The following is a 1,135,514-nucleotide window of genomic DNA, read 5'->3' as shown; positions in this document are numbered from 1 at the left end:
TAATTTACATTTCAGCTTCCTGATAAGTTCTGATTCTAATCCTGTCAATACATGGTATTTTTTTGTGTGTTTATATGTTTAGCTTAATATGAAAAAACATTGTATCTTCTCTTTTGAGAGAACGGGGAGCAGGAGTCCCAAAGATACCTGGTGTTCAGCTCACAGCTCCTGCAGACTCCATTGGGAGCCTCCTAGGGTTCTTCCCTAATCTCTATGGTGCTATACTCTTTCTCATCCCTCTTCACAACAGCGAAGAAAAATTAGGTTTTCTATCACAGGGATCACAACCACCTGCAAAGGCTTAAGAGCCTGTGCCAGTGCTGTCTAATACATACTCTTATATCTGCCACTGGATGAGGAGGTGAGAAAACCACTGGTCAGCGAAATACCTATCTTTGTTTTCTTACAAGGCAGGATACTTAAGGATGAGCCTGGCTTTAGATATATATTTAATCCCATTTTAATCAACGTGGTTAACGACAGATACGTGCTGAAGTGCCTAATTGATTATCAGTGTGGAGAGAGATAGACAGATTTAGAAATAGATATAGAATGGATCTGTTTGTGGGGTTTTTATTATTTTCTTTCTCTGTTGCCTTAAAGCTTTCTCAGTGATGGTAATAAAAAGGCAAAATAGGAAGATACCGCAACAAACAGAAGCTCAGGAACATGTTAAACACCCTCATGTCTGTCAAGAGTTTCGAGACTTTTTGGTGCCGTTCGGATTCGCTCAGTAAAATGTTTTGCAATGATTATTTTGTAGAAAAATACTGGGAATAATGATGGACTAAAAATAGCCACACAACAAGCAATGAAATGTACTATACCTCTCCAAATCCTGGGACAGTGCTAATGGGTCAGGTAATGCTGAGTACTCTTGAATTAAGTGGATGAGTCAGTAGGGGAAATGCTGGCAAGCTGTCGACATTAAAAACCAAAATAGAACAAAGGCGTGGGGCAGGGGCCGCAGTCTAACAGTTTTTATGTGACTTTCAGTTACTTAACAGTTAGCGGCTCTAATCTCAGTGCAGACCAGACTCATTCCAGAAAAGCCACTACTGCAAATTTAGGATTCTTCCATATCCGGGCTGTGGTGATTTTCACATCTATGTTTTGTTTCACCCTATGAAAGAGAATCGGAAAAAAAACCAAACCTCTAAACATCTATATAGTTTGTTCTTTTTTTCTTAAATGAATCAGTCTTGCCAAGGCTGAGTTTTGTGTTTGTTTACTCATATTTTCAAGGCTTAAATAAAAGAGCACTTATTCAGTCTACCATCAACACATTGCTGTGGTGTAAGGGGGAGGGAAGGGAACCCTCAGCATATATGGAGAATATATAAAGATCTGAATCACATGGGTGTTCTTTTATTTGCAACCATCATTTATTTTCTATTTAAAAACAAATTAAATAGGAAATGAAAGAAAACATAATACAGATCTGGTTTTCTCTGGTTGAGAAAATGGTAATTAAAATAGTGAACATCTGCATGACAGGATATTTCTAAAAAAGGAACTATTTCTTGATTGTTACATATTTTGATTTTTACAGAAATGCAGGGAATTTAGGACCTCAGCAACCACTGAATCTGTGTAAGATCTGGATGCCTAATTGTCTTTTGTGCCTCTCTGGAAATTACCCACGTGGTCTCCACGTTTCTGGTGGTGGTGTTACTGCCATTCAGGGAACCCAAACTCACCAGTATGAAAGCTGCTGATATTCCCCATTGCAGCAAAAATCTTCCAGTGTGTTCTGACCTTAACAAAACATTTTACTGCATAACACACTACTGGGTGGGATGTGCATTTTTTGTTCTTGCGCAGAATCAGTTACAATGAGCACTGTTTGCAACTCTGTGATTAATGACTTCTGTCTCCAGTGCACTGTACAGCAGCACAACTATGTGTGAGAGTCCCATAATTCCCTGGAGACACGTTGTCGCAATGAGACACTTTTTCAGTTATTGTGTGGCTTTTTGCACTTCTGTTTTGGTATGAACAGACAAATGTTTATTCCTTTTATACTGATTTTCTGCATACGCCTCATTATTCTAACTTACAACTGTGGGTATAGTTTTGCCCACAGTAAAACCAAACGGTAATACATACTGATAAAATAAGGTAAAACAAAGGCACCCCAAACTCTCTGGATGAGAAATGTTAAAATAGAAGCTGAATTGCACCAAATTCACATATTTTTTTAATTATTTTAAAATTTACAAGTGGTGTGTGTGTGTAGGGGAGGATAGTTTTGCAAAAGGCAACTGTTATCAAGGTGCTGAAATTAATTGGTTGCTTTAATTGAGGTAGATTACTAGCTAATGCTTTCTTGAATACAGTAATTCTCCTATTAAATTATCTTCGAATAATTACCTGAAATTTCTCAGCTGCAGGGACTGATGGCTATTTAATTGCACAGTGATGTTGCTATATAATTACTTAACAAGGTGTCCTTTAATAGTTTAATTCCCCTTTTCGAAGGGGAAAAAAAACCTACAGATACAACTTATATTTTTTAAGTGTTGTTTGTGATTTTACTCTGGTTTGTTTTTGAGGGTTTGGTTTATTGTTGTTTTCTTTTTTTGAGATAACTAAAGCTGAATCAGTAAAAGAAAGCTATTTGTTGACTAGCTTTTAAAAATAAGCCTTTTGCTTAAGCATGGATTTGGAATCAGAAGTGTTTTGAAACTCAGGAGTGTTGAGGCACCCCTTTGCTTTTATTAGATTTTTGAATTTTTATAGCACGTTTTACATTATGCTTGGAAAGAGACATTGGAATCTCAGGTCTTATATGTGAAGACTTAACTATGTTTTTGCAGAGTTTTATGCTTAAGGAGTTGTCCAACTAATAGTCTTTGCTGAAGCAAAGCAGATTGACCAGGATTTTTTAGCCTATATTTATTTATCCTTGTTGCAAAGTGCAAGTCTTGCTGCTGGGTCCTACCAGATGGAGAAAGTGACTGGAGAAAACAGTTATTTGTCGATTTTCTTTTTAATCTGTGTATGTATAGATCTGGTGGACCTGCAGATTATTCCAAAAGATCAAGTTCTGAACAATAACAGTGGTCTGTTTAGAATATGAGGGCTTTTAAATTTCTCTTTTTAAGCAGTAGATGCACTGACCAGTGACCCCTAGATGCATCTTCCACTCAGCTTCCATGCTGAGCCATGGAGGGGCCCATCCACGAACATCCCCACCTGGCAGCCTGGCAGTGCTGCTCAGAGGCTTGGGGCTTTCAATGTGGATCTGCCAAGTTCCATTCTGAACATCTTTCAGTGTAGAGGTGGAAGTCTTTACAAACAGGTTGATGAGACTATGCAGAGTACGTACAGAATGGTCAGTAACATGCATTGTGAACCACTTGAAAGAATTCCAAAATGCCTATTTGTATATGCCACTTTAAGGCCATCAGGGAACAATCAAGCTGGTATTGTAGAACTATGATCTGTCCACAGTGATTGGTTTTTGGACACATCTCCAAAGGATAAAAGCAACATACCAGGATTACAGTGCACGTAGCCCAGGCTGTCAGGAATGAAGGAAGCTGTGCTACAGGTGTTATCCCATGAATGTACAGTTCTTGATTCAGTCATTTAGGGTTATCTCCACCTTATCAGAAAGGATTAGCAAAATCTTTTTTTTTTAATATGCCCATCAGTCTTGAAAGCCTGATATGGAATATTCATCACCTGATTTTTCAGCAGTGTTTAACTTCACAAGATGGCCAGCGGAGTGTTCAAATCACACACTAAAAAGACTGGATTTTTTAATTACCATAAACTGATGCGGAGTTGTTGACTGGATGCAATTTTTGTCAATTTGCATAAATAAGGCTGAAAATTGCAAGACACTCTTGAGATATTTTCCCTAATGCTTCAGTAAGGGTGTAAGAAAACCATGAAAAGGAAAGAAATGTTTCAGCACAAATCAGTCCTTTTTCTTCTAACTTCTTAGCAGTTAATGTCAAACAGACAATCTTTTTTCCTTGGCCGTGAGCAGTTTGGGGCCTTTATCTTCTATGACCTAAAAAAATATGTGATCTTTGTGAAGTGCCACTTGTGCAGATGATGGTGGCCCAGGCCACAGGTGGGCCTACAGGAATTCATGCAGGAGATGAGCACAAGGTGAGCACTTGGCTGCTGCTTGCAGGCAAACAGCTCTGGTTCTCTGTTACCAGGAAGCCCTGCAAGGCCCTGGATGCTCATCTCATCATCAGGTGTTTGCAGTAATACAGGGGAACAAAATGTATTTACAAAGGCCTGACGTTAGGACTGGAGCCCAGTTCTGGTAGATTCTGTACCGTGGTTTGTTGTCCTGTCTAGACATAAGTAAAAGTTCCTGGGGCAAAACACTGCTATCCTGAAGCACCTTCAGCCTACTGGAGGTAGAAGGTGTCATATATAAATGGAAAGACTAATGGATGTATTACTAGTTGCTTCTCCAGAACATTTCCAAGTCTCCCAGAAGTCTCTTCTCTTGCTTTTTCATTTTTTTTTTTCTCCTGCTTTTTTCGTTTGCTTTGACCTCCACTTGTTCTTCATCTTTCTTCCCTCATCCAAACCCTCCCTTTTCATTCCCCACCCTTTCGACTTCACTCCTCCCCTCACTCATTCTCTTCAGTGTTGCAGCAGTGGTAGTCAAAAGAAGAAAGGCATGGAATTATGTGTTACTAAATGGGTGGTGCCAATGGAAAATCAGGAGGGAGGAAAAGAAGAAATAATTATCCTTAACACAAGGATTAAGAAATTTTTGCAACTAATATCTGAAGATATCCTAAATTTATGAGAAATGTGAACTTTCCTTCTTCCTTCATCAGAAAACTGTAGGTAAAGTGTCAGAAAAGAGGGTCAAACCTTATGTCTTTATGGCTGCTTTCTGTAAGTAAGCTGGAAAGAGAGATTATTCTTTTTTCCAAGGTTGCTGAGCATCTGCTCTTCTGATTCACTGCTTCTTAGGAAAGATGAAGTGTAACTGTAATCTGTTACTTTGAGATCCTTCTGGGAAAGGCATGAAACAAGTATGATTTGTTGTTGCAGTAAGGCAGTTTGTCTAATCATTCTCTGGCCAGAAGACCAGCTATTAATTTTTGGTTTTTCTGTTTGTTGCAGCTGATAAGGAGAATATGCCAAGCCAACCAGATGAGTCAGCACAGGCAACATAAAGTGAGTTTGTGGGTTTTTTTTAAGTAAAAATATTCACACTCCATTAAAACTTATTGCAGTGTTCCCTACAATTATAAATGCAGAAGCGTGGTACTAAGATTTTCTTAGAATTCTATTTTAAATGTGGCTGTGTATCCACTTATTGAGGAAGTGGATGGTTAAGCTACTGTGTTTGTTCTTCAAAAAAACAAACATAGTAGTTCTACTTCATTTTTTATTTTTATTTTTTATCAAAGGCTGATAACCTACATTAACAATGGAGAACGCTGATAAAATCTTATCAGCAGTGATATCCAAAATCATTTCCTCTCAGACTTTCTGCTAGTTTGTCTGTGTTGGGGTGAAGACTCCCCGACCACTCATCAATGCAAGCAAGATTTTAAAAGTCAGTTCTTTTCTGCCCTGGAGTAGAAACACATCAAACCTTGTCTCAGTGTTACGATCAGGTAGTGTTTCTGTGAACTTGCCAGCTTATTTTAAATCAAGAAGAATACTGATAATATCCCAGCAACCTATTAGAGAATTAAAAATGTCAAATTCGATTGCAAATTCATTTTACTTGGAGGGATATGCAGACACCTAGACCTCCTGTAACCTATGCAATGCTTGGCATCTGGATAATGATATTCTGAAATTTGAGGGGGGGAATTAGAAAAGTGCATGAAGAGTTCGAAGTAGTGGTATTATGTTCCCTCATTCTGCATTATTTAATACAGAAAAATAACTGGAGAAAAAGACTGTGGTATTTCTTCCCATGTTTTGTCATTACAGCTATGAGATTTGATATAATGTTTACTGAAATAGTTATGTTTGAGTTGCAAGAGGTGGATTTTGTTCTAGGACCATAGATGAAGAGTAATCACATGGCTGCTCTGAACCATGCGATAATGAGGAAGGAAGAAGTGGTAGATCTCTACTGCTTTAATGCTCCAGTCTTTCGGTGTGACAAGTATAACATCACAGAAGTTATATTTGACAAATAGATACGTTATTTAACAATATTTATGGTGATAGGACTGCCTTCATAAGGAGTTTTTATTCATACTTTGTTTATAAGTCTGCAGATTTTAATATTTTATGTCTCTTGGAGTATCTAGAAGTCAGTTTCTTTTGGTGTGGTGTTACTCTTGGTGGAGTGGTAGTTCCTCTGGTGGTACTTGGATGAGGGGAAAATAAACTTGGGTCATTGGAAAGGTCAAGGATTAAATATTTTCTAGCAAGACCCCTGCACACAAGGGGTTTAAACATTGTGGCAGTTATATCTGATATCAAATTCATGGTATATATGTATCTCTTATTGCTAAAACAGTTAGAAGTGTTGCTTGTTAGGTCTAGACTTCAGCACTAGAAAAAAGCTTGGAGCAAAATTACAGTTGCAAATAAAATAATTCCAATTAATTACATTGGATTTAATCCCTTGGGTTACACAGATTGAACTGGGTTTTCTTTTATGAAGGTCAAGAAAAAGAGAAAATCTTACTCTTCCATTCCATATCAAGTTGTGCACAAGTCTCCTTCCCTTTCTCAGCCTTTTGTGATTCTACTTCACATCCTCTTCTTTTCCTCAATTCTGCTGCTTTCTTCTGTCTCTCATTCTGGATGCTGGGTATTCACTTCCTGGTAGCAAAGGAATAGTAACCTTGTTTCTGACATTCTGGTGAACTTTCAAATTCTCTTTATCTAAATGAGAAGAGATGAGACATTTTTGCTTGAAATAGTCATAAAATATTCTGGCTTTCATTTAGATTTGCCTCATGTATTTAAAGAATAAAGTTGAAAACACAAGCTGTGCATGTTAAGTTTACATATTCGTGTGCAACTATCGTATCTCAAGTATCAAGTCTGCAGTCATTACCAAAAAGAGCAATGTAATTATTGTCCTTGAGCCATTACTCCCAAAGCCACATATGGCGTTAGACTTATACTTCCATCTAGTGACTCTCAAATGTCTATATTAGCTTGTGCTTCTAAATGATGTTTTTTATTAATAATAATGGGAACTTTTTTCTTCTTTAGTTATGAGATAGAATTGGTACAGATTTAACAGTGTGTCTTGCATTCAATCTAACTGGTAACGTCATGCAAGCGAAAACAGTCCTTTTAAATTCATCAAACTTTAGTAGGTCTTTCAATGAGAAGTTCCGCTTACCTTAATTTAATGCATTCCTTTTGAATCCATGAACACTGACAAATTTGGCCTGAACATAATTTTGTTTTATGTTATTGTGAATGCATTGAAAATGGTGATGGCCATCCTTGCCTTTGGTTGGAGGCTGCAGAGCGGCCGCAGCCAGGAGGGGGCACATGGAGCAGCTCTTCCTGTAACCTTGCAGAAACAAATGGCGTCATCAGGGAAAAATTATGCAGGGCTTCAAATGGTACCTTTTTATAGCACTTCTAATACATCAGTGAAATAGTGGCAAGGAGAGAGAGCTGCAATGTTATATAATCAAATAAATACATTTTAATATCTTTTTTTTTCCTCGCATCTTTTTGCATTTTGTGTATCATAAGTCTACAAATGGTACTTAAGACAAAAAAAGCCAGACTGGTTTTCCTTTGTGTATAATAGAAATCATTTTTGCTAGACTTTTAATACAAAGAAAACACCCTTGTTTCTTCGGTATTGTGCATCTGCATTAATGCAAAAGGTTGTTCTGAATGCTGCTGGTATGCTCGCCTTGCTAGTAGGTGGAAACTCATCTATAGGTCCTGAGGATCTAGATCACAGCAACTGCTAGGTATGACATGTTTAGTCTTGGGTAAGACTTACAGCACTCTGAGCAATTAAGTGTCTGTGTGCACCAAGTGTGTACTCAACTGCTTGTATAATTTGCATGAATAGCTGGTTGCGCGCATAAGTACATAATTAATTAGCTGCCTGTGCTATTAACTGCTGTGGACGTACAGCTATATCTGTTTTCTTTTTTAGGAGCATTTATGAGAGATTTTCAGTGCTTGTAGAATACACAAATAGATAAGGAATCACAAATACAGCATGTTGTATGTGCTAGAAGGATTCATACAGAGTTGTTTTCCTAAACTGCTATTTAAAAATAGTAATTGCAAAATATGCGAGAGTGATTATCATTAAATTTATCTTCATTCTGACTTGTCCACCCAGCCGTGCACCTTCAGCCCGGGTGTTTATGCTGTTTAACCCTCAATACCAGTTTTTAAGTGCAATCCTATATCGTGTGTTCCAGCCTGGTCACACAGCCTGTGCTTCGATACATGAAGTGTTTGGGGGGAGGGGGATAAACAAGAGTTGGTGCAAGTTTGGCCCATGTCCTTGCTGGTTTTTGGATCGGGTTCATCAAGCCCAGCAGGGCAGGTCACTTGCACAACGCTCATAGAGGCTCTTCCCCGCGAATGAATAAACCATTTATAATTGTATTTTCTAAAGTGAACAGACGCCATAGATGGCATGAGATTTTTTTTTTTCTCTGAATTGGGTTCTTTGTGCTGAAATGTGTAGTTAGCACAAATATTCATCCTGTTCTGCTGTATAAGCTGAAAGGGTCCAGAGGAAGCAATGAATGCGCAAGTCACACTGACATTTCACTCCTCAGTCCTTTGCCCTGATATTGTAACTTCCCTGTTTCTCAGCAAAAGCATAAGGGGAATGTATCCAGCTAATATGAAAAAATTTCAACTTTTCCTAAGTGTTAAAATTTAGGGCTTAAAATGGTGATGTTTTGTCAGTTGAATTCCCTGTTTCTTGTTGATATTGGTGAGTTTTAGGAGCATGAGCCTCATGCAGCTATGAAGCAGTAAAGATGGGTATAAACTGCTTATTTGTTGAAAACCAACAGCGAGTGCTACAGCACTTAGAAGGGAACCGTAATTGCTCTAAGCTTTTCTCTTCTGGGGTGTGTAGAACTCTGATCTTCATAATCCTGGGCATTGAGAAACTGAATAACAGTTGTCTTGTTTAAAGTAAAGTGAAAAACCTCAATTGTATCCCTCCTCCCTGACTCTTACCCTGGCAGCTTTGCCCTGAAAAGCAATTTTCTTGCAGAACCGATGACATATTAGTGTCCTTAAAAAATTAAGATGCTGATTCATCAGCCCTTGAAATTCTGAAACAGAATTGCTGCAAATTCTCTTTATTTGAATATCTTTTATGAATATATGGATTGTGGCAGAAGGCTTCTTGTATCAAAATTAAGCTTCGGATTAATATCTCTAAAAAATCAACATCTCTGTGTAAATCTGCATACTGCTCGTAAGAGATACTTCTTTCTCTAGCCAGGATCTCCCTGTATGTTTACTGCAATGTCTTTCCAATGGTATTTCACTGCAGAGTTGCAACAGAAATAACTAATGGACAGAATCCTCGTGCGTGTGCTTTAAAGTAACAGAAACAAACAAACAACCCTCCAGTAATTGTCAGCCCATGTCAACAATTCAGTTATTAGGATCACATAAACCCATGTCTCATGTATTCCACCCAGAATTGTTTTAAGGTCCTTGTATGCATAGAATTTTGAAATATATTATTTGAATATAAAAGTAGATTATGTATTTCCCCTGTGGCTGGCCAAATGTCTTTCCAACAAAGGGTAAAATAAGAAGGCTATTTTTTTGTGTAAAAGAGTGATCTTTTTAGTCATGCTTGATTGCTTTTTCAGGACTGTCTCCATTTATAATGAGATATTCTTGGACTCATTTGAACCAGAAAGTTTAGCAAAACTGTTACATTTTCACATAAAATACCTTGAATTATTTGAAATGTTTCCAATTCAGTATTTTTCAAATACATGTGATATATATTGGAATTTTACATCACAGACTGAACGTGATATGAGATGGAAACATATTGAGCTTATTTACAGAAATATTTGTTTTAATCTTTCATAATTGTCAGCACTTCACACTAATTTAGTCTTATCTGCTTCTAAGGACTTACACAGTAAAGGAGGCACTTGTATTCAAATCCCTGTTCATGTTCCTTATCATAGTTTGGCAAGAAAGCTCTTACTGTACTGGGCTATGGTACAGGAAAGTTTTAATTATTCGTACTTTTCTAAGAACTTGGCCTGGGATATCTGTGCTGAGAACAATGAGGAGAATTTACTTTATCAGCTTTTTAAAATGGCATCACCAAATCTGATCTGCGATACTGATTTTAAAAGGCGATGTGTAATTAGATGTGCAAAGCCTTAGCAGAAATGCAGAGCGCTCAGATGGAATGGCAAGTACACTGTGATTTATGGACATGTATTTTTAGTTAGATGTATGTTTCACAGCACCAAACTTTACTTTCCATTTCAAAAGTACGCAACTTTATTCCATGTTTAGCCTGACCCGAGTTCTTGCATTCCTCTGTATTTAATGATTTCAACATATTCTGTGAAGAATTTAATTTTAATATTAATGGAGCCTTTTTAAGCATTTCTGTACTTAACGGGCAAAATATTGGTTGTAAACCAAGTAGCACTATCCAAAGCCAATTCTTTTTGAAATGAATAAATCATTTGATATTCACAATTTTATTTACAGTGCATTCTTCAGGCAGCACGAGAAGCAGCTCTTTAATTCTGAACCCACAGCAAAAGCTGTGTCTCATATCTCCTGTAATTGCCCATTCTTTTTATAAGATTTATTTTTGCCTGCAGTGCTGATCTGAAAAAGTCACCCAGCTAAAATGTAGTTACTTCATTTCCAAGTAAAAACAATAGTGTTTTCTTGTCCATGCTTATTATTATTCTGAGAATGTACTAATTTGTTACATCCAAGATGACGGTTAGTTTGGTCCATGAAAGGGGCACTATGCCAACTACTGCAGTCAAGTAAAAGGACTTCTTTCATGGAAAGTAGTGGGACAGAAAGTAGCCTGCAGTGCATGTGGGTACGGGGAGGCAGACTGCCAGCGGAGTCATCCTGGTATCAGGCTTTGCTGTGTTGGGCTCTGAATGAAGCTAAAACTATGATTTCACTAAATGTCGGCATGGGCAGCCAAATTTTCAAGCCACTGGTGCTCTAAGGAGCAACTGATAAATGTTTTATCCCTGCGGGCTGTAGTTGATGTTGCACAAGGATTTTGCATGTGCTCAATGCATTATCATTCTTGGCATTAAGCTTAGATAATTGTCTACTTATATTGAGCCTGTAATAGCAAAATACAAGTGAAGAGGCATGTTTTACAAAGTAAAACTATGAAATAGGTTTAGCTATATTACTATGGATTTTTTTTCTTTTTCTTTTTTTTTTTTTTTTTTTTTTTGTTCTGTCCTGCTGAATTTGAATGAGAATGAAGTATGATTCTATACCTTAATTCTGCTCAAACCAGGGTGGTCTCATAATTTTGTTTTACATGCATGACATTGCTTAAGGTCATTAGTTGTAAATCTTAGTATAAAAAGACTGAAAATATATTCAGTACTTTGTAGTTACCGAATACATATTTAAAAGCCTCTATGAAAAGTCGGGACCTACATGGCAGATTTTCAGTTACTGAATGGTCAATTTAATGATGTAGATTAGCTGTATCTAAACAGTAAATGGAGATAGGCTGTTGCAAGGCTTTGATGAATATCTCTGATGCATATCCCAGTTGATCAGTCTTCTAATTTTAGAGATTAGTATTCTGCTTTTCAGTGCTAATATACTCTCTGGTTGCATTTTATTTGACATTCAACTTAGATGAGGTGTAACTTTATATACATTTTTCTTTTGTTTTCCTGTAGCTAATCTAACAAACACAAACTGAATTTCATTCTCCCTTCAGTGAGTAATATAACGGTCTCACTTTTTTACTCATTTTTTTCTTTGTGTTACCTGCCTTCTAATTAATTATTTAAATCATTACTGTATATTTTAAAGTAGCCTTCCCTATTGCCTTAAATGCTTTAAAGAAAAGCAGATCGCATAGACAAATTTTCTTAGCACAGTTAAATCCAACCATGAAGAGTTTTGCAGTTAAAGCTCAGAGAAAAAAAGATACTTCTTTAACATACAGATAATTTACTGTAACAGTAACACTGTATAATGTGACCAACTTTATTATGAATATGAATTTTCTCTATGCTGTATCTGTTGAAAATACATGGGGAAATGTGTGCATTTTAAGGAATATTTACTTAATTTTGGGGAAAAAAATCCTTTTTATCATTTCTTGTTGTTCCTCTTGTTGGAGATGAGGTAGTTTGCCAAAAGTATGATTATTTTTTTTTTTGTAACGTTTTCAACATGAAGCTATTGACGCTATTGGCGTCAATCTGTTTATTAAAATGCCCTCTGATGCATGTGCAGATCCAAACTGATTTTCAAGCAGACCATTTATTTTGTCTCATGAAGGTAGGATCTTTAACATACAGAATAATTAAATATTTGTAATAAAGCAGTTAACTTGAGCACTGTATTACTGTGATTTGCAAAACTGCATTGAGCTGCTTTCTTTTCATTTCAGTGATGGAGGAACAAACATTTCTTTAATAAGGCTACAACACATTCTAATTTTGTTGCAAAAGCTTAGATAAGGATCAGGCCCTCTCTGAATCACTGCCTTGACCTATGACATTGAAAGTGCTGAAGCGCTTCGGCAAAAGAAGAGTTAGTCATTCATTATTATGCACAGGACTTTCCAGTTCTAAAGGAGCTCTGTGCTTTCTCTCAGATAGACTTTGTTTGTTGGAAATGAGAACTGTATTTTGGCAGTAAAGGACAAGAACTGAAACAACTCTGCAGGCAGACTCATTATGACATAATCCTTCATTAATCCTTATTCTCTATTAATAGATCATGACAGAAGTTTTGCTTTGGTTGACCATCTTCACCAGCAAGCGGTGAGAAAGCATTAGTAGACAAAGGTTCAAACTCAGCTTTTAGGGCTCTCATTTTATTTATGATTTTAAGGAAGCATGTATGATTACTTTTGACAAGGTACTATGATATGTGAGTTGTTCAAGTGCAATCTTAAAATCTTTTATCTATTTGAAAATGGATTACTTATATTGCTTAGTTGGCAGATACGTAAAGTGTAAATTTTAGATATTGACTGCAGTCCTGCTGCAAGAAAAGTGTGACAATGCAGGATTCCATCAGTAGTGGGGATGGCAGTGAAAAAGCAAACAGACTGAAGGAAGGGAGTATAACTGGCAGAGTATAACTGGCATGTGCAAATGTGACCAGGAGAAGGAAAATGTGTTTTTTTCTAATGCAGACAAAGATCAGGAGATAAACCTGGAATGCAAGTGTGTATTGTTTTAGAATACCTTTTTTTTTAGTGCGTATATATATACATATATATATGTGTGTATGTGTGTATATATATATATAATTATTATTATTATTATTATTATGAGGTTCATATTCTCTAGATGTAGCAGCATATTGCCTTCAGCCGTTCTCAAGTCATCAGAGAGAGTGATGAAGAACAAGTATATGGAAAAATAAAAGCAAGCATTTGTGTATATTACTGATCACTGACAAGATTGTAAATAGTTTTTGTTAGAGCTGGTTTTATTTTTATTAAATGGAGTGTGCCAGCATGTACAGAACTTCAAGAACAGTTTGCTTATCTGCTGAGGTATTCCTGTAAGGCTGCTCTACTCACAGAGTAGAGGCTACTGGGTGTTGTTAAACAGGTTAGGCTTCGTAATAGGTATTAGTATTTTCAAATATAGTTTGAATATAAGTCAGAACATTTCTGACATAGCTGTCTGTGTTCTGTGAAAAGTTGTATGGCAGCATTTGTTCATTTCAACTGTGCTTTTGAATTGTAATAACTTGTGAGATATTAATTGTTCAGTGGGGTAAATCACACTACTTCCATTGCCTAATATGGAACTGTGTTGATTTACATGCATTATGAATTTGACCACTCATTTAATTGTACCGTCATGCTTTTGTCTTTCTGCTATGGATTGATATATTCACTGTAATATCTGGAGAAAATAACTGGAGATGATGAGGTCCAGTGATTCAGCTTATATTTAAGGATGCATAATTTGTTCATCCACAAACGCAGGTTCAAGATGGCGATGCTGGTCACCAAAACTGCCACCTGGTCTTCAAAATACCATTTTCATTCATACCATCTCAGAAGTTGCTTTGAGATACTCATTCATAGTACGTGCATTTAGTAGATCACTGATCTGTGAAAGAGGTTTCTTATTCCGCAATAGCTGGAGTATTTCAAGGTGTTCTCACATGAAATTCCATACCCTGACCTCTTGTCTGTCTTGTTTTGGTTTTTGTTTGTTTTTCATTTAGCATATCTACAGCTTCTTGACTGAAGGGAAATAGAGGCATGGCAAATGTATTTTGTCATTTATATGCTATCATAGTAAGTATGAGTTCCATCAGAGAGTGCCACTTCTTCTGGTTATGTTTCTCTGCATTCCTCTTTGGTTGGCCATAGATGGCAGCTCCTTGTTGCATGTACTCAAGCAGTCTTTGTTGCAATGTCAGCTAGGGTCTTTCCACTGTAATTAATCTCTCTGCCCCACTAGTCACGGAACTGGGCTGAACCAGCCCATAAACCATTGACATTATTCCTAGTTCTTTCTTTTATATATGTAGAATTAAGGCCATAAGAATGCAGTAGAGAACCAAAGTAAACACATCACATGTAAGCTGCATATATGTGACTGGGCCACTGATCAGTGAGCCAGTAGTTAATGGTCTGATGGCAGAAAGTAGAGATTTTTGTGTGCAGCAAGATTTTTTTGGCACTAGAAGGAGAGATTCTCAATCACTTTAGGCTCCAGGGCTGCGTGAGTGATCCAGTATGTAGAATATGATAAATCTAGACATTCAAAGGAAAGTAAATGGAAATTGCCATTTTTCATGGCAGGAGAATGAGTTTGTCATAGTTCCAAGCGAAAAACAAATACGCACAGATTTGTTCTAAAGATCTGCCAAATAGCACTGAAACTTACGGTGTCCAAGGATGAATTTCAGATTCTGAAAGAAAACAAACAGCCAGAAAAACAGAATAGAATAAATATAACTGAAAACATGTGATCTCTAGTCTTATGCACAGATTTAATTAAGATCTCTACCTTCAAATGGTTTTGCCAAGCAGTTTTTGTAAATCTTAGGCAAAACAGGTTGGCTAGGCCACATTTGGAGGCACAGGCATTAATTTTCATGGTACAGAGAGAATCCCTTTGTTCAGAACTATGTTACTTCAAGCAACCATTTCATTAGGGTGAATATTTATGTAAATTTTGGATACGCTCTGTGTACTGGAAAAACTCTTCCTGAAAATATGTAGCACATCAGTAATGAGTTGTTGGGTTGTGTTTTTTTTTTCATGCTGCCTTGTACTGCTCTTAGGGTTGTAAAGCAACACATCTTAGGTTTCCTCCCCTTTTTTGCACATGGAATAGAAATTACAGCTACAGCTTAGCTTGTTTGCCTATGGATCAATGCCAGAAAGCAGTTTTGAAGGTGTTTTAAAATGAAGACATCTGGCAGCTGGCGTACTTACAATTCATTTGCCAAAGACAAGTTGCATGCTGTTGGAATTCTCAATTGAAGGTCACGCACCAGGTAAAAATCAGTCAGGTGGAGCTCATGTGTGGTGAACCCACACACTTGAAGAATTGTTGGCTCGGGGATGTGTGGGTGGGCTAAACTGTGAAGTATGCTTGTCTAATTCTCCCTCCTTAAAATGTGAAACTCAAAGCTTAAAAAGAGGTCAGTAAAGCTGACAAGAAATCACAAGGCTATGACATTTCAGCGGAAGCACCATCAATTAGTTTGAGCAAAGGGTGCCAAAAAAAAAAGATGAATAACAGAATCTGACATCATGTTGGACAAATGCTCTGCTGTCGACTGAGTGGTCACACAGTTTATACTCTCTTTTTTTTTTTTTTAATAAGAAATAGCCAAGAGGATTATTTGTATACAGCTTTACTACTGACAGTGAATTAGTAACAGCATGTCATTGTGCATTCACTTACTGGGTGACAGCTCTGAGGCTAAGCTGTTTATATTAATTGATATTTAATGGTATTAGTGCAGTATGGTTTACTGTTTAAAAACTTCCTATCCATATGGTTAGTTAGTAAGGTACCAATAATTTATAAATCAAGGCACACAGAATAGCGTTATGTATGTTTATGTAAAAATGCTTGTATTCCTTTCCACAGGGAAATGGTGTTCAGTTATACTGCAACCTGTAAAAGTAGGAGTGCAGCAGGTTTTTCTCTGTTTCTCTATGTGGAAATTCTAATGTGACATTTTGGAACGTTTTGCAGTCAGAAGTTTGTTAGACTCCAAATGAGAACAGTTTGAACAGTATTGGGTTTGCTGAAATGTGAGAAAGGAAAAAAATCTTCGCCTTACTCCTTTGATGAGGGAAGTTCAGAAATTCATTGAGCAGCATTATTTGCTTGGTAATGTCTGTACTATGTGGTTTACTCTTCTTCCTGAGTCAATAGAAAGGTATTTTTGTTACATTTTACTCAAGGCCTTAAGCAGAGGGACCATGGATCCCAACTGTTCTCTATAGGACTTTCTCTTGAAGCCTAGCACTAACTCTTAGGTTGACTGAAAAGATAATGATGTAGTTCAGACCGTGACCTTTCTGTGCATCCCAAGTCAGGAGCAGAAGAAATAGAGGAATGTATGACAGGAGTATGCAGTGCAGGCATGAGAACTTTTCTTCTTTTAAGGAAGTTATTTTCTGCTGTTAGATTGCACTGCATTGTGGACTTGTGGCTAAAACGTTGGAGTCATTGGAGCTAGTAATCCCCTAATCCCAGCAGAATGTTATTTGAGGCAGTGTGGATTATAGAGGCAAAGCATCTCTTTCAGTGATTTATTTTTTTTTTAATGTTTAAAAAAAAAAAAAACAGTTTTAACTAAAATAACACAGAAAAGAAAATTAACATTTAATACCCCCAAACTTGGTGTCTTACTAGGTAAAACTGAAGCTCCACCCTCTCCCTTCTATCAGATTGTAAGCTGCCCTTAAGGAGCTCGTGTTCTGTACATTTTGACTTTACAACAGTCCCTGTGGATCCTCCTATTATGTCCTTTTGCAGTTTCCAGGTCAACAGCAGTGCAATGTGGCTGAAGTTTTGCAAAGTACTGTTAATTAAAATAATATTAATAATAAAAAAATCACTGTTATTACGAACTGCTTTGAACCAAAGACTATGACTGGTGTCAAAATGAGGTGTACTAAAAAAGGTGAAGCTGTTTCACTTATTCTTGAGGTGCTGCATGAGCAGTGTAAAGGTAACGTAAAGTACGCAAAGTACTGGATAATTTTTTGCTTCATGTAAGAGGGAATGCAGAGTCTAAAGATGAAATATGAAACTGCTTTGAGAAGAGGATTTAGAGAAAATGCTGATGATTTGTCACAACTGTTCATCATTGTGCTAAACCTGTTTTGTTTTCCTGCTCAAATTCCTGACAGATAATGGCAATCTGACATTCTTACTGTTTTCGTTTTACTGCAGAAAAGATCTACAGATAAGGGGCTGAAACCAAGTAGTGTTATTACATTACAAGGCTCTTAGTCTCTAAAGATTGATTTCTTGAGTAATATAAGCAGTTTCTACTGAAGTCATGTGATTATTCTGAAGTTATTATTTCTTAATGTGAATTTCCATTGGGGGCTGAAAGGAGCCTAAACTTTTGTTTACCCTGCAAAGCTGTCTACGGCACCTGAAATAGTATACTTTGCCCCCACTGGTCTGCAAATAGAAGTATTATGTGGAACATCTTCAAAGTAATGCATCTAAGGAAGTATTCTAATTTGATTCTAGGTAAGAGATTTTGTTAGTTTACTTTTGGCTTCTAGGTGCCTGTAGGGATGAGAAGTGGCTTTTCCCAGTTTTGACGGCAGGTATGATGCGAGCCTGGCTAATGCTCAACTATAGCATGACCTTTTTGACTTAGATTGGCTATTAATTGACTTCAAATGTTTTCTTGGAACTCTATGCTGTTGCAGAAAGATACAGCTGAGGTGTCAGAATATTTTACCAAAGGGCTCCAGTATTAACTGTCTGAGCTGAGCATTTGCTTTTTTCTGAATATGATTTAGAGACCTGGGACTCTGACATGTCCCAGGCCTGTTAAAGTAGTGGCTTTCCTCATTGATTTTCATGGGAATCAATCCCTAAGCCTCTTTGCTGATAGACTTCATTTTTGCTGACAAATTGTTAACAGCATGAAGACTCTTGATATTCTGAGGATCACTTCTCCTTGGGTGCCAGCAGAGCCTGTTTTACCTCCTGGAGCATCTTCAAAAGCTCTTTGTAGCAGAGATTTTACTTCAAGTGGTGTGTCCATAAGGAATGTTTTCAGTAATGATTTCTGAGGCATTAGGGATGATGATGTTAGCCTCATCTCTGTGTTTAGGTTATGGTGAAAGGCTAGCTGTAATTTCAGCATCCTTATTGCAGCCTTTCCATCCGATAATGAGGTATTTGGCTTAGTTATTGTTTCTGTTAATTCTAATGCCCCCTGCTGCTGAGTTAACGACATGTGCTTTATAAAAGGAATTACAAATGTTAAAGCATAACTTCCAGTCTTTTGTGATTGCAAGTGGATATTATTGTATTGGTATGCATCTTCAGGAGGAACTAGACACAAACACACACTGAAAAGACAGTGAGACATAGCTACAACTGCACAACTACTGTGGAAAGATTCTCTGTGTATTTGAAGCACTTTACACGTCTCTGACAACATTGAACGGGGTAGAAGGACTAGTGTGAAACTATTTGAGAAAAAGACAAAGAATCATCTGTGGAAATGAGGCTACAGGGGAAAACTTTCAGAGAATTTCCCCACTTTATAAATTTATTTGCTTTGCCTGGAATCTGGTGTTTTGTTTGTTTTCTTGCCTTCTTTGAGATACAGATTGCTCATCTTTGGTAGAAGTGTGCTACATTAAAGGGAATGTAAAGTTGAAGTTACATAATTGATGCTTGACAGATTTTATGCAGAAAACTTTTAACCACAGGATATAATTTTTTCTGAATTTAGTAATCTGGATACTCTTATAAGGATTGAAAAATACTTGACAAAATAGAATATCAGAAACATTATCATAAGGAAATAAGGAGTTAGAGACTAATGACTTTGAATGAGATTGGATTTACTTAAAGACTTGAAGAAGTACTTTACTGTTATTTGAAGATAGGCAAAATTGAATTATATTGTAAGAGAAAAAAAAACAAAAAAAACCAAACTGTAGATATAATGAACCAGTAAAAATCTGGTCTGTAGATATGCTGTAGATCTAAATAAAACCCAAGAATAATGAAACGTGCTGGAAAAAAAAAATTAGAGTGAGAAAGATGGTTCATTAATGAATATTCATTGCAAGAGAGAACCTTGGAAATGATACCAAGGAAAATTAGGCATGGTTAGCAAAGAAATTTAATGGTCAACAATAATGATTGGATGGAGTAGTGCTATAGTCATATATAGCAGTCATCTGAAGAAACCTCTTGACACAGAAAATGTAAGAGTAAGATTCTGTTCTGTATGAAAGTCTCCAAATTATAAAGAGAGAAGTCACAGTATTTCACAGAAAAAAAGATCTAATGTCCTCATGAGAATTTCCCATTATTAGGCCTTCCTTACTTTTGTTGCAGGTGCACAGCTCCATATGTGTGTATCTGAACACATGTATATATATCTGTTCTGCTTATCTGATGTGGTCAACAGTTTGTTTACTGTTTATATAAAGCCTTATGTAGGTGCATTTCATTTAAGCATGGCTGCATCCAGCGTAAATTAGTGCAGAGTTTGGCCCTTTACATCTAAACGGTGTCCAGAAAACTTTGTTTTACTAAATTCTCTTTTATTTTCAGATTGTCTTGTTAATCTATTTTACCATAAGTTCTTTTATTCTTGTCTCTCATTTGTTTTTCTGTATGAACTTCCTTATTTTGTTGGAGGTTGTCTTATTCTAGTCTCCATCATAAAAATCTGATACAATTTGTTTCTCTTCCTTGTAAGACAATATCAGTATTGACACGAAAACTCTAATAGGGCTGACACTGTTTCCATCCTTTTCATGTGCATAAAAAGTTTGCTAATTTTGTGACTGTCATTTAGTGTTTGCATCTCAAGCACACTATTTCAGTAAAATTACTCAGTTTTTCAGTCTTTCTTGCAGTCTTGTTCAGGAAGAAACTAGTATGTATGTTATATGAACAGTGGTGGCTTTAAACAGGATTCATACTCACTGATGGCAGGGATCAAGTAGAGTTATTAAAAGTTATTTTAAACTGTTGACATGCAAAAAGCAAATAAAGTAATAAAGCAAGTGGGATTAAAGTCTGGAGGCAATAAAGTGTGACCAGGAGAAATAATATCACTTCTCTGATATCGGTGTCCTTTGTAAGAGGTAAGAGGAGCATCCTTTCTAACAACCAAATGGTGACTACATGCACACAGTAAACAACAGCCATGAGATATGGGCTGCCCACTTGCTGGAAAACAAGCACGTTTTACATCAGTCACGTGGAACTGGGGAGGAATTCAGGCCTTCAGCTGTAGAGGTGACCAAGGAAGAGCTGAGGAAGCTCTGAAAAACAAAGTTGTCTAGTTGGTTGAGTTTGTGTTATGTTTCTGCTTTGGAAAACACACAGTATGCTTCCTAAATCGGATTAATTAATATGAAGTGATGTTTTTTTTTTCCTGACCTCAAGTCAGTTGTGTTCCAGTGAAATATCAGTTCAGTTCCTTCAGTTGCCTCGTGTTAGTAAGGAGGCTTAGCTGAGCTTGGTAATGTCTGTGTACGTGTATCTTTACTCAACTGGGAATGGTAGTTTTTTTCTTTTGAGTGGCTCCAATGGGTCATTTAGTCGCCTGCCAGCACCTTCAGTTTAACGGTGCTCCTGAGCAGCCTGGCAGAAGCCTGGCGTTCATGTTGAACACCTTAATCATATACAGAAAAACTTCCAGTACGCACCTGAGAGCATAAGCTGGTTCTGTGTGATTAATGCACATTGCTTATTCATAGAACCTATTAGAAAATTTTCATAATCGGTATCAGAAAGTTTGGATAACTGTATACTCTTTAGTATCTCGACTACAGAAATTTTCTGTCACAAGCTACCATGTTCAAGTATGCATTTCTTTTATGAATGAAGGTCTTTTGTGCATGAAGATTAAAATCCTCTGCCTCTCTGCTAGGAAGGGAAAAAAAATCTCTTTGAGAGTGCAGTTGGTGTAAACCATTTCTTTAAAAACAGAACCCTTAAATAGCTCCAAGTACGTTTCTGTGTATGACACATAAATGTCCACTAATTGCATGGAGGGAGAACTGAGATTCCAATAGCAAATTCTGTTTAAAAAAAAAAAAAAAGAAAAAAAAAAAAAAAAGTAGATATACAAAGAAAAGTGGAAGCATCTGTTTAATATATACGACATTAGAATTTAATTTTACCTCTGTGATGCTTTTGTGTAGCTGCAGTGTTACAGAGGAGCACATAAGCATAGTAGTGCAGTGTCAGCAGGTGCATGCCACCAAATTACTGCTTTTAATTTGCATATTCATCTGCTAAGAAGCATGTCATTATCATATCAAAGGGATACTAAGCAACATCTAGCTTCGAGAGATGTGGCATAGTTTCAATACGAGCAATTAATGCAAGATGAGGACTCTCTTTTTGTCATGTCTCCTAGGGCTAGCTGTAATCGGGCTTATTATTGGATACCAATAAGACTGAGGTACCAGTTGGCAGAGAATGAGAGAAGTACAGAAAAACAGAGCTGTATGAAGCATCTTAACTATACACTTGATAGCAAACCAATTCTCTGGTCACTTTTTAAAAACAAAAGCTGTGACTATCTGCTGAATAAGTCTGATCAAAGATAAACATTATATGTAGCATATCTTTAAAGGGGGGGGGGTAAAGAGGAAAAAGTTAAACAAAATTAGGCTGTATTTTCCATGGAACAAATGAGTAAAGCTGACTAATGAAATGTAGAATTAGGACTCATAGAGAAAAAGATTTATAAGTAAGTTATTTTTTATTTAAAGGATGCTATTGCAGTAAGTCGCTATGTGAGACAAATGAGGTGGATGCAGAGTCATTGTCCAAGGAGGATGGCAGGTCTCATGCTGCTGTTTTCTGCAAGGCATTGTCAGCTTTGTCAGGTCTCTGAAATCTAGTAGGAAAGCAGAACTACCAATTCAGTAGTATTAACAGTTCAGCAAATTAAGTACTCAAGGTAGTTGCTAAAGGGTGGAGATCACTTTCTCCCATGAACAATTTAGGAAATATGCTAGAAGTAGACTAGTGTTAAGTAAATACAGAGATGTACCTAAGGATGTCATGGACCATTTTGAGGCCTGCAGTGCTCAGTATGCTCTGCTCAGCATGTGTGGAGAAACAGAAGAGCAAGGCAAGCAGACATGGATATTTCTGCCAGCTGTTCCTCTGAGATTTCACTGTTTTGCAGGTTCCTCTTAAGACTGAATTGACATATTTGTTTAGCAGCTGTAGGTGAATTTTAGGGAACAAAAAGATATGAGTCCTAACATGTGTTTGAGGATTCCTCACAGCATTCTCAGACTGATGCTCCAGAAAGAGATCTTTAGCCATGAACTGGGTGATAACATTTCTGATTTTGTTAGAGAACATTTCTGACATACACTTATCTTTTGCATTTAAACTCTTTTGAGGGACTCAAACACTATAATTGGCATAAAATGCAGTCAGATATAGTTTCTACCATCTGAAAATCTCATCCATAAATGCAGAGAGTTCATTTTAATTTTACCTGTCTGCAAAGAAACCCAAACTGCACCGATCAACTTCACTTTTGTGAGGAAAGAAAAACTTCTTTCTGTCTTTCTGCAGTCATCCTCTGCAATACACACCAGCTGTATTGGAAATTCTGCTGTATTGTTTAAACTCTATACTTGCTACTGAGATGAATTTGCATTGATTTTTTTCCAATAAATTCAGTAAAGCTGGATTTTTGCTCTTCCTAAGCACTACCAAATTGGATTCATAGCAGTAGCTGCCCCAGTCTCATGATAATAATCAGCTGTTAGTGGCAGTCAGTCATTATATTGTGGGAATGAGAAAGCAGCTGTAATGTTTAAATATCATGATTATAAGGTTAGTAGTGTTCTTTCATGATTTATGCAATTATGTATAGGTATAATGACGTGTGCTTCATGTCAGCAATATGAATCCAGATAAACAAAAAGATACATACAGGGTATAGTGGGTTTTCTTACTTTTTCCTAACAACCTTCGTAGTCTCAATGGAATTAATAGATAATTAATCTTAACGCTGATATTTCCCTACATTTTGCACACTCAGGAATTGACTATTACATGGGCTTTCTGTGTACATTACTGACCATCATCCTGTAATGATGGCTGACTGTAGGAAGTTAGAGGAACTTAAAATTTCTGTTAAAAACTTCTGTGAAATCTCATGTAGTTCTTGGGTGTGTTTCAGTGTTTTGAAAAAAATGCCCTTAAAATCTCATAGGCTGAGCTAGAATCAGATTTCTTGAAAATATTTCCAGTATTTTGATGTTAAGGGATGTTTTGTTTAGTCATGGTGAGGAAAAATGTAGAAACTAAAGCTTTAGATATTTTGAAATAGTCAAAACCATTCTACCTGAAATGAAGGAAGGAGCAAGCAAATCCAGAGGCCATTGGGTGCTCTCTGGTCCACTAGAGTTCTCCAGGGGTGTATCTCACTGAAAGGAATCTCCATTGTGATGTAAGGCCAAGCCAAAGAAAAATTCAAGAATCTGTTAATCTTTTCAGATACCATATCCAAGTGGTGTGTGCCAGTGCATCAGGTGATTCTGCTTATAATTTGGCATACTTGTGTCTTTATAGCACAGGTAACTAACGACTATGTGCACAAACTCTCCAAGTATTCCATAAAACTGATATAAAAATATATTAGTTTATACTCCAAAGATGTTTGCTGGACAACTTTATATGGTCTCCTACCCTAAGCTGTGCTTGCATGTTTACTTTTTAATCTAACCTGCCAGATCACTGTTTTACTGGATATGAAAAAGCAGATTCAGATTACTTTCGATAAAGATTATTAATTAGATGATGTATTAACAACATTTTCAAGTTAATCAATTAGATGTTTGTTATTTCTAATACCACTGTTGTAAACAATATGATACATATAATAATCCTAAAACTAAATGGAGCATTTTATATGGGTCATACCTGCACCAGTATTTCTCTCCAAGACTGAAGGAGTGGTGATAATATGTTTAGTTTCAGCATGGTATGTTTTACTTAAACCAAGGTATAATATCAAAGTACAGTGCATGTAACTCTCTGGTGTCAGTAACAAGATCTTATTGCTGAGAGGATGGTGGTTGGCTAGAGCTAGCACATGCTTACACATGGCTTTCTGCTCGCTCGGGGTCCAGTCCTGACTGGCAGTGAGTACCCTTAGCTCCCTTTGATGATTTCTGTGGGAGCTGGAGGGTCTCGCAGGAGGGTGCTTCATGCCTTGCAAGATCAGACACCGATAATTGAAACAGGCAAGACAGCGGTACATGAAAATTGTTTTCTTTCCAATTTTACTCTGCTGAAGTCAGAGAGGCTTTCCACAGCGTGTTCACAAGTGCTTCAGGGCCAGATCCTACAAGACGATAGCTGAATATTTTCAGTTCCTGTTTGCTTCATTAGGAAGAGAGAGCCCTCAGCCTGTTACTGGATTGGATCTTTTTATTGTGCTTTGTTATTTCTTATTATTGTTTTTTATTTTTACCATGAGGAAAACTGATGTTTCTGTCCCAGTCTATTGAAGCAGGCATTATTTCTTGCAGAGATAACACATCATCTGCAGATGATAGGATCTGAACCGAAATGATGCTACAAACTACATAGAATAACTATGTAGAATAAGGTGTTACTATTCATAAACAAAATTTAACATACATTTAAAAGAAGCAGAATTCAAGCAAATTATAGCCCCAATTTTTTTGCAGATTTATTTAAAATGGATGGTAAACGCTTTGAAATAATACTTTTCTGGTTAAAATGAAAAGGTTGATGTAAGAGTGAGTTAAATCATATAATTTCAAACATCTTTTTAATACAAATAGAATTACTATAAATAGACTGTGGTTTTATTGTTGAATAATGCGTTCGGTTATGGTAGACTAATAACTCTTCAGCTATGTATTAGTCTACATTGTTTTAATGTCAGTAAATGTTTTAATCGGCTCAGCTGTAGCTTCTGGACATAACATAATAGCTGACTATGGAAAGTACATTTTAACTTACCAGTTTTCATTTAACATTTGAATTTTTATCCTCTATGGAAGACATCAATGAGCCTAATCACTTTTTTTTTTTTTGCTGTAATGTGTTATCTTTGCTAATTCTGCATAGTGGAAATATCAGATTTTTTTCAGTGTCAAATGTTATTGCACAGTCTTTGATGTCTGAACTTCTCAGTTAACAACTGAGAACTTGGTGATGATGAATTAAGTTTCATATTTTCAGTCTTCTCCCTTATTGTCTTTTCTCTCGAACTGAGACTCAGCAGGTGAGGCTGCATATTTTACTTCACTCCATCGATACAGGTCTCTCTTCCCCAGGAATTAACATCTTCCTTCCAGCTGTGTCCTGCTTTCAAAAGAGATGTGAAACCATTCTAGAATTGGAGATGTGAGTGATTCCAATGAGAAGAAGAAACTAGAAACTGCCTCTGCTGTGATCATTACAAATGACTTATGAATGAATGCTCTGGGATTCTTAACCCCTAGATGACTTCAGCTGTTGTTCAGGCATTAATTCTACCAGTGCACTGATTACTTTATTCACAGTTTGCAGAGAGCTTATTGAAACCCAAAGTTTAAGTGATTTAGTCAAAGCAGTACATTCAACCATGCCAGAGCTTGCATTACATCCCAGGAGTTTCTTACTCTTAGACTCTTACAATACTAGGGAAAAGAACAATTGACTGAACAGGCATGTAGTATATTTGCAATACTCTGTGAGAATGAGCTGAATATAATAATGGTCAATAATGGTCAATACTGACCACTTTGACTCAGTGCTGAATAGAATAGTGATATGACAAGATCCTTTATCCCTGTTGGCAGCATGGATGCCAGCAAAGATGTTAGTGCTGGTGTTAATTTCGTTGCTGTTATCAGGTATAGCAAATCTTGTAAAGAAAAGGCAGTCACTTGAAGACACATTGCTATGCTCTTCTAAGTGAGCAAGCAGAGCAGATTAATGAGGCAGCCCTTGTCTTTTAGTAATTTCATCTGACAGAGGTGACTTAGCATTAAGATATCCCTAGGTATCTCAGAGTTGTATTATCTGCTCTAACAATCCTAAGTTCTGTGACTACCTGTGAACTCTCAATATCTGTAATCCTTACTTAATATCAATTGTGGGGTGAAAATGCAGTCACTGGTGGTCCTACAAGCACCAGTAAGTGCTTTTTACTGATGAAACTACCTTTGTCCCATTGTTGGCTTTGAGTCCAAGGAGGATCCTACAGGCATCGTTTGTTTCCTGGCTGTTTGACTTGGAGGTACTGTTCAGATTACTGAAACATGAGTTTGTGCTACTGCAATATGTCATGGAGTTGAAGTTATTGTCATGAGTGTAGCTTATCATAGCCTCATGTGTTGCTACTGATAAGATTAAGTTGGTACTTTGGAATTAGTTGCTAGCTCTTGGAAATACTCTTCTCAGCATTACCTGGTGAAACAGCAATTTCCTTTCTGAACATTTCCTTTCATAGCGTAGTCATTGAGAAGTAAAGAACATGAGCTCCTTGATCTTCAGCAAACTGTTCCCATCAATGTAAAGGGCTTTGTTTTTGATGTGCTTAGTTATTTTCTCTAATCACTTGGAATAGGAACCTATGCAGTTTCTTATAGTATTGATCTGGCAAAGATCTACAGCACTTGTGGATAGTTTCTGTATAACTTAAGTTTTTGGAAAAGTCAATTGATGTATGTGTTTGGATCAGTAGACTCTTGAAACCTCCAGCACTCATGAACTGGAGGCCATTTGTGTTCCTAGTGGATCAGAAGTAAAGATCTAAAGTTGGTCTGCCAGCAAACAAATGTGTTTCTTATTTTGTACTGACATACTGTTCTATGATAATAAGCCTGTTAATAGCATGCATTTGTAAATCAAAACTAGAGTAAATATATCAACTGTACACTACTTTCCATGTCTAAATAAACAGGGATTTTCACTTTCACTTTTATCTTCAGGATGTCAAGCAAGAGATTAGAAGGCAATTTTCAAACTGAAGGGGGGGAGGGGAGCCGTGATGTTATTCTGTAGAAGTTATTTGATTGCTCTTCATAGTCTTTTCATTACAATTGGCATTTAGAAACTCAACCACACATGCCGCTCCACACCTTTCTACATGATACTGTTTCTTCCTGTTCTCCTTATCTGTAACTGTGATGATGCACAGCTTTCTCCTATTTCTTTCTTGTGGGTTTGTGCAGTTTCTTGATGTTTGTGACAGGCCACGATAGGGGAAGCTTTTATCACTGTGGGGTTTGGAGGCCTCAGTAAATTGAAAATTGCAAATGAAATCCACTGGGCTTGAATTCATCAGCTATTATGTCAGATGACCTTTGGCAGCTGCTGATAAAAATGAGAGAATGTTAGCTCTGATCCAATTTTCAGCACTAACCATTCCTTTTCAAATCCATTCACAGTCAGGCAGCAGACACATGGGAAGTGAAAATGATAGGGTTTCAAGAGAGCTGCATTGTGTTGCAGATTAAGATTTTCTCCCCCTATTTCTAGAGGTCGGCCCCCAGGCCCCTGTCTGGTATCTACCTATTGTCCAATCAGTTTCAATATCTGCTTCAGAGGACATGTTAGCCATCCTTACAGATAAGTGCTTACAGGAGAAAATGTTGGACTTAATAGTTTTGCTTAGGAGGCATCAAGGGTCACAGTGTACCAATATTGACTGGCACATGTTAGTTTAATCTGACATTCTTTGGAATGTGACACTAGATTCTTTTGGAGTTGTTGATCTCTCTGAGATTTCTGTTCCCAGACCTGGGTTGTAGAAGTTTTATTTTTCTGTAATGATTACATTCACGAGTTACTGATATTCATAAAAAAATTCTGCCATAGCTGGGCCCAGGTGGTTTTTACCTTAGATCTGTCTCAGTGGTTGCATTAATTATGATACTGGAGAGCTGCATGTTGGTACAACACTTTTTCTTGTAATAGCAAACTGGCGCTTTGTAGCTGTTTTGTCTGCACTTTCAAACTACACACAGTGGGAAATTAAGCAGCCAATTATGCTTTCCAACCAAAATAAATGTAATATATTTTTTTAACCAAGGCTGATGTGGATTTTGCCTTCAAAGATCTTGGAGTGTGTGCAGTCCTCCCATCTGCCATTGGCTCCCAGAAAAATGACTGTACTCAGATCTCAAAGGGCTGAACCCTAGTTCAGAATTACCTGCTAAACCAATGTAATGCCAATGGAGGAGCACAGAGTGAAGCTCTGGACTATGTTAACTTGAAAAAAAATAATGTTTGTCTTCATGACTTCAAAGTTTTATAATAGTACCTTATAGCGTATACTTCTTCAGTTTTTACAGAGGCATAACTGCCATTCAATGCTGTTTATAGAAGGTAATAATGATATATAGATTGGACTTGTTTGGACAAGAATTCAAAAAATCAGTTTCTTTGATCACGCTGTCATGCTTCAAAGCATCGCTTTCAGGCCTTCATTCAAAAAAGATATTCCTATTAGTCTACCAGAACGTTTCAAAGCTGAATGCCGCCTTAAAACTATGTAACTTTTACATTTAATGTTTTTATTGGTACCTTCAGCTAAAATGTGAATAAACGTACAGTGGCTTGGCTTAGTGCATAAACAAATTAACTTTACATGATAGGGAAAAAACATTTGTACAAAAGTTTATATTAGTATCGTTAAAAATCAATGTGCTAATTTTTGAAATAACTCTGAAGTATTTTTTCATCTGTTTGCTTTTATGTCTCTTATGAACTTCCTGTGACCACCTTTTCTGTGGAGAAAACAGAATTTGGGTACAGAATAACACCCAAGATTGGTCAGTTTTGGCTGACTGATAAAAAAAAAAGTAACTTCAAGTCATGCTTATAAAATGTATATCAACAAAACTTGGTTTAAATATTAATATTTCTGCTATTCAAGGCAAATCTTAAATAGTGAGAAGTATGGAAGAGTGTTCAATGAAATTTAGCATGGTTTTTTGGAAGTTACAGTAGAAAATTGGGAATGGGCTAATGAAAGCAGTTAATTTCTAATGAGAGCTTTTGAATCTGCAGTTATCTTTTTATATAGAATTGTTATCTTTTTATACGTGAATTTGAATCCCTGCATTCTGCTACTTAAAACATAATAGTATCATGTGGTCTGACAATAGGATACGGGGGAATGATTTCAAGCTAGAAGACGAGAGATTTGGGTTAGATGTTAGGAAGCAGGTGGATGCCCAGAGCTCAGAGTACCCTCCATCTGTGCAGGCAATCAAGGCTGGGTTGGATGGAGCTCTGGGCCCTAATCTGGTGGGTGGCAACACAGCAAGCTGGAAGTAGACGATCTTTAAGGTCCCTTCCATCCTAAGCTTTCCTCTGATAACCTTCTGCTGGAAGGGTGCACAGAAGGCTTGATGTGCCCAGAGTGATGAGGCAAATGGATTTCTCTTTGAATAATCAATGAGTTGTGAGCCAAAGCATGGCTGTTTCAGGGCTAACTCTTCCATAGCTAATGTACTTCAGTTCAGAGGAAAGAGGGTTCACACGGGGACTGCCCTCTCATTGTTGGGTCCAGTTTCTCTGCATCTTCCCTCATGCTCCACGTGCATCTGTACAAATACTGGACACAACTTGGCTCTTAATATTTGTGACATCTTTTAAGCCTCAGTGCTAAACAATTGTAACTATCAAGGCATGTTTTAGAATTTGCTTAACTTCCTGTACTTTAAGTATATTGGTGATTTTAAGTAAATAGCAATTAACCAAGTCTAATTACAATCTAAGCAACAGTAATTTGCTGACTTCTTTACTATCTCCCAAAGTGTGATTGTAAATAAGGTTAAAACCTGATTCTGAACAAACACTAGAGAAATGATTTAAAATCTGCAGTAGAATCTTCATTTTATACAACAAAAATTTGAGGAATCCTTGGTTGAAATGAAGACCAAATTCCCTGGAGAGAATCCCCCATCCTCAAGAAATGCATGTTGAGAAGGAATAGAATATTTGACCCGCTTAGCTTATAGAAAAAAAAAACCACAAAAAACAGAAAACAGAGTGGTGTTGGGAGAGAGGAGAAATGGGTGTATAAAATGTATAACAACACTTATAAACTTTTCTTTAAATCTGCATGTGCACAAATGTCATTCTAACAAAGTGCTGTGAAGAACTCATAAAATAGGAAAGGACCATATTTTTGTCTGTTCCAACTTACTGATGTTTAAAGAACCCTTTTTATTTGCAGTTTGTCTTGCGTTTCTCACTAAGACACTTAGTGTCATAGTATATGTCAGAGATGTACTATTGCATTTTGTTTTGCCTAGCTTCCATTGGTCCAAGTATTGCTTGTGATAAAAATAATTCCCATAAAAGGGTGGCATTATCAGTATTTGTTAGTGTTAAGATAGTTTTTCTAAGGGTTAGTCATTCTCCCATGTGACTTCGTGTGGTGTCCAGCATAACTCACTAAGATGGAAAATCCATCTTATGAACAGTTCCTTTCTCACACTGCTCTAAGGAATAATGTATCATTTAGGAGGATTTATCATATGGTGGCTGATATTTGTTTTCAGAGGCTAAGTGCTTATGGGAGCTCCAAATACATGGATGGAAATCTAGAATATCTTCACAGAAGTCAGCAGTATTATTCCAGTGCATGTTAGTGCAACTAGGAACAGATTTTGATCATTCACTGATTTCTGTATTTTCTACAAAGCCAGGATATGCCATTGTAATTTTAGTAGTGGTGCATACATTCACCAGGACGTTCACTAGTGCCATTCAGGCACTGTCTGCAGTATTATCTCCTCTCTAGAGTGTTTATCTGCTGACTACATCGATGAGCATTTCATGTGTTTGTTCATGTCTCTTTTTGAATGATGCATCAACGATGACTCTTAAACTGAAGCTTGTGGGGCAATTAATGTGCTGCTGTTAAAGAAAATGTATTTGCATCTGTTTGATGAAGACATCTGTGGGGAACTGCTGATCCTTCTGCTTAAAAATCTTTGAATGTTTAACTTTGAAGTGTTGCAGGCAACATTTCTGTAGGTGCAGATGGAAAATACACAGAAAAACACGCAAACATGCTAACATCTTATTTTGTCTTGGGAGTGACCAGTCATTCAAAATTACTATATATATTTTACCTCTCTCCTTAAATTGGTTAGGAGATATTCAGAAGTTCAAATTAGGCATCAGCATCCACTGAACTGTCATTTCTAATGGGAAAACCTCAAGGGGAAAAAAATGCTGTTAGCTTCCATATTATGCATATATATGCTTCTCTTTTGGAGATCTTCCTCTAGCAGCAGTACATACTCCTGAGTGTCTCCTTCCTGTGGTTTTGGGATGTATCTGGCTGCTCAGGCTTCCTGGGATGCAGAAGGTATAAATTCCATGAGCATCTGCCTGAAAAATCACTTTTGGTAAGGAGAAGGACAACGTGGCCCCATCACCCCAGGTTTCAGCCTATGAGGAACATCAGTAAGGTCCTGTACCAATATGGTACCACGATGTACCAACACTGCTGCTTCATCTTCCTAATTCCTACCTGCACAGCTCTGCAATACGAGCACGTGTGATATAGTGAAGCTCTACATGATTTTGTAAACTAAAAGACATCGTTTTCAGCAGGCTGTCATGCTGAAATTATCAAAATTGTTGGATGATCCATAATTACAATTTTCTATCTTCATCAGGTGAATTGCAATTTTTTTTTTTTCTTTTAGAGGATGCAGATGCTTTACAAATGTCTTCTGAAAAGGAATCATACAAAAGAATCAAGATAATATCTTAGAAATCTTGTATATGTGTGATGCTGATATGCTGGTAAATTTATATGGTTAAGAGTGTAGGAAGAAGCACGATGAAAACCAAGGTGTCCCAGAAAAAAGCTCAGTAATCAGAAGGTTTTGATTATTTCTTTTTCAAAGAGGCCCAGACAGTGATCTGAGCAAAAGAGTTTGAGAGCCATGCTTGTTCCTCCTGCTCTGATTTTATGTTGGTTGACCTTGCTCTGCTGTGCTTGAAATACCTATGGCAATCAAGTAAGATTTCTGACTGAGATTTGTGATGCTAAACTCCTTATCTGACAAAAGTTTCTAGAGCGGTTTCTAAACTCTAGATTTGTTGGCTGTGGTTTATTTTAAGTTTTTGTTGCTCTTGTTTTATTTACAAGATTAAAGGGATTTGACTTGGGATTCAGTATTTTTTCTTCACATACATAGCCACTTAAAGCTGAAATTTGTTATTTTGTGTTCTTGAGGTTACTAAATAATCTACTGTTCTCTTGTACAATTTGCTGCTGTAAACATTATTGTGAACTAAGGAATATCTATCTCAAAGCCTGGCTATAACTGATCCACGGGCTGAACAGGATGAACTAGAGTGATGTTGAATCATAATCCCAAATTCATTTTAGTTAAGTGGAGTTATGAATCTCTTCAGTGGCTGTTGTCCTGGTGACGTGTGCGTGTTTTTTATTGTGCACTACTTTAAAGAACAGATGAGCATTACTTGCTGAAGTCTATTTGCCATATATTGTTTAAATGGAAAGTAATAACAGGTTTATAATTTATGAAGGAATAAGTAATTCCTCCTCTCCTGGTCCCAGAACTGATTAATCTGCTCTACATTTGTCTTTTGATAGTTTCTATTTTTCTTTAACGTTCTTCAAATTATGAGTTGTTCTTAAGCACAGTAAATTAAAGTCAATAGATGCCTTTACTTGCTTTTTACGCCTGACCTTCATTTCAAAGATTAATCAGGTTTCTGTATATATAACTGGGAATTTATTTCCACTTAATAAAATTACATGAAATCATAGTATTGAAGGTGGGCAAAATCACCTTAAAAAGTTGTTAGCAAAGTCAGCACGCTGAGAATATCATCAGCTCTCCCTTTAGTTCAATACAGAGAAGATAATGCAGTCTCCCAATAGTTAGCAATTGCTTGTAGGAAAATGTTTAAGTCATTTTATGAGATTTTTGTGCTCAGTGGAAATGTATCTGCATGTTGTTATTATTTGTCAGCAGAGAGCTCTACAAGGTCTCTCCTACTACAGTCAACTGTTGTAAAAATGGCTGGTGAGCCTGGCAGCTGGGAGCGTCAGTGCTACACAGTGTCTCTCTGTCAGTGGCATCTGGATGTAAGATTGGCCTCCTTCCTAGGCTTTTGGCTGGCTGCACTGCTGCCTATTCAGATGTATCTGTACTAAAGTATGACAAATTTACATACGTTTTGCATAAAGCTTTCAAGCTATTACTTCTGTTTCAGATTTTATATTGCTACACTGGAGATTAATCGGAAAAAAATAAAAATAAAAAAAGGGATTATACCTATTAAGTTTTTGTTCACAAACTATATTGTAATCTCTGTGCATTTTATTATAGAGAAACCACTCAGGACATTTAAATCTTCTGGTACAGTAATAGGTGAAAATGTGGAATAGAATGATAGATGGATAGAAATGTTTAGAAAGATTGTTGCCAAAATTGTTTGTCTATTTTATAGACTGGTTTTTGTGTCCATCTTCTTTCCATTATTATAGGGCAGACAGTAGAGGCACCTCAACCATTATTGGAGTGGTTGGACTTGTGGATTGTGTTCATATTAAAATCCTCCACTATCTTTATCTCATCTGCAAATGAGTGACTGTCAAGTCCATGGAAAACTGTTTCCTGTTGGCAGGTTTTCTGGTGAACTCAGCACCATCTGTATAGGAAGCCTTTTCCCACAGTTCTCTATATCTAAATCAGGCTCCATGAAACAGGTATTGCTTAAAGGCATGTTTGTCATTGGTTAGTGTTTATTAATAAAGTTTTCCTTTACTACTATTGTTAGAAAACACCAACATTGAAAAAAGCACACAGTTGTTGGATATAGATAGATGTGTGCATCTGGTAGGAGAAGCAACAGGTCAGTTCCGTGTGTTTGGGTTTTCCATTAAATCTTCAGAAGATGAATTTCTTATGCTGTAGGCAAGGATACTTTTTGTTGTTTCTCGCAGGTAACGGATACAAGCAGTAACTTCTCTTTGCCTTTTTTCCTCCCTGCGTCTTCTGATATGCTATATGGTATAGATAAATATCTGTACAACATATGTAATGGTATTTATTATGATAAGTTGTTCCAAGGAAAATAAGTCTTTATTTTTCTAACAGAACTTAAAGGATAACTTGTCTGGCATTCTTTGAGGTAAAATGTTTGTAGCTGAGAATACTGAAACATCTTCAGTAGATTCAGAGTTTCCCAGCTTGCAGGTTGCCTTGAAAGTCTTGGTTCTAATTGGCAGGCTGGGAAGGAGTGATTGCGTGGACACAGTGAGGTATCAGATGTATCTGACCACACTTTCAATCCATCACATGCACATGTGAAAGACTGAAGCCACGATGTGCTTCATTTTTATTTGTCCCACTATGGGTCTTGTTAGAAGAAACCAGTGGTGTTACTTCGTATTTAGGCTTTGAAAATGCCTTTGCATTGATGGGAGAATCTGCATTTACTGGCTTCTGATGAGCCAACATGTTTTTAGTATTGTATTCTAGCTCTGTGTGCATGTCTTTTCATTTGCTGTGTGTAAGCTTTCTAATATATGGCTTTTTGTGTAAGAATATGTATTTTACCTAATCAGCATATCCATAACCATGAGTGAGGATGAAATACATATTTGACACTAGCCAAAGAGGATCCTAATGTAGCTCTAGTGTGTCTGGGAATTGCTTAGATCCCACTGTGCTGAGTATAGATCAGTGGCATAAATGGATACCTTTCGTGCCCTGTTATGATGTATGATAAGAATTTTCTAAGTCTAATGTAATGAAATCCAGAGTGTCCTTCAGAAGAAATGCATGGACCTTCTGTGATGGAAAGAGGGAAATATTGATTTCCTGTGGTAGTCAGGTCTGTGTCATGACCCCCGACACAAGAAATAAGCTGAATTGACTCTTAGAATTACAGGCCTTGAAAATACACCATGTTTTACAAATATATATAATGTTTTCATATGTGTGGGCTTGTATATGTTTATATTTAAGCTTCTTGAAACAAGTATTTGGGAGCATTGCTACGAGCTGGACACAGAATAAACTGGAAGTGACTATACTAAATTTGTCTGCGGTTTTGAACTCTGCTCGGTCATCTTGTCAAAACACATTTTTGTGCTCTGAAATAAATGAACAGAAGAGAAACAAACATACCGGATTAAAACACTCTCCCAGTGTTGTCAGATAATTACCAATAAAAAAAAAGTGCCTACACTGGAAATATCAATAACTGTAATGTGTGAGATTTGTTAAAACACGCAAACTCGCTCTCCACTGACTGTCACTAATATTTATTCGTCCAGTGACTGTTAATCACACCAAGTTTACAGTCCCGTATAGCACCTGTCACAGGTGTTGATCATTAATCAGCTATTACAGCAGTTTATTCTGCTGCTGACAACTTGCAATTTTCTACTGATTCAGCTAGTTTGTCAGGTGGGAATTATGGCATAGCACATGTGACAAAACACATCACACATTTCTCTCTCCCTCTCTCTCTCTCTCCTCTCTCTCCCCCTCTTCCCTCTCTCTATCTCCCCCCACCCTCCCCTTTTTTTTCCTTTTTCCTTTTTCCTTTTTTTTTTTTTTTTTTTGCATTTTCAGGCTTCTCTCTCTTCCTCTCTCTCCCCCTTTTTAGACAAACAATATCTGGGAACTCAGAAGTAATAAGGCGGAATGTATAATTAATTACCCAGCTTGCTCTAATTAGGGATGAATAAGTTGTGTCCCTCTCATCATCACAAATGTGGTGATGGGTAATACCAGTTTATGCTGTATTAACTGCAAATATGCAATCCTTCTGAGAGCACTTTTGTTGATGAATTTGATGAATGTGACAATAATTAGCAGAGACAGATGAGAGCTAAATTACTACTGACAATGTAATGCTATCCCGCTCGAGGGTCTGAGAACGTGGCAGGCTAACATGGCAGGGACCGGGGCCTCGTTTCTAATTAATAGTCATCTTTTTTTTTTTCTTTTCTTTTCTTTTTTTTTTTTTTTTTTCGCCAGTGGGGAAAAAAAAAGGAGGAACGGTAATTGTTTTCGTCAAAGGCTGCAGGGAGTTATCAGGGTAATAAAGTTAATTAGCAGAACAAACATCCTTTCACTGCCTTACTAGATTGAGGAAAAGAGGGTAATTCAAACTGCGGAAAGATATGACTAGATGAGATGATAAGGAGAAAAATTTTACACAGGAGGCTAACAGAGAAGAATCAATTTTTTCTTCATTTCTTTTGGCTTAGTCCATGGAAAGGAATTATATATTCTCTTCTTTCAGCTCATAGAGTTGCTTGTGTATAAAACTTTATTGTTATGATTTCTGCAATTCATGGGAAATGAAGGAAGATCAAATTACATTATTTAATTTTTTTTCAGGGCCCTCCAAATAGCAATTGTTTTGTTACATTATGTGCAATTTCCTTTTTATTAAAGTGACTTTTCCTAACATCCACAGCACCATATTGATCTCATAATGTTCTTCAAAAAGAAACCTGTTTTTACTTCCTCTCCAGGTCTTCAATGGACTCATTGAGTGTGGCCATTGTCCTAGGTTCTGAAGTAGCTAGCTCAGAGTTTGAATTAGTTGATGGATTTCTTTGAGCAGCATTTCTTTTACTATCCTCTAGCGTAAGTATGAAAAGAAAGTCCTTGTTCCTGCCAACGTTAATGCATGTGACTAGCTTTATGCATGAGTAGTCCTATTGCATTTGCCTCCATTCAGTTACTTGTACACACAGGCAGGGCCAAGGTCCAGAAGGAGAGACTGTTGCAAAAGTAGTAACATTAAGGTTTTTAGGTTACTCTGGATTGACAGTTCTTATATACTGATACTCCTGTTCCTCTTGCAAGAAGAGAGGCCTACCATCATGGTATGGTTAGCGTCTTACTGCACTATGTAAGCATTTGATAGTAATAAGTATGGGCTTCAAGCAGGTTTTGTAAACCTGGAGTTGTCTATTCAAGCTAAAATGTATTCACACAAAAAAGTTTTGGAAAAATTAATGAAGAATGACAAGTTGGAGTACACTTGCTGCTCAAAGATGCACAATGAGATTGTGAGGCTCTCAGTTGTGAAAACATGCTGTGAAACTATTTACAGTGGATGAGATTACCTTAAGAAAGTTTCTCATGAACATTTCTCATAACTAAAGAAAACTCAACTTCTATGCTAACTTTTTTCTTCATGTCAGTTTCTGTCTCTCAGGTTGACCTGTGCCAACCCTCCCTCAGCTTCAGTTAGTGATTTCTTTGCCCTTCCTCCTCACTGTGCTCATCTCTGTCCTATTTTAACTTCCTTCTTCCTGGGAACTGTTAAGTGACAACCTGTACTATATCACAACTGCAATTATTGTCATTAGAACAGCAAATCAGTTTCATTCATAATCATGTTGGTGACACTTTTTCTGTACTTGTTAACAGAACTTGTAAAGGAGAGATAAAATATAGAACAGAGATTAGATAATGTTTTTGTCATGGTTCGTTAAGCATCTGTTGGCTACTGCAAAGGGCTGCAGATTTTAATAGGCATGAAAGTAGAGTGCTGGATCTCCAGCAGAGTGAATGAGGCAGGTTAATGTGGAACTGAATGGGATCAGGTGCTTTTCCACTGCCCTGCTCTTCATTGGTCTGCAGTCTGCTCCAAAGTCAAAGTCCACAAAATTGTCTCTCATTCGTGTTCCTAAACCAGAATTTGTTTGTTTTCTGCTTTTTATTCCTGCTTACTCCAGGTAGTTAGAAATCTGTCACTTCTTTCCTTTTTTTTCTTTTCCTTCTTTGTCATGCAGGCCCTTCCTCCTCAGTGGAGATTCCTGGACCCATTAGCACTTGACCAGAAGTCTTCCTGTATGTGCAAAACCCACTTTTAAGATCATCCAGTTGTTCTGTCCATCTTTGAATACCTCCATGGAATAGCCTTTCACCACTCTCAAGTCTTCTGTCTGTGCCAGGTTCCCCATCACTGTGCCTTGCCCAGTTAATTTGGTGTTGCCATCCAGTTACTTCCCCAGTTCATTCTCTTTGCCTGTTTTTCAGCTTCTCACGTGCAGAGAACAGCATCTCCTTTCCTACCCTGTACGTGAAGTATATTTTTTCCTTGATCTTGTGTAAAAAGTCTCATCATCCTCTGCAGTCCTGTTCCTCATCAAGATCCCTTCTTCCTTCTACAGTTAGAGAAAACAGAAGAAATACAGTTTTAGTATAACCTGATTGTCAAATGTAGTCAGCCACCATAACAACATTTTACAACCCTTTGTCTCTGTTGTCTCTCTTCTCAATATTTCCACATCTTTCTGTTGTAATGACCTGGATAGGAGCTGTATGCTTTTCTTTTTGAAAAGTGCCGGGAGAGTGCCACTGTGTGTGCCAGCAGCTTAGCAAGGACAGAGGCATCGCGCTTGCTCAGTTAGTTCTCTTGTAGAAGTTTTCATTTAGCAATGGAAAACTGCCCCTCTTAATTCATTCTTCTTTTTTCTCTCTGATCACCACCCTCGGTACCAACTCTGATTTTATCACCTGCCTCGCATGTGGGCTGTCATACTGATCCAGGGGCACTTTCTGTCCATGGGCGGACTAGTTTATGCTCTTAAAATCAAAGTGTATTTTTAAAAATGAGGAAATTGAAGCACTTGGCAGAAGCCAAACAGTTCCTCTACACATAACAACTTTTGGTCTCCCAAAAAATAAGGGATTTCAGTAGGAAAAAAACTGTAGAAACTGGCTAAACAGACTTTAATTACGAATCTTAGCTTTATTAATACAATTCTATGTATATTTATCACTGCTGAAATTCTGTTCAGTTGATTTTTGACTGTTTATTTCAACAAACAGGGTTTTCTAACAGAATGTGGAAGTTTGCTTTTAGTCGTAACACAGATGACTGTATGAATGTTGTTAAATAGTATTTTAAAGGCTTTTGATTATAAGATGATTTAAATGTTATTTTGCACAACTGAGGCTCTGTAGTGCTGTCTATTAAGTTACAGCACCAGATGAAGCCATTAAAAACTGCATGCAAATAAATATTTGTACACAAGGTGGTGATGTTAGCAACAAGCTTCTTTTTGTTAACAATCCACGTTAAATAACAACTTATTATTTTCTCTAAGAGTTTTTCAGCTAACTTTGGGTACTCAAGTAAGGACAGATGTAAAATACCAGCAAGAAAACTGTGAAATCTTCTCAAGATATCAATGAAAAATGACTGTGGAGCTTAAAAAATCTTCATCTCTTTCAGGGCTTCTCATTTTCTCATGGTGTAATTACACCATGAGAATCACATAAAACTTCAAATACAATGATGGTAAAAGCAACATGTATCAGAAAAGATAGGTAACACAACCTTTTATTAAAGACACCTTTCATATTTTAAATATTTCTCAGTCTACAGCTGACTGGTTTAAAAATAGCAGCAGTTAAGACTGGCTGGGAAGAAAGGGAAGTCTTTCTTTTTAAACTGACACAGGACAAGCATAGAGCTAAAACCAAGGAAAGGGGTAATAAATAATGACAACAGATGTTTGTAAACCTTTTGCTCCTGCGTTCACTGTTTCCATGTGTTTTCTTGTCTTGATGTGCTGTCAGCCTCCTCTCACCTGGGACTGGTGATATCTTATCAAAGCCTAAGCAGTTCCTCTTCACAACAGGCAGATAATAGTGCCTTTCAATTTATCATACTAGAAGTCTAAAAGAACCATGGGAACGATTGGTCAGGTGACAGCTTGATGGACAGCTTGACAGCCCTTAGAGCATCATGGGAAATGGTTGTCACCTGATTTTTCAGAGCAACTGGGGAGATAACCTTCAGCATGACAGGAAAAACAAAAATCTGAATATTTGTGTAGGGTTTACTAACAGCCGTAATGCTCACTTACGTGATAATGGGGATGAATTTAGATTACTTGAAATGGAGTTATCTGAGATGGGATCTGTTTAGCCTGTAAATGTTTTTGACATCTTTAGCTGCCTTTCAACACTTTTGCTGAATGTGTAATTCTGCAAACAGAGGTAATGTAAGGAGTTTGGAGAAATCATCTGTATTTTGTTCAGCTATCCATGCAAATAACAGATATGTTGTTTGCTGAATTAAATAATGAAAAAGCTGGTTTTTTTATTATTATTATGATTGCTTTACACATTATTGTTCTGACCACCCAAAACATCAGTCCTTAGCCACTGTGAAATGAATCTCTCTTCCTGACACTATTTTAGTGTAAACCAGACAGATGTTTGCATCTGAAGTAACCTTTACAATGGCCACTGCTGTGGACTCCTGCTGAGATTAACAAACAGGTCAAATATTGACCTGACAAGGAGGATGTCCTACTCTTAGGACAAGACTGAGGCTTTTGGAAAGAAAGTGTGTAATGCTGACATTGCTGCTACCCTGTTTTTACTGTTGTTGGTAAAAGCTTGACACATGTTTCTAGGTGGTGCAGTTCTACTACTTCACATAAACAGTGAGAACAAAAAATCTTGAAAACTAAGATGTTAACTAGAGGTTCCGAAGCTGAAACTGGATGGTAGAAATGGTTAAAGATTTTATTTTACTGCCAAAACTGGGACTGATGTTGTTGTATCTGTGATGCAAGAAACTAATGTAGAGGTCTTGCCCACCTTCTCCAAGAGGAACAGAGGAGATTGATGTGAAGGTGGGACTCCACGTGGAAACAGCCAATAATATACCTCAGGTGGTCAGTACAAATAGGAGGTGGTGCTTTGGCCACCAATCTTATATTTACTTGGAAACTGCAGGGTTAGTTTGAGCTGTCTTGCTGCACATTACAGAATGTTTCTGTCTGATTCTTTTCCTATCAGTCTAACCACAATGCTGTTACATTCCTTTATGATTCTCTTTATGTTAATGACGTCCGCACCAGCTTCAGCCATGTTTGCTGTATTCCAGTTACCTTCAGTCAGTCAGTTTTGGTTTAGCAGTCCTGATCAGCTGGGTTTTCTTTCAGCTCTTTTCTCATTTGGTTTTGTTTCCTCCTGTCCTTTTTTCTGTTGTGTGAAAAAAGGCCAATGCAACTCCTCCTAAGCACAGAACCTTGTCCTGTGCAACTTTCAGCTAGCACTGTGTCAGCTTTCAGTTTGAGAATCCTTCTTTTAAAACATGCTTGAACATCTTTTCTGGTAAAGTTTATAAACCCTGTATTTCTTCCAAGCAATATATTCTTTCTTTGGGGAGAGAGAGATCACGTAGATAAATACTTCTGATCACTATCATAAAATGACACAAACAAGTTTTTTTCAGCATTAATTACTTTCTTACTCTTGTCTTTCTGGAAGGCAAGTATTGAGACATTGTCAGGCGTTTTAGCAAGATACTGTTGCTGTTAGAATTCTGCCATTGGAATTTCAAAAGTTGAAGCAAAGCATATTTAGTATTCATAATGTTTTTTAGAACTGTTCTTAGCTAAGTTCTAAATAAAAACAATATTGTCCACATTATTATATTATACAATCATCTGATATGCAGATAATTAGCTAAGTTCGTTATTTCCTAATACAGTTTTAGCTAGCCTGTTCCAGTAAAATGTCTTTACTTCTTAATCAGAAGCCACTTTTCTATTGAGATTGCATTTTAAAATAATAGTTTAATATGTGACCATGTGCAAGTATTTATAATATGTCTATACACATGTCCTACTTTACACTGAATATTCATCCTGCAAGGTACAGGATAATTGCATGCTGCTTGTGCTTGTGGATGTCCACAGCACTCAACGATACACTGGCTTTGGGCAAGCTATGGCAGATGGTGTATTTGGATGTGGGTTTTTCCAGATGAAGGTAGAGAAATCTCTCTTTAGGCTTTCACAGCTTGCCATGTAAATACTATTGTTCTGGTCAGCTCTGATTTATATCCAAGTCTATGGTAAGATAAAAAAAAAAGGGCCCTTACCCTTCTGTCACAAACTCCTCTTTGTTGAAGTTTCTTTTGTGAGATAGCTCATACTCTGACTCATCCTTTTTTTTTCAATACCGTGTTTAGTTTCAGAACTCAGTACTGTTTTACTCTAAATGTGCTTTGATTGCAAAGTTAATATTTCCTGAGTAAAAATTGCAGATGTATTTAGATTGAGTATATTAAATAGATTCCACATCATTTTTTGCATACTGGCACTGAAAGAATCATCTAAGTTGGGCTTTTCTTTGTCTTCTATTTTTTGGTTTTGGGTTTTGTTTTTTGTTGTTTTGTTTTGTTTTGTTTTTGAATAGTTTTAAAATCTCCTACTGTAAGTGATTATAGCAAAATATCTCTGAGTGTGCTCACGGATTCTACAAAATGCAAGTTGCAAATGCAGGTTTTTGCCTCTACATTTTTGCAAACAAACAATGTGGTTGTCAGAAAACCTAATCAGTATTTGAGCTAACAAACGACCAAACAAAAAAGGTATTTAGCGGGGCCTCTGATTTCCCTAATGACAGAATATACCCATCAAGGAAACTCAGTAGCAGCTGCTCCATTGTGTTAAAGATTTGAAGATGTCTTGTCTTGAAAAAGTTTGGAGAGTTTTCTTTACTTTTACCAGAGGATACATAAAAAACCTTTTAATTTCTTTTGGTGTGGAAAGAGATAAATTTTATACTGCTTTGTGTGACTACATGTACGTAGCTTTTCAGTTTCAAAATAAGGTCTTATGTGGTATTTATGGTCAGATAGTTGCTGATAAGAAATAGGACTTACTGGGCTCTGGAAAAACTCCAGTGCAGGAAAGAGAAGAATCCTTATGTGGTTATAGGTCATAGCTTATTTTCTGTGATTTAACTAACATCACCTTTGAAAAGTAATCATTTTATTTTGCTTGGTTTTATAGTTTAAGTCCATAAGATCAATTGCTATAATGATGAGGTTTTCAGACAGATGTATTGAAGTACATGTATTATTTGCATGATTGGGTGAACGGAGAAGATCTGTTTTTTCGCCTAAGGTAGAAAATTGGTCTGAGTTAAACAAGACAGATATTGATAAGATATTGAGCTTAGCTGAATTCAATGTCTGTTAGCAACTGATCACACAATTCTACAAGTGATGGCTAAAGGAACACAATAATAAAAATGTGGAGACTTGAATTGCATGGGCAAGGAGAAAAAGAAAATGATGAATTGTAAAATAAGAGTAAATGGCCTGAACAAGAGAGAGAATGCAGGATGAGCCGAGGAGCAGTCAATAGAACTGAGGCAGGGGAAACAAGAAGGGGGTGGGAAGAATGAAACAGCAGATTGGAATGGCTTAAATGAAGAACAGCAATGTTGGAAGTAATGAGAATAAAAGTTCCCAGGCAGAAAGGTATGCTCATCTGTCATTCATCCTGAAATTTTACGGTATTCTGGTTATATTGACTTCATGACCATTAGTATTATGAAGACAGGAACAGAGACTGAGTTTTGATCTATATTCTGTAGAAAATGAGCATAGAGAACATTGTATGGAACATTAGTGAAACCTTGTATTTCTGAGAAAATACATTGCAAAAGTTTGAACTCCACCTAGAGTTTCCTGAAAACCGATGACTTTCTGGCTGGTTTATTGCTTTGATTACAGATGGAAGAAACTGAGATGCAAATAGTGGAAATTATGGTTGCTTAGTGCTGAAGAGTCAGACTTCAGTTTCCGGTCTTCAGTAAACATGAGGCAGCGTAGGATTTTTCCTGAATCCAATTCTATATAATCTTGACATAATCTGTCTCAAGAATATGTTGTATCTGAAGAAGTCCTTGATGTACTTCTTTCTTCCCAAAAACATGCTTCCTTGATTGAGTTTCAACTCTGCATTCTTCATCCCTGAGTAGATGTCATCCACTGCTGGAGTTATTTTGAAGGGAGAAGCATGGTGGCACAGTGGAAAGGGTAGTTTTCTATATCATCTTTGTATTTTTTACATTAAATGTAAGTTTCTCTCAAAGTCTGCAAGTATATATTTCATTATATATACATGCCCACTAGATACTTTAGGATTTATTATAGGAGTCCTCAGGGTTGGATTGAGTTCAGAGGTCTGCTTGATAGGAAATTCATGGAGTGGTCTTAATGAGACAACCGTGTCCCTACAGCTATGGGTACATTGTTGAGTCTTGTTTGCTTACATCTGATCAGGAAGTTAGGGTCAGACTTAAAGTGAATTTGCAGGTTGACCCGTACCTGCTTTTTGAAATCTGAGTAAAATGTGATTAAAGTAGTGCATTGTAGCAGCTTTGTGTCTTTGGCCTTATTGACAACCCCATCAGTAAGAAATGTCACTGACTTTATTTACAAACTCATTCTACCTTGAAGTGGACATGATCTATTTAAACTTATTGCTAGAATGATAAATTCAAATTAACTTGTCTTAATTGAGACACCTTTTTTGATTTGATATTTGAAGAGCGAATTAATTCAGAGCCATCTGTTATCTTACTTTGCCTTGCTTAATGATAGGCTCAGCAGTTTGGGAAAAAGAAATGGACAGGCATGGGGGTCAATGTCATTATCTGGATCATTTCATGTGATGCAAATGAAATCAGGTACATCACTGCAGCTAAGACTGCATATAGTTTGTTTAGCAAAGGCTCTCACATTGACCAATTTTGGTTTTAGATCTAAAGGCTCATCCTTCTGTCCTGAAGGAAGAGCCTCAGGTATTTGCCACGTGCAAAGAGTAGAGAGTAGGTGTGAGATCTGTTTTCTTCTGTCTTTTCTTGATCCCTTTGCCAGTTCTTGCAAATTTGGGATTTGGTGATAAAATGAATGCGTTGTATTGGAGATGTTCTGATGGGAAGAAGAGTTGCCCAGTTAGATATATGTCCTTATGAGCTGTAAGTGGGATTGCTGTGCAGAAAAAGTGATTTAATTCTTGGAGTGGGACTGCTAGAAGCACAGTAATACAGAGATGACAATAAAGTGATGTTAAATATACTGAATTCTGGAAGCAACTGTTACTATGCAAATTTTGACTGTGAATCTGCAAATGCTTCACCGATCCCATTGCATTCATTTTCTTAAACTCGATTGGCCTCCTATGCTTAGTTCCAGATTTTTTTAAATAGATATATTTATCTTCTACTTTATACATATACATATGTTTTTTAACTTGCCTCATTACACCTGTCTTTCACTGCTGCTCTGATGAAAGGGACTCTAGAGCCATAGCCAAGCACTGCCAGAGCATGATAAATATCCTTTAACACAGATGAGAATTAGGCTGTACCATCTCTCTGGTACAAGCAGAATCTTTCAAAAATATTTTTTTTTATTATTTTACTTACGAGGAGGAACTGTTACTATAAGACTAATTGCTTTTCAGACATTAATTAAAAGTTCAATAATATGCAAGGAAGAAATCTTGTCTGCTTAACTGATAGGGGAACTGAAAAACAAAGTGACTTAATCAGTGTCCTGTACTGGGTCTTCAGCAGTACCTGGGCTCACATACAAGCATCTTGCTTTCTGCTCTTATTGCATACTGATCAGCTGTAGCAGTTCCGCTGGTATAATCCTGGGCTTGCACCTGTTTTCCAAGGATCAGTTCTAGTTGTTTCATGAAGAAGTTCGCGTTTTAGTGGCTTTCAGTGCAAATGGCCCATGCAAATATTTTAATGTTCACTTTCCTTGACTTAATAGTTTAAGACTACACCAAATTTATTAATATTGTTATTTTGCTAATGCACTATATTCCATATTTGATAGTAAGCAGTTTCACATCTGTGGCTGAGTGATAGAACCTAAAGCTGATATGGATTTTCTATTTTCCATCACTCCATATCATTTGTAAACTCTTTAGTTCTGTAAAAGATCTGCTTTAAATAAATAAATGTATCCTGACTAATCCTCTTTGAATAAGTGGAAAGCATTTAATCCCATGATTCTGTAAATCCAGGGTAGCTGTCAAATTGTGTGTTCATTTTTCTGTATTATCTAAATCGGTTTGTATCAGATCTTTCATTGACAACAACAGTTTGTTATTTGGATTAAACACCTCTCGTGCTCTATAACCTTTCATTTAAGAGTCATTTGCATCCCTTTTTTGGCTGCTGCTTCAATCATCTGTATTTTAACCATTCTTTAGGAATATTTGCTGCTAAATATTCACACTGTGTCTAATTTTTTTTTTTTTATCTTTTTTCCGAATTGCCAACACTCCTTCAAGATCTGGAACTCAAACTATTTTTGTTTGTGTCACCAAAAGGCTGAATTCATTTTTCAGTTTTCAATTTAAGAAAATAAAAATAGATGATTCATGAACTTCGCTTCAAAATTTTTAAAAGTGGTTCATTAATTGAACAGCAGCTGGGGGGAAAAACTAATCAGCTCATTTCAACTGGAATAGCTCATTATCATTTTGTCTGATGAAATCTTTGGAGGCTGGTTTCATGGGAAATGGGTCCTTAACACAGGAGCCCCTCAACTGCCTGGAATAAGGCCGACTGCACCCCATCCAGTAATTAAAACTCGTATGAGGAGACGTACTTCCATTTTGGCATATTTAAAGAGAGAAGTCCTCTTATTGCCTTTTGAAATGAACAAGATGTTTGGGTTTTTTCATTTCTTTAAAATAGTTTTTAGCGGATCAGACTGAGAAATATCTATTTCTCAAAACAGACTCAATCTGAAATGCCCAAGTAGCTGCAATACTTCTCTCTGCTGGTAAATCTCTTCATCTTGGCTCCTGAGATGTATAGAATTACGTCTCAATTTCAGTTGGCAATACCCAGAGTTGGGCAAGACGAGGAGTCATGGAGGTTTGTGGAAGATACGTATGATGCAGGCCTATAACTTGAACAATCTTTGTACGATTTCTGTAGGGCAGACATTGTTTCCTGAGAAAATAGACTCATAAGTAAAGGTGTGATTTAATCATCGACTTTGCAGTGAAGTGACTAAGCTGTACAAATTGTCAAAATATACAAAGACTTTTAAATTTCTTTTTTTTATATATAAAAATAATGGTGGTTTTTTGTGTGTGTTTTTTTTTTTTTTTAAGCGTTCTTCATTTTCTTGGAGACTAAGGCTTTTAAGGTCAGTCGTTTCAGAGCAGTTTATCTTGTTCAAAATGCACACACTGGCATAAAGTGACACAGGCTGTGGATAACTATTAGAATTTTATGAACTCCCAACATAGTACTTAGATGAGTAGCCATTGGGATGAATTATTGTCCATCTGTTGTGAAGCAGCAGATGAAAGATTTTGCAGTGGGAAATTGCAAGTAGTGAAAGTACAGGAAAGTACCAAAAAATGGATGTTTGGTGGTTTAAGCTTCCACATCAGTGCACACTTTTAAAAAAGGAAAGTAAGATGGACTAGAACTAAATTCTAGTTAAGACTGTTTAACTCCAGCTTAGCTACGATGTTCTTTTTCCTATTTATTCACAGTAAATAATGGATTTCTTTGAAAAGAAAACCTGCTTAAGTTACAAGTACTTGGGTTTTTTTGTGAATTGTTAATTTTCTCCAGAGAGAATTTAAATAGAAATGATTCCATTCTTCTCTTGTACATTGTGGGAGGGGAAATATCTCCTTTAATTATCATACAGTGCCGTTATTGCTTGTAAAAATTTGTGCCAACAAAGTGAGCAATTCGAAAAAGTTATTTCTGTTCCTCAGAATTATGAGTTAATAATGACTCTTTTTAACAACAGCAGCATTTCTAATTGTTTGCCTTTTAAATTCTGAACGAGTTCAGTGGATTATGTTTTCTAGTTTCTCTCTGCCACCATGAGGGCAAAAATTTAGTCCTCTAGTATAAGTTGCTACTTTAACCTTACCTAGAAGCTGAAAACTCACCAGCATTTGGAGCACTTATTAAATACTGAACCTCTGAGATGCACTGGTGGCACTATTAAATCAGACTCTTTGCTGAATGTTATTGGCCTGGTTTCCATCTTGTTTCTCACTACTTGAAGGGAAAATAGAAACTCTTCAGTCTTCTCTTGGAAGCATCACTCAGGAAGAATGAGATGGTTTGTTCTATACAAATAATAAACTCAGCCCCCAAACCAAACAGTACATTTTACTTACATTTTGGATACCATGTTTTATGTAATAAGTATAAGATGAAGAATAACTAATACGGACAATGTTTGGAAACTATCCAAGTATGGCCCTTTATGTACACATGTGATATGTTTACCTGATAAAAAGTGTTTTTTAGCCTCTTCTGCTTGTTGAAGCTCACTGGATTCTCACAGATGTTTCAACAGTAAATGATCTATTATGATTTGGCACATGCATAAGCTTTATCCTATAAACAAACAACCTTGAGCTTTATGTATTCACTGTAGGAATAAAGCTGTTATTTAGCTGTGAGAAGACAAACCAGAACTCAGGGATGTTGCACAATAAATCATTAAATTTGTAGTATGTGGTTCTCATAATAGTCAGTTATCCTATGAGTAAGTAACCTGTTGTCACTGATATACAGTTTCCTTGTTGGACTGTACCTTTATGTAGCTTCTCCACCTTCTTAAAACTCTGTAATTTGTTTCTGCCTTGTATCATCAGCACCAGAGGTTTGACTGCTTTGCTTTAGTTGTGAAAGACAGCTTTGTGCTTTTTCTAATAGTTATATTTTATACCAGTGCTGGTGATGTGGGAAAAGAAAGCTTGAAAATAATAAGATGTAAGTAAACAAAGTTTATCAGTGATTTTCATGGCATAATATGTCAGGGAGTTTAGTATGAACTTTGTTATTCCCTTACAATTACCTTAATCATGGATAATTCCTCACAGAGAGATCCATACTGGAATCAATTTCATACTCTGATATAAGTGAGTTTTATGGTGGGCATAATTAAGATAAGTGAATGCACTTGGTTTTCCTCAAGAATCCAAAAGTGAAATGGACTGTAAGCAAAGGAATATCTGTTATCATTGTTACTTAATCTGGAGAGGAAAAAAAAGAACATCAAGATTTAGAATTTTATTTTCTCTTAACCTGGTACGATATCTGTGAACAATAGACAATTTACACAGAAAGAACCCTGCTATTGAATTTATTGGGGAAGTGTATAGATATATATATATATATTATATTTTTTTCAGGGGATATACTTATATAAGTGTGTTAGTTTAAGTGACTTTAAAAGCATCAAGGTTTCCTTATGGAAATAAAATTAATAATTAATAACCTGAATAGATATATTTTGTTCTAAATTCTGTGAATTATAGGTTGATAGTCCCCTTTAATGAATTAGAGACTTTTGAGGATGGAGCTTGTCATTAACACACATCATCAGCTGATGCATTTTAATAATACATAGTGTTGGAAGAGAGAGGAAGCGTAAGCTACTGAAGCCTGCAAAAGCAATCCCCTAAAGCTTTCATGTTTTATTTGAGCATATGTTTTGGAAGTGGTGGTGTTGACACTGGTGACACTAATCTCCTCTTTATCTTGTTTTGATTAAAAGGATATTTGAATATTATTTTTGGCAAACTTTTATCTATGCTCAAAGGGGTTCCCTTGTAGCAGCTACAGAGAGAAATGACCATAATAAACACATTGTAAGATACACTTATGTCATACATTATAGCCACTGTTGATGTACTCCAAGAGTGCAAAATACCCCCAAAGAAATGAAATGAGCTTGTGTTCAGTGCCAAATATTTGCCAACCAAGCTGTCTGAATGATTTCAGCTGCGTAAAGGAAACTGCCTTAGATTATTCAATAATTCAGTTAGAAATGTGCACAGTGAGGGGACAACAGCTGAGGGCAGTTTTATGGAAAACTACTATTTTCTGTAAAAGCATCTCTACCCTTTATGTATTTTTTGCCATGTCAGATTGCTGGGTTAGCATTCCTTCAAACCTTACTTTTTTATGTGTTACATGGTATCGGGCTTATAAAATTTCATTTTTGAATTACACAACAGCAAAATGGCCTCATTTTGCTGTATGGAATGCAAATATGAGTGTATGTGCTGCATAAATCTGTGTGTTCTGAGTTATCACAGGACAAGGAAATGGTGTCACGCATTAGGAAAAAAGTCAGTCAGGGAATATGCATGTTTGCTGTCCTTTCCCATTTTTCCACTTAAAGCGATGGACAAAGAGTGTGCAACAGACCTTCTGCTGAATGTATTTATGCATGTGTTTATGCTACGTATTTAAGCCTCTGTTTTCCCAGGTGCTGGATTAAGCTTCAGGTCTCAGATTTGGCCTCTGATAATGTTAACCTATTGCTTCTCTTCTTCTTCCCTATGGAATGTGTTTATAAATTATATTGACTGGTTTAAAGCTTGCTTTCCTCAGATCCCAAGATGCTTATTGTTATTCTTAAATATGGATTAAGGTGTCTGATTTCAGGTTTCAGGCTGCAAATACACTTCCATTTGAGAGCAAAGGGATTCTTAGATGCTCAGGAAAATCAGTTTTTCTGCCCTGTATTCCAGATAAACTATTAAAGTGATCAGAATTAAAAACACATCCCTAACTAAGCCTGTGCTATGGGTTTGTTTATACTCAGTCTTATTGCTCAGGAAAAGATAGAGTCAGTGGTGTAACGTCATAGAATTACTGGCTGTAATTCTTGTTCCTTTCCATCTTCTCAACACATGCTTGAATTATTTTCAGACAGCTTATGTTTCAGCTGGGTTACTAATTCTTTTTTTCTTCCCAAGTTGCAAGTGTCTCTGTTCCATCAATCCCCTGTTTTCACACGTGGCACCTTCAGCTTCCTGGGACTCACAGACAGTGACTTTCTGCTCCCACTTGCTGCTACTTCTCTGCATTGGGAGCTTCTTCAAAACCATGTTGGTTTTTTTGTTTGTTTTGTGTGTGTGTGAAAGAGATAAATCCCTCCAACCTTGTCCTTCTAGCCCTAGATTTTTTACTTCTATACATTGAAGTTCCACATCTTCTGGTGCATCAGAGAGGTCCTGTCCCCCATCAGGAGGTGCATTCTGAAGCTGGAATGCACACTATCTTGGTCTTGTTTTGTATAGATTGCTCCCCAGAACAAAGCATCAGCAGTCAGGTGTCGCAGGTTGTTGCAGCTCAGTGCTCAGTATCTCATGGGCACCTTCGTAGGGTGCACAGTCAAATTCAGTTCTCTCCTTTTGTGTTTTCTGGTGGTTGTTGTTGTATACGGCATTAAAAAATGAACAGCTTAGGGCTTCTGGTTGCAACTGTTGTTCTTCTATAAAGGTGCACTGTAGATTCTGAATTGAAGTTCTAAATATTTTTGTCCTCTCCACAAACCTGTTTTGACTTCTTAACAATCAATGCCTATGAATAATACACTGAACTAATAACCCTCACTATGTCAACCTTGACTTGACATCTGTGGACGAAAGACTGTCTTTAAGACCTGTTTTTAAGTTCTATGAGCAAGTAGGGACTGTCATGTGAAACTGCAGCGACGCCTTCCCTGAAAAAAGGCAAACCAACATGCTGTTATATTTTTCAATCAAGCTGCAGCAGATGAGAAAACATTCCTTCTCTCTCCATTGGTAGCTGTCATTGTGAAATCCTTGCTACGCATGTTCTCGTTTGTGCACTTAAATGCAGTGCAGAGCAGGAGCAGTGCAAACAGATCTGGTAGCTAGTTTGGTGGAGACAGTGACATGGGAAAGGGAGTTTAAACATATATTGATTTTTAAGTACTATGGTATGATTAAAATTTTAATTCATGTTAAAATAATAGATTTACAACTACAAGCTGAAGTTTATAAGCTTTCCTATACTTAAAATCTTTTCATTAGTGTGTGTCAGTTGAGCCAGTGCCTGTAAAACTTTTTAAAATCTAATTGATGGGTATTAATAAAATTGTTTTACAGAATCATCCACAATATTGTTTATTTTTTTAAAAAATAGCATTTTCAGAAGGTAGTGCCTTGGCTTTTCAAGGCCTGTTTTGTTTTGGGACCCTCTATAGAAAGTTCTGTTATGTACATTTGTTATTTTGACATAGAATAGTTCACTTGAATGCTACTTGGAGCAGTCATTGGACAATTTACCTATCTACTCCACAAAGATGCAGTTAAAGTATTTGCTATTCTTGCAGCACTTCACAAGGACTCTTGGAAATGACCAAGCCCTTGAATTGACTGAACTAAACCCAAACTGCATTTTGGCATAATAAATAGTCAGGTTTGGTTTTGCTTTTTTTTTTTTTTTCCCCAGATTTGATGTTAAAACATTACATATTTAGTTTGTATAGACGCATTCAGTGTTTTGTAGGATGTATACACTGCATATCAACTGGGGAACCAAATGAAACATTCCAAAATAAGACAGAGGTGATAAATGGCTTTCTGGCTTCTATTCAAAACGCCCGTTCTGTTGTGGAGTACTTATTATGAATGCTCGCTAACAAAAAGGCAGGCATCCTGTATTATACAAATACTTAAAAGCTTGCACCCAGAGACAACAGAAAGAAACAAGAGGTGATTTTGTATATGTAGTCCTTGTCATCTCCTTCACCTCTCCTGGGAAGGAGCTATGACATAGTCAGATTCGAAGGTTGCTCTTCAAATTTCCTCTCGCCTTCAAGTGAGTAACCCATGTCATGCATCAGAAAGCTGTCATCTTGACATCTAGTGATGTCTTTCAGATGGCTTGAAATTGGTCTTTTTGTTAGAAAGAAATGGAAAGCGTTCTTACAAAAGTTAAAATTGGGTTTGATTACTTTTTTTTTTTCCTTGTTTACATTTTCAAACCAATAGTCGGGTTAAGGAAAAGCTAAACTTAAAGGACATGTTTGTAACATCACACGGCAGCATTGAGAGACTACAGCTGGAAGTTTTCTTTTGCAAAGTCAGTTTCATCTTTTTGTATCATTAAACTGATTTCTTGCTGGGAAGAATGCTATTTCATTTCAGAAGTATTAGAATTTATACTCATTTCTCACTGAGTACTGCAAGTAACTGTTCTGGGCATTTGTCACATAATGATTAACAGAACCATTTTTCAGTATCTGAAATGTTTCCGTGAGAAATTTTCAAGAACAAATGTATACGGGGATGAAGATATGCCTTAGAAAACACAATGAATTTGACAAAGTGAATTTTAAGACAGTTGTGGCTGCATTTAGTTGCAGTTCTTCCCAGCACAGATTTGTGTTACAGCTGTGGTTAATTATTTAAAGTGCAATTTAAAATCAGCTAGTCGTGATCATCAGTATATTATATTCCTTTTTATTCTGTTTTCTCTTTTCAGATCCTCTGTACATTAAGAGTAGGTGTCTTTATTTTGTTGAGTCAGAACAAATCTGTTCTGATTTTTTTCTGTCCATCTCTTTTGAATACAAAAACAGGGCAGTGATATCCAGAAGTGCAGCCGGGAGGCTCAGGATGAAAGAAATTGAAAATCTGGAAAAGCATTTGCTATGCAATGTGACTGACTGCTCAGATCTGACATTACCAACATCTGATACTCAGGACAGTGTGCTCTGGGGTGGACACATCTTTTTAGGATGGCCGCATCTGACCAGCATTATCTAAATTCTAATTGGAAACTTCTTTCCTGAATAAATGAGTGAAGAGAACTTGAGGATTAGGTGGTCCTGCTGCTTGTTTGTAACCAAAACATAAGGATGCTTATATTTAAAAGCTAAGGTACGGGTGACCTTCAGAAAGTGATACAAATTTTCAAAGACAGAAATGGAATTGGAGAGGATCTGCTGCTTGCAGTATCGTGGATTGTTAAATGAGCTTTTGTGGCACAACACAAACTTTCAGCAACACCAAAACAGAGCCAGATTTCTCTTCTATTATTTATTTAAATAATAAGACATAATGAATCTATTTTTGTTTTTATTTTAAAGTACTTCCCAAGAAGGACCAAAAACCAACAAGTAATTCTCTCTTTCTCAGCAATGTATTTAATGCTCTGAGAACTGCACTTAATTGTAGAGCAATCAAAAGTTTTCAGTATCTTTCCATGCAGGAGCTGGAAATTCTGATGAAAGTAAAAGGGTTTTGCTTTTAGGCAGAATGGCCTCTCTTTTCCATCTCAACATCACTAGAACCAGCTATGGAATGGAGCCAAGCTCCTATTAATGGGCTTCAACTGTTTCAAAAATACAAGCACAAATTTATTTTATTTTGTAGTGACAAATGCTTTTCCCTCCTAATTTTGTGGGAGTGTTTTTCCCCCAGAAGGAATAAATTACACATTCTGGAAATAAGTTAGTCATTCAAAAGTTCAGAATTCATGAAGCTGTTCCAGCAGAGAATGGTTACGGAATTGCAGCAAAATCTCAAGGTCACTGGGAATATTCTTTGGGGTATTCTTATGTGGCTTATCTGTGCTCACATGCCTAATTTTTTTTTCAGTGCAAAGAATAGCCACTTGCAGAGAATGGGAGCCTTAGCCCGGCCCTGTGCCATCCCTTATTCAAGTTCTTTTATACTCCTCTTTTTAAAGAAGCTGTCAAGTTCTTTTCTGAAGCTGACAGGAAAGGCCAAATCTGCAGTACAGGAAGAGAGGCAAAAAAGAAACTTTTTGTGTTGATGTTTTACTAAGTGAGCTAAGGAGAATTTTAGAATCATGTAATTTACTCTGGAGGCATTTACTGTACATAGCTATAGTGATGGTAATTTCTTTCATTGTGGAAGTGAAAAGATAACCATCAATCAGTTGTCAATTGGTCAATTGCAGAAGTGATGAAAAGAAACTGGTAGGAACAATCACTTCTGTGGCTACCTAGACTATTTGGGGTTTTAAGGAAAACACGGGAACTGGAGTCTGTAGAAATGGAACGAGGCTGGAAAGTAAAAAATAAGCTGTGCGGGGGTAAATGCATCACTGAAATACAGTATTTGTTTTGCGTGTGCACGCAGTGCGTAAGTGCTGCAAAACCAGAGCATGGCTCAGTGTGCACGGAAGGACCTTTAAAATGGGTGTGTGGAGGGCGGATGTGGTGCAAGTATGTGGGCTTTTTAAACATTGGTTTGAGGATGGATGAGTATTTTGTAAAACTTCAGCCAAAAAAAGTGGAAATTATTTCAGATATCGTTATACGCCCAACGGTAACTGTGGTGTGAAATGAATGTGAGGGAAAATACCGCTTATTGCAGGATAGGAGATATGTTATTAAGTTGCAAAGCATTATTTAAAAAAAAATAAAAATTAAAATTAAAAAATGAGGCTAAATGTAGAGCTGATTTAAAATATGTAATGTGACAGTTGTTTTTAAAACAAGCCCGACGGCACGGGGGAGCAGAAACACTCTGCGACTTAACAGTTATTTAAGTGGCATGAAAGACATCTATTTCATTACATATGCATATTGCAGTGGGGAGGGCAAGCTTAGAACAGAAGTAAGAGAAAGCTTTAATTCATTTATTTGTGAAAAGAGTTCAAACATTACTGATACGGGGTGGTTTATGCTGTGGTGTTTTGTTTGGGGTTTTCTTCCCCCCTTCTGTGGTAGGTAATAAAAAGGATTACAGGCCCTCCAGAAGGATGAGATATCATCAGTTTGTAATCCAGCCCATGGTTTCCTAGATACCGTATTGTCTATTCTGTTCCGCTATGTGAAAAATGTTGAATATCAACAATGGGTTTCAGTGCTGTATTGTTGAGTTTTGTATGAACTAATCTAGCTTCACTAAAAAAAAAAAAAAAAAGAAAAAGAAAAAAAAAAAAAGAAAAAAAAAAAAGAAAAAACTACAGCTTTGGACAAAAGTCTATAGCCAGTGCATTCGTAACTCCCCATGCACAAGAGCTGACTGTGGCTCTGGGAAGGCATTTTACTCATTTGCTTTCTTTTTTCTTGTAGTCGTCTTGTCCAGTTCTCAGGTGTTTACCAGCTATTTGAATTTCACCTGTGTGGGTACTTTCTTTGAGAGAGTCCCAGGACTTGACAGCCGTATAGGCCTCATAAAAGGCAGCTCTGTTCTGGGTTTGAAAGGTAAGCTTTTGCCTAAGTCCTCTGCTGTCTGTGCTTTAGGATGCTAACTTTATTGGCCTAGTTCTGAAACTTTGCAGCTTATTGCTCATTTGGAGCTTTTGCAGAGGGTGAGCGAGGGGAGCAGGTTCCTGCCTAACAGGGAAAATAACCATTCTTGGAGCGAGAGGTGGTGGGGTTAGAGGGGATGGATTTGAATGAAATGTGCTTTTCATCTTAAAGAAATGGAATTGTAACTAACTACTGAAAGTAAGGAGTGTGTTACCTGCAAAATGAGGTGTTTCAGGAGCAGCTATTCTGCAAATGCATATGTTCCAAAGGCAGGATAAGGGTAAAAGGGAAAGTGTTTGACCTGGGGGTATTTCCAGGGCAGGCAGAGCACAGACACTTAGTGCTTTTGAACTGCTTTGCACTGGATTGCTTTCACTTTTTCTCTCTCTTCTTCTTTCTCTCTTTCTTACTTTCTTTTTCTCATTCGTTTGGTCTCAGAATTATCTTAATGCTTTGTGGAAATGCTTCTGGGGGTGCTGTTTGCTGGGAATAAAGTAGATGGAGAACAACTGAGGGTAAATAAGATTCACAATCAGAACGATGCTGTCAGTAGTCCAGTTTCTGAAAGAATTTGTGCTGTTCTCCTATTCAAGTATGTTTTTCTAGGGTTTATTAAATGAATTCAACTTTAATAATTGTAAGTGGGAGATCCTGTAGCAATCAGCATGTGAATATATTTAAGCTGCGATGAACTAGATTAGATGCACAGCAAGTATTCATTTATAAACATACAAATGCATTGTTAAATCCTAAACTTTAATGTATGCATTTTATCTTAAAGCATTTCCACCTTTTTATTTACAAGTTATTTTCTGTTCAGATCATAAGATCATGAATTATTTTATTTGCTTAGAAGAGTGACTTTATAAGCCAATAATTTCATGCTTACTGTAAATGTGGGAGGTTGTTTTTATGGAGTAACAAATTCCACAACCTTTATTTATTTGTTTTAACGTAAGTAATGTACTGACATCTCAATAATAAGTGACCAGCTTCCAAAAAAATCCTCTACATGTTTCCCTTTCTGTCAGGAAGATTTTTGCAGAAGAATGCCAGCTCTCAACATCTCTTTTCCCTGCTACAGTGTGAATGTTTTTCCCATCCCCCTTTTAACCCAGGAATTAGAAGAAAGTACAGATGATGCTTGCTTAACCCTGCATTTAGTGCCAAGCAGTGATGTGCTCCCTATGAAACCATTTCTGACCCTCTGCTTGCAGTGGTGAGCCTGAATTTTTCCCCTTCCTTGCCCATCATTGTCAGTCAATTATGGGATGGAACTGAACCAGAAAATCTGGTACAGTCTGGCAATTAGTACAAAGGGTTTCCAGTCTAGTGTGAAGACAGAGATGCAAGAGCCCCAGCAGCTAGAGAAATAGTTTTGATTGGCCATGGACATTGCCTTTTAGTGCTGCTTGGTTACTTCCTAAAGATACTGGCTCTTCTACCCTACAGGTCTTCTCCTTAAAGTACTGCATTACGGGCCTACTTTTTATAAGTCTTTTGGGAAGTGGGGGGGTCTTCTTTTTTTAGCTCTAGCTTCTCCCATTTGCAGACTGTCATTTTAACCCATCAAACAGACACATTTTGACTTGTACAACAAAGAACCAAGTTATCAACATTCACAGAAACTGACATTTTTAATTCAGGCTTCATTATGTCTTTGGTTTCTGACAGTGAGCTACAAAGACATTTAAAGTTTTCTCTTTTTTTCATTTTAAATTCAGCATTGGGATGTTTATCTTTCTTTTAATGCTCATATTTCCCTTTCCACCTTTATTCTTTAGTAATACATAATTAGCATTATCAAAACCATCAGCTATTATCCACTATGACTTTTGACCTTCATTTTAATCTATCTGGAGTTTTCTAAAATAAATTGTAACATAAATTCTGTTTGTTACGCCATTACAGTAAAACATAATTAAGCTCATTAATACGTTCATCACAAAAGTAATCTCTCCTGATATTACAAAGATTGAATGGATGTTTACATATATGTAAACTTGTCAATATCTGGTATTGTAAAATAAGAATTAATAATGAAACAAAAATTATAATTAAGAAATAACATACAGAATTTAGCGCTTGTCATGTATACCTAGCATCTTCAGGAGTTACCATTGAGTCTGTAGCTGTCATTTCCTAGTAGCTGAGAGCAAAAAATATCTGGTACAAGTTTGACTGAAGTTCAGAAGAAGAGCCAGTTGTACCAAATGAAAAACTTAGACAATTATTTCCAAGAAATCTAGTGACTTCACTGAACACATGAAGACAGTACTCAGTCAAATCCTGCTCAGAACTAAAACAGAGTATAATTAGATAGCAGTGCTAGCAGTTGCCAATGTAATAGGAACATCAGGCATTCAACCATAACCATAGTGTTTTGTTTGTGAGAGTTTTTGTTTTCATACGAGTCAGCAGTTTCTGTTTTATGCTTGGGTAGCTGTGTATTTGGGATGTTGCCTTTTGTAGTTGTTAAAAAAAAAAAAAAAAAAGTAAATGTGTGATCTAATCTTCATACATATATGTGAAATATTACAAATACATGCTCAGAGTTTATACTGGCATTCTTTCTTCGTTCTCTGTCTCTGCATAGCATTACTGTGGGAATCCCTGAAGGTGGCTTTAGACACATGATGACAAAATTTTCCATTCAGTAGTTAAATGCTCTGCTCTTTTGCTCTATTAATGGCAAGCAGTATAGTAGCAGGGGCTCTAAGTGTGATGACAAGATTAGCACATTGCCTGCTTCAATCAGGCACCTCTTGTTTCTGTATTTATCACTGGTCCTTCCCGGTTGACTGATGGCTGTCACTGGATGGCTTTCTTTGGCTAGAAAGAGAAAGAACTTCCTGTGAAGATGTCAGCAGTGTTGTTGAGTTCCAAAGTAGGTCATTTGCACTGAAAGTCTACATAGAACAACGAATTAGTGGCTTCTCTTGTGGATCTTTTGATAGTGTGCGTGGGAAAGGATGCAGTAGTGTAGTGTTTCACCAGGAATATGGTTGCATGGTGTATGTCAAAATCTAACGTGGTTACTGGTAACACAGCACCAAAGGATGAACTGATGATGCTTTTGATAAGAATCCTATGGAAAAAAATTATTTTTTGTTTATCAGAAAAGCCCAAACCAAATGGTAATACACATCTCATTCAGGGGAAAGAAAATGGTAACTAATTTTGTCTTGTTCCAAAGGATTATTATAAAGACACAAGAACAACTGAAATTTTTCATTATGTGCATTTCAGTTGATAATGGATAATGGTAATGACTGAAGAATACACACTGCAAATACACTTTAGTTTGATTTTTTTTTTCCGTTGTTTAAATTCTGTTTGTCTTCAGTGACCAAGAAAATTTGGCTTTGAACAGGGACTAGCATGTCTCAATTTGTTGTTCTTCAGTCATGAGATTGGCCTTCACGCCAGTAATGCACAAACCTAGCTGTGCTATGTACTTTGATGGTGAATCATTCAGTTAATAAGTTAATACATTTGCTATTTTCAATTAAATAAATATCTTCTTGTGGGTTTCGGCACTTTTATACTATGCAATGCTTTTATCTCTATACAAATGTTTTTATTTTCCCCCCCTTTTTTTTCTATAAAATATTCATATGTATTTAAAAATAGCTCATACTTATTAGAATCTTAGAGTTGGAAGGTAACTTTAAAGGTCCTTTGTTTCAACTCCCCTGCAATGAACAGCAGAGGGTTTCATGGCTTGATCAGGTTGCTCAGAACCTTGCCAAGCCTCATGTTGAAAGTCTCCAGGGATGGGGCATCCACCACAACTCTGGGCAACCTGTTCCAGTGCCTCGCCACTCTCACTGTAAAAGACATCTTCCTTATATCCAACCTAAATCTAACCTCTTTATGTCTGAAACCATTTCCTCTTGTCCTGTCACCAGAGACAATGCTAAAAAAGTCTGCCTTTTTTCCTATAGCTCCCCTTTAGATACTAAAAGGCCACTCTCAGGTAACCACAGTGCCTTCTCTTCTCCAGGCTGAGCAGCCCCATGTCTGTTTCACAGTGTTCTTTGAAAGAGAATACTGAGACATAGCAGGGCTGAATGACATTGTTACCTCTGGTGTATGTTTGGATTGTCCGGTGTTAGTAACTGCCATCTCCACTGAATGAACTCTGGGCAAACTGACCAGCTGCAGGATCTACTCTTACTACCTTCAGTGTTACAATTCTCTCATCTCAATTGGTTGATTATCAAGCTTTAATGCTTAACTTTCACAACTGTGCTGCTCCTGAAACCCATTGCTCGGTGATCTGTCACACTGCTGAAGAAGTTTGGCTCAGTTGTTGATTTCATTGCTGTTCTAGAAAATCAAGCAGCATGTCAGTAGAGATGAGCTGGAACATACTTCTGTTGTGAAAATGACATAGCGTGTTTCGTATACATGATATCTGTAACTACAGGAGACCTCCCTCTGTTCTTGGTTTCTCATTTTTGTGAGGATTTCTGAACTTGTGGAATCAGCTGCATTCTTTGTGCATACAGATGTCCTTAGTCTGCTCTTAAGTGTACCTGCAACTGATGGCTGGGTCTGATGGTGTGAGAAATGAGCCAGGCTTAAATGTGCTAGCAAAACATTTCAGATTATTTGTCGTGTGGAAGATCATGAGAGTTCAAGCACGTTGCCTGAGCTATGAACTACCAGCTTTCCTGATCCTGGAAATATTCCCTTCATGTGACAGTTCCACCTCAGCCTTGTAATGAGTGGTAAAAGCAGCTGGTAAGTGCACGCTATAAGAGTTCTTTAAAGACTTAACAGTCTTAGGCTCCAGGTTCCCACTGACTTTTGGTTCAATTATCACTTGGCTGAAATTCAAAAGGAGTAATGTACCCAGTTTCTTTATGCTATTGCAAATTTCCTGTCCGTGGTCTTACAGTGGGCTATGGAACAAGTGAGCATTGGCTGCTAGTAGGCTGTGATGAACATTAAGAAAAAAAAGAGATTGGATTGATGTATTTCATGAGATTTTATACAAAGCTAAAGCAATTGGCATTTCATATAAAATGACTGGTTTCATATAAAGGAGAAAGAAAAAATGACTAGTAAAGAAAAGGTGATAGCAGTTTTTTAAAGGACAGATACCAAAAGTACAAGCAGAAACTATGCCACTGCAGATTATCACAGGCTGTATGCTGAGAAATATCTTTGGTTAACATGGCATCATTAACCAAAGACTCAGAAGGGAGTTTTACAGGAATCAGTTAGTGACATGTCTAAAGGTGTATCATGAGCCTCCAGAGAATCAAGTGATTAAGACACAGAAATGGAATGTGACCACCAAGATGCGTGAAACTGCATTGTATGAGCATTCAAAGTAATAGCGTAACAAGGAAAAGACCCACTAGTCAACAGGAAGATGTGATGCCATTGACAAATGAAGCTAAACAAGAAGAGGTATGTAATTCCTGCAGTATACAATAGTTTACTTTTAAAAGGTCATTGGAAGCCTAGCACAAATAGTATCTGTGGCAAGAAGATATGGATAATTTGTAAGACATTTTCTGATGTCCTAGGTGTTTCATGGCCTTGCAATTGCGATGTGAATTGAAGAGGTGGCCACTCCCTCATTTTCATTTCAGTGCTGGCACTGACCAGAGAAGACACAAAGAAACTCTTGTCTTCTGGAGGTATCTACAGACAGAAGTATTTTGATGGCTGTGGAGGCATTTTGCTCCTGATCCATGCTGCTGTTCTGGCAGAAACCTCAAAAACAGACACAGATACTTCAGCAAAACATCCATTTTTGTTTTATCATTTGTACATTTTTCTAAAATGGAAAAGCAATCTGAAATGCTTCATATTTTTCATTAATAAAATGTCATTTTCAAGCAATTGCATCCATGAAATTTTGGCTTAAAATAGTCGAGAAATTGTTTTGAAAATTTCAGAAAACACCGTGCTGCAACTTAAATAAATAAATAGAATCCAAACTTTCAAAGCACTTCCAATTTTCCCTTTTCTTTCTTTGTCAGAGACTTCTGGCAGAAGTGTTACTTCTGTTAGAGCCCTAATCAGATTAAGTTGGATCCACACTTTGCATGTTCTCCCAAGCTAATTCCCATGATCACTGTGCTTTAAAACCTTTATTAGAGGCTTTTGTTAAAAATGCATCACTTTACCATCGTTATTCATCCGACAAGAGGAGTGGATTCAAATGTACCCTTCTTTCAAAGCTGTGTTTGTCACTGACCTTGGATGCTGGATCAAGAAGAGAATTAGTTTCTAAACTGTGTGCAATGCCAGGAACACTGGAGAGAATTCTGACTGGCTTCCTTCTAGGAGAGGTGGTTTGAAAACCTCATCATCTGATGCATTACATCCATCACAGCAAAACATACTAAAAGTACTCGAGTGTTGTTAAAAGACATAAAGTTTCAAAACTGGCTATTGTCTCTCTGGAAAGGAGTTGTCAAGATAAAATGAAGGAGGCTTCACTGTGCAGCAGGAAATCTTGGGTTCTCAGTTTGAAAGAGGAGATTATACCTTGAGGTGCATAAACTCCCTTCTTTGATTCATAAGCAAAATGGAAGCACAGTGACTGGTGATGATACCAGGTTTTTCAGGCAATTAAGGCAATGACATTTAACACGACTGACTGGAGATGAAACTCAGCAACTCATCCTTAAAATATCAACTGAAATTCAGTTTAGATACGAGTTACAGAGGTGTGTCTGTGAAAGACCAAAACTTGGAAGAAAATTTTTAAAAAGGCTTTTGTCTGTGTTACCACCAAGGAATGTGATCTTAGTTTTATAAAGGTGGTCCATGGAAGAATATGCTTAGTGGTCAGTGCTGCTGAAAAAGAAAGTGAATATGAGGAATAAATTGGAAGTAGGTAGAAGATAAGCACAGAGTATTTATGCCGATATATATATCCATGGTGTACCATATTTTGCATCCAGTCTTCCCTCTGTCTTTTCAAAAACAAGCAGTAATTATGTCTATAGGTTCACTCTTCCTCTTCAGATGAACTAAGAAAGGATCTGTCTTCCATGGTGCACCTAGTCAGCAGTCAGATGGAAATGCTGACAATCAGAGGTGTTAAAGTTTCCAAGTTTCAGTTTAGTGTGATTTTTAAAAACCTGGGGAAATTCATAAAAAATGTATCAGTATATAATAGCTGAACAATCTCTCCAGGAGACTTTAATTTCTGATTCTAATCTTTTCATCTCAATCTGCTGGGTCAGCTTTGCACTTCTCCTTGTGTGCACAATGGGGAACAATGTTTAGCTGATGACAGAAGTGCTGGATAGGGATTAAGTACCTCCCAAGCTGTCTGTATTTTAGTAATGGTATTGAAAGTCCCACAGTCCCTGATTTTCTTCCCTCCTACTCGTCCAACAAATTAACTCCCAAATCTGAAAATCAAGACATAACTTCACTGAGCAGAGAAAATGCACCCTGCAAGTTTTCCTAAATACTTGCTCAGAAAAAGCTTGTTTGATTATTGTAATTGATTATCTTTAGCCCCCAAGCATCAGAATTCTACGTTGCACTCAGTGTGTAGCTTGATGAGATGCTGGGTTTGGCAACAGTTTCAGGGGTTCCCACCTCACCATCCCCACCCACCCGTTACTTTCTGGCCCATGCTCCAGGTTTGATCCCCTCGCTTCAGTGCAGATTCCAAATTAATTTGTTCCAAATATTCACTGCTGTCAAGAGCGCAAGTCACACCATGTGCTCTATCAATGTCTTCCCTTCTTCCTGTGATTGGATAAGTGCTATGGATATGTGCAGTTAGAGAAAGATAATGACTTGCTTAGTGGAGTTAGCCTTCAGCTTTACCAGCTCCTTGATCAAACCGAGCACTAGTGCAAATGCATGGCAGCTGGAGCACAGCCATGGTTTGGAGATGGGTGGGTGGCCTTTTGTTAGGTGTTAACTCAGATTTTGGAAAGTTTAAGGTTATTGTGAAGTTGCTTTTCCCATTGTGTACTGCTTATATGTCTACATGGCAAACCTGAGTCCAACCAGTAATAAATAACTGTTGGCTAATGCAGCAGTAGATTTTAAAGAAAGATTCAGGCAAATCCAGATCACTACAGTCTAGTATGCTATATGATGTCTGGGCTTGGGAAACATAGAAATTCTAACGGATAATAAAATTAGTGTGATACTGAAATTCTCTGGAGGAATCTACCAAGTCGAACCCTGGAAACACAGGTGAGATCATCTGCTTCAGTTTTCACTGATCTTTTACTGAGGTACACCACTAAGGGTCTTTAAGCAAATAAGATGCACTGGAACAAAAGGTAAGACCTTCACATCAATAAGTAACTGGTTGAAAGCAGAAAGCAGAGTGTAGGGAAAAAAACGGTTAGTTTTCACAGCAGAGGTTGGTCATGACTGAAATCCCCACAGAGGTCTGTGCTATTCAACATATAAGTAATTGGGAAAAAAATAGAAAGGTGAATAGTAAGGGGACAAAATTTGCTGATGGTGCTATTACTCAGGAGAGTTGTGAGAAGGACCAACTATGGTGCATTGAGAAGGATCTTACAATACTGGCGATAATAGGCAAAAAAATGACGTGAAATTCAGTGCAGACAAATTCACACAGGAAAAATAACTCTGTCTTTACATATGAAATGATGGGCTGGGAACTAACCATCACTTCTCAGAAATGAGATCTTGAATTAAATGGATAGTTCTGTGAAACTGTCACCTCAAGAACAGTTAAACCAAAATTTTAAGAATAGAGAACAAAATAAAAGCCATCATTATAACACTATTTATATCCATTGAACACCTGTACCTTGAATACTTTGTGCATTACCAGCCTCCTCAACTCAGAAAGAACTGAGTAAAATCAGAGAAAGCTGAAAGATGTGACAAGAACAGTCTCCATGATAGAGTGGGTACAAGGAGTATGATCAGGATGCAGATGGAAAGGATACGACCAGGGCTGGGGCAGGCTAATAGGGATCTATGAAATATGGATGCCATAGAAACTGCGGGTAGGTACTGATTCTTTGCATTCAGTTAAACCAAAGGGTATCAAATTGAAGTTGTTCATGTTCAGTATTAGAAGTGGTAATTGCTCAGTGCAGCATATAGTTAAGTTGTGGGACTTCTTATCAGATGACATTGTGGATGATGAAAGTTCACATGAATTTGGCAAATGATTTTTAAAAATATGGAAAACACACATGGAAAAATGTGATGAACTGCAGCATCAAAATGGTAGATAGAAAGAGGTAGTAATGCATAAGAAATGGGGCACACAGGAATATTTACAAGGCACTTTACTTAGTTGAATCTCATTAGCTATTTTAGGTTTCTTTTGCAATCCATTGGGAGATAAATTCTCCCCATTTGGGCAATGGAGAGCACCTGAATTAGGGTTTTCTTTTGAACTTGGCCTCAATGGACACTTTGACTCCTGTAACTAGGAAGGTAAGTGAAGGAAATTAAGCTGGGTGCCTAACACCGGGTGACACAGATACCATAAGCTGTGCTGTCCTTTAGGGAGGAGTTGCTGTCATGTTATAAGTTCTGTTAATAGATTGCTGTGGAGGATGAAACTCCAAAGCCCATCTAGAGACTCCTCTCGTGGCACTTTCATTTAACAGTAACCAGGGACTGAGGATTTGGTTCCAGGAGAACACAACTGTAAAGTTACACTGAGATGCTCATAGTCAACTTTGTAATCAAACCACCAGTTGTCTCTATCCTATACTAGACTGTAAATAATTTGTCACTTCTTTTAAAAGAGCATCTTTGCGACTCAGCATATATTCCTTTTGCCAGGGACTGCTTTTGTCAGCAGCGTTATAAACTGACACTCTCCAGATATGACACATTCTGTTTTATTGTCTGAGCACTGTAGAAGAAAACAACCCATTCTGAGACCTGTGGAGGCTACCTGGAGTTAAAGGTGTGGCAGCAATGTCTCAAACTGTGATTCATTTTGAAGCATTCACAAAACCAGTGTGAGTTCACTAACTTCTTTCACCCATAGCTTTAAGCTGTGTGTTTTTCAGAGATTCAATTTTTCTAAGTTTTTCTAGGTAAAATAGACAGCAGCTAATACATAGTGAGAGAACACTCTCTCCCTATGTCTCAAAATATATTGGCACAGGTGAACAACTTGTTTTTGAAATAAATTGCCTTTTTTTTCTGAGTAACATTTGCCCGCTCTTTTTCTTTTACGATTACCTTCCTTCAGTTGTTTCAGTTCATTTCCTCTCACCATCTTATTTTCAGTAATTTTTTGCCTTTAGTCCTTCTGGTAAGTCTCAAACCACAATCTTTCCCATGGAGAAAATGAGGGCAGGCAAGTTTGTGATGAGGGTAGACTTTTGAACCATGAAATGCGAGTGTTTAATTTGTTGCAGACAATTTTGTCTATCTCTAAGAGCTGTGTCCTTTTTATATTGCTTATAGTTCTGTTAATGTTTGTGAATTGGGAGCATAAATACTATTTAAAAATATACTGGAAGTGGAAGGGCAAAACAGAAGGAAATCTTAAGACTGTAAGGCGTGCATTTGTTGCCAACAACACTCAGACAGATTCTTCCTTTTTGTAGCAATGCCAGTAGAATATAATAATTACTCATAGTCAGTGTTAGTACAGAAATTTACCATCAGTCTTTATTTCTCAGTCGTTATTTAGAAGCTCCTGTCTTTTTATAATCCTCAATGGTTGAAGTGAAAAATGCTTTATTTACGATGTTTTTAAAGTTATTTTAAGGCTTCTTCTGCAATTTGTTTTGCTCTTCATGTGAACGCTTTCCACTTAGACTTACTTTGCTGGGTATGTCCAAGTTTTCAGTACTGACAACAAACTATTGGAGCTGGTGTATATTTTATGTTAGTTTTTGTGGTGACCTAAGAGGCAGCTGTGACAGAAAGAAGTAGCCAGTATGTGGTTGACTGAAAGAATAAATAACATAAATAACAAGAGATTTTGTTAGCAGGTCTTTAGGTGATGGTGATTTTTGTCACCTGCTGCTGCGCACCTTTTCTGTCACTTGCTCATTTTTTTGTGTCTAAAAGGGAGGGGGCATGCTCTGTTGGAGGACGAATCTCTCTTGGCCACATATTAGCATGATGGCTTACTTGAGTATCAAAGAATTGTGTTTATAATCCCCTGAATTATAATTAAAACAGGTTCTGAAATCATTTTTAAGAGCTAAAATTATGTAGAATTTATGCATGGTGTCTTTTTAATAAACAACAAAAAATTCATTTAAATAAAGGAAGCAGTCGCCCCTGGGTTCTTGAATTTCCCTTTAAAAAGTTGAGCTACTCTTAACTTATTGATTTTGAAGCCACTATAATAAAGAATTAGTGAAGGAAATATTGCTTTTACTGTTTTCAGATAATGCTTAATGTTGTTGCAAATTATAAAATTTAATTAGCTATATAAATGCCAAAGGAACAAATAATGTGCTATTGTCTTGATATCTTTCCAGAAATTAGTCTTTTAAAACAAATTTGCCATATTAATCATCTAAAAATATTTTTGATCACTGAATTAATAGTTTGCAGCCTGTTTTCAGGTATTCATTGCCATAGGTGATTGCCTCTTAATTACTACATGGGCGCATTCTATTCACTCTTATTAATTCATGTTTTCTGGCACAGTCCCAAAAGGCAGCCTTGCCCTATATCTTCTAATTACTTCTATAATTGAATTTGCCCACTTTTTCTAACCTATTTTTTAAACTGACTGTGTTTGTTCATGGTTTATTGTGTCTTTTTTGTGTCAGTTCTCTGCAAGCAGAATGTACATTGATTCTTTCCTCGTTTCTCATTAATTTTCAAGAGCTTTGCTGCATGTCTGTTTTTTCAGCCTGTCAGACCTATTGCTGGACCAAAAAAAAAAAAAAAAGATTCTTATTATTAAAGGTTAGGTAAAATAGACTGAAGTTAATTAATTCATTAGTAACTCTGAGCCAATTACTGAAGCCTTCTCTTATTTATATACTTGTTAACAAGACAGAGATGAGAAAGGCCTATTATAGGCACATGTCCTTCAGAAGTTGGGCAAACCCTCTGGAGCATATGCGTTTAGTTTCACCAAAGAAAAAGAATTGATTCCAAAATGAAGACTTGAAGATCTGGCTGGCAAATGCTTCATAACCTGATGGACCTTTTCGTGACCATCTAAAAGATATTTTGGGTCCTGTTTTTTTATCACAAGTAATACCTTCTAACGTTTGGCCTCATGAAGCACATACCTAACATATGAATATAAATATATTCACTTACAACTCCCCTAGAATTAATTCATGGAATGTCTGGAAATAGTAGAACAAAGAGGACCTACCCATGCATATCTATGCAATTAAGACATGAGTTGCCGATTGTGACTTCACACAATTTTCTTGTATTGATTAATGCAAGGAGATATGTAGCTGGAAGAAAAGAATTGTTTGTAAATATTTTTCATGTGATGAATGTCACATGAAAGCTGTGTTATTCTGTCATCCAGAAACTACAGTTTTATACATAAACCAGGGCATGTAATGAGCGGCTCACTGATCAAGGTCAAATGTTTAAATTCATTACATTAGCAGTTATTTTAAGTGTTATATTCAGTACCTGCACTTACATTTTCCAGAGGCTAAAGCATTGCAAAACAGTGAACTCTTTCACTGAGTGCAAGAGCGTAACTCAGCTTGCAGTGCTGGCATAAGGTTGTTTACTTTTCTAGAGCTACTTAACTGGGATAAAATTGGCTTAGCATAAACTTTGTGTATTCTTCAGTTTGAACTGTGATCATTGTATCAGAATTAAGTAACGCGTTAAAAATAAGAGACAAAACATGGCTTTGGGTATATCATCCAATCAGTCCTTATAGAACTTTAATACAAACATATTTAACAGAAAGAAAAAGAAGTGTTTGAACCAGTGAGGAGCGGGAGGGTTGACTTAGTCCAATCGATTAGATTTTGAAGAAAACTTGGTCCAAAGTTTTAGATTTAAAATGGTACAAGAAAGGCAGTTAGCAAATTAGCTGTAATTTTGAGTGTTTTCAGTTCCCACTTAGAAATAACTCCATGGCTATTTCAAACATGAGAGACAATAGGAAGAAAAGGAATAATCGAATGAGACATCTGAAAACTCACCTGCATCTCATCTCTATTATAAGGTCTGGAAATAATCACTGTGCTGTGCCAAAATATTTGTTTGCCTCTGCATACATCCTGGAGCACACTCTGCTTTCTCACCCCCCCCTTGCGTGTCATATGGCTCCCTGCAGAACTGGGGCCTTTATTATTCAGTCTTGCTCATTCATCCTCTTCCTGAAATCATCTAGGAAATAACAGGCTGATTGGAACTGATGATATCTTGATCAGATCATTATTATTTCTGGTGTGAAATAAATAAGCAATTAATTATGGGAGTGCTCTAGCTGCTCTGTAGTTAGAATAGCTTTGAAATTCGCACTTAAAACAGATATTCACTTCTTCACTGTGTATGAATTATACGACATGCTTGCCAAATGTAGTTGTTTATTTGTGGAATGGAAAGTTACTGGTTTGGAGAACTTCTCAAGTACGTCTCTTGATTTGTTGTAGTTATTGGCAGTTCTCCTTAGGACTGCTGGCTGTGTTAGTGAGCAGAGGGACTCGGATCCTTTCAGTAGAAACAGTGCAAACAGGTTTTTGAATGTTTCCTGACAACTGTAGATGAGCATTTAGAATGTTCAGAGTTGTAATGCAAGGAAATAGATGTTTCCTTAACACTGCATTTTTTCTACTGATGAACTGCTATTGAAATCATTTTTGTAACTGTGAGGTGTGTATTATGGGGAGCAAATCACTTATTTGCCCCTCACTTCTTGCCATTTAGGCAGAACTGTGTGTTTGTATTAGCTCCACCCAGACAGCCCCTATAATGAAGTCAGTAAAGGAAAAGCACCACCATGACATGGGTTGTGTTATCAGAATCAGGGAATCCGGGCAAGTAACTGGAGGTGCTGAAATTTAAGGTACTCATTGAACTATGTTATATTTTGTGGGTTTTTTTATAACATGTATCGATGGTGACGATATTATTAAACTAAAATAACAAAAAGTTGTGCTGATTACAGTATGGAGAACAACTCCAGATAGGGAGGAGCACTTTTTTATTTCATACAACACAGTACAACATAACTCTAGCATTAGAAACAGTTAAAGTATGCAGTGTTTGCTGTCTGAAAAGCTCCTGGTTTATCATGTCTTTTGTAGTTCTTGCATCTTTTATAAATTTATTTCCATCCTTTACTTACGTTCATGTTACGCTGTGTTTAACTCTACTCTGTCATACACACTGAATTGAAAAAATCTCTGTAAGCTATTTCCTTTCATAGTTATTGCAGCTCTTCTTTACTCAGGGTACCCTCTAACACATCCTAGTAATATTCCTTTGCCTGTCTTCTTATCTCACTTCACGTGAATGCATTTTGGCTTCTGCACAGCCACAGTAGCGCTTTCTACTTAATTCCGTATCTTTTCAGTAACTTCATGTAGTCATCAAGGAACTTGTAAAGATTGCATTGACTTCTAGGAACATACTTGTTCCTTGTGGCATTCCCTTTAGATCATTATTGGTTCTTCTTTGTAGAACATCCTGTGATCACAGCAAGTGTATATGCTGAGTTGAAGTTGAAAATCAAAATCATCATTTACATACAACAGTGCAGGGATACTGAGATTTCATGTATATGATGTGCCAGCAGCACAAACCTTACTGCCTGTTTCGTTGTCCTGCGTTTCTACTGTTTGGCTGTCTTTGTCCTTCCTGGTACACTCTGACAATTAGATGACTAATCTGGAGATATTAAAATATATGTATACTGATATAGTGAGTAGAATCTTATAATTGTAGGTTGATATTTTAAAAAAAGAAAAAGAAATTGTAATAGAGGAAACATTTCAAAATATTTTCTGCTACTTTTCATAAAGCTAATGTGAAGTAATGCTGGTTAGTGTCTTGGATATTGGGGTTTTCCCTTTATATCAGAGGCTTATTGGAAAACAGGTTATCTGATTAAAACACTGAGTGTTGATCAGCAGCATTCCTGCCTTCCTATCTGTGTGCTCTTTGTTGACTTTAATAGTAATTGGAATAAATAAGGAGTATGAAATAAACTTAACATATTAAAGAAAGGAGGGTCCTTCAATGAACATGGGCAGTTTCCTGTCTCAGGTCAGCTACAAGGCAGGGAATTCAGCATCCAGCCTCAGCCCAAAGCAAGGCAACTGAGCACTCAGGGCTCTGTGCAGAAGCTGACGTTTCTTTCTGGTTCTTGATGGAAGAGGTTTGTTAGATCTTCCATCCTTTGGCACTAGATGCACCATGAAAGGAATAGATTTCTCTAGTTTTGCTCACCACTGCAGCAAACTCAAGCATGGAATCTTATTTTAGGATCTGTTAGATAAGCTGTTTCCTAACTGATATTTCATTATCTTCCCAAGTAAGCTGCAAATATTCAATAAATATATTTTCTCTTATTTTAATCCTGAAGAAGAGGAGAGGTTGTCTCTTGCTTCCAGCCTTAGTCTAGCTCCTAGATTTCAGTATTTCATATAGGTAAAAGGGTACATGGGATCTATTGGCCTTTTAAAACCCAAGACTGCTCAGGGTCTTTCAGGTCAGTTTATTAAAGCAAATAAGATGTAAATTAATAATAAAGAGAGAAATATATGATTTCAAGTGGAAATTAATAATATTTTAACACAAAGTTTTAGTGAAAGATGTCAGCCCAATAACAATTGTGGATCAGGGGGACTGGGCCCATCCTTTTGCTTGTAACATGTTTCAGCACATCTAGAAATGTAATTGTATTCCTTATGGGTATCCAGACTGCTGGTAGTAAACAAATATGAGTAGTTATTATCTGCATGTTGGCATTATGTATTTTATTTCTACAGTAAGTGCCACCATTCAAATGCCAAACCTGTGCTTAACATTGTGCCAATTGGCCTCCTCGCTGATAAACCTTGACAGTACATTGTTCTGTTGTCAAGGGGCATTATCCTAGCAATTCAGCAAAAAATTTTCTTCATTTGGACAGAGCATCTTTTAGACATTCCCTTCTTCTATTGATTTGTTTTCTCCTGTCCCTTTCTCCTTCTTTTGTTTTCTTATCATAGCTTCAGGTTATTAAGTGCAAAGTATTGATGGGAATGGATGGTTTTGGTCGATGGAGAGCTAATGCATCCCTAATCCTGCCATTGTTATAGAGTTGTGCTTTACTCTGGTTCCTGATGGGGGAAAAGGTGCAAAGCTCTTGATCCTAGTTTTATTTGTCACAAACCCATCCATCAATCAAGCACAAGCATGTCTGAATGCTGAATGACATGTGGGTCTCAGCTGAAAAAATTCGATAACACTGTATTGTCAGGTTGCTCACTCTTTTTTTTTCGATAAGAAATACATTTGACTGAAATAGATAAGCATGCAACTACTAAAGACTTGAAGAGAGAGAGTGACATACATGGCAGCAAAGGTTGTTGATCTCTGGTATTAATGATACTTATGAGTAAATAAAAGAAGAAAAAAAAAGCTCTGGACATGAAACAAGCTTAAATCTGGTAGGTTTTCTTTATTAAGTTGGAGTTTCAAGTTTTCAGTCTGGGCATATATTATTGACTGCAATCTAAGTCCAAATGTTGTTAGAACTTATCGCAGAATTTATAGTTTAAGAATTGGTTAATAAAGTAGATATTTCTGGACAGTAAAATTATTTTAATATATGTTGATAAACCATTTATAATTTCTAAATGAATATGAAGATAAATAGAATTATTCCTTTAGGATTTAAAATTATTTAGAAATGTAATTGTCTAAACACAGATATTTTATGCTACACAAATACATATGTGCATCGCTCAAAAAATATCCATTTGAATTGTAATTGTATACTCAATTCTTTTGTATCTCTTAATTGTGGTTCCTGAGTGTCGTACATTATTGAAAACGTACCTCCTTACCCATATACAATTTTCTGTTTACACTCACTTAAAATAATTGTCTTATGGAACTGTTAAAATGCTACAATATTCCCTCTGTACGCTGTAAGTTCAGTGAAAGTAATCAGCTGATCAGAACAATTTTGTTTTCTAACCACAGAAGTAAATATTTTAGAATGGAAAACTGTATGGAATGACCTAAAAAAATCCATCAACAAAAGTAACAAAAAGGCAACCCAAATCACAGGCTCTAAGATGAATGTGATGTAGCCTGAAGTACTCACACACTCTATGAGTAAGCCATTTTTTCTCCACTCTGTGACTAGGGGCTACAAAACTGCAAAAATCAATGTGGGATTGCTTTAGATTTGTTGGGTAAATTACATGTGCTTGGCTGCTCCATTGTATCTGGCCCATATTCCATACCCGATACTTTTAGATGGAACTGGCACATAATACATAGACTCAGTATTGTTTTTTATGGATTTAACAGAGCTTAAACTGAACTCCATGGTAAGTAAGAAAACTTAAGAAGCGCAGCTTCTTGAAACCAGGATGAACACATAAATATAGAAACACTATTGAATCTGTGTCTGGGATCACCAGGCCCAGTTTTAATTTGGTGGGGTAGAGTCAGCACTAAGTAATCATAAAATGCTGGCATCTGTTGGTTTATCTTCAAATGATTATTTTGATGATTATTTGATATTAATGTGGAGTTTGGGGTTGTTGTTTTTTTTTGGGGGGGTTGTTGTTTTTTTGGGGTTTTTTTGCATTTGTACTACATGAAGAGTTATAAGCATTTTTAAAAGACATTCTTGATATTGTTTGAATGCTGGATGATGCCAGATTAAATTCAGAACACCTCTGTGAGCACCAAAAAGCACTTGGAGATCTCTGTGTGTATCAATTGCAGTACGTGCAGTGAAGATCAAGATGCTCAGCTGCAGAACACCTAAGTCTGCATTTAGGCATTTCAGTTGTGGACTCTTTTCAAGTTGTATGTGGTGTCTTATTTAAAAGAAGGAGAAAGGACATGATTTCAAATGTTTAATATGAAACAGAAAATCTGGCTGCCTTTGAAAATGTACATGTTAGTTAACAAATATGAGGTAATCAGATGTAAACAGTTTGCTAGATTTTAGGTGACGAAAGCTAGTGTGATAGGACTGATAACACTCCTTAGTAAGCCTGAAGAAGGCTGGTGTTTTCTTAGGGGAAAGCAAATGCATTTGCAGTTTTTAAAAGTAAGGTGCAAATGTTAGTTTGCCTTTATCATATTTGTGAATGGTGTATTACTAACGATATGTGTTTGTCATGGTTTTAAATACTGATCTCCAGAGCCATTCGTGAGCAGACAATAGTGACTGTAGCCCATAGAGTTAGTGAAGCCAGAAGTCTGACTTTGCATCCATGCAGACATCAGTGCTGCTGAAACCTGCCTGCACTTCCAAACCCATGATCCAGCCTGTGCTAAGCATGGAAACTGATAGCAGTAACTGATACTGCTTGTAGCACGGTGCCAGGCAAAACATGCTGTGTGTGGGTCCAATAGGCAAGGACTGCTGTCACAGTTGCAGCAGGGAATGCTTAAAATGTATTTACAGGGAAGAGAAAATAAGCCTTAAATTTCGGGGGGATGCTTTCACATAGGCAGCTCTGCTTCTTGGTCTCACCCCTCCCCTGACCTCCTGGCATGCCTCTTTCCTTCAGGCTTTGGATGGGCAGGGGATGGGCAGCACGTGGTCCTCAGACTACTGGCGCTCTTACAGACATCCAGCTTGCACTGCTGGCAATTCACAATCCTAATTCTAAACTTTAGAAGTGTCTTTATAGTTTTGCTGTGTTTAAAAATTACAGGACACATCCTCAGCTGGTGTTAATTGATATAATTCTAGTAGTGCTCTTGTTAGGACAGCAGTTTCTGCTAATGAACATCCTGCATTGTATCTCTGCAAGCATTCAGATGTGGTAATCAGCCCAGCCAGCCTCTATGAGTAAAGCAGAGCCTTGTCAGGGGGCCTCCACTTTAAAACTTTGCTTCTTGGTGTGTCAACGCTTGATTTTATTATTCTAAGGGCATTTTGATAACCCCTCTGTGTTTGGGTCTTCGTGGTGTGAAGGTCTGACTAAATAATGAGGGTACTTTCTCTTTTATCTTTAGAGGGAGGATTTCCTTATTACTGCCAATAATATGGGTCAGATTTTCAAAGGTGTTTTAACTTCACCTCCGTGTTTGTACTGCATAAACACTTGCAATTGCCTTTGTATCCAGTCACTCCTACAGATGAGCATTTACCATTATTTTGATATGCAAGTGATACTTGTGGATGTATTCTTCCATCTTATTTCTATAGATAAATATACACAGGCACAAGTGAGTGTCATGCTTTTATTTGGCATCTTGAAACGCTTAGTATTAAGTGGACCAAACAGTTACACCATTTGCTTTCTCAGGGTATATGATGGGTTCAATTTGCACTTTGAGGAAAAAGGAAAAGAGAGATGTTAATTCAACCTTTCCTGTAATTTTGAACTCTGTCTCATGTGATTGGAGACCTTAAAGGGTCCATGATCATATGTGAAATGCCTGTCTATATTCTAACACCTCCTGTGATACTATATAGTGGTAATGATCCTTCCTTTTTATCAAACACAAATAATTCATATGAAAAGGAACGTTAACTTCCATAAAACCACCATAGCTCTGCTCCTTAGGCAATAGAAAAAGCTTACAAAGCAATTGTTGGTTACTCCTTTTGAAGAAAGAATGCATGTGGATGGGGTGTCATCAACAAAATGTGCACTTCATGTTCCAGAATTCAATCCTGCTCATGAAGCTGTAGCCATTTAACTCCATGACTTCTGACTGCTCTCTGCCTGAGAACTGGAAATGCTCTATGGTATATCAGTAGAAGATATGCTGTGTTTTCCACTTACTCTTGGGGAGTATAATGGAGTTCCCGCTATTACACTTAGGTGAAAATCAGCTGCTGAAATGAGCAACAGTAGTGTTAACATCCCGTATGCATTAGAAGCCAGCACAAGTTTCATGTTGGTGTGTGTCTAGGACCAGGACCACTCAAGAGGTTAAAGATGTTGTTCATCAACTGGGAATGCAACTTGAGAAATATAAAGCCAATGGAATTAGAAAGAAAGGGCAAAACACCATATGATTTCTCTGTTTAAGTGCCATATGGCATCTCTTTAAAATGTATAGAACTCAGGAAAAAGGAGATTAGTGGAAAATGTAAGAGCTGCTTCATAGGGCCCTGAGGACCAGCAGTTCAAAATGCTGTAGTGTACAGACAGCCCTGCCTGAATATTAGGGAATAAATGATGCTAAGATAGAGAAGATGATGCACTCAGTACTTCTCATTAGCCTGACACGTATTCCAGAGTAGAATGATCAGCACAGTGTTGTTGCATGGCTACTATGTATGTGTGCGTTGTACTGTGCAACCCTGGCTGAAATTGAAATAGTTGTTCTTTGCTGCTTGTGGACCTGATTCTGTGTCCTTTATGCTAATTTGCCACTGGTTCCTTTGAAGGAAAATAATTCCAAAGGAGATCTTTGAAGTAGTCCCTACAGCTTTAAAACTTCAGGTATGAGATAAAAACTCATAAAGTGCTGTACAGCATTAACTGAAGGAGTGAAATAGCTCCATCAACCCAAAGCCCCTAGAAGCTATTAATTCTCTTAAAGCACATGTGAGTCCCCATAACATCGGTGAGAGCGATTTGCATGCTTAAGGCAAACATCAACCCAAAGGCAACAATTCACAATGAAAAGGAAAGAAGAAAAAAGAAAAAGCCCAGGAACAAAATTTTTCCAGCTTGAATTAAAAACTTGTCAACTCCACTGCATGTGTTTGACTCAAGCAATATTGTGTTGGCTGTAAATTGTTTGCAGTAGGGATGCTGTACTTTTAGAGGAAATAATCCAGAAAAGATTTCCACCAAACCCATGATAATTTGATTGCATAGTCCATATTTGGAGCATATTTGCATATTCACTTGTGTTTACAAATATATAAACTGTCATCTCGCAGGCAGGGAGAAGAAAATTGACAGAGGAGGTTCAGATGGGGGAGAAGGGAAGGAGCTGCCAGTAAGGCCACAGGCTTGCCAAAATCCGCTAAGCGAAGGAAAAGAAACAAAACACAGAGAATAGACAAGGAGAATGAGTGGCTAATTACTGTACAACCCACTCAGCTAAAAATGAAACATACAGGCACGAGACATCAGAGAGGCACATATTGCATAGGCACATCCTGACAGCAATGACAAAACAGTGTAATCACAAACAGAAAACTAGGAACATTTCCCTCTTTGTTGGCAGCGTTGGACTGGATGTGTTCTAGCAGAGAGGCTGTTACTGCCTTGTCACTGCCGGTCACTTTTCTCTTCCATACTGCGTGGGAAGATGTCAGCCCCTGTGCCAAACTGGAAATGGCTCTGGGAAAAGCATGACTCTGGATCCTGCAGATTCCTTGCACCTGATGCCAGCAGGGCCCAATTCTCATCAAACCAGTGCTCTCTCTCTGCCCTTGACTGGCATATTGTAGGGACATGGCTGGGTAAGGTGCTAATGCCAGTCATCAGTTTGAACTTGGGGTATCTGACAGATCCCTACTTTTGGCATGATTTACATCATGCCAGGCACCTGATTTCTACTTAATTAAGGACAGACTGGAGTAGTCTTTGCGTGGAACTGTATTCTTACTTGCAACTGTGTAGTGCTTGTAATCATATGAACTGATCATATAAACCAAACAACTCATGGAGGAGTTCAAAGCAGCGTAGGTTTGACAAAGAAAGAACAGGAAGAAATGGTATTGTGTTTCCCAACGAATTTAAAGTACACCGCAACTGCAGCTAGAGGCCATTAACTAAATAAATAGGTACTAGCTGGTAAGGTTTGCAAACCTGCTTGCAAGCTGCTACAAGCTCTCTCTGGACTTCAGCCTCTCTCTGCAAGCAGACCAGGTTATGTGCCCTGAAGGTGAGAGTGACCATGAAGAGACTGCAAAATGTTCCTAATATAGGGCATTTTCTAACATTGACTTTGAGTTCTCTGTTCTGTGGTAGTTCTAGTCTGAAAAATTTGTTGCAGTACTAAATTGTCTCTGGAGCTGTAGTGGAGAGAAGTTCTTCACTCTTGTGAGCAAGGGCAAGAGGTTGCTGTTAGGCTGCATGGGGTGAATGATTTGCCATTCAGGACAATTTTCTGAAATTAAGTTATAAATAATGTTTTCTTCTATCTTCAGTAGGCTACTGTAGCTGTCTACTGCTACTTCACTGTGCCTTATTCACCACCCAGCTGTACTGTGATGCAGCACGGTCAAGCATGACTACAGAGAACACTATTGCAATGTGATCTGCTTCCAGTCTCAGGTCTGTCATCTGAATGCTCAACTGGGTGCAGACTATCACAAATTTGGATGAAAATTCTTAGTTTTCTGAGCACAATATGACTGAAAAGAAAATCCCTTGAAGCTCTAGGAAAATGCTGAGTGTTAATAATCTCAGATCCTGTGGAAAGTGACTGTTCATGAGAAAACAAAAGTTAGACTGTACAAAAAGCACCTTCCACAGGATTAGCCTATGAAAAAAAATCCTACAGATCTCAGTCAATAGCACTCACCATTTCAAGTGAGAAGATAATTTATTTTAATAATAAGAGTAGTATAAATGAATAGAAGATGCAGATATTTGCAGTATATCGTATCTGATAAAGTTTATTTAAAATTATAGGACAGCCACACAACAAAGATGTACTGTAATTATATTTATGCTCACATACACATCTTATTTGCATCACACCCATCAATATGAACATCACCAGCAGGAGGAGGATGTGATCAAGGCACTGTTTTATCCCCTTGTGTTTCTTCTTCCAAAGAGAAAAGAGTTCCATTGGGGAAAATAGTTTTGTGACATGATCTGTACAGCAATAAACTTAATAATAGCAAGATTTATTAGAAAAAGTAACAAACTCAATGGGGCAGGGATAGAGACAAAGTAAAAACAGTTAATTTGCAATAGAAGTAATCTCACAGAGATTTATTTTACTTCAACTAATGCTCTAAATTTGCTTTTACCCTTTTATTTAATTTGACTTACATTACTCAAACGTCTCTGTGTGGACATGGCTAACTTTGTATGAGGACAATGTGAATAAGAGTCTAGCTATTGTTTTGTAACTGACAGATCGTTGTTGTCTCAGAATCCTTTATGTTCCAGCAGGTGTTGGCAGGAGGAATGCTGGCTTATAGGCTGAAATGTAATATTAAGAGGAGAAAAAGACAAAGCAACTTTTGAGAAAACGTTGCTGATATCAGTGAGTGTTTCTGCCATTCCAACCCTTTAAATCTTGCAAAGTCTTCTAACCTCAAAACCCAAATGACCAGCCGGAAAGAGAAGTGAAATTCAAGCTAGGCACTCCTTTAGCCTTAAATGAAAGTCACTCTTCTCCTCTGTTCCCAAAATTTTGAATAGATAATGAACCAAAGATGAATAAGACAAATAATGTCATATTCACGAAGGATCAGCAACTCTGAGTAGTTTGGAACAAGGAGCAAAGAATTTGCTCCTGCGGAACTTTGTGCCCTATGCAGTGAGCTTTCAGTGACGTTCTCATTGTTAAGGCTTTTCAGGCCACTGATGTAAACAGTAGGTTCTGTGACAAGTCCAGTGGAAGCTGTACAGTCTAACAGCTAAATGAAGTTTGGCAGTTCCTCTGCTTAGGCCTTTGATAGAGAAAACAAGGAGGAAGAGGAAGAGGTAGCTCCTACAGCTAAACGTTAGTGTTACGTGCGATGTCATTGCAAACATATTTTGAAAATTCCATTGTCTGTTTCTTTACCCTCATTTAGTACAAGCAGACAAATCATTTATTTCCAGGCTGCAACAGCACTGTTCCCTTTTACTTCTCTGAGAGATAAAACTGTCCTAGATACACTGCACACCCAACAACCCCACATTGGGCTTGTGCATTATAGATGATGAATGAAATCAAAGGTAGAGGAACTGTGTCGTTGTCATATTTCAATATTTCAATCTTATCCAGAGATCTTCCATCATTTAACTTCATTCTATGTCCCTCTCTCTATAGGGTTTAATTTTTAAAAGAATGAATCGGTTACTTGAGAGCGGGAGGTTCATACATGTGAACGTATCAAGGAGCATAAGGTGCCTTAATTCCCCAGTGCTTTTTTGGATCTGGACCATAATGGTGACTCTCACCAGCTTCTATACTGATAGGTTAGAACCTATTTCTCTGCTGTCTGTTTTGTTGTCCCTAAGCGCCCACTGCAGAGAGGAAAAGACGAGATAGTTGTGCACAGGACTTGCCATGGAAACACTGATCCTGGGGGGAAAGCCACTCAGGATCAGTGCTGCCCACTCTGTGCAAGTACAGATACATTCTGGTGTATTGTTAAGAGCAAATGATGGTGGGTGTAAGAATTACAAGCACAAGTATCTGATTGTCAGCCCCTGACAGGGTGAATGTAGCCATTAACTAATTAGCAACAGAATTTGCATAGCTTGCAACTCTCAAACATTTCTATGAATAAATTGATGGTCATCCAAATACTTGCAAATTAATTAATTAAGAGATGATGGGATTCTCCAGATAACAAAACTAACCATTTTTAGTAATTAAAACATTTTGCCCATATGATTACTCACCTAGTTCTACTAACAAGGTTGTTTTTGTCTTGTACAGTGGGAAACTTGTTACTGTATTATTTTTCTTCTGGGTTTTTTTGGTTTTTTGGTTTTTTTTTCTCCTGAATTTTATTTCTTTACTGTTCTGCTCTGTCCAAAGTATTTAATACATTAAGTTTTTTGCTTGTTAGTGATTAGGTTCTTGGGCAGGACTTGTGAAGACTTAGAGCATTTAAAATTCTCCAGCTGGTTGCTACTCCTATTTTGACTGCTACAAAATTCATTCATAACCGCAACATATTTCTCTTGTCCTTTGGTAATGAACAGACTAGAAGTGCCAAAAAAGAAAAAAATCTGTTGCCCTGACACTATTAGAGTGGGAGCTATGCATGAAAAGTATGAAATGTCTTATTCTGTGTTTAGAGCTGATTGTATTTCTTGGTGGTTGTGGCCTTGAAGTGTTTTGATTTTATCTTAGAATACAGGGCTGATCTGGATGAATTCCAGCTGAAGTTACAGGAATTGAAGAATTGAGCTACAGAACATAATGAAATGATTCAGTCCCATGCAATCTGATGAGCATCACTGTGTGTAATGGGGTGTATGTATGTGGTTGTATCTGAAGCTGGTTGTATACCATTGATTACAAAAGTACCTTTTACACATAGGGTAAGATAATTACTTTGTATGAAAAGCAGGACTATTTTAAAGCATTTATTTTAATAAATACATTTAGCACTAGTTTTCTGTATGTGGGTACATTGTTAGTAGGTAGTATTCAAGGCTAAAGCCCTTACCTTTGTGCTGATGCTGAAAACTATCAATTATAAAACACCTAACAATGTTCCACCAATGAGCGCGCTCTGTTAGCTGCACGTTCCTATTCCTCTCTTTAAAAGACAGATATTGCTTTGTGCAGGAGAGTCAAGATTGGGGTACCATTGTTAGGGCTGATTAAGGGGAGGAGGAACTGTTCAAATTTTAGGGTTCTTTTCTTATCAGACATTTATTGAACTGAATAGCATTTTGTTTTATATCGCGCTTTTTATGGCCTAGGTATCTCAGAGCTCTTTACAAAACACTGTTTCAGTAATAAATGTTACTAGCATAGAGAATGTGTAGGCATCTATTATGTGATCTGCAATAGCTCGTACTCTTTGGCATTCAAACAATACCTTTCGGTAGTTGGGTGATGAGAATAACTAAGACAGTTTTATTTGCGAATGTTAAATGTTTAAGAATCTTAGCACTGAAACCAAAATTAAGAGGAAAATATTTATCCTGTAGCTTATAATTTGGTAAAATCTATTTGGCATCCACCTGGATGTGGAGTCATGGTAGGCAAGAAAATGCAGAGCAGTAATTGCGCATTGAAGGTACAGAGATCTAGAAGTAGTGCCAACCTCTGTCGTGGGCAGTCTACCAGTCTTTCCCAAGTGGTTCAGAATCTCAGCTGCAATGATCCTCACTGGATTGTCTTTGCAGGAGTGCTACACCCCAGGCTGCATGGAGCACACATACGATTCCAGCTAGTCTTGACTGTGTGTGAAATAAGAAGGGGATACTTAATGAGTAGTGAAGACAGTAAGATGAGGCAAATAAAAAAAAAAAAAACTAAAAATAAAAGTAAGACGAGAATGGCTCCAGACATCCCCCTCAAAAATTCAGTGTCTGTTTCAATCAGTTTGGATTCACAGCTGTTCTCTCTCTGTCCTTATTAAAATTGCTCTATTGCTAGCGGAGATTATGAAGAAAAATAAATAAATAAACCTTCAGGTCAGTCACCACAGATCAGCAGCAGAGTTAAAGCCAGGGGAGACAGCAGAATTGGTAAAATCCTGAATTGGTCACAACTGCACAGATTGTCCTGGATGTGGTCTTTCTTACAGTTATGCCTATGACATACTTATAGCTATGCCAATGCCTTTTCTGACTGCACCCCAGATGCTTTTTCTTTTCTCTAGATTTCTGGCTGTCTGTGCCCTAGCTCTCCTTTCCTGTAGTCAAGGTCTCTCTTCTTTCTCAAGCTCCATCTGCTCTCATCTCCCTTTAAACTCTTCTCTGGCCCCCCTCCTTCAACCGGGACAACACTGCACCTCTTTTCAAAGCCTATTTTTTTTTAAGAAGAAAATAAAATACATGAAATCTGAATGACTTCAAAACCATATTCTGGTGCTTTCTCTTGCTTCTCAATCCACTATTGTTGTTCAGAGAGTGTATAGAGCACTATATCAAGTAATTGGGTATTATCTTCTGGACTGTAGTTCAGGCACTAAAAATAGCGTATTAGTGACCACTTTGTTCCATGTGCCTCCTCTTTATAAAAAGAGCTAAAGGCACTTTTTCCATGTTGGAATGTTAACTTCTAGCAGAGGTGCTGTTCTTTTAGTGGTGAAAGCAAAATACGTATGAACTGGATGTGATTGTTACTTCCATAAAATGTTGTAAAACTCATTGCCCCTTGATTATTTTCTGACACTAGGCTCATACTTGCAAGTTAAGACTGACATGGTCTCCAGTGCTGTTTGACAGCATTGCTTTGTTGTTCTGCTGTTCTTTATCCTGTGCTCTAGGAGCCTGTGGGTGCACTTCTCTCATTATGACAGCCACCAAGTGAGCAGCTGTTTCCAAATGTGCTTGATGATTTGGGAATCAGCATCTTCACAGGAGCCAGCCAGGTAGATGATCTTGAAGAGAGGGCAGTGGTTTCTATCTCTAGCCATGAAAAGGGACAAAACGTCCTGAAAAATGGCTTCAAGGCATTTCTGTGGACAATCTCTTCCAAGTGTACCCTTTTCCATTGGCTACTGGGGGACCTCTGACCATGTTTCTATTTCTGAAAGTCCTGCAGCTTGTTGCCCCTCACCGGCTGCTCAGGTCGAGCCTCCGTGCACCACAGCAAGGTGATCTCTTTCTTACTGCAGCTGTTGAGAAGGATGACCAACTGACAGTAAAATTGCTTGGTACTGATGAGCCCCTGGCTTTGTTACTGTGGTAAAACATACATCATTTGACAGCTGCTTGTGCATGGAGAAAACCATAGATGATTAACGGTTTCCTGTCTTTTCTTGCTACTGATCTTCTTTGCTTATGACAGATGAGACTCAGATGTCTTTTTCTAAGAGGCAGAGAGAGAAAGGGAGGATATTTAAACTTGTTCTCACCTAAGTCTTTTATGTTATCCTAAAGACCTTATTTGTAGTAGAGGGTTTTTTTTTCCCTGCATTTCAGCTCTCCTAAAATGATCAGATCTGTCATTCAGCTTTAAAAGGGAATGTATGTTCTCCCTCTCCTGGATTTTTTTTTTTCCCCAAGGGGTATAATGCTAATTTTACTTATTCAGAAATTAAAATAGCAAACAGTTTATATGAGGTGTTGATAATTACCTATATTACTGTAACGCTGTGACAGATGTTGGCAAAAAGAAGCAGAAAATGCCTACAGCTGTGCACTCCACGACATCCAGTTTATACTCAGACAGAAGGCTAACAGATGTTCTGAACTGTCACTTTGCCTAAATGTTTTTAAAGTCTAAGGACCTGCTTTATAATTCACTGGGGCCTCATTTGGTTTCGCAGAGGTCCTCAGAATTCCCATCTGTGACAATTAATGTTGAAGACTTTTATAAATCAACCCTTGTCCTTATTAGCCCTCTGCAAATAGATACTGTGTATCTCTATACTCCCGAGACTTCCATTTTTTGTGACCTTGTTATTAATTGCTACTACTCGTATGTAACATAATTCATGTTTCAAGCAGAAATGGATTACGTGAATGAGCATCAAAGATCACCCAGGTGCATTTGACTGACCTCACAGTACCTATGTTAAAACATTCTTTATTGTATCCACAGTGCTGTGGTCATTTGAAAATGCTGACATCTCCAAACTACCTGCTCAGTTTCCCAAAGGAAAATATGAATCTTGGTGCTACAAAAAGGTAGTGCTTTAGCAGATATGTTCAGCTGCTGGAGCTATTTCTATTCCTGGAGAGTGTTCTTATTCAAAAATAGTGAAATCGCTAAGGGAGACTTTAAAATAATTCAAGCTTCATTTATTATTTCAAAATGGATTTGTTCTGAGGGTGACATGTAAGTTATGTGTGCAGGTAGAAAATCTGAGATTTGAAATAGTCTTTGGCCTCCAAGCTCCACCCAAATTTTCCAGCATACCTTTAGATAAGCAAAAAAATGTCTGTAGTATAAAACAACTTAATACTTTACTGATAGTTGCCATTTCTTTTTAAAAGCTGGGTTCCTGTTGTACAGCAGTTTAATAGCTTTAACATTGCACTGCCATAATCAGTGTTTGGCCTCTTCTGTTCCCCAGTCCTGTATGGAAGCAGAACTCCAAATTGTACATCTTTCTGGGTTTGTTTCTAAATTACTCCCCACACTTAATTACGAGGATGAGAGGGATGCCTTATTCCTCTTTGTTATAGGCTAAGCTCTCAGTAATCCCAAACAAAAGAGCCAGTTCTGGAAGATATAGGATTTGCTAGCAGGATTATGGTCTCATAGATAATGATGTGCAGTCAGCAGAAGCGAAGCTTTATTTTAATTCAAATAAGCTAGTAAACAAACCACTGACAAGTCTGCTGGTGAGAGTAACTGGCTTCTGTTGCCACATTGGCAGCTAAATTATAGAAAATCTATTATACCCTGTTCACCATATGTTTAATTTAATACAGATACAAATTAAACTATCCACAGTGCCTATTAAAATAACAATACATATTTTTTAAATATATGAATGTTTTAAGATACATTCCCCTGACCTTAAGAAGGGCAATGCTGATTTGGGAGACTACAGCAAAACACATGCTATAGTCAACAGATTCTCTTCAACAACAACAACAGTAATTTGAAAACCCCTGAATATTAATAGTACAGTTTTGTAAAAGATAATGAGGTTAATTGGGGAGTTTTACCTTCTAAGCATCTGCTCTTCCGTGTTTCCCTCCCCCTAGGTTCCTGGGCATGGATTTGATAGAAGTGGCTGATATCTAATCCGTTGTACACTTTTTAATTCCGTGCCAGATGCAGTGTGAGTTGTTTGCCCTTTTCCTGCTGCAAACAGATATCCCTCATTTCTGCATATCCTCATTTGTTAATGTTCTCCTAAATAGTCCTCAGCTGGATTTTTGACCTGTTGGGAGCTGCTACTCTGTGTCACTGGCAGAAGGTTTCAAATTGTGTGGAGTGGTTTGTACTCATTGCCCACGTTCAGAGCAAAGGTGTATTTTAGGCCCACTTTGGACCTTCATTGCTGTCTTGAGTCCTGTGATGGCTGCAGTGAGAGTATCTAAGTCTGGGTAGTTCCACATACGCTAAACATAGCTCCTAAATTCTCTGAGTCTCTGAGTCACTGCTCATAGCAGGCTATGGAGAATGGGGTTAAAGATCAGCAGCTGTCCCTGCGGTGAGGTGGTGATGATGAGGGACTACCTGAAACCATACAGAAACCACGGAGAAAATAACCTCTCTAAATTCATTGCAACTGAAGCGAGTGATGACAAAGTGCCAGGCAGCACAGTGCCAGGAAACTGTTCTCTGGATGTTGCTGGAAGCCCTCTGCCAAGGTTGGCTCTGTCTCTTCTTAGTCCCAGGCTGCTGACAGCAGCAATGAGCATGTAATGGGACAGGAGTTCTGAGAAATGACTTGATGTGGTTTGGGGATTGCCACCTTACAGCAATACATTCAGAATTCAGCATTCAGAATGATCTCTTATCACTTAGGATGTAAGAATGCATGCATACCTCACAGACGTGTGGAAGCGTGTGTGCAGAAAGGGGTCTGAGTCCTCTGAATGCCAGGTATCATGTGCCATGCATGTATAGGCTGTGTACTGTCATGGTATGTAACATATGTACAGGTATGTGAAGTATGTGCCTCCTGTATGCATAAATACACACACGGACTATTTGAATTGCTTTAAATTACTGTTGTTATTTGCCAAAGGACTTTCAGACTCAATGTATTTGTGTTACATTGACATAATGTACACAGGAAGGTATTGGTTATTGCAAATACGTCTACCTGCCGTGACAAATTCATCTTCAGAATGTGAAAGGAGCCCAACTCCAGAGAAAGTTGCCATCTAAAGGGCTGAAAAAAGGAAGATGTCGGGTCCTTACGATGTGTGGGCAAAGTGCTAACGGAATATTTCCCAAGAGAAATGCGTCGTTTACTCTGTGCTCAACTTTCAGTAAAGGCGGATTTGGCACTGCAGCTATCCACAGCAATTGGCAGCAAAAATATTGCAGTGAACGTTGAGATAATGAATGAACAATTTCAGATCGCTTAGAGCGGTCACAGGGAGGGAAAAGAACTGAAAGGTCTCCAGGTTTCGGAAGCACGTCTGAAACTCAGACATAATTTTCTGCACTGCGAAGGGCCTGTCTGCCCTGCAAACCTGCAGCTCCTCAGGAGACTGCGAGATCTTTGCAGTTAAACGGGCTTTTTACTACCGTATCCCAGGACAAAACAAACAAACTGCTGTCGGTGCTTCATAAATGTTCTTTCTGCACCGTGAGGTGGTGGGAAGCTTTTCTAGCTCTTTGAAGGACCGTGTGTCCGTGCGACTGGTGTGAATCCCGGTGAGCTGCCTGCACGCTTTGGGGATAGAAAAGCCCGAACGTGCTTTAATTGAGAGCGTGCTGCCAAGAACTTAGGGAAACGATCGCACGGGAGAACTTTCCCTGGTGAAAAGAGGGAAACGCAGTGAAAGGAGTCGCGAATGAGCAGCCCCGCGGCCCGGGGTCTTTTCGGACACTTCCAACCCCGTCCTTCGGGGCTCGGGGAGCGCAGCGGCTCCGCTCGGGACGGTCGTGTCCCCGCTGTGAGCGTCCCGAGCCGAGCCCGGGGCGAGCAGAGCGCGTCCGTGTGTGCGCCGGGCAGCGGGAGGAGCGCGGCTGGTGCCGAGCTGTGCGTTGGTGCGGGGCCCTGCTGGACCCGGGCCCGACTTCTGGAGTTCTTTGCTCCCCGGGCGCGGCGGTGCATCGGGAGTCTAAGGGAGGGCGCCTCGGGCCGACTCGCTGCTCGGGTATCCGGTCTGAGATAAGATAAGGATCTGCTGCGTAAATTTGGAGTTATCTGCTATTTCATCTACGCTGCTGGATGCAGGTGTTTTGTTCTGTTTTGTTTTCTCGAGTCTTAAATGAACTGTGAAAGCCCAAATCCGGCGCATCGTACCACTCTGCGGTTCTATGACATTCAATGTCCCATCCCGTGGGAGCAGTTTCGTGGCACAGTTTATGCGTATCGGTGCCGTGCGGGGCGAGATTGGGATGTGAGTTTCCCTCAGAGCCCTTCCAGCCCATGGATCACGCGTTTTCCTTCTTTTTTCCTTCATGGTTATTCCCCCTCCCCGAGAAAGTGTCACACGTTGATCCCGCGCATCTGAAACTTGCAGCCGCCCGGTCCCACGCACTGATGATTTCGTTTCCGGCTATCAGCAAAATGAGCTTTAAGCCAATTTCGTGCTTCGGGCTAACGAGAGGGATTCGTGTTTCCCTCCTCGGTGTTTGGCATTCCCGGAATCTCTTTGTCAGCTTGCTGTAGGACGCTGCTGTAATTTGCTTGGAAACTCTCTCCAAGAGCTGTATACAGCTGTTAAGAACGACGTGCAATTTCTGAGCCATCGGGACGCTTTGTCTGGGAAAGAAAAAAAAAAAAAAAATCATCTTTCCTCGCTAAGTCCGTATTAAACTGCTCAGAGCCCGGTTCCCATTTAACCCAAAGCACCTCTATAGGTAGCGAAACGCGCCTTTCCTACTAATCCCTTTCCTTCACCGCTGTGAGTAACAAAATACCTCTTCTATAGAAGCGGCACTTTCTTCCCTAACGTTGCCCAGTGTTTAGGAAAGCACTTGCACGATTTCCCCAACTTTTGGGTTCTTAGACCACTGATGGTTTTTTCCTTCTCGCTTAGAGGTGCAATATTAGGAGGTCTCTTATGTGCGCTCCGCCGTCCTCTGGGCGTTAAGCCCGGGCTGAGCAGAGCCCCCATCCGCTGGCAGCGGGGCCTGGGGGGCCGGGGAGCGGCGCGGGGCGGCCGGAGGGACCCGGGGCCGAACGGAGCGACCGTGTGGGGACCGGAGGGTACGAGGCCACCGCCCCGGGGCCGCTCGGAGCCGGCTCGGAGCCGTATGCGCTCCCTCCCCGCTCTGCTGGGGCGAGCCGGCGGGAAGATGTTTATCCTGAGATGGAAAATGGGTTGTTGAAAAACAAGCTATGCGCAAATAGTTTAATTTTCCGTTTTGATGCTTATCTTTGTCTCCCGAATTTCATCGGAGAGGCTTTAATTGGCGTGTGGGTAATAGTTCCTAAATAATCCCTTATTAGATGACTTCAGACGAGTTGGGAACCAATAACGTCTTAGTCCCAAAAGTGAAAGTAGAATTGGAAGGCGCGGGTCAGTTTTTGTCAAAGGGCTCATTTGGGCATCTTTGCGTCTGCTGAAAAAGCTAATTAAAGAATGTTTGAAGGTTAAAGTCATTATTCCGTGCTGTTGTCGTGCTACAAGTGAGCCGAGTTTTGTGAAAACACAAAGGGCAGAAGTCACAGAGGTGGATTACTGTCAGTCCCGGCTACAGAGGCACAGAGCACTGTGGCATTAATTCCTATAGAAAGGTAGACAAACACAGGCACTGCCTAACAACTTTCCCGCAGAGCCCCATTGTCTAAGCACTTTCTTTGGCTTCGGGGCTCTCCTCTGCTCGCTACAGTCTCAACCGCATTGAGAAGCGGGCAACGGGCAGCGTTTCGGGCGCTATTTTGGACCCGGGAAAACATTTCCCAGCTGCGCTTCTCGCCGGTTCCGTGTTATCCATTTTTCCCTCGCGTTGCTGCTCGCGTATTCATTACTCGGCTTAAAGTTGGCGGGGCACGAGAACTCAGTTCGCTGCCCCCACCCGCACGGTGCGCCCCGGGGCTGCAGCTCGGCAGCTGCGGAGGGGTCGGTGCGGGTCCCGGCGTGCGGGAACGAGCGGGGAACCGACGGAACGAGGTCGGCCCCGTTCCCACGCCGGGAGCTGCTCTCGGGGTGCGCGAGTCGCCGAACGAGGCGCGCAGAGATGCGCACACGCGCTGCTCGGCCCCGCTTCTCGCGGCTCCTCTGCCTCCGCTTCGAGGCCGCTGTGCCCCCGCTCTGCCCCACAGCCGGGTCGGAGGGGCCGCTGGGGCTGCGGAGCTCCCCACATTGAGAGAAACAGATGTTTGGGCTGAGCTGAGGGTGGGGGGAGGTGGGGGGGAACCCTGCAGCTGCAAGTCAAAGAAATATATTGATAAAATATTTCAGTAGTAGTAAATACGCGGGGATCGGCTCGACCTTGCGAGGTCTTCATTTTAATTTTTTTTTCCCCCTATATACAAAAATCTTTATCAAACCTCTATTCTATGGCTTCAATAAACAGAACCCATTACCTCACGGCAGCTTTTGTTGGCCTGTATACAAGCGAGAACAAAATGGTTATTCAGGAGAACGCTTTCGATTTTTATTGTGTGTAGTATGCACAAAGAGCAGTGTTATTGTATTAAAAAGAACCATCTGTAGCAGAAACAATGGCATCAAATTATCTTTGAATACCCACTGCAAAAATATAAAGCTTTTTTATTATTCTTCTGCTGTACGGTGGGGGACAGAGAAGTGACTTTTTTGTTGTCGCGGGTGCATTCTTATAACACACACAAAATCAGCCATTTGGATTTTTTAAGCCATAAACGATTTTTTTCCCCTCTTGTTCCAGGGACCGCAGTTAAAAGCTAGGGCTAGGACTTGGAGGATGTGTAGGCAAACGGAAGGAGAGCCGGGGGAAGAAAAGCCGAAATGGATTCATTCTCCGTCCTGGCTGGAGGAGGAGAGGAGCGGGGACGTGCGGGCTGCCTGCAGCTGCCTCTGTCCGGTGACAAGTGCTCGCAGCCCCGCGGCTCACTCGTGCTCAGGAGTCCGCGCGGACTTTCGCTCTAAGCTGCCAATCAAACCTCTAACCGCCACCACCCTGCGCTGGCACCGACATGTAAGTACCGCACCGCAACTTTGACATTCACGCTTTTCCCCCCTTCCTCCCCCGTGACCTTTAAAACGATGGAGAAATACCGCTGCCGCTCAGCGCCCGCCGCTCCGAGCTCGACGGCGTTACACTGAGGGACTCGGGCTCGGGTTTGGCTTTGCCCGCAACTGCGCGGCAGCCGCTTTGCGACCGGAGCGCCGGGCAGGAGCGGAGCAGCCCGAGGCCGCCCCTCCGCGGGGCGCACGGACCGAGGGGACCCCGCGGGCTGCTCCGAGCGGGGCCGCTGTTCCGGCGGGGTCGAGCCGCAGAGCGGGGGCAGGTTCCGCTGCGGGGCGGCAGTTGGAGTCAGGCCGGCGCTGCGCTGCGCTGTCCGGGAGGCGGCCGGGGCGCTGCGCGGGGTCTGGGGGCGGCCGTAATGCGGGGGTTACCTGGGCGCGCAACGGGCGCGCAGCAGCGCTGGAGCGGCGCCCGCTGCGCCTGCGCTTTGTCGCCCCCTGCCGGCAGCGCTCGGCCCGTCACCCTCCCTCCGCTCCCGAGGAAAGGGGGGACGGCGGGGGGTTCGCGGCCGTACGGGGATCCGCGCACAGCTGAGCGCTGAGGGACGGGGCACCCGAACACGGGAGGAGACGCGGGGAGACCCTGGGCAGAGCCCTCGCTGGGCAAAGAGGCCGTGCCCGGGGAAGTTGCGAGTCAATCAATGTGTGTGTCACTGCCTGAGCATAACGCTGCTGCCTCCCGGTGCACCGCAATTTGGGCTGGGAATGATCGATTTTGACATTTTGGCTCATTATGATGCCACTTAAAGGGAGGCTCTTTTTAGTTACAGTTAGCAAAGTTAAGGTTGGGTTTTCCCCCCTCTTCCTCCCTCCGCCTTCTTCCCCCCACCCCCCTTGTGTTTTTTGGGGTAAGAATTTGGTAGATAAAGGTTAATCTTGGGCTGAATGATAGAGCTGTGATTGACAAGAGAAAAGGTGTTGAGGGCAGGTCGAGCTGTCTTATTTACAGCCCACTGCTTGCTATAGAGCCTTTGTTAGGACTGGAAAGCTAATTTAGTGCTGATCAAAAGCACCACGGAGTTAAAGGACTGGTAATGACTGCTAATTTCATTTCAGCCTCATACATCCCCAACCGCTGTAATTAAAGACGTGCTATTTAAATACAGGTGAAGAGTTTTTGTAGCAGGGGGAAAGTGGGCAGCCGGGTACCATTTTATTTCTGCTTAATGTGGTCAGAGAGCACCGTGTGCCGCGGGGCGAGCGCTGCTTTGTGCGGCCCCGAGGGGACAGCCCCGACCCGCCGGGTTATGTGGGTTTAATTCCTCCCATGCAACGGCATCGGGAGCGCTGGGAGAGGCGACACGGAGGGTGTGTGTCAGCCGTGAAGTGCCTCAGCGGAAGCTCGGCTCCTCGTATTATGATTATTTTTAATTAAATTATTTCCCCACTCCACTCGGCCGGCTCCGAAACGATGTAATTTCACAACTGATGTAACAGTTTCTTTTCTGAGATGCATCAAAGGATAAAAGCTTCGCGTTTTCGTGGTTGGTTAAAATTGCTACCCAAAAAAAAAAAAAAAAAAAAAAAAAAAAGGAAAAAAAAAAGAGAGAGAGAGAGAATTTAGCCTTTAATCTCTTTTATCTGCCGAGCCTGAAGATCCGCACTCGACCCCGCTCCGCTCCGGGCTCTCCCCCTCTTCCGGGGCCGCGCCGGGCGGGAGGCGGCGCTGAGAGCGGGATGCGGCGCCCCCTGTCGGCAGCACCAGGAGCCGCCCGCGGGGACCGGGCGGAGGAACCGCGGCTCAGCGCGGAGCGGAGCCCACGGGGCCGGGTGTGAGCGTGGGGAGGTGGGGATGGGCAGTGAGAAATCACGGGAAGGGAAGGCGCCTCCAGATCGAGCTCTGTGGATGTGCAGGCATTAAACATAACGCCACGGATGTATGTGTGAGCAGAGCTGCCGAAAGCTCCGTCCCTGGAGAAGTGTCCGCGTGTGCCGCTGTCTCCCAGTGTGATGCTGCGGGACCGCGCCGCGGTAGTGGGTGGCACTGGGCAAATCCCTCGTCTCCAGCTGCGTCCCCAGCTCCCGCTGCTGTCGGGACGCTGCAGCCTTCCGGATGATTGTGATTTCCCCCCAAGGCGCTGGAGCTAAGTCGCACTGACAGGTGTTACTTGCGAGCAGAGCTCGACGGTTCCGTTTCATTAAGGCAGAGTGCTCGCAAATGTCATATTTTAAGGCGAAGTGATGAAGTCGTCTTCCTCCTCCCTTCCAAAATAAGAGCAAAATAACCCCCACACACACCCCAACCCGGTTCCTGGAAAAGGAGAAGCGTTATCTTAGTGAATGCGTGGAGCGGGGGGTTTCTTCCTCTCTGTTGACAGATTTAAAAGAAAGCTGCGTGTTACAAAACCGTCAGCCAAAATACGCGAAGTGCCGCATTGTCACCAACTTTTACATGAATTCGCCGCTTATTTTATAGGCATCTGCGCGGTGATGCCTATAAAACTGACCGCGATTTGTGCGTCCTGCGTGCGGGGAGGAACGTTAATGGGAACCAAATGATTCCTGCTAAATCGGGGTGATTTTGTCGCTCCTGTTAACAGCCTGTTTGAAAGTCGTAATGCCGCATTTCTTCTATGAAACGCTTCCTATGGCCGTGCTTCTCACTGTAAACTTTTCGCTTTAGACATTAAGTACGAACTGCGGTTTTGAAGGATCATTGTTTGTCGCGCAGAGTATGCGCGCTCCGTTCTCTCGGTTTGATCTCCGCTTGAAACACCCAATGTGTCCCAAAATAAAGGCATCGCATTTTCTATAAATAATAGCAAGAGCCCTGCGCGGATTTCTGCACAACGGAATTCCCACATTTCCTTTACTGTTTCTTTCCTCGGCGCGCGTTGGGTATATATAACTCTGAAATTAAGCAAAAATACACATCTGTATGGATCTGTCAAGCCAGCTATAAACAGAGATATTATATGTCAATTACCACAGGAAACAGAAAAAATACAGAGAGGTTGGTACACACGTTCTAACGTCAGGAAGCGCTTTGCAAAAAACGCAGTGACTCCTGCAGCAGTGTGAATGATTAACCTGGACTCAGAGCGGGGATGCTGGGGCTCCCCTGGAAACAGCAGCGCTGAGGGGGCTGGAAAGGGCTCGGAAAGTGCCCCCTCCGAGGTGCAGAAGTTGGCTCATTGAATGAGGCTGTAACCAAATTAGGAGCGCTCCCCGGGCTCGCTCGGTGCCAGCTGCGGGTCGGTCCTGAAGCCGGGAGGGAGCCGGGGGTGGCACGCAGCTGGCAGCGGGGGGTGGGGGCAGCTCCGTGCTTGTCCTCGTTCGTCCCCGCTTGGAGGTAAAGTGCGGTTTTACCTTACGTGTGTCTTTTGGAAGTAGGCTTTATGGACACCTGCATTTCCTCCAGATCTCGAGGAGTGGAAGAGTGGAGGAAACGAATCCTAAAAGCAACCGGGATGCAGGGCAGATTAGCTCATTCTACCTTTCTTTTCTCCTCCCCATCCCCAGGCACGGCTGCTGCAAGCCCTTTCAAGGCAGAGGGGTGCTGGGAGCAGCCCCATTCCCATGCGACATGCACCACAACCCAGCCCGGGGGGTTCAGATCTTTCATGCACCCTTAAGGTTTTCCTTGTCCACACACACAGGCCTAAGCCCTACGAGGGATGCTGGGGAGTGGCCAGGCTCCCTCCTGAAAAGGCTCTCCCGGGTCATCTTGGGGCAGAGGACAGCAGACAGACACATGGGAAGCACTGGTGGTATTATTTATAGCACCATCTCTCTGCTCCGATTAAGTGCCGTCTAAATATGAATTCACGATATAGACAGCTAGTCTATAATTTGAATTAAGCCCCCCCCCCCCCCCCCCCAACGAGCCCGTCACTTGAGAATTCTGAAATCACAAGCCTAAGTTGTCACAATGAGCCCATGGTGTCAATAAACCATGGACGAGATGGAGAGATTGTCACTCCAGACCATAACAGTTCTGAAAGTGTCATTACCGTCTGTCCTGTCAATGAGCTCCAAATTAAGGACTATGAGGAACAGCGAGATAAAAGTCACCGTCTTGGCTCCATTATGGGCGATGGTGTCAGTGATCTGAGAGTCACTGGAAAGAGATTGCTTTTTTTCTTTCTTTCTCTTTATTATTTTTTTTTTCTTATGTACTTTCAATCCGTGCCTCGGGATTCCAGGGTTTGAGGTGCAACCTTGAAGCACCCCGGGCTGTGCCTCAGGCGTTCCCATTGAATCCGCCAGAGCTTCTTTGGGAAACGTCTCGAATTCAATGCGGGAGTCGGAATAATTCCATCAAAACTGCTCTGGGGCCAAAGAGGACTTCATTTGATTTGGGCGACACGTGTGATCCCATGCACAGACGCGTTTCTACACCTTTTTTTTTCTTTCTTTAGTCAATAGAAAGATGGTGAGGGGGAACGAGGGAAATAAAATAGAAACCTCAGCTTTGGCAAAAGACAATGCGTTTCTGTGCGAGATGGCCCCTTCCAGGCATTAAAACTTGTAGAAAAAGGTCCCAATCTCTCCTTCCTGTGAGCCTGAGAGAGTTGAGGGGACTTATTCAGAAACTGGAAACCTTCAGCTCTGGATTTTTGTGCCTTTGTGGGTTTAGGCAAAGCAGTTAGCGTTCTTCAGGAGGGGTTTTGTGTTTAATATACATGAGTTCATTCAACTACAATGGGAAAAGAAAACTCATTTGTTCTTATAAAACTAGGAAGGAAAGATAACTTGAAATAGAGCGCCCAGAAGGGCCGCGCTCAGGGGGTGCCATACCAGCACAGGGCCTGCACCCAGCAGCCATCCCACCCATGGCACACAGCAACTCCTGACCTCCTCCTCACTGCTGCTGCTTGATTTTCTGCTTTATTTTTAAGGTCATGTAAAATAATAATAATAACGGCTTCCATTCTGCTCTGATCGGGATGAAGGGTCGGGGAGGGGTATTCCAGATGTGGGGGAGAGTCACCCGGAGTTGGAGGGCTGTTTGTGGAGCCCTGGGAGCAGGGCAGGTTTGGACACACGGCCTCTCCGCTTGCTGGAAGCCTTCTGAAAGCGACTTGGAGCTCTGCTGTGTGTACACGAGCCGGCTTTGCTGATGTTTATTGTGTACGTTCAACTCGTCCCATCATCTCAGCTTTATGATCGCTTTTTACATTTCTCTTGTGGTCCCACAGAAGAAAGGTGAAGCCGCTCCCTCTTATTTCCATTTCGATTTTTGTTTTTCTTTAACGCTGTGTTAACGCTTTTCTTTTTTTCCTTAACGCCGCTCGAAGTAGCAGCAGAGCTGCTGGTCGCGGTGGTCGCAGGGCGGGCGGTGCCCGAGGGGCGGCTCGAAGCGGACCCCGGCAGCCAACGCTCCCCGGGGCACAGCCGGGCCCGGAGCTCGGCGCGGGGCGGCTGCGGGGCCACGGGCTGCCCGCACGTGTGCTCACCCGGCGGTTCCATTAGGGGGAAGGGGGATGAAAGGGGACGCCGGGAGCAACGCGGAGCTCCCTCCGCATTCCCCAGCTTTCAAGGGTCCTTAGAGCCCTTGAATGAAATTATTGGGCGAAATTGGGGCTGGACGCAGGTTTGTGCCTCACCCCCCCCCTCGATCGTTTGTACGTGTAATGCCACTTCTGAGAGCGACAATCGGGCTACTTGCTGGACAGGCAGGGACAAAAAGCAGATTAAACCGTTTTAAATAATAATAAAATATCCCAAACGCAAGCAGAGTGGATTACACTTGCTGCAGAGCCTCGCTCCCCCCCACTCCCCCCGCGTTCCCTCAGCGGCTGCCCGCGCCCTCCGGGCCGAGCCGAGAGGGTGGCCCTGGGCCGGCGGGGTGCGGGCCGGCCCTGAGCTCGGCCCCAACTTCTTAAGTTTGGCGGAGCTTTGTTTTTCTTTCTTTCTTTCTTTCTTTCTTTTTTTTTTTTTTTTTCATTTTTGTCCCCCCTTTTCAGTGCCCCCACGTTGTCGCTGGGTCTATTTGCGGAATAATTTGCTGGAGAAAATGTAGCGTTTTCCTCACTTGGGGAGCTTGCAGGAGACTGAAGCCCCCCGTTATCCCCCCGCCCTGCTCTTCCATGGGCCCGGACCCACTCGAAATGGTTGCAGTGAATTGCGGGGGGCACTCGGGGTGTTTCTCCCCACCCTCGGGGTTGGGGTATGGGGTCGTGTGCGGAACGTCCCGGGGAACTTCAGCAAAAGGAGAAGGGGGAGAGGAAATGTCTCTGTACATTTTCGTCTTCGGCATTTTTTATTATTATTATTTTTTTAAAAACGTAATGAAATTAAAACTTTTGGAGCTCACAGTTGACATTTTGCGGAAAATTGAGTTATCAAGGCAGTAATTATTTCACAGGGAGATAAAACTCTCATAGCCCTAACTGTCAAATAGGGCCCTTTTCAGATTTTAATTACAAAATAAAATTAGTCTGCTCTTCCTCGGAAGGGTTTGTGAGTGGCTAAACAGAGCTTTCCCCAATACTGGTGGTCGTCAAACTCTGCTAATTAGCAATGCTGAGAAATTCCAGTTAACAAGGACATTCTCTAAGTCTCTGCAGGTTCCCTGCCGTTCGCCTTCATTTCCATAAGAAGATTAAGAGTGGAGGGGAACACACTCAAATGCAGATGCAGAAAAGAAGCGTTTTTAACAAGCATCATAATAGTAAGATGCTTGGCTAGTTCTCACCTAATTACTGCAAGTTAAACCTCTATTTGCAGCTAAGGACAAAAAATGGAGCTGCAATCTTCCATCTCCACAAGACCGCTTAATAGTTTGCTTAGATTGGTTACTGCCAGGTTCGGCAAAATAATATGAAAATGCGTATATTCTTTCCGATACAGTTAACACGATAGGCCGTATCCTCGGGGCTCAGAGAGAATCGGCGATTATTAGCACAATAAATACACAAAATCCAAGTCGTTAACGTTCATTTTCTTTTAAAGAAACGCATAACCTGGAAATAAGAGTGCGTGTGCCGCAGAGCCCATCGCGGAGGACATTTGCGGACTATTTGCTTAATGCGACCACTTTGCATTTCCATAAATTAGACCGAAGGGAGCGGTTTGATAAATCCTCTCGCTCTGAAGCGGTTCCTCCAGCTCCGTGCGGCCGTGAGCGGAGCCGCGGGGTCCGGCCGTGTTCGTCCGCGCACCCACCGCCCCCAGAGCAGGAGGCAGCTCCTCGGGGAGCCGGACGGCCGTCACCTCGTTTTCTATAGCGCGTTATGATGCAGATACGCCAAATATAGTTGATTGCGTCGATAATTAAAGCAGTTAGTTCAAACGAAGCTGTAAATACCGCCCGATAACGCAGTTGTTGGGCAATTCCCATCCTTTATGGGTGCGATAAACGCGGTGAGGAAGGGGCCCGGCCCCGCGCGGAGCCGCGCTCCGGTATCCGTTTGTTACACCACCACCGCCGCCCGCTCCTGCCCGCTTTTTAAACTTCATTATCCCCAAGGCTGTAATATTATCGTTATGATTTGGAACGTTGTTATCAACCGCAGCCCCGTGCACGACCAATAAAAGCTGTCGGCGGCCCTGGCAGCGCGGGGGCAGTCGGGCCGCGCAAAAATCGCGCATCACCCGGTGCGCGCATCCCGCAACGCGCGCCCATTTTCCGACGCTTTCAACCCGTCTCTTCTCTCCAGGTTATATATATATATATATAAATACACCTTCGAATTACACGCGTTAAAGCCGATCACATTTATTTGCATAATCCAGAGATGCACCCTCTCCCGCCGCACTTTTTCTACGCGTTACCAGGACGGGGGAGGGCGGAGGGGGGGGCACGGCCGCTCCCTTCCCCCCACTCCATCTCCCGCTGCTCCGCACGGTGCCGGCAGGGGGAGCCGCAGTGCCGCGGCTGAGCCCTCGCGGGGCGCCCGGGCGCTGCCCCAGCCCCAACCCGGCCCTGCTTTGGGGCCGCGCTTCTCGGGGGGCCCTTCTCGGGGGGCCTCGGCGCTGCCGGGGAGCGCGGCCGCGGGCAGAACAGCGCCGTCGGGGCGCGGCAGTGCGCGTAGAGCGGGGCTGGTTAGAGCCCCCCCCACCCCCCTCCGCCCCCCTTTCTCTCCCCTCCTTCCTTTGTCGTCAAGTGCGTTTTAGCAACAAAGATCCCAACAAGAGAGTGGAAGTAAACTTAGCCGGGGCTTTGTGCAGCCCCGTGTAGCGACAACAAGAGAAACAAAACTACCTATTTGTCCTACGGGCCGCCCCCCCGCCCGGCGCGCCCACCCAGCATCGCACACGGGGCGCGTCCCGGGGCTGCAGGCCGCGCACCGCGTTGTGCCGGGAGGGCCGTCGGGGGTTCTCCGCTCCTGCTTCCAGCGGGCACCCCGCGATGGAAGGAGGGAGAGAGAAGGGCCCGGCCGGCCCCGTTCTGTGCGGGGCCCGCTCGGCTCCTGTCGGCGGGGCAGCCCCGGGGCGGGGGCTCCGCTCCCCACGGACGGGGCGAGCGCTGCACACGCAGCCGGACGGCTCAGGGGACACCGCAACGGGGAGGGGGGTGGAGGGGAAACCATTCCTCCATTCCTGCTCCCCTTATGGCTTCTTCCAACATCGACTTAAAAAAAAAAAGAAAAAAAAAAAGCAACGTAGCAACAATGCTGTTTACCCACTTCCTCCAAAAGGCGTGTGTGACCTGTTGCTGGAAGGGGAGATACAAAGGCTTCCCAGTGGCTGCCTGGGCCGGCCCTGGGCCCGCCCCCCCCCGCCGCGCCGTCCCGGCGGCTGAGAGCCCCCGCCCCGTTTCATGCAAAACCAGGGGTAGAGACTTGTCCTCAGTGGCGGAGCCGCCGAGCGCTGATTGGCCGGGGCGAACGCATTTATTCCCTGACAAGCCCCCATCACATGGATGGTTGTCTATTAACTTGTTCAAAAAAGTATCAGGAGTTGTCAAGGCAGAGAGAGAGAGTGTGTGTGTTTGCAAAAGGGGGTAAAGTAGTTTGCTGGCTCTTTAAGACCGAGGTGGAGAGAGAGAGAGAGAGGGAGAGAGAGAGGGCGGCAGGCAGAGAAAAGGGAAAAAGGAGGAAGAAGTTTTTTAAATCCGAGGCTCCGGCGGTAATAATAGCAGTTATTAGCATTATTAATCCATCAGCGAAGAGGAAGATTCTGATCTCGATCCAAGTGTGGTTTTGGGGAGTCCCCCTCCCCCCCTTCATACCCCTCCCTAGGAAAAAAAAAAAAAAAAAAAAAAAGAGAGAGAAAAAAAAAGAAGTCCGGCTCGGGACTTGGGCGCCGCTCCGCTCCGCTTCTCCGCTCCGGGCTGGTTCCAGGCAAAAGTAGTTTGAATGTACAACATGATGGAAACCGAGCTGAAACCTCCCGCCCCCCAGCAAACTTCGGGGGGAGGCACAGGCAACTCCAACTCGGCCGCGAACAACCAGAAGAACAGCCCGGACCGGGTCAAGCGCCCCATGAACGCCTTCATGGTGTGGTCCCGCGGACAGCGGAGGAAAATGGCCCAGGAGAACCCGAAGATGCACAACTCGGAGATCAGCAAACGGCTCGGGGCCGAGTGGAAACTTTTATCCGAGGCGGAGAAGAGACCCTTCATTGACGAAGCCAAACGGCTCCGAGCTCTGCACATGAAGGAGCACCCGGATTATAAATACCGACCCCGGAGGAAAACCAAGACCCTGATGAAGAAGGATAAGTACACGTTGCCAGGGGGCTTACTGGCGCCGGGCACCAATACCATGACGACCGGGGTAGGGGTTGGGGCCACCTTGGGAGCTGGGGTGAACCAGAGGATGGACAGTTACGCGCACATGAACGGCTGGACCAACGGAGGCTATGGGATGATGCAAGAGCAGCTCGGCTACCCGCAGCACCCGGGCTTGAACGCGCACAACGCGGCGCAGATGCAGCCCATGCACCGCTACGACGTGAGCGCCCTGCAGTACAACTCCATGACCAGCTCGCAGACGTACATGAACGGATCGCCTACCTACAGCATGTCGTACTCCCAGCAAGGGACCCCGGGCATGGCCCTGGGCTCCATGGGCTCGGTGGTCAAGACGGAATCCAGCTCCAGTCCCCCCGTAGTCACCTCCTCGTCTCATTCGAGGGCTCCTTGCCAAGCCGGGGACCTTCGGGACATGATCAGCATGTATCTACCAGGTGCTGAAGTACCAGAACCAGCTGCCCCAAGCAGACTTCATATGTCCCAACACTACCAGAGTGCACCTGTTCCTGGCACAGCCATTAATGGCACACTCCCTCTATCACATATGTAAGACAAAGGGGCCGGGGGGGGCGGGGGTGGGGGTGGGGGGGGGAAGGAGAACTAAACAAAACAAACAAACAACAACAACAACAAAAAACTTTTATTAGAAATTCTGGACTTTTTGTTTTGTTTTGGTTTGGTTTTGTTGGTTTTTTGTTTTTTGGTGGTTTTTTTTTTGGACTATTTTTGTACAGAGAAAACTCTGGGGGGGAGGGGAGGGGGTGGGGGGGGTGCAGGGAGGGGGTCAGAAATAAAGCCGACAAAGGAACTTGTATAGAGCTCGGAGGGGAAGCGACTACACAAAACTTTTTTAAAGTTCTAGTGAGAACGGTAGGAACTTTGCAGGAAAAGTTTGCAAAAGTCTTCACCGGTAATATTTAGAGCTTAGACTCCAAGAGCGGAGAGGAGAACGTTTGAATATTTGCAGGCAACTTTTGTACAGTATTTATCAAACTCCACATGGCAATCAGAATGTCCATCGCTCATAGGGAGAGGGGAGAAATCAAAGCCGAGAATTCGCGAGTGATTTTTTGACCACACAGACTCTCCGTGGAGCACCGTGGCCGTGGCAGCTCTGCTGACGGCAGCTGCGGGAGGAGAGGGAATTATTTTGCAGCATTTGGACGTTGAAAATTGGTTTGGAAATTGTACAAAAGGCAAAAGCGGTAGGAGGAAGACTGGCGAGCCGTGGGCTTGGTTTGCTGGGAGAGGGCAAACGTTTCGATGTACGACGTTTTGCTTTTCTTTTCTTTTTTACTTCTGGTTAAAAAGCAAGAAAAAAAAACAAAACAAAAGGCCATGAAGGTTCACACGCCGTTTGTTAATTTATAATAACTTTTTTGTTTCCAGACTTCATCCCGTTCAAAGAGAAGGAAAAAAACAAACAAACAACCCCCCCCCCCCCCCCCCCAACCCCAACCTGAACTTACTGTGTTTGAAATATTTTCTTATGGTTTGTAATATTTCTGTACATTTATTGTGATGATATTTTAAGTTCCTTTTTTTTTTTTCTTTTTTTTTTTTTTTTCCTCCTCATTTTCCGTAGTTGTATTTTAAAGATTCGGCTCTGTATTATTTGCAATCAGTCTGCCGACAGTCCATGTATATATTTGAACTAATACCATCCTTATAACAGGTACATATTCAAGTTAAGTTTTTACTCCATTATGCACAGTTTGAGATAAATAAATTTTTGACATATGGACACTGAAGTTCCGTTTGAGTGTTGGATTTATTTTTGTACCGCAAGCTGCTTTTTTCCTTTTGGTTTTTTTCTTTTTCAATAATTCATCAGAGGAAGGGATCCCCGCGGCCGACAGACTGTTATAAATAATGCAGCCGTATACCGAGGCATGAATATTTTTATACTTATGGATAGGTAGGGACGCAGAGCGATACGCTTTACCGGGACGACCGTCCTCGGGGCACGGCGGTGCGGAGCGGAGGCCCCGGTCCCGTCCGGTCCCGTCCCGTCGGCCACTTGTTGCCGGGGGATCCGCGCTCCGTCCGCGCCCTGCGGTTCCCCTCTGAGCCGTGCGGGCCTTCGGGGCGCGGCGCGGGGCTGCAGCGCTGCTGCTGCTGGGCCCGAGCGCTGCCTTTGTTCCGCACTTCCCAAAGTTTCCGCTCCTCGCTCCGGGGCAGCGCAGGAGGAGGTGAGAGGTGGGGGCGGGGGGGTGGGGGGGGGACTCGGCCGGGCCAAGGTAAGGAACGAGAAAAGCGGCACAAACGAGCAGGACAAAACGAAACGGGCGAACGGCGGAGACTCGCTCGCGAAATCACAGCTCTTTCTTGAATCCTATTTCTTGAATTGCCAGCGCGGTGTAGCCCCCAATTCGGACAATCTCTGCAGCCGGTCGCAAGCCCCAAAGAGAAGCGCTGGCGCCCGCCAGATAGGAGGAGAGCTCCGCCGTCGGTGCCAGGTAGAGTTCTCTACTTTGTGCGCTCGGAACCGCCGCCGCCGAGGGCCGCTCGTTGCCGCTGGGCCCGGCCCGGCCCGGCGGGGGCGGCAGGAGGGGAACGGCGGCGCAGCCCCTCTGCTCCACGGAGGCCCCGCGTGGGTCCGGAGCTGCCAACGCGCCTGCGGCCGCCTCGGAACTGCGAGTGGGGAGGTGCGGGTGTGCACGGGAGGAACACGGCGCCTGAGGAAGTGGGGGGCTGTGATTGCAAAGCGGTCGCGTGTCCTGCTCGTGGCTGTTGTGCTTGGAGGCACGGACGTGGCGGTTTGCTTAGGAACAGGCCGGGTACGAGCGCGGCTCAGCTTTTCTTTCTCGTGTTTCTGGTCGGTTGCCGGATTGCGATTTAGCTCAGGGAGAAACAGCAACAACAACAACAACAACAAGCGGGCAAAAATCACAAAAGAAGAGTTAGTTGGCTCGCTGTGGTTTGTTTCGTTGTGCTGTTCGCCAGGCTCGGCTCTGGCCTCCCTGCTTGCAGCCGGGTGCCCAGAGAACTCCCGTTGCCGGGCTGTGGGCTGTGGGGTTCTGCTCACTGTGCTGCAGCTCAACTCCCTTTGTCCCTTTTATTTCCGCGCCGTCTCGGTGTTTGAGCACACGGCAATTATTGCACATTCCCAACCTATTCTATTTCTTTTGCATTAATGCAACGAGTAAAATATATATATATATATATATTCAGAGCTGTGCTGCGTTTGTAATGCATCTGGGGATTATTCACGTGGTAGTGAGCGCACAGTCCCGCTCCGCTCACCTCGCTGAGAAAAAGGGACTGGGAATAAAAGCCCAATCGATATCTCGATTCCATTTTTTTTTTCTTTCAGAGCGAATCTTAGCCAATTAACAGCAATAAAACCGGGCCCCTTTTTGAAGTGCTAACTCAAATAGTCGAGGGGGGTAGCTGGAATCGTTGGTGCTTTTACAATTCGCATGAAGAAGGCGAGGTAATACCATTAAACAAAGACACTAAACCACATATTCAGGCTTAGTGTTTTCAGCAACTTTTTATATGGGCAATTTGTTTGAGCTTAGATTTCGGACTGTGATGTAAAATATATGTTGGTGAAACCTGATCTCCCTTGGGCAGATTCCTCCTATCCATCCATCCATCCATCCATCCATCCATCCATCCATCCATCCATCCATCCATCCATTTATCCGTTTACTGAGGATAACCCAAAGCATTTTCTAGGTCCAGCTGAACCCTTTTATTTTTAAAGTGCGACTTGGAAGAACGCCATTGTCCCTGCTAATTTTCAATGCAACGCATTAAGTAACCCCATTCACACCTCAGCCATTATTCCGGGCGTTTATTGCAGCTGAGATGGGGATAGCGGAGCCCGTGGCTGCGGTTTTATTCTGTTTTCGGAGCCCTTTCGGGTATCCCCTCGGATCTGCAGCGTGCTCCATCCCATGGCGTTGCGCGGTCCATGAGCGTCGGTGTAACATTTCGCCAACGCTGTGCAGAGCCGCAATGAACCCAAGGATGAGATTAGAGTTTCCCCTGTGATTTTTTTTTTACGGCTGTTTAAGGGCCGGGGTGTTAAAATATTTTGCGGAACTGGAGAGGTAGATTAGTGGGGTTTCTTGCCAAAGCCGGGAAGCTGGTATTACAGCCCGTCCCAGGGGGACATCGCTCACATTAACCACTAAATGAATATTTGACAAGGGCTCATTCGGGGGTATTATTACTACAAACGGGTCCCTACTGGACTTTCCGAGGGTCAAAGAGCAATGGTTCAATTAATTATTTAGACTGTTAGGAGATGCGATTGTAATAGCGGCGCTTATTTCTGCAACCGACGGTTCTCGAGGGGGGAAGCGGGGAGAGGATCCTCTCGGCCCCGCGGGCGGCAGCGGCTGCAGAGGGCACCTCGGGCCCCGGAGCGAGGCGCTGTGCCGGCCTGGGGGGGGGGTGGCGGTACCGGGAGACCCCCAAGGCCCCCTGGGTGAGCCCCTCGCCGGCCCCGACGTGCAGCAGAGCAAACCTTGAGCTCCGGAGAGCAGGCGGATTGAAGCAGTATTTAACCCGGGTCCCGCCGAAGGAAAGAGGCCCACTGCTGATAGGTGTGATTAGATACACTTCAGTTATTTAAATCCCGATCTAACTCAAATATTAAAATCTAAAGTGCGTGCGGGATTCCCGAGCGGAGCGCTGAGCCCCGGTCCGCGCTTTGGCCCCTGCCGGGTCCTGACACCGCGGTTCAGCCTTTGGGTCGGGGGAAGCGGGGTGGGGGGGGGTGATGGGGGGAGCAGAAGGAGGGTTATTTTGTTTAATTTCTACAACAAACATGTCCGCAGTAGTAGATACTAAAAAAAAAAATGTTGGGAGTGTGCGATTAGGTGACAATAATATATGTTGAATGAATAAGAGATAAGCTGCAAGGGGGGAGAGGGAAGCAGTAATTACAAACCCAATTCATTCAGCTTTTCAGGACTTTTGTTGTGGGAGCTCCATTGACGGGCTTCGAGCTGCCAGTTTTCTCACATTAAAAAGAACTGATCAGCGCCTCAGGGGGACAAGCAACACCGCTTAACTGCATAGTGATGGGGTCCTCATTTAGAGCCATTACAACGAGAAAATTAAACAGAGCCTTTGTGTGCACCGGGTTTACTTTTCAATTGCTGACAGTTTATAGCTAACTGCTCAGAGATTGAAGTTTGATTGCGGTTTGATCGCCCGCTAGTTAGCACCGCCGCTAGTTGGGTTTTGGTAATTAAAAGCAGTTTTCTGACGCTGGCCCGGGGGATGCGAGAAGTTTGGTCCTGTTTTGCTTTTGAGGAATCGAGTTCACTTGGCGAGGAGATCCGGCGCTGAAGTGAGTGCGGAGGCTTTTTTGCTTACAGACTTGGGGGGAAAGGGGAGAAGAAAAAAAAAAAAAAAAAAAAAAACCCTAGAAAAATAGGAAACACAGAAATGGAAATTCTCGGAGTGGTAAATGTGGCTGTGAGAACGCGGAGAGGCGCGGAGCTGGCCGAGCTTGGAGACCGGGTTTGGGTGCAGGCCCCGCTCGGTGCTGCACTGCGGGGGGAGAGGGGAAACGAATGGAGCTGGAACGGGGGGCGGGGGGGCACTGAGCTGCTGGGGGGAGTGTGGCTGAGCCATGGGAGAGCGCGTGTGTGTATATGTGTGTGTATGTGCCTGCATGTGCGTATCTGCGTGTGTGCGCCTGTGCGTGCAGGAGGAGGGGGCGGCCAAAAGAGCCGTGATTTTTCATTCCCACTTGCAGAAGTTCAGGGGGGTCCCGCGGGCCCGTGGAGCGCCGTGGGCGCAGCCGGGGCAGAGCAAGGCCATACCGGGGCGGTCTGTGCCTGAGTCGGGATGCGGTTGCCGCCGTCCCGCTCCTAGCAGGGCCGTAGCTCGGTGCACCAGCTCTTTTAGTCTTTATATTTCTTCTATTTTCTCGTCATGTCTTTTCCGTTCTTCTCCTAAGCTTTCGATTTGTTTGCATCGCCTCCTCACTCCCAACGGAAAACAAAAACAAAATCAAAAACAAACAAACAAACAAAAAATTCTACCCCTCCATAGAAAACAACAAAAAAGAACCTTTCCTTCCTTCCAAGTGCCTCCTCGGCCTCGAGTAAACGAGTGGTTATTTCAAGGCTGTTGACTCCTTCAGGGGAGCCAGGGGGTGGGGGGTAGAGCGGTACCCGGCGGGATCCGGGGAGCCGCCCCGTCGGGCGGAGCTCGGTGGGCCATAGCGGCGGTTCCCGGGGGGCTTCGGGGGCTGCGGAGCCGGGCTGCGTCCCCACGGGTCCCCAGAGCGCGTCCCTCCCCGCTGAGCAGAGGGGGGGACTCGGGGCAAGCCCGGCCCCCGCCGCCCCCCCGCCCCGGGACCTCGGTGACCCCATCATCGCTCAGCGGTTAGGGCTGCTGACGTCACGAGGGCGCTTTTCGCAGACAGACGTGATGAATGGCGTGTGTGTGTGTGTGGGGGGGGGAACCCCACCGGTCTATGGGCCTCTGCCCTGCGCTGGGGGGACCGGGATGGGACCCCACCCCCCCACGGGAGGGGATGCTCGGGGCTGGGAAAGCAGCCCCCGACCCAGGCAGTTGAGGGCTGCAGCCCGTCCTCCCAGAGCGATGGGTCCTTTAAGCCCTTACAAATTGCCAAACTTGCGGAAGACAGAGAAATAATTAATGTATTAAAACAAGCGGCGAATTCCTCAGGAGGCACCTTATCAACTCCAGCCACACTGCTTCATCCCTCCTCGTATGCTAATGCCCCGTGACGTCACCGGCGCCAGATTGAATGGGAATCAGTTATGAAATTATTAGTTTTAGCTCCAAAAGCAATCTGCCGCTCCGCGAGTGGGGCCGGCACTCCGCGGCCTTCGCTCCCGGTTCTCCCCCACGTTACGCACACGCTGCGCCCGCGGCTTTTCCCACCGCAGCGCTCCGTGTTCCCAAAGCGCGCATCCGAGCGGGGTTCGGTGTAAAGAAACCGATAGGTTCACGGGGTCCCGAGCGTGAGCCGACAGCGCCTTATCGGTCCGCGCGGTACACCCGGCAGCAGGCAGTCGGATTTGCTCCTGCTGTTCAGGTAGGAGAGAGCTCCTCGGGATTTATGGCCGCTCAGTCCCACGGAGGAGCTGCGCCAGGGTGTGAGGAGCGGCAGCCAGGAGCGTGTATTTTGGTCGGAGAGAAGCAAACGGACCGCCAAGAGGGGAGGAATATATGTATTTATTTATATAGTAGGTTTAAAATAAAAAGATTTCTTCACCCGGTTTTGAAAAGGAACGTAACCCAGCGGTGCGGGGCCACGAGAGCCGAGCGGGGAACAATGGGAATTAACACCGTTCCAGTCGCTGAGGCCACTCTAATTAGATGTCTGGATCCGGCGAGATCAAATGCCTGAATCTAAAATCCCGGGCTCGGTTTCTTTCGCTTGCAAATGCTTCTGAAAAACGATTTGGGAAGAAACAAACTCGACCGTTTCCCAGAGTCCCCCCCCCCCTCCTCCCCCAACCCCCCCCCCCCAAGAGTTCCGCCGGCCCAGACTTCGCCCCCCGCTGTCCCCGGCCGCGCTGTGTCCCCCCGGGTGGCCGCGGTCCCCGAGCTGTGCCCCGCGGCGACACGGGCACGGGAATTGCCGGCAGCGCTCCGGGACGCTTTGCTCTCTTGGGCCCTTTCTTCGATTCTCCAGAGAGCTCCTCTGCCATGAATTATGGATCAGCCCCGGGATCGGTCCCGCTTTCCCGGCCCGGGGCTCCGGGGGGCACCGAGGTGGCACTGCTGCTGCACTCCCCCCATCCCCGTCCTCCTGCCGCCTCCTCAGCGCACGGGGACGGGAAGAGAGAAAGGGAAAAAGTTGTGACCGGCTGAGTGAGGAGTGAGCTTTCTGACTAATGAAATCCGAAATGAGTTGCGAATATCAAGTATTGTAAGATTCCTTCCCTGCCCCCCCCCATCCCCCCCGGCACTGATTGGCAATACTCTTTTTTTTTTTATTATTATTATTTTCTTTCTTTCTTTCTTCTTCTTCTTCTTTTTTTTTTTTTTTTTCTTTTTCTTTTTTTTTTTTTTTTTCCTTGTGTGTTGGTTTGAAAAGCAGGAAGAAATGTAATGAATTGAGTGCTGTCAGAGATGTCTTCTGTGTTGATGTGGTGAATGGCAGTAGCTCCCTGATCCAGTGCAGGTGCAGTAGAGCTGGGGAATAAAAGAGGGGGGCTCTCTGTTCAGTGGAAAAAGCACATTCCCTACAATAGACCACACACTGCCAGCCAGCACGGCATCAGCTCACACTCAGACTTTTTTCGCCTCTTTCCACAGTCCTGAGCTCACAAAATGGCTATACATTAGCCCTAGTTAGGGTTTGCTTTTAATGAACAGTTGTGACTCCTTTTGACCAACATTTAAATCTGCTGTGCTCGCTCTGAAGACAGGTCTGTTTTGATCACAGGTTTTACAGACTGGCCCAGTCCCTTCCAAGGCGGCTCAGACCGGGCCATCAGCAGCGTCCGATTGGGAAAAAGAAAAGAAAAAGAAAGAACAAAAGGCTCTCGATGAAGAAAATGCTTCTTCGAGAGCTCCGAGCAGGGAAAGTTGGTGGAGGATTTTTTTTATATATATATAATAAAATGGCGTGGGGAGGAGGAGAGACCCTGTTTTTAAATGGATGAGATGGTCTAATCCTACACACGAACGCATATTAATCCTGTTTAGAGATAACCTGTCTCCTTTTTGGCTTAATATATTATCCTTATACACGGATAGAAACTTTACGGTCCTACTAATTCGGCGTGGATTGGTTTTTCTTGGCTTCTTTCCGTCACTTTTATCATGATTATTATTATCGGTTTTTAATTCCCCGCGATCTGTTCGGGGGAAGCCCGATGTTACACACTCGGTTCCTCGAGCTTTATTCGGAGTGATTCGCAGGGTGAGAGCTGACCTCACAGCCCGGGGCCTCTGGCCGTTCCCCCCCTTCCACCCCCCGTCCTACCGCGGCCGCGCACCGCTCCGACTCCTCGGGGCGGCCCGGAGCAGCCCCCGCGCCCGCTGCTTCCTCGCAGCCGTCCTGCAAGAAGCACGTTAAGCTCTTTTGGCTGTAGCTGCTGATGCATTGCGCTGGGGAAAATTGCTCTGTGTTTGCTTATAAAGAGCCACGTTACTGTGAAAGTTCTTTCCCCCCCCCCCCCTCCCCACCCCCCTCCAATTGTGGTAACAAATAGCGTCAGCTTCTGGAACGGTTTGGCAAAGGCACTCCGCCTGATCACCGCTAAACGGGGGAGGCTGACAGAGAACCTGACCCCCCTCACACACGCTGTAACGCGACGTGGTCGCGGCAGATGACGGTGGAAATCAGGCAGATTCCGGTGGGTGCTGCAACGCGTTCCCAGGGGTCAGCTCTCGTCACCCCGAGCACAAAAGAGCGGATCTTGGTGAGGCGTGAGGGAAAAGATAATATTGATACGAAAAAGAAAAAAAAAAAAAACAAAAAACGGACGGTTTTCACTTTGTTTTCGGGACGTTTCCAACGGGGCTCTGCCGTCGGAGCATCACCCGGCAGCGGAGGTGGGAGCCAACAAGTGTGAGCCCCCCCGGCAGCCGCCCCCGGTCCCGCTGCGCTGCGCAGCGCCGCGCGGTGCCCTCCGGGCGGTGCCGGACGGGGGGCGGCCGCTCCCACCGCAGCCCCCGCGCTGCTCACAGCCTTTGTGTCCCGGCGCTGCGCACACCCGTAATTAATCCTCCTGCTTACCGCTTACATCCCGGACCCAAGGGGCAACTCAAACCTATTTAGATCGCCTTGGTTGGTTGCACAAATTTAAGTGGCAAATGAGTTATAAACCTAATAACTGCTTTAATAAAAATAATTATTTGATTATGGCGGAGTACGTTCGGCGGAGTGCAGGGATGCGTCTGGGTCCGCGTTTGGGTGGCGCTGAGATTCGTCTTCGGGTTGAAATCTTTTAAAAACGGCGTTCCAAATAATAATAACAGTAATAGCAATAATAATAATAATAGTCATAATAATAATAACACACCCAACCCAACCCCAAAAGCCATCGAAATGCCAATCCGAAACCCAACCTCGCACCAACCAAACAGTGCCCGATCCGCGAGCGCTGTGGAATATTTTCTGCGATATTATGGAGAATTAATTTGTAAACACAAAAGCAGCCCGAGCTTTGGGTAGCTCTGAATTCGCTGCAAAGCGCCGACACGGGGGCCCGGCCCGCCGGCACCTCGCTCACTTCTCTCCCGTTGAGAACGAAGTTTGCGCGCCCCTCGCAGTGTTTGTGCGCTCCGGTTTTACCAGCACAAGTGAGGATGCGACAAGCCCGCTCGCGCTGTCCGCTCTATACTTTTAACGCTAGCATATTGTTTGATTACTAATTCGAGTTAATATGATCTTTATGGCAACATAACAGTGGATAATTGGCCCTTTTTCTGAACAACAATGTAAATCACAATCGCTTTATTATTTAATAACGTCAAACGCTTCGTTGGATTGGCCCCGACAGAGAAGACCTTTTCTTTCTAGGCAGTGTTGTTGAGAAAGAACAATGCAGATCTAATTGTGGAGATTTCAGAAGTTGGCTCCTGTAAATGAACAGCTTAGATATGGAAGTTCCAGCAGATGTCTGCACTTTTCCCTGTGACAAACCTTGTAACCCCCCTTCCTCCCCCACTGCCCCGTCCTCCCCCCTCCCCGACTTATTGAAGATTTTTTGTTCTCACATCCTAGCAACAACCTAAATCTTCCCGCAGCAATACCCTCTCTCCCCTGGTTGCTACCCAGCCCTCAGCTGGCAGCCTCCGAGCTCCAAATTAGCGCCTGGCCCGAGGAGCGCTCCCTACTCGCCCCGTGCCCCCCCGGGCAGCTGCGGGCGTTTTTCGGCTCGGCGCAGGGGAGGGGGTCGCGGGCAGGGGGGGGGGGCTGGTGTCTTGTCACCCTCCTGCCAGCCTCGCGGACGTGCCCGGGGCTGAGTTTGCAACAGTTTGGAGGAGGCTGCGAGTTGCGCAGGGAATACGGCGGGGCCTGTCCGGCCCGGGGATGTGCGATGGGACGGCCCCCCCGGAATCACACCCACCCCCCCGGAATCCCTCTGGGGGCTGCACCCGCTGCTCTGCGGGGCCCCTCTGCTTGGCGTCCCCCCAACACCGGCCCAAACCCTCGCGGTGCCCCTTCTCCGGGGGGGAATCGGAGACCCCACGGGACGACTCCGAGGGGAAGTTGCGCTGTTTCTTGCGCGGCTCTGCGCCTAGCCCCGATCCCCTCCGAAAGCGCCGGGCTGCGCGCTTTGGGCGCTGCGCGAAATTTTCTCTCGCGCTTAAGGCTGGGACGAGCCCTGCGCGGCGGAGCCCTCTCCCCACCGCCCCACCCGCTTCTTAGAGGGCCGTTCTGCTGGGAAGAGTGATCTGGAAAACTTTGGCCGAGGGGAGCTGGCAGCGGTGCCGAACCCCTGCCCCGTCCCGTTGCCCCCCCCGGGCGCCGAACAATGCGCGCTTTGATGCGCGCGGGGCACCATCAGCGGGAGATTAGGGCGATGTGTGTCGGCCCTCCGCGCAAGCAGAGCTGTCAGGAGATGGGGCACAGATACAAATACGGCAGATTTTCTCTCTCTCTTTTTTTTTCTTTTTTTTTGTATTGACACGAAGAGGCCGGAAAGCTGCGGCTCATTCCCATCTGCAGCGCCCTCCGGTGCGCTCCCACCGCCGTGTCCGGAGCTCCCATTTCCAGTCCCAGGAACGCGGGCTCACAGTCCCGTATCCTGCCCGGGGCGGTTCGGGTTTGTGTGGTTGCGAGAACCCACTCGAGGCAAGTGGTGAAACACAGATCGCTGAGATTCCCCGCAACGAATGCAATGAATGGGACTCATAATCCCTGCCTGCAGCCCGGGGAAGGGGATCCTCGATGCCTGTTGACCTTTGGAGGGGAAATCTTGTTTTTTTTATTATTATTATTTTTAATTTAGTTGTTTGTTTAGTTTTACTTTTCCGGGCTTGTTGATTTAGTTGGCAACTTGGTCATCACCTGGCGCGGGCAGCAGCGCATCCGCCGGGTGCTGCCGTGGGAGCAGGTGGGGGTCGCGGGGCCGGGGGGGGTGGTCGGCGGGGCTCTCCCGGGTGGCAGCGGCGTGCCAGGGGTTAAGGGCTCCCGCTGCTGGGCTCAGAGCGGCCGTGGGTGAAACTTCCCCGAATGACACCAACGGGACGGAGCCGCCCCCGAGTCCCCGGGCTGCACTGGGCCGGGTCGGGCCGGGCCGAGCCGGGCCGGGGGCGGGGAAGGCTTCAGCTGCCGCCACTCCTCCCTGTAATGAGCTCATTTCCATGTCTGCACCTCCCGCAACTGTGAGAAAATCCTCCGGGCCAGGCAGCGTGCCGATGCGGCCGGGGCTGCCCCGGTCTCCCCGGTGACAGCGGCCGCCTGGGAGAGCCGAGCCGGCGGGTGGGAACAAAATAAAGAAAATAAATAAAGAAAAAAAAAAAAAAAAGTCCCCCCTTCCAACTTCGGTCCTCCGCGGCTCCTCGCGGGGCGCTGCTTCCCGCAGGGAGGGGGAGGGTGCGTGGGGGGACGGGGACGCCGCCACGCGTGGCTGCCGTGGGATGCGCCCCTATAGCTGGAGCCCGGGGCGGGGGTACTGGGACAGTGGGGAAGGGGGAAGGGAGCCCAGAGCCCCGCACTTATCTGTAACAAGATGTATAAATATCAAAGTGAAGGAGCCCGAGTAAGTCTTTCTAGAAGCGAGGAGGAAGCTTAAGCAGCTTTCTTTAATGGTGATTTGTAGCTCTGTAAGGGGCACGGATAGCAAATACCCTGCAGGTGCATGTTGTAACACTGCCATCCGGACTTTAATGTAGATTACTCTCCAACTCGTTTGATCGGTCCTTTGAAACCCTTTACAATTGCCTGTGACGAACCGCCAGTCTCAGTTTTTTTTCTTTGAATAATGCCTTAAGGGTAAGTCCTCGGGGCTTTTAAAGATCTCCAGCACATAGAAAAAAATCACGTTAGATTTCACTTTAGAGCGTGGGTCCGCGTCTCTCAACTCAGGGCTGTTAACAGGCATCTTTTAAATCATTAATCATTTAATCACCACCAACTTTACTCGGGAAGGGCGATGCTCGCGGGGATCTTCTAAAGCCCTCCGCACATCTGCATCGCTGCGGCTTTGGGAGGCGACCGCCCCGATCTGCGGTGTCCCCCCCCCCCCCCTCCCCGAAACGCGTGCCGGGGGCTGAGCCGGGGGAGAGAAACCGAAGGAGGGTCCGCTTCTGCCTGCCCCCCCCCCCCGCTCCCAGCAAACAGCGGCCGGGGGTGAGGGGCACAAGGGACGAATCGCGGAGAGGGGACGCGCTGAATCCCGCGGCCGTTTCTGCTGTCCCTGCACGCAGCGTTTAACCTTTCATATTTATTCGTTACTACGAATTTTTGAAGAAATGATGACTGAACTTTTGGCCCTTCCGCTTCCACAAGCGGCGCTTTGTTTCTATAAAATAAACTCGGGAGAACCAATCCCTCCCGTATCAAACCGGGGCTCTGAATTAAAGGCCCATTTGGGACACTTGAGACTACAAAGGGTTACACATAAATAAATGCCACATTTGCCTATTGCAAAAGTTTTCTCTGTCCTTTCTCAGTCGCAACAGGGGAGGAAAAGGCCGTCGTTTATTATCTCGCGCCGGGCAGGAGCAGCCCCTCCAGAATGTGCTCCGGCAGAAGAAGGGCTCTTTTCTCCCCCCCTCAACAGCAGCTCCTTTTGTTCTCCAGATCTCTTTCCCAATTTCAAGCTTCACTTGCGGATCCGAAGTTTGTTTGTTAATGACGCTATTACCATCTGGCTCGTCCTACTTTCCAAAAGATATAAATCTCCCCGGTTTCATTGCCCACATTATCATTTAAGTGCCACCATCGCTGGAAGAAAAATAAGCTTTCAAGGCAGCGAGTTCTCCCGCACACCCAGCGCCGGCCCCGAACGCGCTTCCCCTCCCGGCGCCGCTCGGAGCGGGGCACAGCCGCGCCTTCGGTTCGCCACCGTCGGCTTAAGTGAAGCTCTGCCCCCTGTCCGGGGCTGCTGAGTGCATCTGGCTGCCGGGAACCGTTATCTGCGGCGGGACGGGTCCTGCCCCGGGCTGCCCCCGCCCCGCACCGGCTCACGTCCCGCACAGACGCGGGGAAACCTTTCCCACCGGCGCCGCGCAGTGATGGGGAGAAAAGTTTGGGCTCCGCTCGGAGCAAAGCGGTTGCGGATTCGTGTGCGCTTGGGCATAAAGGGCCGGGGGGAGGGTGAGAGGGGATGGGGGAGGGAGCCGGGTCGGTTTGTGGATGGGCTCCACAATGACTCTATTTATTCGCCACGACCAGCCCGGGCAGGCTGAATAGGCGAGAGAGGCACCCGGCCATCCCAGCGCGTGGGCCCGGGGGGACCGACTCCCCGCGTTCCCATGGTTGGGGTCTGCGGGACGACCTCGCCCGCACTGCACGAACAGCCCCTCTGCTCAGTGTGGGGAAGCATCGATCTCCATCACTTCTTTGCTGGGCAGCGATTTGGTGAGGTTTTATTGAAACATACCCGTGTACACACATACCCCTAGTGTTGCCAAGTGAGGGAACGGAACTCCTCAAATACGTGAAGAAACCCGGGGATTTTGTTTTTTCCCCGAGAGATCTGATTGTTGTAAACAGTTACGGATGAAAAGAAAACTCGGTGCTGATGCACTTGCAGAGCCGTGAGTGCCTGCGAGAGGACGGGGCCGAGGCAGGGGCTCACAATGTGCATCGCGTTGGGCCCTTCACCACGCAGCCACGGCCCTGCACAGCCCAGGGCAGCCCAGAGGGATCTTGTTTATAAATTTATATGACGACCTTTCCTTTGTGTCTGCTCTAAAGTTGATATGGACAAATTGCAGAGGTATACAATTTAAGTAGATGCACTTTTAATCACCGATCATTAAAATGGTTATGTTAAATATACTCAATTACATGCATGACTTCACCCTAACAGTACTTTCTATTCTCCCAGCTGCTCACGTATTCCTTAACTATAGTCAGCAGAAGAAACTCGATTATGCTGAATCCATACATTTCTATGGATTTCATCAGCCTAATTAATGCTTCAGTGTGGTCCGTGTGTCTGAATGGTCCCTTTGCTATTACTTGGGTAAGGAGACAGTGCAGGAATGCAGAGGGGCTTTCTTTCAAAGATACCCATGGGGGTCACTCTAGGACTCCAGTGGCAAAGGTAGCAAGTGTTAAATGGCAGAAACACGCAGAGCAAGGGAAGGTGACGATGTAAAAAGGACATCGATACTGTAGGTAGGCCCAACAGGTCAGTGACGGTAATTAAAGTTCTTAAAGAAGAAAAGGTAAATGTAGGGATTCCAAGACACACAGTGTGCCTGGTTGAAAGTAAACAAATCAGCCCACACGGACACACCGTGATGGTCCTGGTGGGGAAAAAATGTTGACAGCAGATTTTCTACCTAAATTACCACCAGGGCAGGTTGGAATGCCCTGGCTGCTCTCTCATTTTCTTGTTGTCGAAGTGCAACACGTCCTGGAGATGCCTGTGCAGCCTGGAGGAGCTGGGTGCTCCCTTATGGCTGCATTGTGTGCACTCGTGGTTCTGGCAGTATTTCCTGCAGCCTCTGAGGTTGGTGTGCTCAGGCAGTGCAGGTGCACATGGGGATGGTAGAAGTACCTCTCCTCTCTCCCACCCTTCCTCAGCTTTCTTCCAGAATGAAGAAGCAATTCAAATTAATGGAATGCATCGCAGCTTAAGCACAAGCAGCCAATGGCTGCTTTAATAGCGCATCTTCCCATCTCAGCATTTAGTTGCATCTCAAAAGCAAGAGCGCTGCCTGCTCTTCAAGCAACCTGTTAATGAATGTGAAATTCATCAGGATGGATTTATGTTGTGTTCCCACCTGTTGTGCCAGGAAACCATCAGATCAGTCCTTTCTCTGGCTGCTGGGAAACGAGAGACTTTTCTTTCACCCACTGCCATGCCAAGGACCCTGCACTTCTCTGCTGTTCCCCATTTGCACACTGTGGCTCAGTTGTCCTCACTGGTGTCCGTGCTTCACCACAGCCTTCATCCTTCAAGTGGAGAGAGAGAGCAGGAGAGATTTCAGATCCATAACCAAATTATAACCTAGGAACTTTATGCCTGTCATGCTAATTTAATGACTTATAGTAAGTGTAGACTTTCTGTCTTTTGAAATTAGCTCTTCAAAATGCTTTGTGTAATGACAGACACTAGACATAAGAGACAAATGCACAAGCAATAGTGGGATAATAATCTGGCAAACACTGTGCCATTTAATATTAAGATGGAGAAGGAAGTGAAGCACATCTCAGCAGAGATGTTTGTCACTGCCCAGAGCTGTTGGTCCTCGTCTGTGCTTCAGGCTGATCCAAAATGAGGAGGTACTGAGCATGATATGGCATTTCAGTGTGATGACCCTTTGCTTTCTGGTGGTACATACACATGTTTGAGGGCTGTGAGCAGCCTGGTTTGGTTGGGCTCTGCCTGGGCCCAGCCCCTTTGCTTGGATCCCAGTGGGACTGTATGTGTGGTGGTCACATGTGTGGCCCTGAATGTACAGATCACCTCCATTCTTCAGAGCACTTCTGTGCTCCTGTGTTGTGAGCGGTCCACAAAGCTGCCCAAGAGCTGGTCCTGATAACAAAGGGAGAGATAAACCCCAAGCTATAGGTGTACTGCAGTCTGAGTAACTCTCTCATTGCCTATAATTGTAAATAAGGGAAGTTCACACGACGATCGAGTGACGGGGGAACAAGAGGCCCATTTTAATCAGGTGGTTATCTCTCCTTGGTGGAGATCAGAGCTCCATCGCTCCTGGCCTTCTCATTGTGTCCCCCCTGCTGGAAATGACAGCTCCTTCAGAAATAAGCAACTTGGTCCCTGGATGGGATTTCAGCTCCTTTGCACTACACATGTACCAATTGTGATCTTACAGCTACAGTGAAACCTCTAAATTATATACGTGTATAAACTCGGCCTCATTAAATCCCTCCTTTTGGATAGCCTCAAGGTTGGAGAGTATATTACTGTAAGCCAGAGGAGACTTAAATTATATCCAAATGGGGATTGAAATGTAGTGGTACTTAAGCACACTTCTTGTCTCAGCTACAGAGGTTTCATTTTTTCCCTTTACAGTGTTATAATATTACAAACGCAACAGTTTCCCTGTGTCAAATCAAAGGATCTGAAATCCTGTTTCTTGATTCAGCCTGCAGGTCCCTTTGTGGTGGGCACAAAAACACAAAGATATGATCAAACACTGCTGTCTGACCAAAGAGAACTTATCACTCATCTGAGAGAGCTTCCTAATTTGAAGCTAAAGCCTTCCCCTTCCTGAGTGTGTGTGAGCTGCGTGCTGCCTGTGTTGTTTTCTCATGTGTGCACAGCCAAACAGGGACGGTGACTGTGAGCAGGGTTAGCCCCAGCTCTGCATCCCCTGCCCACAGGTTGGTCCTTCCCATCAAAAAAAGGAAAGGTTTTAGTGGAATATCTGTGCCTATGCAGCTGCCCTGTTTCTGCAGTCCCTGTTTTTATTGGGTGCCCAGGGCTGGAGGGGGCTCTGCCGAGTGTCCCCTGGAAATCAGCTGCATGGTCCCTCAGCTCGGCACTGCCTTCTCTGCCCCGTGACACTGATTGACCCGCACAGCTCCAGCTCCATCTCTCCAAAGTTGGGGTTGCTGGGAGGGGCTTGCCCGAACCCCTCACCACCCCCCCCCCTCCCCAAACCCTTTCCAGAACTGGCAGGAGCGTCAGTGGTTTAACCAGGCGTCACCAGGCCTTCGCTTTATCCCCGGCCCACTGGAGCGTGTGGCTTTTAGTGACTGATGGTCACAGTTGCTCTCACGGTGCGTGCTCCAGATGGGCACGTCCTGGAGGCCGGGGGGTAGGGAGGGAAGCTTCTGGGGGGAGGACGACACGGGTGCTTTGGAGAGGCCACGATGACACCGGGATTTGTTCTGGGTCACCCCCCCCACCCTAACGACAAAGTTGAGAAACTTCTCTAGCAGTGCGGGAGAGAGAGTATGTGTGTGTGTGGGGGGGGGGAAGGGGAGGAGAGGGGGAAGGCGAGGGTTGTGCTGGCGAAGCTGGGGTCGGTGTGCCCCCCCCCCCGCCTCTCTCTGCGCGTCATCCCCGCGCACAGCCAGCACGTTCCCAAACTTTGAAATGCCAAATCACGTTATTGCTGCGGCAGGAGGCTGCTTTCGGATCTGTGACAGCTGAGTTTTTCCTATCGATTATGTGACACTGCCGTTCATTTACACAGCTCAAAAGCTTAAAGCCACGGGAGGAGCCCCCAGTTGAACCCGAAATCCTAACAGAAAGCGAATCAACTTTCTGGCCGCTGTTTAAACTGATAGATCAGAACTTAATTCGGAGAGACAGAAAGGGAGAGAAACGACAGCACAGATTTATCTTGCCCGGCGTCTTCCTCTCAAACTTTAGAAACTGCGGCGTTGCAAACCCGGGGCCGAGATGTTAATGAGCGGCAGCGCGTTGTGTCCCCGCTCCTGTTATTTACTGCCGAGAGCGGATCCCGGCTCTCGGGGACCCGCGCGTGTGCGCGCACGGAGCGGTGGCACTGCCGGGCCGGGACCGCTCCGAGCTCATCCCGGCGCCTTTTGGTTAACGGGGGACACTTTGCTCTTCCCCCTTTCTCCCCCCTCGTCCCTTCTTTGGGATCCCTCCGCGCTGGATCTGCTGGGGGCTGTCCAAGCGGCAGCCCAGCTCCGGGTTCTGTCTCTCCCTCCCCACCCCACCCCACCCCCCGTCTTCGCCGAGGTTTCATTACTTGCTGTTAGTGCCTGGAAACAATAAAGGATGTCGGATTGGGCTTTTATTGATTATTTGTCACCCTGTATTTGTCAGTTTCAATAACTTTTCCTGAAGTTTTACTTACGGGCACTTGAGCTTTCGGATTAGGCCAGCTCTGCGGATTGCAGCGAGGGGTAATTATCCGCCGGGCTGCTTCCCCGCGGCCGGGGGGCGACGGGCAGCAGCACGCTGAGCGGGCAGGATGCAGCCGGAGCCCCCCAGAGCGCTGCGGGGCCGAGAGCCGCCCCGGCTGCCCCCCGCCTCTCGCTCCCCACTTTGAGGCCTCCGACTGAAGCCCGGAGCCAGGGCTCGGTGTTGCGGGACGGGCTGGGATGGGAGAGGAAGAGGGATGAGCCTCCCCTCTGGTCGTCTTCCTACCCTAATAACTTTTCTACGTCTCCCAAGCGATGCGCGCTGCTCCATACGTGCTCCAGCTCCACTCATTTGTAAGCACACGGAAGGCGAGCTCGCATAATCGCTGCTGGGCTGGCAGGGTGCCTATCGCGTACAGTGCGGTGTTTGATGTGCTGTATCTCATAGCACGGCAAGCTCGGAGACAAGCGAACACAGAGTGCCCAGTTACACAGGATTTAATTACAGCGAAATGCATTCTCCATGCTGATTAGGAGAAAAATCAATCGGGGGCTTATTTGCCACAATGAAGCAATAAAAAAACAAACAAACAAACAAACAAAAAACCAAAACAATTTATTAGAGCAATAATCTCAGCCCCAAATGGTCTAAATATTATTGTTTCTATTGCACAGAGGAAATTCAAACTGAAAGTGTTATACAGGGAGCATCAGGGAGTCCTTTCTCATAAATCCAGCAAGTTTCTAACTGATTTCCAGGGTCCTGATGCTGGCTTAGAAACCCTTGGAACAGGGGTTGGGTTCCCCCATTTCAGGTGCGGGTGTTGGCTTGCTGCATCACCTACAGGATGAGATGCTCTCTGGTCTGCAGCTGTCTGTGCCAGACCTAGCATGAGCTTCCCACCAGGGCTTACAGATTTCCTGCTTTCCAGTGATTTATACATGGAATTCCTAGAAGAGAGTAGGCCACACAAAAGATCCCCAAGCCACAGGCTGAGATAAATGCCTTGTTGTAACACAGCTAGCAAAACACCCTGGGATGTGCCAAAAACTTCCAGCTGGGACTGGGCAGGGAAGTGTCCCCTTGGAGGGTGCTGAGCTGTGAGGCCAGGCTGGGACATGGGGGGACAACGGGGGCAGCTGTGCCCTCATTTCTGCTCTCCCACGTGGAATTGCTCCCTGGCCTCAGCTGGACCCAAAACTCCTGGGGGGCTCCTGGAGAGACAGAGGGCACGCAGGGGGGAGGTGCAGGTGCACCAGGAACTGCAGGGTCCTGGGAGCTGGAAGGCTGTGACTCAGGAGGTCCTGGTTTTGCTTTCCAGCTTTCTGTAACTCCAGTCATCTCCGTCCCAAACCGGAGGGGACCTCATTTCCTGCTCAGCACTCTGCCAACCACAAGGTCTTTTAATAAGGCTGCCAGGGGTGCCTGGCTGCGGGAAGGACAGTCAGTGTTTGTCACCAGGGAGTGAGCTGGCATCATAGCTCTAATCTGAGTCAACAACCTGGCGAGCCCTGAGCATGACTTCATAAATCATGCTATCTAATTGAAAAGCACATGCTTGTATATACAGGGCTGTTGAAAAAGAGTGCAAAAAATAAAATGTAACAGACACTTCTGTTCTTCCCACTGGCCTATTAATCAGTCACCTGATTGTTTCAACTTAGATTATTTCATGCAGAAAAAGAAGGGGAAAACACAAAACCACCTTGTTCAGCCACAATAAAAGCACAAATGAAAAAATTCATTGCTTAAGGAGAGGTTTTGCCTTTTTCTAATAACAGGAAAACAACCTCTAAGTGTTTTGAATTGAAATTGTTTTCACGGTTAATTCAAAACTGCTGAATAATATTACCACGTCTGTGTATCTACTTGGCACTGAGGCGTATGATGTTTCACAGCAATTTAACCAGTTCTGAGTGGAGGAGAAGTCCCTTGCAGTTTCTGTGTTCACTTTTATTTCAATGCTGGTTGGTGCACACGTGCTGCCCTTCCTTGTTCTCTTCCTTCTAGTGGAAATGAAAGATGAATCTGTGACAAAATAGCAGATCTGTGCAGTTTGCTTCTCACACACAAACCTGCGTTGTTTTCCACCTGCAGGAGCTGAGGGATCGTGTTGTTCCAGAGCCGCATCTGCAGCCCCCTCAACCACCTCAGCCCTGAGCAGAGGCTGAACACATCTGAATATTTCTATTCAACTCTGCAAACAGACGGAGATACTCCAAAGCTGTGTGTGAGACCAGATGACGTGAAACTTTTGGCCATTCAACCCCTGTTCAGCTGTAGTCCAGAAGCAGGCAGCCCATAGCGGCCTGGGGATGCTGATGGAAGGTTGGCAATCGGAAGCCTAAGCAGGTTTTTCCCCACTAACACTGCGTGCCGGTCTGCGCTCCCTTTCAAAAGGTGCTCTTTAAGTATAGGAGCACTCCAAAAATTTGCATAAAAGCTTCATCTCTTGTATGAGATTGCTTGGAAGTGAAGCAGCAGCAGTTTCCCCCTATTGTTTTAGGAATAGAGAGTGCACTTTGTTTTCTTGTTTACGCAGTGCACTTCCTGACTCCTTGGTGCATTTCTGTCAGCATCACGGGACCTTACTTACCTGGGACATTTGATAAGTGTGAAATGGGTCATGTTCAAAGTACCTGAAAAAAACAACAGTAATGGTGTCTCACAACTTTTCGTTTTCTTTTTTTTTTTTGCTCTTGTTAAATAATATTTCATGGTGCATTAAGTGGGTTACACAGCCTCTTATGAAGAGACCACGGCAGTACATTGCTGCATGCTCAGTGCTGTCATCAGGATGTTAGTTCTTAACTGGAGAAAAGCTGGAATCCCTTCCTGAGCCTTTCCTCAGTTTGTTCTGAATTTGATAAAAAATGGCAATAATTTGGAAACAGATAGAAAGGAAAAATAAAAGTGATTTTTCAGTAAGTCCTTTAGGGTGCCACTTGTGACCACAGGCAGATATTAGAAGTGCTAAATCAATTGAACATTGCTTTTCCAGAAGCCGAAATGTTTTCAGCCAAACCGATTTCTTGCCATCAGCTTTGGATGCTGTAGCTGGAACCAGAGCAGCCCGAGTAGAGAAGTAAACAATTAAAACATTTACATGTTTGCTTCTTGATAGACATCTCTACGAGGTAGGTTTTAACGTTCCTTTTTTTTTTTCCCCTCTTAATTTTTTTTTTTTCCCCGTGGTAAGAAGGATAAGCTTGGAGTGCCCAGTCACCGTGGTAACTGCCACAAAAATTCTCCTGAAGTTTGAAGGGGTCAGCGCACGGGGTCAACAACTCTGGCCTCTCCCCGCGCCGGGGCTGCAGGCTCCGTCCCGCGGCCGGGCCGTAGCGCGGGCTCAGCGCTGGGAGGTGGGCCGCTCCCGCTCTGATATAAATTTTTTGAGTCAGTTCACGGCCTGGGCTCTCCAGGTGGCCTCCAAAATCGATCGTGACCTCGTGACCCTGTCTAACGGAGGCATAGCATCCAACCTAAGTAAGGATTTAGGCAGGAGCGACAGCTTTCCGCTGAGTGTTATTGGGGACAGTGCAAACAGTTTTGGAAGCGAGGAGGTAGGTATGAGGAGCCGAGGTCATTAAAGGCATATTAAAAAACAATTTTAAACATCCTCGTTAGTGGAAAGTTTGTATTAGCATTAACCATTCCTCAAATAAACTGTTCTGTCTAAGAGCCTTTCTTTCTCCCTAACATCGTCAAATCGAGCACAAACACAGGAAAAATGAGCACTTTATATATTCCAAACCAAACTCATATTTTGATTTTTAACTTATAAACCAAGGTGGCTGACGTGTGGTGAGACGGGCTCCTGGGAAGCATACTTTTGCTTTAATATCCTAGAACCCGGAAATGGTTTATTAAGCAATATGTTTATTTTAGGGAGGAATATCTCTAATGCATGCGTTCTTTTTATATTCAAGGAGCTCTTAATTGGTGTAAATTTATTTTTAAACTGGGAAATTAAGTCACACTCAGAATGGAATGAAAGTAGGAGAGTTTCACAGGCTTCCTTTGCTGATCTGTAATTCAAATGGACAAGCCACAGCTTTGGGTGTACATGTTTTTGCAGAAGAAAATTTTCATCTTGCTAAAAGAGAATAGAGAAAATTACATTTTTCCTGTAAGATTTTAAGCAACAAACTGTTGGGGTGAGTAGAAGGGTAGGCTGCTGCAGAAGTCTGATTTTGTTAAAACAAATCTATAAACTTGTCCTCTGAGCAAGAGGATTTGCTGTCCTGGTTGATTACCACCCCTGCAAGCTCCCAGCTCTGCACACCGTGCCCACAATCACAGTCACCAGGTGAGTAAGTGGAACTGCATGCAGGAGCAAAGTCCAGTCTCCAAGGAGGAAAATGCTCTCAAACTCTGAGTGACTTTAAAACTGCTCTGAAGGAAGAAAATTGCATTAATGTTTGTTCCCAGTCTTGGAAAAATTACACAAACTTATCCCAGTGGGAATCCTGCCCAAAGACTTCCTGTGCTCCCTGTGCTAAATGGCATCACCCTGCCAGGCAGTGCCATCCACTGCAACAGGGAGAGACTCTCACTTGGACTGCGGTAAAGCCTGGCTCTGCACAAAGCCCAGAACCAGGGCCGCCTGTTGTCTGAGGTTCTGCTTCTTAGGGCTGCCATAATCTGCCCATAGGGGTTATCTGAAGAACAGGATATGAATTGGTACTAATAGGAGGGGCAGAACTGTGCCCTAAATAATGTGAGGCCCAGACCTACGCACGCAGTATTAGTGGCAAGATTCGCTCTAATTCCATCCTCACTATGGCCCATAGTTTGTTGCCGTTGGTTTTTGATAGAACTGTACTAAAACCAATTTATTTGCATTAGCAAGCATGTTGGTTCAGGGAAGTGCCCTCTATGACTAAGCTTGGCAAGGCAGAGCTCACAGTCCTTGATGAGGATCAGCATCAGCGAATTTGCTTCGTTTTCAGAAAAAAGCATTTAAAAATAGGAACTGTGAGCAGCTGCAAGGTGAATCCTCAGTGGTGTCAAAAGCAACTGCAGAATTTTTAGCAGTTTTGTTTTGTTTTTTTTTTTAAAATATATATTCATGTCTCCTTTGTCAAGTGAGCATACAGTGTCCCAGTTCCACTGGACAAGCAGGCTGGATGATCCAACCATCTAAAGCAGAGGATCCAACCATTGCACTGAAACTGGACAAAATTCCCCCAGACTTTCTCAAAAGACTTGGGAGAAGGAATCATTAGCAGAGGGAGCGACAAGGGGGTCTCAAGACCTTTTACTTGCTGCAGATTCTTTTGAGTTGAACGTTACAGATCCTGTCCAATTTATAATCAACTGCAGGTCTACAGATGCTGCCTGATACAGGCCCCTGGGTTTGCATCTTTTGTAACTCTTTGCCTTTTTTTTTTAATCGTTCATCTCATACAGCTGGGATGTGGTGTGTGTTGGCGGTTGCTGCACTGGGATTGCTCATCTTCCTTGGCCCCTTCAGATCTGGGAAGTTCTCACTCCCAATCATTTGATTCCATGAAATACCTTCTGAAGTGCAGGCTGCTTTCATTTGAACAGAACGATATACATGAATGGGCTTAACACAGCGTTAGAGACGAGCGGTCGGAATCAGCAAGGGCTCTGGGCTGGTGGTTCCCAGCCTCTATCATATGGATCACTGCTAATCCATGGGGCCTTGGTGAGTTTGCTGCAGGTGGTCTGTGGAGCTGTATTAAATAATAACGCTCATGGTCTTCAATTAAAATTTTGATGAGAAGAGTGTGTGGCAGCCCGCACTTAAGTCTGAGAGCTGAGAGTGATCTGCTGGCCTGAAAGGTCTGAGGATGTCTGCTTTGCAGGACTGTGTCTCAGCCTGTGGTCCATCAGGCAGCAGAAAATGTTTTCAGATTAATTACATGTGCGGCAAATGAGCGTGCTTTCTCACTCAGGCAAGCGAGCAAGCAAAAGAAAAACAAAACAGCAAAAAACAAAGCACTTCAAAACAAAATGAGGAAAAGAAATGCTATAAATTAACATTGAAGCCTGAGCCTGGCTGGTGCTTGTTTCTATCTGAAAACCACATTTCCAGTGCTGCTGAGTGGGAAGTGCTGCTCAGCCCAGAGCAGGGCTGGAGAAGCTCTGTGCTCACTGGAGGAAGTACTGAGGGCAAATGGGCAGCCGGGCTGACAGGTGTGCTGCCAGGAGGTGCCGAACAAGTGCTGTGCTTCCCTCTCCTTTTCTTCGCCTCTCCTCTCTGCTTAAAGTGTCTGCGTGGCTGGTGTGCAGAGGAAAAGTCAAACTAATTCTGATGCTTTTCCCTATTCTGGGCAGACTAAGTCAGAGAAAGCACTTAGGGCAGCCTCTGCAGAAGGGTTACGATGTAGGTTGATACTTTAGGAGCTATAGGAAGTTCTTAATCCTTCACTGCCCAAGGGACTGTCATTTATAGACCTGCTATTGTTTCATCTTTTATAAGGATGTTTCCTTACATTAAGGCTCCAAGAGCAACCAGACTTGGCCATTGTTCACCGCTGTTTCAGCTTGTGGCTTAATGCACATCTAATATTTTGCTTCTGCTTTCACTACTCCCCTACACAGACTGTACCTACACACTGGTTTAGGTGACATCATTCTGAAAATATTCATTCCTGTATTTCTTTTCTTTTTGTTTAGGTTGGGTGTTTCTTTTTCTCCCGGTTTGTCGGCACATCTTGATCTTGCATTAGCCTCATTTATTACAGGTAACGTGGTAGAACATGAGGAACTGTATGTGTTTAGTTGCTCATCTCATGTTTAGAACAGCCACAAAAACACACTTCGTTCTTATAACAGAAACAAGTTAGTGCTAAATTTCTACCAGGTCAAAAGCTTTATTTATAATCTAAATTAAAGTATATCTTACCATATAATGGGAATGAAGTTGGCCATGCAAACGAAATGGAAGTGCAGATTATTTTGGTTTTGTACAATTTTGCTTAAGATTAGCTGAAATAAAGGCGGGTGATCTGGTGACAGGTCTGCCTTCCTGCTCTGCCTTGTGTGTGTTTCAGACCTTCACTGGAGCTCAGCACAGTGTCTATAAAATAACAATAATTTCACAAAGCACTTTTTCATGCCTGAAAGTTTTGCTGTCTGCGTTCACTGGTGGGCAGAGCACACAGGAACATGTAATGCGCTCCTTCCTGATGTCAAGTTGCGCCCTGCTTAGCAGTTCCTCTTGCTGTTTAGTTGCTCGTGTAGTTTCCAGTTATGTAACCCATCTCGTTTTGTGAATATGTGAATTTAACAGCTGTCATTGTCAGCAGTGCTGGTGTGGTTTCTTTTTTTTCTTTTTTTTTTTTTTTTTTTTGGCAAGCTGGCATTACTCATCAGTCTCATGGCAGTTTTGTTTGAAAAATGCTTGTGCTAGAAAAAGTGGATTTATCAGCTCAGCACTGTATGGTGCTAGCATGCAGCACAACAAAAGACAAGTGCTCATTTCAGTAACGCTTGCAGCATTTCATGGGGCCCCCAAATAGGCTGAACAAGGCTTCTCTGGCAGCTAAACCGAAGTACAGTGGGAAACTGTTAAAGTGGCAGTGTCACTGCCTGGAAAATGGCCTCTCCCATCAGAGATTGCTGCTTTCTGTGTTGTTTATTTGTTTGCTTAAGAACTATTTACTGCAGTAGGATTTATTTATTTATTAAACATTGTAGAGCAGGACACCAAGAAGTGCTTTTTTATCGTTGTTTTGTGGAGCACAGACCAAGCTGTCAGTCTGTCCTCAAAGTGTCTCTGTCATACGAGGGAAAATAAGACGCTTGTGGCTTTTACAAGTAATGCTATAAAGTCAGTCCTGTTGCAGCCCTTCAAGGAGATCTCATTCCCTGTTTAAAGCAGTTTCTTTCAGAATGTTTGCTGCACTTCCAGTGTCTTTCAGAGCTACTCTTCCAGAATGCAAATACAACTTGAGTAGTGTTCTGTATTTAATTGAATGTGTCAGGTTGTTAAAATCATATTTTAAAAGCAGTATTACATACTGCAAATGTGTCAAACCCTTTGTTCGCAGACATTTAAAACAAATGCATTTTCCAGTATTTATTTATTCTGTCTGATTGCATTCCATACAGATGGGGAAGATAAACAAGTGAGTTCCATTTTGGCTTATAAATTGTATTTTAATTTTTCAGGCAAGATTCTACGGAGCCTGAGTGACTTCAGAAGGAGAAACTTATTAGAAGAAATCTTTGCCAGTATCCATATAGTAAGTTCACCTCCCATGTGTGCTTGTGCCCCATACAGTGCTGGGCTGCATGGGAGGAATGGGCGCATGCGGTTTGATCTCATTTCGCTTGCCATGGAAAGGGACAGCTGCAGCAAGCTGCCTGCTTTCAGAAGTATCAGCTGCCAGGCAGCCTGTAACACCTCAGACAGAGGTGCAGGGACCTCTCCATAAGTGCAAGCTGGCCTGAGGCCATACCTGCACATGCAAGGTGCAGATCCTTTGGTGATTAACCCATCAGGACTTATGCTTGTCTGAGGACAGCTGAAGCTGGTAAGATGTTTGCCTTGCAGTACCCAGAAAGCTGGATACCTCTTGGAGTGGTTCTGAATGGTTGCACACAAATTGGAGATACTGGTGTCCTGCCAGACCCAGCAGCAATAACACAGCAAGATCCCTCAGGGAAGCAAGGAAGTTGTTCAGCACTTCCTCAGCAAGAGCAAACCTGAAAGCCATTGAGGGGCAGGCTGGGAAACCAAGCATGGCTCAAGACCTCTCATCACTGACACTCCCATGCTTCTGTCTCGGGCTGCTGGAGAGTGGCGTGTCCTTCATGACTCACCATACTCTCACAGTTGTAGCTCATCTTCTGGTGCCTGGCTGAGCACAGAGGGCCAGTTATGCTGCAGGACCTCAGTGTAAGATGTCATCACAACAAACAATTGGAAAGGCCAAGGGAGGCTGAAATCTGTGGCTGTGAAGATGGGGGTGGCTGTTTCACTATGAGATGAGGAGGAAATATTTCTCCTACACCTACCGCAGCCAGACTGCAGTTGTTGAGTTGAGTGACAAGGAAATGGGAGCCTGGGATGTCTCAGCACAAGCTTCCCTAAGCCTTGACTTGATGGGTGAGCACCTGAACACAGCCAGAGCCTGTTACATTAAAGGCTTTATAAAAGCAACAGTGCCAGGCTAACATCCACCTCCCACGTTACCGGCAGCCCCGGCAGGTGTAACGCGATCCGGCAGCCGCAGCTAGCAGATAAACAAACGGCCTTTCTGCACAGGTTGCACCTCTCCCAGCGGGGAATTGGGTTGGATGTTGTGCTAGGTCAGTGAGCTGCTATGGAGAGAGCTGTGACAACGGACAATCTCGTGTGGCTATTGTCCTTTTACTGCATTGGATTTTCTCTCAACATCTAAGGCAAGGCAGCAGAAAAACTGTTGGGGAAAGTTGGCCTCCTGCTGGATTTCCTATGGCCAGAGAAAAAACCTTCGCTTCAGTGCTGCCAGGCCAGCCAGCGGCTGAGGTAATAACGATGCATTCCCAGTAGAATGGCCTGCACTTTTTATGCCACATTGGGCCTGGTGGTGTGTGGGCACACTGCTCCTCATCACACCAAAATGGCGTCCGCCTGGTACTGCCCCACAGCATGTGGGCACACCCAACCACACCAAAATGGTGTCCATCCTGCACTATTCTGCATCTTAAGGGCACTCCACAACAGAATTGTGGCTGTCCAGCACTGTCCTGTATTGTGTGGAACTCAACACCAAAATGGCGTCCATCCTGTGCTGTCCCTCAGTGTGTGGCATTCCACACCAAAATGGCGTCCATCCTGTGCTGTTCCTCAGTGTGTGGCATTCCACACCAAAATAGTGTCTGTCCTGCACTGCCTTGCAACTTGTGAGCATGCCACAGCAAAACTGTGGGTGTATGGCAGTGCTTCTGCAGTGTATGGGCACACCACACTTAAATGGTGGCTGTCCAGCATTGCACCAAAGCATTTGGCACACCACATTAAAATGGCGGCCATCCAGTGATGCTCCCCTGTCCCTTCACCCCATGGGATCCCATTCTGTCCCCAAAGCTTCCCCCTTCCCTGCCCTTGCTGCTGTTCCTCATGAGTTATGATAACATATAAGCAGATTAGAGAATTCTTATCGGAATGAGTTGAACACAATGCGACGTTTAACTCTTAATGACAGCCACCTCTGACTGAGTGACACATTATAAATTATGTTTGAACTGGGTTGCTTTTTTCAGAGGCAGATATCCCCCTGCCACCCAGCCAGCCCTGCAAAGTTGCACTTGTGGCCTTAATCCCACTTGGATGTGTGCCCCACTGCCTCCACTCTCCGTCACTCGGGTGCTTTAGTGTTCTTGAACAAGTGAACAATCTTTGTTTCTGTACCTTATTAGGCCAGAGACCATAGCAGCAAGCGATGGCATCAGCAGGCCCCGCAGGCAGGATTCTCTGCAGACACAGCCAACCTCCAACAAACCCCTTTTTATCCTCCTGTTTCTAGGAAGAATTATGATGGTGGTGCCCTGCTGTTGATCAGTGAAATCTGTGGTGGGCCTAGAGATAAGTCCTGTAAGTGTGGTGTACTGTAAAACAGCGGCTCCCATTCATTAGTGGCTTGTGTGTAATAAACCACCCAACGGAGGGGGTTGGGGAAGAGAGGGAAAGAGCAGCTGCAGTGTGCAGGAACAAACAACACAACTCATTCTTGGGAGCCAAAACTTTCTAATTTGCTGCTGGGCTGCTGGGAGCACTCAAATTCTTTCTGATAATGTGCTCGTGCCCTCGGTGTCTCTCCCTGCGTTTCTGCTCTCCAGAATCTGGAATAGTTTCACTCCGAACAACAAACGTGGATGCTGCTGAACCGGGAGGAGGAGGGGAATTCAGCCACCCAGTGTTTGCAGACTCCAGCGCAGCAAAGTGGTGGACTCGAGGCAAGTTCTGCCATGGAATGGCTGCTGTATGTATCTGCTTGTGCAGTGGGTAAACAAAGCATCACATGGGCTGCAGGCTGAGCACGAGGCACGTGGCTGACCTATACATGTATGAGGCATGCAGGAGGGACAGCATATTCCAAATGTTAGAGCCTGGTGGGATATTCAGGAACTTCCCTCAAAAAACACAAACAAACAATGCAAACCTCATATTGATTACAACTGAAAAATTATTTGGCTTGAACTCTCCTGTTTTTCCACAAGTTTCATGAGTATTTACATATTTCTACATTGCCTTGCATTGGAAACAACTTGTAAGTATGTTCATCAAAATGTCACTCAATTATAATGTAACTCATTGCACCTGTTTGAACCTCAGTAGTTACTAATTGTAACCGTGGATTTACAGCTGTGGCTGTGCTGGTGCTCAGCCTCAGACCTGAGTGCCCATAGGACATTTCAAACTAGAAATTAAAATCACTGCATGTGTTTCAGAGCTGCTCTCATAGACCAAACCTTTATGTTAAAGCTCGTACTGTCATGAGAACGGGAAATTAATTTTGGACTGATGCTGCTCAGAAGGACCATTATACCCTTGCAGGATCACAGTGACTGCTTTTTCAGTGATGTGCCAGGCTGTGATGGTGCTTGGACTGTCTCCTAACATTTCTATAGACAAGAGATACTTAAACAGCAACTCAAGGCTTGGGCCAAACTGCAAGTACTCTTTATATAGACAGGCAAAGTGTCAGACACAAAGTTTTCCACTTCAGTGCAGGAGATCCGCTTGCTTTCTCTTCCCTGACCTGGAGACCTGAGCCAGGCTTTGTCTGAGACTTAACCCTTCAATGAGAGGTGCCTCCCTGAGCTGTCCTTTGGCCACAGTACCTAGTGGGTGGAGGCATGAATCCCCCAGTCAGACCTGGCTAAGTCCTGTGCTAGACCTGGACACAAACCCATTCTAGCGAAGATTTAGGTAGTGAAGGGACTGAAACTGGTTGCTTACCTGCCTAGCTGCACAGGGCCAGCATGAGGCCCAGCCCTGCAAGTTCTGCTTGTAGCATTTTGGTATTTTTGACAAAGTCATTTGGCATTTTGATTATCCCATGGGACAAACAGTGGGGCAATCTAAAAATAATAAATAGCCTTCCTGCACAAATTCCCTGAATCATTAGAAACTGATGCTTTGTGAGTTTGCTGGGAATCTGTTACTGCTCTTATATTTTCATAGTCTAACCATTGTTGGACAGAGGTAAACATGAGTAACCCAGTTTTGTTCTTACACTTGGGACAGTGGAAATAGCTGAGAAGCCCTAAAGTTTTTGTACCTAACCAGATGAAACTGGGGGAAATGAAGTATTTCATAGTAAACTGAGGCAAAATATGCCATAGTGATCTACAAGGCAGTCTAATTATTTTGGGGTCAAAGATGTCTAATGCTGAATAATTAAATGTCTCAACCTGTTTTTCTTTTAGAAAGGGTGAATGAGTGATACTCATCCATCAGCTGGATCCAAACCATTACAAAAACTGTCCTAGAAATAGGATGAGAAATAGACCAGAAAGTCAGAACTCAGGCTTGCAAATAACATAAGGTGTTGTGACCTGTTGTTCACTAATATGTGTGAAAGAGGGGCTATGTGTTACTTGTCTTTTGCTGTTGATGGTGTGCCCAATGTTATACAATAGATGTTTGAACAGTATCACCTTCTGTTCTGCCTCCTTCACCTACAGGAGCGGCTCTGGTGGCGAAGGGGCAGCGTGAGGCACTTCCCGCAGTGTCCATCCAGCACCTGAGACCTCAGGCAGCAGCACGTCTGTATTCTGTGCCATACCCACAGCCCTGGAACCATGCAAGGAGAACAAAGTTTGTTCTAAATGTGAATTTAATGTGCTTTCAGATTTGACAGCCTCTTTTAAAAGGAAATGTTTAAGTTGAACGAAAGGCACATTTGCCTCTCCAAATAAATGGAATTATGGTTCAAAGATCTGACTTAATCCTGAGGCTCTTGCACTGTGCAGTAAGTAGGAAAGAAAGGGGATTGCTCCAAGGAGCAGGGGTTAGCAGGATCAGGGGCTGTTTTATATCATCTCATTTTCCTTCTGGTATTTAATATACTTTCTTCTCAACTTGTGCTGGCTGGTTGTAAAAAGACCCGGTAGTGTCATACATTAACTAATGGCAAATAAACTACTAATTGAAACTAATGAAGGATGGTACAGGGAGTTCCCATCCAGCTTCCCTGCTAGGAAAATTTGATTACTGTTAAGCAAACAAAAATGCCATTCTTCCAGATGTATTCTCTCATATGGTTTTGTCCTTTTTCAGTTCATTTCAGGACTTCTCTCAAATGAATTTTACTTTCTATAACTATTTGCTCTTTTTCTACTTAAAAAGAAGTGTATACAGCTGTGTTTTAAAATCAACACTGACATTTCAGTGATTTGAAGGAAGATGTTTACACAGTAACAGTGCCACCTAGATTCATTGTATCTCTCCAGACAGAAGTTCTGACCAGATAAAATTAAAATATGTATGTGATGTTTTTTGTGTGTTTTAATGACATCTGTATGTTTCTAGTTATGATTTTGGTGCCTGCCCCCACGTTACCTGGCTGGTTAAGGAAAGTGGGATCAATATTCTTACTTCTCCAATGTGTCAGTTTGTTCATTAACCTCAGTGCAGCTGGCTGAAATCAATGTTTTGTCTTTGAGGTATTTCTTTTTCTGCTAAAGCCCCGAGGTACCACGTATTCCAGGCAGTGGCTGCATCTACGGGACATGGTAACATGGAGAGGAGCCTGGGCAGGAGGAGCACTGTGCTTAAAGGGAGCCTTCAAGAGGAGTCTCCAGCAAGGATTAAAATGAAGAATGAATGATTTTTTTTTGTGGCAAAGTTTCCTTCATAGACTGCAAAAATCTGTGTACAGAGGTTTGGATAAAGAGAGTTTTACAAGCTTGATTTTGGGCTAAAACCTCTTGTGTGGAAAAAAAAACCCAACGAACACACCCTAAAGAAATCGTCAGAGATGAGACAGTCCTGCTGGTACAGTCTACCTGGCAGCACTGCATGCACTGCTGTGGTGTGGCCCTGGGAGGGAGTTTTGACCATGGCCTTCCTTCTGCTGAGGTGGAGCTTTGTGTCCTGGGCGCTCCGGGGCTGCTGCTCGCTGCTGGTGTGGGCTGCTGGGTTATAGTGCAGTGTAACTGCATGACCCGCTGCTATACACACCGCTGGGAAATCAGCTTTTGTGACAGGGAACAGACCTCAATTTCCTACAATAAACCTATTATTAAAATATTCCCTTCTTTTCTCCCTACTTTCCCCAAGCCAAGCTACAAGCTTCTCTAAGTGTGTGGAGGCAGCAGGGCTCACCTTCCTACTTTGTTTATATGATGGCTGCCAAAATAAACGTGGATGGAGGGACCCAAGCTGTCCAGAGGCCTCAGAGAGCTCTTGGCCCCCTGGGGGCTGTCACTGTGTTTGGGGAGACACAAGGACACGAGCAGGTGTCCGCAGGGCTGAGGGTGCATGGTGCTGAGACTCTGTCCTTGCGAGCATTCGTGCATGGCTCAGTGTCTTGTCCATGCACTCTGGGACTCACTGTGCTCTGGAGAATGTTCAGTGGCTGTAGAACGTCTGGCCCCAGAGCATCCCTCACTCTGGGACTTCTGTGCACCCAGCCCCAGTACACAGCATTGTATTTGAGTTCATTTTTAGATGAGTTTGGTCCCCAAAGCACCTCATGTGATGTGCCACTGCCAAATATGGGACAAGAGTGGATGAGGGATTGCTGCGCTGCAGACCTATGGCCCTGGAAGTGAGGATGGTGAGCAGCAAAAGAAGGGAAGTAGGGTGTTGCACCTGTGTGATGGGTAATTGCAAGGCCCGAGTGAGGCCATATCAGCCTTTGTCCCAGGGACTCAAACACTGCCTTTCAGCACACATATCCTTTTTCTTCTTAAAGAAATGTATTTGGTTTTGCTCAGCCACGTGCTGCTCCATCCCAGCACAAAGCACAACACAATGCACAGCCCTGCACAGCGCCTGCCTGGGGGAATTTGGGGCATTTCACAGCTTTCAGGCGCAGGAACAAATTGTGAAGTACGGCGTTGCATCCATGTGTGAACACACACGCAGCCACCAGCAGCTGATGCTGCACACTAATCACTCTTATAAATGCCTCTAATTAGACTCATAAATACCTCTAACTTTCCTGCAGGGAGCAAAATGCCCGATGGGCTTCGTGTAAAATCTGAGAGGAAAAAAAGAGTTAAAAAGATGAGTAAATGTGTTTTTAAACCTGGCAAGTCCTAGAGCGGTGCTCTTGAAAATCCAACAGGAATCCTAAATTGCGGAGCCCTGCACCCCCCGGAGCCGCAGCGTGGGCAGATTGGGGGCGAGCAGCCAGGGGAGGGGCTGCAGCCCTCCGCCTTTGTACCGGAGGGAGAAACATTGGGATCCTGCGGCGAGGGAACACAGAAACCCTCAAGGCAGAGAGAAATAGGGGCAGACAAAAGCCCGTTACATGGTTGCAAATCACCCCACTGCTGTTATTTTATTTACCTCTGCCGGCAGGAGAATTGTTTTCTCTTGCAAAAAATTTAAGCTTTTTTATTATTATTATTATTATTTTTCCTGCTTTGCTTTTTTTTATTCCTGTTTTTTTTCTTTCTCCCTCTCAGCTGCTGACCCCACAGTGCAGTGAGCCCAATGCCCTGGGTGCTGCTTTGGGGAACCCCTCTTTGTTCCAGGGTGCTCAGGGACCCCCAGACCCACCCTGCAGTGCTGGAGAACATGCTTATGGAGCAGTGGGAAACTTTTCCCTCTGCTCTTTTTTCAAAGAAAATCTATATCATTATTATTATTGAGAGGGTATAAAAAAGAGAAACAAAGCTCTCTGGGGCAGTATAATTATTGTGTGCTGCTTTGGGATAAATGCTCCCATTTCAGTGCTGAGGGGATGCCCTCATCTCCCCTCAGCCTCCAGTTGAGGACCACTGGAGTTCAGCCATCAATGAATGTGAGTCCTCAGCAAAATCAACCCAGGGGTTTCTTCCAGCTTGGGATATTCTGTGATTCTGTGCAATGAGAGATGCTCTGACATGGGTCTGGGTTTGCCAGTGCTTCTCCCACCTTTAGCATCCATAAAACCACTCTGGGACATTATCCACCCAGTATGTAAATGCACCATTGGAGTAGTCAAGGAAGGAGGGAAAACCAAAGCTGCCCATGTCCCTGTTGGAATGAAGTGGCTCCCATCCATGTAAATACATTTTGGTAGTGGCTGCAATGGCCATAGGGGATGCTGGGGGGATGGGAGAGACCCCAGCCAGGTCTCTCCCCTGCCAGCTGCTTGCAGGATCTCCCGAGGTGTCTGGACAGGTAATTAGTGCCTGGGCCGCAGGATCCCTCCAGTCATCCCGCCCAGCACATGCGAGGAGCGGCAGGGCTCGATTTTTGATGGCTGATTTACCCCGAACAAAGGCCCCAAACAGCACTGAGCGCCCGACTCAGGGATGGAAACTTTAGAGCCAACGGGCTCCTTTCCCATCAGTTAAAAATAGTGTTATTTTTTTCTAAGCTGATAACATTATAAACATTTTGCGAGACAGAGTTTTCTTGGGAGGCAGGGAAACCTGCGCGTTGGCTATAAAAGAAACTTCTGTGGATAAGGAAACGTTTCCTGTGAACTCACCTGTTGCCAGCCAAGGAGAAATGTTTGGTGTTTTATTTCAATCAAGAATTTGCTGCTATCTGGTGCTTTATCTAACCTCACTCTTTGGAAGATTTGATGTCACGCTTGGCAGAGCCCTCAGATCCATGCGGCTTTATGGTGCTGCTCTGCTAAAACTCCTTATGTGTTGGTGTACAGTTGAAAATAAAGCCTGAAATCCTCACAGAATGGGCAAACGTGGCCCAAATCAGCCTTGAATTTTTAAACAGGAGTTGATATAAGCACCTCTGTGCAACTCTCCCAGTGTCTGAGCAATGCCAGGCAGTGCTATTTGCTGCACAGGAGAGGTCTCTGCCACACAGCCCCTGGTTTTATTGCGTGTTGCATACTGGCCCTTACTGTTTAACTTTACACAGAGACTGACATTGAAAGGCAGCCTCAGCTTCTCAGAACCTGTATAACACCAATGGCTGCATGGGCCAACATCTGCAGCCATTTCGGTCTTTATGCCACCTCATTTACAGAGGTCACCATCAGGTGGAGTGGGATACTGAAATGTATGCCCCTGCTTCAACCACAATGGACTATATATATATATATATATTTAAGTAAACCAGCATTTTGCAAATAGTGTTTTTTGGGGTTTTCTATGAGGAGTGGGGAGGCAGTGCTTGGGGCTGCCCTTTGCCTCACATGGTTGCAAGTTCCAAAGAAGATGCAACAGTGATCTCCAGGGATCCCTCCCAACCTCTATGACTCCATAACAACAGCCAGCTGGGACACAGCCCCTGATGTGATCACAACCTGACCCACCCTGGCTGCCTGCTGTAGCACTGAAGTTGCCCACAATCAAGGTGAATTTAAGATTACTACTAATTAACTAGTTCATTGGGCGATATGCATTATGGTCTGTTACTTCTAATGATGAGCGCGATCACTTTGTGCACAAGGTATATAGCATGTGTTCTGGTTTCAGACTTTGAGGCCTTACTGCCTTACTTGGTGTATCACCCAAGGCCACACATAGGTAACCTTTTCTGCAGTGCAAAAGCTGCTTAATTGACTCAGTAGGGCCCAGCTGTGGCTGTAATTAGTGGATAAGTTGTGCCACCTGTGTGCTGCTGGCCTTCCTTTGTGGGTCTGCTCGGTGGTCAGCAGTTGCTGCTTCTTCCAGGTAAGTTTTTTTACTTTTAATGTTGTTTTCATTTTCAAAGTACTTTCAGAAATGCAGATTGTTTGTATTCTGGGGAACAGGAAATACATATCTGCTTGAGGAGGGGGATGGGTGTGTAATGGTCTGTTTTGTGGGAGGTTAGTTGGTTTGTTCAGCGTTGCTGTGAGTGTACTACTGTGTGACTAAGCCAGAAACGTACTTAAATCTGCTGGTTCTTCTGAAACAATTGGGTTTAATGTGGTCGGTTTGTGCTGAAGCTGGAAACAAGTAATGTGTTAAGCTCTGCACGGCTACTAAGTGCAATCTGTGCTCAAAAAGCATGTGTTCTCATGTGCTCTTCCTCCAGGAGAGCAGCGTTGTTTTGTAACTGACTCAGACAATGTTTGCCGCTTTGGTAACATCTAAGCTAACATGTATCCTTAGGCTGTGTGGTTACCCTCAATGGGAATGGGCTGTGCTGCAGGAGGCTGTCAAGAGTAGGCTCTTTCTCTACCCCAAATGAAGGCGGTGGGGGTGAAGGCATCTTGCCCTGAACTCTCGTTGAAGTGCTGCTCCACACAGCTGTGTGCTGGGCACCAGGCAGCCGTGTGGGTGTGTGAGTAAGGGCCATGTCAAAAAAGGGTGTCTGTTTTTCCCAACAGCAGGGAAGAAACTGAAGAAAAAGAGTTGAATTAAGTGCTGCGTGTGAGCTGTGTTGGGCTCTTCATCTGTGCATAACTTATTAACTTCAATAATGACTTTAATAATGACTAATGTGATGCTATAACAAAGAGTGGTTATTGCTGCTTGGAGTTCAGGAAATGAACATTAAAAACATTTAACAGGCAGGAAGGTTTAAATACCTTGTTGGAAGCTGCTGGAGCCGGGCTCCCAGATCCTTCTCTGCAGCTCCCATGTTGGCTTTGGATGTACCTTTAAAGACTTAAACAGCTTGAGGCTTGTCCCTTGCTGCAGGGGCTTAGAGCAAAGTCATGTTTTGAGGTTTTATACTCTGAGCCGCAGTATGAGAGCCCTGCAAGGTGTAACAAGGTCATTTTGAACCGCATGGATTCAGGTTGTACCTTTAAAGTCAGTAATTGAAAGCTGAGGGCAGGGGAAGTAGGATGCTGATGTGGTGCAGGTTTATTTTGAAGCTGAATGCCAGGTGAGCTGTGATCTGAATAGAGTGGCATTGGAAGGGGACCCAGTGTGGATGGAGAAGCTTAGGGAGGTGGTCTCTCCCTGGGCCCTGGTGCTTCTGTATTGGTAGTGGCATGTGAAGGGAATGACTGAACTGTATGTTTAACCAAAACTCCATCAGAAGATTTTGTGGTGTTGCACTGGGAAAACGATCATGAGCAGAGTTGACTGGGTGTGGGTATTTTAAAATGGACCTGAAGAAAGCAATGATGTAACTGAACTTATGATCCAAATGAGATACAGAGTTGCTCTTTCTCTCTAATCAAGAGATCACCTGGTGATATCAGCACAGTTTTCTTTAGCGTTTTTTTTATACCAGAATATTGACCTCTTTCTAAAGGCTACCCCCTCTGCCACGGGAAGTGTTCGCAGGGCTCACTGTGTGCAGTCCCAGCCTGGTGCACCCAGCTGAGCTCCTGGGCCCTCTCCAATGGGTGATGCTGGGTGAACTTTTTGTTTCTATGCTGTCACTGAGGAGAGCTGTAATTAGCACAAGGTTTCTCTTAATATATTGAAGACTTGCATGGGCTGGCAGTTGTGTTGATTGCTTGTACAATATCTGGACCCAAAAGACAAATGTGAAGGTGATGTTTTGCCACTTCATGAAACTCCTCTTACTTATCAGTTACGAATGTCACATTAGTTTGGTTCTGGGATTTCTGAATATACTGCTCTGAAATTCTGCTCTGGCGTAAGTCTAGTATATTGTTCTGGAAACGGAAACTGCTGTGCTTGTTCTTACTGGAGGTTAAGTGTAGGTATGTGTGTTTTTGGAAAAGCTGAAGAAAATTTGAACTGATTACCAACTCCCCCCTCGCCCCCATTCCACACACACATTTTCTGGAATCCTTAATTGTTATAACAAGATTAGCTTCTTTCTACCTCTCTACCAATTTCTCCCTAAGTCATTTTTTGTCACTTTCAAGCAGAGCTGTCATAGGAAATCCTTTGCTCTTCATCTTGCTAATATGTATGCTTAATCATCTGTATTTGAAGCATGAACTGAGAGAATATTTAAGTTTGTTGAATAAGTGAAGTCACCCAGTGGCACCACCAATATGATGCTTTCCAGTGGCCCTCTTCTAATGTTCTAATATGGCTTAAATCAGAATAATGTGTATTTGTTTTATTGGTTTAATAATGTGTATTTCAGGAGCATGAGGGACTGAGGTTGTAATTCGGAGGCCCTGTTGATTTAATTGAGTAGAAGCTTTTGTGTTGTCCTGAGATAACTATGAAATTCTATTTCCTTTAGTTGATGGAGTCTGAAGGTGAACTATTTGAACTCATGGTTCCTGTTCTGTGAGCTGTGTGAGATAGGGGAGACCAGCGTGTCTACACCAAACTGAGCCAAGTGAGGAATGTGCATTTGGCCTCGGTGCCTTGATGTTTTATGTCAACTAAAGGCAAATGTCATGTCTTGAGCTTTAGGTTCACATTTCTAGTCTTGATCGCTTTAATTGACACATGGAATGGGGGTGGGACAGGGGAACCTGAACTGATTTCCTTCACCTTTATTTTGTGGTGTGGTGCTAGTTGCACTGCATCATCTCAGTATATTCCATCCAGTGAAGTGGCCCAACTACTAGGAAGTAAAAACTTAATCACGTGAAAGATGTGTCCAGGATCAAAAGCTATTCTATGCAAGCTCTTTTCATCCAATGGCAATAGTGTGGGGATTTTCTCCTTCTGGAAAATATTAGTATGACTAATTAAATTTATTCTACTAGTAATGCATTTGGGTTTGCTGATTAATGAGGCATTGTCAGTTAACAAAGCATCACCAATTAAGGCTATATCAGGCACCTGGATTTGCCTACCTGTGGTTTATAGGGGATATCTGTCTATTATTACTGTGAGTTTTTTGGTAATGTGTGATCTATCTATATATTTTTTTCTTCTACTGCTTGCAAACTGTTTAATATTTTGGATCTTCTTTCTCTTTAACTATCAAATGGGGTTCCAATCATAAGGGCATTCTTAAACCTCTTAGTACTGAAAGGAAGGCATAAATAACTTCCAAATCTGTGAGACAACGTTGAGAAATGTACTTGCTTGAATTTAATCCATCACTCTGTGCCAGCAACACATATAGCTGAAAGGTCAGAGAATCATTGAGAAGGAGAAAAACAATTAATTTGGTATCAAAAAGGTAATAGGATAAGGCCTTGCCAACCCTCTCCCATTGTTCTGCCGCATTAACTTCAGCAGGTCAGATGCCACTGGTCGTTGACCTCAGGCTAAACAGGGTCAGCCCAGGCTGATTACAAAAGAGATGTGTTTGCACTTATCCAAGTGTGTCTTAAAAAAACCCGAGCCCACATTTGTGTTGTTCCTGGGGAGGAACACACAAAGGGTAAACATTTTTCACTGCAAATATAACTAGCAGGAGATTCAGCATCTGCCATCTCCATGTGGTCCTGACTGCTGTGGTGCATTGCCAGCCCAGGTTCCCCAGTAGGTGCATGCCTTGGAACTGGTGATGCAGTGAGAAAATATGCTATGAAAACAACTGCTGGAAAACTATTGCATGTGGTCTCTTGCAACCTTAACAATTCTATGATTCTCTGCAGCATTGCTGTGGATGTTGGGTTTCTAGCACAGCAATATGTGGCTAAGGCCCAGGTAAAGATACTATCTTTATCTCAGCAGCTCCTGATGCTTTTGTTCAACTTCAACCAAAGCTCCCCTAGTGGTAAGAAGCTTCGAGCTTCCACAAGGCTTGTGGCAGCAGACTGTAGGGCACAGAGGTTCTGGAAGTCTCTCAGTAGAGAGGAGGGAAGCATTATAATGCCAGCTCACTTTTGATGGCAAAGTAATCAGTGGGGGAGATGGTGCGACACAGTCACAGTAGCAGAGAGGACAAGCATAAGATACAAACTGTGAGAAACGTGGCATCTGTAGCTCTTCAGCTTTCTGAAGCTAACCAGTCGCTGATGGAATGGAATGGGCTCAGAGTGCCCCAGCTCACTTGCTGCTCTGGAGATCAGGCAGTTCTAATAATTACAAAGATGTAAATATTCCAGCTGACAGATGTGAATTGGAGCATCACTGTTTAAAGAATACTTGAGACTGGCTCCGGGCTAGAGACAGTTAGCTAATTGGAAAACTCCTACTTTCATGTGCCATCTACCTGCTTAAATTTTAATAGGATTTCTCCCCCTGGAGATACTCATTTGCTCTATAGTTGAGACCTTTTGGGATGAGTTAAATGCTTGCTACCTTTATTGCTGAGCTTGATTCTGTCAAGTGTTGGTCCTTTCCCACCTCTGCTGGTCAACATCAGGTATAGGCTTGCTTTTTTTTTTTCTTTTTTTGTTGGTTTTTGAGCACCAGTGATTCTAATAGTGATAGCAAGGACTGCTAATTGTTTTAAGTGATTCCCAGGAAAGGAATCCCAGTAAAGGCATGGCTTTGATAATCGCCAGCCCTCTACCGCCTCTCATGTCTTCCTTTGGGCAGTGCATCCACATCTGGACATTCCCAGTCCGTGGGCAATGTTGCAGATATCTTGGAAGCTGTGCCAGCAGATGTGGTGCTGAAAGCACCCCCAGTGCAGGAGTCCCTTCATTAAGAGAAAGCGCATACATATGTACGTACACGCACTCAAACAGCTCATTAAACAAATCAAAAGGAGGGAAATGAGTGCTGAATGGAGATGAAGTCAGATATGTGGAAATGTGAGAAGGATTTTGCCCAATTGAGGTGGTCTTGTGGTGTCTGTCACTTAGAAACCCAATTGCATGGTCAACTGCAATAGCGTGAAAGCTCATCAGCCCCGTAATCTCCAGTTTGTAATTGATTCTGCTTCTCCAAATGTTAGCTAAAGCAAAAATCTGCATTAAGGTAAGTGCTAAACATCCATCAACCTGACTGATAAGTCAGAGGAGGAATGGCTGGAGAAATGCTCGTTGTTTACCATCAGATTAGGGGAAGTTTTGCTTACAATGGGATTGGTTTGGATTTCAGCTTCACTTGCAGTAGAAATATCAGTAGTTGGGCAAATGTGAGATGAATAGGCAAAGTAAAAATATTTTCTGATTAAATAGATATCAAAAATATAGAGGGAGGAAGAAACACTTCTGTTCTGAAGACTGAACAATAGACAGACAGATGTTGAACTGTGAGGCAGAGCTGCCGGTAGAAGTGTTGATGACACCGTGTAAGAACCTAAACATTTAGATGCATGCAAACTAAATAAAAGCATGAGCAGTTTATCTGAGGTTACAATAGCTTAATTTCTTAAGCGTCATTGTTCAGAAATGAGCAACAATTCATCCTCTAATACAATGCTGAGCTGTGATTCTTAGTTGGTGGCTGGAGAAAGCAGTGAACGAATTGCTTGGCTCTGGTCAGCAGACAGTGAAGCAGACCCCTTGTCCGTGATGCTGTGCCCCTTCCCTTGCTGATTATTCACCAGCAAACATCCTACGGTCCCATTCATAAAGTCCAGTCGTGACACAAGAAACGTCAGGAGGATCTGGTGCAGGAGTGGGCGGCTGACAGAGCTGTGCATTGTGAGCCTGCAGCTCTGCGTTTCCTCTGGGGTTGTTTTCAGTTCTTTTGTCAGCTGATTACATGGTCCTTTATAATTTCTAATCTACAGAATAGAGCTATTTGCTTGCGGATTATGTGGAAGTTGCGGGCTTATGCAAAAGAAAAACAAAATAATCTGAAAGTGGGTTCTCATGGCAAATGTTATACTTCATTTAGGTGTTTTTTATCTAAAGGGAACTTAATCTAGGGGTTTGGAGGAAAAAACAACAAAGCCCAGTTTCTGTCAGTCTCTGAGATTTCAGCCTTGTGGTCCTAATTCACCAGTGCCCTCATACATGTGGCTTAAATTACTTACTCTTCTTTAGGATAACTTTTTAACACTGCTTGAAGGTAAATGTTGCAGTTAAATTTAGGTGAAAAGGAAGGGAGTTCAGTGTGTGTTGAAGTGCTTTGTTGACATCTAGGTATGTATGCACTAAATACTATAAGAGAACTTACTATATTGACTGTTGTCTTAGTTGTTAATGAGAATAACACATGACTATTCTAACATTTATTTATGTTAGCCTGTGAAGGTGAGAGTTGAGTGCTTGCAGAATGAATTATCAGTGGTATTGGGATATATCAAAGCAAGCTGAGAGCCATGTCTGTATTGGCACCTGGACTTCGGGTAAAGCTGGGTTTGCAGCCTCAAGCAGACAGCATCGAATGTGAAATGCCTACGTTCAAAATCAACCCTTTTTTAATACCTCATTCTATTTTTGCTCCCCTACCATAGATGCCACTCTTGATACAGGGTAAGTTTTAGCTACTGGGACACTCAGCAGAGTATGTGCATGTGTATATAAGTGCATGGAAAGAATTGATGAAATGAGGTAAGCAGTATAGTTACTTGTGGTTTTCCAGGCCAAAGGAGGACCTTGAGGTGGACCTCGTGATCACCTTGAGGTGAGCCTCGTTGAGGCTCTTCCTGGCCAGCATAGAATGGTTGAAAGAGTGAGAGGGATCTGAAATTCTGGTGTGGATGGATGAGGAGAGAGCTTGCTCCCCTGCATTTAAAGCCATCCTTGGCTTCTTGCGAGTCCTTCATAGTGCATACAGGTGTGACTTAATGTGTGTGCAGGTGGCTGGTGTGATATTCTTAGGATTTATCAATGTGCAGTTTGGAAGCTGGCTTCAGTGCCTCTCCTCAGCACCTCCAGGCCCCCTGCTGTCCACTGTGCAGAGGGGACTGATGTGCATTTATGAAGCACACTTCTTGGGTCAATATTTCAGATAGTGTTATAACAAGATAGTTTTTTCGTTGAGTGTCTTATTAGCACACTTCTGTTGGGGGCTGAACAGCAATGCAAGAATAGGGTCTGGAGGGCAGTAGGTTGATACTGATGAGTTCATCCCTATCCAAAACAAAATGACCTCAGGTATAGAACTTGGCTCCAGAACTGAAATAAATGGCACTTCTGAAAATGAGAGTGAAAGCTTCTCGTTGGCTTTGATAACTATTAGTGGAGTGTCTCAAAGGATATCTCGGTGCTTATTGGATAGATGTATTTGGAGGTGTTAAAAAAGCTTCCCTATGGTAAACGCTGGTTTGGAAAAAAATAAAAAAGAAGATTCTTCTTCTTGATTCAAGGTTTTCTGGCTTAAATTGGAGTCTCACTGTTTCTGCCTCCTATGATGTAAATATTGTCTACTTATAGCTTAATATCCATGCTGCCTGCAAATTATGCAGAATGAATTCACTTGTATCATTACAAAATTATCTTTATAGAATGCCTAATAGTTCTGTTAATCTCAAAATGATGGGGGAGATGGTGCCCTAAGCAACAAGTTGCCCATCCTACTTGTGCACTAATTCAGCACTCCAATGAGAACATGACCTGACATAAACAAGCATTTGCTTTGCAGAGACAGTGTTCAAAGCATCTTGTCCATCACCGTATGTGGGAATAAACTGAAATGAGCTACTTGCTTGAGGATTTGTGTGGCTTTTTATCAGATCATGGCATTTGGCTTTTAAAGGCACCAGGAAATTATAGTATTTCTGCTTGGACTCTGTTTTAGCATTGACTCACAGTAGGCTTTTGTTAACAAGATTACAGAGTGGTTTACAGATTGTTTATGTAGTTTTAGTTGCAAAATATCAGAACATGAAACAGCACTCTGAGTGAAAGCAAATATCTGCATATTCATGTCCTTGGGCACAAGAGCGGGAGTCTATTTTTGTACTCAGAGCGGATGCTTTGCCAGGTGTTCCCCCATTTTCTGTCCCACCAGCCAACACAATTGTGTCTCTGGTGATCATCATGACAGGGTTTTGCTTCCACAGAAGGCGTGCCCTGCTTGGGGAGGAAGGGCTTATATCCAGCCCAGCAGAAGCTGTGTTGCCCCTTGCTCTCTTTTGGGCTCTTCTAAATCTACATCATGTCAGAACTTTCCTCTGTGTGATGCAGGCTCTTTTCTGTTCAGAAATGAAACAATGGTTTTCTTATACTCTGTGCAAGAAGTGTCTGCCTACCCAGCTAATGGGGCTTGGGCTGCTTCTGCTATAAAGGCTGGGTTGTCTTTGGTCTTTGATAGATATTCTGGGATGATGCACCCGTGGAGTAAAAGGAGAGAGGTTAACAATTGCAGCCATGAATGTTGTGTTTAGGATTACAATCATAAAGTATTTGGAAAAAATATGGGTCAGAAATGAACCTTCATGTGACAGTACAGATTGTGTTCTAAATTACATAGGGGTGATGCGCAGGTATAAGTACACACTGTCAAACCCACTTGAGGTGGAGCAGGCAGCAAAAGAATTGGAAGGTTGTGTGTCATTTTTCCTTTTTTTTTTCTTTTTTTTTTTTTTAATTGATAAACTAAATGGAGTCAGCAATCCCACAAAGGCTTTAAAAAATATAGTTTTAAAACTTTGAAAGTAAACTGGGGTGCTGTGACTTCATTGATCTTTGCTCTTGGACTAAATGGAGAGAGCTTGTTTGCAGACATCCTGCTGGCATCGTTCTTTGCCCTATTTTTAAGAATCAGGTAAGATCTATTTCTGGAAAGTAAGACCTAGTTTTGCAAATATAATTATGTCTCCCTGGAGTCCGGTAATTGTGCTGGTGGAAGGTCCCATTATGCTCAAGTCCATCTAATCGGTGTTCAGGGCCATGAGTTACTGCTGTCCAGCCTGAGCTCATGTTGAGCACCACAAGTGTGTGTTCATGAGAAATGTGGGTGTTGCTTGGAAGGGAAGGGGAAGGCTATTCCTGAGACTAAAATGTCTTTGGTTTTCTTTAATTCCTGTTGGAAGTTTTGTCAGGACACCGCAAAAGGGGAGCGGGAGGGGAATATTCTGTGTGAAGACTCAAGTCACTTTTATCCTCAGAATGATTTTTGCATGGTTTTTCCATGTTTGGGGTTTTTTTTGTTTGTTTGTTTTTGAGATTTTTCTCAGCTATGCCTGGCAGTTTCTGTAAGCCTGCAAAGTCACCGTTTCCTCTGCAGCTTGGATTTCTTCCTGTAAACAGAGATGCTCTGGCTGCAGAGCACTTGTGGCTGAGCACAATGGTTCACATCATCATTTGTGTTCTAACGTTGGAATGTTCCTGCTTGGCCAACTTTGGCTTTGACAACCATTGTTCTTTTTGTGTGTGCAGTATAGTGTTATGGGCAAATAAGGAAAACTGCTTTTTACTAATAACTGTATGAATTGGAATGAAATAGTGTCCTAACTGTTTCAGTCAACCTGAAAAGAAAAATCCCTCCTGTCAGGATATTGACAACATGCTCAACTAATGAAATAGAAACTGCTAGGATTGCATCACAGGAACATTTCTCATCAGCTAAATATACCCTGGGGCAAATTGGAGATACTTCCAGGAACTCATCAGCTTTGTGGTAGTGTTCCTTAGGCTGTTACATCCTGGAAAATATTTGTTTCCTATCATTCAACTCTGTTTTCTAATCACTTTCCAATGTCAGTTTTTGCTTGCTGAGTCCAAGCCTGCTTATGAAGGTTCACATTTCTCTTTCTGGATGGAGATCATTTATCTCTATCCACTCATTTATATCTTGCGCAAGGAGCACTATCTTGATACTATTATGGGTTATTGTTCTAAATTGCAAGAGAAATGCATGTTGGCTTTGGGGTGTATTGCCTGTGCAGATGTAGGAATGTAAATCACCCAGACAAAAATGCTGCTGGAGGAAAGTAATTTTGCTGCACCTTTTACTACTACGCTGTTTTTGAACACAGCTGTTTTGCAAGGTTTGGTTTGACAAGTTTGAGGGGCAAAAATCAGTGTAAGCTCTTTCTTACCCCAGTTAAAAATAGTCTCTCAAACACTTCTGTGTATTTGGCAGTGTTTCCTTGCAGCTTCTGTGGCTTTTAAATTAGATCTGTTAGGTGACACAGCCTTACACAGCTCTGCCTTTATTTTGTTTGCTCATCACTACTGGTCAGAAAGGAAGAAGAATAATTTACTGCAGAGTGGTAGCAGTGGCTGACACTTGCTTTAGAAACTGGCCCTGTTGTAGCACTCAGGATAAATACCAGGCACAGCTCTCTGGTCCTGCCCTGGGCCAGTGAGCAGTGTTGACTTTCCTGTACTGTGTGACAAGTCACCAGTGCCTTACTGCCTCTGTGGTAGAAGCACTACAGGCTAGTCCCATTTAAAACAGCTATTCCCCATGGCTGATGGCTGAAGTGCAAATCCAAGTTGTTCATTTCAGGTACCTAATTTTAATCTTCCTGTGTAGTTTTCTATGAATAAGATTGGTAGAGGAAATAAACTGTCTCCAGACATGGAATAGATTTGGCAGGGCAGAGGTCAGGGTTTGGGGTGATGTAACTGTTTTACATCCTAGCTGCACATTTGCATCCCTTGCTCTTGATGTTGAACATGCAGTAGATCTTGCTTTCTGATCCAGTTTAGTTTCCTTGTATACTGTTCTTTTTTCATTATTCTTCCCCCCCCCCCCCCCAAGTCTCTAAATTCAGTGCTGATCTTGTTTCCAGGGGGCAGGGTGCTGGTGTGTGCTTGATTCAGGTCACTGCAGATGGTATACATCCCTCTCCAGTTTAACCACCCAAATATTAGGCATCCCATCTCGGTGGTGACCAGCTGTTACTGACCTCCTCAGGAGGTTGCCTTGTACCACCCTGAGGTGAATTGAATCCCACATTGATCCTTCCTTTGCCCAAGGAATGTTCCTTTCTTCCATTTCTGACTTCCCAGCTCTGTGAAGTGCTTTGGAGGAAGGAAATGACTGTAAGCTCCTCTGGTGGGAAAATACCCCAGCAGGTGAATGGAGGGCTTTGAGATGCTTTCCAGAACACCGAGGGGCTTGAGAGCTGGATGACTTCAACAACCTCAGAGAAACTGAAAGCAAATGAAAATCTGGAGGTCTAATTCCTGATTGAACCAATTCTTTTTAAAGGCAAAAATGTGCATGGTGGTCATCATGTTTGGTCATCAGTGTCTGACATGAAAGTGAAGGCAGAGCAAAACCCTGCACTGTCTGTTTTGTATCCCCATTTTCTGATGTGTGAGGGTGAAGAACCTACACAGACAAGGCTCGTTACCCCGCAAATTAACCAATAGTTTGGTTATAGGTGGCTTTCAGCTTTGGCTTCTCTCAGGTTATTAGAGTGGTTCCTTCCAGTGAATGCTGACAGATGAGGGATGGAGATGAGATGCTTCGTGTGAGTTTTTTCACTTGTTGGCCTGGGGCACACCAGCCTGCAGGGTTTCCTGAAACGCAAACTATTTACTGAAGTCTGGAGGAGCCTTTTGTGGCCTAGTCTAGCCAAGTTGTATCCATCCCAAGGGGGAGGGAGCAAAATGCATCTTGGAAGGTCTGCAGGAACCAGGGCCCGACTCAGGATCTGCCTCTACCTGTCACACAGTAAACAAAGTGCCCTGGGAGGACTGGGGTTAGCTGAACACCTCGGTCACACACTGAGCAAACTATCCCCCAGGTGTGCTTGCAGAACAGACTCTCCATCAGCGTCCTGTCATGCACAAAATGTTTATCCAATTTGTCAAGATAATCTTTCTTCAAATAAGCTCGGGTCCTCGGCCTCAGAACAGCCCAATTTCAAGCAGTATAAAGTAACTCCTTTTTTTCCCCCCTTCTCCTCTTGCCCTCCCCCCACCCTCCTTTTTATCACTGTGTCAACTTTTCCTTGGCTTTAAACAAACTGAAAGTAATTATATCATTTTCAAGTGAGTTATCTTTCTGACGGAGTTTGCTGATTTGAGAGTTGCTTCCAAATGCTCCCAAGCTGGGGTATCCCTTTCCAAACAGGCTTCTCAGATGTTTGGCAGAGTTGAGCTCGTTAAGGACCCGACAATTTGTTTATACTGACACATATAACAGCTAACTAATGACAACTAATTTAGGGCAGTTGTAAAGAAACATAATTTAGTGTATTTTCATTTTTTCCTCCTTAATGGTAGCTTCACCCATAGTTCTGGATTTCCCCTGGGAGTTTAAAAGAGCCTTTACATTGTCATTTTCTGTTTGAAGTTGTCAATATATTTAAAGTCTGTTCTGATGTAAGGATTAATAATAGATCAGGCGTTACTGCCTAAGACAATGCTCACTCCTTTTTTTTGATAGACAACAGCTGCTTCGTTTTCTTGCATAAAGAACATTACTTCTGTTATCACCTGGAACTGTCAGAAGGAAAGCGATTTGTGCATTTTTCCCCTGCTTCCCCAAAGAACTGAATGTATATCCAAAAATAGAACAATACGTCTATTTTTTTTCCATGATGTTTCATTGATTAATTTTCTTCCTTCTCCCTTCCTCTTTTCTCTGGCTGCTAATACAGAATCTGTCATTTCGTTTTTACTTATATTAAGGTGGAACCAAGCCTCGTGTACTCGCGCTTCCAACTAAGACCCTGAATCTCATAATGCTGCTCTACATACTGCTTTATTTTAAACTTAGTGGGTAAAATCCTGGCTGTGTTCCTATGAAGCTGTGACCGTGGCTTAAATGGAAGCTCCTTGTGGAAGGAGCTGGGTAGGAGCCTGTGTGTTTTCTTACATCGCCTCCACCAGTGCAATGGCCAGGTCATGCATAACAGCTATTTTTGAGCTTTGCATTAGAAAGACTGTGTTTTAAACCTGATCTTAAAGGGCATTTAGTAGCGCTAATCGGTATGTTAATGAGGCTAATTGTTTTGGGAAGAACTGCAGTGTTTAAATATCCTATTTATTGTTTGTGAGGAGCAAATGGCCAAATGAGCCTGTGAGCAGATTATGACTTGGAAGAAGGGGGAGAAATACTTAATTCCTAACCACATCCATACCAACTTGTTCACACTGCTCAGACTCCAGATGTGGTAGTCGGCCAAACTTCTTAAATGGTGGCCTTCCTATATACCTCTCCCAGAGAAGGACTACAGTGGGTGAGCAAATGTGACCCCTTTATGCAGAGTTCTGATGTGCCATTGTCCGTCTTCCCCCATCATCCAGTTCTAGAAGATCAGAAATATTAGTTTTTGGATTACGATGCGGCAAAAAATTAAAGGATTAAAAAAAAATGTGTAGAGCTGCTATAAAGATAATGATTGGTATTTACATAAGTAAGTGATGTGATAGCCAATAAATAGAACTTAATTAATAAAGATTGCCATTATGCAGCTGAGGACCTTGAAGCATTTAAAAATTAATTAAGCCTCACAACCCTTCTGTGCTGTTGGTAAGAGTTTGTGATTATATACCTATCCTACAATAGGTAAATGGAGACACTGTGCACTAAGTGAATTTTTCTGCTCAAGGTCACCTAATTACTCAGCAATAGAACCTGGGAATCTTCCCATCACCACCTGAGGCTGGTCCTTACAATAAGTGTATTCTGGAATTGAGGGGAGGGAAAAAAGAGTATATTCATACTGGCATCAATACAGCCCTTCTGCCTGAAGAACTATTGTCTTTGGTTTGTGTGGGATACGTGTTATGTGTGCTGTTCAGTGCTTTCTTTAATGGTAAATTCATCTTTTCTATTGCATTGCCTGTAAGGCCTCATAATAGTTAAGTTTGTTATTTCCAGTTTTATCTGTTTGTACTCTTGTTTGCATAACTTAGTTTGGACCTTAAGCAGTGCTTGTCAGGCTCATTTGCAAGGAAGGAACTGAAGAATTGTGCTGCAGTATATTTGGGTCAGAAGTCAGTCTTCATCTGGTTGAGGTAATAGTCTCGGAATTACTTTGCTGGTGAGCGAATCATGGGACTGCCTGAAAATGGGTGTGAGCAGGTGCAAGCTCAGTTCTGAAAGGGAAACGAATAAGCAGCTTGTCAAAACTAAATCTGAGTTTTGCCAAAGTAAGTTGCATATTGCCTTGTTCATCAAAGGCAGAGCAGAGGCAGCACTCCCCCTCAGAGGTTCCACAAAAGCTACAGAAATGGTCTTCCTCTCCTGCTGGCGGTAGAGGAAGATTCTTGTTTCTGTCAGGCTCCTTTGCTCCCCTCGTGCAAAGATGTCTCGTGGTGCTCTGTGAAAATAATGGCTGAGTATCTCCAGAAATCAGTCAGGAGGCCTTTCTGGCAGAGAAGTGTGCTCAGAGCCTGTGCTCAGACAGAAAAATGGCACAGTACTTATGGTCAACCTGAACTGTTTATCTGCCATGAGCCAGGTGTTTCAAAGTAATGAAACTGAGCTGAAAATACTATTTTGCCCATACTGGTGAGATATGTGCGCTTTTAGATTGGATTCTTAAATAACCACAAGATTCTAGGATCTGGGCTGCTTATGGAAATTTACTGCTGTGTCCATATGTATTACAACTGAATGCTCAGCTTTGGCTCCGGTGATGTTGTTTAGCATCTGTTAAAACAAAATCAAAATTGTCTTCAAACTGATCAGTTCTTAATTCACATTTTTTAAGCAAAATTCTTGTTGTTTTTTGTTTTTTTTGTTTTTTTTCCTGCTGTAGATCAGGCAGTTGTTTTGCTGTGTGTGCAGAAATGGGGAGGGGTGCAGTGTTTTCTTTTTAGATATTTTCACCTTATGATTATTGGGAAGGTGTGCTTTAATTTTCCTTAGTTTTGGAATCTCAAGGACACTTTCACTTAATATTTTGTATGTTTATGTTGCCAGCCTGGATTTGATGTGTTACTATTGACCTGTACCAATTAAGACTTTCCAGTACAGGCCTCTGCTCGTGTTATAGCCATGTCTCAAATTGGTTATGTGCAGACAAGCCAGATACTTGCCAATAAAGCTAAAGCACTGTTGGTTCTGTGAAGAACTGAGCAGTTAAAAGGTTAGTCTTACTCTAATGATATGCAGTCAAGTTACTAGTACAGTAGTATATAGTAGTATACTAGACAGTTCTAGGACCATCAAATGGCTTTATGGAGTGTTAAGGCAGAAACCTCTCCTGATTTAGTGTTCAGACTGGCAATGCTTTGTTTTTCAGTAGTGGTGGGGTTTTGTAAATTGCTATCATGCGATACTGTTGGATGTAAGAAAATACATATACATTTCAGTATTGCTTTCCCCCCTCCCCCCTCTTGACTTATTATTTGAATATAGTTTTCTTATTACTAAATTGCATCATATCAGGGGAGGGGAAATCATCGATTCAAATTTTCTTCATCTGAGTATGTCATAAGGAACATAATCAGTGGTGGTTCTTAGTAAAGAGGCAACCTCACTTTGCAGATTCAAGAAGTTCAAATAATTCTGACAGCATGCAAATGTCGGTGCTTAGCTGGGGATTGTCTCTAAACCTTTATGTTCGTTTCTGCTTCTTGATTGAGTATTCATGTTGTTGTATGGGAGAAGAAAAGGTTGCCAGATAATTCCAAACCACTCTGGCAAGCTGTGCTGTGGGGCGTGGATAGAATCATCTCTCTTATTTTGTCAGTGCAACTTCTTTGAACTCCTGGCTAAAAAGCTATAATAAAGATCTGTTTCAAAGGGGAGGTCATCAGGAGAGTGCTGAGACTTCAGGAAGTCTTAAGCAAACCTACGGAGTCTTTTTGCCATTCAATTGCTCCATCTTGAGACAGGCCCTTCCTCACCAGCGTGTGCTGTAATGAAAATGCCAGTGCTGCTCCAGCTCCCGCTGCTCTAATGGCCTTCTCCAGGGTCTCTGTGCTGAATGCTGATTATTCCCTCAGTGGCAATGCCTGTGTGTGTGTGGTGCTTGTGTTGAGTCTTGGAGAAGCAGTGGATAGTCACAAATTCTGAAAGAAAACATGTCTGAGTCTAATTGTAGAGGCATTTGGGTGCTGGATGGTGAACAGTGTGTTAGGGGAGATCAAAATGCAAGGAGTGGAAGGAGCAGCTATGTTTAGACACACATTGCAAAATTAGATGTTCGGAAGTTTTTGGAATGAATGTTTTTCACTTGTTAAAATAGCTTATTCTGATTCTTGCAATATACTTACCTGGCTATTACTGATGGAAACTTGTTCTGAGGACCATAGAATACAATGGTAGTACCTGGTGCAATGCAGGATAGATAGCGGTTGACCTAGAAAAAGGAAAAATGTGAATGTGAGTTCAAGTAAAAGTGTTCCTAGAAGTTCTTTTCTTGCAAATTGCCCCAAGGACTCCAGCTGCTTGAAAGATGTATCCCAATGGTAAACTTGTCTAAGAAGATGACAGGCACTGGGTCTCGGCAGACTAATGCACAAACTTGCTGAAGTCTGCATTCACCCTTCAGCTGCTAAACTTTTTTACTTGAGTGCTGTTAACAATGTTTTTGGAAGAATTTGACTTAAAAATTGAAGCTAGTTGGGGAGTTAGGCTGTGAAGTTCAGCAGTACTCCAGCTGAGATCTTAGAAATGGTTGCACAAGGCTAAAGCATGTTCATTCTGGGTGAGAGAGCTTTGGCTGCTCTGTCTCTGGTCAGTTTAAATGCATGAAAACACGCAAAAAAACCCTGTGTGTAACTTTTCTTTAATCCAGTGTTTTTACAGACTTCCCATTGGTCCTGTAGTTTTATAGGGACTCGTTTGGTCTTCTGCTCTTTTTATGAGTTGCTGGAATGGGTCTGTGCACTGGAATCAGCAGGAATGTGGACTCTGAGATGGAATATTGAGGGTTTTTTTTTATTCCTTTGATCTGTAAAGACTTTTAGGAGCTATCCAGCTTCCTGAGATGTACTGAGCTCATTATTTATCCTATGACCAGGTTGTCAGTGTTCTGTTTTTTTTAGGTGTATGTAAATCAAATGCCCACAATGATCATGGATGTCAATAGGAGTCCATAATCATTATAGGGGATTATTACCTCTTGAGGAGTGATCCTCAAATGACCTAAAAAATGTAATTTGGAATAACAACTGTTTCCATTTCACTGGTAGCAAAGTTTTATTCCTGCAAAAGAAGAAACAGATGTCAGGTTTGGCATCAGTAAGTACAGTTCTGCCCATAGAGGAAGCCGTAGTGTTGCCTCAATAAGAAAAGAAACCATGCAGTTTTAAGCAGATTAGATAATTGAGATTAGCCCTCTGTGATCTTGCTGTGTTTTCATTTATTTCAAAACAGTTTAACACAGAGCATGTTGAGCAATCAGTTGAAAATCACGTGCAAACACTGCCTAAGTACCGATAAGAATCGTGGAGGTAAACAATGAATTCCTACTAATGGCTAAGTCACCAAGGTAAGATCGAGTCTAAATACACACCCTTAGTTAAATATAATTTCATTAACTCAGGTTATGTGGCTTCAGTAAAGGTTTTTTTTTTTTTCCTCCTCCCTGCTCTCTACTTTCTGATGCTTGTCAAATGCATTGCATACAACCAATCCATCATCTTCAGCTTTGTTTGTCTATACCAGAGATGTGTTGAGCTGAGCAATAACCCAGCAGTTCTGTAAATTTCGCAGCAGATCAGCACTAGATGAGTGGGGTAATGCTGGTTAGGGAAGGGAGGCTTCATTTTGCATATGACAGTTATAGATCTCAATTCTACAATTAAATAATACACAAAAACAACTTTTTCCTAATAAAAAGGGCTAATATTATAAATAACCAAATATCACAGTTATCATTCTAGACACGTGCAGGTCTTGCTGCTGTGTTTTTACCGCAGGGGCTGAAGAGTTTCTAATCCTCTGTTACCATTGCGCAGTATGCATTTGAAGTCACTCATTCCTCCCTTTTCATCCTCTCCCATGCTTGATTTCTTTAGGCTTTTTTTATTTGCAAAAAGCAGTCCCAGGTATCTCAGGAATAAACAGATTATTGTTGATTTGGCATCTTGTAGAAAACTCTTTTAACTTCAGTATCCGATATGTCTCAGAATTGGACTCTTTGTGAAGTCTAAAATCCTTCTAGATAGAAAGAGGTGGAAGAGCAATGAGATATTACTGACCAGCATGAAAAGCAGTGGCCACAAAATGTGAGTTGTCAAAGCATCACCTGTTGTTTTTTGGTGAGATTGTTGGGAAAGAACAGGAATGAGCAAATAGATTCACAGGTGCTTGCAAGAAACTAGAGCACAAAGGTAGTGTGGTTGAAATCATGAAGGTATTTTAGTGTAAATGCAACAGATGTTGTTGCAGGCTGGTATACTGGGATGACTGTGCTGAAGAGGGGGTCAAGGATAAGCAGTGAAAGACCGTGCCAAGAAAGATAGGTTTATCTTTGTAATAGAAAAGGCAAATCAATGGAGAAATGGATCACATAGTAAAAGAGAAGCTAAGAAGTTATTTCTGCCCAATAGCGGGGATAGCAACAGAATGCTGTGTGTTATTGTAGCTAGAGAGTAGTGGTAGGAAATGATATCTGAGATAAAAGTTGGCTTAAGATATTGATGTTATGCAGAACTGCAGAAATTGTTAATAACGTGGTTGTGCAACTCCTGAGGAAGCTCTGAATTGAAGATGATGCTCTGATACTGGTGAGATCTCCATACTTGACAGAATGGACATAAACTATGGGGAAGATGGTGGTATAGACAGCAGTAACTGAGAGTAGGAGTAAACTGAGAAGGAAGAGAATTAAGGCATGGATTTAGATGCAATCTGATTTTATTTTTGTGTTAAAACAGCAGAAAATGATCTCTTTCTAATAACTATGTTCAAGAATCTGAGTCTGGTCATGTCACTCCTGGCTGCTGGCTCCACAGCTCATGCTTTTAGGGGCTTTAAGAGGTGGCATGGAATTGGGGAGATTGACAGGTGGGACAAAAATATGTCTAGGGAGAGAAGGAGCTATGTGTGGTGAAGTGTCAGATTTCTTAGGTGCTGGGAAATCAGTCAGCAGTGTGTACTAGAAGTGATGTGAGGGCTGGGTGATGCTGTATCCCCAACTGTGCTTGAGAAAAGTTGAGGAACAGGTTTGTTTTACCAATTAGTTGCTTTTACTCCAAGTCAGGCAGGTGGTAGCTATGGCTAGTTTGGTTTGTTTGTGGTGCTCTGGTCAGATAGAGTTGAGGCTGGTTTGGGATTTGGGTCTGAGCTGGGAGGCAGCAGTATGGTACCTTGTGAAGGTTGCTCTCCTGGTTTTCTTCAATAGAGCAGTGTGGCTGACCTTAAGCATTAGATTACACATCAGATTACAAGAAATTTTAAGTGGCGTGTTCAGTACTTCTGGAATTGGAACAGGATCCTTTTGCAACTAAATATGTCCCACCAGCACAACAGAAAGATCTGAGGCTGTATTTTGATGGTTAATCCTATCTCTGATGTCAGATTTGTAATCCTCCTTATAAATCCCACTTGCCCAGCAGCACAGGGTTCCTCACTGCCCAGATCTTAACACCTGAGGACACTGGGGGAAAGAAAAAAAGTTAAATAATCAAATTTTAGAACCAGTTCTGATTCCATCCAGAATGAATTGCTAGGATGACCGATAGTTATAAAGAAAGGGGTGGTGTTTCAGGGTAGCTTCGAGTATGTTGACTGAGTAATTGTAGCCCAGTTAATGAACTGGATTTAACACCACTGTTGAATATTACTGTATCCAACCCTGCAGATATGCCTGAGCCCTGTGAAGTCGATGCTGTGGGAGCAGGAAGTAAATCTCCAAACAGCAGCCAGGTGCTGTTGTTAGCAAACATTTCCGTATAACCAGATCACCCTGTGGTTGGGGATGGTGGGAACAGATGGTATGGGAGAATTACACTGTTATTATCCAGGAGAGGCAATGTACTTTACAGTAAATTTCACTTTTCACGTCTCTCAACTACAAGATTTTTTTTCCACTCTATCTTTTGGCAACGCTGATGTTTTTTATCTTACACTTTTGGAAGCATTTCCAATACTGCACAGCTGTTTATTTAGTGTCTCTGGTGCCTCAGCTGATAATAGCAAGTCAGAGTGAATATTTACCTTATTTCTGAAGCACTACCCATTCAGCACTTCTAGTGCTCCATTCGACACTCTCAAGTGACAAGTGTATCATTTGGATTTTTCTTTACACTGTGCATTCAGTCACTCTAGAATGAGAATATGGCTCATGTTCGTTCTCCCATTACCTTTTCGTTCTCCTTAAACTGAGAATGTCTTCGTTACCTCTTTTCCCTGGCAGAGTTCCAAAGTTTTATTTGACAGGTTTGAGTGACCTCATGGAAAAGTAGCAGAAGTTTCTCTTGCCCTCCCCAGAAGGTTGCAGAGTGATAAGAGAGTACTGCCAAGTGTTATGGTGCCTGCAGTCCTGCTACCAGCAGTACCAATTAGCTGAGGAGTGGGCAGAAAAGTCTATTAACATAAAGAGAAAGAAGCCCCAAATACTGCTCTCCTGCTGTGAGAAAGCTAAGCTGTGTTTTTTCCGTTGCTCCTCAGAGTGTTGATTTAGGGCCTGATTCCCAAATCTTCCAAGCACTGTTTCTATTGGACTCGCAGATCTCTAATAAATTTATGGTTATCACTGGGTGCTTCTGCAAAGCACATCCTCAACAGGTGTCTGGGATGGGGGGATGTACTCTGCTTATTTTCTACTTGTGCAAACTGCTCAGTCACTCTGAAGAGTCTAAGGAATATCTTCCTGATTTTTCAGAAATAAAAATGTGAACCGTAGTCGAAACATTTGTTTAATATTATATTTCTTTCACTGTGGTATGCCACAACGTTATGCAGCTTATTGAAAGCATGATTGTAGGAACCTTTTCTGGTCATAACAAGACAGTTTTATATTGTATCTAAGCATTCTTTCATTTGAAGCAGATTAGGAATTCACTGTCTCTTGGAGAATAGGTAGTAAGGAGAGTATTCTTCAGATGGCAAGGGTTATTTTTGTACTTAGCTTTGATAGCACACATTACATCAGCCAGAGCACTTCTGTAAAGGTCTGCCAACTCTCAAATTTTCAATAATCCTGCTTCCTTCTCTTAAAATTGAAAAGGTAGTGACTCCCCTGGGAATGCATGTCATTTCAGCATTCCTGTTGACTGTGTATTCTGAAATGCTGCAGTCTGTTTGCTTAGTAATCCCCTTGTCTGTGCAAGTTGTTAGGGGTAACCAAAGGCAGCTGATTACTTAATTGTATAAGGCAGGAAATCAGGTTCTTTCATTAGTTCCCATAATGTTCTTGAGAGCGACCAGTATTCTGCCTGACTGAGTTTTCGATCCTTTAATTCAAAAGATATACTTTCCCTTGGCATACTCACGGTCTCTTTATCCTGATACCCTATTTGCTGAATAAGATGAAGGTCTTAGATTAAAAGAGCCCTAAATTTTCTAAGTAAAACAAAACACTATATAAAACATATTTCATAATAAGACTTGCAGCCAAAAAGAGAAATATGACATTAAGGTCTTCACACCACTCTTTGTACTTCTGTAAGATAATTTATTTTCTTGTATGTGTTGCTTGAAGTGATGGGCCCAGATAGTCCTATCAACTTGTCACAGACTTAGAGGCCTGCTTTTTTTTCAGTTGCTTCAGCTTAGGAAGCCCTTTGCCGTACTGATGTTTGGTTTTCTTTTGTTGAATTTAATACAGAGCTTTGGGGTAAATTATGGCTCCTTTGGGACCGTTGGCAGATAGCTGTCAGGGATGGAGGCAAAGTCCCTGCCTTGTGCTTAGGGAGGGGTATGTGCAAAATTCCCAGGCAGTGCTGATGGGGCTGGGGTCAGGCATGTTGTCTTCCTCCCAAACGCACAGCAATACCCATCTCCCAACATACCTATGTAAGTTAGATTGGGGCTGTCTTGAGGCTTGCTAAAATCTATTTGTTTCTTCTGCCTCCCGTCTTTTAAAACCTTGGAAGATCAGTATTTGTTGCTGGCCCTGTTTCATGCTATGGGAGTTGAAGGAACTTCTGCAGAATTCAGTGTGCTGGTACATCTGTTATGAGCCCCAGCTGAACACTGAACCTTCTCCAGTGTCTGAAGCTGGTGAGTGGTGGCAGATGAAAGATGAAAAAGAATATCTGAATGTTTTAGATGCCATTGGGTGATTTTGTTGTTCTGTACATGGTGTAAAAGCTTGACAGGTATGAATGCTGCTCCCAAGAGGTTCTGATGTTTCTGCTCCTGAAAGATTTGTATCACCCAGTGCTGTGCTGTTCTGCATTTCGTGCCTCCATAGGAAGCACATAGCATCTCCTGGTGGCCCAGAGCCTGGTAGACTGATATTTCAGTGAAGCTGGTGGATACTTTCCTTCTCCCAGTCCTTCCAGAGTATCAGACAGACATAATGACCTGTGGAAGATGTGCAGAGCGAAGAGATCTTCCCCTTTTTAAGGAAGTCTTTGACAATAGACAACTTTATAGCTAATTTGAAGTACAGTCTGTTATCAAGTTGGTACTTGGACAGTAGAAACAGCTTCCACTGTCTGTTTGGTCCACAGGTATGAAGGAAGTTACTCTGAAGTCTAATTTCAGTTGATTATCCCCATGTAAAAGGGGATATATTGGCCAAGTTGGGCAGGGCCATGCTCTGAACAGTGATTAGGCTCACGGTACTTCTGACTGACTGATGCTATACGTAATGCATCTAGCAGAAATTTGTTAACAGCTTCTGTGGCTTTTGTTGTTATTACTGGTTTGTTGTTGTTGCATGTAACACTGAGCATAAAGTAATTGCCATCAGGTATGAAAAAGGAAAGCTATTTCATGTCGTTACCTGGAGTAATGCACTTTCATTTGTCAAATATTTTGTTGTGAAGGTGACTTCTTTGTCATGGAAGCAAGCCAGATCTTTATCTGTCTTTGCAATCAGCCCTGTAGCTTGCCACGGTTTAAGTATTTTATTTACATTAATCCTATTTAAAAAAAAAAAAAGGAAAAAAGTCTGGTCCCTTAAGGGATGGCACTGTGTATGGTAGAAATGTGTTCAGTTCTGTGGGGATGTACAACTTATATTCAAGAGGGTTTTGTTTGTTTTAAAGGATGTTTAAAAACAAGAGAGCTTGCAGTGCTCTGAGCAAACTTAGCCAGGAAATGAGAAGATATTTTCTATTAATCAGTGAAGTTAGTAAGATGGACATTGAGGAATAGCGGGGACTTAGGGTGGTTAGAATGATTTGGCATCTAAGCTCACTTTGGCTAATTCCTATAAGCCTCAGTTAGAATAACCTTTAGGAATGAATGACCTGATCTTCAGGCTCACTTTTGTTCTTTGTAAGTACTATGCATTGTTGTGGAAGGTGGCAGAAATTGATTGCTTGAAGCAAAAAGAATAAATGCACTCAGTGTATTACACTTTCAATTCTATCTGGATAGACAAAAAATGTCTCTATTTTCTAACAATTTGGGCAGTTGGATAGGAATGCCAAAACCATGCTATTGAGTTTTACTGGATTATCTGAGGTAGTTGACTACAGTTCGTGAAGAAGAATCTTAATCACTGAACAAGGGTGTTCACCTCAGTTTGGACTGATCTAGGAACAATTGTCAGCATGCGGCGTGTCTTGGTTGATGTGGAAAAAAGGTGAATTGAACTGTGAAAGTGTTTGCGAAACATGCATAATTTCAGTGGACTGTGGTGGTGCTGCCCTTCTATTGAGCTTGTGTTACTTTCCCTGCATTTGTAAGAGGACACCTTTGCTGGTCATTGGCCCATATTGACATAACACAGGGGACAGATCTGTAACTGGTTGTGTACTTTGGATCTGATTTAATGCTCATGGTGGTTGTTGAAAAAGCATCAGGTGATTTAAATGCCCTTTGTTATAAATAAATCAGCTTTTTTTTTTCTTAAGGAAAATGTAAGAATGTGTAAAGGAGCAGAAAATGCAGTGAATGCATTTGAGTCTAATTTCAAACAAATATGTGACTCAAATTAATTGGAGGTTTCTGCTTCTAACTGTAACATTTCTTATCTTGTAAAGTATTAAGGCAGCGTAACATACACAAGACAAATATTAAACAAAGGTATTATGGATGGGAAATTCCTAATCTAACTCACTATGTTGGTACACTGGAAGTTTCTTAATCCAATATCTGATGAAGGAACAAGGAGAGAATTAATTTACTGCACACTAATTACTGAGGAGTATGCACTGTATATACAGTGAAAGGCGCTGAAATGAATACTTGATAAACAATATCTGGCAAATTAAAAATCTGAAATGTTAAATGAAATGCAAATTAAAAATCTGGACCGTTAAATTAATTGAATGCAAAAAAAAAGCCCTGACATTAACTATCATCAAGGGTCGAAGTTATATCAGCAAAAGCAAAGCTATTCAGAGTTATATCGTGCTTCTCAGTAATTTACTTGTGAATGGGTGGGTACAAGAGGAGCCCCAAAGATAGAGATACATTCACATACATCAGGAGCCATCCTTTCTGCTTGCTGGGCAAAATGCTGTCCGAGGAAAGGATGGGGATGGTTTGTGCCTAAAAGAAATGAGCGGGTTCCTTGTGTATCGGCAAAGTGCAAGACCTGTCTTGTAGTGTCTGTACCATCTTCAAACAAGCTGAAAGTATACAAGTTTGAATCCAGGAGGGACTTGATTTTTTTTTGTCTTTTATGTTATATTTTGTCTAATTTTGTGGGTTTTTTTTTCTTGTTAGAATAGAGACAGGAGAACACGATACTGTGAGAATGTGAGAATGTAAGGTGTTTCTAAGAATTAATTGGCAGGATGTTAAAGTTTGGTACGTGCTCACATATATATTAAATATTTTATTTTCCCTCAACAAATATCCCTTTTAAAGATCTTATGCTACAAAGGTGTAAATTTCTAACCCAACTGAAGCAAATGTGAGTATGCCTTAAAGATCACATTGACCAAGTTCTATAGGCAATGAGAGATTGAAAAGATATAAGTGGAGTATTGAGTATATATAATGTTAAAATTCTAGCATTTGCTGTGAGGGTAAGATGTGCATTATCATGGAGCTTTTATTTAACCAGTATGGATTTTTCCACTTCCTCTGTTTTCACATTTATGGTATTTATGCTGGTATAATGCTACATAAAGGGCTGAAGGTGGGGACTTATTACTGATGAGAACTGTTTCTGCACAGCTGCCAGACTAGAGGATCATGAAGAAAGCATGTTGTGGGCAGCCCTAAGAAAGTTAAACCCTCCCAAACATGCAGATGTGTATATGTGCACACAATTTACACACCTTATTCTTAGGGCTAAGAATGTTCCTGACATATGCACTGCGATGAAAGCTAAGTGCTATAGAGAAGTTTGGTTTGATGATTCAGGTCCTCTTTTGGGGAGTAAAAGTGGGACGTAATGGCTCTGAGACAAATTGCTTAGGCCACAGTTAGCTCAAGACTCTTCCAGATGCTTACTGTTATGTTTGCGAAGCGGGGTGTGATACTGCCTTGTGTCAGGCTTCAGCTGACTTGAGTGTGTATCCAGAGAAGTGCACAGCATGTGTTCTGCATCTTTACACCAGTTTCCTCAAGAGCTGGGTGTTTTTCTAGCTGAAGAGCCTGCTAGTGATGAGGGGGGGATTGATTTCAGTGTTTGAAGACGAAGCCCTCGGAACGGTGGTTTTCATTGATTAAATGAGGGCACTTTTCAGAGGGAAATGATTGCAGTAAATTCCAGGTGAAACTGATATTAGGGTTTGAATTATAGGCAAGTTTCATAATGACTAAGCTTTAGGTATGAGTTGAGGGTCTAAATATAAGATGAGATCGATCTGGGGGAGAGTTCTGCTACTAAAAAAGTAAGATCTATATATTACTCTTGTAATATAATGCCATGACCCAGTTGCAGCGTACTATTATTTAAACACTGTGAAGTAGGCAATGCAATTAGTTTAACATTTAACTAATCTGAACTATAGCCTAGCACTGTATTTCTATTAATCTTGGTTTGTTCTAGTGTGTTTTAATAGGTTTAGACATACGAAAGCAGATCTATAGCAATTAAAAAAGCGAAGTTCTTACGTACTGGTAGCATTTCCCTGGAGGTATAGTCAATCTCCCAGAGCAATGAAGATATAATTATACTGATGTAAATCACAGCACCATAACTAGGAGGGATTGGCCTTTCCCCTCCTTTAATTCATTGAAAGATTTTATCTTTGACAGGTACTGTCAAGCAGGGTGATGGGCTGGTAGGCAGGATGTTTTTTCTGGTAACTAATTTGCTTGGGGAGAAAATGATTTTATTTTTTTTCCCTTGCTGATGGCTTGAAAACCAAGATGATTCATGAGACCTGCTCCTGCCATTCTAGGACAGCAACAATTCCCAGCTGTGACAGTCCCAGGCATCCATTCTTTGCCATTAGAATAGCAGAGCACAGCGTGCTCAAACCATAACCTCTTCTGCATTGGTAGACTTCCAGATATACCTCCTGCCTGTCAGAGGGAGCAGAAGACTACTTTGCCAACTGACTGAAAAAATAGTCTGTAGATATAAGATGTTTTCTGCTGATTTGCTTCTGCTTTGCTGCTACTTGACTGCTATAAATGAGCCACAATAGAGGGAGACTCCTGCCCATGGGTTTGTTTTTCTTGGCTATCAAATGTGATGTGTTTCACTGAGCTGTCAGAGCTTCCTGGGAGAGAGCTGAAATTTAGAAATAATAATCATAAAGCAAAATAACAATTTTTATAGTTGCAAAGCAATATTCTATGTAAAACAGCATAATATATATTGAATGTATTTATTGAAAAATCGAACCAATTACATCTGAAGGTGGGGGAATCGCTTCCTTTCAGGCAGCAGTTGAACTTGGCAAGGTGTTTTTTTCTGTTGCACTCCTGAATTGGAACAGCACTTAATTCTCCTCTGGTCCCTTTTCCAGCAAACACTTCTCTTTGCTTTCTTTCCCTCAGTAACCTCCTGTCCTTGACTATGTGAATGTGTTTTGTCAGTCTATGTGACCAGATCAAGTCCACAAACAAAATACTAAATTAAGCCCAACCAGAAGATCCACTCCTTGTTTTATGGTGTAGTTGGGACATGATGTCTGGGGAGGGAGAAGATGGTGTTTCCTGCAGAGCTTTCTGAGCAGTTGTATGTTTTGAGCACTCTAATATCAAGGCAAGATATTTCTACGGAAATGTGTGAACAGTATCAAAACTCTTCAGATTGGACAGAGGCTGTACAATGTGTTTCTTTACAATCTTCTTTCCAAGTAACTGATGGTTATAACATGCTCCCATCAGGCAGATGACCATGCTGAAGGTCTCATAGTGTGGAGTATTAAGGCAAGGGTGTTGAAATATAAATAACTTGAGCTTGTTACTTATTAAAATTAAAAAGTGTTGGGAGTTCAGGAGTATCTAAAACTGAAAACCTCTTCCTTAAATAACTGTTGAATGCTCTGACTAAGCCTGTGCAAACATAAACATGCACAACAAGGTAAAGTGATGTTGGAAAAACAGAGCTTGTTTAATCTGCAATCCAATCTCTGTCTAGGTGAATTTCATACAGTTCACTGGAAGCCTTCATTCCCATGTTTCAAGATTAAAATGGTAGATCTAGGTTGGATCTAAGAAAATCTTTTATAGTGAGGATGATGAGGCACTGGAACAGGTTACCCAGAGATGTGGTTCATGCCCTCTCCCTGAAGACTTCCAAGGTGAGGCTGGAGGCAACCTGACCAAGCTGTACATGTCCCTGTTTCATTGTAGGGGAGTTGGACTAGATGACTTTTAAAGGTCCCTTACAACTCTAAGGATTCTGCGGTCCATTCAATTTTGTTCTTTGTGCTCAGCATGTCCTTGGACAGACAGGCCATGGCCAGTGTCAGCTTTCTGAAGGAGAAGCTGGAAGTGTGGGTCTGATCACAGCTTATCTACATTTTACCATTGATGGCAGTCTGGTTAAGGGTTATGACAGAAGTGAAGAGAAATTATTGAGGAAAAAGATGTATTTTTCTTTTCCTTTGATGTCGCTTTTTGGGTAGACAGATTCTAAGGTTTCTCTGGGCAAAGACAAATATGGCTTTAAAACGTGACAGAAGACCACAGCTGCCTGGTTCTGGGGCTGACTCACTGCTGATCCATGGGGTTCTGTCCAGGAGCAGGGCTGGATGCTCTGGGAGAGAGCTTAAGAGCTTCCAACTGCTGAAATTCACCAAGGGGAAAATACAAAAACGAATGTCTTGGTTTTATTTCCCATTGAACTGATGTTTCTTTAGGAAGGACTGCTCCACATACTACTCACCTTGCTGACAAAAGCACTGGTGATCAATGAAGACAAAGTGATTCTGTCTGTCAGCTTGCTGTGTACCTCCAGAGCAAACGAATGCATCAGAAGCTGATTTTGTACAAGGCCTGTGTTTGATTTGTGTGTTTTTTTTTTTCTTTTCTGGCAGACTTGGGCTATGCCCTATTACTTTCTTACAAGAAAAGGGAACATTTCTTCTACAGGAGCTTGCAGCATGCAGCTGCAATAATCATAGGGGAGCCCCAGGTGGTCTGTCTTATGGTGTTTAATGTGAACCACTGAGGTTCCATGGGGAGAAATTATACAAAATATAAAACATTTTACAGAATTGTTTTGCAACACTTTGGTTCTAACTTTGCAGCGGGCCTGCTCCATTCATCTCACTGCCCCTAGATGATTTATCTCAATGCAAGCTTATTAAAAAGCTCCTTAACAGTATTCATGCAGCTTCAGAAAATATTCTCACTAATGGCAGCGTTGATGAGGGTGAATCATCGCTGAGAACATGGTGCTCATCAGGATGGTTTCTTCAGCTGATGGGGTTTGGCAGAATGCCATGGAAGTTCATGGTACTTCTCTGGGGGTTGATACTGGGTTGGGGTTGATACTCTGGGCAGGTGTTGATTGACTTGAAGGTTTGGTGTAGCTCTGGATTTGTATTGGCCCAGAGCATATGGTTCAGAAAAGCAAACTGTACTAAAATAGTTTTATCCAGGGCACATTATTTACTGATACCTAAATGTTAGTGTGCTTCTGTGAGGATGTATCAGCAAAATAAGCAGGGAGTGAGAAGATATTTGTTTAATTCTGCTGCCATTGTTAAGGTACCAGCTACAGGTTTCACTGCTGCCCTTTTCCAGAGCAAGTTGCAGCAAGCTTGGCTTGCTACCCCTCACTGGGATCCGCAATGGGAGCGGTGGAGGAGGCACGCTGGTTGCACCCATCCATGCAACTGCCCTGGCAGCAGAGAGATAGGGAGTGACTGGCTTAGCAAACTCAAGGGATGTGCCTGGGGCTTTGGCTGGGTCTGTTCAAACAATAGTTTGTCCAGGCAAGGAAAGGATTTCCAGCTGTGGTACAGTCTGTGACTCACTGTCCGTGCTGGAGCCCTTCTGTGTGCTCTCGGGGAGGATTGTGAAATAGCATGGAAGATCCAGATCTCATCCTTCAGTAGCCAGAGGAGCTGGCTAGGTTCCTCTATAACTGGAAAGGATGCATTTATATAATCTTCAGGTAGTCCTGAAGATGGTATTTGTGTCCTGAAGTGCTTAATGAAACAAAGAAGATAGTGACTGGGAAGGTGAGGGTACTTGCTATAAGCTGATGGTTTCTTGGTGAGGGAGTGAAATCAGAGCATGCTCTGGATGGGTGCGGTGGTTAAACTTGAACTGGATCAGCAGTAGAAGCTTGGTTTTTATTAACCCTGTCTGTTTGTGTGTCACCTACAGTCAAAGATTTTTTTATTTTTTTGGCAGAGTAGGTGTTTGTTGTTATAGCACTTAGTTTCAGTTAATGACAAGAAGAAGTAATCTGTAATCTTGCCTATTATCTGCCCTGTATTACACCCTTTCATTTACTACATTAAGAGAGTAGTAAAAAGCATTCTAAAAGACACAATGGAGCAGCATGGCAGCCCCAACAGAGTTTAAGACTATTATATTACAAAACTACTCTTTTTTGGGGTGTGGGGGGTGGGGAGAAGGGTAATACTGTGCCTGTTTACAAGAAGGTTGGGGAAAAGGTCAGGGAAAGTGCATAATTATTATCAGCTCTGCTGAGGCCACGCCTGTGTGAAATGCTTAATGCTGACACGAGAGAACTTGAAGTGTTTGAAATGTACAAGCAGCAAAGATAACCAGAGAACTTAAACTGAAATTTAAACTGCATTAAAAAAAAAATATATATATATATATCTGGTACATGATGGAGAGACCAAAGGCAGCCCACAGAGATCTAAAAGCATAGTCAAGACCACCCTCATCTTACTAAAGACAAGGAGTGCAAGGAGGTTACAGAGCCTGGCATGAAAATGGTCTGTCAGGAGTAGTCTTGGCAGATGAAGGAAGAGGGCTCAGCTGTAGTTTGAAGTGAACATGCTCTACAAGTGGGACAGATTATTACCGTGGTGTGACTGTTGGAATTGGAACGTGCAATCTACAAAGTTGGTAGACTTTCATTCTTCTGAACTCTCTCTACAGGAGGCAAAAGATGTTTTGTGTTGCTACAAACTCGCTTAGCTCTGTTAACATCAGTTGGTTTATGTCTGCTTATACTGGTTCAGACTTAATGCTGGTTGTATCTTGCTCAATGTTGCCAACTGGAACAGCACCCAAATCTGAGTCCTATACTTATGCTGCCTCACAACAATCTTTTCCGTCACCTTTGAAAGTCTTGCACCAGGGATACTGAACCCCAAAGGAGAAGTGGCTCTCAGCAGACATAATTTCATATGAGTAATTCACTTTTAAAGCTTGGATATATTCCATTTTCCTTGTGACTAATGGTACCCAAACAGAACATAATTGTATAATCATTTTCCAATTGCTTAATAACTCATTTTCCTTGTTTGTAAGATGCTGTTTTTAGCATTTTAGAGAGATGCGAGGACCTGCATGCTGTAATGAGTGACAGACAATCATTTATATCTCAGAATTAATGCCATTAAAGAAAACCTCTTTCTGGTTAGAGCTATGACAGCTGGCCAGATCCCATTCTCACTCATCTCACATCTCAGAGAAAGGCTGCTGGCAGGCAACTAGTGTGGTTTCGCATCACATCTTTGGCAAAGATGCTCACTTGAAGAACTCTGATCCCACCACTTCCACCTACACATCCCTGCCTAAAAGTCAGCACAACCTGATTTGCTCTCTATAACTACCTGGAGGGAGGCTGTAGTGAGCTTGGGGTCGGCCTTTTCTTTCATGTAGACAGTGATAGAACTAGAGGGAATGGTTCCAAGCTGCGGCAGGGGAAATTCAGGCTGGACATTAGGAAGTTTTACTTCTCGGAAAGGGTAGTCAGGCATTGGAATGCACTGCCCAGGGAGGTGGTGGAGTCACCAACCATGGGAGTGTTCACAAAATGTTTTGATGTTGTGTTGAGGGATATGATTTAACTGGGAAGTATTGGTGATGGTCGGACTGGATGATCTTGTAGGTCTTTTCCAACCTTGATAATCCATCTCATTTGGCTGGAGAACAAAGGATCTATAAGACCAGAAATATCCCAGGGGAGCTTTGTTCTAACAGTATTAAAACAAACAAACATTTTCAAAGAGAGGGCACCAGTGCAGTGAAGTATCATGAGCCATATCTTTCCATTAACATAATGAAGCTATTTTTCCATGAGTCCTGTTTAATCTGTGATATAAGTACAACATATTCTAAACAGAGTTGATGTGTCTGTGTCTTCACTGTTGCACTGTTAGATGAATGATGAGTTTTCGTGTCTTTGGGAGGAAGGATGCTTGGGCTTTATGACTTGGTGTAGAGAAGCCTTCTGCAGATGGGCAATAAGCTTCCATTCCCTCAAAGAGAGAGTAGGCAATCTGTGCCCAAGATATCTTGATAACGGTATCAAATGCCAAAAACTCCTGAAATGAAACTTGAAGCATTGAAGTCCAGATGGAATAGAGCTGAAGCACGAAGCCCAACGAATGCCTGTTTTTAGCAGAATTCTGTGACGTCTTCTATGAAGATGATATTGATCTTATACTGCAATTACAGACACAAATGCTAAAACCCATTTTGTGTTTGGTGTTGCAGTTACGTTTTATTCTTGTGGATTTTGTTCAGTGGAGTCTTATACTGGATTTTTAGAAGGCTAATGAGGGGAAACAGCTGAATTAGCTGCTGTAAAACACTATTGGGGGTGTGCTCAGTCTGGGGCATTTTAGAAGAAGAATCTGCTCAGCTTTCTTACCATTTTTTTTTTTTGTACAACTACCTGGATCATCTCTTGGAACTTCCATTCTTCTATGCATGGGACCTTCTACAAACCCTCCTGGCAGAGAAGCATTGCATTATTTTGCTTCCCCTTGCCATGCATTTTTATTTTTTTTTAAATATATTTTTCCCAATATTGCCACAACATGCTATAGCAGGTTGTGTTCTCTTACCATCCAGTCCATGTTGAAATGCAAACCAATTGCAACACAGCCCACCTGACAAATGCTGTCATAGCTTTTTAAAAGTTGCCCTCCTTTTCTGTTGGCGTTGAGAATTTTATTAAATGAGTATTTATTTTCCAAATTCCCCATGGGCAAAAGAAGGTGGAAAACAGATACCTATGTCTAATTATAACCTTGTATTTCACGTTAATCTCTCTTAATTTTCTTTCATCCTACCTCCAGCATGCATTCTCTCGTTCATAATTGCCACTAGATAATTTGAAGTCATTTGCTTAGTCAGGGCTTTATGCCATACACTCATGAATTATGGCAGATGAATCGTTCACAAGAAATAAAATGAGAAGCTCATCCTTGCTATATAGGTTTCTCTTTTTCCCCCTCACCCCAAAGTTATTGAGCAAATTGTTGCTATTAATTTAAAAATTACTGTACTTCTTGCTCAGGGAAAATTGTAGAGAAGAATTTTGCAATAGATTCCAGACTGAATTTGCTTCTTCATGAGAGATGTTCCAAGCTATGGCTGCCAAAATACCTGGTGTGTGTTTGCTGCTAGGCTGCTGTGGGAATTTCATTTCTTTCTCAAGGGAGAAAGGATGACTCAAATAGCTCAGTCTTAGTCCACAGAGGACTTGAGACTTATGGCCCTGGCTCCTACGTGGATGTTGTAGCTGAAGCTGACCTTAGTCATAAGCACAAGGATGTTGCTTTTTAATCTGCCCCCATACTCTATTGGTATTGCATTGCTCTGTACTAGTTAAATATCTTGTTTATTAGCTGTATTTGAAAATATTACTTCACCTTGTAGATAAAGCTGTAACTAACAATAATAATAATAAATATCCACCAAAAATGGGAACCTTGGGAGCTACTGGAAGGAATGGAAAAAAATCTTTAAAGGCTTGCTGGTATTGTAAATATGCTCTGGCTTCTATTACCTAAGTGTATGGTTTGATCATGGTGATATTATTAGCGGCAGTTATCATAAAAGGAGATATGCTTTCTTTTTTAGCTCACAGTCCCATTTCCACCTTCCTTAAAGCTCTCTCTCCTTATGGAGTTAAGCCACCGAGATCCTAGTTCATTAGATAGGGAAAAACAAAAGGGGAAATGAACCTTCAACTAGCCATGCCTTGGGAAAGGGCTGTCCCAGTTTCCAAACAGACTGAGGTCCTTGTGTAGTTTTATTTCCTTTGGTTTTCTTTGGCCCTGCAGCCCATTGAGTTGGGCAGGGAACTGTGGTTACTGTCAAGGAAATGTGTTCAAACAAAAGCAAGCCCAAGGCCTCTTTTGCATTGAGAACGAACATTCCCACTGCCTTTTCTTAGAGTTCAGTCACCAGTGGCTCAACCTCAGTTTCCCTTTCTTTTTGTTAGGGATCAACATGCACAAGGTTTTACTCATTTAGGCCCATAGTTACCAGAATATGTTTTTGACTTCCTTTCCCTTGGGTTTCAGTGATAATTAAAACCCTTGTAACTACAGGGAGAATGGTCCTACATAGCCCTATAGGCTGACTCAAATATTGCATTGCATGCTTTCTGCAAGGCAAATGTCATCTCACCAGGTTAACCTGTCGGACACACATTGATCTCTTACTTTGTATTTGCTTCCTTTGGTCAAGACGTATGCAAAATCTTGGTCTCCTACACTGGTAAATGTATTCTGCTATTCATATTTCTCTCAATCCATTTTATGCAGCCCTATTTTTTTTGGTCAAACTCTTTCATATGCCAAGTCATTTATCTTATAAAACAGCTACTTAGTTGCAACTTCAGTGTTAAGAATTTACAGTGTGATAGAGCTGGGGAGGAAGTGGCTGAAAATCAAACATTATCAAGCAAAAGCACATGCCACTTCTTGTGTATCTTATTCTGCGATTCTTTGAAGTTTAATCTTTCCAAAAGAAAAGCCTTTCAGCTACTTTGTGGCAACAACTGGGGCTTGTAACTTTTGACTGCACAGCGCTCCTGGTTCATAAACTGATCTCATCCTTTTCTGACAATTAATACTAAAGCAAATTTAAGTTGGATCTGCTACTGCCACTGCATCGGCTGTCTTGAGTGGTTTGCCTACCTTGGTCTCCCACACTAATGCTCTCTGCACCTTTTCAAAATGCTGCTAAAAATCCTGACCTCCTTTAAGGCCCCAGCAGCCGGTGAGCTATCTACCAGCTTCACTTTGTGTGCGGATTTGGTAATGCATCCTCTTTGCAAAGCTGTAGAGGACTACAGAAAGAAAGAAGGTGAATGAGCACTGGGCCCTGTATGAGGATATCAGCTTAGTGGAGCCATAAGCCTTTGAAGCCACCCTTCACTTTCTGCTTTTTAGATGTTGCTGAGTTATGGTGCAGTTCCATGCAGGGGCAGAGCAGCTCCTGTGTACTCTGACCAGAGTCTGCCATGGCCTTGGCCTTTCTTCTCCTGGTCCTTCTCACTACCAGGGCTTTGACCTCATCTCTTCATCCCTTTCCTGTGTTGTTTTTGTGGACTGCGTGCATCTGTGATTAGGCATGCAGAGATGCTCTTGTAGCTGCGGTCTGGGGTATGAAATGAGGAAATCCTCTTTCAACCTTTGTTTTTCATGCGAGCAAGGAGCATTCGTAGGCCGGCTCCAAGTTGTCAGTTTATCTGAAAAGCATAACTTTGAGTGTTGGGTTAAAAGGGGAAATATTTATATACTATGGTAAGACTTTCTTTTTCCTTGTCTAAATGTGGGCTGGTAAACAATGAATATAAAGTCACATTGTCTTGTGGTTTGTTCTGTGGTCAAAGGTATAATTATACTAATGTCTAAAACTTTTTTCTGCTTCCTTTAGCTCCATGTTGTATAGTAATTATTCTTGCACTGGATTATAAGAGTTACATTAATACAAGGAGTTCTGAAATAGTTTGTATGGACACTTGTGGAGTCATGACAAAGAGCTTGTGATGGAAGTGTTGTCATAGATAACAAGTTATACATGTCAGAGCATCATAGAGCATTGTTTTCAAAAGCTCAGTTTTCACAACCAGGGCCAAATTTTCAAAAGGGGAACATTCTGAAAGTAAAGCTTGAAGTTAGGGGCAGCTATTCAAATGCACTGGTTACCTATCACACTGCATTTCAGAAATCCGTTAGCTTATTTTAGTTGCCCTAATGGTGTATTTGCTCAAAGACATCTTGCCTTTTGTGAACTGACTGTATGCATTCCCTGAGGATACTGCTAAACTCATGCATGTCAGCAGCATTATTGTTTCCATTGAAATAAGCATTTTTCAAAGAAAACAATTAAAAAACAAAATAACAGAGGACATATGAGAGCATAAAAGCCAGCCATATCAGGTTAGGGCAAAGGGCTATCAAGATGTATGTCCTGTATTCAACAGCGGCCAGCAGAAGGCCTGGGGAGCTATGTTAAACAATGCAAGTGAATGATAATGTTGCTCCAGAAGTCCTTTCAGCTTTTTAGCAGCGTTGAACTCAAAGTTTTCCTGAGCCCAATGTGGTGACCTCAGGAGCAAAAGGAAAATTTTGTCACTGCTATGAAAACCCTTGTACAGCACAATGACACATCTTCACAATTAGGCTCTTGCAACAGCGTAATTCAGCAGTAAATGCAGGAGCAATCTGACTGTTTTTAGTTGTTAATTCGGTCCTTCCTAAAGGAAAATGCCTGCTAGCTTTACTTCCTTGAAGGTTTCGAGATTAGCTGTCTAGAAGTCATCACAGAGATGCTTTAGGGGAAGATCTGGGGTCATAGGTTTTCATTTAGAATGACAGTTGGAAGAGAGCAATCCTCTGTATATTATTACACTCTTTTATCCTAAGAGGTAATCATTTGTTCAATTTTTTTTAATATCACATGTCTAACACAACCTTGTTCACTTCACCTGCCCTTTGGCCCTGCTCCTGTCCATCTCTATCAGGAAACTGCATTTAAACAGGTGGCTTAACCCATGCACTTCTCTTTTTTTAAAGGAGGATTTTACTCCTTCATATCTGTCAAACTCAGCCTTCAAATAAATGTGGTTTCTTGTTGTGCAAATGTGCACAATTTTTGCTGCACGTGTAGAATTTTATGTAGTTCTTTCAGCATGTTCTCAGTGCTGAAACTTGGAGGTGTGTTTTCTGTGCGTGTTAGATTGCATCAGTGAAAAGCCTTTATTCTTAGTCATTGAAGAAGGCAAGAGGTGTGCCCGTGTGCTCACATGTAAGCTGCTTGATCCCAGCTGGTATGTGTAGTCCTAATATCCCATAAAGCTGACAAGTTGCTCGTGGTTTGAGCATGCTCTGCTGCAGATCTTCAGACATCCGGAACATGTACTGTGTTTGCCTATGGGGGCTAATGAAATAGTATGCTGGGAAAGTCCCTGGTTTATTAAGCTTTAAACAAAAAGTCCACCTTAGCTGTTAATTGGAATCTAAATTCAGGCGTTAACCTCTTTGACTGAAATACATGCTGAGTAATTGCAGGAAAGGGGCCAGCTTCAGGCACAGCAGTAATTACTGAATTAGTAGAAAAGTTCAAGAAGAGCTTCAAATTTCATATCATTGCTAAAGTTTCTGAGGAACAGTTAATCCTGAAGTGATTGGCCTCCTCACACCTGTATATATTTTAGGAAATGCCGCTTAAATTTCAAAGAAACCTTTGCATGAATAATTCTAGAACCAGGTGTCAATATTTCTTAAAATGCTGCTTTGTTTTCGGTGCAGACAATTGATCAGCAGCCTCAAACTTCAATGGTAATGAAATGGGGAAGGACGATTTTTTTTCCTTTTTTTTTTTCCCCTCTTCTGAGCAGTATTTCTTTTTCCTGTTCATTATCTCAGTGCTCTCTTTTCCAACAGAAGTGGAATCTTCTGCTTGTAGTGGTGTGTCTCATGTCTGCTGCTTTCCAAGTATTCCTTCATCCTTCCCCCCCACCTAGAATTATTCACACTACTTACTACCCTGCATCATTTGCTATTAAAAACAATGTAAATAAATCCATATCCTTTCTTTCAGTGCTACTATCACAGATGAGTCACCAAAACGCGTTTCATGTGCTCTGTCTCAGATTGCAGGTGTCAGGCTATTAACATATTTTGTTCTGGACAACAGCTGTAGATAGAAAGCTGTGCCTATTTTACAAGTTGGAACTTTTTCCTTCTTAGAAGGATTGTTCACTTGTCACCAGATGTTGTGATGCAGGGGAAAAAAAAGTGATGGAGTTCAAGAATTTCAGTTCAACTAACTAGAACTCGAATGTTATAAAGGTTTCAAGTGCAGCTGTTTTGCTTATCCTGCATTTGTAATGGTGCTGATAGGAGATGACTTTGTGATGTTTATTTCACAATAGCTATATGCGACACTTTTAATGGCTGTTATTCTATTTGTTCTATATACTGTATGTGGCCTTGAAATGAATTAACGGAATAGGATTAAGGAGGGAAAAAACAAAGAGTTGATATCATTTCTGTATAACACACAGAGATGTCTTCATGAGACACAGAAGATAAAGGAGTTCTGTTACTTGCTATGTAAGATAGTGAAATTTTCTCAAATGAAACTTTCTTGTTGTTTAGGAATGCTCTTGATCACTTCTTGTCTGTGTTGGGAGGCCTGGATGGCAGTCTCGAAAACATCATAGGCAATATTCAGGTTGCCTGCTGTAGAGAGCTCAACTGCTCTTGCTGTTGCTGTCATTCATACCATTCAGAGATGGCTGAACCGTGACTTCATAAATGACTGATGTAAGGAGATGGTAATAATGTCTCTAAAAATCAGTCTGTCTGAGTTGGGCTCTGAAACTATCTAGTTTTATGAACTTCCTAAGGACCAGTCCACTTTGTGCTGATGAGATCTACTGATATTTGTACTGGGTGGTCTCTACAAGCTCTGGTAGGCTCTGATATGACGTTTGCTTTGATGGTTTTGTCCAACTTCACTGACTATCCCAATAATTTAAGATTTACTGAGTGTTCATGTTTTTCTGGCTCTATGTTAAAGGAGGGACAAAAAAAGGGGGGTGGGGGAGGGAAAGGGGGAGAAGACAGGGAAATGGAAAAGGGGGAAATCCATAGGATAATTTTAAGGCCAATAACTCTATGCCTGTTTATTTTATGCCTTCTTAAACCTTTCTGACATGTACTGATGTCTGTAATGTAAGTGCCCTAAAGGTGTGTGGGCTGTCATATTCTTTAGTGGTGTTTGCTTTAGGAACTTGGCTGTCTGAAAGCTTTAATATCTAAGAAGAGTTCCATGTTCTGGCAAGATTCAGCTTGCAGGGTTTTGGGGAGGAAAAACAAGACAAGCAGTGCAGGCTCTAGTCTCCTTTTAAGCTGCTGGAGGTAAAAGCATAGGAGTTCAGGCACTTAGATGTCCAGACCGTATGTAAGGAGATAAGTGATTGTATCTGTAATACCTCAGTGTGCAGACTGGTTCATTCAACCAATTAATAAGCCCCTGCCCTGAGCATAAAGCAAAGCCTGTTTGGAAAGGTTAATGTCAGGCTCTCAGACAGCTCAGTTAAAGTTACCTTTTTGCACTTTGCAGGAGCTCCCTGAGAATTTTGTCACAAAGTCTGCTTAGTGAAGCAGAGCAAAATAGTGCAGTAATAACACTTGACATTTTGCAAAAAGCCATTGGAGGATCTCCAAGCATTTTGGATGAATTAGTAAAGGCAACTCAGCTGTCGCTGTTGACAGGTAGAGCAAAATTATGTTCTTCAGTAATAGTAAGGAATTATTATTTATTTATTTTTTAAAAATTAAACTGTTTTGTTCTTTTTAAAAGCATTTCAGCTTATTTGTGGTCTGCATGGTCTCAAATTCTTCCAAGACCACAGCAGGGAAAACAGCAGTAAAGAGTTTAAAGTGAGAAGCCCTTCTGAGGTACACAGGAGTGGAAGGCAAAAGTGCTGTTGGCTAAGCAGGATTTAGAAAGTGCTTCTCACACAGCCAAAGCTAAAAAGTTTGCTCAGGATCAAGTCCCATCACAGCTGATGGTAATTGGACTTTGTATATTAGTTTCAGTGGAGACAATACTTGTCCACTTATAGAGGCTTCACGAAGAACAGAATCAGCTCTTGAGGGAGGGGAAGATCCGTGGAGAGATCAGCTTTGACTGTTTTTCATGTTACTTTCTCTCTCTTTTTTTTTTTTGTAACAGAAGTATTCCCTCCTACCCCCTTTCTAAAGATGTTGTTCTTCCTTGCAGTAGAACTCCACTTTCAAAATCTCCCACTGTTCTTTGCAGAGATTTGTGTCTGTCTTGTAAGCAGTAAACATTCCTGTTGTGGAGGTAATTTTTTTTATCTGACACGATCAAGATAAGGTTAAAAGAACATTAAGTAGTCAAGGAAACTCACTCCCACATCTTCATCTTTATGCTCGTTATTTGAGGAGGGTTTGCAATGGAATGAACGGTGTTCTTTAACAACTTGTAATAACTTTAATTTGTTTAGCAGTTGGATAAAAAGAAAATTAATTACACAAGTACCTTCAAAGGAAGAATCTGTACATTGTAAATCTTCAGCTGTGAAACAACCACCCGCCATAGCAGTTAGTACACCTGAGCTGTGCAATTGAGCACTCTTAATCCTTTCCAGTGTGAAGTAAAAAGGACTTTTGCTGTTGTTTTTCAGCTGTTCAGTGTTAATAAATTGTGATTGTGATAGCTGTTTGATTGGTGAATAGGTATGGCATATGAAAAAGCGCCTTGCTTAGCAGATAGCAGTCAGGGAGCATGCAGCTATCAGCACGTGCCTCACTTAGCACTGAGCTGTGGGGCTGGCTTCCCTCTACCATAGCTGTATGTGCCTCAGGACATAGGAGAAAAGGTTAACAGTTTAAACAACAACAAAAAAAAGTGTCTCCAGATTGAGAATAAGAGGCCTCCTTCTCCCTTAACAACAAATACATGGAAAAAGATCACAGAATTCTCTTTCTGCCTATAAATCTGCCCCTGAGGCTTGAGACTCATACGTTTCACTCATTCATTTCAGTCTGAAACAGATCCAATGTCAATCAAGACTAGGAAGGGGGAAACTTTGCTCTGAGGAAATAGATGAACAAGAGCCCCTCTTCCTAAAGGTTTCTTGCTTAAACAGCAAAGTGAAGTAAATCAAATTAGGTCACAATGCTGAGGAGGAAGGTGTGGGCTGGAAAGTGCCCATGGGCTGTGCCTGGTGCTGAGGGGTGCCCATGTTGCTGCTGCCAAGGAGCCCCAGCAGAGCAGCAGCCCTCACCCAAAGCAACTCCTCTGACAGGAAACTTGTCTGTTTTGGGCCAGTCTTAGCAGTTCTGTAGTAAGGAAGTTCTTATGACAGAGCTTCCTCAGCACCAGGGCAGAAATCTTCCTTGGGGGTGAGGAGAGGGTCCTGCTCTGAGCCGGGTCCTGCTGAGAGGAGCCCATGCTCCTGAGGTGCCATTCATCTTCAGGACAGTGAAATGAAATCCCTAAGCTTCAGTCTGCTTTAGGTTTCTTTCCAGCCAGTCTTGGTAGCTGTTTTTTTCTGCGTGTTTTTTGCTTCTGATAGAGCTCACCTGCTGCATGGCGCTGCGATGTCTGTTCGCTTAGAAGAGGTTTGTTTTCATCCTACTTGTCCTTACAGGATTTATGGAGGTTTGGGTCTCATCAAACTAATAACCTTCATCTTTTCAGTATAGATATTTAAAAACATCTGGTCCTAAATGCTGTATGTCATTATCTGTAAAATAAATGACAGGTTAGGGAACCTCCTTTCAACCCTGAAGCAAGCACCAACAGAAATTAAATACAGTGCTACCCTGCCACCCACTACTGAAGAGCCCTGCTCCTTAGGGTGCCTGAAAATGACTCTCTTCTAGGTAAGAAGTTGTATCTCAAAAACTTAGTGGTAAGTTTGACAGGACAGCTGCCTGGTTCTGACCAAAGCTTTGGTGGCCTCTTCTGAAGCAGAGTCCCTGAAATGCTGGGCACAGAGCTGCCCTTTCTCTGGGCTGCTAGCAACCTGAAACTGGTACGGCTATGGCTTTAAAACAACAGCAGCAACAAACAAACAGAAAACCCCAAAATAATACCACAGTCCTGCACAGGAAGCTGTTACTCCCAGCTCAGAATTGTTCTGTTATTTCATGGTTCGTGCCAAGCCTCAAACATGGTTGTGTGTATATCTCTCTGAATAAGGCCTGAGAGTGAAATATTTGATACTACTTTTAGAATTAAGAGGTTCTTGAAAACAAGGCATTTAAACACATAAAACATCATTAGATATTTAGCAGGAGTCCATTTAGATAAGCCAACGTTTGACAAGGACCTTCTTCTTGTATTTATTGTATTTATACTGAGGAATAGAAAGGTGAAAAGATGGCTGTGATCCTACATCAGTTGAGAGAAGTTAACAGATAACAGATGTTATTGCTGGTTTGAATTGCTTTCCATTCTGGTTATTTGAATCCTTCGCTTATTTTGTTTTCATGTAACTGGATTTATGTTTTAGGGTTTAAAATATTAACGTTATTGAGGTTTCTTAAGACTTCAGGTTTCATGCAGACACTTGTATTGACTGAAACCAAAGGAATTTAAATTACAGGAGCTGATAATTAGGTTTACCTGTGATGTCGTTTATGGCTATATTCAGCTGTGTGTGTGATCTTGTAACTTCACCTAAAAATTATAGTAAGTGCTTCACTACATAATGATTTTTGAATTGAGCCTCGATGTTTTAGCCAAGTTATTGGGATATAGCTGTAGGACATCCATTCAACCCTATGGTGATGGGATAGAATTGCAAGAAAGCATTATGTAGCTTACAATATAATCTTCTGTCTTTTAAAGCTGCTGAGAATCTGCTCAGTTTCCTTTTCCTAAAGACATCTATCAACTCCCAGAAAGCACTAATTCAGAGTTCCAAATGCAGAGGTCTGACTAATTTTCTGTAGTATCGTGAGAGGAAGATACTTTGCAAATAGGCTGGATTTGCTTAAACTGTCCCTTCACGTGTAAAGCATTTTCTTTGCAGCAAGGTTTGTATTATGCCTACGTAAACTCCATCTTATGTGCAAATCTATGTGGAGAACATGTATCTATATTGACTCCTGAGTAATGCGTTTTGTAGCTGTGTAACTTATGGCTATCATCTTACATTTGGTATCTCAGATATTTCTGTAAGAAAGGAGAGTGTCAAAATTCATCTCTCTTATGAAAGGTCAGCCTATTTTCCAGATTAATGGAGAAAGGGGAACCAGAGGAGGATTCTGCAACTGCTTTCCTCTATATGAATTCCCACTAGAATTTTCTTTAATGTTCGGTAAAACAAACAAACAAAAAACCCTCACCCAATATGGGAGAGAAAACAAAACAAAAAATAAGACTCCTCCCAAAAACAAAATAAACGAGACAACAACAACAACAAAAACCAACCCAGACCAAACCCCATGATACTCTCTCTGACTTTTCTCCTCATTTTTTTAAAATCTCCCCATCATCTCCAGACTGGCAGGTAAAGTGTCCACACAAATATCTGAGTGCAGGTGTATTCAAATGGATTTAGAATAAGCAAACAAAATCACCCATGACTGGACACTGACACTGTCTGAACTCTTACTTTGCCTGTATTGTAGGAATTTACTTCTACCTTACTTCTCTGATTGAAGTCCCTTGAGCAAATAGATCCTCCAGTGCATGTAACCTATACTGTATCAAGTCTGCATAGTGTGGCCTATTAAAGTAAGATTAAATAGTTAGGTGGGATGGCCCTTTTATGATCTCTTTAATAAGGAAGAAACTGATGCCTAAGGCACTGAGATCTACCTGTGAGAGAGCGTGTGCCTTAAATCATTGCTTTGGCTATGTAACTTCTTTGAGGCTCAGTGGCTTGCAAGGATGGGCCTCTAACAGTGCTGTTAAACGGGCTCAGCTACAAGAGTTGTTGCAAGTGTGCACCTGTCTAGTAACAGCAAGTTAAAAGATAGGTGCTTGAATAAATCAGTCAACAAGTTTTATGAAAGACTTGGGAGGAGAAGAGAGGACAGCAGAAAGTAGCTGTAATGCTAATCAAAAATGAAAGATGTTCTGAAAGCATGTGAGAGCAGGCAAATGTTAGCAGGTGTTGCAAATGTCCAGGCTTAGAAGCAGATGATGAATGGATGAAACTACTTTGACGTAGGTTAAACAGTAGTAAAGATGGTAGTTTAGCCATGTAATCTCAGAGAAGGAAATTCTAATTTAGGAGTGGATGGGAATACCTTAGACTGCAAAGTTTTGATTTCTTTAATGGAGAATCTTCTATCCAGCTTGGGCACCCTGAACTACTTACGCTGTGTGTGCTCTTGATTGTTCCTTCTTTGGAATGGTTTCTTTTTCTTTTAAATGTATTTATTTTTGGTGGCAAAATTCAGGTCCCAAGCTACTGCTCACAGCACCTCTATTAACGTTAGCTTTCTTAGTGACCATTTCCATTGTATTTCAGATCATCGGGAGCAGTTTCCAAGGAGACACTACCTCCTTGTGGGTTGAATCTTCAGCAGGTGCATATTAGCTCATTTCCAGCAAAGTCTGCAGGCTGAGTTGTTCGAGTTTGTTTATGGTATTAAGCTCATGAATCAAACTGTTAGCTGTAGCACAAATGGGGGGCGGATGGGATGAGGAAAAAAAGTGTTTAATCTTCTTTGGCTCTTCTTGAGGGCAACACTGATGATCGGTCTGTGGCTTCAAAATAAATATGCTTATTTGGGCTACGAAATGTAAAAGCCTGTTTGGATACTATGCATTGTATTTCGCCACAAGCTTGAGATATTTTTTTAAGGAAACAGCAAGTTCTGGAAAACAATATGTTCACATGTGATTTCTGGAAGTCTTAATTTTCAAAGCATTAGGAGACCAGCCTGCAGCTCTTAGGGTTGCTTTGTGTAAGATCAGGAACATCAGGATTCTGATGAAATTTTGTAGCTTTTACCTCCTTTGGCACTTTTCTCTCTGTGTTGGTGATTCAGGTGGCAATTGTGAAGTTAAGTACACTTATCTTTTCCACTCCAAGCTTGAAGTTAGCATTTGCTACAAATCATTTCTGTGTCTCCCTCAGCAGGTCCCATCCTGGAACTAATTTATTTCCTGTTTGGCGTGTGTGTTCTCAGGGGAGGTGCATATAGATTTTTATTTTAATTATCAGTATAACAGAGTAGGTTTGTCTGCATATAACATTAGAAATAGAAGAAATGCTGTAGGCAATTTATGTCACATTAATTTATAGCTTGGATACGATTCCGATAACTATATGAATTACTTTACCAGTGGACTTGACCTTCACATATGGTGGTAAATTGTGTGAAAAAGAGAACACCAACAATGTATTTAAGGAGGGGAGGAATTTGAATCTGAATGGTCTTGATTTTGTAATAAATCAGCCACAGAATAAACATGTCTCTTCTCTCATACCGCACATATGGAACAATGATTAGAACCAGCACATCAAAAAGATCACAGGAGTAAACAAAACTATTTATGACACTTTTCTTTTTTTGAAATTTATGAGCATGTTTAAAACGCTAACTTCATAATCTCCTTTAATGCGCATAAGTCTAGTATATGTTTTAGTAGTTAGAAACATGGACGCATTCCAGCTTTGCCCTTCATAAATGTATTTTGGGGCGATTTCTCTAAATAGCTGTGACTTAATGAAAGGTATGGAATTATATATGCCTCTTAGGGTGTTGTATTTCTAAGGATATCGCGTGCATATTTTTATTCTGGGAGGTCTCCTGGACCACACCCTCTCCTGACAGTTGCATCCAGCAAAATGGTAACGTTGCAAAATATTGTTGAAGGGCAAAGTGTTCTTATGAGTGAGCAGTTCTACCCTTTCTGTGCCTCTCAATCTTCTCTTCCAGTTTCTTGACCCAGGATGACTTTGGCATAAGTTTTGTAGCTTCATTGACTTGAGCTTGTAAAGCATCTAAGTCAGACTTGTCATTACTATTGTTTTCATATGCAGCTTATTACAGCATCAAGTATAGAAAGCAAGCTTTCTAAAAAAAAAAAGAGGGGATGAAAAGAGGTTCAAAAGTGAAAACCTATTTCTAAATTTAGGTTGGTTTTTTTTTTGTTGTTTTTTTTTGTTTTGTTTTTAGGTAAATATAGGTGAGATTTCATCTGAGGCTTGAATTTTGGGCTGAATCAATTCTGATCTATGATATAGAGAAGTGCTCTTGAAAATTTCTAGTTCAGAGTAAATTCATTGGTGCATGTAACCGAATAACGTTCAGAATACATTGCTGGGTGTGATGAGAGAGCTGAGAGAACATGGATTGTCTTTTAGTTATTATTTTAAATTCTAACTGGCATCTCAGATGATTTCTCATTAGGAGTCCAGACATATAGTGCTAGAGATGGAAAACTTCCTGATTTTTGTTTTAAACTAGAACCAAAATCATGGAGGTTGGAGTAAATTGTCTTAAAAATTTTAAAGCAAAGTCGGTTTTGGTCCATGAGTAATTAGTAAGTAAGTAAGTAATTAGTCCATGAGCTCTCAAGCTCCTAACCCACCCAGGTAGACTGATTCAATTGGGCTTGGTAGGGAATTGCATGCCTATCTCTACTCCTGCATATTAGCACGGTTTTCCCCACCCCCATGCTATTAACTAACTGTTGAGCATCACTGCAAATTCATATTATGGTGTGACAATTTCCTACTGTATTTGGGTAAATGTTGTAGAAAACATAATGCTGTAGCTCTGTTTAGTCAGACTCTGTACAGATGTAAGGTTAGTCATGGATCAGACTTCGTTTTCATCTCTTCTTCTGCTTCATTGCCCACATATGGGGTTTTGAGCATGAATTATTAATAATTGAATCATTTTAAATGCCGGAGATGCACCAGTTGTTGTCAGATTTAAAATTTGTTCATTTTAATTACATAGTTACCATTTAATGCACAACATGGATCCAAGGAGTTTTAATTGTTAAGGAACATTTTTCACCTCTCCTGATTGGTGTGAGATAGATTCAGAGTACAGAGAAATCTCTTTGTTAAACCCTCTGAATTTACTTGTCAGTGCTAAAATAACACAATGTGTATGTAAGAAATGATCACGAATAAACATTTTTAAGGATGTGTGCTTTTTAATCTGTGCATTTCTGCACTGCTACTAATATTAGGAGACCAAAGCTTCCAACCGTCTTACCTGGTAACTAGATATTTCTGGAAAGAAAATAAACAAATGAGGATTAACTATTTTGTATAGATGAAAAACTGAAGTCACTTTGGAGATGCTATTGCTTCTGTCTGTTGCCTTCCTTTCAGTGGTTGTTGCTGATGGTAATATTCCATTAAGAACCATGCAAAAACTTACATCCTCGTGTACTCAGGGCTAGGCTTAACAAAATGGGTTTTGGAGTAGTTTAATCACACATCACGCTTAATTTGATCTTGCTCTATAACATGGTTTAGGCCTATTCCTCACACAGATCTTCGATTGAGGAGATGCAGTTTGGGGAATATTGCCTGGAGATTTTCCACTAGAATTTCATGTAAAATTAAGCAAAGATTTAAAGTGATCTGTAGACAAATGTATCTACAAAGTAATGTTTGGATTTCAGCAGAACTGACTACCTACGGGGTTTTCCTTCCTAAGAATTAAGGAAATAGAAAAGGCTGCTTCTGCAGTTTTTTTTTTCTCCACAAGAGCATCTGGATGCTCTTATTTTTTCTGATCAATTTATGGTTACTTCCATAAAACAGCCTGAAGGAGGATGAAAATGCATGAGCATGTAAGAATTTCTTAAAAGCAACATCTAAGTCTGTAATGACGAATGCTATAAATAGGTGGTGGTTTTTTTTTTGTTTGTTTGTTTTTCTTATTATTTTCCATTATTTACTCCCGGTGCAGAACATTGCCTGTGTCTCTCCCTGTGACCTTCAACCACTTTCTTGGGCTACAGATAAGTGGAGGACAACCAGAATCTATCAGTCCAACAAGTTGCATTTATGAGGGACACTTTTCTATTGAGAAGAGTAGGCATTTGAACAAGTGATGCACTTGGCTTGCATTCACCCAAGGGTAAATATGCAATTATGGGTGGTGGTTAATGTTTAGAAAATGCATTTTGTCATCACAGCCTTTTAAAGTCAGATCCATTTAATTTTCTGCAAGAGGAACCTGCTGATATATTTGTAGCCATAGGGAAGCGCTTCTGTTCAGGTAAAAGAATGGAAATTGCAGAAATTCCTGTGCTGTTGCAGGGAGGAAATGTTTTCCATCTGAGCAGATCTTGCTCGCGCTCAGTAGTGCAGGTTCAAGTTTTAGAGATAGAACTACTATCATCTTTTTTTATTCCTATTTTTTCCTAATGATTTGTTGAAATTGGAGGAATCATTTTAGCTTTACATTTTATCATTTTAGCTTTAGTAACTTACAGAACTGTTCCGCTGGGACTTCTCATGGGTATAAGATAATTAATCTATTTCAATACTGTGAATGATCTCATTTTTTCTTTCACTTTGCCCCAGTAAAGTATTAACTACTCATCATTTACATAGCTAAAATAAGTTCCTGAATACCAAAAGTCAGTGAGTGTTATGAAATCTGAATTTCTTACATTTTCTTCTGGAGTTGGTTCTCCAAAGCTGTATATGTTATTTGTCTTCTTTGTTAAAGGAGATACTTGAATATCAAATTAATAACATCTAAACTCATTTAATGTAAGAATCTAAGTTCTGTCATTTCAACTTCACGCTGCTGTAGTCCTGAGGTACTCCAGGATGTGACTGGAGTCAGGCCCTTTGGCCTGAGTTGGCCATGTGCAAAAGGATCTCAGTAGGTGAAGGTTTGCAACCCTGGCTGTGCAGTCTGAGTTTTCCTGCCTGGAAGAAACCTGTCTGGAATTCTAGTAAGAAAAGAAATTTTCACAACTTTTGATGCTTAACTGATTTAAACTTTGAGATTGAAACCTGATAAACTTTGCAACCTGTTGCAGCTTGGAGATTTTATTGCTTCTTGCTGCTTTCATTCACCATATGGTCTGCTATTCACCAACTCTGCCCTAATGAGAATTACTCTTGCAGGTAATTTTCTAATGATTGTCTTGGGATAAACAAATTTTTCATACTTGTTTTGCTAATGTATTCAAGTAGGTTCACAGGGGAAAAGATTAATCATCTAAAAAGCAAGCCGGTGTCTTTCATTATGCTAACGGATCCAAACATGATCAGAGCAAAGCCACTCGTTGCTATGACAGCAGATATCTTTTTCTCCCTCTGTGAGGTAAATGGCAGCTCCCAAGCTGATTGGCTGAAATGAGCTTAGCCGGGTGGCCAACCATAGGGAGTTAATTTCATCAGAAAGAGAAAATGGTGGGAAATCCTGCCGTGATCTTACAGAGGAATTTTCATTAGAAGCCAACAGAGTCAGGGGTTCTCTTTCATTATAATTAATACGTTCCATCTAATAAAATAATTTAGGAGAGGCAGACAATAGAATTAGCCTATCTATTATTTTGTATATCCACATAAACTTTAATCTGTTTTCCTCTAAGACCTGTGCTCAAAGTGAAGCAACCCTTTTTTTCCCCATAATACCTCTATTACTGAAGACTGTCATCATGTACCTGTTTATATAATTGGAGATAAGCTAATTGCAGGCAATACAAAAGGGCTGACTTTCTTACAGGTATTTTCTGGAAACACTTATGCTTAAGGGTAGTAATGGATGCAGTCATCTTAAAATAAAAACATATTTCTTTGGTTTATGGTTGTAATTTCACACAGTATTTCTCTCTTTGTTGATAGAGGAGTATTTTATTTGGGGCAGATGGAAGAACGGAGGTTCTGTTCCAGCTCATAGGTGAAAGGAGAAGGCAGAAATGAGGCACTGAGGTTTAAACTTCACTAATATGAAAAGACCTACGCCAGCTTGCATGAGTCCTTACTTCCTCTGAGGCTTTTTAGGAGTGGCAATCCCATCTAGTCCTGCAGATAGGACTTACCTTGAAGAAATTGGACTCAATCACTTCTGTGCTACTTGTGGAACATAATAGATCACAGGTCAAAACCAACCAACCAAAAAAAAAAAAACACAAAAAACACCAAAAAACACACCAAGAAACCCACAAAACTGTTCAAAGTCTTAATAAGAGCTGTAAATTACTTAGTAATGGTTGTGTTATGAGACATTGTAGAACAGGATGCATGTTGAGCTGTTCACTGGCTGTAGAAGGCTTGTTTTTCTTTAGTTTTCTTTTCCCCCACTAATTGTTCTTAACTGGCAGGTGTTGAGAGGTTAAATTTATGGGACTTAGTGTTGTAAGGACCAAAGAAAGCACATGATAGCTCCAAGGAGACTTCTGTCTTCTGAATCTGTACTTTTGTTTGTGGTTGCTTTATAACTTATTTTGTAAGGTCATTTGGAAGGGTAGATAGTAAGTAAAGCAGTAGTTATAAATGCCTTTATAGATTCCTGTTCACGTTTTAGGAGAAATGATGTAAAATGATATAATAATGAATCTCACTGAGTATCTGGTACATTACAACTGTTTTCTTGGTTCCCACTGCTTGTCAAACCATCTTAACAAACCTGTGACATCAAAATAAGGTAATGGGAGAACTGTACACTGTGAGACACTGACTTTATTAATAAAATAAGAAGCATGACCCTAAAGTCACTGAAATCAGTTATTTCAGTCGGTAACGTATATTGCTTATAGTAGTGGCTTCATAAATCTGCCATTTATTCTCCAATTGTCAATATATATTTGTGGGATGACAAAAAAAATTCCATCTGGAATTATGTTTAAAAATGCTTTCAAATGCAAAGGTCAGATAGTAAACTACTAGTTCCTAGAAATGTTTTGCTTCCCCTTTTACATAAAGGGGAAAACATTCCTATAGATATAACATAGGAAAGTGAAGACAGTGGAAAGCTTAATTACTCGCCTAGGACCACAGTGATTTAGTTGCACACATGAGACTACAACTCAGGAGTTTTCTGGCCCTTTGCCCAGGCTCTCTCAGTATCATGGAGCTCTTAGTTTACATGTTATTGTAGCAGGGCACTTTCAAGATCTGATTTTCTGCACTTTGTATATGTACACATGCACAAATACTGATGGGCCAAAACTTGCATGTGCTTTCTATTTGACCCTACTAATTACATATGCAAATCCACAGCTGATCAACTGTTTGCCTTCATCATGTGCAGTTGTGGGAACTTGGTATGCAACTATAACCTACCTTTTTTGCATCCCCATGCTCCTTGGAATCCTGTTCATGGCTTTACTCCTCAGATCAGTGTAGCAGAGCTAGTTTACCCAATTTGGAGGCAGTAACATGCTCTCTGAAGAAAGACATACTTTTCTGAACACTGTCCTTCTCTGTGTGGTAGTAACTCTGGTCAGATGGTATAGGAGAACAAACTTCAGACTCAGCATTCAACGTCTTCCCTTGAGATATTAAATCTTAATTGCAGGTTCGTTACATGACTGCTTGTAAAGTCATGTAAACTTCTTCTTGGGCGTCCTGACATGGCAACAATTAGTAGCCAGATTATCTACCTGCAACGTGTAAACACGGTGGTGCTTGTTTGTTTGTTTTCATACAATGCCTGTACTCCAGACTTGAATTTTGCAGGGAGCCACCTGGAAGCCAGGTGAGCAGATCCTTTGCAAGCAGTTCCATGAATCTAGTGTTGCATTTTCATAGGCTTCAACTGTGTTAACCTTGCAAAGAGGGCTGTTAGACAAAGGCAACTGCTTCTTTAAAATTGTTTCCTTCTTTAAAAGGTGGTGTCCTCAGGTATGTTAAACCTTCCTGAAAGTGGCAAGTTTATCCATTGCCCTTAATTTACATTAGCAGCAAGAGAGAGTTAATCTTGTGTTTCCACTTGAAACAAAGGTGAATGCTCAGGAATTCCAGCCCTTTCCCAAAGAGGCCCCAATGGGCCATTGCTTTGGGAAGGGTTGAAGAAACACTCAGCTGACATGCAAATGATGCGTGTTTTGATGGGGAAGCATGTTTTTGGGTTTTTAAAATATGTTTTTATTTGAATGAAATATTTCACTTGCCTGTTCTCTGTGTTTCAACTGAAATCTCAAGAAATCTCTCTTTAAACAGTAGATCAAGACTTAACCAACAATGATTTCAGAAGGAGCATTTTTCTATATGGGAAATTAAAACCATAGTTTCTGAGATGAGCTGCAACTTGTAACGTGTTCATCAATTAAAATTTTATATACTTGAAATCTCCAGAAAGGTGGGATCTCCTATGTAAATTTCAGGTAGAAAAGATATTAAAAAAATAAAGATGTAATCTTTATTTTATGAATCTTTTCTCATGAAAAGCATTAATGTGATGTGAAGGCAAGATTGGAGTCGATCTTGTTCTGCTGCCTGTAATGGTCCTATTAAATGACTGCATGATTAAATTGATAGGACTTGGCTGAAAAATTCCAGCACCAGTTTTGATGCTGTGCTTTTCAGTGCTCTCAAATTAGGTCAGAACATAGAGATAAAGCATACTATTGTGGGAACGGAATCCACGTGCAGCCTGTGCTGTGAAAACCTGAGTGATAACTCCCCTCCTGATGATGGCATTGACCATGTATTTTCTGACACCAAACAACTTCTATTTTTGAATCTAATTCTATTGTGTTTCTGTTCAGTGCCCTTTGATTTGTGTTCAGTGTCACTGCACTTTCGCATCTGCGATTCTGTCACTTTACAAGGTACACTTGGAGCTTTCTTGCAGCTGTTCTGACATACTCATAACAGGTATAGTTTTTCTTTGACAGTGCAGTACCTGTTTTTATCAGCATGTGGGTTGCTGCTGGCAGTTTACAATCTCAAGTTAATAAAACTTGTCTGTTCCTTGTGCCGTGTTTATTTAAGCAGCTACTCTGAGCCTTTTCATGAGTTGTTCCAAATAAGATCAAAGGACTGAGAAAAATGTTCGTCAATCTGAGAAGTTACAGTGGTGATGTTCTTGTAAACTCAGTATCCTAAAAAAATCATAGCTAGTAAAGTGCTCTGCACACATGATTAATGACTTAACGGCAGATGACCAGATAGGATACTTTTTGATAAAGTTTCACTTCAAAAACAAAGAGTAATCTGTTTCAAGCCTAGAGAGATAATAGGGGGTTTTGGTGGGGGAAGACTGTTTCAGGCTAGATTTCCCCAGCAGATACCTCTAGAGCTTCTGTCCCTGCTGTTAAACACAGCAGCTGGTAAGTAGCAACTGAAGGGAGAAAAAGACCTGCTTTTAATCCAGTACAATGTAATCCAGTACAGTGTTTCCTTGTGCCCATTTTACTGTAAGACTCAGTGGCGAAAGGACAAAAACTGTTGACTGATCTATGCAATTACCTCCTCTAATATTGCCTTCAATTGTCTGCCTAGAGTGACAAGAGCGGACGAGATTCAGTTAAAGTCTGGGAAAAAAATGGCCTTTTAATAAATAAATAAATATATGCCCCTCTCTTTTAGGCATTTGAATGTATTTTGGAAGAGTGAAGGTGATGTGATTGAAAGTTAGAGCGAAACTGAACTCAAATAGCAGCAACACAATCAATGTGTTTATTACTGAAGCACTCTGTATAGTCTGCACTGGAATAAAAAGTGTCTTTTTCTCCCCTCCCCCTTTCTGGTGTAGATGTGTGGGGCGGTATCTGTTTTACACTGTGACTCAGAGGCAAGCATTGAAAAATCACTGTCCAGTGCACTCTTCATTTAGAGGCTTTATCTGCTGTTGATCACAAAAATGTTATCTTTTATTTAAAAGCTAATTCAAGCTGCTACTTATTTCTAGCAATAGAAGATACAAAGGTGAAAATGTGTTTAATGAACTGTAGATGGAAGCCTTTTCCTTTTATCTGGTGAGATGGCATAAGGAGGCGCTGTGCATACCTTTATGCTCTGTATCACTGCAGTGGAGTTAGTCTAATCTCGAAGCCTTTGCTATGGTGCAAGTGGTTCCTCATGGTCTTTCTCGGAGTTTTTTTATGTCAAAGAGACACAAGGTGACAAATGACAGGACAGCGACAAGTGAATGCACTGGGTGCAAGGGCTGGATGAGTGTTATGGTTCTGCATTTATGGCAATGAATGCACTGTGGACTGACAAAAAAAGCATTTTCATTAAGTAAAGCTGTTCAGATATCATAAGAGATGAGTGTTGCAAAGCTGTAGTATATGATGGCAGAGGTTAATTCTCAGTTTGGACTGTGGAGAGCTGTAATCCAAAATCTTAACCAAAATCATGAGGGAACGTGACTGTGTTGAGCAGAAAACTGCCTCTCTTGTACCTCTAGCCAGGAACAGACTGGATCGGGACACTGCCTCGCTCTTGCCCTTCTATGAATCCAAGGATTTCAAGAAAAAGAAAACACCAAAATAGCTGTAGAGTTGAGCTGGATGGAGCTCCTTTTTCTCTGAATGTGAGAATGCAGCATTTGGAAGGCAGCAGATTTCTCTCTGACTCCCTGCAGAACATTGATTACCTGCTTGCAAAATTTCATACCTAATGGTACTGCAAATTCTGCTTATTTTATTGAGTTACTTTTATCAGCAAACCCAAGGCCATCAGGTATCATAACACTCAATTGTCTCCTAAAATGCCTGAGAGGAAATGCCAGTGAGAAGTTAATTTAGATTTCATTGTGTGGTATTTCTTGTTAATAGCAACAGAGTAGGGGTTTGGAGTGAGACCTCCAAATCCTTTCACATATGGCATCAAATATCCTCACTGTTTGCTCCATATGAGCATATGCTGAATAATGCCAGTATATTATGTGTTGAACCTATTCATTCATTAACATTTAAGCTCCTCAGTATGTTCCAACCACTGCTGACCCACTTACAGACACTTTGATGTATAAGCTTGTATATGCAATATTTGTCTATTAGCAAGAAAAAAGCATGATCCTATAGATTTAATGGTGGTGGCTGTCAGGAGGAGTAAATTCCAAGTCTCTGCTGCTGGCTTGTGCTGTGACTGTGATCAGCTTTTGTGCCCACCACTATCCCTGCTTTCTGCAGGAAAACAACTTGAATAGATAAAATTTTATTACAGTGGGTGTGGATGTCTCTGAACTGGCAGTAACTTTCTGAATGCTCTCTGGAGGGGTGGCCTTGGATAAGAATTGTTGTGCTGCTGCCTCTGACCCTGGTTGGAAATATTCTGTATTCGTACCACCCCTCTTAGTGCTGTGCAGCTAAGGACACGCATTTGCAGAAGGAATTCAGTACTAATTTTGTGTCCTACGCTGGGTAGAAAGCTACACTTAAAGTCCATTCCTTCAGAATCTCTGATTTCCTATTTATTAATTGCAGTCGCTTTGGTAGCTTTCTAATTCTGTCAGGTTCATTGTTGATTATTGTGGCATCTGGGTGCCTCGGAGATGTGCCTTGCACTGCGCTTCATTACTTGTAGCGGCTGAAATGACTTCAGAACGCTGATATTGTAACTCTGGAGTGTAAGACACTTGTACAGAGCAGTAGGTATAAAGAACCTACTTGTGATACCTTCATCTTCCTTTCTGACTTCAATCTATTTGTTCTGTAAAACCACAATAAAAGTAAGAGCCAGTGCTATTCTTCCCTGCTTTTTTATTTTTTATATACAACGAAATCAAATCTTAAAACTAATTACAAACTTGAGTTAAAAAAGCCTTACAGTCCTTCTGCTTAAACAGACAAAAGGAAGTAGTAGTAATATATTGGTTCTCCTGCCTTTCCTTAAGTGTTTTAGGAGAACTAACAAAAAATAAGGAAAAATTAAATCAGAAAACTGATATGCCTTCTGCTCTACTAATTTTGATCTAAATTGTGTCATTTATCAAATGAGGGGTGATGTGGGATTTATTTCCTACATACCCTCATGTGAGTTCCACTTACGCAGACAAAAAGTGGCATTTGTTTCCTTTGCACCCTCAGTGTGAGGCTCATGTATCATTGTAGCACCGCACCAGATTACCCTAGCAATATTTTGACATAAATCCTAATTGTAAGCCTTTATCATTCCACACGTGTGGATTTTGTCTTCTGTTGTTTCTTACTGGAAGACTGTCCCCAAACTTCTGTGTTCTGAGAACCCTTCAAAGCCCAGCTGTTCTCCTTGCTTTCCTTGCATTGTTCAGCTTTGTTCTGATGTCAGTTCTAGTCTGTTTACTTGTGTTTTTTCACCTCGGACCAGTATCCTGCTAGACTGGAGTGAGTTTCTGATTATTTATGAGGTTTCTCTCTGGACTGGGGTGAAGCTATTTTTGGTCAATTTGTGGTTTATGGGGTAGGGTGAAGTGTTACTCCAAAAGCTCATCTTCCTCTTCCTTCTCTGCTCAATCTCATTCCACTTGTGATTGGTTTGGAAACATTTTCTCTAAAAAATGTCTGAATCACAAGTCTAAATAATATATTCAGAGGGGGAATTCCCTAAGGTGTGGTGATTACTTATTTATTTATTTTACAAACATAGCCTTTAAATGGTAGAGTGGCATTCTTCTGAAGTGTTGGATGAGAAGCGAAGGAACCAGGAATCTCAGAAGGTCTGACTCAACCAATGCCTTCAGTTTAGTTTGAAAGGATTTTATTTGTGGAACACCAATAGATTTTTATAATAGGAGGTTATCAGAGGTGGTTGGAGTTATTCTTTACATCCTCACCATTTCCTCTTATTCCCTCTTCTGTACTAAGACATGAATAATAAAAAAGCCAGCTTATATTGCTGTGGTCTGAAACTGGCACACAGGTGGGCTCTGCTAATGCTTCAGTACTTTCTCATATCTGATCCTTTATGAGGAATCTCTTTGCTGTCACTGCTTAAGCACCTCGTGTTTCATAGATGTGGTGTAATTAAGCCTCTTTTTTCTAACTTTTTTTTTGGTAAATATCTGTTACTGTAAATTGCTATTAATTTTGGTCAAAGGATTCTTATAAAATGCATCTGTCTCAGATTCAGAGAGGTGATGGCAAACAGCTACACTGGATGTGAAGATAAGACATAAGAAACCGGAGCTCTTATTGTTTCCTTTATATGGGTTTAAAAAGTTAGTTTCTCTGATTTCAATTATGTTACAGCTCAGACTTTCCTTGACTTGAGGTGATGTTCACCTAGTTTATATTACCTCTTGATCACTTGAAAGAAGGGCAGTCATGAAAGTGGACTTGCTTGTCTTGTTTTGCATTTCACTGATTTGGAAAACAAAGAGGAAACAAAAAAAATCATACAGTAACACTTTTCACAGACCCAAAATGCAATCTGGAACTGCTTTACAGCTATTTGGTTATTCAGAAGAAAAAATCAGTTGAACAAATCCAGGATGAAAATCTGAACAAAATTCCTGAGTCTCTGGAGGGAGCTCACAAAGCTGCAGAAGTTTAGGGTGAAACGTCTTACCTGTAGTTATTGCAATTGCCTTGGGCCTGCCCTTTCTGTCCTAATATTCACCTAACAGTATTTTTTGTGTCAATATTTTTACATCACATTTCTGATGTGTGGATAGACTTAATGGGTGTAAGGCAGGAGAGCATGGAAACCTGTTGTTTTTGGTCTTTTTTTTTTTCCTCTTAAAACATTATGCTCCCCAATTAAAAGTCAGTATTTACCAACGGAGGCACTGCATCCAGTAGAGATCTTTCAAAAGCACAAACATCTGATTTAATAGTCTCTGCAACTCTAATGAGAATCTTTACGAAGTTTGATACTTATTTCTTTAGTCTGAAAACCCAGGATGACTGTTAACTTCTATTCTATACTAATTGTTGGTAAGAGGATGTTGACACCAAAGGGGTGACTTGCTTTAAGAGTAAATAAGGGGTTCTTGTTGGTGTATTTCTATTCCTCTTTTCTTTTTTTCTTTTTTTTTTTTTTTCCCCCATAAAGGATCTGTCAGGCCTGTTTGACCTCAGTATATCAGCTCCACTCGTTATTTTTCTGCAAGGTGCTGGTTCATTTCCTACATCGTGGGGATAAGTAGAAAGGAGCTAGACAGCAGAGGGCTACCGCTTGCTTCCTGTTAGCTGAAGTCAGATGTCAGGCTTGGCTTTCTGTTCTCTAGTTTGATTGATAAGCTTGAAGGAGTCCTTGGCAGGTAAGCAAGTCAGGAGGATAACAGCTGGGAAATGTGCACCCAGCAGAGAGACCACACAGAGACCAAATTCTTTCTCACTTATCACTGAACAATTTCAGGATAACTTGATGGTGAACGTGACATGATTTGACTTTTGATGCAGTGTGTAATCTGTGGATATAGCCATATAATTATGCTCTGCATTTTACTTGACTGATAAAATACTCTGTTACAAAGTGGGATGATGCTAATTGTTTCGTACTTTAATTTTCGCTGTGAAGTAATATCCAAGATTCAGCAATAATTGTCAATATGCTATTAGGTATTCAGAGATTTAAAATGTAACTGTGAATTAGTTACATTCCAAGTGTGTGATTCCTACTTAGGACTAGATGTAGGAAGAAAAATCACTAAGCACAGGAGAGTGGCAACAGGTCTGTGCTGGGACACAGGAGCCAACACAGCCAGCCATCCCAGATACCCCAGTATTCCTTAGAGGTGGGAATGAAGCTTTCATGTGTTTCTTTAGGTTATATGATACACTGCATCTATGGAAACAACGGTGTTGATTATTTTTGATCACCTGAGTTATTAACTTGAATTCTTGATAATGCACAGGTACTTCTAGCAAATGTGTTTGATTATCTGGCCAACCTGACATTGCTAAAAGGATAAATGCTTTGTCTAGTGCAATGTAGGGCTGCTTAGCTGTGAGGTACAGAGCCCCCTGTATAAGAGAGCATGCTCACGATCTTACCTCAGTACAAATTAGCCTGAAACTTCAGTACAGGAAATTAGTAGGGGTCAGTAGTTCCTCCTGACAAAGATATCCTCTTGCCCACATATTTTATACAGTTCTGTTATTTCTTTGGTGATGCATTTGTGATGGACTCTGCACAGTGACAGTTGTGTAAGAGTTGTGAATGCCCTCAGAAGAGCACTCTTGTTAGGCATGTATATAGCTGCAGAGAACAGTAATAATGCACAATATGTGGCTTTGTGTGTTCTTTTGTTAGCAATATTCACTGAAGCATAAATGCACCTTACTGATCACGTTTAGTTAGAGATATTCTAGGGTGCTCTTCATGCCCACTTATAGGCAGCTATCCAGCAGAGACATAAACCATAGAGGAATTAGAGTGTTTGTTTTAACTTCATATGCGTATTTGAAACAAAGAGGAATCATAGAATCATTTGAGTTGGAAGGGACCTTTAGAAATCATCTAGCCCAATTCCCCTGCAATGATCAGGGTCACCTACAGCTAGATCAAATTGCTCAGAGCTCCTACCAGCCTTGAATGTTTCCAGGGATTGGGCATCCATCACTGCTCTGGGCACCCTTTTTCAGTACATTGCTATGCTCTTTGTTTACAAAACCAAAACAAAAAAACTTTTCCTTATATTCAGTCTAAATCTCTCTTACTTAGAAACCATTTCCTCTTGTCTTAACACAGCAAGACCTGTTAAAGAGTCTGTCCCCTTCTTTTTTTTATAGGTTATCTTCAGATATTGAAATGTCCTCCTCTGGACACCAATAGGCTTAATTTAATCAAAAGGCTTAATTTAGCCAGGAAAAAGTGATGCAGTGTTTTGCCAGTCTTTCCCTGCATTTTGGTAATGGATATTTGGTAGTGAATTAAATTTAGATTATCCAAGCAACTAAAAGCTTTGACCTCTTGCCTTCAAACTAGATTTTATTTTTAAATTTTCCCAATGGGAGTCACTTGAACAGGTGTATGTTAACTGCGGAGTCATGGCCTGAGCCACTGATTGAGCACGTGGGGAAAGGACCAGGTCAGACCTTGGAGCACAGGTGAAGGCAATTTAGCTGTGTGACCAGAAGGGGTGTAGCCTGGCTGCACCTCTCTTAGGCCTCATTTAAGGGCTGACTACCCTGGGGAAGGATCCTTTTCTGGAGATCATCCCTTTATGGAGTTTTTCCTGTGAGCCTAGATATTCAAGAGATGGGTGAGTACTTTTCCTTTGAAACACCATTCCATCGGCACTGGTTCCTTTGCTGTTACACTCCTGTATTGCCCTTCTACTGTGTTAATCTTTCCAATTGTAAGAGCAGGCAATGGCTTCACTGGGAGTTCTGTAGCAATGCATGTTTCATGGTCAGGAGTTTGGAGTGTACTCATGGATAGCACATAAAACTTCTCTTCAGAACATCAGCTCAGATTGTTCATTGTGTAATTCCCCCTCTTCCCCTCCTCCCTCTCCACACTCCTGCTTGCTCCAGCCCCTGTGCAGGTGTCTGGGCTGACCTGTCAGGTGGGGCTCTGTTTGCTTGTCAGTTTGGGAGCTGATGGCCTGACTGGAGTATGGCTGATTGCACAAAGTGGAATGGGGTTAGTCAGAATTGCAGGTGTGAGTGATCCACAGAGATTTCTGCTAATCCTGGGCATAGTAGAGCACCCTGAGCTGGAGCAGATGCAAACAGAAAGAGCTAAAGGAGGTGCAAAAGGGAAAAAGTTAAATGCTGTGGCTCACTTCTTCCAGGTGGCTCGAGTTATTTGGGGTTTGCAATGTAGGTTGCTCTTGTTTTTCTTTACTCCATGAGGATGAAGTTTTGGAACATGGCAGGGACTTTTTTTTTTTGATGACGCTTATGTGTGTATTTATGTAAGAACCTTTATAAGAAAGCCTTTAGAAAACCTCTTTCCAAGTCAGTGAAAAACATGCCCATTGTAGGAATTTTTTGGATAAGGTAAATAATAAAACTTTTTGTCTTCTCAGCATCTGTGGAAACCAGGTAGCTGAAGGTGTGGTTGAGCTTTGGACTTAATAAGACATCATAGTTAAGAGCTCTGCTGGGTTCTACATGGATATGACTGTACTGGGAGTAAATAGGAACACATCCACTGCCTGCCTTGGGCATCTAAAGTAATGGGATATGCTGGAGGTACATAGATGGAGAGCATGGGGGAGAGTGCAGTAGAAAAATGCATGCAGAGATAGTCTCGTGACCTATGGATGCCTCTGATCTGCTGTGAAAACTTGCTTTCCTGTATGAGTTGTCAGGTTTCACTGAGACTTTATCTTCAGAGCTCTCCTGAAAACTTGTGAGATACAAATTCATATTTCTTCCTTGCGTATTGAACTTTCTGTATTCCAGGATTCCAAATGCTGAGGTTCAAAAAAACCTTAATATCTGGATACTAATATAACAGTATTTAACATCCATAAAATTTATTTACTGACTTTTAATGTTAATAACCAGTAACAATAATGTTTCACTAAAATCACTGAATTTAGTTTCTGATAACAAGGACAAATTGAACCTAGTAATGGTATAGTGTGGCTTAAGGTCCAAATGCTATTGCTCAGGGCAAGGACTGCAGGATAGAGCCCTCTATTTGCAAACCAAGAAAGGGTGCTTGCACTAAGCAAAGCAGGCCTTAAAATACCAAAGAGAAATTGGAGAAGTACGGTAAAATTTAAGTATTCCACAGCAAAGTAGGTTAATCCAATTTCTCTGCACCAATTTCTCTGCACTTAGGAGGAGATTGTGTTTTGCATTCCTGATCCATCAGGTGTGAGCTGGTTTAATGCCACAATCACCTGTGTTTGCTTGATATTTATCTCTAAGCATGTATTTCACAGACATAGTGTGATACAATATAAACAGTGGTAGGGCTCCTGTCCCTCCCCTCCTTCTACACACAAATTGACTCCATAGTTTGGACCCTAGGGACCCCACTTAAACTTTTATTCCCATCTGCTGGCCTGGTATAATGTCACTTTGTCACACTTAGCTTCCTTCTAGTATTCACTTTCCTTTGCATTGTGGAAACACTCCAAAAGCAGGAGATGCATACGCAGGTCCCAACTTCTGAGTGTAAACTGAGAGGACAAAAACAGACAGAATAAAAAAAGGCCTGTAACATGTGAGTAAAGTGACCAGAACAATGGCTGGATTGTGGCTTATTGCTTGTTTTTCAAGTTAAAATCCCCAAGAAAATCCCTCCTGTCAATTAAACTGGAAGGGATGTGAGGCACATGGAGAGTGTTCTCCCTTTGCTTCTGCTCACAGCTTCCTCCCTCCTGCCCCAGAAGTGCAGTGTCCTCCAATCAACATAAACTGTCATATTGACCCCAGGATGCCTGGGTTGGTCTCACCAGTGCTGGCAGAAGAGAAGTCTACAGAGCAGGTCTTTGGGAGAGATGAAGTGCTTTAAGAACAGTGCCAGCCAAGGAGCGGCATTAATGCTCAAGTATTTTTAAGAGATTTTTTTCCACTTCCCCTTTATGTAATTCCTCAAAGTGAAATGAGTGCAGGTGTGTGGAATGAATTGATCCAGGATTTAGAAAACAGTTTTGTGTGTACCCACCCACATAATTGCTTTCTTTTCACATGCTGCACTCCTGTGCACACCTGTGGGATGTTGGCAGGACCTCTTGAATATTAGATCTGCTGAACATACGACCCCTATAGCTTGTACAGTGTGGTAAAGTTACAGAATTGCCTATGGGTAGCTTTGATGAGCAATGAATTGTATTTCTGGTTCATCTTCAGTATCTTTGTTACATTAGAGCAGTGCAATGTAAATCACAACTGGTGTACTTCTTGTGATATACCATTTTGAATCTATTTAATCACAGCTACCAAAAGACATGACCAAGTGGTGCAGAGGACTTTCATAACTGTGGGAAGTACCTCTGAATGCTTTTGTGCTTGTTTATGAAACGTGTTCTTCTAGAATGGTACCATGCATATCAAATGTCCCAGATAATCAATCATCCAGGAAGAAAATATCTTTTATACTTGTTTCAGTCTATTTTACTTGTGTCTGAATAGTTTATCATAAACTAATGTAAGAGTGCTAATTTGCAATATAATTTACTGCAAGGAGTTGTCTCTGCTTTTCTAACAAGGGAGTTTAAGTAATAAAATAGGCTTTACATAAGAGATCTTATGAACCCCCCCCCCCCATTCCAGGTTACTTAGCTTCACTTTAATGTCCCTATGTATTCTTTTTAAAAAAGAAAACAGTCTCAGTGTGTTTTGCTTTGGAGATTTGGGAACATTGGAGTGATCAATCAAAATAGGTATCTAATTTCATGCTACCTGCAATTCATGATCTGTGAAACACTTTCACACCAATCTGCAAGACTGTGTGGGGTTCTGGAGATGCAGGCTGCAATCTTAACTATTTTTTTTTTTTTGTGTGTGTGTGGTTTTCTCTTAATTTGGGACCTTGATTTTTCTTCCTTGAGTCAGTGACCATGTATTTAATAAAAAAATAATTTAAAAAAAAAAAAAAAAAAAAAGCACAAGAAAACAACTTCCCCAGGGAAGATATGGAAGGAAATAAAACAATCTACTTGCAAATGGGAGGTAATTGGTATGTTAATTAAAGTTGACTTTACGTAACTTAATGTTAACCTCCTGATTTTCTCCAGTGTTTCAGGTAGGGGAAAAGAATTTATTCTTTAGTATTCTCAAGAATGAGATTGGATAATAGACACAAATGAAGTCCAAACCTAGTACAAAAAAACATGAGACGATACGTCTCCCGGCTGCTTTCCTAATACAGCATAAGGAGGACAAGATAGTTATCTGAGCAGTCACTCCACCGCTCAGACTTCAAATTATAGCAATTATGACAATTTGTGCCAATAGCCATGAGGTGGGGTTTTTTGATGTGGTTAAAAATAACATCTGTAAAAATCCAATAAAAAAAAATTACATTTTGCTAATTTTCTGATAAGATAATGTTTAACTGTACTGTGTGCCTTCTACTGCCAGTTTTCAATTAGAGTATTTCCTTCTGGGCTTTTACCATCTCGTCTCATGGATCCAGTTCTATCCCGAGCAGTTCATTTGTTTTAACTTTCTTAATTAATTGTTTTGTGTAGGTTTTGCCTTTCAAACTGATATCAATCTTCTCGACTTATTAATGTGCTGATTGCTAACGCACGATACAAAGCACAACTCGGTTAAATTGCTCTTCCTGTCATATTAAAGAGAGTTTCCATATTAGCCTGCTAAACAAAATAATTGTAGATAATTTAGAGGGTAACAAATGACAAGAGCTCTGTACCTGTAAGAGTAGAAATAACGTTCTATTTGCAGCTTCCCTGTGTTGGCTTGGGGCACGATTCTGATCTCACATACAAAAGTGGAGTAAAACAAAATAATCAGCTCCTAGGTAAAAGAAAGAGAGCCAGTGGGGGAAAAAATGCATTGCTCACACAGTGATGGCTCTCAGCTTGTCTGAGGAATATGAGGGGCAAGGAGAAGTAGGGTACCTGACCAGCTGGCAGCTTCCTTTCTGTGTTCTCAGTGATTTTTCTCTGTTGTCTGAATTCAACCCTGTACTCCTCAGTTAAACAGGAGCAATTTGGGGGAAGCATAGCATTCATACAGTCCTCACGTGTCTGTTCCATAAAACTGGACTGGAAGGAGTCACGACAGTAAATTCTGATGTTTAATTTATGTATGGCAAAGAATAGACTTGTCTGGAGATAAGGGTTATCTTTGTAGCAGTTATGTAGATGACCTGGCACAAGTTCAGTGTGTGGCAATGCAGAGGAATTGTTTCTTAGAAAATACACTAATCTTTAGGCACTTTAAGTTCACTTGAGTTGATGACCAGAGCCCATGCAGCTGGGATTTTGTTGTTCACAGTGTAGTATCACTACTGTGCCTGACCAAACTGAACTCTCTATGCTCTATATCATCTGAATGACTTCTGAATTTGCTGACTGGTTGCATAGCTGCTCTGGGATGTTTTAACTCTGGTATTGGTGGGAACAGATGGATGATTGAGCCCTGCTGACAATCTTCCTTTCATAATCATCATGGTAAACGAGAGCATGAAGAATGAAAGCCATGTAACTTCAGGTATTTTACCTTACTTGTCTTTTAAAGTCATGGTTTTCTGCCTTTTGTTCTTTTCTCCCAACTAAGGAAACCCAGTATGTTTTTCTATTTGTAGACTCCCTCTTCTGAGCTCTTACTGTTTTTTCCTCTAAGTTATTGTATATACTTAGTCTGTATTAGTAGGCATGCCTATCTCGGAAACAATTGCCTTTTAACTTGCAGATCTAGCACATGTATTGCGAGGTACTGAGACATGACTGAGATAATGCGTATTCTTCTGGGGTTTTTAGGTACTTAGGCTGTGTGCCAGTTGCTCAGTCCAGGTGTTGCACTGAGTGCTGTTATAGCTGATGGCTTTGGAAATGTTGCTGTCATTTGACACAAATCTGTCCAGTTCCCTAGTGCTCTTAGCCATCCGGAAGCACCAGGCTCTAGATGGCTGCTGAAGGGAGCTCACAAGCTAGTACATGGTGCTGATGTAACTGCAGATTGGTTTGGAGCAGCTACAAAACATGCACCAGCTGTGACTCAGGTTTGTGAATTACTATGAAGCGTCTTAAACTGAATCTGTCTCGTGCACAGATGAGGGTTGCCAGTTGTCAACCTAGAACGTCTCTGAGTTTCCTGGCTTTTTATACACAAGCCCGCATGTGCTGACACAGATTTCTCAGCACTGGTATTTAGTCGCTTGCAGGGTGAAAATAATAGAAATATGCTAAGTGTTTTGCTTGATTGAAATTTTGCAGAAAAACTGAAGTATGAACTTTGGCTCCTGCTCAGCTGCAATCTAGACATGAATTAACAAGCGCTTCAAACTTAAATTAGACGAATCAACCATTGAATGTAGTTCAGCAGCACACCAAAATAAATCCAGATGACATTTATGACATATTTCATTGTTTCTGTAATCTAAGTAATACAAAAGGCATAAGTCACAGCACAATAGTTTATTGCATTTCTTTTTGGAGCACTGGCCATGAATAAATTTAGACTGGAAATAGGAAGTTTTGTTATCCTCAGAGTGAGAAATATACGATGATAATGCTGGGATGGCATTGGAATTCAGCTGCCTGTTCTAAACTGGAGCTCATGGCTCAGTTCCACTCCAGGCTAGTGTTCCTTGGTATGCAAATGTCAACATGAAGTATTTTTAGCTTTTTCATGTATTGCTTCTATTTTAGAGCCATCACAGTAAATAAAAAAGTAGGAACTTTCAAGTGGAATATTTCACACAATTTTTAAAATTGGATTTCTAATCTAAGAAAATGTGAGTGCTGGTGATGGTCTCCTTTATTTAAATATCTTGTGTCAACTGTATTAAAAATCTTAGTACCAGTGTCAGGTCTAGCAAAGTGTGGTGTGCTGTCATTGGGCAAACTGCTTTCTAACTACTCTGCTTACTTTCCAATCTGATGTAGTTTGAGAATTGAGATGTTAAGTGCAGTGGGAAACAGGCTTGGGCCATGAGAAGTCTTTCTCAGCGGAGTAGCTCTGTTCCTTGTGGGAAGTGCACCCACACATCCAATCATTTCAGGATAATAGTAATAATAGATATGTGGTGTCACTAACCAAACTGAAAGAGTAGTGGTCCAGCAGCACAATTAAAGGGAAGAAAACCTTAAGTGACTCTTCAAGATCAAAAGCACGGAAGTCAAGCTAAAACCACAAGAAAATAAGTGTGTTCAAATATAACGGACTACAAGCAACATGTATGCAACAACTAACCTAAGATCTCAATGACTGGTTTTGCAGCATGATTTTAAGGATGAACTGTTCCTAAACAATTTTTCCAGTGTATTAAGCACTAACAGCATCAGGCATGCATGTCTTGTTCCACTCTTTTTTTTCTTTCTTTTTCTATACATGTTGAATGTGGCCAATACAATCAAAGAGCCCACTTATGTGTGCGTGTTCCTTTGTCTTCTCTCCAATATCCCCCAGTAATGATGGAGTGCAGGATCATGTTCTGCTCTAATGTTTTTCTTGTAAGATTTGGAGGGTAGTGCTGTCATGACCTTCAGGAGCAGTTTTTTCCATTTGGAAGGAGATGAGGGAGAGAGCATTGAATTTGAGATTGATTTTCTTCCTTTTAGCATGTGAGAATTCAAAGCAAGCTTCTTGATTCGTCAGCAGTGACTGCATCTCCAGCCTTAGAGAATGCAAAGGCATCAGCAGGAGCAGACTGAAGTTAATGTCCTCAGACCACATTGTGTATGTGACTAGAGATTGGTATGTTGTATAGTACTGAAAAATGCTGGTGTTTCTTACTGTGGCTGTTCAATTTTACATAGAGGTCTGGGGAAGCCAAGCAGTTTTAGACATCACAGTATGCCCACAGTTTCTTACTGGGGCACTTAAGGCTCTGTGTATGTGGTATGAGTTTTGGAGACTTCCAAGGGATGCCTTCAGCTAAAAGTCCAAGGATAAGTGATCTTGAATATGCTGGTTTTCTTTGTTACCCTTCCCTCTAAAGTGATGGGATGAATTGGGCAGCAATCTTTCAGGACATGTTTAATATTCTTGAAATTTCAAAATATTGGAAAATGGACTTTGGCCGGTCCTGGTGACTGAAGTTAGTATGGTTTGGTTGTGGTTGGACTGGATGATCTTTAAGGACTTTTCCAACCTGAGCAATTTCGTGGTTCTATGGTGTTACTCCTTTTGATGCGAGCTTTATTAAAAATAAATGATAGGGCTGTTATCCTAGAAAAATTATTTGGTCTTTTAGTTATCCATGCCTAAGCAGGAACACCCATATTTGGTCACCATTAGCCAACTTTTGCTCTGATTGAAGTAACTGCCATCAGAGTGAAATATTTAACCAAAACTAGATGCTTTTAAAAATATTATCCTTTAATCTTTTTCTTTCTTTAGCTGTTAATATACACTTCTGGCTCTCATAATGCCTCATTTTGAAGGGCAAATGTCTGGTAGTTTAAGGATTACCTTGTTTACCTATTCTGGAATGTACTCAAAGTTGGTTTTCATATCGGTGATTGTTTCTGCAGTTAATACTGTGTAGGGCATCTATCATCAGTCTGTAGAAAGCTCAGTGCTGTGGTAGATCCTTTTCCAGCTTTAGCCCTGCAAGGGAAAGAGCTTTTCGTCCACAAGAGGTCTTCCCTCTGATGGGAACTGTAGGGTGATTCTGTGCATCATCCTGAAGACACCTGCTCCAGGCTGAGCTTGGTTGATGAGGACAGGCCAGCAGACCTCTGCTCATTTGAAGACCGCCCTGAGTAGCAGTTCCTGTATGCACTGCTGGTTCTGCAGGGCTGGCACGACCTAGTAAACAGCTGGAGGCAAACTGCTTGCTAATGTTCTCTGTAGTCACTGCTGTTTGCAGAGCCCTTCGCAGCCTATACCCAAAAGTGTTTTCTTTCAGTGAAGCTTGATGAAAAGTTAACACGAGCAGTTCTGAAGTATGCTGAAAATGTTTACTGGAGAGCCAGGATTATGTTCATTTATCACCAGAACTTAATGTGCTGTCTTAGTGCTAGTGAATCATATTAGCCTCCTTCACCTTTAAGAAAAAGTAAATGTTCTCTCCTCTATGAAGCTGTTTCTTCATCTTCCTTCATCCCCGGTCTTTTTTGGGTAGTGCAGAGACCAAGCTGTCAGGTCTCCCAAGCTGCAGTTACCACATAACTGGTATGGCTGTGTCACGCAAACACTGGAGAGGTATGGGACTAAATCAACAAATTCTGATTTGTTGGTTCAACTCAGTACAAACTAGCTACGGTAAAACCAAGTTAGAAACAGAGAGCAAATATATGTGAGAGGCAAGCCATGGCTTGCAGTAAAGAAAATGTTTGCAGAAAACGCCAGCATTACAGGTTTATCTAAGGTGTGGTCTAGCTTAAGCTGCAGTAATTACCCAGGGTACCATAGCTGTGGGTGGAAAATGAAGTGCTTTATAAACTTAACCCATTCATGTCACCTGAGACCAACCGCTGTTACATCTGGGTCAAGCTGTGCTTTGTCCAGTGCAATTGAAAATTTCCTAAACAAACTCGCATCCTCCTTCGTTTACTTGTTAAGAGCATTTTAAGGCTTTGCATTCTCATATCAGGTCATGGCATCATAAACAAATGGAACAGCACATTCTTTCTTTTAGTTTTTATAGATGGTAGTGATTCCATCAGCTGTCAGCAAGGCAGTAAAGTGGGAGAAAATCTTTGAAAATACAAAAATACTCATGGGGAAAAGCATTTGCTAGATAGTCATATAATGCTGTTGGGATTACTTATGGAGAAATAACACTCGGTGAGTAAGGGAGACAGATTTAAACTTGTTTCCTTTCAATTAGAAATGTCTGATGGTAGAAATACTACAGCCTTCAGGAGAGCTGCAGAGAGCTTGCCTGATTTCATTCATGTCGTGAGAAAAAGAAGAATGTCCAGGAGACCAGCAAAATATCTAAGCAGAATTGGAACAACGCATCTGAAAATGGCCTGAGTTTGAAGGAGTTTGTTTATGAGGAAGGAACTCATAACCATGAGTATGTGAACTCTGGCCAGAAGGGATTTAAATGCATTTGAAGATTTAAAATTTGAGGGAATCAGGCAGCTTAATAGTCTGGCTGAAAAGGAGGACCCTAAAATTTGTGTTCTGAAATCCTTCATAGATGTACAGAGATGTCTTTCAAAGAAGAGATTGAGTTTGCCAAATGTAGTATAAGTTATGAGTACTTGCAAACTTCTGTTAATCAATATATTGTGCATAATGTTTTAACCTACGAAGTCAGATGAATCTACTACTTCGACTGCAGACACATTCTCATGTTTAATCTTCCTGATCACCTCTTGTGGTTGGTTGCACTGACCATAGTTAATGATCTTCTCTGGTTAGACCAGGTATTTTAAGTTTAAACCAGATTATTAGGTTTCTTTGGTTTTGACTTTCAGGGAACTAATCAGGAGCTATTAGGGTTTTTTGTGTTCTTTTGGTTTGGTAAGGGGATATAATTTTTTCTTGGCTTGTCAAACACTGTAATTATCGGTAAGCTCTCTGTTTTGCCATAATGCAACCCAGCTACCCACTACCCCTTACATCTTCTGTACTTGGAGAATCTTTGATGAGAAGGAGGTTGTTCTGGCACGTTTTCATGTGTGCTATATTTATTTTTAAAATATTTTCCAAAGAGGCTTGGCAACAAGCACTGAGACTATCATTACTGTGACGAACTGGAAAATAAAAGAACAGCTGGTGTGTTTGGTGTCCTGGGAGCTGTCACTCTTAGGATTCCCCCTCCAAAAGTAAATCAAAGTATGTATTTGTTTCTCTTTCATCATGGATAATAAATTATAAGAAGCTGAGAAAAAGGCCAAGCCAAATCCTGAAAAAAAAGTCAGTAGACAGTTGACATTTGCCCACTAGCCAAGTATATTCCTGGTATATAGGAAAGGAAAGAAAGCAGAGGAATCCTCATGAAGGCTTTTACCCCCAGGTATTTGCATTATGCCTGGTGATATTGGTGTAAATCTCTCCAAGACATTGGTGTACACAAGATCAAACCCATTTGTCATATTTTCCTTTTCTTTCCAGTACAGAACTATGACTTCTGTTTATAATGAGTCCTCTTTCAAGCTGGTAATATCTGTCACCCTTAGTGGCATTATATAGAAAAGATTTCAGTGTCTGTGAAATTACTTGCAAGTATTTCCTTGTGCTTGTTAGTTTGTTCTGACTAATCACAAAGTATATGTGAGGGTAATTTGAAAATTCTAGATTTAAGAGATGCTTCTAGATTTGAGAGAAACATGTTACAAAGTGCTCTTTTGGGGGGAATGACCGGATTTTAACTTTGACCAAATTACTGGGATGACTTTTGTTCTAGAGTTTTCCGTGCAAAGCAAACAAAAGGAAACCCTGCTCGCACTCATTTCTCTTGTCTCTGCGCCTCTCACTGCCTCTGTGTCTGTCTTTAACTTTCTTTTCTTAAACGTTTTTATTTGTTGTTCAAATATTTGCAGTACTTAGAGGAGCAGAGAAACTTCAAGCATTTTGAAAACATGGAAGGGCTCCTTAAACTCAATGAAAATTATTGAGATATTGCTTTAAAGTGCCCTGCTTAAATAAATTAGAGAGTTCTACAACTCTTAAATGCCCAATAGAGATGCAAGAGGCGCCTAGAATAATAGAGTAGGTCACACTTAAATGAATATCTGTTGAAGAACATAATAGTAATAAGATAAACTGGCTCTGCACTAAACCACAGAAGCACAGATAATACAATACAGCTACCCTAAATGAATCTCACTTAGAGGAAGTGACCAGGTGACAGACTGGAGCATGAAAAGGGGGGGGAAATAAAAAATTAGAATTACTTGTTGAAAGAATCAATTTTTCTGAGTATTAGAGCAAAACATTTCCAAGCTCATAGATGGCTCTTCAGAATCAGAAAAGCTTTTTAAAGCATTTCCTTCCATATTGAAGCAATTCGCTGACTACATCTACGCAGTATATGAATTTAGTAGCTGCAGATAGCAACTAATAAAGTGCTGGTTTCTAGTGCCGGGCTTTTCTTGTAACCTCTAAATCCAGGATTTAACCCCAGAGATCATCATAATATTGCTGTGATCAGATTTTTGCCAACAGGCCCTGTACAAATTGAATCTGGTAGGTTCGTCAAGGTTATGTAACAGCAGACATTTGGAAAAATTGGGCACAGTTGTCAGCCTTTGCTCTGGAAGGGCAGTGGATTAAATGAGCATAAAAATTTAATTGTCCTCTCATCCTCAATGAGGCTGGGCCTTTCCATATTAGGGTCGGACTGGCGAGTTGAGCAGCAATTTTTATCTGGCCCCAGGATAAATAGATGCATTCAGCCTTCTCAGGCCTTCAACCTTCATTAACGCAGAAATTAATCACATAAATTAAACATATATATTTTGCTGGAAAAAGTCTTAACAAGCTGCATCCTCAACTGGTTGAGAGAAAAGAATCAGGCATGTGTACATATTCAGCCTGACAATGCCAAGATTTCCAGAATATGTTTATATTTCTGTCCTTAATTTTCAAGGAGCAGATTGGCAGCTGGTGTAAATTGTCTGCACTAATCACAGAGGAGTTAGGTCACTATATACCATGCAGGAGTTGATTAGCAGTTTGCCTGAGGCACTGGAATCCTCATTCTCAATGTGTTTTCTCTTTTAAACTTCATTGGTACGTTGCTATAATTCAGTTGCTTTCAGTAGAGGTACATTGGTGTGTAATTGGAATAACCAAGCAAAGAGTTTGTCCTTTGGATCTTATAAGAACTAGTGTATTCTTGTGCCTCAGTAGCATAATGCAGTGTGTGTAAGATAACAGAATTGTGATACATAATGACATTTCATGTTTATGTTCTCTTTCATTGCACGTAATCCCATGAAGATTTACAAATAGCTGAATGGCAGCAAACCATCTGAGCTTTTTGAACTGAATTATTCTGTGTTTGGAACACTTGGTCGGTCATGTAGGTGATGCTGAAGAACAGAATAATAACTGATAGCCTGGGTACTTAGCGAAGTTGCAGAAGAGGTTCTTGGCCTCCTACCGTAAATGGTACCGTGCTAATGTTGACTGCAAGCCATTGAAATAAGGCAGGATTTGCTTAAAAGCAAATGCTTTGTATTTAAGGTTTATTTTTCTCATGTTTAAAATATGAAATTACAGAGCAAAAGGAAGTGGTAAACCCTCTATCACTCAAAGCCATGGGAATGTATCCGCTTGTTCACACATGCTCCATAGTTGCTGAAAGTCTGATTCTCATTTTACCTACTAATCCAACACTTGGTTGTATTTAGAGGAGTGCTTAGTCCTAGCCCTGCATTTTGATTTCCAAGTGATTACAAAGAAGAATGTGCTGTCATATTTTTTTTTTAATTTTTTTTTTTTTTTAATGTCATTGACCAATAAAACATTCAATTATAATTCACAGAAGCATAGAATGGCTTAGGAAGGGCCTTAAAGATCATCTAGTTCCAACCTCCTTGCCAAGGGCAGGGTTGTCACCTTCTAGACCAGGCTGCTTAGAACCCTATCCAACCTAGCTTTGAATACCTCTGGGGATGGAGAACTTCTCTGGAAAACCTGTTCCAGTTCTCTCGTCATCTTTGTGGACCTCCTCTGGACCTGCTTTAACAGCTCCATGTCCTTCTTGTGTAGGGAGCTGTAGGTCTGGATGCTGTCCTCCAGATGGGGTCTCATGAGGGCAGTATAGAGGGGGATGATTGCTTAGCTCACCCTGCTGGCCACCCCTCTTTTGATGCAGCCTAGTATACTACTTACTGGCCTTATGGAACATGAGAGCACACTACTGGTTCATATCCAGCTTTTCTTCCTCCACAATCCCCAATTTTTTTTCTCCCCAGGGCTGTCCTTAGTGAGTTTTCTCAGTCTGTATACATTTCTGGGATTTCCCCAACCCAAGTGCAACACCTTGCATTTGGCCTTTTTGAGCCTCATCAGGTTCTCAGGGGCTGTCTTTTCAAGACTGTCCAGGTCCCTCTGGGCATCCTTTCTTTTTGCATCAGTTGCACTACTAAGATTAGTGCTATCAGCAGATCAGCTGTGGCTGTACTCTATCTCACTGCCTAGGTTGCTGATAAAGATGTTGAAGAGATCTTCCTGCCAGGGCTGACCCCTAATAATAATAATCTGTTGTCCACGAATTCCAGACAATGCAAATTGTGTGCAGGATATGGAGCTCTTTTGGGTGACTGAAGTGACTCTTGTGACAGATGCAGATTGGATACAGTGACTGGCTATGCATCCATCCCTAGTGGGATGCAGTGAAGAACAAGCTAACTTCAAGGAGTGAAACTTGCTTGTGTCGTTTTATGGCCAGTGGATGCTGCCAGCTCTTCCTTGGCCAGCTCCTCACTCCCAACTATCCTTTACTCTGTGATGCTCTGTCTGATGCCAGCTGCTGAGGAGCAAAGAGGATTCAGGGAGCTCTGCTGCTGTGGGTATCCTACTGTCTGTAAAACAGCAGGAGGTGCTGAGCAGTCCTCTGAAATCTTGCCAGCACTGAGGTGAATTTCATACCAGTTTGGATTTCTTAAATCTGGTGTTCAGCTTCAGGGAAGCTGGCAGCTCTCTACCTTAAACCAACTGGGAATTACACATCTTTCCCTATTGGAAATAGTGTAGGTTTTAAAATCACTTATGTGATGAATCAAGGTTAAATGTTAGGGGAGGGAGGAAGCCTTATTAAAATGTGCAGTTGTGAGGGGGTGACTGGTGGTTTATTGGAGAATCTAATTGTTAAGAGGACCAACAAAAGAGCGTGGTTTTGGCATCTTAGATGGCTTTCTGGAAGCCCCTGTCCTGTCTTTAATTTTACAAAGCTGAAAAGGGGAGAGGCAAGGAAAGGGGAAGATAAGGGGCACTGGAAACCTGGGGAGCTTGCTTCTGGCACGCTACTCTTTCCATTGCTTTTGCTGCTTCCTCTTCTCTGGAAGGCTTCTGTCAGTTTAAGCAGAGATTAAAAGAAACTTTCTGTCTAGGGAAATCATTTTGGTTTTTTTTCTGTTAAATTTAAATGTTTCCCACAGAATTTTTCAATTGTGCAAGCACAGCACTTCTGATTAGGAAATGATCATGGGAGATGCTTTCTCAGCCTTGTTTTGATTATCCACCAGTGAACGCAGTGTAGTTCATGCTGCTTTATGTAGCCACTATGGTCACTTTTAATAAGATTAAGTCTTTTTCTGGCTGAAATTTCAGACTTCAAGCAGTAGAAAAGTACATGAAGATGCCCAGAGTTATTCCATTAGATGTGCCTGTTTCTGCTGGAAAGCCTGATTATCCATGACCAGTCTTCTAAGATGTATGGCTTGGCTCTTAAAGAGCATTTCCATTTCTCTTGTTTTGTCAGCTTCGTTGCTGTATGGTCAGTCAATGCCATTATAGATCCCACTGTTTATGATATGCTGCATCCACAGTGCAATGTGCACTGAATGTGTGAAAGAACATCCAAAAGATAAAATAATTGCTATGTGATCATAAATCTATTTTTTAAAACCTCTCATGCTGATTTAGAAGTTAGACTGTACTATGCAGAGGTGCTTCATTGCTTCTGAGCTGGATGGGGGGAAAAACTCAGACCTTGAAGATACTATGAGGAAGTAACTTTGAATTCATCTGCTGCTGTTGGATATTGCTTTTGTCAGGCTGATTTATCTAAGAGGCTATTAGGTATTATCACAGTAGGTTGTGATTTGTTACCTCAGAGTGCTAATCACGGCATTAGTATTTTCATGTTGATAATGAGCTTTGTTACTGAAATACTAAATATCAGCTGGGAATATAAATTGTGAAATGTGATATGAAATAATATTTAATAAAATAATTAGCAGAATAAGAACTTTGAATATAACTTCCTACCTATTTGTTACTACTGTAATATTGTTTTCACTTACATTTTTTTGTTGATTAAACCTAATAGAGGTAGGACACATCATTTGAATTTAACTACAACAGTCTTGATCAGTAACTACAATTAAAGCGAATTCATATTTCTTATTTGAGTTTAGCTTTATTTCTTGTTATGTTGTGCTTTCAGTATCCAGTTACGAGTTGGTGAGAAATCTTTTCTTTCCCTGGAGGGTGGCAGGATGAAGGGAGGGTTATTGGTATGGCAATGTATTGTGGCTCAGGAGTGAAAGTTGGGGAAGAAGGTTGCTGTCCCTCAGACCTAAAGGATTTCAAAGGCTGCAAGCTTAACAGAAACTCTTTTAATTTCATGCCACCCATCTTGTTTTCATGGTGACCCATGAAAATTGACACAAGACAGTGGTATGTCAGCATTTCTTAAAGGAAAATCAGTATTACTGGAGCTTTTAGAACTTAGAAAAAAGCCACAGGAGAAAGCTTTTCAGCTGGCTGAGAGGCAGAAATAAAGTTTCCCAGGTTTGTGATCTCACTTAAAGCGAGAAAAGATCTGTGCAACACAGAAAGTAACAAAAAATGGGTGGACCTCAGGCACTCACTGCCCTGCTCTGGGTCACTTTCAGGCTCTGACCAGGCTCAGATCTGGTAGAAATATGCTGCGCTTGTGTATAATCTATGGTATTATTTGGTAGCTTCAAAACCATTAAGTAAGGTGAGAGTATGCAAACCAGCCTAGGACCAGAGGGGCATCAGACTCTGCTTCTCACGCCCCCAGTGGTGTCAGTGATTTGCCCTTTGTATCAGGCTCTTACTCTGCGCAAGTCTTTTTTGGGGAAGAAAAATCGGTTTCTAACTTTCTGGTTTATGGGAAATAAGGATGCATGGAAGAAAAGGAGAAACAGTTGTCCCCACACTTGCTCATCACCTTTCCCCATTTTTGGGCGTTGTATATTCAAGCTATTTTTTGCATATGCTATTGCACGGGTGTCAGGGCAGACCATCAAAGTAGGCGTATTGTGGCTAAACGTCAGTTAAGGTATTTCCATTCTAGATGGAAAGCAATGTGGGCTGCGCTTTCCTCAGCATGCTGCTGTGCAGACCCACACTGAGGGTTTGATAGATTAGCATTGTTAAGTGATGAAATCTCTAGTGGAAACAAACTCATGGGTTTCTATCCAGGAGGCTGGAGGCGCTGTGAACTGAGGGACAAATTTGGCTGTGCGTGCAATGCAAGGCTTTAACAGCTTACAGTGTTGCAAGGTGATGAGCAGTCTTCACAGTGCTGAATGCCCCCACTTGCTCCATCACATCTGCAGAAATAGAGGGTGCTTCAGGAGCATTCTGCTCTGCAAAGGATCTGTCATCTCCTCTGGTGTTTTCAGAAAGAAAAAAAATCGCCACTGAGAATCTCCGAAAGGCTCTAGCTTTTAATGATCCATCCATACCTTTCCATTGTGTTCTGCTGGAAAAGGCATTTAATTTATTTTAAAAGATCTGGTGTGTTCAGTGAGCACAGTTTGCACGTTTCTCATGACATATCCAACATTCCCAGCAAGGGCAACTTCTTAGTATGGCAGGCTGCAGAACAATGCGGCTTTTTTCCTTTACCCCTGTTTCTGCCAAGGAATACAAGTCTTGCAGAGAAGAGAGCATCTCTCATTATATAAAAACGTATGTACCAGATTTTGTGTATTATATAGGTGGGAAATAGGAACCTTGCTAAAAATGAGCCATGCTGGAACTAGGTGCTGTAGGTCTGATGACTAAATTGATTGTCCAAATACCCTCTTAACTTGAAGATACCTGAAGGAAAAAAAAAAATGTTTTAAGGTGAAAATGACAGTGCTCAATTTAATCAATAGAAACATTGCTGTTTTTAACTCTTTATCAGCAGGTGATGGCTGCTTGAGGTGTGTGAGCAATGCTTTTACACAGTGGAGCTCTGCTCCCTGGCAGAAGCTTGTTAGTGCTGCTGCAGTAGAAGAAATAACAAAATCCTCTTTGTCTCAAGTTGGTATGTACAAATTCTCACAGGGAGAAACAAAACAGAACAAAAACCCAACAGTCCAACATGTCAAACCCTTGCTATTTTCGCATGTGAAAATCCCCTGAGAGAAATGTTGTGGATCGCTACTGTAGATAGAGTACATGTACTCAAGAACAAAGAGGGCTTAAGAAGAAGACATGGTGAATATATAATAACTCTGAATAAATACGGTAAGTCCTCTCTTGTTTCTTTGCAAGTGCTTTTCAAGAAGTGAATAATAGTAAAGCTCTCCAAGTCACTTAGGGTCTGAGCCTGCAAATATCTACTCATATGAGTACTTCTTACTCATGTAAGCAGACCCATTGAAGTCTGTAAACCTGCTCATGTGAGTAAGGCTAAACAAGTTCAGGGTCTAAAACACTATGAGGGAGACAAAGGCATATACAAGTACAGCCCTAAGACTCTTCAGACATGGAGCAGCAAAAGATTTATCTGAGGCTTCCAATGTAAAGTCTTGTAAATTAGTAGGAAGATCTGAAAAATCAGGCCGCCGCTGCATTGGGAAGCAATGGAGCTCTCTTAATATGGGGATATAGGGGTAATGTGATGGAAAGACTTAGATGCAGCATGTAGTCTACCAGTTGTATTCTGTATCCCCCACAATCAGAGCAGTAGCTGCAAGTCTAGTGAGCAAATAATTATAGTAATCAAGTCATGGTGAAACAAAGGAGAGGCTATTATTCCAGCAACTGGCCAAGGGAACACAAGTTTGGCTGACTGGACTCCTGAAGGAAAGCAGGATTTACTACATAATGTGGATATAAACTTTGATGCATTTAAATTGTTTTATGGACTTCTTTGTTTTTATTTTTAAAATAACCTCTGACTGAAAATAAAGTGATATTTAAGACTGTCAATTTAACTGATTAAGTTTTGGACGGCAGTGAATAGGAATCTGATGAAAGATGAGGCTTGCCTGTGGTCTGTATTTGCCAATATAAAAATGATTTGTGGTGAAATTTTTTTGTCTTATGCTTAGTCTGAATTCTTCCTGCTCTGAAGCTAGAAATGTGGAAATAGTAACATTTCCTCTCATGGGATTTTGTGGTGGCGTGGCACTGGCTGTGTCTGTGGTTTGGAGCTGACAGCAAAGTGTCATTTGATCGTGCACACTTGGAGCAGTACAGGCTGCATTGTAGCCCCGTGCCTCTCTTGTGACCCCTTGCAATAAGTGAGGCTTTCCCTTAAATAAAATAGCCTGGCCTGACTCGTTTGGTTTATGATGACTGTGATGCAGACTCAAGATATGTGGGGATAAGTAATACGGGTATCTGCTTGGCCCAGCTGCCTTCTCTGCTTTACACCTATTGTAGAGTTTGATGTGTGAGTATGGGAAAGGCCTGGGGATGGTGCAAAAATAAGTGATATTTTAATTGATAAACTCGTTCTAATCTTCAATTTTATTTTTTTCAAGAAGGGAAGCTGAGGCTGATTGAAATTAAGGCCTAATGTCACATGTCATGGGGAAATAAATGGATGATGGTACTTTGTGGGGTCTTCCCCAGGCAGTTCCCTTAGGTTGGAACATGAAGCTTCTCTGAAAGAAGAAATCTCATGAGGTCTCCTGATGCGGATCTAGATCTTGCCCGCTGATCCCAGGTGATCAGTCTTCCAGGTGGCCTTGCCTCCTGCTTACTGGGCTGCTTTTGAGCTAAGGTTCCTTATAATTTGAACACAGTTGGAAGTGTTGGGAAGTATTACTGATTCAGTATTTTGTTCTTTTGTAACTTGAATAGTTTGAATAATTTTTAAAGGCAAGGTTGAAGAGTCTCACCCATTGGCTGAAAGTGCCAAAGCACTGCTTTGTTGCTTTCATCGTTGTTCATGGTTGTGCTCAGTAACCTTTTCTTGGTCATTCAAATAGCATGTTTTCGCTGTTCCCAAAGCCAGACTTTAACTCAAGAACCTGTGTGTTTCAGTGAATTGTGACTGGACCCAAAGTTCCTCCATTCCTTACAATCCTGTCTCATACCTGAACTTCTGAGAAAGCCAGATAATGGAGAGATTTCTTGTGCTGCTGGTGTTTTTTTTCTAAGTGGGGGAAAAAATGATTGTATTGACATTTTTTTATTTTTAGGAGTCCAAAGAAGTTTGCTTGATTTGTAGTTCTGTAGATTGGACCATTTGGACTTCAATTTCATCGTCTTAAAGCCAGTGGTATTCATATGAAGTTAATGGAGTTTCTGGTAGTGCAAAATCTGTCCTCTTTCAACTTTTAAGAGAAATTTCATCTTTGTGCATTTTTTTTCTTTTTCTTTTCCTTTTTTTTTTTTTTCCCTCAGGGGAAAATAAAGATAAAAAAGCCTATGAAGAAACACTGTTTCTAAGTAATGTACTTTTAGCAATGACAGCTTAGTATTTTTGTTAAACGGCACCACTTTCAGCTTTCAAAAAGGTTTAGCCAACAGTGCTCACACTGCTTTCGACAAGGTAAACCTTGCCCACCCGCTATAACCTTTAGGTCATTCCAATCATGTTATTTCTCCCATAATGCCAGAAGTAATGGAGTAGGCAGGAAGTGAAAGTAGAAGTTATACAGCACTGCTCTCCTGCCTTTTGTTTGCTTGTCTATAACTACCTTAAACTACTTCCTTCTCATCATTATAACAATGGGATGAAATGGTTCTTTATAAATGGCCATGAAGTAAAGGCAGACTGCAAAGGCTTCTATAACCTATTATTATGACCTTTCTCTCATCAGTAATTGTTTAGCAATTTGTACCTGAAAAATCTAGGCGGTCTGTAATGTGCCACGCAAGGTGTGGTGAAAGGGCTTTGGAGACAAATAGAATAATTATTAAATACCAATGTGGTACAAAGCAGAAAGTCCTAAGCAGCATGAAAAGACATCAAGGGGTTGAGTAATGAACCCATCTTCAAATACATTAGGCCCTGGCTTGTTTTGGTGAAATAAATGTGATTTAACATGTGGAGGCTGCTGATGTTGTGTCTGTATAAACTTCTTTAAGGACTCCCAAACAAATCTAGTGTAATTCTGCTCTAGATATCTGTAGGAAGAAATCAGACTCCATAAAAACCTTAGTATGTCACAGAAGTAGTAAACAGCCTGAAATACCCTTGCACTTGTAAGCCGCAGGGTCTGTGCTATGTGCCATTTCAGTGTCAGAGCCCTCCTATTTGTTGAGATGAAAGCTGTAAGCTTTAACCTTTCCAAACTACTTCAGTTGATCTTGGGGGGGTGGGGGGGGAGAAGAAGCTTTATAGGTATTTTCTCACTAATTTTTGAGCATGGCAACTAATAGAGTTGTCCTGTGGCTCACGATGACTCAGAGCCAGACGCAGTGGGCATGGGTAAGCATTATGCAAGACGAATGTCAGTAAGTGTCCGTGGGTTGTCACCGCTGCTCTGTCCTCAGTAGTGGCAGTTGCAGTAAGGTCTCTGCGTATGTTTTGGAACTGAAAAGTAAAACTTATAAAGTGTACAATGTTTGCCTTGAACCGGATCATTTGAGGTATTTGGTCCAACTGTTTTTGCCCCAAGCTTGGCCACCCACTACTTTATGTGGTTTTTTTTTAGCTGGCCCTCTTCCCATACCCGATAGTGTTTTGCCCAGCGAGTGCCAAAGCTTTCATTCTTCTTTCCCTGAATGGCTTCACATTTGCATTTCATGCAAACGGCCCAGCTGCTGGAGTCACACTCACAGTACAAAGCTGACACACTATTTATACACACTTCATCTTGGGTAACAACTTGCACCTTGGCTGTGCGGAGAAAATAATATTGACTATTTTTCTCACTTTTTGAATCTTTCTTTTAAAATATTGTGACAGATTTTTCCAATTTCATGGTTTTGGCAACGGTCTATTGGCTTACTCTTTAGTATGGCTTTTTTCTATGTGATTTTGAACACCATCAGCCCGGATGGCTAACGAGGGGCATCAGCACAAGGCAGCAGTGTGCAGATGGGCATGGTTGGAGCTGCCCGCTGAGCCCTCTCCTGGCTGGAAGCAGCAGCTCAGGTCGGCAACCCAGCTCCCTATGCCACCAGCTGCTCTAGCAGGTCAAGTAGCAGGAGATAATATAGGGATGTATGCAGCAAACAAGACTAGGCTCTTCCTCTGTAACCTCGGCTGTTGTCACTGCATGTTCCTTAGTAATGCTCCAGACTTCCTGCCCTCCAGGCATGTCTTTTCCAACCTGTTTCCTTTGGCTTTTGCCATCTAAGTTTGGCAGCAAGCTGCATATGGGGAGGTCTGGTCGTTTTTAGTGTTAGACTGGTGGTAGACTGGATTGTGTCTCCATGTGGATGTAGATATGCTCCCTTTAAAGCAGAGCTCTGCCAATGCTGGTGACTCAGAAAGGAGGTTCTGGGATCCAGTTTGACCTTCCCAAGCTGTTTACTTAGCTGTGGATTTGCTACCTACCCCCACAATCCTGTTCCTATGTACCCTGCAGAAGAACCTTGTCAGAGTCCTTCTGTGGCTTTTCCAGCTTGCTTCTTCTCCTTCCTTCTCTGAGACTTTCGGGTCTGGTTGTTCACATCCTGGCTACACTCTGGGTGTGTGCATCAGCAAAAGGGCTGTCACTGGTTTACTTTTTGTGTTATGGTGACAGCCAGGTCCCAGGTTGGGTGTGGGACAGGAACACAAAACAAGAAGTTTGCTCCTTGCCTCAAAGCCCAGTGCTGTCATGCCCGGCAGGACAGGTTTGACAGCTGCTCTGCAGTTGGGTTGCCTGAATGAATACTAGTCCAGAGCATCAGGGAATCAGGCCCTACATTTTGTTCTGTCATAAGAAAAGGGGGATGAATTCATAATTGCGCTTGTTTGACATAATCAGTTTTCAAGGATGATGTTCAGATCCAGCAGTGTGCCAGCTCTGAGCTGATGTGAAGGGTGCACTGTGGTTATCTTTGCTCCAGGCCTGAGAAGCCAAAACTGTCGGTTCAGGTCCTGTGTGAGTACTCACAGATGGCTTTAATTCTGCAGAGATGGCTGCATTCTACTGTTACGGTTGCTGTGATGGGATGTTTTTATAGCATTTATTGTAATTCTGGGGGAAAAAAAAAAGCTTTAATTATGTACTGTTATTTAGCGTAACCTTCCCAGTGTTGCATTACATTTAACAGAGGTGCAGCTTAGATAGATGTGTGAGCAGAGCAAAGCAAATGGCTGTTTTCCTTCTCCCCCTGGTACATTGTTTATCAATTTTTTTATGCTTTTATCTGCTTTCAAATCCAAATGAAGTGATGATGGGGAAAGATTTTCTTATCTGCCACTAAGCACTAACTGAAGACCAAATCCTGCAAATGTTTATTACTGTGCTTAACTCTAAAATTAAGAATGCTCATTGATTGTTGGAAGATCAGCATACAATTTGGCTTTTAGATTTGAATCTACCAAATCACTTTTCAGTATGACAGTACTGTCCTTTCCTGCACACATACAGTAAGAACTGTCCAGTAACATGGATGCTGTTTAATCTTATTTATTTTGCTTCCAATTCATAAGAGGTGGAAAAAGTTCCCTTATTAAATGCAACATTTTGCAGGAATTTTGGTGACCTGAAAATTGAGTGGGATGCTTAGTTTTAAAGTTAGGCACGATGAGTGTCAAATTAAGCTGTCAGCACACAAAGTGATAGAGAGGCAGATGTGTACAAGCACACTCACATGAACACGCATCTTTTTCCTCCCTTTGCTGACTGGTAAGTCTTAACAGCAGAAGTAGATGCTGGGAATTACATTTTAGTAATTCTTTTCTAGTTATGTCAGATTTCTAGCATGCTATTAGAGACATATGTGTCATCCTCACCATCACCCAACATATCATTGCTGTTTCAAACTGTTACCAGAGCTGTTGACACAGAATATTGTGTCTGTCGACAGCTCCAATTAGTTGGCGTGTCTGACTACTGACAGCACAGTCTACTTTTGTTTATGAAGACGGTGTGAGCTGTATCTCACTCTCACAACCTCCAGTGGCAGACAGATGGATAGAACTATATAATCATCAACGGAAGCGGGTGATATTCTGTCTTCACAAATCATCATGTGGAGCAGAACCAACGGCCTTTTGTCTGCTTTCAGAAATGACTGCAAGATTCCTCCCATCTGTCAAGTTATGAGGATGAATATGTATAAAATACATCAGATATATATGCGAGGTTTTGTATTGTGGATTTTTTTTTGTTGTTTGATTGGGGGTGAGGGAGAAGGGGGGAAAACTGCTTCTTAATTTTCACCAGATGTTAGCTATGAGACGTGGAACAGTAGAGGGAGAAGCACAATCATTTTCTCTCACATTGAACTTTTTTTTAAAAAAAGGAATGGACCAACCCCTCATCATTTGCAAATGTGGAACCCCATTGATTTCCTAAGGTTGTACAATTGCAACTGAGCACAGAAACTAGTCTAATGCACCCTTTACGTATATTTAATCCTCTCTATTGTGTGATTATAAAATCTTAGCAGCTGCCCAACCAGCGATGTTCTGCTTTTCATTTAATAGCAGTTACAGATACAAACTACTTTCAAATATAGTTCCAAGTTCCTGAGTGGTTCCTCAAGCACTGTGTGCGCTGAGCTCAGGGAATGTTTGTTCCAAGAACAGACCCCCACAAAGTAGGTAAGTAGTGTAGATTTGGCTAATTCATTCAAACAGTGAACTGCTTCGCGATCTTTAAAAGACCTAATTTTTAAGTGACGCTTATTTTCTTAAGAACAGTAAGACTGATTGACATATCTGGATTTTTTTATGAAACAAGGCCTTTTTTCCTTAACGTATCAGAATTTTAAGGTTTTCAATAGGAAGGTCTTTTGTTATAGGCAGCAAATTCTTATAAAGCAAACAAATGTCCGCTTGAAAGAGATGGGAGATCAGAATATGAACTGCCTTTGTTCTGTTGCTTTGCCTAGTTTCCCTACTCTGTAGTACATAACATTTTTCAGCTTTTTTCTGCTGTAACACCTCCTATAACATTTAAGTGCTGATCTTGCCTGCTAGAAGTTAATTAGTGTTTATTATTTACTAAAGTGGAAGCAGGATTTGAGTTTTATGCAGGAATTTAGTGGAAAGGATTCATTTATTTGCGATATTTCAATGATTAAGTATCATTTCCTTAGCCTTGCGGGAAACAAATTCTAATCTTACAAAAATGTCCTAATTTTCCCCGCAAAGTCAGCAGGATGTATAAAACATAAGCATGTACTTAAAGCATCAGGGAAGAGCAGTGGTTGAGAGCATTCTTGATCTTATATCTTACTTTGAAAACAGATAAGTGGAAAAAAAACCACTGATGTCGAGGGTAGTTTCATGAGTTTATTTAGAGTGTTTACTTTTTAAAGAAGTTGTTTTTTTGTTTTTTTTTTTTTCTCTGTGACATTGAGAGGGGGAAAAAAATCAGTGGGAAAGGTGCAACCACCCACTAGATTCTGTGGATATTCACAGTAAACTCTGCTGCAGCTTGAATTAAAAGTTTCATCCCAACTATTATTCTATTTGTATTATTTCCATAGAGCTCTTCTTGAATGGTGAAAAGAACATGAAACTGGGGATGAAAGTTATTGTTCTGGATACAGGCCAGTTCCAAGTGTGTTCAATGCAGCAATTATAACAGATCAGTAATATAAAAGCACTTTATTACAAAATTAGTGATTTCTTGGTACTGCATGTTTCTGATTTTTGGAATGCCTAAAGCAATTGAATTGTATGGGGTAAAATACTTTTCACATGAGTTATTTTTAGGAGTTGAATTTAAAATGTGCATGAATTTTGCACTCCAGGATTTCCTCTGTTACAGATGAGCAGTGATATCATGAGATCCTGCTGGGAACTCAAACTCAGATGAAATTTTGAAAATTCTTAGGCAGGCCACAGAATATACATATTAAAGGCCATTTGCTGAAAAGCCCAAGGAAATTGATCATGAGCTTCTGGTTAATCTAAGAACAAAAGAACAGTTAAGTAAGTTTAAGTAAATAATTTCTGATTATTCACTCAACGGTGCTAATTACCATAACCCAGTTCTTAGAGATCTCATTGAAATGCTTTATGGAAATCAGGCATTTATTAAAATGAAATCTCTAATATGTAAGTAATAGAAAGCATGTGGGTTGGACTGAGAGAAACAGAGGCTGTTCACTGATGTTTTATGAGCTAAGCACGTATGGTTATGACAGCGACTGCTGTGAGGTCCAGGATGGGAATGATGGCAATAGGCAGATGACTGGGCTAGCTTTTTTTCTGCCATGGGTCACTGGGACTTTTTGTTCCAAGATCATACTAGGGACAGAATTGCTGAGAGTAATGATGGGCTGATGTAGCATCAATGTGTAGCCACTGGCTGTGTGACCTTATGGACACCAAGAGCTGGTTGAATGGGAGAGTTCTCTGTGCATGTGTGCTCTCTCCTCTGGCTTGCGTAGCAGCAGTAAGGGGCATCTGGCTTCTGGTAAATCCTCTGTGGGATTCATGTGCTGGAGAGGTTAATGAGTAGCTTTGGCCAGGTGCTAAAAGTGACTTTCCTCTCAAACGCTGTCTGCCCCAGGACAGCTCTGAGGGTTGATCTTTCCTCTAGGACATCTCCAAAGGCAACTCTTTCTCTCACTTTTGTCTTGGTCCCTCAGCCATAATTTGTAGGCAGTGGGATTGCCAGCATTCATGCTGGTTTTGTATTTTTTTAGTCTTTTTCTTTACTTTTCTTCCTCCCCTACCCAATATAGATAGGCCATGAGAAACAAGTAAAGCCTCCAATTACTGAAATATGAGTATTACTTAAATAATGATTGTTATTTGTGACCTTAACCTGAGCTGGGTTTTGGTAGCCAAGGACTTCATGACTATCTGGGCTACCATCACACATGGGAGATACACAGATAAAATCCCTGTTGCCAAAAAGAATAGGCAAACAAGACAGAAGAATTGGTTTTATCCCCATTTTACATACAGGAATTGAGGCTCTTGGGGATTAGGTTACTTATGCAACCCTGTGGTATGAAATAGTTTGTATCTCTTGTGTTCCTGTATGTGCCTTAACCACAAGTCATCCTTCAGGCAAATTTACCTGTCACTCTGGTTGTTAAATGAGACTTATTCCAGTAGTAACTTCTGCAAGTTCAAACTTGTTCTGAGCATATTTTTGGAGGGAGAAGTCATTGCAGATCAGTACTTAATGCTCATGGAGCACAGGACCCACCAGCTCTTGGAGTGTTTTTCATCACTAAAGTTGAAGTGTTTTCCTTATTCTTTCCATTTGATTGTGCTGGAAGTATTCATTTTAGAAGCAAGTTCTGTATCCCATGAAGTGTTTAATATTAAGGAGATGTGTTGGTTTAAAAGAGTTTAAAATCAAAGCAGAGTTTTTCTTGAAATGTGGAACCAAATCCTGGCAGCTGTAGTTGGCTTGAAATCGGTGGAGTTTCACCAAGGAAGAGTTATTGCTTCTCTCTAATGGAAAACACCCCATGGAGTTCAGTAAATTAAGAGGAATATCCCTATTTTGCAGGAGGATTCGAAGACTCATTATAAAAATGCTGCGTTCAAGATGTTGTAGATGCAGAGAGCTAAGTTCAGTTTTAACTGAGTTAAAGTCAGTTCTCTGCTGAGATCACTGGGCTGTGTCACCGTTCACTAGTAGCACTCTATCAGCAAGTGCTTTTTGTCTTATTTTGCCTGGCTTGCTGTGTTGCCAGGTGCTAATCCTGCGACCTACCCTAATTCTCAGAGTTCTTTTCCTATTTTTCATTGCAGGATAACAAGTATCTTGACTGTAATCTATTAATTGAATTGAATAAACTTGTTTCCCTAGCAGTGAGAGCATATTGTTTGCACACAGTGTCATCCCAGGCCCTCCAGCTATCGAAAGATTGCCAGATATGTTTATTAAACCCCCTGAGCTTGGAAAGAACACAGAAAACTGTCATCTAGAGCAATACGAAAGTGCCTATCTCAGCTGGGGATCTGGCTGTTATGAATAAAGGAAGAGTTTGCAGTAGAGTTTTGAGATGTAAAGAGAAAAGGCTTCCCTATGGTGCAAATGTGTTGGAACCCTTAGGCGAGAAAAAAAAAACAAAACAACCTGAATTGTTGCTGGCAGTACAATGTAATTATTGAGTTAGCTGCAGCTAAGGTCTGTGAGCTGCTGAGGTAAAAGCCTGGTTGACTTCTCTCTTTTTTCCTTCCTCAAGACAATTACAATTTTGAATTGTAACTTTTTGTGTTCTTACTGGTAATTGAACCACACGCATTCGTCACATTTGTGATGATTTCATAGAATGATAGATTTCAGGTTTCCTTTTTTTTTGTCTGCTTCCTTTCCCTGTTCTAAGTGAAAGGCAAATGAGCCAGTACTGAGAGAAGAGATGGAGAAAGTTGGGATCTCAGATATGGTGATGATGATTTCTTGCCCTGAGAGATTTTGAATCCCTTGGTTTTACTTACGGACTGAGGACCATCACTATTTTCCCCTTCAGCTGCACAGAACTCAAAGGGAGCTTACACAGACTTAAACAAGGCAAGAAGTTCACTTGCAAGTTCTTGCATGCTGAAGGGAATATATTCATCACGCAGTGTTAACTGATGCAAAATCCTTGTGTAGGAAGAAAGCTGGAAAATTTGCATGCAGAGTTCCTGCAGTTTGCTCTGTCTGTGGTGCTTCCTTACTGTAGGTTCTGGGACAGTCATGCTGCTGGCTACTAGGAGATACAAATGGGAGCAAACTTCTGTGCCAGTGGGAAACTGAGGCTAATTGACTTTCTGAAGGTGATGTCTGCTAGAAAGGAGCTGTGGAGAGGTGTTGCTACTCTAGAGCAATGAAGTTCACCTCAATACCAGAATCCATTATTCCACCATGCAGTGTTTAACCTCATCTTGCTCAAGGGCCTTATAATGTCCTTTGCTTAAAAAACAACCACAAAAAAACCCTGTGCTTTGTGGTATTTTCATAAGCTGCACAGATGTTCTCTTGAGCCTATAATCAGAGCGGGACATGCAGAACTTTATGCTTTTCTGCCAATTCCACTATAAACGTGTGATCCCAAAAGCTAAAGCTGCTAAGTTCCTCTTCTGTTATTTGCTGGAGTTTCCCCAGTTTGGAAAATCCCTTCAGTCTCCTTTTCTGCTAGCATTGTCATAAATAAGATTATGCAGTCTTCCACCCCTTGTCCTCATTATCCACCAAGAAAATGGACACTTGGTTGGGAGATCAGGATTCTGTTCTCATCTGTACAGCCCATCTGATACTGAATGCTGAATAGCAGTTTATTCCCAACTCTTCTGTGACCATAGGTACTTTGGAGGAGGGGCTCTCTCTTATTAACTATCAGGTCCACCGTATGTTTTCTCTAAGCTCTTGCTCACCTGACTCCTTTCATGGTTTACTGCAGCTATCTATGATTCATGCTCTGCCATTTAACAAAATTCTGTACTAAAATAACTAGTGGTTAAATTTAGCAGACAGCAATGAGTTGGGTTACTGAAGATGTTAACACAGTACAAGCTCTGAGAACACTACAAGATAGCTTTCATTCAGAAAGAAATCTTGCTGGACCTTATAGCTCACAATGTATCTGAAGTTTATTTTTTCTTAATCTTCCAAAGAAAATGGGGAGAAATTCTACAGTACCATCTGTAGTTCAATGTTTTGCTTACAAATTCTGACGTATACTACAGAATATTTTCAGTCTAAATAGGTATCATCCTGAATTCTTTACAATATCTTTCATCTGTATGTATCTTTGTGCTTTTCTTATACCTGAGCTGAACTCCAAGCTTTAGAACTCTTGATGAACAAACCTTCTGGGGAAAAAGTTTTGCAATTCCAACGTTTTTGTAGTGTTTTGAGTAAACAAAACAAATTTAAGAAGGTTAAAAAAAATGCTGTGTTTTGAAAACATAAAAGTGAGAAACCTTCATGTGGTATCAAAGTGAAAAAATCTGTAGCAACAATGAAATTGCAAGGAAATTGACCCAATTTTGAGTCATTCTTTGTATTGAAAATGCTGGGCTGTCAAAATGTTTATTAGCAGCTCTAGATTTTATTCCAGAAATTACATTAGTTGTTCTCCACACAGATTTTTTTTCCCACTGTTACTTTCAGATTTTGGAAAATGAAGAATACCACAATACATGCCATTGTTAATGTAAAGGTGGCATCAGTTGGTGCTTTATTATGGTCTTTCTGTCTGTCTTCACCCAATTACTAAAGTACATACCCCTTGAGGCACTCTGATATTTATTACTGAATTTAATGTTTCAGATGAAAGTATTTCAACTGCAAATAGCAAAGAGAACAAAAACAGTTTGACTTAAAGACACTGTATCAGTGTATGAGAAAAATACCACTTACTAGCAACAAATAGTCAAATGCTTATTTTCTGTTAGCCATACCTGTAAAATTTTCAGATATTTTGGGTTCCAGAAAGCAAGTTGATTGCATGCATTCCTTTAAAATATTCAACTGTCCTTCTAAAGTTCTCTATTTTATTTTTTATTATTTTATCATGATGTGCTTATGTTGATTAAAGAAAAAAATAGATCAAATGCGTGGCTTGGATGACTTTGTAGTGAAGTCATTTTTTTTCACAAGTCTTTTACCCAGAATGACAGTCTGTTACCTATCACCCCTTTGCACAATATTCAGCTGTTATGATATTGTATATATGCATTAACAAATAAAGGAATGCATCCACAACAATTATGTTCCTCTTCTGCTTGATTTAGTTGTCAGCATGCATTCACGACTCTGTAAAGTATCTCCTTCACAGCTTTGTCAGGCATACCTTTTTCTCCCCATAATGTCAACTTCATGCAGCAGGCAGGCCAGGTGAGCTTGGCTCACTTTCAGGTTTTGTCTGTCTCTTTATCTGAAATTTTTAAAGGGGGGACGTCAGAAGAGGTAATTGCCGTAAATTACACACTGTCTGTTGTAAATTGTGATGAGAACATAATTGAAAATTAAACTGAGAGGCACTTCCTGGATTCGAGCAGCAAGAGAGCCAGAGGACAGCCTTAGCAATTTGCGGTGGGTCTACAAAGTAATTTTTTCCACCCCTCTCTCCAAAAGTGTAATTGATTCCGGTGCTGTACGATTACACTCCTGTGTCAAGGGTTGGCCTGAGGGTCCTGGAGAGGGTTATGGAGACGATTCCGTGGGGCTCACACAAATAATTGACTTGTTTCATGTGAGTACTGGGTGAGGGGAATATCAGCTTTTTCCATCGGGAGAAGTGGAGCTTGACTGCTTGTGCAGAGATGTCACTGTTCAGAAAGGAACATTGTTCAAGTTTCCCAGCCATTGTGTGTTTGTGTGAGCCCTGGTGTATTTGTGCCTCTCAGCCATTGCTGGGGGTGGAGATGAGTATTAGGGCTGGGGGAGGGGGAAGTTAATTTTGCTCTCTCTTCCACCCACTCTTTCCTCCTTTTTCCCTTTCAGCTAAATAAAAATGTGAAATGCTATAATGAACAAAGCAACTTAAGTAGCTATTATTATTCATAGCAGAGCCTCAAACCAAGAGGAGTTAAGTGACTGAAATGATAGGGACAGGAATCTGTACCAGGAGAGGATTAAAAGTTGAAATTTTCCTTGGCCATAAAGCTCTGCTGCTGACCCAGCTCAGCATCCTTTTCGTGCAGTGTGGGGCTGCAACAGCTGGCAGGAGAAGAGCTTGTGGATTTGAGAGTTGTTATGAGGGATTTAGCGTAGCAACTTTCATGGAGCATTGAGCCATCCACAGTGAACTAGGAAACAACACCACTTTTTAAATGTTTTTTTGTCATAGCACCAAATAACAAGTTTGAAAGTTTGGCTCCGTTTCATGGCAAAACTTCAATCATGTGTCAGTAGTTTAGACTTTCTTGTCCGTTTGCATCTCTTTAGATCTATGTCTATATGCAGTATTGCTCCAGAACAACTAAATTTGTGGTAAAATGGAACACCTTCCTATGAGGGAACGTTAATTATCATACTGAGTAAAAGATCTGTGATAAAATTAGCTTACTATAGTCTCCCAACAGCTGGAATTACGCAAAGCTGAGAGTACTTCTTTCATACTCGGAACTTGTGAAAATAATTGTGTATGTGTGCGCATACACACGTGTATTTACTTATAGCCAGGGACTTTCAGCCTCCAGCTCTAAGGAGATTTAAATAAACATTTTCATTGCCGTGGGGAAACAGTCTTTAAGCCTCTGAATCCAATTCATGTTTTGAGTACTTCTTACCCCATTGTAACATTTATACCGCTACGCCAGCCTTTTGTAGGTATAATTCTTTGATGGTATTTCCCAAGAGGGATGACCTTTTAGCAAAAGCCTCAGTAACTGTTGGATAAAGAATAAGCAGCAGCAAAGTGGGCAACCGCCTGCATTTGGCATCCCTGGCCCTGCACCCCTGGGAATGATCTGTGCCTTACGGGCTCTTCTGGAATTCCCCAAGAAGCAGGGTGGAATGGCCTGGGAGAAGACTGAAGCAGGGAAGTAAGGCTCAGCGTGAGGAAATTTGGTTTCTATCCTTTTCTCCTTCATGTAGAACTAGAATTTGAGACATACAGTCTCACAGGAAATCAAGAATACTAAGTAATGTTGCGTATTAGGCCATATGCAAATCATGCAATGAACTGCTTTACATGTTTAGCAATAGATAGTTTATTTAAAACATTGTTTAATACTAAAGTTCAGTTTATGATAGCAAATGGCCAGCCTGACTCCAGCTTCTTGCCTTAAACTATTACAGGCAGTTCTGCTGGCCTGGGAGCAGGTTTACTTAATTTTACTTAATTACTTAAGATGAAGAGATTTTAGTTATCTGTAGATTCTAGTAGTTCTTAGGCTCTTTTTTGGCTGCTGCAAAGATGCAAGAAGCAGTGATTTATGTTACAGACCTGAGATCCATCTTGGATGAAAACCGGTAGATGTGTATTTGCAGGAGACTTGGGGAGGAAAATTGAAGTTGTCGGTTTATCGGGTTTTTTTTTTTTGTTTGTTTATTTTTTGTGCTTTATTTATTTATTTAATTAATTTTTGCTCCTGTGATTCCATGATGAATCTATTTTTATCTTATCTTTTTTTTTTCTTGTCCCCCACCCCCAGCTGGAAAAGTTTGTAACTGTGATCTTTAAGTGTGTCTCTAAAATTAAGAAAAAGTGCTTGACATGTATTTGGGCAGCTTGTTCTGGGTTGTTGCAAAGAGGTAATGGCGCCTTGGCAGGTCAGTAGTGAGTGGAGCAGTGGAGTGCCACGCTTGCCAGACCTGAGGATGTCACAGTTTATTTACCTGACCATTGCCTGCAGTTATTATAGAAATCACTGAAATATGGCAAATCTGATACTGATGTCCTAACAGGAAAATAGTGCTGAGTGTGTTATCTTCAGACATGAAATTCTTGTGGAAAGAGTTGCATCAATGGATTAGCGATGACCTAATTTTAAGTAAAAGGCTTAACAAAAGGTATTTTATGGCTAAAGTATTGGTCAGTTTGGTATCTTTTCTGCTGAGGTCTCTGGGGCTTGAGCACTGGTGACAAAAATGACTTTTCTATATTTTACCATAGCAGGTTTGACTAGTTATTTAATTTAATTTGATTGGGCTCATAGAGCTTAACAGACAAAGGAGGAGTTAAACTGCCATACGGGAAAATGTGGAAATTACAGTCTTTTGTTTCAGTAAACCAATTCATTTTCTGAATAAGACAATCCCAGTCATCAAGTCTTGAAAGCAATACAAAGCAGCTTGGAATGTGAAGAAACCTTTATGTCAACTAACCAGCAGGGAAAAGAAAGTCTTCCAAGGGCAACTAGAAAATACTCGAGATTTTTTTTTTTTTTTTTTTTTAAGTGAAAGACAACAAAAAAGTGTGGAGAAACATTTACGAAGTTATTTAAATGTTGTTTTGAATACACATTCATATATTTTGTCTTATTTGGACAAAAATCCACTGAGAAACTGAGTATGATGGTGGGGAGATACAGAAGGTGGCTCTTCATTCACAAATGAAAAGAACCTTTGCAGATGTTGCAATGCCAAGTAACTGTTTTCAGTAGGGGAGCAACAAAACATGTAAAGCTCAAAAAACTTTGATAATAATGGAACTAAAAGGAGGGACTTATCACTAAAGTGATATAAGTGTTTTGTAGACACAGGCTCAGAAAATGATATTGGAAGCCACAATCTGGAAGATGAACTATCAGTCTTGCTGAGAAAAATAACTTAGAATTCTTGGTGTTTGGAGAGAGATGCTGTGATGCAGCCACTGGTTCTAGTCTGAGTACATGAAAATTTGAGAGGGAGGACAGGGAAAAAAAATCTACCAATATATTCGTTCCCTAGGATAGTGTCTGTTTGGATTACTAGGAAGAAGAGATGTGTTTGAGTGTGTGGTTGTTTTTGGAGGAAGGACATGGGTATTAGTGCAAGAATTCATCTGCCAAACCCTAATTGGAGTGCAACATTTTGAGACTTAGCAACATGCAGATCCCACAACAACCATCTGAAAACAGCCAGGTGACGTAGGGTCATGTTTGTGCTCTAGGTAGTGATTGGAATGCTGGGATTTGTACATTCTAGCAATGGTAGCTGTTATACGAAACAACAGAGAAAAGTAGTAGAGAGGTGAACACGTATATTAGAAATGAGCTTTCAGTAGTATGGACTTTTGGCATAAGCTCCTTTGAGAAAGTCTGTCGTTTGCATCTTCTGTGTTGGAAGATGTGTAATCCAGGGAATGTTTTCACCTCAGTATAGGATTAAAAGGATAAAATTCTGCAGTGTGTATTAACAGATTTTATGCCAGTAGACAGTATTTTTTGGCATTAAGAGATTTGATTCTTTTCAAAGCTAGACTTAAAAACTAAGCAGCGTGATACTCTGTGTTGCCATCAGTTGTTCTATCTGTAACAATTAAATCCATTTATAAAGCCAGGTGCCACTTCTCTCAACCAGGTCAGTTTTACCAACTAGTTTTACTGATTAGTTTTAGGCAATGTTTCGTCTTTCAAATTACACGCTATTGAGATTGAGTCTCCCATCTATAACAGAAGAATCACCAGATCATGTAGTATATGTCTTCAATACAGCGGGGTTGTTTGTTTGTTTGTTTGTTTGTTTTTTAGCCTTTTTTACACCCTTTTGCTTCAAGAGCAATAAACTTTTCCTGCCTTCTTGAGCTAGAGGAGAAATGCTATTATTAGTGGTCCTGGATTAAGTGGTCTTAATATTTGATAGGGGATGGTGAATCAGCGTGTGTTGCCATTCTCTGTGATCTCTACTTCATGATTCATTTTCCTGTAATGCTGTTCAAAAGCACTTGAAGTATTTGGTTACGTTTGTGGCATACCGTGCTCACTTTATTGTCTCTTCTAATTCAGGGAATGGAAATTATTCTCATTTATTCAGGGAATTTTCCTCTTTTAATGATGGGAAAAGTAGTAACAGGTTACAGGTGAAAATAAGCGCACAGTTAACACAGTCAGACTCATGGGGTTTGTTGGTGCTTACTACTCCTTAATCAGTTGCAATTAACACAAGATGAGTGTTTACTCTCAATTCTCTTAATACTTGTGTAATGACCACAATAATAAATTTACATCTATGTATGTGCTGAGGTGTTTTTTTTTTTTTTTTGCTGTTTACACTAAAGCTTGTAAAATGTTTAGTGTGCTGTGCAGATACTGCAGATAGGAAAGCCTGAAATAAAACACAGTGACTGCAGTAGAAAAAGACAACAAAATTTTAAAAATCAATGCATTTGGTGTGTAAACATGTTGAGAGTTAAATATCTAAGGGCTGTGGCAGAAAGGAAGCCTGAAAACTACGAATTACATAGAACAGAATGGTTGTTAATTGCAGATATTTGGACTGAATTCCTGCTTTGTCACCAAATGTCAAACGAACTTTGTTTGGGTGAATTAGTCTTTGTCTCTTCCCTTTCTGTATTTAAAGGGGGGAAAAATGGTGGTGGTGGGGGAATAATGTACTATCCTGTTTCACATGAAAAAGAGATGTATACTAAATACAGCAGAAAGTTGAGACCCTGTGGTGATGGGGCCACAGTAGTTCTGAAGATAAGGTAGTATAGGATAAAAAAAAAATGGCTCAAAGATAGGCATGGCATTCAGGCTTCTAAGTTTTAATGGCATGGTTTATTTACAGTGTTCCTATCTGATATTATTTATATATTATATATTATGTATATTATTATTATATATTATTAGAAAACCCTTATGTTTTATAGATATGACTATAAAGAGAATTTGCAAGGAAGATTAAAAGGAAATTAGAAGTTCACGGTTTGCTTCATAAACAAGAACAAGCCACTATTTGTGGTTTCTTTCCTCTCTACTGGTGAAGGGACAATTGTAGTTCATTTTCTTGGAGGACTCAATAGTGCCTGGGAAGCCCTTTTAGGTCTGTGAAAGTGAGTAGCTGTAGGTTACGTCTACCATAAAATGAAGGTGATTGGTGCGAAGGGGAGCTTCACATCCATGCTTTATTTTGGGTACTCTCAGTTCAAAACTGCCTCTAGCTTAGCCCTGTGGGCCAAAGGCCTGCAAGCAATATAATGAATTAGATGTTAGCAATGGAATTAGGTGTGCCTGTGAGCACTTACTTCCAGTTCAATTTCTTGTGAAGGAAGTCCAGTTTCTGTGCTCTGAGATCACTAGGATAAGAACTGAAGCGCTACAAATGAGGATATTAGGAGTTTTGTTTCAAAAGTTCACTCTTGATCTTAATTGCTAATGTAGACACAGCCACAGCAGAATTTAAGCTAGAAAGAAGAGATAATGCACTCACAGTTGAGGTTCTCCTGCCAAGCTTTTTTCCATGCAAATACTGAAAACAGTATGCTTAGTTATGTTATAATGGCACCAAGAAGTGTCCAAGTAATAACAGACCACTTTGTTCTGGACACTGAAAATGTAGCTAGAGAGTTTCTGCCCCCAAAGGCTTTTCAGTTTAAGTTGGAGAGGTCAAAGAGGCTGATTTGATGGAACAAGGTGAGGATTTATAACTCTCCAGCCTTGAAAATTACCTTCTCCACAGCTTTGGTACCTTTAGTTCAGGTCTGTACTAGTGGGTTTAAATGAAAGATGAATAAAAGGTCAGCAGCAGAGCTCTACCTCAAGTCTCTTAGGTTTCAGTTTTGTGAACTAGCTACCACAGTGCAGTGGAAAAATTTGCTTGTGCTTTTGTCATCCTTGTGCTATATTTTTCTTAGAATTTGTTTTATTACTTTACATCTGTAAATATAAGCCCAGAACTGGTGTAGATCAGTGCTTTTAGTAGTTGCCATGTTCTTTAGCAAGTAATGGATGTATACTGAGATTTGTGACTCTGTGCACACGTGTGGGTAGATGACCATGTCATCTTCTGCGTGCACAGCAGAAAAGTAAACAGCAGCAAATCAGAAGGGAAGTAATGAACAAACAGTGTAAGAGTTGCCAAGCGTGATGCTGTTGGATTGTGCTGCACAAGGGACCCAAGGGTCCAGAGCCACTCCTTGTTGTATGTGGTGCTCACAAGGTGAGCAATGGCCACCAAGGTTCTGGTGGAAGTTAAAAGTGTTTTTTATTTATCAGAAAAGGAGGCTTAAAGCTGAAAGTTAGACCTTGTGTTCTCTAGAAACATCTGGTTTAAAAGGTTCGAATTGTCTGTGCAGGGAAGTGGAGTGGTCAGGGTGTACCTGGAGGGGAAAAACAGCTCTTCAGATGGTCAAGATTAAGCTAGTAGATTAGTTTCTTAGATCAGTATTTCTTTGTGCGTGCTGAAGAACATCAGCATAAGTAATCCTGTTGTCATTGCTGAGAAACTGCCACTTTCCTAGTTGGATATTTTGGTTATGAATACTACAGTGTTGCTGTTGGTTGGGGATTGGTGGGCACAATTGCGGTTGTTCTGTCTCTGCGTAAGGTATTGGATTACTCCATTTATTTGTGTGTTTTGTTAACAGAAGTTGTTTGTAACCAAATGCACAAGCAGATTCACAATATTCCCTAATTACCCCCCTCTTTAAAGTCAGCAGTGTAATGAAAACAGCAGAAGCTGTTTAAACTTCCCTACCAAAACATAAGCCAAATATAGATCTATTCTTCGAATTAGTTAAATGTTCGGTTTTAATAGGCCCCTTGGTTGCTCTTCCTGAAAGGCACTTGCTCTGTGCAGCCTGAAGTGTGTTCTGTGGTGGTCTGTAATTTCTGAAAGTACACATTAGTGGGAAATAACAGTGAGAGGCTGCCAGAAGACCTATTGGCTGCACGCGTTGTCTTGTTTCACATAAGAAGACTTTTCCCCACACTTATTTTCCAAATGCATTTTGTGTTTATAATGGGAATGCATTCCTGTGTTATTTGATTTAAGAAATTAATGGTATACATTTGCTGGTTACGAATACTTGAGTTAGAAAAGACCTATTTTGCACCGCCAGGACTGAGCGCTCAGGTTTCCTTCAGTGGGACCTGGCATCTCTGTACTTTTGTAACATAGTGTATACTTTAAGTTTAGGGCTTTTCTTTCTACTCTGCTTATATCTATGGGAACAACTGGACTTTGAAGCTTTCCCTGGAAAACTGGATAGCCAGCCCCTCTTTTAAAATAAAGTCTGAAGCTGTTATTTTTACTGGTTGTGGCTGTAGAACATCAGCCATTCAGACACTGCGATAAAATGGAACAGCTTACCCAAACTCAGCAGCTTAGATCAGGGTTCTTGTACACAAAGGGTATGTGGGTTTCCCGCCTTAAAGAATTTTTATTTGGGGTCGAGCTATTACGGGATAATACAACAAATGAGATGAAACGTTTTGCAGCATAACTGTGAGGGTTTCTTCCCTCCCATGCTGAGTAATTTTCATTTGCAAATGGCAGTGGCATTCTTCAGGCTATAAGATATTGAAGAATACAATATGTGAAAAGCAAAATCAGCCCTTGGGTGCATGCAGATGGCCATGCTCTAGTAAGCTCCAGTCTGTCTTATTTGTTACCTCATAATACTGAGACCTTATATAGGAAGGACCACACAGAGGCTCCTTCCCCGCTATGGTGTTTCTCTGGCTGTCAGTCAGCAGCACAGGGATTTCCTCAGACATGGTGAATATCTTAGAATTATGAAATAGTACAAATTGCTTATGTTGCTGTAATGCCTAGAAATCCTAGCTGTGAACTGCAGTTTGCAGAGTGCTGTGTAATCAAGAAACAAAGAAGCTGTTCTCATTGTTATATCTTTTGAGCTCACCATAAAATAAAATTGGTGTAGTGTTATAGCAGCAGATACAGACCTAGATTGTCATTTTGCAAGCCGTGACCTGTAAATTTAACTATCTTCAGGGATTAGCCCTGCAGCTTTCCCGTTTGCTTGTGGTGGAAGTGATGGCCCGGGTGTTGTGTGTGGGAGGGGTGCACTCATCCCATGGGTCTGATCCTGCAGGAAAGCCATGGGGGCCACTGGCAATACTTCCTCTGCTTGACTAGTTCCAAATGTGAAACCGTTAGCTTGATGTGGGTATGCATTTGTAGCAGGTGTAGCAAAGTGATGTGAAAACTTACAGCATACTCGAAAAAGCAGATAAGGAAAAAAGGGGATCTTCAGCATTTTGCTGCGGAAGGACCAATGTTTACATTTCAAAATGCATTTAAATGATTTATGAAAATGGAAAAAAAAATCAATTTTAAGGTGATAACTTGTATATTTACAGTGTACAACAAAACATTACCGTCAGACTCTTAGCAAGAAATCAGTGAAACAATGAGCTTTTTTTCCTGTTATCTTTAAAAAGCAATAATTAAAATAGCTGTAAATATTTCCATCCTAGGAATATTTTCTCATACTGCCCCTTCCTTGCACTTGAATTGTGTTGACTGAATTGAACTTTTTTTTTCTTCCCCTCAGCAGAAAATGAACTTCTCGCTTGCCTGACCTTATCTCACCTGCTTCCCATTTTATCCTCCTATGGATGCAACTTTCCCTGCAGGAGAAAGGTAGGAAATATGTTTTTTTCAAGCAGCAGATTGTCATTGTATAATGCCATGTGATAAAAATGGAAATTTGAATTGATTTTCTTATTAGTAATCCAAGAGCTAAAAGGTTAAAAAGATGACTATTTAAAAACAAAACAAATAACAGCAAACCTCAAACCCCCACATTTTAAGTGGGAGAGAGTTATAATGAATTGTACCCTTAAATATACATATATATGCACACACACACACACACACATATATATATAGTTTTTCTGTGAAGAAGCTAAACTGTTTTAGACTCTAATTATATTTGTCCATGGAAATGGTAGTCAAATCAGAAAATCTTCACTATTGTTCCTCTTGCTGTGATTTAAATAGATATTACACTGAGTCACAGAACTCACTGACCATTGCACAATGCTGAAAACGATTAAAGTACGTCAGTACCTTTCAAAAATCACCTGCATGATTTTCAGCGAATGAGGCCTTTTGTGAGGGATGAGGACTGGGGCATTTATGCTGTGATGTGATTATTCAGAGTACTGTGACCATAAAGCTATGGAGATGGCAGTGACCTTTTAACCTTGATAAAATAAGTAACAGACCATCTTAGCTTCAAGCTATCTGTTGTTCAGTTTATATGTATTGCAGTAAAATACACAGAAGAAGTCTGCAAAAAATAAATGTATGTTTTTTGATCAAGATGCATTTTGGGAGCATTGGTTAGCATTACCTATCTGTATGCTTGCAGTATAAGAGCAGAACAAACTATGCTGGGAACACAGGCCTTTGCATTCTGGTGAGTTTCTCCTTTAGAATCTGCAAACAACTCCCTCTGATGGAGGTGCTTGAATTTCTTCAAAGGGTTCATAGTTCCATGCTTCAATTTTTCCTGTTTCCTTTATTGTTTATTTATATATTTATATTTATACATATTCTCTCATGTAGAGGCTTTGCAAATAAGATCAGGAGAGGCAGTTTTGCTGTGGAAGATACTTCTTTGTCTTGAAAGAAAAATATACTTTCATTCAACAAACTCATAACTTCTTTCTGTGTAACCTTGCAAAGACGTGAATATTTAATTTCATTCACACGTTCAGCCCACGGGAGTCCTTAAAACTGCTGCCACGTAGAGACAGGGACACTGGGTAGCATGGGAGACGTTATCTGATTTAAGGTTTAGAATACGGATGGTCAGTTTTGATTCTGGAGGTGGTTTCGTCTGTCAGGTTGTCAGCCGTGTGTGTGTGGCATTTGTGCAGTTTGGTAGTGATGAAAGTCTGTGGTGCGAATATAAAAAAGCTGAGGCTTAATATATAATTCAGGACTTGTGAACATTTCTTATTTGCTTGCTTTTGTAATCTGAGTTCACAGCTGAACAGAGTGACATAATATGGGAAAAATGAGGTATTTTGCTTAAAGAAATAAAAAAAAAAGGGAAAAACAGCAATAAGGCGCTGAGGGGAGAGAAGACGTCTCTACGAATGCAACAGACATAAAAGAAAGTGAAGGAAAGTTAAAAATTACCATAGGGCAGGCAGGACACCTGCTAAAGAACCTTCTGCTGCCTCTCACAGCTGGAAGGAAAAATGAAAGAGATGCAAACAACTGTTCTGGGAGCATGAAATCAGCCTTTTGTCTTTCCCCCCCTGCACGCCCCCCCCCTCCCGACCCCCTCCCCCCCTTTCTGAACAGTTACAGTATGCAAAATTTAGGGGAATCTCAAAGTATGCGAAGGAAAAAAATTCAGCAGGCTCTGCATATAAAAAGCTTAGGCATGGAAGTGTGCCTCTTTGAAAACAGGAGCATGTTTGGGAGCTTCCCGGTGCATTGAAGAAAGTGGTAATTAATGCATAGTGAATGACTTCGAATGAAGGTTGAATAGGGGCATAACAATGGGAAGTTTTTTGTTGTTTTTCCTTTTTTTTCCCCCTAGGTTAAAGTGTTGAAAAAGGAAAGCTGTTAAAAGATGGCTACTGTGAAGCTACAACTTCAATCCTTGTCTTCTCTGACTTTGCTTTATAGACTGTGGTGGGTTTTGTTTTGTGCGGGTCTCCAAATACAATGAAGTTAATTTGCACCAATTTCATTTTGTGTATGCTTTGGGGTTTTTGTTGTTGGTTTTTTTTTGTTTTGTTTTTGGGGTGGTTTTTTTTAAGGTTTTTTCCTTTCTTTTTCTTTTTTTATTCTTTCTTTCTTTTTTTCTTTCTTTTTTTTTTTTTTTGGCCAGGCTTGGTTCTTTGATGGTGCTTTTGAGCAAATGGTTTGCCCAAAGTTCAGATGATGTTAGCTCCATCCTCTTTTTCATTTACAACATCAAGGGGATTACAGAGAATAACTTTGTTGCCCAACATCAAGGCTGTATCTTCAGGCTACTAGAAAGGTAGTTCTCAGAAAGTGTGTCTTCTAATATTTTAGAACCTCCACAGGCTTCAGATAAAACAAGTATTAAATACAAAAAGCTCACAAGGATCCCAAGGAAGGTTAAACTCACACAACCTCCTTCATGTTGAACACCTGAAATGTATTTTTTAGACTGTTGGAGTGTTATCATAGTGGAGACAGCAGTGAAGTCTTATATAACTGAAGACAGAAAGAATAAAAAACAGCACCTTGTTTAAAGACAGGCAGTTTTTAATGGAACATGAGCTAAATATAATCTACTCTTGCCATTGAAAAGGGAATTTGAAAACTGAGCAAGTCATTTTGGAGGGGTCTTGGGGGCTGGTTTTTATTGGATCATAAGCCAGTGTATCTGCAGCTTTGTCATGCGTGATCCAAGAACAAAATTTATGAGCTTGAGGACTGAAGGTTCAGGATATTTTGGAGAAATGAAGCTAGGGAAGGTAACATGCTCAAAATAATTTCCATGTGTTTCTGTCACTTGGAGTTCTGGGCTTGAGTATGTTTAACATGGCACCTCAATCCTTTATCATGTAAATCTTAATTACTTCGAAGGATGATATGAAGTTAAAAACACCCTATGAAACTCCCGAAGTACTCTGCTTTCTGTTTTCCCAGAAGCAAATAAAGAAATGTTAGTATTTGCTGTATATAGTTTAGTAGAATGTGTGCTCTTTCTTCTCAGAACATCCGTTAGTACACTTTTGAGAGGAAGGTGAGACATGCTGGTGAGCACAACTGAAAACTGATCTGCTTTTGCTGCTTCCATAGAGCTGTTATCTGCCCTGGGCAAGTCTCTTACCCTCTTCTGCTTAACTGCAGCAGGTGTTTTATTGCCCTCTGCTCCTTAATGTTTGTAAATGATTGTGAACTCTCACATTCTAGAATAGCTCTCTAAAATGGCTGTTGTCAATATTATGGTAAAAGTGGTGTTGATTCAGGCAGATTTTTATACTTTTCCTTATGTATAAATAGAAACCAGTATCTCTGGCACTCGAAATACTTACATTCCAGCTATTTTTGTTGCACTGAAAATGCCACTGTTAATTATCCGTTGGCAGATAGATGCATCTTCTGAACTGCATGAAATTCCAGTTAGCATCTGCGTTGTAATATGACTTTTGCAGTGTGTGGTATGGACAGCTTTCTCAACGTGTCTGCATATATTTGCAGGGATCTGTTGGCCCATCAGGGAGACCAACAGTAGTAGCAGTGTGGAGAATGAGACGTGTTAGACTTTTTATCTCTTCTGTGCCTTTTTGGTAGACAGTTTTATTCAAACAGATAAAACAGGGCAAATCTGTTACTGGAGGAGCAGGTGAAAGGAGCCTGATGTGCTGTTACCTGAGATGAGATGGCTGCGCTACTGCATCCATCATCCCATTGGATATGACAACAGCTTTGCATCCTGGTAATCAGTTGTTATAATCAGCAGTGAGAACAGGTTTGGGTATGTTATGCACTATGTGTGGGATGTATGGTTTTTTTAAAGGTCTTTTATTTCAAAAATCTGTGAGCTGAAATCATATAAAATGAAAGCTAGATTACTAGGTCCTACAGGTAGGAGATGAGGGCTGCACTGGACTTGGCTACTGAGCACTTTTGAATCTGTCCCCTTGTTAGTCTTGAGAAGACTTTAGTGATTTGTTTGTGCTAATTTTGTTGTTCCTCTCACTTATTATGAATGTAGTAAGAGCAACATGAATCATGAGCAAGAACCTGTGAACTTTTAAAGTTGCAAAGTAAATAATACAGTCTGATTTTATATGCTCATGCGTGTGTATGTGCAACATGTGCTCCGCTATGGGGTAAAGAAAAAAATATCAGGGTCAGAAAATGTCAGGAAAAGATGTAATGTAAGAACTCCCTCTTCTGTAAAAACTGCCAGCATATAAAATGTGCTGTAGCACCAGCCATTGTGACCCAGAAATAAAATGTTTCCTGTGAATTAGAAGGAGACAGAGTTGGATTAACTGGATGACATTTCCCCATCTGTTTTTTATTTATTGTTGCCCTTTTCCTTTCACTGTAATTAGTGCATAGAAGTAACAATAGGCATATACTGCACTCTGAGCTACAAGGATGTACCAACATTTTGAGCACTTTCCATTATTTTTTTTCCCAGTGACACTTCTAAAACTCCCAGCATCTTAACTCTGCTGAAACCTATTATTTCTGTGAACTGAAGAGGCAATTTAAGGAACCTTTTCTGTTTGCAAACAATTTTCAAATATAACCTCACTATTTCTGAACTTTTCCCAAGGGCCTCATAAAATTGATAATTGTCCACTTTCCTCTAAGTGACTTGAAAAACTGGAGGTCTTACAATTTGAAATTCTGATCTGGATTTCAGGGTGCCCACCACCAACACTGCTGCTCCACAGTGCTTAGGTGCTCAAAGCCAGAATCCCTCTCTTTGGAAAAAGGGGAGCTGTTTGGAAATGATAACCCCATCCAGGGCTTCAGAGAACTCATTTCTTCTCTGGACTTTCTTCTGTCTTTAATGTAGGGGTACTGATGCACATAAATATTGAAGGTGACAGCTTGGTAGTAAATAAGATAGCTGAGATGGCAGACAGGCCCCAAAGACAAAAAAGGAAATAAAAATCTTCAGAGCAAAAACTCTAAGCCTGAAACTATTTATCCTTGAGAAAAGAGCCAGTAAGGAAAACCACTAGAACCTTGGGCAAACTTTATATGCAGCAAGAAGGGGATGAATGTGATAGCATCTCCGCAAAAACATAAGAGCCTGAGTAGTCTGGCTGAAAATTGGAGGTTCGTAAAAAGCAAAGCTAAGTTGGATAGTCCAAAATCCATGATTCTAAAGGCAAGAAAAAAACTAAAAGCCTTCTCTGGCTCAGTGTTGAAGTGAAAGCAGAGATTAGAAATAAAAAGGCAATTTATAAGAGATAGAAAAAGGGACAGTAACAGCAATTGATATAGTCCAGAAGTTATACAGTGTGGAAAGTTGATAAAAGCTACTAAAACTTCTGAGATAAATCCATGTGAAAAGGCAGCACAAAAATTTTAAAGTCTTTTTTTTTTTTTTTTTCTTTCTAATGAAGACCAATACAGTGGAATAGCTCCGTTACTGGATAGAGATGAGAAAAAACCAAGTCTGTTATGATAATACACACAAAAGCTTTGAATTTGTGTTCTGCAGTTGATTGAAAAAGTGCCCCAAATGTGGTGTATTGGTGGGGTTGTAGAAGTCGGGAAGAGTGTAAACACTGTCAGCATTCAAAAAGAGCAAGCAGAATTACAGTGGTAAAAATGAGCTGATTCACCTGTTATCCATCTTGGGCAAAATAATGGATTTGGTAATACAAATGAATAGGTTGTATTGTTCTCTTTCTTTCTGAATACCAAGCAAAAATTATTAGGTATTGCTTCTAATGTTTCTTCATCATTAAGACTTCTCGGCTATTTCCTCCTACTTGTGAATCTTACACTGTGGTCAACATGGGAGTAATTAAATATATATTCAAATTCAGTGCCATAGAAAGAAGAAAAGTATTTATAAAAACATACATAATGAACCAAAACTGATTTTTTGGTCTCTATGCCAAATATTGGTCGGGATGGTGCTTGGCTGGTACAAATAGTTTGGGGTTCAGCACCCTCCAAAGATACTGACAACTAGATTGAGAATCCACTGTTTTCAAGACGAAATACAATGTCAGGCTGAGATAGCCCTCAAGACTTTAATCTATAAAGTAAAGTGAAAACCAATTAGATTAAAACATATATAATATGTATGCATTATGTAATATATATATTTATTAAGTCTGTTTCATCTCTGGTTGCTGTGTCTGCTTCTGTGGTAACTGTACAAAATGTAATGAACTATGCTGCCTAGGAAGCTGTTCTTGGACACTGCTCCTGTGCTATTATTCAAATACTGAAGTATGATGTTCTGTGCTGTGCTAAAATACTGTTTGTGTGGCTTTTAACAAAATGCTCATCCAACTGGTCCCATTCACAGTCTGAAAGTGGCATAGGCTGTGGACTATTCCCAGTAAGCAGCGTGGATGTGGTCCTCCTGTCTTAGACAGATCATGCTGTACATATGGGATGTCCCTTGTCATCCTTGGGATAGATGAGAAGGATACCCAATGGGTGCTTGAACACAAAGCCATACCTTTCATGGCGGTGCACAAAGGAAAACAGCAGATCAATGGAAAAAGGTAGAGCTGTTCCTTGGTAGAAGCTGAAAAAGTGGGTTTTAGGAAACAGTTCTTCACTAGAGAGTGATTAGGTACTGGAACAGACACCTTGGGGAAATGATCATAGCACCAAGCCTGTCAGAACTGGAGAAATGGACAATGCTCTCTGACACTGAGTTTGAATTTTGGGTGGTCTTGTGTGGGGCCAGGAGTTGGACTTGGTCATCCTTGTGGGTCCTTTCTAACTCAGGCTATTCTGTGATCCTAATGGTCTAAGGTTCCATTTAAGCCTGAAGCTTTAGCAAATAGATGAGATCAAATGGTGTGTCCCAGTTGGTGTGCTCTGATCCTGCTAGCCGCACACCTCCAAAAAAATGTGATGAAATGATTGAGATCTGACTTATGCTCTGTCACAGTACCATTCCAGCCTGGGGGACTAACTGAGCAAGGCAGCAGGATTTGTCTGCCAGTGAAGTGAAGTTCATTTTTCTGTCACATCAGTGCTGTGTTCTGTATCTCAAGGTGCATTTGTCTGACTTCTTTGCTATCTTTTCAGAACATCGCAGTTTCTAGTTTTGGTTTAGAATTTATTTTACACTGCATGCACACTGAAAAGCATTGCCAAGATGGAAATCTAGTGGGTAAGCAGCCATATACAGCTACATCTAGAACACGCATATTATACAAACATTACACAAACAAATACTAGGAAAAGTTGTGGTGTGGCCAAAGGTAGATAGATGCCCATAGCAGGCTCTGGAAACAGGCTTGTTGTATCATAGATGTCTCACATTGCTTCACAATGATGACAGTAAATGTGTGATGAAGACTGCACAAGTTTTGGAAGCAACTTTCAAATACTTCACATTTTGTATAATGAGGAAGAATACCATATGCCTTTTAGATCTTATTTGCTAACAGAAGGAAGATGATGGCTAGAAAAACATTGAAGACCTGGATGTTCTAGAGTGAGCAGACACATCTCAAAGTGAGGGGAGTTGCATCAACTGATTTGCAAGGTTTGCAAGAGTACACTGGATGCAAATAATGATCGTGGCTATATGTATCTGAGGGAGCAATCCTGGACTAACTATTGTATGCATCCCACTAATCTCTTGTGGTTCCCCATCTTTTTTTTCCCACTCCCCCATATCCCTCTTATGAGTGCTGGAAGGCTTATATGAAAGTTCAAGGTTTAGGAAATATCAAAGAAAGGGTAATGAAATTTCCGCAGTCAGCCCCAGGCTTCTTATGGGCTCAAGAAGCAGAACTTTGAATAAGACTTTTTAATTAGGTGTTTATAGAGAATTGTGTTTGTTTTGGTTTTGTTTTTTTTTTTTTTCTCTGCTGGATTGGAGCAGAGTCTTTGCTTTTCCAGGCCTGAATGGAAATTCAGGTGGAATGAAAGGAAATAGTCAAGTCCAAATATTTAATGTTAAAATGTATGGATATACTATTTGTTCTAGGAACGTGTGAAAGTGAGAGAACATCTCTACAGTAAATAAACCACACTTTGCCCATCCCTTTTGGCAATGGGATGAAATACAGACCCATTGTCAGCAGGAATGCCTTTCAGGACAAACAATAGGTCATTGGATACCTACTGAGCGCTTTAACAAGTGTGTCAACTGGCATCAAGTGATCAAGCCTAAGTCCATATTCTGGGATGCAGGTATTTGTTTGGCGTAGTGCTGATAGCATAAGAGGTTGGAATATGTGGTGAGAATGAGGGATACCCTCAAAAGTGTGTTTCCTGTTACTACCGGGAAATGTCGCCATCTGAATATATTGTACATTGGCTGGGATAAATTAAGAAAAGAACCCCTTTAGGAGTGATTTTAAACTGAAGGCAGAAGTGAGTGAAGCCACACCTAGTGCAGCAAGCTAGTTTAGTCGTTCCTTTTTGTTTATTTTTTGCATATCCTCTTGAGAGCTAGTTCTTCTGGCTGCTCAAACACAAATCTGCTGGGCAACTGCCTTTTTTTTTCTTGCCATAAAGTTAAAATTAGCATTTTGACTGAATAAACAGCAACTTTTCAACATCTGGGAAAAGAAAAATAAAAAACGGAGCACCTTTTATCAGTTACTTCTTCCATTGTAGTGACCTTGTGTTCTCCCTTCACCCCCCCCCCCCCCAGCTTCTTTTGCTACCTTTTAAAGTCTTAAATTTGGAGCTAAATTCAGCCCCGATGTAAAACTGCACTGTTTTTATAAAGCTTCTGTTGCTTTTTGCTTTGATCCTGGAAGACTCACTTTTCAAAGGTGGATATGACACAGTTTCTCTTCTTTAAGGAGCTGACATATATATTTCTTTTCCCTGATACATATCGTGGGAGCAAGGCAAGCACAAAATTGTCCTCAAAAGACATTTCAACAGTCAGAAAGTCTTTCTTTTGTAAAATTATCACAACTAATATTTTACTTGATGGTTGCTTCCGGAAAAGTCTGTGGGAGGAAATTTGCTTTGTACTTTGGACCATTCTCAGGATACTCAATTCTAGTATTAAAGCAATTCTAGTATTAAACGCTGGCCCGATAGTGAACTCATGTAGCGTCAGCAGAATATCCTCAGCTCTTCTTAAGGAATGAAGCTGTAGAATTTCAAGACGTGGCAGAAGTTTGCCTAAAATGGTATTTCGGAACTGACCACCCAAACAGCTAAAAATTTCAGCTCTGTTGACTTATGGTGGGCCTTTCCTTTTTACTGTCATATGTTAAGCTCATGCTACATCTTAAGGCAGATGAGGGTAGTATCCATACAAATAGGTCTCGAACCAAGTTTAGATGCAAAAATGCTATTGAATTCTCAGAGAGACTCCAAGGTAAACAGTGGCTGACTTCTACTCACAGCTTTAGAGGTGCTAGAAGTGGTGGTGGGAGGTTGCATGAGTGTAAGAACTGTTAATATATCGTTTAGATATATTAACTTTCTCTCAGAAATTTAGAATGAAGTTAGAATGAAGGTAGATTGTAATATTAATTTTTCTACTTGTTAATTGCCTTACCTACAAATCAGCATGTCATTCAGCAAAGACAGACGGAAGTGGAAAAACAAACCAAGTTATGAGCAGGAAGGTATTGGCAGGACTGCTTTCAGTAAAAATATTCCTTTAATGAAATGCCATGGAGAGTAGTTGGTTAAGAGAACAAAGTCAAGCTTGTGGCGGAGCTGTCAGTAATTTGAGAGGCTGCACATCACTAAAGCAGAATCTTGTGGAAGGGGTAATTGCAGCAAGTGTCAATCTTAAATATATATATATATATATATATAAAGACATTGTGACCAAATGCCACTGTCATGTTCTGTGAGGTATCACAGTTCAAGAAATAGCCCTGAAGCATTGTGGTGTGTCAGTTATCTGGACGCTTTCGTTGGGAAATGCTAAAATTCCCAGGAGATCCAAAAGATCTTGCCAAAAGTTCACCTTCTTGTAATACTGTTTGATAAAGATCTAGTAGAGATGAGGGCCATGCCAGGCCAGATACTGCTGGTGTTTCTGGATTATGGATTATATTGCTAGCAGTGAGATAGTAAAGGAGTAGAGCAAAGCTCTCAAAGCTTAAATTAGTCTTTTATTTATTTATTTATTTATTTTTGTCTAATATCCCTGAACAAAGTGGGGTGCATTGCATAAATTAATGATGTGTTATGGGAGTTGACTTCTGCTGCTGACTGATTAATGGAAACTTTTAGCTTGGCTTATGTGAAATTCATTTTCAAGCTCATAGAGGGAGCGATTCAACTATGCTATCACAGTCATGGACTTCAGTGCCATAACTGCTCTTTATAAAAGTGATCTTTTGACATTTTGGGGGTTACTCAGTTTAACAGTACCAAATTCTAGGGTGCTTTGGGGCATGGAAAAAATACAGGGCAAGAAACAGCTGGAAAATATTTGTAATTCCTACGTGCTCATTGTTAATAAATTTTATTTTCTTCTTTAAAATGAGAAATGTACCGTGTATAATTTAGTTAGCATGCAGAAAATACTGATGAAATATTTATGAAATAAGTACAAATTCTTAACCTCTGTATAATGACAAATATGCCTAAAGATGAAGCTGCATTACATATTCAAGTACTCAGTGTACTTTTTATTATTTTACTTTTTTTTTTGCCTGCTGACATATCTTCAAAGTAGGGAGAAAGTGTTGAAAATAGAAAGCATTAATATTGTTGACAAGTAAACAAAAAGGAAGATTATGTCTATGCAGCTCAGAAAATGGTCGTGAATGCAGCCTGAAAGTTGTAGTGTAGATACAGTAGAAATGTATGTTTTGTATACAGAAAGCTTAAAAAACAAGAGTGACCTTTTCAGGTACCATTATGATGTTTTTAATAATAGCACAGTATTAAGGTCCACTACAAGATGAAGAATTATTATAGGTAAGAATTTCTCTTGCCTGATATAGTAAGGTTGTAATGAGAGCTTCTGTCACAGAACCATAGAATTGTTCAGGTTGGAAAAGACCTTAAAATCATTGAGTCCAACCACAACCTGACAATACCACACTAACAACACTTTGCTAAACCATTTCTCTGGGCACCACATCCAAAAGGTGTCAAAGGAACTTTATCAGTCCCAGAGAACGTTTTAAAAATGAAATGTAGCAGAAGTAATGGAATTTTGAATATTTCTCTAAACTTTCTTCCAGTATTTGTTCTGAGAGAACATGTTTTAATAAACGTATCAGACAGAACTGGGGAATATGCCAGAAGTCCAAACAGAGTCCTGAGGGCTTCCGAAAAACCTGCTGAATTTTGTCTTCACAAAAGTAGAGTTCTCCCAATGAAAATGCTGTATTTTAGCTGACATATGTCAGATTCTAGGATATTAAAGCCAATAAAAAACATGTACAAAAAACCCAAACCACCTGACATCATTGAAAGCAAGGATATGAGTTTTTTGGCCATGTAGATTATGTTTGAGCTCAAGGGTTACAGTACTTAGGCAGTTTCCAGACTCTTCTGCTTTGGATGCTATTTTAGACTTGTTTCCTATTTCCTATTGCATCATTTCCACACACTGAGTGATCCAGTTTATATGCTCTATGGTCCTGTTTGGATTGTGATGCCTAATTTTCAAATTGCTATCCTAGATGTTTGAATGTTGTTGTTTTATGTTGGCACAACTGAGTAAGCTGCGAATGTTTAAAAAGCAGATTGAATAATTAAATACCAACTTATTGGATGCTTAGAAAACTGTTATCGTTTATAAATGGTCATACCAGCTGGAAGGGGGAAGCAAATTATTGGGCAAGAAAAGGCCTGTCAGGGAGAGTAATGAGTTAGGAACTGGATAAACAGAAGGCAAGTGATGAAAACAGTAACTGGTAAGATTCTTGGCAAGAAATGAGCAGTGAGCTGCAGAAAACAGTTCACACGATGGGATGGACCGATTGCTCAAGTTTCTGTGACTGTGCGGCCTGTCAACCTACATATCCTCCAAATCCAGGAAGACCAGAGAAAATAGAAAGAATTTTCTTCTGCTGTCTTCATATGCATTTTCAAAGGAGTGATTTTTTTAAAATAACATTTAAATAGTAAGTAAATGTTATTTGATAATCATCTGTCACTTCATCTGAAGAGTAAAAAATGCTTCATGCTTGAGCTGTTGGTGTGTCATCACTTTTTCAGATGATATCAAGTATAAATAAATTATATTACTTACAATAAGATGCAGTTTTTGTTTTGCTGCAAAAGATTAAAATGAAAATCAGTGATGTTGCTTGAAGAATAAAGATGTGGGATTCGTCTTAGAACCTTACCATAGAGGCAGAATGGTAAAGCAATCAGGTATTTACCTAGTATAAAAATATACTGTGATTTGTTTTGAGAGCAATAGTGGTGAATTAAAGGAATGTTCTTACCTTTAGGATAATGTTTTCATGGTAGTGGTATGCTTTTTGCTCAGTATTTTGCTTACTAGGGCTGAAGTAGTGGTTGTATTGTCAGGAGCAGCAGCTTCTTGTAGAGTATTTATTATTATTTTTGAAGTCAGTTGGTCTCCACCTCAACACCCTGCACTTGCAATATTTGCACTGTCAATTGTGTGGCTTTGGAGTATTTTCAGTCAGGTTGAAACCAACTCTGAATCTCACCACTGTGTTGATTTAAGGGAAATTACATCATCTATTGTTGCGTAAATGATTGAGCTGCAATTGTTCTCCAGGAGGCAAAATAATCCAAGGGATTGATTATTGTGTATCAGTCATAGTCACAGCGTACTGGAAAATATCTTTCCCTTAACTGAATTATTTTTAAAAGTAGCTTCCTAATGTCAAAACAAAGCAATTAAAATGTTTTGTCCTGGTGCCGTGGTGATTGCAGTAGGTAAAACTTCTCCAGGTTAGCAGGGCTTATTGGTGAATCTGGAGTTTCCTGGATATTGTTCCTGTTTGTAGATGTTCTTGGGGTGAGCAAAAGAAAGAAATGAGGAAATAAAAAGTCAGCATGGAAGTGAATCTAAGATTGTGATGTTTTTTTGGGTTGAAGACATTTGGTCCCTTCATTGGCCCCAGAGGAGGTGACTGTATTTACATTGTTCCTAGCAGTCAGTTGTCCATATTGCTCTTGAAGCCCTATTGTAGTAGAGAATCTGCAGTGCTCAGATGATCGAGGACAGCTTTTTGCTACTCTTACCACTGGGGTATGTTCCCCGGTGTTTAGCTTACCTCACTGGTGCAGCTGCTGCCACAGGCATCTGCTCTGGGTGCCCTGGCATGGACAACAGATCCTGGGCTGCAGCAACAGCAAGTGCACTTGAAGACAGTCTTCTCTATCCTTACCCTCTTTTGAAAAGCAACCTCAGTTCTAGCAACCTCAGTTCTACCTTCCTGTGTTTTGTAGACTTTGGATTACATGGTGGGACTTTGAAATATACCCGTATTCATCTTTACCTTGGTTTTGTTCATTAAATTTGAGAAATAAGAAAAAAATCATGCTCTTTTTTGCTATGTTAACCACAGTGATGCAGTCTCTTGGAATGTTTTCTTTGGAAACCACAGCTACTGCAGAATTGTGCAATCCAGCTGTCTGGCATGACCTGTGGGGAAAGGCAATGCAAGAATGTCCCATCAGAGTATCGCTGTGAAAGTTCTTCATGCATGGGCAGCTGCAGTGTCTCTTCCTCTTGCTTTTTAGTTTGTAATCAGAGGAACAATAGGAGCCTGCCAGTGGCTTTAAGCACAGTCGTTTGGATACTTTGATAAGCGCATATCTGCTTTGGCTAAGTAACAGCTACATCCTTTGCACTAAATCCCAGTGACATCGAGAGGAGGTGAGTTCAGTGGCAGCAGAGCTGAGGCCCCTAGCTCTGCATGTATAATTAGGGAGCAGTTGTAATTATGCTGTATTGTAGCTACAGTGGAGCATCCACGCTGAGCCCTCAGCGGGGCACATGCAAGCACAGGGTGGGCAGTAGTCTGCTCTGAAGGTCCTGAGCTCTGCCAGGTGGCCCTACAGCGTGAATTCTGAATGATGAATATGTTAGCAATAAATAAAGCCATCTCAAAACCAAAGCAGCCTGAAAGTCCTCCATACGAAGGTCATTTAAAAGCTTTGGAAACATGATATTTACATATTTACACCTTTACTACTTGAGTTATTTACTCAATATTATGTTGACATATAAGATTGTACAATGCAGTACCTCCTGGCAAAGTAACCACTTTCTGAGGTTGCTGGTTAGCTAAATGCCATTGGGAGATGGCATTAATAGTTTTCTTCAATTTTTCAATGAAATTCTTCAATTTTTCACCAAAGTTACATTGCATGAACTTTCTATGCCATTTTTCCCTGCAATGACCAGTTCTGGAGATACCAAAGAAATCAGAAAATTAAATGAAGGGCTAACATTTGAGTAATGATAATTGCATCCCCATTCAACAATATGGGGTACACCATTCAGTGGCATATTTTTCTCTTGGAATTGTCGCCTACTGAATTGTTTACTTGTAGAAAGCTGGCTGCATTACTGCTGCTAAGTCCATTTTAACAGCACAGCACTAAATGGTGATCTGACAGATTTTAGGAAACTTTAACTTCTGTAAGTCATCTTTATGTCACTGCAAAGCCAAATAAGCTGAAGTGTTTCTATGATGTGAAGTTTGGGATGAGGAGATGTTAAAGGCAGTCAGCAGTTCCATTTTATGGCCTCTGTTTGAGAGAAATTAACTAGTTTGTCAGAGAGCTGCTGTGGTCAGTTTCGCCAAACTGAGTTCTAGGTAACCCAGGGAGACTTCCCAGAAAGTTGAGTGTTTCTTTGTTCCAAGATATTACGAAAGGGAATCAGCAAGGGCCTCTGGCTAGAAAGCATGAGCTGACCTGCAGCATTGGAGTGCAGGAGGTCAGCCATTTGATGTGGGATATATCTTCAGGCCATTCGAATAGCTTCATAGCTGGGTCTCAAAATGTGACTTCCTGCAGTTGTGACCCATGGACCTTTCAAGTACAGTGGAAGTCTTGACAGATCAGTCATGCAGCTTCCAGGACTCTCCAACTTCATTTGCTTCTCAGCTGGTTTTCTAGTGGTGGAAACATTAAGACAATTGTCCAACGTTTTTCTTCTCCTGTGAAGTGCATTTTATTAAAATATATACTTTGTAAAAATGCAATAAAGCAGCTCAAACTTTTTCAAGGCTAGACAATACTTTGAAAAATGGTTCCAAATCTCTGGCCTCGATATATGAATACTAATTGTATCTTATCTACTGTCAGTTATTGAAATCCCAACCAGTAGGAAAGCTAATCTGACATCTCCATTCACATACACCTTCTTTTGAGCCTCTTTACAATTCAGTCAGTGTTATCAATGATTAAATATCCCAGTCCCTACAGTTTTAACCTTCTTTTTTTTTTCTCCCCCCCAATCCCTTCACTTTCCTTTTTGGTTGTTACTTTCAGTTCGCAAACGGCTCATTTCTGAGTAAAGACATTGTGAAATTCACTTAAAATGTCTGTTTGAAGATTTTATTTAAAAAAAATCTCTACGGACAGACTCTGTCCTTCATTACAACAATAGAAATCCTCATTGTCTTCAATAGTATCACTCCAAATTTGCACGAAGTTTAAAACTAGAACTAAAAGATAGAAAATACATTTGAATGTGCGACCCATCAACTGAGAACAGCACAGGTGTTTGTTTTCACTGTGGCTCATTTTGCTCACAGCAAAGATGTAATTATTGAGACCGTTAGGAAGCAGCATGCAACCCTTGGAGAGATCAAAGCAGATGGACCCGTGTTATTGAAATTACAATTTGACCCTATTAGTACAGCAACAGTTAAATCTTTATGCAGTTTATTTGCATTTTCCAGAGTTTACATTTCTGTGGTTTTGGGCAAGTTATCACTGAATGAATAGTTCTTCTCCAATGTCACTTTTAGTTTTCAGCTTCGAGGAAATCTTAAAACAAGTGCAAAGCCAAATTGTCCAAGGCTTTTTTCACTTTATATTCAAATCACAAATCTGGGCAAGTGGATGCCAGTATGATTAAAAGAATTGCTGCTGTCCTTGGACCTTTGACCAATTGGTGTTACTTTGCAGCGCTGAATGCTACGAGCTATATATTATCTGTGTAAGTGATTTTGTTGGCTTTTTGCGCAGTGCTGGTTTATTTACTTACTTTAAAGCACCCCTATTTTTATAATATGGCAGTAAAGAGAGGAATTAAGTCGAGCAGAGAAATTACAGCTGAGACCTTATAAAGGAACAGATACTTGACTGCTGTATAGGAAAGCAAGGTTTTCTGTTTCTTTGTGATGACTCACTGTATGTCAGATAATGGAATCCTATTAGTGCCAGCAGAGGAGTACTAAGAAGGTCTGAGTGTTTTATTGGAGAAATGGAAAAATGAGGGCATAGAAAGCAAACAAACAAGAAGAAGAAGAAAAAAAAAAGGAATAACAACTTGTGAGAAATACTAGATGAGGCCTCTGTTAATTAAATTTAGCAGTGAAGATGAGGGCTGGCAAAATGTTGAATTTGGGCTTTGTCTGCAGTGTGTCTCTAGTCTGCTTGGAACAGGGAAGAATTCCATTGCTTACAATCAACCTTACAGCAATCTTGCTCATCTACAGGGGGTTTGTTTGTTTGTTTGTTTGTTTTAGTATTTTCACTTCTTAATATGAAAGCATCAAAGTTTGAGCTTCATCCCAGGGCTTTAGGAGCCAAGTCAAAGGAATTTTCTTAGTCTTCCATCAGCTACAACTCTGCCCTTTTTCCATGGGATTTCACTTCTGTCTGCATGGGACATGGGCAGGATTTTTGTCTGTATAAGCACTGCACACCTGGTGTTATCAGCTGTGAGTTTTTCCTCTGAGTTTAGAGAGATTCTTAGTGTTTCTTTTCATGATTCCAGGTGCTATGACTTTTGTTAATGTGGCATTATGAGTTTTCATTAAATGGAAGTAGTAATTTTTTTATCTTAGTGCTTTTCAAGTAGACATAATCCTTAAGGAACTGAACCCAAAGATGCCACAGGATTTTCTTGTGAGCTGTAAGAAAATGGTGTGTCTTTTGATTGACTTAGGACAGGATAATTAAATATCAAGACAAATATTTCTTTATAAAAGAATCAACTGAGTGTCAAAAGCAGTGGCTGGTGTAAGAGTTGTAGATCCGTGTAGCCATAGCAGTTGAGTGCATGGGATCTAAATTCAGGATACTGAGAACAGGATCCAAATTTGCATTTTGGTTTCTGATACGCATGTACGTTATTAAACTGCAGTTTTCCACGTCTATTTGCATTTTGCAAGTCTAGGAAATACACTTGAGGACAGGCTTGAGCAGCCAGACCTACAGTCAGGCTTCTTACCGTAGTAGAGGAGACGAATGCACTCTGCTCTTTCTTATCTATTTTTTTCCCCCTGCTTTTTCCCCTCCATCCGTAGTGGTATGTTTTTTTCTCTGTTAAAATATAATGATCGCTGCCACAGATTACAGGGCAGGACTCAGAGAAATGATTTTAAGCATCCCAAGATAATAAGGAAAAAAGAAATTTCTTTAAGAACAAGTAACAATTTACAACATTTTGTAGAAACTTGTGATTTGAAAATTGCTGATCACTGATAAACATGAAAATTAGGATTTTTTTTTTCCCCTCCAGATGTCGAGGAATTTTGCATTTACTTATTACTTGACACATGTTCAGAAGTGTGCAATTCAGACACTGGCTCGAGACATCACTGGAAGCAGATCCAAGTTGTCATGTTTCATTATAGCTATTGAACTATTGCAAGCATGCTATTATGCGGTAATGAAAGGGGTCTTCTCCTGCTCTTTTCAACTTGCAAATCTAGGAGAGATACCATATGTCATTAGTCTTTGGCACAGATTCTGGGGAAAGGAGTTCTCAGAAGGGCTTAAATACGTCTGTGAGACCTTTTCCATTGGAAGAAATGAAGGAAATGCATTTTGGTCCAGCTGAACCTGAATCTTATACTAAAGCATTTAATGGGTACAAATCATTTAAAATATAACCTCAGTCACAATTTGCTTTTTGGAGAATGATACAGGTTAAGTTTGTGCTGACCTTTGAGGATAGGGTTTGGCTGTATGTGGATCTGTGGAAAGAGAAATGTCAGTGCTGCTGGTATCCTGCTGGTTCCCTGCTGAACACTTCTGGGTTGGGGGGTACTGGACCATGGGAAACACCTGGACAAGATCTCAGCCAGAAATTAGGCTCTGAATCATATGCTTGGCTGGTGCTTTTTTCATCATTGCTGTACGTGGAAACAAATTGTGCTTGTGAAAGTAGTATGTAAATCACTGTGGAATTAAGTTTGGTGTCTGGGACTGAGGTCTGACCTAGCTGCCTTTCTTTAGCCTTGCTGGCATTTCTGTGCATGCTTCAACTTGCCAGGGTAATAACGTCTACAGTGACGCTCTGTACAGCCATGACTCAAGCATTTAAATCTGATCTTCTTGAGAAGTCATTTACACAGCTCTGTTTCAAAAATCCATATGGCATTTATTTAATTGGTAAAGTATGCACAGAAAAGCAGATTCCTTGTTAAGGATGCATTTGTTCTTCCTCTGTTCTGTTTGGTTCTCTGTCATGAAATTGAATTTTGCAGGATCCCTTCACTAACTTATGATATAGCAACATGTTACTGTTGGTAGGACGTAGGATGGTATGATAATCTCTATTCATGGTTTTGGGTGAAGGCAGAAGTAGCTTTGAAGTCTTTCAGTGCCTCCTCTCACCTGCTAATGTCCCGAGATACCTACTTACCTACCTACAAAAGTGATAACTTTCTGAATGCACTGGGTGGGTTCTGCTGAGTGGGGATGCATCCTGAGGAAGCATCCTGTGATTTCAGTCATCTGAAACCCAGCCAGTCCAGATGGGGCTTGGAAAAGTACCAAAGCTGCACTGCAATCTTAACTAATAGTGTGATAATGAGGGATGATTCTGTGGCCACGACCAATGAAATTTTACGCTGAACTTGCTAGAAACACTGCTTTTATTACTGCTGGTCTGCAATTTCAGAAATGGGCAAATGCTAAGTTCTTGATTCAGACTCTATTATTAAAAGACATAAAATTGCTGGTTTACGGCCTTTTTGGGTTTCTTGTTTTTTGGATTTTTTTTTTTTTTTTTTTTTTGTTTTTTGTTTATCTCTGAAAACAAGAAGTGAAGCCTCAACAGAAGGCAGTAATAGACTGGTGTTCTCTGCAGGAGTCTATTTTTGAGTCTTTGAGAATCAGTAGAAGAGAGCTTTTGGATGAGGTCCTTGACATGGGACCTGCCCTTTGGTGCCAGACTAAAAGCTCATCTTCCCTGATACTGCTTTCCCTGAGGAAGACTGGCTAGTAATGGATTCTTAGTGAAGGCAGTGATTGAAAAAGTTCCTGAGATGCAGGTTGCCTCTGATCCAGCAGGTGTGTTAATACTAGATAATCATTTTTTACCACATTATTATTATTTTTTTTTTAATCATTGTTGGAGCCAATTTGTGTCTTAGCTTCTAGAACATACTATAGCACTGACTTTCACAAAGCATTGAACATATGGGCTTGTTTAAGAGAGGCCTTTGTGGGTTCCAGAATTGTAAGAAAAAATGAGGGTCAGATGCATGAACAGGGATGGAATTGACTTCAATAAGGGGAATAGACACTGTAAGAATAGCAACATTATTTTGGCCTATGTTGCCAATTGTAACATGAAGGAATATTAAACTGTGAGTTACAGTATTTGCAAGACAAAGATGAAATTCGTTAGTTGGCTGTGGTAGCACGGGATGGTCCAGGACCATTGTGCATCCTTGTACTTCTTAGCAACTTTCTTAGATTAAAAATAAAAGAAAAAGGAAATAGAGTAGAAGTAGGCAATTCAGCCTTGCTAGTAACATTTAGTTTAATGTGTCATTTAAGTGTCTGTTTCCTGATATTATTTTCAACAACATTGGAGAATTCTGTGCTGTAGTACTATATCATGGGGATTTGTTTGACTCATGTGTTAGAATAAGAGGGAGTGCCTGTATTTGTATTAGCCGCAGCAGGATTGTGAACTATTATCTTACTTTGTTATCTGAGCTAGGAGTGTACAAGGAAGTTTCTTCTACTAATGGTTGAGCTGCTCTTCAGATAAAGCCCTCCACAGGATCCCTGTAGCCCTAATTAATCAGCTGTTAAAACAGTAGATGATAGACAGACTTGCTTTAAGTTCGAATTGCCTGCAATCAGAGATAACAGGTGAGTCCCATTTGGCAGCGAGATATGAAAGTAGGAGAGTGATCTGTTATCAAAATGAATATGGCACTCAAGTCAAAATTGAAGTTTGCAGAAAGAACCAGCAGAATAAAACAAAGGGGAATCTTTTTTTTTTACTTGGAGGGATCAAAATGCCTTTACTTTGGTGAGTATTTTAGACAGCTCTGAATCCATTTTCTTAATGTTTGCACTAAGAGCACCCGTTATCAAGACAAATTTATGCTTCCGGTGACTGTTTGCTACTCCAGTAATACTGCTGAAATTATTGGCAGAGGATGCTAATGGCTTTAGCAATTAGTGCTCCCACAGTGCATGCTGGTGGGCAGCACACCCAAGCAGCATGCAGGTTGCATGTGTGTGGTTCACATTAGGAACTTAACGTGCGTCTTTATGGGTCACTGCCTTAACCATCAGGCTGTGAAGTAATTTCTGTACTCACTCTGTGGTTAATAGATGATGCAGAATAGTGCAGTAGCGTGGGGGGAATGTTGTCCCAGTAGTTGGATGGCTTGCCTGAGTGTTACAGCAGGACATAGAATCATGGCTCGGGACAAGGCTTCAGTCCCTGTGCTATTGGAGCCACAGAGAATGACCTGTTTCTCTTCTCACATTCAGCATTAAAAGTCAAACTGATTGGTTGGATGGCAGCAAACGTTTTGGGTGATAGGTACCTGATCTGTTTTAAAATGTGTTTCTATTGTTGACTCTTTTACATCATGCCAACCATCAGAGAAATCTCAGGACTGTTGTTGCTGTCGGTTGCTGTCTGAGTAGTCATAAAATTGTTCTCTCAATCTAGATTCCAATTATATTTTAAATTCTTTGGATATAACAAGAAGGAAGATTCCAGCTTCAAAGGCAGAGAGCCTGAAAGGTGGTATCTCTCTCTATGAGCCATCATACTCCTTTTGTACCTTTTGGGGAATTTCTGATAGTCCTGGGTTTCCAGGATCAGGCACAAGTGTTCCAAAAGTTCCCCTATGACAGAGATACTTTTCTTTGGCTCCTCTGTATGTAGCTGTAAATATTCTGTTGACCCCATTGTTTATTCTCAAGATGAATGCATATCAGTCCTAGTAGTCTGGAAGCATGTTTCTCTAGGCTAACCCTTCCTTCCTCCTTGACTCTCTTTTATAAGCTCAAAATCCATAAATCCCTTACTGTATAGGAGGTTATATAGGTTTCCAGTATCACATGTGCATATCACTGCTTTCAGCTCTGAGTGTAAAATTTGTTTTTAATTTTATTATCACAGGCAAGCCCTGTAGCCCTGTCCATCTCTGCATCCTTTCATTCTGCTTTTGTGATGGTTCTCATAAAATACCTCATTGTGGCACTCCAGTATTTTAGATGTTATTTTTGACAATCGAGTTTTACCTTCCACTAATTTTTCATTTAAGAAATGGTAAGGAAGAATAAATTTCAACTTTGTTTTCCTTTTGATCCCTCTGTGTTCAGTGCTCTGTACTTATTCAGGTCTTCATTTTGCTCTGTCCTTGGGTTTACTTCCGAGAACCCAGCATCCTGGTGGTCACTCCTTTTGATATAGTCTGTTCACTCTGTTTCAAGGTGCTGCTTGGCCCCTCATGTAACTGTGCTGTTCTTGTAGTGCTTCTCTCCAGGTTGGCTGCTTCCTGCATGTATTGCCTACCATCTGGTGGGTAATAATACAAAAGTAGTTAATGTTTCTAAGATCAAACTCTTTGTGTTTCCTTTTATTTTATTTTATTTTATTTTTTCCCAGAAAGCTCTTTACAGAGCATTGCAATTTATCTACTGCTGCTATAGCGGCCACGTGTACACAGACCAGATCAGTGAAATAGACAACTTCTTTCCCAGTAGCAATTCAAATTCTATATTGATTGCTACTAAAGGAGCCCACAGCTGCTCAGGGCCAGATCAGCAGGGCATGTACCCATTTAGCAGATTTTCTCACCAGTCCAATGTGCGCTGCTCCCAGATATTACTGACTAGATTTTCAACAACTCTCTTTTTCTAGGGATCCCTTTGGAAGTGGAACAGTGACTGTTCAAAAGTCAGCATGTCTTCATTAAGGTGCAACAAAGGACATAAGGTGTGCAGATCACACTTCTGTGAACCCACAGATGTGTGACTGATGTGATGTCCCTACTCCCATCAAACCTTTGGTGCAGATTTTTTTATAATTATGGGTTAAATAAATAAATCTTTCTTCCAGGTACTCATGTTTTACCTCCATTTTAGTTATAAAACATAGAATGAAGTAGTGACACTTGGAATTGTAACGTTCCTCTTTATATATTTAACCATTAACCAGACACGTGTGCACACGTGTACATGTGCGTGCACATACACGCACAAGCTGCATTAAAGACACATTAAAAGAAACACTTCCAGCACAGGGATTTAGCTGTGTGAATCCCATTAACATTAATGGGAATTGTTCCCCCAAATCCCCATGTATCTCGTTAAAATATACCTATTAGTGACAGGCTGAAGCCTACAAAACCCAGCAGTTTCCAAGTTAAAACTGAAACTTCATCATTAACCTATCCCATTGTGCCTAGGTAATGCAACACCCTTTAACTTCTCAAATTCAAAGGTATCTTTTCTCCATTGAACTTAAAACAAATCTTGTCTTGTTAATACAATAGGTTCTGCTATAGTTAGCCCACTCAGTAACTCTTGATCATGTTAGAAATGTTTTCCCTCTCCCTCAATGGATACCATCTATAAAGAGGCAGTGTTTCCAAAATATCTTTGAAACCTTTAAGAGAAATTGATAGCAATATATAAATGGACTAATGCGTTCTTTAATTACAGATCAAAGCATTGAATTATGACATGGTAAACTAAGAGGTACTGGGTTATTGTTCTTGAGATTTTTTTAAATAAAGATTCAGATTGACACCCAAATCACTCAAGGAGTGGATACCCAAAGGAGTCAGATACACAAAGAAAACTTTATTTACAGCAGCTATTTACAGCTGTGCTGATGGGGAAAAAAAAAAAAAGATTTTAGAATGAACACCCCAAATTCTAGCTGGTATAGTTGTATGCATTTTGGACATCACAAGGTTGTATTTGTGAGTGATGGCAAAGGTCCCTGTTGTGATGGTGTAGTACAGCAGAGAGATGACCAAGCTGAGGGTGGTAAATGAGCTGGCTCAGCTATGAGCTGCCTTTTCATAGTGCTATGTCTGAGTTACTGGAGAGGGTGGATGTAAGAGTAGGTTAGTGTGTATGGAGCTCTGTACTAAAGTAAGATGTGTTGTTTCTGATATATGAGGCCGCTCACTCACCATTGGCTGAGGTAATTCTGTAGGAATAACACAAATCTGTGCTTTTATGCCTTTGGTAACAGTGTAACTTCTTCAGCTTTTGATGGGAAGCTGAAATAAGGAATGTCAGCCAAAGCAATATCCACAGTGATACACGTGTAAAATATTTAAATCATAGGCCTGTATCAAATATTATTTGCTCCCAGTTTAACAGCAGAGAGAAAGGTCTACAGTAAGTTCTGTGCTTTTTTTCCTACCTTTTTAATAAAAAAATAAATTCATTTTTTAAAGTAGTGCAGGGAATGAAAATAGGCATATATGCAACCTTATTGCTGTTGTTTTCATTATTACTGCAGTGGAAACAGTCCTTCCACCTTTGGGCTGGAATCAGTGGGTGAATATATCCTCCCATACAAGCAAAAATTACTGTAATTACACTTTATGTATGTACTTATTTCCCTCTGCCCTCCCCCAGTGCAGACCTCTGATTTACTGCATTACAAATAATATTTCTGGCTATAGGTCCCAATTGGTCCTTGTTAACCTGTGACCAATACTCCTGGTCTCAATGAAATACGGTTCATGCTAGACCTGGTACAGGAGTTTGTTGAGCCAGGAGGAGCTCTGGTAGGGCTTCTTCCACTAGCTTAACCATTAACAATAAGCAGTGAAATGAGTCATCGTTACATTATTTTTAATTAGAGCTGCAGCGAGCTGAAGCACTGGATAAAGAGCAAATTAATATTTAGATATCAAGAATATTTGTATTTTAGATATGCTTAATGAGCTTAATATAAAGTTTTGCTACTGCAAACTCACTGGAATATTTCCACTGGCTCCTGGAGTAAAATAATACATCAGTGCTCTGCCAGGTGGTGGTTTAAAGGAAGGTGATTTTTGAGGTGTTTTTGAAAGCTGGAGGAGAGTGTGCTGTTTGCCATTTCATTACCTGTGACCCTGTGATTACATCTAGATGAATTTAAATCTCCTGTAGAAACTTAGCTCTGTTATTTCTTGCCCGTCTTGTTGCTTGTTGAGGAAAATCCAACTCATTCTGCTGCGTGCTTGGCAATGTCAGTGTCGCTGTCAGCCTGGCCACAGCTGTTCTCTGCTCCCCTCTTTTCTTATCCATATTTTGACTTGTCCCCTGCTTTGAAATTTTGTTAGTCCTCAGACTTCTGAGATGATATCCTCAATTTCTTCTAGCAGAACCATGAGGAAGAATGTCACACTGCCTGTTAGATATGCATGGTATTTACTTCTTAGGCACTGTTACCGTTCCTTCCTACAGAAGCACTGAGCAGGTAATGATTAAAACTTGTTCTTAGGATGGGTGCATTTTTAGCTTATCTTGCACTGGGATTTCTTCTGCATCCCTCACTAGTGGGTGGGAGGACAGCTTGTGATGGAACAGCCAGGGCAATGATGCTAGAAGGGTAGGAAGCAAGTGGTGCTGGGCCAAGGACTTCAAAGCAGCACACAAAATATTAATCACAGTCAGGTGCTTCTTTCTGCACAGCCTGAACGCAGCATTCCTTGTTCTGCATGCAGGCAGAGTCACGTTCCTCATCAGGTTTCTGCAGCTCAGAATATATATTACTGTATATAATATATACATATATATTACTGTAGATTTTAATGGCTGCAAGTCGTTATGTAAGATTTTTTGGAGCGAGTTTGAAGGCCGCTTTCAAAAACTCAGTTGGTTTCCTTAGTTCTCCACTGGCTTGAATTGCTCTAAATGAGACCAGTATTATTTCATTTGATCTTGTAATTAAACAGTGTAATTTATATTAATCCATTAAGTAATTTGGCTAATTGCTTTTACACTGATTGTATCTTAGCCTTTTTTCTTTTAAATTATTACTGGAACCAAGCAGTTATCTACTGAAAACCAGTAAGTTATAAGTGAAGAAAAGATCTTTCTTCTGTTGGTTTTTCTTTTTCATTGGGTTGTTTGATTAAAAATTGTTTTAAAATATAATCACAGAAGCCCTGATTCAGCAAAATGTTTAAGCATGTAATTCCAATGCTGTTTAGTAAACTTTGGGACTTTCCTGCATCGGAATCTGAATGATGAAAAGCCAGATTTTTCTCAGAACTGAAAGCTTTCCAATCCAAGGAAGATAAAGATGGTTTCATGCTAAGCAGAAGAAATTGGCTTTATTCTTGTTTCCATATCACTGACCTACAGTGAGTAACCTCAGTGAGTTACTCATCCGAGTCCCCATCTCCTCTTTGGGAGCAGTTGAGAACATTTGCTTCTTTCCAGGTAAGGGTATGTGCCAGTATCAGCTGTAAACTGTGCTCGAGTGCATAAGGCTTATATGACTAACAGGGAATGACAAATAATGCACAGCAAACAGTTAGCTTTGCAATCACTGTTTAAGTTGAAATCTGTTTATGTGCATTCAGATAACATTCATTCGTATGAATACGTTCACAGAGATCAGGCTGTGAATTGTGAGAGAACCTTAAAGGTTCCCTTATATTTAGAAAGATGGATTCACAGTTCACACACTTGAATGTAATTGGACTTATTGCAGTTAGGGTCATCTGTGTAAGAATACCCAGGATGCCCTAATGTAGAGTAGGTGCCCTAGTGAGGAATTCAAAAAGGACTCGCCTGGTGCAGTGAATCCTCCTTTATCTACTAGTGGCACTGAATTATTCCCTTTGCCATAAGCAGAGAACCGACCTGATTATACAGGAAAACGCACACATTCAAATAAACAGTGGTGTGAGAAATCAGAATGGATGAGAGTGTGTAAGCTAATACTTGAGGGTGAAATAATTTCCTGGTAGCTTTGCCAGAGTTCAGGGTTTTTAGGTTGCTCACTTGCCAGCCTAAAAGAGTAAAAAGGAAGGAAGGCTTAGCACTAGGTTTGTCAAGCTTCAGGAGATGGCAGATAAGTCTGTGATGCTTTGGTGCATCGTGCTGAATGTACCATCTCTGTACTGTTTGCTTTTGGTGTTTATCTTAAATGGTTGCAGCCATTAATGTGCTTTTTGCTTATTGTTGCCTTCTTGTCATCTGCTTGCTGTGCTATAGCTGGACTTGGTCAAATTCTGCTGCAGATCCATTCTGTGTATGAGAAGTGCAGTTATCCCAGCTTTGGTGGAACAGGCAAGAGCTTTGATGTGCAGATGGAGGTCTTGCAAAAGACTGTCTTTCTGCAGATGTTCAAACTTCAGCTTCTGAGCACAGATGCAATGGATTTACAGCAGTCTCACTGGTTACCAGCCCTACATCCCTGTGGGTCATTTCTGTGCCTTACTCTGTTACTGATCTTGCTATTACTGCTATATCCTAAGGGAAGCATAAATCAGCTAAAAATTTACCATATATTTCATGGATGCATGTTGCTGCTTCATATGCTGTCCTTCATTAAAAGTTACATTGGTGTTATGGTGACATTTCAATCAAGCCTTGTGATTTTACCATTTACCCTTGTTGATTTTCTCATATATTTCATTCTTACTCCAGGTCTGTTGAACTGACCCAGGAAGGCAGGTTTTCCTTACCCTTCTTTTTATCTATTTAATAAGTGCAATTGTGTACTTTCAGGCCAATTCTTTATAGTATTTCTGGTAAACTGTAGTTGGATTAGACTTACTACCTATGGCCTCATTTTGTCTTTTCATTTCTGTTTCTAGCACTAATTACTAGTGATGTGATTAATGTTCCTCATGCCTGGTAGCTTTGTTCTTTCTGGCCTTGAGATGATGGTAATTAATCCAACTTTGAAAAATATTGCAGTTCTGATCACATGTCACATTTCAAATTATTTTTGGAAACCAGAAACTATATAAAAGCTGAATAGTTAGAGATATACTTATGCAACTCTACTTACTGAAGCATTTGGTCCAAGTATCACTGTCAGAGGTACCAACTGTATGTAACTGGATGACTGTAAGTGATTTGTGATTACATTCATTTCATATAGGATTGAAGTACAGGCTGTACTTCCAGTTGTTCTTTTTATCATATAGTGGTTGTGTTCAGTCTGAAGGGAAAAAAAAAACACTCTATAAACCACAAGAAATCCTGTTCTTTAAAACTGACTAATTCAAACACATTTTTAAAACGTCTTTTAAATAGCTGAAGTAGTTCCAGGTTTTCCTGTATTGATTCCCTCTACTAATGAGTGTAAGATTGCACAGTGGATTACTTTATATTAACCATATAGAATCATGCTCAGCTGGTGAAAGGTGCCTTGATTTTGTTGATTTGAGGCAAGGTGAGATCGTGAGGTACATAATAGCAGCTTGGGAGAAAGTGAAGAAATAAGTATGCTACATGCAGTGCATGCTGGTCACATCCCTTACTGCGCTACTGGAAGGTGATCAGATAGGACAATGGTAAGGGCAGTTGAGGAACATAGCAGAGAAAGAATAGATGTTACTTTCAGAGCATTTTGGTTTATCTTGCAATGTCTGTTTTCTTTGCAAAATCACTAATGGTCACTGTTACTGGAATTGTTAAAGTGACCTTTAAATTGCTTTACAAATACCGAGTTGTGGATGCAATCTACCTTTACACAATAGTCAATTGTCCACCCCAACTTAAACAAAACAAAACAAAAAACACACCAGAGCATTTCAAATCATTGCAAGAAAACTCCTTCAAGTATTTATTTAATTTTTTAGGAGCATCATCTGCAATCCTTAGCTTTGAAATAGCGCCACTTTTTTGTGGTTAGGAGTGATTTTTTTGGCATGAGGAACGGCTGATATCTTGGAAGGTAGTAAGGTTTTTTCTTTTACTATTTTTCTCCTTGATTTTGATGCTGTACAAGTGAGGCAGCATGCAGCTTTCCTAGAACTTTTCATATATCACATGTTTGCATAACTATATGTATGTGTCTGCATACGTCTTTCAGAACAGAATAGAATGTATCTAGGAGGGTTTATACAATGCAAGGCTGAATGCAGATCTGCTCCAGCCATATTTCTGATGTGGCAGCTCCATCCCCTCATATATAGGTGTCTGTTCTCTCTTCTCTCTCAAGCTGTTAATTCATTCTTCCCCAACCCATTGAGTCAGGTTGGATTAACAGCTAACACATGGTAGCTCTTTGGTTCCTAGGTGAACATGAGACAGCCTTGGGAGCACCTGGCAAGCAGCGTAGTGGGTACATTTGTGGGAGAGGCAGGTCAGATATGAAGGTGGAAACTTACAGCTTTATCAGCAGAAATAAAGTGCTTTATATGAGCACCTTTACGTACTTATAACTCACAGTTATTGTGCAGTAGCTATTTTAGTCCTTTAGTTGAACAGCACGTTTGTGTATGGCTAAAAAGTTGGTCTCTGCCTAAGGAGGTTTGCAATCTTGATAGTTTACTGCAACGTATACTAAAAGTCGTTGCATTAAACTGGAGTTCTGGCAGCTTCTCAACACCATGGTAATTTTTCAGAATTACTTCCTTGATTCTCAGTTGAAAATCTAATTAAAACGTGGCTGTTAGTTGTTGTGTAAATGAGGGTGAAGCTAGCTGTTCTGTAAATATGCCTTCTCTACGTTGGTGTTATACTTTTTTGTTTCATGGAAGATTCGCTTCAAGAGAAGAGTTTTGGATCTAAGTGGCCTCATACATTTCTTACCTTCTGTGCATCAATACTGTTCTGTATTTTTCTGGCACCAAAATCCTGAGCGATGTGACTGGTATTTCAATGATGGTCTGACCCCCAGCTTACACGAATTAACCCAGACAAATGATTCTGATCAGTTTCTCCCCAGCCTGAAGTTAGTTTCATTGTCTGCGTCACCCAGAGTTGATGTTAAGATCCTGCAGTGGACTCTCAACACCACTTACGATATGAGCTGTTAAAGCTGATGCCTACTTGTTATATTATTATTGTTGCTGCTATTTATTATTTACGCAGTGCCATTGCTGTTTGTGAGGCTTTACAGAAAATACAGATCCCTGACCCTGAGGGACCCCTGAGCTGATGCCGACAGAGCGTAGGAGAGGTGTCAAACAAAAGCTTGAAGTGCCAGGAGGGATTGTGCTTGTGGGAATCGTGAGCACCAACGTGAGTGAATCACTGAGATGTGTTTGGTTACATAAAGTTCAGTTGGACTCATTTTGCTAGACCGGATCCTGATCTAGTAGGATGTCAGGGGCCTGAAATTAGATGATCTTTTAATGTTCCTTCTAGCCCAAACCATTTTATGATTCCTCTGTATGCGAGAAACTTCTCAGGATGAGACATCCAGGTGTGCTGTGTGTCCTGACAGGCAGTGGAGGAGGGGGTCACCCACCAGCCCTGCTTCTGAGATGCTCTCCTGGGACAGGAGAAGTTGTGTCATGTGGAGCTGACAACTGCTGGCTGGCTCCAGCTCCCTGTCACACCGTATAGCAACGCCTCAGCTTTCTGCTCTGGAGATGGTCTAATGGGGTAGGGGGCTGCCCCTAGAAGAGCTCTTGGCACCTCTCCATAGAGATGCAGTGACATTCCAGGAACCCCAGAAGGTAACAGATACACCCCTGATGAGACTGATGCACTGCATACACTGAGACTGAAATTAGCCAGCCATTTAACTGTCTGAAAGGTAATCTTTGTCTATCCGAAGAGAAAAATAGATTTTTGCTATGAATACTCAAATATCATTAATACAGAATAATTTTCTTCCTGTTCTGTGGCAAAATCAAATGCCTGCTATAGGTGGGAACAGGATCCTGTTTACTCTGCTGGGTCTTTGCTAAGGGTTCAGGTGCCCAGTCATGTTCCTGTATGGCAGTGTAACTGTTCATGTGCCCTTTGATCCTTAGCAGATGCAAGGTAGTTTGACCTCGCTTGGTCCAGGCATAAGGGTAGAGATAGCTGCAGTCTTGCTTGTGTTCTCATGGATGCAAAGCAATATTTAAAATATCTTCTGTACAGTAGGAGTTTAAAATGTGCCTTGAGGCAATAGGCAGAATTCAGACCTGGTGTAAGTCTATTGAATTCCACTGAAATATCTGCCTTTGCTGTTTGTTTACTCAGGCCTGATTTTGACCCAGAATGAATCACAAGGGACTACATTAACTTGGCATAAATGCACTTGTCTATGCATGCCTATATAAAAAGGCACAAAAAGGTGTCGTTAGCGTGGAAAATAAAATGTGGCTAATTATTGCAGATCTTTTTAAAGTATGTTTGCAAGTGATGTGTTTTCAAAACAAGCTAAACAATAATTCATCAGCTTGTGTACCACATGCTGGCTAATGAATAAAGTCGGGAATCAGGAGGCAAATGTAAATATGGGGTCTAATTCCCAAGTGCCAAATTAGAAGTATTTTGTGCCCACTTTGCACAGGTGCAAGTGACAATGTAAGTTACAGAACATCTGGGAATCTGGTTCCACAGTCTGTTGTGCTGTTCAAATAATTGAATTTAAAGTGTGGTTACTGCCCAACTAAAGACTTTCCAACAGTATTGGTCCTAATTTCCCAACTCCAGGCCTAAGAGGAGACCAGGCCATTTGAGAAGAATGCCAGTCAAGATTATCCTTTCAACCAGAATCCACAGGAAAAAAAAAAGAAAGAAAGAAAAAAAGGCAGTTAGTTGTATGGTGGCAGTTAATCTGTCAGGAGCAGGTTCAACTTTTGGCAAAGATCTGTGGTGAGATAAAATGAAAAAGCTGCCAAACAGCATTGTTAGCATGGGGAGGAGGAAGGGAGGGGAGCTGACACGACTTCTCCAAGTTAAATGCCAAGCACACCTACCTGGTTTTCTATCAGGCCATATGAAAACCAGGATATTTATAGCTGTATAGGCTCTAGTGCTCATTTTCCCTGGGGGTATTTTGTTCATTGCAGAAATGGATTCATAATAGCTAGTGCTCCTTCCTGCATGGTTTTATAGTTTACTTGAGTAAGTACAGCATAACATGCTAATAGTTTTTAAATAAAGCACATCTAAACAATTGGTTTGCAGTGCCACATGATGTGCAGCTCAGTGGTGTTCTGAGCATGTTGTCTTCAAGCTTTGGCTGCTTTCAAATGCATTTCTTTCCTCTCATCTTTGTCATCTGCATTTACGACCTGGAAGGACATTGGTGCCAATGTTAGAATGGAAACTTGATTAACTGACTGATATATTTATTTTTAACAGGATTTTAAAATCTGCCTTCATGTACGTTTTTAGATAGTTGCTGCTGAATGAAAATGGATGTTTATGCAGTTATTACCTATGTAGGATGCTGCTTTTACTCCTAAGTCAGAAGCAGGATACAAAGTTTGTTTAAGAAGAGCTGTTATTAGATAAAAGTGATGGTGACCCTAGATCTTATTCATTACCTGTCTCACCTATCACTTTTCTCACAGGATCTGGATTCAAACATAAGCTGCTAAGATAAAATTAGACCAGATAGAAGTACAGTCTATGTGCTGCACAGTGTGTTTGCACTGCCTGTAAGGCAGGATTGCTGCAGCTGCTCTCCTTGCTGCTGGAGCAGAGAAGGCAGATTAGTTGTGGCACCACTTTGTGTGGCTGAGGACAGTGAGAGGCCTTCCTTCCCTGGGTTTCCCCTTGGTGACTTGAACACTGCTCTTATATTTTAATCCAAGAAATTTAGTGCCACCCAGAGCTCAGTCTGGCTGGAGCTGCAGAGCCCCGTGATGGGTGCTGAGCCTGCAGCTGAGAAATCCTGCCACCAGGCAGCCTCCATCTGTCTGTGCCTACTGTCACCTCTGCTTACTGCAGGATACTCGTTGCTTTAGGGCACAGCTTGTTCTTTTGGGAGTGTAGGATTGGAAACTTCTACCAGGGTTATCAAGTCTGCTCTGCTGCAACTGCAGGCAGCCGTGTGGTTTGTTTCATGTGCAGATGACACTTGGGGCATCCTTGGCTTGAATAATCTGGCTAGTTTAGGTGATAAAGAGTACAGGGCTGTTTTCATCTTTGAATGAAAGACCCAGAGAGACTGCAGATTCCTTGGTTTTTATTCACATTCTTAATGTGAGCATGCAGAACAGCACACTGGGTCACTAGGATGCTCTTAGAGCACGTGTTTTAAGTGTCTGTTTTCTCACAAGCTTCCATTTTTATCCTCTATTATTTTCAGAACTTCATAGTTTGGGTATAAAGAGTTTCAGGGGCTGGAATTGCATCCTTAAGGAAACATGCTGTCAATTTAACAACGTGCTAAGTGCGCAGCTGGCATGGTGCTCTCTTCTCTGGTTGGGTAGTTGCTAATGAGATCTTTTGAAGATGTCAGCTGTTTGCATAAAGTGTCAAGGAAATGTGGGATAAACAGAGCTTTCAGGTTTTGTCAGTCTCTTCAGTGTTTTTAATTTGTATCCTTTCAATTTTTAGCCAATACTCCCCTGTAGCTGGTCAGGCTTGAACGAGTGAAAATTAGGTCGTAATATCTTTATTTCCATTGAGTATCAGGTAGGTTGGTCAATTTTAATTACAGTTTAAAGAATCATAAGGTAAAGAGGTTCCCACCTCTACCTTGTGTCCTGCTCTTAGGAATTGCCTCCTACCTATGGCACCTGGTGTACTTGACATGAGGGAGCAGGTGCAGCTCTTCCAGTGCTCACAGCCACACCAGCACCAGTGTACTGCCACTGTAAATCCCAAATGGCTACTTTTAGAGAAGCAAAGGGTTATTGTTACACAACTCATGATTGTAATTGAAATACACTGCTGATGTAGTTCCTAAGTAGAGACAGCACTGTAAGATTTCTTATGGCAAATCCCTTTCCAGTGGATAGAGAGAACCATGCATTCAAAATTTGGAGTCTGTTCCTAGTGCATGGTGTGCTGCTGTGGTAAAGGTGTAAGTATACCCTTTCTTTACTCTTGTAGGAAAGAGTATAATATACCTGACACTAGATAGAATGTGAAATATTTCGTAGTGTGGGTTTAATGACAGCTACATGTAAATCCATTCACATTCCAATATTGCTCAGATTTTCTAATTACAAATTGACTGCTCGTTTTGTGTTTTTAATTTCAAGGCTGCTATCTTCTCTCTCTCTCTCTTTTTTTTTTATATTGCCATACAGTAAGATTGAGAAATTGAGTTGGCTGGGACTGCTGAGTAACCCCATGAACTAATGAAGTAAACATTTGCAACCACTGTGACATGGAAATCATCCAGCTCTCCCTGGTGTACACCTGCAGAAACCTGTGATTCACCTCTGAGTCACTCTGCAAATGTTAGCAGGGCAGAGCTGACAGCCATGTAGAGGGCTCACTCTGTTGCCAGATCTCTCTTTCTCCCCTGGAATAATGACATTAATGATGCTTCCAAATGGCTCACGGGGTTGCAAAATGAGAGATCTAAAAATCCATGTGGCAGCTTGATTTCCTAATAGGATGCATTAAGTAGGACGTTGCATGTTTTACAGGCTGAAGTTGATTAGACAATAAGAGTTAAAATATGTAGCTAAAGTGGTTTGAAAAATAGGTTTTGGAAGCCCAGATCAAAGCTTTACAGGGGGGTGATTAGATAAATAAAATTTTAAGCCTAACTGAGCAAATAATTGCACATCCTCTGAAAAGAACAGTTCGTAGGGATTGATCAAATGTGAGTCACCCCACGCACAGATGTCTTTCTAAGAATATTCCATTTAATTTTCTTAATGTATACCAAGAGCAAAGAGATACTGGTGCTGATCAGTGAAAGCTCTTGTTAGCAGAAGGGAAGGCTCTTTTAAAATGATAGAGAATGAAAATACCCTACCAAGTAACCACCAAAAAAAAAAAAAAATTCAGTTCCTGTTGTCTAACAGGGATAATTTCCTCTTTAGCAGTTTTTTTTTCTGTCTCCTCCTTACAGAGTGTGGGCTTTCTGTTCTTTAGTGTGTTGGATCCACGCAGCACACTCTCCAAGTGTTTTCATCAAAAGAAATGCAAGTCTTATTGCAGTCCTTCCTCTTACGGTCCATTCAAGCTTTTCTATGGAAACACTGGTCAAGGGAGAAAGAATAGATTCTAAATGTCCATGAGATTCTGAGTTTGCAAGATTGTTTCCCAAGTTAAGGAATGGAGTATGGGGATAAAGTAGGGAAAAGTGGAGCTCATACAGGTCAAGGGAGAAGGGAATCTGACTGAGAGTTTTCAGAACTTTCCTTAGCTTGGTGTTCTTTGTGAATTCACCTGAGAGCTCCTGTCCTGTGAAGGGTGTGTAGATAGGGGGAGATACATTACACTGCAGAGAACAGCCTGACAGGGTGAAAGTCTGACCTTGAAGACTTTGGCATGTGTTCCATTTATTTCCAAAGAAAGCCAGAATTTCACCTTTACCATTTCTGACAAAGAGTGAGAAATAGGGAACTTTGCTTCTGCTTCATCCATTCCTCAGAGCTTACTCTGACACAGGGAGTGCTGATGGGGAAAAAGAAATGAGAAAGAGATTATGCAAAAACCCTAAAATCCTTAGAAACAAACTATGCATAATCCTGATAGATATATCATTGTCTTATTAAAGGTGTCATACAGATGCTAGGTGTCTCACTGGTGGAATGTATTCCTTCTTCGAACGCTCATAAGTTTTGCTTTACATGTTCACTCTTTGAATACCAAGCTGAGGGTAGATACATGAATCCAAGGAAAATGCAGACTGCTCCTGTATTCCCCTGTTATATTTTCATGTCTCTGCAGATTGCAACAGGCATCTTCTGAACATTTCCAACAAGCCGGCAGTCATAGAACTGGCTTATCCATTGGAAGGTTAGAGTTAGTGATAAAATAATGGCTATTGAATTTCACTTTAATGAGCAGCTTGGAACCATGACTAAATCTTCTTGTTCTTAGTAAAAGAGAGTACGTGACCTTCTCTCTTGAGCTCTTTTATTACATGTAATACCTAATTTCTGAAGGCAGCTGATGTTTTCTCACTATTTCCTCCATTCTCCCCCTCCTCCACCTCCTTTCATGGCGTTAACTGAAATGTGATACAAGACAAGAAATTGTCTTGCTGAGGTGCTGTGTAGGTATTGGTATGTCTCTGGCATCATTAGTGTGACTGTGAGTTCTAGGATAACTGACTAGACCACATGAAGTAGGGCTTGGAAACCTTTCTTATATACCTTGCAGCTACAGTAGAAATATTCCTGATGCAGTAAGGAGTGAGTTTTGTAATTCTGAGTTTGAGAGCCATTTGTGTTATCCAGTAGTGTGGGTGGGAGATAAATAGAGAAAAATGGGAGTGAAATTCCAACTTAGATTCCAGCCGTTGCATCTCTTCTGGCTTCTATAATTCAGTTGATGCATCCATGTTTAGCACCTACTTGTAACTGATATCATTGTCCACTTAAAATTTCCGAACCAACTTGGGCTGGAGAACTAAAACTCTGTAGAAAGTTTGACTCTGTGGTGGAAACAATTCACTCTTTGATTGAGACCAAGGGGTACATTCTTTTCTGTCAAGTAGAAGTAGTTTTCCTTCATTGAACATCAGCTTGCTTTTATTGATGATTAGCACTATCATTTGTGATGCATCCTAAAAGCTGTTATCTTCCTATTCTCACATCTTACATCCTCTCATTTTGACGATGTAAACACATGATGTGTGTTCAGGCTTGGTCTGGTGTGCAGTGAGGGTTAAGAGTGTTCAGCACCTGAAGACGGCAGTCTAATACTTTGGAAAGTCAGGCAATGTTATATATCAGCAGTTTCTCCTTGAAGCTGGGAAATAAATTTATAGCAAAAGAAAAAGACAGAATTACTAATTCTGAATGAAATGTTCAGAAGTATAAACTGTTAAACATTTTTTCCTCTTTTTTTTTATTTTATTTTTTTTGTTATATAATGTTAATTTTAATTTTATTGTTATATAATGAACTTTAATATTTCAAAAAAAGTGGAAGGGAGAAAATTTGTTAAAATTAATACTCAGAGAATGGAGAATGGAAAACAACATAGTTCAGGTAATGGTAATATGAAGTGTTTGCATGCCTCAAAACAAGGCAGCTGCTGGAAATGTTTTAGTGGAAGCTTATTGTCATGTCGCTTTACCTGTGGAGAAGAGACCTCCAGCCTTCCCTCCTTACCCAAACTCCTTGGGATAAATTAGTTTTTGTGACAAGGAACGCTGCTTCTCATTCTCTTCAATGCAAATTGGATGAAAAGTGGTCCAAGTATAAATACATCTGTTCATTTTCTGTTGTACCTCTACTGTTGGTATGTCTTGTCTCTTACCATCCTGGTTTAGACCTGTAGCAGAGATCCTGAGCAAACTTACTTTACAAAGGATTCTGTGGAAGAATATATATTGAAGATTACCTTGAGTTTTTGTTGTAATTTTATTTTCTACATTCCTTTTTTAGAAGTGAATCAAACATGGCAATTAACTCTGTTTCTGCAGTGTGCAACATATGAACATGCTGCTGTTACTTCTTGGTATAGTGACTTTTGCTCAGCAGAGCATTATTTCACTACTACACTTGACTACGATTTTGAGTTTTCCCCTGTATGTGAAAGCTATTATTTTGTGGGGAGGGTGGATAAAATGAAAGGGAAACAGATTTGGCAGGGTCCAATCAGAAGTTAATTAGCTATTTATGTGACAGACAGCTTCCACATAGTCCAAGTAATCCCCTCTTTTGTGACTTCAGTCTGGAGTAAGGCTCAGACCTGGGCAGAAGTCAGTAATGCTGGCAGATTTTTGTGAAATGTACACAAAGCTGCCTTTGCTAAGTATCTTTTCATGGGAATGTCCCACAAAGCTTGAAAAAGCCACGTGCATTCTTAACATCCACAGCCATTAAGTTATAGGATGTTGAAATTCTTTTCAATTTCTGAATTTAGCAACAGCAGTATCTGTTAAAAGGAACTGATCTTAAAAAATAAGCACACATCCATTTGACGTACTGTGAGGTAAAGAGCCACTTGTTTTATTTCAGAACCAGCAATAGCATTATGAAAAACCATGATCTGCGGGAGGAATGATGCTCAGGACACTCACCTGGAGTCAAGAAATGCCCAGCCTTAACAGTAAGACCTTGGGCAGGTCACTAATTCTCTATGTATTTTGGTTCCTCTCCCATAACATAGTAATTGTGGTATTTCCGTACCCCGCAGGGATGCTGTGAGTATGCAAGCTAGAAAGGCAGCAGTGAATTTCCTTAAGTCTGATATGGAAATACCCTTTTATGTGATGTTTCCTAAGCCCCCAGTTTCAGTGGTGTTGGTCAGAAGTCTCATGCAGTGACCTAAAAGCAAGTTAAAATACTACTAAAATGCTCTCTAGGAGGCTAATTTAGAAGTTTACTTCTGTTCCTTTCCCACATTCTTGTGCTCCTTTTGGCCAGGCAGATCTTCATTTATTCCTCCTTCCCATCTTTTCTTTTTCCCAGGATGGATGTGTGAGTTTGGGCTCTTATAAATGACTGTCACAGGGCAGGGAAACTGCGGTGTGAAATGTTTTCATCCCAGTGCAGAAGCAGCTCTATGTTCCGGTCAGCCAGACTCAAGTCTGTAATGTTTGGACTTGGTCCAGTGAACTGAAGCAAGTTGGTTTCAAGCAGCTTCATGTTTTTTCCCAAAGAGTTTTCCCAAGCGTATTATCTACTGCTGCATTGTGTTTAGTGGTTAGCCTCAAAGAAATGGGTTACTAATGTATTCATGTCATTCTTTTCTCTACAATAAGCCCTGTGCCATTAAGTAGGTTCATATGACCTTCAAATGAGACAATAAAGACCTGAACTCAGTTAGTTACTAGCCTTTCCTTCAAGCACACCTTTCACTCAGCAGCACTGCCTGCTCAGGAGTGTAAGCAAAATGTTGAGCTCTGCACTGGATCTTTTGCATGATTTTTGGGTGGATGGATGTCCACACTGCCCAGCCACCACTCAGCCAAACATGTTACTGCTGGAGTAATAGTAAAGTGATCATCAATACCTGCAGGCAGCAGCTGATGGTCTATTCACACCTGGAGTTGGGTGGGGGCAAGCTGTGTGTGTATGGGACATCCTAGGGCAGCAGTGGCATTGTTTGTTTTCCTTGTAACAGCTGGAGCACTTTGTGAAGGGATCAGGGAACTTCAGTGCTGTATAAATATAGAATACTGTGGGGTTTTTAAAATATTTTATTATTATTTTTATTTTATTTTGTGCCTGGTTTATTTGGTTTGCAGAAACCAGCAATAAAAATTGATCTGTTTCAAAAAGCAGACAAGGACATCCTTTTTTCCTGAAATATCTGAGAACTAAAACTTTTTGCAAGTATAATTCAGTTTTATTCTAATTATTTTTAAATGCTGTCTGTGCAGGGGAGAAAAAAAGGTGTGAGCTTTTACAATCTTATTCATTCAATCGATGTAAAAGCTTTTATTTGGCTTCAAAGCGAGTCTACGACTTCACAACAAAATTTCATTATGTCCCAGCTGAGTTCTGTTTAATGGAATTAAATTTCACCCTTTCTAATTATCTTTTGGAACAGACAATCTTTACAGAATAATTAGTAATAGAAGTACACAATGGATCATTGTCTTTATTACTTGCAAAGAAATTCTAGATGCAGTACGAAATCTTGAGGTATGATCTCACAAAATGTAAAATATCTTGCCCCCTTCCTCCTAAATTATGTAACATCCAACATAGTCAACTTAATTTAAGTACAATGGGTGGTAATTTTACTTCTTAGAGATGACCAGCTTTAAAATGCTGTAATAGAATAACTTTCCTGATCCCATTCTAATTAAGACTACAGATAGGCAATCTTTTTGTCTTCAATTAATTTTCAAGATTTCTAAATGAAGGACTTAACGTCCTTTTATTAAGGAGATAAAAACAACTTTCCTTATCGAGCCTTCAATTCTCCATCAGTGGTCATTTATATCATGGCTTTGTTTTAAGGAGCCTTTTCCCAGTTCTGCTGAGATGTAGAAACCACACAAGGAAAGGATTTGAAAACAGAAATACTGCACTGAATGAGCACATACAATCAGAAATGAAAAGATGTGGTCCTGGCATTCTGCATATAGAGTTTCTTCCACTCAGATATGAAAATTATAAAATCTTCCTGGATTATATCTGATGATGTAGTTTTCCTTGTTAAAAAAAAAAACAACAAAGCAACCACAAAAAAACAACAGAGAGAAATAACTAAATGAAAAGTTAACAGATTTTGTAGCAAAATGGGCTGTTTGTCTAAGAATCAGATTGAAATTCACCTTTTGTTGATTTAAATTTTGCCTCAAAACTAGGAGAAGGAAAAAAAAAGTGTAAGAAAAATGGGTAGGGTCCTCCTTGGACTGCTAGTCTTTATAATTTAATTTGTTGAGAATTTAAAATTACATTAATTATGCTTAAATAACTGACATTATTTGACACTGCAACAACAGAGCAGCGGAAATGAGTGACAAATGCACAAAAGACTTTTGTTATCTTTGTTTGTCTGCCTGAATAAATCTCAACAAGTAGTTCAAAGATTTAAATTTATAGCATACTTAATCGTCATTAGATGGCCAATCCTATTGACTCTAAACTGCATTTCACTGATATTGAATAGTTTTGGCATCCACTTCAGTTTGAGTCATCAAGAATCTTTATTTTCAAATCACTGGAATTATGTAAGGAGAGGTCATAAAAATGGAGTGTGTACAGTGTTGTGCTAAACATGTTGTTTTTCAATGTTATACATACTTTTTTTCCTTCTTTCTAAAGCTGCTTGTTTATTTTATTTCAATACTACAGTCCTATTAAAAAATGTAGCCTATGATGAGGACAATGACTATGGGCTTTCAATTTAGAAAGTAATTATTTGAAGAGTTATATTGCTTGCATAAGTTGGTGTGTTGACTTCAGTTCATAAAACCATTCATCTGAGAAAAGAAAGGTTGGTCCTTCCCATTCTTACACAAGGCGGTAGAACATCCTGACCCCCAAAATCCCATGGACTGCAATGTGAGCAAGTCCTGAGTTGTAAACATCTGATTTTGCAGGGAGTTGTACAGACGTGTTGCGGGATCTTGCCATCTGAGTACTGTAGTAATGCTCTTTGTATGTCCATTCACCTGTAATTGTACAGGAAAAAGTTAATTTACAAAGAAGCAATAGAAAAGAATACTGAATTGCCTAGAATTTTCCAGTAGAAATGAGATCAAACTAAGGTCCATCTAGACCAAAGTCTGATATTTGACTAAGAGATGATTTCCTTTAGGTATCGGCTAATATTTTCCTTATTCTTAGCGACTCTGAGCCACAGGAGTTAGGTCTTTCCTTACACAGAACACTAAGAGATTTTGTTATTATGCACATAATTCTGACGGGCCAAAATCTCCTGAAATAAGCAACTTTCACCATCTGTGAGCAGAGAATAACTGGGACTTTAAATCTTGATCTTTGTATTGGCATTTGAAATGATTATCCTTCGAACAGCACAACTGAAGGCCAATCTGGATGCTGAACAGTTACATCCTTCCAATGGTATAAATTAGTAAAATATAACATTGGGGTGAAAAAATACAGACCAGTTTCAGTTATTTCTGACTATCTTGCTATTTAATCTCAGTTGTATGCTAAGGATGTGCTGGAGTGCCTCATGTCTTTGCCATGCTTTAAATAAGGACATAATAGTCAAGAGCACTAGTGCCTTCTTTTGAGTGCTGCAGCGTGCTATTAAGCCGATAGGATCAGTAAACTTCCTAAAGCCTACAGGATGAATTGATGTTTTTCAAAGACTTGTTTAGGAAAACAAGGGAAGCAAATGTTCCTAGTCTTTTAGGCAAGGGGGAAAAAGAGCGAGGAATAGAGAAAACCCTCAACAAGGGATTATTGCTTTGTCAATTCCTTTCTGACACTAAAAGAGAATGTGCACTGATGATGTTTTGCTTTTGTCTAAATACTTGTTTGTGCTACGCCACATTAGTGAGAAGGAGAAAATTTGTCATGTCAGTAGGATGCAGTGAGCAATGGGAGATTTATAAACAGGCTGCTTACATGCGGGACCTAGTTTACAGCTTCACTTCATATACTTAAACCTTCATATAGCAACAGGTGGTCACTGATGAATGTAGTGACAAAAAAGAGCAAGTCACTGTGGTAGGTGTTAGTTTTCCTTGATATAATAATACCTGACTTAGTAGGGTTAGGTTGGTGGCAGAGCATTTAAATGACTGCTAGAGAGGTTTCTTCCATGGCTTTTTGGTTTGAGAACACTAGGTTTTGTTCCTTTTAGCTAGAGAGAAAAATGGACCCTGTGGATCATTGCTCCTCTGAGGAGTGCAGGTATAATATATGGAGTCATCAAGTCCAGTTCTTTATTTCCATATGCACCGAAACAGTGAGAGAATTTGGTGTGACATTTGAGTAAGAGTCCACATTCAGTTCTAAAATGTCTACTATTAAAATTGTTGGGTAAAAATAATAGAATTGAATCAAAATTCATCTCTGATCATTTCTGACTTTTAAAAAATGATTCATTTTCTGTCATGGGAATCTTCCAAATGAGACGGGAAGAGAAGCAAATTGGAGAAGTAGGTATTTATGTGACAAGCTGGTGTGGGCAAGCAGGAATTGGCTGTAACTGGCCAGGTTTAAGATAAGATTGATCATCAGAAGAACCTTTTTCCATGGGGAAAACAGGCAAATATGTGTATCTAAAGGAATCTTTACTGCTTTTCTTTTCTTTTTTTTTTTTTTTTTCTTTCCAGACAAAGTGCTTACAACCGTAAGTGAATATGAAAAAAAGAAATAGCTCTGTGCTCTTTTTTGGTTGTGTTTTCTTCTTTAATTACTCTGTCTATGATGTCAACATTGGCTTAACCGCATAGTAGACTTCACTTAAAGTTGAGACTGCATAGCAGAAAACATGGGATGCATTAGGTGAGGTAGGGTGAGATTGTGACTCATTTTTCGTAACAGAATAAATTCTTTACTCTGTGGGAAACAGACAAAGCAGGGCCTACAAAAAGGCATACGACTTCCTCCCAGAAATCCCCAGCAGTTGCTCATGTTTATACTTCTGCAGTCATGGCTGCGTATAACTCAAATACAATCTAAAAATTCCCTTCTTTTTTCTTTTCTTTGGAAAGGAGGTTTAACAGAAGTGAAACTGCATTTGGATCCAAAATCTCTCTCTCTCTCTCTCTCTTTTTTTTTTTTTTTTCCTGTAAAACTCTGAAGAGCCTATTATGCTACTGCCCTGTCTAAAGTAATGTAAAGTGAAGCTGTTCCAGTATGAGTAATGATGTGTCAGACTAATTGTTTTGACTAGCTGGGCATCCTCTGAACTCACTGGATCATGAATACAGCGGCTACATCAGGTTTCATGCCACTGCGCTCTGAATGAGGTGTTTGCTCTAACTGTTGCTTTTATACATTTACTTTGCACCTTTTGTGTTACGGTTTTGCTGCTCGATGTTTGTCAACATCATATTTCAATATACTACGGAGATGCTGGGTGCCATACAGTCAAAGCCTGATGCTTAAAGAACACTTTTTATTTCGTAAGGGACAACCTGCTGTTAGTTTGAATATCAAGTATCCCATTTACATTTTGGTGGATAGTTCAGAAATTTGATGTTTGCCAAATATGAAGTGTTGAAGGACACTTCACGTGCTGGATTGGTTCACTGTTGTGATCCCCTTCACAAAGAGGAACCATCTAATACAATTTTGTATGCACAGATTTACATGACTGCAATACACTGTCTTGTGGGTGTCAGTACAAAAAAGCTTCAGATTCCCGTGTGTTTTTTATCAGATGGGCAGGATATCTTTCAGCAAAGGCGGCCAAAAGAAAATGTTTGCCTCCAGCTGTGAAGTAATAAAAATAAATCATAAATCAGCTGTAGCCAATGGAGTGGCAAATGGTTGACTTGATTGTGTGCGTGTTAAACTAGTTTGTAACAGGTAATAGCAAATGATTTTCAAGATTCTCTTGGCACGTGCCATAAGTAAAACTTCCTGAGAATGTGTGCAGTAAGAAAATGATATTTTATGAAATGTCCTTAAGAAGCTGTTAGCAGAGTTTGCTTTGCCTTTCAGAGTGGATTCTGCCAGAGGAGTCCAGAAATGTACCACAAATGCAGGCTGTGGAAACAAACAGTTCACGTCCGTTTTATCCTGCAGATATCTCCTTATTCCTGAGTCTTGGTAGCACCACCCCAAACACCTTGCTGACCTGAACCCCCACCCGGCATAAAGCATAATCAACAGGGTTGATAGCGCTGCGATTTGGTGCAAAATAAGGAGCCGTAATTAATTTTAAATGGTGCTTTTCATAGTGTCAAAAGCTCAGCCCACTGAAGTGGAAAAGGGGGTTAGAGTGGCTAGAGCCTGGCAACACAGCTAATCTAGGCACTCCTGAGCAAGCTCATTTCAAATGCTGACATCAGTGCATCAGCATTTCGAGGTAGAGCTGCCTGGGGACAGCGAAGGGAGCGAGGCACGTTGTAGAGGGACCTGCTAACGAGAGCTACCAAGTGATGGAGCTGCTGCAGCCTCTATGACACGGGCGCTTTGTCACAACGCGGGGCCTGGCTGCGGGGACCTTCGGGTTTGGCTTATCTGGCCTTGAGAGCCTGGAAGTTGCCCGGGCTAACCCAGGGTTTGGTGCTTGGTGCTCACAAAACCATCAGATGGAGGCTGCAGGGATCCTGCCGTGCATTAGGTAACAGTGCTGCCCATCATGCTTCTGGTCACTGTAACTGAGGGCAGCCCCGTTGCAGCAGTGCTGTTGCTCTGTTGACGCAGTGCATTAAGGCTGCACTTTTCAAATAAGTAGTTGTGTTTGCTTTAAAAGAGAGCAGGACTGCGCCCACGCAAAGATCGAGTTCTACTTTTCCAGTGCATAAAGAGAAACTGCTTTGAGTAGCTCCTCACTGCTTGTTTTAAAGGCTGATGTGGTGTTTGAACGTGCTCTAGAGAATTGATTCCTCTGGAAGTTGTTCTGCAATCTCTTTTCCAAAGGCTGATGACAGTAGTTATAAACACAAAAATAATTGACTAAATTATGATATATTTTAATGTTTTGGGGGTTTATCATCTCTTTAACAGTAGCCAATGTATGATTTTCTACTCGGTCTTATATCTCTTTAAATCAATGGTATGGCCATTGACTCTATCAGAGCCAACACAGTGTATTGGTACTTAGACTGTGTTGAACTTAGACAAAAGAAATAATAATAAAAGCTAGAATATGACCCTGGTACTGCAATGGAAATGCAGAATTTCAGCTAAAACTAAACCCTCACATCTATAAAGTCACTGCTAATGTCCCCGAATTTGATGTGAATAAGGCCTCTGGTAATGCTCCTTAAAATTAAGTTAGTGCTTCATGGTAAATTCCTATTTGTTCAGTATTTCCAAGTGCAAGCAAGAAGAAAACTTTAGCACACTGTGCTAAGTACCAGTCAGATGACATGCAGGCAATGGAAGCTTGCAAATCTTTAATAAACTAGGTAATTCCTTTTGATAGATGCAGTTATTCCTCTCAGCCACTGAAGCATGGCAGCTTCGTAATCTTTGTCTTCCAAACTTCTGCACAAAGTGATTTTTTTTACCACTTTTGAGCAACTTTCATGCCTTGTTTTGTATTTCAGTTTGATCAGTGAAGAGACTTAATATGTTGACATTGTTTCTACAAATCATGTAAACTTAAAGCAGATCTACTCATATTTCCTCAGTGTTTGCCACCAAGCTACTCTGAGTGGATCCATCATCTATGTTCTGCTTTTCAGGTGTGAAGCTGTGCTGTTAATATCTGAATATCTGTGTTGTTGTGCCACTTATCCACTTGGTTTGGGACATCTCACACAATGAGTTCGTCTCCTCAAAAAGGTGCTTCTTTGTGTTGCCTCTGTGAAGAAGGCCATGCCTGTTCAAGTGTGCTTATTGACCTTCTGAGCAAGCAAGCTCCTTAGAGCTGCTATTCATGTATAATTTTTATTTGCTTTTGTGGTAGCGTTATTTCACTAGGAGACCTCATCTCTTCCTGGCTGTACAGTGCTGTAGTACCTTGGTTTATTTCCTTTTTGTAAAGAGTGTTTTGGGTCTAGACCTGAATGAGGCAGATGAAATTACATTGGCTTTGGATAACTCTTGCTCTAAGGAGATAAAAACTAGTTTGTGTGTATTAAATACGTTTATTCTGCATTCTAGATCTGTACTACCCCAAAATTGGCCACTGTTACATTTCTTCTGTATTGGTGCTGTGAAGAGTTAATAGGAATTATACACAAACAGGCTGAATGAGATCTGTACTGGGTGGCCACAGTGTAGAACGTATGTTGTTTTTAGCTTCATTCGCATCTTATAGCAGCAGAGCAGTCATTGGGAGGTAGAGTAGGCTTTGGACACCTGTTGCTTACACAGAAGCATGTTAAATAAAAAAATGTCCCCAAAATAAGTATCTATTGGATTAATTCAACTTATGCTGGCAAAAGAGATTGTCCCCCACCTTCTTATTCAAAATAATCCATAGTTTTTCTAATGACTATAATACAAAGGCATCAAAAGAGCACGGCACTTGAATATGGATGCATTTCCCCTGGGTTGGGATGATTTTGACATGCATGTTCCAGTCTTTTAATGATTGCCAGGGAAAGAAGCAGTGGCCTTAAGGGTGTGATGCAGAACTGAAGCTTGAGCAGTCAGAGGCCTTTCACTGGCCAGGCATTGAGACAAATTTGGGGCAAGACATTTTATGTCTCTATGACTCGGTGATAGCAATGGGAGGCGGAAAAAAAAAAGTGTTCTTTAATCAGTGGTGTGTTTTCCAATCATCTCTACATAATAAAGGTTATTTTCTTTAGAAAACATTTCAGAAGAGAACAGGGAGACTGAGGTTTCCTGTAAGTGGGGACGTTCATTCAGAAATTTCCAGACCACTCCAAACCTTTTTGCAGCTGGCAGTAATGAATGGTATGCTTTTCCCAATAGATTTCCAGTACAACAAGGGTATACTTTAACTATGCACAGAATATTTTAGACAGAACTTTTTTCTTTCTTTTCTTTTTTTTTTTTTCCCCAAAATATTTTCATTTTTGATTTTAGAACATGCGAGTGAAAATGGAGGAGTGGATTACAGGAAATTACACAGTGTCTTTTATCCTTGAGATTAGTTTCATTTCAAATTTTATGCAGTGATTTTACTTGCTGTTCGTTTTATCCATTGTAGCTTGTTCATCAGAGGTGGTTCTGCACTGGGGCAGCCGGTGCACCATTCCACTCAGATAATTGAGATAATTAAATCACAGAGAGATAATTTTATCTTCATTTAAATTCTCTGCATCACTCACAGATCTTAATTTAACAACACATGCAGATGAAAGATTTTTATTTTTTTTAACTTATCTGTGATGATTTAAGGAACAGGAAACATTTCAGAATGTATTCTTCATTTACTTTTGTGCAACGTGGATATTCTCACAACGGCTGGCAGTAGAAAATCTGATGCACAGCAGCACTGTGCTCTGGGCTTGTATGTTTCTCAACAGTCAGACCTAAAAGGCCAAGCTCAGTTAGCTTGAGGATGTAGCTGACTCTTTCACAACTGATTCTTGCACAGGAGTCTGACAGCAACTGCTGTTTGCATTTTGAATTGATACAGATTCCATTTTTGTGTGCATGTTCTAATGCACGGTGACTTTTTATGTTATTTAGGTATACTATCACGTTATAAAAGGCTGAAAAAGAAGTACAGATAAATGGGGGGTGTTCAGACAGTGACACATCAGCATCATTAGATGTCTTATAATTTAAATCTATACGCTGATTATGGTAAGACTGAGAATTTTATGCACAAATGCGAATCTTATGCAAGAGAGTGCATTTTGTAATTAACTGAATGGACAGTTTTATCACTATGTGCAATTTCTGCTAAAAATAAATAAATCCATTTTGTAACTAAATGCATTTATTTAGAAACAAGGGACGTCTGTCTGATTGGGAGGGAGTGGGTGTTTTGAGAAAGAGGTGGCTTGTGAGTCAGAACTCCTTAGATCTATTCTTGGTTCTAATTCTGATTCATGATTGGTTGGATCCCAATCCAGTGGAAATTGGGCCAAACTTTCTGTGACCTAAAACAGGTCTCATCAAAGTAAAAGTCATGTATTAGGCAAAGAGTTTTTTTAACCTGTCTTGCTTTCTAAAGCACAAGAATTCTGAAGGGTGGGCTATGAAGTACTTTTTCTCCATTTCCTTGCCTTTGAATGTTTGATACAAGACATTTTATTTCCCTGCAATATTTGGGCAATTTTTTCTTGAGTTGAGGTGTTGATAATGCCCAAGTTCCTTGCAAAAGGGGAGAATAAAGCTTTCGTATGAAGCACTTATTTGGTAAATTTACATTCTTTGGGTGCTCTGCATAGAACTGAAAATGCATAAGATAATTTACAGGGCAATCCTATTTTCAGAATGCACTAAGAGCCTGTCCCTCAGCAGCAGTGCAGGATTGAACATTTACATTCTCAAAAATACTTCCAGAGAGTGGGGGGAGGGTAGTTTACTGTGGCATATATCCCATTATTGCAGATTGGATTTTCTGTGTGTGTGCGTTTTTCAATTTATACTCAACAATATGGAAGCAAGTCTCAAAGGGCAGCATGTTCTTGTTGCATGTATAGCATAATGCTACTAAACGTTAGAATAACTGAATCAATAGAATGTATAAATAGATATCTCCTTTACCCATCTGCACAGCTACAATGTGTTTAATGTATTAATTAAAACTTTCAGCGACAAGAAAAATGAAGCTTGAACACTAATCTGAAAACATTCTTTTTTAACATGTCAGGAGTGTACTGTACAAAACAGCTTTCTTAACAACTTAATAAGTAAGTGAGAAATGTTGCTGCAGGTAGTGGATCTTCAATGATAACAGCTATTGCAAATGATTGATTTTTAAAGAAAGACTTCGTTTAAATCCATTAACTTGAGAAGATTTTTACTTGTTGCTGAGTAAAGAGTAAGGATCTTGTGCCTACTTTTGGTTCAGGGAGAAAGAGGAGAGGTTAGAACCACTTTTAGCTCCAGCACAGAGTCATGTGTCTGTTTTCCCCAGGATGGGAAAATATCATCTCATTCAGTGATGGTAGCTGCTCACACCAGTGGTATTGTCTGTCACGAAATAAACTTCAGGGAGATCAGCTTGTTTTGTATGTCTGCAACTCCTTGGAGAATTACTTTGAGACACAGAGTGCAAATGCGTTATTAGCTTTTGAGATTTTCCTGCATGGTTGTGGAGCCCCAGCAATGTATACTCTACATTTTTTAGCTGGCAACCTTTTTTTCTCAACAGATATGACTACTTCCAAATGTAAGTCCCATTCCTGGACTTACATTCTCATTTTCTGTCTGAGAACCTCCAATGAGGACCTTGAAAGTCTTGAAGTGACATACCATACTATTGCAATAGGTAGTACAAAATGTATATGAAGTGTTAGGACAGGGCTGGACTGTAGGAGTAAGCTCTGTGTTCTATCCCAATCCTGGGGTTGGGAATCCCAAGATAGAAAAACAGTAATGAGGTTCTCCTACTGCTGTGACGCAGAGGCGGAGATAAGCCTGGCAGCCTGCTCTGCTTTTCACCCTGTAATGCAGAACAACAATCCCTGGAGGGAAATAGTTTCAAAGGTCCCCACACATTGTAGGGAAATCATAATACTGACAAGTTGGGAACTAATTGAGGGCACAGGGCAAGAGAGAAAACCCCGCTCTTTGAAATCCCACTATTTCATTCTTACCCTGTAAATGAACATGATTTCATACTACAATGCAATGGTATTACACATCATAACTGAACTCCCAGGTTTCAGGTTGTCAGTGTCTGGACAGTCCATCTCCAACACAAACTTGGTTGTGACAGTGATAAGTTAAAGCTGCATGTTTCTCATCAGGAACAGTCAGAAATGTCAGATCATGTACAGAGAAATTATGTTTCTCTCCCTGCACTGTGGGAGCTTTCTGAAAAATCAGGAAATCTCAAAACAAAACTGCTGAGTATAAGGGGTTGTTGTCTGTTGTGTGCTTTTTGCTGCTGTGGATTGCTAAAAAAAACAAAACACCACAGATGTTTTCTACAAGGGCTATGAACTTCTTTAAAAAATAATGAGCCAAGGTTCTCATGTAACTAGACAACTGGAGGAGTTGGGGATTTGTGAAGATCTCTAAACAACATGAGGCAGCAGTCAGTACAAAAGATGAGGCAATTCTGGTACTGTATATGGGTTAATAAGGTTTGATCTACTTCTGCTCTTGATGTATAGCCACTTTAGTGGGACTTTGCTCAGCACTTCTAGACACTTAAGTGGTGGTTAACAACAAATAACTATGAATTTTCATATCCATCAACAGACTGTAGAGGAAATGAACTGAAATTGATGCAAACAAGAAGCAGAGCACTATGTTTAACTATTTCCATGTTACTTAAGCCTTTAGTAAATTGCCCAGTTAATCACATTGCCTATGATAATAATCCTATAAAAATGGTTTATATGGAGGACTAAATAGCTGGTGATATTTCTTCTTTCCTCATACAATTTTTAAAATTATTATTTTGTTTGGTTACTAGAATAATTGTGGTTTTAATTCGCAGAACAAACAGTTTTTATAGCTAGCTTGTTTTTTGGGTACAGTACATTAAAGATGCTGGACTAAACTGATCTGGCTTCCAGCAAAGCCAGTCCTGTTACTTTGTGAAGACTTTCAGTTGAAGCCAAGAGAAGAAAGTCCATGTAGTCCTTGTACCTGTCCCGCTGTTCAGATCTGTAGGTGCACCTGAATGTATTAAAAATTCTTTTTTGGGTTTGAACAGATTATGAAAAATGGATATATTGGAGACTGATATAGTGGAGGCCGGGGGGAGCGTGGAACTTAGTGAAAGTGTTCATTTAAAAAGAATACTTTAATTGAAACTAAGCAAGCTAAAGAGGAAAATTATGTATCCAAACAAACTTTGTATACTATAAAGATGTGGGTGCATAAAGCATGCAAGCCCATTGCTTATTAGATTATTTCAGGCCTTCACAAGCTGTTTGCTTACTCCAATAGCAACTTGTTGATAATAGGAAGCCTTTTGTGAGAAATGGCCTGAAAAACAATGGAAAGCGTCAGATTTAGTAAAGTGTCTAAGGAAAGTCTTAAAATGACACCCACACTACGAAGGGAAGACCAAATTTGCTTTTTCTGAAGGGAATTTGTGTTTGTCAGGAAGGGCTCCTGGCGGCTTTGTTTCCAGGCCTTGATGTGTGACCAGGAGCCTCCAGGCCTCCCATCACCCCTGGCCTTGTTCTGCCACCGTGCTGCCCACCCATACCGGCACTGCAGGGGGAAGGGTTTCAGAGGAGCTGGAATCAAAAGCGCAGGGAGGAAAAAAAGTGCTTTTCAGGGTCTGATGTGTGGGAATCAAATGAGAGGCCTAGCTCAAATCCGGTCGCCAGGCAACCATAGTGATATGCCGAGGGAATATCATTAAAGTTGGAAACTAAGCGGTCGCTCTGAATTAGCAAACCTGACCGCCATGCGGACGATGCGCCAGAGCCACCTCAGCTCCCGAGCTCCATTTCTGCACGTAGTGAGGGGAAAAAAGCAGCTGATTTGTGGAGTTTTTCATAGGAAAGACAATGGCTGTCCAGACATGGAGTTGGTAGTGAAATATGGTAACTGCCAGGCCTGCAGCTGGCCCTCTGACACAAGATTAATAAGTTGCCGTTTCCTAGCCGACCACAACCTAGTGGGAACTATCCAGCATTTTTCCATGAATTGTGGGTAACAGCCTTCCCGCAAGCTGGCCTACTTTACTGCTCTGTTTTTTGCAGCTCGCCTAAAGTGCAGTAAACATCTGTGGCTGCAACGAGGTCACTGGAGATGGTGCCCGGTGGCCGCCACCTGGCCCGGCCCAGTCCCATGCACATAACCAGGGGCTCGCTTCAAAACGCGGCACCTTCCATCAAGGAGGAGGCCCTGATCCTAGGTTAAATGCTTCAGAAAGTTTTGCTGAGGCTGTGGCAGGGAGGGGGTGGTGGAGGACCGGGTTCAGAAATGACAATGTGACAAGAGAGAGGGAGCAAACCTATTGAATTAGATTTACGCTGTGCTGAATATTATCATCGAAACGAACAAGCAAAGCTTATCTGCTCTTTCCTTCTTGAAAGGTTGAATGAAATTGAATTGCCAACCTCTGTATTTTACCACCGTTTGGCTGCAATGGCTCAGAGGCATACATGATCGCTTAAAAGGAAGCCAGGTTGAGTTAAACTGCAGAGCGTATGTATACGTTTCTGACAGCAACATCTCAAACACAGTGTGACATGGCATAACATTTAGAGGTAATTTGATTACAGGCACTGTGTAATGCAAATCAGACTTTCCCAAACATGTTAATTTTTTATCACAATAGCTCACCAACATAGTCAGGTTTGCTTTATTATAAGGTATTTTCGAGCTACATTTTTTATTATTTTAAAGCATTGCAATACTGTGTATTTGCACTCAGATTATAAAGAGCTGGAAGATCACAGAATTTACTGGCTTCCGCCTTTCCAAGCTTATTTTTAAATGATGATATAATGAAAACCTTTTCTTAGTAGATGTAGAATTGTTTGAATGTATCTTTAGGTACAGAAATTCAGAAAGAAGTTACAGTTCACATTACAGATGAATTCGTGTAGAAAGAAAAGCATGTATATTTGTAAATGTTTGTTTTTTTTGTTTTGTTTTGTTTTTTTAATGTTTCTCTGTGGGTGATTTATCTGTTCAGCGACACATGCAGCTGACTTGCAATTAATTTTTGATATTCTGTTGGTATGTAGGTAGAGCCTGTCACAATACTTCTGCATTCTCTGAATGTAAAAGCATAAGACTTGTGGTTTCTGTTTCTGAATTTTCTTGTGTCATTCTGGACATTAGTGAAAGAGGCTCTTTCTTGTCTCAGTTTCCCCAGTTTTACTCTATGTGTTAAGGTTCACAAATGAAAAAGATCACGGAGAAGCTAATATCTGTCTAGAGAGAACACTCTTCTGAGCTTCTGTGGAGCAGTATTATTCTGATGATTCAGGGCTAATGAAACTAAGTGGTGGGAGAGTCCTGCTGGTAGAGTCTATCCACCAAGCTGGGGCACAGCGTAACCCCTCATATCTCCAGTGGATGTTGGACACCAACTCAGCATTGGTGGATGGTTGCCATCAGTGTGCTCTGTAATTGGCACTGGAAATCTACCTAATTTGAGGCAACATTGAAGTGCTGTACTGGGTGAGATAGAACAAGCTGATGAGAAGTGGAGAGATGGTCTGCTGTGGTTAGCTGAAGTTTGATCAATCCAATGAGTGCCGAATGCAGACCCAGGTTTGAAGTAAAATGAAGCTAAGCACCAACAGAGAGAAGCCCAGATGATGAGAACCCCAGGTGAGAATGGTGTGAATATGTAGTCATCTGCCTTTCTTTGTTAAAAAGGCAAGGGCTAGAGAAAGAAGTGGTAAATTATCTTGAATCTGTAGTGTAGCTAGAAAAAATGTTCTAGCAGCAACCAGCCGTGGTTATTGCTTCCCAGTATAGGTGCCAAAGGCTCCTTTTTAACATGTGTAAATAAAGAAAATATCCCCCAGTCAGTATAAGAGAGGAACCCAAAACATAAACACAAGTGAAAGTTGATGTGTGGTAAACATTTCCTGCACATCAGCTGATCTACCATGACCTTAAATGCATGCTTTTTTAACTCATGAAAAATGCAAAGTAATTCATGTTGGCTTAGCCTTCTGGTTTGAGTAAAAGAGAGGAATTAACTAATTCCAGTTACCTGAGCTAACTCAGAGCACATGCACAGACAGTTGCCATGAATCAGATGTCACGCAATAACCTCTTTGCATGTGAACATCCTAAGTTTATATGAACTGATCCCACTCAGCCATAATGAGAGAGTATAAGTTGCCTTCGGCTCTGCAGCCGCAGAAACGTTCCTGCTGGTTGCTGCTTCCATGCCTTTTTGGGTCAGTATAGCTTTTTGCTTTTTCTCTGGTTCTTCATTTAATCTCCAGCACTTTCAAAACACTCACATTTCTGTTGTGCGATTTGCCTGGAGTGAGGAGAGAAGCTTAACAACATGGGTCCCTTGTATTTATAAGAGCATTCCTCTCGCAATCTCTGCCTGTCACAGACATGAGGATTAAGTATGGCTCTGTTTCCAATATGCGTTTTTTCTCATATATCCCAGTGATTCTGGATCCTGCAGATACTTTGAAACCAGGTTTTCCAAGAATCCAAATATTGTGACTTTATGGTTACTGAAATTCTCCTGTTCTGACAATTAAGACTTGGCCTCAGTTTTGTGTTAAGAATTGTTTGGAACTACCAGGTTTTAGGCAATTTATTGGTGAAATCAAGTGAGGAGATATTAATTTGCAATCAGAGCAGTAGTAATTCATCTCTACTGTGCTGTGCATCTACTTTGGATCCAATTTGTTATCTAAGAGAAAATACTTTTCTGATCCAATTTAGCATTGCTGTATGTGTTCTTCTCCCTAAAGCCTCTCTGTTCAGTTCTATGGCATATCTTTGTCCTTACTACTCCTTGACATAGTTGGTTATTCGTAAAGCAGAAGCACTGCAAAGTGTTTTCCATTGGTCTCTGCAGCTTTTCTGGTTCTACTGGTTCCTGCAGTCAGCTGGGCTCTCTGTGTGAGGAAGGTCTCGCCTGGCTTGCTGTGGTCCTCTTGAACAGCTCACCTCAAATTGGGCTAAGAAGAAAACAACAGTCTCTATTCCTTCTCAGCGCCAGCCCTTCAGGTGTGAGGGCAGGGCTGGCTGTGCAGACAAGGAAGCAGCTTGCCCCAATTATGAGATTTCCAATTACTGCAGCATTAACTTGGACCGATTTTGTAGCTGTGTGGCAGCCACTTGCTGCTCAGCTTTAAAAATCCACAATCAGCTTGCATCTCTGCCTGCCTGTACTGCAAAGGGAGAGGAAATGGTGAGATGTAGAGAGCCCAGTGGTTCTTGATGTTAATGAGAAGCTAGTGTGATCTCCTGTGAGTGTTCTTCAATAAGTGATGAATGAGACATGTAAGCACAAGAGCATGTCTTCTTGTTACCTGTATGTACCTTTCTTGATATCAGATTTCTGTATTACTTCTCCTTCCATTGTAACTCAGGACTGTGATTGTGAACGTAATGTTCTTTATTATTTTAATAGTGTTATAGAATTGAGTATCTGGAAAAGTAAAGTAACCTGGTGAAGGAACATTTTTCTCCTGTAATCCTGAACTGACAGCATTCATCTGGGTGATTTGGATTTACATTCTTTCTGTCTCTTTAAGGATGCTGCTGCTGCTTTAGATGCTGTCCTTAAACTGCAGGAGGGGCAGAGCATGCCAGTTTATGGCATGCAATAGCATGTTTATGTATGAAATAGCATGCACACCTGATCAGATACTTTCTGATAGACAGTAAGTACCCATTGGTTTTTGTTAAGTCTAAGAGTTTCCTGTGTTCAGCATAGGAAATCAGGGGCAAAGTACTGAAATCTCCTGGCTGTAATAACACTGCCACAGTTTTCTATGGCACTAAAGCCTACAGCTATCTAGTCTGGAACTGGGAAGTTCGACAGATGTATTTTGTTCAGATTTTCAAGCACACCATGTAAAAACTTAATAGATTAGGGAGAAAAAGGAAAAAACAAGGCTAAAGCTGTTATCAGCAACCCAAGTTCTCATTCTGTTAAAGCTAACTTCTGAGACAAAGAGAGTAGATATTAGGCAGAAGAACGATATTGAACTGAGAGCTTAATTTTCACTTATGTAGCATGTTTTTGTTTTGTTTTGTTTTTTTTAATTTAAACAAAATGAAGCTCTAGATCAAGTGTGTATCAAGAATGTATGGTACTGGTGAAGAACTATACTGAGCTTGATAGTTTACTAGACATCTAGTTGTGAGGAGTTATTCCATGATCAGCTTGACATTTTCCTCCTGCAAGTGTTACAGCAAATGGCTAATTCCCTGTACTCTTGCTTTCCTTGGCCACCCCTGCATTACGCCTTGGGCCAGCCAGTTTGCTCTGTAAGTAGATGTGATTTAACCCTTATGGTCCTCTTTCTTCTTGGCTGTCAGCTGGTGGCAAAGTGCCAAATGCTAACAACCATAATGACTGAGCAGCTGGGTCTCCATGTATAGTGTCTTAAAAATGACTCAAATTTTGGCTTCTTCATTGCAATATATTGATCTCTTCTTGTTTGAATGAGGATCTGGCAAAAGCAAGATGAGTATTCTTAGGGGATAGCCAGCACTGAAGTTTTACACTGTTCAGGAGTAAAATATCATGTATTAATGCTGCTAAGCAAGGTTAACTGCTGAAGAGACCTTTCTTACTAATTCAGTTCTTTAAGTATGCACTATAAAAATTTGGAAGGATTTCTAGTTATTGCTTTCATCTATGGTTTTCCTTTAAGAAATAGTGAAGTTCCCAAACTCTTCTCTGTTTTGGATAAACTGGGACTAAATACTGCCTGTTGGATTCCAGTACATCATCATCATGGGAAAGAAATACATAGCTGCCATTGAGGTAGTTTTTAGGCATCATAGAGTTGGTAACAAACAGGAAACAGAAATAACAGTGTAAAATGTTGCATTTTGCTGATAAAATCACAATAACGTTGGAAATTGGTTGTTGAGTTGGTAGTAAAGGAGATAGGCCACTTTTGTAGAACTAAGGAAGGTAATAAGGTCGCCTGCACAACTTTCCATAAGCAAGAAAAGAAATCCTTTATGTTTCATTTTATTTTAGGCAAGCAAGTGGTTTTGCTGTCAGCACCACTTGTAACAGTATAATGAAACTGAATCATTTTAAACAAACCCTCAAATATTCTTTGCTTTGTGTTAGGGTTATGCAACTGAGAGAAAATAGTAACTTCTTAACAAAAAGGAAGCAATATGTGACATTTTGTCTGTCAGCACTGGTGAAGTGGAATACACAAGCTTATTTAAAATTATTATTGCATTTTACTTCACAAAGTGATATAATAATAAAGGAAAAATAAATAGCTTGTGGAATATAATGAACTAAAATCACAAACAGCCAAGGGGGTATTATGGAATCAATAAGAAAGAGTATGTGCAAGTAAACTGAAATGAATAATCTTGATACTGAATCCCTGTAAATTATTCTTGCTGCAGTGGTAGTGGACACTGAGGAATAAAGACCAAGACCACTAAGCATATGACATTACTCATATGTAAACTGGAAAGGATCAGGCCCTGTACTGAGATGTGTTGTCCTTTTCCAGTTCTGAAGGATTAGCATTGCTAAATTTAAGCAGCACAGAGGAATTTTAAAAACACTCAGTGTTAGCACTTCTGCTGACCTAAATGAGAGAAGAGCTTGGACAGCATTGGACTTTAGAATATCATACTACTTTCTGTGTACATGTTCGCTAATCCTTAACCATGTGCTACATCAGCCCTTCCAATTTTAACAATGATTAATGGCTCACTTAATGAACCAGATTGAAAATCCTTTGAAACCTGTGATGATTTCAGAAAGGTATGGGGATCAGTTTCAGAACTGATTTTGTTTTGGAAAAACTTGGATACTTTGTCCAAAAAAAATCAGGCTAAGGGGAAACAGAACTGGGACTGCTGGGTACCAGTTACACTTTCTTACCTTTGGAACATTCAGTGTGAAATTTCCATTGCCTCAAAATTTAAAGTAACAGAGATTTTTCTGACATATAGCTACAATTTAGACTTGACATTGTTTCACGTCACATAGCGTTTATAATATATTTCAGTGTTGCTGATGTTCTCGAGGGACATGCAGTCTTAGAGATAAATTCTGTCAGGTAGATATTGTTGATGCTAAACTAGAAGCTTACTTCAGGAAAAGCATTCTTCAGGTAGCCTCGGGTCACAGTGGTGTAATTCAGTGCAACACAGCTGGCTATAACTTGATCTCTTTTCCTGCTTCTTTTGAGTTTTATTGTGCTGTGTTGTGATGTGGGAAGGGGGAGGCGAAAGCCCTTCCTTGAAGTGTTCGGTAACACAGCGTGCAGCCGTCACCCTCTCTGCCGGGTGAGTCCCAGGCCTGCCCTCAGCCTCATGGGGCTCTTCCAAAATGATACAAGCAAACCTGCTGTTGTACTGTTTTGCTGCCTGTGAAATTTGATATCGAGCTGGATAAGATCCAGTTTCACCTAATCCTGCAGGTAAATGGTAATGCTACTTCAGTGAACTTTGCAGAACTTGTTGAATAGAAGCAGGGACTGTCAGAAACCTCTCTCAGATCTCTGTGGCTAAAGAAATTCTGTAACGGTGCCTTGCGGCAGGCTTGGTACTCCTTGGCTCACTCAGCAAGGGAGAGATGCTTAATATTGACCAGATGCATTTGTTTTTATTGGAATAATGTTGCTGTGTGTTTGTGCAGCTTCTCCAGAAGAGAAACATTTTCCTATTTCTGTTGTGTTTGAGTCTTTTTCAGTTGGTAATCTCATAGTACTCTTAAGAAAAGGCAGTGATTCCATAGAAAAATAGAGAGATCCTGGAGATACCATGTCCTGTATGAGGGCTGGCTCTTCATTAGTGCCACGGTAGAACTCAGTCGTGTTATCAAAGCAGAATATGTCCATGATATTAATGGAGCGTGATTGGCTGCTCAGTGATGGAATAATTCATAGACACTAACAAGGCCTTGGTTGAGCTGTGTTCTCCTTCTTAAAGGTAGGCAGGGCTGTTGTTTTGGGGTTCAGGACTGGTCCTTATGAAGGCTCGAGGGTTACGTTGTCCCTTTGAGGTGTGTGACAATGAGAGCACTGCCTCTTCCTGACAGGCCCTGTGCTGTGCCTCTGTTAGGAAACACATCTCACAGGTCTACCAAAAAGCCCACTGTGCCTGGAAATATCAGACAATGGCAAATGGAATTAATAGAATCTGACATATTTTTTACTTCAGCAGCATTTCTTTCCTTGCTTAAATACATTTTTCTGCCTCTTATCAACAGATTCCTTGATCTTTTCAGAAACAGAAAATTTGCAAAAAAAACCAAACATATATGTATCTGCTTATATAGGGGGCAAAGCTGGAGGTTGTTTTCTTTTTTCCTTTCTGTGTTAAAAAAAAAAAAACAACCAACAAACATACAACACAAAACATCAGTCAGCAGCCTGAAGCACCACTGGCAGAGCTAAGAATGTGGTTCTCTGATAAAAGAAGCCGGGTTGTCTTTGACTATCCACTTGAACACGCAGACGTAGTTGCAAGCCCAAACTAGAATTCTTGCCCAAATTTTGGGAGTGTTTGGATTCTGCTTTTTGGTTTGATCTTGTATTTACACAAGAATTAGTAACTAAATTTGTACCTACGTCTGTCTTTTCACGTGAAATTCTTGGGTTGCTTGAAGCTGCAGTTTTGATCTAGTAGCTAGCTGGAACTGTGAAGTGTAGAACTTGTACATGAGAGGCAGTGGTTAGGTTTCTTATTCCAGCAAAATACATGCGTGCTCAGTTGCTGGGTCTGAGATCTCCATTTTGAGAAGCAGGCCCATGAAAAATCTCTTTACTCAGTTTTCATCCTGGACTGTCTCAGGTAAAACTCCAAATCCCCTGACGTCTATTAATGCTTGGCTGTTGGCTTCAAGATGGCTCAGGTTTTTCCTGTCTGGTATTCCCATGTTGCCCAAACAGGTGCTTGTGTGGAAAAGGAGGCAAAGGCTCCCTTTCATGTTTTGTATTCAGTGCATTTCAAGGCGTGTTCTCAGCCTGGATTAAGCAGGTTACAAACTGTTGTACAATGAAGAATGTTTGTAGTACCAGGTATGGAGGATCTGTCCCCTCACATGTCCTCTTTTCTATCTCCAGCAGCCCCTTGCAACACGAGGCTGGATGCCAAGCAACATACACCAGTCAGATCAGACAGGGAATCCTGTAGCAATAGCAGTAGTAGACCAATTATGGTAAGCCTTTAACTAGCTGCACAGTGAACATTTTACATTCCTAAATCTGTCTGCCATCATGCAAAATAATCTGTTTATGTTAGAGAAGACATTGCATTCTGCTCACTCATCCCTTCCCAGGCTTGTCTGCACAGGGCTAGGTTTCCATAACCCATAATGAGGGAAAGGTACAATTGCCAAAACCACTGAACTTGACTTCTTTTTAATTATTTTTGTTTCTGTTTTAGCATTGTCCCAGTTGCACTTCACAGCCAAAGGGTCAGTTGTTGCTCCTGTAATGAGAAGGTAAAGTGAAAGGTATTGAGCTTCGTTCTTGTCCTGTAGGCACAAGCTCAGTTGCTGGACCATCTTCCCAGTTTATACATCTGCCCTTGAAGTCAGTTTTCTCAGCAGTACTTGGTAGAGTTAAGGCATGCAGACTCTGTAGGCCAGCCTCTAAGTCTGTACTGCTGCTGATTTGTTTATGGGCAACTTTTGTTGGTGTCCATTGCTTTCTGACACAGGAGGTTCCCAAGTCAGAAAAGCCTTCACTTGTCTCCCAGCCTGGTTCAAATGAGACTGTTTTGGTAGGCTCCCATTCAATCTGATGGATGCCTTTTAGCAGGTCAGTTTTAATCATTTCAGTAAACCGATCTTTAAATTTAGCAATAACATTTCACTCGGAAATGACCTACAGAGCTTCAAGCACAGTACCAGAATTCAGGGTCACTGTTTAGTGGGGCTTTATGATTGCTCTAACTGCAATTAGAAATGGCTGAAATTCTGGCTAAAGTGTTGGACTGAGCCCTAAGTGAGGCAGCAAGTTTCAAGAGCTTTCCAAAATAAGATTTAGAGGGTAGGTGTTTGGATGAAACATTGGCTTCAAGAAAAAACTAAGTTTTGCTTCCTGATAATTTTCAGTGATAATAAATGCACTGCTTGCTGTCTCCTCTGTGAAGTGCGGTAATGAACGCATGAGTAACTCTAAGCCAGTGACTAGCTCCACTGAAGGGTTAAATTTTTGCGCATTGTTCTCTCTATGTGATTGCCATTCCGGAGCCCAAACCCGCATTCCTCAGCAGCCAAATTTCCCCTGGAAGTCAGTGGGAAGTTTTCAGGTGCATAGCAATGGACTACAAAGCGCAGGGTTTCTGGAGAAACAGGGGACCCACCATTTTCTAACTGAATACTAGTCACCTTAAAAGTGACCTCCGTGCTCTCTCTCAGCCAGAAGCATAGAAAGAAAGCCTTCATTTGTTTTTATCCTCTGCCATGGAGCGGAACAAGCATTGCATACCCATCAAAGAAAACACTTATTTTTTTTCTAACTGAACACGAAACATTTACAGGTTTTTTTGTGCCTTCCTTTCAGCGGGATGCTTATTTATTTTATTAAATGAAGTTAGGCTGTCATAGCTTGATGTTGCATGTGGCATTTTTGGGGAAAAGCACAACTCCCTTATATTTCCTTCTTTCTTTCCTCCCTTGTGATTTCCAGTTTTGCCTTTTCCCGTAACCTCAATTGGGCAGGGTGCCTGTGAACAGCACAGAATACAAGGAAAGGAAGCAGCCCAAGTGTAAGTTTCCTTTGCCTTATGCCCCATATTATTCCTTATTTGTTGTGCTAATTCAGCGGTGTAATTCCCAAATACAGCCTCCTTGAATTGTTTTGGTGAGAACTGCTAACTCAGTGTGGACTATTTATAACAAGCTCTACCGTCTAAAGAGCCAGAATCAGTTGGTATGAGGGCTCCGTGCATTGCTTAATGATAAGACAGATTACTGAAGTCTCACTAATCTGAAAAAAAATATACATATCCTTTCTGCGATGTGATTAAAATTTGTTTCTCAAGCCATAGGGCTGCCCGGGCAGTGAGCAAGTTAAACAACCAGGCCACTTGTCCTTTGTCCTTGGGGCCTTTTGGTGATGATGTGGCAGTGCCCTCTAGTGAAAAATCGTGACAAGTATTTTACAGAGCACAAGGCAGGACTTTGTTCCAGTTTCTGACAGTTCTTTCTTATGGACTCTATTTTGGGACAAAACTGATTTATGTCTAAATATTTCCAAAGCCAGCAGCTAGTGAAGGCATTACGCTATAAAAGCTAATACCTGTTTCCATACTTTACAGAATCAGTGGGTGTTCTGTCACCTTTCAACTACTGTCTTAGCAAATGAGCTGTGGTGAAACATTTCAAAGCAGCAGAATTTTTATTTTTGCTCTGATGCATTACTTGTGCCAGCAGGGTTTTGCATGGATGAAGCCTTACAAAGTTTACAGTTGAAGGCTCTGCCTGGTTCCCAGGAAATGCGGTACTCGCGCTCTCATTAGACTTCCACAGGAGCAGGATTGGGTTCACTGAATAGTCATACAGTATTAAAGGACAAACAGCCAGCGTGAAGTGTTACCAAAACTTTTAGCTTCCTCTGCTCAGGAAAGAGCAGCATTCAGAGATATTTAGAGAATTCAGAAACAACAAACACAAAAACCACCCCCCAAAAGCCCAAAGCTGTATTCTGGTTGTAGAGTATTTTCCAAATGCACACAAGATATGCAGCTTTGTTGCTCTTGAAGAGTATTTTCTCTGTGATCTCCTTCCCATGTGTCTTATTGCTTCCTTATCGTCATAACAGTAACATATCAGGCTATGACCAAACCAGTGCTCAGATACTCAGTAGCTTTTTGATATTTTCCATACCAATGAAACAGGGGAACTGTTAATTACCTGTTTTGTAGCTCTTGTTTTTGATGCCTGCTGTTGTGTATGCTATGGATATGGCGCAGTATTTCTACATGCAGTGTGATGTGACTAGTTCTACCTTTGCTAACCCTGTGGCCTGTGGTCAGAGCAGTGCTGTTACTGCTAATAGGAGCGAATGGGCACCACTAGAGCCAAATATGCTTGGCTCTGTACGAATATGAAAAAAGGCAGAACCTGTCAAGACCGTGTCAGAATATCTTGTTCCATTTAAATAACCAAACTTTCTGCATCATAAACAAACAAAAAGGCATCATGCTAACTGATGCATTAAAGAGGTCAGATTCTGTATTCCTTCTGTGGTGGGGAGGGGGGCAAAAGGGGAAGTGATGCTATTGACCTATATAAGTGCTATTCAAAGTGAGCAAAAGTTAGCCTAAGAAAAGCTGAAATGTTCTGCGTGATCCTCTTCACATGGAAAGGTCAGGAGGTGGGGAGAGAAAATCAGGAGAAAAAGATGTGATTAAAATGAGGTTTTATTTTTGTTTCAGGTTAGGGGTGTGGGAGCTGATTGAACATTTTAGACATGAGAGCAGAGTAAGAGACATATCCCTCAGTGCCAGGGTTATCCGTGTAACCCGAAGACTCTTTCTTATTTAAAAAGCTATTGCTTGTGATCTTTTCCAAAGAGGAAATCAATAAATGTCCACGAAAGTTGCTCTTTTGGTCGAAATGATAAATGAACATCGAAGTGCTATAAATTGGTAGCAACCAGTGTAGTGATCCTGGAATTCAGTAAGAAAGCCAGTAAGAGCAAAGCGATGCTGATTTCTCACCAACTCTGCAATCATTGCTGACATTCCTGGAAATGGCCCAAATATTTGGTATGGAACTTCTAAAATTGTTTTTCTTTGCTTTGTGTTTCCTTTGAACTAAATTTAAAAAAACCAAAACAACCAAAGTCCTCTAGTACTGTCCTTGCCTAGCTGATATCTCCCATGGCCATTGCCAGGTTCACAAATCCACTGCCCAGCACCTGCCAATAGCCCTGGTCCCATCTGCATAGCAAGCTGTCTGTCATACAGAAGCAGGCACCTTCTAGGATAGAGTTAGGAATAGACTGTTGCTCCATGGAACCCAAAGGCTGTGCTTCCAGCAAAGGCAAGAGAAACCACTTCATTTTCCTGTGTGCCACTAACCAATGAAATGAGCACAAACTCTTGTGTTTCCTTGGGTATAATTCCTGGGGGCTGCAATACCTTAACTGACTGACTGCTGCTGAAAACACACTGATTTTTATACTGAGGTTGTAGACCCCAAAGTGACATAAGTTGCTCTTTATTCCTTTATTCTTTAAACTTTTTTTTTTTTTTTTTTAAAATGCAATCTGTATATCCAGCCAGGCTTTCATTTAAAATAACCCTCTCATTCAAAACCTCACCTGTAATTTTATCCCAGTGGTAACTCTTACCTGCCATACTAGCCCTAGGCCCTTGTAGCACTTGACATCATCTTTTGGACAGGTTACAGAGGCTATTGAGGCAGTTGTTAGAAGCAGATTTACTCCGTAATGTGGAGCCAACCACAGAAGAAAATTAGTGCATTTATCTGTCAGCATTAGGCTAGATTATCAATCCAGTGCACTAGTCACAGGATCTGGTTTTTCTTTCTCTGGGGAAGTGAAATTGATATACTGGTAGGCAGTAAAGGTGTCAATTATAAACAGGACATTAGCATGAGAAAGTAGGCAAATGACTAGTTTTAGGCAACTGCCCTTTTTCAAGTTTAGGTACAGGCTTGAAAAGTAGATTTTCCTTCCCCATAAATAGACTTCTAAAAAGAAAGTGAAAACTCTCTCCTTTGAACCTGTTTGCTGTGTCTTGCCTTCAAAGGAAATGCTTGATTCTGGAAGGGAAAAAAAGGAAGAAAAAGAAAAAGACCCCCCCTAATAAATAAATAACTTGAATAATTAGAAAATCCTGCAAAGATCATGATGTGTTACCAGTATCCAAAGGTTTGAACAGGCAAGCCTGTATGTGTCACTGAGTGAATAATTGACTGTAAATTATTTGCTGTGAAAATTAGCTTTCCTGTTCACACTTAGGCCACGAGCAGGTTGGCAGTTTGCAGCCTTTCTAGCCAGTAAGGCTGCAGTAGCACTCAGGCATCCCCCCGGATCGCTGTCCTGGTTGGTACTGAACAAATTCTCTTCTTTCAGTAATCCTTCCAGTACATATTCATGCAAGTGCCAAGCAGGGTGCCCTCTTAATTCTTTGGGTGGCTTATAAAGACTTTTTTCTAAGGAAAAGCAGGCTGACCTTGATAATTGCTGTGGTTTTGGTGTTGCGTTGTGGGGTTTTTTTGTTTGTTTTTTTGTTTTTTTTTGCCATACCTGCATAGGATTGTGTTAGTAAGCCAGCCAACCCATTGCTATTCCTGTTATCCACCTGCACATAAGTATGCCTCATAACAAATAAGACCGTTGCTCCCTGCAATTACATTCCATTATATATGGATGAATATGAACTGTATGAGCATGGATTTTACATTAACATATAACAAATAATGATCTTTTGTCCCTAAAAAGGGTCCCCAAGCCCTTTTAGGGTTCTGGATTATCATATATAGGATGTGATTTTGTTTTTGTAGCCTTTGGCAGAGTGACTACCTACAAGGGCCACCAAGCAGCAATGCTGCTGAAAAGTCAGGTGGTTACCTTGAATTGAGAGGGGCTGCAAGAATCAGCTGCTGTTGGAAGCTACGACAGACCCTTGTACAAGCAAGTGTGCCCTGATGCCTCCTTTCCCTTGTGCAGAGCGCTACAGAAGGAATAGATGTTGTCTCACCCAGGCAGGATGGTGTTGCAGGCCTCCCAGTGTTCCTGGTATGAGAGGAAGAAGGCAGGATTTGTAAACAAGCCTTTGTCTTTCAGAATAGATTTAAGAAAGAACAACAATCCTCAGCACCTGGAAAAAAAAAAAAAGTGAAGACATTTCAGAGTGTGAGTGCTGAGTGCCTAATTTCCATAGAATATCAAAGGCAGCTGAGGTCTTTGCTCACATTGTCTTTTTTCTTGATTTAATTTCATAGGAAAGCTGTAGTTTGCCTTTATATTTCTGTCTTTTCAGTTCGGAAAGGCTGTCTGATGGTGCAGTGGTTCTGACTGAATTGTGAACCTTGAGGAATACTGCTTGTTCTCAGCAGTAAATATATTTTGGGAATATTTTTCCTCTGCTGGCTTACATACTTAAGGAGTTCCTTGTGCAGAACGTTGCAGTCACCATCCATGTAAATCCACAGCAGTACCCCAGTGTGAGGTCAGGATTTACCTCCCAAGAATGTGTAGGTTGTGTCTTTCTCCTTCAACGATGCCACTAAGATGTATTTTCAACTCCCATGTTCCACTGCTGTCCTGATAGAGAAGAGAGCAGAATGCCGGTGTGCTTTCAGGGGGAATGCTTGCTCTGCACAGCCGTGTGCCCGCTGCATGGGCTGCTGTGTGCTGGCCACCTGCACTCTGCCTTCCCAGCAATTAAATGAGAACTGCTGGTAAATTGCCTCTGGTGCACAGTCAGAGTTTTCCACCCCACTGCTGTCTGCAGGTATTGTTTTATGGGTGGATCATCTTTTTCCCTCTGCCCCAGAAGGTGACTTGGGCTATGTATGGAGAAGCACAGGTCAGTACTGCTCCACCTGGAGCTGTAATTTCTGCTTTTGGGTCTGTTCAGTGTGCCCTAAAATTGGCACTGTTGGAGGATTAATAGAAAGATGGAACTGACTCCCCATCCAAGGCAGATTCCTTGGCCCGCAGCAACTTGCTGTCCCTGAGCATCTTGCTTCAGCGGAGGTTTTCTGTGCATCCTTGTTATGATCCTATTATGAAGGCTCTTCCAGTTCAGATATCTCTGAACTGCCCCTGCAGAGATAAAGCTGTTGGTACTGGGAAATATCTGGAGACAAACACTGAGTCTTTATATATTTCTGTTGTGAAATTCCCTTTCTCTGTTATCCCATTCCTGAGCTCAGGAGCAATCTGTGTATGTGGTAGGGCAGAGGCAGAGATTCAAACTCTTATTTTCAGGATCTCAGGGTACATTCTGGATGTCAGCAGGCTCCAAAAGATCATCAGGGACCTCTTAAGGTTCATTTCTGTGCAAGGAATGGTATTCAGTGCTACCACGGTTTTCTGAGACCTTCAGTTGGAAGTGGTGGTGTTTGGAAGGATGGGTTATCTCTGCTGTCGAAATTATCCTAGACAGATGGATTTGATGGAAAGCCATGGCAAATGAAAGACTGCAGCTGGTAAAGGGTAACAAGATCCCTTCGTCCTGCCTAATACAGCTACAGTAAAACATAGGAAGGGAAGCTCTCTGGATTGGGGACAGTGGGTCTTGTCTGTGTAGAGCTGTCTGTGAGGAAATGTTTCCATCTTGTTGCCCAGGGTTTTTTGGATTATTTGCTTTTGTTTTGAATGCGAGAAAGGAAACCCAATGGAAACAGCCTGAGAAAAATCTGTTCACAGATCTTAGTTTCTCTCTCACCTGGTGAATCTGCCCAGCATCTTTCATTGCCACAGCAGCAAAATGATGGTTGGATAGCAAAGAAAGGGTTGTGACAGCTTTACCCTCATCAGTAATAACCAGCCAGCAAATAGAGTTGGTCCAAACTCTTCGTGTAAAATTAATGCATTTTTATTGTCCTGCATTATGCTCCTCTTAGGTAACAAATACACATACTTCACAGCATCATTAGGTAGGGAGCAAAACCAGAGAGATTCTGTGCTGTCTTTTCCTCGGTAGATAATTCAAGATGACTGGTGAAATCAAGAGCCTGGGGACTCTTGCTGCAGTACAGAATTGCATTGCAGTGAGTCACTGCCATCCATTGATCTGTGTGCCTCAATTTCATACAATTCTGGAAGTATTCTTTAATTTGTTTTTACTTGTTTTTCTTCATCAGGCAGTGAAAAGCAAGCTAGATCTGTACCAGGAATAGATTCAGGGAATTCTCATCCAATTTGGCAAATTCTTTGCACACTCCCTCCTAAATGAAGCTATTTCCATTAGAAAGGACTACTTGTGTGCGTAAGCTTTGCTCAAATGTAGTACCAGCATTCATCATTTGAATCTATAAATCTGAGAAAGAAAAATTTCAAAATTAAGCTGAAAAACTTCAGCCTGTAGCTGCAAAATTGTCTGTTGAATGCTAAGCATAAATTTAAGAGATTGATTATAATGTGATTGCATAGGGCAGATCTGGTGACCTCGAATTTTAAGGCATGGGTGAATTAGTAAGGGTAGGAAATAACATAAAAAGTAGGCAGAGCTTTAAGATACTAAATTATCTTTATTGAGGATGTTATGAGCTTCTGTTTTATCTTCTGATGGGCCACTTGTGGTTTTAAGTCCTCCATTGGACTCTTGCAAATTTGATTGCTACAGCTAAGTTAGCAAAAATATTTTCCATTCCTAGGGTTGGAGCAGGATCAGGCTACTAAAGATTGAAGTTTCTTCTGCATCCAGCTTTCTAGTTGGAAAAAAAGTAACACGGAAGATTGCATATTTATTAACATGTTTTTCTCCCTCTCGTTCAACTTTTTATTTATATTTATTTTATATAGTTTATTTTATATAGCAGACATGGTAGGACAGGTTGTTGGTCTTCAGGTGCAACAGAGAAAGGAGAGAAATGTGTCACAGCACAAGAGCCCTGAAGAGGGCTATCAGGAGGGAGAACATCACTTGTTCCTCTATCCCCACTGGAGGGAATACCTTATTCTGAATTGAAATACAGGCAGTCCTGCCAATGTTAGAGGCTACTGTGTTTTGCTGTATGATATCACACACCAAATGTCTGTAGATGTATAAACAGGGTAAATGTTGACTCAAAGTAGTGAATGGATGAATTTCATTAGTTTCCCTAGTTTTTGCAAAGTTGGTAGTCCTGGTCTTTGTGATGGGTTTTTGAATTGTTTTATTACAAGAGTCTGTGAGCATTGTATCAGATGTAAAACGTAGTGAAAGGGCTGATTGCAATAAGATGGTAAGAGAAAATTCAAGAGAAAGGAAGGAAACAGCTTCTCCCGCTTGCTGCATTTTTTTCTTTTTCTTTATTTCATTATTATTATTATTTATTTATTTATTGCTATTTTTCTTTAGTATAGACGACAGGCAATCATTTACATGAATCTCTCCATTATAGACCAAAATAGCAGTGCAGTTTTCATTAACAAAAAGACTACCTTGTTCTTCTTCGTTTGTGTTGTCAAGATACTTTAGCTGAAACATACAGTGATTTCCAACACTTACCCTAGTTGTCACACTGAGAGCAAAATAATGGCTGACATTAGGAAGATTATTTCTCAGCAATAAAATTACCTTTCACAACATATTTTTATCTAAGTGGAAATGATGGAAAATCATAGATTCTATTTTCAAATTGAGAGAGAGAAAGATGAAAATGAAATCAACAGGATTTCCTTCCAGTCACACAAGAAGAGAATGTAGGCAAGCCTAAGATGCTGCCAAAAATCCAGTGGGAGGATGTTCCCAGATCTGTTTTTATTAATTGAGCCAGTTGATTGAGGCAAGTAGAATTGTGTGGAATGTTTTCTGCTCAGTGTAAAATGTGGAGGTTAATTAACTGGGATCCCAATCCTGCTGCCTCTGCTGTCAGCAACATGATTCGTGGATATCATTAAGAGCCAAGACTGAGCTTTTACTCGGATTTGTTAAGGAGTTTGTGAACATTTTTGATGAATCTGTAGCCAGATTTGACAGAAGCGGGGTCATTTTAAGGTTTTTTCTTTAGAAACCGTGATGTTCCATAAATGTATGATTTCAGTCACAGTCCTGGTGAAACTTGTCTTCTCTGTGCATGGAGTCGAATTTGAATGAAGCTGAGAGCATCTGAAACTATGTGAATCAAAAGAAAAACACTCATGTGATCCCTGCTGAAGTTGAACTGCCAAATTAAGACTGCCTATAAAAATGGTTTTCTAAAAGATAAGTGAATGTATGTTGGCTTTATCAATGCGATTGCATCTTCTGTCAGAAGACAGGCATCCAGCAAAATACTGGCTTGGGTAATGTACATTGCATAACTGTAAATGGAAATAACTCAAGTTGAAAGGAAAGGTTTGGTCTCTCCCCATTTGGGCCATGAGTCCATCCAGCCTAAGGCAAAAATGTGGTGAGTTCTTACTTTGCAGAAAATAACCTGAAGACGGTCGGACAGTGCTTTCTGTAAATATTTCCCCCTTGATTTTAGCCCTCCAAAGACCTATTTTTAGATCTCTATTTCCTGCCAGCCCTGCTCTGAGCCATTGTTCCCCTGAGCCGTCGATGGCAAAGCAGCTGGCAGCGAATTGCGGCCGGGTTGGAAGTGCACACAAACACGCTCGTCTACAAAGAGATTTTAGTTCTCATAGTGTTAACTGCCCCTTTCCTGCACTCCTCTCCCCCCGCTGCACCCCCGCCTGCCACAAGCACGACCCAGATCACATTAGAGTCCCAGAGCACAGGGAACGGTTCTCATCTATCCGTCACCAAGGAGGCAGACAGGACAAGGAAACAAGAAGTCATTTGTACCTGATGAGGAGGACACTCCTGGGAAACAAACAGATGAGCCACCACATGAATCCGAGCTATTCTCCGAGGTAAACAGAACTGCATGAGAAACACACAAATTATCAGGGGCATCGTGCTTAACTCCCTCGCTCCAGGCTGCTGCGTGGACCGCAGGCCTGAAATTCTAGATTATCCCAATATCTGATTGTGAGAAAGTTAACCCCCTAAAAGCAGTCAGGGAGAGGGTGGAAATCCCAGAGCCCAGGCCACTGGAGGGATATTGTTCACTCCACAGCCCTGGCTCACCTTCAGTTCTACAAAGCATCACAAATGGTCCTGGGAAGTGGCCCTGTGTTGCTTGTGTAGGGCATGGCCTGCAGCAGCAGCGTGGTTTGTGGCGATAGAGATTTCCCCTTTGGGCCATGCTGCACAGGGTAGCTAGTGGCCATGTAAGCCTTTGTGGTATGTCCACACAGATAGTGCTTCAGGGGTAGCTGAAGATTAGAGTCTACTTTAATCCAAATGCCTCCTGAATGCTGCCAGGCCTGGGGCATCAACCACCCTACCAGAAAACTGTTCCAGTGTTTGACCACTCTCATGGTAAAGAAAATGAAGTATAGAGAAATTTGATAAGTGATTTCTCTGAACTTATCATAGGAGCCTGTTTGAAAGAGAGGAATTAAACCCAGTTTTTTGAATCTTAGTCCAAACTTTTTAATCACAAGGTCATTCTGAAAGATAGCAGAATAAGAGTTTTAATTTTTTGCTTGATATTTTTGAAAGAGGAGGGTACGAATCCCAGCTGAAGAGACAAACAAGTTTGGTGGTTAAAACAAATTGGAGAAAGAAAAGATACTCTGCTGGATTTGAGTTCAGAAGTCTGGCACGAAGAAGGATCTTGTGATTAAGCATGACTTTGAATGTAGGTCACTTTGGACAGCCAGGTGATTTCTGAACATAACACTTAGCAAAAGTCCCTCTGCTCTTGGTGGATTTAGAGCCGTACAACTCGGAGGAGATAAAGGCTCTAATTTTGACATTTTCTTTCTTATTTTTTTTCTCCAGTGACAAGTATTGTTCCTTTCCTTTTCTTTCTATCTTTTCCCTTTTTCCTTCTTCTTCCATTGTGAAAGTGATTATCCCCTGTGGTGAAGTGATTACAGATAACAAGTGATGCTCTTTGAGTAATAGGCTAGGAATACCTTTTCACACTCATGAATTATAAGATGGAAGGGTTATAGTATGTTGTCATTGTACCTTAACATTTTCACTTATGAATTCCCAGTGAATGCTCCACATTATTTCTAATTTTGCTCTAAAGACTGAAACAGTATAGAAACATATAATTCCATTGAGAAATGCAACAGTATATGTTAAAGAATTAAAAATGCTGATTCAAGAGCTAAAAATTATGTTGGAGACAGATCTACAATTCTGTGCTATGATATCAACCCATGATGTTTCTGAGAATGAATAAGGGCACTTTGGGCAGGCAGGCAGGTGGTTCCCTCTTAGAGTCTGCAGGTGTGACTCTGCTGCCTTAACCCGAATAGATTCTTGAGTAACAGGGAAAAAATTGGCTTTTAATATAAAAACAACTCTGTCAGTGACTTTGTTTTCTGTATGAAGCGTTTTGTTAAGTGTCTCCTTTTTACATACTGTGTTACTATGTCATTTATACTCATCTCCCTGACATAGCAAATACTTCTTGTGATTAAATTTAATGAAAACATATTCTATTAATTACTTCCTATTACTATTAATTATTCTCTGTAATGAACTCCTGAATTTATCCCCATGAATGTCATCAGTGTTGCTTTACTCCAGGCCAGTAAATGCCAATTTGTGTGCATGGCTGAAACTATAAAATTAGTCTTCATAGTGGAAGCATTAGTATTTTGCTGAACAGAAGCACCTATTGGTTCATTATCAGTTTAGAAGGTGGCTGAAAGAGGAAAATAGAGGATGGAATGGCAGTTTCTGTGCTTGTAGTTTGAAAAGTGTCATCATAGCTACAGGAAATAAGGAATCAGTCAAAATGACACTGGAATAGCTATTTTAGACAAAGACTCAGCTCCATAATAAAAAAGCAGCTGCATAAAGTTCTCTGTTCTTGCTTCATCAGGAATAAATGCTCCAGAACTGACTTCTCTTAATCCTGCAATCATGTTTTAGAACCTGTTTCTGCTAGCCAGTGTACCTCCTTGTCATGCTGTTCTACTCTTGGTGTACTTAATGCTATGATTCCCATGGATTTTTCTTTACAAATAATGCTTTCTTCAACATGTTCTCAATGAATTGGAGGTGTGTTTCTAATAGGATGGAGTATTAGTCAGTATGCATGATGGAAACCACCACACAATAGGGGAAAAAGCTGGTTTGTTTAGTCCTCTTTCAGGGTTGTGCATCTCTCTGATGCCACCTTTCCTGTCTGAGTCAGGGCATTGTCTCTTTTGCCTGTAAACTGTAGGGTCAAGTTGAGGTAAAACTCAATGTGACATGAAAGGGCAGTTGAGCTATGCTGTGGGAACTTCTGTACAGCATCACTGAGAGATCCTGTTTTTCACCCCATCAGATTTTCATAGGTGGCTTCATTAAAAATTGAGCTGCAACCACGTTATAAAACGGAGCGGCAGGCTGCTTGAAACTTATATCAATAATGTATCGCCTCATCTAGTCTGATTTCTTCCAAATGCACCCTTTGTTACTTCTAGAACAAAAGAGAGCACAAGCTCTGTAAAGGGGGAGAAAACCTCCACACTTAGCTAAACAGTGTAAACATGAAGCAGCCTTTTTCCCCACATAGAGCTTTTCAGCTAAGGATTTCCATTCCATGAATACTAGTTTTTGTAGCAGCCAAGATGAACAGTTTCTCAAAGCCCTCATTAACCAACAAGAGACATAGCTGTATTCAAGTATCCTTCTGAAGCACCAGTCATGTCAGTAACGTGACTGACACTTCCTTGGTGTTAGCTCATGCACAAAGCCTGAGCAGTGGTCACGTTCACTGTGCTTGAGATTGCCAGGAAAGAGCATGGATTAGAAGGCACAGTAATTCCTCATGCCCCTCAAAGTACATATAGAAATCCTTACCTGTTTTAATATCCAATTCATTTCAGCCAGCTTAGATACAGGCCTGACACATGGCTTGTTGCCTTCAGGATAATTTGCTCTGCAGAGAAAGCTAAGGCTGTGGGGGCTTCCTTATGCAGCTTGTATCAGCATACAGTGACTGTGCAAGGGTGAGTGGAGGGCTGTGGGATTCAGGGAAGGAAGAACAATTCAGTGCTTGAGGCATGGCTGTTAATTTCCGAGGGGTAGCACTGCAGCAGCTTTGCCATAACCTCAGGCTTCATGTTGAACTTTTTGTCTGTAATATGGGCCAGTAGCATTTCCCCCTTTCTGTGTTCTGTTCATTGCAATCCACTGATCTGACTGGAAACAATCAGAGGACAAAAATATCTTTTTATGGATTTCTTCTGATATGTCTCTGCTGCAATGCATGTTGGTGAACCTGAGCATTACAACAGACATCTCTGTTCTGCAGTCTGCAGAGAATTGGATCTCTTTGAGAAAGTTTTTCTTCATTGCTGGTTGATGTGAGGAGATGTACATTTCTTTGCAAACTGTGCCAGGTTCTCTGCGCACTATGAAGTCCTGCAACCAGAGAGCTCTTCATCTTACCTTGTAGCAAAAGCTGGAGGAGATCTAGGAAAGAAGAAAATCTTGTCTGTGGAACAGACAGAGCAACAGCTACAAAAATAGCTGCTGGGAGAAAAAGTGGAACCATTTTATAAACTGAAGAGCAAGCCACAAAAAATGTGAAACTGTAGTGTTTAGAATTGATAGTTCTGACAACCCATTCCTGGTTACCTGGGTGGGGGAGGAGGGTGGAGGGGTGGTATTTGTACCCTGCCTTTAGGCAGTGGGTTATCTATGTTAGCCACTTTATATCTCCTTTGCGGTCAGAGAAGAGAGGTTTATTTTGGCTCACCAGACAGCAGGACTTGTGCTTTGATGTATTCTGTACCCACTGGCACGCATCATGGCACTATGAATACTTCCCTTGCCTCTTTAGTCTTTTTGTGTCTGTATCACTTTTGCTTGACTTTGTACTTCTGCAATGAGGTGTTTCTGAAGCTGTATGCAATTAATCAGGGAGCTCCCACATGCACCTAGAACAATTTGTCAAAGAGTTGATGCCTAAATCTTCTGAGCTGAGTTCACAGACCAGGCAAGTAAGTGCCAGGTGAATTCTCAAAGGCTGGGTAGGGCAGCCGCATGTTTTCTTTGTTTGGTTCTTTGCTAATTTTCCTTGTCTGTTTGTTTTTCCATTTGGGTTTCCTGTCCTGCTCCTGAGTCACACAGTTATCTTCCCTATTTGTTCTGCTTCTCTTGTTTGCTTCTGCTTGTTGCTTGACAGTGGGTATTGGAAGGCTGTTTGTGATGTATAACCTTGCAACTCTTAATTTCAGAAGGTTTTGTTGTGTAAATGCAATGTTGGAATTCCAACAAACAAGTTGGTAAAATAAACAGATCAGAACCACATTTTTATTTTTTAAAGGAAGCTGGGCTATTCTGTGAATGTATTTAAGGACGTTCTTCAAATAGTTTTCCTCTGTGGGGAAGTGAGTATGAACTACTCTGTTACACCATTAAAAGCTCAGGTATTTGGGTAGGTGTGTTGGAAACTGAATTGTCTGAAGGGTAGCATCTTCGTTACACTGTTAGATTAAGGCTACTAGAAAAGCAATCCATTTAAAGAGGGCTAACACGTGATCTGACCAGACAGATTAGCTAGGAAAAGGGAGGATACAGGTCCTTCACACAGTAATATGGCTGCCTTAATTCTCTCTCTAGTCTTAGACGTGCTGTCAATAGCTAACAATATAAATGGTGAATATGATATTTTATATTCTGAAGAGTTGAATGAGCTGAGAGGAAGCTGGCAGAGTTCTTCTTCACTGTGTAGGTCAGTGCATGTGTGCAGAAAAACAGAGGAAATAATATCAATCTGGTTTATAAATTTTAGGTGTTTCATTACAGGATCAAGTTACAGGGTGTTTTACTTTGTTATATCGATGTCTAGGTAAATGTGAGACCACAATTTTAAATATCACGTGCAGTTTAAAAAGCAATAAGTTGTATCTTGATACTCCGAAGAATTTACATGCTAAATTACAGTCAATACAGAGGGAAGCACAGTGATGGAAATATGCGTGAAGATGAACTTGAAAACTTTGTGATCTTATTAAATTTCTTATTGCTGCTCAGGGAAAGTGTTTACTTATTTGTCCTGTTTTGAAGGAAGAAGTTTGATAATGTGTTAGAGGCTGGAGAGAAAAATATCATGCACTAGCAGTTCCCTATCATCAAAAAACATCACCTAACAAGTTCACTTCTTAAGCTAACAGACAGTGAATGCTTCTTTCCTTCAAAGAGGGATTAACAATATAATTTATAAATCTCTTCCAGCACAAACAATATCAAACACAGTGTTTATCTGCATTGAGCCTGACAGCTTTGTAAATGAGTTTCAAAAGCCATTCAGAAGCACTGCAAATACAGATCCTGCAGACGAATCATCAGTTTATTGCTAATGAAACAAATGCCTATCAGCACATTAATCAATCTAATCACAGGGAGAAATCATTCACTTAGGAAGTCGTTCTGTAACTCTATTTGGTCGCCTCGTGCCTGGTTGGCACATGCCTTTGCTGTATCCTCTCAGTTCTCCAGCAGTAGGGGAGCTGGTTAATCAGGAAAGTCAATGTGAAAATTTGATGTGATTGGTTCCCTGAGGAAAAAGGGACAGATTAGCTCTGTGGCTTTAATTTTCTGGAGTGTTGTTTTGTTTTTATTTCCCCCTTCGTAGGGGAAGTTACAGGACTGCTGAGAGATGACTCCTCTCAGATTGCAGAGCTGTGATTCTATCAGCTCACCATTTCAGCAGGCAAGAAGTATTCTCACTCAGCACCTTCTTCATGCATCCCTCTTGGGCCACGTAGGGAAGGCTTTGAGCTGTTGGTGATGCTCACAGGACTACAAAATACCTTTCTCTTCAGAGTGATTGCAGACTTAATGAGCACATAGTGAATATCTAATTGCAGAGTGACCGTGTGCAGGACCTGGCAGCCTTCATGTGTGACACCTGTGGTTGGACACCTCCATTTGCTTTTCTGACATCAGTGCAGGAGAGGTGGTTGCTCCTGTCTTTGGATTGGTATCTGCTTAGTAATGACTTACTGTAATACTGTCAGAGACTATAAGAAGCTGCCCAGATCTTCACAGGGAGCTCAGTGTGATCTCAGAAATGAACCTTTGGTGATGTTCAAAAAGTTCAGTTAACTTTTTTAAAAATTATTTTGCTCTTCCCTGGGTGGAAAGTCAGCCGTGCTTCAGTGTGTGTGAAGTCAATTCTCCTTTAGTTCTAGTGCCTGGGGGTCCTTTTGAAGTAGTAGGGTCTGAGCTTTTGCCAGCTTATGTTTCCGAAATCCTGGGTAGTCTCAGTGTGCAGTGTAGTGATGGCTGTGAAATGCTGGGAGGCTGTGGTTTTATTACAATCTGTCTGATACAACACCTTTGCTACAGTGAGTTGACTGGGGGTGTCCTCTGGGAAATGGCTGAGGAGTCAGTCCAGTCAAGCTGCAAGCTTGTTTCCTCTGTCAGAATCCAAGCAACTGGATTATTTCACCAGGCCAGACCCAAACCTGACTACTTTTCGTATTTCTGTATCTATATTAGAAGTAAGCAGCACAATAGTAAGACAAGTTAAATACAAATGGTGGGGAAAAAAGTGTGCTATGAAATGAGTGGGCTATGAAGTCAGTGGTCAACCTCTTGCTCATCTTCACTTGAAGTCAGCTCAGGTAAAACAAAGCAGCCTTTGTGGATGTACCATCTAATAGCAGTTTAATGTTAGCTATGGGATTTCTGCAGTGGTGTCCTGTAATAACACTTTGGGCACAAATTATGTGATCAAAAGGTTTTCCTTGCAAGCTGCTCCTCAACAAATTTGACAAGGCAAAAGAATTTGAGTTATGTGATCATGGAATTTCTGATCTGATTACAGAATAAACCTTGATGTCTACAAAAATTAATTGATACGAATTGGCTATTAAAACGATAGCATATGGAGTATCAGTTTTGGGGAATTCTGATAATCTTAGTGGTCAAAATGGGCTGATAGAATTTGATCAGGTGTGTAATCAGTTCAGACGTGTTCTGGAATATTTCAGTGAATGGAAGCACACATCTGTATAGGCAGCCATGGATGCAGAGGGATGTCTGCATACTAGTTCTGCACTACCTTTATGAGTGTACATGAGGTTCCTTTAGACAGTTTAACACGTATGGAGGCAGACAGTTGAGCAGCTGTGTCTTCATTCTGGGAAGTCTCTGTCTGAATATGCTTGACAACATAATATGCGGCCATGGATGTGAGGATGGACAAAGCAGTGCTGGGACTGATTTTCCTTGTCATCTCACGGGGAGCAAGGATTTACAAGCATGGTAACCTGCAGTAAAAGGAAAATCCAGGAAAATATGGCGGTTAACAACAGATCTGCATGGAAATCTTGTTCTTAAACTTCTGCCTCTGAAGACAAACATTAGAGAATCCAGAGTAGGTCCTGAGAGGGGCTGTAATACAGAACTCGGAGTTTCTCTCTCCTTTTTGGGTTGCCATCTGCTTTATCACTTAAAGAATGTTAACATTCTTTAAAAATGGGCAGATGGACCTCATTCAAGTTCTGACAGTAACTCTTTGTTATTGGTACAAATAGCTGCAGAGGTATTTAATTACCATTAGTAGTCATCAGTTTGCTGCGAGCTGGTGACATTCAGAATAGTGAGCAGGCTGCATTCTTTGTGTCCAGTGAGTTCATAGAAAGTTAAACCTACTTTTGACAACAGCCTCAAGCTTAGCTACCATTAACCCCTCTTCAGTTACTGGATGATGTGTTTGAACAGTATGAATGATTAATGAAGGTTAAATAGTCCAGTTTCTATCTTAAAACCTTTTGTTATTGGCAAAGGGCAGGTCAATTGCCAAGGTGAACAGAAATTCAAGTGTTTGGTTTTCACCAAATAGTTCTTGGCAAATTTAAATTATTACAAGGTGGTAAATTGAGAGGGAAATGAAGGACTGTGGCCAAACAAGGTAATTCTTGAAGGCTTGATAAATTAAACCAATCTTGGGTCTGATATTAATCTTACCTGCTTATCTATTCCTCAACAAATTCTGCAAAGTATTGGAGTATGTAGAAATAACTAGCCCAGTGAAAGAATAACATCTGGAGTTACTCTTTGTTCCTTTTTTTGATGACACAAATGAGAGGAAGAGGAAAGAAAACTCCTGGTAGCTGCCTAATTACTTTCTCTAGCCTAATTCCTGCTCAGAGCTTGGCCATCTGCAGTTTTGAAGAAGTGAGATCCACTTTTGACTCCATAATATTTGCTTATGAATCCATGGGTAAAGTTTGGCAATTGTGCATGAAGAGGTAATCCTAGAAGCATCAGAAGTCAGAGGGAAAAGGTAGGTCAGTATTTTGGGGCTTCCTTTGGCCTCTGGCAGTGCAAGATTTTTCTGTGTTGTAGCTGTGACTACAGAGCCAGTCTAAAAGCTAGAAAAGGCAAATATGCTTTGAGGTTCAAACTGTGGTAGGCTTATTCTTTTTATTTCCTTCTTGCATGTTGCCATTGTGGTAAAAGCTAATTTCCACTAACTTCTTTAACAAATGCCCCTTGGTGACATCTCAGCAGCTTTATTGACTGTTGAAGCCTTCTAGAGTAGTAACTGACTGATGAGTAATTACAACAATTTGTACTGAAGTGTCCTGCTCAAGGTCCTTGTTTTTAACCAGGAGGTCCAACTGCAGTGAGATTTCAATTCTTTTATTTTACCTTTTCAAGGAGAATTTTCCTTTGACACATTCTGATCATGCTTCCTGTTCTTCATTTCAATCTGATTTCTGCACTGCATGACTGTTGACAGTGCTCCAGAGATCTTTGCTTGCCATTCTTGAGCAATCCTTATGGGTATGGTTTAAAACAGGCTTTCTTAGCTTTTCGCTCAGCATTTTTCTGTTTTATCAGGTTTTACAGAGCTCTAAACTCAGATTAGCACTGTCACCTGGGGACTGGGAAGGTTTTTAGGACTCCTCATTTAGTGAAATACACCTGTGTATATTTTATAGCAGGAGAAAGTCATACATACATATATATATGTGCGTGGATCCAAATTGGGATCCAAGGCTTGCACAGCAGTGGTGCCGCAACATTTCAACAAGGCCACAGCCCCATCTTCCAACTGGGAGGTCCCTCATCGTAACTCCCACCATCTCTGCTTGTAAACAAAGTACACATCTCAAAGCAAAGGACTGGCCCTCAGTTTCATTTCAGTTTCCATCCAGCATCAGAGCTGCAAACAACTGGCTGAATAAAATGACTGGTGACAAGACTGTGCTGGCACTGGGGAAAGAAGTGAGTTAATTGACTACAAATTTGCAGAGACATCACTGAGATATGGGTCACAAATGACTGCTGGGTCATGCTCATTAGGAGCAGCACGGACACGTATTGAGCCCATACATCCTGATAAACTGCAGGGAATTGTAATTGCTTAGAAAGGTTATTTCAGTAGCACTGGTGTGTAGGGGAAACAGTTTTGTGCATGTATACTCTCCAGATATTGTGGGTGACATCTGGACTTGCCTGAGTAATGCCTTGTGCATTGTTTTCTATTTTCCAAAGCAATCCAGTGCCTACCCCAGGTAGTGTGCTCATTATTGTTTAGGAGAAAATTAGAAAGGCACAGCTGCCCCTGATGTGACTCCCATATTCCTGCTGTAGTGGTACACACTAATCTAAGGCAACCTTTTTGCCTTAATGAAGTTTCTAACCCTGGGGAGTATTCTTTCCTCACAGTCAAATAGGGATGTAGCTTTAGTAGAGGCAAGGGCTGATGTGTGATTGCTCCATTTGAGTTCAGGAACCCTTCCTCTGCAGTTTGTTCTGCTTTGTTATGAAACACTTGTGCATCTTGTTTCCTAAGGTTTGTACTGCATGGGAGCAGACTGTGAGTCTGGTGTTTGATAGCTTCTGTGTCTAACAATTTAGAAAGTCAAAGTGCAAGAGGTGTGCCATGGGGTGAATCTGGATAATCTGCTTGCTCCAGAGGAAGAGGTCTAGGTGAGGTGCTTCCCAGGAGGTTACTTGCACTGCAATGCTTACTATTAGGATATTTCTGAAAAGTTAGACCTTTTAAGAAATGAAACAACAAACTATTGATTCTAGAGAAAAATATGGTGGGTATCTGAAGCTCATGGTTGCATTTAACCATGGGCTCAGGGCTCTGAAGCTCAGTTGCATTTAACCTTAATCATGTCACCAGGATGAGAGCATGAAGTGAAACAATTCGCAAATGAATATTTTGTGATTTAAGCAAGGCACTGTGCAGTGAGTCACTACAAAGCATCTTCGTATGTTGTCATGAACAGTGTAAGAAAAGTTCTGGTTGCTATGTTTTGGAATACTTCTATTTGTAAGTGTGGTTTCCAAGGCAAAACCTTTGCAGCTTGATGGCAGTCTGTACATCAGGCTTGCCCAAACACGGAAGCAGACACACATCTGACAATTGCCCTACTTGAACAGCAAGCAAAGCTGAGTAGGTCAGGATAGTTAGAAAAATTTAAGTGAATACTGAAAAATATTTACAGAAATGTATTTTGCTCTTGAAAATATAAGCATGAGCATCCAAAGGTTAAAAAATGGTTTGATGGGGCATTGCAGCGCTGTCCATTGTTTTATGATACAAACTCCCAGTATTTGTGCATGAGATTCTTCCAAATTCACAAAGGCTATTAGCGGCAGAAAGTACCAGTCGAAGAAGTATTCTCACCTCCATGTTTTCATAGATGTCTGGGAAATTTTCAGATGTGCTCTGAAAGCCCAGGTTTAGCAGCCATCAAGATTTGCTAAGAGAAAAGGATGAAAACGTCAACCCCAGAAAATTTTGGCTTAAAATTACTTCCCTGGTCACTGCTGGTGTTGGTTTTATGTATGTTTGTGTGGCTGTTTTTATACTTTTTGTCGGTTAATTCAGTCTTACTGAGATGCAAGAAGATGGAGAAATTGTAAGCAAGCATTCAAAAATAGAGTCCTGTTTACTGTTCTGGCCAAATTATGGCTGGGTCTTAGAAATAGGGCAAAATGTCCTTAAGTTTGGAAAGAACGAAATTCATCCCATTATATAAAGAAGGAAATAAACCACATACTGTGTAAAATCTTTTAAGGAATGATTAGGAGGGCTGAATCATGCTTCAGCAGCCATTTTTGTGGGGAGTAGTAGAATTTTAATTAGCTTCATATTCATTACTCACTTGATACATAGTCTCTAATTGCACCTTCAGTGTATTTTGCTGTCTGTCACTGGAGCTCACTTTTATTAACTATAATCATTGAAGGTTTTATGAAGCCTATCCATGGTATATGAATACCACAGTGCAAATGAATCACTCAGCCTTACAAAATTGTCATGAACATTTGCCAGTTGTTAGGAAGATTTTTTTACTTGAACTGGCATGAAAATTATGAGAGGTTGAAAGAAAAAGTGATTTGTCTGACCACCAAGGAGAAGCCTGGTAATCATGTAGGTACCTTTTGCAAGCTTAAAAAAAAATGTTTAGGAAACCAACTGTGCAGTTGTTTTGAATTCCATTTCTACTTTTTGTTCATTAATTTATAGCCCTTTTTGGTCAGCATAGGATAAAATAAAAAAGTGCTGCTTATAAACTTCTTTTTTTAAAAAATCTTTTAATAATATAGGTGGTATTTACATAAAAATAAAACATGTGGAAAATGAGTTATCAGAGGATTCTGCTTGAAGTGCTGACCTTATCTTTCTTCAGTTAAATTCCCAGTAATAAAGATGAAAGATTTGCCTAGAGTATACTTGAACTGGGATTAAGGGTATCAGCTCTCAGTGACTTTTGCCTGCGAAGTAATTCCACCAGATGCTTCTGTCACATAGAAATGATAATAAGGAAGTAATTAGTGTTTGCTGTATTAATCTTCTTGAGGCAGGAATTCTAACAGAGATCATGATTTTTCTTCAATTTCTCAATTGGCCGTTAAAGAATTGTGAACTGGTACTGTATGTCTTTCTCCCACTCATAAAATGTCAATCAGATAAAAAATTAAAGTAAGTGAGTTGTGCTGATGTGCCTACAAAAGAAAAAAGCAGATGGATGAGTGATTTGGTCCTAAGTTGTGCTTTCTCTGCTGATATAGGCTCACCAAGGTTGGAAAAGGTCTCCACAATCTCCAGTCCAACCTTTCATCTGCCACCAGTATTCCCTCACTAAACCATGTCCCTTAGTACAGTGTCTAAACACTTCCTGAACACCTCCAGGGGTGGTGACTCAACCACCTCCCTGAGCAGCCCATTCCAGTGCCTGACCACTCTTTTAGAGAAGAATTTTTTCCTAATATGCAATCTGTCACCTGCAAAAAATGAAGTAGAAAGCAGTATCAGACAAGAAGCTGTTCTCCAGTGCTTCTAACCAAATTGTGGTGAAATTAGTAGAAAATTTTCCAAAGGGAATTTGTTTGGATCTGAAATTACTAAAGTGGCTTTCAGAAGTTTGTAAGAAATATATGAGGAAAAGTAAGTGACTGTTTTCACTGTTGGCCAAAAAATCTCCCAGGTCTTTAAATCTTTGCTGTTGACTGTCATCTCAGTTTGGCATTTTGGTAAAATGATACAGGGAAAAATGTGATTGCAATTCCAGAATATGTTGAGGCAAATTAAACCTGAGCATGGCTCTGTGTGCTGAAATAACCCCCCCCAGAAGGCATCAGTGTACCATGAACCAAAGTGCCTTCAGTTTGGCATTAATCCACATGAAGGGGATGGAAAATTAATAAGATTTCTTCACACTGGCTTTTCCTTGAAGACCTCATCATTGTTTTTCTTTTCTGTCATTGTGTTAAAGCCCTGTCCCTGTTGGTGTAAGTGGCAAAATTGCCACTGAGTGAAGCTGGGTTGATGTGAGGGTGTTTGAGTGACAAGTGGTCACTGTGATGGATCACAACTGCAACTGATAGCATTGATAGGCACAAGATTGAGTGCTACCACCAGGGCCACCATTTGCTTGAAGTTTCTTTGCTGCCCACTCTTTTCTCTGTTAATGTAGGTGCAGATTTTTTTTAATTTTTTTTGCAAATCATCAACCATCAGGATATATTTCTGGAAATAATACACCCTGTCTCAAAATAAGTAAATGACAGTCAATCATCCTTGTAATACTCTCAGATAATTAGCCATTGGGCCTGTCTAATTACTTCCATGAAACATGAGTTGTCTTTCTTAGATTTCTGCAATATGGTCTGGGATGTCTCGAGTAACACAGCAGTTACCCACTGACTGGCCCACAGCGACGACTAATAAAGTTTATTAGTTGTAGTTGAATGAGGGATAGTAAAATATGGATATGCTCCTTACTTTCAAATTATTTATTAATTAATTTATGTTACTTCTTTCCACAGTAGTGATTACATTGTTTTAATAATATATAAATCTGATCATGTATACATGAAAAAAAATATACGGGTTCACTTTGCATGAGCGTAGGACTTCAAAACAAACAAGTCCGTAGCAAAAGGTAGTGAGTACAGCTCGGAAAATTTCACAACTACTTTTCTTAGAGTTTGTATCTCCAGACTGAACCAACTTTTGTTGGTTACTTTGTTGGTCATCTTTCTCAGTTTATATAATCCAGCATTCAGCTGTAGCTGTTTTCTCTTGCACTGTGTGCATCTGCCTTTTGCCAGTATCCTACAGAGATTCAAAATTCTTATTCTCTAGGAAATTCAAAGTTGTATAAAAACAATCCAAAAGAAGATTTGGAGGAAATGTATACAAATATATTTTGTAACGCTTAAAAACCTCAATTTGACAATTTGAAATATTTATATTTTTTAATCCTATTCTGCGTGACTGAACGCTTTCTGAGTACTTGTTGACATGAACCTTTGCCATGGAGGTGTGCCGTGTCATGGGATTGTGTCTGTGAGCCTGAATCCTGATGGCCTGATCTTTCCCATGCACTCATTTCCTCCTGAGAGAGTTTGTCTGAATCTCAGTAGGTGACCATCTGCCTTGAGGAGTTCCTGGAGGCTTTTGCAGGTCTGGTTTTCAGCCCTCAGTGGGCAGAAAGGTGCACAGATCCCACATTCTTTGTTGGGATGGTTAGCTTTACAAAAGATGCTGAGGCAGAAAATAGGCTGGAGGTCTGCAGCAGGGAGAACAACCCCAGCAGCCTGTTCTTAGGGATGTGTCCATGTGTAAGAGTCACCTGGGGTGGCAAGACCCAGCAGCCAGGTGCTCTGTGGTGCTGTGCTTAGTTGGTTGTCTGCAGCTCCCAAGGTGTGGCGCAGCTAATCCTCTTTGCTTTTTAATGAAATCATTCTCCAGATTCCTTTGTTGAGGAAATCTTTTCCTCGTGCATGGATCTGGGACCTTAGAGCAGGAGATGCCTGTTCTCCTTGAGTTTTTTTCTACCTGGCTGTGTAGTCAGTCTGCCCAGAGTGTGGGCTTTGTTTTCCACCAGCAGATTTGCATTTCTGAACACAGCTTTATGATTTGTGCTCCGCACTTGAAAGCTTCAGTCCATGAAAGCACAGATCAATAATACTCGTGCTGAAATCATTACATATTTTGTCGTATTCTTGTATTGTAATCGTAAATTCAGGTGCTGATCTGGAATGTTTGTTTTGGCCACAGGGGCCAAGTGATGGTATCACAAGGAGGAATGCAGAGAAAATGGGATAGCCTTCAGCTGCTATAGGGATTGCAAAGAGCTGTGTCCCTCCACAAGCTCTCAGTAAGCTCCTTTTAACTGCACAGCTCTATGTAAAATTATGGAAAATAAGTGGAAAATTGCACACAATTATTCACTGCTCTACAAATATGCTTTAAATATTTGAAATGCAACAAATGTGTAGTTCCAAGTCACCAATCTCTTGTTGTAGCTTCAGGTAATTCTGGTAATTGATTGTCAGCCTCTGTTACAGGATAAATCATTGCTTGAGGACATTCTCAGTTCTTGGAAATCACAGGAGATATCCTGGCATCAGTGAGCTTTTGCAATGTATTTCAGTGGGAGCAAACATTTTGGTTGACACTTTTCCTTACTCTATTACAGCTGAAGAGGTTTGCATGAAAAGAACACTGCGTCCTAGAAGGCATGGCAGATCTCCATAGATGCTCTGCAGCCTTTATTCTCTTACGCCCCTGGAGAATCCCTCTCTATGGGTAAAGGCAAACCCTTCTACAAATTGCTCTTTTTGTGTGAAAAAATTGGCTCACCATCCCTGAAATCAGGGAAATGGATTAGTCAAAAGAATTCATGCTCATGTGCAATGAATATGTTTAAGATCCACTATGGCATTCGGCTCCAACTGTGTATTGGGATCAGGCCAAAACTACACCTTTCCCATGGCAGCTTCAGGAGACAAAGAATGAATCAGGGATGGATTTCTGCATAGGTAAAGTAGGTCACTGCCTACATTGCAGGGAAACTGAAGACAACAAATAACATGTTTCATATGAAGTAATTGTTATTCACAGACAATAATTACTTCCTATTAAAGTTGGTAAGGGTTACAAGTCAGGTTTTCTTGGTGTCTGGTAGAACTGAGAGGTTCATAAGGAAATGCAGGATTCTGGTGGGGTTTTTTTTTGGTGTGGGTTTTCTTTATTTTGTTTGTTTTGTTTTGTTTGTTTGTTAGAGGAGAAAAGATCACATTTTGCAGTTTGGTGCAGTGCCAAGTTGTGAAGCTTTGGTAGGCAGCTGTTCTTTCCAAGTGCAGTTGTTTTGACCCTGTAGACCAGGTCAATCCCTTTCTTTCTTTCAATGTGTTACACAATTTAAGATAAACTCTGGTATAAAATGCTGTTTGCATGTGACACCTGTGACTGTGTTCACCTAAGGAGGTTTGGTGTGCTGATGAACTGATGCTGTCCAGTTTGTGCTTTGAACGCAATGATGTGATAATGAAATACGAAGGGCAACCTATGCCAAGCTTTGGAGTGGGAGCTTTGACACCTCAGTCATGCAGTTCGGTTTAACCATATATGAATTGCTGATATACTGAAAACAACTGGAGAGTCCTGGCCCTCCAGCTGCCCCAGCAACCTGTCTCCCCTCACATTCTAGCTCAGAGCTATATGTAAGCAGAAATGTGGCATTTGGTTTAATCCCCTGCTGCAGGCAGGTCGGGCACTCCCACTGTGTTAAGTACTAATGCTTGTAGCGTTAGTGCTTAGTGTCAGGAAATTCCCCAATTGCTGGAGCCACGGGTAGCGTGTTCAGATGTGCAAATGTGTTTATACATTACTGGAAAATTGGCATTTTTAAAGGAAGCATTTCAAATGATAACTTACATACTGTTTGTTAATTTTTAGAATGATAAACATGGACGAGTAGCTCTGTGGGGCTGAGTAGCCCTGGGACGTAAGCAGGTAAAGCATAAGAGAAAGACTCTTAAATAAGGCAGAGTAGCTGAGATGCTCCTCTGGGAAGTCTGGTACTGAGAACTGGTATTCTTAGCCAAGAAATTCAAATTCTAGTTATTTTATGGTGTGAAATCTCGGTGAAAACTATATGGCATTCATGCAGTTTTTAGTTGGGAAAAAACACTGTTTAGATTTCAGAGGTGAGAAGACCTCAGGATGCTCTGGCCGTTCCCATTTCTCTGTTGAAGCATTGTGTATGCTCATTTCTCTGATTTAGGCATCCAAAGAAGGCACCACAAACTTAAGATTGTATGAGCATTTGGGGAGATAAAGATGATGCTTCTGGATTGTTATCAGTGTGGTTTGGAGCTAGGTTAATGGTCTAGGAGCCAGGACTGGTAATGATCTCATCTCTGGAACTACCTCTTGCGTTACATAGTCAAATCCTTTCATTTCTCCATTGTTTTCAGCTTCCAGCAGAGATAATTCTAGAGACTTGCTTTTGTATTAAAAAGCTTTGATACATATAGATGCAAATTAAGAAACAAATAGTATTATTATTGTAAATCCAGTCAGGAGCTTTAACCTTCTGAACCATCTAATGTCTGAAGAACCAGTGCTGAAAAAGTTTTTATGCACTATTGAAATAGCATCGATATTGCTACCCTTCTCCCTGAAATTATAAAGAATAATTGGGAGCACTTCCTAGCACTGGGCAGGAATTGGGCAAATGAACAGATGCCTCTGGAAATCAAATCCAGGCAGAAAGGAAAATACTCCCTTGTTGTACAGAAAGGAACTGATGCTCATATGTTTGGGAATTTACACAGATCCTCATTCAGTAAGGCACAGCGGCTTGAGCCACCTGCGGATACGGCTGGGGGCACACAAGAGGATGGGTATATCCTCCACATACCAGCTGTCCCTTGCGAACCAGTCTCCTCTTCACCCTCCTCTGAATGCCACAAGCTAGCTTTTTAGTTTAATGGTCTTAAAAAAATGGTTTATTTAGAAGAGAAAAACTTCCTGCAAATAATTAACTGCCAAAAATGACCACTTGAGAGTTTTATATTGATTTATTTCTCTCTCCACCAAACGCTTCTGTTCTGTATCTTCCACTTACTACATTATCACACGTCTATTTTGCATATTGGGGTTATGAATTTGCCTTTTCAGCTGTCTTAGGCTATTTGTGTATCTCGATGGTTGATAAAAATATGACAAATTGTTCTTGGCAATGGGAGGGGAAGAGTGTTAATGATAAATGGGCTTTGCACTGCAAGCGTATATTCCACACTTCCTATGAATGCCATCTCCTGGAAAGCTCACTGCAGTCTGACAAAACATTTTTCTGGATTTAGCCTTAAATGAAAATTCATTAGTCACATTACATAGCAAAGGCTCCTTTCCCTTTTTCTTACCTTATTTTATTTTATTATATATATACTTTTTGGCGGTTTTTCTTATCTTTCTCCAAGAGCTTTCTTTGACAACAGGACAGTGCCCCAGATTTCCTAAATTTTAGAAAGCCTGGAAAAGGTTAATTGGAAAAGTCAGGGTTGCAGTTGGGTAGTTAGTGCAGCTGGATTCTCTGTGCCGCTTGTTAGGATTTTCTTGGTGCCTCAAGGCCCCACAACTCAGTGTCACTGCTGTCGCCAGTGCCCTGACTGCGAGTCCACTCCCCAGCCTCACTGGCTCCTCGTTTCTATACACTTCACTTTGCTGAGCCACTGCGAGCTGGCGTCATCCATCTAGTCACAGCTCTCTAAGTTTGCCATGTGCACTGACCCCATGCTGACCCCGAACCATGATACAAACTATGGGATTGTAATTAATCTCTAATTACCCACAATACCTCGCTGGGTATTCAGCCTGCTGTTCAGTTGTATTCCCAACCAATTCAGTCATCAGTGGAGCATTCAAATTTGGTGCAGCTCAGTGTTTAGAACCCAAGGGCTTCACTAATGGTGAGTGGCCGGGCTGCTCAGAGGGCTGTGTCCACTGCTTAGCTCCGCAGCACTCTGTTCCCACGCGGCTGTCAGGCTCCGGCTGTAGCTTGACCAATTGACGGTGTGATGCTTGTGTTCATGATTCACCCTTCAAAAGACAACTGAGCAGGCTGCGTGTGACACCAGTCATTTATCTCTATTAGCTCTTGCTTTCGCAGCTAGTGTATTTCTCCTGCCAGGGGCAGGAGGAGCCTATCATCGACTCAGCAGATCCTGCTGGAATGCATTGCTTCTCTTTCAGTTTGAATTGTGTTCCTACTTCTGTTCAAGTGATGAGATCTAGTGCGGTCAGTCCCTGGAAAGATGCCCTGAAGAGAACTTGTGCTGGGTTGTGAAGTGTTTCTGCTCCTGAGCACCCGGTTTCCAGTTTAATCAAACCATTAAGGGGAGAGATTTAATTTGGTCATGACTGTAGGAGCTGCTAACAGACAGTAAGGGCATTTCACTCTGGTTATCCCACAAGCATAGGACCTTCCACTCCTTTTGTGTACAGCAAATGTAAGGATGGCATACTGCTGCCCTTAAATGGTAGATGGAGCACTCAGGAATGGAAGAAACATGGAAGAAAAGAGGAAAACCTTTCCTCTCTGACTGCCATTGTTTCAGCTACCCAACACTTTCCCCAGGTGTAGCTCTCTTGCCATCTTCTCATCTCTCAACTGGTTTTCCTTTTTCTCCATTCTCATACTTCCAGCTTTCTCCAGTGCCAAAGTGCCTCTCCAGGCATTTCCTTCCGTCTCCTCACCCGCTACCTCATTTGCCCTCTACCAATATCTCTTCAAAGTTTCAGAGAGTCTTGGAGCTGGGAGAGAATATTTTGATATGACATTGTTTGAACAGCACACACACGTATGATATGCTTGCCAAGTCATACCAAGTTCCAGTGTAAACTGGTGTGGCTCCCAGTAGCCAACCAGTAGTGGGTGCCGGCTCTGATATCCTGGGGTGGAGCTGGGACTTTTGAGTCTGCTTTAGCTCCTTCTTGTGCAGCTGATATCCCTGAGCTTTGGGTTTCCTCACTGGCTGCAGCCCTCTACCTCAGCCTGTAGGTACTTTTGGGGATGCCCTGGGCACCCTAGAAGTAACACCAAATAAATGAAAAGGATGGACACTAGAAAACTAGAAATGGAAAAGAAAGGTCATAGAAAAAAATCACAATTGTTTTTTGGTTTTGATTTTGAAAGGAAAACTAATACATGTATCAATCTTAATTTCAACCTATTTAGGGTCATTCATTCATGTGGTTGCACTGGAAAACTCACAAAATCATACTGCCTTGAGGATGTCCTCTGATTTCCAGCCTAAAGTATTTAATATTTTACTTGTTTTGTACCTAATGAATATAATATTTGTACATACTGACACAAAATTTAAAACACTCACTGTGGTGAACATAATTGTACTAAAAACCTTATTGCTATTTTATGGCCTGATACCTGGCATCAGGTCATTAGTGGCTATATTTCTCCATGCCCAGTACCTGGCAGCTGCCTCAGCTCTCTGGTATAACAGTTGCTGTGGTGACTGTTTTGTTCTTAAATACTTGCAATATATGAAATGACCACATTAGAAGCTGCCTAACTTGTTTAAATATTACATATATTAAACCCGTTATTTGCTAGTGATAGTGTGGCACTTCTTTCCTTCACCAGAACTCACTCAGTGGAGATGGCATTTTTGTTCCAAATGTACTCCATTTATGCCACTTGAGTTGGTTTTAACTTGGGAGGTTTATTTCTTGAGACTTTAACAGGAGCATTTGAGGGGAAGAGAAAGGGGTTGTCAGCAATCCCACAAAGCCTTCAGCTCGGTTCTGTGACACACACTCCCGGGGCGAGATGCTGTCACCCAGTCAATCAGCCATTAGGCATGTAATTATGGCAACCAGTCATGAGACAGTTCCTAATTAACACTTATTTTTCTCAGCAAACTAGTGTTCCCAGGATCTGAAGCAAAATGGATAATTAAGACATTGCCTCCATCTACCTGGGGCATCCATCAGTTGTCTGTTGTCCTGCACTCAGCTCCAATACCCTGATGTACCTGTTGGCACAGCTTGTCCCCATGCTGTCTGTTCTTCTCCTTGTAGTTATCTGCTTCCCACAGCAGGTGCGGGCAGCATTCCCACTTACAGGACATGGCAGATGCTAATGAAGACTCCTTGAACTTGTTCGGTGTGCATCTTTTAGATTTTCTATCTATTATAAGCTCTTAATATTTTTTAATAGTTTTTCTGTAGAGGCTGTTGGATTAGCCTTGTTGGATTAATAGGGGGAAAAAAACCTGCTTATATTTACTTGGGTAAATGCTGAAGTCCAAAACACAGTCATGTCACAAAAATAATTGCTTTTTTGGTGACCTTCAAATTCTGGAAAACTGATGAGCTTCTCCCAGGACCAATTAGATGTATGACATATGCAAAGCTTTGCTGCGTTTAAAGAACATTTACCATATTCCCAAGCCAAGTCCTAAAAGAACACTATTAAATAATCCACCCATTTATCATGTACAAATAAATGTTTCTTTCTCTCATTGTTTCAAATGACAACTGACTCAGATTATTCCACTGATGTGCTGTGAAGACTCCGAAAGAAAGAATTAAGCAAAAGACCAACACCCAGTGTTTTTCAGCACCTGTTAATGCAAGAATCCGATAAAAACTCATGGAGCTGTGATTGATATTTTGCCTCCTTTTGACCCCTGAACTTTGTATAGTGATGAAATTCGAACAGAAATATTTGCATATTTAAACATTTGGTTTTGAAAACCCACAAGATGAAATTTGCACCACTTTTTTTTTTTTTTTCTTTTTAATCTGCTTTCTCTTTTCTGTAACTTATTCTTGCATTTCTTTTTCTGTTTAACTTCTGTTATCACACATTGAGGGGCTTTTGAGTGGCATTGAGAGCTGTATTCTGTCCTTTAATACTTTACCAGATGTATGACCTTGGGCAGTAAGGGAGAAGTTACCTCACCTGTGTTAGAAACGGGCATAAAAATGAGGTAAGTCCCAGCATGGAGGCTGTGTGATGAGGTAATTGCCTGTAGGCATAAGCAGGGGTTTGTGTATCAGTGGGGTAATTCTGGTGTTACTGAATAGACGGGAATTATTCCACTGATACACAATAGACCTTATTGTAAATCTGCTTGTTTTGTATGTAAGTTCCTCATGTGCAGGTACAGTGGTAGGTGGTAGATTATTGCTGGGAAGCAATATTGTGAATTCTTTCACTCTGTTTAAAAACAAAGCATTGCAGTTAAAGCCTTTCACTTTCTTTTTTTCTCTAAATGGCAGGCAGAGGTGGTTCCAGTCTTAGGTCTGTGAGCAACTTGTACGTAAATTTGGTTAGAGTCATTGTTCAGGAGCGATCCCTAGTAGTCATGATTATTTTCTAAACATTTCAATTACTCTCTGATAGACCTATCTGGGGGAATTTCGCAACAAATAGACTCCATCCTACTTCTGCAAATATATATATATATATATATATATATATATATACACACACTAATTTTCCTGCTGAGCCATCTAGTTAGTTATGGCCCACACTTAAAGGTCAGCACTGTCCAATTCCTTCTTATAATTCTTCCATCTTATCATTACGTTAAGATATTCTCAACTCTGGAAAGAAGAGCTCAAAACCTGTTCTCTAGATTCTATGAGAATGCACTTTTCTCAAATGCTTATGTCCACGTTCAGCTTTTCTGAAGTTAATTGTCCTGTGAGAATGGAGCTTTTTGGTCTACAGCAGTGTTTGACATGGCAGGGGGAGCAGGAGGGGATTTTTATGGCTGCACACTGAAGTGCAAAAATAGTCAGTCTTTGAGTCAAGTGCTTGAAAAATGATCAGTCTTAGAAAGGTTTGACTTTCCTGGACTTACAGGCAGAGATGGGAGCTGAGAATATGGGCATATTGGTCTGTTTATTTTGATTACTGTAGTAGTAATGTGCTTGGTGAACATCAGATACCTTGAGTTTGAAAAATGGTCTTGACAGGCAGCAGAAAACAAGTGACAGATTCCTTCGCATTAAGAAAGAAATTATTCTCCATGACGTAATGAAAGATATATTACATTTCCTGTAGCCTGATGGAAGGTTTAGATAAATCTGGAGGGAAAAGGGAAATGCGCCAGCTGGCTGCAGATGGCAGGTACACAAAGCCTCATCTCTCAGTAGAGAGGTGCTCTATTTAGGGGAATAGACTTGTAGCTAGAGCCTGTACAGCAGGGTTCAATGAAGCTCAAACCAAAGGAACCTACAAAGGTTTCCTAGAGGGTGACTTTCAGATGCACAGAGGGCAGAACTTGTCTATTAAAGGTAAAAATGAATGCAGGAAAGGGTGACTGGAGTAAGCTTTCCACTGACCTTTATTGTTTGACAGGGCTGCAAGGAACCAGATATTTTCCTTTGGACAATTTGACTGGAGTCTGGGGCTAAATATTGTCTATCCCAACAGAGAAACTGGGGTAAAACTGAAAAGCATAAAAGAAAAAACAAGCAGAAGTTTACTCTTGGGCCCGAAGCATCAGTGAAAAAACCCTCAGTGACCTGAAAAAATTCAGCTCTGGCGATGGAATAGATAGAGACAGTGACAAATATAGTTCAAAACAGAGGGGGAAAAAAAATCTCTTTTGTTGTTTTTACAGGGTATTTCTGTTGCAAGCATGGAAATTTTAGGTTGCTCCCCATTGTCACACAAGTGTCATCTTATAGACCCATCGAAAGGCTCTTTGCCATATTTTCCTTTATTTTTTTTTTCTTTATTGATTTTTCTCTTTAAGACTTTAATTCACTCTTTTTCAGTTGCTACAGTTGAGAGAGAGATTCTGTAGATCACATAGAGATAACATTCCAACCTATGCTGGGTCACTCACACCTCACATAAGAATACAAGCTTCCTGCAGACACCTAGTCCTTTCCTGCTTTTCAGGCCTTTTTGCTCCATCTTTTCCTTTTTTTTTTCTCCCTTAGTATTTGGGTCTTAATCTTTCTTTAGACTTATCCTTCATGCTGTGCTCATCTGAAATGTACCAATAATTGCTGCTACCTCTCTGTGGTTTGATCATTCTGTGCATTCCTTGCTGAAACTATCAGTGAAACGACATCTAAAATATGATTCTGCACAGTTAAGGTAATATTTTGGGTGTCTGAAGTCTCTTATAAATCATTCTGTAGACAGTCTGTTTTTTAAAAGAAAAAATGACAGCAACAAGCCAACCCTAATGACATACTTCAGTGTAACGCTGTAATTTTAGCCCCTGCCATGAACTATTGCTGCTGTACAGTAAAGTATTTTGCTAGTAAACGGTGAAGTGATTTCTAGTAAGGCTTTTTCCCTTTATTCCATCCTCCATCGACAAAATTCACATCTCACAAACTCCAATGTATTAAAAGAAAATACTCATCTGAAGCACATTAGAAACCATGTGAGAGCCATACAGAGAGTAAAGACAAGCTGTTGTAGTTTCACCTGGTTTATCTTTGGATGTTTTTGAAAAGGCAGAAGATGAAGGTGCTTCTTGCCTTCAAGTGGATGAAGTATATCAAGTGTGGGATCTATTTATTGGTGTCAGTGTTTTTACATTGTTTCTGGATATATGCACAATACTGGGAAATGCATTTAACTGCCTCTGCTCTAAGAAGTTTTTTTCCCAGGTGATCAAATATCCCTTTAATAATTTTTATTTTATTTTATTTTATTTTATTTTATTTTATTTTATTTTATTTTATTTTATTTTATTTTATTTTATTTTATTTTATTTTATTTTATTTTATTTTATTTTATTTTAATTCACTTTCTACTGTTTCCTGCGTCTTGAAAGTTTCCAGCTTAAATGATCTTTTAGTTCTCTGTCATCATTGCAATTAATTTTCTGTCAATTTAGTTATTAACTGAAGGGTGACTTTGTGTGCAGCCATCTTCACTGCCAGTTGCCACCAGCTGGCTGCCGTGAAAGAATTTGTCATCAGGAAGGTGGTCAGTGGCTCCTTAATGATGGGGTTGGGACCTGGGAAGCAGGGCCTTGGATCGCTGCACTATGGCAGACTGAGGAGCTGAAGGGAATGGCAAATACCACCCTGCTGAGTCCAGGACTTGGGTGGCCTCAGCTTCTGAACTTGGGATGTGTGAATCAGATTTGAGCTGTAAGCCACAGAGCTTCCATGGCTGGCAAGTGTAGGGCCGGAAATTCAGATGAAAAGAGCCCTAAATGTTTTTTTTTGTTTGACGCTCATGTTTAACAGAAAATGATGAATCCATTAGCAACTCCTGCTGCTGCCAAAAGAAACAGACTTGCACTTCTAGATTGCTTTCATTCTATGCTATCAAGCCACTGCATGCTCAGTTTTTGCAAAGCTGACAGTCGTCTATCACTTAAAAGAGGTTTTTAGAGGCACAGTCATCTTTGTTTTAAGCGAATGTATGTCTGCCTGAAAGTGGCTCATTAAAGTATGCTGACCTTGTTGAGCACCTCAAACAAAATTCATAGTGGAAAATGTCTTATTTCATAGTGTTTTTTGTTGTTGTTGTTTTATTTCAGAGTTCTTAATTAATTTCCCATGACAGTGGGGCTTAGGGGGTAATTTTTGTCTGTGATGATGTGTCAAAGGGACGAGATAGCTCTTATACACAGCATAAAAAAGTATAAGTGGAGATCGGGCTGGGGCAGCTCTCATTTTGTAAAGGGGCAAGAATGTTTCTGAGTCTGGCTGCGCTTACTCAGGCCAAACTTTCTATAGCCCTAAGTATCCTGCTGAAAGCAGAGGGACTTCTGAATATGTAAAGGATCCAGGATCAGATGAGTAATGTCTCTAGAAAAAAAAATTCTGAACTAAAGGTTTTTTTTTTCTTCATGAGATACATTATCCAGCATAGTAAAACCATGTGTATTTATAGCCTAGATTATGCTTTGTTTTGTGAGATGAAAAAACACATTTTAGTGTTGGCCCCTTTCCTGAACAGATGTTACTGGCCTGGCTGAATAACTTATTCAAGCATATGATTTAACAGGATTGGATGAGAATTTTTGCCAAACTCAATTCTGACTAGAACTGAAATCTTTCACCACTTCTCTCTTTTCTGCCATATAGCTCTGCAGTTCAGCTCAGCCCACATCTCTGTTTTCTGGCTCTGTTCAGGAGTTATATCAGACTCCTTGCTTTCAGACTTGCGTTGTTCCCATGCAAGAGAATTGCTAAGTGATTATTTTATTTTATTTTTTGGTCATTGAAGTGTGTTTCTACCAATGGTTCTGCCTGCCCTTGACAGACTTTTAAAGATCATCTTAAATATGACTTTAACTATGATTTTCTTCTCTGTGCCCAGCTGTAAGTTCTACTGAGCATTTTGCATAGTTGAGTCCCTCCTGTCTAGCTCCTCTATATTTGCAGGCAGTAGAACTGCATCTCCTTCTTGAGGCTACTGAGGCAGGAAGTGTGGCTGCTCCATTCATAAAAGTATATTAGTAAGAGTAGTTGAGAATATCAGCACCGGTATTTTTTTTCTTGCTTGCTCTTTTGATATATTAGGAAGCATACTTTGTAAATCTCATGTTTTTGTAAATCTCATTTTCTAATTCCCCTTTGGAGCACAGTTTAATGCCTAAAGAAGAATTTGCCTGCCTACATTGTTACAAATGCATCCCATTCTTGAAAGACAACATGGAAAGTTGAGACTTAAGGCATTTGAAGGAGTTATATTCTTAAAATATTAAGTCTGGGCATTAAAGGTGTACAAGCAGATTTTCAGAAGCAATCACACACTCAGTTTGGCAAGAGGATCATCTGTATGAGCAGTTCATTGTTTTGCTCTCTGAGATTTGTACAGGTCATTACAGCACAGACTTAGACTAGAAATAATTGAAAATTTTTCACAAGTACTTCAAAGCTCAGGGGATAGGCTCTAATTCACTCACTCTAGTCCTGTGCCCAGAGAGCTGCAGTTGCTTCAGTAGAGTAATCCTGCTTTAAAATGAGAGTGCAGGGGAGCAGGAGAGTTGCATTCTCATGTGTTCCAATGAGATATTTTCAGTATGCCATCAGCTGTTAAGTTATGTTGAAAGCCTTGTCTCCTTTGACTGTGTGTGGCACTGATCCTGCTCAGCAGATCTTGGGGGAGTCCCAGATCACTCACTGGAACTACATGGGATAGTAGGCATCACTGCCTGGTGCTTGCTTCATTTGACCACATCAGGAAGTCAAAGGAAAACTCCTCAGTTTTCCCTCTGGGTCAATAAAGACATTCACTGCTGTCCCTGTAGCATAGCTGCTGTAATGGAGCACAAAGAATGGACTCTCCACTCAGCCAGGAAAGAGTGGGTCAGATGCGTGGCTTCAGGCAGTCAGGCACCTGCCAGTACCTGTACTACTGATGTCAGAAATCTTGTTTCTCAATCATTTTGCTGACTTTTTAAGGTGCATTTTTCTACTCTCTTGAATGATAAAGCCAGGTTGTTTTCACTTTTTTCTTCATTGTTTGTTGTTTCCCTGTCACAAACAGCTGCAAAACGTGAGCTGCCACATCATCAGAAAACATTTCCTTTTTAAAACTAGCATTTCCAAAAGAATTTTAAGAAACAGAATATCTCAGTGAGGAGGTTGGGATTTATCAGTATTGCTTGGGTGCTGCAGCACTGTGCACAGTGGCAGACCCACTGCTGCTGCTGGCCCAGTGCCCAGAGCCCCCAGGAATGATAGAAATTATTGAAAGGAGCATTATTCCAAGGAGTGTTTCCTCACTTGATACAAATGTTAAGATTTAGCGTTACTTTTTTTACTGTTAACCTAACCTGACACGGACTCTTAGATCCGGCCTGACACCTCTGCCAGGCATTATGCTTGCAAGGAATCCTCAGTACGTCTTCTGCAGCAGCACTGCAAGTCTCTTTTGCTCCTTTTCTTTGGTGCAAAGGGGCAAGGTGAGGGTCTCATCCAGATACCTCTGCATTGTACTCCAGGTTTCTGAAAACTTCTGCCATATGCAGCGCAAGTTCCTGAATTTATTACTTGCATGAAGTCATGTTTGGCTACAAGTTGAGGGGTTATATATATAAGAATTGCCTTTTGATAATGTTATTCCACGCCATCTGCAGAATATTATCAAGTGGTAGGAGGCTGACTACTAAGACCTTCCATAATGTCAGCAGAAATTCACCTCCTTTATACACTGGTCTTATACCATTTCTCCAGCTTGAAAACCCAGTGCTAAGCCTTTAAAATGACACCATAAGCTACAGACCTTTGTCTAAAAGTAAGGTGCCAGATAGTACCTATAAATGTAGGTTTGTTTTTAGTCTTATATTGCAACCTTGTATGTAATTCTGGCGTATTTGCGCCAGCTTCTTTTGACTGTCATTTTTAACGTATAATGTTTTTACCAGATGCGCTGTAGAGCTGTGTTATCACTACAGTAAAAAGTCCACATGTACCATGTTACAAAGTGCAGAACATACCACATATAGCTTCCATACTGGGTTTAGAGATCAGACCGTAACATAATTTGGCTCCAGATGCAAGATATAGACAACAGAGGCATGTTTTGTTACAGGTTTTACTAATGCAGATTTAAAGTAACATGACTGAAGTTCTAACTTGATATGACAGTTACACCTTTTCTGGATGAAAGAACCGGCTGCAATGTTATGCCTGGTTTTAAAACCAATACAAATGATCTGAACCAGATTTTTTCATCACCGTTTTGAAATTTTCCTTTCAGACAGAGGAAGTATTCAGGAGCATTTCAAAGACATGTAAATATGCACTTAGATCTAATAACTTGCGTCCAGACCAAATTACAGCTGGATCACTTATTGTTTTCTATCTCATTTCAAGCTTTCAGCGGTACTTTCCTATACTTTATTCTACTTAAGTTTCCGTGCTGGTGCAGTGTTGTACATAGTTGAGTGAGCATGTCTCATTCCTCTGGTATTCAGCACTGGGCAAATAATGCCAACTGGATGTGTGGCTGCAGGAAAAATGGCACCAAAAGCAGCCAGAGGGTGGGAGCAATACGTGGTTTGGCTGGAGAGATCAAATTATTCCTTCTGGTGCGTGAGGATGTTTCTCCTGAACTTAGCACTCAAAAGGGAATGTAAGCTGAGGCTGTGCTTGGCATCGCTTTGCAGTCAATGTGTTAGAAGCAGATCCAAGGAAGTTCTGACAGGGAGGTATAGAAATAATTGCTGATGAATGAGAGCTCATGGCTGTTTTATGTCCATAAATATCACATATCAGAGGATGCTCAATGCTTGTTTGTGGTGCTATATAAACTTTCCTGTATGCTTTTTTGGCATAATTTTATCCTGTGCAAACACTTTACAAACTGTGACATGAAGCAGCTCGTTTTGCCTACAGCACCAACGTTGTGGTGTCTTGCAGCTCACAGTCACTCGTGGTTTTCTTCGTGTTTTCTGTTCGCTCTCTGTAAGACAGCATATTATGGCTCATAGCTGATTAAGTTTTCTGAGGGCACTGATTTCCTTTTGGTTGAAAGGATCCTATGAGCAAGCAGAGATGGATAAATAATTTATGTTCAGGATAATGGCAATTGCATTCTTTCTGATATCAGAATTTCTTAATGCTTTAGTTGAACTCTTCAGGATAAGCAGGATAAGGCTTGTGGTTTTCTTTTCAAATAATACAGCAGGATCAAATGTGCTGTATACTTTTCATGGCTCTGTATCTCCCAGAAGCTGAGAGGCATCTGTGTAGAAGCCATTGAACAGCATTCATTTAGGCAGCTACTGGAAAGTGCTAATTATGGGTCATGTGTTAATTCAGGCCTGTGTCCGTGTTGAAAGTGCTGTAAGAACATGCCAAGCTGTGACTTTTTGTTTCCCAAGTAGAATTTGCAGCATTGCCCTTGCAATGGTCCTTTTGGAGATGTCTTGAAAGGTCCCATGCTCTGAGAAAATGCTGTCAGTTTGAGGAAACAGAAGGAGGTGAAAAATAGCCACAGATTGTGTCTGCAATTCCAGAACAAACAATAAGAAGGAAATAGATGCAGTTTTATAGCCTGTTCAGTTTGTTCCATTCTTCAGCACTGTGTACTTCATACTTACATAACTCCTGCATATTAGTGTGTTGTTGAGCTTTTCAGTGAGGATGGGTCTCTTGACTCACACTGTGCTGTTAAATAAACGCAACTGCTTTAATGAAAAAAGAGGTAAAATGGTGAGCACAACTCACCCTGGAATCCGTAAGGTTTTCAGTTTCATCAGAAGATGAATTCTCATATTTCACTTTGTGGTATGAACTGTTGGTCAGATTCCAACTTGGTTATTTCGTGTAAAACAGTAATATTGAAGCACTGCTATGGAAAGCTCATAGCAGTAACATACCTGAAACATTTTTTTTTAGAATCTGAAGAAGCAACTTTACATACAAAGCTTAAATTATGACACTGTGAACCCCAAATTTGAGTACATATCTCCCGTGTGGCTCATAAAATTTCAGATTGAGCCCAAATCAAACCTAAACAAAATCTTCTCTGCTCATGCTCTCTTCAGTGAAATCATTTGCTGGTTCACTCTCCATCCATACCAGAAGGTGAACCGAGCAGTCCTTGCCCTTCAGGCACTGAAGAACCCCACCCTCTGACTTCAGTGACTGCAGTAAGGGAAGGAACTATGATCCAAGGATTTGAAGTAACCTGTGGCTTTCTTTTCCTCCTCTTCTGTTAATGACAATATGGAGGAGTGTTTATTCTTAACCAACGAAAGCAAACATTGAAGTGTCATTTAGACATATTATTTTAGTGAGTACAGTGTAAGTTGAAGCATATTGAGCTTAAAAAGCATATTACCTTGTCAAGTACCATGCATAAAGAGGTCAGGACTGGTCTTCTGTCTTTTTTTCCTACATATGATAACAAATGAAACAACGTTTGCATTACTGTTTTAATCCACACCATTGTTTATGAGGGTTCTCAAACTCCTTGTAATCCTCAGAAGGTATTTTAGTGTAGGCTGCTGTTATTACCTGATCGAGTTCCAAATGAGACCCAAAGATGGAGCAGCTGGAATTTTCCAAATTAACTACTGGCTGGGGCAGAGGAAGGGCATCTCATTTTCTGAGTACCCAGCCTGGGTAATTCAGGGCTTTATTTTAAGAGGTGAGCTCACATACCATTCAGAGGTACAAGTGTTCTGCATCTCTGAAAATTAAACATTCTGATAGCTCAGGTTTTATGTAGCAAGTAAGCAAAAGCTCCAGAAAAGAGAAATTCTGACTGCGCTGAAGGACAGCTGATGTGATAGATCATAGAGGGACAGCTTTGATTTCCACATATGGGCTTGTGCTGACAGACCAGTGCCCAGGTAGTTAATCAGGCTGCAGAGCGATTCTGCGCAACTTCTTCCCTTTAAGTAACTTTGACAAAGTCAGGCTCATATATATGCTGTGTTCCCTGCCTCAGAGCCGCTCAGGAACATTCTTCAAAAGGCATTTTTGTGTCTTTATAATTGAATTGATTCTGAAGTTGTACCACAGGTGTACACCTTATCAAAGAAGAGCTAGCACTCCATTTGTTCATAATGCCCTCTAGGAGGAGGTTTAACATGCAATGTTTGTTGTTTCTAGCAGGTCTCTCTGCTGAGAGAGAGGTCGCTACTCAGGGAGGCACTTTCCTCCTTGGAAACAAGAAAAGAAATCCCCGGGAAGGAGGAGAAAATGCATCTGGGTAACAGGAGGGGATCTTGTCAATCTTCAAGTCACTAGAAAATGATCACGAAAGTCTTTTGTTAGAGAAGCCTATAATGGTACTATTGCTTGTCTATTGTGGCTACTAACAGCAAATAGCCTGTGAGGGCAGGGGAGATGTAGGATTAGACATATTGTGTAGAGGGGCTCTGGATGCTTGAAAAGTGCATTCCTGCTCACCAAGGTCAGAGGGGTCAAAATAGTGTCATCATTCATCCTCAATGGAAGAATTTCTATAAACAAATTGACCTTTGAAAACATCCATGGCATATATGGAATAATGCTAATGATGCACTTTTGGATTTCTTCCACAAGTGGGAACAGAAAAGCAATTGTAATTCACTTACGTTAAGTTAGAGACTGTGTTCTGTGGTACTTCTTCTGTTGCTAGGATCTGTAGCCATCCTGAACAAAGTTTTTAGACAGCTTAATTAGTATCATAATTTTTGGTGCATCTTAAGGATAAGGCCAGTCAACAAGGTTTTACAGAAGTCTCATGTATGTGTATTTCTGGGGATGATGCTGTACGTGTTCATCACAGGTAGGGAGAAAGGTGGACTTGATCTTCTCTGATTGAAGTGGAATGAGTATCAGCTTTGTCCACTGTAGGAACTGCACTTGTTCTCAGTTGTGCTTCTGAGGAGGAACCCTTGTCTGGTCTATCTGTTGACTTCAGTGCTCATCAGGACTATTACTTAAACAATTTAATCAGACTATGCTCAGCTATAAGGAAATTGCTCTTCCATAGTGCACTTGAATTGTATGAAAAGAGCTCCAAGAAATGATTATAGGCATTGATGTTTTACTGAATGGAGCAGATAAATATCTGTGAGGTGACTCTGTATAGTAACGATATAGGCAAATTGAATGTTCATTTCAAGCCTTAATTAAACTTACCTAAGTAAATTTTTCAAAAGATTAGAATTACCTACTGCAATTTCAACTATCCTCTCTTCATTTGCAGCCAGGAGCATGTATTCTTTACCTAATGTGCATGTACAGCATCCACTTTATTAGTTCTCAAGCTCACAGTACTTAATGAGGGACCACGGTTGAGAAAACAGCCCTTGACCGTGGCTGTCTACTCTGTGAAGCAGTATTGTTTCTAAATGCCTGAATAAAAGCACATTAACAGCAGGAGTCAACAAAGGTAGTTTTATGATTTTTATTTTTAAAGGAAGACTTAAAAGTGTCCCTGATACTTTTTTAGAATCTTTTTCAACTGGATTTTTCTTGAACAATACTTACAACATCCTGATCTTTGGGGTCAAATCATTCTCTCAGTTGCGTGCTGTGCAGTTCTGAAAATTTGGAACAAGTTTAAAAGTTTGAAGGACTGACTATAACCACCAGGTTTAAACACAGAGAGATGCTGGCATTCCTGCGTCCTCCAAAGCACAGCTCTTTGCACAGGTTTCCATCGTTTCTTTGGAGATATTATGGTCTCTACAAAATGGGGGAATTCTGTTCGATACCTGACAAAATGATCTGAGTGCACATGCAACTCCTGCCAGAAGAAAATCCCTGCAATTTCAAACTACTTTGAGATATTCATGTGGTTAAGGTATTGGAGTGAATCTTGGAAGATCTAGTTTTATGCTTTAAACCCATATACAACCTTGGGAAAGTGACCTGGCAGTAAAATGGAGATAAAATCACCTCCTCTCTCACGCAATTCCTCCTGTTCTCTTATAAAGATCTTTCAGGCCAAGGAGCGCGAATGTGCAAGAAAGGGAATTGTAATATAACTTGGTATTTTGAAACAATGTGAGGATGTTCTTAATCCTTCCACAGACAATTGAGTAAACAGGATATGAAATTCAAACCAAAGAGGATATTACATGAATTTTGGCATTTGCAGGAAGACTTCTTGACCAGAAGTCAATGAATTAGTTCTCCTCCTGTAATATTCACACGCTTCCCATTTTGTCAGTGGTTTAAAGTGAGAAACTCTTGAAAGAGTGCATGGCTTTTAGAAATAATTATTAAAAAAAAACAAAAAACAAAACAAAAAAAAACAAACACAAAAAAAGCTCACAAGAAGGATGGATGGTAGTTTAAATATGAGTAATGCAGAGCATCTGAAAGTTGAGTCTTTCCATTGACTTTTGTAAGTTTTTGTGAGAGTTCAAAGTTGCATTTAGCTGGCAGGGGACCACCTTTGAAGATGGATGGAAGCAGCAAGTGAAGAGAGATTTGAAGGAAGAGAGGGAACATTAAACTGAAGAGGTGGTTTCAGGAGCTTCGAGTCAGGAAAGGAAGCATACACTAGGGTCCCTCATATCAGTAAGCTAACAGCAAAATGGGTAATTTTTAAACAACTGGGCTAACCTTTTCAGGTAGGCCTGATGTATTGAAAGGGTTAGTGCCTGACTGCAAATGCACACACATAAAAAAGTGACTTTATTTGCATGTCAACTGTTGGAATTTCTCACCTCTGACTGTGGGGCTCATCTTAGAAGTTTGAAAGTCTATGTTTTCATTATAAAATAGGTCATCCAGGATTCAAGTTTCTGACATTAAACTCTCCCTTGGAAGAAGATGTGCTAATTCAAATTAAACAGTAGTTTAGAGAAATTAAAAGCAGAATTCTCATTCTTCCAGTTTGTAGTATCCCAGCAACAGTGGGAAACCTTGCACACCCAGTGCTATTCAACGGGCAGGGTTATGGGGTGAAACTGGGGCTCCAAGCCCATCTCCATTCCTCAGCTGTTTTGGGATACTTGTCACAAGGCTTGAAGAAGCTAAAATGAGAGCAGAAATGGAAGGGGCTGTTCAGAGGAGAAGGCTCATTGTTAGGTGCCACTGGGGCATAGGCCAAGAGCCCCATTTGCTTCCCAGGCCCCTTCACAAAGCACTGCAGGATGAATGCAACACTGCCAACCTGCCCCAGTGCCAGCTTTAAAGGCGGCCTAAATGTGACTTTGCAGCTACAGAAGTCATCCACCCAGCTTTACCTGGGGATTCAGATGAAACGGTTTTCTTTCAGAACGTTAGTATTATTAACTGTTATTATTTCTTTAGATTTTATACAACAATGAAAGGGAGGCTGCAGCAACCCCTCCCATGGATCAAAAGAATGAGAGTTTCATTTTGAAAAGGCTGAAGAAATGTGCCATGAATACAGGGGGATGTGGATTCCAAACACCCTGAAGTCTTAGAAGCAAACAATTGTTCTTTCTTTCATTTTATTCATCCTCAAAGATTCAATACAGGTATCTCACAGTGTCTGGGTGGTTTTCACATCCAGGACTTTGTTTCAGGGGAAGGTGTTGAAAGATACCATAGGAACACTGAAACAAAAAGCACAACCAAGGGATTGGGACGTTGGCATTCAGGAAGTGCTGGTAATCTGGGAGGTCTGAGTTATCTCTCAATGGCACGATTTATTGAGCATTGGATCTTCTGCACTTTCTGAAAGTCAGATCCTGTGGAGGGGTCTTGGGCCAGTTCCCAGAAATCAGAATCCTGCTGCCAGTTGTTCAGGTACAAGGACAGTCCTCACCTGCACAATGTCTCTAACGACTTCTGGATTCCATGTTTGTCGGTCTGAGGATTACCCCAAAATTTACTTGAATGGTTACGTTTGTTACTTTAGTGAAGGACTTGATTTTGTTTTACAAAGGAGCTTCTTTCAGTCTTGGTAGGCACTTTACAATTAATGAGGATAATTCTTCAGTAGACAAAGTTGTCCATAAAAAGCTAGAAAAAGTACATACATTAACTCCGGTCTTGTGAATACTGTGGACAAAATACCAACTTCCTGGTTATACCTGGGCAAGTATTTTTTTCCTATGGGCCAATCTGAGAGACGAAGAACAGAAGCCCACTTCTCCAGCTTTTTGACTTCTGTTCAAAAACAAGAGTATGACTGAGCCTTTGTGCCCCATTTGAAATGCAAATCCCCCACTGCCTGGGAAGGAACGGGTTAATATGTTGTCCCCAAGCAGCAAAGCTACCACAGGTGTTTGCCCTCATTCAGGGATTACCATAGCCCAGGCATGGCAGGGCTCAGCTGGAGCGTATTATTCTGTCAGCAGGGGCAGTAGAAGGAAGAAGAGACCAAGTGGCGGGTCAGGCATGTCGGGTGAAGGAGACTTTAATTCTTCTTTTTTAGATGCCCAGTTATGTGAAGCCTTTTTAATTTCCCCAAGTAGCCCTCTCCCCTCAACCCATGAGGCTCTTTCAGTGTCCTTCCCTGACCTGTCACACTTCTCACAGTCATTTCATCTCATCATTTCCATCCTGTTTTACGTGTTTCAGTATGTCCCATTATTTCCGTTTTGGAAGCTTTAAAGTTAACAGACACAGCAGGACTGCAAAGGCTATTAGACACAAATTATCTTCTTCTTCTATTTTTTTTTCTGTTGCCTTTGCATGTAAAATACAAGTCCATTCCATTACAAGGAAGTACAGTTAAAAATTGACCTACATTTCTATTGAGTGATGTTTCACGTTGCACGGTGCTCAACTTATGGAAGGATAGGGCTGTTCAGGAGGTAGCAAATTAGTCTGAGAAGGGAAAAGTGTGAAGAATATGTAGTAAAAAATATAACAGACCCTTACATGTAATAAGACTTGTTCCTTAGTTTAAGTGAGATTACAATTAGGGGTAGGTAACACTCTGAGTTCTATTGTTCTTTCAGGTTTTTCTTTTTTCTTTTCTTTTCTTTTTTTCTTTCTTTCTTTCTTTCTTTCTTTTTTTTTTAAATGAGATAATTATAACTATTATACCCTGTTACATTTTGATTCATGCAAAAGACAAATAAATTACATCAGTAAGAATCTTATGTTCATAATATTACGATATGTTTCTGCTTAGGAAATTAACTGACTTTTTTCTGTAATACCATAGATTATAAGATTTGATGGTTAAAAGAGTGGGTCTAACTACTAGCTCTGTTAGTAAAGATAATGACTCTGGATATTTCTAGGTATGCAGTCACTGTTTGATCTCAGGAATTTATTCTCAGCATGATAGCTTATTCCTACCATTAACTGAGAAATTTAGGCATATATATTCATGTTTGTCTGGTTTCTTCATAGTGGCATTTATGAGGTGATCACCTGGCGTTTTTGAGCCAAAGAGATTCATTGATTTGTTTGAGGGAAAAGTGGGGATCTCTGACAGGTTGCCTGAATCTCAGCTTCCTCACTTGTCTCCTACATGCATTTATTTTCTATCTGTCCTTGTCTGCTGAGTAACGGGTCTAATAGTGCAATAGGGTAATGGAGCTCTTCAGAGAGGGCTGCAAGACTTAATCAGTGTTTGGAAGGTATTTAAGAGTCTGAGGTAGGAAGAAAATGCACTTTGTAGCTACTGAGCAACACTGCTGCTGAGAAATGACAGATGCATTTTGTTGTCTTTGTAGTTTTAGAATAATTCAGTGAAAGATCCAGAAGTTGAAGTTTGTAAAGTTTTTGGAGGTAGATTTTATTTATTTATTTATTTATTTATTTATTGTCTTGCAAAAGACAAAGGAGAACCCCAACAAGGCTGCAGGTGTACTTACACCTTTTCTTTGTGTTTGGCTTAGGAATATGTATAAGACACAATGTTCTGCAAATTTCATAGGCATTTCAGTGGTTTAAGGACTTAAGTTTATTGTTGTCCAGGTTGTTTTTTCTTCAAACTTCTTTATTCTGTTTCCTTTATCAACCTTTTCATAAAAGAAGGAGATGTCACATTTTGTTCTGGCTCTGATTTGATTACAAAAACCACTGCTAACAAATAGCAGCCGCTGTGCACTTAATCTCTTCTTAAGTACAATATTAAAGCTTACTCTCCATTCTGGGCACCTTTACACTCTCAAGTTTTCAGGAAGACTTCATTTTCCATGCAGTTATATTTAAATAGCAACAAAGGCCTGACCTCCTTGATGTTTGAGTTCAAAATTTGCCTTGAACCTAATAGGACTAGAACTGCCTCTTTCATCTCCAGGAGCTTCCAGGTAGTTTAATCAGCCCAAGGAGCCTTCATTCCTTGCTGGAGCCTCTTGAGGGATTTTGTAATGGAAATAGCTAGTAAGCAGCATAGCACTGGATTCCCATGAACTTATGAGCACAGGCTAGGAAAGTTTAAGCTACTGATGCTGGGGAATAGAAGAGCTTAAGGGATGGGATTTTTTACAAGTGGCATGCACTAATATCTGCAGAATATTCAGCCCAGTAGTTCAGTATCCTTTGTTGCAGATGAGGGTTAGGGATGGAGACAAGGCTGGACTTGGCACCCCAGTGCCTAAAGCTCACGTATACAGTTAATCAGCCACTTTGACTGTGCTGGCACTTAGAGTTGTTATTAGACCCATTATGATAATCTTTTACAGAGGCTGCTCAGCAGCGCTGTTTGGTCTCACCTCCCTCATTGAGTCATCCCTTCTGGAGGCTTTGCTTTCACAGCAATTGCAAGAGCTGTTTTCTAGAAGAAAAAGACACATCAGTCAAATTGCAGACAGATCTGTTAGGCTGGTTGTTGCTTCTTGATATGAAAATAATGGGCAAAAGGAAAAAGAAAAAAAAAGCACTAAGCAGAAGGTGTTAAAGTGTGGGATGGAAATTTAAATGTAGGGGAGACTGTAGAAGATAGAATTTCTAATTAAGTTTATAGAAGTATGTCAGCACTCGTTTAGATCTTGAGTTGCTTGATAAAAACAAGCATGTATCAGACTTCAGAGCAAAAACCCATCTTCTTATAGGGTATGAAAAATATTAATGCTCTGGTCAAACTACTGAATTCCTGCTCCCTCACATACCCTGACAGATATGTGCTTCACCTCCTGGTCGCTGTTCCTGCTATATATTGCTGCTGACTGTAGGCATCTACAGCATGAAGATGGTTTTTATATTAGTTAGTGTTTTAATTTGACAAGAAAAGATACAATGATATGTGGCTTGAAAATGAGAAGCAAAGAAATTCAGAATAGAAACAGGGTGCATACTTTAAACAGATATAATTAACCTGTAATACCTGGAGATGTAGTAGATTCTCTGCCATGGCAACTTAAATCAAGTCTTCATATCTTTTTCTAATGTTATAGTACAAAAGACAGTGGTAACAATGTGAGATTATTAGCTTATATGAAAAAAAGAGATCGGGCTGTAAGAGACAGTACTCTGCTCTTATTTTAGCTAAGAGAATTTACTCTTTTGTTTCTAGCTATAAAATTACACAGGTTACTTCTGTCAGTCCCAGGTCTCAGTTCTCTATGGAAACCTGCTTGATTCCATATGCTCTGATCCATGTTTAAAACAAATGTGTGGTGGAAACAGTGTGCAAAAGAAGCTATAAAATATTTAATCAGAAGGGAAGAGACGATCGTTGCTAGTTGATGACTTTGAAATTGCAAGCCTAGGGAGGCAGTTGATGATGTTCAAGGAGACCTGATATTTAGGTAACGTGTCCACCTCAAAAGGTGCATGTTGACACTGGAGAAATACATGTTCCACAGCATATAAGGCTCATTCCCAATCTGACCTGTCAATCAAATTCTAAGAGATAGACTCCTTGGAAATTATTTTTTAATGCAATTCATTTGCTTTGTGCCATAGCATTGCCATCTCCTGCTCCATGAAGTATGTTGCAGAGTCAATTCTTACCACTGGAAAGTGATAAGTTATGGATAAAGACTTGTTTGAAGGACTACATTTGTGTAATCTGCTTGCTCTCAGCTCTTGACTGTAGTTGTCAGTGTCTCTGCTTTGCCAGTTTCCTGGTTGGGAAAATTCTGTTGGAAGGCTGGCAGCTAAATCTCATGGATTTGATATACAAGAAAACTTTTAGTCTCTTGCCTCCATTAATAAACAGGCTTGACAGTGCTGAAATGGTTAATCACCACAATGTCCTCACCAAACCCTGTCATAATGCATGGAAACTTTACATTGTTCTGGTTTTCCTTGCCCTTTTCTGTAGTCCTTTCCATCACTTTTCTTACATCCTAAAGAAAAAAAAAATTAAAAAAAATCAAAATTGAGATTGAAATTCTAAGAAAGAGTCAGTATTTCTAAGGAAAGATAATAGCTGCTAGAAAAAAAGTATAACATTCACATTCTGGCAAAGCTGCGTACTGTGCCATGCATGTTTGCTTATTTCTCCTCAGTGCTGTTTATAGTGGGCTATTTCCTTTTTATTTTCAATGTGTTCCAGTTGGAAATTCCTCATTCTGAGCATTTTCTACTATGAGAGTCATGAAAATCTGGAAAAAGAAAAAAAGATGATGTGCCAGAATGGGTAACTTAATCCCACCCAATGACAAAATAAGGTGCTTGTCTCTGTATCTGTGAGCTTTATGAGTGTGTATATCATTTGTCAGTGCTGACATATGTATTTTTTCTGTTGCTGTTATACCTGGGATTTAGAAGGTAGGGAGACCTAAGGCTAGCGCAATCCTAGCTTTTCTAAAAAGCATTCCTCCTATAAAGAAATGTACAAATGTGTTCTTACGTATTTTAGTTGGTGACGGGATTTGAAAATGTTGCTTATTAGGACTGAAATTCTCTAACCACGCTGTTAATTCAAAGGACAGTCTGTGGCAGTATGATCTTTGGCTGAACGCTTCTAGGAATTGACTGGGACAAGGGATTCCAGAAAAGGGAGGAGATGACAGTTTTCTTTTGAGACTCTCAAGAAGAATTCTGGTATTGATGATCCCATTTGGGCAACTGTCTTCTAGGGTCTGGACTAGGATAGCTGATGCACTCCTTACATTCTGACTTCTGACAGCTGTCAAAAAGTAATGGTTTTCTGTTACTGCTGACACAGGCCAGATTCATACCAATGACTAAGAGAGGTGAAAGGCTCTGTATCCCATTAGAAATCCTCCTCTGTACATTTCTTCTGTTGTTAATTTTTAGTTATCCCTGAAAACTCACGCTGCAGAACTTCACTGGCACCAACTGATCATAAAATAAGAAGTGAGAAATTTAAGCACATCTATTTTGGGGGTAAGGGTGATTCTTTCAGTCTGATATTTCATTTCTGTGCTCAGATATGTTGCATAATTTTTTGCCTGTTTTGATAAATGAGTGGTATAACAGAGCATTCAAGTTTTATTTCCTACTCAGAGTTTTTTTAGGCATACCAAAGGACACAATACTAGAAGCTAGAATGTAATTACAGATTTTGCATCTCCTGTATGACCTGTCAGAGGGTCTGCTATCTCTTATAAAGCCATTCCAGCATATACTTAATGTCAATTTGATAGAAGTAATACTTTCATAGATTCTCTTTGATTGACACATTTAAAATGACATCAGTTCCTAGTTTTAAAATCTATTGTTATTAAGTTTCTGTTGCTATTTATGTTAGAAATATGTGCATGTATGTCAAAATAATATATCAACTTTGCTGATTGGCTGTGCCTAGATTGTGTTACCAAGGGAACAGAACAATTGCTTTTAATCTTTTCTAAATTGCCCTATTTGTTTGTTTCATATTTTATTTTCTAAAAGGAGAACTGGATGATTATTTAATTTTTTTTGGCCATTGGTATGTTCAGTTTATTTGATAAAATGTTCGTAGAAACACTTTTGTCGAGATTAAAAAGTAAACAACTAAGGATTATTTCAGATAAATATCTATTACTGTGTTAGTAGGAACACAACTAGCTTTTGGCTTGGTGTATTTAAGAGTTGTTGGCTATATTTTGAACAGCATAGAGTGGATTTATCTCTTTGCATGTAGCTCTTTTTAAATGATAAGATCTTCATGACAGTCAGATCCAGTTTAAGTGGGCCTGGGCAAGACATGATTTCTACACACACTTTTTTCCAAATTAATTGTTATTTAAATTCAGAGTAACTCTTCCAGAAAATTTATTTTTCCTGAAAATAGGGAACATAGGTTCAAGCATTTCTCTAGAAGATTGTCTAATGTAATTTTGTGTCAAAAAAATAACGCATATGAAGATGAGTGTCCCAATCTTTGCTGCTGGTTTGTCAGAGAAATTACAGTATCCAGCAAAGAAAAAAGGCAGCTCTGTATCCAGGCATATTTCCAGCAGCATGATAGATTAGATCTGTTAGCTGATTACATCAAAAGGGTTATAAGACCTAGTGTATGTGTTCAGGTTCTGGATGTATCATCATGCCTAATAGGATATATTCCAATAGTCTTCAGGGCAAAAGAAGATCAGAGAGATCTTACACCTGTAGGCTATTTTTAATTGATGGTAAAAGAAGATCAGAGAGATCTTACACCTGTGCAATGTTTCATTGTCCTTTGCTATATTATACTGAAATGTTCTGTAACTGTAAACTCAATAACATGATAAATACTGCATGCACAGTCCAAAAGAGCATGTACTGCAAGAAATTTTATTACCAAAGTAAATAAAACATTGTTGATATGACAACAATAGAGAGATTTATGTTGGGAAAGATCAACAATGCAAATACAGACTCGCCAGGTTCTACCCAAAGAATGAGAACAAACATTATATTTCAGCAAAAAGGAAGAAATGCACTTAGAACTCTCCTGGCCAGTTCTTCAGCTATCAGTTTTCACAAGGATCACAGTTTGTGTTCCCAACCCACTCTTTGATGTTATCTAACTATTGTATCAACTGTTTTCCTATAATATTATTTTGAAATGCCTTCCAAGGGCTGGTATGAATGTAAATAGTTAGGCATTTCTCCAAGTTCATTATGCCTAAAATACATAAAACAATTGCCTTATTTTTATTGAATAGACTGCAATGTATTACCACTTGCAGAGAATCAGATAAAGCAAGGTATCATGTGAAAATAATAAAAACTCCTTAATTGATTTTACAAATAGTATCACCCACCTGAAATACATGGGAAAACTGGAAGTTGGTGATGTAGGATGGAGCATTATTTCATGTTGATAAGGTGATCTGCTCGATCAGGAGATGTAACAGGAGTGAAATTCTGTGCATGTTCATTAAAAGTATAGTGAAACTTTATAACAAAAGATACATCCAATGACAGTCATAGAAATATGGAGTTGAATATGGGCTTGAATGGAAGAAGGATAACACGATCTCAGGGGAATTTTTAGCAGAACAGGAGCCCATAGGCCATGTCCTGTTAAGGAAAGAGCAAAGGAGGTGTCAGCAAAAAAAAAATTACCAAGATCTTCTAGAGTAACCTGAGGGTTATTTCACCACCTGAATGAAAGTTTTAGATACGATGGAACCCATGCTATTTGATTTCAAGGAGCAGGTGACACCTCCACCTAAGTCTGTGAAGTATTTTTTTGCTGTTAATCCTGGCCATAAGACAAAGTGGCTCAGGTAGAATATAATGCTATTCCCACATCAGTGAATGTAGTGAGTGTGGAAAACGATACAAACCTATCCCTTTCATGTTATAATATTAATCTGCACTGGCACAACATGAGTCCACTTTTACAACAAAGATTGGGCCGCGAATGGGAAAGGAACACATGTCAGCTATTCTCACAACAAATCTAAATAATCTAATCTGGTGTGTGGTCCTTCTCAGAAGCTTGTCCAAGTCTGGTTACAAAATTACAGGGTTTGTTTTATTGGTGGGATTTTTTGCTTGCCTGCTTGGTTGGTTTTGTTGTTTGTTCTTACTGGTAAAGACTTACTCTCCATCTTAGAAAAGGCTCAAGTTTGCAACAACTCAGTTCCTTTTAGGAATGTCAGTCAGAAGACCTCTTAATATTTTTGGGTGTCAGAATCTCTTTAATTGAAAGAACTCAGCTATATTCTGTACTTGAGTGATGTAACTTTTTCCTATCCTTTAAATGTACCAAGCACCAATCTTTAGCATACTGTGGGTTGGACTGACTGGCATCTGAACACTCTTTCTGAGTACATGTTCTACACTTTTAAAGGCAGCCAATTCCACCCCCTTGCTGTCTGACTTTTTGCAATGAATACAACATCCATGAGAGGGAGCAGAACAACAGCCTCATGGCCCGACCTGCCTGTGGGGACCACATCTGGCCTGGGAGAGTGGGAACAGCTGGGTGGGCTCAGCCCTCTCCTTCCACATTCTTTTCTGACTCTGCCTGTTTGTGGCAGCTGTGAGGGTGAGTTTAGAGACATGCTCCCTTTTGGATGTGAATCCTTAGATCACAGAATGGTGAAGAGAGAGTGGTCCTGCACTGTCATGGACTGCCCAGGGCGTTGGTGGAGTCACCGTCCTGGAGGTGTTCAAGGTATGTTTAGCTGTTGTACTGAGGGACATGGCTTGCTGGTGATATAAGGATGGTCAGACTGGATGATCTTGGAGGTCTTTCCAGTTGTGGTGAGTCTAATTCTAACTGGGGTATGAATCTTTAGATGTACATCACAGAGGCCTCTCATCAACTGCCATATGGCACTGTATGTAGGCTCTGCTTTCCTTGTATTCTAATTGGTATGTAATATTGCTTTGAATCTCTTTATAAGCTGCTGATTGCATGCCTGGATGAGGAGGTACTGTATCACTTGCTGAATTACTGCTTCCTGGCTGGCTCTGTCACCATGTTGTACCTTGCGGCACCATGACTGGTTGCCTTGTGTGAGGCCACACCTTGTTTGCTGTGTTCACTTTTGGGTCCTTCACTATAAAAAAAGACACTGATGCCCTGAAGTGTGCCCAAAGAGGGCTAGTGAAGCTGGTGAAGTGTCTGGAGCACAGGTCTTATGGGGAGCAGATGAAGGAAATTGGATTAGTTCAGGCTGAAAAAGAGGAGGCTCTGGGGAGACCTTATTGCGCTCTACAACTCTCTTGAAAGGAGGCTGTGGCGAGGTGGGGCTTGGCCTCTTCTCCTAGGTAACAGCAATAGGATGAGAAGTAATGGTCTCAAATTGTGCCAAGGGAGGTTCAGATTGAATATTAGGAAAAATTTTGTCTCAGAAAGTGTGGAAATGCACTGGCACAGGCTGCCCAGGGAGTGGTGGTGTTACTGTCCCTGCAGGTGTTAAAGAACCGTATAGATGTGGCATGATTTAATGGGCATGATGGGGATGGGTTGATGGCGGGACTTCATGATCTTAGTGGTCTTTTCTGACCTTAATGATTCTATGATGCTTGTTTGCTTGCAAAGTTACTGTCTGCTCAGGTGCCACTGGTTGAATCACAGCTTTGTGGCATGCCCAGACATGGCTTTGGGATACCACCACCACTTCTGAAGTGCATCTGCCTGGCTGCCAGTACTGCATGAGTTCAGGACTTGGTCTAGAAGCATGGAAAGCATTACCTTTATGGATTCAGGTTAATACTGTTGTGCAGAGTAGACTACAAAGCAGAGTCTATCTACTACCAAGGGCAATGGGTTGTCTATTTTTAACCTGGCATTTGCTGTTTATCACTTGCCCTGCCTTCAGGTTGTTACTGACTTGATGGATTCTTTTTCTTCTTGTGCAATTTGCTTTTGAGATGTCTAAAATTCAATATTATATTGAAACTTGGCTTTGTAACATCTCATCTACCTAAAACACCAGTCATCCTCATGCTGACAGCTGTAAAATACTGCCTGCTTGCCACTTAAAGCTGAAGGGAAAGGTGCTTTCAAAAACTACCTTCCCCTGCAGAGCTTGCTTTCTAAGACCTTGCTGTTGTCTGGTGGGCTGGACCAGGACTAGGTTTCTCCCACATCAGGGATTCATCTTGCCATGCCACATAGCAGCTACTTGCTAATTCTTCATCTCAGATTCTACTGCTGCCTTCAGAAAATCTGCCCAAATTTTGCATGAGGTGTAATGCCTTCAGGAGACAGAGCAGCTGGAAATTTGGTGTAAAACAATTAAAACCATGTGCTACTGTGGGGTGCTCACAGCAGGGATATATACATTCGTGCTTTTTTGCTTTTTGTTTTGTATTTTTTTTTAATACATATGTATGTGTATATATAAATGGTCTCAGTGTCACTACAGAGCATAATGCTTCAGGTTTCATTTACTACATATATCACAATCTGCTACCCACTCCCTCCAGTCAGGGTATGGTAAACCAAAATCTACATTCTGCATTCTAGCAGTACAAAAGTTAAAGGATTCCCCAGAGTTAGCATGCTGAAAGGCAAGGTAAAGTACCAAAGCACCAGGATAGCTTTTGTGGTTTATAATATGTCAATTTGTACAGTAAATAGGGTCTGTGTTTAATGCTCCCCTGCAGCGATGACTATTAATAATGAAAGGCCTTGAAAGGAACTGAACTTTCATGATAAAGTATTTCTGACAGCTAGCTTCTCAGCACAACAACTGTTGTCCCCAGAGACTCATTCAACATTCATTTGAATCATGGAAAAAGAAGACCAGTTTGGAAGATGTTTTTCTGGAGAGCAGAGGGGCACTTTGATCCTAGCTCAGATAACAGCTGCTCTACCTGGGCGGATTTTCGGGTAGATGTATCCTTCAGCCCAGGTAAGCCTCAGGGGAGGTGTCCGGTTGACCTCAAAGCTCAGGCAAGGCACCTGATACCTGAGGGAGGGTCTTTGAATGGGCAAGAGGACCTGGCATCACATTTTATCATTCTGTCAGTCTCGCGTTTCTGGCAAAAGGCAGTGTACACAGGAAGGGAACTCCTGAAGGGATTGAAGTCGCACCTTGGATTTTTTTTCCCATTGTAAAATAAAAATGGAGGCAGAAAGCCAAAATACTTTGATTAGATTTTGTCTGTACTATTGTGTTTTCTCACTGCCCTTAGAGAGTACAAAGCACTTCATTTGAAATCTATGACCCTGATTTCCCGAAGCTGGAGCAAAAAGCAAATACCTGATACTGGATAAATTTCTCAGTGGAAAATGAAACAGTTCAAAATGTGCCTGCAAGAGCTACAGTGATGGACATCATGGAAATCTCTACTGTAAACATTCAGTGATAGGTCTTGCAAAATGTAGCAAATTCTTTGGTGCTTAAGGAGGCAAAAACCCAACCAAAATTAATTGTATCCTTTTCTGGATATGATTACTGCATTTTCTTTTTTTCCATCGGCAGTAGATATGATGGTTCATGTAAATGAACAAGCAAAACATTTCAACTTCTTTGACTTTAGAAAAAGTGTCTGATTTTTTTGGTGTTTCTGACAAAAACCTACTTGTGAAAAGAAGAGACAAGCACAAAGTCCAGCCTTGCAGCCAATTTTCAGTGGCTTTAATGGGAACTTTTCTGGCATAAAAACCAGGGACAAGCCAGCTGCAGTGCACGCATACGGAGTCAACCTGTGGCTTCCCGCGGGACCGAGATGTGGCAGAGAGGCAGCAGGATATAACAGCCCTGCTTTGGAAAGTTTCACCTGCTGAAAGAGGCTATTGGGGAAGATATTTGAGGATGAAGGATTTCTGTGGTGCTTTTGTATACAGTTTACACAGCCGACCTTTTAAACTGCTAACAGAGTACAGAGCCTAGAAACATTCACAGTTACTCCTAAGTTAAGGGTTTTGTCCTGTTGAGCCATTACATTATCTGAGTCTAAACCAAAGAGTTTTCGGCTCTGAATAATTTAGGTGAGAGAGCTAGCCCTAGGCCAGGTGCTCTACTTATGCAGATGGTGAAATAAATTATTCAGAAAAGGAGACAGGTAAAACAGATGGGAAAGGACGCCAAAACAAGACACCCAGAGGGCAGCTGTTTTACAGCTCCCCTGCCAAGCACCTTACTTACCAGGAGGGCTGTGGTAATGAGTGAAGCGGTGGTATTGAAAATGAACTTTGCCTTCTTAATTCATGTGGTGGTCACAGGGGAGAAGGCTGCTGATGCCTGGAAGCAATCACCAGTGTTTAAGCCTTCGCAGCCTGTGCTTTAAAATTAGAGAGTGCATTCTCAAAGGATTTGCCCTATCAATAGGACAGAGGTTCCTAAATTATTTGATACTGAAAATGAACTTCAAGGAGTGGGGAGAAATACACTCCTCAAAATACTGACTCAAATCTGAATGACATTTTTCAAACAATTTATGCAGCCACATTGTTCAGTTTTGTTTTGTCTTTCCAGATAGATTTTTCATTCTGAATAAACTTGTACAATTTGGAGTTGATTTTTCAAGGCAGTTTGGGATTCTCACTACTTCTGTTTGTGGTCATATGCATCAATCTTTATAGAACCCATCATTTCAACTATGATAAATAAAGGCCTTTGATATTAAAAGTACTCATATAGTCCAGGAACTTATGGTGAAGCAATGAAAAGTTCTAAATTATCTTGCCATTTTTACTGACAAGTGAATATTCTGCTGGCTTTTACTGTCAGTCAGTGTTTAATTCTTTCTCTAATGACAATCGCCAACTTTACTGATGGTTGGCAATGAAAGATAAGTGTCACGAATGTATACAAAAGCTGACACAGTTTTTTTAGGAGGATAAATAAACAAATTACTGAATATTTGATTTTCTAAATTACATTCCCATAATAGAGAATCTACGTCACACAAATAACCTCTCTAGTTTTGAGGGAGTAAAGAAATTTGCCTTAGAAAGTGGCAATTTAGATGTATAGTGAGCCATGCCTGTATGTGCAGTTACACTTTCTAGTCAACAGGAGTTAGGTGCTTCCCTGTGCACTGTTTCAGTGGGGAGAACTTTTTTATGAAGATATCTTGCTTGCTTGCTTCCCTTCCCCAGGAATAAGTGGCAAAGGATACAAGCAGTGATAAAGAGGAAAAAGGGAAGGCGAAAGGAAAAACTTGAGCAAGAGAAAGGGAAACAGGTGAAAGATTTGGCTACAGAAAAGCACTGCATGGGAAGAATGCTTATGTGTCACACACTGGGAGATCCCCCTTGAATTTCTTCAGCCTTGATACCAGCATTGAAGTTCCCCTATTAGAAAACTGTGCCAAAGTTGCCACATCTGTGATATATTCCTGGAGAAACTGACTCACTGCAGGACCTTGAAAAGTTAATCTCTCTTTTCTGTATCTCTCCTTTGTTGTGTTACCCGGTGTGGCTGAGCCCTCTGAGGCAGAAGCTGTATGTCTGTATTTCATGTCTATGACACTTAGCATAATGACTCCTCAGCCTTCCTGGGGGTCGGGTGTAAGTGCAGCACAGATAATGCTGCCACGCGTATTCTTCTTGCAGAAAACACACTTGAATGTAAATCCAGTACAGCAGCCCCCTCCCTATGATCTTTATATTGTATTTCCATGCAGAAATGGTTCTGCGGAGAAAGCACATTCATATTGCAATATAGGTTATCGTAATAATGATTTCTCAGTTAAGGAATAATCTAAATCTGACAAAGACATTTTGAAGGCTCTTTCAGGTATAGGTTCTTCTTTTTTTTACCTAAGTCATGCATTTACAATGTTATGATAAATTGGGTGAAAGTGAATTAACAGCAAAACTCAGTGTGGCTACAGTTAGAATTCAAGAAAAAAAGTTAGGAAAGTGAAACTCGTTATTTGATCTCAAATATCTGTAAAGTTCGCACAGAAGGACACAAAGTTGCTCATTCAAACAGTTAATATTTTTCCATTTTAGCTTTACTCCAATGTAAAAGTTCTTCTCAAATACCCTAATCATTATTTCCCAAAGTACGTGCAAAGCAGCCTTCTTTGTCATCCTAAGAAAGTTTCTTTTGTTGTCCAATGCAAGTTCTAAAAAACATATTGTTATATATTCTTACAGTCTATGGTCTCTTCTCTGAGCTGACATTCTGCGTGTGCTTATCCAAGGTATTATGTAAGACCAAGAATCTCACTTTCTGGTTAGACGAGCGTGTGTGTTCGCTAAGGATGACACTCAGTCAATAAATCTTTTCACTTTCTCTGTACTTCCTTTGATCTCCAAAGAGGATTTTGCCATCCTCTTCAAAGAAAACAATATCCGGTGATGTCCATCTTTTCTGATTCCCTCTTCATGTCTTTCCTTCTTAGTGACCATCGTTGTGGCTTCTTGACTTCTTTCATTTGGTCGCTGACTGATACACTTGAAGTATTTACTCTTCTTTCATGTCTCTGTTTTGCCCACCGTTTTAATTAGACTTCTTTTCTGACTCTTTCTCCTAGAAATGCTGACATTTTTTGTATCTGTCCTCAGAGAGCTGTCCCTTAGTTCCACCTATCTCCAGCACTGCACCACTTCTCTTTTCTTCTCTTCCTCAACTGTGTCCCCTGCCATCATTAGCAAAGTTCCTTTATTCTAGTGGCATCTTGGATTCCTTTTCTTCTAGTCTTTTTCTGATCCACCTCATAAAAAAACATCCTCCTGGGCAAAATTCTGTCTCTTTCTCATGTCCTGAGTCTTTGTTTGTTTGTTTGTTTTTACCACTGTTGTTCATACTGATCTCTTCTTTCCACACTCTTTCCCTATGTTCACTACATTTTACTAACTTAATGATTATCTTTCTCATCTGTGTGCCTGTCTGTTCCCTGTGCCACATTTTTCTTCTGAATAAGTCTTTGTTACACAGCAAAGATACCCTGTGTAAGTGCTACTGAGAAACTGTTTTCAAATCATGTAATCACTTTGCAATTCCCTCTATTCAGTCTAGTTCCTGTTTACTTTGAGTTCTGATCCGAAAGGAAAAAAGAAAAAAATATATACGTATATGTCTGCGTTAGCAATTTGAGTTAAATTATCCAGTAGTTCGAGGAGAGGGATTGTTGTTTCAGTTCATGAAAATGTTTTTCTCTTTTCTTATCAGGTTTTATAATCAGTAAATGAGAAAGATCACAAGTGTCATCTCCCAAGTCCTGGGGCAGTATGAGGCAAAATGAGAAAGCTATTCTGTTAGAAATTGCTTGCTATGTCAATGCAGATAAAGGATTTTTCATTTAGTTTGTTGAAAAACAGTATAATCTACATAGAAAAAAATAACACAACTAACAATTCTGAATTAGCACAGACTGTGGGAGAACAAGGATGTACCAGTAAACACTCACCTAGTAATCAATGAAATAGAAAAAATAGTTCTGTTGGGCTGAATTGTAATTAGTAACAGAACTGACAAAGGTGTACTTTAAATCTTGAGAAATCTGAGCAGTATCTTGGAAGTTTCTCCAGAAAAGCAGATAATGAATGACTTCACTGCATTGAAGGGTGTAGTTATCACCTACAATGACAAATGTATCATCACAGATATAAATTGACCTTTTAAGTTGGCTTTGTGTAGGTAAGATGTAATTACCTGTTCTCAAACCATCCTTAGTGTCTAATTCAATTTTTACAGTAGTATTTGTGGTGAAAAAGTGTCTTATGCATAATTTATGATCTTGATCTATTAATTTAATACATTTTCAAGAGCCTGAAACTTTTGGCCTTCATCTGCGAAAGAGAAACTGTGATCTGATGCATGGCTTAATATCTTTTTCCAAGTGTCCGGCAATTTAGAGGATCTGGTTTTCTATAAATCATGAAAACAGAATTTTTGGGAGTCTGTTTCTATTAAGATGAGTGAAGTTTCTGCTGACAAAGACTGTTTTTTTCACTAGTAAAGTGTATAGTGACTATTGCTTTAACAATAAATATGATCAACAGTATTACCAACACAATTAATGATTTAGATTCTGGTTTATCCCAATGCAAGTGCTTATCATAAGTGCTTTGCACAATAGTGAAGTTCATCTTAAAATATTACCTTATAGACACAAGGATTAATTACTGAAACTCTGCATTCAAATGTTGAAATTTGAACTAAACCCCATTTTGCAGGAAAGTTGGAAGTTGGCATTATTCTTTCTAACCTTTTTTAATTTTCCTTTTTTTTTTTTCTTTTACAGAGATGGAAATGCACAAGGATATGTAAATAACTTTTCCTGACTCTTCCTGACACATTTCAAATTAGGTAAGTAAATTTAAATGAACATATTTGTTTGAGTGAATCCCTCTGGCCAAGATCTTTGATTATGGTGTATTTCTTTCTTGAATCCTCTTTTCATGGATGAAAAGCTTTGTGCATTGCAAGAACCAGTTTTTTAATCAGCTAATGTTCTTATCAGTTATTCCCTAATATGGTATAATATAATTGGTGTGAAATACCAGGAAAAAAAAACAACAATCTCTTTGTTGGCAGCAGTAGGCAAGATTTGCAAAGTAAACTCCAGTGGGCAGGTTAAAGGCCCCAGGTTTTAAAAGAGCTTCTGTGCATTATATTATCTAAGATAAAATCCTATCAACTCACATAAGTCAATAGATAAAATTCACGTAATGTTTACATTCATGGTTTTGGACTGAAATACAATTTTACTTAAGTAAACCTAATGTTTTTCAAAATGCAGGCGCTGTTTTAAGCAGATATGTATCAAAAATAAGATGAAAGGAGCACCAGACACAAAACTAAATGTGTTTTAGAAGTGAAATGCTAGGTTTCCAGAGGACTGATCCAAATCATTGTGGTGGGCAGCTCAACCCTTCTAAAGGGGTCATGTTATGTCACAGTCAGATCACTTCAGGACTTAAAATTGCAGTTTTCTGCTACAGTAATTGTTTTCTTTCTTGATTAGAAATAACATGTGGGACACGTGTTAGTCTCCATGTGGTGAAGTTGAGACCAGACTTTTGTAGGCAGACAAGCATAGCAGGCAGTTCATGTAGAGCATACAAGTGTGTTTATATCATGTTCAAGGCACACAATATATACCTTTTTTTTCCAGTCATGACTCTCCGTCTTCCTTTTGCACCTTCTTATTCAAGTTTCCAAGAATGACAAACTAATTCTTGAAAGGTTCCAGTGTCAAGATTTGCACATGAAAACTAAATGAAATTAAAGTGCAAAGCGGACTAAAATGATACAGAGAGACACTGGAGTTGCAGGGTTATGGAAAGGTTTTATAATAGCGTGTAACTACTAGGTAGTCTGCTGAGAAGCACCAGTCTGCGGAATCAGACAAGGCAAAAAGCCAGCAAAGAAGTTATAAAATTGGCATCAAGAGAAGACGCGGTGTTACTGCTTTTTTTTTTTTTTTGGTAGAGCTATGCAGGTTTTAGCTCATGACGCAAGAAGGAGAAGAAAGAATGAATCTTGTCTTTTTAATGCCTGTTCCCAGGCAAAGTCTGGTAGACCAAATTCTGTCTGGCCTGTTGCAAAACAAAATGTTAGAATTTCACCAAATCAGAAGGCATGAGCCTTCCATATATCCACATGGGAGTGTCATGCAGCAAACTGTTGGTTGATACCACTCATGAAGAAAGATGCAACTAAATGGAGGAAGAAAACACATAGAAGAAATGAAATATTTCTTCTATGTTTTGCTCTAATGGAAAAACACAGTAACCCTTAAAATCTAGTGAAATAAAAGGAAGCAAATGTTTTAGCTTTTGCATATATCTGTGGATATGCAGAAGCTATTATTAACATGCACCTTACTACAGTGAGTCATACAGACTTTAAGCAGGATTATGAGGTAAATAAAGGCACAACCATCCTCTTAAGTCATGCTATACCGATCAAACAGCTCTGTACAATACCCTAGCTATTTACTTACAACAAGATAAAACATGATTAGTGCCCATTACAAGAGTGGTAAAATGAAAATAGTCTCAAATATATATAATCTCTCAAGCACATATTACCCAAGAAAAGAGTACTGAACTGAAATACAGCCAAGTAACAAATTTATACTCATCAAATAAGTTATTAAAAAATTATGAATTTCATTAAATAAGTAATATATGACTACATTTGCTGACTCAGCAAACCTTCAAACACCACTTGATTTTAAGCATGTAAATTAATACTTTTCAACCTGGGATACTTTTCTACAGGTACCTGGGATTCCATATTCTCCTCTTAAGATCCCAAATAGGAATGAAAGAACATTAAGCCTTTAAAATTCACTTTACTTCTGCTAAACTTACAAGAACTGCATGTCCTAAAAGGCTAAGGACTGGTAATTCAATCTGCCTTTTTGTCCATCCAAAAGCTTAAGTATGTGAGATTAGAGAATTAAAGCACTACAAACAAACAGAACATTCATTCAGTGTGCCAGTATTACACATGCTAATTTTACTGTTAATATTTAGTCATTTGAATGTTGGCTGTGTAAGTCTTTTTACTGCATACGTTATACAGCACAGAAGAAATTCACCACTAAATACAAATAGATTCGATGTTGATTTGGGGAGAATAGAAATTATACTTAAGTGAATTTAAAATGTGTACCTAGAAGGCTCAGGGGTTGATTTTTCAACCTCTCAGAACTCAGGCAACTAAAACCAGCTTCCTCCAGAGTAAGACTAAATGCTACTTCCTCCATTAAGATTATCTCCAAGCTAAGATGGAACTGATCTCTGTTGGCCGCAGTATTGTGAGAACTAAGGTCAAAATGTGTTTTTATAGTTTGGAAACTGAGCTTTTCCCATTCACTCAGTGCTGTCAGAAATCTTTATGTTTGAATTTTCACAACAATAATGATAGTTTTGCTTTTAAATGGGAACTCAGCATAGCAATTATCAGCCCATACAAAATGAATGTTTAAAAAAATTATCATCTGAACCTAAGGTTTTATAATGCAAGATGCCTTATAATCTCAGAAGAAATCCTCACGTTCTAATAAAATAAAGTAACTGGAGGCAGAGTGAAATTAATAGTCAGCAACCATAACAATACTCCTGTAATTAAATATTTCACATTTCAAGGATGCCTATTCACAAAACACTTAAATAGCTCATCAGTTTGGCCAGTCTCCCTTGGTTGTAAGCAAAGGAATGCATTCAGCCGAGTGGACATGCTTATTGTGCATCTTCTTTGAGGAAACATTTTAGGACCACGGTTTTGCAATTAGACCATCTCATGTATATGAAATGCAATGAAATCAGCCATACACTGTATGCAGTTTAGGGGAAAATAAAAGTCACTTGAAGGCTTGGATTCTCCTTAGGTGAAAGAGCAAAACACTCCATAGAAGAGGTCAGCTGGATGTGGAGACCAGGGTTATGGCAGAAGCTTTGTAACTGATTAGCAGGCAAATTTCTCTGAGGGTTGTCAATCATGTTTTTCTTCCTCCAACATAAATGCCTGTTTATTTTTAGTCTCCTAAGGCTTTGCTAGCACTAGGCAGCAGGGCCAGTGTGCAGCAGTACAGAGCTCTCAGCTGCAGCAGGTCAGCTGGAAATTGGGAGAACTCAGCACTTCTCATGATTAGTCTCTAGAATGGGACAGGGCAATGTCTGTCCTGAAAACTAAGGCAGAATTAAGGTGGCACCTCACTTCCCAGACAAATGCATCTGTAAGTGCCTTAGTATTTAGTAAAGCTTGTCTGATAGACTCAGCCCACACAACTGCAGAACCTGTTTGCCTCTGATGATGTCTCCTTCTGTAATGTATAGCTGCACACAGAAACACACATGAATATATTTTCTTATAATATATATTTATATTATATTATATTATATTATATTATAGTATAGTATAGTATAGTATAGTATAGTATAGTATAGTATAGTATAGTATATTATATTATATTATGAGCTTAACATTTAGGAAAAATGTAATGTCTGTGGCATTGCTCCTGTTTTCTAAAAGTGAACTCATTGAATGAGGTTCTCTCTACAGGTATAAAATGTCATTGAATATGTATACTGTTTTCTAAAGAAGGTAATTCTCTATATTGGTGTTTCTCTCTGACAGTAAAGAAATACTAAACAAACTTCTAGCTCCACTCATCCTTTATAGTTTTATTTTATAAATCTAAAGAAGAAAAATGGCTCACAGTGGTCTTGAGAAACAAACTGCATCTGTTTAATATTAAAGTGCAAAAAATAATAATAAAACCATTACTTTTGGAATATCCAAATAACCTGAGGAAAAATAGCATCCAGCTGGCCCTTAGTATAACTGGTTTTCACATCAGTTGGATGTTTCTGGGATTACCAGATTCAACACTTATCTTTAAGTAGAGTGCGTTTCTAAAGATGTAGCATCCAGAAACTTGTGAGTAATCTGTCTGCTTAGAAGTACAATATTGTGTTACCAGATCTGCTGAGCAAATGCACAATAAAGTTAATCCTTTGGTTCTGGAAAAGCTGTAGGCATTGCAATGGCAGATGTGCTGAAACAGAAGTGTTTACGTTTGTTAGGGCTTGTGAAGCAGCAGCTTCACCGTCTCACAAGTATATGAGTTTCCTGCAAGCATTTACCTAAGGGCTATCTTGGGGAAGGAAAAGAGCTCAGAAGGAATCTCTGAAGCCCGCTGGCAGACTGGCAAACCTCTCCTGGTTGTCTCATGCCTCTGAGCATAGATATTAAGGTGCTAAAGTGCTTTTGGTATACAAGGGGAAGTATTACAATGACCAATATGCAGTAACAGGTTTTTCACTTCTTCCTTCTTCTTACGCCATATGGGAAGTAAGAAAAATTTTATTATTAAGGGGTTTGTACAGTGGAGCTGTGACATGATTCTGGTTTAGGCAGAGCTTTGTGGCAGAGCTGCCTCCTAGACCTTCTCTTACAGTGAGCTTCACAGTAGACTGGGAAGCCTTAAATTCAGAAAGCCAGGTTCTGCAGAACACAAATGAGAGGTGTAACATTTTCAACAGAGAATGCAAAGTTAGCTGGGCTAGGACTGAAATAAAAATGAGTCATATTTGGCTCTGCCCTGGTCTACAAAGTCCCTGAAGGCAGGTTCTTGTTTCTACAGCCGGTTGCAGGTGACCTGGTGACTCTGAGTCTTCAGTTTCATAGCAGGCCCCTGAGACAGTGGCCATATTGCCCATTGCAAGCAGAAAGGAAGTCACTTTGAAGGTCTCTAGGTGATTTATTGTACTACATATTTAATCATGCTAGCCAAGACAGTTTTTTATTGCAGAGAATGACAACCAACAGAGGTACTGCAAAACAGAATGATGACTGTGATATCTGCGCAGAGGTAATTTGTTGTGCAGGTTAGAGGAGTCACAGGAAAAAGAATCAGAGCAGATCTCCTGGGGCTCAACAACTGGGGCAAAATGCAGGTGAAGGAAATCCTTCATAGTCACCGAAACTGAGGAAAGGCAGCATCAGGTTGATTGTGTTTAGGTGGTAGATAATTGGCAAATCAGAAAGGAAAAGAATTAGGTGCTGGATCTAAAACTTGATAAGAACCTGAGAGAGATTTTGCAGGCATCTTTAGTTGAAAGTACACACATCAGATTGCAAAGCGCCTGTAATAAAATACAATGGGTCAACTCCATGCAGTGATTTGGATTCTGTGTTCATTGTTTCCATTGGAGCAGGAGTGATCTCCTAGATTACTGAATACATTCCTCTGCTGTTGCAAGCAACCGTATCTAATAATCTGTATATTTATTAAACTCCATGTGAAAATTCTGTTCTTTTTTTCTTCCTGGTTTCAATGGGAAGCTGTTTCCAAACTTCAGTTTTCCAATGATCAGGAACTTTAATTTCTGGGTTCAATTTATTCATTGCTCATTAGTGATCATTTGTCCTTGTGTCATCTTTGTCCATTTGCTTAAGTATCTTTTCTCTCGCTTTAGTGCCTAACCTGAATGTATTTATAGAGAGCAATTATATCCGCTCTCAGCATGAATGAGCTTAGAGATGAAAGGGAGAAGGAAGCAAACATGTTGCTTCAGCCTGGACCAGCTGGAACCTCTTTGTTCAAACTCATGTAAAATATTTTGCAGCAGCTGAATCTGGAAGCAGCGTTTGTGCAGCCCATTGCAGTATGATAGAGATCTAGCCACCTCACAGTCTGATGAGATGGAAATGAACATTTCAAGCCATGGTTGCTATCATATGGTATATATCCATGAGTACTGTGGAACTGAGAGCACTAAAACTACACTTCAGCTTGTCTGGAGAATAACAATCTGCATTTGATTGTGATGAACACCTACAGTGAATCACTGTAAACATTTTCCACTATTATCACTTGTATTATTCTAGTGTTGGGAGTCAGGTATTTGTCTGTGTTGGATCATCACCGGCTGTGTAGTGTATTACAGAAGGGAATCTAATATGGCATTATCTGTGTGCTGGAGGCTCAGCAATTTCTTCTGTTTTTCCCTAAGTTGTCTCCTAGATTTCACATAGTCAGTGAAGAGCAAGAGTTGCCCATCACACCTTCTGCTCTTTGTGTGTAAATATCTAATTGCAAAATGGAATCAATGATACAATAATAATACAATCCACTGTAGCAGGTATTTAGATAAGTGTTTTGAAAGAGAAATCCTTAGGCAAATGGCAATTGCAATAAACTACTGTTTTGCTTAGTGGCATTTCTTTGCCAGAAGCAGCCAGCATAGCTGCTTCTATTTGGACTGCTGTATAATTTAAATATGTGATTGTGCATCATTTCTTTGTGTTTCTTATTGCCTGAGAGCAGCTTGTTGTTTTTTTAACGCATTTTAATTTTTAGATAGAAACTGCTTTTAGATCTAAAATTGTTCATTCCCCTTATCCATGTTTGCACTTGCCACCATGTTTTCCCTTCTTTCTTTCTTTCTTTCTTTTTTTTTTTTTTTCCCAATCAAAACATTCTTGGAATTCCACAGACTGCAAAAGCAATGAAAGATGGAACAGCCTTTAATTCAGAATAACGTGCACTGTGTAACTAAAATCATAGAAACAGACTGAGATGCTGGTTGTTGTATCTGCAAATGATTAGTTAGCGGGGTAATGCATTTCATCAGCCCTTGTCTTCTAGAAAGTGGACTTTTAGCTGGGCTTAAAGCTAAATCCAGCCCCTCCTTATGACTGACCTGTGTGCTTTCTCTTGCAATGGCAGAATTTGTGCAAATTTGAGCTCTCCTCACAGTTTGGTGCAACTCATTTTGTCCTTCTTGGGGGAGACTGAGATAGAAGAATACTATAGATCAGGGTTGTGGTGCATTGACAGTGTTACATAAGGAAGCTTGAACAATGCCCGATTGAAGAGTAAGATTCTTATAGGGTGTTCAGAGAGGAAGAAAAACAGTGTGGTTGTCCTTAGGGTTTCTCCAGGATGGTCTGTATTACAATTCTGGAGACAGATTGGAATTCACCTGCTCTTTTGCCCCTTGCTTGCCTGGTCACAGTGCAGAAGATCACATGGCAATGTAGAGAGGGCCTGCACTTTACAGTAAGTAATCAAAAATCAATTTTGGCAGCCTACTCCATGGAAAGGAAGGAAAAAGCAGAGGTGGCAGGAGGGTTTTTTAAGGCTTTAAGGAAGGGTGGTGGTTTTCTCCTGTAAGTCACAGAAAGAGCAGCTAAACAAAAAGAGAATGAAACCAGAAAGGATAAAAGCCTGTTGGCTACTTGTCTTTGCACAATGATTCTTTTCATCAAGAAAACATCTTAAATACAACGGAAGTTGTGCAACAGTATTCTAGTTTGCTGGCAACACCCTCATCAGTCTTCTCAATGTATTTGTCATTGATCCAGACATAAATTTTAAAAAGCACAATTAATAATCAGAAAAACAAAAATCACAAAAAAGTGGCCCTCACAGGAGATGTGCTGACAGGGTGATGCTGTCAACTCTGTGACTGTTCCTTGCACACACAAATGCAAGGCAGGAGGTGACTTCTTCTGCATAGATGAAATCAGGGCAGGTGGTGACCAGGCATGAAAGGACGTAGTTACTTCAGAAGCACATTCTATAATGAAACTGCAGTCACAGGAGAGAACTGGACCACAAAGAGGTGTTTCCATGAGTCAGATTTGGCCCACAGTCCAGCAGCTGAATGAGACAGCTAAACAAATCTCTCCATGGCAAAAGTTGAAAATGTGAGGTAAAGCCTCCATGATGTCCCTAGGCACATATCTACTATCACTGTATGTTAAACATGCCTAATACCATAATGATAATCAGAAGTGTCAAACTCTCCAACTGATATGAAGCTTCACCTCCTTGAGACCTGCCTCTTTTCAATGGTGCCAACTAGGGACTGGCATCAAGAAGTCGTGGTCCAGGTCAGGGGCCACAGTGCTAGGCACTGGATACAGCTATCACAAAAAGAAATTTGGAGCCACATTGCAGCAGTACCACATTGTTGTGGGATATTTTAGTTTTTAATTGGAAAAAAAAAACCAATCAACCCTGCAGATATCTGATGCTCTCGGCAAATGTACAAAGTACTCTTAAGAATACAATAGCCATTCAAATGGGAACATTATTAATTAAAACCCTCCACATACTGTACAAATGAAACGTTCTTCTCTCTACCTACTCAAGTCATTCATTCAGAAAAATCCTGGGAAAATAGTTAGGCTTTGCAATGTGCCCCATGGGTCAATGTATTCAGGCTCCAACAGACCAAGTAGGAGGAGTGAGTTCCAGAACAGGGAAATCTTCATTGCGAACTCCCTCTCAAAGAGAATGCATTCAGAAATGTGCACAGCACGCTTACAGAAAAATGGCACTGGCCCTTTCCCCAGCTCAAATTTTAAATGAGTCCTTTAATATATGTATATCCAACTAAGGAAGGGATGCTGACCTATGCTCCTGTCTGAAGCACAGCAGTAATAAGGACTTTGAAGCCCTGTAGGGTTTTCAGACCCACAGCTTGCCTGCCTTTTTTTTTTTTTTTATCCCCTACTGTATATATCATTATGGTATGGATTTATACCACAACAACTCCTTTCCCCTGTGCTTTGCTATCCCATATCCTCTTTAATTAATGAAAGTGTCATTCTTGAGAGTAGAACAGTCCCTGGAGCTCATGTGTTTTATATGTTACAAAAAGCGTCCATGAGTTCTGATCTGACAACTGTTTACTTTTCCTATAGTCCCATATCAAAAGTCCCCTTGTCATACAGGGCTGGGTCAAAGTCTGGCTGCAGAAACCAGTGCCAAACTTCCCTTGCGCTTTCCAGTTTGGTGTTGTATTTCAGATCCATCCCCTAAATCAGACTGGCTTTCAGTATTCTGATCAGAACAATCCCTATCTTATTTGCTTGCTGGCTGCAAAACAGTAGGAAGATTGTCAATACCCTGCCCACGCCCCGATTAAAAATCCAAACTCAAATTTAGTATTTCAAACATTATTTAAAATATATTAAGATAGTTAGTCTATTACTGTTGCTCATTACTCTGTTGAAACCTAATATTAGTAACAGCATGTACAGAGGACCTGGAGCATGAATTAATAATGAAGTGCTTGTGCTGGAAAACATGCGGGAGCCTGGTTCCCCGGGCTGGCAGCCGGCCGGCACAGACTGGTTTGCTTTTCTCTAAACAGTGATCGAATCATCTGCTCGACAAAATCATCAGGAAGGAAAGTTTTCCCGATTCATTTTCTTCCTCTGATGATCATTTACCAAACGCACTGAAGAAAAACAGAAGTGAAGGGATCCGCAATGGGAAGAGGTGCTTTAAACCAAGAGTCAATAGCCAATAGCCTTTAAACCAATAGCCAATAATGTAATAGTGATCAGAGGGGAGTAGGGGCAGTTTCTGAGCCCAATCCTGAAATGTTCGAGGACCCCCATGCGCTCACTGCCCTCCCCTTGTATTTATACCGTTTTCTTGTGGCATTTTTAGTCAATTCTTTCTCCAGTTCTCATTGCCAAACAGATCTGAACAAGAATATAGTGAAATATAGAAGGCTTATCAATGCTCCTGGCCTGAAGCAAAGGTATTAGAGATGCTGCGGGTTTTCTCTAGATATGAGCAAGCAGTTAGCAAGTCACTGGGGTTGACTGGGTCACACCTTGTATGGTGGTGCCGGTATCAGGAATAGATGTGAAAGCTAGAAAGTATCTGTATCATTTATAGCATGCAATACCCATATATTTATATTTATATGTGTGTGCCTATGTATGCATCTAAAATTATATTACAGCCATATAAGCAGCTTTTCTCATATGTGTAACAATACTACAGCTAGATCAAAGATACAGTATAGAGATTATGTCTTTTTAGTTTCACATATGTGTATATGAGTACTCCCTTCTCATGAGTGCTTTGCAGGAAGCCGGCTTTCATCTGTCCTGATGGTGCCCCATACTGGCCTCCTCCACCCATGCACGCTTTTCTCCAGAGGCTGAGACCAGCCACCTTTGTGTTGCTCCCTCGGTGTGTGGAGGAATGCCTTCAACATTTGGAGAAAACAAATAATAGTTGTTGAAGTAGTTCATGCCCTGAAACTTTAGCTGCACCCTGCTCTCACGCACTGCTTTGCTTTAGGTTGAACAAACTGCTACCCACAGAGAATTCTGCTCAGTGTTCTGTTCCGTAGCTACTGCCTTGTTCTCACACTGTAAATTAAAAGCTGCGAAGGAGAAGGAAATTTTCCCGGCTAAATGAGAGAAATTATCACATAATTTAGTGTAATTTTTGGTGCTGGGAACAGTTTTCTCCATGCACCTGTTAGGGGAGAGAAACAAGGCTGCCTTAACCATCAATCTGTAGGACCTCAGAGCTCAGCCTGAAAGCAAGGGTGAAACGAAATACGAAAATTGCAGTGCAGCAGAAGAGGAGTCAGCTATCTGAGGGCCTCTGCTGAAATCCCATCTTTCGGGTAGGATTTCTTGTGCATTTTCGTGTTTTGGTCACCTGACAGTAGCTCTCTGGCCTAATTGGTTTCCTAGTTAACAGACTAAGTAATGATGTAACAAGAGTGTGTGGGAACCAGACCTGTGTGACAGATACAATTTTTCCCAGCCATACTAATTTTGCCTGCTTACCTGGTTCTGCTGCTGGCTATCTGGAAATTTGAACTACTTAAAGGATATAATGAGTTTAAAAAAAGTGGAGATACAGCTTAGTCCTTTAACATAAACTTGTCAGCAGCCACAAAAGGTATTAACTTGTGAAGTCCAATTATTTTTCTCACTAAAAAACTGTATATTTTAATAGATGTGCTTATGTCTACAGCTTTCATTTACTTTCTCTGCATGTGGCTACAATGAGATTTAATTGTTGGTATCCTAAAAGAGAAGACCAACGTAGTCCAACTGCAAATGTCTCAACGTCCCATTTTTGCTCTTTGCTCTGTGCATCCCAAAGCGCTCTCACAGACAGTGTTGCTAATTTGTGCTAGTCATGTGTGTAGCTTCATATTGTGCTATCGCTTGCGTGACAGAGCTTCAGAAAGACTCTGGCTAAGATCAAGGTCCTGTAGAACTGGGCAACCTTCACAGAGGTTTACATCCAAGTTTTATGTGTGCAGGAACGCCTCTAGGTGTTGTTTCACTTTGCACCTTCAGACTTGTTTGACATACAGAAAAAAAAAAACCCTGAGTGCAAGAGCAAGAAGTTGGACTCCTACATTGATGTGAAACTGTTTTATGTTCTCCTTGAAAACAGGACACTTAAATGTGATGACAAATCACAAAAGTAGCAGGGATTTGCATACACTTGATGTGGTTAATCCAGTCAGTAAACGTAATGTTAAAAAAAGGGCACCCTGTAGCGTTTCTGTATCTTTCTGTCTGAAGCATATACGATGCCTAACGTGTATGCAATGGATCCGGGGCCTGACATCTATTTAAACTCTTTGGGAGCAATATCAAACATTAATGGGGATTAGTGTTAGAACTGGTGTAAACATAGCAAACAATCTGCTCTAAGTGTATGCTCACATTTCCATATGTTATGTAGGTAAGCAGAGCCATTGCAGAGGAAAGAAACCCCGAGAGGCAGCTCTCAGCTCACTGCTGCTAGGGCTGGTGGAGGCAGGCACGCAGGGCACAGCTCACATGATAGCTGCATGCTCATAAAGTGCTACATCTAGAGCTGCCATTTACTTTTGTAGAAGTTAAGTAGGATTTAAAGAGATGCAATTGCATTGTGCAAAGCCACCAAACAAACAGATAAAAATGATTTAGTACTTCCAGGTGCACTGCAGTTCTTGGCAGAGAGGGCTAATTCCAGGTGTGTGACTTCAAAAATAAATAAATAAATAAAATCCAGCCCCGTTGTCAAACCTGGATAAAATCATCAAGTTAGGAAAATAGGAGCTAAAGAGGAACAAAGTCCAAACTATAACTGAGGAAAGACAGCCTCGCCATTGAAGAAATTATTGCGTATAAGTGAATCTCTCTATTACTTAAGTAAACATAGCTTGATTCTGGGCAGTATTTCAAAAGAGATAAAGCTTTTGCATGCATGAGCACAGAGAAAGATGACATATTCGCAGTGGGAGGTATGAGGTGGGGTTGCCAATGGTGCCAAAATTTATCTCACACAAACATGCTCAGGGCCAGACTGAAAGCTGCTGAAGCAAAGAGCAAGTCTTTCCATGGTCTTCAGCAGGCTTTGTAGTCATCACGCCAGGAGAAAGGAAAAAAAAATACATTTGTTTCCTTATTTGCGGCCAAATCGTTTACACATTTTCCTTCTCTTTTTCAGCCTGGGGAACTCTTGTCATTGACTTCCTCGGGGGCAGGTCCTTAATCAACAGATCAAAATATAAGCTGTACCAGCAAATGGAAAATACTATTATAACAGCTAAAGTGATTTGCTTGAGCAGCACATGTGGTACGGGATATTATTATTCCATAATAGGATGCACATTGATTCGTTTGCCACTTAAAAAAAAAAAAAAAAAAAGAGCTGTTATTTATACAACGTGTTTATGGACAAATATGCATTGAATGCTTTGTAAGTCCTATTATTGTTTGTTTTTATTTCCACATGTTCAGATGAAATGGCCGTTTTAGTGGGACTAAAAACCTACAGCCCTAATGGAAGCTCTTACAGTTGGTGCCAGTTTTATATCTTGCAGAGGCTGTTGTCACTATATTAATATCCTGGAGGTCAAGTTAATTATTTTTTTGTTTTAATATTTTGCAGGCTCTGTGCAATTCGATACAGTGTCACACTTGGTGTGTGCCAGCTTTGAGTCTGAAGCAAAAGAGCCGGGGAACTGTACCAGATCAGACCTCCGAGGAAGAAGCTTTTGCAGGAATCCATGACCACACAGAAGGAAAATGGAGATGGCAACCCTGTCTCCCAAAGGTACCTGTGAAAACTCCCAAGGAATCAGTGTGCTAGCTACAAATGAGACAGACTTGATGGGAAAGTCTGGTTTCCCTGGCAGCTGGGCTTTCAGTTGCTGTGATCAGTGGCCGGGTATATGGCAGCGTGTTTGGTTCAATTTGCTCCTGTGAACCAACTTTTTTCCTCTTCCTATAACCTAGATTTAACAAAAAGGGGCTTGAGAAACCCAATCCTTTCTCAGACACACGATCACTCCCTGACTTTCAGTACTGCTGTCATCCATGGGAGCCGAGGTAGCGTTGTGCATGTGATAACACAGGGGCATTTCGGTGATAAAAAAAATAGCACAGGTGCATATGAAAACCTTTTTGCCCTTACCCTGAGCCTGCTGGGCTGGGTGGCCATTCCTTGCTGCAGAGGAGCAACAAGGTATGACTGTGCACAGGGCGAAGCAATTAACAACCCAGCTGTGATTGCACAGGACTTTCTATAGCCTCTCTCTCTTTTTTCCCACACACACTATGTGCACATAGGGGAGGGGAAGGGGCTTTTCATTTCCTTTCTCTTCTCGCTGCTGTGATTGCACTAAGTCGGTACAGAGATTCTTATCTCAAAGCAAAGAGAAAAGTGAAATCTCCAGTTTTGTCACTGTCTGAGTGCTCTGTAATATCCAGGGAGTTGAGCAGGCACTGATTTTCCCTTCATGGCATGGCTGTGAGTTAGAGGCATTCGTTCTGTCCAGAACTCAGCATTAGGGCAGGCTGGGTCCCCATGGAGTAAAGGTGTGTCAAACCTGGCTGGTTTGCTTTTGTGATACTGTGATAAATCTGTTTTTCACTGAAAAACACTGAAGAGACATTTTCATTTTTACCTATCATTTCAGACTCTCCAGACTATTAATGCTGCATAAATATTAAAGGCTTGTTATTTACATTAGAATCATTATCTTTATAGATATCAGCGCTTGTTAAAAGATTCATAATGCATAATTCATTGAACCAATTCTGCCCTTTCCTCTGTTTGTTATTCACCTGCAAACAGACTTCGAATTTTTGCAAATTTGTTCATTATTCAGTCACTCCAGGCTCTCTTCATGAACACATTTTAGTGGCGTCCTTTGCTCAGACTATTGTCTTCTACCATATTCTTATCAATTTGTTTCTGTTGTTGCTTGCACAGCGTAATTGAACATTTAATAACAGATCTGAAACTCCCATTGACTTTAATCAAGATGTACAGGATAGCTGTGGGGATTCATGCTAATGCTTCTGATGCTGCAATACGCAGCTGCTGACAAGATATGCGTTGTGGTCACTCATGTAGCAAGAACTGTTTTTTATTCCCACTCACTGGAAACAATAATTGATGGAGTTCTGCAGCATGCAGCCATGCTTGAAAACTCAGGAACATCAATTTTTGGTGTAGGCGTGCAAAGCAATCATGGCAAGACATAGGTTTCCTTCCACTGCAGTACAGCATGGTTCAGTGTGAGTTTACCTGGCTGGAACTTTGGAGGTCAGGGTCAGATCTCCAGACATTTCCATGCAGGGCTGCTTCTCTCTGTGCCACAGTTTTCTGTTTTGCAAATAGATGTCATTGTTTCTTGAGGAAGATCTTGCTCTGGAAAGACCACAGAAAAAAAAGACACTCCTAACATCCAACTTGAAGCAAGTCTATTATGTTGCCTCCCCTGAGCTCCATGGATGAAGAATTTTGAGTAGTTTCTCCATTGATTTAGAGTATTTTTCTTTGGGGCTATTTTTCTGGAGCATTTCAAAGCTGATCCCTAATTCCCAATGATAGGAATCTGGAGAGACCCACCTTAGCACAACTTGGTTAAAGTGCCTGAAGAAACACTAAGAGAAGAAAATAGTTTGTAAACTAAAGTGTAGTATGTTTGTCTTTGATCCAAATACTTTGATCTTTAAGGTATGAACAAGCAAATAATTCTTTTTGTTTTCAATTCAGTTCATCACTGTTCATCTTTAGTTTATTTTGGATCCACTTCTGAGAAGCACTTACCTGCACAGTGGGGAAAATGTTCGAGACATGAGGGCTGCTCTGAAAGTAACGCCTCCTATTTTATGAAGTCAGAGGCAGTTGTTGGTGATACAGCAGTAGAGGCTGAACCTTCCCACCAATATCCCATTACATTTTGTGGTAGTGTGACTGATGGTAGCAGAGGGGCAGTCTGACAAAATGGTGTTTGACATGGAAGTGTATATGAAGCAAATGAGTTTCACTGAATTACTCCATGTGGGGAAAAAAAATGGCACCCATTGACATTCATAAACACTTTCTGAGAGTTTATAGAGATAAAACAGTGGATGTGAGCACAGAGAGATGGTGGGTAGTGTGTTTCAGTAGTGGCAAGAGCAACAGTGGGCCACCTCCACTGGTGCAGATTGTTACGAGTGCAGCATGCAGACCCTTGTTCATTGCAGGTGAAAATGTATAACTAATGGTGGTGACTAAGTTAAATAGTAGTGTTTTATAGATGAAAATCTTCTCTATCAAATAGTGTTATTGTGTGCTTTGCAGCTGTTGTTTTTGGGGAAGGCGTTACTTTCAGAGCAACCTACATAATGTAGATAAAAGGAAGATAGTAATAACGAACTATTTTATTTGGTGCTACAAAGAAATGTTTTTACCTAGATAAAGGAACAGCGATTACATTTTGGAATAAAATTTTAATATGGAAAACTACAAAATTAAAAAAACAAAAAAATTTAATTAAAATCATAAAATCTTCCAGATTTTCAGCTAGAATGGACCTGAATGAAACTGTCTGTTTACTCACTAATGGTTCTCCACTAAAAAATTTAAGACATTATTGTTTCCCCCTTCATGTTCCCTGTGGTTTCTTTGCTTTCTAACTTATCTTAGATAATTATGTATGGTCTTTTCTTTTTACCCACCAGCCAAGATCTGGTAAAATACAAGTTTCTAATGAGGAGTGACAGTGATTTAGCCATACGCATTCACAGCACCTATGGACTTACGTATTCTTGATGTCTACTAACAGCAATGCTGAATTTCAACAGTGAAAAAAATAAATAAGATTTATTTTTACATCAGGAAGTTACCATTAAATTGTTCACAAGCAGGAATGAGGTAAACCTCAGCTTTACTGCCATTATTTTTCTTTTTAACTGAGTATATGGAGGGTAGAGAACATTTAATTATAGGAATTCCTCAGCACTTCTCAGGTCACATCTGCACCAAGGCTCATGTCTGCTAAATGTTCAGGCATGCCTCCACCTGATGCTCGGGGCTGGCATGCTATGAACATGAGGAGTAGTTTGAACTCTTTTCGGGAGATCAGAGCTTTAACTCCATCCAGCACCAGGGTGTCCTTGGATGAATGGTGGCACTCCCAGGCATTTCCAGGCCTGGCATTGCAATCCTGATCCAAGTTTAGAACTACAGTAATCTCAGTTTACCACACTCTGTAGCTTCCAAATTTATAATTTTCTTCACCCTTGTGTCCAGTTCATGCAATAGCGATTTATGAAAAGAAACAGAGTCTACAGATTGTAACCATCTCTTAAAATACTCTCCTAAAAGCAGTGGAAGTACTGAAAGTGAGAAACTACACTGTCTTCCATTTTCACTAGTCCTCATTTGTCTGTCTTCCTTCTACCCCCTCTTTCACCACCAGTCATCCAGCATTTGATGTCTGGGGACACCATGTGCTATTTTGTCTCCTAGTCACTTTCATCCTTTCCTCTGCAATGTGTTGTCACAAGCCCTGTGTTCACAGTGGAACCCTGGCCAAAATGGCTCAGCTTCCTTCCCAGGGTGTCAGAGAGCCAGGAAGAAAGGTTTGTTCAAGAGCTTGGCTCCCTCTCCTGGCTGGCTTTGCAGCAACTTACAAAGAGTCTTAGCCCTTCAGAAATTACACGGTTTGCTTACTGCCAGCGAACACTTGAAACAAGAGCACTCTGATGATGAGTTCTGGATCCTAAATTGAAAAATAAATAAATAAATAAATAAAGTTGGAAGGTAAACTCATAAAAATTGTAGTTAGTTATTTAAAGTAAAATCAGCGTATTTTGGATACAGACAATCTAGCAATATTTTCCAGCTGCCAAGATTTCTCAAATACAACATACATATAAGAAAGTGTCCTTTGAAACTTTGCTTGTTTTTCCGGACTATCTGTTTATTTTCTTCTGTCCTGCAGGCTCTAGACTGCTACTCAGCAAACATCCCAAGAAAGGCTGTGTGTTATCCTTTAACACTGGTAGCATTCCCTCTACCTACTAATTGCTTTATTTGTCCTTACTGCTTCCGTCCCCTCATCAACAAAGGCTTTAGCGTAAAGGGCAATGAGGTAGAACATGACAAGGAGAGTGGGAACCAGAAAAGCAAATATTTCTGTAATTACACAGTAGCCTGGAGTAGCTCTTCTCAAATCAATTACATAGCCTGGATTGCCCAAAACTGAGGACACAGCCCTTGTTTTAATTTGCCTATGGAGCTATGTGCTCCAGTAATGGGCAAGGTTCTTCCCTTGTTCCCAGTTGCCTTTTATCAGAATCCACACAATTCCTTTCTTAGTTGTTATTTTTATCTAATTAGTGTATTAATAATGCATTGCGCTTAGCACAGCTATGAATCAGTCATTTCAAAATGCTCTGCAGACATTAACAAATGAAGCTTCAGGTTATTTTGTTGGAAAGGTTGTGACGTGTCCATTTTACAGTGGGGCAAACTGAGGCAGAGGATGGTAACGGAAAGGGATTAGGAAAAGCCCTGGAAAACCACCCACAAAATCGCAGTGAACTCTAGTCACCAATTCACCAAGTGAATTGTCAGATGTGCCAAAAAACTAACCCAGCAAACAAAATATTCAGCCTAAGCTATGGGCAGGTTTATATGCTTGCTGTGCACTCCTCAGAATTGTCCTTTTGGGGGAGTTTACAACTGCTATAAACATAGACAGTGAGAAAAGAAAGTATAGTCAGTGTCAAGAGGATTTCAGAAGTTTTGGAGACTGATTTTTTGTTGTTACTGAAGAATTTACTTAATAGCATACTGCACATAACATGGGACTTAGAGGATTAAGGAGAATTAGCATCTTTATTGTCAACTCCATAAATGTCTCTGATCTTCCAAAGCTTCCAGCTCTTGTTGCTACACAAGTCAGTGCTGGAACTTCCTTGGCATCAGTGACTGGGATTTGGCCCACATGGTGGTCGCTGCCCTCATGTGTTTTTCCTTTCTTCCTTCACTGTGGGACACTGACCAGAAGCTGTGTCCAAATGCCTGGGAAAGCTCAGAATCGGGCAAAAATTTGCTTTTGATTCCTATTCTTTTCATAAATGAACTGCCAGTATGTAACGAGCAATGAGAATACTGTGTTCTTTTAAATTTAATCAATGACTTTGGCAATGACATGAAGGAGTGGATAAAATGATTTAAAGGTACATTTAAAAGGCATTATAGCTGGTGCCTGAAAGGATGAATGGACAGGAGGCAAAAGGGTGACTAGTGGTGGCAGGCAGGTAGCTCATTCAGTTCAGCTGTGGATGCAACAGCAAAGGTCTGCTGTGAAATCCAAGATTTTGGTGAACTACAATGCTGAAAAATTATTTCCTATTTCATTAAAATTCATTTCAAACCTTCTAGATGTTTCTAATCAACTGCAAGTAAATTTAGAATAAAAACAGTTTCATGTTCTTCATTAAGAAACAACTCAGTGCTGATTCACAAAAGGTTGTGATCATTATTTGTATTTCTCAGTGAAAAAAGTTTATATGGAAAAAATGTGTCTGGCTGTATCTGTAACCTTATCTGCATAACCTGTAATACAGTAACAATAGCTATAGAAAGACTTTTGTTCTTTTTGGTATAACTGATCAATTAGATGTGTAGGATGGAGTTACAAAAACTCTTACAGTATGCAGGAGTTGCCTTCTGTTTACCCTGCCTTTATGAGCAGCACACTGCTGGAAATGATGTTTCAGTCAGCAAATAATATTTTGAATCTGAGTTGTTATTTATGTCACATTACTAATGACCTCAGTCGCCACTGGTTTCCCATAGGATTTTGATGGCATAGAAATGCATATGAAGGATTGGGCTTGGCTTCAGTCTGCCTTGATGGAAGAAAATATTTTATACGTAGGGACCTGAGGTACAGAGGGGTGGGATTACTTTATTTTTTTCTTTTTTTTTTTTTTTTATGTTGACAAATTTTTGTAAAGCTTTTATATATAAAATCGTCATTACTATATCATCTATATATAAAATCATCATTTCTATATCATCTATATCATCTTTCCAACTCATTGGCCAGACATGACTTATCCAAAGTGTCTCAAGAGGTCACTGGGAGAGCTGAGAACTGAATTTTTCTTATCTGTAATGACAGTCAATGCACACCTCTGGATAAGGAGTAGATAGAAACCTTCATCCAAAATCCATGTCATGTTCAAAAACACCTTTTAAAAGACAGCTGACCTTCTGCAGGATTACAGTTTCAGGTGAAGAGAGCCAGAGCCAGAGCGGGTCCTTACTGAATAACCTGCTGTGTGTGAGGTGAAAGCAGCACCATTTCAAGGCTGCATCCCCTTAGAAACTCCACTGAGCCCATGGAGAGCAACTAATCGGCTGGGAATGAACCCGTATGCCTCACAAGGTTTTCTTCTAGGCAAGTTGGGTGCGAGTAGAATATTCTAAAGAGGGAAAAGCAAGAAGTTTAGTGCTTTAGTTAAGCATGGAAGTGCAGGACCTGAGTGCAGGTGTGTCAGTAGAGCATCACTTCTTGTTCCCAGCCAGCGGACCCCAAACATTTCTGCTACACAGGCAGTGGATCAGAGAGCTGGTGGGTCACACAAAGCAGGCAGCACCTTTTTTCTTTTTATAAGTCATTAAATTTCACTAGGAAATTGAAATGCATTATCATCCTCATATTAATTTGTCATATTAGACATCACTGTAATGCCCAGACAGTCAAGAGAGCAAGGGATAATTGTCATTTGGGAGGAAACAGCATTAGCCAGTGAGATAAAAATCACCGCTTTAGGATTTAGAGAAAAACAACTGGTGCAGTATGGTATCCAGCTACCTCTCCAGCCACTGGTAATGCATTTGTGAAGGCGCTGACACATTAAGCTAGGCTCCCCCTTATCGCAGAGCAGCCACCAAAAGGCATTCTTACAGTATTAACTTTCTGTCACTTCCAGCTCGAGATGCGACCTGGAGTAAAAGGCTTCCTATCACCCCATCAGTTCCCTGAACCACTCCCTCCCAACATGCATGTTAATTACATGCCTTCATTTTGCAGTCCACAGCTGAGAAAAAGGACGGACTTCTGGTAATATTCTTTCAAATGAAAATAAAATATTTACATGGTCAAACTAAAAGCTAATAAGTCCAGCAGTTTCCAGAAACTTCAGCTGTTGAGGAGCATACAGACTGCAGCCAGGTACACTGCAGAACTCTTCCTCCCTTGTGTAGCTGTTAGCATTTGAGCTAGTGATTAAATTTGCTAATTTGCTGAAGCAAAAATGAGACCATTCTGTCTTGACCTTGAAGACTTGGCTCTTTTTTGTACCTGTGCGCTAATAGACTATCTCCCCTCTGCTAAAAGAAAACCAAAAGCAAGACAGATTTCTATGTCTTAGAATCTATTGTAGTTACCCACAGCCCTGCTGACAGACAGGCTGGCATGGGGATGGATGCTCTGGGGCAGCAGCTGGCAGCCTTGTGCCTGTCCCTGTCCTAGGGCCAGGGCTGGACAGAGCGAGCTCCCCTTCCTGGCCCCACAACAGGAAGCAGAAAGCAGAGCTGCTGTATGAAGGGAGTTGCAAACCACAGCCAAAATAAATATCCCAATGTAGCATGCTATGCTTCAGGTCACTTGTTATATGTCTAAAAGAACGGAGAATCATATATATTACTAAACTAACTGAATAATTATATGTCAAGATATTTATCTGTGGCCAGTCTGACTCATGAAGATGAGTGTTGACTTTTTAATTGATAAATGTGACATTTTGTCTCTGCTGATGCAGATACCAGCGCCACTCACACGCCCTCCCATAGAGGCCCATTTTTGCTCTGCACAGAGGTGCCCCAGAGCCTGGGCAGGAGCAGAGCTGCCGACCCCAAAGGGAGGAATGGGCTGAGCACACTAGGAAAAAGCATCTTTATCACCGGGAAAGCAGAGAATACCAAAAGAGCTAAGCCTCCCTTTGCCCAAATCTTTTTTTTTCTTTTTTTTTTTTTTTTTTTTTGGTATTTTAAGGGGGGGAAGAAGGTGAGGGAGGGAGGCAAAAATGCTGACCTTAATTAATGGAAGGCCCACTAGACCCGAAGGAAAAGGTTTGGCTCTCAAGACCTAGGCCTCCCCCTGAGCCTCTCCTGGGTGTAATGAGAGAGCTCAGCTTCATTACTGGCAGCTGAGGGGAAGGGTCATTGGGGCTGGATTTGCAGGGCCCTCATTGAGGGATCACTCCATGCTGAGAGGAGCTGGCCATGCTCTTGGACACCTGGTCATTAACATTGCTAATTAGCGGCCATTAATCAGGGCCCTGGGTTTTTTGTTGTGTGTCACTGGCTCAGAGGAACCAAGTGAATAAGAAGATTGTTTCATTACCTCCACAAGAGGTGGAATGAAAGCAGTTCCCATCAGCTCAAGATGAGCTGAATTAAGGAAAAGGTTAGACAACAATTTAAGATGAGCTGCCGAGGGGGAGCAAGGGGACCTGAGCTGTCCTCTGAGAGGAAAACCAGTCACCTATAATTAATGCAATCTTCCACAACCAAACCCTAATCACCGTGTGAGCTTCTCACCAAAAAACTTATCGTGCACATCTGAAGGACTCTAATTTATCTGCTTATGACGTTGCAATCTTGGCAAGTTTTATTTTGATGGGATTTTAGGGACACGTATACATATATACATACACATGTGCATTGATAACTGTATGCTCATATAGTGTGTGAGTGCACTTGTTCAGTATATTTACCTGAATCAGCAAGGATGCTTTTTATACAACCAACCAGGAGTAGGGGGGACACAAATCCATTTTAAAACACATCTGTTTTTAAAGATTACTCTCCTGGTTGTGCATAAAACGTGTATTTATATGTTTGTATTTTCTGTGCTACGGCTGTGAAAGAAGAGGAGAAATCTTGGGGTGTTTTGTTGTTTTTCAGAGGCAAAATAATTAAAAACAAGTTCTGTTTTGGCAGGTTAAAAATGACATGGGAAAAATGATAGTTATTGGTGTACGTAGGAAAAAGTAAAGAATTTAATTAGCAAGCGGATTGTTAAAATGCACTGTTCTCCTCCCATGCGCTATTGTCCAACTTTTGTGGAACAGGTGCCTCATTTTCCTAATGGGATACATTTTAATTGACAAAGTAGTTTGGTTGCTTTACCCTCGTTTTCAGTTTCTTGCTTACTTGCAATATAATCAAGTCTTTATTTTTACAAACTCGGATGCCCTTGAGAAAGTAATTAGAAGCAGGTTTTATCTGCCTGTCCCTTTTTATAAACCACTTTTTGATTTCTAAAACCAACTAACCAAAAGCTTGATTTGTTCTGCTGATGTGTGAGAGCCAGTAACTTTTAGTCATATGCACTGAGCATTTCAATCAAGTTGTTTGCATATCTATTCATGTCAGAAAGACTCTCAAAATGGATTACAAACATTTAATTGTAAGAGGAATAAAATAATTAAGGAAGGACAAGTGGAAGTTAAAAATATGCCTAAGGTTTCACAACAATTATTGGATCATTCTCATCATCTCATTCTCATCGTGGGGTGTAAATTCCTCCTTGTAGTTTCAAAGGACTTTATTCATCTGAGGCTCGTTGCTTTTTGTAATAACAGAAAGTAAAACCATGTTTTTTATGTATGTGTTTCTCTCTGTATAGCTGGGAGGATGGTTAAAAATGTCCCTAACACTAATCTTTGGAGCATTTCAGCTGGTTTGGAATTCTATAATATGATTTCTGGGACTTCATGGGAAAGTTGAAGGGAAGGGGAAATTGCACAATGAACAGCTGAGAAAAAGTTGCATTCTGGCACAGAATCATGCAAATGGGGCACATTCTTCAGTTTTCTCATGACGGATTGTCTCTGAAACTACTGAGCCAAGTTGCTGAAATGCTAATGAAGGAGAAGCATCAATGAGCAGTGTCATCCTGAGGGCTTCTGAAGGGGACAGAGTAGGAGACAGAGGGAGGGGGCAAGGGGGAAGGAAGGAAGGAAGAAAGAGAGAATGAAAAGAAACCAGGCAGGAGGAGTTTCAAATATTAGGGCTGGCCCACTCTTAAAATCAAACGGAGGGGAAAAAATACAGAGCCATGATGAACTCTGATGAACAAGTTCCTCCTGGCTTATAAAAATGAATAGAAGCATTTACGTGCCAGTGAGTTTGACTCATGGGGGGAAGCAAGCGTGGGCACTGATAAAGTTTGGGGCTACCCTCCTGTTTTATGCATGCATGAGATGAGTGTGGAAAGAACAGGATCCAGTTGCAGAATATAGAGGAGTTATGCTTAATAACTTGGCTCTGAAAATTGTTACCACTTACAATTTCCTAAAAAGCGGTTTCCTTATGAAACAGACTTTGACTGCTTCTGTTTGTTAAGAAAAACAATTGCTTTTCCCCCAGTCAGTATCCAAACTTTATAACCAGATACTCTGATGCTTAGCTGTCAGCACTCCTTGAATACTGCGCATATACTTACTATGTGTTGAAGCGCACTTCTATCTGAAATTCACCACTGGCTCTGTTTTATGAACTTTCAGAATTGTTCTGTTCTCACTCAGATCCCAGCATTACCAACAAAAGACCTCAATGAGATGATACTATGCTATTTTGACTGTCTGGTTGGAGGTCCTGTGTCCTCATTGTTGGTGCAAGCAGAACATCAATGTCATAAGTGTATACGCAGACAGGGCATGAAACCAAACTTTCTAAGTTTGGTGCAGAGCAGTGGACGTGTCATGGGACTGGCAAGCTAAAGCCCTAGGTATTGATCTCATCTATTACCTCTGGCAAGTCTCTTTGCCTGGGTACAAGGAGTGGTAAAAACAGCATGATGCAATTGCACAGAAGCTGAGATTTTTCTGAATGTTTTGGGAATGTCTGTGCCACGTTGGGCCTGCGTACCTTGCTGTGTTACTGTTGTACATCAGTGTGCTTTGGTAGACTGCTTCAGTGCTGATTTGGTGTTTTTTTTTTCACTGCTTTCAGAACCTCAACAGTACTTACAACCTTTCAAATATGTTATCTGTATGTGCGTGCACAAATTGCTGGGTGGTGCTTGCCTGCCCAAATAGTTATTTTTAAGTTTATACTATGTCTTGTAGCATTACTATAGCATCTAAAAATATTAAACACGGAGCAGGACTTGTGCAAGCCTCAAATAACAAGGATCATCCTGACACAGCGAGATGGAGGCAAATGTAGGAGCATAAGAGCTCCTGCCTGCATTCTCACAGGCAGCAGGTTTGGGGTAGTGCCACCACAATGGCCACACCAGTGATCTAGTCCCACTCTTTGGAATGGGGTTGGTAGGCATCAGCTTGAATAAGAGCACTTGTTTGAGGCTGTTAAAACTAGACCACAAGGATCAGACTTCACATGGCAATGGACGAGCCCTTTGATACTTAAAAAGCACAAAGCACATAAGCAAACCTCTGCCCCTGCAGACATCTCCTAGAGGTCAGCCAGAGCAGTCAGCAAGGACTGTGCCAAACCAGACATTTACTCCTCCTTCATTGCTGGACTTTCTCAAATTGTTTTCCGACCTCTGCAGGTGTTGTCGGATTTCTCACCTTCTGAAAATCCTGCTTGCATGGCTGCTTCATTCCACTGGTTTCCCAGATTGATGCTGTACCTTCCTGGTTTGCTGTGGAAAGATTGCCATCTCAGCTCATTTGCACTGTTCAAAGGTGGTAAATGCTGAGATGAAAATATGAGCTTATTTCTGTAGAGAGATTGTGTAGTTCTGAAACTATTGGAAAGTATGTATACATTGGGAGGGACAAGAGAGAAAAGAGCTGCTTGCATTTTATGGCTTAGATTTGAATGAAAAAGAGATTCTTCTTTAAGAGCTGGAGGTTTTACAATGTTCTGTCCAAGCAGCAGCGAAACAGTAAAGAAATGAAGGGCAGGTGATCACTGCACAGACCATCCTATATTTAAAAAAAATAAGTAAATAAATAAAATCAATATATAAACACAGATGAGCAAGAAAAACCTGAAAGCCCAACTAAGGCTATAGTCCAGGTCTAACAGGAGAGCAGCGTGTATATTGGCACCCAGAGTTTTGACTGTATCTGCTCAGAAGAGTTGAAGAACTTTATGATTTTTTCCAATTTCTGATATCTCTGAAACAAGAACTTTTGCTCAAAAGGTCACCTCAAATGCCATATTGTGCACAGAGGTGTGATTGCAGTGAACAAGAACTAGGAGATCCTAAAACACAGTGACAATTCCTAACATGCCTAATTGTGCTCCAGCTCATATAGTACAATGGAGAGGACCATCCTGTTCATAACAGCGATTATGGAAAACTGCATGGGCCACTCTAGCTAGACATAATTGGATGGTCAATAAATCATGTATTCCAACTGCTGGAGCTGTTTATTTGACCTGTTTTAATTCAGTTGAGATGGAATAATACATTTCTTAAGGAAATATTTAGGCATGTTAACCTTTTAGCATAATAAATCTCATCTTCATGAGTGTCTATAAGATGTTCATGTTTCTAATAGCAATGAGTAAGAACTTTTTAGACATAACTGATTCCGTTCCTGCTAGTTGTACGACTGACAGCGCTTTCTCTGAACCATTTGAACTGTTTGAAAGTTTTATATGAAACCATGTAGGTATTTTTCACCATACTATTTGACCTGCTCTCTCCCATTCTGCCAGCCTGCAATTTACTTCTTCTGACGTATCCTTAATGCGAGTCCTGTTGTGCCACTGTCACCTTGAATTATGTTTATTTTGAAAGTTTGTGAACATCCCTGTTGTGCCCCCTAGGGAAAAGCACTTTGGGACTGACTGCTGAGAATCTGCATTGCAGTGTTTACTTTGCTGGAAGTCCAGCAGCTCTGTGGGCTGAAACTTGAGCGGAGGCTACCAAGTCTGCTTTAGAAACAAATGGGACTTGAGCCACACAACTTCCTAGGTAATGTAATAGAACCTGCAGAGCTCAGGACTATGTTATGTTAATTCAGGCAAATATCCATTTATGGGACAATGTAACGATGATGGTTTGTTTTGGATGGATTATTGTCCATGGTGCCACTGGGTTCTGACAACACTCTTAACAGTGCAGTTGGCCAGCAAACATCAGCTGAAAGTTTATGCCATACCAACTTTGGAGGGATTGAAAAAGCCATAAAACAGTGTGAAACTCAACATCCTGACATATGTATGGGCTGTGCCCTATGAGAAGCAGGGGCCCCCAAAGTCACCTACTCTTTTGCTCTTCCTCATTGCCAGAAGAAGCCTTTGGCATCTTAGGTGGTGTTGCTCAGATTAAATCAGCCTTAGGCTGCTCTCATTTACACCATGGTCATAATTCACCTTTCCATCCCAGAAATAGGTTATTCCCCACCTTTCCAGTTGTACGTCAGTCTGGCAGGAGCGTCTTTACAGCTTTGCAGGCCAAACATAATTTTTCTAACAGCACCCTTTCAGGAAGGTTACTGGATCTGTTGAGTCTTCCAAACTACTTCTTTGCAATGATCATTGCAGAATTCTTCTTAATCAAAACCTGGCAGCCTCAGTGAAAGATCTCAGTAACTTACAACGTTGCAGAAGTCACACACAATGCATTTTTAAGGCAAATTGAAAGCATTTCTAGAGATTGAACCAGTACCTGTATCTCTTCTCCGCTCACCTCTGCTTAGAGACACACTGGTCTGCTGGACTCAAGGTGTGTCATCAACATACTTGGGAAGAATCTCATCTGGACTTCCATGCTGATGAGAATTTCTCTGAGTCGGTGGGAAATCTGCCTTGACTTCATGGCAACTGGATCAGGCTTTCTGCTACTAAAGAAAGAAACCCATTTTCTAGGCTTTGAGTGCTGCAAAATCTGTTGAACTTTTTAAAAATAGTAATGCCATCAAACTGACTTTTATTCCTTCATATTATGGCTTGAAAATCGTACAGAGAAAAAAAGCATAAACTCATTAAGCCTTAATCTAAACCAAAAGTTTGGAGCCAAATGTCCATGTTCAGTCTTTTCATTCTGTAAACAGTGTCCTATTAGACAAAGATAACACATAAGGGGTACAGATGACAAACAACACGTTCATAGGATCTGTGTTCACTCTGAACAGAAGGGAAAAAGAAGTGTGTATTTACCAGTAATTAACATTTTAACTAGTGTTTGGTGAAATTCATAATGTGATTAAAAAAATAAGAATTCCTGGATTACAGGGAAGAGCAATTACTTAAATAAAAGCTACTGAAAAGTTGTCTAGAGGTATATAATAATAATAAAAAGATCCCCCTCCCCAGTGGGAAATGATTACACAGTAATTCATGCCTCTCAGTCAAATATCAGAAAAGGATCCCATAGACCCGTAATTAGCAACGTAACAAGCAGAGCCTTGAGAAAACAAGCTGGTCCTCAAGACACTAATCTTCATTGCTAGCACCCATCCAACAGGCTTCATCTCCAGGAGTGAATGGGGCAGGCAAGACAATAAAAGGACCTGTACTATAGAGCCAGCAGAAAAATTCCCTGTGCTCTACTTTTGAGTGGCCTTCAAGGGGGTAGAAGGAGGAAAAGTAGGAGGGGGTAACGCAGTTGTGCCCTCCACCCCCATCAGGAAAAAAAAAAAAAAAAAGAATGAAAGAGAAAGGGAAAGAATCCAACTTGCTTCTGCAGAAGCTGCCTAGCGACATACAACTAATTAATACGACTGGTCTTCTGTTTGCAGATCTTGTTATCAGTAAAAATAATAATAAAATGAGCCCTAGCAGTCTGGATATCTGCAATTACAGTGTGAATTGCATGAGAGGATTATATGAAGTGCTCTTGGCGTGGAGGGTGGGGGACCAAGGCGCTTCAACTTGAGAGCAGCAAGCAGCTGCTTTGGGGCTTTGCACCTGCTGCTCACCAGGCTGTTTTCACCTCTAGACGAAAACAGGCTTCCCTCTCTCTTCCTCTGTCTCATTTCCTTTCACGCAGCGCACAAATGTAAAAACAGAGAAGGATTTGTATTTATTTAAAAAAAAAAAAAAAAAGAAAGAAAGAAAGAAAGAAAAAAGAAGGAGCAAGAAAATCGAATTGTCTTCTTAAAGAAGTTTTGCTGAAGCAAGATGAGAGGCATCTTACAGCAGTGAAGGGGAATCTGAAGATGGAGTGGGGGCCAAAGAGACGGGCAAGCCGGCTCCATTTTAATGCAGAGGCAGCAGACAGAGTGCGATCTGAGATTGGCAAAGTTTCAATGTAAATCCAGGGGGGCAAGGGGGATGGGGCTGGGATGAGAAGAAAGGACTCTTTTACTGTTTCATGCTTCTAAGTCCTGCCGATCAGCATAAGCTCAGCTCGACATTCTGGGAATAGCAATGAGGCACACACAACAATCAAAACACCCTAAATCTGTTTGATGATTCAGACACTTCGTGCATCTGCACCGACAAAATGGGACTTCAATTAAATAACTTGCAGATTTCCACAGAGGGGGGAAAAAGTCGGGGGAACATGAGGATTTTTAATTAGTAACTCCAAATACAAGCCGTTTTTTTAATTAGGTGTTTGCACTACCACTTTATTCTTAAAGGGAGATTTGTAAGCGCGTGGGATTGTTGTGAAAGAAGATCCTGGACAGTTTGTTCCTAACATTTTGTTGCAACCTGCATTTGCTTCTAAACAGCTTTTCTTCAACAAATGAAACTCAGCCACAATTCTAAGCAAGTTGTTCAAATTAAGGCCAGGAGTTTTTTGAAAGCTTTAAGTACATATGCACATCCATAAATACACATATGCACATATGCGTAGCATCCTGGATACCTTCTGAGGACCCTGCAACAGTTTTCCTGTACTTGTGATAGTTCAGATTACTCTCTGTGGCTAACCTAGTTACAGATATACATGTACTGTAGGTCGTTATATACATAACTGGACGATACACAGGGTTTAAACAGGGATAACAGAAGTTTGTTACAAAGCCAAAAGAAATTCCCATTTCACTTTACTGCACTACTTTTATCCAGAGCAGACCACTAATGATTGCAAGCTTCAGATTGTGAAAAACGATGGGTGAAATCTCGGACCCTTTGAAGTCATTGAGTGCTTTTCATTGACTACTGGGGTCAGGATTCACGCTCAAAATCTCCTGAGTGTGTTCTGGCATGGCATGGTAATGTATGTACATGTCTCTCACACACACATGCACTGTGAACTTGCAAAATCTCCCCCTGAAAAAGCATCCTTTCTGCGGCAAGCCGTGATTTTGGAGCCTGTGAGAACAGATGCATTTGGTACATTTGGTAGCCTGGCCTACTGGTAGCATTGGAGTGTGGAGCCTTCTTTGTTAATTTTTAAATATGAGCACAGAGAGGAAGCAGCAGCAGTAATGTATTTTTGTGTCTTTATCTAGTTTGTCTTGGACGATTTTTGTTTTGACAAAGTATTTACAATGATTTCTTTCCCCTCCTTTCCTTTTCCTAGCAGGGGTACAGCAAGTCGATCACATAAAGAGGGACTGTGATCATTTATCCAAATGCAAACAAATTGAAGCATGAGGATTTACCACAGACTGACTTTCTTTTTTAAAAATTTATTTCATGTGTTAATACAAAGACTGTTTAGCAGAAGTAGAATGCCAGGATTTGCATATGAATAGGTACCTAAAGATCAACGAGATCAACTCATTAGGGCCTGAACATCTAAACATAGGAAAGTCAAAGAGGCCAGAGCTCAAGAGCCGGGCTGCTGAGATTCCCAGTTACTAATCCATGCAACACTGCAAGTTTTTAACTTAAAACTATTTTTTCTGCCTTAACAAAAAAAAGATTCCTTTATCTGAAATCAGTCCAAGGAAAAGAAATCTAATGATTGTGTTTGGGATCCAAGTTTCTCCTTTGCTTCAACGTTTCTACATGGCTTTGGGCAATTCATTTGGGAGGGGACTTATCTCACTTAGCAGTTGCTGGCTAGAAGGAAGGTCTTTTCACTGCCTTGTCATCCAGGTTCCCTTTGCACTAAACCGACACTTTCCAAAGAGCTGTTCATTCTCGCTGGGGTACTCCCTCCTAAGACCATCTAAATCTCTGACTGCAGGTGCTTAGCTCATCCTCTTGCCTCTGCCCAGAGTCTCCCTGAGTAGCTCAGACTACAGTGAGTATGGAGCCAATATGCCTCAGTTCATCGTCTGTAAAATGAGATTAACTGATTAATGCTACCTCTGTATCTCGTGGGTGAGTTAGGAAGTGGCGTATATTATAAACCATAAGATGTTCTGATATTAAAATAGTAAGAGTCATATGGATGCCATAAAAAGATAAAGTCCCGATCCAGTATCTGTGGCAACCAAGGGAATCTCTCCTCTGGCCTTTTGTGGGTATTAGATCAATCAATCCCCAGTGACATTATCCATTCACTGCAGAGTAAGTGAAGGTATGGCCAGAATTTTTCCACCGGCAGAGAAGGGAGAGGGTATGGGAAAGCCCTGACCTTACTCTATGCTTGAATAGTAGGAAGAGGGAAAGCACAAACAGGCTTTCAAAGCTGCCCACAGGATTTGGACACATCAGCTTATTAATGTTAGCGGAAATTGGGCATCCACATCTCTGGAAATTTCAGCCTCTGAATTTACAACACAAAAAAAGCCTGACCACAGAGGAGATATTTCCCTAATCTTGGCACCACTGCAGATTTTTGTTTGAGCTTCCTTGGATTAGACCTTTAGTAAATGGCACTGCTCGGATGTAATGGGAAGGACACATTTACTCCTCATCCACCCCAAGGTGCCACAGCCCAGTGTCAGGACAACGTATTCTTATGGCTAGATCCTGAGCCTGTCATTAAATCTGCCTTTTGACCTTGGGCAAGTCACTTAACCTCAGCTTCCTCTGACTGTAAAAATGTAGATAAAATATTCCTCTGCCTCATGGCCATGTTGGGAAGATTAACAGTTAGACATTGTTCTGAGAGCCCTGAATAAGAGCTCTGAGTGCATGCAGAGTACTGTTTCTATTGGATACTGCTTTCTCTTTCTACATACAGAAGGGCTGACTTTTAAACTGGCAAGAAGCCCAGGCCCGTGACTAGTGGTGTGCCCCATTTGAATGCACAATAACTACAGTTGCATGCACAAATTGGGTATCCGTGCATGGAAACTGGACACACAGTTGTTTACAGAACAGAAGAGCTTCTTTCTAGCTCTCACTTGTAAAACTCAAGGATTCCAGTTAGTAAGTAGAAAAAGCAGTACCACCACCCGTGAGATACCAAACAGTTCCTAGGCAGTGTTTTAAACAGGTTCATAAGATATAATACCATCCCCTTCAGAGACTGCAAGGTGGGCGCTCGATGTTGACCTGAGCTAAAATATCACACTGATTCTCCACCTCTTGCAGGCTGCTTTAGCTTAAATGTGCCAAGTGAGTTCCTTTTGAGGAAGCTGAGAAGGGAAAAGATCTGCAGGTATTTTGTTTGATGTGTGTAAATCAGGCCTGAAATAAATGACATAAGTGCAGTTTACTCTGAGATAAACTGGACTTGGCTGAGTATCTGGCACTCTTTATACATGAGGCCATAAATAAAGCACAAGCAAGACAGCATACACGTTGTGCAAAGCCTCAGGAGGGCTGCTTTGCCAGGTGTTGGGCAGGATGGGTTGGCTGGGGAAAGCACTCAGCTCTTGGCTCCTTGGGTGGTGATGTGCTGCTGTCGGGACCCCAGCAGCTGTGGTGGGAAGGAGAGAGGCTGCCACCCCCTCTGTGTGCAGTCTGATCTTCAGTCATTTTCCAGGATCATAACTCCAGGAGGAGAAAAAATCTCATGAATAACATGAGGGTGAGAAGAGATCCAAGGGGGAGTGAGGGCAGCGTGCTGCTGCCCAGAACAGTGTTATTTTTCTCTCTCTCACAGAACTTCTTGCTGTGCAAAAGCTAAATCTTTAAGCAGGAGCATCTCCTATCTCTGCAGTCTCTGCTTTCTGCCTGGCTGCTGCTGGAGGTATCTAGCAGAGATGGCAGCAAGTCCTCCCATCTGCTGTTCTACGCCTTGCAGCTTCAAGGCCAGCCTTACCCCAGCAGCTTCCAGGAGCCCTCCCATGCCCCAGCCTCAGTCCCTGCCACAGCTCCCTTATCAGTAGGAACTGATGCACCTCTCACACCTCAGCACACCAAAAGGAGATGATATTCTGGAGTGGCATCAGGCCTTGCTGCCTTATTTATGGGGAAGGAATGGTTGTGCTTCCAGGCTGTATGGGTCTCTTCATGGTGGGTGAGCAGCATCAGCTTAGGATGTCCCCATTGCTAGGGCTTATCTGCTTTAAGCAGTAATACACTAATTTACTACTGTGGTAGGAATGATTGAAATATTTAGACATAATGGAGGAAGTTTAATAGGGTCTACTGAGAAACCCAGGTGTTTAGATCAGCTTAAAAATAATAACCTTCTCCCCTGCTGAGCACTTTCTTTTCACAATAAGCTCAGCTTTTATTCTTAACCATAAAGACTACCTCAGACAGGAAATTATTCACGTGATTGGTCTTTACAAGTAGCGGAGGGTTTAAACTCGGGGCTGGAGAGGTCATTAGTGGACAGCCATGTGATTAACCTTTGCTTGCCCGTTTCTTTTCACACTTTGTTAACAACTCCCATTATTGCCCTTCTGTGTCCCAAGGAAGTAGTTTATTGACAGTATTAAAAATACATAGCTACAGATTCCAAAGAGCCCATCCTTGTGTAAAATGTCCAGTAATTTCTAGTCAGATCAAATACATGGGACAAAGCCTCTCAATTTCTGCCAAAAGGGAATCCAGAGATAAATTTGCCCACTAGCACTGGATTTGGGTTAGCATCTGTTTCACCCATCACAGGACCTGTTCCCTAGTCTGTCTCAGTTTTATACTGAGTTACAAAGTTTTATACTGCTCAAAACCTAAAGTTTAGTTAAATAGCACTGGTAATGGTCTTTGTAATATACCACAGCTTAACAGGAGTCGTACTACCTGCTCAGTGTCTTTTTGAGTGGAGATGAGCATCCAAAAGACTTGAACAAAATGATGCTGTATTTCCATACTGTCTGGTTTGAGATTGAAATAATCTGTATAGTATTTGTTTTCAAAGTGAACGAGCAGCCCTTCACTTCTGCTCTGAACAACTCTGCCCCTGGTACTTGCAGGGCAATGGGCAGCACGTGTTGCTCTGTCCTCACACCTGTATGGGTGACACGGTCCCTCCTTCTAACCTACCCATTCCCAGAGTCTTGTGCATGGTAGGACCCCTTCCCATCACCAGAGAAACCAAGACACTGAAAAAAGCAACATAGAGGAAAAAGTATAAAGTGATGACAGAGGAATATGAGTTCTGTGAAAATAGCGCTGGTGGCAGCCTCTTGCACTTGTCTGGAATTTGCAGGTGTCTTGTATAAAATTAATAGCAGAGATGGCATCAAAAAAATACCGCAGCAAAGACTGGGGGCCGGGGAGAGCGGGGGCCTCTTATTTATTTTGCATTGTGTTGCAGGATAAGTTCAAGAGGGAGGTGAGGGGGGGGAGGTGTTCGATAGAGGCCCTTCCAAAGCAAAAGGCTCCTTGGGACAGAAAGGAAAGTATCAAGGCACTCTGACAGAAAGTGGTTGAATGTGTCTTTTCTAGTTAACTTCTGTGAACTGCTGGGCATTTCCATGCATAAAGGGGCACTTTCTTGGCAGCTAAGGAGGCAGGGCAGAAGTCAGAGAGGGCAAAAGAGGAAGGCAAAGGGGAACATCAGTTTGTGAATGCAAAACTTACAGTAGTTGTGTTTTTTTTTTAAGTTGAACATGTACACAGAAGAAAGCCCCCAGGCAGCTGTAACTTCCTTAGCTGGCATTTATTTGGCAGAAAACCCAAGCCTCGGTGAATGTACCAGTCCTTCAGGAAGCATCCACCCACGGCATTAGTCAGCCTGACCTCAGCCCAGTGGGGTGCTGAGCTCCTTTAGTTCCTCTGGAAGTTGCTCAGAGTTGAGGTGCTCAGCACCTCGCTGCAATGCGGCTGTAGCACAGGGTGGCTGCAGTCCTATTCTGGATCTGCAGATTTCACTGGCTGCCATTGGACGAGATGAAAATGAGAAGCACAGTGCTGAAAATTTACAGATGTGTATGCAAGATGTCCTAGAGGTAGCTCAGGTGGCTACAACATTTGTGGTACACAGGTAAATCATTTAATGCTTGCTCAGCTGTCTCTGTGCTACATCTTGGGTCAGACAAAGAATTTGGCACACCAATTCTTCATCCATAACAGTGCCTAGATTTTTGGTTTTAAAACAAAAAAGAGAAATGAAGGTATGTAACAGAACTAAAAAATAAAATTGTCTTTAAGGAGTATGAGAGATTCCATAAAAATAGATAACAAGAAAATCTCCTTTCTAATCTTTTAGTTTTATATGCAGCTATTTCTCAGCATATAACCCAGATCAGAGTAGACCTTCATTAATGACAGCTGTATCAGAAGGGAGACAAGAGTTGAGTTTTTTTGTGAAAGCATTAGATGAGATGATATTCCACATAACACACAAAATCAATTAAAGCTGTTGAAGCCTCTGTGTACTCTCAGCTTTCTGGAGTTTATCATTTCACTTTAAGAATTAGCTGCTGGCTAAAATTTGACATACAAGAACTTAATGTAGGAGCATGTTCTAAATAATAATAATAAAAACCACTTTGACAGCTTTATAAGTTATTACAGTGTTTCAAAGAAGAAAAAAAATCTGTCAGTTCAGTTTTTCTTAGGACCCCCTGGAAACAGTTCTGTCTGTTAAACAGCAGTCCCTGACATTTGGGAATTGTTTATAAGTGTTGGGAGTGAAGCCAGGTACTTCAGCTGAGGCATATTTCCAAAAGAAGTTATTGCAGGTGTGTTTTATTAACTCACCTCCCCATGCATTTCTTCTGTATTTTAGGTCATGGACTTCAAGGGCTGGGTCTCCTTGTTCTACTCATCTTGTTTCATTCTGACTGCGCTACAGAGGTAGGGTCACATTTGGATTAAGTCTTGTTGTGCTGTTTTGTTTTGCTTTTTAGCAGTATTTAAAAAAAAAGAAAAAAAAAAAAGAAACTTGGCTGAACTTGAGGTTCTTGAGAGCTCTCAGCTGGGGTTGTTTTGCTGTGTATTGCTCCTCCTTCTTCTACAGTGGACACCTCAAGACAGAAACATAGGCTGTATTTCTTTACCCCAGCATTGTGCTGAAGATGTAGATTAGAGGTGTCCTAGATTTGGTGTATCTTAGAGCAGGCTGGAGCAGACGTCAAGCTTCCAGTTTCCTGATGTTCCTTGTCCCTGTTCTCCCATGCTGGGCACAAATAACCCCTTGGCTATCAGTCAATAGTAGCAGTAAACTGAGTGTTCCTTACTTGTGCTGTATTCAGAGCATAATTCTGCATGTGGTTGAATACAGAAGTTTTGTTCTAGGATTTTCTGCAATAGCTCCCAGTTATGGTAGTTGTTTGTTTGTTTTTTTCACTGGATAAATGCAGAGAGCTCACTTGGAACTAAGTGTAATCTGGGGAAGCCCTGGGTGTGCTGTCAGTGTAATTCTAACTAGATGAGGCAAATGTGAGGTTTTTCAATCACATAATTATTTTTACTTGCGTCCTATTGCATTTCAAAACCTCTTCTGCCCATTGCTTCGTGCTCTCTTCCTATAGCTGTCGCTTCCTCTGCTAAGAAAGGAGGCAGCCACATGTTGTTAGTCATAGGGGTTGGTTGCTTAGATCCTGAGGCCATAGTCCCACCATCAACAGGCTTTGTGTTGTTCACATGGCATTTTTTTTCCTTTCCTGTACTTTCACAGTTGCAAATCAGCCAGGTCTTCACTTAGCAGCAATATTCGTTTTTAAGTGTGCTTTGATTTTGCATTTATACCTCTAGATTTTGCTATCATGTCAACAATAAGTAATGAAAAACAAATGAGACAATACTTCTTCCTGCCCTGTGCAGAGCATATGCTATCACAACGCTGAGTGTTTCAGTGAGGACGGATAAATAAATGCATTTCTGTAGGATGAAGGGCAGCATTAGTTTTCACTGCAGTGTTGTATTTTGATATGTCAAACTGAATGGCTTGTGTTATTTAGCAAAGGCAAGAAAAGGTTTTTGTCAGGTTCTAATATCGCTGTGTTCGTGTGGTTTTAGTTGTTTGTTCTTTTTTCCTTCCCCTTTTCTACCCATTTTTGTCCTGGTAGTTATACAATCACATTTACGATCATTTATGATCACATACTGTAGTGTCGCTGCCTGGTGTGCACATGAGAGCTCTGTGTTTCTATCAAATGTGTGATTCAATTTGCATTTGTAATATTTTAAGGAAAAAGCAACAACAACAACCTCCTGAACTAGAATATTTAAATGCTATGTCAAGCTGTAGGACTCATTTCATCCTCAGTAGCATATGCTTTGAGTTCAATGTGGCATCTTCTCTCCAAATGCTGTGTGTACCAATTGGCACCACAAGATGCTTTCAGCTGCCTTTTCCACAGCATTTTCTCAGGGTGTTTGGTACTCAGACTGTCAAGACAAAAGCTGATTCAAGCCAGCTTGATGCTCAGGTATACTGAGAACTAAACCACCAACAGATACCATCAGAACACATTTCACTTGTGACCTTTCACAGCCAATGAATTAGAGGGATTTTCCTTTACTGTGGATCAAATTTAAAACTACTTCCCAGGAGTGAAAGGTCATCACATGGAGTCATGATATCCAGTTAAATACAGCTAAATAGAACTCGTTAGCATCACAATGAATGGAGTTATATATTACCTGGTCTGAAGGATGACTGAGTGGAGCAGAAAGGGGGAGAGCAAAGGAATAGATCCATCATCGTCCTTAATAAAGCACTGTAATAGCAAAGGAAAAGCACAGAGCAGAATTTGACTAAATCTGCCCTTTCAATCTGTTTCTTCTGGTCAGCAATATGAGTGGACAGAAAAACATGGAGAATGTTGCATAAAGGCTTTATTCTCCTCTTTCTGTGTTTGCATTCATAGTAGCTGCAGATCCATCAAAGTGAAAATATGCCATTTGCCAGCTCCTGGCGGGGCTTTGATCTCCAGATACCATCTGCACTGAGGAAAAAGGAAATCCAGTGATCTCCTGTGTGAAATCAGATTCCCCCAATGGGGCAAATTGCACCCCTAGGCGCTATCTGATTGGCAGGAAGACCTCGTGCATAAGTGGATCCATGACACCTTTTATCCTTCCAGGCCTCCTCTGTTCTGGGGAGTGCTTGCTGCTTTCTGGATGTTTTGTGATGACTGTTATTTTAGTCTTTCTGTTTCTGGTTGCTTTCAGAAAGGCTGTTTTCCTTACACTGAATATGAAGGTGCATGGCTGCAGGCCAGGGGATGTGAAATAAATACAGCAGAGTTTGGGAAACATGTTGGGATTTTTGCAGAACAGCCCTTCCACCAGATAGGCAAGATCTACACACCAAACTTAGTGAAGCGAATGGGGCACAGTCAATCGTTTACCTTGGTGATGTAGCTATTTTTGTTGTTGTTTTTCTTCCTTTTTGGGTCTTTGGATTCTGTTTCCATATTTTTCTGGGGGGCAAAAGGGTTGGTGAGATCAAAGAGAAGGAACAGCTCCTTTACTGATTTTTAAATGAAGCACTGTTTGAATACTCTCCACTTTATATATGTGCATATATATATGTGTGTGTGAGACAGTAACTTTGTAATAAGTATGGAAAAGTTAAAACTATATATATTATGTATATATAGCTTAAAATTCATAATGACCAAGCAAGTTACTGTCATAATTAGTTAAATTCAGGTGCTTATGTGTGGATATTTTTGCTGCTTTGATTCAGGAGAGCTCACTGGGATCTCAGCTCTGGCTCCCAATCTAAGTTGGAATCTGGGGCTGCTGCAGTCAACAAACCTATTCTAGTCTTGCATCTTTGAGGACAGAAGTCTATTCTTGGTATGCACCCTTTGAGCCATGGGCAAGTTTACATGCATTGTATTATCTGGCCAGTTGAGTGAGAGCAAGCTGGGAAAAATGTTAAGGAGATCTTGGATATTTCATGCTTCTGTTGTCCTGCTGATGAAGACTGTCCCAGTCACTTCCCATTCCTGCTTCAAGCCGTGCTCTCCTACTCCTTCTCAGTACTAAATCCTCATCTGTCTACTGCATTTCTGAAACTGGGGGAGATATTACCCTGAACAAAAATACTTTTTTTTCCCCCAAGACAGTTGAATGTGGAAGTTAACAGCAGCCTTTGTCCTTTCTAGAGCTACTGAACATGTTATGGGTGTGATGCAGCACTGACACCATCACATTTTTAGGCAAGTGGCAGCATTTAAGCCCTGGACAAAACTCACACTGTTTCCAAACTATATAGCTGAGAAGAGTTGGGGGCCTCTTCTCACCTCCAAGGGAAACCTTTTCATTTCTTGCCCTGGACATGTGCCAGTTGTCCTTGCAAGCTTGATGTTTTTACAGCCAAAAGCATAGGATGAATAGGAAGAAGCCGTATAGGAAGAGGGGGTTAAGTAGTGAAGGCTTATATTTATGCATGCTAGATGAGGGATGGGCCAGAGAGGGCCTAAATTACTTTACCGTACATAGATAAATCAATGTTTGGTGCTTAAAATCCCCGCTGAAGCATTCATAGTGATTCACTGAAGTGATCTTAGTGGAGGATGGTCCTGGGAGAAGGCTGGAATACATAGTCTTGTAAGAATACTTGTGTTTTAATGAGTTTCAATAAACCTGCCAGTCATGTACTGGAAATACCTCAAAATTTCCACCCCTGCCTGAGGCAAGCTCCAGTGGAGTTTTGCAGTGTTGATTTACACCAGCTGAGGTGCCTGATTTTATTTTCTATTTTTATTGTTTTGAGTTTGGGTGTTTTTTTGCCTCGGTTATAAAACTTTTACTAGCTAGAAGAGATCACATTCCATTCAGGAGCTTGCTTTATGGTCTTCAGATAAGTAATCATCACCTTGGTGCAGACAAGTTTCAGCATTAGTGGCTGAGTAAAAGGGAGGCAGGAGAAGGGAGCAGATTTATACTTTCTAAATGAAGCACTTCACATGGATGGGGAAATGCCTCCAGCAGAAGCAAGACTTCTGTAAGGAACATCTGGAAATAGAGACATACAGATTGCTTTCCTTTATCCTTCCAGAGCTGCAGAGAAATTCAGACCCAAAAGAGCGCTGCCTGCTCCATCTCAGAGCTCTCCCCATCTTCTACAGCTGCCTGCTTTCCCACAGGCTTTGCACACCAAAGAGGCTAAAGCTACCTGACCACGTTACATAATGCAGGGATCTGTCATCTTCAATACGGTAATCAGCCACCTCTCTCTGGCCCCCAATTTTAAATGAGAAAATTAGCTTCCTCTCCACTTTTTTTAAACTCAATACATCTTTTGGGATTTATAGAAATGCTGTGTACATCTGAGCTACTGATGAGTGATTCTATCAGTTAGGTTTATCTTGGAATTATTCTGTGCTTCTATGGTTTCTAAGGCAACCATACTTTTTGAATGAACCACACAGTAAATGAAGGTGTCCAAAATACATGACAGTTGAATCTACATGATGCACCTTTACTACACACAAGCATGTTATAGTTTAAATATCTCGGGCTAAGAGGTATCTTGAGCTCTTATAGAAACTGATTTACATTAGCTGTAAGTCAGATTCTTGCTGATTTGGGACATAGTGCTTGGTGTGACAGGATGGGTGAAGGCTGTGAAAAGCAAAGCCAAACCTCAAGATAAAAGTCCAGTCCCTAAAGATATAAGCAAGTGGAATTTGCAGGTGAAGAGAATATAGCAAAGAGGAATTCAGATTAAAAATCTCAGGAAAATGTGATTAAAGGGAGGAGGGTGTTTATTTCTGTCTTTTAAAAATTTCAGCTCAGCATCAGTCATAATTCTACTGGAATTATGAACTTCTCAATCTTTTGCTCTGTTCTGTAGGAGTTTTCTCTCCACAGAAACAGGACTTTTTGTGTGGGTTATAGATGGTTGATTTCTCTGGTGCAGATCAGTTTTCAACTGCAGAAATCATGGTTCTTTTCTATTTTGTTATATATTTAGAGGAGAATATCACTATTAACAATACTGAAAGTGGGGGCAAGAGGGCTTCTCTTCTAGCTGACCATATCCGAACACATGGTGGATTGTGGTGCTGATGTGCAGCCACTTCACTCATACTTGGACTTTTCTCTTGCTGAAGTGACTTAGCTCCTGAGAGCTGGATGGTCTCAAAGGAGGTTTCTTATAGTGCTAGATATATAGTACAACAGTACAGCACAATACGTACTTCCAGCTATTGTTCGCAACTCTTTCTAAGGAAAAGTCCTGATACAAGCTTTCACCTGCTCCATTATTATTTTTTTAATAGTTCAGCCTGGCACCTTTAGATACTGGCCCCTCCCCAAGAAAGCAATATTTGTTTGATAGATTTTTGCATTGCTCTTGCACTTCTATTTTTAGCAGATGCAGATGTGCTTGCTCTCATGGAACCTTTCATTTTGCTAAATGTGGAGAAGGACTTTTTTGCACACACCAACAGAGCAGTATTTAGGATTATTACAAGAATTGGAGCCAATGATGTTTAAGGTTCCCTGGCAACAATCTTCTATGAAGACACTTCTTTCAAAATATTCTCTTTCCCCAGTCTGTTATTTTATTGAGCCTTCTCTTGCCATCTTCCTCCCCTTCCTAGAGATCAGATACACGTAACTGTAGAGATTCCTCATTGCTTCCTGTTACCACCATAACAGAACGGGACTGCTGAAAGATGTGCCTGAAACATGCAATCACTGGCTCTCCTGAGTAGTTAAGCATGATTCTGCCTTTGCTCTGGATGTCAGCTAAGCAAAAATCAAGGCTATTTCCAGCAAAACTTTGGCATTTTGTCTTCCTTCTGCCTTTACCAGTGAGAGTTAAAACAGAAAAGAATTTTAGTTTCCAAAGCCAGGTATGTGAAATGCTCACTTATTTTAATCTGAGGCAAGCAATTTATGAATGTATTCTGTGACATCTTTTCAGTGTTTTCATGAAAATCTGAGCAACCCTTGCTGAATGAACCTGCCTGTAAAATGGCATCAATTTCCCAAGAATGTTCATTCCCACCAGCACAATTCAGTGTGTTCTTAGCAACAATTGACATAATTTTCAGGAATCCAAATGCCACAATATTGGAAATAGAAGTGCAGAGAGTCATCTGCTGCATTCTGCCTGGCATTTGTGAGAATGGACCTTATAGCAGAAATGCTGAGTCGCAGCTTGAAGCTGTGATTGAGCACCTGGTGGGAAGGCAGGGCAAACCCAGGGGAGCTCAGGTGCATGCAGTGTACTGGAGTGACTGGAAGGGATGGAGCCAGGATGCACCCCTTCCTAGACCTCACTCAAGGGTCAGCAGTGGATCCCTGTGTACTTGAGGCCTTCCAAGGGTAAGCAGCTTTTTTATTTTTTCCATTAGTTTCTGTGTCCATGGCTTCTGCTTTTGGGCTCATCCTCACTTGCTGCAGCCAAAGGCTTTGCCACCCTGCTATTATTTCTGCACTTTCCTTTGCATTACAGTATTACAGGCCTCGAGTCCAGACTAGAGAATCTGTGTGCTGTGTAGCCTGGGAGAATGTGCTATTTGGGGATTTACTGCAAGGTATTAGTGCTGCCCTTCATGCAGACAATGAAAATAATCCTTATTGGGTGGGCGGGAAGAGATCCCTGTAACACCTAGAACTTAAAGAAAACCGTTTTTAGGTGGGAGGTATATATTAAAGGCCTGTGACCTGTTTTTTTAAGGGAGCACTCACCAGCTTGCCTGAAATATTTGGTCAGACAAAGGACTGAAGGCTCTGAAGGGCTTCTCTTGGCTGAGCAAATTTGGAGACAGCATTTCTTTGCACAAGTTTAACAGTGGGTGGTAAACACAGGAAAAGTATTTTCCCCTCACACTATTTCCTGACACGCCATACGTGACGCATCACGTTGTATTGCAATGTCTGGTTTGTGTTTGCTGCCAGGTATTACTGCAGGAGGAACACCTGACCTGGGATTCTTTTCCAGGTAGTTAACGGGTGGGTTTACTTACAATAGTGCAAGTATTTGGGGATTAGCTGCAAATCATTCAGGAGAATGGGAGCATTGCTTAGCAGAAACTCAAGATAGTCACTCACTGTGTAATACCTGCTTCTGTGGCTTCTTAAAGGTAGTCTTGCCAAGAACCCCAGACTTCCCCCAGGTTGCCCTGACTTCCCTAGAAATGAGAACAGGCCCTTGCGTGGAGACTAGCTCACAATCTTGTAGTAAAATATATCTAAGTCTAAAATTTACATTTTTTCTTCATTTAGGTAGTTGAGAGGAGGGGTGGAAAGCAATTGGGACTTGGTCTTCAGAGCCTGTTTTCAAGTTTTTCCCCATGTATGCAGATCTAGGATGATTACACAGGAATTGTTCAGTTAAAAATAAATTCCCAGGTAGAATTCTCTTTATCTGATATGTCTGCTTATTATTTGTATTTATATATAAAATTGTATATAACTAAGGACAGACTTTCACCCATTGATGTGGTTGGTTGGTATAAATTGCATGATGTGTATGGGCCTCTCCTGATGACATTGAGTGACTTCTAAAAAATATGACCAATGCTAGAAAGCCTTCATTCATGTACAGCTGAGAGCAGTCACATTTGCAGGCCTGGCCTCCACAGCAGCCTGTGATAGATGATAGATGTGTGGTAGTTTCTTGTAACAATTTTTTTTTCTACTGTTCAATGGAGCCCAACTAAAACTGGTATTATGTGCCAGTGTATATTTTTATTAGGGGTGATGCCTTCCCAGCATCTGTGCTGCTGTGTTCAAGCTGCAAAGAGATGCTGCTAAAACAAATTCTAGGAGCAGTGCTTCCAAGACTTGCTTCACTCTGTGTTGGTAATGACTGAGTCTCCTCCCAAACCCCTCCTTAAAGATCTTCTTATATTTTCCCCCTATACGTCTGTTATTCAATCTCCTGAATAGTTTGTGTGGTTCCCTTCTGAACTCTTTATGTTATTTTCAGATATATAAATGAACTTCCAAACACGATGTAGTTTTGTTGTTGTGATCTCAGTGTGGCTTCCAACAGAGTGGGACTGCTTCCCCACCTCTAACTTGATACCTCCCTTTTTGTACACTCAGAAGACATGCTTGCCCTTTCAGCTGCAACTTTGCATTGAGAGCTCATGTTGAAGCTGTTATCTCCACTGAGTTTTTCAGTTTCACTCAGGGTTGCTTTTTTCCAAGACAGAATCTTTACCTTATAGCTGTAATCTGCCCCCTGGGTTCCCAGATGTATCACCTTGCGTTTGGCAGTATTAAATGCAGCCAAACTGAATCACAATCATTTGACCAGGAGATTCAGCTCACTCTGTAATAGTAACCAATCTTGGTGATGTCTGCTGAAACTTTATCAGCAAGAATTGTACATTGTCACCCAGGCTGCTGGTAGAGATCTTTAAATACTGCCAAACCACAGGGGAATACTTTGGTGTTTTTTCCAAGCATCTCTATAGGGTTCCTGCTAATCCATTAAGGGTTGCACGTGTCATCTGGTTTCAAGATACATAGGATATATATTATGTAATTCTTTTTATCAGAAGGTTTTGAACTCAACATTCCACTTGTAAAGAAGCTCAAGAATTGTGTGTTAACAAACTGTCTTTATGGACCTGCCCCATAATCCATCTACTCTTCTCTTCCTCCTTTCCCTAGAAATATCTCCCAGACAAATTTGCTAATGGCAAACCTATGTCAGAAATTCACAAATATGCTGGTATGAATTATGTCCTTTGCACCAGTCATTTATTATTAAAACAGTGAACAAATGGTTCTGTTATCTGTCAGGTATTGCTCTTGAGTTAGCTTTTGTAGAATGTCTCAAGTACTGAAACTTGATTTCCTAAAGCAATTTTAGTTAGTTGGTTCTGGACACACTGCTTTCAGAGGGCATTTGAAGTGGTTAACCAATTTGAACTAACCTTCCTGTTGAGGCTAATGTTTCAGAGATGCTAATCACAAGTTTTGTAAGCAAGCTCTAACAGAGTAGAAAAAGGAGGCTTATAGTAATGCTCCTTGTATAGGCAGCTGAGTCTACCAGATCCTAGAGACTTCATCTGAAAGAAGACCTTGGGAAGATTTGCTTCATAAGTTTGGTGTAATACTTCTGATGGGGAAAAAATATCCCTGCAGGTTGCATGTCTCTTAGTGTACTCCTCAGTGTGGAACTGAAATAACCATTTGGGTTATACCACAGCTTGCGCTAGTGCCTTCAGTACTCTTTAGTGTATTGCATATAACTTCTTATAAAGATATCTAATTTTGGTAGATTCAGTGTTGTAGAGTCGATGTCCTTACTTTAGTCCATTGCTACATACCAGTAAGAAGGCATCTTCCTCCTATGCTACGTGCACAGAAAAGACACAGCTGTCAACTCTTTCTGCCTTTTTCTACAAAACTATTTTATTCTTCTTATTCTGGTTGTGGTTAGTAATGGTGCTACGTGTGGCCTAAAGTTTCTGTGTACCTAATAAGCTTTCCTTAAAAGGCTTATGTTCAGCTCTTTAGACCACAGATATTCCAGGAATTTGTTTGGCTTCACTACATAGTTGACTACATATTTTAGCTTACAGCTTTTCTTTTACCTTATCCTGTTCTCATCCTGTGTATACAAGCTTTTATCACCAATTATGCATTGTCTTGCAGTACATGCAGTTGCAATATTGACATTAATGAGGGCTCTGAGATAATATCTTAATTATAATAACGCTTTTCCAGAATGCTGCTTGCTGATGTTTTCCTTGCTGTGATGCAGCTGAAGCTTTGTCAGTTTTCATTCTGAATATGTTAATATAGGTGGGGGGAAATTAGAAATGTTGCTTTTCCACACTGATTTTGGTGTAGTTTGAGGCTACGGTTTTTATCTGTGTGGATAGACGAGCTTTTTCAGTGTGCAGTGGTCTCTGCTGCAGTATCCAATCTACCAAACTTAGTTTTATTATCATCTTCCTGAAGATCTCAGTGTCTTCTGTGAAAGTCACTAAAACTACACCATGCTGTAATGGTGTTACAGGAAAGTATTACACCCATTTTGCAAGAAGAGATTACAGAATTTAAGCAGTAGTAGTTAAACATTGTGACTTCCAGGCTCTTTAATTACTAGGCAACTTTGAACTCCCCAGATTGTGATCTTTTGAATGGATCATCCTGTTACAGGTGATGTTTCTCTTCCTAAAGGGCATGAGATTGCTGTTTGTTATATGTATTGCATTATTAAAATTATCTTAAGCTGGTATCTTGTGGAAAGCACAGAAAGTGCAGGTCTATGTATGGTGTTTGTTGCATATTTGCTGTTTTCTCTGCAACATGGTAGTGGTGGGAGACTATCAGTAGCATAACTCATTCAGCCACAAATTTGTGATCTGTGAATAACATCAGTATATGTTCCCAAAAAGTGTTAATTTTTGAGAGGCTTATCTTCCCATCTCAGTCTAAAAACCATTGTCCACCTTGTGACAGTTTAGAAGAAAAATCAGAGCAAGAGGAACAGAGAGGGGTAATGTTGAAGATTATTCAGGAGGGGAAAGCAACCCTTCCATAGCTTGCATTTGCCCTCACTACCCTTGTGAATGGTGACTAAGTCAAGGTTACACAGAGATGTTAAAAAGATGAGACGCAATGCAAGAGGAAGCAGTGGAAGGATGAAAGGTTTGCTGAGATCAAATAAGAGAAATGAGGACTCTAAGGGTCAGTCCTCCCTCTTATGCTTGCAAGTTCAGGCATTGGCTGTGCAAGGAACCACAGTTGACAAAGCAGGATCTGTTGTATGACATGGGGATGAAGGGCCTGATCCTTCATTCTCTTACACCAGCTTTGCACGCATGTTACCCTGGTGACTTCAGTGCATAAAGCTGGGAGCAAAGGAGCAGTGAGTCCTCTGAACAAACTATGGAGGAGTACTTAACCCCTACCGGGTGGGTCACAAACCTGTGATTACGTTATTGCTCCCCAAGACCTAGGAATACTTTGGGAAGATAGTAAGAGCTCACCATTTAACCATTTACTTAGCTACAATGAAAATAATTGAAAGGTTATTTCTTTGCAAATGTATCCCAATAAAATTGGGGATGTTCGTGAATGACTTTGTTTTTTGCAATCCTGTGGGTTTCCAAACATTTTCCATGTTCTGATGAAAGTTGGGAAAAGCAGCAAAGGTGTAATAGCAGAAATCATCAGGGAATATATGGAAGCATGCGGAGCTCCCATGGGGATAAGGGATGTAACCAATCCTGCCAGAAGTTGCTGACTGTATGCAAACTGTGTATAACCAATGTGAGATTAAACCAGCACTCTCCAGTGAATTCTTCTTGCCCCTACAGCCCCTGCACTAAAGTGATTGCAGGTAACAATTGATGCCTCTTAAAAGTGAATCCGCAGCATGGACTGGGGAAATTTTGTAGTTATATGTATATGGAGTAATGCAGATGGAGTAATGCAGATCATCATGACATACTAGTTAAGGAGCTGTTCTATTAGCAGTATTCAAACTATTACAGCAGCACGGGAAAATGATTATGTACGTAACAGTAACATTATCACAAAAACTTCTGTTAGGTTTTGTTTTGTTTTTTTTGCTAGCCCAATAGTATCTGTAGCTTTTCCGCTGACTAAATATGGAAAATTAAAATTGTTATTTGGTTACACTGTGCAGAGCAATATGGTGCCAAAACTTTTGATGTTCTGCTAATCAAAAGCAGAAGTCAGTGCAGCGATGAAACTGGACTGAGGACTCTTACCAGGAGATGGTTATCCAAAAAACATGATGCTGTATAGACACAGTTGTTTCTGTGCTCTGAACTAGTATGTGCATGCTGAGCGCAAATGGCTGTGGATGGTACTCTGAGCAAACAAGGAAAGTATGGGTTTGCACTGTGTGGGCAGACCCATTGTAGTGGATTCCGTAGGATCTTGCTCCCATCAGTCATTGCACATGATGTCTTTGGTGGTCATGAAAGCTCCTTGTGTTTATTGGAAAGGGAAGAGGAGGAATATTACAAGACAGTGATTGTTTTTAAGAAAATTTCTGGGTCTGTGAAGGTACTGCTGAAAATAACTTAATTTTGTGGAAGTACATGGTGTATTAAACCAGGCAGCTCAATGTGACTTGAGACAGGACTAGCAGAGGAGGAAGTTTTTTATCAAGTTTATTTTGAAATGGAATGCTCTTAAGAACATTAAATATTGATCCTGTTAAATGCTCTGAGCTGACAGTGTGCACGAGACAATCTGTAACGCTGACTGATAGACTGTAAAAGAAGAAATTTCTTATTCAGATGTTTTTTAGTTGAAGCCACACCTTTGTCATCCAAAAAATCTATGAGCACCTCAGAAACAACAATCTGTGTGTGTGCGTTAATGAATTTCTGTTCTTTGTGAAAAAAGACTGCATTTCTCAGCATTCTGAATAAGAACAGAGCATTCAGCCTTTCTCCATAGCAAATTCAGCCTTCAACAAGTTAGTTCTTCCAGGGATGGCAGTGATGCAAAACTGCTTTGCAAATGTTTTTCTGGGTTTTGTTGCTAGGTGATGACTTGGAAAACTTTGCTATTCCTGCTGAGAGGTTTTAAAAAACAGGCCTCACATTAAAGAGTATTTAAAAAATAGGCCAACTTGCTCCGTAACTCCCATTTCCTAACTCCTGGAGTCTGCACCCTGTGTGCCTTCTCCACTCCCATGCCCCTCTTTCCCCCCTGCCTCCCATCTGTGTGCCAGAAATTGGAGGCCCAAAGAACTGCTTCTGTTACAGTGCAGGGAAAGGAGGGAACATTAAGCTTTTTATCCCTGACCAAGCTAAGCAATTCTACAAATGTGTGATGATTGATACTGACAGTTTCTTTATTTACTTTTTACTGGCTTTTAATTTTATTAATACAAATGTCAGTGATCAGGTGTGCTATTGTTTAAATGGTTACTGCTAGATTTTTCATGTAGAGAGAAAGAAGAAAGCTTTAAGGACAACTCCATTGCAGTTTCTTCTGTATCATGTACTTGGACTGGATGTGAGCTCTTGCCTACAGAGCAGCAGACAATCCTATTGGATTAGTGTGGTACCCAGGAGTGTGTGGTGATTGAGGAGGAGAACTAGAGATGAAACACTGAAATTAGGTGGGAACTCAGAGTTACTCCATGGGACCTTTTCAGAGCAGTTTTCTTGGATGGGAGGTTTTTTGTTTGTTTTTTAAAGTATTCGTGTTGGGTTATTTTGAATGATTGGGATCTAAAACTAAGAAAACCAACAAGTGTCAGCATCTGACTTGAGTTTCCCCTACTTGGTCCTAAAGGCTTTTGGCAGCAGAGGGTTTAGATTTTGCCACAGGACTTGTTTACTCTCCATGTGCAGCCTCCACAGCAGACACACAAGTGCTAGCAGTAGTTTCAGTGCTTCATTAGTTACAATGGAAACATGTTCTCTCACATCAGTAGCTGGTAAATTAGACAAGGGGTAGGAAAGAGCAGCTTGCTTGCAGGTTCCAGGATGGGCCTTTCTTTCACAGCAGCAAGTGATGTGGTGGTTGTCTGAGGAAATTGATGAATTTGTGGCTGATTATTTTCTTTTAAATTAACTTAAGCAAGAATGTGGCCAGTGCCTGAAAAAGAATAGGTGAATTAGCTCCTTTCCAGCCTTCATTATATAGAGTGGATGGCAACTCTGCTCTGAAAGATGGAGATGCATTTATTCTCTAATTGTGTATTCATGACCATGAGAAAAATTATTCATTGCGCTATTGCTGTTCTATGCAGAATACTCCAAGAGAAGAGAGCTGGATACCATGTGGAGAGAGAGCTTTTTGTGATTGGTGTTGTTTAATACCTACTCATTAGTGAGCTTTACACATGGTTTATAGACCTCTTCAGATGAGGCTACTGTTCTTCAAAGGCACCAGTCCAAAGTTAATTGTTTATTGTAAGAACAACTTAGAGTGGGTTCATTCCATCTTGTAAGTCTTCTGGCTCTTGATTCTGCTGATGTCAAGGCAGTATCTCACCAGTGTTTGTGCTTCTGCTTTCTTCTCATCACCCATCTGAAAGCAAAATGTTGTAGATCAGTCCATTTTTATTTGATAGCACTGAGTTATTCTTAAAAACTCCAGTCTACTTGGTAAAGACTAATGTATTTTAAGTGTATTTTTAAAATGTCTGCTTAATGATCTGGAATTGTTTGGAAAGGGTAGTATTTATCATCAGAGTGCAAAAATTATTCAGTAGCTTAGAAGAAAGGCAGCACCAACAACTATCTTCCTACTCGATGTCATTCAATCTCCAGTAATAGAGGAAGCAACCACTGTGGGAAATGGTTACAAAGAACCCAGCAAGTGAATATTTGTCAGCTATGCAAGAAGGGAAGGGGGATTCTAGCCTGATTAAGGTGTTGGTTTGGTGTCTGTTGTTGTTTTGTTTTTGTTTTGTTATTTTAAAGGAGACAAATACAAGTTTAATATAGTAGAATGAAGGCAATAATGCAAATACTTAGTAGAAGTAGTTTGCTTGCACACCAGCACTGTAAAAGATGCCATGCAAATAACTGTTAGAGGTGACTGAAGGAGAACTATCTCGGGTGTCTACAAATGTCCCACTCTAGTTTACAGGTTCTGCTGGTCTCTTGTAGCATTGCAGGAGTTGCTGTGCTCAGCACCACCATCTGTGCTTCTGTTTTCACATGAAGCAATGCTTCACATGTTCACACCAACGCCTTATACAGGTATGCAGTCTTCACCCGTGTGTCCTCTGTAATGGCTTTGGAATTAATTTGCTCATTTTGTGTGAACTTGACAAGAATGTAAAGATCTCAGAAATCAGTGAGTTCCCACAGGTTTCAAGAGGTGTCCAATTAGTTCTGAGGCAATGACCCAAACTCTAGAAAATCAATATAGGAAGGAAAAACTGCACATAGATGCCCAATTATCTCAAATATTTCTACTGGAACTTCATCCTCAGAAACCAAAGGCAATGATGAGAGGTAAATGCGTAGGAAACCAGGCATCATTAGATTGCAGAGCTAATCCAAACACCTTGTTCATTTTGAGGTGGTTAAACAGCCACAGGAGAAGTTTGGTTACTGAAAGGTCAGTAAGATCTGGGAAATGCGTGGGGGCAGTGGATGGTGGCTCAAGCAGAGCTGGTGCTAGACCAGACAGCTGAGGAAATCTGTGTGATGAGATGTCCAAAACCAACTGACTTAATTGCCCTCAAAGGATGATGGCTACAAAGGAAGGTGCAAGTGTCCAAATAGTTGGAAATATGGATCCCTGGAATAAAAAGAGTTCTGAATAGCTGAGATAGTAGATGAGCTAATGATTGGATTTCGTTATGACTAGTAACTTTGTCTTAAATGCCAGGAACAATCTATGGAAATTCCCTCTAAAGATGTATCTTGGATCAAACAAATCTGCAGGCACTTAGTTACTGTGAACAAATTGTCTGGGGACAGATAACATAATAACAGCTATACGCTGCAGGAGAGGCATTGAAAGGCATTCATGAGGCAGAAAGTTCAGAAACATCTGAATTTGGGTAGTTGTGCCTCAGTGCTCTTTGCAAGCAGAAAGAAAAGCATGTTTAAAACAATTGGCTCCCACTCTCTTGGGGTTCAAGTGAGCAAGGAAAGGGAAGGTTTATAGGAGGCTTAATTTCGGAACTTCCACTGCTAGCACTGAAGGATTATTGTCATACATCTTTTTATTCTTTTTCTCCTCCACTATTACAGAAAGAAGTTCAAGCAAACAGTCAGGCTAGGAATTTCTGTGTCCAAAGTAGATGGGCGTACGTGGCTCTTTCTGGGATACTTGGGTAGATCTCCTTACTCACAGCTCATGTGTACTGTGTATCATTTCACAGGCCATTGTTGCCATGCACCTGTCTATGATTCTGGAGGTTCAACTACCCCAGACAAACTATATTTAAAAACTCAATGTTGATTGGGGGGGGTGGGGGGGAAGTTCAGGGGAAGGGATTTCCTAGTTCACAAATAAGAATGTGCAGTGGAGCACTCACTAAGTAAACAGAAAACATGGGCAGCTGAGAGAAATCAATTTAGCTGAACAAACAATGTTCCATGTAATGAACTACTAATTATCCTTTTATGCCATGTCAGTCTGAGTGATTACAGAGCTGTGCAGTTTAATTTGACGTTTTGAGCATTGCCTTGCTCCATTAGCCTCATATAAAGCTACGACACATTGAGAGGAATTAAAAAAAAAAAAAAAAAAAAAAAAAAAAGTTGGGGGGAAAAGAGGGCTGTATTTATCCAGAACGAAGTAAGCACCTGTAGCAGTCATACAGAAAGGAGCTGCTTCGGTTTTCCTTCTTGTGGCTTCTTAAATTGCTGGTTGTGATGAAGCAGGCAGCACTTGGGAGCTGTGAAGTAGCACGTCAGGTCCTCGCAGGAGTCTCCTTCAGTGTGTTGATGATGTCCCACATCTCTAGACCCTGTTTTAAACAAAAGTGGATGGTGAACAATACAGCATGGGAGCAGAGATCTTTTCCTGGATACTTGCTTTTTGTGGTGGTTTGCACACAGTAGGTAAATCAACTCCTTAGGTGCTGGGGAAATCTCACTGTTAATCTAGGACTGAAGGACATGCATTATAAATACTGCTTTATTATCATACTGTTTGTCTAACTGCCTATACTGATAACAGGATTAGAGGGAATTAGCATATGGAGAAAGCTAAAGACAATTTGTTGGGATATATGTTATGGCTATTAACTCTAGGAGTACCAGTGCAGTCTGGAGAGCTACCTATTTGGGATGATAGTTTTGTTTCATGGAAAATAAGGGAAGCTCAATATCAGTGAAGTTCTAGGGGAAATTTTCATGGGAAAGGTGCAGATGCAAGAACTGTGTCTACATAATGCACTGGCATGTGAAACAGTGTCACAAGGGGGAAATATGACCCAAATGTCCAATAGTAATATTTATGGGCTTGTATTCAATCGTGACAGATCCTCATTTAAGCAGAAATAGAAAAGCAAATGTTTAAAAGCACTTTGCTGTAACTAGCTGATATTTCTGATGTGCACACCACTGAAAGATGTGACATGACAAGCTCCAGGGTCATAGCGCACTTTTTACATGGTCTTAACACAGATTATATATATTTAAATAATATAATATTCATGGGGTAATATTTAAGGAAACACCTGTACAAAACATCAAGATAAAATTGATTTTTAATCTCAAGGGGGAGTAGTAGTAGCTGGGGAGGGGGAGAAAACAAAACAGGAAGGTCAGAGATCAATTCCATTATGTTGCCTAAGATGGAACTCACCCAAGACTTGGATAGTCAGTGGGAGTGGGTTGATTTGGGTGAAGAACTGCCCTTTTGTCAGATGAGGACAGGCATTGATGTCCCTCTCTTGTGCTGCAGGGATGCACCTGTTTCTTGTGGCCCTTTCATCAGCTTCAGGGCCTCAGTGCTGTCCCCTTCTGATTTTAAAGATCTGTTTAAGAATATCACACTGACAACCCTGAAGTCTGGGGGCTTTTTGTGCCCTGCAAATGTACGCCTCCCTGATGCTGCCCTGCCTAAATCCTGCAGTCCCAATGCATGGAGTCAGGTGGATGTTTGCACAACTGTCTGCTGCAAGCACAACTGCCCTCAGCCTGCTTCCTTGTTGCTGCTTTTTCACATAAGGTTTCAGCCCCCTTCCAGGTGATGCTGTTATTTGTTTGCCTTTGTTTTGTTTTGATGACAATCCCGTTTAATCTGAGCTGAATTTCAGCACCGCTGCAAGGCATGACTGAGCTGTGAGCTCTTACCTCAGGGCTGAGCTGGCCCCTCTGTTCCTTCCTAATGTGCATTGGACACATTGGAGCCTTTCTCCGCCATGCATTTGTAACTCCCATTGATGCTAATGGGGGTGACATGTGTCTATCCAGCGGAGAATAGACCCCATTGACTACAGCAGTTCCCCAGCCTTGAGCGATGCTCGTCACTTGATTAAGCCAAACTAATGAGGCACGACCGGGGCCAATGGGAATGTGTGGGACTCAGGCCTCGTAAAATCTGGTGGAAACCTGCAGCATTCCCTGGGGGCTGGGTTTTGTTTTGCCAGGCAGAGCCTCAGGATGCCCCTGGATGGGTGCATGGTAACAGGTGCTTTTGTACAAACAAACCTTGTGGAAAGGGTTTGCTGGCAGCAGCACCCCACAGTGTGTTTTTTCACTGGTATTCACACAGAAGTGTCTTGTGTGCTCAGCGGTGTTTAAAGTACATCGGTTTGGTGTTGGCTGTGTTTGATATCTTTCTACAATGGATCTTGAAGTTATCCCTATGGTTCCTCCTCTGGAGCGCATTTAGCTCTTTAACAGGCAGCTAAGTCAGGCAGCATCCTTTTCTGCAGCATTAAACAGCACAGTTTGGGAGTGGGAGCAGTGGGACGGAGCAGAGCTCACTCATCCTCCAGCCACCACCCAGTAGCTATGATGGCAGATGTAGATCTTCAGGGAAAACAGCGTAAGAACCCCTAAGTTGTATTTTAGTACGTTCTGTGTTGGAAAGCGTGGTTGAGAAGTTGCTTGTACTTTCCCCTGTACTTTACATGCTGGTACGTTCCAGGTCAGAGGAGGCTTGTATTTTTGTCATATTGCAATACTTGCCTTTATGTAAGTGCTGCTAAGAATAAAATTAGCAGTGGGAGAAAAACATCAGTTTGATGTCTAAATTTGGAAAACTTGATGAATAAATCTAATAACTCTGTTGTGGGGAGAGAAAAGAATAGCAACCCTTTGTTTAAGGAAAAGTAAATATAACGTAAGGGCTGATTGCTCCTTCTTACTTTCTGAGGTGAGCTTTTTTTGGTGTTTTTTGTGTTTTTTTTTTTGGTCCCCCTTAAGAGCAGAAATATTAATTGGCTTTGATTTGTGGGACTGTGGCTTAAGAAAATCTGGTCAGCTGGGCCTTAGAGGCAGTGTCAAGATTAATGAGCATTTGTCAAAGGGTGAGAGCAGAGGGGGAAGGAGGGTTTGTCCTCTTGGACGTGACCTTGCAGGGTGATAATCAACTTTTTCCAGAGCTACTGTAGAGAACACAGCCATTTATATCTTGCAAGGCAGGTGCCTGTCCCAAGGTTTAGCACAAGGCAGCAACAGTCCTTATCACTGCCCATAGCATTTCAAGGCAAGTATCTTTGTCATTTGCCCTGCATCCCTGACAGCTGCACCCACTTCTCTTAGCATGTCCAGAAAAGTCACTTGCACCTTTACTGATAAATTAAAAGATTGTTTCTTGAGTAATTGAGGTTCAAAACAATAAATTTGCTGCCTAGGTATAAATGTGTTGTCCTGTTCGAGCTTAAAGGGTGATAACTTCCTATCATCACATCTGTTTTCAGGTCCTGTATTTTATTTCCAGCTGTTTAAGTTGCAAGTTCATCACTAAGCTGCCATCTTCCTCTCCTGCTTTGCACTATATTTGTTGGGCGTGGGGGAGAGACAGTGCATAAACCAAATACTAATTATGTTCTTGCTGTAACTGCTATTTGGACACACAAGGGCTATTGACCCTTGTGTTGTTCCCACTGAGCCCCACCTCAGGTTATGCTCAGGAGAGATCAAGCTCATCATCAGCTCAACATCAGCTCATCATGCTACTGTTTCTAGAGGTTATGAATTTAAAAGAAGGCCGGCTGAGGAACAGAGCATGGAAATCCCTGCTGATCAGGAGTGGGACTATTTTTCTTCTTTGCTCAGCTTTTTGGTTTCCAGTGTTTTCAGTTGCCATATCAACGTGAGAAATTTGCCTGGCAATTGACAGTATATTTTTTTCAATAGAAGATTTAAAAATTTAGTTGCATCATCTCCAGCATCTGACTGCTGGGATTTCGCTCTATCTTATTTTATTTTATTGGCAGTAATTGGTTTCAAAGAGATGTTAACAGGTGGCCAAGGATTCTCACCCTTCCTTTGATGAAGTGCAGCTTGCATTTGGAAATCTGCAGAGGCTAGAAGCCAGGTCTAAACATGCCAGACATCAGTAGCAGTGTTAAAGCCTGTGGGTTGTATCCTTCCCAGGTGGCAGGCTGGGAAAGGCCACAAGCACTGATGGAAATGCACTGGATTAAAATAAGAAGAAGTTTAGGATTTTGCATTGTTGTGAGTTGTTAACACAGAAGGCACAGTGCAAGGAAAGGAAGTTTTTCCTGACTTTGCCATTTGACAGTGTGTTGTTTTATTGGAATCCATATCTGTCTTCCACCCCATCAACTGGAGAGACAGTAGCCTTCCCAGTGATAGTCCAGGATCCCAGTTTCACCTTGTCCATCCACATGTCTTCTCTCCACCCCATCCTTGGCTGTTTGTGGGTCACTGGTGTAAAAGAGGAATGGATCTGCCCAGCACAGATGAACATGAAGGGGCTTTTCAGTGGTGAATATACTGTTTGGTTTGTTGTGGGATTTTTTTTCCCCCTTTTCTTTTAGAGGAATGGGAATGGAAAACAAGAAAGTCAAAAGGCCCTGAATCTTTATCTTTTTTAAGTGGAGACACCGCCACAGCAGGAAGTAATGGCTTGCTGTGGTGGTGGTTTGCCTGAGAGCCTGGAGATTTATGTAATGAGAAACACAATTCCTGCAAAGAACATTGTTAAACCTTTTCAAAATTTCAGCTATAAGCCATTTTATTGCTAATAACATGGCTAGATTCTCCTTTTGAAGAATCTGGGAATGTTTGACAAGAGAGGAAAATGGAGAGGACTTGAGGCACCATGATCTGTATTTTCCATTTACCTTGCTTGAAGCTTGAACAACACATGTGCCACAAATGATTTGTTTATTCCTAAGCGCCCCCGAGGAGCCCCGTCTCCATTCTCAGGCATATAATGGCTATTCAAATGAAAGCTTTAATAGATTGTTGCAGATCTGATATCAATGTGGCGAGAGAAAGAGATATGCAAATATTCAAAATTAAACAAACTAGCTCTTGCCCTTTGCCTTTGGAGGTGCAGTCTCAGGTCTGGATTGTATCACCAATGCAATGAATCTGTTAGGCTCAGCTCTCTGGAGAATTAGATCTCGTATTTTCCAGCTTGTCACGTTGTTGGTGGTATTTGCTGTAGTACTCATGACTGAGAAAATCCCCAACCCAGACTGAAACACATGGTGTACTCTGAGTTGAGAGTGGGAAACTGTGCTGGGATAAGCTTCTGCTGTGCTGGTTTACTCTGTGTTCCCTTAGACCAGGATATCTAACTTCAGTGCCTCTCCGGTCATTTCCCCACACAGTACAAACAGTTCTGGAAGAATGATTGCCTTTTGCCATGAATTTAGGCTACAGCTTAAGCACAACTTGGTTTTTACCCCACTGCAAGACAACATAGGAGCTTTTTATGTTCTTGACACAGTCCCTGTTTCCCCTTCTGTCCCTGTGGTGTGCATAAGAGTGATGCCAAAGCACTTACAAATTTAAGAATAACTTGTCATCCACGCTGGACCTATGCCAGCAGCTCCTGCATTGAACAAACAGCAGGCAAAAAGAATAATTTTACATCAAGAACACATAAAAGTTTTCATTGTGTTCTAGACTCTTGTAAAACTGCTGTTATCTTGCCCAACCCCCAAGGCTTTTTCACACAATAATCAGTTACAGTATGTGGGTTTCAAGAAAGGCAGTATCTGAAATATGGCCACATCGGGGATGGCACAAGTAGCAGCAGCTCACAGTAAGAAGTGGAACTCAGCCTGTTGGAGTCTATAGGCTCTTGGAGATCCCCCATTTGGAATAGGGCCATTCTACTTACCAGCCTCAAACCTGTGGGCAATGGGTGTCTGTTCTCCACTTGTGCACCTTTATGTGTAATCCATGAATCCTCAGGGACCTAGAAAACCTCTGAGCTACAGCATGTGTGGTTATAAAAGAGAGCCCAGTGCTCAGCAGTGAACTTTGATTTGGTTGGGGTCTGTGGGCAGTCTGCTGGCTGTAATAGGGGCCAGAGTAGATCAGAGGTGGTATGAGAAGCAGGCTTACTTTCCTGTCATTCTACTTCAGTAATGTGAACTAAGGCTGGGCACCTGGGATTGAGGGATGGAGGATCAAATGAGAGCAGATGAAGAAGAGGCCTTCAGAAAACAAAATCTCTCAGCTTTAATTTAAGCTAGCTGCTTATTTTGGAACCTAGGAGGGAAGCTACTTCTAGCCCAAATGATAGAAGAGGTCTTTGTTTGCAAATGTGAGCGGTCTCATACAGAAGTATTCTTCAAAACTATTTCATAAGAGCGTTTGGAGCCACAGCCAAATCCTGCATGTGAACATGGCTAGACTGTTGGCTCCTGCTTGGAATTAAAGGTGATCTCTGAGAACTGTGGCCGTGTTTAGACATGAACTGGGCTGTAAGCTCCTTAAGGTCTGTGGTTACCAAAAAAGAAGCTGACTCATACCAGGAGACTGGATTGGCACATCCTTCTGTAACCCTCTCTGGTCGCGAAGGTGTCCAGAATGCTGCTTGAGATCCCAAGCACCTACTGCTCCTGTGTAATTCCCCTGGTAGCGTGCATGGTAAATATGTCTTAAAGGGCTTAAGGGCTTCAGATGAGAGGTATTTCTTTTGGCCTGCCAGGAGCACACAAGTGAAGACAGAAAATGGACTTCTCTGAAGTTCTTCTGAAATGCCTGCCCCATCCAAACAGGCGCACCCTGATTCCTCAGAAGTGTCAGTTCCTGATGACAACGGATAACAGCACAGATTCCCCTAATACCATCACCAAATCCATCATCTCTGCACACAGCCCTCCCTGGGCAGCGTGTGGAAAGCAGAGCTGTATAGGAATTTTGCAATTAAACATTTTTCTATATTGAGAATATTAATTGAAAAGTCTTGCGGGAAATTCTTGGTTTTGGCATATTTCGTGTGCAGTTTAAAATGCTTTGACTTGGTCAGCATATTATAACAAAAGATGATATTTTTCAAATAAAAGCACATGATTATCTAGGAAAAAATTGTATGAAAGAAGAATTAATATTTAATCATGAAATAATGCAAAGGGGCTTCATTAAGATCCAAATAGGCTGTAATCAGGTTTAGTTCCTTTCAGATTGCTGGTTTCAGAAATTGAGATTACCGTTTCTGGTCCTATTTAAGATCGAGGAAGAAATGTGAAATGCTGAAATCTTTTCATGACTGAAAAACAGCTTTCCACCAAGATCCCCCTCAAATGAGATTGCAGAAATTCTTCTTTCTCCTTCCTCCCTGGCTCTCTTATCATGCAATTCTCTTCATGCTGTTCTCCAAGACCAAATCTGAGCCAGCCTGAGATTTGTGCTAACGGTGAGTGCCTGCCTTTTTTTTTTTTTTTTTCCCTTTAAATAAAACAATTTCCTAAGGCATTGAAATGGGCCTGATAAAAAGCAGCTTTTAAAATTCATTTTAGTAAATAGTTTGAAGCCAGACCATAAAGCCTTATAACTGTAGGTTTGCCCTTAATTGTACCTCACTGACAGCCCATTTTCCTTCTCCTTTGCAAGCACTCTCCTTTTTCTTTAATAGCAAAACATATTGTATGCTACTTCTGAAAGATTTGTGGGGTTTCACACAAAATGAGTGAGATCTGTAGGTAAACAGTGTCACCTAGTGGATAAATGGCTCCAACTTTTCCAAACTCTGAAAGAAGTTTGTGTGGTTTTTCCACCTAAATTTGGAATAGGGCCCTATTTTGAGAACTGGGATTATTTCCAAATAGCTACAAAACTAAACATGCAGAATATGGTGGCCAGCAGTGGGCTGGAATATGTAAGTAATGTGCATGGGCATGGATCCATTCACATCAGCACATACAAAAGGGAGAAGAGATTCTCCAGCTCAGTGCCTGAACAGGGAAATGTGAAAGTAACACAGTGTGAACTACTTGTATCCTGGTTGTGTGAAGGTGTACCGAGTTGCACAGTAATCTCCTGCACCCTTGGTTGCTCCTCTCCAAGCACAGAGTGAATTTCAGTGGATGACTTTGGTATGCGATCAGCTAAGGCAAGTGAAAATTGAAATTTGCAAAGCATTTGTGGTGAGAGTTTTGGCAGAAAACATCTGAACACTGGGGTAGAAGCATAAACTCCATGGAAAAAATCTTATCCTGAGAGGGTGGGGTGATGACTGTGGGGATGTGGTGGTGGATGTCTATGAGGAATGCTACCTAGAGAGAGCAGGAGGTATGGCAAAGCTCAAAGAGCCTTCTGAGTAGGAAGTAACAGTTTGGAAGTTTGTGGCATGATAGCTTTGATCAAGTGTAAAATGCCCCAGAAAGAAGGATGTGCTCCTAGAAACTAGAGGAGGCTGGATAACCTGAAGTCCATTTACAGTTCTTAGGTTGAAGCATTTTAACTACAGTGCTGTCAGGATCTCTCATTTGGACTCATGGTGAATGCAGATTGCTTGGGGTTTTGCCGTCTGTCATCTCTTCCTGCCTATGGCTAAAGCAAGCTCTGCCAAGGGGTCAGTCAGTGGTTACGTGGCTCTGACAAAGGCAAGGCTGCGGTTTCACTTGTGACTTGTGTTACTAGAACGCAGACTATGAGGAGCTACATTTTTCCTTGGAAAATTCTACCCAGTGTGCCAAATCTAGTTGGAAAATGCTTTTGTGTGGTGGTAGGGTGGAGGTTTCAGTCCTACAAAGCCAAGCCTTGGTCTAGTTCCAGTCTGATCTAGAGGTTATTGTCCGTCCTAATGTATAGACCAGTCATCAAAAACAGGCAGATTATGTGAGATAAGGAAGACGAAGATGCAAACAGGTATGACCTTGTACCTATGGCTTTCCGGGTGCTGGCTATGGGAGCAGTCCCACGCTGAACATTCAGACCTGACTCTTACATTGACATGGGTTTGGTCAAAGCAATAAGCCAAAGCATTTTGAAGAATGTATGAAGGTATGTTCCAGCTGTAGCCAAAATGATAACTATCTAACTTTCATAGTTCAAGAAACCTGAACTCTAGTTCTTAATTACCTTTCAAATAAAAGAAAAAGTAATGATTGATTTTTATGGCAGGCTATTCCACTAAGTTTGTGTTTGGCTTCTATTTTCATCATTTTTGTCATGTATCAAATGGATATTCTGTCACTCTTCTCCAAAGGGTGAAAGTAATTATAATGAAAAGCTCAGAGAGCTCTGCATCTGAGCAAAGCTAAAATAGGCTGCAAGTTGGGACACTTTCTCACCTAAGTGTACACTGCTTCCAAAACAAACACTGTCATAGCAGCATTTACTCTATCAGATGGTCTTCCTTCAAACAGTTTCATTCTTCATCTTGTTTCTTCATTAGACCTCTTGGAGCAGATCCCACTGATTAAACCAGTGGAAGGTGCTGTCTTCTGATGGTCCTCACTGTGGGCATCAGATGGTGTGGGTATATCACTTTGATTATTCAGTGCCTCAGTTTCCTTCCCCATTAACATGAGCTCTGCACTGACTTTCCATAATGCTTTTATCCTGGGGATCTCAGAGCTCTCTTCCTTAGCTATCTTCCCTCAAATAGTCAAATCATTAATACCTCAGATTTTTCTATTTTTCTCAAAGAGAAAACAATACTAGTTCTTTTGCTCATTAAGGTGTTAACGGCAAGGAAGCCTGCTGAGTTCAGTTATACTATGAAACATAAACACAGCAAGCAAGGTTAGAGTCTTCCCACTTGAGTTACTATACTACTGCAATCAGAAGTGAGCAAAAAAGCCTGAACAGATCAAGGTTCCCACTCCTGGGGACAAGAGAAGGAAGGAAGAAAAGCAGCACCCTGGAAAAAGTTGCTCTTATCATCCTCTGGAAAGACCCACTAATTAATATTAATCAAACAAAAATTCACTGACTCTGTGTAATCCTCTTTTGCTTCTTGGCAAAAATACTCATAGTAAAGCCTTGACTTTTTTTCCCTTTTAGTAAATGTTAAAATTCAACTCCTGTTCCACCAGGAAACTGTAATTTCTTCATCCAAGAACACCTAGTTTGAAGTCTGAGAAGGGCTGGCAAATCTCTGTAATGGTCTGTAATGACAACCCAAATATCAAAATGTTCCCAGCCCGGATTGCTGCCACCAGCAGAACGCTGGATGCTTGTGTTTGGCCTCTGGCTGCTCTTACTCCTGGATCTGTGTGTTCTGGTGGCACTGAGCCCAGGAGGGCCTGCCAGGTCCTGGGGATGCAGGTATTGCATAAACAGGGGTTTTGTGGGCAGCTCGCATAAAGCTGTGAGTGGCATTGCCACCTACAAAGTGTCCTTCCCTCTGTGATAGTGACATAAGTGCCCCTCAGGCTCTTTTGACATACAAGTATATGAACAGTCCAAGTGGAGGGACAAGACAACTGTGTGGGCAGACACCACTGTCAAAGAGGAAACCTGCATTGCTTAGGTAGACGTGGTACCTCTAGCAGCCAGGAAAGGATATAAAAGCATAATTGCATTAACATCCATTCCTCTGGCTGAATGATGGTTCAGGGCAAGTGGCAACTGAGGAAAGGGGCTGGTCATGTTAGTTGTAAAGTGATCTTTTTTTTTCCCTCCCCACTGCATTGATCTGCTGCTTTTGGAATCCATTGGCTGGCTCTAGTAGTTCAGATGTGATATTATAAAGGAGAATAGGCATCTTCTATCCAGCCCTATGAATGTGGTTTGTGGAGGGCATCCATTGGCCCCAGCTCCAGTAATACGGTCTTCCAACCAGGAACAGGTGACATCTCTTCTGTACAGTCAGGACTTCTGTCTCCAGTGGTTTCTTTCCAGCACCTTTTCCCATAGTAAATATAGTGGAGACTTGTTCATGTTCTAAAGGCAACTTATACTGAATATTTTAAGCTGAGAATATTTCCCCAGCTCCTAGAAGGGGTTAGGCACACAGCCCTCAGCTGGGCAAGGTGTCTGATTGCCATCAAACCAAACAGCTGCATTCACCTTGCCTTGGATTTTTTTATAGAAGACGAGCTGATTCTTAAAAGGAAATGCTGAGGCCACGCAGATTGTTATGTCTCTAGTCTAACCAGTTGTAATGACTGAGGTTTTGCAGACAAGCTGCAGTTAAGGGAAAAAATAACAGATTACAGGTCAGATCCATCCCTGATGCAACTCCATCATCTTCAGTAAGAGTTACCCATGGGTGAATCTGGCGTCATGTTCCTCACTCATAAAATAAAACAAGATCTCTCCTGCAGCAGAATCAATTGGAAAAAGAGAGAAGAAAAAAAGTGTTTTCTTCTAACCTGTATTAGAAATAATCACTTTCTCTTGCACAATGGGGCAGGGAAAGCCAGTCCTACCAGACAACCAGAGTACAATTTCCTCAGCATGTCATAGTGGAAAAAATTGGCAGAACCAAGGGGTCTCTTTCATCTCTGCTCCGCTCTAAACAGTACAGAGGAGAGGGAAAAGTATAAGTATGTGTATCTGTATGGACAGATATTTGTACTTCCTAGACTGATTGTGTGAGATGTGAAGGACTTTTGCACAAATACAGAGCGACTTAGAAATGAGGATTATATTCCTTCTGTTGATTAGACCTGATGTTTAAAAATAGTGAAATATATCTGTCATGGATGCCTGCTAGAGTTCTCACTGCTGTGTGTTTTCTGTTTCAGCTTTCTCTTCCCTTTTGGCAGGTCTGTTGTGTACGTGAGCTCTACGGGAATGCAGAAAAGCCACCTGAGGGAGAAAATTGCTAATCACTAAAAATTACTAATCATTCTTTCACACTAAACAAATCCCACTGAGAGGTTTTTAGTTACACAAAGGTGGATTTTTTTCATTCCCCTTTTCCCTTTTTCTTCCAGCAGATGATACAGAGGTGTAAAACAGGGGATATCACATCCTACTATGCATTAGCTGCGGCATTTTCGCATGATAAGATCTAGGTCTGAGTCCAAAATAAAAGCACAATAGCCTGAGAAATCTTCTAATGCTCACCACTAGCACTTTGCAACCAAAGCAGCAGGAAAAGAAATTAAGTCAGTCTCGGAATCATCTTTCCAAGGTTATTTGTATTCCAGTAGTAGTGAGGTTGCCTTGCTGAGACCATGAGCTCCTTGTGTTTGCACCCCTAAAAGAGAGTTTACAATCTAATAAGATGAGGCAGAAGGTTGGAAGAAAAAGACAATTTGATCTACAGTTCATACAGGACACTGATGGAATAAGTGTTTCAGACCTCTTTAGCAGAGCTAGATGCTAAATCTACTCAGTGCTCCCATCCTGACTGGAGGAGTCTTCTGCCTCCCATCACCATTTCCCTGATCTTAGCAAAATCTCCAGGAGCACAAAGCTGTTTTTGAAGTCATCCAAGCATGGCTGAGGTTGGAAATAACCTTGTCCAGTTGCACTGCTCAGACAAGGCCACCTAGAACCAGCTGCCCAGGACCACTTCCAAACTGCTCATTTGCCTTTGCTAGTGGGACTCCAAACACTTCACTGGCTGAACTTTCTTTAGATCTTACATGAGACAGCGGGCAGCAGCAGGATGTGGGTCAGGTGAAAAGCTTGGGTGCTTGTTTCTGACTCGTAACACACACAGGTTTCCCACTCCCATAGCACTGTGCTGTAGCTTCTCTCACACAGTGGGTCTGGCTGAGAGAGCTACTTAGAAATTGTTGACAGCTTCCAGCAGCATTTCCTGGGGTATTTCCAGAAAATATGCATTCCTGGGTAACTGGATAACTGTCTGAAACTGTCAGAGTATTTGCTATAAAGGAAAAAAAGCGAGTGGCATCCTTGTCTATATTTAATTATGCTACTAATATATGTTTAGAAAGTAAAACAGGATTATACACTTTTGCTTGCTTACTCCACTTTGGACCTCAGAGCAAAACTAAGCACCTTCTGCTGATGAGAAAGATGAGGCAGGTTTTGTTTTCATTCCTGTAGCCTCTTTGGAAAGCACTTCAAGCTCTGGATTTCCTGAGTGCTGCAGGGCAGCCAGGATTTCCTCAGGCTCAGCCATTCCACCACAGCCTGCAGGTGTGATCCTGTGGCCGTGCAGCATTCCTGTTTGTCACCTGAGCAGAAAGAAAAGCCAAGGCAACAAGATCACCTTGTTTTCAGTCCATCATCAGCAAATTCATCTTGTCATACTCTACCACTTCAGAGGGCCTGTTTAACTAATTTTGACATATTTCTTGCAGTTTGACTCCTTGGACCAAATTTAGGGCTTCTATAAGTTACCTTGTTCCAGGTTCAAAATACTTGAAATAGATTTTTCTTCTCTTCTCTTGCTCCCCTTATTGTTATTTTTCCTGTATTCTTGAACAAAGTAGACATCATCCAAACTTTGCCAAACAAAGGTGCAATATGTTTTCTGTCATTGCTGTAAATAGCGTAAAGTTCATCTTTTTGTGCCAGCTCTGAATATTCAGTTTGCAAAATGTGAGGCCCTTTCTCGAGTGTTTTTATTGCTTTTATAAAGAAATAATGGAAAGCCAATAACTCCTTAAAGAAAGGATGTCATGAAGCATGAGCAATGCCTGGCTACAGGTCTGCTCCTAATCTCTTCCCTGGGCAGAACAAAGTAGAACAGTGCTCTCAAAATTTTTCTATTTAATAACCAGATCCAGACAAACTGCTGCTTTGCTGCAGCGGGGAGCCGTGATATTTAAATGCTGTCACTGAGCTTTAGGATTAACACCTCATGGGAAGCACCTGTGAGGAGCCAGCACCTCTCTGCTCCATAGCCATCCTGGGGGTGCAGCCCCCATGGGGTCCATGGAGCAGGTGCTGCCATCCACGTTCCTGCAGGTTGCCTTGGTTTATGGCTTCTAGATTTCTAAGTATTTTGCCCTGGTATATTTGTCTCTGGAGAAGGCACGCTGGAATTTTCTGAAGTATTACAGAATGTGATGTTTTGATATTTTTAAGTTCACCTAATTCACTGAATTCCACCCAAGTTAGTAGTTTCAGTACTTCAGAAATACTATTTCTTAGTTTTACCCTTCCTTAGAAAGACTTATTTTTTCTTTGCTTCTTTTCTCAGGCATCAAAATAAGCTCCATGGAACATCCTTTGCATGGGAAGCAGCCAGTGATGACAGCAAGCTGTATCTATCACAGATCTGAAGAAAAGGATGATCCTTCTCCCTGCATTGAAGAGTGAGAGAAACCTTTAATAAAAGCCCAAAAAGGGGGATCTTCACCATTTCCTTCTGCCATATGCTGACCTCCTCATCCCTCAGTACCACTGGGATCTCCTGTGCACCCCACAGACCCAAGGAAGAGCAGTTGTGTGGCTGGAGGGGAGGAGCAGAGTCTTTTGTTACAAGGTGTTTGATAAAATTAATTCTACAGCCATAAGAGTGCTTTTATATCATGACTACCACAGCCACCTGGGGGTCTGTAAATGAGAGCTACAGAGCGTAATGAGAAAACCCAGCTACATTTGATCTGGCATTGGACCACCACATGCACCAGTCTTGTACGGTTCTGAGGAGGAAGAGTTTGGCCTTGTTTTCCCTGAAGCTTTATAAATGCCTCAGGCATCCTTGAGGTAAGAACATACTGAGTTAGTATACAAATATACATATGTCTCAATAAAACCGATATTCAAGTGGCTTTTGGGTAAAAGTTAAAGGGCATTTATCTCTTATCAGTAACAGCTGGGTTTGTTGGTTTTTTTCCCCAGAATTCTGGGAGCCCAAAAGCCCAGACAGCAAGAAAATCTGAATTTAACAGAAGGAGAATTAAAGGAGACCCACAACAGTCAGAAACTGCTGCAAAACTGCTGTTTTATGGTCAAGTCGTGCTACTACCTTTATCAGCCAGTAACGGGCATCAGTTGGAGTCTGCAGTATTACCGCCAGGTGGGTTAGTACTAATTACAAGGTACTTATTCAGTCTAAGGAAAATACACTGCAGATTAGTCACTGGCACCCAAAATGGCATAATTAATTGGAGCAATTTATTAAGACAAATAGAGGGTCACAGCTAAGCATGGTGCTTAGTGTTAATTTACAGTTAACAAGGGTGCTCATTTAGCCTGCTAACAGAATGCATCTATGTTGTGAGAGGATTTCATCATGCTTTCAGGAAGAGCAGATGCTGAGTCTTCTGTAGTGTTCTCATGCTACGTGACCTCACTGGTGTAAATGTGTTTGCAGTATGGAAGGACTCGCTCCTTTTTCCAGGTAAGTTAAAAATGGTCTTTCTCAACTAAATTTTTCTTCAGCTGATTGGCTAATAATCAAATGTACTCTGTTTTGTTGTTTTTTTTTTTGTCTTGTATTTGGCAAATCTTTTATATGCCTATAATCAGTGCTGATCCTCAACTAGTTTGTGAGATATTTATCACGAGATCATGTGTTGTTTACATACAGTCCCAACTCAATCCAAAGTGGTATTATAAACTAAGCCAAAATATTTTCTCAGGAAATTGTGCTGATTGAAGTGTTGATGCAGCTGTTGGCTCCTCATTGCTGCGCACTACCTGCAAACTGGGTGGAGAGCACCTTCAGCTGAACCTTTTAGTTGTTCTGCTAAGAATGATATGTGGGCAGACCCTGGCCTCTTTTCAGAGAGACCTCCCATGCAGCCCCTCACTGGTAAAACCTCACCACATAAACCCAGTTTAACAGATAACGCTTCTGCTTTGTGAATGGGGGGGAGATAATCATGAAAGCTTGTAGATATCTGATCTGTATTTCTGATCAACCGTGTTTATTGCCTACTCTCTGTAAACTCATTTTATCGACTGCTCTTTCCTATTAGATTGCAGTGAGCTGAGATCTCATCATAATGTTCTAGTTTTTTCACTTTGCTGGTCACTCTGCCCTAACCCTAGATGTATGCACTGAATAACCACATTGTTCATTTATAATGTCCTTGGCTTTTCTATAGCCTTGTCCCTGTGATATTACTTGTGGACACAGTGGGCTGGATTGAAGACAGTGAACTTAAAAGTAGTGATGTATGCAGCTATGTAACTGTGAGAAGAAATGTATTGATTCCACATACTTCCTTTTCTAACCTGCTGTAAGGTGTTTCATCATGCTGGACGTCATGGAGATCTTATATTTGTTACTTAACATACATTGAAAGGTCTGACTTCTCTTTCTTGCTGGCTTTCTGAATGGAAAAAGCTGTTGTTAACATGTCTTGTGTGTCAGAGATCAGGCTGTTCATGACAGCTTATGAAGCTTTGAACGTATATAGTTATAGAGAGGAATAGCAAACTGTTATATTAATGTAGCTGAAGCACAAAAAGTGAAACGATTGACCTTGCCAGCTCTGCATTTGGGGCAAATGTTACTGTGGTGAACAGAGTTACTTTAACTAGGCTTACAGTGAAGTTGTTTTTTATTTTGTTCATGTTTTGCTGTGATGGATTAATATGAATGCCTAGGAAGGGCTGAGCACCATTCTAAAGATAGTTACAATTTCGCAAATGTAAGGATCTGTTTGTTTGGGTTTTTTTGTTATTTTTGGTGAAAACTTTGCTTTTGGATAGAGAGGCGAGTACTGAAATAGAAGCCAGAATGCTTTCCATTGGTTTATGGCTCACCAAAAAGTCTCTGTTACTTAATTTCGTTTCCTGAAATGATGCCCTATTAAACCAGCCAAACAAAAAGCCTCTACTATCTCTCATGTCTGGTGTGGCATCACCATTCAGTAGATGGAACAAGTACGGAATAGGTGCACATCCTGCATGCGTTTAACACGGGGCAGCTCTTGACCTCCTTGAGACAAAAGATCCTGTGTGTTTTAGTGGCTGCTTCCTGAAATATACAAAAGATACTGCAAAAACATATACAAGGGGTGAATGTGCCATGAGGTGCAGATGAACTGTAGGGGGAGAGGCAGAGTGCTCAGCTGCTTTCCATTCATTTTCCCCTGAGTCTGATTAAAAAAAAACAAAATCCTGGCAGGGCAGTGGGTGGAAGACAAGGCACAGCAGCAGCTGTTTCCTAGATCTGGGCATGCTAGATGCCTGTACAAGGCCCTTGTTCCATGGAAGCATGCCTTGCATTGCCCAGTGCCATCAAGAAAAGCTGCCCTTCCTACCAAGGCAAACCCCCAAGAGGGATCACTGCTGTTCCCCAGCCCCGCACTGAGCCTCCCAGAGCTGCTGCCCTTCACCCTGCTGGTGCTTCCTCAGGCCCCATGGCACAGGGAGCGTGCTGGGGAAGCCCATGCCATGGCCATTAGCACTGCGCTGACAGCAGCCTCTGCAGATAACGAGAAGCCCTTCTGCCTCGCTGCTATTAAACTGCTGCCTTTTCACGAGAGGAATCCTGAATTCTTCCTCAAACCTAAACAAAAAAGTGAACCTTTTATTCGTTTCATCATTATCTAGGGCTGCCACATTCAAATGATTCTCCAGCAGTCCCTTCATTTCCGAGTGCACACGTCGAGAAGGGATTGGAAGCCTTTTGATTAAGAATAAGAGGTGATGACACTACAACCAGTGCAGGGTTGTCATCATTACCGTGTACCTGCACTTCCACAGAGCTCTCGCTCTGGGTTGCTTCTGATATAAAGCTGCTGTACTCTGTGCCCTAATTGAATGGAACTATTTTATAAACATGCGTTCCCCGAATCCCAGAAAAGATCCTTTTAGAGGGGAAGATATGGGGAGGGTGGTGGGGAGGTGGGGAGCTAGATGGGCTCAGTTCCTGGCAGACCAATTTTGTCTGTGAGAGAGATTTCTTTGTTCCCTACAAAACTGCTTGTCGTCTATGGGGGGATATATATATTTTTTTCTTCTACAAGTCAAATGAATTATCTGACCACCCACTTTTAATCCTGTGATTTTCTGCCTTTGACCTGGATTACAAGTCACCTATGGCCACCTTTAGCGCACAGCTGGCTGCAAGTTTACATAGAACTGCTAAGAGAAAACATCCATTCCTGCCTGGCCCCATTTGTTGGCTGCTGGTTTCTGATAATCTGCCTCTCTGACTTGGTCGTAGTAACAATCTTTGGTTAACAGCACAGAGGAGAGATCTGCACCTACTCACAAAGGTGCTCTCATCTGTCTCACAATGTTTGTATTCCTATGTATGCCCTAAACCTGTGCTGCTTATGGCAGGAGTGGTACAAATGACTCGTTAAGCTGTGTTCCTGTTTTCAGGTGTTCTGTGCTCCTGCACTAGAGATTTACTGTTTTCCAGGTTAACTTTTTAAGTCTTGATTTTGACCCATGTTCTTCTCCTGGCTATTTCCCCATTGCCATGTGATATAACTGCAGCTCTTACGTCTATGGGTGCTGTGCCTGAGCCCCAGGGGTGCAGGAGCTGCCCCAAGTTGGTGCTTTCTTGGAAACTGGTCCCGCAGTTGCAGTTCAGTAGTTAAAATAATCTTCTGTTATCCGTGTATTTAAATGTGAAGGGCTTTTATTGTTAAACTGCGTATTCCCAGGAGCCTACATTTTAGTGTGAATACTTTAAAACTGCTATATGAAGTTGTATTAATAGACAACAAAATTACAGCCAATTTCTGGCACTATTTCAATAGCTATGTATGAAATTTACCGCATAAGGGATGTTGAGTTAAAAGTGGTCAGAAGAGTTACTTTTATCTTGGCTTACATATAGCATTACATTTACACCTGAACACAGGGTGAATTATCATCCAGAGGAGTTGAGAAGGAATCTCTTTTCTCCAGGAATGGCAATTATATTTGATTAGGTACATGGGAGCTTTTTCCTCTCCTGGCCAAGGAGCCAAGGGCAGTGCTTTGAAGACACCCAGCCTCATGATCAAGGTGTAAAGCATAATGACAAATGTGAAGTTCCTGCAGGGTCAGAGTCAGCCGCAATAGTTCAGGGGAAAGGGCATCGGACTGGGACTTGAGAGGCTTGACTTGAGTGCCCTGTTCTTCCACCGGGCTGCAGGACAAATCACTTCCTTTCTGTGCCACAGTTTCCTTATCTGTGAAATGGTGGTAATGAGCCTTTCTTCTTTATTCCTCTTTGTAATCGCTCCAAGAGCTGCAGGTAAAACATGCTTTACAAGCACTTGGTATTACTGTGTTTGATTTCTGGGATTTTCACATGTGATATCTTAATGCAAGGAGCTGCTTCAGATTTGCACACATCAGCTCAAGGGCTGTGGTGTTTGTCGTCCTGCTGTTAACAGCTCTTCCCTGAAATCATTTGGATGTGCAGGCAGAGCTCTGATTTTGTTTTTTTTAGGGTATCTGCAGCTTGCAATCTTAGTGCAACAGGATTTGCTAGTCAAGCATAGCCCTTAGACAAAAGCACCTGGAGGATGTGCCTTTCAGATGCTCTCCTTTGCACAACGAGCCCTCTGTCCTTTTCCCTCTGGTCTCTGCAGGTCCCCTGCCAGGAGGTCTCCATGCCTGTGGTCATCAAGAGTTTGCCAACACGATGGGGAGGGGGAGGAGGAAAAAAAAAAAACCCTTGACGTGTGCAGTAATTTAAGCCTTGTTCCAAATGTGTTTGTTTAAGCATTGCTAAGGGTTGCTCTTTCCTGTCCCTATCACTTCGGCCCTTGTGTCTTTGTTTCAAGATGGGAGGGGGCTGTCAGAGAGGTGGGGGCTCTCTGTTCAACATGTGCAGGGTCCCAGTCACCTCCTAATGAAACACATTGGGATGGAGTGTCCTGACTGTGAGGTGATACCCCACTGAGTGTCAGGGCAGGCAGGGTGTGCATGATGCACTTTAGTTTGGGTCATTTGAAGTGATAGATACAGGAGAATGGCAGATTGGTTCCTGCTGAAATCTGAGGAGCTGCCTGTGTTGGTGCATGTCACCCAGTGCTCAGCAAATGCATTCAGATGAAACAGCTGAAATCTTTGGTTTCAGTCCTAAGTGACCGCTACAGGCACTAGTAGTTCCTGCCTGTGGAGTAAACATTTACTGAACCCTCTTCAGTTTAATAACACTTAGTACAGCAAGCAGTCGCTCACCACCCTCTGCCTCTCATCGCTATTGTGACAATCCAAATGCTACCGGGACCACAAATATGTCACTCTCTCCTAGAAGTGCTTCACTAATAAATTGCTTAACTTCTCTTCCCTTGACCAGAAGTCAGGGTGCAGTACTTGCTTGTATTAGAGTCTACCGTGTTGTTTTTCCCTTATCTGTTCCCCGGAGTTGGAGTGCAGGGCACTAATGGGAGATGTAGGGACTGCAGCCTTTCCACTAACAAATTATGCAGCTGGCGCTTGCTGATACTGGTAACCTGCAATATAAAATCACTTTGTCCAAGGCCACATGTTTCCTTCCTTTCTTCACCTCTCCAGATCATCCTCTGAACACTAGCAGAAGTTTTTGAGTAGTGCAATGTAATTGTTTATACAGTGCTGGGAGAGATTATTTTTAATGGTAGATCTATTTAATGGAAAAGATCCTGGTTCTTGGCTCCTGGCCCAGCACATTGTCTGCAGTGGGATCTTCTGGGGTTGGACCTCCATGATGCTACAGCATATTTATGAATTAGGACCACTCACAGTAAGGGGAACTTTTGTGAAAGTTAAGTTGTACCTGTGAACATGTATAGCAGTCTGGGTACTGGGCAATATTACGTCTTCGAGATAGTCAAGATTATGAAAAACTAGAAAGTGTCTCTTTTGTATTTCTTCAGGCCTTTCTGCATTATTTTGCCCTGGAATCAAATTTCTCTTGTTTTCAGAATTTAGTGAGCCAACCCTGGAATTAGGGATTTGTCAACTGGAAATTAGGAAGCATTTGACTTTGACGCTAAAATTAATTAAAGTGCTATTACATTGATCTCTCCAGCATCTGTTCTACTTGTATGCTGAAGTGCTTGTGTGCGCTATGGGGCCATTTCATACTGGTGGAATTGGATGCTGTGATCAGCCATATGCTGATAAAATTATTCTTTTGTCAGTGTGTCTGCCTGGAATTGCTTCAGGAGCTGGAAACATTCACAGCAACAATGCTCATAGCTGAATGCCTTAAGACTATTTGATGTGAAAGGGACTTCTCGTATAGTTCCATTCCCTACGTATACGCTGTGCATACAGGTTAGCAAGCCCTCTTCTCTGTGACCATTTAGATGTGAACTTTAAGAGCATTTACGTTTTGAGACCCAGCTTTGTTTACTGAATGGGGTATCCACACATCTAATGCAATTGGGTCCAGTAGCAATGCTGTCACTCTGGGGGGATTTGGTCAGACCCCAGAGAAGTCAGAGCAGAAGAAAGCTGACATAGAAACACTTCTGAGCAGGTCAAGTGGAAGGTAAAGGCAATTAGTTTGGTTTGTTGGATGGTCTTTGGTGACCTATCTGTGTTATGCTTGTGCAGCTTATGGGTAGTACGGTCATAGGCACCAAATTCCATTGGGATGTATACGGTTTGTGTGGCAAACAACAGTGCTTTGCCTTCCTCTATTGTTTGCATCTGGAATACAGGAGTCCCTATTTCTGTAGGTACGATGGATGTGAGATTTCTCAGATGCCAACAGCACAGCTAGAGAGAAGGAAAATGCATCAGCCATTAGGGAGATTTGTTGAGTCCTCAGTCCGGAGACTATCTGTATTCTTCTCAGCGCGGTCAGCACTGCACATGGAGCTCCGTAGGGATTTTAAAATAATAACCATGATGGCATGGTCCAAATCCATCCATGACTAAAGATAACACTGATGATGAGCAGAGCCTCGTCTGATTGCCTGGGTATCATCCATATCTGTAATTAGTCCCTAAATATGCACCTGAAACACAGCTGTTGCAAGCTTTTTTAGGAAAAATGACCATTTAGAAATGGGCATTGTGTTGGAGGATTTTCTGTTTACAGTTGAAAGCAATTCTTTTTGAGCCTTGAAAAGGACGTAGTTTTTTGCTTTTACAATTAATGCCATAAAAGTGGCTCACTGCTGTTGCACACTCCTTGAAAACATGCTATCGCTTTTGATGACTGTGATATTATTAATCAGTTAATTGTCATCACTAGATTAAAATAAAAAATATTCAAGTACACATAAATGCCTTCCCTTTAAAGAATTCATCTGAATGTTTCTGAGTGTGCATGGGTGCTGCTGAGCACTTGTTCTGAATGTGCTGCAGCTTCATACGTAACAGCCATGCTCTGGTGTACGATGTCCATGGGCACAACCTGTGGTTGTATGTAAGGCCCTGGAAGGTTGGTGCTTTGTGACAACTCCATCAGATGTCACTATGAGGTATTTGTCTGTCAGCAGTGAGCAGCTAAGTGATTAGCTGACACAGCCACTCATGGCACGGGTCACTGCCAAAACAGACAGGTTAAAAATTCAAGACATTTGTTCCATCTCCTCCCAGATGTCTTGCCTACTTCTTTCCGTTATTGGGTCTGTTGTCTTGTGCAGGCAAAAAAAAACCAAAACCAAAACAACGTATGTTGGCACTTAAAACAAGCTGCTTAAAAATAGCCAGTCAGCCCATGGTGGGCAGAAATACTGAATTTATTTACAATTATAATTATTATAATTATAATATAATATCTGTGGCCTTGCTAGGGCTATACTTTCTGCTCCATCTTCCATGCAGAGTGCTGCCTGTGTCTGTTTGCATCACTGTTACTGAGTAGCCAAATTAATTTTCTTAACTCTGGCATCAATTTTTTTGTCTTGTGTTCGCACACATGAAAAACCAGATCACCCATCAAGCTGGTTTTAAGAAGTAGATACAGCTCCTTCTGTCTCCAGAGGAGCAGCTATCTAAATCTGTGCTGTAATGGGAGATTTGTTTTCCTCAAGTTACTTTCCAGACTTGATCAGGATTTGCATGAACTACAGCCAGGGAATAGTTTGGTGTTGTTTATTCCAAACGAACAACAGAAAAGAGGTAATGTCTTAGTATTGTAGAAAAGGAGTATGAGGAAGTGTTATGATTGTAAGCTGTAACAAAGATGATAGTCAGCAAGCAGCAAAGATCAACAGTACGGGTGATGTCTTCATAAATGGAAGACCCGTTCTTGTTACAAGGCAAAGAAAATGCTGATCTCCTTTTATAATCTCCTTTGCATTGAGTTTGGAGGGTTAAGAGTTGCCTCCCATTTAACATTTAATTTTTTTTTGAGCATTACCCTAACGATATGCTACATCAAAGTTTCATAAGGGCCTGGTTTCTTGAATTGCCTCCTCTGCACTCATGCATGTGATTCCCTCTTGAAGTGGTAATGGCTGGTGATGAAAGCTGAGGGATGGGCGCAAGGTGATCCTGCTGGCCAAAAAAGTTGCATAGATGGAGGAAGCTGAAGAGCAGTTTTCATGAAATATAAAAGAGGCAGGTGTGATTGAAAGTCAGGGGATATATTTAGATGGAAGAGGATCATATGCTCTGTCTAGTTACCATGGTGTCAAAGTCGTAGCTAAATCCTTATATCATAAAAAAATAAGCATAGACAGAAACATACTCTTTTACATTTTGATTACGTGTCAGAGGGGCAGTCAGGTTTGAAGTTCTCATCAACAGACAAAACAGAGAAATGTTATTCTTTTGTAGGATTCAGTGCAAAAGGGATGCTGGTCAGCTGACCACAAATACGAATGTTGAGACAGTCAAGTCAAAGAGCATTTTTTACTTTGTGTATAAGGGACGTTATATAACTTAAACTAGTCATAAAAAGCAGCTCCAAAACAAGGCCTGATTCTATTAATATTGGGGTTTTTACTTCAGCCTGAGAAAGCAAAGCCAATCAGAATCTGAAAGCTAAATGTTCTGCTGTCAGCTTTCTGAAGAAGACAGGCTGTTTTTCTGGTGAGTCTCACATGCATGCTGCACTGCAGCATTTCAGCAGTCCTGTCCTCAAGACTTCTAAGTCCTTGAAGTTACACAGGTCTATGGATGCCAGCAGCTCTGCAATAGCAAGCCATGGCTATGCATTTGGGTTAGTAACTGCCAAAGTCTAAATGATTTGGTTTATTCCCTACCAGAATGTGCTTGAACTGAAGCAGAATGAATTCTGCATGCAGGGCTGTTTGCATGAGTTTTACTGTTTTCCATCCTAAATGCTGAAAGCAGAAGAAATGCACAGTTTGCCAGAGACTGAACAGAAAGGGTCAGACTACATGGAGAAAGACATGGGGAGTGGTGAATCCTAAGATATATGCATTAGTTGGCAGATTGCACTGGCCTACCAGCATGCACTACAAAGAAAAAGAAAATTAGTTACCTAAATGAGATGTTTTTAGAGGTTTTTGTTTGTTTTTAAGCAACATTCTCTTCTGTTTGTTTGGTAGAGGAAAGCATGGGATATTAGCTAAAACTCTACATATTCCCATGGAGGCCAAATGTTATTCAAGCATCGTGACTAATAAGAGGAGGATTTTGCCATGCACATTTGTTCTGTGATCTTTTAAAGCCCTGGTTCTGTGTCCTGCACTACTTGATTCTGACTTGGGGGATGCTCCCCATTCCTTAACACGCATATTCACGTGAGAAGCTCTAAAGCTCATTGAATTCATTAATTAGGAAAGGCTGGAGGGGAGAGGCCTTCATCTAACTCTCTTGCTGAATTCTTGCAAGAAAAGTGTTCAGCCTGAAGTATATTTAAATTTTTACTGCCAGGTTAAACCCTTACACAAAAAAAATCTTACAATGGAACTGCTGACAGGTCCTTAACTATAGTAGCAGTCGCAGTCTCTGCCGTAATAAAGATATTGCATGTTATCGATAATCCTCTTTCTGCTCGAATCCCTGTCTTTCTAAAGAGAAAGGGCTTACTGACTGGGCAAAACTATTTATAAATTTTGTCTTGGCACAAGAAGAACTACACTGACAATGCAATGGAGATCAGGGAAGGCAGCTGGTCTGACTGCACACAAGCAGCAAGCTGAGTGTCAAAGCAGGGCACTTAAATTTTCTCTCATTCCTCTAAAAGAGTGGGGGGAATTGGGAAAAAAAATATAGTAATAATCAAAAAAAGCTTCCTTTGAACAAGACATTTCAGAGGAGCTACAGGAGATTGAGTAAACTGTCAAACTGGGCTCACTGAAGGGCTTTCACATACTGCTCAACATTGGACAGTCATCTGAACTGGGGACCGGTATGTGTGTACTTGTACTGCATAGAGGGATGCGTGCCACAACTGCCCAAGCTGATAAGGGATGATGATCTTTCTTGGGGTTGGTGATATTTTGCTTTGAATGAAGTGATGGAGAGGTAAAGCTGGAAGGGAAAGCAATAAGATCACAAGGAGGACACTCCATTTTTCCCTCCAGGTCATTTAGAAAGGATGTTTCTATTTGAATATGCTATGGTAGATTTAACATCACTGCTAAGCAAAGTCTTATGGAGAAGATGATGGATTTATTTCAGCAGCAGCAAAGAATGGCAAATGGTTGAAGCCCTGTTCTTTATCATTGTTTCCCATTATTGATATTCCAGTAGAAGTTGGAGTCTTTTCTTTCAAACCTTAACAAATCAAGATGGCCATGTTCCTTAATATTCCTGTGCACCTACTGCTGAGCAATACCAAATACTTGCTGTATTTCCCCATGCCTTTGGCCCATTTCAAGCTGGTCCATTTCAATATGATATAAAATGAAGCCACCTGCATATATTTATATATATATATATAGTAATTTTCCTGCAACCGCAAGTGCTTTGTGATTCTTTTTCTCCCTCCTTTCTGCTGTTACTTCTCCCAGTTCACTCTCTTCATAACTCTGATGCTGTGTGTTCAGGCACTGAGCTGCTCTGTGCTCTGAGTTACCTCCTGAATTCTACCCATAGATTTGTTACCATCCTTGGCAACTTTTTAGTACACAGTCTCCTTGTAGATAATAGGACCAGATGATAAAAGTCTAACTATTGTTGATGGGGTTGACAAGTGAATGTGGTACTGGAGTATATAGAAGGAAAAAAGCATGTACTGAAACAGTGTGCAATCAGAATATGTTTCTGGTGATGGTAGGATGAGTGATCAGGTGACAGTGAGGATGTGCGCTCTATGCTTTACTTCTCATTTTCTGTCAGCTTTGCTGCTTCACAAATCCCACAAGTGTTTCACAACAAAGTGCTTTATGTATTAGTATAACTTGGGCAGGATTTATTTATTATTTTTTTTTAAGAGCTCACTGTTGTCCTAACAGTGTTTGATTTCAGGCCAGGGATGAATGCTTTTGAAAATCCCACTCTGAATGTATATGGCTGTCCTCTATTACACGGATGTCAAATTTTCCACTTCTTATATCCAAAGGCTAAAGTTTACTCAAAGCAAAACAGCAAGGATCGTGTTGCACTCATCATAATAGCTTACAATGTGCAACCAATAAGTAGGTCACTTATCAGAGTGGGATACTGTATAAGAAGCGTGTTTGCCACAAGAGACTTAAGAGTGAGTCCCCTCTGGTATGTATAATAGTCTTGTCAGTCTGATCCAGTTCCCACAGATGTTTAAACTAGACCTTGGTTTAAATGGAGATGGATCAAAGGCTATGCATCATATATGAAATATGAATGTGTCTTTTTCCACAAGGGCTTACTGAAGTAACTGGGGATGTCACAGGAGGCCAAAATTGATTGTATTAGTCCACCTTCAGGCTTCATGAGCCATTTGAATGATCCAGGCATATTCTTCCAGAAAATGCAGGTTAGGCAGGGGAGTGCAATAACACACATGTTAGCCTGGGACAATGATGAACTGCTCAAGTCTTGCAGTTGACCTACTCTGACCCTTTCAGTGACTAAAGAGGTATGAATGTTTCTTTTACATTTCTGTCTTCGTTCTCAGCTTGCCTTTACAAGGCAGCTCAAAGTTATGGGGAAGTTAAAGAAACAATCTCCTGCTAAAGCAAAGAAATACTGAAAATCTTGCTGGAGAGGCTGTAATTTGGGCAATTGCCTGCTGACTGCTTTTGATAATGGGGCACATGATTTCCAACAGCCCTAGTTTTGGAAAGGAGTCATGATTTGGAACCCAGAAGCTGCTACGCTTCTCTCGTGCACTGTGCATTTCCACAACGAAAGGGAAATTCTGCCTCCCTCTGCAGTGAAATTTCACTAGGGTAAGGCATGACCCAAAGTGTTTTAACTTAAACTTTGACATGGCTTAGGTGAAAGATAACCTTTGACTGCAAAGACCCGGGAAAGAGCTCACCACAGGAGACACCCAGCGCCAAGTTTTGCTTCCCTCTGAGTTTTGAAGACTCTGACTACAATTAGGAGGTGCCTTTGATGGAATTCACCAACACCTCTTCTCTGAGAGGACAGAAGTCAGGCTTGTGGCCAATGGGAGAGCAACAGCGAAAGCCATGACTCCAACTGTATTGCCATGCAAAACCATAAGGACGGGGACAATGTCATTTTGAATTTAAAACTACTTACAGTGATGATGATATGGCACTGAGAGGAGATTGCTCAGCAGAGACGATTTGGTCCTTCCGTGGCTCTCATTACAAGAATTGCCTTGCTCTGGAGAACTTTTATTCAACAGTAAAATACAACATTTTCAAGTGATTAAGGAAAAAAAAACAACAAACAACAAACAAACATGAGAAAAAACAGCCCTCTTAGCCCTTTTTATAATTGCATGCATTCAAGGTCTGACTGGGAGATCAGGGGCAGAAAATTTGAGCATTGAGCAAAAGTGAACAAGGCTGGTCTGCCTGGTTGCACTCTCTGCAACTATTCTCTCTCCTTTTCTTTCTTTCCTTTCTTTCTTTTTCTTTTTTCTTTCTTTTCTTGAACAGGCAGGAGATGCCTGTGGATTTATTCCCCTTTTAACCAGGCATATAGGGTATCCAAGGTTATCTGATTTTAACTGTGATATGGTCTTATTAGATGTTCTATAGATGCCTCCCTGTCTGGGTCTCACTACTCACCTTGTTGTATCTCTCCCTTGCTAACACCACAGGTTTTATACAGGCCTATCCTTTTGACTTTGTACTTTCCATAAAATTTCAGCACTGAAAAATGCACTTAAGCCAACTCTTGTGTGTAAGGTCTAAAATTAGTTGAAGTTTTCTTTCTTTTATTTGGACTAAGCTGCTTTACTTCAAGAAGCACCCTTTAGATCTGTGTGCAGGAACCCCAGGTACCATCACCACAAATACTTTTCATGATGTGTTGTACCACAGAATGGGAATGGGTGACCAGGACCTTCATTAAGTGGCAGATTTACACACTAAAATGAATGTTAGCAATTTCAGCCTCAACAGCTCCTCTTCGGAAAACAGTTGAAAGGAACTGAGTGCAATAAAATATTAATCATTGACAGTTTTAAGAAGGTAAAAGCAAATCCCAGGGGGCAACTTGTGGTGCTACAGCCTTGCCTTATGCACAGTTTCCTACCTCTCACTTCCTTCCTCATTAAGTTGGCATTGGGATAAAAGAGCAGAATGGGTCAGGAGGTCCCGTTCCAAGTAATTAGAGAGTTGCTTCTTTTATCTAAGTGTACCTTGTTAAAGTATATCAGTGTCAGCCAGGTTAATTGGAACTTTAATACATAATTGATGCTAATTTATGGCCCTTTTTGTTCCAGGATGCTCATGTAGACCCTAAAGACAGCATACAGGGTGTTTTTTTTATTTGTTATTAATTATATACTGAAAACCAATATCCCATTGAGTGAAGACCCACAACACGTTATAGTTGCGTAGCTTTTCTTCCCCTGAGCCCCTTGGTTCACTGGTGTTTCATGTTTTTTTTAAAAGCTTCTACTTAGAATCAGCATAAAATAAACGTGATTGTTTATTCTGCTTTCTCTAGTTGCATTTGGTGAACTCAGTGGAAATATGCCTCGGTCACACTGCTGTAACAAGGGCAGGACTCCAACTCTGTAGCTGGTACTGTTGTTCCCACAAAATGTTTTTCCTCTCCAAACTGACAAAATATCCATGAAGAAATGTAAAAGCTATTGCTGCCTTCTAATGAATTTAAAGGTCAAAATCTGCTGCGCTGTGACTTTCCAGGTAGGAAATACTGAGAAGAAAACACCATGAAGGCTGAGTACTTTGTACCTTTGAGGGTATCATGGGAAGGAGAATCCAGTGTAGCTGGAGAATTGAGATTATTTTGGTGATGTTCCATCTGAGGCACTTGGGAGCCTGAATCGCTTTCTGTCGTTCCATGGTGAATGGGATTGGCAGCAGAGGGTTGTTGGACAGGACTTCAGTTCCTCTGGTAGATCAAATGTTGCTTAAGAGAATCACATGATGTAGAGGATAGCCAGTCCTGCCGTTCTTTTTCTGGATGGTCTGCACATCTTGGATTCAGTGCCTATGAACTTCCAGTGTTTGTGCAAGAATACTTCGCTTTCTTCAGCTCAGATGAGATTTTCTTTTAGAAGTGTTCTTCTAGCACCTAAGTAAATCAAGAGCTGCATAGAGAATGCAGTATTATCAGATGGCTTTGCTTAGGCACATCCAAAAAGAATTCAGTTCTCAGCTTAATGATACAGTGATGTTCCTGCATGAGCTCTGGAAGCTCATCTGCTCCTATAATCTGCCAGTTATTTGAACTGCTCAAGTCTGATACTTGTACAAATGGTTCCTCCTTTAGTTTGCTCCTGAGTTCATTTTGTTCTGTGAAAACCAGACATGGCATAACATGATAATGTACCTGTAGCGGGTAATGCTGGAACATGACACAACATGCGTCAAATTTCTTTTGAACCTTTCTGAGCTCAGGTATCAGTCAAAAGAAGGTCGTTTTAATGATCAATGATTAATTAGATGATTGTTGGCAGATGAATCCAAAGATTATATAGCACTCTTCATCAGCGTCTGTAACATAGAAGAAAAATTAAGATTTTTAAGTCGAATGAATGGAAAGAGTGGTGGCCAAAGTTTCAGCTGCTCGTGTGACATTTGTGTAGTGTTTCAGTGGGCAGCATCTGTCAGTGTAGTGGGAAACAGTTAATGGGTCACTCTGCATTTAGAAATTTTAGAAATTATGTTTTAATTTAAATACATTCTTGCTGTATTTTGGTTTCTAGGTGTCCAAACTATTTTTATTCATACTGCTATTTAGGGATATGAATGCTGTGCACAGCCGGTCTGTGCCAGCAGTAGCTGCCTGGCTATCACATGTGGACTCTCCTGCTGATTCTGCTGACCAGTTCAGCTAGAGACCTGTGAGACCAGGTCCTGATCAGATGGAAGGCACTGCTGATTACAGAAGGCAAAACAGACATTGGGGACAGTGATATTCTGGCAGCAAAAAAAATCTTTTTGATCAAACTGGTTATTTTAATGATGCGTTGTGTGCTCTACAGTTTGTTTGTTGCAGCCCAGAGGGCATTTGTGGCCTTTGGTGGCACTGAGCAGCCCCCAGTGATTTTTCCAACTCCTGCCTGTAGCCCAGGGTTTTCATTTCATCTTGGCATCACACACGACTCAAACAACCATGTATCTCAGGTGTGGTACAGGTCACCCTGAGAGGAAATGTGTTGATAGCCAGGAGTTCAGCACACAGCTTCCATCAGGAGTAGGGATGCAGAGGCTGGATTTGGGGTGCCAGATTATATGTGGTAACTCTCTTGCTGAGGCTCTCTTGCAAGCTCTAGATACTATCTTGAGCTGTTCTGATAAATGACCTGAAGTTGCACAGTAATGCTGTTTCACATGTGGCATAAACTGGGTACTGCTGGCAAACTAAATGTGCCTTTTGTTAATCTAAGGAATCATATGAGTATCTAGAAGAATGCTTTCCAAGGAGGGTGGAGGCTGAGACAAACAGCACTAAAAACTGAAGCAGTCTTGAGGCTATAAAGATTGCATGAAAATCTCCTCTGCTTTTTTCTCTCCTTATTCTTTCCTGTCCGAGGATTTCATGAGAGAGGACTGAGCAGAATCGATTAACCTCACAGAAACTCCAGCAAGACTTAATATTCTCAAAGGAAGGTCACCAGGTTTCAGTTTGTGCCAGCACTTACTGTCCTGAGGTATTGAAGGCTGGGGAGCTGGAAGTGAACCTTGGTCTCTAGCAAAGGAACTAGTGAAATCTGCCAAGCGATTTGAATAGAAATTGATGTGGCAGTAATTTTTTCTTTTTTTTTTCTTCTTTTCCTTCTTTTTCTTTTTTTTTTCTTTTTTGGATGTTGCTCCTGTTTTCAGGACTGAGCTCACCTCAGAAAGGAGGCTGGGGAATAATGCTTCACACAGCTGATTGTCACTGCTTTGGTGGCACAAAGTAAACAGAATGGGGAAGGCAGCAAGTGCATTAGGGCAGGGGAAATAAAGAAGCATTTCTAACCTCTCGCAGCAATAGGCAGCAGGGCACATAATGAGCTCTGCTTCACTAGTGTGAACTGAGAGAGGCTTTTCTTTCCCCACCTCCCTCCTGATGCTGCATCTACCTGTGCTCCATGGAGAGCAGTCAGCCAGGGTTCACAGCAGATAACCCTGTCTTTTTAAGTTCAAGGTCTGTTTTCTTATTTTTTTTTTTTCCTTATTTTTGTAATTTTATTTGATTGGTGGTTTTTCTTCTCCCTAAAGAGTGGCTGAAAAATCTGGAGGTCATCGACATGGTTGGAGTTGTCTGGGTGTTTTGCAAGTTGAGACAGCAACATCCCTTACCTCTGCTGTAGCTTCAGAATGCCAAGGGTTCATTTTGGGCTGCACCAAGTCTGGTTATGATAAGGATCTTGCAAACTTAAATGCAAGAGGTTCATGTTGGCAGAGACTGAGCAGAACAAGATTTCAGTGACAAATCACGGACTGAGTTCTGCTCTGCTGTGGGGAGTGAGGAAACAGCATCTCATTGACTTGAGTCGTACCATCAGTAGACAGCCCTGGTCAGCATCACTGAAATATCTGTTAAATGCAGTTGGAGACGGAAAAAATATGTGTGAGCTTTGGAAAGGCACACTTCATTTCAAAGCTAGTACAATGGCCTAACCTCCGAACATCAGGAGCTCTATAAATTAAATGACCAAATCACCCCTTAGGAGGAGCAGTAGGGATGAGGGCATCTGCAAGATCCCTGCTTCTTGTTGTGGTCCTCCCTTCAACCACCCTGTGTCACTGTCCATCCTTCCAAGGACCAGAGGGTATGGGCTCAGGTGAGGAGCCAGCACAAGACTGAGCTATTAAGGAAAACAGAGTCCATGTGTTCTGTCTTCTCAGGGGTTTCTCGGACTCCTTTTGTCCCTACTCCTTTTTTGTACCACACGTACTTCTTTGAATTAAAAGAGTGGTAATCTTAATGAAAACACTATTGATTTATGAATCTCTTTAAGACAAAGAATGTGTAAAAACAAAAAACAATAACAGTAGCCTGTTTTTAACCAGCTTTTAAGTAAATTGGAGGGAGAATTTTATATATATTTTATATATATATATATATATATATACACGTATTTTTTAGGAAGACAATGTAGAAAATTGAGGGGAAAAGGTGTTTCACAGGAATAAACAGTTGACTCCAGCTGTGACTGAACAAAACTGGCTAATCACAGCTCCCTCAGGAGGGCCAGCAGAATTGGGAAAGGCACCGTATCTCATACCAGGAGAGTACCTCCATCACCCCTCAGAAACACTTAAACAAAATGAGAAACACTCTCCTGCCTGCTCCCCAGCCTCAGGAGCAGCCCTTCCCAGCCATCACTCTGCCTATGGAGGTCCTTGCTGGCTGTTATGCATGTTTTGATTTTTCTATTTTATTCTATTTTTTTTATCCCATAATTTCAATTATGAGGCTGTGCTTGCTATCTCTACTGGCTGTCGTTCCCCAGGGTTTTTAGCTGCTTGGCTTTTAACTCACTTTGCAATTGCAAAGCAGTTAGCTCTTTCTTTTGTTCTCTTTTGTTTTATTCTGTTAGTATTTTCTTTTTCCTTCTTCATTGTTTCCCCGATCACAATATTCCAGTGGATGTTTCTACTTAAACTGCTCCACCTACCTGTTGCAATGCATTCATGCCATCTGTGAGGCACTGATCTTACTGACGATATTCCAGGCATCCAAAATTGCTTTTAGAAAGGTTAATGTGCAACTTGGCAAACACTGCCTTTGTAACTCTAGAATATTCATCTGTAATGCACCACAGAGTAAGCTGTTCAAATGAAATCAGTAGAGTTGTGCTCTGTTTCAGATTTGCCCATTCATATTGTGAGCATCGCTGTATCTGGTGCATGCCAGTGTTTTTGAAATGATTTCGAACGAGATGAGGAGTTCTTTGAGTTTCTGCTTCTAACGTTTGCAGCTGCGTTGATCTCTAAAGTGAAATGTGACTTGAAGTTCCCAGGGAATACCAAGGGAAAGGCTGCATAAGCCTCCTCAATGTCTGCTAACTTCCCTAAAGAGTTCGTAGCTGCTGGATTGCAGACCCGCTGTTAAGGAGCAGATTTGCATTTGACAAATTGCCCTGTAAATGCGCCATTAATTCTATGTACACAGTTACAACGAGAGGAAAGAAAACGCTTTTGGCGGCGTCTGCATAAATAAGAGCCAGCGTCGAGCTCTGAGCCTGGAGCTCCCTTTAGCGGACCGAGGTGTGTAATGCACCGCATCGCTTGGCCTGGCTCCTGCTGCCTTCAAATCGCAGCAGCCCAGACACGCAGCATGAAGAGCAGTTATCTGAGTCATTTCCCTGTCAGTGTAGAGCTGTTGGTATAAATCCTCTTTCTCAGCAGCGTTGACAAGGATCTTAAATGAACCCTCTGTTAAAGATGGGAGCAGATGCCAGTTCTCCCAACCTCCGTACAGTAACCAAAAGACCAAGCTTTCCTTCATTTGCAATAGCTGGTTCAGCAAAAGGCTGGATTCCTTTGTTAGCTGCAAGTCTGGAATTGAGCCCCCCCAGCTGAGCTGGTTCTTCTCCCCACTTGCTGCATCTCGGGCATCTGGAGCATTGTGTTCTATGGTCCCTCTCCCCCTAAGAGCTGACTTCTCTGGAAAAGCAGGACAGGATGTAGGACAGTAGTGTCAGTTACAAACCCTTGGGAATAGATTGGCCATCTCTGGCATGTGACCTCTGCTTATGTAAGTTGTGCTTTGGGAGTGCATGCTAACTTCAGCCTCTCCTGCATGCCATGAAGTCTGCATGGTGAGCTGAGGCAGGCAGCAACTTTGTACTTCAGCCTGTTCCCAGCAACTTGTGTACGTAAGAAAGTTCTTGAGTTGATGACATAATCTTTACTGTTTATACATCCAACTACTGGTGAAAATATTGTTACGAGCTTGATCCTTTCTAGTTTATCTTGCCTATAGAGGACACTTGGAAGTACTCAAGGAGCAGCCTGTGGCTGCAGAGTCTTGATGTGCAACTTAAAATGTGTGGTACTATCCTGGAGTTAAAGAGCTGTTTAATAGATAAGTGACAGAACAGAGCAACTGGAAGGGCAAATGTTGACAACAAAAAATCTGATTGAGTTATGCTTCTGCAGATGAAATGCTTGCAATTCAAAATATTATATTTACATTTTCAGGTTATGACATCTTTGTTGGTATAGGCATGATCAAAACCCCTCATGCTGATGCCAGTGAGTTCTCTTTGATTGTTTTATCCTTGCAAAGTAGAGATGAAGGAGCGGTTTCAGTATACAAAGACTATCCCGTCATTTGCAGAATGAGATGATCTCTAAGAGGGTCAGCTTCCGTAATGGCTTGTCTTGGGCAGCAAAGTCCTGCTGAAAATTCTCCTCCTGTGTACAACCTTCTGCTGCTTCTTTCCCTTGTGCTGTGTGTTGTACCCCAGCCCCTTGTGCTGGCAGAGTAGACACTGCTCTGGGAGGCATTTCCTAAACATGGATGCTGAAGCCGACACATCCAGCATACTTTAATGCTCCCTCAGTGCATGTCTTAGCATCCACCAACTGAAGAACATGCACAAATTTAGAGATTAGCAATAACACAGCAAAGTATGTTGTGTGATATGATATAGAATTTTGTGGAGAAAAAGGATTAGTAGATACTGTTAAAAGCTGCTGCAGTAAAAGAAGTGCAGAGATTTTAATAACCTAAGGTATTAAGTTTTTATCACCATTTTTCTCAAGCTCTGCATCAAGGTTTTTTGGAGCTGTAGAGAGGATTTACATACAGACATCATCTGTTAATGAAATGTGGAAGCCAAGCAGAAACTCTGGGCATTTTGAGACAAACAAGGTCCAAACTTGGTGCTTCATCTCATCATACATGTCTGGGGTGTGGCTGGGCCATTAGGATTCACTGCTCTGTTTTGGTTCCTTACAATGTCCGAGTAGACCCAACCAATGCATATCGACCTTTGTACCACCCTCAGCAGAGAATAACTGCTGGATTCATGTCATTCCTGCTGGGAGAACCCAGGCAGTAACATGGTGTGTTCCAAAAGCCAGTGGGATCCTGTGCAGTTGGACACTGTCCTCACATCCTGTGTGTGCCTGCACAGTGTGGCCCACGGAGACAGCTCCAGCTCAAGTGAAAGGGTGGGTTAAAACTGCTGGTGTGATAGTATGGAGCCTAAAGGTTTTCTTGAACCCCCTTGGTCGTACTGACATGGTCTGCCCATGCCAGGCTGCACATACCTTTGGATGCAGGGGAACTGTAAGCAGCAACTAGAGCACTTGAGATGCTCAAGGTGGACGTGGCGAGCAAAAAGGAGTAAAATATAAATACAAGGAACTTAGATCCTCAAATGCCATTAGGGAGTCACCTTCTTCCTTTTTATTTCTAACTACTGTTGTTCTCTGTTTTGATTACACCATGACTCCATCCCAAAGAGAACAAAGAACTTTTTACTCCTAGGAAACTTTTCTCCTACCTGGTTTTGTTTCTCTTTCCAAAATGCCTGTTTCACTGACAGTCTGTATTGCCTGTCTTGACACAGATTTTTTTTCCACTAGATGGTGCTTGAGTATCTCCTGGTTGCACAGCCCTGCTGCTGTGGCTCTGTGGGAGTGGTGATGATTTGTTGTCAGATGTGCTCAGCTCAGGGCTGTGCAAACAGAAGCACCCAGCACAGGTCTGTCTGTTGCTCTGCTTGCTATTCCATATCACTAGTAATACATTTATTTTCCCTTGCTGAAAGCGCCAGCAGTGAAGCTTCGGTACAGTATGGTTCATGTCATTGCTGAAATTCACTGCTACAGAAACCTGCTCTCTGAGGTGCTCTGTGAAGACTAAGCATAGGTGTCGATGTTTTGCTGAAGTCTGGCAGGAATAAGAAGTTGACTGTGTGAAAAAAGCACATGATTTTTACTGTCCACAAAGGTGAAAAGGAAAAACAAGTCAGCAGTAAAGCCTCCTGGGCATTTCTCTGAGCTTTCAGATTGCGTATGGACTTTCCACAGCCTTAGCATATGTTAAATTCAGCTGCTTTTAGACTGCACTTGTATTTCTGTGGGTGAAATCTTAAAGCTATTGGAAAAGGGAAAAGAGTTTCTGTTTGCAAGGGAGGAGGGAACAGGCAGCTGCAGAAAGAATTCTGTGCTCAGGGAAGTGGAGCTCAAAGCAAAGCTGCTGGTTTTCCCATAGCTGGGCCTCTCTGCGCCTCTGAGGGAATAATAAATCAATTTTCTGAAGCAAGCTCACACAAGTGAAAAATGTGTCGGCTTCCTTCCCATAGAGGTGAAGTCTGAGAACGCATTTATTTAAATGAAATGGTCATCTCCTAAGAATTATTGCTCTTGCACAATTGGGGAAAAAAAACTATTTATTTATTATTATATTAAAACTGTGATTTATTACTAAGCAAAAGTGATGCCTCTGCAATTCTGACTTTTGAATAATTGAAGCTTTAGCTGCTAAGCAATTTATTAGCCTTAAAATTCACCGCTCCTCCAGCTGAATTCCACTGATCATCATTAAACTCAGTGGAAGGGTGCTTTCCCCTTCTCCTGAGCAGGACAGCAGCCAAGGGAAGATTCCTGCCAAAACTGCATTGGACATCCTTGAAAGCCCAGACACGTCTGCTGCTTTGATGAGCCTCTCACCTCCGTACCTCCTTTAGACTCCAGCATTGCTCAACTCAGGTGTCAGCTTTCTGACTCTGCTTGCAACACACTTAACTGTGATTGAGCCCCGAATAATCAGCCCATTGCGCACCATCCTAACAGCAAAGGGCGTGCTCAGGAACAGCTCCTATTACTTTGTCTCCCCAACTGCACTGATTGCAGGGATAAATAATATATGCTAGGAACTATGCAAAGCGATGGGTGAGCTTTTGAGAGCCTGTCTCTGTCACAGACCTCAGTCACAGAAGACACTGCCTATCTTCTTTCTTTTCTCTCCCTGTTTTGAAAATGTGTTTGGTTTCAAAAGCTGATGGTTTTGTTGCTTGCTGGTCAGGCAGCTGGTTGGCCATTGTTGGTTTAAATCCAGTGGATTTAAACTAATTCTCTATAACTATTCTGGAAAAAAATGCAACTTTGCAATTGGACTGGAGCAGATAATAGCTGTCAGAAATTGCACCCGGTGTTGTGTGAGGGCTGCTTTTAACATCATCTTTGGCTGCTGTGGGAAGGGATGTAGACTGGTAACGTAATGGCCCACCTGATGTTGTGATTACACTGTTATAGCTGGTTTGTCAAAGGCACCTGAAGAGTCTGTTATTGCACCAGAAAAGTGAGAGGAAAGTTATCTTGTGACTCAGAAACAAACATATCACCTTTCCAGGGTCATCCTCCCAGTGCTGCTTCATATTTCCAGGACTTAGTTCTGAAAGGAAGAGTACTTGCATGGTGTTGTTTAGATTTTTCAAAGGCATCTCAATGGGTTAGATGTCAGATCAACAAGCCTGAGGCTGGTTATATATGAACTACGCATCCAAAAGTCCTGCCAGAAAGCCAGGGAGCAAGCACTTTTAGGAATGCAGTCAAAAGAATCCAAAGTTTGTCCAAAGGGACATGAGAAGTCTATCACGTAGCCAGAACACATCCCTGCAGAGCACAGGAGCTGTCAGACTGACATCTGTAATCTGACTATTTCAAGCATTCTCACGCTCCTGTTTTTTCTTATTTGTATGCATGGAGTGGGGCAGAGAAGAGTGTTTCTGTTTTCCAATGAGGCTGGAGCAAGAGCAGAAGAGCATATTTAGTGCTCCCAAACCATTCTCTTCCTCCATCTTTCTGCCTGCCTGTTTGCACCAGAGATCATATCCCCAGGGACACACACCTCTGTGCTGGAGCTGGGGAAGTCTTCCAAGCACAAGGCTGGAGGGGTACTTGGTTTCAGTGAATGCCAAAAATATAACTGGGCCGTGTATATTGAATATATGCATATTCAATATATTGAGTATGCCCTGGGGAGTGCAGATTGAAGACATGGATTTGAAGAGTGAGAAGGTGGGGAGTAGTTCCGCCTTGGGGTAAGGATCCAGCTCCAGGGCAAAAGCAGTGCTAAAGATGAACGTGGCAGTTAGAGAATGCCTGAGTAAAACTTGCAGCCAAAGCAATTTAGCAGTTTCTTGTGAGCTGGGGTGTGTTTCTGCAGTGACTCCAGCTCCTCTGAGAGGAGCCCTGCATCTCACAGTCGGCGCATCACTTTGTCAGCTGCCTTCGCACACTGCCTTCCCACACTGCGCATTGACTTTCTGTACCTCTAATGCTCCTGTTTTCAAATGTATTTCCTTTTTATTTTCCCCAGAGACAAATCTCTCTTGTCATTTCACTGCAGGCTATGCCATAAGTTTTTTGTTGTTGTTGTTTTTTCTTTGCCCTGTTATTCTCTGTAAGTGCTGGTGTGTAGCTGAGCTGTCACGAGAACAAATAGGCAAAATAATTGTCTCTGACAGGGTATTCACATCGTGTAACTTCCAGTGTCTGGCACAGATATTTAAACTAGCCAGAAAAACTGTTTTGAATCACAGTAAGCCTTTGATTTTTGGATGTGGTGTAGATCTGAGCATTACCTCTCTGATCTTCAAGGTCCCACTCCTACCCCCAGTCTGGAGGCAGACTTTGTGCCTTTGCGCTGCCACCATGTCCAGCCAGGAATACTAAGGGAATCTGTGGGAGATGGAGAAGAAATCATATAGCTGTCTCAAGAAATGCTCCACCTGCTCGCTGCCCACAGCCCTGCATAGTGGCTCCAATTCACACACAGGCATGGGGTTAGGGATCTGTTGGGATTAAGTGCTGCAGACTCTCCATACCGCCATGCTGTTTGGGTGTTGGAATAGCTTATGGGTGAGCTCTGGCCCAGCTCAGCGCTGCAAAATAATACTGGGGAAGATGTGAGAAACTGTGCTGCACCCATGGACATCTTATTTAGACACACAAAATTAGGCTAGCTGATTACATGCTGCCTTGCAATTTGTCCTCTTCTCCCCTTGCTTTGATCTTAGAAAGAATGAAGACTAAATTTTATAAAGTACGTTCAAGTAAGGAAACTTGAAAATCCCACTAATTGCTTGTCTGCGCCATTAGTCATTTAAATAGCTCAAAAATCTCAGCACTTCAGCCTGTTTCACAGAGCAACTTGCATCCACTTAGACACCCAGCAAGGCACTCTGGAGGCGAAATCAAACGAGTAACACAGCATAGGACATTCAGATTTGTTTTTGAATGGAGTTTCCCCTGCAACTACAGCAGAATCACTCTTCCTGTTGCAGACAATCACAGTATCCAAATAAACTGCCTAAAAATGCCACCAGATTACAAGGATGGCTCCCTTGCAAGCTGCTTCCCAACAGGTTCCCTAGTCATCAATCTCAAACAAGGTTTATCAAAGACTTCAAGTTAGCAATTTTGTTTAGATAATATAATTAGTCATTATTATTATTATGTTAATATTGTTGGCAGTATACATTGATGAGGCATTTGTATATGAGATATTGATATGTAATTTCAAAGTAACTCAAAATTTCTGCGGTTAATATTGTATATATAGATAAGTAAAGATATGAGATGTTCTTAAGTAGACTTTAGTACTAGAAAACTGCATGCTATTAGCTAATCATCACTCTTATTAAAAGTCTGTCTTAGTGCAGAACACAGCTTATGAGCTTTAAAGCTTACAGTAATCAAGATGCAAGATCAACCACTGATGTAGGTCACCTATGGCTAAACTGATATGTAGCTGCTCCCCGATGATGTTACCTCTTAGACACTAATATTGATGAAATAAAAAGTTAGAATTTTCCCATCTGAAATAATTACATTTTGCTTATTAGGAAATCAGTCACCAGACCCATTTGCACAAATACTCAAGTGGATAAAAGGACAGAAAATGAAATGGATTCCATGATCAATCATCTGAATTGTATCATTCATAAAAAGCATTAGAGCTTCCCTACAAAGATCTTAACTACTGGGAAATTGTTATTTTTACCACAGTTTACACTGCAGAAGTATTTGGAAGGAGGCAGTCGCTGGGCTGTGAGCTACTAAGAGGGAATCCTTCTCAGTCTCTCATTTGTTTATGCAAAGCCAAGATGGTCCAAAACTTATTGCACAAGGACCTGCACCCGTATCTCAAGAGTGTTCTAACTACTGTATGATGCCAGACAATCTATCTGTCACAGGGATTATTTCTTTCATTTACTGCAAAACTGCACTGGCAGGCAGGATGCGTCCCACGAGATGCTGCTGCTCAACAGTCAAGCTTTCTTCTAGAATAGAAGCAGTGCAAATTCAGGTCCGGATTTGCACTGCTTCTTCATTCAGTTTCTAAGGATAACTTCTTTTAAGTGCTTAACACGCTTGGAGAGACCTGAGATTGAGATGTGCAAATGAGTAAGAAAGAAATTAGAGTGTGTGAAGCAACTCCAGAGTAATTATGCAGCGCAGTGAGATGCTGGGCTATTAATGATTGCTTGTGTTGGTTCCTGGGGAATGCAGCTGCACTGTCCTTCTGGTTTCTTCATATTACAAAAACTTTTGCCTTAGAAGTTTATAAACTTTTGTGAGTTATTAGTCAACGTTAGTCATTGATATTTATTTCCTGGCTCTTCTTTGACTTGCACTGGCATAAACAAGGAATGATTCTGAGAGAGCAGATCTGGAGTGGATGTAGATCAGCACAGCACTACTGATTTTTAACGGTGACTTGAAATTGTTTGTAACCATGGCTCTGCCTTGGTAGAGTTACACTAAAGCAAAGCATTGTGATTAACTTCGTGAATTCAGCAGTTTTATTGACATGTTGAAGCTTAAAAATGGAGAAAAGTATCCCATAGCTACGTAGCACGAGAGTGGAAGGAGAATACTGCAGAAGAATATAAAAGGATTGTCAGTTTGTCAAAGCTTGGGAAGTAATTCACACCCTCTCCTTGGATTACTTGGGCATGTATTTTAATACTCTCTCCTTTCTAGTTTAAATAACACTGAGGTCATGAACCAGAGTATCAAAAGCAAGAAAGTTCACAGTTAATGGTGACATTGTCCTTAACTTGCCCTGAGCTGGAAAGGTGCCTTCATGACACAGCAGAGTATTCTAAGGACATAACAGCAAACTAAATTCAAGTTTCGCCTCTAGCAGTATTGAGCACAAGTGTACATGTACAATAACTTAAATGCCTTGGTTTGGGCTGCGAAGCTGGAGCAGTGAGCAAACAGCTGAAATGGGCTGTTAGGTCCAGTTTTTGCACCTCATTTTTTCACTTAGCAGTGCTAGTCTACATTTGAATTTATGTAATTTATGTCATGAATGTTACCTTGGCACAAGGATCGCATGAAGACTTGATCTGCCGTTCATTGTGCTTACCAGCAGTGGTTTTCCATGGAGCGCAGTGAATACTGGGTTAGATCCAAAACTAATTAATTTTCCAATAGCTTGTTCTAGAAGTTATTTTTAGTAGTTTATCCTGACCCAGCTGAATTGTCATTTTGTTAAGAGCACTTTGATAAAGAAATTCAATCAGATGTACCACTACACAGCAGAAAAAACATGAGAGATGTAATGAGAGTTACCAGTTAGGAGCTGTTGTTTTCATCAGCTCACTGGATGAGATTCTGGGTAACATGAAACAAAATGCTTCATGAGTTGAAATAATCCATCAGTGTGAAACTCAGAACTCACTGGGGATGATAAATCTTAATTCCTGCTTTTAGCTGCCTCTGGTGTAAGGACACATCTGAATGTCTGCAAACCCCCTGCCATTTCTAAGCACTGCATCAGGAGGTTTGTGAAGCAGTGCTTGCCCGAAGTTCTTCACACGTGGAAAACAGCTTTTTCTTCTTTTTCCCAGCTTCATTACTGAAACTGGCTGCAGTTCTTTAGACATAGCATTCTATTCTTTTTTCTCCATAGAACTTGGCCTGTTGCTGATCCCAACACAGAAGGCCACAACCCAAATTGAAGGTTGAAATTTTGGCATTACTCCTTCTAACAGTTTGCTAACAGTTTTTAGATCAGACTGCCCAAACATAAGTCACTAACAGTTGTCCTTTGAGTATGTTTGCAGGGATTTAAGAAACAAGTGCACCTGTGTTGACATGGTTTTTCTCACAGGAAATAAAATGTACATCAAAGAGGGCATGAGTTCTGAACTCAGGGGCTCCAGTTCATGCTGTGGTAACAACATTGGCAATCTCAGTTGATTATTTCTGTTTGATCAGCTGTAGAAGTTAAGCATCTCCTTGAAGTTATCTGTTATACCAAACTGGCACCTTAAACCTGCACTGAGGCGTCTTAACATAAAGCCAAGAGTCTTGACAAGCTTATGTCCACATTAATAATAAATCCGGGTGACACAACCCCTTTAAGAAGAGCAGTAACAGCTCAAGCCTCCTTAGAGGAAGCAATCTGCTTTGGTTCGTGTCAGTGCAGTCAGAATACTTGGAAAATCTTTCATCTTCTCGCTCTCTCATTATCAGAGTTCCTAAATCAAATTATGATTCAGCCAATATTATTCAACTAACTTGTCATTACATCTGACTAGTCATTTAAGAGCTGTCCACTTACCCAGGGAGGTCTGGATTTTGATTTTATTTTTATTCTGGATGACTGCAGTCATTATCTGGCTGCTTATGTGAATAATTAAAGTCTTCAAAAGCTCTGATGGGATTTTTTACTTTTCCTCTCTTTTCTATTGCATTCCAAATTTGTGCAAATTTGGACAGATATATGTCAATTGGTTAAAAGGAATGAAATTATTAGACAGTAAATAAAATAAACTCAACCAGAATTCTATAATAATGACAGACAAATGAGCCAAGTAGTTTGAGAGGTATAAATAAGGAACAACAAGCGAGTGAGGGAGATGTAATAGGGCCCAAAGCAATAAGAGGCTGAGTTTACTGAGGCTTTTCATCAGAGTGATTATTTTATAAACGTACACAAACAAGGAGTTGAGTTGGCTTATATCTTCGTATTGCTGGTAACAGAACATTGTCAGTCTTATTGGAAGCTGGTTCTCTTGAATCTCACTAGAACAGAAGGGAAATGTGTCTCATAGGTGGTGCCTTTCAACCTAGACTACAAAACTGGGCTGGATTTTATGTGAAGGAACCACTTACAGTAGTTAGCTGACTCAGATGTGCTCCTTGTAGCATGGGAAAGGGCCCTCCAACCAGAGGCTATGTGGTATGATAAAAAACACCACTTGTGTGCAAGAGGGTAATGTTGTCAATGATTATGTTTCATCTGTAGAAGTAATGACACAAGGACAGAAATTCATCACTTCAGTCCCGAGGTGTCTTTGAGCCTGCTGATGCCATTAAGATTCCTATTAGGTTTTCTGTGTGCTTCAACATCTCTTTGGGTTTTGCTTTCCCCAAGGGCTGAATATATGTCACTGTTTTCTGTCCAGATGCTGAATGCAGTCCTGCAGTGCTCACTGGTCTGGCTGCCCACAGCATTTACTTGGTTCTCAGAAATGATAAGAAAACCTTTTGGACTTTGCCGAGGGAAGCAATTAGACACCGGCGCTTTGTGAAAAATACCTATGCCATTTTTATTATTATTTTTTGCCTGATTCTTCACTGTGCTGCAAACTGGGAAAAAAAAAGGATTCTCTTTTTATAACAAGTATCTAAAAGTATTGCTTGAGAAATGCTGATAATGCGGATTAGTCCAGCTTTTTGCACAAACTTATGCTTTACAAGTAGTGGCCAGTCTTCACTGGAATGGTTCAGCTCACTGTTGCTTACATTTTCCTGCCACATTGAATTCTTCCCTGTAGCAGGTGCAGATCAGCAGAAGAAACAAAACAATGAGCAGTAATGTACTTCTTGGGGAAATGGCAAGTGACTGTGTAATTTACTCAGTAGTGTATTTCTACTTATAATTGTTGCTAATTAAAAAAAACAAAACAAAACAAAAACCCTCAATGCAAATTGCATGACAGTACTTTGTGAGGTGGATGCAGAGATAAAACACAAGTACAACCCATGTCTTGCAGGCTGACAAATGAAGTGGAAAATGCTATTGTTTGTTTATTGACTGCCTGGGCATGTGATGAATGATATCTTTGCCTCATGAGGTAGCCCAAGGTTTGCAGTGGTAGCAGCCCTCCTGTCTGTGATTCACCTGTGCAAACAGTGGAAAGCTGAGCATGTAACTATGAAGGCAATTACCTGATTACTTCTCTGCCCTTCAATAATGATGCTGTTTCCTCATCCCCTTTCCAACCTTGGGGCTGCACCAGGTGAGCTGAGAGAGGGATGTGCACAAGGTGCTTGCTCCCAGCCCCCTGCAGCCTGAACATGATGAAGCAGGCTGTGCTTACAAACCTCTTCCCTGTCAATCATTACTTCCCGCAGCAACATTTTTCTAATGAGCTCACAGGGAGTGGGAGGAGAAGCTGGCTTCACTGCCGTGCATCCAGGGCTGCAGAGGTGTGGGAGCAACCTGTCCTCCTCCAGGCAGGGCAGTACATGTACAGGAGGCTGTGAGGTGTTGTTTATAGGGTGTGACATCCTTTTTCGGCTTCCTGCACAGAGGCGTGCGGAAGTCGCAGGGGTGAGGCCCCACATCAGAGAGCTCACATCACAGCTGAGCAGCAGCCTGAGGCCTTGAGAAGGGTGAAGCCCTGGGCCCCTCCTAACAGCCCCACTACTGGCACGTCGATTTGGATGTGAGTCCAGTGTGAGTCTGTGGGATTGTCCACCACTGAAAAAGGCTTTAAACGAACCTTGCAATTCCCCAGCAGCTCTTGTGTGAACATTGAGAAGTGAACTGTAGAAACATCATGAAGACAACATTATGACAAGACATAAAGCGCTAATATCCAAACTCATCAGGCTATGGAGGATCCTAATGACAAGCAATACTTTGCAGTCAGGCTGCGGTATTTCTAGGAACATCTTGCCTTTCCTTTCATTGCAATATAAGAAGGATGGGGATCAGTCGTCCACAAAATACTGTTGGTGCAGCCAGCTTACAGCCCTAGAGACTAAATATGAACAAAAACAACAACAGCTATTTCACTAGTTTTCTTCTGGAGCTAGTAATTATACTACATTCACTTAGGGCCTGAGTGCTCCTGGTTTGCTCAGTCCCTGCTTGTATAGCTGAGTGTCTGCAGTAGCATCAGAGGAGCTTGAGAATAACAGAAAGAGATTGATTTTCATGGATCTGTTAGATTCAGTCTCTCATGAGACTGCCTCTCTAACCACACATCATTGCTTATTTCTTTCCTTTCTCTCTTTGGTTCAAGCATCTTTGTTCAGCCTTTACTAAAACTGGGGGAGGGGGGGGGGGGGGGGGGATGGAAAGAGATATTCTTCAGCAAATATGGATTTCTTGCAGGATTTTCTTTTTCTTTTTTTCCTATTTTTATGTTGCTCTTGATCTTGTAGCATCATTTAATCACTACCAGAATGGAAATGTATACACTACAGCTGCAGCCTCAGCTACCTGATCTGATATAGCACAGTGTATCAGTGTATCCATGTACCAATTTGTAACGTGTCCTAAGTCTTGTGGAAGTATCCTGTCTAGAATTACATTTGTGTCATATTTATTTAATGACAGATCTGCTAATGCAGCACTTTCCAAATAGAATTGCGGACTACAACACAATCAATCACCACATACAAACTTCTAGCAAATGGAATCCAATATCTGCCCAGATTATTTCTAGACAGACAGCTGGGGGTAGTTTCAACTCTGCACATCTGTGTGTGTTTAGACATCTTTTTAAATGCACCTAATAATTGCAATTATGAGAGTTTCTGGACACAGATTAAATGTTTTTTCTGCCTCCAATGTGTACTGCTAAATGAAGACTGGTGTCTTCTCTAGACTTGGAACAAAAGTGCTGGAAAGTTGGTGGGTTCTCTGAAGTTTAGGCTGCTACACAGTGAGGTACAAATTTCACTTTTCAGATGCAGCTGAATTTCTTCTGAGCCTTTGCTTACAGGTCCATGGAGAAGTTTCAGCTTAAAAAGGCCATGCTGGAGTTACCAGCTTTCTGGGATGCTTGCGGCTGCAATGAACTATTGCAGTCTCTGTCCTGCTGTCAGACCGCTCACTCTCCATATCTGATATGCCTTGGGTCACATTTCTAAGACAGGAAAATCCCTTGTCCCCATGGTATGTTCAGTTAAAACAGCCCCTGGGAAGGAAGTGTGTCTGGAAACACAAAGGTCTGATTTTACACCCCTATAACTCTACTGACCTACGAGAACTTAAATATATCTCAAATACCATTCTTATATGTATCCCAAAGACATGGGTATGCATTTGTCTCCATTAACTTTAACAGAATTTCCTTGCTTTGGAAAACCATTTTTATTTCTTCTGTGTTTTTAATACTCATTTGTAATCTGAGAGTACTTTTGTTACTAAAGGAGCTTTTTGCATTTGATGCAGCTGTTTTTTCATCATGAAATATATTTTAATCCATTGCAGAATTATTTCTTGAATGGTTCTGATTTAAGAGACTCCAGAAACATGTTCTAAAAGTTGAGGTAGCCAAAAGAAATCTGGTATATTTTAAGGCACTGATGGATCAATTCTGTCCATCACTGGAGTCATCCTACACCATAACTAATATTAATGTCTTTTCTTCACAGTTTCGGATGAAAGATAAAATGAGTATAAAAACTGTCAGTTTCTGCAGCTTTAGAGGTAACTTTCATGTTGGCATTACATCTCTCAATGTCATAAATCAAACAAGATATGCATCAGTTCCTTTCTGCATATACTTCTTGACTTTCAGTTAGAAGACTTTATTCTTTGGAACTGCCAGGACAGAGAGCTTTAGCTACTCAAATATTGGAGAGTCTTTCTGTAACAGGAGATACCAACAGAGAAACTGTTGCTCAGCTGTATGCCATCATTGTCACTATAAAGGGCACCGGCAACTGAGAAATATCTGACAAATTGACAACTTGACAGGGACATGAGATGGTGAATTAATCTACCTTGGCAGAAGGCTGTTGCTGAATATTTAAATAGGTTAACAGTCAACATTAAAGCCCTGAAACCAAATATGGGCTGGCAGCAGAAGAGAACAGGTAAACCTGATATCTAAATTGTGCTCTTAATAGTGTTCTTCAGTCTCAGAGTGAAAATCAGATTCTCAGATCTGCAGTAAAAGCGTTTCTCACCTTACCTTACGTATTCTTTCCTGAGCAGTACATTTTTCTAGCAAAAGAAGGAATTTTTCCTTCAATTTATGTGTGCCTTCATATAGGCAAATCCCAGCTTCCTTTTTCAGCTAAGATACATGGGTTCAAATAGAAAGATAGATAAGCTCAAGAAAGAAAAATCTATTTAATCTAACTATAAATAAGCAATATTTGGTTTTGTTAAAAATTTGAACGTGCCCCCGGGTCCCTCAATTTCTTCAGGCTTCTCCTGAAATGTCATGAGAAATGCACGCTGTCTGAAAACATATGACTCACAGGCAGGAACATCTCTATGAAATGACTTTCATGGTGGTTTTACAGCCCGGATTTGTATTCCTGAGGATCTCATCAATCCAACACCCGAGCTGAAAATACAATGAAATGAGAAAAAGTGAAAAAGGAACATAAGGAATCTTAGCAGCCGTGTGGATGATCTAACCTCAGCTGTTACATGCTGCTCTTTCTGGGTCACCAGCGCTATTGTTTTTTTTTTGCCAATAAGCAGAAGGGCTAACTCAGCTGGCACCACATACTTTTACCTTGCAGAACATCATTGAAAAAGTTGGACAGTGCACTTTGTCAGTATCAGTTTCAGGTACTTTCAGGTGGCATTTCTCCAAAGGGATGACACAGTTCAGTAACAACTGCTTTAGCCATCTGTGTGCTCTGTAATACGTTTTTCGACTAGTCCAGAATCTCAAGAAAAACGTCAGGGTAAGTTGGGTGTATTAAAAACTATTTCTTAACTATAACTCAAATTCAAATTAATAATTAGAATTAATGATGTTCAAATCAATTCTCATTGTGCAAATGGAAGAGTGGGTCTTATGGGAATGTCTTCTGGGTCCAATAGCAATCCGGATATTCTTTAAGCATTTTGATTAGGGAATACTGTGCTACTGTGTTTGCAGATGCTACCAAGGTGGAAGGTATTTTGAAGTCAGAACTCAAAACATCAGTAGGCATCTCAGTAGACAAGACAGTCTAGATGGTGCTAAAAGTGTGATCAATGATAAAGATAGGAATTAAGAATAACAAAATGCATGGATATTAGATATAAAGTGACTGTTACGTCCTGCAGGAAAAATATAGTAAAAAAATATCATAGCAGGGCATATATTGACCAGTAGTCCTATGGGAAAGGATAGAAAATAAGCCACTAAATCTTGTTAAGGGTTATACAGTGTATGCAAGATAAGTGAAATCATCTTTCTATTCTGTGCAGCACAGATAAGGCCTTAGTTAAAGTACTGGCTTTGTTTGGTACTTGGCCATTTGGAAAGGAGGCAGCCGGCTAGTAAAAGTCCAGTTGAGAGCAGGTAGGAATGTGGGGCTGAAAGAGCATTTTGTTTTGTAGAATGCATTTATTTAACTCAAAACTGATTTTAGCAACATCGAAGTATCTGGCTGGTTCTTTTTTTTCATTGAATGATCACAAAATGAACAAAGTGAAACTTGCTGTTGCTCTTCACTCAGTACTTTATGCTTGAGTATTGTTTGCTGGGCTGTTACCTTACATTTCAGCATGGGACTAGACCATGAAGTCTATGAAGTATCAAGTGGCTAGTAAATTCATTATTCAGAAATCTATGCTGATGGCTGTAATTCTCAGATTTGAAGTCTCCATATAGTTAATACAGGTAATCTTGCCACCTGATCCATCATTAGCATTGTGATGCTACTGTTCTAGCTGTGAAATGAAGAAGCATGTTTTGTGTGGAAAGTGCAATAGCAGGAATTAAATGAGTCAGTCTAACTGGAAAAGAAGACAGACACCTGAGCTCTTACTAATGGCACTGCATCTTTGGCTGTATTCTCTTAGCCTCTGACAAGATATCAGACACCACAAGACCAAGGGTCAGTTATTCAAGGCAAAAGAACACTGAGTTAATCTGTGTGGATTCTACAGAAAGAAATACTATAAATACACAAGTCAAGCTGTGATACATTTGCAGTGATTTGTGGGTAGGCATGATAGCCAAAAGAAAACGAGAAAATATTTGCAGGACTCCAACATTTCTATAAGTGTGGATACGAATGATTTATGTTTTAGCATGCAAGTAGAAGGAATAATATGTCAAATATGAAACAGTTTTTTTCAGTCAGTACTTCCAAAGAATAACTTGGGCAGGATCTACAGAGTAGAGATAAACCTCCAATGGCCAACTGGTGATACCTCTCAAGTAAATGCAAACCCTGCAAACCCATTTCAGCCAATCTCACAGCTATTTTAGCAATTAGGTTCACATAATGAATTAATTGCATAAAATTATAAGTGATTCCTAGACAAATACAAAGAAATTAACTGGATAAATTATATGCTGTGAACCACTTATCTGAAATACTTAGCTGTTGCTAATGTGTACCCTTAGGAATATTACAAATAAAAGATACAGTTCAATAAAAGGAACTTTCATTTTATAGAAATTAAGAATAATATTTGTCATTAGATTATTTTACAGATATGTGAAATACCTTATAAAACTTTTTATGAAGCTGCTAAATTTCTAAACATCTCATAGAAACACGTCACAAAACACACAGTTACTGGGGCTCCCTCCCTTCTCAGCCCAGTGTTAAAACAATTGGTGCCCAGCTAAGGACAGACTAAAAAATGTTTAAGGACCTCCAGAGTTGCTCCAGTAGGAACTTCAGCTTAAGGGGTGATGCTTAAACTTGGGATCGGGCACCAGCATAGCAATAGAATCAGTAAAGTTCCTTTGCTGTGAGCAAACACAATAACATAAGGAAGCTGACAGAAGGCTACAGATGATCCAAAACCAGACCTCCCATTCCATGACAACCATTATCAACTAAAAACTTATGCTCTCAGAAAAAGACAGGAGATTAGGAAAGGAAAATAAAAATATGCAGGGAAATTACCAAATATGGGAGACTTAAAGAATTACAACTGCAGCAGACCTAGATGGGGAAAGTGAGATAGCTGAAAAAGGATTAGGATTAGGATTGCTTATGCACTTATATAACGTTTGTTCTAAATTTGATTACAGTACTCAGTAAAATGAGAACTCAGTATTCATCATGTGCAGCAAAAAAATTCATGTAAGGATCATCATTTACATCTGCAAAAATAATTAGGAATAGATTCTAAAATGTTTTACTTGTATTAATCAGCCAATGTTTTGCTCTACTTTGAAGACATTAAGCGCTGTAAGAACTTCAGATGTAGCAACCATATGTTTCTTTGTCTCATATGGCTCCAGGAGCATCATCTGTCACATTCACAGCTATTTTGTTTGTTTGCAGAGATTGCAAATATCCCTGCATGGTGGGTTCATTACTGCACCACACTTTGAAGCTAAAATATCAGAAATGAATTTTTGAAAGTAAGCTCAAACTTTGAGTATCTGGTTTCAAATTTACAAAGCTTAAGTTTAAGAAGGGCAAAATGCTGCCTGTGATTTTATTCAAGGGTCCATGGCTGAGCAAGGCTGGAGACTGACATCCTATGATGTCTTTGGGGAACGATGTACAGCCCCAGGGTGAGCTGAAACGGAGTCCCCGGGTCCATGGGCAGGATGGGGAGAAGCCCTGGGAGTTCTGCTGAAGTCCATGAAAGTCTGCTATCATTCTCAGGGTCCAGACAGGGTGAGGGGTGTGGTGGATGCACCTACACATCTTGGGAGATCTGCCTGGAGATACACAGTGTTTATATATACACCTTAGCACTTATTTCAAGCACAGGAGCTGAAGGCATTCATTTCGAGATGCAAATAGGTCCCACAGCAAATATCAGCAAGTGGTGTGATTCATTTACAGCTTCTGAGGTGCCAAAAGCTTTACTGTAAACACTGTAATGGAAGGAACAAGTATTTTTGCCAGTTATTTTGTCTGGCAAATGCTGCTGATAAATCCTTTTGCTGTATCTCTTTTAGAAAAATCTGTTTTTACCATTATAATACCAAACAGCCTCTAGTGTTGAGTAAGTGCAAGCTGGTGATTTTGTCTGATCCGTGAGACCTTCTCGCATCCACCAATACATCTGAAACTTGTGTTCACAGCCAACATTGGCAAAGATCTTTTATTTTGTCCTTTAAAACCCAAGGTGACTGTATCAGTTTTAGATGAGGCACTGAAATTTTCCTTACCGCACCAAGCTGTCTGTGCCTTGTTTGCTGAGGCATCTGCTTAACTCCAGACCCACTGGAGCCCTGTCATGGATGTGCCCGAGGGACGGAGGAACATTTTAAGGTTACACAAAGCAGGTGAGGAGTTAGAGTCATTATCCACCTACATCACACTCACCCACTGAGGTGTTAGGGATAACACCTACTAAGAGATAAACTCACCTACTTTGGGTGTTACCTCCTCATTTGCAGAAATGGCAAGGAGTTGAGAGAGAAAGCTGAATTAAGGCACTCCCAAATTGTCTTGCTTTTATCCTGGATGAGGTGAGAGAAGAGCCTGAAGAGGAGCTTGTGGTTGCTGGTTGGCTGCAACCCAGCCAGCAGCATGGCAGGAACACCTCGAAAAATATCTGGAGTAATAATATCTAAATCCCACTGAGATTTAGAAACCAGTTTTTTTTCCTGCTTCCATGACTTCTATGCTTTGAACCAGAAGGTGCTCGTAAAAAACCTCTGTCAAATTCAGTAGTTTGAACAGTCCTCCAGGATATCGGAAACATAGATGTTCAACCTGTAATCAGGGGTGTTTGAAATCCCATCTCCCACTACCCAGGGAATATCCTAATTAGTAGATGTTACGCTATATTTATGGTGTACAGCTGTAAATATAAAGTCTTTGTTCCTTTCCCATAAAGATCACAGACTGCTTTCCAAATTAACAAACCTGGGTGTGCCAGTGTTTGTGTTGCAGTAGTCAAGGCAGTGCCACAGGAGAGCAGTGCCAAGAGACCTACATACTTGTAACTGCATTTATGTGGTTTTATTCTAGGAATTCAATCTTTTATTACACACCCAGTAGTATTAATTTAGATCCTATAAAAGCAAAAAAAACCCATCACTTCCTGGTAGAATATATTATGAGTGTTTATTAAGAAATCCCAACATTGAGATGCATCTTTTTCTGCCTTTTCACAAGGGTTAATCATTAGATTATATCTGGACGTGTCCAATAATTTCTTGGTCATAAAAATTACAACAGTAAATTGTTATAAGAGGGTGAATGTACAAATCAAATCATTGGAAAATTGTATTTTTATCATGTCCTTGTTAAAGATACAAATTCACATTTTACAAGATTATCATAGAGAATAATAAGGTGATGTCACTGTCCAGCACATTAAGTGACAAATCTTAACACATGTTCCTACAGAATCCTCTTATGTAATGTAAGATTCCAAGTCCCCCAGTTGTCATCAAGACAAGGCCATCAGAGATGTTCCAAATCTAGTTCTTTGTATGCTGCATGAACAACCCACCAGAGTTCTGTTCCTCAAAAATAGAAAGCTGAGGTTATATGTTGGGATCCAGTTAGTAACTGAGCGTACAGGCAACAAAAGTACATCAAATAATGCGCTGCTGTTTAGATCCAGTAACAGTCCTGGAAACATCCCCTTTTAGGATGTGTATCCTGTAATTCAATCTGATCTTATCTCTTGCAGGGAACAAAAAAGGAATAACAAATTACATACAAGGTTTTCCTTTAAAAAGCGCAGTTCATTTTCTAAGAGTCTTTCACGTTTTCCCTGAAGACTGGTTGCTCTGGGCTAGAATCCACATGTGTGTTTAGATGAAGGGCCTTGTGACTGAAAATAAGCCCCTGCTTATCTCTGTTTAATTGGTGCTTCAGCCAGTAATTGAATGCCTGTGGAATAGAGATGCCTTGAAGAAACTCCGTGTCTCTCAGGCAGCTTTTTCACTACGGATTAGAAACAAAATGGGCATTTTTTATAGTTAGTGTACATTGTTAATTAGCAGCATAGTTACCAAAATAAACGACACGTAGATTAAATCACTTATTTAAAGAAATGACAAAATAATTAAAAACAAATAACGACTGATAGGAATTCCACCAGGGAACTGTAAGGAGCTGATCCTTGTGTTCTGCTATGCTGACATCCCTGCTCCTAATCTTTACTTTTTATTCACCCCCTAGCATCAGCACTGTGCATCACTGTGGCCATTTAGTGTGCCAGCACCCCACCCACTGCAGAACAGCCCCAAAACACCTTTCAAAAAGGGTAAAGATACATGTGAGCCTTGTGCAAAAGCGCACCAAGGGAAAAGGATCCATGGCTGCACATTCAGGCAATGATTCTGTGGTTACCAATATTTGATTTTAAAAACCTAAACGTAGTACCATCGATTACATAAGAATTACTCATGCACGTATAATTAAAAGCTTGCAGGGCCTAATATTTGTGTGTGGTTTTACATTTTCATGCACATTTTGTATCAGGCAACACTTGTGTCCTCATCCTGCTAAACAAACATCTGAAATCATTGCTCTTATAGATACTTAACAGGAAAGCTTGGAGTCTGATCAAGAAAGCTTACGAAATGGGCTGAGCCTAATTTTCAAATCAGAAGGTTTAGTTTTTCTTCTGCAGTTGCTTTTTTCTGTGTGTAATCCAGCTGTGTTAATGCAAGTGAGATGTCAGGCCAATATGTTAAAGTGGGATCTCGGATGTGGGAAGCATTATTCTCAGGACACTTTGAAAAGCACTGGAGCGTTATTGGTGACTCAATATCTAAGTTGGCTGTTCTGCTTCAGGTTTTTTCTCCTGAAAATGATTTTGTTCTCAAGGGTGACAGAAAAATTCATAAACATCAAGCATGAGCTGTGGAGCTTTGGAGTTTAAAAGGTGCAGTTTTACTAGCAAGATCTCCATGCAAGGATGCTATGCTAATAGAATTTTGCCATATACTGGAAAAATAATGGGGTCAGGGCCTTCTGTGGCACATAGAAAAATAGCTACATGTCATCCATAATGTTTCATCCTCTAAAATACATATTTTTTGAAGGGAAAGTATAAACCACAAAGTTCAAGTCATTTGTTAATTGCTCTTGGGCTTTGTCTAGTGCAATAATACCACGGCAGCAACGTGGGGCAGGCAGCGCCAAGTAGCTTTACGTAACAAATGCAAGCAGTGGAAATACAGCCTTGCAGAAAGTGCACCTCACCTTTGAATCTGGCAGCAAATATAGTTACACTTCAGAGAAATGGCATGTGACTTTTGGTGTTTGGTCGCTGGGATGCTGCTCACATCTTATCAGGAAGGAGGAGCAGAACAACGAGCATGTCAGGCAGGCTTTGGCTCGAGGCCACTCCAGGCAGCGTGCCACAGCTATGAAATCACTCTGTTATTTTAGACTCACATTAGATGAATAGGGTAATGCAAGCTGTTGGAAACTCAGCTTTGATGTATTTAAATGTTTTGAAATAATGGCGAGCATTTAATATGGAGTTTTGCTAACATTAACTTTCAGAGCCGCCTGATAAAAACAGCCTCATTCCCTACTGTTTTAAAGGTATTTGTCTGATTAAACGCAGATGCTGAAACCATCCGCCTTCACCACAAGACTCCATTGTTCAGACGTTCTACCATCCATCTTAAAGGCTGAATTATGTCCTAAATTTCTAACTGATCACTAAGTACCACTAAGGCTGCAGGCCTGCCCTGGTGTAGAGCTGTGTTCAAAGCTGAGTTAGGTTCTTTACTATGAGACTATAAGAGTTGGAATGGACTGCCCAGAGAGGTGGTGGAGTCACCGACCATGGGAGTGTTCAAGAAACGCTTGGATGTGGTGTTGAGGAATATGATTTAGCCAGGAAGTATTGGGAATGGTTGGACTAGATGATCTTCTGGGTCTTTTCCAACCTTGATAATTCTGTGATTCTGTGAGAGTGGTGAGGCGCTGCCTCAGGCTGGATGGGGCCCTGGGCAGCCTGTTCTAGTATGAAGTGCACCCTCCTGGCACAGGTTTGGTGTGCTGACTTTTTATGTTTAAATCACCCGTCATTTGGCAGAGATTACATAAGACACGACAACCCTTTTCAAATCCTTTATTTCACTGCTGCAGCACGTGCCGTTTTTCACAAGAAAACATAAAAGAAAAGAGATAAAAACAACCTCTGCGCCTTCCTACATAAAGTACAACCGGCTCCCCCAGCCCTGCCGACCAGCCCTCCCTCCCTCTCCGGCCTCACACGTCACTTCCCGGGGGCGGCCGCAGCGCCGCGAGCCGCGGGTGTCGGGGCGGCGCTGTGATGGCGGCCGCGGGGCGCCGGGGGGGCTGCGCCGCTCCTGTGTCGGCATCGGGCCCCCGTGCCGTGGGGGGCAGCCGTGGACGTCGGTCGGTCTGAGGCGACGGCAGTGACGGCGGAGGGCGCGGCGCTGCCCGGGGAGCCCCGACCCGCGGCGCCGGGGATGTTGCGGTGGGTCCGGCAGCAGCTGGTAGGTGCCTCCTCGCGTGCGGACAACGCCCGGTGTGCTGCGGGGACAGGCCGGGCTGGGGCCGGGAGGGAGCGTGGGGTGTGGGGGGTGCGGGGCTGACCGCTGGCACTGCTGGGTTATTCATTTGTTTAACGCGTATCCAGGGTTTGGAGCAGTTTTGTTGTGGTATTTTGTGATGTATTCGTTTCTTTAAACCCCGTCAACGGCGAGGAAAGTGCGTTTCCTTGCTTTTGGCCTCCTTTGGCTCCCCAAAGTTCAGGGAGGACGGCAGGCCTGTCTCCGTGGGCTGACACACCTGGGGTTTGCAGGCCTCGCCTCCTCCTTTACGTGGCGAAACCTTTGGAGGATTTGCACCTGCTGTGTGTGTATGGCCACTACCCTGCACCTGAGAGCTCAGCACTGCTCAGCTGCTGCTGCCGTAGGGAAATGCATCCCGTCCTCCTGCTGCACTTGTAATGTTGGTTTCTGCCTCTTCTTTGCGTTATTTCTCTTTCGTTTTCTGAAGGAGTGAAATCAGTCTGCTGAAAACTTTTTTTCCATTGCTTGCAGTTCCCTTAAACCACTGATGTTGCCTGGGTTTGTATTAGAGATATACGTTAGTTTGGCTTTTTTGTACACGTGGCTAAAAGTCTCACGAGTGATTTATTGGATCTGTTATATCACTTTTTGCAACAAGAGAATTCTGTGTTTGTTTTATTTATTACTTTCCCCTATGGAGCAAAGCAAAGCCACAAGCTTTAATTAAATACATTTAGCAAGAGGTTAAAAATCACTTTCAAGTCCTTTAACAGCGCCGTGTTTTTTGTGATGGTCTCTGTGGCAGCTTGACAGCGCTGACTGGTTTGGTTTAACACCAAGATTTATTGACCTGGAAATTAATTACTCTTTTAGAGCTCCCATTGCACTCCTCTGTTCTGTAACAGGCGAGCGTGTATTTTTACAGAATAAAGCTTGCTTGGCATAACAGCTACCATCTTATTTTTTCCCTATGAGGGTGGCTTGAGGTTGTTGAATGTGGCTTTGAAAGTTGGCTGCTGTAGAGCTGTGATTAGGAGACACTGCATCAGAGCTAGGAATCCATCTATCAACCAGGCCTGCTTTTCTTTCTGTCTGAACGCTGGCCAGCTCTCCAGAAACACGTCTGGCCTTAAGAGAAAGTAAAAAATGGATGAGCAATACACTTGGCACTGAGAGGGTTTTCTTCTGTAGGAAAATGTTGGTGGGAAAAGAACTGCTTGAAACTTGCACTGGCTTTCACAGGAGAGCATTAGGATTGTAGAAGAAAGGGGTAATACTACAGGGAAGGAATGACTGGAAACATACTGGTTTGGTGTTTTTCTTTGTATAAACCTCATTGCTTGATGCTGATTGTTGTTTTACAGCTCATTTAGTTGAAACATGGCCTAAGATAGGTATCACGCTGCATGTTTCTTCAGACGGACACTCAGCTCATCCCTGTGTATGATCATTCATTTAACGTACATCCCACACATTTACTTCTTCTCACGGCTGTGATGTTTAGTTTGTATTAAGAAAGGATGTCAGAAAGCTGAGAACCTGGGGAAGGATGTTGAAAAGATAATTGGTGCAAGTGGGAAGAGCAGGATGACAGAAGCAGGGTTGTTTGTAGATGGCTCTGCCATCTGAGGAACACTCAGACTATTTGAAGCAAATAATGGCGAAGTCTGTCTGAGATATTTCTGATGAAGGGAGAAGAATATGTGGGATTGGATTCCTTCAGAGCGTGCATTTCTACCTGTGTTCGATGTGGCAGCAGGTTCTGAGAAAGCTATTCTTGTCTGTATGGGAGGATTGGAACCGAGCACGGATGTGGGAGTCATCAAAGTTGGCTGTAGTAATACAAAAGAAAAACGTTGGTGTGAGGAAGTGTTGGACTGAGGAGAAGGAGGAGGGACTGGTGCTTTGCTGAAGGCAGTTGTTAAATGCTCTCTATGAAACCAGGGAATGTTTTGCAACTTCTTGTTTAAGAGGTCTGTATTTCGTATGCTGATTAATCACGGAATCACGTTAATGAGGTGGTCCTGAATACCTGTGTTCTGGTGTGAGTTGTGAAAGGGGACAGGGAAAAAGAAACAGGTGTTCTTAGAAGCAAGTCAGGAGGGGACCTCGTATGCAATGCAGATGGTTTCAGCTGTGTTCTTGAAGTGGGACCTTTGCTGTGCTTTAGTCTGTGAACACACGGGAGTCATTTCCAGTATGAAAAATCAAAATGGATGACAGTAAAACTACAGGTCGCTCTTCATTTCCTATGTGGGATTTTGTTAGAAATTGTCAAGAGTTTTTGGTAACTTGGCTGTTAGTTTGCTTTATTTCCTCAGTAGCAGCTAATAGCTCCCCATCACTCCCAGCCCAATGCTAATAGTGAATGTTCTGCTCAGTAAGTCAACAGCAGCATGCAGCATTCAGTGTTATAATATCAGATTGCAACAGGTTTTAGCTATTAAAAAACATGAAGATAAATGGAGTATAATTACTTGTGTTAAAAAGATAACTGAAATGCCCTGATGCATGTGGAAGAGCAGTGCTGAGCAGGATGCCCGAGTGAGGCTGTGTTACCTTGAGGTTGCAGGCGGACACTGGGCATGTGGATTTGCTGCGGGTTGCATAACAGCACAGGCACAGCCAACTCTGCTTGAACAAAGCAGCCCAGTAAACAGAAGTTGATAGGAAGCACCGTTAATATTGAGGAATGGTACACTTGGTCTACATTTCCGAATGTGGTGCGATAAACTACGTTGCTGTTCTGTATACAGCTCGTGGTAGCTCTCTGGGTGAGGATGGTGCAGTATAAGCACAAAGTGGGGTTTGTAATGCCTGGTGATTTCCAGTATCACTTGGTTTGATGCATTTGTGACAGGATCTGGGCTGTGTTCATGTCCTGATGGTGTATATGCAGCATAAGAACTATTGCGGTGATATCAACAAAGCGACGGTGATTTAGTTGTCTGGCAGGGGGGTCTCCAAAGCTGTGATAGAACAGCTGTGTGCAGGAACCCAGCTGTTTGCAATTAGTCCTGCTGAGCCACAAGTTTACCTCCATTTTGCTGTTCTGTGGGGTCTGAGCCCACTGTTTTTTTATGCAGCAGTGTGGCAACAAGGATGAGACAGGAGCTACTTGCACAGCCCAAGAGAAGCAGAGCTGGGCTGTACTTGGCAGACTGCTTTCTTCCTTCAACAGGATCACAGGGAATGCTTTAGTTTGTTTTGTGTTTGGTTGTGCTTTTTGTTTTCCTCCCAAGGACAGCATCAGTAGGAGATGTGGTCATCCTTCATATGAGCTCAAATGAAAACTTCTCTCTTTGTGGAAATATCCCTGCACAGAATAGCACAACAGGCCTGGATGTCAGGATTTTTTTTCCCTTTCCTTCCATGTATTGGGATCTGCTGAGATGTCCTGAGAAGAGCAGATGGCATTCTGTAATAGCTCACTGCATTCTGAATAAGAACAGCGCTCAGGCTCCTTGTTTACAGCGATGTGTGTGCTTTTCTAACTTAATCATTTCAAATAATCAATTCAGTGCAGGTCCTTGTGTGGGGTGTGTGTTGCTGTGTATTTCTTTGGGGGTCTGTTTTGGTTTAGGAGTTGCCAGGTTTTTGCATACTGAAAGTACATGAACTATTCCAATGTCTGAGAATCCCAGCTTCTGGAAACACTTTGATTTCTGGATTTGATTTTTTTCTTTCGCCCCCTATTTTCTTACCTGCTAATGACTGTGTACATGCTGTGATAAAAGATGAATGGCTGTTAGTTATTGTATACTTGGAGAGGAAACGTGTATTTGCTCAATGAGAGTTCCCCCAGTATAGACTGCTTGGCTGAAGCCTTCTCTGCTGTCACCAGTGGATCACAGTGAGAAGAGTGTTGGAACAGCCCAGGGACTGCTTTAGTTTGAGAATCAGAATCATTAATGCTGGAAAAGACCAAACTACGGGGAGGACTGTGAGGTTATGATCCGCTTGGTCTTAACACAGGGGAATGTGTGGCCATGGGTTTTAGGCTGTGACCTGCTAGACTAGTCCTCCCATTGCGTTTGGGTCTTTTAACCTTATTTTCTTTCAGTATTCTGCAACTGCTGAGTACTAATGCATTTGCAGCACAGTGTGTTCCGAAGCATGTGGAGCCTGGCCCTGCCTGCCGCCAGCTGGCTGTGCTGGGGAAGGCATCCACTGTGTCCTGTGTAGAAGTTTTACATCTTGTCTCATAAAAAACAAACAAACAAACAAAAAAAAACCCTACATGATTAAACCAGTCTTACCAATGTTGTTATTATTATTTTTTAAAGATCGCTTTTAAAAAGAATGGGGAAATTTGAGTCATTGAGTGTGTCCTGTTGCTGTGAGACTGGAGCTTTGACCCCTATCTGATCCTGTTGTTCTTTTTGGTTGCTTTTTTAGCAACAAGTTTTTATTATGCTGGACTTCCATTTGTCACAAAACAGTGTGTGACGTTTTCATGGACTCTTTTCACTGTGGAGGTGCTGCTCCATTAATAGCTGCCTTAATGTCTAGTTATGGTTCTGGGGGGTTACCTCTAAACACTCCTCAGCAGGTAAAACACACGATCTGAGACAAGTCAGTCTGTGCTGAATGAAGTCATTTACCATCTGTGCTATTCAATCGATATTCGATTTTCCTAGTTTTGGATGGATTGGCAGCTGTTGTTTTTTCTTACTCTGGTGTCCTCTGTTGTCATGACTGCATTTGCCACCATCTCTGAGGATAGGGCATCTACAACACAGCTTCTAAAACAATCCTTTAACTTCAGGCACCGTGTCTCTTTTAAGCCAGCAGATTAAAGCTGCAAAAAGATAGATCTGACAAAACAGCTCTGTCCAAGCAGAGTGATCTCTCCAGCAGAACACAGGTGACATTTGCTGCTAGACTTTGTTTTTTTTTTTAGTATACAAACCACTTTTCAACTGTGTACTGTTTGAAGAAAAAGAGAAATAACAGAACTCAAATGAAACCACTTAGTGATAGCACAGATAGACAGGAGGGCCAGCAGCCATGCTATCATATAGAAGACTTTGCTGTTTATTGGCTTCCCACATCCTGTGCCTTAAGAAGACTTCTTCTTGTTTGCTTGGAGAGTAAAAGTAACTGTGGGAGAGGGGAGATAATGGTGCAGGCACAAGGAAGCTGTTTGTTTCCATCCCGAAATGTTATACAAGGAAGAGTTTCAAATGCCATAGACCAAAAAGTGTAATTGCTATGTGTTGTTGCATTTAGTTACTCCTTTATTCCCATGCATCTCTCTGTGCTGGTTCTGTGTGTGGCTGTGTTGACTTCTGCAGGTTTTTAAATATCTGGAAAAAGAATTATGACAAAACAGGAAGGGAGTTTGTGATTTAGTGAGCTTTAGGGATGAAGATGTATGTAGACGTGTCTGTAAGCAGTGCATTAAGCTAATGCTTCGGTCCTAAATCATGTTTGAAAAGGAATTAAAACCCAGAGTGGTATTTGATAAAAGGAGTAGCCTCAAATCTGTGGTGTTTATGGAGCAGACTTCATCAGACCTGTTAGACAGAAGAGCCAGGCGGTTCTAGCTGTGAACTGAGCTCTCTTCCCCTGGAATTTGCTAAGCAACAACTGTCAGAGCAATCGCCAGTGCAGCTTTGACACACATTGTGAAAAGCCGTGAGGCTTCTTATCCAGGGCCTGGGGGAGCTGGGAAGAACGTTCAAGTTTTTTTTTCATATCGAAGGGAAATATGAATTGAACTTGTGTCTATCAGTTCCTGCACTGCAAATAACTATTGTCTGTTGGAAGTCATCTGAATATTGAACACAAGGCTGGTCAGTATTCATATGGGATAATGGCTGTATGTGTGGCACGGGGCAGGAACCTGCTTGTATGAAACAGGTTCGTTAATGGCTCTTCAAAACAGTGGGCAAACAGCATTTCGTTCTGCAATAGTAGCACGTGTAGTTTCCAAGCAGGTGAGGAGGTGTGTGATTCTTTTGTATTTGCGCAGTGATGGAACTGACAAATGCAGTTTCTGTGTATGGTGAAATGGCTGGCTGTGAGCTTGACGCTGCTTTGTAATTTTTAGTGAAAAACAAAGTATACGATGTGATACAGATTTGAATGCCTTGTTTCACAGCAAAGTTTTTTGTCTTTGAATGAATCCAGTGACCATGAATAGAGTATAATTAGGTATGGATCTATTTATGAGTTTTAGTGCTATGGTGATTATTCAAGGTACGTGAAGGAATTCTGTGTTAAATGTTTCATGTATTGTACTGGGTCTGTACTCTAGGACTGATTTGGTTGGCTTGGCTGCTGCTATTTCTGTGTGATGGAGCATTGCAGAACTGTAGCACTTAATGTGTTCAAATTGCTTCATATATTTTCAGCAAAAATAGACTTAATGTACTTTGTAAGCAAAAGAACAAAGATTTTGGATCAGATACTGTTAGGCTTCAACTTCTGATAGACCTCTTTGGCCATCATAATTCAATTTTTATTTAAGGTTGATTAAAAAATGCTCTGAATGGCCTTGGGAAATAGATAGGTGTTAATGACAGAGGAGGAATAGCTTACAGTCTTCAGGTTAATCGAATACTTTGAATGCAGGAGCATGAAAATTCTAGTAATATTGTAGAAAAAAAATGCAAACTTGGAATTCTGAGAAAGACAGACATTTGTTTGATCATATTCTGTTTGCAATGGATTGTGCTGCATAAATGCAGCGATTTGGATTGTAGAGGCGTAGGAGGGAGCCTGTTCCTTAGCTGATGTAAAGTTGGATTACATTAAAATTAAGCAGCGTCCCTTAATCTCTGTTATAGTTTTTCACTGCTGCCAGAACTGAACATCTCACAGTCCTTTGAAAGAGCTCGGGTAGAAAGGCCAACTTGTATTCTCAGCTGGCTTTTCCCATTGGAATGTATTGGTGTTACATGATCAGTGGGTTTGGTGTCAGCTCCCCATCAGCTGGCACAGGAGGAGGAGGCTGTTTGTGTTCACTCCTTTCTGGTGCAGGTAAACAGGCAGTGGATGGTTGTTTTGTTTTTAAGAAGGGATTTTTCCAAATTCTTTCTGCGGGCATCTGATGGGCGTTCTGACAAAACAAATGAAGCTAAGAATGGTTTGATCTGCATGTGACCAGGCCTTTGTTCCAAGCACCGATATGACCACTGTAAACACAGTACTAGGTATTTATGTGTTGACTTTGTGAAAGGAGAGTTTCTTGCTTTCGGGATCTCTTGTTTCCTACAGTGTTTGCCCAAATAGTGTATTCTGACAATAGGTGTTTTGGAAAGTTACAAAATGGGTTTTTATCTGCTGTGCTCAACAACCACAGCCCTGTGAGCAGGAAGAGGACGCTGCCTGAAGGGCCCACGACTTGCAATGCTCTTTTATGTCTTTACTGCAGTAATATTTAAAAGGGCAGGAACAAACCTATGTAAACCTTGGGGTACTGCACTTGATTCACTACTTGTTGAAAATTGCTGTGAGAGGCTGTTTTTTTCCTTCATGCTAACCTTTGATATGGCAAATTCACTTTGATTACTGCCCAGCTACGTGACCGAAAGAATTATTGCCTACTGTTTGTAATATGAATTTCCACAAGCTTTTGAAAATGCGCGTGGAGTGTGAATTGATCATCTTACCTGACAGAAGGGAAATTATTCCATGTATATTAAAAACAAAATCCACAGTAAAAAAGTTAATTTCTTCAGAACAGCTTTAATCAAACCATATCTTGGTTGCAGGTAATTGCGGGTTTTGGGGATATGTGCCAGGAAATGCCATGGTGTTTCTGTAGCTGTGGTTGGTCAGTTACCTTCCCAGGTAAATAAGTTCCTGGGACAGCCTTCAGTTACATTTATTAGTATTGTAAGCCAGGACGTGATGTCTGCAGGGTGTTGGGAAAGCTGCTGCTTTCCTGAGCTGTGCTCAGTGTGGTTTCTGAAACAAGGAGGATCCTCTGCTTGGGCCTTCCTTCCTTCAGCCCCTTGTCACGGAATACTGGCTCTGTAGCAGTTCTCCGCACAAATAGGATTTTCCTTTTTTTTTTTTCCCTGTAAATATGAGAATGATCAAGAAACACAGGGAGATTGTTAGTATACTCCTTGTAGGCAGATATTAAGCAAAAAATTGCTTGTCAGATAACTTGTAGCTATTTTGCTGCGTGTGTTACAAAGCTTGAAACAGCAACTGATTTGTTGTGTGCTGGACTCGTGTGTCACTAATCCTAATCCTAGCTGAGAGATCTGCAGATTTCTGCTGTCTCATTTAACAGTGAGAGGGTGTGAAGGCAGCAGTGCTGTTCTAGGGTAAGCTTTTATACTAGTGATATTAGTGTTTGCAGTGGATAGAAGAGGGTTTTCTTTTCTTTGTTTCTTTATGTTTACAGGTGATGGAATGGCCTCTCTTCCTTTGCGCAGTTCTTTTTCATGGTGTTGCTTCTCATTTGCTTACTCTGCTTGTTCCCTCAGTTACCCAATTCCTTGTTCATGCTCCTGGAGCAGCAGCAATGCAGAACGTGTCCCACGCTGCGTGTTTACCTTGTGCTGGCCAAGCAGTTGTGTCGGCCATGTCATTGTTTTAGGGATCTGATACACTGAAAAGAAACCAACAACACAGAATTTGGAGCATGGTGTGGTGGCTTTTCAGCCAGGTCAGTTTCCTACTCCGCTTTACCATCAGGCTGTGCAGGCAGTTCCCCGCATGGCCCTGAGCTGGAGACATGATCTGGGAAGCAGAGGACTTTCTTTCAACAAAGAAATAGCACAGAATCACAGTCAGGAGTTTCCCCTCCGTTCCTAGGGATGTTTTCTGTGCTGGTTGAGAGGAGCTGAATTTATTACGCAGAGGGATGTCTTTGTCTGACTGAGAACACTGAGGAAATCACTACTGAAGTGTTCAATAGAAATGCCTTTGAGTTTGGTACCAATTTATATTCCAAGAAAACTAAACGTGAATCACCTTATATTGTTTTTTCCCTTATCCAAGCAATTACTCTGGCTTTCTGCTTTATAAATCAGCTTGACTCAGGCATTGCTGTGTTGTTTATAAGTCGTGTTTGTTTCAGCTATTTTCAAAAACCAAATATGTCATGTTTAGCTGGGCGCAGTTCTTCTATTGGCCTGTCGTGTAGTGAAGATGAAATAGGAGAGCTGTATTCCAGTGGTAGGCAAGGCCTGGTTTGTGCTTTAAAATAAGAGTGGCTGAGCCCCAGCCAATAAATCTATATTTAATTTGCAGCATGAAAGGACAAGAACAAGTCAGTCCTATGGTTAGGATTGATGTTTATTTACAATGGGTTCATGTAACGCACCTGATTAAGGAGTCTTAGACATCAAGTTTTGCAATAAACTCTGCTTTATTTGTTATGAAGTCAATGGGCGGTGAACTTAGGTAGGAATCACCTCACTAGGCAAAGTAGGAAAAGAAACTACTGGAAAGTATCAGTGTCAGTTATGATTTATTTTTTTTTTCTCAAGACCCAAAACTTGATGAAACCCTTTGAGAGGGACACGTTACCCTAATTCTGCAGCTCAGTTCCATAATGACAACAGAAATAGAGAATGAAGCTGTTTCAGAGTGAAATTAGCAAGGACTAGTCACAGTAATAAGAGAGTTACAGGAATTTCTCTTCCTGAACAATTAAATCCTGCACAGAAGCTGAACTTTCTTGGAAGGGATGCATAATTAAAGGATGCATAATGAAAATTTCTCTGGAGGAGAATTCTCATTAGGTAATTATCTAACGGCAGAGTTGCTGGGCAATTTTGAACCATCACTCATGGTTACAGAAATAAAGATCAGGAGATGTGTGTTCCTTTCCCTGCTGTGGCTGTGGTCAGCTCGCTGGGGCTGCCAGGGCTGCATCCTCTGCCAACCAGAGCTCTGCAGCTCCAGAGGTTGGTGTCCTCAGCCTGCCGCCTCCTGCACTGTCACCATGGATCTGCTGTGTGAGCAGCTTTGGCACTTTGCTGTGGTCTTCCACCACTGGAAGGCTGCCTGTTGCTTTCTTTGCTTTTTCACTTTTCCCTCTGCTTTACGTTCAGTGGTTTTGAAGTGGAAAATGTGACTTTCCAAAGTGAGAGAGTCTGGCATTTTGTGAGCGCCAGACATGTTCTGAGGTAGATCTGTATGCCTGCTCTTACTAATTAAGCACAGCATTTCTCTGACTCGTAGAACAGTTATATTGTGGCATCATCTGTAGTGATTTACAAATAATATGTCACAAATGCCATCTCCAAACCGCTTCTGCTACAACATCTGTTTTTTTTTAATGTCCTTTCTGAATCTACTGTCACCTCTCTTATCATTGCATGGCCTTCCACACCACAGTGACTGCTGTGGCTTCTGCTGCTCACCAGAGGAGCTTTGTTCTCCTTCAGGTCTGTCTCAGAGCTCTCCTGTTCTTACCCCCTTCCTCCTTCTGCACCTTTCTTTCTGAAGTGAAATGTTTCTCTGTTAATGATGACTAATGCAGTAACTTGTAGGCTTGAAAGGATTTTTTAATTAAGTCTTTACTTTAAATGACGCTGTCCTAAATGTCAGCATACCTCACATCTTACATTAGAGAACTTTATGGGCAAGTGAAAATGCTTGCTTGTATCAATCATTTCTTTGTGTAGTTCATTGTGCTCACTGTTCATCACTCCTATCGTTTATTGGGCTGGAAGTCTCTTCTGTTGGAGCTCTGTTGATCTCTACTAAGAACTCCAAACAGTTCTTAGTAGAGATCAACCAAGGTCTGAGCCTGGTTTCACAAGTAGAACAGTACAACTGCAAAGGTAAATTCCTCACTGCCACTACTGGAACTGGTAATGCCCTTTCTGCCTGTTTATCAGTTGTCCTTTCTCTTGGCGTCACAGAACAAGGAGACTGTGAACAACACAAATCATGTTTGTCAGTTCAGAGATAAACGTCTGACTCTCGTGCTGAGATTCATGACTTCCCACACAGTCACTGGTGGGAACAGCTTCACAGTTCCAAGTTTAATTGCTGGTTTGCACCACATTGTAGAGCTTTTTAGTTTGTGTTTTAGTCATTTTTCTCGGTCTGTTATCTGAATTATGTGCCACTGTCTCTCTTGTTGTCTTTTCTATCACCTGCTTCTCCAGGTCAGAATGTAAGAGCTGGCAAAGGCTCTGTGAGTCATGTAGCCCCAGGAAAGGCTCTAGTAAAGATAGGCAAGGGTGACCTAGATATAAACCCTTGTGTTACGGAGACATCACCGCCTTCCCACATGACTTGGTTTGGTTTCTGATTATTATTCCTTGCCATCAGCATTTTTGTTTTTCCAGCACCAAAACTAAGTTTCCATTGCTGCAGCTGAAGGCTGTGTCTATTCTTCCTTGCCCTTCAGATTACTTCTCAGTGGAAGCGTTTTTTGTGCTGGAAGGTGTGCTAGCACTTCCTGAGTTTCCTCTGCCTTAAGCTGTCACCTCAATTTGTTCACCTTGATGCTTACTGTTCAGCCTTGTTCTATAACTCATACTTTCCATTATACATTGTGTTACTTTATACATCACATTTCAGTTTAATACCTGCATTCCTCTGTGCTTGCAGAGGCAGTTGATGAAAATCCTGAGCATTAGGCCTGAATCGAGGCTTTGCTTCTAAGGGATCTCAGTCAGATTTGCTGTTTTGACTGAAAACTATTGCTAAGTGTTTCTGAGTAAAATGTGTGAGTTTGCTTTCACTGTTGCTATCGTTAATGTGTGAACCGATGGTAGAGTGAGTTTTGAGATTAGCCTGCCTGTTCTTGGAGGTTGAATTTGTTGGTGGAAAGCTCTGTGGTCTAGTCAGATGTGTATGGTTTTGTTTTAAAGCTAATGGGAACTCTTACAAAAACCAGTTTATCACAACATATTAGTATGAGCTGTTTATTCTGACTTTGGCTTTTGATCTATTGGGGTTATCATGAGCACAGCCATGATTTTTTTTTTCCATAGATAACGTATTTTCATCTCCATTTCTGCTTCTTTTCTCTTTCAATTTTCGTGAGACTTCTTTGAGCCTTATGATTTATTTTTCTTCCATTTTCCAGAACGGGTACACAACTGCAGAAATTGGATTTATTATTTCTTTTAAATTCAACTTCTGTAAGTTAACACAGCAGACTTTAATTTCCAGGTTAATTTTCTTTCTGATTCAAAAGCCAGCATTCTAAATCTGTTCCTTCACAGCTAAGTATCATTTTTGAGCACAGAGATAGCAGATTTATTTGTGTAAATGATGGGTAATAAAGTAATCTTTCCTGATCTTTTTTTGTTTTGTTTTGTTTTTTCATTTTCTGTTCTAGGGTTTTGACCCTCCGCATCAAAGCGATACACGAACTATTTATATAGCAAATCGTTTTCCCCAGCATGGCCATTATATTCCTCAGAAGTTTGCAGACAACAGAATCATATCATCCAAGGTAAGGGAAAATATATGGTACATCTCATCACTCTCTCCCCAGAGCCTATGTCTAGAATGGTGAGGCATGTTGGTCAGACCTTCTAAAGTGGCTTTTGAATTAGTTTAGCTCATGTCTGGATGTGATTTAATAGGAAGGGTGAAGGGTTTTTTTGGTGAGGATTTATAAAATTGCCGTATCATAAGCAAGGAACTGCAGTTGCAGGTTCCCTCCTAGTGTGGCCTTGGAAAGGAATCAACAGAACTGATGGGATGGGGGATATTTTGTCATTGAAGCGCAGGAGAAAAAGGGTATAGCTGCTCAAATAAATCTGTTCTCTAGTAGCCTGGCTACTAGGAACCAGATTAGTCTGGCTGTTCCTATCCAGATTGGCATGAGAACAGTTAAAATGTTGTCTGTAAAGGCAATGCAGTTGCTACTCCTACTTTCCTTCTAGATGCCCTTCATGGGCCCTTGAGATTGAATACAGCTGTTCTTTCTGGAAGTCGGGCATTGCCAAGATGCAGTTTGGGGAGGGTAGATGGAAAATGAGAAGTTGAGGGAGTTTGGGAGAGAAAATGAATTCCACTGTTCAGCGTGTCATAACTATTCTTTCTCTTTTCTTTTTTGCCTTCAGTATACGGTGTGGAATTTTGTTCCAAAAAACTTATTTGAACAGTTCAGAAGAATAGCCAACTTTTATTTTCTGATAATATTTTTGGTTCAGGTAAGTGTATAATACTCAGTTTAGCCACGGAAGTTAAGGTGGTGATTGCCATTTGTGTTGTGGATTCTGTCACTTACTTTTCATTCTATGAATTTAACTTCTCAATTTAATGTGGAAACAATGCATTTCCAGCATTGCTGGTGAAATTTGAAGTTTGTTTTCATCAAATTGGACAGTGTTGCACATTCTTGTTCTGTATGGAATCTTACTTGTGTAAATTAATACAGGGTTGTCATGCAGTTCTAAATTCCTCAAATTCACATGAAAAGAACACACAGAATTTACAACTAGGGTTGACGGTTTGTCACATTTGAAGGTATCAGGGCTGCCAGCAAAGTATAGGTCAAAATAGCACTGTGGCTTTTGTAGCCAGATAAATTTCTTTTAATTAAGAAACATCTACAAGTATATTGAAGGGATAAGTCTGTAAATTTACTGTGATATTTGTACCTCCAGCTCTGTAATTGTACTTAAATTCTCTAGAGCTATTGCAGGCTTAAATGAAGGATAAGAGAGAGAGGTGGTAAGAAGAGGTAATAGCATTTTAAAGACTCGGGCCACGTCTAAGGCAAAGACGAGGTTTTGAGTTACATAAACTTTTCTTTCATTGTGAAGTAAAGTAACTTGGTATAGGCACAGCCCTCCATGGTGATTGACCAATACCTACCTTAGGCACCTGAAGAAGGTGGTGCTTCATGACAGAAATAGGAGTAGCGAAGTGTTCATAAGATTTTTCTATGACTGTCATGTACAAGTAGTAGGGCCAGTTGTGAATTTGTCATCCTTTGCCTCCCGTGTCACTGTTTTTAATTCACATTTAAAAAGAAATAACTTTCTAATAGGCTGAAAATTCTTGTGGTAGTAATTGCTAAGGTCATATTGTTTTAGCTTCATTTACCAGCACCCATTTCCTGTTGTCATAGTTAGGAATTTTGACTTTGTCCTTCCTGTTGTGTTCCGTACTGTTTAATAGATCATAGCACGAGGAAGATGGGAACGTGCCAGAGATCCGTAATCGCTACTCACAATTACCCCAAACAGTGTTGCTCTTTTCAAGCTTTTATTTCTTCCTTACGCAAATTTACTTATATACTTCAATTTTAATCAAGTTTCTTTCAAAATGTTAGTTTAGACTTAATATCTAAACACAATGTCCATGAAGCGATGTGAACCTGGAGGCAGAACTTGAATTCAGAGTGTAATCCTATTCTTCTCTCAATTCATAACTCGAGTGAATACCCTAATTTGTATGTCTTGCGTGTATGTCTTTGTTCTTGGAAACATAATAGGAATAAAGCTGCAGTCATTTTTGTTCTTTGTTGCTCTTTTTCTATTGAACAGAATTTTGTTTTTATTCAAATCTCATCTAGAATTTCGTCAATGCGTAATACTTTTCTTTTTGCAAGGCAAAGGTGCTTTTAACATTTGATCACCATGGTATCTTCTCTGTCATATGAATCTCCTGTGACCACAATGCAGTGCCAATCAATGCTGCTTTATTTCACTGGGGATGGCAGGGCTGGGGCAAGTTCTTATTTTGTTTAAATGCATAGTTCAATCCGGTCCACGTTATCCGCCTCACATATGCATACCAGAAACATGGTCACAGACTGCATTTTGGTTGCGTGATGCTCTGAGTAGTTGTATGATGGGTATGTGTCCACCTCTGTAGCAGGCACTGGTCTGTGGCATTCTGGGGAAATAAGAAAAGCAGCAGTATGCCATGGTGCTTCCACTGCTAGAAAAGTTGCCTCCCTTTAACATGTGAGCCCATGAGAAAAAAGGAGAGATTGCAAATGGCAGAAATGTCATAGTTAGGCTTCTCTAGCCATAACCAGGGGCTCCTGGCAGGTGCTGTCATGGGCAGGGTGCTGCTGGGCTGAAATTGTAGTGCTGCATTTGAAGAACACGCAGTATTGTGAGCTAGGTATGATTTTGTCGTGTTTTTTAAGTTGTCTTCATCTCAGTGAAATAAATAAATGGTGCATGTGTTGCAATGTCATAATCTGTTTTCTCTGTGGCTCTTGGCTCTTAATAGAGTAAACTTCATGTGTGATTTTCTTTTTCTTCTTTAATGGTTCCCAAAGCAATGCCATAAGTCTCAGGTAAAGTGAATCAAATCACTTTGGTTTTGAATAGCTCTCTTGTGTATACTTTGTATGCAGCACTTGACCACAGTGTTTTTTCCTGCAGCAGAGGAGAGCCACCAGCACACCACTTCCCCCCTCACACACACATACATCATTTTAGCGTATATGCTGCACTTTGGCATGAAAGCAATGATAGCACAAATTGTGAAATGCGCATGTTGGAGGGACCGAAAAGGAGCAGTCTAAGAAAAGGGTTTCTTTATACCTGTACTGCTGGAAACTGCTGTTTTTAACTTCATTTTCACTTCTGAAGTGTTTGTCGTTATATTCTCTACTGTTGTAAAGCAGATTGTATAGAATAGTGGAACTGCATAGCAAAAAGGTGAAAATGTATCTTATAGTGATGAATCATAAGAGTGCATTACAGATGTGATAAAGTCTGTTACGTGGCTGAGTATTTTCGTTTGTACAATTATTGACATCTGTTTAGATGCCAGGAACTGACTTTTGTTCGAGACTGAAGGATGTGCAGTAAAATTCCATTAGAACTTGGAAAAACACTTATCATGGATTTGATTTTGTTGTTGTTTGTTTTAGTACAATTGTAAAATCAAATTCTGGCTAATTTTTACATTTTCTTCTCTTTTAGCTCATGATAGATACCCCTACCAGTCCTATTACCAGTGGATTGCCATTATTCTTTGTCATAACTGTGACAGCCATAAAGCAGGTAAAGGGGAAAAAATCCTGTGGCATGAATGTTAGTTTTAAGTTGAAGTTAATTAACAAAGTCTGACCAGGATAATGTTTAGAAACAACAACAAAAATCACAAAGTGATGTCTTCAGAAATATTTTGTGTACTTTATGTTTCTTGTTAGACACTTCATCATTTTGCTTGGTTGTCAAGCTCTCAATGACTCACCGTAGTACCCTTAAATGGACAGTGAGTGACTGTCAGACAGCATTTTTGTCTCAGCATTACATGTCGCTTGTTATAAGACCTTTTCTGAAAGCTCCTCGCTTATTCCTTTGGCACACCTCGCTACATATTAGAATTAATCCTGCATATCTGTGAGGAAGGAGCTTGGGTAGGTGATGCTGTGGTACAACTTAAGTCTGTCAGTAGTTAAAAGGCAAATTTTGCCCCAAAGGATATGTTTCATAGCATGAAATATACATGAATTATAATCCTTTACCAGGTAAAAGATCCTATTTGGGAAGCTTCTGCTTTTGTTTTGTTTTTTTTCAGTTGCATAAAACATTTTGGAATATTTTAATGTTTGAGCACTGTACTAGAACCTGGTAAGACCTACAAACCCTTTAAGGCTAATGTATAAAAAGAATCTTCTGCTTTCTTCAAACCCTTAAGGTGAGAGGAGAAAGAAACAAGCATGTAAATAAAATAGTGATGTTGCTAGAAACTATAATTGTTTCTGCAGACAGATAGCTTTCAGGAGCCGGCTCCTTCAGAGGGTTTGACAGTGTTGGCTTGGGAAGACGTGCAGTCATAGCAACTGAAAATTAAGCAGGAGAATTTTTTGGAATTAAAGCTGGAATTTCAGTTTGCCTGTTGTGACAGCAAGACCCAAAACCACCCCGAAGTAGGGCTGAAATAAAAATAGCTCTGTCTTTCAGTCAGGTTGGTGTTTGGGGCAGAGAGGAACTTAATGCTGTAGAAATCTTTGAATTGCCTCTCGGTTCGTTGCTGTGCAGTTAATGTATGCAGTGCCCTGACCCAATTCAGTTGCTGTATTAACACCCAAAAATGTATCCAAGAGATGTCATTGTAGAAAATATCCCTGAAAGCTGTATAAGATGAAACAGATATTGAAAGTTAGTTACAAATATTTGAGTGGTTTGGTTTTTTTTGGAAAAGCTTTCTTTTTAAAGTCAAAAATAGTGCACAATGATCTATTGCCTTATTGTTACCCAAAGCCCAGTTTTATATTGAGAAACTCAGGTGTTTTACCATCACTTGAAATGAGCGGAGATTCTGACATTGATTTCAGAAGACTCAAATCGTATATGAGTTGTTGAGCATTATGAGTTCTTTCTGACTATTTCAAATCTGTTTGCAAGGGCTTCTGGAACCACCTAAACTGATCTGGTGGACTCTTGTGTTTATTTTACCTCCTAGAAAGTGGACTAACAGTATTCACAAGCTGTTATCTTGGAAAGACAATTCAGGGTACTCTTTCTAACAGGCTGCCCTCAAACCAGAAAGAAATATAAACCTTCTGTTGGAGCACAGAGGAAAACACCCAGTGTGTCTCCAAACCAGTTCCCATTTTCTCTGAAACCAGAAGTGCAATAGGAAGAAGTTTTTAGGAGAATGTCAGGGGACCGGTTTGATACAAATGATGTGAAATAAATATTTAACTCTGATTCACATCTTTCCAAAGATAAAAGGGAAACTAGAGGCCTTATCAGTATCTGTGTTTGAGAAGTTTAGCAGTGGATGGAAAAACTCTACCATGTTTTCACAAGGCCAGTTAACTTGGTATCCCTATCAGACCTCAGAACTTCACTGTATTTTAATCTCAGCCAAGGAGATGGAACCTTTCCTTATTAGAAGTGCCATTGCACCTAGGTCAGAAGAAGGACGTAAAGACTGCAAAATGATGCAGCTCATGCTGTGTCATTTTATTGAACTTGTTAGCTGGAGCACTTTCCTTCTCTGGCCTCTGAAGATGCTTGCGCAGTCAACAAGGGAGTCAAAAATAACAGAGTAGAGAGAAACAGAACATTTTTTTTCTTTTTATTCTGTAAAGATAATGTATTTTCTAAGGAACTTCAGGGAACTTGATGCTTTTCAGTAAGTTCTTAAGTATTTAGCAAAGAAGTTTATTGGACACGTGGATGTTTACGTGATTCCCATGTGAATAAGAAGCAACTGCTTTGCAGAATTTAGTTAAATATACAAGTGAACTGAGAATGAATACTGTGGCAATGTGTTTTGCAGACCTGCTTTAAATTTGTCCTTGCTTAATGTACACAGATGCTCTTATATTAGCAGGAACTAAAAATGTAATCAAAGTGATTTTTATCTGTTTTCTGTTCATGCAATTAAGCAACTTTAACAGTGCTCCTGCATCTTTCTTTTGATAGCATTTTTTTTGCAACATTTTCAAGTGGGGTTAAGGTACTCCTCAAAAATGCTGCAGTGGGTAAACTTCAGGGGAATTTACATTGGCCATAGGAATCTGGCTCTTAAGAATTCCCTGGTGTGAGGTGTCACCATTGTGTTGCAGACAGTAGGTATCAGATGGAGAAAGAGCTGAAATCTGTATTTTCCAAAGAAGGTAAATTTCCATTCTCTGCCAAATGCCCATATTGCTCAGCTGTTCAGATTTGTCAGACAAACACCCCAAGGTTACTTGATTTTCCTTGAGCTCTTGTTTTCTTCTGTCAGTCACCTTTAACAAGGTTCTGTAGGTACTGACTCTTGAAGTTTTTCACACAGACTAGAAAACAGTCTTAAGGAGATACAGGATTCTAATTTCCCAGTATCGCTGTGTGGCTTCTGTTATGGAGTTTTAATAATTTTTAAGCATTTAATGTGTAAAATAAGTGAAATTTTTCTTTTTTTTTCTTTTTTTCATAGTGGGTAGTTTTGTACTTACTGCCTTCATGTATGCTAGTGATTGTGTGGTTGCATGAAGGTAAAACTGCAAAACTATGCTTGGGCACGTGGAGTTCATCAAATAACTTCCTTTCAAATGCAAGTCAAGGCTCAGAGTTCTCAGCTGCATCTGTGTTAGTAGCCTTTGTGTTACAACATTCATACAACGTCTGTAGCATCATAGGAGGAGTTGGGATTATGAATGCTGTATCAGGGGGTCAGAGATTATGCCATTGGTCATCATGCTTTTATAGGTTGAGGAAGCAATGTAGTAATTTCTTAAGAAAGCAAGAGAGAAAAAGCACACCTAGATTCAGTCTCATGAATGTTTGCGCACATGCATGGGATAAAGGATGCTTGAAGAGATGGAAAGTGTCTTGTAAAGACATGCTGCTTAATTTGTGTCTTAAAAATTCATTAGTGTATAATGCAAAATAGAGCAACTACAAAAAAATTAGAGTAGGAGTGGCTGTTCCCTGTTTTGAGGTGTATTAATCCATAAAGATCTCAGACTGAATGACCGTGCATACAAAATGTCAGTTCGTTTTATTAGAACACAGGACAGTTATGTTTCTTCAGCACTTCTGCTACTTTACTCAAGTAAATGGTTTCTCAGGTTCTTGAGTTACAGTCGTGGTTGAGGCTGGAGAGAAATAAGTAACTTACGTGGCTAAGGCCATGCAGCAAGCAGTTTGAAGCATGTTTACTTAAAAGGCATAATGCTTTATAAGTTTATTGCTTGGGAAATAAATGTCTGTTTTCACAGGGTTATGAAGACTGGCTACGACATAAAGCAGACAACGAAGTAAACGGTGCTCCAGTTTATGTTGTCCGAAGCGGTGGCCTTGTGAAAACTAGATCTAAAAACATTCGGGTACGTGCCTGAAGACAGACTGAAAACTGCTTCAGAAAAGAAAAAAAAAACACAAAAAAACCCAACAACTGAAGATCTTGTCTCATTATTAATCATTGTTTCATGATGATTCATGATGTTACACGATGATTCAAGAACAGTGATAAATTTAAATCTTTTAAAACTCAGTTTGCTATACTTCTCATTTATCTTCATTTCATTAGGTGGGAGACATTGTCAGAGTAGCCAAAGATGAGACTTTTCCTGTTGATCTGGTGCTTTTATCTTCTGATCGAGTGGATGGTTCATGCCATGTTACTACCGCAAGTTTGGATGGTGAAACTAATCTTAAGGTCTGGTTTTCACTGTTACGAAATAGAATGTAGCTAATAAATAATTTCTTATTTTACCCCAGGAATACCCCCTGGCTGATTTTTTTATCTGAAAGTTAATGGATGGTGTTTTTCAGACACATGTTGCGGTCCCGGAAACAGCAGTGTTACAGTCTGTTGCCAACCTGGACAAACTTGTAGCTGTCATAGAATGCCAGCAGCCAGAGGCAGACCTATACAGGTATAAGTTATTTTGACCTCGTTTCAAAATACTTACTAATGACGTGTTCAGTATTAGGAGAGAGATGGATTTTGCTGGGTTTAAAGTAGTTTCAGACATCTGCTTATATCTCAGGATTTAATAATGAATGTAAGCATTTATATATGTGATGAGCTGAATTTGAGTATTTCAATACTAAATAAGAAAAGGTAGCATATTTACATTTTGAGATTTAATCATAACACTTATTTTTGTACCTTTCTGTTCTAAACAGTAAACTTCTTCCCAAACTATTAAAAACTAAGTGGACAATGAGTCCAGGGAAGTGGAAGAAAGAAACCTGGATATGATTCTTCCTGGAGATTTCAGTTCAATATAGGACTCCCTGTGACAATTATTGCCAGTGTTGCCTTTGCCTTATTGTTCTTATTTATTTGCATTGTTAATTAAGACCGATTATTTCGTATTTGAGAAATGTTAATGATCTTCTTGTAGAACAGCTCTGTTTATTTCATTTTGCTCTTTTGAGATGTTATGTAGATGTTTCTGACACATGACCCTTTTTTGTAGATTTGTTGGAAGAATAACTATAAGCCAGCAAATGGAGGAAATAGTACGGTAAGTAAAATTTTGTCAGGTTAATGTTAAGAAAATAGTGGTAGTTAAAGTGACCTTTACAAAAAAAAAAAAGTTAGTGTTGAATAAACAAGAGGCAGGGGTATTTTAAATTAAATATTTAGCACAGAGATTATTTTCTATTGAGAGTAGCGTGGCTGAGTTTAAAAAACAAGCTAACAAAAAAGAGCAGTCAGGCAAACAGCAAAAACACAAGTCAGACACTTCTCTTCAAAGTGTGATCCTGTGTCATGATGCTAAGTGTGTCACAGAGATAAGCTAGTGCTATGCTTCTGTCACTCTTTAGTGTTTATAAATATTATACTTTACACATTCTTTTCTAGTAAAACTTCCACATGAATCAAATATGAAAGCAATATTGATTTCCATTTAAGTTGATGTGGCCACTGGAATAAAGCGTACAACTCTAACTTTGTATGAACTTTGCCTATAACTGTGCCTTTATTTTCAAAGCACTGGTTGCAGTTAGATAATCAAATGAATGTATTATGTTGATGTAATGGACATGAGGGGAAAATGCATGTGTAAAATTTTATCTTTCTGCCTTAGGAACCAGAGTTTGCATGGTTGTATTGTCTGTCCATCTTTATTTTACTGATATGAATAATCTCTTTTGAACTTCAGAGAATTTCAGTTTGACAGAGGGGTAGAAATAAGATAAAACAGACAAAGCTAAAATACTGCTCTATTTGCACTGTAGACTTGGCAGGATTTTGGCATGTTGGCTCTTCACATAGCTTGTAGATTTCTCTGAACCAGACAGTTGGAACATGTAGCTCAGGCACTAGTTATGGGACTCTGAACACTGTGGTGGGAGAATGTTGGGGTGACCAAAGGATGAAACTGAGAGCTCTGGAGATGAACGGGGATTTACAGAACACGTTTGACCTCTTTGCAAAGGAAACTGGATGTCATTAGCCCCACAGAGTATGGAACAGCTCATTTTTAAATGCTGATATGTCTTTTTCTTTTTAGACCTCTGGGGCCCGAAAGTCTCTTACTTCGTGGAGCAAGATTAAAAAACACTAAAGAAATATTTGGTTTGTAGACTCTTCTTAAAGCATGTTGATGAACTGTGGTTTAATTCTACTTGCAGTGAAGAGATTATGATAATCTTCCTGGTGGTTACCTGAGGGGATGTGATTACAGATGAAAGTAATGATATTACACTAAAGAATCTCTGAGGATATAGAGTTTTAACATCACTGTATGAAAATACTTCAAGTGGTTTGATAAAGGAATAACTTTAATGGTTAAATGACTGATGTTACTGTTACATTGTTCAAGACTTTCTCATGAGATTCTGATTTCCATAAAATACGTATTGAAGAACAGTATGTCATAATAATGAACAGTATTTTAGTAGGTGCTAAAATTACTTCAATATCACTGTTTTACTATAGTAAAATATTGCAAATAATTACAAGATACTGTCTCACTGTTGTGCTGAAGTAAATACAAAACTAGTAATAACCTCTGGATTTTTACTCTGTGTCTCTTTAAACAAAATGAAAAATGCCACAAATTGCATGCATGCAGAAAGCAATATCCTTTCTCCTCTTCATTCCCAGGTGTTGCAGTGTATACAGGTATGGAGACAAAGATGGCATTAAATTACAAGAGTAAATCTCAGAAACGGTCAGCAGTAGAAAAGTATGTTTATTTTCTAGTATCTTTCTTGCTTTTAGAGTTGTTGTTTAGTCTTTTCTCATTAACTTAAGTACCCTTGTCATCCCACTTTTGGGTTGTAGGCAAGGCAAGAGAGGACAGTTGGTTTACTTTCCTTTTGTGTTATTCTGTCCTTTAATGTTTCTTTAAGTTACACATGCATTTGTAATACTCAAGGTTAAAAAGGCAGGAGAAGTTAGTGTAGGAGCAGAGAACACTTAATGGTAGGTGAAATGCAGTCTTGAACAAAGTGCTTATAGAAGTACTCTTCATAGCAGTTGTAGCCTCTGCTGTCTCTGTAACGTTACTGTAAGGCTGTGTCATGTCTTTAAATAGGATAGACTAAAATCTTAATCAATTGGAGATCTTTGTCCTGAATGCTGGTGTCTGATACAACAGGAATATAGTTTTGTTTTGGGTATCTGGGTTGGCTGTGTCCTTTAAGATGTCTTCTGCAGTGAATCCTGTTTCTTACGCAAGTTGTAGGCTCAGTTTAAAAAATATATATATATTGTGTTATAAATTCTGTCATCCAAGAAATAGAAAGACATTACAGAATGTTTGGGAAGTTGCCTTGGTTTAGCGTACCTTGAGTTAAGTAACTAGATGGATGAGGAATTGCTCTTCTAATTGAGGAGGAATGTACAGCTTTGAATTTCCAGGGTGGTTGTTTCTGCTGCCATCACAGCCTCACTAGATATTTGGGAAAGAGGGGAATGTCAGGAGGCTGTCAGCTCTCAGAATTCTGGACAGCAGGTGTAACACAAGTCAACTGAGAATGTATTCTTGCATCTTAATCTAGTCTTCCTATTGGCTGTATGTAGTGCGTATATTAGTCGGATGTTGAATTTCTTTTCTTTCTTATTGTTTGTTTGTCACATAGTAATTGTGGAACACAGGTTAAAAAAAATCCACTAGCTTTTCTGATCAGGTCATATGTACATAGTGTGTCAACAGATCCATTGAAATAAACTGAAATCAATTCTTTTTTGGCCTTGTTCTAGGTCTATGAATTCCTTTTTGATTATTTATCTAATAATCCTCCTCTTTGAAGCCATTTTGAGTACTATTTTAAAGTATGCCTGGCAAGCTGAAGAAAAATGGGATGAGCCTTGGTATAATGGAAAAACAGAACACGAAAGGAACAGCAGCAAGGTAATGTAGTTCTACCCAGTAGTTTATCTGAGGAACTTTCAACTACTAGATTTTGAGTGCAGTACTTATTGTGTCTGTCTTCTTGGCACTGCATGTACCTACTACATGATCCACATGCAAGTATGCGTGCTCTTGTCTTGGTATTTTTGAAAGAGCTTTAGTCCTGCGTCGTGTGGCCCTTGTGTAGAAAAAATTAATCTCTGAAATTGAAGGGGTGCTTTGAAGTGTTCCTTAAATCGACAGTTCAGGGATGTAAACTTTATTTTCTGTTTGTTTTTGAGTTTTGTAATCATTCTGTATTTTCCTGTTTGATTGCTGATTTCTGTGTGTGTCTGACATACTCCAAAGCAGTTCAGAAGCTGTCTGGAGCTTATTCTAAGAAGTTGAGGGCATTTTTATAGTACAGAAGTGTTGGAAATCCAGTTTCCACATATGACATGGTATTATACATTTAACACTTCTTTTGTCTCCCATGGAGTTGAGAATTGAATCTGCTCACTAGTTGCCTTTTGCGTTTAAAGGTTCAAATCACAGATTAGAAGAGCTCTGTTCCGTTTCACAAGCAGAGCAAAACTTACAGTTAGTACATAATGGTTTGGAGAGGAGAATAGAAGTGATTGGAGAAATTTCTTCAATTCCGAGATAGTTAAGAATGTGCCAGCATCCATTACAACAGCTATACAGACATTTCGGTGTTCTAAAATAACCTTCGCTACAGGTGTCACTGTTGAGGACTATTAAAGAAATTCACAAATTTTCAGTTTGTTTACTGACTTTTCTTTTTAGTACTTGCATCCAGTTAAAACACTTTCAACTGTTGAAGTGGTCAGTTGAGCGAATGTTTTTTTACCTGCTCTTAATGGGAAGTAACCACTGTATAAATTATAGTAACCTCTGGTTTTTAGATCAGAATCAATTGAGCTGTTTGTATTTATTCTATCTCATTTAAGTGGGAATTTGATTTTTTTTCTTGCTCTTGTAACATACACTGTTTTCATATGTATTTGGGGAAAAACATGAAGTTAGTTGACCATGTTTGACTTAATCACTGCAGTAATCTTTGTATCTTTCTTTTCTCTCATAGATTCTGAGATTTATTTCAGATTTCCTGGCTTTTCTGGTACTTTACAATTTTATTATACCCATTTCACTGTATGTAACGGTTGAGATGCAGAAATTTCTTGGATCGTTTTTTATTGGCTGGGATCTTGACCTCTATCATGAAGAGACAAATCAGAGAGCGCAAGTAAATACTTCAGACCTCAATGAGGAACTGGGACAGGTAGAACTTCCATTTAACTTCATTTGCTACTTCTTTTTGATAGTAAAGTTCACCATTACAGACTTTTTTTTTTATTGATGGTGCTGCTTTGATATCTGATTTGTTGAGAAGATTCAAACATAATTTAATGGCCAAAATTGGGATTATTTCAGATCAAAAAAGATGGGTAATGAAGAGGGAGAGTTGAGGGTTTTTATTCATTGTGCTGGTTAAAAAAAAAAAAATTACTCCTTATCTTTTTTGTTTTGTTTTCTTCTTTATTTTACAAAAGGTAGAGTATGTGTTTACAGACAAAACTGGCACATTAACTGAAAATGAGATGCAGTTTCGGGAGTGCTCCATTAATGGCGTAAAGTACCAGGAGGTCAATGGTAAACTGACTCCAGAGGGGTTTTCTGAAGATTCTCCAGATGGAAACAGGCATACTCTGGTAAGACTCTTTTTTTCCCTTGTTATTAAGTGTCTTAGATAGTGTTTATGTTGGAGAAATAAAATATTCTTCTGGTATTAGCATTATATTAAAAAAAAAAAAAACCCTGAATTTCAGAACAGTTTGAAGCTATAAAGTGTTATTAAACAAAAAGTAGTTATTAAATAGTTGAGATGGTTTTACATTAAACGTTTGACCTTTTTTTTTTTTCTAAATGAAGTGAGTTGGTTTCTAGGTGTTACAAATCATACTTCTTTCTTACAGATGAAAGAGGAAGAACTCTTCTTGAAAGCAGTTTGTCTTTGTCATACAGTACAGATCAGTGCAGATCAAACAGATGGCGCTGATGGGCCCTGGCATGCCAATGGAATAGCATCCCCATTGGAGTATTATGCTTCTTCACCAGATGAGAAAGCTTTAGTTGAAGCTGCAAGCCGGTGAGGTTTAAGCAAAATTTACCTACTGCAGAAATTGCCTGTTAGGGCAAGTGATTGGTATTAAGAACGCTCTTAAAGAATTTCTCTGAGAAATTCACTTGTCTCTGTCAATTTATTACGAACACATTCCAAAACATAATGTGTGGAAGCTTAGGAACATTATGATGTAGAATTATGAATGCTAAGGGAAATTTTTGTGAGATTACAGTGGATGCAGTATGTTGCGTTTGAAGAACTGTATGGAATGAACACAAGGGTGTATATCTCCTTCATTTTTTTTTTCATTTAGAATCCAATAGGCATCATATGTACAGTTCTACAGCATCAAATAAATACCTGTTTTCTTCTGCTTTTAGGGTTGGAGTAGTATTTATGGGAACTAGTGGGAACAGTATGGAAGTAAAAAGTCTTGGAAAACCAGAAAGGTATTTTCATTTTAAAAAATGAAATTAACAACCCTGTATTCTTGTAAGAATGGCTTGATGTATTCCAGGCATCTTGCATCATGGTCCTTACGAGTTCAAATTGAGATGCAGGAACTTTGTGTGAGAGTTACTCTGTGTAATTGTATATTGTAACAGTATGTATCTTTGACCATTCTTCAAAGCTGAGGCTCTAGTAGAGTTACAAGTAAATAAAGGAAATGGGATGCTTATTCAGTTCCTATGACTTGTGCTTTCAGCTCTAGAAATTCCCAGAATCAACTGTGCTGGCAAGTCTCACACGTGCATAATCCAATTACATCTCTAAACTTTCCCAAAATTATCATGTATCTGCAGCATGTCACAACACTTTTTGTATACTTAGATATACGTAAAATGATGAAAAACAACTAATTGCAGATACACTCAACTAAGTATTATGAAATTTCAGTGTAAAAGCGACACTTTGGGAAAAGCTCTGGGGATAAGAGTGCATTTGCACTTGTCAGTAATTGCATTTGGAAATCTATTTCTAAAACCGTGTTCTCTTCTGTTAAAACACAAAATAAAGGTACAAGTTGCTTCATGTTCTGGAGTTTGATGCGAATCGCAGACGAATGAGCGTCATTGTAGAGAGTCCCTCAGGTAAGTGATCAGAGGTTACAATTGAGAGTTTCTTAAGTAGCATATATTCTTAATAATCCATTCTGTTTTCCTTTTCAGGGGAAAAGCTTTTATTCACAAAGGGAGCAGAATCTTCCATTCTTCCTCGTAGTAAGAGTGGAGAAATAGACAAAACAAGGATACATGTTGATGAGTTTGCTTTGGTAAGTGTAGTCATCCTGCCCAGCTGATTTTTCTGGTTCTTCTGGTACAGATGCTGTGACTTGAACATATTGCAACTGACGCCTTGATAGACAGCATCTAGTGTAGTCTGATTGTAGTCTTTTATTTTCTTGTAGAAAGGACTAAGAACTTTGTGTGTGGCATACAGAAGGTTCACACCGGAGGAATACCAAGAAATTGGCAAACGCCTTCATGAGGCCAGGACTGCCTTACAACAGCGGGAAGAAAAATTAGCAGATGTATTCAACTTCATAGAAAGGGATCTGGAATTGCTTGGGGCTACTGGAGTGGAAGACAAGTATGGAATGGACTTTCTGCAAGCTATGCTCAGAAACACAGAACGTTTAGGATCTGTAGTTGTATTATGATGCATGCCATGAGAAGCTGTCCTGCCACTGCCAGAAGTTCTGTGCTATTTGTGTTTAGTTTACCACTTTCTTGGGTTAAGGAACATTGAAAACATATGTTGTACAAACTGACTCTGGCAATGTAACAGTGGCATAGTAAGCTTTCTTAGGAGGCATTTAATGCACGTGAAACAAAGTCGGAATAATTTTATTAACTGTTAAACTTGATAGCTAATTCCTTGTGAAAATGTCATCTCCTAGACTGTAGTTCTTGAAAATACATACTTGATGTTGGAAATGCAGTCTTAAATCATCATGATGTTACAATGTGTGTTCTTTTTTTCTCTAACATGTGTGATTGGTTAACTAAGATTTTCTTGTTTCTAGACTGCAGGAAAAAGTCCAGGAAACTATAGAAGCACTCAGACTGGCTGGTATCAAAGTGTGGGTTCTGACTGGAGATAAGCATGAAACAGCTGTTAGCGTCAGTTTATCATGTGGACACTTTCATAGAACCATGAACATCCTTGAACTTGTACAGCACAAATCAGACAGTACATGCGCAGAGCAACTGAGGCAGCTAGCCAAGAGGTAAAGTATCCAAGATGTCATTAACTCAGTGATGACCTTGATGTTCTTTCACTTTAAAATCTTACGGTAATCATTTTATGTGCCTAATAAATGTTGGGGTTTTATTGTTTTCTTTCCATTGCTCTCTCTTCCCACCCCTTTAACTTGAAGAAGCAGTCTAACAGGTTAATTTCTTTGCTTATTGTATGGGCAACTGCATAGTTTGTAACAAAATATGAAGATTTTCTTCACATAATAGAAAATTGACGTTTTTGTCCCTCAATAGAATAAAAGAAGACCATGTTATCCAGCATGGACTGGTAGTGGATGGGACCAGCCTCTCTCTTGCACTCAGGGAACATGAAAAACTGTTCATGGAAGTTTGTAAAAACTGTTCTGCAGTGTTGTGTTGTCGTATGGCACCACTTCAGAAAGCAAAGGTATGTATGGATAATAGTCAGCACTGACTTATAAGTATTTCTATCCTGCTGTTTTAGAGGCAGGCATTCCTGGAGGTAGTTTGTTTCTGATTGTCTGGTCTTTTAGTTGACTTTTGACTTCTTTTTCAATCCAGTTGGAATAGTTTGCTCAGAAGTTTGTACATGTACTTGTGAAAATTTGGAATCAAGTGGGGAAGGGAGTCAAAGGGAGTCTTGAGTTTTATAAGGCAGTAGGTATCTTCATAGCATACCTGATTTTATGTTGCCTGTTTCATTATACCATTCAAAATAGGGGATCGAGTGAGGAAAGAAGTTTGAGAGTTTGTTTTAGCCTTGTATTTGGAGTTCTACCTTGAATATACTTTGTGAAGCTTATTCCAAGGTTAAGATGGAATGCAGATTACATTTTCCTTCATCTTCAGTTTTACTACTAGTCAGTATATGGTCCATAGTCTTACTACTCACATTCATGTTTTTGTATTTTTTATGGCTCTAATGCCCTTTGAAACATAGAATCATAAAATCACAGAACGCATGGGGTTGCAAGGGACTTCAGGTCACCTAGTTCCAACCCTCTGCCATGGGCAGGGTTGCTGACTGCCAGATCAAGTGCTAGATCTTGTTTCCCATGGCTCCTTCCAGCACGGCCTTGAGCACCTCCAGGGAGGGGCATCCACAGCCTCACTGGGCAACTATCCCAGCACCTCACCATACTCTCTGTGAGAGACTTCCCCTGGCATCTATCCTAAATCTCTCTGGGAGGAAAATACAGTATTTTTCATAGATGAGTGTGTTTCAAAGAAGTGTTCTGGCTTTGTCTCACGAGTTTACCAGGTGTTCTGTTGCTTTAGTATTAACTTTCAAAGTTAGTTTCAAAACTATCAAAGATGTGCAGCAGTTAGCAGCACAGTTTGTAGGAAGACTGTATGAATTTAAAAGCTACTGCCTTCTTTTCTTTCTTTTTCAGGTAGTGAGACTGTTAAAAACATCTCCAGAAAAACCTATAACGTTAGCAATTGGTGATGGTGCTAATGATGTGAGCATGATACAAGAAGCACATGTTGGCATAGGTAAAGTACTACTGTTTAAAGAGATAAAGGCAAACAAGGTGAAAATTTTAGTAGAAGTTTTGATGGTGAAGAGTGTTCATGAGTAGATAAGCTTCTAACATTTGCATCTGTGAAGAAGTGGACATGAACCTAAGTCTCCTGTTGAAGCAGGAGTTTGAAATGCCAGGTCGTTTGCTTTTTGAAGTCTTAGGCTTATTGTGAAGTCTGCAGATGTTCAGAGGTCATGCTAAATACTGTTTTAAGAACAGAGATTCTCTTTAACCAGAATCTCAGCAGTTCTTTGCTTTGGTTATTGGAATTGGATACCTCTTATTACAGTCATTGCCAGTTCCGAAGCTCCTGTGTAAACTTTACGTTCAACCCTTTCTTTGCTCAATGCTTGCCCCATTTTCACCATGTCTGTATCACTGCATGAATAGGAGTGATATTGGGTTGTCTTCAAGGTGAAGGCTTTCATTGTGTTTCTGGGGAGGTTGTTGTTAATTTTTTCCAGCTGAATTCACATGGTTTTCTATAATCTGCTTTGGACCTTCTTTAAACTTTTCTGCTGCGTTGTGTAACTCAATGTGAAGAAACATTAATAACTGAATTAATACCTATCACAAATTCTGTCTTGGTTTTGTTTGTATGTTCTCATTTCTGTGTCCTCTCATAAATCCTTTCTTAAGAGTAGCTTATGTAAATAGTTCATTCTTTTTTTATTGGTTCAGCACTAAGCAAGCATTTTCCCTCAGATGTGTCATGAAGAATGCTTTTGTTTCTATGCTTTTTGAAGTCTTAATGTTGGAATGTGATAAAAAACATAACGGCTTTAGATATATGTTAGATGTTGATTAGGTGTATGTAGATTTATGTTGTTGGTGCTTTAAATATATATATCATTTTGATAATGTTTAACCTTTCCTTTGTTTCACAAAATTACAGGAATCATGGGCAAGGAAGGAAGACAAGCTGTAAGAAATAGTGACTATGCAATAGCACGATTTAAATTCCTCTCCAAGTTGCTTTTTGTTCACGGGCACTTTTACTATATTAGAATAGCAACCCTTGTACAGTACTTTTTTTATAAGGTAAGTCTTCTGAGTGTGTGCCTGCAAAGTTCCTAGAAAAAATGTGTATCTGTTTCCCAGCAGTAAATTTGTTTAAGATTTAACATTTGGGGATCAGCTGTAATACCTCTGTTCATGCATGTTTTCAGTCCTTTATGTTTCTTCAAACAAATATGAGTTTTAACTTAGTAATTGCTTAATACTTCCACTAGAAATAGGTTTTAAGTACCTTGATTAATTCACCCAGTCTCAGGAACTGATATTATTTATCTAGAATTCTTGCATTGGCCACCAAGGCACATATTTGTTTTCCAGCCATATCTTTACTAGCTTGCAGGAGGTAGTGATTTTTTGAGATTATAAGGTATGTAGTAGAGGATTAATTGTTTCCCTTGCTTCTTGTTTTTCAGAATGTGTGCTTTATTACACCACAATTTTTATATCAGTTCTTCTGTTTGTTTTCACAACAGGTAAGCATTGGATGCTGTATAGCTAATTAAAGACTACGAATAATTAAAGAAATGGGAAGGAAAACAATGAAATAGTCTTTCCTCTTCTGGAAGAGAAATATTTACTGCTTGATTGTTTTAAGTATATTTTTTATTATGGCCAATGCTTGGAAATTCATATGGACGGAATTTCACTTGTATGATATGTTTCTTTGTAGTGTGGCTCTCTTGTCCACTTTGGGTGCTAATATGTCTGTCAAAATACAGCAAATGGCTGTTGTTTCTTTTCCTTCAGAAAAATTAGATATCAGTAGTGAAGTTGTGTTATTTTTTGCCCGTATCTTTCAAGTTTGATTGACCCAACTGCTGGGCATAATAATGAAACATAATCATATGGGTGATGATATATAACTGTTTCTGATGCGTATAACTCTTCTATTCACCTGTTTTCTGGAGGAATAGAAAAGAGCTCTTTGCTTCTCTTTAAAAATAAATAAATTATTAGTGCTGTTAATTCTAAAAATCTTCCATATGCCTTAATGCAACTTCCTTGTAGCCGTTTTACTTACTTTGCGGGTATTTTCAGAAGGTTTTAAAGTCCTTCAGTATGGTTTTCCCAGGCTATTGACAAATATCCTGCGTGGAAAAGATTGGTTACAAGGAGCTGCACAGATTTACAGGTCTAACACTCAACAAATATCCAGCTTATTTCTTTTTTCTGTTTGACGACTTGATGTTACTAAACTGTTATGTAAAACAGAGCTTTATTCCTACCTGGTATATTCAAGTGATTTGTTGTGGCTGTTTATTTTAGTAAACGTGAACAACTTTTTTCCTTCAAGTCTCAAAATAATCTTTATTTCCATTTTCAGACACTCTATGACAGTGTATACCTGACTTTGTATAATATTTGTTTCACTTCCTTGCCTGTCCTCATCTACAGTCTTTTTGAGCAGCATGTGCATCCGCATGTATTGCAGAGTAAACCTGTGCTCTATCGGTACGTATATCTTACATAGATTGCAGCAGCAGCACATATGCAGATACCACTGTTCTGTATGAAGTCTGAACTTGCTACTTTGCCTTCCTACAGTATTTTTATGTGTAGTTTATGCAATTTTTGGTAACTATCCTCAAGGATGGATATTTGCCTAGCTCATAGTTGTCATCCCAAATGTTAATGAAAACTAGTGTTTAAAGAGAAGCGTATTTTTATGTTAGTCATGTTAAGACTGGGAGGGACTGGGGTACTTGATCAGCTTACGTGATTGCTAGCCGCCTTCTCCACAATGGTTAAGGAATCACTGCAAAATGTTTTTCTAAGAAGGGAAGCTACTTCCTATAGAATTAGGTATCCTCCCAGTGGTAGCGTGTTGTACTGCATACTGCTTGTTGGAGAAGAAAGCACATTATTTTTGTGAAAAAAAAAAAAAGATGTCTCTTAATTTACCTCTTTTCCTGAAGTTCTTCTAAACGGGAAGGCGGGCAAGTATCAGGAGATCTAAGTATTTCTTCTAGCAATTCTGTCTCTATGGAGGAGGATTCTAGTGTGTGTTAATTATGATTTGACTCATAAAACACAATTGCCGTTGTTAATCCCTGCATATGCAAAGGCAGCTGAGTGCTTTTTTGTCCATGATTTTCTAATTTTTTCCATAAGCCTACATTCATTAAACAAACCTTGTTGCAGTTGAATATAACATTTATTCAAAGCAGTAACAGTCATGTAGCACAAATAGCTGATGGATTATATATGGACAATCTAACATCCAAAATCTATTCATTTTTTGCAGAGACATCAGTAAAAATGCTCATCTTGGGTATAAACCATTTCTTTATTGGACCATCTTGGGCTTCTTGCATGCATTTGTTTTCTTTTATGGTTCATATCTTCTAATGGGAGAAGACACTTCATTGCTGGGAAATGGCCAGGTAAATTGTCATTACATTTTTCCATCATTGTATCTTTTTGGTGATATTTGGTTTTCTGATATACAGCTTGGCCACCTGCAGATTTCAGCCTGTGTTAAATCTCCTGGAAAAAATGCGTTGTTTAACTGGATTTAATATATACATATATATATATATGTGTGTGTGTGTGTGTGTGTATACATATATATGGTGTAAGTTGCTATTGAATTATGTTTTTTAGTTGGATAAATAAAGAACTAACTTAACAAAATCAAATACTAAATTGATCCATTGTGTTTTAATGATATGAAAGTTGAGAGGAAAAGTCATGTTAAAAAACCAAACAAGTAACCAAAAGCAGATGAAACAAAACCCACTAAACCTTTAAATGAAACCATTACAAATCTGCAGCTTCATTTCTCCAGTTCATTAACCCAGGCTACAGCAGTAAGATTCTGGCTTTCTCAAAATACTGTTAGGAGAAGCAATCAGAGGAGACATTTGTTTCTCTCCTTGTGCTCTGTTCGTACTCCTGAAATGAGGTGTGTGTAGAAATGCAAGTTACAGCACTTGGTTCAGTAAGAGCATGTTGCTGTCTTCACTTTGGTCATAGGGCTGAGCCTAGAAGGTTTAGCAGGAAAAATAATTGCTGATGGTGAGCTGAAAATGGTCAGAAACTGAATTGAGTGACTAAAATCAGAGGCGATTAAGGGTGAGAGAATCTGCTTGCTGCTGAAGTGCTTTCTTCAAGAAATCATCATGTTACACATGTATAAACTACAGAGTCAGTGCAAGGCAGTTAAGTCAGCAGTAGCTTTGCTTCATTCTGAATTCCCAGTTTGGACCCAAGTGCAATGGGAGAGATTATGCGTGATGTGCTAATGGTGGTCGTTTGTTAGACTTGCATCAACACATCTTGCAACAATTTGATCTTTTAGTTCTCTTTTTCTCCTCCCTTTTCCACGCTGTGCATGTCGTCAGATATTGAAACCTAACAGGCAAATGGTAAGAGTTTAGAAGAGGAGGAGATACAAAATACTGTATCTGTTACTTCACAGGATTTAAGGATGCAGCATCCACCCTGTATATGTGTTCAAAAATAAAATGGTGGCAAGAATCCGGTCACAGTTTGCATTCAAACGCTGTGACCTTTTTAGAGCAGTGTCAGCAAAGACACTTTCTTTCACAGGTCGTTTAGAAGCAGTTGTCCTAATTTTATTTCAAGATTATCATTGCAACAATTAGTAGCAAGTGTGCTGTAAATGCTTCGTGTTTAATTTTCACTTCAAGGTCTGGCTTAGCTTTTTCCTATGTATAAGGTTGGCAAAAGCAGTTGTAAGATCTGTGATGAGTTTGTTGGGATACATATAGATATGTATTTGTCAGAGCTCTGAAACAAGGACTACAACTGTGCCAATCCCTGTTTTATGACCCTGTGCTGTACTGACCAATCAAATCTGGGAGGATTTTGATTGCCTGTCTGCATGTGGTCCCTTTGTCCTTGCTTGCTTAGTTTGCTGCTGGTATTTACCAATATTGAGGTTGAGAGTTTGTCCATTTCCAGTATATCAGTGATAAAAATAACTATGAAAAAGCGGACTGTGGATTCAGCAGCAAGACTGCTTGCAAAAGCAGAGTAGTTGGACCTGTGTAGAACAGCAGTGTGCACCTGGGTGGCATGTGGGTAGACAGATGACAAACTCTACGTCCCCTGCTTGTTGTCAGAGCTGAGATTCTGTTGTTGTAGAACTTGTTCAGAGTTTTGCTGGTTTAATGTATGTGGGCAGCAGAATACCAAAGTGACAGTGTCTTAGAATTGAAGCTGAATTTTGTGTTTGATAGCCTTGAAACAAAGTGTCTTTATCATTTTCTTTGAGAAAATAGAATGGCACCATTATTTTTGAATTGTACAGATGTGCTTGGGAAAAATGTGGACTTTCAGGTGATGCTGCATGTTGAGAACTTGTCTGACAGTGTTTAAATCCTAAGTATTTTGCACTTATGTCGAAGCGAATACCTTCCACCCAGTATTTGTTTCTCTTCAGATGCTTACATTAAATCAATCAACTTGGTATCTTTATCCTGTCATTTCATGTAACTGTTTTGGTTTTTCTTCATCATTCATGATTCATGTAGGCGTTGTGGTGTATTGAAACAGGAAGGAAGGTGATGTGGATTGTCAATTTTGCTCTCATCATAAGCTAAATTTTTTGTAGTACTCTGTGTTGCATCCTTCTTAGTTATTCATAATTAGCAAAATCACAAGCTTTTGTTCTTGGTTTTGTTTCATTAGTACAGCTGATCTGAGAAAATTCTAACTTTCCAGTGATGTTGTTAGCTCATCTTTTTTCTTTTTGCCTTGCTGTTTTCTTAGATGTTTGGAAACTGGACATTTGGTACTTTGGTCTTCACCGTTATGGTTATAACCGTTACGATGAAGGTATGTGGCTGTATTCCCTTCTCTTCTACTTAGTAGTAACACAAGTACAGTTCTTAGCACATTCAAATGACTTCAGACCAGCATTTGTCATTTTCTGTAAGGTGGATGAGAATACAGAAATTCATTTAAGTTCTCATTCTTTCAGATGGCACTAGAAACTCACTTCTGGACATGGATAAACCATTTTGTTACTTGGGGTTCCATTGTGTTTTATTTCATATTCTCCTTATTTTATGGGGGAATTATCTGGTGAGTGATTTTCTTTTTCCACTCCAAACTATAGCACGTGTGATTAGGTTAAGTCATGAAAGAACACTAAAGTATTATGTTCTGTTGTGTTGCTCTCAACTTTGTGGTAGGTGTTGAAAAACAAATTTTTAAACCTATAGAGGCCAATTACTTTTGGTGATGTTTTAGAAATGGCAGCCATGCTGCTTAAGCTGTCGTGACAGGAGCAGGGACAGGAATCGTCTCTGGCAGCCTGTGATTATTAAGGCAATTTTTATTTGTAAAAAGCACATTGAATTCCTAAAGGTACCAGGTGGATGTTTGCAACAAGAATGAGGGCGCTGATGTTTGAATCAGTGAAGTAATATATTTTTACTTGAATTTTGGGGTCTTGGAGGTCACTTTCCTCCAGAGTTCTATTCCCTCCTTTACCAGTGTTGTTTTGTATTTCAAGTCCAAGAGATCGCTAATCCTCATGGGCAGTATACAGCTGTAACTTGTATAGTAAGAGACTTACTGCTTCTCTATCTGTATTGTACTTTGGTTTCTAGAAGTTTCTTTTAGTAATATCCACTTCTTTTAACTTCTCAGGCCATTTTTACATACCCAGGATATGTACTTTGTATTTGTTCAACTGTTGTCAAGTGGTTCTGCTTGGTTTGCCATAATACTCATAGTAGTTGCTTGTCTGTTTCTTGATGTTGTGAAGAAAGTGCTGTACAGGCATCTACAACCAACAAGTACTGAAAAAGCTCAGGTAATGTTATGCTTTTATATCCAACTTGATCAGTATGTTAAAGAGCACATGTTAAATAAAATCTGTCTGGTACATTCCTTACCTTCCTGTGATATTATAGTTTCCTCTTATATTGTCATCTGTAATGTACAGGTGAGTGTTCCCATTTCAGAAGATAAATTTTAATTCAGGACTACTGAAATGAGGACACATTTATGGGAATAAGTTAATAGCTTAAGTAATCGATAGATTAACAATAGTAAACACTTACAGAGGGGTCATTCGGCCTTTTACGTGTTGATTTGCATCTGTGTAGGAGGATTAGGAACTCGCACAGCTTTAAAGATTACTAAGCTTATTTTTTGCATAGGTATTAGAAGTTCTCTTAATGTAATTGATATGGAGTAGTTCTTAAGATGTTGAAGAAAACAATAATTTTAAATGTTACTGTAGTAGAACTTGTTTTAATTAGTATCTTATCATATCATACCATACATACCACGTATATGATTGTTGATTATGTAATTAGAGATAATTACTAGTGTGACATTTTCATAGATTCATTGATGGGGCACAAGGAGACACAGGCCACAAAAACTCCCCAGTATCATTCCTGTTAAAGTCAGGCTCTCTTTTAGGTAGAAATCTCATCCATATTTCAGTGTTTTCTTCTTTTTAGTGGCAGTACAGTTAAGAAGGTCATCTTAACCCATAGTTGTTCTCATAGCTCATCTCTCTGCTTTTATTTTTCAGCACATTCTTTTTGTATTCATTTTCTGATAACCTGGAAATTCTTCAGTCAATTTTTTTGTTTGTTTTATTCACACTTATGTTTTTGATCAAGGTAACTTGCTCTCTGGTATAGATTGAGCTTGAATCATTTGGGGGGCAGGGGGGGAAACCAATTTACTTTTTATCACTGCTTGTGTCAGTGCCGAGTATGGGAATGATGAGTCCCTCAGCTGTGTTCAGCTTATTAAATGATGTGATAATCTGTTATCTTTGGCATCCTTTTTACCTGCAAGTATGTGTTCTTTTCTTCCACGTCATTGCTGATAGGTCAGATAGCATAGGGGTTTTAAAAGTGTACTGTGCTCTTCTGGGATCTGTTTTTAGGTTTTAGGCTGTTTAATATGTGCCTTATTGATCTTTGTGGTGTCCTGTTTGCTTTAATATAAGTTACATTGAGCTGTGTACCATGGAGAACTTTTCACTGTGATACGTCACTACTGTCAACTTTAGCATTTAGCCTTTAAATTACTTTGATGTAAGCGTGTGTTGATTTACTTAAATTACATTGCCCTGCTAATTTGTGTTTAAGAAACATCCACCTGAGACATTCTCATGCTGACCCAGTAGCTAGTCAGAAATCCCAGTAGTCCTTGTTTAGAACTGGAATACTAGATGCTTTTTTCACCCAGGGAATTTAATAGCTCGAATCTGAGATATATAACCACTAGGTTTTTGAGAACTGCTCAGGGTAGATTAAGGGTGAAACATTTGATAAGTTTAGTGAAATGCAGGTATTGTTTTGTGTCACAGTGATGTTAAGAGAACAGTTGGTGTCTTCCATAGGTTTAGTGTGAGTTGACTTCAGTAGCAGGATGGGGATTCCTGAGTTGTGCCTTCCCAGTGGGCTCAGTGTGCATGTGTGGCTTGTGGGATTTTATTCTTTTGGCTTCTATTGGGGATGTGTGGGTGGGTTTTTAATTGTTTTTTGTTTTAAATGTGTTCTTTTTTTTTTTTTTTTTTAAATGCCTTAACAATAATCCATCAAATTATGTTTCACTTTGATCTGTTGCCCTTTGGTCTGTTACCCCATTCTGAGCAACTTCTGACTATAGTTCTGTTCTTTTCTGACTATAATAAGTAGGAGGAAGTGGACAGTCAGGACAGTCTGAATCAAAATGTAAATCGTGGGGTAAATATAAATCACAGCACTATTAAGGAGAGAAGGTAATACTGAATAAGGATACCAGGTAAAGTATAGTCATATAAATTTATAGGCTTAGAATGAAAGCTAAGGTGCACTTAAGTATGGTCCTCCCAAAAATAGCTGGCTGTGATGATCCCAGGAATTATCCTAAAGGTACCAGGTGTGTGTTTCTGTATATAACGTGTATTCCACTTAAATAACAATGTCTTGTCCTGTCTCTTTTTCTTAAAAAATTACTACTGCTATTGACTGACATGTATGTTCCATCCCTTCTCTGTCCAATTGTAGATGTACTCCAACAGAGTTGCTTTAAGTGACGAGTTCATCGCACTGCAGCCATTGTCCAGGGCAAGGAATCAGCTGAGCAAAATTAGGTAGAGTAGGAGGGACTCATCAAGTCTTATGCATGCTGAAGGTGAACTAACAGTGCTGAGAGAGATGGAAAGAGGCATGAATGTTAGTGGGTTGAGAGGGCAGTATCTATACAGTGCAGATACATTGAGTTTGGTATATTTTTTTGGCTTTGCTCTGTGTTTTATGAGGCAAATGCTTTTCCTGAGTAGCATGTTGGACGTGCTTTGTTCTTAGGAAAATCCATCCCTAGCATGATGCTCAACTTTCAGAATACAGGCCTAGCTCTTCTTGCATCCATTTTTAAATAATTATAGTTTCTAGCATGTTTACTACGCTTTTTGTTTCTTCATGATCAAAATTAACAGCGCTTTTTGCATGTCAGAGTAATTTCAGCTTCATAAGCCTGTGGCTGAAAGGCCCGTATATTGCAAGCAGCAGTTTAGTGCAAGTTGTTTGCCCCTTTTAATTTGCTTTCACTTGTATTGAAAGCTCCAAAAATGTTTTTGGTTTGGGTGCCTACGTACTTGTGCAGCTAAGGCTTTCTGTGTTCATTGCCTCTATACAGTGAGTATTGTTTGTTTTCTCTGTGTTACAGGTACATATTCTCAGACATTTGTATTCAAAATGCTAGAAAATTATTCAAGTAAAGATTAAAGCTTATGTCTGTTGCTGAATTCACTATATGAAACACTATCAAGAAATGATTGGAAGTCTGAAACATTCTGACACAGCAGTAATGTCTGAACCTGTTTGTATTACCGACGCTTATCTACGTCTCTATTCTATGCTAAGAAATAATGCAGAGAACTGATTTCCTTTACATAGCTTTTAGCTGACTGTTGTCTAAAAACATGAAAATGGATGCTAGGAGAATCGGGCAGTGGATATTTCAGGGCATTAATTCCTGTTAATAATGCTTAAATAAGGGAAAGGAGAAGGAATGACCATTATGTTGTAGGAGTATTTTTAACAGTTAACTGAAACAATGAAAGTCCTTTAAAAGGAGGAGAGGGATAAAAGAGGAAAAGCTTTCTGTTTCCTCAGCGCACTGTGCCTTTGCTGGGAGAAATGGGAAGCGGTCATTCAGTTCTAATGGTTTATTAACGGGTTTTAGCTGTTATGTCACACTGTGAAACACAACAGGAATTCTGCCATTTAGATTGCTGAGCACCCCAGGGAGGCAGTGTTTTTAAATCTAGCACTTACTGACGCTAAAGGAGAAGCAAAAACTGCAGCATAAGCACCTCTCCAACATTAGAAAACTTAGTATATTCTGGAGGTTCCTCTGCAAAAGCTTTTTTACAGGTCAGCTTCTTTAATTCCTGTAGTACAAATAATCTGTTTTAAAACAGATCAAATATATTTCCAGTAGCTTGTTTTCTTTCTGAGTTATTGAAGTAAATGATGTCTGCATCAAAGGCTTTGCAACAAAAGATTCTATTGAACCTTTCAAAACAAAGTACATTTTAAGAGTTAAGCTACTAAATGCTGAAGGAAAAATCAAGCTGTCTAGGGATGCAGCACTGTGGTTATCATTGAACATGTGAAGTCCTGTTAATTCGAGGGTGTTCTCTTTGTATTGCCTCAGGGGGGAGGTGAAAAAAAGAAACTGTTTCATCCATGAGTACATAAATCTGGTTCTCTTGTACATAAGGTCTTTTAAACTGAGTGTCTACTACTAGGTGCCTAAAACACAAGCACGGTCTTACACAACCAGTTGAAATTAGAGCGTGCACAAAGAGTGAAAACAAGGACTTGGGTTTCTCTAGTTCTTATTGAAAGGCTCTATATAAAGTTTAGAAGCTACTCTGTGAATCCTTGCCTAATGGGAAAACCAATTAATAGATTAAAAACCACTCACTTCACTATGCTAAGTAAAAACTAACTTGGGATGGAGACCACAATTTAGTTTCTGTGGTGTCAGCTGATTTCCAATGGCAGCAGAGCACAGAAAGCAAAGGAAGCTGCAAGAAAGGGAAACCAAACAGCTGCTTGGTGAGTGCTGTAGGAAATGGCTGTTTGTCACAGCTCAGTTGTGTGTACACTCAGTAACTGCAGCCTTTCTAACTGCAGATTGTGTGTGGATTGATAAACAGATTCTGGTAGTTGTGTTGCTGGTTTAAAACCTCAGTCTAGTGCCAGGTGTGACTGCCTTACACCTCATTTTGCATATGTGCTTTCTGTTCTGGTGATTTACCAACAGTACAGTAGAGTTTTACCAGTGAAAATGAGGATGTGTGATGCTGTCATCAGTTTGTATGTGGATAGAGAATCTGGAAAAAAAAAAGTTGGGAGTTCATAAGAACATTCATGGTGAACACAGAGCTGAGAGTTTAAAGGGGGGTATTCTGAGTGTCACAGCACACTCAGGTGCAGGCTTTGTGCTTAAGCAGAGGCTGATGGCTGAATACTTCAACAGACTGTGTTCTCTGTAGCCATCTCTGCTGAAGTTCATGGAACATGTGGAACATTGTCTTGGGCTATTAAATAGGCCCCATTATTTCTCATCTCATGCTTTTCTTTGTAAACAAAGTTGATGTGTGGGGATTGTGTTTGTATACGTGCAGTGTCTCTGTGCTTTATAAGAACTGCCAGGAATCTTATGCTACAAGTGAGACACGTTGCTCAGACGCGTGTTTTAATTCTAATCACTGATGGAATTAACTGTCTTTATTATTATAGAGTTTTTACTTTTTGCATTTCAACAGTGAATGACAGGGAAATAACAATTACAGGCGATGGTTTTATTTTCAGGGCAGGTCACTGGTGCATAATATTATACATGGCTCTCAAACTGTAGCATTTACAGTAGCACAGCCAAGTCTGTTTTTCCCCACCTGCCCTGCTGTGACTCTGTTGTTGCCATGTTTTTCATTCATTTCTGTATAGATCTGCTTGCTTTAGTTGTCTGTGATGTAACCCCTGGGCCCGGCTTTAGGGCCTTCATTTCTTGCCTGTTGTTTTTGTCCCCTCTCTTGTTGCTATTACGTCTTATTTCTCTCCAAGTATCTGTCATATATGACCCACCAGCTGTGTAGAAATCAGAGCAGGAAGTTTTTTATTTCTTTAAATGTTCCTTATTGGAAAATGCTTCTTTTAATTTCCAAGTCGCCTATGCAAATGAAATATCTCAAACACCTTCATTTGCTCTACTTTGAGCAGCCTGTGAGCTCTTCCTTTACAGGTTCGTTAAGTGTTAGCCGGGAGTGGTGCTGGTCTGTGAGCTAATCACAGAGCTTTTCATGGGAGGAATGAATGAAAAAGAGTAGGTTATTTCTTACTTATCTTCAGTCACATTTGTACTTCATGTGAAGATACATTCTTCCCATTCTCTGAATCAAGCAAACTTACAAATATCAATTTATTGACGTATTTCAAACAGGTGAAGTGCAGAAAAACTTGTGCCAGTGAAGTTGTTAGATGTCATCACTCATATTTTTCTCTTAAAACTCCCGAAGCTTTCTCATTGTTTGATGTTCTGGTAGATAATATGTGATAGGTTAAAAAGAAACAAACAGAAATAAGAGCCAGCTTTACAATGGGGAATTATGTTTCAGTTTAATTGTGGAGCAGTAGCCATACCGTGTGTCTTCTGTAACGTCTGTATGGCATCAAACATGGTGGCAGCAAGTAGCAGGAAGGAAACCTGACGTGATCTTACCTTGATGGACAGGGCTAGAGGTGTTTCCTGTTCAGTAAGTCCCAGCTGTGTATTTCAGAGTGGTGGGATGTTTAGTTGAAATGTCTGTCACCCTGCCATGAGATGAACAAACTGCAGTGATTCTTTCTGTTGGAAAGGGAGAACATCTAAACCTGAATCTGAAACCAGAATCTGAAAAGTTGAAACGTGTTTCAGATTTGTTGTGTTTCCCCTTCTATAGTCTAAGGTGCACAAAAACACCAAACTCATGAGCTGATGAACTGTGTTGGAGTTACTGGTTAACTCAAAACCGATGACCTTTTCTGTGTTAATATGCTCTGTTCTCTCAAGGACAGATCTGTAAAGAGAAAGTGCCTGTATAAATATGGTAACTGTTGTAAAGCGATGCAAGCGTGGTTGTTTGTAAGATGTGTTGCTTTTCTGTCCTTCTAGATGGAAGAAGATAAGGGTTCAGTCAGCTCAGCATGTGACTTTGCTGAAAGCAAACACAGAGGGGAGGACAATAGGCAACTGCTAGATCCATCTAGCCTACAGGACAGTTCTTACGTTCACTAGGTAGTACTCCCACTCTACCCTACTGTGTGTGTCTATTTATTTTGATATATCATTCTACGGACAGTCATGGAGCCATCTCCAAAATATTCATATTTTTGATATTTATGAGAAAATTTACATCCCAGTATGTGCTTTTGATTTTCTTTTTCAAATGGAATCTTTCTTTACTTCAGCATTTCAACTTTTTAATTTATTACATGAAACAGTCCATTATCATATTCAAGTATTATGTTCTTGTGATCCCAAATCTTAATGTATGAAAACACTTCGTTTCCAGCCCAGATGTGAAAAATATCAGGTGTTTTTCCACGTGTTAATTTGGTAAGCTTTGACTCTCCTGCCTTTTATTTCTTCTGGGTGCATTTCAGGTCTTGGGAGATTTGTTATGCTCTACTGCCTTACCTTGCCAGGTTTTACTTGGATATTGGCCTATGATTGTAACCGTCTGCCATAGAGAGGAAGGAGAGAAAACTCAGAACCATTTGGGTTGGAAAGGACCGTTAGGATCCTCTTTCCAACCCTCCCCCCCCCCAAGCTTTAGGCAGGGACACCTCCCACTAGACCAGGTTGTTCAAAGCCCAGTGCTCAAAACTTGAAGAGCAAAGGAGATTCTGCTGGAGAGATGTGAGCGTTCCTCTAAAATCCAGAACTGCAGCCTCACTCCTTGAGTTTGTGTGACTTTCAGTTCCAATTTGTACCCATCTGTTAATGACATCTGGGACTGTTCTCTGTCAGGACTTTGAAACCTTAGGGGAAGGAATGTTGAGAGTTTGTGTATGCTGCAATGCAGAACAAAGTGGAGATGGCTGTATGTGCAGCAGGATGCTTTCTTAGCTTCTGCTAGGAATTCCTTCTGCTCCATGCAATTTATTGTCTGATACTCTGTGAGTACAGTATGAAATTGGTGTCCCTGTAGTGCTGTAAATTATGCTGTTCCTGTTCATAGTGTCTTCTGACAATATAGTTGTGAATAGATGGGATGGTTGTCAAATAAGGGAATTTAGGGATGCGAGCCCTTCATTTTATTTCTGTTTTAACTAAAACCCCCTTCAGAACTGTCAGTTGTAATGCTGCTGTCTCTCAGGTGTTTACAGAAGTTCCCTGTCTTAGTAAATGTTAATGTTGTGTCCAGAGGACCTCCAGAATGAGTGGGAGTTCTGACTGCACTAATTGTCTATGGCATCTGGTACACAGCAGCTGCATGGAGGGTTTCAGTCTGTAATAGTTGTTGCTTTCTGTAAGTTGATGTAACTGCTGACCTTCCTTCAAGCATGATGCGTTGAGCATTGTGGCAGGAAGGGACCTGGAAAGATCATGGGGAGCATAGAACAGAGCTGAGGAAGGGGCCATAACTATAGGAAATGATGCGTAGTGGTCTGCTTGTGTGCCCCCCACACACCTCATTCTAACAGTTGTTTTTTTCTCTTGGATTCCCAAGCGCCTTCTCTTTCTCCTGGCTGCTGCTGCTTTCTGGAATAGGAACTGTTCTGTTATGAAACACTAATCTATCAGTCCCTGTTTTGTATGGAGTTAGGAAGGAAGGTGTGTGCTCCCAGCAAAAACTATTCTCTGAGATCAAACTGAGGCGTGCTTTGCTTTCCTCCAGTTTAAGCGAGTGCAGGTGATGCAAAAGCAATTGAGGCTTTGGTTTCCAAAGTCAGACATAACGGTCAGTAACATTTTGTCATGCGGTGAAAAGATGGGGAATGTTCTTAAAAGTGAGCAGTGCTCTGCCATAGACTGAGATGCCTTCTCTGCAGGTCACATTCACAGGTTTGTGAGAGTGAGGTGAGGATAAGGGATACTGAAGCTTAGCCTACACATCTGGCACTTGAGCTTTAAATTAAATTGGGAAGCATCTCCACACACTGCTTTTTTTTTTTTTTCTTTTTGAACAGAATAATGAAGTCGGTTTTGGTTGTTTTCTACCCCACAGTGCTAAATTTGGTTGAATCTTAGTTCTGCTGCAGTTGTCCGGTGCTGGAGGACAATGGAGTGCACTCATAGGGGGCATTTAGCGTAAACTCCTCAGTGTCTCTACAATTTCATTTCATTTGAGTCTTTTTCTAAGACTAAAATAAGAGTAAATATAAAAGAATAATATAAGAATAAAAAGTAGAAATCCTATAATGCTCATGTGGACTGGTTCCACATACTAGTGTGAGCATGACCGAGCCTTTTGAAGATCAGTTTTCTCTGTATTTATGTAAGATATTAACAAGATCAGGAATTTGCTTTTCTTACCAAGCCAAGAGCGTCCCTATGGTACTGCTAGGATAGAAATTATTACAGGAAGTTGCGTTCTGCATCTTGAGGAGCAGTCAACACGTAGCATCACAACGCTGCACTGTCTGCAGCTTTGAGCTGAATCTTTCCCATGATAGATGTTGTTTAAAAAGGAGTAGACCTGAAGGTTGTATTAAGTTGTACCTCTACTGAGATTAATTAAGGCTGGACAGTTTGAACTCCAGAGATTTGTTCCATCTATATTACAGAGAATTGCCAACCATTTTCTCTTCGTCTTTAAGTAGAAATGGTGCTAAAGAATTTCCATGTGCTCAGCAAAGGCTGTATTTGGACCTTGGGAAGATCAAGTATCAACATATGTAGGCATTAGGAGGGGAAATGGTGAATGTGGTTGTAGTACTTCTGTAAGACTGAAAAATAAACAGCACTAACTTAATGAAAACCTGCCTTTCCAAAATGATATCTGATCTTTATTGATAGAATTTGCAAATACTGTTTTATTTTTTTATTTTTATTTTTATTTTGTTTTTTTCTTTTTATCTTTCCAGCTTACTGAGACAGGTTCAGGTATCAACTGCATGGACTCCATGTGCTGCTTCTCAGATGGGGAAACAGCATGCACATCTGTTAGAAGAATGCTGGAACGACTGATGGGAAGATGTAGTCCAACCCGGGTCAACAGGTGTGGAATTTCTCTCAATAGCCTTTGCTGCAGACGATTCTCCTATAAACTGGAACCTGATGAGCCTGCAGCTGTAGATGCGTAGCAAACTGGCTGCAGGTTTTCTTTAAGTAGGAAATGCAACATTTTATTGTACTTTATTCATCCTAAGAGATAAGTTTCTTGCTTCTCTTTGAGTGTTTTCTTTTGGGATCGGGAGGGGGAAAAACGGTTCTCAAAGTTTTCTGTTAAACTGTTTAGTTTGACCTTAGTACAAGTTCTTGAGTTGTACCTGTCTTAATTTCTCCTGATTTTTGTACGTTCTTCTCCTTAGATAATCGAGCCTTCCTGCTGCTTTTGTTCTCCTGTTTTATGATTTCTTTTATTTTTTTGCCTTCACGAATCAGGAGTTGTTTGTAAAGTCAAAAGACTTTTCCCCGCGGTTCTTGATGTACAACCTCCAAATATTGACCTTGGAGCTTGCGATACTCCTGAAGATATTCTAAAGGCTCACACCCCCCCCCTCCTTAAGTATAACTTTATTGTTAGAAGGAGAGTCTTTAAATCTTTCAGCCATTGATTGATATGGAGATTAAATATTTTTGTAGTCTAACTTTTATATTCTATTTCTAAAATCGGTCACTGATGGAACAGAGCCGTCAGGTTCTAAGAATTTTAAATGTGTTTTTTTCAGTTCTAGAAGGTATATTGTCATGTGTGCCATTCCAAAGTATGTGCTAAACAAATCTCTTCCTTCACGAGCCATGTGTGAAACAAACCTCAGTGGGATAGAAGCATTTTAGAGTAATTGGATACTTGTGAGGAACGGCACTGCTCTTGCAGTAGGAAAAAAGCTCTTAGTGAACCTGCTTGTGTGCCATCTCCCCACTTGGAAATAGGGAGGTCTGTCTCATAAATGCGGAAATATTTGGGGGTAGAAATAATTACAGTCTCTTGTACATCGTAATCTCTCAATGCCTGAATGATATCACAGTCCTTCATTACGTAAAAGGTAAACCTGGAAGAGCTGCTCTTCGTTGTGTTTTCAAGGAAACTTACTTTGTGTTTGACTTCGTCACTTTAATCTAAAGGTCGTGGTATCATTCATTAAATGTGGGCAGCTTTTGCTGATGAGCTTTGTCAGTTCTGATCTTGGTGTTGTTACACAGTTACGTCCCTGTTTGGAACTCCTGTGCTGAGCACTCTCTGATTTCAGTTGGTTTCTCATCTGATTGGCTCACAAAATTTATTCAACGTTTCCACACATCCAAGGAATGATTATGCAGCCTTTCATTCCATATGAAAAATGAACTGTTATGAATAAATACACTTTAAATTAAAATGTGCTGTATAGAAGGCGAGCATGATGTATAAAATAAACCATTTAATAGAATTTTTAATGTACAAGATGAGCATTTAATTGATCTGAAAATCAACGTTTTAATGGTAATTGCTTTAAGCTCTTGGTTTGTTTGGGTTTGTTTTTCTTTCTTCCGTTGCTTTGTAAAACTGTGCTTTCCAAATGAGGAATTGCTGCTTTTTACAATTCACTGTTATCTAATCAGAAGCAACTTTTTTGGTTAATGTTTCCTTTGAAAGAACTTGTGTAGTTTCACCAGGTAGGTATTCTGTTGTTTTCTGCAGTGCATCCCCATCTTTACAATCTTCCTCTTGTTCCACTCAGTATATACTGATTTTCTTTAAGAACTTGCTTTAAAGTATTTATTGACTATAAATCATATTTGACAGAATATCCATCAGTTTTTGAAGTCAGCTGTTTTCTCAGGTTTCTTGTCTGTTTGCCTCATCATTTTCAAGTGAAGTTCCATTTATCTCAGTGACTTCAGAACGTTTAATTTTAATGTAGGACAGTCCTGGTGCTGCACCAAGGGCCTGAAGCTCCAGCTTCAGCTTCTGCCTGTGGTTGAAATTACTCAGAACTACTTTGTAGTTTCCTTTAATTTTCTGAACAGGAGAACTGGAAAGAACACTCCTTAAAATTTTATTCTCACTTGTTTTGGTGACTTCATTGCCATCCATACCACATTATTACCTAAAAGCTGGTCTAAAAGTCAAGGTGTTTATGTTCTTCCCTTACATTTGCCTTATAGTAAAGTAATCATCATTGTTTAATTATGCTGCCATCACATTCAGCAGTGCTGAAGGAGCGCTTAGCAAAGCTGTTTGGCAATTGAAAAGTGTTTGTAAAACTCAGTGCTAGGCCACCTTCATTGCACTGAGGAGCTGATGTTTTCAGAGGATCATGCGATCCCAGGTAGGACAGCACACGTGGTTCATAAAGCCAGGAGGCAGCTGCAGATTGGCTGTAAGCGTGCTGTGCAATGGAGAGCAGTGTTTAAAATCATGTTGTACTTTATGCTCATTATAATCTGTCAAATACGATATTCTGTCAAGTATGATAACGTGAAATCAAATACGGTATCAGATTTTCATAGAGACTTTGAATCAAAGTTGTACAAATGCTTGGAGTCGAGGGCTACAGGAATACAGAACTTACTGCTTGTGAAATGCATTCAAGAAGTATTTTCTATAGCTTCATTCACCGGTTAGAATACAAAACGTGTGCCATGGTATTATAAAATGCATCTTTGTCTGTCTGTCCCATTAAGTTGTCTGTCAGTCTGTCAGTCACTCAGACATTAGGAATTCCTGGATCACATCACATTCTTGTTCAGTCGGTTTCATTGTGTTGTTGGCTCTCCCATGAGTGGTACCTGTGTCAAAGCACTGCATGTAGAAGTTCTGAAGAAACAGCAGATTTCTGACAGAGACACATTTGGAGGATAAGTTTATTATATTTGGATCCCCTGCCTTCCAGTCTTTCTTTTTTCAGCTCTTCACATACAGTCCTATTATGCTGTTCAGTGGAGAACCGTGGTTGCTCTGTAGTAGCAGAAGCAGTGATCTGTCCTTAGGAGAGAGGTGTTGGGAGCTCATATCTGAATCAGAAGTTACGTTAGCTTTTCGATGCCTGAAATTTAACAGTAAGAGCTGAAATAACCTCACGGCTGTAGGTAAGGTTTTGCCTTTAGGTTGTGTTTCACTTAGGTATGCAACATTTGTTTTCTTTTTCTGAGGCACAGTACTAAGAATGTAGTTGTCAGGCTGGTCCAGAGGCCTCTGGTCATTTCAGCTCAAAGCAATGAAAATATCTGATCAACTTTACATTTTAGGAGTTGTTAATTATGTAGTTGGATTTACTAATTGCCATATAAGTTCAAAGGTTAAAATGAATAGCAGGTGTTTACACGAAACTAATAGATCAGTCTTTTTAAAGGGTTACATGAGCCTAATCTCGTAACATTTTTATCTTTGCTTTCGTAGACTTTTCTCCTCACCTTTAGCTTGTGAGTTCCCAGTCAGCCAAACTTTTCTTTTATTGTTACTTTAGATCATGGAGTTCATCGGATCCCTTCTATGCCAACGACAGAAGCATCTTGACTCTCTCCACAATGGACTCACCCACTTGTTAACAGGGACATTTGTAAATGCCTTGTGGAAGCCAAATGGTGCTCAGGTACCTATAGTAGGTTCTGAAGCGAGTTCAGTGCTCCATCCCTGCCCTAGACAGGACTGGTGCGACTTAGAGGCAAACTGCTTGTCCTGTAGCCAAGCATAATGGTCACCTGGACTGTATTTGCTTCCAATATTTTTTCTAGTGATATCCACAAGTTGCTAAGTTCATTTTTTTTTGGGTAAGAAATGCTTTTACCTCTCACCATTAAATCTTTTTTGTTACCATATGAGCAGACTGGAACCTTGTATTTGATATTTGGGACACTGGTGCAGCACAGTGCAAGATCTTTCTCTGCCCAAATCCAAGCGATCAAATAGAATTTGAGCAATGAAACGTAAGTGGAACATAATGAAATTACTTTGCCCTTCGCTGCGCACACACTCAGATGGAACTGTCATTCACAGCTGCTACCTTAGCTGTTTGCAGATCAGTCTTATTGTTCCCATGGTCAGTTTCTATATTGTTTAAGAAGTACTCAGTAATTTTTTAGAGCTAAACATAATTCAAATATTTATGCTGGTGTATGAATGACAATTTATTACTCATCACTTTGAGAAACAGTGCACGTGTTGGCCAGCTGGGTCAAGAGGGTTTAACAGGTAACTGTTTTCTTGCAGTGTGATTCAAAGCCAGTCGTCTTCTCTAACAAAAACTGTTGTTAACCATTCACAAACTCGACCTGGAAAAATGGGAGAGAAATTGTGGCTGGTGCAGGATCTCACCAGCATAAATCTTTGAACGAGGAGTCTTTCCAACGTTGGTGAACCTTTGCGTGTTTTATTCTTTTTCATGTACTTATATTCAGCCACGTTGTACGTTGAAGATGCGCTTAATGCTTAATTATCTTCATATATCGGAAGGATCTGAGAGATTGGTGGCAGTGTTTTGATACCTAAGTATGCCAATAAAAACAGATCGCACTGATGCAGCTTTAAATGGTACAAAATGCATCTTGCAGGTCCTTTTTTTTTCCCCCCTCTCATCAGTTTAAATAAATGTGTCTTCATGTTTGGGGACAGGTAGCAACGTTTGCCTCTTCATTCTGCCACATTGGCCAGTGCTATTAAGGGGTCTTTCTGTAGATGTGAGAGATAAATGGAAGTGCTGCCCACGGGGCACCTTAGAGCTTTGTCTTGGGGAGTCCTCAGGTGCAGGATAGGCAAAATGCTGCTGTGTTTGGACACCTGTGTGGGGATCTGGTTTCAGTCAGTCTCTGCAGTCTGATCACTATTGAAAGAACCTTCCTGCTGGCCAGCAGAAGGCAAGATGCAATGTATTAAAATTCTCAGTGAAAGAAACTGAATCAAACAGGCTGTAAATAGCTCCTGTAAATAGCAGCTGTAAGAAATTCTTAACTGGAGATGCAATTAAGCTTGAGGTTTGTACAAAAGCAGCAGTAGCTGTATCAGTGCACCTGTGTTCACCTGTGAGGGCTTCCACTATCGGCCCAAGTTAAGTTACTTTTCTTAGAAGTTACTCATTCTGAGCCAGCCTTTTACCTGCCATTAATATCTAAGACATGTTTTAAAATATCCTAACAGATATCTGCTGTTTTGCCGTTATCTTTCGTGTGTGTAAGCCACTGTGTTTCACTGTTCAGAAGTGCGTGTTTGTCCGTGTCACCCACAGCACCCAGGCAGTGTTTGATTGCAAGGCCTCATTATCTCATATGTGTGTCTGGCTGCTGCACCACGTGTGGAAGTAATAGCACTGACAGGGTTTGCTAAAGAACCCCGCTCCAAGCATTTAGATCGGGTCAGGCTCTGTACAGAAATGTTTGTTGGCTTTTACCATGCCAGTACGTTGATTACATGCACAGGAGACGCGCAGTCCCGTACTTGAAGAATAATTTACACTGATGATGTTTCTTTAAAACCTTCCATCTATCTCCTCTTGTCCCTCTCCCCCTGCTTTCCCTCTTCCCAGTGTTTGTAAGGTTACGGAAGAAACACGCATTTAAACAGTTCAGGAAGAACTTAAGAATCCAGCTGTCTGCCAAGGTATATTTTTCTATTTGCAGTACAATCTAAGCCCGTAATTTATCATTTATTTAGTGTAGAATTGGTTTGCACATGGCCAGATTTTTGGTCTGGCAGATGCTTACATAGGACCATGTGTGTTGGTAAATATGTCACAGGTCGTTTAGAATCGCTTTTGCTCAAAGAAGGAAGCTTTGGGGGATTTCTTTGACAGTTAAATGTATGGAAACATTCATTGTGCACTTAGTGTAGTGTAGAAGTTAGTCTGCACACAGAAGACTGCACAAAATACAGCTTATTCCATTTAATGACAGAACTCAGCTCTGATTTAATGGTGAGGAAGACTCTGCCATAGGAAGGAATGTGATTGGCTTAGCCTCGAAACCCGTAACATGGGGCAGGAAAGCAGACAGCTCATTAAAGCAAGTTACCAGTCTTAGTTACTTAGATGTTTTAAACATGCAGTAGAAAAGATGGGAGTGGGAATATGTTCCGATTTGTTCCACAAACTGAGCTAGAATCTATTCATCCTGCTTACAATAGTCTGTGGATTTTTTTAAGGCTACGGGGGAGGGAATAATAAAAAAAGAAGCAAAGGAAGAGAAGCTGAGAACTCCAAATGGTTTCTTGTTTTCTAGTACAAAAGATGATGCAACTCAGACTGCGTATTTATTAGGGAACGGTAATTAATTTCTTACTGGGAACCTTTAGTAACACTTTTAAATGTTCTTTTTTATGACTGTAACTTCTATATTGGGGGGGCAGGGTGGAGTCGTCTCATTTTCTAGTGTTTGTTAGGAGTGTCTCAAAGCTGTTGAATCAGTAGTCTATTATTTTTAATAATTTTAATTGATTTATTTGACACTTCCTTACTACTGATACTGGTGAGGTTTAGTGCCCAAAAGTGCGCAGTCAACCATAATGTGTTTCTGAGCCATTTAAGCTGCCCTTGTTCTTTTGCTCTGGACAATAACCTTGTGAATAGCTACAACCACCAGCACTGCACCTGCTGCTGCTTTGTTCTGTTCTTAAATGGAGCTGCATTCCTAGAGCTGGGTGACCCACCCATCATGATACAGACTAATTTCAGCCTTTCCTTCTTGTCTCTAAATTATCTCCTACTTAAGACTTTTGTTGCAGGCAGTTTGTTTCTTTTTTTTTTCTTCTGTGGCTCTTTGTTGTTGGCTGGTTTGTATCTTCTTTGCTTCTGTTTGCTTCCAGTGCTATGACTGACCTCTCTGGTTTCTGCTTTCTATTTGAATGACTCAATTTAAGCTCAGGAGGAAGGATGGGATGCTCATGGCTGCACCACCTAACTCTTGCCCTCGATCAGCTTAGACATGCATTCGCATCGGTATTTGCGAGCCTTCAGCTTCTCCTAGAGCCTCCAGCTGCTCCTAGCAATGTCCGCTGGCTCTGCTGCCCACGCTTTTGTTAACAGGAATGTTCTCATCACGTTGATGTACTTGCCTTGCTCTGGGTGTTGCCATGTTACCTCGTTGTTTTGCAATAAGTATATAAAGTTGTCATTGTAGATACGACTTTATGTTGTTGTTTCTGGTTTGTATAAATGCATGGACACGAATAAAACCTGATGGGACACGGGTGGAAGATCTCTCCAGCGTGTAACACCAAGTGGGAAGAGTCGGAAAACACTGCAGGTTCCAGCAGGGCGACTTCTTGCCTAACCAAAGCCCTGCGCTTCACCTGCCTGGGATCCAGCGTGTGTGTCCTCAGCACCTCCACCTGGAGTAGCAGCAGAGTTCAGTCATTCTCCTCTTTTCTGCACTGTGGCAATGAGTTTAAAAAGGATACACACATACGTGACTGTTTTCCTCTCTTGCTGGCACGGGTCATAACAGAGTTTGCTTTCAGATACAACGATACAGCAAGGAGGGGATTCTTTACATGTCCAGCTCTGTTCCTATTGTAGCTCCCATTGCACACCTCCCTCACTCCTCCTTCCTGGGAGAGGCATCCAGTTCTCCTCACTCCTATTTTTTTTTCCTGAGAAAAATACAACGTGAATGGGAAAAGCACGTGAGGTACCATTGTAACCAGGTAATCCTTAATTTTAGGTAATTAAGGATCACTGGCAACTGGCAACTGTAGCAATAATTAGCATTAAGAATTCTGGACCTGTGACACTGTGGCTGCCTCGTGTTCCTTCTGACGCTGACAGCGAGTCTGTGTGCTTGCGCATCGTGCAGCTCAGGCAGTAGAAGTTGCTTTATGGTTTATGGAAATTAATTATATTTATTAAATAAAAGTTTCGCTTACAGCTGAGTCATTGCTTTGATTACGGGTCAGAGGAAAAGATGGGTGAGAGCTGTGAGGCTGCTGCCCCTCCATCCCCACCTTCAGTCACAGAGGAGGAGAACAGGCACAGTCCAGCAGGGCACACAGATGGATGGGCACAGAGACAGGTACACAAAGACAAGGAGACAAGCTGGAATCACAGACAGCTGGACAGGCAGACAGACAGACTTCACCTTACCAACCACCTTGCATATCCCATTGCTCATGGAATATGCCAAAGAATTAAGCATTAAAGGAAACATGAAGTGCCAGTTTCTTTTGCTAACTAACATGAGAACTGAAGTAACTATAATACTATGGGTATATACATACACTGTATATAATACTGTATAGGTTCTTAAAGGAAAAAAAGCAGGACGATCAGAACCACCCATGACAAGTACCTGTTTAAATGTCCATCCTTCAGACTAAAGGAGCGACTGGCAGAGGCAGCTGTTCCAACTGCAGAGCTGAGCTCCTTCGCTGCTCTCACCTGTTGATTCTCAGCCATTCTGCTTAGTACTACAAGGCAAAAGCCTCTTTCCCAGCGCTAACGTTACCATTTCATCAACTACGTACAGGGCTGTCTGCTCTCTGAATGCTCAGAGGACTTAAAAACCAAACACAGGCAGCGTTACCACACAAATAAAATCTACAGAGACGTCTGGCACTGTTATTTAAAACCAAGTGTGCTTGACAAAAGTTTATTAAATGCATTCTTAAAAAAATTATATCTTTCTTAAATAAGGAGTTCTCTGCAAGGAGTTTGTTGTAAAACAGTTTTGAAGCAATTCATAAGTTACGCATTAACAGGCTGGTCAACAAAAAAAGTCGCTTTATGGTGCTGCAGTCTGTAACCCAACTTACTGAATCAAATGCACTGTGTGTGGTGTCTCCCACTGCGTGCAAGGTAATGTTAATGCAGCACAGCTGGGTAAGATCAGCTCCATTCTGTACCTGTAAACATTCCGCATAAGCAGTAGGCAAGACATCACAAAAGACTCACCCACCATCAAGTGTGTGTTTTACGCCAGGGACAAACATTCCACACTTCCCTGTTTGTGGTTAAAAAACAGTCTAGAAATGCCTTACAAATAATAGACTGAAACAATGCATGAGAAGACTTGGTCACGGCAATTTCATTGGAGCTTTATTGCCTCTGTTGGTAATGCGAGGGATTGTAAGAAGTTACATTTGAACTTACAGAGATATGTAAATGATGGGTTTTTTTTTTTACTAAATATAATCTTGACATTAAGTTTTTTTATATCAGGGCACTTCTAATCTTGTACAGACTTCATGTATAAAAACAGATTATCAATGTGACGTTTACCTTTTGCTCCTCACATTTGGCAAAACTCAATCGATCCATTAAGGGCAGGTTCTCAGATTGAGGACAGAAGCACTTACGAACCAAAGCAATCCAAGGAAGCGACTGGCTGCATTCGTAACAAAACCAAAACAGAAAGGGAAAAAGAAACACACCCCATGGCCATTTCCGAGCACTTTTCAGTACAAAATATTCTCTCACCAGGCATTTTGTCCTTAGAACAACACCCTGTTACATCAGTGCTTCTTGAAAACCTCTGAAGATGCCATCACAGCACAAATAACCTTTTTCTGCAACATAATAAGTCAAAAGTTTTATGTATTTCTTTATAATTACACAGTAATTATAAGCACGTAGTACCAAACTGATGACAACACTATTTTGTTGGAAAGATCTTGCATTCTAAAGGAACACTCTTTAAAACAGCACGGCCTTATGCCACTGCCCACCTCGGGCTTCTTTCAAGGGACAAGACTGTCCTGGGACTAAATACAACCAGAGTCGGTTCACATCCCAGACACAGCACGCGAACAAATCAACCTGAAACTGTACCAGAACCCTCAGGACAGAAAACAGCACGCATAGATACCTTGTAGAGCTTCTTCCACACACACCCCCACCCCTCATCTCAAGTCCCCATTTATATGTACACAAAACTTAAAAAGGAAATACTGAAAGCAGCAAAACAGCCATTTTTTGGCATAGCCAATTCCAGGAGCTGGAGAAAGTCTGCACTGTGTCTGTGGGACCGAATTACAGAAAGAAATGCAGGTGGGTTTTCAGAGGGCGCTGCTGTGAGGGGAGCGACGCGGCCTTGTGGGCAAACCTCACAAAATGGAAACACACACTTGTAGCAATTTAACTGGTTGTTTCTGGTTGGTTTTTTCTTTTTTTTTTTCCCCTTAAACTCCTTGAACATCCACAGAGAAGCGTTCTGCTGCTTACTGCAACTACCACTTACTATTTCTGAAGTCATTCCGGCCTTACCATGGGACTGTTCAGCACATGGACTCTCACCTCTACCCTTAATGGTAACTACAGGCTCTCTGCTTTCCCAGAGCTTTGCATTTTCCACCTTGCTTTTACAGAGCAGAACTGACCTGCAGAGAACATCTATTTCCCCATAGCAACTCAGCAGCAGAAGACCACATTTAGCACAACAGCAGCTCGTGAGCTCTTGCAACATTAAAAATAAAGGATTGCATCTGGTAACACCTGTTCTGAACAAAAGGAACTTGGTTTAATTAAATGCAGTGAGACGATGAGAAGTAGCGATGAACCAACAAAATAACTTAAGGAAACGAAGCCAGTGTAGTAGTTGATATCAGATCCGTGTCTGCCTGGAAATGCTTTGCGCTTCACTTCTATATTTGGCAACCACAGTGAAATGTCCTTGTAAGGAAAGCTCAACAAAGTAGTTACAAATCGCTGTCATCCATAGCGGCAGTACCTCTATGTTATGAAGACTGAACTTCTCAGAACAATGGTTTCAAAACCAGGTTTCAGATCAAACGCACCATCTTCTAACGGGGCCATTTTGCTTCTTCACACCTCAAGCACAAAAGTCCCACGCCTGAATCTGAAATACTGTGTTGTGTAGCAAACATTAAGACACAAATTCAGCATATTCAAGTTTTACATTTCCACACTGAGAAAGCTTTTCGGTGACAGAAGCATCTCAAAACGGCAACAAAATCTATTTCCTTAGGTAAGGAGCTAGAGAATATCACAACCTGCCCTTACACACACAGCTCCTCTCACCGAAGGCCCCACACGGCTGCTGTAAGCACACAGGACTTGTGTCGTACTTGTACTGTTCTCGGGGGCAGCTGACGTACAATGGAGCCCTGCAGACAGGCACCCAGACACCCCAGTATCAACAACCTGAAGCTTTCCTGGTTCTTTCTGTAACTGCTATTACCAGACGCTCACACTCACTCAGACGATACCTGCAGTTCTCCAGAAAAGGGAAAAAAAATAATAAATTTAATTAAAAAAAAAAAAAAAAAAAGCAAAATCGGACCCAGTACACTTAAATATATCACCATTACAGGAAGTGCTATCAAGACTGTCTTTGCAACTAACCCCAAGTGTATATTTAAGGATTCTTTTAAAAACGGTTCTGATGTTGAGCTGTATAATTCGGATGCCATACAACAGTTGTCTGATGATGACCAGCATTGTGCTTTATGTGAAACCAGAAACCTCAAAATCATTATAAAGCTGCTCGGACTTATGGGAGCTGAAACTGGGGCAGTCCAGGAGAAAAGTAATCATCCATGATGAAATCAATCCACAACGTTGGAATTGTAACGGGCAGGAGCGGTCCAGGCTAGAAGAAAAGCCCAAACCACCAGTAGAAGGATGAATTATGATATGGTCCATGATGTATCTTTAAAGGTTTGTCTCAACCCTCAGCCACATCGTGAGGATTGATCTTCAGTTCAGTCCAGCCAGCAGAAATTGACTGTGCAATTTTCCATTTCAGGTATTTGTACAGACTATGTACACTCTGTAAGGGTCCTTTAGTGCTACACCGTCGTACTTTTTGTCCCAGCAATTTGAGGGCGTGCAAATTCCACAAAGTCATCGATAAGAACTGGCCATGCCCCTAAGGGAAAGGAAAAGAAGAAAAAAAGGAGGATCAAAACATAAGAAATCGTTTTAACACAGGTTTACCTTCTCACAGAGCTCTGGATCTAAAGAATTTATTTACTTTCCATCTTAAATAGTTTCAAGCAAAAAAAAATATTATTTGGCACATCACAGGAAATAACTTCAGTAACTGCTGCACTGCAGCCAGCTTCACACTATTACGGCTGATCTTCACACAAAGCAATATGATCAAACTCTGAACGTATTCTAGGCTCAGAAATGCATTATCTACAAGGAAATGCACAGGCTGCCAATCAATTCCTTGGTTGAAGATGCCAAAAAGTACACTGGCAGAGAACCCATGTTTTACAACAGTCAGGGGAGGGGCTTTCCTCAAGAAGAACCAAATGACATCAAAGGTAAGAAGTAAAAATAAACTGGGTTTAAGAAAAGATCAGCATTTCTTTTTTAAAGCAGTGAGCAGATGCAACAACATGCAGCAGGGCAGCTCCAGCTGGACCTCAGATCACCAGTGATCTTCTAATTGTGCTGCTATCAGACAGCTGTGCCAAAGCAGACACACGGTGCTAAGTGTAACATAATACAGATAGAAGTTAATAAAAGAAAATGGAAATCTTTACCTTCCTCATCATAGTTTGACATATCATCTGCTATCATTGTACTAAAGTCTAGAAGGAGGTTCCAGGTGTCCTTAGGTATCGATCTTTTATGATGCTCCTGTTTGCAGGGGTGGAAAATTTATACATTAACAAGACATTAAAAATCCACAAGCAGAACCTTCTTTGCTCTCCCAGAACACAACTCCCCTGCATGCACTATGAAGCACAGCACGTGGGATCTGTGTCAGAACAGCCCATTGCATCAACTCAACAACAGAAACACATTTATCTCCCAGCTTTGCAAGTTACTGCAGTCCAGTTTTTGTAAAGGTTCAAACTTACCAACAAAAATTTGTTCCACAAGTCTAGAAATTTAAATCTTCCATTAAGTACTAAATTCCAGTAGGCAATGGCCATTTCTAAATCTGTAATATTAAAATATGTTACTCTTAGAGAGATGCATTTCAATACGTCACCTCAACAGGCATCGCATACTAAGATGAACTGCACGGTCACTAAGGTACAAGGATGAATCTAATGCAAACATACTCAGGGATCTTCTATAGAAGAGAGACATAAATTACGCTGTTACACAAACAAGTTACACATTTCATCACCGCCAGTCCAACAAAGGACTGAAAATTGTCCATATTTGTATTTAACACATCCAGAACACGAGGCTATTTCCAATGCTTTTTGCTGTCTGGCTGTACTGTAGGGACAATGCAGTGAAATACCTGCCTTAGAAATTAAATAAACGCAGTATTCCATGGTGTGGATGACTTTCTTTTACTTACATATAAGTACAATCTACTTTCAATTGCCTTTTGACAGTTTCATTTTCAGAGCATCATGTTAGTGGTACAGGCTCCATAACACGGCCTTACTGAGCATTCATTTCTGCAGCTGGGTTTCTCTTTGAAAAACTGCTCATTTGAGTATCAAAGTCTCACTTGGTGCATTTCAGTGTCCTCTGATGTTCTCCCTGGTTTTGAATCTGTTTCTCAGAGTGACTGAGAAAGCCGATAAGCATTCAGTAGCAGCAACAACGTGCTGCCTATAGGGCAACTGCGCGCTGCTGTCAGCAGTGGGTGCTGTTAGAGCACTCTTAGAGCACAGCACTGAGACACACACACTGGGGCAGCCTTATGGGACTTGCAAAAGGCCAAAGTGACTCACTTTGCTGTTTGTTATGGACATACAGTAACCTGTCAGCTCTTAAATAAGAAGCACGAGAGCTCTGAAATGCTACCCAGCGTGATTTCCACTACCAGGAATTAACGAGCATCTCTGCAGCGGGTAACAAAACACTGATCTTAACTGAATTCAGTATCCATCATCAAGTTACTAAAATAACTACAAAAGTTATGACAAAAGTGCTGCCTAAGAGACCTGTCACAGAAGCTCTTACACCTTTCTGCAACACATTCTATCTCTTCTAATATAAACATTCCTCTTGTAGAAGAGGAGAGGCACATGAGCAGCTGCACCTCGGGACAAAGAAATAAGCCACAGCACAATCCAAAAGCAAACAAACACCAACCCCTTCCCTCCCAACTCCTTCACAAACAAACACACCAACAGGGAGGTGGAACTCAGAGCTGAGAGCAATGGCAATAGAAACAGAGACTGAACTCTGCATTGCTGGAGGGAAACAAGAGGTGTCTGGGAGAGCTCCTGAACTGCTAACATCTTTGCATAAGAAGTTATTGCATAACCATGTTATAATGCTTCCTGACCAAAGTAATGAATAAAATCTGTGGAGCGTTTTCCATCAGCTGCTCAGGGTGTGATCCCACACTAAAGGCTTCAGCCGTGGGGCTCATGGAGCAGATAGAAATTAAGCAGAAGTCCAAACAGTCACTGAACACATCACATCTGAGAACGACAAGGCGTAGGGGCGAGGTATGACCCCGTCAGCAGAAGATTCAAGTACAAAACCAAACAATTTAGGTTTCAGCTGGAAGAAGCTGGTCAGGGACATCCTTCATTGCAGACAAAAACACATTTACTGCTAAGGACAAACCTGCTGGGCAATCAGTACTGTATTCCTTTTCAACAGTACAATACTTAATGTAAGAAGTTAATGGTTACAGAGCCCTGAAATATTGGTTATAATATTAATATTGCCAGTTTGGAAGAGACAGATTTACAGTTTGTTCATTTACTCAGGGCTATGTTGGGTTTTAACCCCAAAATTATTTCTCATAAGTGATCACAGAATGGCCTGGGTTGATGAGGACCACAATGAGCACCCAGTTTCAACCCCCTGCTATGTACATGGTTGCCAACCACCAGCCCAGGCTGCCCAGAGCCACATCCAGCCTGGTCTTGAATGCCTGCAGGGATGGGGCACCCACAGCCTCCTTGGGCAACATGTTCCAGTGCGTCACCAGCCACTGAGTAAAAAACTTCCTCCTAATATCCAACCTAAACCTCCCGTCTCAGTTTAAAACCATTCCCCCTTGTCCTATCACTATTCACCCCCATAAAAAGCCATTCCCCCTCCTGTTTAAATGCACCCTTCCAGTACTGGAAGGTCAGAATGAGGTCTCCCCAAAGCTTCCTCTTCTCCAAGCTAATCAAGCCCAGTTCCCTCAACCCTTCCTCACAGGAGAGGTGCTCCAGCCCTCTGATCATCTTTCTGCTTCACCTCTTATGGAATGAAAAGCACAATCAGCAGAGGAGCTCTGCTGCCTGCTCAGGTCATACACTGAATGGAGCAAAGGCAGCAGGGAAGCACCACGTATTGAGGGTGCAGCAGCAGCAAAGGCACCAAGCCCAGGATGCAGAGATCTACTTGCACTATGCAAATGTTCTTTGCAAAGCCATTTGCATGTGTTTTGGCATCACAGGAGACTCCGTTCAAGCGCATTTATATGAAAATCAGTTTTACAGGTTAAGTTTAACCTATATGTGAAAACTGAATTACTTTGTTTAGTGCTGCAAATTCTAAACAACGTAATTATGACTTTACTGTGAGACCACACTCCTTTGTGCTTACTGAGAATTTCACATGCTCCATGAGAGAATAAACCCTCCCGCGTAATTCTGTAGTCTATATTATTTATGCAGATATTTCTATCAGCTCAGAGATCTGACACTGACATCCATCTTTCCCATAATGAGCTGCATGGCATCCCAAAGGTCATTAGCATTCGGCCTTACTTACAGCATTGCTTTCATCAGTCATCCCCCATTCCATGCACAACCATTCACAATTAAGAATACATACCTAAACCTTTCTGTCCTGGATTCTTTGCAAAGTTGAAAGTAAACTGATAAAAATCCTTAAATCTTCCCGGCTCTTTTAACTCTTGTTCCATTTTAGGAATCTGAGCCTTTAATTTTTCTATGCTGTCACACCTGCAATTTAAAAAGCACATTGATTTGGGTATTATTCATTTTGCTATAACAGAAGAGATACAATGTTAAGATTCTTTTATAACATCACTGTGGAATGCAATGATCAAAACAAAAATCAGGAAGCCTGTAAGTGCTCTGTGAGTAGGTAACTATTTCATTCCTGTGCTGTTACTTCTCCATGCTGCCCACTGCACATACTAACCCACCAGATGTGGTGAAGGTTATTATATTCACATTATGCAGAGCAAACTCAGGTATGCTGCACTGCAGGCCAACATCCTTGCTTTACTTACACACAAAACTGTGGCAGGTGCCTCATGCAATCAATCAGTCAAGGCAAGGAGCACTCAACGACCCCTTCCTTTTGTTAGCCACTAAGCCTCCATTGCACAGACAGCAGATGCATTTTATAGAGGCAGACAAGTGATGCCAGACTCTGAAAACCCCTGAAATCAGAGAGGACAACGCGATTCTGAATGCTGCCCTGGGTTACGCTCAGTACCCAGCACTGCACACTTACCCCAGCTCAGTCATTCCATCCATGAATTCCAGCTTTGAAAATTCACACTGTGTTGCAGCTCGGAACTTCCATGCAATGATGAGTACAGTAATGCTGGCTGGGTCGAGAGCTAGATCGTCACAGAACTGCTGTATACCATCTATACCGATTTTATTTTCATCTTGAGGGTCTTTGGGATATAGAAATAAGTGATAGGAAAACAGAGACTTCTGAAATAGTTGATTTACTCAACAAGGGTCTAAGAAAAGCAAATGTTTTCAAGGTTGCCAAGATATGCTCTTAGAAGTGAACACTTTAAAAACAAAGTTAGTTTCTTATTACCAATACTTAAGCCTTAACATCTGAGGAAGTTTCAACAATACAGCTTCCCATATAACTAAGTTTATTTGATTACACTGGGAAACAAAAGCACCAGATACATTTAGGGTTTTTCTAATGCATATGACACTGACTCATCCCAAAGAGAAAACAGCAGCCCTTCCCCACCAGTGCCTAAACCATTGGTGTCTCTGGGAACCATCATAACCAATTATGCAGTGGCTGTTCACAAGCTGGTCTGAAACAATCACCAATCCACCCCGTACTGTACCAAACTGACATCAGCATTACGCATCCTCTGGCATCACCAGCATGTATGAGATGCACAACCTTGGAGAGTCACGCTGTAGTCACTGACTGTGGGTCGGCCACACACACTCCTTCCTCTGTCCACAAAGGACTCAACATCTGGTCTGGAAGCGAGATGCTCACATCTCAAGTGCACCAACAAAAATCTACTGATGTCAGCTGACAAAGACTTGAAGGAAATGGTATTTGGGTTACGTGCACACATGAAAACTGACAGAAAATGCAGCAGCAGTCAATTACAGCTCTCCTGTGTTCCACTGTTTTGAATTCACCTGAATATTTTTTGGTGGGATACTATCAGCTCAACACTGCCTGTGTAACATTAAAAAAAGACTATTTTCTGCTCTGTTTGTAACACTGATAAAAGTCAAAAGCTGAGTACAAATTAAGGTAGAATCTGTCAGCAGTCACTGGTGTGCAGCCTTCCTCTGTGCCAGGAGTGAGACCCAAGCAATACGTGTCCCCCAGAAGAAATAAATCTATGTCAACCATTGCAGGGACTTACCAAATACACAGTTCCAGATGTCATCCTTGTACACATGGATATACATTCAGGGTACATAAAACAACTTTGCAAAGCAGGAATCTACACATACTTCCCTTCCAACTTACACACCACAATTAATAACGCACAGTGAGGACATGAGGTACTCACCTTTGTATCTGTTATATAGTTGTTCTAACTTCTTTCTGTCCAATGATCCTTTAACACTCTCTCGTATATAAAGTTCAGGATTCTGGAAGAAGTTGTCTGTTGCAACATCCAGCTTCCAGTCATTCTGGGACAGACAACTCACCGCTGTCTTTTCACTCGATTGTGTGAAGACCATGAACTGACGCACTTTATCCTTCTGCGATGATTTCAACTTGTTCTAGCAAAGAGACAATACAGAAACTAGAAATGTTTTAACAGAAGAAGAAAACATCAGCACCATTCATTCACTACCCGTCAGAATTGTGGCCAGCAATGAGACTGACTGACTTAGAGATTTCATTTCACGTGTGACCAGTTTGCCAAGCAATCCAGTGCAGTCAGACTGAAGGATGGGCTGGATCAGTACAAGGGCTGCCTTCCTACTGCTGTGTGTACAGCAGAACAGTGCACCAGAGCATATTCTTAACAGCATGTATTCAAACTTACCTTTCTTCTTGGTGATTTACATTGGAACACAACTGAGTTAAAGCATTACAGAAAACACACCGGCAAAGAAATGAAAGAAGTTACACGTGGGTGTTCTTCCGCACAGCTGAGCACAGCAAACTCCCATCCAGCTGTAAGCAGGGACAAGTTTCTGTTTAAGCCAATTCCTATCAAGTCGCACAGTGTTTCCAGGAGGGACCTGCACAAATCCCGGGGCTGATGGTGAGAAAGCAACCCTGCAGTTCTCACACTACATCCAATTTCAGTCCTGAAGTTCACACGAATCATTCAAAGCAAAAAGACCCTTTAGGAGCAAAGTCTGACTTCTCAAGCCAGGACCGCGCATCCTACACTGCACACTCACTTCACAAACACACACACAGGTCACTTTATATTCTATTCAGATTTATATCTTCCTTTCCTTACAGTTCCCAGTGCAAGACTCCCTTCTCAGGGGCAAAGGTAAAAAAGAGGGAAAAACAACATCCCAGAAGCCACGAACTCTCCTCAGGCACAGCAGGAGAAGAGAGAGCTGGAGCTCCAAGATCAACCGGTGCCCAATAGCATCACCATTAGAAGAAACGCTGCTGATGAAGCCCCACGTGACGACTTCTGGGCACGACAAATGGATCCTTAGTTGCAGTATTTAAAATGTACTATAATACTAATTCAGGTAGATGAAAACGAGCCACTGAATGCAATCCCAAATGAAGACAAACCATCTCAGGGCCACTGTCCGTATTAATTAGCAGCTTCCCCACATAAGCTCCACGCAGCCAGACTCAGCCCTGCAGGATGGGCTTCTTTTGAGAAAGCCGGTGCCTTTAATCATTAGCTTTCTTCCTTTTCTTTTTTTCCCTTTAGATATGCAGCCATATTTACAGACACCACTGTTCTGTACCATTGGAAGAAAGAGGCTTTGTTCTGCCCAGCTCCTGCGGGGATAAACCACAGCAGAAAGGTTGGAGCTGCTCTGCCAGAGCTCAGCATGGACACTGCACTGTGAAGGCCAGCACTGAAGGGAGAACACGACTGACTGGATCCAATCTGCTCTGCGACACAAACTGAAGCCTGCTTATACACAGAGTCTTCCTAAGTGACGGAACCACAAAGCAGCTCTAAAAAGAACACGGACTGAGCCAAGCTAACATAAGCACACAGCACCTCCTAATATCTCAACATGCAATAAATCACTCTGCAGACGTGCTCTTTTCCTGGAATAGCTATTTTTATGGGTCGAACAGGCACTGGTTTTTGGTGAAGCCCCCAAGCCCCTGCCACGTGCTGAGTGCTTCCCCAGCAGCTCACCAATATAGGAGAGATGCTCACATCCCAGTGACCAGACACTTCCACAGCTCTTGGAACAGGACGGCAAGAGATGGAATTACTGCTGAGTTTTCATTACCCCGTTACAGCTCTTCTTTCATCATCAAAACCCCACACTCCGGATGGGAACATGTCTCCAGCCGCCTGCACCTCTCAGGGCTATTTCTAGAAGCTGAGATCTGCCAGTGTGACTGCATTAAGTGTGCAGGACAGAAGCCACAAGCACCTACAACCCTTGGCCTGGCAGTCATCAGGCAACAAATACCTCACACAGCAGTTGTTCAGAACGCACTGCAATGCATTCAGGATATCTCAGCTTCAATGCTAGTTAAAAGGGAAGACGTTTTCATTTAACAGATACGTTTCTTGCTAAAACAGGCAAGCAAAAGACAACAGAAAACAAATGCAATACATTTCCTATTAAGTCTTACCCCTTAGGATAAGGGTAGAGGAAGGATTCAGGTTAGCCAGCCTGTGAACACCTTTGCCGTGCCATGCTGCCTTGTACAATGAGGATGGCATTATGACACCAGCTCTCTCCACCCAGGGCAGTCCAATGGCCCATTCCAGGCTAAAACAAACGCTAGCCCTGATCTGCCAGCTCTGATTACATGGTTCCTGATTGCATGGTTCCTTTCCTCATCTCCAGCACTCGTCTGCAGACACCTCAGCCATAGTGCAGCCCCACACAGCACTCCACCAACATCTCCTGGATGACAGCAGCACCAGGGCTCCTAGCAAACAGCACCAGCCCATCTCACAACACTCAGCCCACAGAGCCCTGGGATTCCCGTAAATTGCTCTTCTTGGACTTTGCTCGGATGCCTTATGTGGCTGCCAGGCTGAGGTGCCCCTGCCCCACACCCCGGAAAGGCATTCAGTCCCTATAAGTAACAGTGCCTGCCTTGTGTTCCCCCTGCTGCTGGCAGTGCCTGCCCCTCACTTCTCCCGAGCTTCAGGAATGTGAGTGATGTGACATCTGTGCTTTTGTTTCAGCCTGGACTCAAAGAAAAGCCTGTTAGGTTCTCATGCATGTGACAGGTAAAAGCCTTGTCTAAAATAGCATCAATCTCCAGGAAGCCCAAGCCTCTCCCCTAACTGCATTTCAACCCGAGCACTGCACTGGGCTGTGGGAAGCACCCGAGCACCTTCAGAGCATCCCAGCGACGGCAGCTCAAGGCCTGAACAACTTCAGTCCACACAGAGAAGAACACATCTGTGCACATAAGGGCCTTACAGCCCAGGGCTGTCACTTCTGTCCTGTCTCCGTGCACTAATGACACTAATGGTCAAGGGAACATTCCTCCCCCCTGCGTCTGAACCATAAAATCACTGCACACTGCGCTAAATCCATCAAAGGGACGCCTGGGATGCCTGCAAATAACCTGTTTACTGCCAGCAAATCCACGGCTAAAGATTACAAGGCAAAAACCGTGAGTATTTTAGGTTGTCTGATAAGGAAACAAAGGTTAATTACAACTTATTTCTGCCAGAAGTCTACGAACGCGCTGAATTACACTGTAATCCACCAACTGCAATGACATACGTACACTACAAGAACACGTTAAATCCAAGTTAACAACACAAACAATTAAAGCAAACAACCACACTTAGTTTAAAATGTGGCCATCCACTCCATTCCACTTTCTGCTACAGCATCTTCCCACAGAAGGGCCACGGAACGGAGGCCAGCAGGGATCTGTAAGCTGCTATTTCACACTGACGTGGAATCCATTTGCCTGCATTGGAACAAAAGCAACCAACACATACAAGGCCTGTTGAAATATCAAACCCGAGGGGAAAAGCACAAGCGGCGCAATAAAGTTGCATTTTACACCCTCTAAGGTTCTTTCAGTGGATAAAATAATGGTAGAACCTGCACGCGGGCAGAAAGTATTTAACAGAAGAGCAACATAGAGCGAACCAGAAGTATGCGGCACTTCTAGCAGTGCCTTGAGGTAATTCATGAGCACAGAACGATCTGAAGGGATCCTGGAAGATCCCCTCATCCCATTGCCGTGCCAGAGCTCAAACACCCGGATGAGGTCACATAGGAACACGTCCAGGCGGGTTTTGAATGAGACCTCACAGCCCCTCAGGGCAGCCTGTTCAGTGCTGTTACCCTCATATAACCTGAAAGGTAAAGGGAACACCCCAAATCAGGGCTTTTCCAATGCCATTCTGAAGAGAAGGAAAAAAAAAGGCACAAAATAGAGCTGTCAGCTGTTTGGCATTCATAGCCCCTGACCACTAGAAGCTGCTTTCATACCTTCTATTTGCACTGGCACCACAAAACATGAGTAAAATATCAAGAGCTACATAATGAATTTCACACCTTGCTCTCAGAGCGGCCCGTATCCCCCTGTAATATTTTCATGGCTCTCATTAAAGCGAATCTACACCTCAGTTCAAAGGGCTCTCCACTGAGCTGGGAAAGGAAACGAGATCATGCACCATCTTGTCTGCTGCTCTGACTGCTCAGAGTGCCAAGAATCCACGAGTTTTACTATAGCAGAACCAAAAGGCAACGTTTCATACCAGCAAACTGCTGTAGACATGAATAGAACCATAAAAAAGAGCCCAGCGGTATAGCTCACCGAGTTAGACACTGCATAACAATGTGATGAAGTACAACGACGTTACAGGACACAATGTCAGATGGTTAAAATTTGGTCTTAGGAGAGCTTTGACTTCCTGTCACCTGAAAGTCATCATAAAAATAAGTGTTTAACACATTGCTATGTATTCATCAGCACAGAACGACTTTTCAGAGAGCACAAACTGGACAATATAAAAGATATCGCAGAGTTAAGGTTAGTGCATGCTGCTGGATAAAGATACGGACACTGAGGTGCATACCTTGAGTATCATACACAGCTCTGAACCCATTCAAACATCCAGAATAGCAATATTCTGCTCTCCTTAAGGAAGATGGAGGAGAGCACAACAGATCCTCTTCCTGCTGACAGCCATGTCCTGACTCTCAGCTCACTCGTCTCTGTGACCCATGAGCTGAAGCAGTAATAAAAGGAGACCACTGCAACAGGTGGTGCCCAGCTCAAACCAAATGGAGGCGGATTGCTCACAGCCCCAGCTGGGGCAGCACACCTGATTGCCACACAGCTGAACACACTTGTGAAGTTAACTACCAGGCTGCAAGGAGCTGCTCCCTTCTACCTAGTGGGTAAAGACACCGCAATGCCATCAAACTCCTGCCCTGAAAGCAGTGGCTGCAGCACACCAGTAAGGCTCAGAGCCAGGAGCAACTGAGAGCAGTGCTGCCAGGTAAGCAGAAACCAGAGGGAGCTGTGCTGGATGAGCAGCCCAGCCCCAGAAACCAGATTGAGCCATTGGACAGATAAGCTGGAGCAGCAGTGCATGGTGGTGGTAAAGTGGGATGTTACACCTTGTGCTTTTGGGAAAGGCTTCAGATCTCTGCAAAGAAATCCCCCTGCTTCTCCCATAGCTACCAAGTGTAGGTGCAGAGCCCCACACCTGGGTGCTAGAACCAATCTGTACCTGTATTTGCAACTTACAAAAGCTGCTGCTTGTCACTGAGCCCCACTGCAGCGTGCAGGTCACCCTCTCACCTGGCTGGAGTCAGCACAGCACCAAGAGCAGCTGTTTGCAGTGCCTAACAGCTGTGCTTGGGGCCACAACTACAGCACCCACTGTGGAACACCACCATACAGACTATGTCTGATGGGAGCAGTACCTGCTGCTTTTTAATCTGCTTTTAACACCGCTCGTCAGGACAATACTAACTGCAGCACCAGACACCCCTGTATTGATCAGTGTGTGCCCAGAGCTTCTCCCCTTCCTTCCCTACGACACTGCAGCTCCTTTAGAAAAGTTGCCGTACTCCAGCTGTACAGATGCAGCTAAAGCTGTACAAGCTCTGTGTGTACAGATGGCCTTATAGCGTGGCCATAACGCCTTCTCTTGGGTGCATTGCTTTGCATGCGAGAACCACTACAGACCCCCGGACCTCCTTACTTAGGGATATCATCATCTCTAAGCAAACAAAAAGAGCAATTTTTGTTCCAGTCACTGTGGTTTCCCTCCAGAGTGTAAGGGACAAAGTGAGTCCGTGTGTGAGCCTGCAGCAAACCCGAAGCTATCAAGATAAAAACAACGCAAAGAAAATGCAGGATAGGAGATAGGTATGTGCTTCCTTACGGCGCTTACACGAGCAGGACGCTGCCAGGAGCACAAAGCAGACACCCCGAAACTCTCCGTGTCGCCCCGTGCTCGGGCTCATCACAGCCGCATCTCCCCGCGCTGTCGGCGCTCCCAGCACAGCCCCGTTCAGCCCCGTCCCCGCCGGCCCGAGCCGCCGCCCGGCTCTCCCGCAGCCCTCAGCCCGCACAAAGGCGCCGGACCCGGCTAGAAAAGCGCGGCCGAGCCGCCCCGGGCCGAGCCGAGGCCTGACGGAGCCCAGGGGCAGCCCCCGGCCCCAGCGCTCCCTCGCCCGGTATCGGCCTCCCGCCTCCCTCCGAGGCCCCGCTGAGGGCGGCCCGGCCCCGCGCGGCTCCCGGGCACCCGGCCCGCCACGACTAGGCCCCGGCGGCCCCTACCCCAGCGGTGCGGCCGCGAGCGGCCCCGAGCCGAGAGACAAGCGAGTGGAACGCTCACCATGGTGAGGGCTGCGATGATCTGCTCCCCTTCCCTCGCCGTTCGGGCGGACGCTGAGGGCGGCGGCGGTCAACGTCTTCCTCCGGCGGCGGCTCCGGCTCCTCACGGGCCCTTCCGCCGCCTCCCGCTCATGCGCAGTGCGGCGCATCCCCCGGGATCGGGGCCGGCGCTGCGGCGGGAGGGAGCGGCCGGGACCGGGCCCAGAACCGGGACGGGGCCGAGAAACGGGACGGGGGCTCCGCGGGAGGATGAGAGACGGGAACCGGCCCGGGGGGTGGCGGAAAAGGGAGCGGAGAGCACCGGGCTGCGGCGGGGCCGGGCTGCCCACACAGCGCTCCCCGCTCCGCACCGACGGGGCCGCCCGCCGTTGTCCCGAATGGAGAACTCCGAGTCTGCTCAATTAAAGTGCGCTGCAACGTCTACCCGCTGTCTGCTCCTCTTCTTGCTGCAAACACTTGAAACGTAAGAAGAGGTGGGAGAGGAAACGCAGCACAACAGGAGAGCTGCTCCTGTTCTTCAATGAGCTCCGGGTGGTTGGAGCGCGGCGATATCGCCCTGCACAGGGAAGGCACAGGTGTGAGAAACGCCCTTCAGCCACCACTTGTCCACTCGCAAGAAGCAGGTGCTTAAATCAGCTTTAATCAGCATCCCCCACACTTGTAGGGACATTGTTTTTCCCCGTAAGAAATTTTGTTCCGTCCCTTTTTATCCCCACATCCAGCAAATCTCTCTGTTCACGTTTCACTCATTAAAAATGAATACTAAGCTTAGAGTGAAAGCAGTAGGGATATGTCCTGAGACATCCTATCACACTGATGGTCCGAAACAGTAAAACAAACAGGGCTTTAATGATAGCAATACATGGGCTGTGTGGATTCAGCTCACTGCAGAGACAACAGGTGCCTGGATATCTTAAATCCTTCTGAAAAAACACCTTCATTTTTAAAAGCAAGGATGGCTACGAAGTGGCCGGTGTAAACAAGTCACCGCACCCAGCCAAAAGCACATCAACTGCAGCTGGGGACACAAAGATGGTTCAGAAGTTAATTGCTGTTACCTGCTGTCACAGCCCTCCTGCAACCTGAAGACTATTTAGATCTCCTGGAGAGTCACTGCAGTGAGTAACAGGGAGCTGAGAGACCAGCTGTAGCTGCGGTGGGTTCCTCCACACAGAGATGGGATTTTTAACTGCCTTGTTTTACTTAAGCATCTATTATACTTGCTGGTTTTCAGTGCTGCAGAATCTCCTGGTGTCTGGACGGAGTTGTTTTTTCCCCTCTCAAACTTCAGTGCTTTGTAAAGGAAGAGGCACCACAAGGAGTATTCATATATGCATTGTTGTAGTGGGGTTGTTACATGCCCTACTTCTGTACAGCTCCATCCACCATGGCACAGGAAGTTGGGGCAGGGATAAACAACTCTGCTGTCTGTAATCATGACATAAGCATCCAGTGATACAGAATAACAATAATATTGTGTAATCCTCAGGCAGCACATCACAGTGACCACACTAACCTGGTGACTTGTCTAATTCACAGCAAGGTAAAGCTGACTATTTCATAGCAATTCGATGATGTTTTATCTCATTTCAACCCCAATCACAACTGTTGGGTTCTTTCTGTTTTAAGTCTCACTGTACATGGCTGATGCATAATTCTGAACGTAACACTGTTCTGTTTTACACTGTTTTACACTGACTGATGTGAACTCCCTTCCTGAGCAGACAGAGAAGCAATTCTCACGTTAAGTCAAAGCAGAACCATTTAGCGTAATCCCTTTGCTGAGAACTTCCACTTACAGCACTCTCTAAAGAATAAGCCCAAAGGTTCATGAAGGATAACAAAGCACTGGAACAGCTTGGCCTAGAAACGTCCTTCTAACACCCCCCCCCCCCCCCCCCACACACACACACTTCTCAGCTACTTTATGCTCTAGAAAGTGAAACCACTAATTCTTACATGGGTGGAATAACCTTCAAGTGCTTATGACTATGGCCCTTTCCCTGCAAATACCAACCATGTGTTTAACTAAGAGAACAAAGTCCCAGCAGCTATCTTGCACAAGGAGATTCAGTGCTATTCCAAGAATATCCAAAGTACAGACCCAGCAGACTGTCCAGGATCAATTGGAATGGATATACCAGCCTATAAAATGTATAAAAGGAAAAAAAAAAACCAACAACACAGAAAATGAAGCCTGAGTCCTCCCATAGGCGTCTAAGCAATTTAACCTGGAAACTGGCGTAGAGCCCGTATCTGAAGATTGTTGTTAATAGGTTACAGGGAAGGGTGTTCACCTTCTATTAAGTTTTTCATCCTTCCTGCATTATGTAAGAAGTTAACAAGTTACTACACACAGTCCAAGGCACTGGTAGGAGCTGGGTTCCACATGACTGTCTCTGGAAGGAAGCAGGACAGGTTTATGTGGCAGAGGAAGTCAGGTTAGTGAGCCCAAGACTTCAGACTGTCTGAACATTTCTCATGCTGCATCCACTATGACTTCACAGCACACCTAACAGGCAACAGATTACAAAACTTCTGCGTTCTGTGCAACTCTGTAGTAATACTGAGATTAAAGGCCTCGATTTTAGAATATGTAAGTAATAAATCTAAGAAATGAGAGAACAGTAAGAGGTACAGATATTTTCTTGTTCCAAAAGTTCTGAAGATACGATCTCTGTAAGCAGAATGAGCTGAAGCTTTCTAACTTCTAAAGCAGACAGTGCCATGATAGCTATGATTTTAATGATTAAAACCTATACCTTTCAACTGTCAATAGTCTGCTATCCTTGCTACAAATGAGGGATTTCAAGACCAGGAGAATAAGATACATTATTGGTTTCTCTATCACAGGGATTTTCTTTAAGTATAACCTTTAAATGTTCATCTTAATAAAAAAAAATCATTCTAATTCAGGCCACGCATTGAACTCTTCATATAAGAAGCAGTAATTAAAGTTTATATATGGGAGACTGAGCCTTTTGCCTTGAAGTGAGCTGTCTGCAAGAGTAACACAGACATACAAAGCAAGCGTAGAAGATGGCTCTCACCTCCTGTCACACACATTCAGCCTTTTCTGCTCTTCATACTCTTCACCCTGTCATCACGGCACACTGGTTTTGGGGAACACGTTTATACAGTCCAGCCAAAACTAATTTTCTGGTGTCTAAGTAGCAAACTGTGACCTACTTTCCTGTGACTCGCTACCAACGTCAGTACAGCAGTGCAAACTTCAAGGAAAACACACATTGACACATCTGGATATTAACGTTTGACTTATTAACTGTTCTGTTTCTAGCTCATGTTAGTCCTCATCTTAGGTCTCTGTTGTCTGAGCTATGCCTTGGGCTCTCGAGGTGCTTAGCACTAGACACCAAACATGCACAGGGTCTCCAGCTGCAGGTACACTCTCTTCTAAGAGCACAAGAGAGACGCAGTTCTCAGCTGCAGTCCTTTTTCCACCAGACTATAAACACTAACATCTTCCACTTTCCCAACTTTTCAAAAGAGAGCAGCTGCCATTCAGAGCCCAATTATCATTTCAAGAACAACATTTTGGCACCAGAACTATTTACATGGAGAACAGATTAAAACTAAAATCCAGCTCCCGCTATTATTTCTAAAGCTCAGTAGGACACCAGACGTGTTTTACTTACTTATTACTTCTGTAATAAAAAATAGGAGGTATTCATCCAGAACATCCGTGCTAACTTTCAAGTGGATTCGTCGTATGATCAACAGGTTTTAAGCTAACATCAAACACCTGTGATTAACTCAACTTTCTCCAGTTTCTCTAGGACAACACTCAGTGCCTACTACTTTCCAAACAGAATTCTGACACAGGAGGCTCTCCCTGGTATCACAAAACATTAAGTTGTATTTACTTGTGAATACTTCACGTGTAAAAATATGGACTATAACTACTGAAAACATACCTTGTGTAGAAGCTCTATGTTCAGGCTTTGCTCCATTGCCACCATTCCAGTAAATACAGTACATTCAATATTGCTGAGCTTTTTACAAACAGAACAGATAGAATACAGTCAATAATTCCTGTTTTGACTGAACAAAATAATAACTGACAGAAGTGAATATATCTGTGATAAGCATTAGTTGATATGTGCTTTAAAAGGGGAATAAGTTGTTTCAATACAAGAATACACTGCTGAGATCAGCTTTCTTCCTACCTGCTCACTGAGTGTTATGGTGCTGCCAAACACTTGAGTATTCATTTTCTACTCAACTTGAAAACAGAACCTAATGTTTCCTGGTCACTAGAAGTTAAAACCATAGAACAAAGAAGTTAGCACGTGCTGGAAACTATTTTTGAAATTTACTGGCAAAAATAATTCATCTATAAAATATATTACTACTTACAAGGTTATAATCTTGAAGTCTAAATCTTACATTGCAACTTTACAAGTGTGGAAAATTATTTATAAGTCTTTGTGTCCGCAAATTTTACAGCGTTTTAATTACTGTCACCCTCATTGCATAGGAGGAAACAAAGGCAAACGTGCACCGAGTGATTTGCCTGCAGTCACTATGACTCAGTGGCTGAAATAGGAGCACGGTCCTGCTCTCCTGCTTTGCTAATCACTAATTCAGCACGAGCTGAGGCCCCACAGTCCAGACCTTCGCTGGCTTTAAGCTATCAGAGCAATAGTAGTTGACAGCAGCTGAGTACGAGTGCACAGCTGACTGAGAGATCCGCACTGGTGCCAATTACAGCTTAGGAGGGCTGTAACTTTGGTATGGTTAACATTCACATTACCAAGCAGGAGGTTACATGCTTGATAAAACCAAGAAGATTCCTACGGCGACTTCTGCAAGAGATTTCCTTAATAGCCAGTTTTCAGAAGCAAGGGAAAACTAAAACAGGTAAAACAATAAATTATCTTCACCTTCCATTCCCAAGGAATAACATCTTGCCAGGTTCCTAAGAACACGCTGCTGTCTATTGGCTGGGAAAAGCAAACAACACAGGCTGTGTGGACACAGAACCTCATGCTGTGAGTTTTAATGATGTGCTCTAGATTCAGCATAGTACAACAGGTCTAGAAGTGGAGTCATGTCAAGTAGAGGAAAGAAGAAAAAAAAGCAAATCTGTAGCATCTGTTCAGGCCTAAGTTGCCATTTCTGTATGTAGGTTCAATTTTTAAATAAAAACAAGTCACTCTACTGCAATGGAACCCATTAAGACCATTCAGATTGCTGCTTCCTAAATGTAATCTGTGGGCTGCAGCGTCTCAGCTATCAGATGACACATACCCAGCTGGTTAAAACCCTTTAATACATAAACATTTTTACATAAACAATCAAAGGAAGAATAAAATGGGGAAAAACTGAAACAAACAATCCGAGTTAAGCTTTATTTTTATTTAGTGGTAAATAAAATCACTGTGGCAATTCTCTACAAGATGATCATTGGATTTTGTTTTATTGTTAGGTTTCCACTGGATTAGCAGCGATACTGAAAAGCAGCACTCAATGTTTTTAACATACAGACCACCTGGACCCATTTCATTTCTACAGTTTTTGCCTGCATTGCAGGTAATGCTGCCAGGTACAGGATCTGAGCAGAAAATCCCCCCCAGACACTGCACATTGACAATGAAATAGGATTTCAAACCAGCACAAGGATCCACTTGCACAGATCTAACTACAGGTTTGGGATCACTAAAGCATTTGCACTTGTTCCTTTGCGCATCCAAAATCAATGTATCAAAAGTCCACACGACCAGCACAATTTCACCGTAACCAAATCAAGAAGATTTTGCAAATGTATCACAATTAAACCACATCCTTCTTTCCCTGTTCCAATATCTTTGAGCTTTTCTTTAAACAAGATGAAATAAATATCTGGTAAATTACTTGCATGCTGTCTGAGAAATGTTTGCTTTACACATTAAGAAACCTACAAATTTTCCCTTCTACATCAGGACAGGTGCAAAAGAGAATGTTTTTCTTAGTCATATTTCATGTTGTTACAAAGACTTTACTCCAGCTAATAAACAACACTTCGGAACATAAACGATATGAGAAAAGCAATGAGGATTTTGAAGTCAGTACTTTATTTTGGCACACTTAGCAAGTATTAAAGAAGCTTATCACCCCTCAGTGCTACTACTTCATGTTTAAAGATCAAATGCTATTTCTGGAAAGCAGTCACATTCCAACTTTGATTAGTGTAGCAAATCCTACTATGAATTCTTAAAATACATTTTATCAGATATCTCAAAGTATACTAAAATAATATTTGAAATGCAGGGTACCATTATTTCTTGAGGTAAAGAGGAAAACAGATGCACCTAAAAAGACAGAGGGATCCCAGACTATGGACAGTCCTGAATTCCCTACTGAGGCAAAAAGATAAGGCCACAAATAGGAATTCTGCATGAGAAATTAATTCGTGACATTATTACAACTGTTCAGATTTCCTTCATGTCAGTGCTGTCACATCCCAGGGGAAAAAAAGGCATCTCTGAGCAAAGCAAGAGGCAGAAGACCCCAACCTCTCTATGTGGCCCTTACTCACCTCTCCTTCCCTTAAGGGAACCCTGTCTTTTCCCAGTCTGATGGCTTTCCACAAGCAAACACAGACACTGAACCGCAGCCACATAAGTCCACAAGTTATATACACAGTTACAGCACAGTGATAGTCAGTCAGTATAATTGGCAGCCAATGCAGGGTGTGCAGAGGAAACCAATTCCACAATCCGTTCTACGAAACACTTTGATAAAAACGTGAAGAAACCTCCTGAGAGAATATCAGCAAAGTAGAAAAAATAAAGTGCACCTTTCTTGAGTTTTACTTTGATTCAGCCACTTCATCCACGAATTCCACTAGCGGAGCATGTCTGTTGGCCTGAGCACCTTCTTGAAAATTCACCTTTTTTATCACTCCTGCCTTTGGAGCCCTTATGGTATGCTGTGTAGAAACAGATCAACACTGAATCAGCACAAGGGGTGGCTGCTTTTCCCCCCATCTCTCCAGCAAACACTAATACTACTCTTTCGTGCAACTAGAATGTCACACACTTATTTCCTCAACGTTTCTATATTCATCTTAAGCCCTAATTTAAAATGTCACCCTAGCCCTTTTTCAAGCTTTATTTTCTCATCAGCATTTATTTTGATAAGTACACTAGGGACAGAAATGCTATAATAATGTATTTTGCAGTATGAACAGCTGAAAGCTGTTTTGCCTCATAATATTTTTTTCTGTTTCATTAGATAGCAGGCAGAAATAAAACGGCTTTAGTCTACAATATTAATCGTATAACAGATTTGTTCCACTAAGAGGAATCTGCAGATTTACTATAGACAGTGAAATATGAACACAGCTGTAAGCGACAATGAAGAAACAATGTGTTTGACCCTGATCCTCACACTGGTCTACTTGTTAGTTTTCCTTTCAAGCTCTGATTCTTGGTAGTTTTCTATATAGGATGAACCTAATATTCAAAAGCACATTAAGCAAAGATTCGTTTAAATAACGCCTTCGCAATTTTACACTCTGCAAAAAGAACAGCCCAACTACTGGTCAGAGATATCAGCTGGAGGGACACAAACATTTGGCATTCAACTGTAAATGGGGTTATTTTCTTAGTGTGCACAGATGTTGTAACCCATTTAATTTTAGTGTAATTTTTAAAAGGCGTTGTAAGGAAAAAGGGGGTTTTGTCAACAACATTAATTCTGCTGCCACATACTAAAGTGTAAAATAAACCCAAACTTGAACAGTTTAGGCTACAAGAACCACAACTCAAGCAATTTGAGCCATGGCCAAGCAATGTGACAACATGGAACGGCCATGTGGACAATTAAAATTAATTTTAGTGAGCTGTTAGTGAAACTTTTTTGTAAATAAAAGTAATATTGTCCAACAAAATCCTGGGCACATTTGCAGTCACCATGAGCTGAATTCCTGCACAAAGTAACTAAAGGCATTAGAATCATGGAGAGCAAGAAATATTACTAGACAGGTCTGTACTAGAAAAATGAAAGGATCACAAGGGAGAGAAGGATTGACAAGGGAACCAGATGAATGTGAACACATCTGCAGAGTGCCAGGGATTACATCATCGGCATTTGTTAATAATAACAACAAATGTAATCCCCTAAAAGCTCAACAGGCAGAACGCTTGTTTTACAGCATATAAAGCAATAGTGACATCTGCAAGTGACAATCTGCACCACTCGTCATTAATACAATGAAAACTGAGACAAGCAGGACCCTATTTTTATTTTCTCAGCAAACTAGAACCTTGTGTAAAGTCACTCACCTCCATTTTCATAGCTATCATAACCATTAGAGGGTCGCCAACCTCAACTTTATCCCCTGCTTTCACAAACACCTGCAATTCAAATGTAAATAAAAAAAAAGTCATGTATGTCTGTGCCATTAAAATATATGAGTCAGATCTTGGCTAGGACAACCCACTTAGTGGATTTATAAAACAGCCTCACAGTATCTTTATCATTGTCAAATTGGGTATTTGAGTTCCTTATATAATACTCAGGGGTAGTCAAAGGTTTTATAAAGAGGTTTGATAACTGCCAACAGGTTGGCCAGGAAGCCATTTATGTATCAAAGAGGAAACACTTGAAGAGAAAATACATTCTGCCACATCTGGGTTTTAAAAGCTTCTATTTTGAGACACAAAGTCCAGAACCTCTTCCTGGAGCAAGCCACTAGGTTTCTTCTAAAAATAAAGTCCAGAGAGATTTTGGCAGCCACCAGTTCACAGCCCTGAGTCAGAACACTCCTTGAACTTCAGGTAACGCTCATGGCACCAAGCCTGGTGGGGTTCAAGAAGCAAGTGGCCAATGCCCACAGACATATGGCTTAATGTCCAGGTAGTCCTGTGTGGAGCCAATAGTTAGACCCTATGACACTTGCGGGTCCCTTCATAACTCAGGATACTCTAGGATTCAAGAACGTGAGAGACCCACAGCCAGTATAATCCATCCTCTGAAACAGCTCATGTCCTTTCAGGGTTCACTCCTCTAACTAGTAAAATTAACTATCTTGAAGATCTGTTATGATGAAACTTCTTAATTCTTTCCTGGTAGCACAGAACCAAACACCGTGTCTGGAAGACTGAACTTTGATATGATTCTGTAGAATTCATTTACCCCACTCATATTATTATAATCACCTTTTCAACAGTGCCCGTCATGGGTGCTACGGCACCACCCTGCGTCCCCACTGAACTCACTGCAGATAAGTATTTGGGTACAGGAAGGCCAATCTGAGCACTGCCCTCCTACAGAAAATAAAACCAACAGCAAGAGTTAACAACAATAAAATAATACCACTAGTACATGCACTGACACAGGCCAGGACAGACCCAGCTTTATGCAAGGGGAAATACAGCTGTTTCAGGTTGTATACTACTGGGACAAAGAAACAGGACAGCGTGCAAACAGACTGATGATAACCAAAAGAACTTTACCGGAGAGAAGAGGTGAATGGTGTTGTCCAAAATGACCAGTTTGGACTTGCATACTGTTCCATTAACTGAAGAGCTCAAGTAAATTGAATCGCCCTCACTGAAGATCTCTCCAGAAACCAGGAACATTTTGTCTTGAATCTGAAAGTTAAACGCTTCTATAAGGACAAAGCCTAACCCTTCAGGAGCACTACAATAACAAAGCAGGACTTACTATTAACTCTGGAGTACATATATTAGGAGTGGGTATATAGTGTATATATAATACACACACTATATATATTAGGAGTGTACAGTCATAACCCGTGATTTCTCATAGACAAATTCTGATTATTATTTTTTTTTTTAGTAATTTTCATAAATCTGATAAACATCTTGTATTTTTCAATTAATAGAGCATACAAGTACCCCGTGCAGACAGCTCAGATTAACTGATATACTCCTGCTAGGACAAGTTTTATCATAAACCATGCAATAGCACTCAGTAAGATTATAAAGGTGTGCAGATCAAAAGGAAAAAAAAAAATAAAGATCAAGACTATTGTGCTTAGTGCTGTGATCTGTGCCACAACTTCTGAATGTGAAGGTAAGGATATGAACACAAGCATGCCACATTAAATCTCCAGCACTCCCACGGCACTGTCCTCTTCATCATCAGCTCCCAAGGCACAACACAGCTCTGCTTCTCCAACCTGTAACTTCAGATTCTCTCCCTTTCCACCTTAATCCCCGTTCTTCCTTTCTTCTCAGCAGTCTCCATCCTCCCCAGCTGCAATTCACAACTCAACATTCCTTCCAGCCCCTTTTTAGATTTTGCTGACATTAATTCTATTGGTCGGCTTAAATTCTAAAATATCTCTTACGTTACATAGGTAATCAATATAGTCAAAATACTCTGAGAACTGTTTGAGCAATGAGGGTTATCTCCATAGTCCTATCCACAAGAACAATAAAGAAAAGGTATGATTTACCCAATAATGTAAATATATGAACAGTAATACAATCATTTTCTCACTACTTTAGAGACAGCCACTTAGGAAACAAGTTTATGTATCTGGAGTTGATTCTGTAGGAACTAAGTACTTTAAAAGTTGGTATGAATAGAAGCCTACAAGAAATTCATTCTTTGTACATTTAATGGAATATCTGAACAAAGTACTTGTACCTGCATGCTGTATGACCCCCCTCGATTGTAAGTAACAGCCACATCCACAACTGTCCAATAAAACAGAAGACGTGTAAGTAGATTTAATAAGACCCAAAAAATAATAACAAACAATATTTAGTCTATTGTTTTGATTTAAAATGAGACCTAAAAAAAGTCTTTTCCCCACCCCCACCCCTCAAAAAAACCCACAAGTTTTACATCATCTTAGCAGACACTGAAGATTTCACACTGAGTTTTAGGCAATTTACTTTTCAAGGCTGAACACCTGAAGTCATGCTCTGGGAATCTGTATTTCAAGTTAGCTGGGCAGAGCACAGTTCTTTTTTCTGGGAAACGAGTATTGAATGCCATCACACAAACATGAGGTCAAACAAAAGCCAAAAGCTCGTCCAAAATCTCAACCTTATTCATTTAAATGACAAACACCACTACTGTCATTTGAATTTAGTTTCTGTCTCTTCCAGATCTAAGAGCTTGGATTTAAAACTGCAACCTTGCAAATTACCTTCCCAGTCTCAATTACTAAGCAAATAGTAGCAGTATCAGTTCTATTTCTTAACCTGGATATTCAAGTACTTGTTGAAATAACTTCATCCATCAATTATCTCTTCTCCCTCCACACATGCTTTTTTATTCACTTACTGTTTTCTCCATCCAGTAGAGACAGTTTTCTAGTATATAATATATTTATTCTTCTACCAGTGCTGGATGCAAATGGTGAGAATTTATCTAAAATACAAAATATACAGACACGTTATTTTAATTATAGTTAGGTAAAGCATACAATATTTAGAACTTAAACCACAAAAAGACTCTCCTAGTATCACTACCATTAAACTTACATATTTATTTTGCACATAAAAGGTTGGAGACAATCCCAAACTCAAACTTCAAGAAGGAATAACTGAGGCTGTGTAACCTACAGAAAACAAGACACCAACAACAGCACTTGCTAAGAGGAAGAATATTGACTGTTCTCTGTGACCAACCCTTGAACAGGACAAGAAAGCATCAGAATTCTATGGCAACACAGCACACTTGGATTAAACTTCAGCAGAAAGTGTTAACTGTAGAGTTTGAACTTTTGGTAGAGGATTGCCTGGAAAGTTTGAGGAACTTTCTGTTATTTGGTGTTTTTGAGAACTGATTGGATACACCACTATTAAATTGTGGGCAGGCATTAAATAAGACAAAAAAGAGGCTCCACAAAGTAATCACACGTGCTCACAGCACCATCTCATCCAGTCACAAGTAAAATAAAGCAAAAGAAGAATGATTCTTACCACTTGATTGGTCTCTAAAAGCATCTGATACCATTTTCTCTTTCAGAATGAGTCCTAGAGCTGCTTGACACACAACTTCAAGTGGGGTTGCTTTTCTGGCTGGAAACAGATCATCATGGTATTGAGGAATGAAATCAGTGTGCACATTTCCAGCCTCAAACTGTGGGTGTCCTGACAGGCTCAGTAGGAAATCAATATTAGTGCTTAATCCTACAATCTGTCAAAAAAAACCACACACAACAAAACAGTATATTGCAAAAGTGAAATGAAGTTATGAATGAATACGCAGCTTTCTGCTCAACTTATGCATTGAAACTTTCTTTACACAGCACCAACAAAACACAAAGGTCATGAATAAAATGAATTAATTCAACTGGTTTTATTAACCAAGAAATCACTGTTTAAAAAAACACAAAAAAGAACCAAAAAAAAGTGTAGATTTCTCAAAAGCACTCTGCTCCCAAAACACCACCTTTGTCCATGGCAAAGTCAAAGAAAGCTTTCCAGAAATATTAAGGAGAAGTGATTTTATCTGTTTGTTGTTAGCTCAAGGTGTTCATGAGCCTTGTTCAAGAATGGAAACCACACCAGGTTCCACTTACTTACATTATACTGAAGCAAGCTGTACCGCAACTTTCTCAGCGCTGCCTCACGATCCTCAGCCCACACAACTAACTTTGCAATCATTGGATCATAATGAACAGAAACCTCATCACCTGAAATATATGAAGGAAGTTCTGTAACACTCAGGCATGTACTTTCTGAAAGCATAACACACAGCACCGAACTCAGATACAAGTACTGGCCATGTTTCTGTATGCTCTTAGAGAATATTTATCTTTAGCGATCTGATCTGGCTTTTCAGTTCCAAGGAAACTCTCAGCACAGAGCTTTTATAGAGGTAATATTACAAAAATTAGTTTGTTTTGGTTGCAATCTGCAGGACTGGTAAGTTATGGTAACAATACAACCGGCACAGTCCAAGAGACAGTGGCTCAAATAGAGATGAATAAAGAAGTGAATAGAATATCAAATATTTCTCATTTCACTGCTGCCGTCAGCTGTACCTTGTCTGACTCCAGTTTCTATGCGGGTGTCTCTATCAGGTGTTGGGGTAGATAAGTGCACCAAGGGCCCAGCCCCTGGCAAGAAGTTATTGGTAGGGTCTTCAGCATATATTCTAGCTTCAAATGCATGACCTCGGAGCAGAATCTCTTCCTGCGTTAGTGGAATCTTCTCTCCTGCCGCAACCTGAAAAAGCGTTTCTTCTTTAATGCAGGACCAATACTCTGTTAATGTGTGAAAGGTTAAATATCTCTATTCCAAGCACAAGCAACTAGAAAACGTGTTTAAAAAAACAGCAATGAAGTGTGTTAAATTACAAGTAGTAAACTAAAGTTACTCCTTTTTTCTGAGATTCACCAGGGTTTTGAATTATTACAATAAATTGATCTTACACAGCTAAAATATGACAGAAACATTATCATTTATCATAATTAAACATTTAAGTTAAAGGTTGACCAGCTAAGACAAGATTTTATTAGGGAGAAAAATGACTCTAACAGCGGATGCTGAATTGGATAACTGGCAGCCAGTGCTGCTGATTCTCTCTCATATTGAGGGATCTGTACATTTAAGTGATGCTTTCTATGTACTCACCAGACAAAAAGGGGCTGTGCACATAAAATCAATTATTACTTACCCTAAGCTGCCATTCCACCAAGTCTGTCCCAGTGATCATCTCTGTAACAGGGTGCTCCACCTGCAGCCTGGTATTCATCTCCATGAAGTAAAAATTATGCTGGGAGTCCATAATAAACTCCACTGTTCCTGAAGTATTTAAGAAAAAGACATTAGGTGTCCAGCCTGAGAATGTCTAAGACAATCGATTTATTTAGACTCACCTGCTCCCACATAATTCACTGCCTTGGCTGCTTTCACAGCAGCTTCTCCAAGTCTCTTTCGAACTTCAGGATTAATTCCTGGCTGTAAATAATAAAACACATAAGACTACAAATTCAAGTGATGTTAAACTCCTATGAATGAAGATTTAGAAACCACAGCATCATCCTTAGATTTCACTTGAAATCATTTTCCTAATGACATCTTTCTTTTTTTTTCAGTAAGAACATTTTCTACAGCATAATTAAAACAAGTACATAGAATTAGAAGTAAATTTCTACCCATTAGGCAGATCAGATGGGATCAGCAATGACTCTGAAAATGTTTTATTAAAAAATTAGATAGGAAAAAAAGGAAAATGTAAGAGCATCCTGCTCACCCCTGGTGCCTCTTCAATGATCTTCTGATGTCTTCTTTGCACGCTGCAATCTCTTTCAAACAAATACACCACGTTGCCATGCTGGTCACCAAACACTTGAACTTCAACATGCCTGTTTCATAATAACACAAGTCACAGTGCATTACATTGAAGCACCAATCCTGCCATTGCCTTCAGCAGTCTTGACTCAAGAACCTTATTTACTTCAATACAGCGTTTCAGAGACAGCTACTAGGAGGCAGAACTTTGTTCTATGTACAAAACTAACAAATAATTGTCACCATCCAGATAGTCCTCCAATGCCAGGCAAACTCCCCAATAATCTAATGAGATCTTCTATGCCCAGTGGACAGCACTAGCAAGGCACTGCTTGCTTTCTAATGAACTCATTCCTTGCAGTGATGCTTCAAGAAAGATTTAAAGTACAGTATTACCAAAATACCTCCGTCAAAAGCTTGCAATAAGTAAAAATAAACTCAGTCTCCCAGGCAAACCAGGAACTAAACACTACAGCTTCTATTATTCAAACACCTGTGTTTATTTAGCAGTAAAACAAACACTACCCTGTTCATATTAAGGCCTCTTTCTCACCTTGGATGATCTACAAATTTTTCAATCAGCATTGCATCATCATTGAAAGACTTCTTCGCTTCTCTCCTTGCTGACTCTAGTTGGTCCAGAAACTCCTTTTCTGAATGAGCAATTCTCATGCCCTTAAGTAAGCACAAAAATAAAAACAAAACATATCTAAATAGATAAGAATACAGTAAAAATCCAGGTTCATGACTAAACAGTAACTTCACAATAATGCCTAAATACATATACCAACATGCAATAAGTCAGCCCTATGGAGTCCTACTGAAAGCACTGTTGAACCAGATAAACCTATACAACAGTCTGTTGCTAACACATTCTAACCAAAAATAGCCTTCCAGTTTTTTTTTCATACATTTCTTTTATAATAATCAAACACTGGAAACTGATGCAAGATAACAGTGCATATCACATCACTGAGATAAACAGACCTGTATTAGCTTATTTACCTTTCCTCCACCACCACGAACAGCTTTAATCATTACTGGATATCCTATTCTCATGGCATGCTCCTTTAGATGCTGGTCTGACTGATCTTCTCCATGATAACCTTCAACAACAGGAACGCCAGCAGCAGACATTATAGCTTTGGAAGTGCTTTGACAGAACAGTTTTATGTTTAGAATGACAATGACATTTTTAAGTTCCAAACCTGTATAAGTTACCCATACACACTCATACAGGATGGCACAAAACACTCAAGAATAACAGTAAGTTCCACCAAGCATGCCAAACTACAGAGGTAATTCACCCTCACATTAGCAAGTGACAACGGATTAGCACTCTGAAATTATTACCCATTTCATTTGTAGTAATAACCTCATTTCCTTATCCCTCACTTAGACTTCACAAACCAATGTTTCCAGCACAAGTAACTAAGAATAAGGTCATCTGATGAATAAAACCTACCACCCCATTTAACACCAGCCACAAGAACCTCTGATGATATGGTACCAACATGTAAGAGAGCCAACCTGACTGCTAAATCTATATCTATATAACACCACAAGGTCCCCATCCCAAAAGATGGGATTCGTTTAGGTACTTAATTATTAAAATCCTAATGACTGAACTATCCTATGTCAGCAGGAACTTTGAGCTCATGCTTTCAAAAATAGAATAAAAAATAAGAACATTAAAACCGGTGGAGTAAAATAATTAACAAAATTAGCCTTAGCAAACTATAAATTGCATAACCAAGTAACAAATTAGAAACAGGTACCTCTTAATACCCATATCTCTGATAGCAGATGAAGGTGGACCTATGAAGATGATTCCCTCTTGCTTGCACAACTCCGCAAACTCAGTGTTTTCTGAGAGGAAACCATAACCTGGATGAATAGCCTAAAACAGAAGACAGTTACCAGCCTGTTGTTGGATTAGTCTAGCTTAGAAAACCCTGGAACTTCAGTATATTGTCAGGCAAGCAAAAGATGGAACTATCATGTATAAACATGAAAAACTAAACATCGGGCATGTATCCACAGATCTAAAGTTGTGACCGACATACCTGTGCTGCCGAGGTCTTGGCCACCTGTATTATTTTCTCAACAGCCAAATAACTCTGCTGTGAGGGTGCTGGACCAATACAATATGCTTCGTCTGCCTGATACAGCAAAAATAGATATTGCATCGGTTATTTATTACAGACAATGAAAAGCAGCATTAGCTTCAGATTCCTGAGCTCATTTTGTTGTTTACCAGACTGCTGGCATGCAACAGCTAAAATCCCTTACAGCTCAGATTAAACCTCTCACTTCAGAGAGCAGCTCAACTAGGAGAAACAAATTCTGCCATTCTTCTCAAAATCAAAGTTCATTCTCCAGTTCCCAATGGGCACCAAGCTTTCCTGCACCTCCTGTAACACCTGTAAGGTGTTAATCCTGAGATTAAGCAAATCATTCAACAATTCAAGGGAAACCTGGGAATAACTACAGAGGTGAAAATCAACTGCACATATATCTTTCACCTTTAGCTTACTCATGACAACTACCATCGTAAATGAATGTTAGTCCCACACTTCAGCATTTCCAGTACCAACCACAAACATAACGAATATACCTCACCATTGCTACGTGCATGGAATTTCTGTCTGCTTCACTATAAACTGCCACAGACTTCACACCCATCTTCCTGGCTGTTCGCATCACTCTGCATGCAATTTCTCCTCGGTTTGCAATCAGAATCTTCCCTATGCTGTGACCTCCTGTTTAAAGGAACAAAGCACAGAAAGCAATTTTCAAATGAAATAAGCCCTTAAAAACATAACTAGAAATAAAACAGTTTGCAGTGCTTATGTATTTCTCTAGGTACTTAAAGCAGCACAGTTAAAATAAACCAATAAAATGGTGATGCTTCTCAGAATTCTATAATGTATCCTTTCAGGCAATGCAACAAGAGGGTCAGTTCAGATCACCCTGTTACATTTTACTACCTTATTTCTAATGTATCTTAAATACTGCCATACCTGGCTTTGCAATCTCTGTAACGTAAAGGATCTCACAGGAAAACATCACAAAAATAAATAACTTCCATGTGAGCTGAGTACAACTATGACAGAAAGAATATTCAGAGTGTTGATCACGCATTAGAGGTGATTTCCACCACGTCAGGTACATACTGTGTTCCAACACTACACAAATATAGAATGTTCATTAAAAAACTCACCCCAAAAATACAGCTAAAACCATTGTAAGATCATCCACGTAACACAAGAAACTGAGACTTGCAGCTAAAGGAAGCACAACATACCTGCTGTGGAGGCACACTTTGCAGACAGCTGTGAGGAACTCCATGGCCTGTGCAATTACAAACACAGCTGTTACAGAAGCACACGAAGTTGCAGCTGCAGCTAAAAAACTTATTTTCAAGAGAAAGCCCAGCACCAGCTCCACTCTGAGGCTGCTGATATTGCTACTGAAACACAGCATAACCGAGCACGGCACAGCAAGGTTGTACAGACTCTGTTGTTTCCTTGAAAGGGCTCTCCATTAGACACAACGGGAACAGATTTCCCTCTTGTTTTCTGAGCAGATTGGAACAGTGGAAGTAAGCAACTTCATGTTTTGGTGGGCAAATCAGACACTGGGATTTACTGCAGAGAGGGTAAGTGACAGGCAAAGGTTCAAACAGCAATGGGAGACAGCTGTTTGTACAGCGAGACAGTGCAAGAGAAAGTGATTATACCAAGGGCAGAGAGTTAGAAAAATGACACTTGAGTTCTCCGAGCCATTAATAACTTCACAAGTGAGAAGTTACACCTGATGAATGACAGAAAGCACTGAGGAAATCGCCTATGGGAGGCTGAGTGGCTAAAAAGATACAAAGCGAACTCCTGAAGGGGCATTAATGTAACCCTAACAGACACGCTGTATCTTGGATAAAGCTCAGTGATTCCGGAGCAGCATCAGACAAAGATGCAGGGAATCCTGGGCACCGCATGACCAGAGATGAGACCCCGAGCCTCAAACAGACACCGCCACAGAAACCCATTCCTCTGTCCTTACAAAGACAGTACAGGGGGGTGCTATGGAGGGGCACCAAACCAAACCAGCCTGCAGGGCCAACCGTGCCGCAAACCCCGCGTCAGGAGCTGCCGGGTTGGGGTCTGAGGGTCGTTCCGGCTCATGGTTCTCCACAGAAGCGGGCACGATCCGCTCCGCCCGCCCCGAGCAGCGGCCCAGCGCCCTCCGCCCCCTCAGCGCAGCCCCCTGCCCACACACAGCCCTCTCTCCACCCCGGCTCCCTCCCTTTGCAGACGCTGCCATCGCCGGTTCCCTCTCGGCCCGCACTCACTGACGCTGCAGCGCCCGCAGGCAGCGCCGGCCCCGCTCGGCCACCAGCACCAGCGCCATGTTGGCGAGCGGGGGGTGGCTGCGTGGTGCGGCCTACGAGGGCGGGGCCTACACCACAGATCCTATTTATCAGCGTTCAGCGTGTCTGCTTTGTCTTTAAACACAAGATGGCAGCATTACACGTACTTTGCCATTAAATGCAGTGTAGAACTAAAGATATTTTGCAGTCTGTCATTTAGAAGTGGAAGATTTTATGCTTTGAACGGTGAAACTAACAGAAGCAGCGAGCTCATTTGTATTGCAGATCTGCCCCTGGTGGAGGTGTCTGTCAGTGTGTCTGTCAAGAGCCATCACTGGGCTGTACACATTATTGCTCTACATACCATAATCCCTTGTCAAGAAAAAATAATAATCTGGGACACCCATCAGATGGTATCTTATCATTGAAAGAAGTTACTCTCTTTCTGGTGCCCTCACTGGTACTTCTCTAGCAGGTTCCTCAATCAGCTGCTAGTTGCAGATCGGTTTTTCTCCTCCTGTCTTCACCACATCTGCTTCCCGCAGTTCTCCTATCTCAGCTTCTTTAGCCACAAATAAGACACATGAGACCCAAACTGCCCCTCCTGAGCCTTATCCCCACAGGGAAGGCAGGATCCCATTTCCCCAACTCTCTCATGAATGTTGTATGGTTATGCTATTTTAAGATGGCTATTGTTGTGAGAAACAGCAAAATCACAGCAAAGTCAAGTTCCTGCAGGAATTCTTTCAAGTGACATAAAACTGCTGAATTCTGGAGTTTTCCAAGCTCTTATTTCCTGTATTTTCCATAACCGCACACTGAAAGGATGCATTCTCCTCCAAAGAATCTCATCATAATTCCTAAGATTATCATCTGTGAAAACGGTTTGAGTACAAAGTAACAAACATCCATTACATCTGCTGTGAGTTATGTCTGTGTTTATTGGACAAATAGGAAACAGAAGTAGACATAAAGAAGCAGCCCGAGGAAGTTGTGGGAAAATGAACAGAAAACCTCAAACTATTTTCAATCCTCTTTTTTAATCTTCCTCCCCCCCCCAAATGCTGATGAAACAAAGATGGAAATGTCACACAAAATGGCCAGGCTGGAGAAAACCATCACTGTCAGTTACAGCGAGGACATAAGGATAGCTGTGATAGTAACTTCTGTCCCAAGCCCATATAACCCCATCTGATTGTTACAGATTATGTTTGTGTTTTAAACTGTTCAGGTGAAACAGCACTGGAGAAAACACTTGCACAGCAATACACACTGTAATGACTAAACACCATCTTTATTATAGAAACACCAATAATAGAAAAATAAAGGGCATATAACAAAGTAATTTTTAGCAACCACCTATTAGAGCAAGCTAAAAGTGATCAACCAAACCAACTCCATATCTTTAAGAAGTTATTCTACATCTCCCTGCTTCTGTTCAACCAGAATTAACAGCTGTTTTTTAATTTGGACTCTTTTTTTGACTGTCAGAGAACAGCAAAGGACCGAAAGAAATGAAATCTTACTTCATAAACTCCTGGGGTATTTGGCTAAGTATGACGTTGTGTATTCATGGGATACCCACTCAGTGCAAGCCCAGAGAAGACTATATGCAGCTTCCAAAAAACAGCAAACAAATAATGGCAGTAAATAGCATAAGAATTAATCAGTTAAGCATTCATCTAAACATTGTTCGGTATGATTAGTTCGATTCACTCTAGTGATAAAATGGGGTGAGAGAAAAGCATTAACTTTGCATCGTTGGTAAAGCTGCTGGAGGGCGTGACAAGATTAAACACAGAATTATCAATCATCATTAAGAACTGTTTTCTAGCCTCATTTTGATAGCAAATGCTAAAAGAGTGAACAGTAATAAAAAGAGCTTAGAACATAACAAGAAAATCCTATATTCCTATATTTAAAGTAACAAACCATATGGATCAAACAACCCAAAAATCCAAAGGCCATGCAAAATAGGACTTAGTTTTGAATGGGAAAGGTGTCTGTTGACCACTTGGACTGGCTTAGGGTCACATCAGTGTGGAGCTGAGCTTTTTAGGCAACAGCTGTTATTAGATAACAGCCTGGGACAGTAGCACTTGGACTTGGAAGCACTTCCACATATTTACTGTTTCCTACTGGACAACTTAAACATTACACAGTTCAAAAAGAAAAAAGACTGCTTTAATATAGTAGTAAAAAAAAGCCTGCTTTCCAAACAAAACCAAACAACAAATAACTCAGCAATAACCCACAGCTCCACTTCCCAACCAGATGGGCAGTGGCAAACATTGTGCTTTGTACCAATGGTTTCTATGAAAAGAAACAGCAGCAGCAGGCTCACAACTCCCCGGCCGTTCCATGGCTGCAGTTCTCACAGACATGGACTTGTTTCTATGTGAGGTCTCTCATTAACCATCAGATTTTCATGTGAGATGAACCATGAACAGCAAAAACACACTGAGTGTTAGGGCCTGAACAAGGGCAGTGGGCTGCATAACCAGGAAAAGGTGGGAGGGGGAAAATGAGCTTAATAAAGTTTGCTAAGTAATATTATCACTGCTGGAGCCTTTTATAAAGCAAACATTGAAATAATGGAGCATTCAAGTGATTGTAACTGCATTCTGCTTTACCTTATAATTATATTCAGCTGCCTCCCTTTCTCACAGCTGGTTCTAAGTTCTGTCTTTGGCTTCTCCAAGTGCAAAAGTGCTTCAAAATTGTCCTTATCTTTCTTGGTTATGAGTTCATTCAAACTAAACTGGAACATTTCTGGAAAATGAATGACTTCCACAGCCACGTGTTATGGCACTGTGGAATGGTGTTGTGTTTCCTGCTTGGCACCGACCAGAATCTTCTAGAAATTCATAGAAATGAAGGATTTAACAGAACTCTCTCGATGGTTAAACACTGGTAAAATATCAGAACTGGTTTAGAAAATACTGCAGGCAAATTAGACTCACGAGGTACTGATCTCAGTTTTATTCAGTGAAAATCCACTGCCATTCGTAATTGCTCAGGATTTGGGCCATTACTTAGTGGAAATCAAATTATCTTCCAGCATTTATGTTATGGTTATTTCCAAATAAAGCTAACAGCAAGGAATTTCTGCTGATAACTTCAGTCTTTCTTTTGCTTAATTGCTGCTATTGCTATGTCCTATCCAGGCAAAATAGTTATTGGTAACATTAAGCTGCTGCCCTAAACCCCAAGGGAAAAAGAGCTCTTATGCAATATTGTTTTCCCTTTGATAAATGCTTTTAAGTATAATTCTTATCAATTTCATGTAGTTTCCTGCAGTGAGCAGATCTGTTTGTGGTGTGGGTACTCACACATTTGTGCATATGTTTATCTTTGTAAACCTTCTGTGACGAGATTTTCCTTGTTTCAATGAAGAAAATTAGCTGAACTTAATTACTCTCAAAAGCAATTACCACTTACAGGCCTTCACATTTGCTTAGCAGGAAGCAGACTACAAAGTATTGCAAATACTGTTCTTTAAAGCAACTCTAAACTATTTCCATATGAAAATCCATCTGCTCAGCTGCAAGTGTGGTGAATAGCATTCACTTTTGGGCAGAGTTTACCCAAGGCCTGTGCAGGCTTTCATTTCCCACAGACACCTTCAGCAGACAGCTTCAGTGGATTTCCATTTACTTCAGGACCTTGTGCAGGTCTGCCACAGTGCTGGCTACTTAATGTCCAGCATTTTCAGTTACTGTAATATCTTCCCACATTAAGAAAGAGATCACAATACTGTCACCTCAGTGAGGTGATAATTACCAAGTTCAGGGGTGAACACTATAACAGGACCATGTCTGCAAAGGAAGCAAGGAGCATAAGCTCTTATAAGACTATGAAATAATAGGCTCCATGAATTCATCAAGCAATTTCACCTCAGTTCCTATCTATCACAGTAGCATCCCTTACCCACTTATCACAGTGCTTTAAGTGCCTCACGTCAGCTTTCTCCTCCTTGTGCTGCAAACACATGGCAAAGGGATGCTGCATCTTGAGCACCAATTGGTAAATAGGATGTCTTGGCCTTGTGTAGATAGGTGGAGTTACTGATTCTGAATGCCCTCCCAGTTCTGCACAGACATCTCAGCTGCCTGTCATCAGCTGCTGAATGGTGCAGCTAACAGAGTAATAGTGCAGGATAAGCTTAATGACATCAGATTGCTCTCATATCCCACGTCTTGTGAAGCCGCAGTCCAAGAATTATTGGCAAGAAGTTCAGACATCACTGCAGAGAGGCTGCAACAGGCAATGACAAGTGGAAATGTTTGCATACATTGCTCAGGCAGACCCTGTGTGACCCCACTGCGTCATCGTAAGTGCACACAGAGTCACTAGAAGCTAGAAAATTAATAAAAATGCTGCCTCCAGTGTGAGAGCAGCGTATTGCCACTGTGTCCCTCCAAATGACTGTGTAGGAAACAATAAGAAGTTACTAAATGTAAGCCTGGTGTTTAAAAGGACCGAAGGGAACTTGCTTATCAATTGAAGTCATTCTTATACTTGCCCCAAACCTTTGGCAAAAAACCAATGCTCCTGTAGGGCTTGCTCTGATTTAGTAGGGCTGTCTCTTGCTGTGAACCTCTGCTCTACTCACCTGAAGGTCATATTACTGGACTCAACTCTCCTAATAAATATGAATGCCATCTTAAAGAAAGTGATCTTTCTTAATGTTTTTTAGAAGAATCTGATGGATTTTATGGGGGATAATGAAGCTGCCTCCCTTAAGAGTCACATAGGTGGTCTGAATTGCCTCTTTTTTTGGTAATATAAAGAATTTGGGCTTCTAACTTTGATCCTCTGGACCCCATCTAAATCAGTTGCTAAGAATAGCCTAAAATAGATGATATAAATCATTTCCTTCCCACCTTAAAGAAATTGCTTCCAGAAACATGCATTAGTTTTAAACACATGGTGTCATTTCACTTAAAAATCTGCCTCCAGAGCAGCAAGGCTGCCAGCTAAAAGCAAAAAACTCCTGTGCTTTCTCTCCTTTGGACGTACAAGAGCACCTCAGATACGTTCGTATCCTCTATAGGGCTTTTTTCTGGAAATCAGAAACGTGACAAACACAATGACCAACAGTCCCAGGATACTCAGGCCCACAGCGACAGGAACTGCTTGTGTGCTTTTATCAAGGAAACATTCTTCTTCTGAAAATAAAAAGAGATCAGATAATGCGTTAAAGTAGAACACTATTCCTAGACTGTGCATCCATATTCTAGAAAGTCAGCAAATCCAAGCCAGATGTTCTCAAGACCTTTGTTGTTATTCTGAGCTATGCTTAACATTTTTATCTCTGATAAATCTTGACCCAAGAAAACAACATTTGGCCTGTAAATAGCAACGTGCTTCTCTGGAGAGTCACTTATTCATACCCACAGTAATTGTTGTACTGCCAATATGGGTACATGCACAGTAGGAGGCTTTCTTGCTCATTGCAGATGTGGAGCACGATGCTACAATGTGCAAGTCTGAAAATAATGAGCAAGACACATCTTGGATGGATAAAAGCTATTGCTATGTGGTATCTAATTGTTTCTGCCCAGTAAAAAGGAAATGAAGGCCAGAAGACATTTTTACAGCTTTTCAGAGTCAAACAGGCCAAGCTGTTGATGCAACACTGCTGTAACCCACACAAAATGATAAGGATCTCGAAACCAATCATTATTGCTTTCTTTTTCTTCCCTTTTCATGCAAATCTGGATAAACAGAAGTGAAAACATCAGTCCCAAGAAACCAACAGGGAGGAGGCTGGTGATGTGCCTACTTTATGGCACTGTTCCTTTACTGGCAATTTAGTCTTTCAAAATCTTTATATGCATCAGATGTAGGGAACAGCTTCATAACTATTTCACGGCCACTGGGGAATTATTTCAGGGATGGTATTTGCTTTCTCAGCCGTTTGATTAAGAGCAAAACTAGTTTAATTTTGTACACAGCATTGGCTAGCAGAAGTTAGCCCCTCCTTGAAAGGAGAGAGTATTTCTCAGCTGTCTCTGCTAGAGATGAGGCTGCCAAAAGCCATATCTGAATTAATTCATTGTACACATTCAAATGGGGATGTGGGACCAGATGGGGTCCTATGAGTTGTTCCAGCTCAGCTTTGTTCTGTTAAAAAGTCTTCAGAAGCCCGAGAGCACAGACTGGATTCTCAGTGCGGCTTTTAAGAACCTAAAGAAAGTTTATTAAAAAAAACTTCCATGTCTTAAAACAGTTCCAAATGTAGTTTCCTATTATATTCCTTCTAGAAAAAGAAATGAAAGAAACAAAAGAACAAGTCAGATAGAGCCAAACTAAGTCAAAAGACAGATCTAAAGTAAAAAGAATGCAGAAGCAACATTTTGTGAGCATTCAGAAAGTCAGATGGCAGAAGAAGGGAACGTTTTATTAGTGCATGTCGAGGGCTGGATGGCTGATAAAAGTCGTCTGCCTGCATGGGTTCCTGTATGGAAATACCCTGAGTGGAAGTCCCAGAAACACATGCTATTTGAAGGAGAACTCAAGGTACTGCTGAGACCATCTCCCTTCTGTGTAGGAGTTTTCATGAACCCAGACAAATAACCATCATATTTAATTCTGAAGCTAGTGAGTGTGCCAGTTGTGCTCCTCCTCAGGAGCACATTCGATCATTTCTAGATACAGCTGCTCTGCAAGTATCACTCTGCACTGACAATTATCCTTTACTAATTGGCAGTGAGTGGAGAGAAATAAAATGGTGGCTGTCAAGCTGAACTTTTTAAATGAAAGTGGGAGATGGAAGTTGTTAAATTCAGGAGGGAAAAACGCTTTGCTGTGGGTAGTAGCACAGTGTTGAAAACGAGTGGGAAAAGAGTGAGACTACAGCAGCAGGATATGGTATCTGGGAAGAAATTTCTGTGGTTAAAATGTAGCTGAAGGAGGTACCTCAGTCTGCAGGATTTCTGACAATTAGGTCTCAGAAGAGTGGAAAACATTTCCACCATACTTACCTCTTCCAAACTGGTTGCCATCAATATCAAAGGCCTGCAGCTGCATATTAACAATGAATAGCCGGTAGTCTTTCTCCAAGCGAAAGGTTTGCTTGCTGGCACACTTAAAGGAATTCTCCAGCTTTGCTGTAAAAAGCTGCTGGCGGAAGGCTCCGTAGTAAAGTAAACCTGGAGGTCATAAAGACAGAGACAGTGATAAATGGGCATCCAAAGTAATAATGCAACCAGAATCTTCCTGAGATAAAACAGAGGTTCAGGAGCAGTGACACAGTTACAAAAGCACAGATAGGAATTAAACACAGTGAACATTGAACAGAAAAGCACTGACCTTCAGAAGGCAACTGTAATTCAGCCTCAATTGTACTGACATAGTATGTCGGATCTTTCTGCAAAAGACGATGTATCTTTATTCCTACTACATCCATATCTCTGGAGGAAAAAATAAAGTTCACCACAGCAAAATGCTTGCAAAAAAAACAAGTTCCCAAAGAAAGACTTTCCAAAGCATCACCTTGAAGATCTACAAACCAACTTGCCTGGATGTATTGCATTTTCTTTTCCAATCCTTAGCAGGCGAGTAGGCAGCATAGCGCTGTGATCTCGGATACGTCACCAGTTTTGCTCAGTGTGGTGAAGCCAGCCATGCAGATGTGCTTGTGCACACATTGCTCAAGCTCGACATTTGTGTGACTTGTGGTAACTTTTGGTAGGAGGGGGTTAAGCAGATGGTATATATTGCATAAGGCATGTGATAAGACAGTTTTACTTTTTATCCACTAGTTTTGCTCTCGTTGACAGTCCCAGCAATGCTTGCATTGGCAATCCTGCCGTGAATTGATCCCTGCTGACCTGCAGGCTGACTGCTTGCAGAACCTATGCTGATACACTTTAAAGTATCCAGCACTCCCAGCACTGCAATGCAATTTATGCATCAATGGTCATAATGTGAGCAAATGGCAGAAAGCAGCCACGCCTCTGTGTTCATCGTTGCTTTGAACCAGAAGAGGGCAGCAACCAGCAGAGACAGGAGCCTTTCACAGAGGTACTGCTCTTTTTCTACTTTGTCTATAAACAGAAGTCAGTACAAATGAGGAAACAGCACCCCTGATTGTCTACACAGGGAAGAAATAACTGTTACGTTCTACACCGCTGGTGCTGGCTGGCTTTATTCCATATGCCTACAGACTGCCGACATGGAAAGCACCTGCTACTATAGCACAAAACAAAATTTCCAGCTGGACTCTGCCTGCTCCTGCTCCAAAACCCCAGTGCAACCTGAACACTCTCCTGCCCAGGCAGCCAAACCATGACAGAAAGCCCCAGGGGCTTTTCACTCCTAGCAATGCTGAAGTATGTTATGAGTCTCTATGTAGCTTCCCTGTTACTGCTTTTAATTCCAGCTCGGAGCACATAAGGGATTGGTGACTGCAGCTGCTGGCCAAGTAGTAGCAAACATGAATGTCTTCTGTGCACTCACCTTTAAGGTCCTGCAGTTTTAATGCCGGTAGGACAGATTGTGAAAGAAGTTTTAAAGTGGTTCTCAGCCTTATTCTACTTAAAGACATAAATAGGTCAAATAACACTTATTTTGGCAGCAGCACTATCTTCTGTTTGGACAGAGTTATTGACTTTGCTCAGGATAAATGCCTGTACCTACTTCATGTATTGTAAGTTGGTTATGAAACTTCCCTTTGTCAAGTTCTTTGCCAAAGGCACCTGGCAGCAGTGAGTACAGAGCTGCTCACCTCCCTACAGCCAAACCACAGCCCCTGGCCCGGCTCAGCCTTCACCCTGCAAATCAGAAGTACCACTCCTGGTTCAAAGTCAGCACTGCAGCAGCTGGAGAGGCCAAACACATCAGAAATGGCAGGATAATGATTTCTTAATAACGTGCATTTCAAAGGAAGCTACGCCGTGCCCTGCTGCTCTCTTGAGACTTATCTTGGGTGGATTGCATAAATGCTGTGCCAATAACCATCTTTTTCAGGACAAGAGAGGTCAAAAGGTTCACATCACTCTCCTTAGCTCTTCTGTGAGCTGGTACTTTTACGGGTACTTGAATCACTGGATTTTTTCTAAGGATCTTCACAACACAGAGAATGCTACCCTTGTTGCAGAAAGCATACATTTAAACCAAACACTCACGGTCTGAACTGATCCTTTGTTCTAAAACAGCATTTTCCTTTGCAGCTTTTAGATGTCTTTCAGTCATCAACAAAAATCAAGACAATTATTGATTGAAATCTTTCCCAAGCAATTAATGACCAAGTATTCAGCTGTAATAAAGTGTGCTGTTGCCTCTTGTAGCATGACTGACCCCTGGCAGTTTTCTACTGTGGTTATACTATTAGCCATCCTCATGGTAGGTTATGCTGAAGACCTGTCTGCATGTGATTTGGTTTGAGCTGTAAATGTGGTATCAATACAAATCACATCAAAATGAACACTAGTTTTCATACTGGGAAAGCACAGGCCTATCTCTTGCTCAAGTTTCTGTGTATATTTGTAAGTTTCCCTGGACTGATGCATTTTAAGGGCACTTATCTACAATTTTGTTGTTGAAGTTCAGTTGTTTGGAATATTCTAATCAGAAATCAGAAGAAATTAGGCCCTCTGGGCTCTCTGGACAGGCTGTGGCTTCTGGGTACATACATCTTCATAGGTTGTCCTTTGGATTTAACAACCAAATCCAACTTTAGCCTGGGCAGCATCTATGGGAAGCAAATTACTAATTCCACATGCATCCAGGCTGTCTCAGTGATAACATTTCATAAGGACAACTTGACAGCATGACTCAGAGCTTCCAGCACACACACCTTGCTTCTGCACAGTACCTCCAACCCCACATCCAATTCCCCATCCCACTCCAATGCAAACAGCAAACCTGGCCTTACCCCCAGTTACATTTTATCACTGTAAATATGAGTTGCAGATTTTGCTTAGGGCTAAGCTATATTTGTGCTGCTAGTTTGGCAGTGCCAAAGGATCTAAGGGCACTATACTTGTCCTATATTACACATATGAAACCTTCAAAACTCAGAGTTCCAATAGACAAGATGGGATGAAACACTGAAAGCAGCCCTGCTCTGAGCTGGGGACTGGACCAGGTGGCCTCAGGTCTCTCCTGGACTGAATTAATCATGGTTCTATAAATCCAGCCCCTTGGGAAGGACAGGACGACTGGTGCTGAGATGGATGAAATGCCCTTTTCCATAGCACACTGCATGCCACTGTTATGGCTGGAAGTGGATTGGAGGCAGCCTGAGTTCCCGTTCCTCAGACCTAAACCCTTGTTCCCACTAAATACAACAATTACCTTTACAAAGACAAAGCTTATAAACCCTCCAGTGAAAGTGATGTTCAGCACAGACTCCACTATCCCACAGCTTCCAGATATATGGGTGGCGTTGGGGTTGAGCGTCAGGTACTCCATCTGTTTCTGTGGAGAAATGAGGACATTGTGGGGCTATTTATCAAGAGGAGGGAAAAAACTTCATATGAAACATGCAGATTTATATGTTTAGGGTTTTAATTATGTGGTTGGACTACCAGACCAGTGCCCCATGGCCATATTAATGGAGGTTACAGCATTGTTATTGGGAATGCCGTAATCACAATTTCAGGGTTTTTTACATCTTTTAATGAATCATTCACCATGGATCAACGCCAAGAGAGGGAAGCATCTTCCCAGAACCCCTGTGCAGGCCGCCTTGATGGTCCCAAAACCTCCATTTGTCAGCATCGAGACAACTCATCTCTGAATCCAAACAAGTCAGTGAGCTGACAATTTATTTCTCTCATTGAAACTTGCTATTTTAAACCTTTCACTGATGTCACTTCAGATTTTAACTAATCTCCCAAAATGGGAAAGAGAAATATCACTGGAGCCCAATCTGCCCTCCCAAATATTGCTACTATGGACATACTGCTGAAATGATAAAGTACCTGTATGTCCCTCTGACATCATTATATGAACCAAAGTACAGCAGTTCAGATGCTGTGGCACAAAAAAAAAGGCTTCAGACTAGCAACAAGCCAGCTGTTTTTATCACGCAACTTAATTTCTGCAAATTGCTTTTAAAGGAACAGAATATAGCCCAGCAAATGAAGAAGTAGAAGCTTAGTATCATAGTGCTTTCACCTCACCTTCTGCTTGCTTAGAACCATCAGCTGCAAACCCATCACTGCTTTGATGCAGGTCTTGTTGCTGCTGGAAATGATGTATGTGCCAGTGGGGATGGGAGAAGGCTGTGGTGCTAGAGTGGGTCTCACCATTGTTGTAGTAGATGGGATGGTTGTATGAGTCCCATGAGTATGAGTGGTGGTTGTGTTGGTTATGGCTGTGGGTGTTGGGCTTCCAGAAGTTGTGTGATTAGTTGAGCTTGTGGTGGGACTTGCAGTACTGTTGGTAGTGGCTGTAGTATTTGAGGCACTTGTTGTTTGTGTATTTGATGTTGTATTCTCTGTGGTTCCGTTTGTAACTGTGTCCACATGTGTTGTGTTTTGGCTGCCTGGGGACCCAGTTGTGTTCTTCTCAGCTGATGTAACTGTTTCCGTTGCCTGGGTTGTAGCCTGACCAGCTCCACCTCCGTTTGCCCCCGACGTGGTTGCTGCTGTGGAAGATGCCTGGCCATTCGCTTTGCTGGTATTTGTTTCTGCCTGGGCTGCCGTATGAGAAGCTGGTGCTGTTGTTACCCAGTGTTGGTCAGTTGTCTGCAGAGCAGTTACGTGGCTTACGGAGCCTGTGCTGTTATGTTGAACTGTGGTGCTTTGATGGGGTGGGGAATGATAAACAGAAAGTGGCAGAGCAGAAGTGATGGTATGGTGGAAGGACGTGGTTTGTGGAGATAACTTGACACCCACTTCAGCACAGCAGGAAGAAAATGCTGCAAAGAAATGAAAAGTCAGTAGTCTAAAACCACTGCATTTAACATTCTTGTTGATACTTGCAACATAACTGCTCCCATTTTGTTATCATGACTTTATTCTTCCTTTGGCTTAATGTCATGATAGCAGAGGACAAGCAGACATAATTTCACACTGCTTCCCCAGCCTTCACACCCCTGAATAAATCCACTGCAGAGGCAGCACATTGGCTCCTTACATCCCACATGCTGCTCTGACTGCTGAAGAAGACAGCAGATGCAGTAGAGGTGTTAGCAGATCTTGCACAATCCCTACACAGTACATGAATTCCCTTGCAGACAACAGTACAGCAAGGTTTGCTGGGAGTAAATTATCAAGGTCTAAGGGACAACTTGTTCCATTATGGGTCACTGTTAAAATGAAATCCAGGTATAACAAGCAAAGAGATGGTTGGTTACTGACAAAGCATAGGGAAAGGGAACATTTTCTGTATGTGAAAGAACTGAGGGAACACAGTGGTATTATGATGATTCAGAATAGTCTGGAAGACAGAAATTCTGGGAATTTGTTTGTGGTGCTGATGTAGATATGGCAGCCTGAGCCTTCAAGTTCTTCCTCATGGGAGATACCCAGGGAAAAATGAGCCCTCTTAGTAATGTTTTTTCGGCAGTGAGAAACAAATTTGAGGGTACAGCTTTCAGGGGTTGTTTGAACTGCATCTAAAAATAGTCACAGCAAGAAAATCAAACAGACATTTCATAACCTTTACAGAAATGTATTCCTTGCAAAACAGAAATTATCTGGTTCCTATACGTGAGTAACAAAGGGAAGACAAGGTGGATAATGTACATTGTGAAAAGAGATAAAGTTCACAACTGTTCAACTTGGATCTTTAATTGTGACTATGGAACAAGGCACTATAAAGACAAGATCAAGCTAAAAGCCACAAGTCATGGACATAAATGTGTTCTTTGATGTGCATGAGGCTTTAGATGTAGTTAAACACTTTGCTGCCTAAATTAGCTGGAGGACAAAGATGAATTCTCCAGACTGGAGACAGACAGAATCCAAAAGTCTAATTTTCCCTTATAAATGGCCATGATAGAGGAGAAATGGAGGGGTGCGCTCCATAAACTTGCCTGGTGTTTCACCTCCCTACTGAACTGAATATACTTGACTCCAAATGTAGCTGAGACAGCAGGTTCAGAGAAATACAAGTTTGTGCAACTGAAAAGTCACAAAAATGACAGGACAGGCCCCACTGATATTACATTTTATCAGAAGGAACTAAAAGTGCTATAATTAATATCATATTTTAGTTCATTTTCTCTCTTTCTCTTGCCTTTACCACACCTGCTGCTAAAGCTGAGAAGCAGCTAAATTCTCTGATTGCTCATCTCAATCAGACCAGTGGAAAACCAGAGCAGTTGCCGTGTACCAGCTACCAGTAATTTAATCTGAGTAACACAATAGAAACAGAAAAGAGGAAGCTGCAGTTTTCACTCTTTTTTTAACCACTCATACTTGCATTTACGTAAGCCTTAAATAGTCAGTACTTCTCAGTTTTTACTTAACGGATTGGTTTTGATCACTGACAGTGTAACACAAAAAGTTATGGGCATGGAAAGAAACATCATTTCCTTAACACTTGGATATTGTCCATAGCTTTTAAATGGAACTTCATTTTCCCCATAAGGTGATTTCATCAAAAAAATATTCAGCCCAATGGGATTGCTGAGGAGTAAAATCAGAAACACTTCTGGGTTGGCCTGTGGCTCGTGCTCTCCAGGTGAGTTGCCAGTATCCACCAGCTTAGCTCTCCCCAGCATTTCGGGCCCTCTGTTGGGCCATGACATGCTCCCAACATGTTGGTTTGGTCATCTCAAAATGACCAATGATCTTACAAGGCCTCCCCAGGGATGAGTAAAGATTGCTCTCTGCCAACCCAATGGTCTTGGCCATCAAAAGTGGCCACAAGGCAACAATGCATTGCAGCTCTGCATCCCCCTGTTAGCTTCCATTTCTTTTTTCTCTGAGAAATTTGCCATGTCTAGTCTGGGTCTGGAGCCCACACTGCATTGTGCCAGAGGAAGTTTCAGGTTTTCCCTCCATCAACTAGCATCCAAAGGAGGACTACGAGGATGATGAAGGGTCTAGAGGGAAAGTTATATGAGGTCACTTGTTTTTTTCAGCCCAGAGAAGGGAGGGGGCTGAGGGGAGGCCTCATAGTATCCTACAGCTTCTCATAGAGGAGCAGTGCTGGGCTCTGCTGACAACCAACACTGGCAGAGGCACACAGTTAATCTGTTCAAAGGAACTAAGGTGGAAGTGGCTTGATCTGTCTGCAAAATATCTCATCCTGCCAGCCCATAACGCAGTGGGTGGAACAACCTCTTGCTGGGGATTTTTGACCCTTCTCGCCTAACCACACACCCAGTTTGTTCTGCTTTATGCTGCCCAGAAGAAATGCTTGTGTTTGGGTGACAGATTTTCTGCTAGTTACAGACACAAAAACCTGGCCCGGCTCCTGCAGAAAAGGCTCTTGTCGGTTCTGGCTGCTTTGATTTGAGCTCTTGAGGAACTGGAAAAGCACCAAGGTTTTCTGAGAGGCTTTGGTTCTCTCTAACATAGTTTACTTCAAACATGGGAAGAGTTTCTTAAACCTCCAACCCCTCAGACTCTCCTCCCCTAAACTCTGATTCTTTTTAACTCGCTACCTGCACAGAAAGAGTTTGTGTTAGCAATGAAAGATCACAACAAATTACTAAAGGAACTATCAAAAATGAATGAATAGCAACTGAGCAAGAATGTTCGTCCTGGCCAAAGACATCCCTGCTGACCACTGAGTTATTTCTCCAAGTCTGAGTGAGTTTTGGGGTCATTTCAGCAGACTGTGGCTATGAGGCAGGTGTCAGAAAGTAAAGCAGAGGCAGCTGGAGCTCCGTGTGGTAAAAGTCTATGCAGTGCTTCACTGCTCACTGCGCTGCCATTGCAGAGCTGAGAGGGGGGCAGGGGTTGTTGCTGATGTGAATCATGCACGCAGATAGCAAAGCACACCAAAGACACCCAGCACTCCACCAGCAAGCAAAAGTCTTTAACCATTATACAGATTAAGCACAGAATCATGGAATCATAGTATTGCTCAGGTTGGAAGAGACCTTAAAGATCATTGAGTCCAACCATACTACGCTAACTCTAACAACTGTCCACTAAATCATGTCCCCAAGAACCACATCCAAATGGGTTTTGAACACATCCAGGGATGATGACTCAACCACCTCCCTGGGGAGCCTATTGCAGTGCTTAACAACCCTTTCTGTAAAGAAGTTGGTCCTGTTATATTATTTCCTGATATATATTAAATTACTCTCTGTCCACTTGTGCCAAGTAGATTTTGTACAGCTGCAGGTGCATGTGACTTTACAAGCTAAGACACATCCTTGACCAGGCTCACTCCACAGATTTTCAGAGACAAGCACTAAGGATCAAATGGTGACTTTGATGTAGTTTGTTGTTAGCTAAGTCCCAGCCTGTCCCAGAGCCCCCTGCCTTGCCCTTGCTTTCCTCACACCCTCCATCTCACAGTACAGACAAACAAACAAGCAATGTTTCTTTATGTGTTGGTTGTTTTTTTTTTGCTTATCACACTCAGGATGTTCAGTCAGTTTTATTGGACATCATCATTAATTAGGGAAAGCAAACAAATAATCCTGCTTCTAATACTATTTTGAGCTGACTCGACACTGAGTTCACATCACCACAGAGTGCAAAATGTAAGAGAAAACATTAGGTTAAGTCTACATCAGGTACAATCAAATGCAGTTATAGTTAATTCTTTCTGGTGGGACACCATTAAAATCACCTTTAGTGCTAGCTACAAGGCTGTTTCCAGTTTTCAATCTATTAGCTCTTCTCATAAGTGCAAAGAAAGAAAAGCAGCATAGTCTGTCTCTTCTCTGTAGAGAAATAATGGAAGATGTGACTCACCACAGGCAAAGGCTAGCAAGACCAAGTGTGATTTTCTCCTTCCCATGGTCAGTACAGCTGTGAGGCCAAGAGATGCTGCTTCTTGCTGTGGTGCAGCAGAAAAGAATTAAAGGTTTCCTGGGGACTGCAAAGTTTCACTCGATTTGGGGAGTGCTCAGTCACATGGGTGGAAAGGAGGTGGGGAGGGAGGGGGAATCCGGTGCTGCTCATCTATAAACTGATGTGAAAAGAAATAGCTGCTGGTTAAGAAGGAAAGTGAAAACAGAAAAGAGTGCTGGGTTAGTGCAGCAGAGGGCAGGCTCTTACTCTACAGCCAAGACCTGGGGCTCTGTAAGGCTTTGTAGAACTTCATGCTCTTTTCTCCTGTTCCGGTAACCCAGAGCGGACTGCAGCTGTACCCTATTGGAGGGCTAAGACCTGTAAATCAGTATTTTTGCTCTGTGTTCTTTTGAAAAAATAGTTTTTTGGGGGTAAACTCCACCTTATAAATGAAGTCATAGAAGGTAAAGGCGTAATCCCTGGTTTTCTCCTCAGATCCTGCTAAAAGTGGGACAGGATTGAGCAAACTCTCAAAAGGGCTCTGGTTCTACCTGGGGCTGCTGGCAGCCTTTGCTGGCTGGTGCAGCCAAGGTGGCTCACCATTAGTGTTGTGTCCAAACACAGTCCCCAGCAAACAGCAACAACGTACCTGTGTTCCATGAAGTGTCCTCTGTGAACCTTGCCAAGCCAGAACAACAGTTGCAGAGACAGGTCCCAGCGTGTGTGATCTGCAGCATAATAATTCACCTGCATGTTTGTGTGGATGGATTTCCAGCCCTGCATCCTCACCATGAGGCCTGCTAAAGCCAAAAGCTTAATGGCAGTAGAAAAGAGATGACAAACCCATAGAGCTGGAGGAAAGAATCTAGGGATTCTTGCACTCCTGATTCTTCTTTCTCTCATACCGGTATTAAAATGCAGCAACACAGTGAGGCCAGTGACTTGAAAACAGATGAGGTGAAGTTTGCTCCGACGTGCTGGACGCTGGCTGAAATTAGCTCCGATTAATTTTGCTCTCTGTATTTCCACTGTGTTTCTACATTCTCATTTGCACCTCTCTGCTCTCCTACATGATCCACAACATGCATTTGTGCCAATTAGCCCTCCTCAGTAAGCCATTGGTAGCCACGGGTATGAAGACATGGTGGGGATATTTGCAATAAGATTATTCTACATCCTTCCTTGCCTCATGACCCCGAGAATCAGCACACACAACCCTGACCTGACTTGGTAAAGCTCTGCACTCTCCTAACAATGCCAATGATTCAGAAACATGAATAAGAGAGAGAGGCAAAGAAAATTTAAAACAATTCTTTGTATGATTCGCACATAACATTCAATTGGATAAATGCATGGTTGGTTCCTTGTTGGTTTTTTTTTGTCAGGTGTGTTGATGGGGTTTTACCGATACTTATTTCTTTCTTTGACTTGTTGCTTCATACAGAGACATCAACCGCAATGTTTTGTACTAGTTATAGTTTTTATAAATTTCAAACAAAGTGTGGTTTTACACAGGTCAGAATTACAGAAAGCTCATTTGCACACTTTTTTTTTTTTCCTTGTAATAATTTCATACATTCATCTTGACTGGAAAAAAGAGCAGGTAATTCTGTGCTCTTTCCCTGTCTGATTATCTCTCATCAGCCACAATATACAAATACATCATTATCAACACAATGGAAAATATGTAGGAAACAAACTGTACCAATTCTTAGCTGGGGAGAGGAAGTCTTGGCAGCTATTTCAGTTCTAGCTGCAGGAAGAAACAGTGAATTTGGCTCTCTTTTTCTTCTCCTTATTCTTAAATGTTTCTAATCATACATATATTTGAATTCAGGCTTCGAGTATTTTTGGAAGGGAAAAACAAGGCCTTTTTCATACCCAACCCTGCTTGTAATCTCAAAGACTAAGAAAACAATGGATAATAAAATGGCTTTTCATTACATACACAAACAGAATATAAGACCACGCGCACAGCTTTGTTGTGACTGGCAACAAAAGCCAATGTCCAAACAAGGTTTGGCTGCAGCCATTTATGGCCCAGACAACAACCATTGGTTTGATTCTCCATTCAGTGGTGTTAGGCAGTGGAAGAAGGAGAGGATCAAGCCTGGTTACTTTCTGGCCTTGATTGACATCATGGTGATTGCCTGTATACCAGTTTGTCACTGACTCCAGTAATGATGGAGTCCATTGCCCAACTAAACCCAAATGAGCAGAGGGAATACTTTCAAGGATGTGAAGTTGCTGCAAATCTCATGTACTGCATGCAGCCACGGGGCAGGAAGTTACTAGCAATCCTCAGGACATTTATAGTGCAGGAGTGACTTAACCTTTGGTCAAACAAGAAAAAATGTGAATTTTTGGAAAAATAGTAATAATAATTCAAAAGCAAAGTAGGAATGAGAACTGTAATAACACAGCCCAAACCTTTGCCATGAGTCAGTGTGCTGGGAGACATGAGACACCTTTGTAGTGGTCTGCTTCCCTGCTTCAGCTCCAGACTACCCCATAGGATGCCACCACTGACACTCTTGTAGGGCGCAGTGGGACACATATGGGTGAATGCTTTGCTTTCCCCTGAAGGGTCTTCCATTTTTGAATACATACTAGAGTTCAACATCAAGTGGATATGAGGGAAATTCAGTATCTCCCATTTTAATCAGAGAGACACCAGGGTGATAGGAATATCTCCCTGTCAGTCTGCACACAGCAGAGGTAGGATGAGGATTCGCAATACCCGATTTTCCACCCCCTGTTGAAACAAAGAATTCCCACTGCTATTTCACTGTTAGAATGAGATTCCTTCACTTGAAACTCCAAAGTGCAGGTTGGGGTCTTTCCATGAGTGTGTAAGGACACAAATACTAGTTTTGGCAGTTTCACATTCGCAGGGTAACCTTTCCCCATCTCTCTCTCTCGCTCACACACAAATCTTACTATACTTACTTAATGTGCAATTAAAGCTCCCTTCCCCTTTCCTCTCCTGTGCTTAGGGCAAGGGTAGACAGGAGCACTGTTATCAGGCCGTGCAAAAAATACTGAAAGTAATGTAGAAACAAAAATGAAGTTATTTTATGGAGAGGATTAAATGATTGCACTACAAAAACAAGCAAAAAAAACCAACACAAAAAAACATATATATGTGTATGTATATATATATATACCACTGCACATATCCTTGGCAGGGACTGAAAGGAATCAGTTTTTCCCTCAAGGTGCTCATAACTTCAGCAGACTGTAACAGGATTCGTGTTCCTGGGATCCTACAGGTCATTTTTAAGGTAAATGACCAGCACAAACCGTACAGGCTCTTATCTCTGTAGGACCAAATTGACTCTGAAAAAGGTACAGAACTCTCAAATCCTTTTGTCATGAATACAAACCATTAGAAACCACAGAGTTTAGATATTGAGGGTCAGAAGAACATTATTCATGGGAATTCACCACCACAGTGCAACTAATAATTAACTAGTAATCCTTCACAGGCAAATAATGATAATAGTCATAATAATAATAATCCGAATAAACCTTTATCTACTTACTTCGAGGCTTTTTCTTGAATGGGACTATTTACTTGCTTCACAGCTATCCTGACTCACACACTAAGATATCTGCAATACCAGCCTTCACTGAAACACAAAGAAAATTGTTCAGTTCTCTGCAAAGAGGATAACAGAAATGTCAGAAACTCACTATTTTGCTATTTTACCAAGGAGTGATTTTTGGTTTTGCTTCATCTCCATTTTTAGTGCTTTTGTCCCTTTTATTATTTACATAGAGCATCACTACTCTTAGGGATAAACTAAAATCTCTAACGGTAAAAGCCAATCACCAATTCTCGAGCTCCTAGGGTCACTTCTTCCTGTCTGATCTTTACTTGTTTGCAACCCTTAGTCAATACTCATCTTAACTTAGGTACTAGCAGCTTTTGTGGGACCTAAGACCCGATTACCATCAAAATGCTTTCATGTCTTAACAGCTGCTCTAAATGAGCTAATGGCTTGTAAAGAAATAATAAAATCTGTAATCACTTCTTATAATACATTACATCCTTTTGTGGCAGAGATTTGGTACAGTCTTATAACCAAACATCCCGGAAATAAGTATTTAACAATAACACTTTACCCACTCATTGGAGCATCTAACTCTCACTGTCTATTTGTGACGCTTAAATATATTCCATATGGGGAATGAAATGTAGCTACTCCATAGCCCAGCACAAAAAGAAAGCATGCAGTCTACCCAAATATATGACATTAAATGGCATCCATTTGAATTCTCGGCACCAAATGCAAAGGATTGTGAACCAGCCACCACAGACTGCAGAGGGTGCAGAGGAATGACTTATATCATAAAAACACTTAAATATGTTCTGTGTCACAGTAGCTGTCCCAGCATCGTTGCCTCTTGGCTAAGATCTGCATCTCCACCATATATCAAGTTGCCATCTGCATTATTCCAAACCAATGCTGAATGCAACAGGTTGTTCACTGTGCCATTGCTGCATGAAACCTCTCTGATGGTCCAAGTCAGAAGTTTCCTTTCCACATCCATTCTATAACGTGTGATAATTTTGGTGATGACCATCAGCAATAAGGGCACATTTGTGATCTATCAGCTGTGATTAAGGAGGGTGGGGAAGGCACAGCTACTGAGGCAAGCAAATGGAAAAACCTCCAAGTGACTCATGGTAGAGCAAGAACTCCAAGCCATGTATGTGTCCCTCTGCAGTAACTCGGTGTTCAAGGAAAGTTGCCAAAAGGTGCGTGCATAGTAACTCTTCAGCTCTGCTGTCGACCTAATTTAGGCCACATCTTTTGAAACAGTTTGATAAACAATGCAAGAAGCATTTTTCTCCTCTAATACTGAAGATGGTTCTTGATGTTGTCTGGATGTTTAATGTTCCTCTCAAGTTTGTTTTTCCTCTCAACTTTCCATGTTAATGAAGTTTCAGAGAATTATGAAGCTCAGAGCTTGTGAGAAAGGCAACTTTGATCCAGTGTCAATCCAAAATAAGCAAAGGGATGGAGAGGGTCCTGAGGAAGGCCTGTCCTGCCATTCAGCTGCCAGCCTTCTGCTCTGCTGGGAAGCTTTTAGCCACCTCACTCTCCTTGGTGTCCGACTCAAGTGAAGCAGTGCTGCAGGAATCGTTGTACATGTCTGAAAAGGAGGATATGGACATTGTCACTGCAAAACGTCTAAAGGAATTCCCACCTACAGTCCTGAGACTGATTCTTAAAAGCCTGAAATAAAATATATCTTAAAAAAAAGTAAAAGAATCAATTCTACAGTTCTCCTGTTTCCCTCACTAACGGCAAAGGAGGCTCCTTTGGCAAGTAATTAACTGTCATCTGTGTGGGCTTCATTTTCTTGTAAAGCATCAGACCTGTGAAAGAAATCAGAGCCATACTTAAGGCACTGAGGCTGCAGACAGAATTGATCCGCTGTTGAAGTGGAGCAACACCAACTCCCTTCAAAGCACAGAAATGGGGGGGAAAAAAAAAGTTTTTTTCCATTTTACCAAACCAAGCCAAAAAAAAAAACCCAAACCCCAACCAAACAACCAGAACAAAAAGGAAACCAGTACCTTGGAGTAAAATGCCAGTAGCTCTCTACCACAGGTCCCCAGGGAATGGCTGTGCCAGATTTTGTTTTGTTGTGTTACCAGCAGAAAACTGGAGCAAGTTTTGGTAAATTATGTTTATGAATGGGCAATAATTTATCTAAAATTTTAAACCTTTGATCTGCAGAATTGCTGATATTCAGCTTTTCCAGTGCAACCTGTCTATGATAGATCAGAACCAAAGCTGAACAAAGAGTGACTTTTAGTGCTGGTTTTGGTGAGATCTCACCAGAGCAGCCTTTCCTCCAGCATTTGGAGGCAGCAGTGGAATACCACAAAAGCATGAATGAACCTAAAGCAGAACAGCAGCCCCGATGCTGATCTAAATCCAGACACTAACGGTGTTAAGGCACCAAATTTCAAGCCAGCTCAGTGTTGTCACCAGAGCCTGCCCTCAGACCAAGCACTTAATAAAAAAAGTCCACTGTTTATCACATCATTTTTGAGACACCAAAAAAACCCCACAATCCTCACCCCAAAACAACAATACAGTTTTTAAACACTAGTTGAACATTTACTCTCTTACCTGCATTGCTGTTCTTAATTATGTTGTTAGTGTCCCCCTCTGCTGGCTGCAATATACTGGAAGGAACCCACTCACTTTTTTCCGAGACCAACTTCTTCACTAACCTGAAATTCAGAGAACAGTCAGAGCATTTCCCTACATTCTCTTTCCTGACCTTGTGTTTCTTAGCAAGGTATGTTGGACAGCTATTTCCCAACTGCAGGCTACTTCTGAGCTGGGGGTCTGACGGCAACGACACTTCAAGATCAGATCTTCTTCCTCCAAATTTCTCATGGAAAGAAAATTCAGACACCCTGCAGGGTCTGCTCCAAACACTTACTTATCCAACAGAGAATAACAACTTTTAAATATGAATTTTATGAAAGGTATGTAAGCTCAAGGGGGGTAGATTAATTCTACTTTATCAATCATCTCTGAATATAGTCTATCTTTGTGTCTAAAATACACTCCCTGGTTCACTGTGAACCAGGTAGCTTGGTGAAAAGCATAGAGATTTTACTGATGTATCCTATGGGAGGGTGCTGTCTTTGACAGCCGTCATTCTGGGCTTCTGTTTTCCTTCATGCAAACTCCTGTCCTCTCAAACATCATGTCATAAACACTTAGGAGGAAAGCTAACTAGGTAGAATTAAACAAAGCTGCATCTGAGTCCCTGCTCCCCACTGCTTCTTCCCCATTACAGTCAATGGAATAAGTGCATTCAAATAGATTCTGAAGACACTATGACATTCTTCTGTATATTTGTCTTTTCCAGGAGGTTGTACATGTTCTACCTGCTAAATTACATCTCCCTGTTGTACTTACCATTGCCCGTTTTCTCCTTCCTGCACAAACTGCACTAGATCTCCATCCTCAAGTGTAAGAGAATCTGGGAAACAGCTGTCAAAACTGCCTTCTACTCGAAAAAGATTGGTCCCCTAAAATGAATGAAATCCGAAATACAGTCATTATGGAGACAAGAACACAGCAAGAGAGTTTGGTTAAATACCAAATCATTCATTTCAAGATGACAGAGATTTCTCCTCCTGGAAACTGTATGGCCTTTTACTATGCGTATCATGCTCAGGATAACCATTACTGAAACTCAGAACTGTGATGAGCATTCAGGCTTTAGAATTAGCCAACAAGACATTATTTTGACATAGAAACTGGGTTTGTCACATCAGCTTGTGTTACCTGGAAAAGTCTGAAAAGACTCGGTGTTTTTTAGTGTTTTCTCTCCCTTTTCTAACATCTGTAAACCTACATCTTGTAAGAAAGACTGGCTGTTAATGGTCCTGGTAGCGATCAATAAATAGTTTTTAGATAATCCCCTAATGCTCCAGATCAAACTCACATCTCCTGTCTTCCCATGGATTTAAGGCTGGTATGAAACAAATCTTTGCAGGATGAATCCTGATCTTTAGAGAAAAGAAAGCTGCACTGGGAAAGGGCAATTTGAAAAAGGAATTACATTGTTTGGGTTGGTTTCTTCCTCCATGTCTGAAGAGTTGGAGAGTTCATCCATGCTGGAAGGAATGGCTTCAAAGTCTTCAAATGTGTCTAGAGAGGGCATTTGCCTACTGGGCCAACCTTTGAAAAAGAGAGAAAACAAAGTCAACTATTGGCCACTGCCACCTTTCAGACTCAGCTTGAAAATAAAACACAAAATAAAGTCTAAAAAAAGGCAATAATTTAATCCTTCCCCATGCACATCCTTTTTGCTACAGGCATTGCTTGTGCAACATGCGGTCATGGAGCTCCACAGCCCTTTCTCCTTCCTCAGATGAGGTTCCAAGGGACTGCAGCTGCCCTGACCACTACAATTCTGTTATAAGAGTGATAGAGACCTTTTCCACACACACACAACCAGCATCCATAGTTTTAACCCTATAGGTTTGGTGATGTCATCCAGGAGATGCTTTTCAAGCGGTAAACTAGCCTCTGAAGTGGCACTCTTGTCCTGGGTTGTGAGTGAACCCACTGAGATGAAGGAGTCAGTTTCAGTTACAGACCATGCAGAATGTACAACTGGACCCTGTATCAGTAGAATCACACCAGCAAAATACAACAAACTGTATAAATGAACAAGAATGTGTTGTAGCTAATTAGCTTCCAACTGCTATAGGAATTTTAGTTCAAACTCACAGGTTGGGCTACAAACAGCAAAATAAAAAAGTAATCCCTCTTCTCAGAGAAAGCTTCAGTGATCTTGTGACACTGTCATTCACAGGAACCATCAGAGGCAGAAACAGAAGCAGCAAGAAATCCTCACAGGAACGTGCATCACTTTTCCATTAAAATCGCTAATTATACTTCAGAGACTGAGGAGTAGCCTACATAAGTTTTACATACTTCATTCAAGCTATAAAACAACACAGATCAAATTCTGAGCTCTCTGATATCAGTTCAAATAATTATTGTCAGCTACACCTGAACAACATGAAACCTGGTTCTGGGACATTGATTCTATAACTGCTAGTGATGCGAGCTCATTCTTTCAAGGGAACTGCTTTAAAGAGAAATGATACTCATCATAAGAGAGAAATCCCTTTTGGTTAAAGAGAATAAATCATGTCCTAAAGTTATATTACACTCTCAAACTGAGATGATGGTAAATGTTTTAATGATGTTTACCTGTCTGTGAAGCAGATCTAGGTACGGGTCTTGTGGTGGAACCAGTGCTACATTTAGTCTGGGCCAATATGGTGTTCTCAAAAGCATCTGTGGCAGGAAGTACAATTTTTTGTCTTAAAGGCGAAATAGTGACCAGAAATCCAGTACAAAGTGTGTGTGTGTGTATCACAACTGACACTGGTTGTCTCTTATACAAACAGCTGGACGAGGATCCAACAGTTATAAAGAGAAGAGACATTTAATGAGCACAAATGAGTGAAAACACAGCAGTATCTCACAGGAAAACTGTTATGTTTGAGAATAACAGAGAGCAGCCAAATGAAGCAAATGCTGATGGTAAATAATGAAAACAGTTGCTATGTGAACAGTGCAGTGCTCTATTTCACTACAGCTTCCTAATTTTTAACAGACTTTGCTTGCAGGTTTGCTGATCATGCTGTAGGTGATGGTGTATGGTTTTGACACCCATCCACACAGCAATAAAATTGACCGAGGAGGTTCTTCTCAGTGAGAAATGAATAATATCACTCTTGATGAATGCAATTGTGTGAGGGAAGATTTTATCCAAGTAAATAATATCTTTAACATCATTAACTGTCAGAGCTCTAGAAACAGCAGCAGTTTCTTCTGGTGAAGGGACAACAATATTCATCATCTCCCACTTAAATCAACTCAGTTTGGCAAGGGATGTTGTGCAGTAGGACTGTGTTCTTTACCCAATGAAGGTCATTTCAGCCCTGAAGTTGCACCCTGAAATACCTTCAGCCTCTGCAGCCACATTGTATGCTGAGATGAGAAGTATTTATGAATGAGTATCTTATATCTATTAGAAAGCTATAAATATAGGACATAGCTTTGGTATGTTGCCAATCCCAGAACTGACCTGTCTACTTGCCAGGGTTTTGTGCAGAGCAACACAATCAAAGGGATTCCTGAGCTTACATCTCTCTTCTCTCTCTTTTGCAACAAGGATGCCTGACTGCTTGTGCCTCACATGGCAATGCATTCTGGCAAATCATTGTGTAAAGGGAAATGCTGGCACTGGAAGCTGGTGATCTTTCAGTGGTTGTGGAATCACTTCCCAGTTTAACTTTTTGGTATTGCTTGTAAAACAGTAATCGACGAACCTGCTGCAACAAAATAGGTAGAAATTCTGCTTGACTGAAATGAAACACTGCACCTTAAATGGTTACCAATGAAGCCTAGCCTCTTTTGTGACCTTCATGCATGTGGCTACTGCTCCTCTTATTAGGTGTAAACCCTAACAAGGGGAGAGGAATGCAAGTGGCCAGACTGCAGGTAAAGGTGGAGAGTAATGCCTTGGCTCCCTGCTGCTGCCTGAGCTCTCCTCCCTTCCATGAGGTGAGGTAGAAGCCAGGCAGAAAATCCAGATCCAGATCATGGTCTATTTACCAAAACAAGTAGAGAATCTGGGTTTTAATTTAAGTGCAACCCTAGATGAAAGTTGATAAACATAGTATTAGTGCAGGGGACAAGAAAAGAGACGACAAATTTTATTTATCACAGTTCAACAGATAAACTGACACCAAACCCCGACTGCCTACATAAGCTCCAGTGTCATCCACTGGCAGTGATGAGATGTGAATTCCGTGAATGATATAAAAAAACTGCTGAACAGGTTTTCATGCAGGATGGAAATACTCATACCTTCAAACCCCAGGGGAGTTGGGTCACTCTTTATTTCATGTCTCTTGACTTTAACTGCAGGAACAAGGGGACCTGTGTGAAGTTTGCAGAGTCACAAGGCTGTAAGTATTGTCAAAACAGAAACTTGCTTTCCCATTACCTGGAACCATGACCTGCCTAATACTTTCCATATCACCCAGCAAAATGACCATCCCCTAAGTTCTAAGTGGTGAAGACAAATACTTCCGTGATGTGAATAGGAAACAAACCTATTTTTTTGCAGAAGACATAATAAATGTATCTGCCCCCAAACAGGATTCACAGATGGTTTCTCTCCCACATGTCCAGGAGATGGCACTAATGCAGGCAGATTCACAGTCAGCTTCCACACGCGAGGGTGGCAGGGAAGAGCTGACAAAAGCCAGCAATTCAGTTCCACAGAACAGAACAGACATTCTTCACAGCTCCACATGCAGTGCTTCTCCTGTGTCCTGACTGCATACGCAGTGGACTCATGATGTGACAGAGCTGAGCCATTACAGTGCGAATCAGCACACAGCAGCATGCAGTAGACTTGAATGAGACAACCCAAATACTCCAGCTAAACCTGCATTTGGCTAATGCTTAGACAAGACTCAGGCTCCAGTTCCTTCAACACCTAAAATATTTACCTAATGCAGATGTTGTAAGTAAAAAACTTCATTTGAGAGCACTGATTTTGTTTTCTAGCTTCTAAAATCATAAAGCTTAAGCTTACGAATCAATTCCTTCACTTCATTCCACACGCTGTTAAACCAAAACATAACCAAAATTTGATCATATGTTCTGTTTCCAAAAGCAACTCCAACATATAGGCATAAATGCCTGAGACCCCGCTGTTTTTCTGCACAACCAGCTCACCCAGCTGCATGGGTTGCTCCTGAGATTAAAAATAGGCACTGGTGCAATGACTTGAAGTAAATTTTGTAGAAGTGCTTCTCCTCAGTAGAATTACAGCTCAGAAATAAAATTTCCTTAAGTTCCCATAGGAACTGCATGCAGGTCAGTGCATTCTGGGCACCTACCTTGCTTATGCATTCCGAAAATTTCCCTGCAAGCATTATTTCTAATGATAACTGCAATTATGCTAAATATGTTTTAAACTGGCACTGATTGCTACTCACTTTTTGTCTTAAATTCAAGCTTTCTTATTTGACTGCTACTCAAAGAGGAGATCCTCTCTTTCTTGTTGAAAGCAACAACCCTGAGCAGTTTTAAGGAAATGGGAGAAAATTCTGTTGAATTTCAATTAACCCAAATCCAGGTTGAAGCTGGAAAACAAACCCTACCACAGCTAAGAATTCATTCTGCTTCCATGGAAACCAGCATCAGTTTTCGAAGCTGAGACACCTTGATACACATTTAACTACATTGGCCTGCATTCCTGCACATATAACGCTTGTTTTAACTCTTCTACTGAAACCTCATACATTTATAAAAACTGAGCTTGATGAAATCACTCTGAGAGCAGCATTTGGCAGCAAATTTGTCAGTGAGCAGGAAGGGAGAAGGGTAGCTAAGCAAGCAGCAGGACGGTACCTTTGGTCACAGTAGATGCATTAACTGTGGTGCTGATGGAGGAGGCTAGGGAAAAGCGACGGGCAACTTCTCTTTCCTTAGATTCTGGATCTGGGAGAATAGACAGATGCAATGCAGGGCAGGATTAGAGGTTAATAAGCAATGAGGGTAAAAGATGTTCAAAGCAAAGCAGCAGCTGGGAAAGGGTAAATAAAAATAGCGTGCTCCCTAAAACAGCCAGGAAAGATTCTCTTTACAAAGTGAAAGACATAGAAAATACTCTACAGAAATGTATTTTCAAAGCAATTCCAATTGCACCAATACTGCAGAAAGGAGACTTACTCCAGCTAATATTTTAGCAACTAGCTAGTCTAGGTATAGGTACAAAACACAGAAAGATGAGCATGATGGTTAGAATGGTGTGTGTGTCTACAGATGACGTTGGGATTATTTAGAGACACTGAACTGCTTGTTCTGTGATGACTGACCTGAAATACACTGAAAAACAAACACAGGTGGTTTAGAGATCACATTATGGAGCACAGCACTTATAAGGAACAGCTGAGGGAACTGGGATTGTTCAGTCTGGAGAAGAGGGGGATCAGAGGAGACCTTGTTGCTCTCTATAACTACCTGAAGGGAGCTGTGAGCTGGAGGTCGACTTCTTCCCTCGTGTAACTGGTGATAGGACTAAAGGGAACAGCCTCACATTGCACTGGGGGAGATTCAGGCTGGACAATAGGAAATACTACTTCTCTGAAAGAGTGGTCAGGTGCTGGAATGAGCTGCCCAAGTAGAATCAGCAACCCTGGAGGTGTTCAAGGAATGTTTAGATGTTGTGTTGAGGAACATGGTTTAGTGAGAACTACTCGTGATAGTTGGATGGTTGGACTGGATGATCTTGTAGGTATTTTCCAATCTTGGCGGTTCTATGATTCATCATTTCTGGAAGTGTGAATGGTCTTTCCTTACTATTGCAAATCAGCCTGGAACAATGAAGGCACCAGAGTTTGTTTGTTTGTGTACTCCAAATAATGCCTTTTCTCAAATTCCACTTAGGAATGAAGACACAACTTTCTAAGGTTTCACTGTGAGATCTGAGGAGCATTTTTGACTCAAAATAGTTAATAAACAGATCAAAGGTGTAAATGGATGAACTGCTAGCCTCAGAGTGCACAAGATGTTACGGGATGGATGGAAGCCATTAAGAAGCTCTTAGGAGGCTGCACGTACACCTTTACAAGCACAGCAGTACGCCTACAGAAATGACCACAGTCTATGAATTAACCAGGCTATCTTCTGCCTCTAGACCAGGCCCAGACTATTGACTGAACAGCACAACAGAGTGAAACCAGCAAACATTGGACACTGTGCAGTGAAACTAGGATTCTCAAGTAACCAGATCCAACACGTTTTTGAGCCAAAAGTGCCCACAGCTTAGGGGTATATAATCTTCAAAGTACACCTCGCTCTGGAACATGGAATGACTGAACAAAACACAAGACATCTCATATGACAAAACAACTTCAGATAAAAAGAAGAGAGAGACCTAAACCAAAACTGCAGCATGATTCTGCATTCAACAGATCTGAATCTTGTCATTGATTTCCCCATGGCACAGGTCCTGAAAACCACCCACTTATTTGTTTTCAGAAAGTTATTTCATCCACTTTATAACACTGTACCATAATACTTCTGTATTATTATTCCTTTATATTTTTGTTCTTTCATCTCACTTTGTCCTCCTTTGCTGCTCACCTTCTCCACCACTGCATACTAGACCCTTGCCTCATAGAAGAAATATCATTTATCAGAACAAGAGAAAAGCAATATCATAACTATCGAAGGAGTAATTACTTGACATTTTCAAATAGTGAATGTGAATATAGTCATTCTGTTTCATTTCTATTCACGTTTCTTTATGTCATCCAAAATCTCTTCTCAGTACAGCCATCACAGGAAGATGCAATGCTCTACTCATGGATAATAAGTGTTTTCTAAATTTTATGCACAAAGACTCACAACATACCATTTTACAGCATCATACAATGTAATTATATGAATGAATATAATGAAAAGGCAATAAACTCCAGACCTTCTGAATCCCAATTCCCCAGTCTAACCACTAGGTCACAGCTAAGCAACATTTGATAAATGAAAGAGATCCAACCAGTGAACTTTTTAACACATGAAAGCTTAGCACACTGCAACACAGAGATTATATTCTTCCCTTCAAGCCAGTAGACTGCTGAAACAAGTCAGGTTGGTAGCCACTGAGAAAAATGGTAAACAAACATTATTTGCACTACTCACTATGAAAAGATCCAACCACTCAACTCAAAGGTTGCCTTGCCCCCATTGCCATGGGAGCCTTTTCTGGTATCAGGCTATTTGAGAAGAAGAACCATGTGTGTGTATCAGACAGGTGCATTTTCGTGGGATGTGGCAGCATTTTAGGAAATAGTGATGGATGACACTATGGGATGGAGAAAGCATTGTGCAGGAGACTGATGGCCAGAGACCAAATGCTGCATGTGGTGATTTTACCTTTGGGTGGAGCTCTGCGGTTGGAAAGACCTTGCAATGTGAATCGCTTTCTAGCAAGAGCTGTGCGCTCAGGGTTAAGGCTGGTGGGAGCATCAACTAGGAGAGAGAGGGAGAGGGAAGAGAAATAAGGAAGGAAGGGTCAGCCATTCAGCTTATGGGAAAGGAAAGGTTAGCACTGGATGACAACGAAAAATAGAGAATTGGTTTTGATTCAGTTCAAGCCTGAGCAAGAGCTAATCAATTAGAAAGGTGACATGAGGTTAGTGATTCAATCAGCTGAGCTAACAGAGCCGCTGGGCTGAGTTTGGCTCACTGAATTTCAATGGAGAAAAACAAACAAGCAAAGACAAACAAACAAACAAAAACAACACAAGAAATACAGGTGAAGGGATGTAGCTCTCATCAAAGGAAAATACAGATTAGCAGCAAGCTCATTGAAAAGGATCTAGTGCTTTTTCCTATGAAAACACATCCCTGTGGTTGGAACAGCAAGGCTGTAGGGAGAAATAAGAGAAGGAGCCTTGCAGTGCAGGATACACACAGACAGCAAGTGTTGTGAGCAGTAACATTTCTACCCACTACCAGCTCAGCAGTCTGCCGTGATCAGCCCTGTGACTGCTGTGCTCTCAGCCTTACCTGCTGAAATCTTTCTAGCAGCCTCCAAAGCTGGCACCTAGTAATGTGCCCCACCTGGGACTTGCTGGGATGTAAGGATGGCCGTGCCATCAAAACATACATGCCAGGCTCTTATGTAGGTAAGCCCACCATGCCACCTGATGATCGCATTTATAAAGATAAGTCATACAGGGATCAAAGTCCTAAGACTCTGGATTTCAAACATATACAGTTAATCACACTGCAGGAAAGAGGTGGACCAGGATCCAATCCCCTGACCCATGCACTCATGCCAAATTATTCACGTCTTTTTCTTTGTGTGGACAGGTAACACAAAGAAAAACTATGGCAAATGATCAGGAAAAAAAAAACATGTGCTAGCTGCCTGGTTCCCTGCCTTGGGATTTAACCACTAACTTTCTTCTCACTTTTATTTCATACATTGTCAAGTTAAAATCACTAGAGGCACAAACAAAACCAGAAATACAAAGGAAACATGGAAAGACAGTGAATCCAGACTGATGGAAAAGCAACAGAGACACAAGCTGAGCTTCCAAAGGAAAGTACATCCCATCACTTCCTGATTTGCAGCCAAGACAATCCAGGATCCAAGGTGCCTGCATGCATAGGTGGGTGTGAAATGAACAGGTTTTAACAGCACTGAGTGTTACATCAGCATGTTCAGCTCCTTCCATCCTGGGGCCTGATGCCAGTCTTGGGCCAGGCAGGTAAGGAAACACTACCAAGGACAATGTCAGCTGTGGGGCTGCACATTGGTGCACTGGGATGTATGTGGCTTTCCAGACCACCTGTTCTGGCCTTCACACCTTGCTGTGATTGCTCCCACTGCTAGGTAATGCCTGCAAAGACACCGTGGGCCTGAGACAAGGCCTGTCCTGCAGGCTGAATTTTGGATCACACTGGATTAGCTTATAAAGAAACCAGAAACTTGTATAGGAAGTATATTTCTTTCCCATTTGTGAAGAGCAAGCAAATCCATAGCACTCAGTAACAACAGAATAACAAGGAAAGTAAAGCAGTGCATGTGTGCAGGGGGAGGGTTTGTATGCTAGTTCTACTAGTTCTTCAGCCCTGGAACTGTACCATTCACAGAGGGATCTCTTAGTATTTCACAAGTCCCCATAGCTGCACAGTGTGTGCCATTCACTACAGACTGGTCTCTAGTGACAAACTGTCTGCACTGGAGTTCCTTCAAAGCTTTTTCTTCATACTGCAGGTATAACAAATAATACTAAATCCCATTTCCAGACATAATAAGGACTAAATCTAAATTTAGATGTGCAACAGGTTGATCATGAGCCAGCAATTCACACTTGTGGCAACGAGGCACAAGAGCATCCAGGGCTACGTGAGGAAAAGCCTTATCAGAAGGTACAAGGAGATGATGCTTCTCCCCACTCAGCACTGGTGAGACCTGTAGGTCCTGTGCTGGGCTCCCAGAACTAGAGAGACATCAGTGTACATGAGTGAATCCAGCAGGGAGCAATGGGTATTAGTAAGGGATTGCAGATGCTGAATTATGAAGAGATGGAACTGTCCAGACTGTACAGAAAAGGCTGAGAGGGTTTTCATCAATATATACAAATTCCTGATGGGAGTGAGTAAAGATGGAACCAAATGTTTCTTGGTAGAACCCAGTGACAGAATGAGAGACAATCAGCATTGACTGAAAAGACAGAAAATTCCAATTAAAAACATGAAGGGGGAAAAAAAAACCCAAACATTTTTCACTGGGAAGAGTAAAGACTGAGCCTGTGTGCAGTGAGAATCTGTGGAGACTCCATCCTTGAGCACATACAGCACCTGATTGAATACAGCCCAGAGCAACTTGCTCCAGCTGCCATCAGGCTGGCGGTACTAGCTGTACTCCACTGGTCCTTGTAGCACTTGGTTTCCATATAACTTCAAGTGAGCGAACTTACCAATCAGGTCCATACAAAAAAACCCGATATATGTGGACAACACATAATTACATGCACTTATCCATAGCAGTGATAAAGCAAATATACCTGGCCAATGGTTCTCCCCCACCACCACACAAACACACACACTGTGCTACAGAAAGAAAACAGCATTTAGAAATAACCTGCTTTCATGCTAACTGCAAAGGTGTTGGGAGAAATACAGTCAGTAGGTGGCACAAAAGAGACAATGTTAGCAGAGCTCCAGAATCCACACTTCACTTACACTGCAAACGAACACAACCCCAGAGTCGCAGCACGATTCCTACGCACCTTCAAAAATAGGACCCAACTGTGCACCCTTAAAGTGACTGAATTCAGCCCTGCAGAGTCCCAGCTAGAGGCTTAATGTCTCACAAGGACACAAATTAAAACCGCAGATAAAAGTGGGACATCAGAAGCTTTGCACAGTGTGTTTTGCAGAGCAGGATGCGCACACACACACCCTGAATCCCACAGAGAGAAGTGAGTCACTGCTTTGCCCTGAGGGAGCAGACACATAGCAGAGCATGAGGTGGCTCTCAGCTGAGCTAGCAGTGAGTAGCAGAGGAATTACAGTGAGAGCTTATGAATTTAAAATAAAAGACTGCTTTCCAAGTTTTGTTTTGTTTTCATTTAAAAATATTTCACATTTAAAAGATACCTATTTTTACAGAAACATGCTTTTAAGTAATAAATTCCATGACTTTCTGTGGCCACACGTGCTTTTATTTACTATAAACTATCAGGGAGCCTGTATATAGAGGAGGTAAAAAACAACTGGGACACAAAGCAAGGACATTTGTTAGCAAAATTCATAGGCAACCTTAACATTAAATATGGCTAGAAAGTAAGTTATCCAGGATATAGAGGGCTGAAAATGCATACTATACCTCCACAATTCTATTCTTAAGAAGCAGAATTTATATAAAGATCAATGTAATGCATCAAAACTTGAGCCTGACAATTCCTAAACTGTTAATGCTCCTTGGTATTCAAGAAGTTTCACAGTGCAGTGTCATTTTTTTTTTTATGTTAAACTTAGAAAACAAACATTCTAACAATTCTGATAAACTCTAGAAATGATTTTGCAAAAACAGAACTATTACCCTTTGGAACCAAAAAGCTCTGTCTCAGAACTCCTACCTCTCTTTTGTCTGGCACTGGGACTGGAATTCCTGTTTTTGTTGTTAGATGCTTCCACATTTGATGTCTCGGATTTGTTTTCATACATGCTCGATGACTTTCTGCTATACCTTTGGACAAAAGAAATACAAAAATAGTTATATTCCTGTTTAAGAGCTACTGGAGCACTGAGACATGAGTCAGATACCTGCAGTAAGCATTCTTTGTTACCAGAAGCCTAAAGTTAAGGAGAAAAAGGCAGGTTTTAAAACCAGGTGTCCTATAATAGTCTGCATCTGTGCACACGTGTATGGTGGAAGAAGCCATCCTAGCCCCTGCATCCTTCCTCTTTTTGGAAGTGTAACAGATTTGGAAGAAAGAGTTGAGAAACTAGATTTCAGAAGAGGACTGGATCTCAGTTCTCCATTCTTTAAAGCTTGAGTGTACTTGATTCCAGGAAAGAAATGAATGCTGGATGGACACATAGAAGTCATAGCAGATGTAGATGAGCATATGGATCCCGCTGCTTCCAGGACCCCATAGCCTCTGCTCCTTCTGCTATTTCAAAACACAAATTCAATTGGAACATATATTTATGCAACTGAATCACAGACCAGAGGATCCATGTTGTCAAATCTGCACAGGTACAGACATTGCCATTTGTAATGGGGATGACCCCACTGCCCCAGGTTCGTATAGAATTCAAGCTGCAAAGTTTTTGTGTGGTTCTTGCCCTCCTCATTCTGCCTGGCAGCTTAGTTTGGGTGTCTGACTATTATCTTTGGCAGTCTGATTTTTCTACCCATCTCATAATATCTACACACTTGAAATATTCTTCCAAAATGCTCATTATTAATGTGTATCAGCAATCATATTGCTGTTTACAATTAACATACAAGCTTTCATTCTTAACATACGTGTCTTCCTGTAAGGGAAAGCCCAAGTTATCATTAAAATCTTAAAAACACTTGGACTGCTAGGTATTTCTGAATACTTTTAATTACAAGGCAGCATGGGGCTTCTTTGTATTTGACTCCCTAACCTGTTTCTGATGGAACCTTAACAGAGGTCTCTGCTACGTCTGTTAAATCTAAATGTGATTTTACAGCCGGATGTTAGGTACAAAATTGGGCTCAAAATAAATACGGGAACAAATCCAAAGCACATTCACATTTCCTTATTGTTTTTTCTCTGCCCCTTTCCATCTGGGCTGAGATAACTGTGAAACATGCAGCTGACAGAGTTAAAGATTTACAGCTGTGAGAAAGACTCCAAGAAAACACACCAGCTCCTCTGAAACAGCATCTGCAGTAGAATTCCAAGTATCTGTGTATACCTTTGTGCACAGGATGTTTTTGTGTGGATTTATGACTGAATCGATCATTCCCAAAAAGGCAGATGATCAGTTAGAAAAATAGTCTCTTTAAACTGCATTTGTTTCAGTAGATTAAGAAACAATACTAAGGGATCATTTCATTATCAGTGAAATGCAGCAAAAACCCTTTCGGAGAGATATCAGCAGCAACAGATACCACAAGACATCTCATTTTAGGATTAAACAATGAAACTTTCGGGAGGAATCTACAGAGAGAGAATTTACATAGATTGAACAGGATTTAGGGACATTCATCAACCACCTGTATTAAATGCATCAGCTGTGTTTATTTTGCAGAGATCTCAGCTCCAATCCTTAGCTCATGGAATTGCAGCCCTAAGTGCTGTGACGGCATGCAAACAAATAAAGGGAACTGTGAATGGATATGGCTTGGGGAGGCAGAGGTTTTCTGCAAACAGATTTCCTCAGAGTCACAGTACAGGTTTGGCAATTCCCAATAAGCAATATTCATTTTACAGAAGGGCAACCCAGAAGAGGGCATTGCAACAGTTAGAAATATCTCTGCAATTAACTTCCAGCTGCTGGCAGAGCACTGATTATGCTGGCTGCTCTTTGGCTAATAATGTCTCTTCCTGGTTTAATAACAGCATCTTTCACAACCGGGGCTGCTTAGTCATGTCAGTCATAAACAGACTGTGCACATGTCACAAAGTCTAACTTCCTGCTCTCACTTCTTGCAGCCACCCAGCATCCCAAACCTGGCTGCAGGCAGGGCTCCACGGTCTGAGGAGTTCTGGATCCATTATTTCTCATTTGTCACTGCAGAGGTATCTCATGCTGCAATTCCTCTGTCCTTGCTCCTCTCTGAGACATATTACAGAAGATCAAGGTGGCCCTGGTTTACAAGAGCCTCTAAGAGTTTGCACTTTGTTCCATTTATGAAAGCCCAGTGTCTTGTCCTGTCATGAAGACATAAAATATTTTCTTGCCCCGTATGATAACCCAGCATTTGGAGTGGAGGCACCAAAGCTCTCTTCTCTGTGGTAGTCAGTAGAGCATGTACAAGCACTATGTTTTCCTTTTGACTTAATCCTTTCTAGGATAAATATATATTCTTTCTTCCTGGTGCTGATCAATTTGCCTACAATTTCTACTTTGAAAATTCTCACTTTAAAAGCTTTGCGAGAAGAACTGATTTGAAATATTTGTGAGTGCAGTTCATTTGTTATTTGAGCAATGCTCTCCTTCTATCTCCAATGTGGTTTCGCTGAAAGATTCTCACCTTAAACCTCTACAGGTTAGGCTTTAAACCTGAAATATAACCAACCCAAGAGAAAATACTATGCAGGATTAGTAGCACTACATGTATTTAATTTTTCATGCATTAAGTTGCATAGCTCTCAAAGGCTGGCTCTGTTTACCTGGGATATCTTGGTTTTTTTAGTCCTGCAAAAGCAATAATGAAGAAACTTTTACAGTGGTATGTCATGCCAACTCATTTAGCAAATTTGCCAGCAACTGGGGCATTATAAAGATGTGCTGGTGGCTCCATTTAACATCCTGGAAATGTTCCAGGGAGCACATGGTTCTTTGGAAGATTCAAATGGTGATCTTTTAAATGAATTCTGCATTGTGATTTTGAGTTTCCCCATGAGGAAAACTTTTATCTGCATTTAATGGCTCTAAATAATATGGAGGCAGTTTAGTAAGTTCATACTCCATAAGCTAGACATAGAACAGTAAGAATTTATGTACTGAAAAGGCAAAAACCAAGACAAAGACATGGCCCTGATATGCCATAACAGCTGTTGTTACCTGGTTATATTGGAGGAATTCATTGGTGCATGGTACACACTCTCAGTGATTCTTTGGTGTAGTTGACTTGCTTCTGTTATAGAAAAAAAGTAAAAATAAATTGATCCAAATTGTATAAGCTGCTTCCTTGCTTGTGTAAAATACGAGAAAGAAAAAAAGGAGAGGAAGAGAGGAGGGAAGAGGAGGGGAGGGGAGGGGAGACAGATGCTGACAAGCTGTTTTTCACGGCCAGGAAAGTCAGACAGTAAGAAGTGAGTGAATGGAACGAACTGCCCTTAAACTCTCAGGTTGCTGAGATCCTGGGGCTACTTCACTCTGGAAGAAGAAAAAGCTTCTGTCAATGAGATTAAAATGGAGAAAGAGGAAAGGGCAGCACTGAAAGATTAATCTTCACAAAGTCTTTTGTGGGTGGGAATGCTGGGAAAAGGAGCACTCGGGGCAGAGAGTCGGAAGTAGCTGCACTCCTGGTTTTGGCAACTGATTCACAGCCTTGCAGCCTCCTGAGCTGCATCCTTAATTCCTCTGCCTGCAGAAGAGACAATTATATTCAGCGGTGTCTATGCAATAAGGTGTTGCCCAAAGCCTTGCTAACACTGTATGTCACTGTGGAACTCTGTGGAGGACACACGTACTAAATGTTTGGACACTAATTACCCATATGCTAAACTGTTTATCACATTCCTTTGTCCAACTCCTTTGCCCTTTGCTCACTTAAACATCTCATCTGGTTCCTTCTAGCATTCCAACCCTCTGTGCAACTCTTAACAGTCATTAAAAACAGCTCAGACAAACGTTTCCTTCTTCATTCTTCTTACAGTGCACAGTTGGAAAAATATCCAGTCTTGGATTAAGCAAGGAATTACAGACTCTTCTTTCATAAGTCATTGGAAATAGAAGCAATCATTTAATAGCACTGGAAAAGGCATTTTCTTCCTGCTCTCGGTATTAGAGTAAGGGCTTTCATCATGTGATCATTTCAGAAAAGGCAATGGGAAGAGTTATAACAGTATATCTGTGATCTTAAGACAAAACATAGAATATGTAGAATATGTAGAATATAAAAATATTTTCTCTATGAAGTATTTTTCTGTTCTGTAGAAGTTAAGTCAGCTTTTATACTTCAGAAGTAAATAACAGAAATAACAGTAGACATCAAGAGATCAAGTCCTGAAATAAGGCTGATAAGAATCTTGATTTCTTTCCTCAGCAGTTCTGCTGAACTGACTGCAGTGAGATTCAGAATGAAGAAGAGAAAGGATGATTACGAGAATAGAAACAAAAGGTCTGAGTACAAAGCGTTTATTTATGTGTACATATACTTTTATGGCTTCCATTACCTTGTTGAAGCTCACATGCATAGTTGTGTCACTCCACTTAAGGAGACTGAAAGAACTTGTCTTTGTGAAACAGACAATTAAGATAAAGGTGACCTCTAAAGTCAAAGCACAGGTTTCCACCTAGGACAAAATCTGCTTAGGAATCCTAAGGATGTGGGAGGAGAGGCTTTGCTGGCATTGCTTTAAAGACTGTGTGTGACAGAAGCAGAAAATGACAGGTCAAAGCAAGAAACAATGCTAGGGCACAAGAAAGGTCTGTAATGAACACATCCATGCTTTTTTGCCCTAAGAGAACATGCAAAATGACTTTTTGGACAAAGTACATTACTGCTCATAAAAAGAACAGTATCTCAGGTAGTTTTCATCACTATGTTCTCTTACTATCTGGAATAACCAAACTGAATTTTGGCTGTCTTAGTCTCAATAGAAAGTCTGTCACTATTTTAGGTACTTACAAGGCTTCAGCCATTCATGTGTTGGGCATGTCACCAAACAGCTTCGCAGTGACATCTTAGTAAGAGAGGGAACTGTCATTAATCATATTTTAGAGGAAGGTCACTATGATGAGAAGATGGAAGAGGTGACTGACAGTCACATCTACAAATGTCAAAACATAAGGAACGTGACCAGATTTAAAACTGCCTACCCGCTGAAACAAACAAAAAGAAACAAACAGAAAACAACAATCAGTCCCAAACCACAAAGTAAAATAAAGCATGAGACACAGAAAAGCAGCTGCCGTGTGCACTCATCTGTGTGGAAGGATCTTTTGTGTCAGTCTTGTAAGAAGGCACAGAATAAAGACTGAGCCCCCATCTCCTCATGTGCTGATAGAAATGAATGTCTCTAGCATTATGCTTGAGAGGGAGAACAGAGAAAAATCACGTTCCTCAGACTAATTGTGAATGGAATAATCATTCACGCACAAGGGTTTAAATTCCTGCAATCCAACTTCTCCTTGCATTGAAGCTCAATTCTTGCTGATTTCACTGCTTGTAATGAGTTACATTATAACTCATCCCATTTCCATATTGTCATACACAGCTACAGAAAGAAGGCAACATCATCAGATCACACTGTGTCTTACCTCTACATGCTTCCAGTTGCCCTGTTAGAACTTTGCGTATCTCAGAAATCCAAGTGTTTTTCAGCTCAACAGAAGATGCCTGATGACACAAGAAGAAAAGGCAAAGCAGATCAAAGCATGCTACCAACCCCTTGGATATCCTAACATATGTTTGCTCTCAGTTTCATGTAAGGATGAAACTCCATGGTTAGGATTTCAGATCAAAGGAAAGAGTGCTCTTCAAGATGGAACAGTTACCCCGAATCTAAGGCCTAGTCCTTGCCTTTCTGTCCAATCTTCCAATTAATTTTTCATTACTTTGCTTTCTTTTCTACCCAAAGTCATATGATATATTGGTATACCCATAATATACAATGATAGATGGATAATTTTAGTGCCCACACAACACTTAAGATTTCAGTCATTATTTCATGACTGTACAGGACAGTGAAATCCACAAAACCGAAAACTTTGTTAAAAATAATTCAATTCAAAGGACGTGTAGTCCTCAGAAATAAAGGATTGTTATTACCTGAATGATATAGACTTCTTCTCTGCCATTATACCAGATCTCAAACTTCTTGTTATCTCCTTTTACATTTTCTGTGATGCCCACTGTGCTCATCTGTTTCAAAAGAGAAAATTAGAAGCTGGACTTAGGAGAATGTAAATAGTTTGTAAATTCAAGATGCATTTTTAAAAGGCTGTATTGAGTTGCAAAACTAAGGTTCACATCTGGAGTTGTAGGACATATGACTGGGTCTGTCTCCAAATCAAAACTAAAGTGAGAGCTTCCATTTACTCAGTGTTGCAAGATAACTCCAGGTCTCCATGTGGAGACCTCCTGTATTGTTAGAACAAAAGATTTATTTCTTCCCCCTTTCCCATTACCACATTTTTTACCTTTAATGAATTTTTAAAGCTGTATGAAGCTGTCTTCTCATGACCATCTGTGTTTTCCTCTCGCTTCTTGCAAAAAAGCAGCATCTTTGTGTAGAGGAAGAGGTGTCTCTGCATCGGTTTGAATCTTGCCAAGTCCTTCACCTTGTTGTGACCCTTCTTGTGGTCAGTCCACACGTTGAAGGAACCTTGCATCAACAGCTTACCAAGCTCACCTACATCCCCCTGGCAGGCAAGGAAAAGAGAAAACATACATTATGTCCAAACTAGGTTAATGGTAGGCACAGATCTATGCAGAGACATGTGCCCAGGCATCCCTTCTGTTGGAGGGCAGATGTTACATCTGCAAGGCCACCTACTCATATCTTGCTAAACCTGTGTGGATTGTTTAACACATTGCTTTCCATGTCCATAGTTCCCACTTTGCCTCCCAGTTCATTGTGTCAGTACCATATTTAGATCATATACATTAGTTGTCCCCTTTGATGACCACAAAAGTAGCAAGCTCTTCTGACAAGAACTGGGTTTCAACACTCCTGACTCTAAAAGATTTTCTGTTCAGTTTCTTCTCTGCTATGATCTTCTTACGTATTCATCCCTGAGCAGGATCTTGAAAGACACTTGGATGTCTGAAGGCACAGTCTGGTGCCTAGAGGTATGGAGGTGTGTAACTCTCTCCCATTGCAAAACAGCATTTTGTCAGTACCTTCCCAGCTCACTATCTGTAAACTACAGTGCTGTACAGCCTTGGGCGAATGGAGAGCAAATGCACCAGAGAGCCATAAAAGTATTTGAGGGAGAATGAAACTAAGCAGGAAACAGGCCTTTCTGAGTTAAAGACCTTGCCTGAGGACCACTGATGGGCAAATACTTCAATGGATATAAATGACATTTGGCTCAGATTCCACCAACAAAACATTTACAGCTCAGTTCAGTACTATAGAGTGTAGTAATATGTAGATATGGCATATATCCAGAACCAATTGGCTGACACTGTGAGCTGCACTCACAGAGTATTACTGTGCTAAAGAGTGTAGTAATATGTGGATGTAGAGGACGTGGCAACATCCACATAGTAATGTGCTTCAGTGAATAATGATGAGCATAATTATGCTAGTGTCAAGTTTAACTGGCAGTACTTTGCATAATAATTTTAGGGAATAATCTCAGTTCATTATCAAAAGACATATTTTCAACATTGGTGTGTTCTATTGACTATGAGGGCAGATGATGGCTCTGAGTGAGAATGAACAGATTTGCACAGATTGCAGATAGGTCTCCCTCTCACTCACCACCTTAGATCTTAGGTAGAGTAGTGAGGGATCTCTAGATCTGCAGAATAAGGGTATGTTTAGGTACTGTTTTGCTCCGTAGAGGGATGTTACTATGACTCTCATCCATTAGATGAATTGAGACAGCAGTTCGCAGCAGTTCTACAGAAAATGTTGAATATCAGCCCCAAACCCCTGGCCTGTGTCTTCACTGTGGTCAGAAATACAGAAACACGCTATTTCTGATAACTTGTGCTGGTGGACTGTGATATTTTGTCCTAAAGGAAGTTTGTTTAAGGTGAATGAATTTATCCTTATCTCAGATACAATTATTTGCTGTTAGAACAGTACATTGGATCTCATGTTTATGGAAGATGAGATATGTATGAATGGCTAATGTACTGCATAGCCAATGGACAAACTATCCAGGCCACAATGTATATAAAAGAAAGATTGTAGGAAACGCCTCAGTAAGTTCTACTATCCAAATCCTTTACTCTGCTTTTTTTGTGGCTTGGCTACAAACAAACAAAATTAAAACATTAAAAACAAGCAAACAAACAAACATCAACATTAAACACGAATTCAACTCCTCAAGCCTGTACATACACAGCTCCATGAAACAGACTTGCCTATGCAATTAGGAGCATTCATCAGCTGCCACAAAACCTGCCTTTCCACTGGCACAGTATCTGCCTCTGAAGGTGTTTTTGGCAAGTATTTCTACCATGAGAAAAAGTCCACAAAAAGGGGTGCGGCTTTGTGAGCAATGGGAGGTTCTTATTTGGCCATCAAGGTTGAGCACCAGGGACAGATGGAATGAGAAGAAGGAATTGTGTGTCTATGATACATAGCTGAGCATGCATTTACATTCATTTGTAAAGTAATGCTGGCACAACAGGCATAGTTTCCTCAGCTATCAGTTGGAGATGCACTTGAAAAAAAAGAGATAAATATAGAAATCAAAACTTCTGAAGCTGTTCTATCCCGCAAAATAAAGTTAACCCTTTCAACTCAGGCATAATACAGACCCTGCCACTTTTTCTGTAAGTAAAATTCTGCACAGAATACTGTTTTTCTGGTGCTCAGATTATTACTCTGATCTCAGAATTCTTTGAACCTTACATTTTTTTCCTTTAATTTTTCACCCTGTAGCTATTTCAGAATGGGCATTCACATCACCCTAAGGCCTCATTTCACCAGACATGCTTTTGCTTTACACATTAGTCACTTCCACTTCTCACTCAATGGTTCATGTTCTGTACCAGATCTTGTAAGTCTGATCACTTCAGTGGAGCTTCAGTAGATATACATGTATACACACACACACACACACACATATATATGTATATATCTATGTATGTATGTATTCATGTATTCATGACCTTATTTGTACTGTAGCTGTTATTTCACACTTCAGATAATAAGTCTGCCAATCACTGGGGTGGATTCTATTACCCATTTTAAAGGGAATCCAAATATTCTTCCCTAAGAGCAAAAGATCTGGAAATACTTGAGTTGCATAGGGGTCACAGAAGTTTCAGCAAATTTCTTAAGTTACGTCACACATTTTTGCTGCCTCTCACTTACAAATGTGTTTTGTCTGTGATTACTCACAAGGATTGCATTTCTCCCATTTCCTTCCCACCCTCATCTCCCACCCCCACATGACAGGTATGTTGGCATGTCTTCTTGATAACCACAACATACCAATCAAAAGCACCCTTCAGAATATGATACAGGCTCATGCAAAGTGTACCAGCCATGGGCACAGCATGATCCGTGATGATAAAGAACACTGCATGAGTCAAGACAACAGTAAGAGCAACAGCAAATAATACCTCGTATCCCGTGATTGCTATCTGGTGCATGGAGTCATTTACGGATTTGATGATATCAAGCACTGTGGCCAAGGCCTCTTCCAGTTCAGCAGTACCCTCTGAATTCTTGCTACATTTCAGCATTTCCTGATGAAACAATGATGAGAAAACTACTTGAAAATTTCTTATATTGGAACATAACACGGCCCTCTCTGAAATTTGTGCTGCTTAAACAAAGCAGAAGAAATATAGGATAAAATAAAAACAGGACATTCACCAGGAGTGCCACTGAAGGTGAACCCTTTGAATTTCTTCACATGTTCAAGTTTTGTGGGTTTATTTGAGATAGGACCATTTCTACACAATTACCATCATCTTTCATATATGACAAAACTACTTCCTTTTATTTATTTTTTATTCCATATCTGCTAGAAAAGAAACTCAATCTTAGTATAATGATTTCTGCTATTACAGAATTCACTATTTTCTTGGGGTATTGGTTCCAATTTGCATGTCCACTACTGAAATTATTAATTTATAGTCCAAACTTGTAAAGACTGAGGTTCCAGTCAAGAGGTCTTTGTAAGCTCTTATCTGATAGATAAAGAAATTCTGCATGAAAAAAAGTGCACAAAGACCACTTCTGCCTACAGAGGAGGCCAGAATCTCTCTCAGATGCACAGATATGTGCTGTTGTGTTTTGGAGGTTTTTTTACTTTATTTTGTAGAAAGTATTTCTTGGCAATGAATATCCACTTGAGATCAGAACCAGACTAAAAGCAGCTAGGGGAAAAATGTTTAATCGATACAAATTCACATACGGTTCATAGAGTTGTGAGTAGACATGAATCTCAAAGCAGTTGGAAGATCCCAAACGGCAGGAATCTGGCCTCAAATACTGAGGTAACCAGGCCTTAGAGGATAACAGCAGGATGCATTCTTATGTTACTTGTTGCACAGTTTCTAGGACCAGTATGGATCCCTGCTCTCTGCATAGCAGGACTACTGCTTTTTAACATTAGCGACGCTGTTTTGCAGCCTTCTGGTTTCGTAACTGTGACCCACAGTTTAAAACTAGTCTGATCATAGAGCATCAGGGCACACTGCTAAGGCACTTCTTTGTGACCAATTCTTCAGACTCCTATTTTCCTACACTCATAAAAAGCTCCTACCTCCAGGGATTCAGTGCACCATCCTCACAGACCTCATAATCCCTGACAAAATAAATGTCCTTGCCAGTGTGTTGCTAAGTACAAAACTGGTCTGACCAGCCTCAACCCCAATGGCTGCCAATGGCTGCAACCTGTTTTGCTTGAGAATTTTGCTCCTTGATCTTGTTACATTTACAGACATTTTTCAAATTAAAAATACAATCTGGTTTACTCTTGCTTTTCTGAACATCTTGACATTTTCTTCTTTCCTCCTGAAAACTATGCCACTATCATCAAAAAGTTTCAGCATCTATTTCCTGTTGCTCAGTTCACACCAGAACTTCAAGCACAGACCACTCTTATTTCCAACCAAATCAAAAGGGAGGCTCCTATACTCAATCTGCAGAAAAATTACAATTTATTCTTAGCTGGGGCTTCAAATGTAGGAGTGGCTCCTTCTGAAAGGTTTGAGTCACAGCTACAGTAAGTAGGTTCAGAGAACTAAAAGAGTTCTGTTGAATGAAGATGGATGTCAGGGACAGGATAGTGAATATGAATTCATGTTTTTAAATTGCAAAGCCACATGGAGCAAATAAAACCAATTTTAATTTCTGATTAAAGATAAAGCAATAAAATATTTGCTACATAAAATACTCTATTTTTTTCCCCCAGCAGTCCTTATCCTGAAATAGAAGTAATTTTTTTTTGCTCTGTTGCTATTTTACAGCCTAGCATTACAAAGTATTTGTTGATGAAGAAGTGAGAGATGATTTCCAGTCAGTCCTCCAAAAAATAGTACTGATAAGCAATTCCATACATAAAACAAGCTATGCATAGGAATACTTTGCACCATCATAGAAAAGTCACCTTTAATAGCAGCTGGTACTTGGTAATTCTCTGGACCGGCTTTAGAAGATACGCATCTAGTGAGAGCTTATGATCCAGTTTACGCTGACATTCCTGCAAGAGACGACAAAGAGAAAAAATATTGTTTCTTGAAACACAGGCAAGGCACCAAGATTATTATCATCCGTAATCTATGTCTGCAAATTGTGAGAGAAATTTGCTCTATCTGCTTAGGATTTTCCAGGTTACTTACGCCTCAATGAAAATATATAGAAACAGAGCTAATCAAAGGTTCAACTTAGTGTTGGAATCTGGCAGGCCCTGCTCGTGAGAATGTAATCATCTGGGGTTCTCAAAGAAGTCAGAAATTGTTCGGCTTGCTTGTAGCCTGAAGAACTAGGCTTCTGTCCAGGTTCTATTCTATCCACTAATTTTTCTAATCTCCTATAGAGAGCACATTGACACATACTGAGCACCTGCCATCAGTATATGAAGCATGCAAGAAAAGTCTGCATTTTTCTGTAAATTTTCTAAAGCAGAGAAAGAAGGAAAACAAGTTTTGACGGCCTCCCGCTGCTACTCTGCAGTGTAATTCCACCTGAAAAAAGATGCTGTCTCCACACTGCCTCCAGAGAGCTTCAGACCTTGGCTTGTTCTGACAGTATTTTTCATATATTTGGAGGTCCTCTTTCTGCAAGAAAAGGAGAGCTTAAGGTATTAAATAATCCATGGAGTATTTGCCATGAGTCAGACTTTTTCTTGCCTTCCATCCTAACACATAGAATGAATTAGTTCATGGTCATAAGTCTGTATGTAAAAATATACTGAAGCTACCAAACCTGCACTTTAATGTTGTGAAGTTACATAAACAATAAAACGATGTTTTCTCACTTTTTGCACAAATCAAGAAGACAATAGAATGTAAGACACATAAGCTAATTGCAAAGCTGTTCTCTTTCAGAGAGGGGAATAGATTGTTTGAAAATAATAAATAAATAAACAAGATTTTTATTAATGCTACTGGCACAGAACAATAAGTGGTAATTTTGATGCCATAGGCCAGACAGGAAGAACTACTTAAACTCTGTCCTATCCAGATTAGAAGCAGTTGATCCACTTGTCCTGTCCTTTGCCAACTCTCCAGGTGCTCCCTCTTAGGTCCGTAACAAAATCTCATTGACTGCAGTGAAAACAAAGGCAAACTCAGTGAAAACCCAAAGAGATTTCAAGGTCTCTAGGCTATACGGGTGGATGCAGGCAGATAGATGTTCCTCTGCCAGTTTATTAGCTCACTAACCACAAGCCCAGCTGCTCAGAAACCCTACAGCCATGGCACTGCAGAGCAGTACCATACAGATTACTGAGCAACACTGCCGATGTGTGAGCAGTTTGGAGCTTTTCTCTCTGCACCTATCCAGGTGTACATGACTTTGGTGAATCAAAGGCAGTGCCAAAAACAAAGGAAAGGTATTTCTGTTTCACTCCTCTGTGCTTTCAGCACTGAACAGTGTCTGCCTACTCTTGGTTTGGGGCAAACATTTTCTTTTGGATAGACCTACTAGAAGAAACTAGTATCGTTGCTGTCTTCCCCTACAGTCTCGGGTTGGTGTCACCTTGATGAATCAGACGAAAGCAGAACTGTGCAACACCTCACTGTTTCAAGGATTATGCAATAAGAAAAGCTCCACTGCTCTCTGTCAAGACTAATGGTGCTGTTTCGAAAGAAGCATAGATTTTTATTCACCTAAATAGGATTGTCTGCACATGTTGCCTCAGAAGGAAATTAGCAGGGGGTAAAATTCAGAAAAGTCAAATAATCGGGAAGTCTACTCAGGCATTACAGAACAGAAACAGTGATACTCAGAAGGGGGGGACAAAAGATGAGTATATATTTAACATAAAGAAATGATAAAATGATAAACAATTCACAAGTAACTTGCCAGAGTGGAACTGTCCTATGTCAACATGATATACCACTGCATGTATCAGCGACAACAGCTCAGACAGATACAGCTTTAATTTTTATAATAGTGTAAGGAATAGAATGCTCCTGATAACATTATCAGTCTCAGGCTTTAAAATTGCAAGATATAATTAATTATTGAATGATTCAACTCCCAGTGTTAAACATATAAGATATTTAAGTTTCAATATTCAGAGCTTCCAGCTTCCTGTTGGCACTTCCACACCATGCTCATCTTTTCTGTTATGACTTTCCTTCCCACAGTGATTTGCATGCTGACAGCTTTGCAGGCTTTCACTCACAGTGTGTATCTGTGGCACACATGTACAGTTTCAATTCTGGATTTCAATTCATTTCTGGATGCTGGTTTTATGTTTTCCTTGAGATCAGAATATAGCTCTGCAAATCCAACTCCATGATTTCTGGTCAGCTTCCTAAATGACCGAATGTTAGTTCCTGACAAATTAGTTTGTTTTTCTAATGTTTCAATGTGAATAAAGTAGCTGGTAATCCACAGCAGATCACTTCTGCCAGGCATCTCACTTGGCATTTGTTTTATAAGCACCATGACTGACACATCTTTCATTTCTTCTTTAGAATTCTTGCTTTGTTTTGGTAAGCTTTCCTTCTTCCCAGTCCCATATTTGGAAGATCAACCTAAAGTGTTCCTCTTGTTGCTGATATGGTGCTAGAAGATATAGCACTATAACAGCCTGAATAGGCATTTCTGCACACATCTGACCTTTCAGCATCTGCTACATCCTCACCTCAAAGAGCTCTAAACAAGGTCAGGTGTCTTGGTGATAGTGAAGCCACCATGTGCGCAAAGTTGATCTAGTTTACTTGCAGCTTGATTCACTTGATGAAACAAGGACAGGCAAAGTGCAAAGGGGAAACGGGTGTAGTTTCTGTCCCATCTTGCACCTGATTTTGCTGCTGTATTCCAGAAGAGAAGCCTGAAAGGAGAAGTATGCAGAACTCCATGCTCTGCTCCTCCCATCACCTGAGAATAAGGGTTCATTTCCATGGTGATGGCTGTCCAGGTGGCACTGGTGGGGGTGGGAGGGTGTGGGGGGACATGGCAGGGGAATGACAGGCAGGGGACGGAGGGACTCAGCCAGGCACCAGGACATCTCACTGCAGCTCTTGGAATACTTTAAGCAGCTCAGAAAGCTGAAGTGTGATCAGACAGGGTAATATTCTTCAGAAACTGTGAATCTACAAATCAGTCTATTTCAAGTAATAGGCCCACCACAGTGTTGTGGCAGGAAGGTTACACCAGTACAAAGATGGGGAAATACAGAAATGAATCTACAACAAACCAGACATCTCCTTGAAGAGCATCTGTTTCAGTTTCTCCCATGCCGCAGCAAACACAGTCATAACTCACAGGGCAAGCCAGAAGCCTCTGCTCAGTGGGAAGGTGTGAAAAGCTGCCAAATCATGGGGAGCACAAACACACAACCGGGCTTTTGTTTGTGCCTCCTAAGGCAGTCCAACAGAAACAACAACTTTCTGGTGTTTATGTGGCTTCGTCTAAAAACAGTACATGAGGGAAAGTCCTCGAATCAAAGGTGCTACTGTGTGAGCAGAGACATTTGCAGGGAGAGGCTTTTGCTTTCTTAGCGCGAAATTTGAAACAGTGAAAAAGCCAATACATGACTTAATCAATACATGCTTTAATTTCTTACTAGATACATTTGGTGTTGTTTGACCAGTCCATGGAAACTGATAAGCAAAGGTGACAAAAGAACTGATTTTCTTTCACTTGACACATGAGCCAAAGCCTTATCGCAGCTTATTTTATATTGGTGGAACAATGAGAATTGGCTCAGCAGCTATTTTGACAGAGAGACACATAAGCTGCAAAACTGGAACATGGAATTTGATCTTCCTGCAGAATAAAGTCCAGGGATATTTACAGCATACAGACGATTCAGTGCTTCCTGGATTTCAATGGCCTGCATTCTTCAGTGACCGTTTATCCTATTTTGCATAACGATTTCACCACAATATTTTCCTGCTTAGCACCTGAATCTTAGGTTAACAACATATTCCTTAGCAATGTCATTTACCCAAGCGCTAAATACTGGCAGCTAAACAGAGAAGAGTTCAGCTGGTTATAATCACATATGTACTGGTATGATGCCCTTCAGCATGGCTTGTTTGTAAACTTTGTTTGTAAAGCCTGTTCTTTGGAAAAAAATTGCAGTTCTCATTGAAATCTTAAAGTTGTGGCAGTGCTCAACACCTCTGAGAACTGGGGCATGTAGGTTTTATCTGAATACATCTGTATTTCACACAGTTCCTTGCCAATAAAAATTAAACAGGAAAGCAGCAGCAACTCACCACCTCAGGTTTCTCTGCTTAGTGGGACCTCCGAATGAGTGCTAGGCAAACAAGCACCTTTTGTTGGGTCACAAAAAACAGAGCTAACAGCCACACTGATGGGAGCAAGGCTGGGAGCTCTCAGAGGATGGAGCTGCAGAACTTAGGTACTGATATTCACTGAAAGCAGAGATGTGTATGTTTGACCAGAGCCACCACTCAAATAATAAACTAAGGCTTTGGGTTTCCTCATACACTGATCTCACACTAATTTAAATAAACATCTAACCCCCACCCTTCATCCGAGTGGGGAGAATCTCTCTTGGTTTTTAAATAATGTGAACAAGTAAAAGAATTGGCCTTGGAGTTACGGAGCTGGTAGAGTTTCACCACACAAGGAAGGTGGTAGACTCTAACCAATGAGTTCCAGGGAAGTAAGTCTCCCAGACAGCGTAAAGAAAAGAGACAGAGGACAGAGACAGTACATGCTATCTGCGCTCAGAGCAGCAAGCTGTTATACCATTTTCTGCTTATTTACAGAAGTGTGGTGCCAGATGTACATCAGGTTCTGAGCACCATATCTTAATCTGATATGAAAGTTGACATTTTGATCTTTTATTTTTTTAAATTTTTTATTTTTATTTTTAATATCAGAGCTTAAAATACATTTGTAAAGCACTGCTAACTGATCTCTTCCTGCCAGTAAGCAGGCTCAGATTTCAAAATACACACTGGGAATATCTGCTTGTATGAGTTTCCCTCATTCACATAAGCAGTCAGAGTGAAAGAGTAAAAGTTAATCTGTACGTATCGTAGGATAAGAACATGGATATTCACACAAATGTAGAAAAGGATTTGCTTACCCTTTTCAAAAAGCATCGGGCGAGGAGCTCAGGATTTTCAATGCAATTTTCCAACTCCTTAAGGAAAATCCTGTGAAAAAGAAAGGAAAACAAATAATGGAACATTCTGTTTATGTAAATTGGAAGGTTACTCTGGCATAATTAAACTTGTAAAAGTTTTAACTGTTCGTTTCATCTTCCAAGCAATCCTTTTTTAAAAGAATTCTTAAATTCTCACTTTGGCTACAGACAGTTTTACTAAATCAAGGCTGAGAAAAGTGGGAAATTAACAGGAGACACCCTGAGTTTTGTGTTTTGGAAGGGGATCAAAAAGAGCCTGATCTTGTCCATAATCAGAATTCTGCAGTTATGGGCACTAGATCAGGTGTACAGTTTGTTGATGTGCATCCACAGAGTGGATGAGGCTTCTGGAAAGATTTATCATCATGAAAATAAACAAATTCCTTAAGAAAAGTACTATCAAAAGTATCATGTCTTCTGTTGATGTGATAATAGAAATATACAATAAATAGATAAGAAAAATTCCTTGCACTTTTTTTTTTTTTTTTTTTTTTTTTCCCAGAGACAGAACGTCAGGATTTAGTCCTGTGACATTTATCAGACTACCAAGGGAAGTCAAAAAATATTTGCCACTAGAGATATTCATAATTAATAATGCCAAGGGAAATCACTAGTGAATGCACAAAAGGGTATAATCTTTCACAAATAGATGAAACTGTTGATCTCAGGGGTATTCTCCACACATGGGTTTTGTAGGACACACACAGAGGCAAAGTGAGGACGACTTTTCCTGCCTGTGTACATATGAGTGTAACAAAGCACCCTGTAAAAAGGCAGTAGAAGCGTCAGCAGCAGCAAGGGCTCAGGACAGCCAGCAATTCGCACGTGCCTGTTGTGGAAGTCATAGATTTCTGGGAGGTTCCCAAATAGAATATCCTTCTTGTTCTGGAGCATTGATGGAATCAGATGTAATAAACTTGGATTGTCCATTTCTGAAGCATATCCCTGCAGAGGCGAGTGAAAAATAAAACCAGGTTATTTTTACCAGAGAAAAAATAGTGTATCTGAGTCACTAAAAAGCCCCAGAGCATGTATCCTTTTTTTTTAAATGGCTTCTCCCTGTGCCAGTTTCTTTGTTGCTTAGTGACTTTCTGGTGCTTCTCATTTTCTCTAGAGCTATTAAGCCTGATAGCCATGCAAGCACATTCTTAACCACAAGTGGACAGATTATGGGGTCAACAAAAAAGATTAAATTATGTTCCTACAAGTCAAATGGGATGGAAACTGCTAAGTTAGATAGAAACTTGTCTCTCTGCTACACTGCTTCATGGCAAAAAGGTTAGTTTGGATTTATTTGTTCAACTGTGGTATTTCACATGATTGTTTGGTTGTTTCTCATACAAGCTCAAATATATTTATTGCATACATGCTTTTGAGAGAAGAACATTCCAAGTGTAAATTTTAAAGTCTGAGCAATGCATCACTTATAAGAGCTGTCAGCTCCCACAGGTCAAATTGGATGAAGAAGCAACAACATGGTTGCAAAAAGATACTAGTCAGTCTTTCAAATCCCACACAAATACACAGAAGACTAAGCCAGTGTTGAGACACTACATGGCCTACCTTTATCTCAATCTTGTCCCAAACATACATTCAGAGAAACTTAATTTCTGACCCCATGGAAAACAAGGATGCTGTTTCTGAAGCTTACTGGTGAAGATGTGAAAAGGCCCATCACTAACTATTTCTCCAACCATAACTTTGAAAAAGATGCAGCTTTCATCATTCCAGGGGCTGGAGTAAGAGAAGGTGCCTCTGACTCTGACGCAAGATGTTCAAAACGTCCATTATTTTCTCTGAGGCTGAGCAATCTTGTTGACAGAGATCCTGTGTTCTCTGAGCACAAAGTGGGTGGTGAGAGTGCTCAGCCCGTGAAGGATGTGCAACACCAGTGATGACTTAGGAGTTAAGCATCCGAAGAATTTACAGATTTACTTACCTCTATTATGCTTTGGAGTTCTTCTACATAAACGCGTTCAGTTTCTATCAGCTCATTGATTATGTGGCTAAAAGAGAAGAAATACGGAGTGCTGTAATATTGTATCTTGTTGATAAGCTTAGGCAGCCCAAATATCTTTTAGTCTGCTGCTTTTTCAGTTCATTTTAAACATCACCTTGGTTGTTATTGCCATTTTTATATCTGTACACCTGAATTAAGATTAAGAATGCTCCACAAAGCAAATAGGGCTTCCTCTCCAAACAATCAATAATAAGAGACAATAAAATAGGATTATGTTTCCCAAGAGTGTGTTACATTTCCCAAGGCTGTGTTCTGAGGATGTTTTGCTTTCTTTTATAAAATCAAATTGTGATTGGCTCCCTTTCTTCAATACACTGCAAAACCAGGCAACTGTTGTCAGAAATCTGACACACAACAATTAGAGTAAAAATGTTTCTATAATCAGGATTTCATAGTGATTTTGCCATAACGCTTTAAGTAAAGACAAAACTATCAAGTGCCGAGCAGAGGGTAGAGAAATGGGTCAGGGCTGTACCCTGCCCACACTGGAAAGAATTGCTCTCAGTTATTTAACCTTCACATTGATCTTAAATTGAGATGTTTATGAACAGTAAATTCACATTTAGCAATAGAGGCAAAAAGATACCTCTTAGTGAGTACGCAATATTATTGCACTCTGTGACACCAGTGCAAAGGGATGTCTGTTGGTCTCTAACTCATATAAAAGCTCCGTAAAAATTTCCCTGAATTTGCATATGCTTTGGGGCTTTAAAATGTGTTTGGGGCATGCTCGAAGTACCACACTACTCCTCACAAGATAGATTTGTCGTTCTAATGCATCTTTCTGAGAAGTGCACAGTTAATGGCCCAAAGGCCATGTGCTCATAAAATGATTTTACAAACATTAGCACTTGCTTTTATAACTGACGAAAACAAAGAAAACCATTCTGATTAAATGTGCCTTTCCATTTAACAGCCAATACAGTTGACTTTGCAGTCCAGATACAAAAAGGGCATGCAGGTTGCTGCTGTGCCAGCATCACTTACAGGTCTGTGAAGAAATCCTAAGGACAATTCATAACATGTTTCTAGAGCCAACAACTTTCATTTCACAGAGCGAAAGGACAGCTGTCAAACAGAACTAACATGGGGTTTATTTAGCATTCCAAATGTGCATTTTCAGAGAGCCACTGCTTTGTCTTTTTGTTTTATTTTGTTTTGTTTTGTTTTTTTAAGGAACAGAGCAAATGTAACAAACCATCAGAGAAACTTTGTGTTTCTAAGCTTTAAACTAATCTTCAGTTTATTCTTAGTGTGGAAAGATGTTTATTTACCTGCAAACAAAGCAGATTTCTGTATGCTATTTTTCCTGTTACTGAACTGATTGCACAAGGACTGACTCTGAACCCAGCCCAGCACTTAGCTGACAATTATACCTGAAAAATAAATTATTGGCCCACAGGCTTCATGGTGACTGTATCATAAAACAGTCGCATGCTTCCTCTCAGCAGTACAACTCAGTTACCCAGCAAACAAAACAAAGGCCTTTAGACTCCTTCATTACCCATCTTTATATGAATATTTTCTGATTCCTATTTCAACAATATGGATTAATCTAGCAGCCAAAACAACTGGTAGTGACACTCCCTGACCTGCATCAAGGCACGGGAGGTGATTTGTGAAATGTTCAGTCTCTCTTCCATGCCAACACGGGACAGCAAGGGTAACTCAGCAAGCACCTGCTATAGGGGTATCATGTGTAAGGAAAATATGATGCAGCAGCTGACAGGACTATTGTCACACAGTTCCTTCAGCTCCCTTTATTCTTTGTATGGTCTCATTAAATACGATCAGGTTAGAATTAATTCCTAACCAGCTGCATTGTAAATCCTCTATTACATTGTTCAATATTTGAACAAAGCAAATGTAAACACGCACTGTTTCTAGACATGCAGGAACAAGCTGCCCATAGAGGTTGTGTCTCCTTCCATAGAGATATTCAAGACTTTTCTGGACGCCGACCTGTGCAACCTATCACAGGGGACGTGCTTTAGCAGGGGGGTTGGAAGGGATTTCAAGAGATCATCGAGTCCAACCCCCCTTGGAGGGTTTGTTACAGACCTTTGAAGGTAGAAGCAGATGCAGCATGATATACCCCATCTGCTTTTGCATTTGCCATCCTCATCAGAAAGAAACAGAAAAACAGGAGATGGAGCCAGAACGGAACATTTGGAATTGTGTTCTTTGTTCTAAGGGACTCTTTACGGTGTAGTCAGTAAGTGTGAGAATTTGCACGCGACACACAGGTTTGCTGCAGCTGGCTGTCTCAAAGGGAATGTCAGGAAGCAGCTAGCAGCCTCAGGACTCAGCTTTGCCATTACAGGTAAGACTCAAACACTCCCCTCAGTGACCCAAAGTGGAGAAAAACCAGGTGCAACTGGGGTGTGGGGGGCAAGGGGTTGGACCTTCCACATCCCACTGTTCCTTCATTTCAAAGACAGTCACAAACATGAGCTGCATCAGCCCAAAGCCAACTAAACTCTGAGCTGGCTGAAGCTCCTGGGCAGCTTTCAGAATTGTTCCTCACCAGAACGCTTTCTAAGTGATCAAGTCATTTGAGCATGGACGGTGAAGGCATTTAGTCTGAAGGTCTGAGGTTTGCATGGTCTCAATTGATTTTAGCCAAGGTCATAAGTGAACCCTTGAAACTCAGGTAAATGCTGGTATTAATTAGCAGCCCCACACTTCCAATGGGGCACTTCTGTATCAGTCCCTGTCTGTGCTGACATTTAGACCAAACGCAGCTATTTATATTGCTCTGGCCTGTGCAAATAGTAACTAGCAATGCTGCTAACCAAGTATAAACTAATCCTAACAGACTTCTGCACTGCACTGCCTTGTTGGAATAGAACTGTGGCAATGGGCATTCAGCTGGCTTATGGAAACTAAGAGCATATTACTAAGAAGGTCTTTATCACGCAGAAGTCACACATCAGCTCATCATATATTTGCAGCTCCATTCTTCATTAACACGAAAAGCAAAAGGGAAAGTAACTGATGAACTCGTCAGGCTCCCTGGGTCTGTCAAGTCATTGGGCAGCTCTGTCTCACAGTCATTCTGGTAAGAGCAGTGTCAGGTTGTGGCTCTGCTATGCGCTACATTAAAAAAAACCCCACTCTAATACGATGAAGCCCTAAGCAGAAATAGTATCTGGAGTCTACCACAATCTATTAATATCTGCTCTGGCAAAACCTCAATGACTTTTTGCTCATACAGTTACTGTTCAGCATTTCTGTTTCCATGACTGTGTTTGTTTTCTAACAAAATCGTTGCCTCACTTTCATTCATAAAACTTATTTCTATGCAAAGATTCACTATCACAAGGAGTTTTTTCCCAGAAGTGGCATTGGAGCCATCAAACAGAATTACAGTAGCAGGCTTATCAGTGGAAAAAAATACAAATCCTCAGCGTCTCCTCACAATTACTATGCAGCAGAAAATCTGTGTCCATGGCTGATGTACAGCTAACAGAAGTGGCACCCATGCACAGGCCTTCCATACCTGTCTTGTAAAAATGCACAGAAAGAAGATGAAAAGCTGATGCTTGTCTGAGTTGGACACCAGCAGCTCAAAGTTTTGTGCATTTTCTACAGCTGAAACAGCATAATACCAGAATCTGTGTATGTAAGAGCAAAGTGTCCAGTAGAATCCATCAAATTTGTGAAAGCAAAATAAACATATTATAAATCTATCTGGTTTATAGAGATCTACTTAAATATCTGGGGGCTCAAAAGTATCAGAAAGGACCGAATGGAAATGCCACAGATACATACTCTGAGACCAAAGAAATCCATAGAGGAAACTTCCAGTCTACGTATATAACTGCTTTCAAGAGGGGTTTTTTTGTTGTTTGTTTTGTTTTTTTTCCATTTCTCACAGTGCTAAATGTACCTTTTCCAGTTGAAAAGTATTATCAGATGAGATTGTGCAATAGTTCAAGTGAAACTTGAGTATTGGTCAGTTGCAGCACTTTACCCCCTAAAGTGAAGCAAAAGATTGTTCTGGACGTAAGAGCATTTGTTTGAACTGAACCTTGTATTTGTTATTTGATTCAAAAACCCTTTCTGATCTCTTTGACACAGACACTCTCATCTGAAAATGACCTTTACTGAAGATATTGCATTTGCTTGTGGAGGTGATTCTGTTCCACCGTGAGGTGATGTCAAATGCTTAAGCTGTTAAGGAAGTTGCTCTGAGGAGGAGGTCTGCATTTCTGTTAGAAATATATTGTACCTCAGAGGTCACCATTCATAACACTTTGTTTCTTCTGAAACGCTCTGATTTCTTTGTACATAAGAAAGTGTCCCACATTCGTTGTTCCCAAAACAAATGACCTCGGGGAAATATTTTTATATATCTTAATTAGTTGACCTACATTATAGGAACCAGAACACTGTTGTTAACAGAAAGGCAAATTAATTAAATCACCTACAGAGATGAATAGTATGAACAGAGGACTGAAAGTCACGCAAGAGCTGTCTCTCACTGCAGCTGTGCATCTACACTGAATGCTGCAGCTCTGCACACAAATGTGAGCTAGCTTGAGGAAATGTGGGTGCTGCAGACTGGTCATTCCTATGGGCCAAAGTAACAACCAGCTAATCAGGACAAGCACATGCAGTCACAGATAGTACCTATAAGACAAGCCTTCTAAAATACAGCACTTCAGATCAGGTGAGCCCTTCTGCTGTGGGAGATGCAGAGTCCCATTTCTTGGAAGCCGCTTCTTTCACAGTTGCTTTTCCTTACGTGTTTGAAACAGAGCAGGCAAGAGAGAGCTGGAAATTGAATGGTTTCTGACTTCTGCAGAAACTATTAAATGGGCTTTTTTATAGTCAACCTGATGTCTAAGATGGAAACTGCCTACATGCAACATACTTTTTCCATTCATTTGCAGACAAGATACAGTGATATCCAAATACCAACTTCTTTGGGTGAGAAATCTGATAAAAGCTGACAGTGTTGTGAACTTTTCCTCACAGATTGGTGAACTGTGACACTTGAAAAAGGACTGTTTGAACCAAAGTAAAACTTAAGACAGTCAAGAACCACAAAGTTAATTTTACAGACAGTCCTGAATTTATATTGGAAAAGGCCAGACCAGAGCAGTGCACGCTGCACTTGGAGGTGATGAATTTGATGATGATTTCTATTTTGTAGATGTGTCGATATTTCAGTTTGAGATGCAACCATCCCACAAAATCTGCTTCTCTCTGTGGATAAAGTGGTTGAAAGGGCCACTTTACAGTCTCACAACTGTAGACTGCATGAAATGGAAGGATGATACCCAGTATTTATCCTGTTTGTTAATTTTGCCTAAACAGCTGTTGATGACCAACATCCAAGATAAAACAATGGGACAGATAGGCAAACGGGTTCATACAGGACTGCCATTCTTCTGCAATTTTCCTGTGGAAGAATGGGAGGCTTGGTGTATTAGAGGTCTTAGATCTTGCCTATGTGAGAAATCTGGAAGTACTCTGCCACTTCAGTGTTTGTGGTAAGAACTGGGGCTGAGTACAATTGCAGTGGTGATAAGAGCATGCCACACCAGGCAGGGCTGCTAGAGAGTTACGAGCTCTCACTGTCTTCTACCCACACAGTAATTCTGGCCTGGCAGATCAACAGAACCTATGCATTTTAACCAACTAAAGTATGTTCATTGCCACACTGTTCAGCTTTAACTCAAGTCAGATGCCATGCAGGAAAGGTTGCCCATACTAGTTGGTCTAACATGTCTATTGACCAGGGAACAGAATATGAAGTCAGGTTTGCAATATCTAGAAATGCAAATAAAACATCAGTGCCTTCAAACTAGAAGTGATGGAGAAAAACCAGCAAGAGTGTATGAAATGATCTGGATACACACAGGAATGATAGAGAGTTTGCAAGGTGACAGACAGGTGATCCCATATAAAACAGAACTCCTGTGTAGGCTTATATAAGGAAAGAAGCAGCCTGTTGGATGAAAATTACATGTGAATTTTCAAAAATAAATGTGTAACAAATCGTCAAAACTCGGTTTTTATATTCTTGGTTAATGAGCAGCTTGTTGACTGCAGGAAATAAAGTCAGCAGTGATTTATTGAACAGCACACCCAATAAATCCCTGCTTCATTGCATCACCAGCTACACGGTGATATTCCGTGGTGCTATCTGCTGCTGTTCTGCAAACCAAGCAATTATCTAGATCAGCCCAATGTGGGTGCAAGTCATCAGCACTGTGATTAGGCAACACGACATATGCTTTGTGCTACCATAAATGACAACGTGAAGTGCTCAGCGTGAACACTCCTTTCTGAGCTTACTGACATACAGGAGCTGTGTACTGTTGACTTCAGAGCAGTTTAAAAGCAACTTCATTAGAACTGATGTGAAATGCAGGGATAGACGGGTGTGCACTGGCAGATTTGTCTGGAGAATTTAAAAACAACTCTATCTCCAGCTAATTGTTGTTCCCCCGTGAGGTGTGAAACTGAGTTCAGAAACTTCCTCTCCCAGGAAGAGCAAACCTTGCCACCCTTGAACCTCGTCAACCTTGAACCTCAAATTAAGTCACTGAATCATTGTGTTAAACAGGCTAATGATAAAGTGCTGAGGAATTACTACTAAGAATCTCATAATCTAACATTGTAATCTATTGTAAATTTTTTATTAAGTTCATATTGCTGCTAAAACTTGAGTTGTGTAAAAATCAATTTGTGGCACTTCATCGGACAAGCAGCCCTAGGCCACCACAAAGCAGCCGTTATGTGCACACACTCTACAAGCCTTGAGATGGATCAGGGATAGAAGAGAGTATCTTTGGTTCTCCCAGAGTCCTGGATAGGCATAGCAAGCAGCCAGCCAACAGATGATGCAGACTGCCTGTGACACGGGGCGAGGCTGAATCTACGTGAGATCCCAGTCTCCCCATCTGCCTAAAACGAACCCGGCGTCAGTATGTGTATGTGGCCAGCTGCTTTCCAGGAGCCTGCTGGCAGCAGAGCAACTGCACAGAAAACAAGTTGAGGAATTCCTGGAATTTCTGAAGAGCATTAAAATAACCCCAGTATCCAATAGCAGGCAGGTATGGGAGGTAATAGCAGAAGTGGTTGCTTATCTCTCTTTGATAATTGTTTAAAGTGCAAATTTTGTAAGAAAGCATGTGAATGTTGAGACTGATTATTTCAGCTTTTCTCTCTACCTTCCAGATTCAAGAGCAAAGATGCAAGGACTTTGGAATGCCTTATTTAGTAAGCCCCTGTACTGTAACAATAAGCTATTTTTTCCTCCTGTTCATAATAATTTTCCCAGTTCTCAGAAATATTTGGATCTGTGTTAGGAATGTGTCTCCTCTTGCTGTTCTACAGACATTTCTATCAGCAGCAAGATCTCCCTACATGGCAGCACACACTTCACTTCAAAGATCTTTCCAACCCGTTAGGCAGTAATTAGAGTTGTAAGTGTTGGAGCCAATCTGCCTGACAGGGAAACTTCTCTGAAAACAAAGATTTTGTGAAAGTTGAAAGAGATGATGGGGAACAAGCAATGGCTGGTGGCTGCATGAAATTTCTCCTGCTGGCTGCTCTTTCATCAAGTCTGGTGATAGAAAGCAGCTCTCTGTGCCTAACAAGAAAGTCAAAAACACCATTTCTCTTTTAAAATTAAAATTCCAAGCTCCTCCCCTCTACCAGCTGGAAGCTTTCATGAGTTTGGAAATCAAGTTTGGAGAAGAAATGCTGTTGGAGTTCTACGGTTAACATGTCACAGTCAATTAGCAAGATCTCCTTAGTTAGAATATATGATACTATGAAATGTGTTATGTCATGCCCTTAGACACTATAGGGAACCTTTTGCAATGGATCTTACTCATTCCAAATAAAAGAGGAAACACATTCATCTCTGACTCCTGTAGAGGCTCCACATCAATAAAATCTTACTTCCTCTTTCCTGCCATATGCAGGTCTAAGACTACAGCAAGCACTTGAACACTAAAGCTTTTAGCAGCACTCTCTGAGCTACTACTATCTTTGACATCGGTCCACTCCTAAATTTAGCAATTCCCAGACCTAATGGCCATCTAACTTTGCTATTACTGATTTAGAATAGGACTCTGGCACAGTATTCTCATTCTGAAAATAGCTTCTATTTCTTTACTCAGGGCAGAAGCACTGTCTCGTTCTACCAACGCAATCCAACGATTCCATGACACACTTAGCCATTTCCATGTTCAGAGCCATGCACACTGATTAATGAAGCTCCCCAGTCTTTGTTAGATCGATAACTCTACCCACATGTCTGACCCAGATATTATGATACATGGAATTTAAAGATTAAATCATGTTCAAATCTGCAGTTGGAAACTGTCATTTGAGGTATAAACACTTTAAGGCTGAGGCCCACAGGTTGTGTACTGTAGGATCTGAGTTTGCAAGGGTGCTTGGACAGCTGGCTGCTGGCATGCTCCACAGATGCACTTAAAGCACAATTTATGCGTATGGTCAGAAGATGAATGATGAGTTTGGATTGAGTATATGCTTGGACACTATTTTGCATGTATAGAGAGCTGCCCCATATACACCTGATGGCTGAGGCTCTCTCAGGCTGTTGAAGTTGATTCTTTTTCATTTAAGTCCTATAAACGCTATCTCAAACTGCAAACCCCACAGCTGGTCATTCAGCAAGTTAATTCTATCTTAATACAAATGTCATGTTACTCATGCTTACAGCCTAAGCTCAGAGTCACACAACCATGAAATCTTCAGTCCAGACTGTACACTGGACTTCACTAGATAACACAGCAGGGCACACAGCTACAATTTGGACATACTCATCCACCCCACAGAACGGGTCTACATGATGAAGGTGGCAGCAGCTGAGGCACGTATCACAACCACCCTGCACGGAACCATTGAGTGGCAGCCCCTGATCCCAACCTCCTGCTAAAACTTTTTTAACGCTAAGCAGGCTCCTGTGTTTGTTTGTATTTTCTAGACAAGAATGGTTGGAGAGAGTTCTTCCCACCTTCCCGGCTCCCTGGGAAAGAGCTAAAAGTGTATCATTCAAACCAACAGTAGGAAACAATAACAGCAGAGCAACACAACACAGATCTGCAGAAATCTCCCCTCCTCAAGTACATTAATATCTGTGTCCCTTTAAATCTTATCAACTCACAATATATACTGAAATAGGGGCTGAAGTCTCAACTAGGACTGATAATACATACAAGGAACTGTTCAGTCTAAAATTCTGTTCCTGCAAAGCAATAAAGCCCTTTAAACTCTGAACACTCATGAAGACAGGAGCTGGCAGCAGCACGATTAACAAACAAGGTAGGTGCTTTCAGGAAAAAAATATCTGTGAAGTGGTTTTCAGACTAACGTTTGATAGCTCTGTTCCCTACTAGGGCAGTTTAAATATGCATCCTGTTATGCATCTCTTAAAGGGATGAGGCCAATACGAACAAGATATGGTGAAGGTGGGGTGTTAAAGATTCAATTTGTAATTAAGCAAGGGTGATCTAAAAAAACCCTCCCTTAATAACATTAAGGGGGAAAGGGGAGAGGTCAAGCTGCCTGTTAGGGGGGTAAGGTGACAAAACAGGAAATAGCAGGAGAGAATGCAAGTACATTTTTGTTACTATTGCTAGAAAATAAAACACATGAAGTGACTCAGTCCCCACTGTAGTTTCAGGCCAGAAGCAGGCTGAGGTCTGCTCATTTCACTGACAGAAAGACCTCATCTAAACCGCCAAAAATTCAGCTCAACCAGGATGGGAAATTAGTGGGCACAAATAAATGGGTGTTAAACCTTCCAGCAGATGTCACTTTTCAAGAGAAAAGTGGACATAATTTTAAGACAAACTCAGTCATAGCAAACAAAACACATACGGTGCTTACTAGAATCATTCTCTTTTGTTCTTTAAATACCTCTGACTTTGCTCGTTAGGGACCACATTCTACCAAGCTTACAACCATGTCTGAATGATACTTCCCTATGCACACAGCTTAAACTTAATAGGTATATGTCTACTTTCCCAGTTGTGAAAATGTGACTCCTTGAAGCTGTGTTTTCTGAAAACTGTGCTATTGAGACACTGATAAGGCAGAAACGTTTGGGCTTTGGTCTGTAAATGTCTTTGGAACATCTGACTTTGGGAAGATCTGAGCTGAGTTAATATGACAACCTGACCTCATGTATATCAAAAATATTAAGTTAAAATGGAGTGCTGGTAGCAATACTTGGTTGAAAAATAAGTGTCATGCTTGTGTTTCATTATTATTATTAATTGTGGAGGGCAGAATCCAGCTGCTATTTTACTTTTCCCTCCGATTTACCAAATTCAGCCTAAAATGAAAACAGGAAAAACTGGTAACGGGAGCCAAGAAAAAGGAATCGTTAACTTAGAGGTTTTATAAATGCCTCATGTTGAGAATATCTCATCTGGAAAGGGACCATTTCATCGCAGAATGTGTAAGAAGGATGACATTTAAAGGGAATAGTGAGGGATAAACCTATGAAATAACGTTTATGAACCAGAGGAAAATTAGCAACTATCGTTCTGGTAAGAAAATTGAATGATGTTTTGTTTTTAAGGCTATTTCCACTGTCATTCAAACACTGCTTAGACAGCATGCCAAATTTACACAATGATCTACAGACCTTCCCTGTGAGGGCAAACCACCAATTGCAATGAAGTTCATCTTGTCTTAGGGCAGAATCCACCAGATGAAATCTGCAAAGGGCTCTATAAAGTGTTTAGTCACACTGGGACATACCGCAGGAGAAAGGAAAGGTCAAGTGGGAAGCTCCTCAGGCCTGAAGCATCCCCAAACAAAACCTGTATTACAAAGCAACACATCCTTTGTAGAACTGGAAAAGAAAAAAGGCCCTGTTTCTTACCCTTTCTGCTTTTGTTGGGTGCCCTTGAGAACAATATTCCTGTCTCCTATTGTCTTTCCCTTGTGTAAAAAGAAAACAATTCCTCACCTCACAAAGACATGGTCAGATTTACAGTTGTATAGTGACAAACACACGCTAAAGCTCACGATATGCAGTAGTTAAATTTCTGGGTCACGAGGTGATGAGGTCAGGTATTCTTTAAATCAGTCACAACAGAGGATAGAAGACACACAATGAGCTTGTGTGCAATATTTATGCTGATTGAGGAACCTCACCTTAACTCCTAAAACATACAGCGCAGCTTCTCAATTTACATCGAACAAGCTTTTTTAAAGGTAGTTTTTCCCCTTTACAAAGGGCTTTACAGAAGGCACGTTCCTCCCACGCAGCTTCCTTGGGGTAAGCACAAACACCTTAGATATGGGACCGACTGAAGCACCTCAGTGAAAAGGAACCTTCTGGCTTCTTAAAACCTAAGAGTTTAGAGCAGGGCATCCTCCTTAGGACGATGCAAATGAATTACCAGCGGCCGTGGTAAAGGTGGGGCGGGGGGGGAGGGAACTAAAACCATTCCAGCTGTGGAGGGTTCCAGCAAAAGCAATAAATAACGCTTGCTTTGCACCCTGCGAACTAACCGGCCAACAGCGAGCGGTTACACAGCGCCTCGTGGTCTCGCAGCAGGCTAAACTTTGCATCGTGACTCCCAATGGAACCCGTAGGACAGAAGAAGCTTTTTAGCACTCGGATACCTTTGCCGGACACCGCGTAGCGGGCACACCCCGTCCGTAAGAAGGAAGAGGAACCGAACTCCGCATCCCTCGGCACGCGGTGTTTATAAGCGACGGGAGGCGCCGGGCGGGAGCTGCGGGGGGAGGAGAGGAGGAGCCCGTTGGATCCCATATCCTGCGAGTGAATGAGGCAGCCCCGAGAGCGGGCAGGGCGATTCCTCTTCCCCAAGGAAAGAAAGAAGAGAGGGCAGCTGTATTTCTGGTGGTGAGACAACGAAATCCGGGCGGGGCTCCTTTCCTTCCTCGTTTCTGGGCTTATTGGCTGGTACTGGTTTGTTTTTTTTTTTTAAGTCTCGCCTATCTGTAAGGCGACGAGTGTGGTAGTTAAAACTCGCGACCAAGTGCTGTTTTCCTATCGCTCTTTACGATTTCTGCCTGCTGCGGGAGCCGGGCTGCTCGGGGGGATTCTCCGCGGATCTGGAATTGCGGTTCCACACTCCAGGCGAACAAGTTTTCCAGCTGCTTTGTTTAAAAGGTTTCGGCCGTGCCCCATTGCCTTACTTTCTCCTTAAAGAAGGGCTGTGTCTACATCGTGCTGAAACCCCAAACTTCAGCGCGTTTCTAATATCGTTTTATGTGTAGAGTTGTAGCGTTTTTCTCCCTCAGTCTGTGATGAGTGCGTGGCTGTCTGCTGTATTACTGAAACAAAGCAGAAAGCTCGTTAGGCGCTGGTGGTCCTGCAGGGCTTTCTGCTCCCCCTGTGCCGCGGGGGGACGCCCGCAGCCTCCCGAGCGGAGCGGGAGCGCGGCCCATTCAAAGCGGAGCAGCTCCATCTCGTCCCAGGAGCCCCTCTCGCTTTCTTTTTTTCTCCAGTTCATTCTGGAAAAGTTGTTTGTTTGTTTGTTTTTTCCGGTGGCTTTTCTATTTTCTTTTTTCCCTCCCAGCCGCTCCCACACATGAAACTCGTAGATCCGGCTGGGAGTTCCTCCGCTCTGCTCCGCGTTGCAACACGGGGCCGCGGGCGCTGGGGCAGCCCTGCCCGCCCGGCTCCGGCAGCGCCCCAGTGTGTGCCGGAGCTACGCGGCGGTGGCGGCATTCCCCACGCTTCTGGGGGGGAATCTACAGAAGAAATCGCCTTGAGAAGATGCTTTGAGCGTAAGGGAGAGATAGTGAAAGCGTTCAGAAAGTGCATTTTGCTCTGCCAGCCTGTGAACCTCAAAGAGCCTCTTTACTTTTGGCTGCGCTCCTGGCCGTGCAGCGGGCTCGGGCGGAGGCTGGGCTCCTTTGTTCGCCGGCCGCGTGGCTGGGAGCGGCTCCGGAGCTCCGAGCACCGCGGGGGCTCCGGGCTGGGGATGGGCGGTCGGTCTGGCTGCGGGGAGCACGGCCGGAGAGCCGGGCGGCTGCATGAAACGGGTGGGTCACAGCGGCTCCACACACCGGAGTGTGTTGGGAATAATCCGCAGTGTTAGTTTCTTCTGGGAATGTTGGAGTCTCTGTAGCTACGGGAGGCTGGCTCGAGTCCAACGCAATCAACCGCATTACGAGCAGGGCAATGATAGAAGCCTGAGATCCTATTCTGGCCATGCAAAGCTGTGAGAAGTTGGAATGTGTTGCTGTTCTGTGCTGGAGCATCCACAACTAGTGTCTGCTGAGGTGTGTGACTGAGGGTTTCTTAGCAGTAGTGTGAGTAGCAGTTGGAATGGGAGAAGGATGAGATTAGAAAACAGATAAATGAAGTGAGAGGTGAAAAAGAGAAAATGGTTGTATTTAAGGCAATACAAACGCTAACTTTCTTTGTTGAACAGAGCAGGAGACATTAAATTGCAGTTGGTAACAACTGCGGAATAGTCCAGCAGTGTATCCAGAAGGTGGATCATAGAGCAGCGTGGTGTTCTGAGGGTTAAAGGTCGGTTGTTCTGCACAGAACTCGACTCCTGGAAGCCCAGTTTCTGATATATGAAGATCACAGTCTCAATGCAAATGTCAGCTCATTCTCTGGTGAGGTTTTGTGTCAGTTTTTTTGTTTGTTTTGGTTTTTTTCCCTGCTGTGAAACTTGACAGCAGTGTCTGCTCACCATTCTCTTCCATTAAGTGAGACACACTGTATCACTTGCTGCTTTCTCTGGGATCATAAACAGACGCAAAGCAGGAGCTGGGACAGTCCCTGACATCTGGCCAAACTGGAGTAGCAAGTACTGAGCCTAGGGATGGTAGCTCACCTACAGACTGGGGAGCAGCATGTGGGAAATCCTGCAGGTCATCACTTACCTGAAGTGCTGGTGGCTTATGTATTCCCTGACTCAGTGTTAACACCTTCACCTGCAGCATCACGAAGTCTAGAATATACTAAGCATTGCCTTGTCTCCTGGGTTATGGGTCTATGCCTGAAGAATTGCTTGGGTAATCCTTTAATTTGAAGGTGTTACTAACAGTGCCTGGTCTGAGGGTGTTTTTCTGGGAAAACTGGTTCTGTTGTTGCTGCAGTAGGTCTGCTGGGCCTTGGAAGCGGCAGTGATGGATTAGTGTTGCACTAGTTTGTCCTTCCATATGGCTTGCAGAGTACATTAAGGTGCCTTCCTAATACACTGAGTGTCTGGAGTGAGGCTATGTGGTTATTAGTTAACCTTTACAATCCGGTGTCAAGCAGTGTGATCCACCTCTGTAAGGCTGGCCAGAGGTAATAGTAGGATTTACCACTGGTTTGGGAAACACTGTGTATCTGTAATCTTAGTAACATTCAGGAAAGCCTGGTTCAGATCCTGACAGAAGGTTTATGGAGCACCAGCCTGTGCGTTCTTAAGTCTTCACATCTAAAATCGTACTCATGGACACTTGGGAGACTTCCCTTCTTTAAGTTTCACAAATAGATCGTTTTCTCTTGGTGGTGAAGTGGGTATGCTACAGAAGGATCTCTGAAAGGTTACTCTTGATCTAAATCATACAGTCAATGGGGAAGTGATCACAACATACAGAAAAAGGATAAAGTAACCCTTTAACTTTCAAACTGCTCCTTTCTAGAATGAACCTTTACCAGCCCTGAAGTTCAACTGCTGTTTGAGTGGTTGTGTAGTTTGACCCTCAATATAAAGTTATGGGTTTGAAATGCTGCTGCCAGGTGCCCAGATAACCTGGAAAACCTAAAAGATCTCAGGACTGCTTAAGCAGGCAGAGGACAGATGGCCTTGAAAGAAAATAGTTATTGCAAGGGAAAGCAACAAAGTTTGAATGACTTTTGAAGAAACTGGTCTATGTTTTGCTAAGGCAGACTGTCAAGAGTTCTTGGTTTATAGTGCAGAACAAGTTTTGCTTGCTTTGAATCAGCTTCATGAGGTTGCGCTTGACTATCTGGCATCGTCTACATAGTGCTGGATGTAGTTCTAAACTTGAATAAGAACTGTGAGGTCAGTCAAAGCTGCCAGGAGTGCTGCCGTGCCCTTAAGGTGTGCTCTCCTCTTTTCCTCTTTCAGGTGCAATCAGTCAGTTTGTTCAGATTCCCAACTTCTGGAACAACTTTTGTCAACACGGATTATTTGTTTTTATTGGGATGTGTGTTGGGCATACTGGCCAAGGACGGTATTTTAGCTAGATCTCTCTCTTAAGAGAATAGTTTAAATACTACCTGATTTGCCTCAGATCGCTACTGTGATCAGTCTCTGCTCATTTTTTTTCTGTTGTATCCTTCAACTTTAAAGTTCTTCCATTTGCTTTTCTGGTAAGACCAGAAGTGGTTTGTGCTGAATGAGGTAAAACAGCCTTCTGTCTCAGAGCAGGAAATCTATGGCTTTTCTTGTCTTGTTTTTCTTTTTCTTTTTTCCTTTTTCCTTTAACTGTTACTCATATATTTGGGGTTCCCCTTGCTGTGCTTCTTTCGTGACCTACAAATGGATGGATTTTTCTTCTACTTGAATTGATTAACTAAAGAAAGCCTAGGCTTTTACTTTGCACTTGCCACACACGCTGGGCTATGTAACACTGTATGTCCTATTGTTAAGATGAGACAAAGTGCTTTTGCAGCTCTCCCTTGCAACTTTCTTGACTTCCCAATAAAATATTTGCTCTGCACACTTCTAGTAGAAAACCTTTATAGTGTGTTAGCCATTGGGGTAGCAAAAGTGCCAAAGTTGTGACTAAGCTTTTCTGAGTGTGCCAGCTTTGCCTGTCTCTAAGCCCTGAGTGAAGTGCTGTGGTAACTGCAGGTATTGACTTTCTATTGCCCCGTTCTCAAAGTTCAAGGTTTTAGAGTGATCAGACTTCTTCAATGCATGACCATTTTTTATGTTGTTTTTTTTTTTCCATTAAGTTCACACCTGTCTTGTGTGCTTCTGCTCCTGTTTTTTGTTCCTGTGTTGTGGTCTGTTTCTGAGGCTTTCGGTTTCTTCTTCTTGCTGCTTAGAGACACTGTGCTTTCACATGGCAGTTCTTAACCTGGTGCTGTGTGTATTCCAGTATTTTGTGTAGTTCAGTTACATTCTTGATCTTACATTAGTTTTGCATGAGGCATATAAATAATCATTTTCCCAGTCTCTAGATATTATTAAATAGCATGACCTACTACTGTCTGTCCTGATCAGAGACGTGTACTGTTGGTCAAATGTGAATGTGGAACTTGCCAGCATCTTGTAACTTAGAAAGACTGTAGTCTTGGAAGTCTCACTGCTTATTAAATTTGTCAGGAGTGTTTTGCAGATCATTTGTTTGACTTTTCTTATCTGATTTGAATCCCGAGGCTGGGCATGAAGGAAGAATTCCCTGTAGCCCTCTGTTTTGGGATTTGTTATGGCCAGTGACTTTTGTAGCTTGCAGAGGGTATTTAACTGCTGTAAGCTAGAAACAGCTGGATGCTGCTCCTAGGTTCCAGTTGCTACAGCTTACTGTGCTTTCACATTTCTTTCACGTGTGCATGGAGGGACTGGGAGTTGGTTCATTCTTTTTTTGGGGGGCTACTTATGGTGTTTTCTGTTCCCCATACTTCACAACAAAAAGCAGATGAGTGTCTACTGTTCAGTTTCTGGCCTTGTTGCATTGCAGAAAGCACTGCCTGTAAGGCTGAAATTCTCTTTGGATACCACAAGAGTATGAGAAGATGATGGAATTCATCCCACCCATCTTTCAGGCAGGCTTAAACAAAGCTTTGAACCACTATTATTCCAGTCAATCTGCAGCTCCTTCATATTGAGATGGTTCTCTATCTGTTTTATCATTAAATCTGAAATGTTTGTTCCTCTCTGTCCTGCTTGAAACAAGCACGGAGATTCCCAACATGTTCTTCTGTATTGGATATGTTCCTTTGATGTGTATCATCATTGGTCTAACCAAAAGGAAAAACAAACCAAACAAAACCCAATATTTCTGTCTGGCTCTACCCTACAAATCAAATGCTCCTGCCTTAGTGCCCATGTGTTAACAGTATGAGTGTTCTTTGCATTTTGGCCCTGAAAATGAAGATGGATTTGGAGTGTGAAGCTGAATTGGAACACAGGGAAGGGTGTTGCTTGAGGAAGAGGGGATGGACTGGAAAGCAGATGAAAGAATACTTGTTCTGAAGTTACATTTAAAACCTAGAATTATTACTGTAAATTCTAGTGTGGTTTAGAGATGGCCATGATATGATATCATTAGACTTCTGCTTCAATGAGCCCTTCATAAATCTTCAAATCCCCTTTATATTTTTAAGTATTTTGCCTGCCAATAATACTTAAAGTGAGGCCCCACAGAAAGATGTCCAGTTATCTCAGTCTTATTAAAACTGAGGGTTAAATTGGGCAGTTGGAAGAGCAAGTTTGTTTCATATAGTTAAGCTTAACCTTTGAGTACAGCCTATAGACCAGAACAAGTACTGTGAAGAAAATAAGCAGGAAACAACAATCCCAGATCCAGTTACAAATAAGTAGACGCCATCCTTTCTGCCACCTGCTTTAAATATTGATTTAGGTGGGGCTGTGTTGTGGCTCTTAAACTTTCTAATCTACTGTAAAACAGGCATGGAGGGTGTAGTGTTCTTTTGTTCTCTGTGCCGTTCCTTTGGTGAACAAATAACAGTTCTGTTTTTCCTAACACTATTTAATTAATATATTTATTAAATAAATAAGCACTTATTCCCTCCACCCTGTAACTGTGATTGTCTGTGACTCTTCTGGAGCTGTGTAGCTGTCTCACTATTCTTGTTTGGAAGCAAAGTGGAAGATGGGCCCTTGAAAATTCACAAGGGATCTAAGCTTGACCAGCATCTGCTTTGGATTTGGTTTATTACTGGCTGTGTGGACTGCCAGCAAAGGCAAGTGAGAAAATCCTGCAGCCTGGGAGAATTTCAGATCAGTGCAGTCATTGCTAATTAAATATTCCTCGTTAATCTGAGGTTATATGAGATACTGAGCTGAACGATTCTGGGTTAGACGGTTGATCAGTACAACTCTCCATACTGTGTTTTCATCGTACTTTCTTTAGATATTTAAACTGAGAAGATCTGCGAGCAAAAGAAAATCACTTGATGTGCAGTGGACAGTGGTGGGTGTCTGTAGCAGGAGCAATGGGAATGCAATATTTACATTGACACTGTGACATCACTTATCTTTGTGTAGTGTTTAAAGTCTCTGTTGATGTGGTACCTATGCAGCAATTATGAGAACTTATAGATAGTAATAAAATTGTGCTCTGAAAGCTGGTTTCTCCACAGATGATTATGGAGTAATTGGGCACAGGCATTCAGACCAAATCCAGAGAACAAGTTGTGGAAGTGTGATTTAATTCTTCATAAAGAAACGTTAGGTGGGCTTAATTAGCTGTAATTGCAGTCAGTGAATCATGTAAGATAGGGGCATATAAGAAAAGCAGTATCTTGCTGAACTTTGCTACAAAGATCTGAGCTCCTTACTCTCTGAGCATAAAAGCGATGCGCTTGTTTTTGCATACAGAGTTGTCGCATAACAGTTGCAATCAGCGTGATGGCAACAGGCTGCTTACAGCATGGCTTGGACTTCCACTTCAGGTTAAGGCACTTGGAGTGTGCACAATACTTGTGGCTATTAAGCATGTGAAGTAGCAGTTCATGTATTTCCTGTATTTTTTTTATTCTTTCCTTTCTACTATTTTTTTTTTTCTTGGTGAAGAAAACAACAGGCTGTATGTGTATGCTTTTGTCCTACTTGTGGACTGAAAAGAGGTTTCTCCATTAAGCACTGGAAGTAGCAGCTCTGATCCTCAGTGTATTGGTACTTATCTAAAGTTCTTGTATGCTACACTTGAGAATCTAAAGTAATCTGGTTGTTTTTTGTTTACTGTACAGTTCAGGGATGCATAAACACAGTTCTGTGCAAGTTCTTTTGATATTTAAGCTCAGCCATCTGCACCAGCATGGAGGTAGCACTGTTAACATCTGCAGCTAATGTGCTCTGCCAGTTTTCTGCTTTCTTTTGCCTTAGTACATAGGAGCCGAAAGGAATGTGCACCAATCTGCCACATCATTAAATAACGGTGCCGAAAGTGGGTTTACATGAATGTAGGCAGCTGCTTAGTGTAGCATTAGAGCTCATCACTGCCATCTGCCAAAACACATGTGGTGGGTTGTGGAATAGGTACCACTACAGTCTTTGCAGGTACAGCCCATGTCTCAGAACAGTGATTTGCCTTCATAGAAGTGATGTACTGGATCAACCTTCTTGGAAAATGAGGGCATGCAGCCTCCATTGTGTCACTGCCAGTCTCTGAAACTTTAATCACCAGCAACACAAAGGACCATCTCTTTTAACCCAGTCTGCTGCACAAAAGCATAGAACTTTGTGTTGGTACTTGCAGGTTAAAGCAACTGAAAATTGCACTGGTGTCGCCTGGTGCTTGAAAGGAGTGGTCTTTATGCGTCTGGTGCTATCTGCACAAGTAGCTGTTCTAGGAAACTTCTGCTGAAAACCGCTTGAGGAGAGGAGTAAACCTCTAAAACTTCTATCTAGCTTCTGGCAGATGGCTCCACCTAGATCTGTCTGTAGCAGCTGGGAAGCTTGCAGCTCCACTTTGAAGGAAACAGTTCTTATCCTTTGTACCCAGTTGGTGTGGCAAGTGCAAAAGGTCTGCAGGAACTGAACCTCTGCTGTTTCCTAGCAATCCTTGGCATTTACAACCTGCTCTGCTTCCAACCGTGAAGAAACTGAAATGTGTTACTCAGCTGCCATCTAATGCTTTGCTGTCCTTTGAGCTTCTCTGCCAACGAACACGTAACAACATTATGTACCAAGTGAGAAGCACCAACTCTATTAATTTAGGCACATACCTTCTTACCACCTTAGTTAAAAGGAAGGGGGAAAAAACTTTATAAGCCACCAGAATGCAAAGTTATGTGCTTATTTGATGTGCTAACTTGAGGCTAGATTTTCTTTGGTCTTCTGATGCGAGTGGTGTATCATTAAGTGCTGCTGGAGATAAGGATTTCAATTTCATACAGACTGTAACAATTTAAATCACTCAGAGGAAATGTCTCTGAAGTTTTAAATCCTGCCTAACGATCAAAATGCTCAAATGTGCTGAACGTTGTGCTCTTTGAACCTCGTAGCTGCTGCCTAAACAGATTCTGAGAGCATGCTCTTCTCAGCATCATCTCACTAATAAACTGGGCTTGATAAATCTGTTGGAACAAGTGTAGGCAGTGCTAGTCGTAACTGCAGCACTCTGGCTTTTGCCACCTTTTATTGGACACGTTCCTAAAGTGCTGGGGAAGTGATGCTGCAGCTGAGGTCCCAGTGACTGCAGTATTCCAGCAGGAGGAAACACCTCTGCAATGGTCAACTAGGATTATCCAGCAAGCTGATCTGAAGTAATTTACATGACAGGGCTGTCCTGCTCAATCCAAAAGCCTGTCCTAGGGGCTTCTGGTTCTCCATAGTAACAGTAAAGCCTGGAAGTAGCCCTAGGTAAAACTGAAAGCTTTAGAAACAATGGATGTGGTACTTAGTTCTGCAAAACAAGTCCCTCGAGCCCTGTTGTAAACTGAAGTTAGCTCCTAGATGCAGCCTGACCTAAATCAACCGCCTATGGTTGCTCTGCACACTCATTGTAAGAGTGTTTGTTCCCTCTGGGATCCTTCCTGTGAATGTTTCATGTCTGAGATGCCTGTATCTTTACTTTCTTGTCTCCTCTGAGGAGGATTCTGAAGAAATTCTTTACTAAATGCTGATTTAATTCCCTTGAACTAAATCAAATGAGACTAGGCTTAAAACCCTTTAGTCAGGTTTGGGTTTTTTTTTTGTTTGTTTGTTTATTTTGTTTTAAAGGTTTGATGGTTTTTGTTTTGTTTTTTTCCCTGCTTTATTTTTTCCTTATGGAGAAACTAATTTTCTGTCCAGCTTCTCTGAGAGGAAACTAGTGAGCAGGAGAGGTGGTCTATGCTCACCTTGTCTCCTCACATCTGCTCCGTCATTAAAGCTGTTTGCACAGGGATTTCTATGGGGATATTTTTATTGCTGTTGGGTGTAGCGATACCTGTTGCATAGGTCAGTCTAACTACCAGTCTCAAGTTAATCCTATTGCTCTGTGCTCGTTGCTTCCCCTTACCAAGCAACTGTAGAATTTTGCTAAAGCGTTATCAAAGTACACTCCATAAAAGCTGTACTTGGTGATTAACATTATGGTAAGTTTCCAGGAACTTGCCAAATAAGTGCAGGTGCTTTGCCTTGTGCTGACTCATTGAGAAGTCAGACAGCTGCTTTTAAGCTATTCTGATGGCACTAAGCAACCTGACCAGTTAGACTGTCACTTTTTTCCCCCCCCTCCCATCTCTGCCGATGACAGCATGTGGCCATAAGCTTTACGGTGTAACCCTCCTTCCATTTCCATGACATCTGCTCTGCATAAGTCAGCAACCTGATGTGCCTTTTGTAAACTTAACTGGGTGAGGCAATGCTGCAGCGTCTGTGTTAAATGGCCAATTTCAGTGTGTGGATTTGTAAAGAGGAGCACAAACAAGCAGGCAGGACAGAGGGGAGAATGAATACTGATCTTCATTTTCAGAAAGTAGTAGATCTTTTTAGACCTGTTTCCCCCCAGAGGTGCTGTCAAATGCCTGGGTTTATGTAGCTCTCCTGCTTCTTGTCTACGTCCCCATGCTTCATCTGAAACAACAACAATCTTTGCAGTAATGTTCTAAAGTTGCTGAGTTTATAACTCTAGGGTGCATTGTTTAAGATAATGTTTCCAAAAATACAATGGGTTTAAACCGATACTGTAAAGAGTGCTGACTGACTGATTGTTACTGAGCAGACTGCCCATACAGCTTTTCTGTTATGCACTACAATCTGCAATGTACCAATCCATGGCTCCATTCTGAGCCATCAGCTCTCCTCCCTGTGTTGATTACCACTGCACAGAAGTGCATCAAGTTCTGCTATTGCCATCTCGTTCCTTGCTTTCTCCTGATGCTGTTTAGTTGCAAGATCTCAAGTAGGTAAAATAATCTTTCCAAGTGCTCGTGTTGCATTTAACTTCTAATATAGTAGCAGGAGAGCCTGTTCTTTGCTTTGGAAGCTGTTTGCTTTAAGTTAAGTGCTTAACGAGTGGGGTGCTGCTCCTTGGTGTGTGCTTGTGCTGCACTTCAGGCTCTGCTGAGAGCTCATGTGGTGTTTTTACAGGGTGGGCAGGTAGCTGTTGCTTTTGGGCTGTTGTGTAGAGACTAAGCTCTGGGTACAGGAAGAGAACGTTGGGTTTTGCACGGAATGAAGGCTTTGCTTTTCGATTCCTGCCCCAAACCCGAGCTGGTGGCAGAGAGGAAACCCTGCGAGAGCCCTGTATGTGCTGCAGGTGCAGCTGCAAAGTGCCTTGCCAAGTGGCTCGCACTCCGGCTGGTGCAGCCTGTTGCTTAACCTGCTCTCAATCCGAGATGGGGAGCAGATCGCTCCTGCCAGCACGGTCGGCCAAAAACCACGGGCTCCAAGTTAACCACAGGGTGACTGTCGGGGGTCACTGGGGCGCGGCTCTTTTTAGTCCTTCTGTGGAAATGAGAGTGCTGCTTCCCATGCCAGGAGCCTGCCCTAGAGCTCCGGCTGGTAGGTGGGCACCCAGGGCCGGCGCTGTGCCTGCCACCTTCCTGCCTTGCCCTCGGGGAGGCCGCGCGGGGTCGAGGATACGGCCCTGCCTCCCTCGGCGGCCGCGAGGGGCGCGGTGGGACTGCGCCGAGGCAGCCCCGCGGAAGGAAGGCAGCCCCGATCGGCTCCAGGAGCCTGGTCGAAAGGGAAAGTGTGAGGGGAGAAGGGGCTGCCTGCGGGACCCGCCGTGAGGGAGCTGAGGGCTCTGAGTGCTGCCCCGCGGCTCTGGCCGTTGGTGGCACGGCCACCCGCACCCGGGAGCCGTTACTGCATCTGGGCGGGCTTCGCTCTGAGAGAAGCTGCCAGAGACACCCCGAGAGCTCGGGCAGTGCACAGCGTGCCTTCCAGCCTGAAGGATTGGAACCAATGTCAGCTCTTGGTTAGCTGCAGAGGGTGTTCCTGGGGGTTCTCCTTCACTAACGTCCCTCAGGCTTCGGGCTAACTTCCCTCAGGTTCCTACTTTGCTCCCTGATGAAACAACAGCACCTCGCTAACACTTCTCTCCTTCCCCTCCTTAGGATTTGTCAGGAAGGCAATCGGTGCCTGAGAAGATCTAATTGAGTCCGTAGCGTTCACTTCAGGATGCCACAAAGGGAAGAACTCATCTGCAAGTCTTGCCTTTCAGAGCTGCCTGCTCTCTTCCAGTACAAGAAGGTTTTTGAGAGAGATGACTTGTGAAAACCGTGCAGGAAGCTGGGTTTGTGATACCAAGTGAAAGACATCATGCCTTACAGCGGACACTTATCCTGAAGGACTGACGCTGTGCTCTCAGAGCAAACTGCAAGCGCTCTTTATAAACAAAACAAGGGAGACAAAATTAATTCTGATCCTGAACAGGAATAAGAATTACAAGAACTGCATCAGAATGTTTGTTAGTCCCAGAAGAGTCAGAAAATGCCAGTTCTTGCAGATCTTTGCCACTTGCTTCATACTGTGTGTCATGATTTTCTGGGGACCATTTGATAATAGCTTTGTAAGCCATATGAAGTCCTATTCATACAGATACCTCATAAACAGCTACAACTTTGTGAATGAAAGCCTGTCCATCAGTAGGGATAACATGGACAGAGCAGCAAGCTACCAGTACTTGATGAACCACAGAGAGAAATGTCAACATCAGGATGTCCTTCTCCTGTTGTTTGTGAAGTCTTCTCCTGAAAACCGTCATCGCAGAGATGCAATTCGACAGACTTGGGGTAATGAGAAATACGTTCGTTCTAAACTTAATGCCAACATTAAAACTCTTTTTGCTTTGGGACAACCAACAAATCATTTGCGGCAAAGAGACCTTTATCTGGAAGACCAGGAGTACCGTGATTTGATTCAGCAAGACTTCTTGGATACTTTTCACAACCTTACTACTAAACTTCTTCTACAGTTCAGCTGGGTAAATGCCTACTGTCCTCATGCCAGGTTTATTATGTCTGCAGATGATGATATATTTATCCATATGCCAAATCTTGTTGCTTATCTCCAAAGTCTAGCACGAATGGGCGTTCAGGATCTCTGGATTGGCCGTGTCCACCGTGGATCCCCTCCCGTAAGAGATAAGACTAGCAAATACTATGTTCCATATGAAATGTACCAATGGCCCTCTTATCCTGACTACACAGCAGGAGCTGCGTATGTAATATCGAGTGATGTAGCAGCTAAAGTATATGAGGCTTCATTGACTCTCAATACCAGTCTTTATATAGATGACGTCTTCATGGGCCTCTGTGCCAACAAAATGGGGATTGTACCACAGGATCATGCCTTTTTTTCTGGGGAAGGAAAGGCTCCGTATCATCCTTGCATTTACAACAGAATGATGACATCTCACGGACATGTGGATGACCTTCACTATCTCTGGAAGCAGGCTACCGATCCCAAAGTTAAAAAGCTTTCCTCGGGACTCTGGAGTAGAATATACTGCAGAATAGTTAATGTTATGCTTCTCTGTAAACTGTACTATGAGAACACATATCCTTGTTCAGCTGCATTTTCTTAATACTTGAATGTCTGCGTTGAAGATCCACTGAGCCAAAACAGAGCAACAACTTTTTTTTGCTGTTTATTCAACATACACATAAATGTGAATAGCTGGGGTGGGGTTGGGAGGGTGGGATAGGAAATGAAGCAGGGTAGTGGGAGGATGGTGCTGAGTTTTGTTCAGAAACTGTTATTGGAATAGCTCTCCTGGTGTACCACAACTTTCTACATTGTAGCCTGCTTTTATTGATATTCTTTTTGTTTTCACACTCTTCACAGGATGAGAGTCTGAATTATATGATCATTAAATAACTCTAATGGACCTCTAGTCTTTGAAACAGTTGGTGAAAATATTAATTATTTTGAATTTGTTAGCAAGTCCTAAGGGTTTTTTCTCATAAAAGGCTGTGGCATATGATTTTTAAAAAGTCTACTGCATGAAAATGAAGTAGGCCTTTCAGAACGAGAGGAAGGTAGAACTTGTGACTCAGTTTAGCAGTTCAAGGCAATGTAAATTGGTTACATATATTCAGTATTTTTGAATGCTTCATGGAAAGTACAATATGCCTGGACCTGAACCACTGACAAAGTGCAGGAAGTATAGACCTGCTACAGTCTATTACTCAAAGCCCCCTCCATCTCTGAAGTAAGGAAATGGTGTCTAAGTGCCCTTTAACTTGGTTCTTCTAAGTAGCAAATGAGCTCCCTACAGATCAGAAGTGAACTGGAAAGGATGAAAATCTAGTGCCTATGGCAGAGCTCTGTCTTCTGAAAACTGAAGCTGTATACTTAATAAGATAATATACTAGGTACGTTTAAGACTGGTTTTCTTCTAACAGTGGTTCTGCTTTCTCTTGTTCATGGTCCTAAAGGTGAAAAGCAAGTGAAAGTCATAGCTGTGTTCCTTGAGAGTGTTATCTATAGCCAATTTGAAGCGGTTAGTGATTTTTAATGAGCAAAGTTTCATGTTTAGCGTTTGTTAAATTGTTAAATAAGGAGAATGTTTTCTGCACAAAGGTTTGATGTAATGGTGAAGGGTGAGGGAGATGGAGAGTCACAGAAACTCAGTACACAAAATCGAAGTCACTCAAGTCTTTTCCTGAAGAGAAAATATTCTTTATGATGTCCCCAAAACCCTGTCTCTTGAATAGAGCTAAGTGTTAATATCACATGCAGGAAGAACTAAATACCTGTGCATTGTAAATCTAGGTAGTGCTGAAACTCTGGGCATTGAGTTGTATTGTGGTGCCATCTAAATCTTGTTTAAAAACAAACAAACAAAACCACATGGTTTTAAGATGTCTGCAGTCTTTTCTTGTATAACTTCCTAATAGTGTCTTTACAGTCTTACAGGACAGGTAACTTGGTTGTGGTAGCTCTCCCTGGAGCAGGTACAGGCTATGCAATGCAAAGGGCAGTCAGATATTGTTTGTGAACTGATTCAATAGTGGAACAAGCTGTAGTGTAAGTAGTGTCATAAAACTACTTCTGGAAGATTGAATGAGTCAAGTTTATCAGCACAGCAACCTAAGAGCTTGCAGGGTACTTGGGATCTGCTGGTAATGTACTGCCTATAGAAGCAACACTCCTTGCTTTTTGAGATGTCTAAAGCTGGCCTTCTCTATCTGAAGTATCTTGCTGTTGTGTGAAGCAGTGAAGTATTTAACGTCTGCTACCTTCATTTTAGAGCAGTTGTATGTGGCATGGCAGGTTTAAGTGGTAACTGTTTAAATCACTGCTGCTTTTCTGTGAGCTGTGCTGTGGTTTTAATGATTTGAGTGGCTAACTGTATAGGCTAGCAGAGATAAAAAAGCAGCAGTGAGATTGCTGACTGTTCCTGAAACTGCTATTTCAGATGGATGTTGAGTAGCTACTAGGTTTAAGTGAAAATGTACCTTCACAAATGGTTTTCCAAGAGGAAAATAGTAATTCTAACTGGACAAAATGTTAGGTATGTACAGATCACAAACTCATTTATCAATATTAAAATAATTGGACTGCAACAGTTGTACTCTAGAAAAACAAACACAGCTCATGTTTTTCCCTGAACAAACTGATTACAACTTAAGCATTGTTATTTTCTTTTTTAACGAGAACAAGACAAACCTAGATCTCTAACCTGCTGGCTCTGTATAGGTGCAGGTGGGGGAATGTACACAGAATGTTGTATTCAGTACTTGAAGGAAAGGTTCTTCATCAGATCTCAGACCTGTTGCGGGCCATTGAAGTCAATAATATGCACAGTAAAATGGCACAACTGGAAATGCCTCCCCAGTCACTTCAGGGTAAAGAGGGTCTTGAAATTTATACACAACCCAAGTCTTCTATTAAGACTACAATTCTTCTAGCGTAACTATGCATTAGGATTTGTTTTCACTCATAGAAGCAGAGTTGAAATTGTAAGTATTTTAAACTCCTATAGTGGCCTAGGTAACATCTAAAACACTACTTAAATGTAACTTGCTGTTATTTGAAACTCACTTTTGACCATTGAAGTGTTGTTTTGTGGCTAATTTAAATTTTGTTTGGGTGGTTTCTTCAAAGGGCCTTGGTGTTTGTAGTTTGCATTTTTGTTTGCTGCAGTGAAAAAGGAGGCTGCTTGTGAATGGAAAGTATAAATGCACTTCTTTCAAAAAAAACAAAAACAAAAAAAGGAAAAATAAAGAAAAACAACTTTCTGGTTCTAAACACGAACTTAACGTTTGTACACCTTTAACTAGAACCTCTTTTAATAACCATCTTGGTGCTCCAATGCAGGGCTGTCAGGTTTTACTTCTACAGGTAAAACTGTATCAGCTTGAGCTGTCATGCCTCATTAAGAGTTTGACGTTGTTGCACAGCGTGTTTGATGCTAAAATTGTTTTTACCTGTTTGTTCGATTTGCATCAATTTCCCTTTGATATTACTAATTTTTATACAAAGTGTTCAATATTTATTCTTAAACTTTGCTCTGTACCACACAAAGACAATTGTTTTGTAAAATCTGATTTGAATAAACAGATTTGTTTCTTTTCTTTTTATAAAATATAAATAAATTAGAAATTGTTGCTTTCTTTGTAACTGATGATGTTTAGATGCTGTTCTGAGGTCAGTGAGGCAGTGTCCTTCTAGGGGTGCCACGTGGGGCTTCTGTGTGTTTTGTTTTTGTTGTTCAACCTCACATTAAACCTTTTATGGAACAAAAGGTGCAATGGATGCTCCCAAGAAAGGAGAGAATTTAACAATTTGTGTAGTGGGTTTCTGAATCTGAAATTCTACACAATATTAGAAGCTTCACCTATTCTTTACGTGAACTTGCATGTTTATGACTTCTCTGTAGACAATCATTACCTTAGAGATGTTGTTTGAAATAGAACTTACTGTGGTAGATAACACATTGGTACCTTCTGAGGATGAGCGGAATGTTTGGTGATTACCACTGCTCATAATTTTTATGCCCTATGGAAGTACTTTGAGCCTGACGTAAGTTCAGATAGCGCTAAGTTTCATTTTTCTATGCCTCAGATTTGCATAGCATTACAAGCTGGTGCTCTCATACCAAACAACTTAAGTGTATAACTGTGTGAAACAGAGGCATAATGTAAGTAAAAATTAGTTACCCTGAAGAAAACAAAGGAAATGGAATCAGTAGGGGTTTGGTTTGTAGACTTGCTGCAGGGTTTTTTTGTTTCAAGTTCTATTTTTTTGGCCTAGAGACAGTGCAGTTCAATTAAAACTGCGTTGGCTTGGCACTACTTGTAAAACTAACTAACTAAAGCATTGGTATTTTAGAAGGCACAATTGATCTTTCCCAGCAGATACTACAAAGTGAGACCAGAGGATTATCAGTTCAATTTTAAAAAAAAAGAGGTTTACAGTTAAGTGTGAGTTTTTTGAACACAATGAGGTGATCTTAATAATCAGATAATGGTATCTGCAAGGCTTAGTCTAATGACTGATGTCTGATAATGACTAACGTGTGCTGCCTTACCTCCTCCTCGTCGACAGGTTCTCATCACTTTCACTCATAACCAGGACTCTGCTCGATCCCCCTTGGCTCGCTTCATGCATCACTTCAATCTGAACAGGAAACATACACAATGCAAAAACACTTTGTTGCTGATACTTCTATTTAGGGAATTCTTTACAAGAATAAAACTCCATCATAGCCAATGTAGTACAGAAGCAGTGGTGAGTCACTTGGTAAGTCAGAATAATTTGCTTAGATGTACAAGTTATAAATCAAAAGTAACTTTTGTCTCTATTTGTCCAGTTCTGTTGGCTTTGGGGTATTCTTAACTCTGTGTCTTGGGAACTTCCAGTATAAGAAGTGAATTTATCTCCTTAAGTAGATCATCGTAGGCATAAAGGTTTGTTCCTTTGGCTCTGAAATACTGTTTTTTGGTGTGTTTTTTTTTTCCTGCCTGAAGCCAACAAAATGAGGACATTATTTTTAAAGTCTTTTGAACAGTGCCAACCAGAGAAGTCTGGGAAATCTACCTTGTGCCTCTGAGAAATTCGTTGTTGTATTGATAACTGTATTATACAGCATGAAACCTCAAACGCACAGCACTGTGCATGTCTGGTCCTAAACTGTGATGGACTGGAGCTTTGCCTACTGTTTTAATACGTATTAATGTACTTCTTTGTCCAGTCTTACAGAGTTGAAACATTTCAAGTGCATTCCAGGCAAATTTTATGTAGATTTTTCCCTCCCTTTGCCTGTAGCTTTAGAGCTAAGCGCTATTTGGACTCACAGGATACTTTATTTCAGTGAAACAAATCAGGTGGTGATCTGGCAGATAATCTAAACTCCATCACAATCTTTAAGTTCTTAAGCAATTGAGGAGCTGCTTCTAGAAGTTAATAGTGCCCTATATTTATTCTGTATAGATAAATTATTTACCTATTTTGATAATGATGTAATCCATTAGTAAACTATTATATCAACAATACATACATGAGTAAAAATCTTAATGCTGGCATCAGAATAACTTTAAAACTGCAATATTAAGTGCAGAAAAGGCTTTGCAGAGAATTAACTTGCAAATATATATATTTTTTTCTATTTTAAAAATAAGTATAAATATGTAAACGTATGTCCCCAGAACGTGAAGACTCCTACCTTAATTCCACCTTTAGTCTTCTTAATGCTTTTCTTTTTTGATAACTCTGCATCAGAGATGGTCTTTGGAGGACAAGTAATTTCTGCAGACCTCCTGTTGGTAGCTGAAGGAGTCAGAAAGATAATAACGTTAGAAAACTGGTGCTGAAAGTTGGAATCCTACTTTGAAATAAAAGCAGTGAGCAGCATTCCTTTCCATTCATTGGGAACTGGTATCTGGCTTAGAGAACAGAATTGTAGTTATGGAGGTGAAGGAGCAGCTGGCACCAGGGAGTGGACTGTGGTGTTTGGTGCTCCACTATGTCTCAAACTGGCTTGTACAGTTCAGTGCTGTAATGACTGCTGCAGTTTTGCTTCCTCCTTGGCAACCATCCTTAAAGTAGCACAAATAAATTGTAGCCAACTGAGTCAGTGTTTGGCTAACTCACTGGGATCATTTCTAAGCTCATGGTTTGCTACTTGTTAGATTTTGCAAAGACAGCACGTTTTTGTTTTGGAAATAGGTTGATGAAGTCCGATTACAAGGGACTGCTTCTCATACAGTTTCATGACATGAGTAAGCCTGAAAAGAGTAAATATGCAAGTATTCAGGAAGTCGCTGATCATGTATGTATGCACCAACAGAGAATCTGAGGAAATGATTTCAGGCAATGCTCTGTTGTGCCAGGTTTGTTTGGCACTGCAGGCTCTGAAAACTTGATGACAGCAAGTTGTCCAGTGCTACTAGAAAATCATCCTTAACAAATTAACCTTACATCCTGAGACTGCTATCCAAGGAAAAGCGTTAGAATGAATTAGGAGAATTGTATAGTCAGCTTGAGTAGAAAATAATTTCTCAGTTACAGTTTGTATCTTTAGTTGTACTAAACTGATGGTAAGTACACTATGTGTGTTATGTGAGTACAAGGCAAATGGTGCTCCTTCCTTTTCTTAGTTGCTGAACTGATATAGGCAAGTATGCATGTTATGGTAAAAACACATACAGGTACCAGGTGAAATGATGAAAGTAGCTGGGTCAGGCAGTACAAAAACACTGCAGTTCTGAGAGTTTGGTTTTAATTCTCCAAAAGTTTTCTAACTGAATAAGAACTTTTCCAGAAATAAAAACTGGTGTTCTCAATGCATCTAGAAGCATTTTGTTCATGAAACTGGGCTATAATAATTTTCTCTCTTTCTCTGGGAGAAACCATGGATTACTCTTAAAGAGATGCTCCTTGATCCAGCAAATTACCCAGGACAGTCTTTAGCTTAGTTGCGGCTTCAGCAGTTTGACACATCTCAGAAGGAAGAATGCAGAAAAAATCAAATGTAGCCACTTGTATTTTAGGGGAGGCAAATTGATTCAGGTTGTCACATCAAAAAAGTATCCTTTTTTAATTTGACCCAGAAATGAAAACAGGAAGCAATCTGGTTTTGGTTATGCATCATATTTTACACTATTGTCTGGTCTACATTCAGAAAGTGCTTCTTGTCATTATATTTAAGTAGTTTTTGAGATAATTTATAAAGAAACAGCCCAAATAGCAGCCAATGATTATTGCACTAATTGTGGCAGAACTAGAAATGCTTAATAGGGGAAATTCCCCTCTAAGATTCAGTACAGTTGGCTGTCTCAAGGTCAGAGAAAGCTGATCATAAAAGCCACCTACAGGAAGCACAAAGGCTCAGAACAAGTGCACAATCTAAGGTCTGCATGTTGTCAAGATGTTTTCATTTCATTGCTATACTGGATTCCCCTGGATATTAGGTTAAAAAATCTAATTTTGAACTGTGTAATATTTTAAATCGTTTGCTGCTGCTTTAAAAGTAAATATTGTTAAAGAGCATTGTACATAGAGTTAAATTTTTATTGCAAGGCTATTTGCAATAATAGGAGGCTTATGTTTATTGCTTTCATTCACTTGGTGGACTACTTTGCTTCTCTTGTGGGCCTTTTATACTGCTTACTTGTTTTTTATGAACAAGTTGCATGACAAATATGGAACTGCTTTTTCTATTAGAGCAAATGCAACTCATCAGTTAGCAAGAGACACAAATCATGCAGTCAAGGGTTATGACACATAGACAACAGTTCTAACATGCTCAAAGCTCTCTCAGGTAAGTACTGTGCTTTACATTCAGGTTGTGTTAATTTCCCAGTCATGTGCTTCCCCATCCTTTCCTTGTGTGGGAGAGTTTGTGCATTCTCATGATCACCCATAACAAAATCAAAGACCTTCAGCAAGAGCAGTGAAGGAAATGACCAGTCTGCCAAACTGTTCATAGGGGCTTTGCAGCATGTGCTGTTCCACACAAATGATTTACTGGTGGTTTTCTATGCTGGTGATGACAAAACAGCACGTTAAGGCAATTAAAGAAACACTGGAGCATCTAAGATTCATCATCAAATGGCTTGATACAGAAACTATTTTCCATTCTTAGGCAATATAATCTCTGTTTCTCTGCTCTATTGAGCCTCTTGAAAATCTGCCCATCAAGGAAGCATCGAGTGTGAGGCCCCCTGCAAGTGGAATATTGTTCTGTAAGGAGACGCACTGCTCAGTTTCCTCAGACTTGGCCCAATGTGATAGCGGCCTTACAGCCTCAAAATGGAAAGCACCTTTTCTTTTATAGAAATATCTTAAGCTGTTGAATGGTTTCCCAAGAACCATATATGAAAATCACATTCATCATCTTTTCTGAGTCAGCTAATCTCTGCTGCTTCATTTCCCCTGTACCCATCCCCAGACTCTTGAAAGATATTCTCCTTTAATCCTCTATCCAGATGTTATTAGTTAGTGAGTGTAACACATTAGTGACTGTGAGGAATGCTGGAAGGGATCCAATGAGCAGTCACACACAGTTAAATGGGGTGGAACCAGTTTAGTTTTTGTTATTTAAAAGACTGAAAAGCCTCCAGCTGTTTTCCCTCCATATGAATTTCATATTCCAATTTGGCCTTCTAATATGCCTATAAGGGTGAGTCATGGATTTTGCATGTGTGATGTGCTGCTGCAAATGATATTCTTTCCTTAATGAGCTAACAGCAATTTTGACTTCTCTGCTCCTGTACTTAACATTTATGCTGCACACAAGAAATCCCTAAGTGAATATTTTATAGCATTTAGGAAAGATGCCAGAAGTAAAGCAACACATGCAACCCTAATTTTGCCCTTTTTCTGCTAAGGCATCTTGATCCAACCATCGATGAGTGTTTCACACATGTATTATTTTCTCTCTCCCTCCCGAAGGATCCTTGCCTCATTCAGTGTATGGAATCAAAACACTGAATTAATGAGCCTCAGTATTCCAGTTCATCTGTATTTCTCAGTGGGGGCCCGGAGCCTTACTGTCCTTGCAATATATCAGTCTCTGCTCTGAAAATAGATATGCTTATTTTTTTTAATGGTCCTTTTTACAATTCTTGTGCTTCACAAACATCCGCTGAGCTTTTTTTCCCCCCCCCACAATACTTCTCAGAGATATCAAGGCTGTTATCAACTACACTAAGATCTGAGCGCTATAGCTAAAGATCGAAGGAGATGAGACTAATCTGGAACACCAACTTGACATTTTTAAAATGGGACTTTCAGATTATTAAAGATGATATGCTGTTTAATATGTTCAAGAGCATATGCCCTGCCCAGCAATTCTGATTGCAATCTTTCACTGTCTTTCACTGTAGACCTTCTTACATAGCAGCACTAGTTAGTAAAATTCAGTGGTTTTGTTTTTACTAAGTTGATGCCCACGTGAGTTTTTAACAGGGTTGGAACCTTTACACTTACTTCATCAGCTTCTCTCCCTCTCATGTCAGAGAGAGTAAAAGCAACAGAAAATAGTCACAAATGAAAAAAATCCAGCCCACAGTGATAGTTTCGTTTCTCTCCTTTGCTCTCACTAGGTACGTGACTGTAAGTACAGATGGAAAGCAGGCAGAAACTCACTGCTGTGTTGCACAAAGAGAGAATGGGGGACAGTGCCCTGCTTGGAGCTTAAGCTGCAACAAGATGATACTCCAAGGAAACAAGCAGTGCAGGAGGAAAAGAGACATATTTTGTCACTGGGTGCCATACATTTTGGCTGACAACAAAGGAAATGAACTGAACTGCAGTAAGTTCATCCGCAATGAACACATATGAGCTGAGAAGATTTTTTTTCCAAGTGCACAAAACTCCACCAAATCCAAAAGAAGGAACAAAACCAACTGGCACTGCAATGTTTCAGCTTTGGCCACTAAGGTTACTAAAACAAAGGAGGTTTTAGCCTTCTTCACTGAGAGAGCTGAACCATTTCTATTGAATTTTTCCAAGAAAATGACAGGCTGAATAAGGGAGCCTTTAGGAAAAATTCATTGCAGAGAATTGAAAATTGGAAGAATTAAAAAAGAATGAAAAGAGAAATGCTGACTACAGTCAACCCTAATAATGTATATTATCTTAAAGGACCCTTGCAACCCAAACCATCCTATGATTCTTTGTAGCATATCCTACCATGCCTGACTACCTACTGGCAGCACTATTCTGGATAGCATGACTTTGTGAACCTATCCCATTTCAGTCCCCCCTGAGGAACTCTGTACAGAAATGCAGTCCACAAACAGCCAGAATGATGCTGTCAAAAGTAAACGTGAGCAAAGGCATTTCTCTGAAGTGCCACATCTTTCCTTCCAACACAAAAAGGCCATTAGCAGTATTCATGCAGGCTTCCACTGGTAACACACAGACATTTTCTTTAAGTTACATGTCATACATACTACTAAAAAATCTCAAGGCTTTTGTTCTAAAAGGGTCAGTAGAATTTCCTGTCTTTTCTAGGTTGATCTATGAATAATATTAAAGCATATTCTCATAGATAACACTAGCACCAAGTGGAACTGGTACAGACTTTTAAGTTGTAGAGCTAAGACTGCCAATAGTCACCAGAGAACATAAGGGCATCATTACAAGAAACTATCACGTCATTTCACTGATAGAAGTCCACCCTTTTTCTTATACCAGCTCTGCCCATGTCTCCTACACACATGCACAGGTAAAATGAAATGTGCTACAGGAGTATTTCATGCTTAAGCATTCATATCTTTTAAGACTTTTTCCATCAGCACACCAAATTGGGTTGAATTTACCCTATCACTCCTTGTTAGGAAAACAGAGAGTCAGCAAGTAAAAATAAAACTAAACTAAGCAAAATGTATTCTGGAATGAATACAACTTCATTCCTTTCACAGACAACTATTTCAGTTCTGCCGTGGCACTGTTACATCTCCTGCCTAGGGACAAAAGCCCCTCTTTCATGCTTTCTACTCCTGTTGACTACATTTTATTGTCTTTGCCTGCCTTTCTATTTACCGAGCCGAGGAACATGGTTGTTTCCTGTTCCCATATTCTATTTTGCAAATTTTTAGGGATGTTCAGGCACATTCCAGGTAACAAAGAAGAATGAGTTACAGTAACTGATTCAAGGAATTGCTCTTAGCCTCTCAGGTTTGCATGATAATTCTCTATAAATTCTACCCATGTAGAAATGCTGACTGTGTTGCCCCCATGAATGTGAAGAAGGCACAGAGGAAATCCCAACAGAAGGTATCATCAAGAACAGAATATCACAGCCTCATTTTCAAGGCTTGGAGTAGGACTCGGTGTTCTCATTTCTATTCTCAGCCACATCTCAGACTCAGACTGTGAAACCCCTTGGTGAATCACTTGCTTTACTTAAGCTTCAGTTTTCTTTCCGCAAAAGAGAGGTGAAAATACTTACCAGCCGCACAGTATTTGCAAAGTGCTTTGGCATTCTGAGGGAAGGGGCAAATTCAAAGAATGATGCTTTGTAATGGACCACTGGATAAGACCCAAAGGATGCCATTAAACACTACATGGAAACATATATATGTACTGTTCATGGCACTTAAAGTAACTGTTTCTACAGTTTACCATGGGGCTTAAACAGTCAGAGACTCTGTGAGGAGTTATTCTACATCAATCACACTTCTAGCAGAAGATTCCCTATTAAAAAGCCCTTGGCTAAAGGCACGTGCTAACCTCAAAACAGGAAACTTTCTGTAAGTTCCAAGAAGCAGCAATGTTCAACTCATAATTACTAAAGAACAACACTAGAAAGTGAATAAATGGTTGCAAAGAGGAGAAAACAACAATAATGTATGTGCATTGTAAAAAATATCTTCATGCTTGCTTCACATACTTGCAGTGACTTATTGTGTTTGCATTTCCAGTGAAGGATTAGCAATATCTGATGATAAGAAACTCTACACTCTGTAGATGAGACTTAAGAAGAGCCTGTTTTGTTTTTTTTAAACCATCCTTGTTTGTGTGCTTGCAGAGCTCCATTATTTCACATTCATTTTTAACTTCTGGGCCTACAAAGCTGACACTGAACATCAGTCAGGTGCAAGTTTTCATCCTGATGAAAAAAATTAAGCATGAACATGCACAAAAAAAAACCAAAACCAAAACCAACACTACTGAGTATCTGGATGCAAATATTAATGGCCCACCTACTCCTGCTGGTCTGGTAGTCTTTGGTGATGCTCGTTTCGGGGAAGATTCAGGATGTGGGGCGACAGGTTGTACTGGCCGGGTCTGTTTGGCTGCTAGCTTCTTCAGACTCACTTGTCTCTTGTCAAACATTTCTTGTACATCTTCTAGTTTTTGTAAAATCTTTTGGGCATTGGCCTAGGCAAAGAAAAGGCAAACAGTAGATGGTAAGTGCTGGACTAAGCAAATTAAGATGGGACTTGGGTTACTCAGATTTGGTATATTAGAGCTAAAGATAATGCAACCCAACCCACGTATTTTGCATAGATCTGTTTCACCAAGTAGGGCATTGTGAGTCATGGAATTTTCTGGCACTACCCTAATGAAGTATGTGTTATTTTAGAACTGCACATATGAGTAAAACCTCTAGTCCCAAGTACTCACCCCTGTGCCCTTTCACTGTGGGGAAATAGGCATATTTGTACAGACTCTCATACAGCCCAGTAGTCTCTCATGTGCAAGACAGTCACTGTTTTGTGAGTGCATACAAGTTTGAGGTGTTTTACCTTTATTTCAGGTGTGAGAATCGTGTCAAACTGATTGTAGAACTCCTTTGGGTTCGAGAGTTGGTGCTCCTTTGCTGTCGCCAGGAACTTCTCTATTTCAACTAGTGCAGTTTCAGCTCCCTCTTGTGACTGGCACTTGTCCACAGCTTGGGAAGCTAAGAGGTAGATTCCAGCTTCACACCATTGGCTTGCCTTTAAAGAAGAATGGCACAATAAGGACTCCGTTGTCACTGAAAGTCCATGTTGTGAAGTGCCATTTCTATCGCCCCATGAGATACAGATTTGCGCTAATGTGTCACTAAAGGGAATGAATGTTACTTCCTAGCATGCAACAGGCCCTGTCCACAACACACCCCACCTAAGAGACACAGAACACCAGCAAATTAAACCCACCTCTCATGGGATAGATAGATGGTAAAGTAACACAAAATAATAACATTCTGAGCAAGGAGGAAGAATGCTACTATAGTTGCTGCAAATCAGATCTTTCTGCTGTACAACCTCGTTTTGGTTTAACCACACAGTTACCCAAAAACAAATATTTACACGATATGAAGATTCTCTAAAACATCTTTGACCCATCAAACTCAGTTAAAAATACTCCAAAGCAGGTCTGCAGAATAATTTCTGGTAATTCCTTTAAGGAATTAGCATGCAGACATCCTCAGAGCATTTAGCTTTCTATTCCAGCTGGATACTATAAACTGAAAAACAAAAGTTAAAAAAAGCCCCAAACAACCAGCAGAAAGCTGTTCATTTTTCAGTATCAGAATGAGTTTGTTTCTCATTTCAAATTTAGCCCTATCTCAATTCTTTCATGATCTTAAGACCATAATTACAGGAAGCATCTGCTATGGTTTTTATAGCAATAGTTTCTGAATGAAATGGAGAAAAGAAAAAAAAAGAAAAGAAAAAGCAAAAAGTAAATCTTTGTCTAAGTTGCCTATGCATATAAAAAGATTTATTTTCAGTAGAGCCTTCAGTAGGGCTGTACTCCAAAAAGACTCACTCACCTTATCTAATTGCTTATGCAGCTCGAGAGACTTCCCCAAAATATCGTACTTTTTCTTGGTCTCGTTAGTAAAGTCATCGCAAATACGCCTGAGTTCAACACACTTTGGTCTAATGGAGTCAACTGCATAATGGTTGTTTTGGATGAGCTGTTCTCCATGGAGAGCTAGACTCTGGGCTTTCTCCAAAGGTTCCTGTGAAATTAATGAGAATCAAATCAAAGTTACATTTAAATGGAGATGTGTAGGTAAAGGCAATGCAAAACTAATGTCTGGAGCAGCTAGAACACTATATTGAACACAGACCTGTCCTTTTTCTTCCAGTTGTTTCTGTTCCCTCAGGAGGTGTTCTACTCGAGACACACTGTCTCCAACATCAGAAAAACCTGCTTGTGCTTCCATTAGATTATCCAGCGTTAATTTTACCTAAAACAAAGAAAAGTAAAAAAAGAAAAACAACAAAGCACACACATCACAAGACGCTCATAAAATTACAACAGATTGATGACTTCAAAACATCGATCCCCATCTTTTACAGTTGTCTGCATCTCAAGTTTAGTTTTTCAGTTCCTTTCAAAACGCTAAAGCTGAAGAATGAGGAACCAACCAAATAATTCTCTAAAGAACTGCTCCCATTTTTTGGATTTATTTAGACCCAAACAGTTCTGAAGATCTATGATCCTGGAATCTGTCTTGCTGTATTATTCCATCCTTTGCATTCATGGTTGGGCATTCCATTTCCGTTTTCCATTGACTTAGGAGGGCTGGGTGCCCAGCATCGCAGAATAAATGATACTTGGTAGCACCACACATAAACACACGATGATTTATCATGAAGTTTGTGTTTCACATTTTGGCCTAAATGGTGGGCATTTTCTTCGCTGTGTTTTATTGAAATGTTGTAAGAGATTGGATTATTACAAAGAATTAAACTACTGAATATGCTATAAACTATGAATATTTTATTTTATAATGAATGGCTTCTCTCCTGACTGCTTTCTTAGAATGTCATTTTCCTTTAAGAATAGACAAGATTTGACCATATTTACCAAAGACCAGATATGACCATCCAGTGACTTACTTCTCTAAAATCATGTTCAAAGTGACGAAGCTGCAAGCATTGTTCAAGTTTTAGGTGATGCCTGGTCCAAAATTGATCAAAAGCCTTTTCTGTTTCATCCAACTGAGCCAACAACCTATCAAAAAATTAGAATGAAAAACAGTTATTTTCTATGGTTTATTTCTTTAACTTACATCAGTTGATGGCAAAAAACACAATTTGGAGATGGTGGTAAGCCTGTACCTATGGAAGATGCAGAACAATGTTTTATGTCAATCTTCCCTTGAGAAAAAGGGAACAAAAACTGAAGCAAAATAGAAGTGTGATGATGACAGATAACTATATGGATCTACTGTCCCTCCTCCTGACCTGCAACAGGAATACAGACCTGCCCCATGTGCTGGCAGCCAGAGACAGCTGTCTCTCCCCAGTTTCAACCTAAATGTTCAAAGATAATTAGCTCCCAGCTAATACAGATTGAAAACGATACAATTGTTAATTTATGGAATGCTTAAAGCAGAACTCTACAAGTTGTTTATTTTCATCACCCATCAGAACTAGGCAACAACTGAATCATTTTTTCTTGTCCATCTCTCCTAAACACAATGGTTTAGAAGCTCATAATGCCTTCCATTGGCAGCGTTTCACTTCATGTAAATAATGAAATGTTTATTCACAACGAAATCAGTATCAAGTGAAGTGTGTCCAACAGCACACTAGTGAGTCATTCTCACAGTCTCTCAATGATCTATTATGTATATTACAAAGTAGAACCATTTAAATAGGACAAGAAGAAGAAAAAAAAAAAAGAATAAAAGACATTATTTTCTGAATATCCCTGAATATCCTATTTTCTAATATCTAACCATCCTTCAGTCAGGCAGGGGACCAGGCAAATGCAGTGGGTGCTGGAACCAGGATAAATCAGGGCAAATACCAATAATTCTTTCACATTGCTGTCAGAAACAAGTTCTGTTTTCAATCTATCCATGAAAAATCTACTTTTAATCAAAGCTACTCTTTGAATTCAAGACGAATTCACAAATTCCTTCATTAATTAAAGGAAGACTGATTAAAGGATTTCAGAGCAGCCAGTAAAAAAATATCAGTTTGACATTTGGAAGCTTCGTTCTCACTGAATGCAGACACATTGAAATTAGTGTGATATTTCTCTATCTACTGAATTACATGGAACAGCAGAAACTTCTAAGCAGTGACTAAAATCTTTGTAATAAGCACCATAGGAAGGAACAGTAATTACTCTCTTCATACATTTGTGAAGGTGCATATTTCAGACTATCATCTACATCTGATCCTCCCCCAGTGTTTCCACAGACATGCATGAGCACATACTCTTTCAGGTCACATGGATTCAGATGTCACAAACTAGGCACAGAAACATGGAAGATGTTATGGGGAAAATAAGTCCCACACCAAACCTTCCACTGGGTGGGTAGTGATCAAACCAAAAATTACCATGAAATTCAGGGCTTGTTTGAACATACTTTTCCAGTTTAATCCAGTAAGTCCTACTTAGTTATGTATCCAGTAAATCGTCAGTAATTGAACTGGTGGGAATTTATGGTGTCTATATTTAAATAATTTAAGTAAGGACATAAATGATATTTGCATTTCTTAGGAATAAATTAGCAACCTGTGCAAGGTAGTCTATCTTCACTAACCTTTCCACTGTTGCCACATTTTCCAGTTCATCTGGACTGAGTTTGCTGTTGGCACTTCGGGTGACTGGCTCCCTAATGCACGTCAGTAGTGTGGCCCCCTGCTTCACAGCCAGTTTTAGCTCATCCTGAGGAACAAAGAACAAGCCAAACAAATTGTATGTATATATTTTAAGAACACTCCCATCTCCTAGGTGGACAACATAGTAAAGGTAAAAGAGGATACTTCTGTAGGTAGTAAATACTAGGAACAAAAAACACACCAATGCTTACCAATAATTATGTCTTTCTGTGAATGCAGAGACTAAATCTATTCATTTTGAACAGTATATGTATTTCTGAGTAAAAGAATATTGCCTAGTTTCTGAGCAGATTGCATTTCTGACCAGGAAACTTTCAGAATAGAATATTGTAGCATGCATTACGCATGTGCTATTCAGCCAGCTGCAACATCACACTTCTTAATGGAATTTCTTTAAACAACATTATGCCAGCTGCCAAGGAGTCAACCACAGAAAAAGGTATCTTCTTAGCATAAAAGATGAACAACAAAAAGGCCAATAAGGCTTAAAAATTAAGGTAAGGAGTCTCCACTTTGCTGAATACTTCTTGAATAAAACTCTCCAGAAATGCTTTATGTAGCAGCTTTAGAGCTGTAGAAGAAGCTTTAGAGTGTGAAGAAAGCTACAATAAAAATGTAATCAAAGAGGAGATTGGCATTAAGAGCCAGGCTCCTGCATGTGGGAAAAAACATTATCTTTTGACCCAAAGCAACAGAGGCAAGGCAATTCCTGACAGCATGAAGAATTTCGAGTACTCCTTCTGACCAGTCTTTGGTACCCAGCAAAACTGCTGTAAAAGCTTTTCAGAAGCCATGGCAATTCCTTGGGTTCTGAAGGCAATTATTAGTCTGTGGCTGCTGGAGGTAAATAATGACATTTTCTTATCTTCCTCTAGAAAGAATCAGAATGGCTAACAAGTCTTGCTGTTTATGGGAGGAAATCTCCAGGATCTTACTGTTTTTTTATGGGTAGAATCTCCATTCTTCATTCCCAATTAAGCTAATGGTCATTTCTGTACTTGTCCTAAAACAATAAATTTCCTTTTATGTTTAACCTAAGGTGCTTATTGACAGCAATGACGTTTTCTTTTGAGTCTTTTGAGTGCAAAGCTAAACAGGCAATAGCTAGTTTTCTGTGGTTTTAAACCATTCCGTAATATTTCAGTCATCATCTAAATAGATCACTATCTCTTCCTGGATTATTCTTAAGGATGTTCTCCACATCTGTTCCAATATGAGTTCATCCTCTCTGAAGAAAACATCATCAGGAGCCCATTCTGTTCTAGTTGTGATCTCATTATACCCTCCTATACAGCAGCAGTGACACTTCCCTGTTCTATCATTCCTGAACCTGTGGAGTCCTTTTCCATAGCTGTATTAATTCCCTGAATCCAATTTTCTTCTCCTATTCAGTGGTTTTCAGATGATGGAATCCCAAATGATGGCATAAAAACTCGTTGAATTAAAAATCATATATTATGCAAACGGAGCTGTCACAAAACACCATTTACCTTCAGCTTGCTATGGTGGTCAGTGTGTGCAGATAGGAGGTCCTCTGTACACTGCACATCATTGGGAAGTTCAGTCTCTGCTAAGTCCGTTCCAAAGGTCTGTAGCATCTGTGCTGTTGTTTTCACTGTCATTGCGAAGTTTTCAATAGCCTGGAATAGCAGAAGCACAGTCACAGACTCCTTACTTACCACTAGCATGTTAGCTATGCTCAGTTCTTCAAACACATTGTGCTGCAGTGCATGTAAAGCTGGCTATGTTGCCTTTTTTCAGCAGATGTGATAGAAGTTACAGGCTGAATCCCGTGCCCTGAAGGACCTTGTCACAGGACTACAAGTATTACCATGCCCAAGAACCAGATGGGAAACTTCCACAGCTTAAGAGACATAATGAAACCACAGAGGATATCAGCTTCAAAGCCCAGACGGGAGCTTCAGATCCTTTCCTCATGCTTGCTGGAAGTCTTTGTTGTGTTCAAAGATTTTAATTAAGATTTTATTTAAGTTAAAGAGACACCACAAGCACATAAGCCAAAGCTTTTTTCTTTTATATTTATACAGTCACTGTTCACTCAGCAGCAATCCATCTTCCTGTAGACTTCTTAAACTGTGCATGTCTCTCCTGCCTACCTGTACATGATGTATTCTAGTCACTTCATCCCATCTGGCCCTATTACCACAGCAGTATAAGAACTCACTACAAATATAATTAAAATACTCATTGGAGTATCACTTCTTTACCACTTGGGTGCACCAACTTAAATCTTGACAAAATGTTGTGGGTTTACTGAAGAAAGTGAACGTGAGGAAGGCTTAATTGCTCATTAAAGTGATAGTCTTGACCTTTCATTCTGAATAGTGCTAAAGCATATATTAAAATGCAGCCATAAGCTGAAGGCGTATGAATCCAATCAATTATTCAAAAGCTAAGGATGAGGCTAAAGCTCAGCTGAGCAATAACAATATAACATTGTAGGCCTTAGTCCAGGTCGATAGTGGGACATAAATTACTGCTTCTACTATGAACTTTGGGGGAATTTTCTCTGTTTGAGTAATGGATCTCCTCTTTCCAACTCTAGGCTGAAGTGCAGCTGCAGAACTACTACTTAATTGTTGCTTTACATTCACCATCTGGACACCTGCAGGTACAGTCACGTGTAAGAGCCACACCAGCACTCACAGTTCGGTGATGTATCCACTGACTGTGGCCGTACTCCAGGGTTCCTCCCAGCTCTCGGGTCAGCTGACATTTATCAATATATCCATGAAGATCAGAGACAGAATTTAGCATGATGATCTGAAACAGATCCAAACACAATGGACAGAGAGAAATAATGAGTCCTTCAATCATGTTCCTAGGATCTGGGTTTGCCTTAAACACACATAACCACGGTGCAGTTCCACCATTGACAGTAATTTCTCATTAGGTATTTGTTCATGAAATTGCCACAGCTTTTTTCCTTTAGATTTTGGCTTTTGAAAGCATATGGCCATTCTTGAACTCCCCATGATTTGACATCACGTTGCTCCTTGCTAGGCCAAAAGCCCATGCTTTTGCTGTATGTATAATGTATATGTGTGTGTATGTGTGTATATAATATATAATGTATACATTATACATTATATACACGTGAGCATCTACAATGCTCACATAAACTTCCATCAAGAGAACCCTTAGTTTTTGTAAGACAGCTCTCTAAGACATATGTGGATATACCCAAGTTAGCTCAAAATTTTGAGTGTCCAAAAAGATTCCAACCAAAATCCATATCTTGATCTGCATGTGGGAAAGGTAAGTAATATTTAACACTTATTGCAGTGCCTAATCCCTGCCTACTATTAACCTCTATTTCAACTGTGACAGTTTTAAATAGGATTTGAAATGCAACACTGTCATCAAATAGATTGCTAGAAGCACAATCTCTGGTATAACAGTTGCTAAGGTAACACACTGTACCTTATTTAGTACAGGAACATACATTTTCTGAAGTGCTATAAAATTAAAAGATTTTGTTTTGTAACCAAGCATGACTTTCACATGAAATTTGCTTTTTAATCACCAAAAAGCCACCCATACTGAGCTACAGTCGCTGTTATCACTGAACATAATTTAACAACATGAGCTCATGGTTTCCTTTTTGTACTGTTAGTCTGCTGTCTGTTACTAAAGTAGAAGCAGGAAGTGTAGGAACTTTAAACCCAGGTACTGATAAACATAGCAATGGTTGGAACAGAACCATTTGTAAAATGATTTAAAACCACAATTAAAATCCAAAACAATCACATGAAATCACTCCAGTAAAGTCATTGTGGAGTACAGTGTGAGTAAGTTCCAGGATGAAATATCATTAACAATCACTATTCAAGTTTATTTATAAAGCACTTTGAAACCACAGGCAAACACACAGCTAGGAACAGCTCCAAAAAGAGCTCTCATAGAATAATGTCAAACTTAAACCCTTTCAGGATTTATAGCCTGCTTTAAACCACATCCTCATCCACCTGCAGCATATTGCTGCAAAGTGCTAACCTATGTTTTTCACTGGAGTGAGCAGATCTACCTTCGTCTGCATCAGGGGAGCAGCTTTACTGAGTTAAGATGTCACTATGTAAACTGAGTCACATTTTATAGCAAGACTGATGTTTCATATGGGATCACATCCATTATAACCCTGTAAAGCATTCACTGGTAATTTACTCTTTGGCATTCCTGCAACTGATAATAGAAAATTCCACAAACACAATTTAAATAAACTGTTACTATACATACAAACAGGCTCTGCCCTTTCCCAGTATGTTTCAACCACTGAAACGAAATGAAAAACAATTTATCTGATCCAGGTAATGGAGCTAGCTGTAAATGTGTCTACGTGCTTCTCAAAGCTTGTTGATCTCATTCAGGTTTCAGTTTAGGCTTTATGGGACCTTGTATATATCACACAGATCCAAGATCACAGTCCCCAGTTGCCACTTGCAATCAAATGATAATTATTTGGTTATGAGAAATTGCTGACATCTAAGAACTGCAGATGTAGAGATAAGGCAAACACATGGACCAAAAAAATCCATGCTTACCGGTACCTTCATTTTAAAGTCATCTCGATAGAGTTTAATGCCTATGTCAGCGATTGCCCTTTGGATAAAGCGTGAAGGACGCAGGACAAATACCAGCTGTAGGTTTCCTGGAAATGCTCCCTGTAAGAAACATAAAATTATTAGAAAGCAAATCTCTGCCTTGAAGAAACGCCAAGGGAATTTTCAGCCAAGTGTTTCCTAAGGGAGTAAAGTGGGGAGGATATACTGAATCTTGGCCAGTCCAGCTGCTAATGATATCAAGTGGTCCATTCAGCACATGTTCAACATCAGTCTCCAAAGCCAACAGAAACACTGGCCTTGGGATTTTACTGCCCAGTCATATATAGATTTCTGGTAGGGATCTGGCACAGAGCTCTGAAGTTTCTTCGCTGGTGCACCCATATCTGAAGCACAGTAAGCCTCCTTTGCACTGCTACACCAAGGGTCGTCTCTTCTATGTTCTGATTCAGCCAGTAGAGGGTAAAATTGACTACTTACAAAGAATGGCTGCCCATGTTGGACTTGGCACAAATTCCCCAGACTGATTTATCTACTCACTCTGAAGAGGATTTTTAATATTTCTAACCTCACGTGTTTCTCCCACACACAGACATTCAACATCAGACACGGCCCTGCCTTCACATCTAGCCTACGGCTCCCACACACTCCTCCTCTAAGCTCACCAAGCACAAAAAAAGAACAAGAAGAGGGCAGCTAAAAAAGAATGGTCATCTTTTCATCCTGAGCCTCTGTGTCTAAAGCACTTGTGCCCCACACAGTACATGTTCCAGATAATAGATGTTTTAGAACAGCTGTTTTTATTAATACTGAAAAACAGTGTCTGAACTTGCTTTCACAAATGAGATATAACAAGCTATTGATAGTTTCTAACAGATCACTTACTGCCACACAAACACAGATCTATTGGGGTCTGCTTCCTTCACAAGCAGGCCACATAATCACTCCTCACAATGCACAGAAGGGCTCCTCTGTCAGACTCTTCTGGAAACAGCTTCAAATTACTAGAATTCATACTGCAGTCAATCCAGCACATGGAATTTGTACTAACTCAGCAGTAAACAAGGCTGTGTTTTCTGTTACTGCAGCTTCCTCCCTCTCCTATTTAAAACTCAGGAGCTTTGGGGCTGGAGCAAATCTGCATCCACAGCCAAAAAAAAAGGAACTAAAAATGAGCACATGGGAGTTTATCCTGACCTGAAGGTTCAGCAGATAATCTGAATTTCTAGAGAATAAATAGCAAAGACAGGCACTTACTGCTATCCGTGTCAGGGATGCCTTGACTGCGCTCCATTTGTCTCGTCGTCTGTCTATGATGATGATGAATCCAATGCTGGCAGCCTCCAGACTGCACGACAGAAGTAATAAATATGTTAGGTTACATGAAGATACTCCCATTCCAATGAAATGTACTGCAGTAAGATTCAGCGTCTGTTGGATCACCCTCCAAGTCCATTACAAAAAAGCAGTGTACAGTGGAGACAATATTCAGCAGAAATTCACACACACAGAAGCCAGCAAATTTTCTCTTCCCAGCGTCATGCTAGCAGCTTACACAAACCATGAATATTTTATTCGCTAAATCTCTCAGCTGCTATCTCCTTTGCTGCCAAGCCTAAATGATAAGAATAGTTCAGGATCACAAATTACACTGTGCTATACTGAAGGAAAAAATCTCAGCTCTTGCTTTCTCTCCAAATTAATTTATCCCACCACCAGCCTTCATTCTCTAAGTGTGCCGACATCTGACAGAGGCACTCAGCTCCATGGTGTCAGCATAGCCCCACAGCCACCACCTTGCCTTGGCACACAATGCTCCAGGTGCTTTGGTGGACAAAGCAGGATTTAAAGTTTTATATCCTACCCACCTACAGACTGGCTCTAAGGTTACAAGTATCACTTTAATGCATTGGCTAAAATAAATAACTGCTCCTCCTCAGGACTTTTCAAGGAGGCTCTGCGAGGCACTGATTTGATGCTCCATCCTATCTGTGTAAACCTCAACAATATCCCCTTCCCCCTCTCTCAGAAATCCCACTGTGGTGTGCTGGCTTCAGGGGTGCTCCTCTCTGCTTTCCAGCAGTTCTCAGAGTTGGAGAGAAATCCTGGGAACTGACAAAAACACTAAGAAAAATGTCCAGGAACTTCCTTATAACAATCTTCTCTGTGCAAGAGAGAGGCAGGTAAAGAGTTTAAGCATTGCTGTAATCAGAAGACATGCTACGATTAAATACCTAATTATGGAGTAAGGTCAAGATCAGTTGTATAAAGAATTTCCTTTATCCTTTTCCCATCACACATACAAGCTACATACCAGGAACACCATTTTATTGGGTTATTTTGTGCAAACTCGTGTCAATAATCCACCGAAGACCATCACCAATAACAACAGAGCTGCTGCAGCTCTGAGGATCAAAATCAGCAGCCAAGAAGCAAAAGTTCTGTGCAAGTCTGGGCTGCCATGCAAGTGCTCCCAGTGGTTCTTACCAGCACTACAAACATTCACTGAAGTTCACACTGATATTTTTTCCACAGAATTCCTCTGGGAAATATAAAATTCAAAGACAATAGATGACCTTTCCTCTTAAGCAGAGCAATATGCAGCTCTTTACACAGAGGACAGATAATGAAGTTGCCAAGCCGGTCTTTGAGGACCATGTCAGAGTGAGGAAAACAGGAACATAGGAGGACAATTTCAAATGAATCAAATGGATCACCAAAATATGACCTCTACTTTAAAGCAAAAGAGAATGTGTTATTGTAACCAGCTTATAATTATGTCTTCACAGCTCAGACACACAGAATCAATTTGCAGCTGCTGGATATCTCTCAGACAGTAACTGGATATATGAGCCAGGCTAAAACCTGAGGCAATTCCATTAAAGCCAGTGATTTACAGCAAAATGACCAACAGAATAGGCATATTTAGCTGAAGATAACAAAATGCTAATGTTGGTCTAAAGAAAAGTATTATTCAGCTAATAGCATATTAATAAGTACAAGAAAAAGCTGTATTATTCATGAGGTAGGTAAGCCACAAGTAACTGTCCATAAGCACCAACTCGCACTAGCTGCCTGAATTGCCCTGTTTTGCCCATCCGCCTGGTTTGAGAGACTAAGGGCTTTCTGAAAGGAATGTTTGCACGCAGGGCTGCAGGCCTGGAAGAATTCAGGATCAGACCCTTACAATCACACCTTGGTAAGCAAACTGCAAAGGAAGTAACTGACAAGACAGCATCTGCCAAAGGCAACAACTGTGATTTAAACAAACACAGAAGTATTTGTGCTAAGTAAAACTTGCCTCATAACTGTCTCATAACTGACTCCTAAGTTTCCATTTGTAACAGTCCCTTGAACATGTGGAGAATAAATCACTCAGAAGAGAGACGTCTGTCTTTTCTCAAGTACCCTCCCACGATCGAGCAGTTCATTTTTTTTTATGTTCTTCTGCCACAGGGATTTGTAACAGCACAAAAGCATCCAGGCATCAGTTACAATAACAAAAATGAACTTCATAGATAATGGCAATAAGAGCTTATGAAATATAGATACAGGCAAGAAAATACAAGAGAAGCAGGAAAGGAATTTTCTCATGAAATATGGCTTGGCAAGAACAGTCATGGGGGAGGGCTGGGAATAATGAACATATGGGAATAGAAGCACTGCTCACCAGTTGCCACTGCGAATCACACAGCACTGCGGGTCAGTTAAAGAGACAGGCCAAGGAAACAGAAGATGAAATAGATACTGATATACTGGCTTTATTCTTGGATTTAAATACAAGGAAAGAGCTAAGGAAAGCAGAACTATAACTTGGGTGCAAACTGCAAAGATCACTTGATCTAAAGGAGATCAGCTCACAGCAGAAACATAAGGGGTTATCTACATCACCCAGGATCATTCCGGCAGGCTGTACGTTGTAAATCCCAATTGCTGCAGGTGGCTGATGCAACACAAAGAAGGTCCTGACAAGGGATGTACCTCCAAACACAAAAAAATCTGTGAAAATGGGCCTGACAACCTGGCACACAGATAGACCCAGATAGACCTCAGCCTTCCACAGTGCTATTCCCTGCAATTTATCTTGATGTTCAGGATGGTATCAACTATCTTCACTGAGCTAGGCCAATGGTATTCATATGTTTTGAGTAGACAGGGTTGATTTAGGACCTAAGTTTAGCCAGGGAAACAGGGAGTGTCAGCAAGTGATCCTGTTTCGGTCAGCATGCCAAAAAGAAAGGCCACACCAAGGTCTGAATGTCATTGAGCACTAAGGGATGCACGTAAGCAAGTAGCTGTGGGACAAAGCTTTGCCAAAATGGCAGCATCAGCGCAAGCTGATGTACAGCTGAGACCCCACTCACACATGTATCCAGAGAAAGGCAGTTTGCCTAAAAACACAATGATTTCTCAGTGTTGGTACTGTAATACATGGCTAGCAAGTAAGCACCCACATAGATGGTCGTGTATTTGTACATACCATACTATCCAATGTTTATGTGTGTGTGTGCATAGGCCCATTCTGTGGGGCACTCTTGTAACCAGGTCTTAAAGTAGAGGGAAAATTAATAAGATTACAAAAGTCTCACTGGACCAATCTGCCATCCTTGAAAGCAGTTCATATTTTAAAGCCTAGAAATACTATGTTTGCATACAGCCCCTCCCAAAATACTGCATTATGCCTTGGCTGAAAAAGCAAATTTACTCAGCAGCTTCAAAGACAAGATAATGCCTGTGCATCCAAATAACAACACCTGCTATCCACCTTAATCTTTTTATAATGTTTTGTCACATAGAAGACCAGACATTCCAGAGAGACTTAGAAAGTTACTAACCCATTGAATGATGCTATTTGTGACCACAGACTTTATCTGAACAATGAATCTTCTCTGGCTCATTGAACTATGAACATGGAACTATTTTCTATTCTAAACTAGGGGAACTGCTTTTCAAATGATACTTCACCCTACCTGATTCATGACCATATCCTCTATCCTGATGGTGTGATCTCTGATTGAATCTAAGAGTCAAATCAATGTGCTGTTATACAGAAAAGGCAGGTTCACATTCCAGCCGGTCACTGACTTTGAACAGGTAATTTAAATCAAACTGGTAGTCACTTACTCGACACAAGTTCTTGTGAGCTTGTCTGTAGTGTAAGATACTACCTATGCCTAACTTATCATCTCTAAAAATGGTGTACTGTAGTTCTCATGACCAATTAAGTCTTAAGAATTAATTCATTCATTGCTCATTGCTCTGGTGTTCACCAGGTGAAGCGGCTGAGGAAGCATGAAGTATTTCTGTCCATCAGGCTGACGATGTAACGTGCTACTTCCCCAACGTAAGACATTTCTGGGAATCACCCTAGCGTATCAAACACAAAGAATCAGCAAACTAGCTACTACTGCTGCTTTATTAACCCCTGAAGCTGGTTGTCCAATTATAAAGTTAGTGAAGAAATAAAAGAATTTCTCCCAGTAGAACAAAGGACCTACAGAATTCAGTGAAACAATGAAGCTGTTAAACTCACAGCGTGTGGTTTCTCTCAGCTTGCTTTGGCAACTCCATATGAGGAATACAAATAGGTGGAGCTGGAAAACTTCTTACCTAAACTTGAAGGAGGCACGTTTTCCCCTCATCATCCTCTAAGCGCCTTTATACATGAGACCACAGGAAATAATAAATCCCTGCTGTGCTTCTAACTAGCACAAACAGCCGTGGTCCAGAGACAGGATCAGGGGACTGAAAAAATATTAAGCTCTCTTTTTAGATAAACAAAAAGTAATTCAGCAGCCCTGCCTTAGCCTGTTTCCTCAGAGTAGTAGAAGTGAGTTTGTTTTACATCACTTGCCCAGCTGCAGGCAAACAGCAAAGAAAATGTCCCAGTAGAGCAGTCTCCCAGTAAACAAAGCACCAGAAAGCACAAGGTGCTGCCAGTATCCTGTCAACAAGGCACCCACCTCTAGTTCCCACCTTGCTTCAGTGACTCGCTGGTAGTTGCTCCATGAGAGCAGTATCTCTACTATTTTTCATTCTTTCAATGTGATAAGGCATTCAATGTGTCTGCTCCCAAGAACACAACCCACACACAGCTCTCAGCTTGTTTGACATGTCCCTAAGCCAGCCAATGACAAGGTCACAGATTCTCATTCCTAACAAGATTTCCCAGCTTCTGGAGCCCTGCCTGTATGACATTTGGTAAGCTCAGAGCACAATGTCTGTGCTGTTAACTTCGCTCATCTGCCTATATATCCTATGCAATTCCAAGCCCTGGCTTGTAGGCTGTCATAAAATAAACTGTATGTTTATACAAAGAAACAAAACAAAGCAAAGCAAAACAAAACCCAACTTTGCACTTCCCTTTGCTGGGGTAGAGGGAGAGGGATTCTCACCAAATACATTTTCACCAACATTCTGTATTAATAATTGCTCAAGCAAAGCCAGTCTGCCCAGTCAGAGCTTGTTATATTCCTTGGGCAGTGTCAAGAAATCTCCTCTTCTTTGATTGGCAGAGACATAAGATAGGTTAACATTATATTACTTTGCCTTTCAGTAATGCCTGTTGCTTGAATAACGACTCTGCACCATCTTCACACAGATACACTCCAGAAGAAATAAGTAATACGTAGTTCAGCTCTTTCCAAACGCAACCCTTCACTTGTTACAGTTTGTGCCCCCAGGAGTTACCTCAAATAGCCCCCCTTTTGATCTGCTACATTCAAGGCTACCTTTCCGATCTTTGCATCCTTCTCATCCAGTTAAAGCCCTGAACAGAAAACCTGTATTGTGTGAAGATTCCTTTCCCATGTAATTGTTGTAAGTGGTTCCTGGGGCTTTCTGCACACAATACTTTTGTATCGCACTGGCTGGCTGGATGCAGAGTTACTGGTACATACTGGTAGCACCATGAAAAGAAGCCACTGAAGAAGCAAAGATCTCTTTAAAATAAACAGGCATTTATGCTTAGCCTTACCTGGGGATGCTGGTTAGGTACGTGACCACATTGAGAAAATCCTCATCAGGTATTTCACTGAATCCTGCAAACTCTGGGAAGGTAATAATTGGTGCTCCATCCTTCCCTCTTCCTCCTGCAAAAGGAAGATTGTAAATAGATTAGAGAACAACTTTATACCTTGGGACAGACTAGTCAGTAAATATTGGCACATCTCTCACTCAGAAAACATCCAGGTCCTGTATACATGAGATAAAGGAGTTCTAATGATCATCTGGAAGTGTTTAAGGCCAGGCCAGATGAGGCTCTGAGCAACCTGATCTGGTGAAGGTGTCCCTGCCCATGGCAGAGGGGTTGGAACTAGACCATCTTTTAGGTCCTCTCCAACTCAAACCTTCTATAATTCTATGGCCTTCCTACTTAGTACTACAACTAGAAAGTGTATCCTCTGTCATGCTCCTCAGCTTTATATTAGTTATGGATCCTGCTCCTGTTCATTTAATAGAACTAGCTCAATTCTGCCACTGTTGGACAGCCAAACCAGCTTCTTCCTTTATTATAAAACAGCTTTTCTCATTCAGTCTGAGAAAATCTCCCTAAAATTCTGAACAAGGAAACTCTTTTCCTCCTTGACTTCTTGTGAAGTATTACCTTGCCAGATCACTGCTTTTTGACATATTTTTTTTCTCTCTGAAAGTCAAATATTACTTCAGTTACAACTGAAAATGATTCAGTTACATTAAATCACCCTAAGTCAGACCATTTGCGGCAGCCAAGAGATCAGGACTTCCAGCCAGCACACAGCCAGGTTTGGTACAGATACTTACTGACACCTTCTGGGCATGAACAGTAAGAACCAGAAATGTTAAGCAGGATGCGTGGCTGTTCTGACTCTTGCAGAGAGCAGTGCACTCCGTGGTATTTAATACATGGTTCCTGGGCACCGTGCTTTGCTACTCGTGTATTTCAGAAATGGGAATTTTTTCTTAAAATGTGGAAATGTAATAACCTGTAATATTCAAGGCTAAAGCAAAAATAGTTGAATCTGGAGTACAAAATAAAGGTTCCTCCTTCAAGCACCTGATAGTTTTGTTTACCTGCAGTCATACTCACTATCTGTATAAACTACAATTTTCACCTGGCACATATGACACTACCCAGAGAGGAGGTGATGCTCCATCCCTGGAGACACCCAAGGTCAGGCTGGATTGGGCTCTGAGCACCTGATGGAGCTGTAGACGCAGAGGAGCTGGACTATATGGAGTTTAAAGGTTCTCCCAACTCAAGCTATTCTATGATTCAGATGCCCTATACGTCCCTTTTACCTTGTTCTCTTTCACCCACTTTCAGTCCTGAGTTCCTCTAGCCACTTTCTGCTGAATTATACAAGGCAGGCTGATGAGGCATACTAAGTATGTGGGTGTGTATTTTTGTCTCAGGGTCTTCTCCTATAATAAGCCATCTGCAGAATGGGTGTGAACTGAAGGCTGCCTGAGCATTTAACTAAAAGGCTGCAGCATCTCACCTCTGACAGGGCAACACAACCTTAACAGCTCTTGGGTCCCCATCTCATTCTCTTAAGGTACCAGCTACTGCTGCAACCAAAACAGAATAACGCTCAAAAAGTTCTTTAATATAGCTGTATTCTAATAAAGAAAGGAAGCTCTCAGATCATGTTGTACTACTGAATCAGAATGAAGTTTGAGGGAGGAATAAAAAAGTCTTAAATACTATACAGAGAAAAAGCAGGGATGCCCAAAGTGTTGGGTGCCAAGTCATAACGTGAATATTAGAAACAGGTCACTCACACATCTAAATCCGAAGCATTGGTAGGGAAAGCATCCATACCCAGTTATATACATGAAGTAGAAGCTATTTATACATTAAGGGCATCTAAAATGCTCTCTTCTCAATGAAGAGTGCCATTTCCTTTTTCCTTGACACCAAACCAAGTTTGCTGCAGCGTGCAGATCTCTGCAGAAGGTGAACTGGAAGCTGCAGCCCCTTCTTCTTCCCTGAGCCATCATCACTCCTGTGTTCTAGGGAGCTGTCAAAAGATTTCTTCCAATCCTTCAAATACTGCTGACGGCTCTTCAGTGCTTCAGCAGGGGACACACTAAAAACCAGCAGGGACAGTCTTCAGTGAGTCCCACAGCCAGTAGGACTGAGCACATGGAATTTGGTTGAAAAACTCTGTATGGACTCATTGTTCTTGCCAGGATTGTGTCTAAAACCCATACGTCTATGCATCACTAAATGGGGGGAAAAAAAACCCTAACTGCTGACCGAAAATTTTACAATTCATTACTAAGGCAGCCAAGAATAGAACAGGCTACAACAGGTCCACTGAAGGGCAAATGAAAAACTCTTCTCAGAACAAGAAAAAGGTATTTGAAGTAGAAAGTAAAGGCAGAAGGAGGTAGACTGAAAAGAAGCACGGAGCAGAATGAGACATGAACTGAGCACAAAGCCGAGCAGTTACACTATGGCTAGCCAGGGCAAGTCCACTCCATTCAGCAGCAAAGTAAGGGGGCAAGCACTGCCAGGGGCAATGGAGATTGACAAAAAGCCAAAGCAACGTGAGGCATGAGCTGAGCTGATGTGCTGCACGGGAGGAGCAGGCTATAACAGCTTGAGTTTGGTGCAGTCAGAGGAGAAACAGACACTGAAAAAAGAGCTATCGGCACAGCTGGGCCTGGCAGCAGTCTTCAGGCACTGCACAGGCCTCACCAACGTGCAGCTCCTCCAAGCGCCGTCAGATGCCACCCTGTAGCTCTCGGAGCACTCAGCCTCCTCCAGCACCTGGCAGCCCCAGACACTGACTGCAGGCCAAGGGCAGAGGACATGGTGATAGTGAAGGGCACCCTTGCAAACAGCAGCAACCAGAGCTGGAGGTTCAGCTTTCAGGAAGGGAGGGGAGGCTCAGGGCCATCCTTTGGGAGAACTCACACCAGGATAGCTCCTGACCCTGCCCTGATGACACTGGGTGCTCACAATTACATCCAGGCTGCTGTCAGAGATGGCCCCATAGTTTTGCCAGTAAAGACTCACCTATTTCCTGAGCACAATACATGCTGCCACTCGTCAATTCATAGATCTCCCTCAAGATGTTCAGCTTCTTTTTGCTCTCTGCCTTTGCAGATAGCCAGAATCCTGCCTCGCATCCAATCCAAATTCAAAGTATTAAAGGCCACTGGTTCCTATTCCTGGCTTTGAAGCAGACAACATCAGCAGGAGCTGAATGAGCAGGAGGCAAAGCTGTCTAGAAAAAGGCAAGACTAGAGTGAAAAGGATTACAGCTTCAAGTCAGCTTGACTCCCATCTGGTGTGCCACTCAGAATGACAGCATCCCTTCTCTCTTTTTCCCGAGCACTTTCCTTATTTTCTTCCCCAGCTTGCTCAGTGTTCTTCCTTTTCTCTTGTGGTTTAGGGGCAAAGAGACAGGAAGAACCTGGTTGACAGGACAGGAGAACACAGCAAGTGTGGAAGGAAGAAACAAGTAGGAGAGATGGCACGTAAATTGAATCAAGAGAGTGCAAGGCATGGAGTCCAGAGCCCAGGTACACAGCACAGAGCCCCAGTTGCTCCTATTAGATATTTTTCAAGTTCTTAAGACAAATTCATAAACCACAGGACGCAGTAACAGTCCTTCCAAGAGCCAGTGCATCCTGGTTAGCTGTTACAGTGAAGGTGAGGCCAGAATTGAGCTGCAGCAATAAATAAGTGGGAGCATTTTAGAGGAAGAATATGCATTAGGGATAATAGGACATGGCAGCAAATGAAGTTTAATTTTTTCTTAGCAGTATGAAGGGTGTGATTGACAAATGAGGTGTGTGTGCTGCATTCTGAGAGCTCACACAGCTGGAGTTGCATGTTAGGATGACAGATGTAATAGCAACAAGCAGTTATAATTACAGGCTAAATTCCTGGACACAGTTGGGGTCCTAGGAAGTCAAACACCCCCCCCTCCCATTTCTGTTTCACCTATGATTTCCAAACAGGCACCAAGCAGAGGAATGGTTTAGATGCTTTTGGGATATATTCAAGTCCCATTCCACAGCAAGAAGCTCTTTTTGTAACAGTAACAGCTAGGCTCATAATTTCTAAGCAGATATGGCCAAGTATTCTGAATTCCTTGGGAAAATAAAACAAAATGGAAAATAAATAAATAAATAGAAATAGTACAGGCTATCAGCAGGAGGAGTCCCAAAAGTCTGGCTGCACTGCACACCTCCCCAGCCTGCCACAGACACCAACTCATCTGTTAGCATAGCAAAATTTCCTTTCAGTTTTTGCTGACATGCAGGCAAATTACTTCTGTTCGCCCCCATGCAGAAAGCTCCCTTAGTCAGAGCAGAGCTGAGTACAATTCATCTTGTGGTCAGATAGATGAAGGGTTCAGTCATGTCTTGGCTGAATTTTCCCTGCCTAGGTCAAATTTGCTTTTTCCATACTCTGGAACAGCTTTTGTTGGTTTTGTTTTGTTTTTTTTTTTTGCTTGTGAATGCTGAATTTCTCACTGAAGTTGAACCGTACTTCCTGGATTTAGAATTTCAGACAAGCTTTAAACGGTCCTTTCTGCAGGGTCAGGCCAGGTTTTCCAAAAAGCTCAGTTCAAGCAGGAAGCAGATGGCCAAATGCCCTCCAGGCTTTGGAAATAAACTGGCTTCAGAGTCAGTTACCAATCTGCTGGAGTGCATCGATTTCGGAGGAGCAGAACAAAAAGAAAATGAATATCTGCTAACACATTTCATGACGGCTTGTCTAATAAATTTGTGATTTAGCAACATGATCCATTTTGCTGCAACTGACAGATCAGACTCTTTGACAGAGTGATTAGAGAGAAGAACAGGCTGCGAAGCTGCAGATGAAAAGAAGGTTGATATTAGTTCAGAGCAGGTTAGTAGAGTGGGTTATTAGTCTATTAGCAGGACAGGAAGAGTATTTTACCAGAGGGTCCCCATTCTTCAGTAAAAACTGGTTTAGGATAGGAAAAGAATGACTTAGTTCTACCCAGCTACTACCCTTACCAGCTACAATAACACAAACATTGCTGTTTATACGTGCAAAGCACTCGTATGTTGTCACAGCTGTAATCCCATAATTGAGAGATCAGTTTCCAAGGAAAGGAAAGAGGCAGCAGTGGTTTCAAAACTGGAATTTAACCACAAGAGCCAGCACTCTCACTAGATCTCAGAAACTAAGCAAGGCTAGATCAGCAGATGCAAGAGGTGACTGAAGTAGAGCTACTTGATAAAGGCCCTTGTCACACTGCACTACAGCCTTTTTCACAACCATGGCAGTCCTGCAAAGAAGGCCTGGGAGCGTTTCCCTTTCCTTGTCAAGAACAGTACAGTATTAACCAAGATATTACTCTGGTAGCTGAAGGACCAGGACACGCAGAAGGCTGTCAGTGTCCAATACATTCACTATAACTAGATGATGACATAAACATCAGGTTTATTAGCTAGCTGCATTAATTCCCATCAACTGCTTGATGACAAGAGAGCCAGATCCTATTCTGAGAAGTTTTTACACAGCAGTAGTTGAGGAAAGTGTTTCAAATGAGTCACGTATAGAGAAATCAAAGAGGCTTTGCTTTAAATTATTCTACTCTCTTCCCTGCTTTGTTGCACAGGAATATCACTATTTCATTAACTCTGACCTCATCTGCCAGCTGTTAAGAAAAAGTTGATATTAACCAAAAACATCAGCTAGAAAAAAAAATCTGTAAAAGTCAACTAGTGATTCACATTATCATTAGACAGATGGATCTGAGGGATAAGTGTTTTCATGCTTAAAAAGAGTAGAAAAATAGCCCAGTTGTGACCCAGCTAAAGCTAATATTGAGCCCAAACAGGAGTTGAACAATAATTGGATTTTCCTGCTTCCTTCCTTGTATTTAGAATATTTTGCAGCCAGTTTAGCACTAACAAAAGGGATTTGAATGGCATTCCTGACAAAGTTCTTTGTGATAACTGGTTTCAAATTTGACAACAGCCCCCACATTAGGAAACTCTCATCTCCCCCTCAGTCATTTTTGCAGTTAAGCAACCAGCGTAAAGCAGAAGGCACTCCCAGTTTTCCTGAGCACCTATTGCTTCTATGACCTTGCTGTGGGATCTGCACACTTCAAAATAATACCAAGTTACCGTCCTCTACAGCAGAGATGCCCAACCCACAGCCTGGCACAGCTGGCAATACAGCTGCTCCCAGCCCCAGGCTATAAACTATAAAGGTGGTGGCTCTTCCTTAGTGGCCCCAGGCATGCACTTGTTACTCAGCCACAAGCAAACCATCAGTGTGCTACTAATTCTGTGTTGACTTAAACCAGAGCATGGGGAGGGCAATGCTGTGCTGAGTCAAGTGATGGCAAATGACTGCATGTATTTTGATATACTGGCTAAACACGATACTCTGAACAGTGAAGAATACTCAGCTGTGCTTTCTGTTTTGATAAAAGAGTTTGAGAATAAGTTTCAAGACTACAAGAAAAAAATCAGTTTGTGTTTATGACATCATTTTCAATTGGTATAAATACATTACCTGCAGATTTTCAAGTGGAATGTATAGAGTTGCAATTAGACATTCAACTCAAAAGTTTGTTCATGTAACATAAGGCCTGGATGTCAGTCAGCAGCTTGGAGCATATTTAACAATGCAAGATGCAGCAAGGACTGGGCCTGCTGAGTTGATCATCTGCAGAGCCACGTCTGTGTACTCTGTACTGTGTACCCGGTGTTCCTCCCCACTAGAGAGGAACAGGCTGTCCAAGAACACCTTACTGTGACTATCTGAGTGTTTTTTGGAAACTGATGAAAATTTACTGTGTGCCCATGGAGAAGTAGGAAGGTAAATTCTCAGTTTCCTTATTTGCAGAACAAGCAAAAAGAGACATAAGGAGTTGCCAGAGGCCCTGAAGTCAGCAGTTTAAAAAGCATAAAGAAGCCATTTTAGGATCCAGTTAAGGATTTCTCTTCTGCAGTAGCCAAAGTGTGTTAAATAATTTGGCAAATATTTCAATATCATCTATTTCTTTGGGGCAGAAACTGCATCACTTTGTGTGACTGCAAACTTCAGGTAAACAAAGGAATATGAAATAATCAAATCTTTAAAAGATTAGAATCTTACGCTATAGAAATGAATCATTTCTAAAACAAAGGCAAATGAGGAAGAGGGGGAAGGACATGAATAACTCCCTGACAAAGCAAAACTTTTCCCACAAACGGCATGTTTGGACATTGTGCAAATTCACGTACAAAAAGGTTTATTTATTTTCTTACCATTGTGGAAAGCACAGAAAATTAACTTGTCTCAAAAAAACCAGACACAGTAGGCTGGTATTTATCAGTTCCACACACTGTAAGGGTCTGATTATGACAGTCCTTTTCACTGGCAATATAAAAATGCTGTTGTGACTGCTGTGCAGAACTGAAGAGTGACAGTCAGTGTGACAGATTCCAGCACATTTCCAAGAGAATTCCAAAATGTAATTACAAGAAACTTCTTACCTGATAAGATAGCAAATTGTCTGTGTAGCTGTTCTATTATATCCACTGCAACCAGCGGCCGTATCTCCTGCTGCATGATTTCATCTGCACAAGTGAAAATAGAAATCTTCAATGAGTTAATGAAACCTTAATGACAACTTCTACATCCTCCAAAAACCCAGGAAAACAACGACAATACTCAAATGAGAAGAGCCCGAGTTGACTATTCATGCAGATACGACACGACCAACATGGATAAATTAATGATACTTACAGTCTCATCCTCAGCCTACTTACTTCTATCTACTGCCTAGCGATTTCTGAGAGCTTTTTATAAAGCAGCTCCAATAGATTTGCCAGAACTTGTCACAGATTCATTCAAGGTGACAGCTTGCTTCTCTCTAATTCATGTTCCACGTTAATCTACTGAATCTGGGTTCCCATATTAAAGCAGTTTTTGAGACACTTAAGTCTCTTTCTGATACAGGACCACGTTTCTTTCCAAACTCCCTGGTTTCTTCTTAAGGACTCTGTGAAAGCAGCCAACCCAGAACAGTTTCCATCGTGATGCTTTTTCCGCTACAAACAAGTACATAGTAAAAGGAGGAAATAAGAGCTGCTGGGCTTTCTTATCATGAAAACAAAGCCTGTTCTTTCAAAGTACACACTGAGAAGTTAAAAATATCTTGATAAGCAGCTGGGGAAAAAAAACACCACAATATTTATGCGTGTGTAGATTGTGTGATCTATACAGTGACAAGCAACTATAATCTCACATTGAGTTAATGTGATATCGTTCTGCAACAGGCACTAACTAGAACAGGTAATTCCTGCTCTTCACCACAGTTTAGGCCAGCAACACTTCTTTACTGGTGAATATCTGCCAGCTTAACTGGCAGAATCCAGGTTTATATTGCATAGAACATTATATAACAACAGCCCTGTTTACAGACAGATAAACACTACATCTAAGGACCCCATAACAAAATGGGTCCGTAATATATGAATGCAGTTTTCAACAGGTACTGACAAGCATCTCCATATCTTTGGAGAAAGACTCCTAGTATCCTTCAGACAGTCTACTGGAAATATTCCTGAATCACTTCAGTAGTGAAAATGTCCTTGCCAAACTGTAGGTTGGCAGCAAGACAAAGGTGAACAAGAGAAAACAGGTGTTTAGACCGAATACCAAAAATATGGAAGTAGGAAAAAATGTGATTGAAGTATGTAAACAGAACATGAAGTCTCAGAACTGAGATACTCTGGAGCATCCACTGAAGAATCCACTGCTGATTTCTGTGTCTGAAAGATGCAATATTATTGCAACAACTGTGAAGCCCAGCAGGTAGAAAGGTGTGCTCAGGTTGGGGTGACCATGGCAGAGCTCACACCAGTCACATAAATGGAACAGAGGTTTCTGCCACAGGGAGGTAGAAACTGCCATAGGGAGGCTCCAAAGAAAGGGAAAATGAACTAGATAACACGCTGCCATCTTTAGCCTCTCACAGATTTGCTCATTGTTTCAGGGTAAGTCAGTGGAAGGGTTTGCTCTTCATCTTTGCCAATAAAAAGGCATCACTGATACCAAATAGCCTCAAGTAGAACAGAATTCCACCTCTCCACCCCACTTCATGTTGCTGCTTTAGCAACTTGTTTTAAAAGTAGCATCTTTAGAAACCAGAAATGAGCTTTTCTACCACAAGAATGTTGTGATGTAAGGATAAAATGGAGTAATGGAAAGAAGAACTCTAGAGTGCCAGGCAGGTCTCTTCTAATTCCATGTCTGGGCAACACATTCACCAGTGAGCCACAAGGGAATGAATTCCTATAAATCCCACACTCTGCAGGAGACATCCAGACAACGAGAAAGGTGGTATAAAATACATTTGCTGACTAAGAATCACACATTCAAGTAATATAGCATAGCTCATATCTATTCACTGACATGATTGGAGAGGATGTAGCAGAAGAAAAATCTAACAGGAGGTTAATGAAGTCTGAAACTACAAAGGAAGGTGTTTTGTGGGCCTCAAGGACAAATCACATCACATGATAAGAAACGCCTGTAGCAACAACACAAATACCTGCCCTGTTGTATCTTCATCCAGACCGGTGCTTCAGGTATATACTGTCCAATACTGGTGGTTTATAACATCACTGCAGCACAGAATTTGCAATAGAACTTCCAGTCCTTGGAAACACATCATAGAACTATAGAATGGCTTAGGTTGAAAGGGACCTCAAAGACCATCTAGTTCCAGCCCCCCTTCCACGGATAGGGTTGCCACCCACTTGATCAGGCTGCCCAGGCACGATTACCTGGGGCTGATAAAGGAAGTTTTTAATCTTTTACTGGAAGAAAAGCCTCGAAAAACTTCTTAAAATTCAACCAAAAACAATCCTCCAGGTCTGAGTTTGTTTTAAAGCCAAGACATTTTGCCCACTGTTGAGCATTAGACTTCACCCCAGGATGCCCTGTAGGCTTCCTGGTCTGCATACTGCAAGCCACATACATGCAAGATATGAAGTTTAGCCTCTTGGCAAAAGCAACACACTTTTCCTATGAGATATATACCACAGCTGAAAAAACCCTACTCTACCAGCATGACATCAGCAGGTCAGCCTAGCAGATGCTTCAGAAAAGCTTATGGGCACGTTTTCATTCACTACACAGAGCACAAAAGTCAATGAGAATGTTTAAGAAAGCTGACAAGTCACAGGAGCCGGACAGTTTCCTTGGTTCATTGCACCTTGCTAATATCTGCAGATTTGGCAGCCCTTAGTCACTCCAGAGCAGTCCCATCCTCCAACAAAGATGCGTGTGGCTGTGCAACTGGAGATCATGCCAAAACACATACCATTCAAGTGGCTGGGAAACAGTTATCTTGGTCATCTTCATTCAAGTATTTCCTAGCTTCTGTGTGGTATTAACTTTATTTGAAGAGGCTGGCATGCCTAGCTTCTCAAATTTAAAGAACAGTTTAATTGTTCAAACAGTACCATGTCAAACAATGCCAGTAGCATACACAGGTCACTGAAGTTGAATCTTCACACATGCAGTGCAGATCTTCACTACTTGAGCTAATTAAACTTGTCAGGACAATTAAAATGTAAGTAAGGATGTGATACTACAGGAAAAAAATGAAACAAGCCTGTTCACGTATTCCTTGTTCTCCTCTTGAACTGCTCTATGTTCAGCTATGTTCAAGTTTTTGCATGTAAGACCAGTTTCACTGCAGAAGCATTAGGCCTTGCACGGTTTCTCAAGCTGTTCTGCCAAGTGAGAAGGAGAAAAAGAAAAGTGGTCACTGCAGCCATCTGCCCAACACTGCTACACCTCCCCCCCATGTCTCTGGGGAAGATAGCTTACAATCACTGCCCAAATTTTAAGAGGAAAAGCACTCACACTTCATAATTCCTCACTCAGAAGTGAAATATGCCTGGGTTATCCTCCACACACACTTGCCTATTTTATTCCTCATCACAGCTGCATTCATTCCTGCAGCAGGTCTGAAGCACAGCACACAGACTGCTGCCTTCAGAGCTATGCCAATAGCAGCTGATTAAAGCTACAGTGAATGCAATCTTGTTCTCTCCTATCTTAGCAGGGAGAATCCAGTTTAAATGCTAATGGCAACTAATGGTTTCCAACAGTGTTTGAAAGATGATCTGCTGGAGTGAAAGATTGGATTGTGCCAAGCAGATTGACACAGCAGTGACTTTTGCTCCATGAAAGGCAACCAAAGGCAAGGAGCCATAACAGGGCACTGGGGCTTCTTTGTTATTTAGTGACTGAACACTACAGCTGCTTGGCCTTCTCTTGACAAGGAGGGAACGACTTGCTTCAATTCTGAAGTCACTAATTTTGCATTAATGGGTTGCAAATTTCCAGAGCAAAGTTAATCTCTTTGTAATGAAAGTCTAATAAGTAGTTCACATTTATATATACCATGGGAGTAGTAGGGGAGGAAGACAGCTGGGAGAGAAATAAAATATGTGCTGAATTGGTGGAGTACATCAACCCACTTTTACGCTGTGCAAGTTCAGTCAAGAATGACCCTTGCAGCATTGGAAGCAAAACTGTGGATCTGGGGAAAAAAAAAAAAATCAGATTGCTGATGTTATGGACAAGAGCCAGCCAGGGTTAAGCAAATGGTCAAAGATTTCATTTGAAGAGCATGGAAAGGTCATTGCATTAGGCATTCTCAGTCTTCTTTAAAATTAGCAAAAGGTACCATAAATCCAGAGCTCAGAAGTTAGTCGTTGACTATCTAACCTACAGATCAAATAATCTTAACTTCTGTTTCTTCTGGCTATGAATAACAACCCACACAGTTTGCGAAGCGTATAGCAGAGCTAAGTTAGGTTTTAAGAATTAAGCACACAAAGGAGAGAGGCAACCTTACATGTCACCACTGAACAAGGTTCAGGCAGTCTGAAGCATCAGAAAACACTCTGTCCATCCAGAATTTCCCATGCAAGCCCTTAAGTAAAATATCTCCTTTCCTCATTCCAAAAAGTGATTCCAGGTTATTACACCAGAGAAAGAAACTTTGAGTTTCTTTTTAAAAAATTCTATTCGTTTCCTTCCTCAACATTTGTGCCCTTTGTTTACTTCTTGATAAAGTCTGTTTATTTTTCCAGCCCAGACAGAAAAACAGCAAGATCAGTTACTGATATGAGTTGGCTGCAGGTGCTACAGATCTTTTGCTGTACTCAGAAGAACTGAAAATCCAGCTAGCAACACAAAGGAAATCCCATCTGTTCTCTTATCCTTCTGCAGTACTACAGGCAGGCACAGCAGAGAATCAGAATTCCCACTCATGTGCAGGTCAACATTACCATTATGCAATGCAAACAGTTCTAGTTTATCCTCAGATCACATCAGCTGCTAGCAAACTGCAAGGACTTCTTGAGGACTTGCTTGCAGTGCCTTTCAAGTCACAAGGAGTCCAGCATGTTCCTTCCTTACATTGGAAATGCAAACGAACCAAATTATTTTGGACCCAAACATAGAACTTCCCCCCGGAACATAGAAGCATTAGATCCAGGCTTCCTGGTGACTGCCAGTTCAGCACACCCCTCAGGCACATGCTTAGGGCAAGGTTAAGTCTGTGTGCAGCTGCTCTGAACTGAGAGGAAATGTTTAATGAAACAGCGCTCCAAGAACATGTACATTGAAATACGTCTTTTTCTAAGATGGAGGAACAGCCAGGGAGTTCAGACACAGAATTAAAACCTGAGCCAAGGGGATCCCAAGATTCAGAAGTAGTGATGTCGACAGCTCTCAATCAGGCTCACATGTACTTCAGAAAACAGTTCTTCACTCAAGTCAAACAGGTGGGCAGGCTGTCACCAACACAAGCAGGATGGGTCCTGCTGCTATGTTACGCAGCACTGTTGTTGTTACCATTCACCCTCGAAGGATTCTTTCAGCTTTCTGAGCCAACTTTAAAACATTTTGGTACAGACTTCCCTGGCAGAAGAAACTGATTTTGCTGCATTTTCCAGGTAACCACCTCTTGAAAAAACATCTTTTCATTCTTGTTTGGCCCTTTGGTGTATGTAACAAATAATTCATGATTGCCATGAAAGCCAAACTTTAAAAACTTAGGCAGAATTACAGAATCATACACTCTCACTGTTCAGCTCAGGTGGCTCTATATCCTATCCTGTTATGAAGACCCTTGATATAATACTGCTGTAAAATCGTATACCATCCATAAACAGCAAGGAACAAAAGAAACCCCATTCTGCATCATTTGCACAGCAAAATAATTGTTCTGTGGCAGATGTTACTTGATGTCAAGCAGCACAAAGGTGAAGGTGGAGATATTACATAGGGAATGTTACGTTCAGCTCTGTTACAAAACAATCTTTCCAGATTAAAAGATACCCAGGGCCAAGGTCTAATCTCAGTAACACTGAATCTGAATCTAGATATGCAGCAGCATAACCCAGCACCTTCTCTAGCCCCTCAGCAATAAACTTTTCTTGATAGTCTCTAATTTTTGCCAGAGAAAAGTTTATTCATTTTCTTCCCCCAAATCCACACTTCACAGCTACACTGGATTGCTGACACACAAATTCCATTGAACAGAATCCAATAACAGTTTCACATTTTCACATTGTCTGTTAAAATCCACCATGAATAACAAAAAACACATGTGGCGATCTGCAAAGCTAAAATATATAATGCTATAATACTTTAATGCTAAGACAATCAAGAGATACAGCAGGTTGGCCAGCAGGCTTCATTCCTTCCTCCCCAGAGTTTGCCAGCAGACAGTTTCACAGCTGAAACGTTATCTAAAAAAATCTTAGTAATTGGCTCAGTTCTGAACTACTGCATCCAGCAAAATCATTTTAGTGACTACCCATATGATTACATTACAAGGGATCACTCAGGGCAGGAGCTGAAGGACTGTTTTCTTGCTCACTCCTGAACATAAACCAGCTAACTAAAAACTATTTCCCTGGTTACTGCCATTGGAGACAGTGAGCCATAGCAGCCTTTGCTGCCAGCAGCACACTGAATACATAGCTCAGTAATGGGACAAACAGTGCACACAGCCACCCTGTCTGCTTAGGGAGACACAGCCACCCCTCCAGCAGTTTTCTCCAAGCACTCACCACCACCTCAGTTCAGATGCCCATTAGAAAAAGCAATAGAAGCACTTCAAAGAGCAGCGTCTCCCCCTCAGAGCCACAAACACTCACAGGCACAGTGCCCCCTCCTGTGTTGCAGGCTGGCTTCTCTGGAGTCCTGCTGCAGTAATGAGTTCACATGAGGCAGAGGGGAAGGATGACAGGAGGCAGCAGCCCTGGATCTAACCAGCACTGCACCAAAGAGCTGACGTTCTCCTGCACAAATTGCTTAGTAACTGCCTCAGCGCAAACCACAGCAGAGACCTCTGACACACACCATACCCATTTAACCCTCCCCAAGGTGCAGCTGCCTTCTCCCCTCCCAGGCTGCCCTTAGCTCAGATACTTGGATGCTTCAGAGGCATTTGGAGCTTAGCACAAATAGAAGTACATCCCTACAGAGACAAAACAAATTTACTTGCCTAGATTAAGGCATGGAAAGCTCTCTCATTAAAATAACTTTAAATAGCAGGGTATTCAGGGCCAAGGGAAACCACTGCTGTGGATAGCTATTGTGGAGGGATACCCCAAAGGCACACCCACAAGCCAGAACACAGTACTGTTATTTAAAGACAAAGTAAGACTATGAGATCTATAACTTCAGTGAGCAAAGGCAGCATTGGGGCAGGGGAGCAAGCAGTTCTAAACACCCAGGCCAACAAGTACTTCAGGACACAAGGTTGTACAGCACATTAATAAAGTACATGTGTGCTTCCATGTTCATGTGACAGCAGTAACATGGCAGCTATGCCTGCGGCAGTACTGTCTCATCACTTTATCTGCAGGTTTACTGATAAATTTGTATTACTGATATGGAAATGGAGGCACGGGGACAGGAATCCAGCTCACAAGCAAACCTCAGTTTCCTTTACTTGTACAATGAACAGCAGGCCAAGTTTGTTAATTCAATCAGGCTACTGGAATGGACCTCCATCTTAAGAATAATATTCCCAGTGCTTCTGTCATTCCCCCATCATCCAACCAACACAATGATTGCAGTAGTATAGAGTGAGAAAACAAGCTGAACTCCACGTAATTACAGACAAATGCCCAATCAAAGTAGAGCTTCACCATACGACAGCACCAGACACGCATAAGGCAGCTGCAGAGTTGGTGGATGAAGGCAGACTAAGAGAGCAGCAAGATGCAGAACATGTTTTTACATTGTGATTTCCTTCTTCAGCCTCTCCTAAACTGCATTCTAAGCAAATAAACTTACCAGCCGCAGCTTAATGTTACTCTGCTTCCCACACTGACACAAATGATCACATGTAAACGATTTGCAATCAAGCTGTCTCCTGTTCCAGCTACATTTTGCTCTCAGGAGGGTGGGAGCTTCAATACAGTGAACACACAGAACAGCCCAGCTGCAGCCCCAGCCCCAGCCCGGCTCCAATGGCAGCCCCAGGAACAGCAGAGCTGGGTACAGCCAAGGTCCGGTGTCGTGCAGTGCCCTCTCCTGGGCAGCACCCACAACCTTCCTGCAGAAGCTCATCTGTGGGAGCAGAGGGGGGTAAAGCTGTACAAGGGGTTATGGTCAAGTGATAAATCTTTGCTGATAAGCACGCCGGATCATTAGATCCTAAAAAATAACATTGAAATCCTGCCTGGAGAAGTTTTGCAGACAAAGGATCCAGCTGTGGAGGCAGAAGGCTAAATGTTACGCTGCAAGGGAGCACAGATGGCTAATGGCAAATGCTCCTGCCTCTATCAATTGAGCAGTATTTTGTCCCATCCATATATCATCCCACCAGCATTTGGAATAGAGTATTGATGTTTCAATTTTGTGCTATTGGAGAGCATCTACAGCACCAACGAAAGTTTACTTTAAAAAAGTATATAAATTCAAGGACCTGATTCTCATTTCCAGTGGACCATCTCAGCATCTGACATACATCATCCATGTGTTCACAGCTGTAAGTGTGGCACTCCAAAAGCAGGACAAGGAACAGCTCATACCCTGTTGCCTCTAACTCACATCCTCTTCCTGGATGCTTTCACTGCAGGACCAGAGGGGACCACCATCATCATTGTGTTTGACTTGTAGAACACACAAGAAGTTCACCAAAATTGGATTAAAGCAGCGTTTCAGAAAGCTCTTTAATCTTATGTTAAAGGCTGTAGTCAAATGCAAATCCACTGTTTCCCCCACAGTTGGCCTAATGTAGAGAAATTGGCTTGTGTTCAAAGCTCTCACTTTAATTTCCAGCCCAATGATTTTTCTGGTTTTGACTAAAATAAACATAAAAATTCATAATTTTCCTCACTTACATCTTTTCACTGGTAGATGATCCTTCTTGAGCCCAGCTGTAAAGTCAACCTGCAGAGGTTCAAGGGAGGATGTGACAAGTATCCCATTGCTTTACCTCTTCCCATCTCACCTTAGCTCTTCCTAATGCTAGCAGACAATTACCTTTTTAATTAACAGGATCTCAGTTTCATAATCAGATCTTCAGTCGTACAGACTGTAATTCCTTAGAGTGGGCTGCTGTGGGGCCTTCTATCAAGGTAGTGATTGAAGTTTAGACAAATAAATGGAACTCTGCAGTCGTGAGTTTAATGTCTTAGACAGGAGCAAGATCTTAATAGGAAAGAGGTGCAGCCTTTGTGCAGAACAGACTTGCTGAAACACCTGGCTTAGAAAAGGTAAAATAAGAAATGTTTGGTCAATACTTTTTGTCTGCTGCAGAAGATTGGAAGATTTTGTACCCTTGAGAAATAGAATGATGCAAGAAGGACAAAAGCCTGTAAAAGAGGACACCTGGTACAGTCTAAATATTCATAGGTAGGAAGCTGGGATGCTACAGGGAAGCATTCTTTTCTGCTTGAATACCAGTAGTTCCATTAGATAATATCACATGGGTGAAGGAGAAGAATCTGTGACAAAAAGAAACCTAATGGAGCAAGCTGATCCATAGAAAGATCCAGATGATAAAAGGAGCAACAGAATTCATATACAAGACCAGCATACCACGACAAATGTTGGTCCTTAAGCGGCACTTGAAGAGGCAGATGTGGGTGAAACTGGAGAATAAGCTCCACTGGCAGAACCTGAATGAGAGCTCTGCATGGACTGTGACCTCCCTGTACATTCAGCATCATTTTTCCCTGAAGTCTTCAGCACAAACTGAGCTATTATCCTACAGTAATAAATTCTGCAAGTTAACAAAACATTACAAATTACAGCAATCTGTCTATCCCTGTTTAATGCTTTTCCATTTTTTTCTGAGTTGTTTCTTGTTCTGGAATCCCAGAAGGAATGAGGAAACAAACACCCAGAAGGCCTCCAGTATAACTGGTCCTTTGAGAATTTGTTCTCTTGATCTCCACAGCACTTATTTCTCAAAACTTTTAAAATGGAAATCAGACTGTGCCCTCTCTGTTTTCATTACTGTTTTCTGGACTCTTTGATTTGTAAGCAGCATTCAGTACCATTCATTTGCAGCAAAGCAGCTTGGATACCAGTGGGAAGAGGTGAAGAGAGACCAAAGCACCTAAGATAAGGATCATGATTACAGAAATCTCTGCAGAAACCAGAATATTTCCTTCACAGTGTGAGCTGACTGAAAAAAAAAAGAAAGGAAATACCCCTAGGTAGTATTTTACATCAGAGAATAATATGGACAGAATACAAATAAAGCAAGAAAAAAATTCTGACCAATGCATGAGGAGCCACTGCAATTGGATCTGAATGAGATATGAAATACCTTGCATTTACACTGCAGATTTCAGCCTTCATGACAATCTCAGTAATTTTCCCCAATAACCAGGAAGGCTTTTCTCATTTATTTCACTACTGAAGGAAAAGGTGCTTCAAAAAGTACAAGAAATTTCAGCCTGGCCTCATTCAGATGGGATTTCATTCTGCAGCAGAGCCAAAGGAGCCATTTTCTATCTAAATCCTCAAACGCCCTTCATCCATTTCCAATATGTCAGCTCCCTTTCCTTCCTGAACAGACAGATCTGAAAAGTTGCTTTTCATTTCCTGCAGTAACAGACACAGCAGTGGGACAGAGCAAGTGCCCACGATTACTGGACAGTCGTAAGTGCAGCATTCTTCTGTCCTGGGGAAGGACAAAAGCAGAAATGTGATGTCAGCTCAAGAGAGAAATCTCCAAATTACTGACAAATGGGATCTTGGCTGTTTTTCTGCAGCATCTGCAAAATCCTGAATAGCTTCAGTAATGAACTGCATATTCCTCAGCATCTGCAGATTCATTGCCCTGTTTTATGAAGCCACCAGCCATAGTTTAAAATCACACATTTATTAAGTTGAAAATGTATAGTCCACGTGGAGCCTCAGGCTCGACGGCACACGGAAACATGGTCCATTCAACCAACACTCAACCATCCACATCAAGCCCATTTAGCTGTGTGATCCCTTGTGAGCTATTGGAGGATTCGAGAATCACAATGCAAGACATATGAAGGGCATCTGGGGACAGAGGGAACAACATTGGCAGGAGATGTCAGAATGCATAAAAGTTGTTAGTCAGCAGCTGGATGACATGAGTAGTCATGTCACTGTTGACAAGACAGGAGCCTCTGTCCATGAATTATGAGTCTATCCTTTGCTTTCAGTTTCAAGATCTCATGCGGAACGAAGAGCACTACAAGGAGGGACACCTCTGGACTGGGGTCCCTGCTACACTTCTTGTCTGTCTTTCTGAGGGCTCCTTCCCCTTTGTTTTCAGGTGTCACACCCGCACACTGCAGATGCACAGAATCTCAGGGTTATGTACTGATGCTCACAGGAATATTTGTTTGCATATCAGATGTGCAAAGGGGACCTAAGAACCTGCAAGCCAGCTCTTACAGTAATATCCTGCCCCTGGCAGGGCTCCTTTTCCCTGTCTTCTGTGTCAAGCTAGGGAGGACTGAGCATTTATTGCTTACCTTCCGCTGATTTGTTTGTTTGTTTTTAACAAGCATTCCCTATTTTCATTTCTACATATACAGGTAACTACAACCACCCTTTCAATCACTCATCAAAACAAATCACATTGATTCAAAGGAAGCCTTGAACTCGCATGACCAGACACTGGGTTAGCCCAGCCCATCACTGCCTGCTACTGGCATTGGTGATCTACTGTAGGTTACCTGCAGATAGATAGATATATAGATAGATATAGACAGATCTATATATGCAGATAGATAGATGCAATTACCTGACAGTATTTACAGTGTTTCCCAGATGACAAAAATGCTTTGTACTTCTGAATGCCTGAAGTATTACTGAGGAAGCAGCAGCTGATTAGTGCTAGATAACAGCCCAGCTGGATCTTTACATTTAGAAAGGGTATTTCCAAGTGAGAGTTAAGTTAGAACATGCCCCAGAGATCCAGTACACTGCGTTGTCACTGTGTTCAATCAGAGCCATCCTCAGAAAAAGGCACGTATGCAGCCCTACAGCTTGCCAACAAAGCTTTGCTAGTAGCAAAAAGACTAGGAAGATAGAGCAGGCATGGTCACTACATGAATTGGTTGTCACCAGTTTGTTTTCACAGCTCACGCAGCTCCGATAGATGCAGCCGAAGGCACTCTGTTACTAACAGTAATATAACTTCATTCCTTCGTATGGCCTCTGGGCTAGAATTTCTAATGAAAGCAGAAAATACTTTCTTCTGCCTCACAAAATGGAAACATGCTCAGACTGAGCTGACTCACAGCCCGTTCCCTTGCAGAAAATAATTTTCCAAAGTATTTCTGCCTGTGACACTGTGCCAGGTCATCTCTCAACACGCTACGCAGGGAAGGTGTTTCCCTGGGAACAGTAACCATGGCAAAACCAGTGTCTTCCCCTTTCTACTATCTACAGGAGGAGAAAGAACAGCAGATGCCTGCGTTCTGCCTCCAGTTGGTCCACAGACCCCCAGAGCCATAAGGACCTGATCACAGACTCGAGAGAAAGGGAGAGGAATTCTGTTCATTTACTCACATACCAGGCATTTTTGTCATGCTACACTGTAAACTCAGAATGCCTCATTACAAAGAGTGCAACTGGAAACATCAGTGTTAGTGACAAGTCAGCCAAATACAACAATGTGTAGGTAGGCACCAAGCCCAAAAATCAGCACAGATAAATGGCCAACAGAAACAGAGGTACAATGGGATGGCTTTGCAGTTTTCAAACCCTGGCATTGTGCATTAGAGCCCTATTAAAGAAAGCATTTGCAAACCCCAATCTGCTGTAAGCAGTAGTTGCCAGCAGATCACCTGCTTCTGGCCCATCTCTTTTTCTGCAGAATGGTCTCGATTTCTCACATTGAGCACAACTCTCAGATACATGGATTTCCAGACAGTAATGATAAGGAAGAACCAAAACAAGCTGCAGCTTCAGCCCGTGACCATTCTGAAAGCAGAGCTTTGCTGATGAGCTAACTAAATGATAGTAACACAACAGTAATTGAAAGCACAATCACACTGCGTGCTTTTGGGGATCTTTTTGTCACACACTAGTGAACTTTAGGAAACAAAGCTAAAGCAAACAGACAAGCAAACATGTTATATACTTCTGGATTCAGGGTTGGAAAGTTCATATGCAAGTAAATAGAGCAAATGATAGCAAAGGGCTCCTTAATGGCAACAAACAGGGGAAAAAAAATGCTCAGTGATTCAGCAGTCCTAAAAGATGATGAAACAGTCAACAGTGTGGATTTGAACTAGCATTATTCCACTTCAGAGCTAATGTGCAATTAACACGCATTGCCAGGACAACAGCACCTTGTACTAGGAACTCACTCAGCAAAGAACACTGCCTGGTACCCAGTGCGAATGATACAGAGCACAGGCTGACAGTCTGAGTTTCTGTAATGGTACAGACACACAGTGAGAAAGATACTGACCTTCCACACAGTAATTTAGAAGCAGTGTGACAGGGTCAGTTGGGTCATGAGACCCACTACCACATCTCCTTACATTAATTCCAAAGGGGTATTTCACATGCACAACCAATACCTGCTCCACACTCACGTATAGAAAACTCAGTGCCTAACACCCAAGTATTAAATAAACATTTATTCAGAATGAGCTGAGCATTCCTTTTAACCTTCTCTGGGCCAAATCACTGCAAATATCCCAGATGTATCCAGCCAAGCCAAATGATACAGACGCACCAGAGTTAATATCCAGCTCAGACAGTTGACTTTAAATTATTCACCACTGGCTCCTCAGAAAAAAAAAGCACAACCATTAGAAAAACAAGCTCCTTTTGTAAATCTCCTAGGAATGCAGTGCAGCTACAATTCAGAGAAGATGCTATTATTTTTAAAAGATGCTGCACATACCTTTCTTTGCCATACACTCCAGTCTAATGCATCCTCCTATGAAATCATGATAAGATTTCATTTCTCCTTCTGTTATCCGAACAGCGGTGAAAGGTGGATTCCTGGGCACCTGTTGTCCACATTTCCGACACCGAGAAGCCATTGCCAGAGTTCAGGAGATTCTTGTCAGGAATCTGCTCTCTGTTCGCTGGAATCCAGCCTGGTTCTTCAGCTGCCAGTCCAGCCTGGTGACTTTATCCCACTTAGTTCATTCAAGGTCACCCTCGCCAGCAGGATGTTCGCCATTGCAATTGGCTAAGACTTTTATAGGCTTACTGACTGTTTGTTTCTCCCTCCTTGCTTTCAATATCAGTTTACTTTATTCTCTCATTCAGAATGAAAGCTGTGAACCTCAACACAGCCAATGCCCTGAATGGCTTCCTTATTATTAATTTAAAGCTATCCTACAAGCTATGATGAGAAGAAAGGATCTCAGAAGCACGTTGCAAGATCACAGGATGCCCCTTAAAAAACACACCAAATTTGTCCACAAAATTTTTCTTTAAGAAAATATTTTTCTTCATGACTTTTGCTCTCTACAAGGTTTTTGATCCTATGATTCCTCAAGATTAACACTGGGCTTTTTTTTACTTCTGCGTTTCAGCTTGGACACTGCAAGGAGACTGCTCTGCAGAGCTGCTCAGCCAATTACTCATATGTCTGGCGGTGGTGCTGGGAAGCTGCAACTGTACAGAAAAGCCCTCTGCTGCTGTGCACAGCCCCTGCTCGTAAGATCTGATAACCTAAATGAACAGTGGCAAACAGAGAACAGAAGGGAGCTATTGCTAGCAGGTACATACTGTTAACTGGGCACCCCCCACCCAAACTTTTCCTCCTTTAATGATAGTTTGACACTCATATTTGGATATTAGAACACATTTTAAAATCTCTTTGAAGGTGCTGGATATTTAGGATTTTTCCCCCCACTCTTATCTATTCCCATAATGAAAATTTACCGATCAGATAACCTGGTGAAGAAACTAGTACCTAGGAAACTGAGTGCAGAGAGCACTCAATCCCAATGTAGTAAAATAAAAAGGAACCTTTGCTGGAGGGGCGGAACTGCATAGGAAATGCACAAATGGGCACCAGACTAGTATTGGTGACAGTGCAAAGAATACAGCAAGAACCTAATAGCTCAGGGCCAAGCTGCAGCCAGAGCTTAAATGCAGGGACCCAAGCACAGAACAAGATTGCTGCAAGGATCTTTTCTCTGTCTCAGTCACTATCACCTGCTGGCACTTTTCACAGCTATACCCAGAGTTAATCAGCTTGCAGCCATCTCAGATCACAGCTGAACCCTATAAACAGGGGAAAAGGAGAATACAAAGACAAATCAGAGAATGAATGAGAGAGGCAAAGATGCACAGGAGGAAAAAAACAAAAGTCTTCCATAATGCTGCTCCTAACAAGACAAATAAATACATGGACAAAGAATAATTCCTGGTGGTTAAAGTACAGAAGTGTTAACACAGCTCTACTTCTTCCCTACCAGTTCCAGTGCTTCCCTGCCACAGTGAGCTGTTTGAGCTTCCTAACCCTGTTCTTTTGCTGGTAGAAAGCTATAAAAGAGATCCCTACTGTTAAAGATTTGTGCTCCCATCCTCTGGGTTTAATGCATGCCATAAAGTTGGTCACCCTTCAGTCTCTGCCAAATCCCTGCCCAAGTATTCAGCTACAGGGCACAAAGTTTACCACAGGGACCAGGTACAGAGGTGCAGGGGGTTTATATTCACGCAAGTTTATTTCAGGTATGTTTCACAAGCAGCTGGACTTGCCTTCCCCAGCATCACAAACCTCTGACTCTGCAGACTTGAAAGCTGCACTGTTTCCTACCACACAAACAATTACCTCCTGCACCAGATGTGTGTGCCCAGGAGCTGCTGTGGTGAGCAATTTACTGTAAAGCTTTTATGTAGCATGTCACCAAATATGTACTCAGCATTCATAATTGATGCTTTCAACGTTTTATTTCTTTAGATAAAAAGGTATCAGCCTGACTGAAAGCAAGTTATTGCTCTGTAAACACAGAAGAGCACAGTGGAGGGAACAGATACAGGAGAGAGGCAGGAATGTTTCCAGAGACACACAGAATGGAGGGGAGTTACTTTCCTGCTGCTCCAGACACCCACAGCAACGTGATTGAAAACAATAAAGAAGAGGACATTTTCTGCTGGTGAACTGCCAGTATTGCTTAGCAACAGCACCTGGGTTGGGCTAGCAACAAAAAAGCAAGTAAATAGGGTAAGAGTTTCATCAAAAATAAGAAGGAATCCCAGATATCTTCAGCTGACATTAGCAAAAAGCCTGAGGGATTGTACTACTTACTAGTTTTGTTAGAAATACCTATTCATCTTGGAATTTGAGCCCCCCCAGAGCCTTGTAAGAATCCTCAAGTTCAGTAGATTAGACTCAAAATTGTCTCTCTATCCACTAGTGATGTCAGAAACAAACAATTAAATCAGCATTATGATACTTAACTTATTTGTGGAGACCAGCAGCTCCCCTCATGCATGCCCAGTACACTACAAGGCTGAGAAAGAAAGAATCTAAATTCATTGCTGCTATTTAGATTGATACACATGGAAGTTAAGAAAAAAAAAACACATTTTATTGCCATCCTGCTTCAGACTTCTCTTTGTAGAAACGTTTTATTTGAAGTTTGAACTGTGCATTTTGTTAGCTATGCTGAAAGACACTGTTTCTTTCATATATACCATAGTGACCTTCTTTCTGCCTCCCTCACCATTCAGACTGTGAATCTGATGAAACCAAAAGGCATTTCAGCAGCCTGAAAACTTATTTTCAGATTATTTTTTCTAAAGGCATTGTTTCAAACCCCAAGGAGTTAGCGGAACAAGTGGAAGAAGGATCTCTGCTGGTAGAATTCCTTTTAGCATAGAGAACTATTGCAAGGGCAGCATGTAGTCACTGCACCAGGAAGTACTAATTCCAGTGCCATATGGCTTCAGAATCTCATTACACTGATCTGCTTAAAGTGACTTTGTAACTGACAAGGAAAACATTTCTGGGCACCTCAACAGTGGGAGATAAGAACTCTGTCGCTGCTGGAGCAAATTAATTCCCATAGAGTCATAGAATCATTTGAACTGGAAAGGACCCTTAAAGGTCATCTGGTCCAACTTCCTGCAATGAACAGGAACACCTACAGATCCATCAAGTACCCAGTGTCTGGTCCAGCCTCACTTTGAGTGTCTCCAGGAATGGGGCATCTACCACATCTCTGTGCCAGTGCTTTCCTATCCTTGTCTTTAATAAAACCCAAAAACTTTCTATCAATCAAATATCCCCTCTTTTAGTTTGAGACCATTTCCCTCTGTCTTGTCACAACAGAACTTGCTCCAGTGTCTGTCTCCTACTGTCCCATAGTCGTCATCCCTTCCCATCTGCCTCCCCCCCAATTATTGAAACGCTGCCCTCAGGTCTCCCCGGCACCTTCTCTTCTCCAGGCTGAGCAGCCCAAGTTTTCTCAGCCTTGTAGGAAAGGTGTTCCATCCCCTGGATCATTTATAGCCCTACTGTGGATGCACTCCAACAGATCCACATCTCTCCTTTACTGAGGACTCCACATCTGGACATGTTACTCCAGATGAGGTCCTCATGAGATTCTCCTAGGCCCTCTGCAGTGTAGAACAGCTTCTGGCAGTACGGCTTCCTTCCCTGAGGAGCAGCTGTGTGCATTCCCCAATTGAAGCAGCACTTTTTATTTTTTGCTGCTGTCAATCCTAACTTAAAGCAGATAAACACTGAAACCAAGAAGCCACAGATATAAAAATAGGATCTTTAAGAATCACAAGGGCTGTTGATACTGAAGGCTGCTGGACACATGCCAAGCATTAGCTGAACAGAAAGAAACAGCTTCTCACATTACGAAGTACAGTGAAAGAGTGTCCAGCGTTTCATTGCTGTCTCTCTAACACTCAACATCAGTAACTACATAGGGTGAGATATTGGACACAAGGGACAATTGACCTTCCCCTGTCTGCATGTGTGTGCACAGACATTCACTCAGTTACTTGAGCAGTCCACTGGGAGAAAGGAACTCCTATCTATATCCTGAACACACAGCTTTGTCTGATTGGGTTTTCTCTGCTGGCAGATACACATCAGACACACTTCTTCCACATTCCCTAGGGCAATGCTTGCATCCTTCAAGGAAACTGAAGATAAATAGATACAAACTATATCAGTCAAAACAGTTACTCTCCTTAACTAAGCAACAGCAAGAATGGATAACCTGTTAGTACATGCATGGGTAGCAAGAATGCTCCATTTACCTGCCACATAATGCACAGAGCACAGCATGAAAGAGATGCTGCCCTATCGCATACAACCACGCTTCCAGATCTCTTCCTCTGTCTTCTAACCAGCACAAACACCGGTTTTCATTGTCTTACTTTATCTTGATTCTGTAATGTCTAATCGCAGTGTAAAATAACAAGCTGCCCTCTCACAAGATTTACAAGAACTCAAGAATATCAATCCTTTGTCAAAACCAGGCAAGGTCTGGGGACCTTATATGCTAACAGGCAGGTAGGTCTGCACAGTGCCAAAGAGGTCTAATAGTTTCAGAAGCAGAGCAGCATACAGCTGCACAAGATAACTTACCTTAACAGAGACAGTGGACAAAGGACCTTTCCCACCAACCCAGCACCATTCATACTCTAGGACATGCTAAAGACTGTCCGCACAAGGTTAGACCTTTGCTTAATGTAAGTTAAGCACGGTGCTTTTGACTTCAGTAAGGACTTAAATTGCCTAAAGCTGAGCAGTGCTGTGTTCTGATGAGATAAGAAATTACTGTTTTGTCTGCCAGGAAACCCCTCTGCAAATACTTTCTGCTGACCAGCCCAGATTAGCTTAATAAAATGTATCTCAATCACACATCTGTTTGTGGACCCAAATCCCAGTAAGCGTAAGCCCACTTCATGGGATATAATGTTAAGTAATGCTCTGTACTTCTCAAGTGATTCTCAGCTGAGCACTTGGGCACCCCAGAGAGATTGCTGCTCCCATGAAATGGAAGACCTCCCACTTAATTGCCAATAAAGTGAGGCACTGTAAGAATATAAGTTTTTTTTTCAGTTTCATTTAACAGCGCACCTGGGGATCATTTGAAGAAGGCCCAAGGGCAGCAAAAGCAGCAGGAATAACTTTACCTAAATTTTCACAGCACAAAAGTAAAAACTGAGAGAAGAATGTGCTAAAAGCAGGTAGGCAGCCACCTCCCACTTGCTTGAGATTCCTTTGAGTTAGTTTATGCTAATGGAGAATCTTTAAATGTAAAGAAGTTCTGCTTAAAGAAACAAGAACAAAATGGCATGGAAGTGGCTCAAAGCTCCAAAGTTGACTATTAGTAATATTCTGATGGCAGTGGAATCGCCTTTTCTGCACTGCTGTAGCATAAATTCACATCATTCTGCACAATGTTTCCCTGTCTGCCTTTTGTTTTAAATATAGTTGGATCAAGAACAGCAGTTATCAGAAGTACAAAGAATAAAGGAATATATTTTTAACTTGTATCAGAAGCATTATAAAAACCCACCAATGAGCTCCAACATCTCAGTACAAATAATGAAGTGCAAGGAACGAGCTGGAAACTGAAGCCCAAGGTATTCCTATGGTTTGTCTAAGTTCAATTGCAACTACTGCAGTAAATCTGGAAGATAAATGGGGACATAATAAGAAATATTTATCTCTTGGTTGCAGCACTAGAGTGTTTTCTGACTTATCTTGATATTATTTGTAGATATCCTCATCTTTTCAACACTGTATTATAAAATAGCATCTTGCTCATTAAGGCTTTACAGCTGCTGCTTGTGTCAGGCTAATTACTATTACATACTGTTTCAGGGGCAGCAGGTCTGATAGTGAAGGAAGCTAAACAAACTGAAAAGAATGAGCTAATTCACTGAAATAAAAACAAAATACAAAAGTAGCTTATAATTCAGGCACAATTATGGATCCCAAATTCAGCACCTATAGCAGATATAGGCTATATTGAGAAAGTATTTTCTATCTGAAAGCAGCATGTAATCAGAGTACTGACTGCATTAGCCAGCCCTCATTGACAGAGCATCCTCACCTGAGGATGTTCATTGATGTTTAGGTAATATTTATGTTAGGATTGCTCATATTTGTATTTAGGTCCATTAATACGCATCATAACAATCATAACACAAATATAAAGAAATGTAAATATAAACATAAACAATCCTAATCTAAACTTTAGCAATCCCAATATAAACATTGTCAATCCCACATAAATGTAAAAAATCCCAATGTAAACATAAATCAATCTAAATATAAGCATAATGTTTGCATTATGGTTTACAATAATGGTTACATCACATTTATGTTTACATAGGCACTTCTTTATGGTTATGTTAGGATTATTTGTAATAATGTTATATTATGTTAATATAACAACAAATTCATACCTTTGCAAAAGAAAAGCAGCCATGAGTTTAGTTTCGTTCTTATATTTTTTAGAAGTTAAAGTGATGCATTCACTGAGTTATAAAATAAGAAATAAATTGTATGTAAAATTTAAACTTTAACTGTTAGAAATAATGCTATGCATGTGTAACTTTTAATAAATAAATAATAAATAATAAAAATTTGCATCTCCATTCTGCTCTAGGTCAGATGGAAAGTTTAAATACAGAACTTGTGTACCCAGACTTTCCATATACCAGCACTAATATGAGCTTTTTTTTTTCTTTGAAGACTGCTTCTTCCTTTAAATTTATGCCATGAGGGTGTTTTGGATCCTGATGCTACTGTGCCATGAACTGTGAGATGGCCTTGCTCCTTGCTTGTGTACAGCAGGATGGTTTTGGAATGGTTACACCGTGCTGTGCCCTCTAGTGGTCCCCGCACAAAAGAGGAAGCGATGGGGCTCGGCCCATGAATATCGCAGGATGGGGTGTCTACCAACAGAAAGCAATTCCTGGGTACCAAGCCTGCAGTGCCAGTAAATCTCATGGAGAAGGCAGAGTTGGGCAGAGGTGTTTCAGCCTCGCTTCTGTGCCCAACTCAATAACACTCTGTCTTTCAGCTGCTCTGAGAAAGGAAAACAAAAATTGGACTGTGTTCCTGGGGAACTTCTGACACTAGAAGCTGTAGCACAAAATGGCACTGACATACCCACCCGCTGTCCTCTCCACTGGGGATGGACAAGGCTACTCCAGCACAGTTGTCTTCCTGAGACCAACAGATACTCCCCAGCACACCTCAGGCAGCAGCCCTGCTGTGGTTCCTCTTGGACAGAGAAGGTGGCAGGGAACCACTGGTTCTTTCATCCCTCCTTCCTATGGCTGACCTGGAGACCTTGCACAACAACAGCACGCCAGGTCTGAAGAGAGGAGTAGGACAGGCAGAGCACGGCCTGTTACAGAACTGGTGTTGCAGATGCTGTAGCAGAATGGGCACAGAATAACTCTGACAGATTCCTCATAGCTCCAGTCCAAACAGCAATGTCCTCCAAGTGCACTTGGCTGTTTGCTTTTTCTCAATCAAGATGCAACTATGCACATGGCTCTGCTGTATAACCAGAGCATAATTCAGTGTGATCCAGAGCGATGATTGCACATTGCTGACACTGCATTCTCCCCTATCTGAAAACAAAGCCAGAAAGCTTCTGAACTACAGAAATAAGGACCAAAATCTTTACCTCCAACTGATCTGTGAGCCCACTGTGAATCCTCTGTTGATCCAGTGTGGAAGAGAACAAGATGCTCAACAGTGATAACAATGTAAATATCTGGGACTTCTGAAATGGCAGCTTTTAATCTTAAAAAAATAAATAAATCACACTAGTGCTGAGTGAGCTAATCACCAGAACAAGGATGAGCCAGTTTTTTCTGGTAACCTTCCTGCACCAATTACTGGCATGTAATTGCTGTGAGCTTTCTGATTAGTTATTCACTGATGTGAGCTCAGGGTCATACTAAGACTCAGAGCTATTTCTGTTTGAAATAACCTTTTATCTGAATATTGCAAGATCAATAGAATTATTTCAATGTATGTCATTAGCTTTGGCTTTTATGCTGTAAACACCAATATTGATCAGTTCAGCAATGAAACGAAGCCTTGGCTTTAGAGATCTCTAAACCAAAGTGTAATGGGTATGTCACGGGTTACTTAGATTTACCTATGCCCGTGACAGGGGAAGCCACCCCACGCCCCCCCCCGGGGCCCGGAAAGGAGGGGGAAAAGGGGAGTGGGATAAAACAGCGACAATCTAAGGAGGAAAAACTTATTTTACTAAATATGATATCGAAATACAAGATAACACAATATAATATAATTAAGGCTAACAAAATCGAACGAAACAGAGAGAGAGAGTCTCCGAAAACCGAGAGGCCTACTGTGAACTCTAGGCGACACGGCTGGAACGCTTCCCACTCTCCGAGAAGTTCGAGAGAAGAAGGAGGGCACTCCAGCCTGGGAACGAGATTATATAGAGTCCTGGTCCCGTGACTTATTGTTACTCCTGTTGTTCTCTGGGATATGTAGTCTTCTTCTGTGGACTGCACATTCAACAGAAGTATCCATACTTGACATGATGTTATGATGTGGAATACTGATAGCAAAATTACAAAATTACAAAACCATGACATCGAACATGTAACAGTGAATTTCAGACTCAAAGGAGGGAAATATATTATCTCCTTTGTTGTGTGAAGGATTATCGACTGACAGCGAGAAGCAAAACCTCCTGACACTAATTCTAGTCACAGCAATTCTATTAGCACGTGGAATCCATACCAGAAGATGATACCAGAGATGCCAGTAGCAGTGGGACAACCTGCTACATATAAAAATTATACAAGGGCTACTCTGAAAGTATTGCCTCCCATGTTACTGTGTTGTCCTGCAATATCAGAGGTTGGTATTGGTGCTGTGGCAGTAGAGGCTGAACCTTCCCACCAGTATCCCATTGCATGTTGTTGCTGTGTGACAGATGGCAGCATGTGTCTGACATGGAAGTGTGTATGAAGCAAACGTGTGTCACTGAGATTCTCCACATGGAATAAATGGCACCTATTGACATTCATCGACACCTGCAGAACGTTTATGGAGACCAAACAGTGGATGTGAGCACAGTGAGGCAGTGGAGTGGTGCATTTTCAGCAGTAATGACAGCAGTGTGCAAGACAAGCCACATTCCAGATGGCCACGCAGATTTTTATGAGCAGGGTGTGCAGGCTCATGGCTGGCAAAAATTCATAGCTAATGGTGGTGACTATGTTGAAAAATAGTGTTTTGTAGCTGAGATCGTGCCCTATCAAATAGTAGTATTGTTCTCTTTGTATCTGTTAGAGCTTCTATGGAAACAAATGGGAGGCATTACTTTCAGAGCGACCTACACAATATGACTGGTACCTCAAAGGTCCCAGAACTTAAAGGCAATGATCATTCCCCTGAAGTACTGAGAGACACCAGCTCTCGTTTCAGATGTTCCTCTCCTCTCCATGTGCCAGGTATCTCAGATTGGTTCTCCAGTGTTAACTGGGAGGAATTCCTGTAACATCTCTGGAGACTGAACCATGCACTGAACAAGGAGAGCCACATCCTGTGAGCAGCTATTGCCAGCAGGCCAAAATGCTGTACATTAGCATTCTTTGGCTTACATATATGGATTGGAACTGCAGATAACCGCTTTTGTGTCCAGGGCCAGCTATAGAGAATTCATTGCTTCAGGGAAATTTGAAATCATACAGCTCCCAGTCATGTACAGAAAGTAATAGCAAAATGGTCTGCAGCCCCTTCATATCTCGTTGCCCTAGGCAACAGCCTGCACTGCGGAAGTGGCAGACCCAGCCTTTCTTGTACGAAGCCTGCAGCACATGGTGTTAATATATGGATTGATACTATGAAAGTCCTCCTGTAGTATACTACTGGGGTACCCACATTGTAGATGGAATGGGTGGGTGCATACATAGACTCAGGATAAGAGCTGCTGGTCTGTATCCAAGATCTTTCTGACACAGATAGAGGTAAGTGGAAGCACAGGGATTATCGCCTGCACTCTGGGATGTGGGGCACTTGAGTTTTCCTTGAGATCTTATAGGAACTGACCCAAGATCCCCAGATTAACTCAGGGCAATTCCGACAGTAGGTCATAAGTCTCAGCTACCAAAGCAGCGCCTGCACTGTGCTCTCTCAGCCCTGTCTCCATCATGGACTGCAGCTGGGTCAGCCACAGCTGAGTACACTCAGACAAAAATAGTTGGAGGTGTAGGGTGAGTGCCACCAGTTCCTCATTCACTCATAGAGGAATAAAGAGCTCTTTGCATCTTTTTGGATCAGACATCCTCTGTTGTAATATCAATGAGAGAGCATTTCTCTATCACTTCCTTGCAGTGTTTCAAAGGATTTTTTTTTACTTCTGCAGCAATTTAACTGTTATTCTCATGCTTGAGTAATCCGGGTCACAGGAATCAGTGACCTTCAAAATTAAAAGCTGGATTAACCACAAAAGGACCCCTGCATCTTTTTTTAAGCTTCTAGAGATTCAGCTTGGCATTACAGTCCTGCATTTACTGTAATGGAGTCCTTGAAGAGCTTCACCTCTGTTGCATTCACGTAGCTTGAAAATGAGGGAAGCTCTGCTGGAGTGAGGGCTGGGCTGGCTCCCTTGAGACAGGGAGACTCCTGGTGTTCTCATACCAGAGGAGCTCTGGATGGTAGTCCTCATACACCAAATCCAAACCAAAGACACAAACCCTTTCTGAAGCAAGCAGGGTAACAAAATCAATATGAATAGCAGCGTTTCTTCATGAGGGAGTGGATAACCAGTGCTTTGGCTGGCTTTGTTCAGCCCCCAACTGCCCAGAGGACTCAGAACTGCATGACAGCAGTGATTTAAGAGCAATGCATTTTCAAGAATATTCCAGATACAATGCACAGCGAGTGCAAAGCTGTTTTTGAGCTACTGTGTTGTTCTGGTGAATACAACAGTTTATCGGTTCATGACAGTATGGATTTTTGATCCAGTCTTTGGCCACAGGAACTGGGAAACTGTTCTGTGCTGTCAGACCCCTCCAGTGCCTGGAAAAGGAGGAGACAGAACACACCAGCTTTGCAAACCAAACCCTGGAGTCCACTGCAGTTTGAGACTGTCTGTTTCAGTTCAGTGCTTTATTCCTAATTGCACACAACAGAAAACAGGAGAAAGTATTATTCTTTAAAGCTGAGTTATTTGTGAGTCTTCTTCCTGAAAAGGCATCAGACTTCTGTAATGCTGCTCTGCAAATGACAAATATGATGTATTTCTCTCCTGAGCAAATGCTGTTGCATCAGATTTAAACCAGACTGAGTTCATATGCTGGACATGGCTCTCTTCCAGTACGCAACTCGATCATTCCTCAAAGGCAGCCGAGCCTTTTCATTCTCTTGTTATCTATGTTGTGTTTATATGACAGAGGGACTTAAAGGTACTGTGCAGGGGACCATTGGAATGAGCTCATGTCTGTCCACCTGCCAAAGAGGACCTCACCATCCCTTCCTCCACTAAACCCACAAGCTTTTCATCAGAGTATTTCTGAACTCAGAGCAGTACCTCCCTCTCTGCCATGGTTTACACATCACTTAAGGTATTTACTAGTGATGTTTTTCCATCTATGCATGGGAGAGCTGGCAGTTTCTTTACCCTGTCTCCCTCATATTTCTTGGTTTCAATTCTGGCCATGTCTGCTGCACTGGATACTCTGAGTCACCAAAGCTGAATGACTAATAGCAAGCCATGGGCCACGTTATCCTTTTCACATCACTTTCCAGCACTTTTAAAGTGAGTAGGAGCAGACAGCTCTGTAGAGAACTCAGATTTCACTCAGTCTCTGACCCACTGACCACCTGGGGAATCAAGACATTACTATGCTGAACTCTAAAGTGAAGTATAAGAGGTTCAATCAGTGGGCTACATCACATTAGTATTAACAAAAACATTTGTGGTTTATCATAACACAACCCCAGCACTGAATAACAGGAAAAGATAAACAAAAGGGGATAGCATGAGGTATCAAATATTGCACTCTCAAAATGAAGTCATCCAAAATTCATCCAGAAAGGTTCATCCTCGCTTGAATGCTGAGTCATTCCTCAGGGGCTAAGAAAGGCTTTCAATATACTGCAGGAAATGGGAGAAGGAAGTAACAGCAATGAAATTGCTTAGCTTATTCTTTCCTCACTGAGATGGAGTGATGATACAAATACCTTCACGAGTGCTGAACCTGTTCACTCACAGGAGATGTCCTTTCATGGGATCTCTTGGATACAGGCACCATATGGAAGTTGAGAAAAGGAATTAAATAAAAGATGAGGCAAGAGGTGGAAAAAGGCCCTTGTATTTAATGAGCTGCCAGGAATTGTAATTGATGTCAGAGCAGTTTAATTTCCACTGAGACCATCTGAGCTTCCTTGTGACACAGAAATGGGATCAGGGGCTCCTCTCTCACTCCTTTTGGCTCTATTTGCTTTTTAATCTTGAGACTACACAGTGCAAGATGGTCACAACTGCCTACCCTCCTGGCAAGTGGTAACGTCTGTCAGCACCAGCTGCTTTAATTGTGCCTGACCTGAGACCTCACACAGCAGAAAACCTCTTACACTTGCTTTCCCCTGGGGTATCTCTCATGCCACCTCCTTCCAGATAGCCCTGATGCTGCAATATGTCATTTTTCCTCTATCTGTGACCTAAACAAGATAACTCTTCTTTATTAGTAATACTACTGTTATAATTACAGAAGACTACCACACAGAATTTGCTGAGACCTGGTCTGAAAGTGGATAGTTCCTGTTTTCTGCTCTATTAGACCTGCCACAGACAGCTAATGCTATCCAAAACGATGCCCTGAGACAGATGTGGGTTTAGGGAAGCCATGAGAAGAGTTCACCCCAACAGCAGACATACAGTTTCATTTAACAACTAGTTTGAGCCCCAACCACTTTGCAGGCACCAACAGTCAAATTACGGAGCTCAGGGGAGCTTTCTATGGATGCCACAAACCAAAAGCCTGGCACGCATAAATGTGGAAGGGGTGATGGGCGTCACTGTTATTAACAGCAAAATCCAGATTCAGCCATCTGGCTTTCCTTCAACAGTTTATTTACATCAAACATTCCTCAATGCATTCACTCCAAGAAGTAAATATATACAAGTCACTGCTGAGGTAGGCAGGAAAATAAAGAGCAGAAGCAGGCTGCCATAGCATTAGATTTAAAATCATCAGTTTGGAGGCATTTGAAATAGACAGCGACCTATAGACTGACAGACTGGATCACACCTCAGTTCCATCCAGCTTACTACCCAACTGTCTCCAACAGTTGCCATCAAAAAATGTATATGAAGGTGTGAAAATCCTGCAGCAAGCAGATGGCGGATCATTGCTACTCATATTCCCTTTTCTCCCTAACATCCTGGTCTCTTATTGGTTTGAGAATTAAAGCTCAGGCTTGAACAGCCAGTTTTGATGAGAATGTTGTGGTTTAACCCAGCAGGTGGCTGAGCACCATGTAGCCCTTCACTCACTCCTCCTCTTCCCAGTTGGTTGGGAAAGAGAATTGATATAAAAACAAAGTCTAACTTGTGGGTTGAGATAAAACTATTTACTAAGATAGAGAAAAGGAAAAGGATAATAATTGTGAGAATTGGTTGTACATACACATAGATAAGTGCATATCCATATATATATATGTATATATAACAAGTGATGCACAAGCAATTGCTCACCACCCCATAACCAAAGCCCAGCTGGCCCCTGAGCAGCAGAAGAGAGTGAGATGAACTCCCACTTCATAAGTCCTTTCACCTGATGGCACAGGGTACGGAATATCCCTTTGGCCAGTTAAAGTCAGCTGTCCTACCTCTGTTCCCCCTCAGCTCCTTAGGCCCTTTGCTGCAAATGGCCTTGGCTCTACACAACACTGCAAGCAGTGCATATTGAAGCCATATAAAATAAAACTAATAACCACAACCTGGGAACCAAAACGTAAACACGTAGCTTTTTTTAAGCAGGAAAACTAACAAAGATGAGTTGATACCACTTTTCACTTCCCTCTTTTTGCTTTCATGTCTGGATTCTGTGAGGTCCAATAGATTGAGTCAATTAGTGTTTTTCTCAGAAATACCACCTTTTACTTTTATTTTTTCCCATCAATGTCTTTATATTTTTTACCAACTAACTATTCTTATGACCTTCTTCACTTCAACATACAATGAAATGGTCTAAATCTACCAACAGTTCAAAAGCTTCCTTGGGGTACAGAGAGAAAGATGTGGGTAATGTGATAATCAAAGGTCAGTGTTTTAATAAAGTAGGTTAATGGGAAAAGGAAGTACAAATTATCACTTTTCATTAGCGTGAAATACAAAGCAAATTTAGCAAACATATTTCTGCAAGCTCTCTATTGCACTGTTTCACTGTTATGCAGGAAGGTGCATATCCCCAGCCTCTCTTATGTTTGGGCAAAGAAACCCAGTGCACTGTGGTTAATAGAGGAAACCAATCACCTGTGCTCACCAAGTCCTTACAAGTAGGACAGAGCTGTAGAACCAGTGGTTCAGAAACAGTTATTTAAATGCATGAATGCTCTGAGACAAAGGGAAGAATTTTCTGTCTTGGTCAGAGGAATTTCCATGGCCTTGATTTAAACCTTTGAACAGAAGACACAGGCGGCCTGCTTGATATGGTACCCTGAACAGTAATTTCTTAAGAAATCTCTTTTGAATGTCCTTGCAATACACAGACACAGATCAGAAACATTGTGGTGGACTATTCAGCTGTGACATATTAGATTATTTGTGGCTTTGTAACATAGAACAGATTCTGTGACTTGTGATGCTAAGCCATCGGCCTTGGGCAGGCGCCAGCTCGGGTTGTTCCATTCTGCTGACCTAAATTCCTCCCATACATTCAAGTGGATGCAGTGTCATCCTTCGCTTCCTGTTCCAAACTGCAGCTTCCCTGTACATACGGAGACATTTTACATTGCTCCCCAGAGCTGGTGATAAAGCCAAAATTGGTAGGAATTGAGATATTGTAGATAAAAGATTTCTAAGTTATTGTATGAGTCCTGAGATGCCCATCTTAAAACCAGTTTTGCCACTGACTTCCCTTTCAGATTCTAGCAAACTGCTTAAATTCATTTTTCTGTTGATAAAACGGGAGACTGGGGGAATGAGATCATGGAAAACCAGATGAAAGTTAACATGAACGTATGTTCTTTTTACTATAATGTAATTTATGCGATGTGCTGCTTTCTGCAGTCTCACATCAGTGCCCCCTCTTCCAGAGATGCTGACGAACAGCTTATCTGGATACAGGTGCAGATGCAAGGAGCTCTCACAACTTATTTGGAAGTTACAAAGAGCCCCTAAGAAAATGCTGCCTCTGTTGCACGGCAGTACTCTCTGCTGGTCTAACAGTGAGCAGCTCTGTTGTTTCATTTTCAGACAGCTGATGACTGTTCTGTTGGCTCCATCATTTTAAGAATAAAAATCTGTGGAAAATGGGGCACTGGCTGGAAGTATTGGTGTCGTAACTGTGCCCAGAACATTGCCCACATGCTGCAAATCCAGCATCAGACTTATGGGAACCAGCTGCCAAGTGTGGATGAGCAGTCAGCACGTACATCTTCTGGGGGGCTTCACAAGCAAGAAAAGCGGCACAATTCCCATGTGCAAACAGTCCTGCTGCCAGCACCAAGTACCTCACCCAGCAAAGCTTCTTCCCTCCCCATTACAGGAGAGCTGCCACCTACCTGAGTGACAGCTTCTTCAAAAGAGATCAGCATTTCCCCAACACCTCCCACCAATCCAGTTTCATAGAAGTAGGTTAAACTGAGAAAAAAAAAGAATCCTGACGCAGTTTTGATAACAAGATTGGGTGACATTTCGTGCTGCATCTTGGATAATAAGCAGAAAGCCTGCTAGCATTCACAAATCTCTCCTGACCTAGACACACATGCTGGCCTCATTACCTTACCCGCACCAGGGCAATCTGAAGTAATCCTCGACAGGCTGAGGAAGCTCAGGGCTATAAAAGAGATTTCATTTGGTCTTCTGTTGTTTGACACTGTAAAGATGCGCCGCAGGGTGCGTGGTACTAGAAAAGTGAGAAGTTAATATAGCTACCGTAGATAGATTAAAGTAGGTAACTATAATGCTTTGATTTTAAGTTGGGTTAAGCAGGTACCTGTATGTATGGAGTCTAGCAGGATAAGAGGCTCTTTAACAAGCACGTGGACTGTCTAACATGAGTCAACTAATGAGGGATCAAAGCTTTTATGCACAGGACATAAAAGTTGAGCCCCAGCAATTAGCTTATGACAATCTTATTGACACATTAAAAATAAATTGGTGTGTCATCTACTTAACAGACAAAAAATGACCCCACAAAGGTTTTATTTAAAATAGAAATATGTATCTAATCTTTCTTTTTTAATGGTCCCACAAAGATCTTGTTTGTTTGTTTTCTACATTTTGTGACTGTTTTCTCCTTCCTGCCCCCAGGTGAGCTGAGCTCTCATACAAGTGTTGGCTGCGCTCTATTGAGACTGAGTGCCATCAGTCCGAAGGTAATTAAGGGAGAGCTGATAGATCCTGTAAAAATAGCAAACATTGTAAAATATGTCCACAGTAAGGAACCCCCTGGTTTGCTAAGGATGAAACTTCTCACTTTCCTGAGCTGTAAATTTCCCACTAAACTTTCAAGAGTCTCCAGCTGCTGCTGTTACAATGTGTGATTTATAAACATGATGCATTATCACTGTGTTTGGAAAAATTTTTTTTCCTTCAGTCAATAGCAATTTTTCCATCGCTTCCATTATTGTACAACTGTGGTTTTTTTCTTTTTACATGATTTGATTAGAAGTGAGCACTGTCTACAAAAAGGAGGCAAGACTCCATAAGCAGGGTGGTCCCCACAGATTTCTAGGTTCTGAATGGCTAAGAAAAAGGTGAGATTTATCTTTCCCTGTTTGAAGATGGGGAAGTAGATCTTGTCTCGGTGTGAAATGGAAAAAAGAATTTTATAACATGTTGAAGATTGTGGTCTTTGTTCCCCTCCTTAGGGGTGATCTGCTTGTTGAGCACCAGAAAACCAGATGATATTGTCTAGCTTCAGACACATGACCCAGAAACCTCTTCATTTGTCAAGGAACAGCTCCCAAGTTCATTAAGATCTTTCTAATAGTCAGAATGATTTCCTGCATTGCTAAATATTAAGACAGTGCTATGTTATCTCTAACGAATCCCTCCTGACATGAAGGAGAGTCCTTGGTATGGATGATGGAGATCTGTATTGAATCTAACAGGAAAAACAGAAGATGTTTAAATTTCTGGTTCTGCTGAAATACTTTTGTCTAAGAAATAAAAAATAAAATAAAACAAATTACACGTGCCCCCCATGAATCCTAAGACTTCATAATAAAAACATGAATTCATGTGACTTTGTGTCTATATGAATTCGGATAACTGCAAAGCAATTCAGGTTGACACCACTGGATCAAAGAGACTGACACTGGGTTTCCTGAAAATCCCATTGTAGCCTCTCCCACACCAAGCCCCTGCACAGGTTATCAGAACCATTGATTCCTCTAGGAGAGAATGGAGAAATGGGACCTGATCTTAAGTATTTTATTCAGTACAAATCTGCTCTTGTGCTATTTCTTTAAGCAAGCTACCATTTGCTTCCTTAAACTTAGTTCAGCTGCTACAGCCAGCAGCTCAGCAAGCTCAGGATGAATTTTGGTCTAAAATCTTAACTGTGTATTCTCTGAAAATTGCAATTTGGTCACACTCATACATTTCATATAAAGATTATGCAAAGACAAAGACACTTAGGAACCTATATAACAGATCTGGTATTCACAACACACAATCCATTATGAACACTGACAGCTATAAAATGTGCTCCCATGCAATTCAATTAAAAATGTTGTCTTTACATGATGCAATGCAGCCATAATCTGATTTAACTCAATTGCGTGTAACATGGAAAGGTTCCAAAAGCTTTAATCAGTTGACATTTTAATCTCCAAATTTTCTACTGTTTTACTAGCTTCAGGTTACGTGGTTTCTTATACTTTGACCACCATTGCTAAGCAGTCAGCTTAGAGGCATGAGGACACCAGTACTGGGCCTTACTTGTGTTCACTAGCATTAGGTTATCAAACAGTAAAATTAAGCCCAGCATGGGGAAAAGCTTTTGATACCCTGTCCTAACGCCTCCCTTGAAATAGCAATAGCAACCAAAAAGGATCTCTGACAACAGTACACGAAAGGGAATGGTTTACTCTTCCAACATCACAAGCAAATGCTAAGCACATTAGCACTGCTGTTGCTGTAGCATCCTTTCACTTTTTTCTGTAACACCTCCCTGCAAGGACTGTGCTTGGGAATTTTACACAGCTCAGCTTACTGACAGGACTGTCTGCTCTTACTGTTTCTGCATTTCAGGAAACTGCATTCTTGAATACAAAACAAAACCATCGGCAAAATATAATTGCCCAATTCTATGGGTTTTACAGCCTGTTCCCATTTCACTCACAGGTGTGATATTGTCACACAAAGGCTTCCTGCATGTGCAGAGCATCAGCACCTCCTCAGGGAAAAGAGCCCCCAGATCTACATAAATGTAGTGAGTAGAAAGATAAAGATGTCTTACCCACATGGGTGATAACTGTAGTCAGTCGCTGGGTGAGCTCCTGATGAGACATCTCTTCTTCTTTTAGCCAGAAAAGCATTTCACACAGGGAACCGCACAGCATCCAAAAAAAGATGCGCCCAGTGTGGGAGGCTGCACACTCACTGCCTCGCTTGCACACAAAGCAGGGACCACTCCCACAGCATGGCCCTTCTAGCTCTCACATCTTCTGCCAGCTGCTCACCTCTTCCAATTCACTGCCCTCCATTCACATACCTAGAAAAGCTCCTTCCAAAAGGAGATTTTAACCCTCTTAACAACAGGAAGAGGACGGAGGTAGGGGAAATAAAGCAGGAAAAAGAAACAGGCAAGCTGATTGCTTATGGCTTTTTTTCCTCCGTTCTCCCGCGGATGAGGCAAATGATAAAAAGACAAACCAGTAGGCAGATACCTTCCTCCAGGGAGACTTTTGGACCGTGATGCTGTGAGTCAGGGAAAAATCCTGGAGGTAGGAATGGCACCAGGAGGACCGGAGCTGGCAGCAGAGCTGTAACAGCAGCAGCTGCTCTTCCGTGCTCTGCTCACCCGCATGCCTGGAGGCTGAGAACCACTCACTCAGCCTCTGGTGCTGCCTCTCAGCCCCTCCGGGGGTGAAAGCTGTTCACTGGGCTCTTTAGGGGCGTGGTGGTCAGAGGTTTCACTGCCTCGCTGTGTGGACGGGATCCCACGGGATCTGGATGCGACTGAGCCCGAAAGACCCTCTTCGGCTGTCACAGGAAGGGTAAACAAATTACCCCTGGGAATCAGGCAAGTCTCACCTGTTGACATGGCCACGGGTCTTTGCCGTGTCCCAGCACAGGCATGAATGGACATCAGTGGAACAAAACACGTGTGCAGGGAGCAGTTGCCTCTGTGTGATACTGAGCCTTGTGCTGATGCACAGCTGCCATAGGACAAAAGGCTGCTGAGCTCCTGAAAAGCTTTGTTGACCCTCCTGCCTGCAATGCAAAGCTACAGAGAGAGAAAGTGAGGCAGGCAAGAAAGTGAGAAAGGCCAGGACACCAGAGACACCAGGGACTTGCAAAGCTCCATTTCTTTGCACTTCTTCCTTTGAAACCTACCTGAAGTTCCACACAAGATATTTCTGGGAACAAGAACAGTTATACGCATAAAATGAGGAAATAGAGAATCATGCTGCTGCCCACACAACCTGCTCTATTCATGCAGAATAGATTCAGCTCTAATTCCAGATTTCCCCATCCATCTATAGGATTTTGCTTTCGTCCACCTCTCCACACGTGCCAAAGAACATGTCATTGTTTATGCACAAAGTTGGAGCTGTAAAACATCCATGTGGTCACATCAGACCTTACAGCAGTTACTGAATCAGTCCTGGTACTGCAAAAAGTTTTATCTACCTCTGTGATGGGCAAATTCAATAAGCAGATGGCTTACCTACAAGGCAGCCTGAGTATGTTCACTGTCATGCTTGTTTTGGGTTGATTGACCAGCTGTGCTGAAAGGTGTCTTCTGCATTTTTATTGAGTTAGTTTAACAGTAAATCTGCTTGAGAACAAGTGAAGAGAAGGATGACTTGAGTTAGCCACCCACTTTTGATATTAAAGTAAGAGCCATTTGTTCTGAGATCCTCTTTCTAGCAGAGCCCGTCTGAGGAGTAAAGTTCATACTGTAAAGATGTTGACCAACACTAAGAAGATTTCAACAACAAAGGAAGAGATGCTGTGATCAGGAAATAGTATAAGGGAAGCAGCCACCCAGCCATAAACTCTGGAGGGGTATGAAAGACCTGAGATGCTTTCACAGGGTCATAAATTGTGGGTAGGAGCACAGGTCGAGGGAAGTCATCCTGTTTACAGACACTTGACATGCTTTTGTTGTTCCTTTTCTGCAGGCAGAGACACGTTGTATAATCCCATTCATAAATGAATTAAACTCCATTGAAATGTGGTGTAGATGGTTTGCTCTCACTACTCCTACAGCAAGGCTGTTTGAGAACATCAAGGAAAGCAAGGAGCCTTTCTTTCATTTGTAGCTAAATTTATTCTCAGCTATTTTAAGACCATATGCTCCTATACCAACATTATTATTCAGTACCAATAACTGCAGACACATGTACACTTGCTACTTCAAGATCCTTTTTTCTCCTATTACTTGTTCTTGCTATTTTTGTCTGCTTTCCAGTTGTCTGCTATGCTTTCAATATTTTTTGAACCTGCTGGTCAATTTCAATCTAATTCAGGAGACAGAAACAAGTTCTTGCAGATTCACTTAAAATAAGCTGGGCATTCAAAGCTCAAAAGGGGAAAAGGACTGAATAATTCAGTTTTGTGGTTGTCTTACAGACCAGATAGTAACATGGACATACAAGACAGACAGCCATCACATGGCAGACTACAGTCAGCCACTGCTCCTTCCCAGCCTATGCTGTGTGGTGGAGAATGTATGATTTAGTCAGAGTTAAGGGTGCTGTGGTATTACATGAATCATGATGAACAAAAAGGGGGAAACTGGAGGTATCTGATGGGAAGGCCTGAGCTGCAGGACACAGCCACAAGGCAGCACACTCCACTAGATTTATAAATTACTGAATGATTTCTTTACGCTGCCAAGATTAGTGATACCTGCATTAAAGAAAGTTGCTGTTCATAGGGTGTACGTTGCCATCAAAATTCCTAAATGGCAGATCCAGAGGGACTCAACCAGTTCAGAAGGGATGCAAAAACACTGGTAATCCGCAGTTCAGGACTCAGGTTGAGTGAGGGAGAAACAGAAGCCTGGGATAGAGGGATCTGAGAGAAATGAAAGCTCTGTGTCTGTCACACAAGGAATGGTTCAAAGACACTGAAGCAACTCAGTCCACTACTGTAATGGTAACCATTTCCAGAGCTCAGTGTACTCGTGAAACTGGGCCAGTATTTCCACTACTGAAAATACAGCGTTCTGCTTTGTAGCATGAAGTCTTTGCTGATATATATGAGCTGGAGGTACAGGAGATGACAATTTACATTTCAGGTACCAGTCAGTCTCACAAGAAAGCAGCACTGGGGCTGTACAAACACAACGGCTTCACTACAATGGTAGCCAGGAGGCAAGAGCTTGTGATTTCTTCACAGAGCCACAGCCTGAGAAATCAATGGCCATTTATCAGATCCTGAATTGAACAGCTGAGGAAAAAAGCACTGTAAGCAGTTTTAATAAACAGAAAATGACGCACTGCAAACAAAAAGTATTTACAAGATCCTACGGCCTCGGCTGATGGAAGAGGAAATCCTCACTGCAAAAAATCTAACCTTTCTTTTCATCTTAAATAACTATACACCCCTTCCATGTATCACTGAAAACCACGTAGCCCACTGAGATTAGATGGTTATTAAAAATGAGATCTTAACAACTTTAGCTCTATTTTCCAAGCTACACAGATTCACTCATCTCTTATTTTTTCATCCAAGTCCCCTTGCAGAACCACACCACTAACTTCTGATGTTCAGAGTGCCCTGAAGGATTCGCTCGTACCAGAAATAAAGGTAAGCAGATGGAATAACAGAAAAGCTTAGAATTCCTTTCCCAACTTTTATTTTTGCAAGCAAGTTACTCTTGTATAATGACATTTTCTCCTTTAACTTTTGTGTATCTGATCCCCATATCAAAGGCCAGGCTTCTATTACTGGCTGGGGAAAACTGGAACACTGTTGGCACAATCAGGTAAGGTAATAATGCTGTCACCATTTCTAACTGCTTATGGCAATGCTTCAGATGTGCAGTATAATTCCATTAGCAGAAGAAACAGGTGAATGAGTCAGATATTTCTTTGATGCACACCTACAAAGAAGGCACACCACATTTCCTTTCTTTTCTGTAACAAATCATGCAGTGAAGGACAGCATCCCCCAAGTTTTCTTACTTTTGTTCTTTTTGGAACACTTCAGTGCCCTTGCTTAGCTTCTAAAATGGTCACATTGCTTGTGCTTCACTGACTTTTCTTGGATTTTCACTGTCTTTTCAGTCAGCTCCTATGACCAATCTGCAGTTCTCTGCTAGAACTTGCATGCACACTTGTTCTCTCACACAGAACTCACCCAGCAATGCCTGGGACTCTGCCTTCACACTCAGCCTCTTGATGATACTTCTGCAAAGCCTGACATGCTTTGTATCAGATGCTGTTTCATATTCAATGCTCTATTTCTTCACAAATCCATCTAGTTATTTTTTGAATCTATCTATAATTTTTGTAGGAACAAGATTTACAATTTAAACATGTACTACGCATTAAAAACAAACAAACAAACAAACACCAACCTCTTTTGGTTTTAAGTCTGAAGACTTATACTCTGCTTCCTGCATCTTGAGAAGGAACCAATAATTCCCTGTTCACGGACTCCAACTTAGCCATGACTTTCTCCATCATGATCGTTTCCCTCAGTCACTCTTTCTTGAACCGATCCAAATGTTTTCCTACTTACTGTATCTTTATTTAAAAGAAGATAATCAAAAAGCCAGTTCAGACCTCTTCTTGTTAGTGCCATCCTGCTCTGAACTTGTTTGTTTATGAAAACCAGTCTGCTTTGTATATTGTATAAATATAAATTTGTATAGAATTTTATTAGAAGTCTTTGACTGTTGAAACTCATCAGATAAATGCTGTTAAAATTTTAAGAAAATCAATATATATAATTATTTATACTGCCTTGGTTTCTTTAAACGCTTTCTAACATCTTTCCGTGTTCAAAACAAAACCTGAATTTTAGTCAGAGCTGTTGGACAGTGATCCTGATTTTTAGGATCAGATTAATTGCTGATTAATTTCTGTCTTGTTTTGTAGTTCACTTTAAGGAACCACTTCTCTACTTTCAGTGTAAAAAAAACCCAACACTGGGTGAGTGTACACCTGCAAACGCCAGCAAAAGAGGACTAAGAAGGAAAGGGAACAGGCTTCCCATTTAGAGGAGTCCAAGGTGCCAAAAACCTGCCCTGCAACCCAAATGCTCATTCTTTACCTCCCCACCCACCCCACCAAGAGTTCCTACTCCTACCTCCTGTTTGCTCCTTCGATGAGCTGAATATGAGGCTCAGACAGAGGTGATGAGAAGTTCAAACACTAAGAATAGTTGAAGTGGCCCTTTAAGGAGAGGACAGAAGTGAACCACAAAATAGAAGGAAGCTTTGAAATATAACAAAGCCTTATACAGCTTCAGGATGAATACTAATCCATTCCATCTGCTTATGCATCCTCACCATTTCCAAGTCATCATTACTCGGAAGTAACAAATATAATCATAGTGAGAAAAAAAGCAGCACTGCATTTTCATCAGGAACAGGGCAACTTCAGAAACGATGTATATGGGCATCTCTTGCTGCCAAGGCATTTTCATGTTTCAATAATAGAACGCTAGATGAATGGAAAGCATATTTAAAATTGCCTGAGCACAGATGACAGGCTCGTCTTGCCAATAGAATGATGTATTTCCAGCCTCAATTCTTTCCTGTTCCTCCTTTCCCAATGTCTGTTGCCATAGAGACCCTTTCCAATTCATTCTTCCCTTCTACAGAATCACAGAATTACCCAGGTTGGAAGGGACCTCAAGGATCATGTAGTTCCAACCCCCCTGCCTAGCAGGGCCACCAAACATACACATTTACTAGATCAGGTTGCCCAGGGCCCCGTCCAACCTGGTCTTGAACACCTCCAAGGACGGGGCATTAACAACCTCACTGGGCAGACTGTTCCAGGACCTAACCACCCTTCTAGTAAAGAACTTCCCCCTAACATCCAACCTAAATCTTCCCTCCTTCAACTTAAAACCATTTCCCCGTGTCCTGCTATTATCAGCCCTTTCGAAGAGTTTACTCCCCTCCTGGGAGTAAGTTCCCTTCAGGTATTGAAAGGCTGCAATGAGGTCACCCCGCAACCTTCTCTTCTCCAGGCTGAACAAACCCAACTCCCTTTTGCACAGGTTCTGTTCAGGATGATCCCCTCTGCAGCTGCCCAGGTCACTATGGCCATGCATTTGCTTGGGGGCAGCCAAAAGGAAAGAATAGAGCAGAACAGCTGCAAGTACACAACATGCTGCTGCAGGCAGCAGATCTGCTTTACTTTTTATGCAAGAAATTGCCACACAGTGTGAGGATATGACGTAGATACCTGGTGCATGATAACATGGGCATCGTGACTGCTGGATCTGCTGGGATGCTTTGTAGTCCTGTAATGGGGCCTGTTCCATCAGTCACACCCCTCATTTCAAATCCTTTTCTTCTTCTTTTGCTTTAATGGGAATTGAATATGAAGGAAAGGTTCCCTTGTAACAGGTAACTTTGGCACATATAAGCCCTGCTTCGTTCACCTGGGGGCAGCGAGGCACGGCACAGGGAGGGCACTGGGGCAGACTCCGGCTTCGTGGTTCCTCTTTTTTTCAATCTTTTTTTTGCTGGAGAGGCTGCATTGCTAAGGACTACAACAACCAGCAGCCGCCCATCCGGCCCCGAGGGGAGGTGCCAACATGGCGCCCCTCCCCATCACCTCACGATCCTCACGCATGCTCAGCACTGCCGAAGGGCCCGCCCACTCCGCCGGGCGGAGCGCTGTGATTGGCTCTCAGAAGGCGGAAGTGGCTTGCGTCGCCTTGAGTGACGGGCTGCTTGGCGGGAAGTTGGTGAGGGGTTGTTGTGCCCTGTGTGGTGAGCCGGGATTAACGGCCGAGCTGAGGGGAAGGACGGAGCCACAGTCACAGCCATGCAGGCCTTCCTGAAAGGCCCGGCCTCCATCAGCAACAAACCTACTGCCAACAAGGAGAGGAGCGCGGCGGGGAGCAGCGGGGAAGGCAAGAAGCTCAAACCCGTCCCCTGGGTGGAGAAATAGTAAGGGCCTGTTGGACTGGGGGGGGGTCATAGCTGGGGGTGTTTGCAGATGTGCTCCAGGAATGAGCGCAGGGCCGTGGTTATGGTTAGTAATGGTCAGCAATGGTTAGTTCTGGTTAGTAATGGTCAATTCTGGTCAGCAATGGTCAGTTCTGGTCAGCAATGGTCAGTTCTGGTCAGCAATGGTCAGTTCTGGTCAGCAATGGTCAGTTCTGGTCAGCAATGGTTGGCTGTGGCCAGCAATGGTTGGCTATGGCCAGCAATGCTCGGCTATGGTCAGCTATGGTCAGCAATGGTTAGTTATATTTAGCACTGATGGCTTCCTGAGCTGTCAGTCACCGCGGGGAGGCGTCTGGCACAGTTCCTGTTGGGATTGTGGCCTCAGCTGCAGGAGTTACTGTAGCTCTATAGAATGGATGTATTTGGGAAGGGAAATGCTGTCTTAATTTATGTTCTCGCTGAAGCTGTTTGGTAATCAAACTGCGTTTGATGTCTTTCTCTTTAGTCGCCCCAAAAACGTGGATGAAGTCGCCTTCCAGGATGAAGTTGTTGCTGTATTGAAGAAGTCCCTGGAAGGTGCTGATGTGAGTGCTGCACTAACAGCTGCCCAAGCATGGCAACATTTAGGCAGCAGTGGGGAGAGCTTCCCTTTCTGGCTTGGCTGTGGCTGTTTCTCCAGGCTAACCAAGTGATTTCCAATGGCACCTGATAAGCCCTGCGGTACCTGATGTGTCCAGCTCTCTGAGCACTGTGAACTCTCAGCTCTGTGACACATTGGAATTTATTCTGGGAAATCTGAACTGGTGAACTCGCTGTTAATAATTTCAGTGCTGGAGGAGCTTTTGTTTTTGAGATGCTGCTGTTCAGCTGATGCTTCTGGTGCTTATGACAAAGAGTAGAGGGGAAACTTTTCATAGAAAAACCTAAATTGCCAGTTATTGTTGCTCATCAGTTGTAGTGATTTACTGGTGCTTCTAAGAAACTGCTAAACATGTTTCTTGTTTTTTTTCATTCCTCCTCCTTTCCAAATGTGAAAAACCCCTTCCTTACATTCATGCTGATACTCCTTTAGCTCCATATTTCACCTAGAGGGGGTGTTCTGTTTCTATGGACAGGTAATGCTGGCTGGTAAGGATGTCCCAAGAGCAGCAGTTGTGATGTGGGTATCTGTTCACTGAGAGCTATAAAAACCAGGTCAGGCTTTACAGAGAGTTGCGGAGGAAGCCTTTCACTTGTTGTGCACTCTGATGTGCAGTGTGTGTCCATCGTTGTTTGGAACTTTTACACTGAAACAATTTATTCTTGTTTTGATTAGTTTGAGGCTATATAGATCTGAAAACATGCATTTAATCGGAACGTGCAAAAGCTAAAGTATTTTAGTATGGGGAGTTAAAATAGAGCTAGTATGACAGAACTGGGAAAGACTCGTGTAATTTATTTAGTTTGTGTCTTCAGATTCAGTTTATTTTAAGAACACAGTTATGACCTTACTGTGTACTACTGTATCCTCAAAAATCCAGGTCTTAACAGCAATGCTGCTGTATTCTAATATTTTGTCTGGTTCTAGAAATTAGTGAGGAACTGTTCATGGCTGAAGAGAACTGAGTTCTGCCATCTATCTGGGCACGTCAGTCTTGCAGGGTTGTTTAGGTGATGGGTTGTCAAGTTCTATTTTGAGCATCAGCTATTTAAAACCCTTCACTTCTGGATCAGCCACGTCTGTCAGATCATGAGCCTTGTGCTGACTTTTTGCCTCCTGAGTTGGAAAAAAAGCAAATCAGAATTCGTCTGTATGGTGGTTACAGGCTTCATATGTTACTGTAGCTACCCAAGCTCAGCAAACCATTTGAGAACAAAACTGAGAGTTGTTCAAGTATTTGATGCTTTCAAAATTGGAAGATTTTTGTTACTTTTTGGGAGGACTCGTTCTGTCGAAAAGGCAAAAGTGTAATTTAAACTCTGAGTGGCTGACTCTGTTTCAGGAGTTCTTATTGAATCTGGTGATCTGATGGGATCAAAGAAACAGCTGTGACAATGTGCTAAGCTTGTGTCATGTGCTTTATTTAAACCTTACTGCTGCAAATGGAAAGTTAGTCCTCTGTTGAATTGCTTTTAAGTATTTGTGGGCCTTGGTTTTGAAGCTGCTAAATAGGGCAGGATTTCTAAAACCGCAGTACATCTCAGTCTAAAATAGCAAGCATTTCTCTTGTTATAAATTGGAAAGATCAGAGTCCGGGTGGTTTTTGAGCTGGAGAAATTGATTTCTGCCTGCCAGGGCTGTTGTTGTTCTTTTTTAGAGAAACTGACTTATGTTATGCTATTCTTTAATGTTCCAATTATTAGGTAGTTATTTTACTGACTGAGAACCAAGAGAATTAAGAGTAAGACTATAATTCTGGTTTACATCCTTACCTGCAGTAAAACTTGTAGAGAGGCACCTGGGGCTTCTCCTGCTTGTGGTGTTTCCCATGAGCAGGCAGTGCCTGCAGGGTATCCTGCCTTCCCCCTGCGAGGTTGGAGCAAGGGTTAACCAGCTCAGCTTTCAGTCTGTTAAAATTAGTGCTGCAGAGTTACATGAAGGATGAGGCTGTGCTTGTTGACAAAGCAATGTAAATACTGTGATAACCTCAGCGAGAAACGAGCATAAAAGGGGTTGAAGCCAAAGTAGTAGTTGCAGCATGGATTTAATGAATTCAGAAACACCGATTCCTGTTAAAGCTTTTAAGCTGTGAATGTTTCTTTTGAGAGTTAGAGTGTGAATCAGCACAGAGCCATGAAATTATGAGTCTTGAATCCACAAAATGTCTGCTGGTGCAGCGTGCTGACTAACATGGCTGGTGGTGAATTTTCTATTGTCATTTCAGAAGCATTTCCTCTCCACGGAGATTTCTAAAACTGCACAGGGAGACAATAACGCTGTGGGGTTTAATTAAACTTGGAAAGCCTCGTGTTTGTATTGAGTACTGTTTACTTTTCATTAACCAGGGAACCAGGCAACAACTGATTGGCAGAAAGAGCAGGGAAACTCAAAATGTGTTTTTAATAATAAAATAATGACGTTCTGCCATCCGTACTTTTCCAGCACGTACTCAGTGGTGTTTGTTCTGTCTTACCTTTTTAAGATGGAATATTTGTTGCCGAAGAGATCTGCCCCCGTTTCATTTTCTGACTGTGGATCACACACCCCTGCATTTCACTCTGCTCTTTAGATGCCTTTGGCTTTGCTGCTCTGATTCTGTCTGTGTTGCTCGCTATATTCAGCATAAAGCTCTTTAACTTCAGTTGAATCTTTAGAAATAGAACGTGAGCCAAAAATAAGTCAGACAGAGAGGTTTATATTATTGCTGTTCTAAACGCTGCCTTACTGTTGCAGCTTCCCAATCTGCTGTTCTATGGCCCGCCTGGAACTGGAAAGACCTCCACTATTTTAGCAGCTGCCAGAGAGCTCTTTGGGTAAGCTGGAACTGTGTTGCATCAGTATAAGCAACAATCGTGTCTTCTAATTGTGTGCCTCTGGTTGACCACCCCCACTGACCAGATCTGGAGATTTAGCTGTTTCTTCCACGCTGCTCACAGCATATAAGGACACATAATAACAGTGCTCTGTGTTTATTGAGGCAGCTTCCGATTGCTTTTTCCTGTAATTTTATGCTTTGCTGTTTTGGCAGTCTGGGAATCAACTTTTAAAATACCTAATGGACATTCATACATAACATTAATGATCTCAAATTAATTGTGTTTTACCAAAGTGTGTTATTCATTAATGCTAACAGAAATAATATCTGGAGTTCAAAAGGGGTGGAAGGTTTGTTAGCATACTTTGTCACATACTGTTGCATGCATTAACAGCTAACATGTTGCAATAAAAACCTTGCAGGCCTGAACTATTCCGACAAAGAGTCCTGGAGTTAAATGCCTCTGATGAGCGCGGGATTCAAGTGATCCGTGAGAAGGTGAAGGCTTTTGCTCAGCTCACAGCATCTGGAAGCCGAGCAGAGTAAGTGCTGAACCTGGGCTGGCTCTGTTTGGTGGATTTTCTTGCTTAGGACAAGTTACGTGATTGTTTTCATTCAGGTGAATGCCGTAATTTAACACTGCTCTGAAATGAGCGCTGCGATCAAGCTCGCAATGTGTACCATGCTTGGGCTAAGCTCTGACTTGATGTCATTTCACATAAAATACAGCTTAGCATTTGCACTGATATTTTAACTTGACTGCGTGTCTCCTGGATGACAGATCTTTTATCTTTCAGTGGTAAAGTTTGTCCTCCCTTTAAGATTGTGATCCTGGATGAAGCAGACTCTATGACCTCAGCAGCCCAGGCAGCCTTAAGGCGCACCATGGAAAAAGAATCTAAAACAACACGTTTTTGCCTTATTTGTAACTACATCAGCAGGTAAGGAAGGAATTTGTTGCTTATTTGAACTTGTTACTCTTCTTCCTACTCAGTACTTCTTATTTTGCTTAGGTTTCAATATATATGTAGATATATTTTACGGTGTTACAGTTTGTTTCTGTTGTTTGACTCCACAGCTTCATCTGCATGAATGTGACCATCTAATCATTTGGCATTTTTCTTTTTCAGAATAATTGAACCTTTAACATCTCGCTGCTCCAAATTCCGTTTCAAACCTTTGTCAGACAAAATCCAGCACCAGAGGCTACTGGATGTTTCTGAGAAGGAAAATGTGAAAATCACTAGTGAGGTGATTACTGAGTAATTTTATTGTTTAATCCAGTGCATAATTGTGTGCTGCTGTCCCAAGTTTCATTTCAGTTATGGGACAAATAACTTGGGAAAGGTTGGTGATGCATTTGTGGCGTAAAATCCTGGTTGTGAGATCTTCCCTCTGCATTAGGTCTGTAGTAGCATCTATATTAGCAGAGAGGTAACCTGTGTATTGAGGCTGGCTGCAACCATCTGCTTCAGGCATTGCCTGATTGTTCTAAAGTCAATTTGCTGAGAAAGTCTGTGTTTTAATTAACAGTGAAAATATAACTCGGCATTTTCTCCTGTGGTCTTTCAGGCAGTATCTTACCTTGTTAAAGTGTCAGATGGAGACTTAAGAAGAGCCATTACTTACCTTCAAAGCGCCACTCGCTTGATGGGTGGGAAGGAGATCACAGAGAAGACTGTCGCTGAAATTGCTGGGGTGAGCTTTGTTTTACAGCTTCTATAGTAAGTCTGAAAAGCATTTGTGTATGAAGCATGCTTGCTATCTCTATCTGCCTTTGGATTAGAAACACCATGGAGGAATGTCTTTCAGTAGCAGCTTGCTTTCAACCGGAGGTCCACAGCAGGAGTCTCTCTCCAAGCATCTGTGCAGATCGGCTTTTTACTGAGACAGCAGTGATTTCATCCAGAGCGATACGGATGATATTGGCAGGGAGAGCAGAATTCTGGGAGAAAATGAGTTTTAAAAGCTGATGTGAAGGTGTTTCTATGGCAACAAAACGCCCCCAAAAGCCAGAAATTTAAGATTAGGACTTGAAAACTGGAAAAGTAAATTGGCTTTAATGATGGACACCTTTCCCTTGAAGTGTCACTGTGATTGTGAGGGCTGAGAGGTTTTCTCATGGGATGGAATGGAAACAGGCAGTGGCTGCTGTGCGTGTTTCATAGAACAGCTGTGGTTTTTCTTCTAAATTTTCAGTGAACTGTTCAGTTCACACACAGCATCTGGCTGCCTGGAAAGAGCCGGATCTCACTTACAGGTAAATGTAAGTCATCATTTCTAAGAAAGCTTCTTAGAAAGAAAACAGATAATAATAGGAAGGAGAAGCATAACATTCCATTTGGCAGCTTACTGAACAGTACGTAGTTAAAGAGAAGGAACACAACTTCACATCTCCATAAAAGACTTCCAAGTTTTTGGCCATACAGACCTTTCAGGTGGGGGCTAAGCTTAAGACAGATGAATAAGGAAGCTTTAAAAGCAGACATTCAGCTGATGGGAATGATGATGCGTAGAGAAGAGAATGTCATCACTACTCCCTGCTCTGAGATGAATGAAATGGTCTCCTTTATGAACACTTCATATTTGCTGCCGTAAACATCAGCTTCAAGTCCTGACTGAATTCTGAGTGCACCAAATTGAAAGTAAGGAATGTAACTTCTTGTTGCAGGTTATCCCAAGAGAAACAATAGACGGGTTGCTGTCTGCCTGCTGGAGTGGCTCATTTGAGAAACTGGAAACAGCGGCAAAGGTAGAGTCCCTTAGTGCTCTAGCTTGAAGGCTTTGCTAGATCACTGCCCCACGGATCCATTGCTATGGCACTGCAGCTGAGAGCCCACCTGGTATTATGCCGGGCTTTCCCTTCTGAGGGAGTTGAGAAAGCTGCAGGACAAGATTCCCTACCAGTGTAACTGTTTCTCCTGATCTAAACTTGGTGGCATGTAGAGCTCATAGGCAGGATTAGGCACAGTGGGAATTTATAGTGAGACGCTTAGCTCAGAGCTTTAGAATTGTACAGTGGACAGGCCTAGTCTCTGAACTAGTCACCTACTTAGCAACGCAGAAGCTGCGTTAGATGAGAAGTATCTGAATAAAGCTGTACTAAGCCTTCAGTCTTAAAATAATTCATGTTAATCTTACAGTACAGTAAGCTTGTCTTACCAACTGCAGTGACTTAAAATACATCTTGCTGGAGAAGGCACGAGCTGCTGGTTTATGGAGGTGAACTTCTTATTTTAATACAAACAAAAGTTCTACTCTGAAGAATGTGACGTTCCTAATACTATGAGTTGACGTTTAGTCAGTGTTGAGCTGGACCTTCAATGTAGGCCTCCCTGTTCCATTCCCTGCTGCACTGTGGATTTTGCTTCAATATTAGTGCTTGGTAAACAATTGACTGCATGCTTTTATGAAGCGTGGTGCTTGATATTTGTACCAGATTGCACTACTGCCTCTTCTATTTTCCTAAGCTTCTGTCTGCGTACATGGCTTAATGGATGCTCCTATCAATATTTACTGCCATGTGACACTATGCAGCATGAAGTTCCACACAAGGTTCCAGTACAGTCTTCAGGTTCAGTTTGTCAGCTTGCTTTTCCATTTTCTGGTGTTCTATTGCTTAATTTTTTCCATTTCCTTCTACCCTTACACAGAATCTTCTCAATGAGGGCTACGCTGTTGCTCAGCTCGTAAACCAGCTTCATGATATTGTTGTTGAGAGTGAAGACTTAAGTGACAAGCAGAAATCAGTCATCGCTGAGAAGCTTGCAGTAAGTTTCTAGTCTGCCTTTTTGTGCATCTCCCTTTGTATGGATCAACTGTGAAGGCTTGGCCTCCCTGAGAGCTTAAGGACAGAGTAACCAGCTGCCAAGTTGTAAAGGGCTGTAAAGGTTTTTAACTTTGTCTGTTTGCAGGAGGTGGACAAATGCTTGGCAGATGGTGCTGACGAGTACTTGCAGTTGATAAGTCTGTGTGCCCTGGTGATGCAGCAGCTAACACGGAACACTTAACTTGCTCCTCCAGTGGCAGCTGTTGTGGGGGTGGTTGTGGGACCTGCCTACTTTCATATTGTTTTTTGCAATAAAGTAATTGCTCAGCAGTTGGGAATAGTCATGGTTTAATTAAAAGAAGCACGAATGACCTATTGGCTTATTGGAACCTGTGATGCTAGTCTTTAAAACAGGACTAAGAAAGAACTCTGCTTTGGCCGGTGGATGCTGAATGAGCATCTTTTAGCAGGGTCTGTAATATTAAATGTAGCAGGAACCACTTCACATTGAATGCATTGTGGCTTTGGTGAGGTGAGTGGAAAACCACTATGGAAGGTGATGAAGGATCTCAGTTTAGTTACAAAGTGAATTTTGAAGGCTGGTAGCAGCTGCTGTAGCCTTAAATCCATGCCTTTCACAGTGTATTTAGGTAACCAAACATTTTTTATGTACAAACTGGCCCTGTGCTCCACTTACATGAATGCAGTGTGAGAAACAAAGCCTGAGTCCCCACAGGAAGCCTAGAGGTGTCGGAGCTGCTCACCCTCCCAGCTGAAAAAAAAGGACTTACAATGTAAGTGAATATAGAAGTATTTTATTGAACATTCAAACTTCATTAAGACATGTGCAATATGGCAAATTTTACTGGGTTTAACCCTAACTAAGACAATAGTATGATTGCTTGCTTGCTGGGGCTTAGCAACAGGGTCCAGATCACACTTACCACTAATTAAATACTTTATTGAATAAATACATATCAAACAAAAATGCATTTTAATGCTCTTATAAAAGTTTTGAGATTTTGAAAGGCCTTTCCAATTCGATCTGAAGGGTAAGTACATACAATAAAGGAAGGTAGGCTAGTTTAACATAATTGGCTGACTTTATACAGCACTTATATCTTTTAGTCCATAAGTAAATTATTAAATGATAAAGAACATCTAATACAACCACTTCTATGGAACTAGGAAATAAATTTCTAATAAAGAAAAAATTTACAGACCCCATGACTTTCCACCCAACCCCAACAGTCTAACCCTAAAGTGGACAAAGCCGCCGGCTCTCCCCACAAGAGCTCACGACAAAAAGTCGCTTCGCTTATCAAAAATCTGTATTTCTGATCCGTTATGAGCATTGAGACAAGATTCAATAGATCCCCAAAGAAAGAAGCACAATGCAAGTGAATCGCCTATTCAGCAACAGCGAGCACCGCATTCAAACCATCTCCTCTCCAGGGATTAAATGAGGTCAGCCACATTCATTGGCATCTCCTCCACTGTAGTATTGTAGAATGTCTCAATATCACGCAGAATCCTCTTGTCCTCTTCAGTGACAAAGTTTATAGCCACACCCTTCCTGCCAAAACGACCCCCTCGGCCAATCCTGCACGGAACAGAGAACGTGTTAATACAGCAGGTATCAGCTCCACTCACTGCAAGGATCTTAAAGACAATTAACTTCTGTTTTTATCTGCCAGCAGCCAGTTTATGCTGTATTTACAGGGCTGGCTGCTGACCAACATCACCTCTGGTTAAGAAAAACTAGCAGTTAGTGCCAACAGTACAAGTGTCCATCCTATGGAGAGCAGCAGAGCTTCGCTTTGGGCTGCAAAGCCAGATCTTCATGTAATGGTTGGTACTGCAGTAACTCCTCTCCCTCCTCCCCTCCTTGAGGAATCAAAAGCCCAAACCACATGCATCCAATCTCCAGCACGTGGGGCACAGAGATGGTTTATCTTTTGAAAATCAGAACTTCTTGTTCATCCAATAACATGGAGCAGCACGCTCCATTTTAATTTAATTTGACATTAATGGTTTCCAGTGGGAAAACTTAGGGTTTTTGTAGGAACAGAAGTATAAGCTCGCTGTTCTACAGTCTACATCTGTTACACACCATCCATTTAGTTACACCCACCATCAGTTCTACCTTCCTGCTGCCTGCCCAACACAGCACCTCATCAACAAGGGCTACACACAGAAATGGCTCACAGAACTTAGTGAATAATCATGACAAAAGAAATATAAATACCGACTCGCTCTTTATTCAAACTGTGCCGCTTACGAATCCACGTCCTAAATTACGTCAACGTCGTTTCTGAGCACCATCTTGTGTCATCAACTGCTGCTATCGACTCCTGTATTTTTTTTACATCAAGTAACAAAGCACAGTTTACTTAATTTAGGGACAGTCACTGAAGCAGTTAAACTAAACCTAGGGAAACAAAACTCAAGTTGCTACCAGACGACACACACCACAGAGGAAAGAACCACTGCAGGAGGAGCCACCGAGAGCAAACAAGGCACACACAGCACCAACACAAGGAGACCTCCAGGAGTGAAGGCAGATCCAAACCACTGGGCTTGCCAACATTAATGTTTACAGACTGTGCAGCAGCACTAGAGTGAGGGTCAGCCAGGACCTGGGATCCAGCTGATAACCTAAGATGCTATGCCAGTAATGGCATCGTCATCACCTGCTACAACCTGGACCATGGAGGCAGCTCACCCACACGTCAGCAACACACGTATCAGCCATTGCTGAACCCTGCACGTATCTAAGTTTTCCCACTGCTTTTTAAACATCGATTTAAGAGCTCTGCTCCTCCCTCATCTCAGGACTGTGTGCAAATCAGGGCTTGCTTTTTTCAAGCATAAAAAGAGCCAATGCATTTACTTCCTGCTAGTTTTTTTTTTTTGACTTTGTTAGCAGTTATTGTATGCATGGATGGTAACACTCAGTGACAAAAGGCCAATGGGAAGAGCAGGTGAGGATCTGTGCCAAGTTCTGTACGAACATGGCATTCGGTGCAGTGTTCAAACTAGAGGACAGAGCAAACTGACCTGTGAATGTAGTTTTCACGATTGGTCGGCAGGTCATAATTTATAACCAAAGAAACTTGCTGCACATCAATGCCACGAGCCTGGAAAACAACACAGCACCTTCAGTGCAAGTCACAACCTTTACATTTCATTACTTAGCACTTGTTTTGTTGACTACATTGTTAGTGATGAACTACAACTATGTAGTCCATAGTGGAGCATAGTCTTTTTCTCTTCCAAGAAGCTCCAGTAGTTCAAGGCTACAAGAACCTTCACTGAATTATGAAGCTTTTGGCACCACACTGAAACAAAGCTCGTTGTTCGCTGTGAGGTAATTAATACTCACCAGCAAGTCAGTAGTGATCAAGACACGGCTTGATCCAGATCTGAACTCTCTCATGATAACATCCCGCTCCTTCTGGTCCATGTCACCATGCTGCAGTTAAGAACATGAGAATTACTGTGGCAATTCCAGTACTGCAGACAGGAATACCTTCAGAAGTGAGATGTATGAAACCCAGCGTCCCTACCTGCTGTGGGAACTGAGCAGGTAGGGATAGAAGGAAACATTTTTCTTTCAGCAGGGGGAACGATAATACAGCACCGCACAGCTATATCATAACTTATCCTGCTTTTATGAGTCTTGATTTTCTGTACACAGCCACCACTTCAAAAGGAAAAGAACAATTCTTACCAGAGCTGAGACTGTGAAGTCCCTGGCATGCATTTTTTCTGTAAGCCAGTCCACTTTTCTCCTTGTATTCAGAAAGATGACAGCCTGAGTGATGGTCAGCGTCTCATACAGATCGCAGAGAGTATCAAGCTTCCACTCCTGCACACAGCACAAACAACAGAAATAAAACCCCTCAAGCTATGATCAGTAAATCACAACCTACTGTGCACCTAATTCACAGGACCTGGACAACCAGAACAATACAGGAAGTTTCTGCAGCAACTGTTGCACCAGATCTTCAGACACAGGACAATGGACATTAAGAAAGAGGTCCACCCCGGTCTTTTTCAATCCAGCGCATTGTTTTTCTTCTTCTTGCGTGTACTCTACTAGCATTACTACAGAAACCAAAGCTCAGCCTCAGCTTCTGTAATTTTAGCACAGTGCTTTAACAAGAAGGTAACGCTTTTGAACTCTTCCAATCCCAAGTGTTAACTGATACAAACCTCTCTTTCAACATTAATGTAGAACTGCTTGATACCCTCCAGAGTCAGTTCTTCCTTCTTCACTAGGATACGTATGGGCTCTCTCATGAACTTTTTGGTCACTTCCAACACATCCATTGGCATTGTAGCTGATAGCAGCACAACCTGGAAAGCATTGCTTGGTGTTAGCACACATGTAGGACATGACATTGGTTTCTGCTCTGTGACTCTGACCAGGAAAATTGGAGCCATTAACAAAAGCAGTGACTGCATTGCCACATTTATGTCACAGCATGAACCCGACCTTCTGTGCGGTCAAGGCAGACAGGACAGCAATTGAGCAGTTGGCACCTGCACCGGTAACCAAACCTGCACCCATCAATTGGAACATAAGATGATTTGGTTTTTTTACCTGAATGTTAGTGCTTAGTTTTTGAAAGATCTCATAGATTTGATCCTTAAATCCTCGGCTCAACATTTCATCAGCTTCATCCAGAACAAACATTTTGATCCATTTAGGTGCTATTAAAAAAAGGGAATACTTGGTTTAATTTCAGGAACATGCAACACTTCCTCAATCAGAATTACTGAGCTCCCACCAAGAGAAAAATCAAATCCATACTTACACAGGTAGCGTCTGTTTAACATATCGAACACACGGCCCGGAGTTCCAACCACAATGTGTGGAGCTTCAGCCTGAAGTTTCTGCATTTCATTGCGAACATTTGTGCCACCAATGCAAGCATGGCATGTTGCTCCCATGTAATCTCCAAGGGCCAGAATTACCTTTTGAATCTAAAAATAAAACCCTTCTGTGAGTAGCAGCTACTGGCAGGCTCAGTGCTGTATCATTGCTGATTATGGACTGAAAAAGATTATGTGGCTCTACAGACTATAGAGAAGACCTGCCTCTTATTTTGCCCCACTGCTCGTTATTTAGGTGCTCATTAGAAACACTAAGACTGAGGGGCACTTCTGAAGTTGATATTTCACCCTTACCAGTTTTAACCACCTAAAGGCGATTCCCAACTATCTGTTGGGTTGTGAAGCAAGGCCTCAGAAGCAAACTGAGCTGCTAACATCTGCACATGAAGCACTTGTAGGAGGAGCTTAGGAAAGTGCCCTGTGATCTGAGGAGGCTTTGAGAGAAGCCTCATCTCAGCAACATCTTCAGACTGAAAACCAAAGACCAAACTCTCAGTCAGAGGCTCTTGCTCCACTCATCTGTTTTTTTCCAGCTCGTCTGCATCACATCTAATACATTCAGTTTTTCCTTCAAGAAAAATCTTTACCCCAGCACTGGCACCTTGGTATATACTAGTTTTAAAAGCAGAGCAAATTGTACACGATTGATTTTATGCTCCATTATGAGCTCTGGTCATTTTAACCTTAGAAAGCCAGCATTACTGGGTTAATGATAAATTATGTATCCTTTATGCTCTGGTTCAAGCACTCCCACTTACTAAAACAGAACATCAAGCCCTGAGGGTGACATGGACATGCAATGTAACAACATTAAGGCAAGAAAACATCACAGTATTACAGAAACAATGGAGCGGCCACATGCGCACTGCAGTTTTCATGTTGCACAACTGCACGCAAGTTGAAATAGTTTCAAAAAAGTCCATTTGTTTCCACTCAGAACACCAGACTTCAATAACACTTTTTTTTTTGTGGCTGAAGATGCTCCCTCAGAACTGTGCAGCCGAGCAGCTGCTTCCTGCAGCCCCAGCACAGCGCAGCCCTCCACATGCAGCACAACTCTTCCAGCAGGCAGAGAACTCATGGGACAGAAGCCAGTTTATATCCCCCATTACTCAACATGAAAAGGGTTCTGAATGGATTTTAGTTACAGCCCCTTAAGTCTGTTTATTGTCTCACAGTTGTGAAACGTGAAACCTATGCAACACACAAGCAGCTTTTTTTTTTTAACTACACTATCAATACCTGTTGAGCCAGTTCTCTGGTAGGGGCCAATACTAGTGCTTGGGTCTCCTTGAGATCAATCTCCAACTGCTGCAGGATGGAAATAGCAAATGTGGCTGTCTTGCCAGTACCTGACTGAGCTTGAGCAATCACATCATACCCTAAAAAAAGTAGGATACATATTTACTGTTCCCACATGGGTCATTCGCGTTTAGTTTTATTTCATTCCCCTTGAAATAAGTGATCAGTATTACAAGTTCTCTCCATTTCAGGTCAGTCCCGAAAGATGGTGTACCATCATATCACTTGTTCCATAGATTAAAAACATGTACAAAGGCAGAAATACAGTATTACATTCAATTTTTTAATGTTTTCTTAATTAACGTGTAGCTATTGGTGTTAAGGAACCACCCTCCTACCTTTGATGCATGGAATAATAGCTCTCTGCTGAATAGCTGAAGGCTTTTCAAAACCATAAGCATAAATACCCCTTAGGAGGGATTCTTTTAAATTCATATCATCAAAATTGTCGACGATCTCATTCCAATTGCTCTGCAATAAAGAATAAAACAAGAAAACACCCCGTGTTACTCCATCCACAACCCATCTCCCTGTATCAGGGACACGATGGAGCTCTGCTCACCTCAATGACACCATCGGGCTCCATTCCCTCGGGGCCGCCATGGTCTCTGCAGGAGGAGAACAACAGCAGCGTCAGCGACGGGTGTATGACAGATCGGCCCAGCAGGTGCCCTGGTACGGAGCCAGCCGCCCCAACTCGCAGCCCATCGGCCTGACTCCCCTCCCCCTTCCCGTGGCTGTTAATGGCGGCCGCAGCGCAGAGCGAGCTCCGCAGCGACGGAGGGAGGGGGAGGAAGGAGGGGGGGGGGGAGCCGCTTCCCCCACCCCACCGCGTCAGCAAGTCTCGCGAGAGCTCCACCCCTGGGATTGCGCAAATGGCGCCGTGCGGGCGGTGAGGAGGAAGGCGCCGCTCAGCGCCACGGGCCGCGCCTCGGCAGCGCTATGGCCGACAGGAACGAGGGGGGCTCAGAGCGGGGGTTAATGTGGGGAAACGGAGATAAAAGCGAGGGGAAATAAAGGGAAATAAGCGCCCGAAACGAAAGTACCGCCCTGTTTTATCGCGCAGCGTTGGATAAGAGCTAAAAACAGCCCTTTTTCATAAGTGGGGATTGTCAGAGATCGGAAATAAGGACGGGAACCCAGAGAAAAGGGGTTTAATCGGGGTTTGATCCCGGCTGGAGAACAGCGCGGGATGGAAACGGCTGGAAGCGGGAGGGGCCGCAGCGCGTCCCGGCCTGTCCCACCCGCAGCGAACAAGGGCCGTGCCCCCCGTACCTGCTGTAATCCGCCGAGCCCCCGGACATGTTCCGCTCAGCAGCGCTGTCCTCAACTGAAAAGGCAAAGCTTCCGCGGCGGCCGCCTTATATATCCACCCGCTGCCGGACTCGTTTCGCTCCGCTCTGCGCATGGATACACGCCTCACACCGAGGCGGAAAAACACCAATTCCTGCGGATTGAGGCCTCCCCACGAGCTCTCCCCATCTCCCCGATCCCCGAGCTGCTTCCAGCCGGTGTTTCTCAGCCCCCGGGGGTCGCGAGGGCGGCGGAACCTCGGACTACTTTTCCACCCCTTGGACGGCGGAAGGATATTGCAGCAGTGGCGGAGTGACGGGGCCGCGCTTCTTCCTCTCCCCCCCCCCCCCGCTCTGTACGGGGTTTCCCAGCCCGGCCCTGCTGCAGCGGGGGAGGGGAGCGCGGGGCGCCGCGCTGAGGGGAGCTGTGTGCCATGGCTGCGTGATGAGCACGTACCGCCATGGGTGTTTGTAAAGCTCCTCCTTGTACAGTCTGAACACAGCCGGGCACAGCGGCTCCTTCGGGCACTGCGGGACTCGCCCCCCGCTCCCCACACACAGAAGCGGCCCCGCTGTACAGAGCTGCTTTCCCATCTTATTTAACGCTGAGGCGGCGGGTGCTGCCCAGCTCCATGCGGGTACAACCCGACATGAGGCAGCTCTGCACAGCCCGCAGGGATCTGCCCCTCATTTCACGTTAAGGGGAAACGTCTGGATGGCTTTAATTCACCCCCTGTGTTTTGCTGTACTGCGTACATCCGTGTTTCTTATGTAGGCAAATAATGTTAGTTGTAAGCCATCGTTTGCTGCCCTCCTTAATACGCATACGTGAGTCACCTCTGAAACTTGTTTCCATAGTGATTCTATATGAACAAGTGCGGTGCTTGGAAAACACGACCCTTTGCTTGTCAGGAATACTGAGAATAGTGCAGAACTGTCTAGAATATCCGTGAGGAGACTCAGAGAGGCCGAATGTACCCATCCTGTGGGAGCATCTGCAGGGGAAACACCTTTAAAGTACCAGCAGTGCCAGTGTCTGAGCTGAGCTGTACAAAGCTGTACAAACACGGCCTCTGGTGACCTGCTGTGCTCCCAGGCCCTGCCTGTGTGGGGTGGGAGGGCTGCAGTGCTGCTTAGTTCACACCGCCCCACAGCAGTGCCCCAATGCCTTCCTAATCCACAGCCATCTACATGGGACATTTAGGAATGTCAGCCATCACTTTTCAGTCTTTGAAGGCCCTTTCAAATAGCTCGTAAGCTGCCATCTCAGAAGCAGGTATAGCACTGGAAGGTCAGACTTTGCCACTGATGCTGGGATTTGCTGCATCCTCCAGCTCTAAAGCTCTCTCAGCTGTGTGCAGCCATCTCCACTCAAAGTTTGCTCAAGGCCCGTGTTTGTGTTATCATCAGGCTGCAGTGATAGCAAAAAGATGATATAGAATAACAGCTTTGTCTGTATTGCTGTCATTAGGATCCAGTGCCGCTTATGTGCTTTGCCCTTCGGTAGATGTCTCCCAAAAGACAATCTTGGTGAATCATGAGATCTTTGGTAGGAATGAACAGAACGACGCATTTATTAATACGGGGTAACAGATGGACCAGCTAGTTTAGCAGCTGGGTTTCCAGTCATTACTCATCCACATCAAAGTAAAGAATGATATATCTAAAGAAAGCAGTAGGAGTTGACACCTCCTGAAGCTGAGCTCTAGTTGAGCAATCCCTTGGAAATTTCAGAAAGCTCCTTTTAGAAATCTCCTACCATCACTTGAATGTACCATGAAGCTGTCATGTACATGTGGGGAATGCTAGAACACCCCAAGGTCTCTTCCTATGCTGGACTCCAGTCTTGTGCTGCAGCTGATCATCAAGTCTCCGTGATGGCCATGTTGAGTGAAGTGAAAGCGCTTCCTCTCTCTTAGCTGAAGATCTGTCTCATCGAGTCATCAAGCTTTAGGCCAGTAAGGAGCATTGCCCACAATGCTTAAATGAATTAGGAGCCAAGCGCTGTGCAAAGCCAATGGGATTTGGGCAGCTTTATTTCATTTCTTTGTCTCCTGTGCTCAATGTGTTCTGGACATTCAGACTTGGTGCTGAGGCCACAGGGTGGACTGGGCCTTTTGCTGAGCAGCTGACTCACTTCTCTGCAATGTACACATGGTGGTTTGTGGCTGTGCTCCCTCATTGCTCCAAGAGCAGGTCTCCAAGCAGCGCTCCTGCTTCAGTTCTGCATGCCTCTAACCTGAGTCCTCTCACTGCCTATAAGATAACAGGTAATCCCAACGCAGATACTCAAAGCAGAATATTGTTTTACTTCTGTCATTTCTTCCACCATTAATTCCTCTGTGTGCTGTGGAGCTTGATGCTCATCTCCTTGCTGAGTGACTGCATTATTTCTTACAGTTGTAGAGGTTTGTAGCCACACCCTGGACACGCCTGCAGCTGAGCTCTGTTCTGCAGTATCTAAAACACTTTCGGTGTGACCACAGCCCTGTCATCCTTGCAGTTCAATCAAATAAGTGATACGTACTAGATACTTCCTATTCGCTTCTATTGGAATGAGAAGTTTGCACTTCAGTTTGTTTCCTTTGTAAAGTGGGGAATCAGTACTTTCCTCAGAGGTTACACGTGGGCTGGTGTTTGAAAAGTGTGGAGCTACGTAATGGGAAGAGGCTTAAAAAGCATTTGCTAGGAGTTGCCCGCATGCTTTCAGGATAGAGTTTGTTCTTTCTATTGCAAAGGCAAAGAAAGAGCGATTAAGCAGGTGGCGGCTGCTGATAACATCCGGGCAGTCCTGGGGTTACGTTTGTTTTTTAAGTTAATTACAAGGCTTCTGTACTACCCTGCAATAGCATGCCATGTATTTCCCTGAGAAAGTCTTCAAATAATGTTTTTTTTCCCATTGTTGAGAAAAAGGTAAATTTAATTGTATAAAGCGAGCGCTTTTCCCTTTGATATTGGCAAACCATCTAAGTAAGTTATTTGTTCTCATGGTTGTTCAATTTGGAATCCCCTGAAGATGCCTGAGATTTTTAATCACTGAGCTGATTTCACTTCATTTTTGAAAGAGCCGTGCTGGCCGAGCTGCAGCTGGATTGAATGTTAAGTACCTTTCCTCATTGATTAAACAAACCTCCAAGAAACAGAGTGGTGTTTCTGTCCTTTCAAGGAGGACCCAGGGCCTGTGAGCTGTGCCAAGACAGGAGCCCCACTGTGCCCCAGCAGCTCTCGGATCATACAGGGCTGTATCCACAGCATCATGGTCTGTAGTAAAACAAAAATGGTCAAGGGATCCAGGCCTGTGTGTGTGCTGAAGTCTCCGTCTCCTCCAGGAGAGCGTCTTAACCTGTAAAACAGAATATTCTGAGTACAAAGAGCTTGTTCCAACATGTAAATGTTAGCAGTAAAGATGGTCATTAATAAAATGAGCTGCGTGGTTAGAGATGTTGCCTCGAGGTAAACTTTGGTTTCTGGAAACTGAAAGTTTTCCACAGAGCTTTAATTTTTATAAGAAATTGGCATCTGTTTATTTCTGAAGGTGAGCACAGATCAGATTCCCCGAGTTCTGGTTTTGTCAGCAGTGCTGGCTTAATAGGAGAATACAGATGAGAGCTTTCAGCTTTGTGCCCTCATTTCATCTGCCTGGAAAATGAGAATTATAATCTCCTATTTTAGAAGTGTCCCTTAGATTGTGAACTGTTTAAGGACTGATTGCTTTCTGTGCTATGCTTCCATCTACACGCGGTCGTTCCAGGAGGGGAGCTGAGGTTTCACCTGGGTAAAATGTTGTAAAAAAAGAATAGTGGAGGTAAATATCGAGGTGTGTTTAATCACTTTTGTTTTGTTAATCCTTGGGAGATTTTTTGTTTTGTATGATAAAAGTGTAAATATTAGGAGGCTTTCCTCCCTCACAGCATTACAGATGCATGCTGTTGTCAGGATTGGGTCTGAAATGTGTGCCTGAAGCTGCTGAGAAGCTCATTTGTAACCTTTCCCCTCTTTTGTGTGTAGTTTCCTCTTAGGGTTGCAGAGCACCTGTAGGCCAGCCCTTAGCTCCCACGATCTGGGCTGTAACCCACCCCAGAATGCTATTATATTTTGTTTTGTATGGTGAGCGAATGCTACCAGGTACAGCAGGAACGAACGTATAAGGTGCAAGACAGTTAAAAACTTGTGCTTTTATTTTCAGGTGGTGCCCAAGAACAGCTATGCAAGTTCTCTCAGGATCCAGCGATGCCAGCACAGCCAGCACCCAGGTGATCACATTATTTTGGCTTGGAAGTGCTGCAGCACTGCTTGTGCTAACCCAGGGCTTCATGACACTGCTGTCAGTAGGGACCAGGAACCTTTGTTCTTTACACAGCAGGAAACAGAAATGAGAGTTCATGTTGAATTTCAGAAATATATTGATTTATTTCATGCATATCTGGGAAGTGGTTAGATGATAATTTACTGGCTTTTTTTTCCCCTTCAATAAATGGAGCAAATGTATGTTCTGCTGTTGAAAGTCATTTTCTCTTGTGCAGGTACTGTAATAGATTTTAATAAATCTTCTGAGCCATATACAATTGTGGGGTTTTTTTTTTGCTAATATATTCAACCTTTATTTGTTGCACATTCTGCTGATTAATTTAAAAGTGGAAAAAACAGGAAAATCAAATATGGCAGCGATATCTATGTTATAGATATTCAATAACCACCCATTACTACAGATTTCTTTCTTGGCTCATTTGTCTTCTGTAGCTTGTGCTACATTTCCAAATATTTTCTGATATACGTTGCCATGCATTGCAAGACTCTGAGATCTTGTGTGATGTGATTCCTTTTGTTTTAGCAGGAATTTAACAAAGCACTGATTTAGTTTATTTGTCAGTAATGAGCAAAGACTCATTACAAAATATTTACAGCTTTCCGGACTAATGTGGATATGATATTTTGTGCATCTTAAGCTCAGACTTCTTCCATTCTCGTGTTTCTGTATGAAAAAGCTGAGTATTGCCGGGATTTTACATAGCTTCAATTCATTACACAAAAGGAGTTCTCCAGTTTCCTTTACTGTTATTCATTTGCATTGCTAACATTCATCTTCTAAAACAGACATAGAAGTTTGCACCTTTAGGAGCGCATATTTTCTGAAATCACATCAGAACTGTGTTAATTCTCGCTGCATTGGAATTGTCTTTGCTAATTTACTGGGCTAACAAACTGCATGTCTTCCTGCAGAAGGAAGGAGAGAGCAGTGCGAACCGTAAAGAACTGCTGCCTCAGAGCTGCTGTTGCCATAGAGCTTCTAATGAGGAAAAAACTGCAGCAAGGATTTCTGCTGCTGCTGAAGGTAAGATGAGGGCACGCAAAGGCTGTAGGAGGGGGTGGGGAGGCAGAGGGAGGGAGAAGAAGAAGAAAGTCTGCGTCCTTGCTGTCTAAAAAAGGAAATTCAGTTTCAGTGTACTCGAACAGAATTGCTGGTGCAGAAGAACAAAGCTATCTCGGTTGTTTAGGATAGCAGGAGTGATGAGCAAGCAAGCGCATTCCCATGCTTTCAGGAGGAAATGCTGCAAAGAAGGGAGGAGAAGCAGAGCTATCGTTTAGAAAATACTGCTGCTTTCAGATACCTGCTTCTTGGCACTGCGCTGCATTAGGATTGTTCCCCAGGGTAAAGACAACTGTGGCAGATAAGCAGGAAGTAAAATTAGTGCTGAAAATTTTCAGCATACTCTTACAGATTCTGTCGGTCTATATTAAAATATGTTACATTCAGCAGTACAGTACTGTGAAGCCTTTCAAAAACAACTGCAATTGTGTTGGTTTTTTACAGTGAGGTTGTTGTGATAAATTAATCCTTCCTCAGTCTTTAATGCTGAATGCAGAACTGACATCAGACCTGCTTTCCTTAGTATGTCTTGAACAGGGAAAGCTCTGCAGAATAAGCCTCTCCATGATCTTTGCAGAATTACCCATGAAATCCTCATCCCAAAAGCTGTTGCCACTGTTTCTACACATCTGTTTTGTCATGTATTGCAGCTTTTTGCTATTGCTTCCCTGCTCATTCTATCAGTCTCTTACTGCTTTCTGAGATGTCTTAAGCCATGTGCACTGCCCAGCAAACCCAGCACATCTGCCATATTTTCACAGCAGGACCCTGAAGAGAATAAAACTTGTAGAGGGTGTTACTAAAGGCAGTGATAACACTGGGTGTCTTAGTTACATTAATAGAAGTGTGTTGATGTTGTTCAACCACCTGTTCAATGTACTGAGTATGCCTGCATAGAACAGAATTGTGAATTTCCTTTGCAATTTCTTCATTTGCACTTTGTCACCACTTATCAAATGTCTGACCATCTCTCCTGGAATTCTGTCTGAAGATTGGCACAGAGTGAGTTTCTCCAATAGCAGCCTGTTGGATTGATCGAGAATCACCAGTACAGGCTATCAATAAAAGTATATTTGGGATTCTGATCGGTGTCAGCCTTACAGTCTCTCATGACATGGTTACTCCATGGGATTATAGCACTTGTATGTGCCATTTCTGAGTTGTGAATTGCACTGTGATAGATATATTGATTTTGAACACATCAGTTGCATTTTCAGAGGTACGTCATGAGGATAGAAATGTGTAAGTGTACTTTTTAGGAGTTTGACTCATTTTGTGAGTCACACTCATCTTGGCAGCCTCATGCACAGCACATAGACTCTCTGCAGACTTTGGAACCACTCTTACCTACTGCAATCCTCAGCAAAGCCAGTGGTTGGTGACATCCTATTAAGATTTGCGTGGATCCCTTGAGCTAACACATGAAGATCAAGCCTTAATCCATGATTGAGGTAACCCTTGATGTTACAAGCATTTAGTTCAGTGTCAGTGGGTGGTTTAGCGATTTTCTGCTCCAAAGAGTTACCAGTATCCTGTTGGAGTGAATAATTATGTATCTGAGCTCCACACACCATTGTGCATTTCAGAGTTCAGTCAGCTTACGGATCACATTACTCAGAGATCCAAAATGATACCTTAGTCAATTATGACTCTATATAATAAATCCCCCATATGGCAAAAGAAGGTAATAGTAGCTCCTTCAAATTTGGTACAGGCACTGCAGAGCAGTAACAGGTAATAAAGAAAGAAAATTAGCTTTCCACCCCTGACAACCAGCAACAGCTCAAGAGAAATGCAATCTCTAATCAGCTGGTAACTGAGGGTGAGAAGTGGATCCCAGCTCCACCCTTTCCAGTCACTTACATGCACTGCTTGCACCTGAGCATCCTGGGTTAGTCCTGCCTTCTCACCTGGAGCTCAGCTGTTGGTTCAAGCTGTGACCTGGCAATTCCACTGCATCCCTTGTATAGACTGTCCAGGGAGAAATGAATGATCCTTAAGTAGACAAAAATTTAGTTACCTTAGACAAGCACTTGGTGGAAAGTTATTGTTGCGCAGTCCTAGATCAACTTAATATAATTCTACATCTCCAAAAAACAAATAGCTAGAAGCACTCATGTTGCTAATTGAGTTTACTCTCAGATATGGGTAAATATCTTTTGCATAAAGTACGGATATTTATTTTGTTGCAATTGGTGTCATATTAAGTACATGTGGTGGTACATGTCAAGTACATATTTATTCTGAGAAAGTGAAGAAAGTGCTAATACAGAAATGTCTTGGTGTGTGAAACAGGACGCAGATGCTTTATGACCTTGAGATCAAAGCTACTCTGTGTTAGGCTGTGCGAGCTACAGCCATCATGTCTATGAGCTTTTGTGGAAGTTTCAGAGGTGTTTTGGTTGTACTATGGTGGAAAAGGGACTTTCATCTAAATCTAGCCTAAACAGAGGAGTTTCATATAAATCTGTTAATCTGTCAGTGTGTTTGTATGGAGCTCTGAAGAAAGAGGAGATCTTGTACTGTATGCTTGTTTTCTTTCTTCTTCTGTCAGAGTTGTACTGTAGAATTGTTTAAGGAAAGGATGAAGTGTGGCAAAACTTTGCCCATAACACTGTAATCTCTGCATTTGGGCCGGCAAAAAAAAAGAAAAGCAATGTTGTTGTTGTCTGGTGTTGCTGTGATTAATGCCAGGACCTGCACCAGTTCCCAAAACTCCTCCAATTTAAGGCTTATTTTAAGTATTGACGTTGCCATAATCACCATTTTTTCCCTGTTTGCTGGGAGGTGCTGCACTGCTCTGTGTCCAGTTCCATCTCTTTCAAGTCATATCATTCTTCTACCATGGGCACTGACAGGGTGCTGTAGGCTTGATTAGTAGAAGTGCTGAGTAGCCGTGCTACCATTTAAAGCTAGTAGCAGCTCTGGCTTCTCAGCACGGTTTTAGAACCAGGCCTCAAGGCTCAGATGTGATTTTTCAGTTTAGCTGTCATGAGGCTGTTTAAGTGATCACTCTGAATTCGCCTCAACACCTGGAACGGATTTGTTTTTCCTTTTCTTTAGGAAGTATTTTGTCAATACTGGATTGATTCCAGGGAAGCTGGAATCAGGATCCCTTCATTAGTACTATTAGTATTCTCTGTGACTCGGTTTGAACTGAAAGAGCAAGGTGGGCAGTTTACAATGTGAAAACAGTAGTTCAGTGTTTCATATTCAAATTGCAAATCAGTGATATTGGAATTCCTGGTCAGAAATTGGGTTTCCATGATCCCTGTTGTTATGGTCTGAGAAGAGCTATTCCTTTGGAGCTTACATTCAGGTTTTTGCTGAGCAGCAGATTAAACCAGTTCAGTAGCACCAGTAATTACAGTACTCATTGTTGCAAGGTGCCTTACCCAATTAGGAAAACTTTCACTCTTTTCTTCTTGAACCAGCCTTCCTCCTGCTTGGAATGCAATAGAAACATCATTATTAGCTACATTGTACCAAACCAACTTTGTTCAGTGCTTAAATAAAAGGGTGGAAACTGAATTGCAGAAGTGGGAGTTTGTGAACGCAGTGAAATCCAGCGATGTGTGTGAGTAGCTGGTCGTGGAATTGAAAATGTCTGTTTTAGTTGTTTTTAATAACATTTGGGAATATGGATATGGTATTTTGTATGTCTGTCTAAGTATCGGCGGCCACGTAATGTTGCCATTTCTAGTTCTGTAGCCACTTGAGCTCATTTTATCCCTGGAGCTGTGTTTCCTGAATTGAGAGCAATTATCATGATGGCTGATAGACTTCAGAAAACGAGGAAATAAATGGGTTCTTACGTTCCCCGCTTTCTGTTGTCAGGTGCCTGCAGAGCTCTCTCCATGACTAGTTACACTTTGGGAACACAGCATTAGATGATGACTGGAATTACAGAGTGTAACTAAAAGGTTGTGTCTGAATTACAACAGACACCCAGCAGGCCGCCCATAGCAAAGCTGAGGAGTTGTGGGGTTATTTTTGCATGTCATTTAAATATGTATTTTGTCTCATTGCCACAGATGGAACAAACAAGAGAGAAAAGAGCACTTTAAATCCAGACGGTAACAAAATGGCCATCAGGTGGCTCTGGTTCTCAGCAGTATGAGGAACAGAGGCTTAATTCAGATATATTTTCATACCCTACACTACCAGTTCCAATTGTCTGAATGTGCCAGATTGCTATATATATATATTTTTCTTCTGACGCAGGATTTGCTATTATTTTTTTTAATATCCACATACAGCTTGATTTATACACCTTGCACATAGTGAGTAACTGGCAAACTTTTTATTCTCTGTTGATGGAGCTTAGCATTTAATACAGGTCGCACAAGCGTGGTGTTACTGATACAAAAGCTTCGCTAATTGTTAAGCCTGCTAAACCTTTCGTGGCAATCCCGAACCCCTAATTTGGAGATAGTATTTGGAGATCAGCGATTCGGCTGCAACTGAAAATCTGCCATCTGCTGGACGAGGAGGAAAATGACTTGTGGAGTGTTCGAGTGGCTCCAACGAGAGGAGAAATTGGCGGCTCTGTAGGGCTTTTTTCAGCAGCGTTTCAGATCAGGTCGGTAGTTTTGTGACAGCATGTTTTTCTATCCGAAAGTACCGATCTGTTATAATTAAAACTTTCTGTGGGAGCACGTCAATGAGGAATAGAAATGTTCCATTCTAAAAACATCAGAACATACTGTTTCCAAGTTTTTACACTGTAACACTGATTTATTTTTTTTTAGTAAAGAATGATATATTTTTTTAAAGTAATCATTTTTTATGCTATAAAAACAATAAGTCAAAACTGAAATGGTCTTTGTATGAAGCACTGTTGAGCCTCACATAATCACTGTAGTACATGAGAAGTTCAAGGCCATGAGTTGTGTAGGATTCCTGGTGATTACTGTGCTGCTCTGACCACTCTGCTTCGCTCCCTGTGGCTGTGCAGGTGTGCTCTGTAAGGATGACACAGCAGGGCTCTGCCTGTCTTTTCATTCAGCTGAATCAGAGACAGAAGGATGCTTAGCTTTTCTTGTTTGTTTCTTCTTTTGCTGCAGTTTTTCACATTTACTTAAATTGCTATAATAATTTAAAGAAAAACTGGTCTGAATGTAGACTTATACACAAAGAACTCCCAGGTATTCCCAGAATCATACTACTCAGTATTTTGGGGGGGGACTTTTCTTTATATAGCTTTGTACGATCAGTACTTGTCACATGCTAAAAAGAAAACACAGACTTTGCATTTTATCCTGCATGGAAAGCAATGAATGAAAGAATTCCAGGATCTGATAGCAGTAGATCTGAAAGTTCTTATTTTTATATGTGTCCTTAAAATGGGGCTGTAGCTAAGTTTGATTTCTTAAAGACTGCTAATTTTGTTTTCTGGAAGGGCGATGTTTCTGGTTATATAACACCAGTCATGACAAATAACAAATGTACATCTGTAGGATGGCCAGTTAAGCTGTGTTAGAGAAAGGTTTAGGTTTATGTAACCAGGCTGAGTTTATATTCAAAGATATTTTTCTAATTATGGATTTTATGGATTCTTAAACACCAGGCACAGCTCTTTTGGTTGCTGTATGGCTGTGTGAGTCAGGAGGGTGCCAGAGCACTGATTACATCTGTAAAACCCCAGTGTATCAGGGAATGTTTGGGCTCAGATAGTCTGAGTTAAGTTCAGTTCTGTGATCTGTGGGGCTCTGTCCTGTCATGACAACTGCAGAGGTCCTTTATTCTTTTTTCCTTCCACCCCTATGTTCTGTTTCCTTCTCCTGTCCTCTCGTTCATTGGCAGTGCTATCACCATCAGTCACTTGACCCTTTCCCTCTCTGTTTCCATCCTTTCTCCTAAGTTGCTGCTTGCTTTTCTTTTCTTTACCCCTGTCCATCTTGTTGCATCAAAGCTCTACCATTTGTAGCACCAGACTTTTTCAGTAACTCCGTGTGTGACCAGGCAGCAGCTCTAGCAGGTGAACTGATTTAACATTAAATCATTTATTTGTGTATTTATTGTATTTTGCCAGCTGAATGAATTAACAGATCCACAAATGGTGAAACTGTGTTTTCATTTGCTGAAACTACTGGCTTTTTTAGTCAGTGAACTCCACCATAAACTCAGGTTTTGGTAGATACACTAAATAGAAAATTCAAACCAATCTCTGAATTAAACACATTCTTTGAATGGAAGAGAGTAGACAAACACTGGATAACTTAAGTGCTTGCTGTCTGTAATGTTTGTGCACCTCTGCCCATGCAAATCTGTCGTCAGAACTCTGCTGTGTAGTTAACATACTGTGCTAAGAGTATAACAGAGCTGCTTTTTTTTAGCGTTTTCTGAGCTCTCCTTGTTACCCGATTCAACTGAATAGGCTGCTAATGATAAACCGGTGGCAATGGTATTTGGAGTCAAGACACTGACAAGTAAAATAAGCTCCTTTATTTTATTTTCTTCAAAGATTCGCTCCAGGAAATTAGAGAAATATCATTTCAGATATCTAAGAAAGACATCCTTGCTCTATATTGGCTTCTTCGGTTGAAATTCTTCATGTAATCTGCAAAATTCTTTGTTTTTTAAATATAATACAGTGAAATTTGATGCAGTGGTTTGCTGTGTGCTCGCAACAACGTGGGGCAGATGTGATAGTTGCAACTGGAACTGTGGAAGCAGGAAGCTGTTGGTTTGCTCAGTCCCTTTACTGGACAGCTTCTGAATCATTGATGCCATGCCTGGTGTGTGCTCTTGCCAAGTGTGCAACAGTTAAGCAGACATGGAGTATTGATGACCAAACTTGAGTGTTTTAGCAGACTGAATAGGAGCTTTTGCCTCTTAGATCTCATCTATTTCAAAAGGCAGATATTTTCTGGTTTCCTCTGTAGGGATTTTGGAGAGGATCCTACGATGCTTGAATTATTGTAAAGCATCTGCAAGATCAAAGCTCATCTCTTCGTTTTGGGGAGGTAGTGGGTTTTCTGTTGTAAGATCAGTGTTTTCTGCAGCAGAAGGCAAGAGATCCTCATCTAAGAATTCTCTGGGAAGGTTGGAAGGAATGAGCAGGTCCGGAATTGGTTTCCAAGGTTTTCCAGGACATCTGAGGGGAGGAGATTCTGTGTGATCTGGCAACCCATTAAATGAAGAGATGTCAGGAGAATCTACTGGTTCTGTAGGAGTACTGGCTTCTGTCCTTACAACCTCTGCATTAACGAGCTCTAATGCTGTTTCAGCAGTGGATGATGGGAGGGCTTCTTTTAGGTTAAAAACCCTTTCACCGGATTCCTCAGAAGATTCAGGTTTGTGATGTTTATGTTTACCATGTTTACCATGTTTACTGTGTTTTCGATGTCCACATCTATGGCCATTCCTGTGCTCACAGTCAGTTTCCTGCCTGTGCCTTTTGGCAGATTCATGATCCTTTTTCAGTCCGTGCTTATGTTTATGCCTGTGTTTATGCCCAGGTTCACCTTCGCCATCTGGTCCCTGTCCATCATCTTTCCTTGTTTCTTCACCAGCTTTTTGAGTTTCTCCTTCGTTTGCATTGGAGAGTGTAGTTCCATCTACTGGTAGTACTACAGCAAAGCTTCGTAAAGGAGTGAATCCTGGAGGCCTTCTCACCATTGCTGTCTGAAAAACAAAGCAGTAATAGCTGTCTTTGTTACATGTATGAGAACAATGGCTTCAGATTTGGCAAGATCAAAACCCCATTGCAATGTATGGGTCAATTATTAAAAATATGTTACCAGATTTTTCAAAGCAACCTTAATAATCTTTTGTGTCTGTAACAAGCATGAAAACAAACATCCTCTTCAATAATTCTGGAGTATTCTAGCAGCTGTACATTAAAAGAGCAATTTTTCACTGAAATTCTGCCAGTTAACATGGGAATGAAACTGTGGAGAGGAATATACATATTTGTTTTAATTTATGAATAACATGGTTCATTTCTAGGACTAATTATCCCTGCTCTGGTTAAAGTAGAGCATTCTGATATATTCATATTGAAGTTTGACACATCTCTGGGTAGTCTCAGTGCAGGAATATAGCCTAGATCTAGATTAATTTGTCACATAAAATGTATCTATTCAGTTTTTTATTTCCTAATTTGACATATATATTTCTTAGGACTTTGGAAATAACACACTATAAAATATTTGATTGTTTTTGAGTAGACTCTATTCCCCAATCAGTGTTCCACTGGAAGATAAAGTGCCTGATATACAGTCCTGTGAAAAAAACGGGTGTCATTTCTGTCAAATGTAGTTCCTGATCCTTATCTAACTGCAAATTAGGGTTCTTTAGGTTGGAGCTGAATTTGGAGGTTGTTGTGGATACAATATTTTAATGGAGACAAAAAGGAGAGACATTTATTAGTTGATACATAAAGAATGAATAGATAATCATGAAAGTGCTGAGCATAGTAAAGTTGCTTAATGTGAATTCAGGTTAATCAATCTCACTTTATTCACTCGATCTTCTTTTCTTGATCGGGGAGATGGGGATCTCTGGGTTTATTAAAAACAACCCAAACTTACAACCTGCAATCATCAGAACTAAAAAAGTTCTGTTAATAAGAAAAATACACATTGCGTTCTGAAGCTCTCAAACTGTCCATTGTTCGTGGCTGGCTGGTAATGGATTTGGAATGGGTAAAGAAATGCCTTCACTTACGATCATAGAATGGCTTGGTTGGAAGGAAACTATAAGATCCTCTAGTTCCAAACCTGCTGCTGCAGCCAGGGTTCCCAGCCACCAGATCAGGCTGCCCAGGGCCCCATCCAGCCTGGCCTTGAACCTCCAGGGAGGGGCAGCCACTGCTTTTCTGGGCAGCCTGTGCCAGTGCCTTACCACCCTCCAAGTTAAAAATTTCCCCTAGTATTTAATCTAAATCTCCTGTCTTTTGTCATAAAATCATAGAATTGTTTGAGTTGGAAGGGACCTTTAAAGGCCATCTGACCCAACGCTCTGCACTGGTCAGGGGCACCTACAGCTCCATCAGGTACTCAGAGCCCCATCCAGACTGACCTTGGATGTCTCAAAGGATGGGGCATCCACCACCTCTACAGGCAATCTGTGCCAGAGCCTCTCCACCCCTACTGTAAACATGTTTTGTTTTTTCTTATATCCAGTCTGTGCCTCCCCTAGTGATGATGAGTAGTGAAGAAAAGTTGTCATACCATTAGCTGGAATGTAGAGCAGTTAACCTGGGGGAAGGTTTTGTTCTCCCATGGGACCACATAAATTTGTGCTTCACAGCGCAGTGATAGCTGTTGAAAAAACATCAAAAACAGCATGTTAAGGCAAGAAAACATCAAACAACATGAATGAGGCGTGCACAAAAGAATTTACATTTTAATAATAATGATAAATACCTGGACTTTTACTTGAATATATGTGGAATCAGTTTTAATGATGGAGAAGTCTATGCTGGGACAGATCATTGCTTAGCTTTTTGACCTCATAGGATGCCTATGTGAACACTATACTGCAATTTTGAATTGGATATTGGATTTGTGCCCAGCACTTTTGGAGCACTGTTTAATCTTCATGGCATTCCTAACATGGCTTGTTAATCGTACTACCCCTACTAAAGACTGGGGGGGTAGTATTTCTTATTTTTCTGGGTAATGCCTGCTGCACTAACAGTTTTTAGCTCTTAGGGGTAAGCACTGTTCATATGGTGGGGAGAAGGAGTGAAAATGAAGAGCCTTCTCTCTCCCAGCAGCTCCCTCATCAATGGTTTCTGGCTCTATCAGCATTAATTTCCAGTGTCTGGAACAGATTTTGCCAGTATCAGCAGCATGTACTCCAGAAGCATAATTCCTTTGCACACTGAGAACACTAAAATCTCTCACTTCTCTTTACTGAAAGTGCAACAGATTCCAGGAGTGTTGCCATCATTTCATATCACAGCCACCTCCTTTCTTTGATTCTTCATAATCAGAGAGAAGTCCCTTTTGCATTGCAGTGAGCACCAAGATACCGCAGTTGAAGTAACTCAGTTTAAGCTTTATGTTTTACTGCCATTGTCACTGGTTTGGGGTTGCAAACACTGGAAGGTGTTGAAGCAAAGGTAACAGAAATCACGATCAAATGTGAGTCTACTTTGTGTGTGTTTCAGATTGCAAAGGAATTACCCATTAGCAACACTATAATTGGTAACATCGTCATTACTTACACTGTCTGTTGAAGCTTCACAGTCCTCATGAAGTTTTTCAAACTCTTTTTTTGAGCAGTTTGTCTTCCTGGCAAAAAATACTAGATGGTAGTTTTGTCCTGCAACCACCTGAAAAATTAGCAAGAAGGATTTCTGTGATAAAGGCATTTTTATTGAAAAGAGTTCAGAGACAGAGATGGTTTTCTACAAGCTCATAATACAGGCTCGTATGACTTATAGTCTACAAGTCCTGACCCCCTGGGGCAATGTATGTTAAGAACAATATTAAAATGTTTGACAGGAAACCTATCTGCTTCTAATCAACTTACTTATTTATTCCTGTTCCCGTTCTCAGAAATTCCAGCTCAGAAACTGAAGGAGACAGAAAGGTCAGAAAAACAGGTCTACAGTTTTGGCTTTGTTTTATTGGATGCCTGTCATAATTTAATTAATAACAAATGAAATCGTTAGAGACACCACTGTAGGGAGCCAAATATGATGTAAGAAGAGTTGAATGTGAGTAAAATGAAGTGTGTGGTGAGCAGGCTCAGTTGAAAATGAGCATATTTGCCAAATGCATTAAGGAGGGAAACTGCTTTGGTTGAAGAATGTGCCTGGTACAAGTTCTCTTAGTATTTCTAGAGCCCAAGATAATGTATCTTGCTTTAGAGACAGGAAAATACGTGAAATTCTTTAAGTCTAATTTTAAAAAGTCTGTATGCTAATATTAATCATTATGTGAAAACAGAGGAAAAAAATGTAAAAGCTGAAAAGGAATTCTGCTTGGTAGTGAGATAGTAGGAGCTGATCAGAAACATTTTTGTGCCCTCCAAGTTATCCAGTGGTGCCCATCATGCTCAGGAGAAGTTCCCAACGTGGTGTTTTCTGAACTACTCTCTTGTTTTATTTTCAGTTCTTTCCATTTCTTAGAGCTTAGTGCTGCTGTAGAGTAGATATCATCTAAAATAATGTACGGAGTAGTGGCGTGGTAGATGGAGTGGGTGGTGCTGTCTAATAAGTCTCTACTTTCAGAAGTCTATGGAATATTACAAAGGCTGATTAAAAAGTGGGGTAGAGAGATAGAAATCAGATTGGCAACATTCACCTCTTTGCAGTGTATCTACAATCCCCTTTTAAGAAAAGAAGGAAAAAGAAAAATCAAGAGGCCAGGGATTTTTAAATCTAAGCCAAGATGGATAAAATTTCACAAGAAAAAGTGCATAGATACCTCAGTTACCATGTGTATCAGTGTCTAGAGAAAAATACTATTTGAAGTCTAAATATTGAGTTTAGCTAATGTTAAGTTTAGACCATTAGCAGTACCATGTCTGTTCCTCATTTTTGTATTATATGGAGTTCAGTTTTAAAAGGAAAAGTGGGTCTCCACCTGTACTGTCGCTGATTCTATTTCTTCAGCTTGATAGTAGAAGTCATCGTTGGTCTCTGAGTTGTACTTTTCCACAGAAACCTTCAGTAGTTCCTTCAATTCTGCGCTATCAGTTGGGATAGAACTTGGACAACCAGGACAAACACGAGTTGGAGGATTTACCACTTCTTCAGCTGAAAGAAACCAACAGATTTCAGATGCAAGGGACAAAGGTTTCAGTATAGATGTAGGCAGGGAAAACCAGTTGTTTATCAACCCCTGCCTTTTGGCACACTTTCAATGTAAGTCTATCAAATTAAACTAAAATATCTTTGCATTTCATAGGATGAGCCTTATTATACCTTGGTTATCTGAGAGAGCATTGTCTCAGCACCGAGTGCATTGGGTATGTAACCACTGTTCTCTCACACAAACAAGACTGTGGATATCTAGCAAATAAAGGCAGGGAAGATGTTCAGCTTGATGAAAAACAAGCAGAAGGTTAACAAGTGAGAATGCAGCTCTTACTATGTAGGGGGAGTAATGCTGCACTCCCTGCTATAAAGCTCTGAAACTGTCAGAATCTGCCTCCAAACAGATATGCAGGAAGCATTAATAAGAAAACAATTTGTGGATTAGTGGTAATGAGCTTAGAAATTCTAAGTTGCTTACTTACCAGGAAAAAAATAAGCTTCTAGTATATCAAAATGAAGTATAACTATGCAGTATGAAATAAACAATAGTATTGATAGCTGAATTACCAATTTTGACCTTTGTCTTCATTGCCTTTCAAAAGAACAACATAGAGAATATGAAATATTTATAAGAAGTGGAATAAAACTCTACAGTAAGACTTCATTAAGAGGCAGTGCTGCTTTCATCTTAAACCAATCACTTTCTCTTGTTATTATCAGTTCTCATCTCTCGGATTTTTATCTTACCTATTATTTTGTGACTGTAAAAACCATCAAAATTGCAGAACTTTCAGAACTGTTAGTGCCAATTACATACCTGGAAAATTGCACTGGCTTGCAACATCTACAATGTCTGACTGAAGATTTTCATATGCTTTGGCATCACATTTCCCCACACGCTGCAGTAAAAACAAAAGAAACAAACAAAACCAGCTCCTTATTATGTAGAAATAATGAAAAAGCTCACGCTGTTCTTGCTAACAGAATGAGTCAACCACAGTACCGATAATTTCTTCCCTCACTATGCAGGGAGCAAGAAGCCTCACAGTTTGCAGAGCAACAAATGATTAGGGTTTAAAACAGTTAATTAGAGAAAATAAAACCGTGTAAGAGAAGCTAAGTGACTTATTTGTATGTATTCATTACGTTTGGAAAGAGAGTTTACAAACCAGAATCTGGTTTTATGGATAACTCTCTGGCATTTGTCTTAAACTCCAAAGATCAAAAGGACGATTACACAACTAACAAATCAAACATTACTGAGTTTCTGGGCCTGCTTGTATTCACCCAAGTGCTCTGGGGGGATTGTGGTAGATGATGTGCTTAAGATTGCCCTGCTATTTTAGGCTGAAAGAAAAAAAATGTGATCCTGTTCTTTTTTAGATGTCACAGATCTGTAAGATTCACATCTGTATTATTTGAATCATTAGAATGTAAAGAAAGAACGAATGGGCATGGCTATGTCAGAATCGGTTTGGTTTGGGTTTTTTTTTGTTGTAAACATAAGTTATATTTTGTGGATTGCTTCAAAAGCTTCAATAAATTGGTAGAGACCTGGTGTTGATAGAGTATGCTTAGCTTTTCAGAAAGGTTTAAACAATGTCTCTTACTGAAGTCTCTAAAGGAAACAAATTAACTGTAGAATAAGAGGAAAGGATAAAAAACCAGTTAAAATACATGAAACAGGAAAGTATTAATGATTAGTCTCATAGAGAAAGGAGTGCGTGAGCTGGATGTTAGATGTTGATCTGGGAGAGGGAAATTAATATAGAGAAATGTAATGTAATGCACATGGGAGAAGCCAATTCTGACTTCACGTTAGGCACTGAGCTGACAGGTTCATGATCTTAGGACTATGATGTATCCGAAAGCATCATCTATGAAAACATCTGCCTAGTTGTGGTTAGAAAAATGGGGGGGAAAAACGATATCAAGATTTATTGTCTATAGGTTAGGAAGAAAGAATGGCATAATGGCCCAGTACAGCTCTGTGGTTCACACGCATGTTGAGTACAGGGTGCAGTTCTGGCTCTTCTGTTTCAGAATGAATAGTATGCATAGGATAGATTACAAGCAGCTTTCCTGGAGTTTGGTCATTCTAAGGAGTGGAATATTTTGTAACAGCATGTTCTAATAATATCTCTAGATGATCAGCTGCTGATCTCAGTTGCTGTCTTAATTTTGGCTGCTTAATTATTTCATCGATAAAGATCCAATCCTACAGACTCTGAGATCAAATCAGAATGGAAAGGAAGTACCTCTCCTGGATTATGTGAGATGGACAGAAGCCATTATCTCCAGGTGACAGGTTAGAAGACTCAGGTTCAAGAAGATGAGTAACTTGCTTAATGTTTAAGGGCAAGCATTTCTAACAGAGTATTTTGTTTCATCAAGCCAGATTCTCAGTCTCCTGTTATTTACTACAGTGTTGTTATTCTTTCCTTTTTTGTTCAATGCTTCAGAAGTGCAGTGATGTTTTTAAGACCTCTAAGGAATCATTTACAAACAGGAATGTAATGCTCAACCACACACTTCCATGACAGCTGAAACAGATGGGAGTCAGGGCTCCTGTGGCTCCTTCCCTCACATTTACCACCACTGTTCACCATGACTGCACATCCCTCCTTTGTATTTGGCAGAGGTGTTTGTCTCACCCCTTAGTGAGGTAGTTCAGGGAGGTTGGTTGAGGGAGCAGCCCTCTTTTTGGTACAGTTAATTCTTCTCCAGGTCAGAGCAACAAAGGAAGTACTTAGTTTTGTGTCACGATTGATCCAGATTATGTGTATTTGTTAATAAGTCTCTTTTGAAGCTCTCTTATTTGGACTTTAGTAGAGAGAGAGACAGGTAACAATTCAGCTACTTACTTAGGAAATGTTTTATGCTGGAAAAATGGCTAATTGTAATAACTTTGTGCTCTGTGCCCGAACAGCTCTCTGAATGGGAATTTCTTAAGGGTTTTATTATTAGGGTGAGACTTCAGATTCAATACAGTAATCTGCAAACATTTCAGTGGCTGTCTTAGTCAATAACTCAAGAAGAGAAATTCAAAAGAAATGCATAAATAGGTGGTTGTCTGTAAGCCTGAATTTAAACATCATTAAATAAGTTAAGCAAGACTGTAAAATACATGTTTGAGTCAGACCTCAGCCGTTATTTGTTAATATGATGTTTTTGTGATAAACAGCTTGTGAAGTTTACTTACACCTCCAGAAGTGGTTTTGCATTCATGAGTTAAATCTTGAAATTGGTCTTTGGAGCAATTTGTTTCCTTGATTTCATATTTAATTATGTAATTAAATCCAGCTACCACCTGGAATAGATATGTAGGAGACATTTACATTATGTAAACTAATACAAACTTTGAAGTTCCACTACTGAATGCAATCAACAAAGAAAGCAAAACCACCCTTCTAAGCGCCTTCCATCCATCAAATCACATTGCAGTCATTGAGACATACAGTATTTATGAGCTAACCAAAAAATGTTGTCCTTGTGATACAGAAAGTAAACTAAGTCAAGTAGTTATTAGAAATGCAGTTTATATTCAGATTCTGCTTCTGGCAAGCCTGTAGCCTTGTAATGCATGGTTTCATGCACTTTCCTCCAAAGTATCTGTTACTTATTACTGCCAGTGACAGGAAGCTGGTCTAGATGGATGACTACACTAATACAGCTTGGCAGTTCCTGTGTTCCTAAGTATGTGACATAGTAAAATAGTATCTGAATAATGTAACTTTACACTGCTGGCATCATTTGTTATTGAGTGTCCTGTGTTTGTCATCTGCTTGTAATTGTGTCTGCTTTCGGCTTTTCCCCCCTCCCCTGCTTCGTCCAGATCTTTGACCTCCCTTCATTTTCTCTGCAGAAAGTAGTTCTGTTTTCCTCACTACAACCATGGATTTCACCCAGAAAATCTCTCCACGTTTCAGTGTTGGATCAGGTAGAATTAGATTAAAAAACCAAACCAAAACAAAAAGAGAGTCAAAGGTAAACTCTCCATCCCACATCAGTTAAAGAAGAGGGCTGTGACTAGTCTCTATTAGCCAGAAGTGTCATGATAGTTTTCTTTCCAGCTGCTGAATTGCAGTCTCTGTGACATTTGGTTGTAAGACTTAATTGTTGTGTAAGCTTGTCTTTCAGCTAAGAGAATTATTGCCATCAGTAAATAAAGGCCTGTCAGAATTAAATCATGGGTCAAATTAATGTGAGATGCTTTTTGGCAAAATAAAATTGTATGCAAAGAAAAGGGTTTGTAGTTGGTGTTGAGTTATACACTAGTTAAAAAGCAAATTGGAAACTTGGCTTTCTAGCAACATCATGCCTATACATAGGAGAACCTTTCACGGGGAGATAAGCACTGCCTGCAGTACCAGAAATTTCTGCAGCCTGAGCATTCACTTACAAAGCAGATATTCTGTGCAGAAGTCTTTCAGCCAGCATTAAATTTGTTTTTTTCTTACCCATTTGTTCCTTTACTGGTTCACCTATCCTATAGTATGCATCAGCTACTGAGATACAGGTCCTATTGCACTGCAAAAACATTGGTGCCTTCTGCTGTTTGAGAGGCTGTGGAATATGAGAGACATCTGCACAAGCTGGCACAAAACCTATAAGAGATCTGTTCCTGCTGGAGCTTCATGGGCAAGCCAAGTGGAATACTCCAGAGCATCTGAGATGGCACAAGGTGCACGTGTCAGCAATGAATAAAAATAAACTACTGCTGAACACTGGTGAGTTGTAGTTGCAGATAAAGAAAAAAAGCCTTTAAAACTAATCTGTAACATTGATAGCTCTGAAAATCCAGCAGCAGTTTTTGATTCTGTGAGAGTTACCTACATGGTCTATGCTCTATATGAATTCTAAAAGCTTTTCTTATGAAATATACCTTAAAATCAAAAACATATATGTAACCAAAATATCTTGTAAAAGATGTAGAGAAAAAAATCACATACAGACCTGTCTCCGAGCTTCTGTTATTTCCACGAGTTTAAAAAGGGCAGCTTCACCACTGTGTGTGTTGAACTTTTGAATGGCTTTTTGCAGAATTTCTGACACTCGTGAACTGTCACTTGATATAGTGTGATAGCATCCAAGACAAATATTCTGAGTAAGTGGAATCACCGGTTGAACTGGAAAAGAAACCAAGAAAATGCAGGTCTTTGTGTCAAGAAACCTTGGGTTTTAATTTCTCAGTTAAGGTCATGAGAAACATGGTTCAATGCGCCAGAATCTTTTCTGCTTTTAAGCAGAATGATCAGCAAAATCCAGATTTTAGTTTCAGGGCCTACAGAGACCCTCACTGTACTTAGACGTGGGCTTCTGTGTGTGCTGGTAGGGGCCATTCATGAAACATTTATGCAGCAGCAAATTTAATTCAGAGGAATAAATGAGTTCGGGAGTCATTAAATGTCTGAAAACCCTTACAGGTAGTTTTGACATCACTAAGGAAGGGTCTTCCCCCTTGCAGTTAGGGAAAAAAGCAGTGAAGGTCACAGCTAAAGGGATGTTCTTTAGGTTCTTTGAAGCTCACCTGCTGGGTGCAGCTGCTCACTGTCCTCACCGTGTTCCAGGATGGGGACTTTGGCAGGAGCTTTTTTGGCTCACTCACACAAACAGCCCTGACTTAGAGCTCCTTAGGGACTGTAGTTGAACTATTCCGCTGCTCTGTTGTGTGAGCTGTCCCTGCTGGTCACTTCAGCTGCCATTTGCCACTTTGTGTTACTCTCAAGCATAGCTAACTGGATTGGTTGTGGATAGGCAAGTTTGATGGGATGCTCAAACTTCTGTTTCCTGCTACTAATCCTATTAACTCCCTTTCCTTTCTAGTAATCATGGATTAGATTTTCATAAATTAATTTTATAGTTCGGTACATAAATTAATTTCATGATTCACTGAGCTTGGGACAATATGTGGTCTCTGTGGAATTGAAATAAAATTGGTGTGCCTGATCCTCAGCTGACATAAATTGACTTTAATGGAGTTATGCCTGCTTGCATCAGCTGGGGAATCAGTCCAGGGTCAGCATGATCAAACAGTTCCACCAAGAAGGCTGAACTCTGTGTTCCCTAATGTGGAGGGAAAGTCCCTCACCAGTTAGAGTCTATTGCTTAATTCTTTGTGTTTGAATCCTTTGCATTTGATTTGGCTTCTTTGTACCTATGGAATACCTCAGTGTAAGCAGTACTATTTAGTACTATTTAGTACTGCTTAGTACTATTTAGTCTTAGATCTCCAAGAGGCACTTGAACAAAATTTAGCCAGTAATGTTTCTAGCATCACTTATTGCTGCTGGCTATTGACTCAGCAATGAATGCCATATATGCATTACACAAAAATGATTACTCCCTGAGAATGGGGTGATATAAGATGACAGTGCACTCGGTTCCAGAAGGACCGTGGTCTTAAAGTTCTTGTAAGTTCTGAACAAAGATGCATGCTTTTTTCAGAGTTGCTATATTGTGTAACGGGCTGGACTTTTTAGGCTGAATATGTAATTCTTCTAATTCACGGTGGCTGTTTTTAGCTTTCTAAATAAAGATTTAATTGCAGATTCTCTGTGTGCTCTGTGAGATTTACACACATTCTGTTGGCAACTAGATGTCACCATTGCCCTACTAATTGGAAACTGAGTGGCCTCTGCAGTAGCAGAGCATGGAGTTTGTGCTGTAGGTACAGACATTATAGCTTTAATCAAGAGAGCTAGGGAACAGATTAAAACAAACCCACAGAGATAAGCTGTCAAACAATTTGGAAGTTGTGGTAAATACTTTTGTAGTTAATGTGCATGTTGCTCCATGCTACCAGTTAGATGGATTTTTAACACTAGCTCAGATTTGTCTTACGTGAATGCTGGCCATAGCTACATAAAGATCTCAGTTGCAAAGCTTTCAAACAATGTGACCTATTTCTGATGAAGAGAATTACAATGTAAACGTAAGCCTTATATAAATGTTTTATAGGCAAGCAAGGTAATACTCTAATACTCTCCATTGTGAAGATCTAAGTGATGTTATAGTTTATCATACATAATTCTATCACTACTGATTTATTATTTTTTTAAACTTAAATCTAACCCCCCCCCCCCCCCCCCCACACACACACACACTTCCATTTGGGAGTATGTTTTAGTTTTGCAAAGCTTTAACAGATATAACAAAGTCATTCTTAGCTTGGAGTTAATTTCTGCTGCAATTTCATACCTCATTTAGTAAGGATAGAAACTTAAAGTGTGGAAAGGGGTATCTGGTCTCCATGTTACTGATGTGCTTTTGCTCTTAAGCAAATGCATTTCATTTTCCACATGTAAGGAAACTTACTACACACCCATTAGACACTAAGCTTGTGTGTGCATGCCAGTGGAGTGAGACTTTAACTTGCAGTTACTTTTGAAAGGTGATTTCTGAATGTCTGAATGGAATGATGAGAAACCCCTACTGTTAAAATTTTCAGGAAGTCCCAGCATGATGTTTTTCCCATCCTTATTTTTCAATGTATTTCATGAACGCTGCCCCGAACAATTACTTACCTGAAACAATTCTGCAATCTTGCGAAACATTACTTGTTTTTTCAGCGTTATTCATGTGAACTCGAGCTGTGCATTCTCCTGTTTTCTGCAAATACATATGGCAACATTGGACTTAAGATTGGTTGAAGAAGAAAAATACTGTGCTGTAAATTTCTTCAGCTGTTGAACACAGTTGTCAGTTGCAGGTTGAGTTTAGGGAACAAGTTCATATGTTCTTTTGTAGCGATGTCAAATTTGCTGTTCTGTTACTTGGAAAAAGAGCCGTCTTGTTTGCTGGGAGAGCAGAGAATGAACTGAGCAATTTATTTAGAAGGCTGCTTTGTATCATGGTTGATAAGTGTTAATTAACTAAGGAATTTGCTGTCAGAATAAAGGAAATGAACACATTCACATAAATGAAGTCTAACGAATTGTGTTCCTCTCTGCTGATACAAGATGTGCACCAGCAGTCATGACATTTCATATTGGTTCAAATAATATCATCCCTCTCCAATACTTTTTTTAAAATGCTTTCTGTACACTATGAAATGACAGTGATTTCTGCTGGGGATTGTAGTGTTCCTGCATGCTATGTGGGCCTGATGCACCTCCTCTTCTAAGTGGTTTCTAATAGCACAAGCCAGATGGGCTTTGCATTGCTAAACACCCTCTGGTAAATGTTCTGCCACGGTGGCTTCCATGTCAGTGTTTTTATTGGTGCCAATCTGGTCAGTTTGGTTGTGCAGCTTTCCATTATACACAAGCAATAGGATGTTTGATAGCCCTCACATTCTTGTTGTTTGTGTACCTTCTGTTGGATTTACTGTGAACCATCAAGTTAAAGATTTAAATTGATCCCTTCTGCTTAGAGTCAGGGCAATAATGGTAAATTCACAAATATGGTGGTTAACTTCAGGGTTGTAAACTCTTCTGTTCTATATTTTATTTCTATGAACTGTCAAAACCAGCACAGCTGAAGAAGCTAACTTCTATGTCTGTGTTTTTTTTCCTGGGAAGTCCTGATTGTTAGACTGATGGTTCTGCTCTGGGAAGCTTTAAAGAGGGTAAATACTTACAGCTTCTGCAGATGCTTTGTAATCACAGTCCTTCCAAAGTTTGTTTTCTCCAGTGGCACAAGTGGTCTCTCGTATCTGATATCTCACGTGGAATTGTTTGTCAGGACCTACCTGGATGAAAATGATATACAAGACATCAGTGAAAAGATAAGAACTGTAAAGAGTAAATACTATCCATTGGTTACCTTATGTTTTATATTATGGTTTCAGATGAAAGGTCTCCCATATCTCGCTCTCTCTCAGTAATAATCTATGTTACTGAGTCTTTACCTGTAAGTACAAATACAGTATGTCCTACTACCTGTACTTTAACATATGGTATCTAGGATTTTAAAAACAGAAATAAGTGATTAGGTTTTCTACATGCATTCAAGCATATTCCAAGTAAAGAAATTAGTGTTGCTGCTTGGATAATTAGCATAATTACTGGTTTGGACTGTGTTCTTGTTCAATTCCCTCACGCTCACACTTGTTCTCCCCAAATCTGTCCATTTTCCTTATGTACAACCCTACAGGCATTGCAGGAATAGCAAACTAGCAATAGCCAGCAGCTGTGGGGCAGTCTGCTGGTGCCCAAACTGCCTGTATCTGTGGTGTGAGGGTACTTATGTTGCCCTGCATACCTGGGAAGAAAGGGCAGAGGGCTTCTGAGGCAGCCATTGGCTACTCCTGCAGTATTCTTATAGGTGTTAAAGGCTGTGCTGCTCTTGGAGATGGCCTCACAAATCCCAATACAAACTATTGAAGTTTGACCTGACCAGTGCAAGCACTTCTGATGTTGTTAAATAAGTAGGGGGCCTTTTCTCCTTGCAATAAACTGAATAGTAAGCCTGTATCTACAGTTAACATTAACGCACTGCAAGGTTTGTGGCATATACTTCAGAGGATATACAAAGCCAGAAGTTCTAGTTTACTGCCACTAAAAATGCTCCGTTAATGTTCTTTTCCAAATACAAACACACACAGTTGCTGTAGTTTAACATTAATTTTCCCAGTTGTATCACTTGAGGATAACTGAGTGATAGTTCTTGTCTTAGTGGTATCGGGAAGCTGCGTTAGCATAGGTAGAGTATACTGAATTTACACTTGGGTAGGTGAAGACAGAACTATCTTTTGTTCTTTCAGTTCCTGTTATACACTGCTACATCTCTACAGAAACTAGAAGTATGAGATGTGGTGACTGCAGGCTGTTAAGACAGGATGAAAAGGTCTCTAAAAATATAACGGCCTTAATCCTCAGCAGGTGTAAATTGACATTTATGGAGCTGCATCAGGTTTTGCTGTCTGGGATGTGGATTACAAGAGCCAAACCCTGTTATCTGTTAACAGTTTTCTAAACCTGGAATAAATCAGTTGAGCAAATGAAGCACGTGAGAAAATACATTGTTTCTGTATGGCATTTGGTGTTGTTTTATTTCATTATTTTTTATGAACATTTCTGCCTTTAACTGGGGCAGGTTTAGTCTTCCACCAGTCAGCTTTTATGTTTTATTACCTTATCAATAATGAATGTACATGAATATGTAATAACCAGCTATTTAATTAATGCATTCAACGTTGTGAGACTAGCAATGAGTAAAATCTGTACTCTTTCTGGAAAAAGACTATAGAATATGAACAGTTCTCTCTTGCAGATTCCTTTCGTATTTATTTTCTTCCTTAGCATCAGTCAGATCAATGATTCAAGTAATAATTGATTTTCACCTCAGATCTGCCAAGAAAAGGCAGTATGTTGAGAGAAAGATGAACATGGATTGCATTAAATATATATATTTAAAAATAGAACATAAGACAAAATACTGAAAATAACATCTATCCTTTGGAGAAGGAGGTTGTGTAATAACTCTAATATAAGGAAGCAGAAAGGAAGGTGGTGTTACAGCTATGATATTAAGAAGTTTGCATTTAACTGTTGTTAACGATGCATGTAGTTCAATGAAGACCATGGGAGTATTAATTTCTTTAATTATGTAAAGGCTTTGACAAATTTCAGTCTTTGCTAAAATCATCCCAGTCTGAAAACAGGAAAAGAGGGAAAGGGCCAGGAAATGTGGGTGGTTTACTGTAAAGTATTTAGCAATTCGTGTCCCCTTTCCATCTGGGTCAAAGTGTCCTGTGATTTTGGAGTGCAAAATATTCTGTCTGACGCTGGGTTTCCAATCCAATAGAAAAAACTGCTAATGTTTTCAAGTAAAGCAATGCTTGTCATTATTATGGTAATATTATCTTGGTATGCGTCTCAGAGGTAAACACTCTTTGTTAGATTAACTCTATGCAGAAGGACTGCAGGCAAGAGATCACATTTCATTCTTTATTTCTTCTCTAATTTTACCTGTCACTCTATTTGACTAAAATATCACCTAGTGCTTTCAAATACATCTGTGACTCAGGACTCATGTCAATCAAGCCATATTCAGGAGCAATTTATTCTCAGCATCGGTGAATTTTATCAGCTCATTTTCTTTTTATTTTTAGTGTATTAATCCCGCTCTTCTCAAGTCATGATAATATCTACTTGATAACGTGTGTTTTTGCCATCCATCTGAAAATTCTCACTGATGGTAGAAAGGGGTAAAATTTCCAACAGAAAGGAGAAAACTGGATGGACAAGTAAGACAAATTGTATTAGTGATCTAAGTTCTCTGTTATTTGCTTTTCTAGTCCTCGCATTGGTAAGCAATTCCCCAGCACACAGTTCCATTGATAAGAGCATGATATACATCCCTGCTTGTCACAGTAGCAAGCTGCAAGATACTTTGCTGCCACACTTACTGTCCCCTGTGGATCAGATGGAGCAAATCTGATTCAGAGTGTGTAAACAATTCCAACATGTTTTTTTTCAAAGTCTACTTACTGTTCTCTTGGCTTCCATCACCATGTACAGAGCAAATTGATTACCAGTAGTGCTGTCTCCATTGTATTTCTGCAGTGCTGTGTCAACAGCTTCCAAGACATCTGGGTCATCACAGTCTGAGAATTCAAACGGGAGAGAGGTGGCTCTAGTAGAAAAAAAGCTACAACAGATTGCTACAACAACAAAAAGTTTCATAACTGGGCAAAAAGAAAAGTCCCCTGCATTAGAAGGCTCTTTAAAAAGGAAAGGGAAAAAGAATGCCTGACAAGGATTTAATCACCTCTTATATTTTACAGGACCAATAGCAAAGTAAACAGAATGAGCGGGTTGCTGGGGTTGGTTAGTTCTCATCATATCCTGTTTATAGAGCAAATAAACTTCTGAATTCCTCTAAGCAAAATTTGTGTGGTCACCAGAATGACACTAAGGTTATTCACCTGTCATCAAGATAACAGGCTAACTGGCTGCAGCTGGAGACCAGCTTATGCTGGACAGGATGGCTCCTGAGCAAAAGAGCAAGCAAAGTGTTTGCAGATTTCTGGCTTCTTTTTAACGTCAAGACTGTTACTCAGAAAGAATTAAATAAAATACCCAGGAAGGTCACAATGGTAATGAAGTTCTGATTCTGGACAAAGACACTGTAAGTTTCATACATCTGTTTAGATACAATAGTTCTGAGAAGTCAGAAAATATTGGAAAAAAAAAGTCTTTGGACAGCTTCATGTCATGGAATGCCACAAAATTCTTATATATAGCAGTTGATAACCCCTTCACCCTGCAATTGGAGGTGACTATCTTTGCTGCCGTGTGAAGGCTACCTTTGGACCATGGTTTAGTTGGTCTTCACGATGTATTCTTATCATTACAGATAGGGAAAATGACACCCAAGAAGGGATTAAGTAATATTGCCTGTATCCAGCAGAGGCCGTTGTAGAGCTGGCGGGGAACGTCTGGGACTGTTGACAGCGATGAGCACCAAATAGCTTTGCTTTGAATCTGTAAACATGATGGGATTTACTCAGGTCCAGTATTCTACCTCTGTCTTCCTAGTTTTGGTTAAAGAAATCGTACTTCAGAGTCTTTGTGGATAAGTTGAGCCATAAACAAGATTGCTTGAACATTATGATGCACTGAAATAAAGTAGCCAACCTTTACTTGTGCACACAAAATGCCATCCTCATTTTGTTTCTTTTTCTTCAGTGTGTCCCTCATGCTTTGTTTTACTTCATGCTCCTTAAAAGCTACTTTGAAGACCAAAGTAGTTATTTTATATATATATTTTTTAATCCCATGTTCTTGCTTATGGGATAACTGATCTGAACTAACTCTCTGTGGTCCCAGCATGTCTGAGTGGACTTCATCTTGATGGGAACTCCTGTATAAAGAGACTGTAGTGTACTTTCTCCCTTCTCCTCCCAGCTGAGTTGCCAGCAGAAAGATTCCTAGAGTCACAGTGTGATAGAATGACTTAGGTTGAAAGGGACCTTAATGATCATCAAACTCCAACCTCCTGCTGTGGGCAGAGTTGTCCCCACCAGATCAGGCTGTCCAGGGCTCCATCCAGTCTGGGCTTGAGCAGCTCCAGGGATGAAGCATCCATGACTTCTCTGGCAGCCTGTGCCTCACAACCCTCTGAGTAATTTTTTTCCTAACATCTCACCTAAATCTTTTATTTGAAAGCCATTCTGCCTTGCCCTATCACTATCAGTGCATGTAAAAAGTTAATCTCCCTCCTCCTTGCAAGCTCCCTTCAAGTACTGGAAGGCCCCTTCTCTTTTACACAAAATAAGCCCAACTCCCCCAGCCTTTCTTCGTAGGAGAGGTGCTCCAGCCCTTTCATCATCCTTGTGACTTTTCTCTGGACTCCCTCCAACAGCTCCACATCCTTCTTGTGCTGGGGGGGGCCCTAAGCATGGACACACTACTCCAGATGATGCCTCATGAGGGTAGAGTAGAGGGGGACAGTCATCTTCCTTGCCCTGTTGGTCACCCTTCTTTCAATGCAACCCACAATACAGCTGGCAAATGGATCATTGATTAAAAACAAAACCAAAAACATTTACCTGAAAGAGTTATTACATGTCTTTGCTTTTCCCCTCCCCTGAGAGCAGTTATGAACTGCAGTAATTTTTTATATATCTTTACCAGCATCTGTAGCAATGGAAACACCTGTACAGGCCGCCCTGCTGTGTTACACTACAAGTCATTAATTATACTCAGACCTTTTCTAGATAACCTGGTAACCCAGCCACCATTACACCATTAATCAGATTATGTTAGAGTAGGCCTCATGGGTATTGAATGTGCTGCTAAACATCTGTAGCGAGAAAAGACAAAACTTTAGGAACTGTGTCAAGAAAGAAGTGATTGCGTGATTTTATTTTCTTTGGATTTTTATGAAGTGTTATATAGTACCATGGATCTTTTTTTTTATGGAAGGCGATCGTACTTCCTCAGAGAAGTGCACTATAGTCAAGAACTATGAGAAAATGAAGTTTTGTAATTTTCACTGTTAGGGAATTTTCCTTTTCAGCCGAACTGATTGAGATTTGTACCCAATCACGTTATTTGAGAGACTCAAACTTTTGAATCTTTCTTTCAGTTGTAGTGGAGTCTGAGATAGCTGGGATCAAGAAACAAGTTGGAATACTTGCCTTAATCAGTAATGTCAGTGCTTCTCCTCCCTGGAAATTGTATGCTTTTTCCCTTTTACCATGTGCTGTTATCATTCACTGTACAACAGTCATAGGCCCTGCTACCTTCAAGTCAGGAACATTTTCCTCTGGGGTCATTCAGGAGTTACTGCCGTGGACTTATGTGGAAGTAAAGGCAAAATTTTTGGAAGATCAAGTTTGGGTTTTCCTGGGCACGATTTTGATTGTGAAGGGTGATCTGGAAAATGTGGAGCTTCTGGCATCTCCCTTAGACTTGAGTCAGTGAAGGGAGTACCTTCATCAGTGCCAACACTATGAGGGCCAAGAAGTGATAACTCAGGAAATTCTGCTCTGGGAGGTGTGAGAGAATCCTGCATATTTTGAACTGGAATGCGATAGACAGCTCCAGTTACTTGGAATGGAAAGTACTTTCCAGATGTGTGCGTCTTGTTGCAATGATGCCTGTGATAGTGGTGATAGAGGTAAGGATGGTGTCCTGGAGGGGGAGGAGGAGGTGGACAGTGTGGCCCATGGTGTGGAGGAGGAGGTGGATGATGATGTCCATGAGGATGGCAGTGTGGCCCATGATGGGGAGGAGGAGGTGGGTGATGATGTCCATGAGGATGGCAGTGTGGCCCATGATGGGGAGGAGGAGGAGGGTGATGATGTCCATGAGGAGGAGGGCAATGTGGTCCATGGTGGTGAGGAGGAGGGTGATGATGTCCATGAGGAGGAGGACAGTGTGGCCCATGATGGGGACAAGGGGGAGGACTATGTTGTTCATCATAGGGAGGAGGAGTAGAAGGGGGGAAACCTGATTTCTCTTGAATAAGAGGAGGACTATGCTGTTTGTCATAGAGAGGAGCAGAAGAGGTATGCTCTGGTTCCTCCTGGGGAGGAGGAGGTGGGTGGTGACATCCATGAGGAGGGGGGCAGTGTGGCCCATGATGGTGAGGATGGTGTGGGTGATGATGTCCATGAGGAGGGGGGCAGTGTGGCCCGTGATGGTGAGGAGGAGGAGGATTATGTTGTTCATCATATTGTGGAGGAGCAGAAGGGGGAAAATCTGATTTCTCTTGAATAAGAGGAGGCCTATGTTGTTTGTCATAGAGAGGAGGAGTGGAAGAGGGGTGCTCTGGTTCCTCCTGGGGAGCAGGTGGTTGACCATGGTGTGGAGGGTGATGGTGGTGATGTTTACCATGGCAGGGAGGAGGAGGTTCTTCATGGCTGTCTTGTTGATCTCTGTTGAAATCATGGTTATGCTCAGAGTCTCCAGGTTTGAACTGAAAGGTTGGTGGACCTCTATGCCTATGACGATGTCTATGATGATGGTGGTGCTTGTGTGGCCAACCTGGAGCTGGAGATCTGCATCTTTGTCCGTAGTAACGTTGCTGTTTATAAAAAACACCAGGGCAAGACATATTAAACAAACAGAAGAAAATGGTGACAAATGGTGAGAAAAGTGGGAGTTGAATGGGTTTGCATTTATGGCTCCAGTGATTTGTAAAGAAAAAAAACAACAACATTTTTTTTTCAAGATAGAAGGGAAGGAGTAGATGATAAAATGTCATATTGCCAAAAAGCATCTGAAAGTACTGCACCATGATAAAATGAAGTGATGTAACCAACTGAGCACAATTTGTAATGGATCAAAGCAAAATGAAAACCACACTGGAATCACTGCTGTAATATAAAATGGAATTCCAAATATGATACAAATCATCTTCCCTCTCCTTGCTTCCTAAAATTATCTTTGAACTTGTTTGCCAGTCTCTACTCACTTTAACTGAGCAGTATGATTAAGCAGAGTGGAGACACCTTTGGAGGAGGCAGTGGGGATAGCACAATTCCAATTAATCCTCTGACTATCTTAGTAGTCAAAAGCCAGTCTGTTCTCACTACAGGATCACATGCAGGGAGTACTAAATAACCTCTGCAACATTTCTTCTGTAAGGGTGAACTGAAACTGCAATGACCTGCATTAGAATATAGCCAGAGACATTGCAATGATTTGGTACCTACCCAGGGATGATAGAGTTCACAGTTTATTTCCATTCCATTGGGTTCGTCTGGATCAGTAACAATTCTTGCCTTGCAGAATCCCGTGTGCTAAGCAAAACAAAACAAAACAAAACAAAACCCAAGTAACCAACAGTGCACATCTAGGTTCTTCTGATGGAGATAATAGAAGCCACTGAAAAGTCAGCATTTTAAATGTTAGGCCACTTCCTTGAATACCTGTGTTTATGTAACTTAGAACCTGAGCTTTCTGGCCAATTGTACTTGCCCTCTAAATAATGAGTGAAATATATTTAATTTTTGAATATTCTTGACTATGAAAACCATTTGCTCATACACGTCTAGAGAGCTGTCACTCTCCACCTTACTTCACTTTTGATGTCCATAAAAACTGGTCATCTACCAAGGCCTATATTGACTGATTTTTACACACGTTTTTCTGTCTTTGCTTGCCAAACATCTGTTCAGTTTGGGCTATTCTGAAATTTTGCTTAAAGTCCTGAGAAATAAACCTCGCCTTGGGTCTGCTTTTGAAATGAATCTCAAATTAGAGATTTTTTCCATTTACATTTTTGAGAAGTTATTTGTTGTAATCTTTAACATTACTTCCTCTGGTATCCTGTTTGCAGAGACTTTTGTCTGCTGTCGAGTACTGTGATAGCTATCAGTAGATAAGCCTGAATTATTCAACCCTCTCTTCTTCTGTAGCAGAGGGCGAAAAATAATCCCTTGCTCACTGATATGACATAGTACATATATTTCATACAAAATCCGCAATTCGTGTCATTGTAATTGTTTTTAACAAAATAGCATTGAAAATTTACTAGGGAATGGCCTCAATTTGAATGAGAAAACCAGATCCAAACAGAAGAGTTGAGCTTTAGATCTAAAATACGCCAGACTGCAGTTATTTACATTTGATGGTTTACACTGGCTCCTCATAGAGGAAACATAACTTTGACATACTGGATTCTGAATTTTGGGTTTGAATGCACGATTCTAAGGAACGCTTGGAATCACTGTGGAAAGATCATCCTGGTGCCACCACGTGAATCACTCCTTATTCCTAGACTTTACTTACAGCATGCCAGTCGTCCAGAAATTCACATTCCAGTGGCTCATCTGTTTGTTGCTGTTCTCCTCTGGAACAGTTGGTCTCTTTTATAGAGAATCCTAAAATGTGGACTTCACGGGAGGCAGTCTGAAACAGAGGGGTCAACTAAGCAGTGCTGACTTGGTGGGTTTAAATAAACAAAAAGCAAACAACAACAAAAAACACTGTAATTTTAAAAGCAGCCATGCTTCATGCTGTTATCAACCTCTCATCATTTATGTTATCCTTGCTCTTCAAAAGTTTGTACACGTCTGTGTATTCAGCAAGAAAAGTGGATTTGATCATTTCTGCTTTTGTTCCTCACTCCTTTATGAGTCTCATAAATAGCTGCTTTAGTTTTTGACTGTAATAGTAGTTTATTTCATGTCTGCTGATGGTGTCCATAGCAAATGTGCATGTAAGTATCAGTGTCTTAACAGAACTTTTTAAAGCAGTTGCACATACTCTCTGGTTTGTGTTTTAGTGAAACCTCATAGTTTCTAGGTTTGAAGTGGCCGGTTGAAATCCAGTGCTGTAACCTGAATTCTCACTGTAGCTAAGGGTGGAGAAATGTGAAGGTAAAGAAGTGTTTTAGGGAAATCCTTGAATCCAGGCAATTTGAAAACAACTGCTGGCTGAATGTGCATAAAGTCCTACATGAACTACAGTATAAAACACTGCTAATTTTCAGAGCAGTATTGTAAGCTACAGAGAGGTGGGGTTGGCATGCTATAATTTCAGTGGATTTCAGGAGCAAAACATGTTATGGAAGAGGTCATTACAGAAGTGTTCTAATCTGGAACATGTATTGGCAGAATAATCCCATGCTTTATAAGTGGAAGTCTCCAGATCTAACAACAAGAAATTGCGGTGATGCAAGAGTTATGCTTCTGATCACCTAAAGGATAAGTCTTCGTGTTGACATCACTTAGAGATGGAGAAGTTATTTAGCAAAGACAGTAGTTCTTCAAGAGGTACAACAAATTTACAATACAAATTTACCTCCTGTTCTTCAGAGCTCTCAGAGTGCTGCTTTGTTCTACAGCAGTCTAAACGATTCTGAGTCCACTTAGAGACGTACCCATGTGCTAAATATTCTAAGAGTAAAAAGTTATCTGGCTTAATTTGACAGGATGTAAGACTCTGATGAGACATGACTGTACATCCTGACATACTATGGCTGGTAGGAAATAAACTCTTATAGTGTATAATATGGTAGGAAAATAGGCACACAAAATAAAAAATATCTACATAAAGAAGGCTGACATTTTGAATGCCATAGCTTTAAGCAGATAAGAAATCCTTTTGCTTTCATGTGCCTAGAATTGATAAGGCTTTGCAGAAGTAGAACCTTCAATTTTAAGCAGGTGATTTATATTGAGAGGTTACACACAGTATTTCTGATCCTAGAAGGATTTGATTTCAGGGCCCATGGTTTTGGATCTGCTCCCAGCATGCTGTCATTTATTATTAGTAGTTCTAGGACAAAATGCCACTTACCGCCTTTAAAATCTTCTCAACTTTGTCGACTTTGAAGTAGTTTGTGTGGTTTCCCTCATGGTTGAATTTTTCCAGGAGCTTTGCAGCAATATCTTTATGTTGCTCAATAACTTCTAAGACTTCAACTTTTACAGGACAATCTTTGCACTCAATTAAATCGGGAGGAACTGTGAAAACAGAGAAGTTACTGATATTGCAATGGATATTAATACCCTTCAGAGTAAAATCTGTGCATGCATCTTTAATGCGAACTCATACTAAGAAGCTGAAATAACAAATGCTTCCTTGAAAGTGAAATGCCTGCCTGTCTCTCTGCAAAAACGGGTCTGTGCTGTCATGTGAAAATGAATATTCTTAAAAATCTTCTAGCTTGCCTTTGCAATCTAACCGGCACAAATGAGCATTCTTTCTGAGCTTATATATATTTTTCCTGATGCTCGTTATCTCGTTTTGGTAGACTGAAGAAGTGATATCGTCTGATATCAATAAAGTCTGTTTTAGAAGAGTAGGGTACTCTTAATTTTATTAGTCATTCTTAACATACCATTTGAATTATCTGAAATAGGAATTGTAAGCAGATGAGTTAACCTGTCATGGTTACCATCCAATAGCAGTGCACTGACTTGTACTTCAGTACTAGGGCTGGTCTGAGGTATGTGTTAGCTTACAACAGTGATTGTTTTACCTGGACTTAATGTACAGTTATATCCATATAATTTAGGTTTCTTCAGCATCTGGCTTGTATATGTGATAATCTTACACTGCCCAAAATCCTGGAGGGAAAAAACAGAATATATAACTGTGAAGTTATTTTCACTGGATTTAATCTGACATAGTCAACTCTAGACATTGTGCCTCTTTTTAATGTTCAGTATTTCTAAGAATAACAGATGTGTTCATTAGCGGGATGTTTGTTCTGCCACCACTCAAAGTTTGTGTTCAGATAAGATGGGATCTCCTTCTACAAAAGCCTTTGTTTTAATTTTCAGTTTGCCTGACTGAGGAGACAATGGAAAACTAACACAGTGTCCTCAGTCATTCTAGGACTTATTTACAGTGAGATACTGCTAACTAGCAGGGGAAGTTAAGGTGCCAGATGTACTCAAAGGTTATATCAATGTTTATCAAAGAGTGAATGGACCTTTTCTCACATTCATTTTATCCGTCCTAATTAGAAGTGTATACGCCTTTCCTTCTCTCTGCCTGTGGCCTTCCTGCTTTGTACTGTGTGGGAGCATCACCTCTCTCCTATTTGAATACAGGCAGTTCTCATTCGAGACTGCATCACTGCACTGCAACAAATAAGGAGAAATACTGCAACATATCATTTGTGTACGGACACTACCAGTGTTTTACATCGTCGTACCACAGACTCAACCATACTCTAAAACTGACAGGGTATAACACTGGCTTTTCTGGCTGATATACTAAGGAATGTGAGTTAAAAGAAATCATTTATAGTATCCTCTAGTTGTTAGCAGTTTATTCACAGAACATCAGTTCTGTTAAAAGCAGTGGAAAAGTGGAAAATAGCTCTTTTGAGACAACTAGCTTAACAAAGTTGTGCTTATTTGATAACCATTTCCTAAACCTTGTGCTGATGTTTAACAACCCTGGAATCCAATCAATGTTATTTTTATAGCGAGCCATATTAAAATCTAGCCTTTGCTTAGAGTAGCACAGGAATGCCTGGGCAATCAAATAATGTATTTATTGACATATGATTCTGCCTGGATGCTATTATTTACCATGGAATAGAGATCACCGTATTCACAGGTCTCCCAGGGTCTTCCAGATAACACGGAGCATTCAGTTTCAAGCACATCCAAAGTTAAGTAAAGGACTGATGAATTTTCCTGGACGAGAAGTACAGGTTAAAAATCAAAATGAAAAAAAAAAAAAAAAAAAAAAAAAAAAGAGGAAGAAGAAAATGTTTGGTTTTGAGAAACTTGGTCTGAAAGAAATTTTTTTTAGAAGTAGATATATTTAATTGTTATTGTTGCTTCCCCAGTTCCCTAGTCAGGCTCTTCTGAGCTGATGGGCATGGAATGGTTTAGGCTGGAAGGGAGCTTTCAATGTCATCTTGTGCAGCCAGTGGCTGTTTGAAGTTAGATGAAAATTAGATCAGCCTTGTCCAGCTGAGTTGTGTGTACAACCAAGACAGATACTCTGTGGCCTCTTTGAGCAGTTCCAATACTTAGTCACTCTCTGTAACATTTCTGTGGCCTTAGACCTAGTCAGAATTTCCCATCCTGCAGCATGTGGCTATTGCATCTCAGCTTTTGTTGAGAACCTGTGAGAAGGGTCTGTTGTGAACCCAGCATCCATCACATAAAGAAAATGGCAATGTTGAAAAGCTGTCATTCCCTCCTTCTGATTTTCACATTGAACCCCTGCTCTATTAGCAAACCGGCTGACAGATTTTCCCAATCTGTCCATTTCAAATGACCTCAGTGACCAGATGCTGTGTCAGAACTTTGCTTCCTACCTTGTTTATTCGGGGAGCGATACAAAAAAACTGTAATAATCCCAATAAATTTAGGAGCCTTAGCTCTGAAATTCTTCTAGTCTGTTCTGTTTCCAGAGCAAATAGGATGGGGAATCATAATTTGAATTTGGCTGCCTTTGTAATGGAAAGTGGTGTTAAGAATTATCTGTGCTTCACAGAAACAGCATTTTATTTTTCTGCAGGGAAATGAATCTCAATTCACATTTGGAATGGATTGCTTAAACTTCATGCAACCCCTGTATGGACATTAGGAATGAAAACATTTCATTTTCTCATTTGGATAAATTGATGCAAAGCCCTTCGCTGTGAATGCATCCTCAGGCTTTAGGAAACTTCATCCATTCAGATTCTTTTGTCAGAGTGTTTCCAAACAGACAAGACCTCAGGAAAGAACTACCACAGTCTACCGTAATGTTTTATTAGTGGGTGTCCACCGGTGTAGTGTTACAGCCTAGATTTGCAGTGTGCATGTCTCAGCATGGTCTCTATTTTAAAACAATAGGCTTGGTGATCTGGACAGAGACACCTATTAATCAGCAAAAGAATATGGCCGTCCTGACACCCCTTCTGCTTATTAGCCATATGATTATTCTCTGCTTGGAGATACTTAGCATTTTTATTGTATTGTGCAATTATTTTTTTTATAAATTCAAGCTGCCAGCCAAGATTTTAGTAAAATGCAGATAGAGAAGGGAACAAATATGGTGACAAAGACTATTTTTCTCTCATTTGTGTTCATGGAATTGCATTGAATGGAATGGTAAGATGGTCTTTTGTAAAATGTGCTATGCACTAGGAATGAAGTGATTCAGTGCAATTACTGTGTCATCAAAACTTGTGAAATGCTCGAGAAGCCAATTTATCACTGGCAAATATTTATTTTCTTCAGTAGGATGCATTTGGATTCTATAAAGCCTAAAGCAGAGTTTGGGTGTCATTAGGTGTCTACATCCAAATATGCAGAAGAAAAGTCCTCAATTCAGCAGCACTGCACAAGCCCAGAACTGTTATGAGAATACATGAAGTATCTTATGCTCCTACAACTTGTGTAAACTTAGTAGAGATACAACTGCTAGAATTCCTCTGGTTAAGTTTCTTAAGGGGGTTGATGTCATAGTTTTGATGCACGCTCTGGCATGGAAAAATAGAATATCCACAGAATAATGTTCTGTTACTTTGTTGTGTTGTTTTGTTGTTTTTTTTAATGTTGCCTTGTCAGCACTGCCACCATTTCTTGTTGCTCAATAATGTACATATTCAGCATGCAAGATACCAAACCTGGTAGCTTTTGTTCTAAGAAGGCACAGGAACCTCATGGGATTAATGTTTTAGCAGTAGGTTAGATCAGTTCTTATAGACTGTGTGTGACTGTTAATGCTGCAAAGTGCAAAGACAGCAAATTTTATTTACAGCAATTTATTAAAGATAAATGTATTAAAATTTACAAAGCAAAACAGGAACATTCTTCAAGGGCAGGAGACTCGAGGGCTTAGGTCTCTATGCATGCTGCTGACTGCTTGCTTCCTACGTGAACTTTTCAATCACTTGGCTATTATATCAAAATTCAATCAATTCTTTGAAAAACAAGGTGTTCTCTCTTGATATTTTGGAAGCCTACCTGGAGGCCTTTAGCAATCTGGACTTTGGGTTTCTTTTTGTGTTTTTTTTTTTATCTTAAGAGAGGGGCAGTTTTAAGCATCTCCATCAAAAAACAGTTTGCTTTTTTTTAGTTGCAATACTGAGATGTTTAATATGTCTCCTAAACAGCGCTGATGTGCAGATTTTCATTTACTAAGCGAGCAGCTGAAAGGTAGGCAAGTTCATAGGTAATACTGAGCGTCCTTGGTCTCTGTCATCTAAAAGTTAAGTAAACGACTCTTGTATTCTGTTGTTTTTTCAGCTATTAATTTGCTTTGGCCTTTGGGAAGGCATTCATCAAGAAAGCCTCATGTGTATATTCCCTAGGATAAAGAGATGGAAATATGGAGAAATCTATACAATGGAAAATGGCCCTCCTATGATCCTGTGAAACAGTTCCACACTGAGCCCTTCCCCTGTCTTGCAGGCTGGTATTTTCATCTCTGGTTTCCTCAACCTTTCTTCCTCCTCTCCAGCTACACAGATATTTTCAAAATCAAGATAATAATAAAATACCCATCTTGAAGTATACCTTGATCTAATTAATGCTAGACTTCAGCAGATTAAGGAAACCCTCTGAGTATAAATTATGAATGTTATTTGAGACGTGACAACAGACCAGGCAGATTAATTTCTAGCATTTCATAAAGCTGTTCAGAGCATCTCTCGTGTTACCATCCAGTCGGCCAAGAAAATAAAGGGCATTCAGTGTCCCTGGAACATACAGTAAATCATGCACAAGTGAGTGCTGTGATAATGTAAATCAGATCTGATTCATTGAATCTTATCAGCATTGCTCTGTTAAAAACAATCATCATCAGCTTTTAATGAACTGGCTCATTATTTTATAATCACAGTCTTGTATAAATCAGCTTTTAAATCGATACTTACCGTCTGTAGTTTGTGTGCATCAGCGACACGCAATAGGCCGAACACGTAGCCATCCTGGCGGTGTCTGTTCACCAAATCCAGCACCATTCCTGCCTCTGTCTCAATGCTCTCACAGTCTGTAGGTACGGTGACTTGGCTGGTTTTGGTTTGGGCATTGCAACAATGCAATAGAGCTAGAAAAAAAGCTGAAGTTAGACACAGCATTTTGTTTGTGGCGTTAGGTCACTTCTGTTCATGCTCTGATAAAGCCACTATTCTGCTTTTGAATCAGAGCGGCCCATGGAAACTTTAAATGAATGCTAAAAAGTCTTGGTTTTATATAAATTTAGGTGTTGTGTCCACAAGGCCGTTACCTTGGCCTCGGATTAATGTTTGCAAACTGAAAGTAAATGATTACACTGTGATTTGAACAGATTTTGTAGAAAGCGGGCTTTTAAATAGTCTCTGGAGCACCATCAAAGGGGCTGTGTTTGTGATTCTTTAAGCAGGCATTGTGCAAGAGTGTTTTACTATGAAAAATGTCTAGCTCCCAACACTGCACTGGTGAGCCTGGCATTAAGAAGTTCTAGTTTATGTTTGCAGGCATTATGCAATCTTGGTTTCCTGTTTGCTATAAAAATAGTTGAAATGAAAATATACTGGAATATTTGTGGTTGTATTATGGCTATGTCTGTGTGCTTACAGCTCCTTAATGATGAGAGCAACAGTGAAAGGGAAACAAGAATGACAGTCAAACTAGGCAAAGAGATGTAGCTCAAGGTGCCCTTGCAAGCTGGTGGTCCATGGCTTCTGTGCAGGTACCTGCCACTCTTGCAGATGGGAGAATTTAGAGCAGACTTCTATCAGCTTCAGAATGGTGCACAGAATAGGATTGATTGGCTTAATACCAATGTAATCTAGTCATGGCATGAAAGGACATAAACCTACCTTTGTGCTCTCAGCCTGAGTAGATTTGTGTGCTCTTTGACTGTAGTAACTTTCAAAAGACTTTTAAAAACCTGATAGTATTGTAGTATTTACTAAAATAATGCAGTGCCTACTAATGTTCACAGGATATGCCAGTGTTTGCATGTTTGACTTTGAAGGTTTTATTTTACTTATTTTTTTGTAAGAAACATTAAGAAATATTATGGATAATCACCCTTAACCCTCATTAAATTAATCTTTATTGAATAAAACTCCAACTTTTTGCGTGTCTGAGAAATCACATTCAGAAATGCCCAGAGCCAAGGCAGTGGCTTTCTTTGAAGGTTTGGTGGCATATGAGCCCATTGTGTGATCTTACAATATGAGATCTGGATTGATTTAAAATGGAAAAAAAACAGTATGCCTGTATGTAATGAAGTGTACTTCTGGAACTTGTGGCCACAGAAAGATGGGGAGGTGAACAGTATGAGTAAGGTTAGAAGTGGTTTAGAAAAGTTAGTGGGCAATGGGGCTTAAAGTGGATACTGGGACTAAGCAGAGATGTACTCCTGAATATCCCCAGTACAACAATTCTGGACACTAGAAGGGCACAAGTGATGGATTGCAAAAAGGAGGCAGGCCCACAGGCTTCTCCTAACCACAATTGTTTTCCTACAGTGAGACATGAATACTGGGCTGGAAGAAACAATCCTGGGATGCAGTCGGACATTTCTTTTGTTTAAACTTTTATAATGTTTCATTCTAATAATTCCAAATTTGTTCTGAAAAAAAAAAAAAGGTAAAATAAATGCCATGTAAATAATCAATGGCATCTGAAACACTTCTCCCCAGTTATAAATAATATTCACATCAATGCTGTGTTTCATATCCCACTCCCATTCATTACTTATGGTACTGTTTCATTTTTCAAATGGGCAGTCATATTGAAGAAAGGTATCAAATAAGGACATTTATAACATAATTCCCTTAGTCATCTATTGTTTGCAGATTCTTTGTTCTTTGGTTTTCTTTTTGTTCTGTGTTGTTCGTTGTGACACTGATCATTTTCTGGACAGAGGCTTATGTATTTTTTATGGGTGAAACAGAAACACTGTGAGTAAAGAGTATAAAATGAACAGTTCCTGCAAGATTAACTGCAGGAGTAAAAGTAAGGTTCTGTTCCCACTATAGAGTTTTATCCTCAGTTGTTGGGGGAAGTGACAAATTGGGTTAATTATAAGGTTTTACCATGTAAGTGTAGTATAATGTAATATTAAATAGCATTTATGTGGGTGTCATACTATTTAGGTTAATTGTAAGAGGTTAACACATGAAGTAATAAAAAAGAAAACAACTAATGCTAAACAGTGTTGAAATCCTCTTCCCCATTTGTACAACATGACACGGAACGTCTTAGTAAGGGCCCTGGGAACATCCCCTCTCCCAGCAGTTTGGCTGCCAGGTCTCAAGTCTGGCTGAGCAGCAGCACAGCTGGGGCTGCACCCCTTTATCCTCAATGAGTTTGGCGTGAGAGCAGCACTGCAGGGTGGCCACAGCCAGGGCCATCTCAGCCCTGTAATGGCTTTTTGCTCTTCTTTTTGCTCTTTTTTTCTTCCATGTTTTTACTGATGGGAAGAATTTAAGAATTAAGAGTCCAAGTACCCCACTTATATTTCTGTTTGTAGTCTATTCTTGTGCTTTCTTGAAACAGAGAACTCAAAAGATAAATACTTTAATATGTGATTTATTTGTTTAAAGGTGGTACACAAATGGGAAGACCGCCTTGTCACTGTGGCTATTATTTTGTTGCAGGTAGTTGAGGTGACTGGGTGCTGACTAGACTTTGACAGGCTTTCTAGTAAGCAAAGGATGTAGGATGGCATCTATCTGCTTTGCTTCTCCTGGGCATGAGTCTGATAGAGAAAGTTCTGCAGGGAAAGGGAGGATAACTGGTCCAGTGATTGGTTCGGTCAAGCCTGGTTTGTCTGCTTGAGTCTTTTCTCCATCAGGAGCTGGTGGAGTAGACATACATTCTATAGGCTTAGGTGGAACTGGCTTGCTATCTTCATGCTCATTTTGGCTTTCTCTTAGTTTATGAAATGAGATGTCCTCAGTTGTAGGAGGAAGAATTTTGACACAGCCCTTTGTTTTTTCTAGATGTAGGGAGAAAGGTTTGGTTTCTGCAGGGGAAGCTTGTTGATCATTCTGGTTGGATTCATCAGATCTCTGATTAGTTTGGAGTTTTCCTTCTTCAGTGACAGGATTCTAAAAAAAAAAAAAAAGCAACAAATATCACATTTACTGAAGCTGTTACAATTTTTTTCCCATGTGAAGAAGATCACCCTCCATCTACAATTCTGGTTTGTAAAGACCAGCTGCAGAACAGAGCCATGAGGGTCAGACAAATGGAACTTCCTCTTAAGCCGGTGCATGAATCCTGGGTAACAACACTTTACCTTCTTTTTGTTATTATTGTTTCTTTGTAGATCATGTTGAGCACGGTCTGTGATAGACTCTGTACTTGCTCTCTTGCCTTTTTATCCATCTAGCAACAGTCTGCTTTATCACAAGAGAGATTTCTTCCTGACTTGGCCTTATCACTTTCTTGAATTCTGTATCTTTGTGCATTAGAAAATTTGAAAATGTTTGGGCTTTCGGGAGTTCAATCCTTGTGTTGTAAAGGAGCATTACTCCTGCAATAATAAGATTAGATTAAGAAATACCTGTGGGCTGTAGATTTCACAGGATATTGTGACGCTCTGCTTGTGTTCCATGTCACTGTTTACTACAGAGCCTTTGCAGAAACCCATTTGCTGGAAGAAGAAAATGCAAGTGTTATTTTCATATTGTAGTGCTGATACTTAGCTCTTATCTTGTAAAATAGGTGATTATGAAAGGCTGAGTAGTTACAGCTTCTGCATGTATTTGGAGGGATAAGCAGCTTGGGCAAACTTTTATTTTGGGATTGGCAAGCTTATAAAGGAAGGCAGCGTTTTGAAAAAGGCTTTATGTTTACAAAGAAGGGTTGGGTAGCGCAATAGTAAAAATAAGCTGTCTAGTTAAGATCTGCCTACAACAGCACACATAAGTTCTGCTGCAGCAGCGTATCCCCATGGATAAGGATACGCTAGGGATAGCAAGGTGTGCAATAGCACACAGTGTTGTTTCTCAGGCAGAAGCAAATTCAGTTTATACAAATGAAAGAATCCACTATGAGATGTTGCTTCTAACAACTGTGTGTTGACTGGACTGCAGATAGCGTGACTGGGATCTCAGTTAAAACGAGACTAGAAACGGAACATCTCATCAGTGTGCTCACTTAATCTTTAGGTTTCTTTGATGCTTTTTCCTTGGATGTTTTCCCCAACTGACTTGACTGTAGTGTGACTATACTTTTTGAGCTCTGTTTGCAATTCATTGCCTGTATCTGCTTATTTGGAAATATTAAATATGTTTCACTTTTGTAAAGCAATCACTACCCATTTTTTTCTGGACTTACTTTTGTTTGTATTGGTTTTCTTTGTTCATAGACTTCTAGGAAATAGTTTGGAACTCTTACTGAAATTTTTCCTGTATTCTAAAGTAGTTTGTATACATGCAAGCCAGAGCTACAACCCCTAAGAAGACATCTGTGGGTTTTGATTCTTGTGTGCAGAGAACCAAAGGATTAGGGCAAATAGTCACTGAGGAATCATAGTATCTGTTTGTACTTACAGCTGATTCAGGTGAAAGAGGCTCGCACTTGGAGATGTCAGCAACTGGGTCCCTTTTGGAGCAGGATGTCTCCTGAATTACAAACTCCACAAAATGTGCCGGCCCAATGACCCACTGTTAATAACAGACCAGTGAGGATTAGCCTTTGAGTGTCTGTCAAGGAGGAGAAAGTCCTACAGAGCTCAAAACTGATATAGAACTCCTTTTAAGTGTGGGAAGAGCAGGTAATATTTTGATATTGCTACTCAAAATGATTTTTAATTGTGCTATTTCATTGACTGATTATTTTTTTACGTACACATGCACAGTCCCATTAACTCACGGATTAGCTGTGCTTCAAACAGATTTGTTTTTCTTGATAGGTTAGTGTCCACATAGAACTATAAACGCAAAGTCTGTTCATTGTCTCACCGATCAATTCAGGCTGCTTTAAAGAAGAGGATCACTTGTCCCATTTTTTTGAAAACACAGGTACCTCTGGGTTGGAAAACTGATTAAATATTGCACTGCATTACTATTTAACAAAGAGCAAGATCCCCCCTGCTCTCTATACATAATGAATTTCAGAGAGACTGGATATTACTCTCATAAACTGTATTTAGCCAGGAGATCACTAATTCTCTTATTCTAATATTAGTTTTAAACAAGGCTTAAAGTCATTTAGGTATCACAGATCTGTGTAAGAAGGGATGACTGTGCTTTATTAAATATAGTCTAGCAGGGAAGCATTAATCTACAGTGATAATGGAAGGAGGAGCTCATGGTGAAGCTTTCCCAGATTTTGGAATGTCAATCTTCAGTTTTACAGAAAGTTCTTTTTGTAACTGATGGACTCAAAATCTTGGATCAATGCAGACCTTTACTTCCGAGGAGAAATTCTCCATGGAAGTAATCTCAGTGCTATGCATATACAGCTTCTAAACAATCTGTAAGGTGTGACAAATCATATTTCTTCACAGCTGAAACAAGTCATATGAGCCTTGGCTTACCTGCATTGAAGCTCTTGTGACATTGAGGACAGAAAAATAATGAGTTTGTTCACTCTCTTCATTGAACTTGGCAAGGCTTTTAACAGCAGTCTCCAAATACTTGGGCTCAGTTGGACAGTCATCAACTGGGCAGTCAGGACATACTCCCCAAATGTATCTGGGTGGAACTTTTAAATTCAAACAAAACAATGCCATTAGAGAGGAATTCTCAGAACCATAGGAACGTGCTGGCAGTGTAGGTCACTCCAAACACATCAGTGCCCCCAGCCCAACCCACCTGAACTCCAGAGCTGCAATGTGTTCATGGTCTCACTCTGCACTTTTGAAAATATCATTGGATTCAGAGACACCTCAGGAAGAAGCTCAGGCTGCTGAGGGTGGGCTTGTTGCTCTTACTTGCCCTTCACAAACCCATAAAAATACTCTCTGAGAAAGAGGGGAAAAGCCCACATAGAAACCATGGGTTTCCCAGACACGAAAACAGCTCTTCTCTGCATTGCTTTGTGCTGCAGGAATGCTTTGTCCTTATGATCACTGACCCGAGAAAAATAGGTCAGGTGAAAGCTAATGGAGACACTGTGTTGCCATAATTACAACTAAAATACAAAGTAATACTAGATGGCAAAGTACTTTTCCAATCCTTTTTCAAAGTGGGTGTAATAAATAAAGACATACCTGGCTGCAAATTGCACTCATAAGTATTCAGATGAGCAATTTTTCTTGACTGATTAATGTAGATAATTGCTTTGCACTGACCATAAACCTAAAACAATGTAAACATGTAGAAACAATTAACCTTTAGCAGCCTTTGCAGTGATAGAGAGCGAGCTGTTAGTTTTCTTCTCACAGTCGTGAAATCATTTTCAAGAAGAAAATCGTGTTAATACTCAAATGGGGCTGAAGCACGTTTCTCTTCTGAATATCCCCTTTAGAAATAAAAACTCAGATCTTCCCCTGGTGTCAGCTCTGAGTTAAACTTGTGCAGTATTGGTCTGCAGGATGGCCTATTCAGGGCCACTGTACCCTGCCATCCAGTCCCTTGTATCCCTGCTTTCCCCTCCCTGCTCTGCTCATAGCAGGGAGGTAGATTGATATGAATGACCCTAAGTAAGTTTTGTGGTACAGTAATACCACCCCTGCACACCAAGAAACACTGGCTTTTGCCAGAAAATAAATGCTGACCTATTAATATTCATTTTACCTTTATGTTTGAAAGTCAAATTTACATTCTTAAATATAATCAGGACCTCTAGGACAAACATTTCTAGCCTTCATAGAAGCCATTCTTTATTCCATATGCAGGGCTTCCTTCTAGCCAGTCTCCATTCCTTAATGTTGCTTTTCGTTTTTTTGGAATAATTTTGGTCACCTGTAGTAACAGTCATAAATCACTTTGTCTTTGCAGCTTATCTTGCTGGGCTTTTATTCTCTTTCTGACAGTCTGTCTTTAAAACAAACTCGTACAGGGCTAAATAGTGCCCTAGCATAGCTGTTTAGCTCTATCTGCTTATTAGTTCTGATCAAAAATTTTCCTTCAATTTTCATTTTATGAAATAAATCTTCCCACTCTATAAACTGACTAGAAAGTACAGCGAAGAACCTGTGAACCTTAAAATGAGGTTGATTTTTTCTTATTAAGACTCTGCTGTCTACTCAGAATGCACATGTAGGGACTTTGTTGTCTTTAGTAGTACCTGAGTAACCCTCATGCCTGAGATTAAATATGAAAACAAAATCCTTACAGTTTTATGAGCCGGTCTGACCCTGCAGTTCTTCCACGGCCGCTTGCTGAGTACGTGGCATTCGGTATCCACTACATCCAAGATGAGATAGAAGACAGAACCAGTGATCTCCTGAGCACAAGAAGAGAATGGGTCTTATTCTAGCTGTGTATGGAACACAATAAAAAGCTTACATGTGCTAACTGCACGTTTAGACTGAGATTATGTCTTATTGAAGAGGGAGATAAAACTAAATGAATTGATTTCACTGGTTTATGGGGCAAGAATCTTGTAGATGTCTGATGCCAATGTCTGTACCATTTTGATACGGTATTTCCTGTTTCCTGTGTCTCTCTTGTACAATATCAGCTCTGCAACTCTGCTTATTATGAGCTTATTATAAAATCTACACATCTTTTTGTCTTCGTGCTTCGGTATGCATCATTCTCCTCTGGGGAAAGGATAATTTGGGGTTTATTCAGAGCTCAGCAGATCTCTGAAGGTTTCATTATCCTTCTTTTAATTTTCATAAAAAGACCACTATGCAAGGGCCTTTGATATCTGCTTGGTATTGAATAAAGGCTTGTATCTTTTCTGCTCCAACAAAAAGATCCCCCCCTCAATGCTGCTGATGCGAGTAGTGCTGTGCCACGTGTGCTGGAAAGCTTGGGAGCCAAAAGAGATTTGGCAGCAACACAGAATTGATTGCCTCTGTGGCAGGATGTTCTGGTGCAAGGGGAAGAAATGAAGTATTTTGGCATGATTTGTAATTTTGGTTAAGTGGCTGTTATTGAAGCTAATCATGAGTATCGTATATGAAAGAAGGCTCTGTCCTACTTGCGTGTAAGTTAATAGCAGATGGCTTATTAGTTTCAATTAGAGCAAAACTGAGCCACAAGTTGCTTAAGGGCAGATTAGAATTTGAAGTCATTTTGAAAATGTTTTTATCCTAAGTACTGACTAAAAAAGTGGGAGGAAGGAACTTGGACTGATTAAATACACGTATATATTTCTTGAAATTTGTGAGGTGCATTGAAGGTTATATAATATTTTTACTGTCGATGATTATCCCTGACATAGCCAACTGCTTATTATGTGCTCTGTTCCAGCAGCAGCAAGATTGTGACAAAGGGCTTAGATTGCCTAGTGTGTTATTACAGTGTCTCAAAACACCTCACTTGTAGGATAAGCTTATTAGATGCTTACACAAAATAATAGCAGTAAATCAAACTCACAAAGAAACAAAGAACAAACTGTGCCCTAATGAAATAAGATTCTAGGGAATTAAATGGCAGATCAAATCCCAAACAAGGCCCAGAATCCCTTTGAGCTGAGTGGGACTTAATATGGGTGAAGGGAGAAGCAAGGAGATGAACAGAGTGGTTTAGAGCATATCTGCACACAGCTTTGGTGATAGGACTGGGCCAGCACCAGCTCCACGACCAGCAGTGTGGGCTCTGGACCAACCCACAGGTGTCCTATGTGGAAACAGCTCTCAGAAGAGCTGACTCAGTGCTGTGTGCGTTTGGGCCTGGTGCAGTCATTTAAGGTTATCCCTTGCTAATGCCAGTAGCTTCATCTGTCATTACACAAAATGAACTAAGCATGCATAGGGAAATAAAACATTTGAGGATACGAAAGTGATATTCCACACCTATTCCCTGTGTAATTTTTGCACTTGAACTGTTATTGGTTTTCTTCTGGAGAATGACTCATCATCTAGAGATGTGTAAAGGAATTCCCTGGTCCCAAGCTGGTTGTGTTTCCACCTGTTAGCACTCACATCTTTTGTGCAAAATGTGTGGTGGCTTATTAGCTCTTGCACTCCAACAGCTCAAGGCAGTGGGGGGAAGGTGTAATATGAAATTAAATCCAAGGAGTGGTGTTTCATATCAAATCGGAACTGATGCCTGGAGCTATTCCAGGGGCAGGCAGCAGAGAATCATGCCTGAGCTTTGCTCTCTAATTGCCCACAGTGGTGATGAAACTGTTTCTATTCATCTGTGCGTAAAGGTGACATGGCCCCTGCAGTCCTGTGAATGGAGGTTTACATTTGTCTCAGAGTATTTTGCAGTTCAAATAACTATTGCTGGGGAATACTGATAGACACGGGGCTCTTCGTGAGAGAAACAGATGTATAACAAGCAGGTAACTTACCTGAGGATGTTCTCTGACACTGAAAATGCGATAGAGGCTGAGGATGTAGCCCTCTGTTCGGTCAGCATTGATCTGGTCAAGAGCCAGGTCTGCAGCCTCCTGCACTGCAGCGTCATGGCAGGAGGGGGAGAGCAGCACGCTTGGCAGCTCTCTGGCAGGAGCAGAGGCAGCCCAGGAGCAAAGCGCCTGCGTGCCAAAGAGCACTGAAATAAGTAAAAGCATTCTGCTTAGAAAAAGCCGTGCCGCAGATCAGAATGGGAGGCTGGTACGCAGGAGCTGAGAGCTGCGTGTAATAGCAGGCTTTGTAATGGAACCGTGTGTTTATAAACTTGTGTCCTCTCTTTATTACGTACTGCACATCACCTTTAAACCTATAGCTACAATTGCAAACACTAAGTCAATGATTACAAGGTTTTATGCAAGCCTTGTGGCTCCCACTGAGAGCAGAGAGCACTTTTTCCTTCTGCCTTTACAGCTCCAGTTCAGATGTGGTTGTGTAGATCGCATAACTTTGACCTCATCAGAAGGCACAAGAATATACCCAGAAAGCTGCTTTCTTAAGGAACCAGCAGTGCTCAAATAAACCTGTGTGCAGGACAGCTCTGGCTCCAGTTCCGTTCTGTCAGTGATCCAGGTTTTCTCCCATGTAAAACAATGACTGAGGTCTCACTGGTTTGAGTGGAAGCAGGGTAAGAGTGGACAGGGTGATGGATTTCACACCTGGCATTTCTGTTTGTTAAATTCTAATTGTAAACAAACATACCAACTCTTCAAGTATGTCGTCAACTTGGAACTTTGCAGGGACAGAACGGTCAGTCTGGATTCATTCTCTGAGTATTTCTACTCACTTGGCTACCTGCAAATTATTGTTGACCCTTAACCACAGCCAAGCAAGCAAAATTCAATCCATGTCCAGGCAAGAGGCCTGTGAACAAGTGGCCCGCTCAAGCCATTACATACTTCTGTACATACATACAACCTGATAGTGTAAAAAGATGTAACAGTTTCATCATGGTGTCTGCTTTTAACCAGGACTTTCTGTTGTCTTCATTTGGGACTTAGCAATCGCTGTAATTGCGTATAGTAGCAGAGATGTGGTAAGCTGAAATTTGTTGTTGCCCCAAAGGCGTCACTTCTTTTAGTGGAGTGCTTCAAAATGAGCTGCTATGAGAGGCTGGGGGAAACAGACAGTAAATGAAGCAGGGCTGCCAAAATGTTGCTTGGTGGATGCTCCATTACAGAATTTGTTCCCTTGCAATGCCTTGACTCCAGCCCACTTATCTTTTGTTGCCTGGAACTCTCAATTTATTGATGCTTACCAGGTATTTGATCCACAACTCTGATTTCCCTGAACTTTTCCTGTTTCATTCCATCTTCTCCTGCCATCTGACTTTGTTCTTACTGCCACATTGAGCAGAACACTTTCTGAACTTGCCATCCTTCCACATTCCTTCTGATTCCAAATAGCAGGTGCTGTTCTCTTTTTATCTCCTCTAACCTTAACTTCTGGCTGCATCTGGTTTCAGCTCCTGCCCGGCATTAGCTAGCTTTGTAATCCTGTGGGTTTAGAGGCAGGTACAATTACACGTGGACTCCCTCCCCGCATACACACAGATTTTAAGATACTTTTGCAGTTCTGTTGCCTGAGAACCAAGCTTAGAGATGGAGAACTGTCTGAAGTTGTAAGCTGAGGGGGGAGTTAGGAAGAAGAAAGAAGTTGCAGACGTGAGGCTGGATATGTTAATCTCAAAGGAGAAAATCTGACAGAATAAAAACCCAAAACTTTTTAGAGAGAGTATATAATGTGAACCAGAGGAAGAACCTCATTTGATTTCATGTAACCGGTGCTTTCCTCCTCATGCCATCTCTCCCTCTTTTTTTTTTTTATCAGTCTTTAAATTATTCTTTCTGTACTTTGAATCAAGAAAAATGTGCATCCAGTTGGTTGCCAGTGCACATCCCAGCTGCATGGCCCTGCCAGAATTAGTCCAGAGAATTCTTTGTGAACTGCAGCTGCTCGTCCTGTAACTGTGCCTGAGCCAGATAATTTAAGACCTCACTTTTATGCCTTGTTCAGTGTTACTGTCTTTCTTACTGTATGGTGAAAATTGGCTCAAGGAGTCCTAGATACTCAGTATTCAGCTCCCTGGCTTCTTTCCTCTGACCACTGCTACAGCCTGCTCCAGTTTAAACCAAAGGAAGCCACTGGAGTATCATAAGCCTGTGGCAAGAGGCCTGAGGAGCAAAGAAAATTGGTCAGCAGTGTCACCAGTTTAATTATTTTAGTGCTACTCAGTGCTCTGCTTTCATTCCTTTTCAGTAACATTAAATAACACAGTCCTGATGTGACTGAGGGCTGTGACTCGGGGGGAACCCATTCATTGACTTGGTGACTGCCCCCTTATATCGCACAGCACGTGCTCAGCTGTGCAGGTTTATTATTTCCTTCGACTTATCCCCTCGCTGAATTTGGAGGTTAATTTACCAGCTAAGAGGCTGCACTGTGGTCGCTATTGATTCTCAAGTGATTTGCTGAGTACAGATGAAAAAGGGTCATGGAAAATTCAGCCTGGAGAGAATTCAGTTTGAAATGACAGTGGTGTGCCTTGTGGCCAACCTGCCAGGAGCTCCATGGTTGAGAGGGCTGTGAGCAGCTGTACACAGCTCACCTGTTGTCCTGGAGAGGTGACAACTACCATTATCTGGGGAGTACCCCAGTAGAAGTTAATAGCATTCCAGTGAGAGGCAATCCTGCGTTATTTCACCTTGAAAGAGCATCAGAAGCAGGGTAACCATTTCCTCAGTCCTTGTTTTCAGTCATGGGAGGCTGTGTGATCACAGATATCTGTTGGGAGATGCCATGTACCTTTAGATCTGCATCTATAATAAGTGAGGAAGTAAGAGTGCTAGGGATGCACAGCACTGTCTCTATTTAACACTGTATAGATTATTGGTGGTATAAAGAATCTCAGGTCATTAGTCCAGTGACATTCCAAATATTTTCCGTAGCAAGACAGCAGGGTCTATCACAGGGAATGCCCACAGGAAGGTGAGTGGGATTATACATATATCCAGGAAGACCTGCAAGAGCACTGGGGCTGGAACTCTTCTAAGAAGACTTTGGTTGGTGGCAGAGATGGAAAACTCAGATAGCAGAACCAAAGGGGCACATGGCCACTAGACTGAGCCACCTCAAATGTCACCATTTGCTTTTCAGACTCAGGGTGCAGGCTAATGTACAGACTGTATCCTGGGGGAAAGGGATACAAGGGACGAGTGTTGAGAAACACTGCTGTAGCCATAGTACAGGAACAGCAGAAGCAGCAATGCAGACGCACTCACATTGTTCCTTGTGCCTGGGAATGCTTCCCCTGCGGCTAAAGCATAATAACTCATTTTCTTTATCCTTACAGTGCATGGCATTTCTATGGAGATGGGTGCCAGTTAGTACTGGCTGTGTTGGTGCCTCTTATAATGAGGAATTGTTATATCCCTGACTCTGTTCTTTGTACTCTTCTTCCCACTGGAAAGGAAAAAATTTCTCTGTTCAAGTAGCTGACCTCAAAACATGGACACAGCTGGGAAATCTGTGCATGTCCAGGCAAAGCAGCACATGAAATACATATGCACGAGAAAAACAGAGTTTGAAAATGCTGAAAAGCATTGTCAGTCAGTGAAGCAGACCTGACAAAACTATTCAGCCTGCATTTCAGAAAGGCAAGCATTTGTATTTTATATATTGCCATTTAATAGTGCTCATTGCCCGGAGAATCTATTAGTAAATGCTGAAGCTGTTACTAAGATCCGAGGCATGAATGCAGGCTATACTGAAGGGAAACAAAGTCACTGCTTCAAAACTGTTGTGGAAAATGTGTCCTTAGGAGGATGAGTGTTAAGGGGAGAAATGATGTGAAGTTATGGGCTGGAACCACAGCAGAGTGCAGAGTGATTCTGCTGTTCTTTTTTATTAATTTTAGGGAAGAAATGGGTAGTTGAACCAGGGGTAAGAGAACGTCCATGGAGTGTGGAGGCTGTGGATACTCTGCTACTTACCCTTGCTCTGTGTGGTTGTAAAATGCAAAAGAAAATGAAGCATTTCTTGAGTGCTCCTGTTGGCAGCGATCCCTTTTATAAACTTGCTGTTTCTGCCAATGAAGAATTTTCTGAGTCTGGAAAACACTGTCTTATATAACTTAGTGCTGACTCCATTATATACAAGACAATTTGTTTGGTTTGCTTAAGGCAATTCCTAGTTTCAAAAATCCAAAAGCTATGAAATCTATTTGTTCCAGACTAGTTGGAATCCGGGTCTTGTGCATCTAAAGTCATAGTGATGAGGATCTGAAGTAAACTAATGCAGACCGAAATAGTAGCCATTTCATTAATTCTTTTCTGTATCTCATGCAGTGGAGACAGGAAGGCAAATCACCACCTCAGAAATTGCATGCAGCTCAGTACTAGCAATTTTTATATCAATGCCTGCATGCTGAACGTACGAGAGTCTTACAACACCCTGGCTGCATGAACACAGTGTGTTCCTCAAAGGTGGGAGCTGCTGCCTCAGAGAGGAAGGCTTGTTGGTAGTATGCTGCCATCATGTTATACTGTGGCACACAGAGTCTGGGCTGATTTTCCCTCTTTTTCCCTCTCCACATTCCCAGTATTAGTGCATAAATCATTACCTTTCCCCACTGACACAGTGTAGCAAAGCAACCTGTTGCACTGTCACCAGGAACAAATGTTAGTTATCTTACTTACTGAATACAGGGAGGTTGTAACTAGGAGAATAGAACAGATTATTTGAAACAGTTCAAAAATGACATGTGTACTTCAGGTTTTGCTGCCTGCATGGTAATTATCTTGTAGCAAGTGCTGTTCCTGCTTAAAGATTCATGACTGCCTTTGAGGCTGCTCCCTTGGGCCTGCAGAATTCCAGTCTAGCTGACAGTGAAGATCCTTCTGGCCTCTGTGTCTTATTACTTCTCCACCTAGAATAGATTTTGGCTGTAATAAGTGAGAAATACAGAGGAGATTTGGCTGTTAGGACAGTGGTAAATTGCCATTGCTGTCTGGGTCCTCTCACATGAGACACTCTGTAGTATATTTTTATTCCCTGAACTGTTATCCCTCATACACATGTGGCGTACAGTACCCCATGATCATATTGCACCTGTGTATCTGCTGGAAGGCAGAAAGGCGCATGTGCTTGGATGGAAGTATTGATGCTTTCTGTCTGTGCAGTAGTGTATGTATCCTGATTCTTTGTTCTTTTCACAGGCACCAGTGCTCTTATTATTCCTTATGTCACATCCAGAGTGTTTGAGGTTTTTCTGGTGGATACTGTAAGTAGGTACATGCTAGGAAACACTACAGGTAGAATGGGAAAAAAGGTTTTTTCCTGCCGTTTCTTTAGTGCTATTGGTGTGTGATCAAAAGAAAGGACTGACCTGATTTTCTGCAGTGCTCAGCACCCACACATCCCAGGGAAGCTGATGAGAAATGCAGAAGCTTACTGTTTTTGAAATCAAGCCCAGAATATGACTCATAATGCCATGAAGGAGATACTTGACAACTAAATGAAAAAATATACAGACAGGAGGTACCAAAGCATTTCTGTTGAACATTTTATTGTGAAGTAGTCTTTTAGATGGTGTTTCTACCACAAGTGTTGTATAGCTTGTACAGCAGCTTCATTGGAACAATTTTTGCTGTGTTTTAACGAGCATTCCTGTTCGTAGAGAAAACGACTGCTGTATATTGAAATCTCCTATATTTTGAAGCAGAACTTTGCAAGATCCTGGCCACAGCTGTGTTCTCTGCAGGGTGAAAGTCAGTTGGACTAAGAGTCAGGTGTTCTCAGCTGTCTGCACCTGATGTTGTTCTGTGTGTGTTGATGCTGCTGCTGCATGCTGATCCTTCAGTTAGCCGTCTTGCCATGTCTGTGACACAGCCTAGATCTTGAAATGGCGAAACTTACCAGGGCATGGTGGAGGAGGAGCCACAAAGCCAACTGGATGAGGTACTTTATCATGTTGAGCAACCACTGCAGCTGCTCTCTTTGCTACAGATTTTGCTGATACCAGGGAAGGAAATTCTGAAGAGCTGGATTCGGATGCAACAGGGTTATTGTGGGAAATGTTGAGGTTATGGTTAATGAAGCCTTGTCCAGCACTGGGTACCAGTCCTGCTGATGTATCTTGACCTGAGTGAGGGTAGATAACTCCAGGCTGGAAAATAAAAATGGTTTGTGTGTGTGTATTCGCTTACTTGGGATTTATGGTATGCATGTCATGGATGTCTTAGTATGGCCCCTGCTTCTAACGAGAATTTGGTCAGGTTTTGCTACTTGTAGCAAAAGCTTCCAGTTGGTGAGGCCTACCATAGTAGCTCTTTTATATTTTACATCTAGGTGCCTTTCCCCTAGTTGAGCAAAATTTAGTTCCATTTGTCCTACTAGACATATGAAACTCCCATATGGTGAGGGAGTTTCATCTATGTCAAGCATAGACGACAGAGGTGATAATTCTGGGCACAGAAATCCATAGGATAGCCTTATCTTACTGGGTTTCTTTAGGATACAAAGTTAAATACCTAGGTTATCACAGATAGGTGGTGCAGTCTGCAGTGAAAAAGGTAAACTCAGGGCAATTGCTTCAAACAGTGCTAGTAGGTTATTCTGGGAAGGAAGGAAATGCCCCGAGAGCTGGTACCTGATGTCCGTACAGCTGGCATTCTGCTGTTAAGTCCTGTGAGGGTTCTGTTACCGTTGTTGCTGTGCAGAAACCAAAAATCTGGCAAAGCAGAATATAGGGAAGAAAAAATTGTGAGAAAATAGGGAAGATCTGCATTGCATTTTTTTTATTTTTTTTTAAAATTTCAGTATGTTTAGAAATAGCTTCATGTCATGATTTATGTGAGCAATAAAGTGCTTGTTTTTAGTCTGGTGGACTCAAAAGCCAAGCTGTTTAAATGCGTAACCAGCAAGTAAAGGAAATTCCTGTATTATTCAGGAGTGAGATTTGTTTGTCTGGATATGAGGAAGGGAAGGAATATATAGGGACCCATATAAAAGGTTCCCCACTCATTAAACCTGCCTAGGACACTTTTGGTTTTGTTTCATCAGGAAAGAACTTGGGTATGATGAAGTACAGAGTACAGTTCTTAAGAACCTATGCATGAAATTAGAGCACTCTGGTTTTGTGTTTGTGTACTGCCCGTTCCAATGGAGCTTGATTTTTCTCAGGTGCACATATTAAGGAAAGTAAATGATAGTATAAATGCTGTTTATTAAAAATATTTTGTGTTAAGGATGCTTTTGTCCTTAATCCTTTTGAAAATATATTTAAATGCATTGAGATTCAACCCACATACATCAGAGAGAAGATAAAGGGGTACTATAGCTTTAGAAAGAATTCATTGAAAAGCGTATCATAGTGGTATCCAACTCTTGCACTTTCGTTCTCACAAAGATCTATTTCTGTACAAGTGCAAGTGCATCACAGCATGACTCTGTTCATGAGGACTGATGTGCTGGCATACTTACAGACTGATCCTCAGGAAGCAGTTGACAAGCCTCCAGATTATCTTTAGCCTGTTGTGATGTGCAGTTTGTGGCAGCCACGGCAAACTCGACATTGACCATCCGCACTGGGTGATACTGATAAAACAGGAAAGATGTTTAACTGACTTTGCTCTGTTTGGAATTGCAGAGCTGCTGAGAAAAGATAAAAGGCAAACGTTGTGGCTTCGAGCTCCGCGTCTCCCACAGAAGTCAAAGAGAACCCTGTGGCTAAGATGACACAAAACACTAGGGAAATCATGGGCAATTCAGTAGGGCAATTTAAGGCAAGCTCAATCTGACTGTAAACATGGCTCGAGCAGCTGGCACTGCTTCAGTACTACAGAGGAAACATTCTGTTTACATGGAAGGGCAGACATTGTTCTAGCAGTTACCTGTTTTACTGCTCTTCCGATCTCAAGGAGCCTGAGGTAGGTGTCGGGATTTTTGCTGTTGTAGTCATTGAGGGCATTGGAAACAGTTGTTAACACATCAGTGTCATTTAGATTTGCCAGGAGCGGACAGTCTGGGCAGACCTCACGAATATCTTCAGCTGAGTCTGCGGGAGGAACAGATTGTTTTGCTGTGATCATAAGTTGAAAGACATTACAGGCATAGTCAGTGATGCAAAACACTGTGTTTCTCTGTCTGTTCCAAATGATGCTGCAAAGAGATTTTTGCAGTGCAAGCTATAGATGGCAGTATTTCATGCAACTTGTGCTATTTGAGTCCTGAAGTCTTCATGCAAGCAAAAATGCTGTGGATTTCAATAGCATATTTTGCATATTCTTGCTCAGGGTTTAATCAGTTTTCTTTCTGGCAAAATAACCATGACACCAGTGAAAAGATGTCTCAGCTCACACGGGAAATGGTGGAAAATCTAAGATGTTTTAGTTCTTTGGAACTGTGTTTGCAATAGTGTTTTTCATTTACCCACCGGTTTTAAAGACAGTACTGAAAACATCACATACAGAGCAAAGAGATCTCATGCAGGGAATGCAGAACAGAGACTCTGCTTTCCCGTGGCAGTACTGAAAATGCTGGGCACAGTAAATAAGCTGCATCTTGCACGGGGGTTCTGAAGAGCTTCTTGCTGGGGGGCTCCGACCAACAAGGAATCAAGTTCTCAAGGGAAAGCCTCAGTGCCAGCCATCTCTAGATCAAATCTGGGAAGTGCTCCTGAGGCAGCCCTATCACATCTTAGCTGTTATAGTAAGGAACTGTATAGTACTTCCCAGTGTTTTAGAATTAGAAGTGGTAGGGAACTGTAAGCACTGCTAGATTAATGCTCCACCTTTAGATTCAAACGCAAAGAAGAACATCTTTACCTGCATTTGAGTGGCATTTACTAGCAAGTACTGAAAACTGTCCATTCAGTTTCTGCAGTTTAACATCACAGTCACCCTCAACTGCCTAGAGAGAGACAGAAATCAAAGGGTTATCTTGTTCAGACAAATAGGAATTCCTGAAAAGAACAACTATTATTAAATTCAAAAGAACTGATCCAGGATTGAGCATTGCTGAAAAATCAGCCTGATTGCAAAGGCCTTGGTAGGTTTGTCCTCGTGTCTTTAAAGGACTGTCCTAGGTGGCAAAACTTTGGTCCAAATCTGGATCACAAAAGTATCAGAACTGCCGTGCTATCTAGAGCATAGATATTTACTTCAGGTTCCTCTCATAAAGAGCAAAGAATGTGAATACTTATAGATTAAGACCTTCTGCAGAGCTGTTTGATAACATTCTCCCTACAATCCCAGCTGGTCAGTGGCCATGGTAACAGCAGAGTGCTGCCTTGTGTGAGCTGGTTTGCAGGCAACAGCCAACAGGGAAGGAAATGTCAGAGGCAAAGGTGGGAAGGGGGAACAGTTAGAATCACCTCCCCCAGTATGGAAAATGGGATCCGAGCCCTGATGAATACAGGGGTGGATTTAGTCATGAGCACTGTGAATTGGGCCCCATTCTAGAAACAGCAGGCTTAAATTGTCAATTGCTTGCTCTGCTTTTTGCTTAGGAAGCAAAGCTGCCTGTACTCAGACAACACTTCCAATGCTTTGGTTAGGGAAAGCTTTTCACAGTTGGATCACGCTTGCATAAAAGCAAAATATTTGAGGCCAGTAAATTCCAGTGGAGCATTACTTTGAGGGCAGAGCCCTGTCCAAAGGGAATATCTCTCCTGCAGTCACTGGTGGCTAGACTTGACGTAATTTCACTGCTTCACACACCACATGCAGCCAAGGGAACGTTGTGTTTGTCCAGGTTCACAGCCTCCCATCTGCCATATGCAACAGCACAGTGTTATCTGGGCTGAGCATGGAGACCTGCACCTGGAGCACCTGAGCAAGGTCCATGGCATTCATGACATGTATGTGGAACGTTATGCTGAGAGGGATCTGTCCTCCTTGTGTAACAAGATGTGAAATCCTTCCTGACACAAAGGCAACTAAATCAGCAAGGCAGTGACTGGTGCTTATGGGCTGTTACAGTGATGTAAGCTTTGCAGGCAGAGAATTCTAACTGGTCATAAAGTGGCCTCTAACATCAACATACTGAACTTGCATTTTTATACCAAGCAAGTCGTGTTTCAGATACTCACATGTTCTTCAAATGTCCTTACTGAGCAATTTGCAAGAGGTGTAGGATTAAGAATGTGACATTTGGTCTCTAATAAGTCAAGTTCAAGGAACATAATCTCATTATTTGGCCCCTGGAAGAGAAAACAAGAACCAACAAACAGAAACAGTAGTACTTCACAAAACAGCACCAGATTTTGTTCCTGGGGGCTTCCCTGTGGTCTCTTTTTTTGTTGGATAGCTGCAGGTGTGTGCTGCAGTAACCAGAGCAGCCCTTACATATAACTTTGTGAGAAACAAGAGCTGTTTTTTTAGCTGGAGTAAGTCAAGGCAGTCCCACTGACATCACACTGAGATTTTTACCAGCTAAGGAGTTGGCCATTGATTTCTGGAAGATCCAGCTTTTGTGTCACGGGTCAGGTCTCTTAAGTTAAATTAATTTTATTTTGCTGGGTAGCTTAAAATGATCAACAGCTGGTTTTGTTGATGAAAAAACTCCTTGTTTTTGTAGCAAGATACCAAATAAACTCTGCTTGCTCATTGACTCACCCCATTTACTCCATTGCAATTACACTGAATTGCACCAGCTAAGTTCCAGTATTCAAGTTATTTATGGACTGTGGGATGTTTTGTGGCTGTCCCTGAGCCTTTTCAGTTCTAGCATAAAACAGATAAATGGAGGGGCAGAAATGAAGGTCCCTAGTTCTGAATCTGACTCTGAGGTTTGGGTCACGAATGATTCTTTTTAAAGCAATTAAATCATTTTAGTGTAAAAATATTAAATAAGAGAAAAGCAGAGTCACCAGTGTTTTTGTGCAACAGCAGGGACACTTCTAATCTTATCAATGACTGCTTTATTCTCTTGTAAATGATACTGGTATCCTCTCTCTCATGTCAAGTAGTAAACAGCCCTGGAGTTTCATTTCAGTGTTGTGAGAAAATCAAAGGTTCTGAATGTGTGCATATGCTGCATTCATGTCTATTTCTACGGCCTTTCTAGAGGACTACAATGATGTGAATAGATCTCAGTGGAAATGAGACTATAAGCCACAGTTACTTCCATTCAGCTTCCTTGTCAGCTCAATGGGATGTTAGGTAAAATTCATAGCTACTACAAAATCACTAACAGCATGGAGTTATGATAGGTATGCATTCAGCCAATAAATAGTTACCCACATCATGAGAATTATCCTTGCGGTTTTCCTCCAGATTAGCTACTAGGCTCATGAATCAGCACTTTGAATGATCTCCCCTAGCAGGCATGCTGCATTTGTAGACTAAGCCCTTTCTAGCTTTGTACAAAAATAACATTTCTCTCTTCCTCTCAGTTCTGCTCTTTGAGAGATACATTCCAGTGACCTGGATTCTCATCTACTACGTGGTGGCATTGCACCATCTCAATCAATAGAGCCATGCTGATTTACCCCAGGTGAGGATACAGCCCTTAGCAGGACTTGTTGGTCGTAGCCAAGCCTTGCCAGCTTAATGCAGTGCTCTGCCTGCAAGCTCCTCACTTACCTGATGCAGCACACGGACTTGCTCAATTCTGTTTAAGGCAAACTTGTATCCGTGATGACTGTGGCCATTAATGTAATTCACAGCAAATTCAGCTGCTGCTTCAGATTCTGGGTCATCGCAGCCCAAGGGAGGCGGGGGAGCTGCAGGTACAGCTCTGTGAACTGGGAGCTGCACAAGCAGTATGAAAGCTACTAGTGCCTTCATGGCACCCAGAGAAAATCTACTCCTTTCCAAGGTGAGGATCTAGGAATACTGTTCAGGTGGTAGCTAGGCAGCTGGAACCAGGGTCTCATTTATATAGTACATACCGCAGACTTTGCATGAGCGCATGTCTGATATTTGTCCCAGTTCCAAGAAGGCATTGCAAACAACAAAAGTGAAAAGTAAATGTTAGGACATCAAGCTGACTGATTAATATTGGCCAAAGTAAATTTTATCAGGTAGGACATTGCAAAGTCTGCTAAAAAGAAGAAAACATCAGCAAAAATTTAAGGTAATTTTTAGCAACTCCTCTGCCAACTAGTTACAGTACAGGCTACAGAAAGATGATCCCTACTGTTAAACGTGTGGGGATGCTACTGCTCACAAAGCTCACATGTAAACAGGACACATTCTGTCTGGGCCCTAATCTCAGCAGACACCAGTGCAAACTGGGAGATCAGAACTGTGATAAATCAGAAACTGGAATTTGAACAAGTTCTAAGGACCACATCCAACAGTGAATTTAATTATATAGCAAATTTTATTACTGAATTCATTGGAATAGCAAATGAGACAGAGTTTCTAAATCTTTTGATCAGCTCTTTGTTCCTCTGATCAGTCCGGATACTTCCAGCAATTTCTGTTCAGTGATCCTGATTTTATTCTGCAAAGCAGGTGTCTTGTAGACATCTTTCTGGAATACGCTGTTAATATTGGAGGGTTTGATATAAGATCAAAAAGGGCACAAATTCATTTTAAGAAGAAAACCTAGGAGAGGAGGTCAAAACCATCCCTATCCACTTAGGCACCTATTATTATGGTTTTGTGTTGCTCAGCTGACCAAAACAAAACGAAGTGTGTTTTCCATCTAAGGTTATTTGAGTTCCATGAACTGGGTGCTGAGGTGCCTAAATTGCCAAGCCGTGGTGTGCTGGGTGAGCTCTGAGTGTACCCAGTGCACCCACTCCAGAACTGTTAAACAGTCTCCTAGCAAGTAGGAAATGAGATCCAAATCTCCCACATCCCATTCTGTGCCTGGACTTGAAGAATGCTGATTATCTCTATGTTGGAGCAGCCGTCTCTGCTGACTTTCAAATATGGCAGTAAAAATGCAAGAATTATTTGTCAAAAGAGGAACTGAAAGAGGGAAGTGTGGGGCTGCTGTTCAGAGGTATTTTGATGCAGTTAGAGAGCATCTAAGGAGGGCTTATATTTAGTGTCACAGTGTTTGTGTTTGTGAAACAATGACTGGATAACAACTATGTTCTGTGGAGCAGAATGTAACTTCTAGGATGCGTTCAGCATTTCAGGTCTTTAATTTAAGCAGAGTGTTTTTCTGTAGCTAGATTCCAGCCAGAAAGGCTCAATCAGGAGAACATTTGTCCCCCTCTGGCTCTGAAATGTGTGAACCTCTTTTGTCATTTTCAAGGGGTTCCGGAATTCGCTGCAGATTCACAATGAATAGCAGAACTTCAACATATTTGGAAGTTTTCACTTTAGGTAAATATTTCTCAGCTTGCATGATAGTGTGAGTGGGACTGAAAGGTGGAAGGTGAGCAAAGTTGAGTTGTGCCTTTTTCTGCTAGAATCCAGAAATGTGGAAAATACCTTGAATAGAAACGGTTCTGTTCAATGAATTAAGTGATGAAGGAGATCTGAAAAAGACTTAAAAAGATGGAATGATTTCCTTCATCTCTGTGTAGGATGAGGTGAGCTTTGGATATGAGGATTTGCATATTGAAAAGATTGCTGGGGAAAGGAGAGATTCTTTCTTTCTTTTGAAGGACAAATTACTGTGAGCATGATTCATTTCTTCACCGTGTTTAATGTTGTGTTTTTGGCATTTGTTCTATTGTGTGGATGATTATTTGTGTTCCTGACTTTGGCCTAAAGCATTTAAATAACAAAGGTCTGATTTCCCCAAAACACCTTTTGAGTGTTCATTGTGGGTACTTTTTGAATCATAGTAAATCTATCTAGGAAATCATATTTTGCCCAGTGTTTTTAAGCCATGGTTCAATTTTTAACCTGTGAATCTTTTAATTCTCTTTTTCCTTTTCTCATATGAAACATTGTGGTAAACCTCCAAATTGTGCAGGCTGAAATTGGCTTTCACCCGAGTGATATACAACTACAGCTGAGAAGGACACAAACCAGCATTTATAAATTAATTGTCATTACTCAGTTTCTTAGGTTACATTTGCTCTATTTCAGAGCTGCAAATGCTGCAGGATGTATAACATTTCTGTAATCAAGCTCTAGGTATTCATAAACACATTATGTCAACCAGCTCAGTCAACTTCAGGTTCTGTTTTCAAGGGGCAGTATTAAGAACTCAAATAGCAAATGGAATTCAGTATCTAGTTTCTTCCCTTTCCCTTGTCACTTACATTCAGCATTCCATTCACTAAAGCAGGATAAAAAGGAAAACTTTGGAGTCCACTGTAGCCCTTTTCAGTTTCTCTGTAGATGTACCCATGGCCTTCCCCTCTTGGTACCTCTCTGAGCTTTCTTTGCTGCCATGCCAGAAATGCGCCCACATCAGTGTGATGCAGTGTTTGCAGCTGCATGTCTTGGTCAGCTTGTGATGGTGGAGGAAGTGGGTATGTATTTTCTGTTTGTAAATGGAGATTGAAAGCACAGTTTGGCTACAGGCAAGTACAACAGAGGGACATTTTGCTGCTTGGATGCAGACCGACACAGATCTACCAACTTATTCCTTCTGGAAGTGAGGTGGCTGACGTCAGCTCTCCTGCAGGCCTGTGTCCCATCACAGCTGGCCCTTTTTTGGCACCCTCCCTCAAGAGGCAATAATTGCAGAAATAACTTCTGTTTGATTTCAGTGCAGATTTATTCTCTCTCTTTCTTGTCTGGAACACAGTAAAAAGTTGGCCTTTAGCAGTGGCTACGAATAGTTCTCACAGCACAAGAAAGTGAGCTGAATTCTGCAGGCTCCTGGACAGAAGGTCATGTCTCGACCCCGTTGAAGTGAGCAGGTCTTCCACGTCAGTAGTGTTAGACTTTGGCCCTAGTGAAATTAGGTTGCTTGAGAGACTTGACAAGGCTTTGCTGTGATGGAAATAGAACAAGCTGGGATTACTGCCCTTGTTATATAAAATACAGTATTGATTCAATGCTCAAGAATTGAGGCTCCACTGAATCTCGGCTCTTAATAATTCATATAAACCACAGTGGAAAGGTGAGGGGTTTTTTTTCTTTTCTTTTTTTTTGTTTTTTTTTTCCTTTTTTTGGTTGGATGCTTAGAACTAGTGATGGCTGGAGGCTTGCTGCCCTGCTCAGTCTCATCTGGAAAAGAGACAAAGAGTTGCTTCAACAAAACATCGAATTGACACCTTTCTCGGCTTTAAATTCAAACAAATTAAACAAGCAAACAGATGAATATCATCTTTTTAAAGCTTCAGATCAAAGTTAAACACTTGTGGAGATTTTTGAGGCTCTTTTTTTAAATTACTAAATGTCAGTTTTTTGGTAAAGCAGACAGAACTGGTCCAGTCCTCTGCACCACATCAAAGGACACGTTCTGAGCAGTCAGGCATTGTACAATACTCCACAACTTAATCACCTCTTGCTTTACACTTGATTAAGTACATTACTTTTGGATCATAGAGTTCACAAGATATTGGAACATCAGGGCTGTCTTCTACACAGCCATCACCTGCACAGAAGTCAGCACACTAAGGCAAGAAAATGTCTGCTGGAGATTCCTTCTCACTGAACTTTACCAATTTTGATCTGTTTATCTCTATTTTCCTGCCACTGTAAATGGAGATAATAGCTATTCACCATATTACTCCTGTGTTCTGAAATCGCTTACTGACTTTAATAAAATGCTTCAGTATTGTCAAGTAGAAGGATCTATTCAAAACACGAGAGGAATTTAAAAGTCTGGCAATCCAGATGGCACTCAGTAAAAGTTTTGGGATTCTTGGACTTACTGTGGGTTATTTCAAAGCAAAATTTTTTGAAAGACAATGAAAAGTTGCCCAGAATCCTGAAATTTTTACTGGAATGGAAATTCTAATTTTTGACCAACAGTCCCAGACAAAGCCAACCAAACCTATTTCTGTTCTGTTCTGGCTTGCTCTGTTTTGCTCTTCTATTGTCTGTGCCACTGAAATACTTGAGTGCTTTCCAGAAGTACATCAAGTGACATAACTAGCGTTTGTTACATGAGAGCTTATTCTCCTTTTCTTCCCAGTGGGAAGCTTATATAAGATGTTTTGTCTTAGCAAAGTTTTTGATTGATTTAAATTTTCCTCTCCATTTCCACAATTTTCCTGCCATGTGTTTTGATGTTGTAGCCAGTAACAGCAGCAGTTTTCTGAGCTGAGGGTTTCAAGTCTCTTGGTGTGGCTTTTACCCTGTGTTACACTGTCCTGATATGTGACCCCCCCCCTCCCCCCGATTCTGATTTTATTTTTTGTTTACCCTTTTATCAAAGCAAGAACTATTTATGTTGCCACGCAACTCTTAACGACGGGATATTTTGGCTTCAGTAGGGATGTATGTCATGGTTCTCTCAGTTCCTTCCCTGTTCAGTTTGATGGGTGTGGGAAAGCTTTGTTGAGGATGGATAGGAGGCAACTGTGAAATCAGAGATTAGCAGTTACTGAAGTTTTTTGTTTAGCTTCATGTCTTTATGCTAAAGTTTGAGTTCGCAGCTTCTGTGGGTGCTCACCTTGATCACTGCCTCATATCAGAACCTAGAGCAAATAATGCTAGATACCTGGGAAGAGGCTGCAGAGCTGAGCAGCGTGAGCCAAGCATGGATCGTGCGGCAGAAACAGAGTATTTCTCACTGATTAAACAGACACCCTGTGGTCAAAATGACCTTTTCTTGTCTCAGTGATAAGCATGTCGACCTAAGTGAATTTAAACACCACTTACTAGGCAAATTGAAACATGCCACATTAATTCCTTCCACTTAGAGGAACATTAGAAGATGTAAATTCACAATTGGTCTGGAGACTGTCGTGTCCTATGATGCCGTTAGTCTCTTTGATGGAGAACTCCACATGATAACTCCACATGTTACCTTCTCTTGCTGAGTTAAATCCTGAAATTTAGTAGCAAGTGTTAAGGAAACCTGCTGTGCTCTTGGATTCCCACATGCTCAGCTGCAATGACATATTTTTGATATGAGAAACCAAGTTGACTCTTGGCATTGTAAGGAAGCTTTTTGCACTGAGGTTGGTAGAAAAAGCTGTACGTTCATTCTTATGCTGTGGCAATCTTTAGCTTGTTATTTGTTGGATAAAATTGGTCTTCTCTAAGAACATGGAATTGTTGCCTCCCCGTAGTGGGCTACTGTTTTGAAAGCAGTGCATGTATCTCCACATGGAGACTCACCGGCATAAATGACAGGAGAGCCCGTGCTGTGACAGACAAGGGTAGGGAATGGCTAGGTGGGAGGATGGCAGACCAATATGCTTTCTCACCTTGGAACATTCCTTCAGGGGCATGACAAACACAATCAAGATCCCAGTTAGATTTACATAATTCTGACAAGCAAGGGAGTTTTTTAAAAATTAAAGTGATTTATTTTTAGTGAGGCAGATGATCAGGAAGGCTGGGTTTTGTTTTTTGTTTGTGTCCCCTATATCATTAATTTATTCACTCTATCTGCAGCCTCCCAGCCACAGAGCTAAAAACTGTAGCTATGTGGACATTTTAATTTAGTAGCAATTTAGGCAATATGTTATAATATATTTGCAATAGGGGAAGTGAATCTTTCCAAGTTAGCACAGTTTGAAATAAATTATATAGACATTTTTTGCTTAAGGTTTTGAAATGTTACATGTCAGACATAAATTGCAGGAAACTTTGTGACAACAAAGTAGTTAAACTTCCAGCTTTCCTTGCTGCATTTATACATCAGTATCACAGCAGACCTGGACTCCAAGCTGCCAAGAGCAATAAGCTTGAGGCACTCAGAATAAACACAGGTGCCCAGGTGACCTTCCCTTCAGTGTCTGAAAGAAAGGGAGATGTGAATGTAAGCATCATGGGCTGGTTAAAAACAATATCCCATGTCATGTTTGGATAAAGAGGTGAACGTTGACGTATTTTTCTTGGTAACACTTGTGAATTTGCTAAGTCCTGTGATGTCAAAGGAGAGCTGTATCCTTTACATTCAGCCCAGAAATTCTAAACCTATAAATGGTCTGAAATTCTACCAACCACAAAGTGTACAAGTAACAGGCTACTGCAAAGTTCTCCACTTGTACTCAGCAGGTTATGGGTAAAACAGATAGAAACAGCTCACACTGACAAGCAGGTAAGGCTACAGTGTTTTTGGTGGGCACCTCAGCCTTTGCCTGTGGTATATCACCACAGTTATTCTGCTGACATCTTTGATCTTAACTGGTTTCTAATTTTTCCATTCATTATTTCCACTCCTCATTGCTGGTGGCAATACTCTTTCTTTGACACCAAGGTCTGTTTCTTGAACTTGGACCTTCTCAGCTCCTCTCAGGTAACACAATCAATATGAGTCTACATCATAATCTTCCTGTCAGACATGTCTGAGACCTGTGTTTTACCTGTCACTGTAATTCAGAATGTTCATACATACTGATTTCCATATGACGGCCTCCCCAACAGTGCAGAAACTTATCCTACTCCCAGTTTGGTCTGCCAAGTCTGTCATCATGGTTCCCCATTCAGGAAACCCTCAAGTTCAATTTTTTCATCTTGTCTGCAAGGCTTTGACTAAGACCTTCTCATTCAGCCATTTACCAAGATCTTGCCTCATCCCATCTGCCATCACTATTTCTTTGAGCCATTCAGTCATGTCTCTGACAAATATGTCGCTTTCATTCTCTTCAGAAAGATTCTTGGTTCAGAGCTTGTCCTTGAGGCTATCACCTGTCTGAGATCTCACGGGGACTGAAGAACTTCCCCTTGTCACAACAGCTAAACTAATGAGTTACATGACCTGTAAACCTCTGTTTATTATACAGAAGCATGCACTAACATTGAAGAATGTTAGGATCTCACAAGTCAAATATCTGACAACTACCTGAAGCTGCGTCTGCTTCACTTCCATTTTGGCAGGTATTTATCTCATCTGCCTTAAAGAGCATTAATAGCGATGCCGCCCTAGGGATGGCCTTTTCTTCTTTGCCTACTAAGGGTGGTATGGTCTAAAACCACTTTGTTAGTCCTATCCTATCTCTTGCCTGCATCTTGGGTTTGTTTAAAGAGGGAGGAAACTGTCCTACAGCCATTGCACAAGTCTGGAATTTGAGTTTATCATGGCTGGAGGAAGGTCTTTAACCTCTCATTCATTTCACCAACAAACATATAACATTTCCTTGTTACAGAAAGGACATTACATTTTGAAACCTGTGAGTTCCCAACACAAAAGTTGTCAAAACTGGTGTCAGCGTTGGTATTTACTTTGCTATTCACCTGGAACTCAGATACAGGACTAAGGGCGTTATCATTGGAGCATAAGACTCGATTAGGATTATGATGTGGCAATTCACAGATGCTTTCTAGAAAGAAACAAGATTTTTTGTTAGCTGTGCACAGATAAGAATATAGAAGAAGCCATTTGTCTCAAGTTTTGTGACAAAACAATTTGATTCATTGTATGAAGTTTCTCTTATGCTGACAGTTTAATTATCCAAGTAAAGGACTTGAAGTCCTTTCCTACCAGAAGTTCTGTTACAGAGTATTGTGCAATATTAATTATGTGTGTATCATAGGAACAAGTAGAGAAAAAGCAACAAAAGGGAATTTTCTTTGCTTGAAATTCTCCACCATTGCCAGCATTCATCTCTTATGATATAGCCCTGCAAGATCTTGAGAGTCATGTACTCAGGACAGGCCCATGATCTGCCAGTACAGATGGACAGATGCATTAGATGTACTTTGGAAAGCTAAAGCACCACTGCAAAGAACTGCTAGAGACTTCGTACACATAGCACCAAATAATTTGTATTCCCTGTTCTATAATCCAAAGCCATTCTTGGCTGGGGGAGATCTCTACAACAACATTCTTGCCTCCCCCTGAGAGAATGAAGCCAATGATTATTCTGTTACCCCTCATTATCATTCAGTGTGGTATAAACTGGCCAGGACTTGAACTCTCAAGTGCCCAGGAGGGCCAGTATATGAATATACCTTGTGTCAGCAGAGGCCATTTCAAATAATGCAGATGATGACAGATTGATGTTGGTAGCTCATTAGGCAAAGCAGACCAAGACATCAAATTCCTTTCAGCAAGAGTATAGCTGGACTGTTTGCTGTTGTGCAGTAATGGAGAGACACATTTTTCTTCTTTGATTTCTTTTGCTTCCTTCTTCCCACGTTTGTATCAGACAGTGCTGGCTATCATATCTGTCATCATGCTTCACTTTCTTAATGCAAACAGCTGTGCCAGAAGAATCTAGGTGTAAAGCTAAACCAAATCTGTAGATATAGTATATACAGTAAATTTCAACAAAAGACCTGTGTTCCAAGCCTCCTGTGGCATACAGATTTTAATATAACACTTGGCTTCTAACTCATCCAGATTCAATGGTACGATCTTCCTACTGATGTCTGAGAACATAGAAAACAGATTTCGGAAACAGCATTAGATGTATTTAGGTTGCTGCTTCCTTGTTGTGTTGATTTCTGCACTTATGGACCATGCTTTCCCACTTTTGGAGCATGCCTTATCCCATATCATTAAGCTGGTAGCCTGTGGGACACCACAGCTGGCTTTCTGCCTCTCCCCAAAGAAGATGAGGAACAGTTTTCCAGGCCGTAAACACTGTCACAGTCCTCTGCTTACAAGTCACAGTCCAGTAGAGCAAGACAGATGATTTCTGCCAGCACCTTCCTCCACAGCAATCTGTCTTTGCACCCCAGTAGAGAGGGAGGTCCAAAACTCCAGACCATACTTGGTCTTTGTGCCCCATCAGGCTGAAATACTGTGATGTCTGGGCAAACATATCTAAGGCTTGCTGGCCGTGTGGCTACCACAGAAGGGCTGGTGCTGGTGACAGAAGATAGGAGTCCACAGCTGCTGAAAGAGACCAGAGAGATGAGATGCACACCTGGAGGTAGAAAGGGAAAGGATTAGGGGAACAAGCAGCAACCAGAAAAATCCTGGGGCAAGAAGAAATGCTAAAATATCTGGGACTCTGATAGCTGTCTGCTGCAGAGAGCTTACTAGCCCACGTGCATGTCAGATTCTTGATCCAGCCTCATTGTACAGCATCATCTCTGGAGGTTCTTTGCAGCCTTGCAGTCCTGTAGCTTTGTGATTTGATAAATAATCTTACAATACACTGAGTACTTTATCCTCGCAGCTGGTATTATACTCAGTGCTTTTCATATCTAAAATGGTTTTACAAAGAGTATCTGAGTAGTCATCCCTTGGAGGCAGGAAGAGACAAACATTGTGTTTTAAACAAAACATAATCTTTGAATAAACAGCATCACCATTTTGTATGGTAAATTCCATAAATGGACCTGATTGCTACAGTGTAAATATCATCTCTTAAAGTGAATATGCATTTTCCCCTATTTGCTGTAATTTGCTTTGCAGTTACGACCTTGTATTTCAGGTTTGGTCTAGGCTATGCCTGTAGAGTAAATTGCAAGACCGGTGATGAACTGCTTTTAACAGAGCTAAGATTAAGTATTGTCAATGAGAAATGACGCTGTGGCACAGCAGTCAGACATTTCCCATGTTTGAGTGTTGTGCTAGGCATCTTCAATGAAGAGATTATTGCTAACATTTTGTCTGATGTTGCTAATCTGATAGTTCATATACCTTTTATTGATTCTGCTTGAATTGAGTTTGTAAGTGTTGATTTGGTCTTAATTTATATAACCAGTAGCTAAATGCACTGTTTTCTCAGTAATTCTTGCATTAGAGAGAGCTCGGTGCAGTGACAGTAACTGGGTCTGGCAGCCTACCATCTGGGTACACGCTAATAAAATAATCATCTGCATAATTTTGGAAGTCATTGCAGATACTGGGGGGGAAATGTATGGGATTTGATCTCAAATTGCAGGCAGCCCAGTAGAATAATAATGATACAAATAATTTCCCCTAAAATCCTGGAATGGTCTCTTGTGGGATTTGTTGTACATGCATCAGAAAGCTGCCTGTGCTAACTTTGCTTTGATATCAAAGGTAAATAGAGGGTGAATGATTAAATAATTTCTATTCAGTTTTGCTGAAAGTAAAATTCCACTCAATATAAAATGAACAATTTTGGCTCTTAATAATATAATGATGAAGGGGGAGAGAAATCTTTTTCTTGCATCATTAAATACTAAACTAAATTAGGATCTACAGATCTCACTCACAACCGGGTCTCATTGTTTGGACTGTTTTCTCACCAAGGAATATGTGCTCCTCAACCTTGTGTTCTGAAATCAACTGTAACTCACCCCAAAGTTGCTCCCAGGTTAATCTAGAAAAGGTGATAATTCCTTAGGAAGTACATCTGTGTGAGAAGATATGTTTGGCTCCAACATAATGGCACTGTATGTTATTCAGGAGTGACTTCCCCTATTCAAGTCCAGGGGCTCTTTCTGCAGCTGGAGCTGAGCACAGAACTGCATATTCTGAGGCAGGAGTGCTCACACGTTAGGTTATTTCCTAGCAGCTATTTCCATACTCAGTTTCCACTCTGTCCCCGTTTATCCCATTTACCAAAAACACTGGAGAGGGTGCAACAGTGTTGGTAGAAAATGCATTGGAGCAGTGAGCCAGAGTGCTCGGTATGGGTGGTAGAGCAAGACAGGGCCTGGAGATCTTTGCATTTTTGATCTCAAATACCACAAGTTGAAACTTCCCATCAACTTAAGTCTGCAAAAAGAATTGTGGGAGGGGAAATTAATTAAACAGAAGAAGCCCAGGGCTTTGGTAAATATTGAAAAAAAACCAAACACTTTCCTCACTTAGTATCTGGTTTACCAATCATGTTCCCTCAGACCAGGGACAATGTGGAATTGTTAACGCTGAAGATTGGTTACATACATCCAAGCTATTGGATGTATGAAGGAGAGGGCTTGAGTTGGGAAACCAGTCTGACCAAGTTTGAAGGGACTACAGGATGGAAAGCTGCCAAATATGAAACAGAAATCAAGACAGTGTTGCAAAGACTTGCATAATACTATGAGAAGCTTATGGTAGGAAGATGGAAGAGCAAACCGGCTCAAATCTGACCTGAAATAAAAGGAGAAAGGGGTCCATGATTTCAAAGAGAAGTTACCAGGATATAAGAACCTGAGCCTACAAATGAAAAAATGATTTCTGAGGTACACTGTTCATGGGGCTAAGTATGTTGTACCTGCAGCCAAGGTCTCTCATGCTTATGATTTTTAGTGGTTAGTAAGCTATGCAAAACTCATACATGTCATATGCCCTAGAGAAATGTATTCTGAATTGAGGGGGCTGTATCATCAGTGAGATGGGGAGCGTGCTGGAGGAGAATTAAGGAGATGGTGCTAGTAGCAGGTATTTAGCAATGGGCTCGCTGGCTGCCACTGCTGAGTGTTTGGCAGCCTCTGCTCCATGGCTGCAGACAATGCCAAGAACCATGCCTAACGCTTCCCACCCACAGCAAGCACAGGGCAGCCTGGCAGATGTCCATTGGAAGTGTTCAGCCATGTCTGTGACGCTGTGACAGGTCGGGGCAGGCATGGAGCATGGAGCAGGCTCAATTCCCACGTCTGCCCAAAGGCACGGGTTGACGTTGCCAATCGGCTGATGTAGCTGCTCATTGCTGCTGAAAGGGGAGGTTCCAACCCCTGTTCCAGCCGCAGCCTCTCACCCTTCCCTGGCATTCCTCCGTCATTTATCTCACCAAGCGGCGAAGTGATGCAGGGAGCGATTCCAGCAGTAAAATGAATCATTCATTATGGTAAGGTTAGTTCTTTGGCAGACTAATCCCATGAGTTAGGCTTACAGAGATCCAGTGAGTGGCTGTGCTGGCACTAGGGAAATGACAACAGCCAACGGGGAACCTGGATATTCTAACCATTAAGTCACTGAGTCATAAAGATTTGTTTGGAAGGGATCTCTGGAGATCATCTGGGCAAACCACCGACTTAAAGCAAGAATATCACCAGCGTTGCAGTGGTGAATGGAAGCACCAGCTGTCTCAACTTCGGTTTGTTTGTGTGTGAAATATAGGGAAGCTGAGTAGCTGTTCAGTGATCTATCTTAAGATCTGTAGGTGAAAAGTATTGCCGTAGTGTGAAGGACTTCTAAGACCATGCAACACCGCTGAGTGCCAAGGGTAGGGTTTTTTCTGGCCTTTGTATAGGTTTTGTAATATATGGACTAAAGTTTTAGGTGCAAGGCTGAACTTGTTTGAATATTAAGATTTCATAAACAAAGCTTATGAAAAAAATACAACAGAATGTCATTGAAGAAGGGATGATGCACAGACCCATCTGTTTCTCAGGAGGCTTAAAGCTTGTGGTTGCCTGGAAGCTGCTACTGATGTGATCATGGCTGTCGTGTTTGCCTACCTAAACACAGTGATGTCAGAACAGAGGCACCTTCATTGCTCCTTCACAGTAGCTGCTTCAGACTGAATCGGTTATAACCAGTTCCTTTAAAAAATATTTGCTTTTCAACAGAGGTTTATGTAACATGTTCTCCATGTTTCGGCATAGTTTAAAACATGAGAGATGGAAAAGAAGTTAATGAACAACACTTCAGTCAACATCAAAGTGCTTTCTTTCTTTAGTAAATACCCATCACGTCATGATGCAATAATAAGAAGTTCATGGTCAGCCTCTCTCAGGTCACTCTTCAGTGTATTTTTGAGACCATATACAAAAATCCTGCACTGCCCATGGAAGAGTTAACTGGAGGCAGCATTAATACATATACAAACTTTAGGTTGACCTTGATCTTGCTATAGAGGTCTGGGGAAGAATTACATTAGGATATTAAAAATAAGTGAGAATGAGAGGGGAGAGCCCTTGAATCCTCTCTGGAGGAAGGAAGAGCCTGGTGACAGTGAGGTTCTTGTGAAAAAGGACTTCAAAGCTGTCAAGAAAGCAGAAAGGGATGGGTAAGTAAGAAACACTAGAAGGCTGAGGATGCTGAGTCCAGACTGGAGCCCACTGGCTGGTTTGAGGACAATTCAATTGGCTGAGCTGCTGAGTATGAGTTAACAAGGGGACTGAGTTCTGAAAAGAGCTAGGTTTTCATAGACAAGCACAGGGAGTTTGTGCTCCATGCAAGGGACAGTCTGAGTCTGTGTCAGCCTGCTTTGAGTGATGCAGCTTTTCACTATACCAGAATCTGTAACCTCACTCCAACTAGGAATTAACAGTGAACAGCTTATGTTCCCCTTCCCTGAAGAATATAAAAGCTATTGGCAGAGGTGGGAAAGAGAGACGATCGCAGCAAAATCTGGAGAGCTCTGTGCACCTTGATGGGGGGAGCTGGGATTTAGGGGTGAGGTACTTTGACCCAGAACTCCAAGAGACTGAAGAGGTGAAGTTCTTTATCCCAAGCATATCTAACTAGTGAGCAAATAGGGTACCATACAGTGAATGGAGAGCAGCAAATAAAAACAAGCTGTGTTTCAGAGTATTAACTATAGGGCTGCTCAACTTGTACCAGTAGCATGTAAGGCTTATGAATAAACTTAAGAGGGAAGAATAGTATGAAAGTGGGTGGGAAGGTGAGAAAAATGAAATAAAATGTAACCGTTTTTTATCAACGTTGAGTCTTTTCACGCTATTATTTTTAAGACACATCATTTTCCTAGCCAGGAAAAATGTGGCACATCTCCTGGGTTTTATTAATGTATCTGATATCTGCTACATGGGGAACTACTAAAAATGTTACTCACATGTGACAGTTCTGCTGGCTCAATGAGAGACAAAACTGTACCGTATGAAGGAAGAATATCAGCTTGCAGGAAAGCTAGTAGTGAAGTTTCTCACACATCCTAGCTTTGTCTTAAAACAGATCCTGCTCCAATATATTCATTAATGTCCTCAGCAGACAAGGGGGGATTTAAGAAAATCACTGGTAACTTTGAGAGGGCACGATAGTGGAGGAGGGTTGGAATATTCTACATAAAAGGCCAGGTGACCTTGAGAATGAGAGTAACAGAATAAAAACAGAGAAATAAGAAAGCTGAGCCATGTGGCCGGGGAGCTGGAGCAATAAGCTCATCGGAAGCATCGGTGACTGGACAGGAAAATCTGAGCATTTGGCCTGGTTTCAGGATGATTGAACTGTCAGCAGAAGGCATCTGAAAAAGAAATTCAGTGTCTGATCATGTCTTGAGGAGCAGCAGACAGGGAAGTGTCAGCTGCAGTTGAGGTAGGAATAGGGAAAGGCCTCTGAGATGAGCAGAGCCCCTTATACACAAACAGACCAGGGAAATACTTGCTTCTTCCAAAAGGAAGGATAAGCACAAGTAACAACAAGGAAGCATAATAATAATAATAATGTAGCCTTTAAGACATTATTAGTCACTGAAAGCTGGGCAGGTTGAACAGACTGTCTGTCTAAAATGAAGTGGTTCACCCCTACTTCCTCAGCCTGTGTTTGCACTGTGCAGTGATCGGGAAGCTGGAGGTACAGGCCAGTCCCTGCAGGCCCAGCAACAGGAGCAAACACTGGAGCAAAGGCAGTCCTGATCTGACCCACCTTTAGAATAAAAAATAACAGCAGAGATGGGGAGCAGCAATGTGATAATTCCATCTCCCCTGTGTGGAAGGCCAGCACACAGTGACTGCAGAGCTATTACAGATTTGTCTATGGATCCTTTAAAATGGAGGCTTGGAGGATGCTGATAAATTAGCTTAAACTTGAAATCTACTGCAAAGGCTTGTTCAAGATCTGCCATCACAGATGGAAAAAACCAATGGATGTAAAGTGACAGGAGTGTATGCTCAGACCCTACAGTGAGGCAGTTTTACACAGCTATATCAGTAAAGCCATGTACCTAAGTCAGATGGAATTGCAGGAGGAAGGCTGGGTTGCAGTCTCCATTTTGCAGACGTGAATCTGGAGTGGCTGCCGGTGTCAGTGAGGTTATACCAGTTGGCTTCCAGCCCAGCACTTTGGTTTGCTTGACCAACTGTCTTTTCACCTTTGCTCACAAACAGCAGCAGATAAAAGTTGGCCTTCTATGTGCTCTCATTGGTGACTTAATCCCCAGCACGGGCTCACTTATCAGCCCTCTGTACACAAGGCAGAGTTAATTGGCTCAGATCCACCCGAGCGGAGATCCCTGGAGCTATGCTGATTTTTACCAGAGAAACGTTGTGACCTCGCTGCTCCACTTCTGGCCGTAAAAAGAGCTCGTCAGATTTTTCAGTGCACTTAAATTAGTGATAAAAGATCTTTCTTCTCTTCATCAGTGGGGAACGTATTTGTTGTTGCGAGTACTTGCTGAGAAGTTGTTCCCAAAACAGCCCAATGCATTTGTTCCACCTCCCCTGCTCTCAGCCCGGGCTCACACGGTGTGTTCACGTGCATATTCCTGCGTGTTGATGGCACAGCCTCTGCTTAAGTGGCCTCTATTTGTATTAATCTCGCTTTACAAGGTAAATAAATAATCTGGAAAAATAAGCAGCAGCCCCAAAAGCACGAAAAACAGCTTAAGGTGCAGTACTGACTTACCAACAGTAGATGGTACTAATACATCTCGGTAACGTTTTTCCGGTGGATTTGAAAGGGCAAAAGAGGCTTAGATCTGAATCCGCTAAAAATCATAGAAGCCAAAGGCTGTAGAATATCATCTCCTCAACATCAGAGGGTGTTTAGCAGCCCAGTCACGGCCATATGTCAGTCTGTTGAGCTTTGCTGAGTTCTCAGCTGAAAAACGACCGTACCGGAGAGTGGCAGGAAGCAGACCGGTTGTTAGGAGACTTTGTGAATTTTAAATCTATTTTCAGGAGTTCATAAAAAATTCTCTCTGGCCTGCACTGGGAAGCACTCGGAAAAATTATTGCAAAGATCTGAAAGGCCAGAGTGGAAGGCTTCCGAGGTACAGCAGTGTGGGTTTTTACTCCTTATTTTAACCTCTTCTTACCCTAATGGTGTTTTTGTTCTGTATCTTAATTACGACTGAAGGAAATCCTAATCTTTTTCCTAGGCTTATAGGATCCTGCAAATGTCATCATGTCACGTTGTTTCACTGCACCAGGGAGTACAGGGAGCATTTCTGCCATCCTTATGCATGTGATTAACACAGATTTTTGCAGTGGGTAGCAGCTCACCTGGGCTGGTTTCCATGGTGCTGTTAAGCTGCAAGTGTAGGATCAGGCACTCATTTGCTAAGAGCTGATGAGGAGTTGAAAGGGATTTTTCCCTTTGACCTCTTCGTTCAATGTCAGTAGTGCTAATCAGTTTCCTTATTGGATTTCAAGCTTTCAGGTACTCTTCTTCAGTGTACCCTCTGCGATTTGCAATAAGGTCTGATTCAAGGGATATGATCAGTTTTGCGATATGATTTCTTTCAGCAGCTGCTGCTAATTGCTAACCAGTATGAACCACTGCTTCCATACTGATAAGGTGAACTGTGTTGTATTGCTACCAGCTAACGATGCTCATGGACAGTATAAATAGAAAGGGAGGAAGATACAAAAGCCTGGGTTTGGTTTTGGCCAGGAATGGTTTCAGTACAGCTGTCCCAGCCTTTGGGCAGGGAGCTCATTTCAGATTCTCTCTTATTGCCAATTTTATAAGTTTTATAATAACCTTCAACTGTTCATTAAAACATGAGATGTAAAATCTTCTCATACTTACTGTGGTAGTGATAGGAACACAGGGCATATTTTGTTAGTCTATCACTGCAGGCTAATAAAGTTCTGCACTGTGAAAAGGTGCACTGCTCACAAGCACAACAATTGTCAGAGATACGGTAAGGTCAGTTTGCCGGTGCCTGCTGACTGTTCTGAGCATGTTTTAGTATTGCCCTTGAAGCTGAGATGACGGAAACCTTACAGAGTGCGTTCCCAGCCATTACACACGTCCAGGTGAGTGGCTAAAAATGTTAGTGCTCTACATCAAAGCTAGCAATCAATCCAGATCCCAGTGAAACCAATGAATGGTTTCTGTAGATTGTATGGGAGAATAGGTTGGCCTTATACAGTCTGAGCAAATACCATTGAAATCAATGCAAGGATGCTTATCCACTTCAGTGGGTGAACACAGTGAGGCTCTGTATTTTCTCCGTGCATACACACCCTCACCTCTGCACCCACATGTATGCACATGCACACGCAGAACTACAGAAGACAGATCCCTGAAATCTATTCAAAAAGATTTTTGAGGTTAAGACTCGTCTTCAAGGAGTTTTGTTTCCTCCTAGAACAGCCAAAATTAATAAACTTTTTGTCTAAGAACATATACCAGATTTCAGTTCAGTGGTATCTGTCAGAAACAAATGCATTTCATTAAGAATTTAAGTTCTTTTTTTTTTTTCCAGATCACTGCGAAATAAATAATGTAAATATCCTCACTTCCAGACAGGCAAAACATATTTAAGAAATGGTTAAATATACCCGTGAGAGAGCTACCAATCAACACTTTTTTTACTAGTTTTGTTTTGCATTCTTTTCTGACTAGTGTATTCATGACCAGCTGTTTTTAGAGCTAGTAAAAATTCTCAAGCTCACATTAGGAAGGGTTTCAGTTACATGATCTGTAGCTACAGTTGTTAGAACACTTGGCATGGCATTTAAAAATGAGAAAATTGTTTTTGTTGAGCAAAGCACCAGAGCACTGAAACAATATTTCAGTGGACTTACAGCAAATGTTTTTGAACTTTGCCACTAATGACCAAGTGACAGGCGATTTGGTAGGCAGGGAGTTTCCAAATGTGACTCGAAGTAACGTCCACTTAGTCTGTGTGAGCATTAGAAATTTCAGTGCGCTTATGTGGGAAGGACTTGCATCAAATTGCCCTTGACCAGTATTACCTTATCCTCGTTAACATGCTGGCTCTTTTCTCCCAAGAGCTGCCTTCGTATCAGTGGTCGTGGAGCAACAGTCTCCCCTGTTTTTGTGGGTCACTTTAAATGGAGAAAATGGAAAAGTTCAGTCAAATTCTAGCAATTTTTGCTCTTAAATGTGCTCTGGCTAATAATATTTCTTTTTTTCCTGGGCAGAAAGTGCATATCTTGTGTACCATCAGTCTCTGGCTGGCAGCTTGCACAAACCCCGTCTCCATTACAGAAGCGAGCACAATAAGAAGCAGGTTTGGACTGCGCTGATAGAGGAACTGGGGCTTATAATGGGGCAGCAGCTTGGTGCTCTCTCAGATTACTTCAGACTCCAGAGGGAAAATAAATACTGAGAGTTAAAAGAATGTATGAAATTCAGAAAGGCTACAGGAAAAACCAGCCTGCCATTCTCAGAGCAGCAAAACTAATGAAGTAAGGATGGATGATTGTATCTACCACTGAGATTCATTAAGCAGGACCATGTCAGGACTCCCAATACAGGATGGAAGGCACAAATGGCACTGTTGTGTACCGCTGCTTCCCTGGGGAGGGGCTGGGGGCTGGAAAAGGAGTGAAGGAGGAGGCAGGAGTGACCTTGAGGGTGAGGATGTGTGGGAAGGGCTCCTTGCACTGTGCATGCAGCCAAAGCACTCTTCTTGTGCCTGCAACTCTGGTCTTCTGTGCTGCCTGCAGCCACTCTAGCACTGGGCCATCCCTACTATTCAGCCCCAGAATTTGCTCCCCAGCCTGCTGCCTGAGCTGCTGGCTGCTCCCAGACTTCACGCACCTCTTGCTGGTGTTCCAAGCCCCATCTCCCTATCCTTAGACCAGCAGTCTGCAGGCACTAGTAGTTTTTGGAGTGATGCTTGCCCCTGGGTGGGCTGGCAAAGCTCCATCTGCAGTGCAGCCAAGGGGCTGGGAGACATCAGCAGCATGGAGAAGGGCAGCTCTGCAGAGCTGCTGTTTACTGGCTTACTGGCCTGTCTCAAATGCCCTGGGATTAAATCTAAGCCCTGATATTTACTCCTTGAAATGATTCCTGGTGTTTTATTCCGCAGTCACTGCCTCCATAAAAAAAAATTGGGAAATAAAGCAATAGAGCCGAAGCAGATCAGCTTGAGTAGTGTCAGAGAGTCTGGATGGTGGTTTTATTTTTAGGGTAGAAGTGGTCATCGCTTTGCATGTGAGTGAACAGAGGATGCAAAATCCATAAGGAAACCAAACATTTGGCTTCATTCAGACATCACACCGTGTCTCTTAACCGGTATTGCAACTAAAAGCATCAAGGAAGTTAAATACTGCTGGGGCTGGGTGAGATTTTTTTGTGGTTGTGTAATGAGAATTATGGCATATTTCTGCTTTTTTGAAGGGAGATTGAGCTGGAGTGTAACTAACATTTGTCATGGTACCACCAGTCAAGTTCAATATGCTGGAGTGGAACTGGGGGTGGGGGTGGGTGGGGAAGCAGGAGGAATAATTCAGTCCTACAGCCGTTGCTCACAGGCTGGAAGCAGGACAGCATGGGGACGTGACAGTTCCCTGACAGTTGCTTTTGTCCTACCCCAGACAGTTGTAACAATTACACTTACACTTAATTACTGCTCTTAGCTTGTGGTAGGCTAAAGCATTCAGTAGCATAGGAGGTGTTAAGAAGCAGAATGCATTTTAAATTTAGAAAATCCCCTTGAGAAATATCCTTATTTCACACTTATTATTAGTAAAGCCTGCTTTGGAGAAAAAATGTTTGCTTCCATGACTGGAACCAGTGTCTTCAGCAAGAAGCAGGTGTACAGAAATCTCTCGTATGGGGACAGCGATGCTCCATCTGTTCTGAAAATCTAGTAGCTGCTGAGTCATCTCCCACGCTGTGTGTATTTGACACATTTTTTAAAGGTTATTAATACTGGGGCACTGAATGCTTAACTGATATATACGTTTTTTATCTCTTATTTCATTTTCCTGTGAGCCTGAATGTAAATACTTGTCTGATCCTGACACTGTTAAATTCAATGACTGAACTCCTTGTTTGTTCCAATGGCGGAGATTTAATGTTGCAGTCTTATATAATTGAAATAAGTGACCCACAGTGATACAAGGCTCAAGTCCAACAGACAGGGCATTTTCTTCTTAAGCTGTTTATAGGTGTGAATTAAGATGCCTATGAAAAACGCTTTACCATTTCTTCCAGGTTCACCCCTGTAGCAAAATACATGCAGAGCAAGCAGGGTTTGTAGGGGGAGGACTGGAGCGAAAAATCACAGCCAATGTGTTGTGCTGCTCACAGCCTTGGCTGGGGCTGTCAGCACCCAGCAATGTCTGTGGTGCTGCTTGTGTCTGAGTTTGTCAGTTTCCTGTGCTCGTGGTGCACCTTGTGTGCTGGGCGTCTTTGGAAATGCGGGTACTTGTTTTGCTGCCTAATTGGAAGCAGAACTCGTTTGAAAATGTATTTGCTTTCCCTCCAGGGATGGTACTATACCAAAATACAGAGTATGCTTTGGCTTAATTTAATAAGTCATAATCTCTTCTCATATTTTATTACATTTTAGTGAGAGGTGATTTTTTCCAGAGATGACTCAAAATAATACAAAAGAAACAACCTTGTCCTGTGAACAAAGCATGAATTATGGCTGATAAAATCAAGATAGTTTGAAGGCTTGCCAGCACAAAGAATGAACTCCCTCGGATTCCTAACGTACAGAGTAATGTCAGCAAGCCCAGATTTCCCGAGTAATTTTGAAGTTTAAAGGAACCTTAAGGACACTCAGAGGAAATCAGTAGAAAGAAAAAGTTTCATATTAACGCAGAAAAGAATTACTGTGAAATGAGGAAAGGAACGAGCTGATTTCTGCTGTTCTGATGAAGACCCACAGCTTGCAATGCTGTAGGACACACTTAACCAGTGCCTTTTGGATGTGGATGTTGTGCTCATTGTGAACTGCCATCTCGAGGAAGTATGTAATGCTGCGTGTGGAAGTGGCAGCATCAGCAGAATGAGGTGTTTGAGTCTGTTCCACACGGGATATTGGACTGAAGCTCCACTGCCTGTATTATTGCACAGCTCCTTGCCAGGTGCTGTTCAAGACATGAGCTTTGGCTTTTAATGCCATTTATGGGTGGAATACAGCACATTGTGCTGGCTCAGACGGGAGGTGTAAATCCAGCAGGTAGCTACAACTGAACCTTCAGAGATTTGCAGTGTGAAGCTCATATATTTGGTAACCTGGTGGAGCTGTTGTTTATTTTTATGTTGGAGAGCATCTTTCTGTCAGGCTTTCCTACAAAAGGAAGTGAAGCTGATTCAAAGAATGAATATATGGGCTTTTACAATAAACTGAGCTCATGTTTAAGGTTCCCAATAAATTCATAAAAATTCTTCCAATAAAGACCCATAGTAGAGTCTCCATCAACCCCTCTGTAGCAGAGTGCAAGAAATCAACTGGCTTCAATGCAGAGTATGTCTTGTATGCTAAAATCAGCCCCAGCTCGGCAAAGAACAAAATAATGTATGTGAACACTTTTCCATCAGGGACGTGCGTCCAGGTTTTGGATGCAGGTAGACATGTACCTGCATTTTTCACAGTAAGTGTAGGTATGAAAGAGCTGATTGCACAAAGCATGAGAGACTGCCTCACACTTCAGTGTGGTTTGAGGAACTTTGTCTCACAGTGGATGAGCACACGTGATGTATGGTCCTGGCGTTTCTGGAATGACAAATAATGCAAAAGGCTGCTCTTACAGCACGGCAAATCATTTGTTTTCCTACACAAGAGTTCTCAGGAGGCAGCCACCAACTATGAACGTCAGTGCTGTGTGCACTGTTGGAGAGGTCCGTGACCACAGCGCTTCTCTGCTTCTTGCTTAGGAGTTGTGTTCCTGAATGTTCCCCACCGATGTGATCTCAGTGGTTTCTGGTGCTTTGGACCTCTTCAAAAGTGTAATTCTCAGAAATTACACATTAGGCCAAAGGCTCTATTCAAAAGCAATGCCTGAAGATCATATTCTCGGTTTTTCCAGTCTTTTTTCAATCCTGGTAGATCTCATTCTGTGCAGTTATGCAGGTTTCCATGGAGCTGATCTGGACTGGCACCAGTGTTAGGAAGACGCAGCAAAGATTTCTAAAACCTTTACGTGGGTTATTATTTTGTTTTCTAAGTTGTTACCAATGGTCACTACTTGTTCCATGGCGCAGTGAGAACCAAAGCTAGACCTGTGTCTGGGTGTGCTTATCAGTGCTGCTTTTGGGGTGGAAGTCAGTACCATTTGTTACAGAATACACGGTGTCTACAGGGTAACTGAAGCTTTGTCTGTGTGGGAATTAAACTGATGCACACATTTAAAGACAGGTGAAAATATCATACTTGTTCTGGTCTATAAGAGGTTTGTCTGAGCTCAGCTTGAAGTGGGACTCAAAGAGATCCGAGGTATTTTTCCACCCTGCAAAATTACTGAGTTAACTGTGCTTTCTCTGCTTAATGTTCCAAAGCTGTGGGCCTGGTGTGAGGTCCACAAGAGGTGTGCACTTACCTATGGGTAGTAAGGGCTCTTTTCCTGTCTCAGACTTTGCTTGCCTATGTGACTTAGGCCATCTGCTGTGATAAGCGCAGTCTGTGGTCAGACACCTGATTCTGGATGTAGCTGTGTTGAAAAACCCAAAGGTTATTGTCTCCCAGTCCTTCTTCCCCTCGCTGACCCCTCCCAGTGGTTTCTCACTGTCTCCTGCCAGATGTTATCACATCCTCAGATTGTTTGCAGAGATGTTCATAAGAGTGCCTGTAAGATGCTCCTGCCCAAATCCTCTGGGTTAGTGAAGAGCTATTACTTAAGCCATTTTAAGTAAACCTGTCTTGTTTTGATTGATAGGGATTGGGACTGCTTAAGTGATCAGCTTAAGAGGGGCTGTCTGTCCTTTCTGCCTGCTGCTCTGGTGACAGGGCCTTGACAGGTAACAGGAGACAGTGAGCACTCCTGTGTTTGCAGACCACAGCATCCCAGAGGAACCCCTCAGCCTCAGTGACACCCGTCGTTGTGGGCTCCTGGCTGCTGGCACTCTACAGCCCTGCACACGGTCTATCCGTGCTTGTGTTTCTGTGTGCATTCACAGCCATCTTCACGTGAGAGTTAATTGTAGAGCAATTTGATCTCCTTGGTGCTGGGTTACAGGCGACTCGTGCTACTTGTGCATTTCATACAGATTACTTTTTTTCTTTCTCGTGTCTCAAGTAAATGAGAAGGGAAATTTGTATTCACAATGGGAAACTATACTTCACTTTGAAGGATGTTGTTTATGCCGGTGACTCACTACTGGGATTGTTACTCTGGTAAGTGGCCCAGCAAGGAATCCTCCTTCTCAGCCCTCGTCAGAGCAAGCACACAGTTCCCCCACACAGTGTGTCAAACTAGTTTCTGTCCATACAGAGGGCTAAAATCAGTTGTCTAGTTGTTCTAAGTCTGTAATGTAGTGTAAGTAACTCTTCCAGAGGAACAGCAGAAGTGGAATCCTGCTTCTCTGGCTGGACGGATCCAGAATTGAGCCCTTAAAATGAAAATTAACAACAGTTCCTTGGCAGTGTGGCAGAGGTCAGTGTGCAAAGTGAGCGATCTGGTAATACTGGTAGAGCCCAGGAATTAAAAATCTATTTTAAAACAAGTAGCCTTCCAGAAAATTCTCACTCTTCAAATTATTTTAAGATGCTTTAGTTCCTCCCAAGATGACATGATGGATGGTGAGAAAAGCAAATTAAATATACCGAGTTTAAGCTGGTTTACTGCTTAACTGTGTCCTTCACTGGGTTTACTGTTTTTTATTTTAAGCTGCAAAAGAGTTATTACCATCTTAAAGCTGGGAGCTGCAGTCTCCAAATCCATATAACATCATGCAAAAGTAAATGGGACAGTTAACTGACAGCCGCTGACATGACTTACTGCTGGAAGCTCACACGAGCTTCTGACATGAAAATCCTGCCCGTGAAGGCACAGAACCGAATGCTGTCACCACCTGAGGCAAGCACAGATCCAGCACAGCAGCTTCGGGTGCAGCTGTGCCCACACCACTGGGCAGAGGTACAGGGTCTGCCCTCCTCTGCATCCTCATGGAGCTCTCCATGGCCTGCCATCACCTGGGATGCTGTGGGCCCAGGGCTGCAGGGTAGAGCCAGGGATGGGAGCTGAGGCAGGGAATGCAGCGTGAGGGGCCTTTCCCTTCTACTCTTGTTCTCCTGACACATTTCTCCTTGCTCCCTACAATGGCTCATTTTCTCAAGCTGATTTCAGAAGCAGTGGGAGACGCTGATGTGAAGCCAGTGCTGTAAAAGCCTGAAGAAACCTAGCTTAGACTTGGAGCCTGGCCTAGCCAGATCAGCAGTAAAAATTTCAAAAGAATAGAGGAAAAAAGCTATTTCCCATCACAGGAGCAGTGGGGTGTTTTCCATGGGAACAATGATGTTCTGGTTAAGTTCTAAGAACTTTTCTAATTATTAGGCCAAACCAATGTGAAAGCTGATGTCAGCAGGAAGAGCTGATGGGAGGAATTATAATTCTGTCTGGGGCCATATGAAAGCATTATACCATGTCTTGCTCCAGACTTTGCATGACTCATTTTCCTCCTGGTCAGGATCTTGTATTGAAGTGCAGACTGGCAGTTCTCTGGATCTTTCCTTGTGCCAAAAACTGCTGTGAAGCTGAATTTGTTTTGTTGTTTTCTTTTCCATTGCCACTGTGAGAAGTACCATCAATAGAATTTCTTTGCTGTGGAGGGAGCATCAAGCAAAGCATCACACTGCGTGGGGCAGTAATTGCAACACTCGCTGCTGATTTATTGTCAGCACATTCTCTTGTGGAAGGAGCCCTTCCTCTGTTCCATCCGTAAGACTCCACTGATTTCAGGAGCAATTACGGCTATGTGCAGCTTCTCAGTATCTGCCTCTGAGCATTTAGATCTTTATTGTGTGTAGATTTTCTCTAGGAATCTATTTGCTGCTGAGACCCACATTAGGCACCACACTGCATGACTCTTTGAAACTGAACTGTAATCTTCCACCTGTAAAACTGAGGTTTTGCCCCTTGATTAGAAAGCATTTTTTAGAAGCAGCTCCACCGAGTGATCTGTCTCTTTCCTCCCCTTTCAGCTCATCCCAGCGCTCACTGGTGTCACTGGAGAAGTATCAGCAGGTACAGCCAGACTGGACTCCTGGGATACTCTGAAGAGACAGAGAGACAGTCACCATTTTAATGATGCTGTCAGTAGGTGAAGCGGATTACAGGACTGTAAATCTAAATTTTGCAGGAAGCAACAAAGCAAGCGATTGCATTGTAGAAAATGAGCAAAACCTGAAAATGATCGAGTCTTCAAATCAGAGAGGAAACCTTCTCAGCTGCCTTGAGATCTGTGCCACTTGTGTCCACCTGGTGAGTGAAGGCACCTCACCAGCAGCCGCATTCATTTACAGCTGTATGGCACTCGCTGAATCCTCGGGCAGTCTTTCTGGTGTGTAACCTGGAAGGCTTTGTTACATGTCAAGCCTGCTTACATGTTCCTGTGATTGAAACATTCAGATGCTTCTGTCATACCCACAGAGCACTGGCAGAGCTTCCCTTCCCCAACCTTCTCCTGGGTGGCTGTGGCAGAGCAGTGACTTCTCAGCCAAGGTGGGCATTCAGCGCCTGCCCTGCAGGGTCTGCGCTCAGCTCTGCTTTGAGGTCTCCATTCACACTTGAGAACAGATTTTCTCAGATTCAGACATGTGGGTACTCTGGACTTCTCAGTTTATACATTTGAGAATACATAATTGCACACAATCCGCTGGCTTTGCACAGGATTTGAAATACAATTGCTTTTTTATTCAGAAGGACAAAAATATGGAGCTGCAAACCAAAAAACCTCACACCTACAGGATACATATGATTCCCACTTCTATTTCTTTTCTATCCTGGGCATTATTCAGAGTCCTCTAAGTTGATCAGGTTTTCTTCGCAGTTCATCTTCTGACTTTTGAATCCATAATCTCTTTCAGCTCTGCCGCTTGGTTTCTACCTCAGCTAAATCAGAATGTGTACAGTGCAAAAGCATTCCTTTCTTCTTCCTCGTCGTCTTCTCCAAATCTTGTGTGTGCTGCTGCAAGTCTGTTTCTATTTCCCAGAGACTTGTATATCTTGATTTATGTGTTTGGTTCTGATAATTTTTTGTGCTGCAAACAGCAGTGCTCTGCACAAGAGCTGGAAGAAATGACTTCTCCTGCTCTGCCTTATCTTCTCCTGACGATGCCTCCTCCAACAGATAAGCCTCTTTCCATCACTCCTTCCCTATTTTCTGATGCAAATTCATAAAACTGGAATTAAAATTCATCCCACTGCAGCATGTGGTGGGTTCCCTCTCGACAGTTTTCTGAGTGAGAGCAGCAAGTGTGAAGGTGTTGAAAAGCAGCCCGCAGTGCGCCGTGTCAGCTGTAGCTCTCTAGCAGGAAACACTGCCGTAGCGAGATCAAAACCTGATATTAGCATGGTGTCCCGGGTAATGCTGCTGTTCTTTTTGTTCTCTTAGAGAACATGCTATTTTCTTGCTTCATTGCATCTGTAGCACACTGGCCGTGGCAACTGTCATTATTCAGGGATGGTCTATCATGCTTTTCGGTGGAAAATTGGATTCTTGACAAAATCATTTCACTTAAAGTTTTGTCTTTGGTAGGAATTCTTCACTTTTTTAATCAACAGCCTTTCAAAAAGGATGTTGGTTTTGGTTGTTGTTGGTTTTTTTTTAACCTGAAGCTTTTAGTATTTTTTGTCCTTAATTTATTGTTGTTCATTTGGATGGAACGTAGAGGCAGATGTGTTTATATTTTCTGTCTGTTTTTAGGGCTTAGAATAGCACTGACTCTTGTGGTTCTTCAGAATTCTGCTCAAGTGCCAAAGAAGGAACAGAGGGCCAGTATCTATTTCGCACTTTTATCAGGATAAATCCATGCTAGCGCCACTGGAGCGGAGGGAGTTTCTCTGTATATGTGTCAGTCTGTCCACAGGGCTTCTCGACTGATGGTGCAGTGGGTCAGAGCTCCCTGGTGGAGACACGGCTTATATTGGCAGGAGAACAGTAATCTTTCGCCAATATACTTCAAACTAGTTTCTTGTACTGCATAAACTATGTCTGGATGAAAACTAGTTTCTGCTGATGCTGCTTTTCTTAGAAGAAGTCTAATTTCCATCCTCTGATGGGCGCAGACAGTCCAAGGAACAGATGTGGGCTCAGATGCGGTATGTGGTCCTGCATGTCTCTGGATGGCCCTGCAAAGAGGTTTTTGCTCTTGTTGCTCACTTGTGGCAAAAGCAGGTAATCCCTTTACTTCCCATTGCTCACCCCAGGGGTACCAGATCAAAACTGGAGAGGAGCAAGAAGATTTGGTAGGGAAAGTATTTCCCCCTGCTAGCCTAGTGGATAGCTGTGCTCATCACTGTGACCCACCAACAGTCTGTCCTCTGGGCAATAAGCCACTGTGCCCCGAGGTGCTCCTGGCACCTCCCGAAGTGCAATCTAAGGTGCATGTCAGCACTGATTAAATGGAAGCTTTATAGCAGGCGGTTTGGGCCTTGATTATTTCAGAAGCACCAGTAGTCAGGGAGCTGGATCGCTTGAGCTGTCAGCTGTGTGATTTAGTGCGACTCCTATAGGGAGTAATGAAGGTTGTGATAAACTGCAGTGTAAGAAGCCGGTAAATAACTTTTATGGTAAGAATGTATTTGGAAACACTGAATAATGGTGACCAGTGTCACAGATCTTATTGAAAGGTGCTTTCCAGAGTTATATATTTAAATGGACGCAGTGGGCCTAAGCCATCTCCTGGAACTCAGCTGAAATCGATAGAATGACTCCAGGGTTGATTTAAAAAAAAGAAAATGCCATCTGTAATGTTACGTTTTTATTGATAGCACAAAGCAATTAACTCCATTGGAGAAGAGGAGTACATGTGTTTATATTAATACTGATTTATTACTTTATTACTTCTGCAACACAAAACTAAACTTCCCAACCCTGGCATACACTTGTTTCTCTATCTTAGCCTGTTTATCAGTTCTTTTTGTCACGAAGCCCACACAAATGAAGAGAGACATTTATTACATTCCTTGATTTTGCAGTGCATAATTCAAATCTGAAAATACTGCTTTCCAGAAGAAACACACATTTATTTTTAATGCTTTCCTACAGTTTTACTTTCAGTGGGTTATTTCAAGAAATGGACACGTTTGTGTTTTTATTGTTATTGTTTTTAAATTCAGCAAACTCCGTAAAGCGCAGTGGAAAACTGAGTCTCAGGTTCTTGTGTTGGGTAGAATTAAATCAAAGGATTCTTCCTAGAAATCATACACACGTTCATTTATGATTTCAAGTGGCTTTCAGCTAACTATCTGCGTTTCTAGCAACATCTGGGGGGTAAATAACTGCAGTCACTCTGCTGTTTGCTCGTGGCACGTTGTACCATGGTTGTAGTACACAGGACAGGTGCTTGTGTTGAGTACAGTTGTGGTTTGATGGCACTCAAAGCATCTGCCCACGTGGAGCTGATGTTCTCAGGAAGTTCCCTGCAAAGGTCACAGTGCTTTTTTCTCCGCTTCCTGTTCTTTGGGTGCTTATGGAGCACAGCTGGCTGCCTTTCTGGTTGGTTGGTACCTGCACTGACTGTGATGTGTGACTCGGGCACACTGACAGATGAAAAATTAGGAAAAATCCTCATCTGTCAAAACTGAACTGATTCATAAAGTGGGATTCTTTCCCACCACTCTCCTAATTCAGCCAAAGCACGCAGACTGCTTTTTCAGAATGCACATGACAGGAAGTTTTGACATTTTTGAAACAGAAATCTTCATAGTTTCACTTCAATTGAAGCTGCTTTCTACCGGGAGGTTTTAGGAAACGGAAAGTAGAAGTTTTAAATGAAAGAAATAAAATAAAATAGGAACAAAAAAGTTAAACAAAACAAACCAACAAAACACCCTGAGTGGCCAAACCTGAATGCTTCTTTCAGCTTTCAGTTTGCTGGATTTCTATGTCTTCCTTTCTTCACTGCAACACAGAATGCAAAGGACTGACAAAGCAGGGTCCTTCGATTAATACAGAGGTTCCTCCTGCTCTGCAGCACACATGTGAAGTTGTGATGTAGCAAAGCGCCAGGGCTCACTGCTGCCTGGGTTGTGTTCTGACATTTCCAACTGTTCTGTGAAATTGTGAGTTGTTCCTCTCTGTCCCTGCCTCCCTTGCAATACTGCAAATTGTATCTTTCAATCATATTAGTGAAAGGCTTTTCATACCTGCATGAAGGGACTCAGATAGTGGTAGTGTATTTATAATGCATATAAAAATAAAAGCGTGTAAGAGCAGATTAGGAAATTGGCAATCACAGTCCTAATGCTCATCATCTGTTCTCTTCCTAGGAACTGGCTGAGGACTCCTCTGCTGTGTCTGTGCTGGTGCTGCCCATGCAGCCAGCCCCATGCCCGACCAGCTGTGAGTTTCTGAGTTCCTACATGGATGAGCTGCTACGTGGAGAGCCAATGTCTTGGAACAAGGATGTTCTGCTCCTCCTGATGTTGATGCAGTTGCCAGCCCCAGAAAACCTGTACACAGGTAAAGTAATGCAGTTATCCACTACCGTGGGTTACGCTGTCATTCTGTATTAAGACAAATTAGTGTACTCGGAAGCAATCAGAAGTAATTACTCTTTAAGAAACAATAGGCATCACTCTGTGGCTTCTATCTGACAGCTAAAGAACTTGGCTTCCTGTGAAAAACCCATACAGCTTAATCTTCGTGTGTCAGATCATATTTCTCTGTCTTCTCTTGGTAAATGTTTACATTGCTGCAGCAAAAGGGGCGCTGTGTGATCTTGACTAACAGGGAACTTGTGTGCTTAGAGATAGTAATGGGATCCAGTATCTGCCTGCTATCTCTCAAGATGAACACAAGGAGGGTTTGTAGGTACAGTATAGTAGCACCGCAGGGGCTTAAGTGGTCCCACTCAGGACTAAATCCTGGATCCATGAAACCACCTCCTGCTTCTACATGAGCTGACACTGCAGTAAAACAGTGATAGGAAATGAAAAAATAACGAATGAGCTCAGAGACCTGACTGTTCTTTTGCTATTCAGGTAAGAACGTGAATGATGTTTCATCTGGTTCACTTGAGGAGTGTAAATATTTGCACTGTATCCAGCTTCTGCCACCCACCCTCACTGCTGCATTTTCATGCCCATCACCTGCCTGTCGTTTTTAGATGTTCCCTTAAGATCAAACCCTTCCTGAAGGCTCCAATGGGATCTTTGAAATGTTGCAGAAATCTGAAGTCAGTGTGTGAGTAGAGCCTGTTTTATATTCTCTGGGAGGAAGTATGGGATCCATCTCAATGAAGACTGTGCAAAATAGCAGCAGACTGAGGTGCAGGTGAGCTCCATACTTGTAGTGCTTATCGAGCATGTCTCTTTCTCAGGTTGTAGGATTCTGAATTTCAGATCTTGGCCAATATTACCTCTGTACTTCCTTTTAATTTTGCTTTCATCACCAGTGCTGCCCTCAGAGGGTTGTTCCAGCCTTTTACAACTTACATTTGTGGTAGGCTGTGGAAATGGAAAACTAAGTAACAACAGTGATCTCATGGTTAACACAGGCAGTGTATAGGAAATCTGCATTCAGTTCTTGGCTTTGTTTTGGATGTCCTGTGTAACTGAATACATAGTTTATGTTCACCTCAGTTCTCCTTCCATCATATATAACCATCAGAAGGTGATTGTGAGGATGTATTCACTGGTGAGGGACTGAAGCATTCCACGTTAATGGATATTTGAAGACAAAATAGCAGTAGGACAGTTAAAGCCTGTTCTGTAACTGGGTTTTGCTGTATCTGTGAGGGCTAACATTGAGACATGACTGTTAAGATGGGTCTCTTTCATCAGAATAAACTTTGGTTGACCTTAATTAGTCTCCAGGAGATAGTTCAACTCTCAATAAACTGTTTTTCTTGTTTTCTTTGTGAATCCAAAGAGCCTGTGAAATCTCCATCCATTTAATGATGCAGCTGTGCCAAGCAATGGTTGATCCAACCTGGTGCTGGCAGTAGTTCTGCCCTGAACAGGAAGGCTGGGAATCTCTGGAGGTCTCCTCCAAGAAGCGGTTCTGTGATTCCATGGTTTCCATTAGATTTGCCTTAGATGGAAACATCAAAGTTATTTTAGGAAATATCTGTCGATTTGAGTAGTGGAAGCAAACAAAATAGGAGTTTATTATCATTTAGTGCTTGTATTAAATAGGTATTCTGAAAAAGACAAACGCTTAGTTAGCCTTGTATTCTGTTTCTTGCAAAGCAATGCTAGGGATAGGCGTTAGGTAATGATATCCTCTTTTTGTGTTAGATCTATTGGTTATGTGTATTACGTAATACTTAATTTGATAGGTCCATACTTTTATCACTTCTGTCTAATAATACTGAGACAAAAAATGGTCAAGCATTAACTTTACAGTCTGCAAAATGCAGCTCAAGTAAGCATCTTATGAGGATACTTGAGGCTGAAATATCTTCCCTACCTACAGAAAATAACACATAAATGCTGCAGCTATCCCACTAATGGGAAGTATTTGCTCTTTCTTATGTAAAAGGTAAATCATTATTCCTTATTTCTGTCTTAAGCTCAAGGTCCAAATAGTCCCCTCTCTGTAACAGAAACCAGCAGAACTTAATTAGTCCTCTCCAAACTTGGAGTGCTTTGTGCGCAATGCCCCTGCAGCTATTAGCACTGAAAGCTCCCATAAAGAACAAAACCTGTACTGTAGTAATGACACCAGGTTCTCATTTTGTATTTTTGTGTTTACTACTTGTTACTATTTCATGTACATGAAATGATATAAAAAGATAGTGTACATGCATATTTACAAGAACTGCAATGTAATGAATTCGGAATGTTCTATTAATGAGATTTTAAATCCTGGTTTTACTGTGAAAGGAAATCATTGCATTTTCGTCTGTCATGTCATCCTCATCCATATATGAAAAGAAAATGAATGCCAAGTGCCAGGAATTAGAGAAATGAAAGACACAGAACGTCAAAACACCGAGTGGACATTTGTTTGTCTCAGCTTATTCCTCCCGTTATCTTACAAATGCTGTCCTATACCCATAGGAACAACCTGAATTTTCCATTACTACAGGTTTTGTCCTGAGAAAGAAAAATAACTGCATTACAGCATAATTGTTTTCCTCTGATGTTAGTTTGTTAATTTACACGTTCCTTTAAAGCACCGAGGACTGCCTTGTTACTCTGCATGTGCATATGATGGGGGGAGGTGGAAGGAACATCTCCAGCCCCTGCTGGGTATTGACAGGGGATGTCAGGGCTGGCAGAGAAAAGGAGCAGTGACAACATCATTTTGGCTGATATTCTGGATCTCCAGAGCTGACTGTAGGTCCTGCCATAGCATGAGCTCCAGCCCAACACCCTCAAGTGGAACTGGAGTAGATTTGTTTCATCTGTACTCTGGGTTGGTAATGCACACTGCCCATGGGGCCCTATTATCAGCTCTTCCCTTGGCCTCTAGAAGTCCTGAAATGCAGGGAAGCACACACTGCTGTCCTGTGAGGTACCCAAATTCAGTAGACTGATACCAGCTTCAAGAGGCAGCAGCAGGAGAAGGTGCTGTGCCTGCCAGAGCTGCTTGGGCTGACTCTGGAGTGACACCTGAGCACAGAAACCCGTGTTGCTCTGCTCAGTAGAGGTCCTTGCACTGAGCTTTTTGCCACAACATCCAAAGGCAGTGGTTTCAGCAGCACAGCTAACAGCTGTCTTTTGTCATTTGCTGTCTTGTTCTCTGCCCAGACAGGGAGTAGAGCAGCTTGTTTCAGCAGGAACTGTCTGTCTAACTGTGTGCTCTGCTTGTGTTTATGTTGGAAAAAGAAAGATCAAAGTGTTCTTTGAGTTAAAAATGGAAGCTGTGCGATGAGGGACTTCATCGTATCCCAGTCACATGTGTGTGCACATGTATGTACATGGATCAACTCAGTGCTCCCCGTCACCACTGGAATCTGGGGTGGAAGAATGTTCCCTTAGATGGCCATCAGAGGTCAGGGCTGCCACTGAGGGGAAGTGGACTTAGCCTTATCTGTGACTAATTAGTTTTCTGTTTGCAATGAAGAGAGCCTCAAGATCAGGTGATGATAGTGATGCTGTTGAGTCAGAACAAAGCCCTGCCCATCCTGGTGTCCTGCCGATGAGTGCCACACTGGGAGGATAAGAAAAGAGCATAAAAGAGAACACAAAGACAGGAATTCTTGTTGTGGTGTATATTTCCACCTTCTGGTGCTCTGCATGGAGGCAATTCCTGAGCTCCAGGCTGCATCTGGACTGCTGTATTTAATGGCTGTTGGTGGAGCCCCACAAATTTATCTAAATTTTTGAACCCATCTGTTCCTTTGGTCTTTGTCCACTTGCACATCAGTGGCCTCCACATTCAACTACCCACGGGGTAAGAAGCCTTTCCTTTTTTAGGCACCCTCTCTGATAATTTCATTGACTGTTACAAAGACCAAAGAGTAATTATTCTGTTTCCTTTCTCCATTCTCTTCCTTGTTAAATGTCTCAGTTACACCCAAGTTTAGCAGTCTGCCTGAGAAATGTTTGAATCCTTGCCGATGACATCTCCTCAGTTACAGAAGTCATTTGGTACCTCTGACATTCTTGCTGCCTCTTTTAGCTCTACTCACCTCTCCAAGGTGGCGTGACCAGCATTGCACGCTGCACTCCAGACATGTGGACACCAGGGATTGATAAAATTGCAGAGTGATGTTTTCCATTTTGTCGTCTTTTCCTTTCCCATTTGTCCTTAGCATTGTGCAAGCGTTAACAAGCAGCTCTATTGTTAGCAGGGCCTACAGGGAGAGCCTCGCAGGCTCCTCCTGGAGGAAGGATGCGGGTAACAGGACATGATTTATCTGTTTAATTCATGTTGGACTGTTTGATTTTGCAAAATTAACTTCCTCCCTGAAGAAAGATGTCAGATGAGATTTTCAGTCGAAAGGTGCAAGGGGAGGGTGAGAGATTAGTGTTCGGAGCAGTGCAAAGCTGTGTGCTTTGATCCTTCATACTTGCTGCTCTGCTCCACCGTGTCTCTTTGACTACAGGAGAAAATTTGGGGGCAGGATTGGGGAGACCACCTTATCCAGAAACTGCCAGCCGGATTGTTTCCCTTGGATCTGGCCCTATCACAGCAGTTATGTCCTTGGCTTTTCACATACAAAAGAAGCACTTTATTAAAATAAACAGGATACTTCCCAGAGTCTGCCAGCTTGCATTTTGAACTATCGCCCCTAACAAGGGACCTTAAAACTGACCCCAAGACGTTAATTTAACCATTACAATTCCATTAGTCTAATTTGTCATGAAACATCTTTAACTAATTACCTGCATTTGTAAGTTAGTCCACATGTCATGAGATAAGAAGTCAAGCATAGTCATAGGTCACTGCTCTCAGCTGCCATCACATAACACAGACCCTACATGAAAGGGAATTCAGAGTTGATAGGAGGAATCTAAGTGACAGCTGCTCAGTCAGTACAAGGCAGTTGTGGCTGTAATGCAAAAATTGGACCACTGTTTTAAGAAATGGTGCTTTGGAAAGGAGGGGCATGCCCTCATTAGCAGAATAAGGTCTACGCATCCCTGCAAGTGTTTGTCTTGAAGGTGGCAATTTGATAAATGCGGGTCCCCACTAAAACCATTTGCAGAATTTGGCAGACAATGGTATCAAATGTTTATGACTGGATTTAAAACTGTCCCTTTCCAAAGAGACCCGATTATGTCCTAAACGTTGCTTTGAAAAGCTCATTTGGGAACTGCTGTAGGTTTTCTTATATGACAAATGCTGAAAAAGAGGGAAAGGCCAATTAGGAGGCTGATTAAAGGGTGTTCCAGCCTTTCATTGAGTAGTATGTTTGGATTCGGCTCTCTGTTACTGTTGGAAATCTGCCTGTGAATTTATAGCAGGAGCTGCAACATGCTGCGTGCCACAAACACTTTTCTCTCTTAGATTTAGGCAGCTGTAAGCTTCCCTTCATTCCTCAGTTCCCGTAGCTGTAACACTCCCCTAGAGACGAGGCGAGGAGAAGGATGTGGTATGTGACTAAAGCAAGACAAAGCATTCCGAAAATTTCCTCTTTCTTGTTTCTGTTTCCTTTTTCACTCAGAGAGGAGGTGCGGAGGGAGGTGGCTGACAGGGATTCTCCTCACCAGGGGACTGAGTGTCAATTGCCACATTTCTGTCTGCATGTGCTGTTTGCGAGGGGTAATTAAATCCCTGCCTCCTCCCACCCCTGCCCCTTAGCCCATCCATACAGGAGGCAAACGCAATTGAATTCTTTGCTTCCATCACTCATTTGATCAATACAGAGGGCCAGCAATGACACAGCCCTACTGGTCAGGCCAGCCCTACCTTTGTAGTCCCTAAGTACAGGCTCTGTCCAAGCTATAAATCACAGCTTCTCCAAATTACAGAGGCTGCCAACACATCAGAGGGGTGGAGCGGGAGCTCCCTGTGATCACAGCGGGGAGGAGAGGATAAGGAAGGCTCTGACCATGCTGTCTTTGCTATAGTCGGGAGCTTTATTCAGACAGCAGGGAACAGAGTGGGCCTGGGAGTCCCTGTGCTACTCTTGCAGGCATAAACCTGCTGCAGTGGCTTAGCAGTCTTTGGGTATTACCTGCTGTCCTCAGGAAAAACTCAAATCCTCTTTCTGCAGGCTCTAATGCAGTCACTGAGATTAGCAGGAAACTTCCCCTGCTGGTTTATTACTGCCGACTTCACACCTTCCTACAGATATCCTTTCCTGGCATCTCTGTGGGGTGTGGGGGCTGGCTGGTCTGTCTGCCCGCACTGCATGTGCTCAGCCCACAGCGAGCAGCAGCTGCATCCCCAGCCCCTGCCCATGGCAGCACAGTGTGATGGTACGAGCACTGTGGCACTTCTTTCTTTCCCATGTGGATGTTCACCTATTGTTTTCCTGCCGGTATTCCTCCAAATCTTAAAACACAAACAAACCTTCGGGCCTTCAAATATGTCTGTGATGGGCATAAGGTATCTACCAGTCTGCAGTGAAAAATCACAGACAATCCATCCTTTCGATCTCCTGCTTTTATCCCGAGCTGATAAGGGAGGCCCTCCTGTGCTTGTCAGCTTTGCATTCTTGGTGTGTGCTGCATAGCTGGGTATTGCTGATTAAGGTGAAGAGTTGAACATGGAAAAAAAGCAGGAGTGAAGCAACTGCTTAATGAGATAGAGGGGCTTTCCTCTTCAAAACCGCTTATCCGTATCCTGTCTGTTGGTAATTGCAGAGAGCATTTTATTTATGAAGCAAGTTAGCACTGTTTGCACAATTTAATATATTTTACCCTTTTGCGGGATCATCTTTTCACATTGGTAGCATTAAATCATTCTTTGCAAAGATTTAAGCTACCCACAACGTATTTTTTTTCAAGCTACTTAGTTCTGCCCTGTGCCTCTTTTGTCTTAGATTTACAACAAAGTTCACACGTACTGAGGAGTCAAAACCTGGACGGTCTCACTCTGCTCCTGAGTGTGAGTCCACGCAGCTCCAGGCTTGGAAACTCCTTTTCACCCAAGCCTGTCTCTGGCTGTAACATAACATCTAAAGTTACAAATCCAGATATCATGGAACTGACTTATAATACTGGGGCATGCTACGCTGACACAACCAAACCTTGCACAGATTAACTTTTGGGCAGCCATTTTAGCTTTGTCACCTCACTGTCTTTCTGCCTGAGTTATTTTCACTTTTGCAAACTTCTCCCTGTGCCTCGCTCTGCTTTTTAGGTAGGTTCTTCTCTCTCCCCTCAAGTGGGACAACTCCACCACTGGATCCCACAGCTCCATTCACATTGCCTTTTGCTGGGATTCGCCTCCAGAAAGAAACCTAAAAAGACATCATTAAAAAATGTGCATAAGCTTACGGGAGCCAGAACATTTCAGTAAGAACAATGGAAAATTGTTAATGTATGTATGCTGCCACTTCCCATGCTGTGTTGGTCTCTGGAGAGGTGCTGGGAGAGTAACGGTTGCTGACAGTGAAAAGCAAGAGAAAAGAAAGGATGCATCTGTCAGGAAGAGATGTAGTCATGGCTCTGGCTTAGCATGATAAACAGCATGTGCCGCTCAGAGATCTGACTGCAGACAGGCCAAATTCCCCTGATCTCTCCCCAGCTTCCTTCTGGATTCCTTTGTGATTGATGTGAATGAGTGAATGTGGTTCTATGTGTCACCTCCACACAACTGGGATCTGCCTGATTGCAGACCAGCTTTGAAACAGGGACAGGGTTGGGAAGAGGCTGGTAAAGATACTGGGTTTGAAATCTGGAACAGAAGAGAAAGAATCTGTCTCACAAGGATTGAAGGAACTTATGAGGAGGATATTCATGCAGATACCGCTCTCTCATCCTGTGCAGGAGACATGAGACTGAATGTGACAGCCTCAGTTCTGCTGAAGGAAATATGGCAGCTTTGTTTTCTGTCTCACCTTTACCTTTCTGTCTCCCTGCCTTTTCACTCGTCCATACAGTATTGCTTACCCTATGGCATCATATAATTAAAATAGATGATTATGCAGATATGAATAGGTCCCTAAAGAAACCTAGGACAAGGACAAAACACCACAGGCAAGATCTAACTGATTATGCAGCTATCAAAAAGTTTCTTCTTTTTAAAATTAAAAGGTTTGGGTTTTTTGGTTGTTTTTTTTTTTTTGCTTTTGTTTTTTTAATGCTAAAAACTGAACATTTTCCTCTCCAGGTAAAATGGGAGATAGGGATCTCAGACTGAACACAGAGCGCCTTATGGAATTGCAGGCTGCAGCTTTCTGGGCTCCAGAGAGCATGAAATCTTTCTTCCTGTTTGCAACACCCCTCTCCACCACAGGCAGGCTCTGTATGTTCGGTTTCCATGTCTGTGACTCCCATTCTCCTTTTTAACACGTTGAATTTTCTCCCTTTCAAACACAGATTCCATCTCTCCTAACCTCCAAAAACATTTTGGCACTGCAAGTGACTGGGATATTTTATTAATGTGGAAGCTCCTTCTTTCATTTTGTTTCTGCACTGCTACCCTGTTCATGATTTCTGTTCCCTTGCTCTCCCTGCTGACACATGCTGTGTCTTGAATGGGGCTGTTTTCTCTGCAGTTTCATTGGAACATGATTGTGTGCTACTAACACAGATAAGGATGTTGGAGGGACTTCAGCCTTCTTGGTAGTACAGTTTATTGTTATGCAGTGAAGAGGTACCAATTCTTCCCTCTGCATCATCAACCTGATTTAATTCAGCATTTGCAATTACCACTAAGTGATGCCAGTACTACCAACGCTACCTTGTCCCAAGGCTTGATGGATACATTCAGTGCCCATATTAACTTTTCTCCATTCTCAGTAGAACCTCTATCATAATATTGCCTTTCCAAGGTGCAGCTGATCTTAGGAGACTTCACACCAGTCAGTTCAGCCTCTTTTCTTTCCCAAAGGTGCAGCATTCTGAAAGGGGAAAACTAACTGAGCTGATATTCTCTATTGATATCAGTGGATCCGGAATTTTTTCCTTTCTTGTTTTCAGGGCTGGCCATTCCTCCTCCATTGCTTTCAGCAGTGAGGGCCAAATTCTGCTTGCAGAATATAATCGTCATTTTTAACACAGTAAGAAAGAAAAGAAAGAATCTGAAGCAAAGCTGTTGACATATTCTATCTCAGAGTACAAAAATCAGGTGGTGTTGCTCTAACACTTGTGCTGCCAATTAAGGGGCAGCATGTTATGTAAAGAGAAATACATAGACTTTTCTAAGAGTCATCTTGCACTGTAGCATTACCATTGTGTGTGGAAGGACCAAGGATCAACTGATGCCTGAAGCAGACTATGCAGACAGCATCTTTGACAGCCTTCCTAAGGGCAGCATCAAGAAATCTGGCAGACTATAGCAGAACTTTTCTGCCTCATTATGTACTGAAAAGCAACTGGTTTCTACTCATTAGACAGTAATCAAGGTCACCCCTTTGTTGCTGAATGCTTTGCATTCACTACACTGTTGGCAAGAGGGCTTGCTCTGCTCCTGTGTGTTCAGCAAAAAAGAAAACAAACCCACCATCAAAACAAAACATAAAACACACAACACAAAACAAAACAAAAGGACACAAAATCCTTTGGCCAACCATCTGTTGGAGCACAGGCCGTGGGTACAGTGCAGATCCCAGTGCCTGGCTGCATTCTGCAGGTGTGCCCTGTGACCCATCTTTCCATGGAGGAATTCAGTGGGAAAACAGATTGCACGAGGCTGCTCCTGCAACTGCAGTTAATCGCCTCATTTCTCTATTTCTCCTACAGGATTAACACTAACATGGCTCCTATTTTCAGGCTTATCAAAGGCAGCAGCACATCTCTCTAATCTCCCGTTTCCCTGCTCTCTTTAAAGTATTTAAATGAATGGAGTGCTGATGAGCAGGGATGTGGTGCCAGCCAGCAGGGATGGTGCCATTTAATGCCTCTCTATTTATGCCATTTAATGCCTGTGTGGCTTTATGTGTCCTGAGTGACTTGCTAAACATCTGGCACCCTCCACCCTTTCCCAGGACGGACAGAGGTGTACACAGACGCTTTTTGTCTCCAGTCCAGAGAATGGCCAGCATCAATAAACCAGTGCAGTTGTGATGTGTCTGTTCCAGCACAGCCTGCACCTGCTGTCACTGAAGGATGGAGCTTGGAGGCCGAGGTTTGCTGACCCCTGATACCAGGCGGTTCAGATATGAGTGAACTATGGGCACACAGCTGTACTGAATAGGTTGGCATATGCAACCTGGAGTTTTCTTCCAGCTGTCAGAGGCCTGACAGTATCCGATCTGCAGTAGCACCTGTTTGTGCACAGTTCACTTGTCAAAAGGTTTTAGAGAAGCTGGAATCAGCAGAACTGTGTGCATCACATCAGCTTGTCCTAAGAGCCCTACAGCTGGATTTGCTGTATCGTTGAATCACAGCCTGAATCTTGAGCTTTGTGACTTCACCAATCACAAGTAGTTGGGTTGTGTTCTCCAGTCTGCTAGGAAGTGGGCCGAGATCCACCCTACTGCTTTCACACCACTGTCAGCTGGCATTGACTTTCAGTCATTTTCTCTTTTGATGCCAGATTGAAATCAGTGACCTAGAAGTAGAATACCCTGCATTTTGTTAGCAAGCAGTCCCTGGAGTTGGGCAGGATAAGTTGGCATGTTCTCCCAGCTAGCTCTTTTGTATGTCTCGCTGTGGCGATTGTACTGTAATTAGCAACAAGCCTCTTTGGTGGTGCAATTTATTAATTCCTTTCCACTTTCTCCTGCGCACTTCTCCTTGGATCGCAGTGAATTAAGGACTTCCTTCAGTTTTTGAGGGATCGTGATCTCCTGCTGCAAAGCATTCATTTCCTAAAATGACATTCGCAGAGATTATATTACAACTTCACTGATATTTTGCAAGGAGGGCGCACTGGAATCGGTCTGTTTGGCAGTTGCTGCACCGTCTGTCAGCGGTACAGCTGTGGGACCTGACCCTGAAAGTGCTGAAGCCTGTGAGAGTATTCACAGAAGTAAGGACTAGTCATGTGCAGAGCATTTTCACAATCAGCCTTCATGCCTATGGGATCACTTGTGGACAGTGCTGACAGTCTGCTGGGAGGTGCTGGCTGCCCTTTTCGGTGATATTGCTGAAGGTTCGTTTTATTCAGCATTTTATGGAAGTGCCCAGTTCACACTGTGACTTTAATGGAGGCTGTTAATATGAATATCACCGTGGGTTGATTTTTTTGTGTGCATCGAGATTCAAGGTCAGATCCAGCTAGCCTCTTTATGGCAGTATCTAATGAATTGCCAGCATCCCAGGAAGTATACAATTTGAGATTAGAAGCAGCACCACCTTATTACCGTGACAGTCAATTGCAAAAGTACAGTGGAAATAAGGGCAAGGTAATGTAACATGTGAGTGGAGCTGCTCTCAATCTGTGTATTATGAAATTGTCATTCTCTGCCACTCTTCAGCGTAAATGGACTAATCTGCAGTTTGAAAATGAGGAGAGCTTGACTGTTAAAGAATAGGTCATTTGGCTTCTGGCAACAGTAGAAGATGCTGTAATATTAGCTCTAAGAACTTGTGCATTCCTGCTAAGGAGATAAAAATGATTAAATTGCACTACTTGCTTCTCTATCTTCTGAAGTAATTCATATTTGGTGCTGGGTTCATCTAAGCATTTGCATAATTCCTAAGGCCATTCAGACATGCATTTCAACTTGTGCTTAAACTTAAGCAAGTGCTGAAGTTTTGTTCAGTTTCTGGGGTTTAAGTTTTGCTGAACAAGGTCTTGGCCGATACCTTAAAACGTTTCAGTAACTTCTGAGATTGCTGTGCTGCAGCATGTGGAAGTTTGCTGTATTTGTTGTATTACGGGCTGAATATTCTTTCATGACTCAGTAAGGTTAACGGTGAACATCCTGGGGCCCCGGGGAGGATCATTTTCAATAGAGTCCTCTGTTAGAAATCCAAGAGCGAGAGAACTGGGGTCACGACTCCCAAGAGTTTCATGGATTCTGCAAAACTGGCAGTCACACTGGCTGCCTTCCTTCCGCTGGGTTCTTCCTCAAAAGGAACGAGCAGAGCCAAGGAGAAGGTTTTTGGGGCTCTTTGGGACATGGAGATCTTCAGGCCAAATTCTGTTCTGAATTATGTTTTATTATTTCAGAGTAACTTAACTTTGGTAGGGCCAAGCCAGGTGGTAGCCATTGTCGACACAAATTGCAGTACAGTTAAATTTTTGTTTGAAAAATTCCAATATTTTCAAAGAATCATAAAATATCCTGAGTTGGAAGGGACTCGTAAGGGCCATCGAGTCCAATTCCTGGCTCCATGCAGGACTACCCAAAAAGTAGACCATATGTCTGAAAGCATCATCCAAACACTTCTTGAACTCTGGCAAGCTCGGTGCTATGGAACTTCTCTGGGGAGCTGTTCCAGTGCCCGAAACTTGAGAGAGGATGAGGAGAAGAATGTTGATATGCTGATGTTTTTTTCTTGTGTGGGTATGGAAAGTTCAATACATACCGCCCAGCGTTATTAAGGTAGGATGTGTCAGTTGAGTTTAGCATCAGGACATGTCAGGGATACAGCTCAATTGCTTCACGAGGACGTGTGGGAACTGGCAATTTTAAACTAGGGTTGACCCCAATTGAAAATGAAATGTTTGGTTACAGCTTAAAAAAATAATAACGATACAATGAAACAATTGTCTTTTTATTTTTCTGTTGGAAAAAGTCGTTTTCTAACATTTGGTAGAAAACCCCCCACAGAATAGACTTGTGGCCTGAAGTCTCATTCACAATGAAGCTGGTGGGAATTTTGCTGTTAACTTTCACAGAGCCAGGATTTCACTGAGGTTTCTGTTGCAGCAGGAGGGGTTGTGTGGCCCTTCATTTGGAGGCATTAATCTAGCTTCAAAGCCTCTTGGCTCACTTGAGAAATAAAAAGAGTTCTTATGCATCTCATTGATTTGTCAGAGTTCTTGCTCCATTGAACATAACAAGGTTTTGTCTCTATTACAGAGGGCTGGAAGGAGCTTTATCAGTATTTGCTAAAAGGGAGACCAGTAATATGTTCTTCTAACACCAGCAGCAGAAAGGAGGGCAAATGTCCAGGCTAGAGCTTTGCTGGGCTGTGTTCAGAACATTGCTGTAAAATGTTCGTTCTCTGAAAAGGAATCACTGCAGGTTCCAGATGTAGGTGTTTACAGTGGGACCATATTTCTGTTTTAATGTAGTGCTGTGCATCATGCTGTCTCTGTTTGCTTGGTCCCTGTGTGCGAGATGATTCACCTGCTGCAGAGTTTTTCTGTCTGTATAGCTGATTTTATTAACCCACAGAGAGGCCTATTTGGAAGCTGATTTTTCATGCCAGACTGAGGTCCCACTATTAATAATGTTTCTGAGTCAGGAGCAGTTCGTGCCATTGCTTTGTTACTTCTTAACCTGAGACAAAGGCTCAGCAGTAGTGAGAGAGAGAAGAGAAAGTGCTGGAAGAGTCAGAGTTGCAGAGAAAACAAATGTTTCTAAGCAAAAAGGAGTTTACTTTTGTGAGCAGTTTTCATTTGGAAATTTGCTAAAATGCTTTTGCAGTGCTTTTTGTAAGCAACATTACATGAAAGTGCAGTTAATTGTGGACTGGACCTGCCCCACTTGGAGTTAGGGCTCACTGAGTTTAGCCAATAGGTTTCACTGCACCAAGGACAGTAGCAGTAGACACAAAAAGCAGCGCTTTTCATGGAAAACATGGCTCCGTGGTTTCAAAAGCACCATGTTCCCAAAGAAGGGCCAAGTTTTTCCAAAGGGCTGAACACCAGGAACTCCTGCTGAGACAGATGGCTGAGTATTTCAAAAGATTGTGCCATAAGAGCTGGCTGGAAATTGTCTATTCTCTTGTTTTTGACAGGAACTTGGGTCTTCTATTAAAAATAATAATAGAGCAGAATGGGCAGATTTCCTTTCAGCCTTCTATTTTTACGTGTAAGTCTTACTTCTTTTGGTCAGAGAAATTCTCACTCCTGTGATACGTTACTGTGCAACTTGCTGTGCTATGAGAGCGATATGATAGCAGCCCTGTGGAGAAGGGCTTGGGGGTTCCATCCCTGGTCCTCAAGGCCAGGTTGGATGGGGCCCTGTACAGCCTGACCTGGTGGGTGGCATCTCTGCCTTACCCTCCTGGATGGCACCATTCAGGGTTGGGAGCGCTCAGCCCTGTGGAAGTCAAACTGTGTTTGTATGTAGCTGGATACACAGAAAATGGGTCAGGGAACTTGAGGCTGTTTCACAAAAATATGTGCATTAAGGTTTCCATGGTTTAACTCTCTCATCTGTAAAGTGGAAGCGATTCTTCATCTGCAGCAAAGGGCTTATAAATCTCAGTGTTTATGCATACAGTTTTGGAGAAGCAGAAATTAAAAAAAAAAAAAAAGAAATAATAAAAAAAAAATCCTTCTTTTCCATCTGAATGTCTCAGAGCTCTTTTAAACTGTTAATTAATTGAGCAATCATAATGATGTGCCTGTGGGGATGAAGGGGGAGGAATAATTTACAGGTGGGAGAAATGAGGCATGAATGACTTCCAGCCTTACCTGTGCCATGCTGTTAGTCTGTGTCAGATCCAGACAAATACCTTCTGTCCTGTCTCCTTTTGCATCTGTGATAAGTGGCTGGGAACACCAGCTTCTTCCCCCCTTCCTCCTCTTCAGCAGATATCTCATTTCCTTATTAGCAATCTGCTGCTTCATTGTATGTACGATGAGTCCACATGGCCCACATCATCTGGGGAGCAGGTTTGGAAGCTGGGGCATTTCTCCAACTCCCAAGTGCCAACCTGTGAGTGGGACAGGGCCGAAGAGTCATTTCTACTGCACAGGAGAAAGGGAGCCAAGAGATGGAGCTCCTGGGTGCTCATACAGCAACTTCCCATTCTGCTCTGTCTCCCTCCTCCTCAACCTACGTGCAGCTGGATTACAATGTGTCATCCTCCCACAGTAATTTGGGTTTTATATTTGCTGCCCTTTTCTATCTTTGCTGAGTTGGTGGGACGGGTGCGGTGAAATATTGCTTAGGAAAAGGTCCACCACAGTTTCACCATCAGTTTGGCTGGGAGTCCTGTTTAAATGTAGTTCTTAAGCACAGCTGTGAAACTCATGAAGATGTCACATTGGTTGCTCACACAGCAACCTTTACGTCCCCCTGGGAAGGCAATAAAAACAGCAATAGTGAACAGTAACAGGCTGTTTGCCTCATTCTCCTGGCTGCTCCTTGTCATGCTCCTGCAACTCAAGACATGAAGTTCTTCTAGCCAACCTGGTTCCAGACTGTATCTCCCTGTCAGTTATTCTTATGTGTAGAAGAAAGGAAAAATACTGATATAATTTGCTGCTCCCTGGAACACCAGGCTTTTTATCTAAATGACAAGGCTTACAGTTACCTTCAGCCATAGCTTTTTGAAGCATTTTTACTGGACAGCAGTGATAAACCCTCTGGGAAAAAACAGCGGTAAGTGTTGGCCCGTGATATACATTTTGTACTCTTCTTTATAGTAGTGTTTGCTATTCCTTTTTATTTTATGTATCTTGTGAAAAATGTCTTGTAAAGCTACTACCCCATATGTGGTGAATTTAAGTCTATTGATTTCTAGCTTTCCTAATTGCATTTTACAGACCCCTGCCGCACCTGGGACCGGTGCTTGAAAAGCCCTTTTTAGTGAAATGGATTGTCTTCCACAGGTCACTGACACGCCATATTCTGCTTCATCTAAATTAGCCAACCTCCAGTATGCTCTGATCCAATCCCAAAAGTAAAGGGTGTGTTATCCGCAGATGTAATGCTTACACATAAATTTCCCATTGAGCGGTTCCTGGAAAAGGAGATGAAAGCAGGTAGAGCTTGACCCTGCAGTTCAGCGCACATGCAGTCAGGGACTCAATGCCTGCTAACAGCTGGCTTTTCTGCACCTCGGCAGGTGATGGAGTTCCCACCAGTTCAGGAGCCCACTGCCAATGGTTATCGCATGCTGTTGTGAGAATTCCCATCAGTCAAAAGTGTCTCATAAATAATTTAGAGGAAAGCAATTAGCACACACAGCTGTAGCTGTTTGCAAAGTCACAGTCATACCTGCCAGGGCAATCTGGAAATGGAAATTTCAAAACCTTTTTTTAAAGTCACCAGAACAGGCGAGCTAAGAGTGAGGGCTGGTGGGCAGTTGTTGATGAGTAAGGGATAATTGCATTTTCATGTCTTTTTATGAGTAACGAAATCCAGGATAGAGAATTTTAGACTGTTTTGCATATTGGGAAAGGACTCAAAGTGATGCATAGTTTGAAAAGCTCCATCATCAAGGCCTTATCCTTCCAGAGGCTCTGCAGCTCACTCAGCTTCAGAGTAAAGAGAATAAGCTTTATTAGATACTTGAACATGCCTTTTAAAGGCATCATCTGGTTAATGCTAGTCTATATGTATCAGCTGTCCAGGAAGGACAGGCAGGAGGAAAAAGAAGAAGGTATAGCATGACATCTCTCATTTGGGTATGCTTACCTTGACAAATTGAAAGGAGTAAATTGTTTGAGAACTTCTGAGTCAGGATAAGAGTGTTACCCTGTTAGAATCCCAGGCAACTACAAAGGAAGTGTGACTGCAAGGTTTGTTTGAGCAGGTGAGCTGCAGGAAGAGGATATCCATAATAAACCTAGAGACAGCAACAGAGTGAGGAGGGAACATGTAAATTTATGTTTGGATGGGGTTAGAAGTCAAAATCATCATGACAAACCGATCCTTGTAGTTCAGAAGGGGCCAGCTGGTAGCAGTCAGAAGAAAACAATAAAAAGCTTTAGAAAACAGGAGTTCCAAAATAAGGTCAGGTTGTTTCATCTGAATAGAGAAGGCCAAACAATTGTAGAGGTCTTCCACTAGGTAAAAGGTGGCTTCAGGGAGGGTGGGAATAAGTTGTTCTCCAATCTGAATGAACTACACTAAAGTTAAAGCAGGGAAGACTTACATGTTGGTAAAATCTTCCTAATAGAAAGGAGAAGGAACTCCTGAGGTTGTCTGCCAGTGCAGCCTGGGGAATCTCCAGTATCAGGTGGTCAGGAATCTGGTAGGTGTTACTGATCCCACTCTGGGACAAGGAGATGGACCAGATAACTTTGCAAGCTCTGCTGATAGCTGTGTATTGCCATGTCTTTTCCAGTTGAGGGCCCAGAACATTTTTATTTCTACAGGATCCTGACCTTGGGTAGGAAATTATTATTCCAGTTCTACAAAATGGGAACCAAGTGACAGGATGTTGCCAAATGAGGATGTCCCAGTCCCAGACTCTGAGGTTCCTTCCTCTTCCTAGGAGGAAGTTTGGCACTGTATTGTTCAAAATGCATTCAAATGCTTTTTGTTCATTTCATGAATGCTGCAGAACAGTTCAACGTGTGCTCAAAGACCAGCTGAATTACAGTAGTTGGGAGTTGCAATTTCTAGCAGTGGCACATAGAGCATATTATTTTTCTCTGTGCTTCTCCTGTGCAAAGGTATGCCATAATTCCTGCTGTTCCCTGCACCATCTGACCTCAATCAGGATGCCAACATCTGGCCAAGAAGCTGGTATGGAAGCTTGAGGAACTGATTGCTGTTTCCCAGCGGTCATGGCCTCCAATGAAGACTTTTACTGGTGAGTCTTAGTCAGTCACCAGAGGCTATTCACAAACTACATGCTGGACAGAGAGCCCTGCAGTCAATCCAAAGGCTGCTCCTACAGCTTTTCTCCTTGGCCTTTCAGAGGCAATTAAAGCCTCCTATTAATGATATTAATTGCAATCTACCTGGAAATCCTATACAGCAGATTTTGTTAGACTGCAATGAGAACATTATGGCTGTGCGTATGTCTGAACTAGACGATGAATAGCCATCTTGTCTTTTGTTAAGATATTCATGTCTTTCATTTTCTTATTTATTTGGTTTACTAATACTAATTACGTTTTCTGGAACAGCAGATGGATAATTATTCAACTGCCAGAACTACAGGAACTTCAGAAATCTTTACCAAGCCTCCAGGTCACTGGGGTATTTGGATTTTGTCTTATTTGTTAATCCATCCTCATTCCAATGTAACAGCAGCTAGCTGTGATTGGTGTTTGCCTCTTCTTAAGCTGATCTTGGCCAACCTAGCACATTTTAAAAGATCCTAGATTGCATTATATGATGGATCGCAACAAAATCACTGTCAATGAAAGTCCCTGGGAATGTTTACAGTTACCCTTCTTGAGCCCTGATCTTTGTAACATTATTCCAGGTATGGACTGACAGTGCTGCAGTGCAGAAATGTCAAAAACAACTCAAAATCTCAACTAGGTCAAATAAGAGTGAGTCAAGATTTGTGTCTGGAATGATACGCATGGTGTTTTCTTAAAGCAAGAAAATATTTATTGTGCAGGACAGAAATGAACCTGTGCTCTTGGAAGGGGCTTGTCTGGCTACAGGGCTCGGCTGGGCTCAGCCAGCAGCTGTGCTCAATGTGAGGGTTAAGCATCATCCTTCTGTGTCCACCTAGTAAATGGAGAAAGAGTGGCTTCTCCAGCTAGAGATTCCTCTTTAAACTAGATAGGATGGCTTGCCACCGGAGGGGCATGTACTTTACAGTTCACTAAAGAAGTCTAGGCAGGAAGGTTGTACAGGGTACAGAAATACTGCAGGGTTTTGTTTTGCTTAAGTTTTTGGGTTCCTGCAGGTATTGGAAGATACGTGGAGTCCTTTAATGAACAGTTTTCCATCTCAATGCTCAGCCATTAGCAACAATCTACGCTCTTAAACTTTTGTTTGTCAGTTTGAAGTTCAAGTGTTTGCAGTCATTAATGATGGGCCAGCCACACCGGATACCTTTCAAATGCCAACAACTGATGCTTCGAGCTAATAAGGCTGGTTACTCACTTGGGACTCAGCCCTGCACAGGAATTTCTCATCTGACATTAGCAGTGTGTGAGAATTCACATTTGTTTTGAAGGTACTCACTATATAGAAGGCTTTTCCACTAAGAGATTTAGCTCCATTTGCCGTGAGATGTGGCTTTCTCTGTAACTTCTCCAGGGACTGGAAGGAAAAAGAGGTTGCCCCTGAATGCTTTTACATCCCTCTGTGTGGTCAGGGTGCTGTGTGCCTGGCTTTGAAAATGACTGAAGGACACAGTATGAACTGATGTCTCTGAAGCAGAGGGGATACCAAGGACTGGTCTTCTGCCCGATCGCTTGAAATTCCCAGATCAAACCATGCCTGTCTCTATCACTCAAAGGTTCCCAAACTGGAGTGGCCCCTACTTGGGGTTCAAGTATGTCCCCTTTCACTTGTGACTTCAACTCAGAAAATAGAGAGACGTCTCAATAACAAATTTGTCATCACAAATGCTTTCTGTAAGCACCAAGTCTCCTGCTAAATTGCTTGCATTTTCTTCCCTTGGAGTAATTTCTGAGTAGAGATAAGTCAGCTATTTTGTTTGTCAGTACTAATTTGAAATGGCAAAGTTCATTATGTTTCAAAAGCCTCAGTTATAACAGACTGGCTCCAGATGACATTGCGTCAATGTCTTGGTGGTACACTGGGAAAGACTGATACCCTTGCAGATTTCCATTTGAACTCCCCATTTCATCTTATTCTCTTCTAGTTGTTTAAAATTCTTTCAGGCTAAGAAAAATGTATTAAACACAATTCCCTTCCGCTGACCTGAAAATATGTAGAAATGCCCCTACAGCACTTTCCTTTCTCTTTGAAGATCATCTCAGCTTCTCCAGCCTCTCCCGATAATGAAGATTTTTCACTGTTGGTAACATCCTTATTTCTTTTCCACACTACACATTCTTCTTCATGGACAATTGCAGTGCTGCAATGACTGCAGCTATATGCTGCTTTACAGAGTTTGGCAATTACAATAACAGTATCTTTTGGGAAGGTGATTATCAAGTCTCTGCTGCAGGTTTTTGCCCCTTTTTCTTTCAGCTCTTAACAAACGCAGTGACAGTGTTGTCTTGTTTATTCCTTATTCCATTTCACTCTTTTGTTTCTGACGAAACACCCCCTCACAATTCAGTGTAAGTGAAAGGCAGTGTGGCATCAGAAGGAAGTCCCTCGTTTGGCTGCCAAGCAAAAGACAGAATGTACTAGTAGGATGCTGTGCATCAGCACTGCTTCCAGATCCTGCCCTCCGTGTGTCACTGTTAGAGAGAACACAACCAACACGTTTTAATGAAGAATATTGACAGTTGGCTGGAAGAAACCACATTTATTCTTTCTGTTAAACAATTTGCACTGACATAATTTCTGCGTTTTAAAGGGTGGTTGGATTCCTGCCTTGCCCCTCCAGCCTTGACCATTTCTACCTCCTGCCCCAGTGCCCCCACACAGCTCCAGAGGAAAACTTTGGGGTATTGCTGCCTTTTCCCCCTTCTCTTTTGTTCTTTTTTTTTTTTCTTTTTTTTTTTTTTCTCTTTCTTTTTTTATTCTTTTTCCACCCCAACCCCCCATGTAGATCAATTCAAGCATTCATTTGCTAGTGAGCTTCACAGCCAGTAGTATTGGCATACCCTGAGGGAAGGCAGAGGGGAACAGAGAAACAGGAGTGAAAAAGAGTGACTGGAGGCAGGAAACTTCCCCAGCTGGTTCCCTTGCCTAACTAAACATGCAGAAGTGTACCTGGAACCAGCTTTTAATTAACTGGCTGAGCAGCAGCCCCCGTGTGCTGCAGAGCAGTGCAGACACCTGCCTATTTTCTGTTTCACAAGTGGGCTCTGCCTGGTGCCATGACAACACTGCCCGTGGTACCTGGAGTAGCGAGCTTAAATATAGTTTGTACGTGGTCATAGTGAGCTCTGGTCTGAGCAGTGCAGACGTACAGCAAGATGCAATTACAGAAGTATTCACATCCAAAGCTAAACACTGTTAAGGGCACCTTCCTTTCACTGCAATCCCTTTCATAGTTCTGTGTGGGGCCTCTTGACTTCAATCCCCTTGCTTTCAATTCTTACCTGCAGGGCAGGGAAGCAGCCCTGTCTGTGTCCTGCAGAGCGAGATCTGAGAAGCACCAGGTGTGGGAACTCATTCCCTCTGTGAGCAGCAAGAAATGTTTGGATCTCAGCTGCTCCCACCTGTTTGAGGGCAGACATCAGTGGCACAGCTGAGCTCCCAGGCTGTGGCTTGTCATCCCTCAGCACCGTGCACCTTCACTTCAGCCACTGGCCGAAGAGGTCTGGGCTGTTCTGCCTTGCATGCCAAGTGGACTGGGAACAGAAATCTTTTCTGCTCTGCAATCTGGAAAAGGATTTTGGAGGGAAGGACAGCTGTTGAAATCCTCGGCAGTGTTATAACTATGCAAGTATGGATATTTACAATTTAGTTGAGTAAATGTGCAAGTAGGAGTGGTTTTTGTACATGAAGAGTTGACTGTATTTGTATAATTGGGTCTTGGTCATAGAGAAGGAACTGGAAAACTCACCCTGAAGCGATGGAAATATCAGAGATGCCCATTCAGGCCCACACCTCTGCTTGAAGTTCCCTAGAATGAATTGTGCAGGACATGGAGCACACTCTACACCAGCCATGAGGTGCCTGCTCTGAAGTGTTTGGTTTTTTTTTCAGTGTTTGTTTTTAAACCAGGTCGCTGGAGACCCAATGCAGAGGTTTGCTGCATGTGTTCATTACATGGCCAGCCCTTGCTTGAGGTAACCAGGATGCAGTGAGATGAGCAGCTGGAAATTTCACAGACTCTTCAATGAGTTTTGCAGCTATCAAACAGCAACGTGGGATCACAGCCGAAGCCCTCTTGCTGTTTCAGAACTGCTGTGTAATACAGTAAGCCAGCGCAGTACACAACTGTAGTGATATAAAGCTTAATCTGTATCAAGTCTATTGAACTGAAAGTGTGAACACTGCTTTTGTTAACTGAAGATACAAGTCAGCGCTTAAATTTTAGGAGATTCACCCCTGAGATATGCTGGAGTGATCTTTTCTTATCAAGAGCTGCCGTGTGCTCATCCTTGGCACATAGGGCAGTTGAGCAGGGCAGCACAAAGCAGAGCTGCTCCAAGCACTCCAGGTTTTCGGTCTCAGCTGGGCAGGGCTGGAGGCACAGGGACCAGGTTGTGCTGACAGAATGCTTCCTCACAGAGCACTCGGGGGTATTTCTGTCGCAGTATTGCTTCCTTCACACCCCTGATAATGCTCTGTTCTAGGATCAGCCTCATGAAACGTCAGTCTTGCTGGAGCATGGCCCAAAGAGTAGCCAGCACTCCTTTGTCCACAGCTGCATTCAGCTTAGAGTTCACTTGCTGTGAGTGTATCTTTTTTAAAGCCTGTTTTCTTCATTGCAATTTAAAACAATCCTTTCAATGGCTTTAATGGCAAGTATGTGCTGAGATGTAAAGTTGTTTCTGTCAGTGCAGGCTCTCCATCTCAACTCGAAGCTATGGAATGTGCTTTTGGAGTAGTCCTTCATTTTATCCCTATTCAGACACAGGAAAGTAGGCAGTGACAACAAAGAAATAAAGTACTTTTTCCTTCTTAAGCCCCACCAGTTTAATAATCTTTTGCTGAGTTCCTGATGCGGCTGTTTGCATTCTTGGGTGAATTCAGACCGACTGTGAGCAGCCTCCAAATAAAACATGGGCCTATGAAGCTTTACCTTGGCTGTGCTGGTGCTTGTCTGCACGAGATGCAGAGCAGCCAACTGGTTCAGCTCAAGCTGCACGTCCTCTTCCAGCAACTGCTTCCCATCGAGCTCACTGCTGCCCGAATTAGCAGGGCTGTTCTTCAGCTCACGGAGGCGATTTAGTTCTGTGTTTGTGTCGATGATCAATGAAGTCAGGAAGCTGCATTTACAGAGTGTTCAAAAGCCCTTTTATTCTGCAAGAATCAAATCCAGGCTTCCGTTAAATGCAGTAAAGCCTCCCATCATTAAAACACTGAGGCTGCAAGTTTGGCCACAAAAATGTTACAGCCGTGCAGTTGGTATTCAGTCCTTTCTGCCCGCATTGCCGACTCTGGCTTTTACTTATTTATTACATTTTACACGTCTCATGTCTTTCGTGCATTCCATAAAGCCACCGTGTTTACAGGCATCTTATTCATCTGTGAACCTTACCTTCCAGTTGTTAAGGCCTCGTGGTCAGAGGAAGCATAAACATGCAATAAGGCTGATCCTCACAGGCAAAGCCAGAAGGCTCGTAAAAACCCACATTTCAAAAGTGAAACCATGATTTTTTAAGAGGATCTCATGAACTCAGGCTCCCATTTATGTGTCCCAAGTGCCTGGAGCAGATGGCACCCATGACTGCTTGGGCCAGGCTGTGCTAAGAGCAGACAGTGCTGCAGTGAACAGGGAGGAACCCCCCTTCCAGTTGCTGTGCTCCTGCTTTGCTGTCACAGCCCCAGCCCTGCACCACGCACCCTATTTACTGTGTGCTCCACAGAGGCCAGAGGACTCGTCCTGTTGCCCTGGAAGCACTCAGCCCCTCTTGGCTGGATTTAGCTGCAGGAAGAGCGCACTGCTGCTTAGGAAAGCGTGTGTTTAATGAGTGCTGGCCTGGACGCTTCTCAAACAAACAAATACAATCCAGCAGCTTGGTCTGGCACTGACCGTGTGGCGAGCTGCAGCATTGGCTTCTAAATACCTTTTATTATTTCTTTGTTACGTGGCCTGGATGCTGCATTGCCCACAGCACAACGGGTGTGGTGTGATGGCTGACCAGTTCCCCTCGTGCAACAGAACCGATACACGGGCCTGTTCTCAAAACCTCCTCCGTGTTTTATTTGGAGGAATTCCCCGCAACCAAGAAAAGCGTAACCTCCCCCCTGCACAGCCGGGCTGCACGGGCCGGGAGCAGCACCGCTCCCACACGGCTCGGCCCGTCCCTCGGCACAGGCCGTGCAGGATGATGTGGTGCCGTGCTGCCCCTCAGGCCGCAGCCCCAGCCCTGCCATCCCCTCTCGTCCCGGCGCAGGCGCGCTGCCGGTTCCGCTCGTGCCCCCCGCCCCGTCGCAGAACTGACGCGGCAGCGCCGGCGCAACGCGGCCGGGCCCAGCGTGTGGCGGCGGCGGAGGCGGTGGTGGAGGCCGGGACGCGGCCGAGGTGAGGCGGGGGCCGTCCGTCCGTCCGTCCGTCCGGGCGCTGCCCGTCGCGTTCCGCCCGCTGCGGGCCGGGGGCGTTGGGGCCGTGGGGTTCGTCCATCGCCGCGCGGTTCGTCCATCGCCGCGCGGTTGTTTGTTCCGCCCCGCGGCTCTCGGCCTCCTGCTGCGCCCCAGGGCTGCGCTCCGCTCGGCCCGGCCCGGCGGGCTCTCCCTGCGGCCTCCATAGCGCGGCGTGCTGCGGGCCCGGCTGTGCTGCCCTGCGGGTAGAGGTGGGTCTGTGCCCTGACCCATAGGCCTTGAGCCGCTGCGCTGCTCGCGGGGCTGGCGGCAAGGCCTTAAAGTCAGTCCGAAAACTGGGAGCCGAAAGGCACTTGTGTCCTCGTGCCTCGCTTTACTCAAGCAGTTGGGGCTTTTAATCTTGATTTATTTATTTATTTATTTCGTCACTTCCATCGCTCTGACTTTTGATAGCATTTCTCATCCGTGCTATTTAATCTGATGTACTAACCTAGTTTTGCCTAAAGGAGGATGCTGCCATAGGCAAATCATTAAAAAAAAACAACAACAAAAAAAACAAGTGCCAGCAATGAATGAAACAGATGTGCAGCCAACTGAGTGTGATATGGGGCTGGTTCCTGGCAGCCATGGAGAAGGGAAGAGGCCCAGCCTGAAGTTCCTCATGTGTGCTGTGATAACCCATGTCAGCATGGACTTTGGCAGTTTCTGTACGGCCTGGTGTTAATGTGTTGTCAGAATGTATTTCCCTGCAGTTTGTTTCACCTCGGGGACAAAGCTGAGTGTTTGGTGAGCAGCTCCCAGAAATGTGCTGAGTGGGTCAGAAAAGAAAGAGGAAAGAGGAGGCAGTTCCCAGAGCTTGGGCCTGTGTTACTTCTGCATACTGAGTAGTTTCAGACCTCCTGACCGTATCTGGTTAGTTATGGCCATGCCGTGGTTTCAAGAGAGACACCAGCCCGGCTTCCTCTTTCTGATTGTGGACTCTGTTATGGGTGGGCAGGGCCTGTCCCTGTCCCAGCCCTGTGCCCTGCCTGCTGGCTGCGGTCTGATGGCAATGGCTGGGCTCACTGCCTGCTTGCAAGAGCTGCTGCCTCCCACGGGAGTAGGTGATGCGTGCATTGCTGGTGCCCATGGAAGGCAACACACCCAAGGCTGTTTGCATTGGTTACATTTCTGATGCTCTTCAAGTGTTGTCTACATTTTGAATAGCAACACCAAAACCTGTGATGGCTCTCTAAAGATGAAGTAGAACCATAGCAGGTTTAAAGTTGGTGAGAGAAGTGAATACATTATATCTTTCCCAGTATCTGATTGCACTTAAAGCCGCAACCATGTAAGTTTTCAGGTAAGCTGTAACTATAGGATTGCAAGCAGAGAGTGCTGTTAATTGCTCTTATGAAAGTGCAACATGTATCTGCTCTGCGTTGATAACTGACTGCAGGGTCAGGGGCCTTCCATTCTGATTCGTGCAGGTGTTTTAAGCTGCTTTGATGTCATGTTGACATGTTGGTGAGTTACAAGAGCTCTTGGGATAATTCTCTGTTCTGGAAAGGGAAGTGGTGAGCAGCTCCCAGAAAATACTTTAGTCCAGAGCAAATTGATAACCAGAGTCCACTATTGATGCAAAGCTGAACTGTTCAGGGCTCTCTTTGTCCCATGCAAAAGAGATGGTGCCTTTTAATATTGGATCGGTGGCCTGTCAAACACAGCTGAAGGCTGAGGGCTGTCACAGGTAAATTTCCTTCACATGTGATCTGAGGGAGGTATGTGTGGGGGGGGCTTTTCTTAAGATCTTGCTGGCATAACTCCTGGCAGCATTCATGTGTAGCAAGTGTCTGGCTTGTACAAGCCCAGTGATTTCTAGAGGTGGAAGTGTCCTGACTTCCACAGTTTTCCATCCCTGCCGATGTAATAGGCTGAGAAATGACTTTTTCGTCAGGCCCTTACACTTTGCCTTGCTTTATTTCTTTTGTTTCACTTCCTTTCCTTTCACTTCCTTTCCTAGCAGCACACATTTCAGCTGTGCCTTTGCCTTGCTGACTTATGCTGCCAAGTAGAACCAGTGATACTCCAGTAGCACTGAGGGGAAAGTAAGTTCTTCAAGCAGCATCTTCTAGTGAAATATTTGCTTATGGATTATCTTTTGTCACTTCAAGTAATGCGGCTATTAGAGAAGGGAACTGTTTCAGCTCCTAGGCCTGGGATTAGCTGCTTTCTTGGAGGCCTTTGCTCAAGAGGGATCCAGACTTAAAACTGATTGTGTTTGGAGAGGGAGGGCAGGAAAGGTTTACTTGGATTAAATGGTTTTTCTTTTTAAGCAGAAACTTTTTCATGCAGAGAAACTTTTAATGTGCAAAAATTGGTGTATGTGCCACAGACAAACGTGAAGTGTTGTTAGTCATGCAAGTGATAATGTCTTAATCTAATTTATGATGGAAAGAGGAAGAAAAGTGGGCAGAGCAGCTTTCCTAACATCTCCCTTTGCTGCAACTCAGGCAGCTGGATTTTGTGACGCTTGTGTACAAATGAGCTACGTCGATTGTTTCTGCAATCGATTGCACTGAAACTGTGGCTCCTCTCTTCCCTCTCGATTCCAGTTTGCCTCAGGTTCTTCTTGTTGTTACTGGGAAGTGGTGGCACTGATACCTGATGTGCTGTGCTGGACACCAGCCGCCCAGCAGAAGCCCGGTGTGCACGTGGCTGTGCTGAGCACACAGCGGTTTGCTGGGTTGTTTGTTTTGCAGGATGGAAGTGTGGCTGGAAGACGCTGTCCTTGCAGCAGTGTGGTTTGGCTGCTGCTCACTGGGGCCGCTCGAGGAATGTTTTGGAGGTAGCATATATCAACAGACTGACAAGTAGAGCTTGCAGTGTAAAAGCAAGCATAAGCTGGAGGTAATGCCGAGTAATACGTTAATGTTAGAGGAGCAAGTATGAGCAAATTGGCTTGAAGAGATGCTGTGACCAGATTTCGTACGATAACTAAGTTGTGTGCTGATCCACAGAGGGTTACAAAAGATCCAGGCCCCACTGAGCATTTATACTATAAAGCTGTATGGTTTTGTGCACCTCCATTGATGGAAATAGCCCAGCTCCATTCTATGTTGGCTGGTTCTATGTGGCAGGAATAGCTTGCCTTAGTGCTCAGTGATGTTCTTTATCCTCTCAGCATTTCTGGTCCCCGTCAGCTCCAAAAGGCAAATAAGTCAAAAATTGCCTCCTTTTGTTTGTACATGAGATTAGCAGAGTGAAAAATATAGAAGAGCTTCTCAAGTCTGACTTTAAATACCTGGTTTTGCAGGTGCCTGGCGTTTCTGTTTGCCTTTAAAGTCCAGTTGGTAATGCTTTATTTTCAGCTAGATGATGCATGCTTGTCATTCTTGAGCTGGATGTGGCCATGAAAAAACTCGTGATGTTGGCCTGTATGTCAGAATCAGCTGGTTAGGGGAGGGGTCAGAGTCCATTCTGAACCTGAGACAAATACAAAGCATTCAGAAGTACAGTGCGTGTTGTACTTAGGCTAGAACAATTTGCATGAGCCATCCCATGTCATGCCTGGCTGATGCCTTCTCCTTGTGCTCTGGGTGCTTCTGCCTTTGAGCTAATGAGTCCATAACTGTGAGCTGTGCAGAGAGGATGGATGGATATTGTCATGGAGGCTTTACACTCTTGTGTAGTCTGAGATAGGGCTCGCTTTGAGGCGCAAGTTTTAGAGGGAAAAGGTAGTTTAAGGTGATTAACTAGCATTCTGCTTTGTTAATGCAAAGATAAACACTGGTTATAGCAGCTGATGGCTTTGCTTCATGGAGTGAGCTGTTAATGTAAATACAGAGGAACCACTTCACAGAGTACATAAGCTGTGTCATGCTTTATAGAGTCAGAACATCAGAATTTCTTCTGTGGCAGTACATTGCTGGTCCCTTAAGGGATAAAGATTTGTGTGAGTGTGTGAAGTGCCTTCAGAGCACTGCTAACATTTATTGCCCAGGAATAAGTGTTCTCTTTGTACAGTGGTGATGGAATCAGGTATGTGCACTCACTTGTTGCCTAACTTGGGCTTCAAAGTCCTGTTCTGAAGAAGCCTTTAGAAGCAAGTTAGTTAAATGTGCTTGCTTTGCAGCATGGGTATTGAACAAGATTTAACCTAAGGCCAGAGAGTCAGAAATTACATATAGGGAGCGTGGGCTGCATGGGGATTGCCTGTTTGTGGCTGTGCCTCAGGGGGAGGTAAATGAGATGAGCCTGTTTACACATCAAGCCGCTGCAACCATTGCTTTTTATTTTCTTTTATTTTATTTTGGTGTTTGAGAGCATGTCCTGGGGAAGGTGGGATTGTGTTTGGAGGGTAGGTGGAATTTTACATTACGTTGCCTGGGGAATTTGTGCCTGATTTTTCTACTGTTGCATCACGGTACAGATAACTGAAATCGTTTCCTTTATTCTTTCAGCTGATTTGTGAGATCACGATGAAGCAGAAATATGAAAAAACATGGAAGAAATTTGCTTTTGAAAAGAAGTCAGTTGCTTGTCCTGTCTAGAAGATGGACTGCTGGATTTGGGGAGCTCGAGAAACGCTGCTTCCAAAAGGAATTCTTCCTAGCTGAGAGGGAAGGACAGCACTCGGCTAATTGTGAGCTTAAATCACAATAAACTGTTCAGAAGTCTGCAGTGCACAAGGAGGGCACTTGAGCTCCAGAGCAGGTGGGCTCCTGATGTGCAGCTAAATGCAGAAACTTATCAAAAACCTACTGTTGAACCATAGAGCTTTCCTTACAAAAATACTGAGGGCAAAAAGTTCCTGTCCCAGTCTCAAAGCTGAAAGCCCGTCTGGAGAAGCAGTAAGAAAACTCAACAATGAATCCTTTCAGAGCGAAGATCCCTTGGACAAAGAACTAGAAACTGGCGCTCCTCTTAACAGCATCTCTAGTGACGTTCATTGTGTCTCGTGTGGTACACAGCATGGTGCTGCGTTACCTGTAAAGAAAGGTGGTTTTGTGTATGGTGGGGAGGAGAGCAATAATGGTGCGGGCAACACAGTCCTGGTAATTTTAAACAACTATAAAAGGAAATGCTGTTGCAAAAGGAGTGGAATGGAACTTGTGGCCCCTTGACAACTGTAAAGAGGTCCAAATTTAGCCATAATAATGTAAAAAAGAGATTTTTATTTATGATGCATAAGAAACTTTCTATGGTGAAGTTTCGGTATAGAATTATAAAATCCCCAAAACTTCGAGCAAGAGGCAAAACCTGCAAATTGAGAAAAATCAAGCCAAGGTGGGTGAAGAAAGTGACGAGGGACCATCGAGAAACGCTCCGGCGGGATTTGGAAGGTGGATTGTGTGATTGGTTTTCCTGCTGGAAATCTAAAAGTAACTGTCTTTGGAATCAGTACAGCTTATCAGATATGAACAATAACACACCCACATCTTCGGGTGAGGAGAACGAAGTGCCCGCATCTGAGAGTGACCACGTGCAGGACACGGCGCTGTGTGCTGAGCTGCATTCTGAGGAGCTGGGAGCTGGGGGGCAGGAAGGCAGCGCCGGCACCGTCCTGCCAGAACTGAGAGCTGGAGTTTCTCTGCAGGCAGAGACTGGGCACGAGGTGGAGATCGGCGAGGCTCCAGCAGAGGATTGCAGCTCCGATGTTCTGATCAGTGTGGTAGCAAAAGATACTGCGGTTTCGGGTCAAGATAATGCAGAACAGAGTGAGGTTATGGGTATAGATGGAATGATACTGTTACAATCCTCCTTGCAGGATTCTGATGTCAGTGACAATTTGGCAAATGGACCTTTATCCATGGAGCTGGCACAAAATGCGGACAGCTCGAACCAAATGGAAGTGGAGGGCTCCTTGAACCTGGACATTTTTAGTGCAAAGCTCCTCGATCACCCATACTGTAAGAGTCCTCTTGAGGAGCCTCCACCAGGAAGCACAGGACTGAAATCAGGAACTCGGAAGGGAGGCAAAAAGAATGGTCAGAAAGCTTCCCGTGTGGCTGATGAGCAGTTGGCAGCGTGGCTTTGTGGTATATCTTTTTACACATCTTAGGGCTTGCTTCCAAGAGTTCCTGAAAACTGCTGGATGTGTTGTGGAGTTTAATGTTGTTTTAATTCCTTTGTTAAAATGGCTTCTTATTTTGAGTTGGAAGAGGTGCTGAGTGTAATACTTAATGAAATGAGGGTTTAGAGAGGAGAGCTGTGTGAGTGAAGGCCAAACTGATGCTTAGCTGGCAAGGTTTTTGAGGAATGGTTGAATAGTGCCTCTGATTTTAGAGAATGCAATGTGATTTGGTTGGGGTCTTTGGGAAAAAGTATTGGTGGACATTTAAAAAGTCTTTTATCACATGGTTCTTAAACCCAATGGTGTGAGGTTAAAATATCCAGTTTTTTCATGCTTGAAAATTATTACTCTTAACTTGGTTTTTGAGAACACGCAGCACTCTGATACTTCTTTACAGTCTTATCCACTCATCTTTTGCTCTGTTGTGTACTGAAACTAAACCATGTAATTTCATTATTGCAGGTTTTAATCACGCGGAGGTTCTCTCCATGCTTGTTAGTGAAGGAGGTTTAATGAATCTTCTTCATTCGTCTTATGTTAGTTTAAAAGGGCAGGACTCGGCTTTCAGGAGTGCAGGTTTAGCAAAAAGGTTTAGGGATTTTTTTTTTAGTCAGTGCTGAGCGTGCAGTATGTGATAGCATCTAACATGGACCATACTAAGAATAGTAATCAGTGTCTTATTTATATATACCAGCATACTACACCCGTAGTAAGAGTACTAAGTGAATGTGTTACACTGCCCAGTGCCACTAATATAGTGTTCAGTTCTGGTAACTAAAGTCTTCCTTTGCAGGAATTGCCCTTGTAAATTCCCATGAAGCTGGAGCTGGTGTCAGCTAGTGTTAGAGGGAGAATTTGATGTGCTGTCTTTTGTCTGTCCTGCTTTTTAGTCTCACCTGGATTCTCTCTTGCCTCCTGGAAACTTGCAATTGAATCCCCAAAGCAAAATGTGTAGGACAAGTTGGACCTCAAAAGATGGCTTAGTTTTCCGTATCTGCAAGTTAATGTGGGGTGTGTTTCTCTATGACTGGCTTGATGTAATCCAGCAGGAACCAGGCACTGAGTAAGAAACTGAGAGAAACTGCTGTACCGCATTGAGCAGAGCACTTCTGCAATGGAGTTTTAAAGTTTGTCCAGCAGAAAAAAAGGGATGTAGTCCTTCTCTAACAGCCGAGGACAAAGATTGGGGTGATAGTTAAAGTTTTAAAGTCTGATAGTCATGTTTCCCATCTTGTTCATGGGAGGCTTTCAGAAAAAGAAAACCCAGTAAATGGACTCAGGTTTTTAATACTAGACAATTTTAAGGGAGCTCTTACCTGGCTTATCAATAAAAGTAGGTGGGACTGCTCTGCATTTTCCACATGGCTCAGGGCTCTTCTCTGAGCTGTGATGCCAGGTCTGCCTTACGTGTACGTTCACACTTTTGGGTCCTCTCAGCTGAAAGCCTACAAAGAACTTATTGATTCTGGTGTGACTCTGTACATGAGTTCTTGCCTCCATAGGAGCATTGTGAACAATTTCCTACATCCCTGAAAGATGCTGCTGACCTGGCAAGAGTTGTAGGATATGCATGAAGGAGATGTCTTAGGATGCTCTTGAGTTTTGAATGTCTCTGTGACAGCTGGCTGTGGATGCTAATGAGCAATGTTATTCAGTGCTTTCTGATGAGAGCAGGACTCTAACTCCTGTCTTTTATGGTTGTACAATCTTAGATCTAAGTTACAAGGGATAGAAGTTGCAGGTAAGCACGTGGCAGAGCTGTAAGAAAGGACATCTCCTCATTAAGGGTGCATCCTTGCTGTGGGATCTCCCTCCACAAGCCTCCCTTCCTTCTGTTGCACAGTATTTCTTGCTGCATCCTCACTGCTCCTCTTGTCTCTGTGTTTTGTTCTTGTTCTCCCTCCTTTCCTTCTTGTTCTGTGCTTAGTGGTCTTCTCCAGACACTTCATTCACTCAGATGTTTCTCATCTTGCTTTTTCCCATCCTGATCTTAGAAAGTTTCCACAAAATGTCATTAGCTGTTAGATGCCTCGTTAAGCAGAGAACTGGGTGTCTATTGCAGTCCAGGGATGCCCTCTCCCATTACACCTTGGCCTGAGACAAGTACTGCAGTTTGGATTGGTGCAGTTGCCCTGGACTGTGTTCTCAGATCCAGCTTTCCTTCTGTGTATAGAACATGTTTTCTGCTGCAGATGAAAACTTGTTTGCAGAAAGCTGGAGAACTTGGTCTTTTCTTTTCCCCCTCATGTTTGCTACTAAGTGTTGAAATTGTGTTTTCTATTTTCTTTCATTCTCTAATTAGTTTTGGATGTTTGGATGAGATTTGTGTCTCCACTATTCCAGTCTGGGGTCTGAGGAAAAAATATATATATATTTATTTCCTAGTTGATTTTTTTTTTATGGGGGGGGGGGGGGGGGGGGGGCGGTTGATTTTTTTAATTCCTCCACTATTCACCCCCTCCATTAATTTCCAATTAATATCTTTTCCTTCTGCTCCTGTGGTTGTCTGGTGCTTTCCCAGACAAAGGCAAGCTGACATGGTTGTCTGTGGCCTTAAATGCCATCCCTGGGATACAGAGTAAATGAGTTAACCTTGCTGAGAGACTGGCATTCTTTCCAATGGCAGTGATGGCAGCAGAGGAGCTGAACAGACTGCAGACAGTGCTGACCAGGGCACGTTCTGCGTACCATAAGGAGAAGATATTGGCTTTTCAGTGAAAACTGTTGCGTATAAACGATATCCTTTCATGTTGTGGTAAAATTACTTATGATGCTAATTGAAACAGGCAGTGGGCTGGATTCTCCTCTTGGTACTGATATAATTAGTTTGATGTAGATATGTGTGTGTATGGTGAGAACTGGGTCTGATCTTTTCCTGTAAAGCTGAACGATCAGATTTCTGCCTCTTTATTTTTGTCCTCCTCCCTTCACCCCACTTTTATTTAATGTTGCCAATTCAGGATTAGGTTTTTTTTAGTATATAAATGCCATGTGTGGTGCTGCGTGTCTGTTGGGTGCAGAGTGACTGCTGCTCGTGCTTGAAAGAAATGACTGCTTTGTTGGGCACGTAACTTAGAGGGTTTCTTACATGTTTGCACTTACGTTTTTCTGGTATGTTTAAAGTATTCCTAGATGAAGTTATGAAGAAGTATGGCAGTTTAGTTCCGCTCTGTGAAAAAGATGTCATGGGAAGATTAAAAGAAGACTTTAATGAAGATTTCTCCCATAGGTGTGTAGCAGTATCACATTCTGGACTTTATAGAGGACGCGTTGCTCACATTGCTACCGTGTGCTCCATGTCTGACACCTAAAGCAGTAGAATTTCTTTTGATGTGACCTTGACTTTGACTTACGTTTTTCTGCCTCTTCGATCTTGTTTTAGAAAACCTTTTATCACCAGGGAAATCATGAAGTATCGGGAAAAACATCCGAAATCCTCCACTTGCAATTTCCAGGTCTTCTATAATAAGCACATGCTGGATATGGATGATTTAGCTACACTGGATGGCCAGAACTGGCTGAATGACCAGGTCAGAGACGCTTGGTGTGTGCGTGGTTCCTTCCCCTTCTTAGCTCTCTTTATGTCGGGGTATCTATCAGCTGCTCACCTTCTGCTGCATTATAGATAGCCTGCCTGTAGTGGAAAAGCACAAGAATGTGGTGAGTGGCTTTTACAAAGGCAGGTGGAATAGTAGTGGTTACAAGTGGAAGAGAGGAGGAGTCCCAGCTGAGCTGCTTCCTTTTGAAGGAGTGATGTTTCTCTGTTTTGAGAAAATAGCAACTACCCGTGTATGTTTGAGTGTCTCCTCACGAGCTCAATGCCAGAAAAGCAGAATACAAGAGCAGCAGAGTGAAGCAGCAGGCCGTGGCCCCCAGCCAAAAACCAGGAAGGCTGCAGAGCCAAGGGCATGCACTGGTACACTTAAATTGAATTAAACTGCATTTCAGATTGGGGCAGGCTTCAAGCAGTCAGTTACACAGCCTCTCTCAGGGCAGGCCACTATTAGTTCCAGAGCTTGTCCTTCAGACTACAGCAAAACGTTTCTGTAATTGCTTAGCTCCTTGTTGCTGCTGTAAGTGTGAAAGATTGTGGGTTTTGGGGAACTTGTGGATTTGGGCTTTATAAAATTATTCTGTACTAATTCAAATATTTGCTGACTCTTACAGATAATTAACATGTATGGTGAACTCATCATGGATGCAGTCCCTGAAAAGGTGGGAGTCTTTGTTTTTGTACAAGTGTACGTAATGAGAGATTGAGAAGGGTGAAGCACTGAATATTTCAGCTTTAAGGTTTTGCTCAATGATGTTCTACGTGGTTCGGTTACAGTTTGTTGCTTCTGTTGCTCAAATTTTCCTCCTTCCCTGCACTAAAATATGATTCTCAGTGCTGTTATTTGTTTCAAGAATCTGTTGCATGAGCTCTGCAGGTGGTTTCTGTCCTAGCCTGATTTACTGACCTACCTGTGGAAACTGGCTGCCCTATTTTCTCCCATCCCACAATCCTTTCTCTCCCGGAGGTTTCTGTTCCCATCCTGTCTGCTTCTAAACAGCTTCCTCCATGTCCTTGTTCACCAGTCCAGTATTTTAGCTGAATTTTCTACTGGAGTTGGATTCCTGCTGAGATGGCAGACCATGAATGGCAGCATCTGAACTGTGCTCACGTGCTGCTTGTGCTCACTCACCCCGCAGCTGCTCAGAGAGCTTCAGCTGTGTGCCTGCTGAGTGGGAATGGACGTAGCAGCGACTGCAGCACTCAGCTTTGTGCACCCTCAGCAGAGTGTTTGCCTCTTCCCAATTGCAACGTGGCACTTAGAAAACTAAAAACAAAACAAAAAAGAAAATCAAGACAAAATTTCCAGCAGTGGCAATTATAAAAAGCCATCTGTCTACTGGTAGAGCTGAACAACTTCAGGTGAGACCACAAAGGAAGAACCAAACAAAGCCATTTTTAGATGAGCTCTGCAGAACCTCACTCTTAAAATCTTCAGGCTCGGAAGAAAGAGCTTTGTTGCTTTGATTGGTGGCGATGGTGATTCTTCATTAGTATTCTCTGTACTTCCTGAGCATGTGCTAGGGCTGTGGTGCTGGAGATTGTATCTGTTTGCTTGTGTCTGCTTTTTCTTCATAGTGCATAATTGAAATCCTCATGGGAGATTTTGTGCTGGTACCTCAGAATGTGGTTTTGAAGTCTGCAGGCATAGCTAATGGCTGTTAGCCTGCGTTTTCAGATGCTGCATTTTCTAACTTTAAGTAATAACTCGAGCCATCTACCACCTCTACACTAGCAGAATTATTAAAAACAGACGTTGCAGGTTTGCACCGGTATTATTCCATTCCTGTAATTGCAAGAAGCAAAGCATGGGGGATAATAGTGTTAACCTGGAGCTAAATAATTGTTTTTAACATAAGTCTGCATTTTTTCCCCCCATAAATGCAGGTTTTCAGTTACTCAGAAAACAGATGTGGTATAACTTAGCAATGCTTTTAAATAGCAGAATATTGTTTCTGTCTGAAGTCCGGAGCTGGTCGTAGTAGTTGAATACAAATGACTCTCATTGGACTGTATCTCGTAACTGTTTTGATGAAATTTATTTTGATTCTTTTTTTGTGTTTCTGAGCTTCCAGCAACCAAAGTTACTCCCTTTTGTCTCACCCCCACTATGTTAATCCAGTGATCTCTTCCTTAATCCCTTTAAAGAACAGCACAAACCTTATCCTGGTGTTTTTCTCCCAGGCCCATCCCCACCAAAAATCTAACCATGATATGCCTGGAGATACCAGAGGGTAAATACAAATGCAGCAATGACTCGCATCATATATTATGTGGAAAGAGGGCTTGATTCTTGTTGTTTGCTAAAGAACAGTGATAGTTTAGGCTTGGCAAAGTCTCTGTCCCTTCTGGGGTTCTGTTACAAAAACCTGCATTAAATAATGCCTCATTATGAATTGTTCTGTATAAATTATCCTGGAGGCAGAGGAATGACTGTGCATGAGGATTTCTGTGCTCACTTCTCTCTCTCTCTCTCTCTTTTAGGTTCATTTCTTTAACAGCTTTTTTCATAGACAGCTTGTAACCAAAGGATATAATGGGGTAAAGCGGTGGACTAAAAAGGTACTTTATAACTCTGTGTTGTCAGTGCTGTGGTTCTTCGGGGTTGGGTCGAGTCACTAATTTGAAACTGGGTCCAGCCAGTTGTCTGCAATGGCCAAGTTTGCAAAGGAGCTGTGCAAAGTGAGCTGTGGTTAGCAAGAGCAGTTGTGTGTTGCTATTCAGGTTACCTTGCTTGTGTTGTGAAATAGTGCTTTGAGTGGCTTCATCAGCGGTGGCGGGTTATCTCTGGGTATGTTTGTGCAAGCTCTTAATTTAGCTGCAAGAAACGTCTCTTACTGCTCATGGCTGTGCCAGGTACACTGATCTGTGGGAGAGCAGACTTAGTACTGCTGCTTTCTTTTATCTCAAACCGGGATTGTTTGATGAAATCAAACTGCTGCTCCAGTGGAACATGTGCCAGTGCTGGCGAGCAGAAATTAAGAGTTCGGCAGTTAATAAGCCACACTGTTGTTTTCATGACAAGGACAGAATTCACCTTGCTTTCCAGAACCTGCACCACATCATGGGCTCTGATATTTCCTGGGGTAGCAAGTGCAAAGAACAGCACTCTGTTTTCAGTGAGCATTTGTCCTTTTTAATGTGGTAGATGAGGCAAGACTAATCAAAGGCCACGCTTGGATGTATGATCATTCTGCAGGAGCTCTTAAATAGCGCACATCTGTGAAATGCAAGAGATGAGCTCATTATCCGAATATAAAACCTATTCATATAATTTATTAAAATCTCTTTAAAGAGACCCAGAATATCGGTGCTTGCTATTACAGGATTTTTAAGAAGTTTTCTCTTGCAGTCCAAGTTTTGCAAAAGCTCAGAAAGGGAAGGTAGGTCCTGAAAGTGCAACCTGTGTTTGTGTTGCAGCTGGGGAGGGAACAGATTTTCACTTTGATTTCTGAAGAATCTCAAAAACAAGAATGAGAGTTAGTTTCCATTTGGAGGATTGATGCGGACTGCTTCATTCTGCAATAAGCAATTGAGAGCAGCTTGTTTCTACTTTTTAAACACACCGTAGCATTGTGCCCAGTGTTCTAGATGTGCTGTTCAGGATGCTTGTGGCTGAAGCCCAGAGGATGTGCTGCTCAGCCCTGTCCTGCTCTTGTCAGCCCCTTGGCTCTGCACTGTCGTGCTGCCATGAATCCAGGTCCCCACCATCTTTGCTGTACATCAGCTCTTAATTACAGACTCTTCCAGCTTGTGGCTGCCTTTTCCCACTCTTCTCCACCAGGTCTGCACACCTGCAGCAATCCCACAGTGAGGGCCACGTTAGGGCCCTCGGGTTCACCAGGCGCTGCTGCTGCTGTGCATTGCAGGAGGGGCAGTTCATTTATCTTACTCCAGCTCTCCTTTGTGGGCTGGCCCTGCTGCTGGCTGACATCTCCCTGCTTCTCTGTGAAAATGATGGATCGCCGCGTGCCGAGTGTGCTGTAATCCACTTGGGGAGCGGTTCCTGCAGGAGGGAGGAGGGATCGGAGATGCTCGTGACAGTCAGAATGGTGTTGTGAGCGAGGAGGGGCTGATAGCTGCTGTGAGTGCTCAGACCCTTCCGTGCCTTCTGCTTCCCACTGCTATTCAAAAAAAACACTTTTCCTTCTGACAAACGACCTGCCTTGTACCTGCAGTGCAGCAATTATGGACTGTTCAAATTGCACAGTGCTTTTTTTTCTTCTTTTTTTTTAAAAGAAAAAAGCAGTATAGAAATCTTTGCACAGGATGAGTTCATTTAGTTCAGCATTCTATTTCTTCTTATTTTCTGGACTGAACCACGCAAACCCCAGCAATTAGACAACCTTTTGGAGAGGAGTGAAGATCATGAAAGGCCTGGCTTGACTCGCTTCCAAAAGCGTAAGGCTCATCTGCCACACAGGCACCGGCCTGTTGCATCTCATCGACTTGTTCTGTACTTGGAGACTTTCTCTCCCGTCTGCCTGCCTGTGGCCACAGTGCATCTGCTGCAGCACAAAGCTCAAGGAAGGAAGCGTGCATCTGCATTGCATTCCCCCTTCCCTGCTGGCTGGAGCACCGTGCAGCCCGGCTGCCTTCCCATCTTACAGCAGGGGGAGTCGGGCTCCATTGCCTGCTGGCTCTGGGGGCTTTGCCACAGTTGCTCTGTGCATCAGCTGCCTGTGACGTGGACCGGGTGGAAGTCAGCGGTGGTCATGTTGCAGGAATAGCATTCCTGAAGGGTCGTAATGAACTCACACTGAGTCTCAGTTGTATTCCCATCGTTACTTGGAAGAAGACCCACTTGGGTACAGGTGCTGAAGCACAGTGTGGGCAGGCTTTTGCCACAAAGGCTGGGGTGACTAACTGCGGTGCTGTGTGATGCTCCTTAGCTGCTGTCAGTGCTGTAGGTGTACTTTTGTGCCTGCTTGTAAGCTGTGTGTGAAAGGCACCTGAGGAATGCGTTGGAAGAGTGGGAGGTGGAAAAGACCACTTCAATGAGGGGTTGTTGGAGGGGACGCTGGGATACGATTAGTCTTACGCTTTTCTGTGTATTGTTCCTCTAATCCTCTAATGATTATTGTTCTTGCCAGGTGGACTTGTTCAGAAAGACTCTCTTATTGATCCCTATTCACCTGGAAGTCCACTGGTCCCTCATTACTGTGAACATCCCCAACCGAATCATTTCGTTTTATGATTCCCAAGGCATTCATTTTAAGTTTTGTGTAGAGGTAAGAGTGACAGCTGTCTGCAAAGCTTGAACTGGTTCTTTAAGCAAATTACCCCTCTTCCTGTCCATCCTTAAGCTTTAAAAAGCAGCATGTCTGCTGTTGACCTGGAGGGTCCCAGAGTGAACCCACACCAGGAAGCTGAGGTCAGTTTGCACGTTCCTTGAATGGCCTGGGTGTGCCTCAGTGCACCCCTTCTTGCTCTGCCTTGTCACTCCCACAAAGAGCGGGGGCTGAGAGCCACAGCCGTAGGTAAGGAGATAGTCTGAGAGAGATTGACAGCAACTCTTTAAACTGCTACAGGATGTGGCTTTAGGAGTTGACAAATTGCAGTGCTTTGGGGGGAGGTTGCCAAGGTGAGAGAACAGGGCTGAAGGTGCCATAGTGCTTCCCAGTGGGGTTTATTTGTTACTGTGATATTAGTAGTGTGTTGCTTTTTTCCTCTGCACGAGAATGGAGTGAGCACCTCTGACTGTAAACCAGCTACCTTCTGAAATCATTACCTCAACACTGGAGGGAAAATATCAGTCCTGCTTGTGAAGAACAGTCAAGAAGTTTTTGCTGGGACTGGCAAATTGCAGTGACCTCTTACAAAAGCTAATTTTGTCAACTTAATTGCTTGTTTGATGTAGCAGTCCTCTACTTTAAACTGTGTGTAGCTGTTGGCTTACAGCAGAGATGTAATTATTGTACCCGGGAGGGTTCCCGGCCAGCACTTCTGAATGAAGATAGTGGCTTCCTTCTGGCATTTGCTGAAGGTGAAGCCAGTGTTTGTTCTGGGAGCGAGAGACCTCATGCTCTCTGGCTCCTGAACCTGCTGCGTAAACTAGAGGTTCCTCTGCAGCCCCACAGTCTCTCCTGCAGCTTCCCATCCCTCTTAATTGTCTCGTGTATGTAAGACATTTCTATTTTTGCCCTCTCTTGGGGGTAGGAGGCCAGTGCTCAAAACTCTCCTGTGGTCTACCCATTAAGTTGAATGTTAGTGTGCTGAAGTGTGTTTAAATTGTGCTATAAACCACCAGCCTGTTTACAGAGAAGTAGGATTTACTTAACCCAAGACCAGAGGCTCATTTATCTTGCTTCTTTCTCTTGTGTTGGACTATTTTTTCCTGTATGTCACTAAAACGCTCCCTGGAGCTTTGTTGATTAGCTGCAGTACTCAAAGTGTTTTTCATTGGAATTCAAGCAGGAAAAGGCTATCATCCTGAATACCAAGGTGGCAGCTGAGTGAGAGCCCACGTGCTGAAGCTGTGGTGCATGTCCATATGGCTGAGAGCACTCTGATGTTGTGTACAAGTGCCACAGTGTGCAGTGGGGCTGTGGGGCATTGGAGCCTCCCTTGATGGACTAAAATGAGCCTGGGTGGTATAGAAGGCTTTGGTCTCTACCTCTAGGTCTGAGCCCAACTTCTAATACTTAATGCTTACCTGGAAGTTGTCCTCATTGTCAAAAAGCTGTCGACAAAGATGTCAGTGTCTCTCTCTTGTTCCTTCTCTGGGGAATAATATTGTTGTTTTCTCACCTTTCCTTTATAAAGAACATTCAAAAGTATTTGCTGACTGAAGCAAAAGAGAAGAATCGCCCCGAGTTCCTTCAGGGTTGGCAGACTGCTGTGACAAAGGTAAATGGCAGCCTTCTGAGTCCTGCAGGATGACTTTTTGGTGGATTTTAGGAGATTGCTTCTATACCTATATATTTTTTATAAGTAGAGAACTGTTTCATGCTGACTATGAGGAAAGTGGTAGTGCTACAGGTGGTTACACATGGGAATTAAAGCTCTGTCATTCACCCACCTCCCTCCAGGTCTTTAATACTTTCTGCATGTAATTTGGTGACCTGAACCTGATCTCTGGTCAATTAAATATCCAAGCAGCACAAGCTGTATCCGATGCCCAGGTTTGCACAAGGTCATGAACAGAGTGAGCTGGAGACTCTGCTTTCTAACTTCTCCCAAAAGGACTCTTCAGGAGGAAACAGATGAGTGCTGCTGCTGCTGCCTGTATTTTGTATTTGCAATGGATAGGCAGCTTGAGTCTCTGGGGCTGTTTGTAGCACATTACATTTGATCACAAGTAAACAAAGTCTGGCAGCAATAAAAGGCAATGACTTGTCTGTAGTGTAAATGAAGGAATAGGAGATTTGCGTAGCCATCCCAAAATTGCTCCAAAGATGGGGAAAAAAAAACAAACAAAAACCAGGTCATGGCACTCCAGACACTCCCAACAACTCCCTCCTTGCACAGGATTATTTTTAGGTGATGCTACAATGGAAGAATGATTCCCTTCTATGCTTATGCACACCCTGTGCAGTCAGGGTTCATCTTCCTATATTCTGTTAGGTAGGGGATTTGGGAGATGAGAAAATAATAATTTTTCCCCCTTTAGCTCCGTGTATCAAAGATCGTGTATGGAGGAGTAACAAAGGTTGAAAGTCACCATTTGAGGCTTCTTCATTCAGTGCATTGATTCAGTGACTGACCACGTGCCACCTTTTGTGTTCCTTCAGAATCTTTGGTGTGGCTGGGGGAGAAAAGCCACTGCTTGTTACTGAGAATAATCTTCCTCTAGACCAGAGTGGCTTTGCTGATTTTGAGTTTGAGTTTGGTGCTGTGTAAACTTGATGGTGCTGCACAAACATTTATTTTAACTAACTGAGGAGCTGTTCTGCCTATATCACTAAATAAACTTGAAAGAAAGAATTTGTAATTTGTTTTCAGGCCAATAGTATATATTTTTCTGAATGTAAGGTGCTATTCTAGCTAGGTGTTGGGTGTCACCTTGCAAAACTGGGTTGGGAGTACGAGATTACAACTGCAGTTACTGTTGCTGCAGAGCAGCTGTCTCTGGGAACAAGATACGTGGTAGTTGTGTGGTATCTGCTTTTGGACTTGAAGCAGGACTTAGAGAATGAAGGAATGGGTAAAGATCTCATGTGCCTCTTCTTGTTTGTTTTCCTTCTAGTGCATTCCACAACAGAAAAATGACAGTGACTGTGGGGTTTTTGTGCTCCAGGTAAGAGCTTTCTACAAACAGTCGGTGGCTTATGTGGGCCGTGTTGCGAATGTCCTGTTTCAATTGAGCCTTTTCCTTTTCTTCAGTACTGCAAGTGCCTCGCCTTAGACCAGCCTTTTCAGTTCTCCCAGGAAGATATGCCCCGAGTGAGAAAAAGGATTTACAAGGAGCTGTGTGAACGCCAGCTAATAGACTAATAAAATGCAGCCAACCTAATTTCTCTGGCATTTCTGACAAGTTGCAGCTGGTGTTTGTTTACTTGAATTTCTGAAAACTTCCCGTGAATTTTGAGCAATTCTCAGCTGAGTGGTGTGGCCACTGTTGTTACCTCAATTTTCTGACAAGCTCTGTAACTGGCAGAATATAACAAGAGTTGCCGTAAAATATTCCTAATGTTGGTTTGGTTCTCTTTTGTTCTTTCCTGTATTTAATATTTATTATCTCAGCATGCATATAGGCAAAGCATGCAACAAAAACCATAAAGCTGTAGATTTGGTGCACCTTTGAGATGTAGCTAGAAATGACAAATACAGGTGAATTTGTCTGGAAACAAAAAGATGCATGATATGTTTTCTGATGCAACAATGCTTTGAATGTATCAAAAAACCCCACACAACTCAATGCCATAAAAAGAACAGCTAGAACCTGTTTGATTACTCTCTTGTCCTCGGTGTGGCTGAATAGTACAGAATGGCCACTTCTTGGGGTGGCTAAACTCATTTACGGAGTTCATTTGCAAAGTCCCCTTTTTTATATAGCTGAAGTTGCTAATTGAGTTTGTTCTGTTAACACTTACCTGGCTGTCATTGGTCAGCCCGTCCCTGTAGATAAAAAGCAGCCTTTGCACAGAAAGGAGGTTTCACTGTTTGTCTGTGTAATAAAAAGCTCGAAGATGTGCAGTCAGTCAGATTGATGGCGTGTTCCTCCACCCTGCAATGTCTCCATGGTGTGCGTATTAAGGAGGAGAATTGTAAACCTGGCCCTGAAGAGTCGCGGTTCAGATACTAAGATAAAATCCTTGGCTGTAACTGTTCAAATCTCAGATGGCTTTGAGTCATTTTTCCACAATATGAAATGTACCATTTCTGCATCTCTCTCTTCAGCTCTGTCTTTAAATGAATTCCCTTCTAGCTTGTTGTCTTTAACCTCCCATTGGCTTTTGCCTTCATTCAAATATAAATTAATTCGTTCCTGATGCATCTGCTATTTGATTGTCTCCAAGCATCCCTAGTTTTGTTTGCGTTCAGCAGCACTGATGGGACTGGTTGGGAATAATGGCACTTGTGGTGGGTGCTGTACAAACACACAAAGAAATCATGGTTTTGCTCTGGAAGGGCAGTAGGCTGCAAATCCAGCACTCAATTTTGCAGTATTGTTGCACTGAGCAGGGATAAGCTAAGAGGTAGATCTTGAGACTTTGGTTTTTCTGCCTTGATCTCTAAACTGTGATGTGTTTTTTGATGAAGGAAGCCAGTTTTGTTTGAAGAGACTGCTTGTACGGGACTGCTACAGCAGCAAAAGTCTTTGCTGTGTTTTTCTGCCAGTTAAGGGAGTGAGCCCAGAGGAAAACTGTTCTCGATACTATGCATCATCTGTTGCACAGCTTTGCTTTGACTCTGTGTCTGTCCATAGCCCTGACTTGTGACAGAAGAAAACCACTCTGACTTTGCTGTCTTGCAAATTAACTCAGGCTCGAGCCGAGCCAGGTGCAAATCCCTCCTGGATTATCAGAGGGAGCTGGGAGAAAAGAGGGAATGCCGAGTGCAGTCAGGCTATAGGAGATGGAAGCGTGCACATGCTGAGCTGTGCTAGAGGAGGAGGTTCAGCAGTAGCCTGGTGAGTTCCCACTTCGCCTTGTTGGCAGCTGGCAAGGGCTGGCTTAATTCAGCAAGATAAGGAGGGCCTGAAGCACTTGGCTAGATAATTTAAATAGGGAACTTAGTGAATCAAAAAAACCTTAAGACCCAGGCTGGCCAAGCATAGATTTACTCATAGTGCAGAGGATCCCACAGCACATGGTGCTTTTGTCTCTTCCCAAAGTATTGCTGACACGAACAGCAGCACCTTGGGGTGAGTGACTGTGAATAATGAAGGGTGACTTCCATGGAAACCGAAGCTTGGGGATGCAGTTTCTCATGTGCTAGGCCAGAGCGTTTTAGCTAGTGCTGCCATTCTCATCTCTGCACACTGCTATTGTGTGAGTGGCACGAGTGCTGATCCTGCCATGTGGTGGGACCAGCTCCGCTGATCTGGGTTAGAACTAACCCAGCCAGGCTGCCACTCTAAACCCAGAAGACAGAGGAGTTCTCATGAAAGCAGTGCCAGCTTTGGATGCGTACAGGTGAAGCCATGCCCTCAGGCAGGACTGCCTGTGAGGAATGAAATGCAGAAAGGGGACTGTAGAAGCAAGTTGACTTCATATTCAGAACTTAAGATGTTGCTAAGGAAGCTTGAAGGATGTGCTGCAGTGGTGTACCAGCATAGGAGAGGCCGACTTGTTATGGAAGATGCTGTGTTTGTGGATGTGTGTCTTTCTGCAGGAACTGAACCACAGCTTCCTTTGCCAACCCTTGGTGCCTGCAAATGATGGGGAGGAATCTGTCTTTTCTGTGTGAGAGGCTGGCAGGAGTCTTGGATCCTGATCTCTTTATCAGTGGCATCAATAGAAGGACAGTATTTGTGTGAACTTTTGTGTTCAATATTGATGCTTTGAAGCAAGTGCATCTGCGCACCAGATCGTAGGAGGGGAAGGGGCTCGTGTCTGAGTCACTGCCTGGTGAACTGGAGAAGAGGGTGGGGAAAGATGCATGTTGGAAAGTACTTCTTATGTGCTTCCTTGTCATCTAGAGGTTTGCTGACAAGTGTTCCAGTTGATTATGGGGCAGTACAGAGAAGCTGAACTCAAGTCTCCAACTGTGAGTACAGCAGTGAGAGGCCTCTGAAAAAAAGAAGGGGAAATTGAAAACAGAGCTAATGTAAGCAAAGTCTGTTGGTGCAGGGTGGAAATTAATCACAGGCCTTCAGAATCTCAGACTCTGTAACGTTGTATCTTGTGAAACTGGACTAATTAACTCCTCCTTGGGAATGTCTTTGATGCCTTGAAGGAGATGGGCTCCATGATCTGTCGTTGCTTTTACCATTTCTTAAACATTCGGGACTATGTAGAGTGTTTTTATTATGAGAGGCACATTTACGTGGCTGTAGTTATGGCTGTTAGCAATTCCATTAATGTGATATTCAGAATTTCATAAATCACTCTGAACAGGTTTGGCTGATGCTTAAATTTCACGATTCGTTGTGAAGAGATTGTCTCACCATGCTGAGTTATACAAATAGGCCCAGAACGGGTAAAGCCTCTGTCTCACACGTGACAAATTCAAGCTAGCTGAGTTGTGATAAACCTTCAGCACAATTGGAAATAAATGATTAGTTTCCATTTTGTTTGCTTTAATCTATAGTTCAGGATGGCTGTGCAGCTGACGTAAATAAAAAGAGAAAACAAAATTGGAAGTGGTTCTGCAGGGCGTAGGAATACCCACTGCAGAACAGCAGGTGGAGGGGGCCTTAGTGCGGTTCCTTGGTGCCATCAGGCTGTTCTGAGCAGGGTGTGCAGGTGATGCCTTCAAGATTTGCTTGCACTGATTGATTGTGAGCAGCTGATGGCTCGTAGTATCTGCAGTGTGGTGTTTAACCTGCCTTTCCTTTCTCAGAGTTCTGACTGGCGTTACCTACTGTACTGTTTGCTCAAGTTAACATGCAGATTCAAACCCTGGGAAGTGATGTAGACTCGGCTCCACTGAGCAGTAACTGTGTTTTGTGGCTGTGTTCTTGCATCAAATGAGGCTCATGTTCCTGTGAAGTAATAAAATGAAGTTTTACCATAAACCCCATTTTCTTTCAGCAGTTTGGTTTCGTTTTAATTTTAAAAGCAACTGATGTGATGGTAGAGGGAATGTTTGTAGCAGCTTGTTTTGGAGCCCGTGTTATTAGGAGAAGCCTCCCCAGCTGATGAGTTCAATAACTCTGAACCGTGCACTAATGATGCTCTCTGTTCCGTAGCATTGCTGGGATGGAGCTCGCTGTGGTTTAAGCCGTGACAGCGTACAAGATTGGAGGTGTCACACATTGCATAAATAAGGGTGGAAATGTTGCGTTAGGCACTTTGTACTAAGGTGGCATTTAAAAAAACACAGATCTGTCAACAGAACAGGTAGGGCTTAAATTGCTTCACTGGATCAAACTAAATTAATGTCCTTCTGGTAGTGCTCGCTGATGTAGCTGTGTAACCAGAGAGTTAAATCTTGTCTCTGCTGAACTTTACAAAGCCATACAGCTTGTGAATTTGTGATAACGGGAGGAATGAAGGCTTGGTGAATGACTCTTTAAGCTATTAATCATGAGACTGGCAACATCATTGTCTTTATTACATTCATAATTTAAAAATCCTATCATGGAGGAGGAAGCATGGATGCTTGTTAAATATATTATTTCACTAGAAAGTGCTAAGAAATCAGATCATTAAAGTACAAAATCATAAGAGATACTAGAACCTTGCCAGGAACAATAATTACTATTTATATATAATAGGCAGCGGGAGGGAAAGAGATGGGTCTGGTTTGCTTGAGCCTGAGCCTAATGGATTTTACAAGTAACCAGCTAGAAGGATTTGAGGATTGAATTTACTTTTCAGAGCATGTAATGGGACAAACTACAGAAATGAATCAGTTGCAAACTGAGTAAAATATCTTGAAATAAACTGAGTTGTTTTCTGTGCACACAATAAGTGGGATGTGTGCACAGCAGCTCCTGTCCTGCCTGACATTCGGTGTGTTCTGAATTGCTGTGTTTGACTTCAGCTTTGCTGGTAACTCATCTCCCTAACAGTGCTTTCCTAAGGCTCCAGACCTTACCTAATGCTTCCTTCCAGGCAGCTTTAGGGAAGCGTCTGGGAGGAAAGGGGATGGAGAACCTGCGCTGTGTTGTGTTAAATGTGTCACAGAGTGAAGGGCAGGAGGGAAACTGAGCTTTAAATAAGATGTGTTTAACTGGATAATGTAGGTCAGGTCATGCTTATGGTATATGAGCTTGATACAGACAAGGAGCTGCCTTGTTTATGGAAACCTTTGGGATTAGCAGGAGAGAAACCTGGGGAAGAGATGCCTTCTGCAGGGCCCACTGCTCTGCACACAGGGACGGTGTCTTGCTTCAAGTCCGTGCATTTTAGGTCAACAGAATGCAGGCAACAACTGCGGCTGAAGAGGAAACTCCCAGTACAGCATTCACAATTTATCCTCAGCATCTCTGACAGCTCCAGCCTATTGAGAAGCAGACAGGCGTGCTCCGCTGCCAGCACTGCCTGCAGGCTCCTACCGACGGTGCTGATTCCAGCTCACCTTTCAGCTGCTGGCTTTTCTGTTTTGTTTGTTGTGAAACAAAGAAGTCTGGGCTACTGAGAAGTTTCAAAGCGTACCTTCAATGAGCATATTCGTGTCTTGTTTGGGAGCCCTTACTTTGTAGATCTGCTTTCAGTTTTGCATGCTCAAATGCTGCTGCTTCTCACGCAATTAGTATAAGAAGGCAATCTTTAAAGGCTGCTATGAAAGGGCAGAGAGCAGGCTTCGGGGCTTCGTTTTTGGCAGGGTTTGGGGTTTTGTCCTCTGTTGGATCGCACTTCAGATGAATGTTTTTTTCCCCACTTTAGAGCCTAAACGTAGCTAACAAGGTTTTGGTTTTTTTTGAAAGCTTTGGGCTAATGAAACGCAACGCCTTAGATTTATGGCCACCTCACATTCTTGGAGACGCCCGCTTGTCCCAAGACAGGATGCCTCCATTTTTAGAGGGATGTACTTGGAGAGGATCGCCGCTATTTGGAAAGCAGGGAGAGCGCAGCCTGTCGGCTCCCCGAGCCGCTGTTTGATGACTTTAACAGATCATTTTACATCGGAGCGCACAGATCCTGCTGAGGCTCCTGGTGGGGCTGCCGCCCTTTCCTGCAGCCCGGAGGGTGCCCGACTGTGGGCTGAGCCCTCTGCTTGCCCCGGCTGCTGTGCGGCCGCCAGATGTCATGCACACACCGTCCCAGCCTTCAGCTCCCCATCCCAGGCTCTGTGTCTGCTGGTTGCGTGTCCCCTGCCACGTTAGTTGCTCTCTCGCACGTTTCCCAGCAAAATCTGCACCGCACTCACAAAAGGAATGCGTGTGTTAAACCAAACGCCGCCCTTCCATCCACCCTCCATCAAATCCACTGAAAATCCTGCTGTATCAAACATGTAAGTGTTTGGCTCCGGCGCGATTACTCCGGAGTCCCATCAATTTTACAAATTGACCGAAACATTTTTTGGTAGAGAAGTCTTGCATACCAGAAGTCTTTAGTCTGATCAAACTGCTGCCTTGCTATAGATCATGGCTGTTATTTTTATAGCTCTGTATTACCATGGCAAACGCTGGTGGTAGAGGGGGGAGAAACCACATCAGTAGCTACTTCTGTCTGATTTGTGGTCGCATGCTCGCAACTTGACATGGTTTTGCAAATAACTAAACAAAACCAGGAATTCATCTGGGGGGGGGAGGGAGGAAAAATGCCCCCCAAAAAACTGCTGCATCAAATATCTTGTGTGGAGACTGACTTGCTCGCAGTTTGGATCTTCTAATGGAAAATGGTTCCGAGCAGGAATGGGAAGCGGTTGCCCTCCATGAGGCTGCAGTGTGGCTGTCAGCCACTGCCGAGCGCTGTGACAGCCCCCGGGCCATGAATTTTTTGGAGTTCTGATTTAATTGCTGGTGTCTGCTCGGGCTTTAGCCTAAATTTAGTAACGTTCAGGGCTGCTTTTTCTCTATAATACCTTTATAAATTCCTGTATAATCTGATCTCTAATTTTAAAGCCATCTGTCATTTTTGAGCCGTATAGTTTCTAGCTTTAAAAGATCCTGCTGAAGGAAAATTTAAATTCAAGGCCTGCTGAAAATGCGTTTCTCTTTAAATTATTTATCAGTAAAAATGTCTTTGAATGTGTGCTTCTGTAGCTGACGAGAGTAGGAGCATGGATGGGTTGGGGTTGGATGGCTTATGTTGGGATGGGATGGGATGCTGGGGTTACTGCTGGCATCAGAGCCCAGGGCAGCAGTGGGACCTGGCTGTACCCATCACCCCACTGTCAGTGGCCCTCTGGAATGTCCCCTGCCTGGCACGTGCCGTCCTGCTCCTCTTCACTAGGTGGCATTGCTTCCTAGTCTAAAAGTTTCCCAATACTTCATTAATTATGCTAATCCACGTGGTGGACAGAAAGTGAACTGCAGTGCGACGGCTTTGCCCTTGGATCCCTTTTATCCCATCTCTTTCTATGGGATTTCTTGGGTTGACAGAGGTCTGTAGCATCCTCACCCCAGCTGTGAGAGTACCGCATGTGGGGAAGGCTTTGGCTTGGAAGATTTCAGTAGCACTTTGGGATGATGCAGCCTGCTCTGACCTTGCTGTCCGTAGCCAGCTCTGCTCTGTGGTCCCAGATATGTAGGTTAGCGACTCTCCTGGGTTATTCTTCACCACAAATCCTGAGAGAACTCACTGTGGGGTGGCTGCAGGGGGGAAGCCCTGCTGTGCTCAGACAGATGTTGGCATGGGGACTTGGGCAACCGAGGGCAGCAAGAGAGCCGGGCTCAGGGCTGCTGGGTTGGTCATGTTTCCCAGGTTTCCCTGTTGTTCTGCATTCTTCAGCCCTTCCCTGCTCCTTTCTCTCCCTCCTCCTTTGCCTTAATGATACATCAGTCAATTAAGGGCTGAAGCACGGTGGATTTAAGATGCCTATCTCTTGCCAGCAGGAATTAATTGGAGCCTTTGGTTGGCTTAAAGCAAGGAGAGGAATTTTGGCTTCAGGGGCCCGTTTTAGTACCAGGAATACTTGGTCTGCCCATAGAACACATCACAAGGGAAAACAGCACGGCCTCTGCAGGGTGGGGATGCCGGCTCCATACCTTCCACCCAGCTTTACTGGGTGCTCCTCAGCCTCAGGTACTGGTGCTCTGCTCTGGTGGAAAGATGAGACAAAGTAGGTTTGGAACATGATTTCTCGTGAACGAGCAAGATAAAAATAAATGTAAATTGAAGATCCTGTTTCTCATGTGTATTTTATTAAATACTACAGAGTTGTTCATTCTTGCTGTGTAGTATAATTGCTAAAATATGATTTGTAACCAAATATAGCTGCTTGCATTAAATATGGCACTGCTTCTTACTGGGGAGGATGACACGGTAAAGGAATGCTCATTTAAACAATTACACAGCTCCCTTTTTGAATTCAAAACCTTCTCTCTTTCACTTTCAAAAAAGTGAATGTAGCATTGAGATGTTCTCTAAGCTGAATTTTGCTGAGCGGCGGTTGGATGAAGATTGGCATGCAATTAAAACGTAGAGAATACTTTTGAATCTGTCTAAATACAGAAATGAAGCTTGTCAAAGAGCGTTCTGCATTTCTGAGCGGTTGAGGAGGAGGTAATGAACGTGATGGGCCCTGGGCTTAATGGGGTGAGTTCTGTTGGCTGTCCGGGGAGTCCGGAGCTGTGAAGGGGGTTTCCAAAAGACCCCATGGGAGACCAGAGGTGTGTGTTGACTGGTTTGGTACATGGAGAGCGGTGGTGTAAGGAGATGAGCTTTCTGCAAGACAAAGTATGCGGATATTTCCGTTAAAGTATATGCATTCATCCTTTGTTCCAGACCAGAGGCTGACACTGACTGCGGGCTGTGTGTTAAACTTAAGGATGCTTGCTTGCTTTCTGATTATGCAGCCCATTAAAAAGTTCACATCCCTGACACCGTGAAGGCTGAGTGAAGACAGCATATCTCAGTCTGTGAAGGTAATAGATCACACCTAGGTTTTTGCTTCAGTGCGTTCTGTTGCATTCATAGTTAGAAGCAAGTTATTAAAAATATATATATGACATGCGGATGTTGGATTGGAATCAACTCGTTAGCCTTTTGTTCTTTAGAAGAGCTATCTTGGGTGGTGACCTGAGAGGAGGCTGCGAGGTGTTGCTGTTGTGCTGTGCATGGCACAATTCCTGAGGTCTCCTTGCTTCTGCCTTAAATATTTGCTGGCTGAAGCTCGATGCTGATTAGCAAGTCAGCATGTTGTGGCAGTCCTCGAGTGCAGGAAAATGCCTTTTCAAACCTCTGGTGTTTCCCAGGGACTTCAAGAGCGAGTCTCATGTCCGTATCTTTAATTCCTGAGGACCCCTCTTGTGAGCGCTAGATATAAGCTGTTGGAGACATGTGTCTAAAAATCAATAGTCCTGGAAAAGAGTAAACAAGTTCCCTCTGATCTGAGATGAATGTCTTGCAGGGCCCTGGGGAGCCCGTCCAACCGCCCCCACCGCCGCCCCGGTGCCGCAGCTCTCATCTGGGGGAAGAGAACAATTGCGTTTAATTTGGAGCGCTCTGAGGGAAGGATAGCTCTTCCATTAGAGCTTTTTGGGTCATTGGGTAGCCTTATATAATTCCAACCTTAGCTAAACAACAACATTGCCTTTGCTGAGGTGTCTCCGAAGCTACGCTTCTCCAAAGCTCGCTCAACAAAATGTTGAAAGGTTTTTATTCCTGTCCCAAAGGTGGGGGAAAAAAAAGCACACGACTTCAGGATGTCACAAACGCGGCTGCCTGATGAGCGAAGGTCACGAGTCAGCGGCGGGTGCTGTAACAAGTGTTTGCACTGCTGCCTTTTGAAATACGCGTGCAATGCTCAGGCTGCCGAACAAAGAGCGTGCCGTTGGGAAGCAGGGAAGCAGCAGTGGGAATCCTTGGGCTGCTCCTCCTCCTTTCTTCCACAATTGATGTTAAGCTTTGATGGCTTCTCATAGCAGAGGAGAGCGAGGTGTGCTGTGGCCGTGGGATGGCCCTTCTCCAACCCTCTGCCCCACTGTGCAGGTGCAGCCTGGTGCCGTGTGGGTCACAGAGCCATCCTGGGGCCATCGATGTGCCACCAGCACGACAGGAGGCACCTCCGGGCCTGGCTGCCGCAGCAGGAACCTCCGCGGGCTGCAGCAGGGATTCGAGGGGGTCCGTAATGCTTTGCAGACCGATTTTCTCTCTGTTATTGTTTCAAACTCCCCGTTAGCTGTTCCCGCTTCCCAGGTTTCCGTGTGTTTCAAATTATTTTCCCCAGAGGCATCGGCGGCATTTTTCCAAATTGAATCTCATTTATTTTCTACCCAGGTTTCCAATCTCTCTGGGGCCCTTTGTATTATTTCGCAGTCCGCACTGCTGCGTACAATATATCCTAATTTAGTATCGTCTGTGAATTATATTAACGTGCCCTTTAGTTCCTCCTGTATTTAATGAAGATATTTCCAGCATTAAAAAAAAAAAAAATAATAAAACCCCACACAAAAACCCCTCTCCAAAGCGTGTTTTATTATAGCACAAAAGTAGAGGCTTAAAAACTCCTCCATGGGTTCCCAACGTGAATTGTGCCAGGGGAAAAAAAAATAGTAATAATGAAATATTCAATGTTTTGTTTGTTTTGTTTGTTTTTTAAGGAGAAATTTCAGACCTTTGGAACATGCGGGTTGGTGGGTATGGCCATGGTTGGTGGTTATGGCCATGGTTGGTGGGTATGGTCATGGTTGGTGGGTATGGCCATGGTTGGTGGGTATGGCCATGGTTGGTGGTTATGGCCATGGTTGGTGGTTATGGCCATGGTTGGTGGGTATGGCCATGGTTGGTGGGTATGGCCATGGTTGGTGGGTATGGCCATGGTTGGTATCACAGTGAGCACTGTGTCGCTGTGCAGTGAGCCCGGCACGCTGTGCTCCCTGCAGGTGATGGAGACATCGCCTGTGTTTGTGCAATACAGTCTTGAGCCACCACCAGCCCCATGTTTGAGTTTATCCGTACATTTGTTCACTCTCCCTCCATGACCTCTCTGGGTTCACTCTGCGGCTGCTCCAGCACAACATGTACACTGGCAGGAGCGGTGCTGAAGCAGCATGTTTTAATGCAAACGGTGCCGGCTTATTCATAGGAAGCGACTTTCAAATTCATAATCATGAATATTTTGCACGGTAAGGCTGGTTCTGTTGTGAGCTTTTATTTATAAGCTGAACAGCAGTGCCTGGTGGTGCCTCCGTGTCAGGGAGCATCCTCACGGAGCAGCTCCGATTCCCGGCTGTGAAGGGGGAGCAGTGCTGGCTGCAGGCAGTTTGCTGGGGATTCGTCTGCTGGAATAATCGCTGCATAATTTCTAGCAAGGAGAGATTTCATGGAGGCTCCGATCTGCTTGTGAGCAGAAATAAGGTGTGAATGGGATGAATAAATTGTTCTCTGCAAATGCTTTAGAGGACTTTTTGAGAAGCGCTGCTGTCTTTCCTCTGTGTGCTGGTGCTCAGCTCCTGTGTGCAAGTGGGTGCTGGGGAAAGCAGGAGCGATGCCATTGGGGAATACCAGGAGCAGTGATGGGCTCAGTGCTCAGGAACTGACAGATAGGTCCCCACTTGTTATTGCCTGATGGTCGGGATGGTGGCAGGGCTGTGGGGCATTGTGCGCCCACTCCCGTGCCAGAGGTGCAGCGTAGCTGCTGCAACGCCTCGCAGGGTTTTAGAGGTAATAAAGATGAAGGCTTGCCCTCTTCAGCATTGCTTTGTGGAAACTTGAGGCCCTCAGGAGCTGCTCCATCTGTTTCTGGCTCGTGCCCATGGAGAGGTGCGTGGCTTATAGAATACCTGCTCCTCTCATGAGCAGGGGCACAGTTCCCTTTGGTTTCACCTGAGCAGATGAGAGCCAGATTGCTTGTCCCCAGGTGCTGCTTCCCATCTTTCATGGAACTAAAACCTTCCAGAAAGAGTGTCTAAAAGCCACGTCACATGAAGCAGTAATGTTTGCACTGGGACTCGTACATTAGCACATACAGATGCGGAAAAAGCTGGGCCCAGCGATCAGCTTAACAACCTCAGGTCTGATGAAGCTGTGCTTCATTTGTTCTAGCTGAAGGCTGGATCCACTTCTTGCCACCAAAACCACCTTCAGGTCTTTGTCATGAAGGCTCCAGCTCCAGAGGTATTGTGTCCCATGTGCCCCAGGGGCCAGCCCACAGCCTGCAGCCACCCAGCACAGGGTGAATTCCCTGTGCTGCTTTGGCTCATCCCCCATTTTGAAGCAGCCCCAGCCTTTGGGGCTCTATGGGGAAACATCTCCCTGTGAGGTGCATGGCCTGCGGTCACCACAAGCTGTGGGAATCCATTGGGGCCCTCTGCCTGGTGTGGGTCGAACCCATACTGAGATGTCCCACAGGGAAAGATCTGGACCTGCGTTGTTCTACGCCATGGGCCAAAAACTGTGTTTTCTGACCCAATGTCCTTCCTCCCCTTTATCAATAATTTTAATCATTTTAATAACGTCCCCTCGCACGGATAGGATTACAATTAGGGAATGTCAGAGCCTTGTTATCATCTAATTAGAGTCACATTTCAGCCAAAGAGAAAGGCAGATCTTCAGGCGCTGCCTCGTGCGGTGCAATGGGAAGAGCGTGGTGATGCAAACCAGCTGCAAGCCGGGCTGTGGGGCACAGGGCAGGCTGGGCACTGGGCCCCACTTGCAGCCCTCTGAAGCTATGGGTTCATGGGTTCCCATCACAAACAGCACTGCTGTCCGGCCCCAACAGCCGAGGGGGTCAGTGTAGCAACACAACCCAAACCAAAATAAGCAACACTTGGCATTTCATCACTCTATTGAGGGAGAGGGAGACATTTTGGGGCTGGGAGAGAGAGCCGTTCCCCTTCATGAGCTGCGATGGGCAGAAATGGAGGGAGAGGAGGAGGAGGAGGAGGAGAAGGGCTGGGCTTCTTTTCTCACAGATCAGTGTAATCCAAATGCTTTCCAGAGCTGGGGGAAAGAGAGCGGGGATTCTTTAATCGAAATGAAAACCATCTCTGATTTCCTTTTAAAGCGCGCTAAAACGTTTCATTCGACCTGATGCGAAGCGTTGTGTTTCATTTCGAGTTTTAATTAATTTTGTGATCCTTTCATTAAGCTAATTTCAAAGGGGAAATGTTTCTCTTAAAACTGGAAGTCGGAACGTTTTGAAGATCATCTCTGCCTCTAAAATGCCGCTTTAAAGCATCGGCTGCTTTGCTCTCTGTCTAGAAACCCAGGTTAATTCCTGCCTTTGCAGAGTCTCCAAATGCTTTGGGAGTTAAAACTAAAGAAAGGGCCTCGTTCCTCAGCGAGTGAGCGCTGCTGCCTGTGATCCTGGGATGAAAGGAGATGGTCTCACCGTAGCCCTCCCTGCTGATGGAAGCACTTGGGTGCTGGGAGGCAAAGAGGCAGCCCTGGGTTGGCACTGGGGTACAGCACGGAGGGGCTTCCTGCTGCAGGGCTGAGTGTGTGAAGAGTGGGGCTTTGTCCCCACATCTTGCTCGGCTGCTGTGTGTGTTAGTGTGAGCACAAGCAGGGAGCTTTGGCTCCTGTCTGCATCTGCACTGAGCACTGCTGGCACCACGGGCACTGGAGACCCTGTGATGATTTCCCGGTTTTTATGCTTTCACGCTTTGCTTTTTTCATTCAGTTAAAGAAAACAATGACGGGTTTGAAGATATACAAATGTTTACATGATGCTGCGGCCAGTAAATCCCACGGGTTTCCCTGAGCCATCTGGGCACATCTGAGCTCAAGACATTCCTATGGGTAGAGGCAAAACAAAATTGGAAGAAAAGCATTAAAATTTCACTAGGCTGCACCGTGGTCTCATGAGATGGGTGCTTGGCTGCTGTTCTTCTTCTTTCTCTTGGCACCCAGAAATCACTGACACTGGTGTGAAGGGGCCTTCAGCCTTCTCTGAGCCTTAAATGACCTCATGTTGTCTGCTGGGACACAGCAGGACTGTACCATAATGGCCCCCTGCCCTGTGCTGGCAGGCTCCACCAGATCCAACCTGCAGCTCCACAGGGCCTGTAATACCCAGTTAAAAGGCTGTGGGTGATGGCAGGAAGGTTCAGTGCTGCGCTGGGGAGGAGAGCTGGCTGGCACCAAACCTATTGGATGAAACAGGACTGCGTGGGACTCCAATCATTTTGGAATTTAGCAGCACCTTTGCTCCCAGAGTGAAAACTGGCAAGGTAGGCTGTTGCTGTTTCTAGATCCCTTGTTGGTGCTTTATGCACACAAAGTTTGGGTTATACCAGGATTGCTGGGTGTCAGTCCAACCATGAGGTCACAGACAGGCAGCAGTGAAGTGCTGGCACTGTTGTACACTGATCTCCCGGGGTGCTCCTTTTGCTGGCTCTCTCCTTTTGACGCTGAATTTGGGGCTCTACACTCTGGTCTCAGCAACCTGCATCCAGCCTGATGTGCTTTAGTGAGACCGGGTTCAAACTGCAGTGGTCAGCAGACTGGTGCAATTCCTGTCCTGCTGTCACCGGTTCCTGGGAACTCTCCTGGCAGGCAGGCAGGCAGGCAGCAGTCTCTGTGAGTCATGCTGAAGGAAGCCAGCCCCACTTCAGCCCAGCAGCGTATTTGGACTGGTAAGAGGCTGGCACGAGAGCTGAGAGGGGCCTGTGCCTGTGCCAGGCTGCACACTGTTCCCCCACTGCACCGCACTCCTGCTTGCTGCCATTGCCTTGGGGTGAACGCACAGTGCTGGAGCATGCTTGCACCCTGCCTGGGATGGGATGAGGTGGGGGCACTCCTTCATAGCCCAGCCCCATGTGGCCCTTGTTCTGCTGCACATGAATTTTGTGGCTGTTTGTTGGGCTCTGTTTGCCTGGAAATTCAGGCAGCTTCACAGCAGTGTGAGCTGGGCACCCAGACATGTGGGTGAGATGGGGAATTGTGTCCTCTCACACCTACATCTGCGCATACACGCCGCTACGTGCTCAGAAATGCCAGCTTTTATCAGCTGCACCTACTTCTGGAGCTGCCTGGTTAATTTATCAGCAGAGAGGCTCCGAGTCACTAAAAGTCTCATTTCCATATTCTTTCCAGATGGTCAAGATGCCACTGAGACAGCTGGAAAGTAAATAACTTCTTTGCACAGATGACCACCGGCCTCTCCAATGGCTGCAGAGCCTGTGCCAGTTGGGGACACACACAGAGCTGCACGGGTAATGGCAGCAGGACGGGCTCTCAGCAAGTGATGGAGGCACGGGGTGATGCTGCGAGGGGTGCACAGAGCAGGGCCCAGGGATGGAGGCACAGAGTGAGGTTGAGTGATGGAGGCACGGGGTGAGGCTCAGCTCCCGCGCAGCACCACTCTCTTCTACTGTGAGTTCAAACCAAAAGGTTAAAAGCGTTTAATTATGCTGATGCTTTCCCCCCTGGATTAAACAAGAGGATAAATAGAGTACAGCGTGTTTCCTTGGGTTTGATTTTGTCTCTGAACCAGGCGGAGGATCCCTGGCAGCTGTCACGTTCTGTGTTTGATGGTGTCAGCGCTGCTGTTCGGAGGTGTTCCTCTCACTGCTGTCAGCATTTTCCGGAGGAGGATGAATGCATCCATACAGTCTGTTTGCTGTCCACATATTCACAGTTCATGTGTTACATTTTACATAAAGTAAACTTAGCAAGGGGAAAACTAATTCTGCAATTCTTCAAAGCTAATGCAGAGTAAATATATTCTGACACTGACAGGTATTTCTTATTAAACAGCTCTGAACGGCGGCACTGGGTTTTGCTTAAGTGGCATTATTCTCCCCGAGCAAAGACAGTTCATTTATTAGTCATTCTGAAAACCAAATAACAAATATTATTCTCCAAGCAAACTAAACAAACCATTTAAAAGGGGTCTGTCTGAAATGATTAAAGTACAGTGTCTGAAAAGCAGCTGACATTTCAGTGCCAAAATGCCATATGGAGGCTCAACCGCTTTATTAGTGCGTTTCGACCTGAGCTGCAAACCCTGCTGACACCTCGCAGCGGCCCTCCCATGCGCGGGGCAAAGCTTTCTGCCTCTTCTAAGGATGTCATTTTGGCAGCACGGTGCAGTAATTGCAGGGCTGGATGCAAGCAGAGTTCTCGTGTTCTGCCAGAGATATGCTGTGAAATAATGCAGCGAAGCCAAGCTCTTGGGCTTTCCATTTACACCATAAAAAATAAATATATAGTGTTTGCCTTGCCTTCTTACAGCACTCCCCTTCTCTTAACTAAATATTTCCTTTCTTCTGAGCGTCAGACGTTATTTCTAGCTTTCAGGCATGCAAAGGAAAGGAGTGCATGCACTTGTCGCTGTTTATTTATGGTCTGCGTGGGGCTGTGCTCCTGTGTTGGTGGATCCCCAACACAGTAAGGAGGAATTCTGTTGTGAATAGAACAGCTCCATACCGCGGGGCTCCTGCTCCTGGAAGAGCTGTGGGTGTGGGAGACAAAGTGGGGTGGTGCAGGCAGGGTGAGGGCTGGGGGCAGCTGGTCCCAGTGTGGTCAGTGCGAGCGATGCGGCATCAGCCCTGGGTTCTTCTTTTGCTTTAAACGTTTCCACAATTCATAAAAATTCATCAGATAGCGCGAGCAAATAAATAGGCTTCAGCCTGGGGTTGGTTGGAAATGTGTCCTCTCTTGCTGGCTCTAAAATGGGGCAGATCCAGTTGGCAAGGATGGATATAATGGAGGAGTGATGCAGGGAATTTAATAAAGGCAAACAGGTACTGAGCTCCCTGCCTTATTAGCTTGCTTCTCTGGGATTAGGGCTGGGCAAATGAGCAGGGATGGGTCCAGCTCTGCTTTTCTTCTTGTCATCCCAGTGGCAGCGGATTACTTGACACTGGGGATTAGCTGATGCCATTACATCGCTGGGTAATGGATGTGCTGATGTCATTCCGGTTGTGCAGCTGTGAGCAGGTCCTCCCCTCACCAGTGCCCTACAAGGAGCCCTTCCCTGCCTGCAGCGAGCCCTGGAACCTATGGGAAGTACTCAAAGTGCCTCTCCAGGCAGACAGAGTTGTTCAATGCAATGCTTTAAATAGCTGCTCCTTGGAGAGGGTCAGAAGGCGGGCGGGCACCGCGCTCTGCAGTGCTGCCAGCAGTAGATGCATTTTGTGCTTTCAAAGGCACTGCTGCAGGCAGGGAATGTGAAGGCGTGTGCATTCCTACGGCTCGGTTCCCACTGTTTTAACACCCATCCATGTCCCTGGGGCAGCCAGGGATACGCAGCTACCCCAGGCACGGCTCTCCCTGCCTCCGACCGGGCAGGAGGGCACCGGGGTTGGAGAAGGAGCAGCTCCTTTCATCTGACATCCAGACCTGGGGCTGCTAATGAGGAGCCCTGGCTGTGGTTCCTATGGCAACTTGTGTTCCTGAAGATACAAAACAAAGGGCGAGAGCGGCCCATCCTGCTCCCTGCACCCCTCCTACCTGGTGGGCCATGCTGGGAGTGCGGGATCCAAGGGGAGAAGTGCATAAAATGCATGAGCAGATTGGAGGCTCGGGGGTTTCTTCCTTTTCAGACTGCTCCCCACATCCTGATCTGCTCCCAGAAAGCTGTGCCCTCCCCGTGCAGCACACAGCAGAGGCACGGCTTTGGCTGCAGCCCTGCACCAGCTCATGCAAGTGCAAGTGGCATTCACTCCCTCGGACAGTGTCTCCAGGGCCAGCCGGGCTCTCTGTAAACTTTCATAGAAAATATAGAATGACACCTGGAAGCCAATGGCAGCGAGGCTTTCATTCCTCCTGTGAGCAGGGAAGAGCTTTGCCCTCTCTTACATTTCCCACAAATGTTATTGTCAGGCTCAATGGAGAGAACAGAATTGGTAATTGGGTAACGGGGCTGCTGGAAGCTCTCCCTGCTCCTGCCCTCAAAATTGCTGTATGGATTTCAGGAGAGCAAACACAAACTTGAGCCCGTTCAGCAGCCCCCAGAGCTATTTGCAGCCCCACGTGCAGGTCTGGCAGCACTGGTGATGGTGTTGATTCACCAAGGCAAGGCAGTGGGGGAAGCCTGGGAGGGAACGGGGGTGCTAGACAAGGGAGGGAAGAGAAAAGGCAACTAGTAAGTAGTAAAGCAAGGCAGGCAGAAACCTACGCAGCTTTGCAGCTGGAGTGAAGCTTAGAAGGGAGATGTGTTAGCAGCTAAAATAAAAAATACACACTGAGTCTGTGAGCCAGCACTGCTCCCAGAGGTGCTGCAGGAAGGAGGCTCGGTGCTGCCGTGTTTGTGCCATGCTCAGGACAGGAACGATGCTTCCATGGACAGCGGGAGCAGGGAGGGCTGTGGGGTGCAGAGCAGCCCGGTCCCCCTCCCCCCTGCCCTGCTCCCATCTCACTGGCAGTTATAAGCTTCAGGAGCCCAGCCCTAGCGGAATGGGTTCAGTTTTCAAGTGTTGATGAAGTCAGGGTGTTGGAAGGCCTTGAGGGCCGCCTCAAAGGAAGTGCTAGCTTTATGTGCAGAACGGGACGAAAATGAATAATCTCATTTCACTCTCTTTAAAGCATGAATGATCTCCTCCCGTTTCCCCTGCCCTCCGTCCCCCTCAGCTGGAGCAGAGGACGAGGTGTTCTACACTGTATTCACAGAGCTTGCAGCCATCCCCTGCTGCTGGGTACCCCTGGGCTCCACATTCCTGTGTGTGCAAGCAAGGAAACACCCCAGCCTGGCACAGGGCTCCTGCTGCACATGGATCCTAAGTGCAGGTTTCCTGCAGGCGCTCTGCCTCTGGGAGCTGACAGGTCTCAAGTACATCCCAAGGATGAATAAAAAGTGATGGAGCGGGGAGCGATACCCACAATCAGCCGGAGGCTCTGGGAAGACGGTGGCAAAGCCTTGGCGGCCAGCGGACGGCTGTCACGGCCACTTGACCTGGAGGCAGATGGTTCCTGTCCATCCAACGCGCTGTCTGCGGGGGCTGATAGGCACTGCTGAAATGCAGATAGACAGAGAGCCCATGGTGGGGGCAGGAGGAGTGCTTGGCAGAGGGATGCCATGGTTGTGCCATAGGGACACGCCATCTGAGCGTGTGCCCTTTGCTGGGGGCGGCCCCCATCTGTGCTGTGCCAGCACCAGGCAGGGTCAGAGGGGCTACAGAGCATGGGGAGCGTGTCACAGGGTGATGTCACTGCCTGTGATGTCACCGCTGTCTTCTTCACCGGAGCACTCCCTGTGATAGCAGAGGTTCTGCAGTCTGTCTGCCAGCCTGGCACTCTCTGCACAGCGTAATTAAGCAAATGTATTAATAGAACGGGAGTCCGGGCCTGGGTAATGTTCTTCTGTCACAGACAAATGCGGAGACAAAGCAGACACTTTCTTCAGAAGTACGGCAGGATGCTATTAGCGGGCACAAACTCACATCCCATTAGTGCCATCGCTGTTAGGCAATGCCGAGTCATTTGCATTTTAAATGAAGCTCCCAGACCAGAATAATTTCTGGGCGATGTGTGAGGTGTGCATGGGGGAGCACAGGGGTGCAGCTGCTGCACCACAAAGCACCACCATGGTGCTGACACCATGCAGTGTCCCAGCAGGACCCCAGCTGCAGGAGCAGCTCCCGCACATCAGCATTGCTCTTAGGAAGGATGTTCTCCTGTACCACACATCAACAGTAAAAGTGCTCTGCAAGCCCTAAAACTGCCAGCTTCCCATCCCTGCCCTAAGTGATGGTTCTGAGGGGTCTCTCCGTGCCACAGCCCTCACCCACACCCAGCCCAGCCCACAGCCTGTTGTTTGTATTAACCCCAAATCCTTAATGAAATCCTGCTCCTGTCTGTCCTAACAAGGGCTTACTGGTGGGCAGAGGGGGGGGGCTGAGAGCAGCAGCACCAACAGCACTGACACTGAACAACAGTTAGAAGAGAATTATTTTAATGAATACATTTCCTTTCAATTGTGCGCGAATAGTGAGATCCCATTAGAACGGGGAAGCAATTAGAGCTAATAAAGATGAACGCGCAGCACCGGGTGCATGTGGAATAACAAACAGCGAACAAAGGATCCAGGAGAGAGCCGACTCTAATCCAAACAAACGAGCAGCGATGAATGGAGCACGGCCGGGCTCCCTGACTGTGCGGCACGAGGCCCCACCGCCAGCACTCGTTGTTGGTCCTGGAGACAATGGGACCAATGTGTGTGGCATGGAGCGTGGGGCATGGGGCATGGGGCAGGGCTGAGATGGGGGCAGCTCTTGTGGTCAGGGCATTGCCCCCTGCCATGAGATGCCCCAATGGCAATGGGCACTGAGCAGCCGGACGCACTGCCAGCGTTACAGTGAGATGGAATGGGGAGGGAGTAATGCCCTCTTCACAATGGAGTATTTACACAGTAGGCTCGCAGGAAAATTGGGTAAACCGATAATTACCTGAGGATATTATTGGCTTTGGCAGAGTTAATAACAATTAGTGCTCTTCCTTTTCCAGACTTCTTACAGAAGAGACCTGTTGTAATCCGCAGCGTACAAAAGACCCAAACCACCAAGAACTGCTTCCATGTGTGCCTTGGGGGACAAAGCCAAGCAGCCCTCTGGGCCTCCTGCTGATGGGAGAATCACCCAAAGGCAGCAGGGAGCCGGGCTGAGCAATGATGGGTGTTGTGCTAGAAGTAATAACAATAATCAATTGGAAATGCTTGAAAATGCTTGGAAAAAAAGGCTGCTGTACTCACTCTTGCCATCTCCAGCTTGGCTGAGTGTAGTGTTGAAGTTGGAAAGCTGGGTTGGTTGGGATATGGTTGGGTCTAGATACGCAGGAGGTGTCCCACCTGCCTGGCAGAGAAGGGCATGTGGGGTGCAGCAATCCAACATCCACACTGCAGCCCCTGGGAGGGGGCTGAGGATGGAGTCTGATGTCTTATAGGAGCATGGTACAGCTGCCTGGATGCCATCCATCTCCGCCCCACGTTGTGTCTAAACATCTCCTCACACACCTCCGACATGCAGCTCTGCCTCTCACCCCCGCGGCATGGGGAGATGCTCCTCCTCTCCTCCTCCTCGTCCCATTCCCGTGCACCCACAGCCCCCGCCCCGTCACGGAGGACGTGGCTCTGTCCCACAATGGACAGCCTTCAAAGGATCCCAACTCACAAGCATACCCCCCCCTCCCTGCCCCGAGCTGGCCCATAAATCACAGCGTTGTAAAAATAAAACAGCTCTGTGCGTGCACGCACATTTCAGGTTGCCTTTTAAAACCTGAACTTGTTTCTCGCACGTTGGCAGAAGAACAGAGGGGAGTCGGAGTCAAAAGGCGAGCTCGAAAAATAAACGCATACTTCTCTCTCACTGCTTGCGAAGGGCTCCCATAGGAAAACAGTGAGAACCGGGGCAGGAAGGGGCCCCTGAGGGGTCGGTGTGCCCTTTTCCCCAAGCAGCTGCTCCCTGCAAGCATGCTCGTGCCCATGGCTGCAGAGATGGGGATACCCAGTGGGCACCCGGTGCTCCCTTGGGTCCATTGCCCTCCTGATTTTCCCATTTCTCCCTTTTTTCCATCGTTTCCCCATTGAAGGGATGCGGGGCTGCTCTGTCCCTGCCACGTGTGCACCACCCGAGGACGAGGCTGGAAGTTGCACTGTCTTAAGCCACAGTTTAAGGTAATTAGACATCCTGGCTCGAGGGCAGTAATTACTTTTATAATCCTTAAACATATTTTAAAAAATAATAATAATTACCTCCCGATTCAATGCCTTTCAAAAATCCTTCCAAACGGCACTGCCTTCTTCAAACAGAACTCAGCCAACAGCAATTACTACCAATTGTTTTATGTTCTTAAAAACATATATGTAGGAATTAGTCGATGGGTGCTAAGAGCCACCTGGCTGTTGTTTACCCCTCTGTGCCAACCAGGTGCTGCCTGGCACTGTGGGCTCCTGCTGTTATAGGATGGTAGAATCGCTGAGATTGGAAAAGACCAATATTAATGCTTGTCTTGTCCAACCGTTGGCCTTCCACCACCATACCCACGGGAGCCACCCCACTGCAGGGCTCCGAGCCACCGGGTGATGGTGGTACAAGCAGAGCCGCTGCGTTTCATCCCCAGATGGGATAAATGAGGCGTAATTCTGCTCCAGTCAAAGGAGAGGCCATGATTCACAGCAGCTGAGGATCTGGCCAACAGTGTCAGCATCACGACAATAGCGTAATGTTTTCATTATGCATTGTTTTTTTTCCAAATGCTTAAAAAATTATCTAGGAATTACTCACACATCCCGTAATAGTTACCAGTCTGGGTGCAGGGAAGGGTTTCTGGAGGCAGTGCACAGCTCAGCCGTCGGCGCTCCTGCTCTGTGCACAGCACCCATCACTTCTGCTCTCCTCTTCCATGCGAACACAGAGCAGTAACCTCACCCTGACAGTCTCCAGATCCTCAAAATTGCTCGCTTGGAATTTTGGAGTAAATAGAAAATTGCTTTGCTCCTTTCTCTCAGGACAGCACAGAAAACAGTTCCAAATGCAAAAAGCAAGCAGCGTGGCTCTGGTAGATATAACTGGGGAATGAAATTCTGTTTTCTGCCCTGCTTCAGAGTGAATGACCTTGGAACCAAGGAAAGGACTGGGGCCCACAACATGGAGAATGGGCACATGAATACACCGGTGGGAATAGAACAAAAGGAAGGGGCTCACAGCCACAGCGTGTTGCTGGTGGACTCTGTCCCTGCTCCCTCTGACTGGGGTCATGCAGCCTGTGGAGTGCCAGGAGTGTGCACATGGGCACAGCGGTGTGCTGCAAAGCACTCCATCATTATTAAGTTGTGTTTTATTTCCCTGAGAACTGTTCAATCTGAGCTTTGGGGAGCCAGCTTTCCCTGCAAAAAGCAGTGAAACAACGAGGGGGGAAAAAAAAGGAAAAGCAAAGCCCACCTGTTTCCTGTTTTTATTTCCCCCACCCCCTGCCTTGCTTTATTTTTTTAGCATTCCCCAGTTATTTGGTAGCTCCTGCAACTTGTCCAGAAATACCTCTGTTGGCTCAGCGGCCTTTGGGAGCCCAGGAATTTAAGGAGGGCCTAAAAATTCCTAACCCAGCTTTAAACCCATGTGCTGTGCGGTGCCCCCATCCTCGCTCCCACCAGGGGATGCTGCCCCGGGCTCTCCCTCTCCCATTTGGCGCACACCTGCGGCTCCTCCTGCACAAAGCCCCCTCATGCTGGAGGGCTGTGCAGCTGGGAGAGGTGAAGTTGTGGCTGCATGTGGCTGCAGGACTGGGGGGAAGCAGCCAGCTGGGAGATAGAGTTCAACCCAGTTTCCATCGTTCCCTTCAGATGGTGCCTCAGTGCCCATTGCGCGCCGCCAGCAGCTCTTCTTTTGGAAGGGGAGAAAGAGCCAAAGTTCCCCACTGCAAAGAGTCCGTGAGAAAGCAGTCACAGTGGAAACCCACCCCTCAAAGCTGGCGTCACCTTCCTGCCTCGCAGCCCAAAAGATGCTTTTGCGACGCCACGCTGCTCCCTAGGAACCAGCGCGCATCACCGATATGATCTGCACCGCTCTGACTCACAATAAACCAATATATTTTAACTCTGACCCGCGATGTTGCAAAGGAACCTTTTGAGTGAGGCTCTTTGGTGCAGTACAGATACGTCAAGGCTGATTGTTATTGTACATGTCAGCGCTGCTGAAGCGCGGGATAAAGAAGGCCATTGTGCACCCACAGAGGGACGGGGTGGATGATTAATGACTGCTCCCCCGATGCTCAAAGCAGAGATGGAGGCAGGATAAGGGCTCTGCTCTGGGAGGGGCCGTCACCAGAGGACATCCGCCCCGCACGGCCTCAGCAGGCGCTGGGCACAGCGGGGCATGGCCCCAAGGGCACGCTGCTGCTCCTGCCTCCGGGCTCCATCCTGATCCTGGCTGTCCCCACAGAGATCCCTCTGTGCCCTCTGTGCCCGGAGACCAGCAGAGCACTGGTGATTGTCCATTGAATGAGACGAATGGCAGAAAATCAGGGAAATTGCAAATTGATCTTTGCCTAACACACACGGCGACTTTGTTACCTATTTCTTGAGCCTCCACGCAAATACCTCCCAGACTAATTCGAAGGCGTGCCAAAGTAAATTACATTTAGTTTGCCTTAAATAAACAATGACTCTTCCAGGAAAGGTTTGTCTCTTCTGGGCACTTGCATCATTTATCATTGCTCCACTGTTTTGAGTTGGCTGCCCTTTTAGGGTGAGATGTCTCTTGGTTTTAGTGTGTGCACAACCATAGAAAGGACAAGGTCTTACCCCGAGAAAAATGTACTGAGAAGATGTCATTAAAGCTAATGAGAGTCCAGGCAGCTGCAGCTCATTAGAGATTGCCCGGGGCCAGTTGTAACTGAGACCTTTAAATATACATCATAGTCAAATAAACAACATCATATTCGATCTGCAAAGTCTCTATCAGTTCCTGCACGGCCCTTATCGCTCAGCCTTACTTTCTGCTGAGAAAATGTTCCCTGTTCAATAACAAACTCAGGAGCCAAGGGCCGATCACACTCAGGAATGATGCGCTGAGGGTGGGAGGGGGATCCCTTTTCTAAAAGCACCATACGAAATTAATTAATCGATCGCAGCGGTGGGAGGCAGCCGGGCTGGAGGGCGCTGCCCTGCCCCAAGGACCATTCAGTGCAAGAGCTTGTAACCATACCCAAAATGGGAGTTTTAAGCAGCGATTGAGAAATATTGTTGTTGTCGTTCCTTTTTAGGTTCAGGATGTGACTTTACCACAAAAGAAAATGAGGACATTCTGACAGAACTTCCCATTTGCGGCCGTTACGAAGTGTTTAGTGAGGATCTGGGGATTTATGAGTGCGGGGGATTCCTCCTCTATTGCAGAGCTTCCAATTTTGGGAGCACTCCGGGGTGGGCAGGCGGCATCCCTGCATTCTCGCCCCGGCCGCTCGGCGTGTGACTATTGGTCTCTTATCTCCATGAGGAGTCACTGACACCGGGCGGCTTTCCAGGGAACACTGCTCCCTTAATAGGCCATTATAGCTCTGTAATAAGGGCTAAACTCTTCTGGGGGCATTTAGTCATAAATTAGGTAAAATAACACTGCTGATCCTGCCCTGCTCTTCATCCTAATGTGGGGGATTTCTGGTGCTGCCCCCTCCTCCTTCTGCTCTGGGATGACACTGGGATGCTTTGGGCACATCCCAATGCCACCAAGACTGTGCCTGGGTGCTTGTAAATAGAGCAGAGAGAGGCAAAACAAAGCAGAGAGAGGTGAGGTTTCTTCCAGCCTGCTCTCTGATTTCCACTTGGCATCTCCCCCAGGCAAGTTGGGGCACCTCAAACCCAAAACCTTGTCCAAGAGCTGGGCACCCCATGCTGCCCTGAGTCCTCCCGGCCCTAATTAGGGGCAGCCACAGCAGTGCTGGTGGGGGAGCGGAAGCTGAGTGGCCCCAGCCAGTTGAAAGCCAACCCAGCGAGCACAGTGCAAACCCATCCAGTGAGACCCTCCCCGCCACCAAGAGCCAGGTATATTGATTTAATTTGCACCTGTGCGTTTCTTGGCACCAGGCAGCCCACTGCAAGCCAGGAGTAAACTCACTTAGGAGGCTTCTGGCGCAAAGCTGCCCCAGCTGAGCACAACCAGAGTGAAACAAAGAGAGATCCGTGCACTCAGCTCTGCATGCAGCCCTGCGCTGAGCCATGCCTTTAGCCCTGCCTGAGCCAGGATAGCAGAAAAGGAGGTGCTTGGTGTGAAGGATGCTGCAAGCAATCCATGACTCCTTCCAGCTACTGTCCCCAAAGCAGGGGATGCCCTGGATGAGCCCTAGCTCTCTCCTGCCCCCCAGACCCATCATTCAGAGCCCCTAATCTGCAGGATCCCCTGCTGTGACCTCCACACAAGTGCTGAGCAGGGTGCTGGGGTTCCGTGCTTAATTCTTCTCTGATCCCAGTTTTCAATTCTTTGTAACTTATGTCATTAGGGCTGGAATTTTCCAGACATGAGCTCCCTGCGAAGGTGACTCTTTCCTTTTCTTTTTTTTTTCTTTTTTTTTTTTTTTTTTAACCAAATGAAAGCATTCAGCCAAATGGTCTGGCTGTGTCCGTTTTCTTTCTTCTATGTTTTTTCGTTTTTTTTTAGAGAGTACACAGATTTTTCCCATTACACATTAAATATAGAGAGAGCGTCACCTTTCCTGGCTGGGGAGAAGGCTCCTGGCTGAGCGCCACAGAGCTGGCAGGGCAGGGGGTGGGGATGTAGATGGGGTTGGGGATGAGGATAAGGATGGGGATGGAGATGGAGATGTTTTGCTCCCACCCAGCTCAGCTTCCCCAGCACTGACCCTTTGGTTGCCCAGCAATCTTGCCCAGAGCATGGACTGCAACCTCCCAAGCAAGGAACCTTTCCCAAGTGCAGAACAATCATCAGCAATCCTTTGTTAGTTCTTTTCTTAGCCAAAGTGAAGCAGTAGGTTGGGCTGGATACTATTTAGCTTCAGTTCAGTGTAGGTGCAACTTCCATATGAATTTTACCAGATTTGTGCCATCCCCAGCCACGAAGTACCCCTGCATTGCTCTGCAGCCAGCATTTGTTTTGCTTCTCCCTTCTGACATCTGGTAGGAACCTGAAGCAGACAGTGGGGCAGGAACATCCTGTCATGTTGTCCAGGCCTGGGGTCAGCCCTTGGGTGCAGTGCTTTGGTCCCAGAGATGAGCACGGGGCATCAATGCTGCTCCTCCTCTATCCCGGGCTCCATCCAACCTCTGCTCTGCCACTGGTGGGTGTGGGATGGCCCCAAAAAAGCCCCTTCCCACAGCCTTCTCTCCTCCACAGAGAAGAACCGCGCACAAAGGAGGATCCTGCATTTCTCCAATTAATGTAATTAAGAGAATTAAACTTTCGGAGAGAGGGAGAGAGAGAGTTTTTCATTTTCTTTTTATTTGATTAGGGAAATTCCCACTGCGTGCTTTGTGCAAATGAAAGCCAGGTTCCTTTCCATTGTTCGGCAGCCCCGGGAGGACGCGTTACCTTTCAATCTCGCACGCTAATGTGTTTAGAGTTAAAATATCCCTGCCCCGGGCGGCCGCAGGAAGGATCCCGAAGCCCTGATTAAAGCACGGCCGCACGTGGAGCCCACGCAGATGGCCGGGACAGCACTGCTGCCGGAGGTGCCCGGGCATCCTGGGGCCTCCTCACCTGGGGATGCTCCACAGGGGATGGGACACCAGGAAAAGGGAAAGCCCCAGGGTTGGGCAGAGAGCTGAGCTGAGAGCCGCCCCATTGCCCTGGCGATGGAGAGCTCTGTGCGTCCCCATCAGATGGTTCCCCCGCACGACGCTGGGAAGTAATTATTTTTGTCGGCCTGAATATTAAAATCGTTTCTCCACAAGGCCGGGTTTAGCTATCAAGGTTACTAAAAAATAAAACAGGCGGAAAAGCCTTTGTAAAATCCTATCATGAGGCCTCGGGAACTTTACGCCATCCCACAAGCGCTCAGAAATTATGAGCCAGGTCCCTAAAATGAGATAGGCTTAAAAATCAATAAGAATAAAAAATACATTATGGCTTTTAATTTTTCTGCTGCTTTCTGAGCTTTCTGGGCACACGGGGGACGTGTTACACATTAATGAAAGCCGCTATTCTCATCTAAACACAATTTCAGGTGGTGGTAACTTGGAAACCAAGGGAGATGTCACTGAGGCCTGAGCAGGGTCCTGTGTGGCATGGCACACACCTCACTGCAGCACAGGGGGTGGGCGGCAGAGTTTTCCAGTTCATCCTAATGAAGACGGCCAGTCTGGGGTCTGGGAGCGCTGCTGGGAAGTGAGGGAACTGCAGTCAGGGAGCACCGTGGGGTTGGGCTCCCAGCAGGAACTGCTTCCCTCAGACGCAGCTCAATGCAAGGATTTAAAGCCCATCAGTTCCTGGGCTCACACCTGATTATATCGCTTTTTAATTAGGCAGTGTTTTTTTCTCTGTTAATCCCTAATTCCTCCGACTTCCCTCAGGCATTTGCAGAAGAGAAGTGGTGTGGGGGTGGGGTGGGTCAGGCAATGCCACACCAGCATCACCAACATCCCACAAGGAACACCAGGGCAGTCCCACGGCCCTTCTGAGCCAAGCATCACAGCAGGGCAAACTTCCCAGTGTAACATCCACAGCCTCTTCAGTCAATGGGCTTTAATGTTTCACTCAAAGGCTGTAGTGTTAATAAGTAAAATCTGTTCGTCTTTCTTAATTCCTGGATTGTGCTGTGGAAAGCCCTCCCTAGATCCCTTCCCTTGCCCCCCCAGGTCACTGTATGGTTCCCTTCCGTATCTGTGTTCTGTGAGTTGCAGTAGGGGCTGCCCAAAGACGGCACAGAGGAGTGCCCAGAGGTCCCAAATTGGGTCTGGAAAGCAAAACTCCATGGGTTTCCTTTGCTGATTGGCTTGTTCTTTAAGAAAACCAAGGAGGTGAGAACATCTTCATAACAACCCCCAAAGTGCTCCCCACAGGTGTAACTTTTTGCTGTATCAGGATAGAGCAAACTGCTTCCACTCACTGCAGAACTCATTTTCTAACAGGCAGCCCCATGTGATATGGGCCCTGCAGCCCACAGCTGTGTCCCCCCACCCAGCCCCAGCTGTGCCTTCTTAAGGATCAGTGCTGGGCAGGTTGGCTTTCCACAAATGGAGGAGCTATATGGGCTCTGAGCTTTTTGTGCTAGTGGCCTTCAGTCTCAGTGCTGCTCAGTTGGCTGCACAGTGATTCTTGAGCAGAGACTTCCAGTTTTGGATGCTTAGCTTCCAGCTGTGTGCTGCAGCCCTGCCAGTAAGCATTCAACCTCGAGAATGAGCGTTCCTTCCCTGCAGATCTCCTGGGATGGCTGAAGGTGATGGATGTCAGTGGGAGATGCACTACAATTGCTGGTAAGCTGCAGGAGGATGGGGTCAGGGCTCAGTGTGTGCTTGGGCACAGGGATGGATGCTTGGGAAAGGCTTGTGCTCATAGCCTGGCTCTCCTCTCTGCCTCCCCACACCTGGCATGTGGGCCCATGTTAACCCAGTGTCCTCATTGCCTTCACCCATGAGGACCCCCAGCTCCTGGGGCCCCGCCAGCCCCACGCGGTGCTTCCCAGTGCCTGTGGTCAGGCTGTGTGTCAGCAGGATTAATGATAAAGGCTTTAAGAGATCTGGCTCTCATTTAAAACCAAAACAACACGTGGAAATTAAGAAGGGGGCTGGGGGGGGAGTTGCTGTCCTGAGGCGAGGCTGGGACATGGCTCATCGCAGAGCCTGTCGTGCAGTAACATGTGCCAGGACCTTCACAGAAGGTACGAGCAAACACCTGGTACACAGGAAAAACCCAGCCTCCCAGGGGTGCTTTCTTCTTTGTCTTCTGCTATTAGTCATTAGCTCATGCTCCGGAGCACATGGCCTCACCTCCCCTCCAGGCACCTTCCCTTTACCTGCCTTGACTCACCGAGCTGCAGGAACTGCTATTAGCTGGAGAACTGTTGGTTCTTCCTCATAAATCTCACAAAACTCTCTGCCCTGCTGTATCCTAGGGCAGCGGGTTCCATACATCCCTCACATGGTTGAGTTGAGTAAAAGTGAGTTTCTCACCAGTTTTCTATTTTCTGTCTTTGGATTCAGCCTCAGCTCCAAAGCAGGTACAGGAGGTGCCCACTCCTGCAGGATGTGGGGCCATCTGGGTGCCAGGATGAGCTCCAGCTCTCCGGTAATGAGCTTAAAGGGGGTAGTGGGGCAGCCTGGTGGCAATCTGCCAGCTGCAGAAACTTCCTTGCTGGCGGCACTGGGGCTGAAGTGGTCTCCCAGGGCAAAAGCTTGGGGTGATGCCAGGCAGGGAGAGGTGGGGGTTTGGGAACGGGCCCAGCTGAGGGGGGGTGTGGAACAGGGGAGCGTTTGTCTTGATTTAATCTGACACTTCAACTGGAAGGGGTGATTTGTAGCTGCACGCGTTTAAAAACCTCCTCGAGACAAGGAAGTGGAGGCAATAGTATGTTTGGGTGCCAGATCAGATAAGATGCTGTGGGTAATGCCTCTACCTTCCTCCTTTTTATCCAGCTTTATCTCCTAAAAATTCTGATGGCTCAAAGTCCTCTTCTCCTGGCTCCATCTCCAGCATCCCGCATGCAGCAAGGCAACCAAAGCCCATGGGATGTGCTTTGTTGTGTCAAGGCTCCTGTCCCTCAGCATCACTCACCCTGAGCCCATATTGAGCATGGAAAGGTGCGTGGTGACACCTTGGTGGGGTAACCTATACCCCCACTGGACAAACTGGGGACGTGGGGGGAGCTCATGTCCTGCAACCGGTGCTTGGTGGGCGCTGGGGTGGCCCTGGGGAGGCTCAGGGAAGCGTTGGCTGGGATGAATGTGTTTTGGCACCAGCCCTAATCCTTTCCTGCCAACGCGCTGATTGGAATTGAATTTCCAATAGGAACAGTTGTGGGGCTCCTATCTGCAAGCCAGAGGGGAGAGCTAGAGATTTTTATCATGCTTCACAGTTATTCCTTTCATTTAAATAGAAAGGAGCAGCCGGTAACAGCACTCTAGCACTGCAGCTCTGCCCCACAGACACCCCCTGGATGTGATGGGCTGGAGCTGATGTAAGCGTAGCATGTTCAACTTGGGAGGGGAGTAGGGGGGTGCTCCCCATCTCCTCTCAGCTCTGTGCAGAGATGTGATGGCTTCTGCCTGGCCCCAGCTGCTCCTGGTGGGGCTTTGCTGAACCTCCTCCCCCACTCCTGCATGGGGGCTTCAGGGCTCTTCACACCAGAGCTGGGATTTTGCTCAGAGCAGTTCCTCCTGCAGCATCCCCCCCGTGGGCTGGATGGCCTCTACAGATGGATGGGGGTTTGCTAGAGCCCTGGCACCTCTCCCCACTCTTGGCCATGCTCTTGCTGTTTATTTCCCACCTCCTCTACGTGGCAGTGACCAAATCAGGGCATGTTCCCCGCCGAGACCGGCTCTGGGGAGGGTGCTGGAGGCAAGATGCTGTTTTTGTAGCTCAGAACAATGCTCCTTTTTTAATCTTTCATTTTATTTTTTTTTTCCCTGCTGCAGTGCAGCGCTCCTGCCTCCATTACAGCCCCCAGCCCTGGTCTGCAGGCAGCCGCCTCGCCAGCTCTCCCTGCATTTGTTTAGGCATTCCCCCATCACCCCCAAGCGTTCACTGGCTTGAACCTCGTGCTCGCCCTGTTGAACGCCCTCCTGTTTTTCCTGGCTCCGTCTCTGCTTTATCGGGGCTGCTTTGAGCTCTGACCCTGCCTCCCCACGCACTGGTGGAGCCACAGCAGCTCTCCCGCAGGTGGGGAGGTGAACTGTAGCCATTTGGAGCTGTGCACAGACTCGGGATGGAGCCGGGGGCGCTGCTCCCGCTGCCCCTTCCTCTGACACTTCCCATCCTCAGTCCTTAACAAATTGAGGCTGTTTCACGTGAGGTGAATGCTCACGGAATGCTGTTGCTTGAGGATAGAAAACAAACAAACAGGATCGGCTGCGTGCCCAGGGGAAAAGAAAACATCCCCAAGAGTCAGGGCAGGGGTACGGCGTGGCTCTGCACTGGGAAAGCCTTCCCCCCTCCCCCCACCCGTGCTATTGTTGCCGTTCCCTCCTTTGACCTGAGTAGTTTGCAAATATTTTCAGTCCTGCCGGTTGTTTCCATTAGGAGGAAAAATCAATGACACAGCCACAGAGCTGTGGCACAGCCGGTTCTTCACTACAAACAGCACCGCTTCCCTAAGCGCGGCTCTGCCTGCTCCCAACCCAAAGACACCCCAAAACCCCCCTCCTGAAGCTGGTTCTGCGGGCACCCAGCCTGCCCTGCAGCTCCAATGGCATCCTCCTCCTTCGTAGCGCCGTGCCCCAGCGCTCACACCCGGCTACGGCTCGGCGCTTCCCGCTAATGGGGAAGGCTGCTATCATTTCATCCAGTCGCCGGATAATTTGCCAGGAATGCCTATTGATTTCCTCCACTCCTCGGCGCGGGCAGGGGGAAATAAGAGCCATTCGTCATTGCATTATGTAACGGTAATTAAAAATTACTAGTTAACCTCAACCAAAAATTGAATAATTTGAAATAAAATTAAATAATTCTAGGTAATCGGTACTAAATGAGACCATTATTTTACTTATCAGTAACTAAAAATTACCCAGCGTTTCTCCTTGTTTGGATGCTCTTCCTCCCCCTCTGTGTCAGTAGAGCCTTTCTAATTTGTTTTAATTGTTAATTTTAATGAGTAGTGTATTTCTGATAACATTTTACTGTGCTTTTTGTTGTCGTTTCTTTTTGAGATGACTTTCATTGCGCTGCGCAAAGCCTGGAGCACCTCAATGTGGGAGCAATTTGGAAGCTAAATTATTATTATTTATTTAAATCAAGCCCTCCAGCCTCTCTAACCATTTGGCTGGTGCTGTAATTGCTGCACCAGTGTGATGGAAGCGCTCGGTGCTCGTCTCTCTCTGCCATAGGGCTCACTTTGGACTACCTGGATGCTCTTGCCCACTTGGTGTCATTCTGCATGGCATGTCCTCTGCCACCAGTCCTGGGGTGGTTTTGGATGCAGAGCTGTTCTTTCACCTGGTTTTGTGCTCGAGGCATGTGGTAATGGTCTGGGGTGCTGTCTGACTCGGAGATTCTGGGTGAGAGCATTTGGTGGTGGTGAGCTGGGTGCTGACGTGGTCACAACTCTGACCTTGCCAAAGCTCAGGCAACATGTGGACAATTCTCTCAAATACGTGGTCGGTTTATTTTGGGTGGTCCTGTGTGGAGCCAGGAGTTGGACTCAGTGATTTGCATGGGTCCCTTCCAACTTGAGATATTCCGTGATAGGTTGTTTTGGAAAGGGAGGTGTTTCTTGGATGGGAATCCAACAAAGTGCTTTGCTAAAGGGTGCCTATGAAGCTCTTCCAAGCTCTGCTGCTGTCTTGTTCTCTTTGCTGGTGGGTCCTTGTGGGCTCTCCGTGCAGCTCAACTCCTCAAGCTACTGCATAGCAGCCAGTGCCTGTGTTTTCTCAGCATGCCCTAAGTGAGCCCAGTGTGCCATGGCCTCTCCTCTTTCCCAGCCCCTCTGTTGCTTCCCACGACACTTTAGGTCATGGTCACCATCTGGGATAGCAAACAGGGGACACCTTCCTTCCCATAGGGAAGTGCTGGGATCTGCATCCCTTCTGCTCTGCACAGGGGTTGTCACCTCCCCGCTCTGTGGCATGGCACGGTGTGCACTCAGCCGGGGATGATGCTGAATTCCTTGCTGCTGCTGGATTGCATTACAGCCTCCTGTCTGCAGCAATTTGCTATGCGCCATCACCCTGGGGGCACAGCAGGCTGCGCTGCTTGCTGGGTTTCTCCTCAGGGGCTGCAGAGATGCCTTCTACCCAAGGGGCAACATGCAGAGAAGCCCTGGGAGTGCCAATGGTGCTGGGGTTGGAGGCACACTGGGGAGCCTCAGGGCTGCTACTGGCCCTTTAGAAAGGGATCTGGAAATCTACTGTCCCTGGTTGTTTCCCATGCCCTGATGGGTGTCTCTGTGGAGGATGGAGGCTATAAAACGTCCTTACAGCATCCGCTTAGCAGGGAGCAGCCCTCAGCCTGTGATAGCTCCCGCTGCATGAGCTGACCAAATAGGAGAGCAGATGGAATGAGCAAATCATCTGAAGGTTTTTGCTTTTTCTCTGTTTTAATGAGACCCTCTTCTCTTCTTCCTCAGAGCTCTGGGAGAGAACAGCCTGGGAAGCTCGGCTGGGTGCCAGAGCTGCCTCCGCACCCTGTGCTGCCCTGCTTAGCCCTGGAGCAGCCCTGGTTGGAGGGGTTGGGGTGGGAGCTGGGGGGGCACCCCCAGGATGTGCTCAGTCAACCCAAATATGTAGGCCTAGCTCATTCCTGCAAGCTCTGCTCCTTTCCATGTGCATGATGCCCCAGCTTCTAAAATCCAAGTGACCCCATAAAAGCTGTTTGGTGCTGGTAGGTGATTCTTGGCACAAGGTGCTGTTCACAACCCTCTCCCCTACCCAAAAAAAACATCCCTTCCTCCACTCTGCCAGCCTGGTGGCCACACTCACTGGCTCTATGGCCAGCCCCTGCCCTCTGCTGCTGAGAGCTGGAATTCCAAGCTGAGGCTGAGCAGCCCCAAATTGTGGGGTGCACACAGGGACATGTGCCAGGCATTGATGTGCAGCTGTTGTGGGGCCTGCGTGGCCCTGTAGGGCTCCTCCCCGCCTCGCACCTCTCACGCCCAGCAATGCTTTTGTGTATGCACTTGGCATTCATTTCCCTTTGCTTAATTTCATCCCATTTAGAGCTAGTAAAACTACTCCCTGCAAGCAATTTATTCGACAAATGTAGCTGGCACTTGCTGTTGCTGAGTTGTCCAGGAAGAGACCACAATTTTTAATGATTTTTTTCCATTCAGTGAATGCTCTTTATGACTGTAGCTAAGCTCAGGGTTGCTCATGAATGGCAGCACAGTAAAGAAAATATCCAGTGAAGTATTTGAGCTGTGGAGCCTCAGTGCCCAGAGATGTGGTGGGTGCCCCATCCCTGGAGGTACTCAAGGTCAGTTTGGATGGGGCTCTGAGCAGTTGATGGAGCTGTAGGTGCCCCTGTTCAGTGCAAGGAGTTGGACCAGATGGCATGTAAGGGTTCCTTCCAATTAAATGGTTCTGTGAACTGTGGCACAAGGCTGAGCACCTCGTGACACTGTGTTTTGGTTTTCTGCCCTAAATGGAAGTCCTCAACTACCTCCACTTCCACCCAGAACCAAACTCATTCTATCATTCCTCAAATGTGGCTGCTTGACAAAAGGAATCCATGGTTGGCCCCGGGCCATTGACTGTACAGCAACACCCAGCCGTGCTCCCAGCCCCTGGAGGTGCCCAAGAACCCCATGCCAATTGCTTGACTCTGAGCTCTTTGGCTTTTTCTTGGAAATCAGCCCCCGAGCCTTATAATCCAATGGAGTTTCTCTTTATTCTGATTGTGACAGACACTTGGGAACACTCCCTGTTGCTTGCTGGGGGAGGGGTTGGCCAAAACCTTCCTCTTCTGGAGCAGTTTTATGGGAACTGCATGATGAGGAAAAGATGGTGAGGGCTCACCATTCTAATTAGGGTTGGTTCTGTCTTGTGAGAGGGATTGGAGGGCAGTATTTATGAATACGAGTCGGTTCAGAAAAATTCTTAGCGCCATCTGTTTGAGAGAGAACAGGAAGAATTTCAATATGCTTTAGACCTTGAAGAGTGATGTTTGTATAACAGGCTCATAAAATCAATTTCTAATAGTTACAGGTACCCCCTCAGGAATTTAAATAGTCTGTTAACAAAGTTATTCCATCTGCCAAGCAAATGCATTAAATATGCTCGCACCGCGCTGTACGGCAGGCTGCGCGCTCCTCTCTCCGCATGCTCCCTGCAGGCACTGCGCTGATAGCCCTGTTTGAATGGGAGCTCCTTCACTCGCCTTCAGCTTAGCAGAAAAATCGTTTTTATGGCCACCTTGTCCCTGAGAGCCAAGCACGGGGCTGCTCCATTGCTCCCTGTGCTCAGTGCAGGATTGAGGGCTGCGGGGTGGCAGCAGGGGGTATGCATGGCTGGGCTGTCAACATGTCACCTGCTAATTCAACACTTTGCATTGAGTGCTGCCCGTGGAGCTGTGCAACACCTCACCAGCACCGCCAGGATTGCATTCTGCACGTGATCAGGGATGATTTACAGCAAGGGTTAGGTGGTGCATCCAGAATATTGATGGAGGAGTTTGCTGCCCATTGTGCTTAATGGCTGTCACAGCCTAACACTGATTGCTCCCTGTTGGCCCCTGGGAATGAGCTCTGCTAGGGCAGAGCCAGGGGCTCAGCATCACTGGGGTGGCCATGGTGCACACCCAGGTGGCAGCTCCAGGTAGGCAGCCTGCAATGTGCTGTCCGCAAGCGGCTGTCCCATGCCTGTGGCATCCCATGGTAACGCTTCCTTCATGCTCTCCTGGTGACAATCCCTTTGTGCTGGGCAGTTTCTCCTTTTTTAATTTAAAAATCTGCATTCCCACTTCCACATAGCTCGTTATCTCAGGCCGTGTGATGAGGTGTCCGGGCTCCGTCCCGGCAGAGATGATGCAGAACACATTCGCTCCGGCTGTGCGATTGGACCCCCCCTCCCGCGGGGAGCGGGTGGTTTTCATTTCAGCCTCTTCCATTAGAAGCTCTAAGGGGAGCACCATCTATTAACCGAGAACTGCAGGCCTGTAAATTTTGGCAAGGAAAGGCCCTTGGAAGCCAATCGTCTGTATTTTCTCAGGCCTGATGTCCCCCTCCCGGTGCACGGCCCCGGCCGGCAGGAGGCAGGTACGGCTGCTCCGCTCTGTGCAGATTGATGGTGTCTGCTCCAGAGCCCGCGCCGTCTTCCCTCTCCCTCCCTCCCTCCTTCTCTTTCTGTTTTGTTTCTTCCCTTTTGAGCTGTTTCTGCTTCATTTGGGAGACTCCTTCGGCTGCCAAGTCCTGATGTGTATCTGTTCATTTCCTAGGGCAAACACATTGATCTGTGATTTCTGTTATGATACTGCAGATTCCTACTCCCTTTTTTCTTTCTTTTTTTTTTTTTTTTTCCCCTCTTAACTTTATCCTGCCATCCAGGAGGCGGTTGCTGTGCTAAGAAGAGCAGTGTTTCTAGAAAACGCTTGTTTCCCTGACTCATAGCTGTGCCTAATTGCGTACAGAGCCGGCGTCCATCCCTCTTAGTTCCAGTGTAATTGTTTGTGGTGTGCTCCTTTGTGATTGTGTTATTCCAGTAATAACAGGCAGCCTCCTTCCAGATATTTATTCTTTTCATGAACATCAGCATCCTGGCAAAAGGCTGGGCTCTTTTCCATCTCAGCGCTCTACTTCATAGCTCAAATCTGGGATTAATGCTTCGGGGATCTCAGCAAAGACTTTCTTCCTTTCCGCTCCCTCCTTCCAGAAGCGCCGTCTTTCTGTGCTGGGATTTGGGGCTGTTGGACACACGGTGCTGCTGCTGGGGATGCTGCCCACTGCTTTGCTCACTGTGTTCACTGTGGTGTTCTGCTCTTTCGTTTTGTTGTTCTGCCTCTTCAGCAATGGGCTTAGCGCTGGCAATGCAATGAAGGGTGGATAATTTGGGGGGCAGAGAGCAGCCCCATCTTCCCTAATTTGCCACCTCACCTCTCAGCATGAGGTATTGGTCTTGCAAGACCTCATTTTTCATTCTGGGTCAGTTTTACAGCACACCGGTGTGCGCTCAGCAATTTATGACACAGGGAAAAGGATGAGATCCACATGGCTGAACGAGCCCTGTATTAAACCCTGACAACTTACTGGGGGAACTGGTGGCAGGACCCTGTCCTCTCCATGGGAGATGTGGTCCCATGCATCCTCCTGTGCTGGCAGAGTGCACACTGCAGCTCCGTGGTTGTGTCACAGGTGGCAGTGAGGAGGGTATAAAGCACATAACTCCCAGATGGGGACTGCTGAGCTGCATGGCACCAGGGCTGCTTCCCAGCCTGGTGCTGGAGCAAAGGAAAAACATTGGTGGTAGGTGCCCAAAACCTCAGCTGTGCCCCAGCATGATTCAGTTCTCCATGCCCTGCTGGTGGATGTCTGGGTGCTGGCAGCACCCTGACCCTAAATCCAGGCAACCTGCCATGCTCAGCTCCCGCATCCCTGCCCCGGGGCTGCCCGCCCTCAGCACGGGTCATGGCAAGCAGGAGACGGGCCCCCCGCTCTGCCACAGCCCCGGGCGCTGCCGTCACCCTCCCTCACTGCGTGGGAACCTCTCCCAGAGCCAGAGCATGCCGAATTTCACTTTTCAAATGGGGCTCCTGGCGCCCCGCCAAGCTGCTCTTCGTGTTGTCAAATATTTTGGCAAACTGCGTCTCTGCTTCAGTCTGAAAGTGCCTTTCGCTAGGGAAACCGCGCTGAGGCGAGCACTGAGCAGAGCTGGGAGCAGAGCATGATTGGATGGGATGGATGATTCGCTTGGATTTGGTTGGAATGGGATGGGATGAAATGGACTGGCGTGGTATTAGGGATGGGATGGAGAGCCGGGTTGGATTTGGTTGGGATGAGATGGACAGTTAGGTTGGATTTGGCTGAGGTGGGATGGGATGAGATGGGTTGGCTTAGTAATGGGATGGGGTGGGATGGGATGCCACCCCGGTGCCACTGCATCCATCCCAGCCAAGGCACAGCCGGGCAGAGTGGCCACAGCCAGCAGGGAAGGGGCCAAGAAGTCTCCCGAGGTGACTACAGTGATTGGTGCCATCAGGCTGAGCGGGGCAAATTGTATTGACAGGAATAAGGAAACACTAAAAACTGGTTTTCAAGTTGCTCTTTTGGCTTTTTGTTCTGAAATTGCTCTGTATTAAAAAGGGAATGAAAGAAGAGAGGGAAAAAAAAGAAAAAAAGAAAAAAACAGGCTCTAGGTAAACTAGAAATAAGGGGACTGTATTTTTTTACCAGCTCATTGGAAAAATGAAACATATTTGTTCTGGGTCAGACCAAAATGAGCAAAGCAATCAGTTATCCACAGCGCCGCGGTGCAGCTTGCCTCCCTTCTGCTCACTCTCCTGGGCATCTTTGAGTGAATATCCAATACCTTTTTATGATGGCTGAATGAAAGTATCTCCTGGGAGGAAAAAGAGAGGTGTGATCCCAAAAACTCGTCCGGAGCTGTCCCCCATTGCCGCTGTCCACGACTCCTTCCCATCACGTTGTGCGGTGAGCGCGCGCATACCCGCGGCCCCGACACCACGAGAGGTTTTGAAAGCCTGAGAAATCCTCCTGAAGCCTGGTTTCCGGCCAAAAACCTGAGGTTATGCAAACATATGCCGAGCTCACAACCAGGCTGCGTGTGTTGGATGGAGAGCAGCTTTGCGAGGCAGGTGTGAGATGATGCGGGAAGAGCTGCTTTCGGCGGCTGTGCTGTGCGAGGAGTGAGTGTCAGTCTGCAGGGCAAACACAGACCTCACCCCATACATTGCATACACAGCCCTGGGCCCCCCAGTCTGCTGTTCTGCCCCCCAAGCCCTAGGAAAGTTGCTCAAAGGAAGGGACTTTAGGAGCACACCTTCCTTTGTGCTCCCTGGAAGTTCCCAAAACACAGCAAACTAGTGATGGACAGTGCGGGGCCTGGGTGGGAGGCTCTGTGGGGATGGGGAGAAGGATGAGCTTTGTGGGATGTTTGGGGACAGCCGAGAGCTGTGTCCCATATGGGGCAGAGCAGTGGTATTGCTGGCATGCTGAGCACCTTGTTTATTAGACTGGGGGCATGTCGCAACAGTGCCGCATTGTGCAATGGTGCTTCCAGCTTGTGGGGCTGCATTGCTGGGCTTTGCTTTCTGCCTGAGGTTCTGCTCCTTCCTTCCATTCTCTGTGCTCCCATATGATTTTCCTTTTCCTTCACCCTCTACCCAGGATGGGAGGGCACAACCTCAGGCATGTGCCCAGTTTGGGGAACAACCCACTCCCCATGTCCTCTGAGACCCCACTGAACAAACACAAGCCCAGCACAGATTTCTCAGAAGCTTAAAATATTGCACAACTTGGAAGAATTACCGGTGGGAAAATTGCTGTGGCACCCCAGGGAATCGCAGTGTGCTGCCACAAACACAGCACAGAGGCATCTGAGCTGCTCCTCAAAACGGCTGCAAGAGTTTCTCTACTTAGCTGCCTTCAGTTGCTGTGAATTGGCTGAAATTTGCCCTGCCTGAGTTTTGCCCCCTTGGCTCCAGGAGGCTTTAGTTTTATTTTGCCAGCTAAACACTGGCACAGCTATTAGGAACCAAAGGAAGGATTTTAACATGGAAAACACTGGGCAAGCCCAAATTTTGCACAAGCATGGAGCACGGTGAGGGGTGCCCCCCTCCTTGTTGGGGATAGAGGAATATTCCTGTCCTTGAGCACAGCAAACAGCGGGGTGCAGGCGCCCCAACCTTCTCCCCATGGGTTCCTCAGCAGGCAGCAACTCAAGCATTGCATTGCATTGCATAGTGCTGCATTTCATTGCATTCATTTTCCACCTTACTGCAGTGCCCAGGATCCTCACACGCCCTGGCTAAGTCCCCATGGTGAGGTCCCCTCTGCACTTTCCCTGCAGGGAATGCAATACCCTGGGAGCTGTTGGCCTCTGGAAGCAATTTAGCACGGGACGTGGCTATTAATTTAAATAGATTACAGAAATTTGAACTAAGCTGCGTATAAATCTTCTGACCGGCTCTTTGGGCTTCTCTCTCTGTTGTTTACACATTTTTCTTTTAAAGAAGCACTTATTGATTCCTGAAGCTCAGACGCTTTGCTCAGAGCTCGCCTCTCCTCTTCGGGTGCGGTGGCAGCGCTTTGCTCCTGCACATGTATCACCTTTCAGAGCTACTGTGAGCGAGACGCAGATGTTGTTGGGTCTCAGGTAAAGCCATCAAAGGTGGACGCTCAATCAAGTTTGACATCATCTCCAACCTGAAGGCAAATGGCTTGGTTTTGATTAGCAGCCCGCGGGGCCGAGCCGAGCCCATATCAGCGCTGCTGCTGCTACTCTACCTGAGTCGCAAAACCACAGATGGTAATTATAACGATAAGTGCTTACAGATTTCCTAACAACAAAGATAATTTGTTTGCTCCATGCCTTGTTAGAAGGGGAATTTTGTTCTGGTGGCTGGGTGGTTTGGGGATCAGCCATTGCCCTTTCACCCCTCCGTCCCTGATGTGGCTGCTCCCCTCCGCGCGGTGATGAGATGCTGATCCCATGCGAGGAGTGAGGAGTGCCGGTCCCACATAGGAGGGATGCCCTGAAAGGAGAGAGTGCTGCCAAAACCACAGCTTTCCTCCCACCTGAAGGTGAGCCCACGGGCAGCCCCGCGTGGCATCCTCCTGATGGAGTCCCCGTGGAAGGCACCGAGTGGGCACACGGGACGCAGCCTCACTTTCTGGCTCCCTTTAATGACCCTGGAAGGCCGCGGCTTGTTAAGTGCCCGCTTTATTTTCCAGAGATCCCTTCCGGCTGCCAAGTGTGCTCGGCAAACAAAAGCATTCCTCACTGCTCCGGGGCCGCAGCAGCCGCCCGTATGGCAAGCAGACGGAGGCGATTAGAGCACACAAGGACTGCCCCTCTCCAGTCCTTGTGCACAGCCCGAGACCCCGAGGAGACGCTGCAGCAGGGACCCCTCCTAAAGTGCCCTTGCAGCTCCACACAAGCTCACATTAGCTCTGTGCAGGCACAGTATCTGTGCGGTCCTGTTCTTATTTCCCCTCTTTCCCAGCTTGGATCAGATGTTTTTCTCCAGGCCAGCAGTGCTTGGGGTGGCTCAGGAAGGTGATATCGATCTTGTCCGTATTTGTTGCTGTAATGAGTCACAAGTTCTGTCTGTGAGCAGAAATGCTTTGGTGGTGCCGGGCAGCTAACTTGCATGTCTGGAAGTGTAGGAATTCCAACAGAATTGGGGAACCGGTGTTTTCTTGGATTCCTCAAGGAAATTACACTAATTGCAGTAAGCCCCGAGTCTCTGCAGGGTGCAGATGCAATAGGATATCCCCAGGGCCTGTCCCTGGCACCGTGGGGATCCAGCAGACTTAAGCCTCTTTGCTGCTGCAAGATGAAAACATCAGTGTACAGTCTCATGGCACAGCTATGGGTGGTGAATGGGGTTGAGCAGAGCCCTGAACTCATGGCGTGGCTGGGACATGTGCCCTTGACCACAGCAGTCAGATTGTGGCTTACGGGCACCGCTTCACCTGTTATTATTTTTATTATTATTTTGAATCAGTTTTAATATTTGGGTTCTCCCAAGTGCCTACACCAACATCTGCACGCAGGCGCGACTTGCGGTGTCACAGCGGAATGAATAGGACGGCTCCATGGGATAGCCCTAAACAATGGTCCCACGTTAATCAGCTTAATGTTAATCAGCTTTCTGCACTGCTTGGATGTAAGGGAGCTCTGGAGCGGGACGAGCTTCTATGGAACAAGGCTGGAAGTAAGACAGCGTTCAGTCTGCAATGCTCCATGATGGGCTTCATTTATCCATTAACTCCTAGTTTTCCTCTGGGCTCAGAGCTTGGAAAAAAATAGAGCAAAAAAGAGAAATTTTCTGGAAGCTCTGAGTGAGGAAAGGAAGGTTGTAATAGAAATAGTTTTTGACCTTAATTATGACTTCTAATGGAAGGAGTTCTGCAGGCTCAGCAGTGGGGCTGGTGAGCAGCTGGGGGTGTGGGAGAGTGATGCCGTGACCCCCAGCCCAGCGATGCCGGTTTAAACCATGAGGGTATGCAAGCACTGACCTGGCATTAGGCAGTGGTGGGAGCAGGAGGGATTAACTGCTGCATGGGAAGCACATCGCCTTTGGGGTCGGGTCAGACCTCCTTGCTCTGGAAACCTGCTCTTGTTATTGCTGCTCTCACCCAGGGATGGGTCACTTGGCATCGCCTGGGAGCAATCACGTTTGGGGTTAATGTGGTCTGGAAAGCTCCACTTGGGGCAGGAAGGGATGCTGCCCTTGGAGGAGGGCTGCAGATCCCTGATTTACACCCTCACCCTGTGCTGTGGGGCTGATGGAAGGCTCATCCTCATATCACCCTCATGCCTCCTGCTTTCAGCCCTCAGGAGTATGCGGGAACCCAACTGCTCTACTGGGTCCTCAAATGAGCTAGGAAACCCCAGTGCTACCGGGGGTGGGACTGCTTGGAAAATTCTGGTTTCCTGCTGGAGATGCAAACACGTTAGTTCCCCTCCATTGCCTGTGCCTCCGTGTAGGCTGCGGAAATACTGCAAATGTTCCACACGCAGGCACTTAACCCTTTGGAGCTTCCATATATAGCATTAAATAATACAAAGAATCATCCCTTGCATTTTGTCAGTTACTGTTTTAAAGTTCCTATCACATCTATTTCTCCTTATATCAAGGTTTTTGCAACGTGTGGGGGAGATCCGCCTCCCTCCCTGCCTAGTTTATCTATAATTCAGGACATTTTTACACTTAGGTTATAATTGACTTTTCCACGCTGCAGCAACTCAAACAATAACTATTAATATTCAGCAGTCTACAGCGATAAAGATTTCCATTTACTCTCTTTTACTTAACCGCGTGAGTATACGGCATCCTATCTCGCACGGTTAACACTGAATTCATTCATATTTATTCTTCATTTTCCAGTGTAACAATATTGAAAGAATGAACAGCATGTTGGGCAGCCCTGCGTCCCAGGGATCCTGACCTCAAAAACTGATGCTTGGGGCTGCGGGCAGTGTGTGGGGATGGGGCACACACACAGCCCTTCAGCGCCGGGCTGCCCTCCCCACTCCTTCCTCCTGGCCTGGGACCAGCAGTGCTGCTGGCTATTAGCCCGCCTGCTGCTCACTGCCCTGGGAGCCATCTCAGGGTGAATGAATGAATAAACACAACGGCATTTAGCGAGATCTGAAAGGAGATGTGATGATAATTTCTTCCCTGCAAATTGTACGCGTTCATGTTTTCAGTGCTCTGAAGGCAATTAGGGCAGAGTGGAGAGCTGGCAAGATGAGGGGCGACGCTGAAGAAGCTGCAACCATGGAGCCATAATAACAATTTAGATTCTATTTAGATACAAGTGGCTACAAGTCGCGTCTCAATATTGAATCAATCGGCGCAGACAAATGGCTTAATACCGAGACATTTGTTTGAGGGGAAGGAGAGGGAGCAGCCTTTTAGAGACTGCCATGTGGGGCGGAAGGGCAGATGGGTGGAGGGACAGGTGGAGAGTTGGATGTATAGGTGGGTGAAAGGAGAGATGTATAGTTGGGTGGATGGATGGATGGGACATTGGATGGTTGGGTGGATGAAAGAACAAGTGGATGGTTGGGTGGTTGGATAGATGGGACATGGGGTGAATGGCTGGGTGGAAGGGGGGATGGATGGGCAGGTGGATGGATGGGTGGTTGGACAGATGGGACTTAGTTGGGTGGATGGTTGGATGGATGGGTGGTTGGATAGAAGGAATGTTGGGTGGATGGTTGAGTGGACGGTTGGATAGATGGGATGCTGGGTGGATGGTTGGGGGATGGTTGGCTGTGTGGTTGTACAGACAGATGACTGGATGGGTGGACGGATGAGATGAGCTCTGAGAACTGGGAAGAGCAATCCTACGGGAAACAAATTGCTTTTCTTGCAGCATTCAGCATTCTGGGATGGCTTACACTCGGCATCGATCGGAGAAGTATTTTTAGAGGCAGTCTGGTATTTGTTAACCTTCTCATGCAGAGTGGAGCTTTCTTCTCCAAAGCATGTGTGCGCGCACGCGTGTGGAAGGCAGGGGGAGATCCTTCCCGAGATAAGGTGCAAGGAGCCGACCCCGACGCAGCGCCGTGCGCAGCTGTACAAACACGCGGCTGCCCCGCGCCCTGCCTCCTCCCGGCGAGCGGGATTGGTGACACTGGAGAATGCTTTGCTGTCATTAGCTAATTGAGCTGCTGATGTTAAGAAAAGGTTATGTATTTCTCCTGGTAGTTTTTCTTTGTAAAACTCTGACACGGATCTCTTGCCATAGCGGTAATAATGCCCCAGCTGGGGAGTTGGAGCAAATGTTCCCTTTGGTGGGGATTTATCTTTTCCCCCCTTCTTTTCCTTTCCCCCTTCCAAGCGGGGAGCCCAGAGCCAGGCTCTGACCACTGTAAGCGATACCTCCCACTGCTGCCCCGCATGGGACCACCAGCAAAGCGGCCCCAGGAGCCAAGCCCCAATCACTACAAAATGAGACAAGGGATGCACCATGTGCAGCCACAGGGACCTGTTTGCTGTTGTGTGGATCTACACACGCTTTGCAAACACTTGCACTGCAGGCTGCCAAATGCTTGCAGGGATGTTACATTACATCTGCACCGATGCAGTAGCACCCAGGTGCTGGTGGCCACACGGACATGGGGAAAGACTGAGCCCCACCAGGTGAGTGCCAGCACATAGAGTGTGCAGGTCTCCCATACTGACACACATCTTGCTGTGTTTCTGCTTACCCAGCCACTTCCTGCCTCCTCTATTTGGCATTCCCACTGGCTCTATCTCAATCTCCACTTATATTCCCCAGCCTCATTCCTTTTTGGCAGAGTCAGTTCCTTGTAGCCCACAGCACTGTGCCTACGTGGTGCCAGACATCCCCACAGCAGTGCCTGGGGAAAGGCACAGCAGCATCTCATGGCACCGACCATGAGCCTCAGCAGCCACCAGGTCACAACTTAGCTGGAGGTGGCTGTGGCCACAGAGGTCACTGACCCCAGTGAGTCACCCAGCCCCTCCACCAGCACAGCGCGTGTTGCCTGCTCCTTAATTAATCCCAGGCAAAATTAATCAGCTGACATCCGACAGCTGGGGAGCGGTCGGAGGGCACTGGGGCTGCAGCCAGGGCTGGCCTTGGGGCACAGCATTAGGGCTGCCAGCATCAGGACTGCTTTCTGCTCCCTCTACTAGGCTGTGGGTCCCAGGAGCCCTCTCCATTGCACAAAAGCAAAATGAAAGGACTGTTGTGATGGGTTAATTCCTAACAAAGGTAACATTGAGATGGCTCCAGCTCATCAGAACAGCCCCAGTTGGTGCCATGAGTGGGGCATGAGGTTGAACCTACCCTTTCCACACCCATCACACCCTCCTTGTACAGCTCATGAGAGATGTGTGACACAGCATCTCATCCAGGCAGTACCTGGCACTTACCGGGGGTCTCCTCCTGGGGGTCTGTGGGTGATGGGCGATGTTTCAGCCTGTACTGCCATTGGAGTTTTTCGCTCACCGTGGCCAGGATACAGGTGCTATCCCTCGGGGGTCTCCCTGCTGGGTGTCCCTCATGGCTGAAAGATGCTTTCCTGAGTCTGCAGAGCAAATCCATGCTGGAACTGGACCACAGCACGGCCGTTTTGTTGGCCCTTGGCACAGTGATGGTGCCTTTCCTAACCCTGCTCTCACTGCTTCCCTCCTGCTGCCAGCCCCCTGCTTCGGCTGAGCCTTTAATCCATCCCCGGCAGCGCTGCCGCCTGCAATGCTGATTGCAGGAGGGGGTGCCGGAGCTAACGATCTGATCCCATCGATCCGTGAATCTGTAATGAGACTCCGGTTCAGATTAATCAGTCATTAGGCCAAAATGCCAACACAGTGCCTGGAAACTATTTGTCTTTGCTGCTGTGTTTTATTTATTTCACTCAATGTGACTCCAAAGGGCTCCATCCTTCCCTCATGGAAAGCACCAGCCCTAGTGCTGGTGACCCCATTCCTGCAGAGGATATTGGAAAGCAGTAATAGGATCGGGAGCGAGCTGAAGTGCATGGGGCTGAGCTGCCAGAACTGCTTACCGTGAGAAATGGAAGGATCCCCATCGGCCGATCAAAGGGGAGGAGACCTGAGCTGCACCGGGGGAAGATACCTGATAGCAGAGGCTCCTCCAGCTCAGCAGGTAAAGCAGGATGCCACAGCTGGAGGTTTCAAAGGGGAAAAAAAATGAATTCAGACTCAAATATGTGTTTGGGAGAGCAGTTAACCACTGCAGAAAGGAAATGCTGTAGGTCTGGGGATGGGGATCCTCCTGGGATGGGATCCTTGAGGGATGGGCCCCTGATTCTATAGATGTTGCTCACTGAGCTCTAATTCCCTGTGGCTGATGGAGGGGAGCATCCTATACCCTGCACAAGGCAGTGCTGCTGCCTAAAGCTTATCTCGACTCTGAGCACTGGATAAAACCAAAGCAGTTGGGGATGGGGTACATGAGGAGTGGGATGAGGATGCCAACAAAGCAGCCCTGTCCCTCCATTTAGAGTGAGAGGTGCTGGGAGCTGGTTGGGGCTCCTCGCTGGAGGAGGGGAGTTTATTGGAAAACACCTGGAATCTATTAGGGCTGGAAGATGGAGTCAAGGTTTTGCCGCCTGCAGGCAGCTAAAGTATAAATAGCGGCAAAGGGTTTGTTTTGACTACTTTAAATTGTGCAGGTTTCGTGCCCTGAGAATTGGGAGTTTGAAGCTGCTCCTAACGTAATAATCCTCTCGCTTCCCCCTCCCGCCCGACTGGCCAGGAATCTGCACCTTGTTCTCTTCTCCTTCTCATTCCTCTCTTTGTTTGACTATTTTCCCCATTTCCCATCTGTTTATCACAAACCTCCCTCTTCCTGGAGCCTTTGGGAGTCTCTGAGCAGGGGAGGGTTGGAGATGTTGTTGCACACAGGGAAGTGGAGGGGAAAGTTTGGAGCTTTACAATGAAAACCAGAAATCACTGGACAAAAATAACGAGAAAAAAAATTCCAAATGTTGACTTGCTGGGACAGACCCACTGTGCGATGGGGTGACACCAAGTCCCACATGGGGACCAGTGGGGACAGTTGGTGGGGAGCATCCTCTCCTGCTCCTTTGGATGCTGCAGGTGCTAATGCCATGGTAATAGAGCAGTGTGGGGCTCCTAATGGAAATGCTACATCACTGCTGGTGTGGGCTCCCCTTGGTTCCAGTGCTAGTGATTATTTCTCCTTTCTTGTGCCAGTGCCACCACAGCCAAGTGAGTGATGGTGGTGGGTAAAGACAGATGCATACCCTGCTCTGAGGAGGTTTTGCTCCAAATTAGGCCACAGAGGAGGAGGAGAAGAAGGAAGGAGGGGGGTGAGCAAGGACTGAGTGTGGCCACCAAACCCCCCCAGCTCCCTCTGTTCCCCCAGCCCCACCTGCCTAGAAAAGTAGGGTTTCTGCATTTCTGGGTGCAAATCAAGCTGCCCAAGGATGCAGTATGCTGCACTGGTGCAGTGCTCAAGGCACTGCAAGGGAAAAATGAACCCCAGGGCTGCAGCATGTCCCCAACCCCTCTGCATCAGCACGGCGGGGGCTGGGGCTGCCCCCTGCAGAGGACAGAGTCTCTTCCCCAACCATCTGTGCTGGAGACCTGAGAGTCAAACCCTGCTGACAAACCATCTGGGGTGTCCAAACGGCTGCACATGGTGCCATTTATTTTCCTACTTTTCCTTTTAATCATTGCTTTATTTCATCTGCCTGGTGAGCAAACAGCCCTAAAAAGCAAAGGGTTGATGTGCTGGAAGGAGACTGCACCACGAGCACAGGTGGTTGCTCCATGTCCTGTGGTGGATAGCTGATGTCATGCCTGGAGGCTATGGGACAGGAGGCGAGGAGTGGGGTCAGACAGCCTGGAGACAGCAGCCAGAGGTTCATCCATAGAAATAATCCAGGCTACAGCCACCCAGCTGCACTGCATAGCCTGCAAGGGGGGCTGAGCATGTGCTGGGATCAGTGGGAGTGGGAATGGGGAGCTGTCATGGCAAAGCATCCTGCCATGGGCTCATGAGGGACTTCCCATGCTCCATGACCTCATGGATATCCCTTTATGGGGCTATAACTGTAGAGCAGAAACACCAAGCTCTAGCCCAGGCATAGCTAGAGAGCAGCTTAGGGGACATGTAGCCAAAGCAGCAGTGGCACATTTTTGGTATACGTGGGGGAGGCTGCCCATGCTGAACAGCTTGGCTTGGGGGCTGCATCCAGTGAAAGGACACAGGCAATCAGCAGCCTCACCATCTCCTCACTCACCCGACTCTTCCTGGCACAAGAAAAGCTCAGCATCTCCTCTGAGAGCTGCTCACAAGGACGTGCTCCCGCTCTTCATGCTTTTTTCTTTTAATCCAGTTGAAGGAACAGAAGGGATAAAAGCAGCTTGGCTGTCAGCTGTGAGGAGGGATGCTCAGCCTTGAGGCCGGGTGTAGGGCATCCTGCAACCATGGGGCCAGTGCTGGGGTGTCCCAGTTGTGACCGGGCCACCGCAGAGTGGGGGACACGCGGCGAGCTGATGTCCTGCACCCGCGGTGACTGCACACGTGCTCAATCTTGTCTCCTTTCACGTGGAATGAGAGTGACACAATTAGATGGAGTTATTTACTTAAAAGAAAGGCTGGGGCCGGACACGGGGTGCTGGCAGCCCGGCGTTTCACACATCATTATGTTCCCCTCGCGGCTTTGAAGTGGCGGGGCCGGGGTAGCTCCGGTTCCCCATGAGATCCCCATGCTCCAGTTGAGGCGGCGGTGGCAGAGGGAGAGCAGCACCCACTAAAGCACACTCGGGTACCCCCACCCTTGGTGTATCACTGACACATAGCAGCAGAGAAGGGACCTCCGAGCCTCAGGCTGCCCGATGTCCACATCCCATTGAGGACCCCCAGCAGGTTCCTCAGCCCGGCCCCAGCCCTGCCGGACACGCTGTGGGTTTCCGCCAGCCGCCGCGTCTCAGCTGCTGCTGCCAAAGCTGGGGGAGCGGAGCCAAGTCAGGCAGGCGGGAGATAAATCTGAGTGCTCCTTGGCTGAGCCAGCCTTTGCTCCTTGATTAATAGGAGGCAGAGATTCTCCTCATGCTCCATTCCCCCTCCGAGGGCCGGGCAGGACAGGGGAACCACCGAGAGCAGCGTTTGTCCTTATGAGGAGCATCCTTGTGTTTGTGGCAAAAGAAGGGTCAGGTGTTGGCTGCTAGAGGAGGCAATGGGGATAAATGCAGGGCTGAGCCCCTGCCCTGTGAGCGGAGCAGCCTCATGCAGTGAAATATTCAGAGGCCGTTGCAAGAAGCTGTTAGATCCGACTGCTCGTGGGATTGCTTTCTTCCTTGACAAAAGCCTGGCGTCCACCTCAGGTTAAAGCTAATCTAAACAGTAGGGAAAAATAAACACACAGGATGTGAAAGAGGAACGATAGCTCCAGCACTAAAAAGGCAGGGAAGTGGGAACTGGAGGCTGCTGTTTTATTAGCCAAAAGCACCAAAAACCTCCTGCAAAATGCAGTCACAAGATGGATGTTAGGAAAAATATATTCTCAGAACGAGTCGGGGTGCACTGGCACAGGCCGCCCAGGGAGGTGGGGGGAGTCACCATCCCCGTCACCATTCAAGAACTATAGAGATATGGCACTAAGGAACATGTCAGTGGACGTGGTGGGGATGGATTGGGGTTGGACTTGGTGACCTTAGAGGACCTTTCCAACCTTAACCATTCTGTGATTCCATGAAAATATGGTCCCTGAGCAGCAGCAGCCCTGGGGGAAGACGGCACCGAAGGGCTGGCCGTGCCCACTGGTCCACAGGCCCCGAGTGCTGCAAACTCATCTGTGCTCTGCTCCTCCAGGAGCAGGGAACTGGAGCTAAGGGCAGGCAGAGCCCACCATTAGAGCACACAGAACTAATGCCAGGAAAGAAGAAAGAGAGAGATTCAGAGCTATGGTTGTTGTTGGAGAGATTTATTTTTGTTTAGCAATGTCTGCGTCTCTGTTGTAAAACGTATGAGCTGCAAAGGAACGTAAATCTTTATGTTTGCAATATTAACTTCCCATTTCCAGGCTGAAGTAGTTATGGTTCTTTCTAATTCTCTTGGAAATATTCTGTGTGTTTATCCTTTTCCCCAGATGTTTATGTAACTTCCTCTGGAAACTTCACTTTTTAGTTAATTAACTTTGTGTCCAGACATCTCTGAGCTTGGCTCCCTTGTTAATATCCCATTAATATAGTGGTGCAGCCCCAGCGGTGCTCAGCATGGGGATTTCAGAGAGGCTGCAGCAGGACAGACCAGCAGGCACTGTTTGGTTTTCCCCATCAGACAGGGACCTGGAGGCACGGTGGTGTGCATCAAACCACTTTGAGGACACAAAAACTTTGAGGCCTCAAACAAACCCACCACAGAGTTGCCTGTCCCAATCCCCTCCCAAACCCATGCAGCCAAGAGGCACTTGTTCACAACTGAAGCCTTAATTTGGATGCTGGTCATTCCCTCTCTGAGATAATTAATTGGAGGTGTTAGAAGAACCCTTCCCAATTCCTTCTGTGACAAGGCTCATATCCAAACCAATCTGAATCAACTGTTCAAGTGCCATACTACCAGACGGACACATTATTGAAGGCTTTGCTAGGAATCCAGGTTTGTTAGGATGCATCCAGCTGCTGCTCCCTCCCTATGAATTCTGTCTTTCAACCCAAAGACAAAACACCACAGCAGTCTGAACTGGCAGGTCTGTGGGTTTTAAGCCCCTCCGGTGCTGCATTTTGGGGATGCAGCAATGGCTCTCTCATCCCACAGAGGAGATGGATGTCACAGCATCCTGACTTCCATTGCCCTGCACATTGCATTTCAATGGAGCCTTCTCTGTCTCCTTAACAAGAGTGACATCGCCTTGCTTATTGTCTATTAACTTGAGAGGTGAACACATCAGCCGGCAGAATCAGAAACATTTACCATGAAAAGTAAAAGCTGAAATCCCATTTTCTACTGCAGCTTGATGGGAAATTCTCCATCAGGGTCTGGCAGGGCCGTGGGCAGCTGTGCCCATGACACACCAGTAGCACTGTCCTCCAGCCCTCAGATAGAACAGCATCTCAGCAGCTCTGGAATCAAAGGTGGGAAGCTGGGAATGTCCCACCAGCACCCTGGGATGGGGGCACAGGGAGCCCCATTCCTGCCCTGCCAGCAGAGCCTTTTAGTTCTGGGGATTTGAGTTTCCATTAGTGCCCTTTCTCCTTTACATCAGCATTTCCACGGCTGCTTAACTTTGGTGCATTTCATTAGCACAGAGGTTTCTGTCGATATTAGGAAGTCACTGTAATCATCAGAGGGATTTGCATGGCTGTTAGGCCAGGAGCATCGCTACTTGGTAGTACTTTTGGAAGCATTTTTGTACAAGTATCTCTAACATGCACCCTGATGGCAGGGACTCTGTACCTCTGTGTCCCCAGGGCACAGGATATCCATTCCCATTGGGATGCTCATGGCCATCAGGATTCCCTTAGCCACCAGACCACCTGTACCCATTAGGATGCCCATGCCAGCTAGGATACCTATTGAGATAACCAAAGCCATTATGTTACCAATGGCCACCAGGCCACCCATACCCCTTGGGATGCCCATACACATCAGAATACCCAATCCCATTGGGATGCCCACACCCACCAGCACATTCATGCCCACTAGGATGCCTAACATTCGCCACCTGTTAGTGCCATGGGGATGGCACCCCATCAGCAAGAACAGCTGCCACATCCCTGCCATGGGGCACACAGCGTGCTGACCCCTCGCTGTCACCCATATTCCTCAGCACCCTTCTTTACTCCCACTCACCCTTTGCCGTCATATCCCACACACAGCAGGGGCAGCAGAGGCAGCACGGGGAGGTTGGGCTATGGAGATGGCTGCCTGCCTCTTCCCACTTCCCCAGCACACTTCAGGGCCAGCGAGCCTTCCGTGGACAGTGCAGTTCTGTTTTGCATCACCGCTTTGAAAAACCCTTGGAGAGAGCAGTGATTTATGAGAGGTTTTCTTGTACGAGGGGAAATAAACCTCTGACCAGACCCGGCTGAAATCCACACTGCTTAATTTTCTGTGGAATCAGGATTTTACCCCTATCTGAGGATTTTGCTTCTTTCCAAGAAAAACAAGCAGTGCCGCTCTCACAAGCAGCCGCGTTCTCTCCGGTGTGGTGCAGGGCCGGCTGGGCACGGCTCCCTCCTCCGCCCCATCCCAACCCCACGGGTCACAAATCACAGCAGTTCCTACCGGCGCTGAAGCGAGAACATCTGCTAGGAAAGTCAACAGTCATTAATTAGCTTTTAACTGGGAGATAGAGAAGCGGGAGAGAGGCACGGACCCCTTTAATGAGAATAAAAGGTGTTTAAGCTTAGAGGAGCACAGGAGCACCGTAGTTACTTTGTAATATGATAAGAGGCTGGGAATTTAAACCAGCAACTGAGTGTTCTGGGAGGGCATTTTGGGTGCAGGAGCACATCCCGTAGCAATGAATCCTAGGAGGGAACAGTGCTGGATAGCTTCAATGCCCAGAGCTGGAGGTGGGAGCGAGGAGAATGTATCCCAGGTGTGCCCAGCAGGGAGCTGAGCCAGGTGCTGCTGAGTTGGGGTGGGAGGAGTGAAAAGGTGGTGGCACCCAGGTCAGCATCCCAGCACACGTGGGACAGCTGGTCCCCATCAGAGCAGGTGGGCTGGGAAAGGTGAGCCTATAAAAAAGGCAGAAGTGGAACCCAAACAACAGGTAGTAAGGGGATGGTGGATGGGCCTCATGCTTGTTCTCCCCTCCCTCCCCAAGCCTGGCTCTGGGTAATGTGATGCCAAACAGTGAGAAAGCAGTGCTGACAGCACCAGGGGGAAGGAGGAGGGCTGCTTATTGGAGGGCAATCCACTGACAGCAGCTGTAGGTATGTAATTACCATTATGATACGTTAAGAGTTGGTGCATGTACCCTCTGCAGATGGGTGGCTCTGAAGCTGCAAGGGAAGGGCTGGTATATGAAGACACTCAGATAATTAGTTAATTGAGACTCTTTAGGAAATGTTTCTTCAACTGGCTTTTTTTCCTCTCCCCCTCTATTTCTGTAACCATTAGCTCGGGTGCTGCTCATCCTTAAAGCAAAATCCTACCCTAACTAGATGTTCAGTGTGAGTCTGAGCAGGGGCTGCTCTGCATGGAGCCAAAGGGGCTGGTAACAAATCTCTGCTGGGGGGAGGCAATCACCTGGTGGATGCTGATTTCATTGCATGGCCTGATTTCTGTGGTATAGTGTAAAATGAAACAGGATGGCTCTCTCTGTATTTAAACCCTCACCCTGCTCTCTGGGGTTTGTGCTCTCAGCCCCCAGCACTGCCCTGCTGAGAGGGCAGAGGAGAGAATCCCCAGCTCTGCATGGGCAAAAGGGTACAATTGGAGTTGTTTGGATTTAGAAATTAAAATAATCTAGGTTTGTTCAGCAGTTTTCATTCAGTATCAGTTTTCATTGGATGGATGAGAAGCAGTGGTGCCCAGCAGCAGTGCTGACAGCTCTTCCAGGTAGCACCCACCCATAGGGCTGTTTGAGTTGGAAGGGCACATTAAAGGCCATCTGGTTCTACCACCCTGCAATGAATAGGGACACCTACAGCTCCATCAGCTGCTCAGAGCCCTGTCCAACCTGACCTTGAGCCCCTCTAGGGATAAAGCATCCACCACCTCTCTGGGTGACCTGTGCCAGTTGCTCTACCTTTCCCTTGATCTCCAATTCTTGTGCCATTCCTTGCCCAGTGGAGGAGAAGAATTTCCTGGTTACCACACGTCACGTTAATTTTGCTTTGTGTTTATTTCCTCCCTCACAACCCCCTGAGCCCCCTGTTGATTTGTTATGCCAGCACTGAATCAATCCAACCGCGATTTCATTCTGTTGGTACTGAGTTTTTAAGTGGTGGTGTCTCACAAGTTCGTTAGTGAATTCCCTTAATAACCCGCAGCGCATGCTGCTCTGCCCGGCTGCTTTGCGTGCGCTGGGTTTGCCGAGCGCTCCCCTACGTGCTTTTTATCAGTAAGTGTATTTACAAGGTCTTCATTACTTCCTAATTGACCATGCCTCTTCTCTTTAGTTATCGCCTTAAAGAGCAATTTAAAAAAGCAATTCAGCAACAGCCATTCCAGAGCTCTTCATCCCTCCCAGCCCCTTTCTCATTTATTATCATCCTTCTGTCTCGCTAGTGCTTCTTTTCCCTCATGCCTATAAGCCATACATATTCCCCAAAATGTTTTATCAGTGTTCCGTTCCCACACTTCAGCTGCCATTGGTCCTGGCAGTCTGCTGGGGCTCTCCTTGCAACTTACGCTCAAAAACATTAATTTAATCTTTGTGCTTTGGGGTTTATTGCCACCCCCTCCTTCTGCTGTTCTACCCCAATGCAGCTCAGTTGCCCCATATAGCAGATACCAGCTCGGCCACAAGAAGAGCTTCCCAAATCCCTTCCAAATCACTGTTACTATACACAGCAGAGAGGGAAACAGCTTTGGGTCTGGTGGAGATCTTGGGGCACCCCACGGTTTAATGTCTTCCTTCTCCTTCCCCTTTGAAAAGCAGCCTTTTTTTTCCCTGTGTTTTGTCTTCTGTGGCTTATGTTGCTTGACATGTCGGCTGGTTTTGATCTTTTCCTTTCTGCATTACAAAATTGTCAGCTGTGTAACCTAGAAACGGGGCCGGCTGAATGATATGTTTGCAAATAATAATTGTTAGAAGTTTTTCCTCCCTCTCTTCCATGAGCCGTGCCTGCCCCACTGGGGGATGTGCCCCCAGGGAGCAGTGGGCTCTGCTGTCCTCATCCCTGTGCTGGGTATAGTCCCAGGTGTTCCTGCCAAAGCTGGAGTACCTCTGCGTCCATCCTCATTTAATTTAAACACTGACAAATTCTCCCAGCCACAGCGTTCATCCATCTCCTAAGCTGTCCGATCCGCACAGCCACTTCACAACTCTCCTGGCTGTGTGGTTAATGTGTCCCTGGGCTGGCTGAGCTTCAGAGCTGGCTGCTTTATTTATTTCCTCGCAGCTGGCCCTGGTTTTCCAAGCAGATATCCACCTGTGCCTGCTGCCTCAGAACAGCCTTTGGCTGCCCTGCCGGGTATGCGGCCAGCTCTTAAACATAACCAGCACCTCGAGGATTTGGATGTACTGTGGGCAAGGCAATGTGAGTGGTAGGAATCAACAGGCTGAGCTGTGACTGCCTTTTTGCTGGGGTTCTCCATCAGGGGTTTGGTGAGCATGGTGGTGATGTGTCAGTGGTTGGACTGGAGGACTTTAGTGTCATTTTCCTATCTGAGTGATTCTATGTGGAGCTGCTGCTCCATCACACGTCCTGGACTCAGTGTGGGGAAACAACCAGAACTGGTGCAGGAGATTCCCTTGTGTCTGCTCATGTGGTTGTGATGCTCCAAGGGGTGCATGCTCTAACCCCAAACAGCTCAGCCCCTCTCTGCATCAGCCTGTATGGGCTGTGTGGGTAACACTCACATATCAGTCAACACCTCATCCATCAAGAGCTCACCCTTCACTTGTTGAAGCCTGTTCATCTTGGCAATTAGCTCTTGCTCTGCTGCAATTTTTTTGGCCCTCTCTCTCTTTCCCAAATCCCTCTAAGACCCCCTCAGAGTGTGTTCCTGCTCTGTTACAGCTGCTTGTTCCCCCACCACCCGCCCACCAGGGCCAGATGTCAATGGAAGTGTTGCACCTTGCCCCTGAAGTTACTTTCTACCTGATGAGATCAGGGTGTCACCCTTCTGCCCCTGCTCTCACGTCCTGTTGGAAGAGTGGGAGAAGCCAATGTCTCCTTTATGTCCACACAGTCTGGAGGCCTATTAAAAATTCAGGGTGAGCTATCGCTGGAGTGAGGAGCAGGGAGAAATCTGAGCTGCGTAATTAGGTACTTTGGGGACTGTATCAAAATGTGGCTGACTACAGATTTCCACGTGCTACGTGCTTTTGTCATCTATTTCTCTCACTGGTGTGTGGGAGGTGGTACAGCCCAGCGTGACCCCATGGGCCAAGTGTGGTGCTGAGTGCTGGCACCTTGTGGGATGTATGGCCTTGGGAAGCAATGTGGGTCAGTGGGTTCATGGGAGGGCTGCATGGGATTGCCACCTCCCAGCAGGGCCAGCTCCCAGATTGGTTAAATACATGTAATCATTCACTCCAGTCAACAATTGCAATGTGCTTTTCCTCTCTAATCAAGACTAAGTTGAAATATAGAAGATGTTCATTGAATGGCAAAGGAAAAAAAAAAAAAAAAAAAAAAAGATTAAGAAATGTCAGGCTCTGCTGTCGATGTTTTTGATGGAAATACTTTGACATTTATGAAGTCAAATATTTAGTCTGTCAGACAGAATGGAAGTGTCACACCAAGCCCAGGTGAAGCATTAATTTTCTGGTTCCGGGGTTGTGTGATGCTGCAGGGTATGGCTCTGCTGGCAGAACTGGGTGGGCACAGCCTCCAGGATCCCCCCCATAGGAAGGCAGCTCATGGGAACTGGGAGGGCACAGGGTGTTCAGCATTAGGACGCTTACCCAGGAAGTGAGAACCTGCCTCCCCATGTGTGCTGTGCTACAGAACATGCTGTGAATTTGGCCGAATCACTTGGCTGCTGCCCCATATTCACCCTCTGTAAGCAGGAGGAATACTTCTTCCCTGACTCAACCAGTGTTTGCAGGCTTAAATCCATTAATGTTTGTGGAGTGCTCGGATGTCAGAGTAGTGGGAGCCCTGTAAGCCCCAGCGAGAGCCTCTCTGCCTGTTTGTAGATGGCATCTTGTGATACGCAGCGGAGGGCTGAGTGCAGATGGTGCAGCAGTAAATCCTCACGGTGGGAACAGCATCTGAAACACAGAGTGAAATAAGGAGTGAAAATGCATGGTATGTCTGGGGACTGTGGGCCAGATCTGGAGCAGTCTACTGGGCACCCTCAGGGTCATGCCTCTACCCTACTGAGTGCAACTTTGGAGCTCCCAAGTCTTGCATTAAGTCAGGGTTAGGTAAAGATGTTATCGTTCACTGTGCTGTGGTTGCTTAGGGGAGAGGTATAGGAGAAAGGTCTTGGTGTAGAGCACAGTCCATGGGAAAATGAGCTAGAGCTGGGACTTGGACACCCCACTGCCACCTCCTAGGTTGTGTTTGACCTTCTGTTATGCTGACTGATGGAGGTATTTGAGGGGGGAAAAAGGCAAAAAATGTGTTTGAACTGAAAACAGAAACACCTCTTGGAGAAGCAGTCTGCAGAAGTTCTCTTTGTACAGTGTTTTGTTATTGTGAAAAACTGCCTGTGCTTTTATCTGCCCCATGCTGGACTGAAACCTGGAGGTGAGATGTGGTTCACTTCTCAACAAATCTCTCCTGCTCTTGCTTTATGGACCGAAACTATGGGACAGCCTCCAGCAAAGCTGTTACCTCTCTTTTGCCCATACAGAACAGTACCTCCGCAGTTTCCATTAGCAATGGCTTTCTGCTGCCGGGTTTTCCTCCCTATAATTACTTTAAAAGTTTGGAACAGTTAAGGCTTCGGATAACAGCAGGGCAGTGACCTCCCCAGCAGCTCCGCTCTGAGCAGTGGTGGCCTGGGATGTTTGGTCCCTGTTGCGGTGTGTGGTGTCTCATGGCTGTTATTAATGCTCCTGCTTTGCTTACCCAAGTGCTTAGCTGGTTCAATACATTTTCAGACCTGTCCTTACACTATTGTTGGGAAAGATTCATTAGGACTTTGGCTGGAAATTATAGTGACAGATAGAGCAGGGTAATTTATGGCTTTTCTTGAGGGTTGCGCAATTATTCAATAAGTGTCTTTCCTTCCTCTACCCCCCGCCAGCCACTTGCTGGAAATAAATATTGGATTTGTATGTGGAAAAGTGGGTAACAGCGGAACCAGGAGTGGCCAGGGGGAACCCAGCTGGGCTCTTTAGGTAACTCTGCTCATGTTCCTGTGGCACCAAATGTTCCTGTGTCCTTTCCCAAGTTCTGCCTCCTTGGCACTGCTACCTCTGTCTCCTGGCTGTTCCATGCTTGGTTTGGCATTATAGCCTTTGTCCCTTGTCTGTAGTGGAGACTTCCCTTTGCTACCTCAATTCTTTCCAGTGTCAAAGCCAAAAGAACGCCATGGGGCTGCTGGCATCTGCCTCAGGGCAGCCCCTGCACACCACTGCCCCCAGTATCTGCATCCCCAGGAAGACATTGAGAATGCTGATAGTTTCCAAAGGATCTGTTAATGCTGATAGGGTGCAGTCCAACTCTCCCTGCCTTGTACTAGAATCTGGGGAGCCAAGTATTCTCTTCATGAACAGCCATCCCTCCACTCATCCCCTCCCAGAGGAGGTGACATCAGGGTCAGGAATGGCTCTCACCCCACTGGATGGACCTGTGTGTCCTGTTGGGGGTTGACTCTGCCTGGGGCTTCCCAGCCAGCAGCCTGGAGAAGGTGAATCCCAGGAAGGAGGTGTGGGATTCACCTGTCTGAGTGGTGTTGGGCTAGGTAAATACCTGACTAGGCTTCTCCTTACAGATGATCTGAGGATGATCTCTGCAGTTCCACTGGAGGAGATGTTCTGTCTTTGGGACTTTCTCAGTCTTTATAGCTTCCCATGCTTGGTCCTTTCCCTATGTTCCTGCTGGGCACAGCATGGCTCAGTGAGGTGCCATACAAGCAGAGGCTCGAGGCAAAGGAGCTGGGCTGGTTGTGATGCTGGCGGTGGCAGAATGTCAGTGGAGGTATTGGCACTGCAGCGTTCCCACTGCTTATCTATCCTGCTCCTTATGCGTTTTCACATTTTGTTTGAATTAGTTGGGATTGTTCCTCGCAGCGTGCATGGCTCTGCATTTGTCTACTTTGGATTTCATCTGCCATTGACTGGCCCATTCATCAAGCTCTCCTCGGTCCTTTTGAAGTTCCCTGTAGTCTTCTCTTGTTCTGAATCCTCCATATAATTTGGGTCCTCTGCCAGATTTTCTCATGACATTTTTCATTCTCCTTTTCCAGATCATTAATGCATCCCTTTAACCAGGGGTTCGAGCACAAAAACTCGGGGAGGCTCCTGTTAGTGCTGCGGCCCTCTGGAAGGCAGTCATTATTAACACAAATTGTTTTCCCTCTTTGTCTCCAACCCTTGGAGTTACTTTTCTCCATTTGCTCTACAAATGTTTAATTTCCTTAATAGCCTCTCGTAAGGGACCTTGTCAAAGGGCTTTGAAACCCCAAACACATTATGTCAAGTAGTTCCCCCTACTTCACTGTTCTGACGATGGGAGAAAGCGTCCTGGTAGATCAGAGGCATGTAGCTCCTTTCAGGAACTGGGGCACATCTCAGTTAATTTACGCGTTTTAGAATCCAGCTTCTCACGAAAACCTTCATCTCCAACTGCCGATCCCATCCTGGCAGCCTCAAAAAGAGCCACGTCCATGCGTCTGCTAGAGCAAAAGCAATTTCCATCGCCAGCTCTTTGTTAGCAACTGGGTCGAGAGCTGCCGGAGCTTTGGGTGTTTCCTTTTGAACTCCGGCAGCTTTGTGCTGGGCAGCCCGCTGCCATTTTTACTCTTTTTTTGGCATTTTCCTTTGTAGAAACGCTTCGTTGTTATCACCTGGGTACAACGGGGCTCTCCACTGTCCCTGAGAGCTGCAGCCAGTTGGAAAGCAACCTCTGTGCTCCTATACCCTGCTGGGGTGCAGGCAGGTCGCATCATGCCGCGTGATAAGATCCAAATGCAGCCATGCTGCGCAGAACCTGCTCCACCCGCCAGGTGATGGATGCTGCTCCCTGCCCATGAATCACGCCCATGGTTGTGTAAGGTTTGTGCTGTATTTCTGTGGCCCTTATATAGTTCTGCACAATTTACATACACCATCCCTACATCAAGCCATTCATGCTCCTTCTTCGAGGCACTGGGATATATTCTCCCCTTGCCACAGCCCGGGCAAATTGTACTGCTGATGGAATGATCCTGGGGCTGCGGCACTATTTATTGTTATCAGAAACAATCCCACCACGTGGTGACTTCTGACCACAAAAAAAAAAAGGGGGGGGGAGGGAACACTTCCTTCTCTCCAAGACCAATACCCATGAATCTTTAAACAGAAGGAAGTGTTTCCCCAACCAGTGAGTGCATGTGAAGACATTTAACTCTAAGAATATGTGACAGCTCATCAGAAGAGGAAGCGAAATGGGTTTTAGGATATAGAGGGAGCAGCAGGCACTCGAGGAGACCAGGCAGGGCACTTGGCACCAAGGCACTGTCTCCCATTGGGGTCCCCATCTCCATCACGGGGTCCCCGGCCCCAGCACCCCGGAGAGCTCCGCACTGTGCCCTGCCCAGGCTGGAGCCTTGCTGGCGACTTCCAGGCAGAGTTCTGGCACCGAATTACCTGTCTAGCTGGGATCTTATCTCAGCGTTTATCACTGCCGCCTCTCGCTGTCAGCACTGTTTATAGGCAGGGGAACCGAAACCCTATGCTAAGAAATTTCCTCCTCCTCCTCTTTTCTTTCAAATCTGCATCTGTTCCAGACTCCCTTTCATTAGAGACCACATGAAAGCCAAAACAATCCCAGGCTATCAGGCACAGAAACCTTCACAAGGTAACCTCCTCTCTGCATGCACTGGGGTAAATAAGGCACACCTTGGCCAGGGGGGTTGTTTGGGTTCTGTCCCCCTTGTGTGGGTGCCCATGAGACCTTCCTCACCCCCAGGGCTGTGTGCAGGGTCAGGGATGCAGGGTGTGAAGGATCTCAAGGTCACCATTGCACTTGTGTCCCATTTGTTGCCTGGATGGTGCACAACCGTCGGGAGGCTTTGTGACATTGGGTGTGTGCTTAGTGCATTTTTACCTGTTGTAAAACATTTGTGGAGTTACTCTATGAAGAGCAGGGAGGGAGGAGAGGGGCTGATAGCGATTAGGCAGGAAATGGCTCAGCGTGGATGGCATCCATATGGGGGAACTGAGAGATTTGGCGTCTCACAGGCACCACTTGATGGATCCACTGATAACCTGGCAACAGAACAGACCTGGGCTCTCTGATTCCTTGCCAGCGGCTCCACCAAAGCCGGCTGGGTCGGCCTTCGTTAACACCTTTCTGGGCTGGGAACCCGCTGAGATGCGTAATGATGGCCATAAAGCTGCCTGAGGTTATGGCCCATTCAATGGCCAAAATACTGTCCCCAAAAGCCCCATGGGTTGCTGGCTGGGTTAGATGCAGGGCAAGCTGTGTGCTACACTGGGCTCGGGTCTGTAATTTCCCTGTGGTTATTTCCAGGATAACTTATTTCAGCTTTTTATGATGCTTACAAATTGAGCAACATCTTAAAAACATAATTCAGGCTCCAACAGGTTTTTAACGTGTGTGTTTTTACAGAGAGACATCAAATATTTTCAAGTGTTGGTAAATTTTGGGGATGGGAGCTGGGAACAGGAGATGAAGGAGGGATGGTCCTGGCCTCAAAAGGTTTTGAGGGCACTCCTTCCAAATGACTTTGCCCAGCTCCTTCTGGGGCCATTGTATCTCCTCAGGACACCAACATCCAGCACCGGCACAGGAGAGGAGTGTGGGGCCAGAGCTGCTGGCGTGCCATAAGGAAGCGATTGAAGCTTTCACAATCTGTTTAACCAGTGACATATGTTTCCTGCAGGCACGGCGATGTGCTGCATGCTGAGGTACGGCCACGCATCCCCACCAGTCCCTGCATGCTGCTTCCATTGAGCTGCTCAGGGGGGACATCAAGAAAAGCACCCAGAGAGGCAAACCTATGTCAGAAAAGCATGTCCTCGCTGAGATGGGGACAGCTGGATACCAGGTGGCTGGGAGCACTGGGAATGTTGTGAGCTGGGCATGCTGGATTAAACCTTACAGCAGCAGGGTTTGGGTGTTATTTGGTGTTTGGAAACATTGTAGAGGTGGAGCAGCTCCTCATGGTGCTGTGCAAGGGGAATTGTCAGGTCACTGTTGGAGGCAGCAGGAAAGCAGTGCTGCAGCATCCTGCCCCAGATTGGGCATTACAGCCATGCAGAGGATGCAAAGTCCAGGGTGAGCAATGTGGGGGCCCTGAGGGACACTGGGGCTTCCCCTGCCCCATATAGCCTGGACTCCAGCCAGGATGAACCCAGAGATGGTTTGGAGATGGAGGCTGTAAACTTGGTGTGAGAACATGGAGGAGAATGGAGTAGAATCTCCTTTGTGCACTGCAAATCAGCACTGTTCTCTCTGAGGTTTTGGCCTCAGCCATGTGCCTGGAGCATGTTGCATTGAGGCTGTGCACGGGGGGAGGTAGTGGGGCTGGAGCAGGTGATCATCATCTCCAGCTCCAGCATAAAAGCTCTGGTTCCTGAGCAGGGCAGCAGCAGCTTCCTGAGCACGGAACTGCACCACAGCCACCTGTAAGGGGTCGGGAGCAGAAGCACTGCTGGGCAGATTTGGCAGTGAGCTGTGCAGATAGTTTCCTTTGATATTCTTTTATTCTTTTTTTATTTTCCTTTCTATGTCAGCTTTCCTGCCTCAGGCTCCATTCAGTGTAAAGGCCTCCTGTTACCTGGAAATGACTGCAGGGTGACAGCATGGGGGGCAGAGGGGATGGGAGAATGAGACTCAGCCCTGCTCTTTGCTTTGACTGAGGGCAGTGGGGGCAGCCCCTGTGCCTGACCCTACTGGAGCCCTGCACCCACAGAGGTGACAAGGGATTTCTGTGTTGCTGACGTATTCCCCATCTACTTGTCCATCCCTGGTGTACTGCAGGGCAGGGGGCAGGTGAAGCTGCACAGCTCCAGGTAAGTACTGAGCTTTGGGTGCAATGGGGACAGAAGCTTGTGCCCCAGTGCTGAGCTTCTGCTGGTGGTGCATCCCCGGCAGACCTTGCTTGTTACTCTATTAAATTTCCATTTTGACGTGAAAACAGCTGGTTTCATGGTACCTCTGACTGTGTTATTTACACAGTCATGCACACAATCCCTGCTGAAAATCGCATTACTCAATGCTTTGGCAGCCCTTTGTCTGCAGGTATTGCCTGGAGGTGATGCTGTCCCCCAGTCTGAGCAGTGGCACCCAACCAGGCTCACTCAGGGAATGACCTACAGAGCTGCTCACCTTCCCAGGTGGGTGATCAGGGCTGGCAAACCCATCCTGAAGTGCCCCATCTCCCCCTGCACAACCCATTGCTGAGCCCCCAGGGCGCGGTGGCTGATGCACATCGCGGAGCAGAGACAACCGTTGGCCACACTCAATGGTGCTTTGTTCTCAGCCCAGGAAGCAATGAAAATCCTCCCGCTTTGAAGCCTGAGGAGGCCTTTTTATTACATCCAGGGCTCCTGGAACAGGGAACCGTGAGTACTTCCCCGTAGAGCGATGAAAAGTTCTCCTGCCTGAGACCACAGCAACTCATTACACGTGGGAGCAGTGAGGCCGGTGAACATTGCTGGGACATGTAAGAGCTGTGGTACAATGCTGTTGACCTCACGCCCTCTGTGCCTGCAGAACGCCATCCCATTTTTGTGGCTGAGAAGCTCCTAAGCAGCAAGGCGGCCCTAATAATTCCACTTAATCTTCCCCCATAAATCACTCCTCCCCTCCCCTGCTGTCTATTGGCATCTTCTGAAGCTATTAGCTAATTTCAAGCCAGGAGATCACACATTGCCTGGTCCCATCCCGTCCCCCTGCAGCACTAAGTATGCACTCCTGGAGGAAGGCTGCCTGAAGTCACCCTCCTCTGGTGGGGAAGAGGTGAGAGCCCACCCCCATCAGCCCAGTGGGACAGGGGCAGACCGATCTGCTCATCCCTGGTGCCTCATCCTGGGATTTACAGCTCCAGTTGGGATTAACTCTGAAACCTGATGACAACGCCTGATGTGTCTTCGGCGCCCGTGTCCCTGCTGCTCACCCCCCATTTTGCTAATGAGCTTTGTTCAGCAGTGCAAGATTTGTCCTTAAAAGCAACTTTGGAGGACTGAGAGGTAAGTGTTTAAAGATGCAAAGGGGATAACGATGTGTGGTGTTCCCACAGGTGTTCTGCGTGCTTTGCTCAAAGCCCCCCAACCCCACTGAGCTGCTGGTGAGTGCAGCCATGGCAATGGGTCCCCTCCAGCCCTCGAGAATGGGTCCTGATAGGAAGACCAGGACACAGCAACATCACACCCTGAGGCAGGTTGGGTTCTGTCTGCCATTTTCTTAAAATCATTTTGAGGCAGGAGTAATAAATGCTAAAGATGTGCACGGAATTTGAATATGAATGATAAGAACAGCTGTGTATATCTATTATGAACGAATATAAACAGAAATGTATAAACTGAGATTTTGGGGGCTTTGGGAAGAATTAGTGCCTTTGTTCCTGGATTTTTTTCCTATCTGAGTTTGAACCAAAGCCCATTAGCCCGGACTTTCCCGCAGCCGCCCCAGCCAGGAGCTTCATTTCGCGCTGGCTCCGAGCCATGCTGAATTCTCCTCAACAGCTCAGTGAGCCCTAATCCTAACAAATTTACCCAGAGAAGTGGTTCTCTTATTACACTGCCTAATTTGAACGCTTTCCAAGGTTAATTTCTGCTCCCTCTCCCTCCAAACGTGCCTGCCCCCCCTCTCCCCGTTAGCGCCAGCCCGGGGGGAGCAGCCCCAGACCTTCCCCTCCCGGCCACGATTGGTTTTAAATGAGAAAATAATGCGATGTTCGTCCCCGGGTGCGGGGTCTGCCCGCGGGGTTTCCTAATGCTAAGCCACTTCCTTTGCAAATTAATTGCAACTTTTGCTGGGCAAAAATAGCCCTGGAAGCCCATTCCCCGCGGGCTCTTCCGCGTGTAATACTACTCTGTTCATAATCTGATTGCTGTGACTCTTATTTCTTCTTTTCTCCTCACCATCCCAGGTATAATAGAGCCTGCAAAAGCTTTGCAATGCCTATGGGGTACCCTGGTTGTACCAGTGGGATATCTCCATGGTATCTCTGGATCACGTCTATGGTATCTATGGGATGTCCCTATGGTACCCCATGGGGCATCCCAATGGTATCCTATGGGGCATCCCTATGGTATCTACCCTTCTCCCTACACCATATGAGCTTTGTTGCCACTGGGACTGTCCTCAGCCCTTCTGACAGACCAGCTCCTCCCCAGCCCTGCCTACCCCCTTCAAAGCAATGTGACTTTTATTGCAATTACTTCTGAACCTTGGTGCTGGGGCCGTGCCAAGGAAAGCAGCAGAAAACAATGTGATGGGCCTCGGCAGGCGCGGAAACTCCACCGGCAGAGACCGGCCCTAAAATAACTTTCATGCGATGGTTATTTATTCTGGGAGAAAGTTCATTCATTCACAATTCAGAGGGGAGAGACATCAATGCACAGGGGCAGTACGAGGGTGCTGTGAGCTCACACCCTGCTGCCACAGCTCTGGGTTTGTTGGAAGGGTACTGGGGTTGTGATGTCTGAAATCAGGAGGAGATCCTGCCCTTCTAGGAGGCAGCTTCCTGCATCCCGGCCTGGGTTTGGTTGTCAGTTCAATGGGCTCAGAATTAACCAATTGGCGATGTGATGCAGTGACCCTTCCTTTTTTCCTTTAAAATATACATGCATAGGTTTGTGTTTTTTGCAGTTACGAATGTCATTCCCCAATCCACTCAGGAGCCGGCAATTTTCTGGCTGAGGTGGGAAGCTGCCGACATCATGTGATACATGGTGAGATTGATTGTATTTACTTACCCTTTAACCTAATAAAGAAAAATAATGTTCCTTCATCTCACTAATTCTCTATAAACTTGAGCCTTGCTTTAAATCAGCTGGAAGCGCAGGCGCTGAACCTTAACATAGCTGGGGCAGAGGTATGGGGAATCCCGTCTGCCTGGAAAAGCAACCTGCAAACCCCAAACCCAATACACTTTCCATTCTTTAAGCATTTTTTTAACCTTTCTTGTTGAATTTTTTGCCCTAAAGTCCCACTTGGTGCCCACTGCTCCCATTGGCTTGATGGCAAAGGATGCTGCAGAGGAAGGGGAAGGATGCTCCGTTGGACCAGACCCGGGTTCATTCTCTACCAGTGACACCCAGGTGACCTTGAGCACTGCTCTTGCTATGATGAACCATCAAGAGATGGCTGTCCAGACTCTCCTGCCATCTGCTCTCCTCCATCTGGGCTGTGCCATCCTTCATGCCACCCCCTCTATCCTCCCTTCCTGGCTGGCTCCACGAGAATGGCCCTCTCTGGAAGCAAGGGATTAGGCAGAGTGAGAGATATCTCTAAAACAGTCACTAAAACTTGGTTCCCCTCAATTACCTGCCCACCCTGGGGGAAGCTCTGTGCCCGGATTGCTCTTACTCAACACATTGTTCCTCATTCGTTCTTGCTGCAGGGCTGCACCACTCAACATCACCCTGCAACAGAGTCCCTGTGCTTTTCCAAGTGCAGGCAGTCTCTCTCCTCTGCTGCCCTCCCCTCCAACTTTATGGGAAAATCCCTTTCTGCCTAAAATCCTCCAGATGTGCTTTACAGCTCGAGGGGAGTTTGTGGGAAAAGCACGCGGTTGGTTGGATGGGACATTTCCTGAGATGCAGGGCAGCACGTTGGTTCCATTTTGCAGCAGAACCACATTGCCCAGCACCATGACAGCTTAGATAGCCTGGATGAATTTTGTCCTTTACGAAGAACCTGAAAATGAGAGCTTTTTTCCTTTTCAATTCACACTGTGTGTTTGGGAAGGGAAGCACAGTATGTGCTACCCAACATGATGCAGCCTGTGGCCCCATGGTTACCCCAAGGAGCTGGCACAACCCCAACCTTGCAACACTCCCTGCACCTTTGGGAACTGAATTTAGGGCCAAGCAGTGCCAAGTGCCCCATTGCCACCCAGGGCTAACAAATTCTCCCCATGGACCGAGCCCAGGGCAGCCTCCAAGCGATTAATTAGTTGTTAGTGGTGACGACCCAGTGGTCGGTGTAGGATGCTGGGTAGAGGCTTGATGTAAATCGTAGCAATTTGCTGGCTCTGCCACTCTAAATCCCGTCTAATTATACCAAGGGAAGCATCTGACATTAATTTGTTATGGTATTTGTGTGCGGAGCGCTAGACGTTTTGGGGACAAATGGAAGAGCAGCCTTCAGATCTTTGCCCTTGTGAGCTGCAAGCGATGGAACGCAGCCTTCTGCTTACCTGCCCGTGTTGGAAAAATCACTTAGTTTGGAGGCCTAAATACTATCATTTCTAAGTGCCGTCATTTCAGGGCTGCAGTTTTAAAGGCTGCACTCAAAAATCTTTGGTGAAAAGGAAAAAAGAGGGGGGGATGTTTGTCCTGTGTGAAAAATGAGATGGGCAGCAGCATCCCAGTGTTGGCAGCGGAGTGTAGGGTGTGGAGGTGCCCGGACTGGGCTGGGTGCAGAGCGGTGTCAGGTGCACAAGCAGCACATCGCAGCTCTTTGAGGATATTGCTGCTTTGCTAGATAAGAGAAATTCAAGGGATGTGCTATACATAGAGTTTCAAAACACTCTTGGCATCGTCACAGATCAAAGAGGAATGGTGCAGGCTGAATCCCGGAATAGAAGGCAAAAAGAAGGAAAAAGATTTGGAATTTACTGGGGAAAAAAAAAAAAAAGAGTGAGTAAGAAAGAAAATACGCTGCAACCAACAGCACAGGGCTGCTGGACTAAAAATAGCAAAGAAGGTATTAGTGTGGCAGTGAGTGCACAGAGCTCTGTGTTTGGGGAGAACCTCCTGCAAAGAGGGGACGTGAAGCACGGGATGTGGAACACCACCCCAAGATCAGGGTGAGGTGTTCACACTGCACCTCTGTTCCTACTGCCATAAAGCAGTAAAGGTAACTTGATTGCAGGGAGACCGGAGGGCTTGGAGCCGTTCCACAGCACTGCCATTAAAGAGCTTGGAATAGGAGTTATTAAATTACTGCCAGGTACTGTGGGCTTCTCCTAACAGGGAGACTTCAGCTTGGCTTGGAAACTTCAGCTCTGGTTCATTCGGGTTAATTAAAAGAGTTCTGGACATCTTCCAGGGCTGTCTGTCCCCTCCCCTCCAGGGCTGTGCCATGTCACTGGGCACCAGGTGGGGTGCCCCACATGCCTTGGGCATAAGGGATGGCAGAGCATGGGGTCCAGGGCTCGTCCACACAGTGGTGTCCTGAATGTCACCTACAGTGCCTCTGTGCCACCAGCCACAGGATGCTCTGGCCCAGAGCTCTGCCCACCTGGGAACCCACAGTCCTAAATGTCCACATGGCAGAGGGCTATGTGCATTTGTGGTCAGCCCCCAAATGGGAGGGGGGGCTGCGACCCACATTAAGGGTGACAGCAGGGTCCAGAGGTGCTGTCCTGTGCCGACCCCCAGCTAGGTTTTGGGCCCCATGTGTATAAATACTGCTCGCAGATCCCTTAGTGACTCAACCCCCCGAAACACTTTTTGGACTCGTTTTCCCAGAGAGAGTTTAATGGGGTTTGTCGTGCCAAAACCCCAAGCTATGCCTCACTTTCATCCCCTAATGCAAGCCATATATCAAGAGACACTAAGGGAGCGGGGAGGCTTTCTGACAGGGGGATCCTGGGAACAATCAGCCGATACCCCCCCTCCCACAGCCCCCACCCCTCGCTCTGTGCATTCCTGGTAATGTAAATAGAGAAGAGAACATTTGCAGCCCTCCTCGGACCCAGGAGTGCGTCCGGGGACGGCGCCAGGAGCTCGCAGGCAGTCTGCTCTGTTTGAAATGTCCGAGTGTCAGCGTCCCCAGGGCCACCCGTGTCCCCAGAGCATCCCATGCCCACAGCATTGATGGAGGGCAGCAAGTGAGGAGGGGAGGCTGGGATTCTGACTGTGCACAGTGAGTTTCAGCTCTGCTGGACGATGCAGGTGATGTAGGACACTGTGCCATCTCTTGGCGCTGCTGTCCTTGTCCCCAGGCAATAGGGACAGAGGGACAGGGGGGTGATGAGGCTGCTCCTCTCTATTGCCCCCATCTTGGGTTGGGAACATCTAAATTGGGAAGGTTCTTGCCCCTTCAGTCTCTACTAGGAGTCAAAAGGAGGACTGCAGTATCCCCAGCAGAGGCCTTTCCCATGGCTGCAATGGGGAGCAGGGAATGACACTGAACTAACTTTTTCTGAATGTAATCTGCCTTAGGAAATGTCATCCTGGTCCCACACAGGTGATTAGGGACACTTTATTCCCATGGTCACATCAACTTTCCATTGGGACCAGCCCCTTGCCACTGCCCCAGGCATCCCAGGGGAGGACCTGCAGTGGGGAGGGTGACATTGGGTGGCCCTGGGGGACTCCAGGGAGCACACAGAGGCTGAGGGCATCTGTAGGTTTTATGTGCTGGGCCCAGCCCCGGGGGTTTATGAGGCAGCCGATGCAGCCATAAACCTCACCGGGGGGTCAGAGGTGAATGCAAGCACTCTTAAGTAGGCAAAAACGGTGGTCTGGGCTGGAAACTGAACTTCTTGTGCCATAATCAGAACCAGCGGGGTTAAATTCCTACGGCTGAAGAGCACGGCCGTAGCCTAAACATCTCTCCCGTGCTGCTGAGGCTGCCCCAAACAGGATCCCAGGGATGGAGCAGGGGCTGCTGCAATGCACTCAGTGCGGTGCTGGGGCAGACCCACCAAGAATTCTTTAGGCTGTGGGAAGATCCCATTAAAAATGTCATTAAGGACATGGAGATGTGGCTCTGCACCCAGATATCCTCATGCAGACCGCCTTGGTCCGCCCATTCATGTCTGGGGTTGGTATCAGCGTGGTTCATTATGCTCATAAATGATATGGAGAAGGTATTGTGTTAGCAAAACTGTTACATATTTGGGTTGGGAAAGGCTGGAAGACCTTGCTGCTGTGGGGATGGATCGCACAGAGGTATATGGCATTCACCATGGCCCATGTGAGATGATGCATCTTGGATGGACTAATCAAGATAATTCACAGATATTGTCCTAAATTAATTATAGGCACTCAGTACAAGCCCAGTGTGTCAGTGCAGACAGCTCAATTAAGCGCTCCTATTCAATGTATGCGGATGGTCAAAAGAGCAAAGGGAAGATTACTGTGGGCTGTGAGTTGGGAACAAAGGGGTGGGGATGTGGCAGTGCTCAAATCAGTGCAGCTCCGCAGCACGTGGAGTGGGAATGGTGGGCACACAGCAGCGAGAGGCTGAGGGCCACCAATGGGTTCTCTGTCCTCCTGGGAGGCTCAGGCCTTAAGTCAGGGTCCTGTCCTGCAGTGCTGCTCTGGGTGGCATGTCCAGGTGGCACATCTCACCCCAAGCCCAAAGGTTGCGGTGGGAAATCCTCAGGCTGATCTCCCTCCCACAGGGCTACGGCCAGCATCATGCAATCTGTTTTCATTCCTATTTCATGAGATGTGAATAATTGATGAGGAACACAAAGCGTGGAGGATAAAATGAATTCATATCTATGTATGCACACACAAACACACACAGATAGCGTTAGGAAGAGCTGAGGCACAGCACTCAGAGGATGCTGCAGAACAGTGGTGATGGCTCAAAGCAGGCACACAGCACTGCCCATGCTATGCATAGGGGCTATAGGGCTGGGATGGAGGTACTGGGGTGGGCACACGTAGGCTGCCCTGGGGGACCTCAGCCTGTGCCTGTTGGGAAGGGGTGCCCGTGGGTGTGGGACCAGCCCGTGCTGCCTTACAGCCATGGGTCAGCTTTTCCCACTTCCCAGATCTGATTTATCGCTTTTTTAATAAATGGGCCATTTCCCATCCACGTCCCACAGACAATTGCTAAGGGCCCTGGCACCGCGCCACAAACTCCTTTCAACTTCACAGCAAGTTCATCAAAGGCCTGGGACGCCATTTCCCCAAATAGTAAAAGTGTCAGAGCAGCGGGCGTGCGGGGAAGCCTCGGTGACAGCCAAGTGCTTAATTAGCGGTAATGCAGAGTTTATGGCCCCCACACACACCCTCACCCCTGCCTGGTTGTGGGAAGGGTGCAAGGGGTGAGTCAGGTCCTGATGACCTGCCGTGTCCCTGGTGGTGTGATGCTGGAAGGATGGGGACATCTCATGGTGCTGCTGTGGGACAACAAAGAGGTGGTTCCCTGTGTCCCCACATCCCGCTCACGTCCCTTTTGGAGACACATCACCCAGAGCTGAGCGTGGTGACTTCAGCACTCAGAGGCAGACCATGGGCATGAATGGAGCTAATGTCATTCATTCATTCATTCATTCATTCATTTATACATTCTTTGCACCACTCTCCCAGCATCACCTAAAACCCACCAGGGTTTTTAATCACAGCTATGCACAGAGCAGCACCCCACTGTCCCTGTCCCTAACCCAACAGGTGGGTGCCATGTTCAATCAGCAGTGCCTATACCAGCGAAGCCAGAACAGAAAACCCAATGACTGGGAGGTTGCTGGCTCTGCAGCATCTCCACCAGCTGGGATGGAGGGTGGCAGTTGGCACAGCCCCACTGGAGCAGGGGACATGGGGACATGGTGCTCACAGCTGAGCATAGCAGGGCTGCCCCACCTGGCCCCCTGCTTCCTGCGTTCCCCCCGCCACCCTCCTCGGCACGGCTGGGGCCTCGCAGCCCCAACCAGGAAACTATAAAACTTTACAGAGTGCGGCTGGAGAGAAACAGGAATTGCTCCAGTAACTGCCAGAAGGGCCAGCGTTAGATTCACAAGATTTTCCAGGGCTCGGACTCGCCAGGAAGGGATTTATCCACCTACAAGGAGTTGTAAAAACTAAAATTAAATTCTTCATCTTAGAAAGGGAGGGGTGGAGAAAGGAGAACACGGTTGACCTCCCCTCCTGAATGCTCTGCTGGAGGCTGGAGGGGATACAGGGCACCTGCTGCACCGCGGGGTCCTGCCCCATGTAACCCATACGAGTGCTGCAGGTCTGGGTGCTGTTTGGGGACTCTGTGCACCAAGTTCCATCCCGACAGCCTCCTGTTGGTGAAGTGTCCTGCTCCCAATGTGCCAATTTGCATCATTTGCCTTTTATCGGAATTCTTTTCCCCTGACTGCCTGCCTGCACCAGGTACTGCTGTGAGAGTGTGTCTGGGGGAAATGCTCTTCTCTCACTCATTCTGCTTTCCTTTCTATTTTTTCCCCATTAGTACCAGTGCAGCTCTTAAAATAACCGCCTGCTTTAAACCATGTCTCTTTGTTCCCTGCAGCTGCCCTGACCCCGGGCAGAAAAAGAAGGGCCCCGGTGAGGGATGCCGGACCCACTCCCCATGAGGACATGGTGGTAGGGGATCCCTGCAGCCAGGGGTGCGCCCATCCTTGTGCTGCCAGTGGGATGGCCTCCATTGCCTGCGGGGTGTCGGGGCTGGGCCAGAGCCCAGCTTGGAAGTGTGAAGTCGGAGGCTCTTGCCGTGCCCGGGCACGTCTCCGCTTTGTTTATTCCTTTGCCTTATTATTTGGTTCAACTATTTATTCCTGGCTGCCTTTTTCTCACGGTTGCTGTGTTTATTTAGTGCCACTCGCCAGCAGCCCTCTGGGTTCTTGCTCTGATGACGAATGCAGCCCTAACCCTGGTGCTGCGCTGCACTGAGATATCCCTACATCATGACTTTGTGGGGTGGGACAGAGTTTCAAAGGGACCCTGGGCAGGGGACAGCAGCGCACAAGGCAGTGGCCATCCATGCTCTGTGCATACTGCCAGTGTGCACCCACACCCGAGGGCCTTGTCACCAGCCTGTGCTGAGCAGAGAAGCCCTCGGAGGAAGGAATGAAGCTGGAAAAGTGTGAGGGTGACCAGAGTGTGATGCTACCACCTGCATTAGGTGATGCTCCTCAGGGTCCACAACCCCACCAGCCCCCCTCCCCCCCCCCCCCCAAGCACCCACATGGTCACAAAGCCCCTCCCACCCAAGGTGTCAGCAATACACCAGCACACCCTCAGCCTGTCCCCAGCTCACCCCTTGGCTCCCAGCCCCACAGCTCATTCCTTGGTGGTAGTATCCCCTTGGGGACCCCAAACGTCGGGTCCTCCCTGTGCTGAGGATGCGCTGCGGCTGGGGGCCGGGGAGCCATGGCAACCCAGCAAGGATGGGAGTTGCCATGGTGATGGGAGGCACAGCATCCTGAGCCGGCTTTGGGTGAGGGATGCTCCAGGTGGGGTGGGAGCAGGATTGGGGTCTCAAGGGGCTGTGGGGGCAACGCTTTAACTTAACCTCCTCCCCTCGAGGTTCCCACCCCATGGCACCAGCACGGCATGGATCAGCCTTTTCCCCATGCAGAAAACGTGGCTGTGAGCATGTGCCAGCAACCAGAGAGCTCAGAGCAATTCCACCCCGCAGATTGCGGCCAGGCTTTATACCCTGAGCCTGCTTCAAACTTTGTGCTGGGAGAGAAGTGATTTGTCTGCAAATGTTATGCGGTTAAAATAAATGCGGAGAATTTTAATCCTGGGAGTTTGGAAAGCAGGAGATTTAAAATAACAAAACCCTTTCATATACGGCGCTTGCTCTGAAATTAGCTGGATATTAAGGTTTTGTGGTGGGGGGTGATGGCTCCTCGTCCATCTCCTGCATGGGGTGGGGTGGGGGCACCTTGAGGTGCTGGATATGGGGTGGGAGCACAGAGCTGGGTGTTGGAGAGCGGGCTCACTCCTCTTTGTTGACACGGAATGGATCTCCCACAGCTATTTAAGGTTTTAATTGCCCTGTGATTAAAGTTTTCATTACTAAGCAATTAGCACCTGAAATTTTAAGTGCTGAAGTGTTTAACTGCATCCTGCAGCTTGCCAGAGGTGCGGGGCGGTGGATGTGGGTGGGATGGGAGATCTTTGGCAGTGGGGATGAGGAGCGCCAGGAGACGGCAGCAGCCCCATGTAGGGGTTTCAATGAGCATCCTCCCTCAGCCTGTGCCCCCAGATCCCTATTCCAGTTTCTCATCTTTTTGTGAAGTAAATTCCTCGGGGTCTGAAATGTACCAGGCGTGGCTTGGCTCCAAGGGGAATTCTTGAGGAAAGTTGGAGTCAAATGGGTTCAGCCATTTTTAAGCTACTCAGATGTGAATAAGTGATTTGTGCTCCTCTCAGAAGACCTGTGCTTGGGTAACTCAGACTCTGTGTCCCAGAACAGGAGAGGTTTCTGAATGGGATGGTGTGGATGCAAGCGTTTCCCAGGAGCAGCTTTGCAGGGAGGCCAATATCAGCTCCGTGTTTGAGTTTCGGTGGCATGAAGCTGGGGCTGCAGGTGTTTCTGGGGCAGGTTTCTGGGGCAGGGAGTGAGGTGGTGCTGCCTGCAGATGGTGCCAGGCAGCCCAGATGGCTGTGACACAGGGACAAGGCAGCCTGGAGGGGATGCATCCAGCTGGCACCCTGCATCCAGGAGATCCATCCCATTCCGGGGACCAGGAGCATCAAAATGCCCACACATTGGGGATTTAGGAGATTTTGCATGTGCTTTATCAGTCACTTCAGGGGTGTGTCAGCTCCAGCCGTGGGGAAAGCAAGTGGACTCTGGTATCCTCAGGCTAGGGACCAGGGCTGAATGTAGGGCAGCTGGCACCATCACTCGTGCGGGAGGTGGGAGTGGGAATTTGGGATCCCTGTGGGGTTCTCTGAGTGTGTGCTGCTCTGGTTGGGATCTGAGGCTGAGACCTGACACTGGGATGGGAGTCACAGTGTGATGGGGATGGGACAGATCAGGGACAGAAAGGACTGAGGAGGATCAGGAGATGGGATGGGGGGTGATGGGATGGAATGGGATGGGAGTACATGAGACAGGATGGAGCAGGTGGAGTGCAGTAGGATGGGACAGGACTGTAGAGGGTGGAATGGAATGGAATGGAATGGAATGGAATGGAATGGAATGGAATGGAATGGAATGGAATGGGACAAGGCTGTAGGAAGTGGAATGGAGTGGAATGGAATGGAATGGAATGGAATGGAATGGAATGGAATGGAATGGAATGGAATGGGACAAGGCTGTAGGAAGTGGAATGGAATGAAAGGGAATGGAATGGTAGTGTGGAGCACGGGATGGAACTGTAACGGATAAGATGGAAAGTAATGGAAGGAATGGAGCAGAATGGAATGGAGTGGAATTGAATGAGACAGGACCGTGGGATAGAATGGGATGGAATGAACTGGAATGGGAGTGCAGAAGATGGGATGGGACTGTAAAGAACAGGATAGAAAGGAATTGAATGGAATGAGACGGGATGAAATGGAATGGGGTGGAATAGAAATGTAGAAGATGGGATGGGATGGGATGGGATGGGATGGGATGGGATGGGATGGGATGGGGTGGGATGGGATGGGATGGGGTGGAATGGGATGGGGTGGGATGGGGTGGGATGGGGTGGGGTGGAATGGGATGGGGTGGGATGGGATGGGATGGGGTGGGATGCTGTAGGGCTGCATGGTATTGAGTAGAATAATGGAATGGAGTGGGACTGTAGAAGATGAAGCGGAACGGAATGGGACTGTATTGGATGGAATGGCATGAGACAAGATGTGCAGGTGGGGATGCGCTGGGTGGCTCAGACCATCCTGTGAGCACACAGCGGGCTCTGTACGCCCCCCCATCGCCCCCCAGCCGTGTTGTGGGCCGGGCCCGGCGCTGCGGTTCGTTCCCCTTTAAGCCCCAGTTCCGCGGGTGTCCGCTGGGTGGGGCGCTCTGCCCGCCCCGCTCTTCCCGCTCTCGGGGCGTGGCCTCTCGTCCCGCCCCGCGCAGCGCCCGCCCCTTCCAATTCATCTTTCCGCGAAAGCCCCGCCCCCTCTCCGTACCGCCGTCCAATCAGCGCCGCGCTCTCCGTCGCCAGGGGCGCCGTGTTGTCACGGGGCGGAGCTGATTGGCCGGCGGGTCCCGCCCCTCTCGGCTGAGCGGCGGCGGCGGCGGCGGCGGAGCCAGAGCGCGATCGTGGCGCGGCGGCGAGAAGAGCCGCGCGTGGCGCCGAGCTCGGCACTGCCCGGCGGGGCCGCCCGCACCGCCCCCCGCCATGGCCGCCACCGCCCGCCCGGGGGCCGCCCCGCCGCCGCCGCCGCTGCTTCCCCTCCTGCTGCTCCTGCTGCTGCCCGGCGGCCGCCGCGCCCTCGAGGGTGAGTACCGGCCGGGCGTGCCCGCCGCACCGGGGCCCGGGTAGTGCGGGTGACACGGGTGCCGCGTGCTCCGAGCCGGGACTCGTATCGCCTGCAGCCGGCGCCGTGTGGAGCCGGAGCGCTGCCCGTGCGCGGTGTCCGGCTCCGTCCGTTCCCCGGTGCTTTAACCCCCCCGGTCCCGGTCTGGTTCCGCTCGTGCCGCAGCCTCACGGAAGGAGGAGGGATCCCCCCTCGTGCTGCTCCATTCGCTTTTCCTCCTTTCGTTGGCTCGTATCCCGCTCCCCGCGGCTTTGCGGCCCCGCTCCGGGCTGTAGGAACCGGGGCCCGGCTGGGTTTTGTCTCGGTGCGAAGCGTGCGCGATGTCCGGTGAGCGGCCCCGCTGCTCGAGGAGGGGAGGCAGAGGGAAACCCCCGGTACGGAGCGTTGCTCAGCGCCCCGGGACCGCGCGGCGATCGCTGCCCGGCGGAGGGGCCGCCGCTTTTGTTCGTTCCGAGGCGGTTCTGCTCGTTCCGAAGCTCCGCTGCCCCCGGTGTCGGGTCGGGGCTGCTGGAGCCGGAGCCCGAACCGCTGCGGTTCTGGAAGGAGCATTTCCACCACGTTTGTGCTTTCTACAAAGTTTTGGGGGCGGCTGTTTGTGGCGTTTTCTCTCCTCCTCCCTCTTACCCGGTGCGTTTTTTTGTGTGTGGTTTTTTTTTTTTTCCTCCTTCTTTATTTTGGCAGAAGGGTGGGGAAAAAGGAAAAAAAAAACAACAAAAAATCACATCCTCCTTTGTAGGCTGGAGGAAGGGAGCTGCGATTCGTGGCCTGCTCGGGCTGGGAAGCGAGAGTCGGGGCGAGGAGAAACCAATGTGTGCCCAGCTTGCCTGGAGCATCGCCGTGCCCCCGGCCCCTCCGACCCCATTTCCCATTGGGGCTTTGGGAATTGGGAAGGAAGCAGCGGCAGCACAACGATGTGAGCATCTCCCAGTGCTGTCCGAGCCGCTGGGGCTCAGCCTCTGCCTTGATGCCGGGGGGAGAAGAGCCAGAAAAGGAGGGCGAACAACCGGCTCGTGGGGTCTTCACTGCTTCCCAAGTGTGGAATAGGGTCAGGGAGCAAACACGCTGCCCCAAGAGGTCAGGGCTGGTCCCAGGTGGACGGCTTCAGGGCCTGGCTGGTACTGCACGGCATTTTGGGGGCTGGCCTTGAGTCCCTTGGGACTTCATTTATTTATTTATTTTCCCGTATTTTCCCCCCTCTCCTTTTTGCCGTGATCTGAGCTAGAGGGAAAGTTGCTGCCGTTCCCATCCCCGCTGCTCATCTCGGGGTCAGCCAGCTCCAGCACTTTGGCTGCAGCGGGGCGTTCCCAGCCGCTCACAACACTGCTCACTGATGGACATGGAGCCCTAGAGTGTGCACGTTCGGTCGGATATTTTAGTGCTGACCATAAATCTGGCATGGCAGTAAATCTGCGCTCGCGTCTTCCAGGCTACGGCAGCCCCCAAGTCCTGACTGTCCCCCTCCAAGAGGTGATGGGCTGCTGCCCGGCCAGGAGGGCACGGTCCCAGCGGTACAGGGCTGGATCTGCTCCATCCTCGGGGGCACAGCGTGGCATTGGGTTTCTTTACGAGGCCCCACGGGGGTGGGGGGGAGCTGCACTCGGCAGTGGCTCAGTGAGGGCTTTGTGCTGCTGAGGAGAAAATGGTTTCTCTCCAGATCCCGTAAGTGCGCTGGGTTTGTTTGAAGTCACAATGTGTTTTTCTTCTCTGGTTCAGCAGTCCCCAGGCCGGCTGCAGAAGGAATGTTCTGTCCGGGGGCAACAGCGGATCCTTTCTCCCGTGCGGGGGTCTGGAGCTGAGGAGTTGTCTCATCAGGGCTGCGGGGCAGTCGAGGCCGTCACCACCCGTTGGGGTTAAAGCCCTGGCAGGAGGGAGCTGGGAGCCTTTGGGGTAGCTCTGCCCATCCCCATTGGGATGTGGGTGGGCTGGGACCACTTTTGGAGGAACGTACCCCTCCTGCGTGAGCCGTCTCCCTGCTCACAGAGCTCCATCTACACTGAAGGGTTTCTGTGTGCCATTCCACCAGCCCCAGCTCTAGCAAAATACCCAAACCAGGAGGATTTATGGGGGTTTTCCTCCTCTGACCCCATCCCCACCTTGCTCCCAGACTGACCACGCGTCGGGAGCTGGAGCCACCAGGTATTTTCTTGGCAGGGATGTTTGCTTTTCCTTTAATTACTTTATCAGTGGGGTGATCCAGGGAAGCCGGCCCCGCTGTTTTATTGATGCTCGGGGTAGGGCTGCAAGAAAAGCAGGTCGCAGGGCTCCGTCACACTTGCTGAATTCATTCAATCCCCCATTCCTCGCAAAAAGCTCTGTTTGTGGAGCCATGCTCCGAGTCCGGGATGAGAAGGGCTCTCCTTTGTGTCAAGCAGAGCATGCGGCCAGTCGGGAACTCCACAACCCCGCATTGTCTGCAGCTCTGCCATGGGGCAGCACCCGGCTGCACTCCGGGGCTGTGTTCATCCACCCAGGCTTGGCGATGGGGGAATAGCGGCCTCTGGTTTTTAAGGAATGAACCGAAACTCCCTGTTTTGTTGTGATGACTTAGTGCCAGAGATATTCAGGGAAACCAGTCGGTTGCATTTTCTTTCCGTGAGCCGTTTGCTGCTGCCTGCTCCAGGAGCAGGAGAGCTTGGTGTTTAATTAAAACAGCCCCAGCAACCTGAATCACAGACTCGCATGTTTTTAAAATTGTAGCTGTTCCTGTTGTGCTGAGTCAAACTGGTTTGTCGGGATCTGGCGTCTCCGCCTGGGAGCTGTGCTGGGGGAGGGTGCGGGGCTGTGGGGTTGCCAGCCGGGATCCCCCCCTTGGTGCATGGGGAAGCAGTGGGGTGGGTGCTGCGTGGGTCACAGGGACCTGTCCCTGTCCCCCAGGGTTGTGCTGGAGCTGGTGGCTGCCATCACTCCCTGCTTACCCAGCATGGGACCCAGGAGGAGCTGGTGTCACTATGGAGCAGGCGTGTTCCCAAGCTTTGGGAAGAGGGGAGCATCTGTGCGGTGACTCCACCGCGGGGATCAGGCCCTGTGCAGGAGCTGGCTGTGGCCCCGGGGATGGGCTGCCATTTTGGAGGCTTCTTGCAGCAGTGCCGTTCCCACCCTGGCGGGATGGTCCCATTCAAGTTCTCGCTTTGCCTTTTGTTGTTGTTGTTTTATGTATATCGCCGTCATTACTGTTGCACAAAATCCAGGCCCAGGCTGGGACTGGGCTCGCCCCGTGGCAGTGCCAACCCGTCAGGGCTGGTGGCGGGCGTGGGCCATCCTCCCTCATCAACAGAGACCCACAGAGCCCGCCAGCAGGATGGGAGCCATTTTGTAGGCCTCGAGGCCTCGTGCTCCCTCCCTTGGCTTCCAGCATTGCCCACCCTTGGTAGGGCCTTGTGGTGCTGAGCTCAGGGCCTCCATCCCCTTCCCATCCACAGAGCCAAAGGGCCCAGAGCCTGCTTCCCCGGGAGCCTGCTATCCCCTCGGCAAGGCGGGATGGTGCGCGGTTCCGCATGGCTCCGCATGGCCGCCCCTCTGAGGAGGAAGGGGAGCCATCTTGGGAAGAGGCTGGAGCTGCGCGCTGCAGCCCTGCTCCCCGCACGTGCGCCAGCACGTGGCAGCCGGGGGTCCAGGCAGGGGATTTCTGTGGGATTTTTGGTTTATTTTGTATTTTATTTTATTCTTGCATGTCGCTGAGCTCTGTGCGGCCGAGGCCTGGCGTTCCTCACCCTGTTGACAAACACCTGTTTCCCAGCCCCCTCCCCAGGAATGCTGTGGGCATGGGGGCCCTGCAGGGGTTGTGGTGCCTCTGGTGGGGGGGTGCACTGTCCATGCTGTCCCCCCTGTCCCACAGGTCCATCCCATGAGGGATTTCCCCACCCACGTCAGCTGTGGGGGGATTTGGGCCTCCCTGTTCCTCTCCGAGGTGGGGCTCGGGGGCCTCCTCAGGACAAAATGTGTTTTGGGGAGGGGATGTGCCCCCCTCCCAGCCCCTCCTCCTCATCCCCGGGGTGCCCAGCGAGGGCTGGGGAGCAGGAGGGACCCCACGGGCCGGGGAGCGGGGAGGGGGCTCGCGGCATGCACGCACACACGGCGTGCGATCCAAGGCCTTTTTTATTAATGAGAAAAATGTGCAGGGTTTGAACGATCGCCAGGAACAGATTTATTCTAGTTCCCCAGAAATTAAACTGAAATGAAGGAGCGAGTCAGCTCGGCCCGGCACCCCCTCCTGACTCTGTGCTTGTTTTAACTCTGGAAGAATCTGACTTCGGGGTGGGGGAGGCGGGGGGGAGGATATTTGGGTTTAAGCAGTTCCAGATGGGCTCGGTGCTCAAGGAAGCGAGCAGAGAGCAGCGTGGAGATTTGGGTAACTGCCCCAGGCAGGAGAGAGGAGGGAAATCTTGGCAGGAACCCTTGCTCCGCGCTGCCTGGATGGGATGCAGCTTGGCAGCCGAGCCGCCCCGTCTGTGGGGCGAACCTTTGTGTGTGCAATGAGTAACCTTTTTTGGGGAGGGGGTGTTTTTTAAATATCATTACTCTTTTCCTGGCCTCTTTCCAGAGGTACAACCTGGAAAAAAAACAGAGCTGGGGGGGGGAGAAGAGAGAGGTATTTCGGATTGCAGCCTGCTCTAAGAGATAGAGGCAGAAGCACGACAAGGCTGCCCAAACTATGGGATTTTGGAGATCTGCACCAGCCTAGTGGCCCTGTAGGGACAGTGCCCCACAAAGCCATTACCGTGCTTCCCTCATCCCAGGGCCTGGAAACACGGGCTGCTTTGCTGCCTACGTCCTGGTTAATGGTATTTGTGCCTTGAACAGGTCTGGCATCTCTGGATCAGATGAGTTATTTCTGTGGCAGTGGAGGGCGGCTGCATGGCTGCTCCTTCTGGGGACAGCGACCTATAAATCTCTCCTACATGCAGGCCCACATGGGTACCACCCAGTGCAACGCTGCTGACTTTGTTCTATGGGAGCTGATGGCAGGGATGTGCCCATCCTGAGCAGGTGCCTGGCATTGGAAGGCTGGCAGGGCCACTGACAGGGCTTGAGGCTTTTCCATGGGGTCTCTCCGCAGAGGGAAGATGGCTTTTCCCAAAGGAGAGGAAAAGCAGCGAGCGCTGGGGCTTGTGCACCATGTGGGCAGGGAAGGCAGCTCGCCCTGGCGAAGCTGACCCTGGCGCGGTGCATCAGGCATTGACATCCGAAATCCCGGTGGTATTAATAGAACAGTAATTGCAGCGCAGGGCTGGACTCGGGCAGCTGGCTCGAGGCCTCCCCCAGCGTCAGCACGGCCGTTCAGCGGGACCAGGGGCTGGCAGCGGGACCTGGCAGAGCACGGGCTGCACGTGTCCAGGGCACAGTGGAGCGCTTGGTGTGTGGCTGTAGGGCAGGGACTGCTGTCCTGCTGCAAAATCCCCGTGCTCCAGGTACTGTGATTTGCAGGGTTCGCACACAGTACATGTGCCACACAGCGCTGCAGCCCAGTTTGGCACGGCTGTGCTTTGCAGAGGCAGAAATCTGCTGTGCGTGGCTCGACCTGCTGCATGGATGCCTGTCCCTCCCCGCATCCCGGGTGCTGCCACTTGATCTGCTTTTCACAGTTGCAGAGCTGGCACCTGTCCCCTCTCACATGCTTCAGTCTGTCTCACGGCCATCAGGAAACAGCTCCTGGCGAGGAGCACGCGGCCGGAAAACCCTCTTCAGGCAGTCAGCGGGTGGGCGCCGGGCAGGGCTGGATGGAGGCAGCCCCTGTGTCCCTTGTGCTCGCAGTCATCCCACTACTGGCTCTGCCCACGGAGTAGGCGCCAGGTATTGGGGTCAGGGCAGGGGGAGACGCAGCTGGATGATGGCTCAGAGCCACGGGGCTGTCTTCCCGGGTGAGTTATTACACCCTGATGCGGGCTGCCCTCACAGGTGTGGGGTTGGGAAATGGAGGGGGAGGATGCATCCTTGCTTGGAGCATCCTTGGGCTCTGCCGGGAGCTGACCGTGGGGCTGGGACCAGGCTGCCCTTCCTCAGTGGGGCACGGACTGCTGCCCGTGTGTGTGTGTGTGTGTGTATGTGTGTGGTGTGTACAAAGGGGCCTTAATCTCAGTTGGGGCCTCTGGGCCCTGTCATAATGCAGAAATAATGAGTCTATTATTAAGTGCCCACAGTACTTCTTCACTCCGGTGGCTCGCCTCCAGCAGCAGGCAGAACCTGCCCCGCTTGAAGTGGATGTGTCATCATTTGCCTCAGCAAATCCAATCCCCTTTGATGATGGGCCAAACGCCCTTGGCACAAAGGGCCACAGCTGTGATACAGGCCCCACTTTTTTTCTTTCCCCTCCTCTCTTCTCTTTGTTCCAAGCTCGTTGGCTCACCCTGGACCTGGGGTGAGTGCACACTGGTGGGCGTGGGCGGATGCAGCCCTCCATCCCCCCAGCAGTGGGATGGGGCACAGGGAGGGGGTCACTGCAGCACTCCTGGTTCTCTCCGCTGCTGGGAGCAGGCTCAGCGCGAGGCTTGTTCCCAGCGTGGGTGGTGATAGGGAGTGCTCCAGCCCTTCCCTGGGGCTGAGCGAGCTGCCCTGGCCCCAAAGCTGTGGGTGGGACTCTGCACAGAGCTGCATGTCTGAGACCCCAAGCGTGCAGAGTGGTGGAAAATGGGGGAGCTGGGCTTTTCCTTGTGGGCTGTGTGGTGTCCTGACAGTGCTGCAGGCACCTTCTCCATGTTCCTTGTGCCCAAAGCTTCTGCTATGGGTGCACACAGGGCCGTCCCTTGTCCAGGAGGACAAGGAGAGCTGTGGGGTTGGCTGAAACCTCAAGGTGGGGAGAACAGCACGCCCTGGGAAAGGCATCGAGGGTCTGACCCGATGCCTGGCGCCCTGTGTGGCTCCACTTTTGTGTACACGAAACGCTCGTCAGCGGGAAAAGTGCAACCTCAGGTTCTCTCCCACAGGCAGCTCTTTGTTCCCAGATAAAGGGCCGTGCACCAAAGGCCCTTTGTGCCGCTGCTTAGAACGGTGCTGGGATTAATTGTGCCGATAGGTGCTTGAATGGGGAGTGCACAAGGCCGTCCGCTCCTGCCATCATTATCTCAAAACTGAGGAGGAAATTAAAATGTACGAGAGATGCCCCTTTTGGTGGCTTTTTGACTAGCAGGCAGCAACCAGAGCTGCACGCAGATCCTGCTGTCCCCAGCCAGCACCTCTGCTCCCAGTGCCCTGATGGAGCTGCTGCGGGTGGGATGGGATGGGACGGCTGCTGGGGCTTGGCTCCTGGGTGCGATGGTGCGCGTGGCTCCCAAGGTGTTGCAGAACAGGTTCCCATGTTTGCAGCAGGGCTGCGTGGGTGTCTTTACTAACTTTCCTCCCTTGCCTTCTTCCAGGATGCTCTGGAGCGTGCTGGCTGCCTTCTCCCCGTCGGGGCAAGGAGCTGGCGTCGTACCCTGCTAGCACATCCTGATAAAGGCGGCAGTCCCCACGTTCAAAGGCAAGAGCACTTAAATTGGAGCCGGTTGGTGGAGACGATTGAGTCTTCCCCAGCGGCTTCATCTTGAAAGAATTTTCCCTTCTGGCTCAGGCAGCACTAAGCGCAAAGCCTGCCATCACTGCTGAGCATGTCTGCCGCCGAACAGTGCAAGCTGGGGGCTCTCAGGGCCTCTTCAGGAGAGGCGGAATGTTTCGCTGGCCATGGAGCATGCACACAGCATTCCTCAGCCCCTGCTTTGTAATAGGTCCTGGGGTTCAGGTGGGCCCACGCCAGGGCTTCGTGTGCCCTGTGAGCTGCTGAGGACCCTGCAAAAGGGATGCGGGGGAAGTACAGGAACTAGGGTCTTTGTAGCTTGAGGTGCACAAAGGAGATTTGGCAGGGAGGAGGCAGCCAGAAACATTCCGCCTTAGTGCACGGCCCCATCTGAGAAGTGAGGCTCTTTCCCTGCCCTTGGATCTGTCTCTGCCACAGAAATCCTGCTTTGGTGTGGGGGTGGCTGTGCATTGCTGTGCTTGCCAAATCCTAGCAGGGATTGTGCTCTCCTGAGCTCCTTGGCCTGGCTGGAGGTAAGCAGAGGACAACTCCCCAGCAGTGATAAAGCGGGGCTGGGGGAGACTTACCAAAGCTACAGAAACTGGGAGCCAATTTCCCATTGACTAATGGAACCAGGCACTCCTCAGCATGCGGGATTTGGAAGGCTTTGACTCACAGCTTACTGCATCTTGATGCCATTCACATCTCTCCAAAGCACCTGCAGACCTGGGCTGAGTGAGGAGCGCCCCAGCACTGTGCCAGCATGGTGCCCAAATCTCCCCGGATACCCCAACCTTGTGTGCCAGTGTGTGCCCACTTGGTGAGGGATGGATGCTCAGCACACCCAGTACTTGGTGCAGAGAGGCAGCCAATTTGGTGCTGCTGCACAGAGAAATCATTGCAGCAGCTTTAAGGGCACAGTGTAGCTCTGGCTGGGCTCAGTGTGCAGCCCTGGGATCATCCACTGCGATCTTCATGTGCTGTACGGCTGCATGGAGAGGCCAGGGGGGGCTGCTGACCCTGGCCAGCCCCACGGCTGCAGGAAACCCTGCTGCCCTCTGTGCTCGGCCCTGTTTCCTTTAGTTGTATCGCCCAGTTGTTTTATTCCTATTATTTTCCCTCCCTGTTCTCACCGTGTGGTTTATGTGGCTCTCGTGCCAGCAGGGCCGGCTCAGCCCTGTTGTTTTCTTTCCCCTCCTTGCTGTTTGGAGGGCAGATGCTGCCAAATGAGGATACGGCGTGTCCCAGCCACGCAGGGAAGAGCGGTGCCGGAGGGGACCTTTGGTGCCATGGGGTGTGGAGGCTGTGCAGGGGTTTCCCTCACACCGTGGGTAAATTTGAGAACCAGGGTGCTCGTGGGACCCCTGTGCCATGTCCCCATCCCATCCTGGAGCCCTTGGCTGGATGCATCCTGCACCCCATTACAGCCTGGGTCTCCTCTATGGGACTTGGCAGCCCTACGCTGTCAGCACGCGCTTGGCTCTGCTCCGCTGCCAGCACTGCGTTCCCGGCCCCCACAGCACTGCTGTGCCCTTATTAGGACAGCTGGCTCCCAGGGCCGGCCCTGGGATCACTGCGGGTGGCTCTGCTCCCCATCCCCAGTGCAGCACAGGGGCTCCAGGGTGCCTGGGATGGGATGTCTCATCCTTCACTCTGAGCGTGCTGCCCTGCCCCGCTGCCTTGGGGCTGTGTGCTGGCTGCGGGCATGGCTGTGGATGCCACACTGTATTGCTGGCTGCTGCCCCCAGGGTGGGACGCAGGAGGAAGGAATCCTCCAGCCAGGATTCATCCCCATAATGTGTGAACACTTCCTTCCTCCTCCATGCTTCCTCCTCAGCTGGGTCAGCCAGTGCTTTTCCTGAAGTGGAAGAGAAGGTGCGATTGCCTCTTGCTCGTAGGGCGAAGTCACCGTGCTGGGAATGAGCACACTCTGAGCAAGCGATGGATGACTCTATGCCCTTCATCTCTATGAGGGATGGACAGATGTCCCCCAGGGAGCTGTGCAGAGAGCAGCAGGGGTCATGCCTGCAGCTGGATGTGGGAAACATTCTTCAGGGCTGCTGGCAGGAACCTGTGAGTGCACTGGGTTGTGTTATCCAGCTCCAGGGTTTTACTCTGTGCTTGCAGCCCTTTGCCCTCCCAGCTCCCATGGGCAGGAGGAACCCAAGCCTCCAGCATCCTATCACTATCCCAGCCCAGATGCAGTGGGACATGGAGGGAGTAGCATCATTCCCGGTCGTTGCATTTCTCTCCCAGTTTCTGTGTGCAGCATTGCTCACTCGGAGCTGCAGCTCTGCCTGGGATTAGCGACAGCTGCCTGCAATTGCAGCTCTTCCCAGACAAGCGTCTCGCTCCCCCAAGGCTGGGGCTGGGGCTGTTTGGGGAATGCTGTCGGGGTGGTTTGTCTTGTAGTCTGCTCCAGGAATGTTGGCCAGACGGTCAAATTCTTCTCCCCTCTTGTAAAATGAGTGATGTGGGGCGTCTCTGGGAGAGCAGCCTGCCAGTCCCTCCTCCTCTGGATAAACCTGCCTGGCCCGCACCACCCTGCCATGGGAACAGGCCCTTTCAACCCCAGCCACAGTAAATACATGCCCTGCCAAAGCACAAGGGGAGGCGCGCAGGGGGCCGGGAGGTGGGGGGCTGGTGGCCGGGCTGGGGGTGGCAACGCGTCCCTATGCCACCTGGCCGGCTGCTCCGCAGGGACGCCTCGCTCTTCCTGTTCTGACAGCAGAGCAGAAATCTGGAGTCTGTCTGCGCCGCTCCCCCTCCTCCCACCACGTCTCACCCCCCAAGTTGCTGTTTTCCACAGAAATGTCAGCCTAAGCTCTTTTCTCCCCCACTCCTCCTGTTTTTTTCCCTTGAATCTTGGCCTTCATCTCCAATTACTTTTCTCCTTCCTCCCTCTCTCTCTCTCTAGAGACCCTGATGGACACGAAGTGGGTGACCTCGGAGCTGGCATGGACAACCCATCCAGAGACAGGGGTAAGTTTGAAGCCAGTTCCGTCCCCAACTATGGAACTTGGGGTCAGGGTCCCTTGCTCACACTTTCCCTTGCCCTCCCCTTGCTCCCATGCTTTCTAAATCCTATAGCTCCATGCTGACTCCCAGCCGGTGGAGCCCTGGTCCCTTGGTCGCAATGAGGGTCCCTTGGTCACCTTGTAGGGCTGGGGCTGGCAGACGTGCTCCCCATTATCTGCTGCCCTACCCAGTGCCAGGGTCTGATGCCCTGCTTCTCTCTTGCAGTGGGAAGAGGTCAGTGGTTACGACGAGGCTATGAACCCCATCCGCACGTACCAGGTGTGCAACGTGCGAGAGGCCAACCAGAACAACTGGCTTCGTACCAAGTTTATCCAGCGCCAGGATGTCCAGCGTGTCTATGTGGAGCTGAAATTCACCGTACGGGACTGCAACAGCATCCCCAACATCCCTGGTTCCTGCAAAGAGACCTTCAACCTCTTCTATTATGAGTCGGATACGGATTCTGCCTCTGCCAATAGCCCTTTCTGGATGGAGAACCCCTATATCAAAGTGGATACAATTGCTCCAGATGAGAGCTTCTCCAAACTGGAGTCTGGCCGTGTGAACACCAAGGTGCGCAGCTTTGGGCCACTCTCCAAGAATGGCTTTTACCTGGCTTTCCAGGATCTGGGGGCCTGTATGTCCCTCATCTCCGTCCGGGCTTTCTACAAGAAATGTTCCAACACCATCGCTGGCTTTGCTATCTTCCCTGAGACCCTGACGGGGGCTGAGCCCACGTCGCTGGTCATTGCTCCGGGCACCTGCATCCCCAACGCAGTGGAGGTGTCTGTGCCCCTGAAGCTGTACTGCAATGGTGACGGCGAGTGGATGGTGCCTGTGGGAGCGTGCACGTGTGCAGCTGGGTACGAGCCAGCCATGAAGGACACCCAGTGCCAAGGTAAGGGCTTGGTGCGGTCTCTCTTGGCTTATCCATTGCACTGCACGTGCGTGCTCATGCAGAGGAGGTGTTGAGCTAGGTCTCATTTTGGAGGCTGGGGAGCCTAGATGGCTCCGTAAGGATGGAGCATTTGTGCTGTCTCAGGACTGGTCTGTGCTTCTGATGACTGCTTGCTTTAAAGCTTTGGTGGTCCATACCAGCATAGCTTACCAGTGCCAAGCTGGGGAGCATCCGCGAAGTGCTGAGATATGGGATGTGTCTGCATGGCGCAGTCTGCAGCGCCGTGTGGCTCGGGGGATGTAGCAAGCCCTCATGTGTTTCCAATACTTTCCTCTCGCACCGGCTGCTGTGACCGATGTCTCTGCCCTCCCTCCTGCAGTGTGTAAAGGTGCAGGTGGTCGGGGCAAGCCCCTGCTCCCAGTGAGCAAGATTTCACACGGCCTGTGCAGAGGCATTCAGAATGCTGACAGTGAGCGGGGCCCCACTGAGCTGGCTGTGGGAGGCCCCCTGCCAGAGCTGCAGGCTTGCAGTGAGCCTTCCTTCCTTGGAGGGAAGGAGAAAGCATCCTGCCTGCAGATGAGTGGCACTGGAGGGTTGGTGTTGTTGTTTCACCCCAGGCAGGAAATGCTGATTTGGAAAGATCAGTGTGGATGGGTGTAATGCTTGCTTTTTGGGGTTATTATGCCTTAGGGAGCTGCCTCCAGCACTGAGGACCCTGCCCTGGGGTAGGACCCCAGTGTTCCCCTTGGATGGAGGCACGGACAACAGGGCGCCAGGGCTGGTTGCCTCGTGCTCACAGATGACGGGCTGCTTGGCACTAAGCCTTTGCTCTTGGCAGGGGTGGTGGGATTTGGGATGTATATGTGACCGTAGCGACTGCTTGCAGGGAGCTCAGCCTTTGAGTACTGTTGGTCTGGGAACAGACAGCCACCAGTAGCAGGCACCCACTGTTTGGTTTGGTTTGTGGTCCCTGCTCCTGGGGAGATGGCTCCATGTTGCTTGAGTTGGGAGATCCTACAGCCCCTATAGGGTGTTTGCTGTTCCTCAGTGATGAGAGGGGCGTGGGGTACCACTTCACGCCAGCCCTCGTGGCTCCCCATTTGGAAGAGGTATCAGAGGCAGTGCTACATACAGCATCCTCCCCAGGGAGAGGCAGGGAGAGGAGCTTCATCCTTCCCCCATCCTCCAGCCCATGGGCAGCACTTTTGGGTTCTCCTTACACAGGGAAGCTGCACGCATGACCCCATCCAGCGCCCATCCCCTGCCCTTCACTGGGTGGAAATGGCATACACACGTTTCTCTGGGAAACTCGCACCACGTTCATACGATCACATTTTCCACCATATGACCGTGTGTTTTAAGTGGAAACAGCTGAGGAAGGGCTCGCATAACCCAGCTCCATTTTCTGCTCTTTGTTGGCTGCTTCATAGCTGCGTTTCAGCCTTTATTCCCCCGTTTTGCTCATAGCTCACCCTGGCAATACCCCTGCAGATAGCTGGTGTATGGAGAGTGCGGGACAGAGCCCCCCATGCCGTATTGTACCATGTCCCAGCATCGCTGCTGGGATTGCGGAGCTCAGAGTGCCACGAGGTGCCAGATGGCATTTTAATAAATAACAATACTGCGTTAGCACTTAGATGGGATAAGCCCTCTTGTAAATCTCTCCCGTTCCCTAGCCTTTCCATGGCCTTTGAAGCTCTCCTCCTCCTCCTCTTTATCTGCATCCAGCGCTGGGATTAGGGTCCTTATTCAGACCTGTGACAATACGCCTTGGATCCCGGTCCCAAGGGATGAGCCTGGCTGAAGGCAGCTCCTTGGGCACGCTTTGTCATGCGAGCTGTGAGAATGGGATCTGCCGCCCTGCTCGGGAGTTGCCACAGCATTGATTTGGCATCTCATTCTCAGCCTCATTATCTTTATTTAATTAGCACACGGCCCTTCTGGGGGTTGTGCCGCTTCCCACACGCTCCATGCAGAGATGTGCGGAGGCAGCACTCACAGGAGCGGAGCCCGTGGCCGGGCTGGCACCATGGGGACGTGTGCCCTCATCCCCCCTCACTCTGCAGTACCTCCACATCACTTTGCACGTGGTGCCCACAGGCCAGCAATAGGATTTCCCATGGAGCAGTCAGATTCCGGTGCTTCATGAGAGCGCTGCCAGCAGAGCTCCAGCCCTTTCCTTCCAACCCCCTCCTGCCATACAGGGTGTGCACGGCGGTGCTGCTGCCTATTTGGGTGCTGTCAGCAGGTGATAGCAGGTCAGGCCGCGGCCAAAGTGTGGGGTTTGTCAAAATGCGTTTTCCTCGCGATCGGTGACTAATGGGAACATCACCACGAATTAAAGGAAAAAAAAAAAACACAACAGAAAACGCCAAGCCAGCATTGCACTCACCAACTGTTTGCAGCTTTGCATTGCAACACGGGGTTGCTGCATGAAAACCAGGAAGTGAAACTGCCTTCTATTAATTGGCCGGGATTACAGATCAAAGGCAGTGCAGGCAGAGCAGCGCTGGCCTGCGGAGCTGGGCAGCCCCACAATGGGCTGCTTGTACCACAGCACGGAGATCTGCCGTCCTGCCCGTGACCTGCTGTGGCTCTGGGGGCACTTTGCTCATTGAAAATTCCTCCAACAAAAAAGCAAACCCACGCAAAATATCATTTTCCCACCTCTTCCTCAGATGCCACCGCTCAAACCCCAATGGAGTCTTCCCTTCCTCTGCCCTACGAGTTTATTCCATTCATTTCTGGGCTGCACAGGTGTAAAATATTTCTACCTGAAGGGTGTTTTAAAAGAAAAATCAAGTGCCTTTTAAGAGAGACTTGAAACAAGAGCCACTGCCTCGCCAGGGGCTGGGCTGCTTACAGGAGAGTGAAGGCAGTGATGAGCATAGGTCCATGCAGCGCACACGGTCTTGGGCAGAGCTGGTAGCTGTCTGTAGTGGAAGGACGGGGCTGCTGGGCAGAGGGATGCGTTCACCTGCACACTGCTTTGGTCCTACAGGGAGGGAAATAGCCGGGATGGGAAAGCAGCTGAGGGGTTAAGTTGGGGCAAATCGGAGCTGCTCCATGGGAGGGGACCATAGGTTTCAGGGGATGCTCAGTGTGTGGTTCCCCCATTCCATGCAGTCATCACTGGGGTGAGTCACCATGCTCTCGATGGTAGTTTTGTTTCGGTGTTTTTCGGCTCCCTCCCTTGGATTTTGCTCACGGGGTGGGGACAATACGGGGGAAGAGTGCAGGAGCAGTAGTGCAGGATCCAGCTGTGGGGCTGATGTGCACCAGGAGGAGCAACCCTCCATACAGTTACCCCACATTGCTGGGCTGCAGCTCCCTCCTGCCATCCAACAGCCCCTCTGCAGAGCTCTGCTCGCTTCCCTGACCTGTTATCCCATGGCTGTCAGCAGCTGTCATGTTCTCCCCGGAGGTGACTGCAGCCCAGCGCCGGGAGATGTGATCTGTGTGCAGAGGTTGGGGGCTGCTATTTGATTTGAGGATGCTTCAGCAGGAAAAAAAGGGCAGATGCAGAGCTGCGGGTGGAAGTGAGGAGCTCAGCGTAGCGGCGTTGTGCAGGAGGAGATGACACAGATCCACGGGGACCTGGGATCAGCTTTCAGCTCAGTTACGGCTTCAAATGTGGCTGAGAGCTGTCACGCTGCCACCGAGGTCCTTATGCTCTGATTTATTAAACAGAGTTGGATGCTCTGGCACAGTGGTGCAGCTGGGCCTCGCCTCTCAGCCTGCTTTTCCCCTTCCCAAATGGGTGGCAGCAAGGCTTGCACTGCAAAGAGGAGGAGGAGGAAGCAAGGAGGAAGGCCTCTGAGAGGAGAGGGGTGACTGTGGGCTCACCAGCCCAGGCTGTGTGCTGCTGCTCTCCCAGCCCATGCTGGGCCTTTTCTGCTCCACGCAAGCACTGCTCCAGTTTCACCCCTCTATTATTTCAGGGGGGTTTGTCCCCGACAGATCCGGGCTCTTGTCCATAACCAAAGCATGTTTGGCAGCTCTTGGAGCCCAGAGTGTTCCTGTCCAAGAGGTTTCAGTCATCTCTCATTCCTCAGCAATCTGGTTCCTGATGTGTGAAGCTGCATCCACCCAGTTTTAACTGCCTGCAACTGAGGCTGGGCTGGGCCTCTGCGTGCCGGGGCTGCTCCAGCACCTTGGGCTGGTCCCTCCATATCTCAGGGGGATGGAGCACTGCCTTCATCCCTTTCTTCAGGATGATTCCTTTAGAGCTGCACAGAATGGGCTAAACTTGAGTTTCTAAAGGATGGATACAGAAGTCTAAAGGGTAGTTCAGGTCAGTGAGCCTGACTGTGGGGCCCATCCTGTTCACTCTGAGGGACTCTGGCCATGGAGTTAGGGTGGCTGCGGTCCCTGCAGTGCTTGGGTGCAGTGACCCACAGCACCCTGGTGCCGGAGAGCTTCCATGCAGGGTGTCAGGAGATGGCTCATAGCAGGAAACTTCCGCTCGCCGCAGCCCTGTGAAGCAAGTTGAAGCTCCTTGTGTTTAGGGTGATGTCATCAGGAAGGCACGGGGCAAGAGTTTCCACTTCAGGGACTGCAAGGATGGCCGCATGCCCCAGGGCCAGGCAGATAGAGCTGTGGGGGTCTTGCTGATGTGGGGATGGGGCAGGAGATGTTGTGGGCCCCATGCTGGGAGGATTCCACACCCCGATTATCACAGGGCTGCACTAAATGAGGCTATGTGAAGGCACAGGGTGGTTTCCCAATGCCATTCTGCTCCTAGGCCTGAGTGCTGTTAATCCCTTCACGTGCCCCTCGTTAGGGCTGAGCGCCTGCGGTGCGAGCGGGGCCAGCTCCAGGGCTCTTCCAGTGTGCATCGGAAGCAGGGGCAGGAATGTTGTAGTCTGGCTCAGCACACAGCACTGGAGCCAGCTCGGAGGTGCCGCCGCCACGGGCTGAGAAGTGGTTCAAGTGGCCAGGGTGGGAGATTTGGGGTGGGGTGGGCACTTCAGGGTGACAGGGGCCTCCCATAGGGAATGCCAGGCTGGGCTGAGCACATCCTCCCTGGACGTGTGCCTCCAGGAATGGAGTGTGGGGCTGGGTGTGGGCAGGGGGGAGCAAATGGAACATTGCTGTGTGCCCTTCACGAATGTGGCTTCATTTTCCCTTCCTCCAGCGTGCGGCCCGGGAATGTTCAAATCCAAGCAGGGCGAGGGCCCCTGCTCCCCCTGCCCTCCCAACAGCCGCACCACTGCAGGAGCAGCCACAGTCTGTATATGTCGCAGCGGCTTCTTCCGAGCAGACACGGACCCCGCAGACAGTGCCTGCACCAGTGAGTGCCCTGCGGGTGGGATGGGAGCTGGGGGTGGGAGGGACGCGTGGGGCAGCCATCCCTGACATCCCCCCGTGCCTCTCCAGGTGTGCCCTCAGCCCCACGCAGCGTCATCTCCAACGTGAATGAGACGTCGTTGGTGCTGGAGTGGAGTGAGCCACAGGACGCGGGCGGGCGGGATGACCTGCTCTACAACGTCATCTGCAAGAAGTGCAGCGTGGAGAGGCGGCTGTGCACGCGCTGCGACGACAACGTGGAGTTCGTGCCGCGCCAGCTGGGCCTCACCGAGCGACGCATCTACATCAGCAACCTGATGGCCCACACCCAGTACACCTTCGAGATCCAGGCGGTGAATGGTATCTCCAGCAAGAGCCCCTACCCTCCCCATTTTGCCTCCGTCAACATCACAACCAACCAGGCAGGTCAGTGCCACCCTGCACCACTGTCTCTAATCCCCTGGGTGAATTCTCCTCTCTGTTTAAACACACATCCCTTGAAAGCATGCAGTCTGAATGCATGCAGGCAGGGAAGGGCAGGCTTGGCAGATGCTCTGGAGAGCTCCTAGACCCACCCCAGAGAGATGCTGTGCCTGCTGCGAAGGGAGGAAGAAGGCGAGATTTCTCCCCCTGTGGGCCTGGGAAGGCTCAGCACCAGCCCAAACCTCTTCAGCCAGCAGAGTGCTGTGCTGTTCTCTCCTTCCTTCCTACCTGGCCCAGCTCCAGTGTGCTGGTAATCTCCAGCCACCACACTGATCTGATTTCACAGGTCTCACAGGTGGGGTGGAGTGAGGAGCTCCCTGCAAGGGGAGGAGCAAAGGGAGTTCTGCTTTGGTCTGCAGGGTCCTTCCTTGGACCAGTTTGCAGCTGTGCACAGGATGAAGTGTCAGCTCAGAGCAATTATTTGGTCCCTTGTCATCTTGGCTGCAAGGCTGCCAGAGGCAGTCCCAAAACTTTTCAGCCTTTTCACTGGGGTTCTCTGAGCAGGTCCTGGGTTCCTCAAGGGTCCCCCCAAGGATCTCGGGGGACACACTGTGCACAGCCTGGCTGGGTGCCAGTGCTGGCACTGCCAAATTTCCCTTCTTTCCCTCTCCCAGCCCCGTCTGCTGTGCCCACCATGCACCTGCACAGCAGCACCGGGAACAGCATGACTCTGTCATGGACTCCCCCGGAGAGGCCCAACGGCATCATTCTCGACTATGAAATCAAGTACTCTGAGAAGGTAAAGCAGAGAATCCCTTCCCTAACCCTGGCCTTTCTGGCCGGCCATCAGCCCCACAGTGACGGGGGACATGTCACAGAGGTGACACCTGCATATCTCCCTTACAGCAAGGCCAGGGCGATGGCATTGCCAACACTGTCACCAGCCAGAAGAACTCAGTGCGGCTGGATGGGCTGAAGGCCAATGCCCGCTACATGGTGCAGGTCCGAGCGCGCACAGTGGCTGGATATGGCCGCTACAGCCTCCCCACTGAGTTCCAGACAACTGCAGAGGATGGTAGGTACCAGGACAGGACTGCCTCCATCCCCCAGCCCTCCTACACATGCCTCCTCCCCAGCCTGATTTTGATTCCTGCTTCTCCCTGTGCCAGGCTCCACTGGCAAGACTTTCCAGGAGCTGCCTCTCATCGTGGGTTCGGCTACCGCAGGGCTGCTGTTCGTCATCGTGGTGGTCATCATCGCTATCGTCTGCTTCAGGTAGTGGCTTTGCAGGGCGTGGTGGCTTGGAGCAAGGTGGGGGTTGCTTATGCCTGCGGGCAGAGTTCCAGCAGCTCCAGTCTGAGAGCACAGGGCTGGACCTGCTGCACTGGGGTCCTGCTGCTGGAGGAGGAACTCTCTGGCTTTGTCCACCTGTGCTGGGATTTGGAAGCTGGCAGTGAATGTCTTTGCCCCATCAGGAAAGGGATGGTTACTGAACAACTCCTCTCGTCTCCTTTGGGCAGGAAGCAGCGCAACAGCACAGATCCCGAGTACACAGAGAAGCTGCAGCAATATGGTGAGTGTGAGGCCAGCACATATGCTTTCTCCTGAGTCCTACCCCACACGCAAGCGAAGGTGCAGCCTTTGCTACTTGAGGACCATGCCAGGCTGGTGTGGCATGCCGTCCATGTTGTATCCCCACTGGTGATGATTCCTCTGCCCTTGCAGTCACTCCTGGAATGAAGGTCTACATTGACCCCTTCACCTATGAAGACCCAAATGAAGCTGTCCGGGAATTTGCCAAAGAGATTGATATCTCCTGCGTCAAAATTGAGGAGGTCATTGGAGCAGGCAAGTCCCAGGGTTGGGCACAGTGACTGCTGAGAACACAGCTTGTCCCCAGCTGCCAGCTCACCCCCTTCTCACCCACAGGGGAGTTCGGTGAGGTGTGCCGCGGGCGCCTGAAGCTGCCTGGCCGCCGTGAGATCTTTGTGGCCATCAAGACACTAAAGGTGGGCTACACGGAGCGGCAGCGGCGGGACTTCCTGAGCGAAGCCAGCATCATGGGCCAGTTTGACCACCCCAACATCATCCACCTGGAGGGTGTGGTGACCAAGAGCCGCCCCGTCATGATCATCACAGAGTTCATGGAGAACTGCGCTCTCGACTCTTTCCTCCGGGTAAGCAACAAGGCCCACCCTGATCTTCTCCATCCCTCTGGGTGGTCACACTGACACCCCCAGGGCTAAACTGTGCAGAGACACCTCTGGGTGCCTATTCTGGAATAGCCCTAGGGAGGAAGGGTGGTGGTAGCACAGAGAGATCCCTCCCAGTCCATACAGGGTGTTAAAACCCTTCTGATCTCTCCCCTGGCAGCTGAATGATGGGCAGTTCACAGTCATCCAGCTGGTGGGGATGCTGCGAGGCATCGCTGCTGGCATGAAGTACCTCTCAGAGATGAACTACGTGCACCGAGACCTGGCTGCCCGCAACATCCTGGTCAACAGCAACTTGGTCTGCAAAGTGTCTGACTTCGGGCTCTCCCGCTTTTTGGAGGATGATCCGGCCGACCCCACCTACACCAGCTCCCTGGTACAGGACACTCATGGGAATCTGCAGAGCTGGGGACAGGAGGACAGAGCAGGCATGTGCTTAATAACAGAGCTTTGTATCCCTGCAGGGAGGCAAGATCCCCATCAGGTGGACAGCTCCCGAGGCCATCGCCTACCGCAAATTCACATCTGCCAGTGATGTGTGGAGCTACGGCATCGTCATGTGGGAAGTGATGTCCTATGGGGAGCGACCCTACTGGGACATGTCCAACCAGGATGTAAGTGCTCACCCAAGAGTGAGGAACTTGGGGTCACCAGTGGGGACCCAGCACACTCACAGCCTGCTTCTGTGCACCTCTCTACACAGGTGATCAATGCAGTGGAGCAGGATTACCGCCTGCCACCCCCCATGGACTGCCCCACAGCGCTGCACCAGCTGATGTTGGACTGCTGGGTGCGGGACCGCAACTTGCGGCCCAAGTTTGCACAGATCGTCAACACGCTGGACAAGCTGATCCGCAATGCTGCCAGCCTGAAGGTCATCGCCAGCGTCCAGTCCGGGTCAGTGGCATCCACAGTCTGTGGGAGCACAGAGGCATTTAGGGCTGGAGTCACAAGATAGCAGGGATAAGGCATCTCCCTGCTTCCATGTGCACCTCTGCACCCCCTGCTCCCCGTGACCTGTGGCTCTCTTGCCTTGCAGTGTGTCCCAGCCGCTCCTGGACCGCACTGTGCCCGATTACACCACCTTCACCACTGTGGGAGACTGGCTGGATGCCATCAAAATGGGACGGTACAAGGAGAACTTTGTCAACGCCGGCTTCGCCTCCTTTGATCTGGTGGCGCAAATGACAGCAGAGTGAGTCCCTGCTTGTAGGACTGGGGCAAATGATCTTGGGTGGTTTGTGTGGGGTCATCCCATGAAGTAAAGATCTGGGAGCAAGCATCTGGTGGTAAAGGTGGTGTGAGAGGGATGCCAGACTGCTGCAGTGAAGATGGGATCACTTGGTGGCAGCTAGATGGGGCAGGGCCATGTGCCAGTTGGTACTGGGGTGGGCAGATCACCAAATCCATCTCCTTCTCCTTGCAGGGACCTGTTGAGGATAGGAGTGACGCTAGCAGGGCACCAGAAGAAGATCCTGAGCAGCATTCAGGACATGAGGCTGCAGATGAACCAGACGCTGCCGGTTCAGGTTTGACCGCAGGGGACTCTGCATTGGAACGGACTGAGGGAACCTGCCAACCAGGTTCTGTTTGCGGTGCAGCCCGGCTTCCCGATTTCCCCTTCCCGTGGCGCTCCTCTGCCTCGGACGCTCGCCGGGGACAGGCTGGGCCGGGCCACCCTTCCCTGGATCTGAGGCACTCGTGCCAAGAGGGAGCCCGGCTTTTCGTCCCGTGTCCCGCTGCGGCGAGGCAGTGACGCAGTCTTCATATTGAAGATGGATTATGGGACGGAGATGGCACATCCCGCTTCCCGCCCTGTCTCAGTGCTCATCAGTTTGAAGAGATGTTCTGCTTCTTGGATTTCTTTACACCCCGGTTTTCCCCCCTCAAGTCTTCACTTCCCCCTACCCCTGAGGCCACAGACTGTTGACCCGTCCGCTGAGTCCGTCAGACACTCCGAAGCCTTCCCCAAGCCCGGTCCCTGCATGGAGACGGCGCCAGGGACAGGGCTACGGCCCCAGACAATCACTCCACCCCTCCGCACGAGGGTCCTCACTGGGACGTGTCTGAAGGGGAAAGGCTCTGCTCCCTTTTTGGCTTTGCACGCCAGAACCCGAACCCCGTGAGATTTACTATGCAGGGAGTTAGGCAAAAAAATAATAATAATAATAATAGAGAGAGATATATTAAAAAGAAAAAAAAAAGAAAAAAAAAAAAAGAGGGTGCAGAAAGGGGACCCTCTTGGTTCTCGTGGCCAGCTCTGGACTGCAGAGTGAGGCCGTCAGCACGTTTGCACAGGGACCCTCCAGCCCCCGAAGCGGGGCCGGGTGCGGGGCCGGGGCCACACGGAGGCCTGGCCTCCCCCAGCCTCCTGTTTTATGCAGAAGGAGCGGGTGCCGCTCCTGCCACACGCTGTGATTGCTGCCAAAAGACTCACTCACCTTCCTCTGACTTCACTGCAGCCCGCTTCCTCTGTGCTGAGGGCAAGACTCCCAGCGTGCGTGAGTGTGCGTGAGTGTGTGCGTGCGTGCGTGAGTGCTGGCCGGCAGGACTGTGTGAGGCAATGGGCAGAATAAAGGCAATAAGAATTTTATCAGCGTTTCCTTTGCTCGATCGCTCTCGCTGCACCGGCGCGGGGCTGCTGCCTCCATCACTGCCCATGGCCGTGGGTCCCCATCCCTGTGTGCCCGTAACCCCTGCTGTAACACTGACACTCCCGCAGGGTCCCTATAGGTGCCCGTAGGCACCGATGTGTGCCAGCAGGGAGGTGCCAAGCAGATGGGTGCCAGCCTGTGGTGCTCTCAGGGTTGGAGGGGACAGGTCTCAGGGCACAGCCAGCCCCAGAACTCCATCTGGAGCTGCTGATAGTGCTTTTCCCATTCTCTCCTTGTGTTGAGCCTGACCTGTGGGACCGCAGCCCCATGAGTGCAAACTGAGCGAGGCCAGCCCTGACCCACAGCACATGGGGAGCGCAGCACGCAGCCTGCCTTTCCCACTGCACATGGGAGTGTTGCAACTGCCTCCGTGAGTCACAGATGCCAAACGGGAGCTGCTGAGCTGGGTGCAAACTCACCCGCTGCTGCAAAGTGCACGGCAAGGGAAGGATCCGGGGCTGCTGACATATGGTCCCTGTGCCCTCTGCCCCTCGAGCATCCTTCCCCAGGGCTCTGATCCTGCCCTGTATGCCAGACCCCGCTTGCTCCACACGCAGTGCAGTGGGCTGAGGATGAGGAGGTGCTCCCCATGGGGTGCCCCCCTCCCTGCCAGGCGCCGCACAGCAGGTGCTGTTTTTCCCCTTCCCTTAACGCTCACCTGCCCTTGGGTTTCTCATTAACCCCGTCCTCCTCCGCAAGGAACAGCAAACAGCAGGAGGGCAGCACGGCACCGCAGCACAGCAACGGCTGAAAGGCTCCGCACCACCTGCCCCCCCGGAGCTCCGTGTGCCCATCGCTGCAGTGGGGATCCCAGCACCCCGCTCCCTGTAGCAGCCCCGCTGTTTGCTCCCCGCTTGGCTTTGCTGCTTTAGGGGGGTGGGAGGGGGTTCATCTGGTGGGATTTGCTCCCGAGGTGTTGCACCCCACGCTGTGCTGCTCCCCTTCATACAAATGTGTACAGAGAGAAAGAAAGGTGCATTGAACGGGGAAAGAAAGCAAAGGCGACCACCGGCAGCAGTGCGGATCAATGCGAGCGTGCGTTTGTACAAATATTTTTTAACAAAAGGTTAAAAAACAACAGAAACAACAAAAAAAAGACTTTTTTCCTTTTCCAATTAAATTATTTAAGGAATTTTACGGAGCTCTGTGATGCCCGCGTGGTTCTTGTGGGGTCAGGGTGGTGGGTTGTGAGTCTGTGATCGCCCCATGGGGACGCGGCGCAGTGCCACTATGGGTGCACTGTGGGGGAGTGGGGGCAGCGCTGGGGATGGGGTGGCCCTGGAGGGACATATCGGGGGTGAGCCCTGCTTGTGCCCTCCCCGCACTCAGCTCTCCCCTCTCCCAGCCCTTCCAAAGAGCCTTTTGTGCTGCTGGGGTCTTTCCCGCCCCCCCTCCCTCCTTTTAATTCCTAACCAGGAGATTAAGGGAAGACAAAGGCTCCGATTGTTCCCCACTCTGTGGAGATCTGGAAAGTTCCGAGAGAGGGGAACCGTCTCTTTCCAGATGCACTGGTGGAAGGGGGGGACGCACAGCCCAGGTGGAGGGGTTTGACAGTGGGGGGTGGGGGGGACACCGGGGTGGCACCAGGGGTGGGTCCCACTGGATGGAAAGCAATGCCACTGCAGATGGGGTGCAGGCTGCCCCAGGAGTGAGACCCTTCCCCTGGCCATAGGGAGCAGCTATGGGGGCACCCGGCCATGGCAGGAGCTCTGAGCCTCTCCCTGCAAGGAGGAGGAGGAGATGGAGGAGGAAAAGGAGAAGGAGGAGGAGGAAGGCTGCGGACGGCTTGGCCGGCTCGCCCGGCTGCTTGGCGTTGTCGCTGCTAACTCTTGGCTGACACCTCGGTGACTTGGCAGGGAGACGCTCCAGCAGCCCCGTCAGCTGCCTGGGGCCGGAGCAGCTGGAAGGGATCACGGCTCGGCACCGCTCAGCCCATGGCAGCCAACAGCCAGCGGGATGGGGCCATGGGTGCCCATGCGCCCTGCCTGTCCCCATCACACCTCGACCCCAATGCAAACCTATGGGAACCCACATCCATGGGACGGGATGGGACACAGCAGGACGCCATCCAGGCGGGTCGTTGCCCTGTGTACAGAGCCAGGGCAGCATCGCAGCCCGCCCAGGGGGGACAAAGCACAAAGGGACGGGACCCGGCCGCTTTCCCATGCTCATATGGAGCAGCAAGACACCCACGAGCGCCCCAGCTCTGCTCCTTCTGTTTCCCGTTAAGATTATTTATTGGTAATTTTTAAGACCACTTACAGGCTCTGTTCACGTGCCAGGACCCTACACAGCCTTTTTCTCCCAGGGCTTTTTTTTTTTTTTTTTTAAATTATTTATTAAAAAATAAAAATAAAAGAAAAAGAAAAAAAAGAAAAAAAAAAAGATTGATTTAATCATTTTCTTCCCACCCTTTGCTTCCCATCCCCTTTGGTCCCACCATCACACCACGACTCTGTCCCCTACTTGAGCAGGGCTGAGCATCCCAAACCGTGACTCTGAGGACAAAGGGCTGCCAGCAGCCCAGCACCACGATGGGGAACCCTTCCCCAGGAGGGCCTTCCATCCCCCCGCACCACTCTTCCTTCCGCAGCCGGAAGCCCAAAGGGTTCTGATCCCCTTTTATTGCCCTCATTCTGCTTTGATCTCGTGGTATCTCTCCGTGCCCGTCCGGGGGCCGTGGGGCAGTCCCTGTGTCAGACTGGTTCTGCGACACATTGCTGCCTAATGAGAAATTTCCTCTCCCCGCGCTTCGCTGGTTTATTTTAGCACTGGTATCGCTACCCCACCTCTGCCTCTCGTAGGGCTGAGTCATGGGGCACCTCCCGGCCCTCGTCCCCACTCCGCCACCACTCTACCACCCTCTCTTCTCCTGGGATGGCATCAGAAACCCGATGTCCCATGGCCCACCACGGCGCATGAGTGGGTGCCCATAAGCGATACCCCAGGACAGGCCCCAATTCCCTGCTCCGTGCTCAGGGAACCGCAGCTCCAGGCTGCTGCTGGAGTTCAAAGGGACGGGAGAAACCCGCAGCTCCCCCTCTGCGTGAGGGTTTGGGCTCGGCTCCCCGCTCACAGCCTGCCGATGCTCCGTGCCTTTCCAGGCTTTCCTCACTAATGAGGCAGCGTGGGAAGCGGTGGGAGGTGTGGGCCCCAAAATTGGGTCAGGATGTGGTGGGGGGAGAGGGGCCCCCATCCTCATCCTATATGGAGACTGTGGGGTCTCGTCTGCTCCTGGGGATCCCCAGCTGCCCCCTGCCCCTAACAGATCCCTGCTGCCCCCAGACCATTCCCCAAGAGCCCTGCACTGGTTCTCTGAGGGCTCAGGCTCCATAGCCGCAAGTGTATCTATCATGCTGTCCCCAGTGTCACCCAGGTGTGGGGCTGAGGCTGCACCCCGGGAGGACAAAGCAGAAACCATGACCCAACCCGGATATGGTGAGTCAGGCTGACTGAGGCAGCCTGCACTGGAAAGCACTAGCCAGTACCATCCCTGTCCCCATCCTCATCCCCAGTTCGGTTCACATCCCTGTCCACACTCCTGTTCCCATCCCTAACCCCCATCCCTGTCTCAGTCTCCATCCCCATCCCTGTCCTCATCCCCATCCAAGCAGAGATCAGTGGCCAGTGGTCAGGGCACATCCCAGCCCCTGTGCCTGGATGACACCATCCCTTCTTTCACCCTACAGCTGCTGCCACCCACCCAGACCCCGGCCTCACCCAGCTTCTCTTGGGGCAGTGGTGGGGCCGAGGGCCCCCAGCCCTGCCATGGATTTATGACACAGCCGTGCTCTGGTGTTCAGGGGCCAGGAGAGGCAACAGAGCCTTTATGGCTTTCCTACACCTTTCTGCCAGCACCATCTAAATGGCCTCATAAACCGCCCCCCGCACCCACCCCCGTCAGGAGGCGGTGGTTTATTAGGGCCGTAACTCATCTCCTGGCATTTCATCAGCATCCTTTTAATCTGCACATCAGTTTTTTTTATTCCTGTTTAATACCAGCAGCTGGACGTGTTGTTAGGACCCTACAGAAGGGCTGGGGGCCAAGGCAGCCCCCTCCCCGGTACAGCTCCGCAGTGCCATGCGAGGAAACCTTCCCAGCAAACACTGGGATTTCGGGCACTAATCCTTTGTGTCAGCCTTTCTGCTTTCATCCCATTAACTCCCGCGCCCGGTGCCGCTGCCCTCGCGCTTCTCTGCGGCGGAGATAAGTCCCCGTGCTCGGCGCAGCGCATCCTCCCAGCCACGGTGCTGCTGGCGGGCGGCTTCCATCCAATTACAGCGGGGTGAAGCTCATTTTAATTGCATGGAGCAGCCGGGATTAGGCAGACTTTATCTCCTAATTCCTTCTTTATCTCCTAACTTCACACTCTCCGCTCGCACCGGAGGCACGGTGGCTTGTGCCAGCACTGGTGATTTTGGAAGAACGCATGCCCACTGCATATCGCCCCACTGCATGGCTGACTTTGGAACCAGTGCCTCCCAAGTGCCCCCCAAATGCTACCAAATGCCAGGGCAGGGGCTGGTGAGGATGCCTGCCCTATGGAATGGGGATGAGGCATTGACCACAGTCCCTTGGCTGCCACTTGGGGTGATGCAGGATGTCCCTGTGGTGGCACCCACTGCAGCCCCCAGCAACACCATGTGTCACTTGGAGCATCCAAGGATGGGGACAGGCACAACAAAGGGTCTTTTTCTCCTGGGTACCCAGCCAGCACTAGGGGGTCCCCATAAGGGAGGATGAAGGTGGCAGCAGTTTGGGCATCCAGTGACACCCACTTGTCTGTGCAGACATATCCACCCTGACCCGAGGGAGCTCTCAAGATAGCAGGAGAGCTGGGGCAGCCCAGCAGGGGCTCTTAGGGCTGCCTGATAGCCCTCATCCCCATAGCTCAGCTGGTGACACTACTCCATGCTGCACTGTCCTCTGCAATGGCACATGGCTCACCCCTGGGTAAAGCGTGGCTCCATGGCTCAGCCATGCAGGCTCTGCATCAGCACAGCTGCCTGCTAATTAGCCACCATTAGCATCAGCTAATTAATGTAATTCTGGTGACCCACAATTCCGGAGCGTGGGAGCTGCTCCTCGTGATGCCTCTGCCCACAGCCAGCAGTTCCCAGCACCTTCACATGGGGTCTTTCCCCCATGGGTGCCCTCATGCTGCACATTTGCATGTGACCATGATGCAGACTGTGGGGGGCTGAGGGGTAGGAATCTCTTGCATGCATGCATATGCGTGCTGGTAGCTTAGCATTTGTGAACTCATGTGTCAGTACCTTTGCAGGCACACACATGCATGCTGATGGCTTTGCACAAATGCGTGCACATGTGCAGCCCCATAGGTGCCCCATAGCAGGGGCACAGGGCCCACGGCAGCGAAAGGGTGGCTGCTAATCCTCCAGCAGCTGTGGGGCCCGCGCTTGCTTGTTCAAGGGATATGGCAGCTTGGTCAACAATCCCCCGGCCCGTTTCGGGGGGATTAGCAGCCCCCTGGGGAGCAAAGGGGCCTGCATGAATATTTGGCGGGTGGGAACGTGGAGAGACAAAGTTGGAGGGGGGGATTCATGGGGAGGATCCGCTGTCCCCAGGGTGTCCCCAAGGCAGGGATGGGGTGCAGGGAGCATCCCCATGCGCTCTCACACCACACTGTGCTGACAGCAGGGAGCTCTGGTTATCATCCCACACAGCCCCATAGCGATAACCCTCACAGCCCTGGGGCAGAGGGCAGCCCCTGGAGTCACCCTGAGAGGGAGCACCCTAATGCTGGCACTGGGAGCTCAGGTGACCAAGAACCAATGTGTCATTAATTAGTGCCAGGGTGCAGCTGTGGGTCAGCTTCCCACCATCAGGGGCAGCTAAGGGCTAATGAGGGCTGTGTTAGGCTGTGTGGGGTATTAGGGCTCTGCCTGGGTTCTCCTGTGTAAAGTTAGACCTGGAATCTTAATGGACTGTGGGGTCAAAACAAGAGGTTTCAGATTGTGTCTGGGCAGCAGGTTGGACCTGGTGGTGGGTGAAGGGAGGTGGCATCAGGTCCTGTATTTCCCTGTCCAGCTTTGTCTGATATTTGGGATTTCTGCTCAAGGTGCAGCCCCAGCCCCCCCTGTGTTTGCTGAGAAGCTTAGTGCCACCCTGGGCTTTGTCTGCCCTTAGGATTTACCCACCCAAGGAGCATAACCCCATGGACCCGCTCCCTCCTGGGTTGGGTGCAGGTGCCCACAGCCACAAAGCAGCGTACATCAGGGTGCCAGGGGTGCCCAGGGATGCCCATGTGCTCAGGAGGGTACACACATACATGGGGTCGGGTGTCCCTATGGGACCCCCGCCACCACCCCATTACCCGCGGGTGCCGCTTTTCTGCTCCGTTAGCCACGGCTGTGCCGGCACATAATGACATGGTAATTGCGAGCCAGGTCCTGGCCACACGCATGGCCCTGTGCCCCACACCCAGGTTAGCCATGACCCTTTCTCCCCGTTCCCACCCCAGTGCCTCACATCAGCCCTACCAGTCTGGGTCCTGCCCCAGCCCCAGCACAGAGGCACCCTGGTCACCTCCTCGCCCCAGGCGCTGGGAAACCCATCCTTCCCCTCTGTGTTTACATGGGTAACAGGGGTCCTCTGCCGCTGCACATCGCATTTTCTGCTTGGTCACTTCCATCTGTGTCCCCGCATAATGATTTTTTCTGCTACATTAATTTAACACATTGCGGCGGGCCGAGGCGCTGGGACCCTGCGCTCCTTAATTGTGTCAAAGGAAAAGCTCCGCGCTCCCTTTCTTCGGGGCCAGGGGATGCTGCAGGGTGGGTGTCCCACTGGGGGGGCTGTGGGAAGGGGATGTGGGCTCGGGGTGGTCGTGGGCTCTGCAGGGAGGGATGGGGGTGGGCTGAGGATGTCCCTTGGGGGGCATGAAAAAGATCTTGGGGTGGCTCTAAAACACTGCTTCCAGAGATCCTGCCCTGCTGGGATGTCCCATCCCATTGAGGTCCCCATGGTGGTGGCATGTCCCCGTGCCCACTGCAGTGCTCGGAGCCCCGCATCCCCTGGAGGGGTTGTCGGGATCCAGAGGGTTAAGTGCAGTGTTTGTCTTGGCTGAATGCAGCAGGATCCTAACAAGGCACGGCGAATGGAGGTGAAGGGCTGTCCAGACGGGAAGTGACAGCCCGATTTCAGGGCTGTCAGCCCCGGCGTGGTGGGCATTGAGCAGGAACATTCTTCCCTGCTCCCCTGGCTCCGCAGCCCACGCTGCCAACAAAGCCACCGGGGCAGCCCCTTACCCATATGGGGGGCTACAGGGCAGAGCCAGACCCACAGCCGGGCTGGGGGTGTGGGAGCCCCATTGGCCCTCCCCGCCGGCGGCCCCGCAAGAAGTGGCCTCCGCTATTTGCAAACATTGTGGCGAGGGGCTGGGAAGGTCTCGGCCCACCCCAGCGGGCGCCTTTGTGTCAGGCGGACCCCTGGGGGCTCATTTCCATCCCGCCCGGGCGCTTGCCCCAATCCTTTCAGAGACCGCCTGCGCCTTGCTCCGGCTGCAGACAAAAGCGGTGCCAACCCCACAGCTGTGCCATGTCCCTGTCCCCATCCTCATGCCTCTCCCATGGCATGCTGCACCCCTACACATTGTGTCCCATGTCCCAAACCCACTGTGTGTCCCCACAAACACCCACATTACACACCCAACACCCCACACACAACATGGGGTTCCCAGCAGCCCCCCATGAACCGCAAAACCAGGTCCCCCGGTGCCGGTGGCACTGTGGGTACAAAGCAGGACACAAGGAGTGGGGTGGCACAGCTGGCACTTGGCAGCGCCCTTCCGCACACACCGCTGCTTTTATGGCCGTGCGTAAAACCGGTAGATCAATGCACATTTTATTTGTGTTTGTGGTGATAAAGATGAATTAACACAACCGGGTGCTGTAACTGTCCTGCCAGGCACAGCCTGCAGGGCACAGCCAGAACACAGCGGGCTCGGTGCTCCCGTTCCTGGTGGCCACGCTCACAGCTCATGGGGCACCGCAGCCGCTGGGGTTGCTCTTTTCTCGTGCTTTTTATGGCCAGGAAATCTTCTCGAGGGCCCCTGCAAGTGACCTCTTCCTCAGCGCGGCCGCTAAGCCCTTTGTAATGGGATTTTGCTGCAGAAGCGTCGAATGAGGGGAGAAGTGAATGCCTTAAGCTGCCGCGTTCCCTCTGGGTTCCCCCTCCCCAGCCCATGGGCACAAAGGGGACAATCCCCGCTTTTATCCGCGGCCCTTAGAAGTGGGAGCAATACTGGGCCGTGTCCCCATCCCGAGCACACAGGGATGGGCAGGGGCTGGGGGCTGCCCATGGGAGATGGGGGCACTGGGAGGCTGAATCCAGGTTGGGGCTGCCCAGAATAGCGGCGATGCTGCGGGATGCTGGGGGAGGACCCGTCTGCTCCTGAGTTAATATTGTTCCAGCACAAGGACTTCATTAACGCTGGCAAACACGAGCTGTAAATACTCATTAATTCCCCACTCGCTGATGGCCTTCTGAGCTGCTAATTCAGCTCCCATCCCTTGGGTTCCCATGGGGGCTGCTGGGCTTCCCATGGGGGAAGAAAAGGGGGCATGCCCCCAGATCACAGCCACCCCATTGGGACTCCCCATCAGGCTGCCCCATCCAAACCCATGGGCAATGCCCACTCAAAACCCCCCAAATGAGGGCACAGAGGTGGTGGGGTCCCACAGCCAGGGGACACCATGCTGCCCCCCAGGGCCCCCCATAAGGATCTGATTTATGGCTGTCTCCTAAACGATGCCATTAAGCAAGTGGGGCCGGAGCGGGGAGCACAGCTGCAGGAGCAGATCAGCGCCTGATTAATGTTGGGCAACTTGTTATATTGTCAGATAATTATCCCCAAACTGTATGACTTTTCTGCTAAGTGGCAGTGCTTAATTGCGTTTTTAATTACACCCTGATCACTGTGGCCCCTCCAAGCGGGGATGCCAGGAGAGGGGCATGGCACAGAGCCCAGACCCTGCAAGGGGGCATTTTGGGGTCATCCCATGCAAAGCTTCCCCCTGACACAGCTGCACTCGGTGTGGGGTGCACCTGCAGGACCCCAGCCCTGCTATGGGGATGGTCTCTGCACCCCAGCTCTGCTTTACCCCGCACCATGGGGCTGTCGGATGTGGCACAGCCGGGAGGAAACACGGGTGTTATCGCCCCGCTGGCTCAGCCCTGCCTCAGCCACGGCCTCTGGCCCCAGATTTCCTGGCATGGCCATAAAGCAGCGCTGCTATGGGCTTCACCCAGGGCCACCAAGCAGGCATGGGATGTAGCTTCCCACTGAGCAACCGGGCTGGGAAAGAAGGGAGGGCATGGAATGGGCCCACATTCTGCTGGAAAATGGGAAAATTGGGGTTTGCCCCTCTCTTCATGGGGTGCCTGGACGGAGGATGAGCATCAGGGTTCGGGGGATGAATCCCAAACCACAGCCATCCCCAGACAGCCCCTCTTGGTGTCGTGGCAGCCAGACGGGGTCCCCCCAGGAAAGGGCTCCATCCGTTTAAAGGGGAAAAATTGTAAATAAAGGTCCCTGTCCTGCCTGTCCCCATTATCTCAGGAATCCGGAGCGCGCCGGCACAGCCCCGGCCCCTTCTCGGAGCCATATTTCATCCTGCTGGCTGTGGACCAACGTGTCGGGATGGGGCTGGAGGGAGGCTGCAGGCACAGTGCTGCGAGGCTGCATGGGGTCTCGGTGCCTCAGCCCCGGGGACACATCCCCCTGCTCCCAGCTCAGCCGCTAATGATGTCTCCCGACCCACTCGCAAAGAAGAGCGTAAATTATTCAGCTCCTCATCAGGGCAATTAAATTAACTCGTCGATGTGGGACATGAATATTTCACGGGGGCAGAGGCGGAGCTGAGCCCCTTTTCACAGCTCTGGAAGGGACGTGCAATGAGCGCATCCATCCTCAGCCGCGGCAGGAGAGGTCTGTGCTGGGTGCCAGGCGGCTCAGCCCCCCTGGCCCCTGTCTGCCCAGGTTACTTCCAGTGGCTGCTGATGGAGGCCAGGTGCCGGCAGCCCCCTGCACAACCCCGGCCTCTTTTGGGGGCGGGGGGCACCGCTGGGGGCTGCCTGTATCCCACAGACCCCATTTCCCTGCCCTCCCTGCTCCGTGCCATCTCGTGCCCGCCTCCCTCTCGGGATCTCGGTCAGGATTTCTCTTTTCTTTCTTCCTCGCTTCGAACAATTAATAATTTATCCCATAATAAAAGAGGAAACGGTTAATGAGATGAAAACAAGCCAGAAACATCTGCTGGGGCGGCTTTCATCGCCAGCCCTGGGCCGCCCGCGCAGGAAGCGGTGGCGGGAGGGGGACGGGGATGCTGGGGGGGACACGGCAGCAGGAGGCTGTCCCCCACACCCGGCCTTCCTCCCCTCCTCCTCTTCCTCCTGCTGCGCTGCTGAGACCTGCCACACTCAGCTCACCAGCGATGCTGGGAGATGGCACCCCAAAACAGGCAGCCGGGTCTCCAGTATCCTGGTACCAGAGACATGCCTGGCTGCTGGAGGGGACGTGATGCCATCGGGGATGTAGAATCCTATCAGTAAAGCAGGGCTGCAGGGTTGCACCCCTGTCTTGGGTGCTTTGCTGAAACCAACAGGGCCCTGACAGCAGCCTCATGCCCCCTTGCACCTGTAATGCCAAGCATCCCCTTTGCCCCCTCTTCCCCTATGGCAATGTCAGCCCTGCTTCCTGCATGGCATGGGAGGAGTGGTACAAAGGGACATGGCAGGGAAAAGGGGCACAGGGAAATGGAAAGGGACAGGAAGGGAAAAGGAAGGGGAAGCGCAGCAACACCCAGAGGCAACTGACACATGGCCAAAACCCAGGGCAGAAGGGACTGCTGTGACCCAGCACTGCAGGAAAGGATGGGGGTGATGGGGACAGGATGGGGTGCTGTAGGAATGTGGCCTGGGGCTGGCCACAGGGATTGGGGCGCTGCCTCTGCTTCCAATTTAGCTGATCCCTGTCCTGACCGCTGCAGCTCTCTAATCTGTTTGTCTTCCAAAGCCATTAAGCTAATTTGGAGCCCTCCAAAGTCCCCCAGCTCTCATCCCAACCCAGCTCAGCCAGATTTGGTCGATGGGTCTGGGGGGAGGGAGCAGAATTGCTGAGTTTTGGGGGAAGAGGAGACCCGATGGGACCCAGCACCCCAGAGCTCCCCGAGACTCCAAGCGGGGCACAGAGGGCAGCAGGAAAGGACACTCAGCCCCCCACCACCACGGGAATGGGGGCCGCAGCCTGCAGCCCAGGGCCACCCGCTGATAAGGGCCATCACGGGGACAGCCCAGCGCGCTGACAGCTGCAGGAAGATGGCCCTGTCCCCCCTGCAGCACCGGCCGAGGTGTCACGGAAAAACAGACGTCAGCATCAGCACACAGGAATTTGGGGACAGGGCTGTGGGGCACAAGCCTTTCCCCAGGCCCCGCACTGCAGGGGCAGAGGACCACCACTTATCACATATTTTCCCCCCAAAGCTCATTTTTTCCCCTTCCTTCATCGCCCATCATGTCCTCAGCAGGGAGAGGAAGGGGCTAATCCCTGCCCAGGGCCTTGTCCCTCACTCAGGGTGATGCGGTGCTAATGAGGGGATGATCGGGTGGGCTGTGATGTTGCTCCGTGCCACCTCCATCATCTCCTCCTTACCCACATGGGTAATTGGCAGCCTGGTGACAGACAGACTCATTAACAGCTTAATTTTGGCTCGCTCTCTTCCTGCCCAACCCCAGCCTTAGGGGGGCCGCTCAGTGGGGGGATGTCAGCGCTGCACCCCATAGTACCGCAACATGGGGATGGTGCCACCCCATAGCACCGCAACATGGGGATGGTGCCACCCCATAGCACCGCAACATGGGGATGGTGCCACCCCATAGCACCGCAACATGGGGATGGTGCCACCCCATTGCCCGATGCCAGCCAGCTTCTCCCCAGGTCTGTTTGCTCCATAACGGCGGTGCCGCGGCTCCTTTGTGCCCGCAGATAAGAGGGGCCGCGGCTGCCTCTGAAGCACCGCTCCCACCCCCGAGCCGGGCAGGCTTTGGGGAGAGGGCAGGGATTTAGGGTGCAGGATTTGGGGCTGCCCAACCACCCAGGTGCCGCCGTGGCTCTGCCACCTGCTCTGCCTCTGTGTGCAGACCCCATCCCCATCAGCCCTTCACTCCAAAGCCACGGCCCCATCTCCATCACCATCCCCCCCCCCCCCCATCAGAGAGCACTGGAGGCTGTGTTGGCCCCCCAATGCTGCCCCACCGGATGGAGGCCTGGCCGCCGTTCAAAGCCGTGCTCATGTTGTATAATTTATCAGTGAAAGATAACAGCCCCACGGCTAAACCTCCCCTCCCCACCCACACACAGCCCGGCACTGTGAGCAATGGGACTCCCAGCCTGGGCAGAGCCCACATGGAGGGACCCCCGGTGTGTCCTACTGTATGCTGGGATGCTTTGGGGTGCACCAAGGCAGAGCTGTGCCCCCCCCCCCCCCAATCCCTTCATATATCCCGGCGCACCGGGGGCTGCAGAGCACCTGGGGACGGTCTGTGGGATCCGTGCAGGTTGGGGGCGGGCTGAGGGCTGGTGCTGTGTGCTCTGAGCGGCACCAGGTGCCGGATGGGCTTGTTTGGCTCCAGATAAGGAAGAGACAGGTGCTATAGGGTGGGGGCTGCCCACCCCAACCTCGGCTCCTCGACCCCGGAGGTGCGGGGCCGCCAACCCGTGTCCCTCCGTGTCCTCTGCCCCTCCGTGTCCCTCTGTACCAGCGCATCCCTCCGCTCACACAGCCCGGCCGCATTGAGCCCTTTGGGGAGGGGGCTGGCGGTAGGAGCTGGGTGTCACCGGGGATGTGACACGGAGGGAAGGTGACGCTGTGGGGTGTGACACGGGTGGGCTGTGGGGTGACGCTGCCGCCCCCCGCCCAGCTCCGAGCTCCGTCCCGCCGTGGATCCCCCCCGACCCACGCGGTTCGATCCGCGGCCGCGCAGCGCCCCCTACCGCCCCCTGCGCTGCAGTGCGCCCCCCCAGCCTGCAGGGGGCGCTGCCGGCGGCGCTAGGACCGCGCGGGCACCTCTGCCCGCCCACCACGAATGAGGTTTCCGGATGTGGAAACACGTCATCACCGTGCGCCGCAGCGGGAGCCGGCGCGGGAGCGAAGGGGCGCCGCCATGGCCGGCATTCTGTTCGAGGACATCTTCGATGTGAAGGACATCGACCCCGAGGGGAAGAAGTTCGACCGTGGTGAGATACGACCCCCCCGCTCCCCGCCCCTTCCTCCCACCCGGGGCTCCGTGGGCCGGGCCGGGTGCGGCGGGCCCTCCCCGTTGACGCCCCGTCCCGGCCCGCTCAGTGTCCCGGCTGCACTGCGAGAGCGAGTCGTTCAAGATGGATCTGATCCTGGACGTCAACATCCAGATCTACCCCGTGGATCTCGGTACGGGACGGGCGGGGGGGGGGGGGCAGCTCCGGCTGTGCCCTCTGAGCGCTGCCTTGTTATCGCCTCCCAGGGGACAAGTTCCGTCTGGTCATTGCCAGCACCCTGTATGAGGATGGGACGTTGGATGATGGGGAGTACAACCCCACTGATGACCGGCCCTCCAGGTAACGTGGCTCGCAGTGGTGGGAGAGACCCCTCCTACAAGGTGCCTCCTCCACCCCTCTGTTAGGGGATGTGGGAAGGATGTTCTGACGCTTCTCTCAGCTCCCCTCATGTCATTGCAGGGCGGACCAGTTTGAGTACGTGATGTATGGCAAGGTGTACAGGATTGAGGGGGATGAGACGTCCACAGAGGCAGCCACACGCCTGTGAGTGGCTGTTGAGAAGGGGACGCGTTGCCTGAGGGTGGTGGGGAGGCAGCATTATCTTGACTGGGTCTCCTATGGGTTTCCCTGCTCTCACTGCTCCTCTCCTCCTGCCCCAGCTCTGCTTATGTGTCCTACGGGGGGCTGCTCATGCGCCTTCAGGGAGACGCGAACAATCTGCATGGGTTTGAAGTGGACTCCAGAGTTTACCTGCTGATGAAGAAGTTGGCCTTCTAGGAGATGATGCACCTCAGAGGGCTGCCTGCCCCCAGAGACATTCTGTTGGAGAGCAGAAAGGACACCATCACCCCAAATCCTGCCCCAGCACCTTTGCTGCCCAGTCCCTCCAGTGGTGGTGGAGGACTTTCCCCCTTTGTCATCCCAGTCTTTTCTGACTGTTTCCCTTCTGTGCAGGGGCTGATGCCTCGTTCCCAGTGGAGACCGTGGTTGCTCTGTGGCCCTGCCTGCTGATCTCACCTTCCTGCACTTCAAAAGCAGGCTTAGCCCCAGCTCTAACCAGGGGCTGCTGGACTGGGGCACACACCTGTCTGTGCTAGGGCTGGGCATCATTTTCTAAGGAGCTGTTCTGAGACAGATGTGGCTTCTTAATTAAACTGCTATGTGTTTTCTAGATGTGGTTGTTGTGGCAAGGTTGGCTTCCCAGAATGCTGGTTGGTAGATGAAGATGGGATGCTCATGGAGGATGTTGTGGTAGCAGACAGCAAAGGTACCACATCAGGGGCACTGGCTTTCAAGCTGCAGCTCCTGGAGGGGCTTGGCCTAGTCTGAGTGATGCTGTGTGACCACTGAGCTCAGCACAGTGAAATTGGCAGGTGGATACTGGAAGGCAAGGGGCATTATTATCTCACATCCCCAGCTGAGCCCACCTGCCCTGCAGAGATGGCAGCCACCACAGGAGGGAGCTGGACACTGGGGAAATCAGGAGCGTTTATTCCGCAGCTATTGCCTCCCCCAGAGACTGGTGTACACTCCTTAGGCCAGTGCTACAGCAGGGGGAACAGGAAGACACAAACAATCCTTTAGAAAAATAGGTCTTTAATTGTAAAGCATTCACAGTCTGATAGGAGCAGGGCATGTGCCTCGTGCTGCACAGGTATGGCTGCTTTTGACCTCTGTGGGCTGTGTGATAGCCAAAGGCTTGTGGAAAAGGAGCCAACCCTTTCCCCGTGGCACCTTCCTGGGCATCCAGAGCACGGCTCCTTCTCCTGTGGGATTGCTCTGACCTTTTATCAGTGTTAAATCCCGTGTACAGCTTCATCAGTCCCTGGACTGGAGGTCCCTGCTTCCCCCTGATCTCAGTCACACGAGTCCTTAGCCAGGTTGTGGAAGAAGAAGCGCAGCTTGCCCTGCACCAGCTGTCGGTAGGTGAGGAAGATCTCAGTGACTTCAGTCTGCTCAATGGAGCGTGGGGAGCAGCCTGGCTCCCAGGGCCCTTCCTGAGGGGCAAGAGCGAGATGGGGGGGTTACAGATGCTATCATGCCCAGCGGACACGTGCCCTGTGTCTTTACTCACACATGGAGGTCTCACCTCCCAGCCGAACGTCTGTAGGAGCAGGAGGAAGGAGTTGGCGTGTCGATAGAGCTGGCTCAGCTGCCCGGCCCCGCATTCCTGGCTCACCTGGCCCTGAGCCTCTGTCACAGCACCCACCAGCAGCACCAGGTTGCACAGGATCTCACGCCACTTGATCTCATCCTGTGGAGCAGTGTGTGTGCTGACCCCACTGGCACAGGGCTGCAGGCCCATCCTTCCCATGCCCACCCTTGATACGGATGGATCCTCCACCTCATCCCCACACAACGCTCCTGTGCTGCTGTTCCTACAAGCTTATTGTTCAGCTTGTTTGGTGACCATACCCCTCTGCTTACCCAGGGGCTCCCCCTCAAGTCCCATGGGCACCCCAGCACCATCCTCCCAGCCCCTCTCACCGATTTGCTTTTCCACTGTCGCATGTTGAAGTCCACCAAAGGCAGAACCACGGGGCAGCTGAGTGCAGGTAGTGCCTGGCACTCGCTCTGTTGGGGGAGAAGAGCTGCTGCAGTGAGATGCCAGGAGCTGTTCCCAGCTCTGTCTTGCCAGCGCAGCCTGGTTCTGGGTTTTGGGGGGCACTGCTTCCTCACCACTCTCTTCTCCATGTCCTTGGCCTCCCCGATGTACTTCTGGATAAGTCTCTTGTCGCAGACCGGCCCAATCGGCCTGGCATGGCCCTCTTTGACGTGCAGGAGGAAAGATGTGAGGAGCAGTAGTCCTGGGAAAGAAGGGGATACTCGTGGGCACCTGACCACCCTCTTCAGAGAGCCCCAGCTCAGGTAACGCCTACAGCAGCAACTGCTCTGCCTGGTCTGGTGGTGGCTGGGATTGCCTTGTAGTAGGGCATGAGGAGCTTTTGGGGGCTGAGAAGGGTCTTGTCTCCTTTCTGTTCCCAGGGACATGGTTCTGTCTGGGCAGAGCTGGGATTTCCCAGCAGTGTAAAAGGGCTGGGGGGGAAGTGACAAGCATCAGTGCTGGGTTTTAGGCTCAGCTCCAGCCTGGGAAGCAGGCAGGGAGCTGAGCAGTGTTCCCTGTGCAGTCCCTCCTTTGGGAGCTGGTGCCAGGAGCAGCTCTGGCTGTCACGTGCGTTTCGGGGAATCCCTGCCTGCAGCCTCCTGCCCTGCACGTCGGCTCCTCCGCACTGCAGCAGCCAAGGGCTCGGCCGTGCATACACTCAGTGGGCAGCGTGGGCATGCTGCTGCCCCAGGCACCCCTCAGCTGGCTGATGTCTGAGCTCCGTGCTGGTAACTGCCATCTCTGAGAGCCCTTGGTCCATCCATGTGTCCCTGCTTGCCGCTACATCAGCATTGCACCTGTCCCCAGAAGGATTGGGCAAAACCTGCTCCCCAAGGCTGGATGTAGCGAGATGCCAAACTGGCACTGGGCAGCTCCAGCCAAACCAGAGCCACGCTTGGCATTCCCTTCCAACGTGTGGGGCGAGGGCTGTGCCCATGCCTGGGAGTCTGGGACTGTGATTTGGCCTTCCACTGCCACAGCAATGCCCCTTCCCACTCGTGCCCATCCCCTTCACCCCACACTCACTGTTCAGCTCCATGCTCTGCTGGGGGCTTCAGCCCTGCATCCTCCGCCCTGGGGCCAGCGGCTGCTCCCCGGCTCCCGTCCCCCTTCCATGGAGGGCAGCTGTGGCGCGGGCCCCCCCCCCGCAAGCCACCGGTCCGGGATGGAGGGCTGGGGGCTGGGAACAGCCCTCGGGCAGCGCAGCACGGCGCAGCGCTCTGGCCCGGCCGCCGTGCCGAGGGAGCGTGATTTCCTGTTGTGTTGCTGCTGACCTTCGAGCAAAAGTGCTCCGGGGGCCCTGGGGACGGCTTCCTGCCTCCAGCCGCTTCCTCCCTTGGCTCCGGGATCGGGAAGGGCGTCCCCAGGCACTCACCTGCCCCTCGCCCTGGGTGAGAGTGATCTGCAAGTGGGATATCGGAGCTTGGAGCGGTGGCCGTGCCTATCTGTGGCACGAAGGTGGTCCTGGAACCAGCAGGATAGATGGTGTCAGTGGTGCTCTGAGCTGAGGGACAGTAATGGGGTGTGGGATCCAGGAAATGTTTGGGTAGGGTTTTATTGTGGAGAGAGATTGGAGAGACCCCAGTGGCAGGAGTGCATGCAAATATGCCCATGTGCACATCTGTACTCACGTGCACACCCATACTTGCACCACAGCCCCACATAGGCACTGTGGGTTGCATGCTCACGTGGCCCCTGTGCAGCCCCCTATGTGTTCACACCTGCATGCACTCAGGAGCCCCCAGATCTCATCCTCCTGCACTCTATGCACAGCGCTGCTCTGTCACTCTCCTACCCCATCCCAGCAGTTCCTGGCAGCCCCCGGCCAGGTGACACCAACCAGAATAAACACCTCAGCCACACTGTGCCCACCCCATGTCCCCCCGACCCCAGAGCTATCAACCCACCTTGCGGGTGGCGGGGGGTCCGGGTGGGTCCTGGCAGCCCTGTGTCTATGGGGACGGCGCTGGTGACGCAGCGCAGCATGGTTTGGCAGCAGCTGTGAGCACTGGGGTCAAACACCGCTGGGCTTCCCCGCTCGGACGTGTCCCTGCTCTGCGGACGTGACGGGCTGCAAATGCATCCCACTGGCACCCTGGGACAGCTCTGTCCTCACTCCCGACTCTTGATCCCTTCTCACAGTCCCCAGCATTATGCCCTGGTACCCATCCCTCTGTGGGCACATAGCCCCTCACAGTGCCAGGCTGGAGTTCTGCAGTGCCCCATAGCCTTCATAATTAGGCAAAAAGCTCATCAGGGAAATGGGGCAGCTGGCCCTTCACCCCCAAATAGTCCTTCCAGCAATGCCAGCATGCAGCTTGCTGTTTTCCTGCTGTGAATGGTGCTGCTGGAATGTGCTGTCCTGGGGGGGACGCAGAGCCGTGCAGCTGGCCGGATCCCAGTGCTGTGTTTCCCACCTCTGCTTACAGGGTGCAAAGTGCCGGGATTCCTGCTGCGGGGAGCAGCCGTTCGCACCCACTCCAACAAGTGCCAAGGGCAGCCGGAGGTGCCAGGCAGCGGGGGAGGACCGGGCAGGTGATAGAGTTGATGTCCCCACGGGCCACCCAGGTGTCCCCAGTAGGCACCCCCAGGATGTTGGTGCAAAGCAGTGGGACACGGGAAACCAACATATGGGCTTTGCAGGCAGTAGGGGGGGGGTGGTTCTGAGCCCCCTTTGAAGCCCCCATAAAAGGGTCCAGCATAAAGGGAAGAGAAAGTCAAAGGAACAAAGAGAGCAGCTAATCCCGGAGTGAGCAAACAGCCCCGTTTGCTCAGGACCCAGCTGGGCACAAAGGGGCTGAGGAACAAGGAACTGAGCTGGGGGTGCCAGCAGGATGCTGTGAGCAGGCCCTGTGCTCCCCCCACCCCACCACAGGCACAGATCTCAATCCCCTCCGGTCCTGTTTTACATTTGCAAATTGTCAATAAACATCCGTGGGCAAACAGAGTTCTCCTGCTCCACCGTCCCGCTCCCAGGAGCAGCCCAGGGAGGTGGTTGTGCTGCAGAGGGCACCTGGGTGGGAGAGGATTTGGGGGGGGGGAGGGAGTTGGCACAGTTTGCCTATTCCATATATCCCACAGGCCCTGCACAGGGAATGTCTAGTAAGGGATTGCCAGGATAAACCACGCTGTGCCCTCAATGAGCATCAGCATGGCCATGCCCAGAGCCGTGGCCAACCATCTGCACCACACGCTGCCCTGTCGCACTCCTTACCCACACTGCACACATGGGGGGTACCAAGAGGGCACTTCCCTCCATCCCCTGGGGCTGTGAAGGGGTTAATGCCAGGCGGCCGAGCCGCAGGTGGGCGCAAGAATGAAATTCCTTCTCGCCGTCCCGCGAAGTCTGGGCACAAATATTTGCCTGCATGTCCGGTGGGGGGGGGGGGAGACCACCATCGATTGCTCTCGGTGTGCTAATCCCCATGCCAAACAGGGCCCCCCCACCCCATGCACCCCCTGCCTTCTTCCCATAAGGATGAAGGGAATCTCTGCAGTGGAGGGGGCACTGGCGCCTTTGGGTGCCCCATAGCGGGTCACTGGGAGTGGGCACAGTGCCCTGAGCATAGCACATGAGGATGCTTTGGGATCTCTGCCCACATCCTGCCCCCATCCACCATGAGGCAAGAAGGGACAGAGAGCCCCATCCATCCCCACCGTACTGAGAACACGCAGTCCCTAATAAACTCCATGTGTCTGGAGACAAAAAGCAGCCAATCCCCCAGCTCCCCAGCTGCACCCCTTCACCCCATACCTGCCACCCCCAAACACCCTCAGACCCCCCCCTTGCCTTCGTCTGGGGCGGCCCAGCCCTACAAGCCGCCTGCCAGTTGTGCAAATATTGCCGGAACGGCTGCAATCCCCGTGTCCAACGTGAATTATGAGATATTTCCACCCATTACGACAGCACCCCCCTCCCCGCCGCGTATGTGCGAGGCCGGGGGGGATTAGTCACGGGGCACGGCTTCGTTCTGCACAGAGCTTTGGGGAGGCCATAGTGGGATGGGCGAGGGGGGCTCTTTTTGGAGAGGGGGGGTGTCCCTGTAGCTCCCCAGATCCGGTCGGGTCCGGTCCCCTTTGCTTGTGGCACGGGGTGCCAAGGTGCCTGCGGGAGGATGGAGACCGTGGGAAGGGGTTAGGGCATGCGGTTTCGCTTCGACCCCATCCCTGGGGAGAAGAGGCTCCTTCCTGCCGCCCCGAGCCCGGCTCATGTTCAAAGCCTGAAGCAGACAGCAGCTAATAGGGACAGACAATAGGGAGCTGCGTGGGGCGGCAGTGCTGGCACGGGCACCCCAAAGCCAGGCACGGCACCACTGGGCAGAGAGGGACGGGATGGGGACCCTCCGAATGACCCTTCGTGGCTACATGGCTACAGAGCACACACAGCCCATGCAGAGCCCACACAGAATTGCGGGGTGCAGGGAAGGAGCATCATCAGTGTGCCCACCCTGATGTGCTCTCAGCACCCACATGCCACGGGGCCGGGCACCTGCTCCAGCTTATGGGGTGGCACACAGTGGCCGTGGCTGCCTGGCTCTGTCCCCATGCAGCTCCAGCTGCCCGCAGCCGGTAGCCCCGTCCCGTTGGGGCTGTGCCGGCGCCAGGCCCGGCTGCAGGGCTCCTCAGAGCCGCCTTTGTGCCGGGAGCTCCCAGTGCTCGAACAGGCGCCGGGAACCAGCTGGCAGCACTGGGACCCCTTCCCACCCCAAAAGTACGGAGACCCCTGGGGGGCGCTTCCAGGACTTTACAGGGCCATGTGGGGCCGTGGGGTAGGGATGCCCACGTGCATCCTATCTCATCCCGTGCCTCTTTCCTCCCACGCTACGTGCCCCCGTTGTAGCGGTGACACCTCGCTACCCCCCACGCCCTCCCCGTGCCTCAGTTTCCCCCAGGACAAGGCCACGGCTCTCCCAGCTTTCCTTCCTTCCCAGGAAAGGGGAGGGAGCTTCCCCTGTTGCTTCCCCACATCCCCGCAGCCGAGCCAGGAGACTGTGACGAGCTCCGGGTGCGCGGAGCCAGCGGCGGATTCCTGGCACCGGCGGGGCGGCCGGCAGCCATCGCCCGCCTCCTCCTCCCCGCTCTGCCCCGCTCGCTCCCCGCCGTTCCCCCCGGGCTGCTCCACGGTGGTGGGCACCGGGCGGTGACGCTGGCACGGCCGCGCAGCCCCCAGCCCTCCCCTGCCACCGGATCCCAGGCCAACAGGAACAACGGGAGAGAGGAGCAGGGACAGGTCGGTGGCACTGACGGGGTGGGCACGGGGATGGGGTGCCCCGCCGCTGGGCACAGCCCATTGCGAGCAGTAAGGCGTCACACATGGGATATCCGTGGTGTCCCATCCCCGGAGGTGCCGGCGGAACGTCCCGTCGGGGAAACCCGGCTCCCCCTTGTCGGGGCTCGCTCGTGTCAAGCGCGGAGGGCACAGGGATGGGGCACACTGGCAGCAAGGGCGCGGTGCGTGGGGTTGCAGCCCCCCCAGCTGCTCGCTGTGCTGTGGGGAGGCCCAGGAGGAGCTTTCTGGGGAGGTAAGGGCCTGTTGTGCTCCAGCTGCGCCGTGTTTCCCTAGTTACACCGTGCAGCTGGCCGGCTGTTTGCACCGCCCAGAGTTGATTTTGGCAGCCCGGCGTTTCCCCCTCCTCCCCTGCATACCCGCCCGCCTCCCACTGGTGGGGGGGGACCCGGCATCCCGTTCCCTCCCTGCTGGTGGGGGAGACACGGGTGGGACACACCACCCCCCTCTCTCCTTTTGCCCCGTGCCTCAGTTTCCCCAGCTACACTGTGCTCTCCCCAGGCCTTCCCATGGTGTCTGCTCCCTGCCCACCACCGCTGCTGCCCTCGTCAGCCCGGGCTCATGTGGGTGAAGAGCAGGATCCCTACTGGGTGCTGTTCCCGTATCCTCGGCCGTGGCACCTCCTTGGGACCCCAGGTCCTGTCCCTATGCTCGTGGGAACAGTCCTGTGGCACTGCTCTGGGGTCACCCTCTGCCCTGGGATCTGGGGATGCCAAAGGCACATGTTGTGGGGTGCGTGAGTCTGACAACACGTGGCACAGAGTGGATTTGTGGGGGATGCTGAGGGGAGATGTGCCCTTTGTCCCACGGGTGATCCAATGGTGTGGGGGAAATGGGGGCTTGCAGGGGTTTTATGTCCTGGTGGAGTGTGTGTGGGGGGATGTGGATTGGGGTGTACTCATGGTGTCCAGTGCCCAGAAATACCCTCAAGCCCCACAGAGGGGGGTGTGAGTGTGGGTTCTGCATTGCCCCAGTGAGTGCTGTGTGGATGTGAGGGGGGTCCCCCACACCCTGACCAGGGGCATGCAGGTGAAGGGGTTACATTTCACCCTCATGCTCCAAGGTTGCTATGTGAGCGGGGGCTCCATACCCGAGGTACCCCATGTCTGGGAGGGGACCAATTGTTCAGGGGGATCCAAGGGATGCTCCGTGCCAAGGGGTCCCTAGTGGTGCTTCATGGACGGGGTCTCCGTAGGTACCTTATTATCCCAGAGCAGGGGGTCAGTGGCTGGGGGGGGTCCCTATGCCCAGGGGGCCGGGACCCGTTTGGGAGGAAGGAGGGGGGGCTCGGTTCGCGGCGGGGGCGCGTCCCCCCGGCCGGCCGCTGCCTGCGCCTCATTAGCGGCCCTTTGTTTGCACAGGGCTCGCAGCTCCCGCTTGCCCATGCCGCCGCCTATAAAGCGGGGCCGGGGCCGGCGGCCGGGCAGAGGCGGTGGCAGCGGAGGCGGCAGGCAGCGCCCGGCCCCCCCTCCCCGCCCCCGGCCGCCCGGTTCCCCCGGTTCCCCGGCACCATGCGCACCGCCCTGCTGCTGCTCGCCCTGCTCGCCCTGCCCGCCCGCACCGCCCGCCCCAAGCTCGCCCTGCCCATCCGGCCCGACAGCGATCCGTTGCCCCCCGGGGGGACGGCAGGTAGGACCCCCCTCCCTGCACCCCTTTCCCTTCGATCCCCCTTTCCGTGCACCCCCGCTGCATGCAACCCTTTTTCTTCCAACCCGTGCACCCTCTTTTCCGGCACCCCCCCCCCCCCCGGTGCATCCCTTTTATGCCCCCCAACTTCGTCCCCCCCCACCCCCGCCTGCCCGTGCTGCCGTTCGGTCCCAATAACCGGGTCCGTACCCGACGGGGCGGTGCCGGACGCTGTCCGCCCCATCGGGGCTACGGCAGGGGGGTGCCCGCGGCCCGGAGGTGACTTTTTTCTTGTGGGGGTGTTCCGATGATGGGGTGGGGATTCATCTGCAGGTTGTGCCTTCGGAGGGCATTTCTATGCCCTGGAGGAGACGTGGCACCCCGACCTGGGGGAGCCCTTCGGGGTGATGCGCTGCGTGATCTGCCATTGCGAGACGGTGAGTGCCCCCCACCCCCTCCCCTGCCAGGATAGGGGACCCCCCCACACGAGGCCCTGCTGGGGACGGGATCACCCCTTCGTTCATTACCCCTGCCCCGAGGGAAACGGCAGCGGAGATTCCTCCAGCCGATGCCACACCTGGATACCCCCCAGCAGCGGAGGGTTAAAGGCTCATGCTTCATTCTCCTCCCTCCCCTCCTCGGAGACGGCCCCCTCCCTCCAGCAGCCCCCCGAGGTCAGGGCTGGAGGGGCTGTGCACAGCTGGGCAGGGGGGTGGGGGCCGGGATTTGGCTGCCATACAAACAGCTGGAGGCTGCGCAAGGTGTGTGGGGCCCAGGGGTTGTGCAGATGGGCTGAGAGGATCGGGGCTGCACCAGAGGAACACTGGTACCCACTGCTGTGCCATCCACTGGGGCTGGATGTTGGGGTTAGCTGTATCTGTGGCATAATTAGGCACAATTTGACACAGTTCTTAACCACCCCAGCAGAGGAATCGCCGAGGGAAACCAGTGGGGAAAGTGAACTGCAAGAACATGAAGCAGGATTGCCCTGTTCCCACTTGCCCCCGTGCCACATTGTTGCCCGGGCACTGCTGCCACACCTGCCCCAAAGGTGAGCATGGTGCTCTCACCCACTGCTGGGCTCAGGCTGGGACATGAGACACTGGGCAGCCCCACGGAGGGGCTCCTTGGTGTCAGGGTTACCCGTGCCACATCCATCTCCCTGCTGTGCCTCCCACGCCAGCCTTGCCAGGACCCCCAGAGAAGAGCTCCGAGCCACCTTTCGACACCTTTGAGTACTTCCAGGACAAGGAGGACGAGCTGGACAAGCCATACAATGACCGCTCCTACCTCAGCTCCGAGGGTTTGGCACGCGACGATGCCCGCACAGGTGAGCCCAGGCAGGAAAAGCGGTGCAGGGCATCCCCGTGCTCCTATAGTAATCACTGTAATCTCCCATAGAATTCGTGGCCCTGCTGACGAGCGGCCCCGAGCCATGGCACCCCACGTCCAGTGCAGTGGCCAAGGCTCGCTTCACCCTGCTGCGCTCCTACCTGCTCTTCTCCATCAGCTACGAGCGGTGAGCACAGCCTGAAACCATCTAACCTGGGGATGCGATGCTGCTCGTGCCTCAGTTTCCCCTCTACCTGCCCTCAGTGCTATCACAGCATTGTGTTGGTGGGGTGAGATTTTGGGAGGGGGCTGTGGGTGCAGTGGGAGACAGGCATTGTGCCATCCTATGGCCCAGCTCATGGGTACCACCACAGGACCCTAAACCCATGCCCTCCCCCAGTGCCCGCTGTCTGTCTCTCCCTCTCTCCTTCCCGCACGGGTTGCTTCTGCTGTTCCTCACTTCCAGGCCCCTTTGCATAGTAAAGTGGTGACTAATTTCCAGCTCCAACCAGGGGGAGCCAAACTGAGCTGAAAATGCTCCTAATTTACAGCCAGGCCGAGCGCTCAGCTCCCGCCGTCCTTCCCAAATGTGCACTCCCTCCCACACGGTGCCAACCTGGGGACCCCTTGGCACCAATGCCAGCTGGCACCCTGCTCCGTGTCCCACCCCCCCTCAGGCACTACATGGGGCCGGTGCCAGGCACGTGGGCTAGGAGTCCCTGCTCAACCCCTGGTGCTTGCAGGCTGGGCCGGCCGAGCCGTGTGCGTTTCAGTGACCCCGAGGGCACCGTGTTGTTTGAGCACCCAGTGCAGAAGAACGCAGGCCCTGAGGACGGCATGGTGAGAGGAGTGGGCAGGGCAGGGTGATGCGCATGGCACACCAATGCCGGTGCCCCATGCCCAGCTCTGCTGTATCCGCAGCTCTGTGGGATGTGGAGGACAGTGTCCAAAGCCAACATACAGCTGCTGCGTGCAGAGCAGCTCCGTGTGTCCCTCATCACCCGTGCTCAGCCCTCCGGAGAGGTGCATGGACACATCCTGAAGCACCGTGCACTCTTTGCAGGTAAGATCCCCCCCCATGTACCCCCACACCCAAGTACCCCCCTGAGGGGGTTCCCTTTAAAGTGCTCCTCATGTCTCTCTCCCTGCACAGAGACATTTGGTGCCATCCTGACCTCATCAGACCCTGCACATCTTGGGGCCGGGGGCATGGCTATGCTGACACTGAGCGACACTGAGAACAACCTACACTTCATCCTCATGGCCCATGGGCTACTGCAGCCAGGCGCTGGGGGTGAGGGTGGGCACAGGCACCTGCAGGGCATGGCATCACTGGGGGGACTTGGGGGGTCCATGGTGTGCAATTGGCTTGGGATGCATGGGGTCAGGATGGGAGTGTGCAGGGGGATTCAGATGTGCATTTTGGGGCACAGGGTGTGTGGGGGTGCAGTGGGAGTGCATGGGGGTGGGTGGGAGGTTGTATAAGGATGTGGGGTTGCAGAGGGTTGTGCTTTGGGAGCATAGCCCCATGCACAGACACCCCCTGCAGCCCCAACCCCTCTGCCATGCCCAGAGTCCCCCTGGGTACCACTGCGAGTCCGCATCCTGCACCAGGGCCAGACGCTGCGCGAGGTCCATGCCAACATCACTATGGAGGTACAGCCATCCCCCTCCCCATGCCCCGGGTATTCCAGTATCCCCCTCACCGCTGCCTGTACCCCCAGGACCCCGACTTCGCAGAGGTGTTGAGTGACCTGTCTGCACATGAGCTGCAATGGTTGGCGCAGGGGCAGCTCCGCATCATGGCTGACACCGAGGGCCGGCACCCACGCCAGCTGGAGGGCACCATTACTGCCCGTCGCAGCTGTGACAGTAAGCAGGGCGCAGCAGGACGCGGGGGTGTCATTGCCTCCTCTCTGTCCTCACCGTTTTCTCCACTCTCTGTGCTTGAGTGCAGCCATCCAAAGCGTGCTGTGCGGTGCAGATGCATTGCAGCCCACCAAGACGGGGGCGGTGGGATCAGCCAAGCTGGCACTGCATGAGAACGGCACGTTGGAGTACCAGGTAATGGGAACAGGCATGGCACCGGACACAGCACTGTGCCCCGCCAGTCACTTTATTGCTGCCTCTCTATGCCCTGACTGCAGGTGCGGGTGGTGGGCACAGCCAGCGAGGTGGTGGGAGTCACACTAGAGACCAAACCACGGCGGAAGAACAAGAGGAACATCCTCTTTGACATGACACACAGCTATAGGGACGGGCTGGTGAGTGCTGGTGACATGGCACAAGGCTGGTGCAGGCACAAGTGGGCACAACCCCATATGTGTGTTCTCCCCCTCTCCATGCCAGGCTCAGGGATTGTGGCACAGCCCTGGCGCCCGCGATGTGCACATGCTGCTGCAGAATGAGCTCTTCCTCAACGTGGCCACCAAGGACTGGGCAGAGGGTGAGCTGCGGGGCCAGGTCATCTCCCTGCCCTACAGCGGGCTCCTCGCACGCTACACAGGTACATGGAGGGGAGAGTGGTGGCAGGGAGCAATGGTGCAGCCCTTCACCCATCACCTCCCACCACCCCTCTCTGTGCGCAGAGATGCCGGTGCCGCTGGCAGGGCAGCTGGTATCCCCCCCAGTGAGCAGCGGGGCTGGAGGCCACGCGTGGCTGTCGCTGGATGAGCACTGCCACCTGCACTACGAGATTGTGGTGGCGGGGCTGGGTCGCCCGGCTGATGGCACAGTCAGCGCCCAGCTGCACGGTGTGGCCGAGCTGGGTGAGATGGGGACTCGGCCGCACCTGCACAAACGGATGCTCAAGGGGTTCTATGGCACCGAGGTGAGGAGGGCACGCAGCAGATACACCACGGTGTCACCACAGGTCTCAGGTCAGTCCTCACGTTCACTTGTCCCCCTCGTCCTGTAGGCTCAGGGGGTGGTGAAGGACCTGGATGCTGAACTGCTGCAGCACCTGGCACAGGGCACGGCGTTCCTGCAAGTCAGCACCAAAGCACACCCGCGTGGGGAGATGCGGGGATGGGTATGTGCTCCTGACACAACCCCATGGGTTGGCACTGGAAGGGGACAGCGTGGGGACACATGTGCCCACGGCCATGTGTCTTACCAGCCATGGGTGGCCTAAGTGGGATGCCTAGTGAGATGCCCATGGTGTCACCCACTGCTGCTCTCCAGGTGCACATCCCCAACCGCTGCCAGGCAGGAGGGGCTCGCTTGTCCACCGGGGAGACTGAACTCTCCGAGGGCCCCAAGGGCAGAGATGTGGAACAGCTGAAAAAGGACCCCAACTCCTGCTTCTTCGAGGGGCAGCACCGCGCGCATGGCACCCGCTGGGCACCGGACTATGACAAGAAGTGTTCCATCTGCAGCTGCCAGGTATGGAGTTATAGGGGTGAACTGTGGGTGGCCCCATTGATGATGGATCCTTCAGTGAGCCATCTGCCTGCTGTTCCCAGAAGCGCACGGTGATCTGCGATCCCATCCTGTGCCAGCCCCTCAACTGTACCCGCCAGGTGCACCCCGAGGAGCTGTGCTGCCCAGTCTGTGAAGGTGTGGGGGCACAAGGAGCTCCTGGGGGGGTGTGGGGCAGAAAGAGGGGGCTGTGGGCAATGTCTCTATGGGTATAAGGTGGGGGTCCCATTCTGGTACCCTGAGCATGCCCTCCCTGATCCCTGCAGAGAAGAAGATGGAGCAGGAGGATCTAAAGCTGGAACGGGCACGTGACAGCAGTGAGGGTGAGTCCCCCGGGCACAGGCTGAGGGCACTGCAGCTGTCACATGGATGCTGTGCCCACCTCCTCCACTTTCAGGCTGCTACTTTGATGGGGACAAGACGTGGCGAGGCTCCGGAACCCGCTGGCACCCCGTCGTGCCACCCTTCGGCCTCATCAAATGTGCCATCTGCACCTGCAAGGTGAGTGCTGGGGGTCTCAAAGTAGGGGAGCTCTAGTGCCCCCCCTGATCTCTGTGCATGCTCCCCACAGGGCACCACGGGTGAAGTGCACTGTGAGAAGGTGCAGTGCCCACGTCTCACTTGCGCCAACCCGGTGCGTGTCAGCCCCTCTGACTGCTGCAAGCAGTGCCCAGGTATGTGCAGCCTGCTCCCCCCTCGTCCCCTGTGCCTCCCACACCCTGAGGGCATGCAGCTTCCCTGTGCCCTTTTCACAGCCCCTGAGAAGAGTGTCCCTGAGCTGACTGATGGCATGCAGGCGGATGGACCCCGTGCGTGCCGCTTTGGGCGCCGCTGGTACCTCAACAATGAGAGCTGGCACCCCTCGGTGCCGCCCTTTGGGGAGATGAAGTGCATCCTGTGCTGGTGTGTGGTGAGTGTGCTGGGCATGCAGAGATGCCATTTGCCATCCAAGCACTTTGGGGACAGCTGGGAGCAGAGCTGGGCTGGTGGTGCAGGTACCCTTGTGCACCAGCCCTGCTTATGCCCTACAGTCAGGAGAGACACACTGCCAGCGCCAGGAGTGCCCGCCAGGTGCCTGTGCCAGCCCCAGCAGGAGGGACAACCCCTGCTGTGCCAAGTGCCGTGGTGAGTTTGGGTACCCATTGGCACACTGTGCATTCCTGCATCCCTTTGGGGACCATCACCCACCCGCACACCCTCCATGTCTTCAATTCACCCCATTTCCCCCCCTGCAGCCCCGGATGCGCCCCCAGAAAAGATGCATGAAGCCACAGCAGAGGCATGGAGCCACTGAGCAGTGAGCACAGCTTGAAAGCGCAGCAATGCCGGGTGGCCCTACAGAGCCCCATCGCTCCCCCCCCCAGGGCTGGGCATGGGGCACAGAGGAGCAGGGATGGGGAAGGCACCCCATCCGGGCACAGCTGCAGTGCCGAGCCACCCTAATAGCCAGCAGCAGGGCTGGGGGAGCCGGGGCACCCCACACTCCCACCCACGAGCTCCCAGCTGGTGGGTGCAGCAGGCATCATGCCCTCCTTGTATATAGTGTAAAATCCCTCTCACCCCTGTCTTGCTGTGCCTGCCCCAGCTTGGCTGGACTTGGTGTGTAATTTATAGGGACGGGGGTCCCAATGTATTTATTAAAGACAGAGATATTGCCCACTCCTTTCCTCTGTATCACACATTCATGGGTGCTGCTGGGTTTGGGGACATGCAGGCCATGTCATTTCGGTGGGGACATGGGGTCTTGGAGATATGGGGCTTCTACGTGGAATGGAGAGCTGTAGGGTGGCACCAGAGGGAACTGGAGCAGGGCTGGGGTGGCCCTAATTGGTACCTGTGGTTGAAGATGTGATGCCAGAGCAGGTACAGTGCTGAGCCAAGCACTCCCATGATGGCACAGAGATGACAGGGTTGGGCCCTAAGCCAGGGAAAGTAACACTGGGCTCTGCTGGGATGGCACTGGATGCACTGGCACAATGATGCTAGGCAGCATTAGTATATACTGGGACACTGGGTTGTACTGGTACTGGTGTCATGACACCAGGGGCTGGCACCAGGGCATTAGGAGGATGGCATGGTGGCGTTTAGGGTGGGCATGGAGTCCTTGGTGCCAGCTGAAGTGTTCCAGCTCCTGTGCATGTGCCCATGTGGTGCTGTGGCCAGCAGGGTAGCAGCGCCGGTGCTGACCTTGCGGCCAGTGGCCCGCTGGCAGCAGCACTTGTGTCCTGGCATGGGACTCCTTCCGGATGCGTGGGGCAGTGCCAGGAGCTGACGCGTGAGGAGGGGACTCGGTGCCCAGGGAAACAATAAGTGGGGGGTTCCTGTATCGCCTGCCCGCCGCAAACTGGTTCACGGCAGGCGATGAACCCTCCCAGGCTGGTGCAGGGCAAACCCCAGCCCTGGCCATTGTCACCCACCCTTGGGGGTGCCAACGTCAAAGCAGAAGGCGGCACCTGGGCAGTGCGAACCAGCCTGTTCCTGGTCCCACACCACCAGCCCGGCAGTGCCGCAGCTCCATCTTCACCGAGCGTGCCATGCTGTACCAGAGGGGAGAGAGCAAGCTCGGTCCTTCCGGCTGCCCCAGTTGCTCCTGAGCCCTTTGAGGTGGTGAAATGGAGATGCCGGCGGCCCCAGAGGGACAGCAGCCGCTGTGCCATGCCGCAGTGCTTCGCCCCAGGAATACCGGTGCCAAGCTGTGCTCCTGCATCCCTGCAGAGCGGGCTGAGCCGCTGCTGCCCGGCAGTGAAGAGCGTTGTCTGGGACCCCATCCCGGTGCTGGCAGTGCCACGGTAAGGGCTTCCTTCAGCCACCTCCGACGGGTTCTCACTGTGCTGGGGTGTCCGTAATCTGTGTGCATCCCCAGTTCCCTTGCTTCTTTGCCGGTGGTGCCAAGACACTGGGCTCTCCTCTCCCTAACCTTGACCCTACAGCTGGGGGTGGGCACGGTGCTCTCTGCACAAACCCCAGACCCTGCAGCAAAGCTGCTGCCAGCCCCCACCAGGTGCCCGTGGACGAAAACAAGTGTCCGTAGGGCCACCTCGTCTGGAGGGCTCTGAGCGACCCCTGCCCCGCATCCCCTCGGTCCTGCCCGGCTGCCCGGTGCCGGTGCCGGGTGCCGCCGTCGGAGCGGCGGAGGCGGAGCGCGGCCGGGCCCTCCCCTGAGCAGTGCCCCGGGTCCGCCCCGCACGGCCCCGGGCGGAGCTGCTGCCGCCGCGGGCGCCGGCACCGGCACGGCCAGGAGCACCGGGAGCACCGGGAGCGCCATGGCCTCCGCCGAGAGCGCGGAGCAGCGGGCGCTGCAGTACGAGCAGACCCTGGTGAGTGCCGTCGGGACCGGGCACCGAGAGCACAGGGCATGGCGGGGGGCAATGGGCACCGCAGCACGTCGCGGGGAGAGGGGCGGTTTCGGGGTGATCCCCCTCCAGGAGCTCTGTGAGGGAGCAGCGCCCGTGACACCTGCTCCATCCCACCGTGTCCTCCGAGCCTCGGGGGCTGTCTCCATCTGGGGGCCGCTGGGGAACGCTCGGTGCCGCCCCACAGCCCGACAGCCCCACAGCAATAGAGAAACCCATTGGAGTCCCCAGCCCCGTGGTGGGACCCTCGGGCACACCTCCCCCCAGCAGCATGCCCTCAGCATAGGGTGCCCCACACCACCCAGGCACCCTTTAACCCCCAGACCGTGCCCAGCCTCAGCTTTCTGTCCCCAAGATAGCATATCTCCCCCGCCTGCAACCTTAGCCCCATGTTTACGACTGTCACCTTCGGGGCCTACCCACTGGCACCTCGGAGTGTCCTCCCTCCCCACTATGCCCACAGCCCCTCCATTGCCCACAGCCCTCTGACATTGCGGGCAAAGGTACTTCTCTGCAGTCTCTGCTTGGGCTGGTGCCCGGTGCAGCTCAGTAAACGGGTACTTTGCCCTGGCAAAGGCCTTCAGGCAGGGCAGGGAAGGGGCTGAGCACTGCTGGGCACTCACAGCTGTAGGGTTTGTGTAGCCTCAACCAGGGCATGCCCAGCCCGCACGTGGCACTATGGCCCTGTGTGCCGGGTGCCCTCTGAATCTTCTTCCCAAGCACCTTTACCGCAGGAGGGCAGAGGCACAAGGCTGGCATCGGGGCAGCCCTGTGGTGCCAGCAGACTTTGCCCTCCCCACCTGCAGGCAGGGAGGTACCCACACCTCGGGGCGCTTATCCCATGGCCTCGGGGCTCCTGAAGCCGCCCACGTGGGCGAGGCTGGGTATGGGCACCCATCCCACAGCCTCGTGCTTGGCTTCCAAAAGCCACCCCCGTGCCAAGCAGAAGGGCGGGTGCCCTCCCCGGTGCCACCAGCTCCTGCCAGGCTTGAGCTCCGGCCACAGCCTGCATGGGGCAGGTGCCCGTGGGAACCACCTGCTGTTAAGGGTGCCTGGGGTCCCTGCCACCTCCAGCGCCCCCCATGTGCCAGGGGACCAAAGGGCCTCCAGTGGGGAAGATTAAGCTTGACAAACTGCCCTTGTTCACCGTGGAGCCGATTAGATCCCGGCTAAGACAGGCAGCGTGACACAGACCCCCCTGGCCTCTCTGCCCAAGAACAGGGTTCCCTGCTCCCCGTGTCCCCCACCTTTAGAACTCCCCAGCTGTGGGCATCACTGCCAGGGTGCTCAGTTCCCCATCTGCCATGGGACAGGGTGGCCTGGGGACACAGCAGTGCTGATGCCAGCAGACACACCGTGCACCGCATCACCCGGGCACAGCAGGCACCACTGCCTGGCACAGCCCGGGGGGGGGGCACGGCACAGGAGTCCAGTCCCAAAATACAGACCTCATCCCGTGCCCATGTCCCTGCATGGCCCCTCCAGCCCCCCCGCCCCATGCCCGCTCCCTGCCTGCCCGGCACTGTGATTGTTCAGCTGCTTCACGGCGGAGGCTGGAGTCCCGGGGCTGTTTGTGTTTCAAAAGGCCTTTGTGGAAAAATAACCCGAGCGGGAGGAGGAGGAGAAGAAGGAGGAGGAGGAAGGCACAATGCATTGCTGGCCCTCACTGACAGTCAGACTCTGCTATGGGGTACCCCATGTCTGTGGGGTTGCAGCATGGGGTGGCATAGCCCCTTTCCTCTTTTTAAGCAGGGTTGGTGCATTCGGGGGCTAATGCGGTTATAACCCCCCCCTGCCAGGTTGAACCCCTTCCATCTATAGGGGCATCCTGCTGGGGACCCATGGGGCAGCTTTCCAGCCCCCCAGCAGGGGGCACAGGGGGCTTTCAGCCTGGGGTGCCCCCATCCTGACAAAGGGGGGATATAGGGCTGGGGGGAGGCAGGCACTTGGCAGAACAACAGAGCTCCTGGGGTGTGGGGCCGTTTGTTCTTCCAGAGGAAACAAGCTTTGCCCGAAGGGAGCCTTTGAACACCAAGCACCATGCAGGGCTGGGGTCCTCTTCTGGCACGTAGTGCTGAATGCAGCCCCCGAGGAGGCTTGAGCTGCAGCTCCCAGCACATTTCCATAGGCCCGTGCCCAAGTTTTGGGGTTAGCAATGGATGTGGCTGTGCCCTCCCTCTCCCCTCCCAGGGCTGAACCTAACCCAGGTATCAGACAGCAGAGAATCCACCTGGCGCCACACTGGCTGCATTCTGCTCCTGGCCAGAGGGATCTGGGCAATGCCCCACAGGAAATTCACCTTTATGCCATTCCCACTTGATCCGGCACGTGCCAAGCACAGTGCCCACCCGTGCCACAGCCCCTTTGCTGGGCACTGTGCCGGGGTAGGGGCTGTGGGGCGGCCACGTGCAGCACAGCAGGCGGGCATACATTGGCATGGGGCTCACGTCGACCCGACGTGGGAGCCTGGCAAGGGCCCCCATGGCCCTGAAGTCTCCCTTTGTGCCCAGCCAACCTCTGGCGCTTGGCATTCAGGTCATGGCAGGGGGAGCGAGGTGGAAACCAAGCAACCAAGCCCTTGGCAGTGCCCATAGTGTGGGACCGGTGCCCCCAGCTTAGCAGGGAGGACAGGCACAATGAGCACAGGGGGCAGTGCCAGGGGCCAGGACACGTGCCGTGTGCCACCCGAGTGGGCACAGTGTCCCTATGTGCCTTGCACCCTAAATCTCCATGCCCCCTTTTTTGCAGGGCTGAGAGTGTGCCCTGCTCTATGCTGCTTTCATGGGCTCAGCTGGGAACATATGTGCCCACCATGGGGGGGGATCCCAACTCACGTAACAGCTCCAACAGCAGGCACAACCCCAATATTGGCCCTCAGAGAAGTTCTCTGCCAGCCTGGCCATGTTCCTGGCACTGGATGCCCTCACCCGCCCACCTCAGCCCAACCCATGGCTGAAGCACCTGGGTAGGGCTGGGGACTGGTACCAGTGGGGCCAGGCACCGTGCTGGGTGTGTGGGCGAAACAATTGCTATTGATCCCCACCCTGGTGCCGGCACCATGTCCAGTGCTTCCCTGCCTCAGTTTCCCCACCTGCAGCCCAGAGCCCTGTGCCACCCTCCTGATGCTCCTTCCCACTCCTTCTCCCCCAGATGTATGGCCGCTACACACAGGACCTGGGCACCTTCGCCAAGGATGAGGCAGCCCGGCTGCGACTGAAACAGGAGCACGAAGACAGTGGGACCCCGCGGCCACGCCGCCCCTCTGAGCTGCTGGAGTACAGCCAGGGACGCTGTGCCCCCTGCTGCGGTAAGGGGGGGTGGGGACATACCGGGGGGACCCCGACCCCCTGGCACTGCGGCTGGGCAGTTCTGTGCTCTTCTGGGCACCACTGCCCGCCCAGCTGCCGCCACCACGGGTAGGGTTTCTCCTGCTGTCATGGGACACTGGCGCCGAGGACAATGCCACCTGCGGGGACACAATGGCCCAAAATAACCGGACGGCAGCAGTAGGGACGGGGCCCTCTGGCAGCTCTGCTTGGGATGGTGCCAAGGGGCAGCACTCAGGCGTGTTGTGCTGTGTTGCTCTGCCCATCCCCAGCACTGAGCCTGCCCTGTGCCTGCAGGCTGTGCTGTGCGGTGCCAGAGGTTCTTCATCGCCAGGGTGGGTGAGGACTGGGTCTTCCTCATCCTCCTGGGGCTGGTCATGGCACTGGTGAGCTGGGCCATGGACTTTGCCATCGCCACCTGCCTCCAAGGTGAGTGGGCAGCAATGGGTGATGAACACTCCAGGGCAATGGCACATCCCCTGCTGCCCGCAACTTGCTGTGCCCATAGCCCAGAAGTGGATGTATGGGGGCCTGGACACCAATGTGATGCTGCAGTATCTGGCCTGGGTCACTTACCCCACTGTGCTCATCACCTTCTCAGCCGGCTTCACCCAGATCCTCGCCCCACAGGCTGTGGGTAAGGTGCACGTGCCCTAATGGGGTCACTCCTCCCTGGGGCTGTGGGTTGTGAGCAGTCTAGGTGGCCTAAGCTATGGGGCTGGGGTATTCCAAGATCCATGGGATGGTCTTTATGGGGTCCCTCGGGGGTGTGAGACTGGGGTCCCTGCAGGGCTATGGGTTGGGGTGTCCCATCATGGCCTGGAGATGTTCTCAGGGGTCCCACCTGCACAGTGAGAAAGGCTTCACAGGGATTTCTATGGCAGTGTATCAGTGTATCCCAGGACTACCAAATGGAGGCTTTCCCCATGGCTGTGGGTCATGACTGTCTCTGTGCTGCCAGGCTCGGGGATCCCCGAGATGAAGACGATCCTGCGGGGTGTTGTCCTGAAAGAGTATCTCACCTTGAAGACCTTTGTGGCCAAGGTGATCGGGCTGACATGTGCCCTGGGCAGTGGCATGCCCCTGGGCAAGGAGGTGAGGGCACTCCCCATGGCTGGAGCAGGCAGCGGGCTGGGTGGGGGGCACTAGCTTCAGCCCCCCACCGTTGTCCCCACAGGGTCCCTTTGTCCATATTGCCAGCATGTGTGCAGCCCTGCTCAGCCGCTTCCTCTCCTTCTTTGGGGGCATCTATGAGGTGAGTGAGCGCAGGTAGCACCTGGGGAGCTCCAGCAGTGCTGGGACTGATTGAACCTGTGCTCACCTGCAGAATGAGGCGAGAAACACAGAAATGCTTGCAGCTGCCTGTGCTGTTGGTGTCGGCTGCTGCTTCGCTGCCCCCATTGGAGGTAGGAACCCCTCAGCTCATACCTCTTGCTCTCAGAGAAGCCAGCAGGATCCCACTCAGAGTACCAGGCAGGGGACAGGGGCCCACCTGGGTGGGTATGGCAGAGGCAGCAGCACTATTCAGGGTGCCCACAGGGCAAAGGATAAAGGGAGAAGCAGGCACCATCCTCCTAAAGGTGTAACATCTCATCTCGTCCTCTTCCCCACTGCACTGCGCTGCACTCCAGGGAGCTCCCCGCTGAGCCCTGCCCATAGGTTTGTGCTGTCTGACTCTTTCCTTGTCCTGTGCATGCTGAGCTGCCCCATCCATCCATCAGTCCATCCCTGTGCATGTACCCCAGCGCCATCTGCCATCCCTTACCTTATGGCTTCCCACGTCCCCACACTGCCCTCTTGCTCACAGACAGCTTCTTTGCTGAAGAAGCCCCGAATTGCAGTGTGGCCATGGGGCTCTGGGTGGGCAGCATGACAAGCACCTGGGTTCTGCCTGCCTTTCTCCTCTCTCCCCTCTTGTCCTTCTTCTCACTGCCAGGTGTGCTGTTCAGCATTGAGGTCACTTCCACCTTCTTTGCCGTCCGCAACTATTGGCGTGGGTTTTTTGCCGCCACCTTCAGTGCCTTCATCTTCCGCGTGCTGGCTGTCTGGATCAAGGATGAAGGTACCCCCATGGAGTGGGAGGTTGGGGACACCAGGGTCCCCCCACCCAGCCCTGCTCACACTCACCGTGCCCCCAGAGACCATCACAGCACTCTTCAAAACCCGCTTCCGCCTCGACTTCCCCTTTGACCTGCAGGAGCTGCCTGCCTTCGCTGTCATCGGGTGAGTGTGTCCGCCCCATCCTACATCCCCGTCCCACACTGATGTGGTGGACATGAGCACTCAGCCTCAACCTCTGCCCAGGATTGCCAGTGGTTTCGGTGGTGCTCTCTTTGTCTACCTCAACCGCAAGATTGTGCAGTGCATGCGCCGACAGAAGACCATCAATCGCTTCTTGATGAAGAAGTAGGTGCCCAGTGGTCCCTACCATCATGGGAGCAACTGTCCTCTCTGGGATGGCAGGGATGGGGTTGTACCAGTGTCATCACCTCCATGCCACCCCACCAGGCGCCTGCTGTTCCCTGCCCTGGTGACACTTCTCATCTCCACGTTGACCTTCCCACCTGGCTTTGGGCAGTTCATGGCTGGGCAGGTAGCTACGGTGTGGCCACGGGGCAGTGCATTGGTCCCTTGGGCCACCTGCACCCAGCTCAGCCAAATGTGTCCCCAGCTCACCCAGAAGGACACGCTGGTGACATTGTTTGACAACCGGACATGGGCCAAGCGGGAGCCCAGTGATGAGTTTGAGTACCTGGGCATCTTGGAGGCCTGGCGACATCCCCGCTCCAACGTCTTTGTCACCCTTGTTGTCTTCATCATCATGAAGGTGGGTGCATCCTCCTACCCGCCACCAGGGAGGTGCTGGATGGGAGCCACCAAGGTGCTCCTGGGAGACAGTGGGTGGCTGCTCCCATGGCCACCAAGGTGGTGGCTGGGTGCCACCAATGTGCTGTCAAGGGGATCTTGGCAGAGACCCACCAGGGTGCCACCAGGGAGTGCTGGCGGGGTGCCCCTGGCGGGGTGCCGTGCCTGCTTCCTGCTCTAGGGCTGGCGCTTCTCCAGCCAAGGGGATGGCAATTAACATGTGCTTGTATACCCCATGCAGTTCTGGATGTCAGCCCTGGCTACCACCATCCCAGTGCCCTGTGGGGCTTTCATGCCGGTCTTCGTCATTGGTGAGGGACAGAGTCGCCTGATGTCCCCTGGCAGAGGGACGTGGAGCAAGTGTAGGACTGGGGTTGGGATCTGGGAGAGGCCCAAGGCCTCCACAGTCTCTCTCTGTGGGCAGGGGCAGCCTTTGGGCGGCTGGTCGGGGAGAGCATGGCAGCCTGGTTCCCTGATGGCATCCACACCGACAGCAACACCTATCGCATTGTGCCAGGGGGCTACGCTGTGGTGGGTAAGCACTGCACCCTTCCCATCCCCATCCCATCCCATCCCATCCCATCCCATCCCATCCCATCCCATCCCATCCCATCCCATCCCATCCCATCCCATCCCATCCCATCCCATCCCATCCCATCCCATCCCATCCCATCCCATCCCATCCCATCCCATCCCATCCCATCCATTTCCATCCCTACTTGATCCTTCCCATCCCACTCCCAGAGAGCTGCTGGGGTCCCTGGGTGACCCCCATCAATGGGGTTGTCCTAAGGATGTCCCAGGGGTGTGGGACACGGCTCCAGTAGACAGCTGTCCATGCCTCCTGGGTCTGGCAGGGGCGGCTGCGCTGTCGGGTGCTGTCACCCACACTGTGTCCACTGCCGTCATCGTCTTTGAGCTGACGGGGCAGATCTCCCACATCCTGCCTGTCATGATCGCTGTCATCCTGGCCAATGCAGTGGCCCAGAGCCTCCAGCCCTCCCTCTACGACAGCATTATCCGCATCAAGAAGCTGCCCTACCTCCCCGAGCTGGGCTGGGGACATCATGAGTGAGTGCCCCCACATCCCCAACCACAAGTACTGTGTGGCAACGTGCTGAGGACATTTCCCTGGGCAGGAAATACAACATGCGGGTGGAGGACATCATGGTGCGGGACGTCCCCTACGTCTCCCTCAATTGCAAGTACCGGGACTTGCAGCACGTGCTGCAGAGCACCAAGATGAAGAGCTTGGCGCTGGTGGATTCAGCAGGTAAGAGGCACATGGGAGCTTCTCCATCATGTCCTCAGTGTCCCTGCATCACTGTCTCCTCCAACGTTTCCCTTCTTGATCACAGAGTCCATGATCCTGCTGGGTTCCATTGAGAGGGCGCAGGTGGGGGCTCTGCTGGGCCAGCAGCTGCATCCCCAGCGCCGGCTCCAGGCCCTGCGGCAGAAGGCGTGGGCAAGCACAGATGACGGGCGCCGGTTTTCCGAAGCCAGCGTCTGCTTCCAGGTGAGGAGCCACCCCAGGATCCCCCCCTCAGGGTGTCTTTGCCTCCCTGACTCCATCCCTTCCCTCTCACAGATCAGCACTGAAGCTTCCTCCTTCACTCCCACGCGCAGCGGATCCCGCAAGCCCCTAAAGCCAGCACTGAAGCGTGTGCCCAGCATCCCCACCGATGGCTCCCCAGGTGAGTCAGCACCCCATGACCCCTTTGGGAGCCCCCCACTCCACGCTGACCCCTCTACTTCCTGCAGCCAGCGCCACCGACAGCTCCAGCATCGCCCTCAAGAGCCTCTTCTGTGCTAACAGTGCTGCAGAGCCTGCTGAGGTGAGCGCCTGTCCCTGCCTGTCCCTCACTACTCCACACCTTTCCATCCCTCTCCATCCTTCATTGGCCCTTCCTGTCCCTACTTGACCCTTCCCATCCTGCCCGCCATCTCCTTCCCCTGCCTGACCCTGCCTGTCCCTTTACATCCATAGTTGACCCTTCCCATCCCATCCCATCCCATCCCATCCCATCCCATCCCATCCCATCCCATCCCATCCCATCCCATCCCATCCCATCCCACCCATCCCATCCCATCCCATCCCATCCCATCCCATCCCATCCCATCCCATCCCATCCCATCCCATCCCATCCCATCCCATGCCTATTTGACCCTTTCTGTCCCAGCCTCATCCTCAGTTGACCCTGCCTGTCTCTATTTGCCCCTGCCCATCCCATCCCACCTCATCCCTACTTGACCCTTCCCATCCCATTCCATCCCTATTTAACTCTTCCCATCCCATCCCACTCCATCCCATCCCTACCTGACCCTTCCCTTCCCTTCCCTTCCCATCCCATCCCATCCCATCCCATCCCATCCCATCCCATCCCATCCCATCCCATCCCATCCCATCCCATCCCATCCCATCTCTGTTTGTCCCAGCCTGGCCCCCTGCCATGCCATGCCCCCTAACACCATCTCTCCTGCATGGTGCCAGGCGCAGGGCCAGGCCCCTCGCAAGGCCAAGCACGTCCGCATTTCTGTCACGGTAAGCTGCAGCCAATGGCAGCCCAGGCAAAGCTGCTCTCAGCCAATTGGAGGCCAGCCTGAATCCTCTCAACCAATCATGTCCTGGCACGATTCCACTTGGCCAACCACGTTTGGCCTGTGTCTGCGTAGACAATCTCAGATGCGTCCCGATTTCTGCTTGGCCAATCAGGGCGCGGGAACTTTCAATCCCAAATCTGCTTGGCCAATCATAGCATGGATCCTATCAGCCAATCGCAGCAATGGAATTTCCCCCACTTTCCTCCACCAATCACAACCCAGGCTGCATTCTCTCCACCAATCACAAGCTGGGCGTGCCCAATCACATTCTCCCACACAACCCCATTGTGCACACATGGCAAGGTGTCACCCCACCTCTCCCATAGGAGGACCTGGACCTGGGGGACAGGATGACGCCAGCAGAGGTGAGCCTAGGTCAGGGGACTGCCTGTGGGACCATGCCATGGGGCTGGGTCCTATAGCGTGCTCCCCATGCCCCAGATCCTGGACTGGGAGGAGCAGCAGCTGGAACAGAGCGTGGACTTCAGCAGCGCCCAGATTGATCCCGCACCATTCCAGCTGGTGGAGCGCACCTCGCTGCACAAGGTGGGCCCCTGCTGCGTCCCCCCACCCCTATTCTCCACTGCATACCCCACTGAGCCCCCCGTTTTCCTACAGACCCACACCATCTTCTCACTACTGGGCCTGGACCACGCGTATGTCACCAGCATCGGGCGCCTGGTGGGCATGGTGTCCCTCAAGGAGGTAAGGATGGGGGCAGAGCATGGGACAGAGACGCCCCATTTACCCACTGATGACACTGGGGTGCCCACAGCTGCGCAAAGCCATCGAGGGCTCACTGACTGCCAAGGGGGTGAAGGTGTTGCCACCGCTCGCCAGCTTCCGCCGCAGCAGCACCAGTGCAGGTGAGCTGGACACCACCGACCTGCGCCAGCTCTGGGACCGCCACCAGCACCACCCCATGCCCCGCGAGGCCGGCCCTGATGACGGGGACACCAGCAAGTGACGGTGACACCGGACCCCTACCCTGTGTCGGGGGTGCTGTGGGGGCACCCTATGTGGGACATGGGCATCCTCCTTTCAGTGCCATGGGGTGGCCAGGTGCCCCCCCAGCCCGCCCATGCCCCGGGGCTCCCCATGTTGCTACCTCTGCCCCCTCCCTGCCCCATTACCCCCCAGCACAGCCACAGCCCTCATGGGCACCCCAGTGTCCCCAAGCATGGGGCAGAAGGACATTGGATCGAGGGACATGGGGACAAGAGTGGTCGTCACCCCCTCCCCAGTGCCTCAGTGCCAGGAATGGGGACCCTGCAACCTCTCCACCGTGCATCCCCCTGTGTAAATACAGAGATTTTTATATTAATTTAATTAAAGGACTTTATAAACAGCCACTTTTGACAGAGCATGGAGGTGGGCAGGGGACACCGAGCCCCAGGGTACGGTCACCATCACTGTCCCCGTGCTGTCCCTGCACCCAGTGTTGCCTCGCTGCGGTACAGCGGCTGTGGCATCTCACCGGGACGGGCACCGGCACGGCGCTGGGCAGTGATAACCAGTGTGCCAGTATCCGTCAGGGCACAGCTCACCGACAGCGGATCCGTGTCCTCAGGCAGCCGGCACTGGTGGGTGAACGTGTCGCACACTGTGCCGTCCTCTGCCACCTGCATAAAATGTGGCATCAAATGGTCACATGTGGTGAGTAGGCAGTAGGGTGATGCCCAGTTAGTCCAGTACCAATGATGGTATGTGGGGAGGGATGAGGGGGTCCTCACCTTCTCAGCCCAGATGGCAACATGGCCATTGGAGGTGGTCACCACAATGTCAGGGGGGTCGAACTGGCTGACGTCAGCCACCACCTGGTAGGTGTCACCCTGCACCCGCACCCATGTGCCCAGGGTGTAGGGGCACACGGCACCTGGGGAACCTGTGGGGATCGGGAATAGGGGTGTGTGGCACAGCATGCAGGGGGCAAGGTGTGAAGGGAAACTGGGGGCTGAGATCATTGTGGAGGCTTCAGGGAGAAGTGGGGTATGGAGAGGGAATATGGGGTGGCCTGAGGACAGGGGGACACGGGATGGCCAGAAAAGTCTGGGGAAAATAGGCTGGGGGCTGGGTGTTACCGTGAGGGCTCTGGAAGGAGGAATGGGAGTATCTGGGTCACCTTGAGGATCTGGGTGCACAGGGGTTGGGGGGAACACAAGGGCACCCAGGAAGATTGGGGTCAGGGGAGAAAGAGGCATGGGGGTGTCTGGGGGCAGTGGGAGGCTCTGTAAGGTTTAGGAAGGAGATAACAGGGGATACCGTGAGCCTGGCGACCCTGGGGGGCCCTTGAAGGGACTCAGCTTGAGGGGATGGGGTAGGAGATGCAGGATGGTCCATAGGGCACTCAGGTTGGCAGTGCCTGGACACAGGGCAGAAGGCTGCATTTTGGGGTCCCCCACCCCACACCCCATACCTGGGTACCCGAAGGTGTCGTAGCAGTACCGCTCCCCCTCGAAGTGGGGCTCGCCGGCACCCAGCCCCTGGCTGTAGGTGCTGATGTGCTCAGCACGGTACGTAGCAGCCGAGCTGAGCGATGCCATGTCAGTGTGCCACTGCCACCTCCCAACCTGTCTCCAGTACCCCGCACAGGACAGGGGGATGGCCAGGCGCCTGCTGCCACATGCCCATAATTAGCCTGGTAGCCCAGCCAGGAATGCGAGATAACGGCCGGGGCCTCTCTATCACTCTATGGGGGGACATGCAGGGGACTCCGCTGTCACCGCCATCCTGCCACCCTACCAGGGCCCCTCTCCTTCAAGGAGACGCAGCTGTGCAGCGCTCACACCACTGATTTTATTGGAGGGCAGGTGGGATGGAGGCAGGGGCAGGGGCACCCCGGCACGGGGCAGATCCCGGCACCCCACGGGGATGTACCGAGGTGCACATACCCCCTCAGAGGCGCGTGCACACAAACACCCCTTTCTCCCCATTCCACTGTGGGTTTTGGGGCCAGAATCCCTGGGTCCTGCTCTGAGTGGCCGATGTCCCCATATGCGGTGGTGGACAGGGGCCAGGGGGCAGGGAGCCCCTCACCATGGCAGCAGGCCCCCCTGGCAGCTTGGTCATGCAGAGTTGGGGGCTCCACTACAGGAACGGGGTGGCACAGGGCAGAGCTGGGGATGTGTGGCAGCGTGGGAGCAAAGGGCACAAGGGGGGTGCAGGGATGGGGGGGCAAGGGGTGGCATGCAGTGGGCAAGTGGCCCCACAAGAACACGTGCCATGCAGGAAGGGAGGGCAAGCGTCAATGAAAATTGGCATTCCTTCCCCCAAACAGTGTGCCCAGACAGCTGGGGGTCCTGTACTGGGGTGTCACCCCTCCAGATACAATGAGGGGGAGCAATCACCTCCATGTAGGCACTTGGTTCCCTGCTAGGGGTGAGCAACTTGGGGACAGGGACATCAGTCATGGGACCTGTCACACACCCCAGGTTGGCCCACAGCAGACGTGGGGGGGACCCTACCATGGGGCTGGTTGGGGGTACTCCCACAGGGGGTTGTCATGCCCACTCCACTCCCACCCACAGCCTCCCCATGTCAGCCCCCACATGCGTACAAAAGCATAGAAACCTCCATCACCGCGGCACATCAGCACCCCCCTGGCCCCCTCCTGAACCCCCTGTCCCAAGGCAGCAGTTCACAGTATAAAATTCATCGGGGAGCAAGGAGAAAAGCCTCTGTGCCCCAACTCCCACCCCCAGCCCTGGTCCAGAGTGGGGGCTTAGCCCAGAAAAGGTTCAGCTGTGCCAACAGGGTGGGGGGCTCAGTGCCCAAAAAGGGATGGCAAGGGGATGCATGCGGACAGCCAGCCCCACAGCTTCGGGTCCCGTCAGTCCTGGAGGGCACGGTGCTGGGGAGAGGCAGGGTCCCTGTGGGGCATCATGGCTCTTCAGCCTCATCGTCCTCCTCCTCCTCGTCCTCCTCCTCCTCTTCCTCCTCCAGTGACACCACCCCAGAGGAGGCAACGTCGGAGATTTTGCGGCGGAGCGCGAAGTCCTTGCTCAGCACCACCTCATTCTCAGCGGGTGAGAGGCAGGCCTCAGCATAGGGCATGGGGGACAGTGAGTCCTGGCAGCGGGGCCATACCAGACCCTGCAAGGCACTTTGGCTGCTCGGGGGGGGCAGCTCACCCCCCAGGGAGCCCAGCAGTTTGGCAGTGAGTTCAGAGGGGGACACCATCTCCAGGCTGCAGAGGCTGGAGCAGAGGGTTTCGGGGGACAGCGTGCGTGACGAGTCACTCTCTGGCTCGCAGGAGCCGTGCCGTGCTCCCAGCTGGCACAGGTGGCCCCGCAGCAGGTCCCGCAGCAGCGCCGCGCCGGGATGACGCTCTGCAGGAACAGCAGTCAGCCCCACAGCCAGGAATCCCAATGACTGCTAGCCCCATGGCGGCACCATGGGGAGTCCTGGCAGCAGGACACTGTCCCCAATCCACACATCCCCAGGGTGCTCACCGGCTGGCAGGGAGCTCTCCGAGGATGGCATGAAGTCCTCATCGTAGGACTCATCGTTGGAGTCATCCCCATCCACCGAGGACCAGGCGCGCAGCTTGGCCTCAGCGATGGCAAACTGCTCCGCCACACCTGGCACAGGACAGTGTGGTCACAGTGGGAAGTGGCACAGACCCCCACACAGCCAGCAGTGAGCATTTGGGGGACACCGGCACAGCGGGGACAACATGCAAGGGATGGATGGATGGATGGATGGATGGATGGATGGATGGATGGATGGATGGATGGATGGATAGGGACACAAAAGTGGATGGCAGATGGATGGGAACATGAGGGTGGATGGATGGGGACATGGGGACGGGTGGTAGGAGATGGAGGGATGGACAGATGAAACAATGGATGAGTGGGGGGACAAGAAGAATTATTGATGAATGGGTGGGTGGGGACATGGGAGGGATGGATGGATGGGTGCATGGATGGAGGATGGATAGATGATAGATGATAGATGATAGATGATAGATGATGGATGATAGATGATAGATGATAGATGATAGATGAGCATGGGCATGGGGATGGATGGATGGATGGATGGATGGATGGATGGATGGATGGATGGATGGATGGATGGATGGATGGATGGAGACTCCACACCGTGCCCACCTGCAGCGAATCGTGCCTCCTGCTCGCCCTCGCTCAGGTGGCAGTAGGAGTTAAAGGCGCTCTCCAGCGCAGCGGGTGGCTCCACGGGCTTGCACCAGCCCTTCCACTCAATGAGGTGTGCGACGCGGCCCTGCGCCATGGCCGTCGGCTTCGTCACATGCTCCTTCACCACCTGCGAGATGCCTGGGGCAACACCACGTCAGTATCACAGGGACAATGCAGGGACCCCTCCGCCCTCCCTTGTGCCCCCATGTCCCAGAGTAGTTACCATGCAGCGAGGAGCGGGCCAGGGCAGCAATCTCTTGGATGGTCAGTGCACGCCGCGACTTGGGCAGCATCTCGACAGTGTCTTCAACATTGACCTGTGGGTGAGCAGGGCTGTCACGCTGTGCATGCACTAAGGTGTGCCCACTCCCACCGCTGTGGTGACACACACGTGCACTTGCACTGATGCACATAGAGCTGTTGTGCGTGCACGCTTGCATATATGCACACGTGCTCTGCTCTCTGTAGCTGGTGCAGTTGAGCATGGCTCATACATACACACACACACGTGCAAGGCTGTCAGTGCACCCGCTGCGCTGGGGCATCCCTTCCCAATCTCCGTGCCCACAGCCATGGGGAAGTGAAGCAGGATTTGGAGGCGCGCAACAACTCGTATTGCCATGGAAACGCGGCGCCGTGGACTGATTTCTCCCAGGATACAGCCCAGCTCAGGGCTGACGTCAGAGTCGGCTGTGAGCCGGTTATGGGGCCGGGCAGGGCAGGCAGCAGGGCCCCGGTGCGGCAGTACCTCGAGGAAGTCCTGGCTGTCGAAGGAGGCCTGGCGCAACAGGCGGGGCAATGGGGCTGGATGGGCAGCTCGCAGTGGGGACAGCGCTTTCACCTCCTTCCACTCCACGCACAGGGTCGTGTCCACGGCCACTGCAGGGAGAGCTCAGTGCCTCCATCTGCCCAGCTGAGGCTGGGTGCAACTCATCGCACAGAGCACCGGCGCTGCGGCACTGGGTGACTCACGGCCGGGCAGCTCTTCAGCCTGTGTCAGCGGCACCAGGCTGGCACCGGGAGTGGGAACACAGCCCGCCTTGGCCCGGGTTGTGGGAGCTCAGGATGCATGAGCTCAGGGTGGGAACGGTGCAGGAGGCAGCACTCAGCTGGGTGTCCCTGGGATGGGGCCAAGGCAGGTAGGATGCCCATGGGGTTGGGGTCGAGTTTAGGGCTTGGGGAGCTTGGGACAGGCTGTTCTGCAGGAGGTTGTGCTTCTGCAACAGCTCTACAGCCCTAAATAGAGGGGAACCCGCCCCCTCCAACACTGACCACCCCAGTGTCGGTGTTGGGGGGGGCTTCCCAAAGCACCGCAGCTCCTAAACAGGCAGCGGACCTCCAGGGGCTCATTTCCTTTCTCTGAGGTGTGTCGGGCTGATGTGGCCATGGGGTAGGATATGGGGGGCAAAGAGTGCACCTCGACCCTGGTCTGGCTCCAGGGGAAGCTGCTGATCCCCCTTCCCCCCCAACCAGCTATGGGCAAAGACACACCTGGGTCACCCCCCAGCACAGCCACCCCCAGGACAGCCCCACCATGCCTGTACCAGTCCCAGCCTGGGGTCACCACAGCTCCATAACCACCCATTGCCTCCACCTCTGTCAGCCCCCATAGCCCCCCAGTTCCCAAGTAAACCCCATCAACTCTCACAGCTTCCCACATCCCCGCAGGCCCCTCAGCAATACCCTAATCCCATAACCCTTGTCCAACCCCTGAACCCCTAGAGAGCCTGTGGCTCCCCCATAGCCCCTGCACAGCTCCCCACCTCCACATCACTCCTTATCTCTCCTCACTCCCTGAGCCCCCTGACTCCCCTCAAGCAACAACCCTAAGTCCTCAATGCCCCGTCAACCCACTATAGATTCCCAAGTCCTCCAGTACCCACAGATCCTCCATATCCACCCCCATTTACCCCCATTCCTCTATAAATTCCCAAGCACCCCAGCAATGCTGAGATCCCCATACCCCCCCATACAGTGTACCTATAACTCTGCACCCCCTACCCAGGCCTTACAGCCCCCACAACTCTCCTCACCCCACAGCCTCCCCACACACCACCCTCACCGCATCAGCCCCACCCCCAAAGCTTCCAGGATCCCCAAAAGCAGCCTCCCCCATAACCCACGCAACACCCCTCTCCCCCTCCCCCCTCCAAGTCTCCAAGACCCTATACATTCCCTATGCCCCCCTCGGCCCCAAACACGCCCCCCCGGCAGCCCCATCCCGGTGACGCTCACCCACCGATGGTGGTTTTGGAGCCGATGCAGCCCATGCTCCCGGGGGGGGCCCCGGTGCGGGCACTACCGCCGGCTCCGCGCCGTCCGCATCGCCCCCCGACCGCATGGGCGGCCCCAGGCGGTGCCCGCAGCCCCCCCGGGACGGTGACACCGGGCCCGGAGCCCCAAACGGTGCTGTGAGCCGGGCCGGTACCGGGCACGTCCAGAGACGTCACTGCTGGGGGAGGAAGAGGAGGGAGAGAGGGGAGGCGGGGAGACGGGGAGGAAGAGGAGGAGAGGGAGGAGGAGGAGGAAGGGAGGGAGAGGAAGACTGAGGAGAAGAGAGGAGCGGGGGGATGAAGGCAGATGGAGGATGGAGGAAGGCGGGGGCGGAGGAAGAGGATGAGGGGGAGGGAGGAAAACGAGGAGGAGGAGGATGGGAGGAAGGCCGGGCACCGAGGAGAGCGCCGTGCCAGCACCGCGGACAGCGCCCGCCCCAAAGAGCGGCCCGGGTGTCCCCCCAAGAGGCGCAGAGCGGGGGAACGTCCGGCACCGCCACCCCCAGAACCGAGCTGGGAACACACCCCAAACCTCCAGCAGCCCTGGCGCAGGCAGAGGGCTGCTCACCCTTGAACCTACTGACAGCACTGCTGGGTGCTGCCCCAGCCCAGGGCCTGGGGACTTGGGCCCTCGCAGGCTCATGGGCAGAGGGAGCCCTATGGTTATGGCTCCCAGGAGCCCTGCTCAGCCATTCCCTGCCAAATGCTTCCCAGCATTAAGTGCTGCCAGGGCTGCAGCTCAGCCAGATCAGCCTCTAATCTGGGGAACAGCCTCTGGTTAATTATTCTGGGCCCTCCAGGCTATGGCCAGGGTGACTCAGCAAGCAGCAGCTCAACACAGCCAACACCAGCCCCAGATAGGGCCAACACCACACCATAGGCCAACCTCGCACCTCGACCCCACAACACCTCACAGGGACCTACAGCCCAGAGCCATCATCCTGCCTTGCCTCCATATCTGCTGCAAGACTACAAAGGGTGCAGAGAGAAATTCCCCCAAGACAGAAGGCATAGGAGCAAACCTAGCGTACCCCTAACCCTCCCACCACAGAACTGCACCCAACAGATCCCCCAGCTCCTGCCACCTCCATAACCACAGCAAGAGGGATACACAGTGCTTGGGAATGGGGAAATTGTCCCCAACACGTTGGCGCTGAGGCCCATTCCACCCCTGGCCACATGAATAGCGGGGTCTGGGGACATGGAGGAACATCCAACCCTGCAGAGCTGAGCACCACACACCCCCCTCCCAGCCCCAGGAGGGAGGTACCCACCATCTACTTGGGATGGCCCTCCCTGGGGCACCCCCATGACGGGACAGGGGGCAAGAGACAAGGGACAGGGGACATAGGGCCAGGCGGCAACAGTGGAACACGGGGCGTTATTTAGCAATGTTCTTTTTATTTCCAGTTTTAAGGTGAAAAGATGCCTTTTAAATCTTCAATTAAATACTCCATAAAGAAAAAAAAAAAGAAAAAAAATAAAGAAAAAAGAAAAGAAAAAAAAAATTATTTACAAATTCACGTGACCAGTTATTGAATCCTTGTTTTAATAATTACACGTGCGGCTCGTCACATCCGGTGCTCTATAAATACAGGGGACGCGGATGCGGGGCCGCCCCGTCACTTTGCCCAATTGTGGCCTTAAACGTTTGGGGTGGGGAGGATGGGGAGGATGAGGGGAAGACGGGGACTCGGCCTGGCCCAGAGAGAAAGGGTCACACATTACCGCCCCCCCCTGCCCCCCAGGCACCCTCCCCAGGTGTCGTAGCAGGAGCTGGGGGGAATGATTTATATTTAAAATAAAAAACCTTAGGGAGGAGTCCAGGCAGTGAGAGGGGAATAGAGAGAGGACAGGGGAGGGGGAGAAATCACACTCCTGTCCTCAACCCAAATTTAATAAGTTTATATATATATAATCTCTCTATATTTCAGCAAGGAGGCGGGAGAAGGAAGAGGAGAGGGGAGAGGAAGGGAGACCATCCTCCCCATCTCGACCCCCTCCCCATGACAGAAGCCTGGTGGGCTCAGACCCCGCTCCCGGTGACACAGGGTGCTGTGCTGGGAGGGGGGGACAGAAGGGGCCTGGAGCAGACCCACAGCGACAGCCGCCTCCATCAGCATCCATTTATTATCGTGACAAACTAGTACAGGCCTGGCCAACAGAAATGGGGCGGGGGGGAGGAGGGAGAGGAGAAATAAAAAGTGAGGGCGATGCTGCTGGGGGCACAACAGGTCCCTCGGCCCCGGCATGAGCAAGTCCAGGGGGCCAGGGCTGGGAGGGGATGGAGTCACACCCCAGGGTGCCCCATGCGCTCTCCCCCCTTCCTCCTCCTCCTCCTCCTCCTCACAGCTGTTCATTCAGTTATTGTCTGACTCGTCCTCTGCTTCCCGGAGCCAGGTGAAAAATGCTGTCACTGATTTCAGGGCCACCCCTTTGCCCTGCTGCTCGGCTGGGTCCTTGCTGGACTCCCACTTGTAGAAAGCCTCCTCCTTGATGACGTCCTCATCGTAGAGAGCATCGAAGAACATCCGAAGCAGGTCTGTGTGGAACAGAAGGGAAAACAGACACCCTCTGTTAGCAAGGACACACCTGCCACCCCCCCAACTCCCTACATCATCCATCCCTGTGCGTGACACTCACTTGGAGGCTGGTCCAACTTCACCACCAAAGCCTGCAAGGCGTAGAGTGCCTGAAGCTCCTTCTGCTCATCCCGCATGTACTTCTGCAGCAGCTTGGCCCGGTTGCGGATCACCAGGGCATCCACACGGTACGGGTTCTCAACTGCAGGAGAGTAGGTGTGAGAGGGGGCTGCAAGGGCTTACCAGGCCCCCACCTCCCCCCAGTACTCACAGATGATGGCTGAATGGCACACAGATGTCATCAGGGCCCTGATAAATGTGTTGGACGAGACCTGCTGCTCACTTAGGTTGGCCTGAAGGAAGGAGGGAAGGGCTATGAGATGTGAATTGAGCAAGGAGGATGCCTTGCAGGCATTCTGCCCTCACCCTCACCTCAATCCAGTCATATATTCTTTGGTTGTTCGAGTTCTCCTTCAGCAGTTTGTCCATTTGCTTGCACAGCTCCTCCGAGGTCAGCTCCTTGCAGCTTGGCGTGTCCGAGTTGTCTCCCATCGTGTACTCCAATTTCTGGGGGACACAAGAGAGATAATCTGTTAAATGCTATGTAGGGGAAAGCTGCTCCCAGCAGCAGGGTCTGGGAGCCACAGTCCAGCTCTCACCTGTTCTGTGACGAATTTGTTGACATCCTGGTCCTCAGGCAGGAATTCCTTCCAGCTCAGGCCCCCATCTCGCCACAGCTTGCCCGCAGTCTTCTGGCTCTGCAAGAAAACTTCAAGTCAGCCCTCAGTGCCACTGCTCCCCATCCTGCAGCCAGCTGCCCCAGTTACAGCAAGAGGCATTGCCCACCATCATCCTCTCTGTGTGCAAAAGGGTTCAACCCCTTCCATGAGCCAGCCCCTGGCAACTATGTGAGCAGCATGCACTTACCATGCCCTTGCACAATAAGCCCAGCACCTCGACCAGCAGTGTGGTGGCCTTCCCAAGGGGCACCAGGGGCTTTGTTATCTCCCTGTGGGGCACAAGCAACATAGTTGTCACCACTTGCCCCTACCAGGACCCCACAGCAGCCCTGAAAAGGAGTACAGCCCCTACCTGAACAGCTCCTCCATTGGGATGCCTTCCTCTTGCAGGATAGGTGTTATGAGCTCGGCGAGATACAGCCAGATGTGCGGGATATCAATCTCCATGTCTTCCGCAATCTCCAGGATCTCCCGCAGCCTGGAGGGCAGAAAGGGGGTATTGGGATCAAGTAATTCCTGCGCCCTCAGCTGGGAGGAGCTTTGGGAGAGTTGAATTCAAAAGCAGGTCAAATGATGCTTTGGGGACAAGCTGCCTCAGCCCCTCACCCTTTATAGTACTGCTCCTTGGAGAGCGTGCCAGCCTTCACCAGGTGGCACAGCAGGATCCCCATGTGCTCGCGGGAGATCGTGCTCCGCTCAAGCGTGGACTCAATGCCATTCCGCACGAAGACGTAGAGCAAGGAGGGGCTGCCCAGCTCCTGCACACACTGCAGGGCCTCCTGTGGGGACAGAAGGGTCAGTGCTGCCCCATAGCCAGCCCCTGCTCCTCATCCTGACACTGCCAGCAACCTGTCCAGCAGCAGTGCTGCCTGGAGAAGCAGATGACATCCTGAGGGTGCCTGGCCACCTCCTCTTCTCACCTTCATATCATTGATGTGCAGATATTCCTCTATGATCGCCTTAGATTTCTTCTCCAGCTCCTCCTCTGACAGCATGGGTTTGGGCGATGCCGCAGGAGGTGCTGGCTCTTGTTTAACTGAGAAGAGCAGAAGGATCAGGCGCCGCTTGGGACCAGCAGAGCCTCAGCCCACAGCCAGACTCCAAGGACACCTCTCCTCCCCAACTCACTTGTCTCTCGGCTCCTGTCCCGTTCCTCTGACATACTAGCAGTCTTGCGCACAGCCTCAGGGCCACTCTGCTTTTCCCGTTCTCTACTCCTGTCCTCTGTCTCTTTGCTGAAGCTCCTCTTGGTGACAGCAGACCTGTTCCTCTCTCCCCGCTCACCCCGATCGGGACGCTCCAGACGGTCGCCGCTCTTCTCTGAACGTGACTCCCGGTCCCCTCTGTCTCCAGCCTTTTCTGACCTGTCGCGGCTGGAACTGCTCCTGGGTGGAAGAAGGAAGAACAGTGTGAAAAAGTCCATTGCTACACTCCTCTGACCCCAAATTCTGCACAGTTACGCAAGGCAACGCTGTCCCACTTCAATTCTCAGCCCTCTCCAGTTCCTCCTCTACTACTCTTCCCTCATGGGAACACTCCCTGGTCCAAAGCCCCACTGCCATCCTTTGCTCTGACCTTCAGCAACGCTGAGGGCAGTCTGCCTCCATTCTCCCCACACCACCCCTTGCTGCAGTAGGCTTATTCCTTCTCCTGACTGAACAAATTCAAGTGTCTGGGATCTTGCACTTCAGCTCCAGCTACCCCCAGTGGTCTTTGTAAGAAACCCCCGGGCCCATCCCTGGATGTCTATTCCTGGTAGCCCCAGACTGCACACAGCACCCAGATGTTGTCCTCCAAAGTGCCAAGCTACAGCAGAAAGATCTGCCTTCCCATTTCTGGTGGTAATGGGGCTTGTGCAGCTCAGAACAGGGACTGCCTTTCCCACAAGAATGCAATGATGCCATACCAAGCCCATGCCCACAGACCCATCCTGCCACAGAGGATGACTCCAGCCTGGACATCAGATTCCATTTACCCACACACCAACCGACCACTGCCCAATCTAGGGAATGTTCCCCAGCCCACCAGGTGCAGTACACTCACCTCTGCACCACGCGACGGGACTCTGAACTCTCGGCAGGGGTGGACTGTTGGAGTGCTGAGAAGCGATTCAAGGTGCTTGTGGCCGGTCGCCCTGAATCAGATGCTGGGCGTGAAAAGAGGGGAGCCTCAGAGTTCGGCATATCCCCAGTACAGGAACCACTGGGAGAAAGGGTTCCCATTCCCACTCAGTGGCACCAACAAGCCGGCCCCATGCCACCTACCTGAATCTGCAGGCTTTGCACCAGACCCTCCACTACTGCCTTTGCCCCAGCTCAGACGCCCGCCTGGCGCAAAGAGCTGGTTGTTGGAGTCGATCAATCCAGGCTGAAGGCAGAGAACAGAGTCAGCTCCAAGCCCTGCACCAAGACTGTGGGGCAAGGCAGCCCAATGTTCTCCCCAGCCTCACCTTGGTGATTTTCGTTAGCCGGCTAGTGTCGATAGGCCGGTTGCCCTTGCTGATGGGCACAGTGTTCCAGCCATCATCTGCAACCAGGCTGCTGCGTCCACCTGGTCACAAGGGGACAGAAGTCAGGCACAGCCCTACCTCAAGCAGTGATAGGGTAACCGGTATCTGGTGGCCCTAAGTCACTCACCACTGATGGATGGTCCAGGAGGTCCTCTCCTTTTGTCTTTTGACATGAGCTGCTGCACTTTGATGTGTTCCCGATGCTCCTCCATCTCTGCCTCTTTGTGGATCTGGTCGATGGTTTTGGGGCCCTGATCTCCTCGCCGTGGCACCCAGCTATTCTGCAGAGGGCAGAGGAGCAGGGCATGGGGTACTCAGACAGCTGGAGGATGGAGGCAGAGACATTTCCCCCTTCCAATCTGTCCAGTCCCCAAGGCCCACCCACCTCAGCTCCCTGTGTGCTGTGGCAGCTTTTGGCACAAAAGGGCTCCATTTCAGGAGCTCCCTGCATTAAACAGCTGCCAGTTACTATGTGCCCACTACCGCTGCCATGCTAACCAAGGGCTGGGAGCTAGCATGGTGTCTCTGGGGCTGGCCACAGCTTACATACCCACATCTGTGCTCTCAAGGACACATGGATTGCTGGCACTCAGAGGATAGGCCAACAGCTCCATGAAACAAAGCAGGGGATAGCAGGCCACAGGCCTTACCCGCCTGAGATCAATCACATCCTGCAGCATAAAACGGATTCGGGATGATGTCTTCTTCTCCTTGATGATTTTCTCCATCTGGTTGAAGTACTGGTCCATTCTGGGCTGTAGGGGCACAGAATCATGGTCACACTCCTCCTAAAAGCAGGGCAGGGCAAGATGGGGCAACACAAGATGGGGCAGCGCAAGGAGTACCTTGGCCTTCTCAAAGTCTAAGTCCTTGCCAATGGTTGTAAGCAGGCGACAAAGGCACTCAAGAGACTCCTCATCGTGGTTTTTGAGTAGCTTCACCACGCAGTCATGCATGATGGCCTCTGTCAGCATCTTCAGTTTGAAAAGCTCTCCAATGAACTTGATGTTACCCAGAGACCGCCGTCGGGCCTTGTCCCGCGCCTCCTCCAGCTCATCCTTCATACGTGCCTTCTCCTCGGGCTGCAAGGGTCACACCAGGGCAGGTCAGAGCCCTGAGCCACCTAAGGGCTTGGTTCCTGCCCCAAGCTGCAGCTTGCACCCCAACTCACAGCACTGGCATCATCCATTTCTTTCTGACGCTTCTCGAAGATCTCGTCGTCATCCTTGTCCTTCTCAAACTCCTTCTGGCAGCGGTTGAGCAGCAGCTTGCGGAAGTTCACAGTCACTGTGGGCTTGTCTGTCGTGGGCACTTTGAGCTGTAGGGAGAGGTACAGCCCAGAAGAGTGTGAGTTGTACCTCCCATAAAAGCCCCAACCCCTGGTAACTGCTTAAAGCAGATCCAAAACATCTTACCTCGTTGTGATGCTGTGCTACAATTCTGTGCTCAACCCGCCAGCCACACACCCCATTTTTCCCCTCTTGCTAGAGGTAAATTGCCCACCCCATGCAGAAGCAGTGGCACCTTGCAGAGCTCAGCCAAAAGTCCTTAACAAATCCCAGGCCCCCAGCCCCTGCTCACCCCCATAAGGCAACGGCACATGTTAGCGTAGGCAACAGAGAAGTTTGGCTCCGAGATGGCTTTCTCGAAGACAAGGTCAATGACACCCTTGAGTCTTTCCTCCGTGTCGATGGACAACTCCATCACCTGCTTCATCAATTGCTGGAACATTTGGGGCGTCAGCTTGTTAAGGATGCTGCGGACACGGCGAAGTAGTTCCTGTAAGGACAACAGGGTCAGCAAGAGTAGGTACATCTCCTTGTCTCTTCAGTGGGTACCAGGTGCATCACCCGCCTGCTCCCAACTCCTACCTGTGTCTTGATGTTCTCAGGATCCTCCTCCTCAGAGGCACGCTTGCTGCTGGGTTTCCAGGCCTTCTCAGCCTTGTTCAGCTTGACATCCTCATTGAGGGACACAGTGGCAATGATTTTGCGGGGTTCCTTCCTCTGAGTCTGCTGTGAGCGGCGAGGACCCAACCCTGAGGGCTGACAAAGGAAGACGGAACTCAACTCTTTGCTCCAGCCCTTCTGGTGGACAGGCCAGGCCGGCCAGCTCCTGCGACATCCCCATCTGCCTGCTCAGATCCTCAGTTCCATCACCGACATCAGTGGCCCAGACACAGTGGCTCAAAGGCTTGATCATCACAGAGAGGCAGGGGGATTTAGCACGGCAAAAGGAGGAGCAGGCAGATACTCACCAGACCCCTGTTGCCCATGACAGGCCGTCCAAGGTTGGCAAAGGAAGGGGTGAAGTCAGGGCTGCAGTTCATGCCGCTGAGGCGGATAGGGTCGAGTGCCCGCAATGGGGTCTTGTTGGCCTGCGAAGGTACACAGGGCTGAGGATGCCCGGGGGGGCAGAGGAGGAATGGATCCATCCCCCAGCCTTGGCGCCGGGACAATGAACTGGAAAAATGGCCCCAGAGAGCTCCCCATACTCCCCCCCATGCTTTGCTCACATCACACGTGCTGCAGCAGGACCCAAAGCACAGCAGATAGGTCCCTGCCCAGCCCTGCCATGGTGCAGAGCAGAGGTGCCCAACCCCCATACCCCAATTTCCAGGACCGCACCAACCTTGTCCAGCACCACATCTGTGATCTGGGGCAGCCCCTCAGGTTTCTGCATGCTGGCAAAGATGAACTGGAAGCCCAGCAGGAACTCCCGGTCATACCGCTTTTTCTCCTCAGGATTCAATGGCTTCCACTGTTCTACAATGGGAGAGAAAAAAGAGACTGTGATGCTGGGGAGCAGCAAGACAGGGCTGAGACAACCACAGAGCTGCCATGGCCTGGCACCCCACAAACACAACCCTGCTTTCTTAGAGAGCCTGATGCCACTGGCTTCCTGCTCAAGATACATGAGCCAGAGCCTCTGTCCACAACACTGTGCAAAGTCTAAGAACAAGACAGGAAGAGCACATGATGCTTAGGATAGCCGGCCCATACTACCCAGAGCTCCCCCATCTCTGAAGCCAGAGTCGGTGTTTCTTATCAGAGGCCTCACAGGCCCAGGCAGGGCTCACCTTCCTTGTAGCGGTACTTCTGGTCCCCAGCCTTGCCCTTCTCTGGGGCCAGTTTGTCCTCCTTCTCCTCCCACGTCTCCTCCGACTCCTCCTGGGGACGGGTGGGGGCTGCTTCTTCTGTTTCACGGGCAGGGGCAGAAGGGGGAGGCTTGTTTTCCACCTCTGAGGCACTGTCGCTGATCTGAGACTGCACCAGGGGAGGGATGGGAACAACAGTCACGCTGTGGGTCCAGCTCTACCATTCCGCCCTACACCAGGTGTCCTGCTCCCTCAGATCCTCTTTACCATCACAGACTATCAGTGGCCCAGACACGATGGCACAAAGTAGAATTCATCACAAGAAGGGATGGAGTGCGAAGTGATCCTCAGGTGCCTTGGGACACTCACCTCTTTAAAGGCATCCAGCAAATCGCCTACTGCCTCCTTCTTGTTCAGCTCCTTCATCCTTCGCTTCTTCTTTGGCACCGACACAGCAACTAGCAAAGAGGAAAGGATGTGAGGGCTGGGCACTGATGCAGCATCCACACGGCCCAGTGCCAGCTTTGGGGTCACTGGTGCGGCCCCAGTAGCACCAAGCAACGTGAAGATGGGGTCCCATCACTTCCCAGTACAGCCCACCCCAACCATGGTACCTATGCACTGATTGCATACTTACAGGCAGTACCATGCAGGGACTCCGTTCCTTTCCCTATCCACACCCCTGCTCATCTTGTGCTGTAATGCAGCACCACATCCACACCCTTCCCTGGCCTCAGGGGCTCCCCATCCTCACAGCACTCCAGCCCCTGTGCAGGGCTGTGCACAAGGGTACCCCATCTCCCTCACAGACACATCACCATGTATACTTCTCCCATATCCACTGCCCACGGGATGCATGATCCCCATCCAAGCAGCCCCATGTACTACCTTATACAGACACACGCCCCAAAAAACACACCTGTCCCATGCCTTCCTATGGAAACCTGTACTTCTGCAACCCATACTTCTATGAACACACCCTATCTCCCCCACCCAACCCCAGGGTGCACAATCCTCCTTTAGCTCCATCGTTTAATTCCCACACATCTGTGTGGGGTGCCTCAAAAAACAAGAATATAGAGCATCTTCCCCCCCACCACAATCCCATGGCACCCCATTTTCCACTCAAGGGTGCCTTTATACTTCACAACCCTTGTAATTCCACAGTCTCTCAGAAGCACACCTCCATCCATCCACCTCATCCCCACATCCCCAAACAACATCAAATAACCCCGGCACATCCTCTGCATACCAGTGCTTAAGGCACCTTATATACACCCACATGTCCCAGTGTCCCAGAGCCACTACCACACATCTCCTCAAACTGAACCATAGCCACATCACATCCCAAGGTGACATGCGCCATCTTCCTGTTCTACACCTTCCCCAACCCTATACCAAGCGCTTCACCCAAGTAACCCCCCCCAGCACCCCAAACCTTGCACAGTCGCCTCCAAGGTCTGTGATGGGGCAGGGGCTGGACTTGAGCTCCGCTCCTGGGCCTCAGCAGGGCCTTCGCTCTCTTCCTCTTCCTCCTCTGCTGGGGGTGAGGTGGGTGTGCCAGGCTGTGCTGGCTCCTCCGGCTCTGAGATTGGGCTGACGTCCGACTCAGGCTGCTCCTCGCTTGGCTCCACTTTGCTGGAGCCCTCCATCCCGTTGGGCAAGGGCAGTTCTTCAGGCTGCGCAATGGGGGAGTCCAGGGTGGGCGCTGAGGTGAGCACCGGGACAGGCTCCGAGACGGGTACGGGCACCGGCTGGCACACAGGTGCCTCAGGTTGAGGCTCGGGCACCTCCTCTAAGACCCCATTGGCCTCAGCAGCAGGCTCAGCAACAGGCTCAGGGCAGGGCTCTTCCTGGGGCGGTGGTGGGCTGGGAGAGGCGGGTTTGGCAGGTGCTTCAGGGACCAGTGGGACAACGAGCGGTGGTGACGGCACAGCTGGCACTGGGGGCACAGCTGGCATGAGGGGGGCAACAGGCACCGATGGCACCTCGGGCAAGGCGGGCGCCTGCAAGGTGGGCTCCAGGAGAGGAACGGCAACCTCTTCCTCCTCCTCTGCTACCTCCTCCTCCACCACAGCCACCGTGTCCATGTCAGGTGGGGGTACGAGGGGCAACTCCCCAGCCCCTGGCACTGTAGTGATAGCGCTAAACGTCTGGTGCAGGTCGGGCGGCGCCTCGCCCAGCTCCACTTTAGTGTCCGCTTCCACGGGGGGCTCCATTGGCACCAGCGTCACAGTTGACATCACCACAGGCTCCACCTCGGGGATGAGGGGAGGGGGAGGCGACGGGGACGCTGACTTGCTGGGCTCCAGGGAGACAGGCTTGCTCACCACCAGCGCAGGCTTTGGGCGGTCATCTGCAAGAAAGGAGGTGTCAGTGGGGGGCTCTGACCCCTGCTGTGCCCTCATCCCCCCGAATCCCAGATCTCCATCAGCAGTAGGGAAGGGACAGGTGTGCCAACCCACATTAAGCGGACAAACGGGGAACAGGGATGATGGGGGTCCTCCAGTGCCCAGGGTACAGCCAGGCCAAGCAAAGACAGTCCCCATAAACTCTCCTGGAACCAACAGTGGAAACACTGGTCTCCAGGTACACAGGGAACATGTCCATCCCCACAAGCCCCAAGTGATCTGTGGGGCTGGCGTGAGGCCTGGCACCAGCTGTGCCAGGAAGCAGTGTGGCACAGCCAGCCCCCAGTGCGTGCACATACCTGGCCGGACAATGACTGCTACATGAGGGGTTTCTCCATTAGCCTGGGGTTCCAAACCGCTTCCAGCCTAAGGAGACAAAGAGGGAGTTAAGCAGGACGCCATGCATCTCCTAGCACCCCAGCTGGGAAAATGGGGACCACCGACCTGGGGAGGGGTGGGGGTAGATGAGGTCCTTGCACCGGACATTATTTCTTCAGTGATGTCTTTGCCACCTTGGTTGGGGTCTCGTATCCGAATCTGTGGGCCAGAGCGGAGATAGGGGGACTGTCAGTAGAGGGGAGAACGCAGCACTCAAAGGCCACCTGGCCAGTTGTATGTCATCTCTCAACAGGGCACAGATCCTCACAGACAGGGTGCTAACCCACTGCCTGGCCAGAAGGAATGGTGCAAGGCAGGGTTCGTCTCAGATGCCATCAAGCAATCAGAGCCAGCAGGGTGCTCCCAGCTATTTGAGTGCTCAGACCAGTGCCTGCCTCCATGGCTTGGTGGACCAAGGGCAGCACCACACTGGTTAAGGGGCTGTAGGCACCCCACATCCCTACAGTCAGTGCGGGTGCAGCACGAGCTGCAGGGCACCCTGGTGGGATGTGTGAGTCCAGTACAAAGAAGAGGCATGGCTATTGCTCTCACTCATCTGCAAAAAGAACCAGCTGACAGGTACCAACAAGAACACAGCCTAAGCAGCACCGATGCCTCTCCATCAGTACACCTGGAGAAATCCCCAGCCCAGCAGCACCCCCTGCCCCCCAGCTCGCAGTGCAATGCGGGCCCAGCAGCTGCTTGGCTCCCCACTATAAATAGGACCCACGTAAGGCCTCTGAACGCCGGCATCTCCGGGAGCAGACAGCAGTTGGCAGCCGCGGCACACCCACCCCCCTGGAGCCATGACTCAGCACAACGCTGCCTGCTGGGACAGCCAAGGTCGTCAGCACCCACTGAGCCCCCCAACCCAGGTGCACAGCCCGGTACCACCCCCAGCTGGTGTGCCACATACCAAGCACAATAGTCAGCCAGGAAAGAGTCAGCACAGGCAGCGTGCCCCTTGCTATGCATAGCACCATCCCCATCTCCAGCACACATCTCCCCCACGCCAAAGGTGCACGGCTCCTTACCGTCTTGCGTTCTCGTTTTGGGGGGATCGATGGCTGCTGGCTCACAATGACCTGGGCAGTGGGGACCCCCGCCGGGAACTGCTGCACCCCCTGGGCCGGGTAATAAGCACCCGCTAGAGGAGAGGAGAGAGCGTGAGAGGCAGCAGGTGTCCAGTGTTCATCCACCGAGTCCAGTCCTCCCACTCCCACAAATGCAGGGGGACTGCCAGGAGCCGGGGGAGCCCACACCACACTGCAGAGAACCCCAGTAGCATCTGGCCTGCATCATCCCAACCCACCTGACAGGCCTGACCAAATTCCTTCCCTATGAGACGCGGCGTCCCTGCGCCGCCCCCACACCCAGCCGTGCCCACCGGCTCCAGGACACCGCCAGTCCCTCCGGGATGCTGAGCCATGCTTGGGTGCAGGAGCCCTGGCTCCATGGGTTCTGCCTTCCTGCCAGCAACCTTATCTCTCCTGGGCCAGCAGCAGCCTAAGGGCGGCTCCACACAGCCCCATCCACGCCCTCCATTCATTCACACCCTTGGGCTCCCCACTCAGACCACTGTGAACTGAGCTCACAGCACTGAATGATGCTGAGGGCTGGATGCAACACTGGGCCCTGATCCAGACCCCAAAAGGTGCTGTGTTCCTCCCCAAGTTATCCATGCAATGAGCCTCTTAGGTAGGGCTGGCATCAGCCAGGGCTGCATCGTGCCCCAGGCTGGAAGCGACTGCAGTACCTGCACAGGGAGGGACAGGAGCAGCTGTACCCTGGCCTCCTCCCACCTCTAGCATTTCTCAGCCACACTGAACACAGAACTCACTCAGTGACACACTGACAGCCACTTTGCCCCCATTCTGGTGACCCACGCATGACACAAAGCCAGCCTGCCTGCCCAGGGAAGCAGCATGGGGTTGGGGCCAGATGTTAGGGAAGCCATGAAGCCACAGAAGAGGACCCCAGTGACAGGCTGGGGGAACATCAGAAGGGCCTCAAATCCCTCTAGTAGCTAGGGGGATGGGGAAGGAGGAGACCCTAAGACTGCAGGCTAGGGGACAGAACCACCCAGCACGCTCCAGGCACTATGGAGCAGTGCAGCAACAGGCCGAGTGCTGGGACTGGGCCCAGCTGGCCATGCCTGGGGCCACTTCCTCCCTCCGAGGGGCTGATGGGACAAAAGGGAGGGAGGACAAACACATACCTGGCTCAGGAGAAACCCCTCTCCGCCCCAGTTTGCTTTGCTGCCATACCGGGGACGGGACGGAGGCCTCAGCTCACATTTCTGAGTCTGCCAGGCCTCCCGGGAAGGACCAAGCCTAAATATAGTCACAGCCTGGGTGGCTGCATACAAGCCGGGGGAAGGAGGGGGGGCTGCTTTTACCACCACTCCCCAGCTCCGGGAGAGGGCAGGCGTGGAGCAGTCACTGCCCAGACCCTGCTCACCCAGGACATGCAGCTGGCTCAGGCAGGGGAGGCAGCACCAAACAACCACTCACCACCAGCTTGCAAGCCAAGGGGAAAAGGGGATAAAGTCTGCCCTGTCCCTCTGCCTGGGCAGTTAAACATTAATCTGTCCCGATTTGGAAAAGGAGGTGGGTGGACAGATGGGACACGATGCACGGCCTTCAGGAATGCACTGGGAGACATAGAGCCCCCCCTAAGATCCCAAAAGAGCACGTAGTGGCGTCAGCAGTCACAGAATGCACCTCACAAAACCCAGAGACACAGGGAATTTGTGCTCAGCCCACCAATTTGTGGGGTTGCAGGGAGGCCAGAGTCAGAGGAGCAAAAGGGATGAAGCATCGTGGATGGAAGAGCAATGGCACACAGAGTAATCCCCCCAGTCTGTACCGTAAGTCCCAAACTCTGTGGGGCTGGCTCCAGGGTAAAAACTAGGGGCACCAGGCTGAACTGGGTACTGCTGTGTTGGGACAACGTACGTTGAACGACCCTGAAATAGGGGAGAAGAAAGTTGGTTATATTCCCAGCAGGGCACAGGCAAATACCAAACCAGTGCGTGCCCCAAACCTGCGTGCCATTAAGGCAGGGCACGGGACACAAGACAAGCATCAAGTACCCAGGGTTAGCCCACAAAACCCCACAGGTGCTGCCCCTCTGCAGAGCTGGACAACACCCTGATGGAGTCAGGGACAGCTCAGAGAACCAGGGTAACCCCCTCCACCTCCCAGAACAAACTTGGGCTCCAACCCTGAGCCCACCCCAGCCCAATCCCGCAGAGCCCGGGGCACAGCCCTCACCTGTCCGGGAATGTAATAGGCTCCTTGGGAAGGTGTGTAGGATATCTGGGAGGGTATCATCATCACCTGGGAAGCAGCTGGATACACATGGGCAGGAGGGCCAGGCCGGGCCGTTGTGTTGCTCTGCACGCGGGACGCGCTGGCAGGAGGCTGGGCCCTGTTCTGGTAGAAATGCTTTGGGAGAGACAGGGATGCAGTGAGGCCAGAGCAATAGCACCCCCCTGCCAAAGGGACGAGGCAACCGAGCCAGGCCCCCTCCCTAACCCAGACAGAAGGTTCACAGCACCTATCACCCCAAAACTCATCCTAGGCACAGGGAGCACCCCTGGGTGGAGATTTAAAGAGGGGAGCCCCCCCACCAGAATGCAGCTCACCCCTTACACCCCCTCCCCTCCTTTCCAGGCACCCCCTACTGCCCCACACACCTGCGGGGGGCCCACCTGGCTCCATCCGACCCAGCTCATGCCCAGCACAGCCCACTCCCAGCCCAGCAGGGCCGGCAGCGCCCGGAGCCGGCCACGGCTGCACGCAGCTCATCGGCACGTCCCAGCGTGCCTTGCAATGGGGGCCGGCACTCGCGCTGAATGCCGGGACCTGCAGTCCCACTGTGCCATGCTGCAACGTGCAGGACACACAGCCCCTGCAGCACTGCTTTACTGGGTGGCAGCACCCCAGGGCTGGGGAACAGGCAGCAGGGAAGGAGGTGTCTGCACATCTGGTGTGCAGGGCAAGGCTGGAGCAAGGAGAAAGCATTACCTGGAGAGACCTGAATCCTCCCTGATAGCAAGTGCACGCAGACAGAGGGAGAGGGGAAAGAGAGAGAGACAGGAGTTACACTGCCGCGCTGGGGTGGGATGAGGGGATGGGGTGGTGGGAGGGGACAGGGTGGGAGTGCAAGCGTGGTGCTGTGGGATGGAGGAGCAGCAGCCAGGCTGCCAGTGTGATGGCCACGTCCCAGATCCACCCATGCTGGGGGACGCGGGGAGCTGCCTGCCCCTATGGAGGTCCCTATGGAGCCAGGGGGACCCAGCACAGTGTGGATGTCACTAGGTTTGTGCCCAGCTGTTCCTTGGAGCTGAATGAGGTGCTTTGCTCAAACTCCCAGGGGCAACAGCTGCAGTGTTGCAGGCAGGATGCAGGGGGACACATCCAGCTTGCTGGGCACAAGGCCTTGTCCACCTCCTGGCACTGTCAGGTCCCAGCCCCACCATGGCTGCAGCCTCCCACAGCCTAAGGGACATGCTGGGTACACTGCAGAGAGACACTATCACTCCCAGGGCACTGCATTAGTCAGGGACAGGCCAGCAGTGTGACACAACTGCTGCCTCAGGAGACCCCCCCCACACTCCACCCCACAGAAAGAAAGAAGAAGAAGATGAGGAGAAGGGCACAGGCAGAAGCAGAGGCCTGGGCTGGGACTAGCACAGGCAGAGCCACATGCACTAGACTTCATGCAAAAGCAGCCAAGAAACTCGGGGACACCGCAGTGAAACCCCTCCAGCTGATCCCACTGAGTAATGAACCTCTTTCCTCCAGCCTGCTCCCCCCTGGGGCTCGGTGCAGCTCCCCACGTTCTCCCCAAGTGTTTCTGTGCAGCGCCAGGTGCTGGGGCTGCCCCGGGCGCTCAGCATGCAGGGTAGGGACTGGTTAGTACCTGCTGGTGAATAGCACGAGGCCCTGCTGGAAACTGAGAGAGGAGAGAGCAAGGTTTGGAAAGGGGAGGAAGGAGAAAAGAGCGGTCACTTGTTGGGTGCCCTGCAGGAGCTGTCTGCCCTCACCCCAGAGCCAGGGAGAAGGGAAACCATGATGGAGATTGGGGGCAGGTGCACGCCAGCCCCCTAAGGCAGGATCCTCATGCCCCCAGCACTGCTGTGGCCAACCAGGAAGAGCATGGGCTGCTCAGTCAGGAGGCTGCAGATCTTAACCAGCTCCCCAAAGCCTCATCTTCCCCATAGCAAAGCCCTTACCTGTCGCGGCTGAGAAGGCGTATTCATTTGTGAGGTCGGTGTCGGGTTAAAAATCACAGGTGCCGTCTGACCAGGTGGGAACGCTGACTGCATAGAGGGAACCAGTGGGCACTACAGCCTCTAGAAGCCTCATCCCAAATCAGAGAGGCAGCTGGGCACCTCCCACCCCCAAAAGCCATCGGAGGGGCCGTCTATTACCTGTGGAAGTCCGGGAGAAGGGGCAGGGTGCGGGGCTGTCGGGGCTCCTCCTGTGGGCTGTGGAGCTTTGTTCATTTCATGTGGTTGTGCATAAGGATCCCCTTGCTATCTGCAGGCACAGGCATAAGCTAAATGGCATCGTGTTCACAGCCTGCAGTAATCTCCTATCCTAAAACAGGGCCACGCAGCCCCTCTGAGAAGCTCCAGGAGCCGGGGTGGAGTTGGACAGAGGCTGACGCCGGGGTGCCCTGGCTCCACCCCGGCTGACCTACAAAGCGCTTCCCCTGGCCGGCCAAACCTGTTCCTGCCGGTGGTGCCAGGAGCCCAGCTCATGCCGCAAACGCCTACCGGGGAGGGCAGGGAGCAGCTCCCACATCCCCCCCATGCCACCACACCACCACCACCACCCCCACCTTCAGGGACACAGCTGGGTCCCAGGAGGGACTTGGCACCATGTTCCACGCTTCCTGCCCGAGTGCAAAGGGCACCTGGGCAGGAGAGAGGAGGTGCCCCCCACGCTGCAGCCCATGGAGGGGTCCCTGTGTCCCATGGCAGCATTAGGGCAGGGGGGGGAGCCTCACTGCCAGCAGGGCTGCCCCACGAGCAGTGCCTGTAACCCGACGCCTGGCTGCGTCAGCAATTGCCGGCCTGCCGGCCCCCCAGCCCCTCTGCTGGCCCCCCTGCCCTATGGTGAGCAAGGCACAGCCTACCCCCCTCACTTTCCTGTCACCCCCCAGGCGTGGGGGTAGCAACCCTCAGAAGGACCCGCAGCACCAAATACAGCCGTCAGCCCTGACACCATCCAGGTGCTTGGATCCTATACTCAGGGCACTGACAGTGCTGGTTAATGGGGGGGGGCTAAAGGGATTCAAGGTACAGCAGGGGCAGCGGCTCTCGGGGACAGCCAAGGCACCGGGCCCACAAAGACACACCGAGCTGCCCACCACCACCACAAGGCCGGGCCCACAGGGAGGGACACCACAACCCGGCCCCAAAGCGCCTGCACGGCGCCCCATACTCACCCCCCCGCGGGAAAAACCTGGGCCGACTGATCGGGCCTGCAGAGACCTTTCATCCGACTGACTGGGCCGGCAGGAGGGGAGAGAGGGGGGGAGAGACACAGTCAGCCCGAGGCATCGCAAGGGGCCGGCTCAGGCCGCGGGTCCCGCTGCCGGGCTCCCGGACCCGCTCGGGCCCAGCCCCGCCCCGCCGCCAACCCCGGCACGGGGCCGAGCCGAGGGGCCGCTCGGTGCCCCCAGACGCGGGCTCAGGCCGCACCGCAGGCGGCACAGGCCCGGCCCTACAGGCCCGAAGCGCCGCCCGAAGGGATCCGGGCCCCGCGGCTCACAGGGCGGCTCAGGCCCCACGGAGCCCGTTCCGTGCCGCCTACCGGGTCCGGACACCTCCAGCCTTTCCCCCCCCGCCGTGTCCGTGCGGCCGCCCGCGTCCCGCCGTGCCGTCCTTCCTCCCCCGCCGCGGGGCGATGACGGGGCCGTTCCCCCGGGCCGGGTCGAGCCGCCGCGGCGTCTGCCGGGCCCCAGCACCGCCTGACGCGGCCCCGGACCGGCCCGACCGGCTGCGGGCGGGGGGCAGAGCGGGGCAGAGCGGGGCGGCGGTGACTCACCCCGGGGCGGAGGGGAGGTGTGTGTGTGTGTGGGGGGGGGTGTGTGTGTGTGTGTGTAGGGGGGGGGTGTTAGGCCGGAGGGGCCGGCTCCATCTTGGCGGCCCCGGGATGAGGAAGGAGCGGAGCGGGGCACGGCGCGGGGCCCAGGGCGGCACCCGGCGCTTCGCTCCCCCCCGCGGCGGCGCGGCCTGTGCCAAGGACACGTGTCACCGCCGCCCGCCGCCATGGCCCCGCGGCCTCACACCGGGCCCGGGCGGGGCGCTGGGGCGCGCCACGTGCGGCGGAGCGGCGGGGCCCGGCGGCGGAGCACGTGCACGGCGGCGGCACGTGGGGAAGGAACGGGCGCTCGGGCCGGCTACACCGGAACGAGGGGCCGAGAGACGGCGCTTAGCGCGGATAACGGCGTGCAGACCGGCGGCGCCCACGTGGTAGCGGCGGCGCTTGTAGCGGTAGCGGCGGGGCCCGGCGGCGCGGCGATGCCCGGCGGTTCCACCCCGCGGTTCGGTTCACCCCGCCGCACTCGGTCCCGGTGCCGGTGCCCCCCCCTTACCCGGCTCGCCCCCCCCCCCCCCCCCCGCGGCGCGCTCCCGCCCCGCCCCCGCCCGTTACCTTCAGTCTCCTTCAGCGCGCGCGGCCCGACGCAGCCGCAGCGCAGCGCAGCACGACCATTTCCGGAGCCAGCGCGCAGCGCAACCACGGGGGGAGGGGCACAACCAGCGGGGGAGGGGACACGGACCGGGAGGGACCGAGACCGAGCGCCGCCCCCCGCCCGTGTCACGTGAATGGAGGGACCGGCGGGGGCACGGACACACAGCGCGACCCTCGCTGGGTGCTGCCCGACGGACAGGCTCAGAACTGAAGGGCAGCACAGCACCGATCCACGCAGACTTTATTTCCTCATCTCCCAGTAACAAATAAAAACAACCCCCCCCAAAAAAAACCCCAGTCATTCTCCTCCCCCCCCCCAACCACTCAGCCCCCAGCCCCCCCTCAAACATCGTAGTTTGGGTTCTTGCGCAGGATGACGAAGCCCTCCAAGATGGGGGTGACGGGCACGTGCTCCTCGGTGGCCAGCTCTGCCCGCTCGCCGTGTGCCAGCAGCACAGGGGTGGTGTGGGTCTGGAAGCCGGTGATGGTTTTGGGTTTGCCTGCTTGGCCCACCACGTCCACAGCCTGCAGGGAGCAGCAATGTGAGATGAGGAGTTATGGGGATATAACCCCCCCCAGCCACCCATATCATGCTCCAGCTCCTCACCTGTCCAACCCGAACCGATACAGGCAGAGGACGCAGCTCCTCATCGAAAGTGACCAACATACGGGGCTGCATGGCCGCAACCAGCCCGTACAGGACATAGTGGGACTTGCCCAGGATAACTGAAAGGGGATGAAAGCGAGAGTGTGAGTGTGGGAAGGAGGGGATGGATGAAACACTCTATGACACGTTACTCACTGTTGCGCACATCCAGGAAGGACACGAGGACGGTCAACAGTCCAGCTACAGCCACCTGGCTCATGAGCTGCCTATCGCTGTGGTAGGGGCACAGGGTGAGCGTCCCCTTACCCAAGTGGGTCAGGCCCTGGTGTGGCACAGAAAGCACGTGAGCACAAAGTAGGGCAGCACGTGGTGGCCCCCCATCCCACAGCCACCCCCATCTCTTCCCAACCACAAGTGTGGGATCATCACCTGGGCTAACCGCACCATGAAGAGGTTGTTGGGGTCCTTGGCGTGGTACTGGGCGAGCTGCCGCAGCATTGCAGCCAGCCGGGCGTTGTTGGTACCTGGAGTAGGCAGGGATTGAGGCACCGGCCTGGTCCCATGGCTGCCCACCATGACACACAAGCTGCCCCCCCAGGCTTACCGCTGCCCACCATGCCCATGGCAAAGATAGAGTTGTAGGAGACTTCAGGGTCAGCATCGTGGGAGAACTTGCTGAGGGTGTCCAGGATGTTGAGACGGGGGTTAGAGACAGAGATTAGCGCCAGGGCCAGGGGCACAGCACGGCGCAGGGTGGGCTCCCCATACCGCAGCTGCATGGAACAGGGAGAGAGAGAGGATATTAAAACCCAGGTAGGGGCAAGGGCACAGTGGGGCATCCACAACCCAGCTTACCAAGGCCAAGATGTGAGAGAAGATCTGCCCTCTTCATCCAGGTCCCTTCCCAGCCCCACATTGTCCCCCAGCTGCCACTCACCAGGTGACCAAACGTGCGCAGGGCCATCTCTGCACCAATCTCCTCACCCATGGCAATAAGTGCGATGCCCAACACTGCTACACCCTGCAGAGACACCAGTACTGAATGCCAGGCAGAGACCACCAACCCCAGATGCAATCTCTTACAGCCCAGCTGGACAGCGAGAGCAGAGGATCCTGCTGGGGCCACTTCCTCTGGGTCTGACCCCAGACAGGGCAGCTACTGGGCCTGGGCTGCAGTTTCCAGCCCAGGTTTTCCTACCTGGTGTGCCCCCATGTCAGCTGAGTTTTCTTTCTTCTCTTTCTCCTTTTTGTCCTTCTTGTCTTTGTCTTCCTCTTTCTCCTTGGAGTCAAAGTGCTCACTGCAGATGTGCAGAAGCTGCTGTACCTTCAGGACATTCCCTGAACCTGTGGGGTCAGCAGTGGGTAAGGATGAGCAGAAGGAAGGCCTGGTCCCACTCCCACCTCCCTCAGCCTTGGTCAGCTCAACGCACCAGCATAGGCACAGATGTCCACCAATGTGTTGGCAAAGCTGCGGAACGGCTCCGACACCACCTCCAGCGCTGCCAGGATCGCCTCGATGGCCTCTCCCTTGCCTGTGAAGAGGCACAGAGTTCAGGGCACCCAAGAGATGGTCTCAGTCCCAGCTCACAGGACCACCAGTGCTGCCCTTTCTTACCCAAGTGGTTCAAGCCCAGGCCAAGCGGCAGCCACCGGGCATAGGTGTCCTTCAGCTCCGTCTCTGATTTCTCCATGATGGTTTGGAGGATGGTGGAGGTGACATCCCCATTGCAAGAGCCCACAGATATCATGCCACAAGCCAGGGCCGTCACACCAGCCACCTGGGGAGGGAGCCATGTTCTTAGGGCACAGCACATCACACAAGGACACGCAGAGCCCAAACCAGCCCCAGCATCCCCAGGAGCTGTCAGGGACTCGTGCAGCACACCCTGCTCTGCTCCCTACCTCCATGCTGGACTTAGAGTCCCCCATCACTGGCAGCAGCAAAGTCAGGACATCCTCGCGGTTGGAGCCCGCGTAGGCCAGCCCCAGCCTATGGAGAACACAGAGGAACGTCAGGGATGGCTGCACCATCCCACACAGCCAAGGACGCCAGGGCAGACCCTTACCCAAAAATGGCTCCGATCCGCATGGTGTTGCTGTTGTGGAGGACATAGTCAGATAGCAGGGCCAGGGCAGGGTCGCATTCATTCCTCACTCCTGAGTTGACGATGCCACAGGCCAGCAGGGCACCCGACTATGAAACAGAGGCACCATTATGCACTAGCCACCACCACATGGAGCTCCCTGCCAGCCAGTGACTCATGTCACCCCACAGGTTACACTTGCTCCCCAGGACAGGCTGGTTGTTACCAAGTGAGTATGGGGCTGAGATCAGTGCCACTCACCTTAATGTAATCCTCTGAGGAATAGAGGTACTTGTCAATCTGTGTGAGGCCCCCATCCACGTCCCACAGCAGTATAGTGCCCAATGAAGCTGCAGCACTCAACATCCCTGTGGTTCCCAGGGAGAAAAGCCCAAGTCAGTGTGACCAGCCTGGACACAGCAGGGCTGTACCCAACTGCCACACTTTCAGCAGGGCCCACAAAGGGTCACAACCCCAAGCCCACAGCCACCTCCAACCCTCACCGTGGTCTTTGTTCTTGTACAACCATTTATTGCCATCATCTGTCAGCAGCTTGTCTTGGCCGAACGCAGCATTTACAAAGCCGTTCACGAAGGAGGATGCCAAATTCATCCGGGCTGAGTCCACTTGGGAACCACTGCCCCCAAACCCTGGGGAACAAGATCAGAGTGAGGCAGGCCAACACTCCACTGCACAGTTGTCCCACGCCAGACAGTGGGTGAGGCCCCATCCCCAGCCACAGGGAAGGAGCAGACAAAGCCCACCAGAAGCAATGGGGTCTGCTCTATCCAGAGACAGACAAGGTCAAAACATGAGCTCTTACGGTTATTTTCCAAGTGGGTTTTGTAAATATCATCTGGTACTTTGGGCTCCATGATGTCCAGCTGCAGAGACAAGGGAAAAGAGGGTTATTTCCCCACAGACGCACCACAGCAGCTGTTCTACAAAGACAGCCTTGCCAGCAGGACCTGGCCAGGCTCATAGGGATAAGAGAGCTCTCCCCAGGTCTTGCCACAGAGCACAAAGCCTGGTGGCCAGGGCAGATCCCAGCCTGGAGCAGCCCAGAGATCTTTCTCCAGCACAGTGCTCACCTCTCTAGCCAAGGCCAAGAAATTGCTGTTGAGCTGGACGTTGGACATGATCTCAGTCAGGTCCTCGTACTCCTCCACGTCCTCATTCAGCTCCAGGAAGACCCCATGGCGGCCCAGCATAAAGGCCATCTGCTTCTGGACAACTCTGCAGAGGGAAGAGGCTTTGAAAGCATCCAGCCCCCATAGCCAAACAGCAGTCACATTCCTCAGCCCACCCTGCTCAAGCAGCATACAAGAACAGCCCAGAGATGACTGGCTCCTGCTCATCTTTATTTTGGGGACATGAGTATCTGGCCAAGCCCCCAGCCACATCTGACAATGCCAGGATCCTACTCAGCTGTACTCGCCCCCCCGAGCCCATGTCTCTACTTACACATCTTTGCAGGAGGTGAAGATGTCCTCCACCAGCTCCACATCATTGAGCATCAGAGCCAGGCGCAGGGCTTCAGGGTAACGGTTGAACTTGCGGAAAATGCCCAGAGCACAGCGTAGGAGAGCAGAGTTCTCAGGTTCTGGGACATAGCTTACGCAGCTTTGAGGAGGAGATGCATGTGAGGAGGAGTGTCAGCCAATGAAGCTGGGCAGCCTTAGCCCACCAAGGGCCAGACAGATGCACCAGTCCCTCACCTGGTCAGGTAGAGGCACACTTTGGAGTAGGCGTTGTCATCGATGTATTTCTCCAGCATGTCCATCTGCTCGATCTCCATGAGAAGGTCACAAGCCTCGTGCTCTGCATTGTGAGCCATGTTGTAAGGGACAATCTCCTTAACCAGGGTGAGGAGTGTGTCCCTCTGTGCCTTGTCAGCTTCATCAATCTCCTGCCACTCCTTGGCTACTTCCCCTGCCAAGTGCCTGCAGGGAGAAGGGGACATCGTAACCACAGAAACCAGCCTCACCCAGCCCCACGGATGCGAGGCAGCTGTTCTTATCCACCCCAAGCCCTGTTCCCAGCCAGTCTCACCTGACATATTCATGCCCCCACGATGCCAGCTCCTCCTGAGAGCCCACCAGGCGGTACTTCAGACACTCACGCTCCCCACTCATGGTCATAGCCAGGACAGAAATAATGTCTGCTGCAAAGCGCTGGGGACAGAGAGCTGGAGCTTCAGACTCACATGGGAATGAGTGCACCCCAGAAGACCCACACGGGATTGAGTGCCCCACTGTGTCCACAGGGGGCAAAGCAAGGACGTGGCAAGTCACAGCCCACACAGGATGGCAGCACTCACCTTGTTCTCCCCAGCAGCCATGTTCTCATAGATCTCCTTCAGCTTGCCATAGTGTGGTCGGAGGAACTTGAGTGGTTTGGGGACAGAGGTCATGGAGGTGGTGGAGGAACGGATCTGCCTGCGCAGCTCCTCCAGCGCCGGGCGGTAGAGAGACGTGTCCTTCTCCTGCACATGGAAGAGGCCCATCAGGAGGTGTGTGAGATGCTGACTCTGGGCTCAGAGCCCCCCACACCCTAAAGTCAGCCCTATGGGGCTGTGGCACAGCGAGCAGACAGGCACCCACGGGGCACAGCTCTGAGCACCCACAGGGCTGTGACACGGGGCATTTCCCCCCCAGTTCTCTAGGCTGCGGGGCCCGCACTCACCCCCAGACGCTCCACCAGCATCTCCAGCTCATCCTGCAGCTGTTTGTCCTCCTCCGACTGCCGGGATGGAACACACGGTTAGGGGCGACCCCCGGGGACAGCGCTGTCCCTGTTAGTAACACACAGCCACCCCGGAGCCCCCCGTACTACGTCACCGTATGACGTCACGCGGCCTAGGGAGCCCCGATGACGCCATCCCGCCCCGTGACTCAGCTCCCCGGCCGACTCTCACCAGCTCCTGCTCCTTCTCGGGCCCCGCGGGCGGATCCCGTCGGTCCCGTCCCCACAGCTGAGGGGTTTTCTCGTCTCCTCCCGAGCCCGGCCCGCCCTGCACCCGGCTCTGCCCGCCGCCGCCTCCCGCGTCCATGGCCGCTCCGCCGCACACCGGCCACGCTCTGCGCCTGCGCACGGCCCGTCGTCTCAGTGACGTCATCACCGTGCGCCCGATGGGAGTTGCCGGTGGGTGAAGTGGGCGGGGCTTACCGAGATGTGGGCGGTGCTTAGGTGGATTGTGGGCGTGGCTTAGCGGGATGTAGGCGGGGCTTCGTGGACCCTCCCCGCGTGTCTTGGCGCCGGGCGGTGACACCCACGGGCGTGGGGAGCGGAGTGTCGGGGTCAGGACGGGATGGGGACGTGGGACGTGGGGACGGGGAGCCCGGAGGGAGATCATTACCCGCAAAGCAGTGACACGCGTGGAAGTGTGACACGCGTGGCACAGCCGGTCTCGTAGCTCCGTGCCCGCCTTACAGCACCCGCCCGCTGGTCCCCGGGGGTGGCAGCGCTGCCGTGGGCGGCTGTGTCTGTGTCTGTGCGTGACACTGTGTCTGTGCGTGACTCTGTGCGTGGCACCGCGTGGGCTCCGTGTCCCCGGTTCCGCTCCCGGTTCCGTCCCGCTGCGCATCGCTGTGACCGCACCCGGTTGCGGTGCCGGTGCCGGTGCTGCGGCTCCGCCCGTTCTTGCGGAGGGCGCTGCCCCTCGCGGTCACCTCGGCGGCGGGGCCGGGCGGAGCGGTGCCCCCCGCTGCAGCCTCCCCTGAGGTCGCCGGTCTTTAACCGTTCCCGCTCCCCGGTGCCGGTGCCTCACCCCGCTGGTCCCCAGCCCCCCGGTCCCTTCCCACTGCGGCGGCTCCATCCGTCTCTGCCCGGCGCCGCTCCAGCTCCCGGACCTATTCCCGGTGCCGGTGCCGGGCCATGGCGGAGGCAGGCGGCGCTGCGGCGGCGGCGGGGGCCCGGAGCGGGCCGGGCGGGGAGCGGAGCTAGGCGGGATGGCCAGGATGAACGTGGCCCTGCAGGAGCTCGGACACGCCGTGAGTGTCGGCAGGGAGGGACGCAGGGGACAGGAGGGGGGGGCGCGGGGACAGCCCGAGTGTTGGGGCTGGAGAGCTGCGGGAGATGGGAAGGGATGCGGGGGGATGCGGGGGGAAGGAGCCGGGGGGAAAAAAGGGATTGAGAGCCAGTGGGATGAAGGGGCTTGGGGGGCTCCCCACGGCAGCAGGGGAAGAGGGGCAAAGGGACCTCCCCGCTGGGAGAAATGGGGCAGAAATGGGAGAAATCGGGATGAACCCACAGCCCCTCGCAGTGCCAAAGCAGGGGGCACACCTGGAGCTTGTGGATGCTGCCCCACTGCAAGTCCCGGGGCTGGGGGGCCCATTTCCCCCACAGATGGCGCAGGAAGAGCCCATGGGCTGGATCCTGCCTTAACCTCAGGGTGCCAGGAGGGATGCGGCTGGAGGCGACATGGGGCACCGCGGCAGACTGGAGCACCCAGCCTGCCCCAGTCCCGAATACCAGGCTGTCCAACACCACCATCCCACAGTGATGGAACCCCCCCCCCGGCTCTGCAACCTCCCTGCGTCCCAGTGATGGGCAGGGGAGCTGGGAGCAGAGCGCTTATCCTTCCCCCCACACACACCCCAGCAACTCCATACCCCTGAGCACTGCAGAGATGCGCAGATGGAGGCTGAGCCACAGCCCACCCAGGCGTTAACTCCGAAGCCTGAGGACAGTGCATACCCAGAAACTCTATACCGAAGCACCCTGCTCCTTTCTGCAGTTCAATCCCCCCATCCCTCCCTCCTCGCTGAGCTGTTTGCAGCCTCCATGGCAGGGAGGGTGCAAGCAATGGGGCTGCCCCCCCGGCTCTGGTGCAAAAGGGTCTCTATCTCACCAGCGTCACTGGTCCTTTGCAACCAGCTGATGCCCCCCCCCATGGTTCCCTTGTCCCCCTGGATCCCTGCACCCTGTGTTGCATGGGTGGGAGGAAGGGGAGAGGGCTTCCAGATGTTTCAGACCAGTGCACATCTGCATGGAAAGTTCCAGGTGGGGGGGAGGGGCGAGGCAGCAGCACTAAGCAACGGTTGCCAGGAGATGGGGAGTGCATCTCCGTGGCGATGTGGCACCTGTCAGCGGGGTGATGCTGCCATTGCCATGGTGACACGCAGGGATGCTCGGGCCCCAAAGGCTCCCACCAGCATCCTGCATTGCCCTCCCCAGGGCAAACCGGGGATGGGGCTGGCTTCTGGAGGAGGCCCTGTCCCCCCCAGGCACCTGCTGTAGGAGGCAGAGGGGGCAGTGGGGTGCAGCCCCCCCCAGCCTGCTTTCCCCCCTCAGATGCCTGACTACAAGCATGCCACGCTGCAGGAGGACGAGGGGCCGGAGCCGGCAGGGGATGGCAGCGCTTCCCCCGACAGCGTGGAGGTGAGCTATGGCACAGCCCCCCCGCTTTGCTTAGGACCCCTTTCCTGCAGCCCCAGTCCGCAGCATGAGTGGGGCCGGGAGCCCGGCCAGCCTTGGCTGTCATTAGATGATGTGCTGGGAGGCAGCCAAAATGCAGCAAAGAGTGATCCCCTTCCCTGCAGTTCGACAGGGGGTGCACCAGCATCCACAAATGGCTCGTCCACAAGGGATGCACTGGCTTCAGAGTGGCCATTTCCAAGCTTAGTCCCCATCTAGTCCCCATGCCCACAGCCAAGCCAGGGCACCTGGGAGCAGTTTGGGGAGGGGATGTGATGTCAGCCCCTGCCTCCTGCCCAGGTGGGGTTTCGGAAGGGGACGGGGCCACTGCTGAGCCGCCTGGCCTCGCGCTCCCAGCTGGAGCTGGTGCTTTGCACTGTCGCTGTCACACTGGCCCTTCTGCTCGGCATCACCATCGTGGCTCTGGCCGTCCAGTACAGCAGAGGTAGGAGACTGCCATGCTGGGGTAGAGATGCCATTGCCCTTCGTGGGGACAGCAGGTTGCTGGGTGCTGTACCCACCCCCAGTAGCAGCCCCACTCTGTGCCTCAGTTCCACTCCCCCCCCACCCCTCCCCGCATCCCTTTCCCTGCAGATCCCTCCCATACCATGTGCCTGACGGACGCCTGTGTCCGGGTGGCCAGCAAGATCCTGGAAGCCCTGGACACGGACACTGACCCCTGCCAGGACTTCTACCAGTACTCGTGTGGGGGCTGGATCAAGAGGAACCCACTGCCCAACGGGCGCTCCAAGTGGAGCACCTTCAACAGCATCTGGGACCAGAACCAGGCCATCATGAAGCACCTCCTTGGTGGGCACGGTGGGGATGGGAGCTGTCTGAGGGTGCCAGCAGAAGGGGTTTGGGCTGAGCTGTAGTATCCCGCAGAGAACTCCAGCTTCAACTCCAGCAGTGAGGCGGAGAGGAAGACGCAGCGCTACTACCTGTCCTGCCTCAAGGAGCAGAGAATCGAGGAGCTGGGCTCCCAGCCTCTCATGGAACTCATTGACAAGGTGAGGGCTCAGCTTTGGGGACAGTTCTGGAGCCTCCCCCACGGCACTGAGTGACAAACACCTCCTGGTTCCATTTGGTGGCAGATCGGTGGATGGAATGTCACCGGCTCCTGGAACCAGAGCAGCTTCATGGAGGTGCTGAAGATGGTGTCAGGCACCTACCGAGCAACCCCGTTCTTCACTGTCTATGTGGGTGCAGACTCCAAGAGCTCCAACAGCAACGTCATCCAGGTGGGCGCTGGGGGTAGCAGGCACTGGGGGCTCTGGGATGTATGGGACACCCATGCTGCCCCTCTGTCCCCAAGGTGGACCAGTCAGGGCTTTTCCTTCCATCCCGGGATTACTACCTGAACAAGACTGCCAATGAGAAGGTGAGTCCAGGATCTCTGCATGGAGCTGGGGACTTAGGGACAGGAGGTCCAGGGGCAGCAGGTCTGAGCCCCTGGTCAGACCTTCATCCTAAGGGGTGGCCAAACCAGGAACCTGTGGGCAGAGTAGAGCTGCACATGTGTTTTGGGGTCTCACCAGGTCCTGACTGCATACCTGGACTACATGGTGGAGCTGGGCATGCTGCTGGGGGGGTCCAAGGAGCCCACCCGCCTGCAGATGCAGCAGGTCCTGGACTTTGAGACGCTGCTGGCCAACATTACCGTGCCACAGGCTGAGCGGCGAGATGATGAGAAGATCTACCACAAGATGAGCATTGCTGAGCTGCAGGTGGGTGTGCTCCCAGTGAGTGTGGGATGCAAGGGTGTCCCAAAAGGACACCAGAAGGAGTGCTGCAGAACCACGTCCCCATGCCCCTGCAGGTCCTTGCCCCTGCCATCGACTGGCTGGATTACCTTTCCTATGCACTGGCCCCACTGGAGCTGGCTGAGACTGAGCCCGTGGTGGTGTATGGGGACGCCTACCTCCAGCAGGTCTCTGAGCTCATCAACAGCACCGACAGGAGGTGAGCACCCCCAGGGACCCTATTTAGGCATAGGACATCCCCCATGCGCTGGTCTTGTGGCCACATGAAACATTCCTCTGTCCCATAGCGTCCTGAACAACTACCTGATCTGGAACCTGGTGCAGAAAACAGCCTCCAGCCTGGACCAGCGCTTTGAGACAGCCCAGGAAAGGCTGCTGGAGACACTCTATGGCACCAGGAAGGTAATGGGAGGGGGGTTGGGGCCACCCTTCTCTATCCACAGCAGTGCATGAGTATTTGGGATCACTTCTGCCCCGGGCACTCCTTGGGACACTAAGCCCCAGATGCAGTTTCACAGTGGAGCATCTGCCCACAGCCAGGGGGAAGCAGTGGGCAGGGAGGGAGGTTTGTGTCTGCCCCGGCATCTCATGGGCTCTGGTCTCACTCCCACAGTCCTGCACACCCCGCTGGCAAACCTGCATCTCCAACACAGATGACACGCTGGGCTTCGCCCTGGGCTCCCTCTTCGTCAAAGCCACCTTTGACCGGGACAGCAAGGCCATAGTGAGGACACATCCCCTCCCCATCCATGAGATCTCCTGCTTTCCCCCTGCATGAGGGGCATGGGGAACACAGCATCCCCTCCTATCCCCAGGCAGAGGAGATGATCAGTGAGATCCGGACAGCCTTTGAGGTATCCCTGGAGCAGCTGGACTGGATGGATGAGAAGACGAGGCAGGCTGCCAAGGAGAAGGTGAGAGATCCTCAGGAGACCCCTCCGGTATCCCCCCACCCCATCTAACCACCAGGGCTTCTCCCCATGCAGGCAGATGCCATCTATGACATGATCGGCTTCCCAGACTTCATCCTGGACAACAAAGAGCTGGACGATGTCTATGATGGGGTAGGGGCTCATGGGGAGGGGTCTGACACATTCACAAAACCCATGGTAGGACAGTGCAGAAATAGACAGTCGTTCCTCACCCATCCTCTTCCTCACCAGTACGAGGTCTCTGAGGACTCCTTCTTCCAGAACATGCTCAACTTCTACAACTTCTCTGCCAAAGTGATGGCTGACCAGCTGCGGAAACCTCCCAACCGTGACCAGTAAGTGGGATGGAGGGCTATGGGGGTGGAGGATTCAAGGAGAGAGCACGGGCTGGCACCTTCATGGTGTCATGGCGGCAGCAAGTCATCTAGGGGTGGCTTAGGGGTCCTGGGTCACTTAGGCATCCCTTCCCTACGGGTGACCCCACCAGGGTGGGAATAAGGGTTAGAGCACTTCAAGAGATGAGGTGGCACAGATAATTGTGGGGACTCTAGCTTTTACCCAGGATGGATGCAGAGTCCTTTGGTCATGGGGTGGGTGCCAGGCCCTTCCAAGGGGGACCCAAGGAGGGAAATGACACAGGAGGGCCCTGGGGGGGCTGGGCAGAGGACACATGTCCTGTTCCCATTCCCCAGGTGGAGCATGACCCCACAGACCGTCAATGCCTACTACCTGCCCACCAAGAACGGCATCGTCTTCCCCGCTGGCATCCTGCAGGCACCATTCTACGCCCGCAACCACCCCAAGTGAGCCTGAGATGGAGCTGAGGGGCAGCTCCTGGACGGGGGGTGCTCATGAGCAGGAGGGGCTGCCCAGCTGCATCCCTTCTACACTCACTCACCTCTTTCCTGCGGCCCCATAGAGCCCTCAATTTTGGTGGTATCGGCGTGGTGATGGGGCACGAGCTGACCCACGCCTTCGATGACCAAGGTGAGAGCAACAGAAGTCCCTGTTGTCTTCCCATCCCCCTCCCAGACTCATCCCCTCGGTGTGGGGAGGGGGTGCCGCTTTGCCATCCATTGCATCACGCGTGCTTGTGGCCCTGGCCACCCCCCAACCCGGCTGGCTGGCTTCCCCTTCTATGTCCTGTCTCCCCAGGTGGCACCTGCCGATACCTCCCCCCGGCTTCTCTGTGCAGCTTTCGCTCCATCCGCTTGGTGAGGACACGGTGTCTGCAGCTCGGGCCGGCCCGTGGCCCCCCAACCTCCTCATCCTCCTTTTGGGATGGGTCCCTCTCACATCCGCTCTGCTTTGCACCTTCACCAGACTCAGCGGGGATGAGCGGGGGCCGTGGGGGGATTTGTGATCACAGGGGATAGCTCTGTATGGGGATAAACACACCGCAGGGGCTGGGGGACACTGTGCTCAGAGTGCATGAACTCAAGCCCCCTGAAGGCCCTTACAGTGCTCAGTTTGGGGAACCTACAGTGAGTTTGGGGTCGCTGCCCCACGGTTTGGTCCCACAGGCCGTGAGTACGACAAGGAGGGCAACCTGCGGCCCTGGTGGCAGAACTCGTCACTGGAGGCCTTCAAGAACCGCACGGCCTGCATGACGGAGCAGTACGGCCGCTACACCGTGCACCAAGAGAACGTCAACGGCCGCCAGACGCTGGGAGAGAACATCGCCGACAACGGCGGGCTGAAGGCGGCCTACAACGTGAGTGGGACCGCCGGGGTGGGGGGCAAAGCCTTTAACCCCCCGTCATGGCTTCACAGCATCCATCCTGTAGGCGTACAAATCCTGGCTGCAGAAGAATGGAGAGGAGAAGCAGCTCCCAGCGCTGGGGCTCACCAACCACCAGCTCTTCTTCGTGGGCTTTGCACAAGTATGGCTCCATTTGCAGCCCCCTGGGGTGCCACTTCTGCACCCCCAGGGGGTTATTGCCCCCCTTTTGTGTCCCCAAGGGGTTATTGCCCCCATTACCGATCCCTACACCCCATCCCCAGGTGTGGTGCTCGGTGCGGACCCCCGAGAGCTCCCACGAAGGGCTGGTGACGGACCCGCACAGCCCCGACAAGTTCCGTGTTATCGGCACCCTGAGCAACTCGCGGGACTTCGTGCAGCACTTTGGCTGCCCGCTGGGCTCGCCCATGAACCCCGGCAAGCACTGTGAGGTCTGGTAGGGACGGGACCCCCCGCTCCCCCATCCATCCCCGCCATCCCCCGTGTGGATGGAGGCTGGCAGCCCCCGGCCCCGCCGTCCTCACGCTCCGTCCCGCCCCGGCTTGGCTCCCCCATCCCTGCCCGCCGGGCACTGGTGCCTTCCTGTGCGGGTGGCTCTCGCTGACTTTATTGAACGATTAAACGCAGTTTCCACCCACGCCAACGTCCCCGTGTCCTTCGTGGGGGAACCGGGGGGAAAATGGCGGCCCACGCCGCCACGCGCAATGCCCGCCGGGACTTGTAGGCTTCGCGGCGAGCAGCGCGGCCTATCGCAGGGCACGACGGGAGCTGTAGTTCGACGCGAGGGATGACGGGAGGCGTAGTTCCGACCTCCGCCTCCTCTGCAGCAGCAATGCGGAGGCTGCACTACAGCTCCCAGCAGGCAGCGCGGCCGGGCCTGGGTTCGGGCTCAGGCTGCTCGGGGGGCGGCAGGGCCGGGCAGGGCCGGGGTGAGCGGGGCCGGAGCGGGGGGTTGGGGCCGGGCTGGGTGAGCCGGGTGTGCTGGGTGTGCTGGGTGAGCTGGGTGAGCCGGGTGTGCTGGGTGAGCCGGGTGTGCTGGGTGAGCCGGGTGAGCCGGGTCTCGGTGCGGCCCTGGATGCAGAGCCCGGGCCGGGTGCGGGATGAGCAGGGAGTGAAGTGAAGGGCCGAGCTCAGGCCCCAGCCCGGCCATGGACGCGCCGCCCATCAGCCCCGTGGAGCTGCTGTGCCTGGGCTCCAGCGTCGCCTTGTCCGGCCTGTTCTACTACCTGTACAGGAAGAAGGCCCGTGTTGTGGCTCGCATACAGGTAGCCTGGCCCACCGGGCCCTCCCCCACCCGCTGTCTCTGCCCCGTTATCCAGCCTGGTGCACTTGCTGCTATGTCCTCCATCAGTATCGTGATGCCCAGCACCTGGCAGGTCATGTCCTGCCACATGTCACACACAAACCCTGTACTACCAGCCCGTGGACCTGTGTCCATGCTCGGCCCTGCTCTTCCAGGAGGCCCCAAAGCTCCAGGTTGATGACAGCTTACCAGCAGTGGTGTCTGCGGCCGAAGGGAGGTGCCTGCCTTATGTTGCCCTGGAAGGTAAGGCATCCCCACGGCCACACGCTGGGGACGGGGAGCAGGCTCTGGTCCTTTGGCTGTGATACATCCGTTTGTCCTCAGGCATCGTGCTGCCAGCCAAGGCTGCGCTGTCCAGCCATTACCACGGGGGATTGCAGGGTGTGATCCAGAAGCTGCTTCTGAAAGAGCATCGGCTGATCTGGAACAGCTTGGCACGGAGCTGGTGAGCAACAGAGGGGACATCGGGGCCAGACCCCAACCTCTGGGGACACATGAGAGGCAGAAAGCAGCTTGCTTAGAGACTCCGGTCCTTACCCTCAGTTCAGCCCCAGCAGCTCAGGTTTCCTTCACGTTCTCTGCATCTCAGTGCTGTGCTCTCCACTTGCAGGACTGAGAGCGAGCGGGTGCTCTCAGAGCAGGTCTACACTGTGCCCTTCTTGCTGGCCTCCCCGGATGCTGATGTGGTGACACAGGTGAGCGTGGAGAGTCCGCTGCGAGCCGTCTGCCTGCCCCTGGAGATGGTGTACGAGCGCTTCGAGCAGCCAGCACACGGCTTCCGCGACCTGCTGGGCCACTACCTGAGTGGGGAGAAACCTAAAGGCATCCTCGAGACAGAGGAGATGCTACGGGTGGGGGCCGGGCTGACAGGCATTGGGGAGCTGGCCCTGCACCCTGATGGCTCCCTGCACCTCCAGCCACCGGTGAGAGAGGGCGAGTATTTCTTGTGCCTGGGGGACTGGCAGACGGTGCTGGTCGAGCTGGAGTCAGCCAGAGGGTTTTGGAAAGGCGCAGCTGTGTTGTGTGCTGTGGTGGGGCTGGCTGTCCTCCTGCACACCCTGTGCCGTGCCATCCGCCATAAGCACCAGGACAAAGAGCCAGAGGTGGAGGAGGACGGCGATGAGGGGCTGGAGGACTCCTGTGTGGTTTGCCTTACCCGGCCCCGTGAGTGCGTCTTCCTGGGCTGTGGCCACATCTGCTGCTGCTTCCGCTGCTTCCAGGCCTTGCCTACTCGTCTCTGCCCCATCTGCCGAGGGCCCATTGACCGCGTCGTGCCCCTGTACCAGGCCTGAGAGCATCGGGGGGCAGCAGGGCAGTGCCAACCAAGCTTGGTGTGAAGCTTGTAGAAATCTCAGCCGTCCCCTGGCGTGCAGCTGGATGGACCCTGCTGGGGAGGGAGGTGTCCTGGCTTACCCCAGTCTATTCCGGGGTAGGGTTGAGGGGATTTACAGCCTAGTCATCCTATTTGCCCCTTTGTTTGCCCAAGTCACACCTCCACCCCTTACGTGAGAGCATAGGGTCAATGTACTCCTAGTGCCTGACACGAGGAGAGGAGACCCTGTGCCATTCTGGGTCTATTTTCTGAGTCCTGAACACTTCCCCCCTTCCCTCCCCTCCCTGCGATGTGGCTTTTTTCCTTGTTTTGCTTTCCCGGTGTGTGGCTTTGACTGTGGGTAAATGACAGGACTGCAGGGAGATCCCAGGGCTGGTGAGACACAGCTGGGGAAGGTGAGGGTACAGAAACCACCCAGAGCCACCACTGTGTCACACCCTGGTACCAGCATTCCCCTACCGTGTGCCCGCGCCCATTAAGCAGACCCTGTGGGGGTTGAAAAATCTCCCTTCACTTGCTGCTCTGGCACCTGGGCAGGGAAATGGGGACAGCGTGGGCTGCAGCATCCTGCTGTCCCTCCCCACGGCCTCCCCAGAGCCGGAGGGCAGCTCCGAGGCAGCCTCGAGCACCCGCTGAGCCCCGTGCGCCCGCCCTGGAGCCAGCGCAGGAGTGACGTGTGGTTGTTTGTCATTGATAAAGCTGAGGAGCCAAGCACAGCCTTACGTTTTCCTTTGCGTCGTTCCAGCAGGGCTGGGAAGTGTCACCATCCCCTCCCAACCCGGCTGGGCTGGGGACCCCTGGCTGTGGGTGCATTCTTTGGGACAGCCCTGAAAGGCACAAGGATGGGGATGAAGAAGGGGGGGGGGTGCCGTTACCAAGGCAACTCTGCTCTTCCTGTCTCCATGGCTCCCCATCACTGCCTGCTGTTGCCCAGGCAACCAACGGGTTCTCCCATCTCCTAAAGCTTTGGGGCACCCGGGATTTGGGGTGGGAGTGATGCTGGCACTGTGTGTGCATGGGGTTCTATGCCCCCTCAGGCACTCACTTGGGACAGAGGTGTTATCCCTGGGGCCAGCTGTGATGCCCCCAGACACCCAGCTAAAGCTCCAGGGACCCACACGCACCATTGAAGTGAAGGAGTTTCCCCACTTCTCCACCACATTCTCTCACCCCGCTCTCTCCCCCTCACCAATATGGCTGCGTTGCGCTGCAGAGTGAGCAATGGGGACCGAGTCCCCTGCACCAGCCGGTCGTCCCCCCCGCAGCAGGAGGGATTTCGGGAAGGAGATAAATACCAGATGGGAGAGGGCCGGGCTGCCAGGAACGCGCTCCCCGCGTGCCAAGAGCTGCTGGCGCGAGTGGGTGCGTGGGCTGGGAGGTGTCTGTGTACCCGGAGACTGCTCTCCTCACTCCTGGGGCTGAGCCAGGGATGGGCAGAGGGGTCCACAGCCACCCCTGGCTGGTGGCACCTGGCTGAAGCCCCACAGGGCTGAGGGTACAGAGGGAAGGGGTTGTGTCCCACTGTACCCTGTCCCTGCAGGCACACAGAGAGGTGCAGGCACCCTACTGCCACCCTGTGCCCCCAGAAAAGCCACCAGCCCCACAGCAACTCAAGCACACAGACCCTGCAGCACAGCCTGGTGCACTGCCAGGCAGCACCGTGATTCAACCCCTCAGCACCAGCCGGAGCCCAGCAATGCCAGCCTGCCCCGTGTGGGGCTGCCGTGCCCCTGGGTGAACCCGCTGCACATCCCCACCATCACCCTGGGGGCGTTTGTTTTGGGGACACATGCAAAGAACGCAGTGCTGAGCCACATCCCCATCCCACAGCACTAAACAGGACCTGGGTGTCCCCACTGCTGCCACCCCCACACGGTGCCCTGTAGGTGCTCACTGCCCCCATCGTGCCCCCCAAGGCTGCCAGCTCGCTGCCTTCTTGTCTGTTGTCAGGGTGATGGAGAGGTGCTGACAGATGAGATGGAGCTTGTCACCAACACAGAGATGCTGTCTGCCCAGTGGGGTTGGTCTCCCCTATACAGGGACCCCATAGGACAAAAGGCTTTTCCAATGAAACACAGTGCAGCTCCCAGCTCCATCCCATACGATGGACAAGGCAGGATGCAGGCGGCACTTGCAGGTGACCCCCACTGTCCCCACACAGAGTGCTGGGGGTGCACTCAGGGTGGTGGCAGCGGGGAGATGGCACCCAGTGAGCAGAAGTGCCATTTCACGTTTCTTGGCAGGGCTGGCAGCAAGCAGATGGAGGCACCAGGAGCAGGCTGCAGGCACAGCTCTGACAGCGCCTGACCTGCTGCCTGGGGGGACAGCCAGCCCCCGCTGTGACACCCACCCACATCCCCAACACCAAGAGCCCAACTATAAGGGCAAACCAAAGCCCTGTCCCTGCTCACCCGTCACCAGCGTGGTGCCGTCACCCTGCTCCCCCCCCCCGGTGCACAACACCCCACTGCCATCTCCCCCGCAGCCCATCTGCTCCCCAGCCCCGTGTCTCACCGCTCCCTGCCCATGGGCAGAGGCACGTGGGCCTGGCGATGGGGAAAGCAGGGCACATCTCAGCGTGGGCCTCTCGCCTATTTTTCCAGGCTCTTCTTTTTTGAGGGAGCAGAAGCTGCCAGATGAAGGGGTTGGAGCCGGATCCCCAGCAAAGGCAGCGATAAAGGATTGCCTTGTTGGTGGGGAGGGGGCACCGCTGCCCCAGTGCTGCTCTCAGAGGGGAGCGGGCTCTGCAGAGCCCAGCACAAAGAGAAAGGCACGGCCAAGCCTTCCCAGAATAGCAGCACCTGCCCCCTTGCACGGACTGGCCCCACTGATGCTCTTCTACAGCAGCTTTCATCTGCCATCTCAAAGCACAGGAGGGTGGTGGCGTTGAGAAATGGACCCTGTCCCTCCTCCCCCCACAGCTGAGCCCAAATAACACCCCAGCGATGGGGAGGGGTCCCAGGTGGGGCTTTCTCAGGTCACTGATACCAACGTGGTGCAGCTGTGGCTCTTGGAGGGGAGGCATGATGGTCTCTGGGGCTAACAGCAGCTGACCCACGGCACATCCATGTAGGGATGGCTCTGTCTCTTGTCCTTACTGCCCCGTGGCTCTGTCCCCAGGCTGAGTGTAGGGGCAGCAGCATTCCCATTGGAACCCACAGCTCTGCGTCCAATCCACAGCCCCACAGATACACCCTGCGCGCATCCATCTGGGTGCACACGTGTACAGTGACCCACACGAACCCATAGAAGGGGGTGGGGGAAGCCCTACACGGGGGCTGCCAACGATGGGGATGTAGCGCTGAGCTGGGGACGGGCACGGGGGAATCTCTGCCCGCTCGGTGGGGTGGGGGGGACCCACGCAGGCGGTGCAGCGCTGGGGATGGGCGCACCGAGAGCGGACGGACCCCGGGCCGTGGGGACGGGCAGCCACCCCCGGTCCCCCCGCGCGTCCCGTCCCGTCCGCGGAGCTCGGAGCCGCCCCCTCCCGCCCCGCCGGGGTGGGGGGGTCCCCGCTCCCCCCGGATGCATGACTTCATCCTTCCGCCCGGCTTTCCTCCCCGCCGCCGCCGCCGCCGCCGCAGACTGGCTCCCGGCTCGGCGCGGCGCGGCTCGGCCCGCTCGGCCCCGCCATGTCGCAGGTGCTGCCCTACGGCGAGGACAAGGTGGGTCGCTACGGCGCCGAGCCCGAGGCGGGGGAGCTGCCCTTCAGCTGCCGCCTGCAGGACACCAACGCCTTCTTCGGGGGCAACCAGGGCAAGCGGCCCCCCAAGCTGGGACAGATCGGCCGCGCCAAGAGAGGTACGGACCCCCCCGACCCGCCGCCGCGACCCCTCGCTTTCCCCCGGACCCCCCGGTTACGCCCTGCAGCATCCCCGCTCCCCCCGGGGCTGCCCCCGGCGTCGCTCAGCCGCTGCACCTGCGGCTGTGCCCTATAGCAGCGCTGGGAGCCCCGGCTGTGCCCCCCCGCACTGCAGCCGTGCCCCATAGCATCCCCATGGCCAGCATCCCCATGGCCAGCATCCCCGGCTCTGCCCCACAGCATCCCCGGCTCCATCCGCCGGCACTGGGCAGCTCCAGGAATCCCACTCTGCGGCGCAGCTCCAAAGCCGCATGATGCGCCCCCCCACCCCCCCGAACTACCCCGGGCATCCCTGGGGCTGCCCCCCGCTCCCCCCGGGAGCTGCTTTGCGGTTACCGAACCCCCCTTGGGATGTCCGCCCCCGGCCCCATAGGCAGCCCCCGGCCCTATAGCGTTCTCCCTGCCACATCCCCGCCTGCTGCAGCGACCTCACAGCAGCGATGCTCAGCAGCATCACCCCCGCTTTGTGCCCCCCCGGGGCTCCGTAAGGCTGTTTGTATACCATCCCCCGCCTCCCCGCTTCCCTTCATGCCGCAGAGACCCTATAGCAGCTCAATCCGAACCCAAATAAATACTCCCCCCCACCCCTCTGCTAAATCCTCATCCATCCATTCTTGGGGAACCCTTAGAGCAGCCCCCTCCCCACCTGCTCGGAGGGGGCACTGCCAACCCTCCTCTTGAGCAAAAGGGGGGCACACAGCCCCCCCCCCGAGTACCCACACTCCCACCCCTGAGAGATGATGCACTGCTGCCCATGCCCCCCCACCTCATTTTGCAATGCTCATGGATGGGGGCAGTGGACCCTCTCAGTGGGGGCTGCTGGGGGGTCCTGCACAGTGATGATGCTGATGGAGGGGCTCTGCCCAGCTGCGGGGGTCTGTCCAGCGGTGCTTTGCTGATGCCTATTGCTGTGGGGGGGGGTGTCTGTCCAAAGGGATATGACTGGGTGCAAGGGGGGTCTAATGATGCTGATTGCCATTGAGGGGGGGTCCTCACAGCTCCCCCCATAACATCACACTGCAGTGAGTGATGCCGTGGGGGCCCGATGATGCCCCCCCCCCCATCGGGTCATTACCCATTCTGCTCCTGTTGCTCTCATCAGCGGTGCCGCAGCGCAGAGGGGGGGGGTCCTTCCCACCCCCGTTTCCCCATCCAACCACCCACACCTGACTGCCGGGGAGGGGGGGGGGGGCACCCTCCACCCCACATCCCATAGGGTGTGTGTGGGGGTCCCATACCCCAAGCCGTTGGAATGGGAGAGCGGTGGGGCAGCAGGGAGGAAGGGGGGAGGGTATGAAGCCACCCCCGCTCCTGTCCCCACACCCACCCACGTCCCCCCCCCTCCCCGCATGTCCCCGCAGTGGTGATCGAGGATGACCGGATAGACGAGGTGCTCAAGGGCATGACGGAGAAGTCGCCATCGGGGGTATAAACCCAGAGAACCACCACCAGGACCCACGGAGAGGGGGGGGGCCATGCCCACGCCCCCCCCCATCACCCCGGGGAGGGGGTACCGTACGCCGGGGGCCCCCGCTCCATCCCCGCCTTCGGGGCCGCCCCCTCGGGCCATGCACTTTACCCCCCCCCTTCCCCTGGGCAGAGGGACCCCCCCCTAACAAAAAAATATACCTTTAAAGGTGTGGGGGGGGTCGGAGCGGACTCGGAGCGCTGCTGCTGCCCGGAGATAATTCTTTGCTCCATCGTTTTTCTGCATGAGCTTTGGTGGCCCGAGCGCCGTGTCCTGGTGTCGAGGGTCAGCCCCACTCCGGCACGCTTCTTTTTAACAGGAAAAACAAAACAAAATCCTCATATTTGTATTTTTATATATATATCTATCGATCCGAATCTTTGTTAAATACGATCGATCCGCCGACGTCGGTCCGCTGTTGGAGTCTGCAGTGTAAAAGGGGGTCATATTTTTTTCCATAAGAAAACAACAAAAAAGAGAGAAAAAAAATAATATATATATACATATATATATATATAAAGGTGGGGGGAGATGGAGAGAGAGAGGGAAAAGGGAGAGAAAAGGGGGGAATAGAGAGAGAAAAAGGGGGAATAAGGAGTGAAAGGGGGAAGCAAAAGGGTGAAGGGGGGGGTGAAAAGCGAAAGGGAAAATAAAGAGTGAAGAGGGGAAAATAAAAGGAGTGAAAGGGGGAAAGAGAGTGAAAAAGGGGAAAGTAAAAGGGTGAAAGGGGGAAAAAACAGAAGAGTGAAGGGGAAAATAAAAAGAGTGAAAAGGGGGGGAAAAAGAGGTGAGAGAAAGGGGAGAAATGGGGAATAAGGAAATGAGGGAAGGGGGAAAAAAGGAGGGAAAGGAACAGGGGGAAATGGGGAGAGAAAAGGGGAATATGGTAAGAAAAATAAAGGGGAGAAGGAGAAAAGAAAGGAGGAAAAACAGGAAAGGGAAAAAAGAGAAAAAAGGGGGGAAAGAGAAAGGGAAAAGAGAGAGAAAAACACAGCATGGAAAGGGGGGGGGGGGACCACACCACCATCATCCATCGCCCTGCAGCCGCCTCTGCCTGGAGGGATGTGGGGTTGGGGGGCTGGGGGTCCGCTCCTCAGCTGTCCTTCTTAATTTTGTACTTTAATTTAATCTTGTTTTGTAAGAAGCTTCTTTGGGGAGGGTCTGAGGGAGGGGGGTGGGGAGGGGGGGATGTTGTGCATGAGAAAAGCCGTCATCCTGTTTTTCGGTCACGTTTATGGGGACAATAATGCAAAAAAAAAATACAAAAAAAAAAGGAAAAATAAAAAAAAGAAAAAAAACAAAAACAAATAAGCAAACAAAGGAAACCACAGAGAAACACACGAGATCAATGAGGAAGAGGAGCGACCCGCGCGCCATCGTGTTCTACCAACGGCCCATTGTAACGCCCAGCGCCATTTGTCACTGTACGGTGAACAAAACGCGATGAATAAAACACGTCCATGTACCGCTGCCGTCTGCTCCTTCCTCAACACCACCCCCTAACACACTGCACCCCACGGCTCTGGGGGGGCCCTGCTGACCCACTTACACTGCGATGGCAGAGCCCTGGGCTTGGGACACCCCACTGTGTCACCTGCCTGCTGCATGGAGCTGCCCTGTGCCTGGTCACACATCACCCACCATGGTCCTTGTGCCACCTCCCCTGCCACAGGGGTGTCCCCAGACCGCAGGGAGCAGCACAGCAGGGTCACGTCCCCCATCCCACCCTCCCCTTCAGGCCCAGGGCTCTGTCACAGCAGAGCTGGGGGGTGGGGAGGAGGGTGGAATTAAACCCGCTGCAGTCTCATTCCCAGCTCCCTGGCTGCAATCCGAGAGGAGGAGGAGGGGTGGGGGGGGGGGCACAAAGCGATGGGCAGCACACAGCCCTGCTGCCCCCCCCTCCATCTCATCCAGTTGGGATGGGGAGCTGGATTTCCCCAGCCAAAAAGAAAGGCGCAGAGGTGACGCCGCGGGGTCACAGTTCGATGGCGTGGAGAAAGTCCTCATCCTCATCCTCTGCCATAGTGATAAGGGGCGGTGGGGCTGGGGGGGGCCGCCCCAGCTGCCTGCCCAGGGCCAGGTGGTGGGGGTCCAGGGGCTGCCCTTTGCACATGATGTAGACGAAGTAGTGGAAGGTGTCCCCGCAGGCTGTGTGCCGCAGCGACCAGCCAAAGGCCTCCTGTGCGTAGTGTGGGATGCGGAAATGGGGCTGAGCGAAGGTGATGGAGAGGAAGCGGCCCCCCGGGCGCAGCACGCGGCTCACCTGTGTGTGGGGGGAGAAAATGGTGTCAGTCTGTCCCACTCATCAGCCCCAGCCCCCTCAGCGATCCCTCTGTCCCCATCACCCTCCACCCCCCCCCCAGGTGCGGTTGGAATGGGGAAGGACTTGGCCCTTTAATCACCATTTTCTCCTGGCTGGAGCTAAGCCCCCGCTAATAGGATGGAAAAGAACATCAATTTTCTTGCTTGGCTTTATCCAATGTCAAAAGGCTCTCGCGGCCGGCGCCCGCGTGCTCTGCATGCCAAGGAGCGCCGGGGCAGCTGCAGCAATGGGATGGCGGCACAGCACCGGGGCTCCATCCCAAATATCCCTACAACATTATCTGCCAAGCACCGCCCCACACTGGGACAGCCCCCCACCCAGCACAGGACATAGGGACAGGAATGTCCCCAGGGGTGTCCCTAAGTCATCCCCCCCCACACCCCCCCGCCATCACCATGCAGCGGTGATCCCGTTAGGGGGCTCCCTAAGAGGATTATGGGGCAGGGGCTGCTCGGCCCCCCCTGGGACAGAGGCGGCATAATGGAGGTTTCCAGGTCAGAGGCAGCAATGGGATTGGTGGGGGGGGGGGGTAATGCAGCAAAGGGGTGGGAAAAGCAGTGGATGCCCACCAGGGAGAGGGCTGAGCCCTCTGTGTGGACAGCAGAGACCAAAGCATGGTGCCGTGCCCGATGGTGCTGGGGGAGGGCAGGGATTGAACGCAGGATTAAAAATGGGGAGAAAAGAGAGAAAAAAAAAAAAAGTCCTAAATCCTCACTGCTTGGCCCAGTGACAAGGACAGGCAGGGATAGGATGCCAGGGCTGGGCTCGGTGCTGGCAGCGTGCAGGGTGCCCTACTCAGCTGGGATGCTATAAGGCATTAGGGGATGGGGGGGCAGCCCCAGCCATGGGGGGGCCATGGTTCTGGTGTCAGCTCCTGGGGAGGAATGCTGGGGGCTGCCAGCACCCGCTGCCCCCCCTGCTGCACTGAGGCAGCTCCATCCTGCTGCCAATTAATGGGGGCCCCGAGGCATTGCCCGTCCCTGTGGAAACGCCACAGCCCTGTCGATGCTGACGGGAGTTTCCATGGCAATGCTGCGGTGGGGACTGCAGGACAGGGACCCCGCTAAAGAGATCGAAGCTGAGCCAGGATGGTGAGAGGGTGAATGGCTGTGACTGCCCCACTGCCGTCACCTTGCCTGGAGCTGGCAAGGCCATGCTGCTGTGTGTGTACCCATAGCTGTGGGGATGGGGCTCAATATGCATGCGATTCCTGGGGATTTGGGCTACAAGAGTCTGGGAGAGGCACCAAAAGGAGCTGGGAGGATCTCTCGGTGCCCCTCCAGCCCCAGCACTTCTCACTTGGGGAACTGGGGGGTGTGTGGGGTGGGAGGCACTGCCCCATCCCTGCCATACCTCTGCCAGCACCCGGTGCATCGCAGCGGCACCGCGGGGGGACACGTGCCAGGGGTCGGCCTCCTCCACCAGCAGCACGTCTAACGTGCCCTTCTCCAGCACCACGTCAAAGGAAGCATCAGGGAAGGTCAGGGAGCGCATGTCCATGACGGCCCAGCGCAGGTCGGGGCAGTGAGCGTAGCGGGAGCTCATGGCCTCCACGCAGGCAGGAGAGAAGTCGATGCTGGTGACGTCGGGGTAGCCCAGCTCGTGCAGCTCGTAGCTCAGAGCACTGGTCCCACAGCCTGTGCTGGGATGGGGATGCTCAATCAAGAGGGGTTGGTCGCATAGGACTCCCAGGCAAGGCCCTGCCTCGCACCATCAGGTCCAATGGGACTCCAATAGGACTCCAAAACCCTGAGCTCCCAACCCCAATGGGAACATAACAGGAACCCCAAATCCTTGTGCTTCCCTACCCTACCCATGCTCCCCAGGACCCCAGTGCTGTCCCAGGGATGCTTGGCTGGGGACTGACTCATTGTGACCTCCAGGTGGAATCCCCGCCTTGTGTCCCCCAGCCCAGTAAGACCCCCTTCAAGATCCTGCCTCGTGCCCTCTGGAACCCTAGTGGCACCCAAACGAGAACCCCAAGATGCTGTATCCCATAATCCTGCCATCATGCCCATGTCCCCCCAATCTATGACCTAAGCAGGGATGTTCTGGGGATGCCCCAATGACCCAAAATGCTGCGTGCTACCCAACCCTGCCCATATCTCCCAGCCCTACCAATGCACCCCGGGACCCAAATACTGTCTCAGGAACACTCAGCTGGGGATAATCTCAATGGGACCCGTAAATGGGGGTCAGCCTTGTGCCCCTTGGGACCCCAACGGGACCCCTGAGACCTTGTGCCCTTCAACCCTGCCCACACCCCCAGGGACCCCACTAGAAACGTCTTGAGATTAATGTTCTGGGGACACCCAGGCAGGGGCTGATTGTAATGTGCCAACCAGGACCTCGTGCCCCCCACATCGAGGGGTCTCACCCCAATGAGAGCCCCGTAACCTCGCATCCCCCAACCCGGTCTGTGCCATCCCGGAGCCGAGCAGCGTCCCGGGGGGGTCCCTCCGTGTAGTGACTCCAACGGGACACCGGAGCGTGCTCCCGGACCCGGGTACGTTGTGATACAGCTGAGCCGCGGGGGTCGCTGCCGGCAGCCGCTGATCCGTTAATGCGATCGGCGATGACACCGCCCGACGGCACCTGCCGCGCTGGGCTCATCCCGCTAAGCCGCGCGGCTCAGGTGGGATTAGCGCTCATTGACACCGCCCCGCCGCCCCCCGCCGTGTCACGGCCGCCCCCCCCCGAGCCCCGGGGCGACCCCCCGCCCCGAACCCGCCCGTACCGAGCACGAGGATGCGGTCGTGGCGGCGCAGCTCGGGCTCCAGCACCTCTCGGAAGCGCTGGAGGCCGCCCAGCCACTCGTGGTGCTCCGCCCCGTCCCGCCGGTACCGCTGCTCCCAGAAGCGGCGCCGCGCGTAGCACCGAGCGGCGGCGGGCGGGGGGCAACGCTCCATGGCGGCGGCGGCGGCGAACACGTGCAGCTTCCGGCGTGCGGCTGCTAAAAGCTTCCGGTCCTTCCGCTCAGAGCTTCCGGCTGGAAACGCGCCTGTGAATAAAAGGTTCCGTGTGAGAGGCGGCATGGCGGCGGGGCTGCGCCGGTTGTGCCGGGAGCTGCTGCTGGAGCCGCGCTACACGCCGCTCGTGGCCGCCTGCCTGTGCCTGGCCGAGGGCGGCGTCAACCTGTGGGTGATCCGCAGGGTGCCCTGTGAGTACCGGGCTGTGCGGGACGGGGGGACGCGGGGAGCCCCGAGCCGCCCTGAGCCTCGCGCCGCCCCGCAGACACCGAGATCGACTGGCGGGCCTACATGCAGGAGGTGGAGGGGGTCAGCAACGGCACCCGGGACTACACCGAGCTGCGGGGCGACACCGGGCCGCTGGTGTGAGTGACGGCATGGGGGCGGGGTGGGGGCGGCTGTCCACACGGTGTGTGTGTGCACGGTGTGTGTGTACCCGCTGTGTGCCCGCAGTTACCCCGCCGGCTTCGTCTACCTGTTCCTGGGGCTGTACTACGCCACGGGCCGCGGCACCGACATCCGCCTGGCACAGCACATCTTCGCTGCCATCTACCTGCTCAACCTGCTGCTCGTCTTCCGCATCTACTGCCGCACCTCCAAGGTACGGGGCACCACGGTGAGCGGCCATGTGTGCAGCCCCCTGTGTGCAGCCCCCCTGTGCCATGCCCTGTGTGCAGCCCCCTGTGTGCCATGCCCTGTGTGCCATGCCCTGTGTGCCCCCCCTGTGCCAGGCCCCGCCGCTGAGCCCAAGTTTCAACAGGTTCCCCCCTACGTCTTCTTCTTCATGTGCTGCGCCTCCTACCGCATCCACTCCATCTTCGTCCTGCGGCTCTTCAATGACCCCGTGGCCATGGTCATCCTCTTCCTCGCTGTCAACTTCTTCCTGGAGGAGCGCTGGTCCTGGGGCTGCCTGCTCTTCAGGTGCGAGGCTGACGGGGCTGGTCTCAGCGCTGAGGCTCTCCCTGTGTAGGCTGTGCTGTAACACCACTTCCCACCTAGCCTGGCTGTGTCAGTGAAGATGAACGTCCTGCTCTTCGCACCCGGGCTGCTCTTTCTCCTCCTACTGCGCTTCGGCCTCTTGGGCTGTATCCCCAAGCTCTGCATCTGTGCCGTGCTCCAGGTTGGTTCCTGCCACTCACCATTGCCCGCTGTCACCAGAGCATCCTTGTGGGTCTGCTGCAGCTCCAAGACCTGTGTTGGCCCCATACAGCCCCCCAAAGGGTTCCCAGCTTTGGCTTTCCCCCATACTCGCCTCAGCACGCAGTGGGGGTGATGGAGCCCCAACTATTGGCTGCTGTATCTTGCAGTTGGCCCTAGGGCTGCCCTTCCTGCTGGAGAATCCTGTTGGATACCTGACACGCTCCTTCGACCTGGGCCGTCAGTTCCAGTTCAAGTGGACAGTGAATTGGCGTTTCCTCCCAGAGGAGGTTTTTCAGCACCGGGCGTTCCATGTCGGGCTGCTCCTGGCACACGTGGCTGGCTTGGTGCTCTTTGCACTACACCGATGGCACAGGTGAGACCTGGGTGTCCTCATTAGTACTGGTCCCCCACCAGCCATACCTTGACAGCCCCCATGGTTTTGGCTCATGGGGTAAACTGGGATTGGGAAAGGCTTTGAGCAGCTGAGACTGATGTTTGTGCTTTCCCCGCAGGTCCAAAGAAAGCATCCTATCTCTGCTGAAGGATCCAGTCGAGAGGAAGCACCCATCTCCTCCCTTGGGTGCCAACAATATCCTTTGGCAGGGTGGGAGACAAGGAGGGTGGGAAGGGCAGGGCAAGCACTAAAGGCTGCTCCTGGGGAACCATGGGGGCATTGCGCTTCCAGCCTCTTGGGTTTGTTACCTCAATGCCCACTCACAGATCGTCTTCGTCCTCTTCTCCTCCAACTTCCTGGGCATTTGCTGCAGCCGCTCCCTCCACTATCAGTTCTACGTCTGGTACTTCCACACGCTGCCCTACCTGCTGTGGTGCACCCCAACCTCCAAACTCGCTCACATGCCCAAGTACGTGTTGGTAGGGCTTGGTGTTATGTGGCTGCTGAGGTTTTGAGGAGGCTGTTGTGCCCCCTACTAACCCCTGGTTCCCCCCACAGAGTGCTACTGCTGGGTGTGATCGAGCTCTGCTGGAACACCTACCCCTCCACTGTCTGCAGCTCCCTCTCCCTGCACATCTGTCATGGACTGGTCCTGCTCCAGCTGTGGTATGGCACAGCCTTGCCACCAGCCCCACAGCCCCCACAGCCCAGCAAGAAGTCGGATCCCCTCTCCAGGAAGGCACTGTGAGAGCACTGGCTGGACAACGGGAAGGGACTCCATGTCGGCTCCTCTGCTTGCTCTTCTGCCTGCCTTGCTTCCAGGTTGCCCCTGGCCACCTGAGGAGGGCCACGAGCCCTGGAACTACAAAGGGGGCAATATGGAAACCTGTGCTGGGCAGGACTTCTCCAATAAAGGGGCTTTAGGGGCCCTTTCCTGGCCGCAGTGTCCTTGTACTGTGACAGTGCCCAGAGTGTGCTCCTTTTGGAGAGCGGTGCCTGGGGCCAGCGAGTGGAACAAGCCTTGCTGCAAGGCTTGAGTGGCTTTGATGCCCCCCCTTGCAGCCTGGCTGTTCCCAAACCTCCTGTCTGCTCCCTCCCCCAGGGGAAGGGTTGATGATCTCCAGGTCTCTGGGCTGAATGGAAGCACACAGGCAGCACGAAGCCAGGCACCTTTATTGATGGCCCCTGTGGCCATCACACGTTGTTGGGGTTGTAGCACAGCATGTTCAATGTGATGTTCTCGTCCCAGTGCCGCAGCAACAGGAACAAGTGCCGGGCTGCCCCTTTGAGACAGCTCACGTCCAGGCCCTCAGGCAGCTGCTGTGCCTGCAGCCACGCGTCTGCCTTGGCTGCCACCAGCTCCCATTCATCAAAGAAGGCAGCACAGCGGTGCTCCAGCCACGCCAGGGCCACCGCCGTAGCCCAGCTGGCACTTTCCAGGTCCTCCAGCCCCACATCCTGCCAGCCTGCTTCCGATGGGGCAGCTGAGTGTGGGGCAGTGTCAGACTCGGAGCCGTGCCCGCTGTCTGCCTGTGCCCACACGGCCGCACTGGGCACCTCAGAGCAAGTGCTGTGGGACTGGGGTGAGCCAGGCTCTGGGGCTGCAACTGGCTCCTCGCCCTCAGTGCACAGCCCTGCCCTGGGGCTGCTCTTGGCCACGGGGGATGTGGGGCTGAGGCTGGCACGGTGGGAGGCATAGGGTGAGGCACGACGCAGGCGGTCTAAGGGGATCTGCACCACTTCAGAGAAGGTCTCAGTGAGCTGGAATGGCCCCCGTGCTTGCTGTAACTGCACCTGCAAGGGGGTTAGGGGACTGCAAGGGGAGCAGGCAGGGACCCAGATTGTCTGCAGTCCCAATACTTGGCATTGCAGGAGGGGCCCTGGGCTGAAGGGGCTGCCCGATGCTGTGGGTTCACCAGTGCTCCTCGGAGCCACTGGACATGTATCCTCTGCAGTTGCAGCTGGAGATACCAAGCACAGCCTGGAAGGGTCCTTACCAGCGGGAGGTAGTCGTGGCTGGCGGCCGTGCTGGAGCACTCGCTCTCGGGGCTGAGGCACTGTGGTCGCAGCATCAGGCTGGGCCCCCTGCGCCGGGTCAGGCTGAACCTGCAAATGGTGAATGAACAGGGCAAAGTGTCACCTGTTCCTTCATTTGGGGCAGTGGGACCCCTGCACGCTGCTGCAAGGATGGGGCTGGACCACTGACCCTCCCACCCCACCCAGAGCTCAAGAGGTGACACTGCCCAACTCCTCCCATTGAGGCGCTGCATCCCCCCCACCTCAGAACCCATATGCAGGGCAGCCCCACCTGGAGCCAGCAATGCTCTCTGTGGATTTCCGGGAGGCCACGGAGGAGCTGGAGGGGCTGGTTGGAAGCCCTGCAAATGGGAGAAGCAGGCAGTGCAGAGAGGCCGTGGTGCACGGGGATGGGTTCATCCTCAGGGCCGTGTCCTACCGTGAGAGCCGTTCTGCTTTTCCCAGCCAGAGGTGGCAGAGGAGGCACTGACTGGAGACCCAGGAACCTCATCCCTCCCTGTAGAACAGCAAAGCACTGAGGGCACTGAGGCCTGGGGACCTGCACAGCCCAGTCCTTGTGGTAAATTGCTGCTGACCCCATGCCCAGCACAGAGCAGAGATCAGTTCCTCCTGCAGCCTCATTACCACCAACTTGGGCTGGGCACATGCAGTTCAAGGGACACCCTGCTATGCTCAGGGTCATCAAGATCCCCAAGGGCTCGGGGTGGGATGTAAGGGGTTGGGTCCATACCTGCACCAATGAGAGCCTCCTGCTCCCCCGTATCCCGTTGCCGGCGACATCGGCTCCCTGCCGTGCCTGTGCTGTGTGTGGCTGCAAGGCACCAACGCCAGCTCAGTGCATGCCATGCTCAATTCCCCATCCCCACTCTGTCCCCCCAGCCCTACCTGTGCTCCACACCTGCGGGGCTGCAGGCAGCACCACCTGCGTGGCCCCATCCACGGGCACCACGCACGTGTAGAGGGAAGGCACGTTGCAGGCTTTGCTGGTTTGCATGGCTTTCAGGCGGAAGCGGCGAGCAAAACCTGCACAGAGCCAGGTGTCAGTGTGCGGTGGCAGCAATGGTGACCTGGGCAGGGAGCAGCACTCACCCTGCTCCAGCTCAGCTTCACGCTGTGCCGCCTTTTCGCTGTCCTGGATGACGGAGCGTGCTGCCAAGCCATGCAATGGTTTCTCCCCTGCTGTGGCCGCCCGCCGCGGGGGGTCCTCTCTGCCCGCCCCATCCCGTGGCTGCAGCAGGGCCTCCAGCGAGGCCGTCACCTCCCAGGACACGGGCTGGCCAGCGTGCAGTCCGTGGATCACCACGTGGCAGCGCAGGGGCAGGCAGGGATCGCCCTGGCTGGGCTCCTTCGCCTCGGGCACCACCGCGCTGAAGAGGTAAGAGGGCTCCACCAGCATGTCCCAGTCCAGGTGTGTTGGTGACAGGAGGTTATCTGCATGGCCCAGGATGTGGGATCAGTGCGGTGACCCCAGGTGACACTGGGATGATTGTCCTTCCCAGGGCAGACACTCACTTGACTCCCCAATGCTGTGCTGCAGCCGCGGTGTCCTGGGGCCCAGCTGGTCCAGCTGCCCCTCTACAGACTGGTTCCTCTTCTGGGACACCTTCTCCAAGGCTCGGCAGAGCCGGCGTGCGTCCAGCTCCCCATGTGGCGACGAGAAGCTGCGGCCAGCCAGGGCAGCTCGTGCCAGCGCCTTCTGCCGCCGTGCCAGCTCCTCACTGCTCAGAGACACCGGCACCTGCAGGGAGCTCACGGCGAGCACGGGGCTCAGCGGCACGGAGTGCAGGTGGGGCTGTGCCAGCACTCAGCAGGGTCCCTGCCGCCCTATCTGGTACCCTGCCCTGCTGCAGTGTGAGCTGGCACCCAAAACCCATCACCTCCCTCACAGCAGGTTGTGCTCATACATTGCTTAATGCACATGGGAAGGAATGACAGCACCGAGACGTGAGTTTGCAAACATCTGTCTAGGGCTGATGTGGAGACAGGAGGGATGCCCCATCCCTGGAGACGCCCTTCCAACTCAAACATTTCTATGATCCTACATGTTTTTGGTGATGTTTGCACTTGTGGGTGCTGAAAACCTCACACTGGGGCAGGGCTGCAGCACCCAGAGCCAGCAGCCAGAGCGCAGGGATGGTTTACACTGGGGAAATCACTTACGCTTGACATTTCAGCTGCAAAGGCCACCAGCTGTGTGTGCTATTGTGCAGCCGGTTACCTAACGCGTCGGGAGGGAGCAACAGGCGGTGCTGGGCTGGGTGACAGCTGGCCTCACCTGGCCTCGGGGACACGGCACTGTGCTTAGCAGGGTGCAGCTTCCCCTGGCACAGCAGCCAGGCTGGATCCAAACCCAGACACAAAGCAGCAGGGACGAACCCATCGCTAACAGAGCATCCTGCGGCTTTGGCAGAGGGCTGCAGCAGCCAGGCAGGAGCCAGACCACCCCCTCCCTGCCTTGGCAGGTTCACTGCCTGACGGCCAAATGGTTGTTTCCACTTCATTTCTGCAGCATCAGTGAGGACGTGAGCTGGCTGAGGCTTTCATTAGCCACACTTGCCTACCGGCACCTGGGGGGGACTGGCTCTTTGGTGCCCAGCAATCTGGTTCCAATGAGACAAACCCACCTGAGGAACTTGCTGGCAGCATCCAGAGCTGACCCTGACTAAATACAGACCATGGCCCTCCAGTTTCCACCTTAACATCCCCCCATATCCAGGCACAGTGGGATGGCAAAGCCCCAGCAAGGTTGGAAGAAGCTCCGGTGCATCCCTTACCTTGATGGCAGCAGGGGCCGAGGGCAGTGGGGCAGATTTGGTGGAGGACTCACAGAAGGACAAGCTCTTCTGGCCCTGCTGGGAGGTGGTGTCAGGGGCTGCAGAGCCACTGTCTGGGGCCACGTCACGGGAGCCGGTGGACTCGCTGCTGGTGGAGCTGCGGGACAGCAGCCCCTGGCTGCGCTCCGTGCTGACTGAGCAGTGTGTCAGGACGTACTGCTCCTGGATGTAGGAGGGCTGGTAAATACGCTTCCAGATGTCTCCCCCTGAAGTGAGGTCAGCACCTGCAGTGCAAGCACACAGCCGTCAGCTCACAGCCCCTCTCAGCCCCTCTCCATGCCCGTTCTACTCACTGCGCTCTGACTCCTCTGTGCCAATGGCAGAGATCTCCACGGAGGTGTCTCTGGAGCTTCGGGACAGCCGTGTGCCCGCTGGGGTGGGCACCTCCTCCTGTGAGGGGACAGCTGAGCCCCGGCGAGCTCCATCCCGGCCCTGCAGAGAGTGTGTCAGCACCGGAGGGGACCACAAAGATGGTCAGGAGGATCCCCAATGGCAGTATCCCCCCGGCCTCACCGTGGGGCGCTGGTCCCGGAACCGGGCGATGCTGTACAAGGTGCAGTAGCTGATGAGCCGGTCCCCTGGGTAGAGTGCTGCAATCTCAGTGGGGGAGAGCAGAGCCTCAGTGCTGTCAGGCACGTACCAGTCGATGGTGATGTCGCTGACGGCCGGCTCCATCGCCTTCTTCAGGGCCTTGATGAGCTGGGGCAGGGAAAGGAGCTGGCATCCAGCCCCACCATAACCCACGTGTCCCACGTCCCACCGTTACCTTGGGCTGCAGCCTCTCGGCCAGATCCAGGAACTCAGCACGGCCATGGCTCAGCTTGGCTATGGCTGTTAGCAGCCGCCGGCACACCCGTGGGCCCATCCCAAAGCTAAAGCACCTGCAGGAGGGAGCCATGCACTAAAACACCTCTGATTTCAGGGACAAGCCTCTGGATTCCATGCCTGACGCCATACCTGACAGTGCTGGCCTGCCTGCGCACCAGCTGCAGGATGCGGCCCACATCACCCACTGCTGCCGCCGCGGTGAACAGGAAGAGCTGCCGGGGGTACCCGTGGTGCAGGGGCTGTGCCAGTGCCCAACTCAGCGCCGCCAGGAGGTCAGGGCTGCCCGTGGCCGCCCGCAGCTCACCCAGGTGGCAGCACGCCCGCTGCAGCGTCTCCTGCCCGCCAGGACAGCCGGCTGGTGGGGATGGCACCAGGCAGCCATCTGCAGCGGGGCCGGGTGGGGAGGATGAAGGGGGACAGAGGGTCCCCCACAGCACTCACATTGCTGCAGAGGCGGCTGGAGGGGAAGAGCGGCTGCAGTTCGGCACCAAAAGTTGCCATGTTGAGCAGAGTTCCTGGGGGGAGGCTCTTCAGGGCCACCAGCAGCGCTTCCTGGGGTTGGGGATAGTCATCAGGGCTCTCAGCTCGGTGCGGGGTCCCCAGGCTCATCACCCTGCCTCACCTTGACCCTGTCGACGTCAGGGCTGCTCACGGCTCCACTGCGATCTACAAGGAAGAGGACCTCACGGGTGACACTCTGCAGGTCCCCTGGGGTGGCCTCCACCTCCGGGCAGAAGTTGAGCATCAGCACGGGGTTGTGGAAGATGTCTTTGTGGAAACGCTTCTGCACAAAAGCCACCTGCAAGAGTGCAACTCACATCAGGGCCTTTCTCGCCACCACCACCACCACCTTCTTCTTCCTCCCAGTCACATCAATGCCCGCTCACCTGTCTCTCCCCACTGCCGTCCCTCCTGGCTATCCGCACATAGTCCCGGCGTCTCCGGATGTGTGCCTCATACTCTGGGTACGTCATGGTGCCTTCCTCCATCACCAGGTGGGGCTGGTGGGGCTCTGCAGGCGCTCACGTTTGCCCCATGCTTTGGGGACATGCCCACCCACCCCCGGACCCGCTGCACCCCCAGCCCTTACCGCAGGGGTAGAGGATGATCTCCACATCTCTGTCATAGCAGTGACGTTCAGCCAGGGTGACGCAGGTGGTGGTGGCAGAGCTGGCCCAGGGGTCGGCATCGGCACGTAGTGCGTGGGTCGGGCTCTCCAGGCCTGGAGGGGGCACAGACCCACTTGGACCCGGCCCTGAGGAAGCCACCAGGCAGCGCTGATGGGATTCATGCTGCTGGCAGCCAGCTGCACCGTGGCTGACCGATGTGCCCCTGCAGCCTCCATCCATCATGCCCCCGCCGAGGATGTAGGCTGCTGACTCAGAGCCTGGTGGCGCTACTCAAACAGTGCTAATGTCACATGCAGAACAATTCTGCGAGCCCCCAACCCCCAGCCCTACCTGCCAGCAGGCAGGGGCCCTTCACCAGCAGCTCAAAAGCAAACTCGTAAGGAAAGGGGTTGTAGGGCTGTCCCCTGAAGACATCTGAGCTCTCCGCAGGTGCTGCGGGTACGGGCTGGCTCCGTGCACCGGGTCCCCCGAAACAGCTGGTGGGGCTACAAGGGGAATGGGGTGAGGGCAGCTCCCACAGCTCCCCTGCACACCCAGCATCCCCCCCGACCCCAGGACAGCAGAGACTCAGAAAGCCATGAAAATCACCATAGGGCCAACCTGTCGTCACACAAGCTTCCCGGCTCGCTCTCACGCTCGGGGGCGGCAGCAACGCGTGGCACAAGGACGGAGGGCAGGATGAGGTGCAGGGCCCCCCCAGGCAGCGTGGGCAGCTCCCGTGCTGTGCTCAGGGTCACAGCCAGGCTCTCTGCCGGCCCCATTGAGCCCGTGATGATGACGAAGGTGGAACGCTCAGTGTCCTCATCCAGGACAAGGTGACCTGGGTGAGGGGAAGGACAACATGGGCATCAGTAGTTGAACCAATTACTCACCGAGGGGATAACAGAGGGGAGCACAAAGGGATGGGAAAGATGGACAGAGAGGAAGAGAATAGGGCTGAAATGGCAGAAAGTCGTGGAGTCAATAGGGAGAGCAGAAATAAAGGAGCATCCCTGCAGCTCTTCCGGAGCCGCAAAGGGGCCTCATCAGCCCCTCGTGTCCCTGTGCTTTGCCCCATGCACTCACCGCTGGCACAGCGGCGCGGCCGCCCTGGGCTGCTGCCACACTCCAGGCAGCACTCCTGAGCCCGGTGCCTGCTCTGCACCTGGAAGGTGATCCGCCGGCTGCCCACCACTGCCTCAAAGCCAGCAACCAGCTCTGAGTCCTCCAGCGGGTAAATGAAGACACCTGCAGGTGGGAGAGAGCCCAGAGGCAGAGTCCAGAGTGGCAGTGGGGTTGGAATGGGGTACCCCGGCATGGTGTCTATAGGGTTCCTGCACCCCAATAACCGTCCTTACCTTCCACAGGATCTTCACGTGGGTTGGTGTACAGGAGCTGGGCAGTGATGCTCAGCACGTACCCATTGGTGCACGCCTTCACCCTGGAGCTCTTCAGAGGCAGAGCCTCCCAAGAGGAGAGCACGTACAGACCTGGCATAGTCCCTTGGTCCCTTGGCACGGCTGCAAGATGAGGTGCTGGGAGAGGGTCTGTAGAGAAGGGGCTTGTGCACACCAACAAAGGAACACACACATGGACCTGAACCCAAATCTCAGCTCTGGAGCTGAACCTCAGCCCTGTGGAGCCATGAAAGCCCACGTAGCCAGCAGCAGCAGACAGCCACACATCCCTGTCTCCTGGCCACCCAAAGCAGCTCAGCAGCCTCAGGGCCTCTGCAGCCCATCCCCTGTGCTGGAGGGAAGAGCAGCATCTGCCACTCCCATCTCCATCCACCCACTGAGGTTACCAGGGTAATTTGCTTAGGAAAAAAAGAAGAGATGCACAAGAAGCCCACGGCGTAACTAGGGCACAACAGAGTGCAGTGTTTGCTGGGGGTTTAATAATTAACAACAAGGTCAGTGCTGCACTGATGAGCAGCACGGAGGGGAAGGGGCAGCACAGGGATGCATGCATGTGGCTATCCCTAACCCTATAACTGACCCTAACCCTATAGCTAATCCTAACTCTAACCTTAAGCCTGACCATATCCTAACGCTAAACTTAACCCTAACCCCAACAAAAACCCTTACCGTAACCCTAACCCTAACGGTAACCCCATTCTAACCCCAACATGGGAAGAGAGGAGCACCCACCGTGGGACAGCAGTGGGAGCAGCACCCAGATGGGGACATCCCCAACCCCATTGCCTGGAGCCATCATGGATGGGGCCATCCCAAAGCCCTCCCATCAGTTCCCAAGGTACCCGGCTCAGCGCTCAGCAACGTGCCCACTATTTGCTGTGCCACGCAGCCTTGTTTACCGGGGCTGCCAGCAGAAGCTGTTCCAGCTGCTTTTTATCACTTCTCTTTGCATTTACACTCGCAGGGTAAACAAGGCCCATCTGGCCTCATGTGCTGCTCTAAGCCCTGAGGTGATGAATAAAAGCAGAGATGCTCTTCGCCCCGAACTCAGCAGCAAATGGTGCCCAGCACAGAATCCCCACCAGGCCCCCGTCCCCTGCCCACCTGCAGCACTTTGCAGCCCCCTCCTCACCTTCCCTGCCACGAGCAGCTGTAAAGTTGTCAGAGCTGCACCTGGGAGAGCTCAGCCCGGACATGGGAAATTACAGCCCCACAAACATGATGTCCCATCACAACCCCAAACCCAGCACTGCGCGGGGTCCCCACTGCAGCTGGCCCAGCTCAGAGCTCCCTCCCGTTAAAGCCCTGGACAGCCCCAGCCCCATGCCAGGGCACTTCCCCTCAGTGCAGCCCCCAAAATAAAAGCATCCCAACCCCACGGATCCCTCGGAAGGGGAACAATCCCAGCAAACAGCTCTGACGAAGGGTCCCGCCGGTGATGGGAGGGCATTTATGGCACAGTCCTAGGACTGATGCCCTGGGGCAGGTCTCGGTGGGGCGATGATCTCAGCACTTGCACGGCCCCCCATTGCCTCACCTCACCATTACGCAAACCATGGGCAGCCCAAGCCCCCCATCGTGCCCCGGGCCTTACCTGGAGGACGATGATACAAGGACTGGGGGCTCAGCGCCCACACGAGCCGCACCAAGCTCCGCCCGGAGCGATTCCCTCTGCTCCGCTTGGGGTCTGCGCTCACCGATGCCGCCGCCCCACCCGCTGCAGGCTGCCGTTCTGGCACCGGCTCCTCACCGCCTCTCCATCCCCGTGCCAGCGGCACCAGCTCCAAGCCCTGCCTCGTTAAAGGGACACGGACCCGCTACGGCAGCCCCAGGGCGGGGGTCAGGCTGCGGTGAGGCCGAGCATCCGCCCCAAACCCACCCACCAGAACCCACAGCGTGCGGGGAAAGCCCTGATGGAGGGCAGGGAAAAAGCAGAGGGGGCTCGTGGGGGGAGCTCAGCTTTAGGGCGAAGAGCGGGGATGGGGAGGGGGCGGGCAGGGGAGGGAGAGCCCGGGGAGCACGAGCCGGGAATCCCTCAGCTGAGCGGGGCCGGGCAAAAACCCAGCAGCTGTAGGGCTGATCCGGGCAGCCCCCGCCCTGCGCTATAGACAGGGCTATAGATAGACAGGAGACCGGGCCGCGCTGCCGCTGCACTTTTTATAGAGCACGCACGGGGGAGGCACCGCCGCCGCTCTGCCGGCTCCAATACACCCGCATTGAACGCACACACTGCGGGAACACGGCACGGGGCCCGGGATGCTCCGCGCACCGCGGGTCCGGCCGTCACGGGGCGCGGCGCTGCTGCCCCCCAGCGGCGGCACGGATGGACGGACGGCACGGGGCGGGCGCTGCCCGGAAGGCCGGCCCCATCCGCCGCCTGCGGGACACGGGTCCGGGCTTGTGTCGGGGCGGGGCAGAGGAAGCTGAGCGCGGGGCTCGGGCCGGTTGTGCTGCTCCTCGCGACATGGGGAGGCCCAGGAAGGAGCCGGCCGGACACGCGTCCCCGCAGCCCGCGGCCTCCAAAGTGCCGCCCGCAGCACCGCCAACATCCGCCACTGCCGGCCGGGCGGCTCGGAGCGCTGCGGGACGGGAGGCGAAGGGCGGCGGGGACCGGACACGAGCCAACGCGAAGACACAGACACCGCCCGCCGTACAGACACCGCCCGCGGTGCAGCCAACACCCGCCGCTCCGTCCCGCGGTGCTCGGGGTGATGGCGGGGAGCAGCGAGCAGCCGCCTCCGGGAGCCAGAAGAAGGCAACGGGAACCAGAGCAGCGCCCAGCACAGCCAAGGGCAGAGCAGGAACGCACCTGCATGAAGGCACCAAGGCCGACACCAAGGCCGACACCAAGGCCGACACCAAGGCTGACACCAAGGCTGACACCAAGGCTGACACCAAAGCCATCACCAAGGCCAAGGCCGGCCCGTCCGGGTGCTTCCCACCCGCCCTGCAGAGCCACGACATCAGCCATGTGGAGGAGCAGACCCGCGGCCAACGCGACAACCCGCAGTGGTTCGAGTGGCGGCAGAACCGCATCACGGCCTCGCTGGCCCCGCGCATCGCCAACAGCAGGTTCGCCAACGGGAAGACGGACAAGGTGCCGCAGTCCTACCTGAAGGCCGTGCTGGGCAACAAACCTTCTGTGCAGACGCCGGCCATGTCGTGGGGTATCCGCAATGAGAAGGAGGCCGTGCGGGCCTACGAGCAGCTCAAGTCTAAGGAGATGGGCCGGCCCGTGCAGGTGGATGATTGCGGGCTCTTCATCCATAAGGAGAAGCCGTGGATGGCCGCCAGCCCCGACGGCATCGTCACCGAGGCCAAGACAGGGAAACCATTGGGGCTGGTGGAGGTGAAGTGTCCCTACAAGCACCGCAACAGGACGGTGCGGGAGGCCTGCAAGGACAAGGACTTCTGCCTGGAGCTGAGCGGGGACTCCTACGCGCTGAAGCGGGATCACGACTACTTCACCCAGGTGCAGTCCCAGCTGGCGGCCACCGGCATGCGGCACGCTGACCTGGTGGTGCACACCAACAAGGAGACGGCCATGGTGCCTGTGGAGTTCGATGCCGAGTTCTGGGGGCAGACGGTGCCCAAGCTGGAGAAGTTCTACACCGAGGCCGTCCTTCCCCACCTGGAGCAGCAGGCCGCCAGCGCCGCCTGGGCCAAGGAGGAGTAGAACCTGCTCGTTGCTCTCCCAGATGTTCGCTTGGCTTTGGGTCGGCCATGCAAACCCTGCTGGCAAACCCTTAGAGTAGAAGCTGCACCTGAATCTTCTGCTGTTCCTGTTCTGTTCACTGCTTCTGTATCGCACCAGGATGAAAGAACCCACACCAGCAAGGAGTGATTTTCTGTATGGGGAAAGAGAAGAGGCCTGGAGCCACCCTGCACTCCTTGCTGCATGAGCCCTTGGCACTGTGTGATGGAAGCCAGCACATCACGTCCGTCTGCACTGGAACTCCATGGGGAAAACTGGATCCTTCACCTCAACACTCGGCAGGACTAAACCTCAATTCCACTTGAGTGGAAAGCAATCAGGACAGATTTATGTGAGCTCGAGAGCAAAACACGAGTTGAGAGCTAAACCACCATGTGCCTTAGCAGCCACAGCAGGGGCAGCCCTCGTCCTGAGCCATCCCGCTGTGCTCAGGAATGGGATCAGATGCTGCCCACCCAGGAGGGGCTCTCAGGGAGGTGGGCATTGCCCCTTGGCTGCTTGATTCAGTGTCAAATAAACCATCTGTTGAACCACTCCTTGCCTGTTGTGTGTATGTGTGGCCTGGGGGGTACCTGCATGGGGGGGTTACATGCAGAGATGTTCAGCAGCTCGGCCAGATCCCACCTGGGAGGAAAAGGGAGAAACAGGCTGAAGCCAGCACCATTATGGCAAAAGTACTTTATTATGTACATACGACTCCAGCCACACTCCACAGGGCAAGGACCAGAATTTGCTATTTTACATATCAATACAAAGTAACTATAAAAAACATAAAGCACTTTCGGGGCCCAGGCTTTCCACAGGAGAGGCACAGGGGATGAGCCTGGGGATCGCCGGGTGGCGGGGGGCTGCCCCCTCACCTCCCCCAGCTATGGTCCCATAGTAACCCAGATGTGCAAGTAGGAGAGAACCCAGCTAAGAGAAGCAGTGATGGGATGTATAGCGAGTTGGGGCTGCCCCACACCCTGCTCCAGCAGCAGAGTGCCAGGGCCAGGGGGCAATGGGACAGCAGCGGGGTCTGTATTCCCCACCCAGAAAGTGCAGAAGGCACCGGGCCAGGCTCTTTGGAGGGGCTGTGAAGGAGGATTTGGACAGTGAGTGAATGCAGGGCCCCAGAGCGCACACATTGCTTGGGGAAAAGCCTTCCACTCTGAACTGGAAGGTAGGTCCTGCACCTCTGGAGCAGCAGTTGCATAGCAGAAGGGGCTCAGGGCCTGTTCCTGACATCAAACTTCACTCTTAAGTGTCAAGAAAAGAAGTAATAATACAAAAGAACAGCCAAAAAAACCATTTCTGTGCTGGAGGGGCACACTCAGAAGCAAAGCCCTCCCAGCAGCCAGCTCTGTCCCAGCTCAGCTCTCAGCATCACGCGGATGCTCCACCTGCAGGCAGGAGATGGCCACAGGGTACAAGGTTCAACTGTTAGAAACATGGATAACCAACAGAATGCTTCCCACTGCTCATCCCACGCCCTACTCGCTCTGAGGGTAGCTGGGTTCCCTACCACCAACCTCACATCTGTTTCAGACAGGAGACTTTAGTGCAACCGGAGTATGTGAACCAAGAGGACTCAAAGAACAACTTGTCTAACAATCTACCATAGGACGCCCTTGCTGCACGCCGTTCTTTGCCCAGTGGGACTACCCTGAGGTCTCAGGCACAGCAGCTGAAATCAGAAGCACCATACGACAGGGGCAGGGCCTCCCCCATGCAGCCTGAGGGGCTGATGAGCCAGAGATGGACACCTAATGCCCAACACGGAGCAGCCTGGTTTGCTCCAGGGTCGGGCAGGGCCGATATTCATTCCTTCCTCTCATCCTAGAGAGCAGCACACTACACAGAGGAAGTTTGCCTGGGCTGTATCTACATCCTGGAAGAGAACTTGGGTCACTGGGGCTTCGCCATCGCAGCCCACCTGAAGGTCTCAGGCAAGGACAATGGTGAGGATGGATAAAGGAGGATGAGAGCCACAACTTAGAATAAGAGTAAGCTTCCACCACGCCACATGGAAACTATCTGAACTAGGTTCTCCTCAGCTGGCCTGGAGGGAAGGCACCGAGCCAGGTTTGTGCAAGGACAGAGATGTGTCTGAGTGACCCAACGCACGGCTCCTCTCCCCCAACATCTCAAGGGGTAACTGAGCTCCGTGATCAACACAACGCCCAGGAGACAAGGAGCAACAAGGGGGACAGCCCAACACCACAGCCCAGCCCTTCCCCTGCCGTTACTGCATTGATTGTCTAGCCAGATTGGGCTACGGCCTGAGGTGTACAGAGGGGCCCCTTCCCTCCCAGCCCCCCGGCTCAGTCACAGAAGCGCTTGCGGGGCACCGTCCGCGCTCTGTTGGAGCGGCGAATCTCCTGCTTGGCGTCACGACACCGCTGGCAGATGAAGATCTCAGGCACGTTGGATTTGCGGATCTTGGCACAAGAGAGGTGGATCCAGGTAGCGCACTCGCTGCATTCAATCATGGGCCTCCCCGCGAAGGGCTTCAGGCAGAAGCAGGTGATCAGATCCCAGGCGTCATCGTCTGCTCACAGAGAGATGGATGCAGATCAGAAATGGCCCCACAGCTGTGGTCTGACCCCACCGTGGGGCACAGCACCACCTCTGAAGCCACAGCACCCCCCCAACTCACCTTCTGCTTTGGTGTTGGGAGCTGCTGCAAATTCATCTGCTGGTGTTGCAAGAGGGGAAAGAGAAAAAGTAAAGACCAGATCAGCACGGCACCTTTACAGCCAACTCCCTCCCTCCCTGACACCTTCCCAGCCCGCACTGCACTCTCTATAGAGGAAAGTCTCTAAAAACCAGGTCTCTGCTCTCCACTTGTCCCTTTGTGGGGAGAACCCAGGACCACATGCAAGTACGGGTGGCCCTGGCCAAGGGAGGGTCGGTGTTTGGCACCAATCACAGCTACGTTCCTTTAGGCACTCACCGCTGAGCTGTGAGCTCCCTCTGCTTGCGTCTTCCCCTTCGCTTTGGTCCAAGGTAGTACAAGAACCGGGGCTTTTCCTCCCTCCGGAGCACTGCTCCTGCTCCTTCAGCTGCACATCGTCTCCTGCTGGTTTCCCTGCTCCCTGTGCTCCGTGCTCCCAGTCCTTCTCCTCCTTCATCAGCTCCTCCAGGAGGGCACGAGGCTGTGTGTCCCCAGCCAGGCTGAAGGAGGGCTCCAAGAACTCTTCTTTCCCAGGCAGCACCCGTCCCTCCAGCGCAGCCAGCTCCGTCCCACGCTCCTGCTCTGACCCAAAGCTCTTCCCGGTGCTCAGCTTCTCCACCTCCTGCTCCAAGATCAGTTTCTTCACCGGTGGCTTCTTCCGCTTCACCTGCTGGGGCCGGACGTCATAGAATCCAGTGGGGAAGGCAGTGCAGCCCAGAAGCAGGCTGCTGTCTGCAGCCCCCCTGGCCGCGCTCCGGCTGCTCCTGTCATCAGCCAGGAGATGGATATCAGAGGAGTGAGAGGAGGCCCAGCTATCGCTGTCCTGTGTGCTCCCCGTGCTGTTCTGGGGGCTCATGCTGCCGCCGTGGCCCCAGGGCTCGTTCTGCAAGAGGGGAAAGCACAGCAATGGTGTGAGATGGCAGCAGAGACAACGTGAGACTGCAGCACCGACACCAAGGAAGTGTCCATGGGACGCATGGGAGCCTTTGGGGGGGACTCACCTCATCGGGGTACGGGATGTACCCGGCGTAGGCCAACACGAAGGTGCAGAACTGGTTGAAATCCTCCACGGTTCTCTGTCGCTTCATTAACGGCTGCAATGAACAGCAAACACGGGTCAGCCCCACTGCCCACGTACGGACCCAGCACTGCACATGGACGCACGGGGCCCCGATGGCCGCCCCCCCCATCCCCTCCCCGCCGTGTGACACACGCGGCCCGCTCCGTTCGCCCCCCGCACGGGACACGCCCAGCAGCGGGAACCGTGAGTCAGAGCCGGGGGAGCCCCGGGATCCCGGGGGCGGGCGGGGACCGGGGGGACAAAGTCAGGGAACGGCGCAGCGGTAGAACGGCCCCATCCCCATCACGGCACGGGGCGGGGAGCGGCAACGGGGAACGGGAGCGGCCCCCCCCGCACCCCCCGCCCCGCCCCGGCCCGGCCGGTCCCCGCCGACACCTGATCGCTCCCAAGATGGCGCCCGCGCTCCCGGGCTGCCCCCGGCCCCCCCAGCCCTGCTCCCCCCGCCGGGCTCCGCTCCCCCCGCTCCGGGACACGGGCACGCGTGGGCTGCGGGCACAGGGGGGAGCAGCTCTATCCCCCCCCGGGGCAGCACGGCAGCAGCCCCCCATCCCAGCACGGCACCGCCGAACCCACTCCCCCAGCACAGAGCCCTCCCAACCCCCACCCCCCCCTCCGGGGCCTCGCGCACACACGCAGCCCTCTCCAACCCCCCCAAACTCACACAGACCCCCATACACACACACGGGGCGCCCCCAGCTCACACCGAGCTCCCATACACACGCACACAACCCCCCCACCGCCCCCCCGGCACGCTCCCAGAGCCGCGATACACACAGAGCCCGAACCCCCCCCGGGACCTCTCCCTCCTACACACACACACACAAACAGCCCCCTCCCCCAGGGCCCCGCACGCACACACACACACACACACACACAGATACACAGACATACACACACACACACACACACACACACACACAGCCCCCCCCGCCCCCGGCCACGCCGGATCCACGCACACACACACGCTCCCCCCGCCCCAAGAACTGCCGCTCAGCCGCCCCCCCACCCCACATAACCCCCCCCCTCACCCCCTAATCCCAACAAGGACCCCCCCCCATCCCATCCCATCCCCCCGGACCCCGCTCACCTCCTCGCCCCCCGGGGACCCGGGGCTGGGCACGGGGCTGCTCCCCGCCGATCGCGTCCCTCCGTCCCCCCCGCCGTCCATGTCCGCCCGGCCCAGCAGCACAGCGGTACCGATACGAAGCGGAGGGTCGCTCGGTGTCCGCCGCCGGTCGGAGCGCGGCCGCCAGCACCGCCCCGGCTGCAGGGGCGGACCCACCTGGTGGCGGGGAGGGCGGGGGGCGGTGCCTGGAGCGGGACGGGCCCCCTCACCGCCCCCGGGACCCCCTCACCGCCCCCGGGACCCCCCCGCCCCCACCGGGACCCCCCCACAGCCCCCGGGACCCCCGCTCCCCACCTCAGCCCAGCCCTCCCCCCCCCGAGCACCGCGGCGCCCCGAGCTCGGTGCTGGGTGACCCCCCCCCCTCCATGTAACCCAACAGACACGAGCAGCCCGCCCGTAGCGTTTATTCCGGTTTTATTTACACCGCAGGTTCCTGCGGGCACCCCGAGGGCCCCCCCGGGGGTACGGAGCCCCAGGGGTGGGTAGGGGACAAAGGCAAAGCGCGCCCCAACCCCCGCGAGTCCGGGGGGTGGGGGGAGGTGGGGGCACTTGTAGCAGCAAAAGGCCTCGCTTTGTGCTGGGGGGGGCGGGGAGAGGAACAGCGCTGATGGGGAAGGGGGCCGAGCACACAGAGCGCACGGCTTCCCCCTGAGCCTCCCCAAACCCCCCCAGCGTGGGGCACGGCGGTGGGGAGGGCACGCTGCCTTCCCACATCCCAGCACAGAGCAGCACCCACAGCCCCACACCGCGTGGGGTGAGGGCGTAACAGAGAGCAGCGCAACCGGGGGGCACCGGGACCCCCCTCTCCCCCCATCCAGCCCTATAGGAATCCCTCTTTGCGGAACTGCTCCTTCAGGATGTCCCTGTACTGGTCGAAGCCGCCCTCGATGCGGGTGACGGTGGCGTTCTCACACACCCACAGCTCGTGGCACACCAGGCGGATGAAGCACTCGTCGTGGGACACCAGGATGATGCCGCCCTGCCAACACACAATAGAGGGGCATTGAGCACAGCCGGCATTAGGGGGGGCTCTGGATGAGACACCCCGGCTGGAGGCTGCAGGGAGCTGTAGGAAAACAAGGGGGGATGTCGCCTTACCCGGAACTTATTCAGTGCCTTCGCCAGCGCCTCGATGGTCTCCATGTCCAGGTGGTTGGTCGGCTCATCCAGGATATAGAAGTTGGGGCTGGAAGAGAGGACAGCACTGAGAGCACGGGATGCAGCCCTCGGGTTCAAAGAGCAGCACAGCCACTGCTGCCCACCTTCCTCACACTCCAAGGATGCAGCCATAGAAAAACTAAGGGCTTATATGAGACAATTACCAGGACATGGTCATCTGGGCAAAGGCCACCCGGCTCTTCTGGCCCCCGGACAGGCTGGCCACGGGGCGCACAGCCAGCTCCCCTGACACACCGTAGCTCCCCAGCTGGTGCCTGTACTCCTCCTCCGTCTTCCCTGCAGAGCACAGCACAACGTGCCTGTAGCACACGGGCACCCGTGTTGTGAGGGGGAAAAAACCCCACTGGGACATTGAGAGCAGGAGGTGAGGAGAGGGCTCGGATCTCTTCACATCTCCAAAACACACCTGGGAATTTCCTGGCCAGCAGCTCTACAGCACTGATGTTCAGGTCCAGCTGATCCACGTGGTGCTGGCTGAAATAGCCGATTTTTAGGTTTCTGCAGAATGAGAAGAAATAGGGAAGTGGTTCCCATAACCACAGCGCTCCCAGCCCCATCTGCAGGAAGGGGCACAAGGCTGGGTGAGCAGCCACCACTCCTCCCCCTCCAGCCCTTCCTACCAGGTACCTGTGAGCGTGTCTGATCCCTCTGACTGGTGCCAGCTCCCCCATTAAGATCTTCAGCATGGTCGACTTGCCAGCTCCATTTTCCCCAACCTAGAGAAGCAAAGGCAGCGTTGAAGAGCATGAAACCCTCAGAGCTACCTCGGGGATGGGGAATTTCAGCCCCTGGGTGATCACACAGCACTGCTGGAACACACTCCCTGATCCCTGAGCTTAAGGACTAGCTGGGCCAGCCCCCATTTGCAAGCACACAGCTTGAGGATGAGGACTGCTGACACTGAAGCTGGCCTTGCTCTGAGCAGGGACTTGGAGGGCTCAGGGGTCCTATCACTCTGTGATCACTCTGTGATCCCACGTACCACGCAGATGCGGGACTCCAGGTCAGCAGAGACAGACAGGGAACGGAATATGTAATGACTTGGGTCATAACAGAAATCTACTTCATCCAGCTGCAATATAGGAGGGGAGAACTTCTCAAAGCCATCGGGGAACCTGGGAAGGCAGGAGGAGGTGAGAGATGGCCGGGAGCTTCAGAAGGGAAGCTGGGTCCCTTCCAAGCAAGGGCTCAGGCCACACTTACTTCATCATCACCTCAGACTCCTTGTCCACGGGTTTCAGCTCTGGCCTGCAAATAGGAAAGCCACGGTGTAACTGAGGTGCCTTGCACTGACCCCACACCAGAAGTCCATATTAAGACATCAGCTCTGCAGAGCCTCATCCTGGCCAGAGCCTCCAGAGCAGAGACACAGCACCCAAAGCCCAAACCACCCATCTCTCCACACACGGTGTCCTCCAGATTCACCTGGGAACACTGTTTTCTCCCCATCAGCACTGCCCCCTCCCCAGCTCCGCAGAGCAGCAGGTCGGGCACTCACAGCTTCTCCAGCAGCTTGAGTTTGCTCTGCACTTGGGACGCCCGGTTTGCATTGTAGCGAAAGCGGTCGATGAAAACCTACAAGTGACAAAACCCCATTCAAACACAGCCAGCCCAGCACTGCTGAGCCTTCTGCAACCACAGAGCCACAGATCGCTGCACACTGAGCAGCAGTGAATACGGGATGCTTGCTAAGAGCAAGGAGAAAGGGGCAAGAAGTGCCCCAGCCCTGCTGGTTTCTGCCAGTACCTGGATATGCTCTCGGTACTGCTGCTGCGCCTCGTACTCCCGCTGCTGGTTCTTCAGCCGCTCCTCCTTGGTCTTCATGAAGTTCTCAAAGTCCCCACGGTACGTGTCCAGCCGCTGCGAGTGCAGGTGGATGATGTCCGTGGCCACCGTGTTCAGGAAGTTCCTGTCGTGGGACACCACGAGGATGGTCGACTGCCACGTCTGGAGGAGACAGCGAGAGGGAGACCTGAGGGAGCCCCAGTGCCACCACCCAGCACAGCAGGACACCAGCCTGGGGGATGTCCCTGTCTCCTGGTGCTCTGCCCTGTTCCCACCCCTACCTGCAGGTAGTTCTCGAGCCACAGGATGGCCCTCACGTCCAGCATGTTCGTGGGCTCTGAGGGAAGAGAACAAAGGCACCGAGGTCAGGTCAGGAGGGACTGGGATGGCTGGATGATGCTTTTTTACACGGGAAAGACCAGTGACCAGCCCAAGCGGCTGCCCAAGCAGGTTTCCCGGGTGAGGATGGCTCCATGCCACTGCTGGGGAGCACTGACAGCCCTGTCACCCAAGCTATTTTGAGCAGGCAGCTAAAGGCCACGCTGCCTTCCCAACCCAGCAAGGGTATGGGCAGGCCCAGCAGCAGGGTTAGAGGGACCTGTGGTATCGACTTACCGTCCAGCAGAAGGAGGTCTGGCCTAGGGAAACCAAGACATGGGCATCAGAAGCAAAAAGAGCACAGGGTCAAGGCAGAGCACGTTTCACCACACGCAGAGCTGTGATGCCTCAAAAGCTCCCCACCCTGACAGTCTGAGAGGACCCCCGGGCAGCCCCCCTGCAGCATGGACAGCAAGGAAGGTGAACCGTATAGAGTGAATGACTGGACACTGACCTGGCAAACAGGGCTCTGGCTAAGGCCAGTCTCATTCTCCAGCCTCCAGAAAACTCTCTGAGCAGAGAAGAGATTGCAGAGAAGGGTTACAACTTAATCAGAGTAACTCAAGTCCATTCAAATTTTGATGCCCAGAGCCTGGAGACTTACTTGGTTGTCTGTTGCTGCATCTTTGTGTTAAAGCCCAGCCCAGCGAGAATGACAGACGCCCTGGGGAAAAGCAGAGAGAACTGGAACACATCTGTCTGCACAGCTCAGCCTGAGCTCCTGGACCCATGGGCACAGTGGGCAAACTGCAGCAGGGAGAGCCCCTGTCCCCATACACGGGATTGCAGGACTGTAGCACCACCCTTCTGTGCTCCAGCCCCCTCCTGGCCATGCCAGCAGACAGCAGTGCCACGGGGCTGCCTCACCTCGCTGGGGCCTTGTCTGCCTCAATCTCCTCCAGCTTGGCGTAGATCTCCGATAGCCTGGTGCCTTCGGTCCCTTCTCCCCTAGAGCAGAGCAGAGAGAAGAGATCAGGATCTGAGCGCTGAGGGAGGCTGAGCACCCCGAGCAGGACTAAGAGAAGCAAGACCTCATGGACAAAAGGTTGAAGACGGACTGCAAACCCAGCGATGAGCACCTCACCTGCCAGCATTCACTTTGGCCGTCAGCTCCTTTTCCTCCCTCAGCAGGCTCTCCCGAGTGGTGTCACACTCCAGCACGCTCTGCAGGGCCGGTGTCTCATCACCCGCCACCTCCTGCTCCACGTGCAGGATGCTGATGTGTGAGGGAATGCGCAGGCTCCGACTGGCGATCATCTTCAGCAGCGTGGTCTTCCCCAGCCCGTTCCTGCCCACCAGCCCGTAGCGCCGTCCAAACGCCAGGTTCAGGTCTGCTCCTGCCAGCAGGACCCTAAAGGGAGGGAACAGGCAGGTACCTGCTCAGACTGCCCCATGGAGAGAGGCATTCAGCAGCCACCTGCCCCCAGCATCCTCCAGGCTGCACCTCAGGATCCTTCCTGTCGTTTCTCTGCTACTCTTGAAATCTAGACCTCCCTGTGTTCTGAAGCCCCAGCCAAGGTCCATCCCACCTCCCCACCTGCACTCACCGCTCACCGAAGGAGACATCGAAGTTCTCGATGCGTACGTCGTACGACTTGTTCTTGCCCGATGACTCCATGCGGGTCTCCTTCTTGCTGGCAGCTTGGCTGGCGGTCGCCTCCTCGAGGACTCTGCAGTAGGCAGAACGCAGAGAAGGGGCTCAATGGGAAAGCTCTGTATGCTCACATCCCAGCCAGGGCAGCCTGGTGGTGCTGCAGGCAGCGCTGCACTCACAGAGGACTGGATGACTTCACGGAATCCCGCTCCATCCTCTTGTCCTGCTTGGCTTTCAGTTTGGCTTCTGCTTTCTCCAGTTTCTTGGCGTTCACCATCTGGGGCAAAAGTAATTGTGAGAGCACGTCTTCAGAAAAGCCCCAAAAACCAGCTCCAAGGGAAAAGAGAGCTGTTGTTCCCTCATGCCTGGAAGGAATGGAGGGCAGGAGGGAGCTGGGACTGGGGAACTGGGACAGCCTCAAGGAGGTTAATGGGGCCAGTACGACACTTCAGGAACACAGTCCTAAACCAACAGCTTGTACGCAACGGTTTGGGCTCAGCAAGCAGAGTCTGGCTGACCTTAACCCATATGCTCTGCCCCATGACCTGTTTCTCTGGTTTCAGGGACTCAAGTCAGCCAAGGCACTTCAACAACAGCACCAACATGGGTTGGACTGGATGATCTCCAGAGCTTATTTACAACCCCTATGATTCCATGACCCTGAGCTGACCCAGCATCACCATCACAGCCCACACCTTACCCCAGCCCAGCACCACTAAGTGTTTCCCCTCTCCTGGCCCACATCTAACAGCTGTGTGGGGCTCAGCTCTCACTGAGCATGGCAAGAAGCCTTGCTTACATCATAACCACCCGATCAAAGCTGCGCTGTAGAAGCCAAAGTCCTTCCTGAAGTTAGAGACAGTGCACTCTGAGCATTGCTGCTTGACTGACCATGCTTTGAAGCTCATTAAGATAAAGGAAAATTGAGCTTATCAAGTTAATAACCTGTTAGCTCCCTCTGATCCTTTATGCCATCGAGGCCAGGACAATGACACAGAGGCAGGGCACCCCTGTACCCCCATGCTGCACCGCTACCTTTGGGCCTGGCTAAACCAGCAGGTGAGGGGACCACAATGGGGTGCAGAGCTGCAGCCCCACATAAGGGTTATCCCAGCAGCCCCCCATGGGCCGCAGCCCTCACTTACCGACGTCTGGCCTCTCTTCAGCAGCAGCCCCGGCAGCAGGTCCGTGTTGGCATCTGTGAGGGGATGGGAGGGGGGTGAGCGGTGGGGTCCCCTCTCCTGGAGGATGAGGGGAGCAAAGGATGGGAGATACAGAGAACTGAAGGACAGAGGATTGAATGGTGGGGGTCTGAAGGGCAGGAGAATACAAAGATGAAGGGCTGGAGGATGGCACAGCTCAGCCCTGGGACAAGGCAGAGCGGTGTAGGTTTGAGGTGGGTGTTGGTGTGGGGTTTGGGATGCAGGGCGGGGGCTGAGCTGCCCTGTAGAGCCCTGTGGAGCCGCCTCACCCCGCTGCCACCGCTCACCGTATCCATCGGTGATCTGAGAGAGCTGGATGGGGGCGTCCAGCAGCACCTGGCTGCAGCGCTGAGCGCGGGCTTCGTCCCTGCGGGAGAGAGGAGAGGAGGGGAGAGGGGGGTCGGGAGTCGCGTTGCGGTGCGGTGCGTTGCGGGGTGTTGTGGTGTTGTGGTGTTGGGGTGTTGGGGAGCTGCTCACAGCTGCAGGCAGTTGAAGAGGCGCTGACACACGTCGCGGATGGCGCTCTCGTCCTTGCCGTCCCTCGCCACCTCCTGCAGCAGTTCTCCCACCGCCTCCACCAGCTCGTCCACCGACTCGAAGTCCGCGCCGCTGCTGTGCAGGATCCCTGCGGGCACCGGGACACGATCGCGACTATCGCGACACACCGACGGCCGCCCCCCCCCCCATCGTCCCTTCTCCTCCCCCGAGCGGCTCCCCGTGGCGTTGCTCACCCGTGACATAAGCGAACACCTCCCCGTCCAGCTCCGGGAACTCGGTGCGCAGGATGTCGGAGCACGACGCCATGGCGCTGCACAGCGGGGCCGGCGCCGCCGCACGGAGCACGGCCCGGCACGGCCGGAAGGAGCGGGCACGGCCGAGGGATGACGGGACGGAGCCGCCATCATGGCGGGGGGCGATGGGAAACGTAGTGCGACGGGACAGCGCCTGCGCACGGCGGGGAAAGCGAAAGCACGGCCCGGAGCACGGCACAGAGCACAGCACGGCCTGGTCCGTTCTACGTACTTTATTAGATTGAGAGCTGGACAAATCACAACGTGTACAAAATGGAGAGCACACCACCAGAAGCGGGACTGCGGGCAGCAGCAATGTTGTACGGGCCGTACGGGATGGGGCAGGGGCTGTGAGTGCGTTTAATTGCAGAGAACAGACCCCGCTCAGCTCCTGCCCCACAGCGCAGGGTGGAGCCGGCCTTATTTCCAATGGACGGGGACTGGCTGGAGCCAGCAGGGTTGGGGTGAGTTGCTCCATGGCCCTGAAATGCTGCATTACCCACATACACACCAAGAGTCTGAACCCTCAGCCTTTGTTTTTGGTCACAAACCTTCCCAAAGCAGGGCTCTATACTGAAGACTTTGCGTGAGATAAGGAGGTGGTGACACCTCAGGCATCCCAGACTGGCCAGCGACATCTACCACAACAGCAATAGCTAGTACAGAAGCCGGGGTAAGTTCAACTCAGATTTGTCCAGTCTATGTTTAAGGTCTATTCTACGAGTACATATGCACAAGAACTTCAAAAATACTAGGATATGATGCGAGTAGTGAGACACCAACAGAAGAGTAGTTTAATGGTGGACGTTCCCTAGAAAGATCACGAGAGGATGGGAGTTAGACGAGCCCTTCCCCACCCTGGGATGGGGAGCAGGAGGCTGCACCCCTGCACACAACCTGATTCTGAGCATCAGCTGCAGCGGGTGGTAACTGAGCACAGGCAGAGTCTGCTCCCGGGTGAGCCACAGGCTGCGGATCAGCGTAGAGGGGCCAGGCAGATGTTCTCTGAATGTACTTGAAGACTGAGAAGACGTGGAGGATGGCTTGGAGAAGAGGGAGCCTGGCAGCCCGCTGGGGCTAACACCTGGTCTCGTAGATCCCGCTCCTGCCGATGTACCTCACCCATTTGATCACATCGTGGTCACTATAGTTCAGCTTTGGCTCAAAGACTTTCAGGTAACGCACCTTCAGCCCAGAGGGCGCAAATGGGACCTGTTGAACAAAGGAAAGGCAACAAATCAAGTGGGAACACGGTGATAAGATGCTCCCCATACACAGCAACCTGGGCTAAGCAGAAACAGACACAAAGAGCCATCCCTCCCCACGTGCATGGTGACAGAACCCAATGGCTGTAAAGGCAATATTCTTCCATTAGCTTTGACACCCGGCTGGTTTCACGCTAGGCACAGTTGCACAACAGCTGTGAGAACTCAGCTTTCAGGAGGCTGGAAGGGGCTGGACTGACAAAGCCTCTCTAAGGATAGCAGCACCTTGGAAGGGAAACAGGGACTCACCTCAAAGTTCATGGAGATCGGGGGCCGAGCCCACTTCTTCTTGTCATTGGTGGGCAGCAGCTCGATCTCTGCACTGATCTGGGATTCCTTCATTCCAGCCATTCGTTTGATCCTATCAGAGAAAGCACAGAAGTGACAAGGTGTCCAAAAGTTAGTTCTCCACTGCATGTGCTTGGTGCAGAGACTGAGCAAAGTGCCTTCTCAGACCCTACCCACACAGCACCCTGATCAGCAGGCTCACTTACTTCCACACAATGGCATTCTCACTAGCCTTGTACTTTGCCTTCCCTTTCATGCAGATAACTTGCACTCCACTGGTGTTGAGAGGTGTTGGGATCCGGACCTGAAAGGCAGAGGATAGAGAACAGAAATGATGCTGTAGCAGTGGCACTCTTTTTGCACCACCACACATCTGTAAGCACTCAGTTCATTTCAGTCCCATGCAAGTTTGAAAAGCCACCTGCGAGGACAGCACAGCAGGAGACAACAAGCAGTGAGACAGAACAGGCCCACAGCTCACCTCTATCTTCTGGGCCAGCAATGAAGGTTTGAAATTTGATTTGATCACCACCTTCACTTCCAGTTTGGTCCGACCCACCTCCCGCACCAGAGGGATCACACGGAAGGGAAGGATGATGTCCTTAGTGGTTCGGTATCTGCAGGTACAAAAGCAACATAACTGAGGAGTTAAACTCCCTCAAGCTCTCAAATTATACCAGCTTCTTAAAACAACAGCTTCTGCACACTGAGCGTGCTAACAAGCAAAGAAAGAAAACCATGTTTCTACCCCATCTGTAAAATAAGGGCTTACAGAGCAATCTACAGATTGAAAAGAAGGAAGGGAAGTGTAGCATAGTCTACTTAGTTCTCAAGGACTGCAAGTCTGTCCAAGACCAGCAGCAGCAAGTGTATGCCAACACCAGCCTGTTCACCTCCCAACAACGTACCTCATGAGCTCAAACTCTCCATCTGGCGGAATGAAGCTGATGCTCCTCTCAGAATCAAACTTGCTGAGCCTCACACACTGGTGGAAAGTGCAGTCATCGATGGCGATTGACTGTTTGCCGCTAAAACACAAGACAGAGTTAAACAGCTGCAAGTTACAGCCCCACTACCTTGGTACAGCCGAAGTTTGCTCAGGCAGAGACTATTCTACAGAGCATGTTGCCATCGCAAGTGTCCAGGAAATGGGGAGGCAGGGAGAGATTCAGGGGACAGCAGCCTCCTGGCTCAGACTTCCCTTGCTTTACCAAAGTCATATTTCAGGACAATTGTTTGAAACAATTCTCTCCCTCCTCTCCCCAAAGCTGAGACACTCCTGTTGCAGCCAGAGGAACACAATGCTCAGGCCTGCCTGCCAGCAGCACCCCAGTACTGCAAGGGCAACTCTGGTAGCCCAAGTCTTCTTGCAGCACAGTAATAAGAAAACACTTTCCTGTCCACAAAGCTATCCCACTGCCACAAGCCAGGAGATGTGAGGTATAGGCTCCTCTTGTTTAGAAATCTCTTCAGAGCCTGACAGCACTCTGCTTGTGTTGAGTTCTGGTTGCTAGGAAGATGTTTTCAGGGCTAGGTTCTACAATTAGCTAAGAACTCATTTCACCTATTGAAAGTGAACATAAAACTGAGAATTTAGCTGGCAGCAGAAGAGGCAGAAGTATAGAAAAGGTGGTGCAACATAGCGCTGTGATATCTAAGCTGCCTCCACTGCTACGAGCAACAGGGTGACCATGCCGATGTTCAGAGACAGTACACGTAACAGGGAGGTTCAGCTGCCCTAAGAGCCACCTCTACCTGCACAAATGAGAAGCAGGCTTATCCCAGGCTGTCAGTTTACACCAGCCATTTGCATAGCTTGTGCTTCACAAGTGGGAGTCAGCTATTCCTGATCTGTTGCTCAGACGAACGTCAAGTTCCTTGGTTTCTTTATGATGCTGCAGGGAAAACTGTGCTGCCCAGCACTAGCCCAGGTCTCAGGCAGCATTACTCAGGATCTGACACTGCCACATACCAGAAGCCAAAAAGCAACTGGCAGCAGCTGCTCCTTTAGGTCACCTGTGCTAAATGCTTCCAGACAGTGATTCTCCTGCCTCTTGCCTGCTGGAGGACCACGAGTGGGCAGAACCACCAAGAATCCCTGTCTGTTCTGCTTCTGTAACTCAAGAAAATAGCACACTTACAGGTGAAAGCATTCACAGTACAGGAACTCTGGGCAGTGTTGCTGACTCTTCAGAGGCCTACATAGATATTTTACCTAGCGTATTCCCCCACCCACTTGAGGCTAATCCATTTTCTTATTAACTAGATTTGGTTACAAGAAAGACAGCTTAAAGGTGACAGTGAAGTGATAGCTCTTGGCTTGGTTCTGAGATAAAAGGCAAATAGCAGCTCAGCTCTGTTTACAGGAACCATCTAGGAAAGTGTCTGAGGTCTGAGTTACATGCACAAATCACACAAAGCAAGAGACAGGGAGAAGAGCAGAGCACACACAGTTGAAGCAGATTATCTACCTTCCCAATTCACTGGGGGGGGTCAGCAAAGAAAACCAACAAACAACAAAACAAAACAACACCACCACGAACAAAAAGACAAAAGAAAAGAAACACAGCTCAGTCAAAACCAGTGGGAGAAAAAGTGGCAGTCCCTTTGTTTCCCCCTCTTTTCCTGCCTGCCTGCTTGGGAAGAAGGCATAAGACCCATCCACAGCTCTAAAGGTTCATACTGACCGAGGCATATTTGGAAGGCAGCTGGTCTCCCAGAAGGGACGAGCCTCCAGACCACACAGCCACCTGTGTGACAGCAGTAGGGGCTTACATAGCAGCTTGTCTGCTGTTCTGATTTATAAAAAGCAATCTGGGTGGAAGAGGTTACAGAGGGGTTCCTTCACTGCTCCTTGGGAAGGCTGACTACAACCTCTAAGAGATTCTGTACTGACTAGAACTGCTAAAGACAAGCTCTGGCAGAATCCACCTTGAGAAAATGTTCCCAGGTACAAAGACCCCACGCTCATCATTATGCTTGAATTTTAAAGATGACAGCCCAGAGCACCCACTGCTCCAGACACCTGCTGCTGTACAGACGAGAAGTCAGTCACCCAAGACATGCAAGTCATTCCACTTGCTCACACTAGTCCTGCTATAGAAAAGCCTTCTTAACTGAAGTCCTAAGTTTAGTAGCTCACACAGCAACAGACCTATCCAGAGAAAAAACAGCAGTGAGAACTGAAGGGGGAAAAAAGGTAAGTTGCTTCCGTCAGATCAGAAAAGCTACCAAGCACTGCCCTCTCATAAGAGTCTCTGGTAGCACATACCCTTTACCATATGCCTCTTACCTCTTCCCCGTTTCATCCGCAGTCCCTTTGCCCTGTTTTTCAATGACAATCTTGTCATTCATGCCAAACTTGCACTCTGGCATTCCACTCAGATAACTCTTCATCACCACTCTGCCAGACACATGGGCACTCAAAACCTGACCTGGAGTGGAAAAGAGCACAGTTCTGAATACTTAAGCATTCAACTATTACCTGGAAAAAAAAAAATGATGACAGCTTAATAGCTCCCACTTACCTTGGGGGGACATCAAGAGATTCACACTCTCCAGCACATCAAGGAAGAGTTCATTGCGACGGTATTTGATCCCTTCACGTCTCCACCCAATCTGCCCAGTCACCTGGCTGGTGATCTGGGACTGCTCTTCCTTAGTCTAAAGGGAAAGAATCACATCTTAAGTCTCTAGATAAACTGAGGCACTAAGAAAGCTTACTTTAAACCAAAAAGAAAGTACTTGCCATTTACAGCACACAAACACTTTTGATAATTAAGATTTTAAGTGCTGTCACACAGCTGATAGTGTCACAATAGCAATCCTTCCTCAGCCAAGGGAATTCAACACTAAACATTAGTCACAGAGACAACAGGAAAGCTGCTTCCATTTTGTTAGTTGCACATTAGTCCACATTTTGGTGCGAGGACTGGGCTAAACTGATGACACTCAAACCACATCCAATGCATCAATCTGTGTTTAAGAGAGACAGGGCAGTTTGTACCTTTATCCAATGTAAGACCCTAGGACCATGAGGCAGCTGGTAACAACTGTTTCTTAATGACTGCAGTCATTATCATGCCATTCTGGACAATGGTTGCACTCCAGCACTAATCTCACACCTAACAGTATCTGCTTTAAGCCTCCTATGAGCTTTAAGGACTGTGTTGAGAGGCACCAGCAGGTTTCCTACCTGATGCTATAGACGGGGTCCAATCACACGCAGAAAGTGAAGAAGTAGATGTATAGCAGCAAGTGTGGTGTACACAGGGTTAGACAGGCAAGCAGGTCAATAGCAAGAAAAAGGAGGAAGGGAGAAAGAGGCAGGTTAGGCTTAAGGCTACCTCAGGACAGGAACAAAGCAGGCCAGCTCATTGCTTACTAGGTACTAAGTCTGCACAAACAAGACAAGGAGGTTTAACCTTTAGCTTAGAAAGCACAGCACACCTCCCTAGCAGTGAAAAGTCTTTTCAGACACAGCCCATGATACACCACCCCAGCGCAAGGTAGGACAGCGGAAACAAACCAAATACCACTCCCAGTTGTTAACTCCTTAAGTTGCCATTCCTAAAGCAAGGTGTGGATGTTTACCATGGCACAGATGCCTAATCTGAGGTACCCAGGGCTGCAGGCATCTTAATAAAACCCAGTCCTGTAAGAAGTTGTGTCCTCGTTTATCCTGCCTCTTCCACCAGAGTGGAGCAGAATGGCAAGGTGGGTCCTTCCCCAGCAGCCTTGCACTGGGCCCACAGGGTGGCAGTACAGGATCACAATTTAAAACCAGTGTTGGCTTTGTTCTTGCCAGAACTGGTCACTCCTTGAGCAAACAGAACCATTATCAGAATACTGACATGGGAGAGTGTTTTACACTCCACTGGGAGCTGCCTAGGTAAGTATTCAGTGCAGTACAAAATGACCACCAGCCCTGGAAAGAACCACTGTAACCACAAAAGGTGGAGTATTCAGTTCTTCATTGAAAAGGAAAAAAAGCTGAGCTTAGGAATTCTGCCATAAAGGCAGATTTTGTTCCTTTAAGTCAGTAGGACACAGCCCAAGGAAAACACCATCACGAACTAAGCAGAGATAAGGGAGCATGGATAACAGATGATCCAGTCCTAGATTTTAGCCCGACTTATCTGTCAGAAATTGGCTGTATGTGAAAGAGGAATTTGAGGCTCAACGTGCCAGAGTAAATAGCAGACATGGAAACATGGAAAATTCTGTTTCCATTGCTCCCCCTGAAATACTATGTCTGGAAAGGATTGCTGCTGCTCTTTTTGAACTGCAATGCACAGAACAGAGCAGATAGCTGTGGGCTGTTGCTTAGCAAAAGCTGTAGATCAGAACTCCTCTTTTAAGGGGAAAGACTAAGCCTATTCTCGAACAAGGTAAGATGCCGTGGCAGTAACGTGCACACAAACAGCACGAGAGTTCGTTAAAACAGACGAAAGCAAAATAAATAGGGAAGGAAGTGAGGGTGGTGGAGCTTTCCTAGGAACAGGAGCTGACTCAGCTGCCTTGAGTGCTGACTGCCCAAAATGTCAGACTGCAGAAAGCCAAACAGATTTACACCAGGGCTCTGGATGGAAGATTGAGACCGGATGTACTCACATCTGGCTACTGATACACGTGCCCTCTTGCAAAACACTGCTGTTCTAGCAGAATATATGCTGCTCAGAGGCAGCTTTTCTCCCTCTTTAAAAAATAAATAAATAAAAATGGCCTGTGTCAAAAAGGATCACAATGATCATCCAGTTTCAACCCCCCCGCTATGTGAGGGCTCGCCAACCACCAGACCAGGCTGCCCAGAGCCACATCCAGCCTGGCCTTGAACGCATCTAGGGATGGGACCATCCACAGCCTCGTTGGGCAACCTGTTCCACTGCTGTTACCACCCTTTTCCCCTCGGTTTCTTGAGGTACTGCTAGTGTTGCTACTAGAAGATTAAAAGGACTTTTTAGGAAGTCAGTGCTAATGAAATAAGCTAAAATAGAGCCTCCAGGGACTCCGAACTCTGCTTATCCTTAACAGTCACCAGGCAGTCTCCTATTGAATACTTCATTTCTGCTTACACCTTGAGTCTGAAATTTCATACAGATCTACTCTGCAGACAGCTTTAGTATAAGCTGACTTCCAGCTTCTCCTTGACTCACTTACTAAATAGATGATAGAATTAAGTGTTAGGCTGAGTCCTCATAACAAGTTGCATCGCTTTTTTAGAACAATATGCCCCAGGAACACAAGAAACAGTAACTGCAGCAGTCCTTTTGTTTTATAGAGGTTGAGCATGAGTTGGGATGACAAACCTAGTTTTGAGGAGTAACCAGCAGCAATAAGATAGACCTAATTTGAAAAACATTCCCTCAAACCTTCCAACTTCTATCTTTTTCCCTTCAGGAGCAATTTATCCTCCAATCCCACATATGCTTCATTGCAAGAGTTACTGCTGTGCCAGAGAACCTCACCTCTAACATGAGAGATCCCAGACTGTAAAGATGCATCTGCAGCAACACAGTAACATCAGTTTCCTGACTGCCAGCAAGAACCAGAAGGGTGAATAATACTTCATTTCAAAGCCAGGCACAAAGCCTGATAGCTAAAAAGAAGCAAAGACTTGCAGAGAACAGATCTGCTCAGTGAGATTCACACACAGGACAGCTATTTCTGGTTCAGTAGGCAGATGTGTTTAGTCTTTGTTGGAAGGTGACACAGATCAGTACCTGAAGGCAGTAATCACTTACAACCAAGGAACTGTCACTACCCTCCTAACACAGGGCCCTTCCTCTCACAACTACTCAGGTGCCAAGGAGCATGAAGTCACACGAACTCCTGGAATAAGATGCCAGTGAGCTACATTACTGCCAGGGTATTCTTAAGTTACTCTGGTACCTCCACCCAGTACAGGTCAAACAGTTAGCTGGGTAATTAACTGCACTTTCTTGAACAAGCTTACAGAAAATTAGCCAGCAGAGCAATGCTGTACGCCAAAATCCCTCTGGTTACCTGACTCTTGATGCCTTGCTGAGTGATGAAGGTCTTCAGGGCCCCTGTTTCAGAGTTCTGAGGATAGCCAAAATCCAGGATTTCTACAGGAGAGTAGAAGACAATTAGCACAGAGCCACAGGCCAGGAGTGCAACAGAGACATGCCAACCACATTAACAACTATGGTAAGGAAAGGATTACAGAACAACCAAATGCGAACTCATACAGCAGGCTGAAGGGAAACATCTCACCATCCAGCAGCTCATAGATCAGCACGAAGTTGTTCTTTATGTTTTCTTCACTGATCTTTCCGAAGTAAGCAGTCATCACGTCACACATCTTGTAAAGAAACTCAAATACCATGGCAGCGTTGACATTCTGCTTGGTGACAGCAGCCAGCCAGATGTTGGAACGCTTGACATGGAAGAAACTTGTGCGGGCGATGTTGGTGACGGGCGAGCGGACCTGCTGCCGTGCATGGATGACATTGACGCGGAAGGCATCCACGGCATTCCGCCTACAAGACCAAAGAGAAGTTACCACCATGTGCACAAAAACAGGTTGGCTGCACAGTTCTGCTTACGTGATTACAGTCAGACATTGAACTACACGTACCCAGCTTACTTAGAATAAGTGCCTGGGGATGTCACAGCGAAGAGGGACAAATGAAGGCTCTGAGCAGACTTTGATATTAAAATCCTGTATAAAACTCAAGGAAATTAAGTTATTGGTCTCTGCAGTTTTGTATGACAATTCTAATTGCAGGCAGAAAGAGAAGCCGACTTCCACCTGGAATCAGATGGTAGAGAAAACCTTCCTTCTGCTTATTTTGCTGATTGATTACCATAGCCAGGAATGAACACTAAAAAAGGCTGTGGCTCAAAGAAGAGTCTGGTTTTGACTGGACTATTTATTATCTAATCTACATGCCAAGGCCTTCATACTCTTGTCCCAAAACAAAGCCGTAGTCTCCCCTGATATGGCAGTTCCCCCAGATATACCTCCAAGTTAAAAGATAAACAGGAAACCTGCCCAGGACACCTGACAGATGTCAGTGCGCGTGCACACACCACAAAGGGCAGTTTTAATTCCCAGATTCATCTCACCTCCACATCCCAGGTACCATGGAGGGCAGGCTGAAAGCAGCAAGCAGGATTAGGAACATTTCTGACTTTCCAGTTACGTGTCCCTTCCAGCCTGCTATGCTTCCGAGCAGGTCTCTTGCAGCAATGCACTATGTGCACTGGATGATCCAGTACCATTTATGATGGGAAAGGAGCCCAGCACAGTGCAGAAAAGGCGCTGTGCAAGTTTCTCCTAGCTACTAACATCGTTAAACCAAGCTAGTTTCACTATACACTACTGAAAGGGAACAAATCAGTCCTAGTTAAACACAGATCTCTGCATCATATTCCGGATGTCAGCCTTCCCACACTATAGAGTTCTTTCATCCTGTAGCTACAAGTGAGGATAAGCTCCTCAAGTAAAGTCAAAATCCACTGATTTTAAGAACATTGGAAGGAAGTCTGAAGGCTTCATATAACAGGACAGACTTAAAAGCAGCAGTCCACATACCAAGCCAAGACACATCTAGTGCTTTATTACTCATGCCCTTCCTTGAGACTACATAGAACAACAGGGGCTCTCCTCTCTGCAGTGTCAATGGCATGGTACCAATTATGTACACCATGCCTGAGAGCAGACAGCAGTAACATCCTTGCAAGCAAGGATACATGCAAATGCTCATAACAGTCCAGCAGCCAGTTCCAAGTTTAATAACAAAGGACATTCAGAGGAACACGTTATCATAGCAGGTATTCTTTCCTAGCAGAAGCCTCTTCAGTAAACACCCTCCCTCATAAACAAAACTCTGGCATTCAAATACTTCCCAGGCTTAACAGCTCCAGAAAGCTTGTAAATTTGATTTAAATTAATATCTGGGTGTTGTTTTTTTTTCTCCCCCACAAGAAAGTAGTTAACCTGCTGTAAAACAACACCTAGAAGTCCCATTCCTCCCCTCCAGTAAGCTTTTCAAGGAAAGTTCCACCTGCTCCGAGTGGCAGCCCTCCCAGCCTCAAGTCCTAACCCACTAGGACTAGTGCCACAACCAGCAGTCACACTGGTGTGTGCTACAGGAGAAGCTTCAGGTCAGTGAAGCTCCTCTAGCACAACGACTGCCCACTGCAATGCCAGTCATGGCCTACCACGCGTCTCTTACCTATTGCTACAGCAGCCAATGAGATGGGATGGACAGAAATGGCGCCAGCGGAGAAAGGAGGAGTGACAGCAACAAGAGAAAGGGTTAGAAACACACACACACACAAGGCACAATGAATCCAAAGAGATACGGAGAGACCAAACAGCACCCCCTCCCCCTGGGCACAGAAGGCCTAGGAAGTACTGGCTGGGAAGTAACAAGCTGTGGCAGCAACAAAGCCCTCGCATGGCACAACACAGACATGCCATGGTCAGACTGCCAGTGTCACAGACTTGCGTTTGGTTGAATTTCAGGACTAGTTGGGTGTTTAGTCCAGATGAGCTGTATTCACACCACATCTCGGATATCAAGGCTGCTCTGCTAACACATGTGGCATGCCTTGGTAGAGAAAAAAAAAGAAATGAACCCTCAGTCTGAGGCACAGCCTAGAGATCACAGAGTCCCACTTTTCCTTATTCTGGTATGCCTAATAACAGCTGCAAGTCTGAGCAGGCATTGCTATGGCAGTACTCTCATTGGAAGCTGTTTGGGTTGAGGCTTCCTGGGTCGGTCCAGCCACCAGGAAACACAGCAAGTTCGATAGAGCTTGAGCACATCTGGAGAGATACGGCACATTTTTCATATTCAGACACTGCTCTATCCAGCTTGCACTTTTTCCTTAAGGATCAAGAGCCACGAAGCAGAAATGATGTATTAGAAGCCCAGAAACCAAATTCCTATTTAAAGTGCATGCAGTTTGTCATGTAAGCTGCTCAATTTCAAATAGCTTTCTCTTTAAATCAAATGGCTGCACTTTTAAAAGCAGGTGGGTTCTCCCAGAGACTATGTCTCTGAGAATCAAGACACTTATGGTCACAATAGAGCCCTCCATGGTATCCTGAATTAAATGCATAGTACTTTGCTTATATTTTTAAGAGGCTGTTTATGCATGCAACTAGCTGCTGCACAGATTGATGCACTACATGCACTAAAGCCATTCTCCTAAGCTGCAAGCAAAGAAAGCCCAAATTCTGTGGGGACTGTTTTCTGCCTTTATCAGAGTAAAGGGAAGGACTTCTCTGACTGCCACTTTGCTCACTTGAGCTAAAACGTGCTTATTTAGACCCTTTAACTACACAAAGGGAGATGTTCTCATTACTATGGTTAGCTTTTAATTTCTCCAAACACACAGGCTGAGGATTCAGAACATCAAAGGCAAGTGCCAAGACCAGAGTGTCTTACAGGTCACTCACTCTGAACCCCCACAAATATGACAGCAGCTATGCCTGTGTCCCATTCAAACCACCTCCCAGCAAGCCCAATGGGCTCAACTCCCTGCACTTCAAATCTATCAATTAAGAATTAAAAGACTGAATTATTTGAGGAATCTATCAGATGCTTGCCTTAGAAACAGACTTCTACAGAGGAGAGAATAAGCTCTCCCTCTGAAGGGGACATAGGTAACTTAAAAGCTTTCACATATGCTCGGTAGTAACAATAACATTCAGAAGAGGAAACAGTGGATATCCACTTTCACTTGTTTGCTGTAGAGCTGAAGATACTGTTATCTGATATTATAATTGTTATAAGACAACTTGCTTTTATAAGATTATATACCTAAAAGTCACAGACTGGGTCTGAAGGCCTGTTTCAGGAGGAATCCAACACCTCAGAGAGTAAGGCTCAGTTAACAGCCAGCTCCTGTTCCACCTCAGTCACAAGACACATTTAGACACTTTCACAAAAGAACGAAGGATTTCACTGAAAGCAACACTAACTCCTAACGTTCTAGAGAACTTCTGGATCTTTTGGGCACCTATATCTGAAAGAAAAAGGTAAGACTGGGTCAGGTAGGAAATCCAGTTTTCCGGTGTTGCCCTGCCAGATGTTCAGTAAGAAGTACTTTATTACATATTAAGTCACTCCAGAGGGAGAACGTGCCAAGACAAAAGTTGTGGAAGATCACTTCATTAAAAGCAATATTTAACCCTTCAGCTTATACTTGGAGGGCCAGAATGCCCTTTGAATTAAAAGCGGCAGTTCAAGTACAGAGAAATCTTCAAATGCTTTAAGTTTGCAAGCCACAGAAAAAAACCCAAGACCTTACAGCCAGGAACTGCGGCAACAACAACAGTGCCTCTAGCCCTACATACAGCACATTCTCAATTCATCAACAACCCAGCCTACCTTCATTTCGTCACCATAATAAACGTTCATTAGGGGAAGTTCACAAGTCAGATCTGGTAGAGGAATTGCTCTGAGGAGCTTCAGCTAACAGACTTGCAAGACTGAAAGAGTTCACACAGTAGAGACAGAAACTCCACAGCCAGCAGCTTCAGAAGTATAAATGTTCCTTGGCTCTGCTCTTTGCGGAAGATTTGAGGTAGTTTGGCCATACTTTGAACTGCTACTTTGTTTTGCTTTAGTCAACTTAGAACAAGTCAAGAGATACTTCAACCTATTAGGTGAAGCCTTGCTACAGATAACACTGACAACTTAGTATCCCATCAATGAAACTATGAAACCTTCAGGAGCTGCTACTTTTACTCAGCATTAACCTCCACTAGATAATTCACACCCAGAAAAGGAGGCAAGTGAGCAATGATAGCACTTACATGAAGAGCAATGATATCTACGCTTACTGAAGTTTTTCAAAGCTTCCCACAGCTTTAGTAACCTAATATACATTCAAGGCTGGCATAGAGTTAGGGCACAGAACATCAGAGTACAGGAGTGGCTACTACGCAACTGCTGATAGCATCAAGTGCCAAAGAGCAGAGGCAGTCTTCTGCCTGCACTCAATACCAGACACCTGAGCTGGAAACTCAGAACCCTGGTTACATTGCATGGCAGACAGTTCCCACATCACTCCTGCAGTGTTTTAACAATTACAGTGAGACTGGGAGACTCCTGCAATGGCAGCCTATGCTGTTGAAGCACCTGGACTAACAGCCATGTCTCTAAATACAGAAAGAAGTGGTAGCTTTGCCTGCAGGTTATCCTCTACTACCACCTGTAGGTGATCTGGGCTTAGTAAGCTCAGCTATTTCAGAACTAGGCCTAGAGCAGCAAGTTGAGTTGCAGTCTTACATGCATGCACAGCTAATGCAGAACAAAGCAGCTCTAGGTTGTTGTCTGCACCAAAGATAGACAGAAGTGCAAAGACCAAGGATGCAATGGAAGCACTTACCCAATGTCATCCCGGTAGACTCGAGAGATTAAAACCTCTCCTTTGTGATTATAGATGAATAAGCCTCCGATCATGGTGGAACTTTAATCTTCTCTTCCCATGTTGGTTAAGACCTGGAGCAAGAGAGCACACATTAGGTTGCATGGTGACAAACAGCATGGCCTGGAACTAAAAGTAAATCAGACTCTTTATTTCTACTACAAAGCACATATCCCTGCAGTGATGGAGACACAAACTAGATCATCATACTGCAGGGAGATCTTCACAGCAAGTACACATTGGTTACCATTGCCTGCCCAAGAAGACTGCTTAACTTCAAAGGGATAACAGGTTCCACAGCAACAGCCATTGATCTAGTTGCTCCAGTGCTAGACAAGACACAATCAAGTTCCTAGAAAGATCTTTCTAACCATTTAGTTTGCAGATAAAGATTATTTAAGCAGCATCTTGACCAAAATCCATACACACCTGCTTGGGATCACAGCTGCCTCACAGGATAAGCTGTCTTAATATCTAGATACAAAAAGCTAGCAGTTGTCTAAAAAGCTTGCCTGGCTAATGACAATGGGTTGTTTGGAGTATTGCCTATCCATATGCACATCAAGACCATAAGTAGTATACTACTTCAATAAAGCAAAGGGTGATAAGGAACTGCCACAATGCACGTGGAGTCTATGCATTGCTCTAACTGCTTTCACAGCTTAGAACTGGTATCTTGAGCTTGGGTTCCTGGACCTAATTTCTAGAAGCATCAGCAGTTTGCCCTCAAGATAGACAGACACAGCACAAACTGTGATGAACAGAGGAGAGGAGTCGCTCAAACTAAGCTACTAGAATACTATTACTTAGTAGTGTTATAGCCACTTCTGTACCTTAACAGCAATACTGAATAATATCCGTGAGCTTTGCTTCAGAGTCATAACAGAGTAGTGAGGCCACAACGAGACATCAGAACAGATCTCAGCCATAAGACACTTCAATCAGGTGGTGATAAAGTTACCCTCTTAAACTGCTAACCTTCCCCTTCTGTAAAGATTGCTTTAAGGAGATCTGCATAACCAGTACACCCTACAGAGGCAAACAGCCTTTTGTTCTTCTTCTCCAAGTATAGTTACTTTACCAGACTCCATTCCTGTAGTCACATACACTCCTACTTCACCTCATCCCCAGTCACAATGCCCACTCACACAGCCCAGGGAAGAGCACTACACACATGATAGGGCAGGTCACGTAACCAGGTCTTGGGCTAATCACCTAGAACATGAGATAACCAACCATCCCCACACTGCTGTACGGAAGATTAGCCTACACCCACTTGTCTGGGGTGGGTGGAAAGGAAAGGGAGGGTGAGTCTAGAAACAGATGCTGAGGGCAAACTGATATCGTTTGTTCGGGGACAGCAGAAATAAAGTCAAAGTGACCTTGTCTCAGATCGTCTCAAAGGTCAGAGAAATAGAACACAAAAGCAATGAACATATCTGAACTAGAAGGACCTCCAGCGCAGAAGCCTACAGAGTTCTCAAAGCTCATTCATGGCTTTTACTCAACACATCCTGCTGGCTGCATTCCTGGCTACTAACAGACTGCCTCCCTGCCACTCATCAGTGGCTTCATGTGGCACTGACATCAACGTTTATTCCTGTTTAGAGACAATGATGTCTTTTCAGCCTGCTGCAGTGTTGCCTTCCACATCTGGGTATATATCATTGCTACCAAAAGCAATGCAGAGTTCTCACATCCTCTTTCAGAGCTGTAGAGAAGAATCTCCTAGAAGCTTACACAACTGGCCAAAGCTGGATCATATGAATCCTACAAACCCTTTCCAGAAGATTCCTAGAAAGCACATCCTACTCTTAAATATAATCTTCCTCTTGGGTTTTAAGGCTGCTTAAGTTATTTGTTCCGCTATTTTTAGCATAAAGGAAACATCTGCTTTGATGAGCAACAGGATCAGAATAGAATATACAAGATAAAGCACCTTGCTGGCATGGCAAGCCAACTACTCTCTGAAAACGTCTCAGAGTGTTTACTACTGTGCTAAAAACACACAGACAATTGCTGATGAAGCTTCCTGTTGGAAACTAAAAACCTTCTATTCAGAAAATCTAGGTATTTTAGATGCTGGCTGAGATAACGAGGCTAGCCTTTCTCATATGTTAGGTGAGAACACAATCTGTAACAGCTTCACTTAAGTACATCAGTTTTAGGCAGCTTGCCTGTACCTTACAAGAACTGTGTTTGAGGATGAGCAGATACAGCGTCACACAAACATATTTAGTCTTTAAAAATCTCTCCAAGCCATTCGTGATTGTGTAGATCTTCTCCACTGCCTTCAATTAACTCTTCCCCAGAAAGGCGTTTTCCTACCTAACTCAGTTCCTCTTGACAAGGAAGCTGCTCCATGCTTTGGTCTTTCTCAGTGCTTTCCTCTGAATGTTTTCCTTCTGGAAGGAAACTCAAAACCACACAAGTTATTCAGGATGTAAGCAAACCATGGCATAGACAATATAATCACCCTGCTTTGATCTGTTTTCTTGATGGTTCATAGCATTCGGCTTCCTAAAACAAGCAAAAAGCAACCGCTCAGCAGATCACACTGAGTTCAGTTTTCAGGATGGTTGATCATACTGCAGGTAAAGCTAGAAGTGCCTTAACTCCACGAACCAGCCTACTTCCTATACATTAATTATACCTTTTACAATTATATATTACATTAATATACCTTTTATAACTGCTCTGCCAGTTGGCTTGATACATTTCTTTCTTTATTTTGGTGCAATGGAGGAGTTCATTCACAGTGTATCCATGGTGGAAGCTCAGAAGGACTGACAACACCCCAGCCTGCTGGTAAAGCCCAGCATCACCACCTTTCCTGATCAGATTGCTGCTCATATTCCTTTCCAACCACAATGACTTCAGGTCTGCACAACTGGGAAACCCAAGACGTGGAATGACTGGCCCAAGGATATATGAACAGATGAGAAGCAAGCAATACAAAGAGCACCATGCAAGAGAAGTTGCTTAAGAGCCTGGCAAAGAGAAAGGCCCTTAAAGAAGACAATGGCCCTCCTTGAAGCAGCTGCAGTGAAAATAAGCTTGCTTTGTTTTGGTCCTCTCCTTTGTGCTTCAAAACAAGCTTTTGAGATACTTCTTTCAACTGTTGGAAGTTTACTGTAACAAGGAGTTTAGTGCTGCACTTCTGACCCAGTAAGATCTTCCACACCTTTTTAAATAACCAACAGGTTTCATTTCCAAAGCTGATCTGAGAAGAAAAAGCCTGCAATGGTTAAGAACTGCAGGGAACAGCACTCGGATTAATTTGTAACTGCCATTCAGTGACTCACTGCTGTCGGAATCAGAAGGCCCCAGAATAAGAAACGCACCACAGGAGATGGGTTCATCGGCTCGCAGAGCTTGGCGATGTGACTCAGAAAGCTCCCAGTAACTGCATTGCTCAATCAGCTCCAGTGACTCATTCTGCCTCTCTCCACAGTCAGCCCGTTGGAGGGAGGTTGTCCTGCACTGTTTTCGAGTTTCCTCAGGCTAACAGCTCATTGCAATACAGCTGAAGAGCAAATCCCAGCACTTCTGTGACTGTTTATAACTGCCTGCAAGCCAAGGCAACTAGCTGAAGCCTCTGGCTTAATGGTCTGTCAACCACGTTTTCAGAGCTACATTCCTTCTGTTTCACAAGCTTGAACATATGGCAACCCACTCCATGCTGCTAGTTACCATGTTATTTTTCTGGTTATAACATAGACAGGTTTATTTTGGTTAAGGTGCAGAGAAGATCCATCTGAATACTGAATTTGAACCAGCTGGTGACTAATCAGATCAATTTAGAACAGTCCTCTTCCAACAGGGTCCTGCTTCTCCAAGCAATTAATTGCTGGGAGTAGAGATCTAACAACGCTGCTCCTACAAATACCCATGGCCAGTTTGCTTCCTGCCCTGCTGCCAAGTGCTTGCATTCCAATACGCTTCTATTCCAGACCATAAATAGAACGCTGAAGCATCCTGAAGAGCCTCAGAGATGGACCACATACTTACATGCACTTACAAACCCAGCGGCGTTAAGACTGTGTATGAAGTTAAGACTATGTAAGAAATGCCTTAAGGTAACCTTGGTAGCAAAGTCACCATCTTAAAAGTCTGCTACAAAAAGGATCGTGTACAAAAGCAAACTGCTGGGATGTGTGTTTGAATGCATGTCAGCTCTAATGCCGGGTGTTCCTTTAAAAGCCAGACTTTGCCCTTTCACACCTACATTGTGCCACGCACTTGGAACGCAGCTCAGCAAAGCAGTGTCCTGATGCCAGGCTGTCAGCAGCTTCAATTCTGAGGTGCAGCACGTGGCTGACCTGGGAGCACAGACACAATGCACTAAGTGCAGCATCCACACCAGAAGAAAAACACCTTCCTGGAATTTCCTTGCAGCACTGATATCACCTTGAATGAAAAGAAGAGCGTTTATTACGTACAGAGTCCATCTTGGAAGCAGCAGCCACAAGTCAGTCAATAAGCTGGCACAGAGCACCAACCCATTTAGCAGTCTATTAAAAGAAAGTTTGGGTTCAGACTTAACAGTAAGTAAGACTTCTGTGCATTAGTGAGCTTATCCAGCTAAGCAGTTTGAGGTACATTAGCTGCTGGAGCTCTCATCCAGGAAGAAGCCAGGAGAGGTGCTGCAGCTCTCCCAGGACCAAGGGCAAACCAACTGTAACGGTTTGTGCATTCCAGCAGTCACTGTGATCTTGGACAAATGACAGCAGTAGAAGCAGGAGGCGGATTAGTCAGGCTGCTCTGGCAAACAAGCTATTTAAGAAACTAGTCTTTTCAAGCTAGCACTAGCTGTTATCAAACCGACAGGCTTAAGGCTTACCTCGAATGTCATCACGCAGGAGCTAATCTGAGCACCTAAGCTTTGCTTATAGCGCTGCATTAGCCACTGTCCAGGAGGCCACGGGCCACACCTGGTTTTAAAGAAGAGTAGCCGCAATCCTGGGGAACACAGGCCGTGTAATTTAATTAAGACACATAATGTGAGCTAAAGAGCTCCTGAGATAAGCACATCGGTGTCAGAGGAAGCGTTCCTATTTTAAACCCAATCCCACAAATCCCCACAAGCAGTGGGCAGGAAGAGAAGCACGTTGAACGCTAAGCAGGCTCCCCTCCTACAGCCTCTGCGTGCCGTGCTGCACACAACCAGCTTATAGAGGGATGAGAGAAACCCTGACACAGGGAAACACGACAGGCCTCGTTATTAAAGCACCACGCAGCCCTCCAGCTTAAAGCATATTCACAGCCTTCAGCTGTACAAGCTCAGGAAACTGATGCAAGACACTGTGCTGCACTAGGTAGTTTCATCTCACCTCTGCACCAAGAGGCTGAGGAAAGTTTAACCAGGGTCATGTGAAGCAAACAAAAAGACACACACAAACCCTGAGATAGCCCAGAAAGAATCCTCTATCTCTGCTTTAAAAAGCTGCAGATACGACCCTTTGTACCCTCAAGACTCAGCTCTTCAAAGACCAGGAATGTGCTGTCTCAAGAGAAGGGGAGAAGCCGGCCATAATATCCTATGGAGACATCACAAATGGGTGGAAGAAAATACAGCCCAAAGAAGGCTGGGTATCTCTGTCACTAGATGTCAGTAACATGGCTCTGCCCGCAGAAGATGAACGATGCCCCCGCTCTGACAAGGAAAATATGGCAGCAGGCAGCTGGGATGCATCTCATCAGGCTGGAGGTTGTCCCTGCGAGCAACTCACTGGGACAAGTCTAGCTTTTACTATAAGGCAAAAAAAAGCAGTAACTGCAGCGCTGCATTCACACTAATGGTGCCCAACAACTTATGTACCCGCATAAGCCTAAATGTGGATACAAATCCAACACAACCAGAGCTCTGAGCTACTGAAGCCACTCAGATGTGCTTATCTGGGAAGGTTCCAGGCTCAGATTCCAAAAGCCTTAGGCTAAAAACTCAGGGCAGCTTTGTCATCCTGAAGTGAGGAGAAAACAGAGATCACACAGCTGACGGGGAGTCATTTCCCGGTGGGGCCAGCGATCAGCTGCACAGGGTGACAAACAAGGCAGCTTTTCCTGCAGCTCTGCAGGATCCAAAGCCCAGCCCGAGGAAGGAAGGAAGAGGGACCGCATCCATAGGCGCTGCTGGATAGAGGCCCTCTTTACGCTTCAGCACAGCATCACCAGAGGCGCTCTGCGCCCAGCAGCTTTTCCATAGAGGAAGCTGGAGGTGACAAGCCACGGCCGAGCGAAGCCCCGTCCCATCGGCTGAATGATTCCCGGGGAAGTTCCCGCTGATCCGATTAAAGGACCTTTGTTCGGGCTGACCCGGCACGTAGCCGGGGCCGTTCCCCAGGCTCCGTGTGCCGCACCGAGCCCACCCGACCCGCAGGGCCGCCGCTGCGACCCCACCGCTCAAAGAAACGCCCGAGCCCGGCGGGGTTGGAGCCGGTCGCATCCCATCCATCCCATCCATCCCATCCATCCATCCACCCCATCCATACCCCGTGGCCGAGCACAGTCCTGCCGCGCAGCCCCGCCGCCCCGTGAGCTGCGGCCGAGCCCCGAGCGCTGAGGGGAGGCGGCCCGGCGCTGTCACAGCCGCACCGAGGAGGCCCGCGGACCCCCGGCCCCGAGCGTTGAAGAAACCGCCGCTGCCCGCCGAACCCCGGCCGGTCACCCAGCCCAACACAGATAGAGCCCCACAGCCCCACAGGGAGCCAAACCAGGCCGCTCGGCCCCATGGCAGCACGCCGCCTCACCTGCCGCCGCCCGCCGCCGCTCGCCGCCCAGCGCCCAAGATGGCGGCTGCCGCCCCCCCGTCCCTCAGCGCCCCCCCTAGTACTGCAGAGCCGCCGCCGCGCATGCGCCGCCCGCGCCCCGCTGGCACTGCGCATGCGTCAAGCGTGGAGGCGGGAAGGACTGATCCGCGCGGTGCATGCTGGGAGATGTAGTCCTGAGGCGCGGACGCGCTGGGAGTTGTAGTTCGTGGGGGACGGCACAGAGCAGCTAGGCCTCAATATGGGGCTGTAAGGGGAGGCCGCCCTCACCCTGCACGGCCCCGCTGGTTCCCACTGCCCAGTATGGGCATTTATGGGCATATATAGGGCTGACACCATGCATGGGCACACACATTGTATATCCCAATGGAGAACAGCCAGCACCCCTACACAGCGGGATGTGGCAGGGAGTGGGAAGCAGAATGGTCCAACACAAAACGCGAGGCAGGAGTCCAATAAAACTATGTTTATAAATAAAAACAAGGAGATCGGTTCTGTTCTTATAAAACCCAGTGGGGAGGGCGGGGTGGGGTGAGGCAGCGAGCAGGGCCGGGGGGTGCGGGGGGTAATGGGGCAGTGCCACCACACTGTGACCCATGGGTATGAGGTGTGAGGGAAGGGGGGTGTGGGGAGGAACATGAGGGCACAACGCAGAGCCCAGGAGCAAAATACATCTCATTTCTGGAGTATAAAAGAACCGCAAACAGAAAGAGTGAAGGAGACAACAGGAGGGCGCTAAGGGAGCAGGCAGCCCATGGACCCACATCTCCTCCCCACGGCCCAGCAGGAGTGGAGAGGAGCAGCTCTGAGCGGCCGTGAGAGAAGGAAAAAGGATGAGGAGGGCTGGAGCAAGTGACCCACAGCTCTGTGTGAGCCCAGAGGAGCTGCAAGCACTGCCCACAAAGCTCACGTCCCTCCCAAGCATCGCACACAGGGAATGGAGCAGGGTAAGGTCAGTGCTGCCCCTCTCTGCACACAAACACTGTGTTTCCCCATAGTGTGCCTTCCCTCCCTCACTGGCTGCATTCTCAGCTCTCAAAAAGGTCCCACTGCTGTGTGGTGTTGCAATGGCAGAGCCACAGCTGCCCCAAGGACTGCCCTTGCAAGTGATGGGGGCAAAGAGCAGGGCAGAGGCCCCCTCTAGGCTTCTTTGGGCCAAGTGTGCACTCACCCCATAGCCCTGAATTCTACAAGTCCCATAGGAAGTAAGGCAGGGGGCATGGCCCCAGTGCCAAGGACAGGGCAGGGGGAAGGAGTGCTCTTCCCCAAGGCCGGGGCAAGAAGGGGAGGCAAAGGGCAGCATCTCCCCATTCCCCACAGGCAGTGAAGCCCTGGAACATTCAGACATTGGCTGAAAGGCAACTACAAAGGGATTTAAAATTCATGTAAGGCTGGGCCCGGCTCCCCTCTCAGGGCGTCTTCCGCTAGGGGGAGAAAAGCAGCCATCTTCAGCGCCATGCGTGCACAGCGCCCTTGGAGCTCCGTGTCCTCCTGTCGGGCCACGCCACGCTCCAGCTCTCCCCCCTGTGGGCGGCAGGCTCAGAGAAAGTCAAACACCCCGTAATTCTTTGCTGCTTGATAGAAGAAACACAAAAGGGTGACAAGAAAGAAGAGAATGTTTAGGGCGGAAGGAGTGAGGCAGCAGCGACACACGGGCAAGCAGCACAGGGTGCTGGGATGGATGCGGATTAATGGGGTTAGAGAGGATGGCAGGAGGGAATTACCATCAGGAGGGAATAACCATCAGCAATACATGGTTCTGGTGGCGGGATGGGCTGGTGGAACGCAGCAGGGCTGCCAGGCCCGTCCACCCCACTTGAGGAGGGATTAGAATCAAGGTTTAGTTCCATTTATTATTTTTTTTTCCCTTTTTTTTTTTTTTTTCTTTTAGTTATCAAGACAAAAAAAAAAATCCCAAAAAAACAAGGGGTGAAGCCAGGGCTGGTCCTAGGAGACAAACGATGGGGATGGAAGGGGGGGAAGGAGGGGCAGCAGACAGACAGGGGACGGGCGCTTCACATTACATCCACAAAGAACTCACTGGGGTTGCCCATGGCCATTCGGAAGGACTGTCTACTGGCTGTCAGTTCGGGGGGCACAGATGCCAGGTCACGGCCCGGCGGCGCCCCGGGGGGCCCCATGGCTGACGGTGGTGGAGGCATCAGCAACATGGGGGGGCTGAAGAGAGGGGGGAGGCCGGGCGGCCCGTACGACTGCTGGCTGTGATGGCTGCGGATGCTGTGAGCCAGAGAGTGCTGGCTACGCTGGCTGTGCTGGCTGGCAGGCACCGAGCGCTCGCTGGCCGCACGCTCACGCCGCATGCTGCTCCTCGTGGTGTGGTCTGATTCGCTCCCGCTGCCACCGGACTTGGACTCTCCGGTCTTCTCTCTTTCCTTCCTCCTCTCGCTGCCACTGCGATTGGAACCACTGCTCCGGCTCCCTGCAAAGTACACATGGCAACATTAGGAATCATAAGAAGGGACAAGCCAGGAAGAAAGGATGCTCCTCTAACCAAGAGAGGACTTGAACACACTGCAGCACTGCCTGCACAGTCCATGCTCTCAGTCTCTCAATGCTGAGTCATATAACCCTTCTGGAATTCACCAAAACGAAGGCTTTTATGCTTGCTCCCCCCATACATTAGGTGTTGTCTAAAGGAGCAGCCTTTTCCTGCTGCATCTGCCCACACAGGCACATTCTGATATTTTCCACTCACCTTCACTGTGCTGGCTGCCTGCACTGCCCCCTCCGTAGCTGTAGCTTGGGTCAGGGAAGCCGGGGTGTGGGTTGTATGGGTGAGGTGGTGGATACTGATACGGGAAAGCCATGGGCCAGGGTGCAGCTCCTGGGTGTGGGAGCGGAGCCAAAGTGTCCTGATCTGAAGCACCGCTGGAGCCATCGTGATCATGAAGGGACAGATTAGCCATGTCTGCAAGAAAGCAGAGAAGAGGGATTAAGCCAAATGGAAAGACAGCCACATGTGATGCTGAAGCTCCATGTCCGCCCTCACAGGGACAACGATGGGGCATGCAAGGAGACTAAAGGACTTGGCACTTTCTCTGCCATGAAATACAGGCATTTGCCCTTCCTGGCTGGAAAACAGGCTGGGTAAAACAACTTTCACATCAGAAAGGACCACATCACAGCTATCTTCTACCTCACTAATTAACTCCCACCAGCCCCCTCATTTAAGCATAACTCAGTTGTCTGAGCACTTTCCAACCCTGGAAGTTCAGGGCCTTGAAAAAAAGAGATGGCAAAGACTAAGGTTATGCAGGTGAAAAGAACACAGAGCAGGTGACACTGTCAATGCTGCTTCCAACTTCACAGCTCCATCAGCACAACAAACAAGCTGGAATATTCTTTATCCCACTCTACCAGAGTCTGCAGAACAAAGAGCTCAGTCTGGTGGTAATAACTGTAGGTACGCCCTCATCGTGTTAGCAGAGATCTGCAGGACTTTGTCTCCCTTCATCTTTTCCCTCCCACCCATGCCAAACCAAGAGTCAAGTGTCGTACTTCCACAGAGGTCCCCGAAGATGTAATAGCACTGTTCAGAGAAGGTGATCTTGTTCACAGTGTGTCGGATGTAGCCGGCCTTCAGCAGATTGCTGGCGTATTTGCGGGATTCACGGCGGTCTGTAAAGCCCTCCACATGATGATACAGCCAGTCCACCACATCCGAACCTGCCACCGAATGTCAGAGTTAAATGCAAGCAAGAGGATGGCAGTGGCCCTTAATGTGGTGGGTTAAAAGAACAAAAAAGGGATTTCACAGCCAACAGTTCAATTTGTGACAATGGCTTTGTTAAGTCAGTTTACACTGAAGAGATGTCCTTTCATGAATGCTTTCTTGGGAAACAGACCACCCACACCCCGCTCCCTGCCCCTGCTGGAAGCAGCACAGTCTCTTACCAATGAAGGCATTGGGGATGGTGATCTTCAGCCACATGCGATCACGCACCTCCAAGCCTGACTCTGGTGAGGCCATGGCTTTGACAATAGTGGCCATGTCACTGTGGATGGACAGGTGAAAGTCATCGAGGCCTGTGACGCAAAGGGAAGGGAAGCAGAGATGAGAAGAGACAGAAAAGACAACAGTGCCAAATGGAAGAATCACACACATGGGAGGAATGGGCCAGGGAACAATACATCGTAGACAGCCCTGTGGTGCATGCTGACATAACCCCCTTCCAGACTTCAGATGGTGTCCTTCACAAATGAATCATTTCTTAACGTGCAAAACCCAGGCTCAAGCCTCCTTCCTTCCAGCCAGTCTCAAGCAGCTAAGATCAGCTAAGATCCCAAGCAGCTGCCAACAAAGCCCAGCATGTGAATTCACTGCTCCTCATAAACTTCTGTCTTTTTTGGCCCAGTTGAGCTCTTTAGACCCTTGCTTCAGGGCTTTGCACACTATAATTACCCAAAATCTTGAGAAAGCAACCAAAACAGCACTGTATTCTGCAGGTCTCTGCCACACTACAAGACTCTGTCCTGCCCTATGTGCTCTCTGGGACGGCCTTGCTCCAGTGACAAGCTGGCCTCACACTGCCAGGGGGCAAACCCCAGCTACTCCCTGAACCTTTTCTCTGCATCTGCCACAGCTCCTGGACTGCATTCAGGATCTTCTACTCTCCTTAAGTAGAAGACTGAAATATGTGGTTTAAATTCACCCAGCCAGATCAGTGAGAACCATCTCCCACCCACTTCCTTGACAGAGGAGACCTTTCCCAGCCCAGCTGTCCCCAAGCAGATGTATTGCTCCCCTTAGAGCACAGTGAAGGTGTGGAAGCCGTGCAGCAGGAGGAGCACGGAGGCACAAGGACTTACGTTCGGTCTCTGGGATGGAGCTGGTGATGGAGGAGCTGGTGGAAGTGATTGTGCTCATGGATGGACTCATACCGTACGCTGGGTAGGTGCCAGTCATCGCTGCCGTGTGAGACACCCAGGCTGCTGGGTCAATGGGCCGGATAGGCTCACCTGCAGTGAAGAAGTCAGTTAGCAACTATAAGAAATTATCTCATTATCCATTCAACCTCACGGGAGGGACAGGGACTCAGCACAGCCCATTCCATCCCCAGTATCTGCCGGGACTCACCCGGATCGGAGCATGGAGAGTCTGGCCCAGCCCAGATCCGCTGGGGAGCAACTGGGAGAGAAAGAAGAGAGGGAGGGTCAGCAGGAGAGGTGCAGAGGGAGAGATCCCCCTATGGCTCAGGGAGGGGTTTCTCTTTCCTCTGGCGCTCCAAGCAAGTGACCTCCCTGACCCAGTGAAACGCGTCCCCAGCGTGATGTGGGAATGAGGGCTGGGCCTATGGGCATTTTGGACTGGGAAATGCATAGCAGCCTCCCTACGGGAGAGCTGAAACCCCATCAAAACCCAATTCAGTGCCATATGGAGCCACACACACACACAGGAGGAACAAGACAACAACCAAGTAAGTGCTTAAGGCAGGGCTCTCACATGAGCTGGGCACCAGCGTTAAGGGTGAGTCAGCTATCCACTTACTCCTGGGTAACGAGAAGCAGCCCCGGGGGCTGGGGTCCCAGCACTTGGCCACCGTCAGGGTGATGGGCCTGCAGCAAAAAAGACAAAAGTTAGAACAAGAGCCTGGTGGCACAAACCCCTTTGTGATCCATAGCACTTGCTGTACGCTGGCTCTCTACTGACAGACAGAGAGAAACTGCCAGCTCATTGCCCTTGCTCCTCCCCTCCCTCCACTTTGGCTATAGCTTTCCTTAACAGCATGGACAGAACAATGTGGCAGCAGCAATCCTACTGCTAGCCAGCCAAAGCAAAAAGATGACACCGTACACCCAGAAAAAGGGACACACATCCCAGTTCACCACCACTATGATGGCTCCAATTCCTGCTTTGGGTATGAAAGCCCAGGAAGCAAAGCAACACCCAAATCTTAAGTTCTGAGTTCCTGCAGATCTGCTGGCAGAGGTGGCTGTAAGATGTGATTCACACACCCCAAGCACACACTTTGCATCCTCTCATGGATGTAAGGAGCAACCTGAGTACCTACCCCGGCTTGTGCACAATTTCCCTCAGCACCCGCACAGCATCATCATTGCTCATGTTCTCAAAGTTGATGTCATTCACCTGCAAACAACACAAAGGGGTGAACCTCAGAGATGTGACCAGAGGCTGAGCCCCTCACTCTGCTCAGTGGTGACTCAGCTTCCCTCTTCCAAGAGCAGCTCCCTTGGTTTAACTTGCTTAAGTGCACAGGGAGGCTTCTGGGTCTTTTCTTACTACTATTCTAGTCTCAAAAATAGAGGAATGTGGGTGGGAAGTACCTGCAAGAGCATGTCTCCCGGCTCAATCCTGCCATCAGCTGCCACAGCACCACCCTTCATGATGGAGCCAATGTAAATGCCTCCATCACCACGCTCATTGCTCTGTCCCACAATGGAAATGCCCAGAAAGTTATATTTCTCTGCAGAGATGGAAAAAGAAAGAAGGAAAACACCATGAAGCAGCAGGCACGAGCAGTCCTGACTTCAGAAAACCCATGTGCTAATAGCCACTTCTACTCCCCTCCCCTAAAATCCTGGAATGTAGAAAAGCTCTTGAGATACCTGAATGCTCCAAGACATGCTGAAGAATCCATTCCCACACTTACTCATGCATGCTCTGTTTGCCCCCTCCCCGGGTCCCTCTCCAGCACCCATCTAGCGCTGGAAGGACTGCAAGCTCCAGGCACACCACCTACTCACCCATGTTTAGTGTGACAGTGATGATGTTCAGGGACATGGTAGAGTCTGTGATGCTGCTGAAGGATGATGACTGCAACATAAAGAAAACACAAGATGTCACCTGGTGCCTCAGTACCATTCCCAGACCCAACTCCATTCATATGTATTCCTTCCATCCCCCCCATAGCACCACAATCACAACCCACAACTCCGGCCTCATGCTGAAAGCTTTGTAGAGCCGGAGTGCATCAGCCACTGCCCTTATGACCACTCCACTGCCAGGAAAAGGTCTGTGGTCCCACCTCTTTCTGCTACACTGGCCCCACTGAAGGGTTTACAGCACTGTATGAAATCTCACTGCTTGGATTCAACCTGCTCAAGGCAGTGCCCACAGCAAATGCAGCTGAATACTTGATCAGCCCCAAAGAACTAAGTGGAGAGATCCATTAGGCAGCCCACTTTGCCCTGCACTGCCCTCCCCAGGATACCCAGCCCCTGGGTACCCGCTCAATGCGTGGAGCCTTCTGTTTCCGCCTGCGTCGCTTGTGCCTCCTCATCAGACGGGAAGCACTGCTTTGCTCTGTCGAACTGCTAAACCTAGAGGCAAAAAGTATGAGTCAGCTCTTCTGCTGCTGGGATGATGGCTCTGGCAGCAAGAGTCACAGAAAAGGGTATGTGGAATAGAAGATTGCAGGAGAAGAGCATGTATGTGGGAGACAGACAATAGCACAGGGGCTTGCTGGGCGAGTCAAGACAGTAGCAAGTCTGTGCAAGGACACTGGCACCCAGGATTACTATGCCCTGCGATGGCATCTCAGTGCTGAGAGGTGGTGGGAAGCCTGTGTTCTGCCAAGCCCTAAGTTCTTGTACCTGCTAGTGGAGTCGTCTTCATCTGAATCGAAGAAGCTGGTGGTCTCCAGCTCACTGCTCATGAGTGTGGAGGAGCTTTCGTACCCGCCCAGGTCTCGGCGCCGCTCTCCCTTCACTGTCCCGTTCACTCTGGGTGCTTTGAAACAACAAGACTCAGCATGCTTAAGACACGAAAAGGGAAATAGCCCCATCCCCTCTGCAGGGCTCATGGCAACATTCTCAGAATGAATTCCCCTCAAAATCCCACCCAGTACAGGTCAGCTCTGAGCCCACACAAGGATCAGGTTCCTTCCCTGTAGGTTACCTCTTCCACAACACTAGAGAATGAGGAAAAGGCTGATGGGGCCAAGAAAAAGGCTACTAAAACCGCTTAAGACTGCTGCAACTGGTCCTTTGGTAGACCATGGACCAGCACAGAGTGGCAAGGCTACAGCACAGTCTGCTTTTCAACTCAGAAGTGAGGCGCTGCTGCCTCCCTCTTGCTTCTGGAGCAATTCTACAGAAGATATCTCTTTTACCCAAAGGATTTCATCACCAAGCTCTGATGCAACACACAGCTATTGCTTCAGACCACTGAAGCCCTTCTGTGCTGAGGAGGTCCTAGATAACAGCCAGAGCTGGCCTGTATATGCAGCTGGTGCCCCCAGCTATGCCCAGCAAAGCTCCTGCCATGTTGTTAGCACTCACCATGCTCGGGTCCATCTTTTCGACGAGGTCGCTCCCTTTGTGATGACACCACTGAGTCTGTCTCTGTCTCATTGTCCAAGTTTTCCCGACTCCCCCCAGTATTAGGGCTGCAATGAAATAAAGGGACAAATAGGTCCAAGAAGGGGCTGAGAAGGCTCTCTCTACTACCTAGCATGAGCCTGCACCCATCAACTGTCTCCCTCCTCAGAGGGGCAGCAGCAGAGGTGGTGGGGAGCAATCACAGGACATCTAGGAGCACAGGGTAAGGGACTATGGGAGGATGTCAGCTCTTTGCCAGCTCCCCTGCACTACTTTCAGCATGCCTTTGCTTACCAAATAACACATCCCCGCTTTGAATCTGCTCCCAGTCCCACCATCCTGCCCTATGGCCAGCTGTGATTCCTGCCCATTTGGACAGGAGTGTCCCAACCCTTGCTCTTCCCACCTTGACTTACAGCAAAGCCATCACAGGTCCCTCAGAAACCAGGACAGGTGTCCAGGTAACTTACTGGAAGGAGGGGGGCCTCGAGTCTCCGATTCCTCCTGTGCGCTCCATGGAGGGTGGCAGCTCTGTTTGGTTATCGGCACAGACTGACCCAGCATCTGAATGGGAACCCTCTGCAGATACCAGCTGGAGGGATGAGAGACAGGGGATGAAATGGCTGAGGGAGCAGGAGAACACTTGCAAGAGCAGCCAAGCAAGTTGGCTAAAAGCCTGTCTGGCTCAGGATCTCATCTCCGACAGCAGACAAGAGCAGATGCCCAGGAACGGGTATGGAACAGGCCAAGCATGTAGCAATGTTCTCCTCAGTGCCCTCCCAGACACTGGCTATTTGTGTCTCAGGAATTTCTGACCCAGCAGAGTAGCCTGGGTGGCCAGCAGTCCTGCTTAGAGACTGTCATCACCTACACACTCACACTGCACAGTTTTTAAGCTCAGGTAACCTTAACACATACCCAGTGGCAAGGAGTGGATTCCCCTTAGTAATTCTTACATCAGAAGAGGGCAGCTACACCCTCCCTTTCTTTTGACCAGCCTCTACAGCTTGGCCTTTAGGCTGTGGGACCCAGCAGGAGTTTCACATCCTCCACCCATGGGAGGTGAGGGTAACAGAGCTCAGGGCTGAGGCTTTGAAACTTCTGAACTTCCCCTAGTGCACAAATTCAAGACAGGGTCAAAACTCAGGAGCTGTTTATACTAGCTATGCTTTGGGGCCGTCCAAGCACAGCTACTGCCCTGCCTCTGGCTCCAAGATAAATCACCTGTTTCAGGGCTCAGGGAATGAGATGGAGCTTCTCCTGGGGAATGAGCTCGCCAATGGGTGAGAAATCAAATGAAATCGATGAGCCCAACTGAGCTCAAAGGAAAGTGGTTTCCTTTAAAATGTTCCCTATGCAGCTTTGCCCTCTCCCCACCTCTGAGCTGCACTGTGCTGGGCTAATTCCAAATGGGAAGTAAAGCAATGAATAGCCTTTTCCTTACAAGACACACTCTGAGACCTTCGAAGCAGAGAGAGGATCCAGGGAATGAGTTCCTGGGGAAAGGCTAGAGCTTGCCAGCAAGGGAAGATCAATTTCCATCTTTAAGAGTTTTCCAACGTGTCTCTTCTTTCCTGTACCCGTATGCACCATGGCTGCTCCCTGCACAGCAGAGACAAGCAGCAGGGTGGCTCTCTATCACCACTGGGGGGGCAGCAGGACCCTGCACCCTGATCTGCTCCTGTCTGGGTCACGACAGAGGGATCATCAAATGGGCCGGAAAGGAACTATCAGCTGCTACCCAAACTTTAACACTCAGTGCAAATCATCCCTCTGAGGACTGGGGTGTCATGACAAAGATCCCACAGCACATCATCAGGGCAGAAAGAGAACAGTCTGCTGCCAGGGAGGCACCGGGAACAAAGAAAGGGATGCCAAGACAGAGCACCCCGAGAGATCCTCAGCCAAGGGAGCAGACAGGGCAGAGAACACCCTGGGGTGTCAGAAGCTGCAGAGCCCGTCCTGCAGGCCCCAGGACAAGCCCGACAGCTCCTGCTCTCACAAGTGTCTAACCAGCTCTAGTCTCACACCCAGCTCAGCCTCCCTGCCTCCAGCATGCCCCAGGCACACGCCCAGAGCCCAGCTCCACTCCTGGTCCCTTCTTGTCTTCCCAGGACACATCCCAGTGCCTGAGGGCTGCATCCCTGCTCTGGCTGCCACCGCCTGGAAGCACATGGGAGAAGAGATGCTACAAGTGGTCAAGGCTACCCAGGGAAAACTGACAGTGTTCTGTGCTTGAAGGTCTCAAGTCAAGACCAGGCAAATAAATGCAGGCAGAGGAGCCAGCTGCAAGCAGCTGTCAAACTGCACTGAGGGGGGGGTTGTTTGGGAGCAGGGGGAATGCTGCTGCCTTACTCCTGAGGCTGGGATTTCCTCCAGGCAAGGTACTGAAAGCCACCCTACACTTTTCCTGCCTCTTTTGCCGTCAGGAAATATTCACTTAGATCCCAGCCCCTATCTTTCCTTCTAGCTAAAATTAGCACCAAGTTCCTAAAACAGCCTCATTCCAGCCTGTCTGGCACAAGCAGTGAAGCAAATGCTCTCCCAGTCCCAAAGCACTCACAGACAGTGAGACTCAACAAGGAGAGAAAAAGGCTTCATCAGACGTGCACAGAGGTCTCCAAGATCACCATCACTCTCTGTGCTGGTGGAGGTGCTGACCCCAGGCACTGTGCCCACAAACAGCCAACATTTCAGAGGCTGCAGCAGCACAGCATTCCAGCAGGATCAGAGCTCATGCTGCTCCATGGGCAGCTCAGACCCATCAGTCCCCTTGAGAGCCACTGCAAGGAAAGCCAGAGGCTGCACAGAGATGTGAAGCACAACAAAAAGCACAATGGGTTAAAAAAAAACAACACAAAAGCAATGGAAAAGGCTCAGAGCCTTTGGGATGCCCTAGCAGGGCATGTGAAAACAAAAGGCAGCTGGAAATGGAGAAGTAGGGAGATGTCTGGGGCTTGGGCAGCCACTAGAGGGAGGGTAGCACAGTTTGCTGCTCTGTGGGAGCCTGAGCCCCCTGTCCTGCAGCTTGCAGGCAGCTCAGCACTCCTTGGTGCCACCATTCAGCCTCACTGGTTGACGCAGGTGAAAGAATTCAGGCCTTATGCAGCTCCATTTGCAAAAGCCTGGAGATTTTCCACTGTTTACGGACTATCTGTCAGCACCTGGGTCTCGGATCTTATTGCTGGGGTAGATTCACACAACTTGATTAGCACAAACTGCAGCTCAGCAGAGGGGAAAATGGGATGATGGCCTATGGAGACCAAATACCTTCTTCCCCCCCGCAAACAGAGGGTCCCCTTTGGGGCACAGGCAGGCATGCGGGCAGGGGGCAGAGCATGTGCATGGCACGGCATGAGAAGCTTGTTCTGCAGCTGCCCAGGCAGTACCTTTAGTCTTCAGGGCAGCCCAATCCAGTCGGCTTCACCAGCACTAGAGTCACTTAAGCCCTTTGTCACCGGAGCACGACTTTCCTTGGAAAGCTGACCCTGCCGTAGGGGCACACGGGTTACAGGCTGGGACCACCACCTCTGCCAAGCCAGCTCTTCACAGAGGCATCCCACATCTTGCCTGGCACAGGAGACCCAGCACCACACAGCGCAGCCTCCAGCAGAGAGTCTGGAGCATGGTAATCCAGTTCATCAGCTTCATTAGCAGTTAGCACTCTGACAGTACAGAGCAGACCCCGTGCTTTACTTGGCACTACGCAATCAAACGATGGCTTTCAGAGAGAGAAGAAGGCAGCAAGATAATGAAGGGATGTGCTTACCCACGACACCACCCGGCCGTTGAAACAGGGAAGCTTGGCATTGTCATCTGAGATTTCCTCTTTCACCACCCTGTGAAGGAGAGCAGACAGTTACAGTGGGTCCCAGAACCCCAAGGAAAAGGCAACCTGTGTGCACCCAACACACAGCCCAGGCTTGGGGAGGGGGCAGAGAGGGGCTGTGTGACCCACTCTGTGTCACAGACACCACAACCAGGCTGGAGGGGAGAAAACTAGGGCAGAACAGTCTCCCTTTGGGTGCATCTAGCTCTGGATTCAGTTAAAAAGTAAAACAAAACAAAACAAAACAAAAAACCCCACCAACCCAGATCCGTATTTCTGCTTATTTCTCAAGAAATGCATAATTTAAACCTCTTTTAAAAAGATCTGAAATCATCACAGCCCATGCCAGAATCATCTAACAGATGAAAGTGAAATACATGAAACACGCTGCCTCCCAAATGTTACTGTTGCTTTTTAATTACATACATAATATTTCAACACCGCATCAAGCTTTATAGCTGCAATGTCATCTTCCTACATTACACAAGCAGCTGCACTCCTATCACTCTTCACACTGAAGGAGCACTGATTTCTTTCCCCCCCAACAGTACAAACACCTTTGTCACCAGTCAAAACCAACTTGTAGATTGGCTGTGTTTCATTAATACTACCTTTGATAGACACAGTGAGGTGCAGATGTCCCATTCCATTGCAGGGGAGTTGGGATAGATGGCCTTGAGAGGTCCTTTCTAACTCAAACGACTCTGTGATTTAATGGCAAAGCAACTCAGCAAGCTATGCTCAATGGCAGTGAGGACACAGGTGTGGGGCAGCCCACTGGGCACCCAGGCCAACCCTTCCCAGCACAGTCGAGCTGCTTCTCCCCGCTCCCATTGTGCACGCACCCAGCCTGGCTGTGCTTGCATCCATTCATGCTGTCGCCAGTAGCCTGGAGCCCATCCAATTCCTAGAGAGAGCTCCAGGCAGAGCCAACTTCCAGCGCTGCACGCTGTGTGCTCGGGGACACAGAGTCTGGTCTGTGGCTGTAGGGACGGGGTGATATATTTGCAGGGTCAAGGTGACCAACCGCTGGGTGCAAACGAACTGTTCCTCTTTCAGCAGGGCAGAACAAACAGCCTCTGTCTGGGTGCTCGGCCCTCTGTCACCTCGCTCCTGTCCCAGACACCCTGGGGTCAGCACTCCACACCCCTCTCTCAGCCCCATTCCTCATCACCCAGCCAACAGAGCAGGGTGAATTATACACAGAGCAAAAGCTGACAGTGGAGGGCTGGGCACAAGGATCTCCCTGCAGCTCTGCTCCTGTCTGCCAGTCCTAATGCTGACCCATTATTGGGATGCAGCACTCCACAGCCCCACAATGCAGACCATACTTTTGCCTGTGCTCTCAGCACTGCAGCAGGGAGCAGCCTCTGGGGGAGCTGTGCATGATGCCACGTCTCTCCTCAGCGGCCATGCAGGAAAACCTCCCCACGGATCAGCCCAGAGCTGCAGGGTCTTGTGGAAATCCCCAAAAGGCAAATCCTTGGGCAGTGTTCCAGCTCTTTCTCTAAAAGCCATTTAGCAGCCTGGGGAAAGCATCTGCTCCACACTGATTACGGAGGGGCTGCTTTATTTTTAACCATCGGGACAGCCCAGTTTGGGTTTTTCCCAGGTTTGCAGCACTGCTGGGGGTGTGTGCAACACAGCAGGGAGCGAGGGATGGCGAAAGCTCCCTGCTGTAGAGCTGCAGCCCAGGCCAGCCCATGGCTGACCTCCCCTGGGTGACAAAAGCATCGCTCCACGCCGATGCGCTGTGGACAAACCCTGCGCCGGGCGCCCAGCCCACAGCTCCCAAGTGTTCATCTGCATTGAATTTTCCAACAAAGAGACCTGCAGGAGGGAGGGAGGGAAAGAAGGAGGGACGGAAGGAGGCAGGGTGATGGGAGGCAGGCGGAGTGGGCGGATGATTCAGCCTCCATCCCCAGCGACACGGGGGCGGCTGTGCGGGGCCAGGCCGAGGGGGAGGAGGGGACGAGGCTCTGGTTGCTGCAGGAATCGGGCTCGGGTTTTGCAGAGGAAAGCGGAGCCTGCCAAGGCTGACACAAGCAGCACATCTGCTCCCATGCAGCTGGGGGAAGGGTGGAAAGGGAGGGGTGGAAGCCCAGCTCCGGCCCTCACCCCATCCCCACGCTGCGGATAAAGCCAGCAGATCCTCTCTCTGCTGGCTGGGAAGGTGCCACGCTCCCAGCTTCCCTCCTGCTCTGCTGGCAGCCAGCAACGAGGATGCGAGGACGGGTGGGCAGATGCTGCCTTCTCTGGGGAGTCCCAGAGCGGATCAGGAAATTAGAGGGTATTTTATATCACGCAGTCATGTCCTAGGAATGAAGGGAAGGTGGGGAGAGAGCGAGAGTGCGCACAGGAGAGGAGGAGGCAGTAAAAGCCTTCTCGCTGCGCTAGAAGCCGCGCTGAGGTTACCAGCACACAGCTGCTGAGCTCCATCCAGCCTTCCTCCCTCCCCTCCCTTCGGAGGCCTCCAGCCCAGCCCAGGCTGTGGATACAAGGCAGTTTCTAGCTGCAGCCAGCGCAGGTCTCTCCTGAGCAGGGCCCACCAACCACAGCGGGTCTGACGGAGAGCTAAGATGGAGTAGCACCAGCTGACTGCCTGCAGAGAGATGGAAGCCCACAGGCACTAACCCAGGCACAGCTGGGAGCATTTGAGCCTCAGCCTTGGATGCTCAGCAGCAGTCACTGCTCCTCTCCAACAGCTCCGTCCTCCTTTTTGCCTACCTAAGGGCGGGATGCTCAGATAACAGCAATCACAGGACGCAGCAGAGATCAGAAACTGCTGCATTTCGGTCAGCACCAAGAAGAGACGTGAGAGAAGGGAGCCCCTCGCCATGTCAGACAGCTCGATGGGGAGGATGAAAAGGAGTTTTGTCACTAGGGGAGCAACAGGCATTGAGAGCACAATTAAGTGCTGACAACTGCACGTTAAAAAGAAGATGTAAAACCAGTAGAGCAGAGGAAAAAAGATCTTTTCCTTTGTTTAGTTCAATTATTGAAAGCCCTTCACAGAACAGTGACATTTCTTCCAAGATCACAAAGGCAAGAAATTAAACGCTGACATTAAACCCCTCATAACTCCCACAAATGCAGTGTAGGCAGATTGCACCTCTGACCTCACCAGCCCCCACCTCATCTCCTGCAGAACCACAGGGAAAAAATTCATTAAGTCAGGAGACGTTCCTATCTAATAGCACAAGCTTCAGGCATTTGCACACCAAAAAATGTGATCTCATTTTCAAGTCCTGTAGTACACACACGCCTTAGGGCAGGGATGTCTTGTCTCCAAACGACTGTATAGATTAATGATGCTAAACAGCATAAGGAAACACCTTCATGTGTTAGTATCCAAATGCAAGCATCGCTGAGCTCTGGAGCAAAATCTTCCTCCCTTCTCCAGGATCAAGCACTGCAGTCTTATCACCAGAAGAGAAAATTAGACAGGGCAGTTCTCCAACCGAGCTGAGATGTCGGATGGGAACTCTTTGCCTGTTAGGTCGAGCCCAGACACAGCACATGTGCTTCCTGCAGGGATACAACCCCCCCAGGGCTGCAGGTCCTTCCCAGCAATACACAAGTGTAGCAGTGAGTCCTTGGGCTTCACAGCAAGCAGCGTGCATCAAACAGGATTAGAGGATTGGAGGTGTCTGTCTCCATAAGCTGGGGAATTCTTTGGGTCTTCCTCACTGTATTTTTATCTCTCATGCAGGGGAAGAAGAGAACGTGGGATACAAACTGTGCAGTACACTGGGGTGAGAAGGTCTCTCTCTGTAAACAGAGATCATCATTCCCCATTTCAAAACCCCAGACACGCTATTTTCCACTGTGCCTCTATGTCATAGTAGCAGAGGGCAAAAAGGGATTGCAGCTCTGTGGGTGTTTGAGCTCCATCAGATCCCCTCCCAGGGAGCTGCTGTTTTCCTCCTGTCACCTAACAGCCCCAGCTCCTTGTGCCAGGGCAAAACCCCTTGCTGCACCGTCTGCATGTGGGCTCCCGTTCCAAAACACAACACAAATGATAACACAGCTCTGCACGGAGCAGGAGAAGCCATCTCTGCCCTCCTAGTAAACCCAGGGCAGTTTACAAGGATTCCTCAGGGAACACATCACCACATTTCAAGCTACTGCCTGCACTCAGCAGCAGGGACATGGTGCCTAGGAGCACAAACAGGAGAACAACTCCTTCCATTTTCAGCCTGACACCTCCCCGCCTCCCTCAGCCACACTCCCAACGTGTCCCCGTGCTTGCCATGCTATCCCCTCAATAGTCACTTGGGCAGGGACTGCTCAGACATCTGAAATGGCAACTGCTTTCCCCAAGAACTCCTATCAGCACGCTCACAATCACTCCACTGGACAAACAGCAGGAGACGCTTGGCTCCAGCAGGACTTGTGCTCCCTCACCAGGTGGGAGATGACAGGCTTACCCAGCCCACAGACTGGAAAAGGAATGGCATTTGGGAACAAGCTGCCCGACCTTGCAGGCCTGCCCTGGAGCACTCCTTATCAAAGCGAAGTTAAAGACTTGGATTTCAAAGCGAGCCGATGAGCCCCTCCTGCTCCGCTGTGCCCATCTGGCTGCAACAAGGCTGACAGGGCAGCTGACCTGGGGGAAGCTGTGTGGGGCTGCAGGAGGCACCTCCACTAATTCATCCTGCCCAGCGAGCTCTCAATCCCAGAAAGACGCTGGGAGTCACCATCAAAGGAAGCATTCTGCAGGGCCCTGAAGGTTGGCTGACACTTTCAGCCCTTTGAACTGGAAATCAGGACAAACGGACCTGCCTGCAGAAGCCCTGCCAGACTCTTCCCTGACTGCAGCTCCCAAAGAACTCCAAGAGCCGTCTACACAGCCCAGCAAGAGGGTCACCTACACCGCTTGCTCTGCTCTCAAATGTTGGCTGGGCTGTTGCTCACCTCCCTTGCAGAGAACGGGAGCCCCATGCTGGGTGATGGGGATGGGGGAAGATCAGCCCGCACTGCGAGGAAGGTGGGACTGGGCCTTCCTTCCTTTCCTGGCCCTTGGCGGAGGGACATCAAGTCAGTCCTGCTTTTTCTTAACAGCAGGCAAAGCTCCTGCCAAAAAAGTGCTGCGGCTGTGGAATGTGCTAGGCCAGCAGTACAGCTCATTCCTGGAAAAGCATCAACTCAGTGGGAGAGCAAGGAGAGGAGAAGAGGGGAAAAAAAGGGAAGAGGGGGAGGGTGGGAAACAAGGTCTGAACACCCAGACCTCCCCACCTGGAAGGCTGGGAGCTGCCCCATGGCAACCTCCTTGCCAGCACTCCCTGCTCCCAAGTCCCTGCCCAGCACCTGCCCCTGCTCCTGGAGCACCTTTCAGCTGGGCAGAGCTGGGCTGGGAAGGCACAGACCCCAGCAGACCTCCGTGGGGAGAGAGATGTTCATTTCTCCCAGCGTGCTAACAATTATTTTGTATTTAATAATGCACCTTCCCTGGGAGGTGACAAATCAGCCTCTATTCACATCCTTCCCTCGAGAGCTGACCAGCTCACATCCTCTCCTGGCACAAACAGCTTTGGGGTGTCCCAAGGAGACCTGCCCAGCCTCCCACCTGGTGAGGACAAGGGGCAGAGAAGGAGAATAGATGATGAGTGTCCTTACTCTCCCTGTCCAGCTGGGATACCAGCAACAACAGCTCTGCTGACTGGGTCTACCATACAGACAACCCCTATAAAAACAATAGGGAGTTAATAAAGCTCCAAACTTGACATTCTACCACAAAGCTTTTGCCAAAGACAACGAGAGAAGCCTTTCAGAGCTGTGGCAGCTGCATAGTAGCAAAGATAGAACATTGCTGCTGATCACAGGCTATTGCAGCACTGTGAAGAAAGGGCAAGCAGTGATCCTACATCCCATGGCCATGAAATGATGAAGGAAGGAGAGAGTGTGAGGGGACCTGAATGGTCAGAACCGCTTCTGACCACCACTAGGTCAGGGACACGCATCCTTTTCTTTCACCTCCAGAACCTGGATAACTTCAGCAAAACACAAAGTCATCAGCAAGCCAGAAAGGACTTGGAGGAAAGCAAAACACAAAAGTCACATTTAAAGGCTCAGCTTACTGGTAAAAAACACCATTTCAAGGCAGAGCAAGGCTGGCTGCTTCACCTGACCTCCTGCCTTTGATGGTAGGAATGGTACAAGTACTCCCTGTACAACCAGAGAGCAACTAGAGAATATTTAAGTAGCATTCCATACACTTCACTTCTTTCAGGTAATACCAACCACCTTCCCTTGAAGATACAGGGCTGAGCAACACAACGAGCAGCGTGATCTCCTACCAAGCTTCATTTCCCCAGCCAGCCGAGCTCGTTTTGCCGTCAGCACCCAGCAAACAAGCACATTCTGTTCAACTGCTGGAAGGAAAAGATGAGATGCTCCCATCCCAACCTAACCATGCATGTGCTGGCACACAACGCTCAGCTCAAGATCCAGAAATCGGGTGACAGCTAGTTGTAAAGCAGGAGCCAATCAATTACTAGAAACTGAAAGGAATCTGATTAGCCAAGAAGCAGGGAAAATGCGAGCTGTCTCCACCCTGCTGCTGGTTTCTTCTCCACAGTGGAAATTCCCACTTCTCTTTCTTGTCTTTATGAAAGCCCAGAGGACTCCTCCTGACATCGGATGGATGTTCTGCTGGATAAAGCACCCTCCAGGCAGCCAGGAGATGGTTGTTTGCCAAGGACTCCTCCAAAGGAGCTGCAGAGCATTGCTGGCACAGGGTGCAGGGACAATCTGGAAGGAAGGCGTTCCTGTGAGCAGCACAGCTTGTGCCATTCAGCCTCCTGTCTAAGTGATGACTGGCATTAGTCAGTAGTCTGAGCAAGGTGTCACGGACAAAAGTCAGCTTGGAGCCTGCTGGGACTTGCCTCCCCACCAAGGAACCTTTTCAACAGGAGGAAAGATTTCCCTGCAATTTAGAAGCAACGTACCCCACCTCCAAGGGAACAAACCCAGCTCAGAGCTGCTTTTCTCTGACCGCACATTCCCGAGCCTGACCCTGCTGCACAGCACTGCAAGCCTTCCCACCTGCCACCCCAACAGCTGCACCACGGCCAAAATACAAAACATTGCTCTTGCAGAGGATCTCAGAGCCAAGGCTGCCAGCAACCAGGTCCTCCGAGAATGGAGAAGCATAACAGAAGGCAGCACAACCTGTTTGCACTTACAAATATCCTGTGAGCTCAGTAACAGCCATTAACTGGTCACCGTACACATTCACCTTCAGCACGCATCGTTACTGCAAATAGGGCCATTTGCAGTCGGTGGATCTGCTGATAAATCAAGTTACAAAACCTTGATTTTGAGCTTCCTGATTGCTGTGATATTGATATCAGGTCTCCACAAAACACCTCTCCTTCACTCACACATGAAGTCACCACGAGCACTCCGTGTCAGCCAACAGGGAGCTTGCACAGCCTGCAGGTGACATGAGCACAGTCCCCACCTCCAGACAACACACCTACCACACAGCTCCCTGTACCAGAGCGCAGGCACTGACTGCACCGAAGGCAATGCTGTAAGAAGAGACACAAAGATTTGGAAGCTTCCCAGGCTGACAATACCAGCCCATCCAAGAAGATTGCTGGACCCCAAACTGATGCATGGGGAACACGCAGTGGGTCTGAGTCAGCTTGGCACATGGGACTCAGTGTGCAGCCCCATATGGATGCTACATACCTGTGCAGTACATACCTGAGCTGCCACAAGGAAACCCAGCCAGAGCGTACCTTAGGCTGAAGCAGGTGCTGCCTCCTGAACTTCCTCTGTCCCTTTCAGGATCCCTGGGCAGGGAATAACTGGATTTATGTAACTTAAAGAGTTTCATGTCATTCCACAGCTCACTCTGGAAGGAAAATTATCTCACACGAGCCCCTTCAGGTGCATTTACCAGCTCCCTAAGACAACAGGGAGGCCTGCCACAGGGCCGTGAAGCTCCTCAGAGTCACAGGAGTCATTAAGAATACATTCAAATGACCCAACGCAGTGCAGTGGCAAAGCTTCCTGCACAGGTTCCCGGCACAGCACAGCCCCAGCCGGGCCCATGGGCAAGTCTGTATAAATGGCACAAAAATACTGGCTGGGCTGGGCAGAGCAGAATGAACTGGGACAACTTGTTAGCTGCATGCAAACAGCAGGATGGAGTTTGCATATCCATCGCAGCTTCTGGAAAAGAAAAATAAAAGCTTCAATGTAAGAAGCTAATGCACCCTGGGGCCAGTACAGCAACCAACCAGCAGTACAGCAGCCTTCACCCTGCCCAGCCTGGAGACCAGGAGCACCCCACCCTGAGCTCCAAGGCTATCACAGAAACAGCTGCCATCCACCAGAGGGGTCACACAGCACACCAGTTCCTCTCCAGACACTAAGGGCAGGTCACAAAACAGAGGAAAGCCTTCCTGCATGGCAGCTGGCGTCAGTTCTTCAGAAGAAAACCTCTCGCAGCTCCTGTCCTCAGCCAGGACTGGGCTCCCACTGTGGTGATTTGGCCACTGCTTGCTATATCTTCTTGTCCTTCAGTTCTCTGCAGAGCCATGGGCTGATGAGCCAGGAGATGACCAACAGAGCACTCAGTGGGGCAGGGTACCAACCACTGCTCCTGCTGCCTTCAGCACTCAGCCTGGGGAAACAACACCTCTGTCACATCTCCTTCAATAAACAACTAATACAGCAATGACAGCCCATGATATGGGACTACACAACAGGAAGGTCAGCATCAGGCATCTCTGCCTGCCAAAGCCTCCAGAGGATTCTGACCCATTGCTGGGTGGGATCAATGTTATTGCTACAAAAAGACAAAACTAACCCCAAAACAGTGATGGAAACAAGTGAAACCGAGAGCTTCAGATCAGAGGCTCAGGGAGATATTAGCACGGCAGCTGTGTGAGCTTTCTAGTGTAGCTCTTTGCAGACAGCAATACAGCACAAAAGCTCACATAGGGCATACAGACAAAGTTAGGGCTCACTCTGCTGTCTAACAGCTGGGGACAAACAGTGACACAGCCACGTGGTGCCACATCCCCTCCCGGAAAACCACTATGGGTCACAGGGCAGGCTCCAAACAACAAACAGGGGATGGATGGAGGAGGAAATCCATAGGAAACACCACAGAAACACAGCCCTCACTGCTGCCTCATCAGCTGTGCGGTGTGATGCAAAACTGAGTGACAACACGAAGCCTATTTCCTGCAGGCACAGCTCTCCTCCGTGGGCTCTTACACAAATAACCCAAACCACAACACTGTTGTATCTATTTGGCTGCAGCCAAAGGCAGAGGAGCAGCAGTTTACCATGGCAGAGACCCTCAGAATCCAATTTTCTCTGTCAATATTCAGTTCCCTTTTTCCCTGTGCATCCCCAAGTTGGCCAAGAACAAACTTAAGAAACATTTCCATCACAAACATAACTGAAAACAATACCTCTCCAAGTAAAATGCTGGTTCACCGTAACACCATATTTTGGTAGAAATTCATTCAATAAATAATGATAATTAAAAAATCCTGACCAGATCTGGCAGCAAATAAGTTCAATAGCTGCTGTAAAGCTTCATTGTTTGCATAGTACAGACAAGGCCTTAGGGAAACTGGTATGCAGCCCAATTTGGCTAACTTGGCTTTCAGAACACCACCCCTGGGCACAGAAACCAGGCTGCGACTGCCATCCAACATGGCCTTCAGAAGCACAGCCCCAACCACAACAGATGGAGTCAGGCACCTCCAGAGCCCAGCTGGGTCTGAGCAGGGAACAGACAGAAGAGATCACAGAATATCACAGAATCACAAGATGGTTGGGTTGGAAGGGGCCTTAAAGCTGACCCAGCCCATCCCCTGCCATGGGCTGATTGCCCCAACAGCTCAGGCTGCCCAGGGCCCATCCAACCTGGCCTTGGGCACCTCCACAGAGCCTCACCGCCCTCTGAGTAATTTTTTCCTAGTGTCTCACCTAAATCTCCCTTCTTTTCAGTTTAAAGCCATTCCCCCTTGTCCTGTCACCATCAGACCGTGTAAGAAGTCAGTCCTCCTCCCAGCTTGTAATCTCCATTCAAGTACTGGTTAGCAGCTCTCTGCCAAACCCCTACCAGCTCAGGAGACAGAGGCGTGAGCTGCATTAACCTACATACAAATGGCCCCAAACCATCTCCAGCAGAGCCTTACTCATGGCAGCAGAGTACCTGAGCATGCAGGGAACCGTGTTCCTCTGGAGCAGAGAAGAGGAGCATTGTTGTTGCTGCTCATGTGCCCTCACTGGTCTGCTCTCCGGACAACATTTCTACCCAAGGAAGGAAACATGCAGGGTAGGAAGCCACCTCTACCTGCTGTGCCCCAGAAGGCAAGTCATTGTGAGCACAGACCTTAAAGGAAATGGACAGAAGGAGCAGCCAGCACAGGTTCAGGAGCACAGGTCACCCCATCTCCTCCAGAAGTAGCTTGGGAACATTTCTTGTCATCTCTGGATCCATGAGAACACAGGTGTTTTGATGGAGGTCTAAGTCCTTTGAAGGGCTCAGGTTCAAATTGCTGTCCCAGCACACACAGAGCTGAGGACCAGCTGGGAGCTGAGATGCAACAGCCACAGCGCAGTGGGGCAGTGCTGCTGCTGACAGAAGCACTGAGCACACAGAGGAGTCACGCACGGCTCTGGAGGAGCTTCAGCTCACACAGCACAGACTTCTTGCCAAACCCACCCTGTGTGATACCCACGCTGATGTGGAATCACCATGGGAGCATGGAACAGGCAAACGTCTTCTGCAGACAGCAAAGCTTCCAATTCAAAAACCAAAGCAAAAATGAAGCAGCTCCCCCAGGCTCGCACTACAAAGACCTGGCAAGTAGGCAGGGGCTCCTTGCCAGTGGGCTTCGGGACTAACACTGCTTATTAAGCTCAGGATCCCTTCCCCAGCTCTGAATGCTTCCAGCCAGGACAGTCACTCTTGGCATCAATCTCAAAAAAAAAAAAAATCCTGCAATAACAATAAATCACTCGGCCTTTCAGTGAGCATCAACGCGTTTCTCCACGCACATGTGTAGGGGGTGAGGTCGCCAAATACCAACAGCATCTGACCCCTGTGCTGGGAATTCCAGCAGGACCCGCTTTGTTTTGCCTCCAGAACACTGCCCTAATCACTGCCTCGTACCCGGCTTCACCAGGCAGGTGATAATTAAGCAGGTCTGGATTAGACACCGGGCTAGAGATTAATTCAATACCAATTTCCACTTGACAGCTGAGACCTCGGAATCACCGCAGCTCTGAAGCTCAAATTGCAATCAAGTCCTGCAGAGAAGAGGGAGAAAGCGGAGCAGCACCACCCCACAGTGCCCCAAAGCTCTGGGTCCTCCCAGCAATGCATGGCTGAGATCCCCATGCAGGAGGAGCAGCCCTTCAGCTCACCCTGACCAGGCAGAGAGAAGCAAAGCAATCACAAAGGATGCTTTGCCCAAGTGCTTTATCCACACAGGCTTTCAGATGCTCTGGGGTTTATGGACATGGAGACAGAACTTGAAGCCACATACTGAGGACCTACCTGGACGCACCAATCCCACTCCTTTAACTGAAACTGCTTTGAAAAGTTTAACTTCAGCATGCCCCTGTGGGAACCCCTTTATTGATGGCGCTGAGCAGCATCAGATACAAGAGTAAAAACGTGTCATGGGATACCACCATTCAGTTGACATAAGGACATCTTCAGCTGTAGCAGCCAACACTCCGAGATCCATACAAACACTCTCATGCCCACAGAACTCACAGTGTCAGGCGGACAGGAGGAGCCACACAAGCACTGTAAGAACATCTGCAGGATCAGGAACAAAGAAACTGAACAGCTTCTTCAGAGGTCCCTGAAAGACTGTGGGGAGAGAACACAGAGCTCACCAGTGGGCAGAGCATGGGAGAGGGGGAGAGAGCCCTCTCTCCTACTGCCCAGCACACAGATCTTACCTGAAAGGCACAGGATGAAAAGACTTAAAGCCAGAGAGACAAAACCTTCCTTGTCTGAGCAGAGCAAAGGATACTTTCATACTTCACAGCAAAGCACATGCACACAAAGTAGCTCAGCTCCAAGAATACGCCACATCTACACGCTACTGAGCTTCCACCATCAGTGCTCAGTTCTTCCTGCTGTCTCCAGTTCTTGGATAAGCAAAGGATGAAGCCGGCACGGGTACAAATGTCCACACCTGAAATCACTGCTCCGCACAGCTGGGCTCAGGCTGTTCTCTCTGTGCTGAAGCAAAGAAGCCACTGCAGCTTTCCTACTGCTCTCCCCTCAATTAGACAGATGAATTCTTGTTTCTCCTCCTTCCCACCTGGGCACAGCACCACTCTTAATTTGGTGCTGAGCACTGAGCAGGATGAACCCCTGGCACAGCCACACAGCCACCCCAGAGAGCCTCTGTTCCCATTTCCAAGGAGACGTAAACACTGAAGCTGCTCCATCACTGCCCTGATTCTCAGGGCAAACAAATATTAACAAGATAAACAAAAGAAGGAAAAATCCCACACAGCAAGACTGCAGCTGAAACGCTGCCCTGGGGATGGGCAGGCTGCAGGGAATGCTGGGCTGGAGATGCACAGCCTCCGAAGGGGAGGAAGAAGGAGAAACCCATTCAATCTGGGCACCAGAGGTGAGAGGAAGCGTTGGATTAAGCCTTGCGAGGTCCCTTCCAACCAAGCAGCCACGCTGTGATTCTATGAAAGGGGCTGAGGGATGAACACACAGCCCTGCAATGCCTTTCTTTGGCACACAGCTGCTGAGCACAACCAGCATTCATCTCTTGCTGGTTTTCACTAATCGCTCCGATATTTACAGGCTCACAAGGAGCAGCTGAGCTTCCTCCTGCCCTTCTGTCCCTGCACACCGACTCGTTGCTTTCTCCTGGACACCAACCACCAGGGATCCCAAATATTTCCAGTGCTGCCTGCGGCTCCAGAGCATCTTGGAGACAACGCTGCAGTTGGACGGCTCCAGCCCTTCCCTGGCTTCCTTTGGCTCTCTGGAAAGGAGGAAAGACCCAAACATCTCTACCCCGATGGGGCAGCCCTGGTGCCACCAGGAGAGGTTTCTGCTTTCCATTCCATGCAGTGCTTCAGCACAGTGGGGCAGGATCTCACCCACAGCCCAAGAGACCCCTTCCAGCAGCAGAACCACCTTCCCAAAGTCACTTCTTCCCAGAGGAGCTGGCTGAAATCATCCTCATCTCCCACATTCCTGTGCAGCTGACCTCACTGGGTCTCCCTGAGCCATTCTTCCCTCTCCCTCCTCGTACTCTATGTGCTTTATCTTCAACTTTCATTAATCCACCATCTGCCTCCTCTCACGGAGCCTTAAAGACACAGAGGAGGATGAAAAGGCACAAGGCAGAGCTCTGCTGCCACCAGACCCCTCTTCCCAACTCGAGACGCTGCTATTTATTACTAAACTTTGTTTATAGTTGCGCAGACACTCTCCCACCCACACGGCAGTATTTCATTTGAGACAAGTTTGAATTCACTTCAAGAACATTTCAAAGGATCTCAAAGCATTTGTTTACAAACAGAGCGAGCCCAGAATGGAGAATTCACTTCTCCCACCACGGAGACACGGTCCCCTCAGAGCCGAGGAGAGGCAGCTGTTCCATAGCACCCAACAGCTGAGGGACAGGAAACCATCGGCCAACAACTGATAGCGCAGGGGAGATTTATGGTAAACGAGGGCCGAGGAGCTTCTATTTGGCTGGAGAGAAGGGGGGAAGCTGTTGAGGGCTGCAGCTCTCCGCTGGGCCTGGAGGAATGCAGGGAGGCGAAGCGTCCCAGACTGTGGTCACAGGAGTGACTCCAACTTCCAAGCCTCAACTGAAAGCTGGCATCTCCCGAGCTAACGGGAACCTGGGCACTGGGATGGTTTGGCTGCAGAGGGGAGAGCACCCCCTGCCGAGGCAGCCACACGGCTTTCCATCCAAGCCCCAAACAGGCCCAGCCCTGTGTAACTTACGGCAGGAGCCAAGATTGTAGCCCAGGGAGGCATTTGGCGCGGCACGAAGACACTGGGAAGGCTATAAAACTGAAAGCTCTCTGCAGTCCCAGCCTCCATCCGCAAGACCTACTGTAAACACTCCATCTTCTGAAGGGAAAAAATGCAAAGGGAAGGAGATCACGCAACTCTTTTAAACGGCAAAGCACTAGGGATGGTGATGGGTCACGTGCTGCGGAGGCCAAGAGAAGCTGCGAAGGGAAGGGAGCTCCACAACAAAGCCAGAGGAGAATGAGAGGTGGGAAGAACCCAGGCAAAACAAAGGGTGTCACCAAGAAATGAGGGCCAAACAAAGGGTCTCACTGAGATCACGGGGCTCCCCAGGTCAGTTCATGCCTTGAGGGAGATGGGAGGCAGCAGCTTCCGAGCAGATCAGTCAACACAACTGTCCATGGTAGGAGCAGGACTGAGTGCATCCAAACAACCACGCGTGGTGGAAAGAGCAAAGAAACCATGAAAACACGGGGAGTGGAGGAGAGCTGCCCCAACACAAGGCAGGGCTGCTCCTCTCTTCCATATGGCCCCGCTGTGGAGATGGAGCAGGGGACAGCTCGTCCACTTAGAGCCGGGCAGCACATGGAGAGCTCTCAAACCCCTTCATCCATCCCTCCCAGAGCCGGGGAGGGGAGAAAGCACTGCCAAAATGGACGGTGCTCCCCAAAATGGATGTGAGGGGAGCCGCGCCGTGCCGGGCAGGGGCCAGGGAGGGAGCGGTGCCCTCGCACCGTCCCCGGGTGCACACAAAGGAAGGAGCCCGGCCCTTGGGAACGGAACGGCCGATGCTCGGGGGACGCCGCCACCCCCCGCAGTGCCCCGCGCAGGGCCCGGCCCGGGGCCGCGCTCACCCGAAATCGTCGTCCATGGACTTGAAGTAGAACTTGTAGTTGGGCCGGTTGAGGAGGCCCTTGAAGTCGCCGAGTGTGACGCGCTCGGCCGGGATGGGCAGCTTCACCAGGTACGGCGTCTCCTGCTCGTCCAGGTGGTAGATGATCTTCGTCTCGGCCGCCGCCATGGCGCCCCTGCCCGGCCGCCGGGCCCGCCGCTCCTCCGCCCCCGGCCCGGCCCGAGACCCCCCGGCCGCCTCCCGGCCGCCTCCGCCGCGGTCCCGCTCGGCCCGGCCCGGCCCGGCTCCCTCGCTGTTCGGCCCGGCCCGGTTCCGGCCCGCCCGCTCCGCTCCCCCCTCGCCCCTTGTTCTGCGGGTCCCAGCGCCGCCCGGACGCACCGCGCACGCTCCGACCCGCGGCCCCGCCCCCCCCACGGCCCCACCGGAACCGGAACCGGCGCCCCACGGGGCCGCGCTGCTGGGCCGCCCTCGGCACCGCACGAACTGGGTCCCCACACCGGGCAGCGTACACCGTGACCCCATACACCGTGACCCCCATACACCGTGACCCCCATACACCGTGACCCCCATACACCGTGACCCCCATACACCGTGACCCCCCCATACACCGTGACCCCCCATACACCGTGACCCCCATACACCGTGACCCCCCATACACCGTGACCCCCGTACACCGTGACCCCCCATACACCGTGACCCCCCATACACCGTGACCCCCCATACACCGTGACCCCCCATACACCGTGACCCCCCATACACCGTGACCCCATCCCGCAGCACAACGTGCGCATCCCCCCCTGCGGCTTTGTGCCCCCACTCTGAGCTCAGCCCTGCTCAGCAAACACACACACACACACACACACACACAGAACCAAGCGGGCCAGCATCACCAGGACCGGGTTTATTTGCTCCCTGAATTCAATATTGGCCGATACAGAAAACTCAGATCCCGTTCCCCCAACGTTTACAAAGCTCAGTTTGCACTGTCAGAAAAGAAGCAGTTATTGTGCACAATCCTGGTGACACTGAGTGCACAAGGCGGCCCTGCAGCATCGGTTTGAAGAGGCAGCACCCCCGGCCTCCTGCACCCAGCGCTGTCCCCTCACTGACATCAGTGGCACCGTGGAACGGCCAAGTAAAGATCCTGAGTGGGCAGCTCCAGTGCGTGTTCCCCCTCCCTCTCATGGGCTTTATTCCACGCTCCTCCTGAAGGGGCAGAGGCAAGGTCAGCATACCCAGTTTATCATCCACCTATGAACAGAGGCTGCTCCTGAAAGCAGCTGGTCCAGCCGGTGCCCACAGAGTAAAACACAAGTGTAGCTGTGCAGCAGGAGGAGCCAGGCATCTCTGATCTCTTTGTATTAAGAGACAAACCAACAAAGGAACAGACACCTCTAAAACAATGTGTCTGCTAAGCTGGGGATGTGCAGAAGGCAGATTGCACCTAAGATGTAATAAGTTATACAGCATTTCACTGAGCAATGTGCATCTGCTATTAGCCAACCCCATAAGGGGAGCTGAGTGGACACCAGCCATCCCCTGGTTCTAAAGAAGGTGGAAACACGTGGTATTACCAACTCTGCTGTGCAGATCCTAGCACAGCAGATGGTAAGAGGTTCTTCCCTTTCATAAAGATCACGGAAACACCTTCTGGACTGCAAAGTGCCTTGGGCATCCTGAGACAACTCACTGTATCTTCTCAAGGCACAGGAACCCTCGAATCCCAGTCCTGCACTCCAGACCCTAATCCACACGCTTCTACTCACCAACCTTGCCAGCGTCTCTTCAGCAGTTCTCTTAGCTCCAGAAGCAATAATGATTCCCAGTAACTTGGCTGTATGGCCGCACTCTTCCACAACCCAAACAGTTTGATTTACAAGAGTGTTGTATGTATTTGCATCTGTTTTCTCCCTTTGCATTGGTAACAAGGAGTTCCCAAATCATAGCTTATAATATACCCTATCCAGGCTCCACAGGGATTCTAGATGTCACTGCCTCCTGCTTTTCCCGTTATTCTTTTTACACTGCGCTGCAACCATCCAACACTATGTGCCACTAGGCAAGCAAGGGAGGCAGAGAGGAAGGGAAGTGGCAAAGTTGGGAATGCACAACACAATTAGTGATGGGATTGTCAGTCACTTTGATGTCAAGCCCCACATCTACACACCATGCACTGGCACTGATCTTGCCCTGCCCACTCAGCCCAGAAAGGCAGTGAGTGCCTCTTCTCATGCCAAGTCACCATGTCAGTCTTGGTCGCCGTCCGACGACTCTTCTTCTGCCTCCTCCAGCCACTGGATGAACTTCTGAAGCTGCAGACAGAATGAAACGTAACTGGGTCACAATTGACAAGAGAAGTGATAGCAGCACCTCAGCTAAGGCACTGGAAGCTCTGCCAGGAGAAACCTATTCCATCACTGACTGCTATAAACAGGCAGCCTGTTTTTACCTTGAATAACCAGCTGAAAGCATTGCTGACCTATACCATGAGTTGACTTTGCAAAGACTTTAAACAAAGCTGCAGTTCCTCAGATTGCTTTCTTCCCTTCCTCCTCTTACAGATCCATGAAGGACTGCGACAAGGCTCAGCCAAACTGCAGCATAAAATTCTGTCTGAAGGAGGGGGATGTTATAGACTCCTTTTGCAACACAAGCTAAATGAAACCACTCAGCACTGCAGATGCTTAGAAATATATGCAAAGGTGCCGGTGAGACAGGAACGAAAGCTTCAAAGGAATTGCATGGGGCCAGCAAACAGGGCATTGGCCTAAAGCCCATTTCAAATGGGTGTTGCCTTAGAGAAACCATGCTGCTACTCTAGAAAGCACAGGCCTCATGCTACAGAACCCACTAAAAACAATGCTCCTCTCCTCCGACCTCCTGTCTTCATCACAACAGGATGCTTACAGCAGAATGCACAGAAATATAAATTCTGGACTGCAAAGTTGCACTGCTCAGCATTCAATACACTGGTGCATTACTGGCCAACCATGCAACGGCAGCTGCACTCCACAGAGGGTGACAGTGGCATTGAACTCAATTCTGCAGTTCCTTCTAGCAGCTGTTGCAATAGACACACACACAAACTCCTGGGACTTACCCTCTGGTTCTTACGAAGCTGCTTTCCCTTGTCAGATGTGTCCCGCAGAGCGAACCAGTTGAGAATTACATCTTCTTCCAGAATTTCCAGCTGGTAAAATGTCATCAACACCTGCATCAATTAGAAAAGAACGAGGCTCTTTATGAACTCTTTTGGGATGAGCTCACGTCCAAGCTCTAAGTCTGCATGTAATTTGTGGCTCCAGGCTCCACCTTTAACAGAAAACAACCCCTTTTTGTTTATTTTGATGTTAAAAATAACTTTTTTCCCTATTAAGCTTTACGCTCCTGATAGCTGGGCTCTATGACACGTGATGAGTCAAAGCTCAAGCCCCATCAGCTTCAGCTCTGTGGTTGCCCACAGCTCTCAAGCATACCCTGCAACAAGAGGCCAGAGAGGGCGTCATCAGTTCAAGACGTTCCTTTGGTTCTCTTTTTAAAGCACTGAAAAGCCCATCCACAAAATAGATCAGACCTGCCCCAGGCTCCTTCTTCCTGACAGTTCTCTCTTAAAAGTGCCTTATGGCAGCTGTCAAAGCAATTGGTCATTTGACAGCTCCAGCTCCTGCACAGTGCAGTGAGGGTAAGATGCAATCATTCTTTCTCAGGGTGCCTTTGTGCTCTGGCAAAGCGGGCACTTTGCAGTTCATCTCCTTTCGGCAGAGCACTGACAAAGCTGGCTGCCAGCTCCCAACATAAAGTGTCACTTCAATTCTCAGCCTCCAGGGAAGCCCAGGCTCCTAGAACAATGGACACGTGCCAAATAATTGCTATAATTCAATGACATTTTGGCTCACCAAACATCAGGGTTTTGGCTCTGACCCATGCTAAGTGCTTTGCCATTAGCCAGAAGCTCTGCTAGCTGAAGTTTGGATTACTCTTTTTTGGTAAATCAGGAGTTAAACAGACCTTATGAGAATTCTCACAGAAGAGACAGAGGCTTCCTGAGACAATGGTATGGGAAAAAAAACCCTTACAATCTAAATCAAATACTCTCAGTCTGAATGGGCAGAGAATGTATGGACAAAATTCTTGTAGGTAGGACATACTGAAAACTCTAAGGAGCAGGGAGATAGGTAATAATAAATAAGCCTCATGTCAGCTCCTCCTTATTCCCAGTTTCACAAGTAGGTCAGCCACAATTATAAATTCTTTTCCTATTCCCAGCATTGCTTGTTTTGCACTCTGAAGTAGCATAAATCATTTGCAGCTAGATCTCAGGCACCACAGATAGACAAAGAGGTGAATGGCCTCGACTCTCCACACAACATCACACAAAGGCACCTAGGTTAGAAGCTGCAAAGTAACAGCTCAGTTCAGGCTTCAAGCCAGTATTTAATAATTACCCTCAGCTGTGCTCAGAGTCACATGCAGCCAAAAAAAACCCAATTGTTACAGCTAGATTTTCTATACACACTCTCCAACTGAGACCCCAGTTTTCTCTCCTCTGGAGCAGACAAGCTGATGATGTGAACAAAATGCATTTCATCACAACTGCAGCAAAAACGAGTCCTCGGATCTGGGAGCGGATACTCACTTTAGCTATTGATGTACAAAGACTGTCGTGTTCCAAGAAGAATTCCTCAATGGCAAATAAGGCATTCAAGTGATCTGACGAACGTTTTATGTAGTTCTTAAACAACGGGGTCCAGTTCTTCAACAGCTGCAGGGAGAAAGCACAGAAGTGTTCCTGAGCTATGAGATGGATGTGTGTGCTCAACCCAGCCTCTCAGCCGTGCTGTGCTGAGAAACTGACCCAGAAAAGCATTTTACAAAACTCTTCAGTCAACCAGTTAATGCACTTGCCCTCCTCTGTCCATTAAACAGATGTCTGCTCACATGAGATATAATAACAAGACCTGGTTTTACCAAACAACCTTGAGAACATATTAGTGTTCTTGGTTTTGATTCCCTGACTGGAATACTGGATTATCACAATAAAGATGTTTAACTGAGACTTTACATCACCTCAGAGCAGACTGATACAGAACGGTTTGTACATGCTCTCAAGCATCCCACCAAAAAACAGCTAACATTTTAGTGGAACTTTCTTTTGAAGCAGAAGAGCAAATAACAACAAAGAAGAAAAAGAGAGTGCCAAGAAAATTACCAGCTTCCATGTAAGCATTTTTCATTGTTACATCCATTTGTTCCCTGAATGCACGATCCCATGCTGTGTACCCTTACATGATATTACAGAGAGGAAGGATCCCTACCAGAAACCTGAAGAGATGCACCATAGATGCTGGCTGCTGGGCAGTAGTGCAAACACCAGCCAGCTCAGCAATTACTAATACTTAGATTTGAGAAGCCCAAGCATGAGCTTGGTGAATTGCTAAAATTGCCTCCCCTAGATCTTTTCAGACACTCTCACCTACATAACTTTACTTGATACTGCTTTGGTGACAACAGAAGCACAGCAGCTTCAGCCACAGTCACCCAGGGTGTACCTACAGTCTGGGAAGGGTCATGTTTTCTGTACTTTCTCTGCTTTACAACATGTACAAGAGCCAAACAAGACAACTGGCATAACTTCAAATTGGGCAACTATCTCTCAGACCTCTACACCTCACCTGAAAAATACCCACAGGCATATCCTTTACCTGATGGTCTTAAACTGTTGCAACACTGAGGAGCTTCATATTCAGGAGCCATACTGTGGTTTCAAGTCAAATCATACATCATAACTATGGCATTTCTACAGTTTCCCCATCTGAGCTGTCTGAGACTGCTCCACCATTGCTATTGCACAAACAACCCATCTTCCTTTAACATCTCCTCACCAAAACTGAGCTACAAGGAGGGTAAGAAATGTGATTCAATTCTCCAAAACTCGGTAGGCTTCCAATATTCAAGACTCTCACAATTCAAATATTCCCATCTCATACAAAATAACTTTGCCATACATAAGCTGTTATAAGCATATCTCAGCCTGATAGAACTACTGACTGAGGCCACTTTAGCTGCATAGCTACAAACTCCAGTTATGTTTTCACTATGCACTAACCCACACCAAGCGTGGCTTGGACTCTTAAGATGTAAGTATCAGTAACTTAAGGGACTGTACTTCTTACCAACTAAGCAACTGCAAGTTGTTCACTGCTCTAAGAACCTTGGTGGCCATTCTTTAAACAGGAGCATTTGGAGACTGTGAGCCTCACGTCTATGCCTAGGAAGATTATGCAGCAGATCTTCCTGGAATTAAGGAGCATGTGAGATGTGCAAGTAATCAGAGACAGCCAGCACAGCTTCACCAAGGGCTGATCATGCCTGATCAGTCTGTTGGCCTCCTACGATGGAGTGACAGCATCGGTGGACAAAGAAAAGGCAACTGATGTCATATATTTGGACTTATGTAGGGCCTTTGACATGGTCCCACACTACTTCCTTATTTCTAAATTTTCCAGTGCTTTGGGAAAGAGCCTATTGGGAGACAAGAGCTCCCTGCTGCCCCAAGGAAAGGACTTAGGGTTGATTGGAATCTGGTTCCCGGAATGCAGCCCCATAAAGACAATTCTATCAGTCCCTCTCTGATCTCTTCTACAAATTACACATTCTACTATCACACAGAAGATAGGCAATAATCAGAGGTACTGAAGTAGAGCTCCTCACACCTGCAGTCTGAATAGAGTTCTATCAAGCAGGTACAAAAATGTCAGCTCATTTTTACTTCTTTAGAAGACAAAGAAGCTCACAAACCTGAGGAGTTCAAGTGGCTTCAGGCTTAAGAAAAAAGACTTATCAACCAGGAAGTACCTCAGGCAGACTCCTACACACCAGAAGACAAGCCCCAAGAAGAGTCAAATGGAGCAGCACTCACAGGAAGTAATGCTGAGAAATACTTCTGGGAGTCCAGGTTTGCATCCAGCTGATGTAATGGGAACTCCAGAATCACTTTACTGAGCACCTGCATCATCTCATTCAGACTGATGTTATATGCATACCTGCAAGGAAAAAGACAAAAGAAACCATCCAACAAACAATCCACAGAACCTTATCTTTGCAGATTACGGTTCCTCACAGGGACATAGTGGAAGACATAAGTCAAATCTTCTACTCTTTGTTTTTTTTCAGGTTGTCACACTCCCTTCCTTCCCTCCCCGCCTTGTGTAAGACCAAAAGTCCTGAAAATCTGCTATCAGAGAGGAACGAGCTGCAGCAGGGACAGCACCCTCATGTTTACTAGAGTGCTGCATGAATACTGTTGCGCAAAAGAAGGAAAACAGGTTCATATTCAAGAAACATTAGGTAAAAGGCACTCTGATTATATGTTCCAGACTTGCTGCTGTATAAAGGCAGTAGACAAGCCACACCGCAGCAGTTTCAGCTGCAGGCAGCTGGTTGAGCGCTGCAATGCAAAGAGCTGCAGTTCCTACATGAACCTGCATGAAATTGGTGCTAAGAATTGGCTTGCTCTCTCTTTTGGTCCATAGTTACTAAACAGTAATTCCACCTCCTCCTACAGAAATGGGGCTAATAGAGCTTAATGACTGAGGAAGCTACAGATGCATTATGACTGAACGTTGGTGGGAGTTAATCTCTGATCTGCATTTCTCCTTCTGCAATAATCTATATGCAATAATTAAACGTGAATATCCATGTGATTTCTCCTCTTTCTCAATCTGCTGACAAACACAACTATTCAGAATACAGTATCTTCATAAGGGGACACTCACTTGAGAGAGTTGATTTCCAGGACCAGGTTATCACAGGAAATGTTTTCTTCTTCACCCCTCTGTAATGTACCCAGAACCTCATTCTGGAAAACTAATAGAAGAAAGGACAGGTAGTTCAACAGGTCAAGGAAAAACACATTCATTCACATGGCCTCAACAAAGGAAGTCTTCTGATACAGAAATCTATTTGCTCACCGTGTGTTTGCATAAATCCACATCAAGGATACTTTAAAATAGTGGCAGAATTCAAATAAAGGAAGAGATCTGACAGGTATCATTGATCTAACCAGGCAAACCAGTACAAATCTATTCATCTTCACAATCTTTCAGAGCAGTTTTTATTGTACGTTTACAATCAATCCTTTCCTATTCAGGAAAACCTCACATTCCCTCACCTAAAGACATGAATTCAAAGCTAGAATTAATTTCCTTCAGGCAGATTTTTTCAGGTGAAAAAGGTGAGTTTTTCTTTCCTCATTTAGTCTAAATCCATTTCAAACCCACATTAACTTCACAGAACAAACCAAACAAAAAAATAAAGCATATCTGCCAAAAGAGGCAGCTACTACAAGAAAGTGATTGAGCGCAGTAGCAGTAAGCGTGTTCTCAGCAGCCCCATCTCTCACCTTTGATGTCATCTAGCTGAGGGGATGCTGCCCGGCTGTCTGGCTCCTCAGAGCCCATGCTCAGGTCGCTGTCTGACTCGCTCTCTTCTTCTGAAAACATAGCTGGGCCTGATGAAGAAGACACGGTATTCAGTGCTCAAAAGCTGCAGTTGTCACATGAGTGAAAAGCCAGGTGTCGCAAAAAAACCAAACAAACCAGAATTCACAATTGAATCAGCAACTATCTGTCCTTGCAAGGAATACTTTACTTACAGGTCCAGATGGTTAGAATTGCTGCAGAGGGAACACTACAGCTGGCACTGGGACAAGGGGACTTTTATTTAAGAGTCCGCAGGCAGACAGCAAAGGACAGGGACAGAAGCAAATGCATCTCATGCAGACTGCTGACTCATTATAGAGCTGTGTCAGCACTCTGTCACCAGCTGGAAGAAAACCAGAACCCAGGACAAAGCCTGTCCCCTCTATGGGAAGATCCGGCAGCCCGTGGTGTGCCCTTCAGAGAACAGACAGCTGTGTGCACATTCATGCAGGTGAACCATCTTTCGCAGAGCACAGGGAGAACCCAGCCCATCACCTTCTATGCAACTTCTCATATCCACACACAGATACATTATCTGGAAGCCTGAATGCTTCATGAACCCCAAAGCCTTATCCTGAGAACTATAATCAGTGTTCCATTCAGCAAGTTTGCCTGACAATGAAAGTCTGTCTGTCCATCCCCCCCATTAACCACACACCATCCCCATTAACCACACTAAACTCCTTCTCACCCCATAGACTCTGTCTCTGCTCTTCATCATCCTCATTTTTGTCATCTGCTTTCCAGAGGTAGCCTCTGCCTTCTGAGCCTACATCCTTCTTGTTGTAACCTGAAAAAGAAAAAACAATTAGAGGGGAGGTTTACCCATAAGCAGGTCCAATACCAGTGTATCTTAAATACACTGGTAAAATTCACATACTGCTGCTCCTAAACACCCTATATCAAGAGGAAGCTGGGGTTCCCCCAGGTGCATACAGTTGTCAGCTTTTAAGTTCCTGCCTGCAACTGCAGAGTATAGAAAGAGAAAAGGTCCCCAGAAGGTGGAGAGTGAAGTCCTTTGTACATCCCAAGAGCATGAAGCCAGAAATGCTCGTACCTTTCAGCTTCACTTTGCTCTCCTCCTTGTTCACACCGGAATCATCACTGAACTGGTCGTCATCCTCCTCCTCCTCATCTGGTGGGTGCAGAGAGATCACTGTGCCCTCTGAAAGAGTGATGTCAGGACCAACAACTACCTGAAAAACATGTGCAATGTATCTCAGTGAAGTAACATACCCTGACCAGGAGGGAGGATAGCAGCTCCAGAAATGCTATTCCAAGGGAGGATAAGAAAAACATGAAGACAGCACTGCTAAACCACATATCAAGCTACCCTAGCCAGTGTCTTTGAAGGAGGAAAAAGTGGGAGCAGCAACATACCATCACCTCTGAGAAAATGCCTGGAATAGCCCTGTATTCTGGCGTGGCCAAGGAAAGCAAAATAAAAACAAACATATATCACCTGTGAGGAGAGGACACAGTGAGGTTTCAGCTTCACTTTCTCCTTCACTTCAGCTTCATCACAGATAACAGAATGGTGGATCTGCACATTATCTGCTATGTGTACTCCATCCCAAAGAAAAGCTCCATCCAAAGTGACTTCATCACCTGTTACACATCAACAAGTACAAATACTCTGAGCAAGGTAGACTGCTATTCTCCTACAGTATTAAGTTCACTAGTAAATGTCTTGTGCCCTTATCTGGCATGCCGTACACAGCCCCCCATTCTCATACTCACCTATCCTACAGTTCTGCCCAATAACACTGTTCATTATTGAGCAATTGCTGCCAATGACTGTTCCCTGCCCAATGAGTACGTTCTCTTTCAGCATGCTGCCATGACCGAGGCTAACGTCCTCTCCCCGATAAATGTTGTGTTTAGAATGGGTATAATTCTGATTCTTGTCATCAGTGAAGTTCATCTCTGGAGTCAAAGGATAAACCCAGCGCCTGATGATGTCAGAGCACACAGCTTCATACATTAGTAGGTTGCATATGTGAGCACCATACTCTTCTGTCGTTACGTGCATATGGATTTGGTTCCCCAGGATCTGGAAACAGGATATATCAGAGGATTCTCTAGTCCAAGGTAACAGGATCTCCCTTGTAACATTCCTCTCCTTACCTCCTCGTTCACTAACAGACCACGCACAAAGTCATCTCGTGTCTGGTAGTCAAAATTGTCTGTGAAAAGCTCAGCCACCTGTCAGGAATAAAATGTAAGGAAGTAATGTAATTACAGAAGAAGTGACTAGGGAAGTCAGTTAATCGATGGCTACTCAGTGGTTCTCAGAGAGATGACCTACATGTTATAGGAAAGTAATGCTCTTGCCTTGAATAAAGCTTTGATTCCTGCTGGTAGGAATGCTGACCTTCCCATCTCTTCCTCCTATCTTAGGCTATGAACAAATTCTATTTTTCAGAATAAGTAAAAAACACCTTTAGCCCCTCCAAGCTCTCCACCCACCCTTGCTTTGTAGTTTTATTTCCAAAGCAAAGCTTGAGACCAGCCTTTTAAGATTTGGAGGAAATACTACAAAGCCTAAGTGGAATAAACCTGACTCTTAGCTTAACATGGCACTAGCTTTTAAGTACAAACGCTTTCCCAGCATAGCCATCACCTCTGCTCCACAGACCTGACTTCACTCCAAGTGAAACTTCTTACTTTCCAGCATGGTATCATTTCATGCACAGTTATTCAGTCTAGTGATGCACGTACTGTTTAGCTCTGCCTGGGCTTGAGCATGGAATGTCACACAGACTGAGCTCTTGCAGTCAGCACAGCTGTGACACAAAATCCTACCTCAGTCACTGAGCATGGCTTGGAGTTCTGGTTTCCAAACTCTAGTTTGTAGTCTAGACTCTAGTCTAGAACTAGTATATCAAAAGCACTCTCCACCTATCAGCAGTGCAAAGCAAGCAATGCCAATTGAATTTTGGACCCTCTGATGGACAGAACTCACCTGTGGAGAACAGATGCTGATGTGACAATCCAGCAAGTCATGGCGCACCTCAACATTCTCAATAGAGTTCTGAAACAGACTCTGAAAGATAAAAAAAAATCAGATGATCTGAGTGTCTCACTCGGTACTGAGCCCCTAAAGTCTTCTACAAGCCAGAAGTATGATATTGATTGAATTCTTGAACTAGGTGCTGTTCTGGAGATCAAAGAAGTCTACAATCAACACTGAGACACAAGCTCAGCAGGCACAGCCAGGTGCACACAGCTGTGCATCAGTCAGCAGGGACTGCCCTCATCTATTTATCTCACTGGAGAAAATACCTCCACAGATATTAACTGAGCACTTACTACATTATTAACAGAGCCCATAACCTTTCTGAGGAAACAGTACAGATAGAAGAGGTGAGTAGTAATACAACTTCCATCTCCTGTAAGAGATACAGTATCAGTATTGCTTAGAAATGGACTATGTATGGCAGTAGCATAGGAGCTCCATATACTATTGTCATACACAAATGACCTGTCAACACAGATCATCCATCTCCTTCATTTCATGTAGCAGAAAGGATTCAAGCTGAATTCTGAGAAATATCTGCCCCATCTTCAAATGCTGAAATGAGTCCCAGCACCATTTCATCAAGCCTCAAATAAAGTTAAAGGGAAAAAAAGTCAGTTTACCAAGAGTTACTTCCTATCATCTGCTCCTCCAAAGGAAGCAGCAAGAACAGTTTCCCAGCCCTCACTCAAGGAGGATTTCCTTGGGGTGGGCTGCTTCACTACTGCAGCCCTTTTCCACCCATCAGCTTCCAGACGCACCATAGGAAAGCGGAAGCGTTTCAGCCCCTGGGTTCTCTGATAGTGAAGGACACGGTTTGTGGCACTGTCCATAGCAATAACAATGTCATCCTCTTTGCACCTGGCATGGTGACCAGGTGAGGACTCCTTAAAAATCATCGTCATCACAGAAACATTCTTTTCCATCTTACGACGTAACCTGGAAAAAAAAAGAAAGAGGACAACTTTAAAAATCACTCTTCAGACAGACAGAGCCCAGACAAGCACAAGCTTCTTTCAGCACCTACTTGTGCTCTTCCAAAGCTCTGGATATATTGAGGTTGGATACCACATCCCCAGTGACAAGAATGAAGTCAGAACGAACAAGGGACTTGGCATCGACATCTCTCAGCACATCACCGAGGGAGCGGTACAGGTCTGAAGTCACAAAGCGCACCGTGTTGGGAGAGGTGTGACGGCACCACTTGGATTTTCTAAAGGACAGAAATGCATCAAAAAGGTATTAAGAGGTTATTTCTGTAAGACAATACAGGACACCGAGTTCCAGAGCGTGACACATTCAGAAGTGAATGTACAGAGAATCCCATTACAGTGAGACCTCCATCTACATGCTTAGGCACGTCCATTTATGTGCAGCAGATGAACTGAAGAACATCAAACCAAGACTGAAGCTTATGGGAATTTAAGAAACTGGACTAAAAGCCAAGTTAGACAGTGGGGAAATGAAGAACGTTACACACAGCCCAAAGTTTTTTCTCTGAAAACAGTCCAGAAAAGACCACATGCTTCCCTTTAGCATGCAAACCTGCAGCAAGCAGAGACAAAGGCGCTGTCAGACACACCTGCTTCCATAAGCTTCATTACACATCAAGACAGGGTGTAATGAAAGGGCTGGTACTGCAATTTACGCAGCTAGACAGGCAACTCCTGCGTTTAAATGCAGTTCTCAAACAATCATATTAAACACTGAACAAACACACTCTGACACATGCGGAATGACATATTTTGAGATGCATTAGGAGGCATTCCTTTGAAAGGCAATTTATAGCACATGGTTTACAGCAGAAGGATCAGTGCAATATAAAACCTTTAAGGTTTGCTGGAGGATAAGAAGAATACGTTCCATGTATTCCAAGCTAAAAGGGAAACAAGATTCTTACTGTAAATGCTCTTTTATCTCAGCTGACTTCCAACAGCAGAACACAAAGGTTTCTTCTACTCCAGTAGCTGTTAGGAACTCCAAGGTATAATCAATCATGGCCACATTTGCCATAGGTAAAAGAGCCTGAGAGAAAGAGACATACAGGGATCTGAACATTGTATTTCAGGAGAAGAAAGTACCTCCCAACCTCAGCAGCAGTGCCAAAAAACAAACAAAGCCATGAATAACTGCTCTATCTCCTTTCAAACAGAATATTCAGAGCGGACCTAAACAGTGGGAGCTGATTTCTGATGTTCTGTTGGGTCAGATCCTCACTTCACAATGGGAGGCATAAAGGAGGCAAAGTTTCCACATAACGAGCTCTTTAAGAGGATGTGAATGAGACCAGAAATAGAGAAAACCCCAGGATTCCAATTCCCTGACTCAGGCTTCAGCTGTCACAAGAAAAACCTGTCAGATGTGAGTGATGAAGCCACAGGAACGTGCGTGTCCGGAATACAAAAGAGTAAGAACGAGAAAAAAGACCCAAATGGATGCAAAATAAGCATTCCCTTGTCTTGGGACTCAGTTTGTGCCTTTAAACCCAGTCACTGATTTAAAATTGAATGTCGTCTTACTGCTCTTAACTCTTTTTGTTCATTGTTTTGTTCGAGCCTTGACGCAATGAGATTAATTATGACTATAGCAGACATTTAATTAGCAAATGAGCTCGTGTGCAGCTCAGACCTGAGCTCTATGGACACTCTTTCCTTCAGCACACGGTTTTCTGATCCACTGAAATGCTTTCCCCATCCGTTTTGCTGTATTATTCCACTCATTACCGGCACAACGAAGATGTCGCTTATTCACAGAATCACAGAATGACCCGGGTTGGAAGGGACCTCAAGGATCATGTAGTTCCAACCCCCCTGCCCAGCAGGGCCACCAAACATACACATTTACTACATCAGGTTGCCCAGGAGACCCCATAGATCCCCATAGAGGCCCCATAGACCCCATAGATCCCCATAGAGACCCCATAGACCAGGTTGCCCATGGCCCCGTCCAACCTGGCCTTGAACACCTCCAAGGACGGGGCATCCACAACCTCCCTGGGCAGCCTCACAGCAACCCGAGCCACACCGGGTACCGGCACCATCCCGGCGGGGCAGCGGGAAGAGACAAGAGGGCTTCCTCACCCGCGGACGGTCTTTGGAGATAGGGAAGAACCGGCGGTTGAAGCTGTCGGCGACCAGCACGGCCTGGAGGGGCGGCGGGGGCTCCTCCTGCGGGTCGGAGCCTCGGGCCGCACCAACGCCCGCACCACGCTTCGACGAACCGCGGGCCGCCATCTTCTCACGCTGCCACAGCCCCAACTTCCGCTTCCGGTCTGACGGAGGAAGTAGCTACGGGAATTCGGAGGGCTCAAAACGCGAGAGGCGTGTGCGGGCGGCGCATGCGCAGTGCTCACATCTGGGCATGGTAATTGTGGCTATATCTAGTATATGTGGCGTTAGCTGCTCTATGTGGCTATAGCTGCTCTATGTGGTCGCTTCAGAGCTGGCCCCGGTCAATCCCTATGGCTGCATCTGAAGCAGTGTGGTCAGCAGGTCGAGTTATCATCACCCTGAGCAACACCTCAACAGCCTTCAATGGGCTCTGAGTGAGAAAAGATAGTGATATAGAGAAAAGATAGTATCAATACACCATATCTTTCCACCAGCTGAACTGCACATCAAGGACCGCTTTAATAGAAGCCAACCCTCCCTCCATGTCCTGAAGGACCTTGCAGTATTGGATAATCCCTGCTTTTCCCTTAGCTATTAAAACGTGGCGCCACCTGCCCCCAGGTACTTGTGACTGTGCCCCTGCTGGGCTTTATGTACCTTGTGACTGAGCTGCTCGAGCTTAGAGAGTGGTTTGAAACAAAGCAGCGAGGATGGACACAGCGAAAATCCAATGTCCCTGGACAGCTGCCCTGGAGACATGAATTGTCCCCATTCTAGTCAAAAATAGGTGCCTGCGTCCCCGTGGGAATCCTGTTGGCAAAGCAAAGGAGCCAAGCCTTGAAAAATGGCTCCCAGATTGTTACAGCTTGAGGGATTAACTGAGATGTGGATCTGTCATTGCCTGAGGGCAGCACAGCACCTTCCTGCCTGCCTTTGTAGCATTAAGTGTATAAACAGCATCGGAAATCAGGTCTGACCCAGCCTGCACAGCCGCTGCTGCCCATGTTGAGAGCAGGCACACAGAACTTGCAGATTATCTGTATAATTGCATCCTGTTCTCTGCAAATGAGGCAAATTTGAGGCAGGTTTCCAAGACGTCGCCCTGGTAAATCAGCAGGAGCAAAGGAAGGCAAATTGATGTCATTGCTAATGAATTCAACTCCAAATTCAACCTGATCATTATTGCCTAGGCTTTGTATGCTTCCCATTGGTGTCAGTGAGGACCTGCAGGCCGGTAGCACTCACACCAAACATTTTCTGAAAGCAATATAATTGTAGTAGAGCTTTTATAATTGAAATTAATTGGGCAGGAGGTGGAAGGACCCACAAACTGTAGGGCTTTCTTTACTCCTTCACCCCTTAGAGCATCATGGAGCAGCATCCAGCAGCTCTGGGAATGGTGAGCTGTGGGGATGCTCTGCTTTCTGGAGCATCCTCCTTCCAGCCTCCACCCCTACATGGGTCACTTCTTTCTCCCTCCTCTCTGATCACTTGGTAACCTTTCTCCCTGTGTAGAAGATGCTCTACAATGTATTGCTAAGCCTTGTCAGGCAGCTCCAGATCTGATCCTATCTTAGGGGGAGCTGTGTCAGGGGATCCCAAGGATGGTGAGACTCACAGAGAGGAGGATGACGGGAGGTCTGCATGGAGGAGCCGTGTATATAGCACAGGACAGTTTTCCCTTCACTAGATGGCACATTCTGCCTGGTGGCCAATACATGCAGGGCACTTGGTACAGGGTGTCTGTCACCAGGACCAACCTGGGCTTACTCAGTGGCTGGTGTTTGTTTGCCAGGTATAGAGAGTGGTCCACCTACCTGAGCTGCCCCAGAGCTGCTGCTCCTCCCCCTTCAATAATGAGCAGCTGATGGGCCATGCTTCCAGCTTCCAGCTCTCCTGTGGTCTGGAACAGCTCTGTTCCTGACTCAGGTTTTGCATGAGCACCAAACCAAGTCTTGCAGGTAAAAAGAGACCTGCAGAACACAAGTAGGTCAGCAAAGGTGAAGCCCAGACTGACTCTGCTCTGTGTCCCAACCCTCCCACACCCTGGGCTCCAGCCAAGCTGGCAGCAGGGACATTGACTCACGGGCTGTGCCTTGTTCTTTGCTCTTTCGTCCCCTCTCCTCTGTTTCTCAGAAGCAGGTTTCTACCAGATGAACTGCTGGGCTTCCTCCACTCTTAGCATCCTGCTGCTCCTTTGTTGGCAGCCTTGAAATGTGGAGAAAAAGACAAGCCACCCAGCCATCACCTTCTGGGGTTGTCACATACCACAGGATGCTGCTGGCAGAACTGCTTGTAGCTTTTTCCACTAGCAAGGTGCTGAGCATCATTCACCCGCCAATGGGCAGGATGCACCACTGCTACCACAACTCCCTGCATCTCAATTGCCCTCAGCTTGACTGAGCTGTAGGGTACATTGCCCTGCATAGATGAGTTTCCAACCCTTTACAAGCACTGCTCCAAACCCTGCAGTGTTCTTGCTTTCTCCATGTGGTCTCAGCCAACAACAAACTCCTAATTTGGCTCTTGGGCAAAGCCTGTATGATGGGACGCCCTGCCTCATCTCATAGGATGTTCCTTCCATCAACCCTCACCAGCTGCTTTCCCAAGGAGCAGCAGTTTTGGGTGACAGTACTCACATCCAGCTGACAAACAGACTCGTGCAGGTAACCGTGCTCTACCTGGTGTTCTTCTGACCCTGCTGCTTGTGCTTTGGCTCCATCCTTTGTTGATTCACCTTGCTGGTCACTCAGAGACTGACAGGGCTCCAGGCACAGGCTCCTCCTCACTTCTCAGCAAGGACACCCTGTCTGGTGGATATGAGTCAGCAGCCATCTGGCTTTGGCAGATGCTCCTGGAGGCAGCCACCCCGTGTGACCCCAGAGGCTGCTCAAGGCTGAAGAATAAGATGGGTTTCCCATCAGGGGGACGCAGCTGGAGCCATTATGGGAACCAGTGCTCCCAGTCACGGGGAGGAGGATTTCCTTTGCACAGCGCTGGGAGATCACTTTTGGGGAAGTGGTCAGACCACGAGTTGAGGGGTTCCCCCTGGGTCTGAAGGCACATGAATCCTGTTTTCTCAACACACCCTCTTCTAGCTCTGATCCATGCAGATTCCTAAAGCAGAACAGCTTTCACCAGGCATACATGTGAAGTCATTTCAGAGAGTTTTACCCTTTGGAATTGGAGCAACAGCTGGTAGGAAGCAACCTGCAAGCTGAGCCAGAGTGAAAAAAAGCATCTTCTTTGGTGCTACAGTTGGAAAGATTAACACAGTGGAAGTATGATACAGGACTATAACAGCAAAAGAGCTAGCACAAATGGAATGGTGTTACGAAGGAAAAGAGCTCACCCATCTCTGAAGATGTAGGCTCACAGGAAAGATTCCAATCATAGAAACTTACCCAGCGGCAGCCAGTCCTTAAATGAGGTCTAAGAGAAGTGCAGCCAGGTTCCACCCCTTCAAGTTGCACAGATGAATTGCCTTCACCTGTGCTGACTGGGCTCTTTCCCCAGGTGCTTAATCAGTGGTTCAGGCCGTGACTCAACAGTTGCCATACATTTGGAAAGCCAAAAGGTCAAGCAAGACAGGGAGCTTGACAATATGGCCTTGGGACTGGAGGGATTGGCAGGGAAACGTCAGAGTGTTATGGGGACAGGGTCTGGTGACACTTGCACCATAAGAGGGGAATTTTTGGTGCCAAGTCAGGGCTACAGTGACACAGAGGGAATTCCCTGGATTTAAAGTGCCAAGATGGTTGAGGACTTCATTTGAAGAGCTGTTTGGCTGGCTCCAGCTCTCTCCCAGCCTATACTGTGTACAAATGCTGCTCTGTTCTTGCTGTTCTGTTCAGAGCTGGGGCTGCTTGCCATCTCCTGTGCAGAGGACAAGGTTTTTCCTCATCTCTCGCCTCCTCCAGGGGAGGAAAAGGCCTCCTGCAGCATCCCCTTGGAGTTCAGCCCTACTTGGAGGGGATGCTGGGGGAGAAGGAATCCCTCTGCTGCCTGCTGCAGCCCCAGATGTGTTGCTTTGGGAAGGAGGCAACCCTACTTCCCAGGCAGCCCTTTGCCAGAAGCCTTTGATCAAGGCACAGCTCCCAATGTGCTGCTCAGAGCAGAGCCCATGTTTCCTGTAACCCTTCCTTCCCCGCACAGCTGGTTTCTCTGCAGGAGAGGCGTGTGTCTCAGAGCTCCCCATCCCAGGGGCTTCATGTTTCCACCCCGCTGCTCATTTTGTTTTAGAAAAGCTTTGTGTTGGGGCTGCCTTAAGATATGGAGAAGGGGAACTTTCTCAGGGAGAGCTCTGCAGCCTGCTTCCATCACATCAAAGCCAGCGAGAGGTCACGTTATCTTGACAGATGTTGTACACTACAGATCTGGTTACTGTACTGATGTTTCCCATGGAATCACTCCAACAGTTCTTTTAGTTTGTCAGGGATATATTTCAAAATATAACGTTGCAGAAAAGCAGAAGGAAGCAGCTGATTGATGACCTTCTCCTGGCAGTGCAGAAGTGCTGGCTCAAGTTGCAGCAGTACCAAAGAAAACAGAATATGTGGAAACCAGAAAGAAATCAAACCTCTTGGGTTGTCCCTGGGAGCAGCTTCTCCATGTCCACAGCTGCAGCACTGCTTCACATGCATTATTTCTATGTCTGTTCACCCTTTGAACATGGAGTGAAGCACTGGTCAAATCACCAATCATAACATTTGATTCCTAGGCCTGGAAGTTATCAAACTTGCTTCTGGCTTGATGCTGTCACCTGAGATGAGCTGAGCTCTGCAGGGCAGGAACATGATGCTGCATGCTTGGCCACAGCATGTGCTGTAGGTATGGAAATAAGATGAGCCCAAAGGCAATGCAACCGAGCTGACTCAAGTCTAATGCAAGAAGAGCATGGATCCCTGCATGCACAGGCACAGCTCAGCTCTCCTACTGCTGCTAACAGACACAGCATCTTACCCACAGGTGAGGCTGGAGTTCAGCCAGAAACTTAGTCTGAACTGTGCCCTGTCCCTGTGTGTCTGCTCACGAGCAAAATGTGCTTTAAACCAACTCTGCTTTCCTCTGTAAAATGCTGCAAAGGATCAGAGGAAACAGAACAGGCCTTGGCTTTTTTGTACAGACAGAAGCATTGGCACCAGGATTCACAAGGCAGCACTTGGGGCTGTTCTTCCCCTCGCAGGAAGAAGAGCTGTTATTTCTGAGCAGGAGCAGATGGTGGCTGATGTTACCTCGCTCAGACAATGAGGTCTGATTGCTTGAAAATGCCAACAGGTTATTTTGCTTTCTTTCAGTTTGCCATTGGTTCAGCCTCCTGCCTTTAAGAGGAAACCTGGTGCTGCTCACTGATGGCCAAGGTTTTTCTTCACAGCAGTGGTTTGGGACCTTGCTCTACTTTTTATACGCAGCAACTCTCCTTTGCCTCTCTCACATGGTTTCCAGTAGTTGTGTCTTTTAGATGGGAAACTGAGCCATGGGATTAAGGTGTCATACATGT

General features: G+C 44.9%; 35 protein-coding genes, 7 long non-coding RNA genes and 5 other non-coding genes across 204 annotated transcripts in view; 18 read left to right on the top strand and 29 right to left on the bottom strand.

Moving 5' to 3' along the window:
* LOC107318221 (uncharacterized) overlaps nt 1–133,715 on the top strand; it is a 228,877-nt gene extending 95,162 nt beyond the window's left edge. For 2 of the 33 annotated variants that reach the window (XR_014933295.1, XR_014933296.1), the window contains exons 3-10: nt 5,110–5,163; nt 90,642–90,911; nt 121,595–121,825; nt 122,499–122,634; nt 126,146–126,213; nt 127,643–127,716; nt 130,298–130,440; nt 132,149–133,715. This is a non-coding gene — a long non-coding RNA (uncharacterized LOC107318221). Of the gene's footprint in view, nt 1–5,109; nt 5,164–52,502; nt 56,232–90,126; nt 90,912–102,818; nt 103,064–105,372; nt 105,916–121,594; nt 121,898–122,498; nt 122,635–124,909; nt 125,172–126,145; nt 126,214–127,642; nt 130,441–132,148 lie in introns of those variants that run through there. The other 31 variants (XR_004308314.2, XR_004308312.2, XR_014933298.1 and 28 more) reach the window with 28 other exon arrangements.
* SOX2 (SRY-box transcription factor 2) lies at nt 99,769–102,355 on the top strand. Its single transcript, XM_015871804.3, has one exon. The coding sequence runs from the start codon at nt 100,207–100,209 to the stop codon at nt 101,152–101,154; it is 948 nt and encodes a 315-aa protein (XP_015727290.2). The 5' UTR covers nt 99,769–100,206; the 3' UTR covers nt 101,155–102,355.
* Nucleotides 133,716–235,651: 101,936 nt separating the features above from the next.
* LOC107318136 (uncharacterized) lies at nt 235,652–421,625 on the top strand. 2 transcript variants are annotated; one of them, XR_014933288.1, is made up of 4 exons: nt 235,652–235,743; nt 356,191–356,255; nt 369,130–369,294; nt 391,394–391,540. It is a non-coding gene; the product is annotated as an uncharacterized LOC107318136 (long non-coding RNA). The 2 variants fall into 2 exon arrangements; XR_014933289.1 differs by lacking the exons at nt 235,652–235,743; nt 356,191–356,255 and adding an exon at nt 421,468–421,625 and having other exon boundaries at nt 369,177–369,294; nt 391,394–391,461.
* LOC116653825 (uncharacterized) lies at nt 333,394–337,008 on the bottom strand. Its single transcript, XR_004308306.2, has 3 exons — nt 336,906–337,008; nt 335,663–335,715; nt 333,394–334,986 (listed from the first exon to the last, which is right to left on the bottom strand). It is a non-coding gene; the product is annotated as an uncharacterized LOC116653825 (long non-coding RNA).
* LOC116653824 (uncharacterized) lies at nt 344,061–391,503 on the bottom strand. The gene is made up of 6 exons (XR_004308302.2): nt 391,366–391,503; nt 383,162–383,315; nt 381,084–381,157; nt 370,774–370,896; nt 347,343–347,601; nt 344,061–344,492 (listed from the first exon to the last, which is right to left on the bottom strand). It is a non-coding gene; the product is annotated as an uncharacterized LOC116653824 (long non-coding RNA).
* Nucleotides 421,626–422,157: 532 nt separating the features above from the next.
* Nucleotides 422,158–516,713, top strand: ATP11B (ATPase phospholipid transporting 11B (putative)). 12 transcript variants are annotated; one of them, XM_085513211.1, is made up of 31 exons: nt 422,158–422,289; nt 475,445–475,561; nt 476,178–476,267; nt 479,007–479,087; nt 482,747–482,854; nt 483,058–483,186; nt 483,303–483,406; nt 483,956–484,003; nt 484,997–485,061; nt 485,593–485,674; nt 486,694–486,844; nt 487,929–488,126; nt 488,398–488,556; nt 488,821–488,993; nt 489,350–489,418; nt 489,987–490,060; nt 490,139–490,242; nt 490,378–490,559; nt 490,996–491,199; nt 491,465–491,618; nt 492,586–492,688; nt 493,613–493,758; nt 494,148–494,207; nt 495,059–495,186; nt 495,980–496,118; nt 498,472–498,537; nt 498,683–498,786; nt 499,357–499,522; nt 501,726–501,811; nt 508,803–508,936; nt 514,380–514,501. In XM_085513211.1, exons 1-30 carry the CDS (start codon nt 422,218–422,220, stop codon nt 508,903–508,905), a joined length of 3,465 nt encoding a protein of 1,154 aa, XP_085369337.1. In that variant the 5' UTR covers nt 422,158–422,217; the 3' UTR covers nt 508,906–508,936; nt 514,380–514,501. The 12 variants fall into 12 exon arrangements, with proteins under 12 accessions (XP_085369337.1, XP_085369338.1, XP_085369336.1 ...); XM_085513212.1 differs by lacking the exon at nt 514,380–514,501 and adding an exon at nt 505,885–506,007 and having other exon boundaries at nt 508,803–510,308; XM_085513210.1 differs by lacking the exon at nt 514,380–514,501 and adding an exon at nt 512,328–513,469 and having other exon boundaries at nt 422,159–422,289.
* Nucleotides 516,571–517,730, bottom strand: LOC146758866 (uncharacterized). Its single transcript, XR_014933287.1, has 3 exons — nt 517,598–517,730; nt 517,135–517,252; nt 516,571–516,660 (listed from the first exon to the last, which is right to left on the bottom strand). It is a non-coding gene; the product is annotated as an uncharacterized LOC146758866 (long non-coding RNA).
* Nucleotides 517,731–517,858: 128 nt separating this feature from the next.
* DCUN1D1 (defective in cullin neddylation 1 domain containing 1) lies at nt 517,859–533,020 on the bottom strand. Of its 6 annotated transcripts, none has more exons than XM_015871565.3 (7): nt 532,891–533,020; nt 526,444–526,683; nt 525,162–525,330; nt 524,511–524,641; nt 521,618–521,700; nt 521,297–521,393; nt 517,859–520,671 (listed from the first exon to the last, which is right to left on the bottom strand). In XM_015871565.3, the coding sequence occupies exons 2-7, from the start codon at nt 526,616–526,618 to the stop codon at nt 520,592–520,594; spliced, it is 735 nt and encodes a 244-aa protein (XP_015727051.1). In that variant the 5' UTR covers nt 526,619–526,683; nt 532,891–533,020; the 3' UTR covers nt 517,859–520,591. The 6 variants fall into 6 exon arrangements, 4 of the variants coding, with proteins under 4 accessions (XP_015727051.1, XP_015727050.1, XP_085369349.1 ...); XM_015871564.3 differs by having other exon boundaries at nt 526,444–526,660; XM_085513223.1 differs by lacking the exon at nt 532,891–533,020 and adding an exon at nt 531,115–531,405 and having other exon boundaries at nt 526,444–526,660.
* Nucleotides 533,021–538,247: 5,227 nt separating this feature from the next.
* MCCC1 (methylcrotonyl-CoA carboxylase subunit 1) lies at nt 538,248–551,534 on the bottom strand. Of its 2 annotated transcripts, XM_015871553.2 has the most exons (19): nt 551,469–551,534; nt 550,425–550,471; nt 549,740–549,879; nt 549,184–549,279; nt 548,896–549,017; nt 548,123–548,270; nt 547,671–547,792; nt 547,080–547,191; nt 546,703–546,784; nt 546,501–546,628; nt 545,866–546,049; nt 545,405–545,514; nt 544,799–545,015; nt 544,158–544,244; nt 543,513–543,562; nt 542,351–542,488; nt 542,054–542,161; nt 541,178–541,249; nt 538,248–539,820 (listed from the first exon to the last, which is right to left on the bottom strand). In XM_015871553.2, the coding sequence occupies exons 1-19, from the start codon at nt 551,525–551,527 to the stop codon at nt 539,701–539,703; spliced, it is 2,142 nt and encodes a 713-aa protein (XP_015727039.2). In that variant the 5' UTR covers nt 551,528–551,534; the 3' UTR covers nt 538,248–539,700. The 2 variants fall into 2 exon arrangements, with proteins under 2 accessions (XP_015727039.2, XP_085369346.1); XM_085513220.1 differs by lacking the exon at nt 551,469–551,534 and having other exon boundaries at nt 548,123–548,223.
* A 1,227-nt stretch (nt 551,535–552,761) lies between these two features.
* Nucleotides 552,762–568,220, bottom strand: LAMP3 (lysosome associated membrane protein 3). 2 transcript variants are annotated; one of them, XM_085513222.1, is made up of 7 exons: nt 568,017–568,167; nt 567,329–567,545; nt 562,622–563,361; nt 561,792–561,914; nt 558,804–558,861; nt 558,476–558,643; nt 552,762–556,657 (listed from the first exon to the last, which is right to left on the bottom strand). In XM_085513222.1, the coding sequence occupies exons 2-7, from the start codon at nt 567,372–567,374 to the stop codon at nt 556,518–556,520; spliced, it is 1,275 nt and encodes a 424-aa protein (XP_085369348.1). In that variant the 5' UTR covers nt 567,375–567,545; nt 568,017–568,167; the 3' UTR covers nt 552,762–556,517. The 2 variants fall into 2 exon arrangements, with proteins under 2 accessions (XP_085369348.1, XP_085369347.1); XM_085513221.1 differs by lacking the exon at nt 567,329–567,545 and having other exon boundaries at nt 568,017–568,220.
* Nucleotides 568,221–568,828: 608 nt separating this feature from the next.
* Nucleotides 568,829–697,762, bottom strand: MCF2L2 (MCF.2 cell line derived transforming sequence-like 2). 24 transcript variants are annotated; one of them, XM_015871537.3, is made up of 35 exons: nt 697,105–697,262; nt 696,675–696,941; nt 664,028–664,111; nt 656,538–656,652; nt 650,819–650,909; nt 649,544–649,663; nt 647,649–647,765; nt 646,472–646,621; nt 644,903–645,027; nt 643,242–643,356; nt 642,467–642,586; nt 642,164–642,355; nt 641,151–641,342; nt 640,605–640,782; nt 634,115–634,218; nt 632,981–633,069; nt 604,283–604,349; nt 603,173–603,288; nt 602,284–602,353; nt 597,728–597,820; nt 597,151–597,243; nt 595,154–595,279; nt 592,045–592,266; nt 591,674–591,766; nt 591,163–591,241; nt 588,739–588,811; nt 585,609–585,718; nt 581,887–581,982; nt 579,361–579,450; nt 577,804–577,875; nt 576,136–576,222; nt 574,973–575,091; nt 574,324–574,436; nt 573,520–573,623; nt 568,829–572,530 (listed from the first exon to the last, which is right to left on the bottom strand). In XM_015871537.3, the coding sequence occupies exons 2-35, from the start codon at nt 696,775–696,777 to the stop codon at nt 572,430–572,432; spliced, it is 3,819 nt and encodes a 1,272-aa protein (XP_015727023.2). In that variant the 5' UTR covers nt 696,778–696,941; nt 697,105–697,262; the 3' UTR covers nt 568,829–572,429. The 24 variants fall into 24 exon arrangements, with proteins under 24 accessions (XP_015727023.2, XP_015727022.2, XP_085369320.1 ...); XM_015871536.3 differs by having other exon boundaries at nt 696,675–697,762; XM_085513194.1 differs by having other exon boundaries at nt 649,550–649,663; nt 696,675–697,269.
* Nucleotides 615,903–632,057, top strand: B3GNT5 (UDP-GlcNAc:betaGal beta-1,3-N-acetylglucosaminyltransferase 5). 3 transcript variants are annotated; one of them, XM_015871556.3, is made up of 2 exons: nt 615,903–616,241; nt 627,558–632,057. In XM_015871556.3, the coding sequence occupies exon 2, from the start codon at nt 627,905–627,907 to the stop codon at nt 629,027–629,029; it is 1,125 nt and encodes a 374-aa protein (XP_015727042.1). In that variant the 5' UTR covers nt 615,903–616,241; nt 627,558–627,904; the 3' UTR covers nt 629,030–632,057. The 3 variants fall into 3 exon arrangements, with proteins under 3 accessions (XP_015727042.1, XP_015727043.1, XP_015727046.1); XM_015871557.3 differs by having other exon boundaries at nt 616,164–616,301; nt 627,558–630,556; XM_015871560.3 differs by lacking the exon at nt 615,903–616,241 and adding an exon at nt 616,726–617,131.
* Nucleotides 697,763–703,293: 5,531 nt separating the features above from the next.
* Nucleotides 703,294–711,912, top strand: RFC4 (replication factor C subunit 4). 2 transcript variants are annotated; one of them, XM_015871688.2, is made up of 10 exons: nt 703,294–703,526; nt 704,032–704,110; nt 706,900–706,979; nt 707,404–707,523; nt 707,779–707,922; nt 708,112–708,232; nt 708,554–708,679; nt 709,653–709,733; nt 710,635–710,751; nt 710,896–711,912. In XM_015871688.2, the coding sequence occupies exons 1-10, from the start codon at nt 703,402–703,404 to the stop codon at nt 710,989–710,991; spliced, it is 1,089 nt and encodes a 362-aa protein (XP_015727174.2). In that variant the 5' UTR covers nt 703,294–703,401; the 3' UTR covers nt 710,992–711,912. The 2 variants fall into 2 exon arrangements, with proteins under 2 accessions (XP_015727174.2, XP_085369319.1); XM_085513193.1 differs by having other exon boundaries at nt 703,294–703,489; nt 710,896–711,080.
* On the bottom strand, nt 711,550–718,292 carry EIF4A2 (eukaryotic translation initiation factor 4A2). Of its 5 annotated transcripts, XR_014933282.1 has the most exons (12): nt 718,230–718,292; nt 717,517–717,562; nt 717,293–717,425; nt 716,895–717,034; nt 715,574–715,742; nt 715,360–715,469; nt 714,969–715,112; nt 714,484–714,621; nt 714,136–714,225; nt 713,811–713,890; nt 712,999–713,104; nt 711,550–712,353 (listed from the first exon to the last, which is right to left on the bottom strand). XR_014933282.1 is itself a non-coding variant. In XM_015871687.3 (11 exons), exons 1-11 carry the CDS (start codon nt 718,256–718,258, stop codon nt 712,209–712,211), a joined length of 1,224 nt encoding a protein of 407 aa, XP_015727173.1. In that variant the 5' UTR covers nt 718,259–718,292; the 3' UTR covers nt 711,550–712,208. The 5 variants fall into 5 exon arrangements, 3 of the variants coding, with proteins under 3 accessions (XP_015727173.1, XP_085369318.1, XP_085369317.1); XR_014933283.1 differs by lacking the exon at nt 716,895–717,034; XM_015871687.3 differs by lacking the exon at nt 712,999–713,104.
* On the bottom strand, nt 714,296–714,423 carry LOC116653873 (small nucleolar RNA SNORA63). The gene has a single exon (XR_004308467.2). It is a non-coding gene; the product is annotated as a small nucleolar RNA SNORA63 (small nucleolar RNA).
* On the bottom strand, nt 714,743–714,923 carry LOC116653881 (small nucleolar RNA SNORA81). The gene has a single exon (XR_004308474.2). It is a non-coding gene; the product is annotated as a small nucleolar RNA SNORA81 (small nucleolar RNA).
* Nucleotides 717,112–717,181, bottom strand: LOC116653883 (small nucleolar RNA SNORD2). The gene has a single exon (XR_004308476.2). It is a non-coding gene; the product is annotated as a small nucleolar RNA SNORD2 (small nucleolar RNA).
* Nucleotides 718,293–723,466: 5,174 nt separating the features above from the next.
* On the top strand, nt 723,467–853,135 carry SENP5 (SUMO specific peptidase 5). 11 transcript variants are annotated; one of them, XM_085513184.1, is made up of 11 exons: nt 723,467–723,578; nt 809,786–809,978; nt 838,536–840,113; nt 843,272–843,377; nt 843,531–843,678; nt 844,316–844,363; nt 846,186–846,263; nt 848,795–848,932; nt 850,467–850,550; nt 851,890–851,940; nt 852,027–853,135. In XM_085513184.1, exons 3-11 carry the CDS (start codon nt 839,156–839,158, stop codon nt 852,135–852,137), a joined length of 1,722 nt encoding a protein of 573 aa, XP_085369310.1. In that variant the 5' UTR covers nt 723,467–723,578; nt 809,786–809,978; nt 838,536–839,155; the 3' UTR covers nt 852,138–853,135. The 11 variants fall into 10 exon arrangements, 10 of the variants coding, with proteins under 10 accessions (XP_085369310.1, XP_085369311.1, XP_085369312.1 ...); XM_085513185.1 differs by lacking the exons at nt 723,467–723,578; nt 809,786–809,978 and adding an exon at nt 810,678–810,791; XM_085513186.1 differs by lacking the exons at nt 723,467–723,578; nt 809,786–809,978 and adding an exon at nt 833,986–834,076 and having other exon boundaries at nt 838,536–838,788.
* Nucleotides 730,040–747,027, bottom strand: KNG1 (kininogen 1). The gene is made up of 10 exons (XM_015871690.3): nt 746,769–747,027; nt 743,915–744,025; nt 742,860–742,944; nt 740,290–740,462; nt 738,536–738,643; nt 736,151–736,232; nt 735,161–735,333; nt 733,795–733,902; nt 732,794–732,883; nt 730,040–731,243 (listed from the first exon to the last, which is right to left on the bottom strand). The coding sequence occupies exons 1-10, from the start codon at nt 746,961–746,963 to the stop codon at nt 730,533–730,535; spliced, it is 1,836 nt and encodes a 611-aa protein (XP_015727176.2). The 5' UTR covers nt 746,964–747,027; the 3' UTR covers nt 730,040–730,532.
* Nucleotides 749,121–759,361, bottom strand: HRG (histidine rich glycoprotein). The gene is made up of 7 exons (XM_015871689.3): nt 759,073–759,361; nt 755,783–755,890; nt 754,720–754,807; nt 754,035–754,201; nt 752,523–752,642; nt 751,445–751,531; nt 749,121–750,813 (listed from the first exon to the last, which is right to left on the bottom strand). Exons 1-7 carry the CDS (start codon nt 759,274–759,276, stop codon nt 749,557–749,559), a joined length of 2,031 nt encoding a protein of 676 aa, XP_015727175.2. The 5' UTR covers nt 759,277–759,361; the 3' UTR covers nt 749,121–749,556.
* Nucleotides 761,707–768,856, bottom strand: FETUB (fetuin B). Its single transcript, XM_015871942.3, has 7 exons — nt 768,560–768,856; nt 766,424–766,534; nt 765,357–765,444; nt 764,682–764,848; nt 763,693–763,806; nt 762,702–762,791; nt 761,707–762,243 (listed from the first exon to the last, which is right to left on the bottom strand). Exons 1-7 carry the CDS (start codon nt 768,779–768,781, stop codon nt 761,815–761,817), a joined length of 1,221 nt encoding a protein of 406 aa, XP_015727428.2. The 5' UTR covers nt 768,782–768,856; the 3' UTR covers nt 761,707–761,814.
* On the bottom strand, nt 774,170–780,474 carry AHSG (alpha 2-HS glycoprotein). The gene is made up of 7 exons (XM_015871934.3): nt 780,206–780,474; nt 778,711–778,821; nt 777,446–777,530; nt 776,513–776,676; nt 776,103–776,216; nt 775,270–775,350; nt 774,170–774,786 (listed from the first exon to the last, which is right to left on the bottom strand). Exons 1-7 carry the CDS (start codon nt 780,407–780,409, stop codon nt 774,511–774,513), a joined length of 1,035 nt encoding a protein of 344 aa, XP_015727420.1. The 5' UTR covers nt 780,410–780,474; the 3' UTR covers nt 774,170–774,510.
* A 13,228-nt stretch (nt 853,136–866,363) lies between the features above and the next one.
* On the top strand, nt 866,364–867,263 carry LOC146758865 (uncharacterized). Its single transcript, XR_014933284.1, has 2 exons — nt 866,364–866,442; nt 866,903–867,263. It is a non-coding gene; the product is annotated as an uncharacterized LOC146758865 (long non-coding RNA).
* A 41,041-nt stretch (nt 867,264–908,304) lies between these two features.
* Nucleotides 908,305–925,684, top strand: LOC107318294 (uncharacterized). 7 transcript variants are annotated; one of them, XR_004308406.2, is made up of 4 exons: nt 908,305–911,837; nt 912,551–912,621; nt 913,551–917,687; nt 917,943–925,684. It is a non-coding gene; the product is annotated as an uncharacterized LOC107318294 (long non-coding RNA). The 7 variants fall into 7 exon arrangements; XR_014933276.1 differs by having other exon boundaries at nt 908,305–912,621; XR_014933278.1 differs by having other exon boundaries at nt 908,305–913,694; nt 916,031–917,687.
* Nucleotides 925,685–927,816: 2,132 nt separating this feature from the next.
* Nucleotides 927,817–949,996, top strand: EPHB3 (EPH receptor B3). Of its 2 annotated transcripts, XM_032446573.2 has the most exons (16): nt 927,817–928,037; nt 938,480–938,544; nt 938,806–939,478; nt 944,616–944,771; nt 944,858–945,193; nt 945,865–945,989; nt 946,097–946,265; nt 946,360–946,465; nt 946,711–946,763; nt 946,916–947,038; nt 947,120–947,367; nt 947,564–947,779; nt 947,868–948,017; nt 948,107–948,300; nt 948,443–948,598; nt 948,830–949,996. In XM_032446573.2, exons 1-16 carry the CDS (start codon nt 927,938–927,940, stop codon nt 948,936–948,938), a joined length of 2,979 nt encoding a protein of 992 aa, XP_032302464.2. In that variant the 5' UTR covers nt 927,817–927,937; the 3' UTR covers nt 948,939–949,996. The 2 variants fall into 2 exon arrangements, with proteins under 2 accessions (XP_032302464.2, XP_085369308.1); XM_085513182.1 differs by lacking the exon at nt 927,817–928,037 and having other exon boundaries at nt 946,666–946,763.
* Nucleotides 949,997–963,199: 13,203 nt separating this feature from the next.
* POLR2H (RNA polymerase II, I and III subunit H) lies at nt 963,200–964,510 on the top strand. 2 transcript variants are annotated; one of them, XM_015871881.2, is made up of 5 exons: nt 963,200–963,316; nt 963,426–963,509; nt 963,583–963,676; nt 963,797–963,880; nt 963,997–964,510. In XM_015871881.2, the coding sequence occupies exons 1-5, from the start codon at nt 963,244–963,246 to the stop codon at nt 964,112–964,114; spliced, it is 453 nt and encodes a 150-aa protein (XP_015727367.1). In that variant the 5' UTR covers nt 963,200–963,243; the 3' UTR covers nt 964,115–964,510. The 2 variants fall into 2 exon arrangements, with proteins under 2 accessions (XP_015727367.1, XP_015727368.2); XM_015871882.3 differs by lacking the exons at nt 963,583–963,676; nt 963,797–963,880 and having other exon boundaries at nt 963,997–964,504.
* A 406-nt stretch (nt 964,511–964,916) lies between these two features.
* Nucleotides 964,917–967,204, bottom strand: THPO (thrombopoietin). Of its 6 annotated transcripts, XM_015871880.3 has the most exons (5): nt 966,969–967,204; nt 966,017–966,144; nt 965,825–965,911; nt 965,427–965,591; nt 964,917–965,334 (listed from the first exon to the last, which is right to left on the bottom strand). In XM_015871880.3, exons 1-5 carry the CDS (start codon nt 966,979–966,981, stop codon nt 965,194–965,196), a joined length of 534 nt encoding a protein of 177 aa, XP_015727366.1. In that variant the 5' UTR covers nt 966,982–967,204; the 3' UTR covers nt 964,917–965,193. The 6 variants fall into 6 exon arrangements, with proteins under 6 accessions (XP_015727366.1, XP_085369779.1, XP_085369778.1 ...); XM_085513653.1 differs by having other exon boundaries at nt 965,825–966,144; nt 966,969–967,164; XM_085513652.1 differs by lacking the exon at nt 966,969–967,204 and having other exon boundaries at nt 966,017–966,473.
* Nucleotides 967,205–970,891: 3,687 nt separating this feature from the next.
* CHRD (chordin) lies at nt 970,892–979,266 on the top strand. 4 transcript variants are annotated; one of them, XM_085513647.1, is made up of 25 exons: nt 970,892–971,172; nt 971,731–971,961; nt 972,591–972,858; nt 973,189–973,292; nt 973,780–973,906; nt 974,039–974,185; nt 974,257–974,374; nt 974,931–975,027; nt 975,109–975,250; nt 975,341–975,481; nt 975,761–975,843; nt 975,912–976,059; nt 976,145–976,251; nt 976,335–976,451; nt 976,537–976,693; nt 976,776–977,017; nt 977,105–977,218; nt 977,371–977,571; nt 977,652–977,745; nt 977,874–977,930; nt 978,005–978,108; nt 978,179–978,281; nt 978,363–978,517; nt 978,639–978,732; nt 978,843–979,266. In XM_085513647.1, exons 2-25 carry the CDS (start codon nt 971,791–971,793, stop codon nt 978,899–978,901), a joined length of 3,150 nt encoding a protein of 1,049 aa, XP_085369773.1. In that variant the 5' UTR covers nt 970,892–971,172; nt 971,731–971,790; the 3' UTR covers nt 978,902–979,266. The 4 variants fall into 4 exon arrangements, with proteins under 4 accessions (XP_085369773.1, XP_085369772.1, XP_015727358.2 ...); XM_085513646.1 differs by having other exon boundaries at nt 971,040–971,172; nt 971,731–971,865; XM_015871872.3 differs by having other exon boundaries at nt 971,040–971,172; nt 973,783–973,906.
* A 766-nt stretch (nt 979,267–980,032) lies between these two features.
* CLCN2 (chloride voltage-gated channel 2) lies at nt 980,033–991,100 on the top strand. Of its 7 annotated transcripts, none has more exons than XM_015871894.3 (24): nt 980,147–980,396; nt 984,111–984,267; nt 984,584–984,715; nt 984,795–984,923; nt 985,248–985,381; nt 985,464–985,541; nt 985,614–985,692; nt 986,223–986,348; nt 986,425–986,509; nt 986,591–986,692; nt 986,795–986,879; nt 986,958–987,113; nt 987,393–987,462; nt 987,576–987,686; nt 988,009–988,222; nt 988,291–988,424; nt 988,510–988,667; nt 988,740–988,845; nt 988,913–988,986; nt 989,643–989,693; nt 990,079–990,117; nt 990,194–990,298; nt 990,371–990,457; nt 990,528–991,100. In XM_015871894.3, exons 1-24 carry the CDS (start codon nt 980,220–980,222, stop codon nt 990,717–990,719), a joined length of 2,781 nt encoding a protein of 926 aa, XP_015727380.2. In that variant the 5' UTR covers nt 980,147–980,219; the 3' UTR covers nt 990,720–991,100. The 7 variants fall into 7 exon arrangements, with proteins under 7 accessions (XP_015727381.2, XP_085369300.1, XP_015727380.2 ...); XM_015871897.3 differs by lacking the exon at nt 980,147–980,396 and adding an exon at nt 980,781–980,924; XM_085513173.1 differs by lacking the exon at nt 980,147–980,396 and adding an exon at nt 980,811–980,924 and having other exon boundaries at nt 986,484–986,509.
* Nucleotides 991,063–992,303, bottom strand: LOC107318273 (alpha-crystallin B chain-like). The gene is made up of 3 exons (XM_015871900.3): nt 992,169–992,303; nt 991,486–991,637; nt 991,063–991,374 (listed from the first exon to the last, which is right to left on the bottom strand). The coding sequence occupies exons 1-3, from the start codon at nt 992,293–992,295 to the stop codon at nt 991,162–991,164; spliced, it is 492 nt and encodes a 163-aa protein (XP_015727386.2). The 5' UTR covers nt 992,296–992,303; the 3' UTR covers nt 991,063–991,161.
* A 223-nt stretch (nt 992,304–992,526) lies between these two features.
* Nucleotides 992,527–997,637, bottom strand: FAM131A (family with sequence similarity 131 member A). Of its 3 annotated transcripts, none has more exons than XM_015871899.3 (6): nt 997,145–997,637; nt 995,654–995,784; nt 995,129–995,222; nt 994,861–995,043; nt 994,204–994,332; nt 992,527–994,080 (listed from the first exon to the last, which is right to left on the bottom strand). In XM_015871899.3, the coding sequence occupies exons 1-6, from the start codon at nt 997,173–997,175 to the stop codon at nt 993,632–993,634; spliced, it is 1,017 nt and encodes a 338-aa protein (XP_015727385.2). In that variant the 5' UTR covers nt 997,176–997,637; the 3' UTR covers nt 992,527–993,631. The 3 variants fall into 3 exon arrangements, with proteins under 3 accessions (XP_015727385.2, XP_032302466.1, XP_032302467.1); XM_032446575.2 differs by having other exon boundaries at nt 997,141–997,390; XM_032446576.2 differs by lacking the exon at nt 995,654–995,784 and having other exon boundaries at nt 997,145–997,390.
* Nucleotides 997,638–998,559: 922 nt separating this feature from the next.
* On the bottom strand, nt 998,560–1,016,656 carry EIF4G1 (eukaryotic translation initiation factor 4 gamma 1). 11 transcript variants are annotated; one of them, XR_014933272.1, is made up of 35 exons: nt 1,016,569–1,016,656; nt 1,015,358–1,015,418; nt 1,014,336–1,014,444; nt 1,014,138–1,014,224; nt 1,013,825–1,013,857; nt 1,012,927–1,012,947; nt 1,012,171–1,012,344; nt 1,011,764–1,011,863; nt 1,009,930–1,010,042; nt 1,008,962–1,009,054; nt 1,008,817–1,008,883; nt 1,007,545–1,008,462; nt 1,006,476–1,006,564; nt 1,006,089–1,006,275; nt 1,005,641–1,005,774; nt 1,005,267–1,005,404; nt 1,004,881–1,005,054; nt 1,004,591–1,004,788; nt 1,004,181–1,004,327; nt 1,003,855–1,004,091; nt 1,003,660–1,003,764; nt 1,003,137–1,003,290; nt 1,002,950–1,003,050; nt 1,002,765–1,002,867; nt 1,002,544–1,002,646; nt 1,001,629–1,001,885; nt 1,001,421–1,001,536; nt 1,001,107–1,001,279; nt 1,000,853–1,000,978; nt 1,000,688–1,000,769; nt 1,000,420–1,000,518; nt 1,000,193–1,000,350; nt 1,000,032–1,000,113; nt 999,822–999,962; nt 998,560–999,720 (listed from the first exon to the last, which is right to left on the bottom strand). XR_014933272.1 is itself a non-coding variant. In XM_015871805.3 (35 exons), the coding sequence occupies exons 3-35, from the start codon at nt 1,014,408–1,014,410 to the stop codon at nt 999,539–999,541; spliced, it is 4,944 nt and encodes a 1,647-aa protein (XP_015727291.2). In that variant the 5' UTR covers nt 1,014,411–1,014,444; nt 1,015,358–1,015,418; nt 1,016,569–1,016,656; the 3' UTR covers nt 998,560–999,538. The 11 variants fall into 11 exon arrangements, 10 of the variants coding, with proteins under 10 accessions (XP_015727291.2, XP_015727294.2, XP_015727296.2 ...); XM_015871805.3 differs by having other exon boundaries at nt 1,000,193–1,000,327; XM_015871808.3 differs by having other exon boundaries at nt 1,000,193–1,000,327; nt 1,002,544–1,002,634.
* Nucleotides 1,005,144–1,005,216, bottom strand: LOC116653880 (small nucleolar RNA SNORD66). The gene has a single exon (XR_004308473.2). It is a non-coding gene; the product is annotated as a small nucleolar RNA SNORD66 (small nucleolar RNA).
* LOC116653878 (small nucleolar RNA SNORD66) lies at nt 1,006,355–1,006,431 on the bottom strand. Its single transcript, XR_004308472.1, has one exon. It is a non-coding gene; the product is annotated as a small nucleolar RNA SNORD66 (small nucleolar RNA).
* Nucleotides 1,016,657–1,016,831: 175 nt separating the features above from the next.
* Nucleotides 1,016,832–1,022,382, bottom strand: PSMD2 (proteasome 26S subunit ubiquitin receptor, non-ATPase 2). The gene is made up of 21 exons (XM_015871825.3): nt 1,022,216–1,022,382; nt 1,021,984–1,022,040; nt 1,021,619–1,021,783; nt 1,021,351–1,021,472; nt 1,021,017–1,021,241; nt 1,020,763–1,020,921; nt 1,020,390–1,020,534; nt 1,020,122–1,020,182; nt 1,019,802–1,019,948; nt 1,019,560–1,019,666; nt 1,019,281–1,019,408; nt 1,019,117–1,019,204; nt 1,018,830–1,018,992; nt 1,018,645–1,018,746; nt 1,018,413–1,018,558; nt 1,018,152–1,018,235; nt 1,017,819–1,017,987; nt 1,017,644–1,017,738; nt 1,017,410–1,017,536; nt 1,017,215–1,017,333; nt 1,016,832–1,017,132 (listed from the first exon to the last, which is right to left on the bottom strand). The coding sequence occupies exons 1-21, from the start codon at nt 1,022,348–1,022,350 to the stop codon at nt 1,016,950–1,016,952; spliced, it is 2,727 nt and encodes a 908-aa protein (XP_015727311.2). The 5' UTR covers nt 1,022,351–1,022,382; the 3' UTR covers nt 1,016,832–1,016,949.
* A 482-nt stretch (nt 1,022,383–1,022,864) lies between these two features.
* Nucleotides 1,022,865–1,029,789, top strand: ECE2 (endothelin converting enzyme 2). Of its 3 annotated transcripts, XM_015871829.3 has the most exons (19): nt 1,022,865–1,023,290; nt 1,024,594–1,024,680; nt 1,025,017–1,025,161; nt 1,025,311–1,025,526; nt 1,025,602–1,025,726; nt 1,025,811–1,025,957; nt 1,026,032–1,026,097; nt 1,026,255–1,026,443; nt 1,026,536–1,026,678; nt 1,026,767–1,026,881; nt 1,027,093–1,027,203; nt 1,027,295–1,027,393; nt 1,027,466–1,027,543; nt 1,027,643–1,027,746; nt 1,028,104–1,028,214; nt 1,028,331–1,028,398; nt 1,028,935–1,029,125; nt 1,029,199–1,029,294; nt 1,029,416–1,029,789. In XM_015871829.3, exons 1-19 carry the CDS (start codon nt 1,023,249–1,023,251, stop codon nt 1,029,590–1,029,592), a joined length of 2,310 nt encoding a protein of 769 aa, XP_015727315.2. In that variant the 5' UTR covers nt 1,022,865–1,023,248; the 3' UTR covers nt 1,029,593–1,029,789. The 3 variants fall into 3 exon arrangements, 2 of the variants coding, with proteins under 2 accessions (XP_015727315.2, XP_085369301.1); XR_014933273.1 differs by lacking the exon at nt 1,022,865–1,023,290 and having other exon boundaries at nt 1,024,311–1,024,680; nt 1,028,567–1,029,125; XM_085513175.1 differs by lacking the exons at nt 1,028,935–1,029,125; nt 1,029,199–1,029,294; nt 1,029,416–1,029,789 and adding an exon at nt 1,028,567–1,028,802 and having other exon boundaries at nt 1,022,960–1,023,290.
* A 283-nt stretch (nt 1,029,790–1,030,072) lies between these two features.
* LOC107318229 (mitochondrial ubiquitin ligase activator of nfkb 1-A-like) lies at nt 1,030,073–1,032,499 on the top strand. 2 transcript variants are annotated; one of them, XM_015871827.3, is made up of 4 exons: nt 1,030,073–1,030,417; nt 1,030,611–1,030,698; nt 1,030,780–1,030,900; nt 1,031,066–1,032,499. In XM_015871827.3, exons 1-4 carry the CDS (start codon nt 1,030,301–1,030,303, stop codon nt 1,031,745–1,031,747), a joined length of 1,008 nt encoding a protein of 335 aa, XP_015727313.2. In that variant the 5' UTR covers nt 1,030,073–1,030,300; the 3' UTR covers nt 1,031,748–1,032,499. The 2 variants fall into 2 exon arrangements, with proteins under 2 accessions (XP_015727313.2, XP_015727312.2); XM_015871826.3 differs by having other exon boundaries at nt 1,030,572–1,030,698.
* Nucleotides 1,032,500–1,035,370: 2,871 nt separating this feature from the next.
* CAMK2N2 (calcium/calmodulin dependent protein kinase II inhibitor 2) lies at nt 1,035,371–1,038,055 on the top strand. The gene is made up of 2 exons (XM_015871828.3): nt 1,035,371–1,035,589; nt 1,037,012–1,038,055. The coding sequence occupies exons 1-2, from the start codon at nt 1,035,421–1,035,423 to the stop codon at nt 1,037,080–1,037,082; spliced, it is 240 nt and encodes a 79-aa protein (XP_015727314.1). The 5' UTR covers nt 1,035,371–1,035,420; the 3' UTR covers nt 1,037,083–1,038,055.
* Nucleotides 1,038,056–1,038,331: 276 nt separating this feature from the next.
* On the bottom strand, nt 1,038,332–1,042,387 carry EEF1AKMT4 (EEF1A lysine methyltransferase 4). 2 transcript variants are annotated; one of them, XM_085513179.1, is made up of 3 exons: nt 1,042,179–1,042,387; nt 1,040,795–1,041,078; nt 1,038,332–1,039,381 (listed from the first exon to the last, which is right to left on the bottom strand). In XM_085513179.1, the coding sequence occupies exons 1-3, from the start codon at nt 1,042,348–1,042,350 to the stop codon at nt 1,039,094–1,039,096; spliced, it is 744 nt and encodes a 247-aa protein (XP_085369305.1). In that variant the 5' UTR covers nt 1,042,351–1,042,387; the 3' UTR covers nt 1,038,332–1,039,093. The 2 variants fall into 2 exon arrangements, with proteins under 2 accessions (XP_085369305.1, XP_085369306.1); XM_085513180.1 differs by lacking the exon at nt 1,040,795–1,041,078.
* ALG3 (ALG3 alpha-1,3- mannosyltransferase) lies at nt 1,042,349–1,044,883 on the top strand. Its single transcript, XM_085513176.1, has 9 exons — nt 1,042,349–1,042,601; nt 1,042,676–1,042,775; nt 1,042,864–1,043,011; nt 1,043,171–1,043,331; nt 1,043,410–1,043,530; nt 1,043,718–1,043,923; nt 1,044,063–1,044,140; nt 1,044,270–1,044,413; nt 1,044,503–1,044,883. The coding sequence occupies exons 1-9, from the start codon at nt 1,042,349–1,042,351 to the stop codon at nt 1,044,690–1,044,692; spliced, it is 1,401 nt and encodes a 466-aa protein (XP_085369302.1). The 3' UTR covers nt 1,044,693–1,044,883.
* A 217-nt stretch (nt 1,044,884–1,045,100) lies between these two features.
* VWA5B2 (von Willebrand factor A domain containing 5B2) lies at nt 1,045,101–1,054,392 on the bottom strand. Of its 4 annotated transcripts, none has more exons than XM_085513171.1 (22): nt 1,053,765–1,054,392; nt 1,052,111–1,052,272; nt 1,051,839–1,052,000; nt 1,051,374–1,051,593; nt 1,051,104–1,051,258; nt 1,050,734–1,050,865; nt 1,050,531–1,050,655; nt 1,050,266–1,050,442; nt 1,050,085–1,050,195; nt 1,049,773–1,049,978; nt 1,049,582–1,049,696; nt 1,049,329–1,049,514; nt 1,049,109–1,049,247; nt 1,048,756–1,049,039; nt 1,047,494–1,047,719; nt 1,047,071–1,047,412; nt 1,046,867–1,047,004; nt 1,046,712–1,046,792; nt 1,046,400–1,046,477; nt 1,046,253–1,046,322; nt 1,045,942–1,046,050; nt 1,045,101–1,045,738 (listed from the first exon to the last, which is right to left on the bottom strand). In XM_085513171.1, the coding sequence occupies exons 2-22, from the start codon at nt 1,052,247–1,052,249 to the stop codon at nt 1,045,139–1,045,141; spliced, it is 3,795 nt and encodes a 1,264-aa protein (XP_085369297.1). In that variant the 5' UTR covers nt 1,052,250–1,052,272; nt 1,053,765–1,054,392; the 3' UTR covers nt 1,045,101–1,045,138. The 4 variants fall into 4 exon arrangements, with proteins under 4 accessions (XP_085369297.1, XP_015727257.2, XP_015727259.2 ...); XM_015871771.3 differs by having other exon boundaries at nt 1,051,362–1,051,593; nt 1,053,765–1,054,274; XM_015871773.3 differs by having other exon boundaries at nt 1,051,362–1,051,593; nt 1,052,111–1,052,299; nt 1,053,765–1,053,975.
* LOC107318208 (uncharacterized) lies at nt 1,054,383–1,056,419 on the top strand. The gene has a single exon (XM_085513177.1). It carries the CDS (start codon nt 1,054,494–1,054,496, stop codon nt 1,055,844–1,055,846), a length of 1,353 nt encoding a protein of 450 aa, XP_085369303.1. The 5' UTR covers nt 1,054,383–1,054,493; the 3' UTR covers nt 1,055,847–1,056,419.
* Nucleotides 1,056,420–1,056,548: 129 nt separating this feature from the next.
* Nucleotides 1,056,549–1,060,882, bottom strand: LOC107318209 (PHD finger protein 13-like). Of its 2 annotated transcripts, none has more exons than XM_015871777.3 (5): nt 1,060,710–1,060,882; nt 1,059,543–1,059,635; nt 1,058,821–1,059,424; nt 1,058,524–1,058,562; nt 1,056,549–1,058,415 (listed from the first exon to the last, which is right to left on the bottom strand). In XM_015871777.3, the coding sequence occupies exons 1-5, from the start codon at nt 1,060,788–1,060,790 to the stop codon at nt 1,058,189–1,058,191; spliced, it is 1,044 nt and encodes a 347-aa protein (XP_015727263.2). In that variant the 5' UTR covers nt 1,060,791–1,060,882; the 3' UTR covers nt 1,056,549–1,058,188. The 2 variants fall into 2 exon arrangements, with proteins under 2 accessions (XP_015727263.2, XP_015727264.2); XM_015871778.3 differs by having other exon boundaries at nt 1,058,524–1,058,559.
* Nucleotides 1,060,883–1,061,145: 263 nt separating this feature from the next.
* ABCF3 (ATP binding cassette subfamily F member 3) lies at nt 1,061,146–1,067,745 on the bottom strand. 3 transcript variants are annotated; one of them, XR_014933269.1, is made up of 21 exons: nt 1,067,618–1,067,745; nt 1,067,364–1,067,511; nt 1,067,174–1,067,253; nt 1,066,830–1,066,882; nt 1,065,864–1,065,961; nt 1,065,638–1,065,760; nt 1,065,175–1,065,441; nt 1,064,958–1,065,038; nt 1,064,695–1,064,754; nt 1,064,545–1,064,601; nt 1,064,328–1,064,350; nt 1,063,994–1,064,049; nt 1,063,674–1,063,874; nt 1,063,426–1,063,502; nt 1,063,131–1,063,175; nt 1,062,910–1,063,042; nt 1,062,555–1,062,643; nt 1,062,334–1,062,425; nt 1,062,071–1,062,226; nt 1,061,847–1,061,934; nt 1,061,146–1,061,727 (listed from the first exon to the last, which is right to left on the bottom strand). XR_014933269.1 is itself a non-coding variant. In XM_015871718.3 (21 exons), exons 1-21 carry the CDS (start codon nt 1,067,688–1,067,690, stop codon nt 1,061,569–1,061,571), a joined length of 2,136 nt encoding a protein of 711 aa, XP_015727204.1. In that variant the 5' UTR covers nt 1,067,691–1,067,745; the 3' UTR covers nt 1,061,146–1,061,568. The 3 variants fall into 3 exon arrangements, 1 of the variants encoding a protein (XP_015727204.1); XM_015871718.3 differs by having other exon boundaries at nt 1,062,071–1,062,203; XR_014933270.1 differs by lacking the exons at nt 1,061,146–1,061,727; nt 1,061,847–1,061,934; nt 1,062,071–1,062,226; nt 1,062,334–1,062,425; nt 1,064,328–1,064,350.
* Nucleotides 1,067,746–1,067,895: 150 nt separating this feature from the next.
* Nucleotides 1,067,896–1,088,449, bottom strand: AP2M1 (adaptor related protein complex 2 subunit mu 1). 12 transcript variants are annotated; one of them, XM_085513163.1, is made up of 13 exons: nt 1,088,391–1,088,449; nt 1,085,870–1,086,051; nt 1,083,825–1,084,046; nt 1,081,603–1,081,715; nt 1,076,467–1,076,732; nt 1,076,236–1,076,318; nt 1,072,758–1,072,893; nt 1,072,523–1,072,664; nt 1,070,139–1,070,258; nt 1,069,712–1,069,847; nt 1,069,437–1,069,534; nt 1,069,192–1,069,303; nt 1,067,896–1,068,889 (listed from the first exon to the last, which is right to left on the bottom strand). In XM_085513163.1, the coding sequence occupies exons 4-13, from the start codon at nt 1,081,674–1,081,676 to the stop codon at nt 1,068,755–1,068,757; spliced, it is 1,302 nt and encodes a 433-aa protein (XP_085369289.1). In that variant the 5' UTR covers nt 1,081,677–1,081,715; nt 1,083,825–1,084,046; nt 1,085,870–1,086,051; nt 1,088,391–1,088,449; the 3' UTR covers nt 1,067,896–1,068,754. The 12 variants fall into 12 exon arrangements, with proteins under 12 accessions (XP_085369289.1, XP_085369283.1, XP_085369284.1 ...); XM_085513157.1 differs by having other exon boundaries at nt 1,083,970–1,084,046; XM_085513158.1 differs by having other exon boundaries at nt 1,083,970–1,084,046; nt 1,085,884–1,086,051.
* A 410-nt stretch (nt 1,088,450–1,088,859) lies between these two features.
* Nucleotides 1,088,860–1,115,809, bottom strand: DVL3 (dishevelled segment polarity protein 3). 10 transcript variants are annotated; one of them, XM_032446430.2, is made up of 17 exons: nt 1,115,407–1,115,809; nt 1,100,479–1,100,548; nt 1,097,180–1,097,301; nt 1,096,671–1,096,777; nt 1,095,984–1,096,119; nt 1,095,617–1,095,710; nt 1,095,135–1,095,204; nt 1,094,715–1,094,854; nt 1,094,441–1,094,517; nt 1,093,873–1,093,985; nt 1,093,507–1,093,557; nt 1,093,239–1,093,388; nt 1,092,324–1,092,455; nt 1,091,928–1,092,095; nt 1,091,125–1,091,337; nt 1,090,450–1,090,848; nt 1,088,860–1,089,979 (listed from the first exon to the last, which is right to left on the bottom strand). In XM_032446430.2, exons 1-17 carry the CDS (start codon nt 1,115,571–1,115,573, stop codon nt 1,089,948–1,089,950), a joined length of 2,241 nt encoding a protein of 746 aa, XP_032302321.2. In that variant the 5' UTR covers nt 1,115,574–1,115,809; the 3' UTR covers nt 1,088,860–1,089,947. The 10 variants fall into 10 exon arrangements, with proteins under 10 accessions (XP_032302321.2, XP_032302322.2, XP_085369279.1 ...); XM_032446431.2 differs by having other exon boundaries at nt 1,093,918–1,093,985; nt 1,115,407–1,115,759; XM_085513153.1 differs by lacking the exon at nt 1,115,407–1,115,809 and adding an exon at nt 1,110,728–1,110,750.
* Nucleotides 1,115,810–1,116,286: 477 nt separating this feature from the next.
* Nucleotides 1,116,287–1,130,153, bottom strand: EIF2B5 (eukaryotic translation initiation factor 2B subunit epsilon). Of its 3 annotated transcripts, none has more exons than XR_014933597.1 (16): nt 1,129,985–1,130,153; nt 1,128,805–1,128,929; nt 1,127,932–1,128,117; nt 1,127,666–1,127,843; nt 1,126,851–1,126,931; nt 1,126,013–1,126,090; nt 1,125,626–1,125,938; nt 1,125,348–1,125,493; nt 1,124,943–1,125,081; nt 1,124,577–1,124,675; nt 1,123,807–1,123,914; nt 1,123,181–1,123,271; nt 1,122,261–1,122,448; nt 1,120,042–1,120,167; nt 1,118,506–1,118,616; nt 1,116,287–1,117,717 (listed from the first exon to the last, which is right to left on the bottom strand). XR_014933597.1 is itself a non-coding variant. In XM_015871867.3 (16 exons), the coding sequence occupies exons 1-16, from the start codon at nt 1,130,135–1,130,137 to the stop codon at nt 1,117,652–1,117,654; spliced, it is 2,124 nt and encodes a 707-aa protein (XP_015727353.2). In that variant the 5' UTR covers nt 1,130,138–1,130,153; the 3' UTR covers nt 1,116,287–1,117,651. The 3 variants fall into 3 exon arrangements, 2 of the variants coding, with proteins under 2 accessions (XP_015727353.2, XP_085369771.1); XM_015871867.3 differs by having other exon boundaries at nt 1,122,325–1,122,448; XM_085513645.1 differs by lacking the exon at nt 1,120,042–1,120,167 and having other exon boundaries at nt 1,122,325–1,122,448.
* Nucleotides 1,130,154–1,135,514: the final 5,361 nt, after the last annotated feature.

This window comes from Coturnix japonica, chromosome 12, assembly GCF_054131305.1.
Source record: "Coturnix japonica strain WE chromosome 12, WE-NBRP24, whole genome shotgun sequence".
NCBI classification, from domain to species: domain Eukaryota; kingdom Metazoa; phylum Chordata; class Aves; order Galliformes; family Phasianidae; genus Coturnix; species Coturnix japonica.
The sequence above is the reverse complement of the archived record's forward strand: the minus strand, read 5'-3'. Positions and strand labels throughout refer to the sequence as shown.

Coding starts and splice junctions, on each gene's coding strand:
- DVL3 (XM_032446430.2), bottom strand. CDS start 1,115,573: ATGGCGGCGGCCGAGACGAAGATCATCTACCACCTGGACGAGCAGGAG. Junction 1,097,302..1,100,478: donor ACGGCCGGGTGGTGTCGTGG/GTAAGCACATCC, acceptor TCATCCCTCCAG/CTGGTATCTGCAGAGGGTTC. Junction 1,093,986..1,094,440: donor GAAATTGTGCACAAGCCGGG/GTAGGTACTCAG, acceptor TTTTTGCTGCAG/GCCCATCACCCTGACGGTGG.
- KNG1 (XM_015871690.3), bottom strand. CDS start 746,963: ATGAAACTTTTTGTTGTTGTAGCAATCTGTTGTAGCTTTTTTTCTACT. Junction 732,884..733,794: donor GTGAAGCTTCAACAGACAGT/GTAAGTAATGAC, acceptor TTTTTTCAACAG/CTATCACTGCGCTGTGAAGC. Junction 731,244..732,793: donor GCTCTACATTCCAGCTAATG/GTATGACAACTT, acceptor TTTGTTTTTCAG/ACAGCAATGGTGAGAAGGCC.
- LAMP3 (XM_085513221.1), bottom strand. CDS start 568,104: ATGCTGCAGATCACACACGCTGGGACCTGTCTCTGCAACTGTTGTTCT. Junction 558,862..561,791: donor TAAGCTTTGTCTTTGTAAAG/GTAATTGTTGTA, acceptor CGTCTTTTGCAG/AAAGATCCGACATACTATGT. Junction 558,644..558,803: donor ATTACAGTTGCCTTCTGAAG/GTCAGTGCTTTT, acceptor TATGACCTCCAG/GTTTACTTTACTACGGAGCC.
- LOC107318273 (XM_015871900.3), bottom strand. CDS start 992,295: ATGGCATCGCTCAGCTCGGCTGCTACGTACCGTGCTGAGCACATCAGC. Junction 991,638..992,168: donor CGACACCTTCGGGTACCCAG/GTATGGGGTGTG, acceptor CGATCCCCACAG/GTTCCCCAGGTGCCGTGTGC. Junction 991,375..991,485: donor TTGCCATCTGGGCTGAGAAG/GTGAGGACCCCC, acceptor CATTTTATGCAG/GTGGCAGAGGACGGCACAGT.
- LOC107318209 (XM_015871777.3), bottom strand. CDS start 1,060,790: ATGGACGGCGGGGGGGACGGAGGGACGCGATCGGCGGGGAGCAGCCCC. Junction 1,059,425..1,059,542: donor ACATCCCGTACCCCGATGAG/GTGAGTCCCCCC, acceptor CCCCTCTTGCAG/AACGAGCCCTGGGGCCACGG. Junction 1,058,416..1,058,523: donor TCCCAACACCAAAGCAGAAG/GTGAGTTGGGGG, acceptor CTCTGTGAGCAG/ACGATGACGCCTGGGATCTG.
- CHRD (XM_085513647.1), top strand. CDS start 971,791: ATGTGGGTGAAGAGCAGGATCCCTACTGGGTGCTGTTCCCGTATCCTC. Junction 976,252..976,334: donor ACGGCACGTTGGAGTACCAG/GTAATGGGAACA, acceptor CCCTGACTGCAG/GTGCGGGTGGTGGGCACAGC. Junction 977,572..977,651: donor GTTCCATCTGCAGCTGCCAG/GTATGGAGTTAT, acceptor TGCTGTTCCCAG/AAGCGCACGGTGATCTGCGA.
- VWA5B2 (XM_015871771.3), bottom strand. CDS start 1,052,249: ATGCCAGGTCTGTACGTGCTCTCCTCTTGGGAGGCTCTGCCTCTGAAG. Junction 1,047,413..1,047,493: donor GCACAGCATTGGGGAGTCAA/GTGAGTGTCTGC, acceptor TGGGCCATGCAG/ATAACCTCCTGTCACCAACA. Junction 1,045,739..1,045,941: donor GCCACGACTACCTCCCGCTG/GTAAGGACCCTT, acceptor ACCCCCTTGCAG/GTGCAGTTACAGCAAGCACG.
- FETUB (XM_015871942.3), bottom strand. CDS start 768,781: ATGCTTTTACTTATTTCAGTGCTCTTTGGCACGCAGGCGCTTTGCTCC. Junction 766,535..768,559: donor GTGTCAGAGAACATCCTCAG/GTAAGTTACCTG, acceptor TCTTGTGCTCAG/GAGATCACTGGTTCTGTCTT. Junction 764,849..765,356: donor TGAGTGCAATTTGCAGCCAG/GTATGTCTTTAT, acceptor TGAATTTAAAAG/TTCCACCCAGATACATTTGG.
- AHSG (XM_015871934.3), bottom strand. CDS start 780,409: ATGAAGGCACTAGTAGCTTTCATACTGCTTGTGCAGCTCCCAGTTCAC. Junction 777,531..778,710: donor TAAGGACATTTGAAGAACAT/GTGAGTATCTGA, acceptor GTCTCTCTCTAG/GCAGTTGAGGGTGACTGTGA. Junction 776,217..776,512: donor TCGGAAGAGCAGTAAAACAG/GTAACTGCTAGA, acceptor CTGTTTTATCAG/TATCACCCAGTGCGGATGGT.
- EIF2B5 (XM_015871867.3), bottom strand. CDS start 1,130,137: ATGGCGGCCCGCGGTTCGTCGAAGCGTGGTGCGGGCGTTGGTGCGGCC. Junction 1,124,676..1,124,942: donor GAGCAAAGTGAAGCTGAAAG/GTACGAGCATTT, acceptor TTTCTTTTTCAG/GTTACAACAAGAAGGATGTA. Junction 1,123,272..1,123,806: donor TCAGCTAGATGACATCAAAG/GTGAGAGATGGG, acceptor TTCTTCTATTAG/TTTTCCAGAATGAGGTTCTG.
- MCF2L2 (XM_015871533.3), bottom strand. CDS start 678,082: ATGGCTTCTCGGTGTCGGAAATGTGGACAACAGGTGCCCAGGAATCCA. Junction 602,354..603,172: donor ATCTATGACTTCCACAACAG/GCACGTGCGAAT, acceptor TCTTTTTCACAG/GATTTTCCTTAAGGAGTTGG. Junction 595,280..597,150: donor AGTACCAGCTGCTATTAAAG/GTGACTTTTCTA, acceptor TTGTTTCATCAG/GAAATGCTGAAATGTAGCAA.
- EPHB3 (XM_032446573.2), top strand. CDS start 927,938: ATGGCCGCCACCGCCCGCCCGGGGGCCGCCCCGCCGCCGCCGCCGCTG. Junction 945,990..946,096: donor AAATCAAGTACTCTGAGAAG/GTAAAGCAGAGA, acceptor TCTCCCTTACAG/CAAGGCCAGGGCGATGGCAT. Junction 946,466..946,710: donor ATCGCTATCGTCTGCTTCAG/GTAGTGGCTTTG, acceptor TCCTTTGGGCAG/GAAGCAGCGCAACAGCACAG.
- RFC4 (XM_015871688.2), top strand. CDS start 703,402: ATGCAGGCCTTCCTGAAAGGCCCGGCCTCCATCAGCAACAAACCTACT. Junction 707,524..707,778: donor GCATCTGGAAGCCGAGCAGA/GTAAGTGCTGAA, acceptor TTTATCTTTCAG/TGGTAAAGTTTGTCCTCCCT. Junction 709,734..710,634: donor AACTGGAAACAGCGGCAAAG/GTAGAGTCCCTT, acceptor ACCCTTACACAG/AATCTTCTCAATGAGGGCTA.
- SENP5 (XM_085513184.1), top strand. CDS start 839,156: ATGCTGTTGCAAAAGGAGTGGAATGGAACTTGTGGCCCCTTGACAACT. Junction 850,551..851,889: donor GGCAGACTGCTGTGACAAAG/GTAAATGGCAGC, acceptor TTTTCCTTCTAG/TGCATTCCACAACAGAAAAA. Junction 851,941..852,026: donor GTGGGGTTTTTGTGCTCCAG/GTAAGAGCTTTC, acceptor CCTTTTCTTCAG/TACTGCAAGTGCCTCGCCTT.
- EIF4G1 (XM_015871805.3), bottom strand. CDS start 1,014,410: ATGAACAAAGCTCCACAGCCCACAGGAGGAGCCCCGACAGCCCCGCAC. Junction 1,000,519..1,000,687: donor GCTTATTGTGCAAGGGCATG/GTAAGTGCATGC, acceptor GTTTTCTTGCAG/AGCCAGAAGACTGCGGGCAA. Junction 999,963..1,000,031: donor GTGCCATTCAGCCATCATCT/GTGAGTACTGGG, acceptor ACTCTCCTGCAG/TTGAGAACCCGTACCGTGTG.
- ECE2 (XM_015871829.3), top strand. CDS start 1,023,249: ATGGCCAGGATGAACGTGGCCCTGCAGGAGCTCGGACACGCC. Junction 1,027,747..1,028,103: donor AAACCTCCCAACCGTGACCA/GTAAGTGGGATG, acceptor CCCATTCCCCAG/GTGGAGCATGACCCCACAGA. Junction 1,029,295..1,029,415: donor TCTTCGTGGGCTTTGCACAA/GTATGGCTCCAT, acceptor CCCCATCCCCAG/GTGTGGTGCTCGGTGCGGAC.
- AP2M1 (XM_085513163.1), bottom strand. CDS start 1,081,676: ATGATCGGAGGCTTATTCATCTATAATCACAAAGGAGAGGTTTTAATC. Junction 1,076,733..1,081,602: donor GTCTACCGGGATGACATTGG/GTAAGTGCTTCC, acceptor TTGGTCTTGTAG/GCGGAATGCCGTGGATGCCT. Junction 1,072,665..1,072,757: donor TCTCTTGATGTCCCCCCAAG/GTAAGTGGGAGC, acceptor TTTCCACTCCAG/GTCAGGTTTTGAGTGCCCAT.
- ATP11B (XM_015871544.3), top strand. CDS start 422,218: ATGGTCAAGTCGTGCTACTACCTTTATCAGCCAGTAACGGGCATCAGT. Junction 490,243..490,377: donor ATGTTGATGAGTTTGCTTTG/GTAAGTGTAGTC, acceptor ATTTTCTTGTAG/AAAGGACTAAGAACTTTGTG. Junction 499,523..508,802: donor CAAGTACTGAAAAAGCTCAG/GTAATGTTATGC, acceptor TTATCTTTCCAG/CTTACTGAGACAGGTTCAGG.
- POLR2H (XM_015871881.2), top strand. CDS start 963,244: ATGGCCGGCATTCTGTTCGAGGACATCTTCGATGTGAAGGACATCGAC. Junction 963,677..963,796: donor ACTGATGACCGGCCCTCCAG/GTAACGTGGCTC, acceptor ATGTCATTGCAG/GGCGGACCAGTTTGAGTACG. Junction 963,881..963,996: donor ACAGAGGCAGCCACACGCCT/GTGAGTGGCTGT, acceptor CTCCTGCCCCAG/CTCTGCTTATGTGTCCTACG.
- CLCN2 (XM_015871894.3), top strand. CDS start 980,220: ATGGAGATGCCGGCGGCCCCAGAGGGACAGCAGCCGCTGTGCCATGCC. Junction 986,880..986,957: donor GGCAGTTCATGGCTGGGCAG/GTAGCTACGGTG, acceptor ATGTGTCCCCAG/CTCACCCAGAAGGACACGCT. Junction 990,299..990,370: donor AGCGCACCTCGCTGCACAAG/GTGGGCCCCTGC, acceptor GTTTTCCTACAG/ACCCACACCATCTTCTCACT.
- B3GNT5 (XM_015871556.3), top strand. CDS start 627,905: ATGTTTGTTAGTCCCAGAAGAGTCAGAAAATGCCAGTTCTTGCAGATC.
- FAM131A (XM_032446575.2), bottom strand. CDS start 997,246: ATGCGGTCGGGGGGCGATGCGGACGGCGCGGAGCCGGCGGTAGTGCCC. Junction 994,333..994,860: donor GGAGGCACGATTCGCTGCAG/GTGGGCACGGTG, acceptor GTCCTGTGCCAG/GTGTGGCGGAGCAGTTTGCC. Junction 994,081..994,203: donor GGAGAGCTCCCTGCCAGCCG/GTGAGCACCCTG, acceptor CTGTTCCTGCAG/AGCGTCATCCCGGCGCGGCG.
- PSMD2 (XM_015871825.3), bottom strand. CDS start 1,022,350: ATGGACGCGGGAGGCGGCGGCGGGCAGAGCCGGGTGCAGGGCGGGCCG. Junction 1,020,183..1,020,389: donor TCTTGGCCTTGGCTAGAGAG/GTGAGCACTGTG, acceptor TTGTCTCTGCAG/CTGGACATCATGGAGCCCAA. Junction 1,019,409..1,019,559: donor CCTCAGAGGATTACATTAAG/GTGAGTGGCACT, acceptor TCTGTTTCATAG/TCGGGTGCCCTGCTGGCCTG.
- SOX2 (XM_015871804.3), top strand. CDS start 100,207: ATGTACAACATGATGGAAACCGAGCTGAAACCTCCCGCCCCCCAGCAA.
- THPO (XM_085513650.1), bottom strand. CDS start 966,328: ATGTCCCTGGGAACAGAAAGGAGACAAGACCCTTCTCAGCCCCCAAAA. Junction 965,592..965,824: donor GACAGTGGAAAAGCAAATCG/GTGAGAGGGGCT, acceptor ACTGCTCCACAG/GATGAGATCAAGTGGCGTGA. Junction 965,335..965,411: donor GGGAGGTGAGACCTCCATGT/GTGAGTAAAGAC, acceptor CTTGCCCCTCAG/GAAGGGCCCTGGGAGCCAGG.
- LOC107318229 (XM_015871826.3), top strand. CDS start 1,030,301: ATGGACGCGCCGCCCATCAGCCCCGTGGAGCTGCTGTGCCTGGGCTCC. Junction 1,030,418..1,030,571: donor GTGTTGTGGCTCGCATACAG/GTAGCCTGGCCC, acceptor CTGTACTACCAG/CCCGTGGACCTGTGTCCATG. Junction 1,030,699..1,030,779: donor GCCTTATGTTGCCCTGGAAG/GTAAGGCATCCC, acceptor GTTTGTCCTCAG/GCATCGTGCTGCCAGCCAAG.
- DCUN1D1 (XM_085513223.1), bottom strand. CDS start 531,144: ATGGGTTCAGAGCTGTGTATGATACTCAAG. Junction 525,331..526,443: donor ACTATATAACAGATACAAAG/GTGAGTACCTCA, acceptor TATATCCCAAAG/ACCCTCAAGATGAAAATAAA. Junction 524,642..525,161: donor GATGGAATGACTGAGCTGGG/GTAAGTGTGCAG, acceptor TTTAAATTGCAG/GTGTGACAGCATAGAAAAAT.
- LOC107318208 (XM_085513177.1), top strand. CDS start 1,054,494: ATGGACGGACGGCACGGGGCGGGCGCTGCCCGGAAGGCCGGCCCCATC.
- EEF1AKMT4 (XM_085513179.1), bottom strand. CDS start 1,042,350: ATGGAGCGTTGCCCCCCGCCCGCCGCCGCTCGGTGCTACGCGCGGCGC. Junction 1,041,079..1,042,178: donor CGACCGCATCCTCGTGCTCG/GTACGGGCGGGT, acceptor ATCCCAGCACAG/GCTGTGGGACCAGTGCTCTG. Junction 1,039,382..1,040,794: donor TGCACCGGGTGCTGGCAGAG/GTATGGCAGGGA, acceptor CCCCACACACAG/GTGAGCCGCGTGCTGCGCCC.
- MCCC1 (XM_015871553.2), bottom strand. CDS start 551,527: ATGGCGCTGGTGCTGGTGGCCGAGCGGGGCCGGCGCTGCCTGCGGGCG. Junction 549,018..549,183: donor CCAAGACCTCGGCAGCACAG/GTATGTCGGTCA, acceptor CTTCTGTTTTAG/GCTATTCATCCAGGTTATGG. Junction 546,050..546,500: donor TGGTGGAATGGCAGCTTAGG/GTAAGTAATAAT, acceptor ACGCTTTTTCAG/GTTGCGGCAGGAGAGAAGAT.
- CAMK2N2 (XM_015871828.3), top strand. CDS start 1,035,421: ATGTCGCAGGTGCTGCCCTACGGCGAGGACAAGGTGGGTCGCTACGGC. Junction 1,035,590..1,037,011: donor GATCGGCCGCGCCAAGAGAG/GTACGGACCCCC, acceptor ATGTCCCCGCAG/TGGTGATCGAGGATGACCGG.
- ABCF3 (XM_015871718.3), bottom strand. CDS start 1,067,690: ATGGCGTCGTGCTCCGACATCCTGCGCACCGAGTTCCCGGAGCTGGAC. Junction 1,063,875..1,063,993: donor GGCTCGAGAACTACCTGCAG/GTAGGGGTGGGA, acceptor TGTCTCCTCCAG/ACGTGGCAGTCGACCATCCT. Junction 1,061,935..1,062,070: donor GCCCAGATGACCATGTCCTG/GTAATTGTCTCA, acceptor CCTCTCTTCCAG/CCCCAACTTCTATATCCTGG.
- EIF4A2 (XM_015871687.3), bottom strand. CDS start 718,258: ATGTCCGGGGGCTCGGCGGATTACAGCAG. Junction 715,743..716,894: donor CCAGAGAACTGGCTCAACAG/GTATTGATAGTG, acceptor TTTTATTTTTAG/ATTCAAAAGGTAATTCTGGC. Junction 713,891..714,135: donor TGATCACTACTGACTTGCTG/GTGAGTATTAAT, acceptor GTTGTTTTCCAG/GCTCGTGGCATTGATGTGCA.
- HRG (XM_015871689.3), bottom strand. CDS start 759,276: ATGCTGTGTCTAACTTCAGCTTTTTTTCTAGCTCTATTGCATTGTTGC. Junction 755,891..759,072: donor ATGCACACAAACTACAGACG/GTAAGTATCGAT, acceptor CTTCTCGTCCAG/GAAAATTCATCAGTCCTTTA. Junction 750,814..751,444: donor GTGAACTCTATCATCCCTGG/GTAGGTACCAAA, acceptor TTTTATAAACAG/CAACGTTACTACGGACAAAG.
- ALG3 (XM_085513176.1), top strand. CDS start 1,042,349: ATGGCGGCGGCGGCGGCGAACACGTGCAGCTTCCGGCGTGCGGCTGCT. Junction 1,043,012..1,043,170: donor TCTACTGCCGCACCTCCAAG/GTACGGGGCACC, acceptor AAGTTTCAACAG/GTTCCCCCCTACGTCTTCTT. Junction 1,044,414..1,044,502: donor AAACTCGCTCACATGCCCAA/GTACGTGTTGGT, acceptor TTCCCCCCACAG/AGTGCTACTGCTGGGTGTGA.